We start from the raw sequence: 1,153,433 nt of genomic DNA, 5'->3' as shown, positions 1-1,153,433 counted from the left end.
CTATGGAACAAGGAGTTCTTTGTCCTATAACGTATTCCCCACTATGCTCTACCTCCAGAAACTAGATCAAACACTGGGCAAAAACTTAATAAATGAGTTCTCTTATTATAAAATGATCTTAGCGGTTGACCAACGGAACAAAGAAAATCAGATCAAAAGTTTTATGCCAGCGCTTCCTATTGCTGGAACATAAGAATATACCTATTTTAAATTGTTGGACTGGAATGTTATATTGATTGGTTTCAGTACAACAACATAGTTTTTCCCGAGTTTATTGCACGTGGGTTATGTGGCAGGCCCCTGGGAGGGACACAAAGTTCACTGAGACCTGACCCTGCTTCTCAAGAAGCTCCTGGGTCAGCAGCATTTTGGCTTATTTACAAACCATATTCATTTACACTTGGTCACTAAGGAGGAAATAGATTTCAATTCTGTGCAGAAAACAATTTTCCAAGAATAAAATATCTTCATAAGATATAAACCAAATCATATGGGGTGGTTTTGGATTTTCCTGTGCAAACGAACTTTGCTGTTTAAAGCACAGACTATGTTATCCTTCTTCCATTGGGTCAAATAGATTTCCACTGCATTTTGTATTACTTATTACAAGGAGATGCACCCAAAAGTATCGATAAAAATTATATTGTGATCAAAGGAAATTGATACGAAGGTATTATTAAGAGTGCTGCTGATTTTTTTTTAATTAAAGAAGCAGACAAAAGAAAACTGAAACATCGCTTTTCTGACTGGGAGCTAAAAGCTTATTTTTTTATAATTACTGAGCAGATTTAGCTGTTTGCTTCTTGTTGTTTAGTTAGTTGCCTGAATTAAACTCAACTCACAGCAAATGCATGCACAGCAGAATAAACTGCTGGCCAGGTCTGCTCCACCCCATGCTCATTTCGACATCAAACTGGTGGCGCTCCAGAGTGTTTTCAATGGCTGTTATTGAGAGGGAGGTCACCAGGCCTTTCTGGTTCATCTTAGTTCAGAAGCTCCACTGAAATCTCTCAACATGAATGCAACATACAACCCTCTGCTGAGAGATGGGGTGACTACTCATTAGGCACCTTGTTCTCCTTCACAGATAATGAGCATGCCAACCCTGACCTGCTGAGGCCTCATTTCTGGCTGTATTTTCCTCCAGAGTAAAAGGGGAGTGAGGTAAAAAAGATGTTTCAGAATTGACCTTTGACATTAAAATCGCAAAACAAATGAGGAAAGGGGATGCAAAATCCCGAACTTTACTTTCCGTTGACAAATGTGTATCAAACTTTTCATTATAAAGCTATTTCAGAACAGATTCACCACTTTACATTGGAAAAGTGCATACCTATGTAATGTGAGCGAGACCTTCCAATTTACCTTAACACATTTTGTAGTTGATGATGTCTTCAGGTTGCCAAATTCTTACTCAGTTCATGGAGTTTGATGGGTAAAGCCATGATACTTGTCAAAACAAACACTCAAACTAACTCCAATTGATTCTAATGCACAGAAGTGGAAATTTCAATACACTATGACTTAGATCAATTGGAACCTTCCCCCACCAAAAAAAATCAACCATTATGCATAGCAGCTCAGATCAACTGGGGGAGGGGGCAGAGAGACAATAAAATATGAGAGAAAAAGGAAGTTCAAATGGCAAAAATACAAGATATGCAGGTATTTATAGCACTACCTTAAAAGTAGACTTTAGAAAAATAGGTTATCATAGTTAATATTAAGAGCCAAGTGTAACTCTAAATACTTATGTTATTCAAATGCTTATATGGATATGCTTTTTATATCGTATGGTTTTTGTTTTTTATCCTAGGTTGGAAGGTAAGCCAACTTTGACACAGAAAGGTCAAGTATAACTGAGAGAGATGGGACTCAAGAAGAGGCTGTGTAACTTCATTCCTGGGCTCTGTGTCATTGTTCCCTCGTTGTCTCTTCACAATTTCAAATAAATATTAATGATAAATAATTTAAAACATACATTTACATAAGGTGGTTATCTGTGTGTGTCTGTGTATTTTAAAGAAAGTCACAGTGTTGATGCCGTTAGGAAGACATTATGAAGTACTTAAAACTGGGCCATGTGGGTGATTGATGCGTTATATTTGCAATCTAAAGCAATGGATTTTGAGATCTATTTTCTATTCATGCCTTAGAATATGGAAAATTTCAATTCGAAAAATGAGATTACAGTTAAAATGTTTGAAGGATTTATTGAATGTAATATTTTGAAGGCAGCAGCTGCAGAGTTCTGTGATTAGACCCCAGAGCTGTACTGAATCCTTGAAATTAGATGTGATATGTTACACTGGATGTGCTGATGATCTTTTTGTGGGGGGAGGGTTAATAGAATGTATCTGAATATCAAAGAGGTTAGGCTGGTGACAAAAAATAGTTTTCTAGAATGTTACTTAACTTTATCACAAGAATTTGCACACACGTACATATATAAGAGTTAATAGTTCTGCATATGTGTATATAAATATACACAAAAGCACACACATTCAAGTAAGTGCTGTTTCACACGTTTTCAGCAGGAGACAAAACTGTGTTGGATTTCTAGTAGCTCTTTAACCTTTCTTTCACCCCAAATACTTTTATCACAATAAGGACAGGCTTATCTCAAAAGGTTGTGTCAGAGCATATAATTTCTCAAGCAATGCTTTTATTTAGTTTTATTTAGAGACTTTATTTTCAATTAAACTGAAAAATGTGATCACCTGTTGACTTGTGTAAAACTCCACTGAGGCAAAGGCTAAAAGGCATCTCAGTGTACGTGTGGTTTTTACATATTGTATACATACATAATAAGCACAACCTTTGAAAACTTTGGTTCTAAATGTCAGGAACCAAAAAGAACTCTATCATGTGTGTTATTAATATGTTTCACTATCTAAAAGAATATTCCATCATGTAGTAGGAATGTCACATTACCATAATTTTCTTATAGCAAATGCATGCATTTAGCAAGTACATTATGATCGTGTCTGCTCTGAAAGAGGAAAATTCATTCTGTACTGAGCTTTATGATACTCTGCGGCTGAACTGTTCAATCTACTTTGAAAACAGATCAATACTTTAGGGGTAATTTTTATATCTTTGTCTACTGTTTCAGTGCCTTTAAACAAATTGGCTTTGTGTTCCCAGAGTACAAAGTAAAATGGAGTTTGGCAATTATCTTGTTAGTGTGATCATTGTAGACACAGTGGTAAGTAGACAACATGGTATTTCTTTGTTTTTATGGACTACTTATTAAATTGTGTATTTTGAAAAGTTGTTAAAGAGTTAAAAGTTCATCCTTTAATTTTTATTCTGTAGAATGCTCAATGTATGCTTTTCTGTCTGCTTGTAAAGCAAATACAATTTAGTAGGAGAATTTTGTTTTGAGATTAGATATAATTGGAGGGACTACTTATAAATCATAAGAAAACAAAACCAGATGATATTTTTACTTAAAAAAATTTAGGTCAAATTTTAACATATAAGTATATATAAAAGATATAAATCTAAACTATAGAGGATGATGTAAAATTACCCATATTCAGTCCAAGGTTAAGTAAAAAAAGTCTTGGTACTAGCTAGCATTGCAGTCCATAGACACAGGGGTTATTCCAACATGTTTAAGCATGTCTCTGGGGTCAGTGGGTGACTTCAGACTCACCGGAGTCTCCTTAAGAAGGTCAGGTGGTGCAGTCAGCTCAGCCTCGGACTGCGAATTACGAGGCTGCAGTTCAAAGCCATCAGTTGCTCCATAGGAAAAGGATGAGGCCACCTGCTGCTACCATGATGAACAGTCTTGGAAACCGTATCACCGCGCTGGATACATGCTCCTATTTCTAATCACTTCCAAAACATCTTATAGCCCCTCATTGTGGATCTCAAGGTGAGGTGGCTCAGGCTGCTGTTTAAGGTCCTGTGCCATTGTGTATTACCTTTTTTTTCTTGCCTTACTAACTATCATCTATTGTTTAAACAAATTATCTTCAGTAAAACTGCAATTCGTACTTCTTGTACGTATTTGGTTGATTGGGGAAAGTGCTACTGGGCCTGGATATCTTCTTACATCAGTGTACTCTGTTGGGAAAATCTGAGACACTGGGCCTATTTAAAGTGTTGCAAAGAGCAAAGGCATCCCTTGGAGAACTAAAATTCACTCAACACAAGCCATGGTAGTTTGAACCATCCCACATGCATGTGAAAGATTGACAATGGATAAGAAAGAATGGAGAAGAATTGAGCATTTGCTTTTGGTGTTGACAAAAATTACTGAGAGTAACATGGACTGCCAGAGTAAGAAACAAATCTCCTCACTGCTTTTGGATGATTCTCCTTATTTGCACTCATGACATTGAACATTCCTAGAATATTCCTTTTGTCTACGCACTAGATCTCCTTATCTAAGCTGCCCTAACGGTTATTCTCTAATCCATCGCTTCCTGCTGAGCCTTCTGAGAATCTTTCTATTTACTGTATTGAATTACTAATGACGAACTTATTGTTATTTTTCCTTCATGTTTTCTTTCCCCGAATAGATTTGGAACTACCTGAAGACAGATTATGACCTGAATTTCCATCTGCTTGTTGCATCTCACATTTCTGCCATACTCCTGGGTCACTCATATGCATTCTCAAAAGCAAAGGTGTCGCTTTGAGGACTAAGGTGCACCTGATGCTGCCATTTTCAACTGCTTTATAAGCAATCAAAGACCAGAAAATGTTAAAATATGTCTATTATGCTCTGGAAAATACTATTACTTGTCACAGGGACTCCCAGAAGAACAAACATCTCTGTCTTGAAAGGAACAGAGCTGGAATACTTAGAAATAAGGATGTTGAGATTGTGTCTCACTTCTTTGGGAATACCATCAAAGAGGACCAGTCCCTGGAGCAGGACATCTTACTTCATAAAATACAGGGTCAGCAAAAATAAGAACACTCTCAACTAGAGGAATGGATCCAGTGGCCACAGCAATGGGATTAAACATAGCAAGGTTGGTGAGTATGGTGCAGGACAAAGTTACCTTTCTTTCTGTCTTTCATAATGTGATACCTGAGTTGAAACTGAGTTTGTATTAAAAATTGTATTAAAATACACTTTTTCATTTTATAGAGTATAAAATATTAAACAAAATTGCCCATTTTTGGCTTCCAATAAAAATCCTACAGAAATACATTTAGAAGAAGTACAGAGAACTTTCTGAGTTTAGCAGAGAATGTCTCTGAATGAACATAGCGTGCAGAAGGTAATGGGGTCAAAAGAAGCAGGATGTAGAAAGCACAGCACAGGTTCTGCTTTCCAGGCCAATTGAAATAAATGATCAGTTGATAGAATAACTAACATTTTTATTATGAGTTTACCAATTTTAAATGGAGTTTAACAGAGAATCCAGATGAAAGTTAGAAAACGTGTACCTTTACAGTTAATTAACAACTCATTTGAAGAATGTTCTTGTGTAGTGATTTTCCACTCTCTTCGCATTGTGAAAACCCTGTGAGAGCTGAAACTTGATAGAGCTGCCTTGCTTGTCTGGGTCTGGAAAGTACTGTGCCATTGACAGAGTGTCGTCTTATCCCTGGTCTATCCAGTTTTTTCTTCGCTGGCAAGTTTCTGCCTGACTCACATACCTGCTTTCAAAGGTTTTGCTGCCTTGGCACCCAAACTGCATAGTTTTCATTGGTCAATCCTTTGGTCTCAAATCATCTGAAGAAAAAGGTTTCATATAAATAAACAAACAAATAAATATGAATAATATGTAATTACTGACTTGTGGTAACTTATGCTGGCCCTGGGTGAAAGTATTTCCAGGATCCAGAGGCAATGCTTTGTTCTTTATGATCCTCCCTGGAGGTAAGCATTATATTAGTCCTGGCTGGGCTGAGACTCAATCTATCTATTGATCTATTGATCTATCTATCATATATCTATCTATATAAATTAAATTTTTAGGTTCTGTAGTTGATTTCATTTATCATGTATTCACATTGTTGAAAATTAAAACTCATGGTGATATTTTTCATTGCAAATGCAGTTGTACTTTCATACATAAGCAAAAGGACAAGAGGCATACTAACAAAGACATACTAGCAAATTTCAAATGAAAGCCCAGCACATTTTTCAAGAAAGCAAAAATCCCAAGAAATAGCTTTAGAATCTTACTACATAGGCAACTTAACTCATTGATGAAAATTGATTATATGTAAATATCTTAGATGGCAACTTAAAAATATTTTAATAGTGAAGAAAAACAGCTTGGGTGCTTTCTGGAAAATATTTTTTCAATATAAAAATGATAATATTTTAATCTTGTAGAAATCACCTTTTTACTAACAAAAACCTTTAAAAGTTGGAGAAATGAGTAAGAATGGAAATAAAATTCAATAAACATTTGTAGGATTTTATTTAGGTCCACCCTCCCACAACTGCATTGTTTTGAAAATTTTTGTTTGATTTTGTTTTCTGGGATCATAATCTTCCAAATGATCGCTTAGATTTTTCCAATGATAAGAAGACATTTTTAATAAACAGAACTATGCCATCATTAAGAAATAACTTCTATGATAGAATCAAAAGCTACTTGCCTCTTAAGTTCTAAAACAAAATCAAAACCCATTGCCAGCAAGTTGATTCTGATTTATCATGATCCTATAAGATTTCTGAAACTGTAAATTTTTACTAGAGCAGAAAGTCTCATCTTTTTGCGGTAGAGTGATTGGTGGGTTTGAACCACTGACATTGCAGTTAGCAAACCATTACCTAAACAATGGCACCGCAAGGGCTCCTTACAAATTGCCAGACAAGTAGGAAAGAGTTGTCTAAATGTGAACAACACTATGTGAGCTTTCTGTTATCATTGTCTTTAAACTGGGGGTAAATTTGTTGAAAAATGTGGGCATCCATACCTTATAACTATAAATTAGTCCCAATCTGTTGGAAGTCTTTCCAAGGGCCAATGATGTCTTCATTTTGTGTCCTAGAAATCTAACATAGGGTCTGACTCAAAATAGAAACTTATTACACAACTAGTGAAAGATACTCTAAATGTAAACCAAAGGACAAAATGTGAGTGATATAAAGGATGTATATAATTCAGTACAACATTTAAAAATGGTGGTCTTGCCTCTGACACTGACTCAGTAGGCATTTTATTTCCCCTTTTCTAGGATGCTGAACCTGAATTTCATGAATGTTAAGGAAGGAGTCCTTAACTGCCCTCGTATCCAACAAAGCCACAGTAAACAGTGACGAATAAAGCTGTGCTTGGTCAGCCCCAGTGCCATCTCTAGGCCATATTCAGTCTTTTGCTTTTTCTTATTACCTTTCCTCTTCCTTTTTTCTTTTTCTTTTTAAAAAACTACTAACTCATGTACTCCAACCACAAGCTTACCATCAGAGAAAATGAAAACTCTTTTGTTCAAAAATATGTATTTTTTTCCATGCATCTCTATGAAATAAACTGGGGATCAGAGAAGGGACATGGGTTGCTCCTATCCACCTATGTATAAAACTACTCCACCACTTTGTCGTACTGTGGTGGTTCGTGGGTTCCCATGATACTGGAAACCATGCCACTGGAAACCATGCCACTGCAGGCTCCACCATGGTGGACATAGTTCCGTGGGGAGCTTCCAGACATAGACTGACTAGGAAGGCTTTGTGTTAGGCCAATTGTCTGGAGAAACAAACCCAGTGACATTCATATATTTTAAAGAAAGGGCTTTATATCAACAAGTAATCTTATATCAAAAAAAGGCACTCCCGATCCAACTCAACCGACCTTTACTGTTTTTTTTTTTTGCTAATGGGAGGCTGATGGGAAAGGGGACAAATAAGAGTAGATCTGGGTTTGATTTCTCTGGCTTCTTCCTGCCCTAGAATAAGCTTTGGTGTGCTAAATAGTAAGTCGGTGATTCAAATCCATCATCACACCCCAGGTGAACGATGAGACTTCCTATAAAGACTTAGTACCAGAAACCCTACATCAGGTCTGTATGAGCTGGAGTCAACCCTGCGGCAGGGGGTTGGGGTCTATAGTGCCTCTTGAGCACCCTTTCCACATCTGCAGCTATCACTGGACACCTGTAGCTCTCTCTTCTCTGCTTACCTGTTCAGTCCTCATTGGTTTGAACAGTCTCAAACTCTTTGTTCTTTAAAATCTTTAACACTTTTTAAAGTAGGACCTTCTCTAAAGGTTCTTCAAAGATGTTGACTTGGATTTCCTTTTTAGCACGAGACAGAATTGAACAATGGAAAAAATTGTTTTAGGGATTTTAAAATAGGTAATCTGTTTGATGCAGGTTTAATGTAAATGCAGTTTAACTAAGTTTATTATTTGTTCTTAAAGTCTGTGCCTTCTATTAGTTTTTTTTGCATTTTCCTACATTTAGATTAAAATAAAACTTAAACTTTCTTAATTTAAAAAGCAAATTTTCCTTAAGCTCATTGCTTAAAATGCAAACCAATCTTATTAAGATGAATTATGAAAAGGTAATAGTTTTATTTTTCCCTTGAATTAGAAAATTATATGTATTGGGTATTTTTTCTTCTCTGAAACAATATATCTTTAGTAAAATGTGGCTTTTACCCTTTCCCTTTAAATGGCAGGGAGATTGTTGACAGATTTCTACATGAAGGTGCAATGTTTAAATTAAACATAGGTTTGGGGTACTAAGCCTGCTGAGTTGAGTGTGCTGAAAACATGAACGGACCAATCACAACAAACTGGAATGATGTCCTTGAATTGGTTGGCACTTGTTTATTTTGCCAACAAACAATTTGACTTTTTCTCCATCTGAATTGAAATGAATGGCTTTACAGTTATCAAGATAAAATGACTTAGTCAGAGTTTATATTTTAAGCAAGTCAATTCTTGGACTCCATTAAAATTACAATAAAAATAAAACCAAAAATAATGTGATTGCTCTTCCTTTTTCTTTGGGATTTTGGAAGAAAGTGAACTCAGCTGTATTTCAGTCTATTTTTAGGGTTGTTATCATCTCCAAGTCCAATAGTAATGCTGTCAATCCCTACAACTGCATTCAATCTTGAAAGATGTCCATGAAAACTTTATATTTATAATCTTTATTCTTATAAAGTTCTAGAATACACAGAGTTTTGTTATATCTATGAGGTTATTAAGTTCCCAGTAGAATTCTGCAACGGATTTTGTCAATCTTCATTTAGTCTAATTCACTCCCTGCTTTTTCTCTCTTAGATCATTTATTTGTACAGTCATCTTTGTATCTAACATTTCATTAGTTGCAAAAATGGAAATAAGATAAAAACAATAAAGGAAGTGAAAGAATTCACCCTCTGTTAGTCAAATGCTGGACTTGTAACCTATATTGGGATTTTGGTCTGTTGGGATTTAGTTTGGCAAAAGGGACCCAGGATCTAACAAGCACCTCACTTGTAAAGCTATTGCACAACATTTAAATTTAATACACAGTCAACAAACAAACTCATTGCCATTGAGCCGTTGCCAAGGCAAAACGACTGTGTCTGTTACATAATCTCCTGTCAACTTGTGAAGGGGTGGATCTATCCTGTCAATCAAGTTGCAGTTTGATGACTTCATTTGGAGACACAATGGAAATAAATAGCTTACTGGAGGCCCGATACACACACTCTCTCTCTCTCTGCATCATCTTCCTGCTGACCAGACACATGGAGCTACATTGATGGAGCCATAGCCCTAGAGCTGGGGGAGCCAGGTGGAGACCAACGCCAGCACTGAGACACTTCCACCACCACTGGATCCACAAGACTCTCCACCCACTGTCCTGTGATCTTCCTGCATTCAACATCATTTCATGTGTTGCATGAGTCTGAAGAGGAATTTTCAGACTGGTAGCAGACATATGGGCTAATATTGGACTTATGGACCTTATCTAGACTGGGCTGGGATATTTTCTTAATGTATAATTGCTCTTTATATAAAGCTCTGTATTATACACATATGAGTGTCTATGAATTTGTTTCTCTAATCAACCTAGACTAACACAGTGACCCTACAGGACAAGGGAAACTGCTCCTGTGTGTCTGAGACTGTAACTGTTTATTGGGATAGAGAGCTCTGTCTTTCTCCTCCAAAGCAGCTGGTGGTTTCAAACTGTAAATCTTGCCCATGTTGGTCCAATGTGTAACCACTATGCCACCAGGGCTCCCTAATCAGCATATATGCTATAATTTAAGAAGGGTCAGTAGGACCATTTAGATAAGCATGAGGGCTGAAACCTTAGAGGGTATTGGTCTGACCACCCTTAGACTATTACAGATATCAATTGATCATCTTATAAACCCTTGGAGAAATGTAGATTGTTTCCTGCGAACCTTGTTTTCTTTGTTCCCTTGCTTGAAGGTCCGATGACCATTGTAAATGCATTAATGATCTTCTGTTGCTGAGCCACTCCTACCACCCTCAACCTGCCACAGTCTGGAGTATATAACTTGTTAGATTTTCACTGAATTTTGGAACAGTTTAGAGGTAGCAACCCTACCATGCCCTTCTGTTATTACTTGCTGGAGTAAACTTAGAATCTCTTGCGTCAACCTGGTCTCTGTCCTTAGCTAACAGGGTGATGGTCATCCCTGCATCTTTTCTGCTGGAAACATATGGGTGACCACAAAATAGGACAGTCAGAGGTTTCTGGTAAGGGGAGGAATGCCAAGTAGAATGCCAAGGGGAGACTGTTGATTGCCTGGACAAAGGGGGCCAGGAGTAGGAGTGCCTGAGTCCTCTAGAAATTGCCGGAGGAAATTGTCCTTTTCCTTTGATAATTCTCCACCCCCATTGTCTTCACTTCCAGTTTAAAAACGTCTAAATTTCTGGCCTGTAGGGTAAGTGAATGGTATACTTACCCAGTTTCAACTCATAGGACTGGCATTGTATGTATATGTAGCTGTGAGATCTCATTAATAATCTGTAATTTGGTGGCTGTGTAGGCCCTGTGCTGTCTATGGCTGTGTTTGAGAGTTCTCTCATCTGCAATCTGTAAGTCTGATTCCTCCAAACTGTCTGTCCATGAGGAAAGCCTCTTTGAATATATTTAGTCCTTTTGGTCTTCTATAATCTGTAAATTTGGATGCCTGTAATGGGACACTAACTGGTCTTCCTATGCTTATAAACCTATGACTAAGTGAAACAGGATATTTTATGGTCACAACGCTTGGCCATTGTGTAAATGGCATTCAGAGGTGAGAGGGCACCTCAGTGGTTGTGGCAGTTACATAATCTCCTGTCAAGTTGAGAGAAGGGGTGGAGTCTAAGCTGTCAATCAGGTCATAGCCAATGATGCCTCTCTCTGGGCATGGCCTTCTCCTGAGCATTCTGGGAACTCCTGTCTTTATTTCTGGAGGTGGGACACACACTCTCTTTGCTTCACATTTTGTTGACAAGCAACATGAAACTATACTGAGGGCAGCCAGAATCCTGGAGCAGGAGGAGCCACACCAGAGCTGAGATACTTCCACAAGACTTTTCACCCACTGGCTTGCAATCTTCCTACTTTCAGCATTATTACACGTGCTGTGTGAGTCTGTAGAAGAATGTATGGACTAGTTTCAGACTTAAGGGCTAATATACTTATGGGCTAATATAGAATTTAGGGACAATCTAGACTGGTTTGGGTTATTTCCTTAATATACAATTACTCTTGGATATAAAACTCTCTCTTACACACGAGTGTCCCTGAATTTATTTCTCTAGTCAACCCAGACTAACATAATGTTTCTTTAAATGATTATACTATTTTACAGTTGAGATTGTTTGGCAGAAAGCCAGTATATGAAATTCCTATGTAGAAGCTTTCCTAACATCACAAGCAGGATTCAGGTCATGTGGGAAATAAATTGCCCATTTTGCTCTCATCTATTTTTTGTATGAACTCAGTTTTAATTTTTATAGTACATGTGTGCTTGTGAATTAAATTATTTTAATGTTATAAAAATTAATTAGATGACTCATCCTGACAAATTTTTGTATGTGTATGTCAACCTGAAAACCTAGAAATTTGCAAGTGACTTAAATTAGATATTACAAATGATTTTTTTAATTTAGAAGAAACTACACAAAACAGCCAGAGCTACTTCAGATATGCACATGAATAAAATTAAATTTAGTTCATTCTATGTAGAAATAGCCAAGTGTCACAGTGAATTCAGAGCTGGGCTGAAAAATAGTTCTGGCAAATAAAACAAACAAAATAAATTAAAGCAACACAGTCCATCGGATCCATTCTACTCTTACTGTCTCATCAACTCTGTGAAACAATTTCTGTTCTATCATATGTGGTTGCTATGAATCAGAATCAATTCAGTAACCAGGTTTTTGGTTTTTATAATGTCAGAACATAGACATGCTAATGAATCTAAGAAAATGAAATTTAAATAAACTATATAAATATTTGTAAGACCTTTGAAGTGATTTGCTGATGTTAATATTGAGCTAAAAGAGGTCTGTTATAGTTTGAGGTCCACATTTTTGAGAAGATATCTGCTAAATAATGTGTTGATATTGCCAACATTTGAAGATTTATTATAAGAGAAAACAACTTTCCATGAAAAGTCATGTAAAACGAACTTACTTCTTATTTTGGTGTAGCTTAACTGCATTGCATATTTGCTTTTTTCTTCATCCCAGTATTTGTGCAATTATTCTTCAGAAAATTTTTATTGCTGTATGGCAAGTGGGGTGTCTGGATAATTTGGCTTGGAAGGATATCTAAGACTATTATTAAGACATCCAAAGGAATTGTTTAAACATCATAAATGACACCATTGTTTTATATTGTTGCTATAATAAGTATTTATATCTTATGATGATCAGTTTTACTTAAGGTAATTTTAATTTTTTGATTGCTAACTTGTTTCCTTTAAGTCTATCTGCTTAACTATAGGTTAATTAAGCTTTATCCTTTTAACATGATGCTTTTTCAAATTGATGGATGAATTCTTGACTTATAAGGTGAGTACCACATTTAGTTAGTAAAATATAGCATTTTAGTGTGGCAAACTCACATGAAATAATTTGGTGTATTCTAGACTACTAGACAACCACTATTCTGTCCAGGAACATCATGCTGACATGGATCTTGGGATAAAAGCAGACAAGGCCAGAAAAATATTTACTTGTGTTTCATTCAAAGGTCTTTAACTGTGTGGATCATAACAAACTAGGGACAGTAGTAAGAAGAATGGAGACTCCAGAGCACTTCACTATACTCATGAAGAACCTGTCCACGAATCAAGGGGTAAATGTGGGAAAAAAACAAAGGACTACTGTATGGTTTAAAATCAGGAAAAGTGTGTCAGGGTTGTACACTCTCATCATACTTATTAAATCTATAGGCTGAGCAAATAATCAGGGAAATTGGATTTTATCAAGAAGAATGTGGCGTCAGGATTGAAGGAAGGCTTACTGACAATATGTAGTATGCAGATGACACAGCACAACCTTACTTCCTGAAAGTGAGGAGGGCTTGAAGCGCTTGCTGTTGAAGATCACGATTTCAGCCTTCAGTACGGATTACAACTCAATGTAAAGAACACACAAATCCTCATAACTGGACCAATAGGTAACATTATGGTAAACGGAGAAAAGATTGAAAATTGTCAGAATTTTGTCTTGCTTGGATCCACAATTAATACTCATGGAAGCAGCAAAGATCAAATTATGCATTCCATTGGTTAAATCTTTTACACAAGGCCAGCAAGTTATTGAAAAGCAAGAATATTATTTTGAGGATTAAGGTGTAGCTTACCTAAGCCAAGGTCTTTTCCAGTGACCTATATGCATGTGAAGGTTCAACACTGAAGAAGTAGGAGAGAAGAAAAATCAATGTGTTTGAAATTTGAACTACAGTGTTGATGAATAATATTGAAAGTGCCATGAGTCAGACCAACTCACTAGAACTCAACAACAACAAGAACAACAATAGGCTACTCAATGAAAATGACTTCAGGAGCTGAGCAAAAATTTTAATGGGCTGAAACGTTAGAAAGAAGACATAAAAACTGATGGCAAATTTTGTATTTCTTAATTTTTTTTTAGTAAGGGGGGAAAGAAAGTAGTTTTGGCTCAAAGCAGAATGTCTAGTGCTAGAATGTGAAGGGCAGTCAAGGCTAGCTTGAGGGTGTGCTGTGAGCTGTTGAAGGCTTGAGTAGATATGAACTTCGCTTTGTTGTAGAAAACAAAGGAAAAATGTTTTTACATTATTCATTGCTATTTTAAGATATTTCCTTTTGGTATAGCATTCCTTCCAACTTTTACTTAAATTTGGTAATTGCATTGGTTTGTGAATATCTTCCCTAAAGTCTTTATATAAATATATTTAGTAAGATATATATATATATATATATCTTACTATTGATTAAGCATGGCCATATCAAGTTTTGTTACTACAGATACATTTTTACTTTGCTGACATACTGAAACATTTGAACAAAAATTTTCCAATAAAAAATAGACTATTTTGGATTTATTATAAAGGTATAATCCAGAGTTAGAGCCCAACGTTCTAGATCAAGATTGCTAGAACTCTGGAAGGTGAATGAGGTTCATGAATTACTGCTGATCCAAATTTGTCAAGAATAGCAATTAGTCACTGAATAGCTTAAATGTTTCTATAAATTCTATATGGAGGATTATTTGTGGCATTTCAAAAGTAGCATCTGTTTAAAGGTGACTGCTTTCCTTATTTCTCCCATATTGTTTAACTTGTGCGCTTAAAACATTATCCATCTCAAATAGAAAGTTCCATTAGCAAGTTCAACAAATTCATAAATAATGTGTAGAGAAGCTTGTAAGATTTGACCTATGAGTTTTAAAATACAATAACAGTAAGATTTCCTACTATGTCCTTTGTTCATAGATAACCTGAAGGTTTTATAACAGAATATAGCTACTACTGGTGTTACTTAGATACTGATAAACATCTCATGATACTTATTGTTCAGTCTTTTATGTAACATTCAACATTTGGCATAATATTGTTAATATTCCTGTTCTGCCTCTTACTTTCTCAGAAGTTGGCTTAAGTCACATGTGAACCATTTGCCCTTAAGTGCTATCCCTTTGAGAAAAACTTTCTATCTTAAAAAAGAAAATTGGTGCCCAAAAGCCATTTGCACTTTTAATGTAGTTCCAGAAAAACAAGTAGACCCTTTCGCTCCGAGTATTATATCCTATTGAAGAATTCAGTCTGGTTAAAGAAAGAGATTCCAGAAAAAGAGAATCGCACTAGTCATTTGAATTAATTTAATCCAATCTTCCAAGCACTTTTGTAATGTGTTTGTGCAATGATTATAGGCCATTCATCATCCTCTTACTTATAAGTCTTAACATGAATTCTTCAGAGATGGTCTCCTCTCAGCTGGAGTCACTTTCTCATTTGAAAGAGAGAGTGGGAAAAGGCCCAATCATTTCTGCCACAGAGTGTTGTCCACAGTCACTTTAAATTAATAGATACTCGTACAATGACGTTAACTGGATATCTATGGAAATTTATGTCCAAAGGAGAGGCACATTAAATCGGTCTCTGATAAGATAGTTCTTTTCTATTGGTGTTTAACCTAAAGAAGGGCAACTTGTGTAAAGAGAAAACTCTGATCTTACTAGTGTGGGCTTTACGTTTTGTCCTTTCGAGGTGTCTTCTTCACAGTCGTCTTCAGAGGTCTCATCAGAAGGCTACGCTTTGGAAACCTCACTGTGAACACTTGATGCAGATGAGAGGAATTGAAGTACTCCTTTGGACTTTAAGCTGAAACATCCTAGTACTAGTAGAAGAAGCAGCGGAAAAGACTGCTATGCCACAATCATAGAGTCTGAGTTCTTTCGACTCTAGTTGAAATCTCTACTGTGGTGAGGTCACCCAAAATTGACAACTTAGTCAACTATAGATTTTCTTTCTCATATTTTCTTTGCTTTCTGTTGGGTGCCTTTGTTGTGCAGACAAATTGTTTTTGCTTAATGCTTTATTCTAATCCTACTGTTTTCTCACACAATGTTCTCTCTCTTAAACTCTTTAATTTGTGTAAGCTAAAGTTCTACTTTTGTTAGTCTAAAAAGGTTTTCATATTTTTTCCTGTTCTCTAATGTTTTAAACTCTACACCATTAGCTAAATTTATATTATTCTTAGCAATACCAAATGCACCATAGAGGTTATTTACATTATTTCTCAACTAATGATGCTTCCGGTAATTTAGATAATAAACATATAAATTTTAGATAAATGAGTAGATTTTGAGCTCTTGCTTAATCTAAACTTTCCCAAACTCTTCCTATGAAGCTAGTATAAGTCTGATACCTAATGGATCCCACAAGAATTGAGAACTACAGACCAATATCCCTGCTGAACATTGATGCAAAAATCCTTAACAAAATACTGGTCAATAGAACACAAAAACAGATAAAACAATTAATTCACCCTGACCAAGTGGGATTCATACCAGGAATGCAAGGATGGTTCAACATACAAAAGACCATTAATTTTATTTGCCACATGACATGAAAAAAATATAAGAATCACATGATAATATTGATAGATGTGGAGAAAGCATTCAATATCACCCAACACACTTTCCCATTTAAGACACTCAAGAAGATATGAATGGAAGGACAATTCCTCAAGATAATACAAACTATATATGTAAAACCAATAGCCAACATGGTAACCAATGGAGAAAAGACGAAAATAATTCCACTGAAACGGGGGACGAGACAAGAATGACACTTTTCTCCCATCCTATTTAACTTCACACTGGAGGTCCTAGATAACAACATAAGGTAAAGAAAAACATCAGAGGTATTCATCTGGGGAAGGAAGAGGCAAAATTATCGTTATTTGCTGACAATATAATTTTATATACTGAAAATCCCCCAAATTCCACATGTGATATTGGAAGCGATACAGGAATATGGTAGAGTGGTAGGATACAAGATCAACAAACAGAAGTCTAAAAGACTGATATACACATCAAACAAGATCATAGAAGAGGCAATTTAAAAAGTAGTACCCTTTACAATAGCCAAGCACAAATTAAAATGTCTAAGGATATATCTGACTCGAAAAAAACAAAATATTTGTATTGGGAAAACTATAGATCACTACTACAAGAAAGCCAGAGTGACCTCAACAAATGGAAGAATATCCCATGCTTGTGGATTGGAAGACTCAATATATTAAAGATGTCAGTTTTGCCTAAGGCATTATATAAGTTTAATGCAATCCCGATATGAATACCATCATCCCTCTTCAAAGAATTGGAAAAACTGATTGCCATCTTCATATGGAAATGGAAGAAGCCCAGAATTATCAGAGAACTCAAGAAGAAGGGCAAAATGGGAGGGCTTGCTCTCCCTGACTTTAGCTCATATGATACAGCCACAGTGGTCAAAGTAGTGTGGTACTGGTATAATGATAGATATCCAGACCATTGGAAAATAGCTGAATACTAAGAAATAAAAACATCAGCATATTGACAACTGGTTTTTGATAAGGGCCCCCAAAATATCAAATAGGAAGCGGATGCCTTCTTTAATAAGTGGTGCTGAAAGAAACGGATATCTACATGCAGAAAATTGAAGCAAGTCTCTTACCTAATTTCATTCACAAGAATAAGCTCAGGATGTATCACAGACCTTTTGGTAAAACCACAAACTGTTAGGACCATTAATGAGGGAATTAGGACAAACCTGAGTACATTGGCGCAGGGAAGAAATAGGCTATCAGAAATAGGGAAAGATACAAACACAGAGGAGTCACAAATTGACAAGTGGGATATACTGAAGATAAAACACCTGTGTACTTTGAAAGAATTCACCAAGAGAGTAATTAGAGAGCCCACAGCCTGGGAAAACTACTTTAACAATGACACATCAGACAAAGACCTTATTACTAAAATCTACAATACTTTGCAAGCTTATAATAAGAAAAAAACGAACTGCACACTAAAGAGGTGGGCAAAGGACCTGAACAGAAGTTTCACAAGGGCAGAATTCTGAATGGTCAATAAACATATGAGAAAATGTTCCCGATCATTAGCCATAAGTGAAATCCAAATTAAAAAAAACTATGAGATATTATCTAACACCTTCAAAGATTGTTCAATTGAAAAAATCAGAAAGTAACAAGTGGAGGGACAGTAACAAGTGTTGTGGTGAGATAGGAACTGTTGTCCACTGTTGGTGTACCTGTAGGTATGTACAGCCATTATGGAAATTGATTTGATGATATCTAAAACAGATGAAATTGAGCTACCATAGGACCCAGCAATCCCCCTACTGTGCATATACCCAGAAGAGGGAAGAAACAAACAGCAGCTAGATATCTGTGCTCCAATATTCATTGTGACACAGTTCACAATTGCAAGGAGTTGGAAACAACCCAAATTTCCATCAACAGATGAATGGATCAGGAAACTGTGGTACATTCATACAATGGAGTACTGTGCATCCCTAAAATGCAGCAATGAATACATGAAGCACATTGCCACATGGAAAAAACTGGAGGAAATCATGCTAAGCAGAGTAAGCCAAGCACAAAAGTATAAGTACAACATGAGTCACCTGAGGCAAGCTTAAAGAAATTGGGCCATAGGGAAAAAGCTATCATATGCATACATTTCTGGGGTGAAGTCCAGGTATTATGGCAGGGGCCCAACCCAATCCAGGGACACATATTGCAGTCAACTAAAAAGGAGAGGGAAATAAAGAGAAAAAATAAAAAGACACGGGTAGTAGGGGAGCATGGCACTAATCCACCCAAGGGGAGGGTCTTGTTTATACCTTCCCAGGAGAGGGAGAGAGACCAGGCTTCAATCCGATGTGCCAAGACGTGAATACAACATACTAGCATGTACCAGGGAACCAATAGATAGGTCTGTGGGGCCAGCCCCAATCCCAACTCCTCCCCTCCCCCATCCATCCACAGAAGAATTCACCTCAGAGGACAGAGCTGAAGCTATGGCTTGGGGTGAGCGGCATGTTTGATTAGAGCACACAGGAGAAACAAAAAGGGATGGAGAGTGAGGGGACATTCTGGCCCAACAAGCCCTGAGGATGAAATTCATGCTCAGAACACACAATGAACAAAGGATCATAAGGCCAGCCCCACCACAAGACACGTCCCTCACTGAACCATACGCTATGGGTGACAACACTGGTGACACAGTGTAGGAATTGTTTCTAATCTGACCCCATCACACTGAGGCGAAAAAATAAGGGCATACAACAGAGCAGCAAGGGGAGCACAGTGATGAAACCCCAGGGAATACCAAAAATAGACTTTGGAAAGTGTGGCACGCAATCAGACTCAACTGGAAAACTCTCATAAACTCCAACAAACAGACCTTGAACTATTTACAGACTTTTCCATTTTTGTCAGCTTTCATTTTTTATTGTTATTTCATTTTTTGTTTTTATAGTTGTTGCTATTGTTTTGTTGGTTTTGACTTTGTTGTTTTGTTTGGCTTTGCCTGGTTTTTGCTGCTACACCACTAGAACTCCCTATATACAAAGATGTAACTAAATGAGAGTTTTGCACAACTGTAATCATTTTTACCACCATCTACTCTGTTTTTTCCCCCATGAAAGTTGACTCAATTCCATTCCATTCTATCCCATCCCACTCTCTTCTAGTAAGTAAATAATAGCAGTCACTTCCTGTGAATCCCGATTCATTGATGGATCACAACTTAGAGTATGACAAATGTGCCTTAGACTAAGATAAATGACTTGTCTATGTACTGTAATATGTTCTATGACTGAGTTTTTTCTCTTAAATAACACCCCAGGAATCTTCTAGAAATAGTAATCATAAAACAGATTTAAGTTCTCATTTGTTAGCAGGTCATCATGATATTAATTAAAATCTTGTTTCTATCTTCAGTATTTATTTTCATTCTGGAACATATATTGAGTACCTTACATTGGGTAGGTTTTGTTCTAGATAAATAAGAAATCATTAGACTCCTCATAGAGTTACAGTCTATTGTAGCAGACATAAAAAAGATAAATTAAAATAGAATATGATAGGTACTGTTGCAGTGAGGTCATTGGGGCCATGAGAGCAAGAAATAGAAGAATTTCATGCACTTGAAAGTAAGGGGCATGTTGAAATGTAAACACCTGGAACATTGCAGAAGCAAAGGTGAAGGAATAGTCAATAGGGAAATATATATATTTTTCAACTAACAAGTATCAAAAAGAACTCTCCTAAATGTTGACTGGAAAGAAACTCAAGTGAGTTAAGAAGCTGAAATTCCTCATACTTTCTCATACTCGGTGTTTAAGTCTTAATACACAAAATTCTGTGTACTGTATGATGAACATGACAAAACTGAAGTTTTCAGTAGCAACTTTGTTATTTATTGACACTTATTTAAAGGGAAAGAAAAAAGGAAAACAATTTTGCCTATGGAACTCAAAATCCTTTTGTCACTTACAATATCTTTGACATTTTGCAGTGATTGAAGGATCCCATTTTTTTCCCCTAACTAAAATCTTAGAAATATACTTACTTTTCTACTCTGTATTAACCTGAGTCTAGCCAGGGAGCATTTCCTTATCTCAAAAGTGGCAGGAATATGCCCTTGTAACAAACATCTTAGTGGTAAGACAGGGTTCTGACAGTATGTGACTATTTCTTATTTGGATCGAAAATGTGGACATTTGATGCTAATCTGAGATTCAGCACTAAAAATTATAGTAAGAGTTCTGATGAGGTTAAGCTAAAGAACTAAAAAGATATCAGGGTGCTGGGATGAGGGTAGCAGAGGGAGAAAGTGTAGAACTCTGAGTCTTGCTTGTTCAGTATTAATCACACCTCCTTTTAGTCTGTATCTCTTTGAAAATGGACCCACAACACATTTGGAATATCTTAGAGAGGATGGCAGAGAGCAGGCTATTTAAGCAGTGGCCAAGAACAGCCTGATGTTCTGAGCTACAAATTGAAAGTGAAGGTTACTTTCTTGTAGACTTTATCTTAAAGCAGTAAAACGGGTAACTGCAGCTACAACTGAAAGTATTGATTTTGTAATTTCAGCAAATTAAGAACAAGACAGAAAACCTATTAAACCTTTCCACTGATTGCCAGGGTACTTTTTGGTGAATCTGAGGTTGACATTAAAATTACATACACCTGTCTCTTTAAAATAAAACATATATATTCCATGGAAGATGCTGAACAGAATCTTAGTAAACATGTGCATTTTCACATTCGAAGTAAGTAAAACTTGTAAAGTCTGATATTGTAAAATGTCAAGCAGCTTAGTGATTTTCATAAATTAGGATTAAAGTTACATGTACATTTATTACATTTTAGCAAATTAAGATTTTCACAGAATCAGAATTTTTTTTAATAAAAGCAGAGAAACTCTGCTAATAGCATTATATGTCACAACATTCTGAGTGATGATTATATAAAAATATATTACACAGACTAATGATAAAGTGATAAAATTGTATTCCTTGTATCTGACTGTAAAAAAACTATTTTATAATTTAACAGAACACATAGAAGTTTTCAAAATGCAATTTTAAAATTCCTCAAATGAATATATTAAAATTTACATTAATCAAAATGTCAAAGAGGAAACTGAAAATTTTGTTAACACTTAAAGAAAATGATTTCTTTTCACATCTATTCATGTCAAATATCATATATCTTAATAGGCAGCCATGCTAGAGAAATTAAAATTAGACAAAGGTTTGGAGTTTGTTTTTTTTATCTGTCGTCAATTAGGAAAACTCACAGCAACAAAGGTTCGGATGCCACACGACAAATGAAAGAAATAGGAGCCCCTCTGGGTGCCTTAGTGATGAAATCACATTGGATTATGTTTGTTTGTTTGTTTTTTAATATGTAATTATTTGTTTTTTCATTTCTTAGGTAAATTCATGATGACTACAGTTGAGTTTCATTGAAAATAGCATTTTCAATAAGACATGATCCAGATCTCACTTTCACTGCATTATTCAACATATTTAATGCTTACATATTTGCATACTATTTACCATCTATCTAGGGCTGGAATAAACACTTTGGAAGACATAAAAATTAATCAAATGATTATTTCCTTCTCTGAAGTTATTAAAATCCATGTCTGAAAATGAAATAGACAATAGGTAATTTCAGGAAACAGAAAGAGAGAAAACTATAGAAAGAACAGATTTTACTTATTTAGAACCACAGATTGCTTTGTGAGAAAGAGATGCCTCTTCCACAATTATTTTACATTCATTATTACTCTGCTTTCTTGATCCTTTAAATTGTTATGTGTAATGAGAGGCAATAATCATAGAATTTGAAAATATGTAATAAAATAAGATACTTGGAAAATCTCCAAATATAGAAAGGTATGTTGCACATACAGAGATAAACAAAAGATTTCAGGTATTGTGCACATACAAAGATAAACAAAAGTCCACTACCTACAATAAAGAATAAAGTAGCAGAAATATTTTTCCAAGTATTTAAAAAAATTCTGGCTCAAGGAATAATTTGTAATTTGTAGTATTAAAATGATGTGATTAATATCAGAGAGACAATTTTTATTATTAAATAACTCTTCCACAATTTTCTTGTTACTGGTGGTCTGCTATCAAGATATTACAATGACAACGCAAAGATAAAATAATAAAATCATGGAAATCAAAACATTACTTAATTTATTTCTAATTATGACCTTATGTAAAATAGTAATGCTACAACTTCTCAAGTAGGTCTGCTTGATTATCATTCAATTCAGTTTGTGAAAACCTCTTAAACATCTAATGGGAGGATACGTTTTAAGTGCTCTTGATAAGATTGTGATCAAAGGGAATTTGTTAATTGTTGTAGAATCGTATACTGATAAGCTTTGTGTCAGCTAGGCCAGGCTAGGCCAGGCTAGTATTTTCACTTTATAGGAAGTCAAGCTGCAGTAATTCTCTGATGAAGACCTCTTTGGGGAGATGGCCTGCTTCCAACATAAGTGGGCACTGAGGACAAGCTTGATTGGCTTTTAAGGGATCTGAATCCTGTATCTGGTAAGTCAGTCTTTGGACTTGAGCCAGTGACCTACTGTATGAGCTGTTGTTTTTGGCAGACACCAGCAGTTTACCATCTTAACCACCAACCGTGGATTTACTTGCCTGTGTATCTAGGAGTCTGCCATTTGATCAACCAATCTGAGGTTCATCAGTCCCTGCATCTATGGAAGTCAGGAAAAGCCTCCATTTTCACAGCTGACCAAACAAGCTTCACTTGTTATGTTCTTCTAGAGAACCCGACCTAAGATAGCTCTGATATATAATTATTTAAGGTAAGTCTTAATTTTGAAAAAATTAGCATGATACCTCAAAATTCACTGTCATCGAGTGGGTACCAACTCTTTGTGACCCTCTAGGACAAAGCAGTACTGCTGCTGTAAGTTTCCAAGGCTTAAACTTTCTACCAGATTAGAAAACCCCATCATTGCAGCTTGTGGTTTTAAAACACTGACCTTGGGGCTGGCAGTCCAATATTTAAACACTACACCAACACACAGCATATTCTAAAGAACAAATATCAAATTATATCAACAGAAAAGATAATAAAATTAAAATGTCTCAAGAAAATATTTCTTTATCATTTATATCAAAAGTGTCTCTTAATTTGAATATACAAACACATCCCAGATGACAGTATGTTTAACACGTCATTTAATTTGAAGAAATGTGTTGGAGACATCCAGACAGTACTGAATTTGTTTTGGCATTGAAAAATGCTTGAGACATCTCCATTTTTCATGAGACAATATAAGGAACTACATCATTGGCTGGTAGATGTTTTGACAGAATAACCAACCAGCAAAGCATTACTAAAGAGTTTTTTCCAGGGACTTCAGAATGCAACTCCTGATCATTGATTCACAGAAGAAACAGAGCTCAGTTGAAGCCCGTACTTTCATCTATATTAGCGCATTGCTAGTCAGTGGTAATACCACCGGAAACTCAAACTGGATACATTTAGGAAATAAATGAATGGTTTTAAACATGATTAAACTCCAATTTTTCTGCCTCCATATTATATTATATAATATATATTTATTATAAGCATGACATGTATTTTTTAATTTTAATTTTCCTGTTTCTAGATGTACTAGCATCTCAAGTTTCTGTCACAAAAACTTGTGATTCTTCAGATTAAGCATTTATGCCAAATCTATGAATGTTATCCACTAGTAGTTGCTTCAAAGCTTATGGAAGTAAACACTAAGCATTCACAGTAGAATGTACACCGGAAGCCAAATATTACTTCAGAATCATTCCTCCCACAGTCCTCCAGAAGTTCATAATAAAAGAATATGAACAGTTTTTGTGCATACTAATCCGGGGACTGGAAAAACATCAATGGTTAAAAAAATAGCCTTAGGTTTAAAAAGAGTTTATTGCATATGCCCACAGAAGACTCAAGGATGTCTTTTTTCTAAGTCTCTGACGAGGTCAGACATACACTTTTTTTTTAATCTTATAAATTATTAACTGCCTGTCCTGCCTATAAATCAGAAAATAAAAGAGAGGGGGATAATCCCCCAAATCCTGTTAACCAAACTTTGCCTAAACTTGGATCCGTCCCTGAGTTCTTGAGCTTTGTTTTGTAATCCCCACAACCCAACAGGCCCAACAACCAACCAATCCCTCGTAAGAACCCTTCCATTTAATTGACTGGCCTCTGCATAAAGTTATGAAGTTCTCTGGCTTATCCAATCACATGACTCTTTCATGTCTATCAAAGAACCACCCCCACCCGCCTACCTTTTCCTTACTTTTGAGGCGCTTGCTGGTCAGAGTATACTTCCTACTTTAACACGCCCTTTCTTTTATTGCCATCAGGAACGCTGGTGGCCTAGTAGTTATGCATGAGGCTGCTGATCATGGGCCAGGAATTCAAAACCACCAGATGCTCTCCCAGAGGAAAAGAAGGCTTTCTACTCTAATAAAAATTTACCATCATCATAAATCATCAAAGGTTCATGAGGGAGGGGGAGCGAGGAGGGAAAGAAAAACTGAGGAGCTGATACCAAGGGCTCAAGGAGAAAGCAAATGTTTTGGGAATGATGAGGGCAGCAAATGTATAAATGTGCTTGACACACAATGGATGTATGTGTGGATTGTAATAAGAGTTATATGAGCCCTAATAGAATGATTAAAAAAATAAAACCATTAATTGAAGAAAATATATTTTTAAAAAAACAGTTACAGTCATGCAATCTCACAGGGCAGTTCTACCTTTTCCATAGAGTTGCGATGGCTCAGCATTGACTAGATAGCAGTGATTTCTTGCTTTTTCCCATATTTGCAATTGTTCCTTTCCCATCTTAAAAGAATCATTCTTTCTGAACAAAACCCCATCCAGATGTTGTTTTTCATTTAACACTGTCCATAATATTGTTTTATTGATGGTAATATGTATTGTAAATTTTTATTGTTAAGGAATCTTATGGTTTTAAGTTATTTCTAGTAGGTCTATCTATTGGAAAGTATTACAGCTTGCAAAAAACCAAAAATGATGCAGTGTGTCCATCTGGAAAACAAATTAATCTATTTACTTAATGTAAAACAACTATATTAAAATTACTGTGGACTAGGGGAAAATTTTTAAAGCAATATCCATTTTTAGCAACATCCATTATTATTATTTGAATGTAATATAATCTATCAGAAAACATTTATGATTAAACAGTGTGGAGCAGGTGGTTGTATCTGACACCCCTGTTGCTACAGAGAAGGCTAAGACATGCCTCTATCTTCCATCCTTCTTTATCTTATTCTGACACCAAGCACTCCTTCTATGGCACTCTGTTTCTATGCTGGTTTCCTGAATTCATTGCACTGGGCAAAGAGAAAAATTGTAAAAATACAATTAGGGGTCTGTTACTAGTGGAGTTCATAGACTACCCACAAGACACAAGTTTGAAACCATCAGCCACTCCAAAGAAATTGATCTGATGAGTTGGTTTTGACCTTCAAGGAAACAAAGAATATGACTTGTTTCACACTGTCTACATCTACTAATGTTATGACTTAATCCCACTTTAATCTTGTCCATCAGTAGAGCAGAGAGCTCCTTCGAAATGGGATTAGAAAGAAATATAGATAGAAGGACTATGTTAATTGACTACAACTATATTTAGAATAAAGTAATTAACAGCACAAATGGTGAATTTAACTCACCTGTAAATTAATCATCTGCTGTGTAATGAGAATGGGACAATCATTTCTTCTGAGTAGAGTAGATGTGGTATGAAATCATGGATTAGAATTTCATAATGCTATCTGGGACTGAAATACCTACCGTGAACTATTGATGGTAGAAGGGCTTGGGGAACTTTGGTTCAATTTCCTCGCACTATAATTCAATGGATTCACAAAACCACTTTGTGATTATTTCCCTAGTTTTTCAGTGTACTTGCACAATAGATGTAATTGGTTATTATGTACAATTTGTACAATCTCCACATTGATTCCCTGATTCACAGAGCAAATATTTTTTTAGTCTGCCTCTCACTGCCATGTAGTCAATTCTGACTCACAGGGACCCTAAGGTAGAACTGCCCCTTTAGGTTTTTAAGACTTTCAAGCATTATAGGAGTAGACAGCTTCATCTTCCTCCCATGGAGGGGTTTGTGAGTTAGTACAATTGTGAAGATAGAGCAGGACTGGGTGTTGTTTTGTTCTGTTGTGCATAGGGTTGTTATGAGTTGGAGCTGAGTTAAAAGCATCTAATAACAAAAAAATAACACAATCAAGGAATCACGATGCATGGTGACCTTCTTGGAGTTTCTTGACAAGATGTATCAGGCTTAAATACATGGTTCCAATCCTCTTTTGAGGAATCTATACGATTTGAAGTTTGAAGTGGGTCACAGAAAATGAGTTTTTCAACTCTAGCTTGTTGAAAACAAGCAAACTAACTTCCATCCATCCAATTCTGACTCAAAGCAACCTTATCAGACAGAATAGAACTGCTTCCTAGGGTTTCCGAGGCTTTCCATCTTCATGATAACATAAAGACTCGCGTCTCCTGAAGACTGCCTGGTGATTTCAAACTGCTAACCTTGCAGTACACAACCCACCTTATCACCACAGCTCACCAAACAACATGAAATTTGTGCCTATGACCAATACTATTTAAAGTGTTCTAGACCATTAGAGATGTTTTATGGAGACTATCATGATCCCGGATGACAAAAAAAAAGGATGTAAAGACTAATAATTTGTAGCGAAGTCTTGTCATTCTCTTACAGTAACTATGTTTCATTTAGAAAGTAGTTCTTGTTCCATTAATGGATCCTGTTAACGACAGAACATATGGCCATTGAACAGCAAGTATTATTAAACTGAGATATCTTTCATTAACTCTCTGTTTTATATTCCAATAAATAATTAACTTGGGTATGTACAATATCTTTGCAGCAAATTTTCCCAATGCAATGCATCAGTTACTTTCCCAACTGCTGCTTCCATGGACATTGAAAACGGATCTGAATAAAATGAAATTCCTGATAACTTCAAACTTTTCTCCATTCGATATGATGTGGCTTATTGATCTAGTTGTGAGGGCTTATAATTTATTTATGTTGAGGGGTAAACCATATTGCAGTCTACAAAATGAAATATTCTTTAAAATGTTAAAACACCAAGTGGTCATTTTGAAGACAAAGGTGCACTCCACAGGAACCATGACATTTTCATTTGCCTTAGACACTTGGGAAAGCTGGACAATGAATAAGAAAGACTGAAGAAGACCTGATGCTTTTGAATTATGGTGTTGATGAAAAACAAAAAAATGCATGTTGGAAGATACACAGTCAGGATGTTACTTAGAAGTAAGGATGGCAAGACTTCACCTTACATATCTTGAGCAAGTTTTCAGGAGAGACCATTCCCTTGATAAGTACCTCATGTTTGGTAAAAAACAGGGCCAGTGCAAAAGACCCTGGGCAATATGGGTTAATACAGTGGTCTCAACAGGAATGAATGTGGGCATAGTGGAGGGCGAGGTGACATCTTTTCCTGTTGGACACAGGGTCACTGTGAATTGGTGCTGACCCAGTGGCACCCACCACAGTTGTCTAGCGCTGCTATCGCAGGAATTTCACAAGTCAATGGTTTTAACAAGCTGATTGATTCTCTCACAGCTTAGGAGACAATACGTCCGATTTAGAGGGCTGGTTTTAAAGAAAGGTTTTCTCTCTCTGATGACTTTAAGGAATGGTCCTTGTCTTCTTTCAACATGTGTAGGCCCAGAATTTCTTAGAGAACTCTATTTGTCTTGGTATCAATATTCACTTAGATCTAGGAGCTTCACAGTGCAAGAACCTCAGTTCAAATAATGCACTCTACTGTAGACGCTTCTATCTTGGTGACAGTAGGCCCCTCTGATATTGCCTCACTTTTATCTCTTGCAAAATAAAAAGTATTATAAGTCACATCCCAGAAAACAGGGTTTTCTCAAAACTCACTGTCATCAAGTTGATTCCAACTCATTGTGACCCTACAGGACAAAGTATAACTGTCCTTTTGGATTTACAAACAGAAAGCCTCATCTTTCCCTGACAGTGACTGGAATCTCCAAACTGCTAACCTTAAGGTTAGCAGCCTCACATGTATGTGAGTGCCACTAGGGCTCCAAAGGTATTGCAGCCCACTCTTAATCTCTCATCGGTGTATCAAAAGAGATCATGAGCAATCATTACGTGACTGATTCATTACATCCCACAATAACTGTCACACCACTGAGAATCATGGTGCAGTTGAGTTGACACATATTTCAGGAGGCACAGCTCAAATCAAGACATTCCATGCTTTGTATTTTCACCCTAAAAAAGAAAAAACAAGTCCTCTTCACATGCAGAACAGTCACTTTACCACATATTTTCCAAGTTTCCCAAGCTCAAATTTCAACTTGGGCAAGATTCTTCTTCATCTCTCAACCCAGAATATACCTTATCTATTTCTAAAGTACAGTGATAGAACCAGCAAAAGATAGATATTTCCATAACAAGTAGGAACAATTGGAGAAAAAGAAGGAGTAATGGGCACCAAGAACATTAAGAACCTTGCAGAAAAATTTCCACAAATATTCAAAACTTGAAAATATCCCTCTTTTCTCTGAGACCTCTCTTCTAAGTGTGTTAGTCTGGGTGGACTAGAGAAACAAAAACATAGACACTCATATGTGTATAAGAAGGATCTTTACTTAAGAGTAATTGTATATGTAGAAAACATTCCAGGTCAGTCCAGGTCAAGTCCATAAGTCCAATATTAGACCATATGTTTGATAGCATTCTGTAATACCTCTTCAGACTCACACAACGCATGCAATGATGCCAAGTGCCGGAAGATCACAGGCTAGTGGATGAAAAGGCTTGTGAATCCAGTGGTGGTGTAAACATCTTAGTGCTGGCGTGACATTTTACGTGGCTCCTCCAGCTCCAAAGCTCAGTGTATCTCCTTCTGGCTTGTCACCAGGAATGTCTCACAGGGAAACAAGCAGAGAGAGTGTGTCCCCTGCCTCCAGGGAGGAAGACAGGAGTTCCCAGAATTCTCAGGGGAAGGGTATGCCGACACAGAGGCCTCATTGGCTATGGCCTGATTGACAGGCTAGACTCCACCCTTTGCAAGTTGACAGATTATGTAACTGCCTAATAAGCAATAACCCTGTTATCTAGATTCTGGGTATTGCCCATGCTCCCTCGATTCTAGTTCAAGGCTTCGAGACTCTAGGCTTCAGCTCTTCCTTCCAAGTCCATGGGAATGGCAACCCTGTTTCTCAGTTTTGTGCAGTGCCATTTTCCTAGACTGCCTGAGTGGTAACTCCACCCACACAGTCCATGCAGGCCTTGTTCCTCTTTCTGTTCAGTTTTGGGTGGCAGTTCATTTTGGGGGTGGTCCCACACACCAGAACCCAGTTGGTGAAGATCCTGCTCTTTGACACTTAGAAAAGTATGCCTCTATCCCTAAGAGCACCGGGGTGATGGTTCCGTCTTGTGAGGGTCTAGAGGGCCTGACCCTACATTTTCTGACCCAGGAAACTCTGACTCCAGTCATCCCAGTCTCTTTGTCTTCTGCTTCCTGTTTCCTTAGTTTCTGAAAGCAGCCAGGCTTCCTTCGCTTTACTCAAATAATGATTACAAAGGTCTTCAGCTGTACCAGTAAATGCCCAGAGAGATCCCACTCTATCAGCAAGATTTGGCTCAACTGGCTCGGTTTTCTTGCTCGGTGAGTTAGCTTCTGTACATTTTCCATTTCTTGCTTCCGCTGCAACCCATTTCTCTGCTGCTTCTTCTCACCACCTGTGTGGTCTCTGGTATTATAGCTCCTTGCACTTCCCCCGATCCCTTTCACAGTATAACTTTTGGCATTCATAATTTCACCAGCTGTTTCTTCTGGGCAAGATGGCCTTTTACTGTTAGGCACCTTTTACTCACGATCCAATTTCAAAGCACCCTCCAAGCTTTAGAGATCTGTGAAGATGACATGTCAATTAAGGTATCAAAATTCTGTCTTAGTTATCTAGTACTGCCATAAATAAGTGGCTTTAATGAATTAAAATGTATTCTTTCACAATTTAGGAGGCTGGAAATCCAAATTCAGAGCGCTGGCTGTGGGGGAAGGCTTTCTCCTCTCTCCCAGCTCTAGTAAAATGTCCTTGTCTCCTTTCAGCCTATAGAGAGCATCCACCACCACCACCACAGGCATAGGACAACTCAATCATTAAGTGATGTATGAGAGACTGGGTCCACATAGATTCAAAAGACAAGGTTACATTCTACTAGTTGTCTCAGACACCTGCAGTATGTCTTCCCTGGTTTTGTTACCTTTTCTTTGACCTTTCCTTTGGCCTTTGGCTAACACTAATGACAAGTTAGTAAAAGAGAAAAACTGAAGGCTCAGTTTATACATGGATCTGTATGATATATTGAAATTACATAGAACTGGATGGAGACTGTCTAACAAATTCACCCAGATAAACCCTGATAGGCAGCTATTAAGATAAATCTTTCCAGTGGGCAGAGTTTTAAAGAGTATATGTGGTTTTCCACTTAATTAGAAAAGCAAACTGTCTGGAGGAAGTGACTCCTTGGCAATAGTTGAGGATTGACGTGGCAAAGACTAATTTGAAATTGATGGCATCTTCTAAGGAAGAAAATATGTAGGGACCCAAGAAATTGGTGTGGGGACCTCCTTTGGCTACAGAAGCAAGATGAATACTCCAACTTCTCACCAATCCCAGGTCTACTGCTTTGAGGTAGAGGTCTGGCACGCCTCCATCCTCCATCTTTCTTTACCCTGTTCCCAAAATGGCAACTGCTCCTCCCACAGAATTCTACTTCCCTGAAAAGTTTGATATTCCGTTTTAACGGTCACAAAACTCACAGACAATGCTCACAATTATGGGGAATTATTAGATAACACAATCACAATGACATTATATTAGAAATTGAAGGTTTCCTGTAGACATTTCCGGCTCCTGATGCCGATAACTCAACAGAGAGAAAAATCACAAGTTGATCAATGTAATTTGACCTAATTACAGGCATTTATGGAAGGTATTGATGGTTCAGTTGCAGACCACCACCATAAGGTAACTATTACAATAAAGCAAGTCGCATAACCTTTTTGGTTTCCTAGTGCATATGAAAAGTGATGTTGACACTGGACTATAACTTATGATATGCATAAAAGAATTATGAAAAAGTTCAAATATTAAGAGAATTGGCAAAACATTGACACAGAGACAGGAAGTTAGCACAGCCTGTCAGGCAAATGGCACTGGAAGACCTGCTGGATACACAGTTGCTACAAACCTTGCTACCAACCTTCCATTTGAAAAAACACAAGTATCTGCAAGGTGTAGGAAAGGGAAGTGCAACAAAACATGGGATGCCTGTACATGCTTATTGACAGCAACATAAAAAACAACAACTCAATTCATAATGAACAGTGATAGCATAGGTCATTGGGAATACAAATTCAGATTCACCCATCATGGAAAACACACTGAAGAATGAAGGTGTTGGCAGAGTCTAAGTGACAGGTCCCTAAGGAAAGATGTTACAGTTATTACCCTCATTACTAGCAATAGAAGTAAAGATTGTCGCAGCTGTGCCTATTTTATGTCAACACATGTATTATTTTTAACTTTAAAGAGACCTTAGCGTTTAATGTAAATATATAAGGACTGAAGCTAAGAAACGTAGTGTGACTTACTGATGGTCACACCACCAGTTAATGCCAGACATACACTATCCCACATTATGCTGCCGCATTGTTATTGGCACAATTAAGGAATTAGAGAAGGTCTCTCCAAGCATGAGGCCCAGGACAAGAACCCTGATGGCCTCAGTTAGAGACAATGATGCGTGCAGTCTTTACCCACGGTGGGCTGGGAAGGTAAATTTGACCATTTCTACTACAATGCTCCTCTTAGGCCTAATCCTGAGAAACATGGAAATGAATCAATGAACAGAGAAAATAAGTATCTTATCTGAATATCTGTATGCAGGAAACTAATGATTTTATTAGTGTCTCCAAAAGGAATCATTTGTTAATGGTTTACTATTTTTTCTAGTGGTTTTCCTCAATCCCAAGAAGACCAATATAGAAGAAAATTGATGTTTTTACAAACATATTCCAAATAACATTTTAGCTTGAAAGGTAAAGTACCATTAATTCTTTTAGTTTTTATTAAATCAGAACTGCTTGATGAGCCTTAAATCATAATACGATGATCAAACATAAGAATATATTACCCTTATCTTTCTATGTTTTTATTTTTTTTAAATGGATTTATATAGAATTATCATAGGATAGCCAGTTTCCTAGTTGTTTAATTTAATTTTTATGCTTTACTTAAACAGAAATACAACATTAAGTATGTTTTCATTTACATCTTTATACATATTAATAAGGAGCACCATAATATAAAGGCTTCAATGCAAATTGCTTGATAAATGACCATATAGAATTTTTAAAGGCTTGTGTTTGAATATAGATTAATGTAGATATAGTACATCTATATCATATTAAATAAACCTATTTACCAGCATAACTTGTCTCTTTATTAATTCAATTCTTCCTTTATGTCTCTCAGGAACGTCCTGTAATTTTATAATTCTGTAGAAATTTATGTAAATTGTGTGTATTTCTTGGTCTTGTTAAGGTTATTCCTAACTATGTCATATGTTTGTTGCTATCATAATGGATTTTCTGTTCCATAATTTCTTCAAATTAGTTATTGCTGGCATAAAGAAAAGCTATTGATTTTCACAGACTTATTTGGAAACAGATAACTTATTGAATGGTCTAACTAAAATATTATGCTTTCATATAAGGAAAGATACTCAAGTCATATTTTGGACTTTGAGGAACTTGAGTATCTGGTTTTAAAAAAATAAAAAACAGAAAATAGCTTTTATACATAAAACATTTTCCCTCATATTTTCCATTGCTGCAGCAGCATCTACCATTCAGTATTGGTAAAGCAAACTATGATGTGTTGGGGAACCTCCACTTCTTTTGCTTATTTCTTTGTGTTGAAATATTTCATTGAGGTCTTTTACAGCTCTTGTAACAATCCCTACATAAATTCTATCAAACACATTTGTACATATGTTGCCATCATTATTTTCTAGACATATATTTTCTATTAAGCCATTGGTGTCAGCTCCTCCTTTCCTCCCTCCTTGCCCCCAACCATGTGGCCCTTGATAAAGTATTATTTTCATATCTTACACCAACTGCTATCTCCATTCCCCCATGATTTCTGTAGTTCATCCCTTTCTGTGTGGGGTGGTTATGTGTCAATCATCGTGATTGGTTCCCCTTTCCTCCGCTCATCTCCCCACCTTGCCCATGTCCTCCTGGTATGGCTACTCTCTTTCCTGTCCCTGGATTCTGTGTGTAGTGAGATCGTATTCTTTTCTTTCTTTTTTTTTTTTAGATCTTATTCTTATCTGTACCTGTGCACATGCTCCTGTCTAGCCTGCAGTGAAAGGCAGAACTAGGGTCATAATAGTGGGGGGTGGGTGGGTGGGGGGGTAAGGAAGCCTTAAGGAACCAGAGAAGTATTGTGTGTTTCATCGATGCTTTACTGCACCCTGATTGACACACCCCTTCCTGTGACCCCTCTGTGAGGGGATGTGCTATTGTCTACAGATGGGCTTTGGGTCTCTTCTCTAACCCCCCTCATTCTCAACAATATGGTTTGTTTGCTTACATGCTTGTTTGTTTGAAGTCTTCTGATGCCTGTTACCCGCTGGTGTGTTTTTTCCATATGGTCTTGTTGCTTCTCTGCTAGATGGGTGCTTGTTTACCTTCAAGCCTTCAAGACCCCAGATGCTATATCTTTTGATAGCTGAGTACCATCCGCTTTCTTCATCACATTTATGCACCCATTTGTCTACAGTGATCATGCCAGGAGGGTGAGCATCACAGAATGCCAGGCTGTTAGAACATAATATTCTTGCATTGAGTGAGAGTTTGAGCAGTATTCTGTTCACAACCTCAGTGCATTGCCATATAAATGTATGTGCATGGGACAACACCACTATATTTTATGAATTAATGTATTGACATATGCACACACCTATACTTATACCTCTATCCATAACATTGCTTCCTAGATTGTCCCTCTGTTCCCTTTCATCTTCTTCCTGTCCCACCTTCATGTTCATCCTACTTTCACTTCTTAGTAATCACTCAGCTAGATTGCTGTTGCTCCAACAATCCCAAGATCTCCACATCCTTGTTGTTGATTTTAATTCTCTAGTTGTTCCCTGTCTATGGCATTGTTTGCTCACTGTTCCTTTCCCCCACCAGCTTCTCCTCCCTAGTCCCAGAGGGACAGTTGATCCTGTTGCTTTCTCCTCAAGCTTGTTTCCCATGCCTATCTTATATAAGTAGGCAACCCAGCCATAACAGAGACCAAATAAAAAGAAAACAAAAGTTTGTTGGAAAAAAGCAACAGAACCCCCCCATAATTCCAGGTTTGTCCATTAAACTTTATGTCTGTCTGCCCACTGGTCCTGGGGGAATTCCAGGATCTGTCTCCTAGACTGAAGTCTATTTTTGGAACTCTTCTGGTGATTTGTGTCTTTTCTTTGCTCCCAGTTGATTCTGTTCTGTTCCTTTCTTGGTTTGCTCTGCTGGAGGGAGAGGGAATGGGAATCAAACTGGACTAACTCCCCACCATGTGTCCCCAGTATTGTCCTCCGTAATGGTATGCTCCAGTGAGGGGACAACATGTCTTTAACTGTTGCTGGCCCTATAGTCCTTTCTGTGCCTAAGCAGCTCCGTGCAGAGATGTTGTTCTCTAGGCTTGGTGTGCTGATATGAGGTCTAGACCTTCCCTTTCTCTTTTTCCTTCTTGGTTTGTTTTTCTATGGGCATTGCATGCTGACCACTCTCCCCAACCTGTAGGTTTAGTGTTGTGCTCTGTAGCACATATGTCTAAGGAGGGGGTTAGTTTGGCTCTGATTGGGTCCAGTCCTGTAGAAATCTTTTCATGCTTGTCTCCATGTTATGTTGCCCTCAAGGTTTGGTGTGCTGGCATGGGGTCTGCATACATATTCCCAATTCTGTGGAGATATAAACAATACTCTAACCCTGGGTGAGTTAGTGCCCTGCTCTCCCAATGCCATCCTCTCTTTCTCCTCACCCACCCCCTGACCTTTTTTCCCTCTCTCTTTCCCCTTTTTGTGTTGGAATAACATGTACCTCCTTGCGTTTGGTCCGACCTCCACCCGACTGCCTGTACCTTGGCCCATATAGTGTGAAATAAGTGGCTTTTCTTCTATACCTACTGTGTTGATTGGACTTACGTCAGGGGGTTCATGGTGTACTTTTATATGCCCAGTTCAATTTCCATTTGCTTTAAATATCGCCAGATTGCTTTCCACAGAGGCTGTACATATCTACAAGACCACCAGTGTTGGAGGAGAGTTCCTATCTCACCACATCCCCTCCAACATTTGTTGCTTTCTGATTTTCTGTTTTGGGTTAACCTCAGGGTATTAGATGATATCTCATGGTTGTTTTAATTTGCATCTCTGATGGCTAATGATCGGGAGCATTTTCTCATATGTTTATTGATGATTCTGGTCTCCTCCCTAGTGAAACTTCTGTTCAGGTCTTTTGCCCACTTCCTCAGTTGGTTAACTGTTTTCTTCTTTATCCAGGCTAGGAGGTTATTGTAGATTTTATTAATCATGGATTTGTCTGTTGTGTCATTGCTAAAAATCCTCTTGCAGTTTGTGGGTTTTCTTGCTACCCTCTTGGTGAAGTTTTTTGGCATACACGGGTGCTTCATTCGCACTACATCCCACTTGTCAATTTCAGGTTCACCTGTTTGTGTATACTTCCCTATTGCAGTCAGTCTATACATTCCCTGAGCCAAGGGACTTTGATTTCTCCCAATTCCATTGTTGATGGTCCTGATAGATTGGGGTTTTACTTCTAGTTCTGTGACCCACTTTGAGCTTGTTCTTGTGCATAGAGTGAGGTACATATCTTGTTTCATTTTTTATACAGGTGGATCTCGATTGCTCCCTGCACCACTTGTTAAAGAAGGCATCATCTTCCACTTGATGCTTTTGGGACCTTGTCAAAGATCGGTTTTCTATATGCTGATGGTTTTATTTCTGGGTTTTCTGTTCTTTTCCATCAGTCTGAGTATCTGTCATTATACTGCTTCCATGCTATTTTCACCACTGTGACTGTGTAGTGAGTGTTAAAATTAGGTAAAGCGAGCCCTCCAACTTTGTGCTTTTTTGGGGGGCATTCTCTGCTGATTCTGGGTTTCTTCCCTCTCTGTATGAAATGAGTGTCAGTCTTTCCAATTCTTTGAAGAAGGTTGTTGGTATTTGAATCGGGATAACGTTATACTTACTTAGTGCCTTGGGTAAGATTGACATCTTTACTATATTGAGTCTTCTGTTCTTCCATTTGTGAAGGCCACTTTTAGTTTCCTATAGTAGGGTCCTATAGTTTTCCTTGTTTAAGTTTTTTGCTGTTATTAAATACATCCCCAGATATTTCAATTTGTACTTGGCTATTGTGAAGGGAACTGACTTCTTGATCTCCTCTTCCATGGTCTTTTCCAATGTATATAGCAACCCAGTAGACTTCTGTTTGTTGATCTTATATCCTGCCATTCTTCCATAGTCCTTTATCACTGTTAGCCCTCTTGTTGAGGAGCTTTTGGATTTTTCAATGTATAGAGTCATGTCGTCTGCAAATAGCAATAGTTTCACCTCCTCCTCTCCCAGTGGGCTACCTTTAATCTCCTTCCACTATCTTTGGTTGTTACCTAGGACCTCCAGTGTGATGTTGAATAGAAATGGGGACAAGGAACATGCCTGTCTGGTCCGTTTTTTCAGTTGGATTGCTTTTGTCTTTATTCCATTAACTATGATGTTGGCTGTTGACTTTTCATAGAAAGTTTGTATCAACTTGAGGAATTTACCTCGCATTCCTATCTTCTTGAGTGTCTTAATTAGGATGGGTGTTGGATGTTGTCAAATGCTTTTTCTGTGTCTCTCAATAATATCATGTGAATCTTATACTTTTTCTTATCAATGTGGTATATAATATTGATAGATTTTCAGATGTTAAAACATTCCTGAATCCCTGGATGAATCCTACCTGATTGTGGTGGATGATATGTTTTATATACTTTTGTATTCTATTGGCCAATATTTTGTTAAGGAATTTTGCATCTATATTCATTAGCGATGTTAATCTGTAGTTCTCTATTCCTGTGGGATCCTTTCCCTGTTTGGATATAAAGGTATACTGGCTTCATAGAATGAGTTTGTAAGTTTGCCATCCTTTTGCGTGTTCTGGAATAGTTTGTGGTGGATCAGTGTCAGCTCTTCCCTGAATGCTTGGGAGAAATCTCCTGTGAAGACTTCTGGCCCTGAATTTTTCTTGATAGTCATATCTATTCATTCTTTTGTTATGGGTCTGTTTAGGTCGTTTTTGTTGTTGTTATTGTTGAGGTTCTTGACCTCTATCTCGGATAATCTAGGGAGGGGTTGTTTTTGCAAGTATTTTTCCATGTCATTATAATACAGATTTTCATAGAACTTGGAGAATATCCTTAAAATCTCATTTGAGTCTGTTTCGCTTTCCCCTCTTTCATCCCTCATCCTGGCTATTGATGTTTGCTCCTTCTTTTCATTGGTTAGGCTTGCCAGCGGTCTCTTGATTCTCCTGATCTTTTCAAAGAACAAACTTTTTGCTGCATCAATTATTTACAACGTTCTTTTGTCTTCCCACTGGTTTAACTCTTCCCTGATTTTTATTATTTCTTTCTTTTTATTTGCTATTGGAGGGTTTGTTCTGTTGTCTCTGTTCTAGTTCTTGGAGGCTTTATGATAACATATCAGTCATAAGTCCCTCTTCCTTTTTTATATATGCACTTATTGCTATCAAGCTACCTCTGATAACTGCTTTTGTCATATCCTATAGGTTTTGATACATAGTGTTCCCATTCTCATTAGTTTCTAGAAACCCCTAAAATCCTCTCTAGTCTGTGATGAATCCGTGTCACAGAAGATCATTATTCATCCTCCAGTTGTCTGTTCTTGTTTTTCTGATCGCCCTTTTGTTGATCTCCAGCTTTATGGCATGGTGGTATAAAAACAGTATCTGTACATTTGCAGATATGCCCCTGGACCAAGTTGGGACAGGCTTGTAGCTTGGCTGAGGTTTCTTCTATGGATTATCAGGCAACGATGTGCAGTCTTTCAAAGAGTAGAGCCTGTTGGCCTTTCCAATTTTGTTATGTTAAAACCCCCTATGCTGTGCTCTGGAGATTAGCTCTGGCCACCTTGTTATGCTAATGTATACTAAAGGACAGAGTTCTGCAGGCTTACACTCAAAGTTACACAAAAGACCATAGCCTAGAATTGAAAGTGTTTTACCACGGATTTTTTTTTTAACCATTTTTATATTGGGCATGTGTGGTGCCCTGGTATGGTGACTTTGACACACTAGACCCCCAAAGAGGAGGATTAGCTTAGCAGTGAGGGTTTTTGGGGGCCGACTGAAATTAGATTTGCCCCCAGCTATCCAGTTGTGCTCTGTGGAACTGTGTTCTGACACAGGTAAAATATCCAGGGGCTCTTCAATTGCTGCAAAATATTGTCCCACTATCTGTCATTACCCACACTGGCTGGTGTGGAGCTGGGGAGAGGAGAGGAGGGGATAGCTGATATATTCCCTCCGTTCCTGGCTGTGGAGTGGAGGTGCTAACCCCGAGACTGCAAGCATAGGCTGGCTAGCAGTTTGGGGAAATCCAGGGTGGGATCTTGTGGCTAGCTCTCAGAGATTCTCTGTGAAACGCAGATGACCACTTTTAGACAGCAGTCTAGGGAAATTGCTGCTTGCTGTGGGACTAAGGTAGAGGAAGGAGTCACAGACCCCATCCTTCTGGATGTGGCACAGGTTTAACAGAGCCCGCTGGCAGACACAATGAACTTTGAATGTTTCTGCGCATTTTCTAAGTGCTTCATGGATGAAAATCAAAGGGGACATTTAAGCTGGACCCTAGTACACTGAATCTATTTTTAGGACCCAGCCTCCCAGTCTTGGCCTCCTTACATTTTAATTTTCTGGTCTGGTAACAGGAGTGCCAGGTGGGTAATTTTACTTAGACACCATCTTGACTCCTCTCCATGCCTTTTTTTTTTGTGGCATGGTCCTTTCTATGCAGTCTAGAAAGTTTTTTGTAAGCAATCTTAGTTTATACCCTTTGTTACTATTAAGCATATTTAATCTATATACACAAGAGTTTTTAACCTCAGGCAAAGTTTTTTTGGAATGAGTATGTTTGATTATATGTTTGTTCCACTTGATCTTGTCCCTGTTTATAAACTTCAATGTGCATGAACATAATTTATCTCAAATGGGTTCCCATTTTCTATTTTCTTTATTATATGCAATCTGAGAGATTTCTTTGCTTCCTCCTTTTTTCTAAAACTCGTTCAATGTTTAGTGGTGACTTTTTGTTTTTGTGACCTCGCAAATAAAGATTTAGTTCTGCTACTTCACTGCTCATTTCCTTTAAACCATACCTTGTTCATCTTATCACACCTTGGCTTTCTGCTCCTCATTTCTGTATTTTGGTCTTAGAAGTTTCCCAGTGACTTCCTGTACTTTTCTCCTTGTTCCCACGCTCTTCCATGTGATAGTCTTCTCTAGAAGTCCTATATGACATCTTCTCTGTATTTTTCTGCAGTATTTCAGTGTGCTAGATCTAATGTGTAAAAGATACACAATAAAACATGTTATCAGTCTGTTTAATTTTCATCTGTTCTTAGAGTTTGGTAAAATTTGATTACACTAAATGCTGAAGAAGATGGTGTGAGTTGTCCTATTCTAAAATGTATTTGTATTTGGGTTGATTATTTTTCCTGTCTATTATTGAAAACTCAATTTTTTAATTGTTTATGCAATTGCCCAACTAAACTAGACTTACTTTAGCACCCCTTTGCCTGTAATTTCAAAAGAAAGAAAGAAAAATGAAAAAGCTAAATCTATTGACACCAGGTTGATTCTAACTCCTCTATTCCATACAGGGACAGAGTAGAACTGCTGTTTAGGGTTTCAGACTGCAAATCTTTGTAAAACAGACAACCTCATCTTTTCCCCCAGACAGGCAAGTGGATGAGAAGCAACTTTGCGGTTAGCATCTCAGTGCTTACATCACTGTACTACCAGAGAGTCTCCCAAGTACATGCCAAAATTCAATTCCCAACATGCACTGCTGCTTCTAGAGATTTTTCTGTTGAGTCTTCCTATAAGTTGTATGTCCCTGAATGTACTGACACAGCGAGTGCCACCACTTTCCACATACTCACTTCTTGAAAGGAAAATCTTTTACCTGGATGTTACAAATGGAGCCATGATGGTGCTATGGTGGTGCAGTTGTCAGCCTTTAAACATTCAAGTAGAACTGTACAGTTTTTGTTAATGGACTACTGGATTTCTGACCACTCTGAGTCGGTCATTCAAATAGAGGAATATTTTACTTAAATTTTTTTATCTGGAACATTTTACCTCTGTTAAATTATACTTATATGCAGCATAGTAATTGTTATGTTCTTGCTTTCTCTTTGTATATAGCCCCTAACTATATATAGGCATAAGAAATTTTAACCTGATGGCAGTATATGTAAGTTGAAAAGAAACATAGATTACAAAACCAAATTTCATAGCTCTATGTTGATTTAATTATAATGTATTTATCCTAATGTATCAGGCTCCAGTGTGATTGAAAAATTCAATAGGGATGAATTGATTGAACAGTTTCTTTAGAACTTGAGAATATTTTTCTCAGTATGTCAGAGAGGCACATCATACTTTTCTTTGAATGGAACAAAATTCTGTAAATTATTAATTGCAAATAAAACAAGGAACAGATATTTGTGGGGGGATTAATTTTTCACTAAATATTTTGTATTACATTTTCCCCATTTGTTTTCATTTTACATTTGAAAGGATTTATTTTCATTCTACTTTCTCCCACCCTCCTCCTTTTTACCTAGTTTTACTTTTTGCCATTCCTACATCACATTATATTTAAAAGACAATACTAGATGTTCTCTAGGGATTGGTGTTGCTCTATTGAGTGTTCTTTGATCAGATTGTAATGGAAAACCCCTGCAGGTGATATAAAATTTGTACATATATTTGAATACATAAAGTACCTATTTTTTCTATGTCATCCATCTTTGACACATCTAAATATGAACTTATTTAGTATGCTGGTCCATGTGTGATGGAATCATCTTGGGGGTATATTTCAAAAGAATGACAATTTTAAAAATTAATGATGAAAATAATTGAATTTATAAATTCTTTGATAACTATGGAGTAAATTGCAACAACAATGGAAAAGAAACACTGGAGTATATAGAAACCCTGATCAAATGATATATAATGTTCTTGTCTTTTTTAATGTAGTTTAAATATTATTAAGTATCTTGAAGTTCACAAGCTTGGGTGGCTAATTTTTTTAATACTAATAGTGTAATTTACTTAGGAGATTGAAATAATTTCATTTAGATAAGTAGTATCCTATTTACTTCCATTGTAAGTATAAGCCCACAGATTCTATATTTTTATGGATATATTATCTATATATATGTATATACACATAGAATTTTCCGAGAGAAATAAGAATGAGTCCTATTAGGGTGATTAATTTGCATTGATGGGCATGGTTTATGAATCTATCATCTGTCTATCCATCTATCTATATATGTATTTTTATATTTATAGATAGAGAGATATAATAGATAGATAGATAGATAGATAGATAGATAGATAGATAGATGATAGATAGATAGACCTAAGATCAAAATACAGAAACCGGGAGCAGACATCTATGGCAGGCTTTGACTGGTAAAGTGAACAACATATGATTCAAAGAAAATGAGAAGTGAAGTAGCAGAGCTACATCTGTATTTGAGAAATAATAAAAAACAAAATGTTGCCACTAAAAATTGAAATAGATATATATTGAACTACATATGTATATACATAATTTGTGTTATATTTACACCTCAATGTGTTATATCATTAGACAGATTGCTCAGAACCTTGTCAAGGTTCTGAGACAACTGAAAAGTATCCATATAGGAGTAAGCAGTCAAAGATGATCTACTTCTTCTACATAATTTTGCTTTATTTTGGGAAACAAAATTTAATAGGAAAGGCTAAAAATACACAATCTTACCATTTTGTCTTAAATTACATATATATATTTAGAATCACATATTGGAAATAAGTATTTATTGAGAATCATGTAAGAAATGTCGTGACTATTATGGAGTATGAGGAGTTGATTCTGTCTTTAAATATTTTATAATTAAGATACATACTCACATGCAAACCCATTAGAAAAGAGTGATGAACATCACATGTAACACATATGTTTAATTTTCTACTTCGGGAAACTATAAAATCCTGGATATATTACTAATTCTTCTTACTAACTGAGGTAGACTATCCAGTCTATATATGCAGGTAAGACATTTGAAGGTGTTGTTGTTTTCAGTACACCACAGAAGAATTAATGCATTTGAATTATGATGTTGGCAAACTATATTGAAAGTTCTGTATGGACTGCCATGGGAGCAAACAACTTGGCCTCAGATGAATCCAGAATCTGCCTTGGAAGCAATGGTGTCAAATCTTTGTTTCATGATTACTTTGAACGTATTAATGGGAAGAACCAGCCTTGAATCTCTGATAAAGAAGAACCAGGATGTGTGATAAAGTAGAGGGTCCATGAAATAGAAAAAGCCCTTTAATGAGATGAATTGACACAGTGGCTGCAACATGGACTTAAACGCAGTGGTTATGAAGATGGTGCAGGTCATGGCTTTGTTCTGTTCTATTCGATGTAAGATCTCTCTGAACTGGAACTGACTCATAGGCACCTATTAGTCACAACCACAGAATAGAAAGAGTCTCATTTTCAGAAAATTACTTTTTCTTTGTATTTTCCTAGAAGCTCCTTTCACCTACTTTGTGATTCACTACAAGCATATATTCTCTAGTTCTATTATCTAAATATAATCTATTACTCACTTTTCTCTTGAAAGAGATTTATCTTGAAAATGTCCAAACTAAATTTTCATATGTTCTTGTCACAGTGGATTTTTTCCAAACATTGATCAATTTCTACATATTTCCAAAAGGTAAAAGACATAATGTTTGCATTTGCAATAAGTAATTTGTATGTTATTCACATGTTTTGTAAAATCGTGTTTCAATTCATAAAGGCCTCATGTAACAGAATTGCCCCCTAGGATTTCCTTGATTATTATCTTTATGGAAGCAACTTGCCAATTTATTTTTCTCCTGTGGATTCACTGGGTGGCTTTGAACTGACACTTTGTCATTAACAGCCAATGATGTGCCATCATTTGTTTAACTATTTCGTTATGATAGACAATATGAGTTCTACTTCTCTGCTAAACATAAGTCTGCCATGATAATTCCACTACATGTATCAATGACTAACTGATTTTTCCATTGATTTAATCATGAAAAGTAAAATATCTATGTTAATGGTGAGAACATTATTGAAGTTCTTGATACATGTTGTCAAAATGCTTTCCACAAAGTTGCCGCTATTTAAAATTTCACCAAGAGTTTAAAATGTGTGCTTTTTAAAGTATCTTCAACAATAGGAATCTAAGTTTCTTATTACATATCAACTTATAAAATGTATTCCATTGCTTCAGTATAACGTTGAGTATTAAAAAGTGAAAGTGTTTTAATACACTTATCAATCATATTTTCTTCTATTATTTTATTCTATCCAGTAACAGACTGGAAAAAGAATTCTGAGGAAGCAGCTTAGCCCAGTCAAGTTCATATGCGGCAAAATCATCTCAGCCCATAGCACAATATTTTAGGAAATTTTCCTAATATAGCTGTAGATATGAGACAACAGGTTTCCCCTTATTTTCTCCCTTTTCTAAAATCTCATAGTTATCCAACTTGTTTATTTTTCCAGATGAATTTTACAGTCACCTATGTACTTACAACCAGATTTCATTACAGATTTGATTAAAATTTCGGTATCATATAAAGTGTTGGTGAAAGGCACATGCCATGCTACAACACCTATTTATGATCATACTATAGTGCGTTTTCTCATGCATAGCTACACTCAGATCCATTTGGAAATCAGAACTAAAAATTGCTGAAAGGTTGACCCTGCCCTACCTGTGAAGCCTCCACACAGGTTCAGGTGATATCCCTGGACAGACAGGATCAAAGACTGAAGAGACCCTGGCAACCATGTTGTCCCTGAGGTGTTAGCAGATCTTCCCTACTTTAGGGAAAAAGATAACAGCAAAAACAGAGGTCAATTTTCTTCACAAGCCCATATTTTAGAGTGCATGCATCTGTACTCTCAGCCATGGTGGCAGAGGCTAAGCACTGGGCTGCAGTTTGAACTCACAATCACTTTGTGAGAGAAAGACGTGGCAGTATGCTTCCAGCGACTTACAGCTTTGGGAACCTATGGGTAGTTGTGCTCTGTTTTATAGGCTCGATATAAGATTAGCAATTCTTTAGTAAGAGATTGTTTTTTGACCCTACACTCTTACTTTAGCTGATACTATTCCCTTTCAATGCTCAAATCAGTATATTGGCAACAGTGGTTAACATGAATATGTATGATCTAGGCTTGCTGTTGTTAGGTGCCATTCGGTCAGTTCAGACCCCTAACAAACCTACGTGCAACAGAACGAAATGCTCGCGGGTCCTGCACCATCTTCACAATTGCTCCTATGCTGGAGCCCATTGCTGCAGCCACTGTGAAAAGCATCTTCTTGAAGGCCTTGCACTTTTTCCCTGCCTTGCCACTTTGCCAAGCATGGTGTCCATCTCAAAAGACTGGTCTCTCCTGACAACATGTTAAAGTATGTAAGACAGAGTCTCATCATCCTGACCGCTAAGAAGCACTCTGGGTATACTTCTTTCAAGACAGATTTGTTAATCCTCTAGTAGTTCATGGTACTTAGAATATTGTTTTCCAGCACCACAGTTCAAACACATCAGTTCTGCTTTGATCTTTCTTATTCAATGTCCAATTTTCACATGCATGTGAGACAATGGAACACATCATGGCTTGGATCAGGCACACCTTAGTCCTCAAAGTAACCTACTTGCTTTTTAATACATTAAAGTGGTCTTATGTAGCAATCTGTCCTTTGAGCCCTTAACTGCTGTTGTCTTGAGCCTCGATTGTGGATAAACGCCAGACAAAATACTAACAACTTCTATCTTTTCTATACTTATCATGAGGTTACCAACTGATCTATTTGTGAAGATTTTGGTGTTTTTTACATCGCGTTGTAATACATACTGAAGGCAACAATACTTGATCTTCAAGGATTCTTTCATTCTTCCCTCACTTCCAAAAAGCAATATTGTGTCACTTTCATATCAAAGGTTGTTAATAAGCCTTCCTCCAATGCTGATGCCACATTCTTATACATATAATTCAGTTTCCCTGATTATATACTCAGTATAGAGATTCAGTCAGTATGGTGTGAAGAAACAGCCCTGTTGCACTGCACACCTTTCCTGATTTTAAACCATGCAGTAACCCCTTGTTCTATTTACACAACTGCCTCTCGATCCATGGACAAGTTCCACATGAGCACAATGATGAGTTCTGGAATTGCCATTCTTCTCAAGGCTGTCCATAGTTTGTTATGATCCACAGAGTTGAATGCATTGGCAGTGTCAATAAAGCACAATTAAACATACTTCTGATATTCCCATTTTTCAGCCAAGACTCTTGTGACATCCACATTAAGATCCATTGATCCACATCATTTTAGAATCTGGCCCGACCTTCTGGCACTTCACTGACGATGTGCTGCTGCAATCATTGTTGGATGATCTCCAGCAATATTTTACGTTCATGTAGCAGATCAGTAATGTTGTTCTATAATTTGAGCATTCTGTTGGGTTACCTTTCTTTGGAATGGGTGCAAATATGGATCTCTTTCAGTCAGTTGGCCAAGTAGCTGACCTGGCATTAACAGGTAAGTGAAAAATCCCTGGAATTAACAAATAGGTGCTTCCTCTGTTTGTTGAAACATTTTGATTACTACTTTATCAATTCTTGGAGCTTTGTTTTTGGCTAATGCTTTCACTACGGCTTGAACTTCTTCCTTCAGCACCACAGGCTCTTTCTCATAAGCTACTTGTGAAATGTTTGAATGTTGACCAGGTTTTGTTCTTGTTGTTATTTGATAAATTTGCTCTGTGTTCTTCTATCTTATTTTGTGCTTCCTGCATTCTTCAATATTTTACCCATATAATCTTTCAATATTGCACCTTGAAGCTTGATTTTGTGTGCATGTGCGTGCATGTGTGTGCGTGTGTGCATGTGTGTGTGCGTGTGTGTGCGCGTGTGAATTATTTGAGTTTAAGATATGCAGAGTATGCTCTTCTCTTTTGGTTTTCTATCTCTAAATATTTCAAAATGTCATGATAATATTTAACTTTGTTTTCTCTAGCTGGCTTTTGAAATATTCTAGTCAGTTTTTTGACATTATCATTTATTCCATTTGCCTTTGCTCTTCTAAAATTAAGAGCAGGTTTGAGTATCTTCCAGCTCCCACATTTTAATCTTTTCTTCCTTCTCAATAACCTTTTGCTTTCTTCTTAGTGAAGTTCTTAATATCCTCTCTCAGTGCACCAGGTCTTCTGTCATTAATAGTCAATGCAGCAAATCTGTTCTTGAGATATTCTTGAAATTCAATATCTTGTGGCTCTTGTAAATTGTTGTAATTTACTTCAGCTTCAACTTGAACTTACATATGAACAACTAATTGCTTCATCATCATCCCCTGGTCTCATTTTGCTACTGATATTAAGCTTCTCTACTGTCTCTTCTCACAGATGTAGCCACTTTGATTTCTGTGTATTCCATCTGGAGATGTCTGTGTATAGTCACTGTGTTGTTGAAAAAATATATTATCTATGAACAAGTCATTAGTCTTGCAAAATTCGATCATTTGATCTCCTGTTTATTTTCCAACTGATACTTGCTCTTTGGTTACAACCTTTGCATCCCAATTGCCAATAATTATCAGTGAATCTTGATTGCACTTTTGATCAATAGTAGGCTGAAAACTTTGGTACATTTATTCAATTTCTTCATCACTAGCTTTAGTGATTGGATCGTACATTGGAATAACTATTTGATTGACTGGATTTCCTTGAAGGCAGATAGTTGTAAGCCTATCACTGACAGCATTGTACTTCAAGATATGCTTTGCAATGTCCTTTCTGACAATGAATGCAGCACCATCCCTCTTGATTATGTCACTCCCAGCATGGTAAACCACATAATCTTCTGATTAAAATGACCAGTACCAGTCCATTTCAGCTCACTAATGCCTAATATATTGATCTTATGCACTACATTTCATCTTGGAAGACTCCTAATTTACCTGGATTCATACACTGTACACTCCAGGTTGCTATTAGTAGTAGATTCTTGCAGCTGCTCTTTGTGTCATGAGTTGTGCCCCATCAGCAAATGAAGATCCCAGAGACTCTATTCTCAAACCCTACTCCATTCAGGTCACCATGGTTAACTCGACTTTGAGAAAGCGATTCCTCCAGCCTTTCAGCTAAAGAAATAGAGGGTATGTGCTACTTCCTCACAACCCTTTCCCTTCCCATCCAGAACTCCCCCTCCAGGTGTCACTAATACAATCATGGTGAAGAATCAGCAACCAAATGAATTAAATACTATTAAAAATAATTTGAGATTATATTTCTAATCTTCTACATGCAGCCTTCCAAAAACAGCATAGTATTCTAAAATGGGCTAATGTATACTTTTCTTAAAATATAAAGGAATAACATAAAGACATACAATCTTTTATATTGCTTTATTTCAATCAATGTTAATATGCTATGTATGTAAGACATCTTAGTGTACAATCCATAAACAAAACTACCCATGTGCACTTCTAAGACTAAATCATTGCAGAAGAAAACCTCATCTTTAACACACAGAACTGGTAGTGGGTTTGAACTGCTGATCAATGCATACCTCACTAAAGCTACATATGGAATTAAAGACTAGATATGCTATTAAAGAATAAAATAATGGCTTTGCTAATGGTGAAGCAGCAAAATGCAATATAAAGGACTCAAACCTAACCCACTGCTTTCGATTCAATCCCCAGAGGCCCAGAGTAGCCCCACAGGACAGAGAAGAAATGGGCCTGTAGGTCTCTGAGACCTTCACTCTTTCCAAGAGTGGCAAGACTTCTTGTGGAAGGACTGGTGATTTCCCATTGCCCACCTTGAGTTAAGTAATGCAATGTGTAATGCACTACCACCCCACAGCTACAGGTCAGTAAATCTGTCTTTTATAACCTACTTGCATGACCATCAAGAGTTTAATTTGCATCACTTAGTTTCAGTTCATTATATTTAAATTAAAGTATTAATGTCTCTGAGCTATAGAAACATGATTTTCAGCTAGGTACTTGTGAGAAGATTTCCCATTAACCACTGCCAGCTCGTTGAGTTGGATTCATTTTGACCCTCAAGGGGTTCCGAGACAGCTCCATCATTCTACAGAGTGGTTGGTGAGTTGGAACTAACCCTCTTTTCATTTCCAATGGAGTGATTCACCACTGTACTATCAAGATTTTTACAAGTGAGAAGGCAGCAGAGTGACACATACCAGAGGGACACCACAGAATCCAGCCCAGGAGAGTTGCTTAGAGGGAACTTTAACAAAGCTGGAATGCAGGAGCATCATAGAGATAAGTAGGCACAGACCCATGGGGCTTTGAGGGGTTGGGGCCTTTTGTCTTATCTCAGTGGACGCCAGCTGGGGCTTGACCTTGGCCCAGCCACTGTTTCTGCCAGAGTGGGGACCATTTGGAGCCAGTAGGGGGCCTTGGTCTCAACACAGACAGTTTGCACCCGCCTGCCTCAGGGCAGGGACAGGACCCTTGCAACTCCACAGGCAGGGATCAGGGTTCAGCTACATTGTTGCTTTTGTTTGCATCTCTGCTCTCTGCCCACCTAAAGTCTAGACTGAATCCCAAGAAGTCACCAAGGCACATAATAGTTAAACTATCCAACTTTGAGGAAAAGGAGAAAATCATGAAAGCAGCTAGGGAAAAACAAGCAATCACATATAAAAGTTCCCAAATAAGAATATGCTCAGACCTATCAGCAGAAACTATGAAGAAGAGGAGAGAGTGGAGTAAAAGATTCCAAAAATTGGAAAACAAGGCAAACCCAAGAATACTCTACCCAGCCAAATTATTGATCAAGATAGATGGAGAATTAAGAGTCTTCCCAGACAAGGAAAAACTCAAAGAATACTTTAGAAGAAACCCAGCCTTACAAAAGAGGGATTGCTTTACCTGACTTTAGCACATACTATACAGCCACAGTTGTCAAAGACAGATACTCAGACCAATGGAAAGAACTGAAAACTCAGAAATGAAATCATCAGCATACAGACAACTGATCTTAGATAAGAGCCCCAAATTATTAAATGGGAAGCAGATACCCTCTTTAACGAGTGATGCTGGGGTAAAAATGGGTATCTACCTACAGAAAAATGGAGCAAGACCATGCACAAGAATAAACTCAAGGTGGATCACAGACCTTGAAGTTAAATCCAGAACTGTTAGGGTCATCAATGAGGGGATTGTGACCAACTTGAGAACTTTGGCACAGGGAATACACAGGCTATCAGAAATAGAGAAGGACACAAACACAGAGGAGACACAAATTGACAAGTGGGATATACTGAAGATAAAACACCTGGGTACATCGAAAGAAATCACCAAGAGAGTAATAAGAGAGTCCACAGACTGGGAAAACATCATTAGCAATGACACGTCAGACAAAGGCCTTATTACTAAAATCTACAATACTCTGCTAGCTTCCAAAAAGAAAAAAAGCACTACTTGCCCACTTGAGAGGTGGGCAAAGGACTTGAAGAGACATTTCACAGTGGCAGAAATCCAAATGACCAACATACATATGAGAAAATGTCCCCGATCTTTAGTCATATGAGAACTGCAAATTAAAACAACAATGATGTACCACCTAACACCCTCAAAGGTAGCCCAATTAAAACATCAGAAAGCAACAAGTGTTGGAGGGGTTGTAGGGAGACAGGAACTATCATCCACGGCTGGTGGACTTGTATTTATGTACGACCACTATGGATATAGGTCTGGTGATATAGAAAACAAGATCTGGTGATATCTAAAACAGATGGAAATCGAGTTTCCGTACAACCCATCAATCCCCCTGCTGGCCATATACCCAGAAGAGGCAAGAAACAAACCAAGGCCAGACATTTGCGCTCCAATATTCATTGCAGCACAGTTCACAATTGCCAGGATTGGAAGCAACCCAAATTTCTATCAACTGATGATTGGATTAAAAAACTGTGGTACATACATACAGTGGAATACTACGCATGGCTAAAAAGCAGTGATGAACATATGAAGCACATCGCTGCATGGGAAGAACTGGAGGAGATCATGCTAAGCGAAATAAGTGAGGCACAAAAGGACAAGTACAACATGAGTCTGCTGAGGTAAGCATTAAAAAATGCAAAAGGGGCATAAGGAAAAAGCTACTGCATACAAATATTCTTAGGGTGAGGACCGTGTAGTATGCCAGGGACCAGATCAAATCCAGGGATGCACATGGTAGACAACTGGGGAGGAAGTGGGGAAAGGAAAAAAATTGATGAAAATAAGGAAGAAATGGGTAGTGGAGGCACGGGACGCTAACGCACCCAAGTGGAGGGTATTGTTTATATCTCCACAGGGAAAGAGGGTTCAGGATTTACCCAATGCCCCAAGGTGTGAATGCAACATTCTGTTGTGGAGTAGGGAACCAGTGGAGAGGTCTGGGGGGCAGGCCCCAGTCCCAAATACTAAGTGGACACCTGCCCTTCCCCCCAGAAGAATTTATTTCAAAGGACGGCATTGAATCTGCAGCTCTAGGGGAGGGACATATCGGATCAGAACTCACATGAGCAGATGAAGCGGGAGTTAGAGACAGTGGAGCTCACCTTGGCCCACCAGGCCTTGAGGCTGATGACCCTAATTAGCGCAGTCAGTCCACAGAGAAGACGACATGGCCAGCCCCACTATGAGACATGAGACCGCTCATTTACACATGGCCCTGCGGGGCACAGCACCTGAGACACAGTGTGGGAATTGAGCCCAATCTGATCCCGCCACACTGAGGGAAAGTACTAGAGGAGTGCAGTGGAACATCAAGGGAATGGCGCGGCGAGGTCCCCAGGGAATCCTGGACGTGGACTTTGGGGCCAGGCGTGGTGCCCCAACAGACTGGACTGGAAAACACTCCTAAAGGCCAACAAACAGTCCTTGAAGCAAGTACAAGTTTTTCTTTGTTGTTGCTGTGTTAGCTTGTTTGTTGTGTCATTGGCTTGTTGTTGTTGTTGTAGTTTTGTATATTGTTGCTTGGATTTGCTCTGTCTTGTTTTTGTGCATGTTATTATCGCCACAAGTCTGTCTAAATAAGATAGGCTGGATGAACAATCTGGAGGAGAAAACAACGGGACCGACAGCACATGGGGGGACATGGGAGAAGGGGAGGTGGAGGGCAAGGAAGTAGTGTTAACAAACCCAGGGACAAGGGAACAACAAGTGATACAAATTGGTGGTGAGGTGGGTGTGGGAGGCCTGGTATGGCATGATCAAGGGTAATGTAACAAAGAGGAATTGCTGAAACCCAGGTGGGGACTGAACATGATAGGTGGGACAGCAGGAAAGTCAAGGGAAATAGAGGAAAGAGCTGGGAGACAAAGGGCATTTATAGAGGTCTAGATAAAGACATGTACATACGCAACTATGTTTATATATAAGAATGGGGAAATAGGTCTATGTGCCTATGTTTATAGGTTTAGTATTACAAAGCAGAAGGACAGTGGGCCTCCAATCAAGTACTCCCTCAATGCAAGAAAACTTTCTTATATTAAATTGGCATTATATGATGTTCACCTTCCCGACACAACTGCTGAAGACAAAGTGGGTGAATAAGCAAATGTGAAGAAAGCTGATGGTGCCCGGCTATCAAAAGATACAGAGTCTGGGGTCTTAAAAGCTTGAGGGTAAAAAAGCGGCCATCTAGCTCAGAGGCAACAAAGCCCACATGGAAGAAGCACACCAATCAGTGTGATCACGAGCTGTCCAAGGGATCAGGTATAAGGTATCAAAGAACAAAAAAATCATATAATTGTGTGCGCACCTCCATGATATGGCCACTGAAGACAAATGGATGCATAAGCAAATGTGGCGAAGAAAGCTGATGGTGCCTGGCTATCAAAAGGTATAGCGCCTGGGGTCTTAAAGGTTTGAAGGTAAACAAACAGCCATTGAGCTCAGAAGCAGCACAGCACACATGGAAGAAGCACACCAATCAGTGTGATCACGAGCTGTCCAAGGGATCAGGTATAAGGTATCATCAGAACAAAAAATCTTACTATAGTGAATGAGAGGGGGAGTGCAGAGTGAAGACCCAAAGCCCATTTGTCGGCCACTGGATATGCCCTTGCAGGGGTGTCTAGGGAAGGAGATGAGCCAGTCAAGGTGTGATGGTAGCAACAATGAAAATGCAACTTTCCTCTATTTCCTAAATGCTTCCTATCATCCCCCACCCCACTATTATGATCCTAATTCTACCTTATATATTCTGGCAAAACCAGACGATGTACACTGGTACAGATAGGAACTGGAAACAGGGAATTCATGGTGGATTATCCCTTCAGGACCAGTGGTGTGAGTGGTGATACTGGGAGGGTAGATGGAGAGTGGGTTGGAAAGAGGGAACAGATTAAAAGCATCTACCTGTGACCTCCTCCCTGGGGGACGGACAACAGAAAAGTGGGTGAAGAGAGACGTCGGACAGGGTAAGATATGACAAAATAATAATGTATAAGTTACCAAGGGCTCATGAGGGAGGGGGGCACAGGGTGGGAGGGGGAAAAATGAGGACCTGATGCCAGGGGCTTAAGTGGAGAGCAAATGTTTTGAGAATGACAAGGACAATGAATGTACAGATGTGCTTTACACAACTGATTCATGTATGGATTATGATGAGTTGAATGAGCCCCTAATAAAATGATTAATAAATTATAAATAAATAAAGGGGGAAAAAGCAAAGGTAAAAAAAGATTCTTTACAAGAAATAATATTTTGTGCTAAATATTAATCAAAGTAAGATAATCCAAAAGTGAAGGATTTGTATTTAATAATATTTGGTGTAGCATCATCTGAGACTTCTTAAATTACTGATATTCTAATGTGTTTGTCCATTCATAATCATTATTGAAAGAATACAAAAACAGGAGTTTGTTTTTGTTTCTGGTAAATAATATTTTTTCTTCACTTATAAAAAGAGAAAATTTTGATGTTTATTAAATATATCAAACATAGATGTCAAGATATTATGAAATGATATGAGATATTATCATGATTTTATCAGTGGAATTAACACCTGACATAATACTTAGAGTTATATGTGTCATGTATTAATGAAATGAGTCATAAATTGATAAATCTCATGGATGGATCTTTTAAATGAAGAACAATCCAATTGTGGACCCACAGAAGTGCCTCTGAGTGTCATATTGGAATTTCACAAACTGCAATTTTTCTTTCTTTCCTTGTTGGATATTTTTATTACAAATTTTAAAAGTGGATATATTTTTTAAAGAGTTTTGGTTTTGTACATGATCATAATAACAACAAATGCAAAAACAAAATTTTGGTAAATTCACTAGGGATTCCAAACTAACAACATATACCTGTTTAGATTTTTCTTCTAGGGGAGCAGCAAGATTTTTAGATGACATTTGTGAGTTATACCATGTTTACATTAAAATGATATATTGTGATTAAAAAGATATACAAAATCAGGAAGCAAAATTTTTATCTTTATTTTAAGAAATAATAATTAGCTATGATACCAAGAGGTTTCAAGAAGTTTGAGGAAAAAAATCCATGATCTGTTAATTCCCCTTTTCTCAAACGTCTGGAATTCCTTTTGTATTTATGCATTTAGATTAAAATATGAATTATCAAGATAATGATGCACTTGGCCTAAAGGCAAGTTCAGGGTCAAAGGCAGAAGATAATATCCTGTGGACTCTAATAATTTGTCATTTATTATATAGAATATGACAAACAATTTAACCCTTAGAGCTTGTAGAGAGCTTCTCCCTGTATCACCCGCATCCTGGGGAAAAAAAAAAGGAAGAAGAAAAAAATCCCTGGTTGTTATTTTTCAAACTCTTCCAATTGTGTACATATTTATCCAGTCAGCTTCCATCTGTGTACAGAATGTGTCGCTTCTATTGAATTTAAGGAATATGATTTCAAACTCTCCTTGCCCTGTGCACGTGCACCCATCCGGAGAAGTTGTAAATAGCTGTTATCACTTGTTAGCGTAACTTAATTAAACTTGCTTATTAAAACCCTTTAATTCGTTAGTGATAAAATCTTGATTAGTACATTTTCCTGCTAGGTGACCTTCTAATTTAATAGAAAATAAATTTTAAAGGGGGAAAACGCCCATGGCAGAGATTTGGTGATAGTGCACAGAGTGTGCAATACACAGAGGGATATATTCCAGCCTGATTAGTAAGGGTGCAAATGAATTTTCATTTCATACTCCAGATGTGTCATTGATGAGCCATGATGAGGAGTTTGAAATGCAGTCAGATTGGCAGTGTGAGACTGAAATCTGTGGGAAAATCACAAGCTAACTCATTGATTGCCCCTTGGAAATTACTGCTGTTAATTGTTAGGTAATTAACAGGGAGCTACAATTATATTGGCCTCAGGGGGTGATTAATGTTTCAACATGTCACATTAGCAGCGGCTGGATTTTCAAAGCTTTCTTCTCAAAAGGTTTAAGAGACAGATGGTTTGCTGTCTATGGATTTTTTTAAACTGAAGTTTATTCCGAGAGGAATGACAATTTTGTTCTTGAACCTGTTTTTATAGATATAAATTTTAACACGGAGTTGTTATAACTTTTATTAAATTGTATAATATTTTATAATAATAAATATTATATATATTATATGTTACATATGCTAAATAAATATATATAGTTAAAATGAAAAGCTATTTTTAAATTTATTCATTGGTGTAAAACCAAAACTATCCTAAAATTGAGAAGTTGTCATCTTTCTTTATGACAGGTCTTAAATTACTTAGTGATGATATTGAGAGAAAGATTGATATCATATCAGATTTATAAAAATTAACATAATTTAAGGCAAAGTCACGTAAAGCATGCTAAATAAATACATTTAGTAGCATTAACATAGGGTGTCTCCATCTCTCTATCTTCTGCACCATAATACCTCTTCCATCTTGTTTTTTTTTTTTGCTTCCCCTTAGGATCTCCCAGTACCCCAATTCCAATTTATCCCTGTTCATTGTAGCATGGGCTTTTCAGAAGTAGCCTCTGAAGTACCTAAAGCAGTGGTGATTCTTCACCATGTTTATCCAAGTGAAGGAACAGAATGCATCAGATTACTTTGCTGATCTAAGGCATGACCCAGGCACAAGCCAAAGGTCCATGTTAGAAGCCTGAAAGTAGCCTGAGATGCTACATTACTTTATGATGGCTTACCTGGGTCACTGCATCTTATCTCAGTATCACGCTTTATTCAACTGTCATCAGAATCTTCGATGAAATCATAATGCAAGAAATCATGTCCAGAGCAAGGTTTCTTCGACAATTCAGAACATACTTTTTGTTCCCTCAACATTCGTTCCGTTTACAGAATAACTAAGATTGTATTCGTCCCGTAGATTCAGGCATATATTTCTAGAGCAATATTTTAAAATACAGCCATCCTCTTTTTACTGGTAACCCATTTTGCTGAAATGATTAGAAAAAGTTTTCCAAATATTTTAATGTTTAATGCCAGCAAATGTGAAAGATATATTCACATGGTGAACAGGTATATTTTCATGGAAGAATATATAAAAGATAATATCTCTTGTGAAAAGACATTCAATCTAACCTAAGTGAGTGCCAAAAAATTCTTAAGGTCTCCAAAGGTGGTTTTTTTTTAATCCAATTAAGGAACATTATCTAAAAAGGTAGAATGGATTTCTAGCAGTTCAAAGAACAGCTTCTTTTATAATTTCTTTCCTGTGAAAATTTGAGATGTCATCTTTCCTGGTAGCCTCATACTGAGGCCTTTGTTGTGACTTCAGTCTCTAGCTTTTATATTGATTTGTACTACTTCAACAAATGACAGAAATCTTTATAATCTACAGCCAAGGCAGCTATTAACTTTTAATGTCCATTAAAACTGAAAAATTGTGAAGGGAAGCCAGTACTTCTAATTTAGCCTTTAAAATAGAGGATTACTGAAGTCTTGATTCTAGACAATACTGGATTCAGATATTCCTGCATTTCTTTTACATTCAAAATCAATTGCAATTGTTCAGATGCCTATTTCATTGCTAAGTTGACATTTAACCTCAGCGCTTCTTTTCTTTACTTATTATGATTTTACAAAAAAATGCCTGCATGCTGAGGAGAGGTGAATAAGTAGTGAGGCTACATTAGGTGCATACTTTTATTGGAAGAAAAGAACTCTCATCAAATATACCTTTTATATTGTATTAATAATGGGCTTAAGGTGAAGTTAGATATTCTAACTTTGATGATACATTATAAGGAATAAATTAATGTTTGCATTAGAAAGTTCCCAAGGGAAAGTGAATGATGCCTTCTTACCAATCTGAACAGGAGGGGTCGCTCTAAGTCTTTAAATATAAAATGAGAGGAAGATTATTAGCTGCAAATAGGATATGTTTTTAAAGACATTAGGCAAGTAGAGAAAACCTTTTCTAAAATAGGAAGACCAATTAAGTCACTAAAAGGTTTGTATGAATATTATACACATCCACAAAAGGCCCAAGTCTGTTGTTGAGTTGATTTCTACTTATAATGATCTCACAGAACCAACCACTCTATTTTTTTTCAAATAATTTTGTTGGGGGATCGTACAACCCTTATCACAATCCATACATCAATTAAATCAGACATGTTTGTACATGTTGCCCTCATTCTTTTCTAGACATTTACTTTCTATTGAGCCCTTGGTATCAGCTCTTTTCTCCCCCTTCCTCCCTCCCCACCCACCTTCATAACCCCCTGATAGATTGTACATTGTAATTATTTCATTTCTCACACTGACCACTATCTCCCTTCCCCCATGTTTTCTGTTGTTCTTCCCCCTGTAGAGCGGTGTATGGCTATGTATTGATCGTTGAGTTCGGTTCCCCTTTTCTCCTTTCCTTTCTCCCTCGTGCCCCTATCCTTCTGCTATCACCATTTCCATTCCTTTTCCTGGATTCTGTGTGTCGTGAGCTCCCATCCCTTTCTATACCTGTGTACTTGTTCCGGTCTAGTCTGAATTGAGAAGCAGCACTGGGGTCATAGTAGTGTGGGGTGAGGAAGACTCAAGGAAGCAGAGGAATATAGTGTATTTCATTGATGCTTTACTGCACCCTGGTGACTCATCCTTCCTTGTGGTCCCTCTGTGGGGAGATTGTTCCACTGTCTACAGGTGGGTGTTGGATCTCTGCTCCAGCTCCCCTCATTCTCAACAATATGCTTTTGTTTTTTTATGTGTCAACTGATATCTATTACCCGGTCCTGATGATTCCTCATGATAGCACTAGCGGTGTGCTTCTTCCATGTGGAATTATTTCACTGCTGAATGGTGTCTTGTGTAACCTCAAGCCTTTAAGACCTCAGATGCTATATCTTTTAATAGTCAGGCACCATCCACCATCTTCACTACATTTGTCTATGCACCTGTTTTGTCTTCAGCGATTGTGTCGGGAGGGTGAACATCTCAGACTGCCAATTGGTTAGAACAAAGCGTTCTTGTATTGAGGGAGGGTATGAGCAGAGGCCCAAAGTCCATTCCTACATCAGTTTATTGCCATATAAGTATATACACATGGACCAATACCTCTATTTTGTGGATTAATGTATTTAGATATGTACACTGCTATGTTTATATATCTATCCATTGATTTGCTTCCTTGGTCCTTCCTCTGTTTCCTTTTACCTTCCTCCTACCCCACTGTCACCTTCCCTTTATTTCCACCTCTTGGTGCCTCCTTTTAGCTAGTTTGCTCTTGCTCTGACACCCCCTACCCCTGCCTCAGATCCCTATTTCCTCCTTGTTATTGACTCCAACACCCCAGTTGTTCCCCTGCCCATGGTGCAGCCTGCTCACCGCTCCCTTCCTCCAACACCCTCACCTTCCAGGTCTCCATGGGACCATTGGTCCTGCTGCTCTCTCCTTGGGCATGCCTCCCCTGCTTTTCCTATATAGGTAGGTACACTGACTCTGACATGGCCCAAACTAATTTAAAAAAATGAAAATAGTAAATAAATAAGAAAAGGTGATCAGACTCAGGATTTTTGTATATATCTTCTCGCTTTAAAAAGCATTAAAAAAATTTTTCTTATTTATTTCCGAACCACTCCTTATTTTTTTTGTTCAAAATTTATAGAAGTACATGGCATGATGAGACTTTTCTACTGCAATGCTTCTAGGAGAGTTTGGAGCACCAAATTTAAGTAAGTAATACAATATTAATCATTTGTGCCAATCAAGGTCCTAAACACACACACACACACACACACACACACCTATGTTATAATAAACATAATTCAGAAGACTATGACTGTCCTACACTAGGTTTTATTTACATTTCAGGGCTACTGTAGTTTTAATAATCATTTTGAGGTTTTCTATATATAAAGGGTGTGTCATTCGGGTAGACTAGAGAAACAAAGTCAAAGAAACTCATATGTGTATGAGAGTTTTATATAAGGGTAATTGTACATTAAGAAAGCATCCCAATCCAGTCCAATTCAAGCCCAATTTTAGCCAACATGTCTGATACCAAGCTATAATGTCTGATATTAGCCCATATGTCTGATATCAATCTATAAAGTCATCTTCAGACTCATGAAACACATGCAATGATGCTGAATGTAGGATGATCACAGGTCAATGGGTAGCAAGTCTTTGGATCCAGTGGCATTGTGAGCATCTCAGCACTGGCAGGGGTCTCTACGTGGCTTCTCTGGCTCCAGATGTCTGATTGCATCAGGGTAAGTCCATGTGGCTTCTCTAGCTCCCAGAGTGTAGCACCACACATCTTGTCAGTACAGTGTCAGCTCAAGGAGTGAGCAGAGAGAGAGAGAAATGTCTTCTGCCTCCAAGGAGGAAAATACAGGAGTTCCCAGAGTTCTCAGGAGAAGGCCAAGTCCACACAGAGGCCTCATTGGTTATATCTTGATTGACAGGCCAGACTACAGCCCTTCACTCATAATCCTCTCAAATTGACACCAGATTATGTAACTACCACAAGGGCTTCAATGATAACTTCCACTATTTATCTATGTCATGAATATGATTTGCCTATTAATATTGGCTATTTTAAACACTAATAGTAGCAATCCTGTGTCCATTTTTTTTTAAAAAAAAAGCATGGATAAAAACCACTAGTAAGAAAGGAAGTTTAAATTAATAGTAAATATTTAAATAATTTGATAAAAATACCAATATCAGTTTTTCAGGGTTTTTTGTGATCTTTTGTCTAAAATGTAAAAGAAATGAACCAATCAGTTCTCTAATTTGCCATTGTCAGGTCAATTATTTTATGCTATTATCCAAAAATCCTGTGTAAGACAGAAATTTAAAAAAACAATGATTACAGTGTTATGTAAAAGGCTGTGTTTCAAATGATAGCACAGTTCTTGGATGCTGAGTGGACCAGCTGAGCCTGCTTCAGGAAGAGGAGTGGGTGGGGACCAAAGACTAAAAGAGCACGGCAATATTTCATGAACTGAGTAGACACATGGAGGATGACAACTCAAAGTTCATGGTTACAGGGTTATGTTTGCTAGAATGGGTTATGAAAATGGATAGAAATAAAGCTCTTCAAGGAACCTGTTCATAATATTTGTAAATTTTACTTAATTCCATCGATATAAAGGAGCTGACATGGCAGGATGCAATGTTTTATTTTCTTCTCCCAAGTGTCAAAAATTGTCAGTTTATCTCTTTGTCACCTAAATAGGGTATAAAAAAATTAATGAAGGAAAATTGCTCCTTATTCGCAAAAATGACATGTATTTTATTAAGTGTCTAATTACGTGCAATGCATAATTTTAGTGATCACAGAGATCAATAATATTGCTGAGAAGATGATTCTCAAACAATATATACTTTAAAAGAAGGAGCTAGGCGATATGGAAGTAATAAATCAGGTAGTCATTTATCTAATTAACTAACTTATTTATCATAGTGAAATTGGGGTACTCTTTTATCTTTTGCAAGTGGTGGCTTGGAAGTTGCTGGCACACCCACTGGTATATCACTAGTATTACTAGTACCAGGGGGGTTGCCTAAGGAAGACATTGTTCATAGGAGTTTGCAGACTAAGAGAGACTAAAAAGAATAACCTGACCATTTCTCAATAATGAGCCAATGACAACTTTATAAATAGCAGCAAAATAATATCTTACAGAATGCCACCAGACATGCTTCTCAGGTTGCAAGTCAATAAAAAATATGACTGGGGAAGGGCTGTCTCTTCGAAGGTAGAATTTACCTTAATGATGTGGCTTCCTCTACCAATGAAGCACAATTCAAAAGAAGAAGAAATCACTGTACATATTCATCAATTAGCTGAACACGAGATGGGTGTGGTCCATCTATGGAAGTATCAATCTAGAAAACTTTGGAAGTTGCTTACAGAAACAAAACTCTTCGAGATTGAGAATCTAGTGATTAATGACCTTAATTGGACAGGCTTTGGTCATTTTAAATTGAACGGGCACATGGTGTGCTATACTGGTCTTGGCAAATTGAAGAGAAAAGCATCAGTCATTTTTGAAAATAATGTTTTGAGTTCTACCCTGAGGTATAACTCTGACAATGATAGGAAATATCATTGTTCAAATGTATGACCCAACCACTAATGCCAAACGTAAAGAAATTGAATATTTTAACCTTCTGCATTTTGAAATCAATTAAACATGGAATTGAGATACACTGATAATTATTGGTGATAGAAATGTGAATGTTAAAAACAAAGAAGAAGGTAACAATAGTTGGAAATATAGACTCGGTGGTAGAAATAGAACTGGAGATCATCTAATAGAATTTTGCAAAAAACAACAATCTATTAATTATAGATACTCTTACTGTTTGCTGCTCCTGGCTTATTAACCTCCCTAATTAACTAACTCTTCAACTTTCTGTCAGTTTGTCATACTGTGGTAGCTTGTGAGTTGCTGTGATGCTGGAAGGTATGTTACCAGTATGTCATATGCCAGCAAGGTCACTCAAAGTGAACAAGTTTCAACAGAGTTTGGAGACTAAGAACAGATGATCAAGAAGGAATAGATTGTCCACTTCTGAGGTATTTGCCACTGAAAGACATTGGGCAGAATTGAAATATTGTCATATTGAAAACCCCATATAAAGAGGCAGAACACTGTTGTAGATACTGCCAGAAAATGAGCTCCTCATGTCCAAGACACTCAAAATATGACTGAGGAAGAGCTACCTTATCAAATATTAGCCAACCACAGAATAAAGCCTGAATGAGTAGAGCCTTCAGGACCTTCGTTATTGTAGAAGCTGTACGACATGAAGAACAAGGCATCTGCATTGGAGGCAGGCTTATTCACAAGCTGTGATATGCAGATGACTCAGCCTTACTTCCTGAAAGTGAAGAGGACTTGAAACATTTGGTGTTGAAGATCAAGGATTATAGCCTTTAGTGTGCATTGCAACTCAATGTAAGGAAGACCAAAGCCTCACAACTGGACCAGTAGGTAACATCATGATAAGTGGAGAGAAGATTGAAGTTGTTAAGGATGTCATCTTGCTTGTATCCACAATCAATGCTCATAGAAGCAGCCATCAAAGATTAAAGTACATTGAGTAAAGCAGCTTCACACAACCTCTTTAAAGTGTTGAAAGGCAAGGATTTTACTTTGAGGAGTAAGGTGTTTTGATTGCCACATATGCATGTGAAAGTTAGACAATGAGTAAAGAATGGATCCTTTTGAATTATGGTGTCAGAGAAGAATATTGAAAGTATGGGTGCATAAGCAAATGTGGTGAAGAAAGCTGATGGTGCCAGGCTATCAAAAGGTATAGTGTCTGGGGTCTTAAAAGCTTGAAGGTAAACAAGCAGTCATCTAGCTGAGAAGCAACAAAACCAACATGGAAGAAGCACACCAGCCTGTGTGATCATGAGGTGTTGAAGGGATCAGATATCAGGCATCAAAGAACAAAAAATATCATTGTAAATGAGAGGGAGTGTAGAGTGGAGACCCAAAGCCCATCTGTAGGCAACTTGACATTGCCTTACAGATGGCTCGCAGGGAGGAGATGAGTCAGTCAGGGTGGAGTGTAGCAACGATGAAACATACATCTTTCCTCTAGTTCCTAAATGCTTCCTCCCCCCACTATCATGATCCCAATTCCACCTTACAAATCTGGCTAGACCAGAGGATGTACACTGGTACAGATAGGAATTGGAAACACAGGGAATCCAGGATGGATGATCCCTTCAAGACATCCCTTCAGTAGTGAGAGTGGCAATACTGGGAGGGTGAAGGAATGGTGGAGTGGAAAGGAGAAACCGATTACAGGGATCTACATATAACCTCCTCCCTGGGGGATGGACAACAGAAAAGTTGGTGAAGGGAGACGTCGGACAGTGTAAGATATGACAAAATAATAATTTATAAATGATCAAGGGTTCATGAGCGAGGGGGGAGTGGGGAAATATGAGGAGCTGATGCCAGGGGCTTAAAAAATGGAGAGCAAATATTTTGAGAATAATGCAACGAATGTACAAATGTGCTTTACACAATTGTATGGATTGTGATAAGAGTTGTATGAGAACCCAATAAAATGATTAAAATAAAAATTAATATTAAAAATAATAAAGTTTAAAAATTCTAAAAATACAAAAAGAAAGTATCTTAGACAGTTTGAAAAAACAAATCTATCTTGGAGTAACTGCAGCCAGACGCTCCTTCAGAAGCAAAGACAGTGAGAGTTCATCTCAGGTACTCTGGACATGCTGTCAGCAGAGAACAGTGCCTGGGGAAGGACATCATGGCTGACAAAGTAGCAGCCAGGGAAAAAGAAGACCTTAGACAAGATGGATTGACACAGCAGCTGGAACAATGGACTCAAACATAAGAACAATTGTGAGGATGGCACGGGACTAGGCTATGGTTCCTTCTGCTGTGCATAAGGGCTCTGTGAGTCAGAGCCAACTTGATCTGACTAAATTCTAGTGAGGAGCTGAGCCAGAATTTGAACTCAGAGTAGTTGGACATCAAATTCTATATACAGATGTTCCATGTGGTATCTGCCTCCAGGTGTGGAAGATAAACCAATATTCCAGTTCTCAAAATGGTTATGCTAAAAATGATTCAGGGACCTTGAGCTTCTGTTCTTCCTTCAAGAAATGCCGGTGCAGTTTTCTGTGGGCTGGTCTCTATTCATCCTTCCCATACATTTTATTTAAAGTTTCTGAAGGAGCTTTGCTAGCTAAGGTATACAAAATGGGTCCCACATCTCATCACTTTCCTGTGGTTTCTTCTGCTCTTCAATGTCATTAGTTGATATCATCTATCTCCGAGGATTTCTGTCCAGTCAAGAGATGCTGTTGTCGTGGGTGACTTGCCATTGGTTCAGTGAAGAGATGATCACAAAGATTTGATAACATTGTTAGCAGAATGTTCAAAGTAGGCAACTTACTTATAAAGCCTGTCTTCTGCTAGGGATCCCTGACGGCACAGTGGGTTAAGTGCTGGACAGCTAACCACACGGTCAGTGATTCAAACCTATCAGCTGCTCCGAAGGAGAAATATGAAAGTGTCTGCTCCTGCAACGATGTAGAGCCTCGGAAGCACTGAGGAGCAATTTCACTGTGTCCTATAGAACATCTCTGAATCTGATTCTACTTGATAGCAGTGACTTTGGCTTTTGTTTTACCCTCTTTTGATTCATCTTATCCTCCAGAGCACAGAGCTGGGCAACTTACCCAGCCAGTACATCCTTGCTTGTTACACTTCAATAACTGTGTTTATCTCTTAAATTCACTCCGATTTTGGTTTTCATTTCTAATTCAAAACTAGATAGTGAAGCTTTGTATACAATAAAGGGAATATGTTGATTATTGTTAGCTAATTAGAAAAAGTCTTACATATTTCAGGTCTGGGTAAACAATGATGACATTTGGAAAAATAACAAATTATAGATTTATCCCCCATACCTTTTTTTAAAATTAAAGAACAGTCAAAATAGGCTATTTTTATAGGCCTGACTACTTTGACTGAGTTTTTTAAAATCCCTTAGCTAGCTCCTGTTGCTCTATCTCTGATTTATTTGCAGGCATTTCTTCTAAATAAGATTTTTCTTGTCCCATAACTAAAACACGTCCTTTGGCATTTCTAACAATCTGTTCTTAACTTTTCTCTCCTACTTCTTTTGTTGACAATATATCTCTTACTATTGAGCCTCATTGCCGATTCCCTAAACCTATTCTTCAAAATAAATCTTCTGACCTTCTTTTTCTAAAGTCTAATGACCAAAACAGACTCTTCACTAGCCCTCCAAGTAATCTTATCTTTTCCGTCACTGACTGTATAAATTTACTCCTGCCACAGGCGAGCGGACTTCAGTCATGTTTTGTGAATACTGGCCCCAAACCTCCTTCTATAATGACATCCAATTTACGTTTCTTCTCCACTGCCCTCATCACTTTCTTTCTTCTCTTTCCTTAAGAGCCTACATGGTATATTTCTGGCTGTTCCAAGGGCTATGTATGTAAACATCCTTATTTTATGGCCTAAGTCCTTATTTCATATATCCTTCTGTAGGGAATTACAAGATACATTTTTTATGGTGGAAAGAAATGTTACATATAATATAATTTTTATTTTAGAAAAGAAAAATGAAACTTGCAGAGTCTAGGTGATATATATTAATCAAGTATTCATAATTCTGCCTCTATTTTCTTTGCCGCTCACAAGAGGTTATGGAATTATTTATTATAGTTGTTTCCAGGTCAGATTTCACTTAAAAATCTGGATTTCCAGGTTATCTTAGAAATCAGATCTTTGGCACTCATGACTACTTAGGTGCACCTGGCTAAGTAGTAGTATCTGTAGTAGAGAGATCATGCTTTCTAATTTCCATCGTCTGATTCTTTTCTTTGCAGGATTTCATCTTACCTGCCTGCCCCTTATCATTCTCTAACCTTGCCATTGTTTCATTACATTTTAATAGCTGCATTTTCTTTGGGCTGATTACAACTTTAAAAGTTTGATGAAGGTCCCCCATTTGGGGGAATCTAGGCCTGCACATGAGACCCAGCCATGCTCTCGGGAGACTGTTGGGCCTGGTAGACAAGGGTGACCAGTGATGTTGGTATTCTTCCGCACATGCTTTATGAAAGCTGCCTCTCTATTCTGCATTGTTGTAGGCACCAAGGTCGAATAGCAAATAGAATCAGTCTTAGAATATTTAATTGGTTATAAAACTAGACTGTGATACACTTCAGAGGGAGTACTATATCTTATTTTCAACAAAAACAATACCCTAAACATCACAAAACATGTTTACCAATTTGCTGAATATATTGTGACTTTATTCAGGCTGTTTTGATGAAAGATATAATATTAAAAATTATCAGCTAACAATTACACAAACAACAAAGTTATATTGAGTTGTTTGACTTGGTTCAGCTCAAGTTTGAGATGACTACTTCTATTGCTCATCAGAATTTAAAACATGTTCTCACCGAAAGTCATGTGAACATTTCATGCTAGAAATACACCATTTCTTTACCTTCTTAGGACTTTATGTGGTTTATATATTACAGAGCGGAGACATTAGGCCTGTTCTGGTTAATACAATGATTGTTGAAAACTAACAACCTAGCTCTTTTTCAACAACCAAACATTCGCCACTCCTTCATCATTAATAGTGCATGCATATTGACTATTTCTGTAGGAGGAATGGTGTATATTTGCAGATCTAGTCCCATACTATATTGCTCATTTACTATTTTGACTAATAGGGTCCTTGTTAGAAATCTGCCTTTGTTATGCCTACAGTTGATGGCTTAGGACAAGCAAAGTCAGTTTTCAGCACAGAATGTTCACAACCAGTAGGATCTAATCAACTGATGCCACCAGGCCAGCATAATTAAGCTTATCAAAATTATTTCTATCACCAAATTTCCCCAGAATGATTTCTATAAATGAAAAGGCATAAATTGGTAAGAGCTTAATATTCATGCTTCTTGGTTTCTAGAACATGTGATATGAATTTGGAAAATACAATAGAATAATTGTTATAAGCAAAAATCAGAAGTGACACAAAGCGGTGTTTGAAGTTAAATATAAAAAAATGAAACTATGTAGATTAAAGATGTGTTAAAAATTAAGGAATCAAGAGGTTATATAGTAATATATACATGGATGCTTTATTTGCCAATGAAAAGATGGCTTGCCCAACTGAATTTATATCTACTAGGGGTTTAGCTATTAAACTTATTCAACTATGTTCATTTCACAAATAGTAATGGTGATTTAAAAAAAAACTTTAATAAAATTTATATTCTTAGCATACTGCTTATCTCAATATTTTCTGAAATTATATTGGCAAAAAATAATTGTTCTTGTTGTTGCTGTCAGGTGCCATCGAGTCAACTCCCATCCCTAGTGACCCTATGCACAACAGAAGGAAACACTGCACAGTCCTGTGCCATCTTCACAATTGTTCCTGTGCCTGAGCCCATTGCTGCAGCCACTGCGTCCATCCATCTTCTTGAGGACCTTCCTCTTTTTTGCTTCTCTTCCGTTTTATCAAACATGATGTCCTTCTCCAGGGACTGTTCTCTGGACATTATGTCCAAAGTATGTAAGATGAAGTCTTGCTATTCTTGCATCTAAGGAGCACTCTGGCCTTATTTCTTCCAAGACAGATTGCACTGGCCTTTTAGCAGTCCGTGGGACTTTCACTATTCCGCTCCAGCACCACAATCAGATGCATCTATTCCTCAGTGTCCACTTTTTACATGCGTATGATGCGCTGGAGAATACCATGGTTTGGGTCAGGTGCACCTTAATTCTCAAGGGAACATCCTTGCTTTTCAATACGCTAATGAGGTCTTGTGCAGCAAATTTACCTAATTCAACCTGTCTTTTGATCCCTTAAGTGCTGCTTCCATGAGCATTGGTTGTAGAGCCAAGCAAGACAAAATCTTGACAATTTCAGCCTTTCTCCATTTTTCATGATATTATCTATTGGTCCAGTTGTGAAAATTTTCGTCATCTTTACATTGACTTGTAATCTACACTTGATTATCAGCTATCCTTGCTGTTCACCAGCAAGTAATTCAATTTCTCCTCACTTTTGACAAGTATGTTTGTGTTATCTGGATAGATATCACACATTGTTGATAAACCTTCTTGCAATCTTGATGCCACATACCTATTCATATAAAGGTATGATTTTATCACCAGCTTCTCTGATGATTTTGTTCAGCATACAATTTGAATAATATGGTCATATTACACAACCCTGATGCACATTTTCATTATTTTAAATCATGCAGTATTCCTTTTTAATAATAATTATCTTTAAGCAATACTTAGGTAGCCTAAATTAAAATTTATTATTATTTGTGAGACTGTTATATTTAGTAAGAAATTGAACAGATTTAAAATCTAAATTAAAAGATGGAAGAAGCATACCAATTTGTGTGATCATGGGGTGTTGACAGGATAAGATATTATGCATCAGATGACCCCAAACAAACAAATATATTGATGCAAATGATAGGGGTTGGAGTGCAGACCCAAAGTCCGTCTGTAGATAATTGGCCATTCCTTCACAGAAGGGTCACAGGGAAAGAATGAGACAGCCAGGGTGCAGAACAGCACCGACGGAGCACACGACATTCCTGTAGTTCTCTATTGCTACTCCCCACCCCACAACGATCATGACCCCAGTTCTACCTTACAAATGTGTACACTGTTACAGAGAAGGGCTCTTGGCACATGGACTTCAGGACAGATAAACCCCTCAGGAACAGCAGTGGGAGTAGTGATACCATGAGGGTAAGGGGGAAAATGTGGAGAGGAGGAGAAACAGGAAACCGACTATAATGATACACAGTCCCCACTCTCCCTCCCCAGGGGGACAAACAAAATCAATGCAGATGAACGGAGACAGTGGGTGGTAGAAGATAAGAAAATAATAATATTTTATCATTTATCAGGGGTCCATGGGGGTGGGGCAAAAAGGAGGAGCTGAACCCAAGTGCTCAAACAGAAGGAAATATTTTGATAATGATGAAGGCCACATATGTACAAAAGTGCTTGATACAATTGATGTATGGATTGTTATAAGAGCTGTAAAAACACCCCTGAAATGATTTATTTATAATTAAAATAAAAGACGAGGTGAAGAAAAGAACAAGGGAGGTGCTGTCAGCCATCTAAACAGATGAGCTTGAAAAATGTTTCTAAGAATGAAAAACACAGATTTGACAAATGTATGAAGTGTAATGGTGAGTACTTTGAAGGTGATGAGGTTGTTTTGTTAAAAAAAATTAAATACATAGCTTTGGAAGGGGAAAAGAAAAAAATCTTCCTAAAGAATGATATTATTTAACTTACTAATTTTGGTCATTATTGTTCTTTTTGTTAGGTGCTATCAGATTGATTTCTTCTCCTATAGACTCTCTGTGCCGGTACAAGATACGAATCATTGCCAGGTCCCTGCCATACTCCTAAGTGTCGTTATGTTTGAGGGAATTGATGCGACCACTGTGGCAAGCTTTTCCTTGAGTGTGTGCCTCTTTCTCACCAATCCTCTCCTTTAGCAAGCACCAAGCCCATGTCCCAGGACTGCTTTCTCCTGATAACCTTTCAAAATATGTGAGGCAAAACCTCATCATTCTCACTTCCAAGGCCACTTGTGGTCCTATTTCTTCCAAGAGATTTGTGTTTTCCTTTTGTAGTCCATGGTGCCTTCACTATGCGTCATTGTGTGGTAATTCGAGCTCATTCTCTCTTTCTTGGTGTCCCACAGTCATTGTGCAGCGTCTGTGTGCATCAGAGGACGATGTGAACACCCTGGCTTGAGAAAGGCATGCCTTAGTTCTCTAGTGAACCTCTTTGCTTTTGAACACTCTCAAGAATCTTTTACAGAAGATTTGTCTGATGAAATATGTTATTTGAATTCACAACTGCTGTTTTCATGGACATAGTGGTTACCCAGTGGGCAGTTGAATGCAAGGTCAGCAGTTCTAAATCACCAGTTTCTCCAACAGGGAAAGATGAGACTTCCTACACCTGTAAAGTGTTGCAGTCTCAGAAACCCACAGGGGCAATTCTCCTCCGCTTATAGTTCATTATGATTCAGAATTGGCTCGATGGCAGTGATTTTTTTTGTTATTTAAAAAAATTGTAAGCCCATTAGTATTTTCTTCATTTTTCATAATGAGCTTTGCTTTCAACAAAGGACCCTAATTCTTTCTTCTATCCTCATCATTAAGATCACCTCTACTGTGAGGAGGCAACCTTCTCCACCTGTCGTTTGAGTGCTTTCTCACCTAAGCGACTCACCTTCTCACACTGTATCCCACAGTGCTCTGCTGCTAGTCACTGGCCTTCGTTTTTGTTTTGTTTTTTAAGAAGCATACATCAAGTGTTTGATTTCTTTCTGTGGTCTCTTTTAGTCCAGAAGTTCCACTGAAACCTGTCCACCATGGATGGCCTGCTGGCATGTTTCAGCATTACAGCAACAGGCAAGCCACCACAGTAAGGTGAACTGATGGGAAAGGGGCAGGCTTTGTCTTTGGAGTGGTGACTATATAATACATAGAATTCATATTATTTATAAATTTATATATATTCACACACAATATACATATTTTTTCTATTTAATCTGCTTTCTTTTGCCGTATTCTATATAGCTTTTGAGAGAATCATTTCTCAATTTCAGTTCTCAGATTATGACAGATCAAAATATGTAGCTAGGAATAAAGTAAATGTGTAAAGGATTCACTGAGGCAAGACTAATCATCATTTAGATTTCAGGAGGAGATGATTAATAAACAAAGGATTACATAGCAAGTGCTGTGATTCTTGTGTCTGAGTAGCCAAATGTTTTAGCTTTACAAATGAAAAACAGTCCTTAAGCAGCTTATGGAAGAAAGTAGTCATTCAAATTATAAACTTCAAAATTTCAAATTACATACTTCATCAAGTAGAGTCTATTTTAACTTATTGAAATGAAATAGTTACTTAGTGTTCCAAGTAAGTGGAAAACAGCCTTTCCATGCTTTTAATTCGCTTTCCATATTAACTATAGTAGATAACCTTCAGGAAAATTGCTGAGAATCTACTCTTAAATATTCTTGTTAAAATACTCAAAAATTATGTTCAAGAAAAATCATTTATACAGACTTTTAAAATTTGTCTTGTCAAGATAAAATGTTTGAATCAATTCTACATTAGGGAAATCTGATTTTGAACAATAAATCTGAAATTGATTAGGAAAATATTAGGAAAGATTTTTGTTTTGTTTTGTTTTCCTAGTAGGTTCTTTCAATCACAGATGAGAGTTTTAATAGGAGTTTTCAACACATTGTGTATGTTAGAACTTAATGTCTATAATTATACGATATAGGTCAAAATTTTATTTAATTCTTTAAATATTTATCTAAAAAACTAAATATCTTAATTAAATCCTACAGTAATTAAGTATCCTTAATCAAATAATTAAGAACATGAGCTCTTGTGTTGGATACATTTAAAATTCTTACTTACCACTTAAGCTATAATTCTAAATGAATTATTAAGTTCTCTGAAGCGCAATCATCTGTAAGCTAGCATTAGTAATAACACCCACTTCGTTATCAGTCCGAAGATTAATGAAGAGGTGGACATAAAACATCTAGGACACTGCTAAGGGTATTTAATTAAATTTAGTCTATGAGTCAGAATAGCCTTGATTGCAGGGATTTTTAAATTTTTTATCATTATTAGGTGTTGGAGTAACACAAATGGTTTGCCCTGGAATAACCTATGGAATAAATGTTTGATCCCATGATCAAAGAAAGGCCAAGAAAGCTTCTTTCATGCTGATTATGGTCAAGAAAACTATGGTCACCAACCCTACTGCCATGAAGTTGACTCTGATGCACAGTGGTCCAATAGGGAAAAAGTGGGACTGTTCCACAGACTTTCTTCACCTGTAAAGTTTGAGATGAGCAGATAGCCTCAGTTGAACCCATAACCTTATGGTTAACAGCCATTGTGTTACCAGGTTTCCTTTATAACACATGAAGCTGTATGCATGAGATCAAATTAACTCAAGCAATGAGTTTGATTTGGTTTATAATTATCATTTCTTTTTTTAAGAGTTGTTGATCACAGAAAAGTCATTGTAATTTTAATCTTACATTCAAGTACTTTAGACCCTCAACATGTTACAGAAGGTGTCTTGTTACAGGTGGCTTTGCTTTACTCTTTGTCCCATTAAAAAAAGAAAAGGTAAAAGAGTCAAACTATTTATTAAATAAATGTACACTAGGTGTTCCTTCTCAGTTCCCACATATACTCCAAAAAACCACAGGCTTCTAGGCTTCTTTATAGGGGTATTTGAAACAGTTTGCTATTTAGGTCATTTTAAGATGTCACTTTTAGGCTTACTCTACCCATAGTTTTGCATAGTTGTGGGGAGAAAACGGATTTATTTCTGCTGTCCTATTAGGCTATGAAATATTGATGAGATTTTCATTGTTATTGAAATAGATTTTAAAAATAATTATCTTATGAACCTAGCCTTGACTGACACACAGCCAATTATTCTTATCTTTCAAAGTTTTATTATGGCTTGAACCTTACTTACAATAATAATAATATTACCAAAGCAATGCCTTCTTCCACAGGATAAATTATGAGCTAAAGTCCCTGCGTCTATTCTGTAAGTGGAAAACTGATGTCCAGTCATGGCCTTAAATTTCACTAACATTATTGCTAGTATTCCTTATAAAAAATCTAGGTCTTTGGGGATGGTGGGCAAGCTGGTTTCACCATTAAAACAGGTTCACAAATTGCAGGGGAACTGACTAATGAAGAAGAGCTATTACTGTTCTTAATGTTGGATCTATGAAAATAAATCCATTGAAATTAAGAATGGCTGATGATGAGCCCGGCCTGTAACTCTGTATTGGGCAAAATGAATTGCAGCAGGCCATTCTCCAGTGGAGGGGCAGCTGGGGTTTAAACGGGGAACCTTGCCGTTAGCAGCCAAACACTTGACAGTTCAGTTCTCCCACCAGAGTTCCTTCTATAGTGGAGAAGGAAGGTCAATTTTTACTTGTTTTCTTTTGATGGTGTTCTTTCTGGCTGACAATTTCATCAAGAAATGATAGCAGATTAGGTGAGATAAGCTAAGGAAGAAACGGCAATTTTATACTGATGGGCTTTCCGACAATTTATGGCACTAACCTTTTTAATATATATGACTTTGAATATATCTTCTGCAATATGTAGTAGGTAAATACAGTCACTTTGCAACATGTTGGAAGTCAGTAAATTGTGTATATATTTTAAAAGTACTTCCATACAAACAGCAAAAGAAATAAAGACTGAAAGAAGGATAAAAGATCATGCAAAAATGCCTGGGTTGGCATGTTCAACTTCTAGAGTTGTATTCATTTTTAAAAGTTCATGTCTTTCAAAGGAAATCTGAATTTCATATTGTTATTTATGTCTTCCTTGGTCTTCTAAATAGACACCATTGCTCTTCTAATACCTGAGAATCGACATAGTACTGGCACATAGAAGGCATTTCATAATCATGAGGAAAAGTTTAAAAAACGTTGCTATAAAATCATAGAAATATTTATTAAAAAATAGAAAAATGTGAAACTATTGCTTCTCAATAAATCCTTCATTTAGGCCTATCCATGCCTTCCATGCCTGAAGGCAATGTTTCCATCTCTCTAACTTGCCCCGCAAGGAGTTCTACATTTCTAAATTTACACCACACACATAAATAAATGACTATTTTTGGCACTCTTGAGGGCTCAAATTGTGTATCTTTTAATTGGTCGTAAGAGAAAATAGAAGTCTAAGAGACAACACCAGGGCTGTGGGATAGAGAGGGTACAACTTTCCATTAAAATTCTTGTAGGCCACTGAGATGCCATAAATTAATATGGAATTTCTAGCCACAATCCCTTATATGATGTAGTATAAATTCTAACGTCTATGTCTGTGGTTATAATCTCATTTTGGAGAATGTTTTCTGGTATGTTATTAGATAAAATTAAATTAGGATGTATTCGGAGTCTGTACTTTGCTAGAGGATGTGAACTAAGTCACCACCTTTTATTTTCCTTATGCTATGGTCTGCCAAGACATGAAAGCTACACTTCCATCCAAGGCAATATTCTGTGTTTAAGAGCCAGCTTGGGAACACAGAAAAAAATACCAGGGTCATCAAGGAATAAGAGCCATCAGCTGAGCAAGATCTCTGTCTGATGTAGTAAAGGCTAAACCCAGAATGGCTTGAACCTGTGGTGTGGAGACCATGGGCAGGAACATAGATGCCAGGCTGAAACTAGAAGTCAACGCAAGGAGACCAAAGAATGGAGTAGCAGTGCTGAGACTGAGACTATGAGCCTGATCAGTGGGCTGACTTCCTGGCCCAAGGAGGTAGAGGGCAAGGGAACACTGCTGAGAGGTGAAGCCTGGAGAGAAACTTGGCTGCTAGGTGAGGAGAGGCACTGCTGTGGACCCATGCCTGCATTACCCCTGTTTACTGCTTTTGACTTGTGGTAACCTGTTAGCCTCCCTAATGACCCCACATAATTTGTTTCTGAGTTTGGGTGGCTATGACAACTTATTATCCAACCAAGCAGAGAGGTGTCCTGGAAGCAGCAATTGATCTAAGAATAGGATAAATAAAGGTAAAGAGTGGAGACGAGTCTGATATTGCTTTGTGGCAATCAGCCTTGACCTAATGTGAAGTTGGAGTCTCCTTTTCCTTGGGAAGCTGGAAGAGGTCAGATATGGTCTTAGTGACCCTTTGTAGACACCCTTCACAAGCCTCAAAGGATGAGCAGGTGAATTGTTGTGATGGAAAAGAAATTATCTGGTATGATTTTTCATGGCCCTTTCCTTATCAAGGCAATTTTCAGTTTTCTAAAACATCTTCACAATAACCCCCTCTGACTAGCCTATGTTCTTTCAGTACAAATGATAAGGATTACTTCTTTTAATCCCCCAAAATGTTTGCTTCTGAGGTAACCTCTGTGCCTTAAATTTAACTGGTTCAACAGATCCCCTCAAAAGTCACTGTTGATTGGACTTGGTTCTTGGAATCCTATTGGAAAACTGAAACACATTCCCCAGGAACAATTCACTCTATAAAATATCTCTATTAATAAAATCATCTTTATTGGTTACAAGACTGTTGGAAAAGTCCATTGTTCTTTGTTCAAGTCTTTTGGCACCCATCGATGTTTGCTTAAATGGAAAATGCTGAAGCATGGGAGGTCCCATGTATAATTCAATAATCTTCTTTCCCCAGTGTTTTAACTTCACCCACTAGCTTGGGTTATCTTTGAGACCGACACAACTTTCTGTAAAAAATTTTAAAAGTCCAATAAAAACTTGTCTTTTCAATATTCAACATCCATTCCTAAATATGGCACTCAAGAAGATAGGATTGGAAGGAAATTACCTTTCAAATTAATACTAGCTATATATGGAAAACAAATGGCCAATGTTACAATCAATGGAGAAAAGACAAAAAATATTCCCACTGAAAAAGGGGACCAGACAAGGATGCTCCTTGTCTGCACTTTTATTCAACATCATCCTTGAGGTCCTAGCTAATAACATAAGGCAACAGAAGGACATCAAAGGTATTTTTCTGGTGAAAAGAGGGAAACTATCATTATTTGCAGATGTTATGGTTTTATATATTGAAAACTCCAGAGACTCCACAATAGAAGTGCTGGAAGCAATCAAGGAATATGGTAGAGTGGCAGGATATAAGATCAACAAGCAGAAGCCAATTGAATTGATATATACAATTTATGGGTGTACAGAAAAGGAAATCAAGAAGGCAGTACCTTTCACAATGGCCAAGCATAAATTGAGCTTTCTAGAAATATACCTAACCAAAAAATCAAAAGATCTGTGTGAGGAAAACTGCAGGACATTATTACAAGAAACCAAAAGGGACCTTCACAAATGGAAAGATACCCCATGCTTGTGGATCTGATGACTCACTATTGTAAAAATGTGAATTCTTCCTATGGCACTAATTAAATTCACTGCAACTCCAATTCAAATACAGTATCATTTTTCAAACAAATGGAAAAACTGAAAACCAATTTCATATGGAATGGGAAGCAGCCCAGAATTGTCAAAGAAGTCCTCAAGAAGAATAAAGAACTTGCATTACCTGACTTTAAAGTTTATTATACAGCCACAGTTGTCAAAACAGCATAGTACGAGTATAATGATAGATAAATGGACTAATGGATAGGAACTGAAAATCCTTAAATAAACACAGCAGCACACAGACAACTGATCTTTGATAAGGGCCCCCAAAATATCAAAGGAGAAGCAGATGTCCTCTTTAACAAATGGTGCTGGAAAAACTGGCTATCACCTGCAAAAAATTAAAATTAAGCAAGACTCTTATCTCACTCCATGAACAAGAACAAGTTCACGGTAGAACACAGACCTTGAGGTAAAATCCCAAAGTATAAGGATCTTTAACCTAAGCACAGGAAATACATGGTCTATCAGAAATAAAGAAGGATACATACTCAGAGGAAGACAATAGATGAGTGGGACATATTAAAGATAAAATATTTGTGTATGTTGAAAAACTCCATCAAGAGAATAATAAGAGAGACGGGGAAAAGGTATTTAGCAATGACATATCAGACAAAGATATTATTAGTAAAATCTATACAATCCTGCAATCCTTTAATAAGATAAAAATGAATTTCCCACTGAAGAAGTGAGCAAAAGACTTGAACAGAAGATTCATAAGAAAGGAAAGCCTGAATGGCCAATAAACATATGAGAAAATGCTCCTGATCATTAGTCATTTGGAAAATGCAAATTAAAACAACTATGAGAGAGGCCTAAATACAGCCATGTACGTATGTAAATATACTTATATATGATGCTGGGGAAACAGATCTATGTGCACATATTTATAGGTTTAGTGTTAAGGTAGCAGATGGACATTGGGCCTCTACTCAAGTACTCCTAAAATATAAAAACACTTTGCTTGAATAACTAGCCATTCCATGATATCCACCTTCTCAACAGGATTGCTGAAGAGAAATGTGTGCATAAGCAAATGTGGTGAAGAAAGCTGATGGTGCCTGGCTATCAAAAGATATAGCGCTTGGGGTCTTAAGTCTTGAAGGTAAATAAGCGACCATCTAGATGAGAAGCAACAAAGCCCACATGGAAGAAACACACCAGTCTGTGTGGTCACAAGGTATTGAAAAGAACAGGTAGCAGACACCAAAGAACAAAAATCATCACGTGTGCTTACCTTCTCCATACAAATGCTGAAGACAAATGTGTGCATAGGCAAGTGTGGTAAAGAAGACTTATGGTGCCCGGCTATCGAGAGATATGGCCTCTGGGGTCTTAAAGGCTTGATGGTAAACAAACGGCCATCTAGCCCAGAAGCAACCAAGCCAACATGGAAGAAACACACCAGTCTGTGTGATCATGAGGGGTCAAAGGGATCATATATAAAGCACCAAAGAACAAAAAAATCATATCATCATGAATGAGGGGCAATGCGGGGTGGGGAACCAAGGCCCATTTGTAGGCAACTGGACATCCCTTCGCAGAGGGTTATGGGGGAGGAGACGTGTCACTCAGGGTGCAGTGGAGTATCGATGAAACACACAACTTTCCTCTAGTTCTTAAATGCTTCTCTACCACCACCCCCATAATCATGATCCCAATTCTACCTTATAAACCTGGTTAAACCAAAGGATGTACACTGGTGCAGATTGGAATTGGAAACACAGGGAATTCAGGACAGACGAACCCTTCAGGATCAATGGTGAGAGTGGTGATACCGGGAGGATGGAGGGAGGGTGGGGTAGAAAGAGGGAACCCTTTACAAGGATCAACATATAACCTCCTCTCTGGGGGGTGGGGGGTGGAGAGCAGTAAAGTGGGTGAAGGGAGAGATCAGGTAATGTAAGGTATGATAAAATAATAATAATTTATAAATTACCAATGGTTCATGAGGGAGGGGGCAGCAGAGAGGGAGGGAAAAATGAGGAGCTGATTCCAAGGGCCCAAGTGGAAAGCAAATTTTTGAGAATGACAGGGGCAACAAATGTACAAATGTTCTTGACGCAATGGATGTATATATGGATTGCAATAAGAGTTTTAGAAGCCTCCACTAAAATGATTTAAACAAACAAACAAAAAAACCCCAAACAACTATGAGATACCACCTAACACCCACAGAGATAGTCCAGTTCAAAAACATGAGAAAGCCACAAATGTTTCAGGGGGTGTGGTGAGACAAGAACTCCCATTCACTGCTGGTGGTCTTGTAGATATGTACAGCCACTGTGTAAAGCAATATGGTGATACCAAGAATAGATGGAAATCAAGTTACCGTGTGACCCAGCAATTCCACTACTTGGTAAATACCCAGAAGAAATAAGAAACAGATCACAACCAGACATCTGCACTCCAATATCCATCACTGCACAGTTCACAATCACAAATAATTGCCAACAGCCTAAATTTCCATCAATAGATGATTGGATTAAAAATATCTGGTGTATACACACAATGGAGTATAATTCAAACCTACAAAACAGTGATAAAAGATGAAGCAGCTCGTCTTGTGGAAAGAGTTGTAGGATATTACGTTGAGTGAAGTCAACCAAGCACAAAAGGACAAGCACATGCGTCCACTGAAGGAAGTTCAACCAGCAGAATGGGCATAAGGGAAAATGAACAAAATGCACAGTTCCAAGGCTGCAGATCAGATACTCTGGCATGAGCCAGATCAAACCAAATGATGTATATGTCATAAAAATATGAAAAAATATAAAAGAAGCATGTAGTATCTGTGCTGAAGGACATTTTCCCCCTCCCCCCGCTCATATGCCTTTAAGGCCATAGAGGGATGCAAGAAGAAAAAAGACAGCAATGGAGGGGGCAAGGCTACTCAACCACCCAAGGAGAGAGCATTGTTTATGTCTCCACAGGAAAGGGAGAGGAGAATAGACACCATCCAGTTGCTCCCACCCTTGGCAACATTCTCACTCCAAGCAGCACATTCCAAGAGAGGAGTGCAGGACCAACCTCAGCTGGAGACATAAAATTCCCTCCCTAGTTGACAGCCCTACAGAGGACAGCACTGAAGATACAGTCTGGGGAGAGAGCCAGTCTGACCCGCCCACATGGGGGCAAACCAAGAGGTAAGTGCAACAGACCAATGCGAGGAGCAAAGCCATGAAGTCCCTGGGGAATCTGGATTGTTGACTTCTGACTCTGGCAGCTCCTAGCACTTCATCTGAACTGGTTGGGAGTACTCACAGGGGGCCACACTGAAAGTCTAAAGGTGAAATGGGGTGGGGGTGAGAACTGGACTGCTCTAACACTGGCTGCAGGAAGAGCAACAGGCACTTGAAAGAGATATGCCTCTCAGTCACTAATACTAAGGACGAGCAGGGTATAGGTGTTATTAGGCAAGTGGGTCCTGGGATATGAAACCCTGAAAGAAAAGGGGATTGGGCTGATGGATTATAACAGATCCTTTTTGCTATTTAACAGAGATACCATCTACTCTACGTGAGGATTACAGTTAGACCTGGAACTATTAATATGGTCTTTCTTTCTCTTTTGGTGTATATCTATATAAAATAGGCAGGACAAGCAATCCCAAGGAGACAGGGAAGAGACCAATGGTTCTGAGGGGGTTGGGGAATGGGAGGGAAGGATGTAGGGGGAGGGGAGTAGTGAGCCAATAATGACAGGGGCACGGGAATAGCAAGAGTTCTAAAACTGATGGGAGGAGAGTGTAGCATTCCTGGTCATGTGTGATCAATTGAAAGGATCTGAGAGGAAAAACTGAGAGGTGAATGATTTGTAAACATATAGTGCTTAAAAAAAACATATAGTGTTGCAGGAAGAAAGGTAGAAAAAAAAGAGGAAAGAAGAAGAAAGTAAAAATTATATATAGGTATAAATATAGATAATATGTATGCATGTATATACAAATAAAAGATAGGTATGTATGAATATATATATAAAGATGGTGTATTTGTCTATATATGTATATATATGTAAATACAGCAAAGAAGCAGGTGAACTTTGGGCCTCTACTTAAATCTTACCTGAGTACAAGAACAGTTTGTTCTAATAAGGTGTCACTGTATGATACTCACCTTCCCAACACTATTGCTGAAGACAAAATAGGTGCATAAGCAAATGTGTTGGTGTGCAAAAGCTGATGGTGCCTGGCTATTAAAATATATAGTATTTGGTGTTTTAAATGCTTGAAGTAAAACAAGCGACCATCCAACAGTGAAGCAACATGCCCACATGGAAGAAACAAACCAGCATGTGTGATCAAGAGCTATCAATGGAGATAGGTATCAGAATTTCAAAAACAAGCAATGAAATTAACATGGAGAGTGGGTAAAGTGGAGACCCAAAACCCACCTTAAAGGCTTGAAGATTAACAAGCAGCCATCTAGCTCAGAAGCAACAAAGCCCACATGGAAGAACACACCAGCATGTGTGATCACGTGGTCCCAAAGGGATCAGTTATCAGGCATCAAAGAACAAAAAATCATGTCATTGGCTGCACACTTTCATGATACGATCGCCGAAGACAAACGGGTGCATAAGCAAATGTGGCGAAGAAAGCTGATGGTGCCTGGCAATCAAAAGAGATAGTGTCTGGGGTCTTAAAGGCTTGAAGGTGAACAAGCAGCCATCTAGCTCAGAAGCAACAAAGCCCACATGGAAGAAGCACACCTGCCTGTGTGATCACGAGGTGCCAAAGGGACCAGGTATAAGGCATCAAGCAATATATATATATATATCCCATAGTGAATGAAGGGGGAAGTGCAGAGTGGAGACCCAAAGCCCGTTTGTCGGCCACTGGAGATCTCCTCACAGAGGGGTTTAGGAGAGGAGATGGGTCAGTCGGGGTGTGATGTAGTACCGATGAAGAACACAGCTTTCCCCTAGATCCTGGATGTTTCCTCCCCACCAACTACCATGATACGAATTCTACCTTGCAGGGCTGGATAGGGCAGAGGTTGTACACTGGTGCATATGGGAGCTGGAGACACAGGGAATCTAGGGTAGATGATACCTTCAGGACCAGGGGTGTAAGGGGCGATACTGGGAAAGTAGAGGGTAAGTGGGTTGGAAAGGGGGAACTGATACAAGGATCCACATGTGACCTCCTCCCTGGGAGATGGACGGCAGAGAAGGGGGGGAAGGGAGACTCTGGATAGGGCAAGATATGACAAAATAACAATCTAAATTATCAAGGGCTCATGAGGGAGGGGGGAGCGGGAAGGAGGGGAAAAAAAGAAGACCTGATGCAAAGGGCTTAAGTGGAGAGGAAATGCTTTGAAAATGATTAGGGCAAAGAATGTATGGGTGTGCTTTATACAATTGATGTATGTATATGTATGGATTGTGATAAGAGTTCTATGAGTCCCTAATAAAATGTTTAAATAAAGATAATTGAACAGAAGGGCCACATAGAAGGGATGATAAACCCAGGGTGTGGTATAGCACTGATGAAACACACTATCCTCTAGTTCTTCAATATTTCTTCCCCTTACTTTTATGGCTTTGGTTTTACCTCATTATTCTTGATATATTTGTGTATGTTTGTTTGTATAATTAAGAGCATTTAAAAGCCAAGGTTGATAACCCTTCAGAAACAGTAATGGGAGTAATGATTCCCTGAAGTTACTAGAAGGGGTGAGGTAGGAAGAAGGGGAAGTTGATAGCAATATTGACTGTATAACTACACTTGCGGGGAACAAATAACAGAATTGCAGGTGAATGGATACCTTGAATGGTGCAAGATATGGCAAATAATAACATATAAATACAGTAATAAGGGTTCCTGAGTGGTAGGGTAGGCGAGGAATGTTATAAGGAGAGTTGATATTAGAGTTCAAGAAGAAAGAAAAATTTTAATTAAAAAAAATAATAATTTGCATTCTATAAAGCACCAGTTCTCTAAACTTGTTGCAGTTTCAATGATTTGGAAAGATTTTCACTTGAGTTTTGTTAAAATTTTCACAGTAAACATGACCCAATTTTACCCCCATGGCACAAAAAATATTCTTTTAAAAATTTTACTTTAACGAGTCTAAGGTACATGTGTTACTGAAAGAGCTGGTCTACTGATATCTAGTGTTTGCAGAGACATTCTTAAACATGTTTTATTTGTATTACACCCTGCATATATGAAATGGAACCCTAATAGTAATACTTTTTATTTACCCTCATATGTATAGCTAATATAAGCACTGATGAGTTACTGGCTAAAATGATCATTTATTCATTTGAAATATTTGTTAAATTATAATTATATTCTATACACTATAATATAAAGATGAATGATAATCAGCAGATGTTATTGACAACTTTAGTTAATTGATATTAGTTATTATAAATATACATATTAAATACATTGTATGTGTTAACTACATTATATAACTGAAAATTCTCTACCCTCATTATCATCTTGCCAGAGGTCATCCATTGAGTAAATAGTACAGTCAGAATTTGAAGTCAGGATAATCTATCATCAGGTTTGTATTAATTTCCAAGGACTTCTATGAAAATATCACAAACTGGATGGCTTACCAAAAAATGGAGTCTTTGCTTCACAGTTTTGGAATTTAGGAATTTGAGATCAGGAGATTGGCTGTGGTGCTTCCTTCTGCATCTTTGAGGAGGATTTTTACCATGTCTTCCCATTTCTTTAAGCTCCAGTTATTCCTTAGAGTACAGATGTAGATGCGCATAGCATCCTCCCTCTGTCTCCTTATCAATGTTATCTTCTCTTTTATAAGGGCATCAGAACCATGAGAAGCCATCCACTCCAGTATGATTTCAAGTTAACCTAACTCATGACATTGTCAAGGCCCCATTTCCATACAGAATCGCATTCCATGTACACATATTAGCTTTTCAATATATCCATTTGTTTTGCTTTGGTTTTTGGTGGGGTAATATGGTCTGAGACATAGCAAGATCCATGATCTTAACAATTGTATAGAGCGTGCTTTCTACTAAGCACTCATACTTTTAAAAACTAAATTCTCCCTCCGGTTTTTCAGTGGGGAAAGAGCTGTTGCTATGGTAGAGATAACGATATTAAAGATGAGAAATGGCTCAAGTTGTCCAAGTTCGGATTTTGAACCATAGTTTAGGGGTCTCCTGACCTTCCTAATATACCACTTCTTTCACACATTTTCTTAGTTGTGGGAAACAAAACATAGCAAAACAGATTCACTGCGCTTCCACGAGTTTATGTAACTAGTGGAAGGACTACAATGTGTGATCCATCTAGGTGTTCATTGCGTCCAGGGTGGATTCAGCCCTCAGGGCCCACAGTATTAACTGACTGAAGATCGTGGCTTTTGGCTTTATCCCCTTTCTTAAATGATTTTCACATTCACACTCAGTGCTTTCTGGACCACCTCCTAAATAAACTATCTTCCCTCAAACATTTGTCTCAGGATGTTGTTTTGGGACAACTCAAATTAAGCCAAAATTCTTTGATAAAACAAAGATCTTTCAAAGAGCAGTACACACACACACACACACACACACACACACACAGGGTTCCAAGAGTCTGTGGAGAAAAATCCATTGTCATTTAATTCCATTCTCTCCCCCTCTCTCTCTCTGTGAAAGACCTTGGAGTAATTAAGCGCCAATTCTCCTCTGATTCCAAAAAGCTTGTGAAATATACAGAGTTCATTTTATAAGCAATCATATTTTATCATATGTCACTAAGCTTCAAACTCACTTCTAAACAGTCAATTCTGAGTTTTAGTGACCCCATAGGACAGGGAAGAACTGCTTCTGTGGGTTTCTGAGATTATAACTCTGTATGAGAATAGTAAGACTCCCCTTTCTCTCTCAAAATGGCTGGGTGGTTTTGAACTGCTGACCTTGTGGTTAGCAGCCCAACACATAACCCACTACACCACCAGGGCTCCTTCATATGTCAGAGATTAACTGTTTTCCCACCCTTATGTGTCCTATCCTACTGTCAAGTAATTTACCACAATATTAATTATGACATCCTAGGTAATAGAGAACTTTAGACAAGTCTAACTCTTCTACTGATCTTTTTTTTTTCCCAGTTTTCTATCAGATTCCTAAGAGACTTGGTAGTTAGTCATTAAGGGCACTAAGATGCTAACCAAATGGTTGGCTGGTTGAACCTACCAACCACTCCCCAGGAGAAAGATGTGACCGTCTACTCTCACAAAGTTTACAGCCTTGACAGTTCTACCTTGTTCAATTAGGTTGCTGTGAATCAAGTCAATGGCAACGTACCACTATTATATAGCAGTAACTTTTAGTCTCAACACAGGCATGCTAAAAACAAACAAGCAGGCAAAACCATAAATACCTTAGCAGAGCGGGCCAGCTGGTAAGGGTCTAGAATGGCGATCACTGAACTCTGATACGGGAGAACTTCTGAAATAAGTGGCACAAAAACTAACGTATGATGGGGGAGTGGATGTGACGATCTCAATCTTAGTTTTATACAGGCAGTTCTCTTGATTCTTTTCAGTCAGTTTTTCTTCCTTGACTTAGATTCCTAGAGCTGACATAATTCAATCACTTAATTCTGGCTTTAATTAACAGAAGTTTATTTTCTCACAGTGTTGAATGCTAAAAGTTTGAACTCAAAGTGTGGGCAGTGCTATGCTCTCTATGAGTTTCAGGAGCACTTCTTTTCGCTTCCTAACATCCTTGGGTACTTCTCAGTGTTTCTTGGCTCACACCATTCTCGCTTCTAAAGAACATTTTGACTGTAAGTCTTCCAAGAGAGATTTGTTTCTTCTGGCTGTTCTGTATTCTTCACCCAAACCACAATCCAAATGCAGGCGTTCCTTGGGAATCTTCCAACATTCACATAAGGTGACTGAAAAATACCATGGCTTGAGTCAGGCACACCTTTGTCCACAAAGTGACATCCTTGCTCTTCAACACTGTTTAACAGGGGGTCTTGTGGAGTAGATTTGTCCAATGCAATACATCTTAACTGCTGCTTCCCTAAGTTTGGTTTGTAGATCCAAGCAAAATGTGATCTTTGACATTATATTTTTTTCTCATTTTATCATGATGTTCTCTATTGGCCCATTTATATATATTATATAATAAATATATATTTGCTTTCTTTAGATTAAGTTTTAATACATTAAACACAGCAGTCTTTTATTTTCATTAGCAAGTGCTTCAGGTTCTGCCTACTTTCAGCAAGCAAGGTTTTGTCATTTAAATATCTTAAAGTGTTAACAAGCTTCACTCCAATCATGATGCCGCGTTCTTAATGTAGTCCATCTTCATGGATTATTTGCACAGTGACAGATTGAATGAGTGTGATAAAATTATACTCCCTGACACATACCTTTCCTGGTTTGAAACAGTATATTATCTCTTTGCTCTCTTCAATGACTGCCTCTTTGTCGGTGTCCAGTTTCTGCATGAGGTGTCCAGTTTCTGCATGAGGTGTCCAGTTTCTGCATGAGGTGTCCAGTTTCTGCATGAGGTGTCCAGTTTCTGCATGAGGTGTCCAGTTTCTGCATGAGGTGTCCAGTTTCTGCATGAGGTGTCCAGTTTCTGCATGAGGTGTCCAGTTTCTGCATGAGGTGTCCAGTTTCTGCATGAGGTGTCCAGTTTCTGCATGAGGTGTCCAGTTGTTTCTGCATGAGAACAATGACACACTGGGATTCTCAGTCTTTTCATTGTTACCTACAGTTGTTAAGAATCACAAAAATACCTTTTCATAGCCAATAAAACACAAGTTAACATCCTTATGATATTCTTAAGATTCATCTGACTTCAGCAATGATATGCCTTAAATCCAGTCCTTTTCTGAATCCACTTGAATTAATTACAGCTCTCTGTCCAAAGGTACTGCTGCAACCAGTGAATGATGTTCAGCGAAAATTTACTTACATGAAGTACCATTGACATTTTTCTATAATGCCTGCATTATGTTAGTTCACCTTTATTTGGAAGAGGCACAAATATGTATCTCTTCCAAATTTCTTGGTATAGACAACTGAGTACATCTAGTGTTTCATCAGATCATTGAAGCACTTCAACTGGTATTGCCAATCCTGGAGCCTTGTTTGGTAATGCCTTCAATGTCATTTTAATTTCTTCCTTCAGTACCATTGATTCTTGTTTATACTGTACCTATAGAATTGGTTGAATGGGCACCATTTGACAATGATATAATATATTGTTTTTCCTTGGGATATATTCTGTTTCTGGTTTTCTTAGTTTCCTGAATAGTATTTATGTCCTGCTTGCTTTTATATTCTTAGGGGGGATTTCTTTCAAGATTTGTTTTACTATATTCTCTATGGATAATTTTTTATTCTTCCTCTTCTCAATTGAAGTATCAGCTGTTCTTCTTGCACATGTCCCTCAAAATTCTTAGACATCCTTTAATTTCCTTTGCTCTTGATGTTGGTTGTTCTTATTGTAGACTTTAGTCAAGAGATTTGTCTAAGTTCACTAATTTGACTTTCTATTTCTTCAGTTCTACACTGCCTTTTAACGTACTGTCTAATTCTGTGATCTTATTACTCATCTTCCGGATTTCTAATTGGTATAAGGTTCCTAGTTTTTCCTATTTTTCTCTGATGTTCTCTTAAGTTCTTTTTCCATCCGTTAAAGGTACCCAAGTATCATTATTTATTTATTTTTCTTGTAGTATCATGTCCTTCCCTTATTAGAAGTTTCCCTTAGATTTTCATATTGTTCTCTTGGTTTTGTCTGTTTTTCTTGTTTTGTCCTGTGCGCCAATATTTTCTGCTGTCTCCATGACATCCTCATGTAGCTTGTAGAGGCCTGAGCAATGCTGGACCATGCAGGGCTGACTTTATCAGGTGGATAAGAGAGTATTAGGAACAACAGGACAATGGGAGGAAGACAGATGAAGAAGATGAAAGATTAGCAAGGGCAGAAGGGAGCATAAAACTGGTAGTAAAAATTTTATAAAAATAATAAGTGTAATTTTAAGTGAGTAGTAAGTACTTGTAAGTTTGTAGTAATGATGGACATATATAAAGAGCAAAAGAGAGAAAAATAAAAAAGAGTTAATGGCTTGGAGAAAAAGGAAGTAAAGAAATTAAAAAGAAAAAGATGATGTTTGCTTGGAGTTTTCTCTGTGCCCAGAAGTTGCTGCTGTTGTAGGCTGCAGAAGGGTGCACATACAAGTGAGCATGGGGTGCAAGGTGGAGGTTGAGAAGTGCTCAGGTCAGACAGTGGAGCAGATGTGTGCACGGTAGGAGGTTTGCATTTGGTCTGCTGCTGGAGCTTGTGTGAGACTATAGTAGCAGCTGTGCTTTACAGACATCTGTAACTTACAGAGAGTATCTGTACCAGGACCAACTGTGAGGACAGAGGAAGCCTGGGACGAGATTGGAGAAAGCCTCATTGGCTGTAATGTGTAGTGTTGTGAGGATACAAGTGGGGGGCAGAGGGAGCATCAGTGGCTGGTGGTAGGCAAGGATGCAGTGAAGGACTCCCCCCCCCCCCCCTCACTGTACTTTTCTGCTTTTTTTAAAAGAGGAGATCCACTTATGATTGTTGGTAGGTGACTATCTTGCCTGGCAAGTGTCCACATGTGGATGATTAATGGAGGTTTGCAGCTATTTCTTGGCATGTTGAGTTGTACCTCCTAGTCAAATTGATGTCCTGAAACTTTGGGAGGAGGCAGCAGCTCTTCCTCTCTTGAATGTTGAAGACCTTCCAATATGAGGGCTGGTCTTCCAGCATTGTATCACTGCTTTTCATGAGGTTTTAAATGGCTCATCCCTCAGAAACTGACAGCCTCTTCCTTCTTCATAGTCAACTCTTAGTCTGGAAGCTTGGTTGAAACTGTTCACCTTGGACAACCCTGCTGGTAGTTGAGATAGGTTCCAGCATTTTGGCAACAAGAAAGCCACCAATGTACAACTAACTGACAGAAAGGCAGTGGACTTATTTTTAGTTTTTGGTGGGCAAGTAATTATGAAGAAAATGTTTGTGTACTGTAAATAATATATTGAAGACAGAATTATCAAGTTGAGAGACAGATTAAAAGAAAAAGACAGATAAAAAAGTCATGCTTCAGCTTTCTCATTTTGTATCAGACAGGTGTAACTTATATAATAGAAGTTTATTAATTAGTTGGTAGATCAGAATCTTAAGTGCCTTAAAAACTCTCAGAAGTGTTACTAATTAATCAGATATTTACTTTACCAAAGTTGAGGGAGATTTCCTTTATCTCCTCCCTTTTTTAATGTCTGTTTCCTCATAGTCTATGGGCACATTTATGTTTTTCTATAAATTGCTTTTAAACCATTCATCAGTTTAGCCTTATAGAAGAGCACAATTGAATGTGGCAGGGATTTTATTGGATCTGAACAGTAGATCAGAGGCATTTGATTTGGGAAAGTCTCAAATAGTGATGTTGGTTTTCAAAGGTGTTCCATGGGTACAAGAGACATGCTGATCACACCTGTGTGTTACTTGGAATAATTCCATTGTTAAAAGCTTTTGAATTTCAAAGTGTTCATCTGTTTTACATTTTTCAGACACATTCCAAAAGAGAAGACAGAATGTGAAAAAGATGAACTAAAGGCATAATTCATAATAGGCTCTTTTAGTGATAATTTAAAATCTGTGTTGGGCAGTAAGAGGCAACAGTAAACAATAATACAAATAAAACAATAGGAGTTGTCAGATTTGATGTCAATAATATCATGTCAAACCAAATAAATGGAAAAGTCTACATCATGGAATGGCTATTTTTAAAGGTGATGCTCATTACTGTGAATGGAGTACAGCCGAGTCAGCATGGCCATAGATGAGGAGGGGGTCATACTGAATTTTGAATCCTGCTAAAGGCAATGTTTTAGACTTGATTTCTGTAGACATCAGTTGGTCCACTTTTCAGTCCTCTCAGCTTCCTAAATTGACAAATCGAAGCATTTCTACAGGCAGAATTGCTTTAAGGAACCATTTATTCTCGGTGCTGGAGTCTTTCAATGATTTTTGGATGTTTGGCTCAGAAAACAAATAGAGATTTGAGAGGCTGGGTCAGAGTTGAAAAGGAAGTGATTATTTTTCTTCCAAAAATCTTATACCAAAGCAGTTACACTTAGAATATAATATATGTATAAAAATAGTGGGTTTAAGATGACATCCTAATAATCTTAAATGTGTGTTGTTTGATGAATATTAGATAATTCTAATAATTGATTATTTTCACTTCAATTTTAAAATATTCTGAAAATTAAAAAAAGAATTATTCAGGATGTATAAAGCAAAACATTTACCATTTCAATAATTTTTATCTTTACAATTCATTAGCAAACTGTACTCATCATATTTTGCAGACATTATTGCTATCTATTTCCAATTTTTACCCCCTCACTATTCATTAAAGTTTAATGCTTTATAAACTAATGATTCTCTCTTTCACTTTCTCTTCTATTCAAAAACCACCCAAACTCATTGCCATCAAATGGAATCTGACTCACAGCGACCTATATAAGGTTTTGAGATCTTTCATAAGATATAAATCTTTAATAGAGTAGATAGCCTAATCTTTCCCATGGAATAGCTGGTGGGTTTTTTGTTGTCCTTGTTTTGATCATTTTATTGAGGGCTCTTACAATTCTTATTATAATCCATATTGCATCAATTGTATTAGATTTGTACATATGTTGCCATCATTCTTTTCTAGACAATTACTTTCTATTGAGGTCTTGGTGCCAACTCCTCTTTTTCCCCTCCCCCTCCCCCACCACCCTTGTGACCCGTTGATAGATTATAAATTATTTTTATTTTCATATCTCACACTGACCCCTGTCTCCTTTCTTCCATGGTTTCCATTCTTCTTCCCCATGGAAGGGAGTGTGTGGTGTGTGTCGATCATTATAATCAGTTCTCCCTTCTTCCCCACCTCCCCTGATCTTCTCCCTACCCATCTGGTATTCCCATTCTTGCTCCTGGGTTGTGTCATGAGCTCTTATCTACACCAGTGTACGTACTCCTAGTCTGAAGTGGGAGGCATCACTGGGGTCATGGTGGTGGGAAATGCGGAAGCTTCAAGAAGCCAGAGGAATATTGCGTGTTTCATTGGTGCTTTACTGCACCCTGGTGGACTCATTCCTTCCCTGTGACCCCTCTGTGGGGGATGGTTCCATTGTTTACAGATGGGCTTTGAGTCTCTGCTCTGACCCACCCTGTTCTCAACCATATTGTTTTGTTTGTTTGGTTGGTTGTTAAGAGTCTTCTGATGCCTGTTACCTGGTCCCAATGACACCTCATGATCATACAGACTGGTGTGGGCACTTTTTCCCAGTTAATAACATCTGTCTTTTTCAGCACATTTGCTTATGCACCCATTTTGTCTTCAGTGATTGGGCCAGGGTGAGAATCTCAGATTGCCAATTTGTTAGAATAAAGTGTTCTTGTATTGAGGGAGGGTATGAACAGAGGCCCGAAGTTCATTCACCACCTCAGTGTATTGCCGTGTAACCATAGGCTAATACCTCTATTTTTATGGATTAATGTATGTACATATGGACACACCTATGCTTATACCTCTATTCAAAGCTCTGCTTTCTAGATCATTCCTCTATTTCCTTTTACTTTCCTCCTGCTGGAGCTTGCTTCCCATGCCTGTCTTATGTAAGTAGGCATACCAATAATGGCATAGACCAAACAGAAAACAAATGATTGAAAAAAAAGGAAAGAAAAAAGCATGCATAATTCCAGGTCTGTCCACTGACCTTTACCACTATCCCCCCACTGGTCCTGGGGGAATTCTGGGAATTGCCCCTCCTAGTCTGATGTCTATCTTAGAGGTTTCTTTAGGGGATTTATGGCTTGACTTTGTTCCCTTCACTGATCTGCTATGTTCCCTTCTTGGTATGCCCCGCTGTGGGGCATTCAGACCACGTTTCCTCCTTACTGTGTGTTCCCAGTACTGTCCTCTGTCATAGTATGCTCCAGTAAGGAGACAACATGCCACCAGCTGTTGTTGGTCCTGCAGTCCTCTCTGTGCCTTAGCAGGTCCATGCACAAACGTCGTCCTCTGGACTTGGTGTGCCAATAGAGGGTGTAGACCAACCATCCCTTTCTCTTTTTCCTTCTTAGTTTGCTTCTGTGTGGGTGCTGGCCCCTCACCCCAACCTGTAGGTTTAATGTTATTCTCTGTTGCACATACTTCTAGGGAGGGGGTCAGTTTGGCTCTAGTTGTGGCCAGCCCTGTAGCCCAATCTTTTCATGTATTCCTCCTCATAATTAGGTTGCCCTCGTGGTTTGCTGCACCCTGGTGGGGTCTTTATGCACACTCCCAATTCTGTGGAGACATAACCAATACTCTCCCCGCCCATGCCATCTTCTCACTCTCAACCCTTACCCCTTTCCCTTCTCCATTCCCCCCTTTCTCCTTATTTGTGTTGGATTCGTGTGTACCTCCTTGGGTTAGGCCTGACCTCCACCTGACTGCCTGTACCTCAATCTGTACAGTGTGAGATACGTGGTTTTCTTCTATACCTACTGTGCTGGTTATACTTACCTCAGGGGACTCATGTTGTACTTGGCCTTTTGTGATTGGCTGACTTTACTTAGTATAATTTCCTCCAACTCTTCCCATGAAATGACATGTTTCATGTGATTATTAGTGTTTTTAGTGATGCATAGTACTCCATTGTGTTATGTGCCAGAGTTTACTGATCCAGTCATCTATTGATGGAAATTTATGTTGTTTCCAGCTCTCTGTGATTGGAAATTATGCCACAATAAACACTGGAGTGCGGACAACTGGTTGTAGTCCATTTCTTACCTCTTCTGGGTATATGCCCAGTAGAGGGATAGCTCAGTCATAGGGTAGATCGATTTCTATTTGTTTTAGATATTGGCAGATCACTTTCCACAGAGGCTGTACTTATCTACAAGACCACCAGCAGTGAAGGAGAGTTCTTGTCTTGCCGTATCCTCGCCAACATTTGTTGCTCTCTGATGTTCTGATTTGGGCTCAAATGAAGGGTGTTAGATAGTATCTCATGATTGTTATAATTTACATCTTTCTAATAGTAAATGATCGGGAGCATTTTATCATATGTTTGTTTACCATATGGGTCTCCTCCATAGTGAAGCTTCTTTTCAGTTCTTTGGCCCATTTCCTCAGGGGTTAACTGTTTTCCTTTTTTGCAGAGCATGGGGGTATTGTTGGTTTTAGTAATAAGTCCTTTGTCTATTGTGTCATTGCTAAAAATCCTCTCACAGTCTATGGGTTGCAATGTTATCCTCTAGGTGAAATCTTTCAATGCACACAGGTGTTTTATCCTTAGCAGATCCCGCTTGTTAAATTCAGGTTCACCTGTGTGTGTCCCATTCCCTATTGCAGTTAGTCTATGTATTCCCTGGGCTGAGGTCCTTAGGTTTGTCTTGATTCCCTCATTGAAGGCCCTGATAGTTTGGAGTTTTACTTCTAGGTCTGTGATCCACCTTGAGTTTGTTATTGTGCATGAGGTGAGGTAAACATCTTGTTTATTTTTTCTAAATATGGATATCCATAGTTTCCAGCACCACTTGTTAAACAGGGCCTCTGCCTCCCACTTGATGCTTTGAGGACCTTGGTCAAAGATCAGTTGTATATATGCTGATGGTTTTATTTTTGGGTTTTCTTTTCTTTCCCATTGGTCTGAGTATCGTCATTATGCCAGTACTATGCTGTTTTGACCACTGTGGCTGTATAGTAGGCATTAAAGTCAGGTAAAGCCAGCCCTCTGACTTTGTCCTTCTTGAGGAGTACTCTGCTAATTATGGGCTTCTTCCCTTTCCATATGAAACTGGTTGTCAATTTTTCCAATTCTTTGAATAAGGTTGTTGGTATTTGAGTCAGGATAGCATTAAACTTATATACTGCCTTGGGTAAGATTGACATCTTTACTATGCTGAGTCTTCCAATCCACGAGCATGGGGTATTCTTCCATTTCCTGTAGTAGGATCTTGTAGTTTTCCTTGTATAAGTCTTTTGGATTTTTTTTGTTAAATATATTCCTAGATATTTCCATTTGTTTTTGACTTTTGTGAAGGGTACTGACTTCTTTATCTCCTCTTCCATGGTCTTGTCCAAAAGACTTCTGTTTGTTGAGTTTGTATCCTCAACTCTTATGAATTCATCTATTGCTGCCAGTACTCCTGTTGTGGAGCTTTGGGGATTTTCAATGTACAGAATTTTGTCGTCTACAAATAACGATAGTTTCACATCCCTTTCACTCAGTTTGATACCTTTAATTTACTTTCACTGTCTTACATTGTTAGCTAGGACCTTCAGTACAATATTGAATAGAAGTGGGGACAAGGTGCAACCTTGTCTGGTCCCTATTTTCAGTGGGATTTTTTTCTGGCCTTTCTCAAGTGATTGATGTTGGCTATTGGCTTTTCATAAATGGCTTGTGTTAACTTGAGGAATTTTCCTTCCATTGCTATCTTGAGAGTCTTAATTAGGAATGGATGTTGGATGTTGTGAAATGTTTTTTCTGTGTCTATAGATATTACCATGTGATTCTGATATTTGTCTTATCAATGTGGTGTATAATATTGAGGGATTTTGGTTGCTAAACTATCCCTGCATCACTGGAATGAATCCTACCTGATCATGGTGGATGATATGTTTTATATACTGTTGTATTCTATTGACCAATATCTTGTTAAGGATTTTTGCATCTAAGTTCATTAGAGATATCAGTTGCTATATCCTGTGGGATCGTTACCCTATTTAGGTATCAAAGTTATAATGGCTTCATAGAATGAGTTGATGATTTTGCCATCCTTTTCTACATTCTGGAATAATTTGTGAAGTATTGGTGTAAGCTATTCCCTGAATGCTTGGTAAAATTTCCCCGTGAAGCGTCTGATCCGGAAAACTTTTATTTTGTAGCTTCTTAATAACCATATCTATAGACTCTTTTGCTATCAAACTGTTGAGGTTCTTGCCCTCTGTCTGGGATAATTTAGAAAGGGATCCCCCCCCCCCCAAGTATTTGTCCATGTCTTTCACGTTTTGGAATTCATTAGAATACAGATTTTCATAACACTTTGTGATTTTCCTTTTAATCCCATTGTGGTCTGTTGTGATTTCCTCTGTTTCATCCCTCATCCTAGCTATTGATTCTATTTATGCTTTCATAGAAACAGCTTTTTGCTGTATTAATCTTTTGCATCGTTCTTTTGTCTTGCCACTGGTTTAACTCTGCCCTGATTTTCATTATTTCTTTTCGTTTGTTGCTGGAGGGGTTTTTCAGTTGAATCTTTTCTAGAGGAATCTGCTGGAGGTTTTGTGATAGCGTATCAGTAATGTCTCTTCCTTTTACATATAAGGGTCTATTGCTGTAAAGCTACCGCTGATAATGGTTATTGGCATGTCCCATAATTTTTTATATATTGTGTTTTCATTCTCATTAGTTTCTAGAAACTTCCTAAACTCCTCTATTCGGGGCTAGTACTCATTCATGTTGCAGAAGATCATTATTCATCCTCGAATTGTTTGCTCTGATTTTTCTGGCCGTCCTTTTCATCTTATGTTTTATTGGGGCTGGGCATCCTTTTCTTAATCTCCAGTTTTGTGATGTGGTGATCCAAGAAGGACGTCTGAGTAATCTCAATGTGTTTGAATCTCCTTAGGCTCGACTTGTGTCCCAACATGTGGTCTATTTTTGAAAATGAGTCATGAGTGCTTGAAAAGAATGTGATTTTTCTTACGTTTGGATGGAAATCTCTATATATGTCTCTCAGGTTCAGTTGCCTTATTGTGGTGTTTAGGTCACTAGCCTCCTTGCTTAGCTTCTTTCACAGTGATCTCTCTTTCTCCAATGGCAGTGTATTAAAGTCTCCTGCTATGATTGTTGACTCTGTGCTTTATTTTTTCATCTTTTGAATAGTTTGTTTAATGAATTTTGCAGGTTTCTCATTAGGGGCGTATATATTTATTATACTCTCCAGTTCCTGGCTTACTTATCCTTCCAGCATTATATAGTGCCCCTCCTTGTCTCCTTTTATGGTTTGACCCTTAAGATCAATTTTGTCAGAGATTAGGATTGTGGCCCCTGCTTTTTTTAGATTGCCATTAGCTTGGTATATTTTCCGCCAGCCAGAATAAATCTTAGTCTATTTATGTCTGAAAGTTTAAGATGTGTCTCTTAGAGGCAACAGATTGATGGGTTATGTTTTCTGAGACTATCTGCTGGATTCTTTCATTTAATAGATCAATTGAGATGATTGACATACTGAGTTTTTAACAGTGTCTGTGGATTAATTGCTGTCTTCTCTTGCCTTTTGTGTTGGGTGTTTTTCTATCACCCTTCATACCAGTGTGCTGAATTTATGTGTGGGGCTTCATTCTTGCCTTCCTTTACCTCCAAGGCCCTGTTATCTTGCTAATTGTTATCAGCACTTTGACTTCTGGGTGGAGTTGGCCTGTATGGTATACTCCTGTTTGTGTTTGGTCGATGTTGTTCATCTGACTATAGCAAGTTGACAAGGATCTTCCACAAGGTTAGGTGTCATATGGTGTATTCTTTGAGTTTTTCATTGTCCTGGAAGAACTTTATCTCTTTTTCTATCTTAATAGATACTTTTTCAGGGTGTAGGATTCTTAGGCAGGTGTTTTTTTTTCTTTCAGCTTTTGGAAGATGTTACTCCACTCTCTCCTCCTTTTCATGGCTTCTGTTGATAGATCTGAACATACTCTTACGTGAGAACTATTGTATGTGACTGTATTCCTTTCTCTTGTTGCTCTTAAGATCTTCTCTTTTTCCTCAAAATTGGATAATTTAGCTATTGTATGCCTTAGTGAGTTCTTCCTTGTGTTTAGTCTATTTTGTGTCCTCTCGGCTTCCCTCATGAGTGTCTGATTCTCACTCATTAAGGTGGGAAAGCTTGCTTCCAGCAATTCCCTCACTAATGTAGCTTCTTTGTTTTATCTAGTTCCTGAAAACCTATTATTAGAATATTGTTCAGAATATTGTTCCTATTAATAGCATCTCTCATTCAGCTCAGGTTTTCTTTAACCCCTTTTATCATCTTGATTGACTGTTTATCTCATTTGCTGAATTCTGCATGATTATCTTCAAGATCATTGATTTGGTTCTCTGCTTCCTCTAGTCTGTTCATAAAATCCATGATCTTGTGTGTAGCTTCTGTTACGTCATCTGTTAGCTCTTGTATTTCCCTTTGGTGCATGGAATTCATCCCCTCTACAGTGAAGTTCATCCTCTCTATTGTGGACTTCCTCTCCTGTATCATTGTGTCCTCATTTTGCTTTGCTTCCTTTATCTCCTCTTTTACTTCCAGCAGCCTTCTGAAAATTTCTTTTTGTGGCAGATCCACATCTGATTCCCCTATGAGCATCATTAGCTCTGCTGTTGTGTTTTGTCTTTCTAGGTTTTTTTTTAATTGTTGTTGAGAGTGTAGCTGTATGCTGCTGTTTATGTGACCATTTTCTAGATATGAGCACCATGTTTCTGGGAGACCAAGGTGTCCCAGAGATGTTTCCCTGTGTTATTGGTAGGTGTGTTTTTGATGTCTGCCTATAAGCTACTATGGTGGTGGGTCAGACTGCTGTGTAGGTAGAGTTCCACAGTGACTCAATGGTCAACAGTGATGAGGGACCTACCTCAGAGACTAGAATAAGGCTGATGACTGCATGTATACCCCTGGGCCAAATTGGTTTGGACTTCCAGACCATGATTTGCAACTTTATTCTTTTTCAAGGTTCCTAATAGAAGACAATAGTGGGGGGGGGGGGCTGCCTACCACAGGAGAGGCTGCTGAGTGAGGTGCCTCACTGCCACTGATGCAAATGCCATGGGAAAGCCTCCTCAGGGAGGAAATGCCTGATATTATAAGGGGTAGCTAAAACTCTTGGCATGGGTGTGAAGCAGGCCACTGCTATTGTGGGTTGCTGGTGGACAGGAGATCTGGTGTAGCGGTAGGCTGAGGGGAACCCGTTGGTGGGTGGGTACCACATTGCGGACTGAAGTAGTGTAGGCTGTGTGGGCCAGGGAACCCAGGGCCCAGGTCACTGATCCCCTATATTCGGGAGCTAGCCTAGAAGTGGGGAGAGTGACTTCTGGGCCAAAAAATATACCCTCTGCTGCTCCTTGCAGGATGGGAGGGACTGGTAAAGTGCTGATAAGCTGCACACCACACTGCCAAACTGCAGGTCAGGCTGCACACCACTTTGTTGGTCTTCACTGGGCTCCACTGTCCCGCAAGCCACCTCGCTGGGTACTGAAGACACAGCTGCTGTACAGGTAGAGGGGGCCCAGTCAATGGTGAGGTGCTGGGTGCAGCTGAAGCTGATCCACTTACTTCAGGTGAACTGTGATCAGACCCTGGGGCCCTGAGTGGAGAATGGGAGGAATCTGAGCTTGGCAGCCAGACTGCTGCCATGTGGAGTGGGATGTTCTGTGGGAAAAGGGAGCAGTTCCCCTAGGTGAGTGCCACAGGTGGAAAACTGCTCTTTGGAAGTCCGGCCATGTTGGTGGGGGTCTTCGCATGGCAGCTGCCCATGTCCTGGTGTGGCAACCAGGCTGGGGTGCGGTGGTGAAGTGGCTATTGGTGGGTGGTGGCCATGGCGATTTGCAGAAGCAGCACTGCCGGCCCAATTTTGGAACACTCATAAAAAAGATTGCAGTTCTCCAGGGCCCTGGAGCAAGGCTGATGTGTGGGGGTCACTGCCCACGTCGAGGAAACTGGGTTGTTGCGGTGGCTCCTTTACTCACCCCAACGCTCTCACTCATCCTCCTGGCCACCTTTTTCACCACTCACTTTGTATCTCCCAGCGTGGGCTGTTTACCTGGATGCCATCTTGAATCCTCCAGCTGGCTCTTTTTAAACCTAGCAGACTAGAAGCACTCAGCTGGTGGTTTTGGTATGTGTGATCTTTCTAGTCAGCAGCTCACAGTACCAGGGAACTTCTTATTCATATAAACTGTATAATATATTTGTCCTTTTTGGACTAACTTATTTTACTTAGCAAAATGTTGGCAAGATTCATCATGTTGTAGCATTTATCAGGACTTCATTTCTCTTTAATAATCTATCGCATCTGTATACCACAATACCATATTTTCTTTTCCATTGTTTGTCGACAAGTATTTGATAGTTTCCATCTTTTGGTTGCTTCCACTATTAAAATATTATAAAAATCACAGCAGTGAATGTTGCTGTATATCTGTCTGCTGGTTTTCGTGCTTTTCCATCACCTGCATATATACCATATAAACTCGAGTAGGGTTGAGTTTTTCAGCACATTTTTTTATGCAGTCTTTGTGGAAAAATTAAGTGCCTCTGCTGATATTCAGGTTGGCATATACTTGAGTATGTACACTACTTAGAACTGGAATTAGTAAATTATGTGATAATTCTGTTTAACTTTTTGAAAAACTACCAATTTCCCCCCACAATATTCTTATCATTTTACAATCCCACCAACAGTGCATGAGCATTCCAATTTCTCCACATTTCAACAATACTTGTGTAGTTTTCAGTTTTTAAAATCATGCCAACTTTAGTGGGGGTGAGGTTTTTATCCCACAGTGGTTTCAATTTCATTTCCTTGATCACTGATGTCATTAATCATCTTTTCACACGCTTCTTGGTCATTTACATTTATTCTTTTGTGAAATGTTTTTTTAATCTAGTCTATTAATGTCTTTTATATTTTAGTTGGGTTGTCTGTTATTGGTTATGATATAGGAATTCTTGAATTTTCTCTTTTCCCTTTCTCACACCTCAGTTACTTCATGTAGGTAGAATACTATGTAATGGTCAACAGTCTAAAATTATGTTTCATTTTATAATTTAGAAAATTGTTAGTTTTGCTGTTCCTGAGTAGTAAAAGTTGCTGGACAATTATAGTCTAAAAATCTCACAACACAGCACAATGTACATTTATCAAATCCTCACTTCAAATTTAACATTTTCTAAATCAGATTTATTATAAACCTTACTGTCCCTCCTCCAAACATTTTATTGATATAAATGGCCTCACTTATTTTCAGTATCTTCAATTCCTCTATCTCATTTCTACTTGCCCGTTAGTAGGTGAATCATATTCCACATGCACTGGCTTCTTCCAAATCAATCCACATCTCTTCTCTTCCACTCCTATTAAGTCTAGGTCTCAAACAATTTCATTTACCTTGTTTGCTCATTACTTCATGTTAACTTTGCTGGAACTTGATATCTCTTTGCTCAAAATATAATTTCTAACTAGTTCTGACTGAATATATTCTAAATTCTTTTACCTGATGTGCAATTATTGCTATAAACTGTTTTCTACTTATAGTTCCAACCTATCATTTTCTTTGCTTTTCCTTAGTATTATTTTTGTTCCTTAGTATTTTTATTTGAGCACCTAGAACTTTCCCAAATGCTATGATTAATTCATGCCACTTCATCCTATTTCTCTTTCCTCATTAACAACTAAATTCAGTTTATCCTTAAGCATGATCTGAAATGTTGACAATTTTCTGATTGCTGCAGTCAGATGTGAACACTTAAAAAAAACAAATTTGGTATAATTTGCTTTCTTTTTAGGGGCACTTGACATTAGAAACACTTAAGAGATATAGAAGTTAGACCCCTTAAGTATTAGACTTGTGTGCATATCCTTAACACCATGTCATGCTAATGAACTATTTTAATGAGTTGACCTTTTCTGTATAGATAACACAGGGTTTGTTGCCTTGTGCAATTGAGAAAAACCTGAATTCCCATTTTATGAGAAACAAGACTCCCTCAGCAGGCACATTCCAATGGGGCTGCCCATCAGAAATGGCTGAAACAAGCATTCAATGCTGGCAATCTTCCATTCCCCTGTGAAGTCAAACTTATCAACACTGAGATCAGTTCCTTCTTCTGCATTTTATGAGGTCTATAAAGGTAGATATTTTCCGAAGACATATCTGAGATCAAACCATGCAAAACTTTAATAAATAGCGTGCAAACTGTTCTTTCAGTTGAAGCAAATGATGTTTAGATTTCCTGCTCATTAATGAATCACTTAGCTGTACACTTAGGATGGGGAAGTGCGATTTTTATCTGTGTTTCCTGTGAAACTATGGATAAACATGAAGCTCTGGCTGGGATAATTTGATGTGAGGCTTTTTGGCTTTTTCAAGCTGCTAGGCAGCATGAGGCAGTGATGGCTACAACATACCCTGTGCTCCATCGCCTGTCTCAGTGTGTGTTTCAATCATTCACACAGCAGTGGATGTAGGAATGACTGCCTCAAGGAGTTCCGGGAGTTCTTAGACTCTTTTGAGGAGAAAAAGCTTCTCAAAACAGAAAAATTCTACTTTCCCATGGCAAAGTAATGTCGGATCAGGATTAAATATATGCAATACTTTTGTTTTTCATTTAAAAATTCTCAGTACAAGTGAATAAAACTTTCTGTGACAAAACTGATATACACACCTGCCCAAGTATTGTTTTGAAGAATTATTTTGAAACTATAGGTATTAAAATGAAATTAATCTAATCTACAAGTCTCGATGCCTATTTCTCTGCTCCTTGACTTTTACCAAATTTTAAAGTGTGCTCAATAAAGATTTTCTTATTTCTTGATTGCACTTCATGAAATCCAGGTTGCCTTTCAATTTATTTTCTTGTAATTTGCTTGAAATTAAATATTCAATAACTTAATCATTGCTCTAACTTGATATTTATTTCATCCTCTTTCCTTGAGATATGCAAATATATGTCTCTTTGCTAATAGCTTTTCTCCCTTCTGCAGTCTGAAAGCTGATGCAAGAAGTCATTAAAATTGATAGCCGTGCCCACTGCTCTGGTGAATAAATTACACTTTGTATTTCATGGAGGTCCCATTATCTTCAGCCCTGACCTCTTCTCATTTCTGGACTTGAAAGGATCCTGATTTATCTCCAACCCTTGTGTAATCTTTCTTTCATTTTCTATCCTTAATTTTCTTATCATTTTCTTTACACTTTTAACTTCAGTCAGTAATCTCAGTGCTACTCTCTATCACATGTTGGACACTGTACTTTTTCTTCTTTCTTGGCTTTGATTATGTTTTGGACTCTTCTGCTTCTTCACATTGACTTTTCCTTCAGAAACCATATTTATTTGTAGATTATATGCATAGTCATGGAACATGCATTAATATTACATTTACTGTTTCTCAAAGTTCTGTAAATCTCCCCCCTTTTTTCATTTGGTTAACATTTATCTACTGAAGATTTATTTGCCTTTCTCTCTACAAAAATTCATATGTTTGCCAATTTTGTATTCCTTTGGTTATTCTGGTATGCCCGACTCAAAACCCACTGTACTACTCTCATGTCACTACCGTATATTTTATCTGTAATAATATCCTCCATTACTTAAACTGTTTTGAAGTTATAAAGAAAGCACATTTTCTTGGCCTTTGAAAAATAGTGTAAGAAAGTATTATAAGCATAAAGTGTGGTCAGTACAGGAAGCACTGTGTTGGTGGAATCTTTGTTGAAACTTTCAGCTTTGAACTTCATACACAGAAAACCATTAAATGCTGGGATAATAGAACTCATTTCATTGTATCCGCTTTGTTTGGCTGTCTCAGTGGTTTACCAGTCTCCATAGAATGTCGGACTGGAGGGGGTCTTGAGAGGTCATTTAATCTATTGCTCTTTGGCCTGAGGGTTCTAAGGCATCATGTGCTATACAAGATATCTTTTCACTTTAGTTCTTACCCGTTTAAATGGTATTTGAAATGCTGAGTAAATATTTGGGAAGACCCCAAATGTCATAAGGAGAAAGAACTTGTACAGACAGAAATTATAAAAATGTCACTTACTGAACAATCTCGACAAGAGGTTGCAAGAACAATCAAAACACTTAGAAATTGGGACATATATGTCTCTGATTTGCAGCAAAATTTTTGGGGTAGTGCAAATCGATTTTTGTATTTTCTTCTGATGTTTCATCAGAATGGATATCCCCCAAACCAACAAAAATGTACTTTTGTGTCATGTTAGTCAAACGCATTGAGAATAATAATCTATACTTTCTATAAAGCACTGCCATCTATTTCAGAAGTGATGATTTATTCTATTAATCATATTACTATTCTGAGGGGGAAAATGAAGGATATTGGGAATTATTATAAGAATATACACACCAAGCATTGAAGATTTAGCTAAATGAAGATCATTTTTAAATGAGACATTTTGATTCTAACAATATTTCTGATGCAGTGTCTGACTTATATTATTAAAATGCCTTAAGTTTCCAAGACTAAGTTTTCAATTGATATTTAGAAGGAATATGATAAGGGTGGAAGTAATAATATCCCATTTTTCTAGTGGATGAAAAAAACCCAAAAAACCAAAATAAGCCCCCTGTTACATACAGACGTCTTTATGTAGGAGTTTCTATCTTAGGGACACTTACCCTTTACTACTTAGGAAAGTTAAGGCTAGCACAAAAAGTTTACCAATGACATGGTGAATAGAATATGGCGGCACAAGGACCATGTTTCAAGTTCACAAATAAATCAATTTTGGATCATACAAAATAACCTCACTTATTTGATCTCACTAACATTAGTTTAGATCAGCTTTTACTTCCAGCTCACTGCCTAACTGTGGAAATCTGACTTAAGTTTTCTGATTTTCAGTTTGTCTATACAGGAAGATACTGATGTTTACCTTGAATAATGGTCATAGGAATCAACAGGGATAATGCTTAAATAGAAATTATGCAAAATGACTGTAGCTGGTACACTTTAGATTAACCAAAAAATCATAGAGCTTCAACACATTATCATTCATTCCCACAAATTATTGAAATTGCTTTCTTGTTAGGTAACATTCACCAGTTTGTTCTAAATCACTCTATATACAATTTTAAAATGACTATTTCTCAAACACCATGCCAATTGTACCATGTCCCCAGATTCTCTTTGGATTAGATTAATTTTATTATATTAATATGGTACTCAAAATTATCCATTTCTCTGTTTTAACCTATCTTTCAGCCTAGTTTCCTACACAGTTTCCATAGCAATCATGTACTTCCTATTGTAGAATACTCTCATCTTTAACTCTTTGTTTATACAGTCTATTTTAGTATGCCATCTAGCACAGTGTAAAGTAAGGGACTTTGGAATTCTATGCTAATACTGGCCTGTTTGCTCTCACATCAATTTTATGCCCTCTGCTTGTGATTGTGTCACAAAGAACGACAGTTTCCAGATTCCCTTAGCAATTAATTTCTAAGTAAAGTTAACCAGTGGAGGCACTGAAACACTGGAAAGTAGAATGAGGGGTAAAGTAAGGGTCTAGTTCCATATATTTCTTTACTTCCTCTCAACTAAAGTCTACATCCATGACCTGTCATCAAGCCTATTTTGATTCAAAAGGACAGAGCAGCATTGCCCCTGGGGGCTTCTGAGACTGTAGTTCCTTTTGGGAGTAGAAAGCCTCATTTTCTTCCTTGGAGAGCAGCTGACAGTTTTGCAACTGCTGACTTTGAGGTTAGAAGCCCAACTCATGGCCCACTGTACCAATATGGGTCCTAAGTTTATAGTAATACTTGAATGTCTTTCATTACCTGGTCTTGCCACTTAACACCTCTTGGTTGTTTTAGATTCTACTGCTAGCTCTTTATACTGGGCTCCTCTAAAGCTATACATTTCTATTAACCTACAGCCTTAGGCTGTTATAGCTTTAGTATATGTGGGTAGATCAAACTACTGCTACTAGAGATCCGGCTCACACATGTCAGATTATTCCACGTCAAATGTGTTTAATTGTGTCTCTGTGATGAGCGAATGGCTTTGGACAAGTTCTCTCAGTCATATACTTGTCTTAGTCTCATTAGTGACCTGTAACAAAAACATATAAATAAAAGACAGAGTTTTTTTTGCCATGAAAATAATGACTTGAGGTCAGCTAATATCAACTTTTTAGCAAGTCTGAATAAGACATTTTGAAAACTATTGCAGATTTCCAACCCATTCAGGGCAACAGTCCTACAAAAACAGCAGTTTTTAGAATGATCAAGTCTTTCAAGGAAAGTTGGGAAGAGCTCAAAGGCGAGTTCAAGGCACAGAGGCCTTCTCAAAAGGTTATGTGATGATGGCTTTTATGGGATTTCAAAATTATGATATTAATAGCTTTTCCCTAATGACCAGAGTGATCCTTGACAAAGTCCTAAGAAAATTGAAAACTGTATTGTGATAAAAAAGTCAGGAAAATTGAATCAATATCTTTACATTTCCATCATGACATTGCACCTGCTCATTCTTCTCAGGTAGCATGTTAGCACAGAGTGCTATACAAAAATTTCTTTAGTAAATCTTACTCTGGCAACCAAAGATTCTGATCACACATCTTCGGAATTCTTTTTGTTCCTCAAACTCAATGACTATTGAAAGAAATCTAGTTTGAGTCCCTTGAGATGATCCAAACTGTGGTTTTGATGAGGTATAAATTTAATTGTGAGCATTCCTTAGGGAAGGGTTATAAATAAAGAAAACATCACTTCCAGAAGTGTATAGATGAAAATGCAAGATATGCTTAGAAATGATAGCTTCACAATTTGATTTTTTTTATGAGAGACGCCAACTTTATATTCCTGCACTGGCATTCAGAAGTCTTTTTTATTTTTACATTTTATTAGGGGCTCATACAACTCTTATCACAATCCATACAAATACTAACATCAGTTATATAAGGCACATCCATACATTCTTTGCCCTAATCATTTTCAAAGCATTTGCTCTCCACTTAAGCCCTTTGCATCAGGTCCTCTTTTTTTTCCCCTCCCTCTCTGCTCCCCCCTCCTTCATGAGCCCTTGATAATTTATAGATTGATATTTTTGTTTAATAAAGGCTTCTAGGATTCTGTCCAGCAATTGCCATCAATTTGTTGTACTGGGGTGGCTTGAGCATGGCCGTGATGCTGGAAGCTATGTCACTGATATTTCAAATGCCAGTGAAGTCACCCAAAGTGAACAAATTTCAGTGGAGCCTCCAGACAAGAACAGACTACACAGAATCAGCTGTCCACTTTCAAGAAATTAGCTGCTGAAAACGTTTCGCATAACATTTAAACATTGTCAGATACTAAAGGTCTAGTGCACACGACTGAAGAAGGGACATCTTCTCAAACAAAATTCAACCATAATGACGTAACTGGAATAAAGCTAGGCAGCGTAGAACCTTTGGAACTACATTTGCTGAGGGGCCTTCACTCAATTCAATGTAAAAAGACCCGAATCCTCGCAACTTGACCAATAAGGACCATCATGATCAATGAAGCATAGATTGACGTTGTCAAGGATTTTGCCTTGCTTGCATCCACAATCAATGTTAATGGAAGCAGCAGTCACAAGATCAAATGACATATTGCTTGGTCACACCTGCTGCACTAGACCATTTCAAGTATTGAAAAGCAAGGACATTACTTTGAGGACTAAAGTATACCTCATCCAAGCCAGAGTATTTCCCAATGCCTCATATGCATGTGAAAGTTGGATATTGCATAAAGAAAATCAAAGAAGACTCAATACATTGAATAATGGTACTGGGAAAGAATTTGGAAAGTACTATGGACCGTCCAAAGAACAGACAGACTTGTCTTGGAATACGTGCAACCAGACTGCTCCTTAGAGAAGAATGACAAGATGTCATTCTCAGGTACTTCAGACCTGATGTCAGGAGAGACTGGTCTTAGGAGAAGGCATCATGCTTGCTAAAGCAGAGGGCCAGTGAAACAGGGGCCAAGATGGACAAAATGGATTGACACTGTAACTGTAACAATGGGCTGAGATGTAAGAACAATTGTGGGAGCGGCACAGGGCCAAGCATTGTTTCCCTCTGTTACACAGAGTCCCTCTGATTCAAAAAGGACTTGATGGAACCTGACAGGAACAATTTGAATCTGTAGCAATACTTTTTGACTTATCCTCGTACCAATGTCTGACTTACCCATTTGGCCTATGAGCACTTGCCTCACCCATGTAACCATCTCATGCTTTGAGTTCCCTCAGATTGAATTGGAGCTCTGCCAATCCGAGTTATCAGGAACCTTGTAGTATTTCACGGGGATGAAATGAAGAACAGACACAAAAACACTGAGTATCTTCAGTATTTGTCTTTTCTTTCTATCATGAAACTTTAACTACATTTGTGTTGAAATTGTTTGCTTACATTTAAGATAACATCAAAATTTTAGATAAGATTTGCCTTCCAAATCAATTCCACTAAACATATAACTTATTTTCTGAAATTTTGTTTTATTATTAACTAGGCACAAACATATTCAAGAATGTATAAAGAAGTATAAAACAGCTTTTTATGCTGAATTTTCTTCTTCAGATAAATGTGGAAAGTCTTTCTCTGAAAAATATTTAACAGTTTGGGGAGAAACGTGTGTTAGATGAATATGAATGAACTGAGGGCAAAACAATCCCCAACGTCCTGAGGAGGACAAGTAACAGGAAGAGTAAGGGATTTGTTGCACAAACATTAAGGTCAGGGGATTAGAATATGGAATCAGAAGGAAACTTTCCAATTACTGAGGATTTCCTCTTTCTATCCTCAGTCAGGACAAGGGACTCAAATAGTATGGGAAGATTTTAAACTATGATGGTGGCCAAAACAGTTTAGGTGCAAGGGTTCTTTATATTTTGTCTCATACTTAATTATCCAGGGGGCAATTTTAGTAATGTCTTTTATTTTTCTATTATTCTCTCAAACAACAACTACCTGGCTTAGTGATACCTGGATGCAGACATTCACAGTTTGTTCGGGGAACAAATCAAATAAAACTCACTGCCATCACACCAACATGACTCATAGCATTATAGAGGACAGCGTAGAACTGCCCCTGTGAGTTTCTGAGACTAACTTTGCATGCAAGTAGAAAGCCATGTCTTTCTTAGATGGAGTGTCTGCTGGTTTTGAATTGCTGATCTTGTGGTTAGCAGCCCAATGTGTAACTACTTGACAAATATCTTCTGTAATTTCAGGAAATAAGTCTATAGAACTCTGACTGTATGAAGATTCCAGCTCCAGGTATGATGACTATAGAAGAGAACAAAGGTTGACCAATCTGAAATCTGCAATATAAATAAATAGATGTCTGCTTGAAGAACCTGGATATTCAGAGAACTTCGAACCCACCGTATGCTAGGTTAGAAACTGTAAGTATAAATTCCTGGTAAACTTATGTTGCATAGATCATTGATTAGACCTGAGATATATCGGGTTAAACATAGAACTAAATTTGTAGAAAATAATTCAATTTGTATAAAGATATTTTTTTCTCCAAAGGTATTTTTCATGTGGGCATTTGATAAAGTGGCCAGACTAGAGTGAGACGTGGTTTCAGCAAAAATTGTTTTAAATTTGATGTTATTTATTTTTGTTTTTCAAGAGAAGAAAATTTAGTGCCAAAATTTATCAGTCCCACAATCTCTAATTTTTAAAAATCATTTTATTGGGACTCATACAACTTTTATCACAATCCATACATACATCAGTTGTGTATAGCACACATATATTCGTTGCCCTCATCATTCTCAAAATTCGCCTTCCGCTTGGGTTCCTGGAATCAGCTCATTTTCCTTTTTCCCCCGCTCCCCACTCCCTCACGAACCCGTAATAATTTATAAATTATTATTTTATCTTATGTTACACTGCCTAGCATCTCCCTTCACCCACCTTCCCATTGCCTATCCCTCAGAGAGGATGTTTGACTAGTTAATCCAGGGAACATTCTGTGACATGGAACACATGTATGAAATGTTTGAAAGAAACAACATATGGTATTAGGTGAAACTACTTTCAATGATCTCTACCAAGAATAATTTTTCTGTACTACACATAGAAGTATAGACACTCAAGTACTCAGAGACTGTTTATGGGTTGAAAGTAAGCAATAAACTAAATGTCCTACCATAAGCACTATAAAAACAAACCTGAAAAAGTATGGGGACAAACTGGGAAATAGCCAGTCATACTGACATAACCTGAATTATTTTGTGCCTAATAGACACTGGTAGGTTTGCAAGACCTAAAGACAACAGAGGCAAATACTGGTATATACACAATCCTGCAAGAACTGCACGTGGATGCTTGGATAGACATGAAGGTTAAAGAGGTCTGGGGATATATCAAGGATTATATATAGTTTTGACAGAGGATATTTCTTTACATGTACTTATTTTTGCTTCAAATATATCCATGAATATGGTGGACTACTCAAAGGTCAAATTTATAAAAAAACTTCTTTGATATAATCAAACACCTTGAATGAATGAGTTGCTGGACCTGAGGAAGCAGAGCTATGGTCTTGTAGGACACCAAGGTCAATTGGAATAATGTAATTCATAAATATAATGCTGTACACCTTTAGTGAGTAGTGACTGGGGTCTTAAAAGCCGATGAGTAGTCATTTCAGGTGCAATTATTGGATTTTTGCCATGTGGAGGAAAGAGGAGGGAGGAATTGGAAGACACATGGAAACAAATTCATGGAGTGGATTTATGGACCGTGCAAATGTCAAACTCTACATCTCTGAGATAAGATGAGCCAGGTGGTCCCTGTCTACTCCTATCAACAGCTATGAAAAGGTTCTAAAACAGAAGATTCTGGACCAATAAAGAACAAAACTCAAAGCCAGGCTTGTGGTTCTTTTTTTTTTTTTTTTTAGGCTTGTGGTTCTTATAGAGAATGGTAGAACCCTCGAAACTACAGCTTAGTCACTCTTCAGGTCTTCTGAATTTATTCTGTGTTCGAATAATTAGATATTTAAGATCAAAAGGACAGTTTGCCCAAGGACAAATTTCAGTGGGACTGGAAAGAAGGGAGAATGCAAACACTGGGAAAATGGGACAAATGTGGCCCATTGAAGGGATTGCCGTGACTGGGTGGAAGCAACATGTGTATAAATTATTGAATGTGAAATTGATGATTAACTTTCACCTAATTCAAAACAAATTACTAAGAAAGCAAGCAAAATAAGAGTTTGTTTTCATTTTATTGAGTGTTAGAAACTGTTTTGCTATTTAATTTTTCAGTATGAAGCTGCTATATTGTACTAAGATGATTTTATTTATTATGGAGCTAGTGAAGACTATTGAAAGGACCTTGACCTGTCAAAAAAAACAAACAAACAAGTCTGTCTTGGAAGAAGTACAGCCAGAATGGCCCTTAGAGACAAAGGTGGCAAGGTTTTTTGTCTCATGTAATTTGGACATGAGTAACAAGTTCCTTCAAAGGACATCGAGTGGTAAAGTAGAGAGGTTGCCAAAAAAGTGGAAGGTCTTTGGCAACACGTGTTGGCACAGTGGCTGCAACAATGGATTGAAACATAAGAACAATTGTGAAGATTGTGCCGTGTTTCGTTCTGTTGTTCACAGGTCACTTACAGTTAGATACGGAGGATGTACTGCACCCCTGGCTCTTGTAGATGATGAGATCCCTCCTGCTTCTCAGAGAGGGCTCGTTTTATACACAACAGGATGCCTTTTCAAAGAGTCCTGTTCACACTTACTCAAAGGTGAATTCGGTCAGTATCGTTCCCATATTCTAATCAGACACATGCAGGAAAAGGTCTTTGGAGGGAGTTGGAGACTGATTAGACGACCCACAATGAATAATTCACTGCCTCTGTAATAAGATATTTTAAAGAAAATAGAACAATGCCCCAAAGTGCAAATATACAGCTACTTAAAAGGAAATTATTTTGTACATTAACAAATTAAGAGCTCATAGCTTGCTCAAAGGGCCCCCCATGACACTGTTAGGTCAGTGTTGGACAGAAGCAGCAAGCTTGATTGTTCAAGCCACCAGCAAAGAGGAGCTCTCTGCATAGGGTCATTATGCATCAGAATCAACTCAAACACAATGGGTGAATCTTGTTCCTATATGTTTGTGCTTGTTTGCTTAGCTTCTTAGCTTATCTACTTTATCATTTTCTTATATACTAACAGGACCTTATTCTTTGGGGAATCAAGAGTTTATTTTTCTGACTTTCAAGTGCAAATAAATTTGGACATTTAAATTTATTTAAAATATGTATAAGATAATATTACAAAAACATTCTATTACTCAGCTCTTAAAATGCTCTTTCTCAGTAGTTCAAGCACACAAATATTTATTAAGTAACTGGAATTTTCAGAATAGCATTATGTACTCTACAAAATATTTGATGATAGCTAATGTAGTTTCTGACTTTAAATGGATTGTAAAATAAATACCCATTATATATTATTCATGTGGCAAAAACTCTTGTGCCTAGCTCCGTTACAGTCTGTTTTATCATGCATAGATTCAGCATTGGTTTCTAACTTTGAACAATAAAAAAAGAAGAATCAGAAGTCTAACTGAAGCTAAAGGTAAGAAAACTGATTTGAGAAGCTGTAGCTCAATAATTAGAAAGCTCACTGTTCCTTGCACAAAGTGTTGAAGTGTGTTTTTATTTTATTAACTAAGTATATTTGCTTGCTACTGTAACCACAAATTATTGATATAGAATTGGACTAGATAAACAAAAATCATGAAGTAATGTTACATATTGAATTGCACACTGTATCTATCTATCTCTGTCTCTATGTAAAGTGCTGACCTTTTACTTCTGAAAGTGATATTCTTTTGGAATTAGGGCTTCTAATTTTTATATTAGTGCCATCCTACCAGTATAGAATGGGTCCCAGACCTAATCATTTCCGCATCATAAGAAGATCAAAATAGATACACAGCAGGGGACTCTGTCATATGAATAGACAGAAAGAAGCTGAAATAGATAAAATATACCCTCCCCTATAGCCATTTAGTTTGGATTCAGACTTCTTGCCTACTGAACTGTGACAAAATAAGTTTATGATCTTTACGTTTTTGTTACAACAGTGGGTAACTAAGGCAGGTCATTTTTTGATTGAATAGTTATTCTCGTATTGGCTGTATTCTAAGGGCAAAGAAAGATAAGGATTGACAAGTTTATTGAATTAAGCATAATATGATGTAGAATTAAACATCATACTGAAAGAGAATTACCATGGAAATGGGATAGAGGGAACATTTAATTTTGGTTAAAGCATCAAGAAATATTTATTTAAAATCACCCTGAAACCAGGGATAAAAAATGTATTGTTGTAAGTTGGAATCAACTCAACAACATTGGGCTTGTTTCTTTGCTTTGCAAGTAATGTTTGGCTAAATTGAAAACCACAGGGAAGGTGTACCATGCTGAACAAATATACAAGAATGCATGGAAGATGGAGACTGGGAATTATGAGTAGACTTGGAAAATAACAAGCAATTGGTGTGGACCAGAATTGATGATAACCGGTGAAATAAATTGAAAGATAAATGTGGGACCAAAATTATGGATTTGACATTTGAAACTACAGAACATTATTGTGTTTATTAAACCATATTTCAGAATTTTAAATAAGTAAACATTTTATGATATCCTATATTTTGGGAAGAAAATTACCCAGTGACAATGAACAAGAACAACGGATTTTGGAAAGCATGTTTGAGAGGAAAGAGAGGTGGCTACGGGACAGGACAAACAAGAGACTTTAAGGAAGTGGATTTGTTGTTGTTGTTAGGGGTGTCCAGTCCTTTCGGACACGGAGATTATCTGTTGAAGAGAACTGCCCGTTGTCCTGCTCTAAACTGTCCTCCCAGTTGTGATGCTTGAGGTTCTTTTGGCAGCCATTGTGTCAATCCGTTTCATTGGGAGTCTTCTTTTTCTTCATCGACTCTACCAAGAATGATGTTCTTTTCCATGGACTGTCCCTCATGCTAACATGTCCAAAATTCAAGCAAACATGTCTGAACATTCTCAGCACTATGGAGTGTTCTGTCTATACTTCTTCCAACACAAACTTGTCTGTTAGTTCTTATGGTAGTCCATGGCATTTTCAATAGTCTTTGCCAACACAACAATTCAAATTACTCAATTTTTATGCATCCCTCCTTATTTATTGTCCAACTTTAATATGCCTATGGAGCAACTGAAAATAACATAGCTTGGTTAGGAGTACCTTGATCTTCAGAGTGATATCTTTCGTCTGGAATACTTTAACAATGCTGTTTTCAGATTTAATGGAAGCAATTTATCATTTGATTCATTGGTTGCTAGTTCCATGAGCATTGATTGTGGATACATGTAACACGACAATGCTGATGCTACTCGTTTCTCTGTGACACATGACATTGACTATCGGTCCAGTTGTGAGGATTGAACGTGGTCCAGTTGTATTCCATAAGGAAAATCAAAACCTTTGATCTTCATCAGCAGTGTCTCAAGTGCCCCTTGCTTTCATCTTCATACCAAAAGTGGTTGATGAACTTTCTTCTAATTCCAATGCAAAAGTATTCTTTATAGGGTACAATGATGTGTGACCAGGTGCTTGCATTTTTCCTTCAGTTCTTTCAGCTTGAGATATACTGAGCATGCTGCTTCCTTTTGGTTTTCTAAGTGTGGGTCTTTGCACATTTCATTATAACACTTTGCTTTGCCTTCTCAAGTTACCATTTGAAATTTTCTGTGTGGCTCTCCATGGTTTCTCACATCACGTTAGCTAGTCTGTATTCAAGAGTAAGATTCAGACTCTCTTCTGACATTATCTTTTATTTCCTGTGTGTTTAGTGACCATTGGATTTTTATTCATCATATTCTATTTTAATATATAATTTTTGGGGGGTCTTACAGCTCTTATAACAACCCATACATCAATTGTCTCAAGAACACTTGTACATATGTTGCCATCATTTTCAAAATATTTTTATTTCAGTTCTTCTTTTTTCCTTCCCTCTCCAGCCTCCTACCTTTGTGAGCCTTTGATAAATTATACATTATTATTATTTTCATATCTTACACCGTCCACTGTCTCCCTTCACGCCCCCACATCTATTGTTCATCCTCGAGTGGGGGTGGGGGGTTATACGTCAATCATTGCGATCGGTTCTCCCTATTCTCCCCATATTCCCCCAACCTTCCCCTATCTTCTTGATATCACTACTCACAAATACATTTGTAAACAATTGTACATCCCTCACACACACACAGAAGGGTCACAAGGAAGGGATGAGTGAATCAGGGTGCAGTATAGCACCGACAAAACACACAACATTCCTCTAGTCCTTTAATACTTCCTCTGCCCTCCCCCCACTATCATGACCCCAGTTCTGCCTTACAAATCCAGCTAGATCAGAGCATGTACACTGGTATAGATAAGAGCTCTGGACACACAGGATCCAGGACAGATTAAACCCTTCTAACAGTAATGGGAGTTCACATGATGTTCTTGATGTCGTCCTGCAACATGTGTTGTCTTAGGTCATTAACTTTCAATGTATCAAATCTATTCTTCAAATGGTTTTGAAATTCAGGTGGGATAGATTCCATGTTGTATTTTGACTCTCCCAGACTTTTATAAAATTTTTCCAAATTTAATCTGGTCTTGTATATGAGCAATTGATGACCTATTTCACAGCAATTGATGACCTATTTCACATTCAGCCCTGACCTCATTTTGGGTAATGACATTGAACTTCTCTATTTTATCTTCCCACAGAGGTAGTTAATTTGACTCCCATGTATACCTTCTGAAAAGGTACATATACATAGATAGTCTATATTTGAAGTTGAAAAAAAGATACTTTAAGGAAGAAATCATTGGTCTTGCACAGTATATCATGTGGTCTCCGTTTCATTTCCATATATTCTAACCAAGGCCATCTATTCTATCAAATCATCCTCTTTGCTTCCACCTTTCACAGTTCAACCACCAGTAATTATTAATGCATCTTGATTCAATATTTTATCAATTTAAGAGTGAATAAGTTAATAGAATTTTTCAATTTCTTTTTTTAATTAATAAATCTTTTTATTGGGGTTCATACAACTCTTATCACAATCCATACATACATCAATTGAGCAAAGCACCCTATGCATTCGTTGCACTCGTCAGTCTCAAAATTCGCCTTCCACTTGGGTTCCTGGAATCAACTAGGTTTCCTCCCCCGCCCTCCCTGCTCCCCTCTTCCTCCTGGTCCCTTAATAGTTTATAAATATTTTATCTTATCTTACACTGCCCAGCGTCTCCAATTGCCCATCTCCCAGAGAGGAGGTTACACATAGATCTCCAAGATCGGTTCTCCCTTTCTACACCCCCTTCCCTCCTGGTGTCGCCACTCCCACTGCTGGTGTTGAAGGGTTCGTCCGTCCTAGATTCCCTGTGTTTCCAGATCCCTACTGCACCGCTGTACATTCTCTGGTATAATCAGGTCCACAAGGTAGAATTGGGTCATGATAATTGGGAGGAAGTAAGCATTCAGGAACTAGAGGAAGGTTTTGAGTTTCATTGTTGCTACACTGAACCCTGAGTGACTCATCTCCTCCCCACTACCCCTTTGCAAGGGATGTCCAGCTGTCTACAGATGGGCATTGGGTCCCCATCACGCACTCACCCTCGTTCACGGTGATGTGATTCCCACCACCCACCCTGCCTTTGTTGTTTGAGACCTGGTCTCCTCTGCCCTTCACGATCACCCAAGTTGGTGTGCTGCTTCCGTGTGGGCTTTGTTGGTTTTGGGCTAGATGGCCGCTTGTTTGCTTTCAAGCCTTTAAGTCCCCAGGTGCTATATCTCTCAGTAGCCGGGCACCATCAGCCTTCTTCACCACACTTGCTGATGCATACCTTCATCTTCAGTGTTTATGTGAGGAAGATGATCACCCAATGATTGTTTTTGTTCCTTGGTGTCTGCTACCTGGTCCATTCAACACCTTGTATTCGCTTAGGCTGTGTGCTTCTTCTCTGTGGGCTTTGATGCTTCTGAGCTTGATGGCTGCTTGTTTGCCTTCAAGCCTTTAAGACCCCAGATGCTATATCTTTTTGATAGCTGGGCACCATCAGCTTTCTTCACCACGTTTGCTTACACACACATCTGTCTTCACTGATCATGTCGGGAAGGTGGGTAACATGCAATGACTGCTTAGCAGGGCGAGGTGCTATTGTATTGGGGGAGTATGTGTGAGGAGCCCCAATGTCCATCTGCTACCCTACTACTGAACCTATAAATATCCAATTTCTTTATCATTGGCTATTTTGATGGGTATTTTTTACTAAGTTTGCTTGTTAGTTTATTAACTGAACTTATAGGTCTATAGAGATTATCCAATCACAGACAGCATTGTACTTGAAGATAGATCTTGAAATATTTCTTTTACAATGATTGTGACATCCTTTCTTGGCATAGTAACCATATGAATGGCCAGTACCTGTCCATTTCAGCTCACTAATGCCTAGCTTAGAGATCTTTATGGGCTCTATTTCCTTTTTGATAACTTCCAATATTCCTAGGCGATTCAAAGATTCCACCTTTTAATTATTAATGGAAGATTGTATACTTTCTCCATATATTAAATTCCCTGAAAGGAGCAGCCTTTATAATTATTTTTTCAAGACTGAACTTCCATATACTTTCTGGCAACAGTGCTTCTTATGTAATTTGAATAGATAATCAGATTTTTCTTTAAAGATCTTTGGTGAGATGGTAACTGAAACTGTGGTAGTTGGTTGGTGGTAGGTGTCGTCGAGTTGGCTACAACTATGCCCAACAGAAGAAAATGCTACAAGGTCCTGTCCTGCCCTCACAATTGTTCCTGTGCCACAATTGATGCAGTCTCTCTGTCACTCCATCTCCCGGAGGGCTCTCCTTTTTTCACTGTCTCTCCTCTTTACCAAGCATAATATCCTTCTCCAGGGACTAGTATGTCCTGGTAGTATAGAATGTATCCTATAGTATAGTATAGTATAGAATAGAATGTTCGGATACTGGTGGTAGTATGAATGTCCAGATTTAAAGAAAAAAAGAGGAGAAAGAATAAAATCATGAAAGGGGGCAATAGAAGAAGATAAAACTTTGTGGGAAACTATTACTCTCCTTCTTGAAATGTTATCTTCATCCTCTTCCTTGGCAATCTAAAATTGTCTTCTCTTTCTTTACCTGCCACACTTCTGTTAGATGTCTGTTTTTTCTCCCACCCGACAGAATCTCTTTGGGAAATAACCTCCACTCCAGGGTATATGCTCTCATTTTAACCAGCAGGGCTCACAAATCTTATTTATAGCCTTTTTCTATTACTTAGCTCTTAACTGTATAATCCAACTTCTGCTGACCAAATTAGCGAGAACACACAATGTTTATATTTCCAGAATTATGACAGCTTTCCTTTCAAAATATGAAGGGACTTTAAAAGTTTGTGAAAATGTTTCATTTTTATTCCATTTTTCTTGAACTTTTTGAACTCCTTTTGTATGCTTTTCTTATTGATAATGTAGCATATGGGCCTCCTTTAACTTATAATTATTACTTTTTGTTTTACAATCTTAATAGGGATCTCAACCTTGATTATTTGTTTTCTTATACTCCAGTCCTTGTCAATCTGCAAGTGTCACAAATTCACTCTTCTAAATATGTCATATGTTTTCTCTACCATCTTCATTTCCACTGTATTCACTCAATCATTCAGCAGGCCAAAATATGAATTGTTGCAGTGCACTCAGGTACCAGGAAGCTTCAGTATCTTCTAATCAAAGTACCCATTCATAAATTGGACAGGAAAAATATTCTTAAGTATAATGTTGTGCGCTTTCATTTTTTTAAGGAACAAATAAATTAATTAAAACTCAACTTCCTAATGACCAGAAAAGAAAGTACAAACTGACACACACACACACACACACACACACAGCTGATATCAAGTTGATGCCAAATCATTGAAACTAGTGTGAAGCAGCATAATTTATTGACTGTCCTCTGCCATTCTCATGATCAACAGAATTTTTATATTTATAATTACAATAGCATGTGGTTACTTTACTTGTGCTTGTCCTGTATTCTACCAAAATAATGTCCTCCTTCGGGGAGTGATCCTACCTGATTTCTCCGAAGCAAGCAAAAGTACAACAATATTGGACAGCATTCTGTGGTGACCCCAAAGGTTTCCTGAACTATTTTGTACAGTAGATCACCAGACCTTTCTTGCTTGCCTTGGAAAAGTATGCAGACCTTACTCATATTTGAAATACACATGTCATAGCTTCCAGCATCACAGCAACACACAAGCCACCACAGTCCTTCAGGCTAATATAACTGTGGATTTTCTCACAATGTTATCTGTTACTCTTCCCCTCTCATACATTAATCAATACCTCACATTTTTTACTCATCAGACACTGTTGTATATCCATACAAATATATATTTTTTATCTTTAAGTTATTTTCTCTTAATGTGAGAAATTCCCTTATGTATTTACCCCTATGTATTTTTCCTTAAGGAAATTGTCTATAAAGGTCACCAATTTTGTGCATACCAAGCCCAACTTTCAAAAAAAGAATGTCTCTGGTCTATATTAGAAGCTGGTCCTCTTTCATAGCTAGATATATACCAACCATTTAAAGTGGGATTTTAATACTAATGATCTGGTCAAAAGAAATTTATCTCCAGTTCTGTTTCTCTTCCTTCTGAACTAGCTCACCAATATGGTGTGTCCCTTTATATTTATTAGTGTTTCAATGAGTGTTTTTGTTTCACTGAAAAGAAAAACTGATATTAAATGAAAATCTATCACTTCAAATTATATATATTTATATTGCAAAGTCTTGCTTACAGTTAATTTGTATCAGAAGCTCAACCATTGCATTAGGGGAATTTCTTTATTGGAGATAAAATTATTAAACTATTATACAGTTTGTAAAACTGTCTTTGTCTCATTAAGAAAACAGAAGGCATAAGTTTTGCCGTATCTTACTGTTTTCCATGTGAGAGCTACAATGCACCATTAACAACAAGGAAATAATCAAGAAGCATGCATGTGGACTGTAGTGCAGTCTATAGATAACAATTCCCTGACAAAACACCATCTGAAATACTATACTCCAAATTGGCACAAAAGCAAGCTGTGTGACACAGGGAGGAGCAGGGGGTGCACTAAATGAAACCCCCGCATGCTAAGCATAACAATTGTAAAGTCAGGGTGAATAAGAAGAAATGAAAAACTATTCATTGAAGCTGCCTCCACATGGGACATATGATTCTTATACTTGAAGTAGATGTAACTGTCCCCAAACAGCAATTTCACTCTCACACAGGAAATGAAAATAAAAGCAAGCAAGCAGCCAGTCAGCAACAGTCACCACCTTCTGAGGACAGCCACTTGAGAACTGGGAGACTGCAGAGCACGGTAGGATCTGTGCAATTATAAAAACATCTGAATGGGAATACTTGAAAATGATCTTTCACTCCAGGGGGATGTTGAAATGACTTTTTTGAACTTTTCTCATTTTTCCTAGGTTTCTTTATGCTGACTCTCTAAGGTAAATTATGGCTTAAATGATTCATACTTGGCATTCTGTGTTGGATTTGGGGGCTTATGGTAATTTTATTTTGTATACACTAAGAAGATTTAATAAATTGTGTCAACCAAAATATAATGGGAATCACTGTTTAATATAAGGAGAATCATTGTTTCAGAGGTGAAGTGACAGCCTGCAGGCCTGAGCTGCTATTATTTGAAATTCCATTGGATTCTAAATTTTAACACGCTTTCATTTGGTACTCCATTTTGTTTTAGATTTAGTTGTTTATGCTTCATATCTATATGCTAATTACAGAAATTACTTTTGAAACTATTGTACTTCAAAGGCATGTTGTAAATGGGAAAGACATTGGATTTTGAATTCAAGGGCTGGGCCTGCTTATTCATTATGTTTGAGTACTTTGATTAGACTGGTTCTGTCACTTACTGGGTGCACTGTCTTGGATAAAACCAGGAATTCCCTTCTTATAAGACTTGAAAATATTTGTAAATTAGCAAAACCCCTTGGTCTATGCATATCACAATTGATTGTGAAGACTAATAAAAGATCATATGGTAAGGCTGTTTGTAAGCTCTACAATACATATTTGAAATGATTTGCTCTTCCGAAGGCAACATTGCCAAAGAATTTAAGCTATGTATCAGATGGCAAAAATTCTAGTTTCCTTTTGACCACTGATTTACTTTATGGTAATGTGTCAACAATTATACAAATTATTCTCGCTGAGAAGTGGTAAAAAATTCATTTTATTTGTGTGATATATGGTTCCTTCAAATAAACATGTTTATTTTGTTTGTGCCTTTCACAGTTCTTAGCTAGTGCTGATAAAAAACATAAAAATGTTTTTTCACGTACTAAAGATTAATTCCTAGATTATTAAAAAGTCATTTCCAATGAATAAAGGTCAAATACAAATATTTAATATTTTAATATCACATTAGCTCTCATTACCTTGAGTCATCATTTGTGCAGCCTGAAGCCCTTTCACAATAGAGAGAGAGACATGCTGATTCAACCATGGTCGCCCTAATATGCCACCAAAAGAAAATTTGGAGTTGGACTTGGGATCGGAGTACAGCGTGACTGTAAGTAACTACAACTTACTATATGCTAAGTAGTCTTCTAAATGAATACGTGAATAAAAGTTTCAGTTTTCCCAATATCTGTAACAGGTAAACGCCTTTATAATATGACATTTTACAGATGATGAAACTGAAGAACTAAGAGTTTTAGTTCACACAGGTATACAATATTAAAGCTTAAATTCAGAAAATGCTAGTTTTCATGGCAGTGACAGCCCCAAATACATTTGCAGAGTCCCCACATAGATTAAGGCTCCATTTGAATGCTTTCTAATTATTAACCAAAGATTTAGATACTCCTGCCCTCAGACAGAAGGACTTGGAGAGTAACTTGCCATCATAGAGATGAACTGGACGGATGATCCCTTCAGGACCAATGGTGAGAGTGGCGATACAGGGAGGGTGGAGGGAGGGTTTGGTAGAGAAAGGGAACCAATTATAAGGATCTACATATAACCTTTTCCCTGGGGGGTGGACAACAGAAAAGTGGGTGAAGGGAGACGTCGGACAGTGTAAGATATGACAAAATAATAATTTATAAATTATCAAGAGTTCATGAAGAAGGGGGGAGTAGGGAGGGAGGGAGGGGGACAAATGAGGAGCAAATGCCAGGGGCTTACGTGGAGAGCAAATGTTTAGAGAATGATGAGGGTAAAGAATGTACAAATGGCCATTATACAATTGATGTATGTATGGATTGTGATAAAAACTGTGAGGCCCCAATAAAATGTTTTAAAAATAAATAAATAATTTTTTTAAAAAAGAAAGAAATGAAATGAACTCTGGTCAGTCCAGAAGCTTGCCTAGGTATGTCCGTGATGGAGGCAATCATGTGGGAGATGGTTCAGGGAGTCATGTAGTCATCATCGTGCCCTATCAATCTCACCCTGACCTGCTAGTTTGAAGGTCCTGGACAAATTGTGTAAGCCCTTCTATCTCACGACATACATGCCCAAGCATGGTTTGGCTCCTACTTCTGTATTCTCACGTATCATCATAACGTGTTCATCTGCCAGCATGCATGTGTTTGTAATAGTGTTCCTTTCCTACCCACTGCCCCATGGCCTACTTATCCAAACGGAATCCTCAGATGCCGTTTCAATCTTGTGTTAGTGCCCTATCTCATCTGGATAATGTGTCTCTGTCTTTGTCTCTTTTAAGACTTAATAAATGGTCTCTTTAAATTATATTTGAGATGGACTCTCTTTTGTTCCCTAAAACAGTAGAAAAGGCAGAACATAGACATAAACCAAAAAGAGGGTCACTTCAGAAATTTACTCTGCCTGACTAACTGAGAACCATGACCTTAAGACGTAAGTCAATATGAAAATCACTATTAGTCACATTTCAGCTGATGTCTTGATTTGATTGATGGGTATTACATGTGTTTAAGAGTATAACTCTGCTCCATTGATCTTTTGATGACTGATTTTCCACAAGTGTATTGCCAGGCCTTCCTTCCAAGGGTTGTCTGGGTAGAACCTCCAATCTGTTGGTTTGTAGCTGAGCGTATAGAATTAATCTTGTTATTATTATTATTTGCTCTCTTCTTTTTTTTAAATTTTATGTTTCGTATTGTTCGGACTAGAATATTGCTGGTTGCCTACTTATATGTGACAGACATGGGAGGGAAGCGCGGAGAGAAAGGAAAAGGGGTAGAAGGAGGTGAGGAGAAGGGAGTGGTGAGTGGGTGGCAACATGGGCAGAGGAACAATTAGGGAATCAAAACCAAAATCCAGAAGGATGTAGAGATCCTGTGAGTATTAGAGCAATACCAATCTCGCTGAGAGGAAGTACTAAGACGTGGAAGAAGGGGGAAAGTGAATGTGGGGCAGGAGGAGGCAAAAGGAAACAGAAGGAAGCTCTAGGAAGCAAAGCTATAGATAGAGGTATTAACAGAGGTGTGTAATTATGTAAATACATCAATCCATAAAAATAGAGGAATTGGCCTATGCACCTATAAGACAATACACTGAAGCTGCAGACGGGCCTTGGGTCTCCGCTCATAGTTTCCCTCAATACAGTAACACTTTGTTCTAATAAATTGGCATTTTGTGATGATCACCACCATGCCGTCCCCCTGCCATCCTCCCCCCCCCCACACACACATGATTGATAAGGACAAAATGGGTGCATAAGCAGATGTGGTGAGGACAGAGGATGGGGCCTGGCTATTAAAAGATACAGCATCTGGGGTCTTAAAGGCTTGAAGTTAAAAATGTGGCTGTCCAACAGTGAAGCAACAAGCCCACATGGAATAAGCATACCAACTACTGATCATGAGGTGTCATTGGGACCAGACAACAGGCATCAGGAGATTCACAACAAACACCAAACCAACAAATAAAAATGCATTGGTGAGTATGAGGGAGCTCGGAGCGGATATCCAAAGCCCATCCTTGGAGAGTGGAACATGCTCCCACAGAGGTAGAACAGGGAGGGGATTAGTCAATCAGGATGCAATAGAACCCTGATGGATCACACAATATAGCTCTGATCCCTTGACGTCTCCTCAACCCCCACTGTCATAACCCCAGTGCTGCCCACCACTCTAGATTAGATGGGAGCATGTACATGGGTATAGGCAATAGATCAAACTCACAACACATGGAACCCAGGAAAAGGAATGGGAATATCAATACCAAAAGGGTAGGGGGAAGGGAGGGAGAGGTGGGGAAGGATGGAGTACTGATCACTATGAATGGCACATAACCACACACCCCCATCCAGTGGGGGAAACAACAGAAACCAGAGGGGAAGGGAGACCGGTCAGTGTGAAATATGAAAATAATAACAATTTATCATCTATCAAGGGACCATGAGGGTTATAAGGTGAGGGAGGGAAAAAGAGGAGCTGATCTCAAGGGCTTAATGGAAAGTAAATATTGATAAAAGAATTATAACAATATATATGCACTAATAAGTTGGATACAATTGATGTATAATTGCAACAAAAGTTGTCAGAGCCCCCAATCAAATGATCTAAATTTTAAAAAATCTTAGTAGTCCCTGTCTAAAATAATAAGAGAAATAGTAACAATTTAGCCTAATACTTTCATATTTTGATTGTTTTATTAGGAGCTCATAAAACTCTTATCACAATTCATACATACATTAATTGTATAAAGCACATCTGTACATTCATTGCCCTCAACATTCTCAAAACATTTTCCCACCTAAGCCCCTGGCATCGGCTCCTCAATTTTTCCCCCATTCCACGCTCCCCCTCACTCTTGAACCCTTATAATTTATAAATTATTATTTTGTCATAACATGCACTGTCCAATGTCTCCATTAACTGCCTTTCTGTTGTCCATCCCCCAGGGAGGAGGTCACATGTAGTTCCTTGTAATTGGTTCCCCATTTCCAACCCACCTTCCCTCTGCCCTCCCAATATCGCCACCAACACCACCAGTCCCGAAGGGATCATCCATCCTGAATTCCCTGTGCTTCCAGCTCCTGTATGTACCAGTGTCCATCCTCTGGTCTAGCCAGATTTATAAGGTAGAATTGGGATCATGATAGTGGGGAGGAGGAAGCATTCAAGAACTAGAGGAAAGTTCTATGTTTCATCATTGCTACATCACACCCTGACTGGTTCATCTCCTCCCCGAGACCCTTCTATAAGGGAATGTCCAGTGGCCTACAAATTGGCTTTGAGTCTCCACTCCACACTATCCCCCTCATTCACTATGGTAAGATTTTTGGTTCTGATGATGCCTGATACCCGATCCCTTCAAAACCTCTTGTGCTTCTTCCATGTAGACTTTGTCGCTTCTGAGCTGCATGACCGCTTATTTACCTTCAAGCCCATAAGACCCAGACACTATATCTTTTGATATCCAGGCACCATCCGCTTTCTTCACCACATTTTCTTATGCACCCATTTGTCTTCAGTGATCCATATCATGGACGTGAGCACACAATATGATTTTTTTGTTCTTTGATGCCTGATAACTGATCCCTACGGCACCTCCTGATCACACAACACAGGCCGTTGTGCTTCTTCCATGTGAGTTTTGTTGCTTCTGAGCAAGATGGGCGCTTGTTTACATTCAAGCCTTTAAGACACCATCAGCTTTCTTCACATTTGCATATTCACCCACTTTGTCTTCAGTGGTTTTGTCCGGAAGCTGAGCATCATAGAATGACAATTTAATAGAAGGAAGTATTCTTGCATTGAGGGAGTTCTACAGTGGAGGACCAATGTCACTCTGCTACCTTAATACTACATCACCTATAAATATATGTATATAGATCTAGTTCCCCATCCTCACATATAAATATTTCCACATATGTACCTGCCTTTATCCATACCTCTATAAATTCCCTTTGCCTCCCAGCTCTTTCCTCTATTTCCTTTAAATTTCCTCTTGTCCCACTATCATGCTCAGTCTTCATTTGGGTTTCAGCAATTTCTCTTGGTTAGATTACCTTTGATCATGCCCTACCAGGCCTCCACACCCTCTTCTCCACTGATTTGGATCACTTGTTGTTCCCTTGTCCCTGGGTTTGTTAACACCACTAGCTTTCCCCCCACTTCCCCCTCTCCCATGTTCCCCAGGAACTGTCGGTCCCATTGTTTTCTCCTTCAGATTGTTCATCCAACCTATCTTATTTAGACAGACCTGCGTTGATAATAACATGCACAAAAACAAGACAGAGGAAGACCAAGCAACAATATACAACAAAACAACAACAAACCTATGACAAAAAAAACCCAAAACAAAACAAATGAAGGAAAAGCTTGTAGTTAGTTCAAGAACTGTTTGTTGGCCTTTAGGAGTGTTTTCCAGTCCAGTCTGTTGGGGCACCATGCCCTGGCTCCAAAGTTCACCTTCAGCATTTCCTGGGGACCTCGCCACTCCGTTCCCTTGCTGTTTTGTTGCACCCCCTTAGTGTTATGCCTCTGTGTGGTGGGATCAATTGGCACAATTGGGCATAATTCCCATGCTATGTCCCCAGTGTTGTCCCCTGTAGAGCTATGGGTCAGTGAGGGACATGTCTTATAATGGGGCTGGCCACGTGGTCCTATGGACTGGCTGCTCTAATCAGGAACATTGTCCTCACAACCTGGTGGGCCAGGATGTGTTACACTCACTCCTCCTCCCCTTTCATCTGCTCCTGAGTGCTCAGAACAGACATGTCCCTCTCCCAGGGCTGCAGATTCAATGCTGTCCCTTTAAATAAATTTTTTCTGGGGGGAGGGGAAGATGTCCACATAGTAGTCGGGATTGGGGCCGGCCCCCCAGACCTCTCCACTGGTTCTCTACTCCATGCCAGCATGTTGTATTCACATCTTGGAGCACTGGGTTGAAGTCTGGTCCCTCTTTCCCTGTGGATATAAACAATACCCTCCCCTTGGTGGGGGGGTGGGGGGGGGCTTAGTGCCCTGTGCCCTCACTACCCATTTCTTTTTTATTATCATTACTTTTTCCTTTTCCCACTTCATTTTAGTTGCCTACCATATGTATCCCTGTATTTTCTCTGGTCCCTGCCATATTACCTGATCCTCACCCCATGAATGTATACAGTAGCTTTTCCCCTATACCCCTTTTGCATTTTTTTTTAAAGCTTACATCAGTGGACTCGTGTTTTACTTGTCTTTTTGGGCTTGACTTACATGACTTAGCATGATTTCCTCCAGTGATTCCCATGAAGCAATGTGATTCATAAGGTCATCACTGCATTTTTTAGTGATGCGTAGTACTCCATTGTATGTTTATACCACAGATTTTTAAACCAGTTGTCAGTTGATGGAAATTTGGGTTGTTTCCAACTCCTTACAATTGTGAACTGTGCCACAATGAACACTGGAGCACAGATGTCTGGCCTTGGTTTGTTTTTTGCCTCTTCTGGGTGTATGCCCAGTAGGGGGATTGCTGGGTTGTATGGTAACTCGATTTCCAGCTGTTTTAGATATCGCCAGATAGATTTCCATAGTGGGTGTACATACTTACCAGCAGCGGATGAGAGGTCCTGTTTCCCAACAGCCCCTCCAACACTTGTTGCTTTCTAATTTTTTGAATTGGGCTACCTTGGAGGGTGTTAGGTGGTACCTCATTGTTGTTTTAATTTGCATTTCTCTTATGGCTAAAGTTCGGGAACATTTTCTCATATGTCTGCTTGCCATTCAGATTTCTGCCTCTGTGAAACTTCTGTCCAGGTCCTATGCCCACCTCCTCAGTGGGCAGTTAGTTTTTATCTTTTTGGAAGCCAGCAGAGTATTGCATGTTTTAGTAATAAAGCCTTTGTCTGATGTGTCATTGCTGAAGATGTTTTCCCAGCCCATGGACTCTCTTAGTACTCTCTTGGTGAATTCTTTCAATGTACACAGGTGTTTTATCTTCCATATATCCAATTTGTCATTTTGTGCTTCCTCTGTGTTTGTGCCCTTCCCTATTTCTGATAGCCTATGTATTCCCTGTGTCAAAGTTCTCAAGTTGGTTCTAATTCCCTCATTGATGGCTCTAGTAGTTTGGGGTTTACCTTCAATGTCTGTGATCCACCTAGAGTTTATTCTTTTTCGTGGAATGGGATAAGGGTCTAGCTTCATTTTTCTGTAGGAAAATATCCATTTTTTCCAGCACCAATTGTTAAAGAGGGCATCTCCTTCCCATGGGGTATTTTTTGGGCCCTTATCAAACATCAGTCATCTGTATGCTGATGATTTTATTTCTGGGTTTTCAGTTCTTTTCCATTGGTCTGAGTATATGTCATTGTACAAATAACATGCGGTTTTGACACCTGTGGCTGTATAGTATGTGCTAAAGTCAGGTAAAGCAAGCCCTCCTACTGTCCTTCTTCTTGAGAAGTTCTCTGCTAATTCTGGGCTTCTTCCCTCCCCATATGAAGTTGGTAATCAGGTTTTCCATTTATTTAAAGAAAGATGAGGGTAATTGTTTCAGGACTGCATTAAATTTATATGGTGTCTTTGGCAGAACTGTCATCTTGACTATTTTGGGTCTTCCATCTCATGAGCATGGGATATTCTTCCATTTGTTGAGGTTGCTCTTGGTTTCTTGTAATAGTGCTCTGTAGATTTCCTTGTATAGATCTTTTGTTCTTTTAGTCAGGTATATCCCTAGATATTTCAATTTGTGTTTGGCTATTGTGGAAGATACCACCTTTTTGATCTCTTCTTCTGTGGTTTTATCCAATGTGTATAAAAGTCCTGTGGACTTCTCTTTGTTGATCTTGTGTCCTACCACTCTGCCAAACTCCTCTATTGCTTCTAGTCCTCCCTTGTGGAACATCTGGGATTTTCCATATATAAAATCATATCATCTGCAAGTAATGATAGTTTCACCTCTTCCTTCCCCAGATGAATATCTTTGTTGTCTTTTCTTTCCTTATGCTGTTAGCTAAAACCTCCAGCACGATATTAAATAACAGTGGGACAAGGAGCATCCTTGTATGTTCCCCTTTTTCAGTGGGATTGTGTTAGTCTTTTCTCCACTGACTACTATGTTGGCTGTTGGTTTTTCACATATAATTTGTATTGTCTTGAGGAATTTTCCTTCCATTTCTATTTTTTTTTAATCACTTTATTAGGGCCATTGCTATCTTCTCATGTGTTTTAAACAGGAATTGGTGTTGGATATTGTTGTATGCTTTTTCCACATCTGTCGATATTATCATGTGTTTCTTACAGTTTTTTTCATGTCAATGTGATGAATAATACTAATGGTCTTTCATATGTTGAACCATCCCTGCATCCCTGGTATGAATTCCACTTGGTCATGGAGAATTATTTGTTTTATATACTTTTGTATTCTGTTGCATAGTGTTTTGTTAAGGATTTTTGCATCGAGGTTCATTAGGGATATTGGTCTGTAATTCTTGATTATTGTGGAATCATTGCCTGGTTTGGCATCAGAGTTATACTAGCTTCATAGAAGGAGTTTTGGAGTTTGCCGTCTTTTTCTATGTTCTGGAAGAGTTTGTTTAGGATTGGTATTAGTCCTTCCCTAAATGCTTGGTAGAATTCTTCAGTGAAGCCATCTGGTCCAGGGGATTTTTCAGTTGGTAATCCCTTGATAAAATTGTCTATTTGTTCTATTGCTATGGGTCTGTTGATATTCTTGACGTCCATCGAGGATAGTCTAGGGAGGGATTGCTTTTTCAAGAATTTGTCCATGTCTTCCAAATTGTTGAATTGATTGGAGTACAATCCTTCATAGAACTGTGTAATTATCCTTTTGATTTCATTATGTTTGGTTGTAATATCCCCTCTTTCATCCCTTATTCTTGCTACTGAAATTTGTTCCCTCCTTTCTTTGCTTAGGTTTGCTAGTGTCCGTCGATTTTGTTTATCCTTTCAAAGAACCAACTTTTAGCAGGATTATTTTTTTCCATAGTTTTCCTCTCCTTGACTTCATCCCTGATTTTTAAAATTTCTTTTCTTTTGCTATTAGTTGGAGTAGAGTCCTGCTGACTCTGCTTTAGTTGTATATTTTGTGCCAGCATATCAATCCATGAATCTCTTTTCCTTTCCCAGGTGTGCATGTATTGCTCTGAACCCTCTAAAAACTGCCTTAACTGTGACCCATATTTTGGTACATCATGTGCTCATTCTCATTGGTTTCTAGACATGTCCTATTTTCATCTCTGACCTGTGCTAGTACACACTCTTTTTGCAGTAGAATTATTTATCCTCTTATTGTTTGCTCTTGTCTTCTTCATTTTCCTTTTGTTGATTTCCAGCCTTATGGCACAGTGGTCAGAGAGGGAGTTCTATATGATATCAAAGTGCTTAAATTTATGTCGATTCTCCTTATGCTGCAGCATGTGGTCTATCTTTGAAAATGTGCCATGCTGATTTGAGAAGAATGTGAATGATTGGTTATGGGATGAAAAGCTTTTAAATATCTTTCAGGTCAAATTGTCTAATTGTTGTGTTTAGACCTCTATTCTCCTTGCTGAGTTTCTTTTCCTGTGATCTATCTCTATCAGAGAGCAGTGTATTGAAGTCACCCACTATAATTGTTGAGGTTTTGATTTTTTATCATCTTTTGGAGTCTTTGGTTGATGAATTCAGCTGGTCTCTCATTTGGGGAATATATGTTTACAATGCTTAGTAGTTCTTTATCTACCATTCCCTTGAGCATTATATAGATTCACTCCTTATTTCTTTTGGTGGTTTTCACTTTGAGGTCAATTTTATCTGAGTTTAGGATAGCAACCCCTTCTTATTTTGAGTTGCTGTTTGCTTGGTATACCTTTCTCCAGCCTTTGATTCTCAACGTATTTTTGTCTGTAGCCTTGAGATGTGTCTCCTGTAGGCAGCACATTGATGGGTTGTGTTTTCTAAGCCAGACTGCTAGTCTCAGTCTTCTAATGCCTGAGTTCAGACCATTGATACTCAGGGTTATTATCTCCATCTACAGACTGTGATGTCATCATATACCGTTGTGTTGGGTGTTTTCCTACTTTCATTTTCCATTAGTGTGTTGTGCATGTGTTTGTGTGTATTATTCTTGATTTATTTCAATCCTTAAGCCAATGCTATCTTGGGGTGTTTTCTCTTTGTTGTCCTTTGGGTGAGGTTTGTGCTATGTGGCACTCTCTTATTTATGCTTGGTGAGTGTTGTTCTTCTGCCCATATTAGGTCATCAAGGATCTTTTGTAGGGCTGGGTTTCTTCTAACGTATTCTTTGAGTTTTTCCTTGTCTGAGAAGACTCTTACTTCTCCATCTATATTGATCGATAATTTGGATGGGTTTGCGTTGTTTTCCTTCAATTTTTGGAATATGTTACTCCACTCTCTCCTCTTCTTCATAATTTCTGCTGATAGGTCTGTGTGTATTCTTTTGGGGGACCTTCATATGTCATTGTTTTTCCCTAGCTGCTCTTATGATTTCCTCCAAGTTGGATAATTTAACTATTATGTGACTTGGTGACTTCTTCGGATTCAGTCTAGCTGGCATTCTTTCCACCTCCTGAATTGTTGCCTGGTTTTCATTCATTAAGCTGGGCACGTTTTCCTCCAAGAATTCTCTCAGTATTGTTGTAGGCGATAATTCTAATGTTGTTCTGCTTCATAGCATCAGACATAGTGCTTAGGTTTTCTTCACCTTCTCTGATGATTTTATTAGAATTTTGTTCATATTTGTTAAAGTCTCCTTGGCTGTGCTCCAAGTCACTGATGTGGTTCTCTGCTTCCTCCAGTCGATTCTCAAGGTCCATGTTTCTGCTACTGGTTTTTGTTATCTCCTCCCTAAACTCCTGTATTTCCTTTTGATTTATGGCCTTTATCTCGTCTATCATTTCATCCTTTTCCTGTATTTTCCCTCATATCCTGTATGAATCCAAGCAGCATTCTGAAAATTTTTCTCTGGCAGCTCAATGTCTGTTTCTTCTATGCACATCGTTATGTTCGGGACCTCTTCTGCCATTGCCTTTTGTGTCTCCTGTTTTTTCATTGAGGTCATTGGGGCTGATGGCAGTTTGTGTTGCATTGATTTAGAGGAGCCAGGTGCCATTTTACAGTGAGTTGAAGAGCACTGTCTCTCTCAGGGAGACTTGTAAGAGTGCTTCTTCCAGTTGCCTGCAGTTAATTTCACTATGGAATTAACCTACCACTTTATCCTCCTGTGGCTTCCCTCTCACAAGAGTGCCCCAGAAGGCTGGTGGGTTGCCTGCTTTGTTGTTGCAGAGGGTGGGTAGAGGTTCCTGCAGCAGCTTGGAACATTTATGAGTTTGGACGAGCTGCCTTAGACCCCAAAGCACAAAGGCAGGAATACCCCAGTAATAAGTTGGGCGGCATATCCCCTGGTGGAGGTTGGCAGGGCTTTCCTCAGCCTCATGCTAGCTTCACAGGATGGAGCTCACCTAGCTGGATGTGGCGCAGGTGTAAATGCCCTAGGCTAAGAGGATTGGTCTGGACGTCAGCAGTGTGGTGTGTGAGAACAGGAAAGAGACAAAGAGGAGAAAAAAATTTTAAATAAGCCTGTGGTGGCCATGGCAAGTTGTGGCTGTGTTGATAAAAAACCTTTGCTCAGCCCTCTACGACTGTGTGGGGATAGAGAGAAGAGAGGGAAACCAATGTAACAATGTAGCAGAATCCCTGATTCCTGTCTGTGGGGTTGCAAGGGTTTAGGCTCTGCTCTGAGGCAGGCGGTGTCGCTGTGTTGAGTTAAACATTGCGGGCTCCAAATTGTCCTGGCTCCAGCAAAGACAATGGTGAGGCTAAGGTCAAGCCCTAGCTGGCCTCCTCTGTGGTAAGCCAAAAGCCCCAGCCCCTCAAACCCTTATGGGTATGTGCCTACTTATCTTCATGATGCTTCTCCTGTGTTCAAGCAGTGTTGAATTTCCCTCTAAGCAACTCTCCTGGGCTGTATTCTGCAGTGTCCCTCTGGTATGTTAAACCATCACAATCTTCCCAGATGTCCCCAGCCTACCACTTGTAAAGATAGATCTTCAAACTCTACAGGGGTTCTTCATTGCAAATTTATAATATATATAATTATATTTCTGATCAGTTGGTTGAAATATAAGCTTTTAAATCATATCCGAGGAATGCTTATTATCTGTATATCCAAGGAATACATGCATGAATTAGAATTATTACAAAAAAATACAGCCAACAACCTAAATAGGGTGATTGAAAAAACACTGGAAATGCAAAACCCTAGGGTATGAACATGATAAATATAATTGATATCACTGAATCTTATATAAAAAATGTTAAATATATTGAAATGATAAATTCTCTATATTTACTATCATAAAATATTGTGAAGAGGTTGATTGTAAAGCTCTTCTAGGTACCTTTGTTTATAAAATAGAAGCTATCTTTTGATGAGGATTTCTGTCATTTATATTCTTCTTCAAAAGTTACCCTTTATGTAAATTGCATAGGCATATTTTAGCCATCTAGACAAAGTTTGGGACTGAAATTCTCTATTTTGACCTGTCTTGTATGAAAGACAGAGCTTTCTAGTTCTGCTAAGAGTTACAGTCTCAGAAATTGACTAAGGCAGTTCCACCCAGTCATATAGGGTAGTAATGAGTTGGGCTAGGGTTGAATGCAGTGTGTTAGGTTTGAGTTTTGTGGGGTTCTAATCTTTGAACCTGTAGTTCAGTGGCAATATAGGCACACTATTAATTTAATGGACATGCATGGGAACTAGAAATAGTATGATCCTACTTATACTTTTATAACCACTCAGAAGCTCTTAAAACATTTAATTAATCACTTGTTGACCTCCTGCCAAGTTTTCCTAGTTGTTTTTATAAACTTTCTTCACTTTCCACAAGTACGTGACCCTCAACAGATTTATTTAGCTCCGCTATTGAGAAAATTGAAGTTATTTGACACCTAATGCCACTAATTTCTCTTAAGTCAAAATCTACAACTCGCATACCCTCCTTATGTTTACTCTCTTGGTTTGCCAAGACCACCCATTCTACTTGCATTAAAGATCTATTTAGCAGTCATTACCGGAGCAAGGCAACGTTTTGGCCCATTACAAAAAGCCAATGAAGGGAGTGATTATTTCCAGATTACTTCCAGATTTCATATATGAAGAAGCTGAGACTGCAAGTATTTAGGACACTTCCTCAAGTCACACTGTGACTCAAGGTAGCACTTTACAATTCAAAGCTCAATCTCATTGGGATGACCACCCTTCCTTATGATGTCTCCTTCTTCCCTTTGCTTCAGTTCACCAAATACATGTCTTGTTCATATTGTTCTTTTCTTCTCTGTGCCAACAGCACGGTCAGATCTCCCCACTAAACAGAAATGGTGTTTCTTGCAACCTATTTAAGCTTTCAAGCTATAATTCATTTATTTCCATTTTATCTGCATATGTTAGGTTCCAGCATTGGGGTACCTCGGTTCTGGCTTCGCAGTGCTAAAATAATTCATACGGCAGAATGATGTTTGTTATCCAAGTGATTTTTATGAGGAAAAGGGAAGTTGGAGGTCTCAAAAAGCACACACTATTTCTGGTAAGCGGATAAGGCCATGAGGAATCTAAGAGAGAGTTCATGCCTGGAGTCTAGCCAGTCAATCAGGCTGTAGCTTGATGACCTCATTTAGAGGCACAAAGGAGATAAATAGTTCACTGGAGAGCAGAGATTTTCTATGCTTTATCTTCCTGTTGACAAGTCACATGGAGCTACACTGATAGAACCAGAGCCCTGGAACTGGAGGAGCCATGTGGAGACTCATGCCAGTACTGGGGTGCTTCCACTTCTACTGGATCTGCAAGATTTTCCACCCACTACCTGTGATCTTCCTGCACTCAGCATCATTGCAATGGCTCTGTGATCCTAAAGAGGAATTTATGGCCTAGTATTGGCATATGGGGTAATATTGGACTTCTGGACTTGATATGGCTTGGGCTGGCATGTTTTCTTAATGTACAATTGTTCTTTGATATACAGCTCTCTCTTATATATGCATGAGTCCCTGGATTTGTTTCTCTGGTCCACCCAAACTAACACACAAAGCCAGGGACTCCCAGGGGCCAAGAGAGAGGGCAGAGAGGGAGCTTGGGTCCCAGGAAATATGTATGCATGTGAGTCTGCCCATGAGAGAGATCCCTACCCTCTGCCTGTCAAGCACTCCTGAAAGACAGAAGGTGCCTACCTGTGGACTTTTTCCCCCCAGGTGGTTGAGGAGGCATGGTTGAGGGTACTGGCTGATTTTATTGGTTGAATTTAGGCCCACCTGTGTGATATCATATTGCTTGTGCCTAAGGTGGGTTTGCCCAGGTTGGCTCTCCCATGGATTCCGGGACTTGTTTTCTGAGTATGCTCAGTTCTTGATTTTCCCAAAGGTATCTAATGGGTGGTTTATTTCTTTCCAACCCCATTATTGTGTCATGGGCAGCTCATTTTCATTTAGCACAGGCATTAGGGAAGCCTTTTGTTCCTAATCTAGCAACCTGTCTCAAGTAGTATAATAATAATAAAGCTTCAAGGCACACATTGTATAAAACAAATATCTCAAATTTTGTGAATGTTTTCATCACTGATTAATGTAATATTCCTAAAAAGTTTTCTTCTTCTTGACCTCCTGATCTCATTTCAATGGGATCATCTTATGTCTCCCTCTTTGACATAATCTCCTTTAGATTCCAAAGCCTTGCAGAACACAAACTATCATCTTCCTTTTTACTCTCTACATGGTTCGATATCTATCTCCTTTTTGCCTCCACCCATGCCCAATATATAGACTCTTCCTATGGTTCTACTGTTTGTCTACTACTCTCTCTACAGTTCACCTCTATCTACTACAGCACCTATTCAATGTGAAAAACCACATGGAAAGATTACAGGAACCATGCTTGTGGAATATGGCCATTGTATAATCTCCTGTCAACTTGCGAAGGTTTTCAGGTCTAGCATAATACCCCCAAATCTTTTTTTTTCATGTCTATCATAATACCCAAAATGAATTAGTTATTTTTTTTGTTAAAAAAATAAACAAACTTGTCCCCCAAGTTTTTTTAGGGGCCTCTATGAGTTGGGATCACATGACAACAAAAGGTAAATTTTACAAAGGCAGATGGCATATTTGCCTTAGAGGAGCAGCTTGTGGGATCAAATTCACTGACCTTTGAACCAGCGGTGGAGTGCTTAACTATTATACCTCTAAGGCACCTTAGAAAAAGGTAATTTACAAGTAATTGGGTAGAATGAGTTCATTAAATAAGGCATTGTGTGACTTTTAAAGGCACAACTCTTAAAAAGCTTTATTATTGATTACTGAACATTTCTTTTTTGTTGTTTGTGTTAGACAGGGCTCTCTAGAGAAATAAAACCAGAATGCTAATAATTATATATATATTTAAAGATAGATAACATAAGAAATAAACAGTTAATTAAATTATAAAGCAATACAAATGGCTCAGTGCAACTCACTCCTGTGACACAGTTGTGAGACACTGGAAGTCCTTCAAATCTTGAGGGCCACCAGGTAGTCCTCTTAGAGAGATTCAGGCTATCCAAACACAGGCAGCAAACAGCAAGGCAGGCATCAACACTCAGCCAGATGTCAGGGTCCAACAGTCCCTATCTCAAGAGATGTAAATTCTAAAGGTGAGGCGAAGCAGGTCTTGAAGGAACCTGAAATTACAGAGACACAGTCCATGGATTAGGTGTTCCACTGGTAGTGTAGCTTGCAAATTGAGGCAAAGAACAAGCAAGGCAGCCACACACTGGTCCAATGATCAAAGAGCAAGAGACAGAAAAGCAAGGCTTACTAGGCCATTTATTTCTCAGCCCTTCAACTAATATCACACGTGTTTATCAGCCAGGTTGGCACAATAAACTAACTACCTCATTGTTGTTCTTAATAATTTTATTGGGGGCCCATACAGCTCTTATTACAATCCATATATCCATCTATTGTATCAAGCACATTTTTTGCCATCATCATTTTCAAAACATTTTCTTTCTAGTTGAGTCCTTGCTATCACCTCCTCTTTTTGCCCCCCTTCCCCCACCCTCCTTCTCCCACAAACTCTTGATAATTTATAAATTGTCATTATTTTTTCATGTCTTACACTTACCCATATCTCTCTTCACCCACTTTTCTGTTGTCTGTCCCCCAGGGAGGGCATTATGTACAGATCACTGTGATTGTTTCCCCTTCCCCCACCGCCCCCAACCTTCCCCTGCCCTTCCTGGTATCACTACTCTCATCATTGGTCCTTAGAGGTTTATCTGTCCTGGCTTCCCTGTGTTTCCAGCTCTTCCCTGTACCCATGCATATGCTCTGGTCTAGCCAGATTTGTAAGGTAGAATTGGGATCATGATAGTGGGAGGGAGGAAGTATTAAGTAACAAGAGGAAAGTTGTATGTTTCAACATTGCTATACTGCACACTGACTAGCTCATCTCTTCCTTGTGTCCCTTCTGTAAGGGGATGTCCAATTAGCAACAGATGGGCTTTGGGTCTCCACTCTGCACTCTCCCTCATTCACATTGATATGATTTTTTGTTCCGGGTCTTTGATGCCTGATAACTAAACGCGTTGATACACAGGCTCATGATCACAGGCTGGTGCACTTCTTCCAGTTTATCTTCAAGGCTTTAAGACCCCAAACATTATATATTTTGATATCCGGATACCATCAGCTTTCTTCACCACATTTGCTGTGCACCCATTTTGTCTTCAATGATCCTCTCAGGGAGAGGTCTGAAGTTTGAAACCACCAGCAGCTCTCAGCCTCACTTGGTGGTCCACGTGGAGATGGGGGTGAGGAAGAAGGACAAGGGGAAAGGGACAGGGGAGGGAGCATGGGGGAGAGGAAGTCGACCAGAGGCCAAGTGATTACTGAACATTTCTAAAAGATGGAATCACCTACATCTATCATAACCTTTTTCACTACATCCTAAGAAACTTATTTTAATATTTCATCACATTGAAAATATGCTTATATTTTAATTGTACATCAAACTTAAGGAGAGATATAAACATATTGAGGCAAAACCTCAGATGGATTAACACAAAAACCTAAGTACTAACCACAAGAATAACAATAATTATGAAGATGATACAGGGCTAGGCAATGTTTCATAAGGACATAATGACCTGAGCTGGATTAGAGGCACCTGACTAAAGGAACCCTGCTTGTATGGTTCAGTAAGGGTTGGACTGAGTTCAAACTCAAGAGTAACTCCACAAGAGAAAGATCAGTCTATCCACTCCCATAAAGATGTACAGTCTCATTTAATCCTATCTTGGGTTGCTATGAGTCAGAATTGGTTGGATGGCAATAGGTCGCTCTCTCTCTCACTCTCTCTCTCTCTCTCTCTCTCTCTCTCTTTTTTGGTAACAGCAAAACACAAGTATAAGTTTTAGAAATGTAGGTGTCTCTGATAAGATAAATGTGACCTATTTTAGATTATATTGGTAAATATAATTATTTAATTCCTACCTCTTAGGAAAATAAGTGGGAAAATGACAGAAAAATATAAGTAAATCATAATACATTTTAACTGATGTATCACTGAACATTTATAAAGCAATAAATCCCAGAAAATAAGAAGACACCTTTGTGAGGAATGGTAAAGTAACTAGAATTAGGAAATATCAAAATTGCTGGCATCATCTACTCCCCCTCCCCACCCTTTATCCCTCTTGATCATTGTCTACTTTTAATACACTCGTTATCTGTTTTTATTGCTTAAAGCTGTACAACATGTTCACTGTAATTTCACAGTGAACGGGATTTTTGCATACCCTTGACAGCAGAGAGATGCGTCTTGCCTGTCAGAAAAGAAACCATAGAGGCTGCTGCTGAGTCGGCAGCAAGCTGTCTGAGTTTACAAGGAAAGGTCAGAATTTTCTTGGAGAGTCACTTTCCAAGTATAGCATGCTTACCATAATTAGCATCGTGACCACTCAGGAGATGGTTGTAGACACAGCTGCTGTTTGAGGGAGCAGGCACATCAATGGCAAGGCACTAGGTATTGATTTGTGCACTGACATTCTTCTAACTATGTCATCTGAGTGAAAGAAGTCCCAAATTAACCAATAATAAAGTGTTAGAAGTTGTAGTAGGTGCCCTCTTGGGACTTGTTCTAGGAGAGTATGGTTGCCCACCCCCATCTAGGCCATCAATCCTGCTAAAGGATTCACAGTGACATTAAGTTGACCAATAGGGCAGTGTAAAGTTGACAATAATATTGTACACTATATTAGTGTGCAGTTGTGCCACATTATATTGGTTTTCTGTATGTACAGAAATAATGCTGTATGCACATCTGTATATAAAACATAAACATGGGTTATGATGATTTGAAGGATTATTAGTTAAAGAGAATGGCATATAAAATTAAAACTGTTATGCATTATATAACATTTTTGATAAAAAACAACTGTCACTAATTTGATAAAACAAACTTAGAGGCCAAAATTAAGCATCACTATATTTCCATAAACAGTAGATTTGGATAAAATTGACAAGATTTCCTTTTATATTTCTACTTTTTGCTTTGATTATATTTTATTTTTAGTAGAAGTCTTAACTACATAGTTTATGAGTAGATTGCAGATGACTCTGATTATACTAATTCCAGTAAAACTGGAGACAGCACAAATTTTCTAAAAGGAATGACAAAAATATACTGTGTAATTTACTTCTTGGTCATGAGTGTATTAAAATATTAATTATTGAACTTTTGTATTTTGCTCTATATTTTGATATGAAATTGAAGAACATGGTTTCTTATCTTCCTCTTGGAATTTGTGAAGGCTCTTATAGAATAGCAGAGACTGTTAGTTTTTGCCTGACTGCCCCCAAATTAGAATTTCAGTCCTCTCATAAGACCTGTTCCTTTACCTGAGAGGCATGAAATTTCTATGTAATGGGTTTGGTAAAGTAAGTTTAATAGCAGATGTCAACTTTCAAACAGTAGATATGAATGTATATAGGGATAATACAGCACACAAAACATAGAACTTCTACTATTTGCAGTGAACTTGTAACTAAAATCAGAATCTCAATGCTAATTTTCAATTGGCTGATATACTGACCACACCAAATCAACTTCATAGTCCTTGACCAGGATATGGTTTATGGGTTTCTTTGTTAGGCATAGCATGAAGAAGGTTGAGAACCACTGGCCTAAAGGGAAATCAAATGATAAGCTATTTTAATCTAAGAAATGTTGCAGCCAAGCAATTTACAACTGTATTTACCACATATTAATCTATAATTAATATGGATATTATGCATTAATAAAAACAATATTGTGTAATTACATACCTACATCATCCATAATCTACTTTTCAATGTGCTCTGTTTGATGACACAGTACTCACATGCCTCAACTAAGATCAGAGGGAATTCACCAGGGGCGAAATCCATGGGTGGACCCTGCTAATGGGTGTTGTGCTTTCACTGTCATCCATGGCCTTCTGAAAACCAGCTGTTCATGATTTAGGCTCTGATGCCATTTCCTCCTCTAGGTTTGTATTATATTATTTACAATCCTTGGATCACACAGGCTGGCGTGCTTCTTTCATGTGGACTTATTGGAAGCTTCATTTAGAAAACAAGCCTTTAAGATTCCTAGATGCTATTCTTACTGATAGCCTAGCACTATCTAATTTCTTCACCACACTCTACTATATAGAATCCATATCATCAGTCATTTTATCATAAGATTGAGTATCTAGCAGGGCCACATCATAAGAACTAATTGTTAGATTGAGGCTAGAATTAAATGCAAGTCTAATATCCATTCATGAATCTACAGGCATGCATAGCTCTGGTTCACCTCAGAGACATCATTGTCAGGTTATGTTAGAGAACATTATCAAACAGGCCCTTGGGGCATCACTTCTACTGCCATCAAGTCAATGCTGACAATAGCCACTTACTGAACAGGGTAGAACCGCCCCTTTCTGAACTGGGTGGTGGTTTGATACTGCTAACCTTGCAATTAGCCATCCAATGCATAACTACTATGCCTAGATAGTTTCATTAGTTTAGCAAATGCTATAGAATTTAAACCACTGCCGAGAAAAGAAAATTATAACTGTATTGGTCAGTTATGATCCACAATACATGAATTGCTGACTTGTGCAGATTAAACTCCTGACTAAACATTATTTACACAAACAATGGGGGTTCTTGATAGAGCAAATCTTCCGATAATATTCATTCACAGTAGTGGAGCCATACCCACCAGATTAATACATGTCATAATGAAGCACAGAGGATATTGAAATAGTAAGTATAGGCTAATTCTAGGTCACCAGTCATTGGGCACCTTCCAGGCAAGAGATTTAACCAGATATTGCCAGTTCTATTCCCTTGACTTCACAGTCATCTGCTTCTTCTTACACTAGGGAGTTTCCGCCATAGTCCACTTGGTACAGGGGAGTTTGAGATAAAGCCCAGTTCATTTAGTGGGGTTTCTACTTAGGTCCTTCTGCTGTGCCTTATGACGAATGCTGTGTGCCCTGAAAGAACAGATTCTGAAGTCCCAGTAGTTTCTAAGCATGAACTGGGTCATTTAAGCCTACAAGAAGACTAGGTTAAAAATATCCAGTTAGGAATTCAGTGCCAGATATAGTCTGCCTTTGGATTCTATATAAGTATTGCTAAGCATTTTCCCCCATTGAGTTTTCCTACCAACAGAGATGTAACTCTCTCCCATTTTGTCTTGAATTCCCAATATGGCTTCCTTAACACTCTGGTGGGAGTGTCTGTTGGATTGGGGTGACTTTAGCAACTTTATTGTATGGCAGCAACCGAATGATCTTCTATTCCACAAATGTATGTTTAGAAGGGGTGATATAGATTTCATGGACACTAGGCAGGCTTTCTACCTCATTGCTTCATTTCTTGATGGTACACAACTCAAAATGAGAACAGCTGTGAATATCTATTAATGATTGGTATTTGGAATATAGGAAATATGAATGATATGATGATATATATCCAGATACAAGGGAATCCATTCGATACAACTATTTTTAAAATTTGTATACCAACCACTAAAGTTAGTAATAGAAGAATTTTACCAGAATACTCATTCTGAAATGGATGAAACATGCACTCAAGCTACATTGATAATTATTGACAATTAGAATGAAAAGTTGGACACTTTCATTTTAAAAGAGGAATGGACAGTCATTGGAAAACTTGGCCTAGGTGATAGAAATGAAGTTGGAGATCATATGATAGAACAGTGGTTCTCAACCTGTGGGTCGCAACCCCTTTGGGGTTGAACAACCCTTTCACAGGGATCTCCTGATTCATCACAGTAGCAAAATTACAGTGGTGAAGTAGCAATGAATATAATTTTATGGTTGGGGACACACAACACAAGGAACTGTATTAAAAGGTCGCGGCAATAGGAAGGTTGAGAATCACTTTGATAGAATTTTTCAAGACTAATGGCTTGGTCATAGAAAATACCTTATTTCACCAACATAAAAGTTGATTATATATGTGAACTTCTCCATAAGGAATGCAATGAAATCCAATTGACTGTATCTGTGGGAAGAGACCGTGGAGCAGCTCGACATTAACACCTGTAAGGAGTCGGCGGTTGACTGTGGGAAAACATCAATTATTAATATGCAAATTAAGTCTGATGCTGAGGAAAATTAAAACATATCTCTAAGAGTCAAAATTCAACCTTGAGTAGGAGCTTAGAGAATGTCTCAGAAGAGATTTGCTACAATGAGTACTAATGAAGGAAGACTTGATAAGCTGTGGGAGGACATCAAGAACATCACAGATGAAGAAAACCAAACGTTAATAAAAAGACAGAAAAGGAAAAGAGATCAAAGTGGATGTCATAAGAGAATCTGAAACTTGCCTTTCATTGCTCCACAGTGAAAGCAAGTGGAAGAAATGATGACATCAACGTGTTGAACAGGAAAAAAATCAAAGGAGAGCTGGAGAAGACAAAGTAAAATATTACAATGAAATGTGAAAATACTTAAAGTTAGGAAAATGAAATGGAAGAAATTATAGCTTAAGAGGAAAGAACTTAAAAAAATCAAGACTTCATTTGAAATACTGAAAGATTCTATGGGCAAAATATTGAATGGCGCAGGAAGTATACGAAGAAGATGGAAGAATATGCAGAGACACTATCCAAAAAAGAACTGATTGAAATTCCATTTGAAAGGTAGCATATGATCATGAACCAACGGTCGTGAGGGAGGAAGTCAAGCTGCATTGAAGGCAGTAGGCAAAAAGAAGGCTCCAGGAATTGAGGGAATACAAATGGAAATGTTTCAACAAGTTGAGGAAGCACTTGGAACACTCACTGGTTTATGCCAAGAAATTTAGAAGACAGTTATTTGTCCAACTGACTTGAAGGGATTTGTACGTGTGCCTGCTCCAAAGAGAGGTGATCCAACAAAATGTGAAAATTATAGAGCAAGATTACTAATGTTACACACAAGTAACATTTTGCTAAAGTTCATCCAACATTGAGTGTAGCAGTACACTGACATGGGAAGATATCATGGCCTATCTAAGATGGATCTTGGCTGAAATCAGAGAACATTAGGAAGATGTTTTACTTGTGTTCTATTGACTATGCAAAGGTATTCAACTCTGTGGAACATAACAAACTATGGGTGTACATGAGAAGATTGGGAACTCCAGAACACTTCTTTCATTGTGCTTACGTGGAACCTATACACGGATCAAGATGCAGCTGTGCAAAAAGAACAAGAGACTACTGCACGGTTTAAAATCAAGAAAGGTGTGTTTCAGGGTTGAATTTGATTCTCAAGAGCTTTGAGCTCTGAGCAAATAATCAGAGAAGCTGGTTTATGTGAAAAATAATTTGTTTCTACACTTTGATTCTCAAAGCTTGGTTCCACACTCAATGCTCATGAAAGCAGGAGTGTTGCTTGGGAAAATCTGGCACACTGGACTTGGACTATTTTCAGTGTTCAAGACAAGGATGTCATTTTGAAAACTAAGGTGTGCTTGGCCGAAACTATAGTATTTTCAATCATCTCATAGGAATATGAGAGTTGGTTAATGGTTAAGGAATTCTGAGGAAGAATTGGCACCTTCAAATTATGATGCTGATGAAACATATTTGAGTTCCATGAATTACTAGAAATACAGACAGTATACTCCTTAATAGTGAGACTGGTGAGACCTCATCTCACTTTGCTTTGGAGATGTTTTCAGAAGAGACCAGTCCCTGGAAAAGAGCATCATGCTTGGTAAAGAAGAGGGTCATCGAAAAGAAGATGCTAAAAGATATGGATTGACCCCGTGGCTGCAAGAATGGACTCTAACAAGAGTAACTGTGGGAATAGGGCATGGCGAGTGTCTCTCATTCTATTGTGCAGCGTTGTGTGTGGGATTCAACTCACTGACACCTAAAAATATTTATAACACACACTATTGGGATAGTGTTTTTGCACTTAAAGCTTATTTTCTTGTTTCTTTTTAGTTGTAGTACACTAAATATATGTTGTAAATGCTTAACAACAAACAATGAAATACTGGACTACAGTCAGTTTTTATTTCTCCTTTTCTTTTTATTAAGGGTTTCCTCATGAAATTCACCCAACTTCCTGTATTCCTTATTTGTTTATTTTCGTAGAACTAAATACTGTATTTTATTTTTTAACTTCAGATATAATTATAAAATTCACAAAAGATGATATAGGTTTTTTATTTAATTTTCTTGGATAATTAAAATGGATATTTTGTATTTGAAATCAAGTAATTTTAAGAGCTTGTTTTTAATAATAATAGTAATGAGTGCATTTAATTTTAGTTTATTAAGAATAGTATAATAAAATACAACTTTCTAATTATGATTTTAATGATCAAAGCTCAAATGAAAATATAAATAACTTGATAGTAATGATTTTCTTTGAAAAATCTTCTTAGAAAAAATGTAAAAACAAAATTTATTTGAAAACAATTCTTATATTACTCTTTGAGGAAATGTCAAATATATTATCAAATATTATAAGTGATGTATAATCAAAATAGACATAGTTGAATATATATATATATATATATATATATATATATATATATATATATATATATATATATATATATATATATATATATATAGAGAGAGAGAGAGAGAGAGAGAGAGAGAGAGAGAGACTCCATTATTCACTTATTTACTTACTCAGCAACCTTGTTGTAGAGTATCATTGTAATAACATATATCCTCAGGTACCATCTTAGACACTTTTCTGAAACTGTAAAATATATTTACACAAAACTTCCTGGCAATTGACATGTCTTTGGAATGAGAGGTGGTATTAGATGGACCATAACCAAAAACATAACCTATCTGTCTGGAATCCGGGACAGTTCTTCAACAACAATCATTTCCAGAGCAGCCTGGAGAAGGAATAAAACACACAGTCCATTAGGTGTATTTTCAGAGCAGAATTACAGTGAATTACAGACAGACTCTTTGGATGCTATTCTATGAGATCTAGTCCCACAATGTGGGCTACCAGGACCAGCAGAGTAAGTAAGAGCAGTTATGCTTATAAAGTTACTAATAGCCATACATATTTATTCTTCATATTTCCTCAGAACCATACAATTAGGGGAAAACTATGCCTTAGAGTAGTCCCATCCATCAAATTAAAATTTCTTTAATAGCTTTGGGATACAACTTTTCCAGAAGACTGTCTTTACAACATTGACCCCACATGTCTAGACTCCAGGGGGATAAAGCCCGGAGATGTACTTAAGTAGCACTTTGAGCCCAGAGAGACTTGGCACATTAAACTAATAAAAAATGACTGTAAAACCCTCTTTAAACATAAAGTGCTATATAAATGCTTATTAATAAGCATATTCTTCAACTTGTATTTATTTTTATTCTAAGAGGCTTCTTTAAAAATACATTATGTTTTATTGTGTGTAATGTCTTTCATACAAATTGTATTCAAGACATTGTAGAAAGTTAAATACATGTCAGTGTGTGGCATAAATTATAGAAGGGCACTTTGAATGGTAAATGAATTAGTGCATTCAGTCATAAGGCCAGAGATAAATGGGTTGTGTAAGCGTCTGGTTGGTAATATCTAGACTCTCTGGAACCAACACTTCAAATCCCAGCAGACCAGCTCTGTCCTTCATCCTTTTGAGATTAGAGTCCATTCAGTTTATAGTCTGCTGGTTTTTGAATGATCCCTTGGTAGAATGGGCATGTCTGCTCTTTGTGAACATTTTCCAGTAAGGGCAAGGGTAGGGGAGGCAGGGGGGAGGGAAGAGAATTTCAAGAGAACTTAGGTGTTGTTTTATGTTGGCAATTGCTTAGAAGTGAAAAGAGGTAGACTTAGAACAGGAGTATGGGTTCATGAAATAGATATAAGATTTTAATAGAGACAGAAAAGTTAATATCTCATTGCATATCAGTACTGATCACTAGAGCAGATTTTAATTAAAGAGAAACAGAATTCTATATAATGGTAGACATTACAACAGCATGAAGTTGACCAACTCTGAAGAATTGCTGTTTTGGATTGGCAGGTTTACAATAAAACTAAAACAAAACAAATAAAAAAGTATAAAACAAAAACCAAACAATAGACATTCAAATTACATTTTCAATAAAAGAAACAGATAATGAATTTTAATGTTGCTGGAAAGATTTGTACTGCACACTATAATACTGAACCAAATAATTATGCAAAGATAAATTCATTTAAAACTCCGAATGTCATATCTTAGTTTGTGTTCAATGGTTTTAATACATATTGATAAATGGAAGGAAATTGCTTCTATTTAAAACAATAAATTTAAGTTGGAAAAATGCCATTACAGCATATTTTAAAATATTAAAATGGATAAAATTGTGTTAAGGTAAGAACTAACAAAGATCCAAATGTTGAATGATGTTTAAGAAATAGGCACAATTGTCTCTTTGGAAGAGAATGGACTTCTAAGATTCAGTAAATGGTTCATGCATTTACTATGTTAACGTTGGGCAGTTAGACATGTGCATACACTAACATGCATGAGAAAATATATTTAAAGGGAATAGCATGAATGAAAGTTTAATTCCTTATCTTAAAGACAAATCATATAATTAATGTTTTCAAAATCTAATTTGTGATTTTAATGTATATAAAATTCTTTGCTAGGTCTTTGGAGTGTAACAATATATGTTAGTAACTCAGGGATTGGAAATATGTCTGGAAATGCAAAAATAATAATGCAAAGCACATCAATGTATTTTACTAAAATACAGAATGAGAAGTAAAATAATAGGGATCTCCATTTCTGTTAAATAAGGCAACCATGGGGTTAGAATTAAATAAACAGAACTTCTAACCCTGAATGGGCCACTTTTCAAAAAAATGTTCTTGGATTTGTAATATAACTTTCTATATACCTCTGTCACCTCGCACACAGTTTATGCTATTATTATCATTTTTCATTGTGTAGTACATGTTGTTAAATTTGTGGTTGTTATTGTTAGGTGACATTGTGTCAGTTCCGACCCATAGTGACCCTATGCTAACAGAACAGACCACTACCCAAAGCTGCACCACTCTCACAATTGTTTTTAATACTGAGCTCACTGGTGGAGCCACCTCAACAATTCAGAAAGGACCTTCCTCTTTTCCACTGCCCCTTCACTTTACCTGGCATGATGTCCTTTTCCAGAGCTTGGGATTTCCTGACATGTTCAAAGTATGTAAGGGCATCCTTTCCTTTAAGGAGCACTGTGGATGTACGTCTTCCAAGAAAGATCTGTCTGTCCTTTTTGTAGTTCATTGTATTTTCAATATTATTTTCCAACACCACAATTCAAATGCATGATTTTCCCCTTATTTAATTCCCAATTTTCACATACATAGGAGACAATTAGGTCAGGCATGCCTTAGACCTCAAAGTAACATCTTTGATTTTCAAAACTCTAAACAGGTCTTGTGTGGCAGATTTATCTAATGCAACGTGTCTTTGGCTCTTTGACTGCTATTTCCATGAGCACTGATTGTGTGTCCATGCCAGACAAAAGCCATGACAATTGCAACCTTTTCTCCATTTATCTTGATTTTATGTATTGACCAGCTGTGAGGATTCTGGTCTTCTTTACATTGAGTCCTAAAATTTGATGAACCAGTGTCTTTGCTGTTGTATGCCAGGGAATCAGATCTGCCTCATAAATATCTCTTGTGTAATAAAGTAAAATATTAATATATTATTATTATTAACTAAACCTATGGAGCTCAAAATTCTGTGTGCCATGCTATGCTTTGATAGACACAAAAGTGATGTGATGCCATTATAATATCATAGAGCATAGTTTCCTTGCCCTAAAAATGCCTTTGTTTGTTCCAGCTATCCCAATACCTCAGTACTTTCTACTGATGAATAAATACCCATTGCATGAAGTCCATACATTTTTATCCTTTCCCCTATTGAAGGATGTATTGGTTGCTGCCATTTTATGGAAATTATGATTAAACTTTTTATAAGCTTTCATGTGCAGGTTTGTATGTAGACACACATTTTTGTATTATCTGTGTAAGTATCAAAATGGAATCGTTTTGGTCCCTCCCCATTGTTATTCCTAAGTACTATGTTGTCGTCTCTTCTGGGCCTTTCGTTTCTCCCCATATACTCTATGACCAATTTGCTGAGAGTCACACAACAACTTGCTGGGGTTTGATAGAGATCGCGAACTGAAAAATCACATTGGAGAGGATTGGCGCCTCGAGGCCATCAAGTCCTCCCGCTCCCAGCAAGAAGTTCTCTCTCCATCCAGTTCCATTTCTGTTTTCAGCATTTCAAAGTATGCCTCATGTAAAACTTGTATGATTTGATTTTTTATCTTTAATGAAGTATTTATTTATTGCTCATGTAAATGATATTGTATATTTTATTTTATGTTCCAGTTCTTCATTGCTGGATTATAGGAAAGCCATTGATAAACTTTTATCCTGAAACTTTTCTTCAATCACTGATTACTTCCATGAAGTTCCCTTGCAGATATTATTTAGCATATTTGAAATCAGATTTCATATTTATTAAACGTCTGGATGAAGTTTTTGTTATTTAAGATGACTTAGGTGTGTACTAATTTCCACGTATCCCTTTTCTCTTTCCTCCTCTAACCTTGAAAAGAGGACACCTGATCCACGTAACCTCTCAAATGCATGCTCCCTTTCCATTATTTTTGAAACCTCAAACTCCCATTAAGCTGTTGCAAAAATATGATTCTCACTTATGTTTAGAGTCAATAGTGTTAAAAAGTATTTTTTTTCAATAAATATATAACATATTATGGAAATCCTCTGAGATATAATAGAAAACTGATAGAAAGGGTAAGGCCTTAATAATTGAAATTAGTTTAAGAAGGAAAAAGGAACTTGAGAAATAATGTTCTTTTAAGAATACTCATGAAGTATGAAGGTAGGTTCCTTTCATCTCAAATATTTAATTTTTTCGCAATTAAGTGTAGTTTTTTAAGATTAAAAATACACACAGAGATTATTAGCTGTCAGACTGGCACTTCATCAGATGATAATTCACAGCTGAGGCAACTATGGTTGAAGTGGCGAAAGAAAGAAAGAACTTATCAAAGGCCTTTAACAGCTTTCATCAAGCTGTAATGTCAAATTGTCGAGGGACCTTCCTCTTGGTTTGTGTTTCATCCCATCTTAACAAAGGTTTAACATCTCGTCCAGAACTTCAGGGAGTGTCTTCAGTTCTTTTATGCCTTATTTCCAGTTGGGAACAAGATGTAAGTTCTACAAAGATCAAGTGCAGTCATTAGAGTTTATGTTGCAAGCTATTCACCTTTTTTTTCCTTCTTTTTCTCCTGGGCACACAATTCAGTTATCTTCCCCAGTCTTTTTACAGTTATTTGGGTCTTTGTGAGTAAATGTTAACCCACAAACTCTAAGTGCTACTTCCATACTTCCTCCAGAACCACCTACAAACTACACCTCCCAGGCCCCTCTGATCCTAGTCAATTGGCATGAACATCACCGATGACTTTGGAGGACACTTGTTGCAGTAGATACGAGATACCGAAGTCTCTTGAGATCACCGTACCCCACCTGGAAGGACAGCATTGTGTTTTTTCTTATCTTAATGGCACAAACCTTTTAGTCTATTGAGCAACTGAGCTTTAGAAGTTTAGTCATGCAGCCCAGAACCTCACCTCACCCACCATAAGGTTTAGAGCACTGGTCCTCCCACCAGGAGGAGGAGCATAACTGGCCGGCGTGAGCATGGCCACTGTCTGTTGTTTAATGGACGAGAGAAAGGGAGAGTGGGAGAAACCCAAAAGTGAACAAAAGAAGATAATATTGAGGGAGAGAACACAAAACAATGCTAGTGGGGTAGAGTAGACAAACAAGGACAAGAAACGGATTTCAGAACTAAAAAGAAAAAGGCAAAGCAAACTAAAATCAAGGGGAAAATAAAAGCAAATGTAATAAGCACAAGCAGTGAGGGGGAGAGGGAAAGAGGAGAGTGAAGAAAGACAAGAGTAAGAAAAGCGAAGAAAACAGTCTATTGCGGGTGGCTACACCAAGACAAACGCGAAGACGAAAGGAGGCTAAATAGAAAAACAGGAACAGAAGGGAAAATACTTAAAGGGGAAAATGAGTCAAGGAAGGACCCAGAAAGGAGACACCTGTGGCAGGCAGCACACCTGGGATTGGAGAGAGCTCATTTCCAGCCAATGAGCTCATGGGATGGGGGTGAGGGTGGGCTTTGGGGTCAGGGTCAGGGCACTAGATACAGAAGTACCTCCTGTTGGCTCACAGGTGACTGAGGTCAGGGTGTTTTATTTGTGTTTGTTTTTCTGAAAGGAACTCTTTAGGGCCTTGGGGCAGCTGGTGATGGAAGGAGGTCTTTCTGCTTCGGGATGGCCAGAGACCACTCCTTGCAGTACCCGGAGTATCGCTTGTTGGACTGGTCTGATGAAGCCGAGGTCACGTACTTGTGAGGTAAGCAGATGTGAGGGTGGTGACCTGGTGCCAGATGTAGGAGATTGGAGGGCCAACTTCAGGAAGCTCGAGGGCTATTGAGAGGTGGGGGGAGTGTCATTAACCGCCACATGGGTGATCCTGGGGGCTGGTTACACTTCAGGTCACAGAAGGGTGTGAGGAGCAAGGGAAAGAGGCATCAAGGGACCGATCCCAGCCTTCTGGTCATCAGCAATCTGAGTAGATGCCTAGGTGGTCAGGTCGCTGTCACAGTGGAACACTGCCCGTAAAAGATCAGAAGGGCCTTGTGGTCAGTTCAGCTCGTTCCTCTGTCATTTCTGTTGTTCGTCTTCTATTCACTCTCATTGGTATGTAATCCACTCCTACAGCTCCTCTAAAGCTCATGGTTTTAACATTATCTTCTGTTTTCTTTCCTTTCTTCTGTCTTTGTGATAGAGGTCTGGGTAGTCCATCTGCCCAAATTAACAAATGATTGTCGAGTTCTCAATCTAATGGCATCCAGTACAGATACTGGTCTCTAACAAAATCATTTTATAAAGGCTAATGAGTACTAGTCACGGATCTCTTCCCTCACTGGAAACCTCAGAGAGAGGCTGTGTTTTCACATAGATATCAATTTGAGGAAATGGTGTGGGTGCCGCCGCTTACCTCTCCCTGCTTCAGTGGCAAGGAGACTACAACTCACACCAACTCAAAGCTGATTGCCGTAAGGGAAACGTCAGATATACTTTCACCCTCCACCCCTCTTTAGTCCTCCTCTGCTACTAATAGCTCCTCCCACAGCACCCTACTTTTTTTTGCTAGGTTTGGCAATCCATTGCAATAGCTACATAGACTGCACCAATGATAGTCCCAGTTATGGGGATTTACTAGGGAAGCTAACGAATTACCACAAATCGTAATCTGAAAAACTTAAAGCCTTTTGTGCACCGTAGTGCCTATTCTCAGCACCTCTCTTATGTGGTCTCTTGGCCTCTGCTGCCTCGCAATCTTGGCACCGCTTCTGGATTCTTCCTCTTGGTCTCAGTGCCATGGGCTCTGGGTCTCTACTATCTCCACACATACAGGCAGGGAGCTCACACATACATTCCATTGGTGACTCTTTTTTCTTGATTGTCATGGGATTCATGCTCCTTCTGCTTCTAAGATGTCTTTCTTATACTCAGAGGAATGGCAAAACAGAACAATCCCACCTATTAGTTTCACATAGCCTATTTAAAAATCCCCATCCAATCATTTGGTGGGAATTGCAAGGTTATGGGTTGAAGAGCCACTCTAAGTTGACTAGAGTGTTTGCTAGCTTTTCCAAATCAATGTCAGGATCATCTGCTTGTTGCTTTTTCTTGAAACTAGTCCATGCGCCACAAAGGCACTGAAGTCCATTTCCATTTTATGTCTACTCCTGTAACCACACAGGCCGCAGGGCAGCGTTCAGACGTGACGGGGAAGGGGAGCGGAGGCCTTTCATGGCTGTGGCCTTTCCCTCTCTTGCCCCATTGAGGTGTGGAGGACAATATCTACCAAGAAACGATACAAACACCGTGCACATCCCGTCTCGTCAGATCAGCAGCAGTATCTCAGGCACCCCCAGAGGCCCCATATAGGTGGTCCTTCCTTGTTTTTTGCTCTTCTTCTTCCTTTTATTTCCCACCCCTGCCCCTCACCCCCGGCCTTGACATAGCCTACAAAGCTTGCCTCTTCTGGGAAAACCATCTCCCCAGATTTTTTATCTTTATAGTTATGGTGTCATTAAGTATTTATCCTTATGAGATGAACTCGCGTTACTAAGCATAAAGTCTTCCAAATCTGTCCATGTGATGAAATGTCTGGCAGTGTCATCAGGGTTCGTCCAGAGATGCATACTGGGTGAAGCTGGAGTCTCAAAAGAAGCAAATCTAATGACACTTGTATGTGCTTTTATATAGAAAGCGATGTATGCCAAGATATGACAAATAGTTGTAGAAGTAGGTAAATTTAGTCTAGTTCCAGTCAGACTTTCCTGACCTGTTTAGTTGATGAAAAGGAAGCAGGGTGGAGGAGTGGGGGTGGGAATGGTGAACTCGGGGGTGGAGGGACACGGGCTGTTGGGGGTACAGCTAAACAATCCCAAGGTCAGCCAGAAGAACCCACCATCAGTAGCTTGTGTATGGCTTCTGGGGTCAGCAGGCAGCACAACAGGAAATCAATGTAGCAGATGCAGGATCCAGCTCCTGCAGAAGGTGAAGAGTCTGAGAAATGAGCTCTGCTGAGTCTCTGTCACACAGAAGGGCCACCCTTTCAAAGAGGTGTCACGGGCTATACCCTGATTGATAGGATGGGGCTCCACTGCTACCCTTAGCCAAGAGTGTTTCGTCTACATAATCCCAAACCATCACGCGTACTATTGTATTGTGTGCATGTATCAGAGATTATTTATCTTTATCTATTCCTCCACAGACAAGGTTTTTGGTTGTTTTCATCTTTTTACTAATCTGTGATAATCTTAGATATGCATATATCTGTTAGTATTTTGTATTTTTTATTTCTTTGGGGGATATACTACGTAGAGAGATTGCAAGGATTTATGGTGTTTCTACTCGAATTTGTTTAAGGATGTGCTACACAAATCTGGCCAGCAATGTGTCAGTGTTCCGATCTCTACACATCCACTTCAGTTTTTGATATCTGATGTTTTGTTTAGTTTGAATTTTGTAATCCGTATTAGTAGTGTGAGGTGGTATCTCATTTTTTAAAATGTATATATCTCTTTTAGCTAATATCCATAACCATTTCTTCATATGATTGTTGATCTCAAGACACATATAATCTAATTTATCACCATATGCATATTTGTATAATAGATTACATATATTTTATGTATATATTCCTATACATATACACACATTATATCTATGACCTCTGTTAGTATATTTGTGTATATAGAGAAAAGGTAAAAGAACCTTGGATGCTAAATGGTAAAATAAATCAAATAGATAAAAATAAAATTATTTACAGAGTTCAACAATGGAAGTAGAATATTAAAAAATATTTTATTGTGGATTAGGTGGTTTACAGAATAATATAATCATGTTTTCCTTAGGGAATTCATATACATCTTTCAATCCATCCAATGTAATCACCTCAGTGTGCCATCACTTCCCCCACAGGTGTTTCTATTCCTCTCCTTTTGTGCCCAGCTGAACTTTGTCCTTGGGTAAAGCTGCACTTTTGATCTTAATTGGTTGATTATTCTAGCACTGGTTGTCAGTTTATTCCCAGATTTGAACGGTGACAAAAGGCATAGGGATCCCACCAATATCTATGAACCCAAAAAGCCTTGCATCTATTGTGACTTTTAATTCTTTTCCATATTTTCTTCCACTCTACCCGTGACTCCCTAATGTGATCCTTTTCTGAGCAGTTGGCAGTGGTAGCTTGGCATCATGTAGTTTTCTGGGTCAAGGTCATGACGACTTATGTTTGTATGGTCCATTTGTATTTTGAGCTAATTGGTTTCAAGTGAGTTTCCATTTTCACTACTCTTCTTTCCACAAGATTACAGACGGATGTTCACAATATTTTTCCACTTTATTTATTTAATTTATTTATTTTAAATCATTTTATTGAGAGCTCATACAACTCATCACAATCCATATATACGTCCATTGTGTAAAGCACACTGTACATTCATTGCCCCCATCATTCTCAAAGCATTTGCTTTCCACTTGGGCTCTTGGCATCAGCTTCTCATTTTTTCATATTTTTCCTCCCTCTCTATCTCCCCTCCCTCATGAACCCTTGATAATTTATAAATTATTATTATTTGATCATATCTTACACTGCCTGATGTCTCGCTTCACCCACTTTTCTGTTGTCCATCCCTCAGGGAAGACGTTATATTTGATCCTTGTAATCAGTTCCCCCTTTCTACCACCCCCTTCCCTCCACTCTCCAGGTATCACCACTCTTATCACTGGTCCCGAGGGTTCATCAATCCTGGATTCCCTGTGCTTCCAACTCCCACCTGCACCACTGCACATCCTCTGGTCTAATCAGGCCTGAAAGGTAGAATTGGGATCATGATAATGGGGTGTGTGTGTGGAGGAAGCATTTAAGAACTAGAGGAATGTTGTGTGCTTCATCAATACTACACTGCACCCTAAGTGACTTATCTCCTCCCCGCTGTTCATAATTTTTAAGAGTCCAGTCACTAACTCATCCAAGTAGGTTGTAGAACACTTCTTCTGTGTATAAATTATATTAGGCCAATAGATCTTAGTATCCCCTGAAACTATAGATGTGATTCTCTCAGGGTGTTTGGTTATGTAAAGACGTTTTCATAACTTTGCCACCTGTATGCTCTGCTACATTCATGGCTGTATGTTCAGCCAAGATAAATACATAGATTAAAAATACCCCCTGTCAAATCGATATATATTTTTCAGATATACTCTCATTCTCCCTCTTATACCTGTTCTGTCTATATATCTATCCAAACATCTACTGAAAGACCACCACTACTTAGAGCTTGTGGATATAATCGTATTTACCTCTGTTGTCTTTAGCCTGAATTTTCCTCCCAATGTCTTTGCTTGCCTCTATTACGTTTTCCTAATCGTCTTCCCCTTCGCACAAGTTATCACTTGTCTGCTCTCTGCTTGTGGCTTTCCTCCTCATCCCTTCCTGTGTCCCCCACTCTTGGGTGACTAGCAAAGATGATGGGTTTTAGAGGGAAGATAGTTTCTTAACTTTTTATAATAGTTGTCTCATACTTCCCCTTTAGTGCTTGACTAATTTCATTCAGCATATTTCTTCCAAGTGTATCCATGTTATGAGGTATTTCTTAGATTCATCTTTTTCTTTAACATTGCAAAATATTCCATTTTGTGTATGACTCCAAATTTATTTATTCATTCTTAAACTGAGGTGTATTCATGTTTCTTCTCCTCCTTCTTTCTCTTCCTCCTGCCCCTCCCCCTCCTCTCTCCTCACCACCCTCCTTGCCCCTTCCCTCTCCTCCTCCTCCTCCTTCTTCTTAGCTACTGGGAATAGTGCTATGGTGAACCTGAGTGTGCGTATCCTGCCAGAGCTCTTATTTCTGTCTGATACACAAATTAGAAGGATGGTTGGATCTTATGGCAGTCCTATTCCCAAAGTTTGGAAGAAGTGGCCACAGTGGTTTCCCCATTTTACAGTACTATTAGCAGTGTATGAACTTTCTAGTCTCTCCACACCCATGCCAACATTTAATGCTTTATGAAATTCGCTGTTATTATTGGGGTGAGGTAAGATCTCATTGCAGTTTTGATTTGCATGTCTCAAATAGCTAATGACCATGATCATTTCTTCCGGTGCTTGTTGGAGTGGCCAAATATCACCACTAAGTGCCCCATAGACTATTAGCACCTACATATTTTCTGAACCTCCTAATTATATTTTTCAAATCTTGAGAAATAAGGACTCAGGCCAAATATAAACCTGAAATATGGAAGTAGTTGGATAAGTAATCTCAAATGAAATATTCACTTTTATATGTAGATGCATGGTCACTTTTAACAGACCACTTAAGGCAAAATTCAAAAAACTAGAATTGTATGTGAATCATTAGATCTTATTATGGTTAAAATTTACCTAACACCCGTTTAAAAATATTTCCTTGGGTCTAAAGGCAAATGTTACAAAATAATTGCTGGTGCTATTATCAATATTGTAAAATATACCATCTCAAGAATACTGGTTACATAAATTTATGTGATATTTTAGCCAGAGAACAATACCAGAGAGACCCCAAACTCACTGCCATTAGGTCAATGCTGACTTATAGTGAGTTTCCAACATTGCAATGGTTTACAGAAGTAGAAAGTTCAGTCTTTCTCCTCTGAAGCTGCTGCTGGTTTTGAACTCCCCACCATGCACATCTCAGGCCAATGCATAACAACTACATGATAGAAGATCACAAACAGAAAGCCATTGCTACAGAGGCAGAATGAGAAAGACTTTTTAAAAATCAAAGTCAAACTTTTTTCAAAAGAAATTTTGGAAAACTGTAAAAGGCTCCAAGAACAGCCAGAACAGTAAGAGTTTGCAGATGTCAGATGTGTTACATAAAGACAGAAGATGGGAATTGAAATTATGTTAAATATAAATAGAAGAATAAAAATTGTCTTACCTTCTAAATGAGGAGATGATACATTATACCCCTATACTACATATCTTATCCAAAGTGAAATTTGAACAAGTAAGAGAAGTTTTTGATTAAGTAAGAAAGGCCATCCCTGACAGTACTATTCCTGGAGAAAAGAACTATAAATAGTTATCCATATTAATGTTGGGCGCATCTATCTATCACCAGTTTGCGTTGCATCCACTTGAGAATCAAGAAGCAAGTTAACTTATCTCTGGAATCCCTTCTAGTTCTATAATCTTCAGGGAAAATATAACTAGTATCTCTTTATGGAATCTATTTTTACCAAATCAACACTGTTCATTGCAACTAAATACATCACTGTTAATAGCTGCTATTTATTATTAATATCTATAAATATTTTGTGGGAGCTGACATATTTAGCATTATTTTAAATTCGTTTTTCTGTTGGTCTTGTTAAGATTATCAAATGAAATGAGATCATGCGAGATGTATGTTCAAATCATAACAGTCACTAAAATAGAATGCATTGAAATGGAATGAAAAATGTCAGCTGGTCATCTAATTTTTATGAAAATAATTTGAAATAGTTATCCAGATTAAAAAATATTTTAAGAAATTGGAATATCTTAAATATAAGAAAATGTAAACTGTATTATGGCCTGTAAAGATAAAGTTCTTGAGTCTGAAGTTGTTTCTTTTTAGTCACACATGTTAATATTTTTTTCATATTTCTAATTCAAAATGACCTTGTTCTGACTTGATTGACTTCAAACTGTCAACAGACAGTCAACAGAAGCAGACTACACAGTTGTGGGAACTAATTGATTTGAGGAATTTTCATTTCAATAATGACCTTGAAGCCTTTGCAGCCCAGAATGCCCTCGGATCATGTCATGGGGGCTGTAGGAAAGATCTATCGTCAAATCAATTACTAAAAGCAATGGAACATCTGATCCTTCCCTTGAAATTAACTAGTGAAAGTAGGTCAGCACACCTTCAAATGACACAGTGAATTATTATGTTCTCAATGACCCAGGAAGGAAAGCACTAGTGATTGATGGGAGGTGATATTTAAATGAGAATTGAACCTTTCTAGGATTAAACATGTCGCAATGATCATGAACACTACCATGAACCTAAATCTCTTCAAATATTTTTTCCATTATATATAAGGAAGAGTTTCTCATTGTTCTCTGGGAAGATAGCTCTATGTTCAGACAATTGCTTTAGTATTTGAAAGTAAAAATTTCTTTTATGGCAGGTTTCTCAATTTCATTTACATTGTTATATACTGAAAATAGACAAAATTGTCCATCATATCTTAAGTGGTAGCATTGTTCTCCACTGTAGCAACTTAAGCAAATAGATTTAGAAAGCTCTGGTCAATTTGTCACTTATCAAAGTGAAACTATTATTTGGGTATTCGCTTCATTTTCTGATTGTAACACATAAAACAAACAAGAAATTCCCAATATCTTTACTTGACTGATGTTTTAGATAGTGGCTTTGTTGGTACATGAGCTCATTTTTTTCTTTTCTTTTAATTTAATTAGATAATCTAGCACCTAGACAAATCTATCATAGTGGTAAATATATATATATGCACACATATATATAATATACTGTACAGCTTTCAAATTACAGTATACATTTATTATAAGAGATTATACTTCTTTAACATTTGGTTCAAATACCAACTAAGACTTTATTTTGTTGGAATTCACACAAAACATGGGACATTCTTTGTCTACATAAATGCACATTTTTTTAAGACCACAGTTTGGTGGTTAAACACAGGAGCTCAGTAGTTCAAACCTCGGCCCCACCAATTTTCTTATTGTGTGGCCAAGGTTAATTATTTTCTCCCTGTCTCAATTTTATTGTATGTAAATTTGGACTGATGTTATCTGCTGTTTCACAGATTTGTATGAAGATGGCTTTAGAAAAAATGTATGAGGTACTGAAGGCCGGGATTTATTAAACAATGTTGACTATGATAATGGTTAAAGAATAACAAATATCATTATAATTCTGATAAATACTTAAATTTTAGTATTTAATGAATTTTAAAGATTTCAAAGTGGTGGTGTAGGACATTTTATTTAATAGTTCGTGGAATTTAAATTTCTTTTCAAATGTCAAGGAAATAACTAATAGACCTTTATTCCTTTATGAATGTTTTTATATGACTTAATGTGTTTTTATGATTGTGTTTACAGTACAGAGTGGCAATGAAGTAATATGGTACCGTGGTCTGTGTTGATAATATAAATGTCTGTGTTATCTTTTAAAGAAACAATTTATGCTTAAAATGCTTTTCTAAAATAACAATTTTCAATTCTCTATGCCCAATGAGATTAATCATTTTCTAATTTATTAATACAGACTAGACAACAAACTGCATAGATTAGGAATAAATATAACCTCCAGTAGTTTATCACACTCACACCACATAACAGTTTTCATGTTTGATTTCTGAGTCATCTTGGAGTTTAGTTCTAATGTCAGAGCATTCTGGGGTAGAAGCAGAGGTTAAGATGAGAAGGGACAGTCTCTCCAGCGTCTTTCTCTTCCTACTTTAAAAGAAGACCCAGGCCACTGAGGAAGTCTCAGTTGGCTCTCACTTTGTTCTTGAGCTAGTCTCTGCCTGTGAGAGCACTGAGATTCTGAAGGGTCCACAAAGGGCCCCAGGGAGTGTTTTTCTCTCCAGAGTTCTTAAAGAAAAACATAGCTCTTAACATTGCAGTCCTACTCAGTCTGAGGTCAAAGACCAGAAAGCAACTCTTTAAACTATCGTGAGCAGCAACAGAATAAAGTGTAAGTTGTAGAATAGATTCTTTCACATAAATGTGAATTAATCATGGCCACTGTGGTGAAGCATTAAACTTGAATTCTATGTCTGGAATAGTGGTAATTATGATGAAATATGTAAATAAGGAAGAAGATGAACATGCTTTCACCTTTTCCAAAATGAATTTTTAATTAACTGTTCAATATTTGGCAATCTGTTTTGGAAATGTGTGCATCACCACATACAACCTACAAATAATAACTTATTTAAATAATATTCAAAGGTAATAGAGAATTATGGGCAATAAATAACTAATTAGTAGAAGAATTTAAAGGTCCCTGAGAAGTGCAAAGACTTCACTTCTCTAGTTACACCACATGGTTTAATTGAAATAAAACAGGATTAGTGTAAAATGTCAATGACAAAGCCCTAATCGGAGTTCCAGGAATGATGTGAACTCTTTAAAGTATTGTTGTTGAAACCCAGAGAAGTCTTTTAGGCAATAGTAGACAAAAACACCTCTCACATAGATAGAAAAAGTAACAGACAAAGTAGAATGTGTAAAACTATGATCCACGACAATGTACTGAAAATATATCCCTCTCCGTGAATGGAGAACAAAGTTCTTGAACTCCAGGGGCAGGTGGGACTTCACATAAGGAGTTAAAATATACGTAGACCACAGAGATGTCAAAGGACACACAACTCCATGCAAATTTAGAGCTGGTGTTGAGAACAAGATCACATACATTTTCTCTGTTTAAACATTCTAGGATATATGTAAGACACAGAAGTAGATTAACAACATTTTATAGATTGAAAAAGTACCAGAGACAAAATGGCGTGTTTAGAATTTAGCTTAGCTTTATTGACCTATACACTCAGCACAGTCCAGTCTATTCGATGTACTCAGTTATTCGCAAGAATTTGATCTTTTTTATAAGTCATAAATTAAGAAAAACTGCTGGGTGGGTTCATTTAGTACTCAGACTTGTCTGAACAATGTAAACAACACATTTCAAAGCCTTGGTGATGTTGCTTGCAGAGTAAAGGTGGTTGTACAAACATATATAATTGTCAGTGGCAAAATATAGGGTAGAAGTAACCACACAATACACATGTAATGATAGCTGAGCTAATATCCAGGCAAATCCAAGACATGGATAAACTATATTCCTATTCCTAAATGACAAATTTAACAGCTTAAAACACACATTTACTTTAATTTTTTAGATCATGAGTCTAGGGATAGTCTAGCTAGCTTCCTGTTTCATGTCTAACTAGGCTGAAATCAAGGGGTCAACCAAACTCCACCCCCCTATCACCCCTTCCACTGAACTTTTCAATTTTTATTTGATGTTTAGGGCCTCCTTCCAAGTTTACTGGTTTTGATCTAAAGACTGTTGGGGAATACCTTGACCATCTTTTAAAGAGTCAGGATAATTAAGGATAATATTCTCTTTGATGAATTCAAGGGCAACTTAAAATAGAGATCTTAATTAAATCTGTGAAATCCTTTTGTCTTTGCTAGACGACATAATTGGAACATGGAATTTAAAATCCTAACATAGTCACCCCTGTCCATACTCAAGGCAAGGGATTATAGTGTGTATATATACTATGGGGTAGAATATTGAGATCTGTCTTAGTATTATGTCTACTCCTCTACAATTTTATATACTATTGCTATACAGTGGGTTTTAAATCAGTTCTGATAAACTCTTGCAGTTCTACAAATGATAATAATCGTTCCGATTCGTGTGATTGCAAGGACTGAATTTGTAAGAATTACAAAGGGCCACTAGGAGTCGGGACTGATTCAAGGCCACCTAACAATCACAACGACATTTAGAAACAGTATCACACAGTAAGCACTTGAGGATGTTAGCCACTATTAGTTTTCAAATCATTGATTACTATTGAAATGTAATATTTGTCAAAAAAGTTGATTGGTATTCAGCTTATGTCCTTATGTAAGTAAGAGTGATACAAGAGATAATGGTATATGTTTATTTGGCTTCATAGTCTACTGTGATTTATACAAATAATGTATTTGAGATCAGTACCATACATATTTTAAATGAGATACTCTCTCAATAACCACATGATAATTAGAAATGGTGTATATAGAGAACTGATTAATTTCAGGTAATGATTTTCCAGTACACTAGAGACATGGGGCAGTTTTGAGTATAATTAGACTTTGAATGCCAAGGTCATGATCAATAAGAGTTAAAAGACTATTTGCAAAAGCTTTATTTATGGAATTTATTCAATCAGATTTTTCTTTTAAAAAATTAAACCTCATTGTTAAAAACATATTATTATTAGCTAATATCTTCATTCATTCAATTCCAATTAGTATTTTACAATAAGACTAGTCTCTTCCAAGCAAAAGAAAAATAATTAGCTTTACTTTGACCAGTGTCAATTTAATGAATAATAATAATTTTTTTAAATGGCATTCTAAATTTGCCTCAGATGACAATTCAATGGCATCTATTGATTTCATATTATTCGACTGAATATTGTCATCATTATTTCCGGGTGGCATGCTTCAGGCAGGATTTGAGTTATGCAGTATCACACAAAGAGAAAGTTGCTTTTTTTTTCTTTGTGAAACGTGTTTATGGATACCCTCAAATGGTGTAAAATTCCCTACTGTGATAGCAAGAGTCCTTCTCTCTTGACATCATCTATATCATACTATGTACACACATGTAACCTTTCTCCAGAATAATCTATAGCCATTCATTTTTCTTTCTGCATTCATCCCTTTCTGATCATCTCCTCTTGAGCACTCTTCAGAGGTTCTGGTGGCTCTAATATGAGCAGGCCATAGGGAGCTGAGAAGGTCCAGAAATGTGGCATTCAGCAGGGTTTTCAATAGCATGCTAGAGATGTGGACATGGTCTCTTGGGAAATGAGAAGACTTGACATCTTTACATGAGCACCAGACACCTTGGTGCTCTTTCTCTTTTCCTCTCAGGCTATCTGCACTAGCCAATGGAAGTGATCATACCTTGACGATGTATCTACAATCAGACTCTAATTTAGCATGGTCATTACAGCAACCCAAATGGAAACCACCATCATCTTCTACCTGTATTGAACGGTCTCTGAGCTGTTTACCTGCTTCCTCCTCTGCTCACCGCATGTCTATTCTCTACACAGAAGCTAGAAGTATCCATTGAACATGTAGTCAAATCACAACATCTAGATTCTAACATCTTCAAGACTCTGTAACTCATGCAAGAGTAAAATATAAAGTCCTTAAAATTGTTTACAAGATTTTTGCATACTTTTTTTTTACAAGCTTTTTCTTTCTGACTAAAACTGGTCCACTCCTTCTGAAGCAGTCTTAAAGGATTCCTTTTAACTTTGAACATGTGAGGCACACACTCACATCTGAGGGTCATTTTATCTGGTCTTCTCTCTGTCTAGGATGCTTTCTTTGCCCAGGCCTGTTAACTGTCACTTTATTAGAGAGGATTTCCCTGAACAGATTCTATGAAACAGGATCGTTTGTTCAAAATCTCTCTCTTTTCCTTCTTTATTGTCATTAGATTTTTTTATCACGATTTGATATAATTATTTTTATCTATTTACTGTTTTACTTTTCCCCCAAACTGGACTGTTACCTCCATGTAAAAGACATTTTGTTTTCTTCCCTAATATAGTTCCGCATAGAGACCACAGCCCTCATACACAGAAAATTATCAATTCTAATTTACTTTTATTGGGATTTAAAAAAATAATCAGTGGCATGAATTTTATTTCATTCACTATTATTTTTCTGTTCATTGGAATAGGATCCTTGGTAACTAATATTTTCTCAGATTCTACAGCATTATTTTTATTGTTGGAATTATATGTATGGTATGATGATTATCCTACAATTAACTAATAACAAAGAAAATTTCTGAGTTAAGATAAAATTCCAATCTGAAAGAATGAATTGAAAGCAAAATTGGGTTATTTTGCTTCTGACTTTTCACATTTTTTTCTCTTGTAGCAGTTCTTTTAATCTGTTTTAGGTCTTCCCCTTTTCATTAACTACTCGATGAAAATCCATACATTAGGACTGAGAAAGAACATCTTTTAAAATCTTTTCTTGCTAGTCTCAAAAAGGCAGAGGAGAGGAAATTTTAAATCTAAAAACACCTAATCTGCAATTAAAAGGGCTAAATGTCAGAACCAGAAGTTGCAAACTTGGAAGTACATCTGAGGATTTCTGGGAATTTCACTAGTATCTATTTGAACCGGTAGGTCCTGATTCTGCTTCTGAACTTTCTCAGTTCCAATGATGAAATTTTTCTCCTAAGAACAATGAATCACACCTTGACTCTAGCAGGAAGCTAAGCATTCTGAATGTTGCTAAAAAGAGGGAGCGGAACAGTCTGACATTTATTTAGAATTCATGTTTCAGTTTCTCAATGTTCTTTTGATGTCTATGCTTGGTAGACTGATGTGGCAGTTACATAATCTCCTGCCAACTTGCGAAGGGGCAGAGTCTAGCCTGTCAGTCAGGTCATAGCCAATGAGGCCTATGTGTGGGCATGGTTTCTCCTGAGAATTCTGGAACTCCTGTCTTCCTCCCTGGAGGCAGAACACACACTCTTCCTGTGAGCCATTCCAGCTGACAAGCCACATGGAGCTACACTGATGGAGCCAGAACCCTGGAGCTGGAGGAGCCACATGGAGTCCCATGCCAGTTCTGAGATACTTTTACTGCCACTGGATCCACAAGACATTCCACCCACTGGCCTGTGATATCCCTGTATTCAACATCATTACATGTGTTGTGTGAATCTGAAGAGGAATTTATTGGCTAACATTAGACATATGAGCTAATAAGGGACTTATGAACTTGATCTGGATTGGAATGGGCTGTTTTCTGAATATATAATTACTCTTGGACATAAATTTATTTCTTATACACAGATAAGTGCCTATGAATTTGTTTCTCTAGTCAACCTAGAATAACACAACTGGGAACTTAACTTTTTCCAATGCCAGCTCACCAGAGTATACCTCTTCAGTCTTCTCTAGAAGCACAGAGGTTCATGTGATCACCATCATAACCTGTGCCTCTTAATGTATTCTTTTTAGGTTTTACTATGATTCAAAGTAAAATAAAATACAAATCCCAAATACTGCAGTAATTCAATTCTGACCTCAGGGACCCTGTGGAACGGCCTCTGAGGTTTGCAGGGACTATTAATCTCTATAACCTTAGAGTTAATTACTTATCATTTTGACAGTATAGGAAGAAGTAAAACATCCCTGAAAGTTTCTGAAACTATATATATTTACAGAAGTAGAAAGCTTCATCTCTCTCTCATAGCGCAGCTGATGGTTTCAAACAGCTGACTTTGACATTAGTAGCCCAACCTATAACCCACTGCACCATGAGGATTCCATATTTCTATAAGGAATAACATGAATAACTGATTATAATTGTGTCAGTCTGAGTAGAATAGAGAAACAAATCCAGGAAGTCACTCATATGTATATAAGAAAGATATTTATATACAACAGCAGTTGAATATTGAGGAAACATCCCAGCTCAGTCCAGATCAAGTCCACAAGTCCAATGCTAGCCTCTATGTCTGATATCAGTCTATCAAGTCCTCTTCAGATTCAAAAAAACACATGCAATGATGCCGAATGCAGGAAGATCACAGGCTAGTGGGTGCAAAGTCAGTGGTGGTAGATGCATCTCAGCGCTGGCAGGGCCATGTGCCTCCTCCAGTTCCCAGGGCTGCATCAGCTTAGGTCCATGTCGCTTCTCCTCAGAGATGTCTTGCAGGACATGAGCAGAGAGAGAAAGAATCTCCCACTTCCAAGGAGGAAAATCAGGAGTTCCCAGAATTATCAGGAGAAGGCCATGCCCAGACACAGGCCTCATCGGCTATGACCCGATTAACAGACGACTCCATCCCTTTATTCTTAATCCTCTCAAGTCTCAAATAGACATCAGATTATGTAACTACCACAATAATTCTCATCTTTATTTATATTGTCTTAACAAGTACAATTCTGCTCCTCAAACATCATTCCTTAGAAGGTAATTTTTTTTAAATTGCAGAACTATGGCAGTTCACGAAAAACCAAATCACTGCCATCTGATTGATACCAATTCATAGTGATCCTATAGGACAGAGGAGAACTGTCCTGTGAATTTCTGAGACTCTTGAGCTATAAAGGGGACCACTCAAAACGGATTTTTTTCAAAGCTATGTATTTCATTGTTTTACAAAACAACCTTACCATCTTCAAAGTCCTCTCCATTGCACTTTTGTCAGATCTGCTACATTCATCAACACTGCTATTCCACTCTTGGTAAGACTTTCCAAATGCATCTGTTTGGAGGGCTGACAATATCTCCCTCATTTTTTTCCCTTCCCCTCTTCTACATCTTCAAATCCCTTTACTCCCCTTTTTATTTTCAGAAACAAAAATCAGTCCTACAGAGTAAGGTCAGGAGAGTAAGGAATGTGAGGCAAGAGAGTCGTGCTGCTTTTGACCAGAAACTGGAGCACTGAGACGGCTGCGGGAGCAGGTGCATTGTCATGCTGGCGGCACCAGTCCCCTGTCTGGACAGATCAAGCCTTTCTGTTGCACACTGTTGTATAGTCTCTTCGGAAACTCTAACTAGAAAGTTTGATTAACAGTCTGACTGGGTGGAATGAACTCCAAAAGGACTATCCCCTCACTTCAAACACACAAAAGAACAACGTCTTGATCTTTGATTTCACTTGAGGAACTTTTTGTGGGTGTGGTGACAATGGCATCTTCCACAGGCTTGATTGATGCTTTCTCTCAGGTTGTAAGAATAGCACCATGTCTAGTCACTAGTAATGAACTTGGGTGGCGGACAATTCTGGCAGCTGTTCTTTGAAGGAAAGGGATGTTTCCACTTGATGCTCTTTTTCCTGGTCAGTCAGACCTGAGGCACAACTTACACAGGGATCCTTCTCATTTCCAAATCTTATGTTAAAATTCACTGAACGGAGCTCCAAGACAGTCCAGATCACTTCCCCAGCTCTTCAATGGTCTGTTGGCGGTCTTCAAGAACAAGTCTACGAATTTTGTCAACATTTCCGTCCATTTGGGAAGCTGACAGATGTCCAGAATGAGGTTTGTTATCAATTGACATTTCACCTTTTTTGGAAACAAGAAAATCACTCACACACTTGAGGTTTTCCCATAGCGCTGTCTCTGTAAGCTGTGTTCAACATCACAACAGTTTTTGTGGCAATTTTCCTGAGCTGAAAACAAAATTACACAGTTGCACGCTGCTCTCTTAAATTGGCCATCAAAAATGAAGTTTGAGCAAAACTGTTTTTACCAAAATAATTTACTGTGACCAGAGAGAACCCTCCCAGGTGACACCCTGCATGCCCTACTTGATGCTCACCAGTGGGACATACATGTACTATGAAAACTTTGCCCAGCAGTCCTTTTCTGCATTTTTTGGGATACCCCATTATTACAGAAATAGAAAGCCCCATCTTTCACCCGTGAATCAGCTGGTGGTTTTGAACTGCTAACCTTGCTGATCACAATATAACTTGTAACTGCTACACCAACAGATCACATACTGCAGATCACAGCACAGTAAAATTACACACTAATTTGATCAGTGTCTAATAATCCATTTTAAACAATATTTTCATTCTTCTCATCACCAACTCCCATCTATTATGACAATGAAATATATTATTAAAAATTCTTCTTTTCAAGATGACATTAATTTAGACATTTTATTGTATCTATGTATTTCTCAAAATGGAAATTTATCATGTTTCTACCTTTTATCTTCACATAATAAGCTCTACTTTAAGCGGTCAAATAGTGTGCAGCATATGGTACAGAGACTCCTCTAAATGCATTATCTGTGCCTGACAGCTAATTGCATGTGAATGTCTATTTTGCAGATAATACAAAATACACCTACACTGTCAGTCATCAAAATAAAACCTTCGGCCAATCTCTCCTATTTTCAGACTTCACGTCACTCCACCTCTCTAAGGCTCCAGGGTTCACCTTCTCCATTTTAAAAGTGGGAGGCTTTGGACTCATGTTAGCTGATTGCCAAGATTTCTTACTCTTCTAAAATTCCATGGATTTCCCTCAACACCCTATCTTCAGGAAGAAACTGTGGTAGATATATACTCCTTTGTCAATTTGAGGACTAAGAGTGTAGGGGTGGAGTCTAGCCTGTTAATCAGATCATAGTCAACGAGGCCTCTGTGTGGGCATTGCCTTCTCCTGAGAATTCTGGGAAATCCTGCATTTCTTAGTTGGAAGCAAGAGACATTTCTTTCTTTCTGCTCACTCCATGGAGACGCTCTACTGACAAGACACATGGCATTACACTGATAGACCCCATGCATTGGGAGTTTGAGAGGTCACATGGACCTACCCTGAGGCAACCAGACCTCTGGATCCAGAGAAACCACGTAGAAACCCCTGCCAGCGCTGACATGCTTTCAATGCCACTGGCTCCAAAGACTTTCTGCCTACTGGCCTGTGATTGTCCTGCATTCATTCCATGTATTTTGTGAGTCTCTAGAGGACTTTGTATATTGATATCAGACATATGGCTAATATCAGATTTATGGACTTGATCTGGACTGGACTAGGATGTTTTCTCAGTATTCAAATTCTGTTGTATAGAAACTTTCTCTTAAACACATATGAGTTTCAGTGGATTTGTTTCTCTCGTCTACCCAGACCAATACAGGAACATTTCATTGATTTTGCAGTAAATATTTCTAGTTTTTAAAATGAGTAGGAAAAATGTGTAAGGGAGACATGATAGTGAGAAACATTTTTTTTGTCATAATAAGGTCTTCACTTACCCCTTTTAAGCTTCTATTTCTCTAATTGTTAAGCAAAGCCCAGTAGACTACAACTAAAGCTATCTCCTTGGCCCTTATTCATCAGTCCAAACACAACATCCTCCCCAAGTGTTCATGAGAACTCTATTTATTTCTTCTTTTTCTTAATGCCTGTTACATTCTCCTCACCATGATGTCACTGGTCCACTGATATTCCACTTGCTATATAGTTGTATATTCTCCCAAAGTCAATTTTCAATAATTTAGAAGTTAAATGAAGCACTTTTTAAAAAAGAGGGTGTTTTGAAATACATACTAAAAATGATTAAACCTCACTCACTTCCATCTACTAACTTGACACATAGCGTCCTAGTCAATACTTTACAAATTTATAAATGTTTACTGCAAAATCAATGAAATGAGCATTGATTATGAATCTACATGAAAGAAAATTCTTGGCAACTTCAATCTTTTCTTAGTTTATCGCATGTTGCATATTGGTCCATTTGTGAAGATTTTATTTTCTGTACTTCGAGGTTTCATTTATAATGAAAACTGTCATCTCTAATCTTCATCAGTAAATCATCTTCAAATTCTCTTCAATTCCAGCAAGTAAAGTTATGTGGTCTACATACCACAGGTTGTTGGATACTATAAGCTTATATCTATGCATATAAAAGCATATCTATAAGTTGGAACATAGAAGTATGTATAGTTATGTTTTCCAAATGTCCACAAGGAGTATTTATTTAAATTTCTCTAATTTTTCTGAAGCATCTTTATTTCATTGACTTATGAGTTATGTGTAAACTGCTGTTCTCTACTTGAAAATATTAATGATAAATTTTACTTTTGTTTAATGTTTTTATTAATGTTTTTAAAAGAAAGTATTAATATACATTTTGCATACAATTTGTACTCAAGGTCTAAAGCTAGTAAAGTGCCTCTATTTTCATCATTTACATTTTAATTAACTTTAGGTATTTTATTCCGTATAGCTTGAATTAGATTCTTGTGTGTTCTAACCAATCCAAATCAGAGTAATTTATAAAACAACTGAAATCATAATACATCATTATTTAGGAAATATTGGACTACTTCAGATTTTATTAGCTCTTAAATTTGAGGTGATGAGGGTTGCAGCTTGTGCTGTAAGATCATTTAAATTATTGAAGCACTTCACATCTTTTTAAAACCACTTCAGTAGGGAAATGATGGTATTCTGAAAATGGCTGTACGGGTGTGAAATTATCCAGGAGCATAAGTGCTTCGCCGGTGGAGGTTCTTTGCTTGCACATCACAAAGCAATGGAAAATTGCTGAAGTGTTTCAAGTGGTTCATGTTTCTGGAAGAGTTTGTAGTCTTTTTTTCTCAGAGTGCTTTACAATTTTGAATGTCTGAATAATTCCATAGTGTTGCATATATACCTGTAGCCCTGATTTTTAGTTTAGAAGTCAATGCAGATAGAAGTTGAACTTCAGAGCGAAGTGGTGGCAAAAACGAAAAGATTAAATTGTTGATTTAAAGCACATGAAATAAATTCATGAAGCCATTCAGAAATCACAGTGCAGAATTTAGGCTGATAATTAGATGCACTATGTTGGAATGGAAAGATTATGGGGTAGGATAAGGGTTAGTAATGTCTTGTCTTGTTTTGCCTTTGATGAATAGGATTATGTGCCTTAGCTATCTAATGTTGCTCTGATAGACCTACCACAAGTAGTTGGCTTTAACAAGCAGAAATTTCTTCTCTCACACATTAGAAGGCTAAAGTTCAAATTCAGGGTGATAATGCTAGAGGAGGGTTTTCTCAGTCTATTCTGGGGGGAAGTCCTCCCCTCTTTCAATATTGTCCGCTGACATTCCTTGGAAATCTTCATGTGCCTTGACTTAGTCTTCCCCTGAGTTCTAGGAGGTTCCTGCACAGGACTCTGGAGCATACTCTACTCCAGTGGTGGGATTCAAATAACTTTACTGGTTCGCTGCCCTACAGACTGTTTTTCGTATATGGAAACACAATATGCCAAAAGGTAGTTTATCATTTCATATAGTTCAAACTTGAATAACACCAATGAAAGAGGTACACAAATTTAAATTGTGCTGAGTTTTAAAAGATTAAAAGAAAGATATTAAATAATACCTGACAAAGCCCAAGAAAACTATTATTTAAGACATTTCCATAATGTTTCTTCATCGGCATCCTCACTTACACTATTCTTCGCTTTTATCTGAGCATCGTCGTCTGTGGGATTTATCTCTGACCATCTCTTCCTGGTAGGAGTAGAATACCACTCCTTTAGATGTGGGCCAATTCAACAATAGTCATTGTGTTTGACATATTGAAAAAATTATGCAACTTCTCTTCTTTGAGCTATGGCCACCTTATTGAAAAATTCCACTCTGCATTCGCTGAACTTACAGCAATGGTTCTGACAATATTTTAAGTTCTTTGAACAGTTTCAGGAGTTGCATAATTGGCTCATAATATTGTGGGATTTGGGGGCTTAACACAAAGCTGAAACAAACGACAGCATGTTGTTGGGTTCTCTTATTCTTTATATGTTTGTTTACTGAAATAACAAATGCAAGGAATAAAAATATATTTTATCAAAAGTATAACAAGTTTTATGAAATGAATATATAAACATACCAAGCATAGTTGCGTTTAGATTTTTACACCTGTAGACCGAATGAACACATCACTATAGGTGCTTAAAAGACTGTGTTGCAAGATGAGTGTTAAAAATGGATAAGAAGTGTAAGTTTGTCATTTTCACACTGGACAGCTGCTCAGCTCCCCACCTTATATAAAACCTTGGTTATAAGTGCTATTTTAACAACTGGCTCAAAACTCAACAAAATATTATATATCGATTCTGCCGAACAAACCCAAACCAGCTGAATCCCATCACTGCTCTGCCCCCAGTTCTTCTTTCTGAGTGGGACTGTCTTCATCTGTGCTCATTAATTTAATCCTTTTGATACAACAAAAAGAGATATACTTGAGACACAACGTAATCCTGCAGATTGCCTTCAGTTTCATTAGTAACTGTCTCTACCTCTGCCTCATTAAAATCACAAAAGTGTAGATTTACAACACATAAAATAATTTCATCAAATCATAAAAGGGAGGATCACAACTTAATTTAGATAAATATGGTGCTGCCAAGTTGACACACGTCTTTAGGGGAAACAATTAAATCCATTTAAATACTTTGGTAATTCCATAAATTCGCTCACCGCAGTCATGTCACTTCTAACTCAGTGACTCTGTTTAGGGTTTCTGAGGACATTGTTGAAGGAACAGAGAGCCTCGTCTTTTCTCCTGAGGAGCGACAGGTTAGCGGTCTACCGCAAAGCCCATTATGACATCAGGAATCCTGCTGCTAAAAATTCATTTAGAAATCAATGCAATGATGCCCCTCACTGACCCATGGCACTACAGGGGACAGCCCCGGAGACACAGTGTGGGAATTGCACCTGTCCTGATCCCACCACACTGAGGCAAAGCACTGGGGGAGTGCAGCAGAACAGCAAGGGAATGGAGTGGCAATGTCCCCAGGGAAAGCTGAAAGTGGACTTTGGGGCCAGGGCGTGGTGCCCCAACAGACTGGACTGGAAAACACTCCTAAAGACCAACAAATGATCCTTGAACTAACTAGAAGCTTTTCTTTCTTGATGTGTTTTGTTTTGTTCTTTGTAAGTGGTTTGTTGTTGTTTTGTTGTATACAGTTGCTTTATTTTCCTCTGTCTTGTTTTTGTGCTTGTTATTGTCTCCACAGGTCTGTCTAAATAAGATAGGCTGGATGAATTATCTGGAGGAAAAACAACGGACGGACAGTTCTGGGGGGGCATGGGATAGGGGAAGGTGGGGGATAAGGAAGTGGTATAAACAAACCCAGGGACCAGGGAACAACGTGGGATCCAAATTGGTGGTGAGCGGGGAGTGGCAGGCCTGGTAGGGAATGATCAAGGGTAAAGTAACGTAATGAAGAGGTATAGCTGTAACCCAGGTAGGGACAGAGCATGATAGTGGGATAGGAGGAAAGTCAAGGGAAGTAGAGGAAAGAGCTAGGAGGCAAACGGCATTTATAGAGGTCTAGACAAAGGCATGTACATGCAAATATATATATATATATATATATATATATATATATATATATATATATATATGGAAATAGATCTATGTGCCTATATTTATAGGTTTAATTTTAAGGTGGCAGAAGAACTTTGGGCCTCTACTCAAGTACTCCCTCAATGCATGAATACTTTTTTCTATTAAATTGGCATTCTATGATGCTCACCCTCCAGACACAACTGCTGCAGCCAAAGCAGGTGAACAAGCAAATGTGGTGAAGAAAGCTTATGGTGCCTGGCTATCAAAAGAGATAGCGTCTGAGGTCTTAAAGACTTGAAGATAAACAAGTGGCCATCTAGCTCAGAAGCAACAAAGCCCACATGGAAGAACACACCAGCCTGTGTGATCACGTCATTCCGAAGGGATCAGTTATCAGACATCAAAGAACAAAAAATCATATCATTGGGTGTACACCTCCATGATATGATCGCTGAGGACAAACAGGTGCATAAGCAAATGTGGCGAAGAAAGCTGATGGTACCCGGCTATCAAAAGAGAAAGTGTCTGAAGTCTTAAAGGCTTGAAGGTGAACAAGTGGCCATCTAGCTCAGACGCAACAAAGCCCACATGGAAGAAGCATACCAGCCTGTGCGATCATGAGGTGTCGAAGGGATCAGGTATAAGGCATCATCAAAAAAAAAAAACTTACCATAGTGAATGAAGGGGGAAGCACAGAGTGGAGACCCAGGGCCCATTTGTCGGCCACTGGAGATCCCCTGGCAGAGGGGTCTAGAGGAGGAGATGAGTCAGTCAGGGTGTGACGTAGCACCGATGAAGAATACAGCTTTCCTCCAGTTCCTAAATGCTTCCTCCCCCCGCCCTCCGCCCCCGCCACTACCATGATCCGAATTCTACCTTGCAAGTATGGATAGAGCAGAGGAGATAGGAGCTGGAGGCACAAGGAATCCAGGGTGGATGATGCCTTCAGGACCAGTGCTGTGAGGGGTGATACTTGGAGGGTAGAGGGTGAGTGGGTTGGAAAGGGGGAACTGATTACAAGGATCTACTTGTGACCTCCTCCCTGGGGGATGGACAACAGAAAAGGGGGTGAAGGGAAATGCCAGATAGAGCAAGACATGACAAAATAATAATTTATAAATTATCAAGGGCTCATGAGGGAGGGAGGAGTGGGGAGAGAGGGGAAAAAAGAGGAATTGATGCAAAGAGCTTAAGTGGAGAGCAAATGCTTTGAAAATGATTAGGGCAAAGAATGTATGGATGTGCTTTATACAATTGATGTATGTATATGTATGGATTGTGATAAGAGTTGTGTGAGTCCCTAATAAAATGTTAAAAAAAAGAAATCAATGCAAACTTAATATCTAAGTTAAATGAAAGAAAATATTAAAATAATAGAGATTGTTATGTTAAACTTCCAAAATAATTTCCTGAATCCTGGTCTACATTTAAAAATCACTGGGCAGAATTTATGCTAATATTCAGAAAAATAAAGCTGGGAGGGAAAGATTATTGGAGTTGGTGGAAGGCAGATAATGCTCTCTGTTCTGTTTTTCCTTTGATTAACATGCATTTCGGTTATTTTCGTTTAGTTATAATACAATTTATCTATAGACAACTAGAAAATATATATAATGGGATATTGAAATGCAGAAAGTTGGTTGCATAATTTGGAAATCTAAAGCCATTATGATCCTCATCTGAAATAATCACCAATATAATCCTAGATGTCTAAATGTAAAATCTTAGAAAAAATTCATTTTGTTCTTTCATTTTACCTTTATAGCACTTGTTTTTTACTATATTAGCCAAAATTCAAAATATCTCATTTCCAGACTATCTCATCCTATAACTATTATCTGTTATGCTACTTATTCAATATTTGGTTATTAAAAGTAATGTGCTTGACTCTCTGTCAGTGACTTTCAATCTTCCTAATGATGCGACCCTTTAATATAGTTCCTCATGTTGTGGTGACACCCCAACCATAAAACTATTGTCTTTGCTACTTCATCACTGTCATATTGCTACTCTTATGAATTGGGTGACCCCTGTGAAAGGGTCGTTTGACCCCCCCAAAAGGGTTCCCGACCCACAGGTTGAGAATCACTGCTATATGTGGCTGACTGCACATAACATATTATGAAATACAGGCATAACATTAATCCTCGTGAGCCTTAAAGATAGGAGAAAAATCTAGGAATTTCATAACTGAAGTCTTTTATATATAAAAGCAAATAAGAAATAAAGAATATAATGTTACCTAACTCCCTCAGTCAGAGCTCCAGTGTGAGGGACAAAAAGAAAACTAGCATTCAGCTGTAGTGCTTCCTCCACTGAGTAACATCTTACCCGTCTTCTCCCCTAATTCTAATTGAATATGGTTTTTTTATTCTTCTCTAAAAATAATATTAACGGGCCTTAATACATATATCAAGTCATTCCGTAGCTCAATCCGGCAGAATTGTACATTTCCTACCTCAATCAGTCTCCAAACACTCTTTTTCTTTATGGACCCCTTGACATCATCACCTCTTCACACCGCCAGCACTTCTGTGTCCCCCTCCCCTCAAAACCCTATTCCACTGCCTATTTTAGGTTAATCAGTCCTAGTTCTCATACCACCCCCAAAACAAACAAACAAACAAACACAACAATGGAAAAACATAATATACTGCAACTTCGAAAGGGTGACTCCAAAGACATATAACACTTCGGAGATAGCCCCTAATATGTACAATCAAAAACCGGATAAAACCATGAAATCCCCCAATGCATAAAATTTTGGAAACTAGGTCTAGCATGGATCCTAGAAGGAATCTGCTGACAAGTTTTAACCGTTCAAGTCAGGTTTCTGCCTTTGACCTTCTGTACTCCACTCATTAATGCGTCATTTTAGTGATCACTTTCCTCCTGTCCCTCCGCTGTGGAGGGAGGGAATGCACCGGAGGTTTATTTCCAGTACAGATCCGCCAGTGACCTTGGGCTCCCACTGTCAGCCTAACTTTCTGCAGGCCAGATTCTCATACTTCAGGCTCTGAGGTGAGTCCCTCCCTTCAACTCCGGGCTGTTTGCTTTACAATCCTTTGGTGGCTGCTGATGGTGTGCTTCTTCCATGTGGACTTTGTTGACATCTCACTAAGAGAGCTGCTTGTTCTGAGACAAGTCTTTTAAAACCCTAGATGATATTTCATCTGATAGCCAGGTGCCATCTAATTCCTTCTGATTAGCCAGGCACCATCCAATTTCTTCACCACATTTTCCTATAGCATCCATCTCCTTCATGTTTCCTTCCTATAAGCACATAGCAAGCAGGTCCATGATGGAAGAACTAATTATTCCCACACTAATTTGGTTTTCTTGATGTAAGTAACTTTTAAAAATTTATGAGAAGATGTCAAATGGTTAGAAATCAACAGAAACTGGAAGTTTATCTGTCAAAAAATTATTAGTAATATATATAAAGTTCACAATATGTCATTTAGAGTTATTGCTAATCTGCAGAGTTATCCTCATATTTGCATATCTGAGAATTATCTTCAGATATTTTGAATTGAAACTCTAGTGACATATTGAGAATCTAAAGCAGTAAAAAATAATAATGCTTATTTATTATTACAGGAGTAAAAGTTTGACAAATATAAAATTTATACCCAAAGTAAAGCTGAGAAAAGTGAACTTGAGCAATTTTAAATAAATAGGTAGAATATATTACTAGATAAATTTATAGACAGTAATATATTATTATTGACCATCAAATAAGTATTTACTATTCAATAAATATTTATAATATTTTACGTGGCATCTAATAAGTATTTATTATACTTATTTCTTATATTTCTTATACTTACTAGATGCCACAAAAATGATAACTATCTATTAAATGGTATAACAAAAACTTTATAATAGGCTAACAAGTACTTATTAGATGCCACATAAAAATATAAGAAAATATATGTCAGATTTGATTATGAATTCATTCATTTTGCTTTCAAAGCTACAAAAAATAAACTTAATCTTTTAATTTTGATTAAGATAAAGACATTCTCAGAAATGGCCCAAGGCATGTAAGAACAACAGATTTAGGCTATAAAATTTTCTTGTTAAATTTTTTTGAAGAATCCTTTCCATATTATTAAAATTAACTAAAGGTCAAGCACACAGGTTTTTGAGCTCTAAACCAACAAACACAACTTTGAAAAGGGAAAATAAAAACCATATCATTTACAATACCTACCAGAAAGATAAGAGGCTTAGGAATAAATCTAACCAGAGACACAAAGAATTTTTACAAAGAAAATCACAAAACACTACTGCAAGAAAACAAGTGAACTACATAAATGAAAGGATATAGTATGCTCATGAATGGGAAACTTGGTGAAAATATCAATATTATCCAGTATTACCAATACTAGAACTCCTAATTTTGACTGCTTTGATAGGAACCATAAAAGGTCCTAGACAGTATGGAGAAAAATGTAGAGCAAAATCCATATTTTTGTACTGGTCAGACAGAGATTGGTAGAACTCCAGGATTGTGGCATTTAGATGCCCTTCAAACTTTGAATCAGCCTCAGGGAATGTTGTAGTCAAACAATAGAGAGGCATAACAAGTTATCAGTGACACAGATAGAAACAATCTCAAAAATAATCTGCCATATATGATTAAAAGGGCAGTATTTTCCCAAATACAAACTTCAGAAGAAGGCAGAAGGTGTGAGAAAGGAAGAAGAATTGAAGCAAGGAGCCCAAGGAGGAACTGGAAAAATAGTTATACTGAGAAGACTGCAGTTAATGTTGTAAAGCAAAATGAGTATAAATTTTTGAATGGAGAGCAAATTTGCTCTATAAACTCTTATTAAACTACACGTTTTTAAAAAATGAGGTAACACACGTTAAAATACAGTTCAATATTCAACAAAGAGTCCCCTATTCTTATATATTAATGGCTTAATAGAGAAGAAATAAGGAAGTTTCAGAGAAAAAAACAGAGGCTTACCCAAGATAATCATTATCTTTTTCCCATACGTCCACCTTGTTGGGTCCAAGCAGAAGAATCACATACTTTTTATTTAAGCTTTAGGTCAAGCAATCAAATTTACTTGACAATTTAATCTACTTAAGAAAACAAAGAAAAAATATAAATGTAAAGCCATGCTTTCTAAATATTCAAAATCAGAAAAATAATAAAGAAAATGGAATTTAATTATTGATATGCATAATATAATACTTGTTTATGAAGTAACTTTTCATCAGAAATACACTTAAAAATTTATAGCTTATTTGGAAGACCAATTATTTTTCTATCTTAATGGTTCTCAGTTCTGAGATCACTAAACACATTGCTATAGATGTGAAACGTAAACAGGAAGGTGAATAATATGGCATAATTATTCATCCGAGAAAAAAAATTACTAATTTGGATAAAAGATAAAATATAAAATTGCATCTAAAGAAGGTAGGTTAAGAAATAAACAGAAGAAAACATCATTAGAACCATGGTGTATATACACAGCCGTATAATGAGGATTATGTTAATTCTTGAGAACATACTCAGAGAAAAAGACTAGGAGAAAAATTATATTTAGCATTAATGGCATTGTAAGGTGCTTTAAACATTTATTTATAATCTTATACATAAAAATGGTATAACTGAATGCTCTCTTTAAAATATATTAAACATTAGAAAGAGCCCTATAGCAACCTAAGGAAATATTGATTTATGTTGACATAAAGCCATTAATTAAAGTTTCCTTTTTGTATGGATGATAAACTAGCTTCAATACCACCTAATAGTATTACGATCTAGCTTAGTACCTAATCTCAAATAGAATCTCAGGGGATTTTTGTCAACCATCTTGCTGCAGCTGAAATATTCTGTAGATGGATCAGCAGGAATGATACGGTAGATTGGCAGATGGATAGATAGATTGACAAAATTGAATAAAAAACTGGTGATTAATTTAAAGCAATTTTTCTCTATTTCATTTATTAGGTAAGATTAATGCTTCATGCATTGGTTCATTTAACACACATAATATAAACTTTATATAAATATATATGTAAGCCACATGTATATATGTATGTGTGCTTTTTTTTAGAACAGTTTACTTTTGAGTGTTATACCCAGAGATAAATATAGGAAAATATTACTTTTTATTTCTAGAAGTACATTGTATTGGGAATAGAGATGATGGTGCACTTGTACTATGTGAAGGTATATATTTATAAATGGTTGATAAAACTCAACATTCATTGTCATTGAATGGATTCCAACTCAAAGCCACCTTACAGAACAAAGTAGACCTGGATTTCTGAGACTGTAAATCTTTACCAAAATACAGACGCTCATCTTTCTCTAGCTGAACTGCTAGTGATTTTCAACTGCAAAATTTTCATTAACAACCAATGCATAAAGACACATACCCCCACCATCACAAGTCCATTATGACTCAGAGTGGTCATACAGACATAATTAAATTGCCCAATAGAGTTTCAAAGATGAAATCTTCCTGGAAGCAAACAAACTGCTACACCTTCCTCTCACAGAGGCACTGGTAGGATCCAGCCACCTACCACTGGGTAACAGCCAAGCTTTTAACCACTGCTCCACCGGGTAGAATGTATATACATCGTCTGGATATTTAATAGAGCTTGGCTAAACATATAGAATATAGAGACACATTTTATCCACCACTAGTTTGGCACACTGTGGTAGCTTGTGCGTAATGTGATGCTAGGAGCTACACCTCTAAGTATTCAAGTACCAGGAGCATCACAGAGGAGTTTACAGACTAAGGACAGAACGAGGAAGAAGGAATAGGGTGTCCAGTTCTGAGGGATTAGACAATGAAAATGTTATCAACAGTGACATAGTGTCAGAAGATGAGCCTCTAAGGTTGGAAGTCACTAAAAACTTCCTCAAAGTAGAGTTCACACTAGTGATATGAATGGAATAAAGCGTCCAGGACTTTCATTTGCTGAGGAGGTAGGACTGAAAATGAGAACAATCAGCTACAAACATCCATTAAAATTGGAATGTACAAAATACAAACAATGAATCTATTAAAGATGTGGTTGTCAAAAATGAAATGGAATGTATGCAGATCAATAGTGTAGGCATCAGTGAGCTAGAATGGACAGGGATTGACTATATTGAAATGGATAGCCATCTGGTTTCGTATACCAGGAAAGACACTCAAGAGGAATAGCTTCACAACCATCATCAAGAAGAACATAGACTGTCTACCTGGAAGGGATAGGTGGGATAAACAAGCCAGAGGAGAGAACAACAGGATGACAGTTCCAGGGGGAGGTGAGGCGGGGGAAAGGAAGTGGGTGTTAACAAACCTAGGGACAAGGGAACAACAACTGATCCAAAATCAGTGGCAAGGAAGGTGTAAGAGGTCTGGCAGGGCTGGATCAAGGGCAATGTAACCAAGAGGAATTCCTAAAACCCAAATGAAGGCTGAACATGATAATGGGACAAAAAGAAAATTCAAAGAAATAGAGGAAAGAACAAGGAGGCAAGGGGTAGTTATAGAGATCTAAACACAGGCATATACAGATATAAATATATTGATATACAATGAGGGGGAAATAGATCTATATAAACATACTTATAGGTTTAGCATTAAGGAAACAGATTGGCATTGGGTCCCTTCTCAAGCACTCCCTCAGCACAAGAACACTTTGTTCTAACAATTCGGCAGTCTGAAATGCTCACTTTCCTGGCAAGATTGCTGAAGACGGTGGGTACACAAGCAAATGTGGTGAAGAAAGCTGATGATGCACGGCTACCAAAATATATAGCATCTGAAGTCTTAAAGACCTGAAGATAAATAAGTGGCCATCTAGCTGAGAAATAACAAAACCCACATGGAAGAAGCACACCAGCCTACCTCCACACAATCGCTGAAGACAAAGCAGTACATAAGCAAATATAGTGAAGGAAGCTGCTGGTGCCCAGCTTTCAAAAGATATGGAGTCTGGGGGTTCTATAGTCTGGAAAATAAACAAGGGGCCATCTAACTGAGAAACAACAAAGCCCACATGGAAGAAGCACACCAGCCTGTGAAATAACAAGGCGTCGAAGGGGTCAGGTATCAGACATCAAATACCAAAACAAGAAAAAGAAAAGAAAATCATAGCATTGTGAATGAGGGGGAGTGTGGGGTGGGGACACAGGGCTCATCTGTGGGAAATTGAACATCCCCCTTGCAGAAGGGCTGTGGGTAGGAGATGAGCCAGTCAGGGTACAGTGTAGCAATGATGAAACATACAATTTTCCTCTAGTTCTTGAATGTTTAACCGCCCCCCCCAACTATCATGATCCCAATTCTACCTTACAAATATTAATCTGGCTAGACCAGAGGATGTACACTAATCAGATAGGAACTAGAAGCACGAGGAATCCAGGACAGATGATCCCTTCAGAACCAGTCGTGAGAGTGGCAATACCAGAAGGATGGAGGGAAGGTGAGGGAGAAAGGGGGAACAGATTACAAGGAATTACATATAACAGTGGAGAAGTGGGTGAAGGGAGATGTTGGATGGTGTAAGATATGACAAAATAATAATAATTGATAAATTATCAAGGGTTTATAGGGAGGGGTGATCGAGAAGGGAGGGGGGAAATGAGGATCTGATGCCGGGGCTCAAATTGAAAGCAAATATTTTTAGAGTAATGGTGGCAACATATGTACAAATGTGTTTAACACAATGTATGGATGTATAGATTGTGATAAGAGTTGTATGAGCCCCCAATAAAATGATTTTTAAAAAAGAACATTCATTTATCTTGAAGTACAATATTGTCAGTACAATATTGTCAGTGATATGATAATGTTCTTTTGCCTAAAAGGAATTCCAGCTAATACAACTATTACTCACATTTGCACATGAACTACTAAAAACAGTGATGAAATAATTATTTAATTTTTTTCAGTCTGAAATTGATTAAATATGTATTCAAGATGCTACTGATAATTTACCAGTGAAAAGAATGTGAAAGTCAGAAACAAAGAGGAAGGACCAGTAATTGGAACATGTGATCTGTGATAGATGAATCTGTAATTTTGTTAAGATGGACAAATTCTTCATTTCAAACACATTTTTCAGCAACATAAAAAGTGACTATAAACATGGACTTTCCTAGATAGAATAGACAGGAATCAAATCGACTACATCGGTGATAAGGGACAAGACCATCAGCCAAAGGATCACAATAGGTAGATTGTGGAACAAGGAACATGCTTGTATGAAAATTGAATTCTTGAATACTCATAGCCAAGTTGAAGCAGAAAATAATTAAAACAAGTCCACAAAAATCAAAACATGACCTTGAGCTTATGTATCACATGAATTTAGAGGTCATCTCGAGAATAGATTTGATGCATGGAACAATAATAAGCAAAGAACAGAGGATCTGTGGAATAACACCAAGCACATCATGCATGAAAAAAATCAAAAGCTCTTTAAAAAAGATAAGAAATAAATAAAAGACCAAAGTGTATGCTAGCAGAAACTCTGAAAGCTGATTGGCAATGTAACGGAGATAAAGCAAAAAGAAGAAATGGTGAAATAAAAGAGCTAAACCAAATGTTGACAGCAACACAAAAAACATATTAACAAAAGGCATAAAGACCTGGGGACATCAAAAAGGAAGACCTTCCTCAGCATATCTCGAGATGAAAGAACTGAAGAAAAACGTCAAGCATTGATTTGAATATTAAAGATTTATATGGGCAAAATATTGAATTGTACAGAGATCATCAAAAGGATATGGAATAAAATATACAGGCACTCTACCAAAAAGAATCGGTCAACATTTAACCATTTTAATAGGTTGTTGTTATTGTTGTTAGGTGTTAGCTAGTCTGTTCTGACTCATGGTGACCCTAAGCGCAAGACAACAAAACGTTGCCCAATCCCACACCAAACTCACAATTGTTCCTATGTTTGAGCCCATTGTTACATCCACTGGGTCCATCCATCTCTTTCAAGACCTTCCTCTCTTGTTTTTGCTTCTCCTCTACCAAGCATGATGTCCTTCTCCAGGGCCTGGTAGCATATGATCAAGAACTTGATGGAGGAAGAATTTCAAAATGTATGGAAAGCATGAGTGAAAAATAAGCTTCAGAAATTCACAGCATACAAATGAAAATGTCCCAACAAGCTGACTCAGTGCTTTATGGATTCATAGACTATTCCAATCAAGATTGAAGCCAGGTCCCTGGCTCACTGAATGACAGAGGTCCATACTGGTGGTCGTTCCACAGAAAAGCTACCCAACAAAATGCACTAATATCACGTGCAATTTAATTTTTTTTGACGAGAGCTAAAAAATGAATGTAGAAGTGTATCGATAGGGATCTGCTAGAAATCAAAGCTGGATTCAGAAGAGGGCATGGATTGAGGAATATTATTGTTGACACCAGCTGGACCTTGGCTGAAAACAGAAAGAAGTTTACTTGTGTTTTATTGACTGAACGAGCCTTTAACACACAATGGATAATATTGTGAAGAAATATGTGAAACATGTAGACAATCAAGAGGTCATTGTGTGAACAGAATAACAAAGCATGGCTCAAAATCAGGAATCGTGTTTGTGTTTGGGCTGTATACTATCAGCATATTTATCTCATCTGTATGCTAAGAAAATCATTTGATAAAGCAGCAGCAGGATTAAAGCATGATTCATCAATAATATCTAATATACAATTGGCATAACCTTGTTTACTGAAAGAGCACTTGAAACACTGACTGATGAAAACCAAAGACTACTGCCTTCTATGTAGCGTAAAATTCAATGTGAAAAAGATTCTTTACAACTGGACCAATAAACAATATCATGATAAATGTAGAAACGATACAGCTTGTCGTGGATTTCATTTCACTTGGATTCACAAAAACAGTCATTGAAGCAGTAGTCAAGAAACCAAAGGTCATGATAGCTTGGTCAAACTTTGTACCCAATAAATTGTAAACTGTTGAAGGCAAAGATATCACTTTCAGGACTAAAGTGTGCCTGGGTCATTCATGATATTTTCAATAAATTTTTATGAAAGCTCTACAATAACTAAAGAAGAGATGGATGATGGTGCCTGAGGTAGTTAGTTTATTGTGCTAACCTGGATGATAAACACATGTGGGATTAATTGAAGGGCAGAGAGATAAATGGCTCAGCCAACCTCGCCTTTCTTGTCTCTCACTCTTTGATCATCGGACCAGTATGCGGCTGCCTTGCTTGTTCTGTGCCTCAATTTGCAGGCTACACTACCTGTGGGATACCTAACCTGTGAATTGTGTCACTGTAATTTGAGGTCCCTTTAAGACCTGCCTCGCCACACAATTGGAATTTACATCTCTTGAGCTGGGGACTGACTGTTGGTGTCCTGGCTGACTGTTGGTGATCTGCATTGCTGTTTGCTGTCTGTGCCTGGATAGCCTAAACCTCTCTACAGAGGACTACCTGGCGGCCCTCAAAACTTGAAGGACTGCCAGTGTCTCACAACTCTCTCATGGGAGTGAGTTGCGCTGAGCCATTCGTATTGCTTTATAGTTTAACTGCTCATTTCTTGTATAATCTCTCTCTCTATCTATCTACCTATCTATCTATAATTAAACTGTTCATTTTTGTGATATATATATATATATAATTATTAGCAATCTGGTTTTGTCTCTCTAGAGAACCCTGTCTAACACAGTGCCCTTGAAGAACATTGAACATATGACTGCCTGGCAAAGGAGCAAACTACTCTCTTCTGGAGGAAGTGCTCTTGAGAGGCAAAGATGGTAAGATCTCTTTCCACATATTTTGAACATGTTGTCTGGAGGATTCAGTCCTTAGAAAGGGGCATCGTCCTTGGTAAGAGAGGTGGTTGACAGAAAAGAGGACAGTCAACGGGATGGATTGACAGTGGTGGCAGCCATTGACGCAAGTTACACGATTGTGAGGATTGTACAGGATCTGGTATTGTCTGTTTTACTGTATCAAAGGCTTCTGTGAGTCAGCATGGCTCAGTGGCACCCGGCAAACACAATCCTCACACAGCAGATGGCTATATCTGTCCTCCTCTCCTTGCCTGGTGAGTTTGAACTGCTGAAGTTTCCGTAAGCAGTTAAGCATTCCCCAGTTACACTGCCAGGGTTCCTTTGGGACTTTCCATAGGATTCATTAAAATCAATTTTTATTTTCAACATAAGCTATGCATACTTGTAATGTTTTACTGATTGCCTAGCATAGATTATCTTTGGAATTAAATAAGGAAATAGGACAAAAAGTTCTACATACAGATTCTAAAGTGAGTAAACATGGAAACTTTGCTTATTTTTTATGTAATTCCCTAGAATTAAAATAGCAATCCAATATTAATACCTTGAAATTTATTTTGTGTTTTACACAGCCAGTCTTCTCTTATTTGCAAATGAAAAGAATTATAGTTATTCTAGCTTGCAGTAACATGGCTGTTAGAAATACTTACAAGACAATCAATAACATTAATTGAGCATCTATTTTCCACACAATACTGTATGTTACTAGAGTTGATGTCATGAATAGAGCCAAAGAGCACATTAAAAATGGATTAGTCCATGTTGTTTTAGCGTTTTAGTTTTGCAGCATTTTAAGTGTAATACATTCAAACCTCTTATAGCTACAAAGTTATCTGTATCCTAAATTGGGCAGAAGAAGTTCAACAATCTAATAGTCATACCTTTTATTATGAAATATATCATCCAATTGTAGCCAGAATAAACTTCCTACAACACGGATGTGAGCAAGTCATTACCCTGCTTCAACTTTTCAAGAATTCCCTATTGCACTAAAAGAATCCAAAAACATCTGTCTCTGTAGCCACTGGGATCCATGTCCTTAAAAAAAAAAGCAATTCTTATAAAAGTATAGAGACAGAATTTGCAATGATGGTACCTAGAACCTGTGCTTTTAAATAATAACCATAGTTAATGGTATTACACATTAAAATTTCTTTGCTTTTGGATACAGACAGATTTACTCACTTGCATGATTTACAAAGACCTTAGGATGATGTCAGTATCTGGCTGAGCTAGTTATTAATTAGTTGGCCCTGAGCTCTAAATTCACCTTCCTCTGTCTACTTTGTGATTCTGTAGCTGCACTCAGCATTTCTCATTAACCAGTGGATACTCTTTAAGATGCTATCAATAAAGAGTATGGGAGGACAAGGCAAGACTGAAAGACAGATCTCTTTCTGGTTCTAGAGTGTTCTTTTCCAATATTGCTTCTGGGCTTCCATGGTGTGGCTGCCAAAAGTGCGACTTGGTGGAAGGGCGTTCAGTCTTCGGTATGTTTTGCGGACACTCTAGCAGGTGTTTCTCCTCTTGCCTTTTCTAGCTGTTGCCCCCCAGCAACTTTCTCTCTCCTTCAGTGGACTGAAGTCACACCTTCTCATATGTGGTCTGAATATCATCCTGGGAGGAGCCCGATTCCAAGTTTGAGCCTTTTGGGGGTTCCTTTCCTTGGCATAAGAAGGCAGTAAGTAGTCACTCCCTACATTTGATATCACTGTATTTCTTCAGAGTTCTCTTTCACCTTTTCAGTAACTTTCACCTGTCGTATTTAATTGTTCTTTATATAATTTTTTATGGTCTAATTATGAGTGCTCTCAGTCTTGATTGGACTCTAATGACTATATCCAACCACATGTATTGTCAATGCCACCTCTGGAAAATTATTTGCAAGCTTCCAAGAGACTTCTCAAGTTGCACAAATTTCCCCAAGAGTCAGATCAAAAGCCACCTTGTTATGATTGTCTTTCATAAAATTGTCACTGAAAAGAACTTTCTCTATGTACTCTCACAGCTTCTCAGTCACATCATTTTGACAGCATATGTGTCTTATAATCAAAATTGTTTATTTAATTATCTGCTGTTATCTATCGTCTTTGAAATACCAACAGCATTGCTTGACCATGTTGAAGTCCAAATTACTCAGCACATATTAGGTGCCTTAGACAACACTCGCTACATGCATGTACTTCTCATGCTTCTTCCTTTTTCACATCTGTATTTTAAAAGGGAATTTTTGAGGGTATGTGATGCCAGAGATGTTTTCTTTATCTCTTTTCTGAATTGAGTTTCTTAGGGATGACTGCTCTCCCTACTTGTCTAAATCCATGCAGCAATATGTTTTGCAGATAGGCCACATTGTACTGATCTCCGTAAACTGGAGAACTGTGTTGTTGGTTATTGGGCCAATGCCAGGATGCGTTTCTCATCAACAATGAAACACTCGTCAGCTGGTAATGACGACTCCTAGACACTTGTGACACAAACCTTACAAGAGGGCTGTGATCTAGATCACAAAGGTCTTTGAACTCATTAATCATCTTTGGAGTCACTCACTGCCTTAAAATGTTGAATGAATTGAGCCCTCAATAAACAAAAGCTGTAAAACACAGGTTGGTTTTTGAGAAATGTACACATTCAATGTCAAACTGCAAATATGTTTTTTTCCTGATTTTTCCATGAATGATTCTGGCATACATTAAATTTTTCCTGTTTATTAAATTTCTAATTTTAAAAAGTACCAAGACTCCTCCACAACGTACACATAAAAAGTTGGTATCAAGAAGGAACATAATTTTACCTGACACAGTACTTGCCCCTCAACAGTTGATTTTGAAATGTTAACATTAAATTGCTAAATGGCTAACTCTCACTAATTTTCACAAAGTTAACATGATGGCAAATAATGCTTGGGGTTCTTTTTAACAAGGAATCTATGCTTTAGTGAAGAATTTCTGAATCCTTCTTAAAAATCATTTTATTGGAGGCTCATACAGCTCTTATCACAATCCTTATATACATCCATTGTGTCAAGCACATTTGTACATTCGTTGCCCTCATCATTCTTAAAACATTTGCTTTCTACTTGAGCCCTTTATATCAACTCCTGTGTTTCTCCCCTTGCTTCCCACTCTCCCCCTCCCTCACAAACCCTTGGTAATTTATAAATTATTATTTTGTCATGTCTTACACTGTTCAACATCTCCCTTCACCCACTTTTCTGTTGTCCGTCCCCCCGGGAGGAGTTTATATGTAGATCCTTATAATCTGCTCTCACCTTCCCTCCACCCTCTGGTATATCCACTTTGAATCTTTCATATTTCCCTCTTCTTCTATTAAGGGATTTTTTTTTAGTTCTCAACTCTAAGAAATACTCTGATGATCAGTGAAATGCTACTTATTCTGCAAAGACTGGGGGTCTTTTGCAAGAACATGGTGCCATAGAGTTGATGGTATGATGGCTCGATTACCATCTGCAGCATGTCTCTGAATAATGGTTGTTTAATATTGCTCGCCAAAACATTGATTTAAGTAAACATGGGGTGCATGTTTCTGAAATTCCTCCCTTGTCATTGTATCTATGTTTTTAAAAAATTATTAATGTACATACTTTCCTGCCCTGTCATTATTGCATTGTACACAATGCTTTTGTTTGGTGTTTCAGGAAGTTCAAAATTATAGGATAAAAAAGAACAAGTGTGCTTTTATTGTAGAAGTTCATTGAATCCTTGGGGATTGAGTAGTTTCATTCTGCCAAATTAGGTGCTCTTAACTTTCACTTCCTTTCATTTCTTTGTCACTAGTATCTTTCTTTTATGCATTGTAACCAAGTTTTTTATTGACAAACAAAGGGGGGAATAGTATATTTGAACTATATTTAATTCATGTTAAGAGCAAAGAGATATAGAGCAAACAGTAGTCAATGCTAAAATAAAACTTGAAATATGTGTTGCATCCCCTGATAAATGGAGAACATATTGAAGTTGACAAGCTGCTTGAATCCACAACCAATACCGTGGAGGCAACCGCCAAGAGATTCAAATGAAGCACTGAATTGCATAAACTGCTGCACAAGACCAGTGGGGAAAAATGTGGAAAAGCAAGGGTGTGACTTTTAAGACTAAGGTGGGCGGGACATTTTCAATGGGCTCAAATGCATGTGAAAGTTGGACCTTAAATAAGGAAGATCAAAGAGGAATTTAGTCATTTCAGTTATGGTGTGGCAAAAGAATATTGAAAGGACTGTGGGCTGCCATAAAAACAAAGTCTCTCTGGAAAGAAGTACAGTTAGAATGCTCCTTAGAAGCAGGGATGGCGAGACCGTATCACACGTTGGACATGTTGTCAGGAGAGAGCAGTCCCTGGAGAAGGGCACCAGGCTTGGTAAAGTAGAGCGGCGTTTTAGAATCAAAAGTGGGCAATTAGAAGACACCTGGATCCAGTCACACCGTGGCTGCAACAATAGGTTCAAACCTGAGAACAATAGCTGCAGAGAGAACAGCCTTGGTCACATAGATTGCACATAGGTTCGCTCTAGTTAGAAAGAGCTCCACTGCATTTAATAAGAACAACAAATTCAACACAGGGACACCAAATAACCAACATGTCTCTAAACCGTAAGAATGCCGAACAGTTCTGAAATCCGCACTACCTGTAAATAGTAGACTGCACCTATTATCAAGCGTCAGAGACTCTGTTTTCACATACCACTTCATTTACTCTTTGAAAACTGACGCTAAAGAAACAGCTCTTATTTTACTTGAGAGAAAGTCAGTTTCAAAGAGACGATGAACCCGTCATTCACATAGTCATGTTGTAAACTTTACTCTCAGAGAGCAAAGTGTCGAAGCATGCAAAATTAAACATTGAAGTTCTCCTTTGCCAGGAAAAAAATGAAAAGGTCTGAAATTGTTTTACTAAAATAAGTTCTAATGTTCTCATTTAAAATCAGTTGTCACGGATTGAATTCCCCCTCCGGAAGACCTCCTGCGTCGATGCAGAACTGGATTCCATTGTGTTTTTAATGGTCGAGTTTTGAAAGTACGTCCACAGTGTGAAAATCATGAATGTGGTACTGAAATGGTGCTTGCTCTAAGTGCTATACGTTTGCCTCATTCCCCGGCATTTTTTGGAACATCAGGAGTGGAATTGAAATATTGCAATTACATTTGTACCTGCACCTTTCTACAGCACAGCAGAATAGTTAAAATGTTGGAATTAGACCCTGGGTGAAATCCTTACATCTGGATCTAAGGATCTGAGCCCTTTAGGCATGAAATATATTCATTCTGTCTCTTGAGTTTATTTTTTATTATGTGAAAGTACAAATATCACCTAATTTTGAGTTTTGCTCTGTGGATTAGTATATAACTCTGTAAACTTTCATGGCCAGCTCTTAATATTTAATTTCTTATTACCAAAGCATTAAGATTAATAGTTTACTCTTTATCAAATTTTAAATTATTACATGTATGTGTACAGCTAATTATAACAAGTACCCCTATATGATTTCTCACTATATTCCATATTAATTTTACAAAAGTGCACTAGTTTTTTTCTAGTGTGTTGCACAGAAGTAGAGCTACTGTGTCTACTTAATTATAATGCATTAAATAAGTTTAATTGATTATCAAATGACTGTGATGTTAATGAATTTGGATTGTTTGCCAGCTTTGTCTAATGGCATGAAACAAATCAATTAATAACAGAAATTGCAAACTTAATTGCAAAACATGTGCTCTGATTTTACAGGCATGCTCTAAACATAGTCTCTCCTAAAAATTTATAAAGTGGCATGGTCATATCCCTTATAACCTCGGTATGATAATTTTCAAGTCACTTCAATTACCACAACATTGAAGTTGCTTTTCCTATCCTAGAAGAGTTGTAAAGGGTGAAGGTTGTAAACATACACAAATCCGGAATACATTCTGATTTGACACATTTGCCTGACGGTTGTGAGAGATGTCAAGTTACAGTTTCTAACAGCTCTTATCTTGAGACACGTCATGGTCAGTCATCATTAACGTTCTCTGATCTTGCCCACAACAGTGTAGGAATTGGCACGTAGAGGTCTTACTGCCAATCATTACATATGGTCCATTGTTCCCTTTCAGAGCAGTCGCCATAGCAATGGCTTTGAATTCATTAAAGGTATCATGACTCCCTAATACACTTGAAAAAATATATAAACTAAAAAGAAGGGAAACTTACATTTTCTATTCAATTTTATTTGTAAGAATTTGGTACATTCAAAACTACAATAACAATAACTTCTTTGTTTCTGCCTACCTTTCTTTCAACCTTTTATTCATAAATGATCATAACACAGTTCTGAAATATTTATATTAAATGTAATCTCTCCCCTGCTATCTGAAATTCTACTTCAAATAAAGTTTCCAAAAAGTCCACGGAAAAGATTCTACTCTGACACACATGGAGTCTCCATGAATTGGAATTAATTTAACAGTAACTGGTTAATTTTTTTCAGTATTAATGAGTCATGAGGATCTCTTCTCTCATATCTCTAATATCAACTAAAATTCACAATAAAATGTACAATTGATAAATTATTATTTAATAACCATAATTATAACAGTGATTATAATGTTCAAAATATTGCTTTAATTTAGAAAAAGTGACTTGTATATATCTTGTTATTGATTTGTGGCATTGTTTTTATCGCTAGGCATCATTGAGTAGGATGTAATTCATAGAGGCCCTATGGCCAAGAGAATGATTGTTGCCCCATCCTACCCAATCCTCACAATTGTTATGTGTGATCCCATCGTTTCAGTCAGTCTGTCAACCCACCCCTTGAGGGGTTTCTCCTTGTCCACCGATTCTCTACTTTACTGAGCTCTATTCCCTTTTCCAGGTTCTAATTTCTACTGACATCATGCCCTAAGTATATGAGACGAAATCTTAAGGAGCATTATGGTTGTACTTCTTCCAAAGTTGACTTATGTGTTGTTATGGCAGTGAAAGGTGCTCATATGCATGTGAAAATGGGACGATGGATTTTAAAGACCAGAGGATAATTTTTTAATTTGAAATGTGGTTTTGGTGAGGAAGAGTGAAAGTACCACAGACTGCCGAACAGAGCTCCGGTGGCATCGTGGTTATGAGTCTGGCTGCCATCTGAGTGGTTAGCAGTTTAAAACCACCGACCACTCAGTGGGGGAAAGACAGGGCTTTTTCTACTCCAGTAAGAATGTTCCAGTCTCCGAAACTCCCATGGGCGGCTCTCCTCTGTCCTGTAAGGCAGTTAGGACTTGACAAGGGATCGGTGGCAGTGAGTTGTTAATAAATTTCCAGAAAGACAAAGGAATATACCTCAGATGAAGGAAAGTCAGAATATTCCTTAGAAGGAAGGATGGTAAGACTTGTGTCACCTATTTTGGATAGATTATCAGGAGACCCGAGTTCCCAGAAAAGAGCATCGTACTTGGTGAAGTAGAAGAACAGGAGAAAAGAGAAAGGTCATCGATAACCTAGATTGACAAAGTGAGGTCAGCGTATGGCGGAGTGTCTTTAGTTTGTAGGACGTAGGATTGCTATACAAAGGGCCAACTTAACAGCACAACAGTATTTCTGGAAGCAGAACATCCTCATCTTTCATTCATGGAGAAGGTGGTGGATTTGAACTGCCAACCTTGGGGTTTGCAGCTCAACATTTCAACAATTGCACAGCTGGGGCTTCTTGTACCTGAACCAGCTATTCTGTGTTTCAGAAACAAGTTTATTTTACATATCAGTGCTGCTGGGGGGGAAATGCCATCCATGGATGCCTCCATTAAGCAGACATGTAAACTCTCATGTTCAGGAGTCTTGATAGGTGCCCTCAAATTGGTTCTGACTCACAGTAACATGAAATACAACAAAACAAAACATTTCCTGCTCCTGTACCATCCTCACAATTGTTGCTGACTTTGACCCCATTGTTATGGCCAACGGTGAGTCCATCTCCTTGAAGATCTTTGTTTTCCATACCATCTACTTTACCAAGCACGATGGTTTTCTAAAAAACCAGGATTCTCCAAATGACATGTCCAGCGTACCTGAGACAAAGTCTTACCAATCTTGCTTCTAAAAAACATCCTAGCCATACCTGTCCCATGAAACATGGTTTCTTTTGGCAGTCCACAATACAGTGAATATTCTTTTCCAATTCAGTGTCCACTTTCACACGCATATGGGGTAATTAAAAATACCATGGCTTGGGTTACATGCATCATAGCCTTCCAATTGACATCTTTGTTGATTAGCACGTTAATGGGATCCTTGCAAATCTGCACAGTGCAACATGCCATTTATTTCCTGATTGCTGCTTCGATGGTTGATCCACATGAAATGTAATCCTTGACAGCTTCAACCTTTTCTTTGTCTGCCATGATGGTATTGTTTGACGGGTGGTAAAGCTTTGCTTTTCTTTCTGCTTATGTGTAATATACATTGAAGGCTTTCATCTTCCTTAGTTAGTTCTTCAAATCCCCTTGGCTTTGAGCCAGGATAGTTATTTTATCAGCATAATGTAGAGTGTTAATGCATCTTCCTCCGAGTCTGATGCTGTTTTCCTCTCTTATAGTCCAGCTTCTCAGATTTCTTGCTCAGCATAACAAATTCAATAAGGATGGTGAAAGCACATAACCTTGGTGCACACATTTTCTGGTTTTGTACCAGCCTTTGTTAGATTTAAATGCCTGCCTTTTTGTCCACAATTTCTTCATAAGCACAATTATGTGTCCTCCAATTCCCACTCTTCTCATGTTCAATATAATTTGTTATTATCCACACAGTATAATATCTTTGCATGGCTAATAACACACATATAGACATCTTTCTGGTTTTGTCTGCTTTCAGCCAAGATCCATCAGCTATTACCACGGAAACCCGCATTCTCTTCTGAATCTGACATGAATTTCTAGCAGCCTCCTTTAAATGTACTGCTGCGATCTTTTTTGAATGCATTTTAGAAGGATGACAATTATATGTCACTCCCAGGCATTTGCAGAGGTGGCTGTTTTTCCAAATTTCTCAGTATAGATGAGTAAGCATTTCCAATGCTCCTCCTGTTTGCTGAAACGTTTCCATTGGTTTCCTCTCAATTCATAAAGCCTTGTTTTTATCAGCCTAGGTTGCATGTCTTCCTTCAGTGCCATTAGTCCTTGATTATATGCTACCTCCTGAAATGATTGAAAATTGACCGGTTCTTTTTGTCACAGTATCTCTCTGGCCCTTCTATCATTGTCGATGTGTCCTGTGTCTTTCAAATATTCTGTCAGTCCACACTGCCATCGAGTCAGTTCCAACTCAAAACAGCCCTAAAGAATCCTGCAGTATTGAGACTTGGGCTCGCATTTTTCTTCCGTTATTGCAGCTTGTGTAACGTCAACTATATTCTTCCCTTTTCACGTTCTACTGGGCGGTATTTGCATATTCCATTATGATTCTTCACTTGTCTTTTGTAGAGCCATCTTTTGAAATCTTCTGTTCAGCTCTAATCCCTTGTGATACTACATCAAAGCAAACTCACTGCCATTGTGCCTGAAAATTATATTACCTATTGTTGTTCCCATGACAATTCTTTCTTTAGCCCTGCCAGCTATGGTTCCACGTTGCCCTTCTCTCTTGGGCTTATTATCCTATCTCTTCCTTCTCTGCTCTTTATATCTCTTAATTTCCATTTCCTGGTCTTCCTTCTTTAACTCCCTATTTTTCCCCTCTTCTTTCCTCAATTACCACATTTTCCTGGCTGTGACCCAATCTCTCCTTTTCCCAATCAAAAGTAGCTGTTGTTAACAAGTTACAGAGCATAAAGATGTAAGATGATAGTGTATTTTAAAAGAACAGATGCTTACATAAACATTGCAAAAGAAAAAACATCGGTTTACAGTGATTCATGTGAATAGTTGCAATTTACTGCTGTGAATATATGTGAAACATTCCATTTCCAATGCTAACGAGCAAAGGTTTGATGCGTGGCCAGTAATGAAAGAATGTCTGAGGAGATCGTGGAGAAATCATTGCCTTGCTAGAGATAGTGCAAAATCATTCTACATGTTTAGTACTTTCAATTTCCTGCATGCGATTCCATTGTTGTGTCACTCCTGTCACTTGACGACTATGCAAGGTGGCTTACTGCTTCCATCTTCCTGTGTCTCTTTGTTAGTTGCACAGATTGTAGTTAGCTGTTTATGCTGCTGTCTAATTTTTGGTGTTCCTGTTACCTTTCAAGTCTTTATATTTCAAGATACATTTGTAATAGTTTTTCAGCTTTGATTTACAACTTGCAAGATTGAAACACATGATGTTGATATCTCTTTTTCCTAGTGTCAAATATTTAATAAACCCTCTCCTTAGATATTTGAAAGCCACATTTTATGTCTGATTATGGAGACCAGAAATAAATACAAGATCGTTTTTCAATAAAATTCTTCGAAATTCTTATAAAACACTATACCTCATTTCTTTTTTCTCTTTATATATATATATATATACATTCTATTAAATAATCTCAATGCTTTATAATTATATAAATATACAACAAGTTTCCTATTCGAAATCTTCTTTGAGATTCAAATCAACACTATGATAGAGGAAACAGGACATTGTTTCTCTCATTTATACATGACATTAAGGTTGTTTTGTGGCATCCCAAAAAGCATATGGCAAGATATGGAAGGTAACCTAGATTAATATTTAAGTTCACTGTGCTCATTCTTTTAAAAAAATTTTTTTAATTTATTTATTTTAAACATTTTATTAGGGGCTCATACAACTCTTATCACAATCCATACATATACATACATCAATTGTATAAAGCACATCCGCACATTCCCGGCCATAATCATTCTCAAAGCATTTGCTCTGCACTTAAACCCTTTGCATCAGGTCCTCTTTTTTTTCCCCTCCCTCCCAGCTCCCCCCTCCCTCATGTGCCCTTGGTAATTTATACATTGTTATTTTGTCATATCTTGCCCTATGAGATCCCCTCATAGAAGGGTTTAGGAGAGGAGATGGGTCAGTCAGGGTGCGATGTAGTACCGATGAAGAACACAGCTTTCCCCCAGATCCTGGATGCTTCCTCCCCCCAACTACCATGATCAGAATTCTACCTTGCAGGGCTGGATAGACAGAGGCTGTACACTGGTGCATATGGGAGCTGGAGGCACAGGGAATCCAGGGTGGACGATACCTTCAGGACCAGGGGTGTGAGGGGCGATGCTGGGAGAGTGGAGGGTGAGTGGGTTGGAAAGGGGGAACTGATTACAGGGATACACATGTGACCTCCTCCCTGGGAGATGGACGGCAGAGAAGGGGGGAAGGGAGACTCCCGATAGGGCAAGATATGACACTGTGCTCATTCTTTATAACTGTTTTATCCACCATAAGGTAACGCCTTAAAGTATATGGCACTATATACACACACGTGTAAGTGAAAAATAAAAAAGTATTTTTGCTAGGGATCAAGTTCATGTATGCATGGGTTTTTCCAAATAAAAACATGCTTAAATGTGTCTCTATGAGATCAGTGGTTAGCTACATATAAGTTCTCTAAGCAATACACTTGTCTTGGTATCATCCTTCATGTGTCTTCCAGAAAACATTCTGGTCATGACAGTGGATTCTGAGGGCATCTGCTAGGCCAGTTGAACTCAAGGCAAAGTGATCAGCTTAGAAGATTATAATGACTGATTGCGGGGGGGAGGGGGCAAGAAGGTGGACTCTCAGGGTTTGATAGATTTTCTTAAGTACACAAGATGGTCATGACAGCTTATTGTGATGTTTTCAGGAAACTGAAATGTGTATTGTTGATACAAAGGCCCGTACCTTCTCATTCATTGAGTGTAACAAAATCTACCCTGTAAGAATTTCGTTGGAAATCCCCTTTCCATTCACCCTAAAATCCTGCTCTTTTCCCTTAACACTTCTTTTTCTTCCTTGACTGAAAGAATATTTTACTAAAAAACACGATTTAAGTCTCACAAATATGGAAAAAGTTCCATTTCGGCATGGTGCAAATTGAAGAGCAAAGGATTTGGGAGAGAAGAGTGAAAGAGATGGAAATACTACCTTCAGAATTGTAATGACCTAGAGGGAAGATATGTCGAGGAACAATTTCCTCATGTTTATTCCTTAATCCCTTGAGATAAAGAATCACTCATATTGTTATCACTACTTCCTAATTGCTATCGTTTGCTAGCCACCTTACTTATTGTGGTAGATATACAATTGTTTGTCCATTTGAGGATCAAGAGTGTAGGGGTGGAGTCTAGCTTGTCAATCAGATCATGGCCAATGAGGCCTCAGTGTGGGCATGGCCTTCTCCTGAGAATTCTGGGAAATCTGGTATTTCATCCTTGGAGGTGGGAGACACTTTTCTCTGGGAGACATTGCAGCTGATAAGAAAGACACATGGACCCACTCTGATCCAGAGACCCCTGCCAGTGCTTAGATGTTTCTGATGCCACTGGATCCAAAGGCTTTCTACCCACTGGCTTGTGATCTTCTACATTCGGCATCACTGCATGTGTTTTGTGAGTCTGAAGAGGACTTTATAGATTGATATCAGACATATGGGATAATATCGGATTTATGGACTTGATCTGGAGTGGGCTAGGATATTTTCTCAATGTTCAATTGCTCTTGTATATAAATATCTTTCTTATACACATGTGTGTCCATGAATTTGTTTCTCTAGTTTACCCAGACTGACACACTTATATTATTTCTTATAACTACAACATAAATATGTTGTTGTTAGTTGTCTAAAATTAATTCCATCACATTGAGACCCCATTTGTGTAGAATAGAGCTATTCTTTCAGATTTTCAATTCTATGGCCTTTTGAATTCATTGCAGCAGGTAACCAAGTAACTTCCATGTGTCTTCAAACTACCAAACTTTTGGATAGCAGTCAAGCACTCAACCATTTGTACAACTCTGAAACTCCTAAAATAGACATATAAGTCATATCTAAAAATTCCCAGTTTACAGATAAGAAAAATATCATTAACATTTATAATATGCCTAAGGCAAAGCAAGTGACTTTAAATAGAGCTAGTTCTGCAGTATAGCATTTTCTAATTCTGAATGCATTTTATATTTCAATTGCCCTAGTCCATCATTTACAAATAAATTGTTTGGTATGATTTTCTTTCAGAGTTTGAAAACAATGTTCATTAAATGACTTATACACACAAACTTGTTTTCCTTTTTTTATAACCTCCTTCCCTCCCCCCAGGAACCATTATTATTACTACTATTATTATTGCTATATCTTACACCATCCATTATATCCATTCACATACAATTCTGTTATTCACTTTCCTCAAGTAGGGTTATACAGTCATCCATGCTATCAACTCCACCTTTAAACCCTTTGCCACCCTCTTCCTGTACCCTCAGGGGACCATTACTCCTATTACTGTTTCTTAAGGGTTAGCTCTCTTGACTTTCACGTATCAAATGATCTTAAGTATACAAATGAACATATGCAAGTCTAACAATAGTAATGAGGTAAAAACAAAATTGTAATAGAAAGGGGAGGAAATACTAAAGAACTAGAGGATAGTTATGTATTTCATAGTGCCATACCATACACTGGGTTTATCACCCCTTTTATATGGTCCTCCTGAAAGCGACTGTCCAATTATCTCATAGGTGGGTTTGGGGTCTCCACTACATCTACGCTCCTTCACAGCAATTTGGTTGCTTGTATTCAAACTTCTGATACCTCTTCCCATTGACACCTCATGATCACACAGGCTGGTGTGCTTCTTTTTTGTGGGATTTGTTGCTTCCCTGCTAGGTGAAGACTTGTGTAACAAGAGTTTATAAGATCCTCGATGCTCTATCTTTTAACAGCCAGGCACAATGAGCTTTCTTCACCACATTTGCTTATGCAACCATTTTGTCTTCCTTGATCTTGGCAGCAAGGTATCATACAATGCCACACTACTAGAACAAACTGCTCTCATATTTAAGTAAGATTTAAGTAGAGTCCACAGCCCATCTGCTTTCTTATTGTATTTACATATATGTATATATAAACAAATACAATTACATTTATATATTACACACACACACACACATATATCTTCTCTTTTTTTCTCCTTTCCTCCTGTCCCACTATAATGTTTACCTATCTTTCACCTCTCAGTAATTCCTCTCAGATTCAACAGAATTCACCAAATACAACCAGAAAAGCTGCACCATCACCATCAGTTTTAGAACCCTCACTATGCCCCTGTCATCATCATTATTGGCTCACGGCCCACCTCCTTCCCTCTCATACCACCCCCAGAACTATCCGTTCCATTGCTATCTCAGTGCGATTGCCTATCCTGCCTGTCTTGTATAGCTAAACACCTTAAAAAATAGAGAGAGAGAGAGAGATAAATACCATACAAATGGTCCCAAGTCTAAAAGGTAGCCTGTCACAGAGTAGATTAATATCTATGTTAAATAGTAAGACAGACATGTTATAATCCATTAATTCAGTCCCCCTTCAGGGTTCCATATCCTGGGACCTGCTTACCTAACAACACATGCACCCTTTTAGTCTTTAGCATTTGTGTCTGAATAGCGCACATCCTAAGTCCCCATTGTTGTTCCTGCAGTCAGGGATGGAGCAGTCTAGGGCCCCTCAACCAGTCCAGATGGAATGCGAAGTGCTAGCCCAGTGTCAGAAGTCTACAGTCAGTTCCTCAGAGAATTCATGGCTTTGATCCTATCATTGGTCCATTGCACTTCCCTCTTGGTTTGTCCCCATGTGGGCAGGTCAGAACAGTCACTCTCTGTGTACAGTACATTCAGGACTGACCCCTGTAGCGTTGTCACCTAGGGATGGGGATGTTGTGTCTCGAGCTGAGGCTGGCCCTGCAGTCATCTCTGGAATCAAGGTCCTCTAAGCAGGAACATTGCCCTCAAGGATTGGCACACCAGAATGAGTAGACTTCTTTTATTTTTATTATTTTTATTTTTAAAGAAACTGCTACAAATTGCAATATAGCTCCAGCAGCGCTTTGGGATAATATCCTCTCTAACCCCTTATCTACTAGTTATTTTTACACCAGGAAACTTATGATAGTGTCAGTAACCTTGTTGTGCATACAAGTGATCGACCTCTAAGTGGGAACCGAGCCAGTTGTGAGTCTTCAGCCCTCCGCAGACTCAAAATCTAACAGTCATGTTTCAATTTTATTAACTGCAATCGATTCTGTTTCTGCATAACAAATTACCACACCCTTAGTGACATTAAACAACACACATTTCCAAGCCAAGACTGGCCATAGGACATGAACTTATATTTCACCAAAAGGGCCAAAGGCTCAATAAAAGAGAAGAAAAGTCAATAGCTCAATATCATTAGCCATCAGGGAAAGGCAAATAGAAATCAAAACAGACCATGATGATGGCAAAGATAAAAACAAAGACAAATCAAAGCCTTGAACTTGGAAAATAAAATATGTTGGAGTGACTGTGAAGTTAAAACCTTCCTCCATTGTTGAGCATGAACAATGGAGCAATCATTGTGGAAACAGTATGGAAGTTCCTAAGAAAATTAGAGCTAGAACTACCATATGGGCCAGCAATTCCTGTTCTATGTATATTAGCTAGAGATCTAATATAAAATTCACACAAATAGACACGCGAACCTCTATGTTTGTTGCAGCACTATTCACAGTACCAAAAAGTGGATAAAAACTTGAGAGTCCATCAGCAGTTGAATGTATAAGCAACATGTGGTACATACATAAAAAGGATTACTAATCAGCTACAAAGGAAAATTAGTTACCAAAACATCTTAAAATAAGGGTGATCTAGGGGGACACAGTGCTGAGTTAAGTAAGTCTCTTACAAAATATAACTTATTATTTGATTTGTATTAAACCAACAACCATAGTTGTACATACAGAAACCAAAATGCATTGGTAATTATTACATATGAGATAGGGGGAATCACTGACAGTCATACCAAAGCCAAACTCATTGTTTTGAGACAGTACAGATGTATAATGACCCTTAGGACAGGGCCATGGTCTTGATGGCATAGTTGGAAACGTGTCGGGCTACTAACTGCAAGGTCAGCCATTCAAAACTACTAGCTGTTCCTCGGGAGAAAGATGAGGCTTTCTAAACCTGGACAGAGTTAGAGTCTTGTAAACCCACTGGGGGAGGTCTACCCTATCTCATCACAGTTCTATGCTGTCCCTAAGGCCACTGCAAATCATAATTGACTTGGAGGCAGTGAGTTTATTTTGGGGGTTTTTTAAGACAAAGAAGAACTGCTTTTTCGACTTTCTAGGCTGCAATATTTTAGAAGCAGACCGCCACATCTTTTTCTCTTGGAGTCACTGGTGGTTTTGAACCACTGGCTTCTTTGTTAGTAGTTAAATTCATAACTAGTGGACATCTGGGGCTCACTTTTGTATCATAGGTTTTTAAATTTATTTTGCTTGCCACCTCCTTTTCAAAAAACAAAACAAAAGTCCCCTTGTCAAATAAAAAACTTTTGAACCATAGCCCATCAATAAAATATACCTAGGCATTTCTCTGGTATTCTTTGCTTAAAGTCAAGATCCCTCAGCAGCAGAGATATTTCTTGTTCCATGTTCTCTCCTGAATATGACCTGGATTTCTGGGAACCTATTGCTAAATTGCTGGTTGCGATCATTGTTAGATAATCTTTGGCAAAATTTCATTTACATGTGATATTAATAATCTTGTCTATAATTTGCATATTCTATTGGGTCAACTTTCTTTGGAATGGATACAGATCTCTTTCAGTCAGTTGGCCTGGTAACTGTCTTCCAAATTTCTTGGCACAGATGAGTGAGTGCTCCCATGATGCTTGAGCATGTTGATGTATTTCAGTTGAAATACTGCCCATTCCTGGAGCCTTAGTTTTAGTTTATACCTTCAGTGCAGTTTGGACTTCTTCCTTCAGTGTTATTGGTTCTTGTTCTTATGCTGCCTCTTAAAATGCTCGAATGTGGACTTGTTCTTTTGGTTCTGTAACCATGTGTATTAGTTCCATCTTCTTTTAATGCTTCATTCTGTATATTGCCCAAAGAATATTTCAATATGGAAGCTCAAAGCTTGAATTTCTTTTTTAGCTTTTGTTTGTTTGTTTGTTTAAGAAACTTGAGTGTGTTTATGCTTTTAGACTTCCTGGCTCTATGTCTTTGCCAATTTTGTTACTTTACATTCTATTTCAAGCTGCCTTTGAAATTGCTTGCTCAGCTCTTTTACTTATCTTTCCTTGCATTTGCCTCAGTCATTTAAGAGCAAGTCTCAGTTCTCTTCGGACTTCATTTTGATCTTTTCTTTACTTCTTGTCTTTTTAACGACCTTTTACTCGCTTCAAGCTTGATGATCTTGATGCCATCCCATAGTTCTTTATGATAATCCTGCAGGCATTCTAGGACACTCACGTATGCTCATGGAGAACCTGTTTAGAGACCATGAGGCAGCTGTTGAAACAGACCAGAGGCTAGTGTTTGTTTTAACATCAGGAGAGGCCTGCATCAGGGAGCTGTCCTTTCACTGTATGTATCCACTCAGCGTGGTGAGCAAATAATCAAAGAAGCTTCAGGAAATGAAGAAAAATGGGGCATCAGAATTGGAGGAAGGCTCACTAACCATCCATGATGTACATATAATATAACTTTGATTGCTAAAAGCCAAGAGGACTCAACAGATATGCTGATGCAAATCAATGATCGCAGCAGTCAATATGAGTTAATTCTCAATGTAATGAAAATACAGATTCTCACAACAGACAGCATCATTACAAATGGGGGGAAATGAAGTTGTCAAGGATTTCATCTTACTTGAATCCTCAATCAACACTCATGGAGACAGCAGTCAAGAAATCAAAGGACATACTTGCTAAAATGCAAATATGTCAGTTGGACGGATAAGATGTGCCCTCCCTGCCTCCCTCCATGGCATTTTCCAGTCACTTCTTAGGCAGGTTAAAGCTAGACAGCAAATAAGGAAGGCAGAGGAAGAGCTGATGCCTTCCAATCATGGTAATGGTTAAGAATATTGAATATATTATGTAGTTCCAGGAGAACAGACAAATCTGCATTGGAAAAAATTACAACCAACATACTCTTTAGGAGTGAGGCAGGTTGGACTTTGTCTCAGGCACTTTGGGCATCGTATCAGGAAGGAATAGTCTCGGAGGAAGGACGTAATATTTGGTTAAGTCCAGGATCAATAAAAAAGAGAGGAAAATACCAATTAGATGGATTGAGACAATGGCTGCAACAATGGGTTCAAACATTTATCAGGCTGGCCAGAATCAGGGATATTTTGTCCGTATTGTTGTTACGAGTTAGAATGAACCTACCGGCAGCTGCAACAACAATGAAGAGGAGACGTCATATTCCTATCACGTTTTCTATATTGTATTAGTCAGCACTAAGTCACAGATTCTACCCCTACTCAGCGCCAATATAGAATTGTTTTTCATACCAATGTATCAGGCATATTTTCCTAAAATGGGCAAGAAGTCTTACATTCTCTATCCACATGCACTCCTGGGGAAATAACTTTTTGACCACAAAGAATATGACACTAGGTACAGTTTCATACATTTCATAGTTATAAATTTTGCAATTGTCCATCTATGATAATAGATGTGTTTTCATCCACTACTGCCTGTTGAAATTAAACCATAGAAGTTGTCTTTTGCTATAATTGTTCTCTTTATTAGTGCATTTCTAGTGATGTTAATATATCAATAAAATAAATGTTTAGTGTCAATTAAGTTGAATATATTGTTAATATAAATGTATATCAACTAAAGGAATAAATAAAATCATATCCAGCAACTTCATTTTTTATCTGAATGTATAAAGAAGTAAACATGCAGGTTAGAAATAACTGAGTAGAACTAGGCAAATAGGGTGTATATGAATAACACAAACAGATTGGTCAGTTTTGCCATTAAGCTAGATATAAAGTAAGCCATCCCAGAAACAGGAAGAAAGAGTCCTGTGACCATCAAGAAAGAGCCACCAGCAGAAAATGTGTGAGATGCTTGTGGTTAGCCATGTTGGCAGCAGAGGCACCAGTGGGTCACAGCACCCACACCATGAAGTGTGGCTCTCAGCTTCCCAGGCCAAGCAGAGTGCTGCTGAGCAGGAAGAGCTTTCCTGGTGCAGTGCTCTTAGGGGTCTATTAGTGCTGCAGGAGCAGAGTCCTGGGTACAGTGGTTATGTGTTAGGCTGCAATCTGAAAGGTCAGCACTTGAAACTCAAGAAAAAGATAAGGTGTTCTATTGCATTAAAGAAGTTGCAGTCTCCAAAACTCCACAGAGGTCATTCTACCTTTTCCTAGAGCCAAACTATAAGTCAGAATTGACTCAATGGCAGTGGGTTTAAGATTTTGCTTTTGTTTACTGAGAGGAGCAGCAGAGAACCCAAGGAGCCATGTGACTGAGTGACTGAGAACTGGAGGGACACTAGCAAGTCTGCAGGGCTGAGAAGTGGTTCTGCGTTGTACACAAGGACTGAAACCTTATGCTTCCTGACCTTGATTTGTTGTGACTTATTAAGATCTCCAATAATCCCCCCACAATCTAGAAAATTTTTAAAAGAGGATTATAGGTGGGTTTTACAATTTTTTCCATTTTATTGGCATAAAATGTATATAACACAGATTTCTATAGTTCAGTCACATAAAAAAGAGTTGCACAATCACCACTTCAGTTTGAAGTATTTTCTTCAGTTTTGTACTCATCGTTATTAGCTCCCCATTTCCCCCAACAGCTTCAGCTATACTCCCAAGGAACAATGAATCTAGCTACTCTCTTTCTCTATATACCTGTCTTGGATTTCATATTCAGAAAAACCTTTAAAAAAACTAACAATAACCAAGGAAAACATAAAAACCTCAATAGAAAGGAAGTAAAAATATTAAAAGCTTAAAAATATTTTACATTTTAAACTATTTTGCATTTTACAAAATCCTGTGAGCATTATAAAATTTTATAATAGGATATTTTCTCCATATAATAGCATTTTTCAAATAATCCAGTCACCCCTTTGGTCAATACAGTAAATTGTAAGACTTTTTACTCCCTGAAAACTCATAAGTCAGAGTGGTAGATTTACAAACAGAGAATCAATATGTCATGAAGGAAGTCTTATTTGTAGCTCGGTACCTTCAATTGGCTGAGATATGAATGAATACGATACTGATGATAATTTATTGCATAACAGTAGCATTTACAGATGCAGCATTTAAATTAATCATGTAACAGGGAGGGACTTTTCTGTTCTTATTCATTCAAAGGCATTTGTTCAAGTTGTATCTTTACTTTCTCATGTCAGAGAAAACATTAGACATGATTAGCTGCAGGTATCTGTGCCTCTTGATATCCAAGCAGAGTCCTTTTTATATTTCATCTTATAATTGTATTTTCAACTTAATGTTTGAAGTGTCAGTCTTTTAAAATTAGCTCATCTTGTTATGATTTAGAGCTTTGATGTGAGTGAAAGGCTTCAATTGCAATGCAGAGGCACATCTGAGAGTACACTGCATAGACAAAGAGACTCACAAGACTAGTAAATCAAATACTCGGAACTGTCTGTGTGGATTATGAGATACTATTTGCATAACTTTGAAGTATTTATACTGATGAAATTACAATAATTAAAATCATTGCTGTGTCAATTGCTAGATGCCACAAGGCATGGCAATTACTAGCATGCAAATCAGACTTTGTGTAAGCATTTTAAAGAATAATTACCTTATTTGATTCAGATGTGCCTGAGAGGCATTAAGAATCATTTGAGCTAGTTTGCCTTCAACAATTTTAAGGCCCATAGATAATGTTGTTGTTATTATCAATTATTTACTTTTGTGTATCACTTTTCCTTGTTTTGTTTGAATGCCACAGAGAAAATAAAAACACACAACTTTGCTGTAACTAGTAACAATCTGCACTCAGCAAACATTTTTCTTTGTAATGAGCTTGATTCTGCTGTGTAATCAGTTTCACATAAAATAGCTAATGTGTTCCCAACATCTACATTCATGCAATTTAAGATGAGACTTGTGAATTAAAGGAAAACATCAGAGTAAGAAATCATATACTCTCAAATATGTTTATTCCAGAAGAAATTTGCAATAGTTATTAGTAGCCCTTAAACCCCCTGGGACTCGAGAAAACCCCGTGTGTGGAGTGGAATGGCTCCGCGGGTTTATCTTTCAGAAATCAATCAGCGGTACCTTTGAGTGAACTTGAACCACTAACTTTTAGCTAGTCGTCAAGAGCTTAACCATTTGCAACTTCCAGCGATTCCTTAGGTGTAGGTGGTCACTTATGCTAGCTCAGCATTTCAGTTTAAAAGTTGGCAATGTTGTAAATGTAACATCATGCAATATAACACATGATATCAGAGTTGACCCCGTGGTATAGTATGCAATCATTTAGGTACCATAGAGAACTTCCATTAAGTTAAAATAATGAGTATATAGCTTAGGTTTGCTCCATATGATTATTTTTACACAGAAGGCCAGCTCTTGATCCTGTTTTTATCTATGGAAAAAGTAAACATAAAATACTTTTGTTTTAACATGTATCATGCATCATAATTGAGCTGTAAGTCACTGGATGAAGGTAGTGATTCTTATGAGAACTATTTACTTTCTTTGTTGGGGCGGGGGGGGGGGTGAATGACTGTCCTGTGTCTCTTAATAAAAACAAATAAACAAAGCAACTCACTGCTGTGGAGTTGATTCTGACTCACAGCACCCTCTACAGCAGAGTAGGTTTCCAAAACAGTGACAAGGAAGGAGGAAGACTCGCCTTTCTCCTGCAGAGCCGTTGGTGTGTATGGAATGCTGACTTTCCAAGAGGAAGCCCACCTCATAGCCTGTTATACACCCAGGGCTTACGCCTCCTGCATAGTTTCTCTAAGTAGATACAGTTTATACGTTTTTCAACTTTCAAAACTTAAGGTTGTGTTCATAAACAAACCTTTTTTCTACTTTTAAATCATTTATTTTGGCTGGTTGTTTGAAAGTCCTTGAAAATATACCAGGTTATTGTTTTATTTAGTTTAAAACTTAACCTAAAATTCAATTTTCAATGATTATTTGTACAGATCAATTTTCCTTTCTTTAGTATGGCATGGTTTTTGTTTTTTCGCTTTGTAGAAGGCATGTGTAAAATAGATGACAGTCAATGAGAAAATATTTTGAAAAGTAATTCTCAATTATATAAACTAACTTAAGAACTTAAACTAGAATATCTTCTGTAAGGAAAACAACTAGAGATACAAAGGAACTAATACATCAGTAATCACCATGTTAGCATCATGTCTTAATTTTTCTAGATCCACTTCTATCTGTACATTTTATAGTCCCTCACTCTTGTGAGAGATAGAAAGTATAATAGAAAATATGCTAGGAAAAAGTCCTAGAATAATGTAAAGCATATTTTAGGCAATCATTAACTATTTGTTGACTGATTGACTAAAGGTACCTAGGTAAGAAGGAAGCACATTTACTAGATCATATCCTTGGAAGCATTATTGGAAATAAGTGTCTTTGTACAGAGAGAAGTTCCAGTTACCATACTTTGCAAGGAAGAAAGAGAACCTGGATGTTATCATGTCAAATTTTTTATGTCTTAATAGTGGAATAGCCGACTTTGGATACTGTTATAATCTCTTATAGAAAAGGTGTCAAAATCAGGGGAGAGGGAGGAGATCAAAGATCTTATAAAAAACAAAGCGTGTGACAATTGTTAGTGTCTGAGGCCACTGGACATGAAAGAGATGGGTTGGGTTTTGTGTTTCAGTATGTATTTACTAATCCAGTCCCTATGTTCTGGCACCCCTTTTCTCTGAGTGACTGCGAGTAATAGCTTCTCTCATGCTTTTTATATAGTTTAAATGTTTTTTTAATTCTAAATAAGATTTTCAAAAGATAGGTTCCTTCCAATACTCTTCTGTCTTACAAAGACTAGAATAAAATAGGGTTTCGCTGATGACTCTTAATTAAATTGGTTTACATCAATGCTTTATGAGATTTCTTAGTTATAGAGCCTGTTACAGCCCATAGTAAAAGGGGAACATTTCCCTTTGTTCCCCAGGGCCAAATGAATTGATCATTATTATGTGTACTCCAGGCAGAAATTTGGGCAACATGAATACTTTTAGCATTACAATGCATTTGCATAATAGTGTCATCACAGTCTTCTCTTTAATAAAGTCTATATGTCTGCAACCAGAGTGAATCACAGTTCTTGAAAACACATCAAGCCAAAAACAGCCTAATTTCTAAAACTTAATCTCCTGAATTATTCTGTAGGACTCTTGCTCAAAAGATAACACTGTCCAATTATTATATCTAATTTGTCTTCACATTTCTGTGTACAGATTATTTTATTTAAATGTTTTAACTTTTATATTCAAAACATGTTTACTGGATATGCTATACAATGACATGCTTATATGAGGGGTTTTCATAAAGTTCATGAAAAAATGGAATTAAAATATAGTAGAATATCAAAATCACTGTACCAAAAAGAACTACTAGGTATTCCACCGTGTCAGGAGGTAGCACGGGAACAAGGACCAGTTATACTGAATGAAGCTGCCCGGGGAGCACGAACCACCATCAAAGATCCAGGAATGGATGGAATACCCATTGAAATGTTTCAACGTGCGGATGAAGCCCTGTAAGTTCTCACTAGTCTCTGTCTGGAATTTTGGAACACAACTTCTTCGTCAACTGACTCCAAGAGATCCAAATTTGTACCCATTCCCAAAAAAGGTGACCCAGCAGAATGTTCAACCTATGGAACAATAGCATTGATATCACATTCAAGTAAAATTTTCCTGAAGTTCATCCAATAACAATTGCAGGGCGATGCCAGAGGTTCAGGCTGGATTCAGAAGAAAATGTGGAACAAGGGATATTATTGGTCATATCAGATGGATCTTGGCTCAAAGCAAGAATACCAGGAAGATTTTCACTTGGTTATATTGACAATGCCAAGATATTCAACAGTGTGTATCTTAACACACTATGCATAATACAGGGAAGAACAGGAATTCCAGAACTTCACTGGGCTCAGGAGGAACTTGTACTTGGATCAAGAGGCTGTGTGCAAACAAAACAAAAAAACTACTGAATAGTTGAAAATCAAGAAAGATATCAGCAAATATTCCCAGTCCTCTGCCGCTCAGACTACCGTTTTGTAGTCCCTCACCGTACTTACATTCAACCTGTATCTTGAAAACGAATGTGGCATCAGAATCAATCAGAGGAAGGATTTTTACCCCCTTTTGATATGCAGATGACCCAACCTTGCTTGATGAAAGTGAGGAGGACTTGAAGCACTTGCTGATAAACATCAAGGATCTCACAGCCTTCAGTATGAATTGCAAAGCAATGTCCAGAATACCAAACTCCCACAACTGGATCTGTAGTTAACATCCTGATAAATGGAGAAAGGGTTGAAGTTGTCAGGGATTTTGTCTTGCTTGGATCGACAATTAATGTTCATCGAAGCAGCAGTTAAGAGATCAAAAGACACATTGCATTAGATAAATCTGCTGCACAAGATCTCTTTAGAGTATGGAATGGCAATGTTATTTCTTTGAAGACTCACAGTCATGTTTTTCTTTTTGTTAAGTTTTTATTTCATTGGGGGCTCTTATAGCTCTTATCACAATCCATAACTATATCCATTCTGTCAAGCACATCGGTACATATGTTGCCATTGTCTTTTCCAAAACATTTTCTTTCTACTTGAGCCCTTGGTTATCAGCTCCTCATTTTCCCCTTCTTTCCTCCCTCCCCCATGAAAACTTGATAATTTATAAAATATTTTTTCATGTCTTACATGGACAACTGTCTTCCTTCACCCACTTTTCTGCTGCCCATCGCTCTGGGAGGGGGCCATATGTTAACCATTGTGATGGGTTCCCCCTTTCCCTACTTTCCTTCCCCTCCTAGATTCGCTACTCCCCTTACTGGTCCCGAGGAGTTTGTCTTTCCTGGATTCCCTGTGTTGTGAGCTCTTATCTATACCAGTGTACATGTTCTGTTCTAGCCAGATTTGTAAGGTAGAATTGGGGTCATGATAGTGGGCGGGAGGAAGCATTAAAGAACTAAAAAGTTGTGTTTTTGTCAGTGCTATACACCACCTTTACTGGCTCATCTCTTCCTTGTGGCTCTTCTGACAAAGGATGTCCAATTGATCACTGATGGGCTATGCGTCTCCACTCTGCCCTCCCCCTCATTCACATCAATATGATTTTGTTTTGTTTTATTTTGGGTCTTTGATGCCTGATACCTGATCCCATGGATACCTCATGATCACACAGGCTGGTGTGCTTCTTCCATGTGGGCTTTATTGTTTCTCAGCTAGATGGTCACTTATTTATCTTTAAGCCTTTAAGACCCCAAACACGGTATCTTTTTATAGCTGGGCACCATCAGCTTTCTTCACCACATTTACTTATGCACTCCTTTTGTTTTTTCAGCGATCATGTCAGGGAAGGTGAGCACCAAAGAGTGTTGGGTTATTAGAACAAAGTGCAAGTCTTGTTTTTTGAGTCACTTCACATTCACGGGAAAGTTGCACATTGGATAAAGAAGACTGAGGAAGAATTGATACATTTAAATTGTGGTCCTGGAGAAGATTATTGAAAATAACATGCACTGGTAAAAAGATAAAGGGATCTGCCTTAGACGAAGTGTGGCCAGACTGCTCCTTAGAGACAAGGATAATGACACTTTCGACTTAACACTATGGACATGTTGTCAGGAAGGACCAATCCCTGGAAAAGAACATTGCTTTGGAGAGTAAGGGGCAGTGAAAAAAAGGAAGACCCTTAAGGAGATGAATTAACACCTTGGCTGTAAAAACGACCTCAAGCTTAGGAAAAATCAAGGCTGCTATAGGACTGGTTCACTCTATTCTATACACGGTCTTGAAGGTTCCGAACAAACTTGATGCAACTTAACAACAACAACAACAACTTTAATATGGTCACATCTGCTAAGGGTACATCCCACCTTAGTCCTCTCATAGAGAACTCTCTCAAAGTGGGATCATAGCAGACAGAGTCTAAAACAGACTATGGCTAAAAACCTAAACTCACTGCTATGGAGTAACTGCTATGCTGTCCTGATAGCAACCCTATAGGACAGGTTGGAGCTACCCCTGTGAATTTCCAAGGCCATAACTATATATGGGAGTGTAAAGCCTCACCTTTCTCCCATGAGCTGTTGGTGGCTTCCAACTGCTGACCTTGAGGTTAAAATAAAAATGAAGAAGGCAATGTGGAACACTATTGGGCTCCTGCATGATGACTAGAAGGGCCATATTACTTGACTATCTCATATATGTGGTGTACAGCAATGTCTTAAAATAAGCTCAGTTTCCTAGATATATTTTGTTTGCCTTTAATAATAATTTTGGTCAAAGTTTACAAAGGAAAAATAAGGTTTTTTTATTCTTCCTCATTCAACAACTCATATATACTTTGCTTCATGACATTTCTTTGCAATCCCAACAATGTAGCATCACTCATCCCACTATTACCCTGTGTTTTCCATGTCCATTTCTTCTTTTTCACTAATCCTTCCTGATTCTTAACCTAGCATTTGGGAAAATTGTACCTTTTATCTTAAATGGTTGGTTGCTCACTGTATAAACTTGTGTGTTGCTTGGTTGATATTGAACTATGGGGGTAAGTTTAGTTCTGGGTCTGAAAGGTGACAGAGGATCATATTATTAGAGGTTCTAGCAGTCTCTATCATAACAGTAAGCCTAACCTTTCTTCTGATGTTAAGTTTCATTTCACATTTCCCCCACTGTATTCAAGATATTCTAATGTGATCCTTCTCAGAGTAATTGATCGTAGTAACCTGACATAATCTAGTTCCAGTCTCAGGGTTGTGGTAACTGGTGTTTTGTGGTTGCTTTGAATAAATTCTTTCTGCATGTCTTTAAAGTTCTTCACTCTCCTTTGCTCTGGATAGGTAGAAATAAATAGTTGCACCCTAGATACCCACTCACAAGTTTGTAAGACCCAGTTTCTACTCCCCAAAGTAAAATGTAGAATGTTTTCTTTGTGGACTATTTTGTGTTATTGGACCTTGATGTCCTCTGAAACTGTGGTTTTGAGTCCTGGCCCCATGACTCACTATCTGAAGGGGTTTAGCTATGGCTCAAGAGTATGCTGTACTATATTCATGGATTTATTTGCATCATATATAAATATATGTAGAAATATATTCTACAGAACATATAGATATATATTCCTGAGTATTATCCCCTTCTCGTTCCCATAACTTTTAGCTTTTATGTCTGTGCTTAATATTAATACTACTGTTATTTTAGCATTGTGTATATAATCTTGTTTACTTCTGTGTATATTACTCTTGTATTCCTACCAGTGTCTTTCTTTACCGTGATAATTTTTCTGCTGATTTTTCCATGATTGTCAATATGATTTCTCCATACTGCCTTCTGCTTCACTGAAGTTAATCTATCTCTAACTTAAAGTCAACGATTTATTCTCCCTTCCCTTCCCACCTGAGATCATCTCAAAAGGTTTCTTTGAGTGAAAATCTTTTCTTGACTTTCTATAATCATATCCTAAGTCATTATTTGCCCTTTTGTGACTGATGTCCTTGGGCTCGTGAATGTTAAGAGGTGTTTCTCAGGTGCATCATCATTATTTAGCATTGTGTGGCATACTGCCATGTGTATATGCCTTAGTTTGTTTATCCACGTATCATTGGATGGGCATTTAGGTGGCTTCTTTCTTTTTATTATTGTGAACACTGCAACTATGAACATGAGTATGCATATATTTACTCATGTCATGGCTCTTATTTCTCTAAGATATGTATCGGACAGTGGAATTGCTATATCATGTGGTATTTTTCCCCAAATTGTTATGAAAGTAACATGGTTTCCTATGGTGTTCCATTCTGTAGTCCTGCCAGCAATGGATGAGGGTTGGAGTCTCTTCAAATCATTGCCATTTGTTTTCCTTTTGAAATTTTGCTACCATTGCCGAGAATAGCTGATATCTTCTTATTGGTCTGATTTGCAGCTTTTTAATGTCTCATGGTCACAAGGGTTTGTTCATGTGTTTGTTGACACCCTGAAACTCTTCTTTAGTGTTCTGTCTGTTCACATCTTCTGAGCAATTTCAAATTGGAATATCTTTTTTTAGTGCTTATTGCAAAGGTGTGAAGTTTCCTCTTTGAGAGGTAGGAATTGTTTTCCATTTGTCATGGCCAAACAATGTTTCCTGCTGTGTGAGTTCTGATTAATCTCATGATGGAATCTTTAGATGCACAGGGTTTGGAGAGATCCTACTCCTCTAGTTACTCTTCCATTGTTTGTGCATTTTTTAGTCCTGTTTGATAGTTTCTTTATGCCATATATCAGTGCCCCCAAGTTAATCTCTATTGTTCGTTTGGTGGTGTTTGTAGTTTTAGGGATTACACCTTGGTCTTCGATCCACCTTCAATTCATTTCTTTTTGGATATGATGTGTGATATGAATGGAATTCCACTTTCCTACAAATAAATCCCGATTAAGGAGACTTATTTGGGAAGTTTAATAGGTTCTGGTATGTATGTATAAGTCAGAGTCAGTGGACAGTAAGCATACAGTGTGGGTCCACTGTTACATGTCTCCTCAGTTGGCAGCCAAAGTTTGTCTAGTCCTTAGTCTCTCGGCCACATGACCCCTTGGCTTCTGCCTTTGTGGTTCATCAAGCCACCCTGCCTCTCTCTCCACCACACAGTTCCATAGCCTTGGACCAGGTGAGGAAAATGTACCCTGCAGTCTTGCTCTCTGAGTCTCAGTGCCACCATCTCTGGTGCACAGTCTCACCCTCCCCCACTTCCGGAAGAGGTCTTGGATATGCCATTCCAAGTAGTCCTGCAGTTTCTGTATCCCAGATGATTCTGATATACTATGGAAGCCTTGAGGAAGGTGGAGTTTGTTTAGCCAACCATACTCCCAAGGAAAATGCAAAGCCCAATGCAATGCAAACTTTGTGGAAACAGCACTTAATGACTCATCATAATATTTAACAGATTGCTTTGACCACTTAATTGTCCGTGCCCCCACTCAGCCCAGCCAAATACCTCGATTACCATTTGATTGAATCTATGGATGTGGAAGCACTAGATACAGTGGACTGACTGTACCTATTATTTTCAAATTAGGATGTTCAAAAATATTAGATTCATTCTTAGTTCCTTTCACATAATGGATCTGATCCCACTCATCTTCTTTTGGTTCCCAGGGTCCGGCGTACTTCGAATTTATCTTCTCAGGTTTAGCTTGCACTTCCTGGTCTGTCAGACATGGAGTGTTCTAGAGGTCTATCTTTTGATATCCAATACACATGTCATCTTTTTCCAGCTCAAAATGTCCATATTCAATGTCTATTTTGTATTTTCCAACTGAAAGCTTTAGATATCATTTACACAACGTGATTCCCAGCTGATCTTCAAAGCAAATACCTCCAATGTAATATACCCAGCTATTTATTTAATAACCATGATTAAATAATTTCTTTTCATACTTAACATTCTATTAACCTAGTTTCTGGTTTTCCACCCTGCAGTAACTTGCTCAGCCTGAGTCTTCTTCTACTAAGATTCTGACCAATTTATGCCGCCTCAATTTCCACCAATCTGTTGGTAGTCACCCTCATCACTCATCTACAGCACAGAAAAGGTTTCCCAGTTTAGTTACCTACCTTCCCTCTTGCCAGGAGCTCTGGTGGCACGGTGTGTTCCATGTGGGGCTGCTCGCCACAATGTCAGAGGCTCTGCTCCTGTCACGTTCACGGTCTTGGACATCCACACGGCATTCTGCTGTGCCTGTAGCGCCGCTGTGAGTCAGAATTGGCTCTATGGCAGATTTTACATTATTTCCCCCTCTACTTTTTGACCTCTGTAGTGGGTTCTAAATACAACAAGCTGAATGATTCTCTTTAGAAAGTTAGATCCTGGTTTCATTTCTCATGGACTGCCATGGCTTCTCATGTTAGAAAATTATTAAAACCAAAGCCTTTCATACAGTTTCAAAGAAAGACATGATCTGATAGTCTATCTACTCTTCCCCAAACTTCCTACCATCACTTTGAACTAATCCTATACCCATTTCCCCCACTCAATCCAACTAGATGCATCACCCAGATACTGTTTTGCTTGGTGCTAGACTGTTCTTCCTACAATTATCGCATGATTCACTCCATCTCTTTCTGGTAGCCTGACCTCGCTGTTTAGTAATACATTGCCCACAGTTCTATCCTCCCCCCATGTATTTTATTTTAATGTATAGCATTTATATCCAATTGGTATACAATAAAATTTACTTGTTTCTTTATTGTAAATTATAAATAGTCTTAAAACATATTCAATCCTCTATTCACTGATGCAGTTCTGTCCTGAAGGATGTCTAGAACATAACAGCTATTTCAGAGATGCTTATGTAAGTGACCACGACGATGCCTTCAGTCAGGTTTGGAATGCCGATCATTGTAAAAAGTGTTACTATGTTAATTAAATATGATTTAAGTTAAATTTATATACATATGAACTGGAGATCTAATTATAGAGAGCATATTTATTCATCTATCTAGAAGCATGAAACAAGTAATAAGAATGAAAAATTTTGTTTTCCTTCATATTTCTCATAATAAAATTGCATTTCTTTAATAATATTATAAAATTTAGCTATTTAATTAAATCATAATCCTATTTTGTGCAAACTGACAATTATGTCAAAATATTCATTAAAATATATTCTAAAGTAACTAAATTTTATTACTGCCTAAAAATCAAGTGGAAACATAAGAGAGCTTCCAATGATAAACTTTTTCTCCAGCGTTTTCTTTGTAAAAATGGATTTATTCCTTGGAAACATAATCAACTCACAAGTAATCTATCCCCAAATTTTAAACTTGATATTTTTATTCAGTAACTTAATGTTCCTAGCAAAATCAGTATACTAAATAATAATATCTGATTACCAGCAACTTCACAGCCTTATGAAATGTCTTTGAAATGTTGAGTTTTCATGCAGAGTAGCTGTCTATTGTATTTTACTGCCAAAATAACATGTTTCCAATAGAAAAACGACAGGGGAATACTGACTGAGCTATTAATAAAACACACCAGCTTTTAGCTGGAAAAGCAGTCTTCTTTCCATCAAACATGTCTCAGCCTTTAATAAAGAAACTCAAGTGGTGTAGGTGAAAAATTACTTTGCTCATCCGGTCATCTGTCTGTCATGTATTATTCAGGTCACCAATGTTTGTCCTGAACTGTATCATTCTGTAGTTGTGTCAGGTATGAGATATGTTCAGTGTAATTCCATCAGACTTCGTGAAGTTGATTAGAACAGATCACCTTTCGGCATGGGCACAAGTTATCTCAGCAGATTGAGTGAAAATGACTTATTTATCTTTGCCTTATAATAAAGAAAGAGATGAGCAAATTTATCCATTAACTTGAAAAGAGTCCCATATTTGGTGTGAAAACAAACTATCGTCAGTAAAGCCACTGAAAATATTATAGTACAGGGGTGTTTCTTCAAAGGAAAGAAAGCTTATACTGGGTCTCCATTTGATAGCATAACACATCTAGCCGAAGTGCACGCACTTCATTATAGCTCTTAAAATAGTAAATGTTTGTCCCTCAACAAAAACAAAATGGAATACAATGCATGCGGTTTGAATGGTTTCCATGAAAGTATGTTCCTATTTTATAATCTTCTAAGCTTGTGTAATGATTATATGCTTATAACAAGTCAAATCTTCTGTAATGAGGTGTGGGCTAATTAAATGATATGCTGTTTTGACCTATCAAATCATAGTTTATTAGCGGTTCCCAGGTAGCACAGAGGGAAGGGAAACAGACCCAATGCTTTGAGGACCTTCAGTAAAGGAATATGGAAATGTTCAGTAATGGTAATGGTTGAATAACGTGATGAATATATTTAATACTCCTGAACTGGTGGTATATATGAACATTGTTGAAATGGCAAATGTATTATTACCTATATATTTATTGTAAGTTGGTTTGAGCCAATGCTGACTCCTGACTATATATTTATTGCAATTGAAAAACAAATGAACACAAACCTTGAAAAAATATTTGAGTTACGTGCACCAAAATAAAATTTTGTCTAACATGACCTGGGTCTTCAGATTCCTCAACTGGCGCATGTAGTGTATCTACACGGTAGGGAAGTAGCAAGGTGATACACAATGTTCTCTAAGTCGCGCATGAAGGGCACTCAAATTCTGACACAGTGCCATCCTGAGTTTAGATGCTTCTGAATGTAAGAATAAAATGAGGGCCAGCCAATCTAATTAGTATGTAGTACTATATGTTTACATATGCATCCATAAACAGTATACACACATACATAATGTTTAAACATTGGCTCATCCTCCCGTGATTAGACAACACAAATTACTCACTAACCACTTCATTTTCTCACATTTTGCACTTATCACAGTAGTATAAAAATAAATTACATGATTATTTTCCCAATCAATGTATATCTAGCAATACTAAACTATAAGATGTGGGATGAGAGTAACACCCACTGGCTAGGTCACAATTCTCAGTGGTTTGGCAAATATGTAAATGATATAACTCGACAGTTATGTAATGATGTAATTTGACAGGTAAGTGCAGATGTTATCATTCTCCATTGATATGGTTATTGTTCATTGTCACTTAAGGCCCATTTTTTATATAATAAGCTAGTCATTTAGACCAATTCACATTGATAATTGAAAAATAGATATAGAAATTAATTCATGTTTACTTCCATTTCCCTGTTTCTAATCCTAAACATTAATGAAATAATTTTTGAAAAATAAAAAATATTCTCACAATAGAAGAGTATTCAGTATTTTTACAAAAGCAAAACTGGAATTGTTATAAAAACATAAATATAAATTGTGAAACATATCAGAGTTATTTGATGCTCTTAACTTTTTATTATATTTTAAAATTATTTTTATGTAAATAACTTATATAATATAGTAGACTCATAAATAAACCCCATTTCTCTTGTTTACCACCCTCTGCAATGCTGGTATGTGATTTGAAATAGCAACCTTTAAAAGCTAACTTAATTCTTTTATATCACATTGTTTATTTGCTATAACATATAATTTGTGGAGAAATAAGAAGAGAGTCTCTCTATCTACTCTTTCTTCTATTAAAACAAAAAAAGCCTAGTCTGTTTCCTCTTGCTGGGTGCAATAAATTGAAACAACAAATATTTATTGAATTTCAGGGATGTGGTGGATGGTGTGCTGGGCTGTGGAGAATGCTTGACAGGGATAACGTTTGTTCTTATAGACCAAAGAGTGTTTTAGAGCAGGTGAAAAGGCAAGCCTTACATGTGTAAAGTCATTGAGATCATACAGACAAGTGTTAGCACTTCAAAAGAACAAATTCAGGTTACCCGAGACATTTTTAGAAGGAGATATATAGACAAGGGTGAGCTATTGATAAAATATTTACAATAAAGGAAAAATAAATATATGTATATTTACATTTACTTTATTTTTTGTTATATTTTATTCATTTGAGATACATATAAGCTATTCCTTCTAAGTTCTTTAACTAATTATTAATCAGATACGGTTGCCTATTTAAACTGACATTAAAGCCATGGCTCCTTCACTGTGCCAGTTTATCCAGTTAACTCCACCTATAGAAGTGGGCTCCTTTGGACCTACCTGGCATCAATCCAGGCTATCTTATTGATTGGTTTCCAGTGAAAAGGTTGAGGAGTGATATTTCATAAATCTTGAAAACTAGCATGTCAAGATGGTTCTTGGAGTACAATGCTTTATGTGATAGGATAATATCTATCTAACCATCTACACTTAAAGAAAGAACACTTAATACAACTGTTATTCAAATGTATGCACCAGCCACTAGAAGCAATGATGAAAAAAAATGAAGATATTTTTTTAAATGCCACACTAGGAGGAACTGCAGAAAATTCAACCTTGATGAGGAGAGGATATAATTGCTGACGTCGGCTGGGTTTTGATTAAGGCAGAGAATATCGCAAGGGTGTTTACTTTATTGACTATGCATAGGCATTCAACTGTGTAGATAAAAACAAAATATGGGTAATGTTACAAGGAATATGCTATTGTGCTCATGTGGAACCTGTACAAATAGAACAAGCGATTCCTGTGTAGGTTAAATTAGGAAAGATATGCATCTGGGCTAAATCTTTCATCACTTATTCAATCTGCATGCTGAGCAAAGCATCTACATGGAAAAAAAGAAAGCACCAGGATTGGAGGAAGGCTCCTCCTCCACCCACAGTATGAACCGCACCGCCATGCTTCCTGAAAGCGAAGGGCATGAGAGGAACTTGAGGAAACTCAAGGACTGCATCTCTGGAATGAACTAAAACTCACTGCAAACGAAACAAAATCCCTCACCACTGAAACAATAGAAAACGCCACGGAAGCAGGAAAAACAATGAAGTTATCAAGGATTGAATTTTGTTTGCGTTAATGATGAACACTTATGGAAGCATCAAGAAAGAAGTGGATGGATGCATGGGGCAGATATGCAGTGGAATACTTTTAAAAATGTAGAGAACAAAGGTATCTCCTTGAGAAAGAAGCTGTGTCTGAGCCACACCCTGATATTTTCCATAATCTCTTAAGTGTGTGAAAGTCAGACATTCAATAAGGGAGACAGATTAAAAAAAAAACCCTGATACCTTTGAATTATGGTACAGGTGAAGAATATTAAATAGACCATGACTTGCCAGAAAGCAAACTAATCTGTTTTGAATTAAGTTTTGTCCAAATTCTCCTAAGAAGTGAAGACAGAAAGATTTCATCTCAAGATCATGTTATCATTATCATGAAGGGCCATTCCTTGGAAAATGACTTCATGCTTGGTAAAATAGAGGATCAGCAAAAAAAGAAAAGGAAAGAAAGATCTATTGACACAATTTATATAACAATGGAATTCAAACTTAATGGCAATGTTGAGGATGATGCAGTGTGGGGCAACACGGAACCAACTCAGTGACACCTACAGACACAACATCAGATGTGGTGTATTGTCCGACGCTGCGGTGTTGAGTTCCTTCCGACTCAGAGAGACTATGTTCAATAGAATAAGACAATACCCGTCTGCACTGTCCTCACAATGGTTGTTACAGCTAAGCTTCTTGTGGCCATCCCAGGATCAATCCATACATGCGTGTTTCCTCACACACACACACACACACACACACACATACACACACACACATTTGCTTTGTTGTTCTTGGCTTAGTGGCTGCACTTAGGACTGACATACAGATTTTATTTTGAACTATCTAGCTCGATTAGAAATCACTTTCAACATTTAAATAGTATACAAAACCTTTGTTCCAATAGAGCTCAGCTTTCTACTCAGTCTTTTGAGATATTATTGTCATAAATTATATCTTTATGCATCTCAAGTGCAGAAGCAGTTTTAAAATTATCACTTTATGCAGTTGCTTTTCATATCAGATAGCAGAAAATAAACTACTCTATATAATATGCAAATATAATATTTATTTAGTTAAATTATTGGTTTTTGTACATTTTTTTGTATATCTTTAAGTTACCATCTGGTGGCATTGCAATTCAGTCTGAAGGACCTTCTTTAGTATTTCTTTTTTTAAAGGAAGTTATGCTAGTGATAAATTATTTCAAATTGGTTTATCTAGGAATGCTTTATTTGTCCTGCAGTTCTTAAGAAAATCTTGTTTAATATTGAGTCCTTGACTAGCTGTCTTTTTCTTTCAGCTGCTTTTGGCCCTTCAGGTGTTCTAATGAGAAACCATCTTTTATTTTTTAACATTTTATTAGGGACTCATACAACTCTTATCACAATCCATACATATACATACATCAATTATATAAAGTACATCTGTACATTTTTGTCCTAATCATTTTCAAAGCATTTGCTCTCCACTTAAGCCCTTTGCATCAAGTCCTCTTTTTCCTCCTCCCTCCCTCCCCACTCTACCCTGCCTCATGAGCCCTTGATAAGTTATAAATTATTATTTTGTCATATCTTGCCCTATCCGGTGTCTCCCTTCACCCCCTTCTCTGTTGGCCATCCCCCAGGGAGGAGGTCACATGTAGATCCTTGTAATCGGTTCTCCTTTTCCAACCCACTTACCTCTACCCTCCCAGTATCGCCCCTCACCCACTGGTTCTGAAGGTATCATCCACCCTGGATTCCCTGTGCCTCCAGCTCCTATCTGCACCAGTGTACAACCTCTGCTCTATCCAGTCTTGCAAGGTATAATTCAGATCATGGTAGTGGGGTGGGGTGGGGGAAGCACTTAGGAACTGGAGGAAACCAGTATTCTTCATCGGTGCTGCGCGGCACCCTGACTGACCATCTTTTACTCTTATTAAGGGCCCTTTATGCAGGAGGAGCTGCTTTACTTCTTGCTGCAACAGTCCAGATTAACTTTTTATCTTTGGACATTTTTACTATAATTTATCCAAATATGGATTTCGTAGAGTTTATCTTACTTAGAATTTGTTGTCCTTCTGAGATATGTAAATTAATAAGTTTCGTTATGTATGGGAGTTTTCAGCAATTATTTATTTAAATATGCTTTATACCGCTTTCTCTACAGACAGTAATGCATATACTGACATACTTAGAGGCCTCTCGCTCTTTATGCTTTTTCATTCATCTTTCGTTCTCTTTTTGTTTATCTCAATGAACTTTTCATCAAGTTTGCTGATTTTCCCCATATATACAGCCCGTAAAATTAAAGGCTTTCTTGAGGAAGATCAGCTTGAAACATTAGAACATACTAAGAAGCAGAAGAAAACAAACATAACGCTGGGTGAAGATTTCAGCTGCTACTTCTTAATGGGCAAGGTTGTTCAAACAATGAAAGGCTTCTGTCTTACCTCTTCACAGAAAACTGAGGAGGACGGAATCTCTGGAGTGTGCTTCTGAATTCGGAATCCTGTGAGGTTGAGTTCCCATTTCCAGGACAACTGTCAATCTTGAACATCTTAGACTTTAGGCACCTCAGGTCAAGGCTTACTTGTTAAGCTGTTCTTTCAGTCTACATGGCTGGGAAATGCAGTTTGAGATCTTTCAGATATTTATGGCATTCTGCTCTCAATTTTTAAAACGTTTCCCTACATTGTATCTTAATATCACTGTCTTATAATAGCATGCATCGGTGTAACTATGCTTCAAAATAAGTTCCCTTTCCCAAGGGCAGCCAAGTGACCTCCATATAGGAAAGAAAGATCTCGACAATCATTCCTCTCACTCGACTTGTTGCCCTGAATTCTTTTTTCCAAACTGAAAATCCTGATAAAAGGTGGAAACTAGATAGAAGGTGCGTTAATGAAATATAGCTCAGAGTCAACCACAGCTACATTCATGGAGGTAAACAGAGATCTAAGGCTTCTTATCTAAATAGCAATGGAGTCAGAACTTTGAGAAGAAATGGGCTTAAAGTACTTTTGCAGATTTTAGGTGAAGATTGGTTAGAAAAACAGCATTGTTCTAAAGTGCACAATTAATAAGTCTCTATTGAGATTAATCATTCAGAGCAATACTTTCAGTTTAGCATTTATACATGCTGGCATGCCTGAAGAATACATTCAGTTTGCTTTCCCCCTGAGGTAACTGTTTAATAAATAATATCTGTGATTATAGGTATGTAACCAGAAACAGTTTTCTGTTGAAAACATATTCCTTGATACTATCTTTGTGTTTCTAATGCACTCACCTGAAAGATTTTTTATTCCTTCCATGGACACATGAGTGAATTGAAGAATAGCACTCCAGAACCATGACAAGACCCTCACCCAGCCCTTGCTGACATGAGTGATGGGAACCATTGTAAGGCAGCTCTAAGGAGAGGGTGAGAATCCTTAAGTGTTTGATATTTAGTAAAATACTTAGACATTTTGGTACCAGACCTTCTTTATTCAAACTTTATTTTTCATTATTATTTTTGTCATAGAACTAGAAATACAATTTCTAATTAAAGACTATGTATCATACATTCTCGACTGTTATCTTTTTACTTGTATTGTGAATCTAAATGCAGGGTTAATTTTCATGACAAATGATAGAATATTGAAGTAAAATTTAAGTTTTATGGACTAGCCAAAGCAAAAATCAAGAATAGAGCTCCAATGTTTGAAAGTATATTATTATACAATAGGTAGTTATAAGGAAAAAAACATAGATGAAATAAACTTGCTATTTGTGTATATATCATATTAATCGCATAGACAAGTGTTAGCACATATGTACTCGATTCCATGGGCTATGTAAGTTATATTGACAAATAAAATCTGATCTCATAAGCATCTGACTAATAAAAAACATGAGCTAGAGTAGAACAAACTCGTACAATCTTATTCTCCAAACTGGAAAACTGAATTTATTGTCAACATAAGCAATGACTTTTACTTGTTTAAATATCATGCATCGGACTTCGTCAGAATCATTTTAATATTTCCACTATTTCTTTGATGTGTCAGCTGCCTCTCTACCATTTTCCCCTGAGAGTCAGGTATTATTCTAAGAATTTTATATTCAGAAATCATTTACATATAATCCCCCTGATTAAAGTCTATTCCAACGTATTGGGACCCTGTCAGACAGGGTAGAACTGGTCTTCACTCTCCAAGACTGTAAACCTTCAATGGAACAAACATAGATGGAGTCATCCTTTTCCTCTGGAGTAGCTGGTAGCTTTGAACCAGGGACCTATGGTTAACAATCCAATACTTAACCCACTACATTTCCAAGATTCAAATTTATATATGTATACACACACACACACACACACACACACACACACACACTCATTTTGGCACTGCAAACAAGAACGTCAGATGTCAAGAGTATCTATTTATTTAACCTTGACCCTAGGACCTAATGACGGTATTAGTAAGGATTTTCACTGCCTGCTCTCAAGTCAATTAACTCATAGGATACATCCATGAGTAGATGACAGACCATACATAAGCAACACTATGAGAGCTTCATAGACAAAACCAGACACCTTGAGGGAATACATCACTAAGATACATCACTAGGCAGGGACATTAGAACCATGGACTTGGGGTACATAATAGTACCTTTATTGGAAAATCTCTTTTGGGTTACCAAGACTTAAATTTTTAGAGGGTTAGATAACACTATCTCCCATGAAGGGGCTACCAAAGTTTTCTCCCCCTCAATTCAGGACATATTTATGTAACTCATTTTAGAGACAATTGGGCGCCACCTAGCGCTACTGGTTTCAGTGTTGTGGAGACTAACATATAGTCCATTAGTTCATTGGATAATTATTGCCATGTGCCTTTTTATTATTAATTCATCATTTTATTGGGGGTTCTTACAGATCTTATAGCAATCCACACATCCATTTTATCAAACACATTTATACATATCATGTCATCATCATTTTCAAAACATTATCTTTCTGCTTGAGCCCTTGGTATTAGCTTCTCATTTTCCCTTTCCTCCCCCACCCTCCCACCCTCTTACCCTCATGGACCCCTGATAAATTATAAATTATTAATATTTTTATATATACACTGTCTGCTGTCTCCCTTTTTCCACATTTCTGTTGTTCATTCCCCTAGGGGTAGGGTTTATACATATATAATTATAATTGGTTCCCATTTCTACCCCACCTTCTCTCCACCCTCATGATATCGCTACTCCTATTACTATTCCTGAGGGGTTTATCTGTCCTGGATTCCCTATGTGGAGAGTCTTATCTGTACCTTTGCACATGCTCTGGTCTAGCTGGATTTGTAAAGTAGAACTGGGGTCATGAAAGTCGGAGGCAGGGAGGGGCATTGAAGAACTAGAGGAATGTTGTGTGCTTCATCGTCACTATGCTATACCCTGGCTGATTCCTTCCTTCTTTGTGACCTTTCCCTCCCTCCAGATAGAGAGAGACCACTTTCCCCCTTAGATGGCCACTGATAACCTTTTAAGACCACAATTTCTAATCACCAAAATAGGAAATAGAGCATTGTCTTTGCGGATTTTGTTTTGCCAATTGACTTTAATGCAGCCCATGTCTATGTCCTAATCCCTTTGCCCAGAGACTCATGCCCTCAAGGTGTCTGGTTATGTCTAAGAAAGTCTCATAGCATCGCTCTTGTATGCTCCTGGCATATATTTACAGCATAGGTGAATACACATATGCAAATATCTTTATCAATGTTATATATACTTGTTAGCGTGCATCCACTCTCCCTCCTACACCGATTCAGTCTGCCAATCTAAGGATCTACTGATAGATCACCCAATGGCATGATTATGTAATAATAATATTTGCCTCTCTTGCCTTTAACTCTCACAAATTTATCAGACTCTTCTCCTGAGTCTGTTATTTTTGTCAACTTTCTTCTCATTATATATTGCTTTCCCCTTTGCCCAAGTTAACATGTGTCTACCCTACGTGACACAATCTAATGAATTGCAAAATCCAAAAGGATGTAAAATCTCAGAGAAGAGATATCAAATTTGGTTTGGAATATGGATTTGAACAACTGAGAAATCATCAAAATAGATATGTTAAGATTATGAATGGACAATTGCAACTAAAGATGAGTCTAAGGTAATGGTTGGCGTCACAGATTTAGAAATCTAAAATTAGCAAGTTTTAATGTAGTTTATTCATTGGGCTAGTCATCAAAATAATCCATATAGGTTCCAGTTGGCACCATGGAAATATGCACAAATTCCAAATTAGATGAAACAATGATAAGAAAATCAGTTTAGGGGCAGTGCACTGATTAAAAAAAAAGATGCACTCGAACTTATGAGGAAAGAATACCGAGTAGACAAAAACAGGGAAGATGAAGGGGAAATGCGCATAGACACTCTACTCAATGGCTTCTCTTTGAGGACCGGGCAGAGCTAATTTCCACAGCAGCCTGGAGCCTGGTCCTTTAAAGTCATTTCCAAAACATGGATGGAGAGATGAATTAGTGAAGCAATAAATCAACATTTTCATTATTTAACATTGCTAAAAATCAAATTCCTTACAGATTTCAAATCCGTTATGACTTAAAAGTGGTCATTGGAACAGAGGACACTGAGACAAGGGTTGCTCTGGGGGCAGTGGGAAAGGAAGACAGATTGCAGAGTGCCCTCAGTTACTCAATTTTCTAGACATTATGTTTGAATTGAAAAGTTAAGCTGCTTACATATTCTAACAAGGATACACATGATGGACTACAGCTTTAGAATACACAATAGATTGTTATTGATTAGAACAATTAAAGTAATTATTCTAGTTTGCCTTCATGTGTGGGACGGTCACGCATAGGTAGGGAGTAGAAACACACCAGAAGTCTCGAAGTATTACTTCCCTCAGTTCTTTTCCCATGACAGGTTTAGAGTTGATCTAGGACTTCCACTGAGGCTTCTGTTCAGGATAAGTATCCCCTGAGAGTGGAGATCAAGCCACTCCCTCCTCAATGTAATGATCTGCATTGATCTTATGTAAATCAGTTTTAGAAAAATATTAAGGCATGGAGGGAAGAGGACATGATTTAGAGCCAAGGCATTTGGTTCTTAACTGTGGTAGCCCTTTGGACAGAGAAATCCAACCATTTAATTTAAATTTTTTAAAAATCTAAATTAAAAGATTATTGAACTCAACTATTTTAAATTTCCTGTAATCTCTTAAATTGTGGGATTCTGTGCAGTAAAAGCAAACTACTTTTCACTTCTGGTTAGGCTATGACTATGCTATTCTAGATGATAAATGCCAGAGACCTGCTGTGCATAGAAATGCTCAGACGTTAAAGTCTACAAGAAGTTTGGCAAAAGTATTTCGAGACGCTAAACCAATTCCAAGGTCTCAATTAATTGGCTTAATGTTTTGAGAACAAGGTATGCAAATGTTTGTTTCAATTTGTTCTCACATATACTCCTGAATTTACTATCAATTATGTAGGCTTATGTTTCTCTTGCTATCAAATTTGGGAGCTGGGAGAGGAAATTTATGAAGAGGCACAGGCGGGTAGATGATTCAATAATCTCTTTTTTATTGTATGTTTTCCAATATAATATCAACTGTTTTCTCTATAAATATTTTTTTCTGGGTTCACTTTAAAAGTTTTCTGAGTTCTTTTAGACCGTGTAGGTATCTCTAGCGGATCTCAGAACCTGGAACTATTCATGCCTCTCCACCGACTTTCTTTAGAAACAGGAAGGACAAACAGTCTTTAAGTGGAAAACATTGCCTTCATGCTCAATTGTATTGGTCTTTTAAAGATTACTCTGAAATGATCAGAGAAATGTTTTACGTGAAAACAATGAGATATTACCATACCAGTAATTACTTTCTACATTGTGATTAAGTAATTGGCTTATTGTTATCTACTGAAATTCTCAAACTAGACAAGGCAATGTATACCTCAGGAGAAAAAGTGAGTTCAAAGTGTTATTGATAAGAAGTAGGAAAGCATGTTGGAGGAAAATAATATTGTGTTGTAGGAGGGAAATTCATATGTGTATAAGAGAGAGTTTTACCCAAAAGGTAAGTGTTCATTAAGAAACCATCCCCATTCAGTCCACTTCGAGTCCATAATTCCGACATTGGCCCATATGTCCAACACTGATCTACAAAGTCTTCACCAAACACACAAAACACACGCAATAACACCAACTGCAGCAGGGAAGCCAAATCAGTGAGTGTGTAAGCATCTCAGTGCTGAGAGAGCTCTCCACGCAGCTGTCCCAGCATCTAGGGCTGCATCAGGGTAGGTCCATGTGGCTTTTCCACAGGGATGTCTCCCAGGAAGTGAGCCTTGCCAGCTGGGGCAGAGAATTAACTAAGGCAGCTGAACCCTGATCCGACCATCAGAGGGCAAGAGGGCTCATCGGGCCATTTATGTCTCTGCCCTTCAATTAATCTGCCCTTTCATTAAACCCACATATGTTCATTGGCCGGGTTGGCACAATAAATCTATCATATTCGCTAAACACAGATTTTAGTCCAATTAACTTAAGATGCATTGTGTAACAATGACCCTAAACATCTAATCAAAGAAACCAAATCCCATGAAGTTATGTAAGAAATATCACTAGTTGTTGCTTTGTTTTGTCATTGTTGTAAGTGTAACTGTTACACAACTTTCACCAACTCAATTTTTCATAGCTGTCCAACTTATTAACAAGTTATAATAATATCCAACTTATAACAAGTTGTATATTAATAATATAATATAATAGTAGCTGTCCAAGTTATTAACAAGTTATAGTAATCATATCCATAATCAATGCAATATTTTCATCATTGTAAAGTACCATCCCATCCTCCATTTTTTCCTACCTTTCCCAGCTTGCATCCAACTAGAGTAGATTTGTTTTGTCAACCTGGTGCATCTGGAATAAGATATGATGACATTTCCTGGGGAGAGGGTGGTGCTATTTATAAAATACCAAGTGGAGAATTGGTCTTTTCTTCTTAACTCTCTCTTCTCTGCTTGATGGGGTACTATGCCTAGTGTCTGGAGCCAGTGGCCCATGTGGCCTGCCAACCTTGGGAACTGCTAGTTCCCTGACACATTACTGCTGACTTTGAACCCACATGACTCTTCACTTATCAGCCTATAATCTCCCAGCTTCTGTTTCACTTTCCTGTCTCACATATAGGGAGCTTCATGAATCTGGAGGGGCCTCCAGCTAGCATATGACCTATGGACTTGAGTTGGTCTGGGCCAGGCAGTTTCCGTAACATATTTTATCTCTTGATATAGTTATTTCTTATATATACATGAGTATCATTAGTTTTGTTTCTCTGGGAACCCAAACTTAACACATACCATTTGATATCTATATGAGGATGTTTCAAAGTGCATGGAATAATGAAATTAAAATAGGATTTGTCTACAAATTTAGACGCCCCTTGTAGATTGCCTTTATGTATGCCATGCTCTTTAGTAGTGGGGTAATATTGTATTTTTCCTTTTGAGGTTTATTTATTTCACTTAGCATAGTGTTTTGCAGCTCCATTCATAATGTAGTACATATCAAGTCTGTGTTGTTCTGGATAGACTAGAGTAAAAAATTCATAAACACACATATGTATATAAGAGAGAGCTTTATATAAAGAGTAATTGTACATCAAGAAAACATGCCAACCCAGTCTAGTTCAAGGTTGATATTAGCCGATATGTCCGACACCAAACTATAAAATCCTCTCCAGATTCATGAAGCACATGCAATGAAGCCAAATGCAGGATGATCACAAGTCAGTAGGTAGAAAGTCTTTGAGTACAGTGGAGTTGCAAGTATCTCAGCGCTGGCAGGGCTCTCTCTGTGGCTTCTCCGGCTTCAGAGGTCTGGTTGCATCCATGTAGCTTGTCTTCTGCAAATGTCTCCCAGGGAGTGGCAGAGAGAGAGAAATGTCTTCTGCCTCCAAGGAGGATGTACCAGATTTCCCGGAATTCTGAGGAGAAGGCCATGCCCACACAGAAGTCTCATTGGCTATCTCCAGATTGACAGCCTAGACTCCACCCCTATACTCTTAATCCTTAAATTGACACCAGATTAGGTGACTACCACAAACTCTTCATTTCTATTACAGGTTGAGTGGCATTCTATTGTGCATATGATTTTCTGTCACAGTTTTTGTTTATCCATTCAATTTTTGACATGTAATTAGCTTGTTTCTACCCGTTGACTATTGGGAATAGTGCATCAGTCAACATTGGTATACGAGTGCCTGTTTGCATCTCTACTTTCAAATCTTTTGGATGTGTACCAAGAAGTTGAATTTTAGGGGCATGTCTTCATTCTGTTTATAATTTTTTTGAGAAACTACATCACTATTTTTCACAATAATGGTACCATTTTGCATTTCCATTTGCATCTGTTCTGATTTTCAATTTCCTTACATCCTGACAAACATTCATTATTTTACAATTATTCTTTAGCCATTTTAATCCATTGTAAATAACCTGGAAAGTAAAACATATTTATATGCATATTTGTGAGATTCTAATTTTTTTTACAAAGAGCAATTTATGATCACAAATTGATGAGAACATCAGCAAGTATTTTGTTATTGGATCAGAAAGCTTCACTCATTTGATCAATATAGTCTTCAGGAATATATTTAAAACAAATTTACAACAATATGAATCTACTTCTTTATCTGATGCTATACAAAATGATGGTTTTTGTCTTTTAATTTCTTTTCCCCCCAAAACTATATGAGTAGGAGAGAATCCAGATGTCATGCCATTCCATACTACAATCGAATCAAGCAGTGTTGTACAATTGCTAGCAAGGTTATTATTTTTTAGCTTACCTGTTAGTTACTCATCTTAATCAAATGAAACACACATGAGAAACAAAATCTTTGTGATGAGGCAGGAAAACAAGAGAAGGATCTTTCCACTCTTTTCATGCTTGCAAATCCTGAAATCATCTTATAGTTTTGCCTACTTGTTTATCATTTTTTAATCACCTGGGGTTTCTTTAGTCATTTAATTAAGTGTAACCTATTAATTCCATGGTCTGTGCTTCCATTGAGCCAGAAATAATGAGAAAGCAATTTAATTCCTTGGAGAAATAGTGTCTGTCTTTACAATATATTCCTGTAGCCTAAAAGAAGGCAAAATAATATTCCATCCTGGAAGCAATTTGAGTGAAACTTAGAAAGTTGTCCATCTTAACAATCTATTATTTCTTTTCAAGCGACTATCTTTAAGGACACATATCCTGATGACCTAATGAGTATTATCCTGCCCCTTTTCCCCACCCCCTTTCCTCCTTTCTGCTTACTACAAAGAACCAATGACTCCAACGCAAAGGTTGAGCACTGATTGAGAAGTTACTGCCCCCACTCATATTTGGATGAAAGTTTGGAAAAAAAGATGAAATTATATGTTTTCTTACTGTATTTTCCACTTGTGTTGACTTTGAGCTTTTCCACATTTGTTCTCAGCATGAGATCGGCATCTTTAGCAGAGCCTCTCAGAGTTGTCTGGTACCACACAGAAATCACTAGCTCTTTGGAACAAAGAATTTAAGTCTCTAAGGGTAGAAATTGAGCTCACATTTCTTGACGATAACCTTTAACTCTCTTAAGTGCTGGTAGAAGCACTGGAAAATGGCTTAGAACAGAGCAAAGTAACTGGGCACATTAGAAATATATTTTCCCTTCCTGTTGATAACTTTTTTTTGTTTAAACCTTTCTTTCTAGTGTACATTTGTAGCCAATAAAATCTCCTTACAAAGATTTGTGTCTACATTTCCATAAAACAATATCTTTGTCTAAATCTTTCTTACAGTAAATTTTGCATATTTGGAGGTCAATTATATTGTTTCTTCTAGGTTTCCAAATCCAGAGTTACTTTGTTGGGACGGCTCCATGCTTGATGGCCTGTGGATTGAACTCTTTTCTCCAACCGAAATTGTGCTTACAGTTCACTTAAGCTCATTCTTTATATTGAGTCTAGTTGAATTTTCAGTTTCTCCTCCTTATTCTCTTTGGTTCTGTGAAAAATTTTAACTTAACAGAATGTGATCATTTGGGCATAATCATAGTCGATAAATAACGATATAAAAGTGTTGAAATTGCAGACCCTGCAGGGGTCCTTTCCTCTCTAGCAGACTTAGCATAAATAAAACAAATTTACGTATATTATGCGAATACTGCGCTCTATAATGCTCACCACTGAAATACTCAGATGAATTTAAAATTTGCTCTTTAACAGGATTACGAAGAAAAAACATGAAAATAATTTTACATAAGGAAACAATTCAGGGTAATTTTCACAAAAATGTATTATAAAATAGATTTTCTTTTATTTTATAAGAGGCTAATCCCAGAGCTTTAAAAGTAAGACACCTTCTCACTCATTCCTGCACCCATATATGCACAAACATGTTGGGATAAGTCCCAAAATAAATTCCCTGGAATGCAAGTAGTGCCCTGGTTATCCCTTTAGTATATTGATGCTGCTACACACAATAATCTTACAGAAAAACTCGGCGGAAGCACCTATGAATAGAGTATACCTCCTGATTGCCTTCTAATTCAACAATACTGGTGGGGCTCTGAATCGCACCAGGAAACCACACTTTGAGTTAAAAGTAGGTATCCAAAAGGCTCAATTCTTGTCTTAGCAAAGGTATTGTTGACTTCCCTTACAACCTCATTTCATTTCATTTACTTAGGATTAACTGAATTACTTTGGTTTGCCTGTGGAAATAAAAGCACTTGAATACTTTATGGGGGTGCCCTGTAATTAGTGCATTGAATGTGTAGATTAAATAATACCAGAATGCTGTGAATAACTGAAGTATTTGTATAATGCTTAATTTGTCTTAGATGGATGCACAAATAAAATCTCAGGGGATTCATCAGCGCTCATCATTAGCTGTTTAAAAGGGAGTAAGGGGGAACTGATCACAATGATCAAGATAAGGCCCCCATGCCTGGTGGATAAACAGTGTAAAAGTGGGTGATATGAGACAACAGTCGGTGTAAGACATGAATATATATAGAAGGAGGAGGAAAAATGAGGAATTGATGCCAAGGGCCCAAGTAGAAAATATATGTTTTAAAAAAGGCAATGACAACATATGCACAGATATGTTTGGCAAATGGATATATGTGTGGATTGTGATAAAAGCTGTAAGGTCCCCCAATAAAATGATTAAAAATGCTTCATTTTTCTCCACCCCAAAATAACTTATTAAAGACCTAAATGCACTGGCTGATACCCATCGCAAAAGGGCCTCTGGTGATGATGCCTCACTGGACTCGTAGCAACTGTGAAAATTTGAAGATGTGTCTACTTGGCTGTCTTGCAATGAACATTTTCCCCAATGGTTATTGAGTTGATGCTGACTCCTGGGGACTTCATGTGTGTTATAGTTCTGGAAGGTTTTCAGTGGGTAATGTTTCGATGCCTATCTTCCAAGACCAATCAGGGTGTCCCTTCAGTGTTTTGGTTAGCAGGTGATTGCACCAACCAGGACCACTCATCACTGAATTTGGTGGATTAAATCAAACACAAGTAATGACTTTTGCTCTTTAAAAATATCCACTAAAAGGGAAAACAGCTTCTTTTGTAGTGCAATTCTACTTAGGTGAATTCTTATGCTAAGACAGCATCCCAGAGAGGATGTGCAGCTGTTGAGGTTCCCAACAGCCTTCTATTCCCACATCTACAACAGAGGCCTGTGGAGGTCAAGATCCTGCCAGTGGTGGATAAGCAAAGAAACCTTCACCTTGAGAAATAAACCTCAGGAAATCTTCTGAAGTACAGCTTTTTCTTTGGAAGAGATATAGAAAGAGACAGAGAGATAAACACATTTTTTTTTTGCTAAGTGTTAACAGATTCTATTTAAAGGTAATTAAAAAGGAAAGCATGAAACAATTATCACCGTGCTATTTGATACACCTGAATATTGCATGTGCTAATAGAAAACGCTTTGGCATTATAGAAGGAGATTGGCTTGGAGTAAGATGCTTAAATTGAATTTTTGCCAAAGTTTTCTCCTATGCTCAATAAATAAGAAATGAAACTTGACTACATGATTATTTCCTTATCCATAATATGAGAATGATAATATATCAAACATACAGTTATTAACTGCAAATTTGTAGAATAAATGGGGTATAATTTTGAAGAAAATGATTTATTAGACTGTAAATACTTGCATTAAAGTTTTTTTTATTATCCCCTCCACCCCACTTACTATCAAAGAAGTTATTTGATGACTCTTAATTAGACAAAGATTTATGCCTAGGTTATCCCTAATAAAGTAAGGCTATTATTTAGGACTTGGATCTGTGCCAATAAAATTACTAATCTTTGAGAGCACGGCGTAAATCCATTTGAGTTCTTTTATTTTCCCCTAAATTGTTGTTCTGATAAGCCATTCACTTTTCCTGGATTAGACCATACTTCAAAAGGGTTTTGGAATTCTTTGTTACTTTTGTGGTAAAGATGTCTATTTTTATTATTAGAATTATTTTTGTTTAGTGATACTAGACTTATGCCCTCTGTGAGTGGTATGGATTATTAAATAAACAGCAACTCATTGTGTCAGATTTTAATATTTTGAAAAATTATACTATTAGTCAACTCTTTCTCTGAGCTCCTATGACTGAAGTAATGACTTTAATTAAAAAAGTCCCATACCTCATCCTTCTCTAATACTATTATCAATCAGAAGGTATAGAGCTCAAATTCTGTGGGTCAACAAGTCCAACTTCCTGAATTAAGTGCCCAGGGGCACCTCATCAGTAAGCTTCAGCCTAAAGGTACTCAGCTCCACTTCTGAGTGTAGCAAGTCAAACTTTCCCAATTAAGTGCCTAGAGGCGCCCTACTCTGCAAGCCAACCTCCTGCACCCCTGCACAAAAGCATTCTACTTGCTGCAGATGTTTAAGTCCATCACCCTGTTCCATGCTCTGGCTCCTGGATTTGTTGCTGCTCTGCTGATGTTATAGCTGTCTTCTAGATCCAGGAGGCTCCCTGCCCAAAGGCACACACACTCAACTGCTGGTTCTAGCTGGTAATGAGTATCCGTCCCCTGCCTCTCAGAGGGCTCCTTTATTACATGGCATGATGCCATTAGAGAATACTGTTCATAGTTACGCACAGGCAAATCCTCTCAGTACCTTCCTCCATCTTCTTACCAGAGCCACGTAAGAAAATGTTGTTTTGTGGAGTTAGAAATTTTGGCTGAAAGAGCCACATTAAATCATGTTAAGTAATTCAGTGTCCCTACTATGTGAAAATCTATGAATATCCTAGTATAACTCCTAGTGTTCATAACATTGTCAAGTTAACACTAGATATTACCTATTTAGGTTTTATAGGTCATTGGCAGAATCTTTTACAACTATTGATTGTTTTCATTGTATGAGAAGTCACTCACAGACTTACAGTCATGAGACTGCTTGTGCTCTAATAAAACTTTATTTATAAAATATGGGGTGCAACTGATTTGATACGCTTACAAGAGTTATCAACCCCTGGATGAAAGATACGAAATGACATACTTAGCTCAAGAGACAGAAAAAAAGGTATTTTAGTAAATTCTGAAGATATTTAAGCTAAGTATCATTAGTCACCTAGAAATTAATGGAAACTTTCTTAATTTGATATGATTAAGGAAAATATTAGGATGGAGAAATTATAAGGCTTCTCTGCCTTTTCAGAACACAAGCAAAACAAAGAAGCATCCACCAGGATCACCTACATTAGGCAATAAAGCTGAGCAAACCTTGGCTCTTGATGGTTGAAACTATACAGGTTTACTTTTCACCATCAATCTAGGTCCATGGTGGTTAGTAAAGACTTCCTGCTCATAACTCATCCTAGATAATTAGTTGGCCAAGTGTCCACAATCTGAATGCCTCCAGCCCGCCAACCCTGTGAAAGGCCATCAGGATTCTGGCTAACTGCATACAGACTCGTTAAAATTTACTTCCAAAGGTCACACAGGTTATTTCTGCTGAGATTTCTTCAGCCACAACAGGGAATAAGTCATATCTGTTTTCAAGGAAATAACTAAACACAACTCTGCCATGTTTCTGAAAAAGAAACTGGAGAGAGAAGAAGAGATGGCGTGTAAGCAGTTCACGAACGCTACCGGTGGCATCGCCTTAATTTTTTTCTAAATTTGATTATGGTTGTAAGAATACAGCCAAGAACCTAGCATCAAACTAATCATGTTCACATGTACAGTTCTGTGGTGTTGATTACATTTTTCAAATTGTGTTTCCTTCTCAGGGAGAAGGCTTTCTACTCCCCAAAGGAGTTAATTTTGGGAACAGGGTCAATCTTCCTCTGCGCTAGAGCGTCGCTATGGAATCACTCGATGGCAATGAGTGGATGTGAGTGAGGCTCTTTGCCATCACCTTTCCTGAGGTGTTCCACTTCCCATCAGTGCACCCAAGCTTCCTATCTAATCCTTCCAGTTGCTGGAAAGATTACTTATTTCATATAAATACTTCTTCAAAGAGCACATGCTCAAGGCAGATATCTTTTTACTAGTACAGCTTAACTGTTTGATTTTAAGAAGACTTTGGGGATATTTTTGTTGGAAGTTTAATGATTCTCTCAGGCCAAATGTTCTAGGGCTTCATCCAGACTCCATGGCTTCAGGAAGTATGAAATCTATGAGAATCTGAAATTATGATCTTCATTTTCCTCCTTTGGATGAGTATTCATCTATCAAATTTTCAATAATGGTATCTGAGCACTATCTAGTGCTGGTCTCCTGATAAAGGAGACGGTTATTCATGGAGACAATTAGCTATATATTCCATATCATAATTCTGAATACTCTTTCTTCCTACATTGCTCTAGGGGAGTAGAGAGCAGTCACTGTGCCTTGGCTGACTGATGGCACACTTACTGCACAGAGAACTAGGAGGAAGAATTAAAACACCAAACATGCTATTAGGACAATTAACTTGGGTGGCTCTGGGAATCATGGCCTTATAATTTCAAAGCAAGAAATTAAATCCCATAATTTAAAAAAATGAAACCTAACCAGTCTCAGTAGCTACTCTTTTGGGTCATTGTTGCAAATATAAATGTCACGCACCTATTTCCACCTCTACTTTAGATCTACAATCATCACTGGTGGAACCATTCCCTTAAGTGAATGGACCATCATCACTCACCCCTTCATCCATCTGCCTGCCCGTCCCTAGTAACTATTAATAAATTGTGGCATGTATACATTTGCCTTTTTTGCCTTTTATATAAGTGAGGTTATACAATACTTAAAATATCTTTTTTGATAGACATACCACTCAGCATGAGGTCTTCCAGCTCCAACCACTCCTGTGTCACACATTAAGATGTCATCTCTCCTGCAGGCTGCGGAGCCCCCCATCATTTGTATGTGCCACATTGTCTTCATTCATTCTGCTATTGGTGGAAATATAGGTTGCTTTCACCTTATGGTTATTGTGAATAATGCTGCAATAAACAAGCACATAAGTCTCTGAGGCTGCTTACTAGTTTGGGACATATGCCTAGGAATGGAATTAAAGGGTTGCTAACTTGATCTTTAGTTTATTGAGGAACTATCACACTGTTTTTAACAAAGTCTGAACCATTTTGCAGTCCCATGAGCAATGCGTAAGGTTTCCAGTTTCTATACATCTTTGCCAGCTTTTGTTATTTTCTTTCTTTCTAACTTTAGTGGAAGTGAACTAGTATCTGAGTATGGTTTTAATGTGTGTCTCTTTGATGGTTAATGACATTGATAATCTTCCCATGTGGTGATGGGCATTTGAATGTTCTGCTGGAGATGAAAAATAACGTGATGAGAACTCATAAAAGTTATGCATTTTGAAGGATATCAGACAGAAATTGCATTCAACAGCTTGTAACAGAAAGGCTAGTGGAATGATTTAAATGCACAAATTTTCATATGCACCTAGGAATAAGCAAGCCGAGATTAGTGTGTTGATTCTATAAATTCATCGTTTCCTACACTCTTCCATTCTTAGGTTATAATACTTTTTCTGATGGCTGCAGGAATTTCCATCCTCCATCAGTATGAAGTAAAAGCAGGAGAAAAGACAAAAGGACCTATCAGCTGCCTAGATTTGCTGATACCCCATAAGTAGTCTTCCTAAAATCAATTTTCTATAATTTACTGTTATAGCTATAATGTATTACAAAGCAAACTGGTAAATTTAGTATTTTAACTCAGTGTAATTACTAAACCTTTAAAAGCTTGGCTCTGCTTCTAAAGATGTGTGAAACAATTGAACAATAAACAGCAGTAACTTTTATAGAGTGTTTTGGTTATTTTATTGACAGAAGGAACTATTTGAAATAAATTATTATGGAACTAAATATTTACATATAGGTAGTTTCTGACTCACAGTGGGTTTTTTGTCCTGACAAATCCTTTGTCACTCAGTTTGTTTTTATTTTGTCACTCAATTCTGATGTAAGACAAATACTTCATTTTATTTTCGTTTTCTACATTATTGCATTTTAGTATCAGTATTTTTAAAATCGTGATCTGTATTTACCTTTGCAAGCGGTAAATTTTCTTTGTTAATGTGGAGATATAATTCAGTGAATACATGCATAATATATACAAACCTTCTTTGTTTGTTTGCCTTGACATTGAGGAGCATGTGAGGACACTGCATGTTATGCATCGGCGTGTTGTGAATTGTAGTAATAACTCCACCTGTGGAAGGTGTCAAGTCATCTGGATTATCCTTGACAATGGGGATGGTACTTCTAGTCAGAAAATTAGTAAGAGTTATCTGCATATTCATTTTCTTTTGTTTCTCATATATTTCACTGCACCACCGTGTTGCTTCCTGCATTAGCCAATCAACTTCAAAAAAACAATCAGCATTGGGGCCCATGTTTTTAAGCAACGGAGGCTGTTGATTTAGTTTATAAAATTAAATATATGTGGTATTGTTTTCAATGGTAAATCATAAGATTGAACATCTAGGAACAAGTGAGAATTAAATCAGGAAATTTTATGCTAAACCATTTTTTGTAGCACATACTACAAACAATAAGGTGTACAAAAGAAAAAAATGGTTATAAGTGAAATTTATCATAACTCTAACATGGAGTTAAGTCAACGGCAACTTATACATACGAGGGTGAACCCTCAGAAAACTGGAATTGTGCTGGATGGACATGAGCTTTCATAGTACACGTATTTCCACCAGGCAAACACTGAGCAACTTGCTCTGAGTTAGTGCACCAAGTGGTGTCGCTTGAGAAGATTTGTTCCGGTCACAGTGATTTTTGTTTTTTTGGGGGGTTTTTTTTTTGGTTTTTTGCTCGAACCTTGTTTTTTATTATGGCTGATTTAGGAGAACAGCATGTGGCTGTGGGATTTTGTTTCCTAATCAGGAAAAATGCCACAGAAATTTCTGTGGTGTGAACACAGTTTACAAGGACAGCGCTATGGGAAAAACTCAAGTGTACGAATGGTTTTCTTGTTTCAAAAGAGGTGAAATATAGATTAATGACAAACCTCACTCTCAACACCTGTCAACTTTCCTAATGGACAAAAATGTCGACTCAGTGCATTTGGTGGAACCACTCAGTTTGTTCCACCAGGTCAGACTGTTAATCAAATTTTCTATTTAGAGCAGTGGTACTCAATCTTCCTAATGCTGTGACCCTTTAATAGAGTTTCTCATGTTGTGGTGACCCCCCCCCCCAATCATAAAATTATTTTTGTTATTTCATAACTGTAATTTTGCTACTATTGTGAATCTGATGACCCCTGTGAAAAAGTTGTTCGACTCCCAAAGGGGTTGCCACCCAGGGGTTGAGAACCGCTGATTTCGAGGTTCAGAAAAGATTGTGTAGCAGAGTGTGACAAAAAGTCATGATTTGTGGCAGACAGGGGAGTGGTTTGGCCACTACGACAGTGCACCTGCTCAAGGATCCATCACAGTGAGCCAGTTTTTGGCAAGAAACAGCATTCCTCTCTTGACCCACACACCTTACTCATCTGCTCACTTAGCCTCATCGCTCTATTTTACTTCTTTTCATTTGCGCAAATGCAGAGGGGCAGGACAGCAATTTGAGGATGTAGAATAGGTGAAGGAAAAAACAAGGGAGATGCTGGCAGCCATCCAAACAGATGAGTTTGAAAAATATTTCCATGAATGGAATCACAGTTTTGACAAATGTATTATATGTAATGGAGAATACTTTGAAGGCCATAAGGTTATCTTGTATATTAAATAAATAAATACATGAATTTGAAAAAAAATATTTGGAGGGGGTCCTCTTCATTATGTGTGTGTGTGTGCGGGTGTGTGTTTCCTAGAGAATGCAGCCCTGAGAACACCCTGAGTACAACAAATTAGCCTCCAGACCGTACTGTTGTTTGTATAACTCATCCTTGTACGAATATTTTCTTACAACAGCCTTAGAACAGTAAAGCAGAAAACAGATATTTTTACAAAATTTTATTTATCTTTTTATAGCTACAAAGAGAGTTTTTGTGAAACCAAACAGTTCCAAAGACATGGTCAGGCAAGGTCTCCAAATGGTTCTCAACCTGTGGGACACGACCCCTTCGGGGGGTCAATTCACAGGAGTCACCCGATTCATAAAAATAGCACAATTACAGTTATGAAATAGCAACAAAAATAATTTTGTGGTTGGGAGCCACCACAACATGAGGAGCTGTATTGAAGGGTTGCGGCATTCGGAAGGTTGAGAACCACTGTTAAAGGAATCATTCACAGAGAGTTCCTCAGACCATCCCACAGCAGACTGCCTTTGGCTGGAATTGAAAGAGTTCAGGAGAATGTATCACCGCTGGTTTCCCCCATTCACAATACAAGTCTTCATCAAGAATCAGCCCTATGTTCAAAAATCTGTTCATCCTGTAAAATGAATGCCCGGACATCAGCAGTCATATTATCCATATATCCAAGCATTTAACCCAGTGGTTCTCAACCTTCCTCATGCTGTGACCCTTTCTCACAGCTCCTTATGCTGTAGTGACCCCAACCATAAAATTATATTTGTTGTTACTTCATAACTGTTATTTTGTTAGTTATGAATTGTCATGTAAATATCTGATATGGAGGATATTTTTTTCATTGTTACAAATTGAACATAATTAAAGCATAGTGTTTAATTACAAAACCAGTATGTAATTATATATTGTGAAACACTTATTGCTAATTATAGATAAATGAAATAATGTCTTGAAGCATGGGTAACAAGGTGTAGCATGGGTAACAGTCTTCACACCAGGTACTCATATGTGGGCGTATCTGCATGTGGACAGACCCGCCTGGAGACGGATAGAGGGTGTCTTGGTTCCTAAAACCATTGGAAGTATGTGCTTTCCAATGGTCTTAGGCGACCCCTGTGAAAGGGTCGTTCAACCCCCAAAGGTGTCGTGACCCACAAGTTGAGAACCGCTGATTCAAACTATATCATCAGGACTTGCTTTAGCATACCCTATATTAATGTTCATAGTACCATGAGACACCCATAATCCCTAGGGCACCATGATCCCCAAAAACTCCACAGTCACCTTTCTGAGCCCGTCTTGTAGTCTTCTCAGCTGCTAAAACCCTTTCTCAATGTCATCTGAAGTGTACGTGGCACTATAATCTTCATCTCCTCCTCTGATTGATAGATCTTTTCAACTTCTTGCACTCATTGATAATTCATTAGAAAATAATTGCTTTCTTGGCGTCTCTCTCTCCCTGCTGTGGACATTCCTCTTTTTTTCTTCTTCACACTTTTGTGAGTCTAAACAGGTTGTCAGTATCCTATTACTCCTCTACAATCTCCATGCGTTGCACCCACCTTCCCGGCTACCACTTCACCTGGTTCCATTCCACGAGCTGCAGCCGCACAGCTCTAGGCCATTCACAACACCCTCCTGTTCTCACAGCCACCTCAATCATTCAGCAAACTGGGCTTCACAGGCCACCACCGGCTCACAGTGATCTGAGCCCTCTCCTTTCACCTGGGCAGCCTACCTGTAACCTTCCACCTCATACTGCTTTTTCTGTCCTGCTGGCTTGCAGTCCATTCACAGCATATCATCCTGAAGAGACTGTTAAGCCACATCATAATCTATCATTCCTGCCCCAAATTACCAAACTGTCTGAAGTATTCTGAAAGTGAAACCCGGAGGCTTGGGAAGAACCATAAGCAGCTACCCTCCGTTATTTCTCCAGCTCTCACCTCCCACTGTGCTTCTCTTGCCCCTTCTCAGGTCCTTGTGTCTCCTCCGTGTTCTTCTACCTTCTTGGATACACTTCCTCTACAGGGCCTTTGCATTTGCTTTTTGTTTTCCTGAAATTTTCTTACCCCAAACACCCTCAGGGTTTACTCCTTCACTTAACTTAATGTCACTTTTAACCAATCATGCGACGTTCCACAAACGTGTCTGCCACGAACCAGCCCACTTCTTACATTTTTCTTTCCTTTTACTTTAACATTTATCACTCTCTAGTTAGCATAAGATAACATAACATGGGAGTCCCTGGATGGCACACATAATTAAGTTCACAGCAAGCAAAAACTTCACAGAAAATGTAAGAATAGCTGTAGATATGCGTTCTCTAAATGTTCACACGACTTAAGCCCTCAAAACTGTATATTACTTGAGATTTTCAAAGCAATGAAAGTTTGTATTAAAAACATATCTGATAAGGGCCTATTTAACCTGTTTGAATTTTGATCCTAATTACTCTAATATATTTGCCAATTTAAAATTGTTGTTTTCTTGTGAATTATGACAATATCCTTTAGTAAAATCTGCCACTAGAAGAGTAAAGCATAGTTGTTAAAATAAGAAGTAGTTAAAACTTGCTTTAAATGATCATTAACCCAGTGATCATACTTAAGATTACCTCTTCAGGTTCTCCGGGCATTCTTATATATTCTAAAGTAGGGAAAGATTCTTCTGAAAACTAAAATATCTTCTGTCTAAATTCTAGACTAATTCCTTTAAAAATATTTTTATTTAGATATACCGTAATTCATATACCATAATGTATTAAAAACTGAATAAACACTACTATAATCAATTTTAGAACATATTCTTCCTTCTTGTATTCATTTTTTTCCCCACATTTTCCTCCCATCTTCCCCTACCCCCTGCATCCGCAATAAGCGGTTACACCCATTACTATCTGTTATTATCATTTTGTGACAAAAACATTATCCATCATCCCTCTGGGGAATAAGATAATTCTATTGATAATGCCATTACTTTATGCAGTGATATAAAATTTAACATACTGCTGAGGAAAGAACGATATACATGGGTATACTTGCTTCAAACTGCAATCAATGAGTTGTTCAGATTAAATTCATAAATGATTGAGCACTGTTTATGTTGACAATGCAAGTTGGTTAAATGGGACATCATAAACTTCAAAATACCCACCCCAAAAACAAAATCCCAAAACAACAACAGCAAGTATCAAATATACATACATATATATGTGTGAAGGTATACATATATGTACACATAGATATAACATATATGTATTTATGAAGATATAAAAAGCTGGCAATATTAAAAACTTCAATTAAAAATCAGAGAATATTTAAAACTAGAACAATAACAAACTGCATCATATGACTTCATAGATACAGGGAATCTATGAATAAATACATAAAGGTTGTTTCAAAAAGTTCATGTAAAATGGAAAATATATAACCAAAGTTTTCCATCAACTTTGAAGCCCCTGTGTACATGATACTTTCAAAGTCAAATGAAGAATCATGAAAGAATCCTATATGATTTATAATGAAGAGTGGGTTTACATAAATTCAAAAAGAGGACAAACTTATAAAAAGATTATTTTATTCTCATATATTAGACATCTTTTGAAGATATACTTCAATTTATCTTAAAATTGGAGAAAAGACAACTTAATTAAAATGTTTGCAACTAAGAGGGAAAGAGAGAGAAAGTACAGCATCCTGGGCCACCAAGCTTTGAGAACGACATTCATGCTCAGAGCAGCCAATTCACAGAGAGGACTGTAGGGTTGGCCCCATCACAAGACATGACTTCCCTTTACTGACCCACAGTGCTGGGTGGGAGGAGTATCACCAGAGACACAAGGTGGGAATTTTGCCCAGTCTGACAGCCCCCCACCCCCCATACAAACCAGGGTGCCACCTGAAGGGAGCACAACAGATCAGCAAGGAGAGAAAAGCAACAAAATCCTTGGGGAACTCTGAAACCAGACTTCAGACTTGGAGGCCAGGGGACCAGGGCTTGGTGCATCAGTCCCAATCGATAAACATTCAAAAGGGTCAACAGACAGACCTAGAACTATTCGTAAGTCATTTTCTTTTTCCTTCTTTTTTCTCTTTCTTTCTTTCTCGCTTTCTTTTCTTTTTTAATGTCAATGTATAAAAGATGGGAAGGATGATCCATCCCAAGAAGAAAACATTGGGACTGATGGTTCTGGGTCGACAGGGGAAAAAAGAGGGGGAGTGGGGAGGGAGGGGGCAGTAAAAAATCCAGGGAGAAGGGAACAACAAGATAATCTAAAATCAATGGCGAGGAGAGCATAGAATGCCTGACGTGGTTCAATCAAATGCAATGTAGCCAAGAGGATGTACAGAGAGCCAAAGGAAGGTTGAAAATGATAGTGGCACAGGAGGAAGGTAAAAGGAAATAGAACTAGGAGGCAAAAGACATTTATAGAGGTATAAACATAGGCATGTAGATATTTAAATATATTATTACATAACAATAGGGATATAGGCTTTTGGACATATATTTATAGGTTAAGCATTAAGGTAGCTTAATGAACATTGGGCCTCTACTCAAGATGGACATTGGGCCTCTACTCAAGATGGACATTGGGCCTCTACTAAAGTCCTCCCTCAGTGGAAGAACACTTTGTTCTAATAACGTGGCATTCTGTGATGCTCATCTTCCTGACATGATCGCTGAAGATGAAATGGGTGCATAAGCTAATGTGGGGAAAAAAGCTGACAATGCCAAGCTATTGGAAGATATAGCATCTGGGGTCATAAAGGCTTGAAGTTAAACAAGTGGTCATCTAGCAGGGAAGCAAAAAAGCCCACATGGAAGAAGCACACCAACAACGTGTGATCACCCGGTATTCACAGGATCAAGTATCAAAAGACACAAATCAAACAACTATTCCAATGTGAAAGATGGGGATCAGAGACCCAAAACCCATCTGTTGACAATTGGACGGTCATGAGGAAAGGACGAGCCAGCCTGAGGGAGCATAGCACAGAGGGAGCACACCACATTCCTCTAGTTCTTTAACGCTTCCGCCCATCACTGTCGTGAACCCCAGTTCTACCTAAGAAATTCAACTAGACCAGAGCATGTACACTGGTACAGATAAGAGCTCTCAGCACACAGAAGCCAGGAGATAAACCCCACAAGACCAATAATGAGAGTAATGATACCATGAGGGAAGTTGGGGGATAAGGGGGGAAAGGGGGGAACAGATCGCAGTGATCTAAGTACAACCCCCCTCTTGCCCAGAGGGATGAACAAGAGAAATGTGGGTAACGAGAGACAGCAGATGATGTAAACTATGAAAATAAATAATTTATAAGTTCTCAAGGGTTCATGAGGGTGTGAGGGAGGGGCAAAAAAGAGGAGCTTATACCACGGGTTCAAGTAGAAAGAAAAAGTTTTCAAAATGATGATGGCAACATATGTACAAATGTGCTTGATTCAATTGATGTGTAGATTGCTCCAAGAGTTGTAAGATCACCAATAAAATAATTTATTAAAATAATAATAATAAAATAAAATGCTTGCATTTATTTTCATTACTAAAACATGAATTAAAATAATTTACCCAGTTTTATACAATGTTATACCAAATATGCTTTTCTATTTACCATTCATTGACAACTTAGAATTAAAAGAATATTTGAAAAGAATTTTAATAGCCTTATGAATTAGTATGTCAATGTATTCATATTCAGAAATATAATTTGAATGAATGATACCGATTTAACAAAGCCAATAACATTATATAAGAAATGACAGGGAAAGAAATCTAAATATCCTACTCGATCATTAAAAAATGTGCAAGAGAAAATAGGGAACATCTGTTTTGTTGTGTTTCTTTCTTCGTGTGGCAATCAATCAATTAAAACATTCTGCTAGCACTTACTGTGAGCCAGCTTTTTTGCTCATTTGAGGGAATATAGAATGAAGAAAGTTATGGTTCATATTAGCATGTGTCAATCCCCTTACTCTACCTATGCATTCCTATCTACTACACTGATTAAATTAGCTCCCACATAGTGCAAAGATATTTTAGGCATGAAAAGTAGAAAATGGTCCTTTATAATAGAGAAAAGAGATTAACTTTTTGTGGAAAAGAGTACACTTCATTTCAATAATTTAATCAAATACATCTATGAGCTGGACATTTACCTGGGCGATGGGGAGAAAGACATGAGGTAAACAGGGGCTGTTCATCAGAAGCTAATGGGAAACACAGACGGAATACATTCAGTGCTGAAAGAAAATAAAAGTATTTTCTCTTGGGGAAACGGAGGGCTATGAGTTTCTTATGTTTATATCATTAGGTCTTAGCAAAGTACCACATAAAATATTTTTAATTGTAAAATTAAACAAAGTAGCAGTAATTTCTATATAAGAGAATTCAAGGAAGGTTTTTAAGGAAAAGTTAGCATCAAAATGATTAAACATTGGAATGTTATCCCATTTCTACTTAGGAGTACTGGAGAAAAATTCAACACACAGGAAATTTATTTTATTTAACATCCAACGTAAGAACATCTCACATTTCTAAATTATTTCAGAATCTAATAAACAAAATGTAAAGTCGGACTTTATTATTATCTCCCAGAAAAATTAAAGAAATATCTATAAACCTTAGAAAATTAACTTGACTTCTAAACCTGTACCATTATCCAATAGATGCAAAATTTTGCAATATTATCTTAACCAAACATCATTATCAGGATTTTCAGATATTTTTATATTTTTCTGTTATCCAGGGGACTGTCTCTAGTTTTATTCAATTCAAGAAGAAAAATATTTCTCCAAAAGATGCATTTAATATTTACTTTTACTTGTGATTTCAAAGACTCAATGTCTTTTTTAATCATTACATTTCCATAATTTCAATAGCAAACCTTTGTTATTTATTTCTCCATAAAAGAAAATTGCCCAGATATATGTTATGTTCAATTCTACAAAAGAATTGACCAGATTTTTTTTTTTTGGTTGATGTTGCACTTTTAAAAGTCAACGTTTAAAGAAGTGATTATTTTCTCCAAATTGTTTTCTTCATTGGTTTAAATCAAAATTGCTAAGTGAAACCCTATGGAATATAAACAGAACATTATCAGGGAGAGTCCCAGAAGATGGGCCCTCCACGTGCGAGGAAGCTGCATGTATAGCTACCTTCCTGCAAACAGGGCCAACCATGATGACATGAATGGAGGGAAGGCTGGAGCAGTGAACCCTTTGGGATCATCATTTGCTGGTGGAGTATGACTCAAAATGAAAAGAAACAGCTTTAAAAAATCTACTAATCATCAGAACATGAAATGTACATAGTATGAACCTAAGAAAACTGGAAGTCATCAAAAATAAAATGAACACATAAGAATTGATACACACGAAGTGAGTGAGCTGAAATGGGCTTTATTGGACTGTTTGAATCAGGACATTATATAGTTTACTAAGCTGAGAATGGCAACATTAAGAGGAATGACATGGCATTCATCTTCCCAAAGGACATTTCAAGATCTGTTTGGAAGTACAGTACTATCAGGGGTAGGGTTATCTCTCTCCACATCCAAGGAAATCCAATCAATATGACTATTATTCAAATTTATGTGCCAAGAGCTACAGCTAGTGATGAAGAAAATGAAGAACTCTTCGGTCTGAAATTGATCAGACACACAACCAAAATGGGTGTAATTATTGTCAATTGGACGGCAAAAGTTGGAAATAAAAAGGAAGGAATGGAAGTTGGAAAATATGTTCGTGGAAAGAAAAATGAAGTTGGGGATCACATCGTAGAACGTGTTCATGGAAAAATCTCTGTTTTCAACAACAATGAGTGTAACTATGTACATGTCGACTTCTCCGGGCAGATTACACAGGAACAAAATTTACTGTCTCTGTGGGAACAGACAATGGAGAAGCTCAATATCAGCAGCTAAAACCAGGGCATGGACTGACTGAGCAACAGATCATTAATTGTTCATTTATAAATTCAGGTTGAAGCTACAGAGTATACTCAATGGCACTGAATTATATATATAAACTATTGAATTGGAGAATGTTTATTATGTGTATTTTTTTTCCAAAGTTGAAAAAATTACAAGAATGACAAGGAGTACAAGGAAGACAGAAATGTTCTAAAATTGATTGTGGTAAAGATTGTATAGCTTATCTAGATATGATCGAACAATTAAATTCTATGATAAGTGGATGATGTGCCAATAAAAGTGTTTTAAAAAAAGTTCAGTTTGGAGCTGAGGAAACTTAAAACAAATTCAGAAGAGAAAATTAGAACTTGACTCTATCATACCTGAATTTTGAAACAGCCTAAGAATAGATTTTTTGCATTGAACACAAAGACCTGATAAGAATAAGCTGTGGGAGAACATTAAGAATATCATTCAGAAAGAAAGCAAAATGTCATTAAAAGACAGAAAAGAAAGTTCAAAATGGATATCAGAAGAGACTCTGAAACTTACTTTAATCATAGAGTTGCTAAGACAAATGGGAAAAAAATGATGAAGTTAAAGAGTTGAGCCAAAAATTTCAAAAGGCAGCTTGGGAAGACAAAGTGAAATATGACAATGAAATGTGCAAAAATCTACAGTTAGAAAACCAAAAAGGCAGAACATACCTTACATGGAAAGAATTAAAGAGAAAAATCCAAGCCACAAATTTGCAATATCTAAAGATTCTCTGTGCGAGATATTTAATGATGCAGCAAGCATCCCAGGAAGATTGAAATAAAACCAAGCCAATATATAACAAAGAACTAGTTAGCATTCCAACATTTTACTAGCTAGCACATGAACAAGAGCGAATGGTACAATGGAAGAAGTTCAAGTTGCATTGAAAGCATTAGCCCACAAACAAGCCTCCAGGAATTGATGGAATACAAACTGAAATGTTCCAACAGCTGATGAAGCATTCGAAGCACCTATTCATCTTTGCTAGGAACTTTGGAAGACCACTACTGATTAGGAGAGATCCACATTTCTACCCTTCCAAAGAAAGCTGACCCAACAGAATGCTCAAACTGTAGAAAAATCTCATTGATATTCATGCAAGCCAAGTGTAATAAAGATCATCCAACAATGTTTTCTGCAGTACATTGATATAGAGATGCCTGAGGTTTGGCCAGATTCAGAAGAAAACTCAGAGCAAGGGATATCCTTGCTGATGTCAGATGGATCTTGGTTGAAAGCAGAGAATACCAGAAAGATATTTACTTGTGTTTTATTGACTATGCCAAGGACTTTGACTGTGTGGATCATAACAAACTATGAAGTGATGAGAAGAATGGCAATTCCAGAAAATTTCATTTTGCTTATGTGGTACTCAAAAGATAGGTGTGCAAAAACAAACAAACAAACAAAAACCAAGGGTGTACAACATGGTTTAAAATTTATAAAAGGTGTGAGTCCCAGTTGTATTCTCTCACCACATTTCCTCAATATGTATGTTAAACATATCATCAGAGAACCTGAATTATATTAAGAAGAATGCAGCATCAGGATTAACAACTTGCGATATTATGCTAACACAATCTTGTGTGCTGGAAGTGAGTAGGACTTAAGGTACTTGTTGATGAAGATCAAGTATTGCAGCCTTCAGTACGGATTAGAACTCAATGTAAAGAATACCAGAATCCTCACAACTAGTAACTTTCTGATAAATGGAGAAAAGATTGACATTGTTAAGCATTTCATATCGCATGGGTCCAAAAATCAATGCTCATGGAAACATCAGTCCAGAAATCAAATAATGCATTGCATTGGGTAACTCTGCTGCACAAGACCTTAAAAAGTGTTGAAAAGCTAAGAGGTTACTTTGAGGACTAAAGTGCACCTGATCTGAGCTATGGCCTCGTCAGTTGTTTCTTATGCATATGGAAATTAGACATTGAAGAAGAAAGACAGAAGAAACTTGATGAAATTGAATTATGTTGCTAATGAAGAGTGCTGAAAGTACCGTGGATTGACAAACAAGTGGACAAGTCTGTCTGGGACAAATATAGCCAGAATGTTCCTTAGGGGTAAGGATAGTGAGATTTCATCTCATGTACTTCGGACGGTTGTCAGGAGAGACCAGTCATTGGAACCGGACATCATGCCAGGTAAAGTAGAGGGGCAGTGAGAAAGGAAGGCTCCAGACAAGGTGATTGACTTAGTTCCTGCAACACAATGCCCTCCAACCTAGGAACATTTGTGAGGACTGCACAGGACCTACTATGCTGAGTTCTCTTGTGCATAATGGGGTCACGGTAGGTCAAAACTGACTTGATAGCACCTAACAACAACTATTGGAATGAGATGACTAAAGAATTCACTCTTAACATGATATAGAGTAATTTTAGATGGAGGAGCTAAAAAAATCATTGGCCAGAAATATGATTGCTTTTTTCAAAACATGGTGGGCAATCTAATCTGATATTGGGTCCGGCTTTGGTGTATGTAGAATAAAGATATTATCAAAGCAGAAGTTTACTTTCTCTTCAGATCAAGGCAGTAATGGCATTGACCCTGAAAAACTTGATTAATAACCTAAAGAGTCATAAAATGACTTTAGTCAAAGGTTTAACTCTTCCTTATTCTACTTTGCATTAACAACTCAATGTTTGAGAGCAAGTTAAAGTCACTTCTAAAATCTACTTTGATTTTTATTTCTTTCTTGTCTTTGTAAAGACCTTTTGCTTCCTTCCTGTATAACATCCTTGATGTCCTTCCACAAGCCTTCAAGTCTTCTGTCTGTAGAGTTCAATACATCAAATCTATTCTTGAGATGTTCTTGAAATTCAGGTTGGACCTTCAATATTTAAGGTCATATTTTGGTACTAATGGACTTGTTTTAATTTTCTTTCATTTCAACCTAAACTAACATGAACAGTTAATGATTTGTTCCAGTCAGCCCTTGGCCTAATTATGGTTGCTAAATTTGACCTTGTCTATCATCTATTCCCATAGATATACCCCACTTGATTCCTGAGTATTTCATCTACTGAGACCCTTGTGAACAGTCATAATTTATAGTGTTAAAAATAGATATTTGCATTTAAGTCTTTTGTCCTGAAAATTTTATCATGCGATCCCCAGCTTAATTTCTATCACCGGGGCCATATTTTCCAACTATTGTTCCTTCTTCTTTGTTTCAAACTTCTATAATTAAATCACTAATACTTAGTAATGAATAATTACGAAGATTGAATTTCATATTGAAAAATTGATAGGAGTCATAAATTTCTTGACCGTTACCTTTAGGGATTGGTGGTTAGATTTTTATAATAGTTGTGTTAACTGGACTTACTTTAAATATATAGATATTGCCCTATTGCGGACAGCCTTGTACTGTAGGTTACATCCTGGAATTGTTCTTTTTTAACAATGTGCCCTCATTTTTCTTGAATTTGCTACCCCTTGTACAGTAAACTAGATAATTGCCTGATTCAAAACAGTCGATGCCAGTGCATTTCAGCTCACTAATGCCTCGGATACTAATCTTTATGCATTCCAGTTCATTTTTAGGGACTTATGATTTTTCTGAATTCATATGTTATACATTTCAGGATCTGATTGTTAATAGATGTTATGGCTCTTTCCATTTGGAGTGATGTCCATCAGAAAAAGATGGCTCTAGAAGCTTGACTCCATCTGCCTTATTAAGGTTGACCTTCCTCTGAGGAAGCAGTTCTCCCTAGTCACATTTTGAGTCCCTTTCAACATGAGGAGCTCATCCTCACCTCCTATATCTGTCAATGCTCTGTGACTACTCAGAAGATTTTCAATGTTAATTCTCTAAGAACGGAACTGCATATTTATGCTTTTTCTCTAGAATAGTCTGTTCTTTGTCTGGAAGCTCCACTGAAAGTTATTACCTTAGGGAAACCTGTTGGTATCTGGACTACCTGTATTAAAGTTTCTGGCATCGGAGCATCATTGACATTATATTACTTTGTCTTCTTGAGCTGTCCTTTGAAATTTTCTGCTCATATTTTAAATGGCCTTATTGCTTCTCCTGCTTGTCACTGACAGACCCATGGGAGAGCCATAAAGGTCATTAAACAAACTGAGCAGAAAATTTCACAGGACAGCTCAAGAAGCCAAAATATCGGCTTGGAATTAGAATGACAAAAATGGAAAAAACACACTTGATACAAAAAGCATGTAAAGATAATGGTGCTTCTAACCACAAGGTCAGAAGTACAAGCCCACTAGTGAGCCATTGGAAGAAAGAGGAGGCTGTCTGCTTCTGTAATTTTAGTAGCCCTCATTGTGCAGTGGATTACATACTGGACGATGATATTGTAAATAGTGCTGTTTTGAGGGTATGAATATTAGATGGCTTATGTATGCTTGATAGCATCATTCCTCATCTTGTAAAAATTCCTGTGGTGGTGTTACAAACACACCGATTTCTTCTGGGGTCTGAAAAGCATGCTTTTGTGCTGAGGAAAGTCAATTAGGTTATATATTTTGTTCATACTTTTTTGGTACACCATTAGTGGGACCAATTATTAGAGCAGTGCTGATCAATAAAATATATTGTAAGGTACAAAATAATTTTGAATATTTTAATAATCATATTAACCAGCAGAGGTGAAATTATTTTTAAATATCTTTTCTACTTTATCTAACCCAATATATTGAAGATATTCTCAGAATCTTCACAAGTTCTTATAACTTTTTGTTAATAAAACTTTATGATGGATTCTAAATTTGATTTTCATATAGATTTTATGTTTCAAAAATGTATTCCTTTGATATTAACAAGCTCTTTAAAATATTAAAAACACACTGAGATCAGGAACCTCATAAAGGTAGATGGGGGCTTGTTAGACAGAGGATTGATAGCTATGTATGTGAGTAGGTGCACAAAACTCTCATTTATGTAATATCACATTTATATTGATATTTTTCTTTAACTCAAAATTTATAAAAAGTGAATATTATTTTATTATCTGGATGATTACACATTCCCATATTGAGCTAGACATATTTTTTGTGTATTTCTTATACCTAACACGATTGGCAATACTAAAGACTATGAAATAAAAAAACAGAGGTTATATTTGAATTAACGAACAAGGTTATATTTGAATTAATATATTTGAAGGCAAAAAGTGTACTTGCAACTTTCCTAAATGACTCACAGGGAATAAACCTGAATGTAGCACATTTCTTCAAGGGAATAAAACTTAGACCACAGACCAACTGTGCAAACGATACCAAATATGCGCCTGACTTGGTTGATCCTCTAACACAAATGGAATAGAAGATAATTACAAGAGTATACAACTTGTGACTTTCCAAAGTAACACCGAATTATTATAATGTGTGTCCATTCTTGCATAGCTCCAGTGGTGCCTCGGGAATTTCCCACTCTGTCTGCGGCTTGAATTTTCATACTAAGTAGGTTTTCATTGATAAGTATTACATGAAATCAAAACAGATTTTTAAAACTATTATAAAATATGAACCAATCCACTTACAAAACTCTCTATCAATCCTCAGCCTAAACAAGGGAAAGAAATGGAACCTAAAATTATGCTTTAGTTTTAATTATAACTTTTAAAATCAGATTTCTTTTGAAGGACTAAATTTTTTAAAGTCATTAAAACATCATTTCTCTTTTCTACCAACCTATTTCTATGTTTTAAAAGAGACTAATAATATCTAAAAGATTAATTAGTCATGACCTGAAATCATAGTTTAAATTTTAGAACATTATGTTAATGTATTATAACATCAAAAACACATTTAACTGAAATCTAAATGAAGTGCATTATATTCTATTAATATAACTTTGAAATAATATCATTAATATCTATGCTGAATGTGCAATTTTAAATATCATGAAAGTAATTTTACATTTTTTGAGAAATTAAAGTTATGCTTCATTTCTGCCTACCTTCCTGCCATGTGACAATTCACCTTTGCTCCAGACCTACATTGTGAAGACATTTTGAATTATTTTTTCTGTTTGATTTAATTATTCTTATACTTTCTATTTTGTAAATCTATACCAAATCTATTTTTATTAATCTTCTTCTTAAGAATATTTATTTAAAAATACCATGACATGCAAGGTAGTTGGGAGCATAATTTTGTCAAACTTTGTCAGTGAAAGGTTATTTTTAAAATCATCTCATTGGGTTCAAAACATGTTTTCAACCTGATACATAGCATATTTCTCAAATTTTCTTATCTTTATTTTTACAAATGCAGACATTATCCACCCTCGTAATTTCTGGACAATTGAATGGGAATTTTGGGAACAAGACTGTGGAACTGATCTAAACTTTAAATTTATAATTTGAAACATAGCCCTTTATCTTTGAGAAAAATATATGAAAAAAGGAAATCTTTGAACACATATTTTATTCAGACCCTGAAAATTTTCTTTTTAGGCTATGTATTATTTATAGCCCACTTCTCTTAAAGAAATCCTTGCTGTTCCGGTGTCTGGCACTCTGGGAGCAGCAGGTGTCATCAGTGCAGACGCAGCCAAGCCCAAGAATCAGACCACATATAGTCAAGCTTGCAAATGGCGCAGAAACTGCAGAAAGAAAACCTGATCACAACTATATGAATTTCGTAAGGGGTGAACGACAGGTGCCTAAGGAATATGCCCTTTGCTGAGGAGCACAAGAAGAGCCTGAAGAACATGCAGGTCAACAACGCCAGGGTTATAGATGCTCATGCTGAGACTATCAAGGCTCTTGTGATCAAGGCTTCATAAGTTGACAGGAGAATATATATCTGCCACACATGTGATACATTAGACCGGTTTGTATTAGAGCGGTTTGTCTAGAAAAACAGACCTAGTGACATTATTTTTATGTATAATAAGGAGCTATATATCAAAAACTATTTTTTATCAAGAAAGCATCCCAACTCAGTCCAAATAAAGTCTCTAAGTTTGAGCCTAGTCCCTAAGTCCCTCTTCTCTCGTTAGATTTACTCAGCCACAGGCCATGATGCAGAATGCAAGGAGCTCAAGAGCCAGAGGCTTAAGGACCATGTGGATCCTAGGTCAGTGGAAACATGGCAGGGCTCCAGCAGTTCTCAGCATGGTCAGCAAGCAGGAAGGTGTTTGGGAATAGTGAGAGGGTGGGCTCCGGCGTCTCTGCTTATAAGACCACATCCCCAGGATCAGGCTGTGACCTGTTTGAACAATTTGACAACATGGCTGACCAGGAATGTCAAGTTGACATAAAAGCATCTGACTATCACAATGGATTACATCAGGGAAGTGGTTACACTTGCTAGACCTGGTTATAGTCACGATAGTGCATTCTCAGATCAGGATTCTGAGCTCTTTTATAACTTTATGGAACCGTGGACGTATAAGCAGTTGGACATTGCCTAAATGGATATTAAATAGCACATGACTATATTTCAAAATAAAATATTTAGTTCGGATCTCTCTTTTAATGGTTATTTTATCTCCTGTTGTTTAATGAATTAGTTAAGTTCTACAGGCATCATCCTTTCTTATAAAAACATTGTTTTAAATCCCATCTTCTAGAGATTAAACGAAAAATGGTAAGCATCACAAGAGGAAACTAGTCTTTGTTATGGCATTCTTGTGCTATTTAACAAAAGTTGGGTAAAATAAATAATTTATTTGATGCAAGTGGACATGAAAATAGCAGTTATTATTTCTTTCAGACATTATTACGGTTTCTTCTTGGTCTATAAAAGGATTATTATTATTACTTAGATCTACCCAATACAATGCCATAGATCTGTGTGTTAAGCAGAACCAAATGTTAAGTCATTTGGGATATTAAAATAGTACATTTATCATTATTATTGTAGTAAGCCCCCTCCTTTTTAGGAGGATGTTGTTGATAGTTTGTTTCCTAATGTGGGGATCAATGAACATATTGTTCTAGTTCTGAATAACCATGCTGTAACATTATGGACTAAGCAGTGGAGGGGCTCGTAAACTGATAAATTATTAGTTGGACATTCAGTTAAATAATAATTTCCTCACTTCTCTTGTACATAAATGTGGACATAAGATTAAGTTGTTTCATATGACCAATGAAGTATGCATAGTAGTTACATGTCGGAATGTCAGAGTTCTGCCTTAAACAGGAAGATGTGTGTCTCTGTAGCCTGCTTTATACTTCCTTGCAAGTTAGCTTATGGATACAAGGGAGAACGGAGAGGTCATTTTGCCCCAGAAAATGGATCTTCAGGAAGACTGAGAACTAAACCTAAAGAAATCTACTGGAAAAAAGGCAGGCAGATATGTACACCAATGCTGACTGTTATAATAAAAAGTGAAAATATTACCTATATTAATAACATTTTCTGATCTTCAGTTTTGTCTTTTTGAAAAAAAGAGAAAGGATGATTGTGTGAGGATAAAATAGAATATTGTGTGTAACTTCCAGAAGATACTGTGACCAAAGTATAATGTGACTTTTCTGCCACACTATCCCCTATTTAACAGAACCAAAGTGTATTTGCTTAACATCTAGTTTTCTATTAAATGAATAACATGGTTATTAGTCTAAGGGAAAAGAAGACACATAAAGCAATAATTAATATACAAGGTAAATATTAAAAATGTAATAGATGACCATACAACAATTTGAGAATATGGAAAAGGCATTAAAAGACTAACTTTTTTTTACAGGAATGCTTTATGTATAATTCTTTTTATTTTCATGCAAAATAAAGACACAATAAACCCTTCTGATTTTGGCTTACAGGATTTAAGTTCAACCTCTTTCATAACAATGACTTAATTATCTAATGTTACATTCATGTTCAGAATGCACAAAGTACAGCAACAAATGTAGCACACCTTAAAACAAGGTGCTACTAAAGTTGTTTCTACATCAAAAGACAAGTGCCTGAAAGAATAGCTTAACATATTTTACAGACATACAGCAAACCTAAAGAAAGACAGACATTTAAGAAAGCAGCTACATCTGCAGAGGAAGGAAACACCATGTTACAGACAAGTTAATTATACATAGAACACTTGACAAACACCACAGAAAACAAACTTTGGCATCATTTACCAGGGAACTAAAACCTTGCACAAATCTTTTTGGCAAGTGGAGTGAATAAGCAAAGTTCTGGGACCTGAGCAGACTGTTAATTCTAAAATTAAGTATTTGAAATTTCCAAGTGAAAAAGTAAGCATAGTCTAAAACAATTACATAAACTAAAAAAAGTAAACCTGGAACTTTTATTAAACAATTGTATACATTTTACACTAAAGGATATAATGTATATATAACTAGATTTATATAGTAAATGTCTGAATATTTGAATGTTTCAGCTTTCCATTTATCTATCATACATGATAAACCATTCCAAAATGTAGTCACCTAAGATTACAGCAATCATTCATTCTGCTCCTAGTCTATGAGTGAAATCGTTAGATAGCACTCGACTAGCAGAATATTCAAATCTTTGTGACATCCTTCCATTGGGATCACACGGTGGAATTTCTCAGGTGCCTGGATTTATCTAGGGAGTTCAAAATGATCTCTTTTATGCATCTCTGTCTTGGTAGGAACAAGTGGGAGACATAACTCACCAATGTCCCTTTCCCTAAACATATACTTGTAGAGTCTCTCATTGCAGTTCTTCGTAGAATATCTTAAAAAGGATGAATATTTAAAAAGCAAAATGGCCACTCTTAAAAGGCAAAGGAGATACAGTAAAGAACTAATATTTCGCGTTTTATTTCCTTAGCTGATCACATGATATAGGAAAGCCCCCAAATAAAACACTTCTAGAATCACCTGTGCATTCATCAGCATCTCAGGAATAACACAAAAGTGCTAAAAGCAAAATACCCCAAACCATTTATGGCTACAGAGAGATTAAATATAAGTAATATATAAGACTATGATTTTCTGAAATAAAAAATAGCCTCTGCTAAATATTCAATTCTGCGAACAAAGTCACACAATATGTGAAATTCTGATGCATAATCCATCCACTAAAATAAAACAAATTAGAAACAATAAACCCCACAGTATTTTAAAAGATAAATGTGATCTTTTCTAACGTTCTTAAATTGGTAGAGGTAGAACAGAACTAAAATCATTGCCTTATAAATAATACATATGATTAAACATTCCTGACAAATCAATAAAATATTCAATTCAGAGCTTGTAAATCATATGCAGACACATCATTTAGGGAGCTTTGAATTTACGAAAAAGTATAGTTTAGGAAGAGAAGCCTGAATTTTGGCTAACCAAATGAATCTTGAAATCAATGTAAAAGACTTCATGTAATCATATTTACTACTTGTTTTGATTCTTGGGATTTTAGATACGTTCTTTCCAAACTGATTTTGTAGTATGTAGTATTTTAGATTGGGAGCCCCGGTGTTGCAGTGGTCATGCATTGGGCTGCAGTCCACATGGTCAGTAGTTTGAAACCACCAGCGGCCCCATGGGGGAAAGACCGGGCTTTCTACTCCTGTAGACAGTTACAGTTCAGAAACCCTGAGTGGCTCACTATGAGGCATCCAAGGCAGTGAGTGGGGTTTTTCTGGTATTATTTTAGAACAACCCTTAATTGGTTTTCTCTAAAATTAATGGCAGAATGTTGTTTTTATATGATAGTTTATTCTTCATGCCCACAAAGAAATAACTCATTTTGCTGTGCATTAATAAACTGAGTAAATTGTGTTTGAGATCTCAGTTCAGACTGGAGAGTGGAAACACACAATTATACACACATACTCCTCCCATAAGATTGTGAATGGAAGACTATAGAAAACAAAGGTAACAAATAAAGTTCTGTGGAGTTCTGTACTGGGGCCAATCGAATTTAGCTTCTGTATAATGACTTTGAAATCGGAGTACACTCAGCCACACCTTGGTTTAAAAGCTGTACACAGAACAGAGTATGGAATAAAGCTACAGGGAAATCTTAACAGCAGAGAGTTGTGACTGGGAATGTTCCAGATGAAATTTAATGCAGTGCAGTCTCATTTTAACATCACATGGGAAAATACAAGAAGGATCATGGAGAAGGGAGGTTAGAATACATTTAAAACCAGAAATGCAAGTGCTTTCATAGACCAAGTAATCTCTGTGCTTCTGTGAATGTGTACACTTTGGCACTTTGCATACATTATGTAACTACCACAAACCTTGATGTACCTTGTAATATTTTTAAATGAAATATTTTCTTGTTTTGAAACATAGTATCAAACCCATTTGTCCATGATTCATCCGGCTATGGGACTTGTGCTTTGAAAGTCCTACATAAATTGATAATAAAAATATTATAAATAGTAGAAATGGAGAATTAGACATATCATGAATTATCCATCAGGTCATTATAATAAACTCTGTACAAAAAGTTGAGGCTCCCTGGTGGCTTAGCAGTTATGAACTGGAATAAGATCCACAAGGTTCAGTATTTCGAAACCACCAGTGGCTAAGAGGGAGAAGGACCAGGTTTCTACGCCAGTGAAGATTTACTGTCTCAGAAATATACAGGGCAAGACCTACCTTGCCATATAGGGCCCCTATGGGTTGGCATCAAGCTGATGACAGAGCATTTGGAAATATTTAAACTATCACTCAATAGGTGGTCTATAACCATCTAATTACTTAACTCAAAACTCGCTGCTGTGTAGTGAATTCCCAGTCACAGTGACCGTATAGGAGAGGACAGAACTGCCCCTTTGAGTTTCCAAGACTGTGCCAGGTCATGGGAGTAGACAGCCTGTCTCTGTCCCTGGGAGAGGCTGGTGGTTTAGACGTGGTAGCTAATAGCCCAATGCATAACCACTGAGCCACCAGGGCTCCTTTAACTGCTTAAAGTCAGCATAGATATTTGAACCCGGAGTCTACCCAAGACTGAGGCATTGCCCGGTGCAAAGTTAAAAGTCTCACGGCAAGCAATTTAAATGTTCACTTAGCCAGTTTGTGCTATGGGTGTCTTTATTAGTTACCTGACATTGTTCTTGAATTACAAAATCATCACCCAAGCAAATAGAAGTACATGTTTACTTCATTGATGAAAGGTTAGTTCAATTCTGACTCTAAACTGTAACTCATAAACCTTCCTACTATGAGTGAATCCGCACAGCTTTTTTAAAATGCTCCCCTTTGCAGAAATGTCATTTTACTCTATGGATTCAATTTGCCCCCACTCTGTGTTCTTATTTTAGTCTAGGGTCTCAGGACTTCGGAGGAACCAAAGGCATATTATCTATAATTTTCAGTTAGTTCTCAAAATTCAAAGGTATAAAGATTTTATATAAATACACGAGTGTATCGCTTCCTCCAAACATCTGTTTCCCTTTCCCAGGTGGCTGCTCATTCTGTAGCTATCAGTTGAACCTGAGTAGCAGCAAGGCTTTCAGGTAAGATATGTTATCCATTCCCAATAGTCCCAGCTAGTCACTCAACACTGAGGCCAAGTGTTATTTGCCATGCAGGTCTGTGTTGGAATATAGTGCTCCAGCTAATAAAGAGGAAAATATGTGAATGTCCTTCTCTTATTAGTAAAGGGGCACATTTGTCAGACACATGTCCATGGGTTTAATATTCAAAGTATATCTCCTCCTAAGGAATCTTGTTGAGATTCTTTTTTGGAGAAAAACTGATCCACTTCACCTGTTTATATTGCCTCCCACACCCCTATATCACTTGAACTGTAACATTTCCCTGGAGGCTTAATCAAAGTCAGTAGTTAGGAAACATTGAATATCCTTCCCTTGTGCATAATTTTGAAGTTCTGTTGTAATCATAACTATTACCTACTCATTTAGGGTTTACTTTTGTGAGGTAGAAAAGAAAAGATGTTGAATTATGTTTAGATTAGTGTATGGTTGAAGATGCTCAAAAGTGAGGTCATTTGAAAAAATGAACTTTATGTGGGTTTTTTCTAAAGATTTTAAAATATACAAATAAAGACAAATTCAAAGATGAGTTTTAATTAAGATTGTTCTACTAAGAAACCACAAATATAAATACTAACAAATATCTGAAACTTTGTACAAGGTATTCAATCACACTGAAAAATCATTTACTCATATACAGAGTAAAATATTATAAGATGTTTTTACAAGAATGTTAGAAGATAGAATGAGAAATTGTTTAAAATAATTTAAAATTGTTTAGTTACCATAAGTTATAAAGTATAATTGCACTATTCCACAGGAAAATAAAAGACTTGTGTACATTTAAAATAAATAAATTAAATAGGAAGAGAGCAAAATGACACCAACATTTCCAGCTCTAAAGAGTATTGCATTTTTTCCAAATCATTTTTTTTAATTGGGCTAGGTCCTACTGATAAAGCAAGAGGCAAAAGGATAATTTTTATGGAAGGCTATCTTTGAGGATCTTGCTATGATGTGTGCCATCCTCCAGGTTGGTTGTTTGGGATTTGATATAAATTTCTCTATAAATATATATACATAAGCATCACTGGCTTGGCTCTGCTTTTAAAAAAAATCATTTTTATTGGGGGCCTGTACAACTCATATCACAATCCATACATACATCTGTTGTGTCAAGCACATTTGTTGCCATCATCATTCTCAAAAGCTTTGCTTTTACCCTTGAGCCCTTGGAATCAGTTCCTCATGTTTCCCCTCCCTCTCTCCCTCCTTCCCTCATGAAACCTTGATAATTTATAAATTATGATTATTTTGTCATAGCTTACACTGAACTCAGTCTAATGATATGTGAAAATTAGAGAAATCTGAGACTATTCAAGTCCTTGCCTCTTAACAGCCTTAAAACTCACACCACTTATTACTTTCCTTGATCATTCTAGGAGCCAGTAAGTGACCCTTCTCACTTCTGAGCGGCCCAAAAGGGTAACCCACCTGTTTACTAAGCAAAAGGATGGGGGTGGGGTCCACATGGAGGTGCCATGGAAGAAGTCCTTGGGGTCTATTCCCAAAATCAGTTTGAAGAAGCCCTGAGGACCAGTTATACTCTGACACACATGGGTTCTCTATGAGCTAGAAAGCCATGACACCTCACTTCATTAATAAGATTATGTGTCTTTACGTATGTATTGGTTACCAAAGAATTCTGAAAAAAATACAGGAGATAATGCCAAAATATATTTTAATAATAAAATCACAGCTAAAAATTAGCAAAACATCAAGGAAGGATAACTTGAGGTTAATTTAATGACATTTTCTCATTACCATGTCTTCTGAAGCATAAATTTTAATGTAAATAATGCTTTATGGAAAACTGGATTCATAAAAATATATTGTTGTCTCAACCAGAAGAAAATATTCTCAGACAAAATAAAATGCTCTTTAAGAATTTAGAGATTTCAAATTCATAAAATGTAATGTCTATTATAAAAACCACTCAGCCCCATGGTGTTTCTTGATTTAAAAAGGAAAAAGGAGAAATTATGCACATACTTTAAGACTGAAAAATGTCTTCTCTGTACATACAATGGATAGTTTTCTCATGCTTATCACAATTCAATTCCTACTCATTTGGATGCAATTTACCACCGTCATAGTGTTCTGAGAAGGAGCCTATAGAGATTGTGTTGTGATGTCAAATTGCTATATAAAAACAATTTTGATAAGCCCATGGACACCACATTATAATGACAAATTATAATGACAAAATGGTTTCAATGTTTCCATGGAGACCAAATTACAATGTCAAATTGATGGCAAAATGAGGTCAATACAAATCTACACAGACCAGATTGTGATGTTAAAACAATGCAAAGTAATACGGCCCCAAGTCTGGGGAGGCCGTGCTATGATGTCAAGATGATGGGAAAGCAATCTATGGGATGATGTCAAAACAGTAACAGAAAAGATGTCAGTGGAATTCTCAGCAGCATCCTTCATGATGACAGTACAATAGAACATTATTATTAATGCAGATTCACCAATGGTCAAATAAATCTAGTGGAAAGAAGAAATTGATAAGCCTATACATTAAAGGATTCCAATTCGACTGGCTTCATTTTTTAAATTTGGAAAGTGAAAGTTCAGTCACAAAAGTTAGGATGAAAAACTATGCTCCGTTACTCAGTGTTGGAAGTTATTTATGGAAGAATCTGTTTAGATGTAAATTACTTTCCTCATTTATAATACAACTGTGAAAAGGACCCATAGGGAGAGAGTCTGATTAATTCCGTCCTCTCTAGCAGGTTTCACTAGCTGACTTTCCTGTAGAAATGTCTTTGGGGTATGTCTTCCACCCATTGAGGTGATTGCCGCTCCTTCTAATTCTTCATTTTCTAAAGATGTTAAAATATTTACAGTAACATTTTTGTGTTTTATAAATTATAAACTAAGTAGTTTAACATTTCCTTAAAACTGCCATTTTGAATAGTATGAAGCACAATGTTATCTTCACCGATGCAGATTTTCCCATTTGTTCTTAAATAATAAATTATATTGATGCAATTTATCTTAGATAAGTGCAATAAATATTTTAGCTTAATGCTAATGCCAATCAGTTAGGATGTTAAATGCAAATATAATAGGACACATTTATCATGGTTTTTCAACTTAAATCGTTTTTGTCTTCACTCCTTTGCTAACTCTGGATTCTAGCAGAAAATAGAAAGACAATATGGTTGATAAAGAGCACTGATGGATAAAAACATTTTGGTTCGTTAAAAATAATACTTTCATCAAATTAAGGAAAAAATAATAGCTCATTAGATTGCTTGAGTGTGTGTTACTGGTCAATGTGAGGTATTCTAATTTTGTGTTTTTACTATTCTATCTAGTAATTAAAGAGCCCAAGTGCTGTGGGCAAAGTGTTGGGACTAAGCTCATGATGGGGCCTAAAAGCCATCAGCCACTTGGTAGGAGGAAGATGGACTCTTTTCTCCTGTACAGACTTACACTCTCAGAATCCTAAGGTGCAGTTCTTCTCGGTCCTCCTGGATTGCTATAAGTTGGTATAGACTAGACAGCACACCACAGCAACAACACCGAGATATGTAGACTTATTTGATTACATTGACTAAATTAACCAGAGTCCACTTAATGTCAGTGAAGATATTTCACAAAGAATGCTATGCGCCAGATAATATTTTAGGGCAATAAAATCACATGATTTTAGAGCTCTGTTTTATAACATACACCAATTGATTTAAATCATTACTAATTTAAATAAACTTGCTTAATTTGCTTGTGAGAACAGGCAACTCAATTCTTTAGATTGTTTTTGCTTTCCCCCCACCCGTTCTTGCTTCTTTTAAGGAAAATACAGATTCGTGGTATGAATGTAGAATCCCTTGAAACCCTTTGCCCCAAAAGCTAATGTGTTATAAAATCACTTCAGGCCACAACAGAGGTTTCACTTAGTAAAAAACAGAATATAGCTTGGAGGCATTCTTCAGAACTTTAGAACCAAGGAAAACATATACCTAGACTAGCATTAATGTGTTTGCGTGCCTGTGTGTCGATGTGTGTGTGTGTGTGTGTGTGTGTGTGTGTGTGTTTGTGTGTGTGTGTGAGTGAAGATTTAGAAAAAAGGAGTTAAGTTATGTAAAAGTAAGATGAGGGGATATTCCAGATACAAGAATCCATCTGGACATTCTCTCACTGGACATTCCAGCTCAGAACAAGAAGTGAAAAAGAAAATAAGCATAAAGGTTAAGCAATCATCTGAGTGGGATATATTGGTTTCAATGGATGTAGTGGTGGTGGGAGGAAATGAGAAGTGACTTAATTCTGGATGTGTTTGGTAAATAGAACAGAGTATCAAAATAAAATTTTGATAGTTTAGATATTGATTAATTAAACCCCTGTTTTTAGCTGGACTCATTTCAAGATTGGATTAGTCATGAAGTAAAAGGAGAAAATATTCTTTTAGGAGATCACAATGTCAGCTATGGATAAAATAAATTATATTATAACATTTGAATACTATTTGATACTCAAGTGCATAAAGGAGACTTGGAAAGACCAGCATAACACAGTAGAAAAACCACGAGACTGCAAATTTCTGAAAAGATGAATAAAGGTGTGAAGAGAGACAAAGGCATCAGCTATATTAAATGAACGTTGAAAGCTGACCTTTGAGTACAGCAACATAAAAGTCACCTCTACACTTTTGAGGTTTGTGATACGTCATTACAAAAGCCTATTGTGGTTGTATTTAAGGTTTGTGGGGGTAGGGGCCAGAGAAAATTAAAACAGTAAGTATAGAAAACATTTTAATTTAATTTTACTATAAAAAGGAGCAGGGGGGAAATCTGGTGTAGCTGGAAAGAAAATTAGACTTAAGCTGAGGTTATTTTCTTGTTTTTAATGAGAAATAACAGCATGGTTATGGGCTGGAGGGAATCAATCAGGATCCAGTAAAGAAGAAGACTTTTATTATTGAAAAGGGGGCCAAAAATAACTAGAGCAATATCTGTGAGTATAAAAGTGGCAATGGGATCCGATAAATAAATGAAGAGGCTGGTCTTCAATGCAAGTGTCTATATTTAAGCTATAAGAATTAGGAAGGAAGAGACTGTATTGAAGAGTATTTTCTATTTGTGACTGATTGCCATGCATGATGAGCCTCTTCTGAAAGAAAGTCACTCAGTGGAGAATGCAAATGACTGGCAGGCTTGAGGGGAGGAAGCAGAATACAGTAAACTGGAAGAAACAATAGACTGCAGGAATATATTATGATAGCTGCTTATAATCTTAAAATGATAACATTAGACACAATTCTTTGATTTTCTCTATACATGATCTTTTGTACAAGGGCAGGTACAGTCATCTGATTGTGGATTAAACAGAATTTTCCCAGGAATGAAGCATGAAACACAAGGAGGTAAGAAAAGTTACTTGTGAGAGTATCTGTAATAATTATAGTGATGGACCGTAGTATTTAACTTTGGCAAAGAGGAATGCAGGGACATGAGGAGGATGTGAAAAAGTGAATAAAAGATACTATGAATTAATTGTAGCTCTTTGAAGAATCAAAATGTTTCAGAGTCCTTATACTAGATGATTGTGCTGACAATTTAGGGTATGCTGACTGGGGAGTGAGGTATTGCAAGGACTCATATGGTACCGTATATACTACAGTAGAAGCCAACCCGAATATCAGCTGAGTCACCTATTTTACCACAAAAACCGCATTCAACATGTGCTGAAAAACTCTGCTTATACACGAATGAAAATGGTATGTGTTCTGTGATCTTTGAGGTAGAAGAGTTCACAGAATTATAATCCAGAATGTTGAAAGATTGTATACATTGCTATTAAAATCACTGGATCTCTACAGTATTAGAGTCAGAGTGAATTATGAACAAAGCTATTTAAGGAATGAGGTGACAGTTAGCAAAGATTCCAGGAGAAATAGAACAAGAAGTTCCAGTAACTGGTATACTCTGATTTAAAGATAAAGACCAGGGATGACGGCAGGTTAATAGAGCAAAAATCTCCCAATTCCACTTACAGGCCCAGGGTTTGATTGTTATAAGAGACAAAATTCTGTCATTGATGAGTGATTTAAGGGCTGATCTGCCCTCAAATCTGACCCAGAATTAAGTGAGAGGAAATATGAAATGGAACACTAAGAAAAGTAGATGATATTGGGGGTTTTGATGATAATGTACAGTGCATTCTAAAGGGTGCAGTGGACTTATCTTGTAAATTGAAGAGGTTTGGGAATGGGAAACATTACGGATATATGGAGCTTTAAGAGAACTGGAGAAAGAAAACTTGAGGTCGCATGATGGCCGAATCTTGATCCCGATTTAGGAAAATATTTCTCCATATCCTCAATACCCAATGGCGATCAGAGCTGCAGGCAAACCATTTTCTCTCGGTTTCTCCATGCCTGCTAGTTTCCTTAGGGTGCCATCAGTTTGGTGGCAACAAACAACTTTTTTTCCTCCCTGAGTTCTGGAGGCAAGAAATCTGAAACCAAGGCAGCAGCTGCAGCCCCATACCCATCTAGAGGCATTAAAGAAGGATTTTCTCATTGGCTTTTCCAGGATGCCTTGATTTGTGGACCCATCATTCCAATGTCTGCTTTTTAGTCTATCGTCTCTTATAAAGGCATTTGTTATTAGGTTTGTGGCCCACCCTGCTACTCCAGCATGCTCACCTCCCCAGTTTTCTAAGAGGGAAATTAAGTTTCAGGCAAAGAATAAACTTGTAATTTTTCACATTTGGTAAAGCTGGATTGGGTCTGGTGTACCTTTTCCAGCCATGACGAATGTCTCAGCTACATTATCTTATTTAATGAACCCTCCAAAAGAATTCGGATGTTCCTGTGAAAGGTACTATTTCTTGAAAAGCTCACAAGTCTAGTTTCGATGACAATTTTCCCTTCCAATAGGCTACCACTGTCCTAGGCACCTCCACCTCTATCAGACGCGGCCTCTGAGTCCTACTAAAGCTCAGACATTTAGAAAAACCAAGTTCCAGAGGAGTAAGGAGGCGTTCTATGGGGAATGCTACACATTTGTCTTAAGCCTTAAAATTGTTGACTTTGGGTGAATCTTATTTCCGTCCAATTTATATTCCTCTCAATGGCTTCATTGATGCAAATAGTTTTATCCATAAATGTATCACCTCCAAAAATTAATAATAATCTCTTAGAATCATCAAATAGTTAGTAGTGTTAAAATATTTCCTGATTTGCTTTAAAGTATTTTTACTTGATTTAATGAATCAGGATCCAAAGTCCTTTGTATATAATCAATAATCTCTTAAATTTCTTTTCATCGATTCTAACTCTAGATCTTCTTTGTTCTGTTTATTGTCTTTGCCATTGATACTTTAAAAGGTGATATTATTTACTTTCATCAAGAGATACAAAAATATCTGACACTTCATTGGAATGATGTTAGGATTGGTCGGTAAATTAATTTATTTTCATCTTAATGGTTCCATGGTAAACCCGCCTGTGTTAGGCTGGTCTTTCTAAAGAAGCAAAATCAGTGACACTTACGTGACACTTAGGTGAATATGTTTATAGGATGACAGTTATGTCAAAAATAGCTCCTACAATTGTAGAAGTGGGCAATTTGAGTCCCGTTCCAGTCTGTGGGTCAGGGGGTAAGCTAGAGGCTTACAAACCGGGCAGCAGGAAGATGACACAGGAAGATGAAGCAGGAAGACCACAGGTTAGTGAGTTAGTGCAGTGAGTAAATCCAAAGCAGCTATCAACTGATGGCTTCTTTAATTAGCAAACAATATGAAGGGAGGCTTATGAGCCATATCTGCCACCAGGGAAAAATCCCTGCAATGCACTTCATGTAAGCAGGTTTTACCCCTGGGGAGCCTTTCTTCCAACTGCATCAAGGCTTTGACCTTAGGGAGGGAGCTGTGTCCCAGCACAGCTGCTATCTGCTCACAGAGTGGATGATGGCACCTTAGATGCCACCATGGTGAGCTATTGCCAAACTGCAGAGAACCCTGGCCCAGGCAAGTTAACACAAAACCTAACTATAACAGCTCCCTTCAAATTTTTATGTATTTTTAGCAGTCCATGACAATCATTACCCAGATTCAATATTTAATAAGGACTTACATATGATAAAAGTCTTATTAAAATTTCTTTATTTCTTATTACTTTTACATATCAGTAGGACTACATTTTTATTATACATTGAAACTTCTAGTCCAAAAGAGGCCGGATACATTTTAAATTCTTTCCTTAGTAGTTTTTAGACTAGTTGATGACTTAAAACTGTCTAAAGTTTAGCTAGTATCTGTTTTTTATTTTTAGTATCATTATGAACTCGAGATTAAAATATATTTTATATATTTCAATCCAATGTAGATATTATGTATGTTGCAATATGCTTTGTATATCATGCATTTTTTAAATGACAGTTATTGAGTCAATTCTGAGTCAGAGTTACCTTCAATAGGATTTCGAAGAGTGTAAACCTTTATGGGAGCAGAGAGCTTTATGTTGTTCTTTCATGTGTTTAAACCATCACTATTGGGTTTAGCAGCCCAATGACTAATTCACTGTGACTAGCAGAACTTCTTTATCAAAGAATAATAGTATATAAATATATTTTTCCTTTCCTTTTGTGTCTACATAGAGCTATTCTCCATTGTAGATGTGCCATAATTTATTTCACCAAACCTAAAATGATGGATTTTTAGGTTTTTATAGACTTTCAACTGTTATAGATTCATTAGTCATTGATATTTTTATTAATTAGATAATTCACTTTATTGTTTATTCTCTCCCAAGAATATGTTTCATTCTTAATTTGAATTTATTTTGATTAACCTGAGTCATGTAACGTTATAGGTTGATTTTTTTTTCATTTCTGGTTTTTATTATATAGTCTAATGATATAAAAGAAATAAAAGAATTTGGGAATTAGTTGAAGAATGTTTTATGCCTTAAAATATTTGGAATATATTCAAAAGTTTCATTTGACAACAAAATATTTTGAATTATTAATATTTCGAGAAAGCCAACTGAAATAAACTGGTTTCCCTTAAAATGTAGTTTCAAGTGTGTCGCATATTGTCCTTTGTTGCAGTGTGCTCCAGTGAGGAGACATGATGACTCAAGCTGTCGTCGGCCCTACAGTCCTCTCTGTGCCTTAGAACTCTGTGCAGGGACATTGTCCTCAGGGTTTGGTGCGCCAGTGTGGGGTCTAGTCCCTCACTCTCTCATTTTGCTTCTTGGTTTCCTTCAGTGTGGGCTCAGCAGGCCAGCCCCTCTCCCAACCTGTAGATTTAGTGCTGCCCTCTGTAGCACAGACTTGTAGGGAAGGGGTCAGATTGGCTCTGACTGGGCCCTGTCCCATAGACTTTTCTGTTCAGGAGTTACTCCAGGTGGTTACGTTGAAGAATTGTCTTAATTGCAAAATTATATGAGACTAAGTTTTTAATCACGGTTTTTCTTTCTTATTTAAAATTATATTAAGGGTAAGCTAAGTGTGACCCTGTGTTTCCTAGCTACCTTGTCAGGGGTGGGGATGTTGCCAAGTAACCCTAATGTGAAACACTCCAATTCCCATGACAGGCAAAGGAGTCCTGTGTCTTTCCTTTCTCTGATGCTAATGCAAACAGGTCTAAGAGCTATCTGGAGCTAGCTATGGCATGAGTTCAAGTTGCATTTCTCTCTCAGGAGTCTAGGTCTCTCCCTAGAAAGCTGCAATTTTACTTGGTGAGTTTAAAGGAGGTTGTATGTTTCTACTGTGAAAAGAACAGGTTTCAGATGTTATCATGGCTAGGGTAAGGGAGGAGTACAGTGGATACACCAGGGTCCCTTGTCAACTCTACGTATTATGTAGGGTCAGTGCTGGGTGATATGATGTTTTACTGCCTGATGCCTATTCCAATTGATAGCTACACATCATCTACTTATCTACACATCATATCTACACATCATCTACTTATCTATTTAATAATTGAACTATTCAAAGGTCTCACATGTAAATTATGTGCCGGTAAAACTGTTGAGAAATAAATAAATAAACATAAAATAAAAACAATAAAAATATTTAATCTTCATTTCAATATTTTTCTAGTCTTTGGGGTGCACTAATTTCTGCTATTTGTCCTAAACACCACAAGATGGACAAAACTAGGGAACATTATGCTTAGCCAATTCAACCAATCTTACAAAGATAAATATTTAAGATCACCATTGTTATAAGAATAAAAAAAGAAACAACGTTGTTTATACATACACCAAGAGAGAAGACTGGTGATTTGGGGATGCCAGGAATATGGTGAGCAGAAACAGAGAGGATAAGGCTGGGGTGTGTTGGGGGCTGGGGGCGGGGATGGGGGAAGAAACAGAGGGTTTAACAGGATATTGTTGTTGACTTAATTTCTTTAAATAGACTGTCTAATATGTTTCTTGTTTCTTTGAAAAACACAATATTTGCTTTAATTCTTCCAGATTCTTTTTCTCTCATACCTAAATAATGACTTGAGTGGCTTAAAGAGAGAGAGCATATAAAATAAAATGGACTTGGATTTTTATTGAAAAACAAATTTATTTCAAACAAACAATAAATAAAATAATTTATTCTACCTCCCCTAAGATGGATTGTTGCATTTTCTTTACTTCTTTTGAATGGATCTTGTGGTAGTTCCATAAACTACTGTCAACTTGTGGAGGAGTGGAGTACAGCTTATTAATCAGGTCGCAGGTTGATGACCTCATTTAGAGATGCTAAGGAGATAAATAGCTTGCTGGAGGTGGGATATACACACACACTCCCTAGAAAACATTCCTCTTTACAAGCCATATGGAGACAGGCTGATGGCACCCAGAGCCTTGCACTTGGAGGACCCAAGTGGAGACCCATGCCAGCACTGAGATTCTTCTACCACCATTGGATCCACAAGACTTTCCACCCACTGGGCTGTGATCTTCCTGCATTCAGTGTCATTACATGGCTGCTTGAGTTTAAGGAGAAATTTACAGACTAGTATCAACATATGGGGTAATATCAGACTTATGGACTTGATCTGGACTGGGCTGAGATGTTTTCTCAATATACAATTGTTCTTTTATATAAAACTTTGATACAGATATGAGTGTCTATGAATTTGTTTCTCTAGTCTACCAAGACTAACACAGAATTCATCTTCCCATCCTGATAGACCCCCTCCATTGGACAGAAGAAAATGGTGGCAATCATTTTAATTCTTGACTATAACTATTCTAGTTGCACATTCAGGAACTTAAGAAGTTAATTCACAATGCCTTCAGAGACTTATTTATCACACCGTGGGAGACATCTGACCAAATTTTCCTCTGTTCACTATTCCTATAAGTCTGATCTTAAACTACTGTGACATGACTACTCATACCTCAGGGATTAATGTGAACTCAAAATAAGTTTCTAATTATGTATCAATATTCAAAGGTATTCTGATTTCCCCAATTCTATGTTATTCTTGTAACTCATTATAGATGTCTTTGGAAAGATCTAACAAGGAATAATAACAGTATGTAATTATGATGTCCATGATTTGTCTATCAGTTGGTGGTACTGAGGTGGTTTATAACCTTATACATTGAATATTTCAAGATCTATCCTGAAGTACAAAATTATCAGTGATAGGACAATACTCATACTCCTCCAAGGAAGACCATTTAATATTATTCAAATTTATGCATCAACCACTCTGCCAAAGATAAAGAAATTGAAGATTTTAAACTATGTTTGCAGTTTTTTGAGCACGCAAGCAAACTGCATTGCTAATTTCTGGTAACTTGAGTGCAAATGTTGGGTGGGGGTAGAGATTGTACTTAGAAAATATGAACTTAATAATAGGAAAAACATCAGACAGTCAAGCTGCCCTGAAGACAATAGCCAAAACCAAGTCTCTAGAAATTGACAGAATACCAGTTGAAATGTTTCAACTAACTGAGGAAGTACTTGAATCATTCACTAGTTAATGCCAAGGAATTTAGAAGACAGTTACCTGGCTAACTAGTTATCTGGCTAACTTTGCCCATTCCAAAGAAGGGAAGCCACATTCTGTGGCAATTATCAAATTTTGCTGAAATTGGCCACTCTGACTCAAAATTCACTTCCAGACTCTTTGCAATCCTATAGGACTGAAGAGAACTAGCCTTTGTGAGACTGTACCTCTTTGTGGGAGTAGACAATCCGGTCTTCCTCTCACAGAGAAACTGATGCTTTGAAATTCTGGCCTTGCACTTAGCAACCCAGTGAGTAACCTGGGCTCCTAAATCCAGCCACCATTGTACATAACCAGGGGAAATCCCGGCATTTAAGCTAGATTCAGAAGATGTGCAATAGTAACGTTACTGATGTCACATGAACTTTGGCTGAAATAGAGAATACCACAAGAACAATGCTCGCCCGTGGACAGCCTGTAGAAAGACATCTGACTGGGTGGAGGATGACAACTTACGGGTAGCATGGCAAAGATGGGGACATTTATGCTTAATTGGGGTACGGAGCAACCAGCACATGGACCAAAAGGTACTTCTAAGAACAAAAGAAAGGAATACTGCCTGGTTTAAAAGCAGAAAGCATGTGCTGTGGGATTATATCCTTTCTCCGCTTTTATTTATTCTGTTTACTGAGCAAATAATCTACCACACTAGACTATATCAAGATGAATTTATTATCAGGATTAAAGGATGAGTCACTAACAGCTTTTAATGTGCTGAAAGCAAAGGAGACTGGAAGCACTTGCGTATGAAAAGGCAAGCTGCAATCTCAGTGTGGATTATAGCACAACATAAAGAAAATACAAGGTTTTAGAACCGGACAAATAAGAAGCCAAATGATAAACAGAAAACAATGAAGTTACTAAGGATTTCATTTTTCTTGGACCTACAATCAATACCCATGGAAGCAGCAAAGTAGAAATCTAGAATTCACCGGCATTCTATACATATGCCATAAAATACTTATTTGAAATGTTAAAGAGCAAAATATTGGAGAGTTAGGGTGCTACTAATCCAAATTATCATATTTTCCTTCACATCACATGTTTCCAAAAGCTGGGCAATAAATAAGGAAGTCAGGAGAAGAATTGATGCTTTGAACTATGTTGGGGTTGGTGCTGATTAGTACATATACATTGAACTGTCAGAGGGGAAAAAGGAGACAGAGAGAAATCTATTCATGAGGATAAGGGGAAGATGGGGGGAGTAAGGAGGAATTGACCACAAGGATCAACGTATAACCCCCTCCCAGGGAGGTGAACAACAGAAAAATGGGTAAAGGATAACAGAGGACGATGTAAGATATGAAAATAATAATCTATAACTTATCAAGGGTTCATGAGGAAGTGGGGAGGGGAGGGAGGGGAAAACACGGAGCTGATATCAAGGGCTCAAGTAGAAATAAACTGCTTTGAAAATGATGGCGGCAACATATGTACAAATGAGCTTGACACATGGATGAATGTATGGATTGTGATTAGAGATGTAAGAGCCTCCAATAAAGTATTCAATAAAAAAGTTAAATACAGCCCAAATCCTTTTTAAAAGTGAGGATAATGAAGCATTCTCGAACATACTTTGGACATGTTATAAGGAAGCACTTGCTGGCGAAGGACATATTATTTGGTAAAACAGAGGGTCTGGAAAAAAACAAAATAACTCTCAAAGTGATGGGTAGGCAGTGGCTGCAGCAATGCTCACAAACATAGAGATGATGAGGAGGGCCGGGCCAGGCAATACTTCATTCTATTTTACGTGGACAAGCTCTGAGAGAAATCTCATTTGGAAGCATCTAACAACAACAACGACAACAACCAGTTTGTATGTATGGTCTTCACAATGATTGTTCCCTTTATTTCATAGACTATGTCTCTGAACTAACTCAATTGGAAATGTAGCAAGTCTAGATGAATCATAAATCATTTTCAAAGTTTCTAGTGCCAGTGTCTTTTAATTCCATGCTCTGTATTATAATAGGGGACCCCCAGTGGTGCAACTTCATTTGATGGGTGCTACTACTGTCTCCAGGCCTCAACCTGCTTTACAGCTAAAGTTAGAAGCACTTCCTGCTGCTCAGGTTAGTAAAAGAAATTCTCATATGAAAGCATACATATTGAAAAAATTCAGCATTGCTTAACATTTGTTTCTCTTCACCTGACCTGCTATTCTCATAATTCACATCCTTGGGTTCATATGCATAATTCACATTGCTTAGGTTTTGCCAAGATAAGTAATCAAAATATTGTTTGTGTGTTCATTTCTTAATATAAGCTTGAATTTCATGGTCTTTATATTTCCCGGCTGGGACATGATTTTATTTAAAATCTAGTGGCAATAAGTGGGACAAGAGAATTGCATGTATATAAAAATAATTATGTCAAGTTACTTTTCTTCATGTAAAATTATTGCATTTTTGTCAATCAAGGCAGAAACACCCCATGAGATAGAAGATGATATATTGTTTCTCCAGAGAACTCTAATTAAAGCATTGGGAATACCCATTGCCTTACAAAGGACAATATTCCAGTTCTTGGACAGCATGTAAAAAATTCACAACTAATTTGTAAGTCAAGACTCTATAGGATCAGACACCATACCAGGTTTTCAATTATGTTCACTGTAGCTGATCAAAAAAGAGAAGTTATTTATAGAAGTTATATATCAGTATAAACAAAGCAGTATCTGCTAGTTTACTTAGAACTTCAAAACATGCCATATTATATTCGATTTAACTAAGATATATTTACCTATTTTTCATGGTCTGACAAGTTTAGCATGGTTTAACAATTCAGATAAATTTTCTAATTTAAATTGAATTTCCAATTTGTAGGGTGAATCATTTTGAAAAAGATGATCTTAGATCACTAAAGTTGGACAAAATATTTTTTTTTCTCCCAATCTACCACCAAACCAGTGAAGATTGATGGCTTACCTAAAATTACGTTGGTGCTAGACATTTAGGTAGAGGAGTCTTGATAAAAGACTCTCAGTCAAAATGCTGATGACATAAATAACATTGAAATAAATAGCTGATGAGGCATACTCTCTTGAACTAAACACTCATTTCACCACAATGTGCTTCATCAGCTATTTATTTCGATAGTAGAGATGTATGTGGTGCCTGTAATCGTATTTATATTATGCTATAATGAATTATATAAAAATGTAACTTATGTATTTGTGCATGATAAAACTTATAAATAAGTACATAAATACATGTATTAATGGATCAGAGAATTAGTGATACAAAAACACTTTTAAACTCTGAAATAAACCACATTCCTGTAGGGTGATGAAATTATTTATAATTGAAGTAATCCGGGCACAATTTCTAGTCTAATTATTTTGTTCATTATAAATGCGGGCCATACACACACTTTGTCTTTGCAGTGGGGGCGCTAGAAGAGCATCATATTTCCCTGGGAACTAAGATGCAGACAAAATAACCATTGTAGCAGCACATGACACTTAGCTTCATTTTCACAACTTAACCTCCTTTGCCAATGACTTCTTTAAAGTTTTGGGGTTCTTTTTGCTTGTTTTTTTTCATTGTGGCCTCAATGTATTGTTACTCTTTCCAGTGTTTTAGACATTAATGTAGAAATGAAATAAACTCTGAATCCAGAGAGAAGTATTCAAGCCCTGGTTGTCCAATGTGCTGACATAACACAGAAAATCCCTTAGCTTTCCCGGTCCCCAATTTCTTCGCATGCAAACTAAAGGTGTTGGATACACATCTCAGCTTTGGTGTGACTTATTTCTGATGTTGCTGTTGTCTGCTGTCACATTGGTACTGATGCGGAGCCGCTCTGTAACACAGCGAGCCCCTCGGGGGATTGTCTAGTTGTAAGCTTTAAAGGAACCAGTCTTTTCTCTCCTGCAGCCTCTGGTGAGCTTAAACCACTGTTCTTCACTTAGAATATACTAGATTGGCTTTGAACATACATCATTTCACCAGTTCACCCTGCCATGCTAGAGTAAATAAAGCCAAAGAAAGAACAAGCAATGTTTTTCTGTCCACTGGCAAATGAAAGAACGTATCTGTAAGGTTAGATAGTGAAGGAAAATGTGTGAGTCGTTAACTAGAGAAACAAATCCAGAGACATGCATATGTGCATAAGAAAGAGCTTTATATAAAAGAGCGACTGTATATTGAGAAAACATCCCAACCCAGTCTCAGTCAAGTCCATACCTCCAATATTAGCCCATATGTCCTATACTAGTCCATTAATTCTTCTTTAGACTCATGCAGCTCGTGCAATGATGTTCAATGTAGGAAGATCACAGGCCAGTGGGTGGAAAGTTTTGTGGATCCAGTGGCAGTGGAAGCACCTCAAGGCTGGCCTGGCTTTCCATGTATCTCCTCCAGTCCACTGAGTGTCTCACATAAGAAAAGAGAAGGTAGAGAGAGGTACTGACTTCCATTGAGCTATTTATCTCTGTGGTGACTCCAAATTAGGTGCACCCTGATTGACAGGCTTGCCTGCACTACTCCTTCACTCAAGTTGACATGAGATTATGGAACTGTCACAGGAATCTTATTAAAATGAACATTATTTACATTTAAACATTTTTATAAATCTGAACCACAGATAAACAAAATATTTCAAATTTCAAGTATGAACTTTTTAAAATAATACTGAAAAGAGAAAGTATTTCTAAGAGGTACATAAGTCCTGTGTTATGCAATATATATAAATGAATTTAAACAAGACTTACAGAATTGAACAACTAGAAAATGAACTGTTCATAATTTGTATGAATATGATTACACATGTACTCAGTTACATAAAAATGGATGCTCTTTCCCACATGGTCAAGGCAAAGCTAAACAACATTTTCAAAAGTAAAACTAAGGGCAGGAAACCGTAAAGAAGTAAAGGATAGCTCTGTTTGGGGTCTCCAATACATCCACACTCCTTCACATTGACTAGGTTTCTTGTTTTGGACCTTCTTGTACCCATTCCCATTGACACCTCTTGATCGCACAGGCTGGCGTCCTTCTTCCATGTGGGCTTTGTTGCTTCCCTTCCAGATAGCGGCTTGTTCAATTAAAAGCCCTTACGACTCCAGACACTATATCTTTTCATAGTCCGACACCATCACCTTTCTTCACCACATTTTCTTATGGACTCATTTCACCTTCAGCAATAATAAGATTTATAGGGGGTGGGAGAGGAGAAATGGGGCCTGATATTAAGGAGTGCAGGAAAATATAAAATTTTTGAAATTGATTGTGGTAGTAATTTTACACTATTACTTGATGTGGATGGACTATGGAATGTTATGGTAGCTCCAAGCACTCCCAGTAAACCGATTAATAATGAGAAAAGTAAAAATGCAGATAAAGAGAAAAAAATAATTGGAGGGAAACTAAAAATCTATAGTGGAGCATAGCTACATAAACTCTGCTGCTTATCCAAAGGCACGAACAGTGCATCATCACAAAGTTGAACTAGGTGCCAAATTGGGAAGATGTCCTAGATGTACCCATCTTAATAATGTAGTGTATATGTTTAATACGGTTATATGTTGCAAATCTTCATGATCTCAATATCCAATCACCCAGAGAACATTTTGGCAGTTTTATTGCCCCCTAGACAAGCAGGAAGAGTGATTCCAAGAAACTTAGGTCACATTCTAAAAGAGGAGGCTGTAAAAGTTGTGTTGGTCAACCAAGGATTTACTCAAGAACTTGCATACAGAAGAACATGACACGATTCGCCAGATGGATTGAAATATCCATGTAGGATAGCTCAGGCAGAGAACCACACACACCAGGGAGCAGTGGGTGCTTATATACCGGTGCTTGTCTACATGCAAGGAACACACTGTGGAATCTGGCGGTGTCCTGGGCTGCATGCTGAGCTGCTAACTAAAAGGTCAGATGTTTGAACCTACCAGCTGCTCTGGAGGAAAAGAGGAACCTATCTACTCCCAGAAAGAATCAAGGTCTTGGGAAACCAAAAAAGAAGTTCTGCCACATAGTGTCGCTATGACTCAGAGTTGACTCTGTGGCAATGAACTTGGTTTTGACTTTCAATCTATAATGGGTACAGTTGGTTTTGTCCTGGTTAAAAGGTTCTATTGCCATGAAATCAAGTCCTTGGTGATTTTTTTTCCTGGCAAGGCCAATGCGCAGTAATCTGTGTCTCTCCCAGAGGATGCTGTTGCAGGCTCCAGCACACACTACCTCACCTGCTCAGTCACCAATTTCAGAATAGCACTCTCACTTGTGGAATGGCTGCAGTAGCCTAGATGAAAGTCCCCTAAGTCAACCATTTGATTGTTAAGAGTTAAAGGGTGGAATTCCCCAGTGGTGAATTCAGCTGACTTAGGGATATTTAAAAAGTGAAACATTATTTTTTACTGTTTTATATATGGCTTTTAAAATGTGTTGAATAACCTAAGTTTCCACTCCCCGACCCCCGCTTAGGTGTCGGCAAGCTGACTTTACGTTAACTAACACAAGCTAACATTACCAGCAATGAGGACTCCATGACAGTTTTTTAAATCACATTTTAAAATTTATTCAAGATATTTTTTGCATTGTAGAAAACTGAAAAGCAAAAGCAAAGAACACAAAAAGCATTTACAATTATCTCGATGATATTGATGCTTACAATTCTGCCTCCTATGCATTTATATAAACTACTGAGCAAACTGAGACCCCAGGTAGCTGAGGTCACACAGTGTGGGTTCCCACAGCTGTTCATGCAGCAGGAAGTTGCCAGTTCAAAGTCCCATAGCCATGGGGAGTTTGTCAAGGAAGAGGACACATGCTGACTCAATCACAAAAACAAACAAACAAAATCCCTCAGGGCAGTGGTGGTGGGGGCATGGGTTAGAATTCATGAAAGACAAAAATGGAAAGAGGCCACCAGATAAGGATATTGGAAGAGAGCAACCTACGTTCTGGCTAGAACAACTGAAATGATGAGAGAAAAAAACGAGTTTTATGAGACCAAGAGGGAAATGCATTAAGAGGAAATTATTTTTGAATGTGAAATGTTAGAGTGCTGTAACCAACTTACTTTGTCAGTCTTTCTTTTAAAATAGGCATGAAATGGCTACACCATAAATAATTTATGTCAAATTAAAACTAAACAAATGCATTTTTAAAATAGAAATTCAGAATGATGAAAATTATTATGTAATATTTTAATTGTTATCATTTTAGTTGTATAAAATAATAGAGCATCTTTCAATAAATGCAAATTTAAATTTGATGACCTTGTTAAGTGAAACCAGAGGGATACAGAACAGAGAAATCGCATATTCTTATTTCTGTAGGGAAAGACTTTAAAGGAAAGACTATCTACGTATTCATAAGTAAGGAATGTAGTTGTAAGCATACAGAAGGCACTGCTAATAATAGATAGCGCTCCAAGGAGCCAAAGAGCTGGAACTCTGAGTAGAAAGTATGTTTTGTTTGTTTCTTTGTTAAATTTCCTTTTGTACTATTTAACCTTTTTCATTGGTCATGAACAATTCTCATAACAGTAAAATTCAAGCTCTCCACCCCCCTACAGACATTGTTTTTAACATTGCCTCAATGATTACAGTGACTATGAAGATTTACATTCGTATCTGGAAGAATAGAAAATTAAGCCTGAATACTAGGCAATATTCCATACATTGTAAAATTCCTCTTTTATTCTTTTCACATGTGTTTCTCTTTCTCATTGATGTTCCCGGATTTTCATTGGTGCAAAGTTCTTAAATCCAATGGTAAGTGTGTCGCGTCATTCAATCATGATTTCCTCAAATGAAAAACACTGACTTTTCTTAGAACCATTTGCCAGCGCTCACAATGAACTCTTTAATTTTGTAAAAGGATCATTTCTGCCAAAGGAAATACATATAAAGCAATTTTTCAGCTAGATAAAATTACTCAAAGGAATATGTTAATTAATGGATAATTGGGAAAACAATGTTAATAGGCCATAGTTGTAAACAGCATCACTTACACCAAAGAGGTTTTGTATATTTTCCACTGTTTTGAAATCTGAATGTAACTATATAAATCATTTTCTCACCTCAAACAAAAACAAATCAAAACCAAACTCACTGCCAAGGAGTCAACTCACACTCACCAAGGCGCTGTAGGGCAGGGTAGAGCTGGCCCTGTGGGTTTCCTAGACTATGACCCTTTACAGAAGTAGCAAGCCTTTCTTTCTCCAGAGTAGCAGCTAGTGGTTTTGAACTGCTGACCTTCCAGTAAGTAACCAAATGCATAACCACTATGCTAGCAATCATTTGTTAATGAAACTGTACTTCTCATATAAAATGATTGTAAAGATCTTCAGTGTCCCATGTATTATTCTCTGCATAATAGCATGAGTAGTACATATTTATGATGATTTAGTCTCAAAATTTCATCCAGACCACAGCACTACTAATACCAAATTAATAGCTTTAAAATATTAAAAATTAAAGCTAGATCTTAGTAATTGCAAACCTATGTGCTGAGACATTGTCATCTGGTTTTGCCTGTGATTATGTCAGCATATCTGTCCTTCTATGTTAATACAAGAGCCTTGGTGGCAATATGTGTAGGCGTTGAACTGCCAAGGGAAATTCCAGTGGATCAAACCCACCAGCCACTCCCTGCAAGAAAAGAGGAGGCAATCTGCTTCTGTGAAGATTCACAGCATCTGAAATGCTATGAGCTGGAATCCACTCCACGGAAGGAGGGGTTTTTGTATTATTATAAGTTAATGCATAAAGATGCTTACATGATAACATTCAATTCCTTGTGTTTAAAACTATAAAAATATTTTTGGTGATTTGTTTTAAGTATTTATGATGGACAATTTGAAGAATTACACATTATTTGAAATAGCTGTGTCTGATGTTTAAGAAATTAATAAAACTTTCCAAGAGAAATAAGATTAAGTCATTTCAATGTTTTATGTACTGTTTAGCCAACTTTAAGTAGAATTATATTTTTAAATACTTTTATGTTTACTTTTAGGTGACATCACATTTAATCACAATTAAGTCAATACAATGGACTTTGAGATATTCTCATTTAGAAATTCAAATCAACAAGTACCTGATATAAGAATCTCTTTCTGTTGTACATAGTGTGCCTACAAATCACAACCAGCTCAATGGCACCAACCAGCAATATATGGGAAAGACTGCACTTCTCATATTATTGTTTAGTGCTGTTGAATCAATTCCACCTCCTAGTGACCTTATATGCGGGAGAACAGTACGCTCCTTGTCCTGTGCCATCCGCACAATCCCCACCATGTTTGAGGCCATTGATAGCAGCAGGCCTCACATATGTCAGAACTGACATACTGGCTGTGCTTCTCCAAAACACATTTTTGTGTATTGTTCTATTAATCCAAGTATGTTTAATATTCTCTACCTTCACTATACCCGATAATGTGGAAATAAGGAAAGTATTTTTAAAATTAATAAGAAATTTATAAATCTGTTCTTAAGCATCATCTATTATTTGTTTTGCTTGAATAGTAAAATAAAATTTTATTAAAAATCTGTTTCTTACCCTATTGTGGATTTCCTATTAACTAACAGAACATTATTTAAATGTGAAACTGTTTTTTCTGCATGTGATAAAATTAATTGGTCATATGGTGATATAAATCCCAGCCTTGTTTTTACATAATGCTCAACTCTTGTTAACACCACTCATACTAATGTATAGACAACTAATTTATATTATATGATAACTAAGTTTATTGATTTAGAGATATCTTAAGAAAAAATAAATGCTAAATAGAAAAATGTAAGTCACATCCTTGGATCTATAAATTATTATCTAATTGTTAAAAATTTCTCAGTAGAGATAATATCCTTTATGTTGCAACAAGTAGAGCCACAGCTGTGAATTTTAACATCTGGTAATTAGTGTTTCAAAGGAAATGTTCATGTGCCTGAAAACTGTAACACAATTAGACACATTATCATTCTACCTTTTACTTAGAGGTGTTTTTATGAGAAACTATGGTGATAAAATCTGTATAATGCTAGTAATTTTGAAGTGATTGATTAGCATAAATTCACTTTGCATCATAGTTCTTGTGTGAAGGGTTTTATTAATTAGCTCCAATAGATAGAATTCATATAAATATAACTTCATATGTACTTAAAAGTTCTAAAACTCTTACTAGTTTTACTCTTTACTAGTGTCATAAGTCAGACTATTGATTAAAATTAACTTCAGATATCTTAGAAAATGATTCTATGATTAATATCATCATATTTTAGTTTCTAAAATATTTTGGGACAATATATTATAGTTTCTGAAATATGTTGAAAATCGCAGTAAGAATAAACATTTAAAAATATATTTTAAAATGTATCTGTGATTGCTTTATAGTTGAATTAAATACAGATTTAAATGTTTCTATTATGTCCCAAAAATTGATAGGTAGAAATTTATAACTTCTAAAGACACTTCATCATTAAAATATAATATTTGAGTATTCACAACATTTTATTGTATTGGGAAAATGTATATATTAAATAGAGGTCATTATTAAATTATTATAAAGTACCCAAGTGTTTCTATTTATAAATATGATAACATCAAAATAGTGTTCAGGCCAATATCATACAAATCTATGTGTATTCAAACCTTGAATACACAGTAATACATCTTCTCAGAGCTTTAATACTAGCGACTCCTTAAAAATTATTAGTGTGATAGCCCTACTTAATAGTTAACTTCAATTTTAATATTTATTTAAAAGGAAGACTTTAATTAATGTTGAGAAATCTTGGCCTTATCTATATGGTTGTTAATGCAGTGTATGTTAAGTTTGTTTCTGGAAAATAGGCATTTCAGTACATGTTTGGTAAACTATTCTTAATTGAATATTACTGTGAAACATTTAGCATATGAAATGGTAAATATTAAAGAAAAAGTAACCTACTCTCAAGAAAAGTTTGCTGTCTCTAGATAGAAGTCTTCTAAGTTCTTCATAGCACCCTAAGATAAATTTAATTGTGCAAAACAACTATGTGAGAATTAACATTTTTTACCAGTCCATTTTTCTAAGGTGCTAGTATGGTCTCTAATTGAAGCACTAAACTTCCTGCATTTTTCCTTTTTCACCATTATGCAAAGGATCTATAATTTCTGCTGATTTAAGTATCTCATGTCATGGCAGTAAGTATGCAATTAGCTTTCATTTAAGTGATAGCAGCACACTATAAATAAGATTCTTAATTGTGTTTGCAAGATTAAAATTCAGCCTCATTGTTTGTTCCCTTTATTTCTTGGGTGGCATTGTGGTATATTCACATTGCTACCTCTAAATGAATGTCAACTTGCTTTACCTCGACTGCAGCCAATCGATACTTCATTAGGCGGAATTGTCTTGTGCCCATGCAACCTTGAAGCTGTGGCTTAATTACCACCCAGATTATGCAGAGGCTCAGAGAGCTGTACTCAGCTGGGTCAGTTTTGCAAAAAAAAAAAATTAAAAGCCATGCTTTTACCTATACCTAAGAAAGATGGTCACTTACATTAAAAAGTGTAATATTTGATAACTTAAGTGTTAGTGATTTTTTTAATGTCACTGAAATACACAAATATAGTAAGTTCACATTTTGGAACTCAGTATTTCTCAATGCTATTCTACAAGAAATATATTGTCATAATCAAGTCATTGTGCAGTTAAGATAATTTAAAAGTAATAACAAAATTGCATTCATATGACAGACATGAGGGTAAAGTGTAGTCAAATGGCAATCATGACAAATGACATCCCTTGTCCAAGAGTCATTTTTCCTCACTAGACTGATTTGTCATGCTCACTTTTGACATTTTTCATCCTGCTATGAAATCACACTGACAGAATAAGATATTTCTAGACTTAACAGCAGGCCACAGAAGATGGTTTCATGCCCCCATTTATTTTTTGGTCGGCTGTTTCAATTTTGATTTCAAACTGCAAAAAACTGGACGTATCCAACTTAGTTTTAACCCAATATTATCAGTTGAACAATTCCACAATATAAGACTATTTTAAAATAAAATGTGAAATGATATGTAATTTTGCGTACTTGACAATGAGTCTCTCCACTGATAATAATGTAAATGTACTAAAATACCAAAAGTTTTGGTTGGCATCGTGTTTAATGGATCATTTGACGGTTTCAGCAGTTTGTGCCAACATTCTAGACTAAGAACCACCTCGTGAGAGTCTGGGGGAAATCACCAGGAGATTGTTCACCACCTCATAGAGTTACTAAAGTTTGATGGAAAATTGGCCTTAGAATGTTATGCAAATTTCTATCCATTTTGAAAGTGAAGCTAAAATATGATATCAATAGGTCTTGAGGGAATACTTTAGACGTCAATGAACCTCTGAGTCATGTCTTACTCTACACTCAAAGCCTATGGGTAACTTTAAGACTCAAAGCAGCCTCCTGAGCTTGAGAATTCGATGTGGGTCCTTCCTTCTTCCCTCTATGCATATCTCTCACTATTCCTCCGGTTCCTCCTCTCTGTCTTTCTCCCTCCGGCCTCTGGTCTTCCCCTTTGCTGTCTTCCTTCATCTCAGAAGTAGGTTTTGAAATGCTGCCAAATGTGTGGAAATGAAACTTCTCCTACGAATACTTGCATCATGAAGACCTTTCAAGGATATCAAAGATCAGTTTGTAGGTGGGGGTTGAGGAGTAAATAGTAGCCAATAAACCAAAACAAACTCCTGGCCATCCAGTCAATGCCAACTCATAAGAACTTTCTAGAAGAAGCTAGTTGTGAGTTTCCCAGCCCTGGGAATTTCCAAGACTATAATTGTTTACAGAAGTAGAGAGTCCCATCTTTCTCCCTCAGAGTTGACTGGTGGTTTGGAACTGCTGACCTCATGGATGATGGCCCAGTTTGTAGCCATTAGCACCACGAGTGGTCCAAGACAGTAGCCAGATAGTCCAAAAACATTCCCTAAAACATGATTCCCCCAAACTAATGGATACATAAATCACCTGAGACTCTTGCTAAAATGCAAGTTGAGGTTGAGGGACAATTAGTATTTCTAAAAATTGTCCAGGTGACACTAATGTTTTTGGAAAATGGTCTGCTCTTTGAGAAGCAATGCTAATAAGTAGTACAATGTGCTTAGGTCTAGTTTTGGCAGGTGTGGGGGGGAGTTTGGTTGGTTTCACTTCTATCTTCCTAGACTGATTGCCACAAGGCAGCTGTCAGACACTCAAACTATTCTGACACCCAATTTCCGGAGGGCCATGTTCTTGCCCCCATCCCCCATTCTACTTTTTTTTTTCCTGCTGGATTCAACAATAACTGCAATGGCAGACAGAACTCAAAGATGATAGTCATGATTAGGGAATTTAAGAGCTTACAATTCATGTGACCTAAACGTCTAGGATATAGTGTTTTAGTCAAGACGATTTCTTCTCTGCCGTGCTGGTGGGTTGGTCTCTCTCTGGCCCTCTTGGTTTGGCCTCTATCCTCCATGGGCAATATTAAAAAGCTCTATAAGGCTGTCAATAAATGCCCTCTGTAAGCCTGGACCCAAAGAGACTCAGCTCCATTCTCTGAGTCAGGGAACCCAGCCTCTCTAGTGAAGTGCCCAGAGCACCATCTATACTCCACTCTTGTCAGCCAGCACTCAGCTGTACTGACGCTGTGAACAGAGGGGAAACCCACCACTCTGGCTCGTTCTATGGCTTTCCCGGTTCTGTTGGCGCTGTTCCTCTGGCACTCTTTTGGTGTCAAAGCTATCTCCTTGATCAAGGGCACCAATGTGCAAGGATTGCAGGGTCAAAGCACTTGCTCCACTACCTACTAGTAGTAAAATCTCTCCTCCACCCTTCCCCCCGCTTCTACCACCCCCCCGTACCCCCTCATTCTTGAATTTGAGATGACTCATTTTATACCCTGCAGGATGGCAACCATCATTAACCTTATTGAAAGCACAGACAGCTGACTCATCTAATCCAATCAAGGCATAGTCCCCTCCCTTCTCCCCAGACCCATCAGTAAAATGAAGGTGGCTTAGTGGGAGCAGCAAAGGCTATGGCTAGAAGCGTGTCAAAGGGAACAATTCACTGCCTTGTACATGGATAGAATGGATCAATTCTGGCTTAAAAAAATAGAACAAAGCAAAACATTAAAAAGTATGCTTTCTAAAAAGTGAAGCCTTCCCCGTCAGATGTTCAGCAGCCCTATTCTTCCCCCATGTGACCAAACACTAAAACCAAACACCAAAACATCTCACTGTCCAGCGATTCTGACTTATGGCAACCCTATAGGACAGGGTAGAACAGCGCCTTGGGGTGTCTGGAGACCAAAAGGCGTTTGTGGCAATAGGCAGGAAATAATAGGCCATTCTTCCTTGGAAAACTGAGGTAACAGAAAAGGGGAGGACTTATAAACACCCATATAGTCTCTTCTTTGTCCCGAGTAATACCTGGTAGTTTCCAATTGCTGCCCTTGCAGTTAGCAGCCGAACTTATAAACCTTATGCCACCAAGGCTCCGGGTAAATTACTGCATAGATAAGACTATTAAAAATAAATCATACACGCAAACAGAACTTACTAACAAGTGTTTCGTTTTTCTATTTGAGAAGCAAATAATTAAGGATGTCGTTGAAAGAAAATGTAAGAATAATGTATTATTTAAGTTTAATGACTAGAGGAAGCTAGAGGAAACTAGGACACAAGAGTGATGGCTTTAGGAATAAACAAAACAGAAACCTGTCTAAACATTTTAATAAGAAATGCATCCTTTTGGTGAAAACTGTGGATGAGTCATCCGTAGTGTCTTGGAATGTTAAGCAAATAAGAAGATGAAGCAATCAACCTTAAGGAAGACAGAAATCATTTTTAAATGGCATGTAATCATCATATGTGACATGACTCATCTCTAAATAATAGGTACATGATCATAATAATGTTAACATGTTGATTGATTTAAACGGACACTGTGAGGACAGAAGCTAGAATGGCTTGGTAAAGGTCAGAGAGCCAACTCCTTATTTTGCATTTTCAGAAGATAAATGATAGCTTCTAGTGAAGAACTTTCAAGAAATAATAGTTCTTTCATGCTATTTACAAGCATAATACTAAATATAAAAGCAAGCAGATGAGATGTGAAAGTGATTGGCACTGAGAAATTGGAAAGGGATAAACAGGTCAAAGGACAGTGCTCTTTGCCACAAGTGATATGAAATGTATTTACTACACTGAAATGTATAGAGACATATATGTGTATATGTCTATTATTTTTTACTATAGTTAGAATAAAAACAGAAGGATATGATACAGTATACCTAGGTGTGTAGGAGAAATGTTTTCACCACCTCTTGATAAGAATGTTCTGTGAGAAATTGTTATTTGAATTGAGATTTGAGGAGGAGAAGGAACCAAGTTTGCCAAAAATCCAAAAAGGGCACTAAAGTAAGTGGCATCATCAAATGTAGAGAGCTTGTCATTTGAAAAAGATCATGATGTTGGTGAAAGCCAAGAACAAACAAATAGCTGAAGTATAATGAAGGGAGAGTGAGAAAGATGCTAGAAGAGCTCATACACATAGCTGGGACAAGACCATTGAGAAGATGGTTGCTTATATTGAGAAATTGTATCTTAAGATCAAGATGAGACCATAACAGATTTTAATCTATAATATCAGGGTGAAAAATCACCACCTAATTTTAAAAGGGAATTCGGGAAACTAGGATGATTCAGGAAGCCATTCCCGTGTTTTAGGGCAGAAATCATGGCACACAAACCGAATTGATGTCAGTGAAGTTATGAGGGATTAGAAACAAGATTCCAAAGGTGGGAAAAGACAAAATGCAAATGAAAAGATGATGAGGGATGAAACTGAGGCAGTAGTAGGATCTGCAATAGTGTCCTGATTTAACAGTTGGGAAAGGAAGTTCCCAGGACCTGGTGATCCATCTGCTATTGAGAATGGAGAGGAAATTAGAGGATGACTCAGATGTTTCTAGCATTGGATGTCAGTTGTAGTGAGAATTCTGTTTCTGCTTGAAATGTTAAAAACAGGTCCGGGAACTCTTGGAAGGAGGATCTTTAATAAAAATCAGTTCATTCATTGGTTACATTTTGATTCTAGTAATGCTAAAGCCAATTGCTAGTTTTTAAAGTAATTTCACCATTTTTAAAAACGAAATTATTTTGCTTACATGTGATAGCCTTGAATCAAGTTAAGAAGCCTTGGTGGCACTGTTGGTTAAGCATTGACCTGCTAACCTCAAGGTCTGTGGTTCCCACTCCCTAGTTGCTCTCTGAGAGAAAGAGAAGCCCACTTGCTTTCAAGAAGATTTACAGCTACAGAAACCTTAAATATGGATGTTATATTAATTGGAGTTGACTAGATGACAGTAGTGGCTTGATATGGTCAAGTTATTCAAACTGTTGTTCAAAGACATCAGAATTGTTATGCCCTTGTCTCAGAAGGAACATGAAATTGATTGAAAATGTGCCAACTTTTCTTCCTATCTGACATAATCCAGTGTTGATCACTGTTTAATAATTCATTTTGAAATCTCTGTGTTTTATGCTACTCACCTCTATGTTTGCCTTTCATCCCATTTGTTCCATGACATGGTGATAACTTGCTCTCTGGGATTTTTCTTCTTCTTTTTTTCTTCTGATCATTCTAGAATCTATTTGGAAACATTTACTTGATTTATTTAACCAACCATCTTTTGGTCATAGTACTTAAAGAGATCTTCCCTCTGCAACCACAAAAGGAGTTCCTGGAAATTTTCCTGGGAATTTTTCTTCATTTATTAGAAGTGGTTTATAGGGAGCATGCAGCTTTAGTATTGGCTAGATATCCTTGTTCTTATGCAAGTGAAATGAAAAGACTTTCAGTTCTAACATGAGTCTCTAGTTGAACAATTTTCTTTTCAGAAATGCTTTCACTTCTTTTCACCAAATTTTATTATTCTCAGATTGAAATTTAACTTTAAAAGTAAAAATCTAATTCTTCGGGAAATAACACTCTCTTGAGTTGTAACAAAATATATAACAAAATCCTTTGCTGTTTTGGCATTTTTGTATGTGCCAGTGAGCGACATTATTTCAATCCTCAGATTGCACAACCGCCACCATTTTTTCACCCCTGCTTTATCCTTAATCTCCGTTTTTTCTTTGAACATGTAGGGTTTGTGTTGTAAAATTATTTCCTTGATTTGTTTTAAATTATGTTATCAAGTTTATCTTTTTTTGTTTCTGTGAGGTTATGGCATCAAGTAATTATATCACTTCATCATCATGTCAACTGATTTCATAAGTATAAACAATAATTTACCCTGTAACTGTTAGATTATAAATCCCCAAGGAAAAGTTCATGTCATTTAAGTCTGCAATTTCTAGAACAGTCTGGGCTTCTGAATTTATTATGTGTGTAATGAAATTGATTTCATATCACTTCATCCTCTGTAGTTGCTTTTTTTAACGTTCACCTGTAAAATATACCATATGAGAAATATTTCTTTTATGAACATGCACACACACATATATCTTTCTTTTGATATCACTGTAGCTAATATTACAGGATTATTTGAAAATATACACTTTAGTGCTTTTAGAATAACTTAAAATAAAAGAGAAACAGCTGGAGCGATATAATGTTTTGGGGGTATCATTATAGAAGAATAAGATAAAATTAATTAAATAAAAATTTTATAAGTGTGTTTGATAATTTAAAAAATGTTATTCCAACCTGATTTGCTTTTTAAAATTAGTCCAAGAAACTTTAATCTCATGACAGCAACTTATTAAAATTTGCTTGTATTTCTTTCACTTTGTTGTTATTTATTGCAACGACTAAGTTCTAACTTACAGAAATTCCATGTACAAGGAACAAAACACTGCATGATACAGTGCCAGCCTCACAATAGATGGTATGGTTGAGCCCTGTGTTAGACAGTGTTCTCTAGAGAGATAAAGCCAGATTGCTGATAATTTTACATATATATTTATAAGGATAGAGATATATAACACAAGAAATGAACTTTTAAATTATGAAAGATAGATGTATAACACAAGAAATGAACTGTTGACTTATAAACAGATAGATAGAAATATAATACAAGAAATGAACAGTTCAATTATAAAGCAGTACCAATGGCTCGGTGCAACTCACTCCCATGAGAGAGTTGTGAGACACTGGCAGTCCTTCAAGTCTTGAGGGCCACCAGGTAGTCCTCTGTAGAGAGAGCTAGGCTATCCCAGCACAGGCAGCAAACAGCAAGGCAGGTCACCAACTGTCAGCCAGGTCACAAACCAACTGTTAGTCCCCAGCTCAAGAGATGTAAATTCCAATCATGTGGTCTTAAAGGAACCTCAACTTACAGCGACACAGTCCACAGGCTAGGCATCCCACAGGTAGTGCAACCTGTAAATTGAGGCACAGAACAAGCAAGGCAGCTGCACACTGGTCCGATGATCAAAGAGCGAGCAACAAGAAAGGTGTGGCTCACGGAGCCATTTGTCTCTCCGCCCTTCAATTAATCCCACGTGTGTTTATCGACCAGGCTGGCACAATAAACTATCTCAAGCCCATTGTTACAGCCTCTTGGACATCTTGTTGAGGGCCATCCTTGTTTTCACTGACACTGTCTTAGGATAGTACTGTTCTCTGGGAATTAGCACCTCCTGAGAACCTGTCCAAATACATGAGAAGTCTTGACCTTTTGCTTCAAAAGACAATTCTGGCTTTACTTTTTCCCATGCAGATTTATTCATTGTTCTGACAGTCCATGGTATATTCCTTATTCCCCACCAACACCATAATTCAGATGCATTATTTTGTTTTCATTCATCCTTGGTCATTCTCCAGCTTTATTATCTATTGATTTAAAAATATCACGGAGCAGGTAAAAGGAAGCTTTAACATTTTCAACAGTTTCACTGTATACCATGATGTGTTTATTAGTTCAGTAGTGAGGATTTTGGTTTTCTTAATGTTAAGGTATACTCCACACTAAAACCTGCAGTTTTGATCTTAATCACGAAGTGCCTCAAGTCTCAGTTGCTTTCAGCAAGGAAGGCGATGTCATCTTCATAAAACAGGTTGTTAATGAACATTCCCCCAGTCCTGATATTATGCTAATCTTCATATAGTCTAGCTCCCAAGATTGTTTATTAAGTAAATCTATTTCATAAATATGGGGAAAGAATACAACTTTGACACATTTTTTCTGCTTTGTTTTTTGTTTGATCAAGTAGATGCTTAATACATAAAGTAGGTGATTAGGTGGAGTGGTAAAGTAAAGTTGCGACTAGGTGGGAGCACACAAATAAAATATTGCCATTGTTCCTGTTGTCAGGTGCCATCGAGTTGGTTCGGACTCATAATGACCCAATGGACAACAGAACAGAACACTGCCCAGGCCTGTGCCGTCTTCAAATTATTCTTAGGTTTGAACCAGGTGTGGCCATTATGTCAATCCATCTCATTGAGGGTCTTCCTCTTCTTTGCTGCCCCTCTGCTTTATAAGACATGATGTCCGTCTCCAGGGAATTGTCTCTCCTGATAACATGCCCAAAATACGTGAAGCATAGTCTGGCCATCTTTGCCTGTAAGGAACATTCTGGCTGTACTTCATCCAAGACATATATTTTTTGTTCCTTCGGGGTCCATGAAACTTTCACATTATTTTGGCTCACTTGTTTTTGGAATGGATACAAATGTGGATCTCTTCCAGTCAGTTGGCCAATTAGCTGTCTTTCAAATTTCCTGCATAGATGAGTGTTTCCAGTACTTCAACTGGGGGAAGCATTTCCATTGGTATTCTGTCAATTACTGGAGCCTTGTTTGGGGCTAATGCTTTCAGTGTGGTTTAAATACCTTCCTTCAGCACCATTGGCTTGTGATCAGATGCTAACTCTTTAAATGGTGGACTGTTTACTAATGCTTTTTTGGTACAATGATTTTGTGAATTCTTTCCATCTTCTTGCATCATTCAATATTTTACCCATTAGTCTTTTAACATTGTAACTGAATGCTTGATTTTTTTCTTTAGTTCTTTCAGTGTAAGACATTCATGGTGTGTTTTTACTTTTTGGTTTTCTAACTCTAGATCTTTGCACATTTCATTATAATATTTACTTTGTCTTCTTGAGTTGCCCTTTGAGATTTTCTGTTCAGTTCTTTGATGTCATCATTTCTTCCATTTGCTCCAGGATCTTTACTATTAAGAGCAAATTTCCGTGTCTATTCTGATACCCACTTTAATATTTATTTCTTTCCTGATTTTAATTGCTGTATATACTCGAGTAAAAGCTGACCTGAATATCATCTGAAGAACCTAATTTTACCAGAAAAACTGCATTAAAAATGTGCTGAAAAACTCAGCTAATACACAAGTATACATGGTACCTTTTGCTTTCTTCGTGCATGATTTTCTTGATGTATACCCCTAGCTCCTCAGGTCTTCGATCATCAATGTTTAATGAATCAAATATGTTCTTGAGATGTTCTCCAAATTGTGTGGGTTATACTCGAGGCTGTATTTTGATTCTCTGGGAATTTTCTTAGGAGCCTTAATGCTTCAGCATTAGGCTCAAATCTGCAAGGTAAGCAGGCCATAACCACCAGCCACTATAACGGGGAAAGATGGGACTCTCTACTCCTATAAACAATTACACTTGGAAACTCACCAGGACAGTTGTACTTTGTCCAACAGAGTCTCTATGAGTCAGTATTGATGTGATGACAGTGAATTCCATTTTGGTTTTTGGACTTGGTTTACTTTCTTTAGCTTCAACCTGAACATATAGATGAGCAATTGATGGTCTGTCTGTTTCACATCATCCACCAACCTGGTTTCATCTACTGATATTTGGCTTCTCCATCATCTCTTTGCAAAGATGTCGTCAGTTTGATTTCTGTGTGTGCTGTTGGTAGAAGTCCATGCGACAGTCGTATTTTGTGTTGTTGAAAGAGATATTTGTGATGGAAAGTAGTTGGTTGTGCAAAATCCTATCATGTGCTCTCCAGTTTCATTTCTATCACCAAGGCCATATTTTGAACTAATGTTCTTTCCTCTTTGTTTCCAAGTTTTGCATTCTAATTGAAAATACTTATCCATACATCATGATTGTATTTTTCATCGATTTCAGACTGACGTCATTGGTTGTTGTCAGGTGTCATTGAGTCAGTTCCAACTCATCATGTTCCTATAGAAGGAAAGACTATAGGGTTCTGCAACAGCCCCATATTGTTCCCACTCCCTGAGTCCACTTTTTTTATTCTGAGTCCACTTTTGCAGCAACGGTGTCAGTCCATCTCATTGAGGGCCTTCCTCTTTCACTGCCCATCCACTTTACCAAGCATGATGTCCTTCTCCAGAGACTGGTCTCTCCTGACAATATATTTATAGAAAGAAGAGGACTTCCAACCTTGCCTCTGAAGAGCATTCTGGCATTACTTCTTCCAAGGCAGATTTGTTTGTGGTTGGTAAAATTCTTGAGTTAGTCTGGGTAGACTAGAGAAACAAATCCAGGGACACACATATGTGTATAAAAAAAGAGATTTATATACAAGAGAAATTGAACATTTAGAAAGCATCCCAACCCAGTCCAATCCGAGTGCACAAGTCCGATATTAGCCCATATGTCCAACACCAATCTATAAAGTCCTCTTCAGACTCATGAATCACATGCAATGATGCTGAATGCAGGATAATCACAGGCCGAGGGTAGAAAGTCTTTGGATGCAGTAGCATTGTAAGCATCTCAGCACTGGCAGGGGTCTCTATGAGGCTTCTCTGGCTTCAGCGGTTTGGTTGCAACAGGGTAGGTCCATGTTACTTCTCCAACTTAGGGCACTAGTGTAATTACACGTGTCTTGTCGGCTACAATGTCTCCCAGGGAGTGGCAGAGAGAGAGAAGTGTCTCCCGCCTCCAAGGAGGAAAAATCAGGATTTCCCAGAATTCTCAGGAGAAGGCCATACCCACACAGAGGTCTCAGTTGTTATGATCTGATGACAGCCTAAACTTCACCCCTACATGCTTAATCCTTAAATTGATAATTATATAACTTCCACAATTCTTCAATTTCTTCACCCCTAGCTTTGGTGGATAATCCATAAATTTGAACAATAGTTGTATTAATTGGAGTTCCATATATGTGAATAGACATGATCCTATCACAGATAGCATTATACTTTAATATTGATCTTTATGTGTTTTTGATGATTGTATTGGAAAAGGTTCTCTAGAGAGACAAACCAGATTGCTAGTAATTATTTATAAATATATTTATAAAGATAGATATATAATTCAAGAAATGAACCATTAAATTATATACAGATAGATAATACAAGAAATTAACAGTTAAATTATATAGCAGTGAGACACTAGCAGTCCTTTAAGGTTTTGAGACCTTCCAGTTGCCAGTCTCCTTCTGTAGAGAGAGCTGGGCTATATATATCCAGGCAGCAAACAGCAAGGCCGGTCCCCAACTGTCATCAACTGTCGGTCCCCAGCTCCAGAGATGAACATTCCAATCGTGTGGGCTTAAAGGGACCTCAACTTACAACGACACAGTCCACAGGCTAGGCATCCCACAGGTAGTGTACCCCTTTAAACTGAGGCACAGAACAACCAAGGTGAGGCTCACCGAGCCATTTATCCCTCTGCCCTTCAGTTAATCCTACTTATGTTTATCGGCCAGGCTGGCACAATAAACTATAGCAATGATGAATGCCATGCTATTCTTCTTGATTGTGCCATTCCTACCCTAAATCTATATGATTTTCTGATTTAAAATTGTAATAGTATATTTCACCTCACTAATGCCTAGAATATCAATCTTTATGTATTCCATTGTATTTTTACAGCACTCCAAGTAATGATTGCTAATCAATTTTTGCAGATTTTTTTTCTCTTTTTGCGTCATACCCCATCAGAAAATTAAAGTCCAGAGGTTTACTTCTGTAGGCTTTACTCCACCCATGTCATTATTGTCAACTCTACTTCGAGAAGAAAGCTCCTCCCCAATCATATTTTGAGTGCTTTCTGATCTGAGGGCTCAGTCCCTTTGTCTTTGATATGTTCTGTTTCTATTGATCTAGTTTTCAGTATGAGACTATGTTTACCTGAAATCTACAGGATTTTCGGTGGGAAATTCCTCAGAATTGAATAACATTTTCCTGCTTAATGGTCTGTTTTTACTCTGGGAGGTCTGCTGAACAATGTTCACTTCGGGTGACCCTGTTGGCATTTGAAAGACCAGGGACATAGTTTTCATCATCACAGCAGAGCACAAACCACCATAGTGTGACAGACTGACAGACCATTGGTAGCATATAAGTTGTAGAGGACAATAAAATTATTTTCAATTGTTATAAAACAAATTTCCTAAAATTCATTGTAGTTTTTAATTAACTTCTGACATATATATGTACGTGCGTATGTATGTATGTATACATATGACGGTGTATATAGCAATTATAAATATAAGGTATTTCTCTACTTGCTCAAGTATTCCTCAATGTTTTTTTGCCAGTCTTATTAATATATAATTAATGTATTTAAATACATTAAATATTTTTTAAAAGAGTTGTACAATTATAACAACAATATTAGAATGTGTTTTTCATTCTCATACCTATTATTATTAGCACTCCTTTACTCCCCAGGCTTCCTTACCGTAACTCTAAAGAACTATTAATCTAGTTACTAAATCAATTTCCTATCATGGATTTTATATAAACAAATTAATATTAAAAACCTCAGTCTTACACACACACACACACACACACACACACACACACACACACAGAGTAAATCTTCAGTCCAAGAGAAAGTAGAAGCTAGTAGAAACTACAACAATTTTAAAATGGGGGAAAAATCCAACAGGTGTTAAATTTTAGCCAAACTAGACCTGACAGAAGACCTGATAAACTCAGGGATGAACTCAAAAAATATAAAACATGAAGTCAAAGGCCATTAAAAAGACTGGAAAGAAAGGAAAAGTCAAAGTTCGTCAAAAGAGACTCTGAAATTGGCTCTTAATCATAAGTAGCATGGAAAATGGAAGACATGATGAAGTCAAAGAGGTGAACAGTAAATTTTAAAAAGCGCCTCAAGAAGACAAAATAAAGTATTATAATGAGATGTGTAATGAACCAGCATTAGAAAACCACAAAGAAAGAAGAAACTCAGCATATTTCAAACAGAGAGAACGATTTGACTTTATCTTCCTGTTTTTCGGTTCATTTTATTTCTGCTCTAATTCTTATGATTTTTCTCCTGTTGGTTGATGGAATTTTTTGTTGTTGCTCTTATTCAAGTTGTTCAATATGCTGCTTAAAGCATTGGTATTGGTTTTATCTTTCTTTCACACGTGCATTGATGGCTGTAAACTGCCTTGTGATAAGCACTCTTCTTGCCTTTATGGTTTCAACTGAGACATGTGAGCTTAATTTAACGGGTTTTCCTTTGTAGGTGAGTATGCCTTTGCCCAGAGCTACTCTTAAGATTCTTTCCGTTTCCTTAATACTGGAGAGTATGTCTATGCTGTGCTGTGCTTCTTTTTGTCTCTATGCTGTTTGGGGTGCTTTTAAACATAATAGTAAAGGAAGTATTAAAGAACTGCAGGTTATTTATGCGTTTCATCAGTACTATATTTCACCCTACATATATCATCCCTTCAGTGTGGCCCTTTTGCGAGGACCCATCCAACTATTTTACAGGTAGGTTTTGGGTCTCCACTTTGCCTACTCCCCTTCACGTCAATTGATTGCTTACTTTTGAATTTCTGATACTTATTCCTGTGGACACCTCATTATCACACAGGCTGGTGTGCTTCTTCCATGAGGCCTTTGTGCTTCCCTGCTGGGTGACCTCTTGTTTAACTTCAAACTTTTAAGACCCCAGCTGCTATTTCCTTTGATAGCCAGGCACTATCCGATCACTTCACCACATTTGCTTATGCACCCATTTTGTCTTTGGTGATCTTGTCAGGGATACAGTGCCACATACAATGCCACATTATTCAAGGAAACCATTCTCGTCCCGAGGTAAGCTTTAAGTAGAGGCCCCAATACACACGCACATAAACACACACACACACACACACTTATCTTTATATACTTTCATATTCTTTCCTCTTTTTGTTCTTTCCGTCCCCCTGCCCCACCATCATGCTTACTATCATTCACCTCTCAATAATTTCTTTCAGATACATATCAATTGATCACCCATGACCAGGAACTCTGTACCTGCCTCACCATCAACATCAGATCCCTTGCCATTTCCCTGTCCCTGTCACCAAGTGCTCATTGCTCCCTTTCCGCTCCTCCTCCTCTCCCCTAATCCCCCGGAATCATCAGTCCTGTTGCTGTATCCTTAGGATTACTCATTATGCCAATACTACATAGATAGATACCAAGTGAGTAAAAAGTAAAAAAAGAGCAAGTGAAAGAAACACTCAAATAGTTCCAAGTCTAGCCAATGTCCTGGCCCAGAGTAGATGAGTAGGCCCTTTTATAATTTATCAGTTCCATGCCCTCTTCCTTTAGGAATTCATAACCTAGAATCGCTTACCTAATAGGACTTATATCCTTTTAGTCCTCAGCGTTTGCGTTCAAGGAACACAACTTTTACAAAACCCCATTGCTTTTTCTGCAGTTAAGGATGGAGTGGTCTCTTGCCCCCACCACCCACCCCATTGCATGTTTAGACGTTCAGTGTGGCCTCCTTGTGAATATCCCCCAACCAGTGCAGATGAGGTATCAAGCGCTGCCCCCACTCTGAAGTCAGAAGTCTACAACTGAAATTTCTCAGGGACTTCAAGGCTTTGCTCCCATTGCTGCTTGGTTGCACTCCCCTCTGGGTTTGCCCCATGTGGGCAGGGAAGACTAGCCGCTATACCTGATTTGTATTTTCAGTGCTGTCCTCCATATTGTTGTCATCTAGGAAGGGGACAGAAAGGAATGTCAGTCTCAAGCTGAAGTTTGCCGGGCAGTCTTCTCTGAATGAATTGCTCCAAGCAGGAACATCGCCCTCAAAGTTTGGTGGATGGGAGTGAGGTCTACATTTTCTTTTCCTTTCCTGTGGAAATATAAACAATACCCTCCCCTTGGGTGGATTAGTGCCTTGTTCCACCATTGCTTCCCCCAGCCCTCTGTGGGCCTTAAAGGATTTGGGAGAGAGGAGGAGGTGGTGGGGAGGTGCATGCAAGATATGTTTCTGCACAAGTTCTATTGGCAATGTTTTTATTTCTTCTCTCCTCCTCCTCTTTCTCCTCTTCCCCTCCCCCTCCCACTTCTCTTTCCCCTTCCGTGGCCCCTCTTCCCCCTCCCCCTCCTCCTCCTCCTGATATATGCATCATGATGTTTGGCCTGGCTCTTGCCAGAGTATCTGGTCCTCAGCCTGGGAACAAAATGTGATATATTATTTTCCCCTATGCCCATTCTTTTTTAACTTAAACTCCGTGGTTTCATGTTGTTCTTGTCTCTCTGGGCCTGGTTAACTTTGTTCAGCATATATTCTCCAACTCTTTCCATGAGATGAGCTGTTATATCATTTCATCACTATTTTTTAGGAATGAGTAGTATTCCATTGTGTGAATATACCAAAGATTTTAAATCCATTTGTCTATTGCTGGAAATTTAAGCTGTTTGGAATTCTTTGTGATTGTGAACTATACTGCAGTGAAAAGTGGGGTGCAGATGTCTGGTTGTGACCTGCTTCTTTTTTTTCTGGGTATATGCCCAGTAGGGACATAGCTCAGGTGTAAGACAACTCAATTTCCATTTGGTTTAGATATCGCCAGTTCACTTTCCACAGTGGCTGTACATATCAACAAGACCATCAGCAGTGAATGAGAGTTCCTATTTCACCACCATCCCCTCAAACATTTGTTGCTTTCTTTTTTTAAAATTTTTTTATTGGGCTATCCCTCTGTGTGTGTGTGGAGGGGGGCAAGGGGTTGTATCTCATGTTTATTTAGATTTCAATTTCCCAGATGGCTAATTAGCAGGAACATTTTCTCATATGTTTATTGGCCATTTGGGTTTCCTCCCTTATGAATCTTCTGTTCAAGTCTTTTACCAATTAACTTCTCCTTCTTGGTCTTGCATCATGCCACTCTACCACATTCCTCTATCACTTTCAGCAGTCTTGTGGGGCCTTTGGGGTTCTCAAGATATAAAATCATATCATCTGCTAATGACAATAATTCCACTTCTTTCCACAGACATATACATTTTATAACCTTGCTTTGCCTTATATTATTAGCTAGTACCTCCAGTATGATGCTGAATAAATATAGGGACAAGGGACATCATTTTCAGTGTGAATGTTTTCAATTTTTCCTCTATTGATTGTGATGCTGGATTTTCATATATAGTTTTAATTATATTGAGGCAATGTCCTTCCAGTCCTATCTTCTTCATTATCATAATTAGGAATGGGAGTTGAATGTTATTAAATGCTTTTAATGCATCTATTGATATTATCATGTGGTTCTTGTCCTTTTTCTTCTCAAGGAGGTAGATAATGTGGATGGATTTTCAAATGGGACCATCCCTGTAACCCTGGTATGAAATCAACTTGGTTGTGATGAATTATTCTTTTAATATACTTTTATATTCTATTAGCCAAGATTTTGTTAAGGATTTTTGCATCTATGTTCTGCAGAGATATCGGCCTCTAGTTTTCCATCCTTGTTGGATTCTTGCCCAGTTTGGGTACCAGTATAATAGTTGCTTCAGAATGTGTTTGAGAGTTTACTGTCTTTTTCTGTGTTCGGAAGAGCTTGTGTAGAATTGGTGTCAGCTCTTCCCTGAATGCTTGGTAGAATTCTCCTGTGAAGCCATCTGGGCCAGGGCTCCTTTTAGTTGGTAATTCCTTGATAACCTTATCTACTTCTTCATTTGCTATAGGTCTGTTCAAGTTCTTGATATCTATATGAGATAATCTGAGGAGGGGTTCTTTTTCCGATTATTTTTCCATGTCTTCCAGGTTGTTATATTTCTTGGAGAATTGTCCTTCGTATTACTATATAATTAGTCTTCTAATTTTGGTGGTGTCTGTTCTAATTTCTCCTGTTTCATCTCTTAACCTGAACATTATTTCTGCTGTTTCCTATCTTTTTTTAGGTTTGCCAACACTTTGTTGATTCTGTTAATCCTTTTCAAAAACCAACTTTTTTAATGAGTTGATTTTCTCCACAGTTGTTGTTCTGCTCATGTGTCTCCACCCTGATTTCTATAATTTCTTTTCTTTAGCTATTAGAAGGATTATTCTGCTGGCTGTTCCAACTGCTGAAGGTTTTGTGTGAGAGTATCCCCATCAGGCTCTCGTCCTTCTTCATATGCACATTTATCATTAACAAGCATCCTCTGATTACTCTTTGATATGTACCATGGATTTTAGTTTCTTGTATTCTCATTCTCATTGGTTTCTAGAAGCTTACTAATCTTGTCTCTAACTTGGGCCAGTACACATTCTTCTTAAAGAAGTAAGTTATTAATCCTCCAAATATATGCCCTTGTTATTTTTAATCTTTCTTTTGTTGATTTCCAGCTTTATGGCAGAGTGGTCAGAGAAGGAAGTCTGAAAGACCTCTATATATTTGAATTTGCTCACATTTGACTTAGTCGCAGCATGTGGTCTATTTTCAATTATGTGCCATGTGAACTTGAAAAGAATGTAGGGATAATTCCTGTGGAATTGAGCTACATCTTTTTCTCACTGGGATTGACTTATCCCTAGACAGCCAGAACTATCTATTTGGAGAGCAACATGTGTATCTCTCTCAGACAGGGTGGATGGGGTGGTCTTAAGTAGCAAGGGTAGTGGGCAAGCCAATTTCCCACAGTTCCAGCCAGCACTCATAGGGTTTAGTGGGGGCGTAGTGGGGGGAGCTACGGAAGGGTTATCTGCACTGACCACCAGTCGCAGACTCTGATCACTAGCAGCAGCACCAGGTATGTTACAGCAGTGAGGGTGGCACTAGGATGGCAGATCATGAATAGGCAGAACAGTGTTCACGGTTCTGAGCACAGAGGGTTAGGGGAATATGCATTTTGTTGATAAGTTGGTGGGGAATAGGTATTGTTGAGGTATAGGAAGTAGGTTCTAGATGTTGTGATGTTCACACAACATTGAGGTGTGCGATGGGTATGTTACATCTACCAGGGTGCCTTATCAACACTGTAAATTGTGAAGTGGGGAGTGCAGACCCTTAATTGTTGGTGTATAGGACAGAAGACACCTTTATTGTAGGTTTCTGTGCACACTTTTGAGTTCTTCTCTCTTAACATACAATTCCAACGTAGTTATATACTATTATTGTGAATACCTCTATGAGGTGGGGCTTCTGTTCAGAAGGTGGTCAGGGTAGGCTAAGTGTGACCCTGTGTTTCCTAGCTACCTTGTCAGGGGTGGGGATGTTGCCAAGTAACCCTAATGTGAAACATTCCAATTCCCGTGACAGGGAAAGAAGCCCTGTGTTTTTCCTTTCTCTGATGCTAATGCGAACAGGTCTAAGAGCTATCTGGAGCTAGCTATGTCATGAGTTCAAGTTGCATTTCTCTCTCGGGAGTCTAGGTCTCTCCCTAGAAAGCTACAATTTTACTTGGTGAGTTTAAAGGAGGCTGTATGTTTCTACTGTGAAAAGGACAGGTTTCAGATGTTATCGCGGCTTGGGTCAGGGAGGAATACAGTGGATCCACCATGGTCCCTTGTCAACTCTACATATTATGTAGGGTCAGTGCTGGGTGGTATGATGTTTTACTGCCTGATGGTCTTCTAGTATCTTAGAAAATGGGTGATTTTAAGGCCAGAGGGATATTTTAGTGTCTGGTGTGGCTGTGAGAGCTGTATTCTTGTGATTGAGTGAGTTATGTTGAGAGAGTGGACATCTGGTGAATCAGGTCAGAAGGGATTGAGATGGTGGAAGTAGCCAAGTGGGGGTGAGGAGTGTAGTCTATTCCTATGGCCCAGGGAGGTGGAGTATTGCAATGTCTTACTCAGTGGAAGGCTTGTTTTATTACCTTACTATTTTGTGTCTTTTAACCGTTTTTGAAAGACTCCTTGTTGAGATCCAAACTGTTAAAACCAGTTTTGGACTGAGGCCTGGGTACCTCAGCTCCTGGTAGCTTTTCTTGTTTTGTTATGTTAAGTCTCTGTTAATGTACTGAGTTTGGGTTGATGTATTTTCAATGTTATACAAAGGAACACAGCTTCAGAATGAAAACTTTCTTGTTGTTGTTTTTTTTACAATGGGGGAGTGAGAAAGGGTGAGGGTTAGGGTACCCTTGTATGGGGGCTGCACTGCACTGTCTCCCAGAAAATGGGTATTTGATTGGCTGAATGGGTTTGGGACCACAGTGTCTGAATTCTCTTGGCTGCCTTCCTGGGTCACTCCTGCTTACTTCTGCATGGTTCTGCATTCTACCCCAGGGTAGATATCATCTGGGCTGTCCAAATGCAGCTGATTAGTGTCTAATTCACTATCCTTACCTATGCTGGCAGAATTAGGGCACACACAGCTTGGGAGCGGGGGAAAGTGGGAGCCTAGGGAGTCCCTCTGTTCTTGAGCAGGGAGGGGAGATGCAAAGCCACTGAATGCATAAGAGGAGAGGGTAGCAGAGAGAGGAGCACCAGTGTGAGTTCTTGTGGCTCCTTTTCAGAGACTCTCTTTGGGTCTGTATATCTCACTACCTTTAGACTGCAGTCTTGGGGGAAATTACTGTACTCTGTGGGTCTCAGATCTTGGGTGCAGGATGGAGTGACAGATGCAGTTCCAGTAGATCTGAAGAGGCATTATGGGAGCCTACAGGTGGGCATGGTGAACTGAAGCCAAGTCAGTGAGACTTCAAATCACTCCACGAGTGAAAATCACAGCGGGAGGTCTAACCACAGACTTTAGAATACAGGGATTTATTCCGGCCCTGGGCTTCCCAATATTGACCTCCTTCCCTCTTAATTTTATTATCTAACAACAGGAGCACTGGATGGGGCATTCTACCTCCATGCCACCTTGGTTCCTTCCCCTGTAAATCTTGGTTTCCCTTAACTGTTTGAAATGTTGTTTTCTCCTCCTTTATGGCGTTGGAAAAGTTCTCTTTTCTGATTCCATGTACTATTTTCCCTGTAGGTTTTTTTTGTTGTTGGTGTTGTTTCTACTTGCTCCGGATCCCAATAAAATGGAGTTTGTTTCTTTTGTTGGTGTCCCACATCATTAGTAGGCTCCCTTCAGATTCCTTTGTTTTTGTTGATTGATTATGTTGTCAGTATTCTAAAAAAGCATTCTCTTTGTTTTCACTGATTTAGTTTTCATTTTCATTTCTTCCACCAACAGTTTTATTGGCACTTAATTTAGATATCAAACCTGTGCTAGTTACACAATTTCATATCAACTTGATAAAAGCATGAAGGGCTGGAATCTAACCTGTCCATCAAGTCCCAACCTTGCTGATCTCTCCTTGTGGATGTGGCCTTCTCATGAGAATTCTGGGAACTCTCTCTCTTGACTCTGACATCAGAAGAGGCAGAACCTTCCTGTTGACAAGCCACATGGAGCCATACTGATGGTAGCCAAAGACTGAGAGCTGTGTCCACTGCCATTGGACCCACAGGACTTTCTATCCATCAGCCTATGATAGCCCTGTATTTGGCATCATTGCACTTGCTATGTGAATCTGAAGAGGAATTCATAGACTAATATTGGACATATGGGCTAGTATCAAACTCATGGACTTGATCTGGACTGGGCTGGGATGTTTTCATGATACGTAATTACTTCTTGATATAAAAACCTCTCTTTTACACATATAACAGTGTGTTAGACAGGGTTCTCTAGAGAGAAAACCAGATTGCTAGTAATTGTGTATCAGATAGAGATAGAGATAGATAGATATAGATATAACATAAGAACTGAACTGTATGTATAACACAAGAAATGAATAGTTAAATTATAAAGCAGTACAAATGGCTCAGTGCAACTCACTCCTCTGAGAGAGTTGTGAGACACTGGCAGTCCTTTTAGTCTTGAGGACCGCCAGTTAGTCCTCTGTAGAGAGAGCTAGGCTATCCCAACACAGGCAGCAAACAGCAAGGCAGGTCAGCAACCGCCAGCCAGGTCACCAACTGTTAGTCTCCAACTCCAGAGATGTACATTCCAATCATGTGGTCTTAAAGGGACCTCAACTTTCAGCAACACAGTTCACAGGCTAGGCGTCCTACAAGTAGTGTAGCCTGTAAATTGAGGCACAGAACAAGTAATGCAGCCTCACACTGATCCGATGATCAAAGAGTGAGAGACAAGAAAGGTGAGGTTCACCAAGCCATTTATCTCTCCTCCCTTCAATTAATCCCACTTATGTTTATTGGCCAGGCTAGCACAATAACCTAACTATCTCAAAGTGTGTCAGTAAATTTGTTTCTCTAGACAACCCAGTCTAGCACAATACCATTGAACAGATAAATCATTTAATCATATCAAAGAGGTGCTGTACAATCACTATCACATTTATCTTTGAGCATCCCCACTACCACTTGCCCCACCCCATGGTTAAATTGTCTTTAAAATGAGTTATGCAATCACACTGTTCTAGTGCTTTCTTTCCCTCTTCCCCTCCATTATTCACTCCCAAGATCCCCTCACCCTCCCTATTGGCTGCACAACCCTTCCCTCCTCCCCTCTGCATTCCCTACAATCCTCGTATCATTATGCATCCACTCCTCCTGTGCTTCACAGCTGGGAGACCCAACAGAAAACAATAAAAAGAAAATTGCACTAAGGTTGTCAGAATGAGATCCTATTAGTATAAAGACAAAAATACAATTAATGTATAAGAAGGAGACAACCCCATAAACATTCAAAATGCCAGGGGAACAATTTCTGTCATGCAACAACTAAGAGATTCTTGCACCCAGAACAAACTCAGGCTATGTCTACAGAGAGTTAAACTGATCAAGTATCGAGTTTGATCCCACATAATCAAGAGTACAATGTCCTCTGCCTAATGCTAAGGTTGTTTTGGACGATTGCCTTTGGCTAGAGTGGATCTGCCAGTGGCTCAATCTACCTAGATACTCTACAGATGAGTTGGGGGCTCCCACTGTCCTCCATGGCCTTCTAAAAATTGGGTGTTTGTAATTTTAGCATTTTTCTCTTCACCATATTCAAATTTTGCAAATTTCGTCTTTTTATAATAAAATCTGGTGTGCTTCATCTGTGTTGATTTAGTGGGTCCTCATTTAGGTGGCTGTTTGTTTGAATACAAACCTGTAAGACTTCAAACATTATTCCAATTAATACCCGGGAACCATCTACTTTCTTCACCACATGTCTTCAGTGATCATTTCCTGAAGGTGGGTATTGAGTAGGACTGCGATGTAAGAACTAATTGCTCTTAAGTTGGAACTAGGATTTAGTACAAGCCTAGCACTCATTCCTGCATGACTCTATTTATTTGCAGTGTTTTCCATTTCTATTTGTTACATTATTATTATTAATCTTTGGAGTTTTATTTAGTATTGGGTTTCTAGATTTCCAATGCTTTCTTCCAATTTTGGGGTTGTTCAGTTGTATGTGGCTATTTTTCTTAATATGAGTGTGTATGTGTGTGTGTGTGTGTGTGTGTGTGTGTGTAATGACAGCTCTTATTCTTGAATAGGGTGGGCTGCTGGTTCTTATGGGAGCACTTGATGCTTGCCAGGTCACTGATTGCTGGGTCTTATGGGAGCACTTGATGGGGGTGGGGGGCATGCATGGTCAAGACCTTTCTTTCTGGGTTTCTGGAATGGCCAGGGCCTTCCTCCAGGTTGTGAGGATGCCTGTACTTTCCTTTCCAGGTTGCTGAGATGGCCATGACCATCTTTGCTGGGGTATGGGGATAGCAGTGGATTACCTTGTGGGGTGACAGGGGTGTCCTCGGCCTAATCTGCCAAATCCCTGGAACATCTGAGGTCTTCCTTAATAGGGGATAGGCAGGGCTTTCTTTGTCAGGATCAAGGGCATTTCTGAAACTCTGCTTTCTGAGGCCCAAGAATGGCCAGGCCTTACTTCATTGGAGGTGGAAACATTTGGAGCCTACCTTTCTTGGGGCAAGGATGCCCTGTGGCTTTCTTGCTGGATTTCTGGGGCGAGTGAGGCCTTCCTTGCTGGGGTAAGAAGGGACCAGCCTAGACCTTCTTTTCCAGGTCTGTGGACAGCTGGAATATTCCTTTGTGGAAGGAGATGCCCAATCATTCCATACCTAGTCTTAGAGACTGCGAGGGCCATCCTTTCAGATATCCAGAGAAAATTTGGTCTACCTTTCCTTGTTGTTGGGATGCCAGGGCCTTCCTTGATGGGTCCTTCCTTGCTGGCATGGAAGGACATGCAGGAGCTTCCTTTCTTGCCAGGTGATTTCCTGAAACCTTCTTTGCTGAGTGCAGAGATAGCAGGGGAATACCTTGGTGGGAGTAGATGGCGCTCAGGGCCATCATTGCTGGGCTGCTGGGCTGATTAGTCCTTGGTGTCAGTTGTCAAGGATGGCCAGGGTTTTCCATTCCAAGACTCAATAATGGGGCTGGTCATTCCTTGCCAGGTTGTTGGGACTGCCAGGGCCTTCCTTCCTGGGGCAGTTTTTCTCTCCGTCCTAATTTATCAATAAAATATCTAAATCGAACATAGTCCAAACCACTTATAGTTACATGTGGCCATGTTATTATATTTTATTCCGTGGGTGTCTGCAGTTATAATTTGTAAAGTTTCAAGGTCTTGTCATAATAGATCATAAAATGACATCCCATTTATTCTCCCCGTTATTTTTTTTCTGACAAGGAATTGATAGCATGGACTATAATGTGGAAGCACTTAGGGGGAGAACAGCATAATCAGAATAACAAGTTAGAAACACCATAGTACTTCCAAAATGTTACCATGGAGACACCAGAGTACTTCCAGAATGTTACTATGAATTCCAGTTACTTGAGCATCTTATGAAAATTCAGAATTTGATTCAGAAAATCTTTGTGGGATTTCAGATACTGCATTTCCAATACTTGTTCTGAGCCTTACAATAACGCTCAAAAATGTGTGAGAGATGAATGTGATTATATGGTCAGGGCTGTGAATTATTTAATGTGACTCTTCAGGTCAAAGTCCCAAGAAACAACTTATATGTGCATGAATCTTGTAAGAAGGTAGGGGGAGATACTGATAGGATTCCTCTGTAAGTAATCATGAACAGGATTCTCTGTAATACCATCCTGCAGCATATAAAATGAGCCATATGAAAAGTAGAGGGAAAAATTTCATGGCCAGCAAAAGCCGGGAGTGGCGTGCATCCTCAGTGAACTCCCTGGATCTGGAAGACATTTGATATCAAAGCACAACAGCAGCAGAATTAGAAGTCAAAACATGAAAAAGAATGATGGACTTCCCAGCCCACAGAGCAATTAAAGCCTAGTGTTTCAGTGGTGGGACTGGGGTGGGGTGCATGGCTTGGAGAGTAGGTGCCTTTGGGTACTTAATTGGGGGGTCTCAGTTTGCTGACCCACCGAGCTGAAGTTGAATGCCTTCAGGTTGAGGATTATCCTGGAGTGCTATGTGCCTTTGGGCACTTATTAGCAGAGTAGGAAGAAATTTGTAACATGTTCTGATGAGAACTGTATCTTGACCTTTTCTCATTTGCATTACAACCCATTAGACTTTTTATAAACCCTCCAATCATGAATATTGTCTGTGAGTTTTGCATAGGCATTGCAGATATAGAAGTAGAAAATACCAGTTACATAATGCAGTGTGTGTATGTGTGTGTGTGTGTGTGAGAGAGAGAGAGAGAGAGAGAGAGAGAGAGAGAGAGAGAGAGAGAGATATTCCTATCTTTGCCAAACCATCACTATTTTGGTCTCAGTTATAGTGGGTAATTTAGATACCAAAACCAAGCCCATTGCCCTCCAGTTGATTGAGGCTTTATAGCAACCATATAGGGTAGAGGAGCAGATTGTTACATCTTTCTCTTGCTAGAAACTAGTGAGTTCAAACCACCAAGCTTTCAGTTAGCAACCAAGCTCTTCACCATAGTGTCACCAGAATTTAGAATAATAGCTAGCAAAACATGTCACTGTATTAGTACAATGTTTGTTGAAAAACTTCTGAAATGATTTATGCTATCTGTTTTAGCTCTGTTGAATTATTAGTAATTATAAAAAAGAATACTTCAAATATAAATGTGTAAGCATATTGCTCTAACTGTAGCGGCCTTAGGTGACCTGCCAAAATGGTTCGCTACTCACTTGACTCAGAAAACCCTACAAAATCCTGCAAAACAAGAGGGTTGAACCTCCGGGCCCACTTCAAGAACACCAGTGAAACTGCCCAAGCCATCAAAGGCATGCATATCCAGAAAGCCACCAAAAACTTGAAAGATGTCACTCTGCAGAAGCAGTGGGTGCCATTCCCGATGTTCCATGGTGGCTTTGGTAGGTGTGCCCAAGCCAAACAGTGGAGTTGGACCCAGGGTCAATGGCCCAAAAAGAATGCTGAATTTTTGCTTCACATGCTTAAAAATGCAGAAAGTAATGCTGAACTTAAGGGTTTAGATGTGGATTCTCTGGTCATTGAGCACATTCAGGTGAACAAACCCCCCAAGATGTGCCGCCGGACTCACAGAGCTCATGGTCGGATCAACCCTGTCATGCTCTCCTCCTGCCCCACATTGAAGATCCCGACTGAAAAGGAACAAATTGTTCCCAAACCAAAAGAGGAGGTTGCACAGAAGAAAAAGATTTCTCAGAAGAAACTCAAGAAGTGAAAACTCATGGCTCTGGAATAAATTAAGCTTAAAATAATAAATGTTAAAAAATGTGTAATCACATTAAGAGATATACATATAGTTATGAATGTAAGTTTAGTAAAATTATTAATACACATATTATAGAAATATTTATTAAACAAAAATATCAATAAATAAAAATCCTTCATGTTTTATCTAAAACCTTTCAGAGATGATTTCATCTATTTAGTCCTTCCTTGTAGAATTCTGGAAAAAACATCAAAATGGCAGTTTGGGTGTCCTCCCAGATCTCAAATCATGTTCCTTTGATATGTTCTTTGACTTTGGGGACCACAAAGAACCCTGAGAGGACAGTAACAGGACTCTAATGTGGACAGGGCTGAGTTTCCCAACAAAATTCTCATAGCCCAGCCCTTACTAGCCCCAGAGAATGAGCAGGTGCTTTGTTTTAATGGGGAAAAGGAAAAAAAATCATAGCACAACTTCCTCACCTTTTCCGCCACCCATATAGCTTTCCATTTTCTTAAAACGGCCTTATAAATATATGTACATAGGTCAATATCTCTATTTTATGAACTAATATATTTACATAAATGCACACCTCTGTTAATCTCCCTATCAATACCTTTGCTCCCAGAGCTTGCCTCTGTTTCCTTCCACCTCCTCCTGCCCCGTTATCACTTTCCCTCTTCTTCCACCTCTTAGTGCTTCCTTTCTGCTAGCCTGGTGTTGCTCTAAGGATGCTGCTGCTCACAGGATCTCTACCCTCTCCTAGATGCTGGTGTCGATTCCCCGGCTGTTCCCCTGTCCATGGAGTTGTCTGCTCACCACAACCTTCTCCCTGACTCCTTCTTCCCCCTAGACCTTCCAGGCCCCATTACCTTCTTCCCAAGCTTCCTCCCATGTCCACCCCATATAAGTAGGCAAACCAGCAATGTCCTGTTTTGAACAATAAGAAAGCATACAGTTAAAAAAAGAAAGGGAGAGGGAAGAAGAAGCAGAAGCAGAAGCAGAAGCAGAAGCAGAAGCAGAAGAAGAAGAAGAAGAAGAAGAAGAAGAAGAAGAAGAAGAAGAAGAAGAAGAAGAAGAAGAAAGAAGAAGAAGAAAACTACATAGATTCAGGTCTGTTTACTGGCCCCCATGAGTCCCTGCCCCCTGTTCCTAGGGGTGATCAGGGGCTACCCCTCTTAGCCCAAAGTCCATTCTTGGGGATCCTTAGGAGCTCTGTGGATCAGCTTTACTCCAACTGCTGATCCATTATGCTCCATTCCCACACTGTCTCCCCACCATGTGTCCCCATTACTGTCCCCTGTCACCGTATGCTCCAGTTAGGGGACTTCATGTCTCAAGTTGTTAAAGCAACAAGCACACATGGAAGAAGCATATCAGCTGGCGCGATCATGAGGTGTCATCGAGACTGGGCAATGGGCATCAGAAGATTCATAACAAACAGTAAACAAACAAACAAAAATGCATTGGTGAGAATGAATGGGGTGGTGTTGGAGCAGAGACCCAAGCCCACCTGTGGACAATGGAACATCCCCCCCACAGAGAGGTTGTCAGGAGGGGATGAGTCAATCAGGATACAGTAGAGCACTAATGGGTCACGCAATATACATCTGATCCCTTGAGGCCTCCTCACTCCCCACTATCATGACCCAAGTGCTGTTTCTCACTTTGGACTAGATGGAAGCATGTACATAGGTATAGATAAAAGATAAAGCTCCTGACACATGGAACCCAGAAACGGGAATGTGAATAGAGATATCAAAATGTTAGGGGGAAGGGGGGAAGAAGTAGGGAGGAAATGGGGTACCGATTGCAGTGAATGACACATAACCACACACCCCATACATGGGGGAAAACAACAGAAACTAGAGGTGAAGGGAGGCAGCGGTTGGTGTGAAATTTGAAAATAATTAACAATCTATAATCTATCAAGGGGCCATGAGGTTTGTGGGGCATGAGAGGAGGGAGAGGGGTGCATGGGAAAAGGAAAGAGCTTAATGGAAATTAAATGTCTAGAATAGAATGATGGAATACATGTACCAATATGTCAGATAATATTGTGTATGAATAGTAACAAGAATTGTAAGAGCTCCCAATAAAATGGTCTAAAAAATAAAACAAAACAAAAACAAAAGAATTCCTAATCAGTTCTCCTGATCATCTAGTGTCCTTTGAGAAAAACTGTCAGAAGAGTTCTTGTGGATTCCAAGAGTCATGATACGCATCTGAATTGTGCTTACCACCGTGAATTTAACTGACCTTACACCTCTCATCAGAAGCCACTTTTTGAGAGGAAACTTCGTTAATTTTTTAAGGTGTCCTAATGAGACAAGTGTTTTACTTTTCTTCCTGAGGCCATCTATTGATCTCAGAGACATTTTTAAATGTGTTTGTTTGTTTTTTTTTCTCAGGAAAACGGATACATGCATGGATAGGATGTCCAGTAACAACATTTTTTGACTTGCCCTTATATTGGTGTGTACATTATTTGCGTGTTGTTACAGGAAACAATATTCTCAAAAGATAGTATCATCTAATATTTATTTGGCATTCTATAATCATATTTATTCATACCATACGTGACGTGGAAGCCATAATCAGTAGCTGAGAAATTCCTCAGAGATTAGATCTGAAGTATAGCCAGTATGAATCATCCATGCATTGAAATTTAACCTCTCATCCCCATGGACAATTCAAGGAATTAGTATTCAGTATTATTGGATCAGAATTTAAATACATGATTTAACCTTGGCTCCAATGCAATTCAGATGATGAATTATAAGACATAATGTACCCAATTATAGTACATAAATAATAGATAGGAAGAAAAAAGAGAAAATTATTATATCATTTTTAAAAGATCTAATTTGATATAACCAAGAAGTTAAAAAAGTTCTTTTTATACTGCTAGGTAGAATGATACATAGTTTTAAAAAAATCTTCTAAGTAAAATGATTCTCTGAAGAATCATAAAGGCTTCACTATTATTCAGGGAAATATATGTTTTCTAACTTGATAATGAAGATAAAATTGTTTTCAATTCACTATTATTGGTCATCTGGAATTAAGAAATAATTTACATGTATAAGATAAAATGTGAGAAAATACCTATTTTCAGTGATTTGAATTGTTCGATCTACTTTGTCAGTGGACACAGGTATACAAAGCTGAGAAATAGATGTGTGTAATTGTTCAGTTTGCCTTTCTCATAACTGCTTCTTGTGGGGATCCTCCTTTCCCCAAATCATCATCTCCTTCAAAACCAATACTGAAGGGTTCTGAAGAGCCCTTCACTCGGTGGTGACTTGGTTTTTCTGTGGTGAAAGTGTGTTGTGTTACACTAGAAAGTGTGTTGTGTTACACAGTGGCTATGCCACTGCCATCTCAAACACCATCTAAGGCACCTGTGAAGAAGTAAGAGCAGAATCACTTCTGAGGAATGAGCCACGGAAAAGCTTTACAGAGCAGATGAGCATTGTCTAATATAATACTGGAAGACCAGTCCAATGGGTTAGGGGACACAATACTCACCTGGGGATAAGGTGACTCCTTGAAGTTGAGTCAACCTTAATGATGTGGATTAAGTAAAACTGTGGAAACCTGAGATAAAGAATAACTCAAAATGAGAAGAAACTGAAGCATATATTCATGAATAATAAAAATAGAAAATAAAGGAAATATAAATCTAGGAAAATTGGAAGTCATCAAAAACAACATAGAACATATAAAGATCGATGTCTCAGGCACTATTTCACTGGAATGGGCTAGTAGTGGTCATTTTGAATCAAGCAATCCCATGGTTTACTATGTCAGGAGTGACAAAGTGAAGAAAAATTATATCTCCTTCATCATCAAAAAGAACATTTCAAGATCTATCTTGAAATATAATTCAGTTTGTGGTAGGATAATATCTGTGTGTGTGTTTAAAAAGGACAGTTAAAACAACTATTACTCAAATTTATGTAGCAACCACTATAACCATTGATGAAGAAATGAGGAATTCTATCAAATTATTTAGCCAAAAATGGATAAAACATGGAATTAAAATGTATTCGTAAAGACTGCTTAGTGGAATACAAAAGTTGAAAGCAAAGAGGAAGGACCAGGAGTTGGGAAATATAATCTTGGTCATCTAAATGATGCTGGAGATTACAAGAGGGCATTTCCATGATCAACAATTCTCCACTGAAAATGCCTATTTAGAAAAAATCCACAACATAAACAGTGAGTATATATGTACTCTAAAAGCCTCAAGTTGCAACATTGAAAGATTCCATACGCAAAGTATTGAATGATGCAGGAAACATCAAAAGGAGATGGATGAAATACAAAAGGTAACGGTACCAAAAAGAACTAGTAGACATTCTACCATTTCTGGAGATAGCATATGGGCAAGGACCAATGGTGCTGAAGGAAGAAGTTCAAGTCGCACTGAAAGCATCAGCCCAAAACAAGGCAACAGTTATCTATTGAATGCCAACTGACGTGTTTCAACAAGCTGATGAAGCACTGGAAGAACTCATTCACTTGTGCCAGCAAAACTGGAATACAGCTGCTTTGCCAACTGATTGGAAGAGAAACATAATTGTACTCATTCAAAAAAAAGGTCACACAACAGAATGCTCAAACTATAGAACAATAGCATTGATATCACATGCAAGTAAAATTTTGCTGAAGATCATCCAAAAATGGTTGAAGTAGTACATTGACATGGAATTGCCTGAGACTCAGAGGAGATCATGGAACAATGAATATCATTGCTGATGTCAGAGACCATCAGAAAGATGTTTACTTGAGTTTTTGACTATGCCAAGGTATTTGACTGCCTAAGCCATTCAAGACACTACCAGGAATGTTTATTTATGTTTTATTGAATAGACAAGTCATGCATTTATACGTGGATCATAATAAACTATGGATAACCTTGAGAGAAAAAAGGGAATTCCAGGATACTTTGTTGTGTTCATGGTCCATGCAGAACTTGCACATGGATCAAGAGGTAGTTGTGGGAATGGAAAATTGAATCCTGCATGATTTCAAATCAGGAAAGGGGTTCATCAGGATTGTATCCTCTCAGCATATTATTGAGCCTGTATGCTGAACAAATAATCCAAGAAGCTGGCAACTCTGAAGAAGCATGTGGCATTAGGCTGGGGGAAGACTTATTAACCACCTGAGGTATGTGGATACCACAGTCTGGCTTGCTGAAAGTGAGGGGAATTTGAAGCACTGGCGGACAATGATCAGCCTCCAGTATATTCTCCCAGACCAAAGTCATCACAACCAGACCAATAGATAACATCATGATAAATGGAGACAAGTTTGAAATTGTCAAGGATTTTGTCTTGCTCGAATCCACAACCAGTGCTCACAGAAGCAGCAGTTAAAACCAGAGGTGCGGCACTCGCTCGCTGCAGATCACACCGGCTGCCGCTCCTTCAGCCTCCAGGAAGGAACTTGCCACCATGCTCTACCCATACCCAGCGCTCACGCCAGAGAAGCAGGAGGAGCTGTCGAACATTGCCCATCACATTGTGGCCCCGGGCAAGGGCATCCTGGCTGCGGGTGTGTCCACCGGAAGCATTGCCAAGCGGCTGTAGCCCATTGGGACCGAGAACACCGAAGAGAATCGCCGCTTCTACCACCAGCTGCTGCTGGCCGCTGACGCCCGGGTGAACCCCTGCATTGGGGGCGTCCTCCTCTTCCATGAGACTCTACCAGAAGGCGGACGACGGGCACCACTTCCCCCAAGTTATCAAATCCAAGGGCGGGGTCATGGGCATCAAGGTCGACAAGGGTGTGGTGCCCTGGCAGGAACAAACGGCGAGACCACCACCCAAGGGCTGGACGGGCTGTTTGAGCGCTGTGCCCAGTACAGGAAAGATGGCGCTGATTTTGCCAAGTGGCGCTGTGTGCTGAAGATCCACAACATACCCCTTCAGCCCTCGCCATCACGGAAAATGCCAACGTGCGGGTCCGTTCTGCCAGCATCTGCCAGCAGAATGGCATCGTGCCCATTGTGGAGCCCGATAAACTCCCCGACGGTGACCATGTCACTGAGAAGGTGCTGACTATCATCTACAAGGCCCTGAGTGACCACCACGTCCACCTGGAAGGCCCATTGCTGAAGCCCAATGTGGTCACCCCTGGCCATGCCTGCACACGGTTTTAGCACGAGGAGATTGCCATGGCAACCGTTGGCGCACTATGCTGCACCGTGCTCCCTACTGTCACCTGGGTCACCTTCCTGTCTGGAGGCCAGAGAGAGGAGGCGTCCATCAACCTCAACGCCATCAACAAGTGCCCTTGCTGAGCCATGGGCCCTGACCTTCTACGGGCAAGCCCTGGAGGCCTGGGATGGCAAGAAGGAGAACCTGAAGACGGCCCGGGAGCGGTCCATTGAGTGAGCCCTGGTTGACAGCCTCGCCTGCCAAGGAAAGTATACTGCAAGCAGTCAGGCTGCGGCTGCCGCCAGCGAGTGCCTCTCCATCTCTAACCATGTCTACTAAAGTGGTGTGAGGCTGTCTCCAACATTCCAGGTCCCATGCACACCTCTTGATGGGAGGACATCACCTGGACTCCAGGCCACTTTTTCCTCTCACTCTTGCCACCCTTGTGACAGTGGTGTGTGGTGTTGTCTGTGTACTCGAACTCTGCCCTTTCCAGCTCACTGTCAATAAACAAGAATTTAAGGGTCTGGGGAAGACAATAGATGCATTGCATTAGGTTGATTTGCAGCACAAGACCTCGTTAGAGTATGGAAAAACACGGATGTTGCTTTGAGGATTAAGATGTCTTTGGCCCAAGCCATGGTATTTTCAATAGCTTCATATACTTATGAAGGCTGGACATTGAATCAAGAAGCCTGAAGAAGAATTGATATATTTGAATTGTGATGCTGGAGAAGAAAAGTGAGAGGACCATGGACTTCAAAAAGGACAAACCGATCTGTCTTGGAAGAAGTGGCCAGAAAGCTCCTTTGAGACAAGGATGGTGAGACTTCCTCTTACTCACTTTGCAAATATTGTCAAGAGAGATCAGTCACTAGAGGACAGCATGCAGAATAAATAGAGGCGCAGCAAAAAAGAGGAGGGTTCTCGGGAAGATGATAGCCAGAGACTGCAGCAAGGGGCCCAGGTAGAAGAACAATCAGGAGGACAGAACCGGACCGGTCAGTGTTTCACTTTGTTGTTCACATGGTCTCTAGGCGTTGGAACTGACTTGAGGGCAATTCACAGCAGCATCCACGTATGTCGCACTACATGTAATCCACAGGGACCAAAGTGCATCTTTGGCAAGAGAGAATGGAGAAGGTCAATATCATCCGTGAAAGCAAGGCCAGGAGCCAACAGTGCAACAGACTACCAATGATTAAAGTTTCAGGTTAGAGACGAAGACAATTTCTTAAAAGTCCATGAGAGCCAAAATATACCCTTGATGATATCTTCTCTGATTTGAGAAACTGGCTAATGACCTGATTTCACACATCTGAAACTAATGACGGAAGACTAGATGTGTTGTGGGATGGTATCAAGAGCATCTTATCTGAAGAGGAAAAGGGTCATTAAAAATACTCAGAGTATAGAAAACACCAAAATGGATGCCGGAATCAACTCTGAAACTTGCTCCTGAGTGTAGCGCAGTAAAGTCATAGAAGCGGTGAAGTAAAGGGGCTGAGCCATGTTCCCTTCTATGGTGCACTTAGGGTCAAGCTGAGTCCGAAACCCACCTGGCAGCACCCAATCACCAATGGTCAGGCCAGTGCAGTAGAGGGTGTGCTTGTCATTGGCATTGCTTCGTGAAAGCAATGGCCTGAAAAATAATTAAAAAGAATTAAATAGAATTATTTACATTAGAGTAGTCATATAAATAGTATCATATAATATGAATTAGTGATGAGTGGCCTTCAATGGTGCGATCGGCAATATTACAAATTTAATAAAAATCACAGTAATTCTCATCTGAATTTTAATTTTTTTTCTTCTCTGATCCTGTCTTTTAACATGCCAACATGGTATGTTCTGAAGTTTGCCCACACGTACAAAGAAACCAAACCCAATGCTGTGGAGGTGATTTCTATTCACAAAAACACTGTATCACAGAGTTGGAATGCCTCGTAGGATTTCTCAGGCTGTAAATCTTTAAAGCAGTACACTGCCCCTTCTCTCCTCTGTGGGAGGTTCAGAAGTCGCACCCTTGGGTTAGCATCCCAATGTTTAATACACCGTGCCACCTTGTCTTTTGTCACACTGCAATAGTAAATTTTTCATCTAGAAGACTCAGCAAATAATGATTTAGTGGCCAAACCGAATAAAGCATGTTTGGGTTAATTTTACTTTCTACAGCATATCTCTCTAAAAAAATTGTCTTTGTTCCTAAGTTACTGCAATGCCACTTTTCTGTTTCTTTAACTGCTTCGTGCAGTTATTTTTTCACCCAGTCATCTTCCTTTGATTACTGAAACCATATTAGTCCGCTTTCTTATCTCCCTGTCTTTTCATTTGACCTCTATGGTCTTCATATCTGTTTTGGGTTACTGACTACTTTAAGAGTGTGATAAATTGTTGCCCCTCTCTCCAAAGAAACATGAACCATATACTAAATCTGAGGAATAATTTCAAGAGATTCATGGATTCTTCCAAAAGCTGTAAGAAGTCTATGACAAGGGAATTCTAAATAATTTTAACTATATTTTCAAGACGTTTGTCACTATGTTCATGTGACAGAAAGGTAAAGCTTTCTAGTTCCATAAAGATGTATAGTCTTAGAAACCTGCAGTGAAAATTCTACTCTGTCTTATAGAATTAGAATGAATTGTAAGCAACTCATTGGCAGTGATCTTTGGAAATTCTAGTTCACTTCATAAACCCCAGCAATAGTTCCAAAGATCAATTAGAGAACGCCTTAGGATGTCAAGCTGATACCTCAAATTCAGGAAATGCCCATAAATTAGCTTGATAGATTCCCTCAATAAAATTTCTCTTCTCTTGGTTGATGGCCCCAAATCCAAAAAGAATGATTTTCATAATTGACATATTTCTCTTTATAATCATGGATACATTGTATTGCTTTATTTCTCTACTATATATATGAATTACTATAAATATATATACATATATACATATATATATAGTATCCAGCAGTAATTATTATTAGAACCTCTGTTAGGCTCACTTCATGTCCTAAGTGATGAAAACAATATCTAGTCTCTTCTCATGGTAAAGTCTCTCCTCAAACCCACTGGATTTGACCATTTTTAACAAGCTTCAATACTTCCCATTTTCTACAAATGATAGATGGAAGGAAGAATGAAATCCAGGAAGGAAATTTAGGACAAGGGAAGTAAGAAGAGAAGAGAAAAATAATGCATTCCAGCACCTAATTAATGCCCTAGGCATGGAACCACAGACTTTACACACATGACTTCAATGTAACTAAGTGGTAAAGAGGTTAACTTACCGAAGTACCTGTATAAAATATTGTTTTTCTACTGAATGTCCTAGTCTTAGTAAATTCTATCTCCATAATAACTGAGAAGAACCTTCAGTACAAGTGTACTAGCCCACCTAATCATCTCCCTAGCATTGATCTCTCCTCTTAATTATGTCCCTTTTCCCCAATAAATGTGGCAGATATTTCCTTTCCATCATGGAAAACTGATAGAGGCAATCATGTAATTCAGATTGAGACAAAGACATCATCAATTGTCTCTGGGCATAAATTTCTTCTGACATCAAGAGATAGAGAGTTATGTGACAATATTCTTTGATTTCCTCCTCTTTCTGATTTGATCAACACTGGAGGCACACTGACGTGTTATGAGTCATATTTTGCCACAAAAGGGAAAGTATAGAACAGAAGTAAACAAGTTTTCATGGCTGAAGGGAATGATGGAAGTGCTTGACTTATTGATGATGTCTAAACTCCCTATGAACTAACTACTGCTTCAGCAAGTGAGCATTTCTATGGTTTAAACCTGTGGTCTCGCTGCCGGTAGCATAAGCAAATGACATACTATGCACCCGGTCTACATTATTCTAACTTTCTCCAGAATGGTGAAAATGGTATTTACTAATTTTCAAACCTAAACACTAACTATGCAAGAGGACATCAGAAGAAAGTCCTGGCAAGCTACCTCCATAAATATTGCAGTGAAGCAAACCCTGCTCTGTAATGCACAGATTGCCATGGGCTGGGGTTGATTGAATGGCTTTTTCCCAACAGGTTAGTGTATCTGCAATTATTGAAGGTATCCCGGACTTCCAAAAGCACAAACACACATGTCTTTGGGAAGCAGCGCTCCTCAGAGCGAAGATGAAGAGATTTCTCTCATATACCCAGGAGATGTTACTAGGAACAAGACAGCATCTCTGGGAAAGGAAAGGTCAATGAAACAGAGGAAGACTCTCAATCGCTAGTTTGATACAGTGGCTACAAGGATGGGCTCAAGCATATTAACAAGTGTGAGGATGGTACAGTGTTTGGCAGCCTTTCATGCTGGGTCACAAATGATTACTTGACACCATCTATCAACTACAGTAACTTATCTGCAAATGAAGTAAAACACCATTTCCCAAACAAGGTAAACATTCACATTCCTGGCAGGAAAGCTCCCAGTCAAAGTCTCTCTCTCTCTCTCTCTCTCTCTCTCTCTCTCTCTCTCTCTCTCTCTCTCTCTCTATATATATATATATATATATATATATATATATATATATATATATATATATATATATATATATATATATATATATATATATATATATATATATGATAGATGGAAGATGAATTTCTGGCCCCCATTTCCTGTTTAGTAACCAGTAAGAGACCACCTCTTTCCAAATGAGCTGTACATTGCCAGAGCGTTCTGGCCGATCACAGTCCATCCAACACTATTTGAGTGGGAAGTTGAGGACCCTTAGAAAACCTGCATCTTTATATACAAAACATCAAAAGTTGTGCTTGCACAGCACTTAGACTCTCTCTCTTTGGAACTGAGCATCTTGTTTCCTTTTCTTTAGAGCTTGGCGGTCGCCCCGTCTGAATGAGAAGAAGCACGCTCGTCAAGAAGAGCTAGCCAACTATTCAGAAGCTTGAGTAGTTCTTTACGTTTCATCACAACTTCCCTTATTTGTTTGTTTGTTTGTTTGTTTCAAGATCAAAGCTTGTTTCAAAAACATTCTCTAGGATAATTTCTAGGTGAATTTATTTACAATGGATTCTAATATGAATTTTCAATATTAAAAATTAATAGGTATATTTAAGATAAACCCCTCTTGTTTGAATAAAATGTCTTTGACTCTATAGAGACAGCATCAGCTTCTATGTCCTAATGTTACAGGACAGAATTAAATAGGTAAGATCCCCCTGCGTTCTCTTAGCATACTGTGTTTCACTTCACATAAGATTTATCATTTAAATTATAATCCTACATTGTAATAGCTTTGTAATGAATATCTATTAATTATAAGCTACAGTAAATAGCTAAATAATATCAACTATAAACTACTTTAAATAAAAATAGCTAAAACTTATAAACTACATTATAAAAGCTATGTAATTTGCCTCTGGTGGCACAATGGGATAAGCGTTGGACTGCTAACCACAAGGTCAGTGATTCAAAACCACATGCCATTTGGTGAGAGAAAACTGAGGCTGTCTGATCCCTTCAATATCTTCAGTCTCAGAAACCCTGTGAAACCATGTCCCTGCATTCTTTAGGGTTGCTATGAGTTTGTTTGAACTTGCAGGGCAACGGCTTGGTCTTATTCACTCTGGGATCAGGTCCACTGAGCACATTGTGGCTAACATTTGCTATGTTAAGAATTACTTTCTTTGAATTGTATTCTTGAATTATAACATTAAACTACATCAGCTTTATGAGACAAAACCCGTTGCCAATTCATAGCAACCTTACCAGAAAAGTGCCCCACACATTTTCCATGGCTGAAATCTCTGTGGAGCAAGACTCCTTGTGGCTTCCAACCAATGACCTTTCTGCTAATCATGGAGAGTTTGATCACTGTGAGACCAGGACTTTTTTCTATTAGTTAGGGGATATATTTTTTAATTTTCCCATATAAAATTATACTGCTGCACTTTTAAATAAATTTTCAGGAAAAACCTAATTTTACAACATTCTACAATTTTGTAAGTAGTTCTGGACTGATGCCTTTTAAGTTAACTAGAGACCCATGGTTGTGACTTTGTGATTCACCCAGGAAAGGGTGACTAAGACAAGCTAGGACTTCACCTACCCTGGAGACTGCACCCCATCTCTGCAAGACAATAAGCCCCCGCCAATTTCTATTTTCTCTTCTCAAAGATTGCAAACCTCATCTCTCCAGGGTTTACAATCCCTGTCGCTCTATAAACCAGCAGGTATAAATTCTGTTTCTAATTTGCAATTACTGGGTCCACATCCCAACAAGATAGATAGAGCATTATTGAGATTGCCTTAATTTAATAGTGGACATGTCTCTTTCTAAATATAAAAAATACAGTGCAAAAATATGATGCCATGAAGTCTCAAAGTTGCTTTTGAGGTCACTTTTTGTCTTGGTTATTGTTCTATGATTCCTTGGCTCGGCCACGATATGCCGCAGCTTACTACTAGGAATAATAATAGTGCTTGATTCCATGCATATATTTCAAAAAAATGTTTTTTTTATTAAAATTTTTTTTAAACAAACAAGGACAGCAGCTTGTAAAACAAAGACAAGATGTCAGGTCTTGAATTCTTATCCCTTCTCTGTGAACAGTACCTATTATTAATGTATATTATTACTTCAAGTATGTCAGAAAAGGAGACAAACAGTCAGGGGCAGGAATTCCTCCCTAATTCACTCTGCCTAGCCAGCAAATTGTAACGCAAAATTATTCAGGGGAAAAATACAATTTTCTGTCATCTCTGTCATACACTGATAACAAAGCTACAGGCTAATATGTTTTGATATTTTTGTCACTCATTTATCATGTGACCTTTCGTGCTGTCATTAATACAGCGGAGGGACAGAGCAGACACCCTGAACGCCGGGTGTGGGGAAGTCAGATTGCGTCTCTAACAACCAACGGCCAGTCACAGCAGTTTATGCTTTTCTCCAGCAGAGCCCTGACTGAAGAAGAAGAATTGTTATTAAAATTTGATATTACTGTCTAGGCGCTGCCATCTAGAATTTGCAACTTTTAGCAATGATGGGAATACTGGAGGGTTAATAAATTTCCCTTTGAATTATGATATTAATACAATCCAACATGCCTGTTCAGATATTCAGGGCATATAGATGAAAAAAAATGTATCCTAGACATTTGAACATTGACTATTAGTCATACTCTGATTTGGTAAATCCAGGGAGCACATTAAAATATTATTGTTGAAATTGATCTGCATGTGTTCAGTAAAAACTGTTGATATTTTTAAAACACAGATAAACCAAAATAATTTGTGGTTCTGGGGATAGTGTTATGAACACCAGAAAGTTTAATACATCTTATGTTTTCTTTGATGATAAATTTTATCTGGTTTAAATTTGCATGCAGCCTAGTATTATTTTTGACAACAGTCTAGCTTTTATGTTGCCTGTAAGGGCTGAACTGTTAAAATTCCAATATAAAACTAATTTATCCTTGACATTAATGAGTTAAGAAATATTTTACACAGTACACTAGGACAGGGAAAGAACTTTACAGGGTTATACTAGATTCAAATGATGTCTGAATGCTACCATTATGTACAAAAATAAAAAATCCTTGCCCAAACTAAGCTAGTCACTCACATAAAACTCTATAGTTTTAATATTTATGTTAAAGCAAGCTTCTTTTTACATTATATTGAGACAAGATAATATGAAGGCAATGCATTAATGTTTTAAATATGCACATTTATAAAGGCTATGAAAAATAGTTTCATTATGCTATTAATAATTCGACCCTAAACTGTGCTTTTATTAAACAAAATAGAATAAAATTAGTATGGTTATGTGTCTAAAGGATATTTTGAAAATACAAATAAATCAGAAAATGACCTTTCCGTAAGAAAGAAAAACAAGTAAGGGTGACAGGTTTATATAGGAGAATTGTTAAGTAGGTCCCAGAGAGACTGTGAGCATATATAGTGAATTCTTAAATCTTATTAAAATATGTACTGGGTAACTTACCAAGCAGATATTTAGTCTCAAAATCAGTACTTATTTCCAAATTAAATAAAACCACTAAATTTTCTCTAGTATGGTGACATAATTTTTTAAAATTTTGGACTGCATACCTATTTCTTATTTATCATAATCTTGTGGGAAAATAACATTTTATATTTCAAAGTAGCTTTATAAGTCAAAGTATTTGTATGTGCATTCTTTGAAACATATTCTATTTGTAACTTGATTTAATTTACCCAGAAATATTGTCTTGCATATTTAACTTAATGTCATTTAACCTTATATACGTCTGTGTAAATATGTTCATAATCATAAACAAATATCAAATGGTTTATAAAGTTGAAGTAAAATAATGTAGGACTGTATCAAAATTGATGAACAGAAAGTTTAGGGTAATGTTAATTTGATAACTCATGGAATTTATTTCATTGCGTTATTTCTAACAAGCTTCACTAACAAATACAAGTAATTGGGTATAAGTAATTACATGAAAAATTAGACTATTTGATTTATAGAAAACGACACATAAATATATTTTAATATAATATTCTATCCTCCTTTTGTATCCTTTCATTATACTGTACTCAGCAAGGATTTGCTAAGAGGAACTTTCATATTACTTCTCTGTCACGAAAAATAACTTCAACACGGGAGAGACGCTCCAATCAGAGTGTCCAAGTGGATTCAGTGCATGCCCGGTTCATCTCCTGAATCCCAGGAGCAGATTATTCACCAAAGTGAATTCTACAAAATTCTATTTTTCATATATATCACAGGAGGGTGAGAAGCTTCTTATGAGAAGAAAGTGAAATAGGTTGAAGGAAAGAAAATGAATACAGGGGCCTCTGTTCTCAGAAAGCAAATATCCTGCATATGAAGCACAGGTACCCAAAGAAGTTTATGATTGGTCATTCCAAAACGAATTCTAAAAAGCCTACCGTCTCAATGCTGCCAACTTAATGCATAAACTAATTACCACTTAAGGTAGTTTATGGAATTAGATCCTATCATTGGCATAATTGTAAAGAGTTTATTATTCTCCTTTGCATAGGAATCTCATAATCAAAGTGATATATGGATTTTGTTATATTACAATTAGAGATGTGTGTATATCTGTTCATGTGTATACATGTAATGTATATATATTTTTTCTCTCTGCAGTTCACGACAGAAGATTGGTGGTTGGATGGAAGGATAAATAGAGCAAGATCCTAAATTAAGGCAAGACATCTACACACAGCTTCGATGGAAACTGTGGTCTGATTTCATTGTAATTGTGACATTGCTGCTAAGCTATGAAATTAAGGCATAATTTTTTTAATTCTATGATAGTATGCTTAGCAGAGAACAGTGATTTTAGGTCTCGTCTCCCTGTTTGCATGTAAATAAAGCAAGAGTCACAAACAAAGCCAGCAACCTCACATACTTGCCTTCAGTGGTAAAGGATGGAAAGCCTGCCAGCTACCAATCAGCAAGTGGTTGCTATGGTTACAAGGTCAGGAAATATGCCTTTTCCCCAGTTGTCCAAGGCTTGCACATGTCACTTTTGAAACTATGAATTTTATATACAGGTCAAGAGATGCATACCAAAGAAATAAACAGTGAACTGGACCATAATGACAGCTAGCGTTCAAACGTCCTTGGGTTTTTACATATCTCGCCAGACACATTCTGTTCTTCTGAATGGATGGGGTTCTGTTTGTTTGTTTATTAAATATATTTTTGAACTGTGATTTTTGGTCTGTAATGATATTGTATATGGCATTTTCAAATTACATCTCATTATTATCAGTATGCATCAATAACTTGTTTCAGAAGAGTGTTTTCTTTTTCTCTAGCTAAAATGATTTTAAATGACAGCATGAGCATGTTATAAGAATATCATACCATGGAATTCATGAGCATGGAATAAAACTCTTCTCTGGAATAATTAATATTTTTGTGTTTATAGCTAAGCAACATGATGCTTAAGGTATTTTTGAAATGCCGAGGTCCTTTTAAAAATGACAATTATTTCTTGCCCACAATGGCAAATTTGTGAGCTCTTAAAACATGGACTATTTAAAGACAAATCATAATTAGGAAATTATGAAAAAAAATAATCTTGCCTCAGAATCAAGGAAAAATGTGTTGGGTAAATTAGTCACAGATCCCTCAAGGGAATTAATATTTTGCCACCTATAAAGCAAGTCAAGGTAATTTAGTAGTAATTATATGTGTTGGCATTATTTTTGTTTTGTTTTTTCCTACCTTATCAAAAATTAAGATGATTTGTTGCTAATTTTTTATTTGTAGTAAATTGATATTTAAATAATTATTAGGTGTAGGTTTTTCTTTTTATTCATAGAAATGATCATTTTTATCACCTTACTTTAAAATATGCACCATTTCATAAATGCTAGGCAAAAAGAAGGGAAAATGTATTTCATGTGAAATTATGCAATAATATTTACAAAGTGTTTGATAGTTATTCTAATACATATAAGCTTTGTAGGAATGTTTTACCGGTGTTAACACAATAAAACGTTATTTCTGTGGGACATGAAGAGAAGCCAATTCATCTGACATGTGTGTCATTTGATGTGTATTTGGAGTATATTGAACGCATTCTAATCAGGTATACATGATTAAATAGTATCAAAAGAATCACATCCAACTTTACAACAGATGTTTTCTTTTAATAATAAAATTACTGATTTTTTACATCTTTTCAATTTGAAGTACATTTTAGATTGTATAAACTGATACTAAAATCCAATAATGGCCCTGAAAATTCACTGGAAAACAACATTGGCCCCTTTTCTTTCTGGATTGCTGCTTCTGTTCAAATAAACGTTTCTTCTGTATTTTACCCCCTTTTTCTCTGTCTCTCTCCTCTTCTCTCTGGGTCAGGAAAGATTAGTCCTTACCTTGATAACAATCCTTCCTATTTTTTTTTAACAGAAAGCAGAATTCAAATGAGAAACTAAGTACATTTCTTTTCAACAGGCAATTTACCCCATGATGAGATATGCTTTCACTTATTTTTCTTTGACATTCTAGCATCTAGTAGCACAGCAGGTATCTGGAGGTTAGGCTTCAAATAAAGGATAACTACATTCTTATATTAATAGATGCCATTGTATGACTATGTCATATTATTGTAGCATTTAGTTCCTTTAATTGTGCTTTTAAAATTATACATGATAAGCTGATCCAGACAAAGCAAGAGAAATATAAAAAAATCAATTCTGTTACCATTATTGTTCTATTTGTACACATCTGCCTACTTATTACACACATGGCCGTTTTCCAGGTACATGACTCTTTGAAATTAAGAATACATTTAAGAATATTCTATTTATGTGTCATAAGGCTCAGGGTATTTACATTTCATTGAATTGACAGGTTGTTGATTATATTTTTCTCACGGGACAGAAACATACCCCTGCAAATATAAGACATTACATTGCATTTATCGATAAGAGAGATTTTGCTATATGAAATAAAATATATAGAGAGATTTGTGCACCAAGAATACCATTTGCAGTGGATGCAATTTACATAGTGGTATTAATACTTGCTTTATTTTTTTTCTTATTCCGTCTCTCTACATAGTTTCTCCAAGAGACTGCTTCATGTTATCTTATGAGCCTTTCCCCTCTTTTTGGTGACCTTTCTGTATGGCCAAATGAGTCCACGGTCTATACGTGGTGGCCTGTGTGCAACCTTGCCCATTAACCAGTCCCCAAACCTTTGATGTGAACCATCAGCCCTACAATTTCTGTGGCTCATTCATTTTTGTGTTTCTCTAACGATCTCTGCCCCTGCTCTGAATCCTGTCTTTATTGTCGACAGAACTGACAACAGGCAGCCTCCTTGTCTTTCATTTCTTTGATGTACTTTGTACTGTGGTATGGCTTTTGTTAGTATTGATGCAAACATTACCATAAACCACCACCTAGGGACTAGAAACAATTGACTAACTGTTTTCAAATCCAATACACTTAAGTTGATCAGACACAAAGTTTAAGTACAGTTAGCTATAACAGCACCAATTCTGTGTGGTCTCGGTCTCTCTAGACTACAAAATAAAGGTCAGTGGAATGTGGATGCTTATGTCAAGACAGCCTGCAATGAAATTTATTCCAGAGATGAATATTGGGCAAGAGCTCATTCCTTCACTTCTTCAACATGAGAAATACCCATTCTGTTTCCTGTTCTCTCTTAAATGATTTTCTCTTGATCTTGTTTAAAGCTCATTCTTAAGAAGAAAAAAATGGCCTGGCACATAGAGGAAGCAACTTTTTAAAGAACAAATTCAAATTTTGAAGAAGTGTGCATTTCAATTTGACAAGTATTAGAAATGGTTCACTGAGACTCTAAATGTTGAGCTCCACATCATCAAAGTTGTTATCATGACTCATGCTCCAGGATATAGAATGATAAATTTAGCCTTATTGTAAATGCAAAACTGCGCCTGACCCTTTTTGTGCAAAAAGCAGAGGCAGGGTCATGCACTTTTTGAGCCTTGTGAGATCCTAGATTTAAGGCTTTGTAAAAAGAACTATTCAGATTCAATTCCCCATATGATGCTTCAAAGATAACAGCTCAGTCTTTGAAGTATCTTCCTAAAATAATCAGCTAAGAAATTGAGAAATTAAAGATAAATTGATCCGTGCCATGATGTACACTTGAAGCCCCTAGTGTTCCATTCCCTCGATCATAGTGTATTCCATCTGTAGTGATTTTTAAATGCCTAATTACTTTGTTAAACAGTCTAATGTAATCATTTAAAATTCAATATAGAAAATATTAGTATATAATTTAGAGATATATGTTGAAATATTATTTCCATAAAATAAGGTTTTGAATTAAGTGGAGGATTATTATAAGGATATTAATTAAGAAATTGATCATTTGAAACAACCATTTCATTGAAGTCACACAGCAATATGGCATATGAGTTTTTGTGGATTTTTTTGTTCTACAAGGAGTTGTCTGCTATCTTCTACCTTGTTTAACAACTTGAATGGTTTTCAGTAATTGAAAGACAGGTATTGTGCAACTGCTATTAAAAGTAGCTTCCAAGGTTACAATAAAAAAATGAAGGTCAATTAGATTATGATAGTATGCATGACATTTTTATCTATGTCAAAAGATTTAAAAATGATGCACATGCATTTACAATTTATAATAGAATATATATTTAAGCAAACTTTAGTAGTATTTTCATTTGATTTTTAATTCATCCAGTATTTGTGACATCTTTCAGATTTTTTTCGTTTTGCATTAGCAAATAAATCACATGGAATTACTATTCTATGAAATTCCATTTATTGCATTTACATTATAAGCGATTTGGTTAAAGCTTACCCAATCTTTCTTCAGCAAACAGCCTCACCAAGTTCAATTCATATCACATGGACGCAAGTGAGCCAAAGTGATTTAAGTCATGAGTTCACTATGTCACACCCTTCTTGACATCATTTTATTTTTTAACCATCTTCCAATGGACCGTATAAGATGTATAGGGGTTGATAGTTTAGGTGACTGAATTTATGTACAGAATCTCTTGCTGAATTGCCAAATAATTGTATTCTGAAAATAGATGTAGTAGGTTAAGTGCAATTGTCAACCGGCTGAAAATGTTTACTTAAAAAGTCTCATAACATGCACAAATGCTCAAAATTGCGATTTTGAACAAAGTAGCTTGTGATTCATAATCTGATGCGGCTGAACTATGATTAAAGGCCTTGAGAAAATAGCTATGTTAATACATTATTGTTAAATCTTACAATATCATGCATGATGAAATGTATTGTATTCTTTGGTGATTATGGTGGCAGTGGTAAGAATTTTAACTAATTTTACAAATGGATCAACATAAAAATATTTTACTTCAACTGTGCATTCAAATCTATCTGTTTAATATATAATTTGCAAGTGATTACTTGATTAGCATGATTCACTTACTAAACACTTAGAAAATTAAGAGTGCCGCACTTAGAGAGAGAATGATCTTTATAGTATGTTGTGTGTGTGTGTAAGCTTAAATACTTGGGGTCCTTGAAACAAGCACTAGTCTGTCTATATGTACTTTTTTTTTTTACAGAAAAGGTTTTAATAAGTTAACTGTTTTATTTAGATACCTTGAAATAACTGAAAATAGGGTTATCTGTATGTTTACTTTTGTTACAGCAAGACAACAACTCAGGCAGATGTTAAAGAACATTTTTTAAATCATTTCATATTTTATCAAAGAGACTCTTTTGTGACCAAAGTTAGCCCTATCTTTACATTTTGTAATAAATTATGAACTTACTTTATGATGTGATAATATTTAAACTAGAGGAAGGATAAAATTAATAATTTTTATTACTCATGTAGGCCCCATTTCAAATACTTCTTGTATTTTGTAATAGTATATCTCTTCAAAATTTAATGAATTCCCTTATCTGATATTTATTTATTTTTTTGTAAGGCATGCTGATTTTTATTTCAGCAAGTGGACCACAGATTGCTTCATCAGAATTCTGAGCCAGAACTACTGGAGGAAAGTAGGGCATAGTTAAAGGAGATAAATTAAAGGGGAAAGATGCTTTTAGGTGTGAAGTGGACACACATACTTTCATTCAAACCACCTTGCATCAAGTAATGACCATGGGTCAAGTTTAGAAGCTCTTCAGAGAACTGAGTGAGCGGGGAGATAAATAAACCAAAAACAACAAAAAAAAAGGTTTTGTAGTTCCCATTTTACTAAAGAGCTGGAAGACAGAATTTTTAGCTCTCTCTCTTTCCTTTCCTCTCTCCCCACCACCACCCCCCAGTGTATGGAGGGATGAGAAGATTGCTTATTCTCCAGAAGAAAACAGATGGCCTCCTTTAAGATGTGTGAAAATCTTAACACCCCTTGAGTTTGACTTTATGTGGTTAACTTTGAGATTTTTAGCTATTTTGACTTCAGAATTTTATATTGAACTTTAAAATAAATTTTAAAATAAAAATTGACTAGCCAATAAGAGAGAGTGTCAGAATTCATCATTTTATGTTTCAAATTCAGAAAGCATGGTCACATATTTCCTTTTATTTTTGACCCTTCCATCACTCTGCCTATTATGTGCTCATAATGAAACTGACTTTTGTTCCCTCTTCTTTCTCAGATAAACATATGTATGTGTCAGCAATTTACATGTCAATTCTTAGTGTTGGAAACATTTTTCAAACTTATAATTAAAATAAGTGAAAATTGAATTTTAGAAGAGCAATTTAGATATAAAGAACAACGTCGATATATTCAATATAGAGAGATATAACTTTCATATAGATTATACTTTGTGAATAAGGAAACTCATAGTGTGGTGCTGAGTTAGTTGTGGCCCCAGATACTCAGAATTTGTCCAGAGCACATGCCATTGTGCCAATCAACAAAAGAGACAGGGTAAATAAAGTAAACTCTTAAGATACATCTTGTAAAACGTTTCATAAAGTATTTATAAAGAGACTTTAATATCTTAGAATACTGAACACAGTAATTAGTATAAAGTTTAAAGCAATTTTAAAGGCAATCAATAAATCATTTTATTTAGTGTAAATTATAAAGTGCTTATTGAGATCAAAATCAGAACAAAATTCTAGTTATATTTTCAGATAATAATTGTTTTTAATCATATTGCCTTAATAATAGTCTCCATCGTTTTACTTGTAATGCTTAAAGAGATGAGATTTTAAAGCATTTTAGATTAGACTCAGTTATACCATTTCTCAAGGTAGCCTTGGAAAGACATCTGCATTATAGTGTTCCAGAAAAATATTTATATTGAATATATGACAGTATTAAAGTTCATCACAGCACTTTGGCAGCTGCTGCAGATGCACCCAATCTAAGGTTTTAAGATTTCAAATAAGAGTTTATGGGCACTTGTCAAAGTAATTTCTTTTCCAACAATTTATTTGGGCAATTTCATTACTCTAGTCACTGCCGCTAAGGTTTCTTTCTTAGCCCGAGCATCATTTCTTTCCAATTTCGTCTGTGTGTGACACAAACCAAGCAGTGCTTTACTGACACCTGGAAATCTATTTGATATCAAATACTTAGTTTGAAACCTGCTCAAGCCATGATTAAAAGTAAGAGATGGCTAAATATGCTCTCCCTTTACCCACACGGTAACTTTTTGTGTGTGTGCGGGGGGATGTGGGGGTGTGGGGGCTGCAAAATATCTTTCTTTTGTTTCTTCATTTCTTCTTCTCTCACGCACTCCCTCTCTCATCCTCCCCTTTCCCCATTCTTCAATTAGCTGAAATGTAGCATTTATTTTCAGCTTTATTTTTCCTAAGGTATTTTTCTACTGTTTTTTCAAAATGGCTATTGTAAAGTTTCTGTAGGCAAGCACTGCTAAATAATATCTATTTGCACGTATAATTACTTTGGATATATATGGTAGGGTTATTTCAAGTTCTGCATGCTGTATATAACTTTCTTAGCATTTCTTGATATTTTCCCAGTAACATATTCTACTGCAATTAGATATAAATTCCCTGTTTTAAGAAGGCGAAAAGGCTGTGGATGTCCGTTGATCTTTAAAGTCGCACGTGGACACACTGAGCGTCACCATCATCACTGTTATCAGTTTAGAAAATGAAGGATGGCAATAGTGCATCTCCAATTTAAAAGAAATACAGTAAAACCGAGACACTACAGTTTGACAAAACCATCTCAATTACCCGGCGGCTGTGTCTAAAGAGCCCAACTGGAGAGTCGTGCAACTGCGCCAGTAATTAAGTCCCCAAAAGCCCAAAGCACATTTTGCCCTGATAATCCAGGTAATTCCAATTGGAGTGCCTGAGTGCTTCGCTTAAAGATCATCTGGTGTGCTGGCAATCCAAACGCATGGAAGAGCTAAGTCAGAGAATGATTCTCCTGTTACGAAAGGCTTTATCCAAGCGATCCTCTTATGGTCAAGCGGGCCAGAATCTCTCCAAGAATGAGGGAAATTCTTTGTTTATAAATTGCCTGATTTACTCAGACTGTTGACTCATCTGCTTGAAGCAAACATAAAACCCAAACCAAACCAAACCAAATTGTCATCGAGTTGGTGCCGACTTAGAGTGACCGTAGAGGACAGCGTAGAGTTGCCCCTGTCGGTTTCCGATGGGCGTTCTACTTCTATAAACAGTTACAGTTTGGAAAACCACCGGGGGTCGCTATGAGTCAGCATCGATTCCGTGGTAGCCAGTTTGTTTCTTGGGCAACTGTTTCATGTGAATAGGAAGCCCCTGGGTGGAGCAGCTAATGCTATCAAATGGCTGATCTTGCGAACTGCATCCTAATACATTACCACTATCCACCGGGCCTAGAAGCAATGCTGACTCATAGTGACCAATAGGGCAGGGCTACAGAACTACCCCTATGAATTTCCAAAGTGGTAACTATTTATGGGAGTAGAAACCTGTCATTATTGAAGAGTGGCTGCTGGGGTCAAACTGCTGACCGGGGGACTAGCAGCCCAAGTGGTAACCACTCCTCCACCAGTGCCTTTAGTCAGATATTTTAAAAGTGCAACTATTATATATATATAGCTGATAATTGAGAGACTAAAGTGATATCATCCACTGTCCTTCAGCGGATTACAACTCAGAAACTCAATAGGGCGAGTATGCGTGCTTCCTAGTGTTTCCAAGGCTGTAAATCTTTACAGTAGAGTCCCACTCTCTCCTGTGGACAGCTGGTGTGTTCTAACAATGCACTGTGCCCGCTCCACTGGCTGTTGACTCCTCCCTGCTGTGCTCTCTCCAGTTGAGGACAGCCTATGTAACAAATTACTCTCCCAAATGCGACTGACAATGAGTAGACGGTGCCAATGGTAATTGTTGAGATCTTGTTTTAATCATGATTAGTTACTTCTAAAACTATAATAAATAGATATGAAACATGCCTTTCCACCGGTCATGGGAATAATGTTTATTAAGTGTCTACTCTGTGTTAGCCATTAGAATAGACACTGACCGTACAGTGGTGTAAAAGACCTTACTTTCAAGAAGGTGCAGCCTGGCAGGAAAGAGTGATTGATATCTTGTTTCTGAAGGTTCCTTAAGACATCATTAAAATTATTGTCAGGATAAAGAGAGTTTATCTTGCAATAACTCTTGGTATTCTGGATGTGTGTCCATAAAAAAGCTTCCTAATTCCTAATTCCTACCTGGACATATAAGGGGAAAAAGAGATACTCACAGAAGCCATGGATTACATGGCATACATCCCTCTAGACCTCACATTCAAAAAGAGCAAATGCTGCTTGGAGTAGCGCTCAGCTGATCCAGTGGAGGTAAAGGAAAATACTTACTGAGATTCCACAACTGATCAGAGGACTGGGAATGCTAGAGCTTCAGGAGAAAATGGCTCTCATTTCAATTGTCCTCCCCACCCCCACCCTGGTGCTATTAGTCACTTTTGTTCATTAAACATGGGCGGGGGGGCGGGAGGGGGTCAGGCAGAGCTAAATCATAAGAAAGGAATCACACCAGATTTCTTATCAAAGATGCCACTGACAAACACAATAAAAGAGAGTCATTTTGGCTTTTCAATTTTGCTGCTGTGGTAAACACAATGGCCTAGTTCATTCATGTTTCATACAAACAGGCAAGAAACTATCTGAAGCTGACTGTATTTCAGTGAATCTGTAAGAGACACAGAGACTTGATTAAGTCCATACTTTCAGATTAAAAATTACATACCTCTAAAGACTAGTTGGATTAAGAATAACAAGCTGCATATGTGGATGCACATGTAAATGTGCATATCTTAGAATTTTGTAAAAAAAATGACGTTTATATATTAATATGGGGTAATGTCACAATTCACTCATTCCTTTTTTTTCCTCAAACCCATTAGCAGAGGAACATAGCAAGTTTAAGGAGTAGTGTACTAATTAGTTCAAGGAAAAAATTTCAATGAAATAATTGATAATCAAATATAATAACTAGTCCAGTGCTTTATCATTATATTGAAATAAACACAAATTTTTGCAAAGTTTTTCCAAAAGTATCTGTCAATACCAGGAAGCTTACACAGTTTGCGGAAAAATGGAATGGAAAGATAATGAGTTTTTTGTGTGTGAACTTTTTGAAGGCCTTTCCTATCCTGGGTTCAGCTGATGCAGCTAACTAACCATCTATACATGAATGAACATTGTAGTGTGGTATAGGAAAATAACTGACATTTATGAAGTACTTACTATATGCCAGGCAAGCCTCCAACTAGTTTACATGTGTTAACTCATTTAATCCTGTCAAAAACCCCATGGAGGAACATATCAATGAGAATTAAAAAGGTCGAAACTAAAAATCACAGTAGTTCAGCATAATAACGTTTATTTCTCCTACATATCAATATTTATTACAGTTGGATGGTTTTTAATATCTTTAGCAGCGGTGGAATCCTAGTTCTTTCATTTGAGAATGTTGTCTTCTTGAATAGGTAGTCATCAAGTAGGAAGGGAAGAGAATGTGGATAATTATAAATGGGAAAATCTTACAGGCTAGCAATAAGAATTATATATACAATTTCTACTCATCTTCTTGGGCAGAACTGAACCTTAGTGCAATTTCAGTGTCTTGGTATTAATATTCAAATGGCAATAGTGAACGCATAAATGTAATAAGGATAGATCTGATCTCTGTTACAACCTGCCCTCCTGATCACCAATTGTCAAATTTCTGTTTTCCCCAGAAAAAGACAAAGTTCCACTCAGTGCTCGCTTCCTGCTGGAAGTCTATTCTCTTCAAAGTCCATTTTTTCCCAAGCGAAACTCAAGCTCCATCTGGCCGGGCCTTCTAGAGCAGGTATTCTAGAAAGAGGGGAGTGTTGTCCCTGTCCTCCTTCACCATTAACACAAGATTTTGCTGCTAATTGTCATGAAGTTGGTTCTGACATATTGTGAACCCACCAAGTGATCCTCTTGAAGCATCAGGGAAATTAACACATCCAGGCGAAATCAGAAAGCATGAGCGATTCTGTCCTTTTGTCCACAGTAATGTCTCTTCCTGCCCATGCGGTCTCTCTCTGAACCTCAACCTCTCAGCCAGACCTCTCAACCACATGGTCCCAGAGATTCTTCTCTGTTCAGGCAAGTGTCCAAACGGTACTTGAAAAAGCAAACTCCCTGCCATCGGATTGATGCCAACTCATGGAGAGCGCACCGAACGGGGTAGAACTGCCCCTGGAGTTTCTGCGAGTGCCCCGACTTACTTAAGGGAGTAGAAAGCATAGTCTGGCTCCTGCTAAGGGGCTGGTGGTTTCTGTGTGCTGACGCTGCGGGACGGCAGTCACGAACTAACCACTAGGCTTCCAAGCTCCTTTAGCACTGATAAATGTCCAAAGTGCATTCCAATGTGCGAGTCACGCCAAGCTCCTGCTTCAAGGCACTCCGATTTCCTGAAATTGTGAACCAGGAGGCCTACCACTCCCTCTCACTGCAGACTTTGTTGTCATGAGACTTCTTCGAGAGCTCTGCTGTTGTTTCTCCATACAGAGATCCTTCTCTGCAGGTTCTAAGATTCTCGACCTTCCGGCTTCTATGAAGGCTACCTGATCCCCAGAGGAATATTGAAATTGACCAGTCGCTGCCCATACATGCTGTCCTCTACATCTTATTTCCATAGTCACTCCCAGTCATACGATTATTGGTAGAGCCATCACAAATAATTTCATTTCACTTCAGAGTCAGACACGATAAAAGAAATTGGAATTATTAGGTTTTCCTAAGGCTAAAAATCTCCTGCAACGATCCCTTCAGTGACAAATAAATCACAACAATTCTGGAATTAGGGAGTTCACGGGTAAATTTGACTGAGAGAAATGTCTCCTGAGAAGTCAATAAACAAATCCTGTGCCACTTATAAATATCAGAAACCACATTGAGCTCACCAGCATCGTGCAGGAAGTCCAAGATATTAAAAAAATGATACAGGTTTTATTTGGTGATGATAACCACACACAGGTATCTAAGCCACAAACAACATGAAATTCACCATATAAAATTATTTCCACAACCCATAATATGAATTACACACTCAGGGAGAAATGAGATGAGAAAAAGAAGTAATAAGAATTAATTTTAAGGAATTGCACAACATATGAGATAACTCAGCATGAGAGAATGTGCAATCTAATCAAAAAGCTCTGGTACTTAGTAGAATAGTAAGATATATCACAAAATAATTGTAAATAAAATTATTATACAATAAAAAAAGAAATAATATTAAAATTACTTTTACTTACTCTTAGAAATAGAACTAATCTTAGAACTTTTATGGAAAGTGTAAATATATTCAAACGCAAAACTAACTGGTTGCACTTAATATCAAAATAGACACAATTAAAAAGAGATTTGGGTAATAAGAAGCTGTATCTGAAGAAATAATTTAGAATAAAAACAGAAACATTTAGAGACAGAAGAGAAGCTAAAGAAAGGATAAAAGAATGTTAAAAGTCTCCAATTTTTCTAAGAATGGACACCATCTGCATAATACAAAGAGTCAATCAATTAATAATGGGGGAGTTCAAGAATGAAATAAAATACTCACATAGTGCAAAATAGATGAAATGCATTCATATACACATGTAAAATAGTGAAACGAGAGATCTCAGTGACAAGGAAAAATATAAAATACTAAAATTCTAATGCAGAATATTATAAGTATAAAAATAACATTTCTAGAGTTCTTTCCCATTAACAATAACAGAAAAGCATGTAGTACAGGCATTGAAAACTGTAAATCATTGTTGAGCAAAATTCTAAAATCTAAAAGTATGTCTGATCACCTTTTAAAATACTAATAATGACTACTTAATGAGCAATCACTATGTTCCAATGCTGCTCACATGGCTCTGTGAAGTAAGCCCCATTATTTTCTTCATATCATATACAAAGGAAGAAAAATTAGGGACTTCCTGGAAGTAATGCATTTATGGCTGAGCCAGGTTTGAAGCTAACCTTTCTGAATGTAGAGGCCGCCTGTGTTCATGCTCTACTTTTCATACACTGAGGACCACTAAATTGGGTGTCAGAGGAGTCCTTCCTTTAAGAAAATGTCCAGCAAGAGTTATCTTTCTTAAAGTCCGAGCGTCAGATTGTCCTCCCAGAAATGGACTCGTGTTCTAACTCCCTCTATCACCAAGGTTTCTGATAATTCCAATATAGTTCTACACAGAGAGCAATGGATGTCATACATTGGTATCATTTGAGAGCATAGCAACTTTACATGGTATTGTATTTTAAAATGCAAACATCCACACACACATGCACACTCTATAGATATATTTAGAGAATTCCTCTCTGTTCTTATAACATGAAGCAAAAATTCGTGTCTATTCCCATGTTAACTATAATTGTGTTTAATGTTTAATCTCATGCCTATTTTTCCTTAAAAGATATAGCTTTATGTGAAATAAAATCTGCATATTGTTGGCAGATGCAGATTCTAAGAAATGAGATCCACATTTCTGAAATAGAAAATGTTAAACAATTGTGTTTTAAAACAGTGACTATGAACCCCTCTAGACTACCTCCCTGATATATTTTAAATGTCAAATTTGAAACACAGAATTTCTGAGTTCCTTATTATCTTATACTCCCCGTGATTCTGTAACAAAGAATAAAAAATAAGAACATAAAATGTAAAGCAGTAAATTATCCTGTCTGTGGTATGGTCTTTTAACATAAGGGGAGAAATAATTCCAATTCTCTAATAGAGCATTTAACTTATTAATTCTATGACTTGTCTTATTATCTTCAACCTGTTTTTGTCCAGCCAATACCACTTTTCTTGGTAATGTCAGCAACAAGATATTCCTGGTCTATTAGTCAGAAACATTGTCCAGAACATAAAAATCACAGCACGGTTGAATGCATACGCAGTGGATCGTAGTTGGGACAAGACAGCTTCCCTTGGACAAAGAGTCCATCTTGCCAAGCTGTGCCTATCAGGCCAAACTGGCCTTAGCACATCTTCAGGCACAGTGGCTTTTGGTGTGTAAAAGATCACCGTGACTAACCACAGTCATCTTGGGGAGAATCATCTTGGAAGATCATTTTCTATCTACTGTTCATTTCTATTCAATGGTTGCTTTAAATACTCTTAGTACAATGTTAGTCGTCATTCATAATATTCTAAGTTGAAAATAAACCAAGAAAACTTAAGGAAATGAAAATAATAATGTACGATCTATTAGGGGGTTATTGGGGTGGTGGTGATGGGGGTGTATTGGAGCTGATACCAAGGGCTCAATAGAGGATAAATGTCTAGAAAAGAAGGATGACAACATACGTACAAACATTATTGGTCCAATTGGTGTATGGACTGTGATAAGAGTTGTATGAGCCCCCAGTAAAATGATTTTTTCAAAAAAATTAAAGACATTAAAAATTTCAAATATTTACTCTTTACTACCTTGTAAAACAAGTTTTGTTGACATATTTTAACAGTAAGTAATATTCCCTTTCCCAGTGTGAGTTAGATTAACAGAGCAGAACTTTGGCTTCCTGGTAGTCACTTAGAAAAGTTGAAGAAATGTTAAGGAGGGGCGCTATGGAGGAACATACAAGAGGGTGTTTACTCCCTAACTCCTCAAGTCTGAATTTCACTTTCCCTCTACCAGGAACTCTAATGAATTCCTCATAAAGGAAACGCAAGCAGTGGGAAGAACATTACTATCTGCCTATATTGTTTCCAACTTTCCTGATTGGAAGGCCTTCAAAGTAGAACAGAATTACTATTGCATATCTCTGAGAAATTTTAGTTGAGATTTTGAATAGAGCAGGAAGGGAACTCACAAGCATAAAAGAAAAGAACACTAAACTAACTAAAATCTGCTTAGATCTCTTCTTCATGAAAAGAAATAGATAGTAACAGAGGCTGCAGTGTTCATGGTAACAGGAACACCTGTCTGGTCTCATTCCATTGGCAGTGAGATTTATGACTGTCTTTCCGACATGCTTGTGCTTTGCAGTGCCTGGTCTATAATGGTACCCGAATGTACTCCCATGTGCTAGCACTTAGGGGGATGAAGTAGGACCAGGCCGTGTTTTGTTGTGCTGTGTAGAGTCTGCATGAGTGGGACTTGATAGTAGTTTCCTCAAAAACATGACTCATCCAATGAATATCCTCATTATCTGTTTTTTTATCAATATTCTAATACATAATGGACAGGTCCTTTTAAAGAGATAACTCTATAGTCTTTGGACATAACTTTCTTGAGATTCAAATAGATCTTGGGGAACTTCCCTTTACTGGTGAGTCCCTTGCAGGCAATATCTCCTATGATATAAAATCAAAAGGACTTACTTCAGTTCTCATATCTTTTTATATCAACTAGCATTTAACCATCAATGCTCATGAAAGCTGAAGTCAAGACATCAACTAGAAAAAAAAATTGTCATCCCAGGAGGACAGAAACACCCCATGTACCCACATCTATTCTTATCAACAGTTTACTAGCCACTGCTTCTGCTGACTTCAAGAAGAGCCATGGCATTTCAGGGGGTGGGGGAAGACATGATACAGCTAATTAGAAAGAAACCCTTTAATCATTTATTGATCAGACACAATACTCAGGCCTGACCGGAATTAAATACTAAAAAAAAAAAAAAGAAAAAAAGAAATGTTTCATTGGACAAATTAGTTGAATTCTAAAAAGCAAAGATGCCCGTTTGATAATGAAGAGGAGTCTGACCCAAGCCCTGGTGTCTATACGCACATCTATGAGCATGTAAAAGTTCATCACAATAAAAGGAAACAAGAGACAAATTGATGCCTTTGAATAATGGGGCTGAATTAAAGCAAAATATTGAAAGCATCATGATTTATGAGAAGAAGAATCAAACCTGTTTTGGAAATATTGTGAAATTTGGCACCCAGGTTGTCACCCACGGTGGGGGGGGGGTAGTGGTGGGTATGGGGGGAGGGGACTAGCAATTTCTAGGCCCAGATGGTTTGTTAGGGCCCAGAGATAGCCAAGTTTGCACACACACTACCACCACAACCACTGGCTTCAAGGTTTAGGTGTTTACCAAGTCAGTTGTCATAAACTTCTTTGTTCATAACTTGTTTCACAAGGTTCTGCATCCATGTTCTTAGAAGGCAAGGCAGAAGTTCCTGTTCTGTCCCTACAGCCACTACAGCCACAATGCTGCTTAGAAGCACGGGTGAAGAAACTTCTTTAATATAATTTAAACATATTATTAGGAAGGACCAGTCCCTGAAGAAGAACATCATGCTTGATCAAGTAGAGACTCATTGTGAGAAAAGGAAGACTTTCAATGAGACGGAGTGACACAGTTGCTGCAGGAGCAGGTTCAAACATAGCCTTGTGGAGATGGCGGAGTTGAGAGAGTAGAACTGAGGCTGTAAATCTTGACCAATGCAGAAAGCCTCATCCTTTTGCCATGAAGTGGCTGGTAGGTTTGAACTGCTTACCTCACTCTAAGCAGCCTCACTACACCACCAGGGATCTTAGAAACATAAGATATTGTTGATGAAGAGGCTATTCATTTAAATTGCTGGGGACTATATAAAAATTATAGCCTGATTATTGTCCAATTCTTTTTAGCCATTTGGAACAAAAGATAGAGAGTCAAAAAATCTATTTGGAGTTCCTTTTTTTTCTTTTGAGGGTGGGGGGTAAGTAACAGTATTTAATGGGATGAGCCCTTAAAAAGATACATTGTTTCTCTCAATGCCAATGGATAGGTCTGCTTTGAATCATCGCTTATTATCAAAAATGCATTTAGACATTAGTGTTCAGAATGCTCTTCTAACTTCAGCCTCTCCCCGGACTGGGTGGCTGTACCAACTCTGAGAACAAATTAAAAGGTTTTAGCTTGTTTGTGTTCTTCTCTGGAGAACATGCTTTTCCAAAAGATACATTTTCTATTCTTTGTAAACCACAGGCTAATGCATCTGGAGTAACTATCCTGGTACTTTTCAGAATTAGTCAGGCAAGCCTTGTTGCTGCCTTAAGAGATTTTTAATTATATAGTTTATTTCAGTAATTGCTTTATTTTATAGTGCACTTACTTCCTGTAAGTGCACTTTGTGTATGTGGCAACTGTTGTTCCTTTAATTATAAGGTTAAGTATCATATAATTACAGAGTAAATACACAGTTATTTCAGTTCTGTGTGCCAGGGTTGAGGTAACTTGGTATTTGCACAAAAGAGCCAAATGATGTTTAGGAGTCTTTTATTTGTTTCTCATAAATAATATTAACTGTAGCAAAAAAAAAGATGATGTATTGGAAATGTTCCTTTGAAATAATTTTCAAGTGCCAGACCACAATATATCTCTATAAAACAACCTGTTACAATGAAAACTAACATCAGAGATTTTGCATATCTATACACAGTGTCACAAAAACATACTCTCCTAAGTATTAAGGAAAACATTTATTAGGATGCCTTGAATCTAATGTTTCCTAACTTTAACTTTTATCTTCTGTTGTTGCTATCTGATTTTTAACTTAAAGGTACAGTATTTAGTAGAAAACTAAGCAAACTATTATACTGAAAGGTGCAGGGACCTAGAATTGGAAAACCACAAGGGGAGAATGTGCTTAGCATATCTGGAACTGAAAGAACTCGAAAAAAAATTAAGCCTTGGATTGCAATTTGAAAGATTCTAAAGGCAAAATATTGAATGATGCAGGAAATATCAAGAGAAGATAGAAAGAATAGTTCTGTACCATAAAGAACTAGGCACCAGTCCACCATTTCAAGAGGTAACATATAAGCAAGAACTAATGGTGCTGAAGGAAGATGTTCAAGTTGCGCTGAATGCATTAACCAAAAGCAAGGCTCCAGGAATTGACAAGATGCCCACTGAAAGGTTCCTACAAGCAGAAGAAGTGCTGGAGGCCAGGAAATTTGGAAGACAGCTACCTGGCCAACTGACTGGAGCAGATCCATATTTGTGCCCATTTCAAGGAAAGGTGACTCAACAAAATGCTCAAACCAAGGAATAATATCTTTGATGTCTCACATAAGTAAGATACTTAAGGTCATCCAATAAGGGTTCTAGCGGGACAAGACAGGGAACTTCCAGAAGTTCAGGTCAGAAGAGGTTGTGGAACAAGGAATATCATTGCTGATGTCAGATCTGAGAACACCAGAAACATGCTTACTTGTGTCTATTGACTATGCTTTGTCCTTCAACTGTGTGTACCAGAACACACTGGAGATAACCGTAAGAAGAATGGGGACTAAACGCTTTCTGTGCTCATTCAGAAATTGTGCATGGATGCAGAGGCTGCTGTGGCAAGAGAACAAGGGAATGCTCTGTGGCTTACAGTCAGAAAGCATTTGCATCGGGGTTGCATTCTCTCCCCGCACTTGCTCAAACAGATAATCAGGGAATCATCAGAGGAACTGGATTACTTGGAGAAAAGTGCAGCACCAGGCCCTGAGGAAGGTTTATTGACAACTTGAGGTGTGCAGATGGCAAAACCTTGCTTGCTGAAAGTGAAGAGGCCTGGAGCATTGCTGACGAAGATTGGGGATTGTATCCTTCAGAATGGATTACAACTTAATGTAAGGAAGACCAAATCCTCACAACTGGACCAATCGGTAACATCATGATAAATGGAGAAAAAGGTTGAAGTTGTCGAGGATTTTGCCTTATTAAGATCCACAATCAATGTTCATGGAAGCAGCAGTCAAGAGATCGTGGGCCAGGTTATATTAGGTAAATATAAGACCTCTTTAGAGTATGGAAGAGCAAGGATGCTACTTTGAGGACTCAGGTGTGCCTGACTCAAGTCATGGTATTCTCCATTGCCACGTATGCATTTGAAGGTTGGACACTAAATAAAGAAGACAGGTGAAGAATCACTACATTTGATTGCTATGCCGGAGAAGAATATATAAAGTACCATGGGCTGATAAAAGGACCAACTGATCGATATTGGAATAAGAACGGCCAAAGTGATCTTAGAGGGAAAGATGCGCAAGACTTTGTACTATGCATTTGGACATATTTATAGCAGGGGAGCATCCCTGGGGAAAGGCATCATGTTTAGTAAAGTGGAGGAGCAGCAAAAAGAGGCAGGCCCTCGGTGAGAAGGATTGACACAATGGCTGCATCAATGGGGTTAGACATGGGAAAACTATGAGGGTGTTGTGGGACCATGCAGAGTTTCATTCTGTTGTGCACAGGTTTGCTATGGGTCAGAGCTGATTGGATGTCACCTAAGAACAAGAGCAGCAATGACAACTATGTTTATTTGGAGAGCAGAAGACAGACAATGCCATCATAATTCAAAGTGCATTCAAATACTAATACGTGAACAAATGTAAATACTTACTTTAACTGATGACATGATTGATATTTTTTATTTTCTTAACTAGAAAACAATTCAGCTTTGAATAATTTCTACAAAATATGTGTAACTCCCATCAAATGACTGAGTGGAAACTTGCAAAGAGGGCATATAAAAATTTAATGAAGGCAACAGTCAATGTTGCCAGGCTGCTAGATTAAAAGAACCCATCTTGGAAGGAGAAAGAGGGCATCTCGCTGTTCTCAGGAAGAAGAGGTCAGAGCGGAGGGCATCCTCCTGATTCAGGGATGTGTGTTTGCTGAACCTCCGCAATCCAGAAGACAGAGCTGTGACACCAGGGGAGCAGAGGTAGAAGAACCAAGACGCAGAGCTGGCGACAGAGTGGAGGACTCTGCCGTTCTTCCCCTTCATTGAGTAACGCTGAGTTCCTTGGGGTAGGTCGCTAACTTATGGAATGCGTGCCATGCCTCTAGGCGCTAAATCAGTTTGCTAAGCCATGGAACTAAAAGAGAGCACCTTTGAGCTGAGGCTTATGGCTGAGTATTGTGCCATTTGGGCCTGTATGGGCAATGCTAACAAAGCTTTATAACATTGTCCAAGCATGGCAGAGGCCAAGTGGCATGGTGGCTGAGAGGTCAAGGGTCAGGGAGAGGGGTGCTTGTGGGCACAGCTGAGAAGAAGCACGTGTGACCAGGAAAAACAAAACGCACAAAACACTGCATGTGGAGTACTTTTAATCTTGAATATTTCATAATGGTGGCCACTGACAGGGCGTTCTGCAACAGATTTTTGAATCATGATCATTTTCTAAGTTCTATGTGAATATATATATTCAAGAAAAGAAACAGAGTGCCTACGGAGGGATGGCTGATGTTAGACTTTGTCAAGAAGGTTGGAGATTGGAAACATGTCTGACCTCTGCCTCCTAGGAATCAATCATGGGCTGATGTTGAGTTTGATTCTCTTTCTCCCTTGTGAAATTAGAAGGGGCCAGATGCCACCTCAATACCTTTACTACCCAGAGAAGACCCTTGCGGTCATCAGTTATGCAGAGGCTAAGCAAGGGTGGCATTTACGAGGGTTTCACAGAGTAACTGGATCTTGAAAGATGAAAACGTGCCCTCCATCTTGGAGATAGGAATTTTCAGGTATATATTTGTCTATATGACCACTACTTATTTTAGGTAATGGTGGCTGAATGATAGAATTTTTACTTTCCAGGCTGGAGATTTGAGTTTGATCCCTGTGTGAGTCCTGGTTGATTATAGAAACAAATTCATAAACACTCATATGCCTATAAGAAAGCTTTATTTTAAAAGAACAGTTGCATATTGAGAAAACACCCCAACCCTGTCCAGATCAAGTCCATAAATCCGATATTAGCCCATATGTCTGATACCAGTCTATAAATTCCTCTTCAGACTCACACAACACATGCAATGATGCCGAAGGCAGGAGAATCACAGTCCAATGGGTGGAAAGTCTGGTGGATCCTGTGGCAGTACAAGTATCTCTGCGCTGGCAGGGCTCTACACATGGCTCCTCCTGCTCCAGGGCTCTATCTCCATCGTGTAGCTCCACGTGGCTTGGCAGCAGAGAGACGATGCAGAGTGTGTATGTCCCACCTCCAGGGAGGAAGATGGGAGTTCCCAGAATCCTCAAGAGAAGGCCATACCCACAGAGAGGCAGAATTGCCTATGACCTGATTGACAGGCTAGACTCCACCCCTTCCTCAAGTTGACAGTAGATTATGTAACTGGCACAATTCTTGACCCACATGTTCTAGTGGTGTTTCCAGACTAACAGAAATTAGAAAGAAAGACTTGACGATTTACTGTAAATCAGCCCATGAAAGCTCATTGGATCACAACAGTCTCATCTGCAATGTATAGGCACAGGGCAGCATGTTGGTCCATTGTGCACAGGGTGACTATGATTTGGGACCACCTCCCAGATCGATGATAGCTAAGAAGAGTAATGGCAACATCTATAAAGAAGCTAGAGAAAAATATTCCACTTCTTAGTAACTCACCTATTCATGTGATATCATTAAGTCTATGCTCCTCATCATTCAAGGTCTGCTAGTAACATTACTTAATGGCAAGGAGGAGATTTTCTACCAACCAAGGACCAAAACCTGAATTAAAATGGACTTAATTTTTCAGGGTTGGTAATCAAAGGAGGTGGATATGTGGAAGTGCTTATGGTCAAATGAAATTTTTGGCGGGAGGCCAGAGTTGACTGAGCCTAGCCCAACGGACATGTATAAATTCACTCCTAAACAAGGGCTGGGGCCGGGTGAAGGCATCTCTCTGATCCATGTGCTACACAGTAAAGAATCAGGTTCACTGATGACTTGTTGAATAAAGAGTTAGCACTTTGTTGGGAAAGGGTTATAATACATGCCCTTTTGTGATATTCATGACTCACGGAGGCTCTGGGGTCCAGAAACAGTTAAGTACTCAGACACTTACCAAAAGGTTGGTGATTTGGATCTTCTCAGGGGTACCACAAAAGAAAGACTTTTCTGATCTCAGCTGAAAATTTAGTCTTTGAAATTCCATCATTTCCACACTCATATTGATGGAGTTGCTGTGGTTCTGATTGTGTTATTTTAAAATATCTTATGTGAGTTAGGGACGGCACCTTGGTGGCACAGTGGGCAAGCACTTGGTTATTAACAAAAAACCTTCGTGGTTGAAACTTACCCATGGCTCTGTGGGAGAAAGTACGTAGCAATTTGCTTTTGTGAAGATTTTAGCCTAGAAAACAGTTATACTTCAATTTATTTATTCTAGGGTCACCGCAATTCAGTAGTGGGCACATTGCAGGCAACAACAATTTGGGGATTGGAAAAGCAAAGCAAAACCAAAACAACGATTAATGTTCAAGTTTCCAAGATGATCTTAAATGAGCCAGTTTAAAGCAAATCACACAAACAACCAGTTTGCTCACAATGCACCTCTTTTGCCTCTAAAAAGGATGAATACTTTCAGAACACAGAGCGAATCTGAGTCATAAATTGGACCTGATTATTCTAGGATCCAGCTTATTGGACTATTCCTTTGTAGTTATTGTCATTCCTATCTAGAGTGAGATCTTCTGTTGTGGCTAAGAATTGGAGCACATCGATTGAAAAGAGGCGGTCTGAAGAAATACTGTCAGGACTTTCTGAAACAGGATTCTACATGGAGCGTGACTGGGACACAAATGCCAGGGGATGCTCGTCTACATTTTCTAGACATGGTCGCATGTGAAAGACACCTACGTAAAAGATTATGTTAATAACACACGAGAGGGACTTTGTTCAACACAGAGAAAACACATTTGAAGCTTTTTCAGATAAAACTAGTTAAGATAAAAGGAAAACTCTCTCTTAACATTTTACATATATATAAATTATGGAGATCTATTATTGCACTTTAACATTGTAAAATTTAATAACTTTCAAAAATGTGATGTCTTCATTTAAATCCACTTGAAAAATGTTTTTCCTATTTCTGATATAACCACAAAACCAGTAATGATAGTTTTGATTTTTTTAATAAAGGAAAAACCAGCTTGTTAATGAGAAAGGTAGTGTTTATTTAACATTTCAAAACTAAGAAACATGCTACCTCACTTAATGCATATATGAGTTTATGATCCATTTTATGCTCATTTGCATAGCAACAGAAAATATTAAAAAGGAAAGAAGAAGATAGAGAGGAAAAGAGACACATGCCACAGTAATTTCTGCAGTGACTATGTTAATTAACCTACTGTCTTCTTGAATTCCTGTGTAACAGAATTGTAGGCTGATAATTAAGATATACTCCTTTAAAGATCTGTTTTCATTTTTCAAATTGAAATTGAATATATTTTATTTTGATTTATTTTTTTATTTACTTTAAAATTAAACAGAATGGGTTGTATTGCTAGACAGAAAAATGAATAAGAAAACAAAATAGATGATTTATAACATTCCCAAATAATTTAATATGTTTGAAATTATGACTTGGGTGGGTCTTGCAATTTTAGTAAAACTACACCTTAGTCTCTTAAAATTCCTTTGTATTGCTCTTTATTTATAATACTTTAGGTAGCCTATTAAGAAAGGATTATAGAAATCCATTCCATAACTAAAGATAAATAAAGAACTAACACGTATTTGTATCTGTTAAGTTTTGGTATCACTTATTTATATTATTTTCAAATCAAGACTGCCTACACCTAGCAGCATATCTATGAAAGACAGAACAATAGCAAGTAGTGAACTCATGCCCCTGTCCATATTTTAGATCATTTAACTGTAATAGCATCTCATAAATACAAGTCAAGCTCATTAATCATTTTCTGAGCACATTATATGAAAATCACAGCTGCACCTTCCTTGATTTTGCTGATGAGAATTCGCCTATGATATGCTCAAAGGCGTTTATTTTTCATTGTCTTCTCTTTCCACACTCAGCAAAGTGAAATCACAGTTTGCTTTGACCAATAATGGATCTCAGATATGAAAGCATTAGTTTTAATTTGCTAAATGATGTTTCATCAGCTGGTGATGGAAATAGTAATAGTTAATGGAAACTGCTTCATGGCAACCCACTGCTTAGAGGCTCCAATGGCACTGGCCATTCTTCCCCTACCTTAGCTAGCCTCTGCCTGTATCTCTTCACTGACCAAGAATCATGTCTGGATATAACTTGGCCATTAGAAACAGACTTAAAATGATGTCTGTTAAGCTTTTATATCAGTTAATTAGATGCTCTTTCATTGTAACTGGTTTCTATCCTGTCCTATTTACTATAATATTTAAAAACAATTGGTAACCGCATCTTTTGTATGAGAGAAGGAATAGAGACATTTGAATAAATGTCCCTCAGTATACTTTGCACATATGAGTTTTGTGTCCTTAACCATGATGCTTGTTTATGACGTAGAGAGAGCTGAAGATCAGATATTTCTTTGGGCTATTGTCAACACTCTAGATTTCTTCCATATGTTTGCTACATTACCAATAATAGCTCTTCATAATAGCATAGATGGAGAGAAGAGTCTTGAAAGATATACTCTAATTATATTTTCCTATTTTTCCACATAAAATCTCTTATTATCTCATTCTCTTGGTGCATGCAACAAGAATATTCTTTTGGGGGGAGACGTAATTTGTATATGTTCCTGGACTAAGGCAATCATAAGTATGTATTAGGCCCTAATTAATACAAAATAACCTGGGACAATCAAAAGTTCTCCTTTTATTTGCCCAAATAGTTTAACTCTTCTACTTCTATCAAGAGATTAGGTCTATTAGGGGTCTGGTGGATCTTTAGCACCTTTCTTTAATTTCCCAAACTATCGTATAAGAAAGAGTCTCTCTTTCTAATCCAGGGCCATTTATATGCCTAGAGAGACCAAGACAATTCAGAAAATGGGACCTAAGGCTCATCAATCAAGTCTGCACTTGTCATATTGATAATAAATATGAAAAACTGGAGTCCTGAGTCCACAAATTCAGAAGGTATCTAGTATTCCTTTCAGACAGTGCATGAACTCTCTCTTTTATCTAAATTTCTGAAAGACTAGGCAAATATAATATTAGATTTAATAATTTTCTATAGTGTATGAAGCAGGTGAGAATTCTCTTTTGCTACTTAGCATCCTATGGGTAAGTGCACATTCCTCAGAGAATATACAGATATTTCTGTGATGACAACTTGAGAGAATGCATGTATTATTCTATATAGATGACCAAAGGGGTAAAAATTATGTTATAAAATATGTAGGTATAAAATTATAAAGACTGCTTTCCTTCAATTCCTTGAGCAATTATGTCCTTGTATCGGAGGCTCCCATGAACAAAAAAATTGGAATTTTCTTGTGACATCAGGATTTGGGATATTGCCAGTCAGATAATTTCTCCTTTCCTGGGGACACTACATAGCTTTGGAATGTATGGTGTTATTCTTGATACTAAGGAATTTTCTTTGTTAAATCTGCGCTATTTCATTGGTAGAACCAGTGGATATGGAAGCTGCTAATCATAAAGGAATACAAATTAGTTCCTGCCATCAAATAACATAAAGTTCATGGATGAAATTACCACTCTTTCACCAATTTGTCAAACTGTGGTTGCTTGTATATTGCTCTGATATCGTGAGGTTATTTTTTTCCACAACATATGTAAGTGCTATACACATAGACCTTTCCAGATGAAAACCAGCGAAATCAAAGCTAACTGTGGCTAGCGATAATGGGGAAAATCAATATCATCAGACAGAGCAAGTCCACAATTAGACTATTGAACAAACCATCAGTCACAGTTCAAGTTGAGTATAACCCATTGAATTTATAGACTACCCCAAGAAACATTAAAAAATTAACAGAATGCACAATCATCGTACCAAAAATCTTGGTAGTTGTTCACCTACTTCGGAAAGTAGTACATGATCAAGAACCAATGGTACTGATGGAAGAAGTTCACACCACACTGAAGGCATTGTTAAACAACATAGCTCCAGAAACCGACAAACCACACATTGAAATGCAGTGCTGCAGGTGCCCATGCCTCTGGGTCAAAAAAACTAAAGACATCCACTTGGCCAACTGACTGTGAGAAATCCATATTTATAGCAATCTCAAGGAAAGATGATCCAATAGTATGCTGACATTACCAAACAGTATCATTAGTATCACACACAGGTAAATTCCTGAATAGAATTCAAAACCATCGCAGCAGTATATAGATAAGGAATTGCCTGATTCAAGCTGGATTCAAAAGAGGGTATGAAACCAAGAATATAAATGCTGACATCACATGTATTTAGCTAAAATCAGAGAATGTCAGAACGATGTTCACTTGTGTTTTATTGAGTCTGCAAAATAAACGACGATTAACACTTTAAGAATGGGAATTTGTTGTGCTGTGCATAGCCCAAGAGGCAGCTGTTTAAACATAATGAGGGGAGGAGTTGGAGTTAGTGTTTTAACTCAGGAACCCTGTGTACCAAAGTCACCCTACTTATTAAATCTGTATCCCAAGCCAGTATCCCAGAAGTGGGACTACAGGGAAAAGAAAATGCCAGGATTGAAGGAAGGATCCTATGTGATATGCAGATGATACAAGCTTGCTTGCTAAATGTAAGTGAACTTGAAGTATTTACTGTTGAAGATCGCAGGCTGTTGCCTTCAATACGGATTACACCACCATGGAAAGAAAATAAAATTACTTTCAATTGGAAAAAAACAGATCATATCATGAAAATTAGAGAAAAGGCTGAAGTTATCAAAGATTTCATTTACTCACAATCAACATTCACAGTAGCAGTCAAGAAATCAAATGGCATATTGCATTTTGCAAATATGCTGTGAAAAACCTACTTAAAGTGCTAAAGAATAAAGAAGTCAATTTGAAGACAAGGGTGCACCTGGGTCCAACTCTTGTATTTACAATGGTCTTATATGCATGAAAACACTAAACAATGAATTTGTTAGACTGAAGAGGATTAGATATGTTTGAATTACAATGTTGGTGAAGAATATTGATCATTCTGTGGACTTCCACAAGAAGCCAGAAGAGCAAATAAATCTATTTTGGAGTTAGTAGTCAGACTGCTGTTTAGAACTGATGATGGTAGATTTTACCTCAACTACTTTGGGTACATTTCAGGAGAGAGCATTCCCTAGACAAGGATATGTGCTTGGTAAAATAGAGGATCAGCCAAAGAAAGAAAGGGAAGACTGCCAATAACGTGGATTGATGTAGTGGCTGCAACAATTAGATACAATTAGGAAATACGTTGAAGCTGTTGCAATACTTGGCCTTACTATTGCTGTATACGGTGGCGAATCGGTCATTATTAATCAGAACTGACAGGAAGCCATCTACCAACAGCATTTCCATGAAGAAAAACCAGTGTATCTCCACCCCTTAGAACAAGGTCTGCTTCCTTATTGCTTCTCATTATATACTGACTATATAACGGTAAAATTAAAATGAATAAAATATTTAAAATGTGAGGAAAAAGGTACAGAAATGTTAAAAAGCAACCTCATTTCACTGATGAAATAATTTAGATTGTCTTTAAAATCGTGTCCAAGACAAGCTTTTTTTAAGTGTCAGAACTCACTCACTTCCATGAAGTTGATTCTGACTCAGAGCAACCGCTAGGTCTGGGAAGAGCGGCTTACAAAACAGGTTAAAAGTGTGAGCTTCCTCACTGGTAACTCTTTATAGGTGTAGAAAGTCCCATCTGTGCGCCATAGTATCAAAACTAACGTATGCATATTCTGTCTCTAGAGCTTACTGTTTTTGCAACTGTCACAAGATTATGGTCTAGGGGGTTATGGGAGTCTGTGCACAGATTTCATTGAATTGATTCCTCTAACTCCATACCCTAGGACCTGTTCTTTCCCATCACTTCACTCCCCACCTTTTCTTTCCCTCCCTTACCCTTTGTAATAATGTCATTTTTCTTAAATCTATAAGATAATCCCTAATAAAATGCCAATGATATTTTCTTTAGAACTTGGCACCAAACTCTTCCCCACTAAAACAAACAAACAAACAAAACATATTTTTTATTTTCAAATGGATTCCATCTCATAAAGACCCTAGATAGTAGCGGTTCTCAACCTGTACGCCGCCACCTAAGACCATCAGAAAACTCATATTTCGGATGGTCTTAGGAACCAAGACACCACTCCTCTATCGATCTCCAGGCGGGTCCACCCACATGCAGATACGCCCACATAGGAGTCCCCAGCATGAAACCTGTTGTTCCCCATGCTACACCATGCTTCAAGACATTTCATTTATTTGTAATTAGACATACATATTCCACAATATATAATTACATATTGTTTTTGTGATTCATCAATATGCTTGAAATATGTTAAATTTGTAACAATGAAAACACATCCTGTCTATCAGATATTTACATTATGATTCGTAACAGTAGCAGAATTACAGTGATGAAGTAGCAACAAAAGTAATTTTATGATTGGGGGTCACCACAAACTGAGGAACTGGATTAAAGGGTCCTGGCAGTAGGAAGGTTGAGGGTCACGAAGGGTGCAAATCTTTGCAGACACACTTAGCCTCAACTTTCTCCTGACAAGTGGCTGTGGGTTTGTGTGGCCACATTTTTGGTGACCCGCACAATGCCGCTCTACAATGTCAACAGGGCTCCTGGGAAGAATCGGGTTTAAAATTTCATTGCCAGTAAGGAGGCTAATTTAAATATATCTTATTTCATACTAAAATATGTTACTTCATTGTAACTATATGGTAATGATGCAAAAATACATAGAGATATAAATAAAACTTCAGAAATTGATGTAGGCAAATACAAAAGTCAAATAAACATTACAATTCAAATCATTAGAAAATGATAGGCTATTTCATCCTTGGATAAGGTTGACTACAGTATTATTTTAACTTTAAGGATCTTAAAACTGCCATGTTTTCAAAATGGCTGGAAAATAATTAAGCTGATTAAGGGTTGTGCACGTGCGTGTGCATTTGTGAAAAGATGTTGAAAAGTTACAGTGAAGGTAGGAATCTGATATTTAAATGTCAATTTTATTACACATGCCATTTAATATGAAAAGAAAAAGAACTCTGTTCAAAATACATTAAGGTTCCATTGAAAAAAATTAAACCCTTCATTTCAAAAAAGACTTAATAATCCTAGCATGCAAAAGGTTAATGTCCTTGGATTGTAAGAGGTACTTAGAATCAGGCTGAAAAATTAAGATTCTATTTGGCTTAAAAAATTAACATACATAAGAATGGTACAGGAGAAGATATAAAAATAAATAAATATATAAAATGCATAAGGACAGGCATACATTTGAGGGAGAAGATACTGAGATAGTTAAGGGTTATTGTGTCAACCTGGCCGATAAACACATGTGGGATTCACTGAAGGGCGGAGAGATAAATGGCTCCATGAGCCTCGCCTTTCTAGTTCTCAGGTCTCTTGCTCTCTGATGGTTGGATCTGGGTGCAGCTGCCTTAATTTGTTCTCTGTCTCAGCTGGCAAGGCTCACTTCCTGAGAGACATTCCTGAGGAGAAGCCACATAGACCTACCCCAATGCAACCCTGGGTCCTGGAGCAGCGGCACGGCGGCCCCTGCCAGCGTTGAGATGCTTCCATTGCCACTGGCTTCGAAGACCTTTTACCCACTGGCCTGTGAACCTCCTGTATTCGGCATCATTTTGTGTGTTTTGTGAGTTTGAGGAGGACTTTGTAGATTGGTATTGGACATATGGGCTCAGCCAGACTTACGGGCTTGGATGGGACAGGGTTGGGATGCTTCCTGAATGTACGCTTACCTTTTTATATAAAACTTTCTCTTATAAATATGTTTCTGTGCATTTGTTTCCATAGTTTACCATGACTGACACAGATACCAATTTCACCTAGCAATTTGAAGATTTTATAACAACACCAGCAACAAATTACAACAAATGCCGTCTTTTGTATTTTATGCAAAAGTTCATGCAAGAGCTTAGATCCCCACTTAACAATTTATGAAGAACGCGTTCCACTACATTGGTTACTAGCGCCACTTGTGCCAGCCAGCTCATCATTTTCACCCCACCTGCATCATTTCCAACCAATCGGTTTCCTAGCTGTATTCTGCGTTTGCATCTGAGTTTTGGTTGAATGATGATATTTGGTTTTGTATAAATGGTTGTTTAAAGAAATATATTCCTGCGGAGAGTTATGTTTATTTTATAGGATTATCTATTTTTCGATTGAAAGATGACCACTGGGTGTGGCTTCAGTTTCGTTAAAAGGGTATTTCAGGGTTATAGTCTCTGCGTCCCTGTAGTCTACCAGTGTTGACTTCAGATATGATGATTATGAACAGTCAATTTATAGGATGAATCCGTTGAGCAATTTTACAATCTATGCATACTAAAATTCAACATTTAATGATCTATCCTCTCAAATAGTTAAATGTTAGTATAAATATTTAACCCGCCAAAATTAAATGATGTTTTGTTTCAAAGTTAAAATTAGAAGTAATCCAAAAATCCTTCAATATTGATTGATAAAATTGTTTTATTTACATGTTGAAAAAGCAGAAATTCATAAAAACAAAGTTGAAGAACTTTGTTGATTTGGAAATTATTGACAGTGAAATAGACAAGTAGTAAATATATTAAGAAAAATAAAATAACTATATTAAAATATACTTAAGGAAATGTGTACATCAACATATTATGGTGTTACTTCTGAATGCTTATACTTAATAATAACCTTTGTTATCTTGTAGTTGCCTATTGATTTTTTTCTTTGTAAAAAAGTAGTTATATTTTAATATTAAATTTAAACTAAAAGAAAAAAGTCCTAGTCATAATTAGATAAAGTAAATAGGCAAATAGATATGACACTATTTTCTTTCTACTAAAAAGTACCACCAGCAACTACTTAGGAAAGCAATGGCATGAAAGGGTTGTAAAAAATTTACAGGAAATGAGAATGTGTTCCATCATTAATATCATTAGAGTTAAGTTAAAAAGCCAGATAAGGCTCTAAGGTCACATGGAGTCTTTAATGGAGCATATGTTTGATTCAATAGAAATGTTATGGCCAAAACATTTGCATCAATGAACTACACATGAATTAAAGATAAGTGAATAAAAAACCTTAATGTACTGATTTGAAGCCACAAAATCTGTATAATTGTTAAATGTTTCATTAATTTACCAAATGGCTCCTAGTTCATGTCTTTTCCTATTTTCAAATTAGACACAGTACAAAATGCATCCAGCTTATGAACCATGCAGAATGTTAAACTAATACTTAGAATAAGCTAGACGTCTATGGAAGAAAGAAAATGGTTATCAATAGATCATATTTTTTAATGAGAGAAGGGTTTATGACTACAGATAATTGTTGAAATCGTACTGGACTTGTTCTAATAATAGTAAAAATAATACCATGTATAGTTAAACCTGTTTTGATGTAGAATATTTTATTTGACTTTCACAGCAAATCTTTGAAATTGATAAGTAAATGTTGTATACCCTTGTGGAATATTGGAGTCTAAAAAATGTTAATACGTGTTTCTAGATTGGACAGCCAAGAATTGTCATGTTATTGGAATTTCTCTTGAAAAATAACTTTTGGAGAAATTTCACTAGCAGTCTGTAAGTTTGTAAAAGAGACATTATTTCATAGAGCATCAGTTGGAAAAACTAAAGGAATTTTGGTTACAGAAAAAAATGCTGCATATAAATGAGCATTAGGCTCAAATGTTGACATGCTGGCTGGGGCCTCAGGCAGTTTTATACTTATGTTTGTTTTGTTTTGCTTAAAACAAAAAGAAACCTTGACTTATAGCTTGATTCTAATTCTTAGTGACCGTAGGATATAAGAAGTACCGGTTTCTTCATCTTTAAAATGAGGGTGTTGGAACTTACCTCCATATGAAATTTAGGTATGGTAGGTCAGAATTCCCTGGTCCAGACCTTCCAACCCTGCACTACGCCCTTTCCCTATGCCCTGCCTTCCCTGGAAACAGAGGCTGAAGTCGGAGGACTAGGACAGGCAGCCTCCTACCTCAACATCCCTTCCTCACCATCACGCTTGCACACCTTCTCCACTCCCAAGATTGGTTGGGGAGACACTTGGGGGTAAGGGTTCTGTAAAGAATATTAGATTTGTAATTTATTTCTCCATCTTCCCTTTCTTTTGATCTTTACCCACCACATGTTATGCTACTATCTCACTCGAGGGGAACATTACTGGATAACCCAAACATATATCCCACTCAGGGTGTCATTGAGACTCTCAAGATCCTGTTCATACCGAGGGCTGGTTCTATAGCTCGGGTTAAGGGAAGGGATTTGAAAATTAAGACTGAAAGCACTTAGACTAATACCCCTCCCCATCCGGCTTTTTTATTCTTTTCTTGTATGGCTCCCTACTTGGTCTGTGCCTCACCCTCTCAATCTTCCATATTGCAAATCTTTGGCATCAGCAGTCCATCCTGAAATCTTTAAGCTCCTTCCAGCTTAGACCAGGTTCAAGAGCATGGGCAGCCCATGTGTCCCTGCCCTCCAACTTGCCCTGGATTTACGAATCCCTGGAAGGAACCTATGATCTCACCCACCAGGCTCCCTAAATCTATTTCTCAAGCCAGAGCTCCTTCAAGAGAATATCCAGGTTAACACGACTTACCTACTGGGTCTCCATTTGTGGACAGAGGTGGGTTAAAGGGTGGGGGTGAGAATAAGTCAGAATCTCAGAAGTCTAAGGAGATCCCCCAACTTACAAGATCCTGAGCGAGTCCTTTTCTCCTTCTCTTTTCAATTGGCCAGTGAAATAACACGAGGACCTATGCACCGAGTGACTAAACGGCTTTGTTGAAGCCAGCAGTTCATTTTCCAACCTTTATGTTTTCCTCAATCTACCCCTCGCATTGGGACGTCCAGAAGTTTCTCACATAGAAAATCTTTTAGGTAGGGGACAACAAACCCCAATTCAAATATATTTTATATAGACCATTTTATTAAGGTTTAAACAAGTTTTAGACGAGGCAAACAGGAAGGAAACCATTAGCATGAGGTCACCAGTGGCCCCAAGGATTCATAGTTATGTGCTACTCAAACAGGATATGGAAAACAAAGGAAATAGTCACAAAAATAATGATTAATAGCATATCAATTCACCGTTCTGAGACAAAGCAAGAGAGTAAAATCAGAAATTTGAGCAGATCACTTGCAGAATCCATAAGAACATCTTGGGACTACATTTCCCATAACTTCTTGCTTCCCCCAGGTTGAAGCTCCCCTGCTGGTGGAAGTTACCATAAAAGTCAGGTACACACCAAAAAACAAAGTCATTCCCCTCGAGGCGATAAGATTCATAGTGATCCCATAGGACAGGGTGGAACTGCCCTTGCTAGAAATATAAACGGGAGGCACAAGAGAGCAGCACCGGCCATGCTGCATGGCTGGTAAAGATTTCTTCTTCCTCAAATCGAAAACCAAGCTCAATTCTATTAAGTTAATTCTGACTCATGGTGACCCTATAGGGCAAAGTAGAACTGACCCTGTGAGCGTTCAAGACTAATTTGTTATGGGAATAGAAAGCCCTGTCTCCCTTCTTCTTCTTTAAATAAATTATCTTGCTATGATGTCCTCTGCCTTCCAAAAGGAAATATTTCGCTTGGTGAAACAAAAACCTGAATTCCAGTAGCAATTCCAGTCACAAGCAGTACCATGGAAGTGACCTTGACTGGGATACATAGGGATGATAGGAATTAGAGTTTAGAAACATTTACAGGATTGAATCTGAGGCCCTCTTACCATCCCGATCTCGATACGGGCATGTCCTGGGAGTGAGATTGCCTCTCCCTAGACTGACCAGGGATGTCACAGAAATCCACTTTAAACACACTACTGAGGCCAAAGCTTTATGCGCTGCTAGGCTCACTCCCTGGGAGTCATTGCAGCTGAAGAAGCACATGGAGCTACACTAGTGCCCTGAGCTAGAAGAGTCAGTAGAGATTCACACCAGAGCTGAGATGCTTCCACTCCACTGGATCCACAAGACTTTTCACCCACTGGCTTGTGTTACAAGCCATCCAGTGCCATTGCATGTGTTACATGTGTCTGAAGAGTAATTTATAGCCTGGTATCGGACACATGGGCTAATATCAGACTTATGGACTTGATCTGGACTGGTTGAGATGTTTTCTTATTGCTCTTATATATAAACTTCTTTCTTATAGACATATGGGTCTCCCTGGATTTGTTTCTCTAGTCTATCCACACTAACAACAGTTAATTAGCCAATTGACTGGAAAAGATGTTTACTTGTGTTTTATTGACTATGCAAAATTATTTCACTGTGTGGATGATAATAAACTATGGATAGTGAGGTAGTTAGTTTATTGTGCCAACCTGGCAGATAAATATATGTGGGGTTAAGTGAAGGGCAGAGGGATAAATGGCTCAGTGAGCCTCGCCTTTCTAGTTCTCAGGTCTCTTGCTTTCTGATGGTCTGACTAGGGTGCAGCTGCCTTAGCCATATCCCTGCTTCAGCTTGCAAGGCTCACTTCCTGCAAGACATCCCCAAGGAGAAGACAAATGGACCTACCCCAATGCAGCCCTGGGTGCTGGAGCACCCATGTGGAGACCCCTGCCAGTGCTGAGATGCTTATATGTTCACTGGTTTGGCTTTCCTCCTGCAGTTGGTGCCATAGTGTGTGTGTTGTTGATTGATGTCAGACATATGGGTTAATGTTGGACTTGTGGGCTTGGGCAGCACTGGGTTGGAATGTTTTCCTGATGTGCACCTAACCTTTATATAAAACTCTGTCTTATACATGAGTTTCTGTGGATTTGTTTCTCCAATGTACCTAGACTAATACAGATAACCTTGAGAAGAATGGGAATTCCAGAAACTGAGCTGTGCTCATGTGGGAAATGTATGGGGACCAAGAGGTAGTTGTATGAACAGAACAAAGGACACTACATGGTTTAAAATCAGGAAAAGTATGTGTCAGAGTTGTATCCTCTCACTGTTTTTATTTAATCTGTATTCTGAGCACATCATCAGAGACACCGGATTGTATGACAAAGAATATAGCATCAGGATTTGAGGAAGTCTTATTAACAATCTGCAATAGGCAAATAACATAATGTTGCTTTCTAAAAGTGAGGAGGCCTTGAAGCACTCGCTGATGAAGATCAAGGATTACTCCTTCAGTATGGATTATTATTTATGGAGCAAAAGCCAGTCTCCACACAACTGGACCAATAGATAACACCATGATACATGAGAAACAATTGAAGTTGTCAAGGATTTTGACAAATGAAGTTGTCTTGCTTGAATGCACAATCAATGCTCATGGAAGCAGCAGTCAAGAGATCAGAAGATGATTTGCATTAGGTAAATCTGCTGCACAAAGACCTCTTTAAAGTGTTGACAAGCGAGGAGCTGACTTTGAGGACTAAAACCATGATATTTTCAATTGGCTCATATGCATGTGGAAGTTGGACACTGAATAAGGATGTTCAAAGAAAAGTCAATCCACTTGAATTATGATGTTGGCTCATATACATGTCAAAGTTGGACACTGAATAAGGATGTTTAAAGAAAAATCAATCCATGTGAACTCTGATGTTTGCAAAGAATCTTGGAAGTACCTTTTGTTGCTGCGAGATGCCATCAAGTCTGTTCCGCTCAGAACAACCTATGCGCAACAGAACAAGATAGTTGCCTATCCTCCATCCTCACAATTGTCATATGCGTGAGGCCATTTTAGGAATTACAGTGTCACCATTGCTACAACCATTGCTGGATGATCTTCAGATATATTTTATCACATAAGATAGCAATGATATTGTTCTAGATTTTGAACATTCTGTGAGGTCACCTTTCATTGGAATGGGTATAAATATGGATCTATTCCTCAGTATTGACCCAGTAGCTGTCTTCTAAATTTCTTGGCTTAAGCAAGAAAGTGCTTCCAGTGCTTTGTCAACTGGTCAGAGCATATCAATTGGTATGTCATCAATTCCTCAAGCCTTGTTTGTGGATAATGCTTTCAGGGAAGCTTGACTTTCTTCTTTCAGTACCATTGGCTCTTGTTCATATGCCATCTCCTGAAATGGTGGATGTTGACTAGTTCTTTTGGGTACAGTGACTCTGTGTATTCTTTCAACCTTCTTTTGATGCTTACTGCATCACTCAATGTTTTGGCCATATGCTCTTGCAACTTGATGTTTGAATCTTTTCTTCAGGTCATTCAGTTTCAGATATGTTGAACATATTCTCCCATTTTTGTTTTGTAACACTAAGTCTTTGCACATTTATTATAATGTTTGACTTTGTCTTCTCAAGATCCCCTTTGAAATTTTCTATTCAGCTCTTTACTTCATCATTCCTTCCATTTGTTTTCTCTACAATTAAGAGCAAGTCTCTTCTGGCAAAACCCTTGGATTTTCCTTTTCTTCTGATGTGCACTTGAATCTTTTCGTTCTTTTCTCTCTTTTCAATGAGCTCCAATTTCTTCATAAATGATATTTTTAGCTCATTCAGGTCTGTTATTGTTGTTTAAAGCAGCAAATTTATTCTTGATATGTCCTCAAAAATCCATGTGATATTCGCTCAAGGTCATACTATGACTCTAATAAAGTTTCCCTAATTTTCTTCAACTTCAGCCATAATTTAAACGTGAGCAGCTGATGATCTATTTAAAGGACTAGCACAAAGATATTTTATTGAGTTCTAAAATAATATTTTATTATACTGAATATATGATTATACATAATATGATAAAATAATATATTATGTTATATATATTATATTGCATAGTTGTGAAGTGATATTCCTAAGAATTTATGCCCAGGTAAATATGATAGAAAGATATATCTTGTAAAAACTCATTTTATTACATATTAATTAATATTTTTAATTATAATAAATGAATACTATGCCACAAAAATAAGTTATTATGAGAAGCTAACTTCTGAATAAGACCATAACATCCATAGATATTTAACATCTAACACAGATAAATTTCAGTAAGGTGGTAAAATATGGACAGTTAAATTAATAAAATTGAGAGACCTGGATGAAAATGTATGGGAAAAAAATCTCATGCTAATAAAAATAGAAATTCCATCTAAGTAAAGTTCTTAGTTACTGGGGAAAAAAGGTATCAGAAATATAAGGAAAACATTTTCAAAATATTAAGGAAAGGAAGTAATTTTTTTTGTTTTTTTTGGGGGGGGGAAGTATTTTCTAAGCCTAATACCAAACTAAAAAAAAATCACTAAAAGAGATTTTACTGTGTAATATTTTAAATAGATAAAATAGTCAAATGATGAGGTAGAAAGAATATATACATTGTCTGCCTACAATTTATTGCCCTTCTAATGATCAAATGTGTATGTGTGTGTGTGTGGGGGGGGGGGTGTCCCATCACGTTCACACCGGCACATAATGGACTGACATGCACCCGAGTACACCTGTGTGCCACAGAATTGTCAATGAATGACTTTTCTAGAACTAGAATAACAGGCCTTTTTTTTTTTCTGAGAAGCTTCTGGTTAAAGGTTAAACTTGAACCTCCAACCTTTTAGTTAATAGCACCACCCAAGAGATTTATTTTCTTCTAGAATAATTAAGCTATCAATATGTAAACCCAGCAATCATATGTAACTACCTGGGGAATATATTAACCAGAGGCAAGAGATGGGAAACTAGTGCCTTGATCACAGCATTTGGTGCTTGGACATAGTCAGTCTGTGAATCGTCCTATGTTTGTCAATTGTATCGGCCAAATTGTATAGGTTATTGTTTGCTAAAGCCATTTTGAGTTACATTTAAGTTAATTTTAACCAAATAGCCTTTATTAAATTCACTAATACACTCAAATATGAATGACAAAAGGTTGATTATGCACAATAAAAATTAATTAGAAAATGTTTTTTAAAGATATAAAGATATATGGGGAGGTTAGACAAATCAAATGCAAATAACTGGTTTTATATAAAAATGGTCGGTCTAGTAAAAATAATCCAAGAGTAAATGAAAATTCTACATTGTATGACTTTTTTTATTGTGTTGCTTCCTCATGAACAAGAACAGAAAGGAATGTCAAATGGCAGATTTGGAGAGGATTTAGGAAAGTGCTACCTTCGTATACCTTTGGAGGATAGTCAAATTAGTGCATTCTTTCTAGAGTGATGTTTTCATCATCCATCCAAGCTTAAAATGATCACATAATTTATCCAAAGATAAGTTCAATCATATAAAAATATGTTGATCTAAGTTTGTAGGTGTTAGGTCTTTGCTAAAACTATTAATTTACTAGTCTTTAAGTTCCTTGTTTTAAAGATTGACATAATAAGCTAAGTTTTCCTCCTCAATATAATGAGATTTATGTAGTTTAATCACAGTAAAAGTCTGATGATAGATGATATGTAGTATATTTTATGACATGTAAGTGCATTCACTATTATATCTTCAGAAGATATATGACTCACATATTGTTTCTTCGTGATTTTTAGGTGAGTAACAAGAGGTAAAATGATTATGTGACTCTCCTGGGGACACAGAACACATAAGTAGTCCACGTCAGAACTTGAGTGAGCCCAATATTATGTTTTTGTCTACAATATGGTGGGTGAGTGAGGTAAGTAGACCGTAACCATGAGATAACAGTGGGAACATTATTACTTGAGAGGAAAACTTCCCTTCAACATGGCACAGAAGGGAGTTTCATTTCAGGGTTTGAGGGTCATCTCAGAGCTAGAGTCTCAGAGTCTCCTAGTCCAAGCTGTTCTAGTAAAAAATTTTAAGAACTTGTGTTCTAGTCCACAGGTTTTTTTCCTCCACTCTGTCGAAATCCATTTATTATGGTTCTGACCGTAATAGGGTTGCAGTAGCCAGGCACCATTTAGATGTCTTTAAAATAAACCAAACCCACTGTCATAGAATGAACTCCGACCCAGTGGTACCACTGGATAGGGTAGAACTGCCTTTGTAGATTTGTGAGGCCCTGTGGGTTTTTGAGACTATAACTGTTTTCAGGAGTAGAAAGCCCAGTTTTTCTCCTGTGGAGCTTCGGGTGGTTTCAAATAGCCAGCCATGCGTTTTGCAGCCCAACACATAACCATTACACCATCTAGGATCCTGCTGTCCCGCTTGTACAGAGAAAAAAGCCATCCCCTTCTGCAGAGTGGCTGGTGGCTGCTGGCTTTGCATGTAGGAGTCTAGTGAGTAGCCGTGCATGCTTTCACAGCTTGTCTAGACATAATTTTTTTGAATTGAGGGTAGATGAGACTGTGGTTCATGTAAACTATTAGTCTTATAGGCTAGTTCTTTTTTCTTTTATGATGCAGATGACAAAAGACAAATAGTTCACTGTTTTAAAATTTATAATTTTTAATCTTTATTCCTTGTGCAGAGTATATCCACTCTCTTGATTTTATTTTATTCCAATGCTCTATATATCATATATATTACTTTCTATATTTCTAATATATTACAATTACAATCTCTGATCTTGTATTTGTTAGTTATTTTTCTTAATATTAATTTCCTTCATGTAAAGAGAGATTTGGGTATGATTGCTAATTTTGTCTTCCTTTCTGGATTTATTCCTTCACATAAGTGGTTTGTATTTGCTTTCAAACAAAAGTCCCTAGTACAGACATCAGAATTGGAGAAAGTTCATTTAGTCTAGTCTCAGATTAACATTAACATTGGATAAAATTCTGATAGTCTAATCTCTGATGTCTGACAGAGGCTTTGTTCACTAGGATTTTGTCTTTTTTCTCACAAATCCCAAAAGTGCTTGGCAAGAGCCCTGGAGGTGTAGCGGTTATGCATTGGGTAGCTCACCACAGGTCAGCAGTTCGAAACCACCAGGTACTCTGAAGAAGGAAGATGAGGTTTTTTTACACCTGTAGAGATACAGCCTTGGAAGCTCACAGGGACAATTCTGTACTATGCTAAAGGGTTTTCATAAGTCAGAATTGAATCAATAACAGTGAGTTTGGTTTTGGAGGATTCTCATCAGTGAGGAAGCATCTCTTTGGATCTCAGCTTCAGATTTCAAACTTGACTCCAGCTTCAGTTTCAAACTGAGCATCTTCACTCTCCATTGTCAATTATCTGATTTCCTCATCCTATTCTGATCAAGAGTCAAACAGGCACAGGTTTTAAGCACCATTATCTGCCTTGCATTTTAACTTAATTATCTAGAGATGATTATATTATTTTAATATTATTACTTTATATATTTAAAATATTTTTCTCTAACATTTATAAATTTGAACCAATGTAGAACACATTTCCTAGAAAAACTTATAGTTCTGCTTTGACCAAAATCTAAGCCCAGGTTGGGAGAGAGAAGCCTATTCTATTTTTTGAATATTTGAAAATTCCTAAGATTGTGTAGGTGAGATTCTAATTTTTGGTGTGAAATGATGAGATCCACATCATATTTAGATTAGGATTTCTAGATCAAATACATTTAATTTGAACATTAGTTAAACAATTAACATGTTTTCAGTAACACATGTCTCAAACATTACATTGACTTACTTAGAAAAATATTTTATGTCTAAAATTTAAGTTTAATTGAGTGTCCTGCATAATTTGTTTGCTAAAATAGCTATCTTAAGTCAGGCACAATGTAACACTTCTTACTTGGAGACTGTAGAACCATCAAGGTAATTTATTATTTCATAAATCTTTACATCTCACTCATAAAACTATAAACATTGTTAGTTTCTACATCCTACAGTTGTTTTGAGGATTAAATAAAATTAATGTCAAATATTGAACATACTTACTGCCTTTCCCAGAACATGGTTTAAGAAATGGAAACTGATCATTAGTATAATAAATTAAACTTATTGATATAGATAATACGTCAAATAAAGGTATATTAATATAAATCAATATCTAAAGGAAATATGTGAAATGTTTGGATTTCAGAGAAGTAAATTTGGAAACAAGAGAAACAAAGAAAGCCTTCCTAACTGATAAGGACCATCATCAGATTTGGAAAACCTCAGGAGGAGACAGGCTTTCTGACACACTGCCCTACAAGATTGCAAGGGGAGGAGACAGGCAGACAATAAAGCACACTGAGAGACAGGAAGAGGAAGTTGCAATTAATGTGGTAGACAAATAAGAAGCTCTTTTCAATTTTGACCAAGGAGGTAAACCAATGAAAGTGTCCCCTTACAAAATTAGTCTGTCACAAATATGACAGATGAATTAGAGAGAAGAGAAACTCATCAGCTATATCAGCTATGAGATTATTGTAATAATTCAGGTATGAAGCAATAAGAACCTGGATTAACAGTGGCAAAGAGGTCAGGAGAACGGGCAAACCTGAGAGCTTTTGGCAAGGGAGAAAGTAGAGAAACTGAGGAGGTGAAAATCAAACAGGAAAATAGTAGTGATGAAAGAAAGAGGGAAACTGGAAAATAGGACTTACTTTAGACAAACTTCACTCCAGAAATAGAGCAACTTTTTCCTTATAATTAAATTGTTTTTAGGCCATTATGAGCTATGCTAGATGTTTATTTTTTAAGATTTGGATCACAGTGATTTCCAATTGAGATACTCAAGCAAAGGAAAACATTACATAGCGGAGCCAGAAACTCATGTACTAAATAAGGAAAATATTATTAGACATCTGTAATTCATGTGTATTTTCCAGTTGTTCCATTTCTATCAAAAGTAGTTCATTTTGACAGAACTATTCCATAGTAGAATATATTCAAATGTAAAAGTCTGCATTTTTAAAGCATTTAAAAAAATTCTTGCTTAACCTATAATCTTCTTTGGTATATAGTAACTGTAAGTATTTGATATCCACAAAGCATTCTCGGAAGAGCATTCTAAATATTCAGCTTTCATATTTTTCTTTTGTTTTATATTTCAACTTTATTTAGTTTTTAAAACACATATTTTAGTACATTGAAAGCCTTTTATGTTCAAGACATCTAAGGAATCCTTGTGAAAATAAGTTTTAATCACACTGCTCAGATACAGCAGTATCTGTAATTTCCAAGTCAGTCTCACCAGCAACTTTCAAGCTAGCCAACATTTATATCATATTTGTCTCAAAGGAAAATGTATGTCTGGCTGCACATCCATTGTGTGTATGTGGGGCCTGCGAGGGCTCTGTCCTTTGTCCCTGGGCGGTATAAACAGCAAGTACGCAACTACTTTCTAAAGGATTGGCAGGTTCAAACCGGACGCTCGTAGGAAGATGTCCTGAGCATCTGCTTCCACAGTGTCACGGCCTGGTCAGCCCCACGGAGCAGTTCTGCTCTGAATAGAAGGGGAGCTTGGATGGCCATTAGCAGCAAGACAATCCTCTACATAAATCAGAGCACAAGTTTAAGGGGAAGTAAGAAATAGGGTCCTGGTTGGAGAAGAGGAAAAAGAAAAAGCTACTAGTTTAAATGTAGTATTCTGCTTTTGAACTGATTACTCTTTTGTATTTATGAAACATTTCCCTTCAGCAGTTTCTTTGATACAAATTACATGATGTTTTTAGTATTTTTACAAACATCAATATAATATTCAAGAACCAGTTTCCTTGGGTAGGAAACCTGACATTACTTCTACTTTTACGTCCGAAATAACAAGCTTTAGTAAGCAGACCACAATCTTAGGGCTAGTAGGTAGCCGAAATAAATGGAATGGTCTAACTCTCCCCATTTAGTAATTCTTCATAAAAAACGACAGCGACTAACAAGTGTTTGTCTACTCGTAAGAAATAAGAAGCAGAGTGTTACTAATATTCCCACCCCGCCATTAAATAAGTGTCTACAGGTACCATACTCAAACCGCAAAAGTCCTTAGAAAGGAGAAGCCATCTCTGGGTAAGGAATATGAGCAAGGCTTTCAGGCAAGTCCACTCTCATCACACACCAGAGGACACGCTCAGAAAGAGCCATAGGTTTGTAAGAAGTGTGCACTCGATTTTCCCCACCGAGCACATCTCAGGGTGGAGTCCCCTGTGTGCAGGGAATGCAGGCAAAGCTTAAGCGATAGGCAAAGACTCAATAAACATCGGGAGACTCGCTGCAGAGAAGCCCTGAGTTTGCAGCAAGTATATCGAGGTTTTAATTGTAATCCACTCTTTATACACCAGAGGCCCCAGAATAACAAACTTTGTGTGGAGGAAGACAGGCTATAATTTGGGACAAAGGCACACTTCAGTATACCTCAGAGACCATACCCATTTTTTGTTCCAGAGAAGATGAAGTGCTTTCGCAGTAAGTTATATCGCGTCTGGCGGCGGAAGACTCAGCGAGGAGAGAGACGAAGGCAGGGACTGTGAGGGATCTTGATTGCAGCACCCTTTCTTAGCAAGACTTTGTGGATAAAATATTGCCACTAAAAATCATGAATTTATACACCTCGGACTGAGTTTCAGGGAAGTCTAATCACCTACACTCTGAATGAGGGTGAGTGTGTCAGTAGTACCTAACTACCCAAGTGTTTCCACATTTTGTAACTAAATGGAATACGAAACTACAAGATTTCCTTTAACTCTGTAAAGTTGATTGTCTTAACTTATTATTTTACACCAGTTCTTCCCGATGTTTGCTTGTCCTTTCTTGGTAGTCCCTTTTTCCTTCAATAAACCATTTTTAAAAACATTTAGATCCTTGGACTAAATTAACTGTTACTTAGTAATTACATCATACCCTTGGTGAAAAATTCCACTTGCCCTCAACGAAGAAACCTCAGCCAGGATGCATTTTAACATTTCAAGATTTTCTTTTTTCCTCATAAAAATTAAAGATGAAATTGGAAATAAAAAGACGTTTGCATACTTAGTTAAATAAGCAGATTCTAAATATCCCATGCCCCCAAAAACAAACCAAATTCACTGTCATGGACCCAATAGGACCTAGCAGCACTCCCTGGGCGGGTTTTCTTGAGGGAGTAGAAAACCTGCTCCTTCTCCTGAGGAGCAGCTGGTGGTTTCAAACTGCAGAACTTGTAGTTAACAGCTCACCCGCTAGCCCACTACACTACTATACAAATTTAAGATGTAAATTATTGATCTTAACAATCCAGTCACCTTGTACCCTGGGGGGATGATTGATAATGTTGTCCTATTTTGTTTCTTTTGAGTTTTTTGTTTTGTTTTGTTTGCTTTTGTTGTGTTCTCATTTGTTCTTGTTGTTTCTGTGTTTGGTTTTTGTCACAAAATGTTCACCAAGTAAACCACAGTCGATTATAACCTGGGGACAAGCAGCTGGATTCTGGGCTCCCACATAATTCTTGCCCAATCCAAGAACAGTTCTTATAAGCTGGCCCTGTTCCATACTCGCCTTCATGAAGAGATCACTGCAGATACGGGTACAACAGAAAAGTGTGGTTCAGAAAGCAGATTGTGCCCAGCTATCAATTGGAATAGTGTCTGGGGTCTTAAAGGCTTGTATTCAAATTAGCAGCCATTTAAGCATGGCATCAACTAAGTCCACACAGAGAAGCACACCAGTCTGTGTGATCCAAAGATGATGATAACAAAATCCAAATATGATTAAAGGAAAGGTATCAGAGTTAAATTGTGAACACCGATTTATAGAAGGCTAAGAACGACAGTAGAAACCCCTAAATCCATCTGTAGAGTACCTAGTAAGATGAAGTCTCTGGCAGATCCCCACTAACTACAGACAAGAAACTCAAACAGCTTTCCTGTCAGACAGACATGATTGTAAACTTGATTATCGTGGATCAAACCTTGGTATAAAATGATACGTAGTCAGTTGACCTCTTTCTTGACCCAACCTGAATTGGCTCTAATCTCAAGTAGTTCTTGTTTGTTAGACAACAGAAATTTCTTCTCTGTATTTTAAAATATTGTTGTTGGTCTTTTCTTTCTTACTCTTTCTTTTTATTGTTATCGTTTTATTATTATTACTATTACTATTATTGATTTCTTCTTTCTGCTTCAATTTGTTTGTTTGCTTGTTTCTGTTAGGTTTCCCAGTTTATGAAGCTCAGGGGGAGTGGATACACAGAGACAATATTGATGCAATGGTATATCTGAAATAGATGGAGGGAGAGAATTGGAGAGCAATCAATGAATGAGGGAGGGAGCATTAGAACTGCTTTTTAACTCCTTTAAAGAGCTATTTAGTTATGAAAGTGTATAATATGTGAATAATTTTCAAGAGAACTACTTAAAAAAAACAACCATTTTGACCTATGGTTGCCATGTGGGGAGGAGGCAGAGTTGTTGCTTAGGAGGGGCATGGGGTTTATGGAAATAGTGGTGGAACGACCTGGAGAGGGATATCACCAATGGCTATTCAATGCAAAGAGTAAAATAAATGGTACTGAATTACACATGTAGAAATTATCAAAATGAAAAATGTTTTCTGAGTATATTTTTTCCAAAATTAAAAAAAATACTGTATATTCTCATGTTTAAGCCACGTTTTTCAGCACAAATGAAAAACTGGGATTCGGCTTATACATGGGTCAGTGGCACCCCAGTGAGGTGTAATATCTCACTGGGGCCCCCCGAGGTAACAGGATAAGCGTCCGTTATCTCACAGGTGATTGCCATTTCTCCGCTGTTCATTCAAAGCACCACTGACACTGCAGGGCTTTGGATGTTTGTTTACTCACATCTAACCAATCAGAGCCGTCGTATGACATGGACCGCTCCAATTTGCAGAAGCACCCATAGTGATTCACTTATGCCAGCAGCTGAACTGGTAAGGATGTGTCTGTGGCTGTGCTCCGTCTTTCCCCTCTGGTCTCTGTGTTAATTTACATCCTGCATCCCCCACCCACACGGACTCCACCCCCTCCTCCCTGCTGACATATCATGAGGGGGGGGGGTGAGGGGAGGCATTACCATAAAAATTCTTTTTCAAAGTCTTGTTCTTTTATCCTATTAGAAATGGATACTCTTGAACCAAAACAAAAACGCCAGTCATGAAGCTGGTTTCAAAATGAAAGTTGTGTCAAGAGCAGAAGAGAGCAATAACAGTGTTGCAAGTAGGGAATGCTGTGTTGACGAAAAGCAAGTGAGGGAGTGGCAGAAAATGAAGGCTGACTTGGAACAGATTCCAAAAGCTAAAGAAGCTCGTTGTGGTTTAACGTCTTTTTATGGGGCTCTAGAGCATGAATTGCATAAATGGGTTATGGAGTGTTGTCAAAATTGTTACTGTGTAACATGCATGGGAATCCGCATACGTGCTCTACAAATGGCTAAGGAAGACAAATATAAAGCACCGGGTGTTGAAAATTTTGCTGTGTCAGCAGGATGTGTACCCGCTTCATGAATAGATTTGGTCTACTATGTTTGAGACAAAGAACAAAGATTTCCCAGAAATTGCCACAAGACTTTGAAGAAAAAACTATGTCATTCCAGTCATTTATTATAAAACAAAGAAGGATTTACAATTTTGACCTGGCAGATATTGGGAATATGGATGAAACTGTCATGACTTTTGTTCTTCCAAGCAACAGAATTGTGGCAAGTTTAGGCGAAAAATACATTTTTTCTCAAAACCACAGGAAATTAAAAAACAAAACACTTTACAGTTGTTCTAAGCTGTGTCTGGTCATTATTTTTTTAAAAGAAAGACCTTGTCTAAAAAGATCAATTTCCCTCCAAGAATTACTGTGCGTGCACATGCTAAAGGCTGAATGGATGAAGACAGAACACAAAAAAAAAATGGCTGGAAGAAATTTGGAACTGCTGATCAGGAACAGCCTTAAAAAAAGCCATTGTTACTTGTTTGGGATATGTTCAGAGCTCACCTATGGGATGACATAAAAAAAATTGACAAAATCTAGTAAAATTACTTTAGCTGCTATTCCAGGTGGGTTTACATGTATACTGCAGCCTTTGGATGTATCTTTGAATAAGCCTCTTAAAGACTATGTGTGAAAGATGTGGCATGAATGTATGTCATCTGGTCAAGCCCAACTAACAAAAGGAGGAAATATCATGAAGCCTGACATAGAGTTAATAGCAAAGTGGGTTTGAGATGCATGGGAAGACATTCCAGAAGACATGGTGTGGCATGCCTTCCAGAAATGTAGTATTAGTAATGCTATGGATGGCAGTGAAGACTGTGCTTTGTATGAAAATGACAGCAGTGATGGTGATGATGGCGATCTCAGTGAGGACAGCGTCTATGATGACCTCACACCAGCTGAGGCTCTAAATTGGGATACGAATGATGATGAGGTATCCCGTTTTGAAGGATTTTAATTCTACATTTTAGGTTGGTTGATGATTGAGCTCAGGTAATAGTACTCTTAAGGTATCATTGTTGATACCTTATTGTTTTTGTTGAACCTATTTTCCACTTATTGTGCTAGTTTACTAATGTTAAATTACTTGTTGTCCTTTTATTTATGTTTTCTATTTAAAAGCATTACCCCACTGATGTCTCAATTTTTAGTAATTTTTTTCATTTGTTTTGATTATTGAAACTCACCTATAGCTTCTGCATTTTTTCACCCTTGGCTTACATTCTAATCAATCCGTTTTTCTGGTATTCCAGGTAATAATTAGGTGCCTCAGCTTATGCTCGCGTCGGCTTATATTCAGGTATATATGGCATATATTACACAAATAACAAAAATGAGTCCAAGAAAGAAAAGAATGCTCTAAAATTGATAGTGGTAAGTCTTGTACAGCTCTTCTTGATGTGATTTAATTATTGAATTCTGTAATATGCAGGGGATGTCCCAATCAAGTTGTTAAAAAACCCAAAATGAATATAACTGATTTGTAAATATTGTTTTTGCCCATCTTTGCTTTTCCTTCTTTGGTTTTAATTTAATGTTAAATATGTCAAATTATTTGTTCTTCATTAGCTTGTAGACTCTTGATGAGAACTTGATCTTTTATGGTAGAACTGTAGCTATCTTATAAATGCCCTCTGTCCTCTTTCCACCCTTCCTCTTCTTTTACCTTCCTGTGTTCTGTCAATATTTGTGATTATGATATTGTATGTGGAATAATAGTTGTGAGCAATATTGACTAGTTACCAATTATTGTCTTGTTTTAAATTATATTTAGATATCTTTTTTCTGTGATTAGGCTTGTGAGTTAAAATCTTCAACTTTCAGGTATATAAACATCCTCTTGTAATTTTCTAATGTGTATCAAAGGAAAACATTGAATTTTATTCATGATCCATATTTTATTTGATGTCATCTTACTAAAGTTTGAAGTCTGGGCATTGAGTTATGGAGTATTCTGTTTTTGAATTAATGATGCTCTCTGATGCTTGTGAAGCATATTTTCCTCTAGCAGTTCCTTTGATTCTCCCTTTGACAGGCTGCTACATGACATGTTTAATGAAGATGACACAGTGTGTAGTAAGTATTCCTGACAGTTCTGAATAAATATTTGCAATACTGAAAAAGACAATGACTTACTCTCTTCCCTTTATCATTACAGAACCGATGCCCTTCACTCATTATGATCTAATTAGGGTGGTTTATTTTAAAAGATGTATGGCTTTTATTTTTATTTTACTTTCTTTAAAATAAATTTAAAGGATACCTGGTAGATCAGTGGTTAAACATGTCGCTGTAATCAAGAGATGACCTGACCAATCTCTCTAAGGGAGAACAATGTTGCAGTCTGCATCCTTAATAATTGGAAACCCTGGATACCATGTGGTGGTGATTCTATTCTGTCCTATAGGGTGCTATTGATGGCAGTAGGTTAAAATGAAAATTTGGGGGTATCCTTAGGTTTTATATGAAGAAATGAATTACAGAAAGTCAAATTAGAGAAATTAAGAGCAAAAATCAACCGAGTGTTTTACACAACTGAGTGGTTTCATGCACCAGTTGATCAAATAATTTGGTAATTTGATATATTTTTAAACTATAAATTATGATACTCAAAATGTTCAATGATTCCCTTTAAGTAATTCACATTATTTCCCACTTATGAATTTAAATACAAAAATTAAATAATTTTGCATATTGGGATGCAGTAATAAAAATGATAAATGATTAGTTACTTATATTGATAAATGACACAAATTTGATTGAATTGAAGCAAAAGATACAAGAACATAGTAACACGGTTGAAATTGGAGATACTATATGTATTAGGCCGGGTTGGCTACATAAAGAAATCCAGAGACACTAATATGTGTATAAGAGAGAGATTTAAATCAAAGAGTAATTGTACATTAAGAAAACATCCCAGCTCAACCCAGATCAAGTCCCTAATAAGTGTGATGTTAGCACTATGTCTGATATCAGTCATAAATTCTTCTCTGACTCACGCAGCACATGCAATGATGCTGAATGCAGGAAGATCACAGGCCGGTGTTTGAAAAGTCCAATGGCGGTAGAGGCATCTCCAGGGCTCTGGCTGCCATCAGTATGTCTACATGTGGCTCTTCAACAGGCAGGTCTAGCAGTGATAGTGTGTCCCACCTCCAGGGAGGATGTTAGACTGTGAAATGATTTACAGGCTAGACTCCACCCCTTCATTCTTTCACCAAGTTGACATGAAATTGCGTAACTATCACACTATACATTCTTCCATTTACAATTACTCTTTTCATGTGGATTCAGGTTGAACTCATTCATCACCCCTTTTTCAGTTAGAGGAGCCTTGGTGGTGATATGGTTAGGTGTTCGGTTACAAAGTAAAAGATCATTAATTCACATATACCAGCCTCTTTGGAGAATGATGAGACTGTCGTCGATTGTAGAAATGTATAACTGGGGAATCTATGGAGAGGGGGCTATGGGTCAGAATTGGCTTGGTGACAGTGAATTTTCAGTTAAAATTAGGAGAAAGGTGAGTTTTCCCTAGTCTCTGAAATCCTCAGAAGCAGTTCTAGTGTGTGTCCTGTTTGGTTTCTAAGAGTTAGAATTGACTCCCTGAGTTTCAGTTAAGATAATATCAAGGCAAAGAGAAATTGGAGTGCCATTATAAGACATCGATCTATGCTTCTTAAAGATATATGTTGCTAAGTGCTGGCAAGTTCGCTTGACTCAGTGACGATATGTATAGCAGATTGAAATACTGCCTGGTCCTGTACCAACCTCATGACCATGGAAATCATTGTGTAACTGTGTCTTATTGAATGTCTCTCGCATGCTCAATCGCTCACTGACCCTGTACTTTACCAGACACAATGTCCATCGGCATGAGGTCTCCAGTGTATGTGAGTCGAAGCCATCTGAACATCTAAGGAGCATTCTGCAGGTACTTTTTCCCAGGAGAGATTTGTTCGTTTTCTTAACCCGACTGCCATTCAGTCACTTTTTTTTTTTTTACCATGGATGTCCATAGGGTTTCCAAGAGCTCCTATATAGCGTTTCCAAGGCTGTAAATCGTTAATGCAGCACATAACTGACTCGTCTTGCACCTGAGGAGTGACCGGTGGTTTAGGTTACAGACCTGGAGGTTAACCATCCAGCACTTCCTCAAGGGTGCCATCAGGGCTCTTGGTCTTTCAGATCGCCGGTGATAGATTTGATATTCCTTGTCAGCACCGTAATTCAAAACCATTCGTTCTTTCTTCATCATCTGTGTTAACTGTTCTTCTGCATGCACATATGGCAACAGAAATATCCTGGCTAGTGCAAGGCACACCATAACCCTAAAGTGACATATTTACTTGTAACATTTTAAAATTATCCTATGCAACAGATTAGCCAAATGTAATGCATTGCTTGATTTCCTGATTGCTGCTGCCATGAACATCGATTATGGATCCAATTAAATTTAAAGTACTGACAACCTTAATATTTTCTCCATTTCATGATGTTGCTGGTTGGTTCGGTTGTGAGGAATTTTGTCTTCTTTATGCTGATATGCAATCCATAATAAAGGCTTTGATTTTAATGAGCAAGTATTTCAAGTCCTCTTTCCTTTCAGCAAGCAGTGTTGCATCTTGTGCATGTTTCGGGTTGTGCTGCCATATTCTTCTTCCAGGATGTTTTCATAGAGATGGACTCAGGTACTTAGCTCAAATGAAAATGAAATAGAATTTCATTGAAATCATTTTAAAACGTGGATCATACACTTTGGCTTGGAAGATACAAAATTTCTTCACTTTTACCCCTGCCTTTATAATTGAAAGGCAGCCTAGAATGAAATGAAGCTAAACTTTACATTTATCTAATAGTGAATGTTCTGAAAAGAAAAACGTGCCATTAAAATAAATATTATTGACTTTTCTAGGGCCAGCTTTAGAGCTAGCTATCTGTTAGAGAATATTTAACTCCCGTTAATTGGAAGAGTCAGATAAAGTTCCAACTCAGGGTTATCTGAACTCTTCAGAAGCAAGGGAAAATTAATATGGAATTATAATTTTAATGTACTCTTTATTAAATGTTCTTTTTGCCAAGCAATGTTTTGTGTCTCCCCACTTTGCCCTATATTTTAACTCAATGGATTCTCACAATAACTTTATAAAGAAGATAGCGTAAATTTGCATATTTCATACGAGAAAGGTGGACCTATAGAATTTATTTAGGCCTTTCCATGCCAACAGTTGATATCAGAATAAGTTTTGATTTCAAACAAATTGCTCTCCGGACTTACAATTTTAACAGCGATGCTACTCCATGCAAATAACCTTGGTTCATGATGGAGGATAATTATGAATTTTACACAAAAAATGTTGGACATCAACACAGACCCTAAATATTGGACAAAATTCAGCCAATTAGTTTTGAAGTAAAATTATTTTAATTTTGAAGTACTAAACATTATATCAACTCAGGAATTTATGGAACTAATAAGAATAGAGACAATATATATTTTTAATTTCCCTTATAGACTTGGTTTCTTCATCTTAAATTAAAAATACATTAATTCATTCTACAAATCCTCTCAAATGCACCAAAGATATGCTGGAAATTTTGGAGAAAAGATATGCTGGAAATTTTGGAGAAATCTTACTGGAGACATCATTCAACACATATAGAGTCTCCTTCGGAAGACGTAGACTTAAACAAGCATATGCTCAAACAAGTTATTGAGAAATGTGGGGTGTGGGGCTATTTCAGGAAATATGGTTTTCAGGTTGCATAATTCTAGTAACAATGTTTGTCTCGGCGTCTCATATGTAACTTCAATTGCCTATGGTCTTTCTGAATGACCTGAAGAGGACTTTTGGGGTTTTTTTAAGTTTAGAAGAAGAAAAATTAAAGTAATGAAAATGTTTTGTAATTGGTAAGATATTACTCAAGCACACACAAGCAAGTCCCAGACTGAAAAAACAAAGCTTGCTCCTTCAACAAGACTTCCAATAGTTGCCCCCCTGTAGCGGGCACGCACGAATGACATCTGCGAGACTGTAACTAGTGCTACTGTGGTGTGCCAGATCTTCCCAGGAGGCTGCCCCCCATAGACCAGCTGTTGGTGAGCCAGGGGCAGAAGTCAGCACCCCACAAATGTAGATATGTGACAGAAGAAGCAGACCTTCCGGTGGGGCCACTGATCTTCTTGGTAAAGGCTGGTGACCCCAGTGTGGAGGGCTGGACCTCTGTTGCTCACAGCTCCATGACCCTGACTTTAGGCCTGGTTGTGGTGGTGAACTTGACCCTGGCTGCTAATTGTCCTAGGTCATGTCAGGTAGCTGCGTGCAGTTTCCTACCCTGCGTTGTACTCAGTGTCTGGTTCCACTAAACAAAAAGCAACCTCTAAAAACTTGTTTTAAGCTACAGTGTATAGTAGTTCTTTTTCAAATGCAGTATATTTTGTTAGTGTAGTTATTGCAGTAGCAAGTGCCATCGAGTTGGCTGTGTCCCTATGCATAGCACAACAAAACCCTGCACACACTGCACCATCCTTACACCTGCTACTATGTCTAAGCCACTGTGTCAATGTATCTTGTCCAAAGCCTTCCTCTTCTTCGCTACCCCTCCACTTTACCACATATCACACCCTTTCCAGGGACTGGCCTCTCCTGACAATATGTTCCAAGTACGTAAGATGCAGTCTCGCCATCCTAGTCTTTAAGGAACACCCTGGCCTTACTTCTTCCAATACAGATTTATTTGTTCTTTTAGCTGTCCATGGTACTTTATATATTCTTCTCTGACACCACAATCCAAATGCTTCTATTTTTTATGGTCTTCCATAGGCAATGTCCAACTTTCACATGCATAAGACGCAATGAAGAATACAAGGATGAGGCACACATTAATCCTCAAAGAAATATCCTTGCATTTAAATATTCTAAAGAGGTCATGTGAAGTAGATTTACCTAATGTAAGTCTGATATCTTTTTTGTTTGTTCGTTTATTTATTTTTGACTTAAATTTATTTTTAATTTATTTTTTAAGTCTGATATCTTGACTCCTGCCTTCATAAATACTGATTGTGGATCCAAGTAAGACAAAACACTTTACAACTTTCAACCTTCTCTCTGCTTATCATGATGTTGCCTATTGGTCCAACTGTGAGGATTTAGTCTTCCCTACGATGAGCGTTAATCCATACAGAAGACTTCAATCCTTGACCCACATCAGCGAGTGTTTCGATTCCTCCTGACTTTTAGTAAGCAAGGTTGTGCCCTTTGCATATCACAGGTTGTTAATAAGTCTTCCTTCAATCTCAGTGCCACACTCTTCTTCATATAATTCCGCTTCTCTAATAATTTCCTCAACATATATTTTGAATAATTGTGATAAGAGGATTCAAATCGAACACACACCTTTCCTGATTTTAAACCATGCACCATGCACTTGTTCTGTTCACACAGCTGCCTCTTGATCCATGTACAAGTTCCAAATGAGCACAATAAAGTGTTCTGGAATTCCCAATCATCGCAGGGTTATCCACAGTTTATTACGGTCCACACAATCAAGTGTTTTTTGCATCGTCAATGAAACACAAGAAAACATCTTGGAGTTCTCTGCTCTGAGCCAAGATCCATTTAACATCAGCAATGATCTCCCTTATCCCACATCTCTTAAATGTGGCCTGGACAACTGGCAGGTAGTTCCCTGTCAATGCACTGCTGTAAAAGCTGTTGGGTGATCTTATGTACAATTTTACTTGTGTGCATTATCAGTGATAACTTCTATGGTTTGGACATTCTGTTGGATGACCTTTCTTTGGAATGAACACAAATATAGATAACAACAGTAAGTTCATCAGATAATGGGTCAGAAATCACTTCTTCTTCAGTCACATTTAGAGTTTTCTTCTAAAATATTTCAGAACTATTATTATCCATAAGAGCCCTGGTGGGGCTGTCAGTTCATTGTTGGGATGCTCATGACAAGGACTATCTGCTCCTATAAAGATGTACAGCCACAGCGTCATATACTGAGTGGCTATGGGTTGGAATCTACTAGGTGACAGTAGATATTTTTTGTATTTTTTATGCACGAGTAGTAAAATTAGCAAGCATTGTATTGTGGGTCTCTGCAGGGGCAGTGGATGATATAATGTAGCTCTTGTAGTCATTATCTCTGTAACTCCCACCAAAGTACCATTACCTTTTCTGCATGGTTCTAAGTAACAAGGTGGGAGAAGACAGGATACACCAGTGAGTAATTGTTATCTGGGTTGTGATTTCCATCCTGCTGGGTACACAGTTAGCCCTCTGAAGAGCAGGACTGGAGATGTTGCTGCCAGGTAGAGCTGTTGTGATATTGAACACAGCTTACAAGGACAGTGCTATGGGAAAAACTTAAGTGTACACGTTTTCAAAAATGGTGAAATATTGATTGATGACAAACCTCATTTTGGATGCCCATTAACTTCCAAAATGGATGAAAAGGTTGGCAAAATTCAGGCACTTGTGCTCAATGGACCATTGAAGGCATGGAGAACTTATCTGGACTATGTTCGAGCTAGGTTCAGTGAATTTTAAAGGAAGATTTGGGAATGAGAAGGGTCCCTGCGAAATTTGTGTCTCAAGTTATTACTAGGAAAAGGAGCATCGAGTTGAAATAAGCTATGCATTGAAAGAACACTCTGAAGTGACCCAGACTTTTTCCCAAGGTCATTACTGGAGGTGAGACATGGTGCTACTCTCCAACCCCTAAATCAGATATCAATCAAGGCAGTGGAAGACACCATCATTACCACCCCACCCCAACCCAAAAGCTCAAGTGAAATCAAAGATCAAGACAATGCTCATTTGTTTGTTTTTGTTTGTTTGTTTTTGATGTGAGGGGAATAGTTCATTTGGAGTTCATTCTACCAGGTCAGACTGTTAATCAAGCTTTCTATTTAGAGGTTCTGAAAAGATTGCATGGCAGTGTGTGAGAAAAAAAAGACCTGATTTGTGGCCATGTACTTGTTTTTGGCAGAAAACAGCATGCCCCTCTTGCCCCATGCACTTTACTGACCTGACCTCACTCTGTGTGACTTTTTCTTCTTTCCTCGAATGCAGAGGGACATGAAAGGAGAGCGATTTGAAGATATAGAAGAGGTAAAGAAAAAAAGAGGAAAGTGTTGTGAGCCATCCAAATAAATGAGTTTGAGAAAATGTATCCAAGAATGGAATTGCAGATTTGATAAATGTATTAAGTGTAGTGGAGAGTACTTTGAAGGTGGTAGGGTTGTTTGGTAAAAACATAAATACATAGTTTAGAAAATTTTTCTGTGTTTTTTTTGGGTAGCCCATATATATATGGGTACCACATAACTATAACTGTATAACTATAACTAACTATAACTATATATATATATATACATATAAATATAACGAAACATGTAAATGTAGATATATATAGGTAATGATGAGATTGTTCCCCTGAGATTAAGATCTCAAATGTTTCTGAAATACTTCAGTAATACTCTAAGTTGTGCTCAATCTCCAGTCATGTTTCACTGCCTATGGCTAAAACAGACAGCTCGGAGTTTTATAATCTATTAGGATTTTCCTTTAGAATCAATTAGGAAGGAAAGCATTTCTGCTTGCTCAGGATTTGTTTTCTGTTTTTTTGCTTTCTTCTTTTATATTTTTGCACATTTTAAGTATTGTTATTTCTGCATTTAGCAACTTTATGCAAACATCAATTTCATGAATTCTTTGATAGTGTGAAAAATTAAAATAGCTCTACATGTAATCTTTCTCTTTACAGTGATTAGAAGCTTCTTTACACATCTCCTGGTTTCTCCTTCTCTGTTCACAACCAGATAAGAATCTGTCTGTGCATTGGGCCTCTACTCAAGTACTCCCTCAACACAAAACACTTTATTGTAACAATCCAGCATTCTGTGATGCTCACTCTCCTGACACTATCACTAAAGACAAATGGGTGCATAAACAAATGTGGTGACAAAAGTTGATGGTGGCCGGCTATCAAAAGATATAGTGTCTGGGGTCTTAAAAGCTTGAAGACAAACAAGCAGCCATCTAGCTCAGAAGCAACAAAGCTCACATAGAAGAAGCACACCAGCCTGTGTAATCATGAGCTATCAATGGGATCAGGTATCAGGCATCTAAAACCCAGAACAAAATCATACCCAATGTGAATTGGGAAGGGGTGGGGCATGGAGTGACACCCAAAGCCTATCTGTAGACAATAGGACATCCCTTCACAGAGGGGTCACAGGGAAGAGATGAGCCAATGAGGGTATAGCATAGTACAGATGAAACACACAACTTTCCTCTAGCTCTTTGGTGCTTCCTTCCCCCCACTATCATGACCTCAATTCTACCTTACAAATCAAATTAGACCAGAACATGCACACTGCTATAGATGAGCGCCCGCAACACAGGGAATCCAGGATAGATTGACCCCTCAGGGCCAGCAATGATAGTAGACATATCAGGAGGATTAGGAGAGGGTAGGGGGGAAAAGAGGGAATTGATCACAAGGATCAATCTAGAACCCCCTCCCAGGGGAACAAATAACAGAAAAGTGGGTGAGGGATGATAAAAAACTAAGATATGAAAATAATAATCTATAACTTATCAAGAGTTCGTGAGGGAGGGCAAGCAGGGAAGGGAAGGGGAAGAAATGGGGAGCTGATATCAGAGGCTCAAGTGGGAAGAGGATGCTTTGAAAATGATGATGGCAACATATGTGCAAATGGGCTTGACACAACAGATGAATGTGTGGATCGTGATAAGAGATGTAAGAGCCCACAATAAAAGTAGTAAAAAATAAAAAAGCATCTGTCTGTATTATGTTCCTCAAACTTTGCTTGCCTAATCTGATCATCTGAAGCTTCTTCATTAAGGAAATAGAATGAGCCTGCTTCAAGAGTTTCTGTTTTCTGCCCCCATCTTCTTTGTGTGAAAATAAATGAATCCTAAAAGGTGATATTAAATATGTTACTTGAGTGTTTGCAAAGCTGTGATAAATGTCGTGGTGAGATGCTCCTTAAATATTTTTTTTATTTGTCTTTAGATTTGTAAGTTATTTGATCAAGGCTCACATTGTGATTTTATGAAGAATCCAAACAGTGTTTTATTACCATTTCCATTGGTTGGAGAGATAATATGTCACCACGGTATACACAATATTTTGGACTATGAATTAATTTAAATAAATGTATTTGTAAATTTACTTAAAATGAAAAGTAAAATGTGTCAGAATATTAAGCAGAAGTGAAGGACAATGCAAATAACCATTCTTTTAAACCCTAATGCCAAAGGCTAGTCTGTCTACCTTGTATAAAACAATTCGAAGAGTCAGTGACTTAGGAAGATCAAGGATATATGAAAGGCATATGTGCCAACAAGAAAGGAATGAAAATTCTTAAATAATTCATTATAATACATGCTTCCAAGATAAGGCAATTAAAAAATTAAATTGTAAAGTATCATATATTTGAAGAGATATAGTATGATATATAATAATTATATCTTGACTACTGAAGGTGTGTTTGCCTACCTTGTGTTATTTTAAAATAGATTATAAATAATATTTATTCACTTAAGTCTAATTACTTCTGTTATTATACAAAATTTTCAAAATTAAGAGGTAGAATTCTACATTCATAATCATAATATAGGGTAATCTACAGAAATGATTTTAAAAGCAAAATTACTTAATCCCATCTTCTAAAATATCTCTTTGAAATGTTGACATACATCTTTATCATATAAAATATTCATAAGCAGCAATAGTATTTCCTTTATACCTAAAAGCTCAGATATTTTATAGGCCTGAGAAGCAATTTCTAGGTGAGTAGCAATCATTGGCCTAATAAAGGTAGATTGCTGTAAGCCTCTTTCCTCTCCCACTTCCCTTCTTTGTGACCTTTTTGCACGTATACTTCGCATGAGCTTCCTACCCCCCACCACAAAATTGTCCAGCCATTTCTCACACATACTTGTATGATTTTCCTTAATGGCCAAATGTGTCATGCTATGTCACATAGTCCCTTCATTTAGCTGAATCTACTTGAAGTTTCATTTTCTATTTCTTTTGTCATTTTTTGTTGTCTTTTCCTATCTTTAGCATCCTGAATCCTCACAGTATTGTTTTGGTATAAAAAATAGCTTAAATAAGCATCTTGCATTTTTTTATAACAAGATAACACTTTATTACTTTTATCTAGGTCATAGTGAGTCTTAAAAGGAAGTTTCTTTACAAGAGAACAAAACATCAAACTGAAATCAAAAGTCTGTAAAGAAAATTGATTAGAACACACCTGCAAACACAAAGCCTGTTTGACAAAATTTTTTGTAACACAAGCTTTTGTAGAAAAGATGTGCATGCAAGGACTAAAGATGTCGTGTTTCCTAATTTCCAAGGCTCTTATTGCAAACCAAATGCTTTCGGCTGAAACAGGTTAAGTACCGCAGCAGGTTGGGATTGAATACACACATTTCTTGTATTTTTAAAAACATGGAACACAGTTAAAATGTTCATATGTGAGTAAAGATATATGTTTGTCATTTAACTCTATGATGCGTAGTAAACATTTTGATTATTAGCAATAGAAACACTCGATGTTCTGCTACTGCGTCCTCAGCATTGATTACACTCTGCCGCTCATGAAGGCTGGTAGAGATTCAAAGGAGGAAATGTAAACCTTGAAGGGACAGCAGAATAGTGACATTTCACTCTATAAACCTGCCAATATTTTAATCTTGCATGTAAATCATTTTTATCAGCTCAATTCTGTATCTTAATTTGTACAGCAAAGAACATACTCATTGCATTAGCTTTAATAAATAACAATGTGATATTAATTGAAATCTAATTCAAGGTCTTTACAAGCAAGTAATATTTTTTATATTGGGACCCAATTTCTTCACTTTTCTATGATGAGATCCTTAAGGTGTATTTTTCATTTTCCTGCAGAGAACAACCTGCCTTCCAATATTTTGTTATTTAGATCTGTACTTTCTCTGCCTAAGTGATGTCTTTGTCAATGATAACATTGTATTCATTTAGAGTGATGATTGATATGGTAATAGATACAGTGTGATTGAAAGCAACCTTTGTCAATAAGAAGGCCAAACACTCAAACTGTGTATTGGTCTGAATTTGCTCATTATTGGAGACCTTTCATAGTCATATTGACTTGCTGTCCAAATGTTGTTACTTACCTGAAGCTTCCATTGTTTAAATGATATAGACATCAGTATTGAACATAGCTTCTCCCAATATTTGTCCTAAAATACACACATCTCAATTATGCAACGTTAAATTGTGTTATAAAGGGGTATATAACCAAGGTTTTGAATAAAAATGAAATATTTAGGTTTGTTAAAATAAAAATTGTATATTTCAGAGAAAAACTACAAGTGTTAAGATTTTGTCCTCTTAATTCATTATCCATGTAACTTTAAAACACAGCTCTATTTTATTACTGCTCATGTATTCTATTTTGTTATTCTGTTTCTGGCAGAGCTGCAATAAATAGTTTGCTACCAACTTCAAGAGTATTTTAATGCATACAGATTGTTAAATATATTTTCATGAATAACAAAACTCATCTTTAAAGGATTCACCACCAGAATCATTATTGTCAACGACTCTTTGATCTATTCAAACAGCCTGGTTTCCCCTCTCCTCTGAGTGCCTCATCAGGCTACCAAAGTGCTTTTCTTAGAAGGCTAAGGGCTGACTGCGGACATCTTTTCTTGTTCCTGTGTTATACTCCCAGTGCTTTCTAACACACAGGGTACTTAGTAGGTGATCTACGCATGTCTGCGGATTTGTTGAATATAAGGGTTCAAGGCTTCACAAAGAAAGATGACTAGATTACTTGTGTTTTCACAAAGCACTGAATGTAGAAAATGAGGTTATTAAATTTGCAGAGAATTTGTACAAGCCAGAGAATTACCCCCCCCATACATGGACCTATGATAATTTAGCTACAGAGAATAACAAAAATTTATACATATGATATTAACTGTATCTGCCAACAGCTGCATCCACCCTTGTGCTTCTGATGTCCACATTTTTAAAAAGTCGGCATCCTTTAGTTGATGGCCAAAGAGCTTCCATGTTGTGCATTACACACTTCCTATGAGTCTCTGTATGGAGACATGACTGAGTATTTTAGAATTAGGCATTGAGTTTTTTGGGGTTTCAGGGTTTTGTTTTGTTTTGTTTTAATATTGCTTTTTCTGCTTTTTTGTCTGAGTTGCCTGAGAGTCTTAAACTTTTAAATAATCTTCCCCTGCCTCCTTACACATACTAATACTTTATTTATATTGCATTTTGACTCATTCTTTTCTATTAATGATATTTTCATTCCAGTCCATTCAGATAAATGGTGTACCTGTCTACTAGCTAGACATTAAACTCTAGTTCTCTTTCTCCATTTTATACTTCCATTTTACCCTGCAGGCAACTTGTGACTGGATTTCTCAAATGTTCCCATTTGCTTACTTGTTGAAATTCAAACTCCCTGTATGAGCATGATACATACTCATTGTGTGTGCATTCATGGGACTCCTTGTTCTGGTCCCAACCTACAATCTGAACCTCATCTTTCCTCTCTGTTCTCCAGGAGCTCAATTTACACTATGTACAGCACATATTCTTCTTTTTTACACTTAGCTATATTTCCTTATTTAAAGTAATCTCATTCCTCAATTCCATTATGTTAAGCCAACCCATATTTCAGGATTCTGTGAATATATGAATTTTTATATAACTTTTCTGACCCTCCACGGTAAAAGCAATTATTCGGGTTAGCTTCTGGTGAGGTGTCCTGCCATACATCTTTCTGTGCCCTTATTCATTACATAAGGTAAGGCTACTTCAGACCATGTACATCCTTCATCAGCTGCCAAAGAGCCTATTGTGACTCAAGGCAATGCTGTGTGTGTCAGGGTTGAGCTCTGTCCATATGATTACAGTGGCTGATTTTCCCGAAGTAGCTCCCCAAGCATTTGTCCTGAAGTACTTTTTGAGTAGACTTAACCGTTCATCCTTTCAGTTAATAATGGAGCTCATTAATTATTTGTGCCACCAGGGGATCGTAGTCATGCTTATTTTTTAAAAAGACAAAACCAAACTCATTGCCATAAACAACAACAACATCCAGTTGATAGTGACCCTATAACACAGGGTAGAACTGTCCTGGTGGGCTTTCCAAGTCTGAAACTCTTTATCAGAATAGAATGCCTCAACTTTCTCCTGCTGAGTGGTTGGTAGTTTCAAATTGCTGACCTTACAGTTAGTAGCCCAAAGAGTAACACATTAAGCTGCCAGAGCTCCTGGTCTGCCATTGGTTGGCACGCCGTATCATCCACCTGCTGGCCAGCTGTCTAGGTCTCCAATCTGTGTAGTCACACTTCACTCACTCTTAAGAGGGATCACGTGCTAGTTCAGTGCTCTGCTCTCTGTAATCTGAAAGGCAACACTCTGAATAAATTTTCCTGTTGCACTGGGTCTCACAAATCATGTAGCTGGTTTTGTCTAGCGGAGTATTTTGAACAAAGTAATTGCTCAATAAATATCTGTTAAATGAGTGTTTGCCAATTTCTTAACTTATTGCTCTCCTCTATTGAAACAAAACCAAGTAAAAGACTGAAAAATAACTCAATGATTTACTGTTTATCATCCTGCAATGAAACTTAGAGAGTTTTTAAACAATACTCAGACAATGCTGGGGGAGAAATAAATATGTTAACTTATTCCAGTTTGATATTATAGACTGAAGAGAGAAAAAAATAACTGGAATCATTTCAGAGCACTTACAATTAGTTTTTCTTATATATGCTCATATGCAAAATATAATTTTCCACTTACTATTTATAAAAAAGTATGGTTTAAGATCTTCAATTTTAACTCTGAAATTCACAGGCATATTTAATATATTTTGCATCAGTTTTTATAATAAGCTATATTTGCTATGATTGAACTAGTTTAAAAATGAGAAACATGGTCGTTTAAAAATTACAAATAGTATATTTAGTAGATAATATGATTCCACTATATAATCTATTCAGTTGTATTAATTAATTTGTTACATATTTTGGGGTATTATGTCCTGTTCAGAAGTATATTTTGATGGGTATCACTGGGAAAGCAGTAAGAGAATGAGATTCTGAAGGATTTTTACAGTTAGAGGAAAACTACCAGTCCTCTCCTAAGTAGCGCATCACCTACAGTGTTTTACTTCTCTGGCTAGCATTTTCCTGCCTGGATTATTTTGAGGGAAGGATGTTGGTCTTGGAATTTTTTCCCCAATTATTCAGTTAAAAATAATTTTATAGATATTGTCTGGAGTATTTACTCAAGGATAACTTCTTCCAATCCAAGATTCACAAAGGAAAAGATCCTTCAAGAGCATGGAATGCTTTCTCTGTGTTCTGAATACATCAACTCTGACTATTATTAGGGACCCAAATGTGGTTGTGATATTTAAATTCTATTGCACATGTTTTTCTCTTTTGGGAATTATATATTGATACTTCATAATCCAATTTCCTTTAACCTATGCCTTATAATCTAAGAGGCTATAATAACGTAAGTAAAGGTGACTTTTTCTAACTGCCATGGTAGTTAATTTTCAAGGCTGAGAATACTTGATTTAGAGAATGGTAAAAACATTTTTATAAGCCATATTCTTTAATATTCAAAATAACTAAATCTGAAAGCTCCAAATTCATTTTTATATTTAAATTATTTTCTATGCACAATATTGGAATGCTGAAGTATATAATGACACAATTCATTTACCTAAATAGCAATATTTGAAAGCAGGAGTTGCCAGTTGTCATTGAGTCAATTTTGATGTGCTATCTTCATGATTCAAAGTACGCTTCAGACCATTGTCGCACCTGTGGGAAATAGAACCGGGAAACTCAACATTCATACGTTAAGGAGTCTGGGAGGCCAGGGCTCTGTGGAGAAAACCTTCATGTTTGTGGGTTGGAGATGCGTCCCACTCACATTCTCCTAAGGAAAAATTACTCCCCATGATGTCCCCCACCTCATTAGTAATGCCAAATTTAAGGTGTTGTCTGCAAGCACCCACTCACTATACTCTTGAGGATCAACTGCTTGAAGGCTATCTGCCTGAAAGTTGTCAGCCATCTAAGGCAATCAAACACTATTGGCTGTCCCACCCTAAGCATGACCCACTCCCATCTGAGAAGGATTATGAGTTGTCCGCTGGAGGGGGAGCTCAAAGACATCTAAGGTCAGGTCAGCTCAGAGATGATCAAGGTTAGGCTGTTATTGCCCTTCCTATCACATATGTGCCCCTAGTATAACCCCTTCCTATTGCATGCATGCCCCTAGCTCTTGCCCCTCCTGTCACCTGTATGCCTATTGTACAACCACTTCCTGTTACTTCCTGTGCTTACTGTGGTCTGCAAACCTTAGATTACACAAACTTGTGGGATTACAGAGCCTGCTTTCTCTCTGCTTGTACCTGGCTCCTGAAGTCATTATTGAGGATGCATGCTTTATTTTATCTGATGTATCTTTAATTGACCCTTTGGTCCCATTTGGTTGTGGGAAGGCTGGTCGCCCATATGCAGCTTCTGTGTAATTTGAATGCTTTCCAATCTTGAGGACTTTTCTTTCGGCACTATATCACACAATAAGTCACTGTGAACCATAAGATTGTCATTGACTGATTTCCTCCACATCTTCCTTCCTTGCCTATCTTTGAATCATTGCTGGGACCTGTCCATTCTGGGTAACAGTGCTGTTGTTTTAAATCACGACTGACTTAACTTCCAGCATCATAGCAATATGAAAGTCACCACTGCACAACAAACCGACACTTAGTGGTGGTCGCAAACAATACTAATACAAAACTGTTTCATTTTCATATTTAAAAAATGTACTCGTGTGGATCAATTCAGGGATTCCTCGGACTATTAATCAACGATTTATGGTCCTTCCACATAATGGAAATTAAAAAATTGTTTAAAAGTGGATCTACTCTTTAGATGAACAATAACAAATGTTTTCAGGTTCTAGGCAAAAATGTTAACCATAATTCCGATTACATTCTTCAGAATTTCAACATTTTCTTATTATTAAGGTAGAATTATTCTACCTGGCATAAAAATGTCCCATGCACAAGTGAGAAGAGTGAGATGTATAAAGGCAATTGGTCAAACAGTGTGGTGAAGTCTAAGGAAAATATTAACCTAAACGTGCTCTCCCAGAAGAAGGCTCTCCTATAATTTTGAATACTTTTAATATCTAAGACATATAAATATGTTCCGCAAAACTGGGAAGTGATTGACATTATGCTTTGATCATTTCACTTGAAATGTTGGTGAATTGAATATTACTTGTTTTTTATATAGAACATATATTTAAAGAGTTAACTTGAACCTAGATTTTTTAAAACACATATGAATAGTCTGGATTTTGAGTGGAAAGATGAGAGACATAAATGAGAATATGAGAAGTTGGTTAGGTGTCAACAAAATGTTCCTTCCTTTTGGATTTATACATTAAGTTTAAAATTTTACCGGATATGATTTGGTTTATATTTCATATTCTTTGGCTTCTCTTAATATCTTTCTCATACTTGTCAATGAGAAGAGAACTTTGGCCGGTCTAGTTGCAGAGCTTCAGATGTAGGAGGAATGGTAGGGGAAGAATATGACTTTTAAACAAACTGTTGCAACCATGTTCACTGGTTAAAATATTTACCAAGAAATTAGAACAAAGTAACAGCAACAAACCACAAACAGCACATTTTCTCTGAGAGTTAATCTGTCTTGTAGCATTTCCAGCAGGTCTTTTAAAATAAACATCTCGCTGGAAACGACAAGCTAGTCAACTCCAACTATTTGTTAATAATGTTTGCTAATATCTCTGTTCTTGATGGCACATATATACCTTGAGTAATTCTCAGAGAGCGCCTCATCTATTTAGTGCCGCCCAGTGTATAATGGCATGGAGATACAAATACTAATGGAGAGCGTGCACTGCCTTAGGGAACATCCGCCATGACAAGTAACTAATTGCTTTATGTACATTAGTACCAAGTGAAGCATTTCACATCTTGTGAAAGTCACCAGAACCCTCTATTTTCTAATTTACTAAAATGTCATTTCCCTTCTTGAAAAGCAGGATTGGAACACTTTTTAAAATGTGACACTAACTCCCTGGAAGCTGAATTGAGAATTATTTTAAGTCAGAGAATATCTAAAATTATCGTATATACTCCAGTATAACCCACGTGTTTTCAGCATATTTTTTATGCTGAAAAAGCCCTGCAGATTTTGTAGTAAAATTAGGTGCCTCGGCTTACACTCAAGCATATATGGTGCATATAAAATTACTTATGGTTGAGCAATTTAATTTCACAAAATGTCTAACATTTTTATTATACAGAGTGTTACAAAATGTTCATGCAACTATTTTATTATCTTTAATTCCATTTTTCCCGAGAACTTTTTGAAGCAACATCATTTGTGTGCATTCCCAGGTATTCCACTCAATTTCTGAAAGAATTAAAAAGATAGGAACACAATCACATAGAGCAAACTTGTAAAACAGCATCCTCTCAATCTATAGGAGATGGGTGTTCATGTTTCATGCACTGTGAAAATGAAACGCACACACACATGCCTTCTCTTGAAAATAAAACTGAAAAGTGCTCTTTGGAATAAAATAACAGTCTCAAACAGTAATGACACCTCTGACATGGCTTGGAGTATTATACTGTGATGTATATATCTTTAATGTGCATGCTTGCAAATGATACACTGTTATTAGGGAGTCATCATGCATGGTGTGAAATGTAGATTTGCTGAGTTTGATTAATCGAAGTTTCCTGTGATGAATCCTAAAACTAGCAATGAGATAGGTTATTCCTGCTATCACCAGGGGGTTATAATGATAATTACATAGTATTAAAACAATGACATACAAAGGAAAATCACGTTAGGGGGAATTTTTTATTCAATTTTTTCAACCATTTTTTCCTATACTCTCATCATAACTTTTGTTACTCATAATAAATTTAGCCCTACCTATAAAAGCTAGCTATATTATGGTTACAGAATAATCTGTCTATTCAGATCTCTTAAAATTACACTATCTACTCCTTTGATATGCCTATATACCTAATGAAGAAGTAAAAATGGAACATATCTGTTTTCACACAAAATAGCTTTACCCCAAACAGAAAGAAGATTGTTAAGTATTATGCATTAGACACTATAAGGAAAGGATGTAGAGAAGATTAGTAATAAGAAGGGCTTCATTATGGAAAACTTATTTTTATATTGTAAGGTAAATATATTTGGTTAAGTGTTGTGTAGTGCCCATTAAGCTCTGGGTGTATGTGGAAATCAGTGGGAATTTATGAAACCTGGGAGATGATAACATTCAAGTAGAGTGTGATAGGTCATAATAGGACAATACTGCAGAAACTGGACACATTAGGCTTGGAGTGGGTTATACCTTGATAACATCTGAGTTCTCCATAATGACCAAGAGCACATGTAAGCTTCCTATATGTCAGATATATTTGTAAAGTTACCAGGTCTATGTTCTTTATCTAGCTAAGGCTTCTAGGAAATGATGTACACACAGTGCTAGTATAGTAAAAAGTTGCTCATTTATTTCTTGCTATCATTGAATATAATAATAATAGACTTTATTGGCACAGGATCATTTCAGGGTGCTTATTTGATTCATGTAACTGGTAACAGGTTGGTATATCCCCACTTAATCTATATTGAGAAGGAGCCCTTATTTGTACCTGACAGTATTTTTTTTAATTTCAATGTATAAGAACAACAAAAATTATTTTGAAATAAATCGAATCTTCTCCATAAAAATCAATTAAATTTCATATATTTAAAAATAGCATAAGTATTCATATAGATATAGTTATAACTTCTTTGGAAATATGCACTGTTCTTTCTTTGTATTCATATGTGTAAAGCATAATTCAGCACGATTTCGTTCACAGTAAAATTGAAACAAACCTACCACATACTATACTTTTAATTATTTAATAATTTTATGTAAACTACACATTTGTTACATTTACTCACATATGGATATGATGCTTAATTTTGGTGCCAATTTGGCTAGGCCAGGATTTTTGTATTGATTTGACCTGACATAGTATGGTCAACTCCATGATGGGTTCTTCTATGAAGCTGCATGACAGTTGTGAGAAGAACTAAGTAATTAAGGACTTAAGTGTACCACCTCCTTAACCTGGTAGTGCACCCTTGGAACAGTTTAGAGAGGTTTCATACAGAGTGCAGCCTCCTTAGGAGAGCCTCCTTAGTAGAGAGCACACGACTCTGGCTGGATGGATCCTGTATCTGGCGCCGACCTCGTGACAATCCCAGGAGTGCACAGCGCACTACTGGTTTTGGATTTGTTACTCTGACTTTGACTCATTCATCTCTGCATCCCCCAGCTAGTGGTCCTCCCGCTTCATCTTCCTGCTTCCCATTTGTCAGTCCTTGTAGCTACACAAGACAGGAAAAACCTCTATCTTACATCGGACTGTGGACTTGAATCAGACTGGCGTTTTCTCCTGTGATAACTGTGTAAGACTTTTCTTGATATAAATCTCTTTATATACACCTACACATGCAAGCATCACTAATTTTGCATAACCCAGTGCAACCCAATGGACTTTATTAAAATTGCTTGCAAAAGTAGATCAAAGAATGTTTCTTTTATTTTACTTTTTGTAGTCTTGAAAATTAGAACCTAAACTTGTTTATGACAAAAAAATACCGTAGTGGTGAAAATGATTAGTATGCTAGCCTGCCAGTGTGAAAATTGGTGGTTTAAATATCCTTTGTAAGGTAGAATTGGGATCATGATAGTGGGGCGAGGAAGCATTTAGGACCTAGAGGAAAGTTGTATGTTTCATCAATGCTACACTACACCCTGACTGCCTCCTCTCCTCCCTGCAACCTTTCTGTAAGGGGATGTCCAATTGCCTACAGATGGGCTTTGGGTCCCCACTCTGCACTCCCCCTCATTCACAATGATATGATTTTTTTGTTCTTTGACACCTGATACCTGATCTGTCAACACCTAGTGATCACATAGGCTGCTGTGCTTTTTCCATGTGGGCTTTGTTGCTTCTCAGCTAGATGGCCACTTGTTTTCCTTCAAACCTTTAAGACCCCAGACACTTTATCTTTTGATACCTTGGCACCATCAGCTTTCTTCACCACATTTGCTTATGCACCCGCTTTGTCTTCAGCAATCGTATTAGGAAGGTGAGCATATGGAATGCCAGTTTAATAAACAAAGTGATCTTGCATTGAGGGAGAACTTGAGTGGAGGCCCAATATCCATCTACTACCTTAATACTAAACTTATAAATATATGCACATAGATCTATTTCCCCATCATCATATATAAATACATTTACATAAGTGCATGCCTGTATTTAGACTAGAAAGGTCTTTTAAAGAGATAATTCACTCTATGCAATACTTAATTTGATTTCTGGATTGCTAATCCCATTTTTTGTTGGTTTCAGACCCAAGTAAAATTAAATCTTTGACAATATCAAAATTCCTATGTTGGATTTTGAAATATCAGCAAAATATCTTCCACAACATATAGTACAACACACTAACAGATTAGGGGTGCATACTAGGCATTGGTGATCTAAATAAACTGATATTGACCATTTGAATTGTATATCTAGTATACCCTTCTGGGAATGACAAATTGAGGAGTAATGGTGTCACATCAATTGTCAAAAAGAACATTTCAAGATTTATCCTGAAGTAAAATACAATTTTGTATCTCTCTATCTATCTGTATCAGTGGTTTTGCTTCTCTAGAAAAACCAAAGTAAGTCAATGACTATTAATTATAAGTATATGGTAAACAGTAATGTCAGAGGCAAATAAATTGAAGATTTTTTACCAACTTCTGCAGTCTGAAATTGATAAAAATGCAACCGATATGTATTCATAATTGCTGATGGAATTATTGATTGGATGAAAATGTTGGGAAAGGGGAGAAAGATAAGTAGTTGGAAAATATGGCTTTTGTGATAGAAATAATGCCAGAAGTCTCATGGTAGAAACTACTCATTGAAAATATATATTTTAAAATAACATAAACAGCTATTGTACACAGCAATTAATATGCAGAATTCAATTAAATCACATTTATACAAAGAGATGAGGGGAAAGTTCCATACCACCCTTCAGAACAAGGCCAGTGTCTGATTGTTTATATAAAATTCTGATTGAAGCAAAGAAAATGAAAATAAGTCATGAGAACCAAAGCAGAAGCTTGAATTTATCTCATCTGAATTTAGAGTTCAATTCAAGAATGTGTTAGATATTCGGAACACTAATGATCAAAGACCAGATAAGGAGTAGGATGATATAAAATGTACCACATGTGAAAAAGCTAGTCAGTCCCTGCCATATGAAACTGGTTTGTGGTCACTCCAAGTCAACAGACACTCCTATAAGGGTGCTCAGTGGATCGTCAAGGAAACTCACGTCCAGAAATGTATGGCTTGATGGGAGAATGTCTCTATCTTTGAGAAAGTGATTTCCCTTCTTTTGGTGGGTAAACATGCTGGGACAACCTGTCACTGGGAAAAATACGTACTATTACTTAACATATCCCCAGTGGAAGAATATGCCCAGTAATATGTTCTCAGTCAGGCACCTTTGACCACGTGGCTATCTAGCCTGGGTGGCACAGGTAGCCACATGCTATGGCTAATGAGCCCCTTCGAGTCTGTTGTTTTGAAGAGTGCGTAGGTCACACCATAAGGCTCCAAATGGAAACGTCATTAATGGACCTGGACTTTACCTTAAACATACCTGTAGCAATTTAAAGGAACCGATACTCCCTTGGACTTAAGATGGAACTATCCTAGTGTGAGAAGAAACACATGAGTACTCTCCCAGGTATGAAGACATTGGATGGTGTCTGGCTACCGGACGAGCAGTGCCTGAGGTCTTAAAGGCTTGTCTCCAAACAGCCAGCCTCCTAAGTGAGGCACAAGCTAAATCCATAAGGAAGGAGCATGCCAGTCCATGGGATGCAAGAATTCTAAATAATAAAATCCCGAGGGAACTGTATTAGAGGCTTAATTCTTAGCACCTGCTTTCCAGAAGGCTGTGGAAGATTGGGAAAGCCCCAAATTCATTTGCAGGGTCCTCACGTGGATGACACCCCCTCACCCTGGGCCAGGCATCTGAATAACTCTGCCATCAAAGACAGTGCAAGTGAAAGTGGATTCATTCAGAAGTATTTAGGTTCACATTTAGGTTAACGTCATTTGTTCTTGATTTGGGCCCATTTTGTGTTTGTTGTAGTGTTTGTTATTTTCTGCTTTCTTTTCAATTTAGGCTTTTCTGTTTTATTATTTTATTGTACTTGTTTTTGGTTTTGCTTGCTTTTCCCCTCCCGTGGGGGTATATTTTTCTGTATATTAACTCTAGTAACTGTATTAATATTTTCTTAGGGTTGGGGCATAGGAGATGGGAGGAAATAAGGAGCTATAATAATGGAGGAAATGTTCTAAACTTGACGGTGCTGATGATGTCACACTTCTTTTAATATATTTGACCATTTGATTGTATGATATTTGAATTATATGTAAGTAAAACTGCTAAAAATTAAAACATAGAAAATAAGAGATCAAAACGGATGTCAGAAGAAACAGAAACATACTGAAATGCTATTGAAGAAATTTTAAACAAAAGAGATAAGCAAATGACTTTAAAGGGTGGCTTGAACGGACACAAAAAAAGTATTAGAAAGAATTGGAGTTAATAAACCAAACCAGAAAACAACCAAAGAAAACGTAACTCTCAGCAGTTAGCTAGCAGAAAAAATGAAGTAAAATATTAGACCCTGAATCACAATATTGAAGGGAGTGAGTGTAAGGGCAAAAATATGGATGAACTTAATAGGAATAAAAATAAGTAGAAAAAATACCCTCCCCCCCAAAATCAATAATTCAGCCATTTCAGGAGGTAGCATATGGTTAAAAACCATTCATACTGATGAAAGATGTTCAGGCTACACTGAAGACATTGTTCAAAAAAAAGTTGCTCAAATAAGCTTAAAGAGACCTCAACAGTCACAGAGCAAACTAGAGTTTCTGCTAAAAGCAAAGCAAAGAGGTTATAGAAAGAACAAAATGATGCAGAAATGGGCAACATTTCTGGAGGATTCACTAAAGTACTGTATCAAAAGGAACTTTCCATAAAATCTAAATGTTGAAGATGGAGCAATTTAAAAGAAAAACTTTCTGATTAGTTAATATTTGCCAAATCATGCTTTAGAAGACCCAAAATAGTGGAGAAATCTCCTACATAATATTTTGATCATTATAAAGGTGATGTCATTATTAATCCATAGATTTATTTTATGACTGCTCTTCCTGAGAGAAGGGGACCATGCTCACAGGCATGCTGACTTGCTGACTTTTGAAGTCGGCTCAGAATATGCAGGAACCAGCAAAACTGAGGCCCAGCCTGCCTTTCTGGCAGGATTCTTTCCTGGTGCTGAGCCCTCAGTTCCTGTGAACTATTCCCTCAGCAAACAGAGGCTCCTTTGGAGGGGCTCATTCATCTGTGTTATGGAATTTGGAAGACCTGGCTGGCCAACCAACTGGATGAGATCCGTATTTGTACCCATGCCAAAGAAAGGTGGCCCAACAAAATGTGGTAATTACTAAGCAACATCATTCAGATTACACACGAGTATAATATTGGTGAATGTATTCTAAAAATAGTTGTAGTAGTACATTAACAGGGAACTACCAGAAATTCCAGACAGATTCACAAAAGGATATAGAAAGAGGGATATATTATTTAGAAAGTAACCTGTGAAACCGCCAACACATTATTATTCCTCTGAGCAACAATGTCGCTTGAAATTCGATTATTTGTTGAATATGTCTATACCAGTGGTTCTAAAACCTTCCTAATGCCACGACCCTTTCATACAGGTCCTCATGTTGTGGTGATCCTCAACCATAAAATTATTTTCATTGCTGCTTCATAGCTGTAATTTTGCTACTGGTATGAATCGGGCAGCCCCTGTGAAAGGGTCGTGTGACCCCAAAGGGGTCTCAGCCCAGGTGGAGAACTGCTGGTCTACATTCATTATTTTAAAAATTAAGAGCGGAAACTTATTTTTAAAGTCATTCTATAATTTATCCTCACTGAAGTGAAAACAGAAGTTTTCATAATTATATATGTTGTTGGGTGCCATTGATTCAGTTTCAACTGAGAGAAACTCTAAGGGACAGGGCAAGTATCCCATGGGGTCTCCTAGACTGTAATGTATGGTAGCAGGTAGCCAGGCCTTGTCTCCTGTAAATCAGTAGTTGGGGTGTCTAAACTATTGATCTTTCAGTTAACATCTGAGTGTTTAACCATTACACTACCAGGGCTTTATTAATTAAGTTTAAGCTATCTAAATTGTGAAAATACAGAAATTAAAATTTTAAGTTTATTTCCAACTTGTGCTTAGCAAGGGTATTGATAGACACTTTTAAATTTATTCCCTTCATCCTTTTCTTCCAATTACCACAGTAGTGTACTTTTTAAAATGATTTTTGCATTGATCAGTGAGTAACTTACTCAGAGAACATATCTATTGTTACAGATTTGTTTCCCTCTAGAGGAAGCAATTACTCTGTCCTAGAAAAATCCAAAGATACGTTGAAGAGTCAACCAGTTTTATTTAACATATGCATGCATCTGATGATAATAAGCTTAGGTCATTTTATGCATTAGTCTTCATTTCTGAAATTAGATTATTGTTTATTTCTTTCATGAAGAACTTTTGACAAGGGCTATGCACATAGGTTCTATCAAAATACGTAAAGAAAAGGATAAGAAGATGATGCCCTGATGATGTTTTAAATACAAAAGCTACCTTGGTCTCCTACACTACTTCTCACTGCCATAAAGTTGATTCTGATTCACAGAGACCCGATTGGGCAGGGCAGAACTGCTTTTGTGGCCTTTTGAGGTTATAACACTTTATGAGAACAGAAAACGTAATCTTTTTCCCTAAGAGCAACTCGTGCAGTGGGCCTCAACCTTCCTAATGCTGCGACCCTTTCATACAGGTCCTCAGGTTGTGGTGACCCCTCCAACCATAACATTGTTTTTGTTGTTACTTCATAACTGTAATTTTGCTACTGTTATGGGTCATAATGTAAACATCTGATATGTAGGATGTATTTTCATTGTTACAAATTGAACATAATTAAAGCATAGTCATTAATCACAAAAACAATATGTTGTGAAATATTTATGTCTAATTACAAATAAATAAAATGTTGTCTTGATGCATGATATAGCATGGGTAACAGTCTTAATTTAACACCAGTAAACTACATTGCTCCGTTTTGTGACAGTATGCATAAAAAGCCAACATCAGTGCGAAGGCTGAGATAGCTTCTTTCTCACCAGATCAACATGTGGGCAGACCCGCAGAGTGGTGTCTCAGTTCCTAAGACCATCTGGAATATGTGTTTTCCAATGGTCTTAGGCAACCCCTTTGAGTTGTTCCACCCCCACCCCCCCACAAAGGGGTCGTGACCCACAGGTTGAGAACCACGGAACTAGTGGGTTTGAACAACTAAGCTTGTGATTAGAAGGCCAATGTGCAACTTACTACTACACCAGGCCTCTAAACAATCTTAAAGATAGTCCCAGGCTAAAGTACTCACTTGACATTTGGTTAGTATCAGGAGAAGGACTCATATATTTTAAACTAGACTTTCTATCATTGATAATCAAAGTAATTGTTTGTGTTTGGATTTTCATGATTCTATTAAGGACTACTTTGTGAGTATAATGTAGGCTTAGAATTTTATCATGAACTTCACATTGAGCAAAATTTTTGAGCCAGACTAGTAGGCTCCTGAGATTCCTGGGATCACTTTCTTCCATTTAAATCTGCTACTAATATTACAGGATGTTTTCTTTCTTGGGTCAAATAGCATTTTGAATTTCCAGATAGTAAATATAGCTTCTCATTGATAGATTCAACAAATATTAATGAAGCTGTAATGTTTTGAATCTGATTATATCAACGGATGAGATTCCAAGGTCAGCCATACAACAAGAGTAGAGACAATAAGATGGAGAAGCTTCTGAAAATTAGGTTCTTTCAGGATTTTCATGATGGAGGCAGCCTAAATAAGGCGAGCGCTGCTAGAAGCGTCTGAGTTACAAACCTTTGCAAAGAGGTAGGAGATTTTGGAAGCAAGAAATCGAATGTTGCTGTTTTCTGTAGGAATAACATAGCATCATGTCTTTAAGTAATGGTATCTTAAATATCATCAATTAATAATGTCTTAGCATTATACTTTGAAATATTGGTATCTTACGTGTTCGTGTCACCAATTCATCACTAGTTCGTATGCATAAGGTGCATATGTTTGTATTTTAGTTTCAACATTTTAGGATTGGGTTGACTGATATGCAGCTGTTGACACACAAAGTTAACTGACACCTCAGTTAAAAAAAAACAACTCTCCAACCCATGGCCATCAAGTCAATGCCGACTGCTAGAGACTCTTGGACAGAATAGAACTGCCTCAGTGGGTTTCCAAGGGTGGGTGGTTTTGAATTGCTGACTTTGCAAATCATAGGCCAATGCATAACCACCGCACCTCAGTTCCAATAAGAAATGATGCGTTACTATGGGGCAGAAACAAGTCTGCACGACACAAGCCAATATAATGTAAACTAAACTATGGGAGTGACTCTTACATTTTTATGCATAACAGAAGATTTCTTAGGCTTATTCCGGATTCTAGAAAATCCAACCATGGCGGAATTTTGTTTGAGGCATGGGGAACGTTTCCAGACTACACAGTAAGCACGAATGACATCTTTGTATGGAAGGAAGCCAGAGGAGGAACAAGGGCCTTTCAAGCGGCTCGCTCAGCAGACATCATCAACCTGGTAAGCAAGAATTTTTGTACATGAAAGAACACAAGACATTGTACAAGGGATTTTGTACACGAAACTGTGTTCCACAACATCTCCCACAAATAACCTCAAGATTTTTGTGTGGAGCTAAAACAAACAAACGAACAAACAATGGAAATCATGGAAAAATTGGGAAGAGAACAAGTGAAAACAAGATGCACTCATTAATGATAATGAACATATGCAGACTAAAGCATCCTTCGACCAGATAAAAATACAAAAGTACGATTCCAAGCTAACTAGCAAAATACAAATTATGTCTAATGTAATCAAACAATTCTAATCCTCTTATATTTAGCATTGGGTATATTTTAAGATTATGTACAAATGAAGTGAATCCAGTTATAAAAAGATTATGCTTTTATTATTATGTGAAACGAAACTTGTTAGTGATTAAATGTGATTTTCTATGAATGTGATATCTGGTTTTGCTCCAAGAAACATAATGTTCTATCTTTATTTTTCAAGATTATAGAGAAAATTATGTACAAGTATATCCTGAGAAAATGCATCATGTGCATGTATTACATAGATATATTCCCTGGGAAAATCTAGTGTCCTGCGTATTTATAACTAGTTGCTGTTAACACTCGTTTTGTTGGGTTTTTTTGTCATTTTTTCACATCATACACATATGTAAAATATGTTTAGTCTTACTCTTCCTGTGTTGTATAACTTTAGTTATCCATGCATTATCTCATCTTGGAAACCCTAACCAGGAATTAACTTATCAAATGGTGAGTTAATCACACTCTGCCACCAGCAGTCACTGTTTCCCAATCTCACCACTAATATAAAAAGCCTCATCTTCTTCCCAAGCCCCTTGGGGAAAAAATCTTATAATCAATTTCACATTCCTTTTCTATTTTCCTCACTAGATCTAATCCATCAAGAAGCCTTGACATTTTGTTTTCTGTCTATTATGTTTCTTGAGCCTTCTTTTCCAACTTAATAGCCAACACTTTATTCCAGGCATTCCGGGTCTCTCATCTACATGATTGTGCTCCAAACCCATCACTTCCTTCCCTCCAGGGTTTTTTCCACTGTGCTTAAGTCCTTCATACCTACTGAAATAATTGTCCTCAAATCCTTTTCTTATCAAGTAATTTGCTTACTCTTCATTATTCTAAATCTAGCCATTTTATCCTCGCCTTCAGAGTTCCACTGTCAATTGCATTTCTTAGCTTTCCATTCTTACTCTTTAGGGTCTCTGCTCTTGTCAAATTCTTTGAGTTATCTAGCGTTGCTGTAGGTAGCTTTAGAAAAGAGGATTTTATTTTCTCACAGTGCAAGAGACTGGAAGGCTGCATGCAGGGCGCCCCCTGTGGGAAAAGGCTCTGTCTCCGTTGACTCTGGGAGCAGGTCCTTGTTATCCTCAGTCTTTGTGTTCCTTCATAGTCTTCATGTGGCCTCGATCTGCTTTCTTTCACGTTTGCTTACATCTATGTATTTCTCCATAGGAGAAAACGATACTTTCTACTCCTGTAAAGATTTACAGAGTAAAAACCCACACGGGTTCATGAAATCGACTTGATGTCAGAGAGATTTTGGGTGACTTTTTGAACTGACAGCCAGGCCGATCTTCCAAAGAACCTTGTGTGTCCAAACTGACAGTTTTCTGGCTAAGTGTCAATAAGTGATTTAGTTGTGCTACACATAGTCCCTGTGTCTATGATGCCTTTTATACGTCAATCATGATCAGGTGTAATGCACACTGGATACTGATTTGGCCATAGTAACAAAGCAAATCAGTTTTCAGGAGGATTATATCCACATGTACTGGGCTAGGGTTCCAGTTTATATTTTAGTCTCACAGGTGCACACTTTAATCCCAAACTCAAGTTTTATGTTCCTTTCCTCTCCTATTTTCATTTTCCAAACTTAAAGTAGCCCTCCCATGTTTCAAAACCTGAATTCAAACACATCTTACCCTAAATGCTCAACAATTCTGGAGTGTTAAATGAAATATGGTATGAGTATTAAATTAAGACAATTAAGTGGCTGAACATACTTTACACATAATTTAAACTATTTTATACAGACATATTTCTTAATATATATTTATATATATCATGCTATATAATTAAATGTATTAATAATAAAATTAATACAACATGTAGATGTAATTATGAATACAACACAAATATATATACACAACTAACTAAATATGTATAAATAAAAGATATCTACAAAATATATTCATATATATTTATATTTTAAAATATGTTAAGTATAAAGAATAAATTTCTAATAATTTGAAAGTGTTTTAGGTGACATTTCTTAGGAAACAGATTCAGAGACAGAGGTTGGCTTGCAAAGCAGTTTTAAGGCATGCTCATGGAAGTAACAATTTTAGAGCAATACAGAAAGCAGCATACACTGAGAGCAGTAAAACTGTAACAATCTTCCATTGAGAACGATTCTCAAAGAACCACTCAACTGTGGGCCAGCGTTTACAGCAGTGGGTAATGAGTGACCCAGGATACAGAAGACACCTGGACAACATACGCAGCATCTCTTCAGGGTATGAGACATTAACTCTGTCGATTACATAGCTAAAGATGCAAATAGCTAGAAACACTGAAATGAATTATGTTCGGTTACTAGGATTATAGTACACTTAACAGAGTTTTATTTATCTTTTCCATTTTGACTTATAGCCACCCTATAAGACAGGGTAGAAGTGCCCTTGTGGGTTTCTGAGATTCTAACTCTTTATGGGAGTAGAAAATCTTGACTTTCTCAAGTAAATCATGTTACTTAAAATATCTCACTTTTGACTGTTCCCTTTAATTTTCCTCAATTATACAAACTGATTACTCTGCCCTTTGAAGATTTAAAATAAAAACTTAATTAGGAGTTGAGCTGCTAAGTGTCAATAGTTTGAACTTATCAATCATCCCACAGGAGAAAAATGAAGTTTTCTACTCCAGAAAAAATTTACACCTTCAGAAACCCCCACCACCCCACCCACCCCACCCAGGGCAGTTCCACTGTGTTCTATAGAGTGGCTTGACTTGATGGCAGTGAATTTGTTTTGGGTTGGAAAGACTTCCAACTTTCTATTTAATTTGCTGGCAGAATGTAGCAAACGTACCCAATTTAGTTAAGCATCACCCTCAGACAAAGGACAGGGAATCAAGAGACTTCTAAAACTCCCTCAGAGGTGGGTGACATAGTGATTTATGGTGGTAATATTATGTCCTCCGAAGTTAGTTGGGGGAGTGGCAAAAGCTCTGCCAAAATCATTACTCAAGTAGCTCTTCTCCCTGATTGTGTCTTCTGAGGCAAGAGGAAGTATAACTTCTTGCTAAAGCACATCGTCTTCTCCCAGCTCACTTCATACTTCCTTCAGCCCTGAAAAAAATAAACAAAAACTATTCTCTGATAAATAGTGAAGTGTGTCTTTCCCCTATCAGTGCCCATTCGCCCTGCATGCATAGAGCCTCTAATGTGTGTCCTCTCATACATGAAGCACAGTTTGCAGTTAAATCATTGGTCACACTGGGGGCCAAAATAAGACTTTTCCTACAAGTGTATGTCCTGAGAGAATTGTGACAACATTTCTTCTTGGGGGAAACCATAATTCTTTATATCGATCTATATAAAGAATAGGGAAGTTTTATGGATAAAATTGTGGCATCTCAAAATGCATGTTGGATTTTAGGTTTATGCATATGATAACATTTGGGAATAGGACTTTTGTATCCTGAACTTAATCACTTCTGAGTTACAAAATGGCCGGAATAAGCAGAGGGATAAACACCGGGAAGAGTAAGGAACTTCAGGATACTACAAGGAATTACAAAAAAATTACTGGGATTCTTTTGGCAAAAGTATCTTGCACCAGAACCATGCCCTAAACATGAATGTGTAGTCTCCCAAGCTGTGAGTAAATAAATTTCTGATCCATTAAGACACCCATTTGTGATAACTAAGACAGGGAAAGGGGGGAATGAAATATACAAGACAGTACCAGTTCAAGGAATATTTGTTGACTTTGCTGTGTGATTAGTGTTTTACTCTATTACCTTTGAGAATTATGGAAGTGTCCGCAGAGCCAAACTACTTGATTAGATAAATCTCTGAGGTAAACATTCTATGCATAGATATGCCTTATGCAAATATAAATTAAATTGTGATACAGGGAATCACTCATTCATCCACTCACTGTTTCCATCAACTTAACGTTCAGCAATGCATTTATTCACTCAGTGTTGTTTTTTAATCATATTAATGGGGGCTTCTATAACTCTTATCGCAATCCATACATACAAATATTGTGTCAAGCACATCTGTACATTTGTTGCCATCATCATTCTCAAAACATTTGCTTTCTACTTGAGCCCTTGATATCAGCTCCTCATTTCCCGCCTCCCTCCACACTACCCCTCCCTCATGAGCCTTTGATAATTTATAAATTATTATTATTATTTTGTCATATCTTACACAGTCCAACTTCTCCCTTCACCCACATTTCTGTTGTCCGTCCCCCAGAGAGTAGGTTACGTGTAGATTCTTGTGATCAGTTCCCCCTTTCCATTCCACCTTCCCACCAACATCCTGGTTTCGCAACGCTCAGCACAGGCCTTGAAGGGACCATCTGTCCTGGATTCCCTGTGTTTTCAGTTCCTATCTGTACCAGTGCACGTCCTCTGGCCCAGCTGGATTTATAAAGTAGAATTGGGATCATGATAGTGGAAGGGAGGAAGCATTTAGGAACTTCAGATAAGTTATAGGTTCACTCCATGTTTTTAAGCAACATTATAATTGTGGATGAAGCCATGAACATGATAGACATATCAGGCAACTGATAAAGACAGCAATTCTATACTTTTGTTGACTTAATGAGGAAAAAGTTACTTTCCCCTTATAGCACAATCCAACTGAGTATTGGGGATGTAGGTCATTAGATGGTGGTCAAGTGACCATGGTTCTACCAACTGAGGCCCTCTTAGCATCAATCACTGAAGGAGAGGGAGATCCTGGAGGATGCTGAGATGTCAAAAAGGTCAGGCCTGAAAGTAGTATGCATATATCTGCAGACAATACATTACCTATAACTTGTTAAATGGCCAAGCCTAGCTCCACAGAGGCAAGAGATGCATTCTGTGCCCAAGTTGAAAAGAAAATGCGGCTAATTGAGTTATAACATTACATGCCCCAAACAGACGAGGCCACTGCCTTCGTGGAGCTTATACTCCTGTAGAAGGACATGGTGAAAACAATTAAAAATGTTTGCAGGAGATAGATGCTTTCAGATAGTGCCAAAGTTATAAACAGAATTAAAAATAGATGATGTGATGGAAAAGGAGTCTCTAAGTGACATAAACTGATAGACTTTCAAGTACTAGCCTCAAAGTTGGCTGTTCAAACTCATCCAGAAATATCTTTTTTTAATCATTTTTGGGGGCTCATACAACTCTTATAACAATCCATACATACATCAATTGTGTAAAGCACATTTGTAAATTCATTGCCCTCATCATTCTCAAAACATTTGCTCTCCACTTAAGCCCCTGGCATCAGGTTCACATTTTTCCCTCCCTCCGTACTCCCTCATGAACACTTGATCATTTATAAATTATTATTTTGTCATATCTTGCACTGTCTGAAGTCTCCCTTCACCCACTTTTCTGTTGTCCATTCCCAGGGAAGAGGTCACATGTAGATCCTTGTAATCAGTTCCCCCTTTCCAACCCACCCACCCTCCCAGTATCACCTCTCAGACCACTGATCCTGAAGGGATCATCCGCCCTGGATTCCCTGCATTTCCAGTTCCTATCTGTACTAGTGTACATCCTCGGGTCTAGCCAGATTTGTAAGGTAGAATTGGCATCATGATAGTGAGGGGAGTGGGGGAGGAAACATTTAGGAACTAGAGGAAAGTTGTATGTTTCATTTTTGCTACATCAGAGCTTCACTGGCTCATCTCCCAAGGCCCTCTGTACAGGGATATCCAGTGGCCTACAAATGGGCTTTGGGTCTCCACTCCACATTCCCCCCACCATTCATTGTGATAATTTTTTTATATTCTGATGATGCCTGATACCTAATCCCTTCGACACCTCATGATTGCACAGGTTGGTGTGCTTCAACCAAGTGGGCTTTGTTGCTTCTGAGCTAGATGGCCTCTTGTTTACTTTCAAGCCTTTAAGACCCCAGCCACTATAACTTTTGATAGCCAGTACCATCAGCTTTCTTTGCCACATTTGCTTATGCACTCACTTTGTCTTCAGCGAAATCATATCATGGAGGTAAGCACACAATGATATGATTTTTTGTTCTTTGATACCTGATAACTGATCCCATCAGCACCTCATGATCACACAGGCTGGTGTGCTTCTTTCATGTGGGCTTTGTTGCTTCTCAGCAAGATGTCCACTTGTTTACCTTCAAGCCGTTAAGAACCCAGATGCTATCGCTTTTGACAGCCGGACGCCATCAGCTTTCTTCATCACGTTTGCTAATTCATTTGCTTTGTCTTCAGCTGTTGTGGCAGGAAGGTGAGCATCATAGAATGCCAATTTAATAGAAGAAAGTATTCTTGCATTGAGAGAGTACTTGAGTGGAGGCCCAATGTCCTTCTCCTACCTTAATACTAAATCTATAAATATATGCACATAGATCTATTTCCTCATCCTCATATATAAATATATTTGCATATATACATGCCTTTATTTAGAACTCTATAATTGCCCTTTGCCTCCTAGCTCGTTCCTCTAATTCCTTTGACTTTCCTCTTGTCCCACTATCTTGCTCAGTCTTCATTTTGGTTTCAGTAATTCCTCTTGGTTACATTACCCTTGATCATGCCCTACCAGAACTACCACACCCTCCTCACCACTGATTTTGATCACTTGTTCCCTTGTCCCTGGGTTTCTTAACACCACTACCTTTCCCCCCACCTCTCCTTCTCCCATGTCACCCCAGAACTGTCCCATAGTTTTCTCCTCCAGATTGTTCATCCAGCCTATCTTATTTAAACAGACCCGTGGAGATAATAACATGCACAAAAACAAGACAGAGCAAGACCAAGCAATGATATACAACAAAAAACAATAACAAAACAATGACAAAAAGACAAAACAAATTTGTTGGCTTTTAGGAGTGTTTTTCAGTCCAGTCTTTTGGGGCACCACACCCTGGTGCCAAAATCCAACTTCAGCATTCCCTGGGGACCTCACCACTACATTCCCTTGCTGTTATGTTGCACCCCCTTAGTGTTTTGCCTCCTTAGTGTTTTGCCTCGGTGTGGTGGGATCAGATTGGGCGCAATTCCCACACTGTGTCGCAGGTGTTGTCCCCTGTAGAGCTATAAGTCAGTGAGGGACATCATGTCCCATAGTGGGGCCAGCCATATGATCCTCTCTGTGGACTGGCTGCTCTAATTGGGGTAATCCTCCTCAGGGCCTGGTGGGTCAGGATGTGTTCCACTCTCTCCTCCTCACCCTTCATCTGCTCCCATGTGCTCTGATCAGATATGTTCCTCTCCCATGCTACAGATTCATTGATGTCATTCATATTACTGGTAATTATCCTTTGATTTCATTGAGGTCTGCTGCAATGTCCCCTCTTTCATCCCTTATTCTTGCTTTGAAATGTGTTCCTTCCTTTCTTTGGTTAGGTTTGCCAGTGATTTGTCAATTCTGTTTATCATTTCAAAGAACCAACTTTTAGCAGCAATGATTTTTCTATAGTTTTCTTATTTTCCCTCTACTGAATCTCAACCCTGATTTTTATTTCTTTTCTTTTTCTATTAGTAAGATTGTCCTTCTGACCCTGCTCTGGTTGTTGTAAATTTTGAACCAGCATTTCAATCGTGAGTCATCTTCCTTTCTCAGGTGTGCATGTATTCCTATGAAACTTACTCTGATGACTGCCTTTGCTGTGTCCCATAAGTTTGCTATGCTGTGTGCTCATTCTCATTGGTTTCTAGAAATTTCCTAATTTCATCTCTGATCTGTGCCAGTACACACTCCTTTTGCAGTAGAGAGTTATTCATCCTCCAATTGTTTGCTTTTGTTTTCTTCGTCTTCCTTTTGTTGATTTCTAGCCTTATGGCACAGTGGTCAGAGAGAGAGGTCTGTATGATATCAATGTGCTTAAATTTATGTAGATTTGCCTTATTCCCCAGCATGTGATCTGTCTGTGAATATGTGCCATGTAGGCTTGAGAAGAATGTGATTTTATTTTGTATTTCGATGAAAAGCTCTGTGAATATCTATAAGGTCAAATTTACTAATTGTAGTGTTTAGATCTTGAGCCTCCTTGTTGAGTTTCTTTTCCTGTGATCTATCTTTCTCAGAGAGCAGTGTATTAAAGTCACCGGCTGTAATTGTTGAAATTATGATTTCTATTTTCATCTTTTGGAGTGTTTGGTTGACGTATCCAACTGGTCTCTCAAAGGGGAATATACGTTTACAATGCTTAGTGGTTCTTTGCCTACCATTCCCTTGAGCACGATATAATGTCCATCCTTATATCTTTTTATGGTTTGCACTTTGAGGTCAATTTTATCTTAGATTAGGATTTCAACCCTTGTTTTTTTGAGTTGCTGTTTGCTTGGTATGCCTTTCTCCAGCCTTTGATTATCAGTGTATTTTTGTCTGTAGCCTTGAGATGTGTCTCCTGTAGGCAGCAGATTAATGGGTTGTCTTTTCTAAGCCAGTATCAGTCTTTTAATGCCTGAGTTCAGGCCACTGATATTCAGGGTCATTTACTCCATCTGTGGACTCCCTATTGCCAAGTGACAGAAGGCAAACATAACGTACTGTGTGAGGCTGGGTTATCTGGAGAAAGGAACACAGTGACACTCATATAGATATAAGAAAAACCTTTATAGCAAGAGAAATCATCGCAACCCAGCACAACTCAAGTCCAATGCTAGTCTACAAATCCCTCTTCTGACGCATACAGCTGCAGGCTGTGATGGAGAAAAAACAAAGCAAGAAGCAGGAAGATCGCAGGTTGGTGGGTACAGAGACCTAGAAGGCAGGAAAGCAAAGAGGTGGAGAGATAGAGAGTGAGAGAGAGAGAGAGAAAGAGAGAAAAAGAGAAGAGAGAAGTTCACGCATTTGCTCACTCTTATACAAAAGGCCACACCCCCATGGATGTATCATTAAGCTACCCCTTGATGGCCTCTGGTCCACAGCAACACCCCTCCTTGTCCAGCAGAGATCCCTTACTCTCTAGTTTTCAGCCTCTCTGCTTGGTGATCCCTCAGCTCCTGCCTCCATGGGCAATGTGGTAGTTATATAATCTAATCTGATGTCAATCTAAGAGGATTGTGAATGAAGGGGTGGAGTCTAGTTTGTCACTCAGATCATAGTTAATGAGGCCTCTGTGTGGGCATGGCCTTCTCCTGAGAATTCTGGGAATTCCTGATTTTCCTCCTTGGAGAAGGGAGACATCCTCTCCCTCACTCTCTCTCAGATCAGTTCCTGTGAGATATCCTTGAGGAGAAGCCACATGGACCTACCCTGTTGCAGACCTCTGGAGCCAGAGAAGTCACAGAGAGACCCCTGCTAGTGCTGAGATGCTTACAATGCCACTGGATCCAAAGAGTTTCTACCCACTGGCCTGTGATTTTCTTGCATTCAGCGTCACTGCTTGTGCTTCATGAGTCTGAAGGGGACTTTACAGATTGGTATCAGACTTCATGAGTCTGAAGGGGACTTTACAGATTGGTATCAGACTTATGGGCTTGGACTGGACTAGGTTGAGATGCTTTCTTATTGGACTGTTTCTCTTGTATATAATACTTTCTTATTCATATATGAGTGTATGAATTAGTTTCTCTAGTCTACCTGTACTAGCCAGTCTCACAGTCTCAGCTATAGGTCCTCTGTTCAGTTTCCTGGTTTTCTTGTCTTGGCTTCGGGTCTTGATCTGACATCTTTGCTCTCACCCATGGTCTGGATGCTGCAGCCCATTGTCTCTCAACTATTTCAGATCAAGGTCTTGAATTTCTTTTACTGGTGTTTCTCTCTGCATTCTTGCTTCAGAAATGGCCTATTCTTTTAGGAAGTGTGGTTTTTGTCTTTAAGTATCTCATATCCCCAAGAAGACAAAAGGGGAACAAGTCACACATTCAGTTAAAATGGGGACTCAATATATCTCCCTTTAATTGTCTCCATTAACATAGCTGAAAACTTTCTCCAAATTTGATGATAGCAGCAGGCAAAGAGGCAAGAATTGATAAAATATCACAAAATGATTATGGCTAAAAGGGCCATCTTAATTGACTACATCTCAGTGTTAAAAATAAAAGATAATTTTAAGGAATAGAGTACAAGCATATTTATAAGCCCAGTTCCCTGCCATTTAGTCAATTCTGACTCAGAGTAGCCCTAAAGTGCCTTTCTAAGACTGTGCATCCTTACGGGAGAAAATGGTCTAGTCTTTCTCACCAGGGACACCAGGGATCCTGAAATACATTGCTGTTAGGTGCATTCATGTCCGCCTGACTCATAGTGATCTTATGGACAACATAACTCATTGTTTCCCTGCTCCTGTGCCATCCTCATAATTTGGCTTATGTTTGAGCCCATTGTTTTGGCCACTTCATTGACCCATCTCCTGGAAGGTCGTCTTCTTTTTCACGACCTCAACTTTAGCAAACATGATATCCTCCCAACAACATATCCAAAGTACCTGAGGTGAAGCCTCGCCATCCTCCCCTCTAACAAGCATTCTGCCTAGTCTTTTCTGAGACAGATTTGCTTGTCCTTTTGTCAGCAGATAGTACTTTCAACATTCTCTTCCAGCACCATCATGCCAATGCTTGGATTCTTATTCAGTCTTCCTTATTCAATGGCCAACTTCCAAATGCATATGAAGCAATGGAAAATACCATGACTTGGGTCAGGCACACCATGGTCCTCAAGAAAAAAATTATTTGCTTCTGAATACTCTAAAAGGTTTTATGCAGCATATTTACCCAATGCAACTCGTCTTTTAATTTTTTGACTGCTGCTTCCATAAACAATGATGGTAAATTCAAGAAAGATTAAATCCTTGACAGCTTCCAATGTTTTCTTTGTTAGCCATGATGTTACCTATTAGTTCAGTTGTGAGGATTTTGGTCTTCTTTACATTGAGTTACAATTCATGCAGAAGGCTGCAATCCTTGATCTTCATCAGCAAGTGCTTCAAGTCCTCCTCACTTTCAGCAAGCAAGGTGGTGTCATCCGCATATCATCCCAAACCTAATGCTATATACTTCTTCATATAATCCAGCTTCTCAGATTATTTGCCCAGCAAATTTTGCTTCCCCAGAGGAATAGACTGCTAAAAGATAAAACACAAACTTCCTCTAAGAAGAAGCCATCTCAGAAGCAGAAGAACAGAAATAAATTTCAGAACCATCAGAACAACCACCAGGAGAGCTCTGGCGGATCTGAGATCTAGTCCCTGGGCTGCTGGTCGCAAGGTTGGCAGTACAAATCCAACAAGCTTCATGACAAAAAAGATGTGACTGTTTGCTCCATAAAGATTGACAATTTCAGAACCCTGGGGAGCAGTGCTATTTTGTTCTATAGGATTGCGATGAGCTGGAATTGACTTGATGGGAGTGTTGGAGAGTGTTGATGATTGTATGTTCTTTTGAGATGTCTGGTCATGCTTAGAGGCTATCTTACCACTTAGCAGGTTTATTATTTTTTCTTTTTAAAATCATTTTATTGGGGGCCCTACAACTCTGATCGCAATCCATAGTTCCATCCATTGTGTCAAATGCACAGTTGTGCATTTGTTGCCATCATTATTCTCACCACCCTCCTTCACTCATGAGCCCTTGAGAATTTATAAATTATTATTTTGTCATGTCCTACACTGTCCGATGTCTCCCTTCTCCTTATATGTAGATCCTTGTGATTGGTTCCCCCTTTCTATCCCACCTTCCCTTTTGCCCTCATGGTGTCACTACTCTCATTAATGGTGCTATGGAGTTTATCTGTCCTGGATTCCCTGTTTCCAGTTTCTATCTGTACCCGTGTACATCCTCAGGTCTAGCTGGATTTGTAAGGTAGAATTGATATCATGATAATGGGGGGCGGGGGCTTCAGGAAGCATTAAAGAACTAGAGGAAAGGTTTATGTTTCATCATTGCTATACTGCACCTACAACAAGTAATCTAAAATTGGTGGTGAGGAGGGTGGAGGAGGCCTGGTAGGTCTTGATCAAGGGCAATGTAATAGAGGAATTATTGAAATGCAAATGAAGACTGAACATGACAGTGGGGCAAGAGGAAAGTAAAAGGAAATAGAGGAAAGAACTAGGATGCAAAGGGCATTTATTGAGGTCTAAATACAGACATGTACAAATGTAAATATATTCATATATGATGATGGGGAAATAGATCCATGTACATATATGGATAGGTTTAGTATTAAAGTAGCAGATGGACATTGGGTCTCTGTTCAAGTATTCTCTCAATGCAAGAACATTTTGTTCTATTAAACTGGCATTCCATGATGCTCACCTTCCTGACTCCATTGCTGAAGACAAAGCGGGTGCATGAGCAAATGTGGTAAAGAAAGCTGATGGTACCAAGCTATCAAAAGATATAGCGCCTGGGGTCTTAAGGGCTTGAAGGTTAATAAGCAGCTATCTAGCTGAACAGCAACAAAGTCCACATGGCAGCACACCAGCCTGTGTAATCATGAGGTGTCAATGGGATCAGGTATCAGGCATCAAAGAACAAAAAAATCATATCATTGTGAAAGAGGGGAAGTGAGGACCCAAAGCCCACCTCTAGGCAACTGGAACAGCTTTATTATAGTCAAAGAATACACAAAAACTTGGTTTAACTAGTGTTGGAGGTTTGTCAGAAAATTTCAATGGAAGATGTATGGAAGAACATTCTTACCCATTGCCAGAGAGAAAAATCAAAAGATAATTTGTTGCTTTTTGGTTTTCACTTTTCTTTAGTATTATTCAAGCTAATGAGTAAATCTATAATCATAAGAACACAAAAGTAAAAGTACATGATAGCTGATAAAATGTACTTAAAAAATTGAGAGCAAGCAAGAATATTTAAGAACCACGTCATTTTCTCAATTATTTTTAAATGCCTTAGATTTCATAGTTCTGTGACTTAGATGTACAATGAGCAAAGAGCTCACTTGAAGACCTTAGGTAACCTCGCTTTTTTATTTAAATCCATTGCATATTGACATTATTCATATTACTAGTCTTATCAGTAAGGCTTTCCATAATGGAACAGCAAATGAAAATTAGTTAAAGATCAGGCATTATTTTGAACTGAGATATATTCTAATTAGTGGGTTTCAGTTTTGAAAAATGAGCTATGCATATGATCACATATAAAAGTTCTGTGGGCGAAAGAATGTGATTTCTGTGTAACCAAATTCTTTGAAATGTCATATAATCATCAAAATAATTATATGATGCAAATATTACCATCCCCTTTTTTGACAATGGGAAACTATGAGAAAGAAAAGTTGTATTACTTGCTTAAAGACACACATTTCATAAGTGAGCAAATCTGGATTTGAGCCCAGATCTGTCAGTCCACTAAATCCATGTGCTTTTCAAACAAGAAACTTGCCTCCAGGTTTCTAACTGAATGTCTGTACCAATTTAATGTGTGGAACCATTTAATATTTAAACTAATAGACCTAACTAATATGGAGGATAAACAAGTAATCCCATCTTTCGACACTTACACTACCTACAATTCAAATTTCTTTCTAATCAGGGTAAGCTTTCACATTTCGTGATATGTGGGTTTAGAATTTAATAATACTTGAAATTATTTTTGATGACATAAACATATCTTAATTATGTATACTTTACTATATCAAACTAAAGACCTAATATAGCTGACTGTGAACATCCTAGCAATACCATCTCTATGTTCTCAAATGACTCATTTCATATTTATATCTAACGGAACTCCAGATATACCTGATGTCCAGTTTGTTGAATGTACCAAGTTTATGGATCAAAATGCCATAGCATCTAATATAAATTTATTGATCATGTAATAAATTTATATTTTGCATAGGTTTAACACAGGGATATGGAAAGAGATCCAAAAAATCCTTGAGCTCATAGATCTACAGAAAGATAGAAAACAAAAGGTATATGTGTGTGTGTGTGTGTGTGTGTGTGTGTGTGTGGTGTGTGTATAACCTCTCTCTATATAAACATATACAGAAACACAAATACATACAAGAAGAGGAACAATTGTTATCAAGCGAATTCTGAGACACAGTGTCCTCATATATATCACCGTAGAATTGGCTCCATAGGAATTTTGAATGGCTGAATGTTCTAACGTAGTTTGCCAGGCCTTTATTCTGTGTAGACTCAAATCTCCAAGCTTTTGGTTAACTGCTGAGTGCATTAACTATTTGCCAGAGATGTGCTATGTAACTATATAATGCATTTGTGTGTTTAAATATTTACATATAAGTATATTTGTATAACTCTATATGCATATGTAAAATTTCTCTAAGGATGTAAGATATTAAATTATAAGCATAGTAACATCATTGATAGTAATATAGTTCAGAAGAGGCAAAGATGAGAATGGCCTAAGTATTAGCAATGTAATTAGCGATTAACATTTATTGAGTACTTATTAATAAGGAATCCTGGCAGACCTGTGGATTAGGCATTGGACTGCTAGCCCTGAGGTCAGTGGTTCAAACCTATCAGCCACATGGCTAAAAGATGAGGCTACCAGCTCCTCTAAAAATTTACAGTCTCAGAATCTCTCTATAGGGTTGCTATGAGTGCTAATCTTGTAGATGGCAATGGATGCTAAGCCCTTTAAATATATATTTTTTAATCTTCCTTTTAGTTATCTAAGGAGCCCTGGTAGCATGGTGGTTTCATGTTGGGCAAATAACCACAAGGTCAAAACTACCAGCCTCTCCCCAGGAGAAAGGCGAGTCTTTCTATGCTTGTCTGTAAAGAACTACGGTCTTGGAAACCCACAGGAGAGTTCTTCCCTGTCCTATTGGGTTGCTATGGAGTCAGAATTTAGTTGATGGCAGTGAGTTTTATTTATTTCTTTTAGCTCTTTTTATTCTTTATCTATTTCTATATAATAAACTGCCTCGAAATTTATCAGCTTAAAACAACAAACACATACTTTCTTGCAGCTCCTGTGGGTGGAGAATCTGAATGCAAATGCGTAGGGTGCTTCTGGTTCTGGGTCTCTTGTGAGGTTGAAGTCAAGCCACCAGTGAGTGCTTCAGTAAGTTTAAGGTCCAAATGAAGCTGAAAAGCGCATTTCTCAACTCAATTGTTTGGTAGAAGCCTCAGAAGCCTTGCTTCCAATTTCACTGATGTGGAGCTCTACACAGGGCTGCCTCACCGTCTGGCAGTTGCCTTCCTTAAGTGTGAACATCCAGAAACAAAACCAGAAAGCATACCAGAGACAAAAGCCATAGTAATTTTTTTCTTTTCCACTAAAAAAAAGCTTTTGTTTTTGAATCATTTTACAGAAGATTTGCAAGAATAATCACAAAGATCCCTATGTACCCAGCTTCACTCCATCTAATGTTGACATCTTCCATAGCATTGTACATTTATCAAAATTAAGACATTAATTCTGATATAATACCATTAGGTAAACCACAGACTTTATTTTGAGTTCAATATTTTTTTCATTACTATTGTTTTTCTGTTTTAAGATCCTAACCAGAAAATCATGTTGCATTTAATCATCATGCACTCCTTGTCTCCTTCAATCTATGATTATTTTCCCTATTACTTTCCTTGCATAGCAGGGCCTTGATACTTTTGATAAGTAGTGATCATTTATTTTGTAAAATTCTCCTTAATTCATATCTAATCAGGCAATCTTTCCCCTGGTTAGATAAAAAATGGGCTTTGGGGCTATATTACAAAATCATACAAGACTTTATCAAGCAAACACGTGAAAATGTGAAGCCATTGATTTTTGACAAGTCCTCCATTCAGTTTGATGCATTTAAAAATTAACTTCCTTTTTCTAACTTTCTATTGTGAACTGTATAAAGATTTACATATCTCCTTTTTCTCTAACCCTCTGCATTATTAATCATAATATCCTTATCTAGGGACTGGTTTTAGCTAAAGAAATCCATTTTAAGAGTTATGTACAGTTCCATGTGCCCTTGGAAAATGGCAGAGTTAGTAGATATGAAAGAATAGACATCATCTAAACATTAAGTTTTCCAAGAATCATTGAGAAGTTAAATAAAGCACTTAAACTATGTTGAAAATTAGGCCTAGGTTTTGAGAGAGGAATATGGTTAAGCAAGCTGTGTACTGTTAACTCCAAAGAACAGTGGTTTTCTATGATTTCTTCACTTTTGCTTTCCAGTCCTTTGGCTCCCAGGTCCTTGTTTTTTTTTTTTTACATTTTATTAGGGGCTCATACAACTCTTATCACAATCCATACATATACATACATCAATTGTATAAAGCACATCCGTACATTCTTTGCCCTAATCATTTTCAAAGCATTTGCTCTACACTTAAGCCCTTTATATCAGGTCCTCTTTTTTTTCCCCCTCCCTCCCCACTACCCCTTCCCTCATGAGCCCTTGATAATTTATAGATTGTTATTTTGTCATATCTTTCCCTATCTGGAGTCTCCCCACCCCCCCTTCTCTGCAGTCCATCTCCCAGGGAGGAGGTCACATGTGGATCCTTGCAACCGGTTCCCCGAGTCTTTGTTTTAAAAATAAGTACAAAAGCAGCCATTTATTGTAAAATGCATGACTTATTCAGATTAGCACAGATGAAAATTAACTGATTTTATGCCAAAACACAACCAGAATTTTTGGAAACTGGAAAGCATTGAGGTCTTGTGTATACGTATTTGTTCTGTCTATTCTTCTCTCCTCTTTTCTATGTTATCTCTCTCTCTTTTAATCCATGTTCTCATCCCTTTCTACCATGAGATAGAAAAGAACATATAAGTCTCATTTTGTCATCAATATTAGACCTATTTTATAAGAAAATATGCACTCTTCAATACTGTGTTTTGTCAGGCTTTACAGTTGCTACTCCATAAGTTAGGTTTGCAGCTAGCTTTGTCTTATTCTGATGAAGACAATGGCTTCTAAAAGGTCCACACTCAACTGCCGATAAACTCTTTGCATCTAGGTTCAACTGAAAAAGGAGAGTGGTGACCTGTGAAGGTCATCACCGCAGTGAAATGTCAGTGATTAGCACTGACAGTGGGTGAGATAGAGAATTATGAGACCTATGGCTTTTAAAGAAGGCTGGTAGCCCAACCAGATTGTCTAGGAAGATGGCATGGATAAAGTCATGTGCTAACCAAGGTGCTGTATTTAAATAGCCAATGAAACCAAGATACAAAAGTATTGAAGTAATTTGCTTTATCTTGTTCACAGGGATTTTAGACAAGAATCCAAATTCTGACCTCAACACTACTATTTTCATATTCCAGCTTCTCATTCAAATATCCAAATAGAATCCACTGCTGGTGAGTTGATTCTAACTCATAGGAATCCTGTAAGACTGTGTAGAACCATCTAATAAGGTTTGCAAGGCTATCAATTTCTAAAGAAGATATTAACAGATGTTTCTCCTGCAAGCAACTGGTGAGTTTAAACCACCGACCTCTGTTAAGTAACTGAATGTTAACTGACTGCACCACATTAGATACCACTATCAAAAATAAACCAAAACCAAACTCACTGCCATTAAGTTGATGCCAACTCACAGCAGCCTTATCGGACGGGGTAAAATGCCTGTAACTTTTTATGTGAGTAGAGAGCTTGTCTTTCTCAAGCAGAGTGGCTGGGGCTTTGTGGATCTCAGCCCAATGCATCACCGGTATGTCACCAGGATCCAGTATCAAAAACAAGGGAGTGAGAATCACAATTGGTATTTGTTTGAGTCCTGCAGACCTCAGTATAATGGCTCAGTGATAGTAATTGTAGGCCACTAATGTCCCTGTCTCTTATCACAGCTCTGACCCTGTATCAGTTGTCACCTCACCTCTGACATATAGTGAGGCTCACCTGCGGTGAGATCTCTCTCAACACTTTTTTACGGTTAAACCTTATGGACATTTAATGGTTTATTTTTAGCCTTTGCCAACAGAGATGTTTTTCAAAATGCCATATATCTCACTGTGAACTCCACAGATAAATCTTCTGGTTACAAAATTTTGATAGAAAAGAAGACACAATAGAAATTAGAGCGTACATAGTAGATTTATGTAACATTAGCATGGGAAATAGGGTAACATGGTTAGTTAATTAGCTAGTTGGTTTGTTCTACGGAGGCAAAACCTATCCGTGTTTACTGGAAAAGAGGGGAAAGAAAGCATTTATAATCATCAGAGATTAAACTAATGCAGTGAATCCACTGAAAAGTAAGGAGAAGTAGAAATAAAATCATTGAAGAGAAGGTAGGTAGTGACATGTATCTCTCCCTAGGTGACGAGAGTAAAAAAAAATGTCATAGAGTAAAAAAAAAAAAATCCTAGCAGAGAGTAGAATCTAAGCAACGAAGCCAATGATGTCTTTCCCCAGAATGAAGGAATAAGAAAAAGAAATTTCGCTTAAAGAAAGTAGAAATGTTTGGAATCAGATTTATCCACGACATTTCCTTGGATAGATTAAATGAGATTACATTGACAGAGATATTCCAACAATATTAATTTGTACATTTATAATACTACATTGGAGTACACTGAAGAAAGGGGGAAATTTGATTATTATTGTGTGAAGCACAGATTCTACCACAGTGTTACTTAAGCATTAGATGCTTAATAAAGTTTGTTGTGTGAATAAATATCTTACTATAAACAAAAAACAAACCCAGCATTCTATATTTCAGTCAATAGTTCCTACAGTCACATTTGAAAAAGAGTCATATTCTATATGCACTGATTTGAGGAGTTAACTGTTTTATATAACCTGCTTATATACTTATATATCACTCATCATATAGAAATTTTAACAACAATTTTATATAATCAGAATAGTGTTGGCTTTGTTTGTGACATACATGCAGCTAGATAGAAAAATCTTTCAAGGAAATATTATTGTTGGGAGAAATTCTCAAATTTGTTTTCATAAAAAGGGTTTACAAAATTATTGATAAACACATCTAAGTTTGCAGATTGGTTATTTTTCTGAGGTTATTTGGGGTCATAATTGTAAATCTCATTACCATGCTTGAAGGAGGTCTCTTTCATTATTATGGCGCTGAGGTCCATATCCCTGAAGCTAATTGCAAGGTAGAGCTGCAGAGTTCTAATTGTTTGCCATCAAAATAGCTGTGTAAGCTTGATTAACAGTGTTCAGCAACATTCATAATAGTCCAAGCCTGGCCCTGCATAAAATAGAAACTGGGAAAAAATCAATAAGATTTAATAAGATCAGGAACAATCACTTACAATAGTACATCAATCACACAAAGTAATAGGTGCTGGATTTGATAGGGTCCTGAGCTGCCTGAGAGATTCATAACCAGTACTCGTTAATGGTTTGTTCATTTGCATTTTATCAATCCAGCTACAGCTGACAAGCAGAAGGAGCAGGAAAGAAATATGTTGACTTAAACTCATCAGCTTTGCAATTAAAAAAATAACATATAATAGCAAGTGTCTTGTCACACAGAAATCTGATGTTATTACAAAGATGAGTGCAGGTGTTGACTCTTCAGAGGGAGCTGACGTTAAGCCAGCAAGAGAGGTAGGCCAAGAGTGGGCCTGTGGTCACTGGGAAGACTCCAAAGGTTGAAGAGAGGCGGATGTGAATGGAAATGGCCTCCCATCTCTTAGAGACCTCAGCTGTGTAGTAACATTTGATGCAAAATTCACACACAAAAATAAATGAAGTTTCCGGCCTTATCTTAGGCAAAACTTCTATCAAAAGCAAAAACAATCATAATGCGATGGCTTTCTCGTGATTATTGCTTATCATGGCATTCTCTTTCAGTTGTTAGGACTTTATAAAGTAATCAGGCTGTATTTACTATCTATATTAAAACACATTTTTTTGAAAGAAAGGTAAATAGATAAAATAAAGTTGTGTAAACAAATTTTTGATCCTAAATAAATCATTATCAGTAAGAAGGAAAAAATAGTTTTATTTTAAAAGATTAGAATCATAATGAAAAGCCTGTGCTATTTCCAAGAAATTCATGCGGAATCATGCTTAGAAAATGTCACACAGATTTTCCATGAAGAGAATTATGTGAGTGGTGGGGTGCAGAGCACATTGTCAGAAACCAGCAGTGGTACCATCCAAAATGAGGGCTAATTAGTCTCTGTCCCAAACTATGGGAAATAATGTGCTTTTTCTCAGAGAAAGAAAATAATTCAAATTATTGTGGATGATGTTTAAGTAGTTGATTTCTACATAGGATGCTGTAATTTAATCATAGTACAGGTAAAATCTCATTACAATAGACTCCAAGGGGGTTCTAAATTGTTTTGTTGTGGCAGAATTTGGTTGAAAGGAATAAATACATTTATCACATTCTCAGTATGCAGTACATACTAGGAAAATAGACTTAAGGCACCATCTCTTTTCTATTCAGTTCACACATGAAAAGAAATGTTTTGCATAGAAAAAGGAAACCAGGAACAAAATGTATGCCTCACACATTTTTCAGGGTTTCCTTAAGTGATGGAAAAATTTCACAACAATTTTGGTATTAAGACAAGGTTGTTTTCATTATGAGGATTTTAATGTTTAAAGGATAATTCTCACACACGTACACTAGAGTAAGCCAAAATGCATTGCTACAATATCATAGATATCTTTATTTCACAAAAATATCAAAATGTGAAGCTATTCATTCGATACACTTCTGAAGGTACTGTTTCCACCTCGTTAGCCCTTCCCTGAAGAATTCTCCAGTCTACAATGTACACCCTATGAAAACATCAGCTTTAGTACCCTTGAGGTACAGAAATCGTGTTCCTTTAAATGTTCCTTGAGTTTGGGAGACGAAAAAGTCTCAAAGGGCAAGAACAGGTCTGTGGGGTGGTGGGGTTGAGGTTTCCCAATGTAATTCTCATAGGACATCCCCAGGGAGCCTTGAAGAATGTGTTGATATATTGGGTGATGGAAAAACATCCCTGGCACAACATTCTTGGACTTTGTCTAACCAATGTGATTCACAATCTTCAAAAAGCTCTTTTAATAAGCTTCCACAGTTGCTTATCAAGGTTGTTTCCTTGGAATCCCAAAATACATTTGCCATAATTTTCTGAGTTGACCTGTCTACTTTGAATTTACCTGGCCCAGCAGATCCCTTGAGGTCACTGTTTTCATTGGACCTTTAGTTGACCACATCTTAACAATACTGAAACAAGTGTGTTCTTCAGAGAATTTGTGTACAGTCGGTCGCCCGTGGCAGAGGTATGTCTAAGCGTTTTCTGTTTGGAATAAGCCGATGAATATGCGAACTGGAACTCTTTTAGCAATACTTTTTTACTTTCCCTAGTATGATAATCCTGTACCATTCCTTGGGAATCCAATTCTCTTATTTTATAATGTAAGTTTCTTTAGTAATTAAACCTTCATGACTTTAAGAATATTGATCACCTTGCTTTTAGTCATCTGTCCCTAGTTTTTGTGCTGAAATTAACATACTGTTCAAACTTCCCTTACCCGTGCCAGCACATGAAGAGATGTATTTTATAGTATGTCATCTATCTATCCACCACTTATCTGTGAATATGTTGTGCTCTCTGGCTAACATTTTGTTTTAATGCTGAAGTTATGCCATCGTTATTTTGAATATGAGCAAGGCTACCCAGGTTTGGCAGTTTTCAGCAGCACTTTCAGACTAGAAAGACGAAGGAGGACCTGGGAATTGACTTCTGAAAACACTTATCAGTAGAAAACCTTGTGAAAAGCAGAAGAATATTGTCTGATACAATACTAGAGACTGAGTCTTTTAGATTAAAAGCACTCAAAATACAACCAGAGGGGAGTTGTCCCCCTAAAGTGAGCCGTTTTTTTATTTGGATGGAACAACACATTCCAAATCATCATGTGCTTGTGTGAAATCATTCAGAATGAGAAGAAGCAGTTAAATATCTATTAATAATTGAAATGCATAATGTACAAAAGAAAGAAAAATCTTGGAAAATTGGGAGTCATGAAAAATGAAGAGTACATAAAGACTGATATCCTAGGTGTCAATGAACTTAATTGAGCTGATATTTTCCATTATGAAATGCATAATCATATGGTTTTCTATTCCTGGAATGACAAGTTGAGAAAGAAAGTTCTCATGTTCACAGCCAAAGTGAACAGTCCCAGATCTGTCCTGAACGACAATGTCTTCAATAATATTATGATATCTGTATATTTACTTGAATGTCAATCATTTATTCATTGAAAATATCCTTTTTTAGCACATGAATGTTGACTACATATGTATACCTTATCAGAAGCAACACAGGAATTAAATTCACTACATCTCTGGGAAGAGATGATAGAGAAACTAAATACAGGCCATCAGAACAAGAGCAAAACACAATACAGAATAGAAAACAAATTGCTCATATGAAAGTATGAGTTGAAATAGAAGTATTAAAATTAACTCCACAAAAGCCAAAGTGTGACTTTCAATACATCCAATATTTGGAGACTGTCAAATATGGATTGATGCATCTGATACCAATGATCCAGGAGTAGACAACTCGTGAATGACTTCAAGGGAATCATACCTAAATCAACATAGGTAGTTGTGTAAATAAATTGTGTAAATAAAAACACTGGAAAGAAAGGAAGGGTCAAAATGAGTATCAGAATATACTGTGATACTTGATCTTGAATATGGCATAACTAAAACAAACAGAAGAAATGATGAAATGAAAGTTGAACAGGCGATTCCAACTAATAGCTGTAGAAGACAGTATGAAGTCAGAGACTGAAATACAAACAGACTAGCTAAAAGAATTGAAAGAAAAATGTAGGCCTTCAGTTGCCATATTAAATTATCCTTTTGGCCATGATTTTGAACAAGGTAGAAAACATCCAAAGTAGATGGAAGGAATATGCAGTGTCTGCACCAAAATGAACTGATGGATGGTCAATCATTTCAGGATGTAATCAATAACTAAGCTCTGCTGGTATGGAAGAAAGAAGCTTAAAACGCACCAATTCACTCATAAAGTAGGAGGCTCCATGTCTTGTTGAGATTTTCAACAAATGAGCACACCCCGGGACTGCTCAGTCGTCTATGTTAAGAAATATGGAAGGATCCATATTTATACCTATCCCAAATAAAGGTAGTAAAAGAGAATGCAGAAATTTCAAATAGCATTAATGTAATGTACAAGTAAACTGTATATACAACTGTATGCTTACAGAGAAATGCCAGCTTCAAGGGAGAAACAAAAGAGGATTGAGGATATCATTGCTGATGTCAGATGATCTCAGTTAAAGCAGTTATTAGTAGAAAGAAACTAGCCTGTTTTATAGATGATTCAAAGGTACTTGACTTTGTGGGTCATAAAAAAAACTATAGATAACTCTGAGAAGAGTGAATGTTCCAGAATACTTCATTGTACTCATGCAGAATCTGAAAATAGACCAAGGGGCAGTCAAAGGAACACTACCTGACTTCAAGTCAGGAAGGGCGTAACTCAGGGTTGTATTATTTTGGCAATTGTATTCATTATGTAAAATGAGCAATTAATTTAAGAAGCTGAGCTATAAGAAGAACGATGCCTCCATATCAAAGGAAAGAAGCATTAACAATATGCAAGGTGCAGGTGACATAACTTTTCTTGCTGAGAGTGAAGAGGACTTGAAGTACTTAATTATCAAAGAACACAGACTTCAAGATGGATTACATCTCAACATAAAACAAAAGTCCCACAGCTAGACCAATAAACAGCATCATCGTAAACCATGCGAAAATTGAAGTTGTCAAGAGTTTCATTTTACTTGGCCATACTAACGGTGACTAAGGAAGCAACAGTCCAGAAATGTAATGACATACTGCATGTGGCAAATCTGCGTGAGAACTCGTGGAAGTGTCAAAGAAAAAATATGTCGTTTTGAGGACAATGAGGTGCCTGATTCAAGTCACAGTATTTTTAATTTCTCATGCATATGAATGCCAGACAACGGTAAGAGAGACTGAAGATGAATTGATGCCTTCGAATTATGGTGTTGACAAAAATATTTACTAAACAATGGACTGCCAGAGAAATGGGCACATACATCTTGGAAGATATAAAGCCAGAATGCATCTGAGAAGTATGGCTGGTGAGACTTTCTGTCATGTACTTTGGGCATGTTATCAAGTGGGAACAATCCCTAGAGAAGGACATCATGCTCCGTAGTAAAGCGGAAGGCTAGTGAAAAATAAAAAGACTCTTAACTTTCTGCTAAAATGATCTCAAGCACAGCAGCGATCGGGAGAATGGCAGAGGACTGGGCAGGGCTTTGTTCTGTTGTACATCGGATTGTACAACTGATTCAACAATGGCAACAAATTGTTTATGCAAACTGCCCTACTCTATCATTCTTTTTCTATCTTGATGCTTTTAAAAATGAAACCCTTCTTTGATCTTTTCTGCCATTCCATGTCAGTGCGAGTAAGTCATGGCATGCTAAAGCATTAGGCAGACAGATCTAATCTGTAGCAAATGTAACACATTTATCTGTTTTGGCTTGATCATTCCTTAACACAAACTGTATATGAGAATCCAGATTCCTTGGCGATCCTAATATTAGGCTGCACTTTTGTGCCTCCCATCACTATTATCCCTAATGCCATTTTTCAAAGCGCTGTTCATGTTACATTCTGCCACTCATCTACTTTGGCTGGCAATCCTTCAGTAGCCTGTTTTTATCTCTTTCGCATTTGGAGATACTTCAGAGTCAGCTATGGCGGTGGGCACCTATTTGTTTTTATTATCAAGAGTAAATGTCATATGGACCTAGTAGAGTTCTATAATAGGAAAAGATAAGAAGTTCCAGCTTTTCCTGTCTGAAGGAAAAATCAGAGTCAGAGGATGATCCGCTTATACTGATTCCCTTGCTGAAAGTGGCTTCAGGGGACATTCCTGACTATTTCTTGTCCTGCAACTGAAGTAGGAACAGAAGCAATGGGCACCCCTCTTACCAAGTATGATGTCTTTCTCCAATGAGTGTCTCTCCTGACAACATGTCCAAAGTATGTAAGACAAAGTCTTGTCATCCTTGCCTCTGTGGAACACTCTGGCCTAATTTCTTCCAAAATCAGAGGTTTGTCCTTTTAGCAGTCCATGGTACTTTCAATATTCTTCTCCAGCACCATAGTCCAAATACCTCCATTCTTCTTCTTCCTTATTCGATATCCAACTTTCACATGCATACAAGGCGATTGAAAAAGCCAATACCACTTTAGGCCTCAAAGCAACATCCTTGGTTTTTAATACTCTAAGGAGGACTTGGGCAGAAAATTTACCCAGTGCAACTCATCCTTTGATCTCTTCACTGCCGCTTCCATGAGCATTGGTTGTGCTTGGAAACAATGCTGTAAGGTCCCAGGCCCTATTCTTTTGGATAGCTGATCACCATCTGATTTCATCACCACACCTTTCTATCGCGCCCCTAGCTTCAGTGTTCTCTTCATGAGGGACAATATCAAGTAAGGCCATGCCATAAGAACTAATTGTTCTAAGATTAGAGCTACAATTAAGTGCTAGCCCCAAATTCATTCACTTATCTATGGTTTATGTATGGTTCACTTTATTGAAAACCTGCTCTATGCAGATGCTACTTATTGTTCAGTTTGTCATACTGTGGCACCTTGGGTGTTGCTGTGATGCTGGAAGCTGTATCATTGATATTTCAAATGCCAAAGTTAACCAGATTAACAGACTACAAAGAAAGAATCATCTGCCATTTCAGAGGAAGAAGCTGCTGAAAACCTTATAGATAGCACGAAACACTGTTAGGCTCTGAAGGCCTAAGGAATGGATTAGAACATTGCCAGATATAGTGTTAGAGGGTAAGCACCTCGGTTTGGAAAACACTTGAAATGTGACTAAGGAGGAGAGGTGTTTTTCAAAGTCGAGTTGACCTGGTGACTTCAATGGAGTAATAAAGCGTGTGGGAATGGAGGCTTCAGGATCTACGTTTGCTGATGAGACACAGTTCAAGGTAAGGAGAAACAGCTGCAAAAATCTACTAATAATTAGAACTTGGAAGGTATGAAGTATAAATCTAGAAAATTTAGAAGTCAAACAAAAGAAATAGAATCCTTAAAGATTGATGTCTCAGGCTTTAGTGAATTGAAATGGATGAGTATTGGCCCTTTTGAATAAAAAACAAACAAACGTGGTTTACTATGCTGGGAATGATATAGTCAAGAGGAATAGTACATTGCTTTTTGTGATAGGATTATATCTATTTACCATTAAGGAAATCTAATCACTACGATTATTATTCAAATTTATGAACCTACCACTAAAGCTACTGAAGAAATCAAAGAATTCTACCAATGACTTTGGTTAGATATTGATCAAATATGCATTGTTAATTACTAGAGATTAGAATGCAAGCATTGTAAATTTGGAATTGGAAAAGCACTTGGACAATCGGAAAAGTACTTGGTGATAGAAATGAATCTGGAGATTATGTGATTGAATTTTGAAAGATCAACAACTTGTTCATAGGAAGCATCTTTTTTCCACTACGCAAAAGCAGCTATACATGGGGGCTTTCCCACATGAATTACACAAAAGTAAAATCGACTGCATCTGTGGGAAAAGACGTTTGAAAAGCTCAACGTTCGCAGCTAAAACTGGGCCAGGCCTGACTGTGGAACACACCATCACTTCTCCTGTAAGTTCAGATCGAAGCTAAAGGAAATTCAAACCATCCCTGGAGAGACAAAACACAGCCTTAATTCTATCTCACCTGAATTTTGAGAAGATCTAAAGAGTAGATTTGGTACATGGAAAACTGATGCATTAGAAACCAAATGATATGCGGAGTACATCAAGAACATCATTCATAAAGATAGCAGAGGTCATTAAAAAAACAAAGAAAATATCAGCATAGATGTCAGAAGAGAATGAAGCTTGCTTTTCACTGTAGAGTAGCTAAGAACTGATGAAGTCAAGGAGTTGAACAAGGCAGGTCAAAAAGATGAAGTCAAATCTACTGAAATGTGCAATGACCTCGAGTTAGAAAATGGGGGAAGGGAATCCAGGACGGATGATCCCTTCAGGACTAGTGGTGAGAGTGGTGACACCAGGAGGGTGAAGGGAGGGTGGGGTGGTAAAAGGCAACAGATTACAGGGATCCACATATAACCTCCTCCCTGGGGGACAGACAACCAAAAAGTGGGTGAAGGGAGATGTCGGAAAGAGTAAGATAGGACAAAATAATAATTTATAAATTATCAAGGGTTCATGAGGAAGGGGGGAGCGGGGAGGGAGGGGGAAAAATGATGCCAAGGCCTTAGGTGGAGAGTAAATATTTTGAGAATGATGATGGCAACCAATGTACAAATATATTTGACACAATGGATGTATGCATGGATTGTGATATGAGTTGTATGAGCCCCCAATAAAATGATTTAAAAAATAAAACAAACAAGTATATAGAACTGCTGAATTATAAATATTATGCTCAGTTTCTAAGCTACTGGCTGAAAACAGAATATCGATGTAATGCTTAATGGTTACTGGATTGTATTATCTACTGATGACAGGAAGGGCAAGTTCTTATTAAAGATAGAAACCAACAACAACAAAAGAAAATAGGGGAAAGGGAAGTAATAAGGAAGCATATGTGCAGAATATCATTTTTTAAAAAACATTTTATTAGGGGCTCATACAACTCTTATCACAATCCATACATACATCAATTGTGTAAAGCACATCTGTACATTCATTGCCTTCATCATTTTCAAAATATTCACTCTCCACTTTAACCCTTTACATCAGGTCCACTTTTTCCCCCTCCCTCCCCAATTCCCCCCAACCTCATGAGCCCTTGATAATTTATAAATTATTATTTTGCCCTGTCGATGTCCTGCCCTGTCTGACATCTCCCTCATCCCCTTTTCTGTTTTCCATCCCCCATGAAGGAGGTCACATGTATATCCATGTAATCAGTTCCCTCTTTCCAAACCACTCTCTCTCTACCCTCCCAGTATCGCCACTCACACCCCTGGTCCTGAAGGGATCATCTGCCCTGGATTCCCTGTGCCTTCAGCTCCTATCTGTACCAGTGCACATCCTCTAGTCTAGCCAGATTTGCAAGGTAGAATTCTGATCATGATAGTATTGGGACGGGGGGGAGGGGGTTTAAAGCATTTATGAACTAGAGGAAAGCTGTATTCTTCATCGGTGATACATCACACCCTGTCTGACTCACCTCCTCCCCTAGACCCCTATGCAAAGGGATCTCCAGTGGCTGACAAATGGGCTTTGGGTCTCCACTCTGCACTTCCCCCTTCATTTGCTATGGTAAGATATTTTTTGTTCTGATGATGCCTTATACCTGATCCCTTTATGGCTGGTGTGCTTCTTCCATGTAGGCTTTGTTGCTTCTAAGCTAGATGGCCACTTGTTTATCTTCAAGCTTTTAAGACCCCAGCAGCTATCTCTTTTAGTAGCTGGGCACCATCAGCTTTCTTTGCCACATTTGCTTATGTATCTGTTTGTCCTCGGCGATTGTATCATGGAGGTGTGCACCCAATTATATGTTTTTTTGTTCTTTGATACCTGACGACTGATCCCTTCAGGACCACATGATCACACAGACTGGTGAGTTCGTCCATGTGGGCTTTGTTGCTTCTGAGCTAGATGGCTGCTTGTTTATCTTCAAGCCTTTAAGACCCCAGACTATATATATTTTGATAGCCGGGCACCATCAGCTTTCTTCACCACATTTGCTTATTCATTCGCTTGGTCTTCAGCGGTTGTGTAGGGAAGATAAGCATCATAGAACGCCAATTTAATAGAATAAATTATTCTTGTATTAAGGGAGTACTTGCGTAGAGGCCCAATGTCCTTTGCGGCCTTAATACTGAACCTATATATATATAGGCATGTAGATCCAGTTCCCCATACTCATATATATATTTGTATATGTATGTGTCTTTGTCTAGACCTCTACATATGCCCTTTGCCTCCCAGCTCTTTCCTCTATTTCCCGCGACTTTCCTCCTGTCCTACTATCATGCTCCATCCCCACCTGGGTTTCAACAATACTTCTTGGTACCAGGCCTGTCACACCCACCTCACCACCAATTTGGATCACTTGTTGTTCCCTTGTCCCTGGGTTTGTTAACACCACTTCCTTACCCCCCACTTCCCCTTATCCAATTTCCCCCAGAACTGTCAGTCCTGTTGTTTTTCCTCCAGCTTGTTCATCCAGCCTATCTTATTTAGACAGACCTACAAAGATAATAACATGCACAAAAACAAGACAGAGCAAATTCAAGCAACAATATACAACAAAACAACAACAACAAACCACTGACAAAGAACAAAACAAAACATAACAAGAAAGAAAAGTTTGTAGTTAGTTCAAGGATCATTTGTTGACCCTTAGTAGTATTTTCCAGTTCTGTCTGTTGGGGCACCATGCCCTGGCCCCAAAGTTCACCTTCAGCATTCCCTGGGGAGCTTTCCGCTCAATTCCCTTGAGCACAGCATATCTCAAACTGAAAAACAAACAAACTCAGGAACAAAATTAAAGCCTCATATTGCAATATCGAAAGATTGTATAGGCAAATATTAAATTATTCAGGAAGCATACAAAGAAGATGGAAAGAGTACACACAGTCACTGTACCAAAAAAGACCAGTCAATATTCTATCATTTCAGAAACTAGCATATGAGAAAGAACCGATGGTACTAAAGGAAGATTTTCAAGTTGCACTGGAAGTACTAATGGGATACCAATTTAAATATTTCAACAGGCTGATAAAGCACTGGAATCACTCACTCATCTTTGCTAGCATATTTCGAACATAGCTTCTTGGATAACTGACTGGGCAGATCCAAATTTGTACCCATTCCAGAGAAAAGTGTCTTAACAGAGTGCCCAGATTATAGACCAATATCACATGCAAGTACAATTATGCTGAAAATGATTCAACAATGATTATAGTAGTACATTTACAGGGAGTACATTGCTTCAATTCAGAATGGATTCATAAGAGAATTTGGAACAAGGGATATCATTGCTGATGTCAGATGGATCTTGGCTGAAAGTGGAGAATACCAGAAATCTATTTACCTGTGTTTTTTTTTTGATGATGCAAAGACATCGAACAGTGGGTATAATAACAAACTATTGATAACCTTGAGAAGATTGACAATTCTTCATTGTGCCCACGTGGCACTTGTATAAGGATCAAGAGGCAGTTTTGCAATGATAACAAGGGAACATTGCATAGCTTAAAATGAGCCAAGGTGTGCATCAGGGTTGTCTCTTCTCACCATAATTATTACATCTGTATGCTGAGCAAATTATCGGAACAACTGGATTATGAGGAGGAAAATGTAGCCTTAGACCCAGAAGAAATCTTATTAACAACTGTCAATATGCAGATGACACAACCTGGCTTGATGAAATTGAGGAGCCCTTGTTGAAGAAGAGCAAAGATTGCAGCCTTAGGATTAGTTAGAACTCAAGGTAAAGAAGGCCAAAATTCTCAGACCTGTACCAATAAGTGACATCGTGGTAAAAGGAGACAAGTTTGAAGTACTCAAGGATTTTGTTGTTCTTAGATCCACAACCAATGCTCATGGAAGCTGCAATCCAGAGATCAAAAGACAAGTTACAGTAGGTAAATCCGCTGTATAAGATCTCATTAGAGCATCGAAGAGGAAGGATGTTACTTTGAGGACTGAGGTGTGCCAGACCCAAGCCAGGTTGTCTTCCATCACCTCATATGCAGATGAAAGTTGGCCACGGAATAAGGAAGACTGAAGATGAATCAATGCATTTGAATTGTGACAAACAATAATGAAAATGTCATGGACTGCTGGAAGGAAAAACAATTCTGTCTTGGGCAGAAGGATGGCCAGAGTACTTCTTGGAGGCAAGGATGGAAAGATTTCGTCTTAAATATTTTAGACACCTTGTCAGGTGAGACCAGTCCCTGGCAAAATACATGATGATTGTTCAAGTAGAGGGGCAGTGGAAAAGAGGAAGGACCTCAAGGGATTGTACTAACAGTGGCTGCCACAATGAGTTCAAGGATAGGAACAACTACGTCACTGAACTACAATCCTTATCACTTCATCCTAGAGAATATCCTCTCCATGAGGCATGAGGTAATGTTACTGGTTAGTCAATGATATAGAATTTAAAATATGGTTGAGATAAGGATTTCATACACACTTAACCAGCTTTTCAGACTGCAGTATATGAATTTGACTTGTTAATAATAAATGCTCAACTGACTAGATACTATTTATATGAATGATGAAGGCTGTAGAGGGGGCAACATTTTCAATAACGCTTATTCACAAAGTCAGAACTATGCCTCCCAGATTAAGCATGTGATAAAAAAGCAAAGATAAAATCAAAATAATAAATAAAGGGCAGTTTAGGGACTACCACTTACTGGGCACCCTCAAAGGAAGAGATCCAAACCAAAGTCCCAATGGCCACTCATTCCACAACCTTGGGGTAGTAGACATCTCATTTTTCTCACGCTAAGTCATTTCAGCTTTAATTCCAAGGGACTATTGTAGTTCCTTAAATCTGCTACAGGTGAGTTTAAGGTAAACCCCAATCCACTTACCGGGGTTTCCAACTTGGATCCTCTGATGTGGTCTCTGAAGGATGTTGTGCACCTCAAAAGGACAGAGTTAAAGTCCCAGTTGTCTATTGTCCCAAGAGCTTATAGAAACTAGATCTAAAGTGTTCATTTGGGAACATAGTACTGGGCAAGTTCTTCTCTTGGGTCCTATATAGCATTGTTAAGCATTTTTCCCCGCTTGTTACCTCACCCCATTTATCCACCAACAGAAGTATAATCAACCTTCTGTGAGACAGACATGTCATCCCTCGCGTTTTGACTAGAGATTCCAGTAAGCTTCTTTAATCACTCTTGTCGGATTTTCTGTTGATTTGGGGTGACCTTAGTACAATTTTGTATGGTAGCAACTGATTAGTCTTTTCCCTCTTCCCCTTTTTGAGAAATGGACTTCAGCTGAGGTGAGGTCTCCTTTATCAAAACGATTTTGAAGATCTGTAAATGAAGGAGGATCTATACAATCCATGAGCATTAGGCAAGCTCACTACTTCACTGTTTGTGAGACTGGATTACATGATTACACCACATGAGAGCCAAAGTCTGCCTTTGCTTTGGTGTTTATCCTTATTATAGTATATTTGTACACTCTTTGTCCTTTTTTCGATTGACTAATTTCACTCAGAATAATAGTTTCCAGGTTTCTCCATGTCATAAGGTATCTTTGTAAGGATAAATAGAATTCCGCTGTGTGTAGGTGGCAGTTTCTTTATTTATTCTTGAACTGATGGGCATCTGGGCGGTTTCTAGTGTCTTGCTATTATGAAGTGTGATGCAAGGAACATGGGAAAATATATGTTTGTTCATGTTCTACCTCTTCCTACCTATTTAATTGAGTTTTTTTAATCAGAAATTGGTGTTAAATATTGCCACATGCTTTTATGCATATACAAATAGGTAGTAGTTTTTATATGGACTCTCTTTTCAGTTGCAGTTTAAATCTACTTCATCGCCAGGGCAATGAAAACATTCCAAGAAACTAAGATTAACTTGATAAGCCAATGCCATTTATGGAGGTTAATTTTACTATTTCTGAGTATCTTTTAATTGCCCTGGAAGTGAATTAACTGGACTTCAGTTAGTAACTGAAAAGTTTGTAGTTCTAATTGACCTGCCATGCTGCTGAGAAAGATATTGTGGTCTGCTTCTGTAAAGATTGACACCATATGTGGCACCAGTGAAGCAAAAACTAGAAGATGAAATAAAACTGTGGGCTTCCCAGCCCATGGAACAAGTAAAACAGAATGCCTGCAGATAGAATACTTTCTTGTGGAATGGGGTACCAACACAAAATGAGATAAATTAAATTTAGTCTGTGAAGCTGGAGCTGAGTGCCTTTGAGCTAAGGCACTCAGCGAAGGGCACTTTGAGCATTATGTAGCAAGAAAAAAGAGCTCTGTAACATTGCCTGCGCAGGGTAAAGGCCAACCCAAGGGGCCAAGCACCAGAGAGAGGGTTGCCTATAGGCACAGAAGAGAAATGGCTGCTCTGATGAAAGAACTGTATCCTGAACATTTCTGATCTTGAACTGTAACTTGGTAATGCCGCTAACAAACCTCATAAGTGTGAGCCTGGTCTGTGCATACTGTGTGGCCAGTATAGTGAATTATGGAGTCGCATGGGAGAAATTATGGCATTAATGAAGGTTGGACCATAGAGGACCGCTGCCTTTTAGGAATCTAACTTGGGACATTGTGGAGTTTCACACGGCTTTGCCTTTTGAAATCAGAGGAGAGTGTACACTACCCCAACTCCATTTTTACAATACAAAAAAATCTAATAGGGTGTGTCAAATTCAGAAACATTTTTAAAAATCAATAAATCTAGTAAATTATATATCAAAAACTACCGTAGTTCAGAAAAATCAAATCATAATATTGAGTCCAATTATAGGAAAAAGCTATAAAGGAAAATCTCAATGTCATGGATTTTTTTATATTAAAAATATATGTCAAAGCAAGGTACTGGTCAATGGTTAATTCCTCTCACCATTTCATTCAAGCTGCATAAAATACAAATGGAAACCTCATCTATCAATTAAAATATTCTCTTTAAATCTTCTTCAATATTTTCCCTTTACACTAAGGCATATGGGTGAATTCACATTGTGTTAATGATATCCATCCTTTCCTTCACACATCTTTATTCAATTAGTGCCTTCTGACTGTATGAACCTATTACTGTGTTTATTTGTCCATGAGTTCAAGCTCTTCATTAGCATACATCAAATCGAGGATAATCTGCCCATGCCCTCCACCCACATGCATTCTTTTTCTTTTTTTTCCTTAGCAGGAAGTACCATTATTTTGCCATGTGCTGTCTCCCAAAAGCATTTTGTTTGAAATAAGTAGGGAAAAAAATCAGTTCAGCCATGTCCTTTTCTTAGACATTTGTAACATTATTTTCATGCATAACATATAAAAAGTGTAAACAATAAGCCTTTATCATTTTTATCTCCATATTAACTGTTATAATTAATTAAAATGATATAGGTATCCTGTAAATTATACTTTTCATCTCTACCACCTATTATAAGAATAATCTCTCTTTTCCAACAGCCAGAAACCAGTGTGTTAAATATTTCTTCAAGAGAATGAAAAATAATAAATATTATTTATGTATTACTTATAAAATTATAAAAATGTAATAGTTGTTGAACTTTTATTTAAAAGAGATAGTCAGCCAGATAAATAATAGCAAAAATAACAGTTTTTTTCTGCTAAATTCAATATGAGATACTGGCCCTCAATAATGGAGATCTACCTCTTCTGATGTATTATGCAATTACATTGATGGATGTCTAACTGAGACCCTCTGGCAGACCATACGTTTACTCGTGACCTGAATGTCATCGGTCAGGTTATGGCTACACATCTCTGACTTATGAACATATGCTGGTTTGGAAAATACTTACTTTAAATTTAAACCTCTGATTTTAATGTAATTAAATAAACCATTAACCCCATCATCAGAAATTTGAACATAATTACTTGTGTCAGTCACCAAAAGAATATCAACTGCATTTGTTTCCTAGTTTGGAATCGTAAAGGATTTTAATGGCACTTTTATGTGCATGATAAATAAATTGCCCCAATTTTATAAGGTTTGCTGATATTAATGGAAACATTATTCTAATTCCCATCATTATGCCTACGCATAAATATATATTTTATAAATATAATTATTTAGATAATAAAATATTTCATTGGTTAATCAAGGAAATAAATTAAAGTATAATATCTATCTATGATTGACCATGATCAAAATTGCATAGATATCTTAATTTCCCACTCTCCTTACACAACATGACCTATGGACCCAAACATGTAAGGATATCGCCTTTATGCAATATTCTCTGACACCTGTTAAATTGTGCAAGAGGGTTTTCTCCTTTACCTTAACATCACACTGTAGGAAGCCACATATTGATGATGTCAGTCCAGGCAGGTGAAAGAATGGGCTCTTCTGACTTCAGGAGAGGCGGTAGTGGAGAGGAACAACTGAAAGCACTGGCCTGATTTGGTTCCTCTGTCTACCCTCGGCACCTCTAGGCTTTAAGTAAAGCTACAAAATTTAAAATTGCTTTTCTTTTCCACACAATATAAATAATAACATTTATATCATAAAGTGCTATGAACATCAATTAGTCATTTATTACACTGATACAGTTCATGACCAATGTTTAATTAGTCATTTTATGATTCTGTTGGAATCTCACTTGGGATTGGGTGCTAATAGCAGCAATGGCTACAGAATACTGCTGATAATAGCTGCTGTTTTTGAGCATTTGACTTGATTCAAATAGTTTACTATATGCAGCGTTTCCAAAAATTTTACAACCACCGGATATATTCTTATTATCTCTACTTTATCGGTCAGTAAACTGAAGCTCACAAGAATTCAGTATATTTTTCAAGATTAAAAAGCTTGCGACAGTATGAAATTAAATCTATGCTATGGTACACAGATGCCCATCACTTTTCCTAACTAGGTACAGAAAAAAGATAACGTTTTATGTGCAGCTGTCTTCTTTGCTTGTTTGTATTTAAAATAGGAAAATCGACCCACTGCCATGGAGTGAACACCAGCTCATGGAAACTGGATAGGTCAGGGTCGAATCGGCCTGAAGGGTAGGTAAGACTAAATTTTTAGGAGAGTAGAAAACAATGTCTTTCGTCTGGGAAACCCTATAGACAGCATTGTTTTGAGTCAGAAATTACTTTTAGCCATGAGTTATATTGAAAAGTAAGAAATCAATTACATTTTTTCCTTTACACAATGATAGAGAAATGCTAACAGTTTTAAATGCCGATGATCTGTTTTTTATCTTGGAAATAAATTATAGATTGTTTAAAATTCATTTTACAAAAATCTTTATTATGTGGAACTTTTCTGGAATATATGTGCAAAAAATTATCTCTGCCACACGAACTAACCAAATATATTTTGCCTATGTCATAGGCAGAGTTCTAGGATGGTTCCCAAGATTCCTGCTTCTTGATATATATATACCCTGCTTAATCCCAAAAATTCTGAATTTGGTATATTTTTCTTCCAGATTATGTTATATCATCAGATATTTTAAGAAGGAGAGATCATCTGGGATGCGTCTGATTTAATCTAATAATCCCTCAAAAGGTCACTAGAATTTTACTGAAACCAGAGATTTGGAGCATGAGAGCAAGTTCATAAAAGAACGAATCTCCATTGGCATTCTACAAATATAGAAGTCCATTTGATAAGTACTTTAGAGTCCCTGTGGTGTTGGGCTGCTAGCCACCAAGTGAGTGGTCCAAAGTCACCAGCTGCTCCAGGGGAGAAAGATACAGCTGTCTGCACCAATCAACACACCCCATAGAGGGTCACTGTGATTGTTGGCTTGACTCAATGGCAGTGAATTTGGGGGAAGAAAATCTTTATGAGATCAGAGTAACTCCCATCTAATAGCTGATACATAATCAGTAACTCAGTACTATAGCCCCAGGAATTGAATTATTCTAATAACCCGAAGGAACTTGAACATAATTCTCCTCCAGAAACTCTCGGTGAGAAGTGTGTGTCTGACACATTGATTACTGTCTTAGAAGACCCGGAGAAGAAAGCCACGTCATTCTTTGCCTGAACTTCAAACCTAATTGTCTGCGCTATGTCACTGACTGTGTGGCAATTTGTCACACAGCAATAGACAACTAATGTACCTCAATTAAAATACAGCTTATTTATCAGCAAAAGAGTAACCCTAACAGCGAGTGAAGAAAAAAAGACTATGAATACTTAAGATATAGGCTAACCACAGTCGTTTATAGGAGCACACAGAACTGTGCATCTTGAGACTGTAACCATGGCTTGAATGTATGCGATGTTTTAGTAAACTTCCCTGTGGCTGTTATTGTAACATTTGTGGTGGTTATTTTTTAAAATAGTCATTTGAATTTTGAGAGTCACAATAAATATTTCTGCATATTTATTAAAACATGCATAAGATGCAATCTATAGCTTTATGAGGTGTTTTGCATATTCTCCCTCACCAACAACTTTTAAGTTTTTTAAATTCTCCAAATATTTTCATGTAAATACTATTACTTTTTTATATCATTGAGGTAGAGCATGTATCTAAGTAATACTTCTCTATATAAGGCATGTCTGTGATGATTCATACACTTCGACAAGTATCTGTCTGCTTTTAAGCTCTTTAGTTTGCATCAACACTGAGATGAAATGAGATTTGAACAACATGTACCATTGAAGAAAAATAACATGCAATCATTGTATTGTTCAAAAAATAAAGCTTTGTAATAGACAGAAAAGTACCTAATGGAAAAGAGTCTTTGATTCAATCATTGCTTTTCTCACAGTGTCCAGAAACAACTTAAATATTTTTATCCAATGACTTTAACCTATAATAAAAAAAAGAGAGCTCATCCTTTGCTGCATAATTTTTAAGCCCACATTGAGAAACATTATGATAATGCATATATAATAAAATTGCCAACAATGGCTGAGTCCTATAATTGTGAACTAAATTCAAGGAGGCTGCCTTGAAGATAAGAACTATCAGTGTCTTCATTTTGATTAGCTTACCTTTTCAAGTGTTCTGCTTGGAACCTCTATCACACAAATAGAGGCAAGAACTTTATTGTCATCACTATAGCAACTGCAGGGAAATGTATTTCAAAACAGTTGGTTACCTGAAAATTTTCTCAGGATGGAAAGAAGAGCAGATGATATGTCACAACTGAATTTACTTTTTTCCCTCTTCAATTGTTCCATTATCTATGTGATCTATTGTACAATGATAAGATATATCAATTGTATTTTATATTTTTATTTAAGAAATAAGAAATCAGACACACATACGAAACTCTGTACACATTAACATATTTTTCAAGAAATTTATGTCCAACATTTCTCTTGCATTTTTAAAGCATTACACAAAAGTTACTCAGAAGGGATAGTTTTAGATTGATTCTTCAAATTTTGAGTATATCACTAAACAATTTTTTTTCTGAGAACTATAGCACACAAAGGAAAACATGGCAAAAATATTAATACAAGAAACAATTGGAAAATAAATTAACATATTGTTTTTGCTTTGTACATGAATGATTACAATTTGAAAGCTGGATAATTTCATTAATATTTCTTTCTTATTTTTATAATTTAAGTGCTTGGTATTATTCCTAGCCTATCTTTTTATTTCTCTAAATTTTATCATGAACATGCATGGCTCAAAATTGCTGACAATTTGCATTTAAAATAAGTTGATCATAGAGTAGAACAGCCTAGGCAATTTTTAACCTTTACATCTCTGCTGGAGCCAGAGTTCTGAGAACTTCGTTTATAATGGCCTTTTAAAAATGCCTTTCTGGAATGATAGGACTTACTTTTTAAGTACTCTTCTATTACTTTAACTGAAAAAGACAAGTCGAGATTGCAAGATTTCCTGAAATGCATTCTTATGCATACATTATGCACATTCATAGGATGGCTTTGCCTGTAGGTCTCTCCCCAATAAAGCCTCCTATAGAGGATGAAGGAAACCAGTCCTCTGCAAAATATAGGTGGGTAGTGAAGTTTATGAAACAAAACAGAATACTTATATAAACCCATTTCCAAAGCTTTTATAATCTTTGTGTGAGCATTAGTCTTGATATGACTATGGAATTAAATCTAATAAGTATGTGAAAATATACATGATAGAGCAATAAAAAAATAAGAACATGCTTATAGTTCAGAAGCATGCCTAGATCATTTTCGACAAGCTTATTGGTGACTTAAAAACTAAAGTTAATTTTCTAGGTTCTTTTTTTGTATTGTATATCAGTGAAATGAAACATCTGTAATATGTTTTGCTTCATTGATTCTATAGTGATATCACAGTTATAATTTCAATAGTAAGTTTAACTATTTAAAACAACAGTCTTTGTTAACAATTAATGCTTCTTAAAGGTTTTCAAGCAAGGTTTTATTCATCCAATTAACTAGTACTTAAGTATGAAAGAATTTCAGTATGATTTTCCTGCAACTTTTTATCACCAATGCCATTTCTAATAACATTCTCATACCTGTCCTATGTGCAGGCAGTTTCCATCAATATCTTTCAGATCTAAATATTAAGAAGTAAGGTAACAATATCTTGAAACAATAAATAATATTATTTAATATTGACTTCAATGTAAAGGGCTCTTACCCCTTAAGTAATTTAAAACAGTGGGCGTACCTATTTGACAATTATATATATGCCGGTGTGACTGTGTAAAAGTGGCTGTCTGTGCTGTTAATAAAATAATGTGTATGCACAAAAGATGCATCAGCCTTCAAGCATGTGAACAGTTGACATAAACATGTTTGTTTCTGCATTCAAAAATTGATTCACTTAAAAATATTTCTTGTTTTAAAATGATTTTATATGTTGTTTTGTTTAAATATTTACAAAATCTTTGAGGCTGCCAGTAGATGGCATTATGGTTTCTATAAGAGAAATATGTATTTAGAGATGAGCTCTTCTCATTGGAGAAGATGTGGCATTCTTTGTCTGTAAAGAATTACAGCCTTGGGAACTCTATGGAGCAGTTCTCCTCTGACCCATAAGGTCACTGAGAGTTGGAATCAACTCAAGTGCAATTGGTTTTCTTCTCTTTGCTAAAAGGAAAAGGAATCTGTGACAATAGGATTCTGATTGAAAAGGTTACTAGACTTTCTTTGAAACTCCTCCATTAAAAATAAAAAAAGATGATTTTATTTATTAAGTTAGTTTTCTGAGCTCAGTTCATTTAACTCTCAAAATTTTGATCTGGAATGTTTTATATAATTATGTTTAATAAAATTTTAGTACTTTAAATAGTTAAAAAGATATATTGTAAAAATAAAAATGAGCAATTCATTAGACATAAAATATTATAACCACTATTTAACTTATATTATCAATAACTAATTTACCTCCTATTCATCCAAACTCATAGAAAATCAGCATTCTTCAATTGTGGATAACCACATCTTCTAATATTACTTGCTTTAAAAAATTAATTCAGCTTCCTATAATAATAAGCATAATCAATTATAGCTTTCCATATATACTGGATCGTGATTATGTGTTTGATGAAGTAATGTAAAAAGCACACCTGTAATTCATTAAGACAATATATCTAAATTTATTTTCAAAATCGTTGGCCCTCATATCCAGCTTGACACTGGTTGCTAGACAAGAGTTGAGATCCTAAAGAACTATGTATAAATACTTGAAATATCCAATGTTGAGTGTAATGTCTCTACAATTTCCCCAGAAGCCTCTCCTAAACACTCATATTACTTAGGAGGCCAATACATCTATGCTAATTTGGAAGTTCTTTTCTATAATATAATTTTTAGTATTTTGAAGATAATTTTATTTATTGTGAGAGGAAAATGTAAACCTATGACTACTAAGGAAGCAAGAACAATTATTTCTAGCCCTTTAACATACCATGAAGAAAAGTCAAGAAATAATTTGGTAAATGAATGAAAGTACAAGCAAGATAATTGTGAATGATCACCTAAGATAGTAACTAATTCCGGAAAAGCCTATCCTTTGTTGTGGTAGATTTAAATGTAAATAGTCAACATAATAATTGCAAAAGTCATCTTTTAATTAAAGTAGACCTCCTTGGGAATTTATAACAATGCATTTTTTTAGTTCAGGTATCAAATTCAATTAAGAGATTTTAGAAATAAATTATTTAGCCTGTTTGTTATATTCTGTGTCATAAAAAGGAATTAATTAATTTCAGTTAATAATTTATATAGAACTCATTGTGCTGGCTATCATATTCTTAAAGTTTTATTTTTTTTGCTTGTTCTTTTGTTCTTAGTGAGTCACTACTAGGATCTTTCCCTATGGAATGTTGACAAACATGAACATTTTCTAGTTTTCTACACAGTTCAAAGTGGAGGCACCTTAATGTGATAAGCAAGAACCTATTTAGAACATGAATTTTTAAAAACCACATTCTAAGCAATTATATCTATTGTTGGTGGGATTGTTTAAAAGCAATGGCCTTAAAAAATTCCTTCCAACATCAGTATCTATGTGTTTTCAAAATCCTGTGTGATAAATTTCAAGAAGGAGTGCTCTTTATTGTATCCCTCACAGCGACTTCTTCAGTGCCTTTAATGTACTGGGTACTCAACAATTATTGTTAAGCTTACAAATAAGGCTACTGCATATGAACAAAGAATTTTTTTAAGCTAGAGCATGTGATCAATAAGTGGGAAGCGATAAATCAATGAATGCATAAATGAGTGATTATGATAGCTTACAAGAAAACAGCCAAATTAAAATTATTACTTGGAAAATAGCAAATTATAAATTACCAACTCACATTAATGCCTTATTTTCATAAGCTAATGTATTTTTACTGGTAGACTCGAATTTATTGCGAAAATTTTCTTTGAACACTGATTTTGCTGTGGCCTGGAGGTTTTAATATATTGTGTCTTAACTCTTACTTGATTGTATTTTTTTTATTTCATTTTAATTTATTTAATGATACAATAATTTGTAACTAAGGTGTTTTTTAATATCTAAGTTTTTCCTTGCTTTTCAGTTATTAATTTCTGTTTATCAAAAGATGTTTTGTATATTTTGATATTTTATAATTTTATTGAGGATTGCTTTGTGACCTAGAAAAATTTTATTACAGCTTTCTCTGTGCCTTAGAAAATAACTTTTTTTCCTAAACATTAGACCATGTGCATTAGAAAATACAGTACAGAGAGACTCTGGAAAGATGGCTACAGAGTGACACATACCAGAGGGACTCTGTAGAATCCAGCCCAGGAGAGTTGCTTAGAGCGAAATTCAACACTGCTGGAGCACAGGAGGAGCATCATAAAGATAAATAGGCCCATGGGGCTTTGAGTGGCTAGGGGCTTTTGGCTTACCTCAGTGGAAGCCGGCTGGGGCTTGACCTTGGCCCCGCCACTATATCTGCCTGAGCCCGGACCATTTGGAGCCTGTAGGATGGCTTGGTCTCAACACAGCCACAGTTTACCCACACCTGCCTCATGGCAGGGACAGGACCCTTGCAGCTCCACAGGCAGGGATCAAGGTTCAGCTACATTGTTGCTTCTGTTTATATCTCTGCTGTCTGCCCCCCCCCCCACCCCACACACACACCATAGTATTTGAGGGCTGCTCGGTGGCTTGCTCTTGGCTCAGATGTGGTTGCCACTGCTGCCTCGGGGCAGGGACTAAACCCTTGCAGCTCCATAGGCAGGGAGTGGAACTCAGCTACATAGCTGCTTTTGTTTCCCTTTCTTCCCTATATTCCCACACAGTCTAAACAATCTTACTTTAAAATTTTTTTCCTTCTCTTTGTCTCTTTCCTGTTCTCTCACACTCCACTGCTGACCTCCAGAACACTCCCTTTGCCCTAGGGCATTTACCAGTGTACCACACCCAGCTAGGAGAGCTCCACCCTGTGTAGCTAGTCCAAGGCTAGCTTAAACCTCACTTTCCCTCCAGGACATACTGCCCAACTTCTCACCAGGGAATTCCTGCCTGGGTACCTGGGGGAATAAAGGAGTTCAGCCAACACTCATCAACATCCCAAGCTGTTGCAGGAACCTCTGCCTAACCTCTGCAACACCAAATCAGGCAATCTGCCAGCCCTCTGGGACACTCTCCTGATAGGAAAGCCACCGGAGGATAAAGTGGTAGGTTAATCCCATAAAAAAAAAATTAGCTGTAGGCAGTTTGAAACATTCCTTTAAATCCCCCATAGAGAGCCAGTGCTCTTCAACTCACTGGAAAATGACACCTGGCTCCTTTAAAACAACACAATGCAAAAAGCCATCAGGCCCAATGGTCTAAAAAAAAAAGTAGCATAAACAAAAGGCAATGACAGAAGATGTCCTGAATATAACAATATACATAGGAGAAGCAGCCATTAAGCTGCTACAGAAAGAAATTTTCAGAATGCTGCTTGGAGTCATACAGGATATGAGGGAAACAATACAGAAAAAGGATGAAATGATAGAGGAGACAAAGGCTATGCAACAAAGGGAAATACAGGAGCTTAGGGGAGGAGATAACAAAATACAGCAGCAGAAACACAGACCTTGAGAATCAACGGGAGGAATCAGAGAACCACATCAGTGACTTGGAGGACAGCCAATCAGACTTTAGCAAACATGAACCAAAATCTAATAAGATCATCAGAGAAGCAGAAGAAAACCTAAGAGCTACACCTGATGCTATGAAGTGGAACATTAGAATTATTGACTTACCGGAGGAAGACACAACAAATAAGTCATCGGCAACAATAGTGAGCTAATTCTTGGAGGAATACTTCACCAGCTTAATCAATGAAAACCAGGCAACCATTCAGGCGGCTGAAAGAACACCAGTAAGACGGGATTCCAAGAAGAAGTCACCAAGGCACATCATAGTTAAACTATTCAACTTTGAGGAAAAGGAGAAAATCATAAGAGCAGCTAGAGAAAAAGTAAGCAATCACATATAAATGTTCCCACATAAGAATATGCTCAGACCTATCAGCAGAAACCGTGAAGAAGAGGAGAGTATGGAGTAATAAATTCCCAAAATTGAAGGAAAACAAGGCAAACCCAAGAATACTCTACCCTCCCAAATTATCGATCAAATACATGGATAAGTAAGAGTCTTTACAGACAAGGAAAATTCAAAGAATACGTTAGAAGAAACCCAACCCTACAAAAGATCCTTGCCGACTCAGTATGGGCAGAAGAACAACACTCACCAAGCATAAATAAGATTCCACCACATAGAAAAGTCTCACCCAGAGGGCAACAAAGAGAAAACATACCCCAAGATAGCATTGACTTAAGGATGGAAAGAAGTCAAGAATGATACACACATACACATGTACAAACACTAATGAGAAAGGAAAGTAGGAAAACTCCCAACACAAAATGTATAAGATGACATCACAGAATCCGCAGATGGAGATAATAACCCTGAATAGTAATGGCCTGAACTCAGGCACTAAAAGACTGAGACTAGCAGATGGCTTAGAAAACACAACCCATTAATCTGCTGCCTACAAGAGACACATCTCAAGGCTAGAGACTAAAATAGGCTGAGAATGAAAGGCTGGAGAAAGTCATACCAAGCAAAAGTAATACAAATAAAACAAGAGTTGGAAATTCTAATCTCACATAAAATTGACCTCAGAGTGCAAACCATAAAAAGAGATATGGATGGACACTATGTAATGATCAAGGGAATGGTAGGTGAAGAACCACTAAGCATTGTAAACATATATTCCCTGAATGAGAGACCGGCTGAATACATCAAAGAAACACTCCAAAAGATTAAAAAAGAAGTCACAAACTCAACAATTATACTGGGTGACTTCAACACACCACTCTCTGAGAAAGATAGATCACAGGGAAAGAAACTCAACAAGGAGGCTTGAGAGCTAAACACCATAAAATAGATAATTTGACCTGATAGATATTACAGAGCTTTGCATCTAAATACAAACAATTTCACATTCTTTTCAAGTCCTCATGGCACATATTCGAAGATAGACCACATGATGGGGCATAAGGCAAATCTACATAAATTTAAGCACATTGAAATAATACAGATCTCTCTCTGTGACCACTGTGCCATAAGGCTGGAATTAAACAAAAGGAAGACAAAGAAAACAAAAGCAAACAATTCGAGGATGAAAAACTCTCTACTGCAAAAGGAGTGTGTACTTGCACAGATCAGAGATGAAATTAGGAAATTTCTAGAAACCAACAAAAATGAGGTCATGATATACCAAAACTTATGGGACACAGCAAAGGCAGTTATCAGAAGAAGTTTCATAGGAATACATGCACATCTGAGAAAGGAAGAGAGACTCATGATTGATATGCTGGCACAAAATTTACAACAAGCAGAGCAGAGTCAGCAGGACAATCTTACTAACAGCAAAAGAAAAGAAATAATAAAAATCAGGGCTGAGTTTCAGTAGAGGGAAAATAAGAAAACTATAGAAAAATTTATTTCTGCTAAAAGTTGGTTCTTTGAAAGGATAAACATAATCAACAAATCACTGGCAAACCTAACCAAAGAAAGGAGGGAACAAATTTCAATAGCAAGAATAAGCGATGAAAGAGGGGACTTTGCAACAGACCTTAATGAAATCAAACGATAATTACACAGTACTATGAAGGACATCAATGAACCTGTAACTGCGGGAGAGGGACATATCTGATCAGAGCACATGGGAGCAGATGAAGAGGGAGGAGGAAAGAGTGGAACACATCTTGACCCACCAGGCCCTGAGGACGATGACCCCAATTAGAGTTGCCAGTCCACAGAGAGGATCACATGGCCAGACCCACTATCAGACATGATGTCCCTCACTGACTCATATCTCTAAAGGGGCCAACAGCAGCGACACAGTGTGGGAATTGCGCCCAATCTGATCCCACCACACCGAGGCAAAACACTAAGGGGGTACAACAGAACAGCAAGGGAATGGAGCGGTGAGGTCCCCAGGGAATGCTGAAGGTGGACTACAGACAAGGAGGTGAAGGGAGATGTCGGACAGGGCAAGATATGACAAAATAATAATTTATAAATTATCAAGGGCTCATGAGGAAGTAGGGAGCAGGGAGGGAGGGGGGGAGAAAGAGGACCTCATGCAAAGCACTTAAGTGGAGAGCAAATGATTTGAAAATGATGAGGGCAATGAATGTACAGATGTGCTTTACACAATTGATGTATGTATGGATTGTGATAAGAGTTGTATGAACCCCTGTAAAACGTTTTTATAAAATGAAAATATAGTGCACAATGCTATTGTTGGGGAATGTCCTATGTTAATGTCTATGAGGTAAAGTTGGTTGATTGCATTATTTAGCTTTGTGTCTCTTGATTTCTTTTTAGTTGCTTTTTCCATCTATAAGCGTGGTGTGTTAAATTTCCCTACTATTACTGCAGAATAATTCATATCACTTTTGAATCTAGTTAAAGTTTGTTGTTTTAGATAGTGTGGAGTTCTATTATTGAGTGCATGTATATTTATTGTTGTGATGTCTTTTTGATCAAAGAACAGACTAGGAAGAAGGAAAAAATTGTCAACTTCGGAGCAATTAGCTCCTGAGAACCTTATGGACAGCACAGAAATATTGTCAGATATTGAAATGTAGGTATAGCCAAATAAGCAGAACACTGTAAGAGATAATGCCAGGGCATGAACTCCTCAGGTCAGAACACATTCAAAATAGGACTGTGGAGAGTGACTTTTCAAGAGTCAATGCTGGTGACTTGCCTTGAGGACCTTCATTAGCTGATGAAGCACAATTAAAGGTAAGAAGAAACAGCGGCAAAATCTACTAATAATTGGAACATTGAATGTATGTGGTATGAATCTAGGAAAAATAGAAGTCATCAAAAAATAATTGATCTTCAAAGATCAAGATGACTAGACATTAGTCATCTTAGTCATCTGAAATGGACTTGTATTGGGAATAATGAATTAGGCAACCATGCGATTCACCATATGACTCTGGAAATGACACCATTGAAGGAATGCTTTTGCATTCATCCTCAAAAAGGATATTTCACGGTTGATCTTGAAGTACAATACTGTCAATTATTGGATCATAACTAGCCTCATACAAGGAAATGTAATCAGTACAACTAGTATTCAAGTTTGTGCACCAACTAATAAAGCTAGTGAGGTAAAAAAATGAAGAATTCTGCCAAATTATTCAGTTAGAAATTAATCAAACATACTATCAAGATGCATGAATAATTACTGGTGAACGGAATGAAAAAGTTGGAAACAAAGAAGAATGATTAGCAGTTATACCACATGGTTTTAGTTATAGAAACAAAGTTAGAGAACATATGATAGAATTTTGCCAGACCAACAACTATTTCACACCAAGACCTTTTTTCAACAACACAGAAGTTGTATAACCACATGCATTTCTCCAGATGGAATACACAGAAATAAAATGGACAACCCTGTGGGAAGAAATGATGGAGAAATTGGATATCAGCAGCTAAAATCAAGCCTGGGGCTGACCGTGGAACAGATCATCAGTCAATCATTCAGGTTGAAGCTGAAGAAAATCAAAACAAGTGCATGAGAGGTAAAATATGACCTTTATCCAATTTGAATATAGAGAACATCTGAAGAACAGATATGATAAATTGAACACCAGTGAGCACCCTGATGAGCTGAGAAAGGACATCATTCATAAAGGAAACAAGAGCTTATTAAACTGACAGGGAAAATGAAAAGCTCAACATGGATGTCGGAGAAGACACTGAAACTTGCTCCTAATTAGGGATTAGCTAAGTCAAATTGAAAGTATGATAAAGAAAACGTGATAAACAGAACTTTCTAAAGGGCAACTCATGAAGACAAATTAAAATTCTGTAATGAAATGTGCAAAGACCTAAAATTTGAAAACCAGAAAGGAAAAACAAACAAAAACATTCAGCATATCTTAAACTGAAAGAACAAGAGAAAAATTTTCAAGTCTCAACTTGTAATATTGAAACATCCTATGGGTAAATATTACATGATGCAGGAAGCATCCAAAGAAAATAGAAAGAAATTTCAAAGTCATGGTATCAAAAACAGTTAGTTGACTTTCCACCATTTCTTAAGGGAGCATATGAGCTAGAGCCAATGGTGCTGAAGGAAGAAGCTCAAGCTGCACTAAAAGTATTCACCAAAATCCAGGCTCCAGGAATTGATGGAATATCCACTGAAATGTTTGACAAAGCTGATGAAGTATTGGAAGCACTCAATGATCTATTCCAGGACATTTGGAAGACAGTTATTTGGCCAATTGAATGGAAGAAGTCCACATTTGTTCACCCATTTCAAGGACAGATGATCTATCAGAATGCATACATAATAGATCAATAAAATTAATAGCACACACAAATATAATTTTCGTGAAATCATCCAACAACAATTTTAACAGTACATTGTCAGGGAGCTTCCAGAGATTCAGACTTGATTCAAAAGAGAATGTGGAACAAGAGGCATCACTGGTAATCTCAGATGGATCTTGGTTCAAAGTAGAGAATACCAAATGATATTTACTTGTGACTTACTTATTGACTAGGAAAAAGCATTTGACTATGTGGATCATAAAAAACTATGGATAGCCTTGAGCCAAATGGGAATTCCCGTTCTTCACTCTGGTCATTTGGAACTTGTGCAGGGATCAAGAAGCGGTTGTGCAAAGAGAACAAGGGAATACTGCATGGTTTAAAAACAGAAAAGTTGTGCATCAGGGTTGTATTCTCTCACCATACTTATTCAACCTGTATCCTGAGTAAATGATCAGAGAAGCTGGTGTGGTAATTGTATAATCATTTGTTGATATAATAAATGGAGAGGATTAAGAGCAAAAGAGGGGAGTCTAGCCTGTCAAGCAGTTCATAGCCGAGGCTTCTGTGTGGGCATGGCCTTCTCCTGAGGATTCTGGGGACTCCTGTATTCCTCTATGGAGGCAGAAGACACACTCTCTCTCTGTTTAGTCCCTGTGAGGCATGCTCATTGACAAGCCACATGGAGACAGGCTGATGGCAGCCAGAGCCTTAGAGCTGGAGAAGCCACATGGAGATTCCTGCCAGTGCTAAGATGTTTACACCACTGGATCCACAAGATTTCCCTACTACTGGCCTGTGATTTTCCAGCATTTGGCATCATTGCATGTGGTTTGTGAGTCTGAAAAAGACTTTATAGATTTGTATGGGGCATATGGGCTAATATCGGACATAAGGACTTGATCTGGACTAGGTTGGGATGTTTTCTCAATATTTAATTGCTCTTGTATATAAAGCTCTTTGTTATACACATATGAGTGTCCATGAATTTGTTTCTCTAGTCTATCCTTACTAACACAGCTGGATTCTATGAAGAAAAATGAGTAACAGGTATTGGAGGAAGGCTTATGAACAACCTGAGATAGGTCAATGATACAATCTTGCTTGCTGAAAGTCAGGAGGACTTGGAGCACTTGCAGATGATCAAGGGTATTAGCTTTCAGTATGAGTTACAATTCATTGTAAAGAAAATTGGAATCTTCACAACTGGACTAATAGGTAACATCATGTTTTACTGAAATTTAAACTATACAGGATTTCATCTTGATAGGATCAATAATCTTTGCTCATGGAACCAGTGAGTAAGAGATCAAATGATGCATTTCATTAGGTAAATCTGCTTCAAAAGACCTCCTTAAAATGTTGAAAAGGAAGGATGCTCCTTTCAGGACAATGGTAGGCCTAATCCAAACTATAGTATTATAGATGTGACAGCTGGATATTGAATAAGGAAGGTCAAAGAGTAGATGTATTTGAACTATGATGTTCTCTAAGAATATCGAAAGTACCATAGACTTTCAAAAGAACAAACAAATCTGTCTTGGCAGAAGTACAACCCCAATCCTTCTTCGAGGCAAGGATGGCCAGCTGTGCCTCTGCTACATTGGACGTGCTATCGGGAAAGATCCGTCATGTTTGTAAAAGTGGAGGGGCAATGATAAAGAGAAAGACTCTCAACATAATGGATTGACACAGTGGCTGCAGCAAGGGACGCAAACATAGAAAACCTTGTGAACATGGAGCATGACCCAGTGGTGTTTCTTTCCTTGTGTGTAAGTTCACTATGAGTCAGAAAGGACAAGTGGGAACTGACTGGATGATCCCTAACAACAAGAAAAACAACCACTCTCGGACTCTACTGGTGCAATTAATCAACCTACATCTAACTAATTAAAAGTGTTGTTGTTGTTCTAAGTGCCAAGGACTGGGTTCCTTCCCATAGTGACCCATGAACAACAGAATGAAACACTGCGCTCTTATTGCATCTTCAGTATTGTTCCTATGACTGAGTCAACTGATATAGCCACAGTGCCAATCCAGCTCATCAAGGACCTTCTTTTTTGCCATGATTCCATCTTACCAAACACGATATCCTTCTCCAGAGACTGGTCTCTCCTGGCAATATGTCAAAAGTATGTCAGACAAAGTCTTGCCATGCTTGTCTCTAAAGACCACTCTGGCCTTACTTCTTCCAACAAAGGTCAGTTTGTCCTTTTCCCAGTCCTTTCAATATTCTTCTACAGCCCCACAATTCAAATGCATCTACTCTTCTGTAGTCTTCCTTATTCGATGTTCAGATTTCACATGCATATGATACCATGGCTTGGGTCGGGAACAACTTAGTCCTCAAAGTAACATCCTGGCTTTTCAGTATTCTAAAGAGTTCTGTGCAGCAGATTTACCTAATGCAATATGTCTTTTGATCTTTTGACTGCTGCTTCCATGAGCATTGGCTGTGATGCAAGATAAAACCCTTGACAACTTCAACCTTTCTCCATTTGTCATGATTGTCCAGTTGTGAGGATTTTGGTCTTCCTTTCATTGAGTTGTAATCCATAAGGTTAAGGCATACAATTGGCTCACATCCTAAGAACCAGAGATCAGATGATGGTAAATCGGATGCACCATCACAAGACAGTGAATTTTTCCAGCACATCTATACACATCATATGTTATAGGCAGGCTACATCTGAAGGAAACTCCACCTTACACTGATTTGATGCATGTATCAGATCACAATATGAAAAATGATTAATATTTCTCAAACCACTATTCTTCATGTCTTAGGCAAGTTGAGACACAAGTATATAAAAGTGTATCATAAATCATATTATCACAAGTATATATAGTGATAGACTATGTGGCTAACATTTGTAATATAACTATGCAATAATATCTATGGGTACACATGAGCTTTAATATAACAATGTTTGTAAGCATGACACAATACTGAACCATATTTTATTTTTATGAATATATACTATGTTAAGCCATAGAATCATATGTTGCTATCCTCACCACTCTCCTAGCAACATAAATCAATCACATTTTAGCAACTCACATTTTAATAGCAACCATATCTATTGACTAAAATCCATATGCTACTAATGATCAAAAATATGATTGCTCAAAGTTGAACAAATACAGAGATTTACTATCCCCTTGCCAATATGAGCTAGCTAAATCATGAATTGGAAATTACAATGAAACATTTTTAAAATTCTACCAAAAATAAGTATATATTTTTATTCATTCAATCTTTGTCTTTGTATTGTTTTGCTAAGAAAAAAGATATATTTGAAAGCAACTATATAAATAATGATGACATGAAATAGAGTGCTCTATTGACATTAGTGGTAAAGATTAGGTTGGACTCTAGTTGTTGATTCTTCAACTAGAATGGAATTCTTCTCATTATCTCCCTGGAGATGTGATATTGTATTGACCAGATGGTGACTGAATGTGAACAAGCTCAAATTCGTTATTTCATGAAATAACCTATGCTGAAAGTTTCTATAACCAAGGGTAGTTTCTTGTCACTAGCTCTTTAGAGTAATAAGCCAATTAGTTGAGACCATAGAGGTATGGCATGCTTTTTAAAATATAGATTGATGATATAAAGCTACTGGTGTCATTTAAGAGTCACTATTTTAGCTGATCATTATAGAAATGAATGCATTTCCTCACCACAAAAATGTGTTATTTAAAAAATATTGCTACATTTGAAATTGTGCACATGTTCTCAATATTTAAGGTTTCATTTGGAATGTAATTTTTATAAGAAACTTGCAGAGAAAACAAGCTGCTTGCAACTCTCTGGCATTACCTCTTTCTCAAATTCCATTAACTGCCATTGGTTTGTTTTACTAATTCAAGATAATATAATTTTTAATGCTTTAATTTCTTCCTCAAAGAAGATATCCTGGACTTTTATATCTAGAAATAAATGTGTGTTGTTAAATCTTTAGACACCTGCCATCTGATGTTCCAGAAGTAAATATTGGACGAAGACATTCCATCCTGGGATTTGATTTTAACAGCTTTGCCTGAGCCGCTCTGGCAATGGGAGATGTTATTAAAGGCCTCCTCTAACAAATGCTGGTGACAAACCTATGTAAAATTACACTACAGCCATGGAAAGCAGAGAAGCATATACATTTTTTCAGGAATACTTTCTTAAGATATAATATTGCTTAAAGAAAATGAAGTTTGTACAATATGGCTTTGCTTTCCCTTTCCAAATATTTTGAAATTGTCAAGTTTATAAAAATTATGTTGTAGAGTAGGTAGATTGACATTATTTGAGGTTTTGATGTATTTCCTGGCTTTATTTAAAGTAGGAAAAATACTCTGAATCTCAGTAGATGAAATTGTCAGATTTTAGACCCTGAACTTTTTGTTCACACTCGAGGATATTTTGGTGTTAGTTTGTATAGTTGTTTTTGAAAAGTGCCACCAAACTCACCTTCCTAACACAACCACTGAAGGCAAAGCGGTTGCATAAGCAAATGTGGTGAAGAAAGCTGATGGTGCCCAGCTATCAAAAGATATAGTGTCTGCGGTATTAAAGGCTTGAAGGTAAACAAGGGACCATCTAGATCAAAAGCAAGAAAGCCCACATGGAAGAAGCACATCAGCCTGTGTGATCACAAGATGCCAAAAGGATAAGTTATCAGGCATCAAAGAACAAAAAAATCATGTCATTCTGTGCTGACCTCCATGATATGATCTCTGAAGACAAATGGGTGCATAAGCAAATGTGATGAAGAAAGCTGATGGTGCCCAGCTATCAAAATATCGCGTCTTGGGTCTTAAAGGCTTGAAAGTAAACAAGCAGCCATCTAGCTCAGTAGCAACAAAGCTCACGTGGAAGATGCATACCAGCCTGTGTGATCACGAGGTGTCGAAGGGATCAGGTATCAAGAATCATCGGAACAAAAAATCTTACCATAGTGAATGAGAGGGGGGGTTTGGAATGGATAACCAAAGCTCATTTGTAGGCCACTGGATATCCCCTTACAGAAGGCTCTTGGGGAGGAGATGAGCCAGTCAGGATGTGATGTAGCAACGATGAAAAATACAACTTTCCCCTAGTTCCTAAATGCTTACTCCCCTCTCCCCCCTCCCTCCACTATCATGATTCAAATTCTACCTTGCAAGTCTGGCTAGCCCACAGGATGTACACTGGTACAGATATGAACTGGAAACACAGGGAATACAGGGTGGATGATCCCTTCAGGACCAGTGGTGTGAGTGGCGATATTGGGAGGGACGGTGCGTTGGAAAGGGAGAACCGATTACAAGGACCTATATGTGACTTCCTCCCTTGGGGACGGATAAAACAGAAAAGTGGGTGAAGGGAGACGTCGGTCAAGGCAAGATATGACAAAATAATAATTTATAAATTATCAATGGTTCATGAGGGAGGGGGGAGTGGGCAATGAGTAGAAAAATGAGGACCTGATGCCATGGGCTTAAGTGTAGAGCAAATGTTTTGAGAATGATAAGGGCAATGAATGTCCAAATGTGCTTTACATTATTGAGGTATGTATGGATTGTGATGAGTTGTATGAGCTCCTAATAAAGCAATTAAAAACATATAAAACAAAAACAAACAAAAAAAGAAAAATGCCGTACGTTGGTTCTGACTCAGAGAGACTGAATGTACAACAGAAAGAAAATGGCTCACAATAAAAACCCAAATCCTCATAACTGAACCAGTAAGTCACATCATGAAAAAATTGAAGTTGTCAAGAATTTTTTTGGCCTTGGATCCACTCTCAATGCTCATGGGAACAGCAGTCAAGAGATTATAGGACTGGGCAAAACTACCCAAGTGGGTATATGAGATATTATTTTTTAAGGGAGTAGAAAGTCTCCTCTGTTTCCCGAGGAGCACCTGGTGATTTTGAACTGCTGACCGTATGGTTAGCAGCCTAACATGTGATTACTATATCACCAAGCCTCCTGAGTGGGGAGATGCCAAGAATTCAAATTCTCCGACTCTCCTTATTTATAATCTCTCCTCTTTACTTTGATCTTCTCTAAGTATGCTCTTCAGAGAAAAATATACATTTTATAGCTCATTCCATTATAAGTCACTGCTATTATCCTGGAGCCTGGTTGATGTAATGGCCAAGTTTAGCGGAGGGAAAGCCATCTATTCTGATTAAAATTTAGTATTTCAGAGGACTTGTGCTTCTGGGCTGTGACATCCACCAGTGTTTCTCCATTGTAATCGTCTTTTATTTCCCTTTGATTAGACAGAATGCTAGAGGCTACTGGACTGTTAAGAATGATTTTACCTGAAATGCGATAAGGCTCTGACAAAAGATTTTCTTCTGAGACGTAAGTCTTTGTTATAAACCACAAGCTGGGCACATTTCACGATGATTACTTACCCCTTGCCAGATCCAGGAGGATAGCTTTCTTTGATCTTCATGGTGAGAACATGGTATAATTCCCATGGTAAACTCCACAAAAGGCGCCAGTTATTCTAATCCACACTCAGTCTTCAGCAGCTCGTCAAAATTATCATTTACATGCTTCCTCCAGCTTATGTCCCTGCAGCTACTGTCCCATATAGACAAATCCATCCTAGAATCTGAATTTGTCCATCTCTAGGACTAACTCTTTTGTAGATTAGCTGACAGCTTTCCCTGCAGCCTCTGTTCTATGTTGGGTCTCTGTGAATTTTTTGACTTTCAGTTTTTTGAGTTGCTGTTGCTGTTGTTAAGAGCAGAGTTAAAACTAGAAGTCCCGAATTTCATTTTGTTAAGTTTAACTACCAATGAAATATTAGGCAACAATTTGAAAATTGTGATAGCGGGTGGTATTTTGATGAATAGGGGAGTGGGAAAATGAGGATTACTGGCCTTATCACCATCATCATTTTTCAAAACTGTTATGGTGTGATGATAAGTTAGGATAGCTCTGGTCAAGTCATCCCATCTTAAATATGAAGCCTTTCCCTTCCCTAAGGAAAAGGTACAGAAAGACCTGTCAATCAGAACCTATGTGAAAACTGTCCTCTAAGCTAAAGGAATTTAGTAAACTAAAAAGTGCGTGTATTTATTATGAATAATACAATACAATACACTTTCTACAAAGTCTAATTCTGTTGAGCATGGAAAGGAGACAAATGATGCACTTGTTTTATTCCTTCAGCTAGAATGTGTTTTCCTAGTGCTCCTTGATGTATTCTTCTCAAAAATAACTCTCATGTTTGAGTTGTTCACCAATTGTTCTTTCCTTTATATCATCTGATTCATTAACTCTAAGGACTTTGACCGTCATGATCTTTGATCAACCATTGCCTTGTATCTCATTGTTCTCCAAGTATTTCTAATGTGTATAGTTTTTTTAATGATATTATTTCTCCTTGAAATTATAAAATAGTAGTAACTCAGTAAGAATTATTTTTGAGCTCAGCCATTCCTATTCTTCATTTAATAGCCAATGAAAAACCTGGGTTCCAAACCAATATTGTACAAAAATATATATAATACATGAAGAGGGAGTGGGGTGTAGTATCTGAAAAATCCTTCAGCATAATCCACAACATCAACAGGTTAAGAAAAATCACATGATATCAATTGGTGCAGAGAGAGAATTACAAAATTAAACCCACATGATTACAAACTCTCTGAACTTGGGATAAAGGGAAACTTATACAACTGGATAGATAATATCTATAAAAATTATATTAAAATATGATTCTTAAGATGAGAAGCTAGATGCTTGCCTTAAAATAAGAAACAAAATATAGATGTCCTCCTATCTTACCACAGCTGTTCAACATTGCACTAGCAGTCCTGGCTAGTGAAATGATAACACAAACTCTCCATATAGTTAGCATCTCAATATACACATGCACATATGTATACATACACATATATACACATACACAAATATTGAAAAGGAAGAAAAAATAGTGTCTTTCACAGGTGGCATAATTATCTATGTACACTATCCCAAAGAATTGACAAAAAACTATTGAAACTAATAAGTGAATACAGCATGTTATAGCAATCAAGACACTATGGTATTGGCAAAAGAATAAAAACCTAAATCAATGAAACAAAATAGAGTTCCCAGAAATAGATTCATATGAATATAGTGAACTAATTTTTGACAAAGGAGCAAAGAAATTCTCTAAGGAAGAGTTAAGGTGTGTGTTTTGTTTTGTTTTAAAGAAATGGTCCTTGAGCAATTCTGTATCCATAGCAAATACAAATGAACCAAATACAGATTTATATCTCTCACAAAATATAACTCAAATTTAATATTATATCTAAATATAAAAAAACTAAATATAAAATTTCCAGAAGTCAAAAGGCAAAATCTAGAAAAGCTTAAGTTTGGGGAAATGGAACAACAAACACATACACATACAACTGTCTGATGTATATATTATATACACACTCACACAAACACACACATATGTTTATATAGGTTAGTATGTGTATATATGTATATATATATATATACACACACAAAATTAAGATAACAATAAAGGGTCAGCACCAAGAAACAATCAATGACAGGAAAAAAGTTGGACTTCATTAATACTATTCCATATAAAACCCTGAAGTAGCAGTAATAACTTCTGTTCAAGCTGAACAGGAGTGGAAGTGCAAATGGGAACACAGATGCTCATGAATATACATAGGTTTGACAAGATAATTTGCCTATGTATTTGTATTGTCTAATAAGCTATTCATGGCTATAGTAGAGCACACAGTAGACAAAGTTACAAAAAGTTATTAGCCAGAACCAAGCATCTTAAGGGAATGAGTCTCTGGACCTGGGGCATAAGGTCTATTGAGATAACAAAAACCACAAAAACAAAATTCTACCTCCAGACCAGTGGGTAACAGCTGTTGTGTCAAACCGTGAATAGTCATCTAAGATGCAAAAATTGGTCTTTCCTTTTCTTGAGCAAAAATAAAATCAAAGACAAATGGGAACAATCCAAAGGCCTAGTACACGACAAGAACCCTAGCCTTCCTGACCTTGAGAACAGTGCTAGATGGTGTCCAGCTTCTGCTGCTGCCTGTCTTGAAGTGGAACACAATGGGAGGGACCTGTTAGAGTGGAATAAAATGTGCAACCATACTCAAATCACAAAAGCAATCACGTTATTTGTCTAATAGAGATTGGTGGACCCCCTGTTGTATAGGACCATTAGTTGACCTTCAGGCCTGGAACTGACTTATCCTCCTGACATAACTCTCAGTAAAACAAGAGACAGGCCTGTACAGAGGAAGCAACAGGAGGAAAATATGCACTTCTTAGAACAATCCCTCAATGAGATCACAAGGGCACCATTTACCTAGGGATCATCTCTGGAAGAAAGAAGCGTTAGGCAGTGGAAGCGAAGAGAGGAGACAAGAAGCACCAGAGAAAATGGGAAGGGTTCTACTACGTTGTGGGAATTTTAGTCAATGTCACCATACACAATATGTATGAATTGCTGAATGGAAAATGAAATGCCTCTGTAATTTTAATAAAATGTCATAAAATTAAGAAAGAAGTGGGATACAGAAATGGAGGGGTTTCAGCAAACCACACAGCTGACAAAAGATTAATATCTAGAATAAGTAGAATGTACCCCATGGCTGTGCTATGGGTTCCAACTTACAATCACCCTGTGGGACAGAACAGAACTGCCCAAGGGTTTTCTGAAGCTGTCAATCTTTGTGCAAGTAGATGGCCTCGAGGTTCTCCTGTTGGGCCGCAGGTGGATTGGAACTGCTGAATTTTTAGTCATGTCTAGTACTTTAACCACTGTACCTCCAGGGATCCCTATAATCCATAAAACTGAAAACTCAACAGTAACACCAAGCAGTTTAATTTTCAAAATGGGCAAAAAAGAGGGGATTTTATTAAAAATGATGCAAAAGGAAAATAAGCACACAAAAAGATCAATATCATCAGCCATAAACCATAAACACAAACACGCTTCTAACATTGAAAATAGTGACAACAGCAACTACTGGCAAGGATGCAAGTAAACTGGATATCTCACATATCACTAGCTACAAGAGAAATCTGGAAGCAAGAATGGTGAGATTTCTTCTCCCTTTCTTTGGAGATATTCCCAGGAGGGACTTGTTCCTGGAGAAGGGCATCATGCTTGCTAGAGAGTCAACTAAAAAGAGGACATCCCTCAGTGAAATGCATTGACACAATTGATCCAAACAAGAAGAATAATATTGTAAAGATGGTGCATGATCGAGCAGTATTTCATTCTGTTGTACATATATGTCAGAACTGATTCAGTGGCACCTATCAGCAACATCAAGCAGAATTTCACTCCTCGAAATAAAACCATGAGAATTGAAAAAGGTTTTTTGAAAGACTTCCATTATTTATAAGAAACAAAGTATGGAAATGGCCTAAATGTCACTTAACAGGTGATGTGTTAAACAAATAGTAGTTTGTTGGTATCATGTTGCTGCAATACTATGCAGCAATAAAAATAATAAACTATTGATGCATGCAAGGATTTGGAAATATCTTAAGAGCATTATATGGAGTGAATAGAAAAAAAACATAGTTGGACTATCTATTATGCAAGTCCAATTTTATTGCATTCTTAAAATGGCAAAATTGTATTAATGGAGACGGAGGAAATTAATTAAGTGAAAGCAAGAGGGGAAGAGTTATAAAAAAGGCAACAAAAATGATGTTTGTGATGAAACTGGGTACTTGACTGTATCAATGTCAGTGCTTTGGTTGTGATATCACACTATATTTTTCTAAGATATTACCTTTGGGAGAAAAAGTAAATGATACATGGTATACTTCTGAATTATATATTACATTTGCATGTAAATCAACAAATCAACAAAACCACAACTTTGACAATACTAAATGTTGAAGATATAAAGTAAAAGAAACTCATTCATTGTTGATGAGAATGAAAAATAGCAGTCATATTTAAACTGTTTCATTGACTGAGATAGTTAAGGTTTACTGTGCCAACATAGCCAATGAACACATGTAGTATTAATTGAAGAGCAGAGGTATAAATGGCTCATTGAGCCTCACCTTTTTTGTCTCTTGCTCTTTGATGATCAACCTGTGTGCAGCTGCCTTGCTTGTGCTGTGCTTCAATTTGCAAGCTACACTACCTGTGGGACACCTAACCCATGGACTGCATCACTGTAATTTGAGGTTCCTTCAAGATTTGCTTTGCAATGCTACTGGAATATACATCTCTTGAGCTGGTGACCCTGTCATCTGGCTGACAGTTGGTGACCTGCCTTGATGTTTGCTGCCTGTGGCCAGATAGCCTGAATTTCTCTACAGAGGACTACTAGGTGGGGCTCAAGACTTGAAGGACCGCCATGGTATTAGCTGTTTCACAGAACTGAGTTGCACTGAGCCATTTGTACTGCTTTATAGATTGATCAACTGTTTATTTCTTTTTTTAAAATCATTTTATTGGGGGCATGTAAAATTCTTATCACAATCCATACATACATTCATTGTGTCAAGCACATATGTACATTTGTTGCCATCATCATCCTCAAAACATTTGCCTTCTACTTGAGCCCTTAATATCGGCTGCTCTTTTTTCCTCTTCCCTCCCCATGCCCCCCTCCCTCATGAACCCTATGTGATATATATATATATCGAGAGAGATGAAATTATTAATGTCCTGATTTTGTTTCTCTAGGGAACCTTGTATAACATAATTGGTACCAGGAGTGGTTCCAGAGAAATAACATCATAAATATGGGCTTCTTAAATTGGCTCTCAAGCCTGAGTAGTCTTAACAGCACTGATAATGCTATTTCTACACCTAAAGGCATGGATTACTGCCACTCTTACTAATGCATTGTGTGAAATAACAAAGCTAATATCACCACCGATAGATGAGGCGCTGGATAAAGGAGAGGCTCTGAGTGGTCGTATGTTTAATATTACCTAGCAGTTTTGTCAGTATGGCAAGTTTAGGGAAGCTGGTTTGCTGGTCCTCCTTACAATGGAAAGTGTGATTAATGAGAGGGATGGTCTCAGGGCCTTAGAAGCAAGTCTCCGGCTCTGACTTACAGACTTAAAATCTCCTGTTTGTGCTGCAAAGGAGAGCCTTCTCTCTTCTAATAATAGAGCTGACATTGCTGAGAACCAGGACCAGAGTCTCATTATGCGAGTGGCTGAATTACATCATCAGCTGAATTGCAGATCTAGAGCAGTGTCTGATGCTAAAGTGAGGACACTGATAGGAAAAAAGTTGGGACCCTGAAACATGGGATGGGAACATAGGGGCTGATGATCCAGAAGAGGAGAATATTGAGCCCCTAGAAACATATGACCCACCCCAGTCAATAGATCCACCCCTCCCAGCTGAAAGTTTTAATTCGTTATTCACTATCAATAAAACAACTCACACCTGAGCAGATAAGACAAATTGATCAAGCTGAAATGTCAGGTGTGGATGCATCTGTAGCATTCCCTGGCAGAAATGCAGCTTAAAAGATATTGCTGAGATCACCTGGGAAACACCCTCGCCACCCATTATTTCCTCTAGATCTGTAACTAAAATTAAGGCTCAGGAAGTTCCTAAAGGTGAGGTTGAGATGATTACCCAAGAAGAAGCGCACTATACTTAAAAAGATCTACTCGAGACTTCAAATAAGTATAAGCAGAAACCTGGGGAATATCCCTGGGAATGGCTACTAAAAGTGTGGATACTAGTGAAAGAAATGTAATAAAAGACCACTCTGAGTTTCTGGATATGAGACCCCTAAGCACAAATTCTTCTTTCAACGTCTCAGCAAGAGAGGCTAAGAGAGGATCTAATTCCTTATTTGGTTGATTCACTGGAGCATGGACTTCCAGATGCCCTAGATTAGACCAACCTGAGATACCTGACCTACCTTGGTACACTGCAGAAGAAGACATTCAAAAGTTTAGGGAAATTGGAATGTTGGGATGGATCTATCAGGATATTCTCATAGACCCCAAAAGGAGTTGTCCTGAGGTTATACCCTTCATCACAACCATAAGGAACAAGTTTGTGAAGTGGGCCCCAGCATCACTGACTCCAGTAATTGCTATTTTATGTGCACCAGGATTAACAGTGGGAATTTCCCTAAGCAAGCTCTGACATTTGCACGTAATGGAGCTCATTGGTCCCCATGATGGTAGAAGGATGGTGTCAGCACTGAATCAACAGAGACAGGGTGGGCGTGGTTATGATAGACAACAAGGTTTCTGTAGTAATCAAAGCAACCTGTCTCATGTGGAATTATGGAATTGACTACTTAGCCACAGTGTCCCTAGAATTGAAATACATGGGAAACCTATTAAATACTTACATGATGTATACAGGTGGTAGAATGGTAGATCAGATGAACAGCAGAAAAGACAATAACGATCACTCAATCAATTCCCAGACCTGAGCCAGTTTACAGACCCACAAGTCCTTGAATGAGGGGAAGGCCAGGTCCCTTTGAAGGAGGATCCTGCTAAATCATTAAAGGTTTATACTGTAAGTCTTTCTTCTAGCCTTCTCCAAATGGATCTGTGGTCTTTTAAAGAGTGACTGTTCACTGGGGGAAAGGAAATAGTCAAACTTTTAAAAGATTTCTAGAAACAGGCTCAGAACTGACACTAACACCCAAAGTGTTTCCAACGTCTGCCAGTCAGAGTGGGGGCTTATAGAGGTCAAGTTATCAATGGAGTTTTAGCTCAGGTATGCCTCACTGTGGGTCCTGTGGGCCCTGAACTCATCCTATGGTTTTTCCCCAGGTTCAGAATTCATCATTGGAATAGACATACTCTGTAACTGAAAGAACTTACATATTGAATCCCTAAAATGTGGAATAAAGGCTATTAGAGTAGTAAAGGCCAAGTGGACACCATTAGAACTGCCATTGTCTAGGAAAATAGTAGACCAAAAGCAATACCACATTCCTGGAGGAACTGCAGAGATCAGTGCCATCAAAGACTTGAAAGATTCCTACTACATCCTCATTTAACTTACCTATTTGGCTTTAACGAAGACAGATGGATTTTGCAGAATGACAGTAGATTATCATAAACTTAACCAGGTGGTGACTTCAATTGCAGCTGCTGTCCCAGATGTGATTACATTGCTTGAGCAAATTAATACTTCTCCTGGTACCTGGTATGCAGCTATTGATCTGGCTAATGCCTTGTTCTCAATACGAGTCTTGAAGGACCACCGGAAGCAGTTTGCCTTCAACTGGCAGGGACAACAATATACTTTCACAATTCTCCCCCAGGGGTACAAAAGCTCTTCTGCCCTGTGCCATAATTTAGTCTGAAGGGACCTTAATCACCTGTCTATTTCACAAAATGTCACAGTAGTCCATTATATTGATGATATTTGCTGACTGGACCTTCTAAGGAGGATGTATCAAAGACTCTAGATTCATTGGTACAATATCTCTGTAAAAATTTGGGAAATTAATCCAATGAAGATTCGGGGATGCTCCACATCAGTAAATTTTCTAGGGGTCCAGTGGTGTGGAGCATGGCAAGATATTCCTACTAAAGTGAAGGATAAGCTATTGCATTTAACGCCCCCAATTACTAAAAAAGAGGCAAAACACCTAGTGGGCCTCTTTGAATTTTACAGGCAACATTTCCCTCACTTGGGTGTTCTACTTTGACCTATTTATCATGTGACATGAAAAACCTCTAATTTTGAGTGAGGCCCAAAACAAGAAGAGACTCTTCAACAGGTTCAGGCTGCCGTACAAACTGATTTGCCACTGGGACAATAAGATCCAGCTGACACAATGGTGCTAGAGGTGTCAGTTGTAGATAAAGATGCAGTGTGGAGTCTTTGGCAGACCCCTATTGGTGAATCACAGCATAGACCATTGGGATTTTGGAGTAAAGTCCTGTCATCCTCTGCAAACAACTATTCCCCCTTTGAAAAACAGCTGTTGGCCTGTTACTGGGCCTTAGGGGAGACTGAACGTTTCACCATGGGGAACCAAGTCACCATGAGGCCTGAACTATCTATCATGAACTTGGTATTGTCTGACCCACAAAATCATAAAGTTGAATGTGCACAGCAACACTCCATTGTTAAGTGGAAGTGTTATATGTGAGATCGGTCCAAAGCAGGACCTGAAGGGACAAGTAAGCTGCATGAAGAAGTGGCCCAAATGCCCACAGTCTCCACTCCTGTCACATTGCCTCCTTTCTCCCAGTCTGAACCTATGGCCTCCTGGGGAGTTCCTTACCATACTTTAACTGAAGACCAAAAATGTCATCCTTGGTTTACGGATGGCTCTGCACGATATACAGGTGCCACTTGTAAGTGGACAGCAGCAGCTCTACAGCCCCTTTCTGGGATCTCCCTAAAGGACAGTGTTGAAGGGAAATCTTCCCAATGGGCAGAACTTTGAGCAGTGCACCTGGCCAGTCAGTTTACATATAAGGAAAAATGGCCAGATTGGAGACTGTATACTGATCATGGGCTGTGGCTAATGGCTTGGCTGGATGGTCAGGGAATTGGAAGGACCATGATTGGAAAATTGGTGACAGGAGGTGTGGGCAAGAGGTATGTGGATAGACCTCTCTCAATGGGCCAAGAAAGTAAGATTACAAGCGCTGTGGAGACTGGTCCTCCTCTTTCCTCTGCCATTCTTGTTATCTCCCAATGGGCACATGAACAAAGTGGGCATGGTGGCAGGGATGGAGGTTAAGCATGGGCACAGCAACATGGACTTCCACTCACCGAGGCTGATCTGGCCACTGCCACTGCTGAGTGCCCCATTTGCCAGCAGCAGAAACCAACATTAAATCCAAGATATGGGATCATTCCTTGGGCAGATCAACCAGCCACTTGGTGGCAGGTTGATTACATAGGACCACTTCCATCATGGAGGGGACAGCATTTTGTTCTTACTGGAATAGACACCTACTCTGGATATGGATTTGCCTTGCCTGCATGCGATGCTTCTGCCTAAACTACTATTCGTGGACTTACAGAATGCCTCATCCACCGGCATGGCATCCCACATAGCATTGCTTCAGACCGAGGAACTCACTTCACAGAAAATACAGTGCGGCAATGGGACCATTCCCATGGAATCCACTGGTTTTATCTTGTGACGCTGCTGGCTTGATAGAACGATGGAATGGCTTCCTAAAGGTACAATTACACCATCAACTAGGTGGCAACAACTTGCATGGCTGGGACAATGTTCTCCAGGAAGCTGTTTATGCTCTAAACCAGTGGTGAAAATATGGTGCTGTGTCTCCAATAGCCAGAATTCATGGGTCTAGGAACCAAGGGGTGGAAGCTGGAGTGGTACCACTCACTATTACTCCTAGTGATCCACTCACAGCATTTTTGCTTCCTATGCCAGAAAACCTGTGTTCCTCAGGCCTGGAGGTCCTGGGCCCGAAGGAAGGAACTCTCCCACCCAGAAACACAGCAAGTATTCCACTGAACTCTCAGCTGAGAATGCCCCCTGACCACTTTGTGCTTCTCATGCATTTGGATCAACAGGTCAGGAAAGTTGCCACTGTACTGAGTGGTGTGATTGATCTTGATTACCAAGGAGAAGTTGGACTGGTGTTACATAATGGAGGTAAAGAAGAATATGTCTGGAATCCAGGAGATCCCGTAGGTCAACTCTTAGTGCTACCATGCCCTGTGGTTGAAATAAATGGTAAGTTAGAGAAACCCAATCCTAACAGGATGTCTAATGACCCAGATACCTCAGGAATGAAGGTCTGGGTCAGCCCACCAGACAAAAAAGCACAGCAGGCTGTGGCGCTTGCTGAGGGCAAAGGTAATACAGAATGGGTAGTAGAAGAAGGTAATTCTACCTATCAGTTACAACTATGTGATCAATTGCAGCGAGGTTTGTGACTGTTAGTATATTTTCTTTATATGTGCTTATTGAATATCTTTTCTTTGCTCATGTATGATATATCAGATACAATTTGACTCAGTGTGTCTTCATTTATATGTATATGTGTTATTTCATTAATGCCTGGAAATTATATATGGGTAAAGAATTGTGTGCATGTGCCAAGTTGCCAAGGGATAGGTTGTGATAGTTAAGGCTTATTGTGCCAACATGGCCAATGAACACATGTGGGACTAATTGAAAGGCAGCAGGATAAATGGCTCAATGAGGCTCAACATTTTTGTCTCTGGCTCTTTGATCATCAGACCAGTGTGTGGCTGTCTTGCTTTTTCTGTGGTTCGATTTCCAAGCAACACTACCTGTGGGACACCTAACCCATGGCCTTTGCTGCTATAATTTGAGATTCCTTTAAGACCTGCTTTGCCAAACAACTGGAATATACATCTCTTTAGCTGGGGACTGTCGGACCCTGTCATCTGGCTGACTGTTGGTGACTTGCATTGCTGTTTGCTGCCTGTGGCCGCATAACCTGAATTGCTCTACAGAGGACTAAAATGACTGCCAATGTATTAGCTGTCTCACAGAACTGAGTTGCACTGAGCCATTTCTTCAAAATAATTTAGTACAATTAAAAAACACACAATATTGACAATATTAAGTGCTGAAGTTATAGAGCAAAAGAATTGTGTAAAGCACATCTGTACATTCTTTGCCCTCATCATTTTCAAAGCATCTGCTCTCCACTGAAGCCCTTGGCATGAGGTCTTCTTTTTCCCCCTTCCTCCCCACTCCCTCCTCCATAATCAGCCCTTGATAATTTATAAATTATTATTTTGTCATATCTTGCCATTTGAAGTCTTCCTTCACCCCCTTTCATTTTGTCATTCTTGTTCTTAAATGATTCCCCCCCATACACACACTATCACAATCCCAATTTTACCTTACAAAGCTGGCTAGACCAGAGGATATACATAGGTACTGATAGCAACTGGATACACAGGGAATCCAGGACAGATGACTCCTCCAGGACCAGAAGTGCGAGTGCCAATACCTGGAGGGGGAGGAAATGTGGGGTAGAAAGGGAGAACTGATGACAAGAATCTACATATATCCTCTTCCATGGGGGAGGGACAGCAGAGAAGAAGGCAGAGGGTGAAGTTGAACAGTGTAACATATGACAAAATAATAATAATTTATGAATTATGAAGGGTTCATGAGTAAGCAGGGAGCAGGGAGGGAGGGGAAAGTGAGCAGCAGATATTAAGGGCTCAAGTAGAAGGCAAATGTTTTGAGAATGATGATGGCAACAAATGTACATATGTTCTTGACACAATGGATTTTTGTATGGATTGTGATAAGAATTGTATGAGCCCCCAATAAAATGATTTTTAAAAAATAAATAAATCTAAGGTTTGTATATATTCATGGTCCTCTTTAGAGGCAGTGTTATCAGCTTCTTGAGCCCTGGTGGATTACTCTTTGGGCTACTAACTGTATAGTCACCAGCTTGAAACTACGAGCCACTCCATGGGAGAAAGAGGCAGTATTTTATGGCCTTAAAGAGTTACAAGTTCTACCCTTTCATATAGGGTGACTTTGAGTAAGAAATGACTTTTAGGCATTGAATTTGGCTTTGGTTTTCAGAAATAATATAGGTAACCTGCAGGAGACACTTGTTATTTCTAATAATAGTGTGGTTAATATAGCAAAGGGCATAGAATTAAAATACTGCTGAAAAATGAAAATATACATGTATAGGAAAGCTTATTAAGCTAAAATGCATAGAATATTTACTAATACATATTAAAAACTTAAGTGACTGAGTACTGCTTTAAAAACAAGCAGGGTTAGACCCAAGGCCAAATGATTTTTAAACCTAAATCACTAAAGCTATGCCTACAGAGCTAAGACATGTCACAAAAAGCAACTAATACATGAAAATATCAAATATATGTTTGTCATGAGTTGTCAATTATTGGACCACCTTGAAAACAGGATGTGTGAACCAAATTCCAATGAGTTTTCAAGGCATGGCATCAGGAAAGAAGTCATTTGCTTCTTCTCGGCCTGGTGTTTCAGGTTTAAGTCTGAAAGAATATTTCATTAACTGCATTAGATATATTTAAGGTAAAGTTGAGTCCTTTTAGAAGGGTTTTTAAGTTGCATCCTTCTGATATGGTTGATGAAAATGCTGTACACCTAAAAAATCTAAAACCTAAGTTGAGAGAGTTGTTAAAGGCAAAAGTGAAATTTGGTTAAAAATACATGTTAGTAATGTACTACTGGAGTATTAGGGGTCTATACAAGTCATGTTAAGTCTTTTCCTCAGTGGAAGACTTCCCCTCCCTAGCTTACCCTTAGCAGAAGTAAAATCACCTTCTCTGAAATGATAAATGAATAGGCAACAGAGTAAAAATATGCATGGGATAGTTCTGAATTATATGTTACAACTGCATTTAAATCTTTTTATTCCCTCAAAATAAAATAGTTAATTTTAAAAGTTACAATATCATTAGTTGGAGCAAATGTAGAGCAAAGGAATACTCATTCATTACTGATGAAAATGAAAAATAGTACATTTTGTGAGACTGTTTGGTAGACAAAGCAAGATATAGTCTTAATACAATATCCAATAACATGCTGCTGTGTATGCACCCAACTGATTTAAAACTGTATTCCCAAGCATCACCCTGCACACACATGTTCATAATAGCCTTATTTGTAATGATCCAAACCTGGTCAAATGTCCTTCAATATGTAAAGAGATAAACATTTATATAATGCAAATTATTCAAAAATAAAAAGAAATTAGTATCAAACCATGAAAAACTAAGGTTAAAGTCTTAAATACTCATTTCTAAGAGAGAACATGGTTTAGAAAGGCTAAATATGCTGGAAAGGGTAAACTTTAGAGATGATAAGATGATGAGTGACTATCAGGGATACATTAGTAGAGGAGAAATGTTGAATAGGTTAGCAGAGAAGATGTTTTAGAGGGTGAAGTATTTCATGAGCTATGGTCATGGTGAACACAAAACTACAATGGACAAACTATAAAATTTATTATAGATCAATGTATAATGTATGCAAATTTTCATGTATGCAATTAAAAAATTATTTAAGACATCAGGAGATTGCAGAAAATGTAGAATGAAATAAAAGCACAAACATTTCTTATAAGTACCTGACATAAACTGAAATGGGTAGAAAAAATGGGCTGACTGAAGTAACTTTGGAAATTAATAAAGCCAGTAAAAACAGTGGCAAGTAAATTGTGCACAGCACTGTACTTTTAAAAATTGTATCATATGGGTGTAGATTAACAATTCTAATACTACTATATATGTATATACTAAAATGTAGATGATAGATAGAGAGAGAGAGACGATAGATTGATAGATCGATCTATAGAGCAGAAAGAAATATAATTTCTGATTAGTTCAACTCACTTCTGTGGAACAGTTAATATACTGGAAGTCCTTCAACTCATGAGGGCTGCTGGGTTCAAAGTCAAGGAAGCAGACAGCTGAGACTTGCCTCGGGCAATGCAGACAGTCTGGCCACAGGCAGCAAAGAGTAGTGTAATTCACCAATAGTCAGAGTTCAGGAGCTTATTGAAGCAGGCCTGGATGGGCTATCAAACCCAAGCAGTGCAAGACGACAGGATCTGCCAGCCTCAAGGTCAAGCCATGCATACACCAGCAGCATGGCAAAGCAGGTCTCAAAGGAACCTCAAGCTCTAGCAACATGATCCAGCGGTTGGCTGTCCCACAAGTAGTGTAGCTCACAACTTGAGGCAGAGAACTAGCTAAAGCAGCCACACACTGATCCAATCACCAGAGAGCAAGAGACAGAGGGGCGGGCTCTGCTGAGCCACTGATCTTTTTGCCTCCAATCAAACTGTGAACATATTAATCCCACATGCTCAGATTGGCAGGTTGACACAATAAACCTACCTATCACAGTTAATAAGCCTTCTTCTGAGCTGGATCTCATATTTTATTCATATAACACAGGTTTTCTGATTATTTTCTCAGTATACAGATTGAATAAGTATGATGAGAGGATGCAACTCACACCTTTTCCCATGCAGTATTCACTTCTTCATTCCATACAACTGCCTCTTGATCCAGGAACAGGTTCCACATGACTACAATACAGTGTTCTGGAATTCCCCTTCTTATCAAGTTTATGCATAGTTTATTATGGTCTACACAATCAAATGCCTTGACATAGTCAATAATACACAAATAAACATCTTTCTGTTTTCTCTGCTTTTATCCAAGATGGACCTGATATCAGCAATTATATCCCCATTCAACGACTTCTTCTAAATCTGACCTGGAATGGTGTGAGCTTCCTGTCAAGGTCCTGCTGCAACCCTTCTTAGATGGTCTTCAGCAAAATTTTGCTTGCGTGTGATATCAATGATGTTGTTCTATAAGGCGTGAAATCTGTTGGGCCACCTTTCTTTGGAATGGATACAACCAGTCTTTCAAATTTCTTAGCAGAGACAAGTGAATGCTTCCAGTATTTAATTAGCTTTTGAAACATTTCAATTGATAGCCCATAAATTCCAAAGTAGCCTTGCCTTTGGCTGACACTTTCTGTACAGTTTGAATTTCTTCCTTCAGTACCATTGGTTCTTGCCCACATGCTACCTTTTGAAATGGTCAATGTTAACTAGCTCCTTTTCGTACAGTGACTGTGTATTCTTTCTATCTTCTTTTGTTGCTTCCTGTATCATTCAATATTTTGCCCATCAGATCTTTCAATTTGCAATTGGAGGTTTGAATCTTTTCTTTAGTTATTTCAGTTTAAGATATGTTGAGTGTGTTCCTCCTTTTTTTTAGACTGTTTTCTAATCTAGGTCCTTGCACATTTCTTTATATCATTTTACTTTATCTTCTAGAGTTTCTCTTTAAAAATTTCTATTCAGCTCTTTGACTTTATCATTTCTTCCATGTGCTGCAGCTACTCTATGATTAAGAGCAAATTTTAGCATCTCTTCTGATATCCATCTTGACTTTTTCTTTCTTTAGGTCTTTTAATGACCTTGTATTTTCTTTATGAATTATGTTCTCAGTGTCTTCCCATAGTTCATCGGTTCTCTTGTCATTTAGGTTTAATGTGTCGAATCTCTTCTCAGATGTTCTTGAAATTCAGATGGGATACACACAAGTTGTATTTGACCTCTTGTGGATTTGTTTTAATTTTCTTCAAATTCAACCTGTATTTATATATAAGCAATTGATGGTCTGATTCACAATTGTCTTCAGACCTAGTTTTAGGTGCTGATATTCAACTTCTCCATCATCTCTTCTCACAGATGATTTTGACTTGATTTCTATATATTCTATATGGAGAATTTCATATGTAATTTTGTATTATAGGAAAAAAATTTGTTATGAACAGTCATTGGTCTTGCAAAATTCTATCATGCCATCTCTGGTTTCTTTTGTATCACCAAGGGCATATTTTCCAACTACTGCTCCTTCCTCCTGGTTTCCAACTTTTGCATTACAATTGCTAACTCATATCAATGTATGTTCGTTGCATGTTTAATCAATTCCAGACTGAAGAAATTGGTAGAATTCTTCAATTTCTTCCTTACTAGTTTTAGTGAATTGTGTATAAGCTTGAAAAATAGTTGTATTGATTGAATTTTCTTGTATGCGTATAGATTTTATCACAAAACATATCTTGGAACATCCTTTTTGAGGACAAATGCAAAGCCATTTATCTTGATTGTGTCATTCCTGGGATAGTAAATCATATCATTTACTGATCCCATATGGCCAATACCTGACCATATCTGCTCACTTACACCTAAAGTGTCAATATTTATATTTTCCATTTTATTCTTAATGACTTACAATCATCCTAGATTCATACTTTGTAAACTCCAAAGTCAAATTTCAATAGGAAGTTTGAAGCTGTTTCTTCTTATTTTGCACCATGGCCAACAGCAAATGAAAATCCTGAAGACTTTACTCTCATGGTCTTTACTTCATCCATGTCATTATAGGCTACTCTACTTTGAACAGGCAGCTCTTCCTATGTTGTCTTTTGAGTGCCTTTGGCTCTGAGGGCCTCACCTTCTACTAATTTTGACAATCTTCTGCTTCTATTCATTAGATTTTCAGTAATTGCCATTTTTTAATGCTTTAGGGTTTTTAGTGGCTAATTCCACAGAAGTGAATGGCTATTACTTTTTGATAGGTTGTTCTTAGTCAGAAAGCTCTGCTAAAGCCTGTTCACATTGGGTCAGTCCTCCAAGTAACAAACTTGTTTTCAAACACTTTAAAGAGGTTTTGTGTTGCAGATTTATTCGATGCAATGTGTAGTTCGATCCCTTGACTCTTGCTTCCTTGAACATTGATTGGGGCTTCCAGCAAGAAGAAATCCTTGACATCAATTCTTTCTCCTTTTATCATGATGTTCTCTGTTGGTTCAGTTTTGAGTATTCTTATTTACTTAAAATTCTCTTCAAATGTGCATTTACAATCATCACTGTTTTTGCTTCTCTAGAGAACTCAGCCAACAGCACACCCATCTTGTGTTTAACAGCCTTCGTTGTCCACATTTCTTCATCCAATATCGAGAGAGTAAACAGGAGGTGGAGGTTTAAAAACTTGTGAAAAATGCAGCTAACGGATGATGGAATTTCTCCACAACCTTTTTGCAGCTCTTGACATAGACACCAAGTCTACTAGATGAAAAGTTAAATATTGGGTGTATTTCAAATATTCATGTTTACCAATGTAGATAATTCACCTGTCACATTTATTTGAAACCATTCAATCTGACATTTAAGGTGTAGAGCATCTGATATTATTCAACACTGGGATGTATGATATGCAGCTAACCACAAAGTTGGAAATTCAAAGTCATCAAACACTTCTTTGAAAATAGATGAGGCTATTTGCTCCCATGAAGATTTACAGTCTCACAAATCCTATGAGGCAATTCAATTCTGTCTCATGGGGTCACTATGAGTGAGAATCAACTTAAAAACAATGGGTTTTGTTTGTTTGAATCTAGGTCATATGAAGTAAACAGAATAAGGAAGTAGTAGTCTCTACTATTTTCAAATAGTTTCAAATAAATCAGAATTTAATTGAATCATAGGGATTTATTTATTCCTTTGCTCTGCTTTAGTACTCAGTGGCAGAATTGTTTGAAGTTGTTGAATTGTTAAAGTTCCATTAGGCTAGGTGATGCTTTCTAATGCTTATGTTTTAGAGCTATTCTATTATTAATTCAATTTTCCTGGTTTACACACTAGTTTCTAAAGGAATCTGTCCAATTATAACCTGTTTTGTGTGTATGTAATGTATCTTCTTTTTCTGGGGTTTTTTAAGACTTTTTCCTTTTTTTTCAACAAGTGATAATCTTTGAGTTTATTCTATTTGAGGTTATTTAAACTATGGATTTTCATTTTTATCAAATTAAGAAAATAATCAGCTATTCGTTCTTCCATTTTTTTTGGTTTCCCTCCTATGTTTTTTTGGAGTTCCAATTTCATACACAGTAAACAAGTAGCATTAATTTTGAGTTCCCATTCTCAAAAGAAATCATGTTTCATCATGTCTCTGTGATCAGTGAATCACTATAGACACGTTCTTTCAGTCATGCAATGCACTTGCCAGTCAGACTAATTAGGATGGCTTCAAACAAAATGTACAGTCAAAGCATTGACTTCTGGGAAATTTTCTGGGCCAGTTAAATTCAAAGCACATAGGTCATCTCAGAAATTGACAGCAATTGTTTTTGTTTGTTTGCTTAATGGTAAGGGGTGCTGATTTCAAAGATGTAATCTTGATGCATTTTTTTCCTATGGGCACAAGACAATTGTGAGGGTATGTTATTAAGAAAATGGAAAAATTCACAGATAAAAGGAAAATCAGGAAGGCTGAGCTAAAGAATTACTTTCTATCAAACAATGCACCTACTTATTCTTCAAGATTAGCAATAGCTAATATGAGAATTTTCTTGGAAAACTTTACTTCACATATTTTTCCCCAAACTCAAAGAACATTTAAAAGGAACAAGATAGAAGGTGACAACCATAGAATGAACTTTCCTGGTAAGATGTTTAAACATAAGAAAGTATTTGCCCCCAATATTTGCTTTAAAGTTTTATATGTTTTGCTGCTATTTTATTTTGCCATATCTGTCTATCATCTATCTATCTATCTATCTATCTATCTATCTATCTATCTATCTATCTATCATCTATCAATCAACTTATTTTATGATATAAACTTCCTGGAGTGAAACAGCCATGTTAAAGCTACAGACTAATGAGCAGTAAGACCACATCTACATGCCACCAGTGATGGTACAGACATGTACATCCACCTGAATTCTTGAACTAGGTTGTTGAGTAGTACACAGGACAAGAGATGTCATCATTCAAGTTTCTTGTATAATGAGATAAGTGACTATTTCAGTTGCCATTAATTTATGTTCTTCTCCTTTTGGTAAAATTAATTTATATCTGATTCAAACACCTGAATTCCCTAATTTGATTGCTTAGAAAATGTAATAGAAAACCTTATTGAACACACCTAGAAACAAGAATTTACCCAAACCCTACTCCCTCTCTTGACTAATTCCCCTAAGCAGAAGTCTTACAGAATAAAAGAATAGGTGCTTTAACCCATTTTTCAATAAACTTCTGATCAGTCAAAGAATAATACTTTGTCCCTTCCAACTACAGTACATATTTTTCAACCACTAGTCAATACTATATAGTCAATAATTTTTACCTTCTAGGTTACTGCTTGTTTTACTGAAATTTTAAATACCTGAAATTGATTAGATAAATATTGTTGTCTTCCTTACAAATAGTTACTTATTTTTTTATTTAAGATAAGAAGTTCAAGAGAAGAGCTTATTCCTAAATGTATTTGCCACAAAGAATTGGGAAGGGAGGTGTAAAGCAATTATTTTCACTTGATCATTAAGAAACTATATTTGAGAGCCTGATTCTCTTGTCTTGGTTTCAATACAGACTCTGATATTTATTAGTTATGTGACTAAGTTTCACAAAGTTATGTGACTTAGATAAGTGACAAAATTCCACAAAGTATCAATATCTTAATAATTAAAATATGTATAAAAGTTTTACAGGACAGCGTTATGAAGATTTAATGAAGCAATATGTATTCATCCTTAGAACATTGTGGAACATATTTGATATTTGTCATAGCTATGATGAGTTTATCATTATCATATGTAAATCTAAGTTTGCTGAAGATCATCAACAACAGTTTCAACCATATATTGATGGGAAACTGCCAGAGGTTCAGGCTGGAGTCAGAAAAGGACATTGAACAAGAGATATCATCACTGACATTAAATAGATCTTGGCTGATAGAAGAGAACATGAGAAAGATGTTCACTTGTGTCTTGTTGACAATACAAAGGTATTTGACTGTATGGATCACAACAAACTATGGAAAGCCTTTGAACAGTTCCCAGATCACTTTGTTATACTCACAGAAAACCTGAACTTGGATCAGAGCAGAACAAGGGGGCACTGCATGGTTTTAAATGAGGATTTAAATGGTTTTAAATCTGCATACTGAGCAAATGAATTGAGAATTAGATTATATAAAGAAGAATGTGACATCAGGGTTGGAGGAAGAAATATTAACAGTGTTCAATATGCAGATCACAAAACCTTGGTCGTTGAAAGTGAGGAGGACTTGAAGTACTTGCTGATAAAGATGAACAGAAACTCAATGTAAAGAAGACCAGAATTGGCATAACTCAACCGATAGGAAACATTATGATACAATGAGGAAATAATGAGGTTGTCATTGATTTCCCCTTGCTTGGATCTATAATCAGTGCCCATGGAAGCAGTTATCAAGAGATCCTTGACAATTTCCATCTTCATTTGGCTTATTTGAGCTACAATCCACTAAAAGTTCCTTTAATACTGATGCCGAAGTCTTCATCATATAATCCACTTTCTCTGAATTTGCTCAGCATGAAGACTGAGTAAGGATGGTAAATATAACCCTGATGCGAAATCAAAGTAGTCACCAGCAAACCTATAGATTTTGTCTATGGACAGTCCTCATTAATATGGCATTGTTTACACATAGCTCCATTGCCTTGATAAGAATTCAGTTTTCATGAAATGAAAAATAGGAAATTGAACTGGTGTTTATGAATAGCTTGATAATGAATATTATAATATGCCATTATAAAAATCCTCAGATGTAGGTGATATAACATAAAGAGGCTTTAACTGTATATATTTCAAGTTTTCATGTAATATGGGTAGATAAGGTTATGAAATTGAGAACATAGAATAAAGACTTCCTTAACTTTATATATCCAAAATGCTGATCCAGAAACTAATTTTAAAGCCATGCACCTGTTTGAATAGCTTCATTATTGTAACAAATGTAGATTGGGGTGCTATAATAATTGATACTTTTCTTTTAAAGTATCAAATACATTTTACAAATTATCTGTATATTAGTATTTTAATTTAATCAGTTATATTTAATGCCTTGAAAATATCCTACTTCCGGTAAACACCATAAAATACATATGTTTAGATAGCTTAAAATAAAATGTTTGCAAAACTATGAACATTTGAATATATTGTCAACATATTTTTAGACGCTAATAATCTGACATTTATTCTTTGGAGATTAAAATTTAACTTTTCAATAGTTAAATCCCTAGTTAGAAATCACTACTATTGTATATTTTTCTTAGCTATGTTTTTTCTCATACTTTATACTTCTGCAAGTACGATTCAAGTTAATACCTATTTATCATAATTATTATCAGCAGAGTACTAGTAGAATTGTTTTTACCTTATGATCATATTCATAATAATTGATTGTGTTCCAGTTAGCATATACAGAACATATGAGAAAGCCATTGAAGAACAATATTTATTTTCCTTGTCCAGCGTGCCATAGTGCTTCAGAAAATGCAATGCTTGGGGAAAATAAAAAGAAAGAGAGAGAACTGCTTGATAAGGCACAGGGAACTATTCCCCAGAGGCTCACACAGAATAGCTTGTGATAACTTCCATGGAATCATTTGAATAGTAGCAAGATTTTCTTTAATGTCTGCACAGTTGTAATACAAATTAGGCAAAAACAAAATGAAAAACGTTATGTTCTAGAATCATTGTTTCTATTTTCTCTAGTATCTATTTTTTTCCCAGAAAATCACTGCCCTCTAGTAGATTTTCATCATCCATAATTATGTACATGTATTTATTGTATAGGAATATTTAGCTTTCCACATTTTTGTATTGGCTGATTATGTAACACAGCGTCCTATTTTGCTGTTGCAAATTTTTCATTGGGTAATGCTGTATTTCAATAGATAATTTAGGAGGCCTCAGAAAAGTGTTTAATGGAAAATGGAATGGGAATTGTAGGACCCCTTCTGAAATCTGCCTTTTGGTATTTACCTGAAAGCATGTCTCTGTGTATTTGCTTGATTTATATTTAGCCATAGCGCAAACAGTAATCATACACCAAAGTAAACGAGACTATATGCAATTGCTTCCTCTGTTTCTTCAATTGCACTTGCAATCCCATAGATTCCAATCTTGACAGGTTGCATAATTAGAAAATTCTCTTTGTCTTATTAAATGTGACTCTTCTCAATAGAATTCACTACATTGCCAGCAAAGAACAGAAAATATACTTCAAATCTAAAATGGGAAATCAAGGGGGACTGTTTTATTTTTATCTGTCTTTGTGCAAGTGACATTATTATCAAAGGATATTGTAATGCTGAAAATGTACTTTGGGGATTTAAATCACGCATTAGCCTGGAAAGCAAAAAGTGCTGTAGGGCCCATGCAATATATTTTCTCATTAATCTGATTGAAAGATTATCCTTCCTGTAGCTATGAAACGTCTAATACCCATATATCCATCTTCTCTGCTAGTAAAATTCAGCTTTGTGCAAAGTCATTGTCTCTTGCATTGAGGACCCAAACACTTTCCTTCCCTCAGAGTAAGCCCATCTATATTAAAATAAATTCAGAGCAGGCCGCCATTTCATGCACACATTTTGATTATTTCATAAGCTGCTGCGGAGAATGGAAGTATCAGCAAGTCATGCAGTTTCCTGGCAAGGTACTGCTGTCATTACCTCAGTGGTCATGTGAAAAAGTTTAGCTATACCACCTTTGAAAACGGTCGGTAAGTCAAAACAGTGCATTTAAATGAAATGCAGATATGAACGAACCATTATTGCAATCATAACTCCAGCTTGGAAATTACCTTTATGAACATACACACTTTCCTTGTAACCAGGCATTTGTAATACATAACTAGCTGTGAGATTGCTCTCACGACACCTGCCCCCACTCTTTTCTCCCATCAGCCCTCAGATTCCAAGGGGAGGAAGGTATTGTGATCAGAGGCGGCACCGTAATTGAAGACACTCCTGATGATTTCACGCAATCAGAGTAGCACGTTATTTGTGATGAAAATGAAGTAAAGAAACAAAGCAGGTTTAGAGGTTACCTGGCTATGGTCAATGCCTTTACCAAAGATAAGTAAATCGACCTGAACAAGCCCTCATCACAAGAACCCACCGAACCTCTTATATGCTTTTCTACCCAAGAGCTCACTGAACATTTTTGTATAACCTCAGTTGTAACTCTCAGCTCTTTCTGATTTTAAGTTTTAAAGAAACTACAGTAAATGTCTTAAACGGAATGATTTCTATTCAGAGCACTTGGAGTGCCGACACCATGAAGAGTATAGATGGCTCCAGCCATAACTGTCACGCAGATAATATTCTTTTCTGCCTCAAGACTGTAAGATAGTGCTGTAGATAACCAAAAGAAATAAGCTGCCACCGTCACTAATCTGCAGCTTTTGAAACACTATAGCTTTTGCATGGCTAAGAGATGGTAAAATCACCTACGAGTGTAATAGAGAAGATATGTTCAAAGTGAACAGAAGCTGAAGGAATTAAGGTTTTCATATTTATTTGTAATCCATATGCACCATGGATCAAATCGTCCATATCCTATTTTATGTGTTTATGTATGACAATTGGAAATGCAAAGTGAGCTGGGGCCTGTACATTCCCCTGGGATATTTTTACTAATGTCGTGAAATGAAAATCTAAGGAGCATTTGGCCTTAGTGTTCCCTTCAGAGGTTAACTTTTGCGATCTTAAGTGTGTTCTTATGGTTGGATTTGTAATATGTGTAGCAGATTAGAGTGTATTATGATATTCAGATGCACCACCTGAGCAGTTTTTAAAAATGCTGTCTGTATTTTTCTCACCCAGCAAATATTGCTCAAGGGCCTTTACAAAGATAAAATTGAATTTTACATTCCCTGTGCATAATGTGGCTTATCAAACCCTCTCTGTATGCGTGAGCCTGGGGTTCGGTGAACCCAAATCATAACCAAAATTTGATGAGCATCTTCTATATAGCTGGGATACTAGACCCATAAAAAAGAGCATAATTCGTTTCCTATCTAGGACTTTATTTGGGGATGAAATACATGGGTTCAGAACACAATAGGGTGCATGTTAATGACATACAGAGAGGTAACACCTGCAACTTGTTTCTGAGCACCAGTATATAAGAGGAACATGCTATAAATGCAGAAATGCCCAAGGAATTTGTATTTATTTATTTATTTAGTGTTTTTTTTCTCTTACTCAGTTTGGAATACTCTAATCAGGAGAAGCCTTTTGTTTGAGGATATAGCCTGACATTCAAAACTCAGGGAAATGGAGAACGAGGCCTGGTAAGTGAACTAGAATGAGAAATAGACCCTGGTGGAAGCAGTTGCTGTTTTTCCTGTGAATGTGATAGCTTTCCAAGAAAGAGGACATTTTGATTTGAAAATATGGAGAAAATGCACCAGCTCATTTTTAAAAATCAGACTCAAGAGCTATCAATATTAATCTGTTAATTTGTGGCCCCAAGTGCAGTCACATTGGTGGGACAAGAGCACATTGTGTACAGGAAACGATTAAAGGCACAGCGCTCTTTGACATCGAGCCGCTGTGACTTGTTGTAATGGCATGCTGACCTTATTGGTTCTTGTGTGTATTACATAATGATGTCTGAAGCTAGCTTTAAACACTATTCTATAAAATCAGTTAACAGATGTCAAAATGGGACTAGTGTCAGCTGTTTATGATTCTCACCTGAAAGTTACACTTTAAGAACCTTTTTAAATAAAAAATAGATGATGTATATTATTTATATGTAGACAATATGTATATATAGCATGTATATACATATGTGTGTATATATTATTTGAAAACACTTTATATAACTTTAGGCTCTTTTATGTTTATTCCCAATTTATAAAGGATGTTAAAATCCAATGAATGTGAAAGACTTAATGTGAAAATAAAATACATGATTGCAATTATTACAATGTAAGTAAAAAACATTATTATAATTCTCTTTTATCTCTATTGCATAGCATACACTTTGTATTCTGTGTAAAATTTCATATTTTCTACAGAGGATTTTTATCTCTTCAAATATACAAAGGACAATATCATTTGAAATAAGTTTACTCAGCATTTTAATAAGTTTCATGGTTATAGCTTATAACATCGTTGCATCATTTGTTGTATTATTTCATAAAAAAGAACACAACAGAAATGGCATTAGAGCATCCAGTAGCATTGTGGCAAAATAGTTTGGATAATTATTTTCTTACCCAGAGAAAACAATTAGATCCCAATTAGACAGATTTGAAAATGAAATTTCAATGAAAAATTTACATATTTCTTTCTCCCGTCAAGCTCCTGTGTAAAATAGTTCATAGAATATACCAAAATAAAAAATCAAAGAAAGGAAGAAAAAGAAGAAAGGTAAGGGAGAACCATTTTCAATGATTTTGCATATTTTTCAAATAAAGAAGATGGCATCTAGAAAATGGAATTGCTGCAGCAAAACTGCATTTTGTTCTGAGAAAGCCCTTGCCTTTGTAATTGTAAATGAAGCTGTTTCATCTGGTTTTATGTGGCTGTTCTCACTATTGCAGCTCAGGGCAATACAAATGATTAGTTGCCTGATTCCGGATTTATATAAGCTCAACGAAGAGAGCTAGACTCCAGCATTTAAATGACTGAACTGATGTGAGACCATAAACCATTCCAGACCATTTATACAAATGGAACCGACCGGGCATTTTATCAAATCTCCTATTACTGGGAACAGCCAGCCCTCTAACACCTACATGCATGCTTTTTCCTTTCACAAAATAGAGGAGTGCCTCATGTTAATTTTATTTTTTAAAATGTTTTAGCACAAAACCAAAGCAAAAAACGATATTTCCTGATAACCATCTCAAGCTGTCCAAGTTTCCTGTTTCACTCATTCGCACTTCAGCGAAGAGGTCTCTGTAAGAAATGCTTCCCTCAAAGGAACCTGTCATTTCCTGCAAATTAAGTTTCTGAGAAGTTTCCCAGGAATACAAAGTGTGGATTTCAAGTGAGCTCAAAAGATAGAATTTGCATATAAAAATCAATCATTCTATTTCAGATTGAACATTAAAATTACCTGCTTAAGGCTTCATATTTGTAATTTCATCTTTCTAAAGAGTCTTGAAATGTCAGTGAATACTTTCCAAACCCTCATTCCACAGGTCTGGAATGTCAGTATGTAAAATTACAGGAGTTGTATGAAATTTTGTACCCGAAATTACATAATTTAAAGTATACTAAAGTTAGCACATTTAGAATTGAGATTTTAATATAATAATTTAGTGACTTGAGTTTCCACATTCCTGTAGTTAATGAAAAAGTTACCAAGCAGTAACATATGGGAAGATATAAAAGAGAAATCACAGAGTTGTGTAACTCTCTCAAACAGTCCAGTTATTTCACTTATATTAAGAACGATGCAGAGCATGTTTAACAGCAAGCAACAGAACACAATAACAAAATTGAGAGGATCAAGTTTATAGTTTCATAAGAAAAAAGGATGCATGACTGATTTTACTAAGATGATATCTAGTTAGCTTTTTATGCCCAAACTGCACAGGTAGATATTCTACTACTCATTCCACAATCGTTGTCAAGATTGGATCTAACAATCTATGAAAATTTCAAGTTTGTTGTACCAAAAACTCAGGACTTGAGGAAACCAGACGAATATCCTTCCCATTCAAAAACCAGATCAGTAATCTTCTCTTCAATTGATATTTCCCACTCCTCATGTAGTCCATAGTTTTCATGCCACACTTAATTCTGCCTCTCATTCCCATTACTGCTTTCACGGCACAATCATTTTACAGTGGGATCAGTTTATTTTCATCTCGGACCAGCAACAGTTTACAAAGGATAAGGTTGATGGCACACAGTATTTGTGTAGTGGCTCAGGGTATGTATAGAAGCGCTGAAAACAAAAGCCAAACTCCTTGCCATCAAGTTGTTTGCCCTTTGGAGCGGCTGCATACCAGGTTATGGGACTGGGGGGGCCTAGATTTCTCCTAAGAAGGGACTGGCCGGTGGGTTTGAATAGTTGGCCTCCTTCTAAGGAGCACAAAACCTTCTCAAACCCTCAAAGTCCCTCTACAGCAGAGGTACTTGATAACAAACCTACCATATATACTCGTGTATAAGCCGAGTTTTTCAACAGAAAAGATGTGCTGAAAAACTGGGGTTCGGCTTATACACAGGTCAGTGGTACCCCAGCGAGGTGTAACAACTCACTGGTGATTGCCGTTCCTAGTTCCTCCACTGCTCATTCAAAGCCCCGCTTACACCACAGGGCTTTGAACCTTTGTTTACTCATATCAAACCAATCAGAGCCATCCTATGCCGTGGGCGGCTCTAATTGGCAGAAGCACCTGGAGTTATTCACTTACACTGGCAGCTGAACTGGTAAGGATGTGTCTGTGGCTGCGCTCCATCGCTCCCCTCAGGTCTCTGTGTTAATTCACATCCTGCATTTTCCACCCTAGGCTTATACTCATGTCAATCACTTTTTCTGGTTTCCCAGGTAATAATTAGGTACCTCAGCTTATACTCGGGTTGGCTTATATTCGAGTATATACAGTAGTTACTTCATAGATAAGGCAATATGATGCAAAAAAATTAAAGCCAAATTCACTATCATTGATTATAAATCAACCCATAGTGACCCTATAAAACAGGGTAGAACTAACTGCCCCTGTGAGTTTCCAAGACTGTAAATCTTTGGAGAATTTGAAAGTCCTTTATTTCCAGAGTGGATGGAATAATGGTTTCCAACTGTTGACCTTGCTCTTAGCAACCCTGTGGGTGATGACTACACCCCGGGATGATTTGGAAGGGAATGAATGACCCCGACTTTGGGAATTGTGGTCGTTTGGCATTAAAGAATTAAGGACAATTGCTAGGAAATTCACCTAAAGGAGAAAATATGTGAGAAGACTCTAAAATTGCTAAGTAAATAATGCAAATAAGAGAATCCCAAATTTGTGTATGTGTATTACCTATGTGTAAAATATATCTATGACTATGATAGAGTATATAGGGAGTTGAAATTATGAAAACTTAATTTTTTTTTTGCAGTGAACTTGTATGTCATCGAAGACACCAAGTTCACTTCAGTTTTACCTTTCTTCCTCTTTAGCCCCTCAGACCAGTATTTAGATCTGAGGGGTGAGGAATCTGGAAGGGATTTTTTTTAAGGAGCCATTTGAATTTTATTTATTTATTCCCACTAAACCCTCCACTTTTTAATCCCCCAAATGTCATCCTTTTCTTGTCCCTTTGCCCCATCCCATTCTTCGTCTCTCAGTAGCCATCAGTCTTGTCTTTTGATATATAAACCACAGTTCTTCTTTGTTTTTGCTTATAACACTGGTGATATTAAATATGTATCTTCATAAGATTGACTGAGTTTAATAAACATAATATTCTCTGTTTTTGTCCATGTATAGCAATGTTTAAGAGAGTTATCCTTGTTTTTGTTACTATGTAAGATTCCATAGCATAAATGTAGCAAAATTTGTTTATCATTTTTCTGTAGTGGAGTTTTTGGTTGTTTCCATGTTTTTGGTATTGTGGAAATTGCTGCAATAAAATGTACATATGTCTGTTCGTGTGGTATTCTTAATTTCCTTAGGGTATCTATCCTGTAGAGAGATTGCTGGATCATAAGGTAGTGGGATTTTCATTTATTTCCATGATGGTTGTACAATTCTGCAATCCTACCAGCAATGGAAAAGCATTTCTATCTCTCTCAACTTTCTTGGGAGCATGTTATTTTCTGCTTTATTGAATTTTGCCAAAAGTATTGGTGGGAAGTGATATCATTGTTGTAATTTGTATTTCCCTTATTGCTAATCATCAAGAACATTTCTTCTTCTGGTGTTTGGCTGCCTATATATCATCTTTGGTAAATGGTATATGCATGCATTGTGCCCAATTTTACTGGATTATTTGTGATTTTCTTGCTAAGATGTTGTAGTTGTCTCTAGATTTTAGATATTAGCACTTTATCTCATATATTATTACTGAATATTTTTCTCCAATCCGTGGGTCTTCTGTTCACTCTTTTGGTGAAGTCTTTTGTTGTGCATTCATGTCATATTTTTAGTAAGTCTTACTGTCTTCTGTAATGTGAATCTTTTCTATTTTGTTGGTTTTCATTATGTTAGGTTTTTGTGCCAACATGACGCCCATATGAACATGTGGGAGGAATTTAGCCTGCCAATCAAGTCGCCCCTTAATAACCTCTTTTGGAGGCATAACAAAGATAAATGGCTCTTCGGGGCCAGTCCCTTTCTCTTTCTTCCTGGTGATAGGACCAGCCCTCTGCTTTCTAAGTTAACTGCTCTGTGATACCAGTGGGTTGAGCCAACCAGTGGATATTGGTGGATCATGTCACTGTAGCGTACAATGCTAAGCCTTGAGGTTCTATAATGACATGCTTTCTAAGCTGCTGCGCAACTGGCCTCTGCTTTGATGCCTTGACATCTCGCCTTTCTGTTGAAGAGCCATGCTGGGAGCTGCCAGAGCCCTGTGATGCTACCACTGCCATTGAATCCACAAGACTTTGTACCCAGTCTTACACCGTTGGGTAGTGTGTTTATGCTTTGTACTAGGGTCCTTAAGTTTGATCCTATTTCATTGATGGTCTTAATAATTGTGTGATTTATATTTAGGTCCTCAATCGATCTGAAGTTTGATTTTTTTCACAGGGTCTGGGGTATGAGTCTTATTTCATTCTTTTGCAGGGGAAGAACCAATTTTTACAGCGCCATTTGTTGAAAAGGCTGTCTCATCCATTTAATGACTTTTAGTTCTTTATCAAAAAGTAGTTGTCCCTAGGTACTTGGTTGTTTTGGGGGGATTTAAATTCTAATCCATTCGTCTTCATATCTATCATTATCCCAGCACCAGAATGTTTTTATTACAGTGGCTGTGTAGGAGGTCAAAATTTTAAGGTCTCTACTTTGTTTTTAGTTTTAAATAGTGTTTTACTTTCCTAGGCTTCCTTCCTTTCTATATAAAGTTGATAATTAGTCTTCCTATTTCTTTGAAAAGTTGCATTGGGATCTGGATCAGAATTGCATTGAATTTTTAAAATAATTTTGGTAATATTGACATTTTCACAATACCTAGTTCGCTTATCCAGAAACACGGTGTTAATCTGGGTTGACTAGAGCAACAAATTCATACACACTCATATTTGTAAAAGAAAAAGCTTTATATAAAGAGTAATTTCACGTTGAGAGAAAGCACCCCAGCCCAGTCCAGATTGAATCCATAAGTTTAATATTAGGCCACATATCCAATAGTAGTCTGTAAATTACTCTTCAGACACACACAACACATGCAATGATGCAGAATGCAGAAAGATTGCAGGCCAGTGGGTGGAAAGTCTTGTGGATCCACTGGTGGTAGAATCATCTCAGTGCTGGCAGGGGTCTCCTCATGGCTTCTTCAGCTTCACGGCTCTGGCTCTATCAGTGTAGTTCCATGTGGTTTGTCAACAGGAATGTCTCACAGGGAGTGTATCTGCCCTCCAGTGAGCTATTAATATCCACAGCACCTCCAAATGAGGTCATCAAGCTGTGACCCAATTGACAGGCTAAACTCCACCCCTTCATTCTTAATAGTCTCAAGTTGACACCAGATTATGTAACTACCACACACTTTGTGATGTTGGGAAATTGTTGATGTTGTTTTTGCTTTATGACTAGACCTATTTCTTGCCATGTTAGACTTATTGACATTGTCTACATCATTCTGTGATAAATTAGGTAAATAATGTATTTCTAGACATGTATCTATTTCTTCTAGATTGTCAAATTTATTGGAATACTGTTTCTCATACTACTGTGCTTTATATTTTTATCTCATTGGATTCTGTTATAATTAATTTCACATTTTTGTAGAATTTTTCTCATTCTTTTCCTTTTTTAGGTTTGCCAGTGGTTCATCAATTGTATTACTCTTTTCAAAGAACTAGCTTCTTGTCTCTTTAATTTTTCTATAATTTAAAATTTTTCTAATTTTACCATATATACTCATGTACAAGTCGAATTTTGCAACACATTTTTAATGCAGTTTCTGTGGTAAAATTTGGTGGCTATGTTGATATTCAGGTCGACTTATACTGTAGTATATAGGTACTTATTTCTGCCTCAACTTTTGTTATTTCTTTTTTTCTAGTATCTGATGATTTGTTTGAAAGTTTATGTTTTGTTGGTGCTGAACTGCACCCTCACTGGTTTGTGTCTTCCTTGTGACCCTTCTGTAAGGGGATGTCCAATTGTTTACAGATGGACTTTGGGTCTCCACTCTGCATTCCCCCTCATTCACATTGACATGATATTTTGTTCTGTTTTTTTTTATACCTAATACTTAATCCCGTCAACATTTCATGACGACAGGCTGGTGTGCTTCTTCCATGTGAGTTTTTTTTGTTTCTCAGTTGATGGCCACTTGTTTATCTTCAAGTATTTAAGACCCCATCGAAAGCTGGACACCACCAACTTTCTTCACCACATTTGCTTATATACCCATTTTGTCTTCAGTGATCCTTTAGGAGTGTTTTCTGGTCAAGTCTGATGGGTGTTATGCCCTGGCCACAAAGTCTATTTTTGGTATTTCCCAGGACTTCATTCCTTCACTCCACTTGCTGCTCTGCTGCACACTAGTGTTTTGTCCAGTAGTGGTGGGGTCAGATTGGGTACAATTCCCACACTGTGTCTCCAGTAGTGTTATGGGTCAGTAAGGGATGTCATGTCTCATGGTGGGCCTGGCCCTTTGGTCCTCTCTGTGCACTGGCTTCTCTGAGCTGGGCTATCATTCTCAGGGTCTGTTGGGCCTGGATGTGTTCCACTCTCTCTGTGTCCCTCTTCATTTGCTCCTGTGTTTTCTGATCAGACACACCCCTCTCCCTGGGCTGTAGCTTTAGTGCTATCTTCTGAAGTGAGTTTATTGGTGGTGGTGGGGTGGGAGTTTCCATGTAGTTGGGATTGGGGCCAGCCCCGCACAAAGTGGATTTTAGGTACTGATTTTTTAAGACTTCCCTCATGCATTTAAGAAGTACTTTTTCACCTGGCCCTTTACTGCTTATTTCCATTCTACTTCTTTGTAGAATTTTGTTCCAATATGCTTGAATATATTTCGTTGTTCACATATTCATGTTTCACTCCAATGATACGTATTTAAATTAGCATCTAAACTTTCCTTCCAATTTCTTGCAGCCACACCACACTTCAGGAGTGTTTTCCAGTTCAGTCTGATGAGGTTCCACACCCTAGCTCTAAAGTCTATTTTTGGTATTCCCTCAGAATTTCCTTGTTCTGCAACCATTGCGGTTCTGTTGCATGCCCTTAGTGTTTTGCCTTGGTGGGTGGGGTGAGATCAGGTGCCATTCCCACACTGAGTTTCCAGTGTTGTCACCTGTAGGGACATGAGTCCGTGAGGGATGTCGTGTCTCAGAGTGGGGCTGGTTATATGGTCCTCTGTGGGGAAGCCAGGCCCCCACAACTAATCACTGGTTCAGTAGGTGCAATTGTAGTGTTAAGATATATAAAAATTATAGTAAAGTTATATACAGATGGGAGGCAGAGAGAGTAAAATAAAGAAGTCACACACATTTCATAGTAGCATGCTCACTTCAGCTCCTTGTGGTGGTACACATGGAGATGGGAGATGAGAGAGCAGGAGTGAGTGCGAGAGCTTATAATATGTTTGGGATATATATCTATATGTATATATCTAGATCTAGATATATAAAATGGTATTACTGTTTTAGTAGTCATGATGATTTTTCAAGTTGTGGTCCTGTTGCTATTTATTTGTCTTCCTATTACTCTTATGTTTTGCTCTTTTGTTTTTATTTTATTATTTATCTTGCTTATATGGTTTTCATCTTATTTATTTTGTTGAAGTTTTCATTGTTTTCCTTTGTACCTTGTCTTTTTTTCTAATTTGAAAACAATTTGTTGTATTTTGTGAATGATTTGTGTCCTCTCTTTAAGTATGTATTGCATGCTCTGATCCCCCTGCTCTTATTTATTTTTTATTTATTTATTTTTGGCTTGTGTACAATGCTATATTTAAACTTGTTTAGTTCTGTTTCACTTTAAGTATTACTTCAGTAGAATGATGTCCCCATAATAATTTATTTTCTAATATTCTAGGTTATTGTTATTGTTATAGATTTTTTATTCATGGTATTTTTAATACTTTGTAAAAATAGTCACATTTTTATAAATTCCTTTAGATTTTCCTTGCCTGTAAATGATTGTATTGCTCTCATACTTGAGAAATAATTATGCTGTATATAGGATTCTTAGTGGGCAAGTTTTTTTCTTGTTCAGTATTTCGAATATATCATGCCATAGCCTTATTGCCGAAATTATTTCAGTGGAAAAATCTGAACGTATCCTGATGAATTGGCCCTTGTTTGTATGTTCTTTTTGGCCATACAGCTTCAGAAATTGTTTCCTTATCGTTCAAATTAGAAAAATTGATTATCATGTGTCAAAGTGATTTCCTATTGGAATCAATTTTACATTCCATTCATAGACTTTCTACATAGCTATTTTGTGTTCTGACATGATCATGGGGAAATTCTCCCTTAACAGTTTAGAGAGGCTTCAAGATGCACCCAGGTAACCAGCCCATACGAGAGCTCCAGTGAGTCTGGTATCCAGAAGGTCAAGGGGCAGTGTTCTGGTGAGTGTAAAATTCCCCAAAGGACTCGAGGGACCCACCCTGCCTGGGAGGTGGTCCTGTTGCGCTTGTGCTTTGTTTGAAGGCCGAGACCTGGCTCCTTATACAAGGGACATCCTGCTGACTGTGCAACCTTTGTGCTCCTCCGTCAACACTCATCAGTGCCACCCCCACCCCCTGGCCGGGTCTCCCAGAAATTGGACTATTGTGTAGACCTACCGAAGGTCAGGCCTGACCACCATATGGCAACTTTCCAGGGGGGGAGCTGTACCCTTCTCCCACGTTTCCCCTCCTTCCACAAGACTAGGCAAGGATTCTGCCTGCAAGCTCAAGCCCCTCCTTCAGTCACCCAGGGCCCCAGGGCCTAACCCGCAACTAGATTGATTACCTGTGTGCTGGAGCAGCTGTGTGGAGACCCCTGCCAGCACTGAGATGCTTACTGATTCAGCTTTCCTCCTGCACTCGGTGTCATTGCATGTGTTTTGTGAGATTGAGGAGGACTTTGTATATTGGTGTCGGACATATAGGCTAATGTTGGACTTGTGGGCTTGGACAGCACTGGGTTGAGATGTTTCTTAATGTACTCTTACCCTTTACACAAAATTCTCTCTTATACATATGAGTTTCTGTGGATTTGTTTTCTTTGTTTACCTCGACTAACACACAGGAGATGAGGGAAGCTAAACAGATTAAGGATGCAATGATAGAGGAGATAAAGTGCACGATAGAGGGGATGAAGTCCATGCACCAAAGGGAAATACAGGAGCTAATGGACAAAGTAGCAGAAGTTGCACATAAGATCATGGATCTCATAAACAGCCAAGAGGAGGCTGAAATCATATCAGTGATGTCGAAGACAATCAGGCAGACCTCAGCAAATGAGAGACAATCAAACAGGATAAATAAAGAGGTGGAAGAAAACCTGAGATCAATAACAGATGCCATGAGAGGAACAACATCTAAATTATTGGCCTGCCGAACAAGACACAGTGAAGAGGTCAACAACTAAAATTACACGGGAATTTCTGGGAGAAAACTTCTCCACCTCAATGAATGAGAATTAGTCACTCATACAGGAAGCAGAGAGGACACCAATTAGCTTAAACCCCAGTAAGAACTCACCAATGCATATAATAGTTAAACTATCCAACTTTGAGGAAAAGGAGAAAAAGAGAAAGAAAGACAGTTATATACATGGTTTTCAGGTAAATATATGCTCAGACCTATCAACAGAAACCATGAAGAGGATGAGAGAATGGAGTAACATCTTCCAAAAGCTGAAAGAAAAAAATAGTTCCACAAGAATCCTTTATCCTGCCAAATTATCTCTTAATACAGAACGAGAAATAAGGGTCTCTAAGGACAAGGTAAATCTTAAAGAATACGCAGAAGATCCTTGCTGACTCACTATGACCATAAGACCAATATTCACCAAACACAAACAGGAGTACACCATATCGCCCAAATCCAACCAGAAGCTAATGAGCTGATAACATTATACCCAGAAGAGTTAAGAAATAAACCATGACTAGTCATATGCGCTCCAATGGTTATTGTGGCACAATTCACAATTGCAAAGAGTTGGAAACAACATAAATTTCCATCAGTCGATGAGTGGATCAGTAAACTCTGGCACATACACACAACGGAGTTCTATGCATCACTAAAAAGCACTGATAAGCACATGAAACACATCTTTTCATGCAAAGAGTTGGAGAAAATTATGCTAAGTGAAGTCAAACAATCACAAAAGGAGAAGTACATCATGAGCCCCCTGAGGTAATTGTAATCACCATGGTAGGGATAGAAGAGAAGCCACCTGTATTATAACATACGGGTTGAGGTACAGAGAGTCAGGAGGAGGCTAGACCAAACCCATGGAGGTACATGTTGGTCTAACACAAATCTGGGGAAAGGAGGGAGAGGGGAGGGAGAAAAGGGGGAAGTGAAAACTGAAATGATGATGAAGGGAGCAGGGCACTAACCCACCCAGGGGGTGAGTACTGGTCTTGTCTCCACAGAATCGGGAGGGGGCATGCAGACCCTATCATGATGCACCAAACCATGAGGACAATGTGACCACATGGAAGAATGCCTGCAAACAGGGAGCTACAGGACTGGCCCAAACTAGAGCCAAACTGACCCCCTACATAAAAATAGGCGTGACAGAGAACAACACTAAACCTACAAGTTAGGGAGAGGGGCTAGCATGCCACACCCACACAGAAGCAGATCAAGAAGAAAGAAGAAGAAAGAAAGAGCCTGACCCCATGCTGACAAACAACTCCAGGAGGATGACATCCCTGCGGGGAGCTAATGAACATAGAGGGGACTGGGTGGCTGACAAAAGCTTGTGTCAGGATGTCCCCTTACTGGAGCAGACTGCAATAGTGGACATTTCTGGGGTCACATGGTGGGAGGTAGTGTGGTTTGAACCCCCCACAGTGGGTCAAAAGAAGAAAGAATATAACAGACTAGCAGCTGGAGCAAAGCAAAACTATAAAGCCCTTTAAGAGCCCCCACAAATGGTCTTCAGGAAAGGAGGGGCAGCTCATGAACAGTCATGAAGGATAGTGAACAGACCTAGGATTTTTTTTAATATTTCTCCTCCCCCTCTCTACTTTTCCCCTTCCATTTCTTTTTTCTTTGTTTCTTCTCCTCTTTGCAATCTTTTAAAAAACTCAGTATGGGCTTTGTCAGAGTCTGTGTGCTTACCTATATAACATAGGTATGGGAAGCATGCCTGAGGAGAAAGCAGTGGGAACAAGAGTCCCGGGGAGATCTGGGAGTCAGGGTGGTGGGAGAAGGGGGTGGTGAGCAGGGAGCACCATACACAGGGGAACAATTAGGGTTTGGAATCAATAACAAGGAGGAGATAGGGATTGGAGGAGGGGTTGTCAGAGTAACAACAAACTAGCTAAGAGGAGGTATCAAGAGCCAGAAATAAGGGGACAGTAACAGTGTGGCAGGAGGAAGGTAAGAGGAAACAAAGGAAGGACCTAGGAAGCAAAGTAATGGATAAAGGTATAAACATAGTGATGAACTTATGTAAATAAATTAATCCATAAAAACAGGGGTATTGGACAATGTACCTATACTTATATGGAAATACACTGAGGTAGGGGATAGGATTCGGGACCTTCCTTAATACAAGAACACTTTCTTCTAACAATTGGCAGTGTGTGATGTTCACCCTCCCAACACAATCGCTGAAGACAAAACGGGTGCATAAGCAAATGTGGCGAAGAAGGTGGATGGTGCATGACTATTAAAAGATAAAGTGTCTGGGGTCTTAAAGGCATGAAGTAACACACGCTGCCATTCAGCAGAGAAGCAACAAGTTCACATGGAAGAAGCACACTGCCTGTGTGATCATGAGTCATAGGGACCACATAATAGGCATCAGCAGACACAGAACAAAGAAACAAAAAACACATATTGTTGAGAACAAAGGGGTTTGGAGCAGAGATCCAAAGCCCATCTGTAGACAATGGAACAAGCCCCCTATGGAGGGGCCACAGGGAAGGGATGAGTCAACCAGGGTGCAGAAAATCATCAATGATACTCACTATATTCTTCTGGTTCCTTGAGGCTTCCTCACACACACACACACCCCCACTAACATGACCTCAGTGCTGTTTCTCAATTCAAACTAGACCAGAACATGAACACAGGTACAGATAAGAGATGGAAGCTCATGACACACAGAATCCAGGAACAAGAGTGGGAATAGTGATACCAGAAAGGTAGGGGAAGCGGGAAAAAGGGAGAGAGAACCGATCATAATGATGGACACATAACCCCTCTTCAGGGGGAAGAAGAGCAGAAAAATGGGGGAAGGGAGACAGCAATTAGTGTGAGATATGAAAATAATAACAATGTATAATCTATCGAGGATGTTGACTTGCTTGAATCAACAATCAATTCTCATGGAAGCAGCAGTCTAGAGATCAAAGAATGTATTTCATTAGGTAAGTCTGTTAAACAAGTGGTTTTTAGAGTATAGAAAAATATTGCTTTGTGGACTAAGGTGTGTCTTATCCAAGCCAGAATATTTTCCATTGCCTCACGTACATGTGTAAGTTGGTTACTGAATCAAGAAGACTAATGAAAAATTGGTGCATTTGAATCGTAGTACTGGAGAAGAATATTGAAAGTGTCTAGGACTCCTAAAAGGACAAAGTGATCTGTCTTGGAAGGAATATGGGCAGAGTACTCCTTAGAGGCAAGGATGGAGAGACTTCATCTAACATATTTTGGACATGCTGCCAGGAAACACCAGTCCGGAGTAGGACATCAAGCTTGGTAAAACAGAAGGGCAGCGAAGGAGAGGAAGAGCCTCAAGGAGATGGATTAATATCATGACTGTACAATGGACTTAATGCTAGGAATGATTGTGAGGATGTCACAGATACAGGCAATGTTTAGTGGTGCTGTGCATAAGGTCACTAAGGGTTGTCCGGTCTGGATGACACCTTAGCAACAGCAACAAGAGTTCACCGAGTGTGCGAAGAAGAAAGAATAGAAACAGAAAGCACAGAGGAAGTGGGATAAGTGAGGGATTGGGGTAGATGATTTGATACAAAATGTGTATGAATTGCTAAAAGTAAAACTGATGATCTGCTCAGAAATTTTTTATGCAATTCACAATAATTTTTTAAAAAGAAAGAAAAATCCCACATAGAATAAAGAGCAGTGAAAATGCTAATAATATTAGGAATATATATATATGACAGAATAGTTAATTACGTGAGTGTGAGATGTAAGCAAACACCAGATTTTACTATGCTGTTATGTCATATGGAAAATCTTTGACTTTGTGTTCAGGCGATGTGGAATAGTAGAGTTGTCAAGAAAGGATCTTTAGCATGAGAAATAGATGTTGAATATGAGAACACTCATTCTAATTTCACATAAGGATAAACAAGAGGGGGTTGTGTTTAGTGAAGTACCTATGTGGGGTATATTGAGAAACCTGTGTCATAGCTCATCATTCTCCCAAGTCCCACTCATCCACTGGACTAAAAGCCCATTAAATGTAAATGTTTAGATCCTTTCCCTTCATATCACTGAACCCACAGTGTGGTACTTACACAATCTGTTGTCACTTTGAGATTTACGAGTGAAGGGGTGGAGTTTAGTCTGTCAATCGGGTCACAGTTTGATGACCTCATTTGGAAGCACTAAGGAGATAAAGAGTTCTCTGGAGGCAGGACACAGTCTCACTCCCTGTGAGATATTTCCTTTGACAAGACACATGGAGCTACTCTGGAGCTCTGGAGCCAGAGGAGCCCCATGGAGACCCCTGCCAGTCCTGAGATACTTACACCATCACTGGATCCACAAGACTCTCCACCCACTGGCCTGTGATCTTCCTGCATTTGGCGTCATTGTGTGTGTTGTGTGAGTCTGAAGAAGTAGGACGTTTCCTTTGCTTTCTCCTTTCCTCCTGTTCCACTATCATATTTACCCATGGTTTGCCTCTCAGCAATTCTCTCGGATACATTTCAATTGATCAAACAAGACCAGGAACTCTATCCCCTCCTCACCATCACTTTTAGCTCTCGTGCTATACCCCTGTCCTTGTTTTTGGCGTATCTCTCCCATCCCCTTACCTTCTCCTCTCCCATGCCCGCCACCCCCGGAAACTTTGGTCTCCTTGGGATTGCTTATCCATCCTATCTTATATAGACAGAGGCCAAGAGAGAGAGAAAAGAAAAACAATGGAGCCCGTGCTAGTAGTTCCATGTCTAACTATTGTCCTGGTGCTGAGTAGCGAGCAGGCCCTGACAAAATCCATTGGTCCATTCCCCTTTTCTTTCAGGGCTCCGTCTCCCCAAACCCGCTTATCCAGCAGCATCTGTACTCTTCTAGTCCTCAGCATTCATGTTCCAAAGGCACGCCTTCTACAGACCCCGCTGCTCTTCCTGCTGTCAAGGGTGGAGCGGTCCCAGTGCTCCGCCTGGTTTGATGCATGAAATGCAATATATATAAACCCTTTGGGAATTATAATTGGAATAATGATTCCCCGAGGGCACAGAAAAAGAAGGGGAGAAGAGGGTCAAAGGAGGAAGTTATAGCAATGACTACAGTATTAAGCCCACTCAAGCGGAACAGACAATAGAATGGCAGATGAATGCAAACACCGGCTTGTGTAAGATATGGGGAGGTGGGAGGAATAAAAATAATAATACTATTTCTTATAATAAAAAAGGTTCCTGGAGGGTAGGGGAGAGAAGGGCAGGGATAAAGGGGAGCTGATACCAAAGAGTGCAAGAAGAAAGAAAATGCTTTGAAAATGATGGTGGCAACAATTGTACAATCATGCTTGACCTAATTGAACTGTGGATTGTTATCATATGTGTAGAACTCCCCAAAATGGCAAAAAGATGTTACGACATCGAATTAATTCTTAATAAAAATGTATAAGAGCATAGATAGTGACTAAACTCAAGTTATGTGAATGGTGGATTTTTAAAATAAAGGTTTCTAAATTATCTTATTTATAAAAGATAGTACATTTATTTTCCATATAAACCCTTTCTATAAGTTGATCTTTCAAATAAGAAGGCATTTAAAGCTGATATTGTAGGTGATGGTGTTTGGGGTGGATATGTATGTTTTTTGTAAACAGCAATGGAAGCGGAACTCTCTTCTCTGGTTTCCCTATTCCCCTGAGGCAGGGACCCTACTCCGTTCTTCTAGTGTTCCTCCCATGACAGTTACTTCTATGCTAACTCCAATTCAATGAAATGGCCACAGAGAACTCAGAACAATGTTCACAAGTAAGGGGTCTCTTAGGGAAGCTAATAGGTTACCATGAGTCAGGATCAGCAAACAGCAAGGCTACAGCCAGTGGTCTCAACAGCCAGCGGCCAAATCTCTCCCCAGTTTTTCACCTTACAGACACATGATCTCTTGGCCTTTGCCTCCATGGGCCAGGAAGCCAGCCAGCCTATTGCTCTGTCCCACAGTTCCATAGTCTTGGGCAAGATGAGTAGAAAAAAACAAACAAACAAACCCTCACTGCCATAGAATCCATTTCAACTCATACTGACCCTATAGCAGGGAGACTGCCTCCGAGGGCTTTCAAGATGGTAACTCTTTCTGAAGTAGAAAGTCTCATCTTTCTCCCTTCAAGCAGCTGGTGGTTTTGAACTGCTGAACTTGTCATTAGCAGACCAAGGTATCCCCATGGTCTCTGTAGTGCTCCTCTGAGTCTCTGCGCCTTAGCAGCTGGTGTATCTGATGTCACTGGCCTCTGCCAGTTCAGAGATCTTGTTTGTGTTCTTCCATGGTCCGCAGGGTTTCTCTTTCTGCTGCTCTTCGGAAGATGGCTCATTCTTATAGCCAAGGGGGTGGGATCAGAAGCTGCTCAGTCCTCGCGATTAGTGCTCCGCATGCTCTCTTTATGTAGTCCCACCCAATCATGTGGTGGGAGTTACCGAATCTTGAGAAGAAGAGTCATGCTAAGAGGTTTCACTCCACCTCAAATTTATTAGAGAACCTTGAGAAGTTCGTGAATATTTAAATCATCTTTCTTTCCAATGGGGTTCTTAGGAGATTGGAACGAAGTTGAAAAATTAAACAGCAGATATAGAATGAAATAATTATTTTAGGAAGAGCCATAGAGGTTGCTGAAAATGTGAACAAAGCTGAAGTAAAAGCACAGTTGATGCATGTGACCTAATGCCAAGTCCTGTAAAAAAAAAAAGAAATGGCATTTAGTCAATTCTAATGGTGACCTCAGTCATATCAGAGTAGTGTTCCTAGGCTTTCAATTGTCTTTGATGTTGTTGTTGTTGCTATTAATTGTTTGGTTTTTAACAAATCACCAGACCTTGCTGCTGAACAGTCTAGGTATACTTGACCCATCAGCAGTTTTGTTGACAGCAAGTATGTCAACCGTTTGCACCATCCAGTGACTCCTAAACCAGCCAGTGGATGTTGGGTCAGTTCTGACTACTGATGGCCTCATGTATCAAACAGTCAAAGGCTAGCCTCCTATCTGCTAACGGTTTGAATTCAGGCAGCAATTCACATGCACACATACACATATAGATTAACAAATCAAAAGAACACTCACCTTTTCCAGGGAAGAAAGCCTTGGAAAACATTGAAGAATCTTCCACTGACACAACTACCAGCAAATAGACAAATTATTCTTCATTGTTTTTCATTTTCAAAATGGACTCTTTCCAAGGTAGGACCTTATCACACCAGGAGATGATATTTTAATTCTCAGAATCTAAACAAGCTCTACCACTGGACTTCTCTCCCTCCCTCCAGGTACCTTTAATACAACTAACCTTATCGCAAGTTGGTATTCATACTATGAATTTGACTCTACAATGCTTTTCCATGTATAAGAATAAGAGTACATACAACTATTATAGTCTGGGTGAGTATTATTTTCTTCAATATGTCCGATTGATATACTTAATTTCTAGTCTATTGTTGAGGGGACCCATAAGGAACAATCTTGCCAACATACAAATGATTAAAATAAAGAGGATTCCAAAGTCTTGATTAATTAGACATACATATATTGGTCAATGAAAGATTTACTTTGGGGTATGCATTATCCTGAAAGTTAACAATTCTAAAAGGGAGCAAGCACCATGCTAATTAATAATTCATTTGCATTCTTTCACCTTTCTTTAAAATAAGCCATTGCCTGCATTGTGGAAAAGCAGATAATATACTATGATATATTACTTTTCAGGACTAAACAAGGTACTATATTTTAAATTCTTCTTTTAATTATTGAACATGATATTTGGATAGCCAATATTATAACAGTGGGAAGTTCAGAAAATACTGTGGGAGAGATATTTGGACATATTTAGTCTACATTTCTGGATTTCATAGTGAGATTGTAATGAGGAATTCCCATTTGCTCTTGAGCTCAGCATTTAGATAATTGAATAATAAGCCACAATCAATGAGGACATTTAATGACTGTCACTCTATATTCAGATTGAATTTTTAAAAAAAGAAAAAAATTAGCTTGCAACCATTTTTGGCTCAACCCCATTTGGTATTCAGAATATAAATGAGATTTGTTATCAGGCAGGAAACCTGAAACTGATTTAACCTAGATACTAATCTTTGCATTAAGGAGATATTTACATTTCTTGCATAACACAGTAGGTTAGCACTAAGAAGGATCTGCGTTTAATTTTTTAGAGATGGCTAGGTCCAATTGATATACTGTGCATGTTTCTCTTTTTAACTCCTTTGTTTATTTCATAGATTCTTTTATTTTCCCATCTTCCTGTTAGGGCTTGCTGAATAGAAAATATGCTGCAAATAGGAGCCAAACCACAGTAAAATGACTCTGCCTAACCCTAAGAGTTCCAGCCATTTCCTTTTATATTTTATAATAAGATACGACAGTCAATTTGAAGGAAATACACAATAGTTGCTGACTACAGTGAAAAGTTTATATTAAAATAATGTTTTGCTGTGAGGAGGTGGATAATTGAGCATTCAGTAGGTAATTTCTGGCAGGACTCCTGAAAAAAGCAAAAGTAATATCTGTTAACAAAGGAAAAGTGCAGATAATGTTACTTTAGTTAGTAATTAGGATTTTACAGATGCCCATTTAAGTGCAGATTCAAGAGAAAATTAAGAAGGCTGCATTCAGTCCTGGAGGTTGAGTTGATCCAAAATCTTCCAATAAAACTGAACTTTGATTGGGCCCAATTTAGACTGATATGTGATTCCACCAATATTCTTCCATATTTTAATGAAGACTAGGCAAATGTGAAAACTCCAAACAAAATATTACTGAGACTGCCAATTTGGGAAAGAAATGGAAAGGGATTTGAAACCCTGTAGCTCTTACAAATGCCCCTCCTTTTAAACAGAACTTTCGTGAAGCCCACCACCACCCCCACCAATAAATCTTCCAGAAACTTGATCTTTAACTCTTAGACATTGTCAAGAAAAAAACTCCTCCGCAGTGTTTCATAGGAAATTTGATTTACCCTCACTGTTCCTCGAGAGTATTTATAAATCAGCATATGTACAGTACTTAAGAAAAACTGTGTTGTTAAATAAAGTAATTTAAATGTTCAGAGAAGAATTAGGAAGAGGAAAGCAGTGTCTTTCCTCTAAGACATCACAAGACTGCCATTTTTTGTAAACTGAATTCAGATTTACAAACAAAAATATACAGCCAAATTCATTCCCCAAATCATAGGCCAATTACTTCCCATTTTCCACTGTGTTCCTGGTGGTGATTATATTTCTAGTAATGATCAGCCTTCACCATTGTTCTCTTATTTAGTAATAGTTTGACAATCTAGACACAATTAATATGGATGACTATACTTTCTTTCAAATGAAAAGAATTGCAAGGATTTGGGGGTTATCATCACTTATTGTGCTTTGAATAATTTCTCCTACAATGCTTTTTCACTACTGGGCCCAGTGAGGAGGTTTTTACAAGCATAAGTAGAATGGATTAAAGGAGGAGAGAATAGAGTTAAGGAAGCAATTAGTAAGGTATTTCAAAATGTATTGGGGTGAAAGTCTCCATTATAATTTATCAGTGTTCCTTCAGTTGGAACCTGGAGACAAGCCTTTAATCAAGCATTATTGTAAACAATAGACACTTGAATCTTTATAATCATAATCTTCTCCATAGGCCTGGAAGCTTCTCATTCCATTTCCACCAAATCCCTTTTATCCACGGATCAAATGGCCTGTCAACCCTTGCTATGTTTCCTCAGGTCACCTGGGATAAGTATTGACTGCTTTCTTCTGGGACTGGTCTTTGCCTACCTCTGGTTACTAGCCTCAGAATTGTTCTATACAGTTAATCACTACAGTTCTGCTTCGACATGAACTGAGAGAGCTCCATGACCTTTACACTGAGGTAAGTCTTTCTATTATATGGTTCCATAGGGTCTTCTATTCCATTTATTCCTTCTTGTATTTATTTAATCATTCAACAGATATTTATGAAGTGATTTTTCAGAGCTGGGTACAATTAACAAAAGAGAAAAAATTCCAATCTACATGGAGATTACATTTGGGCACAATTAATGTTTAATGTTCTTGGTTCATCATAGAAATTAAAGTCCTTTGAATTTAGAATGTAACTCTTTTCTATATCACTCTACTTTCAGCACTATCTACAGTGCCTGGGATGTTGAAGCAGTTACTGAATATCTATTCTTACAGAATATAAAAATAAGAGTCACATACTTACTTTACAGAACATACAAGTTTTATCTGTTCATGAGTAGAGGGAGATCAGACTGTGAAAAAGTAGCTATAAAAAGAGGGCCTATAAAAAAAAGAGGGCCTAATAAAACCATTAACTTGAGACATATTAGTGCATGAAGACTAAGATTGTGACTACATGCCTAATTATATATTCATTGTTGGCTAGAACTATCTTTGAATTTGTTACATATATCATTTTCTCGACAGGCATCAATGCATTATTTAAGACTTTCCTAACATTCACCTTAAAGGAGGAGGGGCTTCAGAACACTTGAAACCACAAGATAACGGTAGTTTTCCATGATCTTTTTGAAACCCCTTCATATACGTAATATGATGAAAAATGTTACATATGATGGAAATGTTACATATGCTTAATTCACAGATGCCAAGGGCCTCGTGTTATAATTATAGCACTAAAATGTATGATTTAAGATTAAGAAACAGAATTTTTTCATTTTACAGTGTAAATATGTATGTCAAGATATTCTTTCCAAAATTCTTTAGGTGAAACAAAGAGCCTAAAAATGGAACGTTCTTCTTTTAATTGGATGATTAAATGTGGCTGAGTCCTTTGACTCTACTAACGCAAGAAGGGAGTTGTTAATCATAAAAAGTTACGTGTTTGCTGCATGAAGACAAGACTTGCCTTCAGTTTTCAGTCATTGTGTCTAGAGTTCTTTGTAACCAGCATGAGGTTTTACAGAAAAGAGTTACGATAGGTTTTATGCCAACAGGTGAGCCAGGATTCTCCCGTGATTTCATCTAATGTAGTGTAGTCAACATCATGATGGGGTCTTCTGTGCAGCAGCCAAGCAATAGTGGGGAAAATACCCAGCCTGCCAAAAAAAGGTCATGGCAATGAGTCGATGTAGATGCCTTCATCTGGTCAGTCTTGAGATAATTGAGGGAGGTTTCTTTCAGGGTGGGGGCTACTATTCCTTTAAATTGACAGCGTGTGAAAGCTAGTTGATTTCTACTGCTGGATTTGGATCCTGCATCTGTTTTGTTAACTTCCTGTTCATCTGCCTACCCCAGAAGCCATCAACAGACTGCCGAGCATGGATTTATTCAACTGATCTCAGATTCATTTAGGTTGGTATTCACCGGCCTGTGGTCTTCTTACTTGTTCTTACTTCTTCCTATTTGGACTTGAACAGGATTAGACTTACATATATCTCCAATAGAGTGGATAAATAGGAATGTATACTTCATCCATACACCAAGTCCATGGTTTTAACCCTTGTACTTGGTTCATCAAATCACAGAAAAAGAAAAGAAAAAAAATGGCTCAATGATCCCAAATTCTATTTCTAAATCTAAAGGGTTTTCATACATACGAACACACACCCTTACACTTTCAATGTATATATTCTTTAATACACACACACACACACACACACACACACTTTCAAAGTAGCCCTGGAAATAAAGAGACTATTTACTCAGTTAATAGAAAAAAAATCTAGTTATAGAGCTATTATCAGCTACCATTTACTTTGGGGGCAAGATATCACCAGAACACAAAACACATTTCAAAGTTTAAGATGCTAAGAGTTGGTTTCATTGGAGGCACTGGATGTGACAGGAGGAAGGTATCCCAACCACTGAGCTTCAAGTTTTATGCCAACAAAGTAGGTAGAATTTGAAGGAGACTTAATACGGTTTGGGGGATTTTGGGGGTGGGGGTGGGGGGTTATATATTTTTGTTGCAAATGGGAATCACTTTCAAGTTGACCCCAATCAAATCTTTAGGCTTACCAAAATAAAGAGAACACCTGCCAAGTGAACCCAAAGTATGAGAAATGTTCATCACAGGAACATTCACATACTCTGGTTTCTCAATCAATATGGCGGACTTAAGGGTATTTAGAAATCCTGGTAGTGCTGTGCTTTAACATTGGACTACTAACCAGCAGGTCTGGGGTTAGACCTTTCTATTGGAGAGAGATAAGAAAATCTCTTTGCAAAATCCTATAGACAAGTTCTGCTCCGTCCCATAGGTCTTACTATGAATTGAAATGGACTCTATGGCACTTTTTGTTTGGTTGGTTGGTTTGGTTTGGGTGGGGTTGGGGAGATGGCTATTTGAAGATGCCTACCGATGTTTTCAGTTCATGTAATGACTTGGTGAACTTTTGGAGTAAACATATATAAGGACTAGGTCCTTTTGACAATTGGACCTTAGAACAAGAAAATAATCTCTTTGGTAAATTGTGTGAATATATGCATTGTTCTACAATATATTGATTTTCTACAAGCAATCATAGGTAGGAAAATAGTCAAGTGGCCATGTCTGAGCACAAACCAGGAGGCAATTAAAAATGAATTGAATGACTGGGGAAGCATCTGGAGTTGCATTTAGAGTTGGTGTTGTATGGTTGGATACAGTACACAATACATGTGTATGCAACGTTCATCCCTGAGTATAGATTAATGATCAAGAGTATATATGGTATATGTGCTGGAGTGGCAGTGACCTGAGATGAATTTCTGTTTCTGGAGAAGGTAAATACAATTCCTCACTCGGTTAGCAGTTGGCACTGATACGCAATGGAACTGAACATTCATTTCTTTAAAGAAAATGTCCCTTTGAGGACCAAGCTAGACAGCATATGTAAGTGAAGGCCAACAGTTACGTGTTGATGCTTGCAGACACATCGACATGAACCAATAGAAACTAATCCTACCATGGTTAGAAAGTATTAATCGGTGACCCTTGATAGATAGGGTTTTTTGGTGCCAGCATGACACTCATAGGAACATGTGGGTGGAGTTCAGCCTGTCAATCAGGTCTCAGTTTGATTGGAAAGTGACTGAGATAAATGACTTTAAGACTCTGACCTCTTCCAGTTTTTTCCTGGTGATCTCACCAGCATGCTCTGCGCTACTTGTGGGCTGAGTCAACCCAAGGATCGTTGTGGATCATGTTGCCATGTTGTCCATTATTATGCCTTGAGGCTCCATTGAGACCTGCTTCCCTAAGCTGCTGCTATACTGACCTCTACTAGCTTTAACATCTTATCTTCCTGCACTTGCCACCCCACCTTGCCCTGTCTGCTACCTGCTGTCTACTCGGCTCTGCTTGTCTTGCCTATAGGCAGACTCCGGACAACCCCCGCTCCCCAGCCAACCATCACCACCTCCAGCCACTTCCATGTCTGTTTCCTTGACCTTTGACCGGCAGCCCACATGAGTTGGAAGGAACTTCTGTATATTAATTGTCCTACAAAAGTGAGTTGAACTGAGCTGTTCATACTGCTGTGTGGACTAATTAGCTGTTATATCCCTTCTCCCTATATAAATCTATCTATCTATCTATCTATCTAAAATCATAAGTTTCCTCATTTTGTTTCACTACAGAACCCTGCCTAACAGAAACTTAAACTCTTTCCTAAGAGATACAGTAAAAACTTCAGATAGTGTCCATGTGATCCTAATTGGAGGGGGAAGAGATAAGAAGAATTATAATGTAAGATGTCTCAATGAAACCTGAAATAGCCTGGAAATGGCCCGGTTATGTTTGGTGGCTTCTGGGGTTTCTTTCACAAAGAGAAAAAGTGCTTATTAAAAATTAACACATTTATTTAAAATGTTCTTTATGCTTGTACAAATCTCACCCTTAAAATGGCTTTACATTGAGAAACCAACTTAGAAAAATATTTTCTCCATTATAAACTCAGAAAAGTGAATTAAATAGTAGTTAATGTTCTTTCTAGTAAAAACCCAACCAAGAAACTACTTAGAAATTCACAGATGGGAGTAGAAATTAGCAGCTAAAGCAACAATATTATCAAATGCAAGGATTCATTAAAACAAATGTTTATAAGTGAAAATAAAAAGAAAAAAAAACAAAGTCACTATGGAGGAGTTTTGACAAGCCTATCATGAAGAAAGAGAGACTGTCTACTCAGGATGTAGGGCCTATTTATTTTCAGTGGTGACAGATACTGTAAGTTCTTTAACGCTGCCAAGCAAAATATTTTGGCTCATTAGCACTAATAGCAGGTCAGTATTATCAGGAGGCTTGGTAGAACTGCAGAATCTCAGCCCTGTCCCCAGGTATTTTAGACTCATAAGCACATTACCATTCAGAAAGAACATTTCAAATGATCTATAGAAGAATGAGTGAAGAAATGTGAACATATGAGGGGTTACACCACTACCCCACAATGTACTTTATTTTCAAAGCCATCTATCTATCTATCTATCTATCTATCTATCTATCTATCTATCTATCTATCTATCATCTATCTATCTTCTTACAAAACAGCTTTATCGCCTGCAAAGTACTCTCCATTATACTTCATATATTTGTCAGATCTTTAATTCTATTCTTGGAGACATTTTTCAAACTCCTCTGTTTGGATAACTGACAGCACCTCCCTCACTTTTTTCTTCACTTCTTCATTGTCCTTGTATGTCACACAGAGCAAGATCAAGTGAGTAAGGGGCAAGAGAGGCAGGCTCTTTTCTACCAAACCTGGTTCCCTGAGATGGCTGCATGAGCAGGTGCATTGTTGTGGTGGCAAAACCAGTCCTCCTTCTGCCACAAGTTAGGTCTTTTTTTGTCAAATACTGCTATGCAATCTCTTCAGAACCTCTAAACAGAAAGCTTGATTAACAGTCTGTCCTGGTGGTACAAACTCCAAATGCACTATCCACCTCACATCAAAAAAACAAATGATCTTTGCTTTTACTTAATTAGCTTTTTGAGGCAAGGTGACAATGGCATCTTCTACTGGCTGATTGATATTTGCTTTCAAGGTCATATGAATAGCACCACATTTAATCTCCAGTAATGACCCTGGGGAAAACTCTGGGTTGCTTCAGCGCTGTTGTTTTCAAAGCACAGCATCTTTCTTCTGGATGCTCACTTGCCTGGTCAGTCAGAACTGAAGCACAAATTTCGCAGTGGCCCTTCTCATTCCCAACTCTTTCATTAAAATTCACTGAACTGAGATCCAAAGAGTCCAGATGATTTACCCATTTCTTCAATGATCCGTAGGCAGTCTCAAGCATAAGTGCATGAACTTTGTCAACATTTTCTTCCATTTAGTTAACTGACAGACATCCAGAACAAGGCTTGTCAATAACCGACATTTCATCTTTTTTGAAATGAGAAAAATACTCATACACTTGAATTTTTCCCATAGCACTGTCCTTCTAAGCTGTGTTCAACATCACAACAGTTTCTGCAGCATTTTTCCCTAGCAGGAAATAAAATTACATAGCCCCATGCTGTTCTCTTAAATGGTCATCACACACACACACACACAAATGAGTGTTTTTGTTTATTTTTATTGAAAATGAGGTTTGAGCAAAATTGTTTTAATGAAAAAGTTTACTGTGACCACAGAGAACCTTCCCAGGAGGTGCCACTGGTTGCACTAACCCACAGTGAGTTGTTTGATGCTCACCTGTTGGGAAAATGCGTATTAGGAAAACTCTGCCCATCAGAGCCCTTTTCTGTTTGGGGGGATACACCTCATAAGTGAAATGTCGGCAAGACATTTTGCCTGCTGTATTTATTGTTTCTCTACAGCACCTATAACATGTCAGGTGCATGGTGGATGCATAAAATGCATTTGTTGAGAATATCATCTAACTTAAATCCAACTTCATTGAAGAAAAAGCAATTTAGTGTTAACATAAACCTTAGCAAAGCTTCAATCAGTACCCTTACTAATAATAAAGAGCAACGTTAATGTTAAAGCTTTGAAGGCTTCCTCAATTATATCATATTCATCAACAAAAGAGTCTTAGCCTCTACGTCATCATATAATAATGGAATGAGATTTAAAAATCCTCATTTTGATACAATATTAACTAAGATGAAAATACTACTTATAAATTTATTAAAAATTAATACAGTAGATACAGTACTCTGTTATGTGTGATCCATGGGGCTAGCGGTTCAATGCTTAACCCACAGAGCCATCAGGGCTACTAAAAGTGGAAATGTATTCACATCTATATTTTGGCACATTATTTGTATACTCCATGAATTGTACTCGGAATTTGTCGAGCATACGTTCTAAAACCACTGTCCTCCAATGAACAGACCTATTGGACACATCTGAATGTGTTTCCTCAGAACCTCTTAGTGTCTTTTCTTCATGTCTCTCAACTGCTAGTTCTGTGACAAGCAGCATCTCGGCTTTTTTCTCTGGAGAAGGACAACTAAAGCGAGGACTTACTACATATTCTTTTTGCATTTCTTTATACTATCTCTGATTCAGGATCGTTCCTAAATTTTCTACCCCAATTTTCACTATTTTTTCTTTTCTCCTTTTCCCAGTCTTTTCTATATTCCTGCAAAATATACTGACCACTCACTTGACACCAAACTCATATTTGTATGTAACTAATTCTTACACTGTATCTGACAATGCCACTTTTTAAATTACTTCTGTATATTTTCTTTAAATGTTTTATAATGCCACCTAGAACAGTTTACTTTCCCTGTGGTAAATGGAAATGTAGAGCCATATTTGAATGTCTCTGGCTTCCCATTGCCACAAGATAGGGGTCTGACATACTTCCACACTCAATCCTTCTTTCCCTATTCTTACACCTGCCGTTCCTCCCTACCACTCTAAATCAATGCTGGGTTCAGCAATTCACTGAAATGGCCACAAAGAACTCATAGATAAAGGGGCTCATTGGGGAATTTCAAAAGTACCACACAGCAGGATCAATAAACATTAAAGATATGGTTATGGGTCTCCTCAGTTAGTAGCCAAGTCACCCTCTGGTTCTTCTTAGTTTCTCAAACATGTGGTAGCCAAGTCTCTCTTCAGTTGTTAGTCTCTCAGTCACACAATCCCTTGGCTTGACTCTATGAGCCAGGAAGCCATACCACAGTCATTTCCATCCCACAGATCCATAGCCTTAGGCCATATAAGAAGAAGGCACCTCACAGTCTTGGCACTGGTCCTCTGAGTCTCCATGCCAATTCGGATGCCTCTGGTCTCAGAGGCCTCCACCACTTCGAGAGAGCTCTTGAACATGCTTTTCCAAGGCCCTTGGGTTTCTCCTTACTGCTGCTTCAAAGATGATTCATCTATATAGCCCAGCTGGTGGTAAAGAAAATTGACCAATCCCTTCTATTAGTATTACATATGCTCTGTTTTCATAGTCCCATCAATCGTGTGGTGGGAGTTAGATACTTTTAGAAGAGCTATATTAGGAAATGTCACTCCACCACAGGCTCCCTTCTGACTTCTTAAACCATGTTTCCTTCATACATGAAAAATTAACTTCCCTGCTCTTTAAGTTATATTTTCTACAATACAAGTTTATAGTCACCATTAACCCTGTTGAAAATCAACACCTGAAGTATAATATGGCCCATATCTTTCTTTATCCCTGCTTTCCCAGACCCCTCAGGAAAAGAGAAAACTTTTGAGTGGGAATCCTCCCTTGTTTTACTTTCTAAAAGACTAGACATACTTATAAAAGCTTGAACCAACTACTTTATCCCTTTATCTTCTCCAATTTTAGATATCCATTTCTAAATTGACCATTATACCAAACTAGTCCTCTGGAGGCATCAGAACAATCACTATTCCATCTTCATTCGGACTTGGAACATCAGCAACCATGAGGGAAAGTCCCTGAAAGTTCACCACTACGCAGCAATTTACACCAGGGTAAAACTATTCCTTTACATCTCATTGAATTCCAGTCATTTCACCCCTACCTAGCCTTTGCTAGGTCAAATGTGCCCCCAGTCAAACAATCTGGCCCTTTCATATATTTTTTGTAGCCCTACCCCTTTGTGGCTAGATCATGACCACAGGCTAAGTATCTGTGCAATTCTTTAAATTCAGACCAGCCAGCCCTTCTTCTATCCTTTCAGGTCCCTGTTTCTGGACCAGAATCAAGTATTCCCCAATTCAGCCCATCTATGTATTGCTGTCTTTCCTCAACTTCCACTCCACAAAGGGATCTAAGTGGTCATTCCATGAGCATACCAGTCTACTCAAGAAAGAAAGGGACAGAGAGAGAGAAAGATAAGCACGAAGGAATATACCAGCCAATTAGTACACACAGCAATACAGAGAGCTCAGTTCAACTCACTTCTGTGGAACAGTTAATATACTGGAAGGCCTTCAACTCACAAAGGCTGCTGGGTTCAAGGTCAAGGAAGCACAAAGCTGAGTTTTCCACAGAGTGATGGAAGCAGTCCAGCCATAGATAGCAAACATCAGAGTGGGTCACTAATGTCAGCCAGACAACGGGTTCTAACTGTTCCAAGCTCAAGCGGTGTATATACCAGAAGTGTGGGGAAGCAGGTCTCAAAGGAACCTCAAGCTCTAATGTCATGATGAATGGGTTGGCTGTCCCACAGGTAGTGTAGCTTACAAGATGAGGCAGAGAACTAGCTAAGGCAGCTGCATGCTGGTCCTGTCACCAGAGAGCAAGAGAGAGAGGCAGGGCATACAGAGCCATTTATATTGTTGCCCTCCAATCAAACTGTGACCTTATAAATCCCACATGTTCCTATTGGCTAGGTTGACACAATAAAGCTACCTATCACACAGACATTTCTAGGCTAGATGTGTCCACAGGCAAACTGCTTACATTTAAACATTTAAAAAGCCAAAGTCACCTTTTATATTTTCTTCTTCAATCCTCAGCAGTATAGTTGTCGTTTCAAATGCAAGTATATTGACCCTCAAAGACCTGGGTGGAGCTTGTCTTTCCCAAGCCTTCTTACTTTACTATAACTTAAAACAAAAGCCTGTCACTTCTGGTAATCACTACCTCCCCCTTTACCAAATCCAACTGTACAGAAGGTTGTATAGAGTTACTCAAGTCATAATTTTCATATTCATTTCTTTCACATTCTTTCTCTAACACCAGGTGGTTGTTGTTAGATGCCATGGGGTCCCTTACAACCTATAGTGACTGTCTGCATGAACGAATGAAACACTGCCTAGTCTGTCTTATGGCATACTTGCAATTGTTCTTATGCCAGAGCCCACTTCTGAGGTCATGTAAATCAATCTCCTTGACAGTCTTCCTCTCTTTCACTGCCCCTCCACTTGACCAAACATGAAGTCCTTCTCTAGGCACCGGTCTCCTGACAATGTGGGCAAAGTAGGTAAGATAGTCTTGCCATCCTTGCCTCTAAGGAGCAATCTGACATTACTTTTTCCAAGATAGATCAGTTTGTCCTTCTAGCAGTCCATGGTGCTTTCAATTTCTTCTCCAGCAACACAATTCAAATGCATCTATTCCTCTACGGTCATTCTTATTCAATGTCCTACTTTCACGTGCATATGGCACAATGGCGAATACCATGGCTTGGGTGAGGTGCACCTCAGTCCTCAAAGTAACACCATCAATTTTCAGTACTCTAAAGAGGTCTTGTGAATTAGAGTTACCAAGGGCAATATATCTTTTTTATCTCTTGACTGCTGCTATGACCATTGACTGTATATCTGAGTAAAACAAAATCTTAATGACCTCCAACTTTTCTCCATTTAAAATGATGTTCCCTGTTGATCCAGTGGTGAGGACTTTGGTCTTCTTACACATTGAGTTGTCATCTATACAGAAGACTGCAATCCTTGATCTTCATCAGTAAGTACTTAATAGTCTCCTCACTTCCAGTAAGCAGGTTGAGTCATCTGCATGCCTCAGGTTGTTAATAAGTCTTAATTCAATGCTGATACTGCTATGCTTCCTCATATATTCCAGCTTCTCTGATGATTTGCTCAGCATACAGTTTGAATAAGAATGGTGAGAAGATACAACCCCGACAAACATCATTCCTCATTTTAAACCATGCAGAATTCCTTTGTTCCATTTGCACAACTGCGTCTTGATCCAGGTACAAGTACTACATAACTTCTTTTCAAGGTTATCCATAACCGTATTATGGTTAACACAGTCAAATGCCTTTGTATTTTAAGAAAACACAAGTAAACATCTTTCTGGTATCCTCTGTTTTCAGGCAAGATCCATCTGACATCAGCAAAGATATCCCTTGTTCTACATCCTTTATCGAATACAACTTGTATCTGTAGAAGCTCCCTGGCAATGTATTGCTGAAACTGTTATTGAATGATCTTCAGAAAAAATTCACTGGCATGAAAGTCAATGAATGTTATTGTTCTATAGTTTGAGCATTCTGTTGGGTCACTTTTCTTTGGAGTGGGTAAGTAGCTGTCTTTCAGAAACCTTGGCATAGATAAATAGGTGCTTCCAATGCTTCATCAGCTTGTGGAAACATTTCAGCTGCTATGTCATCAGTTCCTTGAGTCTTGTCTTTGGCTAATGCTTTCTATGTTGCTAAAAATTCTTCTTTCGGCATCATTGTTTCTTACTCATACGCTATGTCCTGCAATGGTGGAATGTTGACTAATTCTTTTTTATATAGAGAGTATACATTTTCCCATTTCTCTTGATGCTTCCTGAATCATTCAATATTTTCGCATTGAGTCTTTTAAAATTGAAACTCAGGGCTTGAATTTTTTTTCTCAAGTCCTTTCACTTTAGGTTTATGCTGAGCATGCTATTCCTTTTTGCCTTTCTAATTCTGTCTTTGCACATTCCATTGTAATATTTGGCTTTCTCTTCTTGAACCATAATTTGACATTTTCCCTTCAGCTTTTATACTTCATCCTTTCTTCCGTTTGCTTTAACTGCTATACGAATGAGAGCAAGTTTCAGCCCTTTCTGACATACCTTTTATCTTTTATTCTTTCCTATCTTGTTAATGGTTGTTTGTTTTCTTCATAAATAATATTCTGGTTGTCCTCCCCCAGCTCATCATATCTTCTGTCATTTGTGTTCAGTGCATCAAATTTGATCTTGAGATGTTCTTGAAATTCAGGTGAGATAGTCTCAAGGTGGTATTTTTGTTTCTACAGACTTGTTTTATTTTCTTCTACTTCACCTTGAACTTACAGAGTAGCAATTGATGATCTGTTCCACAGTTAGCCCTAGTCTGGTTATAGCAATCGACACTGAGCTTCTCTACTGTGTCTTGTGTTTGGTACATAAATTTGAATATTAGTTGTATTGATTTGTTCTCCTTGAAGGCAGATAAATATAATCTCATCACAGACAGCATTATATTTCATGATATACTTTGCAATATTCCTTTTGCAAATGAAAGACTCATGATTCCTCTTGATTGTTTTATTCCCAGCATTGCAAATCATATGATTTTCTGATTCAAAATGGCCAATCCCAGTCCACTTCAGCTCAATAATACCTCAGGTACCTAGTCTTGGGCCAAGAAAGGAGAAGGTAGCTCACAGTCTTGCCACTGCTCTTCCAAGTGTCCCTGCCACAGTCTGTGATGCCTTTGGTCTCAGAGGCCTCTGCAACCTTATGCAGAGATATTGTAAGTGTTTTTTCCCCCCCAAGGATTATAGGTTTCTCTTTTCTCCCCTGCTGCTTCAAAGATATCTCATCTCTATAGCCTTGGCGATGGTAACAGAAAGTGACCAATCTCCTCTATAGTGTTACTCGTGCCCTGTGTGCACAACTTTGTGTAATCATTGGTAGAATGACAAAGTTTTCTACTCCTTTAAGAGTGACAGTCTTGGAAACTCATAGGGTCATTTCTATCCTGTCCTTTAGGGTCAATATTAACTCAAGTCAGAATTAACTTGATGGCAATGATTATCCAATCATTTTATGGGAGTTACAGAGACTTGGGTAGAAAAACCATATAAGGAAATTTCACTCCATCACAGCCCCCTCCAAACTTATGCTTCTTAAACTAAGCTAATCGGTACCAGTAGCCAGTTTTTCCTCTTGCTTTCTGTATCACAATAATGTTTCTCCTTACATCCCTATGTCAATTGAACAAAGTAGTTACTTAGCATTGTCTAGACTAATCAATGTTTTCATTCCTGTAGGAATGAAGTTACAAAGAAAATTACTTGGTCCCCAACCAAAGACACTTCCCTCAAATCCTGGACAATCTTTCTGACCATCTGACCAGCAGTCATCATATCCTGCCCTCTGTGGACAGGAAGGAGCAAGAGGAAAGGAGTGATAGGTAAAGCACAGGTGTTTGAAGAGCAGTGAGACTATTCCTTAGGATACTGTAAGGATGGATGTAATGCATTGCACATTTTACCAAAATCTATGGAAATATGCAAATACAAAGACTGAAATCTAATGGAAAGTATGGAAGGTTATTGATAATAAAGATATGTGTTCTCACGGTGTTTAAGTGTTCAGCGGCTAACACCAAGCTAGGGAACTCAAACCCACCAGAGGCTCAGTAGGAGAAAAATGTGGGGCTCTGCTTCATTAAAGAGAGCTGTCTTGGAAATCCTATAGAGGTGCTCTACTCTGTCCTAGAGGACTTCTCTGATTCAGAACTGGTTTATCAATAATAGTGCTTTGGGTTCCTAAGAATGTATTAATATTGTTTCCTCAACTGCATAAAACCTACCACATTCATGCAAATATTGCCTTCATCGCCCTCTGAAAGTAGCCAACATTACCCTTTTTTTTTTCAGTGTGTGCTGTGATTCTCCACCAGATTTGCCTTGATAGTGGTTGGAAAAGAAAGTAATCCCTTGTCATGGGAAAATTTGCACTAGTTAGGGAAAGAACTCAGTAACTTGAGGTTAGGGTAAAGGGCCTGCTGGCCAGCAACTCCCTTCCAGCTCATCCTGTAATCATAGGATGAATGACATGTTCGTTTATTTCTTTTGAAATACTTATTAGTCACAGCTGTAGGATTTTCCCAGGAGCAAAGAGATGACCAATTCTTGCTGTGGTTTAATAGAACTCTTTAGCCTCAGGGATCACTCTAACTGGGGATTCTACTTGAACAGGTACGTGACACAGCTAAGGAATAAAGCAAAGGTGAACTCTGTCTTTGCCTGCCCAGGTCTCTGTGGGTGACCTCTCAATAAAGGAGAAAAACTGTTTGAAGTAGCAGCAGGGCCTGACTGACATGGTGACCAACCAAAGTCCTCAGAGGAAAGAAGATATCGGGAGAGGTGTTTAAACTCTGCTTAGCTTGCTTAGTAACTCAGGCAGTTTCTCAGTTTAAGAAATAATGTGAATGTCTGATCCTTGCAGAAAACCTGAGCTTTGGTTTTTTCCCATTAATTGGAAATTGAAGTCTTTTGTATTTGGACAGATATTCTCTGTCACCTATGTTATGAATTAGTTATAGGAACTAATTTGCATTCATTTAAAAACAAACAGAATTTCACCACGTGCTGAGGTGGCTTCCCTAAAACACAGGTTTCACATTGCGCTTTTTTTAACTGTTCTGTGGTGTAGCCCCTACTTTCTCAGCTTCAAATGCTCTTTTATATCTGACTTATATGACAGTGATATTTTCAATTTCATGGATGTAAGGGTTTTACCTTAATCATCTATGCCTTTTAAATCTCTAACAATGTCTAGTTTGATAGTGATCAAATACATTAAATACTACTAAAATAATTAAACTGTATGCTAATTTTTAGCTATCACACAGTGAATGTATAAATTCCAAATTTTAATATCCTGCTGCAAATTCATAATCTATGCAACTAACCCCCTCCTCCAATTAAATTCTCTATGCTTAAAGTTGTGATCCATATGAAAAACTTTAGGATTTTTCCATCACTGGTATCTGATGATGTAAAGTCATATGAGAAGGTATCAAAAATTCATGGAAAATTGGATGAGAACAGAGTGTGAAGGTCCCAGCTGACCTCCTCTAGCTTCAGCACAGAGAAGCAGGTGCCAATTGCCACAAGAAAAAGATCAGCCATCCTGCACCATCCCTCTTTTATCACTCTGTTCTGATACTAACAATCCCTCCCACAGCACTCTATTTCTCTGCTACATTGGATACTCTGATGGTAGTTGGCAATCCATTTAAATAGCCACACAATTTACAGATAATATTCACAAGATTAATTAGGGATGTTAGCAGGTTTCCATAAACCAGGGTTAGAAAACATGAAGTAAACATTGGTCTTCAGCAACACCTCTCCTCAGCCAGTAGTCAGCTCTTTCTAGTTGTCAGCCTTTCAGACGCATGATCCCTCAGTGTGTGCTTGCCTGGGCTAAGAAGTCATTTCATTGTGTTGATCATAACAAATTTTGGATAACTCTGAGAAGAATGGGAGTTCCAGAATACTATATTATGCTCCTGGGGAGCTTACACATGGATCAAGAAGCAATTGTGCTAATAGAAGATGGGGATAGTGAATGGTTTAAAATCAGGAAAGGTGTGCATCTGGCTTGTATCCTCTCACCATATTTATTCAATCTGTATGCTGAGCAAATAATCAGAAAAGCTGGTCAGTATGAAGAAGAATGAGGAGTAAGGATTGGAAGAATGTTTAATAATAACCCACAATATGCAGGTGATAAAACTGCTTTTGACTGCCATTTGGCTGTTGCTTTGTAGAGTGAAGGAACTCAGATTAAAAAAAACCAAAAACTTTGCTTGTTGAAAGTGAGGAGAACTTGAAGCACTTCAATATTGATTACCACTTAACGTACAGAAAGCAAAAAGTCTCATAACTGGACCAGTAGTTAACATCATGATAAGTCGAGGAAGGATTGAAGTTGTCAAGGATATTGTCTTCCCTGTATTCTTAATCAAGGTTCTTAGAAGCAGCTGACAAGAGATCAAAGTATGCATTGCATTGAGTAAATCGACTGCACAGGATCTCTTTAACTTGTGAAAAGTGCGAATGTTATTTTGAACATTATGGTGTGCCTGGCCCAATCAATGGTATTTCCAAAAGCCTTATATGCATTTGAAAGTTGGACATTGAATAGGAAAACTGAAGAAAAATAATGCTTTTGAATTATGATTTTGGCAAAAACTATTGAAAGAACTGACAAATCTATCTTGCAAGATGTATAACCAGAACGCTCTCTAGAAATGGGACCCGTGAGACTTGCCACATGTGCGGGTGGCAAGTTACCAGGAGAGAAGAGTCCCTGGTAAAGGATAGGATTGGTAACGTGGAGAGACAATGGCAAAGGGGAAGATCCTCCATGAGACAGGTTGATATTGTGGTTGCCACGGTGGGTTTGAACATGAAAATGATGGTGAGATTGGTCCAGGACTTGATGCTTCTCCTGCTGTGCGTAGGGTCATTATGAGTAGGAACCCTCTCGATGACACAAGCAACACCTTTATATCTAGGCTTGATTTACTCCAATATAAAGACCTTTCTTATTTTAGGATTTTGGTAACTATATTTTGGACATCTAAAAAGGCAATTTTAAGGATAAAAAATACTGCATATTCTCTCAGTAAGTGTGATTTAAAATAATTCTCACAAATGTTCACTACTTCACAGATCATTTATGCATGTTTTTCCCCCTATTTATTTTCTGTTAATTTACACAAAAGAACTTTTCTCTGCAGTGTTATAAGGATGCAACATATTTCCACCTAAGGGCAAATTAATAGAAATAAATGAAAGAAAAACATTTACATTAACTGAAAAATAGAAATCTATTTTGAAGATTATTTTAACCCTAGCTTCAAGTATTAGGAGATTTAGTGGGTGGTGCAGTGGGTTACTAGTTGGGCTTCTAATGATAAGATCAGCATGTAAAATTCGTCAGATGTTCCTCAGGAGAAACATGAGACTTTGGGCTCGTGTTAAGATTGACAACCTGGGCACCTCACTGGGACAGTTCTACTCCATCCACAAGGTCACAAGGAATCAGAACAGATTTGATGACAAAGTTTATCCTAATATTTTTATGGATGTGACTTCAATTTATCTGCTGAGCCTCATTCAATATTTCTATTATTGACACTTCATTCTCATGTTGTACTGCAGTTTAAAAAATTAACTATTGTTTAACTTGTCATTTGTTTGCCTTTCAACCATCACACTATTTAATGATTCATAAAGTGTCTTACACATTTCTCTGTAATTTGTACTCTGCCTGCATTTAAAATATTAATGAATTATAATAACATAACATTTTAATATAGAATATGTATTTATGCCCCACATTTATGTTAAGTTAGTTATTCAGAAAGATAGCTGTAATAGCTTTGAATCTTTTTATTTTTTGAATCATTTTATTGGGGCTCATACAAGTCTTATCACAATCCATACATCCATCCATTGTGTCAAGTACATTTGTACATTTGTTGCCATCATCAGTTTCAAAACATTTGGTTTCTACTTGAGCCCTTAGTATCAGTTCCTCAGTTTTCTCTCCTCCCTCCTCACTCACCCACCCTCATGAATCTTTGATAATTTAGAAATTACTATTATTTTTGTCATATCTTTCACTGTATGACTCTTAAGGGCTATAGATATTTCCCTGTATGTTCACTCCTTTACAGTTAGCAAATATATTACTCTAAAGTCAATTCTATATTATATATATGTATATACATACATACATATATATGACACCTATATAGTATGTTATATAATAATATTGCCCATTAAAAAAAACACAAGCAAAATCCCCATAATTTTCTCAGTTACATGATCTTTTCCTAGAACTGATATCAGATAACCAGTCTTTATGTGAGGGACACTAATAAACAGTATATTAATAAAACGTGTTTAGAAGATAAATGGCATTCTTGATTTTTATGACTGTAGGCACCAATGGCATTTTATCAATGCTTAACTGAATTAAGACAATTGATAATGAACTAAAACACAGACATTACTGATGTGCACATTCATATATATGCAAATATTAGAATAGCTATAAAGAAAAATTATTAGTTTGTCCCTTAAATCAAGTTTCTCATTATAAAAATCATGGTTGATACAAAAATTTCTTCTCCAGGAAATATGTTCTTCAAATATGACAAAAGTATGTTAAGATGGATAAAAGCTAAGCTTTTGTTTTGTTTTGATTTTTTTCTGTGCTACAAAAAAAATGCCACTACAGGTTTGCCTTGACCCTGAAACTCTCCTGCTGGGCCACTTCCAGACCTCTAACTCTCCTGCATGCCCACCCTGGCTCTGCATTCCCCCAGGGGACCACCCTGGCCTCATGGCTCCCCTGCAGGGCTGCACCACAGGACCACGGCTCCTCTGGTATGATGCCTCTGGACCTGACACTCTTCTGCAAGTCCGCCTTGGGTTGGGACCACTCCAACTCTGTGGCTCCCATGCCAGGCCACTCATGGTCTTTTGGTACCCCTGCTGGGCCCCACCTGAACCCACAGCCCCACCGAGAGTCCACTCTGTCCCAACAGTTCCTCTGCTGGTCCCAAACTGGTTCCATGACCCAAACCACCAAGCTGTCCACAGACTAGTGGCAACCCTGCTGTGCACATCTTGATCCTACAGCCTCTCTGCAAACTTCCCATGGCTCCTACACAGAACCAGCTTGGCTTTGCAGCCCTCTCTCTGTGCCCCCTCTCCTCCCATCCCGCCGAGGAGGTCTGCTCTTCCAAACTTCCAGCCAGATCTGGGTCTACAGGTCCTAGGCCACACAGCCCAAACCCATGGACCTCAGGAAGCAAGGGCTGACCTCACAGCTACACATTCAGCCTGCCCCGGGACATCCCTGTGGCCTGCCTCCCAATATCAGCCTCAATCCACATTCTGAGGTCTCCTGCCATCACCAACCACAAAACCACCGCACCCCCTCACCTGATCGGCCCACACACCTCTACTTTTGCAGACTGAAACCATCTGGCCCATGTTCCCTGAGAGCCCATCCAACTTTCCCTCTAAAACAAGGGAATTCTGGGAAGGCAGGAGAGAGTGAAACACCAATGAGATAATTCAGTAACCCAAACTCACATAGCAATGTTGGCTACAGCTAGTCTGCAGACGCTTTTCTACCAGGCTCCTAAAGAGAAAGCACCCAGCTCTTTGACTCCCTGGAAAATGGCACTGAGCTCCTTGAAAAAGACATGCAGAAAACAACCTGCCTCAACAACTTCAATGAAAAAAAAACATGAGAAACAAAATGCAATGTTGGAAGAAGTCTAACCTAATGAAGTTCATTGAAGAAGTAGACGTTGATATACCACTAAAAGAAATTCCCAGACTTCTGCTTGGAGTCATCTAAGATATAAGGGAAGAAATACAGAAAAATTATGAAATGATAGAGAGGATAAAGGCCACATACCAAAGGGAAATACAAAAGTTAACGGATGAGGTCAACAAGTAGGAAAGATAGTCAAACAAAATAGTCAAAGAAGTTGAAGAAAACTAGAGATTAATGTCCAATGCAATGGAGAGAAACAAGGTTACAATAATTGCAATACTAGAACAAGACACAATGAAGAAGTCAACTGCAAAAATAACAAGGGAATTCCTGAAAGAGAATTTCTCCAACTAATGAATGATAACCAGGAAACCATCTACACTGAACCCCGTGAACACCACCTAGACTGAACCCCATGAAAATACGCCAAGACATTTAATAATTAAACTATCCAACTTTGAGAAAAAGGGGAAAATCATAAGAGCAGCTAGGGGGATAAAAAAGGCAGTTACCTATACAGGTACACAAATAAGAATATGCTCAGACTTATCAGCAGATATCATGAAGAAGAGGAAAGAGTGAGGTAACATTTCCAAAAGCTGAAAGAGAAGAATGCCAACCCCAGAATCCTTTACCCCACCAAACTATCTATCAAGAGACATAGAGAAATGAGTCTTCCTGTACAAGGAAAAGCTCAAAGAATACGTTAAAAGAAACCCAGTTCTACAAGAAAACTCTTGCCAACCACCTCTGGTCAGAAGAACAACATTCAATGAACACAAATAGGAGATTGCCACATGGAAAATCCCCACCCAGAAGTCAACACACCTAAAACAGCCCCCAAGATAATATTGGTTCAAAGATGAAGGAAAGGCAACAATGAACACACACATGCACGTGCAACACACTGATAAAGAGCGAGGTAGGACAAAAACCAACACAGATGATGTGAGATGCTCTCGATGATTCCACAGATGTAGGTAATAATTCTGAATTCAATGGTCTGAACTCACCCAACGAAAGATAATGACTAGCAGATTGGCTTAGAAAATATAACTCATCAGTCTGTTGTCTACAAGAGACACATCTCAAGCTCATAGACAAAAAGTGGGGAAATAGATCTATGTGCATATATTTATAGGTTTAGTATTAAGGTATTAAGGTAGCAGAAGGATATTGGGCCTCCATTCCAGTACTCCCTCAATGCAAGAATATTTTCTTCTATTAAATCGACATTCTATGATGCTCAGCTTCCTGACACAACCGGTGAAGACAAAGAGGGTGAACAACCAAATGTGGTGAAGAAAGCTTATGGTGCCCACCTTTGTGATCACGAGGTGCCAAAGGGATCAGTTATCAGGCATCAAAGAACAAAAAAATAATTACATTGAATGCTCATTTCCATGATATGATCGCTGAAGACAAATGGGTGCATAAGCAAATGTGGTGAAGAAAGCTGATGGTGTCCATATATCAAAAGATATAGCATTTGGGATCCTAAAAGCTTGAAGGTAAGCAAGTGGCCATCTAGCTCAGAAGCAACAAAGCCCACATGGAAGAAGCACTCCAGCCTGTGCAATCATGAGGTGTCGAAGGGATCAGGTATCCAGCATCATCAGAACAAAAGAACCTTACCATAGTGAATGAGGGGAGGAGTGTGGGGTGGAGACCCAAAGCCCATTTGTAGGCCACTGGAGATCCCCTTGCAGAGGGGTCTCGGGGAGGACACGAGCCAGTCAGGGTATGATGTAGCAATGATGAAAAATAAACTTTTCTCTAGTTCCTAAATGCTCCCTGCTCTCCCTCCCCCCCCCCCCCAATATCATGATCCGAATTCTACCTGGCAAGTCTGGCTAGACCAAGGGATATACACTGATACAAATAGGAACTGGAAACACAGGGAATCCAGGGCGGATGATCCCTTCAGGATCCTAGAGGGAGAGTGGGTTGGAAAGGGGTAACCGATTACAAGGATCTACATGTGTCATCCTCCCTGGGGGAAAGACAACAGAAAAGTGGATGAAGGGAGATGTCGGACAAGGCAAGATATGACAAAATAATAATTTATAAATTATCAAGGGTTCATGGGGGGGTAGCAGGGAGGGAGGGGAAAATGAGAACCTGATGCCAGGGGCTTAAGGGGAGCATAAATGTTTTGATAATGATGAAGGCAATGAATGTACAAATTTGCTTTACACAATTGATGTATGCATGGATTGTGACAAGAGTTGTATTAGTCCCTAATAAAATGATTTTTAAAATTATATTTCCTCTAAAAATAGGCAAAAAAGGGGGGGGGGATGCCCAAATAAGTTCTTCAAACTTTAGGTAAAATACTCAGATAAATAACAAGCTTCAGAAAGAGTAGATTAATGGACATTTAAAATATTCCTTTTTAAACTTTTCACCAACAGCTGAATGAACTTGAAAGCAATTTTTCCCCTATGTATAGAACTCAACCTTGATTTCAGCCCTGTGATATTCTGAGCCGAGCACCTGCCAGACATGTGAGCTACAGAAATTGTGAGATAATAAATTTGTATTGAGTTAAGTTGCCTAAAAATGTAGTTTTAATATGTACAATAATTATAACATTGTATTGTGGTGTTTAGAGTGTATGTGTTAAAATATAAAACCAGAACTCTAAACAAGCGTCTCATGTGTACAGCAATGTGAGTGGAAATTGATTCAGTAGCTCCTATTTTTGGTGTTGTTAAATTTTTAAAAGTATAATTATACTCTCTTAAATATTTCTCTTTTGTTAAAGGGTAAATATTTTAATTAAATTATTATATATTAAGGATATTATATCATAGTTCTAGGTGTGGTAGCAATTTATTTTGTAAGAATTAATATAAGATTAATTCTAAGGAGTTAGAAATTGAAGATGTTCCCAATGTACAACTCTTCCAGGATATGAATTTACCCCATTTATCCCAACTCCTTGCTTAAAAATATTCCTTCATGTCCCTGGGTTTGTGATTCCCTGCAATATTCCACAGAAACTCAAGAAATGCTGAGGAAATGTCATATATGGTTGTGGGATCTATTCAGTGCCAAATCTTAGGGCAGGTCCAACGTGGAGTCCAGATCCAGAAGCCAAAAATATGCAGAAGCTACAGCAAGTCCTCTTGATTCTAACACAGCTCAGTCAGGCAAATAGAAGCCTGGCGACCCTGCTGAAGCAAAGGGTACTGGAAGCAGAATGTCATGCCCCAGTTTTATGCTCTAGTAAAACTGATGTTTTCAATCACACCCTCTACCAAGGTAAAATCAAAGTGTTTGTTTCCTATGAAGGAAACAAAGAAGGTGGCCTTGTTTACCTCCTCTGTTAAAGTTGGGTCTTAAAGATACCCCTCAGGAAACAAAGGGGGCTACTCAGCTCACACACTCCAACAAGTTCAGATTTCAATCCCACCCTGATCCTGTCCACTGGCAGTGTAGAGAATGCCCATCAAAGCGGGACCATAGTCGTAGGCATTTAAATTCAGATTCATAATATAGCATATAGGGAACCAATGGCTAGAAGGGCTATATTAATTAACCATAGCTCACTAGCTCAGGCATATCTAAATTTATAAGCAGACAGGAGAATCAAGGTAAGACTAAAGCTGATTCTTATCATATAAATGTCAGACATAACTTTCACTATTCTGAGGTGAGTCATTCTCTCCATTACATTCTCTACTTCTCTGTTCTGCATAAAATTCCATTGCAGTGGTCACACAGAACTCCAGGATGATACTTAAGTCATGAAGGTTATCAGGGAAGAAACAGGGTGTGTTAGGCTGGGTTGACTAGAGAAAAAAAATCCAGTGATCCTCAGAAATGTGTTAGAAAAAAATTGTACCAAGAAGTAGTTATATATCAGGAAAATATACCAGCCCAGTACAACTCCATACCATTAGTCCGACACTAGTACATGAATCCCTCTTCAGACTCATGCAGCGACATACAATGATGCAGAATGCAGGAAGGTCACAGGCCAGGGGGTGCAAAGTCCTGTGGATCTTATAGCGATGGAAGCATCACAGGACTCTGGCAGGTATCAGAGTGGCCTGTCCAGCAGGAAGGTGAAGGCAGAGAGAGAGGAGAAGTTTCTGAGGCCCCTCCTTATGATCAGGCTACACCCACAAGGAGGCACCATCAGGTTGTGACCTGATTGACAGGTTGAATAGTACCCCTACCCTTCTGTAGATCTTCAAGTTGACTTGAAATTATGTAAGTAACTACCACACAGGGTCAGGACCAAATTTAAAGTGGGAGAAACAATTTAGGAAACAAGATGCAGTTCAAACTTTTTGACCCTGCTGGGGAAAGTACAATAGTTCCTTTGGCTCCATCATTAAGTGACTACAAATATTCCACTCCACAAGCCAGTTTTCTGGTTGCACTTCTCTCAGTGGCAATACTACTTCAGCAACCTTGCTTTGTGAGCTGGGGATCCCACCACACAATTCCAGTGCCAGTCTCTGTCACTGCTGATGTCAACCACAGCATTTCACACCACCAACACTATTCCAACTCTCCCTCTTTTGGGTCTAGGAGGTTCTCAGCAAGGCATAGTACGGTAGTTGCACAGGGTGCACTTTCATTTCCAAATGCTATTTTTGAGTGAAGAGAAGACAATTACAATCTATTCCAGATTAGCCTTTATAGGTCCAGCTGAAAGGCAAACTGGCCAATCTCTTTGGGAAGACAGTTACCTCGACTGCACAGTAATTGACCAGTCCTTGCAATGATTTTAGACAGTATTTTTGAATAGCATACTGCCAAACTTCTGCAAGGGTTTTATGTATTTTTCCCCATTGTAAACTTTCCAATTTCTTTTCAAGATCATTAACTAGCAAATCATCTTGGCAGAACATGAACCTAGGGTCAGAATGATCAAATATGAAGAAAAATACTACAAACCACTACTTGGCTCTTTTGGTAATGAGTTCTTATACATGTTTAATATTTGGAACATACTTCCCTCTTTCGATGTATTTTATCAGCCACAATCAGTAATTAAGATTAGTGCTTCAGTGGGGCATAAACTGCTCAGGGTAAAGTTGGACTTACTACAGGTGTCCCTCTCATCTAGTCAGGCTTTCCAAACATTGTCTATGTTTTACCCTTTTAGCCTCTGATAAAATTTCAGTAAGAATTAAGAAAATGTTCTGAGATGGATTGTGGTGATGATTGTACAACTCTTTTCAATATATTTAAGCCATTGAATTGTGTGATAGGTGAATTAGATATCAATAAAACTGAAAAAAATTAAAAATTGATTAGTTTAAGATTAGTCTACACTGATTGTAGTAGCTACACAAGTTAACTTGCTAAATAAGAATGAGGTCACAGCCTGGTGATCTTTCCTTGTGGCGTGACCTTCTGTGAGTATTTTGGGGCGTCATCCCTTCTTCCCTGGAGGTGAGACACACTCTCTCTCTCTCTGCTTGATATTCCTGTTGACAAGCCAAATGGAGCCATGCTGATGGGAGCCAGAGCCTTGGAGATGCGACCACTGCCATTGGACACACAGGGCTTTCTTCCCATTGGCCTGTGATATTCCTGAATCTGGCATCATTGCATGTGGTGCATGAGTCTGAAGAGGAATTCATGGGCTTATATTGGACTTATGGGATCATACTGAACTTATAGACTTTATCTAGACTAGGCTGAGATGTTTTATTGATGCATAATTACTTCTTGATATAAAGTCCTCTCACATACATATGAGTGCCTCTGAATTTATTTCTCTAGTCAACCTAGACTAACACACTGATATAACAAAGAAAGCTCTATTCCCTATTAGGATTGCATGCATAGATATTGGGATAATGGTTTACAGCATATTTGGTGAAGGGTGGGGAGAAACAATTCAATGCAAAAGAGGCACAAATAAAAGAAAAGTGATATTAAATATTAGACATTAGAATAAAACAAGCTACATTATCAGGAAAAGAGAGAGGCCAATTAAACTAGCTTCTTATATCTAATTGAAAATGTCAACATTATATGAGCAATTGAAAGTTGCATTAGGAAAATGTTAGTTTCTTTTTGTTTTATACTTCTGCACTAATAGGTTATTTTGGTAATAAATATGAGAGATCTTTTGTTTGGTTAAAAAAGTATTTTTTCTAGAAGCATAAAATATGCCTTAGTAAAAATTTTAAATTTGGATATGACCAAGTATTTTATTATCATAATGAAATTAGAAAATAATACTAAGTGACCTAATGAACACTCAAATATTTAGAAATTGTGCAAAATTTCTGTTTCATTAGAAGAATACTTTTTAGTAACATATGGTTCACAAAAGGAAAAAAGTTAAAACTTAGAAAATATTTCAACTATTGGTTATTATTTTAATGTTGAAAGTTTTAGGGATCCCAATAACTACAATAACCAGGCAAAGGGTTAAATTTATATATTATGAAGAAGAAATACCCTAAATCAATAATGTGATACTCACATGAAGAATTAGGTAACAGAAGAGCAAGAAAATCCAAACTAGATACAAAGACGGAAATTAAAATGGTAAGAAAAAGAAATTATTAAAAAGGAATCATAGAAAATGTTTATAAAACAAGATGAAAAAATAATTGAAAAAGTTAAATTATTCATTAACCTTAAAAAAACTGGTATATTAAACAAGAGTAAAATACTAATTACCACTCTAAGGAATATGAGTTTGTTTTTTCGGTCTTCCTTGCATTAAAAACATAAAGTAAATTTTATGACATTTGATAAGATACATAATATAAAATATTATTTGAAAAATTCCATTAAACTGGCTTAAAAGAACTAAAAAATAGAGTGTCTAAAATTTGATTTTACAATATATATTTTACAACAACAATAAAGAGCAGCTGCCGAGGTTGCTTATGTGCAACCAAACACCTCCGGAGGTTTCTTTTGGTTTGGAGATTTAGGGTCATAGTTTCATGGGAAAACTTGTTTAATGGGTCTAAAATCCTTTCTAGTGCTTCTGTTCCACCTACTAGCTCTTTGTATAGTATCTGGAGTTGTAAAAACTTGCAAGCGAATATCCAAGTTGCAGTTATTTGCCTCTATTCTCCTGGATTTCCATAGGAAGCAGTGACAGAAATAGGAGGAGGAATGGTATGTGTGGCTAATTGCCTCTCTCAGCAACTGCCTCCTTTGCCATGAGACCAGCGTGATGGGCAGCTACTATCACTGCAGAGTTTCTCAAATATGTTTTAGAAGAATCTTTATCAAAGAGGAAATAATGCAGTACAAATTTTAAATTCATATTGGATCTAAAATTCTAGAATTATGGAGACTAGATGACACTATTGCTCTGGAATAATCTTTAAACCTTAAATACAAAACATATCGATTTATATATGATTTAGTTTAGGTAGTGAAAAAAAGTCTGTCTTGAGCATTTTTTTAAAGAACTAAAACCATTTTAAAAGAGCTTTTACAGAATGATCTATGTGGGATCAAATTGGCCAAAGCAACTTGGAAGCTCCGATAGGAAGTATACGGAGTGGAGGTTTTATGTGAATTGGGAGGACCAGCTGGGAGGGAAGCTCCGGTAGGAAGTATACGGAGTGGTGGGTTTATGTGAATTGGGAGGGAGAGCTGGGAGAGAAACTCCGGTAGGAAGTGTATGGAGTGGAGGGTTTATGTGAATTGGGAGGACCAGCTGGGAGGAGAGTGAGAATTGCATTTGGTGTATGTTCTCCTTTGTATGTTTTTAAAAACAAAATCAACCAACATTAATAACAATACAAGCACGGACGGGAAATAAACATTTTCCCAAATTGAGCATCTAGACCCAGTTTATCTCACTAATATACTAGAGATAGCCCCTCCAAAACCAGACTTGCACTTGGTGCAGCAAAGCTCTCCTAGTATCCCACTAGGTGAACATCAAGCAACTCGCTCTGAGTTAGTGCACACAGTGACGTCACCTCCAAAGGTTCTCTCTGGTCACAGTAAATTTTTTCGTAAAAACAGTTTCACTTTTTGTGATGGATGATTTAAGAGAACAGTATGCAGCTTTGCAATTTTGTCTCCTACTCAGGAAAATTGCTGCAGAAACACTTGTGATATTGAACACAGCTTACAAAGCCAGACCTATGGGAAAAAGTCAAGTGTATGAGTGGTTTTCTCCTTTCAAAAAACATGAAATGTCAATTGACAAAACTAGTTCTACAATCTGTCAACGGATAAAAATGTCAACCTGTAGTGCATTTGAAGTTGTTCCATCAGGGCAGACTACTAATCAAGCGTTCTATTTAGAGGTTCTGAAAAGACTGTGCAACAAGCTGTGTGCGACCAAAAAAGCCTGATTTGTGGCAGACAGGGGTTTGGTTTGACACCATGACAATGCACCTGCTCACACAGCCATCTCATTGCAGCAGTTTCGACAAAAAACAGCATGCCTCTCTTGCCCCACACACCTTCCTCGCCTGACTTTGCTTCATGCGACTTCTTTTTGTTTCCATGAATGAAGAGGGGCATGAAAGGACAGCAATGTGATAAAGCAGAAAAAGTGAAGAAAAAAAAAAGACTGCTGTCAGCCACTTAATGTCTGAGTTTGAAAAATGTTTCCAAGAATGGAATTGCAGATTTGACAAATGTATAAGTGTAATGGAGAATACTTTGAAGGTGATACGGTTATTTTGTAAAAAAAAAAAAAAAAAGCAAATGAAATAGGGCGTAAAATCCTTTTTGGAGGGCAAGGGGTACTTCTCATAGTTCACTATCAAATATTTAGGGAAGAAATTTTACTTAAACTATTTCATAAAAAGAGAAGCAGAAAACACAATCTAATTTTTTTAAAAACCCTTTTTCCTTCTTTAAAATTTTTTTTAAATAAAGCTAGCATAGGCCCAATACACAATCCTGACAAACATTTTAGGAAGGAAATTATAGACTTTTGCCTCTGAAGAATGTAAATAAAATGTGTTTGTAGAAGATTAAGAAATCCAATGCAGCAGTATACAAAAATTATTGTGCATGATGATCAAGTGTGGTTTACTGTCTGATTGAAGCTTAGTTCAACACTTACATCGCAAAATATCAGAAAAAGCTTTGAAAAAAGTCTATAGCTATATGTAAACAAACTCTCAGAATAAAATATTCCGTCTCAACTGCTAAAAATCTTTCAATTCACATTTTACAATATGGAGTGATTTCCCGGTGATCCTTATCTGAGGACTACAGCCATAAAATTAGGGTGAAAAAGAAATAAAACTGGGTGAAAAATTAAATTGTCTTGATTCACGTATGGTTATGTAGTGCTTAAGTGTGGGTGTGATCTCAGGGTCAGCATTTCAAAACCACCAGCAGCTCCTCATGAGAAAGACTGGGCTTTCTGCTCCCATAACAGTTACAGTCTTTAAAACCAATAGGGTATCGCTATGAGTCAGCACTGACTCAATGGCATTGAGAGTAAAGTTGTTCATAGACAACACATCTTCATTTATAAATTTCTAAAAATAATCTATAGAAATAATATAATAATTAGGCCTTTGTGTTGCCCATTCACTTTCGGAAACTTGTGAATATGGTGTCAAAAGGCATGAATTAAATTCTTTTGCAGCCATCTTTGCCCCTGTATTAGGTTTCTTTGGAGTAGGGAAAAAAAGAAATAATACAATAATTTTATAATGTTTCAGGAAACAATGTCAATATGCAAAAATAAAAATACTTGCATATAATAGTAGCAAACCATTTAAAATCAAAAAAATATATATGCAATATCATTAAGAACCACTAAAATTTTTCAGATAAACTTAACAAAAGACATTGAAACACCATCTATAAGATGTAGCTTAGATAGATTTACAATGAATTAAGTGGAGAGAGCTCCTAGGTTCATGAACTAGAAGACTTACCCTTGTGAAAATGGCATATATCAACAAATTGATTTATAAAATTACCTCCATTATAATGTAGACCTTTAAAAGTAATCATTTCTTTATTAAATTTATGTGTAAATAATAATATGTCTTAAATAAAGAGTGTAAAGGCTATCATTATTTGAATTCAAAAAACATTATAGAGCTACAGGATTAATTGTTGATAATTTCATTGTTGTTTTTCTAAAATCACTAAAAATTTCAATGAGAAAAAATATCTTTTTAATAATTGGTGCATAAAACTATTTATCTGTATGGGGGAAATGAATCACTATATATATATCGTTTCACACAAAAATTAAATTGATATATCATTACGTAACTGAAAAGCAAAACATTTGGAATTCTGGAAAAAATAAGGTTATCTTCATAACCTCATGATTGAAAGTATTTCTTGGAGGGTATGGTAAAGTGCAATATTTTAATATGGTTATTCTTTACATGATTCAAGAAATAAGGATTTGGTTCCCCACTCCAGAGGAAGAAGCCTCTGAAAGCCTTAATGGATAGCTTCATCACATTTTCAAATGCTAATAGCTAAACAAAGGAAACAGAACATTATCTGAGATACTGCCTGGGCCACTCAGGTTGGTGGGCACTCAAAATGTGACTGAAGAAGAGAGGATTTCTTGGTAGGGAACCCACCTTTGTGACCTGAGGCTGGTAATGCCTGTGGAAGTGACGTCTTCAGGTTATTCATTTGCTGGGATACAACTGCAGGTAAAGAGAAACAGCTGAAAAAAATCTAATGATGGGAACTTGGAATGTGAGAAGTATGAATTTTGGAAAATTGGAAGTGGTCAAAAATGAAATGGAATGATGAAGATCAATAACCTACGCAATGTGCTGAAATGGACTGGTATTGGTTATTTTGAATCAGAAAATCCGATGACTTATGATGCCAGGAATAGCACCCTCAATAGCAATGACGTGGCATTCATTGTCAGAAAGAATCTTGCTAAATCCATCATGAAATAAATGCTACCTATGACCAGATTATATCTATCCCTTCAAGGAAATCCAAGCAATACAACAATTATTCAAACTTATGGCACCATCCACAAAAGCTGAGACCATACGGAGAACGTGAAGAATTCCACTAACGATTCAGTCAGAAGTTGAACAAACATGCCATAAAGATACATTTATTTTTATTGGTGATAGGAATGCGAAACAAAGAGAAAGGAACAGTAGTTGGAAGATGTGGACTTAGTGATTGAAATGAAACTGGATATCAAATAATAGGACTTTTGAAAACCAAGAACTTGTTCATAGCAATGGACTTCGCCAGATGGAATACACAGAAGTCAAACTGACTACATCTTTGGGAAGGCACAATAGAGAGCCACAATATCAGTAGCTAAAACCAAACCAGGGCTGACTGTAGAACAGTGCATCAATTGCTCATATATAAATGCAAGATAAAGCTGATGAAGATGAAAATAAAAACAAGTGCACAGGAGCCAAAATCTACAACCTGAGTCTATCCTACCTGAATTTCAAGAAGTTCTGAAGAACAGATGTGATGCATTGAATATTAATGACAGAAGATCTGAAGAGATATGGGAGGACTTCAAGACCATCAATCATGAAGAAAGCAAAAGGTCATTAAAAAGACAAGAAAGAAAAAAAGACCAGAGTGGGTGTCAGGAGAGACTGGAACTTGCTACTAATCATAGAGCAGCTAAAGCAAATGGAAGAAAGGATGACGTCAAGGAGATGGATAGAAAGTTTCAAAGGGCAGCTTTAAAGGTAAAGCCAAGTACAGTAAAATGTGCAAGGACCTAGAATCAGAAAACCAAAAGGGAAACACAGACTCGGTGTATCTTAGACAGAAAGACCTCAAGAAAAAGTCAAGACTCAAATTGCAACTTCGAACGATTCTACACACAAAACAGGAAGTATCACGAGAAGATGGGAGGACTATAAACCTCACCAATAAGAACCAGCCGACATTGCACCATTTCAGGAGGTAGCATATGAGCAAGAGCCAATGGTGCTGAAGGAAGAAGAAAGAGGTTCATGAATGCATTAGCTAAAAGCAAGGCTCCACGAACTGATGGACTATCCATTCAAATGTTTCGTAAAGCTGAAAATGCACTGGAAACACCCACTCATATAAGCCTGAAAATGTGGAAGACAACTACGTGCCAACTGACTTGAAGAGATCCATATTAGTGTCCTCTCCCAAAAAAAAGATGACCCAAAAGAATGCTCAAACTATACAATGATATCATTGATATCACACAAAGGTAAATTTTTACTTAAGGTCATCCAGCAGTGGAGACAGCAGTACATTGACCAGCAACTGCCAAAAGTTCAGGTTCTTTTTTCCTTGCCAGAATTCAGAAGAGGATTGAAATAAAGAATATAATTGCTGATGTCAGATGGATCTTGGCTCAAATCACAGAATACCAGAAAGATGTTTACTTGCGTTTCATTAACTATGAAGAGGCATTCAACTGTGTGGACAAAAGTAAACTAGATAACTTTGAGAGGAATGGGCATTTTCTAACACTTCATTGTACTCATGTAAAACTTGCACATGGATCAACAGGCAATTGTGCAAATAGAGGAAAGAAATGCTGTATGGTCTAAAATCAGGAAAGGTGTGCATCATAGTTGTATCCTCTCACCATACTTGTCCAAGCTATATGCTGTGCCATCATCAGCGAAGCTGGATTATATGAAGATGAATGCAGCATCAGGACTGAAGGAAGGCTTATCAATAACCTGTGGTATAACACACCTTGCTTCTGAAAGTGAGAATGACTTGAAACACTTACTGATGAAGATCAAGAATCATAGCCTTAAATATGGATTGCAACTCCATGTAAGGAAGACCCGGATTCTCATAACTGGACCAATAAGTAACATCATGATAAATAGAGAAACGGTTGAAATTGTCAAGGATTTAATCTTCCTTGTATAAATGCTCATGGAAGCAGCAGTCAGGAGATCAGAAGACATACTGCATTAGATATATCTGCTTCGCAAGACCTCTTTAGAGTATGGAAGAGCAACGATGTTACTTTGACGACTAAAGTGTGTCTGACCCAAGCTATGGTATTGTCCATCACCTCATGTGCATGTGAAAGTTGTACATTGAATAAGGAAGACTGCAGAAGCATGCAAGCGTCTGAATTGTGTGCTGTAGCAGAAGGTTGGAAGTATATGGGCTATAGAATGGACAAACGGATCTCTATTAGAATAGGTGAGGCCAGCATGCTTCTTAGAAGCAAGGATGGCAAGACTTGTCTTACAAACTTCAGACAAGCTGTCAGGAGAGATATGTCCCCCCAGAAGGACATCATGGTGGTGAAAAAGAGGAAGGCCCTGGGTTGACACAATGGCTGTATCAATGAACTCAGCATGTGACCAGGTGTGAAGATCATGTAGGACAGTGCGATGATTTGTTCTGTTGTGCATAGTGTAGCTATTGGCTGGAGCCAACTCAATGGCACTTTACAACAACAACAACACCCCTGTTTCTGTAACTCCCACCAAATGATTGGATGGTACCTGCAACTAGGGTGTGTGCAACACTAATAAAAGGACTTGTGGGTAAAAGAATGAGCTATCTCAGAGACAGGAAGAGAGAATCCTAGGGATTTCAAGAAAGAAAAATCATCAGCAGAGCATGTTCTACATCCCTGCCTAAATGGCAGAAGCTGTGACCTCAGGCACCAAAGGTTGTGTTTGGCATGGAGACTTGGGATAAAGCAATGGTTCTCAACCTTCCTAATGCATCATGTTGAGGTGACCCCCCCAACCATAAAATTATTTTCATTGCTACTTTATAACTGTAATTTTGTTACTTTTATGAATTGGGTGACCCCTGTGAAAGGGTCATTTAGCCCCCAAAGGGGTCACGACCCACAGGTTGAGAACCACTGGGATAAAGCAAAAACAGAAGTGCAGAGAGGCTGTGTCCCTGAGACCTAAGATCTAAGATCATGAGACAGGGAGGTGGAGCCAAGACTAGCTTCCTTGCCCTAGAGACAGAAGTTAAGGGACCACATGGCCGAGGCTGAGAACAAGAACGGACTGAGGAGAGGCATTTTTGAAGACTAATTACTATAGTTCTACTGCTTACTGATCCTGACTATAATCAATTAACTTCCCTAATCTACCCTCAAGATAGTGAGCATTATCTGTGAGTTAGGTGTGGCCACTGCAAGAGATGATCAATGCCAGCAGAGAAGACTGGTCTTTCAGGGGGAACAAACTGTTGCCATTATTGGGTAAAGAAGGTTGGAGAGTGGAGGCAGGTTTGACTTCTGCCTGTGGCAAGATCCCTCAGGCTGATTTGGAGTTAGATTCTCCTTCTCCCTTGTTTAGCAAGAGGAAGGATAGATTCCACTTCTTTTTTTGAGTTTTTCCCTTCTATTTATTGTGATGTTACCTACTAGTCCAGTTGTGAGGATTTGGGTTTTCCTGACATTGAGCTATAATCCATCCTAAAGGCTGCGATCCTTGATCTTCAACTGCTTCACTTCAATTCCTCCTTACTTTCAGCAAGTGAGGTTGTTTCATTTGCATATTTCAAGATGTTAATAAGCTTTCCTCCAATCTTGATACTCATTCTTCTTCATACATTACAGCTTCTCTGATTATTCTCTGCATACAAATTGAATAAGTATGGTAAGACGATGCAACTCTGATGCATACCTTTTCTGATTTTAAACCAGGTAGTATGTCCTTGTTCTGTTTACACAACTGCCTCTAAATCCATGTACAGGTTCCATATGAACCCACTGTCATGTTCTGGGATTCCATTCTTCTCAAGACTATCTTTAGTTTATTATGATCTATGAAGTTGAAAACCTTAGTGTGTCAATAAAATACAAGTACACATCTTTCTGCTGTCCTCTGATTTGAGCCAAGATCTATCTGCATCAGCAATGATATCTTTTCTTCCATATCCTCTTCTGAATACAGCCTTCTGGTAGCTCCCTGTCTATGTACTGCTGCAACCATTGCTAGATGATCATCAGCAAAATTTTACTTGCATGTGATATTAATAATACTGTTCTATATTTTAAGCATTCTTTTGGGTTACCATTCTTTGGAATAGGCAATGTGATAGTTAGCCTGAGTGGAACCATCTTGTAGCAGTCTCCATTTTGTGTCAAGCTATGGAAATTCCCCCCGAGGTTAAGGTCAAGCAAACATTTGCCACAAAATAGCAGCTGCAAGATAAGGCCACACATCTATCTCGAAGGAAAAAAAAATTGAAAATGTCAAGGCTAACTGCAAAGTCTGCTTCTGTTCTTGTTCTTGCTCTCACAGCTGAAAAGCCCCCATTGTTTATACCCCACCTTATAAAAACCCAAGTCTGTGAGCAATTGGGACCAGCCATTCTCCTTCTCTTGGGGGGCTGGTCCCAGCACAGGTTCTTTTTCTCTTTTCTGTCCCCCTTAAATAAACTGTTTTGCTTCTTACCAGAGACTGAGTAGTTCTTGTCCAGTTCATGTACATTTTGGAGGTTCTACCAAGATTTGGTGACCAGGTTGTACATTAGCGGGACAAGTGAGACCCCAGGAATGAATGTTCTTCTCAGCCAGTGCTGCAACTAGGGGAAGGCCTCAGAGAGACGTTCCTCCACCCCAGTTGTCAGATCCTGTCCAGAGCGCTACCAGGTTGGTGTGCACACTCCGGATTGGGAGGATAGACTCTGTTGGACGCAACTTTAGGGCACTCCCAGAGGGCCAGAGAGATGTCTCTGTGTCCTCCTGTAGCTTTAAGCTTATGCCTTATTGATGGCATATTTTTATTTTCTTTATATGTTTAAGTCCTATGTTTTTGTATATTGTTGTTTTAAACTGTGTGTTTATATGTTTGAGTCCTGTGTTTCTTGTATATTTTTGTTTTCGGCTGTGTGTTGCTTGCTCCTGCTCCTGCTTGTCTTCCGTGGTTGTTTTTTTTTTTTAAGCAGGCAAAGTGAAACCATGGGACAGACACAGTCCACTCCACTCCAGTGCCTTTTGAATAATTTCTCTGACTTTTCAAAAAGGTCTATGTTAAGTTATGAATTTAAAACAAAGTCGTCTCGTCTCAGGACTTTTGTGAGACAGATTGGGTTGAGGGAGTGTCTGATTGGCCCTCGGAGGGCACCTTTTCCCTACTTCTTTTATAGCAGGTGCGGAAATATGTCTACGGGAAACCTGGTCACCCAGATGTATGTATATAGATCAAATCCCCTACATAGATGTGTGGGTTTACATAGCCTGTAATCCTCCTCTGTATATTCGGAAGTTTCTTCCCCCCAAGCAGGTCTTCGTGGCAGTGGAAAAGGAGACTCAAGTAAAAAATAAGAAGCCCCAGCGACTTTACCCTGTCCTCCAGAATGCTGAAGGGGAGATTGAAACCCTTCCTCCATCACGAGGCCCTCTTGAGGCAGCCGGGCCCCCTGCTCTGCTTCTTCTTCCATACCCGCCTGCTGGGGCAGACTCGGCACCTGGTACTAAGGAAGCTGGCCCATTCAGTCCTCCCCACACTCAGGGGGAAAGGTATACCCCTGAGGCAGCAGGCAAACAGAGCAAGCCTGCTGAAGTCCCGGTCGGTATTTTTACCTTGAGACAAACTGTTCCTCCACCCGGGTTGGGCCAAGCAGTCCCTTTCATGGTTTATGTCCCTTTCTCCATCAGTGACCTTTACAACTGGAAGCAACAAAACCCGTCCTTCTCTGATAAGCCCCAAGGCTTAATCTCCTTATTGGGGACTATTTTTCATACCCACCAGCCCACATGGGATGATTGTCAGCAACTTTTACAGGTTCTCTTCACCGCAGAAGAATTGGAAAGAATCCAGAGGGAAACCCACAAGATTCTACTTGGGGCAGACAGACAGCCAGTGGCTGTCCAGCATTTACAAGAAGCTTTATTTCCAACCCGGTGTCCATCATGGGACCCCAATGATGCGCAAGGCAGGGAAGCCCTGATAAGGTATCACTAATTTCTGTTGCAGGGCCTCCGGGGGGGCTGCTAAAATGCCCATTAATCTGTCTAAGGTGAGTGAGATAGTGCAGAAGGCTACGGGTGAGTCGCTAGCCGCTTTTCTTGAACACCTCATGGAGGCTTACATGCTGTACACCTCAATTGACCTAGAGGCCCCTGAGAACTGCCAAGCCGTCAATATAGCTTTTGTAGCTCAGTCAGCCCCAGACATCCGAGAAAAAACTTCAGAAGCTTGATGGGTTTGAGAACAAAATCTTAGTGAATCAATAGAGGTAGCCCAAAAAGTTTATAACAACAGGGAGGATCCACCAGTAACTGCTACACGGCAGATATGTTGATTCTGCTGGCAGACAATTTTCTCTGTCCCACCTGGAGCTGATAACCCAAGTACATGGTTGTTGTGACACAAAGTTGTGCCTTCTTTGGTGATACCCCGTACCCCAGAAGGACCAGGTGCTGCAGTAGGTTCTTGGTTGCCTCCTGGCGACTCTTTTTTTTGGCAGCTGCTAGGAGGAGGTTACTACATACTGCAACAAAGTCACTTGGGGATTGCTTATTCTTAATTCCTGGAGGTCCTGATTCAGTGCTTCCCCAAAGAGGCCTGGAGAATTTTTGAACCCTTGGATCAACGGAGACCAGGTTAATTGCCCAGTGAAAGCTCCTAGCGGATCAGCCCATTCAGCACAGTCCTGCAAATGCCATTCTCAGAGACTAAACACAAGGTACGTGAATGGATATTGCCGTTTGTGGATACTTGGTTTTTGCAGAGATTGCCAAATCCCTGTATGAAAGCACCAGAGGAGAAGGGCAGGAAGTAATAAAAACCCCTGAGCAGGAGGCCACCTTTGAAAAGTTGAAAGGGACTCTCTTGTCAGCCCCAGCCTTGGCTCTTCCAGACCTGTAGAAGCTGTTTGAACTGTTTGTGGCAGAAGGTAAGGGGTAGCCAAGGGAGTCCTTACACAGCACTTAGGACAATGGGGAAGACCCGTGGTCTATATATCTAAAAAGTTGGACCCAGTTGCCACAGGCTGGCCAGGATGTATGTGAGCCATAGTGGCCACTGCAGTGCTGGTAAAAAAAAAAAAAAAAGCTTCAAAGCTCACACTGGGCCAGGACATTACAGTCACAGGAGGACACTCAGTTGAGAGTCTGCTAAAAAGCCCTCCTGACTGCTGGATGACAAATGCCCGCGTGCTCCAGTACCAGGTACTGTTACTCATACTACCCAGTGTCCAGTTCTCCAAAACAGCTACCCTCAACCCCACAACCCTGCTGCCAGACGAGGCTGGGGATGGAGCCAATCCACAACTGTGTGGAGACCTTGGAAACCATCTCCAACGTCCAGCCAGATTTAACTGTTGTAGCCCTGACGTCTGCAGACCTGGAGCTCTTCTCAGACAGCAGCAGTTTCATAAAGGATGGCGTCCAGTAGGCAGGAGCTACGGTCACCACGGAAACTGAGGTACTGTGGTCCACCTCCCTGGCCCCGGGTACTTCAGCCCAAAAGGCAGAACTTATCACCCTGACACAGACACTCAAGCTGGGAAAAGGAAAGTCCGTCAATATCTGGACAGACAGCCATTAATTTTTTCTTCTGCTCACTTCCATGGAGCCCTTTATCAAGAAAGGGGACTGCTAACCTCTGAAGGAAATGAAATTAAGCACAAGGCTGAAATACAAGACCGCCTTGGAGCCTTGTGGGAGCCTAAACATCTCATTATAATCCATTGAAAGGTCCATCAAAGAGGAGACTCAAAGGTGACCAGAGGCAACAATCTGGCTGACCAGGCAGTCAAGGAGGCAGCATTGGCCTCACCAAGGCCAGTTATGGGACTGGCACAAGCAGAAGGTAAGCGGCCTCTTACCTTGTTCCAGCCAAACCCGCCTATTCGCCCCTGCTACTCAAAACAGGAATGGAAACTGGCACAACAGCTAGCAAAAAGGCTGGTCAAATAGCTTGTGTTGAAGACCCTGATGAGTGGCTGATTCTCCCTGACTGCTGCAAGTTGGTCCCTGAGGTGATTGGCAGGAAATTGGTGGATCATTTGCATCAGACCACCCATTTGGGAGGAACCAAACTGTACTTTTACCTGTCTAAATGATACAAAATTCCAAATCTTCAAAAGTGGACACAGGCAACAGCCGAAAAATGCCTCACCTGTGCCTAAGTAAACAACCCCTACAGAACACGCCAGCCACCCCAGCCACAAGAGCAAGGACATTCCCCTGGTCAATATGGGAAGTAGACTTTACCGAGGTAAAACCGGACTGTATGTATGGTTATAAGTATTTGCTGGTCTTTGTAGCTACCTTCTCTGGTTGGACAGAGGCTTTCCCTACCAAGGCAGAAATGGCCACGGTGGTATGCAAATTGCTGTTAACTGAGATCCTCCCTAGATTTGACATTCCCTGGTGCATTGGCTCTGATAATGGCCCTGCCTTCATGGCACACATTTCTAAAATGAGAAGTAAAATTCTATGTATTAAGTGGCAGCTCCATTGTGCCAATCGGCCTCAAAGCTCAGGTCAGTGGAGAGAATAAACAGAATCCTTAAAGGAAATGTCGGCTAATTATGCACAGAAGCTGGTGAGAACCGGGTAAGACTTTGCCTTTTGCTTTAATGCGTTTCCTTTGCACCCCTTACCTTGAAAACCTTGCACCTTATGGAATTACGTATGGTAGATCCCCTCCTTTCTTACCTAGGTTTGGACTGGAGCAGTCGGCTCACTTCACTAATATTGAACTTTTAAAATCTGTACAGACTATGCAGGAAGTCCGCAACACTAACAACGCCTTGTTGCACCACCTCCACCATCCAGACACCGCAGGAGATCCCGGATCAGAGCAGTCATATGGATCGAGACCCTTCCATGACCTAACCCCAGGTGACTGGGCCTGGTTCAAGCGGCACAAGACCTGTGCACTCGAGCCAAAGTGGACTGGGCCATACCAGGTAATCCTTACCACTCCCACTGCCATAAAGGTTGCAGGCAAGTTGCTATGGATCCACTATACCCAAGTGAAGAAAACCATGGTGGGCATGTTCCCAAGCAATGGGCCATACAGAAAACAGACAACCGCTCAAGGTAAAGCTGAGAAAGCTGCCCTAAGTGGACTGATCCTGCTGTGTACTGTCGGGGTCAAGGCCAACCCCCATTGATAGCAACCGTACATTTGGACACTGACAGACTTTACTACTGGCACTGTCACAAACACCAGCGCTCCCACCGTGCTTGCCCCCACCTTTGAGTTTGATTTATGTACCCCGTTTAAGCAAAAGATAGCAATTGACCCCATTTCACATTTTGGCTATGGGGAGTGGTGGTCCTTTAAAAGAGTTTATGGGGGTGGGGATGCAGGGATAGAATGGTCGCTGAAACAACAGGTATATACGCATGCGCAGCCAATGGTGGCCCTTCATGCCAGCCTAACACCGAGTTTTATTGTGCCAAGTGGGGATAGGAAACTATGGTGGCTGGGAGCTGGGAGCCTAACCATAAAGATATTTATTCCCATTTTTTCGAGAAAAGGACATTATCACTGGTCTGTATGCCATGTAGTGACTTGCAACCCCATAAAGTGGCAAGTTAAAAACCACCAATCACCAGAATGGGTAACTAGAAAAACCTGGGGAGTTAGATTATATGTCAGTGGATCAGATCCTTGTGTTATAGTTACGATTCAAAAGCGGCTTGCTTCTACAAAACCTGCCCAGTCTATTGGACCCAACAAGGTTCTAAATCTTCCTCCTGTAAAACGCAGGCCCATACCCCTGCCTCATGTTATCAGAACTTATACCTCCTAAGCAACCTCCACGCATAGCCCAGAGCCTGAGGAAGCCAAAGTAAACTGCCTCCCCCCGCCCCCGTGTTAGCAGGAGTAGAAACCCTAGAAAGCTTTTATAAATGTGAATAACCCAAACTTCACCGGCAATTGCTGGGTATGTCTTAACCCAGCACCACCCTACTTTGTAGGAATTGGATCTAACGATACTTCCTCAGTAGCCAACATCACACTGTCCAATTATAATAATAACAGTAGTGTGTGCAGGTAGAAAGGAAGCCAGAGAAAGGTCTTCCCTAACCCTGGAAGACTTACAAGGGAAAGGAAACTGTTATCAAACCAACTGGAAAACCCAACGGTAGAGTCAGTATTATGATAGTGTTTCTGTGATACCCAGTTCCTAGGAACCCTTTCTGTTAGTCGCCTCACAAGGAATGCGGTTTGCTTGTTCTACTGGAATCACTCCCTGCTAGTTCTCTACAACCTTACTCGTCTCTAACCACACTAGACTTTGTATATTAGTTCATATTTTACCCCAATTATTTCTGTATTCCGGAGAAGCCGGGTGGCAGCATTTTAACACTTATTCCAGGGTCAAAAGAGCCCCCATATTTTTTCCTTTACTTATGGGACTAGGTGTACCGGGTCAGCATCAGTAGGAATGGCAGCCTTAATACAAGGAAGTGAAAATTATAAAATTCTAAGTCAGCAAATTGATAATGATTTACTGGATTTAGAGAAGTCTGTCAGTTATCTAGAAAATCCCTCAATTCCCTTGCTGAAGTAGTATTACAAAACAGACAAGAATTGGACCTTTTATTTCTTAAGCAAGGTGGCCTTTCTATGGTTCTGGATGAAACTTGCTGCTTTTATGCCAACCATTCAGGAATAATCAAAACTATCTTAGCTTTAGTCAGAAAAAGAAGAGAAAGCCAAGAAAGTTGGTTCCAAGAAAGTTGATTCCAGCAAAGGTTTAGCTGGTCTCCATGGCTCACCACCCTAATCTCCAGCCTAGCAGGCCCCCTGCTTTTGCTTTTAACAGGACTAACTTGTGACCCGCCAATCATCAATAAATTAGTGCAGTTTGTACAAGACCGAGTACAATCTGTCAAGTTGTTGGTACTAAGTAAATCGTATGAGCGGCTAGCCCAGAGTGAGCCCCCGCCACAGTCCTTTGAAGGCTTACACCTGGAAGATTCACAGGTGTAACAACCACAGGGAGGAATGTGATAGTTAGCCTGAATGCAACCATCTTGTAGCAGTTTCCATTTTGTGTCAAGCTATGGAAATTCCCCCGAGGTTAAGGTCAAGCAAACATTTGCCACAAAATAGCAGCTACAAGATAAGGCTACACCATCTATCTCGAAGAAAAAAAAAGTTTGAAAATGTCAAGGCTAACTGCAAAGTCTGCTTCTGTTCTTGCTTTCTTGCTCACATAGCTGAAAAGCCCCCATTGTTTACCCCACCCTATAAAAACCCAAGTCTTTGAGCGATCGGGACCAGCCATTCTCCCTCTCTTTGGGGGGCTGGTACCTGCACAGGTTCTTTTTGCTCTTTTCTGTCCCCCTTAATTAAACTGTTTTGCTTCTTACCAGAGACTGAGTTGTTCTTGTCCGGTTCGTGTACAACAGCACAACAATGGATCTCTTGAAGATAGCTGGCTAAGAAGCTGACTTTCAAATATCGTTACATAGATGAGCAAGTGTCTCTAGTGCTTTGTCAGCATGTTCAAACATGACAATGGGTATTCCAGAAATTCCTGGAGCCTCGTTTTTGACTACTTCTTCCTTCAGTAACGTTAGTGCTTTCTCATATACCACTTCCTAAGAAGGTTGAATGTGGACTACTTATTTTTGAAAAACTGTGTTTTTCCCTCTTCTTTGGATGCTTCCTGAATCATTCAATATTTTTACTATAAAATATTTCAATATTGCAACTCAAGACTTGAATTTTTTCTTCAGTTCTTTCAGTTAAGATATATATTTATAGGTTTAGTATTAAGGTAACAGAAGGATATTGGGCCTCCAATCCAGTACTCCCTCAATGCAAGAATACTTTCTTCTATTAAATTGGCATTCTATGATGCTCACCTTCCTGACACAACCTCTGAAGACAAAGCGGGTGAATAGGTAAATGTGGTGAAGAAAGCTGATGGTGCCCAACTATCAAAAGATATAGTGTACGGGGTCTTAAAGGCTTGACAGTAAACAAGCGGCCATCTGGTTCAGAAGCAACAAAACCCACATGGAAGAAGTACACCAGCCTGTGTGATCACGAGGTGTTGAAGGGATAAGGTATCAGGCATCATCAGAACAAAATATCATATCATAGTGAATGAGGGGAAAATGCTGAGTGGAAACCCAAAGCCCATTTGTAGGCCACTGGAAATCCCCTTAGAGAAAGGTCTCGGGGAGGAGATGACCCAGTCTGGGTGTAATGTAGAAGCGATGAAACATAACTTTCCTCTGGTTCCTAAATGCTTCCTCCTCCCCCACTATCACAATCCCAATTCTACCTTACAAATCTGGCTATACCAGAGGATGTACACTGGTATAGGTAGGAACTGGAAACACAGGGAATCCAGGGTGAATGATCCTTTCAGAGCCAGTGGTGTGAGTGTCGATACTGGGAAGGTAGAGGGAGGGTGGGTTGGAAAGGGGGAACTGATTCCAAGGATCTACATGTGACCTCCTCCCTGGGGGACGGGCAACAGAAGAGTGGGTGAGGGGAGACATTGAACAGGGCAAGATATGACAAAATAATAATTTATAAATTATCAAGGGTTAATGGGGAAGGGGGCAGGGGGAGGGAGGGGAAATATGAGGAGCTGATGCTAGGGACTTAGGTGGAGAACAAAGGTTTTGAGAATGATGAGGGCAATGAATGTACAAATGTGCTTTGCACAATTGATATATGTATAGATGTTGATAAGAGTCATATGAGCCCCGTTTTTTTAAAACGATTTAAAAAAAAGATATTCTTTTTCGGTTTTCTAACTGTAGTTCTTTGCACCCTTGATTATAATATTTTATTCATTTTATTGAATGGCCTCTTCATATTTTCTATTCCACTCTGATATCATCATTTCTTTTATGTGTCTTAGCTACGCTAAGATTTAGAACAAGTTTCGGAGTCTCTTCCGTCATCCATTTTGATCTTTCTTTCTTTCCTGTCTTTTTAATGACCCTTCTCTTTCTTCATGTATGATTTGTGGGATGTACTCCCACAGTTCATGAAATCTTTGGTCATTAGTGTTCAATGCATCAAATCTGTTACTGAGCTGTGCTCAACATTTGGGTGGGATAGACTCAATGTCATAATTTTGCTTTTGTGAACTTGTTTTGATTTTCTTCAACTTCAACCTGCACTTACAGAGGAACAATTAATCTGTCTACAGTCAGCCCTTGACCTGGCTTTGGCTGCTAGTATTGAGGTTCATTATTTCACTCCCCACAAATGTAGTCAATTTGATTTCTGTGTTTTTCTTCTGGAGAAATCCAAGTGTAAAATTGTCTTTTGTGCTCTTAAAAAAAGGTGTTTGTGCTGATAACGTTTTTGGTCTTTCAAAATTCTACCATGTCATCTCCAATTTTGTTTCTATGACCAAGGCCATATTTTCCAACTATTGTTCCTTCTTCTTTGTTTCCATTTTTTAAAAATTTCAATTGCTAATAATTATCAATGCATCCTGATTGCATATTTGATCAATTGCATATTGAATAGTTGGTAGAACTCTTCAATTTCTTTATCATTAGCTTCAGTGGTTGGTGCATAAATTTGAATAAGGTTGCACTGATTGGAGATCTTGATTTTGGAATGATATAACCCTATCACAGACAGAATTGTACTTCAAGGCAGATTTTGAAATATTCTTTGTGATGATTAATGCAGTACTATCCTCTTGTTTCATTCTCAGCATCGTAAACAATAAGATTTTCTTAAACAAAATGGCCAAGGCTTCCATTTCAGCTAATTAATCTTGGTTTTTATGCATTCCATTTAATTTTCACTCATATTTGTTACATTCCAAGATCTAACTATTACTTGATATTTGCAATTGTTTCTTCTAATTTTTAATCATGTCTAATCAGTAAGTCCAGAAGGCCTTACTCCCACGAGCTCAACTCCAATCCCGTAATTATGATAGACTACTTTGAGAAGGCAATCCTTTCTCGGTCATATTTTGAGTGCTTTCTGACCTGAGGGGCTCATCTCCTACAGTGTTCTGCTTCCGTTCATGTGGTTTTCTGTATCTGACAGTTGCAATTCCACCCATAAGGTTTTCTGTGGCTCATTCCTCTGAAGTGGACAGCCTAGGCCCTTTTCATTGTCTGTTCTTATTCTGGAAGCTTCACTGAAATCTACTCACTTTGGGGGTCCCTGCTGGCATATTAATTCCAGTGAAATAGTTTACAATGTCACAACAACGCACAAGCCAAAACAGTAAGAAAAACTCACAGGAAAAAATGGTGAAAAAGAAAACTGGTAACATTAAAATTGACGCATAGTATTTTCACCTAATTCCAAAGTCTTCATCTATAGTCAAGTCTCAGCTTCTCTTTAAAACCTCTACTCTTTAGCCAGGGTAGTTTACCTGAATTGCACACAGACAACATTTTCTTTCAAAGTTATGAATGCAATTATGGCTGAAGGCTCATAGAGTATTTTCCAACTGATATCTTTTCATTAGAGTTTGTTGACCAAAAGATAATGCCATTTTGGCACCTGTTCAACTCATTTTAAATAGTTCAACTTGTGACAGGCTCACCACTTTCCCAACTAACTGTATACTGAGTTGCGGAGAAATAATTATGGAATTTTGACCACTGGAATACTGCAGAATATCAGCCCAAATCAATTATTTTTTGGAATGCTGAACATTTCATTAGAGTGATAATTAAAGAGTAATTTCCTTCTCTTTTGGAATTTGCTCCAAAATTCCATAAAGAAAATAAAGGAAGATGTTTTATATTCATATTTTTATGACAAGTAATTTTAGCTAAATAAAAAATGTTGACCTAGAAGCAAAAAACTTCTAAGAGATTCTGACTTATTCTTATTGAAATGCAAATTTATACATTCAAATTACTTAAACTAATAAAATATTTTCATCATGTTTATTCATTTCCTTTCTATTGGCATGAATTTAGGGCAACATTTACATATTAAATAAGAAAATAATATCTTAAGATTTTATTGTTTAACAAAACAACAAAGAAAGTGTTCCTTGAAGTACACTAATCTTATTTTTCACTTTCCTGAAACATCATGAAATATAAACTAGGGGTCAAACAAGGCCAAGGACCTATGGTAGCCTGGTTTTCAGTAAGAGCACAATGCTTTTAACAGCATATTCTTTCCTTTTCTCACAGTAGCAATACCTACCTCTGGATATTTGAAAGTCCACATTACATGTTTACATCTCAGAACATTTCTCATTTTCCAAGCAGTCATCTTGGACTTGACTCTGCAGCCTCTCCTCCAGTAATGTGCCCGCAGAAGCCTTTAATGACTTCAGTAAGAGCTATAGAATTGGGCCCCACAAGGAGAATTTCCACTTGCATCCAGAGAAGAGGTTAGTTGTGAAGCACAATGTACATGGGGGTATAAAAGCATAAACCAAAAGCTGCATTTATTTTAAGATTATTCTTGCCATGAATCTAACTTTTTAAAATTAATAGTAGTAGATACTGACTACTTATTAAAGGACTAAGTTGTAACATATAAAAAGTTCAGTTCAGCTAAAAGCATTTAAACACTAGTGAATTTGAATTAGTTAAAAGAAAAGGAAAACTCTAATGTGCAGCTTTGAGAGCTCTACAGGTGGAACTCTAAAGGTAAGCCCTTGTCATTTAAATGTTATCATGTAAGAGATTAAAACTTGACACAAGTTTGTACACATTGTATCCTTGGCTGAAAGGTTTTACAAACTGATGTCATTCATTCTCTCATATCATGTACATGCACACACACGTGTGTGCATATGCTTATGCATGTATAATATTATTTTCGTCCGTGTGCTCAAGGAGCTGTGGGGATGCAGTGGGTTAAGTTGCTAACCACAGGTTGGTGGTTCAAATTCACTATCCCCTGAAGAAAGAGGGGGCTGTCTGCTACTTTCAAAGGGTTGCTTTGAGTCTTAACTGAATCCAGGTCAGTGGAGGGTTCATATCCTAGGAACTGTTCTGTATGCATAGTGCAGGATAAGAGTGTAGAAGTCCTTGTCCTCATGGAAATCATATTCTAGTAGGAGAGATGGACACTAGCCCCAGCCCAAGTAAATATGTAGTACAAAATCAAAGCATCCGGTGCTGTCTCCCACAGGGATATTCATGGAAATAAATTAGTGAACTGTGAGAGAAAAGGAGGGGTAGGGAGGAAAGCATTCAAGGAAGATAAACTTAGGAAGCTTGGTATAAACCAGAGTGACTGCAATGGAATGAACCAAGAAGCAAGTCATAGATGTGTTGAGAGGTGAAATTCATAAACAAGTCATGGATGGATGGATGGATGTGTCTCTGTAGTTGTTGGTACCCGCTCATTGGTTCTGGACCTATATACAACAGAATAAATCATTGCCTCACAATCATTCCTGTGTTTGAGCAAATTTGTTCCAGCCCCTATCAATATATCTTACAGAGAGTTTTCCTCTGTTTTTGCTGACCCTCTATCTTAACATGCATAATGTCCTTCTTCAAGGACTGGTATCCCCTGATGACATGTCCAAAGTACACGAGACAAGGTCTTGCCACTTGTGAATCTGAGGAGTGTTCTGGCTGCATTTCTTCCAATAGTGATTTGTTCATTCTTCTGGCATTTGATGGTATATTTACTATTCTTTACCAACACCATAATGCAAAGGCATCAATTCATCTTCAGTCTTTCTCATTGTCCAGTTTTGAGTACATACAAACCAATTGAAAATATCATGACTTGGGTCAGGCATACTTTAGTCTTCAAAATGACTTTTTAAAAAATTCTTTATTTATTTATTTATTTATTTATTTTTCTTCTTTTACATTTTATTAGGGACTCATACAACTCTTACCACAATCCATACATATACATACATCAATTGTATAAAGCACATCCATACATTCCCTGCCCCAATCATTCTCAAGGCATTTGCTCTCCACTTAAGCCCCTTGCATCAGGTCCTCTTTTTTTTCCCCCCTCCCTCCCCATTCCCCCCTCCCTCATATGCCCTTGGTAATTTATACATCGTTGTTTTGTCATATCTTGCCCTATCCGGAGTCTCCCTTCCCCCCTTCTCTGCTGTCCCTCTCCCGGGGAAGAGGTCACATGTGGATCCTTGTAATCAGTTCCCCCTTTCCAACCCACTCACCCTCCACTCTCCCAGCATCGTCCCTCACACCCTTGGTTCTGAAGGTATCATCCACCCTGGATTCCCTGTACCTCCAACCCTCATATGCACCAGTGTACAGCCTCTGTCCTATCCAGCCCTGCAAGGTAGAATTCGGATCATGGTAGTTGGGGGGAGGAAGCATCCAGGATCCAGGGGAAAGCTGTGATCTTCATCGATACTACCTCACACCCTAATTAACCCATCTCCTCTCCTACACCCCTCTATGAGGGGATCTCCATTGGTCGACACTTGGGCCTTGGGTCTCCACTCTGCACTTCCCCCTTCATTTAATATGATATATATATATATACATATATATACATACATATATACATATACACATATGTACACATACATACACACACTTATATCTTTTTTTTTTGCATGATGCCTTATACCTGGTCCCTTGGGCACCTCGTGATCGCACTGACCGGTGTGCTTCTTCCATGTGGGCTTATTTGCTTCTGAGCTAGATGGCCGCTTGTTCACCTTCAAGCCTTTAAGACCCCAGACACTATCTCTTTTGATAGCCGGGCACCATCAGCTTTCTTCACCACATTTGCTTATGCACCCATTTGTCTTCAGCGATCCTATCATGGAGGTGTGCAGTCAATGATATGATTTTTTGTTCTTTGATGCCTGGTAACTGATCCCTTTGGGACCACTCGATCACACAGGCTGGTGTGTTCTTCCATGTGCACTTTGTTGCTTCTGAGCTAGATGGCCGCTTGTTTATCTTCAAGCCTTTAAGACCCCAGTCACTATCTCTTTTGATAGCCGGGCACCATCAGCTTTCTTCACCACATTTACTTGTTCACCCACTTTGGCTCCAGCCGTTGTGTCGGGAGAGTGAGCATCATAGAGTTCCAATTTAATAAAAGAAGGTATTCATGCATTGAGGGAGTGTTTGAGTAGAGGCCCAAGGTCCTTCCGCCACCTTAATACTTGACCTATAAATATAGACACATAGATCTATTTCCCCATCCTCCTATATATATTTGCATGTACATGTCTTTGTCTAGACCTCCATGAATGCCCTTTGACTCCTAGCTCTTTCCTCCATCTCCCTTGACTTTCCTCCTGCCCTACTACCATGCTTCATTGCCACCTGGGCTAGAGTATACCTCTTCTCTAAGCAACCTTGCCCTTGATCATTTCCCACCAGGCCTGCCACTCCCCCTTCTCTACCATTTGGGGTCCCATGCTTTTCCCTTGTCCCTGGATTTGTTAACACCACTTCCTTACCCCCCCAACCCCCCCACCCCAAGTCCCCCCAGAACTGTCGGTCCCGTTGTTTTTCCTCCAGATAGTTCATCCAGCCTGTCCTATTCAGGCAGACCTGTGGAGTCACTAACATGCACGAAAACTAGACAGAGGAAAACAAAGCAACAGTATACAACCAGACAACAAAACAACAAAAACAAACCACTGACAAAGAACAGAACAAAACAGTTCACAAGAGAAAAGCTTGTAGTTAGTTCAGGGATCGTTTGCTGGCCCTTAGGAGCGTTTTCCAGTCCAGTCTGTTGGGGCACCACGCCCTGGCTCCAAAGTCCACTTTCAGCATTCCCAGGGGACCTTGCCACTCCATTCCCTTGCTGTTCCGCTGCACTCCCCCACTGCTTTGCCTCGGTGTGGTGGGATCAGGTCAGGTGCAATTCCCACACTTTGTCTCCGGTGCTGTCCCCTGTATCGCCCTTAGTCACTGAGGGGCATCATGTCTCATAGTGGGGCCAGCCATGTTGTTCTCTCTGTGGACTGGCTGCTCTACTCAGGAACCTTTTCCAGTAGATTTTTCTCAGTCATTGATTTCCTGACTATGGCTTCCGTGAGCATTGATTGTGGAGCCATGTAAAATGAAATCCTTGAAAACCTTTTAATTTATTTATCTATTACATTGTTGCTTATTGGTCTAGTTGTGGGAATTTTTTATCACTTTATGTTGAATGGTAATTCATATTAAAAGCTGTAATCTTTTATAATAATAAATATCTAAGTCCTCATAAGCAAAGTTGTGTCATCTGCATATCACAGATTGTCAATGAGTCTTCCTTTAATATACAGTAACAAATATAGAATTTTTTATGAAGGAGAGAAGTTATTGGAGAGTTTGAGAGGAGAGTGCGATGGCTTTAGCGTCACCCTTTGACACCTAGAGACACGTGGCTCTACCCTGAAAGTGAGACAGCCCTGCTTCACGTGTTCCTTCCAACACTTCTGCTCATATTGGGACTCTGGAAAAAAATCATTTTGCTCTTTACTTGGAGGAAATCAGACGTCATTTCTTTGTTCTACTTTCTGCCTGCAGAATTCCAAGAGGCAGGCAGCTTTCCTTCAGGTTTTGGGCTTGGGACTGTGATGGTTGAATAGGTCTATCAATCACAGGATGAATCTCTTGGGTAGATACTTAAAGATGGGTTTAAGTTTTGATTTTATATTGCAGAGTTCACTCTTGAGTCCACCTCTTTTCTCTTGTATTTTAATGGAAGCCTCAAGGAGAAGGCTTCTTCAAGATTTTGCTTCTAAATCTCTTCAGTCACATACCCAAGTTTACCACGTACAAGTTCTATTTGCAGGTTTTTTTTGGACAAATTATTTCAACTTCATAAAGAACATCGCTCCTCTACCATTGTAGCATCATGTGTTCATCATTTTATTTCAAAGGTACACCAGAAGCACATTTATTGTCTACATTTCTAGCAACATCCATGTCCCATAAGTGGCATCAAAGACAGTGGAGATGTTCTTTACACATCTCCTTACTTCCTTCTGGGCCATCAACAAAAATTGCCTTTGATGTCCATAATTGGTCTAAAAATCTCTACAAAATAATTTTACCTTTCATTTTTTGGCACCTAAGAATTTTTTACACCAGTCTTTTAATTTAATGTCAATATCATGCCCATATTTTAGATATTTATTATAGCCCCACCCCATTCTCAGTTGCCAAATTCTGTTATCCAGTGCTGCTATCAGAGAAGCATCATGACTTGGTAGCTTTAAGAAACATATATTTGTTCTTTTCTTTTGGTTGTCTGTTTTGCGTTTCCTATGGGACTATACGCATAAATCTAAAGTCAGGATGCCAGCTCAAGGAGGAGGCTCTATCTCTCTGCTAACTCTAGGAAAGGTGCACATCTCTTTTCAGCTTCTGTTCCTCCATTTCCTTGTGATCTTAATGTGTCTCAGCACTTATCTTCCTTCATTTGCACTTGTATGAATACTGAATCTACTCTTTTATAGCTCAAAGGAGATTGATTTAAAATCAGACTACACAGGGGGAACCGATCAGAACGATCTATTACCCCCTCCCGTGGGGATGGACAACAGAAAAGTGGATAAAGAGAGATGTTGGACAGTGAAAGACATGAAAAAAATAATTTATAAATTATCAAGGGTTCATGAGAGAGGAAGGGTAGGGAAGGGAGGGGGGAAAGCTGATACCAAGGGCTCAAGTAGAAAGAAAAAGTTTTGAAAATGATGATGGCAACAAATATACAAATGTGCTTGAAAAATGAATGGATGTATGGATTGTGAGAACAGTCATATGAGCCCCAATAAAATGATTTATTGAAGTAAAAATTTAAAAAGATAAATAATACACAAAATGTTTGGAAAACGAGGATGGCAGCAAATGTACAAATGTGTTTGACACAATGGTTTTATGTATGGATTGGGATAAGAGCTGTATGAGCCCCAAATAAAATGATCAACAACAAAAAAGAATCAGACTACATAAGAGTAAACAACTATTTAAAAATGAGATTGTGACTACAGGTACAGGGATTAGGGCTTAGATCCATAACAAGTAATCTACCTCTACCGTCCACAGATATTTTCTGCAAATCTTGCATCAACAATATGATGTCCTCTGAGGAAATGGATGGGAGCCATGTCTGTGTCCGTCCTCCTACAGCTACCAGAGGGAGAAGGAGAAACTAACTCCACATCTGCTCAAAGACGATTCCTATGAGGCAGAGGGCAGGCATGCCCCACCTCAAAATCGTCTTTATCTTATCCCGATGTCCATGGCACTCTACTTCTCTGCTAGGTTCAATAACCATCAAAATAGCCACATAAAACTCATCAATGATGCTCAAAATTACGGGTTTTCTTAGGGAAGCTAATAGGTTAAAAAATTAAGGATGCAGTTTGTCCTCAGTGCATCTTCTCAGCCATGCTGGAATAAAGGTCTCTCTGGGGGCCAAGCTTCTCTCCCACATAGTCCCTTGGGCCCTCCAGCAAATGCTCCACAGCCCCTTCAACACTAATACATGCCCCAAAGGCATCCCACTCTACATGCCACTTGCCAGCCAAAAGACACTCCGTTTCACCTCATCTGTAGACTGGAAGCCCACTTCCTTTGCTGCGGAGTCAGAGCTGGTCCTCTCTTCCTTCTCTGTTTTACCACTGCATCTCCTTTCTCACTGGTCCTCAGGTTCTTTTTTTATGCTTCCTGAATGGCTAACTTTATACTCAGTGGATTAGCAGATGGATCCCTTGGGTGCCGTGCTTACTAGTTGCATGACCGGCAGTTTAAAATTGCCAGCAGCTCTGTGGGAGAAAGACTGGGCTTTCTACTCCTATACGCAGTTGCCGACTCACAGGAGTTTACTATGAGTCAGCATTGATTCTCCCACAATGAGTTTGGTGTTTGGGTTTAGATTGACAAAAGTGACCAGTCCTCCCTATTCCAGTTTCACACCCTGTATTTGGACGGTGTCACCTGATGATTTGGTGGGGGTTACAGACTACAGATAGAAGAGCCACACAAATTAATGCCACTTCACCACACCCTGTATTCAGTGTTTATCCTCATGTAGCTAATTTCTAAGGAAAAGATTGCCCTGGGGGGGTCCTATCAAGAGATTATAAATCACATATCCATTCCTGAGCATCGAAGAAAGCTGCTATTGAGGTGATGATCTATATTCTGCCTTAGTAAAGGAAGGTTTCACTGTGTGAGAAACTATCAATTCTGGCAGAGGGAGTTCGAACACGTTCAATTATGTCTCCATGGTAGGGTCAGATTCTGGAATTGAGTGTGGGCATTAAGGAGATAGTCCAGTTCCCTATGCTTCCAAGTCTCACCATTCCTTAAAGTTATGAACTTATTCTTTGGTCAAAGCACATGCATGCGGCCTACACATTTGAGGAGCAGGGCTTGGATGAACTGTTATTCTGTATTAAATTGGACTCCATAAGTTTACGCCATCTTCCAATGTTATTGTTGGTTTATCCACACGAGATCACATTTCTCTCTTTTTATAATTAGATTTTTGTTTTTCTGTAGACATGTTTTGCTTCCATGCAACAGATAACTGGTGAGGTCTTTTAAACTCTAAGGCAATTTTAGAACTACTGGCAATGCAACAGTGAGCAAAACAACGTTGTAACATTGGGAGAAGAAGAATAAGTAATGTAAGTACGTGCTTCATGGTGCGACGAGCATATTAAAGACAATGGCGCACGTGAGGGCTGACCATTTGCTGGGATATATTTTTAATATATCTTTGTTAGAAGTGTTATGTTGTTTATTTGTTTGTTGTTTGTTTTTCTTATGAGGATATAAGCAGAATATTAAATAAACTAAATGGGTGATCAATGCATGCATTGTGGGAAGAATTATAACAGGCCTAAAAAATAGAAAAAGAGGCCTTGTAGGAAGGAAAAAATATAGAGAATCAAGGTAAGATGAAATGTCATAAGGTAAATTTTGGATATTATTTTTCTTGAGATCTGTTAAAATCAAAGTCAAGCTTTCAAAATCACATTCTATGTGCAACTGTAGAGGTGCAGAACAAAATTTAACTATATGAAACTGTGAAATTAACTAAGAAGATAGGAAAAAAAACCATTCAGAACCAAGCTCTGTGAAAGCTCAATGTGCCATGCTTGGAGACATGAGAAGCTAGCAAAGTAGACTCAGAAGAAGGAACCAGTCAGGTAGGAGGAAAAACAAAACATTGTATAACAGATATTTTATAGCCTTTAGGCCAGCAGTTTTCAATCTGTGGGTCACGACCCCTTTGGGAGTTGAACGACCTTTGCACAGGGTTCACCTAATTCATAACAGTAGCAAATTATAATTATGAAGTAGCAAGAAATCATTTTATGGTTGGGGGGGGGATCATCATAACACGAGGAACTATATGAAAGGGTCAGAGCACTAGAAAGGTTGAGAACCGCTGCTTTAGGTCTTCGTGAGTTTACCACAACTGTATGTGGCATCTCACATTTCACAAGCACATACTCCAGAAGTTTCGGAAATTTCCCATGGCTCAGTTGCTAATTATTGCAAATTCCAACAACTTTTTCTAATTTCATATTTTCTCATCTTTCAAGTTTGTCCTTGTTAAATACGAAATGAATTACCTATATCTAAATCCTGTTTCAGTGTTCAATTTTAGGCAACAAAAGCCAAGACAATTGACCATCTTTAATAGAGCTCTTTGTGTGATCCGTAGAGTCAAATGTCAAACTACCATGAATTCAGAGAGAGAGCACTAAGGCATCTAGTATTGACGACAGCTGCAAAGACTTCTGAACTAATGAGAACCTGGGAAAAGAGGTCAACAGAAGTGGCATAGAGTTGAAGGAAGATTTGTTTGTCTATTTAATGGACAGTGGAAAAAGTTATATTATGATGAGACTAATTTGGTAGTGACTATAGTAGATATATGAACATGGTAATATGTTGATGCTTTATTCTAAAAGAGTGGAGAAAAGATAGTGAAAGAAAAGAAATCGATATATTAGATTTTTGAAGTAGTTTTTACAAGAATTGAGAGAGTATATGACTACTGAACTACATAGAATTGCTGGCCACTTTAAACTAGTCATAGACTTGAGGTGAGAGAAGTTAGGATATTTATTTGATTTCTATTTGCTAAGGTTATATCAGTTAGTATAGATGTAGAGTGGGAAGATAATTACATTTTACTGATGTTGAGTTTTTTTTAATGATTACCATGGAGAGATAAGGAGTTATGTGTATGTAGCTCTGAGAATATGAAGTTTAATAACAGATCAGAATGAGAAAGGAGGATATGAAGGCCTATGAGAAAAATGATTTGTTGAAAGGTAAGATATATTGTATAACTATTGCAGTCAAAAAATTGTCTCCACCACTCAATGCCGAAAGAAAATTATCTATACAACCATTGTGGAAAGAGACCTGTCATTACCCAAAACAATTGAAAATGAAAATCTCATACTAAACAGCAATCCCTCTCCTGGGCATACACCTCCAAGAAGTAAGAGACACTATATGAACCGATACAGCCTCTCCCATGTTTACTACAGGATTAGTCGCAAGAGCAAGAAGCTGAAAACAGTCCTAATGCCCATCAATAGAAAAACAGATGAGAAAACCAGTCAATTCCTGACATATAACATTGTTCTAGTCACCCCCAATCAGCAGACACTCCTATAAGAGGGATTAATGAACCTAAGTGGAAATTCAAATCATAAGGTTGGAGAGGACACATCTGTCACCAAGAGGCAATTTCACTTCTGCTGGTGCATAAACCAGGTGGGGAAACTTGCCATTGGAAAAGCACATGTCATTACTTTTAAAGACCTCCTAGGAGCAGATATGCCCAGTATTATGTTCCTAATTGAACAGTTTGGGCTTCTTTCCTATCCAGCACTTGATGATCCAGGCAACTTGTTAAAAACAACTGGGGCTTTGTCCTTTTAAGGTGGACAACACCTTTCATGGGTATATACACACAATGCAACACTACACATCCCTGAAAACCAGCGATGATACCATGAAACACCTCATGATATGGGGTGATCTGGAAACCATCACGCTGAGTGAAGTTAGTCAGTCACAAAAGGGCAAATACTGTATGAGTCCACGGCTGCAGAAACAAGCAACAGAGTGAGCACAAGTCTAGGCTTTCAGGGTACTCAGTCTGCTGGCCAGGGGTTGGGGGTCAGATAGCCTGCTAGAGGGTCTGACTGGTTCCAATGAACCATACACCATCCTCTCTAGGTAAGTCTCTTGAAGAGCCTTTGGCTCCTCGCATCAGCTGGGATCAAATTGTTAAGGGGAGAGAAATGGATGTTTACTACTGAGAGGCTGCCATGCAAAGTTGTGTTGAGGTCTGCCAAATAATCAGACATCCCAATCAGAGAGATGAAGGATACTGATGGGAAAGTAGAAAGAGGAGAAAGGAGTAGACACATTTGGGGAAGCACAAGCACATGACTGGGGAGGAAAAGTGGGAGGACCAATATCCAAGTGGTAGAAAAAATGACTAAAAGTACTTTTGAAGACTTTAAGTGGGGATATCCCTGGTAATAGGCACTGAATAAGCCACATTGCCCCATGTCCCTAGCATATTCTGGGGACCCCGACCAAGGGTCAAAGAACACTGGGGCATTGAATCCTGGATCTTCAAGGTGCACAGCAGGCTCCTCCAAAGACTGAACTAAAGCAGTCCAATTCAGAAACTCCACTAGGTGGACTGGACTCTACCTCACATGCACTGGTAACCAAAGACTGAAAATACATGGTGTTTGAAGAAGCAGAAGATAGCTATACCAATATTATTGAAATCTCAGTAAGCAGATAATCATGGATTTATATGCTGTATTAAGATATATATTATTCCTGCAAACCTGTAACTGGCATTTACAGTGAATATTATTGTAAATTTTGCTTGACAACCAACTCTCATTGTTTGTTTAAATAGTGTCCAGTCATGAAAGGATTGATTCTGTAGAGGTGAATAATTCAGGAATTTCAATGTGGATTAGGCCTGCATTGGACAAATATCCCCCTCTTAACAGTGCTTTAAAAAAATTAGTACCAGGGGCTAATCAAAGAAAATATTAAAGGAAGACGTTTATGCCCCAAGGGGATGATCAATAAGACTCTACCATAAATTAATAAGGAAGTCTCTAAAGGAAGCCAAAAGCAGACTGAAACAAAAGCAAAAGCAAAACCATAGATCTAAGAATGAGTTTTGGTTTGCACTAAACCCTAGCTCTAATTTTAAAATATTTAGTTCTTTTTATTAAAAGATTATTTTATTGGGGGCTCTTACAACTCCTGAGTCCTTGATATCAGCTTCTCTTTTTCCCTCCCTCCCTGCCTCACCCTCATGACCCCTTGATAGATTATAAATTATTATTATTTTCACATCTCACACTGACCACTGTCTCCCTTTCCCCATGGTTTCTATTGTTTCTCCCCCTAGAGGGGTTAGTGGGTGTGGTTATGTGCTGATCATTGCAATCAATTCTCCCTTCCTCCTCTCCTCTCCCCCTCTTCCCCCTACCCTTCTGGTATTGCTATTCCCACTCCTGTTCCTGGATTCTGTGTGTTGTGAGATCCCATCTCTTATCAATACCTGTGTACATGCTCTGGTCTCGTCCAAATTGAGTATCAGCAATGGGGTCATGATAGTGGGAAAGGGGGTGGGGAGGGGGGTGTAAAGGGATGAAGAAGCCTAAATGAACCATATGAATATTGTGTGTTTCATCAATGCTTTACTGTGACCTGGTTGACTCATCCCAACTCTGTGACCCCTCTCTAGGGGGGATGCTCCATTGTCTGAAGCTGGGTTTTGGGTCTCTGCTCTGACTCACCTCATTCTCAACAATAAAATTTTTGTTTGTTTGTTATGGGTCTTCTGATGCCTGTTACCCGGTCCTGATTACACTTCATGATTTCACTGGTTGGTGTGCTTCTTTTATGTGGGCTTGTTGCTTCTCTGCTGGATAGCCACTTGTTTAACTTCAAAACTTTAAAACCCAGATGCTATATATTTTTATAGCCAGGCACCATCCACTTTCTTCACCACATTTGCTTATCCACCCATTTTGTCTTCAGCAATTGTGCCAGGAGGATGAGCATCTCAGATGGCCAATGTTTTAGAGCAAAGTATTCTTGTATCAAGGGAGGGTATGAGCAGGAGTCCCAAAGTCCATCCATTATCTCCCTGTATTGCCATATAAATATATGTACATAGGTCAATACATCTATTTTTATGGATTGATGTATTTTTAAATGTACACATCTATGCCTATATCTCTATCCTAGCTTTTTCCTAAATCCCTCCTCTGATTCCTTTTTACCTTCCTTCTGCTTCACCATCATGTTCCCCTTACTTCTGCCTCTCAGTACTTCCTCTTAACTAGATTGCTTTTGCTCTAACACCCTCAGGATCTCTACATCCCTTGCTGTTGATTTTAATTCCTTAGTTGTTCCCCTGTCTATGGTGTTGTTTGCTCACCACACCCTTCCTCTCCCACCTTCTCCCACCAAATCCCTCTGGAACCATTGGTCCTTTTGCTTTCTCCTTGATCTTGCTTCCCAGGCCTATCTTATATAAGTAGGCAAACAGACAGTGAAATATACCAAACAAACAGAAAACAAAAGATTGAACAAAGAAAAGGAGAAAAAAAGAAAGAGAAAGAACATACATAATTTCAGGTCTGTCTGCTGACCTTTATGACTTTCTCCCCACTGGTCCAGAGGGAATTCCAGGAGCTTCCCCTCCTAACCTGAAGTCTATTTGGGTGGCTCTTTAGGATCTTTGTAGCTTTGCTTTGCTCCAGTTGCTGATCTCGTATGTTCCTTTCTTGGTTTGCCCCACTTCAGGGGTTCAGACCTCATTATCTCCCTGTGGTGTGTCCCAAGTATTGTCCTCTGTCGTAGTATGCTCCAGTAATGGGACAGCATGTCATGAGCTGTTGTTGGGCCTACAGTTTACTCTGTGCCTTAGTAGCTCAGGTACAGGGACAAGTCCTTCAGGCTTGGTGTGCCAATATTGGGTCTAGACCAACTGTCCCTTTCTCTTCTTTCTTGGTATGCTTGTGTGTGGACTTGGCATGCCACCCCCTCTCCCCAACCTGCATGTGTAGTGTTGTTCTGTGTTGCACATCCTACTAGGGAGGTGGCCAATTTGGCTCTAGTTGAGGCCAGTCCTGTAGCCCATCTTTTCATGCTTTCCTCTATGTGATTACATGTCCTCATGGTTTGGTGCCCCATGGTGGGGCCTGCATGCACACTCTCAATTCTGTGGACACATAACCAATACTCTCCCCCTGGGTGGGTTAGTGCCCTTCCCCCCTTCCCCCCTCCCCCCATGCCATCATCTCACCTTTTCACCCCCTTTTTCTCGCTCCCCTTTCTTCCCTTTCCCCTTTTTAGTGTTTACACCCGACTGTCTGTATCTCAACTCGTATATTGTGAGATAAGTGGCATTTCTTCTATACCTACTGTGCTGATTATACATATCTCAATGACTCGTGTTGTACTTGGCCATTTGGAATTGGCTGACCTCGCTTAGCATAATTTACTCCAACTCAAGTGTTGTGTTTGACGTGATCATCAGTGCTTTTTAGTGATGCAAAATACTCCATTGCGTGTATGTGCCAGAGTTTACTCTATGGATAGATATTTAGGTTGTTTCCAGCTATTTTTTATTGTGAATTGCACCACAATAGACTTTGGAGTCCAGATGACTGGTCATAGTTTATTTCTTACCTCTTTTGGGTATATGCCCAGTAGAGGAATATCTGGGTCATAAGGTAGATCAATTTTCAATTTCTTAATATAATGCCAAATCACTTTCCATAGAGTCTGTACATATCTACACAATAAACATCAGTGAAGGAGAGTTCCATCTCCCCATCAACATTTGTTGCTCTCTGATCTTCTGATTTGGGCTCACCTCAACGGTATTAGATTGAGGTTGTTTTAATTTGCATTGCTCTGATGGCTCATGATTGGGAGCATTTTCTCATGTGTATATTGGTCATATTGGTCTCCTCCCTAGTGAAACATCGTTTCAGCGTCTTGCTTGTAGATTTTAGTAATAAGCCCTTTGTCTGTTTTGTCATTGATAAAAATTTTCTCCCAGTCTGTGAGTTGCCTTGTTACCCTCTTGGTGAAATTTTTTGATGCACACAGGTGTTTTATCCTTAGTAACTCCCACTTGCCAATTTCAGGTTTACCTATGTGTGTACTCTTGCCTATTGCAGTTAGTCTATGTTTTCTCTGGGCCAAGGTTCTTGGGTTTGTTCTAATTCCTTCATTGATGGTCCTGTTGGTTTGGGTTTACTTCTAGATCTATGATCCACCTTGAGTTTGTTCTTGTGAATTGGATGAGGCAAACATCTTGTTTCATTTTTCTACAGGTTGATATCCATTGCTTCCAGCATCACTTGTTAAAGAGGGCATCTCCCTCCCACTTGATGCTTTTGTGACCCTTATTGAAGATCAGTTGTCTATACACTGAAGATTTTATTTCCAGGTTTTAGATTCCTTTGCCATTAGTCAGAGTATCTGCCATTATGCCAGTGCCATGCTGTTTTGACTACTGGGCTGTGTACTAGGTGTTAAAGTCAGATAAAGCAATCCCTCTGACTTTTTCCTGCTACTTGAGGAGTTCTCTGCTAATTCTGTGCTTTGTCCCTCTCCATATGAAATCGGTGGTCAGTTTTTCCAACTCTTTGGAGAAGGTTGTTGGTATTTGAATCGGGATAGCATTAAACTTTTAAAGTGCCTTGGATAAGATTAACATCTTTACTATATTGAGTTTTCCAATGCACGAGCATGGGATATTATTCCACATGTGGAGGTAGCTTTTAGTTTCCTGTAGTAGGGTCTTGTAGTTTTCCTTGTATAAGCATTTTGTTTTTTGGGTTAAATATATATCTAGATATTTCAATTTGTTCTTGGCTATTGTGAAGGGCACTGCCTTCTTGATCTCCTCTTTCATGGTCTTATCCGAGATATATAACAAACCAATTGACTTCTGTTTGTTTATCTTGCATCCTGCCACTTACCCATAGTCTTCTATCTCTGTCAGTACTCCTGTTGTGGATTTTTTGGGATTTCCAATGTATAGAATCATGTCATCTGCAAAAAGCAATAGTTTCATCTCCTCCTCTCACAGTTGGATACTTTTAATATTTTTCTGCTGCCTTATGTTGTTAGCTAGGACTTTGGTGCAATATTCAATAGAAGTGGGGACAAAGGACATCCTTGTCTGGTCCCCCTTTACAATTGGATTGATTTCAATTGTTTTCTCCATTGACTATGATGTTGGCTGTTGCTTTCTGTAGATAGCTTGTATTAGCTTGAGGAATTTTCCTTCCATTCCTATTTTATTGAGTGTCTTAATTAGGAATGTGTGTTGGATGTTGTCAAATACTTTTTTATGCATCTACTGATATTATCATGTGATTCTTATACTTTTTCTTAACAATGTGATATATGATATTGATGAATGTTAAACCATCCCTGCATCACTGGGATGAATCCTACCTGATCATGGTGGATGATATGTTTTATATACTTGTGTACACTATTGGCCAATATTTTGTTATGGATTTTTTGCATCCAAGTTCATTAGAAATATCAGTCTTTAGTTCTTAATTCCTGTGGGATCTTTGCTCTGTTTGGGTATCAAATTTAAACTGTCTTCATAGAATGAGTTTGAGAGTTTGCCATTCTTTTCTACTCTTGATGTCAGCTCTTCCCTGAATTGTTGGTAGAATTCTATGAAGTCATCTGGTCCAGGAGCTTTTTTTTGGATAGCTTCTTGATAACCATATCTATTTCTTCTTTAGCTATGGGTCTTTTGAGGTAATTGACCTCTATCTTGGATAATCTAGGAGGGATTGTTTTTCAAGTATTTGTCCATATCTTCCATGTTGTTGAATTTATTAGAACACAGACTTTCATATTACATTGTGATGATCTTTTTAATCTCATTGGGGTCTGTTGTGATCCCCCCTGTTTTATCTGTCATCCTGGCTATTGATGTTTGCTCCTTCCTTTCCTTTGTGATAGCGTATTAGTCATAAGTCTCTCTTATTTTGAATATATATATATATATATATATATATATATATATATATATATATATATATATATATTTCAAACCCCTTATCTGTCTTATCTTAATAGATAATTTGGCAGGGCAGAGAATTCTTGAACAGGCAGTTTTTTAAATTTCAGCTTTTGAAAGTTGCTACCCCAATGTCTCCTTCTCTTCATGGTTTCTGCAGGCCTAAACATATTCTTACCTAAGGACCATTCTATGTGAACATCTTCCTTTCTCTTGATGCTCGTAAAATGTTTTCTTTTGTATTGAAGTTGGATAGTTTAACTATTATATGCATTGGTGGGTTCTTCTTGAAGCTTAGTCTAATTGGTGTCCTCTCTTCTATGTGTATGAGTGCCTGATTCTCATTTATTAAGGTTGAAAAGTTTGCTTTCGGAAATTTCCTTGATAATTTGGCTGTCAATTTCTTCACTGTGTCTTGTTCTCATAGATCACTTATTCAAATAGTGTGCCTCTTCATAGCATCTGTCATTGATCTCAGGATTTCTTCTGCCTCATTTATTATCTTGTTTGACTGTCTTTCATGTTTGCTGAGGTCTGTCTGATTATCTTCAAGATCACTGATATGATTCTCAGCCTCCTCTAGTCTGTTTGTGACATCAGTGATCTGGTGTGTAGTTTCTGTTACTTCACCTATTAGTTCCTGTATTTCCATTTGATGCATGAACTTCATCCCTTCTATTGTAGAATACATCTTCTCTATCACTTCATCCTTATTCTGCGTAGCTTCCCTCACCTCCTGTATTATTCTTATCAGCCTTCTGAAAATTTCTTTTTGTTTCAGATTCACGTCTGATTCTTCTTTGAACGCCGTTAGCTGTTCTGCTGTGATTGGCCTTTCTTGTTGGGACTGATGCAGCATACTCCGGTTTACGTGACAAGTGTGTATTAATTTGCACCATGTTTCTTGGAGACCAAGGGGCCCTCTGCTCTTTCTTTGTGTGACTGGTATGGGTGTTTTTGAGGGCTGCCTGTGGCCCATTATGGGTTGGACTGCTGTGTTGGTAGGGTTCCGTGGCAACTCAGTGGCCAATGGGCGTGAGGAGCCTAAGAGACTGAAGTGAGCCTGGTGATTGTGTGTATGCCACTGGGCCGAATTCATCTGGGATGTCAGGGCATGATTTGCTGTGTTCTTCTTTTTAAAAAAGGTATCTAGTAGAAAAGAATAGTGGGTGAGGTCTTGCTGCCACAGGAGGGGGTGCTTAAGGAAGGTGGTAATAACCCCACTGCTAATGGTGCAGGTGCTGAGCATTGTTAGGAGCAGCTATCGCTGTCTTGGGTGGGGTGGGCTTGGGGGGGAGGGGGTGGTAGAAATTAGTCCACTGGTATTTTAGGTAGTGTGATTGGAGGAGCCACCACTGCTGCAGAATTGGAGGGGGAAGTTGTCTGTCAATGTTGGGGACAGCTGCTACAGCAGCAAATGATTATAATTTCTACAGGTGGACTATAGACAGGGTTTGGCCACAGCTGCTAGAGCCATGGATGGGTGATGGGAGGGAACTGCTTGGAGAAGGGATCTGCTGCCATATATGAAGAAGGGAGTTTTTGGAGGAGGGAGCAGCTCACAGGCAGACTGTCACTGGGTGGGTTTTAGCTACAGTTGTGGGGAAATCAATATGACTGCTGGCTAGCTCCAGGTGCAGTAATATGGCTGCAGAGGGCCAATGGGCAGGTGGTGGTCATGTTGGGATGTGAGGCAGTGTGGCCGATATGGGCCGGAGAGCCCCAGAGACCAGGTTGCTGATTTCCTGGGTTCTGGAGCTATTTTAGATTTGGGGAAAGGATGCCCTCCAGACTAAGGATAGACTCTTCACTTCTCTGCATATGTGCATGACACAGGAGAGGGTAGGACAGTGCTAAGCCATGCTGCCAGGGAATTGGCAGGCGCTGCACCCCAATGGACACGGTACATTTTCCTGCCACAGGAGTGGAGTAGTTTCGGGTACTGGTGTGGAGAGGTGGCCAAACTTCCTGCAGGTGGACTGCAGGTCAAGTGTGGGGACCTGGGTGGGTGGTGGGAGGGACCAGAGCTTGGCAGTGGGATTGCTGCATCGTGGAGAGAGAACCATGGGAGAAGGGAGCAGCTCCCCTAGGAGGATGCTGTGGGTGGACAGCTGCTGTGCAGAAGTCCAGCCATGACTTTGAGGAACTCAGCAGGGCAGCTTTCTAGTTCCTGGTGTGGCAACCAGGTATGGACTAGGGTGGAGGGAACAATCAGCAGGTAGTAACCGCAGCAGCATGCAGAAGTAGCACAACCGGCACAGGCTGGGAAATCCCTGGGATCAGGTCACAGATCTCTGGGGTTTGGGAATAAGGCAGATGTAGGGGAGGGCCACTTCAGGTTGTCGTGGGGGTCTTTTCACTTACCAGAATCCACCCACTCATCATTCTGGACATTGTGCTCACGGATTTCCCAGTCTGAGCTGTTGTCCTGGGTATTATCTTGCTTCTCTTCCTAAGAATAATTAGTTCTTACATCTTGGCCTTGCTCAATACTTGCCCTCAGGAAGGCAATACAGAAGATATGGGTGCTATAGCAAAGTGTGGTGAAGAAGGTAGATGGTGCCCGCCTATCAGATAAAGTAGTGTCTGTTGTCTTAAAGGCTTATTTCCAAACAAGCAGCCATGTAAGTGAGATCTCAACTAAGTCCACATGGAAGACACACAACATCAGTGACCAAAGGATTGTAAATCACAGAATCTGATGCCAAAGGAAGAAATAGTATCAGTGTCTACATTGTGAGAATCCAGTTTCCAGAAGGCTTTGTATGTCAGTGGGAGCTCAAGATACGTTTATGGGGTCTAAATAAGGCTCCAGTGATTTCCCTCTATCCATAATAGAGCGATGAGAAGAAATTGGTTACCAAACAGAGTGCATTCAAGGCGTGACTATAGGAGATCAAAGTGATAAACCTGACTTAACAGTTAAAACCTTGTCAGGTGATCCCTCTTTTGATGTATATTAGACCTGACCTGGTATCAGCATTTTTTGTTCGGTTTGTTCATATTGGGGTTTATCTCAGATGTGTTTTGTCATCGGGGTACTTCTCATGATTTTTTGTTACATGTTTTCTGTTTTGCAATATATGAAACCTAGTATTGATGAACCTATAAGGACAGCACGTAGAAAAAGTGTTTCTGGGGGGCATACAGTGGTAGTGTGGGTAAGCAGGGGGCAAGAACTGATGTCCAGAAGTTGGAGAAGGAAACTGATTGTGGTATCAATTGCGCAATACTGTTTGAAGTGATTGAACTGTGATAATATGAAATCTGTATTGACTTTAAATAAAAAAGGGTTTAAAAATAGAAAGAAAGTCAACAATTAGAAATATATATGCATGTACTACTAGAAGTTCAAAAATGTGACAAAAGCACTGATAGAACTGAAGGGAGAAATAAAGATCAATATCTCTTAAGAATATAGATGCAAAAATCTTCATCAAACATTAGACAACTGAGCTGAACAGCATATTCAAATGAGGACACATCACTACTGATTGGGATTTACTAACCAGGCCTTTTCGGAGTCATTTACATAATGCATATTCAATAGGTACATATTTAAGGAATTTGTTGTAGTTCGCTGAGTTATTATCACTATTTTAATAACTGAGAATTTTAATTTATAATTGTGTTCTCTTTGAAAACAAGTATAATATGAGAGGGTAACCCCCAAAACTGAATTTTTCCCCAAAAAGATATTTATTTAAACTATTTTACAAAACAACCTTATCACCTTGAAAGTACTCTCCATTAAACTTAATACATTTGTCAAATATGCAATTCCATTCTTGGAAACATATTTCAAACTCATCTGTTAGGATGACTGATAGCATCCTCGTTTTTTTCTTCACCTCTTCTACATTGTCAAATCACTGTGCTTTCATGTCCCTCTGCATTTAAAGGGGGGAGGGGTGAAGAAAAAGTTGCATGGACTGAGTTCAACTGAGTAAGTTGCATGCAAGAGAAGCACGCTGTTTTTAGCCGAAACTAGTGCACTGAGATGGCTGTATGAGCAGGTGCATTGTTCTGGTAGCAAAACCAGTTTGCCATCTGCCAAAATCAGGCCTTTTTGGTGTGTACTGCTACGCAATCTTTCAGAACCATTAAATACAAAGTTTGATTAACAGTCTGACCTGGTAGAATGAACTTGAAATGCACTAAGATTTGACATTTTCATCCATACAGGAAGTGGATGGATATCTAGAATGAGTTTTGTCATCAATCAACATTACATCTTTTTTGAAATGAGAAAACCGCTCATACACCTGAGTCCTTCCCATAGCTTTCATTGTAAGCTCTGTTCATCATCACACCAGTTTCTGTGGTATTCTTTCCTTAGCAGGGAGCAAAATTTCATAGCTGCACACTGTTTTATTAAATTGGCCATCACAAAAAATGAGGTCGAAGTGAAACTGCTTTCATGAAAAAAATTCAGTGACCAGAGGGAGTCTTCCAAGTCGACACAAATACATGCACTAGCCAGAGTGAGTTGCTTGATGTTCACCTAGTGGGAAAAAATAAGTACTACAAAAACTCTGCTCTTTCCAGTGCAATTCTGTTTGTTGCTGGTTTTTTTTTTTTGGGGGGGGGAATGGGGGTTATCCCCTCATATTATAATGTACTTAATTATTTATGTTGGTGGCCTCATTTCATTAAAATAATTTAATTTATGCTTTGATATCTCCCTCCACTTTCAAAAAACATAATTCAATGGTAATTGTACAATCAGAGAAAATGTGTTTCATGTGATGGTTTTCTTCATTACTTACTACTAAAATTTTAATTCAGTAGTTTATGATTGGTTGATTTGACTTTTTGTATTATCTGAATTTTCTTGTAGAAACTTTCTTTTGAAATAATAATCTAATAATAGAATTGAGTGCCGCAATTAAGATATAAAATGGAGCTCTTACTATTGGAGCTGTCTTTCTCATCTTAATTTCTAGACTTCTCTGAGGCAAATCTGCACATGCTTCTGGCACAGAACATCTGAACATTTAAGGATTCACACAGAAAGTTAGATTGTTAAGTCCTAATAATCAGCACATCCCTGTGTAGTCACATCAAAGAAAAAGTTCCCGTAAGATTTCACAAGAATATGTCAATGGATAGTGGGACTGGATCTCAATTATGAAAATAGAGAAAATGAACTTCATAGGGTTAAACAGCAATATCTGGGCAAAATAATTAGTCCCTTTTAAGTGCTGTCAAGGGGAGTGCTTCTTAAAGTTCAATGTTTATACAAATTACCTGGGTTTCATAGAAAAATATTAAATTCTCTATGAAGTGCTGCCATCTGAGAGTCTTCATATTTACCAGATGTCACGTGATGCTACTAGTCAAGTCACCACACTTTGGGCAGTAAGGGTTTAGTTGTTAGAAATCGTGGTTCTTTTCTCTCTCTGCTTTTTCTGACTTTGTAACTATCCAGTCAATTTCTAATTTTATGCTTGGCTTTTCTTTTCTTCACCTTTTGTTTTTAGTTTGTCTCAATAACAATAATATCTATCTCAACCAAGATTATATTTATTATTGTAAATAGTTATATGCAATTATATTTTGTGTATGTATTTCCATAAACCTGCTGCTTCAATTATATAGGATTAATAAAAATGAAAATAATAATAACTAAGATTTATCATATACTTAGCACATGAAGAACATGGTAATGTATGTATAGGGAATAATCTCATTTAAATCTCACAGAAATCCTATGAAATATAAGTCTCACTTCACAGATGAAAAGATTTAGGCTAAAAGAGGCTAGATAACTTGCACAACAAATGAACAATAGAACAAAGATTTTACTAGGCTTTCTGGCTCTGTGGTGGTTACAATAAGAGTCCTCATTGATGCCCTTAGTCTTAATCCCAAGAACCTGTGAATATGCTACCCTACATGTCAAAAAGGACTTTGCAGGTATGATTAGATGAAAGATATTCAGATGAGATAATTATCTGGGATTACTTAGGTAGGTCTAATGTTATCACAAGGTCATTATAACAAAATGAGAAAAGCACAAGAACCAAACACAGAAGAAGAACATGTGGCAATGGAGGCAATGGCTGGATTGCGATGCTTTGAAAGTGGAGGAGTGACCCATAAAGCAAGCATTCAGGGGGGCTGTAAAGAGGGAAAAGGGAAGGGATTAGAATTGACCCTGCAGCCTTTGGAACAAAGGTAATCCGGCTGACATCTTGAGTTTTGACTTCTGAGCTCAAGAAATACACAATACATTCATGCTGCTTTAAGTCACTATACAGTTGGCAAGAATTTCACCTTGCTTAGGTCATATGGGTATAGTAGCTTTACCAGAGGCAGCTAACAGAATTATCAGCAGTTTGAAATCAGCAGCCACTCTTTGGAGAAAGACCAGGCTTTTTACTTCAGTTCACAGTTGCAGTTAACTTCCCACAGGGAAGTCCCATGCCATCCTGCAGGGCCGCCATGGTTGTGCATCAACTTGATAGCAATGAGTTTTTCAAGTTTTGGCAAGGTCTCTATGAGTCAGCATTGACTCACTGAGGTAAGATTAGACTATTTTGTTTGATTTTTAAAAATTTTCAATTCAAGCTCAAGGAAGCAGCAGTAAATAAATGAAGAGACATATTGCATTGGACAAATCTGTTGCAATTAATTTATTTAAAGTGTCAATGAGCAAAAAATATCACCCTGAAGACCAAGATGAACTTTACTTAAGGCACAGTGTTTTTTCAATGGCTTCATATGCATGTGAAAGCTACACAATAAATAAGGACAACTGCAGAAGAACTGATGTCTTTGAATTATTGTGTTCGCCAGAATGCTCTCACTTAAGTTGGACATGTTTTCAGGGGAAACCAGTTCTTGGAAAATAACATCATTCTCAGTAAAGTAGAAGGGGAGCAAAACGGGAGGAGACCCCTTGATGAGATGAATTCACCCAGTAGCTGTAATAATGGCTGAGTCAGGCAGTGTTTTTCTTTCTGTTTTTAAAGAGTGTGGTTAGCGGAACCTACTGTACAGCACCTAACAATAACAAGGACAACAACATCAACATATGAAGATAGGAAAATGTTTACTTCATTTACATTATCTATGTCTATTCTACTTTGATTTATTTGTACTTTGAGTGCCTTCTAGCTTGCTTGATTCGTTAGACACAATTGTGGTTTTTATAAGGCCTTCACTAACTGGGTTTTTAAGTACTAAATTACTTCATTCTTCTTCTTGGTTTGAGTTGGTGTGGCGTTTCTGCTGAACTGTCCATCATAGGTGAATCTGCTGGTATTTGAAATACTAGAGGTATCGCCTCTAGCATCACAACAACATGCATAACAGTTCAGGAAAACAAACTGGCGGGTGAGTGGCGGATAAATGTGTTTGCGTATATATACATACACTCATATAGTACACATTTTCTACCATCATTTATGTTTGGCAGTTCGAATCACATAATTCACTGCTATGTTGTTTATATTTCAGAAATTAATATCCAAAAATGAAGTCTATATTTATACAATAGTTGAAAATGAGATTTTTGAAGCACTAAATGAGTCTAGTTTGACTTTCTGACTAGTAAAATTGTCCTATAATAGCAGTCTTTTTTTAATATGAGATGTTTGGAGGCTGACTTCAACTCTGAAAAGGACAGATGACTAAAAATAACAGAGTTCTCCCTAAAATGTCTTCAATGTAAAGCAAACTGCTATTTTTGGTTTCCAAAATCACACCACTTCTATTTGTCACTTTTATAAAAAGCTGTGGCCTCTGGTTGTTGACTTGGACTCTGTGTTCTAAATCAGAATAAAACATTTTAAAGTAGTAATTGTTCACAATAGTAATTCAATTTCTGAGAACCTGGAGTACTCATAAAAATATTTCTACTAAAATATTTTTTAAGAAAAAACTATTAGCAATTAGCAATATGCGTACACAGATTTCAGGATAGTTGAAGAAAGAAGCAAAAACTATAAAAATTACAGAAGTTGCTGAGGCTTTTCTTTGTAACTTTCCTCATATCTACTTGGGAAATATGGGAATATGTAGTAAAATATAACATTTTAGACTATTTATTGACACAAATCTCTTTATAAAACATAGGAAATAGATTTTGCAAAAAAATGAAAAATTGGTATTTTCCTTTTGTAAGTAAATCAGCAACTGATGCATTTTTATGGATACATTTTTTATAAATCATTTTATTGGGACTTATACAACTCTTATCACAATCCACACATACATCAAATGAGTAAGCACCCTTATACATTCGTTGCTCTCATCATTCTCAAAATTCGCCTTCCTCTTGGGTTCCTGGATTCAGCTCATTTCCCTTGTTTTCCTTCTCCTCCCTCCCCTCTCCCCCATCACTCATGAACACTCAATAATTTATAAGTTATTATTTTATCTTATCTTACACTGCCCGGCATCTCCCTTCACCCACTTTCCTGTTGCCCATCCCCCAGAGAGGAGGTTATATGTAGATCCCTGATATCGGTTCCCCCTTTCTACAATCCCTTCCCTCCAGTTATCGCACTCTCACCATTGGCCCTAAGGGGTTCATCTGTCCTAGTGTCCCTGTGTTTCCAGATCCCAACTGTACCGCTGTGCATCCTCTGGTCTAACCAAGTTTACAATGTAGAATTGGGATCATGATAGTTGGAGGGGAGGAAGCGTTTAAAAACTAGAGGAAGGTTGGGAGTTTCATTATTGCTACACTGAACCCTGAGTGACACATCTCCTCCCCGCTACCCCCCTGCAAGGGTTGTCCAGTTGTCTACAGATGGGAATTGGGTCCCCATCATGCACTCCCCTCATTCACGATGATATGATTTTTCCCCTCGCCTTTGTTGCTTGAAACCTGGTCCCCTTGACCCTTCATAATCGCACATGTTGGTGTGCTGTTTCCATGTGAGCTTTGTTGTTTCTGGGATAGATGGCCCCTTGCTAACTTTCAAGCCTTTAAGTCCCCAGATGTTATATCTCTCGATAGCCGGGCACCATCAGCCTTCTTCACCACACTTACTTAGGCACACATTTATCTTCAGTGTTTATGTGGGGAAGGTGATCACACAATGATGGTTTTTGTTCTTTGGCGTGTGCTACCTGATCCCTTCAACACCTCATGTTCACTTAGGCTTGTGTGCTTCTTCTTTGTGGGCTTTGTTGCTTCTGAGCTAGATGGCCGCTTGCTTGTCTTCTAACCTTCAAGACCCCAGACACTATGTCTTTTTGATAGCCGGGCACCATCAGTTTTCTTCACCACATTTGCTTATGCACACATCTGTCTTCAGCGATCATGTTGGGAAGGTGGGTATCATGGAATGACCGTTTAGCTGCAAAAGGTGCTATTGTATTGAGGGAGTGGGCATGAGGAGGCCCAATGTCCACCTGCTACCCTACTACTGAACCTATAAATATGCACATGGGTCTATTTACCCCATATATCATATATATATATGATATATCTATATATATATATCTATGATATATCTACATATCTATATATATATCTGTATTTAGGCTTCCATGTATGCCCTTTGCCTCCTACTCCTTTCCTCTATTTCCTACGCTTTCTTCCTGTCCCACTACCATGGTCAGTCTTCATTCTGGTTTCAGTAGTTCCTCTCAGTTACCTTGCCCTTGGTCACTCCCTACTAGTCCTCCCATCCCCTCCCTGCACTGGTTTTGAACCACTCGATGTTCCCTTGTCCCTGGGTTGGCCAACACCTCCTCCCTTCTCCTACCTCCCACACTCTCATGTCCCTCTGGGATTGTTGGTTCCTTTATTTCCTTCTCACATTGTTTTTCCAGCCTATCTTATCTAGGTGAACCCGTAGATATAGTAATATGTGCATAAAATGCAGATGGCTTTGACAGCACCAAAGTGACACATAAGAACATGGCGTCTACAGCAGCAACACTGGAATGCTAACAAACAAAAAGCCACTGACATACAAAATTTAAAAAGAGAGAGAGAAAAAGAAAAAAACAAAACAAAAAGACAGCAACAAACAAACAAACAAACAAACAAACCTGTTAGTAGTTCGAGGTCTGTTTGTTGACCTTTAGGCGTGTTTTCTGGACGAATCTGGTGGGGTGCTATGTCCTGGCCCCAAAGTCCTTCTTTATACTCCCTCAGGACCACCATGCTCTGTTTCTCCCACTGCTCTATTGCATGTCCCCATGCAATGTTTTGTCTCGGTGTGGTGGGGTCAGCTCAGTCGCATATCTTCCACTGTGTCTCAGGTGCTGTCCTGTGTAGGGTAGGGCCATGGGTCAGTGCAGGTGTCACATCTTGCCATGGGGCCGGCTGTATGGTCCTCTCTTTACAATGGGCCCTTAGAGCCGGGCTATTGTTCTCTGAGCTTGGTGGGCCCAGGTGTGCTCCACTCCATTCTTCCTCCTTCCTTTGCTTCAGCTTCCTTCTGGGTGTGGTGTGGTAGGTCAGTTCCTTTCCCACACCAGATGATCTATTTTCATTTTCTGTGGTGCTCCCTTCGATTGTGGGGGTTGGGCTAATTCTGGTTGGGGCTGGCGTATGGTCCAGTCTCTGTGTATTCCTCTGTACTTTACGTTACCCTCCTGGTTTGGTGTGTCATGGTGGGGTCCTTATGCATGTTCCAGTTCTGTGGGGACACAACCAATAGTCTCTCGTGGGTGGGTTAGTACCCTGTTCCCCCATGCCATCCACTCGGTTTCTCCCCACCCTGCTTCTCCCTCCACCTGCCCCACTTCCCCTTCTTTATGCTGGGCTCTCATGTACCTCCCAAGGAGTGGCCTACACTTCCTCCAACTATCTATGCTTCCACCCATTTATTGTGAGATAGATGTTTATTCTTCTATTCCTGGCATGCTGATTTTACTTACCTCAGGGGACTCATGTTATACCTGTCCTTTTGAGTTTGGCTTACCTTGCTTAACATGCTTCCTTCCAGCTCTTCCCACGAAACAACATGTTTCATGTGATCGTCTGTGCTTTTCAGTGCTGCATAGTACTCCATTGTGTGTATGTGCCAAAGTTTACTAATCCACTCATCTATCGATGGTTACTTAGACTGTTTCCAAGTCTTTGCGATTGTGAATTGTGCCACAATAAACATTGGAGCGCATATGACTGGTCATGTTTTATTTGCTGCTTCCATCGGGTATATGCCCAGGATGGCTGGGTCATAAGGTAGATCAATTTCCATTTTCTTTAAGTATCACCAGATTGCTTTCCACAATGGCTATACAAATCTACAAAACCACCAGCAGTGGAGGAGGGTTCCTACCTCACCACAGCCCCTCCAACACTTGTTGCTCTCTGATTTGCTGATTTGAGCTAGCCTCAGGCATGTTAGGTGGTATCTCACGGTTGTTTTGATTTGAATTTCTCTTATGGCTAATGACCTGCAACACTTTCTCATATGCTTATTGACCATATGGGTCTCCTCCCTAGTGAAAGTTCTTTTCAGTTCTTTTGCCCACTTCCTTAGGTGGTCAACTGTTTTCCTCTTTTTTTCAGGTCATGTTGGTGTTGTAGATTTTGGTAATGAGCCCTTTGTCTGATGCATCATTACTAAAAATCCTCTCCCAGTCTGTGGGTTGTCTTGTCACCCTCTAGGTGAAGTCTTTTGAGCTGCACAGGTTCTTTACTCTTATTAAATCCCATTTGTTGATTTCCAGTTCACCTGTGTGTGTACCCTTCCCTATTGCAGTGAGCCTATGAGTTCCCTGAGCCAGTCCTCTGAGGTAAGTCCCAATTCCCTTCTTGATGGTGCTGATGGTTTGGGGTTTAACATCTAGGTCTGTGATCTACCTTGAGTTTATTCTTGTGCATGGAGATAAACGTCTTGTTTCATGTTTCTATATGTGGAGATCCATTGTTTCCAGCACCACTTGTTAAAAAGGGAATCTGCCTCCCACTTGATGGTTCTGGGACCCTTGTTGAAGATCAGTTTTCTATATGCTGATGATTTTGCTCTTGGGCTTTCTATCCTTTTCCACTAGTCTGAGTGTCTGTCCTTGTGCCAATACCACTCAGTTTTGATGACTGTAGCTGTGTAATAGACATTAAAATCTGGTAAGGTGAGTCCTCCAACTGTGTCCTTCTTGAGAAGTTCTCTGCTAATTCTGGGATTCTTCCCTCTCCATATGAAATTGGTGGTCAGTTTTTCTAATTCTTAGAAGCTTGATGGTATTTGAATTGGTATAGCATTGAACTTGTAAAGAGCTTTAGGTAGGACTCTCATATTTACTATGTTGAGCCTTCCAAAACATGAGCAGGGATTGTTCTTCCATTTGTGGAGGTTGCTTTTAGTTTCCTGTAGTAGGGTTTTATAGTTTTCCTTATATAGGTCTTTAGTATATTTTGTTAAATATATTCCTAGGTATTTCAGTTTGTTCTGAGCTTCTGTGAAGGGTACTTCCTTCTTAATCCCCTCTTCCATGGCCCTGTCCGATGTGTATAGAAAACCTACCAACTTCTGTTTATTGATTTTGTATCTTGCTACTCTTCCATATTCCTCTATTGCTTTAAGTACTCGGGCTTTGGAACATTTGTGGTTTTCAATGTACAGGATCATGTCGTCTGCATATAGTGATAGTTTTACCTCCTCCTCTCCATTTGGATTCCTTTGATATCCTTTCGCTGTCTTATGTTGTCAGCCACAGCCTCCAAAACGATATTGAATAGAAGGAAACATCCTTGCCTTATACCCTTTTTCAGTGTGATTGTTCTTGTCTTTACTCCACTGACTATGATGTTGGCTTTTGGATGTTGGCAGGGGGATATTTCACTCACCAGACTCCTACCACTCGGCTACCTGGACACCAAACCCACCTTGTTCGAAAGAGCTCTCAGAGAATGTGGGTCCCCTGGTCTGCCATCTTCCCAGAATCCTTATTGATACATTTTTTACTTACTTCAGGCATATGTTTAAGTAATACAACACTGATTTAACAAGAGTTATAAAAATAGTGTATATGCCTCTGTACCTAGAAGGAGACGAAACCTGCTCACTTAAGTTACCTTTAGCCTAAGGATGTATTACTTCAAAAATTTTAAATATGGGTATTTTGCTTTGGAATTTTTAATGGACTATAATTTTGTTCTATTCTTTGATACTATGAAATCTGAAAGTTCTTATTTCTATCAAATATTTACAATAGGCATACAGATAGAGACAAAAATATTATTATTTATCAAGGCTTGGACAGAGGGAATTACTACTATGGGGTAATGGATTTATTTTGAAAATATATAACAGTTATTATTATGCAACATGATGAATGTATTTGATGACATGGGACTGTACTTTTGAAAGCTAATGCTACTTTTTATACAAACTTTAACACAACGAAATATTAAAAATTTAATAGAAACATAGATCTTTAGATTTATTTTAATTGTGAAAAGCAATTATCTTAAGACAAAATGCATTCATTTTTGGTTGTTATTCTTTGGTACTCATATGTAGGATGGCTTGCACGAGGCTTATTCTCTGACTCCTTAGTATATCTAATGGCCTCGAGAAAAGATTAACGTTATTTGTTCAATATCAGACCATTATGGCAAATATCAGTATAAGCAGAGAATACCAAATATCTCTAAACTCAAAGCAGAGGGGAGCTTCAAGTTGCTTAGCATTTTTTATGAGAATAATGAAAAATAATATTAAGCAATAACTGGAAAGGATAAACAAAACTGTAAGTATCTAACGTGCTCTACAAGAGAATATGATAGCAGATAGAGAATGGATCTTGGTGTCAAAAGTTTGTTATGGGAAAACATTGCACAAAGGTCCCATAATTACTGAACTGATTATGTTGTTATATTCTTTCCTTGTTCTTTCTGTTAACTTGCTAATTATGCAATATCTTCTGTGACGGTGTCACAGGGCTGTACAGAGCTTCATTCTTTGTGCATAGGGTGACTGAGAGCTGCAGCTGACTCAATGGCACCTAAAAACAACAATAACATTTTGACAACTATCTGGAAGAAATCCAGATTGTATCCATTTCAAATAAAAGTGTTTCACCAGAATGTGGAAATTATTGAACACTATCATTCATACCAACCAAAACTAGACTCACTATCATGAATTGCTTCTAACTCATAGCTACCTGAAGCTAGCAGCCTAGCATGATACCCACTACACTAATCCCATTCATAGCATGGATTTGCAACAAGCTTGTAAAAACTTTTCCATGAATTTTTGAAGCCTCCTTATGTCACACAGAAGTAATAATTTGCTGAAAACAATCCAAAGTAGTTTCAGCAGTATATAGATAACCCATTTCCAAAATTTTAAGTAGGATTAAGAAAAAGAACACAAATGAGCCTTATTACTATTGATATCAGATGGATCTTGTGTTAAAAGGAAGAGTAGAAGGAATGTGTTTATCAGTATTTTATTGACTATATAAAGGAATTCAACTATATGGATCATAGGAAATCTTTGGATAATAGTGGTCACAATGGGAAGTCCAGGAAACTTCATTGTGCACATACTAAACCTATACATAGACCTAAAAGTAATTATTTGAAGATAACACATGTTTACTACATGATTTGAAATCAGGGAATGTGTGGTCAAACATTCTATCTTCTCATCATATTTACTCAACCTGTATGCTCAGCAAAAAAATCTATGAAATCAGGCTATGTAGAGAGGATTGCAACATCAGTATTAAAGGAAGACTCATTAGTCACCTGGATAATTCAGGTGCTACAGCAATGCTTTCTGAAAGCAAAAAGAACTTTCAGTATCTACTGATGAAGATCAAAGACTAAAGCCAGCAGTATGATTTACACCTCAAAGTGAACAAAAATAACTGTGCAAATAATCAATATAATGATGAACAGAAAAAAAATATACAGCCACAGTGATCAAAACAGCGTGGTAGTGGAATAATGGCAGATACTCAGACCAAAGGAAAAGAACAGTAAAATAGTGAAGGTTTATTGTGCCAAAAAGCCGGTAAACACATGTGGAATTAATTGAAGGGACAAATGTCTCTGTGGGCCTCATCTTTCTGGTTCTTGGGTCTCCTGCTCTCTGATGGTTGGACCAGGTGCAATTGCCTTAGCCAGTTCTCTGCTTCAGCTGGCAAAGCTTACTTCCTATGAGACATCCCTGAAGAGAATCCACCTGGACCTACTCTGATGCAGCCCTGGTGCTGGAGCAGCTGTGTGGAGACCCCTGCCAGTGCTGACATGCTTACATGTTCACTGATTCAGCTTTCATCCTGCAGCCAGCTTCATTGCATGTGTTTTGTGAAATTCAGAAGGACTTTGTAGATTGGTGTCAGACATGTGGGCTTAGTCGGACTTATGGGCTTGTATAGCACTGGGTTGGGATGCTTTCTTAATGTACACTTTCCCTTTATATAAAACTCTCTCTTTTATACATATGAGTTTCTGTGGATTTGTTTCTCTAGTTTACCCAGATTAACACAAACAGAAAATCCAGAAATAAAACCATCAACATATAGACAACTGATCTTCGACAAGAACCCCTAAAGCATCAAGTGGGAGGTGGATGCCCTCTTTAACAATTGGTGCTAGAAACAATGGACAGCCACATGTAGAGAAATGAAACAAGTCCCTTACCTCACCCCATCCACAAGAACAAACTGAAGGTGGACTACAGACTTAGCAGTAAAATTCCAAACTATCAGGACCATCAATGAAGGAATCAGGATAAACCTAAGAACATTGGCACAGGGAATACCGTATATAATCTATAAGCCAAGTTTGTCAGCACATTTTTAGGCAGTTTTTGTGGTAAAATTAGGTGCCTCAGCTGAAATATGGGTCAGCTTAATCAAATATATAGAGTCCATAGGCTAACAGAAATAGAGAAGGGTACACACAGAAATGAAGCTGAAACCTATAAGTGGGATATACTAAAGATAAAACACCTGTGTGCATTGAAAGACTTCACCAAGAGAACCCACAGACTGGGAGAGCATTTTTAGGATTGTCACAACAAAGTGCTTATAACTGAAATCTGCAATACCCTCCTAGCCTGCATAGGGAGGAAAACAGTTAACCCCCTGAGGAAGTGGGCAGGAGATCTGAACAGAAATTTCACTAGGGAGGAGACCTGAATGGCCTTTAAACATATGAGAACATTTTCCTGATCGTTATCCCTCAGAAAAATGCAAATTAAAACAAATATGTGATACCACCTGTGGCAGTTACATAATCTCTAGTCGAATTGCAAAGGGGTGGAGTTTAGCCTGTCAATCAGGTTTCAGCTTGATGACCTCACTTGGATGCACTTTTGAGATAAATAGCTCACTAGAGGTCAGATACACTCTCCCTGTGAGACGTTTCTGTTGACAAGCTACATGGAGCTAAGCTCATGGGCCAGAGTCCTGGAGCTGGAGAAGTCACATGGAGAACCATGCCAGCGCTGAGATACTTCCACTACCAATGAACCCACAAGACTTCCCACTCACTGGCCTGTGATTTTATTGCATTTGGAGTCATTGTATGTGTTGCATGAATCTGAAGAATTTATAGACTGATAGCAAACATATGGGCTAATTATGGACTTTATCTAGACTGGACTGGGATGATTTCTTAATATATAATTGATCTTTTATATAAAGCTCTTTCTTACTTTTTAAAAATCATTTTATTGGAGGCTTGTACAATTCTTATAATAATCCATATATCCATCCATTGTATCAAGCACATTTGCACATCTGCTTCCATCATCATTCTCAAAACATTTCCTTTCTGTTGGAGCCCTTGCTATCGGCTCCTCACTTTCCCTCTCCCTCTCCACTTCCGCCTCCCTCACCAACCCTTGGTAATTAAAAAATTATCATTATTTTGTCATATCTTACACCGTCCAATGACTCCCTTCACCTACTTTTCTGTTGTCCATCCCCCAGGGAGGAGGCTATATGTAGATTCTTCCAATCAGTTCCCCCTTTCCACCCCACCTTTCCTCCACCCTCCAGGTACCACCACTCTCACCACTGAAAGGGTCATCTGTCCTGCATTCCCTGTGTTTCCTGATCCTATCTGTAACAATGTACATTCTCTGGTCTAGCCAGATTTGTAAAGTAGAATTGTGATCATGATAGTGGGGGGAGGAAGCATTTAAAGACTAGAGGAAAGTTGTATGTTTCATTGTTGCTACCCTGCACCCTGACTGGCTCGTCTCCTCCTCGTGACCCTTCAGTAAGGGGGTGTCCAGTTGCCTACAGATAGGCTTTGGCTGGGTCTCAACTATGCACTTACCCTCATTTACAATGATATGATTTTTTTTCTTTGATGCCTGATACCCATGATTTTTTGTTCTTTGATACCTGATCCCTTCAACATCTCGTGAGCATACAGGCTGGTGTGCTTCTTCCATGTGGGCTTTGTTGTTTCTGAGCTAGATGGTGGTTTGTTTATCTTCAAGCCTTTAAGACCCCAGATGCTATATCTTTTGATAGCCAGGCACCATCAGCTTTCTTCACCACATTTGCTTGTGCACACATTTGCCTTCAGTGATCATATCGGGAAAGTGGGCACCCACTGATATGATTTTTTGGTCTTTTATCTTGGTCCCTTATAAACCTCATGGTCACACAGACTGGGTGCTTCTTCCACGTGGGCTTTGATGCTTCTCAGCTAGATGGATGCTTGTTTACCTGAAAGCCTTTAAGACTCCAGACATTATATCTTTTGATAGCAGGGTACCATCAACTTTCTTAATCATATTTGCTTATGCACACATTTGTCTTCAGCCATCGTGTCAGGAAGGTGTGCAGTATGGAATGCCAATTTAATAGAACAAAGTGTTCTTGCATTGACTGCATACTTCAATGACAACCCAATGTCCATCTGGTGCCTTAATACTAAACCTATAAATATATGCACAGAGATCTATTTCCCCACCATCTTGTATAAATATATTTACATATGTACATGCCTGTATTTAGAGCTCTATAAATGCCCTTTACCCCCTTGTTCTTTCCTCTATTTCCTTTTGCTTTCCTCTTGTCCCACTATCATGCTTAGACTTCATTTGAGTTTCCGTAATTTCTCTCGGTTACATTGCCCTTTCTGAATCCCTACCAGGCCTCTCACTCCCGGCTTGCCACTAATTCTGGATCACATATTGGTCTTTTGTCCCTGGGTTGGTCAACACCACCTCCTTACCCCCACCTCCCCCTCTCCCATGTCACCCCGGAACTATTTTCTTCTCCAAAGTGTTCATCCAGCCTATCTTATCTAGCTATATCTGCAGACATAATAATATGCACCCAAGAAACAAGGCATAGCAAGACAAAAGAGAACACAATGATGAGAACAAAAAGAAAAGCAATGACCCATAAAAGAAAAAGTTAATTTAAAAATGGAAAAGATAAAATTTTTAAAATGTTTAAAAGAAATAAAAACCTGTAATAGACCAAGGTGTGATTTTTTTACCTCTAGTATAAAGAATCTGGTTGACTGGTCCTTCTTACCATGGAAAGTGTGATTAAGGAGAGGGATGGTCTCAGGGCCTCAAAAGTGCACCTCAGGTGAAGACTAATAGATTTGAAAACTTCCATCTGTGCTACAAAGGAGAGCCTTCTCTCCTCTAGTAAAAGCAACGACATTGCTGAGAACCATGTACAGAGTCTCATTGTGTGAGTGGCTGAATTACAACAGCAGCTGAATTGAAGATCTAGAGCAGTGTCTGAAACCAAAGTAAGGGCATTGATTGGGAAAAGTTGGGACCCTGAAACGTGGGATGGGACTGTATGTGCTGATGATGCAGAAGAGGAGAATATTGAGCCCTTAGAAACAATTGACCTAACGCAGCCAATAGATCCATCCCTCCAAGCTGAAAGTATTAATTCACAATCAACATCTGAGCAGATTAGCCAAACTATTCAAGTTAATATGCCAAGTGCGGCTGCACCAGTAACATTGACTGAGGGACATACCTTACAAGATATTGCTGAGAGCACCCAGGAAACACCCTCACCACCTATTATTTCCACTAGACCTGTCACAAAAATTAAGTCTCAGAAAGCTCCTAAAGGTGAAGTTGAGATGATTACCCAAGAAAAAACATGCTATACTCATAAAGATCTGCTCGAGTTTTCAAATACGTACAAGCAGAAGCCTGGGGGATATCCCTGGGAATGATTACTAAGGGTGTGGGATACTGGTACACGAAATGTAATATTAGACCAGTCTGAGTTTCTGGATAAGGGACCCCTAAGCACAGACTCTTTTTTCAATGTCTCTGTGAGAGAAGCTAAGAGAGGATCTAATTCTTTATTTGGTTGGTTCACTGAAGCATGGACTATCAGATGGCCGAGATTAGACCAACTTGAAGTACCTGACCTACCTTGGTACACTGTAGAGGAAGGCATCCAAAAGCTTAGAGAAATTGGTATGTTGGAATGGATCTATCAGGATATTCCAATAGACCCAAAGAGGGGGTGTCTTGAGAACATACCCTTTACCACAACCATAAGGAACAAGTGTGAAGTGGGATGCAGCATCACTGAAGATTCCTGTAATTGCTATTTTTATGTGCACCAGGATTAACAGTGGACACTTCCCTAAGAGAACTCCAACATTTGCCCAAATGGGGTTGATTGGTCCCTGTGATGGTAGAAGGCAGCTGTCAGCACTGAATCAACAGAGACTTGATGTGTGTGGTTGTAATAGACTACACGTTTTCAGTAGTAATCAAAGCAACCTGTCTCATATGGAATTATGGCATTGGCTACTTAGCCATGGTGTCCCTAGGAATGAAATAGATGGGAAACCTACCAAATATTTACATGATCTATACAGGCGGAAGAATCATAGATCAGGAGAACAGCAGAGTAGAGAGTCACGATCGCCCAACCAATTCCCAGACCTAAGCCAGTTTACAGACCCATAACCCTTTGAATGAGGGGGAGGCCGGGTCCCTTTAAAAGAGCACCCTGCTACATTACTGAAGGTTGATACTGTTAGTCTTTCTTCTAGCCTTCCCCAAAGGAACATGCAGCCTTTCAAAGTGTGACTGTTCATTGGGAGAAAGGAAATATTCAAAGTTTTCAGGAATTACTGGACACTGGCTCAGAACTGACACTAATTCCAGGAGACCCAAAGTGTTTCGAAGGCCCACCAGTCATAGTGGGGACTTATGAAGGTCAAGTTATCAATGGAGTTTTAGCTCAGGTATGCCTCACTGTGGGTTCCGTGGCCCCCTGGACCCATCCTGTGGTTATTTCCCTAATTCCAGAATGCATCATTGAAATAGACATACTTACTAATTGACAGAACCCCCATATTGGATCCCTGTAATGTGGAATAAGAGCTATCATGCTAGGAAAGGCCAAGTGGACACCATTAGAATTGCCATTACCTAGGAAAATAGCAAACCAAAAGTAGTACCGCATTCCTGGAAGGATTGTAGAGATGCCACCATCAAAGCCTTGAAGGATGCAGGGGTGGTGATTCCTACTATATCCCCATTTAACTCATCTATTTGGCCTGTAAAGAAGAGAGATGGATCCTCTTTAGTGGATTATCGTAACTTAACCAGGTGGTGACTCCAATTGCAGCTGCCATTCCAGACATGATTTCATTGGTTGAGCAAACTAATCATTCTCCTGGTACTTGATATGTAGCTATTGATCTGGCTAATGCCTTGTTCTCAATACCAGTCTTGAAGGACCACCAGGAGCAAATTTCCTTCAGCTGGCAGGGGCAACAATATACTTTCACAACTCTCCCTCAGGGGTACATCAACTCTTCTGCCCTGTGCCATAATTTAGTCCGAAGGGACCTTGATCACCTGTCTATTCCAGAAAATGTCACATTGGTCCATTGTACTGATGATATTATGCTGAGTGGACCCACTAAGGAGGATGTATCAAAGATTCTAGATTCATTGGTACAATATCTGTCTATACAGTTTGGGAAGTTAACCCAGTGAAGATTCAGGGACCCACCATATCAGTAAAATTTCTAGGAGTCCAGTGGTGTGGGGCAAGTCGATATATTCCTACTAAAGTGAAGGATAAGCTAATGCATTTAATGCCCCCAACGACTAAAAAAGAAGCACAACACCTAGTAGCCTTCTTTGAATTTTGGAGGCAACTTATCCCTCACTTGGGTGTTCTGCTTCAACCTATTTATCATGTGACATGAAAAGCCTCCAATTTAAGTGGGGCCCAGAACAAGAAAAGACTCTTCAATAGGTTCAGGCTGCCGTACAAGCTGCTTTGCCACTGGGACCATATGATCCAGCTGACCCAATGGTGCTAGAGGTGTCAGTTGTAGATAAAGATGCAGTGTGGAGTCTTTGGCAGAACCCTATTGGTGAATAATTGTGTAGATTATTGGGATTTTGGAGTAAAGTCTTGCCATCCTCTGCAGACAACTACTCCCCCTTTGAAAAACATCTGTTGACCTGTAACTGGGCCTTGGTGGAGACTGAACTCTTCACCATGGGGAACCAAGTCACCATGAGGCCTGAACTACCTATCATGAATTTGGTATTGTCTGGCCCATGAAATCAGCAACACACCATTGTTAAAAACAGGACCTGAAGAGACAAGTAAGTGGCATGAAGAAGGGGCCCAAATGTCCACACTTTCCACTCCTGTCACAGTACCTTCTTTCTTCCAGTCTGCACTTATGGCCTCCTGGGTAGTTCCTTACCATACTTTACCCGAAGACCAAAAAAGTAATGCTTGGTTTACAGATGGTTCTGCATGATATGCAGGTGTCACTGGTAAGTGGACAGCAACAACACTGCAGTCCCTTTCTGGGAGTTTCCTAAAGGACAGTAGTGAAGGGAAATCTTCCCAATGGGCAGAACTTTGAGCAGCGCACCTGACCATTCCGTTTACATATGAGGAAAAATGGCCAGATGTGAGACTGTATACTGATTCATGGGCTGTGGCTAATAGCTTGGCTGGATGGTCAGGAATTGGAAGGACCATGATTAGAAAATTGGTGACAAGGAGGTGTGGGCAAGAGGTATGTGGATAGACCTCTCTGAATGGACCAAGAAAGTAAAGTTAATTGTATCTCACGTGAACGCTCATCAAAGTGGATAAGATATGACATATGCTGTGGAGACTGGTCCTCCTCTTTCTTTTGCCATTCTTGTTATTGCTCTATGGGCACATGAACAAAGTGGGCATGGTGCCTGGGATGGAGGTAATGCATGGGCACAGCAATATGGACTTCCACTCACCAAACCTGACCTGGCCACTGCCACTGTTGAGTGCCCCATTTACCAGCAGCAGAAACCAACATTAAGTCCAAGATATGAGACCATTCTTCGGACAGATCAACCAGCCACTTGGTGTTAGGTTGTTTATATAGGACCACTTCCATCATGGAGGGGACAGCATTTTGTTCTTACTGGAATAGACACCTACTCTGGATATGGAATTGCCTTCCCTGCACGTGATGCTTCTGCCAAAACTACTATTCATGGGCTTACAAAATGCCTCATCCACTGGCATGGCATCCCACGTAGCATTTCTTCAGACCAAGGAACTCACTTCACAGCAAATACAGTGCGGCAATGGGCCCATTCCCATGGAATCCACTGGTTGTATCATGTTCCTCATCATCCTGATGTTACTGGATTGATAGAACGATGGAATGGGCTCCTAAAGCCACAATTATGGTGCCAATTAGATGACAACAACTTTCAGGGCTGGGGCAATGTTCTCCAAGAAGCTGTATATGCTCTAAATCAGTGGCCAATATATGGTGCTGTGTCGCCAATAGCCAGAATTCATGAGTCCAGGAACCAAGGGGTGGAAGCTGGAGTGGTACCACTCAGTATTATTCCCAGTGTTCCACTTGGAGCATTTTTGCTTCCTGTCCCAGCAACCCTGTGTTCCTCAGGCCTGGAGGTCCTGGTCCTGAAGGAAGGAACTCTTCCACTTGGAAACCCAGCACGATTCCACTGAACTTGCAGCTGAGAATGCCCCCTTGCCACTTTGGGATTCTCATGTCTTTGGATCAACAGGCCAGGAAGGGTGTCACTGTACTAAGTGGTGTGATTAATCCTGGTTACCAAGGAGAGAGTGGACTGGTGTTACATAATGGAGGTAAAGAAGAATATGTCTGGAATCCAGGAGATCCCATAGGCCGACTCTTAGTGCTACCATGCCCTGTGATTAAAGTAAATGGTAAATTACAGCAACCCAATTTTGACAGGACTTATAATGACCCAGACTTCTCAGGAATGAAGGTCTGAGTCACCCCACCAGGCAAAAAGCAGCAGCCAGATGAGGTCCTTGATGAGGGCAAAGTAATACAGAATGGGTAATAGAAGAATGTAGTTCTACTTATCAATTATGACCACGTGATTTATTGCAAAAGCAAGGTCTATAATTGTCGGTATTTTCTTTGTAGGTGTTTATTGTATATATTTCCTTTGTTCAAGTAGGATATATCAGATACAGTTGGACCCAGTGTGTTGTCATTTATATGTATGACAGATGATTTTGGTGATAAGTATAAGTGTGATTTCATCAATGTCCAGAAATTATATAATATATATGGCTAAAGAATTGTGTACAGGTGCCAGGTTGGCAAGGGGTGGATGGGAGATAGTTAGTTTATTGTGGCAGCCTGGCCGATAAACACATTTGGGATTAATTGAAGGGCAGAGAGATAAATGGCTCAGTGAGCCTCACCTTTCTTGTCCCTCGCTCTTTGATCATCGGACCAGTGTGCTGCTGCCTTGCTTGTTCTGTGTCTCAATTCACAGGCTACACTACCTGTGGGACACCTGGCCCGTGGACTGTGTCACTTTAAGTTGAGGTCCCTTTAAGACCATATGATTAGAATTTACATCTCTGGAGCTAAGGACTGAGTGTTGGTGACCTGACTGACGGTTGTGACCTGCCTTGGTGTTTACTGCCTGTGCTGGGATAGTCTAGCTCTCTCTACAGAGAGCCCTCAAGACCGGAAGGAATGCCAGTGTCTCACATAGATATATATTTATCAGCAATCTGGTTTTATCTCTCTAGAGAACCCTCTCTAATACATTTTGCCTACCAATATAAAATAGGCATGGGAAGCAAGCCCAAGGAGAAAGCAATGGGACAGATAGTTATGGAAGGCCTTGAGGGGAGGAAGAGGCAGGGGACAGGAGTGATGAAAAAAACTTCCATAGACAGGGGAACAACCAGGGAATTAAAAGCAACAACAAGGAGAAAATAAAGATTCAGGTGGTGTTGAAGCAACGCATATCTAGCTGGGATGAATTACTAAATGTTAGAAGAAGGGGCAGAAGAAAGGTAAAGGAAACAGAGGAAAGATCTAGGAAGCAAAGCTATGGTTAGTGGCGCAAACTTAGGTGTACACTTATGTAAATATATTAATTCAAAAAATAGAGTTATATGTTGCAGCTGCTGTTTCAATTAATCTTATTGTAGGTCTAGGTCTTCCTCTTTATCACTTACCCTTTGCTTTCCTAATCAGTCTGTTCTTCCCCAAAGAGTGGCTACCTGTGATTCCATTTTCAAAGTACATGAGAGAAAATGTATCCATCCTTACATTTCAAGAGCGTTTACTTCTTCTAGGACACACTTGTTTGTTCTTCTGCCAGTCTGTGGTATATTCAATATTCTTCACCAGTGCTACTGTTCAAATGCATCAATCCCTCTGGCTCTTCCTTATTAGTTACCCAGTTTTGCATGAATATGAGGTGATTAAAATACCACATTAGTCTTTAAAGTGATATCTTTGCTGTTTAACTTTTAAAATAATCCTTAAAGCTGATTTGTCCAATTCAGAAAGTCATTTTATTTCTTAGCTAGTACTTCCAAAGGCGTTGAAGGGAGAAATTCAAGCTGCAATGAAAGCATTAGCCAAAAACGAGGATCCAATATGGATAGAATGCCCATGGAAATGTTGCAACAAGTTGATGAAACACTGGAAGCATTTGTTCATTGCCAAGAAATTTGAAGACAGCTACTTGGGTAACTGATTGAAAGAGATTGGTATTTGTATCTATTGCAAAGAATGGTGACCCAATAGAATACTTAAATTATAGAACAATATCATTGATATCAAATGCAAGTATACTTTTGCTGAAGAACACCTAACACTGGTTGCAGCAGTCCATTGACAATGTGCTGCCAAAACCTGTGGGCTGAATTCAGAACAGGATGTGGAATAAGACAATATCACTGTTGATGTCAGATGGATCTTGGCAGAAAGCAGAGAATACCAGAAAATGTTTACTTGTGTTTTAATGACTATGTCAAGGTATCCCGCTGTGTGGGTCATAGCAAACTATGGATAACCTTGAGAAGAATGGAATTCCAGAGCACTACTTTGTGCTCCTATAGGACTTATACAAGGATTAAGATGCAGCTAGGTGAACAGAACAAGGGAATACTGCATGGTGTAAAAACAAGACAGGTGTGCATCAGGGATCTATCCTCTCACCTTGCTTGTTCAATCTGTATTCCGAGCAAATAATCCAAAGAAATAAAATAACCATCTCAGAATTGTTAGGCTCCTATTGTGTGCTTGCTCGGGACATTTCAGCAATTCTCCTTTGCGTGTATTTTAAAGTGTACGTTCATGAAAATGATTTGGAATCTCTATGTCACATCTCCTACTTAACTGTTCTACATAATTTCAGACAGCTCCTCAATCTCTCTACACTCTATTTCCTAAGCACTTTTCTACCTGGTCAGGCACTAGATACGCCTGTATTCCCCAGCTTGGCCAATGCCGCTTGCTCTGCCCATCAATCCCCCCTGCTTCTTTTAGTCGTGCTCATCTTCTACATTTTAAATCAGTATTCTATCAAAGCTCCAGAGTATTTTCTTACCCCAAGTCTAGGGCACAAATTCTTGCTTTCTCCTCAATTGTTTGAACATATGATATGGTGATGATTTGAATACTTGCAAACGAGAGTGTAACTCTCACAGAGACATGAATATATAACCATCAGTTTACAAAGAAATTTGGTTATGTTTTTCAAATGCTCAAATATATGCCCTAAAACTTCCATAAAAGGAGGTCATACTACACTACTACCTGAGAAATAAGAATGAAAATAATTAAAATCTTCCTTAGCAATGAAATTTTTAAGATCGTGATGGCATACCCATGCTTTGGAACAGTAAACCATAATTGTACTGACATGGAACGATCTCTAAAATGTGCTGTTAGGTAAGAAAGCCAAATGAAGGTGAATTTGTTAATAACAACTAGTTCTGAGGACGGTAGAAGGGTTCAGATGTTTGAATGGAAAGATTTTTGCCCTGACTTTCTCTTTATATGCATTGGTAGGACTTTTTCAGATAAATGTAGATTATTTTCATATGAAAAATAGAAATTCAATTAATTTACAGTCTATGTTTTGATTAATTGAAACAATCGTAACAGGAAAAACACTTATTAATAGTGATAATGAATTTCATAAGGGATCACAATTTTCCTGGACATCTCCAGCTAGCCAAATGGTGTGTCTCAAATTTCAGCAGAAAAGCTTTATAATTCGAGGAAAGAAAATTGATACAATTTTCCAGACCATTCCGGCAAAGGGAAAGGTTACTCTGAATTATCTAAGCAATAACCCTATTTTCCCACTTTCTCAGGCAGTGGGAAGTAGGATAGGCTGAAATTTAAATGCCTCTAATACAGTCATAAAGGTTCTGCATCTTATATTCCATCCTTAATGGCAACCTCCTCTGCCTAAGTAATGACTTATCTGCAGGTGATAGAATCATCTGTCCTTTGCGATAATCCCATTTCTAGTGTTATCACATCGCTTAAGAAGCTTTCATTCTATAAAGTCAAAATAGACAAAAGGCAATCAATCCATTAATTACTGCGGGCTACCAAACAGAAGCTACAACATAAGACCCAAATCAGAAGCCACAATTCCAGGAATCATTTTGAATAGAGCAGACGGCTTCCTTCGTTATGAAAACAAGGGTGCAAGAGCTAATCTTATTTTATGAACACAAGTTACGTAATCTACCTGCTATGTCTGTTGCAATTACATTTAGACATTTACCAAAAATATGTCAGCCTTTCAAAGGTTGTGTTTTTATGCTCAGTTAGTTGATGTAATCATTTGTTAGTTAAAATATTCCAGTGTTACATTTATATTACTGTACACAGTTAGCATGCTCTGTCTTAGAAGGAGTGCCACCTTTGTTTTCTATATCCTTTTGTTAATAATTGACATGATTTATTATTTTAGGCATTAAACATATTTTTATCAAGCGGTACCTACAGTTGATGGAATTTGCTTGGTGCTGATAAGGAAACCTAAACCAAGGAATACGTAGAAAACCACAGTTCTGAAAGTACTGGAAAGGACACATTACACATTTAAAGATTGGTAACATAGAGGCTCAAAAAATCTTTCTGTATGTTACAGCTTCCTGTTAATTTTACTACTGACAAACTTATAATAACTGTTAAAAGGCTTACATAAGCATTTGTATTTCGAAGTCACAGGAATAGATTGATGGAAACTGCCAATGCATGAATACAATAATAAGGCCAAAAAGGGGAGAGGGAAGTAAGATTTGTCCTGAATATTACACTATATTTAACTATTGAAAAACTGATCACAATGATCTACATATAACCCCCTCCCTGGGGTTATAACAGAAAAGTGGGTGAAGGGAGACATTGGACAGTGTATGACATGAAAAAATAATAGCAATATATAAATTATCAAGGGTTCATGAGGGAGGGAGGGGGAAAACCAAGGAGCTGATCCCAAGGGCTCAAGTAGAAAGCAAATGTTTTGAGAATGATGATGACAACAAATGTACAAATGTGCTTGACACAATGGATGGATGGCTGGATGGATGGATGGATGGATTGTGAGAAGAGTTGTAGGAGGCCCCAATAAAGTGATTAAAAAAATAAGAAAAACTAGTTGTTATGAAATTAATTCCTAACCATGGTGACTGTGTATATATCAGAGTAGGACTGTTCTCCATGGGTTTTTCAATGGCTGTGAGCTTTCAAAAAGATCCCTAGTGGGTCCTTCTGCTATGGTCTATGAAAGATGTTATGTATCACAGAAGAACTGAATGTAATGTTCAAGTTGTCTATAACATGTTGTGTAGATCATCAGTGGTTGGTTAGTAAAAAGTGCCCAGTTAGGAACATAATACTGGGTTCATTTTGCCCTTGCAGTCTCTGCAAACCAAGTTAAGCATTGTCCTCCATGGCTGGGTACCCCCAGGGGTCACTCACCATCACAATTGCAATTGGTGTCTCCAATAGAGTCACGGCCCTCCCCCACGCCCACTCCTTTTGATCCCATCTCTTAGCAAAGTTCCTTGATTATTCTTGTAGGATTACCTGTTAATTTGGGCTGACCCTCCATCACTGCTTTATAGTGGGAATTGTTGGCTATCTTCTCTCTCCTGTGTGGGAAATAGACCCTCTCTATAGTGAGGCCTCTAGCCTGGAGGTGCTTTATAAGGTGTGCTAATGAACAGGTAATATTTAAATTATGAGAACCAGGAAGCCACTCTGCTTAATTGCTTGGTGGAACAGGTTAGAAGACCATATGGCTCCAGGCCTTTTTTTCAAGGGTTCTTGGATAGATTCAGAACCCAAGCTTTTGCTAGTTACTAGGTGCTTAACTATTTGCTCCTTTCTGGGACTTAGTCTATGCTTCAGACATTTTAAAAATAGGTTACAAGGATGAGTTCTCTTAACAATACACGGACAGGTATTATCATTTCTCTTTCCAAATGATAAGAGTGTAGCAAGGAGGGTACTATATGGCTCAACAGTGAGAGTCTAAGCAATCTAGTTCCATCATCCAGTAGCATCTTAACCTTTACACTCCCCTGAAAATGCTCTCCTGTGGAAAAGGGAAGAAAACAATACATTGTGATACTTGCCTTTTCCTTCTAGCATTTGGAGGAACTGCTTCATCAATCTCAAGCCTAAATTGTAAATTCTTAAAAGCAATAGTCCAGTGCTGGGTTTGTGGTTCTACAGAGATTCGTGATGCACATGTTCATCAAACTTATTACTTGGTTGATATCATTTAGTATTTCCCTTCTTATGCTTGAAATTGGAAATAAATTCTCATTTCTCACACCTATGTCTTACTGAAACTTACAGTCACAGAGAAATGTGGACACTTGAATGCTACTCATTGGAAATGCATTCTCACTAATATTTCAATTTGGCTCAACTAACTAAAAGGTCTTGGATTTATGAGGAGAATGCTGCAAATTGTTACCCCAAGTTCCATCCTATTGAGTGTTAGCTTGATTCAGACTCTCTTCTTTCAGGAGTAAAGAAAACCAAGGTAGAATGTTCCAATCTGCTCCCCGAATCTTGGAATTTACATATTTCAGAGCAGCCCCAAGAGGCTAGATAAAGGCTTGATGTTTCTCTCAAGGTTACACTCTATAGAAAGTTTCCATTCCCTTCTATTCCACACTTCAAATATCTCCCATTTGCCTATAAACCAAACTAAACTCACTGCCATCAGGTTGATGTCAACTCATAGTGACCCTAAAGGACAGGATAGGAGGGTATTTCTGAAGCTAATGCTTTACAGGACCCTTCTTTCTCTCATGCAGAGCAGCTGGTCATTTCAAACTGCTGACCTTGCAGTTAGCAGCCCAATCCCTACAAGCCCAGGACTCCTCCATTTACCTCCAGGAGTCTTATTTTTAACACACATTAATTCCTTCCTCATTTATAATTTGTGCACGCATGAGTGATAATTTTTGCAAAATGTGCTATAGATTTTGAATCCTTCTGAACTATTCCAAAAAAATCTAACTCAACCTCACTGCCATCGAGTTATTGATTCTGCCTCATAGAGACCCTATAGTGTATGATAGAACTGGCCCTGTGAGTTTCTGAGGGAGTAGAAAGCTCCAGCTTTCTTTGGGAGGGATGGTCGGTTTAGAACTGCTGAAGTTAAGGTTAGCAGCCCAATTGATCAACACTTCACTACTATGCTACAATCTTAAAATAATATAGTGAAGAGGATAAGCATTAGCCCTCTTATTGTATTGTTAAAAAAATAAGAAATAAACAACATATAAAATGAGTCAACTTTCTGAAAATGTTTTGTGCATATTACAAAATGATATTAAGATGTCGTTCTGAAATTATTGGAGGATTGTAGAATTGTTATCAGATGCTGACTCTATTCACAGTATTTGAAGGTTATCGATGGAGTCAGTTCATGCTTGCCCTGTATACATTCAGAGTATTATGATTAGCAATTTCTAGGGAGCTAGGAATTTTATTGGAAAAATACGTGAGAATTTTACTTTTTAAAGTTATGCCAGCAGGGCGCATCAAACTAAAACAAAAACATTAGTGTATTCAAGAACCATATTTTAATGGTCTCCTTTCTAGCTATCTTTAAATAAAAATGTCATGACAGCAGAGAGAGCTCTGGTGAATGCAAAGATGAAGACTATTATTTGCTCTCCTCTTACAGCGGCTCACCAAGGTATGTAGAAATCCTGGGGAGTCTGCTATCCAAACACTTTGTAGTCCCAGCTCTGCAGGCATCCACCCCCTCTGTGCCAGGTTGCCCTGCCTCTCAGGTGGCTGCACTGTTTTTCCGACTGTCATTTTTATTGAAAAATAAAAGCTAAATTGGAGTTTCAGAATAGCTCCCATTTAGCTCTTTTAATAAAATGGGAAAGATAAAAGCAACCTGGTCACTAGAGAAGTGTTTTTGAAAGCTGTGCATTGGATATCAGAGATGCAGAAATAAAAGACTGCTTTAAAAACAGAGCCCGCTGGTCTAGCCCGGGCCCTCTGTGGCTCTCCTGGATGAGAGCTGCTTTTAGCTTTAATTTTTTATTCAAGAAGTTAAATAGGAGACATGAAATAGTTTGGATCAAATATCACAACAAATGAAAAGTGGGCGGCAGATGATTCCTTTAAATGCTATTCTTATGCAGCTGGTGCAGACAACGTCATCGGGTAATTTTGCACTTTCCTGTTGAAAAAGGAGTTGTTCTGTATATTATCATTTTCAATGCAGAAAGCCCCTCGTCCTGCTAACTCCATGGGAATGTTAGCCTTCCCCCACATGTATTCCATGTAAAAGAAACATGAACATAATACAACTTTTGAGAATTTCTATAATAAGCCTAAGATAATTAAAAATGCCAAACAAACACTTCTTTAACTTTTATTTGTCTGATTTCCCGGCCCATGGAATCTTTTAAAAATATACATTAATTAATGCCTGAAAATGCACCTTTATTATCTTTTTTTTTTTTAATTTTTTTATTTTAACAATTTATTGGGGCTGATACAATTCTTTTCACAGTTCATACATATACATACATCAATTGTATAAAGCACATCTGTACAGTCTTTGCCCTAATCATTTTTTTCTCTTTTCTTCTTTTATATTTTATTAGGGACTCAAACAACTCTTACCACAATCCATACATATACATACATCAATTGTATAAAGCACATCCATACATTCCCTGCCCCAATCATTCTCAAGGCATTTGCTCTCCACTTAAGCCCCTTGCATAAGGTGCACCTTTATTATCTTGAACCTCCACTCTACTACTAAAACTGTTGAAAATGTTTTGATACAGAAGGCATTGCTTTAGCTGCATAATTGCAGATTAGTTTAATGAATTTATGTTGATCATTGAATGCACAACTCTGGTAGCATAGTGTTTTAACTGACAGACTGCTAGTCACAAGGCCAGTAATTCAAATCCATCAGTCACTCCTTGGAAAGATGAGGCTTTATGTTCTCATAGAGATTCAAAGCCTCAGAACCTCACACACGCACTTCTATTCTGTCCTATAGGATTGTTATTAACTCGAATAGACTTGATAGCAGTGGGGTTTTTTTTGTAGAAATAAGGAGTCCTGGTGACAGTGTCGGTGAAGCATTGAGCAAGGCCAGTTGTTCAAAACCACCAAACTCTTTTAGGGAGAAAGATGAGGTAACTTCTCTCATAGAGACTTAGAGCTTTTGAAATGCAGAGTAGGGTCGCTGTGGGTTAGAATTGACTTGCTGGCAGTGGGCTTTTGGGTGGATCTTAAATCTAAATGCAAGTCGACTGAGATATGCATAGTCAAAATAGTATAATTCAATGATTCCTAAGTTTAGCGTCAATCTATTGTTCGGCCAATATATTGCTATGTAATAGCACCTCTTAAAGTATTGAAAAGCTAAACTGTCACTTTGAGGACTAAGGTGTGCCTGACCTAGATATGGTCTAAGCAATCGCTTCATTTGTGCGTGAAAGATGTGCAATGCAAACAAAAGAGAATCAATGTCTCTGAAGTAGGAGGCTAATGAAGAACACTGAAATTTCCATGGAAAACCAGAAGAACAAAAACATCCATCTTGAACAAAGTACAACCAGAATGCTCCTTAGAAGCAAGGATGGCAAGTCTTCAACTCATGTCCTTTGGACATGACATCAGGAGGGCCTTGTCCCTGGAAAGGACATCATGCTTGCTAAAGTCGAAAGTCGGTAGAAGGAGGGAGACTTTTAAATGGATAAGCAGACACCGTGGCTGCAACAGTGTGGTCCAGTCTAGCCGTCATCTGAGGATGGTGCAGCACTGGTCAGTGTGTTGCTCTGCCGTACATGGAGTTCGTAGGAACCAGAACTGACTGCACGGACCAAACAACAGCAGGACTGTATGTCTTACGCAACAACCAACGAGGAGATATGAGAGGAAGTAGTCGGATTTGACAAAGGAAAACAGGTCCAGATTATCCTTTAATTTTTAAGGAAGATTTTATTTTTATTAAATAGTTTGTAACCCTGGCGGCGTAGTGGTTACCCTTAGGGCTGCAACATGCAATTCAAAATAACTAGCTGCTCCATTGGAGAAAGATGGGGTTTTCTATTACCATAAAGAATTACTGTTTCAGAAACTCACAGGGACAATTCTACCCTGTCCTATAGGGTCCTTATGAGTTGGCCTGGACTCATTGGGAGAGATTTTTATTTATTGTTTATTATTAATTAGTCTAGATATATACTGTTTAATGACATCAGTGTTCTGCTCTATTGTTCCTAAAATATTAAGCTAATAACTTAATGGAGATGACTTAAAAATAAATCTAGCTTTATTTTATTTTGTTAATATAATAAAAGGATAATTTGATATATTCTTTCAGGGTTCTTTTGTCTTCAAGTATATCTTTTTTTTTTTTCTTGTCAAGGTCTCAGTTTATTGCTACACCCAAGTATATCTTTAAAATTTAAAAAAAGGATTTAAAATCCCTTTCATACACTTGATATTATATCTATTAATCAAAAAATAAGAGAGAAATAAAAGTTATGATGATATTAAATAAGTCTCCCAGGATAAGTCATCAGTGATGGAGACCAATTTGCGAAAGGAAACTACTGTCCTCTCTCCACCACTGTCAGAATCTGAGAGGTCTGCTAAAAGCATTCTTCTGTGCTTCAGAGTTGTCTCAGTCTTGTGAGGATAGTATGATTTTAAATTAGCTTTCTATATTTAATTAAGTAACACCCAGTCCACAAAGGTCCTCTTATTTCCTATGCCACCATTTTCTAAGACTGCCTTCAATGTAAGTTTCACACAAGGGCCAAAGAATAAACAGAAAGCAATTACTTGGGCTTCAGAGAGAAAAAATAAAAAAGGGAACATAGGTGAATTGATGCTCTTTGGATGCTATGAAATAATCCCTTTGAGAGGAAAAATAAATATATATATATATATTTAATAAGTATATCATGTTCAGCATGCTCCAATGAAAAGTAAAGAATATTTCAGAAAACTAAAGCATAAATAATATTACTGTTGTCTTAGGGTTTTCAATAGGGCAAATGATCTGACCCTAGTTGTAAGGCCTGTCTGAGTATGCTGCCCATTCAGCCATGCTCTTTCTTGCTTATTTATACACTGGTCAGAAACAAAGGGACAATTTTTAGGCATTGAATCCCATATTGTCTTTCAAGTATTAATAGACAAATATTCATTATGTGAAACTCTATTGCCTTTAAAAATGAAAAGAAAGTATATAACCATACACATTCTAAATGTAGAGTGGACTATTTTCGATAGGAAATTGCAAAATATTTCTTAAGTGGGCTATTCTATCTTGATATCATAAATATACTTTCAAGATTTCTTAAGATAAAATCAATTCATCATGTAGTATGAGATTTTAAAGTCTAACATGTCATTCCTTGGTCAAAAATGTGAAATTTCAGAATTATGGACATTTTTATACTCCCTAAAGGACTCTAACTTAAATACAATGATTTTTCTGGCTACACTAAACAGATATTGCGTGTTCAAGGCTAGTTTTACTAACAGAATAAGCAAATAAATTATTTAAATAAAGTATGTGTACATAGTTGTTTTGAAAACATTTGTTCCCTGAAAAGGCAAGAGAAAAATGCTGTGTGCTAATTATAGGTTGATCATATAAATTGATTGTTCTATTGCTGAATATATTTCGTTAGACTCAGACTCTATCAGAGAGCACAAGCATACACGGCAATGAGGTAGGGGTTGTTTTTGTCCTATGTTCATACAAAATGACATAGACATTGCTAGTCATAAAAATCCTTGCCAATTATAAATATCTTATGAGCACACTACTCATGTAAGGATAAAAAATGCTTTTATGTGTTGTTAAGTATTATACCTAGTATTTTCTAAAATCTGATCAAGTCAATCTGCAGGTTTTAAAAAGTTGATAAAACCAATATGCATTTGCCAAAATTACCATGATTGCAATTTTATTATTTACATTCCTCCCTATTTTTCTGAGAGTATTTATCATGAATAAGTATTAATTTTTTTGCAAATGCTTTTGGTTTTTCAGTTGTTAGTATCTGAGTTTTACTATTGTAGTCCATTACTATGATGGATTGTGTTGTTTGTTTACAAATACTGAACCAGGCTGGCATCCAGCTTGGTCATGGTGTATATAATTCTTTTTATGGATTGCTGAATAAGTTTTGGTGATATTGTGTAAGAGTTTTGCATTGGTATTCGCAAGCTTCATCATGATGTAGTTTTCTTTTTTTGTACTGCCTTTGCCTGGTTTTGGTAACAAGGTAATGCAAGTTGCATTAAAAACTGAGAAGTGTTCTCCTCTCTTCTAGTTTCTGAAAGCCATTGTATAAAATTAATATTAATTCCCAAGGCATTTAGTACAATCCTCCAGTGAGAGTGTTTGGTACTGAACATTTCTTTTAGGGAGAGTAATAAAATGATACATTTCCATGTCCTTAATACTTATATACACACCGGTATTTTCTATTTCTTGTACAATCTATTTGTGTATTTTACATGCATTATTCCTTGTAATTACTATTTAATTTGCATAGATTATTTTATTTTATGTCAGTTGTCACATTTCTATGTGTAGAGTCACTAGTGTTCTCTTCTTATCTTTTGATACTTGAGACGCTGCTTTTCCTACTACACCTCTGATGCTGGTAATTTGTCCTTTCCTTCCCTTTTCCTAATCAGTATTGATCTAATCGAAAAGCCAGCTATTGGTTTCGTTGCTTTTCTCCAAAAGATGCTTTTTTTTATTTTAATGGATTTCTGTTCATTATAAATTCATTTCAATGGCCTGCTTTGGGTTTTTGTTGCTTTTGTTGTTAAGCATCTTGAGATAGGAGATAAAATGATTATTTCAGATATTTTTCTCTTTCATTTGTGTATGTGTGTGTGTATTCAATACTATAAATTTTTTTCTCAGTGCTTTAGTTGTGTCCTATAAAAGTTCACATGTTGCATTTTTATTTTTGTTCACTTAAATTTAATTTCTTTACCAAAATAACCTGATTGTTATTTTTCAATTATTTGCAAATTTTCATATTTCTGCTGTTGATATCTAGTTTGATTCAATAGTGGGTAGAAAATACAGCTTGTATAATTTAAATTATATTTAGTATGTTGGACATGAATCTTAGCTTTGTCTATTGTTCAGCTAAAGTGAAGCAATTATTATTTAAATTTTTTCTGTATTGTTAATCTACCCCTTTCAGTTTGATGTTTGTTAGCTTTATCATAGGAAAAAAATAGCCTTTTGTTGAAAAGAATGTGAATTCTGTTGTTGGGTGTAGTGATCTATAAATCTCAATCTTATACTATTGCTGAGTTCTTTTATATTATGGTTTGTTTCTGTCCTGTTATTCTATTGATTGTTATAAAAAATGTTCTAATGTATCTTTTGCTGAAGCTTCCTCTGTGTTGCTTTGAAACATACATTCAATGTGTTGTTTTGAAGCATTGTTATTATGACTGCCTTTACACATTTGTCAGGTAGTTCTAACCTCTGTTATGTGGTGATTGGAATCTACTAATTATTTTTTTCCATTTAGTTTAAAATGTTTCTGATTCTTAGTATGATGAATCATTTATTATTGATAATGGGCATATGAGGATTATCTTGTTTAAACTTGTTTAATAGGCTTTCGCTGACACTATTCTGATAGAGTCAGACTGCATAACTCTTAGGTGAGTATAAAAAAATCCTATTTTGACCCTCTTAGCACGCAAAGGGAGGAGCCCTGGTGGCATAGTGGTTATGAGTTGGGGTGTGAGCCTCAAGGTCAGCAGTTCAAAGATACCAGCCTCTCCGTGGGAGAAAGATGCGGCCTTTTACTCCCATAAAGAGTCACAGTGTTGGAAGCCCACAGAGGCTACAATTTGGCTTGGACTTGGTAGCAGTGAGTAGAACACTCACGGTTGTAGTCGGTCAGTACTGGACAGAGATAGGAGCCCCAACTCCCTTCTAGACATCCACTGAACCTCTGGATGGAAAGTTAGGGATAACTTGTTATTGCCTCCTATGCGGCCTGCCTTGATGCCACAGGAAAGCAGGACTGGCCTCCTGTTGAAATGGCAGAGGTGCTAGTCTTGACTAGTCCAGGCCTTCTCAATCCTCTGGTAGTGGTGGGAGTCACTGGGTTGCATATATTTCCAAATTGCACACCAATGGAGAGGAGACCCATTATGCCTTCTAAAGGAGAGTTTTGATTCCCTATCCAAATTTTCTGAAACTTCCAATGAAGGCAGTCTGTTTATTTTATTTCTGCCTGGAAAGTAAGCAAGCCAGGGCTCCCGGTTTAGTCTGTCATGGTATGGTTGGGCATCAATCTTAGCTTTGTCTAGTGTTCAGCTAAAGTGAAAGAATTGTTATCTATTTTTTCCTGTATTGTTAAGCTATTCCTTTCAGTTTGTTGTTTGTTTGTTTTATCATAGGAAACAAATAGCCTTTTGCTGGGCTTCTTTGTGGTCTGTGCACACTGGCCTTTGAGTTTCTTACCTTCTTCAGCTCTAATCTGCCGTATACAACACAGAATCAAACCCAGGGAAGTTACTCACATCCTTTCAGAGTCCTCGACTGGCTACCCAGTCTACTTTTACAAATCAACATCAATGTAGAGGTTTTAGATGACTTAGCAGGAGGAATGAGGAAAATATATGTCCCATCTCTCTGAAACTAACTACTAATTTTTTGGGGGGGTGTTATTCTGTGAATATAGGGTACATTTCACTTTCTGAGAAACTTTACTTTATAATTTTATGAGGCCTTGGTAAAGTTGACCACTGGATCATGTCCATAGGAATTAATGTTCAAGGCATCCGAACCACTGGAAAGACGTCTCTTTCCTATTGATGTTGATTCTAGTATGCTTCATGGCCATCCCACTTGTTACAAAGTAGAATTCTCATTAGACTTTGCTTGGTTCTAATCTTTGATGAAAGCACATTCCCAGCCCTTTCTCCCACCATATCACTGAATGAGTTCACATTATCCATCTATAAGTTAATAATTTGATGTACAACACCTGTGCCACACCTGGATATTCAAAAGGCCATTGCAATGTGTTTTTATTATGTACTGTAATGCTAAGGGCATTCCTCAAGGAACCAATAATTTTCTATAGGGAAAATAAATAATGGGGTGTCAAGTAAGTTTATTTTTTTTAGACATTCCTAATTTATTCAGGAGCGCTCCACTTTTGTTTCCTGTTGTATTTCTGCATAAAACTTTATTAGGGCAAAAAGTCATGTTGACTATAATAATTAATTTCCAGCTTTTCTCAACTAGAATTTTATAAGAGAATTAAGCCCTACAGAAGCTAATTTGGATAACTGTTTCTCAATCCTCCCTAGATTGATACATGGGTGATAACATTTTAGATGCATAATGTAAAAGTCTAACCAAAAAATAAAAGAAAGAAGTCTACCCATTATGTACAATAGCTACTGTATGCCACTGGAAATAATTCTCTTGTGGAACTTAGATAAGAAAAATTCCTCCAAAACATATTTTCAAGAATTTTGCCACAGTGTATCCTACAGAACTATTAGCTTAGAAAAGGAGCCAGTGTTATTTCACTAGAAAAAAGGGTAATTATACCAATTGACTTGACAAAATAAATATATCTTTTATTCTAATAAGGAAATAGAAGCAGCTTTTGAACTTCTAATCAGATTATGCTTTAACCAAGTACAAAATTAAACTGACTATATTATCCATGACAAATATCTACTTAAATCTTATGTTGAAATAAAGATAAAATAAATTTGTGAATGTCATACTAAGTTCAAGAAAACCCCTACTGACTAGTGCATTCAGAAGGTTTTAAAAGGATTAGCATCAATTATCGTATAAATCTTCAAAACCTGAATAATCTAACTCATTTTTATAATCTAACTCTATTTACTCATTGCTCTCAGATGAAATGGTACTACTTTCCGTCCTTTCATCTAGACCTTTGTTCACGCACCATGAGCCCTATGGCCATGCCACTCAAGTTCAACCCTACCAGGGGAACATGATATTTTCAGTATTCTGAGGTTCTTGTTGTCACCATCGATCTTGGTTCAGAAAACAAGAAATGCTTACCTGCTCTGTTTTCTCCCAAGGACGCACAGGAGGTAAATGGTGACAGGAAGAGTCTGAGGATGACAGTGAAATGAGCCACTTGTCAGCACTACGCTGTGTGACTTTCCTCCGCTGCCAGCAGCCAGAACTTATGGATGCATGTTGAAACAAAAAGAAGCTACTGTTTTAAATATGTTTATTTCACTTATATTGTCAGCATTGCCAAAATAATGAAGCACAGATATTTACCAAAATAAAGCTCACTCAAAAGTCAAACTCACCACCATTGAGTTAATACTGACTCAAAGTGACCCAATAAAACAAAGAACTGCCCCCCATGAGTTCATGAGAGTAGAAAGCCCAGTTGTTCTCCCAAAGAGTGGCTGATGGCTTTGAACTGTGGACTTATCAGATCGCAGCCCAATGTGGACCAACTACAGCACCAGGACTAGCGTCATTAAACAGTTCTGAGAACTACCCACTCTCCCAGCTGCAATATTGACAGCAACATTCTAACATATTTTTCACAAATCAGTTGTGGTCCAGTCAAATGCTAAACTAGTTAAGGGCAACAAATATAGCCCAGTTGGAAAAATATTCTGGTGTACAACCAAGAAATGGAAAATGTATCTACTCTTAAATGCTTAAATGAGTAACTTTCATAAGTAGACAAAGAGCCACATTATTTTTGTTTAGCAAATGATTTTCAAAAATTGAGAACCACCTAATGGGAAACCTATCACAAAAACCAATTAAACACTTTAATTTGGGTTGTAGCCCAATTGCTATAGAAGTATATAAGAATTACCTTCACTGAAATAAAGCCTAACAATGTTTACGTTTAGAATCTGGATTGGCAAAGAGCAGTTCTCAGTAGATTGTTTTTGTCTGTTTACTATACTTCCCGATGCAGTATCAAAGGCATACAGAAAGCAAATGTTTATTCAAATGTCTCAATTAGCACAGATTAGGACAGACCTCCTTTATATAGCTACTATAACCCCATTGAGGAATAGCAACAAAATAGATATGTTTCCCTTATATTAAGATACATATGTGTTAAGAAATGGGGAGGGGGTGGGGAGGGAACTATCTCAGTCTGCTGTTAGGAAATCTGTAGCCTCTCTTCTTCAGATGCCTTTAGCACTCCAGTCCAGTTGGGGAAGTCTGATAGTACTATTGAGCAATGTATGCTGCTGTACACCACAAGCATTTTCCATGGTGACAAAGTTGAGGATTGAAAGCAACCCTATTTGTCTCCATGCACTGAAATCCCAAACAGTATCTGATTCATTTTAATTTGGTACAATGTTATCAGTTTCTAGAAAAATTCTATTATATTATTCTGACACCTTTTTAAAGTGCTGAAAAGCAAGGATACTACTTGGAGGATTAAGGTGCTCATGACCCAAGCTGTAGTAGTTTCAGTTACCACATATGCACATGTGAAATTTGGACACTGAGAAAGGAAGACGGAAGAAGACTCAATGCATCTGAATTCAGGCACTGATGAAGAAGATTGAAAAAGACAAGCAAATCAAGAAGTGCAGCCATACTATTCCATAGAGCCAAAGATGGCAAGACTTTGTTTCGTGTGTGTCGAACAGACTATCAGGAAAGACTAGTCCCTGGAAAAGGATATCATGTTTGGTAACATACAAGGGCAGCAAAAAAGATGGATTGACACAGTGGTCACACCAATGGGCTCAAATACAGCAATTGTGAGGATGGCGCCGGACCAGGCCGCGTTTCCTTCTGTTGTACATACGGTCACCATGAACCAACTCAACGGCTCCTAACAATGGCAAAACAATCTTCAGATCCAATGAATTAGCAAAGGATTCTGATATTTTTAACATAGGCAGTTTACAGTACTTTATCGAGCTGTGTACCGGGGTACTCTATAAACATCTAAAAGGGCTCCAAACTTTTATAGGATTGTTTAACATCTTTCCATTTCATCTTTTCACAAAATTTTTGGAAGTCACCCTGGATATTTAAAGAAAACATTCTGTGGCCTTATGTATAACACTTTCACGGTCTAGTGAAATGACAGGGGAAAAAGTGTTACTGAGTTTTTGGCCTTCAATGTTCCTTTATACCTTCAAGCGGTGATGCAAAAGTTAAAATAGATTTAGTATTTCATTTCTATCGTTGATAAAATATTTCAATTCCATGAGAGATACATCTATTTGTTTTTCTAAAGACAAAATTTCATTTCTTTTTAATTAGAAATATATATATATATATATATATTACATTTTATTAGGGGCTCATACAACTCTCATCACAATCCACAGAAATACACACATCAATTGTATAAAGCACATTGATACATTTTTTGCCCTAATCATTCTCAAGGCATTTGCTCTCCACTCAAGCCCCCTGCATCAGGTCCTCTTTTTTTTACCCCTCCCTCCCCGCGCCACCCTCCCTCATGAGCCCTTGATAATTTATAGATTGTTATTTTGTCATATCTTGCCCTATCCGGAGTCTCCCTTCCCCACCTTCTCTGCCGTCCATCACCCAGGAAGGAGGTCACATGTGGATCCTTGTAATCAGTTCCCCCTTTCCAACCCATTCACCCTCCACTCTCCCAGCATCGCCCCTCACAACCCTGGTCCTGAAGGAATCATCCACCCTGGATTCCCTGTGCCTCCAGCTCCCATATGCACCAGTGTACAACCTCTGCCCTATCCAGTCCTGCAAGGTAGAATTCAATCATGATAGTTGGGGGAAGGAAGTATCCAGGATCTGGGGAAAGCTGTGTTCTTCTTCGGTACTACCTCGCACCCTGACTGACCCATCTCCTCTCCTAAACCCCTCTATGAGGAGATCTCCAGTGGCCAACACTTGGGCCCTGGGTCTCCACTCTGCACTTCCCCCTTCATTCACTATGGTGAGTGTATATGTATGTATATGTGTATATATACATACATACATACATACATATATATTTATATATATATTCTTTTTTTTTGCATGATGCCTTATACCTGGTCCCTTGGGCACCTCATGATCACACAGGCTGGTGTGCTTCTTCCATGTGGGCTTTATTGCTTCTGAGCTAGATGGCTGCTTGTCCACCTTCAAGCCTTTAAGACCCCAGACACTATCTCTTTCGATATCCGGGCACCATCAGCTTTCTTCGCCACATTTGCTTATGTACCCGTTTGTCTTCAGCGATCAAATCATGGAGGTGTGCAGCCAATGATATGATTTTTTGTTCTTTGATGCCTGATAACTGCCCCTTTGGGACCACGCGATCACACAGGCTGGTGTTTTCTTCCATGTGGGCTTTGTTGCTTCTGAGCTAGATGGCCGCTTGTTTATCTTCATGCCTTTAAGACCCCAGTCACTATCTCTTTTGATAGCCGGGCACCATCAGCTTTCTTCACCACATTTACTTGTTCACCCACTTTGGCTTCAGCAGTTGTGTCGGGAGGGTGAGCATTGTAGAGTGCCAATTTAATAAAAGAAAGTATTCATGCATTGAGGGAGTTCTTGAGTAGAGACCCAAGGTCCTTCTGCCACCTTAATACTAAACCTATAAATATAGACACATAGTCTATTTCCCCATCCTCATATATATATTTGCATGTACATGTCTTTGTCTAGACCTCCGTAAATGCCCCTTGACTCCTAGCTATTTCCTCTATCTCCCTTGACTTTCCTCCTGCCCTACTACCATGCTCTGTCCCCACCTGGGCTACAGCTATACCTCTTCTCTACGCAACCTTACCCTTGATCATTCCCCACCAGGCCTGCCAGAATTTTATTTATTGGTAATTCTACTTGGATTTCAAAATATAGTTCATGGGAAATACAAGAATATAAATATATATGGCATCAGCACAAAGACTCTACTTAATGAGACATTAATTTTAATATGTATACAAACTTAAACTAGACCTCTTCAAACATGATGGGAAATAAAACTGGAGAGAGCAGATTCTTAGGTTAAATTTTTTCCCTTACAATTAATGCTCTTCTGTTGTTTAGAGATGGACTGAAACATAAATCTAATAATGCAACTGTTACATGCAATGACACATCAGATTTATAGAGAGCATATATTGCTAATAATCTTGGTGAAAAATTAAATCCCTATTAAGAGTTAAGCTGGCATCAGACATATTGCATTAGGCAAGCAAATACCATCAGAAACATTGGAGTTCTATGTTCAGGGTGAAAGTTTTCTGCTTAGAGTTTACTAAAGGAAAATAGAGTTAGAAAATAAAATTAAGTAATTGTGCTGTGTTTAGGCTATGGGGAAGAAATAAATAAAAAGCTAATTGGACAGAAGAGTAGCAAGAAATCAGGGAAACCAGATTTCCTTGTTGCTTGGGGTATTTTGCTTCAATAAATTAGAAAGGTGTAAATTACACTCCAAATTGAAATTCAATCTTCTACCATGAATAGGGGGGGGGGAAAGCAAGTATGCATCTACTGTTTCACTTTTATCGATAGGATATTCAGATCTCTGACAAAAGGACCATCTGATGTCTTGTTAGCATCTGTAACAAAACCCCTTTAATGGAAGATACCTTTCAACAAAACCAGAATGTGACAGAGATGAGTCTTGATGATGATTTCTGTTTTAAAATAAGCTTTAAAAATGTTTAAAGAGAGGTAATACTTACTCAAATATTTGAGAAATAATTAAGTGTTAGTTAAAGTCTATTACAGTCTTGTTGCTAAAGAGTTAGTAAAGACATAAGTGTAAATTTTGGAAAGTAAAAGAGCATAATCTTATAGTATCATTATTGCCATTTTGTCTCCAAAATACCTCTTGAATTATTTTCATTTATTATAGTATTTGTGGTTATCCCATCACCTCCACTTAACATTGCTATGGGAATTTATTTATGTGATCTCCCTCCTTCCCTTCAACTCCACCCCAGTCCTTCTACAGCTCCCAAAATGATCTGCATGACATGTAACTCTTACCAAATGATTTGGTGCTTCAAATGTGAATTGACATCCCATTACTTGTATGAATAACATCTACATTTCTTAACATGCTGTACAGAATGGCCTAAGTTCCCATTTATGAAGACAAAACACTGGGACCTTTAGTTTTGTGTGTGCATGTGTATGCATGTATGTATAATTTTATATCTTAGAGTCCGTGGTGGATACAACTTATCCTCAAAATTAAAGTCTTCATAGGCTTTACATGAAGAAGCAAGTCAATTTTGGGATTTGTGTTAGTCCGGGTATACTAGAGAAACAAATTCATAGACACTCACATGTGTATAAGAAATAGGTTTATATACAAGAGCAGTTGAATATTGAGAAGCCATTCAGATAATATCCATAAATCCAATATTATCCCATATATCCGATACCAAGCTATAAAGTCCTCTTCAGACTCATGAACACCTGCAATGATTCCAAATGCAGGATGATCACAGGCCAGTAGGTTGGAAGGGTTGTGGATCCAGTGGCGTTGTAAGTATCTCAGCGCTGGTAGGAGTCTCTATATGGCTTCTTCAGCTCCAGTGGTTTGGTTGCATCAGGGTAGTTCCATTTGGCTTCTCCAGCTCCCAAGGCGTAGTGCCATGTGTCTTCTCAATAGAGAGTCTCCAAGGGTGTGAGCCGAGAGAGAAGTGTCTTCTCCCTCCAAGAAGAAAATACAGGAGTTTCCAGAATTCTCAGGAGAAGGTCATTCCCACAGAGGCCTCATTGGCTATGGCCCGATTGGCAGACTAGACTCCACCCCTTCACTCTTAATCCTTTCATGTCCCAAATTGACACCAGATTATGTAACGACCACAGGGGGCCTATACAAACTCCAAAAGAGCCCGCATTGCATAGTGGAGAACATGCAGCTGCTAACTGCAAGGTGAGCACTTTGAACCTCTTAGGCACTCCTTGAGACTGTCTCTTCTCATAAATATTTATAGTCCCAGCTACCCCACAGGGACAGTACTACCCTAAAGGGTCAGTATTGTCTGTATGGCAGTGTGTCTGTTTGTTTTTGTTTTTAATATACAAACTCTAGTATGTTGTCTTCTAGGCTTTTTGCTATCCAATAGACTGTAGGAATTGGCCCACTGAAGTGTGAGGCAAAGCTCCTCTTCAAGGGTTGCAGAAATATCTTTGCTTATTCTTGCAAAGAAAAAAAAGATTCACAGACTCTCTGCCATCTAGGCAATTCTATACGACAGCTTGGAAGTGCTCCCTTGTGCTTCCAAAGGCTATGAAGCTCCAAGGAGCAGAAAGCCTCATCTTTATCCCGAGGAGTGTCTGGTGGGCTCAGACTGGCTTGATCAACAACCCACTGGGCAATGCATGATGTCCTCAGTGTCCTTTCTCCTCCCTTCTCTAGCATTGTAATGCTTGTGAGGATGGCACAGAACCAGTAAGTGTTTCATTCTGCTCGGCATACGATCCCTATGGGCCAAAGCCAACAGCATGGCACGCAACCACAACATTCCCTCTCTAAACCCTTACTCCTCATCAGTTTATGTTTACCTCCTTGCTTTAGGCTGGAGAGTGCTATTAGACCACCATACATCTTCCCATGGACACCAGAACTATAAGTTTTATGATCTACGCGTGGTCCTGAAGGGATCAGTTATCAGGCATCAAAGAACAAAAAATCATATCATTGACTGCACACCTCCATGATACGATCACCGAAGAAAAACGGGTGCATAAGCAAATGTGGCGAAGAAAGCTGATGGTGCCCGGCTAACGAAAAATGTAGCATCTGGGGTCTTAAAGGCTTGAAGGTGTACAAGCGACCATCTAGCTCAGAAGCAATAAAGCCCGCATGGAAGAAGCAAACCAGCCTGTGCGATCACGAGGTGCCAAAGGGACCAGGTATAAGGCATCATGCAAAAAAAAAAGAATATATATATGTGTGTGTATATACATGTACCATAGCGAATGAAGGGGGAAGTGCAGAGTGGAGACCCAGGGCCCAAGTGTTGGCCACTGGAGATCCCCTCATAGAGGGGTTTAGGAGAAGAGATGGGTCAGTCAAGGTGCGATGTAGTACCGATGAAGAACACAGCTTTCCCCAGATTCTGGATGCTTCCTTCCCCCAACTACCATGATCTGAATTCTACCTTGCAGGACTGGATAGGGCAGAGGTTGTACACTGGTGCATATGGGAGCTGGAGGCACAGGGAATCCAGGGTGGATGATACCTTCAGGACCAGGGGTGTGAGGGGCGATGCTGGGAGAGTGGAGGGTGAATGGGTTGGAAAGGGGGAACTGATTACAAGGATCCACATGTGACCTCCTTCCTGGGTGATGGACGGCAGAGAAGGTGGGGAAGGGAGACTCCGGATAGGGCAAGATATGACAAAATAACAATCTATAAATTATCAAGGGCTCATGAGGGAGAGTGGAGCGGGGAGGGAGGGGTAAAAAAAGAGGACCTGATGCAGGGGGCTTGAGTGAAGAGCAAATGCTTTGAAAATGATTAGGGCAAAGAATGTACCGATGTGCTTTATACAATTGATGTGTGTATTTCTGTGGATTGTGATGAGAGTTGTATGAGCCCCTAATAAAATGTTGAAAAAAATAAAAGATAATGATTAGGGCAAAGAATGTACAGATCTGCTTTATAAAATTAATGTATGTATATGTATGGATTGTGATAAGAGTTGTATGAGCCTCTAATAAAATGTTTATAGAAAGTTTTATGATCTATATCCTCCTTTCCTCTGAGTCGTTAGGAATTCAATGAAGTATTCTCATTTGAAAGGCTTGGTTTCCAAATTATTGCTTTTGCTTCATATTAAAAAGTCAAACTTGTATTATTTGTTCCTGGTTGTTATTCTTATGCCTTCCTAAGGACTGGTTATTTGAAAAGCCATTGCTGGTACTTGAATACTCTGTAAATGAATTATTGTACTGGGACATAGAACATAATTTAATTAAAATACGGAATTTTGTGCTATAGACTTTGCCACTAGAACAATGTACAATTTGTTTCAAATATCTTGTTCAAATATCTTGTTGTTCAACTTTCCATACATTCTCCAAGTTCTTGAGTCAATAACAATTGCCAGTTTTCTATTCAGCGTGGTTGACTTAATAAATATTTTTGAAAATATTATGCAGGTGATGCCCTCTTTTGTGACTCACACTTCCTCAGAAAGAATTAATAGCTCCGTGCTGAATCTCAATAGTTCACATAATCACAGTTTTTCGGACACCATTCATGTTTATGTCTCTGTCTCCCACATGGAGCCCTAGCCTCTTAAGGGGAAGGGTAATGATGTCTGTACCCTGTGTCCTGTGCATTTAGCACAGTATCTGTCATCTAATGGCCAATTAGTAAATGTTTACTGAACGAAAGCATTTCAAAAATGTGTCACACCTATAAAAAAATCACTCCTGAAGACTGAGCATGATAGTGGGACAAAAGGAAAGTCAAAGGAAATAGAGGAAAGAGCTAGGAGGAAAAGGGCATTTATAGAGGTCTAAATAAAGGCATGTACATATGCAAATATATTTATACATGAGGATGGGGAAATAGATCTGTGTGCACTTATTTATAGGTTTAGTATTAAGGTAGCAGAAAGACATTGGGCCTCCACTCAAGTACTCTCTCAATGCAAGAATAATTTCTTCTATTAAATTGGCATTCTATGATGCTCATCTTCCCACCACAACCACTGAAGACAAAGTGGGTGAATAAGCAAATGTGGTGAAGAAATCTGATGGTGCCCAGCTATCAAAAGATATAGTGTCTGGGGTCTTAAAGGCTTGAAGGTAAACAAGTGGCCATCACCTCAGAAGCAACAAAGTCCACATGGAAGAAGCACACCCCTGTGTGTTCATAAGGTGCCGAAGGCATCAATTATCAGGCATCAAAGAACAAACATTCATATCATTGTGTGTTCACCTCCCTGATACAATTGCTTAAAACAAATGGGTGCAAAAGAAAATGTTGTGAAGAAAGCTGATAGTTCCTGGCTATCAAAAGATATAGCATCTGGGATCTTAAAGGGTTGCAGAGAAATAAGCGGCCATCTAGCTCAAAAGCAACAAAGCCCACACGGAAGAGGCACACCAGCTTGTGCAATTGTGAGGTGTTAAAAGTATCAAGTATCAGGCATCATGAGAACAAAAAATCATATCATAGTGAATGAGGAGGGTAGTGTGGAGTGGAGACCCAAAGCCCATTTGTAGGCCACTGGGCATCCCCTTACAGAGGGGTCTTGGGGAGGAAATGAGCTAGTCAGGGTGCGTTGTAGCAACGATGAAACATACGATTTTCCTCTAGTTCCTAAATGCTTCCTCCTCCCCAACTATCATGACCCCAATTCTACCTTACAAATATGGCTACACCAGAGAATATACACTCTACATTTAGGAACTGGAAACACAGGGAATCCAGGGAGGATGATCCCTTCAGGACCAGTGGTGTGAGTGGTGATACTGGGAGAGTGGAGGGAGGGTGGGCTGAAAAGGGGAAACTGATTACAAGGATCTACATGTGACTGCCTCCCTGGGGGACGGACAACAGAAAAGTGGGTGAAGGAAGACATCGGACAGGGAAAGATATGACAAAATAATAATTTATAAATTATCAAGGGTTCATGAGGGAGGGGGCAGTGGGGAGGGAGGCATAAAAGGAGGAGCTGATGCCAGGGGCTTAGGTGGAGAGCAAATGTTTTGAGAATGATGAGGGCAAAGAATGTACAAATTGTGCTTTACACAATTGATGTATGTATGGATTGTGATAAGAGGTGTATGAGCCACTAATAAAATGGTTATATAAAAATCACTTTAAAAACTATATATGTATATATATTTTTTGAGCACGGACAGCACTAGGAATTTTAGCCAGTTAGATTCCCAAGTTTGTCTTTTAAGCAAATTTGCACCTGTAAAAAAAGTTAATTATAATTCACACCTAACATCAGTTATCCAAATGTTTTTATTAGTGTGTATATTTATTATGTACATATTTATACACAAAATATTAAAGAAATACTCCTGAGTAAACTAAAATATGAAATATAATAATATAGTAATAAAAACATTTTATGTGAGGGTTGGTTCATAACTACAGGTTGTATTTAAGCAGAATGTTTATGATTCAGGTTTTGGCTGTATATTGGTTTTACTGGTACACGTTGAAGCATGTAACATTCGTACTATGAAGTGCTAATGATTTAAAATATATAAATGATCACTAAAGGACTCCCAAATATTTGAAATATGGTCCACAATTACACTTTTCTCAAGCGAGCAGCCAAGACTGGTCTATATCCTCTCAACCATATGCGCCTTCTGTTTTCATGGATCAGAAATCTTTTTTCACATTTGATTATGAATTCAACTTTGCCTTCTGGTGCCCAATGAGATTTTTCGTCCAGCTCTTTTACTTCACCATTTCTTCCATTTGACATAACTAAAATTGAGACCAAGTTTCAGAATCTCTTTTGATATTCACTTTCATATTTTCTTTCTTTCCTGTCTTAATTATATTTTGATTTCTTAATGGATGATGTTCTTGATGACTGTTCTCAGCTCCTCATGTCTTCTGCCATTAATGTCCAAAGTAATAAATTTGTTCCCTTCACTGAACGGTCACAAGTAAGGAACAAGTCAGCCAGGGTGCAGTATACCACCATGAAACACACAACATTCCTCTAGTTCTTTAATGCTTCCTCCCTGCCACCAACATGACTCCAGTTCTGCCTTACACATCAGGCTAGACTGGAGCATGTACACTTGTACAGATAAGAGCTCATGACACAGGGAATCCAGGAAAGATAAACCCCTCAGTAACAGTAATGGGAGTAGTGACACCATGGGGGTAGGGGAAAGGTGGGGGAAGAAGGAGGGAAAAGAGGGGCCCAATCCAAGTAATCAATGAATAACAGACATGTGCTCCCTCTCACCCGAGGGACAGACAACAGAAACATTGAAGGCAGACAGCAGATGTTGTAAGATATGAAAATAATAGTAATTTATAATTTATGAAGGGTTCACACGGGTGGGAGTGTGGGGGAGGGAGGGAAAAAAGAGGACCTGATACCAATGGCTCAAGTAGAAAAAATGTTTTGAAAATAATGATGGCAACATATGTGCAAATATGCTTGGTAAAATTGATGTATGGATTATTATAAGAGCTGTAATAGGGGTTGTTCAGAAAATAAGACAAAAATGTGTTAAAAAATCAAAAGATACCCATGTGGGAAAACATCTAATATATAAAGCCAAATTTCTTTCACCTAACCAATCATTGGAATATTAACCTTGAGAGGTCAGTTTCAATCCATCAACTAATCTATGGGACATAGATGAGATTATCCACTCCAGCCAAGATTTCCTGCTGCAGAAGCTCTATGCAGGGTCCTGGTGAGCTGAAATCCACTCAGTGGCCATACATTTATAAATTAATAGCAAAATGGACAAAATCGATGAACTGTCATGTTTGTACTTAGAGTCCAGCCTTATGCCTTGAATACTGTGAAAATATGGAGTGATAGTGCAGAGCTCAAATAAATCAAGATGATGACAAAAAGCAAACTAATAAACAAACAAAAATCTGTTCTTGAGATGATCTCAAAATGAAGGTGGGATAAGCTCAAGCTTGTATTATAGTTCTTTGGTCTTGTTTTAGTATTGTCTAGTTTCAACCAGAACTTACATATGAATAATCGGTAATAATAGACCCCTGACCGTTTTTTAGCTGCTGATATTACACCTCCTTATTATCTCTTCTCACAGATGTAGTCAATTTGATTTCTGTGTATTCCATCTGAGAAGTACAATTGTATATCTGAAAAGTCCACATGAATTGTAGCCTTTGTGTTATTGAAAACAGGTATTTTCTAAGAAGTTGCTGATCTTGTAAAATTCTTTTATGCAATATCCAGCATTATTTCTATCACCAAAGCCTTATATTCCAACTACACTTCCTTTCCAAGTTTTTCAGTTCTAATTGCCAATGATTATCAATGTATGTTGATCACATGTTTCATCTATTTCAGAGAGAAGGTGTTGGTAGAATTCCTCAACTTCTCATCACTAGCTTTAATGGTTGGTGCATAAATGTGAATATTAGTTGTATTGAATGTATTTACTTTTATGCCTATAGATACCATCCTATCGCTGACAGCATTGCATTTCAAGGTAGATTTTGAAATGTTCTTTTGGATGAAGAATGTGATGCCATTCCTATTGAACTTGTCATCCCAGCATAATAAATCATATGCTTTTCTGATTCAAAATAGTCAATACCAGTCCATTTCAAATGATTTGTATGCATTGTATTTCATTTTGACAATATACAACTTTTCTAGATTCATACTTTTTACTTTAAGATCCAATTATTAATAGTTACCTGCAGTTCTCATTTGGAGCTGTATCCCACCAGCAAATGAAGGTCTCAAGGGTTTACTCCATCCATATAATTTAGCTGATGTTACGTTGAGAAGGCAGCTCTTTTTTCAGTCATATTTTGGGTTCCTTCAGATGTGAGGAACTCACCTTCTGGCACAAGCTCTGTGGTAGTTACATCATCTGGTGTCAACTAGACTATTAAAAGTGAAAGGGTGGAATTTAACCTGTAAATCAGGCCACCGTTTGATGACCTTATCTGGAGGCACAGAGGACATAAATAGCTCATTAGAGGCAAGACACACACTCTGCTTCACATTCCTGATGACAAACCACGTGTGACTATGCTGATGGAGCCAGCGCTGTGGAGCTGGAGAAGCTACATGGAGACCACACCAGCTGAGCTGCTTCCCCTACCACTGGATCCACAAGAATTTCCACCCACTGCCTGTGATCTTCCTGCATTCAGCATCATTACTGTGTGAGTCTAAATAGGAAGTTTTGGACTAATATCGACATATGGGGTAATATGTGATATATGGACTTGATATGGATTGGGCTGGGATGTTTTCTTAATGTATGCTTGTTCTTTGATATAAAATTATCTGTTACACACATATGAGTGCCTATGAATTTGTTTCTCTATGCAACCAGGACTAGAAAACCCCTGACAAAGGTTTTCTGCTATTCATGAGGTTTTCAGGATCTAACACTATTATGCTGCTCCCCATAAGGTTTTCAGTGGCTAACGCCTCTAAAATGCATACGCTATTTCTTTCACATAGCCGGAAGCTCTGCTGAAACTTGTTCGCTTTGTGTGATCCAGCTGGTTTTTGAAATAACCAGCGACATCGCGTCCTGTATCACAGAAACATACAAGCCACCACAGTATGACAAAGTGATAGACAAGAATAGTGAAAGTACCACGGACTTCCAAATGAATAAATAAGCCTGCCGTGAAAGAATACAGCCAGATTGCTTTTCAGATTGAACATGTTATCAGGAAAGACTAGTTCCTGGAAAAGGATAGCATGTTTGGAAAAGTCGTGGGGCAGTAAAAAGAGGAAGACCTTTGACAAGATGAATGGATAGAGTTGGCTGCAACCACGAGCTGTGCAGGACCAAGAGCTGTTTCCTTCTGTTGTCCATAAGTTTACTGTGAGTCAAACCTAACAGGACTTCACTTTACAACCCAAACAACATGGCAACAAAAACAACCTCAAACACACTACACTTTATATGCAAAAATTAATTCAAAATATATTTAGATGTAAAGGTTAATAAAATATAAGTTTTACTGGACAAGATCTAAGGAAAATCCATGTGGTATTGGTGTAGCAAAGATTTCATAGCAAGGGTATGTAAATCATTAACTATAAAAGAAAAAGAATATAATTGGACTTAATAAAATGAAAGATTTCCTGTTAACTTAAGGCAATATTATAAAAGTAAAAAGATAAGCCAAATCCTGAGATAAAATATCTTGAATATATATATATATATATATATACATATATATATATATAACAAAAAACGATTTTTGTTTGGAATTTGCAAAAAAGCAAATTAAAAAATAAAATGAAAAAAGTTTAAAATTTCAAAATGATTTGAACAGACATCTCACAAAACAAAATATATAAAAGGGTTAATAAGCGTATGAAAGCATGTGGAACATTATTACAGATAACATGAAAATGAAAATCGCAGTGAGATACTATTAGGCCTACTTAAGACACAATATACTATGTGTTGGTGAGAAGATGGAATAATGGGTGGAGACTTGGATAATGCATTCCTTATAGAATATGGGATACTTGTATAATGCTGGTCAAATAGAAAACATTGAATCTACCGGGGATGGTTATTTAGCAGTGGAGAAATGGCCAGAGGGCCATGTTTTACCTCCTCTAGCTCCATCAGGGGAAGAGTACAGTTCCACATTTGTCCATGGACGATGCAACAACGCCTCCTGTGACATGATACTCCACTCCTTGTTGGGTGATGAATTGTTGCTGTAGCCACAGAGAACTCACAGGCAATATTGACAACTATGCAATTTACTAGGGAAGCAAACGAGCTATAAAATGTGAAGAATACAGTTCATTTGTCTGCAGTACTTGTTCTCAGCCACCTGGTAGACATTTCTTTCTGGTCGTTGGCTTCTCAGCCATGTGGTCCCTTGTGCTACAAACTGCCTGAAGGTCTCAGTACTGCCCCTCGGCTCTGTCTCATGATCTTGGTGCTGGGATCTCGAATGTGTCTGTTGCCTCCAACCCTTCTGGCAGAAATCTTGTATGGGCTTCTCCAATGGTCTTTCTTCTTTCTTGATGATTGTGGGATTCCTGCTTCTACTTCTGAGATGGCTAAGTCTTATGTTCGATGGAACTGTAAAACTGACCACTCCTGGTATTGAATCTTCTACACTATAATTACTCTTATTACTGAGTTATAATATGAGTTACAAAGATTACTGATAGAAGATCCATATTAAGCAGTTTCACTACACTACAAATGGCTTCTCAGAAAGTTATAGCTAGTCTTATTGTGCAACCCAGCAATTCCCCCTGTAACCTGTACCTGAGAAAGAAAAACATATGTTTTAAAAATCTTTATTCAAGAATCTTCAAGTAATTTTTTTATTAATCATAACAGTGTGCCACTGGAACCCATGCAAATATCAACAGATAGTTATGTCATGGTATATTCATAGAATGAACTATTAATCGATAATTAAACACCGAGGTACACTTTCCAGTATATCTTTATATGAAATTCTAGAATAGGCAAAATGAATCTGTAGTGGATAAAAAGGACCTCATCTTTATGAGTGGAGAGGTTTTCTGATTCTGTTCTCTGAGAGGTGCAACGGTGGCAGCAGTGGGGTGCCCTGGAGTCATTTGAGACTCATATAAGTCAAATGGATGATAGAACAAAACTATGCCAAGCCTGCAGAATCCTCACAATGTTTGCTCTGTTTGATTACATTGTTGTAGCCAATGGGTTCATCTGTCTTGTTGATGATTGTGATAGTTAAGGTTTATTGTGCCATCCTGGCCAATGAACACATGTGGGATTCATTGAAGGGTGGAGAGATAAATGGCTCCGTGAACCTCCCCTCTTTTGTCTCTTGTTCTATTATGGTCGAACCAGTGTCTAGCTGCCTTAGCTAATTCTCTGCCTCTGCTGCCAAGACTCACTTCCCGTGAGACATCCCTAAGGAGAAGCCACATGGGCTTACCATGATGCAGCCCTGGGTGCTGGAGAAGCTGCATGGAGACCCCTGCCAGCACTGAGATGCTTACAGTTTCATGGATTTGGGTTTCTTCTCACATTTGGCGTCATTGCATGTGTTTTGTGAGATTGAGGACTTTGTAGATTGGTGTGGTATATATGGGATAATGTCGGACTTATGGACTTGGACAGCACTGGGTTGGGATGCTTTCTTAATGTTCATGTATTCTTTATAAAAAATCTCTCATAAAATATGAGTGTCTATGAATTTTGTTTATCTAGTCTACCCAGACTAACACAATGATTTTCTACTTTTTCACTGGCCCTCTACTTTATCAAGAATGATATCTTTCTCCTGGGACAGGGATGTTTGGAAATCAGGTATAAAATCTGTGACATATGGTTAGAACTTGGTTCCTAGGTATATGCATGGTGATAATGTGGTTAGTTGTTGGTTACTTGGTATATGTGTTAAAATTCATTAAACCATTAACCTAAAATGAATGCAAACTATTTTATGCAAATTATACCCCAATCGAGTTCATTTTCAGAGTAAAAAAAATAAACAAACAAAAGCAAAAAAACTATTTGGTGTGCTTTGTAAACTCAGTAATTACAACAATATAAATATCATTAATAACCCTAAACCAGTTGAATAGTTGGGTGTATTGTGCCAGTCACATTGTTTAAAAATTCAAACAAATTGTGTTTGAAGTTTATTATTTTTAGTGTGTAATTAAAAGAGAGTTGGAACTAAGATTAACTGGTTATATGTCTTTTAGTGAATTTCTTTAATAATTTTTACATTAACCATTTCTCACAATATTAATGAAAAATGCCAGATCCAGAAATAGTAAGAGAATTGACCAAGATATCTATCATCTAAAGTAGCAGAACTAACCATAGAGCCAAGTCTTACACAATTCACAAAATCATTTTCTGTACTTTACTGGGGAGCATTTTTGGGGGGGGTCATGTTTCTAAATGCCAGAATTCCTGAATTATCCTAAATTTCAATATTAAACCTCACCAATTTGTAACAAAGAGATCCAGGTTAGCATAAATGAACACAAAGTCCAAATTATAAGACATTCTTGAAGAAATGTAACTTCATCACCTCTCAGTACAGAGTGTAAATTGAATGGTTGTAACCAAGGCCACCTAATAGAACTTCTGTGGGTGAACAGATTAGAATGATTTCCAATTAACACACCAAAGCTCTCTCCAAAATCCTGGTGATTGAAGGTTGTGTTGAAGATTGTTTTCATGTTAAAAAAAAAACACTAAAATTCTTCCTTTATTTTATATCCTAAACTTGATAAACAGTTTTTTCATGCCTAATTCTTTTAGAAAAATTTTTGGACAATGAAAAGAATAAAAGTTTAGAAGTTCTTTAGGAATAGTTAATAAATACCAAACTCGTAAAAGCGGAATTAAAGAAGCTCCATTGCAGTCAAAGAAAACAACAACAACAACAACAAAAGCAAGTGAGGCCTATGGTTTGTTTTACAATCATAGTTTGCTATTGAAATGTCTAAAAGGCAGGTCTAAGAGTGAGCTCCTTGGAGTTGAAAGAGAATTCATCTGTGTGACAAGTTCCAAGGATTCTTCCTGCAAGAGAAAATATTTGCAGTAGGGCACAGAGGAAAGTCTCTTTTGTATTAATTTCTTGAGCTGCTTGTCGCCAGAACCATCCCCTCCGCTGTTCCCTGTCACTTGTGGAGGTCTTTGAGCCAAGACCAGGCTGCCTGCCTGTCCCAACAGTGGTGTTTTCTCTTCAAAGAGCCATTGCTACTGCCTCTCAGTTCTATGCAGGAATTGAAAAGCCTTTGAAAGTGGTGCAGCCTCACTGCACAGCTAGTAATAAGCATTAGAGAAAAACACGCAGCTCATTTGTTTAAAAGTTCATTCCCTTCAGTGTGATTTAGACAGATGTGAGGTGGTTTTGCTCAGCCCCATGGCAAAGTAGAGCCAGGTCTCCTTTCAAAGACTTTCTCAGTCCTGCCCATTGCTGAGTTTCTGTAATAATGGGGCTTTGAAAGAAAAAAGAAAAGACAGAAAGGAAGAAAGAAAGAGAGAGAGAGAAAGAGAAAAAATAAAAAGAGAGAGATGCCACCAGTGAGAGAGACTGACTGCTCAGTCTAAACTCAAACAACCCTTTTAGTGTCCAGGACAGAGGTGCACATCTAAAGATGAGGATGAGGTCTGGGTTCAGAACAGCCCAAAGAATTAATTTAAAAGAATGTCCCCTCCCTTTCTCTGTGAAGGAAGCAGTGGCAACTCTACTTCCCAGATCACAGGGCATTTAGCCATGTAGATTTCCAAAGCATACTACTTCTGGGAATACTATTTCTACCATGTTTCCAAAGAATATTATTTCTGGGAACTAGATCTGAAAAACAGTGGATTCCGGGATTATTTCCCACCAGGCACAAATAAAAAATAGAAATCCATGTTTTCCATTGGATAGAGATTCTGAACAATCAATACATGTGACTAGGGACAGTTTATTTCCCTCAGAAGCAATTACTCTTGGAAAGGGATGAGCATTTATTGCTTATGATACATGCAAAGTAACAGTCATTTTGAGAGGTGGAACCTTCATTGTGATTAAGATATGTTTTCACTAAACTATACAGACATATTGGTAGTATTGAGGTATGTTGTTTATTCCCCCAAGCAAATTGATCTATTCTTATAATCTCTCTAAAAGCTTAGAAATTGCCTTTATATTTAAAATCTGCTTTGGAGAACTGTCAGGCTACAAACAGATAATACCGATCCAATTAAAACAGGTCAGAGATGTTTGCACTAAAACCAAAGATGTACAAATCAGAACATATAGCGTCTATAAGATGGATTTTTTGTATTTAAAAGCACATGTCTAGGTCACCTTTATAAACCACACCAAATCTGTGCACACAAGTAGAACAACCATACAAGTTGTTCATTTGTAAACTAAAATGAAACTTTAAAGAAATTATAAGGGAAATTAGAAATGAGACTATAGAAAGAAAACTTAATTAGAACTGATATCACCACATGCCTCTAATTGAGCAGCTGTGTGTTAATTTATGCTTAAAGCCATAAAAAAATTGGTAATTCACTGAAATCTTAATAAACTGATAGAATGAGTATCTTGAAGATTCCGGGAAACAACCAGTGAGTACCTCTGCCGGCTGGAATGTTGTGTGAATGTACTGTGGAAAGAGGACAACAGCCGTGGGCTATGTAAACTTGAGTTCAAATCCTGAAATGGCTGCCTACCAGGTATATAAATTTGGGTAATAAATAAGTGGCCAGAGAATGGCTATTCAGAAAGCAAACTCACAGAATCCAGTGCTCAGGATATTTATGAAGGCTCACCCTTGGGCTACAGCATGTGGAAAATGGAGGAAAGGTAGGCAGGGTACAGGGAGTAGCTTATGATGCTGGTCTAACCACAATTCTAGTTGGCCAAACAGGCAGCTCTGGAGTTCAGTTGTCTTTTCAAAGATAGGTAGATAGGTATCGTCCTGTACTGTTCAGTCTTTGGATGTGGACCTCTGAGGGTAGAGGTATAATCTGGGCAAGGAGTTTCCTGAAGCTAAGAAAGCTCTTGTTAGGCTTGCAGTTACCAACTGTCCAATTTCATCAACTTGGTGATATATCACACGCCAATAGAGCAGCTTTTATAAATGATAGTTTAAAAAAGCAAGCACATCCATAATGACCATGGAATTGAGTCTAGTGAATAGAGTTGAGTCTGACTCAGACTTTCAAGGTAAAACTGTGCTCCAAAGGATTTTTTTTAATGACTGGCATTATGGATTTAGATTATTAGGCTTTTCTTCCATGGTGCCTTTGGGCAGGTCAAAAGTCTAGACCTTGTTAGTTGCCAGGCAGGTTAACCATTTACACCACACACACCCACACACCAAACTAAACCAAACTCAACCGCCATTGAGTTGATTCCAACGCAGATCAACCATCTATAGGGTTTCTGAGCCTTTAACTCTTTAGAGAGACGTGTCCCACCTTTGTCCAGTGAAGCATCTTTTTATGTGAGTGTGAGTTGCCAACCTTTACATTACCTGTCCAACCTACGCATGCGGACCATCAGAGTTGTTTTTAAAACAATAGGGAAATGAACCTTAAAATTAGAAAGCAAACAGAATGGAAAAATGTTCCCAATGGGTTTAACTCAGACTCATAGCAATAGCAGAGGATGGATCAGAACTGTCCTGTAAGGTTCGCAAGGCAGCAATGGCAGTCAAGGTCCATCTGAAATTATCAGTGATAGAGCGCTTGCCATTTCTCCAATTCCTGTTCTTCTCAATGTCATTCATAGTTTGTTATGATACATACAGATGCCTTTATACAGTCTATACAACCTAATTGAACAACTCTCTGGTATTCAACCAAGTTCTTTCACCACCGTGAAACAGTGGTATATTTTTTGAAATTATTATAGATTTCAAAATGGAAATAGATATTAGTAAATTAGAAGAGCATTCTACACTTGATTATAAAACATTAGACTGAAAATGTGATTACCTAAAAATATATACTGAAAATACACTGTTTAAAATTGTATTAATTAATCTCTTCATTATTTACAAGCACTAAAAAGAACTAAGCATCTCAGGCCACTTAAAAAGATTAGTTTTGTTTTACTATTAATAGGCATAGGGGAGCTAATTTATACCTCTCAGGAGTTAAAATATGCAGGTTGGTACTTTATAGGTAGTAGCACTATTTAATATCTTTAAGGTACCTTTTAAAATGCTATTGAATATTGCAGCTTAAATGGTGGTTGTTATACTCATGCAGAACTGGCATTCCTTAATTTTTAAACATCAAATGTGTAATGCCATTGATCTTTCAGAAGCACCCCAGTGCTTTCTAATGCTACTCACAGACCAGTCCAAGTCTTAATGTAATTTTTCTTTTCTTTCCATAGGTTAGCAGTGCAAGAACATTTGCTCTTCAAGCAGTAAGAATCTGTTATTTTACCTGTTTTTAATGGTTCTGTAACTTCCAAATAGATTGCATACTTTTTAGTATCAGCTAGATTTTATACTGAAAACAAATGATATGTATTGTTTAGTTCCTTATGTATTTGTTTCTTACTGAGTTCTAGTTTGAAAGCTATTAGAACTCATGAAGACAAACACTCAGGGGAAATGCAATATTAATGTATAGATAATTATGTTTTCATGGTGTAATACCTTAAAGTCTGTGGGAGTTTAAAATATTTACATCTTGTGCTAAATTTTGAGTGATACCGTAACTGTTAGTTAATAATATAAACCCACAAAACTTCCCAAAAAGTTTTTGTGCTTTGTGGATTGAGGGTAAAATATTAAATATTTGTGAAGTAAGAATACTTTTCAGAATTCCAATAAGATTGAAAAAATGGTTGGGAAATAAAGAGAAATACCTTGCATGTTTGATTTTCGCCATTAGAAAATTTTAGCTTATTGTTTTCAGAAAAGAGCATAATTATTACTTGTCTTGGTACTAGAATATCTAGAAAAGCAAGACCAGTGACTCATATATGAATATATAAAGAAACTAATATTAATGAAATGGCTCACACTGTTGTCGAAAGTTAAGTCCATCTCTAGGCATGGTCCAAGTCTCTGGTTCAAATATTAAGTTGGAAGATGCTCCTTACTCATCTAACTGTAATGCTGCCCAGTGGCTGCAGAGGAGGATGCACTCAGGGTGTGCAGGCAAATCCTGTGGCAGCAGAGACTGTGAATCCATGATCACCTGGCAACATAGCAAGCCATTGGTTCACCTTGAAAAACGTGAAAGTGGGTGAGTCATAGACAAGATCCACACCCAATAACAACAACAAAAGCAAGTTTCCCTTAGCTTCTCATACTTCCATTTTTATTGGAGCTGCATGACACTCCTGAGGTAATTTATTACATCAAGGCTATCAGCTGAGTAAGGATGGTGTATTTATCTCTATGGAGACATACAACTGACTGAAATCAAGAAAAATGTGCCTTTAAGTTGTATCCACTCACTAATTCAATCTGTGTACTGAGCAACTAGTTCCATAACCTGTACTATATAAAAAAGAACCCAACAGCAGGTTTGGAGGAAGGTTTCTTGATATACAGATCACACCTTTGATATGCAGATCACACAACATTGCTTGCAAAAAGTGAGGAGAACATGAAGCATTTGTTGATGAAAAGCAAGTATTGCAGCCTTCAATATGAATTACAATGTAATGCTAAGCAAACACAAATCCTTATAACTGGACCAATAGTTAGTAAGATAAAAGGAGGAGAGAATGAATTTGTCAAGAATTTTATGTTTCTTGGATTCACAATCAACGTTCATGGAAGCAGCAGCCAAGATATCAAATAATGCCTTGCATTGGATCCATCTACTGCACAAGATCTCGTTAACGTGTTGAAGAGCAAGCATGTCACTTTGAGGACTAATGTGCATCGGACACAAGCCATGGTCTTTTCAGTCATCTCATATGCACGTGCACGTTGGGTCTTGAATAAGAGACTGTAGAAGAATAGGGCATTTGAATGAAGGAGCTGGTGAAGAATATTGAAAGTGTTGTGGATTGTCAAAAGAACAAACAAACCTGTCTTGTAGATGTGCAGCCAGAATGCCCCTTAGAAGCAAGAATGATGAGACTCCACCTTGTCTAACATACTTTTTATACATGAGCAGGTGAGACCCGTTTCTGAACAAAAAGACACCATGCTTGGTAAAGAAGGGCATCGATAAAGAGAACGGCCCTTGACAATGTGGATTGACCCAGGGGCTGCAAACATGGGCTTAAACAATGGAACAATAGCGAGGGTGGCCCAAGACAGGCAGTATTTAACTCCTTTGTACAAAGGGTCACTATGAAGGTGTCTGACAACCGCAGCAATGACAACACAGCTGACTGATTATGATTAAATTGTGTTCCATCATGTCATGCAGATTATTAGGTGGTAACTCCCAAATTACTAAGACTCTTATCACAAGCAAGTTGATACAAAATCTTAACTCTCACAGAACTAATATGCATGACATACATTGTTCAATGATGAAGGAGAAGAGCTGAACTGTAGCTTTCCAAGGGCAGCTTGAAAAGTCAAAGTAAAGTATGATAATAAAAATGTTAAAGTCCCTGGGATTAGAAAACTAGAAGGAAAGAAGGTGCTTAGCCTTTCTGAAGTTGAAAGAACTAAAAGAAAGAATCAAAACCTGAGTTGAAATATTGAAAGATTCTGTGGATAAAATATTGACATATGTAGGAAGCATTGCAAGATGGAAAGAACACACAAACTTACTATTCCAAAAAGCACAGGTCAGTGTTCCAACACTTCAAAAGGTCAAGAACAGATTAGATTGAAGGTCAAAGTCCATGCTGCCCTGAAGGCACTGACAAAACCCAAAGCTCCAGGCATCAAGAGAACAAAGACTGAAATGGTTCAAGAGACTGCTGGAGCACAAGGAGCAATCTCTGGTCTATACCAAGAACTTCGGGAGACAGCCACCCGACCCATCAACTGAAAGACTTCCATAATTCTGTCCCAAATTATGTTAATTATCAAACAATGTCACTAATACAAAGAGGGGGAAGATTTTCCAGAGGATAAGTCAAAACTGGTCGCAGCAGTACATTGACAGGAAGCTGCCAGAATTTCAAGGTGGATTCAAAAGAGGAGATGAAACCAAGAACATCATTCCTATCAAAGGGATCTCAGCTGAGAAGCTAAAATACCAGAAATAAAATACCAGAAAGTTGTTTTATTGTATATGCTAATGCATTATATTGTGTTTGTTGTAACAGATAATGGGTAATAGTTTAAAGAATGAGAAGTCCAAAACACTTCATTTTGCTCACGCGAAACATGTGCATAGACCAAGAGGCAGTCATACGAACCAAACAAGAGGATCCGGCATGGTTTGGTAAAGGTGTGCACTGGGCTTGCAGCCTCTCCCCATGCTTATTTAATCTGTACGCTGAGTAAGTAATCTGCAAATCTTGACCACGTGAAGATGAACTCAGCATCGGGAATGGAGGAAGGCCCTTTAACAAATTGCGATTGGTAGATGACACAACCTTGCTTGCTGAAAGCAAAGAGGACAGGAACTACAGGCTGAGGAAGATTATATACATATAACCTGGATGACAAATCAATATAGAGAAAACAAAAATCCTCACAAATGGACAAATAAAGAACATCATGATAAAAGAAGAAAGATCGAGATTGTTATGGATTTCATTTTACTTGGATCTACAAGCAGTGCCCAGAGAAACAGAACCAAGAAAACAAACAATAAAACCCACTAGGCAAATGTGATGCAAAAGACTTCTTTAAAGGATTGAAGAGCAAAAATGTCAATTTGATGACTAAACTGCCTGCTCTAAGCCATGGTGCATTTAGTCACCCCATGTGCATGTGAACACTGGACAATGGAAGACTATGGAAAATTTTATGTTTAGGAGGTATGATGTTAAAGAAGAATATGGAATATACCATGGACTTTTTGAAGAAAAATAAACTGTCTTGGAAGAAATACAACTGCGGTGATGCTTATAAAAGATAATAGAGAGACTTTGCTTCACTTACTTTGAACTGGGGAAAGGCCAGTCCTTGGAGAAGGACATAAGGCTTGCTCCAGTGGATGCTCAGGGAACAAAGGAAGACTTCAAGGGATGAATTGGCACTTTGGCTGGAGCAATGGGTTCAAACATGTCAAGAGTATGGTACAGAAGTAGGTAGCATCCATATTGTCGTACTATGAATATATGCTCATATGACGTTACTATGGCTTAAAATTAAATGTAGAATCTTCCAGCATTGTCTTTATATAGGACAGATTTGAATAGTCTTTCGTAGTGTATTCTTTGATTCACAGACTCAGACACTAATCCAGTGAACCATATTTTGTTGGACTTCAAAAATTTATGAACTATTTCTATAGGCTATTTAACAATAGAGAAAGTCCATAAGTTGGCCCAAATATATCACCCCACTTGAGATAGGATGAAGGGAACATTTAAAATTGGCACGAACAAGAGTTTGAAAAAAAAAAGTAGGATTGATCTTTATATGTAAATGCATATTGAATGAAGTACTGTAGCTCCAGGTAGTGAAGGGGTGCGCACACATGCTAGTCTCCTACTTTATCATCCACACAGGTACATGGAAACACAAAAAGCAAACCCACGGCTGTCAGGTTGATTCTAATTCATAGTGGCCCAATAGGAAAGAGAGAATGGTCGCATTGCGTTTCCAAGGCTGCGGAGAGGGCCGTCTCTTCTCTCTCCATGGAGCATCTGGTATGTTCTATCTGCTGACCTTGTTTGTGGCGAACAGTCCAACAACTCACCTGGACTCTTTCTGTGTCACTGGGGTCCCATAAAGAATGCATAGATGGGCTTTGATGAAAACATTATGACAGCTCTAATTCCCTGAGATTTTCATGTAATTTGTTCAACGTGTCCTGTTGTATTATATTTCTATATCCTTGACTTTGCTGCTAGTTTTTCTGTGAACCCTCTGCTGTTCTAGCGTGGATTGCAGTATCTGAATCAATATGTAGGGGTTAGGGTGTATTAAAAACCTCTCACCCATTTGGAAAAAGCTCACAACTTGAAAACATGACCAGTATGCTCATAGAATCAGCTCTTGATTCCTGGGGTATTTTGTTAAGCATTGTAAGGTGTCATACTAGTTTCCACGGAAACACTTCAAATGAGTTCTATGATACAGTCTATAAAATAGCCTCCATTATAGCAGTCGACATAGCTTGATCTCCATTAATCTGTGCAGGCATCGCATTAAAATTTATTCAAAATTTTAGTACTTTCATCAACTGCTCTAATTTTGGATGGAAGAAAAAGACTGAGCGATCTTAACACTTATTGGTTGGGTAATAAAGATAGCAGGGTTATTTGCAAAGTATTGTCCCTTACGTTTTGTAATAAACTCCCATAGGCTTTTTGTAATCAAAAACCTTATTGAAGGCTTTTATTTTAGAAACGCTAGGAAAAATTTGAAACATCATTAATTAAGAAATTAGCTTTCAAATTAAACTGTATTTTTAAATTGCTTTTTATGTCTTTGTTTCTCCATGTGATGATTCTAGTTAAGTCACAAATGGTATTTAAGAGCTATTTTACATACTTTAATATCTTAATAACAATTAAGGCAGATTACAACCTTAATAGAATCAGTTCAAGGTATTAAATTAGGGGCAACACTTGCTTCTGAATCAAGTAGATGAGGAAGTGCCTGGCTGCCTGACAAGACTCCATATGCTACTAAATATGCAAAGCTAGATTGGGAGATTTTACATTTTGGGGCTGTGGGCAATAGCAATTCTAGAATCTTTAGCACTAATGAAGAGCATCAGATAAGTTCAAGTTAATTAGAATTCATTTTCCCTCTTCATTGACTCCTTCTATCATGCTTCATTCAACATTAACTCTAAGCATGTACTATTAGGGATAAAAATGGGACCTGAATGGGAAAAACTAGCAGCTGAACATTAGCTTTCTACATTCATTTATCAACACCATCAAAGTAATCCCTGCAAAATGGCACCTTTTATTTTTGCTAGAAAATATACTCGTTTTTTAAATATGAAATTTACATGTGATATTTAATATATAGAAGCATATTAATATCTCAAAATGATGATCAATGAATACAGGCTTGATTTTTTATTTATTCTTTTCAACTAAGGTTTCAATGTCAAAGTGTTCAGTGCTTTGGTTTGACTTTCATAGTGTTTTTAAGATTGAAGTTCATGCACTTATTTGTTACTATGTTTTTGGCTGACTTTTATAGATTTAAAGTTGTGCAGTCTTAACATTCTCTACTTGACTTCTGTATGTTCTATTATTCATTTCAATTTTTACGCAGAACTCACAGACAAGATTCAGGATTGAAGGGTTTATTAAGGAAGTTAGCAGTTTGAGTTATCAGGACGTGTTACAGCGTTCTTTGTCGGCTGCTGATAAATGGCCAAAGGGGCATACCATTCCACTGGTAGCCTCACTCCAAAGGTATTCAGCTAAAGCTTTGCGGATCTGCAAGCCCAGCTCCCTGAATGAAGTGTGCAGCATCTCACACCAGCAAGCCTCAGCTAGGAGGCACTCAGCCCCCTTTCACGGGTCAGCAAGCTCACTTTCCCTGTTCAGAGACCAGAGGCACCTCTTTTCACATGCCAGACTCCTGGTTACTCAAACACCCTGAGCTGCACTGCTTCCACCGGTCGGCTCCTGGTCCGCTGCTCCTCCTCCAATGCTGTAGCTGTCAGATGACTTGAGGAGCTTCTCTGCACAGGAATATCAGGTCCAGAAGGACGCGCTCATTCCTGCCTCCTACTAGTAATGCCATCCCGCCTCCTGTTTCTCATAGGGCTCCTGTCTTATACACAGCAGGATGTCTCTCAGGGGATGCTACTTGCAATTACAGTAAATCCCATTAGTATCTTCCTCAATCTTGTTACCAGACCCATTCAGGAGAAGGTGGTTTGAGGAGAGAGACTCTGGCGAGAAGAGCCACAATAGCTAATCTTTTGTGTCATCATATAATTCAAAATCATTAGTTGCCCCTCAAGACAAAAATGAGACTTTCTTTTCCCTTAAAGATTTATAGCCTCAGAAACCCACAGGGGCAGTTTTACCCTGTCTTATAGGGTCGTTGTGAATTAGATAGCAGTAAGTTAGATTTGGGCTTCTTGAAAAAAAAAACACTCTAAAATAATTTTCATCTGAGTGATGGAACTTGAAGCCAAAAATATATGCTTACCTTCTATCTCCAAGCATCCCCTTATGATTCTTTAACACAACTTTTTTTACAGTAGGATATGTTATGCTTTAAATTATATGTAATGTACCATGTTATGCAATATAATCCCCAGCTCTCCCTATACTTTTGAATATAGAAGACACTCAAATGCCTGGAAACTTTCTTAAAATCAAGTTGCAATAAGTGGGTTACTCAATCCATTAATTATTTAATCACCTCATTTATACATTAAAAAATAGGAATGAGTACCTAATATTAGGAGTCACTGAACTATGCAAATGATTTAAGATATTAATGTGTTCAGCTGCTAATCAAAAGAGTGTAGGTTTAAGTCTACTCAGAGGAGCCTTGGAAGAAAGGCCTGGCAATCCACTTCTGAAAACAACCATCATTCATTGACATTGCTATAGAGAGCAGTTCTATTTTGACACACATGGGATTGTTGTGGATTGAGATCCACTCTATGGTACCTGGGTACTTAGTATTTACTGTATAAGGTAACAAATCACCTTGAAGTATGCAAGTCAAACCAAAGCTTTAATTTTCCAGAAATTTAAAATCTATCTTCCAGTTGAATTCTGGTGTGCTTTTTGTATGTTTGTTTGCATTAGGTGTGAGGGGATAGGAGATTCTTGTGATGCCCTGGTGGCATAATGGTTATAGACTCAGCTGCTAACCAACACGTTGGCAATTCAAACCCACCAGGTACTCCACAGGAGAAAGATGAGGTAGTCTGTCTGAAACGACTTACAGCCTTGCACACCCTGTGGGGGAAGCTCTCCTCTGAAATCACAGGATGGAGCGGAGGGGAGGTTCTGATTCCATTTCCTTTACTTACTGGATATATGCCACAAATTAACATATGTGACCATAGTTAACGCCCTGGTTTCCTTACAGAACAGCTGTGAGGATTGCTGTTATGATACTCATGACAAGTGCTTCAAAATGCAAATATATCCAAATATGAAGATATTTTTGCCGTTGTTACTGTTATCAAAACCCCAAATCACAAACTCAATGCCATGGGGTTTATTCCAACTAATAGTGACCCTGTGGGGTAGAATGGTTTCCAACACTGTAATTCTTATTTTTTCAAATAAATCATTTTATCATTTTATCATAATCCATACATACATACATACATACATACATCAATTGAGTAAGGCACCCTTATACATTCGTTGCCTTCATCATTCTCATAATTTGCCTTCCACTTGGGTTCCTGGAATCAGCTCATTTTCCTTTCCCCCCTCCACCTCCCCCTCCTTCCCCACTACCCCCTCCCCAATGAACCCTTAATAATTTATAAATTATTATTTTATCTTATCTTACACTACCCAACGTCTCCTCTCACCCACTTTCCTGTTGCCCATCCCTCAGAGAGGAGGTTGCATGTAGATCCCCGAGATTGGTTCTCCCTTTCTACACCCCCTTCCCTCCCAGTGTAGCCACTCTCACCGCTGGCCCTGAGGGGTTCCTCCATCCTAGATTCCCTGTGTTTCCAGATCTCTACTGCACTGCTGTGCATCCTCTGGTCTAACTAGGTCCACAAGGTAGAATTGGGTCATGATAATTGGGAGGGGGGGGGGAAGGAAGTGTTCAAGAACTAGAGGAAGGTTTTGAGTTTCATTGTTGCTACACTGAACCCTGAGTGATTCATCTCCTCCCCACTACCTCTCTGCAAGGGATGTCCAGCTGTCTACAGATGGGCATTGGGTCCCCATCACACACTCCCCTCATTCACGGCCTTTGTTGTTTGAAACCTGGTCCCCTCGGCCCTTCATGATCACACATGTTGGTGTGCTGCTTCCATGTGGGCTTTGTTTCTTCTGGGCTAGATGGTCGCTCCAACACTAATTCTTAAGGGAAGGAGAAAGCCTCACCGTTCTCCTGCAGGGCAGTTGGTGACTTTTAACTGCTGACCTTGTTAGCAGCCCAAATCTGGGCTACTGGAGCTCCTTTGCTAGTGTACTCGTTGGTACATGCAGCTCAGAGCGTTCACATTGCTATTGTTATTCTTTGATACTGCCACTATGATACTTACTCCAATGTTCTGTGGGTTAAGGAAATGAATTGAAATATATGTTGGAAGAGAAAGAAATAATGGCTAGAGAATATACAGAATTTTCACTGCAATAATAAAAGTTTAATCAAAATATGCTAGTAATGTGAGTCTTTGTTTTACATTTCTCAAGGAAATACAATCCAGTGTAATATGCACACTGTTTTAACACAAACATTTATAATTTATCTTACCTTGTGTTTATATTCTCTGTGGTTCATATTCAAAACCCTCTCAATGATTATGTATGCCCTTCTCTGAAAAAATGAATTATATTGGTACATTATATAGTGCTGTGAACAATATTGTACATTATTTGTTGGAGTTGGATTATCAATGCTTAATTCGGTTCTATCGGTCTCCAGTTTTAAGATCAACAAAGTGAAATTGTAGAAGTCTAGAAGACAGCAGTGGTGGTGGGTATAAAGGAGGTTTTGAGGTTTTGAAATAAATTTTTTAAAGTTTTCACTAGATATGTTCATACATATATATTTCTGCTATTTATTCTTTCCATTTTTAAAGAGTCTACTTATGCTCAACCAGGAGATGTCATTCAAATGCTTTTTTAATTGAGCTGGGTAGGTTGAAGTGAACTATTCTAACCCACTTTAGAAATGTGTTATTGTCCAGGCCAGAGAATTTTCCTCTCATTATCACCTCATAAAACAACCCTGAGAGGAGACTAGACTTCTTACCCTAATGCAGTTGTAATGAAGTGAAAGTTTTCTGGTTTGCTTTTGGATTCTTCTTTGTGGAATTTTGCAACCCAAGCCAGAATACACCTTGGCTTGTGTAATAGAGCATTCCCTCCATCCCACCCCACCCCAAAATATTAGAGTTCAGATATGAAAGTGATCAAGTGCAATCAAGGAATTCTTAAACAATTTGTGGGCACTCATATATTGCTAGAAATTAATAAAAACAAGGAAAAATATTTCCTGCTAAATCTCAAGAAAGCCTTCATAATACTAAGGACTTTTATGAGGTTCCATAAAAACGTTGTAAAGGGCACTAATGGAAGCTGTATTACCATCATCAGTGAATGGTGGGTTTTCAGAATCAGAAAAACTAATTTCATGTATAAGTTGGTGAAGTTTGAAAGAACTGGGAACTATTGAAAGCAAACACAGAATCTATATCTATTTTATTTTAAATTACACTAATTGAAAATCATTACTAGTTTAAACTCCACTGGAGAATTCTCATGGGCAATAATGAAATTTCCATTGGTCTTATCCATGAATCTCAAATCAACACCTCAGTTTAAAAAGTCATACGTGCTAATTGTAAACATTAAAGGTTCATGAAGAGGAGAAAACTGCTTCTAAGGAACCATGGTTCTCTTTTTCCTGCACTGTCAATTTATGTAGCATACATTTTATAAAAGTCTCCCTTCACTATTCAGGGAAAAATTCTGCTTTCTTAATAACTACCACATTCTAAGCTGCAGAAGTCTTTCTTTGGAAAACCACAGAACCACACACTAATGTAGCATATAAACTATGATTTTTAAAGTTATTTCACAGAAATAACTTGTACAATGTTGAATACACATATTTTTCCAATCTATAAAATTTAAAGTAATATTTGAGTGCACATAGTTATGAAAAAGTTTGTTTTTTATTTTTTTCACTTGTATGTCAATATATGTTGGAATGTACTTAGGCAATAAACAGTGGACAAAAGTAAAATAGAACAGAAGCCCCCAAATGTAGCATATTGAAATGTCCATTTTTCTGACGATTTAGAGGGAAAGTGACCTTGATCCAATTTCTTTTTGCCTTTCTGTGGAAATGTCACTTACTTAATCGTTGGTGGTTCCTTAAAAGTTCAAAAACGAATCTACATCTTTGTGTTATGATTTTAATTGTATCCCTGAAAGAGGATGTTGAAGTCCTAACCCCGCCCCCCCCTTCCCGCTCCTCCTGCCTGTGACTCTGATGTTGTTTAGCAATAAGAACTGTAAAGATGATGCTAAAAGAAGATGGTAACGAAGCGGGACGTGGGTTCTCATCCAATATAAGGACTAGCCTGATAGAAAAGCTGGAGAGATCAGCATGGGCAGAGGGAGACGTCGGCTATTACAAGGCATAGTCAGAAACTGACGAGCTCTTCAGGTAAAGGTGTGCAGAGGGTCACTGACCGTCACCAGAAACAGGGAGAGGACATGAAACAGTGTCTTTGAAAATCAGCTAACATTCTGATTGAGGCCTCCTGGTCTCCAGAGCGATAATCTGTTCTTCCAGCACCACGATTTGCGACGTGTGTGGCAGTGGTCCTCGCAAACAAACGCATTCCTTTTCTTCTTTGGTTGAACTGTCCTGTTGTGACTCAAGAGCTGTACCTGTACGGTCTCTTACGTTGTCTGCCCCCCGAATTTCACGTGAAGTGCTTATCCCATTTTTAATGTGTGCTACTCTCTGGTGAGAGCCTCATTGTCTGCACGAATCTGAAGAAAACGCCTCATTTCACCAACCGCATCACCAAAGGACCCCAGGAACCAGGTGTCCACTCACTGTATCGAAATCCAACAATATCCAAAACGTTTTCTCATTTTATTCAAGATGCCTTCCATTATTGAAAATATGCGGCTTCAATAAAAAAAATTTCCAAGCAGAAAGCAGTTCTGTCTTGGAATGGATGTTCTTGTCTATTATGGTCAACACATCCTTTTGGATATGGCATTTATTTATCAGTGGTGGAATTCAGCCAGTTCACAGTGGCTCGGTAGAACCGATAACCTAGTTTTTGTTTGAGTTTGAGGAACCAGTTGTTAAAATTGAATTTGTAATTAGGGTTTTTTCCTCAGCTAGAAATCACAAGTTTACATTCCTGATTCTTTTTTAATGTTCAACCTGCACAACAACATATCCTTAGCACTCTTAGTAATGTTCATTCCATTTATAAGTATAAAAAATTAGATGGAACTGTGCATGCATTATTTATTTAATCACTTCATAAAACTAGTTATACTTTTGATGACATATTACATCCCCCCCCTTGTGTTTGTTACTCAGAAAAGAGAAAACAGCCCCAAAACAGAGTGACATACCATCATTTGCTTCAGCTTTGTGCTACGTTCCACATCCCACGAGATGAGTTATTTATACGATTGCTGAAATTGTTCAAAGAGTGAAAAGTATTATCAGAGCTTTTGCTGTCAGTTCATTAGAAATGGAAAGGGGTTTTTCAAAGATGAGAACAATATGTTCAGAGAAAAGAAGTCACCTGATTCTAATCAATTAAACATGATGACTATGGTCTAATTGGCCTACCTCTAAAGGAATGGGCTCTTACTCCTACAGTGAAAAGATAATGAAGGGTAAACCCTTGGTTAGAAGTGAGAAGTATTGAAAGTGAGGAGGCCAATCAAGAAGCAATATAAACATATTTTAAATAACAGCTTTACTGTTTTTGTGGTCAGGTATTTAATATTTTTCATTAATATTTTAAAACTCATAGCAAAGTCTATGTTATGTATCTTTTATTTTTTATTTAACTATTAACTGTATTAAACAATACATCATCTTTCAATATATACATATGCATATATGTATATATATATATTATTAAGTTGGTGAACAGATTGTTACATTACTTGAATCCCATCATGATATTGTTTGAATTAATACAATTTTAGACTTTGTGAAGACCTCCAAATGTATTCAAGTCCACTGCCGTCAATTCATATTGACTCTATTAGCAGAAAAGAACTGTTCGATGGAGTTTCTGAAGTTGTAAATCTTTATGAAAACAAAGCCCCAGTTTTTCCCAGAGAAGAGGCTGGTGGCTTTGAACAACCGACCATAAAGTTAGCAGCCTACAATGTAACTCAATGCACTGTGAGGGTGCTTTAGCCCTCCAAAGATTACATATATTCAGAGATATTAGTATTTTATTTTAAGGAAAAAATAATTATTACATATATAATTCATTATGATTTTTACATAGCAGCTAGGCTCCTTATTGTATCTGAATATTATGTCAATTTGGAAAGAATACATTTTAAAAATCTTTTCACCTCTCACATTATAAAATTTGAGAAAGAAAATCTCACAATTATTGATATAATACATCATGAATTATACCACAGGTACATTTTTGTACAATGTTTGTACTAAATTCCATCTAAATTTTTTTTCTCAAGTTGGGGGAAATGGATTTGTCCAAGGCTGGCACCTGTTCATACATTCAAGTATATTTAATTTTGCTTAAAGAGCTAGAAGTGATAGACTTCTGAAAGTTCTAAATTACATAAATGTATTCTTGAATCTCTAATAATCACCTATTATAAAAATCATGGGACAGCTGAAATTTTAAATAATCCAACACAATAGCTAAGTTTTTGTTGTTGTTCAGTGTTCTTGAGATGGCTGCAACACAGGGCGATCCTGTGTACAACCGACAACATCCAACTGTCCTATGCTCTGCGTATGATGACTGTTATGTTCAGGCAACTGTCGATAGCCACTGTGTCAGTATATCTCATTAAGGGTCTTCTTTTTTTCTGACCCGTTACTTTATCAAGCATAATGTCCTTCTCTAGGGACTAGTCTTTCCCCAAAATATGTCCAAAGTATTTGAGATGTCATTGCATTTTTTGACTACTACTTCCAAGAGTACTGGCTGTGAATTCAGACAAAATAAAATCCTTGACTACTTCAGTCTGTTTTCTTTTTTTTATTTCTTGTGTACCATGACATTCTCTATTGGACCAGTTATGAAGATTTTTAATTTATTTACATGAATTTTCAATCCATACTGAGGGCTGCAGTCTTTGATTATCATTAGCAAGTCCTTCAGGTACTTTTAGCTTTCAACACACAAAATCACATCATCTGTACATCACAGATTGTTAATAAAGAAAGACTGATGTCTGTTTTTCGTACATTTGCTGCTTTTCAGATTATTTTTCAGCCTACAGATTTAAGATGCATGCTGACATTGTACAGCCCAGATGTGCAACTCTCTTGGTCCCAAACCTTGAAATATCCCCTTTTCTGTTCAAGCATACGCCTTTTGGTCTGTAGACAGGTTCCACATGAGCACAACGATGTGTTCTGGAATTCCCATTATTCTCATTGTTATCCATAGTTTGTTAATACAGTCAAAAGTCATCCATATAATAAAAAATCTGTAAATTCAATAAAACCCAAATGACTATCTTTCTGGTATTCTTTGATGTTATCTAAGTTTCATCTGAAATCAGCTATGATATCTGGCACTAAAAATCCCTCTTTGAATACAGCTTGAATTTCAGACGACTCTCTGTTGATGAGTGATTGCAACTGTCTTTAAAATTTTCTTTAGTAAAATTGTGTTTGCATGTGATACTAATGATATGGTTAGACAATTTCCAAAATATGTTGTGTCACCTTTCTTTGGAATAGGCACTACTATGAATCTATTCCAGTTGGTTGGCCAGGTGGCTGTCATCCAAATTTCTTAATCTCCTTGTGCTTTGTCATTTTGATAAAATATTTAGATTAGTATTCCATCAATTCCTGGAGCTTTCGTTCTCATGAATGCCTTCAATGTAATTTGGACTTCTTTCAGTAATATTGAATCTTAGGCTACCTAGTGAAATGTTTAACCATTGTTGACTTCTTTTCGGTGCAGTCACACTGTATATTCATCTCATTTTCTTTTCATTCTTTTTGCACTCTTCAATATTTTGTCCATGGGGTCATTCAATATTTCAAATGGAAGCCTTATTGTTCCCCTCAATTCTTTCAACTTGAGATATGCAAGCATGATTTATTTATTTATCTTGGCTTTCTAACTCTGAGTCTTTGTGTATTTCATTATAAATTCAACATTGTTTTCTCGACCTGCCCTTTGAAATTGTCTGTTCAGCTCTTTTTCTTCATCATTTCTCCTATTTACTTTTTCTGCTATTTATTCATGAGCAAGGTTCAAAGTCTCTTCTGATATCTACATTGGTCTTCTCTTTCCTGTTGTTCTGTTTTCTACATATATGATGCTCTTGATATAATCCCACAACTCTGCAGATCTCCTGTCATTAGTGCTTAATGTATCAAATCTGTTATTGAGCTATTTTTAAAATTCAAGTAGTATATGCCTAAATTTATATTTTGGCTCTGTGGACTTGTTTTAATTTTCTTCATCTTCAACTTGAGGTTGAATATGAGCAACTGATCATCTGTTCCACAGTCAGTCTCTGGCTTTATTATGGCCTTGTTTTAGGAGATGATATTGAACTTCCCCATTGTATCTTTATACATATATAGCACATTTTATTCATACATACTTTACATGATGATGTCCACAGAATAGCTGCTTCTTATGTTGCTGATAAAAGGTATTTACAATATATAAGCCATTAGTTTAGAGAAATTATATTATGCAATTTCTTGCTTTGTTTTGTCACCAAGGTTATAGTTTCTACCCCAATCATTAGTAATTGATCATATGCTTGATCAATCTTAACTGAAGGAGTTGGTAGAATTATTCAATTTTTCACCTTTCACTTCTATGGTTGATGTGTAAATTTGAATAATCTTTGTATTAAATCATCTTCCTCAGTGGCAAGTAGACATTAGCCTATTACAGAAAAAAATTATACTTCAATATAGGTCTTCAAATGATCTTTTTGAAAATGAATGTGACACCATTCCTTGAAGAGAGTGGACTTGAAAGGAATTTTTTACAGTGGGAAGAAGAAATGATTTCAAATGTGTTGGGATAATTCAGGTGAAAAGCATCATGGCGCAAGACCAAGTCCCATCAATAGCAACGAAAGCGATGACACGGAATACATCTAAATCATCACAAGAAAGGTTGTTGGAGCAGATGATGAAATACACAAATCCAAATAAGTAAAACCCTGCAATCCTACTGAAGAAAATGAAGCATTTATCTCTTCAAGAATTATAGAAAGATTGCAATTTGTTGTCCCGATAGTGACATTATTAAAGTTTTTTTATTTTAATTTTCAAATGTTCTTACCCTGGTCCTGTCATTAAGTTCAAGTTACTATTTTACTTAGCCCTTTACAACTAGTTTTGTCACATCCTTCATGGACTTGTCCTTGTATGTTGACAGTACAGGATAGCAAAAGGATAAATTACGGCATGTTTGGTGGCCCACTTAGAAGTGTTGTTGCAGACAGAATCTGCTCCGCAATATATTGCAGCCTGTATGAAAAACTGTAAGCAAACCTTCAGATGCCCTAAGAAAGAGGTACTGAGAAAAAAAAGATCTCTTGTTTCTCTCTCTCAATTACTCCTTGTGTCTGTTGTCCTTTCTCTCTCTTTCTTAATGGCTAGATAATAAAACCCCAAAAGATTCCCTGAGCAGTGCAATAAGTTAAATCCTGGAATATTAGTCATAGGAATGGGGGCTCAAGCCTATTCTGACCTCCCTCAGAAGCTCGGTTCACTGATCTGCTGCTGAAAGGCCATGGTATCTTAAAATCCCACAGACGAGTGGTTCTCCTTGGCACACATTAGGGTGCTATGAGTTGGGATTATCTGAAGGCAATTTTCTACCTTAATCCTTTTATTTAAACCAAAGTTTCCTATTTCTTTGGGCTTTGTATCATTTGGGAATGAGAGAGAGCAAATAATTAGACATTATGGCTAAAATAGAAGATGCTTTAAGTATGGATTAGTTTCCTACTCCAAAAACAAACCCTTATTTCAAATGATAGCCAGATACAGTGGAAGAAGACAGAGTTTAAAGTCAAAGAAACTACATCACATCTTTGCAATTTTTAAAAAGTATATCTCTTCTGTGGGGGGAAACAGCAGCCTTGATTGTTATAAGGATGAGATAAGGTGATAATTGTGTACAGGGTTGATACATGGGAGACTCTTGGTAAATACTGGCTGTATCTGACTTTATGACCTTAGATTAAGATAATCAGGGAGGTCCTGCAGATTTTCTTTTGTCAGAATCAATATTTGGTAGCACTGTCCACTTACTTAGATTATGATCTATATCTCCATTTCATTCTGTAAATTGGTTTCCAATTGGCTCTCTCTCTGTCTCTTTGTCTCTGTCTCTGTCTCTGTCTCTCTCTCTCTCTCTCTCTCTCTCTCTCACACACACACACACACACACACACACACTATACTGCTAAATATCCAATAAGGTAACGCATTTAATCTCCCCACTAGGATGAGCACTCAGGGACTCTGGTAAATATGCACGCTGTAGGCTTCTTTCACCAGGCATCATGCAAGCACACCACCAACGTTAACATCCTCATCCTCAATTTTTAACGAACCAGCCAATATTTACTCACAATTCCTCAGCCACAGTGCTCATTGAAAATGTCCTAGGTAGAGAACTTGCCTCTCCTACCCTTGGATAGAAGACAAGGAACCTAATTAGAAAATGAAAGGAAAAGAAATAATGTCTCAACTTAATAAATTTGTAGTGAATGTGGATACTAGTAACCAGTAGAGAAGCTGAAATTCTATTATGATTATGAATGTCATTACCATAATTCCTTTATTACTACCCAGATCCAGGGTTGAGTACTGTGTTATATTAAATCATCTGCCTTTTACTAATACATGACTTTAGTAATATATGCCTCTTTCTAATATATTCTTGCTTGACTGAATACAACCATGCAGGTAGGGTGTTAGCATCAGTAACAGAGGGATTGGTCAGTAATTACTCTTCTGAGCATAAGAAAGCAATCTCAGAAGTAAGGATAAAGACACTCCAGTGATAGTCAAGAGAGAAGAGCCACTAGGAGGCATGTGAGAGTCCCTACCTGCGTGGCAGAGGGAGCCTAGGCAGTAGTGGCTGCGACTCACTTACCTGTTTTTAGAGCAAGCAACACAGATCATTCTAAGTAAAATCAAAACTTTCCATTATTTTCCTCTCAAGAAAACTTCTTCCTAATCTTTTATTTTCGCTATGTAAGTTGACAAAGAAATATTTCTGTCCTAGGTTTTACTATCGTCCCTTTTCTTGTTCTTTGTTTCCTCCTATTCGGAGTTTAAAAGGAACTATACTGCTGGAATACTGCACTTACACTAAGGGGGGAAAGATGGAGATTTCAAGATATTTTCCTACAACAGTAGTAGAGAGAAGGAAACTTCTCTCCACTCCTTTGCATCCTGCGCGTTCACATCTGTGTCCTGTCCCCATTCTGTGGCTGGGTGCAACTCGAGATGTGGAACTGTCAGAGCAGTACACCTTGCTGTTGCTCGTCTGTGGAAGAGGGCTGGAATTCTGAGGCTGAGAGGCGGAAGTGAAGGTAGAACTAGACCAAGAGAGGGGCAGAGATTGGGAAACAATCAGCTCTCCCAGGAAAGGGGTTATGTGGGTGTCCCAGCATAACTGCAAAGGGAAGTGCCACTATAAGTGAGGAGCCACGAGGGGGATCCCGAGGACGGAGTTCCTGAGAGCTCCCATGTCAGATGAGTCGGCCAGAGTAAACTTCAGTGACGAGTAAGAAATGAAACTCCTCTTTTCTCTGATGCTGGTTTCCTTTCTATTGATTTCTCAATTTACGAAACAAACATTATACCACAATTTTCTACCTATGCAAATAGTCAGAGATTTCATTTCTAACTACTCCTTCTTCAGAGTTTGTTTAGCCAAACCTTTCCAGATATTCCTATTCCTGGGAAGCATGTAAGCAACAACTGTTCCAGAATGATTTTTAAATAGTCAACGACATTTTTGTAACAAGCCGCTATCATTTTGGTTTTCTTCCGTACATGGTGATAGTGCGATTTCTCGGGGCATGCCACAGAAGGCCACTATAGGTCATCTCTGTGTCTTACTTTATGGTATGTATAATCTCCGATGGGACAGGAAAAACCTTGGAAGCAAAGACAGGTCATTTCTTTATTCTTGTATGTGTCTAACATGATATGTAACATAATATGTATATTTTTTAAAACTTGAATTTGAATGTTTCATTTTGTACTAGAATGACTACATTCATAGCAAATTCTTTCTAAAATGTGTATATAGTGTTACGATGTATTGGATATGTACCTAACATGTGCGGTGATACATATGCAGTGGGTTAGCCTTTTAAATAATTTTTAATGGATACCTGGTGGTATAGATGTTATGCATTAGTCTGTGAGCCACAAGGTCTGCAGTATGAAATCACTAGGCACTGTGCAAGAAAGAGGGTTTTCTACTCCTTTAAGGGCTTAATCTCAGAAATCCATAGGGTAGTTCTACTGTATTCCAAAGGGTCACCCTAAGTTAGAATCGACTTGATGGCAGCGAATGACAGTTTTTTATATATAAATCATTTTATTGGGGGCTCGTACAACTCTTATCACGATCCATACATCCACCCATTGTGTCAAACACATTTATACATATGTTGCTGTCATCATTCTCAAAGCATTTGCTTTCTACTTGAGCCCTTGGTGTCAGCTCATTATTCTCCTCCCTCCCAACTCCCCCTCCCCCATGAACCCTTGATACTTGGCAAATTATTATTATTTCATCATATCTTGCAATATCTGACATCTCCCTTCACCCACTTGTCTGCTGTCTGCCCTCAGGGAGGAAGTTATATGTAGATCCTTTTAATCTCTTCCCCCTTTCTCCTTCACCTTCCCTCCACCCTCCCCGTATCACCACTCTTACCAATGGTCCTGAGGGGCTCATCTGTCCTGGATTCCCTGTTTCCAGTTCCTATCGGTACCAGTGTACATCATCCAGTCCAACTGGATTTGTAAGGTAGAATTGGGATCATGATAGTTGGGGGAGGAAACATTCAAGAACTAGAGGAAAATTACATATTTCATCATTGCTACACTGCACCCTGACTGCCTCATTTCCTCCTCACAGCTCTTCTGCAAGGGGATTCCAGTTTTCCTTCTTCACACTGCCCTCATTCACAATGCTATGATTTTTTTTCCCGTCTTTGATCCTTGATACCTGATCACTTTGACACCTTGAGATCTCATAGTGCTTCTTCCATGTGGGCTTTGTTGTTTCTCAGTTAGATGGTCCCGTGTTTATCTTCCTGCCTATAGAATCCCAGATTCTATATCTTTTGATAGCCAGGCACCATCAGCTTTCTTGACCGCATTTACTTATGCACCCATTTTGTCTTCGGCGATTGTGTTGGGGTAGGCTGGTGTGCGTCTTCCATGTGGGCCTTGTTTTTTTAGCTAGATGGCCACCTGTTTATCTTCAAGCCCTTAAGAACCCAGATGCTGCATCTTTTGATAGTCAGGCACCATCAGCTTTCTTCACTACTTTTGCTTATGCACCTGCTTTGTCCTTAGCAATCAAGTTGAGACAGGCTGGTGTGCTTCTTCCACGTGGGTTTTGTTATTTCTCAGCTAGATAGCCTCTTGTTCATCTTCAGGCCTTCAAGACTTCAGATGCCATATCTTTTGGTAGCCGGGCACCATCAGCTTTCTTCACCATATTTGTTTGTGCACCCATTTTTTTCCCAGAATGCCAGGAAGGTGAGCATCTCAGATTGCCAAATTGTTAGAACAAAGTGTTCTTGTGTTGAGGGAATACTTGAGCAGGGGCCCACGAATGACAGTCATTTTTACTTGGAAATTTTTTGTTTGTATTATCTGAGAACAAGTCATGATATTATGTTAGTTTGATATTTCCAATGAGTGTTGTTGCTTTGTAGTAATTAATTATGGAATTGATAAATTAAGTTGAACTCAGTTAAATATCAAAACCAAGCAAAATCAACCAAGAAAACCTACTCTCAATGAGTGGATTTCAACTCACAGTTACACTATGGGGCAGAGTAGAACTACTCGGGTTTCTGAGACTGTCAGTCATTAGGAGAGCAGACATCGTGTTCTCGCTCCTGAGGAGCAGCTGGTCGATTGGAACTGTCAATTGTTTCAACTGGCAGTTAATGGCTCACCATTTGACCCAAACACTCTAACTCTTCATTGTCTTGTTTGTAAAATCTTACCTACGAATTGGCACAGGAGACAAGAGGAAAGTTCACAAAGCTCCTGGAAAAACAAAATGCAAATGTGTGGAATTTTTCCAGGGCCATTTTGAAGCCCTTTTGTGTAATCTAATAAACATATACTGAAGAAATATAAGTGAACTGTATTTTCAGAGTATTGTATTCTTCTCATAAATATTCTTATTCTGTCTTCATTTGGGACAGAATAATTTAATAAATATTACTTGTATCCACAGATCACATACTATATATGGTACTCAGTATACAAATTTTAAGAGACACGTAAACGTTACAGTCTAGATTGGAGACCAGACATGCAGTTAAATACATTGTGCCAGCTGCTATACTGGAGGATGGGCAGAGGAAGCATATGTCTCAGCCTTCCTGCCTAAGGCAGGGCATGTATCATAGTAGAGTTCACTATTGGAATGAAACTCGTATAATAAATAGAATTTTGTCAAGCTTATTCCAGGTAAGATAGCTTTACGACGGGTTGTGCAAGTGGAGTCCTGCATAAGGGCTGACAGCCAAGAGGGGAGAAGAAACAAAGCTGAAATATGGTTCTCCCCGACCATTTGTGAAGCCATCTTTCCTGGAGAAAATTGATTCAAGCAAAATAAAGAGACCCTACAGATACAATGCCTTGTTATAATCCACTTGTCTAGGCGGGGATCTTTAAAAGGAATATGCACAAAGGCAACTGGTGGGCTATCAGAGGTCTTGGCCAGCACTTTGCAAGAGCATGCAAGATCAACTTCAGAGCAGAAAATGTGGTACTCGATGAGATGGGGAAGAGGCGAGGAAGGAAAGAATAATAAATGACTTCAAATATAGCAGAGGGGTTAAGGCATGAGGCCTTTATAAATTAGTCCTTGAATTTGACAAAGGGTCATTATTGATGAACTTGAAATCAGCAGATGGGAGTGGCGAGTAGTCAACGTGGTTGCCGAAGACATGAGAGCGAGATATTCAGCAATGTGCTATTTGTTAGGTGTTTTTGACTCCATTCTAACTCCTCGTAACCCTATGGACAACAAAAGGAAACACCGCCCTGTCTAGGTAGTACTCGTATTTATGGATATTTTAGAGCCCATTGTTGCAGCTAATGTGTTAGTCTGTCTCATTGAGGGAATTTTTCATTTTCCTTGGACTTCTATTTATCAATTAGGATGTCCTCCAGGTCTAGCCCCTTTTAATAACATGCCCAAAGTCCATGAGATGGAGTCTCATCATCCTCTTATCTAAGGAACTTTCTGATTGTACTTCTTCCAAGATCAATGTGCTCCTTATTTTGGCAGTGCATGCCATATTCATTGTTACTCACCAAAACCATAATGCAAATGCTTCAATTCATCTACAGTCTTCTTTATTCATTGTCCCGTTTTCATATGCATATGACCCACTGTCTTTAAATCATTTCCAACTCATAGACTTTCCAACGTTTTAAATCTTTGTAATAGCAAATAACTTTATCTTTCTCCCACAGATTGTTTTGTGGGGCCTGTACACAGAACAAAAGGCAGTCCATCCAACAAAGAAGAGGATGCTCCCAGTTTTAGGTCAGGAAAGGTGTGCACCAAGGTTGCTTAATTTCAGTACACTTATTTTATTGATATGCTGAAAAAACATCTGAGCAGCTGAATAACATGAAGCGGAAGAGACAATAGGATTGTAGGAAAGTTTATTAACAATCTGTGATACACAGATGGCACATCCTAAATTTCTGAAAGCAAGGAGAGTCTGAAACACTTGTGATGAAAATCAAAGACTGTAGCCTTCAGTATGGATTGCAACTCGATGCAAAGAAAATCATAATTCTCACAAGTGGACCAAAAGGCAAGATCAAGATAAATGAAGGAAAAAAGATTGAAGTAGTCAACGATTTTATTTTGATTGACTTTATAATCAATGCTCATGGGGGCAGCAGTCAAGAGATCTAACGATATATTGCATTGTGAAAATCTGTAGTATAAACTTCTTTAAAGTGCTAAAGAGCAGGGGAGTCCCTTTGAGGATTAAGGTGTGCCTAAACTCATGAGAGGATATTTTCAATCATCTCAAGAATGTGAATGTTGGACATTGACTCAGGGAACCAAGCAATGAATCAGAGAATAAGGACTAGAGAAGAATACAGCATCAGGATTGAAGGAAGGCATATGAACATCATAACATATGTAGATGACACAACCTTGCTTACTGAAAGTGAAGAGGACTTGAAGCCCTTCGGGTGAAGAGGGAGGATTGCAACTCATTGTAAAGAAAGCAAAAATCCAAACAACTGAACCAGTAAGTAACATCATGATAAAAAGATAAAAGACTGGAGCTGTCAAGAATTTCTTCTTTTGGGTTCACAATCAATGCTCAGGGAAGCATCAGTCCAGGGATGAAAGTATACATTGCACTGGGTCAATCTGGAGCACAAGACCTCTTTAAGGTCTTGAAGAGCAAGTCTGTTACTTTGAGGATTAAGATTCACCTGACTCATGTCAAAGTATCTTCAGTTACTTCATAGGCATATGAAAGTTGGACACTGAATAAGAAATACTGTACTTATGTTGTGGTGGTGGCAAAGAATACTGGGAGTACTATGGATTGCCAGGAAAACAAACAAACCTGTCTTGGAAGAAGTCCAGCCAGACTGTTCCTTAGCGGCAAGGATGGTGAGTCCCATGTACTTTGGACATGTTGTTAGAAGAGATGAGTCACTGAAGAAGGACATCATGCTTGGTAAAGTAGAGGAGCAGTGAAAAAGAGGAAGACTCTTAGGGACATGGATTGACCTACTGGCTGCAGCAATGGGTTCAAACATAAGAACAGTTGTGAAGTGGAGTCAGGCCTGGGCAGTATTTCTTCTGTGGACATAGGGTGGTGATGTGTCGGGACACACTCAGTAGCACCGAACAAGAACAGCAGCTTTCTTTTAAGGGTCAGTTTCTTCATCTGTTTATTAAGTCCTAAGACTATGTATTTCATAGTTTTTTAAATATATGGAAATAATTACACATGCCCAGCATGTGTCAATGATCAAGAATGATGGCGATTATTATTCCCATTGAAATAATAATCAAATTATTATTAATCAAGCTATCATCAAATCTAGAAAAGTTACTAGAGAACAGAACTAATAAATATTTCTTGAAAAGAGAGTGAGAACGCACTCAAAGAGGCAATTATATTTGAAATAGTTCTTGAAGAACTATTGGCCAAAGATTTAGTTAAAGAGCAATCTGGGGCGGTGGGGGGGGGGGGAGAACAATCTAGGGATTAACCACTATTGGACAAATGAATAGGAAGACAGCAATTATAATAAAAGAAGTATTATGAATTTCAAACACTTTTTACGGACTTTCTCCTGGTCTTATGCTCCTCATGAGGTTTGGTATTAGCAATCCTATGATATCCATGTAATGCCTATGAGACACACAATTCAGTTCACATGACAGCCTGTGCCAGCCAAGTAAACTGAGACCAATTTGTAACTTGCAAAGCAGCTCAAGTATTCATAGTCACTGGAAACTAAAATGCAGTTCTAAGTTGTGTTCATTAACTAAGATGGCAAAGTACTTTAGTTGAAATGCTAGTACTCCACAATTTATGAAAAATAATATTCACCATATATTCTTTCTCATCTTTATATTTTTTTGCTTAAGCAATATTGTCTTTAGTCTTAAATCGTGAAAAAGTTAAGTTAAAATACAAGTCCTCTTTCAACTTTACTATTTAGAGGCACACTTATTGTTCATAACTCCTATAATTGAAGTTTTATTATATTATACTGCAGCACAGTGTGATTTCCTGTTGTTTGCATAATGTTTTTTTAAAGAACAGTAATTCAGTAAAAGTAGTGATATTCATCCTCACCTTCTACTAAATGTGCTATTTCATGGGTCCCGTTTATAAAACACAATTGTATCCAATGAATATTCCATGCAGGCCATTAGGGGTCTTTGAAAACAATGTAAAAGAAGGGGAAAAACAAAACAAAAACCCAAACCTGGGGATGTTATATTTTAAAAGAAAGAAACTTCAACTTATAGATTATTTCAGTTTTATTCCCTTTGAGAGCACTTTTACTTTATATTTGCTCCTAGGAAAAATAGATTTTATTCTTTCCCTAGAAAAGTTTGAACTGTGAATTTCAGTTCTACAGAAAAGGTGTTAAATTGTATTACCCATGGAGCACATGAATAACTCAACACTATATTTTCCAAACAAAATAATAAATAACATTGCTCTGCTTTCATACTATTAATATTCAGATGATAGTGTTTTAAAACAGAAGGTTGGAGTGTTTATACTTCTTCAGATGTTGAGACAAAATTAAAGAGTTTAAAGGGTTATTTAACTTAGTAGATGTGATTGGAAAAAGCACAATAATAGCTATTTTATGTACAAGGATAAGTTTCAAATTTCTTTAAAATTTATAAAAAACCTTTATTAAGCAACAATACTAAAAAATCAAAAGGTTACTGATTCTCAATATATATTCTAGGTCTATATATTTCTGAGAGAGGTATTTCTTTAAAAAAATCATTTTATTAGGGCACATACAATTCTTATCACAATTCATACATACATCAATTGTGTAAAGTACATTTGTACATTCATTGCCCTCATCATTCTCAAAACGTTTGCACTCTACATAAACCCCCGGCATAAGCGCCTCATTTCCCCTCCCTCCCGGCTGCCGCCTCCATCATGAACCCTTGATAATTTATAAATTATTACTTTGCCATATCTTACACTTTCCGATGTCTCCCTTCACCCACTTTTCTGTTGCCCGTCCCCCAGGGAGGAGGTTATATGTAGACCCCATCATCAGTTCCCCCCATTCAACCCCACCCTCCACCCTCCCAGTATCACCACTCTCACTACTGTTCTAGAAGGGATCGTCCACCCTGGATTCCCTGTGTTTCTAGTTCCTATCTGTACCAGTGTACATTCTCTGAGCTAGCCACATTTGTAAGTTAGAATTGGAATAATGATAGTCGGGGGAGGGAGGCAGGAAACATGTAGGAACTAGAGGAAAGTTGTATATTTCATCGTTGCTACACTGCAGCCTGACTGGCTCATCTCCTCCCCGGTACCCTTCCTTAAGTGAATGTCCAATTGCCTACAGATGGGCTTTGGGTCTCCACTCCATACTACCCCTCATTCACAATGATATGATTTTTGTTCTGATGATGCCTGATCCCTTCAACACCTCATGATCACATAGACTGGTGTACTTCTTCCATCTGGGCTTTGTTGTGTCTGAGCTAGATGGGTGCTTGTTTACCTTCAAGCCTTTAAGACCCTAGATGCTATATCTTTTGATAGCTGGGCACCATCAACTTTCTTCACCACATTTTCTTATGCACTTGCTTTGTCTTAAGCGATTGTGTCAGGAAGGTGAGCATCATGGAATGCCAGTTTAATGGAACAGAGTGTTCTTGCATTGCGGGAGTACTTGAGTGGAGGCCCAATGCCCATCTGCTACCTTAGTACTATATATATATATATATATACAGATAGATCTATTTCCTTATCCTCATATATAAATATATTTACCTATGTACATACCTTTATTTTGACCTCTATATATGTCCTTTTCCTCCTAGCTCTTTCCTCTATTTCCTTTTACTTTCGTCTTGTGCCATTATCCTGTTTAGCCTTCATTAGGGTTTCAATAATCCCTCTGAGTTACATTACCCTTGGTAATGCCCTACCAGGCCTCGTACACCCTCCTCACCACTGATTTGGATTACTTGTTGTTCCCTTTTCCCTGAGTTTGTTAATACCACTTCCTTTCCCCCCACCTCCCTCTATCCCATATCCCCCGGGAACCGTCAGTCCCATTGCTTTCTCCTCCAGATTGTTCATCCAGCCTATTTTATTTAGACAGACCTGCAGAGATAATAACATGCACAAAAACAAGACAGAGCAAAACCAAGCAAAAAATAAAACAAAACAATAACAACAAGCCACTGACAAAACAAAACAAAACACAACAAGAAAGAAAAGCTTGTAGTTAGTTCAAGGACTGTTTGTTGGCATCTAGAAATGTTTTCTGGTTGAGTCTGATGGGGCTCCAAACCATGGCCTCAAATCCTATTTTTGGTATTCCCTGGGGAATTCATTGATCTGTTCCCCTTGCTGTTCAGTTCCACACCCCTAGTGTATTTCTTTCTCTCTATTCTTTCTCAAAAGGTTTATGTGCTCTTTGACTTATACCATATCCAAATAGTAGTTTTGATATCCTGGAGGGACTCAAATTGTGCTCCATTTCTGTTTTCTTTGAATTCGGGGAACACAAAATGAAGTCTGAAAAGGCACGATTAGCGATGTAAGGTGTATACAGTAAGGTTTCCCACTTAAATGCTCATTGGATAGCTCTAAGTATCCCCAAAGAGTAAGCAGGTGCATTTTTGTGAGAGGGCAATTTCTTGTTGAAACTTCCCTTTATACAGTCTTCCATTTTCTAAATTATTCTTCCAAATAGGCACCCATGACTTTGCTGTGTCTTTGAGAAAATCTATCAAACTTACCCCCTTGGAATTCTGCAGTTCGGTTGATAAACTTCTAAATTGCCTTGATGTCAACTAACTCAAGAGATACCCTCAGAAGCTAAAATTTTGATTTGACCCTTTTGGAAGGCACTCAAATGAAATTAACACTAGTGTATTATTGAGATAACTTATCTGCAGCCAACCACTGATCACAGAGACAGATTTCTGTGTTTTTAAAAATCATTTTATTGCAGCTCATACAACTCTTATCAGAGTCCATACATACATCCACTGGGTCAAGCACATTTGTGCATTTCTTGCCATCATCATTCTCAAAACATTTGCTTTCTACTTGAGTCCTTGGTATCAGCTCCTCATTTTTCAACTGTGTCCCATTCCCCCATCCCTCATGAGTCCTTGATAATTTATCAATTATTATTATTTTGTTATGTCTTACACTGCCAAATGTTTCCCTTCAACCACTCTTCTGTTGTTCGTCCCCCAGGGAGGGGGTTATATGTAGATCCTTGTAATCGGTTCCCCCTTTCCACCCTACTTTCCCTGAATCCTCCTGGTATCGCCACTCAGAGATATGTTTATACATATTATGTTTGTCATAAACTCCTGCTTGTCTGAACTAGTCACAATATATTTTTACTTACTCTCTTCATTTTTTGTCTGTGAAATATGCATAATAAATATTATTGCATAATAAATAACAAATATCCACAATACATATATAATAAACATTATATTTTTATAATAGATATAATTTCTTTCATTATAGGAATGTCTACATTTGAAACTTTAATGATAACTTAGATAAGCAGATCTCTGAGTTCTAAAATGATATAGTTTAGAAATTGATATAATATCGCAAATAATACAATTAAGGTAGCATTTATTCCATATATCAATCATATCTTGACTAAACATACAGATAAGATACTTTTTAACTGATTGTATTGGACACAATTCTTCCACATTTTCAGCCTTTAACTTAATCTACATTATTTAATTATAACAAGTGATCTTTTTAAAACACTAAATCAAAATGCCTTTATTTAGAAATCAGCATATAAAATAGAACATCCAGAAAAAAAAGTGTTGTGCCAATTGCAACCCACTGTCACAGGAATGTGTGTTTTCCTAGGAATTAAAACAAATAAGATTTCTCGTAGATCGTAGTTTGGGCATAGTTTAGTTTTTCCTTCAAGCATGGTTCTTGATCTGTGATAGTCCTTGAATAATATCTTAGCGAGAAAACATACCTGGATTCTCCAAACACGTTGAAAATGCCCTTGCATAAAATGTATTTATTTTAAAAAGGAAATATAGTTTTATTCCAGTGGTCTATCATAGAATTGGAGAAAAATAGCTTTTATCTCTCCTAATTTCTGCCTCAAAGGATGAAAATGTAGACATTTTTTCATTTTAGCATTTTATTTCAATGTTTTAAATTGTACTGTTTTACTATTCTTCTGACTGAATCTTAATATATTTAAGCAAAGGATTCATGACACATAACTGAATAAAGTTAAATGTTTAATTCCCATTTTGGGTTTATTGTCTTTCATTTGGACTATTTTATCTCATGAATATCAAATGAGATAACTATATTTACAAGTCTACAAAAATATGTGCTTTTGTTTTGCATGTGCTGGTTGACAATAGTAATTTGTTCTACATATTTTAAAATTATACATGCAAACTAAAGTTGTATTCTTCTATCGCATGAACATAGGTAACTAGATAGTAAGGGACTTCTCACACGGACCATGGCAATATACGAGCACACGCAAAATGACACAGGATGTGTTGCCAACCGTTCTCTGACTTCTTAATGAACACTTGTTCCGTGATCACCTTTGGAATGGGGGCATTAGCTGGAGTTGTGGTCTCTGCGGCCTTCACTTGCTTGTAGTGACCAACAAGAGAGCTCAAATCAATCTCTGTCAAGTTTGTAATTGAGCACTTCCCTAATTTATGAGACAGTTTTCCCATTAACAACAAAATCTTGAGAATGAAATAAAAACAGACCTTCCCAAGTGCTGCTGCATAGGTGAGGGTGGGATAAACGTTGATAAATGCACACGCCAGTTACAAGCCTGACTTTGAAAAATTCTGTGTCAGACTTTTAGGTCACATTCTGACAACAATTAGGAACACTGAAATAAATAGTTTGGCAATTCTTCTCTGCTATGACAGGGGACGCAAAGCCATCTTTACTGAGAAAAAAGCCTCTTTCATGAATATGAAGTGCATTACCGCAGTGCCCAGTCATCTTGCTGTGAGGAAAGATAGGTTGGCATTTCTATCACAGACCAGAGCAGAATTCTTTTGAAGATTCGAAAAGTTTGGTTAAGCAGTTTCACCTCATTAGTTGTAAACTTTCTGTGCCACTAAAATTTCATGCTTTATCCAGGAACCACATCATGTTTATTTTAAAGACATTAAAGGTCCAGTTCAGGGTTATCTTTTAGTATGAAAAAATGTTCTGTATGTTGTGCAATGTTCTGACAAAATGTAAAAGACTCAAGAATGCTGGCTGGAAAACTCAGTCTTTAAGTTGATTCTAATTTGATCTATCTTTAGAGTGCAAAGATTTGCCTCTTGGTGGGATTGCATTGAGTGAATTTTTCACAGCTTAAACTTTTATTAGTATGTATAGCTATTTGATGCAAAGCCCAAAAACTAAGACAGAAAACAGAGACGTTTTATCACCTGGCTAAATGGACATTAATACCAAACTGCTGTCCATTTGAGCAGACATATTAACAAGTGCTGTCTTGGCTTACTAGTCGATTATTAAAACTGAGAACTGAGTTTGCAAATCACCAAAGAAACCCACTCAGTGTCCCTGAAGGCCCTGTAGTCAGTGCAGCTCTCCATTCACTTGATTGAGATGCCTGGAGGAGAATAAATGAGAGCAGAGCAAACCAAACCAAAGTCACGTTTTACTCCAAAACAGAAGAGTGGAATTAATGAAATGTAAGGAAATTTAATTGTGATCTGTCTAATCTCCAAGGTGAACACCGTTCGCATGTGCAGTGCCACGTGATGACTCCGTGTGGCGCAGAACACAGAGCACCCTCATTTGAGTAGACTGCATGAGAGTGAACAAATGCTGCGGTGTGTTGCTCGATTCTGATTCATTGAAACCCCATCTGAGAGAGTAGAGTTGGCCCCATAGAATTCTCTAGGCTCTCCTCTTATAGGGGTCAGAGAGTCACACGTTTTCTCTTGAGTGTGTTTGCATTACAAACCTCTCACTTAGCAGCTGCCTGCCGTGTGCTACCAGCGTTTCTTATAGTAATTAAATGAACAGGAGCATCCAGCATCTGTTTCCCTGTGGTTCCATATATAAAAATCATATAAACATATCCACTCTTTAAATGTCATGCCCTGGAAATAACATATACACTTTCCTTTCCCTTCTTTTCCCTCGATGTCATTCACATGGCCATAAATGACCACAAGTCTAGTTGTATTGTTTAGTTCAGAAGAAGAGCGCATAGATAGATGGGTTCTGCTATACTTGTATCATGCAGACACATACTGATTTATACTTAACCTGCTCTCAACGGAACTGTTGCACCAAACGATACAATTCAAATACAGGAATGATTCAGCCAAGAGGTGCTCAGAGTGTAAAAATAGATACACATTACATATAAAGCTCTTGTTGTGTTGCTAAACTGTTGAGCCAATTTTGAGTGAAATCAGCCCTGTGCTCTGGTAAGTGTTGGACTGCTAACCACAGGCAGGCGGTGCAAACCATTATATCACGTCACTCTTAGTTGCAATTAACTTGATGGTAGTGGGTTTATGGGATGCAGTTCTCCTGCCCCATAAGCAAATCTAAAATGAAATCTTTACGGAAACATATAAACAGATAGGACAAATGAAATGATCACTTAGATCAGTGATTCTCAATTTTCTTAACGTCATGACCCTCTCATACAATTCCTCATGTTGTGGTGAACCCCCAACCATAAAATTATTTTCGTCGCTACTTCATAACTGCAATTTTTCTACTGTTATGAATCAGGCGACCCTGTAAAATGGGTGTTTGATCCTCAAAGGGTCACGACCCACAATTTGAAAATCACTGACCTAGGTCCTAAGAAAGTGTTGCTCCTTGTATAATCTTAGAAACATATGCTACTTGATTTTTGGATGTAGCATAAACTAAATGAAAGAAATGTGAATATGCATAAACTAATCTTGGTTCTAGGAAAATGTACTAAAAGGACACACCTATGCAAGTGAGGATCTGAAATGTATAAATTAATTAGTAGTCTCATTCTTGTGATCCAAGGATTGGAAATTATAAAATCCAAGACTAGAGGAGAGAACTGTACTCAAGCCTGATCTGCAGAAGGCTATGGATGACATAAAAGCTCAAAACCCATTTGCAGAGTCCCACTGCCACCCCTACCGTCCATGAATGAAGCCTCTGGGGAATCTCCTCAGACCACTGACCAGACCATTTGACCATTGATCAGAGATGTGGATAGCCTTACTGTGAGACAGAGTGCCCAGGAAACTGGATCAATACAGATGTGAAGTTAAAATGAGCCCTTTTCACTTGCTCTCCCTTTCAACCCATTATAAATTTGTTATGGTTTTTATTATCTTTTGCTTTCTTCTGGATGAGTTATTATGTGTTTTCTTATTGTTGGGGGTTTTGTTGTTGTTGTTGTTTTTCTTTATATGATATCCAGGAAAGGCAAAACTATAGAGAGAGTAATTGGATTAACAGTTTCTTAGAATTATGGCAGGGGGCTTCAGGGAAAATTGAGAGCTAGCAATAATAAGCACAACACTGAGTACGTTGTTCTAAAACTGATCAGGGAGAGGACTGCTCAACTTTTTATAATATATTTAAACCATTGAACCATATGTGAATCATATGTGAATAAAACTAATATTTAAAAATAAGTAATCAATCAGTTATGGTAGTTTGATGTTGTTTTATCTATACTCAAATTATCAATTTATTCTTCAAAGGATAATTCAAGTCTTATGTCAAGTATCAGGACAGTCCAACTCCTAAAGCCTTCCTTGATTCTCTTGATCACTCTTACCTCTCAAGTCTGCACACCTCAATATTGTCTACTAACCTGTACTATGCAATTTATGATGTCTTCAGCATTTCTAGACCCCTAAGGCTTTTTATTTCAAAAATACAAATTATTTATTAATCTCTCCCTTTTCTGGGTTTAGTATAATGAATATACACTAGCACCCACGACACCATATATACTCGTGTATAAGCTGAGTTTTTTAGCACATTTTTTTCTTTTATTTTTTAAACATTTTATTAGGGGCTCATACAACTCTTATCACAATCCACACATATACATATATCAATTGTATAAAGCACATCTGTACATTCTTTGCCCTAATCATTTTCAAAGCATTTGCTCTCCACTTAAGCTCTTTGCATCAGGTCCTCATTTTCCCCCCTCCCTCCCCGCTCCCCCCTCCCTCATGAGCCCTTGATAATCTACAGATTGTTATTTTGTCATATCTTTCCCTATCCCGAGCTTCCCTTCCCCCCCCTTCTCTGCCGTCTGTCTCCCATGGAGGAGGTCACATGTGGATCCTTATAATCGGTTCCCCCTTTCCAACCCACTCACCCTCGACTCTCCCAATATCGCCCCTCACACCCCTGGTCCTGAAGGTATCATCCACCCTGGATTCCCTGTGCCTCCAGTTCCTATATGCACCAGTGTACAACCTCTGCTCTACCCAGACTTGCAAGGTAGAATTCGGATTATGGTAGTTGTGGGAGAGGAAGCATCCAGGATCTGGAGGAAAGTGGTATTCTTCATCGGTGCTGCATGGCACCCTGACTGACTCATTTTTAATGCCGTTTTTGTGGTAAAAATAGGAGCCTCAGCTGATATTCGGGTTGGCTTGTACTTGAGTATATAGGGTATATGAAATAAATTAATTGAAACACGTTGAGTCAGAAATGACCCAATGGTAAGACATTTGATTTGGTTTGGGGGCCACGTGGACATGTATATTAAATCATAACAGAAACAAAAACTGATTCAAAATGATCATACCCCATATATTATTTTTTGTTCAAGTATTCATAAAATATATAGTGCTTATTAGATATGTTATTTTTAGGTTATTAACATTTTTCCTGAGAGAAATAAAGTGTGAGTTACGAGAAAAGCTGTGTTCTATATTGGTATCGTATGGAATCCCGGTGGTGTAAGGGTGACATGGTGGGCTTCTCTCTGCATGGTCAGCAGTTTGAAACCAGCAGATGCTCTTTTTTTTTTTGAAAGATCAGGCTTCTTGCTCACATGTACAGTTCGATTCTGTGCCATATGCCACGTGGATCAGAAGGGGCTCGATGGCACTGAGTTTGGTTATATAGCGATATTAGGAGACTACAGGTTAGGTTGCTAACCAGGAGATTGCTAACCAGGAGCTTGGCAGTTTGAAACTCCCAGCCACTTTGCCCCAGATGAGTTTTTCTACTCCTGTAAAGAGTTACAGTCTCTGAAACTCACAGGAGCCGTTCTCCCCTGTCCTATAAAGTAGCCTGGGGTCAGAACTGAATCAATGGTAGTGAGTATATATAATGTTACACCCACTGGTATCAAGTTGATTCTACCACACAGCAGCCTTCTTTAAGGTTTCTGGTGTTGTAATTCTTTGTGGGAACAAATAGCTTCCTATTTCTCCCAAAGAAGGGCTGTTTGGTTGAACTTTTGGCTGTGTGATTAGCAGTCTAGTTCTTACCTGACAGTCACAGCAGGGCTTCTTGCAGATAATGTAATTCCTGGTGTCCATTGATTATACTATAGCTAAATATAAAAATAGAAAATATTGCTGTACCAATGTGTTTGTTATATGAATTCCAGTTTGCCAAAAAAATAACAGGATTATGAAAGAGTATGAAGCATTTAAAATTTTCCATTTTGTATCTTTAGCACTATCTTCCATCGCTTTGAAGAATGGTGACAGACAATAGAGGTGATGCAGGGGGAAGTTTTGAGAGAGTCTGGAAATCTCAAATTCTATGATCCCGGTACACCTGGATGGGAACTGTCTGTTCATAGACCAGTACGACCATGCAGAGTAAGTCATCTATGTCCAAGTCAAATAACTCCTAATTAACTAGGCTACTTATGAGACAAGGCAGTTTTATTTTTTAAACATATAAAATACAAATCATGTATTATTCATGTGTTTGACATATTCTGTAGGTCTCAACTTTCCCCAATTGAACAAAATGTTCCCACATAACTTATATTTCTTTCCTTATATGTGCTGCCATCATATCCAGAAAATTCTTTATTATGAATATTTCAGTAAAAGATCAGTAATTTTCAACCTAGCAAGTAAATCATCCTGATCATAACTTTTCTATACCAAGAAATGTTGTTTCCATTAAATCGTTATCTGTTTTATGGATAAAAAATATCTACTAGTCTTTTGGTGCCTGAAAATTTCCACACTTTTTGTAGACACAAACTTACTGATACAGGCTCTCCATAACTTGCTTAGTGTATAAAGTTTATCTCTATTGATACCTCTACTTAACCACATGCCATAAGAATAGAAGTGATTAGTTATTTTCCTAAATATGTTAAAATTATGAAAGAATAGCGACTGTAGCTTTATTAACTTTTAAAGAGCAAAAATTATGTGAATCTTGGATGACACTGTGCCAAGTTTTTGTTTATTGTTTTAAGTAAATTAAAACTGCTAAGGTATAAGCTCCCTGAAAAATGAGGTTTATAATGGAAATAGAAACTGACCCGTAACTCCAGTGGCACTACCGGATGCCGTTATAATAAGCTCCCCTAGATGCCATGGTGTAAATGTATTAGCTGTACTAAGAGACCCTCTCCCACTATAATTATGTTAGGAACCAATAAGACAGCTCAGAAATCAATATGCTAAGACAGATAGAGTAAAGGACCATGGCCAGCCTACTGGGAATAGATTAGTCTGGCAGGTCCCTAGCTGAGCCATGAAGGGGATATCTTTGCTGTTGTAGAAAGCCATTAATTGTAAATTTTCCTGAACAGGGAACACGAAGGGAAAGCTTGGACTGCGTTGTTCATACAACTCAATGAAAACTGTAACTCTTATTGATCAAAAGTTAAGCTTTTTATTCTTATTTCAAAATCCTACAGTGCAAAAATCTAAATGTTCAGAGGGATTTTTGAAACCTTTCCCACAGTCGAACTGATGCTCCTTCTTGATTGCTAATTTGTTTTAATATTTCAAAACGTCCAGATTTTTTAAAAAAATCATATATAGGCAATGGCCTTCCACACTGACAAGTTTACTGGTCTAGCAACAATTATGTAATTTATTAATATTTATTTTCCATAAAATGTGATGAGAACCAAGAAGGCCTCTGCAGTCTGTGCTCAAGTCGGCCATCAGATTCACCAGTTATTTAAATGACTCACTTCGATGGCTACATTTATGATCAGAGAAAGGACTGCTGCAAGTGAATTGTAACAATTTCTAAGAAGATTCTTTTAAACACATGTAAGCCTCAGTTGTGAAATTTGCTTACTAGCTTCAGTATAATTGAGCAGTTTTGCTCATAAAGGGGAAAAAAGAAAGAAATGAAGTAAACAATGGAAGAAAGGAACAGAAAGAATGGGGAGGGGAGGAGGGAGAAAAAAGAAATGAGAAGAAAACAAAAGACAGACCTTTTGTGGTTACAGTTTGGCACATCTGCTCACGTCCAATCAAGCTTTCAAACACAGAGTAGTAAACAAAAGCAGCCATCAAGCAAGGACAAAGTCAGAGACATAAGTGGTTTGAATGAGTGTGCAATTTCTGCCCATATGACCAACCTGACACAATTGCTCTAATTTTCTTTCCAGAAATGACTGATAAAAGATTTAGGTAATTGCTATGGAGACAGACTTCCTTCCATCACTAGGTATCTTGAATAATACAGCCTCAGGGTCATAAGATGGAGTGTCAGTTTCTGCAGAGTCCTAAATTAATACTTGTCCCTGCTTTAGCTATACTTCCTGTACATCTAATGAAGTGAATGTAATTTATTTTGACAATGTATTGAAAATCACTTGATCAAATGACTATTCTGCGATGAACACAAAAGACAATAAAGGCTTCCAGACTATAAACTCCAGAATAACATAAATACACATCCATTTCTCAAAGCACATTTTTTACCAAAAACTGTGGCTGTATTCAGCTTATATGAGAAATAAAATAATTTCTGAAAGCACAATACATCATGCAAATGTGAAAAAAATAAAAATTGGTCTGTTGCCTGAGACCGACCTATCTCCCGCAGCACATGACCTTGTCCCCTCTAATCAAACTTAATTTACTCTGGCTGATCTTTGCATTTCTAACTATTAAGTAGCCTCAGGGCACGGGTGGGGGGCAGGGAAGCAGAGGCAGGAAACGAGCTAATATTAAGAAGAAAGTTCTTAAATTATGGCAAATCTGTCTGGTCAAAAATCGTAGCTTCGCATGTAAAGAGTCAATTTATGGGAAACCTGAAAAACACCTCCCCTAAAACTCATAATGCCAGACAGATATACTGTGGCTGTCTTTTAAATGTTATGAATTTCTCGCTAGTTAATGAACTCAGCTGCGTGCTAATGAGAACTCGTGGTACTGGCATCCTAGATGATTCTAAGATTACAACATCCGTCCAAAGATACTTACTCAAGACTGACTTTGAAGCGGTTCCTTATCAACTTCTCTCACCGCGTCAGTGTACAGCATTGCCTTGCTGTGTCCCTCTTGCCAAGATGGCATGTGCCTCCAAGGTGCTAGAATATTTTGAAAAAAACAATACCTCGTGGTTGAAAATATTCCCCACTTGAAATATGAACACATGCAATTGTACTTTGAATGTTTGTATAATTTTCTCTTTTCAGAAACTCAGCAAAACACCAAGAGGTATAATTGTAATATTTTATTTGTACTGAAAGAAAAGATAGTTGGTATCATCTTGGCATGGGGACCCAAGCAAGGCAAAAGTGTTGTTACAGTGGCACTGTGAAACTACAATGCAGTGTTTAAATACAGCCAGGCAGAAGCCAGTGGATAATGCTCAGTAATGGGTTAATCAATACTTATTATGGTTTTATTGGTTCACTAAAGAGAGAACAGAACCTAGTGAGCACAGAGTCGAAAAAATCACTGCATCTGATCTAGATAACATCTACTCTCCCTAAGGGATTTCCCTATTCAAGAATCCAATTTACCATGCCTGATTGACAAGGATTGGATCCTAGGGAATCACATAACTCTTTTTAGGACCCAATAAAATCCTAATGGATTTGTCTGACTGGTCAGGAGACTTCTAGTTTTACTAAACTGGGGTGGTTTGTTGCAATTAGCCTTTATTCCACTTGCAGTTGAAAAACTAGGCTATTAGGAGTCATCTCCCTTCTCTAAATGCTGGAGTCCTGCTGGGATGTGCCCGCCAGTAGGAGGTACTTTGCTGTATAAAAGAAGGCCCTCAGAATAAATTGTAAACATTTGAAAGCTTTTGGAAAAATGGTAATCAAAACGTGACTCAAATAAAAAAAGATGGAAAGTCAAACTGAATTGTAGTTTCAAAATCCATTTATTGCTCAGTCAGCCTTTGCAATTTCTTTCTTTCTTCCTTTTCTCGCTCAGGTAGCCATAACAGAAAGGGGTTTTTCTCTTTGAAAGGTGTAACATTTGCTATCCAAGCTTCCCCTTCAGTATCTGAAGTTTGGGGTGGAGGTGGGGGAAACCACTTAACAACCACAAAAATTTTGTAACACTAAGATATTTTTTCCCTGGACCCCTACCTTTATTTTATTCCTGTGCATGAGGTAAGCTTTAGGTGACTTATTCAAATCCTATATATTTTTTAACATAGAGTGCTGTCTTAGAAATGGTGTGTATATTATGATAATTTGAAGACAGGGCTGAAATATAGCTGAAGATGAACTTTTCAGTAATATAAATCTTTTTGGAAGCAAACATCCCTTGAATATAAAAATCAACTGGAACAATTCATTTCCCTCTAGCATTGTGTCTGTTTTTCAATGGGGAAAAATGAACTTTAAATGCGTTTCAATTGAAAAGATTTCATAATCAGAAATACATTCACATAAAATGTCATCAAAAAGACATCATGATTTAGATTTTTCCTCTTAGTCTCAAAGGGACTTTAGTGATATTTAGAGATTAACATGACCTCAAACTACCAACAATCTAGACTAGGGTTTCTAAGTCCAAAAATCTACAGTCAGACTCTTCAAATTGAAAACAAATATTATTCTTCCATTAAAAGGTAGATATCTATGATAAGAAAAGCTCTTTGAAATAGGAAAATACATATTATAAAACATGGTACAGAATATCATCACATCCAAGGGTACATCCATTTTTAATCATGACATTCAAATACAGAAATTTTAAAGATGACAGAAAATGTTACATCTGATGATTATACAGAAAAATGAAGAAAGAAAGGAAAAGCAAAAGTAAAAGGAAGAACAAGAAAATTATTGAACAAAAAATACTGAAGACCTTTTTAAGTATTATTATCTAATACAATTATCAGTAAATTTATGTCTCTATCTTGTGTTTATTTTTAAGTGTAGATCCTTTTTATGAAGTGCATTAAATTTTTAATGATATTTGGTTAGATACAATGAAGTACCAATTGTTGTTTAAACATTGTAATTATAAAGAGGCTCTAGTTGTCCTCAGAAGTGCTGCATGATCACTGAAGTGAATCACTGTGTCTTCTCTTGACTAGATTCTTGTAGGATTTAAGGTCATTTAAAAATCATTCTGTTAAAATTTGTAGGTTTATTTTAAAATAATCCTGTACATATAAAAATGAAATATGAGATGAAGTTTTATTAATTCACCTTAGCACATATTAAAACCTTTCCAGGTATCAGGCAATAAATTTTAAAATGCCAATAAAACCTACTGAATTAATGCTAGTCAAAAAATGGAGGGAATTCCTGTGAAACTCCAGATATGCTGGTTCATGGAATGATTAGAATGTTTGACATTAGAATTTTCCCGTGGGTTTATTGGTACTTGTTCCTGCTCTAAAACCTTTTTTTTAATCGCAATTGGTTGAGAATTTAGTGAGACTTCTTTATTTTGAATAAGGATCTCTTTTTCATTAGTAACTTAATTGAAAAGTATTTGTTTCTATTTTCTACTAAATTTACTTTTATTAGCTGTTCACATTATCCATGGTATGACTAGCAGTATTTCATTCATATATGTAATTTTCACCTTCTGTAATATAAACTTTTAATTTTAAAAGGCAACCTGAGTCAAGAGCTTGTTTTGTTGCTACTTTATCAAAATCATTAGTATAGCTGGTTAGAAAAATGAAAATGATGCCAGTTCAAAATAATGGTATAAATCATCCACTCATCAACCTTGTTTCATGAACTTCAATGGAATGTCTGCAAAGGGATAGTTAAATATATGAACCCATAGAAGTGAAAAGAAAATGACAAAATAAGAAATTGAACAAACATCTGAAACACATAAAACTGTTGAAATACATATGTCAATGGATGAAATAGAATTGGGGAAATTTATATTTTCCAAAATGAACTACAACAATATTTTCAATTTCATGTCATTTCAGAATCTTGCAAAGGTGGAATCTGTTCTTCCTGCTTTTAAGTTGGGGGACCCAATTTCCCTCTGTGAATTAATAGAATATGGCAGAAGTGATGCTATGTGACGTCTGAAGCCAGGATGAAAAATGTTACATAGCTTTTGCCTAGGTCTCTTCTGGATCTTCTGAACCGAGTCCCAAAGTTATGACAAAGTCCAGAGCATATGAAGAGGCCATTTGTAGGTGCTTCAGTTCATCCTAATGTCTCAGTTAACAGACGGCATCTGGAGGCAGAAAATATGTGGAGGTGCAATCCCAGTGATTCCAGTTCCTAGTCTTTGAGATGCTCTGACTGATATTCTATGGAGCTGAAATTAACTACCCTCAAGATTGGGGTAATCATGAACAAAATTAAATTAATCCTTTTGTATTAAATCATCAAAGTTGGGTATAGTTTTAGACATCAATAACTGAGACCAATGTTGTTTATTAGAAATAGGGTACTGTAAAAACATTGTTTTAGTCTAGGTAGCATTAGAAGATAGAAGAATCTGGATGGAGTAAGGTGTTGAAAAAAGGCCTTAAAGAAATTATCAGAACAACTGTGGACTCAAGGCAGTTGTTGATGGGGTTTTACATGATAATGAGGGAAATCAGAGTGGAAGCTACAGGAAGGGTGACCCATGTACTTTCATGTCATAAAGTGTAGCCCCACTGTTCCCAGTGGTGATGTGGAAGATAGGCAATATACTTAATGAAATGGCAGGTCTAGTTAAAGATATTTCTACAAGACTACTTAAATTGACACCAATCTACTTCTCGTTAGTTGTAATACAATGAGACTATAGATGAGCTGAAAAGTTATTGGTTAGTTTTTAAGTGAAGGTAATAAATATAGGATGGTATTTGCTGAGCTCAAAACCCAAGTGTTTCATATCATTAGCTGTTTTAAGGTTCACTAAATATAAAGGGTTTCTGAGCAAATGACAATCAAGGGTCTAAATATGAAATCTTTTTAAAGTCTTCAGAAAGATTTTAAATAGTGGCTCAGTTGTTCATTCAGCCAGATATATTCTGATATTGATTTAAGGACAAAGAACACAGATTTTCTCCATTAAGCAAGAAGGTTAAGCATTTTCTTTCAGAAGGTTTATAAGATGTCAAAGATTATGGATTCACTTAAAAACTTTTTGGGACAGGAGATTAGAATTTTTGGCTAAGTAGAACTTAGATTAATGTTTGATAACCTGAGTTCTTAAGGGAATTATGTGAATTGAAAAACTTCTAATTTGGACAAGAAGAGGGACTGGCTAAAAGGAAAGTGGCTTTAGAACTTCAAATCATTATTAGCATCAAGTAGGTTCATAAACCTACTCAAGCTGAAGACAACTACTGCTCTTTGTTGGAAGGAAGGAGTGAACTTGAAGGGTAAAACAGAAAGTCTAAAAGTGAGAGTCAAAACTATGGAGAATCATGCTCTGACAGTAATAACCTCTACGTGGAATATGTACTTGGCTAGATTTGAGAAAGTGTTAGTCCAGGTTGACTAGAGAAACAAATCCAGGGAGACACTCACGTGTACAAGAAAGAGCTTTATACACAAGAGCAATTGAATATTGAGAAAACATTCAGCCCGGTCCAGTTCAAGTCCATAAGTCTGTTAATAGCCCATATGGCTGATACCAAACCAAAGTCCTCTTCAGATTCAGGAAACACGTGCAATGACTGATGCAGGAAGATCACAGTCCAGTGGGGTGAGGAGTCTTGTGGATCCAGGGGCAGTGGTCTCCCATGACTTCTCCAGCTCCAGGGGTCTCTTTCAGCCTCTCCCTATGTGTCTTCACCACAGGGATGTCTCTCAGAGACTGAGCCAAGAGAAAGAGTCTCCCCTCTGAGGAGGAAATACCAGAGTCCCCAGATAGCTTCCTCATATGGCTGGTAGTTCATGTTATTACATACAAATCACAACTAAACCAATAAAAGAACATGACAATAAGTGAAGAAAAGATTACAGTTACTAAGGATTTAATTTTATTTGGATCCAAAAATCATTGACCCTGAATGCAGCAGGTCCTCCCACGGGGCGAGCCTGGGGGAGATAGCCACTAGGACTGGCTCAGAAACCATGTTCTTATTTCAAAGCTCTTGGAAGCCCCTCCTCTTCATTTGAGAGACACCGATTCCCAGGATTCCTAAGGGCAGGCATTGGTCTTTCAGGGCCCAGCTCCTAGGAATTCCACAGGAGCCAAAAGCATGGTCTTCCAAAACAGCAGAGAGAAGGCCTCTTTGAAGGGGTGGCTGGCTGTTCCCCTTCTGCCAGAGGGATTGGAGGCCATGCAGCTGAGAGCAGTCAACAGAGTCACCAACATCTTCCTTGACCTTGGGGCAGACTCGGAAGGGTGAGGTCTGGTTGGGGCAGGCAGAAGCTGAATCCAGGCTTCCGTGGGCTTCAAGTCATATATTGCCTTAGGCAAATCTGCTGCAGAAGGTCTCTTTGAAGTTTCAAAAAGCTCTCTTTGAAATAAGAACATGGTTCCTCAGCCAGCCCTGGCAGCTATCTCCCCCAGGCTCTTCACGTGGGAGGATCTGCTGCATTCAGGGTTCTTGATTGTGGATCCAAATAAAATTAAATCCTTAATGACTTTAATCTTGTCTTCATTTATTGCCATGTTTTATTGCTTTAGTTGTGTGATCTTTATGTCAATAACATGCATGACCAGCCACACAAGGACGCTGTCTGGGAAGAGTATCTTTCACCCCGTTGAATGACCTCACTTAATAAAAGTGTACAGCGAAAAGAATCCTCCTTGCCAAACTGCCCAAATGATGTCTCTCTGTGAGAAAATACATGGCAGCAGTATTTTAAACCACTGAGTGTTGACATGGATTCCTATCCATCAATTAATAAATAGAACAGAATATTTGGTACTCCAATATGTCATGCAGTAATCAAGAATGGTAATAATATATACTTGGGTTATTTCAAAATGTATTTAAAAAGTGTTCAATTAAAAAATAATAACAAGGAGAAAAAAATTACATTGATGTTATACTTCTCTGTAGCACACATAATTATAGAATGCTCTCAGAGTTCTGAACAAATTAATTAATTAATTAATTAATTTCACACTCACTGCCCAGTCAATGATGACTCATAGTGAGCCTGGGTGGGTTTCTGAATTTTATTTTTTTTTGGAAAGAATTATTTTAAATGGAGGAAGTATGTATCTTTTAAAACAATTATAAACCTGTATATATATATTTCTTTTTTTATTGCTTCTTTTAAAAAATCATTTTATTGGGGACTAATACAACTCTTATCATAATCCATACTTACATCAATTGTGCAAAGCACATTTGTACATTTGTTGTCCTCATCATTCTCAAAACATTTGCTCTCCACTATAGCCCCTAGCATCAGCTCCTCATTTTCCCCCTCCCTCGCCCTTCCTCCTCTCTCATGAACCCGCGACAATTTATAAATTATTATTTTGTTATATCTTACACTGTATAGCATCCACCTTCACCTACTTTTATGTTGTCCATCCCTCAGGGAGAAGGTTATATATAGATCCCTATAATCGGTTCCCCCTTTCCACCACACCCTCTCTCCAAGGTCCCGGTATCGCCAATATAGATATATAGATAATATACATGTATAATATGTATATGTTATAGATAATGTGTATATAGGTAATATACATATACAATCATGTATATAATCTATAACTTCTTAGTCCATTTTAATTTTTATAATTATCTTTGAAATGTTTTAAAAATAAAATCTCTACTTATCTAATACAGTGTACTTCTTCATATGTTCCATGGACATAATCTACTCCCTGTAGGGAAGCTGAGTGGTTTCAATGATAATTGTCTACAGATCATGTAGGAAAAGTAGAAAACTATGTCCACTTTGTTGACATACGTTTGTGAGAACATGCTATCTTAGCTAAACCTTATAACACATAGTAAGTAGTCAATTAACTAGTTTATCAAATTAAAGAATTATTTTGTATCCTTTGGTTTCTTGGTTGTTAATACAAATCAGGCAACACCGGTCAGAAGTGTTTTCTCCAGGCACCACTGATTCATTTGTATTTTCCTTACAGATCTCACAGAGCCCTGCTGTGGAAATGAATGAATGTGAAGAAGTGAGAGGCAAAGGAACAGGAAGAGAAGATGAGGGAAAGTAAGGGCGGAACCATGATTTGGAAGGAAGGCAAAGGAACAGAGATGAGACTAGAATGAAATGTGATAGTAGGCAGAATTAGAAAGAAGGATGAATTCCCAAACCCTAAAATGAGTCTCTTGACAATTTGCCATGGTTTAGAAAATGGCTCTAAGCACAATATGCTTATCATTGTTGTAGAAAGATAGTTCATTTCTAAGCTTACCATTGGTTAAGCCATGGCACACCACTAATTACAGCAGTAATTAAAGTTATTACCTTACCTGTGTTGCCAAGAGCACAATGACTTCTGATAAGAACAAACCTTGAAAGGCTTGCTTTCAATTAACTCTGATGGTTAAAAAATAATTATGGAAGAGAATGGGGGTTGGGTTACAGCTCTGTACGATAACAAAAATAGTAATTCAGCACCTCCTTCTTTGCCCTGATCTTAGTCAAGAGTTTGGGAGAAGAAAGACAAAAAGATTACCTGGGTAATATGATCTTAAGACGACCAGTGGATACTGATATTTTCAGTCACCCTTGTGCTAGTGCTTCCCTTGGACCATACATGAGACTGCTACACAGGCTTGTCTTCAATCTGGGGACAACACAACTGGTTACTTCCTTGTCATAGACTCTGTTAGTAGAATCCAGAACAAAGGAGAAAGCAAAGATATGGGATTTTATTGTGGCAAAGCCTTATGTTCAAGAATCTCTAAGCAAAATCACCTTTGCACTGAGCCTGTTGTTACAGGCATGGAGTTGACAGGGTGTGGTTGTTTGTTTGTTTTTTGCCAAGTTTTATTTTCATTTTTCCATTGATTTCAAGCTAATTGTTAGAGTAATAAGTTATTTCGGGTAGCATCTCTGGTGACATAAAAGTTTAATTTCTCATCAGTTCAAACCCACTAGGAAGAGTGATAAACATGGTCATGTTCTGCTACGATTTTCAGTGTTGAAAAGCCTGTACAGTCAGTTGCTAACGGTGCCTGACCAGGCCAGCCTGAGTTTTCAGTAGATCCTTTAGAATGTTTCCCCTCTGTTTGCCTTTTTGCAGGTTTTCTGTGTTGTGCTTTGTTTTATATTTATTCTATATTGAGGACTTTAATTTGTCACTTGATATATGATATGTGTCCAAAAAGTTAAAACACGTTACCTTTTCAAACATTGCTTCTGTACTATTTGCCTTCTTTCTGTTTGCAACTTTATTTCTGGGTATGTTAGGCCTTCTCAGTGTAGCCTCTCCCTTTTTTGATCTTTTTAATATATGTGCTTTCCATTTGTCCTTATGGTCTTTCTAAATATTTTTGTCCATCCTGTACCTAACTTCTCTGTTTTGGTGTCTATTCTAATGTCAGGTACACTCTGAACATAAAAGTTTATGTGCTAATTTTTTCCATTTCTAAATTTTCACTTCACTTATTTTAATATACTTAGTGCTCTCTTACATTTCTTAATATTTCCTTGGAAATTCTCAACTAAGCTTTCAATATTTTTATTTTACAACTTCATTTTCTGGATGACTGCTTGTTGCGTTTATCAGTCGTGTAGTCTTACTATAGGTCTTCTCATTTTGACTGAGCACCTGAATTTGTAACATTGGAGTCATCATGTTGGTGCTGGAGAAGAATACGTAAAACATTGTGTGCTGCCAGACGAACAAACAAATCTGTCCCCAGAGAAATACAACCAGAATGCGAGGATGAGGAGACTTCATCATACGAACTTTGGACATGTCCTTGGAGGAAGGCATCGCGCGTAGGTGAGTGCAGGCGCAGAGAAAGAGATGCAAACCCTCTGTGGGATGAATGGATCTGACGGGACAGCAATGAACACAAACACAGCAACAATGTTAAAGGTGGTCCTGGATCAGGCTGCATTTCGTTCTGCTGTACATTATGTGCTGGAACTGAGTGGCCAGCATCTAACCAGAACCACGATAGTTCAAGGCCTAATGGAATCGTTGCTGTCTTCAGAGAAATTTTAATATGTTTCAACACTCAAATGAGAAAATAATGAGTTTCAAATGTAATGGTAAATCCAATAAAGCCTTTTTCTTTTGGACTTTCAAAAATAGATGCTGAGATCTCTGGTATCTGCTTAAAAAGGGGCAGCACTGAAAGGAACATTTCTCCCACTCCTACAACAAGATAGTGGTGAAAATGCACACACGTAGCTTGTCTTAAAGCCACAAGAAAGCTGTGGACACCAGGGAAATAGCCAACCAAAAATCTAACAAAATACAGGGACATCCGAAGTCAGACATCAGGTGAGCTCTTGCTCATTGAGGCAGATGCCGTTGAACACCATTCAGGATGGCAATCATTTACCAGTTTTTAATCTAATGAGTTGCTAAAGGTGACAGCACCATAACATATGAAGTGCAATGACAAGGACACCAGGAAAATTCACATTCATTCAGATTTTTCTCTACAGACCTCATTTCTCTATCGAAATCATTGTCAAAGGACAGCTATCCTGAGGAAGTATCTCTCATGATGTAGTTTTGATGAAGTGAAACAACAGCTACTGCAATCAATCAATCAATCAATCAATCAAGACAGAAAGGCATCCCCAGATCTACTTTTCCTCTTTCTTTGAGGAAATAAAAGTGTTCAACTGCTAAAGAAAAGCAGACAGCTCTGCTGTCCTTAGTGAAGACCAACAGGAAGGCAACAGAAGAGAAGTCTAAGGTTTTTACCCCGAGAGAGAGGCAGGAATGAAAATCCATACATTCACAATATAGCGCATTAGTGTTCTACTCCTACGCCATCTCAGTCTACTCCTATAAACTATTTCCCGACCCTGACTTGTGGCAACCTTTTCATTTCCCTAAATGTAGTTGTTGTCAGTTGCCATGGAGTCCACTCAAAGCAACCCTATTGTGTAGCACAGAAGGTAACCCTTCCTGGCCCTGCGCCCTCCTCATCAGTGTTATGTTCTGCCCGCGGGGCTCATACTGTGTCCGCCCATCTTTTTCGGGGGAGCCATGAGTATTGTCTTCGAGTTCTGTGCAGTCACTGCCGCAAATGATTGAACCCGGCTGGATGGAGAGCGCCGTGGGAGGACTGGTTGTGTGAGAATAGACAGAAAAGAGGGGGCTGGGGAGGCGTATGCGGTCCCTGCTTTGAGACAATAGGAAGCTGGAGGTGGCCAGCTAGATATATGTTCACGCTGTTAACGCATATCCTCACCAAGAGAGTTCCAGGGCTTTGTTCTTTTTCTCTTTGGCAAGAAAAAGAGAGTCCAAATTTTTATTACAATGTTCAAAGGAGGAGAGAATAGGCATTGTAAGATTGCAAAAATGAAGAGAATTTAACAACCATTGAGTGTGATGGATTCCTACCTGGTATTTCGTGGCCTCTGAATGATCTCCACTCATCTTAATATATGAAATACCTTAATACATGAAATGCCCAAAGGTAAGGGGAACATTAAGCCACATTAAAGCAACTAAAATATTGATTCTTCCTATTTAATTATAATTGTATCAACTAAGAGTTACAATTCAGTTCAAAAAAGAATGGGTTCTGTGTCCGATAATATGGTACTAAGTTTAAAAATAAAAATAAATCAATTGTCTCTTAATAAATGTGTTATATCTTAATAAATGGTGGGTAATGAATCTTTCAAAATACTGAGTTCATGTGTAGGACATCCTAAAATGCACTTCTAGGAAAGCAATTGAAAACAAATTATTTAATGTAATCCCCCCCATTTTTTTTTTCGCAAATGCAGGACCAAAAGCCCACTGTGCAAATAACTGGCCCAAGGTTATTGCGTTTCTTATGGCCAATTATATAAATGCTAGTGCTGTGATATGACTCTAGTTCATATTCATGTCCATTAAAGCAATGCATCAGTTAAATTGCTATGCTTGATATGAGAAAGAAGCAGATCAAATCATACTTCTTTCTAGCCACAAAGAGTCATCTACCTTTAGATGGAAAAATCAAATGGCTACTTAGAGGTTTGCATTATATGGAAGATGATTATATTGCTCAAAAAATCAGGACCCATCAACCAACAGAAATAGATGGAATCAGTGATACGGATGAGAACAAAATTTCACATGTAGATGGAGCTCCCGCAGCATGAGTCATTTGTGCTGGGTTCCTCATCCGAAGGCTGGGTGCTCGAACTGACCCAGAGGTGTCCAAGAAGAAAAGTTGAGTGACCCATTTCCATAAGAAGGAAATCTTGAGGAATAGATTTATTCCATAATACCTGGTGTCAATACGAGTCGGAATCAGCTTCTCAGCAATGGGTTTAAATGTCTATTTTTTTCATCCTCTGTAGGCAGACTCTTAGAGGGGCCTTCTAGGGCAGAGTGAAAATGTTTCTTAGCATTCCTGAGAGTTTAACTCTTTAGGAAAGCAGCGACACTCCGCATTCTCCTTCACCTTGAGGGGTTTGAACCACCAGTCTTGCTGTTAGCAACCCGACGCTTAACCCACTACCTATGTCATAGCCCTCAGTGTAAGTCAGAATCCACTTGATGAGAGTGCGTTTTTGTTGGATTTTTTTGTTGTTGTTTTTAGACTTCAAAAAATCATATTGTTAGGTCATGAGTGTTAATTGTTACTTTTATCCTAGTGCAATGATGTTGTTTTTATAAGTACCCTTAATTCAATTCCAACCCATAGGGTCTCTATGCACAGCAGAACAAAACAACGCCTAGTTCTGCACAGCACAATTGTTTCCATGCCTGGGCCCATTGTTGGCCTCCTCTTTTTCACTCCCTCTCTACTTTTCCAAGTATAATGCCCCTTTTCTCCTTGGTCTCTCCTGAGGAGAGGTACTCCTTTCACGTCACTATGTTCGACTCCACGCCAAGAAAGCAGGGTCTCCTCAGTCACATTTCCAGAGCCCTCCACCCTGAGGGGTCCATCCTCCTGCATTCAGGCTCCATTCACTTGGCCTTCAGTCTCTGACAAAGTTTCAGAGCAAGAATAGTGCTTTCAGTGACAACTTCCTCTGAGGCGGGCAGCCCGGTCCTTCTTCATGAGCTGTTCTCTATCTGCGCACTTTGGGTGACACTGCTGGCTCTCGAAATGCAAGCGACACAGCTTCCTGCGTTATAGCAACACACAAGCCACGGCAATAGGACAAACTGACAGGCAAGGGGTAGATCTTAATGTAATAGTTGTCTTCCAATATGAGAATCAGTTCAAAATATGTTTGAACTGTCAGTTTCTGAGTTATCCTAAATTGTTTCTCTTTATCAAAATAATTGATGACCAAAGCAAACCTTGCCAAAAAATAACTGACAAATCAGAAAGCGCTTGTGCCTGTTAGTAACTTGTCCAAAATTTCACCTAAGTTATCCGACTAATTACAAATATGTTCTTATGCAAATTATTTGACCTCAGTTTTCTCATTTCTAAAATGGGATAATGGCACCTCATGAATGTGGTTAGTGAGAAGATTTATTATGATTAACTGTTCATTTTATTTTGGTTTTGCTGATGAGTAGGTTTGTAAATAATAACATATGCTGTTCAGAAATTAAGAACATAATCTTTTGATGCCTCAAGCCCACAACCTCAAAGCCCATACATGATAAGCACACTGAACTACTCAGCATAACTTTGGGTAACAGCACAGCAATTCTGGGATGATAATCCACACACCAAGTCCCCACCTGTGTGAAGCAAGGAGGCCTACAATGGCGGCTTCATTTGCCAACACTTTAAAGGCGTGAGAACTGGTATGTCAATGAGGACACCTGCCCTTCAGTGGACAGAGAAGCTCTGACTGGAGAAAAACGAGAACTAAAGTCTACATCCAGGCCAAGCTCAGCTACCCAACTATTGGGGGCCAAGAGACCCTCCATCCTTTGGCTAACTGAGGGAAAAATGCAAACAAATAAACAACAACTGCTCCAGTATTGCCACCATTCCTGGTGCTTTGAATTTCTAAGTAGCACCATGCAGAGTGGAGCCAACAGTCCTTCAGGGAACGCCTCTGGAAAACTAGGTGTGGGTACAGAAATAGGTAAGACCAACCCCCATCGTGTTCCAGGGCAAATGGTCCAGGGAGGGCAAGGGGATTCTATAAAGGAAGCATCTTCCAGTACCTGGCCACCCAGACTGGATTTCCAATATGCAGTCATCTACAAAGATGTGCACACACATTCCCTAGTATTTAAAAATGGAAATTCCATGCCATGCTTATAATTAAGTCATCTTAATATATATATATATATATATATATATATTAGATTTCTAAATAACTGATATCAGTTATTTAGAAATCTAATAATAAAAACAACTCCGCATTTCCTTTCTCCGTCTTATTTATTGTCGGGGTATATGCTGTTAGAAGGTTTTCATGATAAAAGCTCTGACTTTTAGTGCTTGTCCATTTCTGTAATATAAATACACCCACATCAGTCCCCAGTGCCTCCACCTTTCCAAATTACAGATAGTTCCAAAGAGTTTGTGCTTATCACAATGTATCAGGACTAAATTAGTCTCAAAAGATATTGTCTGATTTTTAATGCTAAATTTTTATTTGCTATAAAAATTTAAGAAATATGGATACTTGCTGTTTTTTGGGTAATATTTAGATATAAAATCAGGTAGTCATATAAACTTGTACACACATGCACATACACACCCACAAATCTGATTGATGAAAATGGGAAAAAGACCTATTACTCCAGCGGTTGAAGTTAATATTGCATATTACTAATCTATAATATTGTGATAATTTTCAAGGGGGTGATACTTACTGTGCACTTGGTAGGTGCTAGGCACTGAAGTTCAAGTTGTACATAATCCAACGTGCTCTCATACGTTGTCATTTAAAATTTTTATTGATGTTCCAAGCTGTGTTTCTACAATTTTACACTTTGATTTTGAGTCTTTTTGTGGCTCTACTTTAGATAAGTTCTAGCTGGTCTCTGTAAGTATTAACTGTGCAGTTCTGAAATTAATAAAAGTATTCAGATAAGCTTTCACTAGAATAGCTTAGTGCAGAACAGGTTAATATCTCCCTTGTACGTGATAAAAGATTTTCAGAATTCGAACTCTGCAAAACCCGAAACTTCTAATATTTCCTAGGTAAAGTCTTTAAAGTCATTATGAGTCTCTGTCTGATGTCCTAGTGTTCACACATATTTCCATTTGATACATAAGAGTGTTAAAAATGCCTTGTTAATCCAGATGCACCATTTCTGTGTCAGTTTTCTGGAATGCCGACCTAGTCATTATGTCAAAATAGGAAATGATGACAGTCCACCATACCTTATTCTTGGGGAAGACATGCTGATTGTTGCGAATCATGACCTTTCTCAGTACTCAAAACCATCCATCCATTTAGTTTCCCTTCAAGTATTTTACTGAGCATAAATGTCAAGATCTCTGGTCTATAGTTTTAAGACTATGCCTAACCTTTCAGAAACTTGGGACAATTGACTTTCTTTAGTTTCCTGGCAGCTCCCCTATTATCAATAACTCCTCAAAGATTACTGACATTGATCTTATCTTCAAGATTACTCAGTGCCCTAAATTAGATACTTCCTGAGCCAGAAAAATGAAGTCATTTGGAGAAATCATTCTACTTTTTCTCTTCCTATCCCTTCTACTATTTGGGATTTTAATTTCTTTTTATCATTTTAGCTTTATCTTTTCAACAGAAGATTATTCTCTTTGACAGATAAGATGAAACAAAATTATAGAAGCGACATGCCTCTCTCTCGTTTACAGTTTTTGACAGGAATACAAAATTGTTCAGAATCTTCCTCATAATATAACTAAAAAATGCTTTTTTTCCCCCCAAAATTTAAAAATTTTAATGTAGTTTGGAAATTAGCCTTCCTGAAATACAACTGCTTAGATTATCTTAGAGTCCTTGATTAATTTTTCTTCTGTGTTTTGTATATGTTCAGTTTTAATCAGACTGCATGAAAGAAACCCCAACAAGTAGCATTTAGACACCTTCTCATTCTTTATCACCCAAATCATCCTTAACTGTCTTGTCAGAACACCATTTTGAGAGATCATGTAGAATAATTATAATTAATTCTATGATTTTACTGAATTATATTTGCCAAAGCCTTGTGTTAAAAATATGAAGATCCTCAATGTCTTGCTTTTAAATTTTTTTCACTTATAGTAGATATTGGTCATACCACAGATAATAATATATGATATAACCAGTTAACTCCAAAGGCACATAATTGTTACTTCATAGAATAGATTTCCTATGTTTGTTCATTTAGATTTATACTACTAGCTCTCCTTATTTCTTCTTAATATTCTGAAATAGGCAGTTTTTGTCAGGGTGAAAACTGTGAGGAAATGATAGCAACAATCAATTAATTTAGAAGACGAAAAGGGACTGAAGTAAAATGAATATTTGAAATATTCAGTAAAGGAACATGGCATCTGACTTGTAAATATAAATTAATTGACAAAAGAATTTTTAAACTTACTAACCAAATGAAACTCACTACCATTGAGTTGACGCTGACTTATAGTAACCATACAGGACAGGGTTGCACTGCCCTTGTGAGTTTCCCAGACTGTAACACATTACAGGAGTAGAAAATCCAGTCTTTCCTGCATGGGGCTGCTGCTGGTTTTGAAATGATGACCTCGCAGTTAGCAGGCCAATCCCTAACCACTACACCACCAGAGCCCCTCTTAAAACTTATGAGTGTAGCTCTTTCTGTCCTTCCTCTGAGTCTCCTGTAATCCTTTAAGTGCACTTGCTGTCCTATGAATTATGTTTTATAATGGCTCTGTAGGATAGAGTAGAACTGTAGCCCAGAGTCCCCGAGGCCATGTGCTTGACAGGCCCAAACTGCTATAACTTTCTCCCATGGAGCAGATGGTGGGTTTAATCCATGGACTTTGGGGTTAGCAGAAAAGGGTTTAACCATTGCAGCCAACAGGGCTCCTTTAAGATAATCCTTATGTACAAAAAAGTCTGTTTGAAGCCATTCAGAGGTAACTTGTTCACTCAATAATCTGATTTTCTAAAAGATATTTCTTACTCATAGACTCCTTTTATTTCTAAAGGGTAAAGTTCCCATCCCCCAAGGGTGATTTTATTCTTAGACTTCTTAATTTCTTCATATTTTCCCCCAAGATCTAACTAGCTGTAATATTTTTTCCTCAATAGAAAAAAGTAAACTTACGCAATAATTCGTGAATTTAAAGTGTTGGGAAAGTGGGTGTTTGTCATAGCATATATACCTAATAACTCAGGAGAACCCTATGAATTAAGCTCTGCACATTAAAATATTTATACTGAATTCATCTTCTTTCAATAATTGTTATGCATGCACTACATTCCATTGGTCAGGAGCTTTGGTGGCAAGTGAGCTTCACTGCTAACAGAAAACACCTGCTTCTCCACACTGGCTGCTCTGCATGAAGCAAAGATGTAATCATCTCCTTCCTAAAGGTCGGTGGCCTGAAATCTGGTGGGGCAAAGATGGCTCTGCACTAAGGAAATAATAACCGTAAGTCACTATATAAATAAAACACAGAAAATGAACCCTGTGATTATTGGAATTGGTGTAGAAAAAGAATTTGAAAAAATCCAATAGCCATTCCTGATGAAAACGCTCTGTAAAATTGGAACAGGAGGGAAATACTTCAATTTAACTGTATGTAAAACAATAGCTAATGTGATGCTCAATGTTGAGACACTAAAAACAATCCCCTGGTAATGGGAACCAAATGAGGATGCCCAATATCATCCAGTCTTCTTCAATATTATACTGGAAGTACTGGCCAGGGCAATAAGACAAAAAAATGAAAATAAAAGGCATCCAATTTGACAAAAAAGAAAGAAGGAGGAGGAGAAGGAGAAAGCGAAGAAGGAAAACTGCTCCTATGTGTAATGTTATAATCCTATACACAGCAAATCCAGAGTTTGCAAGAAAACCACTGGAATTAATTGAAAGTTTCAGCAAAGTGGCAGGGGACAAGATTATTAAAAAATCATTCAGATTCCTTTACACCAACAAAGAGAACGATGAAAGGATTACAATAGTTACCCATAAGATAACTACTTAGGAATAAACCTAACCACAGATATCAAAGACTCAGAGAAAAAGGGATTACCGGGCACTACTGCAAGACATTAAAAGAGAATTATATAAATGGAGAAAATTCCCATGCTCATAGATAGGAAGACTAACCTTCTGCACATATCAATATTATTCAAAGTGATGTACAGAGATAATGGCATCCCAATCTAGGTACCATAAACATTTTAAGGCGATGCATAAAACAATTACTAAACATATATGGAAAGTAAGAAAACATCTGATAAGCAATGCAGTACTGAGAAAAAAAGTCAGATCTCAAAACCTACTTTAGAAGTATTGTAGTCAAAACAGCCTCGTACTGATACAATGGCAGATACATGGATCAATAGAACAGAATTGAGATCCCAGAAGTAAGTCTATACACCTAAAGATAGATTATCTTGACAATGGCTGAAATCCATTCTGAGGGGCAAAGCCAAACTCTAACAAATAATGCTAACAAAGCTGGGTATCTATATTCAGAGAAAAAGGAACCATAGATCACGCCCTATGTAAAAACGAACTCAAGATGGATCAGAGACCTACATGTTAAACTGAAATTGCAGTGCCATCAAAGAAACACTAGGGACAATCTTCAGGGCTCTACAAACATCATGAAAATGCACAAACAATAGAAACTATGTGCATTATAAGATTCTATAAAAGTGTAAACAAATATTGTGTTCTGTTTCAACACTCTCTACTTTTTCATCTGCTGAGTTCAATAATTCATTGCATTGGCCACGTAGTGCTCACCAAAAAATATTCATGATTAAAGGGTTTGCCATAGAAGTTAGTAGATTGCAATACAGACAGAACATGTTAGGGTTGATAATAAATGTCCATAGGGCAGGTCACTCAGTCATAAGTCTAAATCCCAATGTAACTCAGTTCCAGGTCCATAGTTCAGCAAATTCAGCTCCCCAATTAAGTGACCTGAGACACTACATTCCACAAGTCAGCTTCCCACCCGAGAACACTTAGCTTTTCTTGCTCTGTGGACTCTCTCATGTTCTGGCTCCTGCTTGCTGCTGTTGCTTCTCTGCTGTTCTTAGGACATCTCAGCTGTCTTCTCGATCAAGGACGATCACTGCTCAGAGATCTGGAAGTCCAGAGGATCATATCACTCTTGGCTCCTGCTGGTAGTGAAATCTCCCATCCAGCTTCGGAGAGGGCTCATTTGACATGCAGCAGGATGGCAAGCAACATAAATCCTATTAAGAAGCTTTCAAAACTGAATCTTGTCAGGATTTTCCCACTTTCTCCCATCCAGACCCATCAAGAAATGAACATTTGATGGAATTACAGCTAGAAAACCCTCATTAAAGTATTTGCTGCCCTTGTAGGCCATCCTTTGGCTCTTCTAGGCAAATACCGTTATTACATGAAGTATTACCTTTCCCCTTTTGATCATTTTACTCTGAACACACCCAGAAAAGGGTGTAAGCCATCCACTTCATGCCTTTATCTCCCCTCATTTCCGACACCCAATTTCTAAATGGTCTATCCTTGATCAACTCTGTGTTTAGGGCAAAACTTTCAATACCACTCTGGATTAAGACATGTCATGATAAAGAAAATAGAGTATGATAATAGCAAATATAAGGTTGCCTTAGGCTGCCAACTATTGGTCCTACTCAAACCAAGAGATTTGACTCATCGACCAATGGCTTCCCTTGGATAGTAGTGGTCTGCTTCCTTTCACACCAGATGTTTTAGGGAGGATTTCGCGTTCTTCAATTTGCTACAGCTATGTTTAAGGCAAAGTTCAGTGGCCTGAGTGAGTTTCAAAATCAGATCCCTCTTGTGTGACCTATGAAGGATGTTTTTTACCCCAACAAGACAAAGCCTAAAATCTCAGTGGACCATAGCACAAGGTTGGGTCACATAGGGCTAAATAGAAACCTGGTCAAAAGTGCCTGATGAGGAACATAATAAAGGGTAAATTTTCCCCTTGGGAGCTTAGAAAAGTAATGTTAAGAGATTTTCCCAATGACAGATTGGTTTACTTACCACCAGAAATGAAATCAGCTCCTCTGAGACAGAGCTCCCCTCCTCCCTGATTTCAATTTCCATGAAGGTTCATTAAGCACCCTTGCAGGGGTGTCTGCTGATCTGGCTGACTGTGGAACAATGTTATATGACAAGACTGATTGGTCTTCCTCCCTCTCCCCACAACATGCAAAACTGAGGAGAGGCCTCCTCTGACTGAGTGGTCTTTAAGATGTACCAAATAAGGGGTGCTACATGGATACTGAGCATGATGCAAGAACACCACCTGTTGCCTGCGGTACCAGATTCGAAGATATTACCTGAGAGCAGATGCCTACCTTTGTCTTGGTGTTCATCGTTATAGTCGTGTCTCCTACAATATTTGCCCTCTTTGTGATCGACTAACTTAACTCAGCATCAACGGTTTCCAGGCCCACCATGTCATGAGGTCTTTCCATTTCATCACTGTTTTTTCAGGTTGCACAGTATTTCACTGTGCGTATGAACCAGAATTTCTTCCAGGTTCTTGCTATTGTGAACTATGCTGCGATGGGCATAGGCGAGCATATATCCGTTAACGCTTTGTCTTTTACTTCTTTGGGGCATATACCTAGCAGAGGTATCGCTAGGTCGTGTTGATTCATGTATATTTCTTTTTTTTTAATCCAAATTTGGTTTATTAGAATGGCTTCCCACTCATCTCGACTCAGGGCCTTTTAGTGCTGCTTCCGTCTGAAGGAACATCCTTCTGTGAGCCTTGCTTTTCCTCCTGTAGGCTGACAGAGGACAGTAGAGCAGCCAACACATAAAACTACTGTTTGTGCATGACTGAAGACCGTGGTGATTTTATAGCAGCCTGGGCATTTGACATCCATGAAGTAGGAATTGGGGCTCTGCACCAGGCGCTTCTTCTTGTGTTTTCTCTTCTCCTCTTCGGGAGAGGGGTGAAGGAGATCCTTTGCGAGAGGCATGATCGCTGAGCGGTCGTCAGCACCGGAAGGGCCGATTCATGTACATTTCTAAGATCAACTCTATTTTGGGAGACCTCTTCCCCATCATGTTGTGTATCTTACACAACCCAAGGGGCTCATCTTCTGGTACTACGACAAACAATGTTCTAAGGTCATGCATAAAATTTTCAGTGAATTATCCCTTAGAATTAGACTTCCTACCCCTTATTAGTCTATCCTTAGTCTGCAAGTTTCATGGAAGTCAATTTATCATGAGTGACCTTGCTGGCATGGGAAATATCAGTGCCATAGCGTCCAGTGCCGCAGCCACATAAAAGCCACCACACTACAACAAACTGAGAGATGAGTGAAGAAGACTGAGAATAGTTTACAAAAATCATCCAAGTATTTTTCTTAACCATAATATTTTCTATTTTCCTTGGAAGTTGCCAACATGCTCTGCAAATATGCAATTGTTTGTATGGAGCTAGTAAATATACTTGAGAAAATCCATTTTGAAAATAATAGGCAAGCACAATATAGCCAAACATATGCTGAAAACATTTTAAACCTTTGAGTTATACTCCAGGAGGTTTACTTCTTTGCTTATCTGTAAGATCATTTTTTATCTGAATTTTAAAAAGAAATGTTTATATGAACCCAAAGTGATTTATACCACAGCATAAAATATATAGAATCCTATAAGAATCTAAATGCAAAGTAAATATATTAATAAAAAAGCATCATACTTGTTTTTAATGCAACTGACAATATTATCAGTGAATTTTTAAAGGTGCAATGAGAGCGTTTACTATGGAATTGCATCTAAGATGTAAAGATGGTCTTCCTGGTTTGGGCCTGAAAAACACTGCTCAACTGGAGTGAAATTCACTCTAATGTTTTGGTCAAATAGTGTGTGATGGGCATATTTGAAGTTCTGCTTCACATTACTAGCCTATCAGAACATCATCTCAAACTCAAAACTTACTCCCCTTAAGTCGATGTCAACTTGCACTCATCTTGGAAGTAAACACACTTATCATGTTGGAAGTCAGAGAATCTTGCCACCTTTATTACCTTATTCAAATTAGATTTCTCACTAAGCTTCAATGTCCTTATTTGGATATTTCTGCCTTGATTTTTTCTTTTTGAGACTCGATCAATTAACGGAATTCAAGAGGTGATTTATAAAGATATTTATAAAGATATTGGTGTTTCTGTGGTAGAGTTCTAATCTTCCCTGTGGAAGGCCTGGATTTGATTCCCAAACAATGTTCTTGTGTGCACTCATCAACCATCACTTAGTGGGGTCTTGTATGCTCCTATAAAGCTGAACAGGTTTTAGTGATATTTGCAGTCTATGATGAACGAAGAATGGTCTGGTGATCAACATAAAAATCAACCAATGTGAAACCTATGGATCAAAAAGGTCATACATGGAACTGATCATGAGTTGGCACAGGATCATCAGCGATTGTTCTCATTGGAGCTCGCATCACCTTGAGTCTGTGAAACACCACAGCAACTAACACAACAGCAACGATGCTGTGTGTGTTGACTGTTAATATAGCAAAGTCCCAGGTGAGGAGGAATGTATTATTGCCAATATCTCTAGTATTTTCTGATCACTTTTAAAGTAATATTGACCAGTCATCAGGAAATTGAGACACAGAAAACTTAGGTAATATTCAAAATAATACCTAGCAGGTAATATAGCATTTAGTACATATTAGAATCTTACCCTGTGACTAAGGGCGATACAGGGGACAGCACCAGAGACACAGTGTGGGAATTGCACCTGACCTGATCCCACCACACCGAGGCAAAGCACTGGGGGAGTGCAGCGGAACAGCAAGGGAATGGAGTGGCAAGGTCCCCAGGAAATGCTGAAAGTGGACTTTGGGGCCTGGGCATGGTGCCCCAACAGACTGGACTGGAAAATGCTCCTCAGGGCCAGCAAACGATCCCTGAACTAACTACAAGCTTTTCTTTAGTGAAGTGTTTTGTTTTGTTCTTTGTCAGTGGTTTGTTTTTGTTGTTTTGTTGTCTGGTTTTATACTGTTGCTTTGTTTTCCTCTGTCTTGTTTTCCTGCATGTTAGTGTCTCCACAGGTCTGTCTGAATAGGACAGGCTGGATGAACTATCTGGAGGAAAAACAATGGGACCGACAGTTCTGGGGGGACTTGGGGTGGGGGGGTAAGGAAGTGGGGTTAACAAACACAGGGACATGGGAACAACATGGGACACAAAATGGTAGAGAGGGGGGAGTGGCAGGCCTGGTGGGGAATGATCAGGGTAAGGTTGCGTAGAGAAGAGGTATACGCTAGCCCAGGTGGTGAAGAAGCATGGTAGTGGAGCAGGAGGAAAGTCAAGGGAGATGGAGGAAAGAGCTAGGAGTCAAAGGGCATTTATGGAGGTCTAGACAAAGACATGTACATGCAAATATATAAATGAGGATGGGGAAATAGATCTATGTGTCTATATTTATAGGTTTAGTATTAAGGTGGCGGAAGGACCTTGGGCCTCTACTCAAACACTCCCTCAATGCATGAATACTTTCTTTTATTAAATTGGAACTCTATGATGCTCACTCTCCCGACACAACTGCTGAAGCCAAAGCAGGTGAACAAGTAAATGTGGTGAAGAAATCTGATGGTGCCCGACTATCAAAAGAGATAGTGACTGGGGTCTTAAAGGCTTGAAGATAAACAAGTGGCCATCTAGCGCAGAAGCAACAAAGTCCACATGGAAGAACACACCAGCCTGTGTGATCGAGTGGTCACGAAGCGATCAGTTATCAGGCATCAAAGAACAAAAAATCATATCATTGGCTGCACACCTCCATGATAGGATCGCTGAAGACAAATGGGTGCATAAGCAAATGTGGTGAAGAAAGCTGATGGTGCCCGGCTATCAAAAGAGATAGTGTCTGGGGTCTTAAAGGCTTGAAGGTGAACAAGCGGCCATCTAGCTCAGAAGCAAAAAAGCACACCAGCCCGTGCGATCACGAGGTGCCAAAGGGACCAGGTATAAGGCATCATGCAAAAAAAAGGTATATGTGTGTATATATATATATATATATATATATATATATATATATATATATATATATATATATACCATATTGAATGAAGGGGGAAGTGCAGAGTGGAGACCCAAGGCCCAAGTGCCGGCCACTGGAGATCCCCTCATAGAGTGGTTTAGGAGAGGCGATGGGTCAGTCAGGGTGCGAGGTAGTACCAATGAAGAACACAGCTTTCCCCCAGATCGTGGATGCTTCCTCCCCCAACCACCATGATCTGAATTCTACCTTGCAGGGCTGGATAGGGCAGAGGTTGTACCCTGGTACATATGAGGGCTGGAGGCACAGGGAATCCAGGGTGGATGATACCTTCAGGACCAAGGGTGTGAGGGGCGATGCTGGGAGAGTGGAGGGTGAGTGGGTTGAAAAGGGGGAACTGATTACAAGGATCCACATGTGACCTCCTCCCTGGGAGAGGGACGGCAGAGAAGGTGGGGAAGGGAGACTCCAGATAGGGCAAGATATGACAAAATAACAATGTATAAATTACCAAGGGCACATGAGGGAGGAGGGAGTGGGGAAGGAGGGGAAAAAAAAAAGAGGACCTGATCCAAAGGGCTTAAATGGAGAGCAAATGCTTTGAGAATGATTGGGGCAGGGAATGTATGGATGTGCTTTATACAATTGATGTATGTATTTGTATAGACTGTGATAAGAGTTGTATGAGCCCCTAATAAAATGTTTTTTTAAAAAAAGAATCTTACCCTGGGAGTGTGAATATTCTTACTTTATGTAATAAGAATATTCTATGTTTCATCCATTGTATTGCTCTAGTTCCAAAGACTATAAGACTTGAAGCAATTTAATAATAAACAACATTAAGTGTCAATTTATACTGATAATATCATCATTTAAAAAAAAAAAAGCACAAGTCACAACTGAACATATTACCTGTACTTTTCCAGATGCAAGAATTGAGAAATAGGCAAACACTAGTCAGAAACAGATAAGAATTAGCTATACTATTAGGAAGAATTATAGACATAAATAAAGATAAGCTGTAGCTTTATTACTAAACATAAAATAAATTAATCATCAATTTTCTCAGTATGGCTAGCTCATCGGCATTGTTATATTTTTTATATTCGTGCTTAGAAGAAATATACATAAACATAAAAAACCTTGAATTTATTTTTCTGTACTTATGCATTGACAGTTTTAACTTACTTGATTTCTATTCCAAAAAACTATTTATATAAAATAAGCCCAACTCTTGTCTTTGGTCTTCCTGTTTACATGGATTCTGTGTCTGCCCACAGGGGCAGCCCTATGGGGGCCACGGAGCCTGAGAGTGGCATCATGCCCTATTCTGACTCACGAAACTCGGCAATCATTGACCTGTGGTTCAACTGCTTCTCAATTCACTTTTCTATTTCATCATCCAGAAGCTTAGTGAATCTGAAAAAAGGCTTTGGCTAGCTTCAGAACCATGAACATGAGTTGGATTGGAATGAGACACATTCTTGATATAAAATTACTTATTGGGTTTGGTCCAACCTCCTCCCAATTCCCTGTATCTCAACCCATATGGTATTATATAGGTGGCTTCTCTTCTATACCTACCATGTTGATTACACTTACCTCAGGGGACTCATGCTGTACTTCTCCTTCTGTGATTGGTTGACTTCTCTCAGCATAATATCCTCCAACTCTTCCCATGAAAAGATGTGTTTCATGAGCTCATCAGTGATTTTCAGTCCTGCATACTACTCCATTGAGTATTTGTGCCAGAGTTTACTGACCCACTCATCTACCAGTGGGTATTCAGATTGTTCCAACACTTCGTGACTGTGAATTGAGCCGCAGTGGACATTGGAGTGCATGCAACTGGTCGTGGACCAAACTGAAGGAGGTACACGTTGGTCTAACACAATAATGGGAAAAGGAGGGAGGGGGGATTTGAAGAAAATGGCGGGGTGGTATTTGAAATGAGGACAGAGGGAGCGGGGCACTAATCTACCCAGAGGGAGAGTACAGGTCTTGTCTCCACAGAATCAGAAGTTGACATGCAGATTCAACCATGATGCACCAAATCATGAGGGGACCTTGGCCACATGGAAGAATGCATGAAAAGAGGGAGCTACAGGGATGGCCCCAACCACAGCCAGACTGACCCCCTCCTGTGAAGCGGGTGTGTGGAGGGCAGAATTGAACCTACAGGTTGGGTAAAGGGGCCAGCGTGCCACACCCACATGGAGGAAGGCCAGGAGGGAGGAAGAGAAAGAGAGCTAGACTGGACCACACGCTAGTACACCAGGTTCAGAGGATGATGTCCCTGCGGGGAGCTAAAGTGACACAGAGGGGACTGGGCAATGACAACAGCACGTGTCACACTATCACCTTACTGAAGCAGACTACAACATTTCTGGAGTCACATGTGGGGTGGAAGCAGCACAGTCTGAATCCCCAAAATGGAGCAAATCAAGAAGGGAGCATACCTGGATAAGCAATCCAGAGGAGAAAACAGTAGGACAGATGTTTCCGGAGGACATTGGAGGAGGGGAAGTGGGGGACAGGACGTGGTGTTAACAAATCTAGGGATAAGGGAAAAAGAAGTGATCCAAAATCAGTGGTGAGAGAGGGTATAAGGGGGGGGGGGTGTGTGGCAGGCCTGGTAGGGAATGATCAAGGGTAAGGTTACGTAAAGAAGAGCTATAGCTGTACCCAGGTGGGGACGGAGCATGATAGTGGGGCAGGAGGAAAGTCAAGGGAAATAGAGGAAAGAGCTAGGAGGCAAAGGGCATTTATAGAGGTCTAGACAAAGACATGTACATGAAAATATATATATGAGGATGGGAAAATATATATATGAGGATGGGAAATATATATAGGATGGGAAACCTATATATTTATAGGTTTAGTATTAAGGTGGCAGAAGGACCTTGGGCCTCTAGTCAAGCACTCCCTCAATGCATGAATACTTTCTTCTATTAAATTGGCATTCTATGATGCTCACCCTCCCAACACAACTGCTGAACAAGTAAATGTAGCAAAGAAAGCTGATGGTGCCCGGCTATTAAAAGAGATTGTGTCTGGGGTCTTAAAGGCTTGAAAGTACACAAGCGACAATCTAGCTCAGAAGCAACAAAGCCCACATTGAAGAACACACCAGCCTGTGTGATCACGTGGTCCCAAAGGGATCAGGTGTAAGGCATCATCAAGAATCTCATCACAGTGAATGAAGGGGGAAGTACAAGGTTGAGACCTAAAGCCCAATTGTTGGCCAGTGGAGATCCCCTCAGAGGGGTCTAGCGGAGGAGATGAGTCAGTCAGGGTGAGATGTAGCACCAATGAAGAATACAGCTTTCCCCCAGATCCTAAATGCTTCCTCCTACCCCCAACTACCATGATCCAAATTCTACCTTGCAAGTCTGGATAGAACAGAGGTTGTACATTGGTGCATATAGGAGCTGGAGGCACAGGGAATCCAGGGTGGATGATACCTTCAGTACCAGGGGTGTAAGGGGCAATACTGGGAGAGTAGAGGGTGAGTGGGTTGGAAAGGGGTAACCGATTACAGGATCTACCTGTAACTTCCTCCCTGGGGGATGGACAACAGAAAAGGGGTTTAAGGGAGACTCCTGATAGGGCAAGATACAACAAGATAATAATTTATAAATTATCAAGGGCCTATGAGGGAGGGGGGGCAAGGGAGGAGGGAAAAAAAAGAGGACCTGATGCAAAGGGCTTAAGTGGAGAGCAAAGGCTTTGAAAATTATTAGGGCAAAGAATGTACAGATGTGCTTTATACAATTTATATATGTATATGTATGGATTGCAATAAGAGTTGTATGAGCCCCTAATAAAATGTTTTTAAAAAGAGGCCTGGTAGGGTGTGATCAAGGGTAATGTAACCGAGAGGATTTACTGAAACCCAAATGAAGGCTGAGCATGAGAGTGGAAGAAGAGGAAAGTAAAAGGAAATAGAGGAAAGAACTAGGGAGTAAAGGACATTTATAGAAGTCTAAATACAGGCATGTACATATGTAAAAATACTTATTTAGGATGATGAGGAAATAGATCTATGTGCATATATTTATAAGTTTAGTATTAAGGTAACAGATGGACATTGGACCTAAACTCAAGTATTCCCTCAATGCAATAACACTTTGTTTTATTAAACCGGCATTCCATGATGCTCACCTTCCCGACACGATTGATGAAGACAAAAGGGTGCGTAAGCAAATATGGTGAAGAAAGCTGATGGTGTCTGGCTATCAAAAGATATAGCATCTGGGGTCTTAAAGGCTTGAAAGCAAACAAGCAGCGAGCTAGCTCAGACGCAACAAAACCCACATGGAAGAAGTACACCAATCTGTGTGATCAAGAGGTGTTGAAGGGATCAGGTTTCAGACATCAAGTGGGAAAATAATCATATCATTGTGAATGAGGGGGAGTGCAGATTGGGGACCCAAAGCCCATCTCTGGACAGCTGGACATCCCCTTACAGAAGGGTCACAGGGAGGAGATGAGCCAGTCAGGGTGCAGCGACGAAACATTCAAATTTCCAATAGTTCTTAAATACTTCCTCACCCATCCACCCCACTATCATGATCCCAGTTCTACCTTACAAATCAGGCTAGACCAGCGGATGTACACTGGTACAGATGAACTGGAAACAGAGAATTCAGGACAGATAAACCCCTCAGGACCAGTGGCCAGAGTGGCGAAACTGGGAGGGTGAAGAGAAGGTGGGTTAGAAATGGGGAACAGATTGCAAGGATCTACATATAACCTCCTCTCTGGGGACACACAACAGAAAAGTGGGTGAAGGGAGACGTCGGACAGTGTAAGATATGACAAAATAATTATTTATAAATTATCAAGGATTCGTGAGGGAGGGGAAGCAGGGAGTGAGGGGAACAATGAGGAGCTGATATCAAGGGCTCAAGTAGAAAGCAAATGTTTTGAAAATGCAACAAATGTGTCAATGTGGTGGATGCAATAGATGTACATATGGATTGTGATAAGCATTGTACGAGCCCCCAATAAAATGATTTTTAAAAAGTACTCCTTTAACAATGTCCTTTCTTATATATAAAAAAATTAATTAAATTAAAATATTTCACTGATTTGTTTGACTAAGCAAACAGATAAGGTTATTTAATGGTTTAACTAAGTAGCAAGTTACTATTGTGCATGGTTAAATAATTGGGACTTGTTAGTTAGTGTTTACATTGCTACACTCTGTGTAAGAAAAGATATATAATTATGATGACTGTTTAGCAAATTCTTGGAGCACTAATACTGCTTTTTAAAATAAACTTAATGAGAATGCACACATATACAAGGGACTTCAAAAGGTCATGGAAAATGGAATGAAAAGATAATGAACTTCTCCACCTGCTCTTTGAAATCCTCTTGTATATGAGGTCAAAAATACAAGCAGCAATACAAAGTAAGAGACTTACAAAAGCTATTCAGTTAAAAACAATGTTCTTTATCTATTTTTGTAACATATTTGGGTCTATAAAATCATAATGAATGAGAAAATGTACCAGTCATAAACATTGATTTTCATGCATTCTGTTTTGTATTTGTCAATTTTTTCCCATAAAAGTCTTGTAAATTAGGAAGAGATCAATACTCATCTGGAAATAGTGAAAAAGCAAGTTTCTGAATTAAGCAACCTACCCCATCAGTTGATGTTAGCTGTTATCCTTGACAAAATTTGATTCAAAATTATGAGATTAGATTGTATTAATAATTAAATTGATCTAAGTGCAAACTTCGCCAAAATGATATTTTGGGTCTGAGCAATTTTGTAATAGAATAAAACAATTCCTTAAATAATTCTGGAGTCTTGGTGGCATAGTTGTTATGCAATCAGTTGCCATCCTGAATGTCAGCAGTTTCAAACCACTAACCGCTCCGTGGAAGTTACATAATCAACTGTCAATTTGATAAGGGGTGGAGTCTAGTCTGGCAATCAGCCGGCAGCTTGATGATCTAATTTGGAGCAAAGTAAGGAGATAAATAACTCACTAGGCGCCAGACACACTCTCTCTACTTCTTTCCCCTGCAAGACATTTATGTTGACAAGTCACACGGAGCAATGCTGATGGCAGCCCAGGCCTTGGAGCTGGAGTAGCTTCGTGGAGACCCGCATCGATACTAAGATGCTTCCACTGCCACTGGATCCAAAAGACTTCTCATCTACTGGCCTGTGATCTTCCTGTACTCGATATGATTGCACATGTTACATGAGCCTGACGAGGAATTTGCAGACTGGTATCAGACAGATGAGCTAACATCTGATTTATGGACTTCATCTGGACAGGGCCGGGACTTTTCTCAATATACAATTGCTCTTTTATATAAAGCTCTTTCTTACACACATATAAGTGTCTCTGGATTTGTTTCTTTAGTCCACCTGGACTAACACACACTTTTCATGGGAGAAAGATGGGGCTTCCTACTCCAGTAAAGAGTTACAGCTTTGAAAAGCCACAGTGGCAGTGTTACCTCATTTTTTAGGATCCTTTTGCGTCAACATGCTAAATCTAGGTGGCTTAGTGCTTATGCCTTGGTCTGCAATCTCCACATCAGCAGTTCCAAACCACCAGCTGCTTCTTGGGAGAAAGACGGGGCTTTCTATCCTGTAAAATGTTATACTCTCAGAACCTCATAGAGGTAGTTCTATCCCGTCCTTTGACTTAATGGCAGTGAGTTTGTTTTTGGTAAATAGCTTTGTGCCTTTCCTAAAATATAATCTCAATATTTATGCTAAACCTTATCATAATTATTTGAAGACTATGGAAATTTAAAATATAGGCATAAAGTTGAAATGAAGCTATAGTTTTCTACAAACTTGACCAGAAAATATGATATAGAGGAAAACATCTCTGATTTGTCAAGAAAACACTACCTCTTGTGAATGTTTGGTAGACTGAATTTTGTAGCATGCTGCATTCAGTTGTGGATTTACCTAAAATTCCAATACTTCATAGTTTTCCCCCAATTCTAAGTGAATTTAAGATTAATGAGTCACTCTTTGTTACTAGTGGATATGATAAGTAGATGATAAATACATTGCTCTTTTGAATTTGAGATATTGGTTACTAATGATCTAGAGATGAAAGGTTTTGCAATTAATGAATAGTTTCTTTTCCTATCAAAATATTTTATACATAACTTTTTAAATAATAAACCATATTTTCATGTATATAAAGGAATCATGAAAGGAATATAAAATAAGCAAGATACTTTTCCCAAATTGTGTATATATTTTATGAGTTTATTCATTGGCTTTGGGGGGAGTTGTTTTACAGTCTTTGGGTATTTTAAACTCAAAGTCCAAAGAGGAAATGACTTAAACATTAATAATGAAATACCAGAAAAGCAGGCTTTTAAAGAATCTGAGCTTTGTAGTCAAGATTTTATATTTTCTTCCTTTTACACAGTGAGACTAGAATCTTCAATATTCTAAGTAATCAATCTAATTCAAGAGAAGGAAGTGCAAGAATGACATGTGAAGCAGCTCAAAGTCAGCCTGGTCAGAGAAGTTCCTAATGCTATTGACGCTCTTCCCACTCTTTAAAAGTTGATCTTTATGGCCAATATAATTGTTTAAAGCACATGCAATTTAGGGTTCTTCAAAGTTTTCAAAATAAAAAACATGCTCAATATTATTATTAAGGTCCCCTCACTTCTCTCTGCTTATAGATATTATTGTACTGGTTAAAATTAAGGTGGATTCAATATATGAAAGCCCCATCTTAATCCTTTTTTGTATAAGTTACTTTAAATGTGGCTATTTATGGATCCTCAAATCTGAAAGTGTGAACATAATTATCTTCACAATGTACTAACTAAACGGATATTTCAAATAGTAATATGAATAATATGTTCTTGAAAAATCATGTTCTGATAAAAGATAAATAGGGTAATGATTAGGCTTGGTGACACAAAAATCTTAATATTTTAGCAAAAATCATTAAAATATCAGCATGTTCATCATTCTTTTTTCAATCTAATGATTCTTTAGTATTATTGTTATTCTTCAGTCTTGAGTTTAGATGGACATTCCTTGTGTCCAGATATATATATATATATATATATATATATATATATATATATATATATATATATATATATATTCCATTTGGGGGTTTCCAAATAGGCTATATATGGATATATTAAAATGTTTTTGAATTTTTTAATGACTTGGCATTTAGAGGGAACCTCGGATTGGCACTTAACACTGGATTACAAAAGAAAGTCTATTTCTAAAGGAATTTTGACTCTAGAGAGTAGCAGTGTCTGTGAATTAAATGAATGGCTTCATTCTCTCTTTCAGGTCTGAGGAGATGAAAACAAAATGTGCCCCTCTCTCCGAATGAATTTCCTAGAACAGAGAGAAGCAAAAATTGTCTCAATAAAAATACACAACTGCAAAAATGCATTCTTCTTGTACCAGGGCAGAAAGGAACACATTCACTTTTATTCTGTACTCGGAGAATCATGTAAGATGGAAAATTTCCAAAAACATAAAAAAGTAGGAGTAAGATAATACCTCATCACAATCCTATCACTCAGTGGTGAAAATGAACACCTGTTAACAATATTTTATCAAAATCCTCATACTCCCCCATATTGGATTATTTTAAATACAACCCTAGACCACATATTACTGTAAGATCCACACCTATATTAATAGGTACCTCATAAATCCACCATTTGTCTGACAATTTAACATACCATGATGACTCATGTTGTTGTGATGGTGGAAACTATTTCGAATATAACAGTCACCAAAGCTAAACAGGTGTCAATGGAATAAATAAGAGAGACTAGGAAAAGTAACTGTTGGTCCACACTTTTAAATTTGGCCCATGTAAACCTTACAAATAACAGCAGGATATTATCTCATATAGTGCCCATAGGTGAGCCTTTCAGTTTGAAAGGAGTTCAAAATATAACTGAGGAATAGCCACCTCTCAAACTGCCGTTGCCTTTAATAATGTGGATGGAGTAATATTTTCAGGAACTTCCGTGGCTGCTATGTCACTACTCCAAATGAGAGGAAACGTCTGCAATCACCCCTTCATAAATGGAAAGTGTTATCCTGATGTCTGTATCTAGAACATTTGGAGTTGTAGACAATGAAATGGAATGCCTAAAGATCAATATCCCAGGCATCAGTAAGCTGAAATGGATGCCTATTTGCCATTTTGAATTGGATACACAAAGGTCTGCTATATTGAATGTGCTAGTTAGGTTTTCTTTCAATCTACGGGGTCAGGAATATCCTGAAATATGATCTAATGTAGTGTGGTCAACTTCATGATGGGATATTTTTTGAAGCAGCTAAGTGGTTTGGGGGGAAATCTAAACTCACTGTCATCAAGTCCAGTCTGACCTATAGTGAGCCTATAGGACAGACAAGAACTTCTGGGAGTTTCTGAACGGGTACACATGATTGGAGTTAAAAGCCTCATCTTCTCCACAGTGGTTTTGAACTACTGATCTTGGAGCCTGGATAAAATTGAGGAAGGTTTCCTTTAGACTGTGGCCTACACTTAGTACAAATTGACAGTGTGTGGAAATCTGCTCCCTTCTGCTGCGGGACTTGGATTTTACATATGTCGGTGGCCTTTTGTTATACCACTTGTTGCCACCCAGAGCCATCAGTAGACCGTCAATCTCAGAATCCTACAGCTGGGCCCCCAAGAAGCTGTGGTCTTTCTGCTTCGTGTTCCTGCTTCCTGATTGTCAGCTTCTGCAACTGCGGGAATCAAGAAAAGCTTTACATCTGGCCCACAGACTTCAAGCAGATTGGACTTAGTCACTTCTACAACTGTGTGAGTCATTTCTAGATATGAATCTCTTTCTGTAGTACATACAGTGACAAGAGTCACCAGTTTTTCTTCATAGAGAACCCAATCTAACCCACGGCCTGAATGTAGAGACCCTCTTAAGAACTGATTTGATACATTCAAAACTAATATCTTACTATTTGTTTTCCTTTTGGATCCATTTTTAACTTGTTTTATTCTGTTGTTGATGATGGTTATTTGTGCATATAATTATTTGTCAATGAAATCCTGGGTAGATAAATTCATAGAGACAGTAGATGGATTAATAGACCCTTATATTATTATAGGGGAGGTTGGAGGGAAATGGGGAGTTGATAAACTGGATATTAGAATGAAGAACATTATCTATCAAAAATTGATGTTGTGATGATTATACAACTTGTTTTTAATATATTTAAATCATTGGATTATACCATCCACTTGCTAAATGTGAATAAAATGGTTAAAATATAAAAAAAATGTAAAAACTTTCACCTTCAAGGGATGAAAAATTGGGCTGAAAATAAGGACATAAAAATTAGACAAACCCGAATTAAAGTTTGGACAGTGTCCAAAACAACTAGTCTATACTTATCAAAAATGTGAAGACCAAGAAAGAAAACACCTCAGAAATGTTTCCAGGTTAAGGAGACTCCAGACATGACCACTAAATAAGGATGAATGGCCCTGTAGCGGAGCCTGCAGTAGGGAACGTGGTGATCGCTACAATTGCCATTACTGGAAGAGTTGATGTGAATTTAATGTTGGCGCTGTTCTTCAGTGCCATCAAGTCAATTGTCCTCCATAGCCACCCTGGGCACAGCAGAGTGAAGTTCTCTTTGGCCCCGCACAGTCCTTGCTCATATGGTTCTTATGATTGTTCTTATGCTTGAGCCCGTGTTGCGGTCACTCTGTCCATCCCTCTCCTCGAAGGCCTCCCATTTTGTCACCACCCTCTACTTTCCCAGGCACAATTCCCTTTGGCAGGGACTGCAATCTCTCGACAGCAGGTCTACAGCATGGTTGATAAAGTCTTGCCATCCTTGCTTCTAAGGAGTACTCTGGCTATACTTCTTCCAAGACAGACTTCTTTGTCCTTTTTACAGTCTGTGATATTTCAATATTCTTCTCAAGCACCACAATTCAAATGCATAGATTCCTCTCTGGTCTTCTTCATTCAATATCAAACTTTCACATGTATATGAGGCAGTTGAAAATATCATGGCTTGGGTCAGGTGAACTTTAATCCTCAAAGTAATATCCTTGCTTTTTAAGATTCTCTTTAGCAGAAGATTTACCCAATGCAACATGCCTTTTGATGGCATGAGCATTGATGGTATACCCAAGCAAGATGAAATCCTTGACAACTTCAGTATTATCTCTATTTATCATACTGGTACCCATTGGTCCAGTTGTGAGGATTTTGACTTTCTTGACATTAAGTTGTACATACTGAAAGATGAAATTCTTGCTTTCCATCTAAAGTGCCTCAAGTCCTTCTCACTTTCAGCAACCAAGGTTGTATCATTTGCATATTGCTAATAAGCCTTTCTCCTACCTTGATGCTACATTTTCTTTCATTAGCCACTGTCGCTGATCATATTCAGCATACATATTTAATAAGTGTGCAACCCTGATGTGCACACTTTCTGATTTTAAACTGTGCATCTATTCCCACGTTTTGTTCATCCACTGCCTTTTAATCCATGTACAAGTTCCCTGTGAGCACAATGATGAGTTCTGGAATTTCTACCCTTCTCACGGTTATGATCCACACAGTGCAATGGCTTCACATAATCAATCAAACAGAAATAATCTTTGTTTTTATTTTTGTGCTTTGAGCCGAGATCCATCTGACCTCAACATCAGTATTCCTTGCCCGTGCCCTATTCTGCATCCGCCCCGAACTGCTGACAGCTTGCTGTCAATGAATTGCTACAATTGCTGTTATATAATCTTCAGTAAAATTTTATTAATGATATTTTTTCTATAATGTGCACGTTGCACTGAGTCACCTTTCTTTGGAATGGGAACAAATATAAACCTCTTCCAGTCAGTTGGCCAGGTACCTCTCTTCCAAATTTCTGGTCATAGACCAGTGAGTGCTTCCAGTGTTTCATCTGCTTGTTGAAACATTTCCATTAATATTCCATCTATTCCTGGAAACTTGTTTTGGGGTAATGCATTCAATGAAGCTTGAAATTATTTGTTCAGTACCATTGGTTCTTGCTCATGTGCTCCCTCCTGAAATGGGGGAATGTCTTTTTGTTACACTGGCCTTGTATGTTCTTTCCATTTTCTTAGGATGCTTCCTACATAATGCAGTATTTTCCCCATAGAATCTTTCTAAATAAAACCAAGGCTTGAGTTTTTCTTGAGCTCTTTCATTTTAAAATATGTTGTTTGCTTTTTTTTCTATTTTGATTTTTTCACTCTAGGTTCTTTGCACATTTTATCATAATATTTTACTTATCTCTTCCATCTGCCCTGTGAAATTTAATATGGATTATGAATAGCATAACAGAGTCGAATTGCTGTAAAATCCTGTGGGTTAATAATTCTCATTTAAATTCTCATATTTAATAATTGTGGGCTAGTTATATGAGATAATTCTATTATTTTTCTTAAAGGCAGAGTGAAGATGACTTGATACCTTGAATTATTGTGTTTTCTAAGAATATTAAACACAGTATGCATGGCTAGAAGAACGGCGACATCTGTCTTGGAAAAAGTACAAGGATGTCGTTTAGAAGGGAGGATGGGGTGACTTCAATTCCTGTACTTTGAACATGTTATCAGGAAGGATCAGTCCTTGCAGGAAAACACCATGCTTTGTCAACAAGATGGTCAGCTTAAAAAGAGGAAGGCATTCATTGAGATGTATGGACAAAGGGCTCACACATGGGGAGGGCGGTGAAAGGGTCTCCAGACTTACTGCTCAGTGTGCCCCTGGTTCTCCAGCAGTTCCCAGGAGTTAGAATCAGCTGGACTGCATCGAAAAATTTCTCTGAAATACAAGAGCATTAAAAGGATATTTCAAAACATCTTCTCACCTATAATGTCTAATTTTTTAATGTTATTGGGTTTATGTGAAACCATACATAAATTAACTTTGTATGTTGCAATGGATTGATGTTTCTTTGTGAATTGTATGTTTAAGAAACCAGGATTTTATTTGTAGGTTACCCTAATCTGGAATGTGCTGTTTCCTCAAATTTAGCAAGTTTCTCTTCTGTATTAACTGTAAACTATTGGTTTAAAATGGAGGAAAACTTATGAGCCTTACTTATAATTCTACTAGCTGCTTCATTTTTGAGATATTAACAGTTATTGATGATTTAATCTATGTTCACTTAATTTCCTGAAGTACTTCATGAAACAGATTATTCTCTCAACTACTATTTGGTTGTCCTGAAATACAGTTCTATAAAAATATCAGAATAATATTTCCCTTTATTTCCCAATTATTATGTTGGCTCTGTCATTTTCCTAACAGGATATTGAGCATATAATTTGGTGTCCAAACCTAAATATTTTCAAACAAAAAGAATAATTATAAATAATTCTGTTGCAACACAGAATAAGCTATCATTGTCTGCCCATGGTAAATTAGGGTGGAAAGGCATTCCATTCCAATGTGACCAACCAGCTTTTACCTTTTGCTTTTCAGTTTCTATTTTGCTTTTTAAGTTAAGATAAAGTTTTTACATGTGCTTAGAGATGCATTTTAATCCAGGCTCCTTTGACATGAACCTAAAGGCTTTATAATCTTCTTTGTTGTATGGAAATATTTTCCATTAAAATCTTGTATATTTTATACCCCAAATCTACAATCAGCCATTTCTTCAAAAAAAATCTTGATTATTTCTCCTGTTATTGTTACTTAAACACCACAATTTGGGCATTATGCCTTTTTATCCTTACTGAATTCATTAAAGTTTCTAGGCCTTTTTTGCTGGACAGAGGTAAAAATATTTTAAAATTATGTATTAGATTAGAGAATCATATCCTTATATTTTATTCAAATTTCTGTTGGATTTTTACTTAATCTTGCTGGTCTTTAAAAAAAAATCTCTTCACTGGATGAGTCAACCAAGGTGTGGTATAGTACCAATGAAACATACAATATTCCTCTGGTTCCTTGAGTCTTCCTCAGCCCCCACTATCATGACCCCAGTCCTGCCTTTCACTGCAGGCTAGAGTGGAACATGTGCACAGGTACAAACTAGTGATAAGAGCTCATGACACACAGAATCCAGGAACAGGAATGAAATAGCAATACCAGAAGGGTAGCGGGGAGGTAGGGAGAGAAGAGAAAGAAGGGGAAACTGATCATATTGACCCATAACCACACCAACAGGGGGATGAACAAAAGAAACCATGGGGGAAGGGAGACAGCAGTAGGTGTAAGATATGAAAATAAAAATAATTTATAATTTATCAAGGATAATGGGGGTAGAGGGAGGGAAAAAAGAAGAGCTAATACCAAGGGCTCAGTAGAAACTAAATGTCTAGAAAAGAGTGATGGCAACATATGCATAAATATGCTTGAAACAATTGTGTATGGATTGCTATAAGAGCTGTAAGACGTCCCAATAAAATGATTTTTAATACCTAAAAAAATCTCTTTACTAAGTGAAAATTCCGTTTCTAAATGGCAATAACATTTTTCAGATAGTTTCTTTACTTCTTATACTGACATACCGGCCTCATCCTGACAACTATAAATCTACCAGGACAACATAATTACTGAAAAGTAGTGAAATCTTTTCTTCCCCTTCCTCCCCCCTCCCAGTATCCCCAAACATCTCCTAATATGGTGATGGCATATTTTGTGCTAGGCAGTTTATCATGTTTGATGATTTGTCTCTACTTCAGGTTCAGGGTGCACTTCTTTGTCCTGCTGATACATGAGTGTTACATATTACCTATGCACACCCACTCCTTTATCTGTTCCAGCAGAGAAGAAACAAGGTTATTCATCTGTGGCAAAAAAAAAAAAATGGGCGCATGCTGTTCTCCCTTGGAGTTGCCTGCGGAGTAGCTCACTGACCGCGGGAAACATAGGCCCCATATTGTAGCAGACAGACAGCATGCTTTCTTTCCCGCGAGTCAGCACTCCCAGCGACGCAAGCCCTGGTTTTGTTGGCGACTTCACCATCTTCTTTCTTTTTCTCTTACTCTGTTCCCACAACTGGGTTATCTCAGGACCGCTGATGCCCATTCCCTTCAATTTAGTGGTGGATCTCTTGAGGGAAGACATGATTGTGCTCCTGGTAACTAATTTCAGTGCAATCGTGATTATTGGGAATGTCACCAATTTGGTATATCACTAGATAAACTTGCTTCATTATACTTTATATATTTAGGGGCAAAAAGTAAATTATCTCAATCTTTCATTTTCTCTATGGATCCCTTTGGAGTTTCTAGACGCATTTACTATCATGTGAAAATAAATAAAGCTTTTACTCTACTCTTACAATTTTTATTTTTGTATTTGTTTTTCTTGTCCAATTGTTTTTTTAAAATATTTTTCACACGATGCCGAGTTGTTGGAATTTTTTTATTTATTCCTCCAGACTTTAGGAGAAAATATTTTGTGTTTCCACATTCCATAAGATGCTAGGTTTTGGTCACGTTAAGGAAGTAGCTACACAATCGATTTTACTGAAAACATTTTAACTTCCAAGGATATTGACTTTTGCAAAAATGACTTTTTTGCATTTGTAGAGATGCTCATTTTTTATTTCTTCCCAACTCTGTTAACATGATGAATAATGCTAATGAATATTCTCATATTAAGTCACTTATGTTATGATTCACTGTAATAAACACCATTTCAACATGCTGCATGGATTTCGTGTGGAATCCAAATCACATAAGGTCCGCTGTCCCAAAGCATACCATGGGCATTAAGCAAGGCATACCTGCATAAGGAAAATATTATTGGGAGGCATTTTTCTCTCTTTTGTACACATGAAATTTATTAATAACAAAAAACTAATATTAGCCTCTTTGCAAACCTCTGATTTAGAAGTAAGTTGTCCAATAACATGGGAACACAATCGGCAAGAAAAGATGAGCTCAATGTGAGTCAAAGGAATTGTGACTATTGTATTAATATAAAGTTCTTCTAGATTTTTCTAAGGACTTCTGAGCTTGGGTTTAGAGTAGAGTTACACAGGATTTCCAGCTTAACAATGTGACAGCTCATTGTCCTGGTGAGGTGGGATTGTGTGGGTTTCTATCAGCCAGAGGCAAGGGTCCTTCTGATCAGGAGCCTCATGAATGCCCTGGGAATGGCTGTAATAGGAGAAACTAAAAGAAAAGTGGGCCCTGTGAGCCACAAATATCCACTTGTGGGAGAAATCCTTCTGCTTGGAGAATCCTCATGGTATTTTCCTTGACTCAAGTTAAAAAAAAAAAATTTAAATCCTACATTGATGTCCAGAAATGTGAGGCAGTGTGGGCAAAGGAAAGAAGTCCTGTTGGCACTGTGGGCTGCCCATTCGGTCACTAACCACACATCAGGAGTGCTAGTCTAAGAGTGCTCTGTGGGAGAAAGATGGGGTAAGTTGCTTCTGGTAAGATCCACAGTCTTAGAAAGCCTGAGAAGGTGCTCTCTGTGGTGCTGAGTCAGAATCAACTCCATGGCATGGGGTTTATCATGAAAGGAAACAAAGAAAGAAGGGAAAATAAGAATATCTAAAATAAGGTATCAAAAGTACTTACAAAGTAATTTGTGAAATATATATTTACAGGTATTGGAGGATTATCTATCAGAGAGGTGTAGGGTATACCCACCCCCTGGCCAAAACTGGGCACTTAATTGTCTTCTACTCATTTTGCAAAGGCTTGGTCTTATTATGTGCATGTTATTCCTAGTAAATTGAAAAGAAGTTGCATAGATACCTTGCCATTATTAATCGCTACCTCCATTGTCAAAAGCTATTTGCTGATATTTTATCTCATTCAATCTAAAAATTATTCTGATGTACTTATGGTTTGCTTTTCTTTTGTAGTACAATTTTCTACATGAAAATGGTGCTCTACAAATCAGGGAAGAGTGAAAGTAATAATTTGTCCATACAAATTAGGCTCTGATGTACTACTATTCTCTAATGTCTCTCATATTAGGCTTTGCATCTCCATCCAGTGTGTACTTTTTTTTATATGCACAGAAAATTGCAGCTATTAATATAACCCAGAGAGGGAGAATGATAGGCAGTATCCTAACTACCTTTGCCCTTACATTTCAGTAGCCTGTTACCAAGGAAACCACATGGGACTTTAGGGAAATCTGTGGATATTTAAAATGAATTTTGTCTCTACATAGATAGTCACTTGCAACATCCACATTGCAGAATAAAAATTTATAGACTTGCAATAAATTTACACCTGGAATTTCAAGGGCTGGAGATGGGAAATCAAATGCAAAGTCTTATTCTCTTAGGGCCAAAGAATATCCTATGTATAATATTTCAGAATATACTTAAGTCAGGCCATTGAAAAACAGAAAAGCAAAACCTAGATGAATTAGTTACCAGAACACCATAAACCTTATACATGTATCTTTTTTCATTTCTATTTATCATTTACAATGGCAAAATTGTATCACTATTTCCCTAACTAAGTATAAGGAGATATTTAAATTTGCTAATTCTAAAAAAGCAGACATGTTCCACGGTGGGACCTTGCTTGCAACTGACTGAAATCCACCTACATACACTCATGAATCTTAACTCTCAATACTATGGATAAATGCAGACATCAGAAGAAAATAGAAGAGATGCTGAAAGATTACCAGCTTGCTGCTATTTACTCGGTCTCTGGTGTTTGTATCTGTAATCTATTTTTCTCTCTTTTTAAAAAATTTATGCTGAAGTTGTGATAATTCCAGTGAGACAACTGACTTCAGGATAAAAATCAGCTGTAAAAATAAACCACCTCCCAAATACTGTTTCCACATAGAGTCCATGTTAATGTAGGGGTCTTAAATCAGAGTCTGGCTCTCCTTAGAAATCCAGGTTGACTTTCCCATAGTATCCATACACTGATGTCACATGAGATATTAACTTCACTATGTATGTTTAAATAACACTACAGTCTTCACTGCCTCATCTGCATTAACTCTGAAAATAAAGTCTGCAAGGTAACTAATCTATTTCATACAACATATATGCTGTGCTTCACAAGTACTTAACTGCTGGACTATCATAGGGTTTTCTCCCTTCCATGGTTCTAGAACATAAATAACGATCATCTGAAAAGTCAGAAGTAAAAAACAGGACACAGCAAGTAAAATTATGCATTTCCTCTATCTACTAATAAGCAGACAGTATAATGTTACAATTGTCATCACATGTATTCACAAACATAGGTTTTTACCACAAAGTAAATGCATACACATTGCTTTTATGTATTAGGTGAGGATTACATTTACCCAGATAGCTAAATATTCCTATTCCAATTTGCTTTGGGGATTACTAAAAAATAAACAAAATTAAGAGTACCCAGGTACCAGAACCACAAATAAATAAATGATATTCTTTATCAAGTGTAAAAATAACACAGAGGACTGCTATCTAGGTATTTTCTAGATGATATTCAATTAAAGAAAAAAAACATGTAAAACAAGAGCGACAAAGGAGAACGACAAGGGGAAAAAAAACAAACTTAGACCCAGAGCTTCATTTATGGGGCAAGAACTAGAGGAGGGATGATCATACGGGAAATACTGAGAGCATCTCTACTACTAAAGATAGAGAACATTACAAAGCAATTCGTTAGAGAAGCCTAAAGGCATTCAAGTATAAATGTTAGTGAGAAGCAGCATGGGTTTTTTTTTTTCTTTCTTTTTAACTGCTTGACTGAATTTTCGTTTCCTGACTTATAAGTCTGCTATCAAATTCAAGGGACTTTGACACCAACCAGACAGTGAGAAAGCACAATTATCACCCATTTAGTTATGGAGAACATTGATTATTAATGAATATCTCATCATTCAAGAGTGAGTAGTGAAAAAAATTGAAAATGTGTATAAAAATATTTTATACACAGTAGAAGGAGGCAAACACAACATCTCAAAAACTCAGAGGGAGAACTTTGAAAAGGGGGGAAAGTAAGACTGAATACAGAAGTAAATTTTAGAAAGTGACCGCTTTGTCTTGCAGTAAAAAGAAAAAGAAATGAACACCGTGAAACAAGAGATGAAAGATGAGAGGATAAGACAACAGACTGAGATATAGAAAGGAGCTAGCTGGGAGCCAGACAGAGGGCAAAAGGAGCTGAATGAGATAAGGAAAATATGAAAGGAAACTAAGGATACAATAACTAATTTTAAAACTGCTTTGAAAGCAGTAAAGAGAAGAATCCATACTGTAAAACTGAATCACAGATGTGAAAGCTGAACTTTTGCGCTTCGAAAGTTTTTATTATTCAGCAACAATGAATTGCTCATGGGAGACCAAATTATTTTAAATATATAAATTTTGCCAGGGGGAAAAAGAGAATAAAGAGTAAAGCAGACATTGTGTGTGTATGTATGTGTGTGTATATATATATATATATATAACATAAAGTACAACATTGTTAAAATGTTTTAAGCAGTGGAATCAGTAAAAAACAAAGAAATAAAGTACATAAAATACATGAGCACAAAAAGCTAACGAGACAAGGGGAATGAGAGGTTATTTAGGAGCTTAGCAAAGTCTTGCCAATAGCCCTGTGCTTAGAATAACTGCGTTAATACTTTAGAGAAATATATTGAACTAGATTGCTTTAGGAAGCTATACATTGTTTTCTAAAATGGTCTTCCTAAAATTTAGCTATTGAAATAACAGTAATAATAAAATATTTTCTAATATTTTATAAATTCTAAAATATACCAAGGAGACAGTTTCTGATTCATTTATAGTTATAATTTCTTCAATTTTACACAGAAAAAAATTATCTCTTGGAAGTGGTTCCAATTAACCAAACAAGAATAAAATCGTGGTAATGTTTTCTACCATTTTCATAGCCCTTTGGCCAAAGCTAACAGAGAATGTAAAAATAGAAATCACTTAATAATACTAGTAAATAAAATACAAGAAAAAATAAAATCAAGAATGTCATTAAGTAATCACATATAACCAAGGAAGTTCCCAGTAAGTATATGATGAATCAATATTGGAAAACTATTGTTATGCAGTCATATCTGACAAAGAAAGAACAAAAAAGATATAATCATTGTATGTGCTCAAAAGACATTCATTAGAATCATAAAGATTATTCAAACTAATAAAATTCTGTTCAGCATTATTTGTGCTAGCTCATATAATTAGCAAATTCACCTGGTTAAGTCACAAGCTCAGCCACTGTCCCGGCCTGACTTTTTCTGAAAAAGTGTGCGGCACAACCGCAGCCAGGGTGCTGTGGATCGAGAGCCAAGTGAACATTTCAGTATGTCGACCCAAGTCATTCTTTAATTTTCCAATAGGAAGAAATAATCAACATCACCATCTCTATTTGACTTTGAAATATAGCATTTTAACAGTCTTTGTTGTATTTCTGGAGGCTCATATTTCAATATTTCATTGTGGGGGATACATGTGAAGTGGAATAAAATTTCAGAAAAAGAAGAGATATTTTTAACTTGTAATGAACAACTAAACTCAAAGTAAATATTTGCTGAGTTTTACAAATTACAAGGTAGTGGGCAATAGGTAATTGTGTTAGTCTGGTTACTTTATAGAAACAAATCCACAGAAACTCATATGTATAAGAGAGTTTTATACAAAGGTTAAGTGCACATGAAGAAAACATCCCTACCCAGTGCTGCCCAAGCCCACAAATCCAACATTAACCCATATGTCTGCCACCAATCCACAAAGTCCTCCTCCATCTCACAAAGCACACACTATGAATGCCAACTGCAGGAGGAAAGCCGAGTCAGTGAGTATGTAAGCATCTCAGTGCTGGCAGGGGTCTCCACATGGCTGCTCCAGCACCCAGGGCTGCATCGGGGTAGGTCGATGTGGCTTCTCCTCAGGGATGTCTTGCACAAAGTGAGCCTTGCCAGCTGAAACAGGGAACTGGCTAAGGCAGCTGCACCCTGGTCCAACCATCAGAAATCAAGAGACCCAAGACCTGGAAAGGTGAGGCTCACCAATCCATTTATTCCTCCATCCTTCAATTAATCCCACATGTGTTTATCAGCCAGCTTGGCACAATAAACTAACTACCTCAGTACTGAATCTTCAGATGAATAACTGAAAGTTGACTTAGATGTTCTACAAATGAGAAAATTATTTCGATGTGAATTATTTTCAAAGTATTGGTTTACTGCCAGTATAAAACACATACTAAAATAAATTTAAGGCATTTCTGTAATTTTTAATTGTGGGTTTCTAGGTTTCTTCTATTTTACAGATCACTGGAGTACATTCGATATTTTCATTGTGATAAATTTCTATTTAACAAAACATTTGCCAATCAATGATTGTCACATGTAAAATTCACTGACATTGATTGCATTCATTTTTCCATACAACGTGTATCTCTTAGTAGGAGAAAGATAATGCTTTTCACTCCCATACGCAGTTAGAGCTTTGGAAACCTAAGGAGCAGTCTGTCCTATAAGGTTGTCCTCTGTCATATAGGGTTCTACATGTCAGAATCAGCTTGATGAAAGTAAGTTGAATTTTGGTATCATCACCATCATTTTCAAATTATTCTATAAGCCTTAGTAAAAATTCAGTTTCCCTGTAAACAATGACTATCAGTTTTTGTCATGGAACAAGGGCTACTTTCCCCCAGTATAAAGTAAAGTTGTGTCCATAGGGGTCAACTGACTGGGAATCAAGTTTGATCCGGCATAACCAAGATTACAATGTCTGCAGATGGTCTTTGGGTCTCCACTCCAAACCCCTTCGTTCACATCAATAGAGTTGTTTGCTTTGGATCTTGTAATACCTGATACCTGACCACTTGATACCTCATGGTCACACATGCTAGTGTGCTTCTTCCACGTGGGCTTATTTGCTTCCCTGTTGGATGGCTGCTTGTATAAGTTGAAGCCTTTAAGACCCCAGGTGCTATATTTTTTGATAGTCAGGCGCCATCCATTCTCTTCACCACATTTGAGTACCAAAGAATGCCAGGTGATTAGAACACAGTGTTCCTGTCTTATGTTAGAGGCCTTGAGTAGAGGTCCAAAGTTCATTTGCTATCATAAAACTTAACATATATATATGTACATTGGTCTCTGTCCCTTTCATTATAAATTAGTATATATATATATATACACATACATATAGTTATTTCTCTGTAAAGAGCTTGTGCCTCTTATTTATTGCCTCTATTTCCTTTCACCTTTCTCCTTTCCACTGTCATGCTCACCCTCCATTTGGCTCTCAGTAAATCCGCTAGGATACATTACACTTGATTAAAGCCCACCAGGCATTATACACCCTCCTCACCATCAATTTTAGATCTCTTGTTGTTCCCTGAGGTTTTGACTCCCCACTAACCCCTCCCTGACCCCCTCCTCTCCCATGTCACCCTGGAACTGCCAGTCCCATTGTTTTCTCCATGAGATTGTTTGTCCTGCCTATTGCATATTGATAGACATAGGCTTAAAGAAAAGCAAAACAAAAAGCATAGCAAAACAAGAGACAAAAACAGAAACAAAATCAACAATAAATAGTTCCAGGTCTGCTGCTGACTCTTATGTATGTTTTCTGATCAAGATTGATGAGATGTCAAGCCCTGTCCCCAGTTCAGAAGTCTATTTTCAATATTCCTTGGGGACTTGGTTACTTTGCTCTCCTTGTTGCCCTGTTGGACTCCCATTGTGTTTGATCCAACTGTGCATAGGGCAGACTGGGCATACATTTAGCAAGTGTCTCCAGTGCTGTCCGCAGTAGAGCTATGGGTCAGTGAGGGAACGTCCTGTTTCATGGTGGAGCTGGCCCTACAGTCCTCTCTATGCATCAGCTGCTCCAAGCTTCTCTCTCTCTCTCTCTCTCTCTCTCTCTCTCTCTCTCTCTCTCTCTCTCTCCACCCCCCCTGCTCTTAGTTTGCTCCCATGTGGTCTGGACAGACCTGCCTCTCACCCCAGGCTACATCTTCAGTGCTTTCCTCTGTATTGCCTTCTTCTGGGAAGAGGGTCAACATAGCTTGGCTTGGGGTTAACATAGTTGTCCTCTCTGTTAGTTCACTGCTCCATGCCATTGTATTGCCCTCAAGGCTTGGAACTGTGGGATGTAGTCTGGTCCCTCTCCTCCTTTCCTGTGGAGACAAAAACAATGCCCTCCCCATGGAAGTATTATTTCCCTGCTCCCCGACAGAAGGGTTATAAGGAAGGGATGATTCAAACAAGATACAATATAGAATTAATGAAACACACATCATTCCTCTAGTTCCTTAATGCTTCCTCCCAACCACCACCATTACCCAGTTCTACCTTAAAAATCTTACAAATCTGGCTAGACTGGATAATGCACATTGGTACAGATAAGAGCTCTCAACACATGGAATTCAGGACAGATAAACTCCACAGGAACAGTATTTGGAGTAACAATATCATGAGGGTAGGGGGCTAGTAGAGTAGGGGGAAAGGGGAGAAAGGGGAACCCATCACAAGTTTGGATATATATAGCCCCCCACCCCCATGAAGGGGATGAATAGAAATATGGGTTAAGGGAGAAAATGGACAGTATAAGATATGAACTAATAATAGCAATAAATAATTGATTAAGGATCCAAGAGGGCGGGAGGATGGGAGAGGGTGGGGAAAAATAGCAGCTTATACCAAGGGCTCAAGTAGAAAATGCTTTGGAAATGATGATGGCATCATATTTACAAATATGCTTGATACAACTGATTTATGAAATGTTAGAGGAACTGTAAGAGACCCAATACAATTATTAAAAATAAATGAATAAATGGATCACTAGGAATAATGGGGGGTGGTGGAGAAGAGTACAATGGTCTCTGCCTGATGGTAAGGCTGTTTGAGACCCTTGTCTTTGGCTAGAACAGATCTGCCAGTGACTCAGTCTGATTAGATACATTGCAGATGGGTTTGGGGCTCCCACTGCCCGCCATAGCCTTTTATAATTGGGTGTTCATCACTTAACTCTGATATCTTTCTTTTCAACATATTCAAATTTGGTATATTTGTCAGTGTTGGATCACACAAGCTGGTGTGCTTCTTCTGTGTGGACTTAGTTTACTCCTCACTTAAATATCTACTTGATTGAATACAAACCTTTGAACCCCAGGCACTATGCTGATTGATGGCTGGGCACCATCTGCTTTTTCCACCACACTTTTCTCTAGCACCCTATCTTCTGTGATTATTTCATGAAGAGTATCAAGCAGGGCCATGATCTAAGTATTAATTGTTCTTAAGTTCAGGTAGGATTTAGTGCAAGCCCCAAACATTTTTTTTAATTTTCTGTATATTTGGAATTAATACACGGCTTATCATTCCAGTGTTAAATTATAGCAAACATCATTGTATAATTGCTTCCATAATCGGTCTCCAAGCATACTATTCCTTCCTGGTCTTCTTGACATCATCTTCTTATCTTCCCCTTCCTCCATATTGTCTCTGCCCCCAACCCCTTGTTATATTTTCTTTGTAGGCTCAACATCCCTGGGTTTCATTTACCGAAAAGCAGAGAAACCAGTAATACAACTGCAAGTGGGTGACCCCCAATGGTGGTGTATATCTAAGATACACCCTAACCAAAACATTCGTAAACACAATGTAACAGAACGGCTGTCAGAGGATTTCCAGGATAATATGTATCAATGCAGCATTTAAGTTGTTGATGTAGCCAGTCCTTGCTCCTCCAGCAACCCACAGTGCACCGCTCTTGGTACAGCTATCTTCTGCTTCCCCGGACACTCTGAAAAGGCCTTGTGAAGCAGATTTACTGTAGGCATTTTGCCTTTTGATCTCTCAGCTGCTATTCCCATGAGCACTGACTGCAGATCCAAGTAAGAAAATGTCCCTGACAACTTCAGCCTTTTCTTTGTTTGTCATGAGGCTGCCTATGGGTCCAGTTGTATTTTGTTTGTTTTACATTCACTTGAATTCCATACTGAAGGTTAAAATTCTTGATCTTCATCAGCAGATGCATGGAATCTTCCTCAGTTTCAGCAAGCAAGTTTGTATCACCTGCATCTCACAAGTTGTTAATAAGCCTCCCTCCAAACCTGATGCCACCGTCTTCGTATCAGTCAATTTCTCTGAGGATTTGTTCAGCATGCAGATTGAATGAGTATAGTGAGAGGATACAACACGAATGCTCACCTTGGCTGACTTTACACCAGGAAAATCATGCAGTATTCCCCTTGTCTGTTCACACAACTGCTTCTTGGTCCCTCTACAGCAGTGGGTCCCAACCTTACTCATGCCGCAACTCTTTCATACAGTTCCTCATGTTGTGGTGACCCCAACCATAAAATTATTTCATTGCTACTTCGTAACTGTCATCTTGCTACTGTTATGGGTCATAATGTAAATATTTGATATGCAGGATGTATTTTCATTGTTACACATGGAGCATCAATAAAGCATTGTGATGAATCACAAAAACAACATGCAATTACATATTGTGAAATATTTATTTCTCGTGACAAATAAATGAAATTTGGTCTTGAAGCATGGTGTAGCATGGGTAGCAGACTCCACAAGGCATACTCCGATGTGTGCGCATCTGCATATGGGTGGGCCCGCCTGGAGACGGATAGAGGAGCTGTGTCTTGGTTAGTAAGACCATCAGAAAGATGTGTTTTCTGATGGTCTTAGGTGACCCCTGGGAAAGCGTCATTCGACCTCCAAAGGGTTGCGACCCACAGGTTGAGAACCACTGCTCTGCAGGTTCCTCGTGAGCACAATGAAGTGTTCTGGAATTCTCATTTTCTGAAGGTTATCCACAATTTATGATCCAGACAGTCAAGGGCCTTAGCATAGTCGATAAACACAAGTAACCATTTTTCTGGTATTCTCCAGTGCTTTTTAGAGGGCTTAAGCTTCTTCATTTTGTTATTTTCCTTTTTATTTCAGTTGGCTGTATTGTGACGATGCCATTTCATTTCGTATTGTGCTATTTACATCTGCTATTCTTTTGTTAGATGTGAGAATGGTTTGTCGAGATTGTGTTAACCCCTACAAATAACCAATTTCTAGTCTTGTTGATACCTTCTGCTGTTTTCCGGTTTCATTTATTTCTGCTGGTCAATTTACACATATTTTAATGCTCCTTTTCTAAATATTAGAGATATTGAATTATGGTTTTGATTTTATTTCTTTTTTCTGTTTTTGAGATGAGAGTTTATGACTAGGAACTGTTTTGTCCTAAAGGTTGAATATGTTTTGTTTCCATTCTTGTTTGAGTCTTCTTCTCCCACCCCACCACCCCCAATTTCTCCTAAACAGCCAGTTGTTCTTAAGCAGGATATGATTTTCAATAGTCAATTTCTAATTTTATAGTAATATAAGAATACTCTTTGTAGTAGTCTGTTGTTTTTAGATTTACGGAGATTTATTTTGTGACATAACATATGGACTGTTCTGGAGAATGCTTGGTTTGTCCTGGAAAACACTGTTTATTGTGCTGTTGATGGTGGAGTGTTCTGTGTAAGGTCATGAGATAAATGGAGCTGCCAATGATAAGGTTAATGGTTTAAGTCTACCAGTCACTCTGGAGCCTTTAAAAATTTTAAACATTTGAAACTCTAAAAGGGGTAGTCTTCTCTGTCCTGTGAGATCATTATGACTTAGAATAAATGCATGGCACTGGGTGTTTTTTTGTTGTTGTTGACATGGGAGGCTGTGTAATATATACAGAGAGTGAGTTTTTTAGTTCTGTGTCTTTATTAATTTTTTCTAGTTGTTTGGTCTATCATTAAGTGTTCTATTAAAATATCCTACCATTATTACAGATTTGTTTGCTTTTCTCTTAATTGTTATTAAGAGTTTGATTTGTGTAGCTTTATGATTTTTCATTGAGGCATCAAGATTTGTTATGGTTATAGTCTCTTTTTTAATTGACTTCAAAATTCCTATGGAGTCTTAATTTTTTTCACACTCTCAGTTGCCCTCACACCTTCCACACATGTGCCTTTTCGGTTTTCTTTCTTACTTTTCCACTCTTCTGAACATGTGTCTGCTTTTTCAGTATCCAATTTGTGGTCTCTGTATATATTGCATAGTTTCAATATCAAAAAGAAAAACCTGCTGCCATCTGAACAAATCTAACACATAGTGGCCCCATAAGACAGAGAACAAGAACCCTTTGGTTTTGAAACCTTTAAATCTCTTTCTTTTTCTTTTTTTAGTATTTTATTAGGAACTCTTAGATATATAAATACAATCCATAGGTCCATCAGATCAAGTATTGTTGTATAATTGCTGCCATCATCATTTGCAATACATTTCTTTCTTCTTTAACTCCTTGATATCAGACTCCTTTTATCCCCTCCCTCCCCTAAACTTTAAATCTTTTAAAGGCTGCAGATGGACTGGCAGATTCCAACCACTAACTATGATTGACAGCTCAGTGAATAATCAACTAGCCACCATCGGTCCACATACACCTTCCCTCGGAAGACCCTTAATACCTATTTCTTAACGCATTTTTCTTAACCTGTAATTTGTGGGTGCACATTATTCTCCTATTCAACAGTAGGATGCTAAATTAACAATGTAGCAGTATAACTTAATAGGTGAAAATATAGTGGTACATCAGATTTAAGAAAGTAGAACTGATGTGGTCTGTCTGAACCCCAGGGATAGGCCTAAGTGCCTAAGTGTTTTGTGTAGGCTCAGTATAGAGAGCTTGTTCCAAAATTTAGGAGACTTAGTGTGCTGGGTTTTGCATTGGGCTACTAACACAAGATTGGCAATTCAAAGCCACCAGCCACTCCATCAGAGTAAGATTTTTGCACCCATAAAGATGCACAGCCTGAGAAAATCACAGGGACAGTTCTACTTTGCCCTATAGAGCTTCTTTGAGGCCAAAGAGCCTCATGAGTGAAACAGAGGCTTCTTAAAGGGGAAGAAAGTGTATGTGTGTATAGTATTTTCTGCTCTGATCAAGTGCACCAGCCTGTTCTTTCTGGAGGTCTGCCTTAGAGACCTCAAACTGCCATGAGCCTTTCCCACATTGCACACATGCAATTCCTGCAAGAAATATCTTAATATGTATCTTCTCGTTATTCTCTTACTCTGCTTGAAAATTGACTTATACAAAGAGAATAAGTGAAAAATATCTAAAAATTTTACCTTATGTCCTATGTTTTAATATGAGAGGTTGAATAATTGAAAATGAAGATGGAAGTCGACGTACTTTTTTATCACATTAAGAAAACAACAAGGGGTTAAGGATAAATATGTAAAGCAAGGGGTACTTTTTCCACAATTTGAAAAAAAGGATGTTTAAAAAAAGCCAAAATAATATTTCAAGAAAACAAAAATAAAGACAATAATAACACAAAATGTAATAAATCAATTACTAACAGACTTTTGCTAAGGAAAATCAAAAGAATATACTAAAGTGCCAAAGAATAATTCTGGAAGGAAATTTGTAAAAGGTTAAGAGGGAATGATGAGATAAATATTTGCAAAGTTCCCAGTAAACCCAAACTGTATGAGTGATTAACTAATTGCAATAATGTCAAACTTGTAAGCTTCAAAATTTAGACAGAACAATGAATCTTGACAACCATAGGAAACAGGTTAGAAATAAGTTGAAAAGAGAAAAATCAATTATCAAGAGGAGAATAATTTTGTTTTGAGTATGTTTATTGTAAGCCAATCATCAAACGAGAACAAGAAAGAAGAAAGAAAAGACTGTGAGAAAGAAAGCAGAGAAAAAGATAATGTATAGGAAAAACAAACAGCAAAAATTATGATGATGAAAATCAATCTAGATCTATTGGCAATAATATTCAATAAAATGACAAAACTTGATAATAAAAATATCAGCCAGGTAACGACTTCTAAATGAAAAGAGTTGTACTACATGCTTTGCATGTATATGAAATGTAATCCTCCTGTGATTTTATCCAAGGAGTATCGTGCCCATTTTATAAGTCAGCCATATGGAGACCCCCTGCCAGTGGCTTACACATGGAGAACCCCTGTCAGTGGCTTACATTGCCACTGTATCCACAAGACTTTCCATCCACTGGCCTGTGTTCTTCCTGCATTTGGCATAATTGCATGGCTCCATGAGTCTAACAGGGAATTCATGGACTAGTAATGGATGTATGGCTAATATTGGACTTATGGACTTGATCTGGACTGGGATAGGATGTTTTCTTAATGCACAATTACTCTTTGATATAAAACTCCCTCTTATACACATATGAGTCTTCCCGGTGTTGTTTCTCTAGTCTACCCAGAATAACACAATCCTGAAGACAGTGCATAATCACAGAGACTACCAAGAGATGCAAGTGGTCCAATCAAAGCAAATTCAGACCAACGAATAGTACAAGGCATGATAGCAATTTTGGAGGCTCCTCATGGCATTTTGTTTGATATATTCAGAGACCCAAAGAATGACAACTTCTGCTTATTGTAAGAGCTAACTTGAGAAAGTTGTCTTAGCAGTAAAATGACCATGAAGCCTTCCCTGTAGAGCCCATTGTTCTGACAGTACTCCTAATCATTTCTCTCACTAAACAGGAGGAACATTGTGGACATTGCACTGTGAATTTTTTAAGCATCTACCTCAAAGTCCTCAGAACTTCTCATTTCATCTCTTAAAAAAATTAAAGTTAATAATATAAAAAGGAATGCACTGGCAGGGTTAATTCACAGGACCATCAGTTCTAAAAGAAAACAAAAACAGAAAATAAATTAAAAATAACTCCACTGTACCGGAGTTGACTTAGACCCCTGGCAATCCTGAAGGACAGAGCACAACAGCTCCATGGATTTCTTAGATTGTAAGTGATAAAGGATTAGACTTTCTTGACTGTCTTTTGCAGAATGACTGGTGGATTTGAAGGGCAGGGGTTGAGGGTAGAGGGGTGGTGGAGGAGGGGGTTTGCAGGGATGGTATAAAAATGGATGGGTTGAAGATACGGAAGGACCTTTTTCAAAGTGTCTTAAATTTGATGCCACTTCTGTTGAGAAATAAAGTTTATATTTTTATTAACCTTCTGTTTTTCCATAAATTTTTTGGAACTCCTTTTGTATCCTAAGAAAATTTGATTCACAGAAAGGTACCAAGCTCTCGTCTAATGCCTCCCCCTCCTCGGATGACCATGGTTCGGTCGCCCGCCTTCTTTCTGAACCTGTTTCCTTGTCTATCACTGAGAGGTGGTGGATTTGATGATCTGAGTTCCTTTCCCGCTCCAGAGCTCTGTTTTTAGTACTTCCTGCATTTAGACCAGTGAGTTAGAGTCCTTGCAGCCATAAAAGGTCACTTAGATCAGAGTGCTCTAGTCCATCCACCAGTGGTTCGCAACTTTCCAAGGGCCGCGACCCTTTAATACAGTTCCTCACATTGTGGTGCCCCCACTCCAACCATACAAGTACTTTCATTGCTGCTTCATAACTGTAATTTTGCTACTGTTATGAATCGGGCTACTTCTGTGAAAGGGTCGTTCGACCCCCCAAAGGGGCCGCGACCCATAGGTTGAGAATCACTGGTAGATTCTTTTTTGTGTATGGTAGATTGAAGCAGATGGTAAAAAGAGACACTGGTAACTGTCAGTGAAACAACCTTTGTGTGAGTCTTTGCCTTTGCCCAGCGTGCGGCGAGGGAGACAGTGCATCTTTTATTTGATCAGTCCAGAGAACATTCTTCATGCCCCTCGCGTTCCTCTACTTAAAATTCTCTTATGTTTTTGTCAGAAAGTGACCTGTTCTATTTCATATATGAAAGCTTCACATTAAAAGAATATTAGGTAGCAAATATCTTTACTGAAGCGCTGTTGGCAGCTGAAACCGCTGACAACTTCCTGGCTGTGATTCATAATCTATACTGGTGCCTTTGAGACAGCAGGCTATTGATTTTTCCCTGTCTATAATCCAAGACCATATACACGGCTTGTTAGACATCTGTGGGGATATAAACTGAGTTTTGATACAAGTTAGGAAGGCTCTCATGTGGGGCACATAGTTTCTGTCTTAGAAAAAAATCTTGACACATCTTTGTGAACTTTTTTAAACAAATGTTTTAATATGAACTAGGTCACAAGTTTGGGCACAGGGAATACTAGAGATTTTATGTGTTCAGAGTCTAAATAAAATTTTTTCTTCAATAGTAAATAGACAATCTATTGATGATTTAGATTTTTTGATATGTCTTACAGTACTTTTTATCTAGTAAACCTAACTAAGATACATTTCAGCTGCGTTTAGGAAATAAAAGTAGTTCAAAGACATGGATAAAACTATTAAAACAGCCAAATAATATCAATATTAGAGCTCTTTCTGCAAAATGAATAGAATTTATACAGAACAAGATCTCAGCTCTGAAAAATGCTGCAATTATTTCTAAATCATTTCAGATATGAAATGTATGACCAAGAGACACAAATGCTTTTTGTTATATTATGACATTTCATTTTATTCTAATAGACACCTCAAGAAGAAAGAGCAAAAGTGTACTTTTCCCTTTGGGACATATTTTTCAAGTAATAGAATAAATCACAGTTTAAGCCTAACAGAAAGAGAAGCAATGTTATAAAGTCACTTTTATATACTTTTCAGTATAGAAATTAAAGGTAAAATATTTGATTAAAAGTCACACACTCACAAATTAATACTGCTCAAAATCTCACAATTTATGGAGAAATTTTACATAGCTAGAGTGTGCTTTTTAAAAACACACACTCTATATTTTTGACATATTTTCATTAAAAATGTAATATGACAGATGACGTGTTACATGCTCAGAATGCTTCAAAAGTGCCTTAATGTGTATTACTCATTTGATACAGTATCTCTGAAATGATATTATTACTATCATTATCCTCATTTCAGATGTGGACCTTAAGAGCAGATGCACTAGATTGATTAGACACAGCAGTCCAACCAGGCTAAGACACAAAACTTTACAGGTGAGTGTAACAAATGATTAATGAAACACAAACTCGAACAAAAATGCAAGATTCTAATAGAAACATTAGCTAACAACGTTAAAGATCGAAAATGAAATTATGATGTAGTAGAATTTATCTCCCAAATAGAAGGATTTTAAACATCAGGCAATCAATCCTTGGAATTCATCACACTCATGCTTTACAAGGTTCTATAGAACACTAAATACTTTACATAGACTTTAAAAGTGATCATTTAAAACCATCATATGCCTTGAAAATCCAGACTTCAGTGTCACCGCATTCCATGGTACCTACTATACACCGCCGGCTCTAGGGAGGAATTCTGAAGATCACTTTGCCCGAGGAAGCATCTCATCAGCTGGACTCGAGTGGGGAACGAGGGATAACGATGGAAAAAACAAGTCAGGAGAGGACAAAGGGAGCAAACACATCTGAATGAACACAAATGCATGTCTGTTTGTAGTAAAAGAGAGAGGACCAACGTCACTTGGGAGAATGACTGAAAATGCATCTGGGGACACAAGGGAGGGGGCAGTGCCCCTGGTGGTATGCACCAAATAGGCCACATTGACCTGGGCTCCTGGGTGCATGGGGGAGCCAGGCCGAGTGCCGTGGAAGACTGGCGTATTGCATCCTGGATCTTCAAGGTGTCATGCACACTCCAGGGTTGCATCACAGATATCCCACGCGGAACCTCCACTGGTGAACGGGACTCTGCCTCAGACACACTTGTAACATGATGACTTAAGAAGGAAAATACATGGTGTCTGAGGAGGCTGGAGACAGCAAACTGTTAGAAGGCGGCAAAACATGAACTTGCTACATCAATGCCCTACATGCTTTATTAAGATATGTATAATTCCGGCAAAACTTTGAATGGCATTTTCAGTGAGTGTTATTGCAAATGTCACTGATAATTAAACCTATTGTTTGTGTAACTAGCATCGAGCCATGAAAGGACTACTTCTGCACAAATTAATTCAGGTCCTGTGATTATGGAGATATCCTACATTGGCCCAATATTGCTCTCTCAACAGAGCTATAAAATATTAGTACGAGGGGCTAATCAAAGACTAATGTTAACATTAATGAAAGATCATTATGCCTAGTTATGGCTAATATTAATGGAAAATCATTATATTCCCAAGGGGATGATCAATAAGACTCTCTATTATAAATTAATAAGAAAGTTTTGAAAGGGAACTAAAGGCAGATAAAAAACAAACAAATATAAAAACCAAAAAAATCCAGGAAGGGGTTTTGGACTTGCAGTAAATTCTAGTTCCAACATAAAAGCAATTGGTTCTTACATTATGGCCCTGCTTGATACTTGTCCTCAGGAAGGGAACACAGAAGATATGGATGCTATAGCAAAGTGTGGTGAAGCAATTAGATGATGCCTGGCTATCAGATAAAGTAATGTCTGGGGTCTTAAAGGTTTATCTCCAACAAAACCACTATGTACACAAGATGTCAACTAAGTCCACATGGAAGAAACACAACATCATCAGTCATTGAAGTACTGTGAATCATATTATCCAAAGTTAAAGGAGGGAGTAATATCAGAGCATAAATTGTGAGAATCCTGCTCAGAAGGTTATGAATGATAGTGGGAGCACAAGATAAAATTGTGGGAACTACACAGGAAATAAGCCTTTGGTGACCACCCTTTAGGCATAATTGAGAGATGGGAGGAAAGGGGTTACTAAATGGAATGCATTGGTGTGGTGAGTAGAGATGATCAAAGGGGAAAACCTAACTTGAGCAGTTAAAACTTTGTGAGTTGATCCCTCTTCTGATGCACACTGGATCTGATCTGGTTTTCAACATTTTATGTATTTTTGCTTATGTGTTGGCTTATGTTAGGGTTTATGTCAGGGGAGTCTTTGAAGTTGTGTTGTATGTTTTTTCTGTTTTTCAGCATATGAAATTCAGGACTGGTGATCCTATAAGGACAACAAGTAGAATAAGAGGTTCTGGGTGCAGGAGTACAGAGTGGGGGATAAAAGAGAAATGATGTTAAGGAGTCCAGAAAGGAAAATAATGTTTTGAAACTGATTGTGGATAACGTTTGCATAATACTGCTTGATGTGACTGAACTATGGAATGAGATGATATATCCATTAAATCCCAATTAATAATATTTTAAAAATAATAACATAAAATATTGATGAACATTAAATACTCAAATTCTGTAAATGAGAAAAGGGAGTGATGTTCATGGATGGCATAACATAATACAGATGTCAATTCTACCACATTAATCTATTAATGTAATTAACTTACAATGCAAACCTCAGCAGGATTCTTGGCAAACTAATTCTAAAATTTATATTAAAGAATAAAGTTATACAAACAGCTAAGGCAATTAAAAAATAAAAGACAAATTTTCCTTACTGGATATTAAGATATATTCAAATTTTAAAATAATAAGAAAGCAGTCACTGTCCGTTGTGTTGGCAGAGGCAAATGCTTCAAAGGAGCATACTGACTATACCCTGACACCTAAGAAGCATTAGCTTCTTCGTGCTACCATAATACAATTCAACAAAGTGGATGGCTTGAAACAACAGAAATGTATTGTCTCACAGTGCTGGCACTAATAATCCAAAATCAGAGGCCATGTTGATTTCTCATGAGACATTATTGAAGAATCTTTCTTACCTTCAGGTAGCTTTAAGCATTCTTTGGTGTGCAGCTGCAGTAACTAACACATGATGTACTTCATCTGTTTTCTAGGTCTGTTTTCTTCTTTTACAAGGACTCAATCTGAATCGCTCCAAATAAAATTAGATAAATACAAGAGATGCATTGAAAAGATGCATCTCAAAGGATAGTGAATCCTCATTATTCATCAATTGTGTAATTGTATATATACCTAATTGATAAAATGTATTTGCAACCCCAAATTAATGTTCATCGAATTTTTCAGTTATACAAGGTTATGCATGTAGTGATGAAATATTTGAATCATCTGAAATAATTTTCCCAGCTGAGATCAAATAAGAGAGTTCTCAGCCTTCTTTTTCTAAGTTATTATACAAGAAATGCGTTTCCTTATGTGGTTAATTTGGTGCAATTTTTTTCTCATTTAAGTGGCTTGATTTTACTTTTCCTCTTTTTAAAGTTAAGTGTGCTCTACAAAATGGCTACAAGTTTCTTACTTTGAGGGTGCCCAATTAGTTGTGGCTCATGGCTACCATACATTTCCTATTTTTATGCCATCTTACTTTCTTGTAACATGCATTGGTTTGGTAAGCATAACTGAGGGATGGTTATGCCATTGTGAATAAGTATTATTGAAAGATTTGCCCTATCACCAACTCCCATTGTTTGTGTAACTAGTTTCCAGTCACTTAAGAGTTGAATCTGTACAAGTCAACACTTCAAGTCTCTCAGACCCTAGCCAGCCTATAATTGTATAATTTACCTTTCTCAACAGTATTCTAAAGTCTATATCATTTGGTAAATTAATAGCATTATGTACAGGTAAACATAGGCTAAAAATTAAAGGATAGAATAAAACGATCAAGCCAACAGCAGTCAAAAGAAGGCTGAAGGGACTCCAGGGAGATGGCTACAAGATAGAAAGCTCATGCCCGGAACTCCGAGGAGATCGGTGAGTGGGGAGAGTTGGGAGCAGAGTAGGGGTATCAAATCTGTCCGTTCAATTGCCAAGACTACTCAGAGCATCTCTCGGACCCAGAGGTGGACCCCCACCTGATTGCTAGGGCTCCGTGTGGACACCTGTGGTCTTTGGAGCAGCACACGGGGCGCCCGCTCTGCCAGGACCAGAGCCACAGGGCAGCCAGGTGCATGGCTGAGGCTGCGCCTGCCTCCGCACTCCAAGCAAAACTGACAGTCAGTGACGCCACCCCACCTCAGGGTGTCCGGGGTCCATGTGTGTGTTCCAGCAAGCAGAACCCCCACACCCTCTGCAGATCTGGGCCCCACCCGGACATCCCTCATGGTCCAGTGGGCCAGACTCTCCCCCTTTCTCCTTGGAGGCATGCGCCTGGCGCCATAGCCAGGCAAAAGGCAGAGGCTGCAGTCCTGCCTTAGTGCTCCCCAGAAACTGCCAATGAGACCTGCCGCACATTCAGAGGTCTCAGGCAAGAGGTGCCCGCCCCTTCACTGAAAGCCTTAAAAAATATGCTAAAAGGAACCCAGCACTACAAAAAATCCTCACTGACCCAATATGGGCAGAACAACACCCACCAAGCACATACAAGAGACCACCACCCAAAACAACTACACCCAGAGGCCATCAAAGGGAAAACAGCCCTCAAGATAGAACTGGCTCAATGATGGAAAGAAGATAAGAATGAACTTCAAACACACATATGCACAACCCACAGAAAACAAAGGGAGGTAGGAAAACACCCAACCCAAAAGAGATAAAATAGCATCACAGGGTCCACAGATAGATGTAATAACCCTTAATATTAATGGTTTGAACTCCAGCCTTAAGAGAAAGAGGCTAATAGACTGGCTTGGAAAACACAAGCCCTTGATCTACTGCCTACAGGAGACATATCTCAGTATTACAGACTAAAACAAGCTGAGAATCAAAGGCTGGAGATAATACCAGGCAAACTCTAATTCAAAAAAAGCAGGAGTTGAAATCCTAACCTCGGAAAAAATTGTCCTCAAAGTGCAAACAATAAAAACAGATAAGGATCTACACTATATAATGCTCAAGGGAGCATTAAATAAGGAACCAATAAGCATTCTAAACATTTACTCGCCAAAAAAGTGTCTAGCAGAATATGTCAAGCAAACACTGTAAAGGATGAAAAAAGAAATCCCAGCCTCAAAAATTATAGTAGGTGACTTCAATACACCGCTCTCTGAGAAAGATAGATCACTTGGAAAGAACCTCAACAAGGAAACTAAAGATCTCACACTGCAATTAGACAGCCTGACCTGATAGATATCTACAGAATTCTCCACCCAAACAAAAAAAGAATTCACGTTCTATTCAAGTCCACATGGCACATTTACGAAAATAGACCACATGCTAGGGTATAAGTTGAATCTACATAAATTCAAGCATATTGATATCATACAGACCTCTCTCTCTGACCACTGTGCCATAAAATTGGAAACAAACAAAAGGAATATAAAGAAATCAAGGGCAAACCATTGGAGAATGAATAACTCACCATTGTAAAAGGAGTGCATACTGGCTCAGATCAGAGGTGAAATTAGGCAATTTCTAGAAACCAACAAGAATGAAAACATGACATACCAAAACTTATGGGACACAGTAAAGGCAGTCATCAGAGGAAGTCTCATAGCATTACATGCTCACATAAAAAGGGAGGAGAGGCGTATGATCGATACACTGGCACAAAATTACAGCAACTAGAGCGGAGTCAGCAAGAAAATCCAACTAACAGAAAAGAAATAATAAAAGAAATAATAAAAATTAGAAAAGAAATAATTAAAAAAGAAAAGAAATAATAAAAATTATATCTGAGATTCAGGAGAGAGAACATAAGAAAATTATGGGGAAAAATGAATGCTGCTAAAAGTTGGTTCCTCTAATGGATAAACCGAATAGACAAACCTCTTGTGAATTTGATCAAAGAAAGGAAGGGCCACATTTCAATAGCAAGGATGAAGGATGAAAGAGGGACTATTACAACGGAACAAAGTGAAATCAAAAGGATAATTACACAGTACTATGAAGGACTGTACTGCAATGAATTAAAAAACTTGGAAGACATGGATGAATTATTGGGGGAAAAATTCCTCCCTAGATTATCCCCAATGGCCATCGAGAAACTCAACAGACCTATATCAATAGAAGAAATAGACAAGGCTATCAAAGAATTACCAACCAAGAAGACACTGGGAGCAGATGGATTCACTGGTGAATTCTATGAAGCATTCAGGGAAGAACTGACACCAATCCTACACAAACTCTTCCAGACAATAGAAAACGATGGCAAACTCCCAAATTCCTTCTGTGAAGCTAGTATAACTCTGATACCTAAACCAGGCAAGGATCCCACAAGAATTGAGAACTATGGAGCAATTTCCCTAATGAACATCGACGCAAAAATCCTTAACAAAATACTAGCCAAGAGAATACAAAAAAATATAAAGCAAATAATTCAACATGACCAAGTGGAATTCATACCAGGGATGAAGGGATGGTTTAACTTACAAAAGACCATTAGTATTATTCGTCACATTGAAACGAAGAAATATAAGAACCATATGATAATATCAATAGATGCAGAAAAAGCATTCGACAACATTCAACACCAATTCATGTTTAAGACACTCAAGAAGATAGGAAGGGAAGGAAAATTCCTCAATATAATACAAGCTATATATGAAAAAAATCAACAGCCAATGTGGTTGTCAATGGAGAAAAGATGAGATCAATTCTTCTGAAAAAGGGGACTAGACAAGGATGTCCCTTGTCCCCACTCCTATTTAATATCATGCTGGAGGTTCTAACTAACAATATAAGGCAAAGAAGGGACATCAAAGGTATTCATTTGGGAAGGAAGAAGTGAAACTATCATTATTCAAAGATGATATGATTTTATATATGGAAAATCCTAAAAGTTCCACAAGAGGATGACTGGAAGCAATAGAGGAATATGGCACAGTAGCAGGTTACAAGATAAACAGACAGAAGTTTATTGCACTACTATACACATCGGACAAGTACACAGAAGAGGTGATCAAAAAGGAGGTACCCTTCACAATAGCCAAACACAAATTGAAATATCTAGGGATATACCTGACCCCCCCAAAACAAAAGATCTTTATGAGGAAAACTGAAAAACACTATTAAAAGAAACCAAGGATGATCTCAACAAATGAAGAGATCCCATGCTCATGGATTGGCAGACTCACTATTATAAAGATGTCAATTCTACCCAAGGCACTATATAAGTTAAATGCTATCCTGATCCAAATTCCAGCAACTTTCTTAAAAGTTGGAAAAACAGATTACCAACTTCATATGGAGAGGGAAGAAACTGAGAATTAGCAGAAAACTCCTCAAGAAGAAGAACCAAATCGGAGGGCTTGCTTTACCCGACTTTAACTCCTACTACACAGCCACAGTGGTCAAACAGCAGGGTATAACAATAGCTATTCAGACCAATGGAAAAGGTTGGAAAACCCAGAAATAAAATAATAAGCATACAGACAACTGATCTTTGATCAGGGGCCCAAAAATATCGAATGGGAAGATGATGCCCTCTACAATTCATGATGCTGGAAAAAATGGATACGTAGCTGCAGAAAAATGAAGCAAGACCTTTACCTCATTCCATGCACAAGAATAAACTCAAGGTGGATCACAGACCTTGAGGTAAAACCCCAAACTATTAGGGCCATCAATGAGGCAATTGGGACAAACCTGAGAAACTTGGCATGGGGATTACATAGGCTATCGGAAATCAGGAAAGACAACAACACAGAGGAGGCAAAAATAGACCGATGGGACATACTAAAAATAAAACACTTATGTACATCAAAATAATTCACCAAGAGAGTGAAAAGAGAGACTACAGAATTGGAAAACATCTTTAGCAATGACACATCAGACAAAGGCTTTATTACGAAAATCTACAATACACTGTTAAACTCCAAGAAAAAAAAAACAATTGTCCACTCAGGAGGTGGACAAAGGACCTGAGCAGGAGTTTCTCAAGGGCAGAAATCCAAATGGCCAATAAATATAAGAGAAAATGTTCCAGATCTCTAGCCATAAGAGAAATGCAAATTAAAACAACAATGAGATACCACCTAACACCCTCAAAGATGGCCCAATTCAAGAAATCATAAAGTACCAAGTGTTGGAGGGGATGCGGAAAGATAGGAACTCTTGTCCACTGCTGGTGGGCCTGTAGGTATGTACAGCCACAATGGATTTGTCGATATCGAAAACACTTGGGAATTGAGCTACCTTATGATCCAGCAATGCCCCTACTTGGCATATACCCAGAAGAGAAAAAAAAAAAACACAGTCAGACAGTTCACAATTGCAAGGAGTTGGAAACAGCCCAAATTCCCATCAGCAGACGAATGGATTAAAAAACTCTGGTACATACATGCAATGGAGTATTATGCATCCCTAAAAAGCAGTGATGAGCACATCACCGCACGGGAAGAACTGGAGGAAATTATGCTAAGTGAAGTAAACCAAGCACAAAAGGAAAGTACTACATGAGTCTGCTGAGGTAAACTAAAAAAAAAATAGTAAATTCAAAAGGGGCATAGGGAAGAAGATGCGGTATTCATACGTGCGTGTGGTGCGGCCTAGGTAATATGGCAGGGGCCAGACTAAACTCAGAGATACATTTGGGATGCATATGGTAGCCCATTAAAAGGGAGGGTGGAAAAGCATATGGGTAGCCGGGGGAACAGGACACTAACCCACACAGGGGGAGGGTGTTGATTATGTCTCCACAGGGAACAAGGGACCAGACTTCAACCCGGAACTCCAAGACAAGAACACAACACACTGACATGAATCAAGGAACTGATAGAGAGGCCCGAGGGGCCGGTCCCACTACCAACTAAGTGTACAGCACCACCCTCCCCCCAAGAAGAATTCATTTCAGAGGACAGCACTGATATTACAGCTCAGGAAGAGGGAAGAGGGACTAGTCTGATGAGAACACACAGGAGCCAATGAGGGGGTGTCAAGAAAAAAAATAAAAATGAGTGACGCACATGCTGGCTCACCAAACCCTGAGGACAATGTTCCTGCTCAGAAAAGCAATGCACAGATATGACCACAGGGCCAGTCCTACCATGGGACACAGTGTTCTTCAATGACCCATAGCACCATTGGGGACAACATTAGACACACAGCGGGAATTGTGCCCTCCATGAGTGCACCACCTGAAAGCCAGCCTCTAGTGACATGCAGCAGATCAACGGGGGAAGCAGAGCAATGAAGTCCCCAGGGATAGAGGCGGTGCCAGGGCATGGCACCCCATCAGACTTGATAGGAAAGGACCCATGAAGGAAAACAAACAGACCCTGGACTATTCATATGTTTATGTGTGTATGCGTGTGTGTTGATGTTGTTGTAGCTATTGTTTTACTTTCTGTTGTTGCTTTGTGGTGCTCAGTCTTATGATGGTACATAGCATATCTACTTGGAAGTGATAGGCGGAATAAGCAAGCAAGAAGAGGAAAAATGGGATGACAGTTCCGGGAGGACAGGGGTTAGGGGAGGCAGGGGAAAGGAAGAGGGCGTTAACAAGCTCAGGGACAAGGGAATAACAAGGACTCCAAAATCAGTGTCAAGGAGGGTGTGGGAGGTCTGGCAGGGCTGGATCAAGGGCAATGTAACCGAGAGGAACTTCTAAAACCCAAATGAAGGCAGAATATGATAGTGGGACAAGAGGAAAGTACAAAGAAACAGAGGAAAGCACTAGGAGGCAAAGGGTACTCTTAGAGATTTAAATACAGGCATATAAATATATAAACTGACTGGAGTGTAAGCCGAGGTACCTAATTATTAATTGGGAATCCAGAAAAACTGATTGACTTGAGTATAAGCTTAGGGTGGAAAATGCAGAAGCTATTGGTGAGTTTCAATAATCAAAACAAATGAAAATAAAATTACTAAATATTGAGACATCAGTGGAATAATGTATTTAAATATTTATTTTAAATAAAAAACATAAATAAAAGGACAAGTCATTTAACATTAGTAAACCAGCACAGTCAGTGGAAAAGAGGTTAAACACAAACAATAAGGTTTCAACAATGCAACCTTAAGAGCACTATTCCCTGAGCTCAATCAGCAACCAAGCTAAAATGTAAAGACTTACAATCCTTCAAAACTGGATTCCTCATCATCATCCGTACCCCAATACAGAGCTTCAGCTGGTATGAGGTCATCAGAAATGCTGTCCTCGCTGAGATCACGGTCATCATCATCACTGCTGTCATTTTCATACAAAGCGCAGTCTTCACTGCCATCCATAGCATTACTAATACTACATTTCTGGAAGACACGTCACACCATGTCTTCTGAATGTCTTCCCATGCATCTCTAACCCACTTTGCTATTAACTCTATGTCAGGCTTCATGAGATTTCTGCCTTATGTTAGTTGCACTTGACCAGATGACACCCATTCATGCCACATCCTTCACACATGGTTTTTAAAAGGCTTATTCAAAGATACATTCAGAGGCTGCAGTACACATGTAAGCCCACCTGGAATAATGGCTAAAGTAACTTTACTAGATTTTGTCATTTTTTTTATGTTATCCGATAGGTGGGCTCTGAACATTTCCCAAACAAGTAATGATGGCTTTTTCTTTAAGGCTGCTCCTGGTTGTCGGTTCCAAATTCCTTCCAGCCATTTTTTTGTTCCTTCTTCATCCATCCAGCCTTTAACATATGCATGCACAGTAATTCTTGATGGGAAATTGATCTTTTTAGACAAGGTCTTTCTTTTAAAAATAATGACAGGACGCAGCTTAGTTCCATTAGCCAAATATGATAGAACAACTGTAAAGTGGTTTGTTTGTTTGTTTCATTTCCTATGGTTTTGAGAAAAATGTTTTTTTCTCCTAAACCTGCCACAGTTCTGTTGCTTGGAAGATCAAAAGTCATGGCAGTTTAATCCATATTCCCAATATCTGCCAGATCATAATTATAAATCCTTCTTTGTATTATAATAAATGACTGAAATGAAATAATTTTTTCTTCAAGGTCTTGTAGCAATTTCTGGGAAATCTTTGTTCTTCGTCTCAAACATAGTAGGCTAAACCTATTCATGAAGCGGGTACACAATCCTGCTGATGCAGCAAATTTTTCAGTGCCTGGTGCTTTATTTGTCATCCTTAGCCATTTGTAGAGCATGTATGTGGATTCCCATGCATGTTACGCAGTAACAATTTTGATGACACTCCATAACCCATTTATGCAATTCACTCTCCAGAGCCCCATAAAAAGATGTTAAACCATGACGAGCTTTTTTAGCTTTTGGAATCTGTTCCAAGTCAGCCTTCATTTTCTGCCACTCCCTCACTTACTTTTCGTCAACACAGAATTCCCTACTTGCAATACTGTTATTACTCTCTTCTGCTCTTGACACAACCTTCATTTTGAAACCAGCCTATGACCAACGTTTTTGTTTTGCTTCAAGAGTATCCATTTCTAATAGGATAAAAAACAAGACTTTGAAAAAGAACTTTCATGGTAACGCTCCCCTAACCCATCTAGATGTTAGCCAGGAGGATGCGGGGAGGGGCGGGGGAAGCAGGATGTGAATTAACACAGAGATCAGAGGGGAGAGATGGAGCACAGCCACAGATACAACGTTACCAGTTCAGCTGTTGGCGTAAGTGAAGCACTATGGTGCTTCTGTGAATTGGAGCTGTCCACATTATAGGAGAACTCTGATTGGTTTGTTGTGAGAAAACAGTCAAAGCCCTGCAGTGTCAGCGGGGCTTTGAATGAACAGCGGAGAAATGGCAATCATCTACGAGACAACGGGAGCTCATCCTGTTATATGGGGCATGGGGGTGGGGGAGGCGGGGCGGGGGCAGCGAGATGTTACACCTCGCTGAGGTACCACTGACCCATGTATAAGCAGAACCCCAGTTTTTCAGCACATTTTTTTTTGTGCTGAAAAACTCGGCTTATACATGAGTATATATGGTAGATCTATGTACATATATTTATAGGTTTAGTATTAAGGAAACAGATGTACAGTGGGGCCCTGCTCAAGTACTCCCTCAACAGAAGAACACTTTGTTCTAACAATTTGGCTGTCTGAGATGCTTACCTGCCTGGCACAATTGCTGATGACACTGGGTGCGCAAGCAAATGTGGTGAAGAAAGCTGATGGTGCCCAGTTACCAAAAGATATAGAACCTGAAATCTTAAAGACCTTAAGATAAACAAGCAGCCATCTAGCTGAGAGACAACAAATCCCACATGGAAGAAGCACATCGGCCTGTCCTGATTCGATCACTGAGGACAAAGTGGGTGCATAAGCAAAAGTTGTGAAGAAAGCTGATGGTGCCTGGCTATCAAATAATATAGCATCTGGGGTCTTAAAGTCGTGAAGACAATCAGGCGACCATCTAGCTAAGAATCAACAAAGCACACACGGAAGAAGCACACCTACCTGCACTGACATGAACACTGAAGACAAAGCGGGTGCATAGGCAAATGTAGTAAAGAAAGTTGATGGTACCCAGTTGTCAAAATATATAGAATATGGAGTTCCATAGGCTGGAAGATAAACAAGGGGCCATCTAACTGAGAAACAACAAAGCCCACAAAGAAAATGCACACCAGCCTGTGAGATTACAAGGCGTTGAAGGGATCAGGTATCAGACATCAAAGACCAAAAAAATAAATAAAAAATCATAGCACTGTGAATGCGGCAGAGTGCAGAGTGGGGACCCAGGGCCCATCTGGGGGAAATTGGATATCCCCTTGCAGAATGTCTATAGGGAGGTGATGAGCCAGTCAGAGTGCAGTGTAGCAATAATGAAACATACAATTTTGCTCTAGTTCTTAAATGCTTCCTCCCCCCGACTATCATGATCCCAATTCTATCTTACATAACCGGCTGGGCCAGAAGATGTACACTGGAACAGATAGGAACTGGAAATATAGGGAATCCAAGACAAGTGAACCCCTTATGATCAGTGGTGAGAGTGGAGATATCAGGAGGGTGGAGGGAGGATGAGGGAGAAAGGGGGAACAGATGACAAGATCTATATATAACCTTCTCCCTGGAGGACAGACAGCAGAGAACTGGATGAGGGAGACATCGATCGTGTAAGATATGATAAAATAACAATTATTTATAAATTATCAAGGGGGAGGGGAAAGGGGGGAGCAGGAGCGAGGGGTAAAATCAGAAGCTGATACCAAGGACTCAAGTAGAAAGCAGGTGTTTTGAGAATGAGGATGGCAACATACGTACGAATGTGCTGGACACAAATGATGTATGTACAGATTGTGAAAAGAGTTGTATTAGCTCCTAATAAAATGATTTTTTTAAAGAAAACTGAAAAGAAAAAAGAGACATCAAAGTTGATGGTATAAGAAGAGACAAAGGAGGTAACTCTATAATTATAAATCTTTAATTGATAAAGAAACTATAATCATAATAAATATATATGCACCAAATGAAAGGCCATCAAAATATGTTATTAAAAATTCTTATAGAAATGAGGAGACAAATGGATCATAATATGAGGAAGCTTCAATACATCACTTTCAATTAAAGTTTGATCAACAAGAGAAAAAATAAACAACTCTACAAAAATATTAATTAACATAATTAATCATCTTGAGCATGTGGATATACACAGAATACTTCATTCAACCAATATTCACTTCACTTTCCTCTCTATCACCAAAGGAAGGTATTCTAAAAGAGATAGTATCTTAAGTCATGAATCAAGCATTCAAAACCTTTGAGATAATACAAACCATTTTTACAGCTCAAAATGCTGTGAAATTAGAAATCAGCCATAGAATGAACAACTCCAAAAATTCAAATTCATACATGGAAGTCAAACAATTTACTAAGGATCTAGTGGGTGTTGGAAGAAATAAGGAACAAAAATACAACATATCCCAACCTTCGGGACACAGAAAAAGCATTACTCAAATACATCAATAAGACAGAAAGAATGCAAAGAACCATTTAATGTATCAACTGTAACAATGGGGAAAATTCTGGGAGACAAAACAGCAGATTCTAGAAGAAAAGAAATAATAAAGATTAGAGCAGAATAAATGAATCACAAAATAAAAAATTTTAAAAAATCAGTAAGACAACAAATTGGTTCTGTGAAAAAAGCAAAATTGATATACCACTGACTAGCTTAACAAAGAAAAATTTGAGAAAATACAATAACTATGACTGAAAAAGTAAATGCATGATATTAGAATAAAAAATAAGAATATAATCACCCAGTTTTAGGAAAAATTATCTTCCAACAAATTAGAAAATCTAGAAGCAATGAATATATATCTAGAAATGCATTATTTACCTAAGCTAGCACAGAATGATGTCAAAAATCTAGTCATAAAAATACTCCAAACATCATAAAGTCTGGGTCCAGATAGTTTCACTGGGAATTCAATCAAATATTTAGAGAATACTTAATACAAGTTTTATATAAATGATTCAACAATATACAAAAAGAAAATATACTACCAATCTCCTTTTATGAAATAAACATAACTCTGATACCTAAACCAGGCAAAGATTACTCACTAAAGTTAAAAATTACAGACCAATATCTCATGAATATAGATGTCAAGATCTTAAAAAAAATACTAAAGAACAGAATTCAACTTAGGATAAAAAATAATACATTCCAATCAAGTGGGATTTATACCAAATATGCAAGGATGGTTTAACATTAGAAAAATAGACAATGTAATTCATTACATAAACAAAATGAAAGAGATAATCCATATGATTATATCAATCAACGAAAATAGAATTTGAAAATTTTTACAACCATTTCTGATAAAAACACTCAACAATATAGCAAAATAGTTATAAAAGTTAAATTTCTCAATACAATAAAAGCCACAAATTAGATGCCAAAAACCTGCATCTCAGTTAATAAAGAGAAATTTAAATAATTTCATCTTTAATTGGGAACTAGATTAGGTAGCCTTTTATCACCACATTTATTTAATAGTTCAGGAAGTTTTAGCTAGAGCCATAAGACAGCAAAAAAGAAATTTAAGTTATCCACATAGACACAAAAGAAATAAAAAATCTCTTTATTTGCATATTTACATCATCCTATATATAGAAAAGGCCCACTATTTTATTAAACAGTTGATCAAAGGAAGTGAGAACTTTGCCCAACATACAAAAGTCAGTTGAATCCTTGTGTCTTAAGGATGACTATACCAAAACATACATCTAAAGAGCAACACCATTTACAATAACTACACCAAAGAGAGGCTGTTGAGAAATAAATCTTGCAAGACAAGCAAAATACTTGCACTAAGAAACATATGAAATACTCCTTCAGTAACCAAAATAAACATACACCAACTGGAACAAGTTACCATCTTCCTGGATAACAGGCTAAATATTTTGAAAAATGTCAATATTACCAAAATTATGTTACTAATTCCATGGAATTCCAACCTAAACCCCACCACAATTTTTCAAAGAAGTAGGAAAGCTTGCTGCCAGCTCATATGGAAATGAAAGAAACAGGATAAATAAAACCAAATAAAAATTAAAATAAAGCAGGAGGCCTTTCATTCTCAGACCTTAAGACCTACTACTTAGCCACTATAATCCTAACAGCTTGTTACTTGTACAAAAATAGATATGAAGACCAATGGATTATAATTTAAATACTACCAAGTACCTGTAGACATCTAATTTTTGATGGATTGAAACACATTAACTAGAAAACTGATAGCCTTTTAAACAAATGGTGCTGGAGAAACTGGATCCTCACTTGCCAAAGAATGAAACAAGACTCATACCTCACATAATATATAAAAACAAACTCAACATGGATCAAAGATTGTTTTATAAATCACAAAATGAATTTCTAATACCATCAATGAAAAATTGGGACAAAATTAAAGACAGTAATACAAGGTATAATCACTCCACTGAACATAATGAAAAATATCTACATTATAGAAAAAAAATAAGAATTGAGACATGCTAAAAATATATCTATGGCCATCAGAAGACTTCATCACAAAACTTAAGCAAATACCAATGGAGTAGGGAAAAATGTAGTAATAAGTCATTGGTTAAAGTGCTACCAAGAAAAACACAAATATGCAAATCAAGAAATGTGCATAAGACTTGAATAGACAATCTACCGAAGATGACATTCAGGCAGTCAACAACCATAAGAAGAAATGTTTGAGTTTATTAGCAATCAGATAATTACAAATTAAAACAACAATGATATGCTACCACACACCTACACTTTTATCAAAATGCAGTAAAAGAGAGAAGAATCAATGCTGGCGAGGGTGCAGAGAGACTAGAATGCTTTCACATTGCTGGCAGGACTGTAGAATTGAACAACTGCTATGAAAACCAGTAGGGAACTTCCTTAAACAAATGCAAATGCAAATAACATTATCCAGCATTGTCTACCTGGTACACACGCTAAACAAATAAAGAATACAACGTGAGCAGACATGCATACCTATGATTGTTTACAGAATTTCCACCACAGTGAAATATGAAAACAAGCCAAAACTCTAATTATAGAGACATGGGCAAACCAACTTTGGTACACACGCACAATAGAATATTGAAAAGAAATGCTATTTGAGTCTCAAACTTCCATTTTTTTAAAAACATTTTATTAGGGGCTCATACAACTCTTATCACAATCCATACGTATACATACATCAATTGTATAAAGCACATCTGTACATTTGCCCTAATCACACATTTGCTTTCCACTTAAGCCGTCTGCATCAGGTCCTCTTTTTTTTTCCCCACCCTCCCCGCTCCCCGCTACCTCATGAGTCCTTGATAATTTATAGATTGTTATTTTGTCATATCTTTCCCTATCCGGAGTCTCCTTCCCCGCGCTTCTCTGCCGTCCATCTCCCAGGGAGGAGGTCACATGTGGATCCTTGTAATCAGTTCCCCCTTTCCAACCCACTCACCCTCCACTCTACCAACATCGCCCCTCACACCCCTGGTCCTGAAGGTATCATCCACCCTGGATTCCCTGTGCCTCCAGCTCCCATATGCACCAGTGTACAACCTCTGCCCTATCCAGTCCTGCAAGGTAGAATTCAGATCATGGTAGTTGGGGTGAGGAAGCATCCAGGATCTGGGGAAAAGCTGTGTTCTTCATCGGTACTACATCGAACCCTGACTGACCCATCTCCTCTCCTAAACCCCTCTGTGAGGGGATCTCCAGTGGTCTACATTTGGGCCTCATCTCCACTCTGCACTTCCCCCTTCATTCACTATGGTATACACACACACACGCACACACACACACACACACACACACATACATTTTTTTTTCCGCACGATGCCTTATACCTGGTCCCTTTGGCACCTCGTGATCGCACAGGCCGGTGTGCTTCTTCCATGTGGACTTTATTGCTTCTGAGCTAGATGGCTGCTTATTCACCTTCAAGCCTTTAAGACCCCAGACAATATCTCTTTCAATAGCCAGGCACCATCAGCTTTCTTCGCCACATTTGCTTATGCACCTGTTTGTCTTCGGCGGTCCTATCATGGAGGTGTGCAGCCAATGATATAATGATTTTTTGTTCTTTGATGCCTGATAACTGATCCCTTTGGGATCACTCGCTCACTCAGGCTGGTGTGTTCTTCCATGTGGGCTTTGTTGCTTCTGAGCTAGATGGCCGCTTGTTTATCTTCAAGCCTTTAAGACCCCAGTCACTATCTCTTTTGATAGCCGGGCACCATCAGCTTTCTTCACCACATTTACTTGTTCACCCACTTTGGCTTCAGCATTTGTGTCGGGAGATTGAGCTTCATAGAGTGCAAATTTAATAGAAGAAAGTATTCATGCATTGAGGGAGTGCTTGAGTAGAGGCCCAAGGTCCTTCCGCCACCTTAATACTAAACCTATAAATATAGACACATAGATCTATTTCCCCATCCTCATTTATATATTTGCATGTACATGTCTTTGTCTAGACCTCCATAAATGCCCCTTGACTCCCAGCTCCTTCCTCCATCTCCCTTAAACTTCCATTTTTTAAAGAGCATTGATCTAAGAGCATAGAATTCCTCAGGGAAAGATTGGATAAGTGGAAACATCATTTGAAATAGGATATACAACTAAATGGATATTACCCCCCCAAAAAAAGTGTCTTTCAAGGCTATTTATTGATTTTATAAAGCAACCTTATCACATTCAAAGTACTCTCCATTACACTTAATATATTTGTCAAATCTGAGTTTCCACTCTTGGAAACATTTTTCAGATTCATCTGTTTGAATGGCTGGCAGCACCTCTCTCATTTTTGATTCTCCTCTTCTATGTCACCATATCATATCCTTTCATATACCTCTTCACTCACGGACACAAAGAGAAGTCACACAGAGCGAGTCCAGGAGAGGAAAGTGCATGGGACAAGAGATCCATGCTGGTCTTTTCCCCACTGACACAGTGGAATGAACTTCAGACGCACTTTCCCTCTCGCATCAAGACATCTTTGATTTCACTTTATGAACTTTTTAGGGGTAAGTTGACAATGACATCTTCCCCTAGTTGGATTTATGTTTGTGTATTTGGCAAGCCTGTAGAATTTATAACACAGACTGGAGCCTTAACGCATGCACAGGAAATTTTTTAATCACTGAGGAGTTTGGGTGCCCCCCCCCCTGAAAAAATATGTGAAAAGCTAACCTAACCGTATTATAATATTGGAAACCATCTATTTAAACAGACAGAGTGGGATATGGAAGACTAACATCAAAAGGAACATTTTATAAACATTGTAATATTGTTGATAGAGTTGCTTCTTGTAGGGATACAGATGAATAATTTTTTTATATTGGTGTGAGTGGTTAAAGATAAGCAAAGGGAAGAGGCTAACATAATCTAACTACTAATGGATTCTCATCAAGACATTTGTAAGTATTCATGTTTAGCTTAATATAGATCAAAATGATCACACATAGAAATATTGATAGAGATGTAGATATGTGCACTTGTTAGTCCACATTCACATATTTCTCTGTCGCCTAAAAAAATGACATGTAAGTAGCAAACAGCAAATCTAGGACTCAGATATTTTCCATAATAAAATTGCACATTCAAACAAACCAGGGATCCTTGAGGAAATTCATGACTCAAGAACTGAGGCAGGAACTGTAAAAGATGAACCTGGATCATCTTGTCACCCAGAAACTCAGAAAGAAGGACATTCCCAAAAGAAAAAAAAAGAGCCTTCCAAAATTATGAGACATGTCAAAGGGGTACAAGAACCAACAGAAAGAGGTCCCAACAAAAAGAGGAACCAACAGAAAGGGGTGCAAGAACGAACAGAAAGAGCTGAAAAGTTTCCAAAATACAAATAAATGAAGTCATGTTAAATTATTATCCAATTTTTTTAAATCCACAGGTCTGTGATGATATAAATAAACGATTGAACAAGTTAATAAACAGGGAGAAAAAAAACAAATAAATTGGGCAGAAAACACTCTGAAAAAATTATGTATATACCTCTCCTGAAAGGAGGGTAACTTCTGAGTCCCTAAGCACGTGGACATAAGGCCTTCCTTCCAAAGAGTACAATGTAGTAAAAAGATCAAAAGCCATTACAGTGGAACAACCTGACACTCTATCAGCCAGATAGTCAAGTCATCATCAACTCTCATAAACATATATGTACCCATAATATGTGCGATGAAATGATAGTTCAGTTGTTATCTTCCTCCTATAAATATAGCCTAAGTCTAATTATGGGGGAGATCAAATTTCAATAGAAAGTCATCTTACAATATACAAGTACTTACTAGCACTTCTAGAAACTGTCTTGGTTATCCAAACAAGGAAAGTTTCACAAAATGTTACAATGAAGAGATGTCTTAGGAGAACTGATTACTAAATTTAGCATCATAGCCTAGATGAGGCCTGGGACAGACAAAAGGACATTAGGTGAAAAGCAGAGAAACATGAATAAAGCATAGAGGTAGTTTATAGTAGAGGAGTATTGGGCTGTTAATTACAAAGTCAGTGGTTCAAACCCACCAGCTGCTTCTTCTGTGAAGGATGAGGCTGTGTGCCCATGTAAATACTTACAGTCTGTGAAAACGTGTATAGGGATGCTATGCCTCAGAACTGACATTGGCAATGGGTTGGTTTTTGGTGAGTTAATAGGAATTTATCAATATTGGTTTAGTAATTATAGCAAATGTACTGTACTGAGATAATATGTGAATAAAAAAGTATACTTCTGATGGTAGCATTTATATGGGAACTCTGTATTACCTGATCAATTTGTTTTATAAATCTAAACTGTTCTAAATATTGAATATTAATAAATTGTAAATGATAAATGATTTAGCACATATTTATAAATATTTTAAAAAATAACAGTTTGGTAAATAAAAAGTACTCACTGAATTTAATGTCTAATAATCTTTATTTTTCCTAGTAATCTTAATACAAATAAAAAACAAAATTTCTTGTTATAGTAATCGCAGAGATGCTTACTGTCATTGTTATTATGTTATCCTCACATTGCACTCTCATCAAAGAAAATTTTCCTTCTAAAATTGTTTAAAGTGTTTTCTACAGGACATTTACTTGTCCTATTCTAATAAACTTCACATTCTAATTGTGTTAGTCTGGGTAAACTAAGGAAGCAAATCCACAGAAACTCACATATAGATAGATAGATAGATAGATAGATAGATAGATAGATATAGATATAGATATATAGATACAAGAGTTATATAAAGGGTAAGTTTAAGAAAGCATCCCCAACCGGTGCTGTTCAAACCCATAGGTCCAACATTAGCTCATAGGTCTGACACCTACTGCACAAGGAAAGCTGAATCAGCGAGAGTGTAAGCATCTCAGCACTGTCAGGGGTCTCCAAGCGGCTGCTCCAGCAATCAGGGCGGGATTACGGTAAGTCCATGTGGCTTTTCCTCAGGGATGTTTAGCAGGAAGTAAGCCTTGCTATCTGAAGCAGGAAACTGGCTAAGGCAGCTGCACCCTGGTTTGACCATTGGAGAGCAAGAGACCAAGAACCAGAAAGGCGAGGCTCACCAAGCCATTTATCTCTCCACCCTTCAATTAATCCCACATTAGCCAAGTTGGCACAATAAACCTTAACTACTTCAATCCACCCCTTGCCAACTTGGCACCTGTACACAATATTTTAGGCTAATAATATCAGTTAAGTAACACCTGCACCTTAATCCTATAATCTTATGATTATATTCACCCTTCTATGAAAGTTTGTAAGTCAATCACTTTATGCCTTTATCCCCCCCTATTTGGGGAATCCAATTTCTGTACTGCTCACTTACATCCACCTTGTGCTCTGAGGAGATGATCATATTTTTCAACATGAAGAATCTTTATTCTAGTTGGAACTTTGTGAAGTCCACATCCATAAGCAAAGTCAAATCCGGACAGGCCATCCATGAAGTCAGCAACAATATGCACCAGTTCACAGGTTCAAAAATCTCATCTGGTCAGGTTCTGGTCAACTCAATGTGGTCTGCCTCACTTAGCTTGTCCAGGGTTCCCATTGGTTGCCTTGCCTTTAGACCATGGACTCTCACAAATACTCAAAATGCCTAGCCCCCTGTGCTAGGTAATGAAATTTAGACCAGTCAACCTGCTCTTGTCTTCTCCTCTTTTACCTGTTAACCAAATCCATAGGTATCAGTGGCCAAACTCAACCTGTTTCTTTATTGCTGCTTTTCTTCCACTTCCACTCGACAAGTAGACCCAGGTGGTCACCTAGCAAGTATTTTATCCTGCCCACAGGCTCTCTTTAATGTTCAGTCCTAGAGAGGAGTTTTCTTCATGATTCCAGATTTTTTTTTCCAGCTTCTGACAAAAACCACTGAGTACTCCAAAGCACTGGCTGCGTGGGGCACATCTTTTCAAAGTTTCTTTGCAGGTATGGTCTAAACCCATCTAAAGATCAAATTTTAATGATTAAAAGCAAGTGAGCTTACAAGATTTCTATTTTTATACTTCCCAAAATCAATTCTATAAATCATTATATCAATAATAAGCAGAAGAAAACAGTACAAACAAAAATAAAATCAGATACTAAATTGAATTCTTAAAACAGTCAAATTTAATCCTTATTTAGTTTATCTAATCCTTATCAAAACTATTCTATTTAAAGAAAAATATGGGATTAGGTCTCTGAGAGTACTATACCAGATTCAGGCTTTCTTCCAGGCATGTTGACCATCTCTCAGCCATTTTACTTAAGCTGAATGGTTTCTGAGAAATTCAAATGGCATTCTACCCCTGAGAGTAAAATATGCATTAATCACATTCATTTTTGCCATTTTAAATAGGAATAACTAAAGACTATAAGAAAACAAAATAATCAAAACATTAACTTCCCATGTCCTTTCGACAAAACAACCCAGTAAACTTCATGGATATATCTGACTTCTGGCTAGCCAAAGAAGAAGCACCACCATGAGGCAGAAGTCAAATAACCATCCAACTCTGCATCTTTATTATTTGTTTCTCCAGTACCCCACTCCTGGTACCATAATGTGTTAGTCTGGGTAAACTAGGGAAATAAATCCACAGAAACTCATATATGTATAAGAGAGTTTTCTAAAAAGAGTAAGTATACATTAAGAAAGCATCCCAACCCAGTGCTGTCCAAGCCCATAAGTCCAACATTAGCCCATAGGTCAAACACCAAGCTACAAAGTCCTCCTAACTAATAAACTGAACAGTTTTTAGTGATAACATCACCTTTACACAATATGTAGATAAGCATGCGTAGTGCATGGGATTGGAGAAGAAAGGAGCAGGTTTCATGAAAAAAACTATAAAGGAATAATTATATTTAACTGAACAAAAATTGCAAAAATCAAATTTTCTATATGTTCAAACTCAAAACTCCTTTGCCAACAAGTCAATTTTACCTCATAGTGATCCCACAGACAGGGTGAAACTGTTTCTGTGGATCTCCCAGGCTCTTACCGCTTCCAGAGTAGAAAGCGTCTTCCTTCTCATTGACTTAGCAACCCCAGGGGAACTCTCTATGGTTCATGATCAGGAACTTATGTTCATTATTAAAACTGGTCTAATAAAAGAACTTGATGAAAATCATAATAATTAAAACTCTTTCTTGGAGAAAATATTGTCAAATCACATGAGAAGTTTATATAAATTGTACAGATTGTTTTATCCAGCAGGGGATTTATTCTCAAATATTCACAGTTTTTTTTCCTGCAGTTACTATGTGATATTTAGTATCTGTGGATAATATCCTTTATTACACAAAATTTTTTAGAAAATTACTTATTGTGAAAACAAATATAGTTTTTGAACAATATGTTAAAGTTGTGTACAACTAAAGAATTTCAATTATGAGATAATCCCATATGATAAGTGTGGCTGAAGATAGCAGAGGAGAGGGAACAGAGAATACAATTTTAAATATCACTGGCACAAGCTAATCCCCTCTTTAAATTATTTAAAAATCTGAAAAATATTTAAAATATCAGTTTTTAGAAAATGTATTGCCTTACCTAGAGGTATAAAAGTAAAGTGGAATGAATTATAATCCTATATGTTAAATAATTAATATAAATTGTCTTTTTAACTTAGAATGATACTCACTAATGGGTGAATAGCTGAATTTCTCACACAGTTAACAGAAAATCTGTATCTGGTGGACTCTGAATATCTTTTATCTTCAAGTAAAAGTCACTGGGATCTCTAGCCACTTTAGAGTTTTGAAAAGCAAGATCCAATTCTACAGTATGATCCCAAGGTCATGTAAAGAAATGATCTTTTCTTGAATCGTCATTATGCAATAGTGCCATTCAGATCCAAGTTCTAAATGGTAGTGGTTTCTGAATTTGCCCGTTTCAATGGGCACAAATGTGAAGAGTGAAGCGAAGCAGTAAGACTTCTTCTATTCCTCAGAGATTAAGGCCTGCTCTACTTTTTCTCTCTCTAGTAAAACAATTATTGCCTTCTCTTTATTTTTAGTGCATTTAAGAAATGGCTTGGCCTTTGTCCCAGAACTCTGAAATTCAGAAGTGGTTCTCTGTTACCTTCTAATTATGATTGGGTAAATAGGTATGTAGATAGATAAATAGATGTTTCAGTCTGGGTAGTCTAGAGAAACAAATCCATAGAAACTCATATGTGTATAAGAGAGTTTTATATAAAGAGTAATTATACATTAAGAAAGCATCCTAACCTAGTCCAGATCAAGTCCATAAGTCTTATACTAGCCCAGATGTCTGATACTAGCCCAGATGTCTGATACCAATCTATGAAGTCCTCTTCAGACTTAAGAGATGCATGTGATCGCACTGAATACAGAAAGATCACAGGCCAGTGGGTGCAAAGTCAGTGGTGGTAGAAGCATCTCAGCGCTGGCAGGGGTCTTCATGTGGCTCTTCCAGTTCCCAGGGCTGTATCAGTGTAGGTCCATGTGGCTTCTCCTCAGGGATGTCTGGCAGGAAGGGAGCAGAGTGAGAGAAGTGACTTCTGCCTCCAAGAAGGGAAAACGAGAGTTCCCAGAATTCTCATGAGAAGGCCGTGCCCACACAGAGGCCTCATTAGTTGTATCTTGATTGACAGGTCAGTCTCCACCCCATTCACTCAAAATCTTTTCAATTTGACACCAGATTATGTAACTACCAGAACAGATAAACAGTCAGATAAGCAGACAGAGGAAGACAGACAGATCAAAAAAGAAAGACAGATAAGAGAGGGAGGAAGAGAAACAAATTATTTTTTTCTTTTGTGTTTTGAATATCTGTGGTTTTGTATATCTATCAATATATTGTCATTGCTTATTGACAAGTTCAAGTGACTTCCTGTAAGCTTCCAACATATTTACACTGAAATAAGAACCTAATTTAAAAATTATTGATCAACTTCAACTTTCGAAAGGATCCCTGGTAACTTAATGGGTTCAGTCTTGGATGACTAATCAAAAGGTAGACAGTTCAAATTCACCAGCTACTCCTGGGGAGAAAGAGGAAGCTGTCTGTTCACATAAAGATGTGAAGACTCTGAAATCCATAGAGGCAGCTTTGCTCTGTGCTATAAGGCTGCTATAAATCAAAGTCGAATCCATGGCAGTAAGCTTTTACTTTACTTTGACTAAGAACATGCTAAGAAGTCTCAGAGGTGTAGTGGTTACAAGTTTTAAGGTCAGTAGTTCAAAGATGGGACTTTCTACTCCCATAAAGAATTATAGTCTCAGAAAACCACAGGGACAGTTCTACCCTGTCCTATAGAGTCGCTATGTTCGCGTAGAGTCCATGGCAGCGAATTTGGTTTGGTTGGGAAGAATATGATGATCCTTGTTGGAGAAGTCATAGGATGATTCTGAGTGATATCTAAGGCTATCACGAACAATATCTAGAAGCTCCTGAGTGGGAATAGACTTGATAGTAATGAGTTAAGTTCAGATGCCAGCTGCAATAGAATCAGTCCACATGGCAAACTCCTGCCTAACAACACAATCTGCGTCTGTTGCGGATTCCATTGTTGTGATCCAGAATCCTTATTGGCCAGTTTTTTGGAAGCAGATCACTAGGAATTTCTGGAACCTCTGATAGAATCTGTTTGGCATTAAAGCAACATACAGTTTCCTCTTCAAATCAATGGTTGCTCTGCATGAGGTGTGGTTACCAGGAATCAAGCTCAGGTTTCCACCATTGAGCCACCACTGCCTCTACAACTGCCTAACTCTCCTATCACAGTATTATAAGGACCAATTTTATATCTTACAGTCTCATTTCTACTGATTCTTCTTCTATATTATCTCTAAGGTGCTTCATATCATCTCACTGACCCTTCCTTTATTTCTATTTTCCTGTAGATGTGATTCAGTTCCACTAGTGATTTCAAAGGACATTGTACTACAGAGCACTGAATTCTTTTGTAAAATATTACACAGATGCTCATGCACACATAGTAAATGTGTGTGACTCTGTGATTCATATTTAACAGGGAAGACGCCATGCCTCTAACCCAATAGTTTCAGCAATCTAATGGCATCTCATTGACTTTCATGAAGTCACATGCTACCTTAAATCAATTTCTGAGACCAGAAGAAGGAAGACACTAATAAGTCAGCAGGAGGCAAGATTCAATTCCATCCCAAAACCAGGGAAGGTAGAGGCAGCTCGACTTGAGCAACATGAGCTGAGTAGGGAGGATAGACTTCACACAAAATGAAGGAATGTTATGGCCATTCCTGAATGCTCAGTGGTTAAAAATGAGTACCTTTACATGGATTTTTAGTTTGAATAAGATCACCTTCAACATACCTTTCTCTGTCCTTTTTCATGGCCACCCTAGCCCAATCACTCCTTTTATTCTACTACAAACACATTGATCTTTTATTTTCTTTAAAATCTTTGTATTCTTACCCACTGAAGGACCTCTGACCATGTTCTTTCCCTTCTAAAAATGCACTTCCCCCATTGATGCCCTGATGTCTTTCTCTTTTTTCTTCCTTCCATTAATGAAACTTCTGGTTTATGATTAAAAATTGAATTCCAAAGAATTTATTTCTTTCCAGACCAAATAATATTCTCCTCTGCATGATATAATTTCATAAAATCAACATTTTTCCTTAATGTACTCATCACTATAAAAGTGAAGTGGAATAAAAACATTTTTAGATTTTTTTCATAATTTTGAAACCTTTCCATACAAGGCTAAACCAGAATGCATCTATGGCAAATCACAGAAATATTTAATAAACAAATTAATCAAATGTGAAGCTATTGTTTCTGTACATATTCTTCATATAGGTCCATACTCTTGTGAAGGTGGTGTTGCCATGTTTATAAACCTCCTGAAAAACTCTGCCCTCTGATTTATAGAATGTCAAAACAGCAGCTTGAGTATTCTCAACAGACCTGAGTCATTTTATTATTTAAATGTTTTTTGAGTTCAGAAAACACATAGATATCTGAATTTGCAAGATCAGGTCTGTAGAGTAGTTGGGTAAGATTTTCGAATGAAATTTTCATAGGACAGAATTTATTACCTTTCAAGAATGAACAGAAGCATTGCTTTGATTTTTTTTCTTGGAACAAATTTCCTAATATTTTTCTCAATAATGAAATTTTTAATTTGGGGGAAATTTTTTTCATAATACACCCCTATGATAACCATGTGCTCTATCCATATGATCCTTTGGAATCTTGAGAAAGAGACAACAAAAATTTCTGAATAAACCTCTATTCCTTGACTTTAACTGGTCCAGTAAATATCCTCAGGAGGCACTATATTGACGGGAAGTTTTGGGCTGGTTTATTTTGAGAGCATTTTAATGAAACTGTGACAAGAGAAAAAATTTATTGCAGAAACATGTTTAAGCATTTTGTTTAAAAAAATAAAATTAAAACATATATGTATGAACTGGAACACTAGTGTCAATATTTTTACTTCCCCTCATCTTACTACACTTATATAATTTCTGATTACTTCTGGGTTACTTCTAACAGATATTTCTCCTACTACAACATTGTTCACTTCATGGAAGTAAGGACTTTGTCATTTACATTTATACTTCATCTTGAACGCTTATAATAATTCTGCTTCACAGAAAGTGTTCCATCCATGATGACTATATGTAGTCATGAGTGAATGAATGTAGTATGAATATTAATGGAAAATTGTTATGCATTTTCACTTACATGTAATAACTTATAAATATGAAATGGCTGTTATTATATTCACGATTAAAAGCTGGGTAGGAATAAGACCCTCTCAATTGACAGGCAGGGGATATTCAATGTTGATTGAAGACTACATAGAAAGATAAACCAGCATTATTGTGATTTGTGTGACACAAATCCATTGCCATGGGGGAAAAATCATGATTACTTATGAGAACTTCAAACTAGGGGGATTTTTTTTAAACCTCAATTAAACAGTTGTAGGTAAAGATAGACTGCAGAAGAATCCCAGCAAATAGCTAATAGACTAATAAAGATAGAAAGATAATCCCCAACTAAGATAGCCTATCAGTGACAGAGAATACTGTCATAAACATGCCAGACTTCTGAGAAGCGGCACGAATCCAATCTTCAACCAACACTGTTATGTCAACGTGCCCCAAACTTCTCCTCAACTGCTTCCTTGATCTTTGATCTGGTGTTTCATCCCCTTAATCTTTGAATATAAAGATAACTGGTGTCAAATGGTTAATCACTTAGCTGCCAAAAGAAAAATCCTTTCTCTGAACGCAAAAGCCTCCATTGCTAGAGAAAAATGTGGCAATCTGATTCTATAAAGATAGCCGTCCTAGAAATTGGATTGGGCTTTTCAACTCTGTCCTGTGGGGTTGTTGTGAGTCTAAAGCAAGTTAATAGCAATGAATTTGTCAGACTGTTTGCTTTTAAAAATTATAGATTACTGCACGTACAGTTAGGGCTCTATTACCTCCTCTAGTTGAATGTAGTCAAACACCCACTAATTAGCATCCTCTCTGCCCCTACCTCTTACTAGATCTTGTAAAATTTTTCTAATTACAATCCTGTGACAGTTAGGTTTTATATCAACTTGGGTGGACCAGGATTCTCCCATGGTGTGATCTAGCAGAGTGTGCTCAATGTTTCAGGTGATCTTCTGAGAAGTCAAGCACTGTGGGGAGAACAGGCCTCCTGAATCTGGTCACAGCTTTGTACGATTGAGGGTGGTTTTATTCGGGGTGTGGCCTCCTCTTAGGATAAATTGACAGTGTGGGAAAGCAAGTTGCTGGCGTTGGATCTTGCAACTGCTTTTTCAGCCTCCTGCTTCAGAGCCTGCTAACTCCAGAAGCCATCATGGGTTTGTTATCCCACTATCCATGCTGGATTTATTAGTTCGCTCTTGGACTCATCCAACTCTGCATTCACCATGCTGTGCTCTTCTGGCTTCAGCTTCCTGCTTCCTGTTCGTGAGCCCCTGCACCACCAGAGTCCAGAGAAGCACTCAACGTAAGTCTGATACGCAGACAACCCAGACTAGACTTGCCCACTTCTCGAACTGTGTGAACCATTTCTTGATATAAATCTCTTTATTCATAAAACCATCACTGGTTATGCTTTGCTAGAGAACTCAGCCTGAAACAAGCCTACTTCCTACGTTCCTGATTTCAGTCTTTATTTTTAATATAACATTTACACACACCTATATTTGGTTACAGTTGTAGTTTCAGTGCATTTTGTTGTTAAGTGCCATAGAGTTAGTTCTGAGTCGGAGAGACTTGATGTAAGGCAGAAGGAAACACTGCCCAACTCCATTCCCTTCCTCACAATTATTATTTGAACCTATTGTTGTGACTACGGTGTCAGTCCATCTGCTTGAGGGCCTTCATCTTTTTGCTGTTCTTTCCCTTCACCAAGCATGATGTTCTTTTCCAGGGATTAGTCTCTCCTGGTAACATGAAAAGCATGTGAGATGAAATATCACTATCCTGTATTTCCAGTATTCTAAACCAGCAGAATAATTCAAATGCATTGACTCTTATTTGGTCTTCCTTATCCAATGTCCAACTTTCACATATATTTGAGGCAATTGAAAATAATGGCTCTTATCAGGTCTTTGCAGCGCCATCCTTGCTCTTCCACACTTTATAGATTGACCCAATGCAACGTATTGTTTGATGTTTTTGCTGCTGCATCCATGAGAATTAACTGTGGATCCAAGCAAGATGAAACCCTTAAAAGTTCACTAGGTCCCCCTTTATCAGGATGGTGTCTACTGATCCAGCTGTGAACATTTGGGGTTTTTTTACATTGAGTTGTAATCCACATTAAAGGCTGAAATCATTGATTCCCATCAGCAAGTTCTTCAAGCCCTCCTCACTTCAGCAAGGCAGATTGTGTTAACTAAATGTTTAGGGTTGTTAAAAAGCTTCTGCCGCCAATTCTGACACCACATTGTTCTTCATGGAACCCAGCCTCTCTGATTATTTCCTCAGTATACTGATTGAAAGAGTATGTTGAGAGCATACAACTCAGATGCACATCTTTCTCATTTTAAACCATGTAGCTTTTCCTTGTTCTATTCAGACAACTACCTCTAATCGATGTATGCGTTCTGAATGAGAACAATGGAGTATTCTGTAATCCTCCTTCTTCTCAATGCTCTCCATTGTTTGTTATGAGCCACGCAATCAAATAACTGGCATTATCATTGTGCAAAATATTACAGAATTTTTTCTGCAGTGTAATGGATTCATTGATGCCATGATGTCTATGAGGGTCACATGGCTTGGAAATATTGCCTTTGAAGATGTTGTTAATTGGTTAACAAAATGTCATACTGGAGTAAGGATGAATCTTAACTCCATCAGAATGGTATCTTTATAAAAAAGAGGAAGAGATACTGCCACAGAAGGAAAACAGCAATGGTGTAATGCAGTGAGCCAGCAAAGCCATGGCTACCAGAAGTAAGGAGAAACAAAACAGACTTTTCTCCCAGAAACATTGAGGCAACGTGGCCCTGCCAACACATTGCCTTTGGACTTATAGCCTTTAAATTCCTTTTTATTATTTAAAGACACCCATTTCTCAGTAGTTTCTTACAACGCACCTTGGAAAATAAAATATAAAATAAAACCATTGTCCTCTTGGGATGTTGCCATATTGATTACTTTGTATTTTTAATTCAAAATATTTATTGTAAGTATTGTATAGTTTTAACTCTGAACTATTTGTAAGCCATATTCTACAATTTAGCTAAGTGTCAGTATAAAAATGCCATGTTTGCATTTCTGCTTCAACACACAATTGGAATGCCAAAAAAAGTATCACAGCATAAAGGACATCAGTGGGCTCACCAAGTCAGATCTGAATTGTGTGCTCACCAGCTGAAGGGATCTTTTGGATCTGTGGCTCCTCTCATGGAAACCAGGGGTGTGGACTCAGTAATCACAGTGGCTCACTGTCCAGTCACTCTGTGTGTGCTGTGCTTCTATACTCAGTACGGGACTTAATAGACAAACTGTAGAGCAAACAGCCCACATGCTCAAGCTAGGTAGGTGAGCTTTCTCTGTTGTTTTTAATCTGTTCATGTGTTCTTGTGTGTATATATACAAAGGCAGTCCCTAGGTTACAAAAGGGATCCGTCCCTGTGTCTTTAACTCTTTAAATTGAATCTGTATGTGAGGCCGAACAAAGTATGTTGGTTCTTATTTAGTCTTCTCACAGTGCAAGGAAAGGATGCCTGGTTGCACAGTGGGTTGATCACCGGCTGCTAACTACAGGGTCAGTAGTTTGAATCCACCATCCTCTGCAATGGGGAAAGAGGAAGCAGGGTCCTCCCATAGAGATGTATAGCCTCAGAAGCCTTAAGGGACTGTTCCACTCTATCTGAGAAGGTCGGTAGGTCAGAATCAATTCATTGTATTAATATTGGAAATACAAGGAAAAACCTCAAGATTTGCAACTATTTAAAGGGTGCACAAGTAGCAAAAGAAGACAATTGTGGTGACGAATTTGCTGTAAGGATTGGCTGAATGATTTCAAACTTAACCCACATTTATATAACACAAAAGAGCAAGTTAGAATTGTGGAACAATGTTAGTCACACAGGGACTGCCTGTAATAATATAATTTCATATGTGGAAATACTCCTGATTGCATACGAACTAACATTTAGAATGCAGCTAAGTTTATTTAACCCTATAATGCCTGGATTTTTAATTTCAGGAAATACTTTTTTTTGTTGTTTTTATTCATAACTTTCATAGTTATCAATATATATTAATATATACATTTAATTCAGTGTTATGAAAACATCATACTTAGCGTTATAAGGTTAAAGATAAAAATGAGTAAGTCCAAAAATATTATTAAACAAATAATTTTATTTATTTAATTAAAGCACCAGCCAGGATCCTTTTATTTCATTTAGACAGTACATATATATGGGGGAATTTTATGGAGAGCCTATTCAGAAAGGCAAAAGATTCAGAAACACTAGCTAGACTGATTTTAAAAGACATGAGCAGGATCCTAAATGTTGACTTGTCCTATGTTCCTCTATTTTCTAAAGTTTAGAGAGTACATGTGCTCTTTCATATAATCCAATTCTTCACCAAAAACATGGAAGGGTTTGCTTATGATGTTTGTATTGCTATTGTATGTTTGCTTTTATCATTATTACAAACCCTGTTAGTTTTACTTCATCAGAGAAAATAACGTATAGTCTCTTCAAAATTAATGGGTTTTCTACACTACTGGATTTTACTGTGACTGGCCCTATCTCTAAAAATTGATCTGACAGCATAGGCAACACAACCACAAGGGAACTGACAGCCAGTGACAGTCACTGGGAGGAAGAACAGGCCTTGGAATGTAGCATTAAATAGAAATCTTTTTCAGAAATGCATCTGCAAGGGTACAAAAGGCTTCATTGTTTTAGGAAGCATTGCTTCATTAATAGAATGGGGGTTTGAAGCTGGTTTCAACAATAATTTGAAAAATGCAAGTTCTCTTCATTAAATTATTTATATCTGAGTTTTAAGGGATTTCTAAAGGGCCATTTCACCACAACCTTTGTAGATAGAAGAACTGAAATTCATTATCTTCTCAGGCCTATTCCTAGACAAACTTTAATCAAAGGGAGTTTTATACTGAAGACATACAATTTCTATTTAATTAGATAGTCTGAGGTGCATAGATGAGCTAATATTTCGAGAGGCATCTCTAAGCCTTTTTACAAGGGACATTGTGTTTTACAGTGACACAGAAAAAAAAGCAAGTTAAATCATGATTTTTACTAGGGCTGTAAGGGAAGCGTAAAGCAATTGCTTTGCATTGTAAACAGGATTATTCAAAGTCACTCTGCCTTAAGCAAAAAGCATAAGGGCAAATTTTAATCAAGTTATTACATAAAGGTCCAACATTCTCTCAGTTCTTAGAATATTGAAATCTAATTCATCGGGCAAGTAAGTTTAAGAATAATATCTGAATGCCCAGGGAGTATTATGAAACAAAAGAACCAATCCAATTTCAGGTATCAGATCACATTTCAACGATGTACTCTAGGGTCTTGGGCATTATCTATTTACTGTTCTCTGTTTAAGGTAATCTTAATAATGAAAGATATAAATGATACTAAATCAATATGAATGGAGTATGATAAATGAGGCTCCCTGCTTTCCCTCTGGTTTTTACAGTATCCCTCGACCACTTCCTGGAGTTTCGTAAAACGTTCAACGCTTACTGTAATATGAGGGTTGCATGCAACCAGTAACACGCATTAGGGTTTTATGTGGAGAATTCTCTCTCTACAACCTATCTTGAACCTATATTTCAATCTAGCTGTAATACTGAACATAAATTATTTTGTAACCCCTTCTGCCTTTAAAATTATCAGAATCAACCCAAAGTTTACGTTTATTATGGGAAAACAATTGAACCTCCGCTTTAAGGTTTTCATTAAAATTGGCCCTCAAGGGTCTTATTTCACATCATATTGTCTCTTCTCCCTTTTTTTTAATCTCTGACCTACAGATATAACTTTGTTTCTGTTTAGTGGGAAAGTAAATGGCCTCTATTTGATAGCTGTCATTTTATCTTGTTATGCCGATCTTCATCATAATTTCACACCTACAGGATTTTTTTCATTAGCCTAATATTTAGTTTTCACTCTAACTTTAGGAAATGATGGGATGTTTCCCCCTCTTTATCTTGCTACGAACATCAAACATGGACATGCAGTCAATTACAACTTATTGAACACTCAATATGAGTCAATAACCATGTACAAGAAGCACATCTAATACTTCAACTCTTGAGCTACTATTTGACTTGGAAAACTCTAATTAACTAATTCAAATGGGAGAAATCCAGACTTTTAGAATTATTCTATAACTATATATTGCCAAGAGTTAGAATCCTGAGAAAAGGATGCTATAAAATCAGAAATGAAGAATAAGATCTGGACAGGTGAAGAGCAAATGATGATTGTCAAGGGATTGTCAATGGAAACTGGGGAAGGATAATCACCATGACCATCAAAGTAGCTTGAGGAGAAGGGAGGTGCTATAGGGAACATCTCAAATAGGGAAGTGACATTTGATTCACTGAAAATAAGTGCAATTTCCTTAGCTACATCTCTTAAGAATTGTAGAGCTAATAGAATTTGTTTGCATCTGCTTGATGTGTTATTTTGTAATTCAAGTTCTGCTTTCCAAATTTAATTATGCACATTTTATAAATAAACATTCGGAAGTTGATTTTGTTATTTGACAAAGAAAATAAATACTAATATGAATGGCAAAGCCCTAAGAAGAATTAAAATGGCAGAAATCATGTATGTAACAAATGAGTTATCAATGAAAGCAAAACAGAGAATGTGTAAAATCTATACTCACTCAATAAAACTTCCTATTGGTGTGATTGTTCCTAAACCAAACTTATAATGTACGTTTATATTTTGTTTTAAAAATATCACTCCTATCATATTTCCTTCAAACCTATAAACTTCAGTATTACATTTCTTTAGGAAAACAACCTTAAAATCCCCTGAGGCTATCAGCAGCTTTGACTACAGCTTAATCCAGTTTATTACCTTAACATATATCTTTTATTCATATGTATCTTATACTTAAACATGCACATGTTCTAAAATGTGGTAAAGTAACGATTAGAAAAACAAAAAAGAATTGCCCACTACCAATTGACTTATTTTTCAATTTTTCATTGCATTCTACCCATCCCTGAAAATTTATAGGTGAACCAAGTCCTTAGTTGACCTCAAGCTGTCCACCATCTACCAGAGAACACAAGCAGGCCAGCAGATACTGCAGACAGAAAGCTATGAATACTGCAGATGGTACTGCAGATAGAATGCTATGATACTGCAGATACTGTAGACAGACAAAATGCTATGATACTGCAGATGATATTGCAAACAGAATACTATGAATACTGCAGGTACCCCAAACAGAATTCTATGAATACTGCAGATCTTGCAGACAGACAGAATGCTATGATACTGCAGATACTGCAGAGAGAATGCTATGAATACTGCAGATACTGCAGACAGACAGAATGCTATGAATACTGCAGATACTGCAGACAGACAGAGTGCTATGATACTGCAGATACTGCAGACAGACAGAATGCTATGATACTACAGAGAGAATGCTATGATACTGCAGATACTGAAGACAGACAGAATGCTATGATACTGCAGATCTTGCAGACAGACAGAATGCTATGATACTGCAAGAGCACAAAGCACCATCTCAGTTGTTGTACAGTAAGATTTTCCACACTTAAAAATATATATATAAACAGAGCCTTAGATTTCTTTCTTTCTTTTTTTCTCTTTTGTGGTTTGATAGAAAGGTGAATATCAATAATTAATTTTGACTGAAAATAAATGCATGATCATAGGAAATGTTTAATATAGGAGCTTGTAGTCCAGGGTTTAGGGTATGAAAAGAAACAGAATATGGTGTCTCAATTAGCTTCCAATAAATTGTTTGGGGAAAAAACACAAATAAATACACGAGAACTCCCAATTAATAATAATTTTGTTTTGAAAAAAAGAAGAAAAGATCACCAGCAATATTTAAATTTAAAAAAAGTTGTGCTGTTGGAAACCATGTCCGTTAGCATTGTATAATGTATATATTGGAACAGTTCAATGTAGAAGCGATATGAGAATTTAAGCATTAAAGATATTTGCAAAAATAAAATAAAGAAACAGTAGTGAAGGAGTTAGCTTGGAACAGGTAGAGGGAGAGAGATTCTTCATTCTCCAACATTGTGTATCATTCTTTTTAATGGGCTAGAAGGCAAATGTATAAATGATTACCATTGAGTAATGATTCCTTAAGAAAAGAACTTCCGGCCAGATGGCAGAGCAGGCAGACACGCTTGCCAGGCTCTCTATAGCAAAACCACAGAAAACCAAATGAAGCAGATAGGAATGATCATTATGGAACCCTGAATTTCAGATAAAATGATAAAGAAGTAGAACAACTTGAAAAAATGGAGCAAATTAGCAAATAATTAGGCTCAGGGAGGTGTGCTTGTGAGCTGTCTTAACGCAGTGAAGCCATCTATGATTTGGGCAGGCAGCATTCCAATTGGGACAAGAACTCAACTTTGCCTCAAGCAAGGCTACAGAATTGTCTAGAATTATGGCTGGCAAGTAGAGAGGTATACTTTCACACATAGTCCCAAATCTTCCTGGAGACTGAAGTCTGGCCTTTCCCTTTAGTCATCTATCCAGAGGTCAACAGTACTTTCTACACACCACTTTGTTCAGTTAACCCCTGGGGGGTTAGGCACAATTTTCATACCACATACACATTTGGAGGCATGCTTTGCCACCTCCTTAGCCTGTCAGAACATGAGCTAACAGCAGCACAACCTAGGTTACTCACCTCCAAATACACCTATGGTTTATGGACCTGCTTTCTTTCCTAGTCTTCCCCTCCCTAGTTTTTCCTTTGCTTGTATCCTCTCTATACTTTTTTTCCTGTTTCCTTTTCCGCTTGCTCTGTATTCATATTTCCCCTTGTCGGATAGCTATTTTATTTTCTTCATTCTTAGATCTAGTATTTGTTTTGGGTTTGTTTTATTTTTAAGATATTTTCTCTTTTATTCCCCTTTCATTAAAAATGTTTTTTTAATTTTCATTCATTTTTATTATTCTTCAAAAAAATGGTCTACAACTGCAGTAGACAGCACCTGTGCCTTTATTGCCCAGCCACCACTTGCATCTCCTACAGTCCAGTCCATAGGTGACTCCATCACTGCCTCCTCTACTGCCTTATCCCTGCAGTCTGCAGATGTTACCAACTGAATCTACCTTCGGTGGTTCCACAGAAAGCAGTGAATAGAGACCTGAGTCCGAATTGTCATCCTAACATCTCCTAGAAGACAGGTGTGACTGTTTACATTCCTGCTAAGCTAGTGATCAGGGTGATACACCCCCATTACTCACTCCGGTAAATCTAAAAGGAAGGAAGGAAGGAAGGAATCTTCAAACTTGGGCAAGATTTTCCAGCAAGATTGCAAACCAGGCCGAAAACCACTCAGATACTCTACAACAAAGGCACATGAGACAAAATGAAACAGATATGAAAGATAATCCAAGACCCAGACTTCAGAGTAAAGGAGAGAAAAATTGATTGAACGCTGTCGATAATAAGAAGCTAAAGAAAAACAGCAAAAAGGAAAAAACAGATGGGTAAAATTTAGCTGCCCTGAAACAGTGTGACCATATGGAACTTTTTCAAGTCCTCAGATAGCAGACTAACAAAGGCAGATAATAACATGGGATTATCACACAGGACAACCCAGATAGAGAACTACCCATAAAAAATAAACCTCTAAGACTGACAGTGGAAATGAGAGCTATCAACTTTTAAGTGACGATGACAATAAATTAAAAAGAAGGAATAAATAATTTCGTTGTAAAACTTCCCAAATAAAATAAAGAGGAAGTCAATACAATGTCAAAATAGAACACACTGCTTGACACTTGACCTAAACAAACAAATAAATAAGTAGAGAAGTTCCAGGAAAACCACAAGGAAAGTTAATAAACATTCTTTCTGTTTAAAATATGCTGACAACTTTTTTCCTTTTTTGGTTTACTAATTTCAGGTCTTTGCACATTTCATTATAATATTTTACGTTGTCCTCTCTAGTTGTCCTTTGCCATTTTCTGTCCAGCTCTTTGGGTTCATCACTACTTCTACTTGCCTTAGCTACTGTATGATCATGAACAAGTTTCAGGGTCTTGTCTGATATCTACTTTGATGTTTTCTTTCTTTCCTATCTTTTGAGTGAACTTTTTTCTTGATGTACAATGTTCCTGGTATCATCACACAGCACATCGAGGTTCCTGTCCTTAGTATTTAGTGTTAGTACACCAAATACGTCCTTGATATGTTCTCAAAATTTAGGCGGGAGATCCTCCAGGTCATCTTGTGTGCTTGGTTTTTTTCCTCATCCTTAACTTACATAAGGACAATTGATGATATGTTCCATCTTTGACCTCTTGCTTTGGTTTAGCTGCTCATATTCATCTTTTTCATAGTCCCTTCCCACAAATGTTGTTAATTTGATTTCTCTGTATTCCTCAGAGAAGTCTATGTGAAGCATCACATGATATTTGCATCAAGAAATTGGTCTTTCAAAATTCTATTATATGTTCTCCAGCTCCATTTCTTTTTTTTTCTCCAGCTCCATTTCCATCACCAAAGCCATACTTTCCAACTTGTGTTCTTCCTCTTTGATTCCAATGTTTGCATTCCAATTGCTAATAATTATTAATGCATCTTGATTGCATGTCAGTTTAACCACTGAAGATGCTCCTTAAACACCTCAACATCTAGCTTTAGTGGTTGATGCGTGTGCTAGGCAGGGTTCTCTAGAGAAACAAAACCAGAATGCTAATAATTTTATATATATATATATATATATATATATATATATATATATATATATACAGAAAGATAGGTGTATAGCATAAGAAATAAATAGTTAATTAAATTATAAAGCAGTAAAAATGGCTCAGTGCAACTCATTCCCATGAAACACTTGTGAGACACTGGAAATCCTTCAAATCTTTGAGGGCCACTGGGTAGTCCTATGTAGAGCAATTCAGGCTATCCAGGCACAGGCAGCGAACAGCAAGGCAGGTCACCAACAGTCAGTTAGATGACAGGGTCTGACAGTATCCAGCTCAAGAGATGTAAATTCCCATGGTATGGCGAAGCAGGTCTTGAAGGAACCTCAAACTACAGCGACACAGTCCATGGGTTAGGTGTCCCACAGGTTGTAGCTTGCAAATTGAGGCACAGACCAAGCAAGGCAGCTGCACACTGGTCCAATGATCAAAGAGCAAGAGACAAAAAAAGGTGAGGCTTGCCAGCCATTTATCTCTTTGCTCTTCAATTAATCGCACAAGTGTTTATCAGCCAGGTTGGCACAATAAACTAACCACCTCAATGTGTACATTTGCATAACAGTGGATTAAATGAATTTTCTTTCATGCAGATAGGCATTGTGCTCTCACACAGAGGATTGTACTTCAAGATTGATTTTGAAATATTCCTTTTGGAAATGAATGCAGTTCATTCTTCTGGATTGTATCATTTCTGGCAGAGTGAACGGAATTGGTTTCTGATTCATATGATCAATGTCAGTCCATTTTAGCTCACAACAACTAGAACATAGATTTCATTTTTAAAACCTTCCAGTTTTTCTAGATTCATATTTGTGAACATTCTGATCTTGAAATGGTGCTTTCTTTCTTTTTTTATTTTTGAGGTATGTCTCGTGTTTTATTTTTCTGCCAATGAATATCAAGTCTGGCCAGCACCATTTTTTAAAGAGACTGTCTTTTTTTCCCCTACATTTTATTAGGGGCTCATACAACTCTTATCACAATCCACACATATACATACATCAATTGTATAAAGCACATCTGTACATTCTTTGCCCTAATCAAACAAGCGGCCATCTAGCTCAGAAGCAAAAAAGCCCACATGGAAGAAGCACACCAGCCAGTGCGATCACAAGGTGCCAAAGGGACCAGGTATAAGGCATCATGCAAAAAAAAAAGATATATATATGTATGTATATATATATGTGTGTATATATATATATACCATACTGAATGAAGGGGGAAGAGCAGAGTGGAGACCCAAGGCTCAAGTGTCGGCCACTGGAGATCACCTCATAGAGGGGTTTAGGAGAGGAGATTGGTCAGTCAGGGTGCGATGAAGTACCGATGAAGAACACAGCTTTTCCCCAGATCCTGGATGCTTCCTCACCCCAACTACCATGATCTGAATTCTACCTTGCAGGACTTGATAGGGCAGAGGTTGTACACTGGTGCATATGGCAGCTGGAGGCACAGGGAATCCAGGGTGGATGATAACTTCAGGACCAGGGGTGTGAGGGGCGATGCTGGGAGAGTGGAGGGTGAGTGGGTTGGAAAGGGGGAACTGATTACAAGGATCCACATGTGACCTCCTCCCAGGGAGATGGACGGCAGAGAAGGGGGGGAAGGGAGACTCTGGATAGGGCAAGATATGACAAAATAACAATCTGTGGATTATCAAGGGTTCATGAGGGAGGGGGGAGCAGATAGGGAGGGGGAAAAAAAAGAAGACCTGATGAGGAGGGCTTAAGTGGAAATGGTGCTTTCAGTTGTTACTTCTCATTTTGAGTCATGCTGTATCAGCATATGAAGGTCTCAGATTCACTCCTTCAGGCTTTTCTCCATTTGCATCTTTATGGTCAACTCTACTTTTCTCAGGTAGGTCTTCCTGCGGTCTATTTAGAGGGTCTCCTGACTTGAGGGGCTCATCTTCTGGCACGATCTCTGACAATGTTCTGTTTCTACTTCTTAGGTTTTCTGTAACTGACAATTTTGTAATGCTACCTGTTGATTTTCATTGGCTAAAGCCTTTGAAGTGAAAAACCTATTCCTTCTTTGTAGTCTGCTTTTAATCCTGAAGCTCTACTGGAACCTGTTCACTTTAATGATCCTTGGAGTGCTTTGAATTCCAGCAACATAGCTTTCAGCAGCACACAGCCACTACAGTGCGACACACTGATATAAAAAATGGCAGAAAATGTAGTAAACACTAATCATAAAAATCAATGAATGAAATAAGACAAATTGAAATTGCCACAGAAAATTGCCAGCACAAAAATACCAGCAGCATCACAAAAAACTCCATACAACGAAACAACAGCCACTAACACATACCTATTGATAATTCTACTAAATATAAACGGATTATATATATATATATCAGTTAAGAGTCAGATAATAACAGAGGAATAAAAAATGACTCATCAATTTGCTGTTCATCAATATGCTGTCTAGTAGAGAAATACTTTAGATACCGAGACAAAAGTAGTTGAAAAAATTTTAAATGACTTATGTATATGTATATATTAAGCAAATAGATATCAAAAATTGTAAGAGCAGCAATATTAATATTTGATAAAATAGACTTTAAAGCAAAAGCTAACAAAAGAGGAAAGAAAAGACATTATATAACATTTGTTCATTGAGCAAATGACATAGTCATAGTATCTATGCATTCAATGAAAAAGCATCAAAATACAGAAATCAAACTTTAACATGATTAATAAGAGAAATAAACAATGCCACAATAATCGTAAGAGACTTTAGTATGTCACTTTCAATAAGTGAAATAATGAGAAGGAAGCTCAGCAAAGTCATAGAAGAACAAAATAGCACAACGAATCACCTCGACTAATAGACATAAACAACAGTCCAGCCAACAACATAATCTGCACTCTTCAAGTGCATAGAAAGTGTTCAGCAGCATAGATCTTGTGTTAGGTCATAAAGTAAACCTCAACAAATTTAATCCAAAGCATCTTCTCTGATTTGATTGCTAAAAAATTAGAAATCAGTAGAGGAAGATTGGTGGGCAACATCAAATACATGAAAATAGAATAATGCTAATTTTAAAACTACTTCGTGATAGAAAAGCTAAAACATGAAACTTAAAAATATCTTCAATCAAACAATAATAGAAGCATAATCTAATAAAACCAATTAGGCATAGCAAAAGTCATCTAATTTAAAGTAATAAATTCACACATCACAAAAAAGAATCATGTTGAATACCTTAACCCAACAATTAGAACAATAGCAAATTAAGCCTACAAATACCAGGAAAAACTAAATCATAAATATTAGAGTATAAATAAGTGAAGGTGAAAACCAAAAGAAGGGATCAATGAGACTAGAATTAGCAATGAAATAATTAACAAAATAAGCAAACAACTGGCAAGTCTAACAAAAGCATAAGAAGATTTGAAGTAGTTAGTTTATTGTGCCAACCTGGCCAATAAACACATGTGCAGTTAATTGAAGGGCGGAGGGATAAATGGCTCCATGAGCCTCGCCTTTCAAGTTCTCGGGTCTCTTGCTTTCTGATGGTTGGACTAGGGTGCAGCTGCCTTAGCCACTTCCCTGCTTTAGCTGGCAAGGCTCACTTCCTATGAGACATCCCCAAGGAGAAGCCACATAGACCTACCCTGATGCAGCCCTGGGTGCTGAAGTAGCTGTGTGGAGACCCCTGCCAATGCTGAAATGGTTACACGTTCACCAACTCGGCTTTCTCCTGAAGTCGGTGTCACTGTGTGTGTTCTGTGAGATGGAGACTTTGTTGATTGGTGTCAGACATGTGGGTTAATGTTGGACTTGTGAGCATGGACAGCACTGTGTTGGGATGTTTTCTTGATGCGCACTTCCCCTTTATGTAAAAATCTCTCTTATACATAAGTTTCTGTGGATTTGTTTCTCTAAAGTGCCCAAGCTAACCCCTTTTTGATATAAATTACATGGATATGAAATTGGCAATGCCACAATTGAACTAGTGGAATAAAATGAATAATAGCAGAATACTACAAAAATTTATTCCAACAAAGTTGAAAACCTAGACTAAATGAACAAATTTCTTGAAATAAAGTACTTTCCTAATTAATAGACTGAACAGACTCCTAACCAAAAAATTTAATTGAACAAGTGCTTTAAAACTACTGCTACTTACCACCAAAAAAAAAAAAATTCTTGGGCTGAACATGTTAGTGGTGAATTCTAGCAAACATTCAGAGAAGAGGTGGCAGAAATGCATAGCATCAAATTTATTTTATAAAGGAACGTTCCAAAACCAGACTCACTAAGGTGTCACTTAAAAGGAAAAATTAGCCTAATATCCATAATAAACCTAGACCAAAACATGCTCACCAAAATCCTAGTCAATAGTTAAACAACATTTCAATAATAATAATGTGTCATGACTCTCTACTTTTGAATTCAGTGCTGGCCCTAAGATCACTCTCTCACTGTTGGTTCTGGGAAACGATGCGTATCTCCTCTCAGCATCTGTCAGCCCAATATTTTGAAGGTCTTCATGTGTCTTGGCATCATTCTCTCCCTGGATATGAGTTTCACAAGGCAGGGCCCCAAGTGAAAAGGAAAGACTCTTCTCTGGAATTGAGTTGTTCTTGTTGTTTTGGGTGATAGCACATTCTGCTCTCCGTTCCCTTCTTTTCCTTTTATTTTGTAAAATAAAAGGAATTATATACTGCACCATGGGATCATGCTGTGATGAGACCAAGGGTATTATACCCTGTCTTTAATCACTTATTGGTTAATCACATCACATCACTGATGGGGCAGTCAAATACCCGATATAGTATGAATATTTCATCACATAACTGCCAAATCACCCAGAATCATGGTCCAGCTAACCTGACCCATAGTTTTAGGGAACACAATGCATGTCATGACAAGTATTAAGTGGGATTCATATTAGGTTTGCAAGGATGATTCCATGTAAAAAAATTCTTTTAAATCAATATATTTAACCACCTAATATATTCTGCCAAATAGATCAAACTAAAGAGATAAATCACATGATTAACCCTGTGAATCAGAATTGACTCGATGACCATGGATTAAGGACTTTTGGTAAGTCTATATTTACTGGGAGTCTTAGTTGGAATAATAAAGCATGAAAGGTAAATAAAACATATCTAAATTCGTATAGAATAAATAAACTTTTTTCTTTTTGAAATTGAGTTGATATACATAGAAAATCCCAAAGATTCAGCAAGAAAATATCCAGAACTAACGGAAATATTTGGCAAACAAACAAATAAACTGAAAGGTCCATATACAAAATTCAGTTGGATTATTTTATACTCAGAAGGAAAACCCTAAAAATGAAACCAGAAGAGATCCAATTTACAATAGCCACAAGATGAAATGCTTAGGAATAAATCTGCTAAGAGAGAACTATACAAAAAATCATAAGCCATTACTAAGAGAAACCAAGAGACCCACCAAAACTGAAGAATGCACCATGCTCATAGGCATATTCATTATAGGAAATATGATGGATATATTCAATATATCCAAATATTTCATTATAGACACAAACTAACAACCATAAAAAAAGCTCAATACCATCGAGTCAATTCTGACTAATAAAGATCCCATATAGGACAGAGTCTAATGCCTTTTGTGGGTTTCCAAGACTCTGACTCAGTAGGAGAAGAGAAATCCCCGTCTTTCTCCTTTGGAGAAGCCGGTGGGTTGGAACTGCAATCCAGTGTAGAACCCACTACACCACTGAGTTCCTTAATATTGACACAAGACCATCCAAACTCAGATCATGTCACCGTGGACTACAAAAATGAGAAACTGATCATCAGCTTTACACGGAAAAGAAAAAACCTCACATAAGCAAAATCCTGCTAAAGAAGAAAAGCAAACTAGGTGGCCTTAAAGTTCCTGATTTCTCAACCCTGAGACCAGCCATAGTACTCAAACCAGCCTGACGCAGGTACAGTGGGAGCCATCTAGATAAAGGAATGCATTGACCAAATGAGAGCCCGCAATGAAATCCATCCACCTGTGGACAGCTGATCTTTGACAAAGGACTGACGCTTATTAAAAGGACAAGAGATTATCTCACACAAAAGATGCTGACAAAACTGAACATTCATTTACAGGAAAAATAAGGCAGGATCCATATCTCACACCATACGCAAAACATAGTTTAAAATGGATAAAAGGCCATAATTTAATAACTAAAATTTTAAAGATAATCAAAGAACTAAACAGACAAAAAAAGAAGTCTTTAATACATGGTATAAATACACTATCAAATGTAATTAAAAAGGCACCAACAGCAAAGACACATGAGAAGACTGGGATTTCTTACATATGAGATGACTGGGCCTCTAACTAATCAGGCACACACACACAAAACCATTTTCAAAAAAATCCATGGCCATCAAGTAGATTTCCCTCACAGCGACCCTATAGGAGAGAGTGGAACTGTCCCTTGCCTATTTCCTGTACCACCGACCATGTGGTTGTTAGCCAAGGATGTGCCTGCCATGCATCAGGGCTTCTTAAACAACCAGCTACATCCCAAGAGTTCACCAAAAGAGTAAGAAACCCTAGTGATTTTGGAAATAATTTTGTCAATGGCATATCAAACTAGCGATTAATCTCTAAAATTTATGGAAAATGTCAATGCCTCAATAACAATGAAAAAGACAATCTGATTAAAATCTTGACCAAGGACATGAACAGACACTTCTTCCAACACAGTCAACGAACACGTGAAGACAAGCTTGTAATCATGAATGTTTAGACATGGACAATTTACAACAAAGAGATATCATCTCACACCAGCATAAATAGCAAAGTTTATACAGCAACAATAAAAGAAAAACACGATAAAATAAACATGAATCAAAAAATGCCAGTAAAGTTGAAGAGACTGAAACCCTCATGCACTCCTGATGGCATTGTAAAATGATGTGATCGTGACGGAAAACAGTATGATATTTTCTTAAAATTTGGAAGCAAAAATACCATATGATCTAGCAATCCTACTACTAAATGGACATCTTTCATTTATACAAGTTGTGCCTCAAACAGATATAGGAACCCTCATTTATACAGATATTCGTAATCATAAAGAGATGGGAACAACCCAAATAGACATCAATGGATGAGTGGATAAACAAACTCTGTCACATATACACAATGAATATGATGTACCATTAAGAATAATGATGAATCTGCAAAATACTTCATAATACAGGTAGCCTGAAGGACATTATGTTGAGTGAAATCAGTCCATTACAAATTTACAAATATGACTACTATTATAAAAGTCAAGAAAACATTTTCACAGGCAAAGAAACATTTTATGGTTGCCAGAGTGGGAGAGGAAGAGAGCTAAGGCACTAACTAGAGGGTAGAAATCTAGTAATTTGGGTGAAGAGAAGGCAATATAGAACAAAGGGGAAGTGAGCCCAAAGCTCTCAAGGCAATGCAAGACATTGGAAACAACATAAGAGTTAAAGGGAATAGAGGTAAGTACTATTAGACACAGTCCTACAATAACAATAATCACAATATTTTGCCTGTGGATGCATACAGATATATAAACTGAACAGATGTGTTGTGTGAATGAGACTATACTCACAAATATATCTACATTGACCAAGGACATTTCAATCTATGTATTTACATATATTGCATATATATATCAATGTAACTGAGAATCAAAGGAAAAGCTTACAGAATGTTCTTAGACATAACCAAAGGAGAGTTGGTGGTATATCAGGCCTCAGAAACTCAAACAGGGCCATTCAGCTATGTCCTAAAAGATGGCTCTCAGTCAGAATGGATGCTGTGCAGTGAGTGAGAGATATAGCCAATGAACGTAAGAGTTCAGGACCATTATTTCAGGGAAAATCAGGGTCAGTTAATATAGTCCACAAAGAAATGTATACCATTCCAAAGAAAGGTGACCTAACAGAATCCTCAAACTAGACAGCAATATCATTAATATCACATGCAAGGAAAATATTGCTGATGATCAGCCAACAAAAAAGTTGCAGCAATAAGTACATTGACTGGGAGCTCCCAGAGGTTGAGGACAGACGCAGAAGAAGATGTAGAACAAGGGATATCATTGCTGATGTCAGATGGATCTTAACTGAAGCAAAGAATACAAGGAAGATGTTTACCAGTATTTTATTTACCCTGCTGAGGCATTGCCATATGAAGATAACAAACCATGAAAGTCTTGAAAAGAATGGGAATTCCAGAAAATTTTATTGTGCTCCAAAAGAATTCAGACATGAATCAAGAGACAGTTGTGCAGACAGAAAAAGGGAATACAACATGGTTGAAACAGCAGAGGTGTATCAGAGCTGTTTCCTCTCACCATACTTATTCGACCTAAATGCTCAGCAAATCCTCAGGGAATCTGAATTATATGAAGAAGAATGAGGCATCGGGATTGGAGAAAAGCCGTTGTTCTTTGTTCTGAGATATGCAGATGACACAACCTCACTTACTGAAAGTGAGGAAGACTTGAAGCACTTGCTGATGAAGATCAAGAATTGCAGCCTTCAGTGTGATTACAACTCACTGCAAAGAAGACCAAAATTTTCACAACTTGACTAATAGGTAACATCATAAACAATGGAGAAATTCTGAAGTTGTCAAGATATTAATTTTGTTTGGATCCATCATCAATGCATATGGAAGCAACAGTCAAGAGATCAAAAGATGAGTTGCATTAGGTAAATCTACTACACCAAAATTCTTTACAGTATTGAAAAGCAAGGATGTTACTTTGAAGCATACCTGACCGTAGCCATGGTATTTTCAATTGCCTCCTCTGCATGTGAATATTGGACATTGAATAAGGAAGATCAAAGAATTTGGATTGTGGTCTGGAGAAAAAGATTGAAAGTACCCTGGACTGCTAAAAGGACAAATCTATCTGTCATGGAAGAAGTATGGCCAGAGTGATCTTTAGAGGCAAGGATAGCAAGACTTCTTCTCACATATTTGGGCATATTGTCAAGGAGACAACTCTCTGAAGAAGGGCATCATGCTTGATAAAGTAGAGGGGCAGCAAAAGAGGGGGAAGGCCCTCAAGGAGATGGATCGACATAGTGGATGAAACAATAGGTTTAATAGGAACAATTGAGAAGATGGCACAGGGCAAGATGGTGTGCATTATATTGTCTGTAAGGTCACTATGGATCAGAGCCGACCTGATGGCACCTAGCTACCACCTAGTTACCACAACACAAAGAAGTTACTCTACACTTCACTTTGAAATTATAATGATCTGGATCTTAAAAGTTTTGAGCAATCATTTCAGGTACAAAAATTGATTTTTCAATATCTGGAACAGAGAAGAGTGAAGAAAATCAAAGATTCGTGGAAATAGTCCAAAGAACTAATAGCCTACTAAGTGAGCCTCACATCAGCAATCGTAAAGTCAGAAAAACTAGAAGATTCTATCTAATACTCTTAAAAGGATCACCTTAAAAGATCCTGGATAGAGTTGTCAAAAAGAAAAACCAAACCAAGAAAACCTGGAACAAAACTCAAAAGCCCTAAAAATAGACTAGGCTCACTGGTCTGATCCAGACCTAACTCATTTCCATGGAGTGGACTCTAACTCACAGTCACCAGATAGGGCAGAGTAGAGCTGCGCCTATAAGGGCAAGGTAACACATTTTTACAGGAGTAGAAAACCGCATTTCTCTTCTGCAGATGAGCTGATAGTTTAGACCTGCTGACCTTGAGGTGAGCAGCCTAACTCTCATTCCACTATGCCACCATGGATCCTTCTGGTTTGTTAAAGTCTGGTAAAAAACCCTGAGACTACAGCCTTTAGACTCATCAAGGCTGGAGTGGGACTCACATCCATGTTTCAATTTTCTGCCAAATAAGAATCAGGTCTGTGGTAGTTATATACTCTGCTGTCAATTTGGGGCTTGAGAAGATTAAGAGTGAAGGGGTGGAGTCTAGTCTGTCAATCAGATCATAGCCAATGAGGCCTCTGTGTGGACATGGCCTTCTCCTGAGAATTCTGGGAACTCTGGATTTCCTTCTTGAAGGCAGGAGAGATTGTCACTCTACTCACTCCCTTGGAGACTCTCTACTGACATGGCTGACTCCCTGTGAGGCATCCCTGAGGAGAAGCCACATGGACCTGCCCTGATGTAGGAGCCACATGGAGACCCCTGCCAGCACTGAGATGCTTCTACCGCCACTGACTTTGTACCACCCACTGGCCTGTGATGTTCCTGCATTCAGCGTCAGTGTATTTGTTTCGTGAGTATGGAGAAGACTTTATAGATTGGTTTCAGACATATGGGCTAATATTGTACTTATGGACCTGATCTGGACTGGGCTGGGATGTTTTCTCAATATCCAACTGCTTATGGATATAAACCTGTTGCTTCTTCACATGTGAGTCTCTATGAATTTGATTCTGTAGTTCTCCCAGTCTAACGCAAGTTCTGTGAGACAAACAGAAACACTAGGGAGATGCACAGGCCTATGAACGGTCAACCATTTGAGATCATAGCAGTATTTTCACAGGCATACAGATCAGCAAAAGGGGAAGAGATAGCAAAGAAGAATAAAGGATAATTGGAAACTGGAAACACAGGCAGGAGGCTGAAAGAGTAGTGTTCTCTTGTGGGGATTGTAACCAATAGCGGGAAACAAAATGTGTACTCATTGTTGAATGGAAAATTGATTGGTTTACCTAACCTTCACCTAAAAACAAAAGAAAGAGTTTAAAACAGCAAAAGAGGAATAAGGTGAGTTCGTTGATGAAGAATTTCTACACATGGGTGATTAGCCTCAATGTGGGGAGCCTACTAACATTTTTGAAAGGTAAATTTGCAGCAACTCTAATCCTCATTGTTCATTATTGGTTTGGGTTTGGGTGTTTTATCACTGTTGTTGTTCGTTTGCTTTGTTCAGAATATCAGGCTAAAAGTCAAAATAAGTCAATTGCTGTCAAGTGAACTTCAATTCCTGGCTGCCCTTATGTATTATATTTGAGCTGTGCTCCTTACAATTAGAGCACCATGCCTTTCTTCTGATGCACATTTCAGTGGACAAGAAGCTTCTAGTGTTCTGGTAAGCAGCCAAATGCTCGAACCACTGTTGGCAGCACCCAGGGAGTTAATCATAATATAAAAAAGACATATAATTAGTTTTTAATATTTGGTCACATTACTGGTAAGATTCTAGTATTTTTTGCTTGCTTGTTTGTTTTTAATATGAAATGATGGACGCAAAAGAGTAGTGGAGACATTAATGTTAATTTTCTTCAAAAATGAGAAGGAGTCACAAAATTAGTGATAAAAAATATTAGTCATAGAGCTAATGGAATTCTCCCACACATTTTTGAAGCGCTCTAACACAAACTGAAATGGAAACGTTGAGCACTTATCTTTTCCTCTTTTTTTTTTTAGCTACTCTCAGGTTACGTTTTAATATTTACTCTTTTAGGAAATTTTCTCCTTAACATTTTAAGGAAGATGCTCCCATCACATTGCCTCTCCAGGATATTTGTAACATGTATGACTCACTTCGTCTTTGAACTCTCCTGTTAGACAAAAACAATGGTCTTTCATATCAAAATTGGGCATTGTAATATACATTTAGCTTCAAGTTACAATACAATATAGGAGTTACTCGTGAACAGACATAATTTCCTCCAGTAGCTTTAAACTTAGACTGGGTTGAGTACTAGTTTCATCAAGTTCATAATACCCAGAATAAGCCCGAATGCAGGAAGACCTCCTAAATCAATCAGTACATTTTCAAAAGCACCTTTCTATCTAAATTGTGCTGTCAATTATTTTTGTTTCTAAATATTTTAGGAATAGAAATTTGAGTTATAAGGAAGTTGATCATGTAGAACAGTAATATGAGAAAGGGTGCCAATATGTACACACTTACACAGTGGAAATTATATGCATCCTTTCAGTGAGCAGTTTGATATATTCTGTCATTTTTCAAGTTTGGAGGCAGTCTCAGTATCATCTAGTGTGAAGGAATTACACACACAAGACCATTACACTTAAAAATGCAGGAATGTCAGTGCCCACAGAGAGGTAAAACCTTTAAAGTTTCCCTTAGCATTGAATCTGTTTATACAATAAATTGAAATGGGTTTTCTTATTCTTGCTCACATCTCTGTGAATAATCTATAATGCGATATAAGATCTGGTTCATCAGCTTGGGTTCATGAATTAATAATTGGTTGACTCTTTTTGGTAGCTCCAATTTAATTGAAGTTTTACCTTATTAAGATCGAATTATTAGTACAATAAATGCACTTCAATATCCTAAATTAGAAAATACTACATGCAAATGACAAATAACTGTTGAATAAAATAATTTAAATGTGAATTTTAACCATATATTATCACTTAAAAATAAAACCAAACAATCCCACTGAATTTAAGCACACAGTTTCATAGAAAAAAAATCAGAATCATTTTTTTCATTATTAAATAATAGAAACATTAAATCAGGATTGTCACTTTACCTCATAAAATCTTTTTTATTTTTGTGTTTCTGTCTGGTTTGCACAACAAATACTTCACACATGAAAGTCACATATGTTATTTTGAAAAATGTAAACAGTTGAAAACAACAGGAACATTTCAGATAATCACCATGGTATATTGGGAGATTTGTCTGGGCAAATTGGCACAGCATTCACCACTTCTGTTTATATTATTTATCTGCTGATTTTGTCAGTGTATTTCTTCTTGCTTAATACTCAGCAACAAGCTCAGGCACCTGCAGAAATACTCAAAACCAAGCAGTCCTCCAAGGACAGAAGAGCAATTCGAATTCATTTTCCTAATTCAAATAAGAAAGTATTTACTCTGATTTTTCAATGTGTGCAGCACAACATACCTAATGTCTTTAAATTCGTGTCCAAACACTGGAGGTAGCATCGCTGGCCTTTCACGCAAGATTGCTCTGAGAGAGGGAGAGAAAAAAGAGGAAGTATTCTTTTTAATGGTATGGGTCCTGAACACACAATGGCCTTGACCAACCCAGGTAGGCACTGCTTCACTCTCAAGACAGCAGCATAACCTAGTGGAAAGACCCCAGAAAAAGGCCCCAAATTTAAAGTTCTCAAAGGCAATCTTAACCACTCATTCAGGCTGCCTATAGCAAATGTTGAGACAACCAGTGTAATAAGTGATGATAGGAAAATGAAATTAATTGCTTGACAATGTATTATTTTCCTGTTGCTTCATTTTTTTGTTTTGTTTTTTAATTTATTTTTTAAATCTTTTTATTGGGGCTCATAAGGCTCTTATCACAGTCTGTACATACATCAATTGAGCAAAGCACCCTTATACATTCGTTGCACTCGTCATTCTCATAATTCACCTTCCACTTGGGTTCCTGGAATCAGCTCAGTTTCCCGTTTTTTCCCCCGTCCCCCTCCCTCCCAGATCCCACTCCTGGTCCCTTGATAGTTTATAAATAATTATTATATCTTGAGGATTGTACATGGAGTCATATTTCAAACATCTCTATTCTCAAAAACATCAGAAAAATATCTACACATGAAATTTAAACTGGATAACAAAGTACACATAGACTTAAGTACATTCAAATCTTCATAATGGAAACTCTAGTAATGTGACTCATTGATATTTTATTTTTCAAAACAAAGAGACACACATGCATATAAACATGCATAGACATATAGATATTAAAAACCACATAGCAGGTTCTTAGTCAAATCTACTATTTTTACTTTATAAAGTATTACTTCAGAATTATATTTAAATTTGTCCTTTGAGAGATTATAATTTTTTAAAATCACTATTTTATATAATCTAGAGATTTCTTCTTATGAACTCTTGCAAAGTATACATACATCTGCACTAGGTAAATACAGAAATAATGTAAGACAAATCAGGAAAAATGTAATTTTATAATATTTAACCTATCAGAAAATACATTTAAATAATTTGTCTTCACTTATATGCTATTAAAATTAGTTGCAAGTTCATGATTAAAATGTAAAGAAATTAAGATCAATAATGAAATTGTGTTGCAGTACAAATCTCAAATCATATTTATATTGAGAAAGATACATATTAAACTGGTAATCATAAATATCTATATTTAATCTGCATACTCAATTGAGATATATTGAATATCTCACCTGCATAAGAAGAATTTTGGAGCAACATATGCTACTGTACTCGCTCAGCCTATAAATACAAAATGAATAGAAAAAGGTACCTTTAAAATTATAGCAATCACCCCTTGCAATTTCTTTCCCTTTCTGGTTAGATCTTTAGTCAGTGGTTCATAATTTCACTTGGGATTAATTTGCCAGGATTCTGAAGACACTTTTCTTATTTTCCAGAGTTCAGAAAGGGAGCAGCCTCTACACGATAGATATATTTCACTGATCTTTAGAGCAGCAGCCCATGAGGAGAGGATATTCATGGAGAAGGAATATATGTATCATTGTCCATAATGCCTGGATTACAGGAATATGACCTAATGGTTTTCTTTTTGTATAAACAGAATGGAACATATTTATAAATAAAATGAACTCTATGCAGTTGAAGGGTTATCATTCTCCCTAGTCATATTTATTCATAATTGATATCCTTATTCTGATCATACATTATTTGCTTTATCAGAAGAATATTTGTTTGTTGTGGAAGGGAAAAAGGAGGAGGGATCCTCATGGGTCATTAAATGATAGAGGTGCATTTGATTTTTTTTCCCTTGGAAAGCACACTATAATTGTAAATTGCATCTGGACATTTATCTAGACATCAACATGTGCACTATTTGAGATTTATAAAGCTTATACATAGTATTTAATAGTGGGTAACTAGAGGCACAAGATAATTTTTTAAATATGTCCATCATTTTCCATAAATGAAGTTGGTATCATCAGTTTTCTTCATTTTACAGATGAAAAGAACAGAGAAAGTCAGAGACAAGCAGACTCCATAAAACATGAATCAAAGTGCTAAACTTGGGGAATCTTGATAGATGCAACTTCTCCAGTAGTGACAATATAGGTGACACGTTTTACTTTTAAACTTTTTTCCATTAGTTTTTTGACAGGAGTACACTAGTTCAGCTTTAATGAGATTCTAGTGTAAAAACTTCAGGGCTAAATAAAAGAAACAAATCAAAGGGCCCGAATGATTGCCACTTAATGTGAAAGAATGAAAGTGCAACCAATCATCGTATGACACCTAGCTGTGCTAGTCACTGCCGAATGACAGGTAGAACAATTCAAAGTTACTGATCTAAAGGCAGAATAACAGCTTATGTGTTTGAAGCGCTTGGAAGATAAAGAAATAAAACAGACTCTGAGATATGACATGGTTAAGCCTTTTAAATTTCATGCCCTATTGTCAGGATTATTTGGATGGTTTGTACATACTTTTTTTCTAAAATCATTTGACTGAAGGAATTAATTTTAGAATTCATTTTATGGTTTTATATATGGGGCTTCAAATAGCTTTTTAAAACTAAATTAAAACATCATATATGATATGCTTGCATAATGAAAAAAAGTGTTTTTTCTGCTTTGCACCCTGTGCATTATAAAAACTCACATTTAAGGCCATATAGGTAGATACATTTAAACCTTTAGGGCAGATTTTTAATTCTATATTGTCCTTGCCTTCTTTATTTTTAAAATAAAGAAAATCACCAATTCCTTCTTTCAAGCTGTTTCATCATTGAAATAACCCATTCTAGTTACTGCTGGAAACAATAATCTGTAATTGCTGCTTTCAGTCCTAATTTAGCCTGTCCTTACTTTTTCATCTTAATCTAATCTAAACCTATTTGAGCAAATAAAATGATATTTACCTCATCCTCTGTTACAAGCTTTCAAGATTACAGGCTTCAGGAAAAAAATCAATACAAAATACCAGCTTAGCAGCAGGTTTGTGCTCAGTAAGAATGCTAACTTTTTCTTCCAGTATGTCTGACTCTCAACCATCCTGGAGTTAAAGCAAAACACTGAAAGAAGAAACAGGGAGGGGGAGTGCGTGGAGGGGAGATACCTCAGTGATGTGCGTGGTGCTGGGTTAGTGGCCACTTTCAGTTTACAAGCAAAAGTGCAGTGTGTGGTCAAGCTCCCAACCTTTAACTCTTGTTTCTGCATGACACTGCTTACAGAGTTCGCCAAAAGGAGGTTCTTGACCTCACAGATGATGTTTTTCGACTCAAATACCACCTTCATTTATTATTTATTTGCTTCAAGCATTTGGGACTTAAGGTATCATCATACCTGACTGGCTGATTTAAGGAAGTGGCCACCTCTCTATGGGGGAATCTCAGGAGAATAAAATCCTATTACTTTCTAAAAAGATTACTTCATTTACTTCCTAGAATAAGCTTTGGATGAAAACATTAGAATGTTGAGTTTGTAAACAACCAAGAATTCTCAGAAGTATTGCCCTTTTTTCCCATGTTTCACAAGGAAGCATATTTTCTTTTTTTTTATTGTTGTTGTGTCCCTTTTGTGAGCCCAAATAGGTTAGTTCATAGAAGCATAGGCCTTGCTGTGATAAATACTGAATTGCAATATACCTATGCTCTGGAAATAGCCTAAAAGACACCTTTCTAGAAATTTCCCCCGCACTTCTGGTAGAATTTCACTCTTCCATTGTTATCTTGTATGAAGTCCTCTCCATCTCTTAGTACTATTGCCCTAAAGGCACTATAGAGTTAGCTGAGTTTGTCTCTGTGGGATGAGGAGCTGCATGATCAGATTCTCTTCTTTGGTTGCTTTATTACAGGTTGAGTTGTAGACAGATATTTTTGAACAATTACATGGTTCTTTCACTCTTTGATCCCATCTCTTACTCCAAAAGGAAAAGTGGTTAAAAATGTCTGGTTAAAAAAAAAATTTCTCCTAAACACTGTAAAAGAAAGATGAACAATGAGAAATCCTTAACATTTTAAAATAAAGAAACAATGTCATTTATCGCACTATTGTCTTTTATTAGTTTGGGATCTATCCTGCCATAGGCAAATAAATACCCTACTACTTAGAAGAGATCGTAGCAATAACATTCATTCTTATAATAGACAAAAACTCCACTGGAACCAATGCCACTGTGACCCTGCCCTCAGTCAGGAAGTGTGACTGGAGCTCTAGCTCATACCGTGACAGGAGAATGCCAAACAAACACGTTTAACCAGGCCTCTGCTGCAATGGATGGATGGTGCAGACCAGTTCTCCCAATGCACACCTGTCTTATAGTCTCCTTGGGCTACGACAGAAACCCGCTTCTGGGGGTCCCTGCTGGGCCTGTTCCATTTAAGGCAGAGAGATGTCATCTCAGAAGTTTATCCAAACTGTTTCTTTTTACAAGAGGCAATCTTGATAGATTTTCTATTATGACACAGGGGGATCCCAGAGATTTATTTTGAAGAAATTTTAAGGGAATTGAAAACTACCTTAGCAAGAAAAAGATCAGGAAAGCTGAGCTGGGGGTGGGAGGTGGGGTAGGGGTGTGTGAATCCCATCGCAACAATACACCCGCCCATTCTTCAAGGGTAGCAGGGCTGCTTTGTGAGAATTTCATGGGAAAACTTTCCCTCATCAGTCCTATGACCTCCACATTTTAGCCTGTGTTTCTTGAGGGTCCAAAAGCTGCCATTTTGAGACGGTGTAAATCAAAGAGGGCTGAATCCTCTGGGGAAGGATTAGGAACATGGAAACACCTTTAGCAGAAATGTATAGATCTAGGTGGTGGATATGTTGAGAAAGAATAGCTTTACATTTTGATGATTTTATCCAACAAAAAGTTCTATAATTTTGTAGCATTACTTTTGGATTTACCCTCATGTGATAGTTGAAAACACACTTCAAGATATTACCTATTAAATGTACTTATATTATAAAAATGATTTTAAACATTCAAAAAGGTATAATTTTGAAGTGCCACTAGATGATGTTTTCCTGATTCTCATTCAATCGGTATTCATAAGATTTATTAGAGTTGATTTTAATGCGCTGTTTTTATTTATAATTTTAATATGTTAGATTACATTTATTATGTAATTTGAAATATATTATTTTACATTTGCAAACTGAATGTTTGTAGTGATAAACCCTGACAAGAGACATAATTTGTAAGATGGTTTCAGAAATATTCAATGTGACAAAATGATAAAACAATACAAAACTAAATAATTGTGATATTCTTTGGTTCTTGCCATAATGCAATTTTACGTTTGCATTTGTGACTTACTTGCTGAGTAAATAGAGTAAAGGATTTACAGCACTTTCTGATATTTACTATATTGTTTACTAAAATTAATTTTAAAAGGTCATAATCTAGAACTTCATACAAAATGGAGTTTATCCATTTTGTAAATACCAAAAACTTAAAAAAAATCTTTTAAAAATAACTCAAATTATATGAAAGAGCAAATGCAGTATCTTTAACTTATCATCTACAATTATAGCCCTACAATTATATAGTTTGGAAACATGCATCCTCATTATAAAGACTTCAGTATTAAGCAGAATCACACACATATACACATACATGATACGTTATGTAAATTAGATATTTCCTGTCTTTTTTTCTTAAATTTTATTTTAAATCTCATCTATGCATAATGATAAATAACAAACTATTTTTTTATTTTGGGGGGCATTTATACTGTTGACATAACTGTGAAATATTTTAAATTGTATATTACAATTTAATGTATAACTTATTAAGGCAAGCATTGTTTTGAAAGCCATAAGTCCTAAAGTTAATTGCTCATCAACTATTTAGACTTATATATTTTAAAAATCTATATTAAATATTATTTGCTATTCTGCATTTATTCTGAGACCTTTTTTTCCCTCCTAAATTGGTGATTCTGGAAACAAAAATCTGTTTCCTAGATTAGACACTTTAAAGTAGTATCGGCTTATAGATAAATTATGAGCCCCAACTAAGGCTAGAGCTATCATGACTTTTGATTTTGTGCTACAAATTAATTTTAGAATTCTAGAGTCATGCTTATTGAGATTTTGATATTTAATAAGATGAGGCAATCTAGAAATCAGTAAGAAAAAAAATTCTCATGAATTTATTTGTTAGACCAGACCATCATCCAAGTACTCCAAACTGACGGCGACTGAGTGGATGCCCACTGATAGGGCATGGTGGAGACACCCCGATGCATTTTGGAGAATGTAACTGGCTATGAGAATAGGAATGCTCATCTTTGTCCTGAGGAGTGTGTAGTAGATTCAGACCTTTGCAGATGCAAAAAAATATTCTAATGATGTAACCTTAGAGAGTGCAAAGTATGAATTAACAAAAATTGGAACTGCTCAACAATGAAATAGAATGCATGAAGATCAAAATCTTCACCACTATCGAGCTGAAATGGACCAGTATGGCCATTGTGAATCAGACCTCATATGATTTACTATGCTGGAAATAAAACAATCAAGAAGAATGGCAAGCATTCCTTGTCTGAAGTGATCTTGATATATCAATCATGAAGTACAATGCTTTTGTGATTGTATTATAGCTATCTGTCTTCAAGGAAATCCAATAACTATAACTCTTCAAATATATGTACCAACCACAAAAGCTTGTGTTGAGAGAATTGAAAAATTCTACCAATGACTTCTGTCAGAAACTGATCAAATAACTCTATGATGCTCACTCTCCTGACACAACGGCTGGAGCCAAAGTGGGTGAACAAGTAAATGTGAAGAAAGCTGATGGTGCCCGGCTATCAAAAGAGATAGTGACTGGGGTCTTAAAGGCTTGAAGATAAACAAGCGGCCATCTAGCTCAGAAGCAACAAAGTCCACATGGAAGAACACACCAGCCTGTGTGATCGAGTGGTCCCGAAGGGATCAGTTACCAGGCATCAAAGAACAAAAAATCATATCATTGACTGCACACCTCCATGATAGGATCACTGAAGACAAATGGGTGCATAAGCAAATGTGGTGAAGAAAGCTGATGGTGCCGGCTATCAAAAGAGATAGTGTCTGGGGTCTTAAAGGCTTGAAGGTGAACAAGTGGCCATCTAGCTCAGAAGCAAAAAAGCCCACATGGAAGAAGCACACTGGCCAGTGCGATCACGAGGTGCCAAGGTACCAGGTATAAGGCATCATAAAAAAATAAAAGATATAAGTGTGTGTATGTATGTGTATATGTGTGTATATGTATATATGTATATGCATATATGTATATATATACCATATTAAATGAAGGGGGAAGTGCAGAGTGGAGACCCAAGGCCCAAGTGTCGACCAATGGAGATCCCCTCATAGAAGGGTTTAGGAGAGGAGATGGGTTAATTAGGGTGCGAGGTAGTACCGATGAAGAACACAGCTTTCCCCCAGATCCTGGATGCTTCCTCCCCCCAACTACCATGATCCGAATTCTACCTTGCAGGGCTGGATAGGACAGAGGCTGTACACTGGTACATATGAGGGCTGGAGGTACAGGGAATCCAGGGTGGATGATACCTTCAGGACCAAGGGTGTGAGGGACGATGCTGGGAGAGTAGAGGGTGAGTGGGTTGGAAAGGGGGAACTGATTACAAGGATCCACATGTGACCTCTTCCCTGGGAGAGGGACGGCAGAGAAGGGGGAAAGGGAGACTCCGGATAGGGCAAGATATGACAAAATAACGATGTATAAATTACCAAGGGCACATGAGGGAGGGGGAAAAGGGGAGGGAGGAAAAAAAAAAGAGGACTTGATGCAAGGGGCTTAAGTGGAGAGCAAATGCCTTGAGAATGATTGGGGCAGGGAATGTATGGATGTGCTTTATACAATTGATGTATGTATATGTATGGATTGTGATAAGAGTTGTATGAGTCCCTAATAAAATGTAAAAAAAGAGGAGAAAAAATGATTAGAGCAAAGACTGTACAGATGTGCTTTATACAATTGATGTATGTATATGTATGAACTGTGATAAGAATTGTATGAGCCCCAATAAATTGTTAAAAAAAACTGATCAAATATACAATCCAGATGCATTAAAAGTTATTGGTGATTGGATTGCAAAAGTTGGAAACAAGAAGGAAGAGCAGTTATTAGAAAACAGTAATTTCTTGAAAGAAAAAAACAAAGCTGTAGATTGCATGATAGAATTTTGCGAAACCAATGATTTATTCACAGCAAATACTTTTTTCAATAACATAAAAGGCAAGTATACACATGCACTTTCCCAGATGGATACACGAAAATAAAATTGATTACATCTGTGAGAAGACATAATGGAAAAGCTCAACATGAGCAGATAAAACCAGACATGGTACCAACCATGGAACAGACTCTTAAATGTCCACATGTAAGTCCAAGATCAAGGTGAAGAAAACTCTAAAACATCCACAAGAGTAAATAGATGTCCTTGAGTCTATCCTACCTCAATTCCGAGCATATCTCAAGAACAGATTTCATGCATTGAACACTAATGACCGAAGACTTGAGCTGTGGTAGGATGTCAAGACCATCACGCAATTTTTAAAATCATTTCATTGAGGGCTCTTTCAACTCTTATAACAATGCATACATCCATTGTGTCAGACATATTTGTACATATATTACCATCATCCTTTTCAAAACACTTTCTTTCAACTTGAGCCCTTGGTAACAATTCCTAATTTTTCCCCTCTTTCTTCCACTCTCCCTCATGAACTCTTGATAATTTATAAATTATTATTATTTCCATATCTGACACTGACTGCTGTTTCCTTTCACCCATGTTTCTGTTGTTTGTACTCAAGGGAGTGGTGGTGATGGTTAATAGGTTGATCATTGTAATTGGTTTCTCCTTTCTCCCCCCACATTTCCCCTACCCTCATGGTATCACTATTTCTATTATTGTTCCTGAAGGGTTTATCTGTACTGGATCCTGGATTCTGTGTGTTGAGTGCTCTCAGCTGTACCAGTGAACATGCTCTGGTCTAGCTGGATTTGTAAGGTAGAACTGGGGTCATGAGAGTTGGAGGAAGGGGGTGGGTAGAGGTAGCATTAAAGAAATAGAGGAATGTTTTATGTTTCCTAGGTGTTATACTGCATCTTGTTTGGCTCATCCCTTCTTTGTGACCCTTCTGTGAGGGGATGTCCAATTGTCTATAGCTGGGCTTTGGGTCTTTACTCTGCCCTTTCCCTTGTTCGCATTGATATGATTGTTCTGGGACTTCTGATGCCTGATACCTTATCCCATCAACACCTCATGATCACACAGGCTGGTGTGCTTCTTCCAAGTGGGCTTTATTGCTTCTGACCTACAGGGCTGCTTATTTATCTTCAAGCCTTTAAGACCCCAGATGCTATATCTTTTGATAGCAGGGCACCAGCAGCTTTCTTCACATTTTCTTATGTACCTATTTTGTCTTCATCAATCCTGTCAGGAAGATGAGCATCACGGAATGCCAGGTTATTAGAAAAATGTGTTCTTGTGTTGAGGGAGTACTTGAGTAGGGGCCCAATGTCCATGTGCTACCTTAATATTTAACATATAACATATGTACACAGATCTATGTCCCTATCGTTATATATAAATATATTTCAATCGGTATGTGCCTGTATTTATATCTCTATAAATTCCCTTTGCCTCCTAGTTCTTTCCTCTATTTCCTTTTACTTTCCTCTTGTCCATCATTCTGGAAAAAAGCAAAAGGCCATTAAAAGGACAGCAAAGAAAGAAAAAATTGAAGTGGATGTCAAAAGAGACTCTGAATCCTACTACTAATCATAGAGTAGCTAAAGCAAATGAAAGCAATGGTGAAGTCAAGGAGCTAAATAGAAAATTTTAAAGGGCAGCTCAAGAAGTTAAAGACAAATATTATGATGAAATTTACTAGGACCAAGAATGAAAAAAAAACAAAGGAAAGCACACACTCAGCATATCTGAAACTGAAAGAACTCAAGAAAAAATTCAAGCCTCAACTGAAAATTTGAAAGATTCTATGGGCAAAATATTGAATGATGCAGGAAACATCCAACGAAGATGGAAATAATGCAGTCACTGTGCTAGAAAGAACTAGTCAGCAGCCTGCCATTTCAGGAAGTAGCAAGTGAGCAAGAACCAACAGTCCTGAAGAAAGTAGTTGAAACTGCACTGAAGGCATGAATCAACAACCTGAGGTGTGCAGATGACACAGCCTTCTTTGCTGAAAGTGAGGAGGACTTTAAGCACTTGCCGATGAAGATCAAGGGTTACAGCCTTCAGTATGGATTATAACTCAGCGTATGGAAGACCAAAATATTCATATCTGGACCAACAGGTAACATAGTGGTGATAAATGAAGAAAATTTTGAATTTTGTCTAACTTGGATCCACAAACAATGCTCATGGTAGCAGCAGGAAAGAAATGAAAAAGAAAAGTCATATTAGGTAACTTGGCTACACAAGACCTGTTTAGAGTATTAAAGAGAAGAGCAAGTGTGTTACTTTATGCACTAAGTTGTGCCTGACCCAAGTCATGGTATTTCTCTCTATTGCATCATATTCATATGGAAATCGGACATTGAGTAAGGAAGACCCTCTTGAATTGTGGTGCTGAAGGAGAATGTTTAAAGTATCATAGACTGCTAAAAGGACAAACCAATCTTTATTGGAAGAATTAAGGCCAGGGTGTTCCTTAGAGGCAAGATGGCGAGACTTTGCCTTACTCACCTTCAACATGTTGTAGGCAGAGACCAGTCCCTGGAGAAGGACGTCATGTTTTTTAAAGTGGCAAAAAATAGAAAGCCCCTCCCAGAGATGATCACCCTGGGTATAGGAAACATTGTGAGGATGGATCAGCAGTGCGCAGTGTTTCGTTCTGTTGTGCACAGAGTCGCTATGGCTTGGAGCTGGCTCAATGGCATACAACAACAATAAAAACAACAGTACATCTAAAGAAAAGGGAATTGAATAAGATGCCCACAGTCAAAAACAGCATCTATTTATAAACAACCTGATTCTATGTCAGACTCATCAAGACACTCAGCAGAATGAATTGAGGCAGCTGGACAAATTATCTGAAGGAGACAAGAACATGCAGTGACTTTGTAAGGGAGAGAAGCTGAATGAAAAGTGGAATGTTATTAGGAGTTCCGTGTTTGGGGCGCATGTATATCAAACTGATAGTTAACTATATATATATGTTGTAAAATATAAACTATTTGTACAAGAGTAGGCTTTATTTAATGTTCTTGTACATTGGGTCATTATGAGTAAAAACTGACTCAATGACACCTAACAACAACAATTATACAATAAACAGTTAATGCCCTGCTTATGTGCTATAAGAAATAATAACACAAAAAAGAAACTAGTCTATAACACCAAACGTTTGCACAATACAGAGCTTCATCCGCCTTGAGACCAGAAGAACAATATAGTGCCCCGCTACCATTAACTTATCAGGGACACGTACAAGATGGACCTGAGAGAATGGGACAAAAAATGTGGAACCAAACTGCAAATTCCTTTTCTTTTAAAATAAGAGGTAAGTTGAAATTGAGAGGAATCCCTGAGATTTTGACCTGGGATACTCTTTTAGCATTGATCCTAAGCTAGCTGCTGAAGTCATTTTTTAGCTAAGTCGTAGTTAGGCTCACAAAAAGTAGAAAGAACTGTGTTTCCTTAGAAAATCACTTATATGAAACCAAATGGTCAATAATTACTTTCAACCCTAGGTAAGCATGTAAGAGGAAAGGGAAACCACATTAATCAAATGGAACAAGCAGAACAAAGCTACTTTAGGCTGTTCAAGTATCATAAAGAATATAACCAATGTCGGCAAACATTTCTGTTGAATATGCTCAAGGGGAATCTAAAATGTTATGTAAATCTTCACCAAAACACAATAGGATAATGTCTAAATTAGAATTAGTCAATTAACATATGTATGACTTTTCCATTAGATTATCATTCACGGTTTAAGTGGATTAGGTAATGTCATTCGATTTGGAATTACAAAAGCCTTGGATGGTTATTAATGTCCTTATTTAAAACAAACATTTTGATAAATAGAGGCTAGTAAAAAGTGTGGGGGATAAATATATTGAAAATATCAAGAAAATAAAAAGTAGGAAGCAAAACTAAGAACTCTAGGAGTATTCATAACATCATATATTTAATACTATTTAAAACATTTTCTTCTTTTCTTTGTTAAATAGCATACATATGCACATTAGTAATATACATTGCTAGATATACAACATAAGACTGTTCCTTCCATAAAGATGCATAGATAGATAGATAGATTGATGATAGCTCTCTCTATATATATATGTATATATATAGATGTGTGTATATATGTATATATATATATATACATTCCTATGCATATATGGGCACAAAATCGTTTATCCATCCTCAGATTTCAAGCTTGGTACAGTAGAGGGACCAGTGTGTTCTTTTTTTTTTTTTTTTTGCTTTTGCTTTTTCTTCTGAATGTTACTCCCAGCAGATTAGTACTGTTTTGTGGTTCCATTAATTCGATTCCTCTGTTGTCCTGGTAATCTATTATATAATTTTGACATCTAGTATTAATCTTCTATGTTTTTATTTGCTGCTTTTGTTTGTACCACCACCAAACCCTGGGCGATATTGTCAGGAAAGCATTGCATGATTACTGTAAGGTTGATGGATCAAGCCCACCAGTTCTGTGGGAGACAGTTAAGATCATTTGCTCCAGTACAGATGCATACCCTTGCAAGCCCTCTACATGGTTGCTCTGATTTAGGATGACTCTGTGGATGTAGAGATTTGGCTTGCTTTTCATTTAGTCAGTTTGTTCTTGTAGTTTTCTCTCCCTGAACTCTTCTAAAGTCATTTCTGTTCTCAAGTCATTTGTGTTTTCCTTGACTTTGTCTACAGTTTTTAGAAACTTTTCTCAACTTGTTGAAAGTTCTTAAATGTTATTCTTTCAAATTCCTTGCCTGGTAATCCCAATGCCACTCTTTCTTCAGAGGGTTCTCTGCATTTGTATTTTGGTGATTTGTTTTAGCCAATTTCTCTGTTTCTTTGTGTGTTCTGAAATAGTCCTTTGTTCGTGTGCTCTTATGCACTCAGCATCTGTCTCCTATATAATAGAGAATGTGTGTGCGCACAGTTCTCTGTGTGCTGTACATGTAGCAGTGGCTGCTATTGTCTTCAGCTTACTGATGATAAGGTACTGAAGCAAGTAGTGATCATTACCCTGTACGTGTGGCTGAAGGAGATATTACACACACACACACACACACACACACGTCTATGGGCCATATGGGCATAGTGGCACTCTTCTGTCAAATGGAATTTTTAAAAAAGAAACACAAAAACAAACATCAATAATCATAATAAATATGAAAACAGACAACAATTAAAAACGTAACTAGAAAGATGAAAAAAAGGAAAGATACATAAAAACAAGGGAAGAGAAAAAGAGGAAAAATAGGGGAAAACAACATAAGTAAAACTACAGAGGAAGGAAGGGGATTGCAAATAAAGAGAAAAGGAAGGAGACAGAAAGGAAAAACACAAAGAATGAGAGACAGAACTAAAGGGAAGAAAGAAAACAGAGAAAGGACAAAAACAAGGGAAGAGCAAGGTAAGAAATTAGCAAGAAATGAAAGGTAAAAACTGAGGTAGTATCATAATGCAGAGAGGAGGAAACTATAGAGGCCAGGTCACCCAGTATGGGTTGGCACCCTCTGCTAGCCAAGAAGCTCACCATTTGGGAAGGAGGGTTGAAAGTGTGGGATATCCAGTCCTCAATGGAGTTTCTTCTGGTCTACCTAGACAGTGTCTACGCTCCGGGAACCTGAGCCGTGGATAAGTCATGTTAGCTCAGCTGGTGGCTAAGGTCAGGGTACTAGTTCCAAGAATGACCCATACAAGTCCTGAGGAAGGCTGGGGGCAGAATGGCTGGCTCAGTGTAGTCATGGACCTGGCTTCTTATCTGCTGCTCTGAGTACATGAAGCTCATGTCCTTCTGGACTCAGGAGTGAGGCACGGGTGTCAGATCCATGAGGATGCACCTCTACCCTTAGGCAGAGTGGGAGCTTATCATATTATCACCAGCCCCGGGGGGACATTAAGGAGGGGGTGGCCATGAGGATGGCACCAAGAGGATGTGCCGAACAAGGGGAGATCCTGCCTTTATTGTCACAGCCCCTGGGGAGCATTTGTGCTGTCAGGCTGCTTTCTCCATCAAATGTCCCTTGTGAATGTTCAAGATAGTCACACCACAGCCGGTCAGGTGACAAGTGTCCCATCTGTCTCCCATCTCACTGCTATGTTCAGTTTCTTCTAGCGAGCATTTGATCCTCTTCTCTCTATTTTCCTCTGATGTTCAGAGTTCCAGGATTACCACCTCTATTTCATTTGGTCTCCTATGTCTTTGTTGTAGAGGGTGTGTGTATTATGTTTGTTTAATCTGTAATCTTTCCACATGTGTATTTGATTTCTGTATATATTTTAAGTCCTGGTAGCACAATGATTAAGCAGTTGGCTGCTGACCAAAAAGTAAGTGGTTTGAAACCACCAGCTACTTTGCAGAAGAAAGTTGCCTCAGTCTACTCTCATCAAGATGGATAGCTTTGGAAACCCGGGGCCTTGTACTCTGGAGGATACAGTTGCTGTGGATCAAGAGTCTACCAGTGGTTCCCAGCCTTCCTCATGCCGTGGACCTGTAATACAGTTCCTCATGTTGTGGTGACTCCCCCAACCATAACATTATTTTCGTTGCTACTTCATAACTGTAATTTTACTACTGCTATGAATTGGGTGACCCCTATGAAAGGATCTTTCAACCCCCCAAAGGGGTCGCAACCCACAGGTTGAGAATCTCTGATGGGGCAATGGGTTTTTGTTTGGGAGTTTGGTCTTTTACACTTAGTGCCTCAGAGAATGGCACTAAGATGATGAGTTTAAATATGTTTCTCTCTATATATTTTTTCTGTTAGCACCATTTAAAGATTTTCATTTTCTAAGAGGAAATCTTTTTTGAATGTTGAATTCTACTTTGATTTTATTTTGGCTTTGACTTTTAAATAAATAACATTCTGAAAAAAATTCTCTATTTTTCTATATAGCTACAGTACCTTTAAATGAAAGGACGGAAAAAGAATCACAAAATCCTTGCTGGGGAATTCCATAAGAATGATAGACGTGGTGTGTCAACTGAGGCCATATAAAGCCCGGATGTTTGTCAAAGTCACATGGTAGTAATTGGACATGTGAGAGTTGCGTTTTTCTTTCCCAATAGTTATTTTGTTTCTAGTTATAAAAAAACAACAAAACAAAATGCACGCACAAAAAATCCCTTTTTTTACATAAGCAGTATTCCTTGGAATTGGCTAATTGGAATATTAAAAACAATTAACAACAACAAAACAATAACCTAATTTATACTCCCTCCTTGTTTTCTATAATTGTGTAGTGGATTTTAGGGAGGAAAAAAAAGGCAGAGGGAATAGGTATTTTAAAATTAGCATTTCTGAGAATAGGATAATTTGGAATAATAAAAATATTTTACTTTTGCTTCAAATTTTATTTCAGACATTTTGAGATGAACACAGATTGTTCTTTTGTGAAATCTGATCCTTTCTGTTTACCTAGACAGAAGAAAACAAGTTTTGAAATCCTTTAAAAATGCTGTGTTCCTATAATCTTAGTAGTAAAGTAATAAACACAGTATTTCATCCATTTAATATGTGTTTCAAATATCTTTAATCAGGCAAGGCTTCTGATTGTCTTATAATAGTGTAAAACTTAACATTTTGAGTATTTAAAATGTTTGTTAAATTTTCCGCAAGATTTTATTTATACAATTCTGACTCAAGTGTAGAGCTGGGAAAAAGTACATCCATTGTTTTATACTTCTCAATCTACGTTTTATTCAGAAAGTCATTAAAAACATAATTTTCATGGGATTGTTGAATTTATTTCATATGTGAACATTGATTTAAATAAATATTCTTTGTGTGTGCTTTTGTAAGAAGAAGTAAACCCACAATGTAATGTTGTGTGCAGTAAAAATACTCTATTTAAATAGAGTCAATTTAAGGTTCTGAAATAGAATTTTATTTTCATTATGGTTGGAAAATGAAGTTTTTCTTTTAAGAGACTATGTGTCCCAAGATGATTTCAAAGTATTTTCACTTAGAAAAGCTAGCTGCTATTACATATGAATTTTCAAAGCTTGCCAAAGCTTTTGGAAGGAATGATGAAAATTACTACTGCACGACCTCCAGGTTTTCTTTGTTTCATAAGGGGCTAAGATAGCATTTTTGTCATTTTTCTCTCAGCTCGGGTCTTTCATCATAAATATCAAAGCATGCAATTATGTCTTCTCATATCCTACATATTCTGTCTGTTGTCCTATACATGGTGATGGTGTTTTCTTCCCCACTCCACACAAGGTATTTTACTATGTTTATTAAAACTCAGGGTACAATTTAATAACTTATTAAATTAAATAAATTAGGTATATAGTAAATATTAGACTGATAAATATTTATTAAAACAATAATGATATGCTTATCCAATATAACAGCAGATGCTGAGAATTTCTACTAGGTTGTATGTCACATATACCGAATTCACACTGGAATGAATTTAACCTACAGGTGGAATTTTATTATTGATATTTATTATGAGACATAGGCTGATCTTCACCCCGTGATCCTGAATTTCTTTATTCTCACTTTACTATCCATATTAAATTTGAGTTCCAAATGAGTTTTTTTATTCTATACCACTATATGATCCAGACATTTTATCCTAGCTCTGTGTTCCTAATCTATTTATTATCCTCTTCTTAAATCAATGATATACTCAATGGGTCAATATAACAGATTAGACCTAATTTTCTAATTGAATTCAGGCAACATAATTTAAAATAACATAAAAATACATGTAGATCAAGAAAATATTTTTACATTTTGGCCTTGATATAATAGAAATCGTATATAAGAATTGAGACTCTAGTTCTTCATCTAAATGATAGAATAGTATAATTGGGCTTTGGAGATAAGTGAACCTGAATCGAAGTCTCTTATAAATAAATGTCTTTTGTTAAGTTATTAATTTCTGTAAGCTTCAGTTTCCTGTTTGGGAAATAGGACCCTTAATAGTGACGAACTCATACAGACCTTGGAGGATTAAATGAGAAAATGAAAATTTGGCTTAGCAATAATGTAACATTGTTATGATTAGAATGCTGATCTTGTCTATATTTAGTTTGTGCTTATAAAATGGTGTATAATTATGTAAAATGGGTTCATTTTATTAAGAAGGTATGATTATAGTTTAAAGAGGGTCTTTCCTTCCACACTAGGAATGCTGGCTTTAGAAAGTCAAACTGAGATCTGAGAGATAACTGGTGCTTTGATCTAGGGGAAGAAAACTCTCAAACTCAGAATGAAGAAGACTGAACTGCAGACAGATCAAGAAAGGTGTGCCAGAGAATCAGAATGTATAATGACCAAAAACACAAAAAAGTATATTGAATTTGTTAAAATCAGACAACATCCAAACAGGTAATGCAAAGAAACATCACTGTCATTTCCAAGTTGGAGACTAGCTAAGAGAAAAATATTAAGTTGAAGTTCTCTTATAGTTGCTACCAACAATTTGTTATTGCCGAGTTAGCACATTTAAATGACAGCTTAGATTCCAAACAGGGTTTCAAACACATAATGTTTTCTGAGATTGAAATCAGACTTGCAGTTTGGGACTTGGAATCAAGTTCCTACTTCTACTCAGTATGTTTCAACAAGTTACGCAACCCTTGGGGCCTGAACTCACTGCGTGTGAAAGTGACAATAGCTATTGTGTGGTGTCAAGAAAACGCACCATGAGCACAACAGGCAGAGAGATGTTCATTGAAGCATTTTTGTAAGCACTAAACACCTAAACACTTGAGACAAAAAGCACTTCCATCATTGGGGGAATCAAAATAGTCTGATGTGCATGCTGTTGAGTATTATACAGGAAGTGAGCACAACTAAAAAACAAACAAACAAACCCAACCCAAAGCCTCTGAGTTGATTCGGATCCATAGCAACACTTCAGAACAGAGTGAGAGTGCTCCCCAGGATGCCCAAAGCTTTAACTTCTTCAAGAGCAGCCTGCCTCATCTTCCTCCTGTGAAGCAGCTCATGGTTTCCAGCAGGTGACCTTGAAATTATACATGTTCCAGTATGCCTCCGGGCCCCTCACAAGTTTATCTAGTTAAGCCAGTATTTCCCAAAATGAAAGGATAGTAAAAGAAAGAAGAAATGGATAAGGATTATTTAAGAAGCTTCCACATTTTTAAAAGAAATGTTTTCTCAATTTTTTGTGTATGCATAGCAAAATGTTACATAAGAAAAGTAACAAAATATTACTCCAGTCTCATCCCTCATAAGGTCTGTTTGGCCAGTGTCTGGCTACAAATACATCTACGACGCCAGAAGGTTATAACAGCTCATAAGAGTACATAAATGCTCACCAGAGAATAGGATGTAACAAACAACAACTTGCTGATAGCAACACATGCATTTTCTTGTCTCTTGAATACAAATCAATTGGATTGTGCTGCTGTGTGCATAAATGATACAGTACATATATAACACATAACACACATGTTGGTAGTCATGATAAATGTCTATTTTATTGATGTAAGTATATATTGCACTGTAGTTTTTAATCTAACATGTTTATCCTGTAATAATGTATTCTTCAATTGAAAGGCAGCAACATCTAATCTCAAAAACCATGCAATTCTTGAATGTTTAGTATGATCTGTCTAATTTTTCTTTCAAAAATTTACCATGAAGTCCTAAATGCAGAAAAACCAGTGCTAGTAATTGCAGCAGTAAGAGGCAAAAAAGAAGTAACAATTTGGAAGTGAAACAAAAGATTATTAAACAGCACAAAGGTTGAAAAACAGTGAAAGCTATTGTTCATCATTAGGCATGTCACACTTGGCAATCACAATGATCCTCAAAGACAAAGAAAAGATTCTACAAGCTGTTAAAGGAAGGAAACTAATAAAAGCTCATAAAGTCGTGAAAACGTGAGAAGAACATGGAGAAATTGCTAATGAAGTGGGCTGAGGACCAAACACAAAAGCGAATCCCTCTCAACTCTTCAATGATCATTGTTGAGGCATAAAACTTGTGTGAGATGCTCCACGAAAAAGCAGAAGCAGACTGTGATATGGTATCTGCACAACATCCATTTCACAGACATATCATCACTTTATGTGAAACATGACTGTAGTTTCTAAGCCAAGGGACAGGAATGGAAGGGAAAGATGAGATTCAGGAGAAATGTTTTACTTTCTTTTCTGAATACATACATATATTTAAGGTTTATGACAATGAGCAAAGCAAAGCACTGGATAATTATTTGTAAGCTATTTCTATGCAATAGATAAATTACATAACATGGATATGGCTATATATATCTGGATAGGTCTACATATAACTATAGATATCAAACTCTAAAGGTGCTAGCATTCCAATTGTGTTAGCACTGATAAAGTTGTTATATTTGAATAACATGTATTTACTTAAACAAGAATTAAATGGCATATATTATGAATTGATTGGGAAAAAGATTAAGATTATTGGGGCTTCCCATTGCTGAAGAATATAAAAATGTTTAATGGTCAATGTGTCAAAATTTACCTAATTTAAAAAACAATCATACCATTTATTCAGCAATTTTACGTAGAGAACTCCATCTCTTGCAAATAACTCATAAACTTGCTGTACTGTGTTCATTGAAACACATTTCTAAAAGTACAAATTTTCTCCAATAAAAGATTATAAATAAATTATGTGTATTTCATGTAGCTAAAATTAGTAATAATTAAAAAATAGTATAGTTTTTCTCCTTGAACTAATATAGAAAGACTTCCTTGATAGTTTGAAGGTGAGTGTGTCTAGTTACAAAATGTAATTTTAAGCAAAATTATATCTATTATTAGATTGTGTTTTGAATGCATCCATTGGTATGTGAGATATAGTCCATCAATATGGCCCTTCTAGCCACAATTCTTTATGTGATGTATTATAATTCTAGACTGCGTGCCTGTGGCTGCAATCCCTACTTGGGGATAGAGGATTGAGGTAGAATCAAGTCCTGACCTTAGCAGAGGTTTGAACTAAGTCACACCCTTTGTTTCCTTGGGATATGGTCTATTTAAAGACAAAACCCTCACCTCCGTCAAAGTCATTCCTCTGCATATAAGATCCATTGCAGACACTGAGAGAAAAACCAGACCTTTCTCTGAAGTGCAGAGGCTGAGATGAGACTCACCAGAAACGGTAGCACAGAGACTATGGGACAGAGTAAAGGAGCCAGGCAGAGACGAGAGGATGAAGCAAGGACACGATGAGACAGAGCAGAGGAGTTGTACCCACTATGGGACTGTGAGGCAAAGCAAGCGGCAAACTTCCTGTTGCACAGAGAGAGGTCAACGGACAAGTGCAACAATCTGAGGACTACAGAGACGTGGCTGCTGACTGTGACGTGTTGCTATGGGCAAATGACTCTATGTTTATTTAGGCTGATCCTGTCTTTTGGTAACTTCTTAACCTACCATATATACTTGAATATAAGTGGAGCCGAGTATAAGCCGAGGTATCTAATTATTACCTGGGAAACCAGAAAAACTGATTGACTCAAGCATAAGCCTAGGGTGGAAAATGCAGAAGCTATTGGTGAGTTTCAATAATCAAAACAAATGAAAATAAAATTACTAAAAATTGAGACATCAGTGGGGGGATGTACTTAAATATTTACTTTAAATAAAAACCATAAATAAAAGGACAACAAGTCATTTAACACCAGTAAACCAGCACAGTAAGTGGAAAATAGGTTCAACAAAAACAAGAAGGCATCAACAATGATACCTTAAGAGTACTATTCCCTGAGCTCAATCAGCAACCAAGCTAAAATGTAAAGAGTTAAAATCCTTCAAAACTGGATTCTTCCTCATCCGTATCCCAATGCAGAGCTTCAGCTGGTGTGAGGTCGTCATAGACGATGTCCTCACTCAGATCACCGTCATCACCATCACTGCTGTCATTTTCATACATAGTGCAGTCTTCACTGCCATCCATAGCATTACTAATACTACATTTCTGAAAGACATGTCGCACCATGTCTTCTGGAATGTCTTCCCATGCATCTCGAACCCACTTTGCTATTAACTCTATGTCAGGTTTCATGAGATTTCCTCCTTTTGTTAATAGGGCTTGACATCCATTCATACCACTGACCCGTGTATAAGCCGAACCCCAGTTTTTCAGCACATTTTTTGGCTGAAAAGCTCAGCTTACGCACGAGAATATACAGTACTTAAACCACCTTGTCTATGAGTTCTGTGTGCCTAATGTATTGAATTATCGAACCCAGCATAGAAGTAAATGAAAAAAACAGTCAGTATCAGAATAGGTAAATTAAGACAGAGAGAGGAGACATGTCTGATCTCTGACTTGTGGAGGTCAAATATGGCGTCCATGCCATGACACAATATGAATGACCTGACTCTTAATTGTACCATCACTGGCATGTCCACATTACATGGATGGTTAATTTTCTTCTTTATACTATTTACTATTATTTGCAAGTACCTTTTCAGGTTACTTTTTAATGAAGGTATATTATTTTACAATTGTCAAAGAATAAATCTACTTTAGAACAATCATCATGAAGTAATATATTCCTTCTTGAAATCCTTTAGAAAAACAACAAAAAATAAAATCTTTAGCTCAGCTATATGTCTCCTGTCCAACCAGAAAGAAGGTGCCTTTGTGACAGGCAGCAGGAGAAAAAGTGGAAACCTGCAACTCATGGAAACTCAAGAGAAGCTTCTAAGCATTGGAGTGAATCATTTGAGGATTCAAAAATTAAGCACACAGAAATATCAGTATGAAGGTAATTCCCAAACCAGGAACTGAGTCAATAAGGAATACGGCAGGTAGATCATTAATATCAACACACAAATGTAAAAGTCAAGCTCCAGATACGTTTTTTTTAAGAGAAATGAGAGAATACATTCCATTAAAAAAGTAATTTGTCAATAAACAGAATATCTAGGAGTTCACAGTAAGACTGACAACCTCTAGTACAGCCATGGCAGGGAGATATTTATTATTCCAGGGCAGGAAATGTTGGATCTCAGGAAACAGGATAATCAGACAGAGAAGAACAAGAACATAAGTTACTCAGATGTAAATTAGGTTTCCAAGAGAAAATCAGGACAAACATTAGTCTATCCAGAAATAAATTTCTTTTTAAAGTTTATTATCTCATAATGTTAATTAAAGAAGTCTATGAGTGGACTTCCACTTCTGAGGAAAATATCAAATTGAAAATGTTTAAAATACTCACAACAAAGAATGCATAGTAATTTAGATGAAACCACAAAACAAAATTATGTAATGTAATTCTAAGGACACAGGAAACAAAAGGAGACACTGACCACCCCCACCCCCCCACCCCTACCACACACACAGACCCAAAGCAGTACATAACAGAGGCAAGGGCATTGTGAGTGAATGCTGAAGACTCTTCTGTTCTGTGGGGGTTCAATAAATCCAGAACATAAAGTCCTGGTTGTGTGGATCTGTATGAAGAATGCAGTAAGCATTTAGGATCACACAAAATAGTTATAATTATTACTTCTTTGACAAATCCAGTATTCTCTAAGACCACACTTACATTAGAGTGGTCTAGAGGGGAAATATCCATGTGGTTATCAAGGAAGACAAAGAGAAACTGGCCTTTCTTATCGAGCTCTGGATGGGAAAATAAAAAGAATTCTACTCCTTTCCACCTTCCCTCTCACAAAACTCAGGAAGAATTTTTAAATCCACATCTTACTACACAGAGATGGGCTATCAGTGTCACAGATTGCACAGACTAGAAAACCTCAGGCCTAAGCATTAGCTTAAAAATCACTTGTAGTTTCCCTTTCATGAAGCAATTGCTCGTGAAAAAACATCCTCAATCCAGACCTGATGGAATTTCCACAGATTGAGATGAGCTCAACATGCGTTCAGAAGTCAAAAGATCCAGGAAACAAAGCCACCGCGATCCAGTAGAAAAGGAACAGTGAAGAGCTACGCTAGACCTTTAAGCAGTAGACAATACTGGAATTCCCACTTAATGTTTTTGAAATAAGAATGTTTAACCATTTATAAACAAATAAAAATAAAATCATGGATAAATTACAGCAAACTACAAGAAATGAAGGAGAACTTTCAGAAAAATGACCATATAGAAATTCAAGTAACTAGACATAAAAAGTACAATAGATATGAAAAGTACTGGAGAGGTTAAACAGTTGATGAAATATCCATCAAAAAACTCTTGTGTCTGAAATCCTCCCCAAATTGCACAAGTTAAAAAAATGAAAAATATTAAGAACAGGTTATGAGACACAAAAGATAGAATAAAATGAGAATTATTCAGCTACTTCAAGTATCAGAAGGAAAGAATTGGTAGAGTGAGAGAGAGCGAGACTATTCATGTGACAGCGATATCGAGATTTAAACACAGACATATAGTCTCAGATGAGTGAAGCCCTAAAAATTCAATCAGAATCAAAAATTGTAAAATAATTGAAATTCACTGTTTTTAAAAGATAACAATAAATATGTTTACCTTAAAGCATTTAAAACCCCTGATACTATATCTCTCGATAGCTGGGAATCACCAGCCTTCAGCACACTTACGTCTGCACACATTTGTTTTCATCATTTATATGGGGAAGGTGAGCACACAATGATGGATTTTGTTCTTTGGTGTCTGCTACCTGATCCCTTCAACACCTCGTGATCACACAGGCTGGTGTGCTTCTTCCATATGGGCTTTGTTGCATCTCCGTTAAATGGCCGCTTGTTTATCTTCAAGCCTTTAAGACCCCAGATGCTATATCTTTAGATAGCCAAGCACCATCAGCTTTCTTCACCACATTTGCTTATGCACCCATTTGTCTTCAAGGACTTTGCCGGGAGGGTGGGTATCATGGAATGACCGTTTAGTTGAGCAGTGTTCTAGTATTGAGAGAGTGCATGAGTGGAGGCCCAATGTCCATCTGCTACCCTACTACTATACCTATAAATATATGCACACAGAACTATTTCCCCCATAATCATAAATATACTTACATATGTACATGCCTGTATTTAGGCCTATATGTATGCCCCTTGCCTCCTAGCTCTTTCCTCTATTTCCTTCTGCTTTCCTCCTGTCCCACTACCATGTTCAACCTTCATTTACGTTTCAGTAATTCCTCTGTTACATTGCCCTTGATCACTCCATACCAGTCCTCCCACTCCCTCCCTGCCACTGGTTTTGAACCACTCATTGCTCCCTTGTCCCTGGGTTAGAAACACCTCTTCCTTTCCCCCATCTCCCACTCTCCCATGCCTCGCTGTTGTTTTCTTCTCCACATTGTTTATCCAGCCTATCTTATCTAGACAGACCTGAAGAGATATTAATAGGTGCATAAAATTGCAGATGGCCTCGACAACCCCAAACAAAGTGGCACATCAAAACACAAGATGGAAGCAATACCAACAAACGAACAGACAAAAAAGCAACTGACATACAAAATCTAAAAGAAGGAAAAAAGAAAGAAAGAAACAAAAAAGAAAGGGAGGAAGGAAGAAAAGCCTGTTAATAGTTCAAGGTCTGTTGTTGACTTTTAGAAGGGTGTTCCAGACGAATCTGATGGGATGCCATCTAGCCCAGAGGCAACAAAGCCCACATGGAAGAAGCACACCAGCCTGTGTGATCACGAAGGGTTGAAGGGACCAGGTAACAAGCACCAAAGGAAAAAAAAATCATATCATTGTGAATGAGGGGAGTGCGCGATGGGGACCCAATGTCCATCTGTATACAACTGGACATTCCTTGCAGAGGGGTAGTGGGGAGGAGATGAGTCACTCAGAGTCAAGGTGCAGTGTAGCAACAATGAAACTCACAACTCTCCTCCAGTTCATAAACGCTTCCTCCCCCCCGCCCTCCAATCATGATCCCAATTCTACCTTACAAACCTGGTTGGACCAGAGAATACATAGCGGTGCAGACAGGAACTGGAAACACAGGGAATCCAGGACAGCTAAACCCCTCAGGACCAATGGTGAGAGTGGTGATACTGGGAGGGAGGAGGGAAGGGGGCTTAGAAAGGGGGAGCAGATTACAGGGATCTGCATATAACCTCCTCCCTGGGGGATGGACAGCGGAAGAGTGGGTGAAGGGAGACGTCAGGCAGTGTAAGATATGATAAAATAATAATTTATAAAGTATCAAGGATTCATGGGGGGAGGGTAGTAGCGAGGGAGGGGGGAGCTGATTCTAGGAGTCCAGGCAGAATACAAGTGTTTTGAGAATGATGAGGGCATTGTGTAAGTGTAAGTAAGAATGTGTAAGTGTGCTTTACACAATTGATATACGTGTGGATTGTGATAAGAGATGTATGAGCCCCAATAAAGTAATTATAAATAGATAGAGTATGAATGAAAAATACCCTTTAATCCTTCATTTCAAACATTAGAGATAGAGATAATAATTTTGTTTCAAATGTATCATTTGAAATATTCCTATGCATAGATAGTTTAGGAAAGTAAAAGATACAGAATAAACTTAATTACTAGATACAGATAAATAATTTTAAAAATTATTAGCAATATTATATTGCCATGATTGTTAGATTTACATTTCCCTTCTGTTATTTGATGTACCCACATTCAAGCTTTGCTGTAAAAGTTATTTAGATTTACATTTTATCAGTAGTAAATAAAGCATATTTTTATCTCCCCAAATATATTTTCTTGTTGTTGATAAGTGCCATTGACTAGGTTACGATTCATATTAACTCTGTCTACAACAGAATGAAATGTAACTCACTTTTTATCATCAGTTTCTTAGATTATTTTCTCAGTGTACAGATGGATAAATATAGTAAAAATATGACCCACACACCATTCCTGATTTTGACCATGCAAAATCCCTATGTTCTGTTTGAACAACGGCAGCCTCTTGAACTAGATACATGTAGTTCCTCACCACATTAAAAAGTACTCTGCAATTCTTCATAAATTTATCTATAATTTATTGTGACCCACAGAACCTAACTCTTGAATAGTAAATAAAATACATGTAAATACCTTTCTGGTACTCTCTGCTTTCAACCAAAATCTATCTAATGTTAGGAATGATATCATTCATTCAATGTCCTTTTATGAGTTCTGCAGAAATTACTGGAACTTCTGTGTATGTACTACTGCAACCATTTAAAAATATCTTCAACAAAACTTTACTTCTGGGTAACACAAATGGTATCATTGGATCATTTCCTTATTCTGCTGGAATGCTTTTCTTTGGAATAGACACAAATAGAAATCTCTTCCAATCAGTTGGTCAGGTAGCGGGTTTTCAAATACTGAGTGCTTCCAGACAATGTAGCTGAACCTCGATCCCTGCCAGTGGAGCTGGGAGGGTTTAGTCCCCGCCCAGAGGATGTGGTGGCAAGCTCCTGAGAAAAAGCCCCTGTACAGCCTTCCAGGGCTGTGGGGGAACAGTGCAGAGATGTAAACAGAAGCAACAATGTAACTGAACCCCAATCCCTGCCTGTGGAGCTGCAAGGGTCCTGTCCCTGCCCTGAGGCAGGCGGAGGCAAACTGTGGCTGTGTTGAGACCAAGCCCCCCTCCAGGCTCCAAATGCTCCTGGCTCCAGTAGAGACAGTGGCAGGGCCAAGGTCAAGCCTCAGGTGGCTCCCACTGAGGGAAGCCAAAAGCCCCCAGCCCCTCAAAACCTCATGGGTCTCTGCTTTCTTATCTTCCAGCAGTGTTGAATTTCCCTTTAAGCAACTCTCCTGGGCTGGATTCTGCAGAGTCCCTCTGTTATGTGTCACTCCATCACCATCTTCCGGGACATCCCACATTTTACTCCTATGACATGTTTTATCCTTCTCACACAACACATGTGCTTTAGTAATTACACAATTGTACAAATGGTTTTCAGTTTTCCTTCCATGAATGAAAATTTCATTAAATAGAAACATATCTTACAAAAGTGTTTGGATGTTCAACTTGAAGAAACACAAATAGTATAAATTTAATTTCTATATAAAACTCTCCCTACAATCTAAAATGAAAAGTTGAGTCTATTTTGCCATTGTTTTCTTATTGGAAAATTAAATAATTATGATGTTCCCTCAATTATTTTGAGGGATGTTATATATTTTGATATGTTTTAATTTTTTATATATTGGTGTACTTAAGAAACTTTTTTTTGAAAATGTTTTCAATTTCCAAAATAATTGCATCAAAAAAGTTGAAAACTAATCCTGGTTTGGAAGACCAAATAAAATCTTACAAATTATTATAGACTGTATGAGTTGATTCAGAAAGTTCCTTGAAATAATTCTTTATATTTTACCAACATTAATTTGAACAGTTTTTAAGCTCTCACATGGATTAGTTTTACATATGATCCAGTAAAGATGTCCCCCAGAATGTCATAGCAATTCCTGTAGTTGGTATATATCCTAGAGAAATAGAGCTATGACATAGAGGTATGCATACCCATAAGTAGAAATACTTATGTACATCCATGCTTATTGCAGCACGATTTACAATAGAAAAAATGGAAACAGTCCAAATGCCTATCAATGGAATAATGGATAAATAAATTTTCATAGCTACATATAAAGGAATATTACACAATGCTAAAGTATAACAATGAATATGAAAAGCATCTTGTGACATGTATGATCCTGACGGACATTATGCTGGGTGAAATTAGTTACTCCAAACAAAAACAGCAAATATACTGTATAACACCAGTTATAAAATGTCAAGTCATTGGTTTTACACTTAAGTACACATTCTTTGATGGATACCAGAGTTGGAAGAGGAAAGGAGTCACAGGCTAAAGGGTAGACAATTTCTCATGTTGATGAAGAGGAGGACCATATACAATAAGAAAGAAGTTAGAAAAAATAGTAGAAGCAGAAGAAGACATTGAGAGGTTTTCACAATTTAAATATAATGGAAACAAATACTATTTTATACATAATATTGTAAAAGTGGTAATCCATGAATAGAGACTGAATAGGTGTAAGAGAAAGTGGGAGAGTATGTCCATGATAATGTACATATACAGAGGTAATTTATATATATGTACTATACCAAAATTCACATAAAATGTGAGTGTTCTAAATATCTCAATTAAAAGGCAGAGATTATCATAGCAAATAAAATAATGAAAACAAAAATGCTATCTACAACAAATATAATTTAATAATAACAGTTAAATTTAGAATAATAATAGGAAATATTTCACCAAAACAGTATTTTCACCAGAAACTTGAGGTGATTATATTAATATCTGGGAAAAATCCTAATTTTAATTGCAAAAGATACTACCAGGAATAATAAAGATTCTTTTTTAATGATATTGTTTTTGGGTGCCAATGAGTCTGTTCTAAGAAAAGCAACCTCATGCACAGCAGAACAAAGCACCACCTCATCTGGGCCATCCTTGTAATCTTGGTTAAAAGTAAATCAATTGCTGGAGACATTCTATCAAACCATGATGTTTAAGGTCATCCTCGTTTTTCATGATTCTATATTTCCAAGAAGGAAATCCTCCTCCAGGGACTGCTTCCTTGGGATAATATGACCAAGGGACCTGACATGAAAATCTGGCCATTGTCATGTCTAAGGATATGCTGTACTGGGCAAATATACTGCAAAAGACCTCCTTAAAGTAATAAAGTACTAAGCGCCATTGTGGACTAAAGTAACTTCATTCTATTGCTACAATAAACCAATCTCCTTCACGTTGATTTTGACTCTTAGTGACATAAGTCATTGATGGACTACCTATGGGCTTGCTAAGACTAAATCTTTAAGGAAATGGGAAGCCACATCTTTCTAACACAGAGAGACCTGAAGGTTCAAACTACCAGTCCTTCATGAAAAGCCACACTCTTAACCACTGCAACGCCAGTGCATCTTAATTCTACTCAATTATACCAGAGTTACACACAAAGTGTTGCCATACATGTACAGCTATATTCCAAACAGAATGTGTTTAAATATGTCTCTGTCGTCAGTAGATGGCTGCACACAGTTCTCTCAGTAATAGATTTGCCTTAGTCCCATTAGGGTGCTTCCAAAAGAAAAAGAAAAGTAACGTTCCAATCAAAACTCTGATGCCTGGCATCTGAAGGCATTCACTGAGCCTATTAAATCCAAAGCAGAAAGATCAGCTCAGATTTTGGCAATTCTACAGGGGTCATCTCCATAAACAAATGTTCCCCAAAGACATACGATGATCTATTATGAACAAATCTTAAGAAAATTGCAAACTGAAATGATGAGGGAGAAAGACCAGGAAAGTTGAACTGCTCATTCTTCAAGGGTAGCAATGGCTCTTCTCTAATAAACTTTATCCAATTCCTCTATGTACAGGCTGGTTTTGCTCCTTCAGTCTTCTTTTGTGAGGCCCAAGTACACAGAACTTTGAAAATTAACATGATTTGTGTTCCTCAAGGATGCCACAAGCACTTTCTGACATGTTTTAATTGAAAAAGGACCAAATTACTGCGGGGAGACTCAGAGATAAAAATATTTAGATGGAGGATATGCTAGAAACAAAGGCTTCATGTTTGAACATTTTGATAGTTTTCTTTAATAAAGGTTTCTATGATTCCTTAACAACACTTTTTCACCTATCCTCATAAAAGTGACCTTTTTTTTTTTTTCTAATTAGAAAGTGCTATCTTTCTACTCTAATCTTAATCCTGGCAGAGCAAATTGTTACCCTGGTGGAACAGTGAATAATGGCAGTACAGCCGTGCATTGATGGCAAACAAAGCGCCCACTGGTATTACAAAGCCCTCTTCTGAATCTTACTTGACTTCCATATGATTATGTTTAACCTACATTTGATCATTCGAAATCACCATGTCTTCAGAAATAAAAAGAGCAATGATAGGGCTAAGTTTAAAAAATACCCAGCTGATTCTATATAAAAATCAGAACTTTAGCATCTGAAATTTTCAATCAGACTTTCCAATTTAAAAAGGATTTTAACTTTTATTTTTCAGACCATAACTCCATTATCTTTTTTTTTTAAGTATGGCAGTATCAGCAACATTTGAAATTATCTGATGATCCTTTCAAGACTGATTTAATATGTTTCTTGTGGTCAATTAAATAAGCCCTTCCATTGTTCTGGCTGGATAATAATTTGATTTTTCAAGCCTACTAATCCATTATTTTAATTATCTTTAAATTCATAAAAAACAGTGAAAACCTAAATAGGCTTTAAAGAGTCTTTAAAACCCTGAAATAAATACCACAAATGCAATTATCATAAGGAAAGACAATAATAACTCTCATTTGGGTAATAAAGTAGAACTGCTCGCACAGAAAATAATTAGAGCAATAAACTCACACTTTGGGTGTACGGTACTTATACGTGTTTGAACTTCCACTTAGGTTACTGCCATCTTTAGGAAGAAATTTAGAAATGTAGTAAATGACAGAAGCATTTATTGATTTATTCATTCTACTCTAGCGAGAATTAGAAAACACCAAAAGACTCTTATAGCCAAATAAAAAGTAACAGTGCACCTGTATTTTCAAAAGGGCATTTAGAGGAAAATTCTCCTAAACCAAGAATTTACACTGGTGCTAGCATCATATAATGTGGAATTCAGAGTTGGAGACAGTTTTATTTCTATATTTCTCTATAAGAGTAGGTCTGAAAGTACTGCTACAAACTCACATCAACATTTACTGAGCAAATAAGATCAAAATGTGAAGTGTTTGTTTCTCAAGGTGTTCTCCATACACGTTTGAAAATGAAGTTTCTATTTCTCGAAGAATCCCTCAAAGAATAGTGTACCACGGGGTTCACACCACACCCTAATGGCAGTCTTAGCAGCTGTGTGGGATTAAAATTGTGTTCCTCTTTAATATGCCTTGGTCTTGGGGAACATACAGAGTCTGACGGGCAAGATCAGGACTGGGAAGTGGTTAAAGTTAGGTTTCCCACTGACATTCTCGTAGCACAGATCTTGATATTCTTGAAGAATGAAAAATAAATCCCTCGGCTCAGTTTTCCTGGCCTTTTTTTCTCATTCACAACTTCCACTTTTCTGAAGACTTGTTCATCAAAAGGTTTCATAATTGTCTTGAATCTACTAAGACAATCTATTATGATGGACCTTTTAGAATCCCATTAAAAAGCAGTTGAAATAATAACCTTCTGAACTGACCTCTTTGTCTTAAATTTAACCGATGCCCTCAGAAACACGATGGTTTTTTTGGTCTTTTTTGGGGAGTGGGGGACCTTTCTTTCTTGTTTGAAAGCATGCTAAGGAGGAAACAATTGGTACATTACTGAGACAACTTGTCTGCAGCCATTCTGCAATCTCAGAGACCTGTTTGCATGAACTGGAATCTTAGTAGTGATACTTTTTGCTTACACTTCATATATATATATTTCTGTAGCTATTATCTGTGGGAAAACATCAGAAGAGATGAAACCTGGGAGAAAATATGGTACAGCAATAAAGCAATGATAGTAAGTAAATCATATGAGAACTAGTAACACTATCAAATGTGTCATATGTAGTCATGATTTCATATTCTCACCATCTATTGGCTTTTAGTTTACACACGAGCCAGTGTTGACTGGATGGCAGTGAGTGATAAGCCTATATTTTAAAATATGTTTATTTATATACTTGTTTTCAGTTTATTTCTATTTCTTCAATATGATAAATTATATAATGAACATTTTCAGATCAACCATTATGCATATGTAAATGCTTATTTTATTTAAAATAAACTCTTGGAGATATTGAACGAGCATAACTCTATAAATGCTGGGAAAATGTAGATAGATGATCTTATACGAAGATGGGAGTTCAGTTTCAACTTGAATACTTAAAAAGAAATCCTTCAGGAATCAAACTCTTGCCATGGGAAGGACCTGAACTGTTGGGACCACCTGAATTAGATTGATGAATAAAAACATGGAAAGGTCTTACATTAATTTGACCATTTCTCTTCTAAACAGATGCCTCCATAGAGATTCATGTGCATAAGACTTACTACTGAGCGCTCTCAGCATCAACCTTCATTACTATGAAGGAGGGAAAGAAAGAGAATTGGACAGGGGGGGAAATTTGAGTTTCATGCAGTTGCACAGACTTCAGTTTATCCTATAGCACATTCTGTAGTTGACACCACTATAAAACTTGTCTTAATTTTAAGTAAGGGAGACTACTCAACAACCTACAATATGCAGGTAGAACACCCTTGCTTGCTGAAAGCAAAGAGAATTAGAAACACTGACTGATGAAGGCTGAAGTCTACAGCCTTCAGTATGTGTGACACTTGAGCATAAAGGAAACAAAATGGTCTCCACAACTGGACCAATGAAGAACATCGTGATAAATGGAGAAAATATTTGTTTTACTTAGAAAGCCCATTGAAGCAACAGTGGAGAAATAAAACAATATTGCATTGGGAAATCTTTAGAGTAAAAATACCAAGAGGTCACTTTGAGTACTATTGTGTGTTTGAACAAAGCCCTGGAATTTTCAACTACCTCATACACATGAGATAGTTGAATGATGAATAAAAAGACTAATACAAATCGATGGATTTTAAATATAGGGCTGGTGAAAAATATTGACTACACCATGAATTAGCAGAAAAACAAACAAATGTATTTACAAAGAAGTACAGATGGGTATTCCTTAGAAGCAAGAATGGTGAAATTTTTGTCTTACACAATTTTCAGGAACTGTCCCTGAAGAAGACCCTCAATTTGCTGAATTGGCAAGTGGCTGCTACAATGGGTTTCAACATAGCAATGGCTGCATGGATGGTACCAAACTGGGCAATGTTCCATTTTGTGGATGATATTCTTTTTCTTGATGAGTGTCTGCGTATCCTTGACCATCTTCTTACTTTTGATCTTTGTATTGTTGCTTCTAATATTTGAAGGGTCTTTATTCTTAATTCAGAATTCATCCACGTCAAATAAATCAACAATCAAATACCAATATACAGATGATCCATTCCTAAGCATCTCCATTTGTTCCCCTATCATATCTCCCAGACACCCCTCAAAACTGTAAAAATAAGAGTTATTGTACATTTTGTTATTCCTTGTCATTTTAGTTTTTTAACTGTCACTAGATTTCATTTTAAGCCATTGAAATTGATTCTTATGCATATTCTTGGATTTCCAAAATGAAAATGATGAAAATGAAATAGCATTTGAAAGTTTAACCCTTTCAAACTTGCTTAGTGTTAGAAAAGGAAATAAAAACAACAGTGAATTCATTGCCCTATTAGAGATAATCCTAAGAAAATAAAAAGGAACATACACCTCTGTGGGACTTCAAAGGGGGAAATGAAATTGCATTATGGAGTAGTAAAAATAAATATCAATTCATAATAGTATTTTCTTATATTTAAATAATTATTCCACTAATCTCTTTAAACATTCGTTATGAGTTCATCACTATTATTTTAAATATCAGCATTCTTTTGAAAGTCATGTCAATTATGGCACTCTAATTTGTGTAAAGGAGGAAAACTATCATATTTTACATTCATGACTTTGAACCTTACACATAAATATTAATGAAGAGTTTCTTTGTTTTCTTCCCATTCAGAGAAAACCAATATTTATTTTAATGCTACTTACCTAGAAAACAGGACACCATCATGTCACTCTCATCAGCTGAAGCATTTATTAAGCACTCTCCAGAGCTGTTCTTTTGACGTCATCTGACACAGGACTCCAGTTCTTGCTCAGTGGCAGCGTATGATAAAGGAAAACGAGCAAAAATGCAGCTCACCATCATGTGACAGATATTATGTTCAGTCTATGAATCCTTTGCTTAATTAGACTATCAACATTTCAGAGCCTGGGCGTTGTCCTTCATCATCATCATTATTATACTAATAGCCAGTGATTATGATATTTACATACTCTAAATGAATCATTGAAAAGCATTAGTTTGATGAATGACTGCTCACCACAATGGAATAGCCTCATAAGGATTGGCCAGTTATCTGATAATGTCAATCTGATCTGATGTCTACTGATTCAAGCTCTGACTTTATGTCAATTTCTGATGTATTGACCACATCAGTGTCTCATGTTCTCTTAACCCCTTCCTGATATCACTATCTTTAATGTATTTCATTTCCTTTCAGAAATTCTCAACTTCCTGAATCTTTAACTATTTTTATTTTTTAATTGGAAAAACCTCCAACTGAGATGAGTCCTATCACTCAACTTCTTTCCAGTATTCTAAAAGTGAATGGATAAATTTCACACACAGGCTTGTTAGCTCTCAGTTTGGCACCAAACACCACCATTACTCACTCAATACTGTTTGCCTTGTTATTAAATCCCACAAAGCTTTGTTTTCCTCTTTTCTCAAAACAGTCACCATATCTCATCTTTTGCTTTAAATTTATGATGTATTCTAGCTTACTATTTCATTGAATCATCAACAGCCATCAAATGTAAACTCTCCCTATTTTCTCATCATCAAATGTAGAAAGTGACTTCTCCAAAATATTTTTGCTTCCTCCCTGTATTGGAGGAAGTATTCATCTTTTATGTAACAATTTACCTCTAGTCTCTTTAAGGGCTTCATTACTTGAAAGCGTGTCTTTTCCTAGATATCAAACTCTTAATCTACTTTTGCTAATTCCTATTATTCCCATAAGTATATAATTATACTGTAGACTAATTATCTAATAAAATAGGTAGAATGTCTTTCTTGTCCCTTTATATCCTTCTAAATACCTCTTCATTTTTGTCTTTCTTTCTAGGCAAGCCTTCTTAAATGCACCATTTTGATTCACTGATGCTATTCATAAACCTCCTATTGACTTTACAAAAGGAGCCTTGGTGGTGGTGGTATAGTGGCTATGCTTGAGTTGTGAACCTCAAGGTCAGCAGTTTGAAACCACTAGCAGTTCTGTGGGAGAAAGTTGAGACTTTCTAAGCCCATAAAGATTTACAATCTGGGAAACCCATGGAAGTAGTTCTACCCTGTTCTATAGTGACACTGTAAATAGGGATTGACTCAATGGCAGTGATTTTGGTATTGACTGTATTTTAATCCAAAAAGATTTTCCCTTATATCAAATAAAAAATTTATCCCCCCCAAATACTAATTGCCTTTACATATAATAAGAAAATATTTCTATCTTGAATTTATTCAATCTCCCTTCAAAGTTAATATGTTGATTACTCCCTTCATTAACTTTTCACTCTCAGTCTCTAGTACATCATTTCCCTGGTTTTGTTTTTTTTTCACTAATTTTCCCTTCTGCTTCCCCGCATTAAAATTTTTTTCCATCTGCCTGAAAATGATACTATTTCTAGGTACTTAGACCTGGATCCTCTTATTTTTTATTTCAATACCCCCTTCTTGATTTTCACATCAAATCCCATAGTTTTAAATGTCAATATATGATGGCATCTCATAACACTCTACTTCAAATGTCTTCTGAGATCCAGATGAATGTATCTACTGTAGTACTTGATATTGCCTCTTTTATATCTTACAAATATCTCAAATCAAACCTGCTCAAAATGTCACATTCCCCCCATATCAACACTCCCAGAAGCCTTTCTCATCTTAGAAAACAGATCCATATGATCCCAACAAAAATTTAGCAGTTATTTTGTTCTATAAGGTATATAATACATATATACACAGATATGCATAAACATACACCCATCAAAATGTCTTCAATCTGAACTATAATTATGCTTAATATTCATCCATTTCTTTCTAGCTTGTCTGCCTCTGTTCTAGTCTGGTTTCATGATGACTTGTCCCACGAGGACATTTCCTTCACAGCAGAGTAAACATTTTACCATATAACTTGGATGATATTCCTCCAGTGTGTAAAGCTCTACCACAGTTTCCCATTGCACTTATAATAAAACCCTGGGTTTTTTTTTTCATGTTTCCCCTGGAATATACACTCTCAATTGAGAGAATTTCCATCTCATCACACCACATAAATGGCTTTCTTGATTCAATTCCACTTCAATTCCACCTTCATTTCTGTCACCATACCTGAGCTCATTCTACTCCAGCCAAAATGATTTTCAATCATTTATCTCTTTCTCAGCTTATGGTCTTTTCAAATTGACCTTAAAATATTTCATATGTATATAAATGTATTGTTTCAAAAGAAATTTCTTCATTCAAAACCATATAAAAATTGTAGCATATTTTGTTTCCTTGATTTTTAAAATCCTTTTCCCTTTTATTCGTACAATAACCTAAAATGCTTAAAGGCAGCATCATTGTTATTTTGAACATTGTGTCCCAACCTCAATATCTTGCCTTGAATATATGAGACGTGTCATTCACTCTCTCACTCATTCATTCACTCACTGCCATTGAATTGATTCTAACTCAAAGCAATCCTGTAGGACAAGTTAGAACTACTCCTGGGGATTTCTAAGAGTGTAACTCTTTTTCCAATTCAACACATAGTACTAGTTAAATCAATGTTAACTAGCATTTTTATTCTAAGTTAAGTTTCCCACAAGATGGAACATTCCAATCTTGGAGTATGGTATAATTTTGTTGACACACAGATTTTTCTCATTTTCAAGGTTTATTTATAATATGATTATAAAAATAATAGAGAGCTTCTTAAGTATATTATTTCCAGATAACATTCATGAAATAAGACTTTCTCATTTTGAGAATTTAAGTATGGAATAGGAAATCTCCTAGATAAACAGTAACCAGGTACAAACTGTGAAAGTAGTGAAAAACATTTTTTTGAAGTATGGGAACACTAGTCTATAATAAAAGAAAACTTGATTAGATAGCTGAGCTAGAAGAGAAAGTAGAGAGTTAAAGATCTTTTCTTGTTAGGAGTCCTTGAGTTGGCTTCAGCTCATAACAACTAAAAGAATTAGACATTACTTGTCACAAATGTTTCTATATTTGAAAACAATGTTATAGGTACTGCAAAATTCCATCTCTCTAAAGGTGTGTGTGTGTGTGTGTGTGTGTGTGTGTGTGTGTGTGTGTGTGATTAAATGGAGCAAGCCTGCTTTGTTTGGATTCCTAGATTTTAATGTTTAAGGGATCAACTTATTAGGTCTTTTCGCCTGTGAAGCAACAGGTGGATTTGAATTGCCAATCAGCCAAACACTTAACCATTGCACCACCAGGACTCCTTTCTCAGTCACAACGACATATCCATTTTAGTAGGACACGAGTATGCTCTGCCCATCCCAGGAGGAATTGCATTTCTCACCTCATCCATGTGAGGTTGGCCACATGACTTGACTTGCTGAATGAAACTTAAGTGTACGTTCTGAGTTAAGAAGAAAGTTTTAGACTAGAAATCGGCACTATAACAGGTACACCAATTTTCATCCTTACGCCAATTCTGATTCCTGGCCATCCCACGTGTGCAGAGCCCATCTCTGTCCCACAGGGTGTCAAGGCTGTGACTTTTCAGATACACTTCTTCTAGGTGTTTCTGCTACGGTGCCTCCTAGTGAACTTAACCATCAACCTTTCAGTTATTCACTGAGCACTTAACCATCTGAGCCACTCAGAAACTCCTAGAACATCATCGTTGATATTAGGTACCGTCGAGTTGATTTAAACTGATAGCAAACTCATATAACAAAATAGCACTGTCCCATAAGGTTGTCTAGGCTGTATTTTTTTTTAATAAGAACAATTCACTAGGTCTTTCTCTTGTGATATCACTCAATAAATTTTAACTCTCCAGCTTTGGGATAGAAACCACATGCTTAATTATTGTTCCACCAGGATTCCTGTGTTTTTATTCTCAGTTCTAGGAAGTAAAAGTGTTCTAGATGGAGGATGCCTTATCTCACTCAGTCCCAGGTAAAGGGAACAGGAGAAGATACCATACCTACAATGAGTCTGAAATTTAACTCTACTTGCCAACTAATAAATTTGTCTGTCAAAGTTTCATGGATGCTGGCAGACAACACAAATCTATTCTATTTGAGATAGTTAAATTTGTTACTTACAGTAATAAAGGTAGCTAGAGTATCACTGTTTGCACTAGTTACCTGACTGAGCCTCAATTCTCAAACTGTGACATAGAGAAGACCAGGGGATACCTGAAAACACAATGGAGTACTACAGAACAAAAAACACTAACTTAGAGAACCCACATTTTTTAAGACGCTATAAGTCAGTCTGACATTTGCTCTGGAGAAAGACGTTATCTTTATTATACTGGACAGTAAACAACTCTGCCCTTTTCTGTGAAGAGACATAACTCTCTATCTTCCAAGGATGTTTGATAAAAAGGTTCAGGACAAAATAAACCAGTTCCTGTTTGAAAAATACAGGGAAGGCATGAAGATTCCTCACTCAACAGTCACACTGAAACGAATGCATAGCGTAAGTGAGATTTACACAATTATAATTGTTGTTAGCTGGTAATACCCTTTTCTACCAAAGCATGAATAATCTAAATGATCCTACATATTGTTGTTGCTGTTTTTGTTATTGCTAGGTGCCATTGAGTCCTTTCCAACCCATGACAACCCTGTGCACAACAGCTGTACAACCTTATGTACAACTGAACAAAACACTACATGTTCCTGCGTCGTCCTCACAAAGATTCCTCTGCTGAGCCATTGATGTGGCCTCTGTGTCAATCCATGTAATCGAGGACATTCTCTCTTTCACTGCTCCTCCAGTTTATCAAGCATGATGTCCTTCTCCAGGGACTGGTCTCTCCTGAAAACACGTCCAAACACAGTCTTGCCTCTATTGAGCAATCTGGATGTCCTTCTTCAGAGACAGATCATGTGTCCTTTTAACTCATCCGTGGTGCTTTCAATATTCTTCTCCAGCACCACAGTCCAAATGCACCGATTCCTCTTGGTCTTCCTTATTCAGTGTCTAACTTTCACATCCATATGAAGCAATTGAAAATACCATAGTTTGGGCCTGGTGCACTTTAGGTCTCAACGTAATATCCTTGCTTTTCAATAGTCTAAAGAGGTCTGATGCAGAAGAGCTACTCAGTGCAATGAGACTTTGGTCTCTTAACTGCTGCTTCCATGAGCATAGACTATGGATCCAAGCAAGACAAATTCCTTAACAACTTCAACTTTCTTTTATCGTGAGTTGTGAGGATTATCTTAAATAGTGTACCCAAATCTGTTCATTTTTTAGGGATCCATACATGAAATCGTTAACACATTCAGTGGCTGAACAAAACTTGAGTACACCTAGAGGCACCATGGAAGAAAACAACCCAAAGCCGGCAATAAACAAGGCTAAGTCAAAAAGTGTCACTACTTGGACTCCCATTCATACATGAACGAGTTTATTTAAAAATAAAAGTACCTAAACCTATTTCTGAAATTAGTGGATGGTTTCAACCAAGTTCTTTCAGTAATATATTTATCTTTGTCTCATTTGGGTGCCACCAAAAATACTGAACAGTGGCCTCCCAGAGACTCCAAGGTAAAGAGGCCAGCTCAGAAAATGATGGCAACTGTTTGTTTGTTTGTTTCTAAGGTTGATCTGGATAAATTTTACCTAAGGACTTAGATTATGCATAAGGGTTCATTAAAAATATATATATTTTAATGGTGAGGAAAATACCACAACGTTTAGACCAAGGAACCAAGGATATGTATAATGAATAAGCTCCTTCTTCAATGGTTGCAAGGCTATCTTTTGAGAATTTCTCTAATTAATTTTACCTTACCCACCCTAAAGCCCTAATTGTACACTTTCAGACTTATTTTAGTCCACCAAACTCCAAAAACAATGAAAAGGTTCACAGTTTGAATATCTGGCTGTGGGTCTGCTCAGAACACACTGGGGCAAAGGAAGAAGAAGAAGAAGGAGAGAGAGAGAGAGAGAGAGAGAGAGAGAGAGAGAGAGAGAGATTGAGATCAAGACCAAGACCTGCATCCCGGTCCACCAAGTCCTGAGGATGATATTCCTGCTCAGGGCAGACAATGCACAGAGAGGATCATAGTGCCTGCCCCACCATGAGACATGGCCTCCTGTCAGTGACCCATGCATTACCGGAGACAACACTGGAGACATAGTGAGGGAATTGTGCCTGGTCTGACTCATACACACCCGGATACATGAAAGGAGAGCAGCAGAGCAGCAAGGGGAGCAAAGCAATGAAGTCCCCCAAGGAATCCAACAAATAGACTTCAGGGACAGTGTTTATCACTTCATCAGACTTCATTAGAAAACATTCATAAAGGTCAACAGACCTGGAACTATTTGTAGGCTTCCCCTCCCACCCCTTTTTCATGCCTCTCTATATAAGATATGCAGAATAAAAATCCTGAGGAGAAAACAACAGAACCAATGGTTCTGGGGGGATATGAGAGAGGGGAAGGCAAAAGAAGGAGGGAGCCAACAAACCCAGGGACAAGGGAACATCAAATAATCTAAAATTGATGGGGAGGAGGGTGTTGAACTCATGGGAGGGAGGGGGTTGATCATGTGCAATGTAGCCAACAGGAATTACTGAAAGCTGATTGAAGATTGAACATTATTGTGGAACAAAAGGAAAAGAAATGGAAATAGAAGAAAGAACTAGGAGGCAAAGGACATTTATAGAGGTCTAAATACATGCACATATACATGTTAATATAGTTATATATAATGATAGGGACATAAATCTATATACCTATATTTATATATTAAGGTAGCAAACAGACACTGGGCCTCTAGTCAATTCCTCCCTGAACAGAAGAACATTTTGTTCTAATAGCCTGGAATTCTGTGATGCTCACCTTCCCGACATGATCACGGAAAACAAAACAGTTGTATAAGCAAATGTGGCAAAGAAAGCTGATGGTGCCCGGCTATCAAAAGAGATAGCGTTTGGAGTCTTAAAGGCTGGAAGATAAACAAGAGGCCTTCTAACTGGGAAGCAACAAAGCCCACATGGAAGAAGCACACCAGCCTGTGTGATCATGTATCAGATATCAGACATCAGAAGACCCAAAACAGTCATACTGGTGTGAATGAGGAGTGGGCGGAGTGGAGATCCAAAGCCCATTTGTAGACAATTGGATATTCTCTCACGGAAGGGTCACGGGGAAGGTACTAGACAGCCAAGGTGCAGTATAGCACTGATGAAACATACAACACTCCTCTAGTTCTTTAATGCTTTCTTTCCCTCCCCCACTATCATGACCCCAGTTCTACCTCAAAAACCCAGCTGGACCAGAGGGTGTACACCGATACAGATAAGTGCTCTTGAAACAGAAATGCAGGTCAGGTAAACCCCTCAGGAACAATAATGGGAATAGTGGTACCATGAAGGTGGGGAGAGAAAGGGGGAATCAATGATAATGATTGACATATAACCCCGCCCATCCCACCCCCAAGCGCATACACCTAGGGTGACAAACAGCAGAACCATGGGTAAAGGGAGACAGTGGATGGCTTAAGATATGAAAATAATAATAATTTATAATTTCTCAAGAGTTTATGAGGGTGTGAGGGTGAGGGAGGGAGGGGAAAAATAAGATGCTGATACCAAGGGCTCAAGTAGAAAGAAAAAACTTTTGTAAAGGATGATGACAGCATATGTACACATGTGCTTGACATAATGGATGTGTGGATTGTTATAACAAGTGTAAGAGCTCCCAATAAAATGATTCTTTAAAAAGAAAACACAAAAAGAAAACGGCCAACTGAGGTGATGTAAACCGATGAACACAGAATCTTTAGAGAAACGTAAGAGATAACAGAAACACTTCCAAAGTCTATAGACTTGATGGTGAACATGTTGACAAACAATATCTTTACATTTTAATTTAATAAGGGCTTTATAAATGTATAGCAATGCTTTTTTAATGTAACCTCATACTTCTGAAAAATCAACCACTGAATACCTTATGGAGCACAGTTCTATTCTGACACATGTGGGATTGGCATGAGTCGGGAGTGACACCACAATAATATTTTGTTTTGTTTCATTATTCATATGAAATTCTGTAGTCTCCAAAACGGAAGGAAAAAAATAGAGTATATCTGTATTTAAACATTCCCTTTTTCTTTAGATAGAGAATTCATGATTTTTATCAGATTTTGAAGTGTCTATTACCCACAAAATCTAAAATGGACTCCAAAGAGTTATTGACATCCTCTAAATATAGATCTCATGTCTATTCATGTATGCATTAAACCATAAGACAATAACAATATAATTACTCACTATCATCAAGTTCATTCTGATTCATAGTGACCCTATAGGACAGCACAGAGTCACCCTTGTGGGTTTCAGAGCCTGTAAATCTTCACAGGAGCTGAAAGCCTCATCTTTCTCCCTCAGAGTCATTGGTGGATATGCACAGTGTAGCCCACCACACCAATGGAGCTCCTTTCACACTGACAGTGTATCAAAAATAGTATAAATGAAATATGCATACACATGTAAGGAAGGTGGAAGATCCGATGGGAACACTGATAATCCTCCTATTAATTAAAGTGCTCTCTGTGCTCTCTGATGAATTCATGCCAATATAAGAATATTTTCTTACACTCAAGTTTATAAAAATGGTAATGCTATGCTTAGAATGTAAATGTTTCATCATTTTTTTATTTAATGTCCATTTGGGTGTATTTTTCCTTCCAAAACTATTTGAAATCAAACAAATTGTTAATAAAATGATTAAAATAGGGAAATATTAAAAACTCCTTTTATATACATAAGACAACCAATTCTCACTTATATTTCTTCAAATTTTAGTTAGATTTTTCACTGAAATATTGAGGAATATAGAACTTTCTCTTTAAATCTAGAAATACTTCAATCACATTAAGAAGCCAAATAATAACACTGGCAAGTTACATGTGGCATTAATTTCTTTTTCCTAGTTCAGAATTTTGGAGGTATTTGTGGAGTGGGGGGGGGGCAGAGAAAAAGAGAAGGAAAGTTTGAGAATGAGGTCAACTCATCCAGAAAATGGAAACAAATAATTTGTATATTAATGTATTAGTGCCCCAGAGTGCAATAGCAGCCAAGTAACCTGAACCAGATATTGAGTTTAGAGAGCCCAGAGTTAGGAGAGAGACAGAGAACAGAATGAATCTCAGAGTTGGATGGACAAGTCAAGTCATCGTTGATTAGAAAATGAGGAGATTGAAAGTCCATAGAGACCTGTGTTAAGTGAGTGCAAAGGGCTTGAGGGAAGAATGACACGGGGTAATGAGGCCAATGTTGCCTCTCAGAGAGACAGTTGGGGCTGGCACAGTCATTATCTCTGTGAAGAGAGACCAGAACAGCTTTCTAAGATAGTCCTGGAAACTCTTAGCTCTCAACGCTCTTTGCTTGGAGCTTTAGTCATGGCCTGAAAGAGAAGAAACAGGGAAGAGAATGGAAATCAGGGGGTTTTAACAAGGAGTCAGGAAATTTTTGGGGGGCGGATAACATCTTTATTTTGACAAATTTCTAACGATAATTTAGCATTTTCTTCAGTATAAATGTAGGCTAAATCCACAACACTAGTATTATGTCACAATATCTATGTCTTTTTTCTCTCTAGAAATCAGTTATTTTTTATTGCATTACTGTTGTTGCATCTACTTGAAATGCTTTTTATATTCATGAATATTTTGATGGTCACTATTAAAATAAATGATGGGCACTATTGAACTCAGTATTAGATATCATTTAATGTAAATAAATAAGTAAATATATTAGCATATTAAATTGAAGTTTTAGCAGGAATAATTTATTAAATCTGTATCGTATTGCCTATGCAAAGACAGCCAACTGTGTGTGTCAAAATGTACTATGGGTAACATTGAGTAGAATGAGATGCCCAAAATTTTAATTGTGCTCATATGAAACTCATACATAGACCAAAAAGTGATCCTTCAAAGATGTGATAGGTAGGTTTTTTATGCCAACGTGGCTAATGAACACATGTGGGATTGAGTGAAGGGCAGAGAGATAAATGGCTCAGCAAGTCTTGCCTCTCTTGTCTCTTACTCTTTGATGATTGGACAAGTGTGCGGCTGCCTTGCTTGTTCTGTGCCTCCATTTGCAAGCTACACTATCTGTGGGACACCTAACCTGTGAACTGTACCACTGTAATTTGAGGTTCCTTCAAGACCTGCTTCGCCATGCTGCTAGAATGTACATCTCTTAGGCTGGGGACTGTTGGAGTCTTGTCATCTGTCTGACTGTTGGTGACCTGCCTTGCTGTTTGCTGCCTGTGCCCAGATAGCCTGAATTGCTCTACAGAGGACTACCCCATGGCCCTCAAGACTTGGAAAGACTGCCAGTGTATTAGCTGTATCACAGAACTGAGTTGCACTGAGCCATTTGTGCTGTTTTATAGATCGTTTATTTCTTATGTTTTATATATATATATATATATATATATCTCCTGGTTTTGTTTCTCTAGAGAACCCTAACGCAAAAGATCACCAAGGGCACACTGGATGCCTTACACCAGGAAAAGTGTACATCAGCCTTTTATCATTTTGCTGTGTGTATTCAATCTGTATGCTGAATATATAATCTGAGAAAATTCCCAAATGAAGCTTGAATAGCTTCAGCATTTGAGGAAGACGCATTAACAACCTGCAGTATGCAAAGTCCCAACCATGCTTGCTTAAAGCAGAGAGGACTTGAAGCACTTACACCTTAACATAAAGAAAACAAAAATCCCAACTTCTGGACCAATAAGCAACTCTGATGAACAAAGAAAATATGGAAGTTGTAAAGGATTCCATTTTCATTGGACCAACAATCAATGCCCATGAAAGCAGTAATCAAGAAATTAAACAGCGGAAGATGGCAACGGAGTGACACACACCAGAGGGACTCCGCAGAATCCAGCCCAGGAGAGTTGCTCAGAGTGAAATTCAACGCCACTGGATCGCAGGAGGTGCATCATAAAGATAAGTAGGCACAGATCCACGGGGTTTTGAGGGGCTGGGGACTTTTGGCTTACCTCAGTGGAAGCCGGCTGGGGCTCGACCCTAGTCCAGTTGCCGGATCTGCCCAAGCCGGGACCATTTGGAGCCTGTAGCAGGGCTTGGTCCCAGCACAGCCACAGTTTTTCCCTATCTGCCTCAGGGCAGGAACAGGACTCTTGCGGCTCCACCGGCAGGGATCAGGGTTCATCTACATTGTTGCTTCTGTTTGCGTCTCTGCTTTATATTCCCACACAGCCTTGGAGGGCTGCGCAGGGGCTTTTTCAAGGCACAGCCGCAGCCACAGCCGCAGCCGCGCCGCGTGGTCTGAGCAGGGAATAAACCCAAACCCCCACAGCTCCATAGGCAGGAATCAAGCTTCAGCTACACGGCGGCGTCTGTTAACATCTCTGCTCTCTGTCCCCCCATTTCTCTGGGGGCGGCTCAGCAGTTTTCTTGCAACCCTTCTTGGGGCTCAGCTGCGAACTACCGCTGGGGCTTGGGGCAGGGAGTAAGCCCTTGTAGATCCACAGGCAGGGAGTGGGACTCAGCTACATAGTTTCTTTTGCTTCCCTCCCTTCCCTGTACCCCTGCACAGTCTAGTCTCACTTTTTGATTTTTCTCACCCCCCTTGTTCCTGCCCTACTCTCTCACACTCCATTGAGGACTTACGGGCACTCCCATTGCCCTAGGGCATTTGCGCCTGGGTCACACCCAGCTAGGTGAGCTCCACCCTGCATAGATATCCCAAGGCTAGGGTAAGGCCTGCTTGCTCTCCAGGGGATACTCCTCAGACTTCTCACCAGGGAGTTCCTGCCTGTGTACCTGGGGACATAAGGCAGCTCAGCCAACACTTATCAATATTCAAACCAATAGCGGGAACTTCAGCCCAGCCTCTGCAACACTGGTGCAGACAGTCAATCTGCCATCTGGGGCACTCCCCTAATAGGGAAGCCACAGGAAGATAAAGTGGTAGGTTAATCCCATAGCAAAATCAGCTGTAGGCAGATCAAAGAAGAATTCCTATAAGTATTCCAGAGAGAGACTAGAAAATGGCACCTGGTCCCTCAAAAACAACTCAACGCAAACAGCCATCACCCCCAACGACCTTAACGAAAAAACAGGAGAAACAAAAGGCAAAGGAAGAAGATGTCCTGAACATAACAACATACATAGAAGAAGCAGACATTGAGATGCCATACAAAGAAGCTCTCAGAATGGTGCTTGGAGAGATGCAGAATATGAGGGAAACACTACAGAAAAAGGATGAAATGATAGAGGAGATAAAAGACATATACCAAAGGAAAATACAGGAGCTTGAGGAGCAGGTAACGAAAAACAATAGCAGAATCATGTTCCTTGAGAATCGATTGGAGGAATCAGAGAACCGCATCAGTGGCGTGGAGGACAGCCAAGCAGACTTTAATAAACATGAATAAAAATCTAATAAGAGCATCAGAGAAGCCAAAGAAAACCTAAGAGCTATGTCTGATGCTATGAAGCGGAACAACATTAGAATTATTGGCCTACCGGAGGAAGACACAACAAAGAAGTCATCTGCAACAATAGCGAGAGAATTCTTGGAGGAAAACTTCCCCAGCCTAATGAATGAAAACCAAGCAACCATCCAGGAGGCTGAAAGAACACCAGCACGACGGGACCCCAAGAAGAAATCACCAAGGCACATAATAGTTAAACTTTCAAACTTTGAGGAAAAGGAGAAAATCATGAGAGCAGCTAGGGAAAAGCAAGCAATCACATATAAAGGTTCCCACATAAGGATATGCTCAGACCTATCAGCAGAAACTATGAAAAAAAGGAGAGAGTGGAGTAACATATTCCAAAAATTGAAAGAAAACAACGCAAATCCAAGAATACTCTACCCAGCCAAATTATCGATCAAGATAGATGGAGAAGTAAAAGTCTTCCCAGACAAGGAAAAACTCAAAAAATACATTACAACAAACCCAGCATTACAAAAGATCCTCGCCGACTCAGTATGGGCAGAAGAACAACACTCACCAAGCACAAATAAGACACCAGCACATAGAACAACCTCACCCAGAGCACAACAAAGAGAAAACAGACCCCAAGATAGCAATGGCTTAAGGATGGAAAGAAGTCAAGAATGATACACACACAAAACACACACTAATGAGAAAGGAAAGTAGGAAAACTCCCAACATAAAAAGTATAAAATGGCATCACAGAGTCCGCACATGGAGATAATAATCCTGAATATCATTGGCCTGAACTCAGGCATTAAAAGACTGAGACTAGCAGAATGGCTTAGAAAACACAACCCATCAATTTGCTGCCTACAGGAGACACACCTCAAGGCTACAGACAAAAATAGGCTGAGAATCAAAGGCTGGAGAAGGACCTACCAAGCAAACAGCAACACAAAAAGAGCAGGGGTTGCAATCCTTATCTCGGATAAAATTGACCTCAAAGTGCAAACCATAAAAAGAGATAAGGAGGGACACTATATAATGCTCAAGGGAATGATAGACAATGAACCACTAAGCATTGTAAACATATATTCCCCGAATGAGAGACCAGCTCAATACGTGAACCAAACACTCCAAAAGATTAAGAAAGAAATCACAGACTCGACAATTATAGTGGGTGACTTCAACACACCACTCACTGAGAAAGATAGATCACAGGGAAAGAAACTCAACAAGGAGACTAGAGAGCTAAACTCCACAATTAGACAATTTGACCTAATAGATATTTACAGAGCTTTTCATCCAAATACAAAAAATTTCACATTCTTTTCAAGTCCTCATGGCACATATTCGAAGATAGACCACATGCTGGGGCATAAGGCAAATCTACATAAATTTAAGCACATGGAAATAATACAGACCTCTCTCTCTGACCACTGTGCCATAAGACTGGAAATCAACAAAAGGAAGACAAAGAAAATAAGAGCAAATAACTGGAGGATGAATAACTCTCTACTGCAAAAGGAGTGCATACTGGTGCAGATCCGAGACGAAATCAGGAAATTTCTCGAAACCAACAAAAATGAGCACACGACGTACCAAAACTTATGGGACACAGCAAAGGCAGTCATCAGAGGAAGGTTCATAGCAATACAAGCACACCTGAGAAAGGAAGAGAGACTCATGACGGATACGCTGACACAAAATTTACAAAAACTAGAGCTGAGTCAGCAGGACAACCCTACTAATAGCAAAAGAAAAGAAATTATAAAAATCAGGGCTGAGATTCAGGAGAGGGAAAATAAAAAAACTATGGAAAAAATTAATATCGCTAAAAGTTGGTTCTTTGAAAAGATAAACAGGATCGATAGACCATTGGCAAACCTAACCAAAGAAAGGAGGGAACAAATCTCAATAGCAAGAATAAGGGATGAAAGAGGGGTCAGTACAACAGACCCTAATGAAATCAAAAGGATAGTTACACAATACTATGAAGGATTGTACTCCAGTGAATTCAACAATTTGGAAGACATGGACAAATTCCTGGAAAAGCATTCCCTCCCTAGACTATCCTTGGTGGACATCAAGAATCTCAACAGACCCATCGCAATAGAAGAAATAGAAAAGGTTATCAAGGGATTACCAACAAAAAAATCCCCTGGACCAGATGGATACACTGGAGAATTCTACCAAGCATTCAGGGAAGAACTAATACCAATCCTACACAAACTTTTCCAGAACATAGAAAAAGATGGCAAACTCCCAAACTCCTTCTATGAAGCTAGTATAACTCTGATACCCAAACTGGGCAAGGATCCCACAAGAATCGAGAACTACAGACCGATATCCCTAATGAACATTGATGCAAAAATCCTTAACAAAATACTAGCCAACAGAATACAAAAGTATATAAAACAAATAATTCACCATGACCAAGTGGGATTCATACCAGGGATGCAGGGATGGTTCAACATACGAAAGACCATTAGTATTATTCGTCACATTGACATGAAAAAGTATAAGAATCACATGATAATATCAATAGACGCAGAAAAAGCATTCGACAACATCCAACACCAATTCCTGTTTAAGACACTAGCGAAAATAGGAATGGAAGGAAAGTTCTTCAAGACAATACAAGCTATATATGAAAAACCAACAGCCAAAGTCATAGTCAATGGAGAAAAGACTAACACAATCCCACTGAAAAAGGGAACCAGACAAGGATGCCCCTTGTCTCCACTCCTATTTAATATCGTGCTGGAGGTTTTAGCTAACAGCATAAGGCAAAGAAGTGACATCAAAGGTATTCGTCTGGGGAAGGAAGAGGTGAAACTATCGTTATTTGCAGATGATATGATTTTATATATGGAAAATCCCAAAAGTTCCACAAGGGGAGTACTGGAAGAAATAGAAGAGTTTGGCAGAGTGGCAGGATACAAGATCAACAAACAGAAGTCCATTGGACTGTTATACACATCAGATAAGACCACAGAAGAAGAGATCAAAAAGGTGGTACCCTTCACAATAGCCAAACACAAACTGAAATATCTAGGGATACACTTGACTGAAAAAACAAAAGATCTATACAGGGAAAACTATAGAACACTATTACAAGAAACCAAGAGTGACCTCAACAAATGGAAGAATATTCCATGCTCTTGGATTGGGAGACTTAATATAGTTAAGATGTCAGTTCTGCCAAAGGCACTATATAAGTTTAATGCTATCCCGATACAATTACCATCATCTTTCTTCAAAGAAATGGAAAAACTGATTACCAACTTCATATGGAGAGGGAAAAAGCCCAGAATTAGCAGAGAACTCCTCAAGAAGAAGGACACCGTGGGAGGGCTTGCTTTACCTGACTTTGGCACATACTATACAGCCACAGTTCTCAAAACTGCATGGTATTGGTACAATGACAGATACTCAGACCAATGAAAAAGAGCTGAAAACCCAGAAATAAAAGCATCAGCATACACACAGCTGATCTTTGACAAGGGCCCCAAAAAGATCAAATGGGAAGCAGATGCCCTCTTTAACAAGTGGTGCTGGAAAAAATGGATATCAACATGCAGAAAAATGAAGCAAGACCCTTATCTCACTCCATGCACAAGAATAAACTCAAGGTGGATCACAGACCTTGAAGTTAAACCCCAAACTATTAGGGCCATCAATGAGGAAATTGGGACCAACTTGAGAACTTTGGCGCAGGTAATACACAGGCTATCAGAAATAGGGAAGGACACAAACACAGAGGAGACACAAATCAACAAATGGGATATACTGAAGATAAAACACTTGTGTACATCTAAAGAATTCACCAAGAGAGTAATAAGAGAGTCCACAGACTGGGAAAACATCTTTAGCAATGACACATCAGACAAAGGCCTTATTACTAAAATCTACAGTACTCTGCTAGCTTCCAAAAAGAAAAAAACCAATAGCCCACTTGAAAGGTGGGCAAAGGACTTGAACAGAAGTTTCACAGGGGCAGAAATCCGAATGGCCAAAAACATATGAGAAAATGTTCCCGATCTTTAGCCATAAGAGAAATGCAAATTAAAACAACAATGAGGTACCACCTGACACCCTCAAAGGTAGCCCAATTCAAAAAATCAGAAAGCAATAAGTGTTGGAGGGGCTGTGAGGAGACGGGAACTCTCATCCACTGCTGGTGGGACTGTAAGTACGTACAGCCACTATGGAAATCAATCTGGCGATACCTAAAACAGATGGAAATAGTTACCATATGACCCAGCAATCCCCCTACTGGGCATATACCCAGAAGAGGCAAGAAACAAACCAAGACCAGACATCTGTGCTCCAATGTTCATTGCGGCACAGTTCACAATTGCAAGGAGTTGGAAGCAACCCAAATTTCCATCAACTGACGATTGGATTAAAAAACTGTGGTATATACATACAATGGAATACTACGCATCACTAAAAAGCAGTGATGAACGTATGAGGCACATAGCGGCATGGGAAGAACTGGAGGAAATCATGCTAAGTGAAGTAAGTCAGGCACAAAAGGACAAGTACAACATGAGTCCGCTGAGGTAAGAATTAAAAAAAATTTTTTTTTAAAAGCAAAAGTGGCATAGGGAAAAAAGCTACCGTATACAAACATTTTAGGGGTGAAGACGGTGTAGTATGGAAGAGACCAGACCAAAACCAGGGATGTACATGGTAGACAATGGTGGAGGAGGTGGGGAAAGGAAAACAAAAGGATGAATACAAGGAAGAAAAGGGTAGTGGGGTCATGGGGCATTAATCCACCCAAGGGGAGGGTATTGTTTATATCTCCACAGGGAAAGTGGGACCAGACTTCAACCCAGTGTCGCAAGGTGTGAATGCAATATCCCGGCGTGGAGGAGGGAACCGGTGGAGAGGTCTGGGAGACTGGCCCCAGCACCATAAATTAAGTGGATTCCTGCCCCTCCCCCGAAAAGAATTTGTTCCAAAGGACGACATTGACTCTGCAGCTATGGGAGATGGACATATTTGATCAGAGCACACGGGAGCAGATGAAGGGGCAGGCGGAGAGAGTGGAGCACTGCCTGGCCCACCAGGCCGTGATGATGATGTTCCTGAGTAGAGCAGCCAGTCCACATGGAGAACAACATGGCTGGCCCTACTATGAGACATGATGCCCCTCAGTGACTAAGGGCGATACAGGGGACAGCACCGGAGACACAGTGTGGGAATTGCACCTGACCTGATCCCACCACACCGAGGCAAATCACTGGGGGAGTGCAGGGGAACAGCAAGGGAATGGAGTGGCAAGGTCCCCAGGGAATGCTGAAAGTGGACTTTGGGGCCAGGGCATGGTGCCCCAACAGACTGGACTGGAAAATGCCCTAAGGGCCAGCAAACGATCCCTGAAGTAACTACAAGCTTTTCTCTTGTGAACTGTTTTGTTCTGTTCTTTGTCAGTGGTTTGGTTTTGTTGTCTGGTTGTATACAGTTGCTTTGTTTTCCTCTGTCTAGTTTTCATGCATGTTAGTGACTCCACAGGTCTGTCTGAATAGGACAGGCTGGATGAACTATCTGGAGGAAAAACAACAAACAACGGGACCGACAGTTCCGGTGGGACTTGGGGTGGGGGGGTAGGGGGGGTAAGGAAGAGGTGTTAACAAACCCAGGGACAAGGGAAAAACATGGGACCCCAAATGGTAGAGAAGGGGGAGTGGCAGGCCTGGTGGGAAATGATCAAGGGTAAGGTTGCTTAGAGAAGAGGTATACTCTAGCCCAGGTGGCGATGAAGCATGGTAGTAGGGCAGGAGGAAGGTCAAGGGAGATGGAGGAAAGAGCTAGGAGTCAAAGGGCATTCATGGAGGTCTAGACAAAGACATGTACATGCAAATATATGTAGGAGGATGGGGAAATAGATCTATGTGTCTATATTTATAGGTCAAGTATTAAGGTGGCGGAAGGACCTTGGGCCTCTACTCAAACACTCCCTCAATGCATGAATACCTTCTTTTATTAAATTGGAACTCTATGATGCTCACTCTCCCGACACAACGGCTGGAGCCAAAGTGGGTGAACAAGTAAATGTGGTGAAGAAAGCTGATGGTGCCCGGCTATCAAAAGAGATAGTGACTGGGGTCTTAAAGGCTTGAAGATAAACAAGCGGCCATGTAGCTCAGAAGCAACAAAGTCCACATGGAAGAACACACCAGCCTGTGTGATCGAGTGGTCCCAAAGGGATCAGTTACCAGGCATCAAAGAACAAAAAATCATATCATTGACTGCACACCTCCATGATAGGATCGCTGAAGACAAATGGGTGCATAAGCAAATGTGGTGAAGAAAGCTGATGGTGCCCGGCTATCAAAAGAGATAGTGTCTGGGGTCTTAAAGGCTTGAAGGTGAACAAGCGGCCATCTAGCCCAGAAGCAAATAAGCCCACATGGAAGAAGCACACCGGCCAGTGCGATCACGAGGTGCCCAAGGGACCAGGTATAAGGCATCATGCAAAAAAAAAAAAGATATAAGTGTGTGTATGTATGTGTATATATGTGTATATGTATGTGTATATATGTATATATATATCATATTAAATGAAGGGGGAAGTGCAGAGTGGAGACCCAAGGCCCAAGTGTCGACCAATGGAGATCCCCTCATAGAGGGGTTTAGGAGAGGAGATGGGTTAATTAGGGTGTGAGGTAGTATCGATGAAGAACACAGCTTTCCCCCAGATCCTGGATGCTTCCTCCCCCCAACTACCATGATCCGAATTCTACCTTGCAGGGCTGGATAGGACAGAGGCTGTACACTGGTACATATGAGGGTTGGAGGTACAGGGAATCCAGGGTGGATGATACCTTCAGGACCAAGGGTGTGAGGGACGATGCTGGGAGAGTGGAGGGTGAGTGGGTTGGAAAGGGGGAACTGATTACAAGGATCCACATGTGACCTCTTCCCTGGGAGAGGGACAGCAGAGAAGGGGGGAAGGGAGACTCCGGATAGGGCAAGATATGACAAAATAACGATGTATAAATTACCAAGGGCATATGAGGGAGGGGGGAATGGGGAGGGAGGGGGGAAAAAGAGGACCTGATGCAAGGGGCTTAAGTGGAGAGAAAATGCCTTGAGAATGATTGGGGCAGGGAATGTATGGATGTGCTTTATACCATTGATGTATGTATATGTATGGATTGTGGTAAGAGTTGTTTGAGTCCCTAATAAAATGTAAAAGAAGAAAAAAAAAGAAACTAAAATAAAAATTTATTTAAAAACAAAAAAAATATATAGAAGGAAAAGAAAGAGATAAAGAAAAAAGCAAAAAAAAAAGAAATTAAACAGCATATTTCATTGAGTAAATCAGCTGGAAAAGATCTCTCTAAAGTGTAAAAAAGCAGAGAGAGTGCTCTTTGAGATGATATCAGCTGAGATGCACCCTCTGGCAAGCCCTGCTATTTTGATTACCTCATCTTGTGAGAAAGGTGGACATGGAGGAAGACAGTGGAAGGAAGATACATTTGACTTGTGGTGTTGACAAAGAATATCGAATCTACTGTGGACTTTCAGCTGAACAAATATATGTCTCAGAAGTACGGGCTCTAATGTCCCTTCAAGACAAGGAAGGGAAAACTTTCTCACATACCTTGAACATGCTGTCAGAAAGGACCAGTCAGTGGGAAAGGATGCCATGCATGGTAAAATAGACGGTCATCAAAGAAGAAGGCCCAGAATACAGAATTGCCGTGATGGCCGCAGCAATGAGTTCAAATAGATGGGGATCACACAGGCTTAGACAGGATTTTGTTCTGTCGTGTACACGGGTGTTAAAAGTTGGAACTGAATCAATGGCCCCTAATAAGGGCAACAAATATTATTTATATTTTTCCCCCCTTTAAGAAGCAGGAAGACTTGGTGATGAAAGGGTTTCTCAGTCTGCACGCTCCAGCTGCTCTTGGGGAGAAGATGCAGTGGCCTGCTTTTGTAAACAGGTGCAGCCTGGGAAATGCTACTCTACAGCACCACTTTGAGTTGAAATCAGCTCAATGATAATAGGTTTGCTTTTTGCTTGGTGGGTTCCTTTGTACTCTTTTAATGTTTTATTTTATGAATTTAATAATTTTATTCTGAGTAAATGGCAATGACTTCACTATACTACTAAAATCTTTAGTGACCCCTAAAAGTCAAAAGCATCAGCTAGAGATATCTAGATCTTCAAATTTCAAGTGTTTATAATTTCAGCGTTGTAGAAAATAAATGTAAATACTACATGTGCACAATCCCTTAGCAAATAATATCCTTTAATATCTATATCAGTAATAACAGCCATAATCAAACTTCTGAAGGGAATAGGTCCTCATGCTTGGGCTGTACAGACCACAGTCAACTGACATAACATCTTCTATTGCAAAGATAACCTTCCATATAGTAGTGTGGTGAGCAGCTAGCTAAGATGTAATTATTGCTGTCTTGCCATCCCAAGGAAGGAGGAATGAAGACAATTAACTCCAGTAAGCGTTTAATCCAAAGGGCCAGTGTACCATGCCAACTACATATTGAGATCAGGAGGAAATCCTGGGCAAAATGGATGAAAATTTAGAACAAAAGTAAAAATCATAAGCAAGACCAGACTTGCTGGGTTGAAGGAGATGTTTTTGCCCTTGAGACTGTGGCCGTTAGCCCCTCGTCAAACCTAGAATGAAAATCACCTCTGGGGATCATCGTGTAGCCACACAACAGCCAGGCCCATAAAATGAACAGTAGCTCCCATGAGGAATTTACTCCTCAGAAAAACTAACCACAGGAGACCAAAAGGGCAGCATCGCCCACCCTGCCAAATGCTCAGAAGACAAGGAAAGGGACAGATGCAAAAGGGAACCAAGGGGGAAACCAGAAAAAGTGCTGTTACAGCGAGGGAATTGCAACTCATGTTGTTGACTGGAAAACAAACTTTTCCCACAATAATATAAAGACATCAAAGGATTTATCATTTTAGAAAGGGGATTGTTTCTCTCATGAATTCCTAACATGTCTTAATTCCAAATTCTGAAAAATGTTGTGACTTAGCTTTTAAAAAGAGTTCATACTCTTCTTGTGATGCATAACTATTTCAGTAATGAATAATTTCAAAATTGTAATAAAAATAATGCTAATCATTTGACCAATGTGTTACATGAAGAGGATTCTAGATCAGGAATTCGGTATTCAACAGTCCTACCTTCCCTTCAGCATACTTAGTTCCTCACCTGAAGTCCTTCACCTACATTGAAGGGGAAGGGATGAGTAATCTCCAATTAGAATTCCAGGATCCAGACTTTTTAATATTTATTGTATAAATTATTTCCAATCTAATTATTAGAACAATGAATGAAAATAGAAAACGAAGTTTAAAATATGAAATAAAATGACATATTCATTTGATCCAAATAGGAGGGGAAACGCATTTGCCTTATTTGGATAACATAAATTTCAGGCTGCAAAGATCGATCTTTGAAAATTACACGCTAAACCCATAGCTGCATTAGTGTCGCACAGCTTACTTCGTGATGGCCAGCAACTTCACATGAATCTGGGTTCGCTCTTTCAGAGTCAGCGAATCACTTTTAGGTGGACCTCTTCCAAACTTAGCACTCCATGGAATAAGCACTGTTTACGGATGTCAAGTAGACATTTGGTAGAGATTCAAGGTCCATTATAATTAAATAGTAATATATAGGTCCTAGGACATATAGTGAAGTAAGCTCATTGCCTTTGAATCGGGTCTGACTCCGGGCAGTTCTATGGGACAGGGCAGAAAGCCCCACAGGGTTTGTCCAAAGCTGTGCCACTTCACAGAAGTGCATGGTCACATATTTCTACCACAGAGTGTTCGGGGGTTGAAATTTTTAGTTAACAGTACCTTAGCACTGCACCACCAGAATTCCCCCATTATAGTTAAATAACTTCTAACACCAAATGACAAGGCCCTTCCATTGTGTAAATGATTTCCACTGAACTACTCATCTAAAAATAGCCAGTTCTTACCCATCCAGCAGGGTCGAGAAAGAACGAGAAGGAAGAACTGCTTCCAAATAGAGTGCAGACAAGAAAGCCCTTAGAGCCGTTCTGCGCGGTAACAAACGGGTCCTCCACAGGTGACATCCACTGTAAGGCAAGCAAGCTTTTCTTCTGACACTAAACTAGGTGAGGAGCCCTGTTGATGCAGTGGTTACGCACCTGGCGGCTAACAGAGAGGTGGGGTTTGAACCTCTCATTGCTCCACAGGAGAAACCTGTGGCAATCTGCTTTGATAACGATTATAGCCTACGAAACCCCTGGCGGGGGACGGCAGGGGGCGGGGGGAGAGGTGTTATACTTTGTTCTGAATTAAAATAGGCTCAACAGCATTTAAGAAATCTAAACAATAAAGAAGGCAAATGAGAGCAAGCAATTGGGTTCTTGTCACAAGTTTTCGTTACATTTACTTTTGATCCAGACTAAAGGCTTCAATCCTTGATCTTCATCAGCAGGTGCTTCAAACCCTCCTCACCTGCAGCAGACAAGGTTGCATCATGTGCATATCTTAAGTTGTTAGTAAATCTTTCTCCAATCCAGATACCACATTCTCCTTCACATAATCCAGCTTCTCAGATTGTTTGCTAAACATACAGATTGACGAAGTATGGTAAGAGAATGCAAACCTGGTTCACACCTTTTCTGATCCCCCAATCAGTGCTCATGGAAGCAGCCGTCAAGAGGCCAAATGACCTATGACATTAGGTAAATATGCTGCCAAAGGCCACTGTAAGCTGTTACCTTTCAGGACTAATGTGAGCCTGACATAACCATAGCATTTTCTTTGATATATATATCAATATATATATAGATATATATTATATATAAATCATTTTATTGGGGGATTGTAAGGCTAGTATAACACTTCATACATCAATTGTATCAAGCACATTTGTATATATGTTGCCATCATTTTCAAAACATTTTCTTTCTACTTGAACTCTTGGTATCAGCTCCTCTTTTTTCCCTCCCTACCCCACACTCCCACCTTCATGAGCCCTTGATAAATTATACATTTTAAATTATTGATAAATTATTGTTATTTTCTTGTCTTACACTGTCCATTGTCTCCCTTCTTCATGTTTCTGTTGTTCATCCCACTTGTGTGTTTGCGGAGGGGGATGGTATTATACATTGATCAGTGATCATCTCTCCCCCTTCGCTCCCCACCTTCCTCCTACCCTTATGGTATCACTACTTCCTTTACTTTTCCTTAGGGGTTTATCTGTCCTGGATTCTGTGTGCTGAGAGCTCTTATCTGTACCAGTGTATCTGCTCCATTCTAGCCAGATTTGTACTGAAGTCATGATAGTGGGGGGGGGGGGACATTAAAGAACTAGAGGAATGTTGTGCGTTTCATTGGTGCTATACTGCACCCTGGCTCACTCATCCCTTCTTAGGGGGATGTCTAATTGTTTACTGATGGGCTTTGGATCTCCATTCTGACCCCCTTGTTCACATTGGAAGGTTTGTTTGTTTGGGTCTTCTGATGCCTGATATCTGTCTCATTGACAGCTCTTAATAACACAGGCTGGTGTGCTTCTTCTATGTGGTTGCTTTCCTGCTACATGGATGCTTATTTAACTTCAAGTCTTTAAGACCCCAGATGCTATATCTTGTATTAGCCTAGCACCATCAACTTTCTTCACTACATTTGCTTATGCAACCGTTTTGTCTTCAGCGATTATATTGGGAACGTGAGCATCACAGAATGACAGGTTCTTAGAACTAAGTGTTCTTGCGTTGAGGGAGGGCTTGAATAGAGGCTTAGTATTTAACATAAAAATATATGTACAAAGACCTATATTCCTATCATTATATATAAATATAACTATATTTATACCACTATAAATGTCTTTTGCCCCCTAGTTATTTCCTCTTACTTCCCTCCTATTCAACTATCATGTTTTACATTAATTCAGCTCTCAGTAATTCCTATATTGCACTTGATCAAACCTCACCAGGCATTCCATATCCTCCTTGCCATTGATTTTGAATCTCTTGTTGTTCCCTTGTTCCTGGGTTATCTCTCCCCCCCACCCCACCTCCTACCCCCCTCTTATGACCCCCAGGAACTGTTGGTTCCATTGTTTTCTCCTCAGGATTGTAAAAAACCCTGCTTATCTTATGTAGATATACACAAAAAACAAACCTACAACCCATAAATAGTTCTGGGTCTGTCTGCTGACCTTTATGAATGTTTTCTGATCAGGTCTGATGAGGTGCCAAGCCCTGCCCCCAAGTTTGTAGTATATTTTCTAGATTCCTCGGGGACTTCTTTGCTTTGCTCCCCTTGCTGCTCTGTTGCACTCCCTTCGTGTTTTGCCCCAGGGTAGGGCGGGGTCAGACAGGACACAATTCCCAGTCTGTGTCTCCAGTTCTGTTCCCCATAGTTTTGTGGGTCATAGTGCAAGGGGGCATCATCTCTCTCTCTCTCTCTCTCTCTCTCTCTCTCTCTCTCTCTCTCTCTCTTTCTCTCTCTCTCTCTCTCTCTCTCTCTCTCTCTCTCACACACACACACACACACACAAACACACACACACACACACACACTTTCCCTCTTAGTTTACGCCTGTGTGGTCTGAGCAAACCTGCCACTCTCCCAGGCTGTATCTTCAATGCTGTCCTCTGCAGTGTATTATTCTTCTGGTAAGGGGGTCAACATAGCTGAGGTTGGGGCAGACCCTGCAGTCGTCTCTGTTAGTTTGCTGCTGCATGTAGGTTACTTGAATAAGAAAGACCAAAGAAAAATTGATGTATTTAAACAATGGTGTTGGTGAAGAATATTGAAAGCACATGGAACACCAAAGAACAAACAGATGCATCTTGGAAGAAGTACAGTCAGAACGCTCCTTAGAGGCCAGCTTGAGGAGACCTGTCCCAAGTACTGTGGCTATGTTATGTGGAGAGACCATTCCCTTAGAAAGACACCATGCTTGGTAATGTAGAGGGGTGGCAAAAAAGAGCATGGCCCTGAATGAGCCAGCCAGTGGCTGCAACAATGGGCTCAAACATAAGAATGATTGTAAGGATAACAGAGGACCTTGCAGTATATTTTAAATAAGGTCCGTATTACATAGGGTCACTATAAATTGGAAATGAGTCACTGACACTTACTAACAAAAGAAAACATGATTTCACTATGTTGTTCAATTAATAATCGCTCTTTGGAAATGCCATGGTTTGGGACATTTTCAAAATGAACTCGATCAGCAGTCTTAAAATCATCAACAAAAGCATGGCAATAGATTTTAAGAAGGCATTTGAAGTAGTTTGCTTCTAAAATTGACAGGAATCAATGTTATCCAATTGAAAAGACTCACATTAGTTGGCAAAACAAGATGGAATAAAATGCAGTTAATTTATCTAAAATTGTTTTAAAAAGTGCCTTTCTTATTACATCTAAATGTAATTTTCAAGATAGAGGCACTGTAACATGACCCTGTGTGCTGTGCTGTGTGTACAATAAAGCAAGCAAAATTAATCCCTTCCCCTGTTGACCTCTAGAAATGAAAACCCATTATAGTAATAATATTTGTACTTAGATCTTGATGTTTTTGTGCTGAATTTGAATGCCATGAAATGATTATGTCTAGTGGGTGATGCGGACATATGTTCAGATAATTACATAAATAATCCTCTTTACATAGGTGCAAGGTGACTTTTTCTATTTGGTTGAAACTGGTTGCAACCTAATAAAATGCATATTTTACTGCTGAGGCACGAATCTTACATTCTCAAAGGTTGATTAGAGATATTTTACTTTCCCAGGATTTAATTAGGATCCTGGCAGTGCTACGGGGTAGGTATTGACTGCGAGTCGCAAGGTCTGTTGTTCAAGCCCAGGGCCAAGAAAGATAAAGTTTCAGAAACCCAAGATAGGTTTTCTATGAATCACAATTGATGGCAGTGTGTTTTGTTTGGGCTAATGACATAATTTGGCTATAAATCCTACAATGCTGAATGCCATTGATTCTGTATTTTATGCCAGAAACCACCCTCATGATACAATCATCCATTTGATTTCATGAATATCCTTCCTAAAGTCAAGCATCTTTAAATGTGACTTTGCTCTGAAAAGGGATATGATAACACAAGACATATTCCATAAGATTAATATTTAAAATCTGAGTAGGTATCTCACATATAGATATTATTTCCCTGTAAGCTAAATGACAGATCCACTCAAACTGTGCTTTTATTTTCATTCCATTAAAATCACTTTATTTAAAAACCTCTGAAATTTGCTTAGATTCTTTAAATAGATGAAAAAAATCACCCTGTTGCTTTCCTTTCTTAATTTGTGCATTCTTTTTCTACTTGTACATTAGCCTTTGGCATCATGAGTTACAAGTTGAAGCGCTAACCTGAAAGGTCCGCAGGTGGAACGCATCAGCTTCTTCTTAGGAGAGAGATGAGACTTTCTACTCCCGGGAAGACGTAGTGCCTCTGAGTCCTACATGTGTTTTCCTAATCTGTCATGTGGGATTGCTGTGAGTCAGAAGCAAGATCACGGCAGTGAGTTCGAGTTGACTTTGATTCACCCAGAATGTCCACTTCAAGAGTACCCAATTGCTTCCTAGTATAATTAATTCACTGTCTTTCCCTGGTCTTGATTTACTTAGCAATTTTTTGCTATCTTCCATGTGAACCTCCTACTTAGTAGCTGCTGTAAAGCTAATTTTAACTCGGGCTTGTCAAATTGTCTTTGAATTTACCTCCTCTGTTTTTAAGGGCTCTTTTCTTGTGTGAAGATGCTTGCTCATGGGTTTAACTTCTGTGTTAGATGGAGCTCTGGTGTCACAGTGGGTTAAGTAGTGGGCCCGTGGTTAAACCCACTAGGCAACTCCATGAGAGACAGATGAGGCTGTTGTAAATCTCAGAATCCCAAAAGAGCATTTCTACTCTGTCCTATAGGATACCTATGAGCTGAAATAGGGTTTAGGTTTGTAAATAATATTTAATTATCTTCCTGTTTTTACACCAAATGCCAGATTCTTGTGTCCCAAGGTGTCTTCCAAAAGCTCCGGATGACTTAATCTCCACTAGATTAAATGCAGCAGGTCCTCTGTCCTCACAGCCGGAAAGAACAGCTCTTACCTTTCCAAGCTGTCTTAATGATAGTATCACCTGCCTAATCAGTCAGCCTCAACAGCTGAAGTTTATATTGAACATCATACTTTCCTTCGGACAGAGTTCTGAAGATTCTGTCTCTCTATTTTCTCTTGCATTCATTATTAATGCCAATGCTCTTTGGACCTTCATCAAATCGCAAGCTTAGTTACTTCTGTGAGTCCCTGGTGCAAAGCAAATTGTATAGCACAATGTAACTTCTCCATAGAAAGTGTATGGAGTTAATAAGTTTTCCTACAGAGCTTCAGCCCTTTCCTATCCACCGTTAATTGATTTCTTTTACAAAATAACAGGTCTGGTCATGCTATTTTCTATCTAAAAACCAAAACATCACTATGGTTCTGAATTGATAATGAAAACCATTCTAAATTCTTTACTCTGGCAGTTTCCAACCTTCCCCCACATGGACCTTGTTCTCTCCTTCCATTTGTACTGTTCTCTATTCCTGTGTTGCTGTGATGAACTGGGCTAGCGGGGCACTCTCTACTGAAATCAGAGTTCTTCCCTTATGCTTTCCACACTTCTTTCTAAGGATGAGAACCTTCGTTCTGACTCTCAGCGAGTTACTGTTTGTGAAATTCTTAAGAAAAATGGATTGCTAACATGAAGCCTAATAATTAGTATTCCTGCTAATTCATCCTGCAAAGTTTTCTATTTGTATACACCATGACCAAAACTCTGCCATACAAACTAACCACAATCATCTTGCCCACCAAATTGAATGTTACTTTTGACAAATATAATGACTTCAAAATTACAAGAGAATAAACCCAGAACCAAGTGTCATTTATGCTTGCCCACTGCTTGCTTACTTCATTTTTAAACAAAATATCCTAGCACATATCTCATTGGATTATCTTAAATTATATTTCAAGCCTTCACATGTTAGTTCATATGAGCCTAAGTCCAAAAGTATTGCTACAAAATCATTTTAAAAATATTGTATTAGGTTTTGTTCTTTAGAGAAGCAAAACCAAATATGCTTACATGTGTATATACAGAGAAAAACTTGCATTGAAACTGATTCATACAGTTGTAGAATTTGGCAGGTTCCAAGTTCATGGGTTAGATGTTAGGCTTCTCCTCTGGGGCTGATAACCACAGGAAGACTGCAAGCTGGTAGCTGCAGAGACAAATGAATCCAATGTCAGCAAGTCAGATGAGCGCTTGATGATGATTCCAGGATCAGCACGACCTATGGAAGAACAAAGAATCAGAGGTCAATGAGACAGACACTGAATCCAAACCCAGCAAAAAGAAAATTCATTTTCCCACAATACCTACTACTATAGAAAACAGGTCACACTGCTAATGAATCCTCTTTTGTCAGAGTAAGGGTATTGCATTTCTTGCTAAGATTCTTAAAACTTAGTTATGATTGCCATGTGTCAGGCAAGGTAATGGGGGAATTACTAGGTTTGAACTGCCAAACCACCGAAAATCCTACACCAGCCAAGTTGACCCAAAACCTAGCTGTCACACTTATTGAACAAAAATATCAAAGTATGAAGCTACTGTTTCTCAACACAATCTTGACATCTATATTGATACACTGCTGAAATCGATGCTTCCATTTATTCACATTTCAATGAGACACTCTGCTCACCAATCAATTTGACCACATCAAAAAGGTAGTTTGCACGTCTTCAAGGCCTCACTCCTATTCCTTGTCAATGTTCTTTGGGTTTCAAACCCAAAAAGAAGTCTGAAAGGGCACTCTCAAAGCTGTGAGATGAACAGATATTTTTACACAACGAAATTCTTGTAGGACAGCACTTTCTAGCCTCAAGTAATGAGCGAGTGTGCTGTGGTGGTGGGAAAACCTCCGGCTCACATCTCCTGGCCTTTTTAACCAGTGCAGTTTTCTGTTTCCTTCAAATTTCTTCATAATAAACCTCTGTGATCATCCTATGCCACTGGAGAAAATCTGTGAAGAGTATATTGTTGGGATTTAAGACACAGTCACAACAACCATGTGAGCTGCCCTCTCTGCCTTGATTTTAAGTGTCCCAGCAGATCCCCGTGGACACCATTTTCATTAAACTTTTAGAAAGACCCATTAATGAGACATCATATATGATAAAGGCCTGTGTCCTCTCACCATAATTATTCAATCTATATGCTGAGCAAATAATCAGAGAAGCTGGCTTATATGAAGAAGAATGTGACAGCAGGGTTGAAGGAAGGCTATTAACCTGAAATACGCAGATAGCACAAGCTTGCTTGCTGGAAACATGGAAACCTTGAATAATTTGCTGATGAAGATCAAGGTTTGCAGCCCACAGTATGGATTACAACTCACTGTAAAACAGAATAAAGTCCTCACAACTGGACCAATGGGTGGCATCGTGATAAAGGGAGAAAATGTTAAGAATGTAAAGGATTTTTGTCTTGCTTGGATCCACAATCAATGTTCATGGAAGCAGCAGTCGAGATAAAAGACATATTAAATTAGGTAAATCTGCTGTACAAGACTTCTTCAGAGACTTGAAAAGCAGCAGTGTTACTTTGAGGACTAAGGTGTGCCAGACCCAAGCCATGGTATTTTCACTTGCTTCATGTGCCTGTGAAGGCTAAACGTAGAATGAAGAAGGCTGAAGAAGAATCCATGCATTTGATTGTGGTGCTGAAGAACATCGGAGTACCATGGACTGCTAAAGGATAAAGTGGTCAGTGGTGGCAGGAGTATAGCCGGAGTGTTCCGTAGAGGCAAGGCCTCCTAGTCTATACTCTTGATATGCCGTCAGGAGAGCAGAGTCCCTGGAGGAAGACACCATGTAGAGGGCCAGCAGAAAAGATGAAGGCCCTCATGGAGGTGGATTGACACCGGGGCTCCAATAATAGACTTGAGCATAGAACAATTGTGAGGCTGGAATCTGGCAATGTCACATTCTGCCGTGCGTAAGATCTCTGTGGGTTAGAAATGGCTTGATGGCACCTAATGACAAGGAGATTAAGACAGACAATTTACAGAGAGAGCTTGTCTGAAGTCATCCACTGAATCAGAGACACATTTAAATATTTTATTTGGAATAAACTAGTATAAACTAGAACCCTAGTAATAACTCTTTTAGGTATATATATATTTCTGATGAATCTATAGAACTTTAAGTGTATTAAAGGCAAAGAATGAATTAGTATTTATCGTGTCATCCAGTAACATGTGTGCATTACCTAATATTCAAGATATAGTGAAATATTTCTGAAATGAGTCATGTGATTCCAATCATCTGTCCTTGTCCCAGTCACACCATAGCTAAACTGGAACTATTGTTTTGATTCTTTACTTTTTAAATTATTAAACCCTTCATTTTTCTGCTCCCTGCCCTCATCCCTCCAATTTCCCTGTTCCCACCCTCTTCCATGTCCTCCTTGTCATCATCAAAATCGTGTCTCCTGGTGTATAAACCACATTTCTCCCTCTTTGTTTTATCCCAATACAATGGTGATGGCAAATATTTCTTTTTGTAAGATTGAGTTTGCTAAGCACAATGTTCTCTAGCTTTGTGCATGCGTTGTGGTGTTGGAGAGAGTCATCGTTGTTTCTCTTCTTTTCTTTTTTAACTAATGCACAAAATTCCCCGATATGACTATACCAGAGTTTGTTTATCTGTTCCTCTATAGTTGAGTACTTTGGTTGTTTCCATGGTTTTGCTGTTGTGGAAACCACAGCAATACACATGGGTGTACACATGTGTGTTCATACCATATTCCTAACTTCTTTTGGGGTATATACCCACTAGAGAGATTGCTGAATCATAGACAATTGGATTCCCAGGTGTTTGTGGAAGTGCCATACTGACTCCCATAACGTATATACAATCCTACAGTCCGGCAATGTAAAAGCATTCCTGTCTCTCCACAGCTTCATCAGCTTTTTTTTTTCTTTCTGATTATTGGATTTGGTCAAACATGTCATGGGGGTGATATCTCATTATTCTAGTTGCATTTCTCTTATTGTGAATGATCATGAACATGTCTTCATATGACTGTTCACTGCACATATTGGCTTTGGTAAATTTTTTATTCGTGTCTTGTGTCCTGTTTTTGATTTTGTTACTTATATTTTTCTTGCTAAGATATTGTATTTCTCTATAAATTTTGGATATGAACTCTTTATCTTATGTTATATCTCTGAGTACCCATCCACCAAGCCCCATCTATGGGTTGACTCTGATGAAGTCTTTGGTTGTGCACAAATGTTATATTTTTAGTAGATCCTGGTTCATTTTGTCTTCTATAGTGTGAATCTTTTTCATTATGTTCAGGAGTTTGTTTATGCCTTATGTTAGCATCCTAAATTTGTCCCTATTTTTTTCATTGATGGGCTCAATCATTCTGTGATTTCTGTTTAAGTCTTTGGTCCATATGGAGTTTGTTTTGTACATGGTGTGAGGGAAGGATTCTGTTTCCTTCTTTGGAAGTGGAGATCCAGTTTTTCTCAGCACCATTTGTTGAAAAGGCTGGTTTTTGTGTTTTATTTCTTTATCAAAAATTAAATACCTATAGTTATTTGGTTGTATTTGGGGGGTTTCAATTCCAGTTCATTGGTCTTCATTTCTATCATTGTATAAGTGGAAAACTGTTGGGATTACTCTGGCTATCTATTACTCTGGTTTTAAGGTCTGGAGTGAAATGTCTGCTTCTTTGTTTTTATTTTTAATAGTATTTTATTTATCCTAGGTTTCTTTGCTTTCCATATAAAAGTGATAATTAGTTTTCCTATTTCTTTAAAAATAGTGGTGGGATTTGTACTGGAATTGCATTGATTTTTGTAGAGTAATTTGGGCAATGTTGACATTTTCAGAATCTGCCTATCCAAAAAAAAATATGGTAACCTACTCCATTTGTGTAAGTTCCATTCGGTTTCTTGAAAGAGTATTTTGCAAGGTTTTTTGATATACCTCTTGTTTATCTCTAGTAAGATTTTTTTTCTAAACATTTTTTCTTTTGAGTTGTCAGTGTAATTGCTATTGTTTGTTTCATATCTTTTTTGGTATCATATGCAAGTTTTTAATATAGAAGAATCCAACTGAATTCTAAATATTGACTTTATAGCCTAGTGGCCGAATATTTCAATTAGTTAGAGGAAGTATTTAATTTAATCTTTGGGGTCTTCTCTATATAGGATTACGTCATTTGCAAATAGAGAGACTTTGATTTCTTCAGGGGTCATTTTGGTTCTTCACTTAGAGAAGAGTTTGATGCAGCTCTTTAGTCACGATTGTACTGAAATAATAGGTATTAGATGGAGAATCAGAGCTCTTCAAAGTTAGAGAAAACTTTGAGAATTCTTGATAAACTCATAATTTGTTGGATAAGAAAATACATTTATTGTTCATAGGGTATTGTGTTTGAAGCTGCTAAATACTGTATTTAAAGTGGATTTAATTTTATGTGTACAATATATTATTAGGTAATCAGCAATATTTATATTGTTTCTTAAAAATGAGAACACTCAGATTTTAAGGTAGAATGAATTTTTGTAACACACTATCCCAAGCCTTTCATTTTGTAAAAGTGAAATCTGCTGCCTAAGATGAAATAACTCAGAATTTAGAGAGCTGTTAGGAGAAACTAGTGAGATTCGTGGATTAGAAAAGATAAAGTACTCTGAGAAATTTTTGAAAAGCTACTGATTTTCCCTTATTTATTTATTTTTAAAATTTTATCTCTTTCACCAAGTTATTTAAAATAATGGTGGCCATTAACTAAATTGCTACTCTTTTCATTCAATCTTTCCAATTGGTTACAGACCTAGTTTCAACTGGAAATGTTAAAGCAACAACAAAAGAAGGAAACAGAAAGTTTTATGAGTTGATATTATAGAGCCTGCTTACACTTTTTGTCGTTTGAACCACAATAAAAGATTTTCTTGTCATTGCAGTTTGTGAACAGCCTGTTACAGTTCTTATGCCAGCTACTTAGAAACATAGAACTACCACATTGTAGGTGTAAATAAGATGTTCTGATCCAACCATTCATCTGTTAATTGACAGAAAAATATTAAGCAGAGTGCTTTCTTGAGCAATTACAACCTTCTAGTAAAGAAACACATCTTTTCAATGGATTATTTTAAAGTTATGTTGTCATTATGTCATGTGTTAAAGTGTGATGTGAAAAGTAGATTCATCAAGTGGAAGCATGGTCATATGTGTATGTATAACAGCATATTATATTCATATTATATATGCTGATATATATACTTTATATATACATATATATACGAGGGGAGTACCTTAAAAACCTGGCAGTTTTTATTCAAAGCTACGTATTTTACTTATTTTTTTTTTTACAAAACAGCCTTATCACCCTCAAAGTACTCTGCATTATACTTAATACAATTGTCACATCTGCAATTCCATTCTTGGAAACATTTTCAATTTCATCTGTTTGAATGGCTGGAAGCATCTCCCTCGTTTTTTTTTTTTTTTTCTTCACCTATTCTAAGTCATCAAATCACTGTCCTTTCATGTTCCTCTTCATTCGTGGAAACAAAAAGAAGTCACACAGATTGAGGTCAGGTGAGTAAGGTTCCTGGAGCAAGAGAGGCATGCTGTTTTCTGTCAACAACTGGTGCAGTGAGAAGGCTGCATGAGCAGGTGCTTTGTCATGGTGGCAAAACCTGTCCCCCATGTGCAACAAATCAAGCCTTTTGGGGGGGGGAGGGGGATCATATACTGTTTTGAAATGTTTTCAGAACCTCTAAATAGAAAGCTTGATTAACAATCTGACCTGGTGGAACAAACTCCAAATGCACTATGAGTCAACACTTTCATCCATTAAGGAAGTTGACAGATGCCCAAAACAAGATTTGTCATCAATCAGCATTTCACCTTTTTTAAAATGAGTAAAACACTTGTACACTTGAGTTTTTCCCATAGTGCTATCCTTGTAAGCTGTGTTCAATATCACAACAGTTTCTGTGGCATTTTTCCCAAGCAAGAAACAATCCTGTTTTGGAGGGGTACCTCCTCCTATGTGTGTGTGTGTGTGTGTGTGTGTGTGTGTGTACTTTTCATAGAAGATATTTTTACTTGTCCGTTTACCTATGTTGTCAACATATTTGAGAATGTGGTAGAGCCTACTGGAATCTAAATTATGAAAATGTCTTAGACTTAACCAAACATCTTGAGAGAACGGGACACTAGGCCTAATGGCATAAGACTTTAGTCAGGGACACCAAGGTCAATTGGCATAGCATAAAAGACAATGCCAACATTCTACTTTGGTGAATAGCCACTAGGGTCTTAAATGCTTGTGGTTGGCCTTGTAAGTACACCTCTGGGTCTCAAAATTGAGTATTCATGACAAAAATTAGTACAAGAGATGAGTGGATCATTACAAAATTAGTCTCTCATACCCCAAAAACAAAAGAACGGTACCACACATGACTTCCACTACCAATTACTGTAAAGTCATTTTAGAAGGTCCAGGATAGAGCGGGAGAAAATCAGGAACAAAACTCTAAATCACAAAGAGACCAGGTTTATTGTGGAACCCTGAAATTATTGCTATATTTATCGTTCACGTACAGTACTGAGCTCATGCCTGTGGCTCAATATTCATCCACATAATAGACAGGCTTATAAAGGGAACAGTAACACGACTAAGATGTGTATACCTTGGATTAATCCACCCTTCCAGAACAAACTGTTCACATTTACCAAAGGATAAAGTTCACAAGGAAGGAACAGGAAAGGAAAAGGAAAAGAAACAGGAACTATGGGGAGAAAATGAGGGAAGTGTTGTTATATTGTGGGGGTTGCAATCAGTGACAAGAAGCAAAATGTGTATGAATTGTTGCATGTACAATGGATGACTTGCCATGTAATCTTTCACCTAATTCACAAGAAAGAGTTAAAAATAAAAATATAAATCAACTAAAGCATAAGGTTAAAGTGCATGTCACCAAGAGAAATGTATACTTGAAGACAACCTCCTCTTTTGATGAAGTATACGGAAGTTTTCCTCCTAAAAATAACATTGCATCTTTTCTCACTCAATTAGATTCACAAATAGCTAAGTGATAATTACTACATAGTAGCAACTGTGTTTAATTAATGGGAGAAACAAGGTTTCTGTCTTCATATTTGGTGTAAAACAATCATTAAAAGTAACCAAAGTCAACATTATTTGGGGGAAGTATTGGCTTGGTAGAGGAGGCCTTGTGCAACAGTGGGTTATGCAATGAGCTGTTAGCTGCATGATCAGCAGTTGGAAATAACCACCATTCCATGCAAGAAAGAAGAGGTATTTTACTCCAGTAAAAATGAAGAGACTCAAAAACCCACAAGGGCTTTTCACCCGGTTTTATATAGTCACTATGAGTCATAATTGACTCAATAGCGGTGAGTTTGGCTTGGTATTTAAATATGAAACATGATGACCTAATCTAATGCAATACTGAGAATAGTAAACTTTCTGTTTTGTGTTTGTCTTTGTATGCAATCTGTTGCTGGCGGTACTGTCATCTTGTTTCATTTTAGCCAATTAATTGAACATTGGGATGGGATGTAAAGAAAAGGCAACATTTTCTTCATAAAGTTGGAAAAATAAAGCCAGAGAGAAAAAACAGTAACATGATTTCATGCTTTCATTTATTTGAATGGGCAGGTGGGAGAAGAATAACTGAAACCAAACCAGAAATAGAGACAATAACAAACAAGCAAAAAAGTGTTATTCTGTCTTTTCAGAGAATAGTGTCTATTTTCCAAGTTATACTTTCTAGGTTAAGTAAGGACAATTGTATCATACTGTAAGGGATGGATTGTCATAGTTTGGAGAGTTAGGCTTAATGGAAAAGTAAAATTTGGTATGTTTGTTCATGAATCTTATATCAGATGCATGTGTTATAATATATTAATTCTAGCTGATTTTATAGTTTAAATTTTAATACTTTCAAACAATTTATAATGATGGGTTTTTTATTCCTAGAAGTGAAAATTCAGTAATGACATTGACCTAAAATGAAACTAAAGTATATAAAGGCCAAATGCTATTTTGAATCCTACTTATTATTGCTAAAGCAGTAATGGCAAAAAATAACAATAAAAATAAAGGATGAGCAGAGATAGGAGAGTCCAGTTGCCCTTCATGATTATCCCTGTAAAAGTTATGAACATATTTGTATTGTAGATTGATCTGTAAAAAGGAAAGAGTAAAAGGGACATATGGTAAGGCAGAACCCAACATAAACTCAGATAGTATCCACAGAGAGAAAAAAATTATTTGTAATTAGTAAATACTACTCCACATTACAAGAATTTGGGTGTAAAGTCCCATCTGTCTGAAAAAAAATATATATAGCCAATAAAGATGTTTTCCCACCTGGGTTATCAAAAGATTAGGTAGTGATTTCAACCATACTTCAGAATCAAGCCATGTTTCCGCCTCTCACATCCAAGGCAGTCACATGTTATGGAGAAATATTTTCAGAAATGATAGAGAGAGTGCTTGCAAGCAACTTTTCATATTGTTATACTATTGTAGTTTGTAAGTATTTTCACTGGTCTTACGTGTGCTGCTCCACTTTCTAGCTCACCGGAGATGAAGAAGCTTCCCTGGGTAGGAAAAATGGCTAAGGTACTTTGGAAGACAGATCTGTTTCTGAAAGGTCACACTTTTGAAAACTCCATGATACAGCTTCACCGCGCACACATGGATAAAGTTGCCACAAGTCAGAATCAGCTGGATGGCAACTCACAACAGCAACCCCGTTGAACATTAAGTTGTGTTCCAGAATCTTTTGTAGTTCCTATGTTTTGATGAATGAAAGTGCTAATAAATTGATATACCCCTCTTCTTTCTATCTCAGCCTTTCCCCTCGCTTATTTAGCTTTAAAACATGTATGGAAACTTACGGAAACAACAACTATTTCTCCTTGGGAATTTTAAAGTGCAACAAAAATCCGTTTTGAATAAGAGCATTAGTTGTGCAAAGATTGTTAAATGAGCCTTTGCATTAAAAAAGTGATTATACAAACAAATCTGCCTATTAGGATACATGATTTGTTTTTAATTTGCCGGAAAAGGATGCTACCTTCAGTGGGTTATGTTCTCTAGCAATGAAAAAGCATGAACCTACCTACATAGAGGAGTCCAAAGGCCCAATTTAATGGAAATTAGTGATCCATCAGATTGATGGGTATAAGGCAATCCACACTGTTCGCACCTGCAAATTTCTCACATCAGTCACCAGATCATGATTTACTAATAGGGTTTCAGGGCTTGCAAAATAGCACAATTCTAACCACATATTAATATTTAATCTGGCATTTTAAGTGCACCTAACAAAAGACCCCAGAGCTGCTGACAGGATCCTAAATTGTGAATTTCTTAAAGGGGAATGGAGCAGGTCCACAGTGATTTCATGGGGAAAAGAAGAAAAAAGAAACAGAGCTGGGTTCTAATGTTTCTTATGTAAACCTCACACCACAAGGCTCTCATTTTTCTTAAAATACTTATCATGCATTTTCAGATGCTTTATTAGGGAATCAGGAGGCTCTGTCTCACAGCTGGCTGCAAAAATCCACAATTAGATGACAGCAGATGCATTTGGGTTAATAAATTTTATATTAGACAATTGGCTTCTAAAATAATTCATTGGTACATCCAAAATGTTGCTAAATGAGAAGAGATATAGCCTATAAATCACTTGAATCACCTTTATTACTTCCCTTTTAAGTAACTGAATCTGTTCTGAAGTAGTAAGTTGAAGAGGGTTCTCAGTAGGCATATGGGTTTGCTTTGCAACCTTATTTGTAGGGCTCAAGATGACAATCAATGCCAAGTTTCAGAGATACCCAGATCCATTTCAAATATAAGAGAGCCAAAGAAAGAATAGTGACTTTGCCTGCTCATGTCATCAAATATGTATAATTGTAATTCTTTAATATATTGATGAGTGTACAGAAAATAAGTGTTGTGTGACTTCCATTTGTGACCAACACATACCATAATGTATGGAAGATCCCCCTGTAATAACAGCATGTGTACTAGTGCACAAATGAGGGTTATAAATGACGTTGCCTATCTATGGAACAAAACACAAAAGACAACTTATTAGTAAAAGATAAATTACTTAGCAAGATTTCAGGGAGATGCTAGGTTTGTCATAGGGAAGAAAAAACAAAAAGCTTTTTATTTGCACAGACCAATGCCTTTATAATCCATTTAAAACAATATACTTGCCACTAGGTGGCTATTTCTGATCAGATCATTTTACCATTTTAATTACATTTTTAATATCCTGGCTGCATAAACAAAGATAAATTACAAACCCTGCACAATCCGGCTGTTAGCTCAGGCATAGTCTGTAATAATATCAGCTTTTGTTTGTGCCTCCTCTAATTAGATTCTGAAATCTAGGCTTTGTCAATCAATAATTTTAATTTTAGAATCGCCTTTTGATCTTGCATTTCATGTTTGTTTGGAAAAATGATCAGTTGGACAAAGCTGATAATTTATGCAGAAACAATCGCTCAGCAGAGCTCCATGCACATTTCTCCCCATCAACAGAAGCCTGCAGACTAAGCTTGACACAGGTCTAATTAGCATGCAGATATGTGTCGCCTCATTGGCAATTCAAATTGCTTTTTATAATGTACCTCAAATTGTGCTACTCAAACATTGTATTTGATTTCCACAGCCCCCTGGGCATCCCATAATGTCTCCCTTCATCCTGGGTAGGAAGCATTTATTGAACAATCTGCTGAGACTGGCTGTCTTTTCAAAAACACCCAAACATCACATCCGTAGGACCAGCGTTTCTTCTGTCAGAGAGTAACTTGTTCTGCGGAATTCCTTGTGCCACATTTGCAGGTTTAGAGATGATGTGTTACCTCGTGGGCTGCTTCTCCCACGTGGTGGATCTACAGAGGGCTTCACTCCTGCGCCACTCATGGCTAACGTGGGGGGGGGGGCTGCCTGATGAGCACGCATTAATATGCGGCACATAACCACGTCTCTGAAAGCCCGTCTCCATTCCTCATTAAACAAAAATGGCTGGATTGTTTTTCCTTTCTCCCACATGCATATCCACGCGCACTCGCATTCGCTTTCTCAGGCACACACACATGCACACGGCCACATCTGCACACACCTACACGCCCACCCAAGGCACCCGGAGCAGGTCGTTGTCAGGAGGGAGTGATGTGTGAAAGGTCACTGCTGCACCTAAGACAAATAAGGAGCAGATTCCGGCAGACGCAGGGGCTTTTTTTTTTTTTTTGGCCATGCAGCAACAAGTGGCAGAATCAATGGTGTACAGTTATTCAGCGATGTAATTCATTTCACTGGCTTTGGCTCTTAGCCAGATCCGCCATCTGTCTCTCCCTCTCCCTCTCCCCCTCTCTCTCCCTCTTTCGCTTGAATTTGCCCTACATTTCGTAATGTTACATGCTTGCCATCCCTGTCCTATGCCAGAGGTACGACACCAGTCTCACCCCCATTCCGGCGTGGAGTTCTCGGAGTTCAGTGGCACTTGGGATATTCCACTTCCGTGGCACGAGAAGAAAAGGGTAAGCAAAAAGCCAAAGGCTACATGCAAGGGAAAAGAGTGCAATATGCTGGTCTCCAATGGCTCCTGCTTCAGCCTTTTATCCAAAGCCTGGAGATGGAGCGGTCTCCTCCAGGAACTTTTCCTGCTTCGTGGGAGTATCTTCGTTTGCTCCGTCAGACGCCGGCGCGCCACGCCAGTGCCCGGCTCACGGAACGCCTGCTGCTGGACACTTGCAGAGCCCTGCCACCAAGCACCCGCCTGCCCTGGAAATCTGGGCACTGCTCCGGGATCGGATGCGTGCTTGCTGTTTGAAGCTGCAGAAAAGTGAATAATCAATTAAGTATTGATTTCTTGTAAGATTTGGTAAATTTCAAAGGCAAGACAAAGAGGATGGCTTAAGGAAACACTGCAGGGACCTGGTGTAAATTAGACAACCAAAGGAAGCGCAGAATAAAATAACACCTCGACAGAAGATTTCCCAGGAAGAATTAGCAATAGCTATTGGAAGACAATGGTGGATTTAATCAAAACAGCAGGTATGCAAGAATTTTACTCGTGAACCAGAAAAAAGGAGCTAATTATAACCACCTTTTTAATGGAGCTAATTTGACTGAATGGATGCAAATGTGCTTTATTTATGGATGAAGAAACCAGCCTTCCTGCATGATCTTGGGATCATCGGATCTGCTTAGCTTTGCAGCTCTTTTTGCCTTCAGTACATTTTTATTTCCGGAGAAGGTATTTATATGTAAACAACAGCTAATCATGCAAAAGATCCATCGGAACAATGTACTATGGTATATGAGATAGAATCATAATTTTGCAGCCTCTCAGGATTTTCCCTAACTTGGGCGTGGGGGGGGGGGTTAGGGGGAGGCAGTGGTGGTTTGCAACCTTTGCGTGCAATGGGTTATGGTAAACAATAAATGAATGATGTTAAACTGTTGTGATTTTTCAATGTGTAGTTTATTAATTTTAGCTTTCTTAACATGTTGATTCTGAATTATTTGGCAATAAATCCGTAATGAAAGGAAGGGAATTGTTGGGTGGCTTTTTTTTTTAATTCCTTTTCATTCTTCTTAGAGATCGGAATGTGTAGGTCCCACCAGCGCATGAGCTCTATAATTATAAGGGAATGGTAAAATTTGTTGACAATTTGAAGAATTGGTTTTATAATGGGAACAATGTGTTATCATCAGTAAAAGGAGAATTATTATGTTTTGTTTCTGGGTAGAATGTTCTTGAGTGGTTAACTCCTCTGGTGCTGATGAGAAGCAAACATCTAATAGCTGGCAATAAGAAGAGATTGTAATGACAACTCTTTGTTCCAATGTATTGTCAGGTTTCAGACTGAAGTGCATTGTAAACATTTATTTCTGTTTCTGTTATCTTCCCTCCTTTATTTTCTTCTTTTCACCGGGTCTTTTGGTTTGGTTTGGTTTGTTGCTTTCTTGCAATCTATGTTCCCGGAGCAACCATAGGAACCAGGTAACATTAAGCTTCCACACAAAGACCTTGTAAGAATAATGAATCCACATTTGCATCGACATTTGTATTCAGATTTGCCAGGCTATAAACTTGGCAGATCAAGCGGAATATTAAGTAGAGTCTTCCAGGGTAAATTGCGGCTCTTGAAATTGCTAAGTCTCTCACCCTCACCTTTTCTCCTGTCTCTCTGTGGCGGCAGGTGAAGTCTCATGACTACTTGCTTCTTAAGAAGCACATTGGCCCCTTCATCTTGCAGGGTATGATGTCAGTTTCAAGCAGAAGCTGGGAAACCAGTAGTAGGAATTCTCGCTGAAGGTGCAGTGTCACATGGGACTGCGGCATTTACTCTGAAGCCAGAAACCATGGGAACAGCCCCTTTCTGCAATTGAATGTTGCGGGAAAACCAGTTATCATGTGTGGATTTGATTTTTTTTCTTCCTGATATTTTTTTCAAATTATATTCACCTCGTAAAAGTTCACACACATTTCTTAAAGCTTCAATAGTTATTAAATGACCGAATGTAGCTCCTAACTCACAAAATAATTCAATTAAGTCATTCTGATTTATTGTCACCGATGTTCCTATGCCCACACTTGGGAACTTAAAATGCCTCATTTTAAGTCATATGGATTTAATTCCTTAAATCAGGTCCTTAATTCTGATATAGTAAAGGAGCGTAGTCATAGTTACATACAGATAAGTTGAGAAATATGACTTATGTGCTCATATCTACAGTACAACGAACAATAGAGTGAAAAATAATTTCCATGTTTGGTCCAGTCTGAGTGACGCCAAAAAAGTGAGTAATTGAAAACATTTGTGCATGGCTAAATTTTTCATGCATATCCCAGTGTTTCAGTATCTTGTAAACAGAGCCCAAATATATGACCTATTAAGAAAAACTCTCTTCTTCTGTCTTCTTGTTCTCTCAAGAATCCCTCCATGTGGAGCAGCAATAAAACATATTCATAGATCAGTCTTGCATTGAACTGGCAATAGATATTTTTATCAATGACTTTTTTTTAAATTCTGGAATTCTTTATTTATGCTTTAAGTTTGTTTTTTGCTTTTTTTTCCATTTAAACCGTGTAAAAGGGAAATGGTGACCGAGCCCACTACAGGGGAATTTCCTGTATATCATGAGGAAGTTACAACTGTTAGCAACTACTAAAGCAGCTGGTTAGTTATCTCAGTAACTCTGTTCCCAAAAAAATATGGTTCAATTATATGCAGAGAAAATGGAAGAACATTTAATGTAAGGTGCATACTTTCTTGGAAAATTTGCACCATTGGATATTTAGGCTGAAATATAACATTCTGTAAGCATCCACAAACTTGTAAAACTATTTTATAATAATATTTTCATAAAGATGTATATTGATAGGTATGTTAATTATACTCATAAGTAAAACGAAATATATTCTAAAGAGATTCTAGATATTCTTAATAGCAGCTTTGTTTTAGAATCTAAACAACATATGGATCATGACATACTAGAAAATCATATGTGTGCATTCCACAATATCACCATTGTTGAAGTGAAATAAACTGTTAAATAATTTGATACTGTTCACAGCTCTACTAGACTGTTAGTCCTATACAGGATTTTTATGACTAACTTCTCAAAATGTTTGCATTTGTGTGGACAATTTTTTGTGGAAAGAGATGATGGTGTTAAGTACAAGAAAGCTGTCTTGATCTAAGCTACCTAGGAAAGAGCTAAAGAGAATGTTAAGTGCATTTCTTTCCTTGAACAGGCATTTGTGACAGCACCGTGTTACCAAGTGCAATCGCGGACTTTCAGAATCAATGAATGCGAAAGTTAAAATCTAAGAAATTACTTTGAAACAATGTTGCTTATAAATGTCAAAGATAATACTGCACCCGCCCCCTTTTTAATGTGTATGCTTACTGTTTCATGTGACTCTCAAACTTCATTTAATGGGTTTCAAATGGGAGTTTTACCAAAATGCACATAGGAGGATAACGCTTTCATAGAAAAATAATAACTCAAAGGCTATATTATTGTTGAATACTCCAATAGGTTTCATAAAGGAGATCGATATTAATACCTTTCTTCAGTACTGCTCATCAATTTGAAAATGTCTCCTTTAATACATGCTAATGATTTTGGTTGATCACATTTGTGCAAGCACTTACCGTGAAGTTTGGGGAATCAACCACTGACGAATCTCTATCAAGAAGAGAAATTGCAGCATGAGCTCCTGTGCTTTCTAAATAGCAGAACTAAAAATTTATCAAAGATCTTATTTTAACATCTAGTTTTAAGCATGTATTGAATATTTTCAGTCTTTTTACTGTCTGTTAGGCAAAGTTTAGAGTTATTAATTCTGATTTTGCCCTCATATGGTAGGGATGCACTTGTGGGGATATTCTAAATCAGAAAGTCAAAACCAAGAAAAAATTAAAATATATATATATATATATATATATATATATATATATATATATATTTAAACTAAAGTTTTCTGTAGTTTGAGAAGTTGAGTAGAGTCATATTTTTTTCTGCTCCACCAGAATATCAAAATTATAAGCTCAGGATAATTTCACTACTCTCGGTTTCTCTTTATGTTAGAGAATATTTTACTAACTTCTCAAAATGTACTTTCCTTCTATCTCATATAACCACTGCCATAACAATTGGCAAAATCATTAGCCAGAGGCATCATGCCAAAAGGACAGTTCTGAGTTCTCCATAGCAGGCCAGTCTTCATCCTAACATGATAGCAGGATAGCCCTTAGTGTGTCAGAGTGAGGAACTGGAGTTTGCTTGGATTTATAATCAGCAGCTCCATTGGTCTGTTTTAGTAAAATGGCTGGGGCTTGGATGCATTCATGAGGTAAACAAAATTGTGAGACTTAGAGTATATATGTATTGGTTATGTAAATTTTAAAGCGAGTTTGAGATTTTTACTTCCATCTCAGACATAAGCAATCAGCATAATGTCTTCATTATATTTCTTTATTTTGGTTCTACCCAATTAATGACGGGAGATATATGTTTGCAGTTGTGGTGGTGGTTGTAATTTGGTGCTTTTGAGTTAGTTCTGACCCATAGCGACCCTATGTACAGCAGAACAAAACACTGCCCGGTCCTGTGCTCTCCTCCCAATTGTTTCCATGTTTGAGGTGATGGTGGACCACCACTGTTTCAATCCTGTCAGTCTTGTGAAGAGTCTTCCTCTCTCTCACTACCGCCTCCAACTAACCAAACATGATATATGTTCCCAGGGACTGATTGCTCCTGGAAATATATCCAAACTATTTAAGATGAAGGCTTGCCATCCTTGCCTAAGGAGCATTCTGGCTGTACATCTTCCAAGACAGATTTATTAGTTCCTTTGGCATCCCATGGTGCTTTCAGTATTCTTCTCCAGCACCACCTTTCAAACGCATCCATTCTTCTTCGATCTTCCTTATTCAGTGTCTCAGCTAGCTTGACTTGCAGTTGAGGCAATTGAAAACACCATGCTTCATGTCAAGCATGCCTGAGTCCTCCGAGTACCAGCTTTGCTTTTCAACCCTCTGAGGAGATCTTGTGCAGCAGATTCACTCAGTGCAATGTAGATCTCTGTGTGTGTATGTCTACAAATATAGACACATGTCTGTCGATATTTGGCTTTTAAGACATATACAATTTGTCTTCCAAGACACACAAACAAAAAAGATGCTATTTCATTGATTTGGACCCATAGCAACCCGACCTGGGGTTTCCTTATAGGAGTAGACACCATCTTCTTTCTCCTGGGAATCTGCTGGTGTGTTTGAAATGCTGACCTTGTTATTAACCACTCAGTGTTTATCCCCAAGCCCCACATTTTTATCTGACTTACAGAAAGATTAATCATTCATAAGTACAAATGATTTCAGTTAAGAAAATGTGTAGTCCATGTTTCAGTACAGATGTTTCAATAGCATTATGAATATATGTTATGAAAGAGAGAAAAAAAATTCCAAAGTGCATAGGAACAGCGACAAAACAAATTCACCAATGCTATAACTTAAGGGTCTCCATCCTTACTCAATTAGCAGCACTGGTAGTTGAGGGGTTAATTGCATGGCCAGTATCCCAAAAGCCCAAGGTGTGAACCTCACTGTCCCTTCAATGGAGCAAGCTATGGCAATCTGGGCTGTGACTTTTGTCGGCCTTGAAAAACCTTGTCGGTTTCTGCTGCCTTTCTGAGTCATGATGGACTCCACAGCCATGGTTTACACTGATTACAACCCAACTTGTACTGGATAATGCCCCGTGCTTTTCTTTTCAGGTGGTGCATCCTAGGAACCATGCCCCGAGGGCATACAAGCTTACTAGTATCATAGTGATTTTGAACATTTTTATTGATGAAATAATATTTGATTCGATCTTTTGTGGTAATGGCAGTTATATAGATTAATTGAATTACTATATGTTTAATTTAATGCATCAGGAGTTCCTGTTAACACGTTAGTGTTCAGCATAGATATTGAAATGGAATTTTATACAAATATCTGTTTTATGTTGCACAATGTTACACTTATAAATGTTAAGCAAACATTCAAATAGTATTTTTTTATAATAGCTCTGATTCTGACTATACTACAAAGCATTAAGCGTCCTAACATTTAGGTAGATGTAAATAAGCAGCTACACACTCCTGTTTTCTCTTCAGAACTATTTGCTCTTTCAGATCTGGACACAGGCATTCCTTCTCTCTCTCCCTCTTCGGGCATACGATGGAACAGCTTCTCCTTCTCTGGTCTGTAAAGACCTAAATCCAACTACAGTGTTCTTTCACTAGATATCACAGATTGGCTGTCACCTGCTGCCTTTCACTAGAGAAGCCTCCATTTCTGGGTCCAACTCGAAATGCATTGCCTTCCAACGAAACTGATTTGTTTGTTTTGATGTATCTTCCAAGATAATAGGTTATGACATTCAGCTCTGATTTGGGCGGACTTCTGCCCGAAATTTAAAAATAAAATGCCATCATCACCATAGTTTCCTGTGAGAGGGCTGCTGAATCTTTCCTTGTTTGCGCAGATTACATATCTCAGTTGAGCTCGTTTTCCATTTAAACCAGTTGCTGTGCTATTTAGTTTTATTCTTACCTTCCTCAGTGGATTCACTCTCTTCCTCCTTGGTTCAACTGTGTAATGTTTTTTCATTTCATATTGTGCCTTAGACTTCTCTCTGTTCTTCTTAGAGGAACGAGTGTACAAAAGCCCCTCCTTGAAGCTGTAATATTTAAGTAGAAATCAGGTGATAATATTTCCTCTAATTTCAAACAGCAAATGTTATAGAAATTATTAATTCTACATTCGTGAGGTATTTACTCATTTGGATCTTTGCCTTTTCAACCTGGTGACACAAAAGTTGTCATATGTCTCGAGAAAGGATCCCTTTGGTAATGTCTGTGCTCAGTAAGGCTGTTTTTCGACCACAGATTCATTAAGTCCCTATTTTGTGGCATGCCTTTGAAGAAATTTTAATCTGGGTGAAAGTAAGTCAGATAGGCTCCTCAACTCTTAAAGTAACAAATAGTAAGCAAACTGCCCAGTCAGATGCACTGAGTCCTGCATTTAGGCATTTAGTCTATTCTTACATGCATATAAAGGTTCATTGGGGATCTGAATGAACATTTTAAATTTTTCCTAAATAGATCATAAACCTCCTGTTTCAATTTAATGTCATAGCTCTGTGGTGCTTCAATCATTCTTAGCAATCAGTGACAGATCATAACTGGTGTTATCAAATTTTCACTTTATACTCTAGGAAACTTCTGAGGAGACAACAGCTTGTTATAGAGGTTATAGCTTTTGTTATTTTCCATATTCAACTTTAAAATAGATGATTTACAAATTTACAATAAATAATAATAGTTAACCCATTTCATGCTAATATAAATTACATTACATTAAAATACTTAGCTTAATGTAAATTACATTACATTAAAATACTTAGCTTTTTTCCAAAATAATGCATGAATATTGTCATATACCTACATTTTTTATAAATTTCTTACATGCACAGTTTAATAAAAGTTGCTAAATTCTCATACTTGTTTTTACTCTTAATCTTGCAATATCTGTTTTTCGCTCAATATACAGTAAGGAAATTTCCATTTTATATATATATATATATATATTTATTTATTTATTTATATATGTATATATATATATATACTTGGAAAGATGAGAATATAGCACATTCATTCTTAATAATCTCCTTTGACATTAGACCAAAAGTTGGCAGGTTGTAGTTTCTTAAAACATAGTTGCATTTTGGAATGTGAAACAAAATTCTATCAATGAACTGTTCAGTTGTCTTTAAGTGAAAATCCATTGTTTATCTTACACTCTTCGAAGGATATTTTGCCGGTACATGACTTAGTAAGAAAATAAGTCCCTTGGAAAATATTAATCCACGAAATAGTGACACATTTAACAATACAATATCAGCATACTACATTTGTTAATATCACCATTATAACCTCATTAGTAATGTCATTAAATATTGGCAATACGTTAAGCTTATGCTGAATACTCTGAAACTGAAACTCACTGCCATCAAGTCAAGTGTGACTCAAAACGATGCTCCTGGATAGCGTGGAACTGCCCTGTGAGTTTCTGAAATGTAAACTTTTAGAGGAGTATGAAGCTTCATCGTTATCTTACTTCATTGGAATGAAAACACGTTTTCAAAAATCAAATTCTCCTTAAAAGACAAAACTGTTGCCATTGACAACACAGGCTGTAAGTTTCCCTTGATGTGACAGGCATATTTAGATGATTTTCAAACAAATATCTATGTGTACCTAATCTTGAATATGCTTTGTCAGATACTCTTTCAAGTAATGATTGCATTCATCAAAAGGGACTCCTTGAATTAGACTCAAACAATTGCATAAGTGCGTTATCTTGAGTTACCCATGAGCTTCACATCTAAAAGAACTACTTCAAGAGGACTTCCCATTTGACCATATCAATAATTAGATTATAAATACTCGATAGAGGAAATTAAATTAAACTGCTTTATCAAAGATTTCTCTCTCTCCTTATTTATCACTGAGTGTGTATGACTGTGGATAATATCATGATTACTAATTCAGTTTGGTGCTAACTGCTTTGGTTTATGCAACATACCAGCACTTTCAAGACTCCAGAAGTGGCTGTAAATGTGAATATGTGAGAATATATTTTATCTCCAGACTCTAATGATTTCCCAGGTCTCCTCAAAGTTTCTGAACCATTGTTACTTTCAGAACCTCAATTAGACATAATTCGCCAATCATCACGACCGCATGCTAATGAGAAGCAATGGCTATACGTAAAGCCTTTTCCAGGACCACATACACCATTAAGGTCGAGTGCAAACGTATCTCTAGGTACTCTCTTCTTGCCACAGCTAGTCTATCTAACTCTTTGGAACACTGCTCTAATTCAGCACTGAACAAGAGGTAGGCCATAGGCTTGAGAGCGATTACTAAGAGGAGGTGTGCTTCTACTTGTTTATTTCTTATGGATCACAAGTCTTTGGTGTTTGGAAGCCTCATTTTAAAGCTACTTAATCCCATTCCAAAACGGTACTATAATTAGGTTCTATGTCTCAACATAACCAGCTAGCTGTTTCAATCGGGATATGTTTGTTTGCTTGCTTATTTTCTTTAACTGCCACAATTGGTTGCTGGTCATTATATTGGTTATACAATCACAAATCATTTCATGGTCCAGCTAGTCGAATGTACAAATGACCATTTCAAATCACTCTAGTGTCCTATCAGCCCCATACAGATAGATCTGCTAGTGCGCTGACCCCAAGGCCTGATTGCTAGGACATGTTCGCAGAAGAACATGTAGCAGAAGATTGAAATTAATTTCTGAAACTCATAAAAAGTTTTTCTACATGGCTTTTTTTTAATTTGGCCTGTCTCCTAGCTTTCTCTGGCTGTAGTGAGTAATCATCTCTCTCTATCATCTCTCTCTCTCTCTCTCTCTCTCTCTCGCTCTCGCTCTCGCTCTCACTCTCTCGCTCTCTGTGTGTCATTTTCTTTCATTCCTTTTGCCCTTCCTCTCATCTTCCTCCTCCCGCTCCCACTTTGTTTTGGTTGTTGTTTGTTTTTAACTTTATATTGACATTTTTGTGGAAGCCTGCAACAGAGCAAACTGGTATTCCATTTAATAATATATCCACATTTTGATTCCTGACATTGATGCTAATCTCCACAATGTAACAACATTCTTATCACTTTTTCCCCCAAGGTACTGCTTCCATATGTCTTTTCCTGCCTTCGGAAATTTATGACTGAGCAAATGCTGCCCTTTTGATTTTGTATGGTTGTTCTAAGGTGTTGGTTCACCATAGAGACCTGTTTGGCAGAGAGTTGAACAGGGCAGTAAAGGGTATGTAAGAGTCATTGTCTCATGGCTTTATTACTCTCTATCGGAATAGTAAATCTGATCTGTTTTATTATTTTAAGTTTTTCTCCACATTTTCTTCCCACTATATTCAGGATCTCCTGTACTGTGATCCCGTTTGGAGAAGTGAGCAGTGGCAGCCAGGTAATAAATATCTAATTATTCTGATCTCAAAGCCTTGACATTAGAAGGCTGGAATGCATTAGTATCCATTAGTCTTTTGCGCTAATGTTTTCAGCCATCTTTGATTTTCTTTATTCTTCTCAGTTCCTGATGGGGAGACTAAAAGTTGAAGCTTAGATGATCACTCGCATGTTGTTGAGTCCCCTGTTGCTGCTTACCGAAGCTACATGGCCACTCTTGTCTTTGTGAACTGATTCCCAGAGTCCTCTCTTAAGTCAGGACAACAGAATCCCTCATTCCCAACCTGATAAACAGAAATGTTTTAACTTCACTTGCCTCTTGTTCATTTAATAAGTTATTACAGGACGACTTCTTATTTTCCTTATAGCATGATTTCCCCAGAGGAAGAAAACTATTTCCCTTTTAGCACAAGTAATTTTCTTAATTTGTAAATGTCTAATTGTTCAAATTTATATATAAAGGTGAAGAGAAAAAATTTATCAGCTACTTGTATCCCATCACATAGGATGTTAATTTTTTCTCAGACTCTTCATTTATGTCTAACTCCATGTAACAAAAGTCAACTTGTTTCTATAACATGTTATAGAATAGTTATAATGATTTTATATGATTGATAGCATCACCTATTGTGGAGTGAAATTTGTGTCCCTTTTCCCCCAAAATTATGTATCGCATATTTTAGCCTCTTTACCTGTGATTATAAGCTCATTTAGAATGAGTTTTCTGTTATGTTAATGAGGCAGCAATGGTGTAAGATTGCCTTAAATAAATTTTTTTCTGACATATAAGAAGAGCAGATTAAACAAGCAATTAAGCTACAACCCAAATGAAGGAATTTGAAACCCTACTGCTGGAGATCCCAGGAGCCCTGGTGCTGTAGTGCTCTCCATTGGGCTGTCATCACCATGGTCAGCAGTTTGAAACCGCTAGCAGTTCTATGGAAGGAAGACTGGGCTTTCGACTCATATAAATAGTCTTGGAAACCTATAGGGGTGATGAGTCAGGATTGACTTGATGGCAGTGAGATCTCCCAGGAATCAACAAACAAGAGCTATAAAGAGACATGGGATTTTGCTCAGGGATTCGCCCAAAAGCCAAGTGAGAGACAAAGCCTTTCCTTACAGCACAACCCTGGATTTCGATGTTTAGCCTCTTAAATTCTCAGGAAATAAATTTCCGTCTGATAAGTCAACCACAAGTGATATTTCTGTTATAGTAACACTGTTCTACTAACTAAATTACTAAAATATTCCCAAAAGGTGAATTGTAATCCACGCTGCAATTTTAAAAGAATCCTATTGCCAAAATGAACACACACACAAAAAATCACTGCCACAGAGTAGATTCTGACTCATAGCAGCCCAATGTTACATTTTCAGAGGCTATAAATTTTATGAGAGAAGATAGCTTTGTTTTTGTTCTGTGGAGCAGCTGGTGATTTTTGAACCATTGACCTGTGGTTAGCAATCCAACCACTTAACTAGACATCCCCACCAGGGCACAAACTCATAAGAGTTGCATGTGTTGGGGGAAGTGAGGGAGTGGGTAGAAAAGGGGAACATAAGGGGAGGAGGTTGTTAAGTATGTTTGTGATTGTTCAAATTATTAAAGAATAAGATTTATTGTGGTAGAATATAATGACAATTTTTCTGGCCAGTAATACAGTTGTTTTTATTTTTGGCACCATGGAACAGAACATTTTAAGTATTGAGTGGTACTTGCTATGAAAATTCTCTTTTATGTAACCTTAATGATTTTAGCTTTATACATAAATCCCCTTCAAGCTCACATTGAAACAAAAGGTGTGGCACTATCACTGATTGTATTTAAACTTAATGAGGCATTGAACCCTGGAAAGTGGCCCTTGCAAATTGCATGAGCAAGGGCAGATGACTTGCCTTTCCAAATCATCACGGGAAATGGGAGCCCTGGGTGTTGTTAAGGGAACGGGACCAGTATCTGCTCTGATTACCTCACTGCTCTCTCTTCCAACTCTGGAGAAGGAGAATCAGCACAGGGAGCTGGCCCACAGTAACCATGAAACTGCAAACTGTTTAAAAATAGGAGTAGGATATTTATATGTAATTTTGGAAATATCCTAAGGAAAAACAATATAAAAAGATAGGGAACTGCAATTTTACAAGTATCATTTCACTGACATGTTGCTAATGGTGTTAGATGTCTTCCAGTTGGTTATAAGTCCATTGACATACGTATAACAAAACAAAGCACTGGCCTCATCCTGTGTCATCTTCACTGTCATTGCCGTATTTGAACCCACTGTTGCAGTTATTGTGTCAGTCCCTCTTATTAAGGACCTTCTTTTTCACTGGCCTTCTACTTTGCCACACATGTCATCCAGAGACTGGACCCTCCTGATAACCTGCCCCAACTAAGTGACATGAAACCCCACTCTACTTTCTACTAAGGATCGTTCTGAGTATACATCTTCCATGACAAGATTTTTTGATTCTTCTAATAGTCATTGGTACATTTAATATTCTTCACCAATACCATAATTCAAAGGTGTCAATTCTCTGATCCTCTTTAAGCATTATCCAGCGTTCATATGTCCATGACCAGCACTCCAAACTCATTGCCATTGAGTCGATGTCAACTCACAGAGACTCTGCAGGACAGAGTAGCATTGCTTCGGAGTTTCCATGATTATAATTATTAACGGAAGTAGAAAACCCATCTTTCTCTCATGGAGCAGCTGATGGTTTTGAACTGCTAACCTTGTGTATAGTAGTCAAGTTTCTCACCACTACACCACCATGGCTTCCTATTCAACTTTTACATGCACCTGAGGCTATTAAAAATACCATGGCTTGAAGTGGATATGCCTTAGTCTTCAAAGCGATGTCTTGGTTCTTTGACATGTTAAAGAGGTCTTTGGCAGCAGGTTGGTCCAAGGCAGTATATTGTCTGACTTCTACACTGCTGCTTCCATGGGCAATTATTCCCTATGCATAGAAAATTAAGTACGTGGCAACTTTCATCTTTTCTCCATATATTATAATGTAGCTTATTTGTCCAGTTGTGAAGATTTTTTTTTCTTTGGGTGGAGGTGAAATCCATATGGAGGGCTGTAGTCTTTGGTCTTCATGTTAATTGTCTCAAGCTCTCACTTTCTTAATGCAAGGGAAGTTTCTGTGTATCACAGGTTGTGACTCAGCCTTCCTCCCATATTTATGCCATATTCAACTTCATATAGTTTGTTTATGGGATTGTTTGCTCAGCATGCTGATTGAATAAGTATGATAAAATAAAACAATCCTGACACACACCTTTCTGGGTTATACACCAGTTATAAATCAGTATTCTGCTGTTCTGCCTCTTGGTCTATGTACAGGTTCCTTGTGAACACAATAAATTGTTCTGCAATTCCTGTTCTTAGCAATGGTATCTATTATTTGGTATGATACAGTTGAATGCCTTTGCATAGTCAATAAAACAAAAGTAAACATCTTTCTGATATTTTCTGCATTCAGACAAGAACTATCTGACATAAACAGTGATATATATTATTCTGTGTCCTTTCCTGAATTTGCCTTACATTTCTGAAAATTGTCTTATGTACTGCTTCAATCATTTTTAATTATCTTCAACAAAATTTTAACAATGATGTTATTAGATAAGTTTTGCATTATGTTAGGTCACCATTCCTCAGAATGGGCACTAATATATGGATCTCTAAGTCAGGTGGTCAGGTAGCTGTCTTCCAAATGTTTTCGTGTAGAAGAATGTGCACCTTCAATATTGCAACCATATTTGTTAAAACATTTTAATCCCATCAATTCCTACAGTCTTGTTTTCTGTTAATGATTTTAATGCAGCCTGGACATCTTCCTTTAATATCATCAATTATTGGTCCTATGCTAATACCTGATAATCTGTATTCTTTTAATATTCTTTTGATGTTTTCTGCATTTCCATATTTTGCCCATATAATCCTTCAATATTTCAACTTGAGGCTTGAATTTTTTTCTACTCTTTCAGCAGAAATTATTATCATGTCCATCATTTTTGGCTTTTTATTTCTAAGTCTTTACACATTTCGTTATAATACTTTGTCATCTTAAGTGGTTCTTTGAAATTTTCTGTTTCAAAAACATTTCTCTCATTTCCTCTGTTTGCTTTAGCTTCTCTCTGTTTTAGAGTAAATTTCAGAGTCTCTTCTGACTCCAGTATTTTTCCCTTTTATTCTTGCCTTTTAAATGAGCATTTACTTAATTTCTGAAATTCTTGATGTCATCCAACAATTGTCTGGTTTTCAGTCACTAGTTTTCAGTGCATCCAACCAAAACTTGAGATAGTGTCTAACTCCAGGTAGGATATATGTAAGGTCAAAGTTTGGCTCTTGTGCACTCACTTAAATTTTCTTCAGTATCAGCTTGATTTTGCATATGAGTAATTGATGGTCTGCTTTACAATATGCTGCTGACCCATTTCTGGCTAACAATATTGAGCTTCTTCATCATCTCTGAGATTGTTAAAGATTACCATGCCAACCTGGCTGATAAACACATGTGGGGTTAATGAAGGGCAGAGAGATAAATGGCTCGGTAATCCTCACCTTTGTAATTCTTGGGTCTCTTGTTTTCTGATGAATGGACCAGTGTGCAGCTGCCTTAAGCCAGTTCCCTGTTTCAGTTGACAAGGCTCACTTCCTTCAAGACATCCTTGAGGAGAAGCCACATGGACCTACAGTGATGCAGCCCTGGTTTCTGGAGCAGTCACGTGGAGACCCCTGCCAGTGCTGAAATGCTTGCCTGTTCACTGATTTGGCTTTCCTCCTGCAGTCGGTGTCATAGTGTGTGTTTTGTGGGATGGAGGAGGATTTATGGATTGGTGTCGGACATATGGGTTAATGTTGGACTTGTGGGTTTGGGCAGCACTGGATTGGGATGTTTTCTTGATATGCACTTAACCTCCATATAAAACTCTCTTTTATGCATATGAGTTTCTGTGGATTTGTTTCTCTAATGTACCCAGATAGCACAATCTCTTTGCACAAATGTACCCAATTTGATTCCTCTATGTTACATCTTTCCTGATTTTAGCCATGCAGTATCCCTTTGTTACATTCACACAACTGCCTCTTGATCCATGTACAGATTTTGCATGAGTACAATGAAGTGTTCTGGAATTCCAATTCTTCTCGAGGTTATCCATAGTTTGTTATGATCTGCACAATCAAATGCTTTTGCTTAGTCAATGAAACGCAATTAAACATCTTTCTGATAGTCTCTGTTTTTAGCCGAGGTCCGTCTGATGTCAGCAATGAGGTCTCTGTTCTAGGTCCTCTTCTGAATTCAACCTGAACATCTGGCAGCTCCCTGCCAATGTGCTCCTATGACCATTACCATCCTTGAATGACCTTCAGAAACATTTTAATTGTAGGTGAAATCAATGATATTGTTCTATAATTTGTGCATTCTGTTGGCTCACCTCTCTTTGGAATTGGTTCAAATATGGATTACTTCCAGTCAGTTGGCCAAGTAGCTGTCTTAATGTCTTAGCATAGAGTGAGTGCTTCCCGTGTGTCCTCAGTCTGTTGAAATATTTCAATTAGTATTCCATCAATGCCAAAGTCTTGTTGGGGAGGATGCTTTTATGATAGCTTGGGCTTCTTCCTTCAGTACATTGGTTCCTGATTACATGCTACCTTTTGTAACGGTTGAATGTCAAAGTAGTTCTTCTGGAGAAGGACATCATGCTTGGAAAAAATTGGAAGACATTTGATGAGATGGATTGACACCATAGTTGCAACAATGGGATACAATATTTAAAAATTGTGAAAATGGCACAGGACTAGGGCATGTTTATTTCTGTTGTACATAATGTCCCTATGAGTTGGAACTGATTCTATGGCACCTAACAACTACAACATATTCCACCTGCTGGGGGTCAGGTGTATATTAGCAGTGTGTGTTTGTGAAAAAAACCAAACAGGTATTTGCAGTGAACAGGCCATTGATCTTGAAAAATTCTTTCATTTAATCTCTGGCCATATTTCCCCAATACTGATCTTTCTTTATTTTCAACTTTTACCTAATTCTAATCATGGATAATTATCAATACATCTTGATTGCATGTTTGATCAATTTCAGACTACAGTAGTTGAGAAAAACCTTCAACATCTTCCGTCATTTTTGGATTTAATGGTTGGTACATAAATATGAGTTATAGTTGGACGAGCCGATCTTCCTTTTATTATCATATAACTGACAGCATTCTAGTTCACTACGGTTTTAACTGTTCCTTTGATGATGGACATGAAGCTGTTTTCTTCAGCATATCATTCACAGAATAATAAACTGTGTCACTATCCTATTCAAAATATCCAATAGCCATTTATATCATTTTTGATGACCATTACTTTTCTTAAATTCATGCTTCTTATATCCTATTTGTTATTCATATACAATAAGCCAAACCACTGGGGGGGAGGGTATTAAATGAATTATTACATTATCATTCACATTAAGGTGCATTAATAGGTGTAATAGTTTATAGGCATTAAAATATTGTAATAATATTTATATAGTAGTCATATGTTTTCCTATAGTCATTTCAAGATATGTTAAATAACAAAATTGAAATGGAGAAGAATATATTATGTAATATCTCCCATTTGTGTAAATATTTAATGGGATTTCAAAAATATTCTGGAAAATTTTTATCTTTTAATTTCATTTTTCCATAAACTCCTAGAAGCTCCCTCATGTGGACATAAACATGTTATTAAAATAGATAAATAATGGGAAATACATAAATGGATAAAAATTATTGACTCTATAAAGGAAGACTAACTTTCCACTCAATTTGAATATGCATAGATTGAATAATTTTTACTATGACTACATCAGTTTTAATATGCACATTGGTTAATTTTTAGTGTACAATGAAGCAATTTTATATTTATAAGAGAAATCTTTGATAAATTATCCACCCTAAAGCCAAAAAAATTGATAAAAGATCAAAACGAGTTCCTTAGTAAATGCAAGAAAGGCTATTTTTAAATATTCCTACTTATAACTTTATTCACTCAAAACTGTGCCATTAATGTTTAACAGACAGTCCCAACATACATATTTAATGGATTTGCTAGATAAAGTACATTATTTCATGTGAGATTATTAATAAGTGAAAACCTTCTCAGTTCTTAATACTGTGCAAATGTGATGCCAATATAAAGGTGTTTTCAGTGCTCATTTTTATTCCATAGATAAACATGTAATGATATTTCAATAAAATTGTGAATAATATTTCTACAGAGAGATTAAAAGGTTCTCCCAAATATAAGATATCAGAGCTCACACTACTTGTATTCTGGATCCAATCATTTATCTTTCTATTCCAATCCTTCCTTCCTTTATTAACATATTACAAGTAATTATTCTGTTCACTTTGAGTAAATATATCTTCCTTCTCAATCGTCATTGTAACTCTGACTCCTGCCCTCCTGATCATATTCATGATGCTTATGGATCTGAAATCTCCTTGTAAGGTCTAGTCTAGCTGCTTGAGTTAAAAGGTCCTTTTAGGTTTCTGAATGCCTCATGCATAGTGTTTGTTTTACCGTGTCTTTCTCACATTATTGTAACATATGTATGTGTCAATGCCTCTGATAGATGTAGAGATATGACATGAAAGTAGGAAGGAACCACTTCATCCACATCTTTCACTTTTGTATATGCCACCAGCCTAGTCTGGCATATCAAAAAGGGAATTTATGCCCTAGAGTCACATAGATGTGTGGGTGAGTAGCAGTAGCTAGTTCATTCCCTCTGAAGATTAATTCCATTAGTCTTGAAATTTAAAAATTCAGCATATAATAATTCCTAATAATCTTCAAAAACATTTCCTAAATTATCCCTAAGCCACATTCTTTTCAAGATTAAAACACAATAGAGTCCTCATCTTTTAAGAATTTCTTTTTGTTCTCTAATCCTTTAATTATTATTTCATTTTCATATGGATTTTCATGTCCTTCAATTGTTCTATAGATGGGAGAGTGCAGAGATGAGTATAATATCCTATTAAATTATTCCACTGCTGAATTATTTTCTTCATGTTAAATTCTTTTTATTTATCTCAGTATAATCATTTTTCTCAAATAATCTTTGAATTGTATTTATGCATAGTCATTTCCCTTATTGTACCTGTATTACTTTTTTCTCTCTTACATGGTTCTTATTACTCCCTCAAATTTATCTATTTTTCTAATGACATTGACCATTAATCTTAAATTTCAAGGGAAGATTTCTCTTATTTCTACATTATTATTATGTGCTGTGTATATCCAAATCATCCTGTTTTTCAGTCTATCATATTTAAAATTTTGCTTCACAGTGAAATGTAATAATAAAAAAATTGCAATACATTTTTCTTAAAAGAGACTTTATTTATTTTATATGTATTCAAGTAGTTATCTTATATAATTGGTAACATACCGTAGCAATTCTTTTTGTACATTATTTACACATTGAATAGCTTACACCAGGTTCTATTTTCTGTTTTATCCAAAGTTTTGGAAAATCACAAAGCAAATAATATTATTAATCTTCCTTCTACCAGTAATAATACTTTTATGGTTTACTATATGCTAAGGAATGATCTGCTAAATTTAAATTTTAAAATTCTAATAATTTTAAATGTATAGTGTACATTTATTGTAACAACTTAGTGTAACAACTATCTAAGGAACATACTATTCTTGTTCAAACCTTATAAATGAGGATATTGAAGTAGTAACTTGCTTTAAGCCCTATAACTAGTGAGTGAGCTGGCATTAATGCAGATACTGGCTCTAGGTATCACAAAGCAGGATTAACTGACTAGAGTGCTACTTGTGATATATTTGATCTATTTGAGCCATTTTATGCTTTAATATGTTATTCTGAATTTTCAGTAATTTACTAAATTATTTTATTCTATTATGTAGGCGCCTGCTAGAATGACGTGGAAGCCACATCTGAACTCATCAGACTTCACAAGGAAGAAGGAGAACCAAATGTATAAGCCCAAGGACAATTCTTATGAAGCAGAGTTTACACTAACCATTCCTCTCATGAACTTTCCACTTCCCTACCAGTTTCAGTAATTCATTAAAATGCCTACATAAGAACTCCTATGGCATTCATGAATATGAGATTTATTAAGGAAATTCTTGTTGTTAAGCATTGTCCAGTTGATTCCAATGTATAGATTCCCCACTCACAATAGAATGAAGCTGCCCTCTCCTATACCAATCTCTAAGTTCCTATTTTTGAGCCCATTGGTGCAGCCACTGTGTCAATCTATCTTTTTCTTTTTAACTGAAATTCTTCTTTATCAAATATGGTGTCCTTTTCCAGGAACTGGTCTCTCCTGATAATATGCCCAATGTTCTTTACATGAAGTCTCATCAACCTTGCTTATCAGGAGTATTCTGGCTGTATTTCTTCCAAAACAGATTTGTTTGTTCTTCTGGCATTCAGTGTTACTCTAAATATTCTTCTCTAAAACATTAATTCAAATGTACCAATTCTTCCTTGGTTTTCCTCATTTATTATCCAACTTTTACATATGAAGTGATTGAAAATACCATGACTTGGGTCTATGTACCTAGTTTCAAATGTGACGTTTTTCTCCTCAACACTTTAATGAGGTCTTGTGTAGTAGATTTTCCCAATGCAATATGTGTTTGGGTTTCTTGACTGCTGCTTCCATAAGCATGGTTTGGGGATTCAAGTAAAATAAAATTCTTGACAAGTTTAATGTTCACTCTATGGATCATAATGTTGACCTCAAGTCCACTGAAACTCAAAGAACCCTTAAGGGGTAGAGTGGAACGCCCCATCGAGTTTCTGTGGCTGTAATCTTTATATAAGCTGACTCACATCATTCTTCTGTGGAGGGGCTGGTGTATACAACTGAGCACTTTTCTGCATGCACTCCAGCTCCTACATAACTGTGCCACCACAGTCCTCCAAGTCAGAACAGAAACTGATTTGGAACATATATTTAAGAGATGGTTGAAGAAGACACATATTAAACTAAATTTGAAATATCCAATTAAATATGTAATACTCATATATAAGATGTTTTAGCAACCCCTAGATAACATAAATATATATAATTAATTGATGACTAACAATAAGAAGCAAAATATTTAATTCAATCAGAGTGAAAAACAAGATTAAACAAAGAAATAGCAATCTGTCAGACAGCTGGCAATAACAGAAATAACAACAAAGAAGTGCCAAGGGAAACCATCACATAATAATTTTATACGCAGGAAAACTACCACTCTAAGATAAAAATGTTTTCTTATAAAGGATTAAAAATATAATGACAGATAATCACTGAAAGATTACAAAAGGATATATTACACTCTAGAAAAACATCAACACAAAAGAAGGCAGAATGAATGAAGAAACTGTGAAATAAATAATATAAATATCAACCAATACTGACTTTAAAGTAGCAAAAATAATAACATTTTTACAATATAAGAATACTTGGAATTACAGTAATTTATAAACCTTCCACACCAAGCTCACTGCCATAGAATGAATTCCAACTCAAACTTATAGGACAGGGTCAGTTGTGCCATAAGTTTTTATGGAAACAGACAGTCACAACATTCCCTTATGGAGCAGCTGGTAAGTTTAAACTGCTTATGTTTTGAATACCATCTGTGCTAGATAGTTTTATATCAACAAAGGTATATAAAATGGCAGGGGTGGTATCCAAACTGCCAATCAAGTAACACCCTGATAGTTCCTCCACGGGAATATGGCCTCCTTATATGAAGGGCTCTAGAAATCTTCCTCTTTCTCTTTGCCTTCCTTCTCCTGCTGGCTGACCTTAAAAGCTGCCAGAGCCCTGCCAAGTTTTCACCAACCGTATATTCACACAACTCTGCACCTACCTACAGTCTGCTTCATGGCATGTGCTTATGTGTATCTGACAGTAGATTTTTGGAATAATATTGAATTTATGGACGAGGTAGACTAAACTGAAATATTGTCTTTATTTATAATTACTTCTTGATATAAAGCTCTTTCTTACTCACATATGAATTTCTTTGGATTTATTTCTCTAGTCAACCCAGCCTAACAAAGCAGCCAAGTGTTTCAACCACTGCACCATCAGAGCTCCTAATTTACCAATCTCTCCACAAACCCTCACCCATATCATCAAGTTGATTCTCAAGCTGTAGCATAGATTCCAAAGTTTATTTGGCCTATTGCCCTTTTGAAAATGCTTTGAAGCTACGCATGAAGTTTTCAGGAGCTTCTTCTTCCAAAATGTGGACCTTAGTCCTTCTGTGTTGTCTGTTCTTAGTCTGGAAGCTCCCTGAAACCGATTCATTTTGCATGATCCTGTTGGCATTTGAAATACTAGTCACATAGCTTCCAGAATCACAATAGCACAAAAACCACCACAGTGTGACAAACTGACCGGCAAAGGAAGAATCAGCTACGAAAATTTTTTGAAGATTGGAATTTTGAATGTACAAAGGATGAATTTAGGAAAATTGGAAATGGTCAAAAAGGAAGTAGAACACATGAAGATCAATATCCTATACATTAGTGAACTTAAATGCACTGGTATTGGGCATTTTGAAGCAGAAAATCCTATGATTTACAATGCTGGGAATAACATTTATCAAGAGGCATGGCAAGTGTTTATTATTAGAAAGGGTCTTGTTAAAGCAAAAAGGATAATAGTATCTGTGATCAGATTACATCCCTCCCTCGTCAATGAAACCCATTCAATACTATTCAGCTTTTTGCAACAACCACCAAAGCTAGTGTTGAAGAAATTGAAGAGTTTGATCAATGACTTCAGTAAGAAGTTGATCAAACTTAAGATCAAGATGCATTGATAGTTACTGGTGATGGGAATGCAAAAGGTGGAAACAAAGAAGAAGAAACACGGGTTGAGAAATAAGGAGCTGAAAATCACATGAAAGAATTTTGCAAAACCAATGGCTTTTTCATAGCAAATAACCTTTTTAAAAAACACAAAAAATAACTGTACTCATAGATTTGCCCAGATGGAAGACATGGAAACTAAATTGACTCCATCTGTGAGAAGACATGATGGAGAGCTCAACATCAGCATCTAAAACCAGACCAAGCGCCAACTGTGGAGCAGACTACCGATTGCTACTGTGTAAACTCCAGATTAAAGCTGAAGAAAATGAAACAATTCCACAGGATTCAAAATACAACCCTGAGTCTCTCCCACCTGAATTTTGAGAACATTTCAAGACCAGATTTGGTGAATTCAACACTAATGGCAGAAAACGTGATCAGCCACACAAGAACATCAAGACCATCATTCTTGAAGACAGCAAGACGTCATTCAAAAGAGAGAAAAATCAAAGTGGACGTCAGAGAAAATCCTGACACTTGCTGCTAACCACAGAGTAGTTCAAGCAAATAGAGGAATGAATGAAGTCAAGAAGCTGAGCAGAAAATTTCAATAGGCAGCCAGAGAAGACAAAGCCAAATATTATGATGAAATGTGAAAGAACCTAGAATTAGAAAATTGAAAGTGAAGAGCATCCTCAGCATATTTGAAACTTAAAGAAGTCAAGAAAAAGTTAAATTTGTAAAGGTTCTATAGCCAAAATATTCAATGATGCAGGAAGCATCAAGATAAGATGGAAAGAGTATACTTTAGAGTCACTGTGTTAATAAAAACACAAAAAACTAGTCAACAGTCCAACAATTTAGGAGGGAGCATATGCATAAGAACCAATGATACTGAAGAAAGGAATTAAACTATCCTGAAAGCATTGGGCATTAGCTAAAAACAAGGCTTCAGAAATTGCCCTAATAACCATTGAAATCTTGCAGCAAGATGAAGAAACACTGGGAGCACTCATTCATCTATGCCAGGAAATTTGGAAGACAGCTAACTGACCAACTGACTGAAAAAGGCCCACATTTGTGCCCAATCCAAAGAAACATGACAAAACAGAATGCTCAAATTTTAGAATGATATTGCACTCAATTAAAATTTTGCTTCTGATCATCCACCAAAGGTTGTAGTAATACATTGTCAGGAACTGCTGGAAGTTCAGGCTGGATTCAGAAGAGGTGTGGTACAAGGGTGAGTGTTGCTGATGTCAGATGGATCCTGGCTCGAAGCAGAAAATACCAGAAAGATGTTTGCTTGGGTTTAATGGACTATGCAAAGGTATTAGACGGTGTGGGCCGTAATGAACTGGATAACCTTGACAAGAATGGGAATTCCGGAGCTCTTCATTGTGCTCCTTTGGCACTTGTAAATGAATCAAGAGGCGGGCTGTGTGAACAGCACGAGGGGGTACTGGATGGATTAAAATCTGGAGAGCTGAGTGTCAGGGTTCTATCCTCTCACCACACTTATTCAATCTATATGCTGAGCAAATCATCAGAGTAGCTGGGCTATATGAAGAAGAATTGGGAAACACATTGGGAGGAAGGCTTGTTAACAACCTGTGATATATGCAGATGAAACAACCTTGCTTGCTGAAAGTGAGGAGAGATAGGGATTGAAGTACTTACTGATGAGTTTCAAAGATTTTACCTTTAGTATGAATTACACCTCAAGGTAAGGAAGACAGAATGCCTCACAACTGGACATAATGATAAATAGATAAAATATTGTAGTTGTCAAGGATTTTGTCTTGCTTGGATCCACAATTAATGCTTATAGAAGCAGCAGTCAAGAGATCAAAAGACATATCGCATAGGGTAAATCCACTGCACAAGATCTTATACCTTTTCAGAGTATTGAAGAAAAAGGGTGTTACTTTGGGGGACTAAGGTGCCCCTGACCCGAGCCATGGTATTTTCCATTGCATCTTGTGCATGAGAAAGTTGGACATTGAATAAAGAGGACCCCAGAAGAGTAGATGCATTTGAATTGTGGTGCTGGGGAAGACTGTTGACAGTAACATGGACTGCTAAGAGGACACACCAATCTTGCCTGGAAGAAGTGAGGTCAGAGTGCTCCTTAGAGGCACAGTTGGTAAGAATTTGCGTTACAATACATCTGACATCTTGTCAGGAGGGACCGGTCACTGGAGAAGATAATCATGCTTGATAAAGAGGAGAGGCGGTGTACAAGATGACGGCCCTCAATGAGACTGGTTGGCACAGTGGCTGCAACAATCTGCTCAGGCCTAGGAGCATGTGTTAGGATGGTATGGGTGTGTGCAGTGATTCATTCTATTGTGTCCAGAGTTGTCATGGGTCAGAATGACTAGATGACACCTAATAAAAACAACACTTCCTTTTTTTCCAGATAGGGGACAATACTTGTCATTTAAACACTTTTGTATTGCAACCCATAATCCAAGATCTGCTTTCCAGCCTCGCTAGCAATTGCTCCCATGCCCCCATGGAATGCTATTACCCAATTTGGAAAACACTGCTGTAAATCTTTATGAGAGTGGACAGCCTTGTCTTTCTCCCCAATGTGTGGACTAAACCACTGCCATCCAGTTAATTTGACTCAAAGTGACCTGATAGGTAGTTTCCTTGGATATAACTCTTTTGGGGAGCTCATAGTCTCAAATTTACCCCAGCTTCAAACTTTCTCTGGGGAAGCAGCTGGTGGATTTGAACCATCAGTCTTACATAAGCAGTACAACATTTATCCAACAGCACTATCAGGACGCCTTCAATTTGCAAATATAGAAATTAGAAAAAATAAAGCAAACAAACCTATCTCAAATGCAAATACATAACCAGATAAAATGCAAAATTTTGAAGCAGTAGTAATATAAATACATTTATTTAAATGGATAAAGCTCTATGGCTAAAATATAAGATTTCTCAGTTCAATTCCAAATCAAAACAAATTCAGGAACATACAATTTACTATGACTTACACTTCAAATATAATGACATACAGGAAGAAAATGGTAAAAGATTGAAAAAAGATATGAAGCAAATTCTAGCACACACACTAAACGTTGAGAAAAGATTAAAATATAAGTTCCTTTCGTGTTACTTGCCATAGAAGCCAAAATTTCCACCTAAGGCTTAGAAAGGAACCAGGATTATAAATTTTTAGATTAGTTAGTTCTCTCTCTCTCTCTCTCTCTCTCTCTCTCTCTCTCTCTCTCTCTCTCTCTCTCTCCTCAATTTATGAAAACAGACATGCAATTGTTGTTTTCTGCTGTATCTTCAGTCCCAGGAGCTGAATCATTATGCCATGAATCAATCACACATCCAAAGTCCTAAAACTGAAGGTGATCAGAGACTTGATCCAGCTGTGTTCCTCAGACTCGGAGAATATCGTGAAGTTTGCTAAAGTATTTTCTAGGATGTGAAAAGAGGAGACAACTTAGTACGATGCAGAGTTCTTGGTATTTGCAGTAAGGCAGGCTTGTTACTAAAATGTGGTGGCAGGCATGTTACTAATGTGAGGTAGACCACCCAGATAGCTCCCCCCAACAGCATGCTGCTGCCACATGGTCAGCTGACAACCTCAAGCTACTCCCACTGCCGGTAACTTGTGCATTAAATGTAGTGCTCCCAATCATGATGAATACAACACATGGAGGTGCTAGAGCGGTACAGCACTTTGAAATACTCAAGTGAACAATCTGCTCTGGGATTCCCCTACCCATCTGGCCAACATTTTCTGAACCTCGCTATTCATTGAGGCTATCTTTTCCCAATCATGTTTTTTTTCACCCTTTTCTCAAAGGTATCAAATATATATATTGACTCTGTCTGCCTTCCCAGATTCTTTTCCCTCCAATTTTCAAAAGAATGTCCTCTATTAATTCCTTTTTGTGTCTAATTCTGCCCTTGTATCTGTCCACAGCTTTGAGAAGAGCATTCCTGCTGTAACATTGAGAAGCCTGCGTGATAAACTGGATGACCTCTTCATCTTCAAGTGCACACATGGGTTTACTGGGCACACTCTGGAAGTATACTTTTGAGAGGAAAGCCTATGGACTACACCTTAAATATTATTTTGCTTCCTTTTAGCAGATCTGAGATGTTCTTTTAGGCAATAGAATACAATACTTGGGCTAGTGCTTAATCCATATGCTACATCCAAGGACTAAGAAGTTTTATCATTACCACTGTCACCATTCGGTTCTACAAGGGACCCAAGATAACGGGCTATGCAATCTACCCACTAATATACATAGTTAGTGCTCCATATCTGGGTATTTCTCCTCTTCACACTTAAACAGTTGCAGATCAAAATTATTAAACTCCATGATATGGAGTTCAGTAATTTTGAACTATATGAAATGTAGAAGAAAGGCAAATAAAACTGTTAAAACAAAAATACATTAAGTAGTTAAAGTGAATAATCAATGACTAAGAATGAGTTTCAAGTGCTATTTTTATGGAATTTATATTTTATTAAATATTATAAGTAGTTTAGAGAGGATTACTGACTACAAGGTATGCCTGGCCAACTGACTGTAAAAAATCCTTATGTATATCCATTCCAAAATGTAATTGATCCAACACAATGTGAAACTCATTAAACAATATCATTAATAATTATGTGCAAGCAATTTTTTGTAGATGAAATCTTTTGAAAAATCAGCTGCAGAAATATAGCCACAGGAAACTTCCAGAAATTCAAGCCAGATTCAGAAGAGGTAGTGGAATAAAGGATAGCATTGCTGATTTCAGATGGATCTTGGCTGAGAGTAGAGAATTCAAGACAGATGTTTACTTGTGTTTATTGATTATAAAAAAGGGATTCATAGGATTCATATTAGGGATGCAGGGATGGTTCAACATATGAAAGAACATTAGTATTATTCACTACATTGACATGAAAAATTATAAGAACCACATGATAATATCGATAAATGCGGAAAAAGCATTTGACAATATCGAACACCCATTCCTGTTTAAGACACTCAAGAAGATAAGAATGGAAGGAAAATTCCTCAAGATAATACAAGCTATATATGAAAATCCAACAACCAACATGATAATCAGTGGAAAAAATATGAACACAATTTCACTGAAAATGGGGCCCAGACACACGTGCCCATTGTCCCTACTGCTATTTAACATCATTTTGGAGGTCCTACATAACAACATAAGACCCAAAAAAGACATCAAAGGTATTCCTCTGGGAAAAGAAAGGCAAAACTACCATTATTTGCAGACAATATGATTTTATATATTGAAAATCCCTAAACTCCACAAGTGAAATCTTGGAAGAGATAGAGGAATATGGCAGGATACGAGGTCAACAAACAGGAGTCTATCAGAGTGCTACACAGCCACAGTGGTCAAAACAGTGTGGTGCTGGTATGACAACAAATATTCAGACCAAGGGAAAGGAGCTGAAGACCCAAAAATAAAAACATCAGCACACAGGCAACTGATCTTTGATAAGGGCCCAAAACTATCAAATGGGAAGCAGATGCACTCATCAATAAGTGCTGCTGTGAAAAAATGATATCTACCTGCAGAAACATTACACAAGATGCTTACTCCATGCACAAGAGTAAACTCAAGGTGGATCACAAACCTTGAGGTAAACCCCCAAACTATTAGGACCATTAATGAGGGAATTGGGAAAAACCTGAAAACCTTGGCACAGGGAATACATAGGCTATCAGAAACAGGGAAGTACACAAATACAGAGGAGTCACAAATTGGCAAGTGGGTTATACTAAAGATAAATCACCTGTGTGCATTGAAAGAATTCACTGAGAGTAATAAAAGAGTCCACCGACTGGGAAAACATCTTTAGCAATGACACATCAGATAAAGGCCTTATTACTAAAATCTGTAATACTGTGCAAGCTTACAGTAAGAGAAAAACTAACTGCCCACTAAGGAGGTGGGCAAAGGACCTGAACAGAAGTTTCACAGGGGCAGAAATCTGAATGGCCAATAAACATATGAGAAAATGTTCCTGATCATGAGTCATAAAAGAAATTCAAATCATAACAACTATGAGATACTACCTAACACCTTCAAAGATAGTCAATTCAAAAAATCAGAAAGCAAAAAGTGTTGGATAGGTTGTGGTGAGATAGGAACTCTCATCCACTGCTGGTGGACCTGTAGGTATGTACAGCCACTATGGAAATCGATTTGGCGATTTCTAAAACATATGGAAATCGAGCTACCATACAATTGAGCAATCCCCTTACTGGCACATACCCAGAAGAGGCAAGAAACAAACCACGGCCAGACATCTGTGCTCCAATGTTCATTGCAGCACAGTTCACAATCGCAAAAAGTTGGAAACAACCCAAATTTCCATCGACAGATGACTAAATCAAAAAACTGTGGTACATAATACAATTGAGTACTATGTGTCTCTAAAAAGCAGTGATCAATGCATGAAGTACATTGCCACTTGGGAAGAAGTGGGAGAAAATCATGCTAAGTGAAGTAAGTCAAGCACAAAAGGACAAGTACAACATGAGTCCACTGAGGTAAGTTAAAAAAAAACAAAAACGGATCATAGGGGAAAAGCTACTGTATACATACATCCGTGGGGGGAGGTCCAGCAACTATGGCAGGGTCCAAACCCAATCCAGGGATACATACAGCAGCCAACAAAATAAGAAGGAGAAATAAAAGGAAAATAAAAAGACGAGAACAAATGGCCATCTAGCTCAGAAGCAACAAAGCCCACATGGAAGAAGCACACCAGCCTGTGTGATCACGAGGTGTCAAAGGGATCAGGTATAAGGCATCATGCAAAACAAAAAACCTTACCATAGTGAATGAAGGGGGAAGTACAGAGTGGAGACCCAAAGCCCATTTGTCGGCCACTGGAGATCCCCTCACAGAGGGGTCTAGGGGAGGAGATGAGTCAGTCAGGGTGCTACGTAGCACAGATGAAGAATACAGCTTTCCTCCAGTTCCTAAATGCTTCCTCCTCACCCTCCACTACCATGATCCGAATTCTACTTTGCAAGTCTGGATAGAGCAGAGGTTGTACACTGGTGCATATAGGAGCTGGAGGCACAGGGAATCCAGGGCGGATGATACCTCTAGGACCAGGCATGTGAGGGGCGATACTGGGAGAGTAGAGGGTGAGTGGGTTGGAAAGGGGGAACCGATTACAAGGATCTACATGTGACCTCCTCCCTGGGGGACGGACAACAGAAAAGGGTGGGAAAGGAGATGCCGGAAAGAGAAAGATATGACAAAATAATAATTTATAAATTATCAAGGGCTGATGAAGGAGGGGGGAGCAGGAAGGGAGGGGAAAAAAAGAGGACCTGATGAAAAGGGTTTAAGTGGAGAGCAAATGCTTCGAAAATGATTAGGGCAAAGAATGTACAGTTGTGTTTTATACAATTGATGTATGTATATGTATGGGTTGTGATAAGAGTTGTATGAGCCCCTAATAATTTTTTTAAAGAGACATGAATGGGGGTGCAGGGCACTAACCCACCAAGAGTAGGGTATTATTTATGTCTCCACATGAGCGGGAAAGAGAGACCAGGCTTCAACCCCAAGACATGGATACAGCATATGGGCATGTACCAGGGAATCAATAGAGGGGTCTGAGGGGCCAGCCCCAATCCCAACTGTGTGGACACCTCCTCCCCCCCCAGAAGAATGCACTTCAGAGGGCAGCACTGGGGCTACAGCTTGGGGAGAGGGGTGCGTGGATTAGAGAGCATGGAGAAACAAAAAGGGATGGAGAGGAGGAGAGGACATCCTGGCCCACCAAGCCCCCAGGACAATGTTCCTGCTCAGAACAGACAATGCATGGGGAGGACCATGGGGCCAGTCCCACCACAGGACACGACATCCCTCACCAAACCATGGTACTGCGGGGGACAGCACTGGAGAAAGAGTGTAGGAATAGTGCACAGTCGGGCCCCATCACGCTCGGGCGAGAGACTGAGGGCATGCGGCAGAGCAGCAGGGGGAGCAGAGTGATGAAACCCCCAGAGAATACCAAAAATGGATTTTGGAGACAGACTGTGGCACCCCATTAGACTCGACTGGAAAACACTCATAAAGGCCAACGAACAGACCTTGAACCATTTATAGGCTTTTTCATTTTTGTCTGTGGCTTTCTTTCTGTTATTGTTAAATTATTTTTGTTTTGGGTTGTTGTTATTGTTTTTGCTGGTTTTGACTTCTTTTGTTTTGCCAGGTTTTTGCACTTATTCATGTATCTGCATGTTTCATCTAGATAAGATAGGCTGGATAAATATTTAGGAGATGAAAATAATGGGACCAATGGTTCTGGGGGGATACAGGAGAAGGGGGTGTGGCAGAAAGGAAAGGGTGTTAGGTGGGGGGTGGGGGTGGTAACCAACCCAGGGATAAGGTACAACAAGTGAGCTAAAATCAATGGAAGGGAGGTCGTAGGATGCCTAGTGGGGCTCACTCAAAGCAATGTAGCAGCGAGGAATTACTAAACCCGAATGAAAGCTGAACATGATGGTGGGACAGAGCTAAGTAAAAGGAAACAGAGAAAAAAACAGGAGGCAAATAACATTTATAGTGGCCTAAATATAGGCATGTACATATGTAAATATATATATAACGAGAGGGGAATAGAACTATGTACTTATATCTATATGTTAAGAATAAGGGTGCAAATGGACATTGGGCCTCTACTCAAGTACTCCTTAACACAAGAACACTTTGTTCTAACAATTTGTCATTATGTAATACTCACCTTCCAAACACGATCCCTGCAGACAAAATGTGTGCATAAGCAAATGTGGTGAAGAAAGCTGATGGTGCCTGTCTATCAAAAATATAGAGTCTGGGGACTTAAAGGCTTGAAGATGAAGAAGTGGACATCTAGCTGAGAAGCAACAAGGCTCACATGGAAAAAGCACATGAGCCTAGGTGTTCATGAGGTGTTGTTGATGGGATCAGGTATCAGGTATCTAAGACCCAGAACAAAACCATACCCAAGGTAAATGGGAGTAGGGGTGATAGGGAGGGGTATGAAGTGGAGACCCAATGCCCATCTATAGACAATTGGACATCCCCTTACAGAGGTGTTATACGGAATTGATGAGCCAGTCAGGGTGCAGTATAACATTGATGAAGCACACAACTTTCCTCTCATTCTTTCGTGCTTCCTTTACCCCACTATCATGACCTCAATTCTACCTTACAAATAGTATTAGACCAGAGTATGCACGCTGCTACATATAAGATGCCACAGCATAAGGAATCAGGATAGATAAACCCATCAGGGGCTCCAAGGGGAGTAGAGATACAAGTAGGATTAGGGGATGGTGAGGGAAGAAAAGGGGAATCGAGCACAAGGATCTAGCACCCCCCCCCCCACAAGGGGATGAATAATGGAAAAGTGGGTGAAGGATGACGGAGGACGATGTAAAATATATAAATAACCATCTAAAACTTATCAAGGGATCATGAGGGAGGGTAAGCGGGGGAGGGAGGGGGAAGAATGGGGAGCTGATATCAGGGGCTCAAGTGGGAAGAGAATGCTTTGAAAATGATGATGATGGCATATGTGCGAATGTGCTTGACACACCAGATGAATGTATGAGCCCAATAAAAGTATCCAAAACATAAAATAAAAGACTTCCAAGTGAGTGGATCATAAACAACTAAGGATAACATTTCAAAAAGTAGAAATTCCCAAACAATTGTGCTCATTGGAATCTGTACACAGACCAAGAGGCAGTCATTTAAACAGATGAAGGAAATATATAGTTTAAAATCAGAAAAGTGTGATAGGATTATATATTTATTGTATCTTATAAAGGTATTATTATTACTGTATAAATATTATATTCATGTATACTTATTCATATTGTTTACTGGATCAATACTTCAAGAAGCTGGAATATATGAAGGAGAACAGAACATCTGAATTAGAGAAAGACTCATTAATGCCCTGCAGTATGAGGTGGTACAACCTTGCAGTAGGTGAAAAGGTTTTGAAGTTCTTACTGGTAAAAGTCAGAGTTTGCTGGCTCCAATACAGATTAAACCTTAACCTACAAAAAGCACCATTGTGATAAGTACAGAAAATACTGATGTTGTCAAGGACTTAAATGGACTTGGGTTCACAACAAATTCCCATAGAAGTAAAGTTGAAAATTCAAACAACATAATACTTTGAACATATCTGTTGTAAAAACCTACTTAAAGTGTTCCAGAGCAAAGATCCCACGTAGAGATCTAAGAGGCAGCGTACCCAAGTTAGGCTATTTTTAATAACCTCATATTCAGGCAAAAGCTGGCTATTAAATAAGGAAAATCAAAGGAACAATGCATTTGAATTATGATGTTAAAACAAGTCAACTACCCTCAAGTGAATTCTGATTTACACCCACTCTGAAGGGCCAATTAGAACTGTCCATGTAGCGTTTATAAGGCCTGAAACCTTGACAGAGGCAAACAGCCTCCTCCTTTTCCCGAAGAGTAGATGGCAGGTTTGAACTAAAGACCTGCAACTTAGCAGCCTCGTACTTAACCCAGTGAATCGTGAATTATGTGTTGGTGAGAAATATTTAATGTATTGCTAAAGAAACAAATACATCTGTCTTTGAGGAAGTATAGCCAGAAGGTTCCTTATAAGCCAAGATGGCAAGATTTCATTCACTGTATTTTGGGCATGTCACGAGGAGGAATCATGCCCTCCAGTCCCTAGAGAAGGGTATCATAATTAAAGTAGAGGGTTATTGATTAATGAGATGAATTTACACAGTGTCTCAAACAATGGGCTCAAGTGCAGCAGCCACTGTGAGGATGGCTCAGGGCCATGCAGTGTTTCATTGCGCTGTACACCAAACAGCTATGACTCAGAATTGGCTAGACAGCATGTAACAACAACAATGTATTTTAAAATAGACAGTAGGATGTGCATACATGTAAATAGTAGTCCGTTTCATAGAAGACACTTGAGCATAGCATACACTGGTGTGCATGGGTTCCACAATTCAATACCACATAGATATTGATGGATGAGTGTACTTACATTCTTCTTATTAATTCTAATTGTGGAGAATGATCAAACATTAGGCTCACTCCAAGATTGCGTTAATCTCCTACTAAAATGTCCCTGTTTGTGAATCATACATATAATATAAAAATATTTCTGTCTAGTAGCTTCCAACATACCTAGACAGAGTCAAACTGCACCATAGGATTTCCAAGTATTTTCTTATTCTTTCTTCTGTGATGTGTCTGGGGATTCAAACTGTTGACCTTTAGGATAGTAGATAAGTAGATAGTAGATAAGCACTTGGAACACTGTGTCACCAGAGTTCCATGCAGAATATTCCATTATTGAAATTGTGTAGCCCATATCTCCACTCATACAGAAACCCAGTATTTTTATTAATCTGGACAGTGTACTTCTGTGTTCGCCCAGGTTTTGAACAGGAACAAATCCAGTGGCACTCATATATGTGTAAGAAAGAGCTTTATATAAACAAAAGAAGGCATCCCAGCTAAGTTCAATTAAAGTCCAGAAGTCTGATGGAAGCCAGGGCCCTGGCTTCTGATTCACATAGTTGCAGGCTGGTGATGCAGAAAAGTAAAAGAGAAATCAGGAAGACAGATCACAGGCCAGTGGGTGCAGAGGCACATGGATCCAAGGGTGGTGGAAACAGGACAGCTCTCAAGTCAGGCCGTCCACCTAGAGCGGGTGTTGGATTCACACAGGAAAGCGGAGGGCAGACAGGAGGGGGAGGGAAGGGAAGCTCCCTGCCTCTTCTCATAAAAAGGCCACAGCCCCAAGGAGGCATCGCAAGCTTCACTCTGATTCACAGATGGGACTCCTCCCCTACACGTTCATAAGAATTCGAGTCGACATAATATCATGTAACCACCACAATTAACTTTTAGATCAGTGGTTCTCATGAACCCCAACCATAAAATTATTTTCGTTGCTACTTCATAACTGTCATTTTGCTACTATTATGAATCGTAATGTAATCTATCTGATGTGCAGGACGTATTTTCATTGTTACAAATTGAACATAATTAAAGCATAGTGTCTAATCACAAAACAATATGCAATTACATATTGCGAAATATTTATTTCTAATTACAAATAACTGAAATTTTGTCTTGAGGCATGGTGGAGCATGGATAGCAGTCTTCACACAGGTCCTCATATGTGGGTGTATCTGCATGTGGGTGGGCCCACCTGGAGAGGGAGAGAGGATTGGTGGCTTGGTTCCTAAGACCATCAGAAATATGTGTTCTCTAATGGTCTTAGGCGACCCCTGCAAAAGGGTCCTTCAACCCCTAAAGGGGTTGTGACCCACAGGTTGAGAACTGCTGTTTTAGATTTCCAATCCAAGTGTTTCATTGTGATCCCCACTTGCTAACATTATTATTTAACAGCACTTTGTCTCTTAGTACCTTGCGCATGCATTCTTCTGTACTCTTATTCCGTAACTAGCCCTCACTATATTCATTTTTCACTATTTCCTGCCTGCACGCCATTATTAATCATTCTAATCATGCTCATGTCTTGGTATTTTGACATCCATGAAGTTTCCCATCTTTTGGTTGGCAATCCAGTGTTTGCATAATAGCAGAAAGACTGAAACCAGGAACAACTATGCCTTCAAGTTGCTATCAACTCAAGGTGTTCCTCGATTGCTCTGTATTGACAAAGTCGAAGGATTATGCCAATTAACAAAGGAATATATTCATAGGGTGGAACCAGTTTAAAAAAACACACAAAATGTTTATTTTAACAAAAAATTCACTGCCAGTGTCAGCTAAGTCTGCTCAGAAGAAGCGTACCAGCCACGGTGATGAAAGAGTTATTAATAATAAAATCCATAATCAAAGGGAAGACTTTCTTAGAGCTTAAAATCTGAGCACCAGTTTGTAGAAGCTATGGATTATGATTTAGAATTGACATGATGTCCTTGAATGAGTGATGGATAACAAGTTCCAAAATCGATTTACAGAGACCTCACATAGATGAAACATCTATTGAATTTCCTTAGTTCATTGACCAAAGATGTGAATAGTCATCTTCCTCTAAGAAACTGCACTGGAAAATAGAGTACTGTAAACACAGCTGAGTTAAAATTTAACATTTTAACGTTTGTTCCTCCTTTCGACCCAATTTTAAATTGTTCTACCTTTTTGTTTCTGTTTTCTTTTGATTTAAATTTTTTTCTTTGTTTATTTTGTTGTTATTGTTGAGAACTTATAGGTGTTTTTCTTTTTATGAAATTCTGAGTGTATAAAACTATAAAGACAGCAACTAGATTAGTATTTTCTTAAGTTTATAACAGAAGGTTGAAAGGAAATGGAAAGCTAATAATAATGGGTACAATAATGAAAACAATGTTCTAAAACTGTTGATGCAGAAATTTTTATATATTTAAATGATTGAATTGTACAGTATTCAAATCATATGTCAATAAAGTTGTTTTTTAAAAAAACTTTGCTATGATAAATTAACAGCAGTATAATGATCAGTGAATACATAGCTGATAACCGAGGATATGAGTATTCTTTTGTTTGCTTGTTAAATTTTATATTTGTTATTTGTTTCCTTTTTATCGCAATGAGACCCTTCAGCTGCATGTTCAGAGGATTAGAAGAATCGCTGAAGTCATTGGTGGTTGGGGATAGAATTCTTGTCTTCTAGAGAATTGTCCTAAATGCAACTCTTGCTCAGCCTCCACTGTCTTATTAGGATGCTGTAGATTTCTGTGGAACTTCCAGACTCAGACAGACAAGAAGAAAGAACATGGTTATCTACTTACAAAAACCAACCCATGTAAATCCTATGAAGCACAACAACCAGTCAAGCACAAGACTGAACATTTAATCCATGTGTAGTTCACTGGGTTATCCCAGAGAAAGGCATACTTCAAGTCAGCTAGCAAAAGCAGCCTAAGTCTCATTTCTATGAAAAATATTTTCTATGTTTTGCATTATTTAAAGGAATTTTATTTTGTGTGTGTGGTATTTATGTGGGTTTTATACTGAAAGGTTTTTACATGTTACAGTAGATAAGAATTTAGAGTATAGTGAAAAATTCCATGGATGAGAAATTCTGCAAGATGTTTGTAATTTGTTATTTGCTTACGTGCTTTTATTACTTTAATTCCTACTTTTCGCTCTACTGAGTCCATATGATACCAACTTTAGTTTTAAATTGTGAACTAAGTCTTCAGGAAGACTAAAATCTAGCTAAAATCACTCATCGAGAGCTGACCCTTTTATGAATCATCTTTCTTTCATGTTTCTTCCTGGTGCGTTTCTGAAGGCACGAATATTAAAGTATTATGAGTAAGAATCTTTCTTGAAGGATTTTTTATAGGAAAAAGATAAAAGTATCCAAAATGATTCCATCCAAATTATATATATAATGATCTCGGAAACTATTGAACATTTGTAGTTACTAAAGCTACTCATGCCCTCATCTCTTCTTTGAGATGATTTCATTAACATAGAAGCACATTTCTATTAGAGTGGATTATGAAATATCTACTTTCCTAAGGTCAAGATAATCTAACAATGAAATATGTTTAGAAACATAAATTGCCCAGAATTCATGAACTGTTAGAACCAATGCTTGCTGCTCCACTCTTTCAATTCTTAAGTCATAACAAGTTGAGTGTTCATTTCTCAGTCTCCTAATTTCTACTACCTGCTCTTATAGCTGTCTGGGAATTGAGAAAACATTTTTCATTATAGAAGAAATTTCAGAATATAAAATTTTGGTGGTTTTACTTTCTGCCTACAAATGATAAAGTTAATCCTGTAAACTCCAGAAGGAGAATGTAGCATCATAGATATAACATGACAGTTAGAATCGATAGGTGGTATTGAGAACTAGCCATATTCTTAGAAATAGAAGTAAAAATTCTCAGATGTTTTATGGTATTAAAAGTAATGGCAGTGAGATTTTCTGCACAATTACTAGTTTATTAAAACATTGTAAGCCTCTTAAATAAGTTAGTGGTCATAATCAAAGCTAAACGTCACAAGATAGAGAGTATACAGAGAATGCATAAGAGAAAATCTCGTTCCACATTGTTAAATGAAGACACAGCAGTGTATCTTTCGGTTTTCATGCTTAAAATCATCCATTATTTGAGGTGAAAAATGATACATTCTGTTACATTATTTCACTCCTGTGATAGATACTTAAATAATATACTAAAATCAGTGTTAGCTGAAAACTATTTTCCTATTTGGAACTCAATACATATAACCAGTAAAGATTTTAGAAAGAAGGAGAAATGCTGTTGTACTAAATAACCCCCCATACTACCTGCTTCCTGGCTTGGGGTCCACAGAACATGTAAATATCCCTAGCCCTCTTATGCTATATTTTCATGTCTTAAAGACACGGAGTAAATTCCTGCCCACAGGATTATCAATCTAGAGTTCACAAAGCATGGATGTTTTACCACATAAACCTACCACTGATTTTAGACATATTTCGGTAAACCACAAAATAAATAAATTGAATATGCTATTGCACTAGCCCAACAGAGTCACGTCAGAAGATACAAAAACTAGTCACTGGATCAAAGATAAGCAAATGGTAGATCATGTATAATGTATGTAATTCATCTAAATTATAAATTATTTACTCTTTATGGGAAATTATTTAAAATTTTAAAATGTAATTATAGGTACATTTCTAGACTATGAATTCTATTATATTTTTTAAATCTAAATTTATTTGATTTATAAATTAGCATTACTAGAGTTTTTAAAATCTATAGGGAGAAATTTAGGGTAAAATTTTTATATGTTTTATTTTGTAATAGAGCACAGTCTACTGCTTTAAGTCTCTTTTGCTTCACCATTTTTGAAAATTATAACAAATTTTTCATTTATCCTATCTAGCACATGATCATTTTATCAAAGTGCACAATGTGTTCATTTGTTCATCTATAAATTGCCAAATACATGTGTACATATACTTAGATAGTTTAGCATATGTTTATGAATTACCTTTTAGCTCTTTAAAATTTATTTTTTAATATTAAATATATATACTCTTTGCAAAGTAAGGGTCTGATTTCAGTGGCCAAGGTAATATTAAAAGGATATCACCAGGGGAAGTGAGTGAATTCATCCCAACCACAGCATCTGATTTCCTGTTTCTCAGTCCATCAGTACTCCCCCGGCTCTCATCAGTTCTTCCTGATCTGCTCGCTCATTGTTATCATTGTTCGTGTGAGATGCCGTACAGTCATCCCCTGAGTCATCGTAATCCGATGTGTTATAGAACAGAAATGTTTTGTAGCATTTTCTTGGCTATAATCTTTATGAAACGAATTCTCCCGACTTTCTTGTGTAGAGCTTCCAGGTGGGTTATGTTTATGGAACTTTAGGTTAGCAAACAACCACAAACCCCTTGCACTACCCAAACACTTCAATTTTCACTTTATCATTTACTTATTATCACCTCCCTTCGTCCCTTTAAGGGAAAATGAGTCTAGATAAGTAGGTTACTAAGATAATATGATTATTCATACAAACAGACCTTAGGTTGGGAGCCAGACTTTCAAAGAGCTGGTGAGTATCAAAGGAGGGTGTAAGAATTAGAAGAATAAGAATGATAACATTTAGGTGAATCATGACCTACAGTAACCCTATTAGACAGCCCCTTAGGGATTTCAAGGCTACAACCCTTCAGATTCAAATTGCCATATTTTTTCTCCCAAAAAACAAATGAAAGGTTTAAAACACTGGTCTTTTGTTTAGTTTCATTTAACTTCTATGCCGGCATTGTTCTTAAATAATTTAGGTTAAAGATTGCTAAATAATAGTAGTGGTGCTGTGCAAATATTTCTACATATCAAGATTCTTCCAAACATTGAATGTATCAACTAATCTAGTACCTTGATTATTAGGTAATCATTATTATTTCCATTTGTAGATCAGAAAATTGTGGGACTGAGAAGCCAAGTAACATGAACAAGGACACATATTTGATAAGCAGTGGAACTGAGATTTGAACCCAAGTAGGCCAACTCAAGAATTTATATTCTTAAATTACAAGAGGCTACCCTTCAAAATTACCCTCTAAAATTTCCATGGAGATCTTTATTTGAAGGCACTAAGAAGATCATCAAAAGAAGTTCTTGGTAAATTTTTGCTTAAAAAATTACAGTAAATTTTCCTCAACACCCCGCCCCACTATTTTTTCTTAACACTGTGAACACTTCTGGATCCAAACAGAGTCTGGTTCAGAAATAGACAGCACTCTCCACCTAAAAGCACCTTGGCCCTGAGCAAACTCATATGTTCCCTGTGGATTTGGAGTTTAATTAGATATTTACATTCTATTCAAATGTTTCTAGATAATATAATTTAATCTTAGAAAAAGGTAAAGACCTGGGGGAAAAGACTCAAATGAATAAATAGTTCACAATTTTAGTGAAAATATTTGGAATCTCCACAATTCATTTCTTTTCCTTTTAAGGTTCTAAAGAAATCAGTGTGGTTGTGTATAAGCACATTGGGGGAGTGGAAGCATGTGTTATTATTCTTTCCTCCAGGTCTTTTTATCTATATGGTTTTGAAGGACATTACTAGAAGGTAGAGGTGTGCTCACATAGTCACAACTTTGGGTGCAGCTGTTACTGTGAAACAGTTGATGATTTTAGGGAATAGTGACCAGGAGCAACTATTTGAATATTTGAAATTTTGAATATTTGAAAATCACCACGCAGATGCATTCTCAGCTCTAAAATTATGATTTGCAATGGACCAAATTGAACCTAATAGTTAGAAATGTTATGAATTGTTGTTAATAGGTCAATATCCAAGTCACTAATTATCATTATTTTCATTTTAGGTTTCACTTCTTAATAACTGGATTTCTTTACAACCTAGCTGATATATGGTAGCTGCTTGTTCATAGCAATTTTCTTCTTAAAATAAGTTTTGATTAATTTCAGAAGGTATGATTATTCTTGTAACACCAACAAGGCCATAGATTTCTAATCAAGATTTTTTTCATCATTTTCTTGTTATATATCTGAAGTTAGAGAATTCACTCAGCGCCAACAACTAAATGAGAGCAATGGATTCTGGACTCAGTAGGAAGCCAAAATATATAGAGAAAGAATATATATATGTGAATCCATTCAAACATTCACCAATTTAGATTTAGCATAAATTACAAAATAAAACTCATCCTTGTATCTATTGTTTATGTGTGGCCCTGGTTCACTGTAGAGACATCATTAACCTTTTATTGGGGAACATTATAAATCCATCTCATGGGGCATATGTTAACTCTACTAATAATAGTATCATTAATTTAGCCATATGGTATAGAATTTCAAAATCTGTTGAGAAAAGGAAAGCATATATGGATAAGTCAGTTATTTAGACAGAAGTGCATAGACTATTGATTTGTCCAGAGTAAAAACAAGTGACTGGACATGCAGTTTTCAATAACTCTTTCTTCACAGAGGCATACCCATGTTTCTAGATGAAGACATATCATAAAAAAGCAAAAAGAATGTGAAAATTGTGAATATATGGTAGTCGCAAATTACAATTCACAGTGCACCCTCAAAACAGGCGACCCAACCCAAAGTCCAACAATCTCCAAATCCATAAGCCTGGAGTGGTAGCCACTTGACTTCTTTCTCACCTAGGTGTTTCAATCTTTAATACAAGGAAATACTTCAGATACTTAAATCTACTGCAGGTGAGTTTAAGGTAAAGTACAGGTTGATAAGCAAGGTTTATGAATCAGATCCTTGTAGCGTAGCCTATGAAGGATGCTGTGCACCTTGAAAGGACCACAGAATTTAAAGAATTCAAAGTACCAGCTAAGACATGTGGCCTGGGGCACCATGAGCTGAAGAGAAACTCGGTGAAAAGTGCACGATGATACACCGGGAAAATTCTACCCTCGGGGGCTATATCTAAGAATAGGAGTAGAGGTCAAATTCTGAGCAAAAAGGAAATCCAAAATCCATTGGTAGGGTCCCCATGTGGATTAAGTCTGTGGAGAATTTCCTCTGACAATAGATCAGCAGTGAGAATAGCCTTGCTATTGGTGCATTGGTAAGTGGACCATGCCAGATGTACCTAGGTTAATATTTAACATCTTACCCTTTGATCTCCTTTTTAACTCATTTAAAATTTGTTCTAGTTTTAAATGTTTTCTGCTTTCTTTTATATTTGCGTTTTCTGGCATTTACTTTGCCATTGTTGTTCAGTTCTTCTTGATTTTCTATTGAATTTGCATGTGGTTTTCTTTTTATGTGACATCAGGTTAGGTAAATCTATAAACAGAGTAACTGGATCAATCATTTCTCAGAGGAATGAATAGCAGGAGAGATTGGAGAGAAATGGGGTGAGAATAACAGGAAGCAAATGTTCTCAACCTGATTGTGGTGATGGTTGTACAAGTCTTTTTAATATGCTTGAACTACTGAATTGTAGGATATGTGAATTATGTCTATAAAATTAAAAATAAGATGATGTTTTTAAAACAAAGACATGAGTACGTCAATAGATCAATCAAACAAGTCCATGTTCTATATAATGTATGCTAGGAACTGTCCTTTATGCAAATATAATTGGTTCTCTTATTACATTCCTTCTCCATTCACAATTTCTTTTCCTATTATCTATCTGATGCAAATTGGTGAAATGTTGCATTCTGTGTGCTGCCTGGCAAACAAGCCAAGTGTTGTAATCGCGCCTCTATATGGAGAGAAACAAAGACAAGGAAGCTAACAGAAGGATCCGTGGAGCTCCCTGATTTGGAGCAGAGCTGGTTTTAAACCTTGGGACTGACATCCTCTCATCCATGTGGTTTCCATAGCCTGTGGCCAAGAATCATAGAGCATTTTCTGCCAAGAAGTGAACTGAGAGAAAGTGAGATTCCGAGCAGCGCCCCATATGAGGAGGGGAAGGGAGACGGGGGTGGTCTACTGCAGGGCTTTGCTGGACTTTTCCATTTCATGGAGCAGTACAATTTCAAATAAATATATAAGTTCTATCAGAGAGCTGCCAACATTTTAATTTTGCCAAGAAAAGACATTTAAAAACAAACAAAGGGCAAACACGTATAAACCACTTTCACCACCATTTCACAAAAGAACAGGCACTGCCATTAAGAAGAGTAATAAAGGGAAAAGAAAAACAGTTGCCTTAGCGTGAACTCAGACTCATGGTGACCCCATATGTGCGAAACTATCTTCTTTGGGGTTTTCAACAGCTGATTTTAATAGAAATAAATTGCTAGGCCTTTCATCTGAGGCCCTTCTGAATGGATTCACATATCAGATCTTTTGGTCAGCGGCTGAATTCAGTAACTGTTTGGGGCCCCAAGACACTGAAACTAGTTTTCATTGAGTTTATTCTGACTCATGGCAACTCATGGGTGTCCTGAATAGTCAGATGGCAACAACCCAGAGAATGTGATCAAAGTCAATGAATAGGGCAGGTGGATTTGTTGTATTGCATGTTTTGCTGTGTAAATTCTTAAGAGACTAAGCATTTTTAAAGCCAAATTTTATTTAAAATGTGATAATATAACATTAAAGGAGCAATCCTTTATAAAGAATAACATTCTGTATTTTTTATCTGATTTACTAATATCCTTTTTTTGATAGGTAACACTTATGCCAATCCAAACTGATTGTTTTTTAGTCCATTCTGGCTCAGACACCCTAAGGACAGGGCTGAATTGCCTTTGTGGGTTTCCAAGGCTGTAACTCATTACGGGAGTAAAATGATCATCTTTCTCACACTACCCTTATATTTACTAAAGAATCTGTAACCCCAATTATAGGTAAGGCTTGTTTATATTTTCCTTTATTAACAATCACAATTCTCTGTATTTTCATGGCCATTATAGACAGTCTTCTTCACAAAGAGCACAATCACAATTTCAGTTGCTGATAATAGATCTCATTCCTTAGGGGCTCATGAAGGAAAAAGAAAAGCAAGGGAGAAGGAGAAACTAACTGTAATGACAAGAGAGTAGTAGTATTTTTCCCTTTTTGTTCAGAATCCTACAGAAGAATGAACTTTTCACATTCAATTAAACCTTGATGAAAACTTGAAGAGCTAAGTTAGAATCTATGGGGGGGGGAGGGGGCAATAGTTTTAAAGCTGAGAGAAACAAACAAACAAAAAACCACGGGAAACCTAGAAATAACAAGATAGATGCAGATTTGACAGAACTGACTAAGAATTTCATTCCCTCTTACTCTTTTAGTCACACCCCTAATAAAATTATAACCTTGCATTTGTATTTAATTATATGGTGTTGAGAAACACTCACAGCAAAACTGAACTGAAGACTGAGCTTCATTGTCAGTATATTTTGTATTGCTATAGTGGTTAATGAATTTCAGAACTGGCAAATTCAGACCTTGGCTAAGTAAGACAGAATTAACATATTTATAGCCATGCTAAAGATAGACATATTTGCACACAATGGGTCAAATAGCCAATCTTAACTTTTTTCTTAGGCAATTAGTAAGCACTCAGTGTATGGTAGGTGTCACATTTGAAAGAAGAATAAAGGATCCACAATTTTTATTTATTTTTTGCTTCCATGCCAATTAAATAAAAGCAACAGGAGGGTTACTGTAAGGTGTGGAAGGTCCCTTTCAAGGAAACCCCACAGTGTTGAGGGAAGCCATATACACCTCCTTTGGTGTTAGGCCACTTCCTTCATTTCCCTCCTAAACTTCAGAGGTGTTAAAAAGGAGCATAAGGTTCTTCCACGCGGTGGGTTTTGTGGTACCGACCGCAGGAATTTTGCATGACTTTGGTGCATAAGTAATTGGTCTCCCTCCAAATTCCTGATTTTTCAAAAATAAACGATGCATAAAAAGTACATAAAAGTTCTGTTAATAAGTCCCAATGCATTCAAGAATATATCGTAGCTCAGCCAATGGAGCTAGTTTTTTATTCAGTGGAGACCTCTTAAATACATTTCCTCAGTGCACAGTAAATCTATTCTTTTAGCAGGTTTATTCCTTTATCAGGTAGTCAATTAACTAGCCTTTCATGAAATGTAGCAGTGACATACATTTGTAGAGGAAGGTATATTCTTATAATGTGTCTGATTATCTTTGGGCTTTAGCATGTATTATTTATGAGTGTTATTTCTTGAGCAGGTTTATGCCTTCATCAAGTAATCATGAACACATTCTAAGTATAAATATGAGTCTATTGCAACTGAAAAACACCATGGTCTTAACAAGGCTCATTCTTGCACATATAGCTCATTCAATTTTGAAGGAATTGTATTTTGAGAATAAAATTTATTTTGTCATTTTCCCTCCTCACTTTCCAAATTGTAATACCTATACTACAAAGAAAAGCAATCATCACTGTTGTATGCATTCAACTAAATATTTCTAGCTATAGAAATGCCATCAGCTTATTTCATGCATCTGAATCTGAGATGAACTGAGAGAAAAGCTTTTAAAATGCAATCGTATCTACAAAAATTCCTCGGCCTACGTGAGACTTAATAGAGCAAAGGGCAGAAAATGCATCGATACACTTATGGGTGGCAGATATAATCAGATATTTAGTGTTATAGAGGTTAGAATTTTGATGTTTGTTTCTATTAAATTTTTAATCTATCTGATGAATGACTCTTTCTTTGATGCAAAAATAAAGAAAATTAAAAGTAAGCTATTATTCTGCTCTCTGAGATTAAATCTTTAACTAATTTTAACCCAATTTGATTTGTACATAAATACAATAATTGAAACATTGGTTGGAGCAAAAATTAAAATTTTCCTCTCTAATCTGGTCATTAAGTTGCTAACACATAACCATTCTGTGCTTAAGTGAATAATTTTTAGCCTTATCATTGAGAAAATAATTAAAGTAACCTTGTAATTGAATGAACTATGAACCAACATTGCTATCATCTTTAAATATAGGCAGGAGCTCAATCTACAGATGAATTAGCTGTTCTTAAATTAAGGAATATTATGAGTCAGTAATGGTATGACATTCTTTTTTATGACTATAGCTTGGGTTATAATGTGACAAGAAAAAAAATGTAATGTTTCCGAACTGACAGTTTTTTAGATTTGTGTTGCCTGAGGTAGTTCAGCTGAACAATAAACTATAATTTGATTGATGGAAAATTGAAGTGGTTCATCTAATCTGCCAGACTAGCCTACCACAGCATTGCTTTTGCATGTATGATGATCTATCACAGTTTTAGAGATAATGGTGTTTGTATTAGACAAAAGATTTTTAAAAAGGAGAACTCTATTACACAGGAATAAGCAAAATACGATGGATTAGCATAGAGTCAAATCTGTGGGATATAAACTTGTGAGTCCAAATGTAAAAAGCTAAGTGTTATAATAAAGCCTCAGCACACAGTTATTTGTTAGAGTGAATCATTCAAGCACTCGATGTAGAATTATTAAGTCTACAGTCCTAAGACACCTGCACATGAAAGAAGAAATAAAATGTAAACTTTCTCATCTTCAGTTTAACTTAATGCTGCTCTGATGAAGAGAAACCTTAAAATTATTAATTATATTGAGACTTCTAAACTCTAGCTGTAAAATTCATTTAAAAGTACAATAAAAGAAGATTAAACACAAATAAATACCTTAACTACAGGCAAATTCAAGTGCATAATTGGCAATCAAAAATATGAAGCTTTTCATAATTTACTGCTGAATATTGATGATTTTTCAGATGTAACTATGGCAAATTGAAGTTAAAATTTCAGAATATAATGTTGAACAAGATAGTGTAGTTTTCCAGTAATTATCAGATAATTATCTAACAAAATTTGTGAGTTATGGATATAGTTCAAATGATAAATTTTAAAAGGATTACTATTTGTGTCTTTAAATGGCTACAAGAGGGACTTCAGGGAAGATAGCGACTGAGTAACACATAGCAGAGGCACTCTACAGAAATTAGCCCGGGAGAGTTACTAAAAGGGAAGTTCCACACTGCTGGGTGTCAGGAGGAGCATCTTAAAGATAAGTTGGCACAGATCCACTAGGTTTTGAGTAGCTAGGGGCTTTTGGCTTACCACAGTGGAGGCTGGCTAAGGTTTGACCTTAGCCTTGCCACTGTCTCGACCAGAGCTGGTATCATTTGGACCTGGTGTAAGGGCTTCATCTGAACACAACCTCAGCTTGCCACTGCATCAGAGCAAGGTATAAACCACTCCCACCCCACGGTCAGGGATCAGGACTCAGCTATATTATTACTTTTGTTTCTCTCTCTTCTCTCACTCAGCGACCTTATTTCTTTATTTCTTTTTCTCTTCCCTTTTCTCTGGCACACCACTGCCGACCTCGAGACCACTTCCATTAGCCTAGGACATTTATGCCTCACCTCCACCCAGCTGAGAGAGCTCCACACTCTGCAGCTTAACCCAAGGCTAGGGAACGCCCGCCAACCCTCCACCAGGGGATATTCCACTCAATTTATTCCGGGAAAAATTCTGCCCACTTTCCTTTGGGGGAAATTCTGCCCACCTGCTCTCTGCAGTACTTAACATGTAGCTGGGGACATCCTGCCAAACTTCTTCAGAGGAAATCCTGCTTGCATGCCTGGGGAAGCTCCTACCCATCCTCTGTGGTCTTATGTGACATAAGAAACTTTCTCCCTCCTGCCATAGTGCCACACCTGGCCTAAGGAAGCTCCCCAACACCCACCAATGTTCCATGCTGCTATGGGAACCTCTCCCCAACCTCCGCAGAGATATCTACCTGACCAGGGAAATTCCACACACAATTTGTGGTGCTCTGCACCAAAGTGAGCAACCCACTAGCCTTCTGTGGCACTCCCATTGGAGCAGACACCCACGCACATTCTCTGCAGTGCCCCAAGCTGCCATCGGTCACACCATCATGGCTTCTTGTGAGATCACCCAGTATAACTTCATCCTGGTGGGTCCACAACCCCCCAAACAGCATCGCCTTAGAGGACTCTCCAACTTGCCCTCCAACTACCAGAATATTGGTTGACTAAGGAAAGAGTGAAGCCACAGGAGAATAAACTTGGGTTTCAGGCAGTTCGAGTAAGCATCCCTACAAGTATCCCAGAGAGAGCCAGTGCTCTTCAACTACCTTGAAAATGACACCTGGATCCTCTAAAACAATGCAACACAAATATCAATCAGCCCCAACAACCTCAAAACAAAACAGGAGAAACAAAAGGCAATGGAAGAAGATGTCCTGAACCTAACAACCTGCATAGAAGAAGCAGGCATTGATATGCCACAGACAGAAATTTTCAGAATACTACTAGGAGTCATACAGGATATGAGGGAAACAATACAGAAAAAGGATGAAAGGATAGAGATAAAGACATACACCAAAAGGAAATACACGAGCTTAGACATGAGATAACAAAAACCAGTAGCAGACTCACAGAATTCGCCAGTCTACAAGAGGAGGCAGAGAACTGCCCCACGACCTACAGGACAGCCAAGTAGACTTTAACAAACACAAACAAAAATCTAATAAGATCATCAGAGAAACTGAAGAAAACATAAGGGCTAAGTCTGATACTAGGAAGAGAAACAACATCAGAAGAATTGAATTACCAGAGGAAAACACAACAAAGAAGTCAGTCGTCTTCAACAATAGTGAGAAAATTTTTAGTGGAAAACTTTCCCAGCATAATGAGTGAAAACCAGGCAACCATTCAGGACGCTGACAGAACATCAGCTAGACTGAATCCAAAAAAGACATCAAGGCACATAATAAACTATTCAACTTTGAGGAGAAGGAAAAATTCATGAGAGTAGGAAAAAACAAGCAACCACATATAAAGGTTCCCAAATAAGAATATGCTTAGATCTATCAGTGGACACTTTGAACAAGAGGGGAGAGTGGAGAAACATATTCCAAAAATTGATGGAAAATAAGGCAAAACCAAGAAAAACTCAAAGAATGTGTTAGAAAAAAACACAACCTTACAAAGGATCTTTGCCGACCCAGTATGGGCAGAAGAACAGCACTCACCAGGCATAAATAAGAGACCACCACATAGAACAACCCCATCCAGAAGGCAACAAAGAGAAAATGGCCCCCCAAACAGCATTGGCTTAAAGGTGGGAAGAATTCAAGAATGAACCAACCACACGCACACATACACCCACCCACACACACACACACACACACACACACACACAACACACACAGATAAGAAAGGGAGGTAGAACAGCACCCACAACAAAAGGTATAAAATGACATCACAGAGTACGCAGATGTAGATAATAACCCTTAAAATTGATAGACTCAAATCAGGCATTAAAAGACTAAGGCTAGCAGATTGACTTAGAAAAACAACCCATCTTTCTGCTGCCTACAGGAGACACATCTGAAGGCTACAGACAAAAATAGGCAGAGAATCAAAGGCTGGAGAAAGGTATACCAAGCAAACAGCAGAGTTTGCAATACTAATCTCAGATAAAAATGTCCTCAAAGTGCAAACATAAAAAGAAATAAGGAGTAAAAATAGAAATAAGGAGGGATACTATATAATGCTCAAGGGAACGGTAGACAAAGAACCATGAAGCATTTAAAACATATATTCACCAAATGAGAGACCTGCTGAATACAACCAAACACTCCAAAAGATGAAAAAAGAAATCACAGCCTCAACAATTATAGTGCAGGACTTCAATACACCGCACTCTGAGAAAGATAGATCACAAGGAAGGAAACTCAATAAGAAGGCTAAAAATCTAAACACAGCAATTCAACAATTTGATCTGATAGATATTTACAGAGCTCTACATCCAAATAAAAAAAATTCACATTCTTTTCAAGCCCACATGGCACATATTTGAAGATAGACCATATACTTGGGCATATCTGCATCAATTTTAACACAATGATATCATTCAGACCTCTCTCTGAAAATCAACAAAAGGACGATGAAGGAAACAATCGCAAACAATTGGAGGATAAATAACTCTCTATTGAAAAAGGAATGTGTACAGACCCATATCAGAAATGAAATTAGGAAATTTCTATAAACCAACAAGAATGAGAAAGCAATGTACCAAAATGTATGGGACACGGCAAAGGTTGTTATCAGAGGAAGTTTCATAGGAATACATGCACATAAGTAAAAGGAAGAGGCACTCATGATTGATATGCTGGCACAAAATTTACAGCAACTATTTCAGAGTCAACGGGAAAGTCCTATCACTAGCAAAAGAAAAGAAGTAATAAAAATCAGGACGTAGATTCGGGAGAGGGAAAGTAAGAAAACTATGGAAAAATTAATGCTGCTAAAAGTTGGTTCTTTGAAAGGATAAACAGAATTGACAGATGGCTGGCAAACCTAACCAAAGAAAGGAGGGAACAAATTTCAATAGCAAGGATGAGGGATGAAAGAGGGGACATTACAACAGACCCTAATGAAATCAAAAGGATAATTACACAGTACTACATTGAACTGTACTCCAATGAATTCAACAAGTTGGAAGACATGGACAAATTTTTAGAAAAGCAATCTCTCCCTAGACTATGCCTAATGGATTTAAGAATATGAACAGACCCATAGCAACAGAAGAAATAGATGTTTATCAAAGGATTACTAACAAAACAATCCCGTGGACCAGATGGCTTCACAAGAGAATTCTACCAAGTATTCAGGGAAGAACTGACACCAATCCTACACAAACTCTTCTAGAACATAGAAAAAGACAGACAATTCCCAAACTTCTTCTATGAAGCTAGTATAACTCTGATACTGAAACTGGGTAGGGATCCAACAAGAATCGAGAACTACAGACCAATATCCCTAATGAACATCGATGCAAAATTCCTTAACAAAATACTGGCCACTAGAATACAAAAGTATATGAAACAAATAATACACCATGGCCAAGTGGGATTTATGCCAGTGACGCAAGGATGGTTCACCATACAAAATACCATTAGTATCATTCACCACATTGACATGAAAAACTATAAGAACCACATGATAATATCGATAGATGCAGAAAAAGCATTCTACAACATCCGACACCAATTTCTGTTTAAGACACTCAAGAAGATAGGAATGGAAGGAAACTTCCTCAAGATAATACAAGCAATTAGTGAAAAATCAACAGCCAACCTGGTAGTCAAGAGAAAGAAGACGATCACATTCCCACAATCAGACAAGAATGCCTTGTCCCCAGTCTTCTTTAACATCGTATAGAGGTTTTAGTTAACAGTGTAGGGCAAAAGAAAGACATCAAAGGTATTCACCTAGGGAAGGACGAGGTGAAACTATTGTTATTCGTAGATGATATGATTTTATATATAGAAAATTCCAAAAGCTCTACAAGGGGAGTATGGGAAGTAAAAGAGGAATATGGCAGAGTAGCAGGATACAAGATCAACAAACAGAAGTCTATCGGACTGCTATACTCATCAGATAAGACCACTGAAGAGGAAATAAAAAAGGTGGTACCCTTGACAATAGCCATTCACAAATTCAAATTAAACATATTAGAAAATGTTCCCAATCATTACCCATAAGATAAATGCAAATTAAAACAGGAATGAGATACCACCTAACACCCTCAAAGAGAGCCCAGTTCAAAAAATCAGAAAGCAACAAGTGTTGGAGTGTCTGGGGTGAGATAGGAACTTTCATCCACTGCTGGTGAACCTCTAGGTATGTACAGCCAATATGGAAATTGATTTTGCGATATCTGAAACAGATGGAAATTGAGCGAGCATATGACCCAGCGATCCCCCTACTGGGCATATACCCAGAAGAGGCAAGAAACAAACCATGGCCAGACACCTGTGTCCCAGTGTTCATTGTGGCACAGTTCACAATTGCAAGGAGTTGGAAACAACTCAAATTTCCATAAACTGATGAATGGATTAAAAAACTGTGGGAGTTCCAGTCCATGCAGTGTACAACCTCTCAACCACCAGGGTCCTCAGGAAAAACAAACAAAACAACACCAAAACAAAAACTCTTCTATTGTGGAATTCATTGCTTAGCATTTTTGGATGTTACTAGTACATTTTAATTATTTTGAAATTACATTCCTGTAGTCATTTTAAAAAAAAACACATTTTATGCTAGTTTAGAGATTGTACACTATGTGGACCAAAACTTCCTCAGTTTTCAGTGAGCAAGTGAGAGTCATGGGCCGGGTTTGGGGAAGTGTGTGCTAGGGTTTATGTATTCTGAAGAGAGTGCAGAGCCCATGTGGGAATGTGGGAAGGAGTAAGTAGAGTATAGAGGAGATTGAGGAGGTAAGTGAGAGAAGATAAATATTTTTAAAGAAAATGAGTGGATGGGAATAAGAAATTTGAAACACCATTTTCTTCACTATTTAAGTCATTAAATAACCTTTGGAAAGAAAACTCTCCCCCAAAAGCACCGATATCATCTTTCCCGTGTATGCTTTATCTCCCATAAAATACCTAAGGATGCATTTTTCACCTATCAATTCAATGAAACATTAAATATTTATAATCAGTATTAGTCAAGTGCTCATATAATATGGGTGCAAGTGCAAATAATTATAAATTTCTGCAACGCAATTTAAAAAGATGTGTCATTAGTAAGTGCTCCTGTAATATGGGTGCAAGTGCAAATAATTATAAACTTTCTGCAAAGCAATTAAAAAATTTGTATCATTTTCTGATTATTTGCAATACACCAGGCATTACCCATGCATGTATGTGTAGAAGTATTAACTTTATCCATGTCCTCCTTGACCCATATTAACATTCATTCTTTTTGACCCATTCACTCCAATTTTGACAATATAACATAGGGGAAAAATCTCAAAGATTACAAAAGAGGCATTCTCTGCAGCACCCAAAACTGACATACCCATTGTGCTCTAAGAAGCCCTGGGTGCTCTGTTGGTTTTAAGCATTGGAATGCTCATTGTAAGATTGGAGGTTTAAACCCACCAGAAGCTTAGTGGGAGAAAGACCAGATTGTCAGCTGCTATAAAGAGTTACAAACCCTATATTAGGGTCACAGTGAGTTAAAATCAATGGCAGTGGTAGTAGATTTAAATGTTTATAGTACTATTTCCCTTTTATCATAAATCAGCGGTATGAAATCATTGAAAATTAGTTTATTTGGATCATTTTGTGACATGGAATTTCTTTACATTAAAGAATCTTGGTGTGGCAACGTTCAAGAACTCATTGACTTAAACTTACCTGGTTTTCAGTCTTGTAAAGATTACAACCGATGAAACCCTGTGGGGTAGTTCTACCTAATCATATAGGGTAACATGTATCAGGAGGGACTGGATCATGCACAAGGACATGGTACCTTAGTAGAGCAATAGTCAAAATGTAAATTTTGCAATTTTGAAAGGAATCAACTGTAAAATCATCATAGCAAACGAATCTAAAGAAAAGCCAATCCTAAAATATATATGGAATTAAAAAAAAACTCACTGCACAGAGTAGATTACAACTCATACGAACCCCACAAGACAGGGCAGAAATTCCCTAGTGGGTTTCTTCACTTGTGGGTTTCTGAGACTAACTTTCTAGGAAAGCTTATCTTTCTCCTACAGAGTGGGCTGATGCTTTTGAGCTGCTTACTTTAGGGTCAATAGCCCAATGCATAACCACTATGCCACCGGGGCTCCTGAGGGAGCTCCTAGGGGCTCCAAAGAGCTTAAGCAATTACAAAATAACAATAGGAGGGGCACATTTCCAGATCTCCAAGCATACTATAAAGTTAAAAGTTTAGTCTGAAAAAAATCAAACCTATTACCATTGAGTTGATTCCAACTCTTAACAACACTTGAAAGGCTTGCTCTATGGAGTCCAGCTGGCCCCATAGGGGTCTGAAGACTATCACTTTCAAGGAAGCAGATTGACACATTTTCCTCCCATGGAGTGGCTGGTGTAAACCATCGACCTTTTGGCTAACCGCCAAATACTTAACCATTGTACAATCTGGGCTCTGAAAGTCGGGTGCTGGTATAATAACGCACATATTGATCAATTCAATAGAATTGAGCATCACAAATAAACCTGCACATCCATGGTAAATTGATTTTAAAGTCCATTTAAAAGGGAAAGATCAGTCTCTTCAATAACTGGTGCTGGGACAAATTTTCTGTACACACAGGAAATGTAAACCTGGACCAATTCCTCAATCATATTGTAAAAAGACTCCAAAATTATTCAAGGAATTAAATGGTAAGAACTACACCCACAAAACTTTTAGGCATAAAATAGGATAATACTTCATGATTTAGTAGTGTTGAAGGGAATCTTAAATACAATGCCAAAAGTACAATCAACTACAGACAAAAACAGGTGAGTGGGAATTCATCTCTATGCAGTTTTTTGTTTCTCCAAGAACTTTATCACCAAAATGAAGACGCTCTCCAAATGGAGCAGGGGGCAATGGGGGAAGCTATACAAAGTGAAAAAAAAAAGTGTTGCTACTAGGGCTGTAGTTCATGCATGCAAGGGTTTATTCCAGCAAATGTGTTGAAGCATATCTTTTTTATCAGATTGTGCTAAACACGTTCCCCCAGGACTACACCTGTATGTGTCTTATTAGAACGCCTTCAAAAGAAGAATACTCAATCAAACCAGTGGCTTCTGAGACAGAGAGGTCAACTCAGAAGGTTATGGCTTGTTTTTTAATTCAAAAAGGATCAGCTGCTTAGATTTACTTGAAGGACACAGAGGTTTATGCTTTTTTTTTTTAATTGTTAACTCTTTTGGTGAGAAAAAGCCAGGAAAGTGTGCCAAGGTTTTTCTTTTTGTCTCAACAATATGCCTGCCCATTCTTCAAGGATATTTAGGGCTAGCCTATGAGAATTTCACTGGGAAACCTTACCCTGTCCACCCTAGTGCCCTCATCTGACCCCTTAAGATTTCTTTTGTTTCCAAACAAAAAGAACAGTGAAAAAGGAACACTATTTGAGTCTCTCAAGTATGCTACAACTGCCATTTTGACATGTTACAAATCAAAGAGTGCAGAATTAGTTATGGAAGAGCTACAGAAATGGAAAAACTGCTTTCACACATGTATAGGCCTAGATAGAGGGTATATTAACAGTAGATTAATATTTTAATACTTTTATTATTCTGTAGCAATACATTTTAGGTACCCTATATATCTAATTGAGATTTAATATCCAAAATATATAAAGAATTCCTACAATTTAACAATGAAAATGCAAACAAGCCATGTAAAAAATTATAAAAGACCCAAATATCACATCACCTCTGCTAAGATGACTATGATTTTTAAAAACAACAAAAGTAGGTGTTCATGAGAGTGGAGACAATTTTAAAAACATTATTCTTTTCTGGTAGTATTATAAAACAATACAATGTGGAAAATATTTTGTAAAGTAGTCAAAAGTTTAAATATACGAAGGGGTAACCCCCAAAAGACATGGAAAAACTTCACTGGGTACAGCTTTCATAGTATGAATTTTTCCCAGTAGTCTAGAATCCAGCAACTCTCTCTGAGTTAGTGCACCCAGTGGCATCACCTGGGAAGCTTCTCTTCAGTCACAGTCAATTTTTTCATAAAAGCCATTTTGCTCAAGCCTCATTTTTTGTGATGGCCAATTTAAGAGAACTACATGCAGCTGTGAGATTTTGTTTCCTGCTCGGGGGAAAAATGCTGCAGAAAATGTTGTGATGTTGAACACAGCTTGCAAGAACAGCATTTTGGGGAAAACTCAAGTGTTTGAGTTGTTTTCTCATTTCACAAAAGGTAAATGTCAATTGATGAGGAAACGCATTTTGGACATCTGTCAGCTTCCCAAATGGACGAAATGTCAATGTCAGGACATTGAAGAGATGGGAAAGTTATCTGGACAATCTTGGATCTTGGTTCAGGGAATTTTCACAGAAGATTTTGGAATGAGAAGGGTCGGGGTGAAATTTGTGCCTTGGGTTCTGACTGACCGGGAAAAAGAGCATCAAGTGGAAACATGCCATGCTTTGAAAGAACAGCTCTGAAGTGACCCAGATTGTTTTTCCCAAGGTCATCACTCCTGAGGAGACATGATGCTATTCTTACAACCCCTGAAAGCAGATGCCAGTGGAAGATGCCATTGTCAACTCACTCAAAAAAGGCTTGTCAAGTAAAATCAAATATCAAGGCGATGCTCACTTGTTTTGTTGATGTGGGGGTGGGATAGTGCTTTTTAAGTTCATTCCACCAGGTCAGACTGTTAATCAAACTTTCTATTTAGAAGTTCTGAAAATATTGCATAACAGTGTGTGACTAAAAAGGTCTGATTTGAGGCAGATGGGAGACTGGTTTTGCCGTCTCAGTGTGCCAGTGTTTTCCAAGAAACAGCATGCCTCACTTACCCCATGCACCTTACTCCTGACCTTGCTTCTTGCACTTCCCTTTGTTTCCTCGAATGAAGAGGGACATGAAAGGCAGTGATTTGATGACCCAGAAAAAGTGAAGAAAGAAATGAGGGAGGTGCTGTCAGTCATTCAAGCAGATGAGTTTGAAAAACGTTTCCATAATTGGAATCACAGATTTAGCAAGTGTAAGATGTATAATAAGTACTTTGAAGGTGGTAACGTTGTTTTGAAAGAAAAAAAATTAATTAAATACATAGTTTTGAAGAAAATTCCGGTTTTTGGGGGGGTACCTTCTCATATATATTATGGTATTTTAAAGCATTTTCTTGGATAATCATTGTATCCTTGTATCTTTTACCATGGCAGCTGACCCGTGTAATAATAAAAATGACATGAATTAAAATATGGTTAAAAAAAACTAAGACCTCTGGTACAATATTGCAATCAAGATTGAAATATTTTATAAAATGTTCCTCATGGAGGGAAAGCAGTAGCCCAATATAGTTTTTCTACTCTTAAATGAATGTCAGACTGTAGCTGGACCCAATCATATCACAATTGGTATAGGTGCCACGGGTCAAAGAGAAGGAAGGAAAATATGGATCTTATAATGCTCAACTCTCACTCTGCTTCTTCTTCTCCTTTCCATAATCAATTGAAATCTCTTATGGAGTGTATTTGGTTTTTGCATTTGGCTTACATTTAAATAAATTGAATAATATTTTCCATTCTTTTTTTTTGCTGAAATTGAATTCTAGATAGATGGGCACTCTCATTTAAGGCATTTGTTTTTATTTATTCTAAGGCAGGCCATCTGTCAAAGAGGAAAACAAAAAGAAAAGAAAAAGAGAAATCCAATATATGGATGGATTGTTTCGGTTTATCTAGGTATTTTGAAATCAGGATATCCTGAAACATGTTGCCAATTTACATGGTGCTTTTAATGCTTGTATTTGGATCTCTGATTTAACTTGCAGATAATAAAAGTATAATTTTAACTCTACTATCTATATGTTAACATTAAAATATATGTAGCCTGACATAGCTGATATTTTTAAGATTTAAAACAATATTCATCAGCAATGTTGAATTATGATTGCAATAGTATAATAAAAGCACTTTTCATAGAGATCAGACCTTGGGCTATTATAAAATCTCACATTCCCTTTGAATCATGAGGGAAAGATTAAATTTCACCTTTTATAATTTTCACAACAAAAGTAATTTATTGTATGCAATTCCTTGAAATTTATTTTTTGATCAAACAACAAAATTTCCACATCCTTTATCAAGATGCTTATAAATTAGTTATCTAATGTGGATCAAATTTATTCAATGAATAATTTAAGAAAATGATCTTATAGTCTATTGTATTAAGATGCTTATGACGTCCTAGTGCCCTTCATAAAATCTAAGGAAGTTCATGAGATTTCTTATTTAATATTGTTTAGGTTGAGGTCTATATATCTCAGAATATTTGAAGTAGAACCTTACAATCCACGCAGTGAAGACAGCATGAATACAATAGCCTTCATGGACAGGATGTGTAAACAAAGATCTGAATGTAGCCAAAATCCAATTAGAAAAACTGGTATTTTATTTTCTCCCCCATTACTAGCTGTTGCCTTTCTGCATGCTTAACTGTTGTTTAACTCGTGCAGTGGACATGCAGGACCCCAACAGGTTTAATACGGATATACACTTTTTAGCATTTGCATTTTTCTAATTGAAAACTTAAAAAAACAATCATTTTGAATGTCTGTATAAACAAGTAGAGTTAAGTTCAGTTGAACAAATCTTTGTTGAGCATCGCCTGATTCCAAGAGAGGTTCTTGATGCTGGTATTACACATATGAATAAAGTATAATCATACATGTAAAGAACTAACGGCTCCAGGGGAGAGAGAGGCACATGGTTATGCGTGGCTCAATATATCATAATTGGCATTGGTTGTCGCTGCAAGTTGCCATCTGGTGTGTTTCATCTCATGACGATGCCATGTGTGCAGAGTAGAACTAAATGTTCTTTAGAACTTTCACAGCCATGTGACCTTTCTGAAGCAGAGCACTTCAGTTAAGGGTGTCTGAATTCGAATGTTCCCTTGGCTACTTAGACGTGTGACCTTGGACAAGTGCTTAAACAGTATGTGCTTCAGCTTTATCATAGACATTGGAGGTCATTAGAGTATCCCTATCGGGGTATTGTTGACAGGATTTAGTAAGTCACTATGGGCAAGACACCAGTAAGAGAATAGAATTTCCCCCTGAGACTGCAGTCTTTACAAAAGAAGATTGCCGCATCTTTCTCTCACGGAGTAGCTAGTGGGTTGGGCCTAATAGAATTCCAATGGCTAACCCACAGCACTATCAGGGCTCCTTTTGTTACAGTGTAATTACTCATAATGGTTAGCTATTATTGTTGTTGTTATTATTATTATTAGATAGTGTAGGAATAGAGACTATTAACTTCCCCCATAGTTAAATCATTCCTGAAAGAGATAACATAGTTCGAGCCATGCAGACTGAGCTGGAAAGCCATAGATATTGCACCGAGTCTACCCTGTGTTCACACCTTTATCACTTTCTAGTCTTCATTTTGTGAGTCCTCATTTTCTTATCTATAGAAATATGGGTAATACTGCCATCTTGTCTTAGTTTCTACTAGACTGAGAGTTGTTCTGAACCAAATATGTGTTCCTATATTTCCTAGATTAAAATGAGTTCACTCAATTATATCCTCAAAGAAATGATAAGCACTAATAAAAGCATGTGGCTATTGAATTAAATAATTATATTATACTTTAAAAATTACAATAGAATAAACACTAAATCTCATCTTAAGTTTGGTTTCTATCAAGCTTCTTTTGCAAAAAATCCTTATATAAATAGTCTTTTCCTTATTTGCATAGTACTATATAAAAATTCTACCAAACATAAGAGAGTATCTTATGTTTACATCATAGAATGGAAGCTGTCTACACAAATTTGTAATGTGATAGGGTTTATGCTAATTTTTTCCATAAGTTTCCTGGGTATATTGGAGGCTTGTTAATAATTAAAAAATTTTACTTCTTCAAGTTACAAATAAGTATTACAGTAAATACTTTCCAATCTTTATCTGACATGACATCTTACCAATACAGGCATCACAAAATAAATAATTTATGAAAAATATTTATTTAAAGAGCTGTAATTTACCTTGCATTTACCATATGCCATTCATCCAAGTAGCAATATAAAATATTCATTAGAGAAACTCATTAAAACAAACTTCTATACAATGAGGTGATGGGCCAACAAAAGCATCAATCATAGCAGGGCTTTAAGTTTTTATTAGTGCATATGGGCACACTAATATTTCAAAGTAGAGAATTATGAATATTTGCTCTGGCGCTGGAATGGCCATGCTGCTACAAAGACAAATTTGATAAGAGTATAACAAAGACAGGAACTGGCTTTTCTTCATTTGTTTTCATTTTAGTCAAGAAATCCGTGACAGTTCACTAAGATTTATTTTATTAATGATGAATCAAGCTGATGTTATAATTAATGGGAAATCTATAGCTAATCTTGGAGGAAAAATAACTAGGCATCTAATGATGTTTCAGCTTGGTATGGTCAAAATTTGTGCTGTTGTCCTTCTACTCTGTGTTTCGCAGGCAGAGCATTCACGACGTACACCAGGAGCACCCTCATGCCATTGGAGGCACTTGAGGGAATGCCAGCCTCGTTTCTGTTTAACCCCTGGCATCAACTCAATCTCTATTCACAGAAAACATACAGGACATAGTCCAACGACCCTATCAGATTTCTCGGTCTGCATATCTTTCTCCTTGCAGAGAGATAAGTGGGCTCCAATGGCCAACCTTTTAATTAGTTGCCAAGGATTTAACCACTGCACCAGCAGGGTTCCTCATTTCTGTTTAAGGAGCAGTATTTGTAAAGCACCATGACCAATTTACTGGAAGGAAGGAAGGAAGGAAGGAAGGAAGGAAGGAAGGAAGGAAGGAAGGAAGGAAGGAAGGAAGGAAGGAGGCTGTTCACACTAAGTAGTCGGGTAATTATTGCCTTTCCAGGGCTCAGAAAACAAAACAAAACAATTCTTATATATAAGCATTATCAGCAGTCAGGGGGTAAAAATAACAAGCTCAAAGCTCAAATCAATACGTTTATGGGATTCACATAAGCAAAACTGTAGCTCTCTAGATCTCCTTCCTTAACACAACAATTCATTAGGACATTCTGTTAAATTTCTGCTTCACTTTCGCCACCCTTCTATTACACTGCTGATCTGTGATTAAATGTTCTAATAAAATTAACTGGCTTTGCTACAAACAGGAACATCTGGAGCTGTGTTTAATTTTATGTCAAACATATACAGGAAACACCTGTCTAGGTGAAGTAATTTTTTTTGAAATGACATTAATCCATCTGTTTTGAAAAATGGTGTCATGGCTGTCACATTAAAGGGTAATATCAACAAACACAGAAACCTTAAATTGCTTAGGAGCATAAGTCTTCTAAAATTAACTGAAAAATTCTTATCCAAATGTTATTGTGTCAATCTTATTTTGTGCTGAATAATAAGAGGCCTTCTTCTTTAACTGAGCAACATTCGATTCCAGCCCTGTAAAACTTCCAGATGTTAAGTTAGTCTATACACCATTCAGACCACTGGTGTGATTCTTTATCTAAATATAGGTGACAACGTAAAACTAGATCATTCAATGATTTCTTCAGAATATGCATTTTACACAAATTTTGAAGATATGTCTCCGAAGAAAAATAGGGCTTTCTAGTCCCATAAAGCATTACATTCTCAGAAATTCACAGGGGCGGTTTGACCCTGTCCTACAGGATTGCTATGAGTCAGCTTCAACTTGATGGCAGTGAGTTTAGTTTGGTTTGAGTATATGCAAAACAAAGAGTGCATTAGTAATAATAAGGGCATAAATCTTTCATATGGTTCCAGTAAATAAGTGTAAATATCTTAGGAGTAAAATATGCACAAGTGTATACCATCAGCAGTGACATGTTATTGTAATAAATATATATGTGTATATAATAAAACTTTTGCTGATTCAACAAGTTTTACATGTAAAATTTAGTGACATTCATTATATTTATCATGTATAACCCTTACCACCATCTTTTTACAAATTATTCCACCATAATTAACAGAAATTCATTGCCTCCTAATTAACGACTCCTTCTTAATTCTTCCTCCTTACTATTGAAAACCACTAATAGACTTAGGTTTCAGACTTTTACCTATTCTGAACATTTCAGGTAAGGTGGATCATTCAATATTTGTCTTTTGTGACTGTCATACTTCATTTAGCATCATGTTGTCAAGGTAAAGTCATGTAATAGTATATAACAGGACTTCATTTCTCCATATGGCTGAATAATATTCTATCGTGTATATGTGTGTATGTATATATTTATTTATTTATTTATTTATCTAGTACTCCATTAATGGACATTTAGGTTGTTTCCATATTTTGGTTATTGTGAATAGTGTTGCAGTCAACATTGGTGAATTCATGTTTGTGATTTCCCTTGCAATACTCTTTTGGGTATATGTGTATAAATAAAATTATACTTGCTGAATCATATGGTAAGTTTACAAGGGGTATCCCCCAAACCAGAATTTACTTTTCCAAGCTAAAAAGAGGTACCCCACAACACAGAATTACCCTGGGTGCAATGGATTTTTCCCTCTAGGTAAGCATCCCGCAACTCACTCTAAATTAGTGCACCCAGTGGCGTCACTTAGGAAGGTTCACTCTGGTCACCATGAATTCTAAAAGCAGTTTCTCTCAAACCTTATTTTTTGTGATAGCTGATTTAAGAGAATAGTGCGCAGATGTGAATTTTTTTTCCTGCTCAGGAAAAGTGCCACAGAAACTGTTGTGATGTTGAACATAGCTTATAAGGATAGTGCTATGGGAAAAACTCACCTGTACTAGTAGTTTTCTTCTTTCAAAAAAAGGTGAAATGTTGATTGATGGCAAATTTCTTGTGGGCATCTGTCAACCTCCTGAATGGATGAAAATGTTGACTCAGTACATTGGAGTTTGTTCTGCCAGATCAGACTATTAATCAAGTTTTCTATTTAGAGGTTCTGAAAAGATTGCATAAAAGTGTGCAACAAAGAAAGGCCTGGTTGTGGCAGATGGGGAACAGGTTTTCCACCATGACCATGCACCTGCTCATGCAGCCATCTCGGTGCACCACTTTTTGGCAAAAAGCATCATGCCTCTCTTGCCCCACACACCTTACTCACCTGACCTCACTCTGTGTGACTTCTTTTTGTTTCGGGAATGGAGAAGGACATGAAAGGACAGCGACTTAACTACTTAGAAGAGGTGAAGAAAAGAACGAAGGAGGTGTTGCCAACCATCCAAACAGATGAGTTTGAAAGGTGTTTCCAAAAAGGAAATCACAGGTTTGTCAAATGTATTAAGTGTAATGGAGAATATTTTGAAGGTGATAAGGTTATTTTGTAGAAAAAAATTAAATATATAGATTTGAAAAAAATCATTTGGGGGGCATACCCCCTCAGATAGCTTTATAATATGGGCATTATTTGAAAGGTGGAACAATTTTCAACTATTTTAAGGATGTTTTGAAAGGATTATTTCTGATAAACAAATTAAAAGTACTTGTGCCTATGATACTTTAATCAGTGATTATTAACCCAAAGGCTGGAGGTTTGAATCCACTTAGAGAACTCTAAGATTAAAGGCCCGGCGATCTACTCTGAAACACACAGGCACTGTGAGTTGGAGTCAACTCAAAGGTAATTGGTTGTTTGTTTGTTTTATTATTTACATACATAAGAATGAATCCCCAGAGTAGCAGCTAGAAACCAAATACAGCACTGTGTGTTTGTGAGAACGAAGAGAAAGACGAGTGTCAGAGCAGAGATCAGACAAAATAATACTGAGGTCTTCATCTCCACACCTGCTCTTCCTTCCCAGCACCACTAGGAAGCATCCCTCTCGCCGCATTGAGGCCAGAGGCAAATGCGTGCAGAAGGCAGAGAACACTGTTAGATGACTGGGCTGTGGGGTGGTGAGCACTCGGCCAGCAGAGTTCAGCACAGCCCCTCTTCAAGGTGATCTCCACATTCCCAGGAGCTTGTAGAGTTGGCTTCAGGAATTTGCTTATCTGATATGAAGCTTCCAAATGTACAGATAAAAGCAATAGGGTTGCACACTCATGTTAATATTAAGTGACAAAAATCCATATTTTAGAAATGAAAAAGTGGTTTCAACAAATGAAATAAAAACTAAGAATTGCTAAGTAAGAGCTTCAGTAAAAGTCCTTCTGTCTGTTACATGTTATGTAACTGGTGCCTGCTCGGATTAACCCCGTGCACAATAAACAAAACACTTCCCACCTGCGCATCTCCACACTCTCTTCTATGCCTGTGCCCATTATTGCTGTCACTGTTTCAATCCAGTTCTTCCAGGATCTTCCTATTTTCACTCACCCTCTACTTTCTATATCATGATCTCCTCCTCCTCTTGATAACATGGCAAGGATGTGTAAGATCAAATCTCTTCATCCATTTTTCTAAGGAGCATCTGGCTGGATCTTCTAAGGCAGATTCGTTCATTTTTCTGGAAATCAAAAGTATATATTGACTGCATCAGTTTTTCCTCCATAATTCAATTGTATCAATCCTTCTCTTGTCTTCCTTATTCATTGACCCCTCGTGTACTTTTCATGTGCATACAATGCAATGGAAAATCACAGTGCTTGGGTCAGATACACCTTAATCTTTAATGTACCATCTTAGTTCTTTTACACTCTGAAGAAGTCTTTGGCCATAAAATTGCCCAATCCAACACATTGTCTGATTTTTGGCTCCTGCTTTGCTAGGCATTGATTACGTATCCATGAAATCCTTGGCAACTTCAGGCTTTTCTTGTTTTTTAAGGTGTTGTTTATTGGTGCAGTTGACTATTTTCTTTACATTAAGGTATAATCTATACTGGAAGATGTAAGTGCTTCAAGTCCTCTTTACTTTCAGGAAGCAAAGCATTATCTGCATATTGAAGGCATCTGATGCCTCTTCTTCCAATTCTAATCTCTTGTTCTTCATATAGTCCAGTGTCTCAGATATTTTCTCAGTATGCAAATTGAATAAGTATAGGGAAAGTATACCACCCGGTGCAGAACGTCTCTCCTTTTAAACCATTCAGTGTTCCTTTGTGTGTTAGTCTGGGTAGAATAGAGAAACAAATCCACAGAAACTCATATGAATACAAGAAAGAGTTTTGTAAAATGGGTAAGTGTACACTAAGAAAACATCCCAACCCAATGCTGTCCAAGCTCATAAGTCCAACATTAGCCCATATGTACGACACCAATCTAAAAAGTCCTCCTCAACTTCACAAAACACACGCAATGATGTCGATTGTAGGAGGAAAGCTGAATCAGTGAGCGTGTAAGCATCTCAGCACTGGCAGGGGTCTCCACATGGCTGCTCCAGCACCCAGGGCTGCATCAGAGTAGGCCCATGTGGCTTTTCCTCAGGGATGTCTTGCAGGAAGTAAGCCTTGCCAGTGGAGGCAGAGAACTAGTTAAGGCTAGAGAGCAAGAGACCCGAGTACTAGAAAGGCAAGGGATCACCTAGCCATTTATCTCTCGGCCCTTCATTTAATTCCACATGTGTTTATTGGCCAGGTTTTCCCAATAAACCTTAACTGTCTCACCTTGTTTTGTTTGAATGCCTGCTTCTTGGTCTACATACAAGTTCCACATGAGCAGAATTAAACCCCTTGCTATTCAGTAGATTACAATCCATAGAGGCTCCATATGAGTCTGTATGTTCTTTCTGGTATCAGAGACTATGAGTATTCAGAGGAGCAAGTAGTCTCCTCTTTCTCCCATGATGAAGCAACTGGTGGGTTTGAACCACTGCCCTTGTGGTTAGCAGCCCAATACTTAGTGCTCTGGAATTCCCATTATTCACAACGCTGTCTGCAGTTTTTATGATCCACACAGTCTAACACCTTTGTCTAGTGAATAAGACACAAGTAAACATCTTTTTGGTAGTCTGTGTTTTCGGCCAAGATCCATCACTGCATCCGTTATTTCTCATCCTCTTCTGAATCACGTTTAAATTTCTGACAGCTCCCTAATGACATACTCCTACAACTGTTTTAATTATCTTCATCAAAATTTCACTTGAATGTGATCTTCATTGCATTGTTTAATAGTGTCTGTATTCTATTGGGTCACTTTTCTTTGGACGCGACCAAGTATGGGTCTCTTCTAGGAGGCTGGGCAGGCAACTATCTTCCAGATTTCTTGGAATAGAGAAGTGCTGCATCCATTTGTTGGCGCATTTCAAGCATGCTTAATTCAAATTAAAATTGAATTTCTTAGAGTTTTCTATGTTTGGAAAGGAAAAGATTGTCCAAATTTCTGATGTCATGCTGTAGAATTAACTCACTACCAAACATTTGTGTTTATTTTCTCAGCAAATGTACATTCTATTTTACCAAATTGCCCTTCAAAAAAGACTATTTTAAAAAGAGAGCGACTAACTCAACCACAGTTGTTTTACCTCTTTCAAAAACAACCATGGACAAACAAGTGGTAAAGCTTCCAGTTGTGTGGGGTCAGGGTCAGGGGTAAAGTGAGGGAATATATATATATATTTGGCAATCACTATCTTCAGACTTCTAAATTATAGTGGTATTCAATTGCTGGGAAGAGGGGCAATATCAAAATCACCTAGGGGATCTTCTCAAATTATAGACTTGCCATCATTGTCCACACCCTCCTCTGGTCATTTCTATAGAAAACTATCATTAATCAAACATATGTCACATTGCCCAGGTGTTAGGTGTGTGTCACGGAACCCCTGCAAAACACACTGCAACTTCGAAAGACTGAGGTTTCCAGGAAAAGGCTATCTTAAAATTGACTCTGAAGTGAAGTTTCTGGATGATATGCCATTGCAACCAGAACATTTCTTTGCTACCCTGTGCCATGAGAGATCTCTGCAAACATACCAGGCTTCTCCCCTCTAAATCTAGTACCCCTGCAGTTCTTCCACACCCGACATTCTTATTTTGTTTATAAGTGTCATTGAGTTGGCTCTAATTCATAGACAGCCTATGAACAGCAGATCAAAATGCTGCTTAGTCCTCCACCATCATTGCAATTGTTGTGTTTGAGGCTCACTGAAGGCCTACCTCTTTTCCACCAACCCTCTACTTTCCCAGGGCTTGCTCTCTCAGAGGACACGTGGAAAGCACATGAGAAATAGTCTCACCGTCCTTCTTTCTGGAGTGCTCCGGCTGTGGTTCCTCTAAGACAGATTTGTTGGTTCTTCTGGAAGCGCGCATCATGTCTCCAATATTCTTCGCTCACCATCATTCAAATGCATCAATTCAGCTTCACTGGTCCTTGCCTAGCTGTCACATTCATAGGAGGCCACTGAAAATAGCATAGCTTGTGCCAGGCACACCTGGGTCCTCAAAGTGATGTTGTTGCAACCCACCCCAGAATCTCTCACTCCCACCTCAGTCAAGACAATAAAACATCTCCCAATATTGCAAGTGCCCCTTGTTGGGAGTTAGGGTGGGTGGGGGAAAACAAGCCCATGCTGTAAGTGAGCTATAGCCAGGACAGGCCTTTGGCTGGAATCAGTCTGGAGATATCTTAGTCAAATACCCATATTTATGATCACAACTGGTGAGTAAACTCAAAATTGATTTGTCACGTGCAGGAATAAAGGGCTCTCCCTACCAGAATTGAGAATTACACAGTTGCGATGTAATCTACTTTAACTTTAAGAGAATTGTTGCTATTTTTCAAAATACAATGGGCATCTATCTTGAAAAAGAAGTGTCAATTTTTCCCTCAAGAAATAAACAGAAATTTCAAAACTCCATTTCCTCAAGAGAACAGAAACTGTGAAGAAAGATATGAACCTTTGTGTAGGCGTAGAGCCACTGTATTGAAAACAGACTTGCCCTAGAAAGACACAGGGTCACATGAATGTTTTGAAGTCCCTAGTTTTCTGGGGATCGGTGCCTCTGAGTTGGTCTTCATGTCTTGTATGAGTTCCTTGTGTTTACCGTTACAAAATTCAGCCAAGACACTATTTAAAAAAATGCTTCTACATGATATAAATACTAAATAATGAACAACCTCACTAAGATTAATTAAATAAATCAGAAACAATAATTAGAACTGAATTTTATTAGCTGCTATATTTTTAAATGTCATATTTGGTTGAAGTTAGCAAAAATAAATAAATGAAACTGGTGCTATCTGATCTACTCAAAAGGTAGCATCAATTAGGCTACACAACTAAGTTGCATATAATAAAGGTCCATAGGTGACTAAGTTCTCCAGCAGTGAGAAAGGAAGCCTAGGTTAGTTATAGAGTTTTCAGAGCAATTAAGCTGTTCTATGTGAATTTCTTGGTGTACCCATTACATTTGCCAAACCCACAGAACTGTACAACACAAAGACTAAGTGCTAATGTAAATTATACAATTAAAAGATCAAACTCATCACCATGAAGGAGGTACTGACTCATTGTGATGGATTGGATCAATAACAATATTTGGGGTCCATATTATTTTGTCAGTTGTAACCAATGTGCCACTGCCATGCAAGAGGTAGAAATAGTGTTGGAGGTGAAATGGGGGTGAAGAAGCACAGGGGAACTCAATTTTCCACTTAATTTTTCTGAAAACCTAAAACTACTCCAAAATGTGAAGTCTGTTAATTGTTTTTAAAATGAGATAAGCAAACAAAGTTCAGTCCTAGCAGTGGTTCAGAGTCAGGTAGTCTGGGTTGGAATACTGAACCAACATTTCCCAGCAATATGCCTTGGGTCAAATCTTTCCTCCATGCCAGACTTCGAAACATTTGACATCTATTTATGTATTTAACTTTTACAAGAAGTTACAAAATGGGCTCTCCATACCAGAATAGAGAAAAGGCAAGTACACATAGTTGCTATGTAATCTGCTCTAACTTTAAGACAAACTTGTTTTGACCATTTTATGGAAGAGTTAATAGAGACATTACCAGAAAGTATGATATCTGGGCCCATGTTGAGGAGTTGAGAATGTGAAATGAAGGAAGCAAATCCTTTTCTGACCAAGAATGGTTCTCTGTCCATTCAACCACTTTCGCATCTTCCACAGAAGAAATTCTGAGTGTTGATAGATGGTAGAGGTTCAGTAATGTCAATAAGTGTTTGTCACGAGACCAGTTCCCCAAGGTTCCTTACAATAAATTGGAAGCAGATAATTTCTGAACAACTGGCATAGTTTAGGTTTTATGTTAAGGGTTAGGAATCATTGTTAGCCCTTACCTTTTTAATTGAGGATAGAAGATCTCACCTATGTATGTAGATGTCTGTTAAGATAACTTTAGATGGCCCCAAATCCAGCATCTATAGCATAGAAACATTGGAGTCTACTTATCTTCTAGAAGATATGTTTTAATTCAAGCTCTTTATTGTTTCAAGCATTTTAGTTATATCATTAGGAGGTAAATATTCCTTAAAATTATTCAGCCAACCTCTTGACACTGTCACTGAGTCGATTCTGAGTCACAGAGACGCCCTAGGAGAGCAGAGACCTGCCCCATGGGGTTTCAGAGGCTGCAACACGTTGCAGAGGCAGATTGCCTCTGTTTCTCCCGAAGAACAGCTGGTGCATTCCAACCACAGAGGTTCCTGTTGGCGGCCCAGTGTGAAGCCCACTGTATCGCCAGGACTCAGCAGCTACTGTCATCTTCCTATAATCCTCAAATACAACATGTGTTACCAAACAATACAGACATAATACATTGCATTATTCCCATGTAGCTCTTCATAAGGCTGAGGCTCAGGGAGAGTAATAATTTCTTCCTAACCACATAGCTAGTAACATTCAGTTCCACATGCCACCCTCAAAATCTAGTCAAAGGCACATTTATGGAAAATATACCTACATCAAGCCTGAAAATTCATCCCTGAGGGAGCAAGGAGAGGATAAGGAACCCCCGGGGACAAACCCTATATTATGTCCACTCCTCCAAGTTCAAGATGAATAAACATTGATAGCAGAGACTAGTCAGCAGAAATGCTAGCCCCTCTTGTTAGAGTGCCTCAATCAGTCGTTCATCTTTGGACTTGCTCTGGGGTCAAGGGCCCCCCTGTACCCTTGTCTTGAGAGATGCCTTTGTCTATAGCACTTGGGAAAGGATGTTGGGTCATCCCGTGCTAATAGGAACTACACAGTGTCGCCCTTCTCGCGTGATGCTCAGGGCACACGCAGTAACAACCACACCTCAGATCCGACTCGGAACCCAGTGCTGCCAAAGGGCCAATTTCTGAAGAGCCAAACATGGTTCACAAATTACAGCTAGATCAATTTCTGTCAAGATCATGTAGGTCCTGCATTAGAACAGATTCCAAGTCTCATCTCAGATTTAGAGACTCAAACTTGCTGGCAAAGAGGCCTGGAATCATTGTTTACAGCACGCTGCGCAGGCATAAACTTTAGAAAAGGCTGAAATGTCCAGAAGACTTTACCCTTTTCCCGTGACTTACATAAATGAATGATATGTGTAGGAAGCACTGGTAGCGCACTAGTTAAGCGTTTGGCTGCTAATCAAAAGGTGGATGATGCCATCCCCTCTCCAGCTTCACTGGAGACATATGGCAATATGCTTCCATGGAGATTACAGTCAGGAAAGCACCATGGGGAAGTTGTACTCTGTTCCGTAGAGTTGCTCTGGGTCAAAATCAACTACATGGCCTTGCAGTTTTGCTTTCTGACATGTGTGTATGAGTATGTTTTATGTATGCATGCATACATATCTGGATGAGTACACTTATGAGTGTATATGTATATTCTTATATGTATCTCCACAATTTAAAAACCACATATAAAATTATAATTGTAATATTGTCTTATCTAGAATAAGTGTGATTATAAATATTGAAAAAATGGTTTAATATCATTTTTAAACTAGATGTAGAACCTATGCATTCTATACTTGTTACTTGATAAATAAAAGAGTTGACAATACAATACAACATTGCAATTAAAATGTTTAAATGCAAGTATTTGTACTTGAGTTTACACTGCTTTTAGGTACATTGGCAGTGGTGTATGTAAACAAAGCACAGGGGTGGTTTAATGTGACCTTGAATTGCACATTTGAAAAAAAAAAAAGCAAAGCCAGGGCTATGCTGGTTAATTTTCTTTAGTTCTATAATTCAGTTAGACTAAAATAAATAGGTCATGCAAACAACACTTTAAAATATAACCTATAAAACATCAGCATGCGTATTATGCTCTAACAAATACCACGTAATATGCTTTGGAAAAAACTGTATTCTGCTCTCTGGAAAGGTTTACAACCATGAGGCAGTGGCCCCTGAGAATCACAGCTAAGCGATCTGTGTATCAAATGGAAAGTAACACTGAAAGTTAGATCGTTGTATTGGGTGACTGTAAATTGTACATTTGAAAAAAGCAAATCCGACTTTTTGAAAGTTATTTTTGTGTGTGTGTCCAACAGCCTGCTTTAATGCCTCCGGACAGTATTTCCAGAACTCATTTGTTTGAGGGGTTTTTAATCTGAGGACATTGAAAAGTTACCCGCTGTGCTGTCGTCAATCACACCAGGAGGAAAAATAGTGTCATGATTTGTTGTCTGTTATTCCCCTCGCTGTGGTGACTGTCTCCCAGTGCCAGCTCTGTCCTTCAGGCCATCACTTATAGGGACCGCTGTCTGTCAAAGCCACAGCCAACTTTAAGGGCTGCCTTTGTTGGAGCAGACAAATGAGTATGACCTTTAACAATAAAATAGGCACCTACTGAGAAAGATGAAATGGCAGCGGAAATTAAGAACACCATATAGCCATTTCAAACACTTGAGCCAAGGTAGATGTTGAACTATAACTTAATTATCGGAGTAAATGTGGGTAGACGTTGTCAATAATGAAACAGACATGGTCACAAGTATTGATTCGTTGCCTGGACTAAAACTTCATCCAGGGACCATCCTACCTTTCATTAATAATGAATGGTATTGATGGGGTTCATCTAAAAATGGGGGAATGTGATTAAATTATAGAAGCGAAAGGTTTACCCAGTAGTAGTGTCCCCTCCCCACCGTGAGGACAGACGTATTCCATTTGTTTATGAATACTCCAAAAGGGCAAAGGAGAAAAGTAAAAATATCCTAAGCCTTTGATTTACACTAATTTCTACTTCAAAAGATCTTCAGCAAACTGCCTTGGCCTGGGTAAGTACTGGCTGTGACCCGGCCATTGATAGTTTGTAGTATTTCCAAGCTGCCTTTGGGCGTCCCAGACCTTGCATTGTGAAGACCAGAGCACGGTTTGCGGTTTGAAAGGCTCTTCTAACCCACCCTGGCCAGCGGTCAGTGGAGACTACATTTCACAGAGCACGCGAATCAATCTTATCGAGCGCTTCTCAGGTAATAGAATATTCTGCTGGTGACAATAATGAAATTAGTCTATGGATTGTGTTTAAATATTGAAATGTCATTTGAATATTTAATGAAATATAGCACTTTATAAATAGGCACATTTTTGTGGTTTTCACACACACATTAATGACAATGACTTTTATAGAGATGTCATTGGGAATTATTTCAGAAAGTCCCTTATTTTAAAATGTGATATTATTTGTAAATTAAGCAATAGAGATTTAAGACGAGGAGTGAATTAGCGGATCTTCTCCATAGCAATTCTATGGACTAGATATTCATGAGACGCACCTCCGTTTCTCATTCTCTTCCCGCTGTGGTCAGGGAGTAGGGGGGATAATTAACCATTCCTACTACCTCTTGACCAGCAGCTTGTCTCTCTGTTATACTCGGGACCCTTAGAGTCAGAATCAGCTTGAGGTTGTCTAGCCACCACTCCTTAATATTCTGTGATCAGTGACACAAGAGTAGAAGTGATGTGTGATTTCTAGATCGATGCATTAATTACCTCTGTGAAACTCAGGCTACCTCTTCCCTTGGCAGGGGAATGAAAACGCAAAGCTCCTTTGGAAAGGGTGGGGAATCTGAATCACTGCCTATGCCTGCAGGGTTGGCTATGCTGCTGTAGGTCATAAAAAGCATTGCTTGTTCCAATACAACAAAGTGTTGGAGTTGTTTGTTGCCACAGCATAAACCTGTTTCCCCCTACAACATCCTAAATGGAGTTGTTCATTTCCAAATTAATAAAACAGTGAGTCCTCCTGCATGGTCTATTTAGGTATATATATGCATTTATTTGAGATATATGAATTTATGCTGCCAGGAGAGACCAGCTCCTGAAAAAGATATCGTGCTTGGTAAAATAGCGGGGCAGCAGAAAAGAGGAAAGTCTTAGACAAGATGGATTGACACAGTTGTTGCAACAATGGCTCAAGCATAACAATTGTGAGAATGTCTCAGAACAGGGCAGTGTCTCTTTCTGTTGTACAAAGAACCTCCCAAGCCGTGCTTCATTCTACTGCCAACTTGATGACACTGAACAGCCAGAATATGAATCTGGTACTCGACATCTCGGTAGCACAGACATTTAAGCATTTATTTACTAGCTGAAAGGCTGGACGTTCAGAGCTACTCACACAAACTCACTACGATTGAGTCAGTTCTAACCAGAACAGCCTTATAGGACAGAGTACAACTGATGGGTTTCTGACACTGTGACTCTTTATGGGAGTAGAAAGTCTCATCTTTCTTCCAAGGTTCACTTGGTGGTTTCTAACTGCTGACTTTGTGATTAGCAGACCAACTTGTAACCACGATGGCACCAGGGATCCTTAGGATCCACTTCTGAAAAGCCACAGCCGTGGAACACTGCTCTCCCCTGAAACCAGCGATGCTGTGGATCAGAATTGCTTTGGAGGCTACAGTTCTTATTGTTGTTGTTTTAGTTTTGTGTTTTATTAAAACAGCTTTAGGGTGAGATGCTTCAGAACTTACATATAACTTCTTTACATCCTCTCACAACTCTGTTTCAAACATCATTTATGAATGCACTTTAACTTGAGTTGGCTTGCCCCATAAATCTTCTCATCCCAAATAAAACCACAATTCTTCTCGCAAAAGAAAGGATCTAAGGTCTGGGCTCTAATCCTAGAATTGGCTGCACTTGTAATAAGTCCAGGGTCCGCAATGCAACCTCTCCTACAGAGGTTGCATCATCAAACGCACAGAGAACTTTTTTCATAATCAAAAGCCAGCGCCCATGTAAAGGGTCTGGTTTTTAATAGGTTTGGAGTTTCCATTGTAACCCCACTCTGAAGTGGTTATCTTTTCAGGGTAGGGTTCAAAAGCCTTGACAAAGCACTGCAGGGAACATTGGGTTGCCCTCACCGACATTGAACCTAGCTTACGATGGATAAATGGTCTCATTCTCTAATGTTCCCAACTGCCTCTAGGAAGACTACATTTTAAGAGAGAAAAACATGAATCCTGTATTTCAAGAGAGGTGGAACTAAGCCATTGTTAACTCCCCTTAAAAAGGATATTTGGTGACCAGTTCAGATGGCCCCTGGGACACTAAAGCTGCATTAAGTGCTTGTGAAAGTGAAAATCCACTGGGAACCCAATTCCAGTGTTTAAACCTCAGCATGAACAGGAGCGATCCTAGCAGGGAGCACTTTTACATGTCTTTAGAAGCAGGTTCAAAACTAACTGTATTCAGTCAGGCTACACTCATTCTATTAACCAAGAACTAACTCTAGTGTCAATAAAATGAGCAACCCAAATATCAAACATCATGCAACTGCTTTAAGATTGTAGGGAAAGAGATGATCATATGAAAACTGAAATCACAATATTCTGTTTAAATAATCTTTAATAGATAATAGAAGAAAAAGACATAGATTATATTTTTAGTATTATAATTCCACTACATATGGCTTAATATGAATTAATTGAATGCATTATTAAGGATATTGATATTTGGTGTTGATTTCAGTATGCACTTATTTCTACTAAACACTTCACTGAGATACTTTTCCATAGAGATCACCATTTGGTTGCATGTCATCATTTGGAATTTACTGGGAAGGTGTTGCATTACATTTCTGAACATATACTTTTATATTCAGAGTGTACATACATAGGAATTTATTTACCTTAAACATTTATATTTCCAATATTTCAGAAGAGGCCCAGCTAACTCTCTGCTAATGGAAAAATGGACAGCATGAGTCTAACAAAGCCTTTTAAAATGAAGTCCTAAGGATTTACTTACAGAAATGTGCCTCCCTAAAAACTCTGTAGTGTACAGTTGTACTCTGGCAAACATCAGTGCGACAGTGATGAGTTTGGGTGTTTGTTTTTTTAATAGAAATTATACCATTTATTTTACATGACTGTATAGAGAGAATCAAGAATATTTGCTAAATATTAAACTTGCTTTTGACCATTTAAGCTTGTAATTTCACAAACAACTATCTTACTAGTAAATGCTTAGAAATCTTCATTTAATTCTATATTGTCTAGAAAATGTTTTTATTCCATTTTGAAGTCAAATTAAACACAGCATCTTGATTTGTATTTGACAATAGAAGAACAAGCCAAAATACAACTTTGAACATGCCCGATAAGAATCTCCAGAACATCTCAAGAATGAATTTGATGCATTAAACACAAATGATAAATTTGATGAACTTTGGGATGACATCAAAATATCATACATGGAAAAAAAACAAAGGATTAGTAAAAGGCAAGGAAAACAGAGATAAAAGTGGATGTCCGAAGAGATTGACACTTGCTCTTATCATAGAGTAATAGGGCTAAGAAATGGAACAAATGATTAAGTCAAAGAACTGAACAAAAAATTTCAAAAGGCAATTCAAAAAGACTAACATGTTACAATTAAATGTGCAAGAACCAGAGTTAAGAGAAAGAAAGAACGAAAGGAAGGAAGGAAGAAAGAAAGAAAACATGCTCAGCATATTTTGAACTGAAAGAAGTCAGGGCATCAAGATCAAGCCTCAAGTTGCATTAGTGAAAGCTTCTATGGACAAAATACTGAAGGGCACCGAAAGCATCAAAAGAAGATGCAGAGAATACAGAGTCACTGTGCCAAAAAAGAGTTACTCCCCATTCCACCATTTCAGAAGATAGTGTGTGCGCAAGAACCAATGGTACTGAAGGAAGTTCAAGCTGCACTGAAAGCATTAGCCAAAAGAAAGACTCCAGGAATTCATGGAATGCCAATTGAAATGTTTTAACAAGCTAGTGAAGCATTAGAAACACTCAATGTCAGGAAATTTGGAAGACAACTCCTTGGCCAACTGACTGGAAGAGATCCATTTGTACCCACTCCAAGAAAGGTGACCTGACAAAAAGTGCAAACGAAGGAATGCAGCGCTATCATCGCTATCGCATGCAAGCGAACCTTTCTGACGATCATCCAGCAACAGTTGGCGGAGACTCAGGCTGGATTCAGAGGAGGACTTGGAACAAGGGCCACCATTGCTCATACCATGGATCTTGCCTCAAAGCAGTGAGGACCAGAAGGATGTTCCTTTTTCCCCTGACAATGTCAAAGGACTTCCCTCTGTGAGTTATGCAAACTATGGATAACCTTGATAAGAATGGAGGTTCCAGAGCCCTTCATTGTGCTTCTGTGCTTCTGTACATGACTCAAGAAGCAAATGTGTAAAAGGCACAAGGTAATTCTTCCTAGCTTAAAATCAGGAAAGCGTGTGTCGGGGTGGCATCCTCTTCATACTTAGTCCATCTGTGTACTGAGCAAATATTCAGAGAGCTGGATTATATGAAATAAAATGGGGTGTGGGGATTGAAGGAGGGCATATGAACAATTTTTGATATACAGAAGACACAGCCTTGCTTACTGAAAGAGAAGAGACTTGAAGCACTTGCTTCTAGTGATAAAGGATTACAACCTTCAGTATGACTTACAACTCAGTGGTAACAACACAAAAATACTCACAATTGGACCACAGCGTAATGTCAAGATGGAGAAAGTTTGAAATTGTTAAAAATGTCATCTTGCTTGGATCCACAGTCAATGCTTATGATAGCAGCAGGTAAGAGATCAATTCACTGCATTTGGTAAATCTGCTGCGTGAGACATCTTTATACTTTTCAAAGGAAGGACGTTATTTTGAGGACTAAGGCATGCCTGACCCAAACCATCCTATTTTGATTGCCCCATATGCACGTGAAAATTGGACATTGAATAAGGAAGACTGAAGAAGAACCATGCATTCGAGCTACGGTTTTGACAAATAAAATTGAGAGTACCTTGAGCTGCAGAAAAGACAAACAGATCTGTCTTGGAAAAAGTACAGCCAGAATGTTCCTTACAGGCGAAGATGGTGGGACTCCATCTCACATACTTCAGACACGTCACCAGGAGAGACCAGTCCCTGGAGAAAGGCATCATAGGTGGCAAAGTGGAGGAGCAGCACAAAAGGAGGTCCTTGACGAAATGGATTGAAACGGCGGCTGCAACAATGGGCTCAAGCATAACAATGACTGTGTGGACGATGCAAGGGGGGATGTTTCGTTCTGTTGTACATAGTCGCTAGGAGACAGAATTGACTTGTGGCACCTGACAACCAGATCAAACATGAGATATTTTTAAATCACTTTACTGGGGACTCATACAACTCTTACCACAATCCATACATACATCCATTGTGTCAAGCATATTTGTTGTCATCATCATTCTCAAATTATCTGCTTTCCACTGGAGGCCCTGGCATCAGCTCCTCATTTTTCCCTTCCTTCCCCATTTCCCCGCTCCCTCATGAACCTCTGATAATTTATAAGTCATTATTATTTTGTCATATCTTACACTGCCCAACATCTCCATTCACCCACTTTTCTGTTGTCCATCCCCCAAGGAGGAGATTATATGTAGATCCTTGTAATCGGTTCCCCTTTTTCTACCCCACCTTGCTTCCACCCTCCCGGTATCACCACTCTCACCACTGGTTCTGAAGGAATCATCTATTCTGGATTCCCTGTGTTTCCAGTTCCCATATTTACTAGTACACATCCTCTCGTCCAACTGGATTTGTAAAGTAGAATTGGGATCATGATAGTTGGGGGGAGAAAGCATTTAACAACTAGAAGAAAGTTATATTTTCCATTATTGATACCCTGCACCCTGACTGACCCATCTCCTCCCCATGACCCTTCAGTAAGGGGATGTCCAGTTGCCTACAGATGGGCTTTGGGTCCCCACTCTGCACCCCCCCTCATTCACAATGATGTGATTCTTGTTCCTTGATGTCTGATACCTGATCCCTTAGATTCCTCGTGATTGCACAGGCTGGTGTGCTTCTTCCATGTGGGCTTTTTTGCTTCTCAGCTAGATGACTGCTTGTTTACCTTCAAGCCTTTAAGACCCCATACACTATATCTTTTGATAGCAGGCACCATCAGCTTTCTTCACCACACTTTTTTATGCCAGCATTTGTCCTCAGTGATCATATCTGGAAGGCAAGCACACAATGATATGATGCTTTGCTTTTTTGCTGCCTGATACCGATCCCTTCAACACCTTGTGATCACACAGGCTGATCTTCTTCTTCCATGTGGGCTTTGATGCTTCTCATCTAGATGGCCGCTTGTTTATCAACAAGCCTTTAAGACCCCAGACGCTGTATCCTCTGATAGCCGGTTGCAGGTCAAGCAAAGGTGATAGAAAAACAACCACAACAGCAGTGGTTCTCAACATGTGGGTCACAACCCTTTAGGAATCGAATGACCTTTCCACAGGGGTTGCCTGATTCATAACAGTAGCAAAATGACAGTTATGAAGTAGCAACGGAAATAATTTTATGGTTGGGGGTCACCACAACATGAGGAACATGAAAGGGTTGTGGCATGAGGAAGGTTGAGAACCACTGCACTACAGGATCTTTTATTGACAGTGAGAGAAACACAAATAACTTTTTTGTCCTCACCACAAATGTATCCAGACTTGACTGAAAGCTAAAGGGTTCACCAAGTTATTGTGGCTCTTTAAAGATTCTCCTATGTTGAATGGTTTGGTGCCTTTATACCTTCTGGAAACAAAATTAGGTATATCTTAGACATTTGGAAAGATTGTTCATGGAAAACAACTAGCACAACTGGAAGGGTCCACTCCGTGATCTCTTACCTCAGAGTGCTTGTACTTGTAAGAGGGGTCCATTGCGCTACATGTTAATTTTCCAGTAGAAACATCACTTGTAAAAGCTGGCACAAAAAGAGAAGAAGAAGTGAGGGTGTGTGTGAGAGCGGTAATTTATATCTGTATTTATTTGATTGAGCCTTTGCTAAAAATAATATTTCTGTTTTGCATAATTGAAAAAAAGATAGCCAAATTAGATGAAAAATATTCTCTAGAATAAATTTTAAAGAATGTGAGAGCACTGAGTACACTAAAAACAAATCCTGCACTTTACTTTGAATTTTTATAACTATTTTAAAGTTACAAATGTATATTTTAAGGCACAAATTTCCTCTTTAAAGAAAAAATGTTTTAGTAATGTTTTATCTGAAGATATCTGAAATAAGAGGATTTCAAAAATCATCATTTAATTTGACTTTAAATTTATGAAAGCTTCACCTTTGTAGTCTTCACAATATCCTATTCTTTCCCTAACCATCACTGCTCTAATATCGCCCTCTCACAGTAAGGGGATGTCTATAGAAATAGGCAGGAGCAAGGACTAGATTATTCTACTTAAAGCCTAATTGAGAAAATAAAAATAAGCTATTACATGGAAATGTAAATGAAGAGAAATTTTTAATGAAATCTAAAGAGAGAAACCTATGTAAGATAGACTGGGATATGTTGTTAGGTCCCACCGAGTCAGTTCTGACTCAAAAAGACCCTGTGTGCAATAGAGTGAGACACGGTCCTATGCCTTTCTCCCAGTTGTGATGGCTGAGCCCATTGTTTGCAGCCACACTGTCAATCCAGCCTATAAAAGGCCTTATTCTTTTTCCTGCAGCTCTACTTTAGAAAGCACAATGTCCTTCTCCATTGACTGGTCTCTCCTGACAAGTGCAATGTATGTGAGACTGAAATATAGCTAGATAAAATTGGAGTAAAAATCCAACCTTCTTTTCGTACTTTTTTTTTACTTCTTAACTGCGTTGAAAACTAGGATCCAATTCTCATCTTTTTCATAGCCGCCTGCCAACAGAGTTGGGACTTCCTGACATAGTCCTTTTGTGTGCATCTTACATGTAAGTCACAGTGACAAATCCATGTCCTCTCCAGTCAGGAAGGAGTAACAGATTCGACACTGAGGCCTGAGGTCGAGACTGCTCTCCTATGAATACTATCATCGTGAATAAGAATTTCACTTCTGATGTGAATATAACTTCTACAATAGCAGATTTAAAAATAACTTTGATCCTAGTCAACAACCAATGCTTAAGGAATCATAGAGTCTCAAAATTCAGAGAAATCTTTCAGGTCAAGTCTTCACATGTCTGTAAATTACAGCGAAAAGGTACAATATACCTGATGAATCATCAGTATGAATATTGGAAAATGTTGAGCTCAGTCTTTGTATAAATCAGCATAAATTGGCCAGTCAAATATCGTGCAATTTTAGAAATTAGATACATTGCTTTGAGTGCTATGAAAAGACTGGTATAAAGACTGAATAAAATCACAACTCCCCTTTTTTTTTGTTTGTTTGTTTAATGGATAAAAGTTTTGAAACATGTCCTAACTCCTATCAGGAGAAAGGTGCTCTGGTGTAAAAGTAGGTTGAGAATTGGGCTGGTAACCACAAGGTCACTTGTGCTTGGAGAGTGATGTATGCGTAAGCAGTAGTCTGTTCTTTCTAGATCCAGCATGGAAGAGACTAGCAGCAAATAATACCAACCTCCTTCCCTTTGGACAGATTTGGCATGTTCTAAATCTTAAATTGAATTCAACATTTAGTTTTTTTAAAATATTATAAGGAATTGGCTTAAAATAGACAAATTGGAAAGGAGTCATAATCCACAGCTTAATAGTAAAACTACATCCTCAAATATTGTCTATTCTCTTATTTTAAAATTTTAAGAATTTTGATTTGGAATTTTGGAAAAAAAAGAAGAGATGATGTATTTCAGTTCCAGGCTTGATTTTATAATCCTATCAAAATTAAATATGTGCTATAAGCTTTCAACTTGAGTAAGCGACAGATTTGCATGAAATTAAAACATCCTTCACCTACAGAAGGAGTTCATGTTAGGGCTCATTACTCAAAAAAGAAGAAGAAATGCATCACTATCTAACAGTGATTCAAATCACTTAAAGAAAAGTGTGAGATATAGATTCTACTGTGAAACAGATAATATTCTCATTTAAACATTTATTGTCAAGAATATTAAGGAATTCTTTTTTTTTAATTTATCCCTGAACTTCACATTGGTGACAAAATTATTTTTAAAAATCCATCTGTGGTTTTAAGTGCTTTTTATAGAATTAAGATGATAAAACATGATATGTAAAATGATGCATAGTTAGATATATAAAACCCAGCTAAGAATATTTTGTATCACAGAGGTTTAATAGAAAATAACTTTTGACCAAATAGAAAACTTCATTTACAACAGCTGAAACAAAACAAACAAACATAACACTCTGTTATCTACTCATATTGACCCTATATGGTAAGGTAGAATAATCCCCATATGTTTGTGAGATCGTGACAATTTACTGGAGTATATTAAGATTCATTGTTATCCCTTGGACTGGCTCGGGGTTTCAAACTACTGACCTTGCACTATGGTACCAGGGCTAAGAATTAAACAAATAAATACAAATTATAGGGGGTGGGGGGACAAAAAAACCACAAATTATCAGCAATAGTATTGATTTTTAAACACATATCCATAAATAATAATAATACATTAATAAAAATACAATCGCTTGGCTGGGTTCTCACAGTATATCACATATCTTCCTGACAACAACCTTAAGAGGAAGATAATAAAAATATCTCCATAAAAATATTACACTAAGTTTGGTAGCAATCAGCAATGTTGCTGGTAGGGGAAAAACCAACAAACTGCCATCAAGTCAAATTTGACTCATAGCAACCATAGAGGACAATATGGAATTTCCCCAGTCAGTTTCAGAGTGTGATGTAGTGAAATTTCATAAAATGAATCTCCTACCCATTTCTCTGTAATTCCCACAAAATGATTGGGTGTTACTATGAAAATGGAGCTGGTGTAACACTAAAGATGGCATCGTTCAGTTTACATGGACACCACCACCACCACCCACACCCCTACCTCCAGCTGTAAGGATGAGCCATCTTTGAAGTAGCAGAAGAGAGAGGAAACTTGGGATTATATGAAAAGTAGATTCTAGATCTCTGTCTACAATGGTGGAGGACTAGACCAGGGCCACCAGAGACTGTCACATAGAAATAGGGGACAGAGCCAGAGGAGCAACACTGATACTATGGGACCATGAGGCAGAAGCCAAGGGACCACATGGTTGAGAGGCTGAGTACCAGAGAGAGAGTTGCTGGCTGAGAAGTGTTGATAGAGACCAAGGGTTATATCCTTACTGTTTACTGATCCTGACTTGCGTAACGTATTATCTTGTCTGATAAGCTCCTGTAAATGTGAATATCATCTGTGACTTCAGTGTGGGTGTTGAAATGAATTATCAAACCCAGCATAGCAGTAGTGTCATGGACGGAACACTTGGTGTCAGAGAAGGTCAAGGATAGAGTGTGGAGCCATGTGTGACCTCTGCATCTTCAATCGAAGGCCAGAGGAGATCAGATACGGCCTCCCATGCCATGTATTGCAACTGTAAATATGACTGTAAATCTTTATGAGTATAACTTTTCAGGATATCTGTCCACTTCTGGTCTCTCCGTTTGTCATAATGTAGTAGCTGTGTGCTACTGTAATCCTGGAAGCGATCAAATTCTAACATTCCAAATGCTAGCAGGTTCACCCAAGGTTTGGGTAGACCATTCAAACTCAGAATAAACTATGCAGAGGACTAGGCTATCCATTTCAGACTTATTAGCCACTGAAAACCTCTTAGATAGCAGCAGAATATTGTGTGATACTGACAACATCAAGAACAACAGGAGAATATTATCAGAGACAGGGCCAGGAGATGAGCCCCCAGATTGGAAGGCACTCAAAAGTAACTGAGGCAGAACTGCCTTCTCAAATCAGAGTGGATGCTAATGACATGAATGAGGTAAAACTTATGAGACCTTCGTTTGATATGAGACATAACTCAAAGAGAATAAATAACTACAAATATTGATTAGCAATTGGAATTTGAAGTGTTTGAAGGGAGAATCTAGGATAAATGGAAGTCCTCAAAAATTAAATGGAATGCGTAAAGATCAAAATCTTAGTTGCTAAGAAGTTGAAATGGGATGGTCTGCTCCTGGACATTTTGAATCAGAAATTCAGATGGTTTCCTTTGACTGGAATGACAGATTCAAAATGATGGAATTGCATTCGTTTCAAAAGAAAGACATGTAAAGATCTCACTTGAAATGCAATGTTGGCTGGAATAGGATAATATATATCCATATACATGAAATCTGGTCAATACAAATATTACTTAATTTTATGCACCAATGACTAAAGCTAATGATGCAGAAGTTGAAAAAGTCTACCAATCTCTTCAGTCTGAAGTTGATCAAACATGCAAACAAGATGCATTGATAATTACTGATGATTAGAATACAAAAATTGAAAACAAAGAAGAAGAAACAGTAGTTGGAAGATATACCCTTAGAAATATAGCAAAACTGTAAATTATATAAAAGAATTTTGCAAGACCAGAGACTTGATCACAAATATCTTCCTTTTAAAGACACAGAGGCAGTCCAATATACATGGGGAAATTTCCAGAAGGTTTACACAGAAATCAAATGACTGCATTTGTGGAAAGAGTCAATAGAGAAGATCAATATTATATCAGCATCTAAAGAGAGGCCAGGGACTGTCTTTGAACAAACCATTAACTGCATAGATATAAGCTCAGGTTGAAGCAGAAGAAAAGTCAAACAAGTCCCCAAGAGCCAGAACAAGAACTGGAGAAGTATAAACACCTATATTTTAAGAACATCTTACGAACAGATCTGATGCATTTAAGACTCATAACAGGAGACCTGATGAGCTGTGAGATGCTGTGGAAAACCTCATACATGAAGAAAGCAGAGGATCATTAAAAAGAAAGGAAAGAAACAAAAGACCAAAGTGGATCTCAGAAGAGATTCTGAAATGTGCTCTTAATCAGAAAGCTGCTAAGGCAAATGGAGGAAATGATGACGTCACAGAGCTGAATGGAACATTTCAAGGGACAGCCCAAGAAGGCAAAGTAAAGTATTATACTGAATTGTACAAGACAAAGTTAGAAAATCACAAAGGAAGAACAACTCAGCATTTTGTAAACTGAAAAAAACTAATGGAAAAAAAAAACCAACAAGCTCAAGTTGCAATATTGAAAGAGCCTATGAGCAAAATATTGAATGGTGCAGGAAGAATCAATATGATGGAAAGAAGACGCAGAGTCACTGTACCCCCAAAAAATTGATATTAAATTTTAACAGAGAACATATGAGCAAAAATCAATGGTACTGAAGAAAGAAGTCCAAGTTGCATTGAAGGCATTAGCCAAAAATAAGGCTCCAGGAATTGATAGAACACCAACTGAATCAATGACCACAGAAGCAACAGTCAAGAAATAAATCATGTCTCACTGGGTAAATCTGGTGCACAAGACTTCTGTAAAGTGTTTAAGAGCAAGAATGTCACTTGGAGAATCAGGTAACATATGACCCACACCATGGTATTTTCAATCACCCTATTTGTATGTGAAAGCTTGAAATTGAATAAGGAAGACCAAAGACGAATCGGTGCATTTGAAATATGGTGTTGGTATTGATTATTCAAAGTTACATGGACTGCCAAAAGATCAAATAAATCTCTCTTAGAAGAAGCAGAACTATAATACTCCTTAGAAACTAGAGTGGTGAGACTTAGTCTCATGTACTTTGGACATGTTATCCGGAGAGACCAATCCCTGCAAATGACATAATGCTTGGAAAAGAGGCAACAAAAAGGAGGAAGGCGATCCAGGAGATGAATTGCACCGTTTGAATGGACTGAAGGTGCAGGACCAGGCAATGTTTCATTCTGGTATACCTAGGGTCGCTATGAGTCCCAGCCAACTCAATGACACCAACCAACACACACAGTAGTACGCCATTGCAGTGTGTGGCATCATTCTTGCACTGACGGACACTTAGCTTGTTTCCATCTTCTTACTATTGTGAGCTGTGCTGGGTTGAACATGTGTGCACATATATCTGAACATACTTTGGCTCTTACTTCTTTAGGGTATATACCAAGTAAAGGAATTGTTGGGTCATATGGTATTTGTAGTATCAGTTGTTTGAGAAAGTGCCACACCTATTTCCATGTGGTGATACAATTTTACAGTCCCACCAGCAATGTAGGAAGGCCCCTCTCTTGCTGCACTCTCTCCAGCATTTGTTACTTTCTGTTTCTTGGAACTTGGTTTTTGATGCTGGTCTGAGGTGGTATCGCCGTCTTTGTTTTTATTTGCATCGCTCAGATGGCTAGTGATCATGAGCTTTTCTTCATGTTTGTTGATCTCATGTATGCCTGTTTGGTGAACTGTTTGCCCATTTTAAAATTGGATTATGCATCTTTATTTTCTTGTTGAGAGGTTGCGTATAGCTTTTAGAGACTAATTAATACCTCGTCTGAAGTATCCTTGTCAAAACTATTTTCCCCAGTGAGTGAGTTCTCTTTTTATTCTTTTGATGAAGTCTTCTGCTGCACTTAAGTATCTTATTGTATGTAGGTGTCAGTCATCTTTTCCCTCTTCAACTTTTGTGTGTGTTTTGTTGTGTTTGGTAGTCCATTTATGCCCGTGTATTAGGGAATTTAAATTGTTCCTATTTTTATTGATGATCTGTATTGCTTTAGCATTCATATTTAAATATTTAGTCAATCTTGAGCTAATGGTTGTGTATGGAGTCACATATGGGTCCTGTTTCACTCTTCTTAAAATGGAAATCCAGTTTTGCCAGCACCACTTGTTGAAAATCTTATCTCTTTCCTATTTAAAATATTTGGGCATTTTGTCAAAAGTCACTTGTCTGTAGGTGGATAGAATTATTTCTGAGTTCTCTATTCTACTCCATTGTTCAGTCTATGTATCTATCATTATACCAGTATCAGGCTGTTTTTGTTACTAAAGCTGTGTAGTAGGTTTTGAGGTTGATAAATGAAATCCTCCTATTTTATTCTTAAATAGTGCTTTGTTTTTCCTGGACCTCTTTTCTTTTTAATGAAGTTGGTGGTTAGTTTTTCTATTTATTTAAAGAATAATGGGATCTTGATCAGAATTGTATTATATTTTCAGATTTCATTGGAGCAGATTGAGATGTTTACAGTACAAAATCTTCCTATCCGTGAATATGAAATAGTCTTCTACTTAGGTAGCTCATTATTGGTTTACTTCCGTAGTGTTTTCCAGGGTTTTTTTTTTTTTTTGGTGGGTACAATTATTTTGTCTTTGTAGTTAGCTATTATACTCACACATTTCATCTTTTCTGTGGCTATTTCAAATGGCATTATTTTCTTGATTTCCTCTTCTAAACTCTTTTCCTTAGTATACAGGAATCTGATTGATTTTTGATGTTGACCTTGTACCTTGCTTCCCTTTCTGAACAGCTTTTCTGCCTGACTTGCCACTTTGCTAGACTGTCCGTAATGCTGGCCTATGGAAGAAAAGGTCACGACCAGTCTTCGTCAGTCACTGCCTCATTCTCTTGAGTGGAATGGGGATGAGAGCCAGGGAATTGCTGAGTAAATTAAAGTTGTTTGTTGGTTTGCTTTTTCTGGTTATCAGGCTGGAACTTGCCCAGTGATGTTGACAGAACAACTCGGATCCAGCAAGCAGAGAATTCATTGATGACCTTTTGTAGATTTTGCTTCCTTATGGGTTGTTTGGCTCACTCAGTTACCTTTTCTTCAGTGATCCTGGGATCCAAATATCTCCACCACCTGCATCGTCTGCCTTCCTTGTTGGTGAGGGAATGACTGGTGCACGCATCTGCATCATCTTTTCTTACTAGAAGTCGAAAGGTAAGAATTTTTACCTTTATGATTTTTAGTTATATTTGAGACTTAGGCCTTGTTTCCTATGCTGCTTAACTCCTGAATTTTGGAAATTCCATGGAAAGTTACAAAAGATATTTCCTGTTTCATAAGGGAAATGTTCAAAGATGTAAACAAAAAAAATTCAATGCCTAGAGCTTAAATTCTAAGCAGTAGATTTACAGAAGGAGTTCTGGTAGGATAGTGCTTATGCATTGGACTCACCCCAAGATCCGCAGTTCTAAAACACCAACACAGTGTTGAGACTGTCTGCCTTTGAAGCCCACAGTTATACCCTGTCCTAGAGGGTTACTATGAGTCACAATTGACCCCATAGCAGTGAGTGTGGATTGGGGTTTTGAAGTTTACTGAAGGCGACAGATAGCTCTGCCCAAATCTATGTGCAGAGCCTCCAGTTGGATTAAGCCTCCACTGAATTCTTTCTGGCAACTGACCAGGAATGTGAACAGTCTTACCCTTAGCTGGAGGCAATTAGAAAAGGAGATGAGCCAGTCAGGGTGCAGTATAGTAATGATGAAACATACAACTTTCCTCTAGTTCTTTAATGCTTCTTCTACCCCTACACCCACTATCATGACCCCAATTCTACCTTACAAATCCAGCTAGAACAGCGCATGTACCCTGGTACAGATAAGCGCTGGAAACACAGGGAATCCAGGACAGCTAAACCCCACAGGACCAGTAATGAGAGTAGCAATACCAGGAGAGAAAGGGGAAGATCATGGAGGAGGGGGGAGGGGGAACAGATCACAATGATCTGCATATAACCTCCTCCCAGGAGGTTGGAAAACAGAAAAGTGGGTGAAGGGTTCATGATGGAGGGAGGGTGGGGGAAGGGAGGGGGAAAAGAGGAACTGATACCAAGGGCTCAAGTAAAATGAAAGTATTTTGAAAATGATGATGGCAACATATGTACAAGTGTGCTTGACACCATGGTTGGATGGATGGATTGTGATAAGAGCTGTAGGGATCCCAGTAAAATGATTTTAAAAAGATAGTAGACTATTATTGGTGTTGCTATTGTTGTTATGCACTATCTAGTCCATTGTAACCCACAGCAACCCCGTGCACAACAGAAGGAAACACTGTCTGGTCTTGTAGCATTCTCACAATTGTTGCTACCTTCCTTAATCATCCCAGGGAAGGTCAATCTCCCTTCGGGCTCTGCTTGGTTCTGTCAGTGATAGAGATGGATATACTGAGGTCACACAGTCATGAATCATACCCTGACTGCCTTGGTCAGAGGGCTCTGCAAGTATCCTTGTAAGTCTTCTATGCAGCATAAATTACCTGTCCCAATCATTGTCCCATTCCCGTTTCTTAGTTCCTCTTACAAGTGTGATGTATTGATCTGTGCCAATCATGCTTCCATGACAGTTTCTTCCTTATTTTATTTAAGACATCAGTTCTCTGGAAAACCCTTGGATGCCAGGATGGCCTCATGCTAGTGCATTTCCTCATCCAGATAAGGGTCTTTGTCTGTAGTCTGTCTTTTCCTGTTTCAGAAAAAAATAAAGGTCCTTATTAAATTATTTTTGATATTTTGGGTCTTTTTTGTAACCTAAAAAAGGATATAGAGCCAAATCACAAGACATACTCTTTCTTTTTGGTGTTAAACATGTATATATACCTAGTTTTTCTTCTTATATTTTTACCTAATAGTAGACAACAACCACACGATAAATTCTAGTTTTTCAAATTGCTAAATTGTTTGCACCTTTATTTCTTTTTAATCTAGCAGCATAAAAGCTAGTAAATTTAACTGGTAGAATTACTCTTTTTACCTATAAGCTTTAAATAAAATGTTTAGAACCTTAGAAGTCTTGGTATGACTTTTATGGTATGAGGTGCTATGTCTTAAGACTATCATGGTATCTCTAGAGCACTTTGAAAATAAGATTAATCATTGCTTTAGGATATTTTTGTCACAAGTTTTTTCCTGATTTTAAAGTTGACTTTATTTAGCTTTGCATTAGTTCAGAATTTAAATCCTATAATATCCTTTATTTTTAAAATATTATTGTAAGTTAGTATGGCCACATTAACTTTTGGTATCTTTGTATAAACTATTCCTTTGCTGACTTGCTGACACACTTGACCAAAAGATTTCAACAGAAAGATGGATGATATAGGACTTATGAAAATGACCGTCATAATTTTTAACTTGTAGTCTATTAGGCAGAATCAAGATTTCCAAAACTCTAGCATAGAAGATGATGAGGTTCACAAATTATAACTGATTCCAAAATTGCAAGGAATATAAATTAATTGTCGAATGGACAAAACATTAGTATGAGTTTTATGTGGAAATTTTGCTGGTATTTTAAGGTTCTATTCTCTAGATGAGTGAAATATAAAGTTGAGAACAGAAAACAAATATGTAACAAAGATTTAGAACATTTCAGACACAAAAAAACAGCTCCTGTTACAGAATACTTTATAGTGAACATGTTGCTTTTAATTGCTGTAATAGCCAGTTCTTACATTAAAGGAAATAATAAGATTTCAAATGTGCTTAAATATTATAACCCTCAGATGAGGTTAGTTTTTCTGCTAAATTTAGCAAATTTATAAATTCAATAACTAGAGAAGTGTCTGATATACAAGCCATGATCTTTTAAAATAGAATGACATAAGATTTCCTGCTAAATATCCAAAGGGACAGGTCTGTGTTTTGGTGAATGAACATTGCTGTGTTTACATTAATATAAATTCTGGAGTATTACAGAGCATAGCTGTTGCTGGGACACTATATATGAAGCAACTATTTCAGAAAACTTATTTGCTTAGTACAAATACATTAAACTAAAAACAAACAGAAGCCTACTCATAGTCGAAGAAAATTTCAACTGTATCTAGGTATTCAAGGCTGTAAACTTTATGGGAACAGAACAACTCATCCTTTGCTACAGGGAAGCTAGTGGGCTTGAATCTCGAGATTTTAGGCTGACAGTCTCACTTCTGATCTGCACACCAGGGTTAGAGTTTGGTTTTTTGGGTTATTTCAGAAGATTTACCTAATATTGGTCTTAATATTTCTGCACTGCCCCCGAGTTCACTAGAGTAGATTCTGGTTGCCACAGAAGTGGTCTACAGAAACCAGGAAGCTAATTTTACTCTGAGCACTGTTCTTTTTGAAGCAATAAGTTCATTTAAAGAAACAGATTATGAAAGGGGCAGGGTGGATACTGGGTTTATTTTTCAAGCACAGGAGTATTTATTTTATTTGGGCTCCAAGTTGATTTTATTATGAAATGTCTAGTGGGGGTCATCCGAGTGCCATCCTACTGCTATGCATAGCATTACATATCTTGACACTAGATCTGCAGAGGACATTGACTTCACCTGGGTTCCATTTTTCAAGAAACCAAACGGTTCCTCCAGTGTTGCTTTGCCAGCAGTGTTGCTTATCCTAATTTTAAACCATAAAAGCAGACCATAAGAGTGTGCTCTAGAAATGAAATTCTACAGAAATTGTAGGAAAGGGATAATGTATGCAAGCCCCGACACAACCTAAGACCGTTTACCCTAGCTAAAAAGGCTGGCAGAAGATTGGATGGACTCTCTCTCTCTCTCTCTCTCTCTCTCTCTCTCTCTCTCTCTCTCTCTCTCTGTATCTCTCTGTATCTCTCTCTCTTCCAGACTCTATTTTTGTCTCAAGCATACTGCTGTTTCTCAGAAATTAACTCGTTACTTCCGGTGATTAAAACAAAAGAGGGTGGGTGAAAAAAGTTTGCCTTTGGGAATGACATTTAGCACAAAACACTTAAATACACCTCGTAAAGGAAGAGGCTACCCTGGATTATCTTGCTAATCACCTATCTTTGAATGGCTATTTTTCTGCTTTTAGTGACTGAGAAGGTTCCATACCTTACACTACTTGGATTTTAGATTGCCTTGTAAAATGTCATAGCATTTTTCATGAAGTAAGACTGCTTTTATCACCAAGCTTACCATACTTCTCCCAAAATATTAAATATTGGAGGAGATATCAATAAAATGACTCAATTAGAGCCCCACTCACTTAAGACACTGCCATTAGGTGGATTCCGACTCATGGCCATCTTATAGGACAGGGTAGAACTGTCCCTGTGGGTTTCTGAAACCATACATCTTTATGAGAATAGAAAATCTCATCTTTCCCCTGTTGAGCAGCTGGTGGTTTCAAACTGCTGGCCTTGGGGTTAGCAGACTGATGCATAATCCACTATGCTGCCAGAGCACCCAACCTAGCCTCTTGAAGTCAAACTGATGGTGTTAAACCTCAAATACTAGGAAAATTATTTCTTTTAGGATGATTAGTATAAGGTTGGTCACAATTAAGTGAAATTTAAAGATGTACCAAATATTCACTCCAATATCCCTGGCATCAATCACCCCTGTTCTCCTCAATTTCATTGTTCATGTCCCAGAGTTCCCCAGCTCACTACAATGTTGGGCCAAACTCATGAACCATCAGAGATATGGCTAAAACTGATGGTGGAGGTTGACAAGTTCTAAATCAGAAGTTCAGACGTCTGTCTTCAGCATTCTTGTTACTTAGGCCAACCCAGCCTTGTGACCCATAATGCTGTGGAAACTGGTGAATCAGATTAGGCAATAGGCTGACAATTCAGTTCCCATGTACTAAAGGTCAAGTCCCAAGAACTAAAGGACTAGAGGCAATCCCGATGCAGCATCCAGTGAAAGAAATTGAAGTTTTTCAAAGTTGCTTAGTGTAGGTCCAGATGACTACCTGGGTCCTGGACCAGCCATGGTCTTGGGGTGGTAAGTGGCATTTGACTGGTGCGCATTGGTTGACTCACCACTGTCTTCTGTGCATGCTCTCTTAGGAAATGAGAGTCACGAATATGGCACCTTGTCCATGGTAATAGGGTGTTGTTGTTTGTTTGTTTGTGTGTGTGTGTGTTTGTTTGACTTTTAATGTCAAAAGTTTAGGTAGCGAATATGTTGATCACTTCTGCCATAGGCAGGCCAGGTTTAGTCTCAGCAAGTTTTGTGAACACATCCTCTTACTTTTCTCAACTAATCAATGAATACTTTAAAACCATATCCAGACGATGGCTAATCGGCAGACCATGACCCTGAAGAAACAAAGGATGGAGGCTTCAGACCCACCTGCTAGGAAGGTAAGCATTCAAAATAGATCCCAACCGAATCCTGACTCAGTAGCAAAACAGATAACACAAAACTGAGATTATAATCACAGGTACGAAGATTAGCATTTACAATATATCACAAAATGGAGGACTATGGTCTAGAAGGGCCACATTTAGCCATTACACCGTAGATGCTTTTGTTATGAACTAAAAGAACTCCAACTCCCATTTGGGCTTGAAGCAGATGACCGTTTTCTCAAGTTTATAGACGTTGAGGTCATTAGACGTTGTTCAAATCTTTATTGCTCAAAAGATTGATTTACATTGAAAACTTGGATTTAAGGATTGGTAAACAATATGTCCGTTCATCCTACCAATATAATTGCTATGGTTTTCATATTTATTACTTTTGCTTTACTTACTTTTCACTTCTGAAGACAAATAGATTTGCTTTACTGAGTGAGTTATTGAAATTATTGTTTTGTGATTACCTGAAATTGTTTTTGAAGTAGTTCGGTTATATCATTTAAATTTAATAATTTGTAGAGTTAAATCTTTCCTTGGGTTATAAGTGAAACGATGAATTGATATTCCACTAACAATGATTTTTAAGAGGATGCCCTTTGTTTTTCATCATCTGTAATTAGTCCGGTGGTCATAAAATCATTGGACTCATCTTGTTCTCCTGCTGAGCTCAAGCAGAGAGCTTAAGCAATAAGCACACTCACTCAAGCTAATGTATTGTATACTTAGACCTTCCCACGGTCTGAGTGGTTAAAGCTGACAAGAAACTTGCCTGGGATTGATATAAAAATGCTATCATTGAAGCGGCCATCTAACAGGGAAGCAACAAAGCCCACATGGAAGAAGCAAACCAACCTGTGTGATCCTGAGGTGTCCACAGGATCAGGTATCAGGCATCAGAAAAACCAAAACAGTCATACCAATGCAAACAACTGGGGTTGGAGTGGATACTCAAAGTCTATCTATAAACACTTGGACATCCTCTCATAGAAGGTTCACGAGGAAGGGACAAGTCAGCCAGAGTGCAGTATAGCACCAATGAAACATAAAACATTCCTCTAGTGTTGAATGCTTCCTCCCTGCCACTATCATAACCCCAGTTCTACCTTACAAATCCTGCTAGAACAAAGCATGTACACTCTTACAGATAAGAGCTCTTGGCATACAGAATCCAGGACAGATAAATGCCCCCAGGGACAGCAATGAGAGTAGTGATACCATGAGGATAGGGGGAAGGTGGAGGGAGATGAGAGAGAAAGGGGAAACTGATCTACTTATAACCTCATACCCACCCCACATCTTCTAGGGTTATGAACAACAGAAATGTGGGTAAGGGAGACAGCAGATGGTGTTAGTATGAAAACAATAATGATTTATAATTTAGCAACTGTTCATGAGGGTGGGAGGGTAGACAGGAAAAAAAGAGGGACTGATACCAAGGGCTGAAGTAGAATAACAATGCTTTGAAAATGATGATGGGAACACATGTACAAATGTACTTGATACGATGGCTGTATGGATTGTTATAAGAGCTGTAAGTGCCCCCAATAAAACGATATTTTCAAGTCCATGGAATTTAGTTACATTGCTTTTTCACCTAATAAGAATGTATTCAAAGCAAAAGTATGGAAATATTAGTGAACTTTCCCATAAACACACAGGTATTAAGTGGTAGCATTCAAGGTATTCCGATCACCTGCATCCAGAAGTTATGTTCCCACACATTATCCTGTACTTCCATTCATCACAGATGAATAAAACCTAGCTCCTACTATCAGAAGCAGCAGTGAAAGAAAAAGAGAAAGAAATAAAAGAAACTTGTGGTCTAGTTAAGAGACTTAGAAAATATTCCCAAACATCTACTGATAATATATGGGAAGCACATATGTAGATATGTACAAAACCAATATAATTATCTGCACTTAAAATCATCCCCAAAGCAATGAGATGCCAGGGTGGCGTAGTGAATCTCACCCTGGGCTACTAACTGCAGGGTCATCAATTCAAAGCCATCAGCCATTCTGAGGGAGAAAGATGAGGCTGTCTAGTCCCATAAAAGCTTACAGTATCAGAAGCTCACAGGGAAAGTTTGGCTCTGTCCTATGGGGTCGCTGTGAGTCAGAATCAACTCAATGGCAATGACAGTGGCTTTTGAAATTTTACCCAAACAAGTAAAATGTCATCATCTTCAGGTACAAATACTAAAATACTTGGAATAATTTTCAAGTTTTGGCCTCCAATAGTTACATTAAGGGAGGCTGTATGCTAAGTGTTTGAGACATAGAGAGATCTGAGTTGAACCCACTCTCTGTGACTGGAAAGATATGGAAATGTGGACACATTATTTAGCCTCTCCTTTCCCAGTTATAAAATGCCACAGGAATGATCTGCATTTAAGATGAAAACTGATAAACCATGAGAAACTCTCAACCCGGAGCCAGGACTAAGGTAATGCTCAACAGCTACATAAATTACTATTAATTCATTTTCCAAACAATTCCAAAGCTATCCTTTCTCTTTCTTGACATTTCTTGTTAGTATTAGCTGCCTGATTCAGACCATAATAACCCCATACCTAGTTTAATTATTCATTATTTAATGATCTAGAAAAAAATGATACTTTCCACCCAGTTCCTTGAGATCTGTGGTATTTTTCTAAGTCCCTTTGGGTAAGAGCAATTCCCTATCCAACATCATGATCTGAGTTTGGTATGCATGTGAGTTTTCCAGGATATTCTTTGCTTCAGATACCAGCAAAACTTAGAAAAAAGTCATATTCATAATTTGCTTGCCTTCAACAGAGAGGAGCGATGTTGGAAATACCAGGTGCCAATAAACTGAAGATGGCCTCCAAGAATTTAATGGGGCTTATAACCAATAGCCTACAAGGGCCTCAAGCTGACCGCTTTCAAGAAAATGAGACAGTCCACAATTGCAAGGAAATCAATTCTAGCATTAGCCTAATGACTTTGGGAATCAATCCTTCCCCGAGCAAGCCTTCAGATGAAACCCCAGCCCTAGCCAATGCCTTGATTGTAGCCTTGCCCATGACCCTGCCAAGCTATGTTCAGTCTCAAGTCCTTTCTGGCTTTCAAAGTGTCTTAGTCATTGGTACATAGTGACTGATCCACTGGTCCGCTAATGGCCAGGTCAGCAGTTGGAAAGCACTGGTCACTCTGCATTAGACAATCTGCTCCCATAAAGATTTACAGCCTAGGAAGCCCAAAAGGAAGAACTCCAGCCTGTCTTTTGGGGTCCCTGTGAGACTGAGTCAAATCAGTGGCAATGGTTTGTAAGAAAGGGTGAAAGATGAAGCACAGATGTGACTCTCTCTAGGAAATGGCAATCTGCCCAAGCATCCTCCTTCTGCTCTTAGCTTCCAGAGAAAGCACTGCTTCTGATACTACATTAAGCACTCATTCCTCCCTTAAATTGTCCTTGGAATGTATGTTAGGTGCCTTTCTTTAATTAAACTGCTCTGTAATTTTATTGTCATTCTGTAACTCTGCTTTCATTAATTAATTTATTCAGATTGCCAACATCGATGAGTTTATTCACACATTTGTTGGTCACTTTCTAAGTGCTTAGGGTAAATGTAATGGTTTTAGGGCTCATTATATAAGTGGATCAACAGACATCTAAACAATTAACTGTAACACAATGAGCTAATGCAAGAAAATAGTTGGAACAAAAATGAGGTGGTAACAGTAGACTAGTTGTTAGTGGAGGGAGTGGATGGAAATCTTTCCTAGGGAGTGGGAAACATTTCAGCTAAGTATCATAGACACAATATTTTCAATGCTCCCTAATCCTTGAAAAACCCTTACATTCCCCATGCAGAATAAGACAAACTGGTCTGTAACATAATAAAAAAGTTATGCTTTTCTCATGGAGCAAATGAATGAAAGATCAAATCTAGGCTTAATTGAGGTAGAGAGGGATTTCTGGGTTGTTTGTTTTTTGTACCTTTGCTTGTGGGTTTTGAAAGTGAGTAAAGAGCACAATATTAGCACATATTTGGGATAGATATTGAAGCCATGGTGGCAGCGTGCTTTACACGTTGGGCTGGTAACCAGAAGTTCATCAGTTTGAAATCAGGAGAAAGATAAAGTTCTGTCCTCCATCAACAACCAACAAAGCAGTTGGACACCTATAGGACAGGAGTCAGAATCAGCTCCCTGCACCGAGTTTGGTTTTTGGAGTTGCACCAAAGCAGTTAGTTACGATGAATGAGAATCAACTAAAGAACAATGAATGTGGTTTTAATTTCATTTAGTTGTTGTTTTTTAATGTCAACAACTTAAATTATGCAAATGACACAACCGTGTTTGCTGAAAGTGAAGATTTGCAGCACTTACTGATAAATAGAAATGTGCAAGACTATGGCCTTCAGTATGAATAGGAATTTACTGATATCTATGGAAGACCATGACCTTCGGTATGGATAGCACCCTACACATAAAGAAAACTACAATTCTCATTGAAGTTATCAGCAACATCATGATAAATCTGGAAATATTGAAGCCATCAAGGATTTCGTCTTACTTGAATCTACAATCAACACCTATGGTAGCAGCAATGAATTGGGTAAATGTGCTGCAAAAGACCTTGTTAAAGTATGAAGAACAAAGACGCCACCTGGAGAACTCAGGTGCACGATATCCATGCCATAGCCTTTTAATGGCCTCATGTGCATGTGAAAACTCAACTGTGAAGAAGGAAGATTAAAGAAAAGATGCATTTAAATGAATCGTGCTGATGACCAAGAAGACTGAACACAGCATGGACTGCCAGAAGTACAGCCGGGATGCTCCTTAGAAGCCAGAGAGGTGGTTTTGTCTCACGTACTTTGGAAATGTTATCAGCAGGGACTAATCCCCAAAGAAAGTTAGAAGCTCCTTCTAAAGAGGAAGGAAGAGCTTCATTGAGGAAAAGTGACACCGTGGCCTTCCACAGTGGATTCAAATGTAGCAAAAGTTGTGACAATGGCACAGGACAGAGCAGTGTAGTCTTCTGCTGTGTGTGGTGTCACTAGGAGTCAGAACTTACTCAAGGCACCTAATGACAGTAGCATGTGGATAGAAGAACCCAGTCTTACCTTCACAGCCTCCCTTCCATTGACTATCATGGAAACCACTTAGCAATATTCTATTCATAACTATTACCCATTGGGCTTACTTAGTTTTTAGTATACCTACCTTGAGCAAAGTGTCCTGCATTATTAAAATATTATTATTCTCTACATTTCAGATATATTTAAGGGAATTAAAATTGGATTTCATGTTGACGTTACTTAAGTGTGATTGAGTTGTTTCTGATTCATAGAGACCCCATACCCAACAAAAGCAAACACTCCCTGTTACTGCTCCATCTTCACAGTTGTTGCTAAGTTTGAGGCCATGGTTGTAGCCCTTGTGTCAATCCCTCTTGATGAGGGTTTCCCTCTTCTGACGGATATTCTAATGTGCCAACCACCATGTCCTTCAAGAACTGTCCCCTCCTGATAACATGTCCACAGTGTATAAGATGAAATCTTGCCTTCTTGCACATCTGCCTGTACTTTTGCCAAGTTAAAACAAATAAACAAAACAAAACACTGCCATCGAATTGTGTGCTGTCATGACTGTGACTGTTTACAGAGCAGAGAGCCTCATCTTTTTCTCACTGAGCAGCTGGTAATTTCAAGCTGCTGACCTCGCAGTTCACAGTCGCACTATCCCAGGACTCCCTCTGCCAAGATAAATTTGTCCATTCTTCGGGAACTCCATAATATAGACCCAAGTCAGAGTGCTGGAAAAGTCTAGAGCAGGGATTGATAAACAAATCAGACTGAACTTTGTTCCTGTGCACACCAGAAAGTATCTCCACAGGCTCGTGTCTACCGCTACCAGAGAAGAAAGGCATGCACTTCTTATGCAAGTATTGTAGCAAAGACATCTGAAGGTATAGCAAATGTGTAATATATTTGTCAGAAGGTGTCAAATTACCCTTATCTAAATTGAAACCACAAAAGTTATGTTAGGCATCAATAAGATATTTAGAATTGTCCTTCAAAACTCCCCCAGCCCTATAATATTAAGGCTATTATAGATTGACTTTAAAAATATTTCTATAGAACAAAATTAAGGGCCCTAATACAAGACATAAGCACACTATTTTATATAATGAAGAAAAAAATCCCTCACCCAACAGAAGACAAAGAAATGTCCTAGGACCTACTAAAAATATGACATTCGTGGGCATCCAAATATTTTATCAATAAAGTAAAAAGAGAAGCCATAGACAGAAAAATTGGCTATTATATATCTGATAAAGAGCTAATCTCAAAATCCATAAAAAATGATAGTACTTCAGCAATAAAAAGATAAATAATTCAATTTTTAAAATGGGCCAAAGGCATGATAATAGGCAATTCACCAAAGATGACAGCCACAGAGTCAATAAGCACGTGAAGAAATCCCGATAACCACCAGCCATTTTAGAAATACATAGCAAAATAACTATGAGTGAGCACCACATATCAGCATTGCTAGCAATGTTTTTAAAAAAATGAAAATAGCAAATGCTGGAGAGCATGTAGAGAGAATGGAATTGTCCAACACTTCTGGCTGCTGACGGGACTGCAAAACTGCACAACACTAGTATGGGCCTTCGTCAAACCAATGGGAGTAGAAATACCACGAGACCCAATAGTCCCTCTACTCTGTGCATACCCTAAAGAAACAAGGAGGCAAACAGCTGCAGGTATATGCACATCCAGGTTCATGACAGCCGTATTCACAATAGCAAGAAGAGGCAAACAACCAAAATGCCAGTTAGTGCAAGAATAGAAAAATTTACTCTGGTAATACAATGGAATATTATGCACCCCAAATAATTACCAGTGAAACTTTCCAACACTTCATGACATGAACAAATCTGGAAGATATTATACTGGCAAAGTTAGTCAATGTCATCATGACAAATTCTGTATGACACCACTATTATTTATAAAATCAAGAAAAATTATTTTCACATCAAAAGAAACCGATTTCAATGATTACGGAGAAGCGGCGCTGGGGTGGTGGGGTGGAATGGGAAGAAGAAGGAATAAAATTAATAAATTTTACTTTAAGTGGCATAAATACTTTAGATGCTGGTCAGTCGGTCCAACTCATAGCAACCCTGTGTTTGAACACCGATGGGCTCAAACCTAGGAACCATTGTGAAGTGGGCACAGGACAGGCAATGTGTCATTCTGCTGTACATGAACAGTAACACCAAGAAATGCTATATTATATTTCTGTACATTAGAGCTTAAATTCTACAGCACTTGTTTTGTGGAAAGCTACAGTTTCAAGTGAGAGCCCTAGTTTTCTCTTTTGAGTCTTGATGTAAATTCAGCCTACCTTTGGGTTCATTCCAATCATTAACCAGCACCATGAGAAGCTTTGCCACCCAGACAGAGTATATTTCAATACAAGATCCCAGGTTGGTCCCAAGGATCCCTGCTGGTGCAGGGCTTGAATTGCTGGATCGCTAATTGCAAGGTTAGTCGTTCAGAGACTTAAGGAAGACATGGGAGGCTGTCTGCTCCAGTAAAGATTTACAGTATCAGAAACCCCAAAGGCCAATTCAACTTGGTCCTGGAAGATCACCGAGTGAGAGTAAACTCAGTGGCAGTGGGCAGATGTTGTGGCCACGCTGAAGAGGATCAGGAGTAGCCTTAAGGAACTACACATGATTAGGAGGTGGAACAGGTAGGGTGGTGAAACTCTTAATCAGCCTTCACGTGCTCTTAATGATTGATCAGTGCATGTTATCAAAATTGGGGGGGGTACATATGGATGTGCTTTATACAATTGATGTATGTATATGTATGGATTGTGATAAGAGTTGTATGAGCCCCTAATAAAATGTAAAAAAAAATAAAATAAATAAATAAACATTGGTGTGCAGATAAAAAAAATTGGGGGGTACAAAGCACTCAAAATTGAATGATCCTGAGTCATAGCCCAATCAATCCCATAAACCTTTTAAATCTGCAATTGTGTTCAAAATCCCAATCATAGTTCTTTCCCACTTCGTAGTCCTGCTTGTGATGGTGATGAATTGATTTGCCTTCTATAACGATTTTGTGACCATTTCCTTTGATTTCTATCGTTCAAACCCAGAAACTACACAGGAGAAAGCCTGGGCTTTCTACTTCTGTGAACAGAATCTCAGAAACCCACAGGGGGTTGCTATGAGCCATCATTGACTCCATGGCAGCGAGTGGGCGTAATTAGCCACAAGGAGTTCTGGTGGCGCTGCTGAGCAAGCATGATGCGAACCACACTATTGGCGGTTCAAACCTATCAAGCACTCCTTCGGAGAGAGATGATGCTTTCTGCTACCATAAAAATGTATAGCATTGGAACCTTGCTATAAGATCACTAAGAGTTGGAATCAACGATATGGCATAGGATTTGGGTTAGGTTTATAATTAGCCAACACGATCCTGAATCCCTTGAACACCATATGGCCTTATTCTGATGGAAAGATTCCCTCATTTGGTCGATTTTTCTTTATATTGTCTTTATTCTGCTTAAGAAAGGACCCTCTATGAAATACATTTGAATTTGTGTTCTTTCCACATTAGGTCCCAAATTTATTAGGCCTATTGCCTCATTTTCAGGGGGAAAAAGAAAAAAAAAATTCCTCAGCACCTCATTGGCAATTAAAAGCATTTTTACTACTGCCCATAATTCAGGAGAAAGTGTAGGTGTATCAACCTTCCAGTACTGCCCCAGGGGGTGGTATTGCCTGTGCTGAGAAACACTGCAATAAGGTGTAAATGTATAAACTAAAATCCTTCTGCCTCCATTCCTTAGGTATGATACCTTTCTGAACAAACCCCTACACGGGAATAGGGCTTGCTTTATAGATGCTACCTAATAACTCTTGGTCCATTGATGGATTTCCCTACTGATCTGATGAGAGTGCTTTTTCTAATTCTGAATGAAGAAGCTACACATGATTAGGAGGTGGAACAGGTAGGGTGGTGAAACTCTTAATCAGTGCCTGGCCAATCAATAAACACTGGTAGGTCAAATCAGTCAAATTGAATTAAATTGACCTTTTATCTGTGAGGAAAAACCTAAGGACAGAGACAAAAAGATCAAGTTAAGGTTGATTGATCTTGGAGAAACAAGGAAAACAAGGTAGCTAAAGAATTTTAGGTTAAGCTTACGGAAGTTCTGCTAGAGATGTATATATATCTTCAATGGGAGGAGTTTCAAATAAGACCTCTACACAATTTGATCGTTGGTGTATACATAGGTCTACCCTTTTTCTTGTCTCCCTGTCTCTCTATTGGTTCTTTCCTGAACTAAATAATATAATCATGTTTCTTGTACTCTCCAGCCCAATCCAATGCCATTGTTTCATTTCTCAAGCTGTCAGTAGTCTATGTGCTTCAGTAGCTCAATGCTCTACTGAAACAACACTACCAACTGCCAGAAAGCAGGCAGGAATGAAAGAGCAGATCAGTGTGAATATGAGAAGAGTCTCTGAAACTTGCTCTGAGTCATAGAGGGGCTCAGACAAATGGAAGACATGATGAAGTAAAAGACGTGAACAGGAAATTCCAAAGGGCAGCTCAAGAAGTCAAATTAAAATATTGTCATGGACTAACTGAATTCTCAGTCCTTTTGCCTTCTGAGGTGGCGCCCCACCAAAGTCTGTACTCAGGAGCCTTGCACATGCATTCCGTTTGACTGTGGAAATAACCGTCCCAGCACAAGAGCAGAGAGCTGTGGGAGGGAGAGTTGGTGACAACTTGGGTGAGAAGTTGGGATGGTGGAGGCAAATCGAACATAAACCTCATAAGAATCAGCTTTACATTGGTGCTGTTGAAAATGGTTCTCCTCTTCTTGAAGTTAGAGGAGATCAGACCTGGCCACATGTCATTTTTGCAACAGTCAAAATGCTTCTTTCCGTAAAAATTGATCCCAGAATACAGTTCACCTAATTGCATAAGCTTGTTCTTTCCATGCAGGCTTTAATTAGTATTATAACTGACATTCTCTAATGTAGAACATACTGTGAATTCTCAGGTTGCCCATAACAGAAGTTGCACTGCTACTAACGGATCTGACAAAGAGAGGAAACAGACTTTCGATGTCACCTTTGGTTTCCCTGGGGAGAGTGACTTTGTAGAATGTGAACAATCTACTGTGCACCTTGAAAATTGAGGAAAGGAAAAATTCTGTTGTTCTAGTCTGGCCTTGAAGCTTATTAAAATATATGTCAAATGTAACTTTTCATTATTCCTCTATTTTATTTCTTGTTGTTATTACCATTCTTTTGTAGCAAGGTCACTATATCCATCTTCAGGGTTATAGTAGAATCATTTGATGCTTATTATTATTAACAGAAAGTAGGTCACACATGAAATGAATGATTTGCTTCTCTAGATAAATTGCTGTTTTACAAATGCAGTAGACTGTCAAACTCTGTGCTTTTTTTTATTTGCAAGAGGACAGCCATTTCAGCAGGAGGAACAAATATCATAAAACACACAACGGGGTGTTCAATTCCCAGCTCTCTACTTAAGAAAGGGGTTTAGTTCCTTCCAAAGAAGCAAGTCTCTTGGTGTTGTTGTTAAGTCCTTATTTTTGTCCCTCCAAAACCTGACACTACTGTTGACACCTAAGCATTATTTAAGCTTTGAAAACCATCATCCAACTGTGAATCCTTTTATTCTATCCATACTTCATTTCAGCTAGGGAACCCCAGAGAAGCTGGAGGCTAAGAGGCTGTCACAGATCACTTCAATGGATCAGTATACAGATATCACCTTGCTATCTTGGCAAGATGCCTGTGAATCGGTTCTGACTCACAGCGGTCCGACGTGCAACATAATGAAACACTGCCGAGTGCTTCGACATCCTCACCAGGGGTGTTGTTTGATCCCGTTGTCGCAGCCACTGTGCCAGTCCATCTCATTGAGAGTCTTCCTCTTTTTCATTACCCTGCCATTTTACCAAGGATGATGTCCTTCTCCAGGAACTGATCTCTCTTGATAACATGTCCACAGTATGGGAGACAAATTCTCACCATCTCTCTTTCAAGGAGAATTCTGGTGCCATTTGTTCTAAAACAGATTTGTTTGCTCTTTTGGCAGCCCATGGACCTTTCATAATTCGTTGAAAGCATCATAATTGAAATGTGTCAACTCTCCTGTCTTCCTTTTTCGATGTCCAACTTTCATGTGCATATAAGATTTTTGAAAATGCCATGGTTTAGGTCAGGCACCCAGTAGTCCTCAAAGTGACATAATTGCTCTTCAACACTTTCAAGTGGTCTTGTGCAGCAGTTACCCAATGCCAAGGGTCATTTCATCTCTCGACTGCTAGGACCATGAGAGTTGATTATGGATCCAAGCAAAAGGAAAACCTTGATCACTTCAATTGTTTCTGTATTTACCATTATGTTACCTATTAGTCCAGTTGTGGAAATTTGATTTCTCTTTACACTGAGTTGCAATCCATGCTGAAGGCTGCAATCCTTGATCTGCATCAGCAAGTGCTTCAAGCCCCCCTCACTTTCAGCAAGCAAGGTTGTGTCATCTGCATATCACACGTTGTTAGTAAGCCTTATTCTAATCTTGATTCTACCTTCTTCTTCATATGCTCCAGATTCTTAGGTTGTTTTATCAGCATACAGATTAAATGGGTATGGTGAGAAGCTATAACCCTAATGTACACCTTTCTTCATTTTAAACCTTGTCCTGTCCTTGTGGTACGTGCACAGATCTCACATGAGCACAATGGAATGTTCTGGAGTTCCCATATTTCTTAATGCTTTCCATAGTGTGTTATGATCCACACGGTCCAGTGCCTTTAAGTAGTTAATGAAACACAAGTGAACATCTTTCTTATATTCTTTGTTTGATCTAAGATTTAGCTGACTTCAAAAATTATAACCCATGTTTCCTGTCCTTCTCTAAATCTGGTTTGAATTTCTGTTGATGCACAACTACGACTGTTGTTGAATTACCTTCGTCAAAATTTTACTTGTATGTGATCATGATGAGGTTGTTCTATAATTCTCGAATTCTTTTGGGTCATCTTTGTTTCCAATGAATACAAATATGGATCTCTTCCAGTCTGCTGGCCAATTGGCTGTCTTCCAATTTTCTTGGCATAGGTAAGTCAGTCTTTCTAGTGCTGCATCGGTTTGTATCCCATTGGTATCCCATCAATTCCAGGATTCTTTCTTTTTCACACTCATGCCTTCATTGCACCTAAGATTCTTCCTTCAATACCACTGCTTCTTGATCAGAGGTCATGTCCTGAAACTGGCTGAAGATCATAGATATTCTGGGGTTCAGGGACTCTTTATTTCTTCCATCTTATTTTGATGCCTCGTGCATCTGTTGCCCATAGAATCTTTCAATATTGCCACTTGAGCCTTGAATTTTCCTTCTGTTTTTCATCATAAGCTGTGCTATTCATAGACTTTTTTTTTTTTTTTTTCTAAGCCTAGGTCTTTACATATGTGCTTTAGGAAGCCCCAAATGCCAGCTCAAATAAAGACATTGGGTACATGGCTACAATTTGTACTGCTTTTTTCCCTGGATGCCACAGAATTGGTTCAAGTAGCATTTTTTAACCTTTAGCTTGCAAGTTTAGGTGATGCACTTGCTATAAATCCAAGGATCATATTTGGTAGCTGCTTAGCTCCAGGGTTAGGGAAGCATATGCTGTGAGAGCAGGGTGTCGAGTCGTCTAGTCTAGCAGCCCCATTCCGAATTTAGATTACCGATAACCTTGACATCGATTCTTTCACATCTCCCATTACTCTCTCTAGAGCATATCAAGGTTTGCACACTTTCTCCACCAGACTACAGCTTTAGCCCATCACCAGCCAGCAGAAGCAAGATGAAAATGGCACATTGTGAGAAAACAGCTCTTTCAGATTCTCTGAACTAATAACAGCCTTCAATCAAAGATCGCTTCCGCGTGAACTTACTTCCCAGTCATGGTAAGAGTGATCCTTCATACAACTAGAGACAAAAAGAGTATGATATATGCACATTATTACTGAGTTATAGATCTCTGCATTAACCTGCACTCCTCCCCATGCCCTCTAGCCAGAGATTCCAGCAACACACAGATGAGTCAAATCAGCACAACAAAGGGAATCAAATCCACAAGAGAGAGTTAAAACAAAATCCTTGCCAATGACTCCAAGAAGCAGTTGAGAGGAACTTACTAGAGGATTTAGGCTGGTGTTAGCTGATTTGGGGAGAGTGTTCAAGAAAGCGAGAGTCTTCAGTTAATTGTGTGCGGTCCGGAGGGAGCAGTAGTATGATTATATACCCTAATGTGCTTTATCAAGAAAAAGGGAAGAGACGAATAATTGGCCAATGCTGTAAAGAAGCAGCATGCACTCCTGTTAGCTGGTAAACAGGGTGTAAAAGTGCTCAGGTCTTGTTTGTTCTCAGATATGATTAAAGAGTAGTCTGATATTCGTCTTATTTCACTGGGTTCACAAAGTGACCTTGTCTGGAACTCGTGACCTGTGAGATAGCTTATGCTCAACAGGAGAAAGAGCCCCACACCCAAGATGTGAGTGTCCTACCAGGTCCTGGTAACAGCCACGCATGACTGTGGATACCAGACCACTTTGCAGTTGTCAAAGGTCACTTTGCTCTTTCTCAGAGCCCGATCTTCCTGTTAGCTTCAACTATGACGCTGCCATTTATGTGCAGCAAAAAACATGAATATTGAGGAATTCATATAGTTCAACCGACATTAAACTTAGATGAAAGGATGTGATACTCAGACTACATTAACTTAAAACACACAGAGTATGTATTTGCATTGCAGTATTCAAGCTATGGAGGACATTTTACTAAATAAAAAGTCCTTGTTCAAAAGAATCTTATCAAGAACATTTGTATTCTGCCACATAATAACGTAGAAGGAGCACAAGTGGTCTTTGTTCAAATTCTGACAAATCATTAATTATGTGACCTTGAATACATTATGTAATCACTATAAAATCACATTTAAAAGATGTCTAGCAAATAGTAAACATTTAATGAAAATTAATTCTATTTCCTTTCTCCTAAATCTGTAAATAAGGACAGTCTCCATGATGTCTACTCAATGACCATTATATAATTATCATAAACAGGTCTAAGAATTATATGAAAACTAAACCAAACTCACTGTCATGGAGTAAATTCTGACTCATAATGTTTCTGTAGGAAAGGCAGAACTGCCCCTATGGGTTTCTGAAACTATACTTTCAATAAAAAAATTTTTTAAGTATATATATCTATACTATGTCTGGTGTCACATAAAGCATTTATCATTTTATTTCAATTAGATCTTAATTCTCACGAATTTCACATTCTCAGCAGAAAACAATTATAATAACTGTTTCAGTCCATCCTTTATGCAATTATTTCCATTATCTTAAATTAATTTGACATCATCTTTAATATTTTTATTTCAAATGATCTCTTCTATGTGTGTTTCTTGTTTTCTAAAACCACATCAAATTATATTGGAAAATGAGAGGAGTGTGAATTAAATATAGTTATAAGAATTATCACTCAAACTGTTATTAAATTTTAAGAAAGTAAATGAAATTATTAATCATTCACCATATAATACTTATGATAGGGAGCAGATGACTCAAATGAGCATTGAATTATATTTTCTCATCTATAATAATCATTTTGTACACATTTGCATACATTCATAGGACTTAAAGCCACAATGGTAACTTCTAATTTTTCTCAATGCACAATGAGTGGAAGCTTAGTGGGATCAGTTCATTAGTGAGGTGAACTTCAGTTTTCTTTACTACAGTTGGCCTTGAGGCCAAGCTGAGGGCATCCTTGAGCATTTCCCAAACTCCTGGAGATTCTTCTCCATTCAGGTAGGACTTCTGTGGGTGCATGTGGCTAGAAGATGGATCAGTGTCAGCTGCCACTTCATCTTGATCACATGATTATTTAGTAGTTCTCCTACAGTGAACTCTCTCTCTAGTGTGCATTCATGATTAAAAAGAGAAGACAGAAGCAACACTTCAAACTTATTCTTTTTCATTAGTTTATTTCCATGCCTCTTCCCAGACTTCTATGCCACATGTTCCAAACTCTCTTTTCCTAGATATTGTGAGCATTAGTCCACATCTATGCATTCTATTTAAAATACACCATATTTATATGTATGCCATCCTTACGTCAGGATCCCTCTCGTTTCACACCAAGTAAACAAGCATATGCCCTGCCTGCGTTTAATGTATCTACATGTTTTCTCCCCATCATTTCTCTCCCGACCACCCAAATGGGGTGGTAACACCATCAAGGCTATCTTTGGTTTGCATCCAAATATTGAGTTCACACATCTGCGAAGTTAGCAGCTTCCCTCCTCATCCATCACGTAACCCAGGGCAATCCTTCATAAACACATGGGAAATTAAATAATTTTATGATGGTCTCTGGTGAAAACTACTTTTTTTAAAGCATCAGAATTTATATAATATTGATGTTGTTCTGAGTTTCTATTGGACAAAATAGGTGTATGCCTTGATTATTTCTCGTTTTCCCTTTAAAGAAATTTCAGTACTTACTTTCATGTATGGGATGGCCAATTATAATATTCTTTTCAAAACATTCACATTAGTTATATTCCTCAAATGCCATCATACATCTCCTTTGCTCCTGTTTATACCTGAACAAACCCACCTATATAAGCTTAAAGGTCTCTTGCATGCACACCAAACCAAACCAAATTTACTGCTATTGAGCCCATTCTGATTCATGGTGATAACACAGGACAGGGTAAAACTGCCCGTGGCTTTCCAAGACCGCAACTGATGACAGGACTAGCGGGCCTCATCCTTCCCCTGCAACGCAACTGTGGCTTCGAAGTGCGAAACCCAATGCGAAACCACTATACCACCAAGGCTACTTATATGGAAAGAGATTAGGACTCAGATTTTTAAACACATGTACTTTAGTCTGATATTGAGAGTTTATCAGATAGTTTATTGATAGTTATTATTCAACTGGATCACTTAATGATGACTGGTATATTTTGTTTGCTTCTCGTTTCATACTGTCTGCTCTCTCTTTTAACTACATTTTCATATACTTCATCACTCCTTCCTTGGCTTCGTTAATCAATCACTTTGAAAATATTTTTATTCCTCTTCAACTTTATAGCCATACATTATTTTACTAGTCACCACTTAGTTCCAACCTGTAGCGACCCTGGGCTTAGAGATCACAATCACTTGACCCTGGGCATAGAGAGCACAATAATTTGCACCACTGACTTATTTTAACTCCATCCATAAAGTCCCAAGAGTTCAAATATCTGTTTTCTATCAAACTAACTTGAACCTCTGTTCCAGTCACTTGTCAGTCCTTCTTGAACAGAAACTTAAAATCTGAAGTACACATCATGATGTCATATCTACTTTGGCCAACGTCAAAGCAACAACACAATATAGTTTTCATGGTCATCAGTGGGTATCCACAGTATCAAGTCGTCAATAGGCCTGTCTCTGTTCAACGTTTTTCTTGGTTCTTGCTTTGTGATTGTGTTAGTCTGGGCACTTTAGAGAAACAAATCCATAGAAACTCATGTATAAAAGAGAAGCTTACATAAAGGTTAAGTGCACATCAAGAAAACATTCCAACCCAGTGCTTCCCAAGACCACAAGTCTAACATTAACCCATTTGTCCGACACCAATCCACAAAGTCCTTCTCCATCTCACAAAACAGACACAATGATGCCGACTGCAGGAGGAAAGCCAAGTCAGTGAATGTGTAAGCATCTCAGCACTGGCAGGGGTCTCCGCAGGGCTGCTCCAGCACCCAGGGCTGCATCATGGTAAGTCCATGCAGCTTCTCCTCAGGGACGTCTCACAGGAGTGAGCCTTGCCAGCTGAAGTAGGAAACTGGCTGCACCCTGGTCGGACCATCACAAAGCAAGAAACCCAAGAACTAGAAAGGTGAGGTTCACCGAGCCATTTATCCTCCCGCCCTTCAATTAACTCCACATGTGTTTATCAGCCAGCTTGGCACAATAAACTTACTACCTCAGTGGTCAAAACTGAATTTCCAGTTCTTCTTGTATATTTATGAATCATCTTTCAATCAAACACTTCCTGTCTTAGTCACTCAGTTTGACTCTTTATAAATATTTGGTCGTGTTACATGGTATTGAATTGGTTCCAACCCTTTGCGACCCTGTGCGCAACAAAAGGAAACACTGCCTGATCCAGTTTCAGTTTCACACCTGTTCCTATGCTGGAGCCCGTTGTTGCAACCACTGGGCCAGGCCAGCTCATCGAGTGCCTTCCACGTTGCAGAACCCCTTTATTTATCAAACCTCAGGTCCTTGTCCAGGCACTGGTCGCTCCTGACCACGTCTTCAAATTATAGGAGAGGAAATCTCGCCAACCTCCCGCTAAGGAACATTCTGGCTACACTCTTCCAAGAGGGATGTGTTGGTTCTTCTGGAAATCCATCGTAATTTGAGTATTCTTTGCCAGCGGTGTCATTCAAATGCATCCATTCTTCTTTGTCTTCCTAAATCAATATCCAACTTTCATACATATATGAGATAGTTGAGAATATCATGGCTTGGGGCAGTCACACCTTGGTCCTCAATGTAACATAGATAACCACCAAACAACAAAACAAAAAATAATCCACTAAATATATAGTATTTAAATCACATGCAGTGCTTCTAAAAGGAGGGCGTGAAGCACTTGTTGATTTAGATCAAGGATTGCAGACGTCGGGATGGCTTACAACTCAATGTAAAGAAAACCCCAAATCCTCAAAATTGGACCAATAGATGCCATCATAAAAAATGGAGAAAAGATTGAAGCTGTCAAGGCTTTGTCTTGCTTGGATTCACAATGAGCACTCAGGGAAGCAGCAGTCAAGAGATACAAAGACCCATTGCAATAGACAAATCTACTGAACAGGCCTTTAACGAGTATCGAAGAGCAAGGACGTTACCTTGAGAACAAGGTGAGTCTGACTCAAGCCACGCTATTTGCAGTTACCTCAGATGCATGTGGAAGTTGGACATTGCAAAAGGAAGACTGAAGAAGAATGGATGCTCTTGAATTGCGCTGCTTGTGGAGAATATTGAAAATATCATGGACTACCAAAAAGGCCAACAAGTCTGTTTTTGAAGAAGTATAATCGGAATGCTTCAAGTTCAATCAGAATGCTTCTTAGAGGCAAGATGGTGAGATTTTTGCCTTACATACTTTGGATGTGTTGTCTGGAGAGGCCAGTCCCTGGAGAAGGAGATCATGCTTGGTAAGGTCTCGGGATGGTGAAAAATAGAAAGCCCTCAACAAGATGGATTAGCACAGTGGCTGTGACAATGGGATCAAGCACAGCAGTCATTGTGAGGACAGCACCTAACTAGACAGTTTTTCGTTCTGTTGTGCAAATTGTCAGTATGGGTCAGAACTGAGTAGATGACACTTGACAACAACACAAATTAAAATTTTAATAGATAAGGTTTATATTTCAGGGAAATATAAACAATGTTAGAAAGTAAAGATAAACTGGGAAAATATCCCAAATTATTGACAAATTGTAAATATCCATAATTTGTAAACATAAATGAACAAATATCCACAAAAATAATTTTGAAATTATGAGGTGTAAACAGAAAAATGTTTGAAAAAAGTATTGTCTTAATAATCAATTAAATGCAATCCAAATTATTATTTTAATGTTTTAAAGTTAGGGATAAAAATAGAAATAGTAACAATATTGAGAAAAACATATAGAAATAATATATATTTATTAACTAGTCCTACTAGAGGAAATGCAAATAGCCACAGGCTTTCTGAAGGGCACTCTGATATTAAAAACTTAAAAATAGTAGGATATATTATTAATAAAGCTCTAAAGGGCCCCCTGGTGGAGTAGTGTATTAAAGTGTTCAGGGACTAACGGCAAGATCAGCAGTTCGAAACCACCAGTCACTCCACTGGAGAAAACAGAAGCTGTCTACTCCAATAAAGAACTGTAGTCTCAGAAACCGACAGAGGCAGTTCTACCCTGCCCTATAGGGTTACTATGTATCGGAATCAGCTCCACGGCAGTGAGTTTTGGGATAGAGATGAATGGTTAAAAATGTAGACTTTGAAGCTATTGACTTGGGTTTGCCAATTCCACACTATAAGGCTCCAGAACTTTGAGCAATTTAGCATACTTTGTCATTTCTAATGCGCATAGTTAATTGTCTCAGTAATTAGAATGTCAGATAAAAATTGACATTTTTTTCTCTTTCAATTAAACATAATAATGGTGATTTATTTTTATCCTTGGTGAGCTTCTCAGCTCCATAAAACGTGGTCTTAGCATCTCTATATTAATTCTTTGTTTGTGATAGGACGATAGTGCTTTCCTCACCGGAACCCTAGTTGCGCAGTGGTCGGCTCGGGTACTGACTTACAGGTTGGTGGGTCCAACCTCCAAGCCATGGAGAAAGACACGCAGTCTGCTTCTGGGAAGCCTGAAACATCTGTGGGAAATTCTGTTCTGTCTTACAAGGTCGCTGTAGACTTCAGAAAGGAAACCTACCTCCTAAAGTGATTTGGAGGAGTACATAAATAACTACAAAACAAGTATGGAGTAAATATATACAACACATTTACTAAGGTCTTTTTATTATTATTATGCAATTATAATTCCAGAGCACTTGTATTAAAAAGTAATTAGAGAAGAATGCATGAATAAAGAGATTCATCACAGTGATTTTTATAATAGATTAAAAATGACACAATCTTAATCTATACCAAAGACTGGTTAAATAAAGATGATTATAAATATGGTAATCACCTATATTCTTAATGAATATGCTCATCTATTTACTAAAATGTATTCACAGTGTATGACGATATGGAAAGGTTGAAAACATCAATTTATGCTACAAAAATCTTTTTATAAACCGATAGCATAACTATATAATTATATCAATAGTATATTCGTGTACATATACTTTAAAAGAAGAAGCCCTACTGATATAGAGGTTCTACATGGAGCTGCTTAGTTAATGGAGAGCAGGCCACAACTACTGGCTGTTCTGCAGGAGTAAAATGAGTCTTGCTACTCCTGTAAAAATCTATAGACTCAGAAACCCAGAGGGATAGCTCTACTCTTCCCTATAGGATTGCTTTGAGTCTACATTGACTCAATCCCAGTGAGAGTACATACTTATAAAAAAATGAAGCATATATATCAAATATATCATTAGTCAGATATATATATAGTCAATACATTGTCATCTATTTATAAATAAATTAAAATTTTAAATAAAAATTTTTGAGCTGCAATTTTTTTAATTATTTGCAATGGTCAATAAGTGATAACAGGTTTACATATAAAACAAAGGCATTGATTTCATTTCATTGCCATCAAGTAAATTCAGACACATAGTGACACTATGGTAGAACTGCCATTGTGAGTTTCGGGAACTGTAACGGTTTATGGTAGAAAGCTCCAACTCGCACACAGAGTAGCTGGTGGTTTTGAGCTGCTGGTCGTGCTGTTGACCTTGCAGTTAGGAGCGCAATGTTAACCTCGACGCTCTGGTGACCCCTCTATTGATTTAATAGCAGTTCTGAAAACATGTTTTAACACCTGTGTGGTACTAACTGGTTAATCATATCTGATTCCATATTGTCTAGTACATTTTCATCATAAGGTCTGGGCTCTTCTTTTGACACTGCGAAGAAGAATGAGACTAGAAGAATAAATGTGAATACACCAAATTCTAGCATTATTCAATTATTGCTTCCTTACGGTTAACTTTACTGCATCCTTGATGCAAGCATTAATTTTGTTGATGAGTAAAACTATTATCAGGGTTTCATTTGAAAAGATTCTTGGTCAAAAATATGCTATTCACAAGAGTCAAGGCTGCCAGGTAGAAGTTACCTATTTAGTGTTAGAGAGAGGTAAAATACAGCAAGTGTAAATATGGAATAAGAAAGACCATTGAGAAAATAGCAACTCTAAGTAATTCATGATGCTATAAGAAATCACCAGGATGGTATTCAAGATTGAGTCATGTTTCCTCTCATGTGTGGTAAATCCCAACCTCTATGCCTGTGATAAAAATCACAGGTGGGAACGGGCTCTCCTTGTTATGTTAATGAGGCAGGATTCATGTAGCACATATTTTCAGTCAATCTCTTTTGCAATATGAGAGGGATTAAACAAGCAAGCACATTGGAAATGGGCTGAGGGACTCTGACATGGTGAGACATGCGGAGGTCCCCAAGGAACCAAGAAGAAGGTACTGAAAAGACAAGGCCTTTTGACCAGATGCCCTGGAGAGAGAAAGCTTTTCCCTAGAATCAATCGGTTCTCTGACTTCAGACTTCTAGGCTCCTAGACTGTGAGGAAGTAACTTTCTGTTCGCTGAAACCCTCTACTGATGGTATTGCTGTTACAGCACAACTCATGAACTGCAGCAAAAGGGAGAAGATCAGGAGAGAACAGGGGCCTGCAGGGACTTATCAGGACAGAGACAGAGGGTGCTCCAACTTCCCTCACAAGTGGTCTACACATGTCATACTTTTTGTAGCTACAGGCACAGAAGGGTTGGGAAATAGCTCCATGAAATGATAAAGGGCACAGATTAGTTAATCAAGGGGCTTCAAAGAGGCATTTGATAATCATTTGATTATTTATTTTCTCTTTACCAAATACTGATTGATGCTGTTTGTGAGTAGAGTGAGATGCTGGGTATATAAAAGAACAAGACAACTATTGTACCAGCCTTCGCAGAGACCATATTTCGGTAGCACGCACTGGAAATATAGAGTAATTAATGAATAGAGCAATCGCATATTGGGTAAGAACTCTGAAATATACACTCAGTGTCCTCTCATAGAAATGCCACAGGGACTGGGGTGAGCTGGAAGCGGCAAAAGGAATGTTAGGAAAGGCCTGACAGGAGAGTTAGCATTTAAGACAGAGCCTGAAAAACGAGGAGTCGGCATGCAAACTGCCAAGGACACGCTGCTCAAAGCAGCACCTGTTAAACCAGCGTTTTGAGGAAGCTGGAATGGTCAGCCAGCTCGTGTATGAAGAATACAAGCCAAAAGACGGTGATGTCCACACATGCAGGGGAGTTATCGGAGCTGTTTGAAGAAGTTGTGGTTGATTTTATAGATGATATCTGAACTTATAAAGAGCTTCATTGGATAAAACAGCAAAAGCAAACTCACTGCTGTTGAGTTGACGCCAACTGACAGCAATGCCCAAGGGCAGAGTAGAATGGCCAATGTAGATTTCTGAGAGGATGACTGTTTCGTTACCGGAGTAGAAAGCCTGGTCTTTCTCCAATGGAGCGGCTGGTGGTTTTGAACAGCAGCGACAACTTTGTCACCAGGGTTTCGTTCATTACAAAGGATTTCCCCAAATGTCCACATTTGCACCTTTTATTTTACCTTAATATGGAGGTAATTAAAAACCTAATCCAAACTCATCACCATTGAGTCAATACTGATTCCTAGCAACCTGCTCACGCTTCTCTGAGACTGTAACCATTTATGGGAGTAGAAAGCGCAGTCTTCCTCCTAGAGAACAGCTGGTGGTTTCAAACTTTTGACCATGTGCAGTCCACCTGGATACAGTAATCACTACACCACCAGATTTGAGTTCACCAGAGGTACCTTGGAGGAAAGACCTAGTAATCCATTTTCAAAAAACCCAAACTCATTGCTGCCACCAAATAAATTCTGACTCATATAGGACAAAGGAGAATTGCCTTGCTGGGTTTCTGCAACTTTTAATCTTAACGGGAGTAGACAGCCTCATCTTTCTCCCTTGACTTGGCTGGTGGGTTTGAAGTGCTGACCTTGTGGTTAGCAACTCAGTTGTAGCTCACTCTTCCAGACTCATTCACTGAATACTCTGTTTCGCACAGACTCTCTTGCAGTTGCCAGGAGGTAAGGTGAATTCTATGGTAACTGTTAATTTATTTTAAATTGTCCATCATATTTCTAGAAATGAATAAAATTTGGGGAAAAAGCAGATTCCAAACTGCATACCACCACACATCTTTTGAAGGCATAGCTTATGCCTAGAATGACAAGGGGAAAGTGGTTAGCAATGCTTCCCACCCCCTGCCAGGAAAACAACTAGATGGGTGGGAAATGAGCACAGAATGATGCTTATTTACTGTTTGCATTATCACTTCATACTCGATAAATCGTATGCTACATACTTGCAGTTTTTTGCCGAATATTAATTTTCTAAAGGCTTCATGGTGGAGATTCAGTCCATCCTTCCATATGTTATGATTCCCCATTAATTTATTTGAAATAAAGTGGCATATTCCTGAAACCAATGCAGTATAGTATAATCTCCCTTAAAGTGTGCCTTCTATTAAACAGTTATTGAGAATATTAAAGTAATTTTACAATTTTTTTTCTCCTCCAAAGCCTCTGATCACAAAACACCAGCTAATATAGTAAGTTCAGACAGTTCAATGTGGGCAACTGAGAATGAGGAGGAGAGTGTGTGCAGACAAACTCTCCACACTCATAATTAATAGCAAGAGCGAGGCAGGCACTGGTGGAGGGGGGCTGCGTGTTCATGAGTTCCAGCTGAATCCCCAGTCACATTCTCCTAACTAAATGCTGTTCCCCACAATGTCCCCCTGTGATAATGCCAATTTTAAGACACTTCTGGCAAGTACATGACTGCTACTATGCACTTGAAGATCATTTGAAGGTTGTCTGCCATGGAGAGTGATTAGACCACCCCACCCTAAGTACAGCCCACTCCCTTCTGATAAGGACCACAGATTGCTCCTCTGGAGAAGAGCTCAGGGACATTTAACTTCAACCAGATCAGAGATGACCAAAGGAAAGTCGCCATCTAAACTCTAGAACCCACTCATTTGGTACATACATACCTTCCTGTTATACGCATGTTCCTAACATATCCCCTTCCTGTTTCATGTATGCCCCTGGCACATCCCTTTCCTGTTATGTGTATGCCTCTAACACATCCCCTCCCTCTATGACATGGCCTGCATGCTCAAGGTCATATAAGCCTGTGAGAGAATACATGCTCCCCTTCTCTAGTTCCAATCTCCAGGGCAGCAGTGAGCCCTTGCATGCCTTGTCTGTCCTTTCTTTAATTTACCCTTCAATTACACCACCTTGAGGACTCATTTGTTGTGGAGGCTGGTCCCCTGCAGTTCAGGTCTCTTGTCATTCTAAATTTCAGTGATTTAACAATTCATCCATTCATTTAGAAGGTGTAGGTAATCCCCTACTTACAAACAAGATTCATTCTCAACTGTCTTTTAAATCCTTATTTAAGTGGAATAAATAAGTGATTCTGTAACAGGGGCATACTGTTCTTACTTAGCCTTACCTTAGTTCAAGAAAAGGCTAGATGTCTTTTCAAGGATTTAAATATTACATGTGCAGCAAGTGAAGTTGATGAAGAATTTGTTGCCAATAGTGATCGGCAAGTGAGGGAAACTTCATGTAACATAAAAGTGCGTGCAGAAGTTGTTCATAGATCAAGTTGTAATACAGAGACAGCTCGTAATTAATGATTCTAAATAAGTGTTGGGCTAGTAACCACAAGGTCAGTGGTTCAAATCCACCAGATACCCCACGAGAGAAAGTTGAGGCTGTCCCATATATGACAAAATAATAATTTATGAATTATGAAGGGTTCATGAGGTGGGGGCAGTGGGGAGGGAGGGAGAAAATGAGCAGCAGATATTAAGGGCTCAAGTAGAAAGCAAATGTTTTGAGAATGATGACAGCAACAGATGTACAAATGTTCTTGACGCAATGGATGGATGTATGGATTGTGATAAGAATTGTATGAGCCCCCAATAAAATGCTTAAATAAAAAAAGAAATAAAAATGTACAACCTTAGAAACCTTATAAGGTGACAATGAATTGGAATTGATGATCATGGGGACTATGAACCAACACCATGTTATACATTGGGAAATCAAAAATGTGCTCTGTGATACCAGTTGCCACAGGGTTTACAATGGCTGATTTTTTTTTTTTTACTGATTTTTTAAGAAGTAGATCACGAGGCATGTCTGATAAGGAGCCTTTAGGAAAATTCCACACATCAACCTTTGGGCTAAGAGCTGCGTTGTTAACTCAGAGGATCCTGTGCTCTGATGGAGAATGGTATATTCCTTCTTTATTTATTCTCCGCTTATTTTGTAGTCATAGTGCTTTGAGTTGGCATAGATTGACATGTAACCTAAGAATGTCATTCCCAGGCTCCAAGTCAGTGTTACTGGAAGGGCCATATGTAGCCAAATTCCAGTTCTCGTATCTAAGAAAAAGAGTATGTCCTCCTATTCACCTTTCTCACTGACAAAAATGTGTATCCAATGGCAAAAGCAAGCGCAACTGTCTTGGTTGACAAGATGGCAGCTTGTCTTGATGTTGACTCAAACTGGGTGAGTCCATGTGTCCGAGGAGAACTATGCTCCATAGGGCTTAGGATGGCTGGTTTTTTCAGAAGTAGAACGCCAGGCCTTTTTCTGAGGCAAGTCTTGGTGGACTGAAATCTCCAACCTCTCGGTTAGCAAATGCACACATGGAACATTTGTGCTGCCCAGGGATTCTTTAAGGATAGAAGAGGTTAAAAAAATTAAAAGAATGCATATCTTAGTGTTTTGGAGTTTCCATTGAACTGTGAACTACTTATGATCTGATAGATGGAAGTAGCCCTATCTTGTTTAAGCCATTTACAGTTTCAATATATTTGTTTGCCTGTTTTCTTAGAGAAACAACTGTATACTAACTGATCAGGGTCTGTGCATTCAATAACAATAAAATAAGAGAGATGCATGCTAACAAATGATGGTGATACAAATCAGTAATTGCTTTACTAATAATATTTTTACTTTATTAATAGTATTTTTAAAAATAACTGAAGTTTCAGGTAAGAAGAATCAACTCAGCTTCAGAAAATCAGGAAATTGTTCACAGGTGTGGAAAAAAATGAAGTGACAATGTGCTGGGTCTTCAAGGATAGACAGTTGTTTGTAGATATAAAAGATGAGCATATTCCTGGAAGAGGAAATAGAATGTGAAAATCCCCAATCATGACAAGACATGTCATGCAAAGGAAATAGAGAGAAGCTCATCGTGACTGACACACACGAAGGAATATAAGGAAGCATGGCAAGAGATGCTGAGCGAAGTGGGATGCTGAAGGCAAATGAGTTTGGCTCCAGTTCCTTTATGTGTTGGGGAGCCAGAAAGATTTAAAAGAAGAGAAATGGGACCGTGAGATTTGTTTCTTAGGAAGTTAACGCTGATGACATTTTGGAAGATGGATGGATTGGAGTAGGAAGAGGTGTGTGGGAGGGAGAATAATTTTGACTTTGTGGTTGGTATGTAACTTGAATAAGAAGACGCATGCATTTTTCATATTGGCTGATTAATCATAGACTAGTCTTAACCATCTTCCTGGCACTTTCTGTATCGACATATTAAAAATGTTAATAGATCCTGTGAAAATTAGTAAAATTATCATTAGCAGAAATAATCATTGTAAATGAAGATTTAAGTGATGTGTGTATATGTATAGGTAGATTGCTACAAATATAGGATAATAGATAAATACAATTTATTTTTTACATGCATGTTTATAAATAGATATCATCCATAAGTAAATTTCCTGGAAAATTTACCTGTGCCCTGGTCTGTGTGTGGGTAGAAGGCAGAACCAACCTAATAATTGATCTGTCCTGCCAGATAAGCATTCCAAGAGAAGACCAATTACACTAAGACCGAATTATACTTTTCAATTACACAGGTGAATCAATCCAACTCAACATGTCAAAGCATAAAAAAAATGTTTTAGAAAAGACAGGCAACATACTAAATTTCCCTACCCATTACCTAGAAGTAAGTACTACTTGGAAGAGTGAAATGTCATTCTGTCAATATCTTTGAGCTTATGAAGGTTTCCCAACCCCATCCATCAAGGGACCTTCCCCTCCACTCTCACACTTCTCTAAAACATATTACCGTGTGAAGTATCTTTGACATGCTCTTGAATTCAGGAAAATAAAGCAATAATACAATAACACCAGGCAGACCCATCAATGTGCCTAGGACATAGAATCCTATCCCTTCCCCCTGCACTTTGTGATTTAGTTTTTAATCTATGCATCTCTGAATTGGAGTTGCAGTGCATTGGGTGTACTTAATGCATTGGAGTGTGTACTAACCAAGCAAGTGGATTAAACAGGAAAAAAAGCAAGCCAACCTTGTCTACACATTCATGATTCTGGAACTCAGAAATTGAGGGGCATTATGGTATGACATGAAGCTGGCAAAGTGGGTTGGTGCAGAATATATAGAAGGTCTTTGGTTTTGTTTTTGAGCCATTTAAGATTTGGATCCTCCTCCCTAGCCCCGCCGCTGGTAGCCGTGAGATAATAGTGAATAATTTTAAGAAGAAGAATGACCCCTGTGGCTCGAGTTAAGAAAATAAAATGAAGGATAATAAAAAGTCTCTGGAAAATACAAAAGGTTAAGACTCTATTGTGAATCAAAAGGTTGGTGGTTCAAAACCACTCAGAGACACCTAGGAAAACAAGGCTAGCAATTTGCTTCCCAAAGGTCACAGCCTTGCTAACGCGAGGCAGCAGTTCTATTTACGTAGTGACAACTAGTAACCAGAGCAGCAAGGAGAAGGGAGGACACAGAATGCTACCGTAGTGACCTATAGAAGGGAAATCGTAGCTGCAACCAATTTGGGGTGAAAATGGAGACACCTTTAAGCAATATTTAGGAAGTAGAATTAGTAGGACTTCCTGATGAATTAGTTAAAGGAGAAGAGATAGTGGGAGAAATTGAAGATACTAACAACAATGTTGTACATTGCTATGGCAGTTTATCATTCACAAAACATTTCACCTAAATTGCATTCTATTTTGACCCCAAGGGAGAAATGACAATTACTATATTATAGCTCTCAGTGTAGATAGGAGTAGGATAAGCAAGAAGCTTGGCGAAATAACAAAGTCTAAAATAGCTGTTAATATTTGAAGCCTGTGCTTGAATTCCGATACTCTATCTTCAAGTTCAGTAGACTCCTGAAAACCTACCAATCTCCAGTTTTATGAGAAGCTAGTCCTTGAAAAGACTCTTGCATCAAAACTGAGCACTTTATCTACTTAACTCTCAATTTTAATCTCTATGCAACGCATCCAATTGATTTGGCAGGAACTTCAAAGGGAAGAAAAAGGCAAGGCCACAAGCCACACTATATTCAGAAATAGAAAGAGACCTAAAATAAAACAAAGAAAAAAAAACAAAAAACCTTTCTACCCCACAAATAATTCTAACTGGAAATTATTACATTAAATCTAAATGTTACATCCTGCCTAAGTTGGAGAATGATAACACTAACAGTACAACTTCCCTAAGACAAGTTCATATTCCAATTACTTAATCCAATGCGTTCGGGCATATGGGTTCAGGAATTTCTTATACAGCAGTTGATCCTTTTTACTAGTAGCACAGTTGTTCATAAGTGTTTCAAACAGTGGGACAATATAAGGGAAACATCTGGATATGTAGTCTCAAAACTTCCACATGGTCTTATCTGGTACAGTAAGAATAAGTGATTTTTAATTTATGAAAAGGAAAAGGAAGAAATTCCCTTAGACACATTTTGTAATCTGGAAAATTTTCTTATTATATATTCACAAAGCAGTAAGCATATCACTCAACATAAGCAATAAAAGGCTCATAATTCCATTAAAGTGTTAAATTGACAAATCTTGTGTTACATATATTTTTCAAAAAATGAAATATTTCCAATGTAATTTAAACTACCAGTAAGTTCCTCCAGAGTTAATCCGTGCTGTCCAACTAGCGATACTGCTGCCTTGAACTTGGCCTATTGAGCCTTCCATTTTGATTTATCTACAAAAGTTGAATTTCTAAGCATTGCTGTTTTATTTTATTTTTTTGTAAATTCTATACTTTAAATTACAAAATTAGATTAACCTGAAAACCACTGATGAAACTCAGCATTGGAATATCGAAGCCAAGAGTATTGTGATGATACTTAAGAAACTCCTCTCATCAATTCATGGAAACATAAATTCTGTTCTTTAATATGAGTCTCAATGCATCACTTAACTATAGGTCACAGCATGGATCACCTATTCCCAAGGCTCTCTATGTGGATGAGGAACTCAGTCTGTATCTAAAAGAAGAAAACGTATAGGGAGCAGAATAAAAAAAGACCTTAAACTTGGAAGGAAAGTTTAAGTAGACAATGGGAAACAACTGGAAATCTGTTGTTCTGAGGCTTTGCGGGAGCTATCCCTGGTGCTGTCCCACTGTTATGCTCTGTGACACTGACTTTGGCTTCTTGGGCCCCCAACATACTTGACTACGGAACTATGTGTCTACAGAGAGTCACGGGTCAAGCCGGCGGATACGACCCAAACTGAAAGTGATTTTGTTGCATCGTAGGTATCATAAATTCCGTGTCTCTGCCACGCCTCTTCTGTGTACTGCCACCATCTCCACCAAGACTACAAAACCCTGCTACACCATGTTCATGCTCTTGTTAGCCTGTTTTTGTAGCCAGTGTCTATCCATCGCATTAAGAGTCTTCTTTTTTTATATATATCCCTCAATTTTATCAAGTATTATGGCCTTCTCCAGTGGCTGATAGGCCTTCTGATAGGCCTTCTTATATTAGCCTAAGTCTCATTAGCCTCACTTTTAAGAAGCATTTGAACTATACTTCTTTCAAGACCGATTTGCCTGCTCTTCTGGATGTCTGTGGTATATTTAATATTCTTTACCAACATCATAGTTCAAAGGTATCAATTCTTGTGCCATCCTCATTCGTTATCCACCTTTCAAGTACATGAGGTGACTTGTAACTCTCATTCTGTATACCAATAACAATGTGCTCATAAACAATATAGGGAAGTACATGGGCTGGTACCTTCCTGAGATGGAACTTTAATATACATCATCCTTCACCGCCACCTCCATGGGCATTGATTGTGGGTTCACATGGAGCAAAAGCCTTAAACCTTTCATCTTTTCTCTATCGATTGGCAGTTTGTGAGATTTTATTCTCTTTCTGTTGAACTGTAAGTCATACTGAAGGCTAGACTCTGATCATCGTCATGAAGTGCCGCAAGTCCTCCATTTCCAAATAATATTTACATTAAAATTATTAAATAAAATTTCCTTAAGATTACAAATAAAAATGCCCACTACAATTATGATTCACAATGACCCTAGATAGGGTTTTCAAGACTGGACATATTTGTAAGAGCAGAGAGCTCCATCTTTCTGCCTCAAAGAGCTTGGTGGGCTGGACCCTATTGTTAGAAGCTTAATGTCTGGCTTTCAACATCAGCAAAAAGGGGTGGACACCTCCACCACTTGACTAATCAACATTGATCTGATTTCAATGCATATTCTCAAGTATAAAGCTACATATTTTCAACTATATTTTATGTATTATCTTTGAGAGCTCTTTATTTTACCATCTTCATGTTCTTTCTAATGAATTATGAAATACCAAGCTTTTCAATTGATTCAATGATAACATCACACCAGTAAGTTTCATTCAGAGTACAGTGAGCCTGCTAAGTTGTTTCCAATATCTCACTCACTTTTTAAAATCCTCAATCACTGCCATTTCTGGTCTCTGCTTTCACAACACTTTACAGGCAGCTGAATGAAAGGGCAGGAGATTCCACAGCAACTTCCGTTATTTCAGCTTTAAAATCCCCTGAAAAGGCTTCTCTCCCCAGAGACAGAAATGCATTCTCCCCATCTTGAATCTCCAGTGCCCTCAGGTTGTATTGAGGAAGGAGCTTAGCACTTGAGCCTAGATCATGCTTTTCCCCCCCTCTTTTTTAATCAAAATACACCATTCTTATTCCTTATAGCCTATGGCACAATTTACTTAAAACAATATGGTGAATCATCAAAAAAGGTAAACCATAATATAGGAATAGCAATGTGCTCATAAATAATATAGGGAAGCGCATGGCCCTAGCACCATCCTGAGATGGAGCTTCAATATACATATTTCTTACATGGTTTTATGCATGGCTTCATTTCTATGGTTTGCACTTCACTGCTCTGTTGTGTCACTCTACCAGTAAACCTATACATCATACACAGTGAAATATGTTCACAGTTCTTTTACTTGAGGAAAAAAGCAGCAGTGTGGTTCAGAAGAATGAGCACTGAATCAGAAGCCTGAAGATTAGTCCCAGTCCCGCCACTTCTGGCTTTTGGATGTTGGGTGAGTTGCTAAACCTCTCTGAAATTCCCTTTTCAGGCCAACGGGGCATCTCTGCCTCTCAGAGCTCAAGAAGTAACTGAATGAGCGAATGCATGAGGAAGTATTCTGAAAAATACTTTCAGGAGAAAAAAAAGTCAAAATGCAAAAGTAGTGAAAGGCTCAGTATTTATCAGATACAGTTGCTCCAATTTTTCATTGTTCTTGCATTTATTTCCCAGAGTTTAAATTCATTTGTTGTTGGTATTTTTTTTGTTTGTAGTTCACTGCTTGAAAAAGAAATAAGTTCATCTGAAAGCTACAAGGCTTTTTAGACTTTTCTGAGGCTTGGTATATCTTTGGATGAAGACTGAAAAGTATATGCTTAAGCCTAAATTATTTCTTCATTTTTCTTCAGTGAGCTATTATTCCACTTTTAAATAATGATATTCTTTTGTACCTGAAAAATTAGCAATGTGAAAATGCAAAAGCCTGTTAATGGCATTGATAGTTTTTATCATAGCACATCCGATCTATTTGACTGTGGATGTCAATCTAATTTAGAAAATCATTATCTAACCTCTTTCCTTTTACCAGTAATTCTCTCATTTAAATAATTTAGGCCTTGTGAATTTTTTCTTGTATGCTTTTGAACCCAGACTTTCATCTTGATAATTCCATTATTTAAGTCCCGGAATATCTTTAAAATTAGAGATTTGTTTTAATCAAAAACTTTGATTTTGGGTATTGTTGGGTTTTATCTTTTCTAATAGGTTTTCTCTGAACAAAACCTAGACAGAGTGTTAGGAGCCTAAATATTTTCTAAGCACACATGATCCACTTGCCACATTAGAGTTGTAAATTAAAGTCTAGTGTGTTGCAGAAATCAGCCTTCCATATCATAGTTTTCCTCCCAAATGAATCAAGAGTCAGTCAGTAAATATATGTGGTCAACCTCAGATTTGCCTCACTGGGAGTTCACATGTATTTTTAACTGCCTTCAATTGTTAATGTATTCCTCAAATGAGATGCATCACCTTGAAGAATGACTTTTTGCCCTCTGGGAATGGGCTAAACAAGTATTTCATTCGCTATGATAATCAGCTCTACCTTCAGCAACATATAAACCCAAATTTAATAGGCACTGGTGATTGGGTTTTAAGTCACCGAGTCATCACTGTCCACTGTAAAAATAATAAGAAAAAAAACACAAATTATAACGAATTTGCCTTCAGGATGCCTTGTTAGACCTAATGGGACCAAAACTATTTCAGGACACAGGGAATAAATGTTTTTCCTTCTCATTATGGACATTTCTGAGTCACCAATTTTCAGTGATAAGAAAGATTTCCTTTAACTTGTGCTAACGATATGCTAGGTCATTTGTTTGGTCCACTTAGTGTATAATAGTCTCTAAAGAAAAAAAAAGGACCACTTACCATAAAACACTTATTTAAATCTTTTTAAATGCTTAGAACCATACATATAGAGCCATTCAAAGCTACCGATAAATTTAATCTTATCCAGACCTTCCCTTGTCAAAATTATCTAAGGCTGTTCTCCAAGTGAAACTTTGCATTGAAATCAAAAAGAATTGTACAGGACATTATGGAAAATAACAAATCAACCCTTAAATCAGCAGCTTAGGTTGTGGACAGTAAATGATACAGTGGTTCCACTTTCTTGGAACTGAGTAGCAGAAGAAAATGAAGAAAGATACTACTGACAGGGCAAAGATGATGGGCGCAGGCTAGCATTATGAATGATATGTTAAGTGATTGGCTCAGATGGAATCATGGGATTGCTGCTGCCTTTGCAGGAGCTGATTTTCATTCTTATTGTTCACCTCATAAGACTCTAACATAGGGGAGGGGGCTGGGAAAGGAGAAGCTCTGTGTACATGCATCTTCTAGACATACACAGAGTTGGGAATATTCTGAATATTTCCACTGATATACCAAGTGATAGATATAAATACCTAAAGCCAAAAATATATATATTGTCAGGGGTTTTTTTAGTTTTAATATTCATATATACTCTCTGCATTCTTCCCTGTGAAATTGAAGTGCCATATTCCTTTTTATTTGATAAAACCAAAGACATATATATTCCTAACTCCAAAATAAGTGAAATAATAATTCAATACTCTATAATAATATTTTAAGATAATAACAAAGATGCGTTAGAGGCTGTCTCAATGTGCTTAGAAATGCATTCTAGATATTTCTTTCTTCAAACCAGTAGGCACTACTTGATTCATTTGGTCTGCCTGATGTGTGTGTGTGTGTGTGTGTGTGTCTGCAGGGTAAAGGTGAAAGGTGGGGGAATGGGTGAAAGATGAACCAGCAGTCAGAGAAAATGATGGTTATGTGATGCTGTATATCAGAAACACATGCATAAAATTATACATAATGTTGGTGTCAAAGGGTCCATTTACTAAGATATTCTTTAACTTAATTTTTATCCCTCTGAACATGTGATTAACTCAGAGCTTCTTTAAATAATATTTCTTTTGTTCACCTATGTTTACATTTATAGCATAATTGATGTTATAAATATTATTGTTATGTATTTTGTCTAGGTCCTCAAAACAATACCAACAAGTCACTTATTTATTCTTTACATATTTTAAATTCTCAATTAGCAACTTCTCTGTAGTATTATAATTGTGTAAGGAATATATGAAACAGGCATCTCTAACCACCACCACCCCACCAAAAAAGTTCAGATCAATAGAAATTATGGCCTTATAGGTTTAGCTGTTGCCTTTTATGGATTTGAATAATTTGATATGCATATAGAGAAAAAAATCTGAGCAGTATACAGTGTGTGATTTCCTGACCAGTTCATTTACCAAATTTGAAACAACAAAGCATCATCTTTTAAATAAACATTGGAGCAATTACCTGGGATAGGGTGGGGTGGCAGAAAATAATTTCTGTAATCAGAAAAGTCATGTAAAACTGACAAATAATTTTCATTTGAGATAAACAATATTCTAGCTAGGAATATGCCTTTAAAACCAGGGTGGAAGGCAAAGAGACTAAGATTTTAAAAAGATGATCGAAGGAGCAAATTAATCATCAGCATATTACTATAGTAACTATGCCTTCTAAATTGATGATAGAGTTATATACTTGTTAGGACTTGGGTACCCTACAGATTTCATTTTCTAAGATATGGCCCAGCGGGCATAGTCAGTGAAAAGGGGTGCCTGTGGACCCCCCCCCCATACCACTCAGCTCACCCCCTGAGGGGAAGCGCCAAGTGCATTCAAATCAAACGTTTTCCTATCAAGTTCTCAACTAATGGCTTTCCTGGGAGACCCAAGCCTGTCAGTCATCTACTACCTATTTAGACATGTTAAAACTGAATTTGTTGTTTATTTGTATTTCATTGAAGTGAGTCTGTTTTCTCATATTGAATTTGTTTCCAAACCCCAGGTTGTCAATACTGCTTAGCTAGGGCTTCGGTTTGTTGTGGTTTTTTTTTTCTCTGCATCTAATTCAGAAAAATGGTACCATTTCCTGATGATTTCGACCCTTGTATAAATTTCTACACAGTGCGATAACTAACTGAAGTCACTAGTGCTAATGTCAGAAGCCTCTTGTTTTGAAAGGTGTTTGGTCAAATTCACAATTCATTAATATGTTAGATTCACAGATCAGTCTTTTCCCATATGGTTAAAAATAATGGGGGGGGGGGAGAGAAAACATTGTCCACCCTTCAGAAATGAAAAGGGGGAATGCCTCATTTTTAATTTAATTATTTTCTATGTGATTTAAAGCATATCTGGTGTCCTTAGAGAAAAACTGAGTGGGGTAATGCCACATATTTGATCAGGTTGTAGGTTTTCTTCATAGAGGGAGCTATACACACACACACACACGCACTCACAATATCTATGTTAGTTTTCTGTGTTTAAGACTAAATGTAAGCATTAAACATTCTAGAAAAACAAGAACTGTTTTGTTTGATATGCACTTCAAAAACCTAAAAGGCCAAAGAAAGCCCTTCCTTAATTATTGAAGAAGTGTCTGTGAAGGAAACAGGAGCAAATAGCATTCGTGCTTTCATCCCCAGTAACCTTTTATTGTCCTTTTCTTCAGATGGCCAGTCCGTATATTTAATAAAGGCAGCAGCAACCATCAAAGAAGGCAGGCCTCTAATAAATGGTCCTGATTAAAGGCCCTGACAGGGTATGAACTTTGCATAAATTTTCTTATGGTGTCAGGCTAGGATACTGATTGAAATCTCATTAACATAATCACACATTTAGAGGAAATGCTGTAATGTATCAAAAACATTTCCCTTAGTGTAATAATTTTAAGGACATTAAAATGCAAATGATAATAAGGAGCTGTGTTTAGTGATGTTCTGAAAGCTTGATTATTCAAATATTGAGTATGAAGTATTGAACTGGGTTAAGTAAGACATGTACATGTGTTTAAAAAATTGAATCTATATCATATTCAAAAAGCTTCTTTGGCTTTTCCAACCATTTTCTCACCTCCTTATAAACGTGCAACGTTAAATAAAATAATTTTGGCTAGTCATCACTGAGAAATATTTTCTTTAACAAAAGCATTTGAAGTCATTAGCTTAAAAGAAGAAGAGAGGCAGAGCGAAAAAGAATGCAGGCTGTCAGTATTATTTTTCTTCAAAGCTTAAAAACCCACTGAAAAGCAGCTAGCGTTTTTGTTGTCGTATGTTTGTGCTTTGGAAATCTGCTGGAACATTTTCGGTGTCCTTTTCGCTGCTTTTATGAAAGTGTGTACAAAAGCAGGAGAGAATGTCACCAGTCACAGCAGTGCCATCCCCTAATGCTAATTCTTACAATAAAAGAAACGCCGCCCTCCCCCACACCAATAGCCATAATTACGTAAAGAATGACTGCTTCAGACTGATGACTTTCAATATGCTCAAGTCTAGCATACTGGTATAAGAGGCCAGAAAGGTCAACAGTAATTCATAACTGCTATAAAATTGTGTAGCATCCCAGGCTTCTGCAGGATGCTGACATTATCATGCGTCTTCTGCTGGTTTGTATATGTAAATTTGTGATAGGAAGTGCACTGCTTTTACCGTATCACATGCAGAGCATCAATCAGGCAGTGGAATACATCAGAGTATTTTCATTATGCCCAGTTATTTACTGCATCAGAAGAAATTACCCTGGCAAGCCAAGCGGCCTTCTCTGGGTAGCATGATACGACCAACCCGGTTTTAGCTCAGGAGTCTTGTAAACATTACAGGATTAATCTCACAATCACAACCATCAATCTTCCTAGTCCTGCCTGGATGCAACTGTGGAGATTGGTAACCAGGCCATGTGGATTTAAATTTAACCCTGAGCGTCAAAGCCTGCACGTCAGACCTAAGCTCAGCTGCATAGTGCAAAACACCTGTGGTTGGGTTTGGGTATTTATTTTCATTTTTATTTTGGTTGAAGACACTAGTTGCAAATACTAACTAAAACAATTCGCAGTCATATTTAAGCATCACTTGCTGTTTCAGGCATTTCCCTTGAAAATAGAACTCTCTTTTTTTCCCCCAGATACATTGTTGTTTTTTTTTAAACTTCAACGATAAATGCAAAATGAGAGACCTCTTTCTAACCATAGAAACAACATATGGCAAGGTAGATACCGCAGACAGCTCTACAGAGCTGCGAGAACGGGACTTGAGCTTGAGAACTGGGGACCTACTCAAACTCTTGGCACTGGGCCCGTGGAGGTTCAAGCGCTGGGGAGTAATAGAGGTAGCCCCTCACCAGGGGAGCGTGACCTGTGCCTTGCTGACTCATAGAATGGCACTGGCGTTGATTGCTAAAACAACCGCTGGCTTACCTGTCTGCCAAAGGGAAAAGCTGTCCTCCCTTTGCTTCACTCTCCACAGGAGGCAGAGGGAGAAGAGGTGGGTAAGACAGACGAGCTACATGAACATTCAATCATTTTTAGTTTAGTAACCGCACGGAGCATAGCCTATTCTATTTAGATAATGCAAAAGATAATGTGCCTTCATTTTTGAAAGGCAGGTGAAAACCATGATGATAATGATCATTTGTTCATAGTCAAGAAACAAGAAATATATAATGAGCGAGTCATGGATAGACTGCCTCGCAGTTTCATATGAACTGTGACCTTTTATTACTGTTATTGTTGTCCAAAGGGCTTTTTGTTGAACACATAGCACAGAGTTCATTCAGCCTTTCTTCATCTTTCCATGTTTTGCTGGCTCCAATCTCTGAATAAAACTGGCAGTGGCCATAAACGTGATCTTCTTTTCTTCCAATAAGATTTTTCCAACCGACCAGCTTACATCCATACTAAATACAGAGAGGAGACCACGTTTCCATATGCTTTAGTGCCTGCTTGGTTTTCACTTCGTGCTAAAGGCGCTTGTCTGCTAGAACTGTGTGACTAGAGGAAAAATCATCTTTGTGTTCATATTTTGAGGATTCCATAAGAGTTATTCATCCCTACCCAAGCGATCAATTTTACATGGCTTCCTTGATTAGATGAAGTCTAAATTTTAAAAAATATTGAAAAGGATTACAAATGAAACCATTTTTCCCAAATAAATCATATGAAAATAAAAGAAAAATCTGTCTCCGAGTGGGATGCTTGGAATTTTAAGCCTCCTTATTTTGCTTTGTTTTCCTTTCTTTTTATGTGGTTTTGTTTTAAATCTTTGGCTTTAAAAAGTATTGCCTGTGCTAGTGAGGCTTCTTGTTGTGGACGTTCTTTTGCTGTGTGCTGGTTGTTTGGCTTATGTCCTCCTCCAGATGACAGGGTTTAAAGGAGACAATATCTTGAGGCTGTGTGTATATCTATAACGGTTTTGAGTCCTTGTGTTCCTGCATCGAGTGTGCAGGATTCCGGGTGCAAGTGTATGATGAACATGAAAGTCTTGTATCCAAATAGGGACTCTTCTGCTCCATTGGTGAAGCCTGGTGTGTTCTAGGGAAATGATTATTCTGGGAAATCCTCTAGCTGTCGTCATTTGACCTCATTTAAGACAGAAGACAGAGGATGATGTGTGTGTGCGTGCACCCCTGTTGTCTAAGTTTCAGTAACTTTCTGGGTGCCTTGCTTACGCTTTTAAAGTACCCTGCCAGAGAGTGGGCTTTGCTGGTGATTTGAAGCAATGAATATGCACTAGCTTTCTATACTCAAGAAGCTGGGACAGCAAAAAGATTCATGCACTGCTCAGTGGATTGGTAGACAGGGAATAAATTCAATCCCCAGAGAGAAGAAAGCTGAGCAGTGGTTAGTTACATGCTTCAGCATGAGCAGCTGGCATGAGAAGTCATGCACTAGACTCACGAAAAGGGGACTTGATTCTCAGCTCCACTACCTCCCAGACACATAAACCTAACAGTATCATTTGACTTTCAGCTCTACCATTAAGAATGAAAAATCATTAATTCAACAAACAATAACTGAATTCCTATGTACTCTGATAGTTCCTATGTACTCTGAGTTCCAAATCAGGGGATCCCATATGTGCAGAGTGCAACTGCCTTTGAAAGCAAATTGTCTGGCCTTTCTTCTGAGGCACCTTCTGGCTGGGTCTCCTACAGAAGAAAACTTTTGAGCTTCACATTTTCACCACTTCATTTGCAGTGAATACTTAATCATTTGTGTCAGCCAAAGACTCCTCCTGTGGATTCCACTAGATACTAAATAGTGAACTCAGTAGACCAAATTTTAAAAATGCATGATCCTACCCGTCAAGTAAGGATAGTGACTTAGAGTGTGCCCGGCACTAAGTAAGTGCTTTATACACGTGACTATCACACTTGATCCTTAAAGACTCTCAACCCTGTGAGCTTTGATCCTGACTTTTAAAAAATGATCCTAAACCCCTTAGAAAGATTAAATAAACTAGTGAGCGATGCAGGAGTGGATTACTCAATAAGTAAGGTAAGCACAAGCTTAGTTGTGCCTATTTTCTCGCCTGTAGTGAATCCATGTGAAGTGGTTCCCTATAGGTGAGTAAACACACGTAAGTGCATGATTACACGGTTCACTATAGGTTAGTAAGTAAGCACGAACAGGCTGTGTTCACTTGCTTAGGGTTACCAGGTGCCAGTTAGGGAGCACACATTTGAAAAGGCTTTCCTTTAGCAGAATGTGCTGACTTTGTGAGAGAAGTGAAGGCCCACCACAACTATGGGTTTCACTTGTCATGCACAGCTATCTCACAAGGATTCCCTATCAGTATTTCTAAGTCAGTAAGACGTGGATCCTTAGTGAATGTTAAACAAATACAAACTCAAATAAGACATTTTCCGACATTTGAAAACCTCTGAAAAGCATGTCTATTGTTGACATCGAAACTGGGACATCTTTAATCGTCACTTTAGGGTTGTCCACCAACTATGACGATATTATTATGACCTCAGCAGACCTTTGAAATACTGTATGGCATGCTGCTGTTGGTGTCGTCTTCATTCCATCAGAATCTCTAATTTAATATTGATGCCATCAACACAGAGTTTTCCTTTGAAATGAAGGGTTTTACAAAGCTAATGGGAAATTTCTACTATCCCCCTTTTCACAAACTTTTTCAGAGTCTACCCACTTTTATGTTCCTTTTACCCCAGAACTGGACTTTATAACTAAATTATATAAAATGAAGGAATCAAAAACCAAACAGACCCTCCATGGCTTGCATTTGCCTACTGCATATCATTTCAGACACAGACCTTTAATAAAGCAATGTGAGTTAACAAATCAAGTAGGAGGAGGACTAAACGGTGATTACTTCTATTATTAATATGATCCCAGTTCACTATTAAATTTGGGGAAACCGTTGTCATATGTTTGGTGTTTTATTTTTGTTTAGCATGTGTAATTAGTAAAACCATTTACCCAAAACTTTCTAAAAGAGGACAAACACTAGATAATGGCATATCCTATTTGGCTGCTAATAAAAGGACCAGTTGAAAAGATATTGTGAAAAGAAAGCACATGCTATTCTCATTTGTCTTTAGTATTTAACGCCCGAGGAATATCTCCATCATTGGGGTCTTGGTTAAAGGACCTGATTATAAATTTGAACATGACTCGTAGGTGATCATTCAATTTGGGTATTGAAAATTTTATAATTTCTTCAAAAGTAAAGAAAAATAATGCTAATCTTATTGAATAAAAAAACTGTCGATGTAAAAATAATTGGAAAGGATCTGACATTCTCTGAATGCATAAAAGAATATCCCAGAATTTATACATAAATACATATATGTAAAATAATTCACTTTACTTCCAATAAAAGACTCTCATTTTCTAAAATTATTGTATTAGGAGACATTATTCCAACTAGCATAATTTAAATTCTAAAGTATTCCAAGTGTTCCAAATGACCAAAAGATGATCATAGGAACAGTTTATATATGGTTGCAATACACAACATTTTATTAAAAATAAAACATGTTTCAGTCGATATTTCAGTAAGCTTTAATCAAGTGGATATTAAATCAATGTTAAACTCTATTATTTAAAAAACAAAGAAGCAAATCCACTACTGTCAAATGGGTTCCTACTCCTAGCCTCCTGCCCAGGCCGAGAAGAGATGCCCGATTACGTTTCCAGTCATCGCTGTCCTGTGCTTGAACAAGTAGGTTCACATTTCCAGTGTTTCTGTCAGCAGCCAAGTGCTTCTCCACTGTGCCAACAGGCCAGCCGTGAGCTTACCCTTTATATGCATAACACTGTTATGCATATATTTTCTATATAAAGGCCAATCTCACAGAAGCTTGTGAGATTGTCCTTTGTATGTATAACAACTTTATAATCTCACATAAATTTGTGAGATTGCCCTTTATATGTCTAATGTTGTTCTCTGTAGCAAAAAATTAGAAGCTTCTTCTTTACTGAAGAGCGAGATATTTATAAATGCATTCCCTGACTCCAGTTAAATTTAACGTTCCTTTATTTCTTAGAAGCCGTTATTACAAAACTTGAACAGATTTTCCCCTCTATTTTGTTCATAATATCAAGTATTTGTAAATGTTTAAATAATTTGTACACAATTTAGCACATGCAGTTAAATTTTATATTTGATTATAGAGAAACTATACATAGACTACCAATAAAATATTATATTTTTGCATTTTTGGCAATAAAAGAACTTTTATTCTATGCTAATGTTCCCACCTTCAAACACAGCATCCTCTATGCAGACATATTTCCAGGGAAGCATTGACTACTTGCTTAAAGATTGCCTTGATCAAAATGCATTAGAAACACAGCAGACATACTTTTCCTAACAGACTTGCAAAGACATCACTTTTGGGTATATTAAGGACAAGACAGGTATTGTCTGAGAAGATACTAATTCATAAGCACACACACAAAAATTCAATAACATCTTAAATAAATGGTACTACTCATTCTCTAATAAAGTGATGAACAAATTAAAAGTGTTATAAGCCGGCATTTCTAACTTTATTTAACCACATAAAGCCATGCATGTGTAAATGCATTAGAGTAATTGCAGAAGTCAGACCCCTAAAAGGAACAGACAACTAAACAAAAGCAATGAAATAAATTTACATTACTTTTTCAGGCTGTGTAGGTTGTTAATGACGAGCAAAGATTGTTCATTATATTTAGTTTCAGTACGTTTCCAAGATGAAACTCCCTGATATCACTCTGGAGCGCGCATGTGCGCACACACACACACAAATTCCCTAATATGAAAAGTAGTTGCTAAATATGCATGATTCAGTTTAACATTGTGTCCTCTTAAAGAAAACTAAAATGTTAAGCATGGTAGAAGCCCATCAGGTAAAATTTATGAAATTTACAGATTACCTAAAATGCTAGGAGTTAATTATAGTCAGCGTTCCCTGGCATGTCAGCTTGATTAAATTTGGAGTTCTGAGATGAATTGGGCCAAATTCATTAGTGTTCCCTGGGTGCAGATGTTGGTCAAGGTCAAGCGAAGCACGTTGACTATAATGTTAGAAAGGAGCGGGGAGGGGATTCCAAAGTAGGTAGACTCTTGAAAGGTCCGAGGTTTGCAGCAAGAAACTTTGATACTTTTTAACTTAATAAATCTTGACAGCCTAATCATGGCTAAGCCTTTGCAGTGTTATTGGTACAGATGGCAAAGCCAGACATATTTAAAGAGATCTCTGCAGCTAGTAGTAAGAAAGCGCTGAATCCAAATGCCGGGTTGAGCTCTAGGAGAAAGTGAAAGAAAGAGGATAAAAAGCTACCCGGCATTTCCATCTCCTGACATCTCCAACAGCCTCAGATACAAAATATGATAAGGCTCCTGCTGAGCTAATAAGCCCAACAAATGTCTGTGTCCGTGAAGTAGATGAAGTGGGATCAAGCCGAAGGGGCGGCTGTATGAAAATCAGGGTGTAATGGCACTCGAGAAAGCCCCAAGGTCAGGCTGACGACAGACACACCAGTGAAGTAGAGACCCCATCGGGAAGCCAGGTTGCCTGCTGGATCCAAGACTCATGACTATTAAAATAAAATGAACTATTTAGAGGAAGGAGAAAATACTTTTTTAAAAAACAGAAACGAAGGGGGGAATGCCTTGGCAGGACTTTCTTTTTAATGCTGCCACCCGTTCATATGTCGCAGCTGCATCCTTTTGCTTGCTTACACGGAACCTACCCAGAGCATAAAATGGAACCCTGGGTCCGGGGCGAGGAGTAGAGAATAGACGTGAACTTCAAATGCTCTTAAATGTCTTAATTATGCTTTACGAAGTTAGTGGGTTCACACCTACAGTAAGAATTACTTGCTTAATCAAACCCTGCATCCAGACGTACACGGTGCTGTGTGTTGTATCATGATATATATTTTCCAAAGAGAGTGGGCGTCGAGATTTCTAGGTGAAACTCTAATTTCTTCTTTTCTTTGTTTCCCGCTCGCATATGTGCGTCCTCATTCTTATTAGAATGTAAACTCTTGCTTCATAAAATAAATGAGTGGCGTGGAAAGTGTGCCATATCCGGATCTGTTCGCAATAACAATCCTAGTTTGCGCACCATACAGGTTGGCTTGGAGAGCACCTGCCTGTGTCCCCAGGCCTGTCCCAGTTTTAACATTGAATGCTAAACTCCCTTAGTGGGCTCTGACTATCACAGCTGAGGCAAGGCCAGACCAATTATGTGACAAGTCTGGCTGGGTCTAGGGAGCAGGGTGACCAGTAAAAAGGAGTGATCAGCAGATGAGTCAAGGTATGGATTACTCTATTCACCTGGGACTAGAACATCTACACGGTTGTCACCTTATCAAGTTAGCCTTTTTTTTTTAAAACAATTTATTGGGGCTCATACAATTCTTATCACAGTTCATACATATACATACATCAATTGTATAAAGCACATCTGTACAGTCTTTGCCCTAATCATTTTTTTCTCCTCTTTTCTTTTTTTACATTTTATTAGGGACTCATACAACTCATCACCATCCATACATATACATACATCAATTGTATAAAGCACATCCATACATTCCCCGCCCCAATCATTCTCAAGGCATTTGCTCTCCACTTAAGCCCCTTGCATCAGGTCCTCTTTTTTTTCCCCTCCCTCCCCTTTCCCCCCTCCCTCATGTGCCCTTGGTAATTTATACATCATTATTTTGTCATATCTTGCCCTATCCGGAGTCTCCCTTCCCCCCTTCTCTGCTGTCCCTCTCCCAGGGAAGAGGTCACATGTGGATCCTTGTAATCAGTTCCCCCTTTCCAACCCACTCACCCTCCACTCTCCCAGCATCGTCCCTCACACCCTTGGTCCTGAAGGTATCATCCACCCTGAATTCCCTGTACCTCCAGCCCTCATATGTACCAGTGTACAGCCTCTGTCCTGTCCAGCCCTGCAAGGTAGAATTCGGATCATGGTAGTTGGGGGGAGGAAGCACCCAGGATCCGGGGGAGAGCTGTGTTCCCCATCGGTGCTACCTCACATTCAAGTTAGCCTTTTAATCTCCAGCTCTTGCTTCCTGGTGTCAAAATCTCTACCTTTTACCTGCACACATACGCACACATGAAGCAGTTGTTCTTGTTATTCAACTTCCTGGGGACACTTGTGCCGAGTGGAACTACTTACTCCCTAGGGCTCTCACGGCTGTGAGCTTTTTAGGAAAATATCACAAGTCTTCCAAGTTGCCTCGGGGTGCCTCAACTTTTCCACTGGTGCTTAGTCATGAGACCACACCAAGTAGAACCTAACGGGGTACTTCAAATCTGTGATTCTCCAGTGTTTATGCTGCTGGTTCGGATGATCCACACTGACATCAATGCCAGCCATGGAAAGTACTCCCTGAATCCTATTGTCCCATTGACAGGACACATATATATATATATATATATATATATATATATATATATATATATATATATATATATATAAAACATGACAATGCTCTGCTCCAGATTAATCCCATCAGACACCAACATGTTGAAATTTATGAAACTTCTTTTCTAGCTTTAGGAGTGGTTTTGCATAATCTTTCTCTCTCCCTCTCTCTCTCTTTAGTAATAATTAGACTATACTTTAAATTTCAAGAGTAAGTCAAATTTCTACATTAATTCTTAACAGATTGTGTCAACTTTGTAATATCTGTGAAGTCATGTTAAAATGTGAAAAACATTTAAACACCATATGCCTTGGTTTATTAAACATATAAGAAACATTTGAAATTCTGAAAATATCACCATGAAACATCAGAATGGGTACACCTCTAGTATTTTCTAAAATCAATTTATAGTTTTAATGTTATATAAATGCAATACAATACCAATGACACCTCTTAAATAATATTGTAATGTAAAGTTGATGTATGTATGATGCCATTGGTATTAGAAATACAAATTTATATTTAAAAATATGGGAAAGTGATAAACAATAATTTTTTAAAGGTTCACTGTCATCAAATCAATTCTGACTCCTTGTGACCCTGTGATTTTCAGAGACTGGAACTCTTTACAGGAGTAGAAAGCCTCGTCTTTCTCACACAGAGCTGGCTGGTGGTTTCAAACCGATAACCTTGAGGTTTGCAGCCAATGCATAACCACAACTCCAGGAGATGATCATTACATGATGAACTACTAGTTATTCCTATTAATAACTGTGGGAAACTTTTAAATACAATAATTAAATATCTTAAACAACTTCTCTCTGAAAATTTAAAGAGGAAATGGCATATGCATGCATTTTTTCAGGGTAGCTTACTTCTTTCAGAAAGCTATGCATTAATAAAAGTGATTTATAACCCCATAGGAGAAACACATTTTCAAATAAATAATGCCTTCCAAAAAGAATGTCATTTAAAGGAAAGGAATTTCCTATTTCAGTTTTAAATTTTACAAGATTTCTGAAGAAGGATTTATGTTAAAATAACATTCACTGGATAATGGTCAGTTTTTTTCTACCCATGATTCTATGATTATGAAGAAATCCCTAAGATTGTCTAATAAAGTGAACTATATCTGTAACAGAGATTGGCATTCTTATAACTTCTCCCTAATTCATAATGTGCAAAAATTATTTGTTTTAGCACAATGAAAGAAGTAGTAACTTTTACCTAGGATAGAAGTTAGCTCCATGCTGACATTGCCATCAGTCGAATTAGGAGAGATAAAGAAAGACTTTAATAATTCAAGGTTTAATAAGTAGAAAGCACCATACAGATAGTCCTATTAGCTTAGTTTGAAGAGACTTTGTGGGTAAAAGTGATAAGCAGAGGCAATAACATTAAGATTTTGTTTAGTACACAGATCAGAAACAGTATATAGTTTTTAGAGTATATTAAAAGGCTGCTTTCTGATATAATTTATAATTAGAAATCTGGATCTTATAATCAGTTTTTATTATAATTGCCTTATTTAAATAATTGTTAAACTGACTGTACCTATAAGCGTTATTAGTTTGGAGGTTTTAGATAATAAGGAGTAAAATTAAGGTTATTTTACTTTCAAACAATATTATGGACAAATTATCTATACTTTGCTATTACTTGTATCAAGTTTATTATACTACAATCTATAGTCTTAGAAACTGTTTTAGATTTAGTCTCTAGTATATTTTTATTACAAAAGTCCAGGTGATACATAATTAAGTCTAGATTTTAAGAAGTGTAAGGAATCAGGAAGAAGTGATTATTATGTAATGTCTAAAATTTGTGCACTGAAATTCAGAGGAATGGGATCACATCCTAGCTCAGGACTTTTTTGTTTGAGGACAATTTATGTGAGATTCCTCATATAGAAAATAGTGATAATAAGAATAATGTCTGTTTAGGAGGAAAGCCATTAATGGTTCAGTGGTAGAATTCTCACCTTCGGTGGGGAAGACCTGGGTCTAATGTGCGATCAATGTACCTCAACTACAACTACCCCCAGTCCGTCGGTGGAGCCTTGTCTGTCTCTTTGATGTTGAACAGGCTCCAATGCAGCTTCCAAGTTAAGATAGACAAGAAATGAAGACCTGGTGATCAACTTCCAAAAATAAGTCAATGAAACCCTAGGGATAACAACAGTGTGATCCACAACAGGTCTTTGCAATAGTACAGGGCCAGGCAGTCTTTTGCTCTTTTATGTTAGGTTCCATACTATAAGAGGCCACTTCACCAGGAACAAATTTTCAGAGTTGTGGAAATATGAAATATATGTTAGATGCTAGACCAAAGCTTCTATAAGACGGGAGTCTGTTGACTTGTAATTTTTTAATCGATGTGACCTTACAAATCTAAGAATACTTACACAATATGAGCTCCCTGAATGAACATGTAGTATCATTTCCTTAGAACTGAGTTTTGTAAAATCATGGAATCATTTGGTTCTCTGATATCTCAAACTTGTTAGCTCTCCAGGGTCACAATAATGTGTACAGGTAGATTCGATCTTCTTGGTTCATTCCATTCCATCCCTAACACCTATATTCTCTTCCCCACTCCTCTTCTTCTGCTGTACTTCTGGCACCAAAAATTTTGCAAAGCATATTTGTTGATACTCTTAACCAAAATCTAAGGATATCTTCAGGAATTATTGGATCTAAGAAGACAAACAATGACACCAAGCATGTTCTTTATACCTCTGTTGGTTCCACAGAGTTGAACCCTTAGTTTCTTTATCCTTAAGAGCTCCACAAGTATTGGTTACACAGCCTGGATTCAGATTTTAGATGTGACTGTAAAATGATACGTGTGTTCTTTGTATTTAAATGATTTTAGAAAAATTAAAAATTTATACGGAAGACAAGCTTTCAAGACTCAAGGCATACCCAAACTATGATAATTAAAAAAAAAGACATGTGGAATTTCTTTTGGATTGGCTTTGGAGATATTTAGGTTGATCTACATGATACATCATTTTACATTTTATCACCAAACTCTATACTTGACACATACCCTGTTTGACACATACCAGTTTGACACTCACTTCACAAGTCTTCCTTCTACTTACTTTTAAAATTCCTCAGAAGTTGCTGGTTATCCAAAATCTAGCACTACAGGTCGTTGATAAAATGGATTTTCAATGGAGAAAATATTTTAAAAAACTAACCTAAAATAATCATAAAGTTTTCCAAGATGGCGATTATCCAAAGGACATCATGTAATGAACACAAATATTTTGGAGTGTTAGATAAAATAAATTAGTCATTATTTTTCACATATTAATATTTTAGTATAAGTGCATGATGTATATGGCAGTGTGTGTGTGTGTAATAATAATTTATGAATGATGAAGGGTTAACGAGGTAGGGGGGAGTGGGAAGGTAAGGGGAAAATGAGCAGCAGACATTATGGGCTCAAGTAGAAGGCAACTGTTTAGAGAATGATGATGGTAACAAATGTACAAATGTGCTTGACACAATGGATGTATGGATTGTGATAAGGATTGTATGAGACCCCAATCAAATCATTAAAAAAAGAAATACTTCAATGAGAAAAAAAAAATAACTCAATTAAAAATTGGGCAAAGGGCACCAACACATCACCAAAAATTACATCCAAATGTTTAAGAAACACACACACACACACACGCAAAATGCTCACTAATGTTAGCCATCCAGGGGATGCAAACAAAAGAACCGTGAAATATCATTTTACATTGATGACAACTCAATTTGTAAAAAAAAAAAAAAAATCAAACAAAACCAAATCAGCAAGTGCTGGAGAGGGTGCTGAGGATTTGGAACTTTCATATACAACCGATGGGACTGTAAATATTTACAAGCATAGTAGAAAGCAATGCAGCACTATCTCAAAAAGCTGGGAAAAGAAATTCCATACACTCTTGCAGTAAGCTGGTTGAGTATATACCCAAAAGAAGTAAGATCCATAAAATCATAACAGAATCTAACATGGACACTCCCACGATCATATACAGCACCATCCACATCTGATGAAGTGGGAAACAGCACAAATGCACATAAAGAAGTGAGTGGATAAAGAAGCAGTTGTACATATGTACGACGGAATACTATGCATTGCTATAAAACAACGATAAAACCACAAAGCATCTCATGAGATGGATGGATGTGGAGCTCTTTATGCTGATTGATGTTAGCCAATCTCAAAAGGACAAATATTGTATGAGACCAGTTTTGTAAGTATAAAAACCAAGACTAAGATTTGCATATGACAGGAAACAGACTTTGGAGATTGCCCAAGTGGGGGAGGGCAAAGGAGGGAAAAGAAACAATAGACGAGAAGGTTGACAGCTGCTTACTTGGGTAAAAGGGTGGAGGACCACATGAGGGAGAAGGGAAATCAGAGGAGGGGGGTGGGATAGGATTATGGGATGGACGGAGGATGGATGGAGTTGTATGGCTTTAACTATTGACTGCAGAGTTTGCTGTTTGAAATGGAAAGGCCTTCCCTCAATTCACAAATAAAATTAAATGTCTATTATAGAAAATAGTATTTGTTTATTGCTGTCTTTGAACTAATGCTACCTCTAATTTTCTTTTAGCAATTATCTGCACATTCAAAATAATATAATACAAATTTGTATTTCTTGATCTATTAATTTTACTCATTATACTCTAAAACCCATTTCTCTCACTATCCCTCGTTTTAGTTAAATAAGTGTCCAGGGTATGCATTATTATAGTTATGTAAATATGACTCACTGCAGAGCCAGATAGTATTCGATGATTAAGGCTCCTTTCTAGTGTAACTTTTTGTTTCTTCTTGAACCTTTCATTTTCTGCAAACACCAGCACTTGTTACTTCACTTTGGTGCTACAGAATTATCTTAGTATTTTGAATTAGTAAATAGCACCCAGTGTTGACTGTGTGATTGCATGTTACTTTCTAAGATTACTTAGATTTCTGAGCAATTCTCTCCTGAAAAATAACACACAAATCAATAACCCCGTGAAAGAATATCTATGCAGTGTTATCAAGTTGATAACAGCTCTTAATGATCATATACAAGATTTCAAATAATGTAAGTATTTAAGGCAGCAGATAGGCTCATCTTTCTTTACAGAACAGCTGGTGAGTTTGAACCACTGACCTTGTGCTTAGTAGCCCAATATCTAAGAAATAAAGAAAAAATATTTGTAAGCAACACCTGCCTGTATCCTCCAGTACTAGATACAGCTCCATTTACTGAATGCAGCCCCTGGTGTTAAGTTGAACTCTCTAAAGACGAAAAACCAGTGACGCTTACATGTGTTTATATATAGGAAAAAATTTGCATCAAGAAATGGCTTACCCAATGGTAGAAGTAGGTAAGTCCAATCTAGTTCATGTTGGGCTTCTTGTACCTCCTGTAGCTGTAGAAGCTGAGGAACAGAAAGCATGATGAAGAAGTAGGGGGTGCGCAGGTTGATCAAGGCAGAGGTGAATTATCTGAGGTGAGCCAAATGAATCCACTGTTGGTAGTCTGCTGACAGCTCTTGAGATGAGCAGGCAATGCAACAGGATGTCAGAGATCAGACACAGAATTCAGCTCCAGCAGAAGATGAAGGACCATAGAAAACTCCACTCAAAGCGTCATCAGGACGTGACCTGGCTGACAGGTGGGGCTCCACTCCTACCTTCACCCAGGAATGTCTAATTCACATAGATTGCATCCATTACAACCTTTCTACTAAATGTAGCCCTGTTGTTTTGAAACTTGCAATGAAACCATCAGGTGGTTAAATTATTAACATAATTCAGAAAAGAACTAAAGTTCAAGGACACTTAAAGTTATCATCCAAAGATAACCAGCAAAAAAATGGACTCAACCCATGCTTTGTAATTCCAAGTTAGGAGCTCTTATTTCAATGGCATCCTAGGCTCTGTTCAATCACATAATCAATATAATACTGATACCAAATTCAAATCCTTTAAGCATTAAGCACTATTCTTCATTCTCTAAATTTATTTGGATTTCTAGTGAAGTGAGTCTAAATATTTTTTCTTTAGTTTCTCAAATTCTGTAGGAAGGTTCTAAAAGAGTCAATATATATGAATATGAAAGATTGATATGGGAAGTTACATATTACAATATGAAGTCTCTATGGTAGCATTAGCTGGCTGTTAGTTTTCTACCACCTTTTATATATTTAATTCTGCCCCAAGGACATGAACTTGAAGATATAACCACGGTGTTATTCTGGTTTTGGTATTCTCATCTCATATATTGTCATAAAAAATGACCATGGTGTGTTAGGTATTTTAAATTAAAAAATAGCTTTTACAAAAACAGAGAATATGAAAAAAAAACTCACTTCCAATTCATAACGACTCTATAGGACAGGGTACAACTTCCCCGGTGAGTCGGAGGAGCAAGCCCTGTCTTTGTCCAACAGAGCTGCTGGTGGTTTGGAGCTGCTGGTGGTTTGGAGCTGCTGACTGCAGACCACAGCCCAGCGTGGAACCACCATGCCCCAGGGTCTGTTAAGAAGCGTCAGTTATTTAACTTGGAGAATGGCGCTACCTAGAACAGAGACACAGAGACATATGGCCATAGTCATCTGTGTTGTGGTTGTTTTAAACTCACCCTTCGTACTGATTCTGTGGGGTGAGCATATTAAAATAGCCTATAGAGCTTTTTGGAGCAAGAATTCACTAAACTGCATAAACCTGATAACTTATTTTGGCCTGCTTCTGCCAAAAAAAAAGTTTCGTAGCTTTTTGTTTGTTGGTAGTGATGGCAGTTGCCTGTGAGTTGATTCGTACTTTGTTGACTCCATGTGATGCCAGGTAGACCTGCTCTGTTGGGCTTTTGTGGCAGAAATCTTAGTGGAAACAGATCACCAGATTACCATTTCTTGATGTGGTAAAGTTGAATGAATTCTAGCCACCAACCTTTATCCAAGTATATTTCATTCACTTCCAAATATTCTGAATTCATCTCTATCAATGTCATTTAGTAAAGCCTGTTATATTTGAGCAGTTTCTCATGCTTATTGAATCTCAAACTTTGAGTCCTATTTATTCGCAATATTCCCCTACTCGAACAAAAGTACCGTTTAGGTAAACAGAGGGCCTCCGTAGATTTACCTTAACTGAGAATACTCTGTGACAAATATTCTAGTCATCTTATAGAGCTTCAAATCACCTTATACTTTAGGAAATCTCCTTAAACACCATAGCTCATTGGCTCTCCACAGGAACGAGAGCTCATGAAGATCACCCTGAGGTCTGTTCTGTTGACCTCGCTACCCTTTTTGCTCGGCCCTGTTCCTGGCACAGAGTATGTAAGTGCTTAGTACAACTCATTTAATGAATGAACAACCCAGTGAAAGGAATCGAGTAGTCATTCTCAGATTATACAAACATGCAAATGAGGTTAGGTGAAGTTTAGGAACTAGTAAACTCATAGTGGGGTCTCAAAACTGATATATCTAGTTCTAGGTGTGATCATTTTTAGATTACACCCACACTCACTTTGTCACTGAAATTTAATAACTAGAAATAAAAGAACTGCAACATATCACAGACTCAAATACATAAATCAGAGAAAATCCATCACCACATTAACAACCATAAATGCTGGATTACTTCAGTCTCTGATGACTTTATAGACTACAGAAATATGAAAGAACTGTCACTTCTGATTCAGGGGGCCCTTTGTCATTATGTGTTACAGACTGACCTCCTACAATAGTGATATATCCTTATTTTCCAAAAAAGTGCATTTTGGATTTGGTTGTATGAATTTTTTACACACACACACGTGCACATATACCCACATGAGACTAAGTCAAAAAGTATTGCCACTAGAGTTCTAGTTAGTACATGCCTGGGCCTAATCCAAACAAAATATGTTTTATCATGTCTCTACAGAGAGTGGATGGCAGCAGACAAGTTCTCTCAGTTATACATTCATCTTCATCTTCTGCCTTAAAAACAAAAACAAAAAGGGGGCCTCTGAGGGGCTCTATTGAACCAATTAAATTCAAGGCAGGAAGTTAGCTCAAAATGTTATGGTTACTGGTTTCTGGAAATCTTTAGGAGTCATTTTGATAGATTTTTCTCAGAGGATGCAGGATGATCATAGAGGCTGATCATGAAAAAGGTGTGTGTGTGTGTGTGTGTGTGTGTGTGTGTTTGAAAATTGCATGGATGAGAAAAAGACCCAGAAAATTGCACCAAAGAATTTTGGGAGGCATCCTGACAACGCACGTGTTCACTCTTCAAGGGGAGCCAGGGCTGTTCCACAGGAATTTCATTTGCAAGCCTTCCTTCTCCACCCTCCAGGACTGGTCTTCCCCATTAGACTTCTTGTTGTTCACCCAACTCAAATAACATTGAAAAGAAACACAATGCGAATCTCTTAGACATGCCAAAGCTGTCATGTGAGAGTTTAGAAATATGGCAACACCACATTTAGAAGTCCATAGATGGATATATAGTGAAAAAAAACAGCTTCACATTTTGACATTTTTGCTTAATAAATATTCCTATGATTTTGCAGCAACATTTCTCGTGTGTGTGTGTGTGTGTGTGTGTGTATGAGTAGCTAATATCTGCATCGTATAAATTCCATCCTTTGACCAGGTCTTCATCAGAAATAACATAAAACGAGTCTAGTTTGATTCCTCCCAGCAGCATTTGCAGTATTTGAAAAGAACGCACATGCTTCCACCAAGCCTTTCTCTTCCCACCACCAAGGCCGTGTCTCTTCAGCTGGCCCAGCGGTGAAGCTTTACATCCCCTCCCAATACCTTTCTCTTACCTTCCGATGGTGTTATTGTCTGTCTGGAGGGTTCCTTGCGAGCAGAAGAAGGAGGATTTGTGTCGAAGAGAAACAAGCAGTGTCCGTGCTAGCCTCAAAGTCATTGGCATGTTTGAGCTCAATGTTGCAACCACAGTGTCAAATCGAGTCACAAGAATGTCCCTCATTTTCACTGATCTGCCTTACCAACCACGATATCTTTTTTCTGGTGATTGTTTGCTCTTAATGACATGTTCAAAGTGTACAAGACAAAGTGTCAACCAGCATTTTGAATCAATTCAAACTGGTTTAGTCATGACTGGTGCAGAAAAATCTTGACAGATCTGAATTTGTAAAACGTGGGTGTACTAGCATGGTAACCAGAATAGGAAAATAGCAGGTCAATTTCCTGCAAAGAGAATCTCAGAAGAGGCATAGTGAGGCCTTTCAGAATTCCGATGTGGGAGAATGAATTATTGCCAGGAGTCTGTAAAGTGACACACATGCAAAGGGGTAGGTCAGCTGTCATTTGTATGTTGCTCACAGCTGTTTCTGGTTTTGCCAGGCAAAAGATTCAGCTGCTATGCAATAGCCATGCTATCCTTCTTTCCTAGGCGGGACATGAAGTTTCTCGTAGGGCATCAATCAGTCATTTTTTTATCCCAATTATCATGATGGTACACACTTATTTCATAAACTCAGGGCCACTCTGGTTTCACTCCATCAACCATTACTTACCTAGGAAGAACCACTTTGAAACATGAATCTCTGAAACACTGGCCTCATCCTCACTCCTAAGGAACATTCTAGCTGTAGTCCTTCCAAGACATATTTGGATGTATGGATAGGCATACTAGAGTCAGCATTCTTCACTAACACCCCACTTCAACTGCACCCACCCTCTGAGCACCCTTTTTATTGTCCATCTTTCACATTCACATCAGGCGATTGAAAGTGCCATGGTTTGGATCAAACAGACGCTAAACTTCAAAATGACATCTTTGCATTTTTAACACTACAAAGATCTGGCAACGGATTTCCCAGTGAAGTACATCTTTTGATTCCATTGATGCTACTTTTGTGGGCATCAATTGTTGATCTTTGACAACTTTAATTTACTCACAATTTTTCATGACACTATTTATTTGTCCAGTTGTTAAGAGGTTTCTTTTCCTTTGTGTTCAAGTGTGATCCCTACATCCACTTTAAACTTTGGCCAACTCAATTAAATTAACTACCAAAATGGAGATCTACCAATGTTTTACAAAGCAGAATTATCATCTTTCTTTTTCCCCTATATATGTCTTTATTAACACAGCCTAAATTCACGCATGCATTTAAGAAGAACCTTCGCAAGACTAATTTGACCCAAAATCCTAATACTCATTTCATATCCTTAATTTTCTCACTTCCACTGACAGTTCCCTTCTTTCTAACTAGGTCACCCACTGCCACAGCCACATTGTTGACTTGCACATCACTGGAAATTGCAGTATTATTGCAACCTGAGTATCAAACATCTTATTCAGATTACCACATATAATCCTTCAAATTAACTTGCTCTAATTGCCCTCTTATTAGATCTTTTTGAACCTAAACTAAATTATCCATCACTTTTTCCCCTGTGCTTAAGTCCTACTCTTATTTTCCTCCTTAACAAATATATGTTTCAAGCTCTGTCATTTATTCATCTTCTCAAAAGATTGCCAACTCTCTTTCTCCCCTGTTGTTTCATAATATTCATACATAGTATTCACTATGTTGCAAATATCAACACTAGAAGAACCCTGCCAGTTTCATGAGAGCTGGCAATAAAATACCTAGAGAGTCCTGAAGTTACCCTCCCTTAGTGACTAGATTACATTAAATTCATTACCATAAACCTCAATGGAATTCTCAGTTCTTCAATACAATTACACTTCACTTCTCAGAGGCTACTTTTCATTTTCCCTAGAATGACTATTCCATAACCTTTCTTATTTTCTCAAAGCTCATGCAATTTTTCTCTCTCATTAGTCCTAAACATTGACATCATTTCACAGAAGTAGCAGAAACTGAAAGTTCCTTGTTCCCCCACACAACTAGACCTCCGTATCAACGTTTATCTGCACACCATGTGAATTTAATATGGCTACCATTAAAAAATAGTACATGTTTTATTAAAATACAACTCTCTTTCCTGTAAAAAAACTACAGTACAAAGTGGACTGTTTAAAAGAACAAAAGAGATTTTCACACAAGTTGAGAGACTGCAAATCTAATCCGGATGTCAGCCACGCTGATGATCTCTCTCTGTGGGTTCTATGGAAAGAGCTTTCTTTATCATGCCAGCTGTGGACCACAGGCTGTCTCTTGGCATTCTTTGCCTTGTAGATATGTTATGTGAGGGAATCCAGGTGACTCTGTTTCCACATCTGTCCTTTTATTGTGCAAGATGTCACTCAAAAGTGATTAAGATTAGGACCCACTCTATCCTGGCAGGGCTTTGTTAATTTCACTGACGCCATCTGCACCCGAGGCGCCGGCACGGTGGGTTGTCACCGAAGTTGCCCCAACTCAATGGCTCCTAACAACAACATCTGCCAAGAAAAACTCTATTTTCCCTGTCCTAACCCATCGGTGTATGGCTCAAGATTTTAGCACATCATTTTGGGAGACACCAACCAAGTCACAGCCTCCATGGCCTCTTTCTTCTCGTCCCACTCTCCTCACGTGCCCTCTGGAGTTACTAAAATGTGTTGTCTCTTTGGATCCACCTCTACTCTGTCTGTTGCTATTGGATGTATAGTAAGCATACTACCATGCATTATAAATTTTTAAAATTAAAACTTAACACCTTGCTTTACACTTCACATCGTTCCGGCTACCACTGACATTTAAAAATTGACTTGAAAAAGTGTGATGTCTCTATTTTGGAACTTCCCATTTTCTGTTCTAGCCATACCTATGCAATTCAAATGACTCTAGTTTCACTGAGATTACATTTTTTCAAGGTTTTCTATCACTTACACATTGCCAAATTTAGTAGCTCTTGTGTTCTCATCTAATTTTATCTGAGAAATTTGATTTTACCATCATTTCAAAAAAATCCCTTTTTCTGATCTTGTATAACATGGTCAATAAGATATTTTGAAAGTTTGTCCAGCCTAACTAAATTTCATTAAGAAGAAGAGTTCGGTATAACTCTATGAGATAGCGGCATCATTTTTTAAAGTATTTTATTCTGTATAAAGTGGGGTTTGCATTTCCTATCATCATTTTTATATTAAAAAAATTTAAAAACCTATCAAGTGCCCCAATAGTTTGTTCTGCCCCCAACTTTTTCTCTCTCTCTTGTAGAATATGATCTTCTCCTTTAGCTTAGTTGACACCTGTCACCCTCTAGCGCAGCGGTTCTCAACCTGTGGGTTGCGACCCTTTTGGGGGTTGAATGACCCTTTCACAGGGGTCGCCCAATTCATAACAGTAGCAAAATTACAGTTATGAAGTAGCAATGAAAGCAACTTTATGGTTGGGGGAGTCACCACAATATGAGGAACTGTATTAAAGGGTCGTGACATTAGGAAGATTGAGAACCACGGCTCTAGCCTATCACTTCCCCTTCCCTCCGTAAACCTCCTTCCACTGGTAACCATCAAAGTCTGTTCCTTTGGTATGAACAACTTTTATTTTGATTTATAAGAATGTTTTCATAAAGGAATTGTTCTTTTATGACTAACTTTACATAGCATAACATGCTCTAATCAATCTGTGTCATGAGAAGTTTCACAATTTCGTCATTATTCCTTAATGATGACATAGTATTCTATTCTCTGTACATACCAAAGTGTATTTATCCATTCATCCACTGATGGGTATTTCGTGTTTGTCCATCTTTTTACTATTGAGGATAGGTCTGTAATGAACATGTTTGTGCATATATTTGTTCATGCTGTGACACTTTGCCTTGAAGATAGGTTAAATGAGGGAATCTGGGTGACTCTGTTCCCACATCTGTCCTTTTATTGTGCAAGATGTCACTCAAAAGTGATTAAGATTAGGAGTCACTCTATCCTGGCAGGACACATTTCGTTAGGGTATGTACTCCGTAGAGGGACTGCTGAGTCACATGTTGTTTCTAGTTCCACTTGTTTACGAACGTGCCATACTGTGTTCCGCAGTGGCTGCACAGCTTTGTAGTCTGATCAGCAGAGCATGAGGGCTCCAATCTCTCCACATCATTCCACTTTTACTTAATTTCTGGGATTGGGTTTCTTATTTATTATTTTTAACTTTGCTATCAATACTGTTATGAGGTAGTATGTCATCATTGTTTTTCAATGCAACTCTCAGATGACTAACGATACCAAGATTTTCTTCATAGGTTTCTTGGCTTCATATTTTCTTTCATATGCCAGGATGTCTTATTTGATAAGCTATATCCTTTTCTCATTTTTTAATTTGGTTGTTCCATTTTTTTCTGTTTAAGATGTGATAGTTTGCTGTTGTTGTTGTTGTTTTAAGTATATTTTAGAGATAAGTCCTTTGTCTGATGTATCATTGCCACACCCAGTGGGTTCTCTACTCTTTTGATGGAATCTTTTGATGCACTTTAGTGTCTTTGATTTTAGGAACTATCAGTCCTCTCTTTTGTGTTCTGCTCTGTGTTTCTCATTAGGTTTGAGAGTGTATGTAAGCCATGTGTTAAAACCTTTAAATGTGTACCTATTTTTTTATTGAAGATCTTTAGAATTCTAGGTTTCCATTTAGCTAATCTTCTGTTCATTTTTGTATATAAAGTGAGGATGGTGTCCTATTTCTTTCTTCTTCAAATAAACATCACTTTTGGTCAGCATTGTTTGTTGAAGAAATTGTATTTTCCCATTTCAGATATTTTAGCTCTTTTTGAAAAATTAGTTGTCTCTAAGTGGATGGACTTATTTCTGGGTTCTCTGTTCTGCTCCATTGGTCTACGTATTGAATAGGAATTAGGCTGTTTTAGCTATCATGACTTTGCATTAAGTCTCGAAGTAAGGAGGAGAAAAACCTTCTAGGTTGTTCTTTAGTAGTGCTTTGATTATTCTGGCTCTCTTTGCTTTACATATACAATTCATGACTAGTTTCTTCATTTCTTTCCAAATGATGCTGGGATCTGAATCAGAATTGTATTACATTTATAGGATACTATAGAGTAATTATTGTTCGGAATCAACAATGCGTTTGGAGGGGCTTCTTTGGGGTGGGATAATATTAATATTTTTATAATGATAACTCTTACTATCCATGAATACTGAGAAATCTTCCATTTATGTAGGTATCTTGGTTTCTAATATAATTTTCTTTTGTTTATCTAGTTAGATTCATTCTTCAGTGTTTCATCTTTTGTTGGATATTATACATGGTATTGTTTTCTTGATGTCCTTTTCAGAGTTCTGTTCATTGTATGTAGGATTCTTACAGAAATTTGTAGGTTAATCTTGTACCATGCCATAATGCCTCATTTTTCCAACAATTTTGTTGTTGAATCTTTGACGTTTTCTACGTATGGAATCATGTCATCTGAAAATAGAGAAAGTTTATTTCTTCCTTGCCAATTTGGATACCTTTGATTTCTTTTAGATTTCTAATCGCTATAGCTAAGACTTCCAGCACATTATTGAATAAAAGTGATGATAAAGGACATTTTTGTCTGGTTCCAGTTCACAAGGTGTGGCAGTTATATAACACCTGTTAACTTGAGTGAAGGGGTGGAGTCTAGCCTGTCAATCAGATCATAGCCAATGATTCCTCTGTGTGGGCATGGTCTTCTGCTGAGGATTCTGGGAACTCCTGTCTTTCTCTGTGGAGTTGGACCACTCTCTCTCTCTGTCACACATTTCTGTTGACAAGCCATATGGAGTCATGCTGCTGGTTGCCAGAGCCCTGGAGCTGGAGGAGCCATGTGGAGACCCGCACTAGGGCTGAGTTGCTTCCAGTACCACTGGATCCACCAGTGGCCTCTGATCTTCCTGCATTCAGCATCATTTCATGAGCTGCATGAGTTTAAAGAGGAATGTATGGACTAGTATCAGATATATGGGCTAATATCAGATTTATGGGCTTGATCTGGACGGGCTAGGATGGTTTCTCAATATATACTTGCTCTTTGATATAAAGTTCTCTTATACACATGTAAGTGTCACTGGATTTGTTTCTCTAATTAACCCAGACTACCACATAAGGAGAATGTTTGCATACAGTTTTACCTCATTAAATTAGATGTTAGCCATTGGTTGTGCATATATAGTCTTTATTACATTGAAGAATTTCAATTCTATAGATTTTGCCTAGAGTTTTTATCAGGAATGTGTGTCAAATGTTCTTTCTTTATAAATGGTTTTAATTATATGGTGGGTTATGTTGATTGTTTTTCTAATTTTGAACTAGCTGTGGTTAGTTACATAATCTTGTCAATTTGAGACTTATGAGTGAAGGGGTGGAATTTAACCTGTCAATCAGGTTACAGCATGATGACCTCATTTGGAGGTTCAAAGGAGATAAATAGCTCATTGGAAGTGGGACAGATACTCCGTAGGAGACTTTCTTGTTGACAAGCCTCCTGGAGACAGGCTAATGACAGCAAGAGCTTCAGAGCTGGAGAAGCCACATGAAGACCACTGCCAGTGCTGAGATGCTTGCAACACCACTAACTCCACAAGACTTCCCACCCAATAGCCTGTGATCTTTCTGCATTCGACATCATTGCATGTGTTTCGTGAGTCTGAAGAGGACTTTCTAGATTGGTATCAGACATCTGGGTTAATATCGGACTTATGGACTTTATCCTAGACTGACCTGGGATGTTTTCTTAATGTACAATTATTCTTTACATAAAGCTTCCTTATACACATGAGTGTTTATTAATTTGTTTCTCTAGTCCACCCAGACTAACACACCATCCTTTCATATCTGATATAAAACCCACTGGATCACTATGATTTTGTTTTTTATGATATTTTGTTGGATTCTTTTGGGTAGAATTTTGCTGAGAACATTTGCATATATGTTCATAAAGGCTTATAGTCTATATTTTTCTCTTCTGGTAATGCCTTGTCTGTTTTGGGCATCGGGGTTATGTCCATTTCATGAAATTAGTTTTGGAGTCTATATTTTGGAATATTTGTGTATAATTAGTGTCAACTCTGAATGCTTGGTACTGATGAAGTCATCCTGGATATTTTTTAGGGGGGGCTGTTGATAGACTAGATTTTTAATAATCTTATATATTTCTTCCTTTTTGTTGGTCTATTGAACTTTTTCATATCAGTCAAAGTTAATTTTGATTGCTCATTTGTTCTAGAAATCTGCCCATTCCTATTTGTTGGAATACAGACCTTTATAGTACTGTGATATTATATTCTTTATGTCAATTGGTTCTGTTGTGATATTGCCCTTTTCATCTTACTTTTGTCACTTGATTCTTCTACTTCTTTTCCTTTGTTAAATTTTCCAGTGATTTGTCAATTTTGTTAATCCTTTCAAGCAACAAACTTTCTGTCTTATTGACTTTTTTCTATTATTTTCTGGTTTTGATTCATTAATTTCTTTTCTGCTCTTATTTATTTCCTTCTGGTGACTAAAGACTTATGTATTTCCCTTGTTCTAATTCTTGAAGAGGCCAGGTTAGTATGTTGAATTGTGTTCTTATTTTCTTTTTAGGTGTGTGAATTTATTGCTGTAATTTTTTTATGTATTGCTTTTGCTGTGTCCCGAAGGTTTTCCTCTATTGTGTTTCCATTCTTGTTTGCGTCAAAGAATTCTAAATTTGTAGTCCTTATTTCTTCAATTACCAACTAGTTTTTAATAAGTGTTGTTCAATTTCCATGTATTTGAGTTTTTGCCTTGAATTTTCTATTGTTGATTTCTAATTTTCTAGCATTGTATTATGAGAAAATGGATTGTGATTTTAAAAATCATTAGACTTTGGAAACCACTGTGGAAAGTGGGATGACCTCCATCTACACAGGTCCGAGCATGATCCTATGGGCCTGTTCCCTTTTGGGGTCTGAGCATATGGGAAACCTGATATGATTCTATATCTCTTGTGTTTACGTCCTACATTGTATGGCAGTCCCATCAAGCTATCCCTTAGCCCACTTCTCCCTCTTCTACCTTCAGAGTGCACATACATGCTGCCCTGTTAGTATGGAGGCAAGGGTGCACCAGTCTTTTCAGTGACCTGATTGAATCCCAGTTATTCTTCTGTTTACCCAGCATATATAAGAAGCATGGCGTTGGCACACCTCTCCTATGTGCTGGTGTTCCAGGATCCGTTATGAGCTGCAGGAGGAGCTGGCTGCTGGAGGGTTGTTGGTCTGCTCAGAGTTTGTTGCTCCTCTTGATCACTTTCTGTGTTGCTTTTCTCTGTCAGTATTTAAACCACTTTTACCCCACCAGACAAGGATACCCCTTGTCCCCACTCCTATTTAACATCATACTGGAGGTCCTAGCTAACAACATAAGACAAAGGAAAGATATTAATGGTATTTATCTGGGGAAGAAAGGGGTGAAATTATAATTATTTGCAGACGATATGATTCTATATATTGAAGATCCCTTAAACTCCACAAGCGGAGTGTTGGAAGCAATAAAGGGATATGGCAGAGTGGCAGGATACAAAATCAACAAACAAATCTATCAGACTGCTCTACACATCAGAAAAGACCACAGACAAGATGATTAAAAAGTTAGTACCCTTTACAAAAGCCAAGCACATATTGAAATACCTAGGGATACACCTGACTAAAAAAATTAAGATTTATATGAGGAAAATTATAAAACACTACTATAAAAAATCAAGAGTGACCTCAACAAATACAAGAATATCCTATGCTCATGGATTGCCAGACTCAATATACTAAAGATGACCGTTCTGCCGAAAGCACTATATAAGTTCAATGCTATCTCGAAACAAATACCACCATCTTTCTTCAAAGAATTGGAAAAAGAGATGATCAACTTCATATGTAGAGGAAATAAACCCAGAATTAGCAGAGAACTCCTCAAGGAGAAGGACAAAGTGGGAGGGCTTGCTCTACCTGATTTTAGCATGTACTATACGGCCACAGTAGTCAAAACAATGTGGTATTGGCATAATGGCAGATATTCAAACCAATGGAAAAGAGCTGAAGACACAGAAATAAAAATATCAGCATACAGGCAACTGATCTTTGATAAGGGCCCCCAAAATATTAAATGGGAGACAGATGCCATCTTCAGTAAATGGTGCTGGAAAAAAATGGATATCTACCTGCAGAAAAATGAAACACGACCCTTACCTCACTCCATGCACAAAAATAAACTCAAGGTGGATCACAGACCTTGAGATAGGGACAAACCTGAGAATCTTGGCATAGGGAATACATAGACTATCAGAAATAAGGAAGGATACAAATACAGAGGAGTCACAAATAGACAAGTGGGATATACAGAAGATAAGACACCTGTGTACATCGAAATAATTCAACAAGGCAGTAATAAGAGAGTCCACCGACTGGGAAAACATCATTAGCAATGACACATCAGACATAGGCCTTATTATTAAAATCTACAATACTTTGCAAGTTTACAATAAGAGAAAAACTAATTGCCTACCGAGGAGGTGGGCAAAGGACCTGAACAGAAGTTTCACAGAGTCTGAAATCGAAATGGTCAATAAACATATAAGAATATGTTCCTGATGATTAGCCATAAGAGAAATTCAAATCAAAACAATTATGAGATACCACCTAACACCCTCAAAGATAGCCCAATTAAAAAAATCAGAAAGCAAAAAGTGTTGGAGGGGCTGTGGTGAGATAGAAACTCTCATCCACTGATGGTGGGCCTGCAGGTATGTACAGCCACTATGAAAATTCATTTGGCAATTTCTAAAACAGATGGAAATTGAGCAACCATGGGACCCAGCAATCCCTCTATGGAGCATATACCCAGAAGAGGCAAGAAACAAACCATGGCCAGACATCTGTGCTCCAATGCTCATTGCGGCACAGTTCATAATTGCAAGGAGTTAGAAACAACCCAAATTTCCATCAACCATCAAATGGATTAAAAAACTGTGGTACATACATACAATGGAGTACTATGCATTGCTAAAAAGCAGTGATGAACGCATGAAGCATATCTCCGCATGGGAAGAACTGGAGAAAATTATGCTAAGTGAAGTAAACTAAGCACAGAAGGACAAGTACAACATGAGTCCGCTGAGGTAACTTTATATACAAATATATATATATATATATATATATATATATATATATATATATATATATATATATATATATATATAAAGAACAGAAAAGTAAATGCAAAAGGGACACAGGGAAACAGCTACTGTATATATACACTGCAGGGGTGAGGTCCTGGTAGTATGGCAGGGGCCAGAGCAAATCCAGGGGTACATATGGTAGCCAACTAAAAAGGGGACAGGGAGTGAGGAAAGGGGGGAAAAGATGTGTGGTTGGGGAATAGGGCATTGATACACCCAAGGGGAGGTATTGTTTGTATCTCCACAGGGAAAGAGGGACCAGACTTAAAGCCAGTGCCAGATGAATGCAGTGTGCCGGCAAGGAGTGGGGAGCCAGTGGAGGGGCCTGACGGCTCGGCCCCCATACCAGTTATGTGGACAACTTCCCCTCACCCCAGAAGAATTTACTTTAGAGGACTGCACTGAAGCTTCAGCTAGGGGAGAGGGGCATGTCTGATAAGAGAAAATGGGAGCAAATGAACGGGGAGGAAGAGAAAGTGGAGCACATCCTGGCCCACCAGGCCTGGAGAACTATATACTATATCCCTGCTCTGAACAGCCAATGCACAGAGTAGACCATATGGCTGATCCCACTAAGAGGCATGCCATCCCTTGCTGGCCCAGAGCCCTAATGAGGACAACACTGGAGACTCAGTGTCAGGACTGGACCAGACTGACCCTGTGACACCGAAGCAAACCACTACAGGCGGGCAGCAGAGCAACCATGGGAGCAGAGCAGGGAGCCCCTGAGGGAGTATAAAGGACAGACTCTGGGGCCAGAGCATGGTACCCCATCGGACCTGACTGAAGGACATGCCTAGATATCAAAACTCAGACCTTGATCTATTTACAGGTTTTTCTCTTTTTTTTCTTTTAATTGATTTATTCTTCTATGAGAAATTGGTTTTCTTTTTATGTTGTTATCACTGTGTTCTCATTCATCGCCTATCTTGCTATGGATTGATTTTTATGTGCATATTATTATCTCTACAGATTTATCTAGATAAGATAGACTGGAAGAATAGTTTAGAGGAAAAAACAATGGTACCAATGGTTCCAGGGAGGCATGGGAAAAGGGGAGGTGGGGGGTAAAGAGATGGTGCTCATCAACCCAGGGACAGGGGAGCAACAATGAATCCAAAACCAGTGGCAAGGTGGGTGTGAGAGACCTGTTATGGATTCAGCAATGGCAATTTAATCAAGAGAAGTTACTGAAACCCAAATGAAGGCTGAGCATGATAGTGGGACAAGATGAAAGTAAAAGGAAATAGAGGAAAGAACTAGGTGACAAAGGGTATTTATAGCGGTCTAAAGACTAGACTGTATGTATGTAAATATATTTATATAAGAGGGTGGGGAAACAGATCTATGTACATATATTTATAGGTTTAGTATGAAGGCAGCAGATGGACATTGGACCTCCACTCAAGTACTTACTCAATTCAAAAGCACATTGTTCTATTAAATTGGCATTCCAGGATGCACACCTTCCTGACACGATTGCTGAAGAAAAATGTGTGCATAAGCTAACGTGGTGAAGAAAGCTGATGGTGCCCGGCTATTGAAAGGTATAGCATCTGTGGTCTTAAAGGCTTGCAGATAAATAAGCGGCCATCTAGCTGGGAAGCATCAAAGCCCACATGGTAGAAGCACACCAGCCTGTCTGACCATGGGATGTAGAAGCAACCAGTTATCAGATATAAAAGAACTAAAAATCATATCAGTGGGTGCCCACCTTCCTGATATGATCACTGAAGGCAAAGGTGTGCATAAGCAAATGTGGTGAAGAAAACTGATGGCACTTGGCTGTCGAAAGATATAGTGAGTGGGGGTCTTAAAAGCTTGAAGATAAATAAGTGACCATTGAGCTCAGCAGCAACAAAGTTCACATGGAAGAAGCACACCAGTCTGTGTGACCACTAGCTGTCGAAGGGATCAAGTATCAAGCATCAAAGTACAAAAAAATCATATCATTTTAAGTGTAGTTGAGTGCAGAGTGGAGACTCAAAGCCCATTGGTAGGCAACTGGACATCCCCTTACTGAAGGGTTGTGGGGAAGAGATGAGCCAGTCAGGTGCAGGGTAGCAATGATGAAACATATAACTTTCCTCTAGTTCTTAAATGCTTCCTTCCCCCCCTCACCCCGCCCCCCACTATCATGATCCCAATTCTACCTTACAAATCTGGCTAGACCAGAGGATGTACATAAGTACAGATAGCAACTGGAAACACAGGGAATCCAGGACAGATGACTCCTTCAGGACCAGTGGTGAGAGTGGCAATGCCTGGAGGGTGGAGGGAATGTAGGTTAGAAAGGGGGAACCGATTACAAGAATCTATGTATAGCCTCCTCCCTGGGGGATGGACAGCAGAGAAGAGTGTGGGGGAGACGTCGAACAGTGTAACATATGCCAAAATAATAATAATTTATGAATTATGAAGGGTTTATGAAGGAAGGTTAAGTGGGGAGGGAGGGGGAAAATGAGCAGCCGATATTAAGGGCTTAAGTAGAAGGCAAATGTTTTGAGAATGATGATGGCAACAAATGTACATATGTGCTTGACACAATGGATGTTTGTATAGATTGTGATTGCATAAGCCCCCAATAAAATGATTAAAAAATAAATAAATCTCTCACCCTCCCCTCAGAAATTCAAGCCTTCATGTGTATCCTCATCTGTTTACTCTACATCTTTGTCTAAGGGTGCCGTCTGTTATGGACATCAACTTTCTTTTAAGATTTACTCAATTCACATATTTTGGAGAAGACTTTTTCTTGTTTCCTGTAAATCCATTCTTATATTTTACATATTGGAAGAACTTGCCTCTACTACCTCCAAAATACATTTGAAAATTTATTTAATCTCTCTCTCTCTCAAAAAAAAAGCTCACTACCATCGAGTCAATGCTGACTCACTGTGACCCTATACAACAGGACAAAACTGCCCCTGTGTGTTTCCAAGCCTGTTAACCGTTTACAGGAGTTGAAAGTCCCATCTTTCCATGGAGCACCTGCTGGTTTCTAACTAGAGACCTTGTAAATCAAAAGGGGTGATGATTCTGCCAACAGAATTCCTCACTCTCTATTGCCACCTTAATCCAGACCATAATAATATTCATGTAGCCTAGCATGTTTTCACCATTTGCTACCTTTACAATATCATCATATACTTTTCTTTTTCTGGATGTTCATAATCCCCCAATTCTGGTATGCTATTTCTTTTCTAAACAACACGAGGCAACTTTCTGCCTTATGGAACATCATTTTTACCTGCCCCTTTCTATGTGGGCTTTAAAATATTATATATTCAAATATGACTTCCTTGATCATCTTATCTAAATTACCCTACATTATGCTTTTTTATTAATTTCCCCATCTGTCCCCTATTTCTATAGTTTTCTTATCATGAATTAATGTACATAGTTGTTGACTAGTAAGAGTTTTATGTCACCAACAAGTATATAAGCTCCTTTAGGGGAGAAAGTTGATCTTTCTAATTTTTATCCCAATCACTTAGCTCAGTATCTAGCTAGCATATAGTAGATGCACAATCAATACTTGCTTAAATGAATTTCCTATACATTTGATAATTTAAGGCAGTTGAATTACTTTATTCCCCATGATATATACTTTTATAATTGCTTAATAATTAGTGAGTAATGTATATCATTATGTTCTGCTTTTAAAAATTATGTTATATTCTATTTATTTAGTCTGTCACAATCCTGATTGTCTTATACAAAGGACTTTGCTATATGAGTTTCCCAAAATGTGATGAGAGTGCGTACGTCTATTCTTCAAAAGCATTAATCCCCCCACACCACCCCCACTGGGAAGGCTCCAGAAAGGGGTTTGTAGGAGAATCATTGTGAACGTCTTCCCATTCTTCCAATTAAAAGCTCACATGAATTGTATCACCATCTGGTAGTGTTACTTAAGTTTAGATAATGGGATTGTATGGGATGAAACAGCTGCAGACATTCATTATTAATCAGAATGTACAATGTACACAGTCTGAATCTAGGAAAATTGGAAGTTATAAAAAATGTAATGCAACATATAAAGATCCCTCTCATAATCATTGTAAGCTGAACGGTGTTAAGACTGACGATTTTAAATCAGACAACCATATGGTGTATTATGCCAGGAATGACCAATTCAAGAGGAATAGGGTTGCATTTGTCAGCAAAAAGAAGATTTCAAGATCTATCTTGAAGTACAATATTATCTGTGATTAGAGAAGACCTAAATGCATTCAATGCAATCCAATCAATACACACCAATGATGGAAAGAAAGCTTGGCAAGCTGCAGGATGGCATCCAGAACAACACACGTGAAGAAAGCAAAAGGTCACAAAAAGATGACTGGTAAAGAAATGGGAGAACTCTACCAATGTCTTTGGCCTAAAATTGATCAAACATGCAACCAAGATGCATTGATAGTTATTGATTGGTGTTTGGAAAGCAAAAGTTGAAAACAAACAGAAAGTACCAGTAGTTGGGCACATGACCTTGATGGTAGAAACAAAGCTGGGTCTCACATGATGGAATTTTGCAGCACTAACATTTTCTTCCTTGCAAATACATACCCTTTTGTCAACAGACAAAACAGCAATTACACATATGGACTGCACCAGATGGAACAAAGTATTCGAATTGATTACATCTGTGTGAAGAGATGATGGAGAAGCTCACTCTCAGCAGCCAAAACAAGGCCAGGGGCTGACAGTGTCACAGACCACCAATTCCTCATCAGGTTGAAGTGAAAGAAAATTAAAACAAGTTTATGATTGCCAAAATATGCATATAAAACCTGGATTTTGAGAACATCTCAAAAATAGATTTGGCTCACTGAAAACTAATAATGGGAAGGCTTGACAAGCTATAGGATGACACAAAGAACATTATACATGAAGAATGTTAAAGGTCACGGAAAATACCCCAGGAAAGTAAAGATCAAAGTAGATGTCAGAAGGGAATCTAAAACTTACCCTTTATGGTAGAGGAATCAAGACAAGTAAGTACAGAAATGATGAAATAAAAGAATTGAGTATGAAATCTCAAAGGGCAGCTCAAAAAGACAAAATATCATAAGGAAACCAGGAAAGACCTCAAGTTATGAAACCAAAAAGGAAAAACATTCCCTGCTTATATCTAGCTAAAAGAACTGAAGAAAAAAACGCGAGCCTTGAGTTGGACTGAGTTGGGTTGTGTTAGACTGAGTATTCTAAAGAAACAAAACCACACACACACACACACACACATAATTTAAATATATAAAAGAAACAGCCCAGTACAATTCACACCCATGGGTCAAATGCTAGCTGAAGCCCCATTCAGAATCACACAGTTAATGGTCAATGAAACCTCTGTGGCTCACCACTTCAGATAGATATTTCATATGCACTTTTATGGTGGTTCTTCTTTCATCACTGACTATTTGAATTGTAGCCTTTAAGAACCCAAACACTATTATGGATATATAGTATAATATGAAATCTGGCCATTTGATCTCCCTCTTGATCCATTCTGGATTAGTTTTAGGTTTAAATATTTCTTGCTTGTTTCTTAACAGAGGTTTTCTCTCTGGTTTATTTTAATACTGTCAGTGATATTTTCTTCCATATATTATGTGTGTATACTGTTTTCATTCCTTTTTTTCCCTTTTGGTATATTTCCCAGTTTATAATGCACAAAAGGTGCAGATATATAGAGATAATAACTGATATAACAACTTATCAGGGCTATGGTTTGGGGAGGTGGTGGGGAAGTAGAGAGCAAATGATTAATATGGGAGCAGGAAGGATGCACTAGAACTGATTGTGGCTGTGTTTATACAACTCTGTTTAAATACCACTGAATTATGGAAGTATATGGTATGTAATTTATATCTGAATAAAACTCCTGGGGGGAAATGCAACTATTAGTCTCTCCCCATCTGGCCAAATCAGAGTGAAGAAACGCAAAGACTAAAGAAACAATAAACCCAATTGAACCAGAGGAACCACAGCCTCCACTAGCCTGAGATCAGAAAAACTAGATGGTGCTCATCTCCCACCAACACCAGCTCTGATCAAGATCACAACAGAAGGTTATAGAACGAATGAGAGAGAAATATAGAACAAAAGTTAAAATAATATAAAAATACTCACAAAGAAGGATACATGGAAATAGGGAACCCATGGAGGAAGGAGGGAAAGTGCTGACATTGAAGGGATTGCAGCTAATGTCACAATAAATATATATGTATAAATTATTTTCTGGAAATGTTTTTCTGTAAACTTTTGTCCAACCACAAGAAAATATTCAAAAATTAAAAAGCATGTGTAATTGTAAATACCTAAATATTAAAACTTTAGAAAACTTATGAGGCAAATTCTGAATTGCTAGTTATAAAATTCACAAATGTTCTAACTCTTTTGGGTCCAAAGATCACCATAGTGAAATAGGAACTCTTTCGCTATTCCATCCAAAGGACTCTATAAATTAAATGTACCGTCCTTGTAAGTTTTCTCCAACCCCTAACTCCGTATGCGGCTCCAACAGATCTGTGAAAACAAATGAACGTGGCACGCTCCCGCCCTCATTACAGCTAGAGTCTAATGCTTCTTTCAGAGTACCCAGACACCACTGTGATGTAAGCATGAAGGAAATATGTAGACATCTTTGTCAAGTTTTCTTAAAAACTTCAAGAAATTTCCAATAACTTTACAGTAAGTGGCAGAAAATATAAAAGCACTGTGGTTTTTAATGACAAGATTTTAAAAGATCACATTACATGTATGAAAAGTGGAGTTATGTCTATGAACACACTTGAGGATATATGAATTACTAGGTAAGACCTAACACAAAGGTTCACAGATATTGAGGTGTGTATCAGTAATGGATCACCTAATTTTTACATTTGTTTACATGGTGCATTGTGGATTATGCAGTAATAGTCTATGATAATATTAGACTTATATGATGCAGTAAAATACAGATGATATTAATAACAGTTTGATAAAATCAGCAGTTTAGCTATTCTCACTAAGGAACTATTTTCCCTATGGGTAATTGAAATAAGACACATTTCCAAGTTTAGCTCTTGTATTGTGTTTCTACTTGTCATACAGCTTTCACATCTATACAGAGTAGGAAGAAAAGCCTGAGGATCTACTTCAGAAACTCAGCAAAGGAAAGCTCTGTTTGGACCAACTGGATAGTCCTTTCTGCATAGTCATGTCTTCGACTGGGGTCTCTGGTGAAGAAAAGCCAGTGAGTCTCCCCTATGTATAGAAAAGGAGCTATTTATATCAAGAAAATGGCTCACAGTTATGAAGGCAAAGATGAGCCAAAGCCTGACTAGTGTAGCTGCAGAGGCAAATTAATCCAAGGCTAGGCCGCTGCTGACGACTGCTTGGGTCAGCGGAAATAAAAAGACCATTGGCGTCCATCTCAAGAATCAGAATTTGACAAGCCAGGTACAGATCCAGAAACAGCAAAAGGCAACAAGCTGACTACAGTGCCCACTTATATTGGACATGGTCTACCTCCCGAAGGAACCTCCTTTCATTGGATTGCCCCCTCACAGTAGACCCTGTTGTAGTAATTATATTGTGTTAGATTTCATCGGCGATGGCTGTTGTTGTTAGGGGCTGTCCAGGCATGTACAACCCACATAGACCCGATGGACAACAGAATCAAGCACTACCCGGTCCTTCACCATTAAAATGGTCCTTATGCTTAACCAATGTTGCAGCCACTGTGTCAACCTTATCAAAGGTCTTCTTGTTCACTGCCCCTGCACTTTACTAAGCATGCTGTTCTTTTCCAGGGACTGGTCTCTCCTGATAACATGTCCAAAGCACGTGAGATGAAGTCTCACCATCTTGTATGTAAGGAACACTCTGGCTATGTTTCTTCCAGGACAGATTTGCTGGCTCTTTTGGCAGTTCATAGAACTTAAGTTGTTTGTTGCCAGCACCACACATTCAAACACATTGACTCTACTTCAATCTTCCTTATTCAGTGTCCTATGTTAACATGCATCTGAGGTGGTGGAAAATACCATGGCTTGGGTCAGGTGCACCTTGGTCCTCAAAGTAATATTTTCACTTCTCAACACCTTAAAAAGGTTCCGTGAACTAGATTTACCCAAATCAGTGCATCATTTGATCTCTTGACTGTTGTTTCCATGATTGTGGACCCAATCAAAATGAAATCGTTCACAACTTCAATCTTTCCTCCATTTATCATGATGGTACCTATTGGTCCCCTTGTGAAGATTTTGGTTTTCTTTACATTGAATTAGAATCCACATTGAAGACCGAAATCCTTGATCTTCATCAGCAAGTTCTTCAAGCTCTCCTCACTTTCAGCAAGCAAGGTGTGTCATCGACACATCACAGGTGGTTAATAAGTCTTCCTCCAAACCTGATCCCATGTCCTTTTTCATATAGTTTAAATTTCTTGATTATTTGCTCAGCATAGAGATTGTGTAAGTATGGTGAGAGGATGCAACCATGCCACACTCCTTTCCTGATTTCAGATCATACAACATTCCCTTGTTCTATTCCTGCAACTGCGGCTGGTTATTCTGCGGGAGCATTATTCAGTGTTCTGTGATTTCTGTTCTTCTCAAGGCCACCCAGGGGTGTGTGTGTGTGTGTGTGTGTGTGTGTGTGTGTGTGTGTGTGTGTGTGTTTAATTGGTTCACAGAGTCCAATGCCTTTCCATAGTCAGTGAAACGCAAGTAAACATCATCTGGTATTCATTGTTTTCATCCAAGATCCATCTGACATCAGCCATGATACATCCCTTGTTCTACGTGCTCTTCTGAAACCAGCCTGCCCATCTGTGGTGCTGTAATCATTGTTGATGCTCTTCATCCAAATGTTACTTGCATGTGATATTAATGAGGTTGTTTTAGTTTTCACATTCTGTTGGGCACTTTTCTATCGAATATATACAAATACAGATGATTTCTTCCAAACAGTTGACCAAAAAGCTGTCATTTAAATATCTTTTCATAAACAAATAAGTGCTTCCAGTGCTTCTTCAGCTAGTCAAAACATTTTAATTAGTATTCCATCAATTCTTGAAGCCTTTTTCTTGGCTAGTGTCTTCAGTGCAGCTTGAACCTCCTGAAATGGTTGAATGTCAACCAGTTCTTTGTGGTGCAGTGATTCTATATTCTTTCCATCTTCTTTTGACACTTCCTTAATTGTCCAATATTTTTCCCATAGAATTTTTCAATATTTGCAGCTCAAGGCATGGATTTTTCATTAGTTCTTTCAGCTTAAGATGTGCTTACTGTGCTCCATTTTTTATTTTCTAAGTCTTTGCACACTCCATTGTAATATTTATTTTTTCTTCTCAAACTGTCTTTTGAATTGTTCTGTTCAGCTCCTTGATTTTATCACTTCTATTTGCCTTTGATACAATTAAAGAATATTTCATTCTCTTTTGACACCAACTTTCTTTTTTTTTAATTTTTGGAATCATTTTATTGGAGGCTCATACAATTCTTATCACAATCCATACATCCGTCCATTGTGTCAAGCACTTTTGTACATTTGTTGCCATCATCATTCTCAAAATATTTGCTTTCTACTTGAGCCTTTGGTATTAGCTCCTCATTTTTCCCCTCCCTCCCTGCTTGCCCCTCCCCCATGAACCTTGATAATTTATAAATTATTATTATTTTGTCATATCTTATACCATCTGATGTCTCCCTTCACCCACTTCTCTGCTGTCTGTCCCCCGGGGAAGAGATTATATGTAGATCCTTGTAATCAGTTCCCCCTTTCTACCCTACCTTCCCTCCACTCTTCCGGTATCACCACTGTCACCACTGGTCCTGAAGGGTTCATCTCTCCTGGATTCCCTGTATTTCCAGTTCCTATCTGTACCATTGTACATTCTCTAGTCCAGCCGAATTTGTAAGGTAGAAATGGGATCATGATAGTGGGATGGAGGAAGCATTCAAGAACTAGAGATTCCCAGCCTCAGAAACCCACAGTGGCAGTTCTTCTTGCCCTACAGGGTGGCACTGGATCAGAATCGACTCAATGGCAGTGATGTTTGTTTGTTTGTTTGTTTTTCAATATAATTTATCAATTAACAGAAGCCTGAATGCAGCAGCTGAACCTATATTAAATGTTCTAAAAAAACAAAAAACAAAACAAGCACACGCACACAAACAAACAACCCAAATTCATTGCCATTGAGTCATGGTTGACTTGTAGTGACTTCTCCTGGGTTTCCAAGACTGTAACTGTTTATGGGAAGAGAAAGTGCAGTCTTTCTCCCACAGAGCTGCTGGTGGTTTCAAACGGGCCACCATGTGGATTGCAGCCCAGCTCCAGCAGCAGGGATCCGCTACACTAATGCTACTCTCTTAGCACTAAATGTATCTGAAATAAAACTGCATAAACTACCCTATCGTCATGAAAATTTCACTTACGTTATTGAGGTTAAAGAGAGGTAAATGCAATACTATGCAATGTGTGTTGAACATTTTGATAAAAATATCACATACATTAACTAGACTTAATCTCTCTATCTAATCATCTAATAGTAGATTATTATGTTTCACAGAAGAAGAAAATGAACCTCAGCAAACTTTGGTAATTTGGATAAATTGACATAAACAATATGTTTCAGAGCTAGGACAAAGATCACTGCCTGTCAGATATTAAAACCTGTATGTGTAAATAAATATAAGTTAAGGGCTCTCACCACTTAATACTTGCAGACAAGACCCATGTGCTAATCATCTGTATCTATGGCTGGTCCACAAGAGGTGCTGTGAGTGGATGATAATATTCACTATGAGTGAGTCCACCAATTACATAAACAACTGAAAGTGGAGCATCGTTTTCCTTCTAAGTTCAGAAGAACATGGTTGTGTATTTATGTGAATTGAAGGTAAACTTCATTGTGCCTTAGCCGATATTTTTCTCATAGTTCAGGAATTGTGTGTTTCCATTCCATACCTATCAAGTTTGATTCTTGTGATTCCAGAGACCTGAGCCAAACCAATGTGGATGAGTTTGAGCCCCTTCTTTGGTTAGATAAAATAAATGATTTTAAATGTAGTTAGGTTAAAATGTAACACCTTATCATTTGATCTCCCTTTTTAAAACCTTTACTTAAATTGGCATATAATTCACATATCATACAAATCAATAGTTTGAACACATCAAGAAGAGTTGTGTGTAGTCATCAGCACAATCAGTGTTAGAACATTTTCTTCATTCTTGCTGTTATTGTTGTTAGTTCCCCATCCTCTCAAACCTCCCCTGCCTTGTCCCCAGATAATTATTAATCCAGTTACTGTCTCCATATATTCACCTATTCTGGATTTGGTATAACGAAAGTGAAAACATACAAAACAAAATCAAGAAGAAAAAAAGCAAACACCAAAGACAAAATAAAACAGAAAAACAACAACAAAGAAACTAAAACAGAAAAACTTGAATTGAAAAGAAAGCAGAAAATACTAAAAAATGGAGCAAATTTTTAATGGGTCAAAAGATCAAATGATAAGGTGTTACATTTTTACATGACCACGTCTGCCATAATGTACTGGAAAATGCTGTCTGACAGCAAGGCCATTCGCATCCCATCTACAGTCAGAGGGGAGTCACTCGAGGCTTACTGCCAATGGGAACCGTGCAAATGGATGTTTGAGATTCACCTGTTGTCCATAACCTTCTACACACTGAGTGTAAGCTCTGATGCCATCTCCTCCTCTGGAAATGCATTTTATTGTTTATAGTTCTTAGATCACACAGGCCGATGTGCTTCTTTCATGTGGACTTGTTGATGCCTTAGTTACATGGCTGCTTATGCTAAGGAAAGCCATTAAGACCATAAACATTAGTTGTCTCCTTGTTGACCCATTTGAAATTTGTTGCAATTGTAAAATATTTTCTGTTTTCTTGACAATTGAGGTTTTTCTCAGGTCGTTGTTGTTGGGTCCCTTTTTTGTTTTACTGTCTTTGTTTGGTGTGCTTTTTTGTCTTCATAAGAAATCCAGGATAGGTAAATCTAGAGAAAGTAACTGGATTAACAATTTCCTGGGGGCGAGGTAGAGGAGGCTAGGGGCGTGTGAAGAGTCAACAACAGGAATACAAGAAAGAAGAACACGTTCTGAAGTTGATTGTTGCGATGACAGCACAACTCTTCTTGATATGACTAACGACTGAATTGTATCATATATGAACTTTCTCTCTCCATTTATCTGTGTGACCATGTCCAGGGTTGAGATCTAGGTCAAGTGGAGAAAGTAATAAAGTGCTAATGTGCCCTGACAGCATCTACTGGAAGGACATAAGGATTTTTAACTCCTGTAGTCAAGGAGTTGCAAGAAGTCTTGGTAGTGCAAATTTTAAGACACTCACTGCTAACCAAGATAGAAACTTTGAAACGATGCGATCCAGTGGCCTGGTGGGAGAAAGATCTGCATAAATGCATACTAGGCACATTCCACTTTCCAGTCATTAAAATATTTTGCATCTGGAGTCATGACCCATTATCAAATGAAGGTTCAGAAGGCTCCACTTCCACAGGCTATACCCAATTCCCATCACCTTGGTCAACTCCCCTCCCACAAATCAGTTCCTCTTCCGTCACATTGTGAGTGTCCTCAGAACTGAGGGACCCTTTTGTGGCATAATCCCTGATAAAGTTTGGCTTCTTTTGCTTAGGCTTTCAGTACTTAAAAATGCTTCAAAACTATGCATCAATTATGTATTAAATTTACTAGTTAAATACTAATATGATTAAGAACTGGAATACCTATTAATCAACTGTAAATTTTCTCATTGAGCCTAGTAGTTTGGATCAATTGAGAGGTTTTATCAATAATTCTGGTTTGTTGGGGTTAGAAGACCAAAATTGTTTGATGATTTGTTGTTTGCTTGTTTTTCAATTTTTAACTTAGGATGGAAAGATGTAATTGTTTGCTATCAATCATCAAGAACCATGGCGTACACATACCAAACCTAAATATTTGGAGGTTTTCTTTTGATATCTATAAGATGTATTCACAATTGAGTTTATTTTCATTTATATGTTTGTATCTGAGGTTAAAAACATATGTTGTTTACATGTAGACTATATCAAGATTTTATAATTCCCATAATAAAAAACTTTCCAAGATTATGTTTTTATCAAAAGTTAATTCATGTTATGGTTTTAATTGGACTCTACAACCTCTAGTTACCACCTTTAGCTTTCCAGAATTCTAACTGTATTGAATTGATTTAAGTGTGCTCAGAGGAACCAGATATGGAATGCTCTCACCATGATCATTTAGTTTTATAATTAGATCATATAAAATATTTTAGAATTCTGAATAGATTATTAACCCTTCTAGATTTTGAGAGAATTTTCAGTTTATCTCAGAAGATACATATCTTTGAAGAGATTTGGCTAATTTTATACAAAATCCAATATAATAAATGTCACAATAAAAATAATAGATATTATCACATTAAATTCACAAAAACACACATAAATTATGATCTAAAAATTAATTACAAGCACACATATATGCAATAAGCCACATTATAAGCGTTGGTTGTAATATAATGCTTTCTAAGAACTTATTGATAACTTTTACATAATGAGAAACACAAATATTTTGAATTGGGGAAACTATCACTATTTAAATCATATACATATTCTACATGTTTTCAAAATTACAGACCTGTAAACAGTTCTGGTGTTTGGTTTCAGGGTTTTTTAATATCCTTTCCCAAGATATCCCTCAGTGAACAAAGAAAATGTGCATTTGTGAACATGTGACTGCCAAGAGAGCAAAACCTGCATACTACCAGAGAAGAAATTCTTTTCAGGTCTCAAACAATAGTCATTACATAGAAATAGAAATGGCATTGCTTTAAAATATTCTCAAAAAGCTACATGAAGGCCATTTTGGGTATCTCTGTATTATTATTTAACAACTGAATTTGTATACATAAGTATTTCAAAATAAAATGTTTTTAAAATTATGTATGCATTGACAATATCTTTCCAGTATCTGTCACTCATTTCTTGAATATATACTGAAATTTTATCTATATAATGAGAAACATAATATATATACTTGACAACAAAAGAGATGCTGTTCTAATTTTGTGATTGCATTGGCATTTTTAGAGTAATTGGTTCAAGCAACTCAGTATTAATTTTAATTCTTTGGGGGAGTCCTAGGTGCAGATATAGGGAGATTTTATTGTATTTTTAAAATTAATTCATGATGTCAGAGTTATTTTGTAAACCGTAGGACAATGGAGGCAGAAGTCCTTGTTTAAATACACCAACTACAAGAGCAGAGTCAAGGAGAATATAGTTCCTTTATTTGATGGGCTGAGAAAGCTAATAATGTATGACAGTAAAAAGGCAGAGGCTTTTAACGCTTTTTTTAACCTTACACAAAAGGTCAACTCTGATCTGGCAATGAGAACAGGCAGCACATGGAAAAGAAGGGCAAAAAGCCAAACAGAAAGCAAAAGGAGCTGGTGACAACACACTCTGGACGGCAAGTCCCAGTTGTTGGCACCAGCTCCCAGGATTCTACAAGTGTTGGCCAGGCATCTTAGATTTAATTTCACTTTTGCTCTTCATGAAAAGAGAGAAGGGCCCATTGGGAGACTGGTAAAATTATCAAGATCAGAGATGATACAATGCTTTATCTGGATTAAAACAGGGAAGTAAAATGTAGTCAATCACCATGCTAGGTCCATTTCTGATGAGGAAAATTCTAATAGAAAATTCTCCTTCCAATTCAGTGGTGAAGTTACTTAGCTCATTGCAAGCATGTGGCATTGTTTATCAAATGCCTACTTGGTGCCCCTCACCAAGGAAGGTTAGAACCCTGATTGTATAGGTGTGAAATATGAGAGGAGAAGAAATTCGCTTACAATACAGCAGCTAATAATGTTGAACTGGATTTGAATCCAGACTCGGTGCTTGCAAAGCTCTCCTTTCCATCCAAGAAACTGGCCTGATAACTCCGGCCCTGACCTGGCCTTTATCTACTCAAAGTAACGGCAACTTCATTTAGAATGAAAAATAAATGTTTTTTTCTTTCTTCAGCAGAAATAATAATGAGAACTGATTTTTATATGTCACAAAATCTGACTTGTACAATTCAGTGGCATTGACTACATGCTGCTTGTTGTGCAGCCTTTGTCACTAACCTGTTCCAAATGAGTCCACCATCGATACCATATCATCAGAGCCTCCGAAGCAAACACTTCCTCTTTTCCTTTCTCTCTCTTCCCCTGTAATCACCAATAGTCTTTGGTGATTATACAGCTTCCTATTTATCATAAATGAAAGCATACTCTTTGTCCTTCTAGTGGATGAGACCACTGTCATAAGAAGGGGGAGTGGTGGGAAGTCAAGGATTTTCATGCCATAGGGAACAGGCGACATTTGAGTTTTCTCAGGGAGGGGAGGACAGGAAAGGGCAGGCAAAGCAATAGATTCGACGATAGAAAAGTATTTCCTTGGGTGACGTGGAAGATAGGGGTCCATACGAGGAAGAAGAAGTGATTGATGATTTAAACTCTTGAATATAACATTTACAATATGATGTGTAACTCTCACTGCTGACTCATAGTGACCCCTTCTGGGTTTCTGAGACTGTAACCCTTTATAGGAGTAGAAAACCCAGTCTTTCTCCCACAGATCTGCTAGTGGTTTTGAACTGCCGACCATGCGATGACAGCCCAACACATAATCACTACACCACCAGGTCTTCGTATGAAATGTAAACCATCGCATCTAATTTACAACTTAAAATAGATTTTTAAATAAAGATACTATCAATATTCATACGTTAAAAATACCCTATGTCCTAGTGTGTTAGGCAAAATTAGTGACCCTTGTATGTGTAGGAAGAGATGTATTTCAAGAAATGGCTCATACCATTGTAGAAGTGAGTAAGTCCCAGTCAGGTTCAAGTTCTTGTGTTAGATATAAGCTGAACCTTCTCCTGGCTCCCTTAGCTTCAGAGACAGGCAGACAGGAAGCAGACGGATGAAACTGGAAAACCACAGACTGGTGGATGCACAGCTGTATGAGTCTGAGATCCACCAACATAAACCCAAAGTTGGCTCCTAAGATCCTTAAGAGATCAATGAAAAAGATGCAGGATCTAAATCCAGCAGTAGGAGTGAGTTACTATAGTTTCCACATATTGTCGATTTATACTCAGTGTAGGCCATATCAAGGCTCTGACCAAATTAAGGAAGTCCATTCTCCCCACAGTGCTTGGCTGCTTTGAAAAAGATTCTATCATGGAGTTGGTCAGACTATGATAATACCATGAGACAATCTCAGGCTCACCCAAATTGACTTAAAACCTATCACACCAAGCAATAACAATTCTAAATGTTTGTGTTAGTCTGGGTTAACTAGAGAAACAAATCCAGAGACAAATCATATGTGTATAAGAAAGAACTTTATATCAAAGAGTAATTGTATATTAACAAAATATCCCAGTCCAGGACAGATCAAGTGCATAGCTGTTATCAGCCCATATGTATGATACCAGTCTGTAATTTCCTTTTCAGACTCATGCAACACATTCAATGACCAATTGTAGGTAGATCACAGGCCAGTGGATAGTGTGGGTCTCCACATGGCTCCTCCAGCTCCAGGGCTCTGGCTGCCATCAACATAACTCCATGTGACTTTTCCACAGGAATGTCTCATAGGTAGATGAAGCAGGGAGTGTGTGTGTCCAACCTCCAGGAAGGAAGGAGCTCCCAGAATCCTCAGGAGAAGGCCATGCCCACACAGAGGCCTCACTGGCTTTGAACTGATTGAAAGGCTAGACCCCACCCCTTTTCAAGTTGACAAGAGTTTACGTAACTGCCATAGTATATATCCAAAGGAATTGGAAAGAGGAAGCAGAAATATTTATAACAATGTTCATAACAGTATTTTTATAATTGGAAAATGTTGAAATGTTCATCAACATATAAGCGAATAAGCAAAATGTGGCATATATACACAAGAGAATATTACTAATCCATAAAGAGAACTGAAATCTCATTGCATGCTACAGATGAACCTGGAAAACATCATGAGCAAAATAATCAATCACATATAAGTAAATTTTTATTGATATCTATTTCTATTCCACAGCTAATAACTTGATTTAAAACAAATAAAGAAAATAAACATTGTCATGAGTGGATATCAATTCATGGAAACCTCATGTGCTGTCGAAGAAAAGGGCTCCCTAGGATTTTCTTGGCTGTAACCTTTCCAGAAGCAAACTGCCAAGGCGTTTGTCCTCAAAGTGCTTGGGTTTGCTGGAACTGCCAAAGTTAGTCATAAACAATTTATAACCCTCCCCTCCCCACAGACCTCGATTTAAAATGTCCTCTTCCAGATGATAAGAGACCTCAGAACACATTTAAATAAACATATTATATTTTTAATTCATAAAGGCTATGTTATTGCGTAGTTCCTTATAGTAGGATTTTTGCCCTTCTTGTCTACTACCTGGTGGTCCTGAACAAATTACATAACCACTCAGATTGTCAGTGTCAATGTACAGACTTGCTATGCAGATTCAATGAGAGTCTATATAAAATATTTAGAGTTTCTGTCAAGTAATTAGTTCAATAAATGTTTGCTATTATGTAGATGAGGAGCCCTGGTGGCATAATGGGACGAGCATTTGGCTGTTAACTGCCAGGTTGTCCTGCAGTCTCTCTGCAGGAGAAAGATGAGGTTTTGTACTCCCATAAAGGGTTACAGTCTCAGAAACCCAGAGGGGCGGTTCTACCCTGTCCCATAGGATCGCTGTGATTCAGAATTGATTTGATGGCAGTAAGTTGGAATTTTTTTACTATTATTTTTATACAATTATTAACTTGGTAAAATAATGTTGGAAAAACAAATAAAAGCATTGTTAATCAGTTGAGTGATATTAACCCATTCTAACATGCAGTTCTGTAAATGGACTGCTAAAAGATTCAGTTGAGTTTTCTCAGGTGAATATTTAGTAATTGCCTAATCTTGTACTATATATTCTGATTTCAAATTGTCAAGAACAATGGAATTGTGTGTATAACTTTCCAGCTAACAATATTATTTGCTCCTGGAAATATACATCTTATTGCAAAGGATACTTCTGTTACATGTCTTATACCCTCTACCTCTGTATAACCCAGCCACTCCCTCCCTTCACCCAATTCACACTTGCTTCATTCCCCATGCCCCCATCTTTGAGAATGTCAACAGTAGCCAAAGTACTGTACAGTACAGACTAGTCTCGGTATCTTCCGTTTGGTCCCCATTAAGGCATAATACTTCCATAAGTACTGCCGGGGCTTTTGCTTAGGGCTTTGGGCCCTTGTCATTTTTTTTTTAATTGTCACTTTTTATGGATAGGTCTCTGTGTCACACTCACCCAGTGCGATCTGCCCAGGGTTTCATAGAGGCAAATTCTAAATGGAAAATTTAATTGGACCCTTCCTCTGCTTATGCTTCGTATGCTTCTCAATTACCTGAAGACAAAACCCAAATACCTTAGCATAATACAAACTATCTTTCATGATGGGACCTCATCTTTTGCCATGAAAGGATTGTCATTTCTTAAAATCTCTCTGCTGTGTCCCCCATCCTCCTTCAGACAGATTGACCAACATAATTATACAACAAGAGGTACTCTTTCAAAGCTCAAGTTCATACCTCACCTCCTTCAGCAAGGTTGGTGTTTTCTCTTCTTTCTTTTTTGTTTTCAGATTCCCATGTAGGAATAAGTATACATCCTAAACCCTTTGATATATTTTTCTCATTAAATCAGTTCTCTTGTCACTCTACAAGCAATGTGATATCACGTTGTAGTAAGCCACATTCTTACTTAAAACACTTTAGTAGTTTGCCAATCCAAATGGCTTTCAGAGTCTTAGACGGTTTCGCCTCTGCCCACTTATCCAACCTCCTGGACCACTGCACTTCAACCCACAATCCACACATACTCCTGGTACAGGTTTTCAGCTCAAAACAATTACAAGGCCATTACATTCTCACAGCCTTGAGCATTTCCATTGGAACATTGATATAGTTAATATCTTCTCACCATTCACATTCCTCATAAAAATCATCTTTTCCGAGAAGATTTTCTGATCAACTCTCTAATGTCGTTTGTCATTCTCAGCATCTCTACTATTCCTGGTATTTATCACTTTAAGGCAAATTGTCTATTTATAATCTCTCTCTTTCTTTGCATGAGACGATCATGGTTTACTTTATCGTCATGGCTAACAGGAGCACTCACAGTTTTCCTACTACTTGATTTATGTCCAATGTTGTGATATTCAGAAGAATTTGAAATCATCAACAGTAATGATCCTTAAACGCTGAATGACTAGAATCCATTTGAACAAGATTGAGGTTAAACCAACAGAACTGAATGAGAAGCTGGAGATGACGTCAGCTGTGCAAGATCTTCTGCCATGTGGGCGGGGCTCAAGGGTGGGGGTCCACATGGGCGGGGTTTAAGGAAGAAGAGGCCAGGGATGTGAACCACAACAAACAAGCTCATCTCTGCTTTCATTTGGTTTTACTAGGCTCCTGGAATGGATGAATCCACTCGGGGTTTTTCGTACGTTTTCTTTGTTACAAATGTTTTGCATGTTTTGTCCCTCATGTTTAGGAAGAAAATCTTTCCTGGGTGTCATTTTAATCGCTACTGGAGAAACTAGGTTTGAGTTATAATTCAACAAAATCTAGAAAATATCCTCTGGAATTGTCATTATTTCTGGAGGTGTGGGTATTCTGAGCAGATTCTCATGAGAAGAAATCTAAGGATGAGCATTAGGCTACCAATTGCCACACAAGAGAGTCTGTACTTGATTGAGCAATGCCTTAGGGAGGGGGTGGGAAATCTGCCTTTAACTAATCTCAGTTAGTTTTGCATGCAAGTGTTTCCTATTTTAAACCTAATCCTAGTCCTCATTGCCAAGTTGAATTCACTGCTATGACTTTTACTGAGATCTTTCAAAGCTGGGCTGGACTATTTACCTATCCACATAGAGTTGGAGAACCGAAAGGAAGAACACAGTCGACATGCCTTAAACTGAAAGAACTCAAGAAAGACTTCAAGTCTTGAGTTACAATATGGAGATGTTCTATGAGCAAAATGTTGAATGGGTGCATGATGGACCAAAAGAGATGGAAAGAATAGATAGAGTCGCTGTACCTAAAAGTACTAGTCAACAATTCACCATTTTAGGATGCAGCATATGAATAAGAGCCCATGATGCTGAAGGAAGATGGTCATTGAAAGCATTAACAAAAACAACAAAAGCTAGAATACTTTTTTGAAACGTTGAAATGTTTCACAAGCTGAAGAGACACTGGAAGCACTCCCTCATCTATGCCACGAAATTTCAGACAGCTGCTTGACAGGAATTGTCACACATTTGCACCCATTCCAAAGAAAGGTGACCCAACAGAATGCTTAAATTACAGAACAATCTCATTAATTTCACGTGCAAGTAAAATTTTGCTGAAGATCATCTAAAAATGCAGCAGTACATTGAAAGGGAGCTGTCAGAGGTTCTGGCTGATTCAAAAGAAGACTTGGAAAAAGAGATATCGTTGATGTCAGATGGATCTTGTCTGAAAACAGAAAATACTAGAAAGATGCTTACCTGTGTTTGTTTTTTATTACGTCAAGAAGGTGTTCACCCTTTCATCTTAATAATTCACTTTATTGAATAAAGATTCCAAGAAGAAATATCTAAAGAATCTTTCAAACCGACAAACAATACTCTTTGTAATGTAGGTTCATAGTAATAGCTATGTGATGGCTTCATCTGGTTAACTCTTCAAGGGGGAAAGCTAAATCAAGTTGTTCCACTCTGCTGTGAACAATCTAACTACATCCTTCTGGATAACCCAGCCAACACTAGACCCATGATTTCTAGTGCCTGAATGTGCACACTAGCTACTGATTGATTTGCTACCAATTGACTAGAACCCTAATGAATAGAACCAAATAGGCACCTTTTACCTATGTGGCAGCCACCTTCGGTCATGAATCCCATCAGGTCACTCCAATGTGAGTAGTAAGTGCCCCCTAGTGGAGTGTTGATCAAAAGGAGGCTATGTAAAATAGAAAATTTTCGAACAAGAGGTCCCCATGTCAGATACAAGAATGATAGCTCCAACATGCATTCCCAGGAAGCAAAAGGTCAAGATCTAAACTATCTGCTCATTGTAAGAATGTGTCAAGTTTTAAACAATTTATTCTTTGGGAAGACGTGTTCATGACGCAATCATGTTAACTGAACTGACTCATGCTCTGACGTGTTAACTGTACCCCTCATGCACTCAGAGCCAATTAGCCCATTCAAAAGACTTCAAGGCTTAGAATCTAAGCTGAATATGATCTCATCCATCATCAATAATTAACACCCCCTCCCCTGAAAGCTTTCCTTTGTTCTTTATGTATATAGAGGCCTCTTGGCACTTATAAAAGAGCAGCCCTGGTAGCATCCTGGTCACACAGTGGGCTGTGATCCTAAAGGTCAGCAAAGTAAAACCACCAGCCACTTCTTGGGAGGAAGTTGGGGCTTTCTAGCCTGTAGAGTCACGGTCTAGGAAACTCACCAGGGTAGTTCTACCCTGTCAAATAGTGTTGTTATGAGTCAGCATCACTTGACTGCAGTAAGTTTTAACATGTGAAAAAGTGCCTTGGTGACCCTGTGGCTTAGACATTGGACTGTTCATCCAGAACTTGGCAGTTAAAACCCATCAGCCATTCTGGGAGAGAAGGGCGAGACTAGGAGCTGTAATTGACTTCATGAAAGTTAGCTTGGAGTTTTGGTTTTCTGCACTGGAAAATAAGCCCTGATGTTACAGTAAGTTAAACTTTCAGTTTCTAACCCCAAAATTGTGATGATTGAAACCATCAGCCTCTCGATAGGAGAAAGATGAGGTTGGTTGCTCCTGGAAAATCTCATAGACTCTAAGAAGCAGTTCCACTCTGTCCCAGGGTTGCTGTGAGTTAGAATCTACTGTGTGGCAAGGAGCTTGGTTTGCTTTCTGCACTTCAATGTTGGTGTGCTTTGTATTTTGACTTAGTGCTGCCCAGTTGGAGTTGCATTATTCCTTAATAAAACTCTTTTTCTTTCAGGTGTAACAGAATATAAGATTTTCTTATTTGGTAAGAGCTTTAGCTCAAATCAATATTGAAAATATTATGCAGCTAGGTTTGTTATAAATTCATTTGCATGCAAGGCATGCATTTTCTCTGCCTAATAACTAACCATATCAAATATCTATAGCAAGTGATAAGGACATTTTTCTTATAAATTGATCTGCAAATTTTTTGTTTATGCCTTTATGTTTTAAATAGTCATGCCTTGGCTCATAAGATTTTTTTTCTCACAATTACAGGGTTTAGTAAGGAAATAACTGGTTACAATTCAAGATCAGGAATGCTCAGGATGCATTTATTCTATCAGGTCAACTTCCTCTCAGTTGTACTCATAGCAGGCATGAACTCTTGGTCTCATGGCCTATTTGGGCAACTGTTAGAGAACTCTTTTAATTCATGGTCTCAGAGTCCCTTGGCACCTTGGTACTTTCTTGCTGTGGACTAGGAAATGCACTGATCCGTGTCCTGCCCTTGATTGTGCTACTCGGCTGCCTTGCTGTTCCTCTGTTGTTCCTCTGTCATCTTTCCATGTCTTTGCTAGCATGGCGTTCTGTCTCTGGATAGAGGAAGTTCAGTGCATGTATTTTAGGGTGCAAAGAATGTAAACTTTGGTTCCTCTTTTAACCTTCTAAAGTTACATATTCAAATCTCCTCATTCTATCTTCACCTCACCAAGAAACGGTCCACTAAAAGTATATATATTCCCAAATAAAGCACATCACACTGTATAAGAAATTTTAAAAATCTATTGGGCATAAAAATAACAATGCATCATTTGTCCTAATAAAATTCAAGGTGTCGTGCAAGAAGTATGTCATCAAACTTGTTTCCTTTTCTACTATTACAACTAGGTATAAGTTCAAGCACTGCACCTGGTTCTAAACATGTCTCCAGTGGTTGTTAGGAGCCAGCTGGTCAGTTCTGACTTATAGCAGCCCCATGTTCAACAAAAACACTTTTGCCATCTTCACACTTATGTTGGCATCCGTTATTTTGGTCATCATGACAATCCATGTCTTTCAGGAGCATCCCTTTTTTTTTTTTTTTGGCCTGATCCCTCTACTAGACCAGGTCTTCTCTAGGGATTGGTCCCTCATGATCAATGCCCAAAATAACTAAAGTAACTCCTCCCATTTTTCTTCTTAAAGGCTAATAACTTTCTTTTTTCCAAAACAGATATGTTTGTTTTTCTGGCAGTCCATATTATATTTACTATTTTCCACCAACATCATAATTCAAAGGCATCAACTCTTCTTTGATTTTCCTTATTCATTGCCCAGCTGTTGCATATATATGAGGTGATTGATTAAGACCAGACTTGAGTCAGAGACATGTTTGTCCTCAAAGTGACATCGTTGCTTTTTAACACTTTAAAGAGATATTTTGCTGGAGATGTTTGCATCAATGTCTATGCCATTTGATATTTTGACTGATGCTTGCATAAGAGTTGATTGCAGATCCAAGTCAAACAAAATCCAAGTAAATGAAAAATTATCTGCAATAATAGAATAACTTGATATCCCATGTTAGTTATTATAATTGCCTTTATGTAATAGCTATATACCTGAACATCAATGTTGCTCTGGGAAATTACAGTATATTCATGTTAAAAATATTGATTATTAACCACTGCAGCTTTAAAATTGATGCTATTTCACATTATAATTACTACCTGAATCTCTTTGTAAAATTTAGAATGATTTACATTTAAAATTTAATCTTCATTGTTGTATTCTCTAATCATGATAGCTATGATTGTATTCAAAGAGGTCAATAAATATGCTAATGCTAATACAATTATAGCAATAACAAAAATTATTCAAAGATCATTTGTTTTTTGTTTGCCTGAATGGATCAAAATGGTCTGAGCTTGCATTCACATTTGTATTGAGATCTGTAATATGTATATATTCAATTGAAGGGATAAGTTACCTGCTGCATATTGTCATAAATATAAGTAGTGTATATAAATAGTGATTCTGAGATTTTATTTACACCAAATTAATACAGTATTTTCTTTCCTTTCTATATTTTATTGACCTTTTGCTTTCTTCATGAATAATGATCTTGATGTCCCCCACAGCTCATCCGGTCTTCTGTCATTGATGTTCAATGCAGAAAATCTGTTCTTGAGATATTCTCAAAATCCAGATGGGATAGACTCAAGGTGATATTATAGCTCTCATGGACTTGTTTTAATTTTCTTCAGCTTCAACTTGAATTTACATATGAACAATTGATGGTCGGTTCCACAGTCAGTCCCTGGCCTGGTTTTAGCTGCTAATAGTGAACATCTCCATCATCTCTTCCCACAGATGTAGACAGCTTGATATCTGGGGTTCCACCTGGAGAAGTCCACGTGTATTGCTGCTGTTTGTGTTGTTGAAAATAGATATTTGCTATGAACAAGTTGTTGGTCTTACAAAATTCTATCATGCCATCTTTAACTTCGTTTCTCTCATTACAATCATATTTTCCAACTGCTATCATTTCTTGTTTGTTTCCAACTTTTCCATTCCAATCGTCAATAATTATCATTGTATCTTGATTACATCTTTGATCGGTTTCCAATTGGTAGGATCTTTCGATGTTTTCATCACGCATATATTTGAATAGTAGTTGTGTTGATTAGATTTCTTTGAATGCAAACAGATATAATTCTATCAAAGACAGAATTGCGCTTCAAGCTAGATCTTGAAATGTCCTTTCTAGACTGTATTATTTTATCAGAATGTAGAGCAAATGATCAGCGAAGCTGTATTATGTGATGTAGAATTTGGCATAGGGCTAGTGGAAGACTTTACTAACAACCTGAAATGTGTAAAAGACACAACCTTGCTTGTTGAAAGTGCGGAGGACCTGAAGCACTTGCAGATGAAGATTAATGGTTGTAGCCTTCAGTATGGATCACAACTCAATATAAGGAAGACCAAAATCCTTACTAGCCCAAGAGGTAACATCTATAATAATAGGAGAAAAGAGTGAAGTCATCAAGAATTTCATCTTGTTTGCATCCACAATCAATGTTCATGGTAACAGCAGTCAAGAAGTCAAAAGATGTGTTGTATTGGGTAAATCTGATGCTGTATTGGGTAAATGTGTTGTATTGAGTAAATCTGTGAGTATTGAAAAACAAGGGTACTACGGTGAGAACTAAGGTGTGACTGACTCAAACGATGGTAGTTTCCATTGGTTCATATGCATGCTGAAGTTGAACACTCAATAAGGAAGCCCAAAGAAGAATTGATGTGTTTGAACTGTGCTATTGGAGAAGAATATTGAAAGTGCCCTGGACTGCCAAAGGGAGAAACACATAGGTCTCGGCCAGAGTGCTTCTTAGAGACAAGGATGGTGAGACTGCCAGTTACATGCTGTAGACGTGTTGTCATGAGAGACCAGTCCCTCACAAGGACGTCATATTTGATAGTGTCAAAGAGAAAGGCCCTTAAAGATATGCAATGATACAGTGGCTGCAACAATGGGTTCAAGCATGGGAAAGCTTATGGGGATGGCTTAGGACTGGATGGAGTTTCACTGTGCTGTGCATACAGTCGCTGTGCATCAGAACCAGCTCAATGGCACCTAACAACAAAAGCAGCAGGATAGTCTATTTGGCAGAAGATTTTTAGACAAAGCCTCATATCTGACTTTCAGAAAAACACACCTACTCCTATTCTCACATGAGTTAATATCCTCTGGAGTAGAATAACTATGTGGAGAGGATATAATGTCTCCTGAGCAATAAAGAATGGTTAAAAACACTTATCCCAAGTTGCTATGGATACATTTATGAGTATAATGATATTATAAAGATAAATAGGCAATAAGATGATTTAACTTGGAGAAAATTGACTCTTGGTGAGACTACCACTGAGGCTTCCTTGTTTAAGGTGTTTTACTTTGAGAATTTTTATGCTTATTTGATTGATGTTCAGTTTTGTTTTATTTAGTATTATAAATACTGTTAAAAGCAGATTTGAAACTGTTTCGGTGACATTCTTCTGATATATTATTAGAAAGTCGCTAGGAATATAAATGGATATGTGTGAATGAAAAGGGAAAAGGCAACAAAGTGTCCCTTTCTTTTATTCAGAAGCCAGAACCTTCCCTGGCAGAGAAAGTCATGGTCGTGATAGTTGATGAGGCCCCAAGGCATTGAAATGGGACAGAGAGACCCATCCTGGCTTGCAGTGAAGACATTTACTGGGCAATGGAGTAAGGTATGGCATGACCCTGAGTAAGATTATTCTAGAGTCTAATGTAAAAAAAATATAAATAATAATTTTTAATTTTTTAAAACTCCTTGGGTTAATTAATTCATAAACACCCATTAAGTATGACAAATACCATTTAGCCTAATGGGTAAGGCAGGGTAGAGCACAAAATTTAGTCAATTTCAGGAACCATACCTCAAGACATAGTTCAGATGCCTATACATTTAATTTTTTTTTAATTCACAAAGTGTCTTGGCATTTTTTAAAATGTTTTTAACTTTGTTTCTAACTAAAGTTCTGTCTATAATGTCACTTCCATTTCTGTCATTTAGGCAAGCTGACAAGGGATAAGTCTGACCGTTTGCTTCTACAGTTACTAAAATGCCCCCAGTGTATGAAAACAGGATGCGGAAAAATTGCAGTGTATCATGGGTTACAGTATGTGGACCTATCTGCTGTTCTCCATAGCAGAGTCTTATAGCAGGTTTTATTGGTGTCTAACAACCTGAGTCTATGCTGGCCTCTGTGGAAGTTTCTCTAACCTGTCTTTGTAGACATTCTGCAGGGTTTCTGCCTAAAGGCTTTCTACCAGGTACAACTGGCTGCAAAACTCGGGGACTTCCATTGGTCTCTAGTGCACACTAAAAAATGTCCCAGAGTCGCCAAGATTGGAACTACCCTAATAATTATTGTTTGAATCCATAACATTGCAGTTATCATCCCAATAACTAACCCACAGTACCCCGTGAGCTCCTTCAGAGATACACAAATCAAAGTACAATAAGAAACCACTTTATGCCTACTAAGATGATTCAGATATTTCAAAGAAGCAAGAAAAATGAACATAAAAGATACTGGTGTGTTTGTGGGGAAATTGAAACACTTATCCATTGGTAGTTGAGATACAAAATGGTACAGTCTTTATAGAAAATAGTATGACAGTTAATCAAAAAACTAAAAGTAGAACTACTATGTGTCCTGCCTCCTTGGCATATATTTAAAAGACTTGAAAGCAGAGACTCAGACACCTATACTTCAGTTTCCATGGTAGCACTATTCGTCATAACCAAAACCTGAAAACCATGAGCATATCTATCAATACATCAGTAAAGGAACACCATGTGGTACCTACATGCAGTGGACTACTACTTGGTCAGTAGGAAAAAAAGAAGTGATGCCATTTCTTTTCAACCGGCACATTGAGACTTTGTAGCACATCCCTGTTACACTAACCAGAGCCCCTGGGTGGCACAGAAGATTAACTAAACTGCAAGGTTAGAGAATCAAGTCCACTCAGAGGTAACTCAAAAGAAAAGCTTGACCATCTACTTTTTAAAATTGCCTGATTTTATCAAGACTAGAGAGAGAAAGATAGATATGTGTTCATTGTTGTTGTTTTAATGATTTGATACTTGATTTTGAGAGGTATATAGAATTCAAGTGGAAGAGGGAAAAATAGAGGTTGGGAGAAGATAAAGTCATTTAGACAAAGAAAGCAGGAATATACAAAACAAAACAAAACCCAGCATACTAAAGGAAATGTAACTATCTTTTGGGGAACAAGGATGCATAAGAAAAGTGCTAGCAGATGAAGCTAGAAAAAGAGAACCAGGCCATAGAGTTGATAAAAATTTTATATCATGGAGTATTCCTTTTCTAGGACTGAAATAACAAATAACCACTAATTAGATAGATTTAAACAACAGACAATTATTCTCTTAGTATCCGCTAGCTAGATGTCAGTAGTCAAGGTATCAGGAGTGTTGGTTACTACTACCGGTTCTGAGACACGATCTATGCCAACTTCCTTCCTAGCTTCTGGTGCTTTTCATCCATATTTGGTTTTCTTTGGTATTTAGAAGCCTGTGACAGTTACACAATCTTGTGTCTACTTGAGGCTATTAAGAATGAAGGAGTGGAGCCTAGTTTGTCATCCCTCTATTTGTGTTCAAATTTCCCTCTTTTTCAAAGGACATTAATGATTTAGAGCCAACCCTACACTAAGATGACTTCATGTAAATGTTATAGCTGTAGAAACCCTGTATCAAAATAAGATCACATTCACAATTCCAGAATCTTCATAAATTTTGGAATGAGATTATTGCCATTACAAATGTTTCAAATATTCTTCACACTGTAGGGATTAGGAAGTTATTAAATGTGATTGGAACTTCAAAAATAAATTGAATAGCATTGTATAAAATGGACTGGAGGGAGAGTAAATGGAAATAGACCAAATAAAACTGTTCCCATTACTCACTTATTCATTAAGGAATTTTCATTTAGTTTGTGGTAAAAGCTATATGCAAACCTAGTGACTGAAATACAAAAGTAAGGCTCTGACTCCAGTCTCAGAGATCTAGTGCATGGAGAGAGGAAGGAGGAAGGGGCAGTAAAGTAAAAAAGAATGAATTCTCATGCTTCATGTGCTTTACTGTAACACTGAATGTGTTTATTAAAATAAGATATGCAAGAGAGGGAATGGATTTGGGAGAATAATATGTATTCAGTTTAGAACTTACTGAAATGAAATTGCTGTGGAATGTCTACATAGAACTTGGTAGCATTTAGAACAGAAGTTTGTAACCTAGCTGAAGTGTCTAGCTTAGAGATAGAGATTTTTCTGTCATCAATGTATAAGAAATCATTGAATAATGGATGTGAACCAGATCGTCTTAAGTGATGTACATAAGTAAATAACTGGACTATTAGAAGCTTTTTCGTATATTAATTGTTCAAACGACTACCTTTTCCTGATTGGACCACCCTCCAAATGCCGCTGTAAGGTGTGTGCCTGAGGCGGAAGTCCACTGCCTGTTTCGTTGATGTTAAGTTTAGCTCTGTAATTTTCTTTGAATGATAAAAGGTAAGGGGAAAGCAACATCAACCCCTTCTGTGTAAAACCGTAAACCCCACAGCATGTTCTGCCTTTCCTGTCTTGGCTGTTCTTCAACATCTGCAGTGGCTACAGAGGGAAGAGCCAAAGGTGACCATAGTGGGCATGTAACTTGAGATTAAAATAAACGGAGATTCTTGAGATTGTTTGTTATAAAAGAATAATTTAGTCTGAGGTGAATAATACAGAATAGATGAGTTGGGGAGAGTATAAGAGAACTGATAATAATAATAATAATAATAGAATTATAAGATTTTGAGACACCCAAGTTGTAAAATGGATCGTCTAATTATTTGATGTGTGGAATCATAAATTAATTCAAGCCAGAACAGGGAATCCCACTATTGCATTTGCTCTGAACTGTCACTCAAATTCACTTGGGGGTTGGAGAAAGAACAAAGTTAAGCATTTAGATCTTAAAGTTTGGACACATTTTATTTTTAGTATATCTCTGGTGTGTCCAAATAGAATCACCTAGGGAGGTATTGAAATATATCGACTTAGATTTCAGAAATGGCCTGAGTATGGTGAGGTAGACCAGGACAATTGTGTCTTATGAGAAAAGGCCTGAGGGTGCAGAAAGTTAATTTTTATGAGGCAGATTAAAAGAAAGGGGAGTAAAATAAACTATATGTAATTTGAAAGGTAAGAGGAAAGCATCGGGAAAATGTTTCATAAACCAAAGGTAAAAGTAAAGGCAATAATATAATCTGCTAAAGAGAAGTAAATATGATGAGAACCATGAAGCGATTGCTAGTATTTACTAGAAAGAGATGCATAGGACTAAGAGAGAATTCTAAATTCTATACCTAAAATGATGTTATATCATACAAACTATTCCAGAAAATCTCTATAATTTTCTTTTAGCTTCAAGAATTTGACTTGGGAAATGCAAAAGCTACAAAATCCATTGTTTATTCTTACTAAGTTTGGACAGTAGCATATTTGCCTCTAAATTACAAAAGATGAAAACTTAGCTGGAAGGGAATTTGGAGCTGGACCATAATGGTGAAGAGACTCTCCCTCTCTTCTCTCACTTCACCTAGCTCTAATTAAACTCTAGTATGTTAAATTCATGTTAGAGGTGACTCCGTTGTACTTCAATGACTTTTGAAAGATAAGTTTCAAAAGTGTGGTGGGTGTGGCAATCTGGTGGTAAGGAGGAGTGAATTGAGGGTAATGTAGTGAAGAAGGCAAGTGCAGAGAAATGAAGCAAAATTGTCTAAAGGGGGAAGTTGAAGGATTCAAGGTTGAGGAGAGGTCATGTGCAGTATAGGAGGGTGATCATGCTTGTTGGTTGAAAACAGAAAAAGCTGAGAATGAAGACAAAAGGTAGAGAGAAGATCTTTGATAACCAAGACTTAGTATGTGGTGCAAGAATGAAATGAATACAATGCACTTATAAAAGAATAGAAAAATAAAATCACTTATAAAAGAATAGAAAAATAAAATCTCTTCCTCTGAAATCTAGGAGAATGAAGCAGGAAGATGTAAGCCATTCCAAAGGCAAATGCATTTCATATGATATATTTTTAACATTTTGTTAGTGGCTCATACAACTCTTATCACAATCCATACACATACACACATCAATTGTATAAAGCACATCTGTACATTCTTTGCCCTAATATTTTAAAGATACTATATGAGATTAAATTTTAAACTGAAGTACGCTTTAAAAGTTACTATTATTGTTAGTTTGCTTATAGTCTTTGGAAGGTATCAGGAATATAGACCAGTGTTAGGGGTAACTCCAAAATGCAATAGCTCTTTAAGAATGTTCTGCAAAGAAGTGATAGTTGAATGAAAGAGGGAGCACGGGGCAGTGGAGGGGGGGTGCGGATCTACCAGGTAAATGTGTAGGAGAAAGGCAGAGAACGGTAGATCATGCATCTCTTCTCTGTGGAAAATGGTGGGTGACAATGACTCGTGCAATAAGTCAGAGATTAGGAGATGGTGTGTTACAAAGTTAGAGTGCCATAAAGAGTCTTTATTCTTATTCACTCTAAGGAGAAGACAACGAAAATGATTCCCACCCATCCCGAGGCGCAATATTCAGTTGGGGCAAAAAAAAAAAAAGGCTTATGTGATAAACGTAACTGGATAAATAAGCACAGCCCATGGCTATACATGAATAAGTGAGTGAATAGAAAGGCAGTTTAGAACTCCAATGTTCACTCCAAACATTCTGGTGGTATCTCGAATTTAGCACATGATCAGGCAAGTTTCTAGGCGATACGCGTCAGAGCTGTGGGTATGAAAAAAGGGCAGATGAGAATCATCCCACAAAAGACAGCAAGGACTGAAGTTTTAGGACAAGAGCTTAAACATGAAAATCAGTGAAAAGACGGAGCCAGAAGGGTGGGAGAATGTGAAGATCTCCTACCTACAGGCAGAGGCTGAGGCAATAATTACAGAAAGTCTCGTTCTAAAATTCAAGGAGCCCTCGTGGCAGAGTGGGGGTTGTAGTTACATAATCTGTTCTCAGTTTGAGACTTAAGAGTGAAGGGGTGGAGTCTACCCTGTCAATCAAGTTGCCGTTTTAATGACCTTGTTGGGAGGCGCAACTGAGATAAATAGCTCGCTGGAAGGATAACACAAGCTAAGTCCCTGAGAGACATGCTTGCTGACAAGACACATGGAGCTACACTAGAACCCTGGAGCTGAAGGAGCCACATGGAGACCCCTGACAGCTCTGAGATGCTTCCACTGCCACTGGATCCACAAGACTTATCTCTGTGATCTTCCTGCATTCAGCATTATGGCATGTGTTGCGTGAGTCGGAAGAGGACTTTAGAGATTGGTATCGGACATATGGACTAATATCGGACTTAAGAACTTGATCTGGACTGAACTGGGATGTTTTCTCAATATTCAATTGCTCTTGTATATAAAGCTCTTTTCCCTACACATATGAGTCTCTCTGGTTTTGTTTCTCTAGTCAACTTGGACTAGCACAGTGAGTTACACATTTGATTTCTACCACCAGCTCAAAACTTCTAACTAGTCTGTGGGAGAAAACTCCAAAACTAAATACACTGTCATAGAGTCCAACTCACAGTAACCCTGGAAGACAGGACAGAGCAGGACTTCTGAGATGGTAACCCTTTATGGGAGTAGAAAGCCTCATCTCTCACCCATAGGGCAGCTGGTGGTTTTGGACTACTCATGCAAGCACTACATCAGCACCCTGCGCAGGAAAATGATGAGGCTTTCTACTTCCCTAGAGATTTATAGTCTCACAAACCCACTGAGGTGTTCTACTGCATCCTATAGTTTTCAGTATGAGTCTGAATCCATTCAAAGGCAGTGATTCTCCTTTGTTTTCTGGTGTTCTAAAACTGTGCTCCTATAAAGTGCACTTCACAGACAATTGGTAGATGATGTTGGTCTCTGGTTAGCTTCCTTTTTGTTCTCACAGGCCTATAAAATGGGCTGCTTTCATGCTTCCTGGGTTTCTACCAAGTCAATTTCAGCCTTCAATGTGGATTGCAATTCAATTAAAAATTTTTTCACAACTGGGTCAATTGGTAACATCATAACAAAAAGAGAAAAGATAGAATTTTCACAGGGTTTTATTTGCTGAGATCAACAATCTATGCTCAAGGAAGCAGTGGTCAAAAGATCAAATGATAGATTGCGTGGAATAAGTCTACCGCAGAAGATCTCTTTAGAGTGTTGAAGAGCAAGGATATCACTTTGGGGCCTAAAGTGCCCAAGTTACCCAAGCCGTGGTATGTTCAATTGCCTCGTGCAAGCGAAAGTTGCACACTGAAGAAGGAAGGCTGGAGAATAAGCTATGCATTTGAGCTACAAAGTTGTTGAAGAATATTGAAAGTGCCACAGACTACCAAAGAAACAAACGGTCTCTTGGAAGCATAGCCAGGATGCGTCTTAGAAGCAAGGATACCAAAACTTAGTCTAGCGTACTTTGGACATGTTTTCAGAGAATCCTGAAAAAGAACTTTGTGTTAGTCCAGGTTGAGCAGAGAAACAAATCTAGAGGCATTCATATATGTGTAAGAGAGAACTTCATATCAAAGAGCCATTGTATATTGAGAAAACATCCCAGCCCAGTCTAGATAAAGTCCATAAGTCCGATATTAGCCCATATGTCTGATACCAGCCTATAACTTCTTCTTCAGACTCATGCAACGCATGCAATGGCACTGAATGCAGGAAGATCACAAGTCGGTGGGTGGAATGTCTTGTGGACCCATGGGCGGTGGAAGCATCTCAGCACTGGCAGGGGTCTCCACATGAGTCCTACAGCAATAGGGCTCTGGCTGCATCAACCTAGCTCCATCAGGCTTGCCAACAGGAATGTCTGGCAGGGAGAGGGTGTTCCACCTCCAGGGAGGAAGACAGGAGTTCTCAGAATCTCAGAAGGACATGCCCACATGGAGGCTTCATTGGCTACGGCCTGATTGACAGGCTATACCCCACCCCTTTGCAAGTTGACAACAGATTATGTAACTACCACAAACATCATGCTTGGTAAAGTGGAAGGGTACCGAAAAAGAAGACACCTGATGAGATTGATTAACATAATGGGCTCAAATTTAACAATTGTGAGAATGGTGCAGGACCGGCAGGGTTTCGTACTGTGGCTGTGCATCTGAACTGACTCAAAAGCACTAACACAGCATTGACAGCTGTCATTTACAGCCTTTTCACCCTGCTGTTCTCTTCCTCTCTGTTGTAATCTTTCCATTTCTATTACTCCTCAGTCCTAAGATGAGGCAAGAACTCCTCCAATATCTCCTATCCTTTACTAATATTTTTCCAAAATCCTTAGGCTCTTCTTCATTTTCCTTCCCCTTTGTAAAATAATCAATGCACCCTTTAGGACAGGGCAGAACTGCCCCCTGGAGGTTTCTAAGACTGTAACTCTTTATCAGAGTAGGAAACCTCCTCTTTCTACTTTGGAACAGCTGGTGGTTTCGAACTGCTAACCTTGCAATTAACAGCCCAATTTAGAGACGCTACACCCACCACAGCTCCCATGAGGTTGCCATGAGTCTGAATTGACATGATGGCAGTGAGTATGAGAGGTTTCTTTGTACAGTAATATTTGCTGAGTGTCTACTACGCGCTTCTCACTGAGCCAACCATTTTACATGAAATTTCTGCTTTTGTCGTTCATCAAGATTATGAGGTAAGAAATAGCAAGTACCTCTTTGTAGTTCACACATTTGAAGTCACTTTCCCCAAGTTGCAGAGCTTGTAAGTGGTGAAGCAGGAGGTGAATGCAGCAGTCAGAATCCGAAGGTCAGGCTTGTGTTTGCTATGCTGTATGCCTTTTACGAATACTCCTGCCTCGCTTGACCTGGATCTTATGGTCAATCTTAGCACTATTACTTAAACCAACACCCTTAATTTATTTTCCTTTTGTACATCTGCACATACCAAGCCAATCCCTAATTCTGAAGCAACTCGGTCGCCTATATTTATCATTCCTATTTCCAAGCTGCTAAGTGTTGTTGGGGAAAATTAAATAGTTGTGCTGATTTCTCTCATTACATTGCCATGATGTCCCATCTCAGCTGGGGCCTTCACAAACACTGGCAATCCCTTCGCTCCTCCCTCCACAGCTATTTCCCATTTCCCACAGCATCTGTTCCAAATCTGGGTAGTTTTCCTCAAGTCTATTTTAATTAAAAACATTCTTAACATGGCTTACCAGGCTCTCTAGAATTTGGCTCCTGCCCACCTCTTTGGTCCCCCCGAGGGCCGCTCTCCCACTTGTTTCTCTAGAATCCTGCCACACTGATACCTTTAAGTTCTTCATCTTGCCCCCTTTGAATAATGGTATTTAATGGTATTTGGTGGGTATTTCACTTTAAAGGTATGTGGTGAGTATTTTGCTTGCTTCTCTGTTTAACTAACTACTCATCATTCAATGTTACATCCTCTGAAGAGCTTTCCCTGAATTCCTAGACTAGCTTACAGCCTACCATCTAAATATTTATTTTTTACATTTGTGATGATTTGTCACAAGTCAGCCTCTCCAGGTATCGGTGTGCAAACAATAATAATATTGTCTCATTGTACTTGTCTCAATATCTGGCCCCTGAGACATGCTCAATATCTATTGGTATATTTGACTAGAACTGTAATTTTGGCACTAATAAGAAACTTCATTTGTCCCCATAAACTGGAGACCCTGAGATACCTGGGATATTTAAACAGTCTATGACAGTGTGAGGAAAAGATACATAAAATCTTAAATATTTGGTGTTGAAAATGAATTGAGGCAGAAGAATTTCCCTGACTAGATATAGAGAGAGAGATAATTATGTCACCACTAACCTCATATCCTTTGGTCATACATATTAACATGAGGTTCAATCCCTGAAGGTGGACATCGTGCTTGATAAAGGAGGCACTGTGAGCAACAATGACAACTCTTCGGCATGGTGGATTGACACCGCGACAGCAATCATGGGGTGGGCACAGACCTAGGCAGCGTTTCATTTGGTTCTACACGGACTCACTAGGAATGGAGTCAACTAGCAGCACCTAATGGCAACAACAACAGAGTTATAAAAGGTGCAAAGCAGATGAATTCTATAGAAAGAGGATTTTTTGTCTTAATGATTTGTCTAATGTGTTCTTAGAAAGAGTCCTTTAGGGTAACATTGTTAATAATTCAAACGCTGTGAGTTCTAGACCCAGCATACTTATGTCGGCTATGGAGGACTCAGAAAGCTGGACTGTAAAAGAATGATCAATTTATGCTTATTGCATTCTCTGAGCTTTTCCCCATTTATTATCATTTCTATTGTCCGCCTTTATTTTCTATCTGGAGTCTGGAGTTGACCCTTGGGTTGCAATCCTAGTAGCTCTTTACTGAGATCTGCAAGTGACGGCACTTGCAAAGGAGCAAGGTGAGTAAAAGAGCTAACTGAGCAGGGGGAAACACCGAGGGCACTGTCAGATGCACAGCTGGTCAATTGTAGGTTCTGGGCAAAACTGAAAGAAATCGGGTTCGTGCAAAATGTAGAGAACAGAGAAGAGGGCCAGTGAGTGGAGATGACAGGAGTAGTGAACGGCCCATAAGAAGAATTTATTTTCTGAAAACAATCCAGAGGAAAAATAGACAGCCTGAAAGCGAGATTGGTGGGTGGTAGGGTTTCTCACCTGTCTTTTAAAGGCCAGCATCCTGATAATGGGCTTGTGAAACCAGTCCTCTAGCCCTAGGTCTTGCTGCTAAGCTGAAGCCTTTCTAGGATTGTGTTTCAGTGTTTTCCCTCAAAACTTGCAGAACTCAAAATTCCAAAAAATGCAACACCTCGTCTCACGTTGTCCTTGTTCACAAGTAGCACTCCACCAAGTCAGTGACCGCTGACATCCAATTTCTTCCTGCATGCGAATGAAACATGAGACACACAACTGGGTGCTAGCTGACAACATTTAGCAAAAAAGTACACTATTTTAGCCAGTCTTGGGTGTAGTAAAGACACATTATTCAAGACTACCTTTTTTAAAAAACAACACTTTATTGGTAGCTAATACAGATACATTTCATTCCATAGTTGAATCACCTCAGAAGTATTGCACATTTGCCACCACAATCAGTTTCAGAACATGCTCTTCTTCTTGACCTCCATGACCTCAGCTCCCCATTACCACCACTACTGTACCACCCAGAAACGCTTCGTCTTCTTGCTACCCCAATGGGTTTATCAGTCGTGGGTGGCATATATACTGAAAAACAGAATGTGCAGGACTACTTTGATTGCAATACACAGAAACCTAACTCAAACTGAGTAGTTGATCTGTTAAAAATTGGTGACCCTCTATTGTTTTACAAAATCAAAAAATCCAAAGGCAGATTACTGAAGGCAGAGACATCGACCATTGATATGGCAGGATGCACGAACTCAAATGATGGCAACAAAAGCTAGGCCGTTTCAAATGATGCTCAGCATTCCACAGAGAGAGCCCAGGCCCCTCCAGCATTGCTTTTTCCTTATTGTCAGCAGTCCCAATGGAAAAGAAATTATTTCTGTTATCAAGTTTCACAGAAGCATTGGACTTGACTTCCAATGATCCTGATTGGCTTTTATGCTGAACATAGCCAGGCATGAAATGTGCTGAGTGGCTTAGTCCTAGGTCACATTCCCTGCCTTGCAGTTACATTCAGCCACGTGGAGCTCTGTTGAGAGCCCTACATCTGATTCCTCAGAGAAAAACCTATATTTTTCATAAAAGCAAAGGGGAAAGATTACAAGTAAGTAAAAATAATACATACCCAGTATAAAATTGTTCCAGAGACCACAATCTGCTATAAAGTTCTCGTCAGAGAAGAGGCCAAGGTATTCTTTGTATTAGAATGATTTTGGTTGTTTCCATTGTTATTATAAGACCCCAAACCCATCCACTTACTCAAAGGGGACACTTACAGACCTATATAACCCAATGCACAGATTGAAAAAGCACAGCGGCTTTGGACATGGGTGTACCCAGGTAACTCGACTGGGCAATGATTTGTTCTTTGGTACATAGAGCCACATAGTCGGGAGTCAACTTGGTGAAAGCTACTAACACTATGATGTTGTGACTGTTGTTGCTGAGTTGCTGTTGAGTTGGCTCGCACCCACAGCGACGCCGTGTACAACAGAACGAAAGAGCAATTTAAGGAGTAATTGCGTGGTGGAGTCAGTTTTGCTGGAGCTATTTCACATCTATCTCTTCTGAAAAAGAGAGCCAATTGAAAAGTCACGGTTTCCAGAAAAGATCTCAAACCTTTCCTGCGGTGACAGTTGAAAAGTCCTATCACTTCCACGAGGACGAACAATGAGGGCTTCTTCTCCATTCCGAGGACAGCACCGAGCGGAGGCACATTGCCGCCAGGCCTTGGCTTAGACACGCCTTCTGCGGAGATTCAGAAGTCTCTACTCCATTTACTTCATGGTGCTTCTGTTGTTCTCATTTTCTTTCCTTAGACCTTGTTTTGCTTTTTATTTTCCTTTCCTCGAATTTTAAAATTCTGTTTGAGACTCCAGTCTTTTTCAACTATGCTAAGAAGAACCACGGGGAAAATGCTGGTCTATGATTGGGACAGAATTTCTGAAAGCAGTGAGGGATTTTCCATTTCAAGCTGGCACTGATGGCCACAGTAATTTACGGGACATAAATGGTGCAGGAAATGGATTAAGGCCTCTTGATCCAACTGCTCCTTGCTCCTTGGAGATCCCTTCGCAGCACTAAACCTGGGAGCTTTTGAATGAGTTCAGTGGGAGCACATTTAGGAAAGCATTAGTCAGGTGGCTGTGAGTTTGGGTGGGGGCAGAGCCAAAAAATCATATCCACCAAGTCTCCTGAGTAACGATTACGGATCAGACATAATGGCATTTTACATATATCATCTCATTTAATACTTCCCCAAGCATTGTGCAATAGCACTCATTGTTTTCATTTCACAGGTTAAAAAACAAGAAGACCTGAAGCTCAGAGAAAGTGAGGAATCTATTCCAGGTCACACACCTGGTAAGCAGCAGAATGAAGGTGGGTTAACTGATTACAAATCAAGGGTTCTGTTTTCTACCACAGGTTCTTGGCGGTATCCGTACTTGCCTGACAAGATCTTTCTTGCATAGGACCGCTTCCTTGGCACCAGGTAATTTTCCCATAGGGGGAAAAATGTGATGTGAAAATTTGAAACTAGGCCTTTTATGTGACCTCAAAGAACATCTCTTAGTCTTTTAAAGGAAGAAAGTCAAAATGACCGCAAACACAAGAATGTCCTTACTGAGCGATGTTTATATGAAGAGGTTTCAAAAAGTTCATCAAAAATTTCTCTTCATTTCATTTTTCCATGAATTTTATATATATATATATATATATATATATATATATATATATATATATATATATATATATAGTGATTTTCCTAATCATTGGGTTACATTGAGTTCAGAAAAAAAAAAATCATGTAGTCTATTTCCACTACCTTTCTGGGAATCATAATAGGAAACATTCGTGAAGGTATCAATTTTCCAAAACAAATATTTGTAAAGGAGACAAATTTCAGCTTTCTGTATGTTGTGCTTCAGACTGAGAAAACTACTACATAGAAATGAACATAGCAATACGTCGTGATTAACTGTGACATATTGGCACCAGTCCCAAATTAACACAGATATTTAGACCTTCAAAGCAGGTCACTACTTTGTGGACTATGGCAGCAATTAATTAATCAGTCTTATCACACAAGATGATTGATAGTGCTTTTCTCAAAATGTATAGCAAATGGCTATGCTAATCATGGGAAATAAAGCTATTCATAGATATTCTTTTAATTCAAATTTTCTTTAATTATATACAGATTATTTTTCTTCCTCTGGCCATATCAAAGTGCACTTCATATTCTACGGAAAGCAAAACGTTTAAGATTGACAAAATATTCGCCGTCTGTAACCTCTATTGGCTAAGGCTTTGATTACAGTAAAATTACACAAAAAATGTGTCATTAAAAGGTATTGGACAGACATAAAATCTAACCTTTTGAGCTGAAGAATGCTTAATATTCTCTTCATGATCGTGCAAGGGGAAATTCTTTGCTATGGAATAGCTATTTTCCTGTTAAGCAGGCCATTTCATCAATGATTTATTCCTGAGATGTAATAGGTCGTTTAAAATGGTGGTTTAAAAGTTAGGCCTTTTTGTTTAATTTTCTCACAGGCGGTTGGTAATTATCATGGTCCTGCAGTTTCTCTGGAATGCCATGGAGGGTCAAATGCCAATGGAACCCTGCTTTATAGGGTAATTAAGACAGTCGACATGGTTATTAAATACATCATGCTAAACTAAACTGGAATGCTGTGAAATAAAATCCAAAATCATAAATAAAACTTGGGTATTCTCGCAGAGGATTGTGTGTGAAAAGGAGAAGCTCTATGCTCTCGGAATTGCAATAAATAGCTCTGGCCCACTCAGACTTACTGAAATCTGTCTAGTGAAAGACTCTGGATTTGCCGTTTTAGAGAGTGAAACTAAACTAAATGCTTTGCCTCAATGTATAATTAAGTTTCCAATTCTCATCATTTCATATCCAGTAGAACAATGTGGAAATACTTTGTTTGGGATGATTCACTTCTTCTGCATCCTTCATTACTAAGATCAAAAGCTGGAAATGTATACTGCATTAAGATAGCAAAGGTTAAGTACGGTGCAGCTAGCAAATAAATATTAGATCTTTTTTTCCCTAATTTTTATCAAAAACGTCACCCTTTGTCAGTTCTTCCCAATGACTACTCTTTGTTGTAGATCCATGATACCGTTCCACATACATCTATAACCTGTGTTAAGGTGACAGTACAATGGCTACTTCAAAGAAAGCAATAAGAGGCAATATGAAAGTTTGTTGATGTTGATAATTCTAAACAGTGGTGATAGGTAAATACTGTCATCAGCAGAGATATATGCCTCCAAAATATGCATCTGTCTTATGGTCATAAGCTTTCAAACGCAAGAGCAGAAAGCTCCAGTGATTTAACTTCTTTCCAGAAAATGTGATGAGCATACACAAAAATGCTGGCAAAGGGCTGGACAAAATGAGAACTGAATCAAATACAATCTTTTCAACTTATATACGCTGCGCACAAGAGACTTTACATTGTTTTCCTCTTGCGCATTGCTTGGAAGTCTTTTTTCTCCTTTCTTTTTTTTTTTTTTTTTAGCATCTGCATGTTTACAGGCAAATTCATTGGTTTACTAGGCAAAGGGACAGAACTGTTCTTCAATCGGGAAAATAAATATTTCCAATACTAGCTGTAAAACTAGAAGCCAAAATGTGTAGTTGACAGGCACCGAGCCAGCTGACTGCAGATCACTAGCCTTCCCTTAAAACTCAGTCTTCCGATTTCCACATGGAACACATTTTAAGTTAACAATGTGTAGTTTGGCAAAGGAATTGTTTTTCTTTGGCATGAAACGGTTGTCTCGTTTTTTCAAAATGTATTTTCTGCCTGCTTCCATAGACAATGTACGCCGACATTCTTTGAAACTTTACAAACTGCTGTTACATCACACAAGCTTTCGACAATTGCATTTTTGATTGCTGTCTAAATAGGAAAATACATATTTAACGTATTCATATGCTTGTACTTATGCATCATGCAATTACACCCACTGACTGAAATATACCTTGAAATGTATATTGAATGGTGACTTAACTGCGTCATCTACTTAGGGAAAACAGGCCTCTTAAAAAAAGTCATTTCTTTCATGAGTATTTGTACAGGGGCTTACTGACAGTGAACAGTCTGAAAATGAACCCAGCTATTTTCTCTCCTCTCTGCAACCTTAACATTGAGTCACCCTATCCATGATGTATCCATTGCACTAAACATGGCAGCGTGGGGTGCTACTCATTCCAGCCTCCGTAGCCGATTCCCCCCTTCTGGCCACAGCCCCAGCGCACTCAGAAAAGCAGAAATGTAAATATTCAGACAGTGGTTCCACATGAAATGGGACAGACTGCTGCACCAGCTACTGTTGTGAGACCAGATAGGGCCACTGCTGCCTCCACATAAAGAAGGCCATTAAGGAGAAGTTGTTTATTTCTGCTTCTGCAGAAATCATAAACACCAACCCAAGTCTGACAGCCCGAGCTGGGCTGCAGTAAATCCTAGTACTTTGCTGGCCATTCTAAGCTGCCCACTAAAAGTTACTGTAGCTAAATCCCATATACATTTCACGAAATAATCCTACTCAGAAGATGGTATCATATTCATGCACAGCAGGGTGTGCAAATTCCTATAAATCACATGCAAAATCTGAAATATCTATAAAAAAATCTGTGCAAACTTAACCATGACCCATTGCCAGACAATAGGCCTTCATGTGCTTTGCAGCTTAGCAGACACCCAGGAATTTGGTTTGGAAGTGATAGCTACTGTCGATGTAATATTTAGGACCTATTCATGAAGCATCTGGCAGAAAATAAAAGAGTTTTCTCCACTAACATATGCTAAAGAAGGATGTGGTCCTGTGCCGACTCCTCCTCTGCTGATTTTTTGCAAATAGCACAACATAAGAGACGGTTGTTGCTGGCTGCCCTGCTGCCTGTCATGGCTGTCAAGCGAAATCCCATGAATTATTGCTCTTCCAGATGTAAGAGATTTTCCCGCTGCCTTAGACTGCCTGTGGTTTGTGGTACTGGAGAGGAGAGAAACGAGATTAAACTTCATCTCATCAGTGCAATCTGAAAAGATCACACAGAGTACTAATAATCAGGGCTTTTTCATTCCAGAGCTAGACTTCAGGACTGTGTGTTTTTGTTCCAAGGTGATGTCACATTGAGCTTGTTGGAAGACAATGATTAAGGTCACAGAATATTTGAGGAAGATCAAAAATTTTTAAAAATTAAATCTTCCCCCGTCTTTCTATGTTTCCTGACCACATTTGCTTAAGGGGGAAGCACTGATCATTTTCACAAATGGCAAGAATGGAAAGTGGATTTTTGCCCTGTAATTCAAAGTTGTTAGCATTTCTTAACACGTTACTGTGAAGAACATTAGAAATGTTCCCATAAAGCTATAGCTCTGCTGGTCATCATAGTTTATGAGATGCATTCATCACTATAAAAAACATCAAGTGTCACTTTTGGTTATCTCTATAGGTCAGTTTTGAAGTCTTGATTTTTGTGTGTGGCTCTGTGAATGGACCATATAAAGGCCAGACATAGTCACTGCAAAAATCAACGAATGATATGCAAGCGTATTTTTCTTTTGCTAAAAATAAAAAGACATTTCAGTTCTGTTTTCCGCTTTTAAAAATGTGCTTCTATGTAAAGTCCCATGACTTTATATAAGTGGTAAATATCAGCAGATTCTATAACCCTGGTTACCAGCGTTTGACGAAAGGTTTTCATAACTGTTTCCAGAATGGTTCAGGAAATAAATCACACCCTCTTCCATTATGTACAGTTTGAGTCCTCAGGGAGAAAACGTAGAACTCATTACACTTACATTCCCTTTGATCAAATACCATACACAGCACCTGGATATTATAATTTTAAATAATAGTTGTGACACAAACTAGGATAATGCTTAAAAGCCTAAGCATGTTAATGTGGTTACGATTGGTTCTTATCATTTATGGTACAAAGAAATGGTGAGTGGTTTGTGGCATTTTGCGAGAGCTCCATTAGCAAAATATTAATTATAGATCAAGAAAACGTGTTTTTTAAAGAAACACCTGGAAACAATCGGCAAATATACATGTCTTAGATCAGAACGTAATTGCCCCAATTCAACCTGTATAACTTTTTCTTTCTTTTTTCTTTTTTGTTTAAGGTGTAGTCTGTTTAAGTAATGGGGTAGGCTACCAGATGTAAAACCTTCCAGGCCAGCTTTTTCTTACCCTTCCAGCTGAGGCACCTCACAGAGGTCCACTAATGTGAGGGATCCCAGGGAAACAGTGATGGAAACCACAGGTACAAGTGGCTTACATGAAAGCATTTATTGCTTTTCATGCATTGCATTATGGCAGAGTGGAAAAGAGTCCTTCGTTGAAAATGCATTAATTATTTGACACTGGTTTGCCTCAAAGTCATTTTTACTATGGGCTACAAGTGCAAGGTCACAGCTGAAGAAAAGATCATCATACTTGAGGTGGGCTCACAGAGTCTTTTCTTATGTTCTGTGTGAAGTTGTCTTGAACTGAACCCTCTGCTCCTCAAGGATTAAGGGATTGGAAAGCAAAGACTGGAGCTGCTGGAATTTAAACCTGGAGATTCCCCAGCACAAAGGTGCAACATGGACTGAGCCAATCGGACGCTTTCCTTATTCAGTAAAGAAATCATTTTCCTTTAGAAAGTTTTACACGATTAACATTTCAAAGGTGTTATCATCTTTAAAGCAAGTGGTCTTCTCTTAGCTTTCAACATGCACTGAGTGCCTGCAGGACACTAAAATAGTGGACACAGTTTTAAGCGGCAAGTTATTACAAATCTGAAATTTTCTATGTACATGAAACATATGACACTATGTCAAAGAGAAAGTCATCAGTATTCATCAGTGACTTGAGCTTTCGTAAACTGGTATTTTATTCCATGACATATGCTTGTAGAACTTGGAGTTATACACTTGCCTTGAGGTTTTGTTTCTGGAAAAAAAAACACACACACACGATGTGCAAGTCAATGATTTACCCAAATGAACAGAATTATAACGCATAGATTTTGTTCCAATAACAAAAAATGTTTTCTGAGGAAAAGGAAAACCACCTTCCTTACAGGTATTTCCTTGATTACATGGGAAGTATGAAAATGAGAGATCCTGCAGTGCTTTATTCATTAGGGATATTGCATTTAACAGTTATTTATTAAGCACCAACTATCTATCCTGCAGCTGTGCTCTTGGGATAAAATAGTGGAAACATAAGCCTCTCTCTGCTTTCATATCTAATCATATACATTTCATTAATAAGAAAATGAATATTTATATGAAAATTGTTGGAGTGTTGTAAAGAGGAAGCATAAAACACTCGCAGATTTCCATGAGATAACATACAATGAAATTCACATGAAGACTATTTTGTGTATTCTGGTTTTATAACACTGGCCTCTGAAAATGCACTGATTTATCCAAAACAACTAAAATGAAATAATTATTTCTATAGCTTCTTTAAAAAATCTTAATGATTAAAAATTAGGGAAGGCTGAAAAATGTGCATACTGATATCATAACCCTGTGCTTCATATTCAATTTCTTGTCCTCCATAGTGAAAATAGTATAAGAAGGTAGTATTTATAGAGCAAGCCATTTCTAAACAGTTTATTATTATTATTATATATTTTTATTGGGGATCTTACATCTCTTATCACAATCCATACATTCATCTAGTGTCAAGCACATTTGTACATACGTTGCCATCATCATTTTCAAAGCATTTTCTTTCTACTTGAGCCCTTGATATCAGCTACACATTTTCCCCCTCCCTCCTCCACCCTTCCTCCCTCATGAACCCTTGATAATTATAGATTATTATTTTCATATATTACATCATCCTCTGTCACCCTTCATCCACTTTTCTGTTGTTTATACCCCTGGAAGGGGGTTATATGTTGATCCTTGTGATGCCCCCTTTCTCCCCCCACCTACCCGTTATCCTCCTGGTATCTCAATTCTCATTGTTGGTCCGGAGGGGTTATCTATCCTGGACTCCACCTGTTGCAGGCTCTTATCTGTAGCAGTGTACATGTTCTGGTCTAGTTGAATTTTTGAGGTAAATTGAGGTCATGATAGTTGGGGGGGGCATGCGGCGGGGAAGCAGTGGAGAACTAGAGGAGGGTTATATGTTTCATCAGTGCTATACTGCACCCTAACTGCCTCGTCTCTTCCTTGTGACCCTTGTGTAAGGGGGTGTCTAATTGTCTACAGATAGGCTTTGGGTCTCCACTCCCCGCTCCAGCCCCACTCACATTGGTATGATTTTGTTCCATGTCTTAAATGATCCCATATAAGTGATGCCCAGACCCATCGACACCTCGTGAACAAACAGGCTGGTGTGCTTCTTCCATATTGACCTTGTAGCATCTTAGCTAGATGGCCATTTTTGTCTTCAAGTCTTTAAGACCCCAGACACTTTATCTTTTGATAGCCGGACACTATCAGCTTTCTTCACTACATTTGCTTATGCACCCAATTTTGTCGTCGACAGTCATGTGGGGAAGGTGAGCATCCCAGAATGCCGGATTATTAGAACAAAGTGTTCTTGTGTTGAGGGAGTACTTGAGTGGAGGCCCAATGTCCATCTGCTACCTTGGTACTTCACATATAAATACATGTACATAGATCTATTTCCCTATTATTATATATAAATATATTTACATATGGACATGCCTGTATTTAGACTTCTATAAATGTCCTTTGCCTCTAAGTTCTTCCCTCTATCTCCTTTTACTTTCCTCTTGTCCCCTTGTCATGTTCAGGCTTCATTCGGGTTTAGTAATTCCTCGATGTTACATTGCCCTTGATTAAGCCCCAGTAGGCATCCTACAGCCTTCTATCTTTTTAGTTCACTCTAAAAAGTTTTAATGGAATACATTCAACCCTCTCTGACAGTCCCCAAGGATAAAATGACAAAATAGTTATAAATGTGTCATCAAGAATCTTTGAAGATTACAATTGATAATTGGCATTTGGCACATGAAAGATGGAAACAAAAAAGGATCCATAGTTGGAAAACATGGTCTCTATGATAGGAATAAGATAAGAACTGAAATGATACAATTTTGCAAGATAATCACCTATTAATTGGAAAAACCTTTTTTTCAACAACACGAACATTAACTATACATGTAAACTTTGCGAAATGGAATATAAAGGAATCTAATCAACTATATCTGTGGAAAGAAATGATGTGGAAGCTCAATGTCATCAAGGCCAAAAGCCAATTGCAGGAAGGACCTCAATTACTCATTTGTAAGCATAAGTTGAAGCTGAAAAAAAAACAAAACAAAGTCGACAAGATTCAAAATATAACCTAGAGTATATCAGCCCTAAATTTCAAGACCATCTCAAAAATACATTTGGTTCATTGAATACTAATTACCAAAGAATTAGATGAGTTGTGGTATGACTTCAAGGAAATTATACCCAAAGTAAGCAAACATTTATTTCAAAGGCAGGGAATAAAGCAAAGATCAAAATGGATGTCAATGTAGATTCTGAAACTTCCTCTTAAAAATAGAATAGCCATGATCCTTTTCCGGTTCATAAACATGATGATCGGGTCCTCACGCGTCTGTGTGACATGTACCTCCCATATTACTTGTTACGACGTGGGCACATTACCCATCTGACACGAAAAAAAAGAAAAAAAATAGAATAGCCAAAGCAAAATGATGAAGTAAAAAAGTGGAATGGAAACCTTCAAAGGATGACTGAAGAAGACATAGTAAAGAATTATAGTGAATTGTGCAAAGTCATTGGGTAGGAAGCAAAAATATAATTTTATTGTTTCATAGTACTTTCAGTATTAAAGGATTCCATGGGCAAAATTAAACTATGCAAAGAACAGAGCCTCAAAATTTCAGGAAGACCCATTAAGAACATATATGGATGACTCAACGTTGTTTGCTGAAGGTGAAGAAGACTTGTAGAACTCACTGATGAAGATCAAAGACTACAGCCTTCATTATGGATTGCACCTCAACATAAAGAGTACAAAAATCCTGGACCAATAAGAAACAATGATAAATAGAGGGATACTGAAGTTGTCAAAGATTCATTTTTCTTGCATACATCATCCACACTCATGGCAATAGCAGTCAAAAAATCAAGTGACACATTGAATGGAGTAAATTTGTTATAAAATAGCTTCTTAATGTGTTAAAAAGCAGAAATAATACTCTGAGAATGAAGGTGAGCTACGCTCATGTCATGGTATTTGTAATTAGCTCATACTCATCTGAAAACAAGACAATGATTAAAGAAGACTGAAAAACTGATACTTTGAATTATGGTGCAGGTGAAGAATATATGCCGTTCCATGAACTGCCATAAACACAACTTTTTGAGAAGATAGTCCATTTAGCTCGCTTTGGACATTTTAGCAAGGGAAAGCAATTCCTAAAGAAGTAAAGTATTGGTCCAGCGAAAATGAAGACCAAATTTTGCTTTTCAGACTATTATGCTAATTTAGTTAATAGTTTTATAATTTGCCTTTTTTGTCTTTACAAAGGTATGCTTGAGTGATCATTTGATTAATGTGGCAAATTTGGGCCCATCAGACATTTTGATTATCCAATCATCTATGATAGGGCTTCAACAATTCATGGAAACTTTTCATTAGCCTTTAATTCTCTTTTTCCATTAATATATTTAAGCCAGTTCATATGTTCATAATTCATACTGGCCTTATTTCTCTTCCAAATCACTCAACAAAATTTCCCTTAAACATTTTTAATCTTCTCTTCTTGGACAGTTTTCACCCTCTGACCACTTTCCCCTTTGTTATTGAATTTTTCCTTGACCCAGACCACTTCACTAAGCTTTTAAATCAAATTAGTCAAGAAAAAAATTTTGCAAATAATTTACCTTTAATGTACAATGGATCTAAAGGTTTTCAGATTTGGGAAGTAAATATTTAATTGTCCCAAACATGAATCAGTGGATGGTCAGGAAGAAAGTTGTAATGTAGTAGCATTCAGAGAGCAGCATTTGTTTTAGCACGTTTTAAAACAATTAATAAATTTGTTTATTGTATTGCATTAAAAGAGAAAATATGAGCAATTAAAATAACCTATAATGCAACCAATTTCATATGTAAATATATAGCCTCCACATAAAATATTCTTCCTTTTTAAATTTAATTTTAAAATGAATTGATGTATAACTACTTATTACAAAGTTCTTAGATAGTATTTAAATAAAAACTCTAATTAAATTTTATTAAATTAAAATGCAATAATCATTATTTTTTCTCTAAGCAAGAAATATCAAGATTCCTAAGCATTTTATCACTTTCCATTAAAATAAAAACTTCTCCATGGGAGAAGCACACCAGCCTGTAAGATCATGAGGTATCAACTGGATTGGGTAACAGGCATCAGAAGACCCCCAAACAAACAAACAAACAAACAAAAACACATTGTTGAGAATGAAGCAGGTTGGAGCAGAGACCCAAAACCCATCTGCAGACAATGGGAAATCGCTTCACAGAAGGGTCAGAAGAATGGGAGGAGTCAACCTGGTTGCAGTTTCCCACCGATGAAAACACACACTATTCCTCTTGTTTCCTTGAGGCTTCCTCAACCCCCACTATCATGACCCCCATCCTGCCTTTCACTGAGGGTAATACCGGAGCATGTACACAGGTACACTTAAGAGCTCATGGCACACAGAATCCAGGTCAAATAAACACTTCATGAACAGAAATGGAAGTAGCGATACCAAGGGGGAACCAATCCTAATGATGGACAAATAACCACACCTCCCCAGGGGGACGAATAACCGAAACCATTGGTGAAGGGAGACAGTGGTCAGTGTAAGATATAGAAATAAAAGTAATTTATAATTTATCAAGAAATCATGAGGGGGGTATGGGAAGGGAAGGAAAAGAGAGGAGCCTATACCAAGGACTCAAATAGAACATAAATGTTAAGAAAATAATGATTGCAACATATGTACAAATATGCTTGGTACAATTTATGTATGGATTGTTATAAGATCTGTAAGACCCTCTTATAAAATGCTCTTTTAAAATAAATAAATAAAGACTTTTCCTCAAGTTGAACATAAAACCTTTCTTTGTTGGAATTTTATATTATTAGAATATCTTTACACAAATTAATCAGTCTCTCTACTATTTTTGTGTTGCTGAAACCTTTTATAACACTTTGCCACCTAGATAGCCTCCCTCAACTCTGAGTATCTTTTGACTACGTTACTACCTCATTCAATAATTGCTCATTTGTTCCTCATGAAATTGGTTTTGAGCATCTCCTTTCCATGGTTGGACATCAGTCTGGGTACCTGAAAATCAAAAATGGGAACAGTCACCCAAAATGACGAAAGGAGCTGACATGCTCATGTAATTAATTGCAATGTCTCATATTGAAAAGTAATTCATTTTCCTAAATAAAATTCAAATAATAAAATACATAATTTATATCACTTTTCTCATCTTGCATAATCCAAAGCAAAATGCAGCTATTTTAGAAAATCTGGTGCTTGGTTTTCTGTGACCATTAAGTGAGCTCTCCATCACTGTTACATTTTATGCTGCTATGACTACTACTACATAGAACTGCCTCTACCAGCTACAGTCAAGTGATTCTTTTTCCTTGTAAAGTAAAAGAATAGATTTATTTTGAGATTTGAGTTTTAAGGTATAAAAGTCATAGCATTCAGTCTAAAACCTGAAAAGTATCCCAGTAATTCAAATGGCCTTAAAATTGTTGGAGTATGGCAAGATTCCATGTAAGTGTGTGGATTTCTATCTGTAGATGTCACGTGAGCCAACACTTCCCATTTATAACCTTAAAATCCTCTCTTGAAGGTTCAGACACCCTCTTCAGGAGTAGAAGTAATTTCGTTTCTATACTCCATGTGCCTCTTGAGGCCAGAGCTGCCAGTAATGCTGAATTGGCTTGGAAGATAGTGGAGAGTACCAGTTTATCATACAAGCAACGGACACAAAACTTTTTCACTTATCTGAGGTTGGACTGCATCTGGGTTCAGAGATGAAAGGTCAGTTCTTTATCCACTAAGTCCCCTAGACATACCAAAATCCCTAGTACATTACAAATTTGAACAGTTTAAGCTCTCTTAAATAAATAATCTCTTCCCCGGGTAAAGTATACAGTGTATATAGATACAGTGGAGAAGAAACATGTGAAAGGTCACAGCCATGACCTTTTAACATCAATAGTTTTATTTATAGTCCGGCGCTTAGTCTATAGGGCTTAATATAAAAGCAAGAAGAAAGACAAAGGTATCTGGTTAGTTTTAGAGCATATATCTGGTTATATAAAATTTGCCTGTTAACTCTGATGTTGAGAATTTTTTAAAATTATAAATTAAGAAGTGAGAGCTGCTTTAAAGTGAGAAAAAGAAAACATTTCCCAATTATTTTAGGGGAACGCATTCCATCTATTTCTTGATATGGCTTAAAATAATCTATCGGATTTTAAAGTGATGGATTTATTTCTTAATACTCGTATTAATTTTTAAAAGACAAAATAATACTATTTTGTTTTATTTGTTCCTATCTCCTTGTCACCTTTTTGGTGCCTTGCCATATTTAAAGTAGACCGGGAGAGATGTAGCTTACAACAGTCAAGCCCTGCTCCATGGAGTGTTCGTAGCGTAGGTATGTTAGCAACCACACCTCAGTCTGCATTATTTTACTGTTTGTAAACTAGTTCTCTAGAACTTTTGAGTCAGGCATGAAGGCACATTACAAGGAATGCAAAGAGGTCCCACTGGCCAGTGAGGGAGAGCAAAGCATGAAGCCTGGCACATGGACCTTTGTTTGACAAGTTGAAGAGGCTGGCCCTTAACCTGAAGACACCTGGGAACCTAGCAAGGGTTTTCCACGGGGAACAGCTTGATTGGGGTTCCAGGCTCTAAGCAGTGCAAACTAGACACCATTTTCAACTGTGCTCTCATTGCCTTCAGAGAAGACCACCACACCCTCTCCTTCCAACCCAAGTAGTCAGGGAGACTAGCAGAGTCTCACCAATGGTCACCATCTCTTCTGGAAGACCTGGGAGCCAGCACCCAGATACTAATTCTGTCTGTGTCCTGCTCTGTCTCATAGTTAGGACTAGAACTGTTCCAGGAATCCGTTGACACCTCAGTGTCACCAAACCCAAAATATATTCACTTTGTAGAATAATTCTTCGTTCAAATTCTTCTCTGATTTTTCTCTCCCCGTTACTTTCCATTTCATTACTAAGTTCCACTTGTCTGTCAGTTTGTCGCACCTGGTGGCTTGTGTGCTGCTTTGATGCTAGAAGCTATGTCACTGGTATTTCAAACGACAGCAATGCCACCCAAAATGAACAGTCCTAGTGGTGTTTCTATACTTAAAAAAACGTGCAAGGCTATCCACTTCAGAGGAAGTAGCTGCTGAAATATTCATGCATACAGTCATGTCAAAACATTGCCAGATACTGAAGGCCCATTGACTGGAAGCAGAACATTATCAGAAACAGAGTCCGAGGATGGGGTCACTTGGGCCAGAATATTCTCAAAATATGACTGACAATCTCATATTTCCTTCTCAAAGTAGAGTTGACAAGGATGGCATGAATGTAGAAGAGCCTGTGGAATTAAACCCTTCAGGGTCTTCATTTGCTAAGGATACCAAATTCAAAATGAGAAGAAACAACTGCAAATATCAATTAATAATTCAAACTTGGAATGTGCAAAGTCTTAATCTAGGAAAAATAGCATCCATCAAAAATGTAATGGAATGCATATTTGAATGCTCTAGGCATTGGTGAGCTGAAATAGACTGGCATTAGCCATATTGGATCAGAAAATTACATGGTTTCTTATACCAGAAATAACATCATCAACAGGACTGGGATGCATTCAGTCCAAAAAGGACATTTCAAGGTCTTCTTGAAGTACAATGCTGTTCTGACAGGATTATATCTATAAAAATGCAAAGAAAGCCAATCAATATAACTATTATTCATATTCATGCACCAGCCACCAATGTTAATGATGAATAAATTAAAGAATTCAACCAATGTCTTCAGTAAGAAATTGATCAAGTGTACAATGGGAATGCATTGATAATTATTGGAGATTGGAAAGCAAAAGTTGGAAACAAACTGGAAGGGACAGTAGTTGGGAAATATGGTCTTGGTGAGAGAAATTATATTAGAGATCACATGATAGAATTTAGCAAGAGCAACAGCATTTATAGAAAATACCCATTTTCAACAGCACAAAGAGCAATTATACACATGGACTTCACCAGATGGAATCCACAGAAAACAAATTGTCTACATCTGTGGGAAGAGATGGTGGAGACATTTCTCATCTCTATATTAGCAATGTTATTATTGCTAATCTATTAGTAGCTCAAACCAGGCCAGGGGCTGGCTCTGGAACAGACCATCAATTGCTCAAATGTATGATCAGGTTGAAGCAGGAAGAAAACTACAAGTCAATGAGAACTAAAATACAAACTTGAACCTGAATTTCAAGAACATCTCAAGAACAGATTTGCTGCATTGAACACTAATGAGAGACGACCTGATGAGTTGTGGGAGGACACCAAGAGCATCATTCACAAAGAAAGCAAACTGTCTTTAAAAGACAAAAAAAGAAGAGCAAAGTGGACATTGTAAGAACTCTGAAGTTTTGTCTTAATCTTAGAGTAGCTAAAGCAAATGGAAGAAATGATGATGTCAATGAGCCAAACAGAAAATTTCAAAGAGCAAGATGACAAGTAAAATATTATAACGTAATGTGCACAGACCTAGAGTTAGAAAACCAAAAGGAAGAACATATTCAGCATACCTTAAGCAGAAAGAATGCAAGAAAAACTTCAAGCCTTGAGTTGTAATATAGAAAGATTCTACAGGACAATTTTAGAATAATGAAGGAAACACCAAAGGAAGATGGAAAGAATAAAGAGTAACCATACCAAAAAGAACCAGTTGACATTCCACCATTTCAGGAGCTAGCATATGAGCAAGAACTAATTATAATGAAGGAAGAAGTTCCAGCTGCACCGAAAGCATTAGCCAGAATCAATGTCCCAGGAATTGACAAAATACCAATTGAAATGATTCAACAAGCTGATGAAGCACTGGGAGCACTAATGGTTGTATGCCAGGAAGATTGGAAGACAGCTACTTGGTCAATTGACTGGAAGAGAGGCATACTTGTACCAATTCCAAAGAAAGGTGACACAATAGAATTATCAAATTATAGAACAATATCATTAATATTACATGCAAGTAAATTTTGCTGAAGATAATCCAACAATGATTTCAACACGACATTGACAGGAGCTGCCAGAGGTTCAGACTGGACTCAGAAGAGGATGTGGAACAAGGGATATCATTGTTGATGTCAGATGGATTGCCTCAAAGCAGAAAATACCAGAACTATGTTTACTTGTATTTTATTGACTAGGCCAAGGCATTCTACTCTGTGGACTATAAAAGACCATGGATAGTCTTGATAAGAATAGGAATTCCAAAACACTTCATTGGCTTATTACGAACTTGTACATGGATCAAAATGGGGTTGTGTGAATAGAACAGGGGGATATTATATGGTTCAACATCAGGAAATCTGTGTATTAGCACTATATCCTCCCACCATATTTATTAAATCTGTATGCTGAGCATATCATCAGAAGACTGGATTATAGAAATAAGAATGCAATATTAGAATTTGAGAATGGGGGATGGGCGGGGAAAAAAAGAATTTGAGGATGGTTTATTAACAACAAAGTGAGAAGAACTTGAAGCACTATCTGATGAAGATCTAGGATTACAGCCTTCGGTATGGATTACAACTTGATGTAAAGAAGACCAAAATCCTCACAACTAGATCAATAGGTAATATTCTGATAAATGGAGAAAAGCTTGAAGTTGTCAAGGATTTTGCCTTGCCTAGATCCGTTATCAATTCACATGGAAGCAGCAGTCAAGAGATCAAACGACGGGTTGCACTGAGTAAGTCCACTACACAAGACCTCTTTGGAGTGTTGAAGAGCAAGGAGGTTGCTTTGAGCAGTAAAATACATCTAACCCCAACCATAGTATTTTCTTAAATCATTTTAGTGGGGGCTCATACAATTCTTATCACTATCCATACATGCATCCATTGTGTCAAGCACATATGTACATTTGTTGCCATCATCGTTTTCAAAACATTTGCCTTCCATTTGAGCCCTTGGCATAAGCTCCTCATTTTCTCCCTCCCTCCCTGCTCCCCTCTACCTCAGGAACCCTTCATAATTCGTTATTATTTTGTCATATGTTACACTGTCCGAAGTCTCCCCCTGCCCTCTTCTCTGCTGTCCATCCCCCAGGGAGGAGGCTATATGTAGATTCTTGTAATCAGTTTGCCCTTTCTATCCCATGTTCCCTCCACCCTCCAGGCATCGCCACTCTCACCACTGGTCCTGGAGGAGTCATCTGTCCTGGATTCCCTGTGTTTCCAGTTGCTATCTATACCAATGTACATCCTCAGATCTAGCTAGATTTGTAAGGCAAAATTGGGATCATGATAGTACAGGGGAGGAAGTATTTAAGAACTAGAGGAAAGTTGTACATTTCTTCATTGCTACCCTGCACCCTGAGTAGCTCATCTCCTCCCCACAATCCTTCAGTAAGGGGGTGTCCAGTTGGCTGCCGATGGCCTTTGCCCTCATCCATTACCGATGGACTTTGAGCCTCCGCTCTGCACTCACACATTAACCATAGTATTTTCAATTGCCTCATACGCATGTGAAATTTGGGCATTGAATAAGGAAGACTGAAGAAGAATTGAAAAGTTTGAATTACGGTACTGGCAAATAATGCTAAAGGTATGTTGGACTGCCAAAAGAACCAACACATCTGTCTTGGTACTCACCCAGAATGCTCCTTGGGGCCTGGATGGCAAGACTTCCTCTGAAGTACTTTGGACGTGTTATCAGGAGAGACCAGTACCTGGAGAAGGACAGCATGCTCAGTAAAGTAGAAGGAGAAATAAAAGAGGAAGGCCTTCCACAGGTGGACCGACACAGTGGCTACAACAATGTGCTCAAGAATAGGAACAGCGCTTCACGCATTGGGAGGATGGCGCAGGACTGGGCAGTGTTTGTTCTGTTTTGCATAGGGTCACTGTGGGTCAGAACTGACTCCGCAGGAACTGATTTGATAGCATCTAACAACAGCTGAGTCCCAAGACCTCTCTATCATGTTTAAGATCAAGGTTATAACTTCGAGGAATAAAGGGCACCTGACCAACGCCACCTGACCAACGCCATGGTATTTTCAATTGCCTCATATGCATGTGAAAGTTTGACTTTGAATAAGGAAGACAGAAGAAGAATTAATGAAAAAGCATTCTTCAACATACCATGGACTCCCAAAAGAACAAACAATTCTGTGTTGAAAGAAGTACAGTCTGGATGTTCTTTAAAATCAAGGATGACGAAATCATCTCACTTACTTTGGATATGTTATCAAGAGAAACCAGTGCCTGGAAAAGGACGTCCTTCTTGTTGGAGTTGAGGGCATTCCAAAAGAGGAAGACCCTCAACAACAGGCTACAATATCAATTGTTGAGGACGGTCCAGGACGGAGTAATGCTTCCCTCTAGTACAAAAGGCTGCCCCGCGTCAGAGTCTGCTCGCCAGCATCTCTTGCCAATTATGTGGAGTCCCAGGCTCTGCGCTGGGCACTGTGCATGCAAGCAAGGACTGTGTACATCAAAATCCTTGCTGGGAGCAGGCATAGAGCCCAGATAAGGGAGAAAAGCAATTGAACCCATAATGCATTCTCTTTGGTGAACTGTCATCCTTTTAAATGGAGAATCAGAATAAATCTCGGGTTTAACATTTTTTATTTGATGCTGATATATAAAAGATGGAAGAGATCTGGGGGGAAATGCCTTGGTTACTGCTTATGTTTCTTGGTCTGTCTGAGTGCGGGTCTCACAGCTGTGTTAAGTTAATGGAACAGTTATTGTGCTGCTCATTTAGAATATGTACACACACATATATATACACATGGTTATATGTACACATGTGTATACTTTATGTATATATAATATATATTATTCTGGAGTCAAAATGTTTTAAGATTTTAAAATGCTTAATATGATAAATATTTAGTAATATGTTTATCACAATAATTTTGAGTGTTTTATATATATTTATACAAACAAGGAGGCTACTCAAATTTTTTGAAAGTTTTTCATGTGCATGTATGTTTTTCCACTGCTTAGAAGAGACGTTTTACATAGGCTAGGTATACATACTCCTATTCTCAACAAATATTTTTAAAAAATTAAATTAGTGGCTTAACTTTCTAAAAAAGTTACAAAACAAACCTTTTTACAGCCATGAAAATATTTTGTAACCAAATTCCTGTGCCATACCTTCAGTTATGCTACTGTGTAGAAGACTTTCCTTCAATCCAAACCCTCTAAGACTAGGCTCACATACTTAACCCTTTCATGCCTGAATTATTTTCTGCTTTGGATTTTCTGTTCATACCTTTTGCTTGTAGTATTGGAAGAAAAACAAAACAAAACAGAAAATCAAGTCAATTCCAACTCATAACAACCCTATATAGAGCTTTTGAGACTATAAATCTTTATGGTAACAGACAGCGCCATCGTTTCTGTACCTAGCGGCTGGTGTATTTCAACTGTAAACCTCGCTGTTAGCAGCCCCATTGCTCATCCCACAGTATCGCCGCAGCTCCTGTAGTGAAAAATCTAAGCACACTCACAGTTCTCAGGCGGATGCCAACTCAAAGCGATCCTGAAGGACAGGGTAGAACTGCCCTGTGAGTTTCCAAGACTGCAGCTCTTCACAGTGGCGTAGAAAGCCTGGTCTTTTCCCACTTGTTATTGCAGGCATCCTAATATCAGGGGAAGCAGCTTTGGGGAAATTGGCATTTTGATACAATTAAATGGACATGTATGTTGCAGTCGCTCTATGAGTCCCCCTCAGTGAGTGTCCTCTTTTGTTCTCCTCTGACCTCCTTTACCAAATCCCTTGTCCTTTCCCCCTGCTGGATCCTTCCTGACCTGTCCAAATTACATGAAATAAAATCTCCTCATCCTCACTGCTATGGTCTACTCAGCCTCTATGTCTTCCCAAGCAAATTGGTTGGATCTTCTTGCAGTTTATAATATATTCAGCATGCTGTGCCTTCACTATAATCAAATGGCATCACTTTGTCTTCTGAAACAACAAAGCCTGTTGCCATGCCTCAAGGTGACCCCAGGCATTACAGAGTTCAGCAGGCCCTCACTGCATAGGGTTTTCAAAAGGCTCTGACGGTTTTCAGAAGATCTCCAGACCTTCTGGAACATCTCTGGGTGAGTTTAAACCCATTGGCTGGGCTTTGCAGATTCAGAAATGAACAGGCCATCGTCCTTTCTCGAGTCCTGTCTCAAGTGGGAAGTCATGCAAGAGTGGCTCTCGTAAACATATATTCTGTAACAGACAGTTCAAATATGTGTGTATATCATACAAACGTTCTTCATAATCTTGTCCCGACAAAGCTCCCCTGCCTCATTTGCTACATGTCCTTACGATGCGTCCTTCTCCCCAAGCACTGAAAATTACATGGGGATCTCCAATGAGCCTTGCCCTATGCTCTTGTGTTCTTATTCCCGCTGTCAGGAATCTCCTCCCCAACCCTGTTCATCCAGCGGCTAATTCCGGGACCCATCTCTGCTCTCCTTACACTTGAGGCTTCTGTGTGCTGCATCATGAGCATCTGAGCGAAATGTGGAAGTCGGTCACACTCTTTGCTGATTATGAATTCTCACTCACATCCTTTCTGTTAGGTAGTCAGGGAGCACTCAAGAACTCAAGCAGCATACTACACTGGACAAATTCAAGAGACGAAGGCACCATATATATATATATATATATATATATATATATATATATATATATATATATATATATATATATATATATATGGCACCTCCTATATATATGTATTTGTATATATATATGTGTGTGTATACAGAGAGCGAGAGAGAGAGCGAGACATGTATATGTGTCACCCTGAGGATAAGGTGCACCTGACCCAAGCCATGATCTTTTCAATAATTTCATGTGCGTGGAAAAGCTGGATAAGTGAAAATGAAGGGAAGGAATGGGGCTTCCAAACTGGTATTGGCAAATTGTATTGACTATATTATGAATTGCCGGAAGAACGAACAAATCAATCATAGAAAAAAATACAACAAGAAACCTCCTTATAATTGAGACATTGTCTTATTGACTTTGAACATTTATTAAGAAAGATCAATTACCAGCAAAGGACATGCTGTTCAGTTAAGTAGAGGGTCAATGAATCAAGGGAAGCCCTCTTTGAGATGGGCTGACACAACAGCCACCACAAAGGACTGCACAATATTCATTCTCATTGAGCAAATGCCATGGAGACCATGTCTGATTTCCTCTGGTAACATAAAGGAGAATGAGAAGCCACATGGGCCCGTGGATGAGTCCTGTAAGCAGACCTGCCTCCAGCCCCCAAATTCCCTTACCCTGTTCTGACTCCAACTTTCCCTCTCATAACATTCTACTTCTCTGCTGGGTTCAATCATCCATTGTAATGGCCACACAGAACTCACAGCATACAATTGTGGGAGTTTATCAGGAACATTAACATGCAACTCCAAGATCAGAAAACATTATCAGGACACAGCCCTTTTGTCCACAGCCACGCCACTTCTCAGTCATGCTGGCAGGCATAACTCTCTGGTCCTAAACCTTTTGGTCACACAGACCCTTAGCCTCTGTCTTGCTCAGTCAATGTTACAAAACTTCTTTCACTCTAATTGATTCAAAGGCACCCAATTTTACAGGCCAGCCTTCTTCCCAGGTCACCCAGGGTTATTCTGCAGGTCAGGGGGCCACTAACATGCTTTGTGGTCCCTGTGCTGAGGCCTCTAGGACCCTGCAGCCTTCGCCACTTCAGGCAAAGGCTTCACTCACACTCTACAGAGGCCTCTTTTTCTGATGGCGTTGGATTCCTCTCTTCCTGTTTCTGCTATGGTTCACTCCTATCCCAAAAGGCATGGCAAAACTGACCAGTCTCCCACGGTCAACTTCCATGCTCCCACCCAGTCTTTCAGTGTGAGTTACCACTGCAGTCATGAAGACGATGTAAGGATGAGCAGCATTTTATTTGGATTTTCATAAGGTCATCATGGTTAGGAACCAGCTCAACTGAAAACTCATAAACATAACAAGTCAGATGCACGAGAACACCAATGGAATATTTCATGCCCTTCGGTTGGATAATCTTATACTTAGGTATAAGAAAATGATTATGAGCACAACCCAGAGAGTCGGAAACATGTGGATAATCATCTCAGCTCCATCATATTATATTGATTTAATACTCAGAAGCTATTTGTCCTCTCAAAGGATACGTTTCTTTATTTGTAAAAAAGAAAGAATAATCATTTCAAACCTTTGTTCAGAATAGGAAATGAAATCATACAAGGAGGGTATTTAGCATAGCCCGTGACCCCTCATGTGGTTGTTGGTGAATGCTGTTGAGTTGGTTTCACGTTGAGGGACCCCACATGTCAGGGTAGAGCAGGACTATCCCCACAATGTTTTCTAAGCTGTGATGTTTCCAAGCGCAAATTTCCCGGTCTCTCTCCTGCAGAACCCCTGGGTGAGTTTCAGTTGTTAACTTTTGGGTTAACAGCTGTATTCTACAACATTGCACCAGGGATTACTTTTGACCCAGAGTTGGTACCCGTAGTAGTCTTCAGCTACCATCCATCCTTCAAATTGAAAAGGTGCGGTTGGCATCAATGTCCCCTTCATTTTCTACAGCTGTGCTCAGATGATAAGAAACAGGTCAGGCCATCTAGCTCAGAAGCAACAAAGCCCACATGGAAGAAGCACACCAGCCTGTGCGATCACGAGGTGTCAACACATCATCAGAACAAAAATCTTACCATAGTGAACGAGGGGGAGTGCGGAGTGGAGACTCAAAGCCCATCTGTAGGCCACTGGACATCCCCTTACAGAAGGGTCTTGGGAAGGAGATGAGACAGTCAGGGTGCGACGTAGCAATGATCAAAAATACAACTTTCCTCTAGTTCCTAAATGCTTCCTAGCCCCCACTCCAACAGTCATGATCCGAATCCTATCTTGCAAGCCTAACTGGACCAGAGGATGTACACTGGTGCAATTGGGAACCGGAAACACAGGGAAGCCAGGGCGGATGAACCCTCGGGACCAGTGGTGTGAGTAGCGATACTGGGAGGGTAGAGGGAGGATGGGTTGGAAAGGGGGAACCTATTTCAGGAGTCTACATGTGACCTCCTCCCTCGGGGACATACAACAGAAAAGTGGGGGAAGGGAGAGACAGAAAAGTGCGGGACAGAGCAAGATATGACAAAGTAATAATTTATAAATTATCAGGGATTCATGGGGGAGGAGGGTGTGGGTGGGGAGGGAGGGGAAAAAATGAGGACCTGATGCCAGGGGCTTGGCTGGAGAGCAAATGTTTTGAGAATGATGAAGGCAATGAATGTGCAAATGTGCTTTATGCAATTGATATATGTATGGATTGTGTTGGGAGGTGTATGAGTCCCTAATAAAATGATTTTTTAAGTCTATGAAGAATGTCACTAAATTATATATGTAAAAAATAAATTATATATGTAAAAAATGTTGTATTGATAGGAACTGGAAATCCAGGACAGATGAATCCCTCAGGACCAGTGATAAGAGTGGTGATACCGGGAGGGTTAAGGGAAGGCAGGGTAGAAAGGGGAACCGATCACAATGATCTACATATAACCCTCTCCCTGGGGATGGACAACAGAAAAGTGGGTGAGTCAGTCAGACAGTGTAAGGCATGACAAAATAATAATAATTTATGAATTATCAAGGGTTCATGAGGGAGAGGGTTAGGGAAGGGGCGGGGAATGGGGAGCTGATACCAAGGGCTCAAGTAGAAAGCAAATGTTTTGAGAATGATGATAGCAACATATGTATAAATGTGCTTGGCACAATAGAGGTATGCATGGATTGTGATAAGAGTTGTATAAGTCCCCAATAAAATGATTTTAAAAAAAGATCAGAAGAGGAACAAGTGGAATATTGTAATTAATTATTCTGTAATTGTCACTGTGCTGAACACGAGATAAGTTACCTTACTTACTCTTCCAACAACTTTGGTGGGGTAACATTTATTATGGGAATTTTGCAAAGTATGAAACTGATCATCAAAGGAGCATAAGTGACTAATTCAATAGACACATGGTCCACATAAGGACCAGTGGTTTGTACCCTGCATGCCAGTACCAGAAACACAAGATGAAGCAACGTGAACAGAGGTCACTGCTTTGGACCCAATTTACCCAAAGGTTGGAGGTCTTTATCCATTATCCTTTTACTCTATATTCTATCACTGGGGTTTCTTGATCATTCAAAATTTAACATTTGATAAGATACATGGTAGACCCATATCATGTGCTATTCACACAAAAGGAGCATGTCTATAGGACAAATGTGGAGACACTCTGGACTCCAAGTTTGCAACTACTCAAATTCTCAACATTGTCCCTCAATTTAAGTGCTGGGTACTGGTTGGAAAAAGAGCAATGGTGTCATAATAGTTAGGAGCTGAGCTGCTAAGTATGAGGTCAGCAGTTCAAAACCACTGACTGCTCCATGGGAGAAAGGCAGGGCTCTCAACTCCTGTAAAGAGTTAGAGTCTCAGTAGCTCACAGGGACGGTCTAGCCTGCCCTACCGGGTCTCTGTGCATCAACATTGATTCAATGGCAGGGAGTTTGAGGGTTTCTTTTTTTAGGGGGGGTTGTTGGGGTTTTGTTTTGTTTTGTTTGATGGAGTAGGTGATAGTAGGAATGAGGAAACTGGGGAAATAAGCCAGATTATCACTGATAACAATGGTGTGGATAGAATGGTGAATTACCTCTGGAATCTGATGACTCCAAGAGAGGTTTGGAATGCAACAGTGGTTATAAATCTGCTTGTAAGGGAAGAAACAAGAGATTCCTATTCATGATGGATTCCTCCTCTTCCTCCCTAGCACGAACTCATTTCTCTGGAATAAAACTCCAGAAACCTCAGCAGGGACCCTGCACACTGCATTCTCATTAAAATATAGAATGGCTGAAATTGGATCAGTCTATGATATTGCAGGGAAAGGAGAAATGGCCAGATAGGCCTAGCTAAGTACTCCTAAGGGAAAGGTATAAGGGGGAAAAAAGAAGAGGATTTCTTAAGTCCTCATGAAGTCCCAGCTAAGTAGGAGTGAAGTGGGGATACTGGCAGCTTACCATGAACCCAAAATATCTGTTGAAAATACAATGGTAGGTGACTATGTTGCATGTAAAATGGTGGCTTTTCTAAAATAGGTACCTCACTCATATCTTATTTCATTTCTTTTCAAGAAGGAAAACTGGCCGGATCTTCACTCAACCACTCATATTTCAAGAACAAAGAGGCCTTAGGAAAGGAGGCACAGTTCTCCCCACTAATGGAATTAGTCCCTAGATATGACGACCTTCCAGAAAGGAATACTCTGTCAGTGAAACTGGACAGTGGCAGCTGCTGTGACACTGTGGATCTGTACCGAGATCTGCAAATGGAAAATGTAAAAGTACGTATTAACATATATGCTGCTGGAAAACTCAGAATTTTGTAACATCACAAGCAGAATATTAAGCAAAGAAATTAAGATATTGCCTGGTTTCATTTATCTTAAATTCAAAATAAGATCAAACTGATTTGTGGGATTAAAAGTCAGGATCGTAGAAATGATTTGAGGTAGCTGGATTTTGCCCTGCTGGTTACATTCTGTTTCTTGATCCTGCCTTCTGATTACTCGGGTGCGTTTGCCTAATGGCAAGTCAATACGCTGAACACGTATAATCTGTGCATCATTCCATATGTCTGATGGTATTAAAAATTGTGAACATAAGATGGGATGCAATTGCGTTTCTCTTCTCTCTCACTTGGCGCTGTCCCCTGTGCACAGACACTCCAGACAGTCGTCCACAGCTCTCTTCCTCATGAATTGCTTCGACTTGAAGTTCTCACCCTCAGCTTCCATCTCCAGGATCTTCTGTTGCTTGGCCATCGTCAGTACAATATTTTCCAGAACCGTCTTCGTTTCACCTTTAGCAGTTGAAGAAAGCGTCTTTAGACGAATGTGTTGCTTATTTGAGCAGGAGATGTGAGTTACCACTGTACACAAAGCATCTTACTAAAACTCACATGATTTCAAGATCAATATTCTAAAATATATTGACCCCTAAGAATGAATATCTTGATAATATACAAATAATTTGTTGTTCCTGATTACAGAACTAATTGCAATTTTCCCCACTACCCGAAAATGTTGGACTGAACTGTATTTTAATACTGCGGGACCTACCACACGTAACCTATCAAGGCATACCAATAACACAGAAGACTTGAAATTGTGGTACTTACATATTTGTATGTCAACTTGAAGATATATAAAAGTGTAGGGGTGGTAGCCAGCCTGCCCGTCAGGTTACAGCCTGATGGTGCCCCTTGTGGGCATGGCCTTCTCATAAGGAAGGCCAGGGAGCCTCCTTCTCTCTCGGCCTTTTCCTTTCCTGCTTGCTGGCCACCCTGAGAGCTGCCTGAGTCCTCCCATGCTGCCACAGACCTTGTATCCAGGTGACTCTGCATCTGCCAGCCTACCTTCTACCTGCATTTTGCATCATTGCATGTGGCTTTGTGAATCTGGAGAGACTTATGGAAGAGTATTGGACTTATGGACTTAAGTTGGACTGGGCTGGGACTCTTTCATGATGTATAAGTAGATCTTGATATAAAGCTCTTTCTTATACATATATGAATGTCATTGGATTTGTATGCCTAGGCAACCCAGCCTAACACAGGCACTAACTTATAGTGATCACAGATATAGTTCAAAGCTACAAAGGCCTGATGCAGAGAGGTGGGTGATGCAGAGGAGATCGGCAGTGCCACACAGATTGTTGAGGGTGCGTGCATGCTGCCTCTTTAACAATGCGGCACAAGACAAAGGAGGAAGGGTGCTTTCGCTTTTCACCCTTCTGATAACAGTTTGCATCCTTTTCATATTTCTTTTAGTTCGCGAAAACAGTTGCTAACGCAGTTCTTTTGTAAAAGAAAATAGCATAAAGGGAACTTTTGAAAAACTTTGGCTGCTTTTATTAATCCATTGACTATAACATAATCCATGAATAGAAAGCTTTAACTTTTATTTACACCTCAACTATTTCAAGACAGACTTATGATTAATACAAAGCAACTAGCTTCACAGAAGAATAATCTGGAAATAATATTGCTAGGCCATTTGGGGTGATTTTATTTCCAAATAATACCAAATATCTATTCCATTCAGCTAACTATTCATTTACCTTTTCCATGTAATATCATAAAGTTTAACTTTTTCACTGACTTTATTAATATTTTCACCGAATTTTCAGATGTTTTGTTTCCACATATTGGTATCACTATATATCTTTATTTTTTCCCTTACACTCTGATTCCCATGTATAGTTTATTGTTCAGAGATAGCTGCAGGGTAGGACAGATATTGAAACTATATAGAATTTCATAAGATGTGAAGCAGAGTATCTTTTTTAGATTAAGTAACCTTTTTATAGCTTTAGGAAAAAGACAAGAATAGCACGTGTGTGTGTGTGTGCGTGTGTGTGTGTGTGTTCCCTGAGAAAGAATTGTGTCATTTTGAGATTGAATAAAATGTATTTCTCTCATTCCAAGAAAATCTCACAAGCTTTTCAATATGTAGGTTTGGGAGGGTTCTTCATTTATATGCAGACCAAGTCAATTCACAGTTTACCTCAGAAAAATTAATAAATTATAAAGAAAATAGAGTGTTTTTGCTGTGATTTTGACAGTTTCCTAACTTCCTTCAGTTTTCTCCTCTGTAATGCTGGGATAAAAGTCATATTCCTTATGGAATAATAAAGGAGCAAAGGTTTAATACAAAAAGGGTCCCAGTGACATTGGCTGCCCGTACTTCTCGTTCGTCTTCGGTTCCATCAAGTCTGTTCCACCTTGCCGTGATCTGAAACAAAACCAAGTGTCGTCTGGTGCTGCGTCATCCTCACCGTCCTTGGTATGTTCGTGTTACATTTGATTCCATTGTCGATTCTATTCTACTGTATGTATCCGTCCATCCCTGTGAGGGCCGTCCTCGTTTCTGCTGACTTCCCATTTCACCAAGTATGAGCTCCTTCTCCACAGATCGGTCCCTCCTGAAAACCTGTTCAAGGTAGAGGAGATGAAGGTTTGCCATCTTCACTTCAAAAGAACAATCCAGCTCTACTTCTACTAACATAAATTCATTCATTCTTCTGTAAATCCATGGTCTAGTCAATATTCTCCACTAATGCTATAATTAAATGCATAGATTCTTCATGAGATTGTACCCCGCTGCCACAGGAATACGGGGCAGTTGAGAACACCATGGCGGGGGTCACGCACGCCTTAGTCCTCAAAGTGACGTCTTCGCTTTCTACCACTTTGATGAGGTCGGATAGAACTGACTTGCCCAATCCAATGTTATTTGAGTTCTTGACTGTTTCTTCCATGGGGGTTGATTGACGATCCCAGTAAAATAAAATGTTTGACAACTTCAACCTTTTCTCCATTTACCATGATGTAGTTTATTGATCCAATTGTAAGTATTTTTGTTATCTTTGCATCAAAGAGTAATCTGTACTGAAAACTGTAGTTCGAACTCCATCGTGCAGTGCTTCAAGCCTCCTGCACTTCCAGCAAGCACGACTGTGCCATCCACATCTCACAGGTTTGTAATGAGTCTTCCTCCCATCCCAATGCCAATTCTTCTTCACTTAGTTAAGCTTCACATTATTTGCTCAACATATATGTGTTTGTCTGGGATGACTAAAGAAACAAATCCAGAGAGACACTCATATGTGTGTAAGAAAGAGCTTTGTACACAAGAGCAATTGAATATCGGGAAAACATCCCAGCCCAGTGTAGATCAAGTCCTTAAGTCTGATATTAGCCCATATGTCCAAAACCAGTCTATAAATTCCTCTTCAGACTCACAAAACACAGGCAATGGTGCTGAGTGCAGGAAGATCACAGGTAGGAAGTCTTGTGGATCCAGTGGCAGTGGAAGCATCTCAGCACTCGCAGGAGTCTCCACGTGGCTCTTCCAGCTTCAGCTCTGACTGCACCAGCCTCTCTCCATGTGTCTTATCAACAGCATGTCTTGCAGGCAGTGAATGTGTGCACTGTTTCCAGGGAGCTATTTATCTCCCTAGTGCCTCCAAATTAGGTCATCAAGCTGTGACCTGATTGACTGGCTAGCCTCCACTCCTTCACTCTGAATCCTCTCAAATTGGCAACAGGCTATGTAAATACAACAATATATATTGACTAAATATAGTGAAATGACCCCTCTCAGATGCACACCTTTCCTGACTTTAAACCATTCAATGTCCCCTTATTCTGTACAAATGATTGCCTCTTGGTCTTTGTGCAAGTTCTGTAAGGACAATTGAAAATGCTAAGATGAGAGAGTTGTCTTATAATTATGATATAAATTTCTGAATCACTGATATAATGGAGCATGTGATCCATATTGAAATGTTGCTACTTCTTTAAAGAAGCAACATGTTATAGACGTCTTCACTAAGAGTAAGGAGTCCTGAAAGGGTGGGCAGAACAAGAAGGGACAGCAGTGGTTGTGTTAGGAAACATGATCAGAGGGGGAGGCAGAGACCAGAGCAGACAATTTTGTTCTGTTCTCAATTTAAGAAGTAAAATGAGGCTTGTGGAAAAGCATGAATTCAATAACATTTCATTAATACCATAACATTATCATGTCATTTAGTCCTTTTTGAAATGATAAAATGTTATAATTTAATTTGACTGGTGCAATAATTAGCTCCCTGTAGTTAGCGCTTGGTTATTCACATAAATCTTTAGGGGTTGGGGTTGGGATGTGTAGCACACTTGCACTTGCTCACCTAATATCAGTTGGGTTTTTGTTTGTTTCAAGTGTCCACAAGCTTGTTATTTCTATTTAATTTTGTTAAGTTTGCTTTTATCTTCTTATGTTCTGGTTGAATGTTATGACCTTACTTTAGTTTAAGAAACAAAATTTTTTTTTAATTTATCCTGGATTAAATATTCCTAAATAAGGAGTAATACAGCCCCTGTCCTCCTGTGAAGCAAATGCTTTTCTGTAAATCTTTCTGGTTATTTGTCTCTGCTCAATTCTGTTTCCTCAGACAAAGAATTTTGAGAACCACAAGGAACCATATATCCTTCCACCTGGATTTCAAGTTTTTATTCTACACAGAATAAATTACTCTAAAGTAAACAGAACCTAACTTGTCAGGATTCTGCTTGTGTTTCTAATTATCTCCAGACTAATGAGCTTTATGTCAGTGACTCAATACATTTCTCAATGTCCCCAAGCATATTACATTAATAATTTCATAATAGGGCTTTATTTTTAAAATTAAAGGTGTTTTAAATGAACTTCCAAGCTTTCATTTCCATATCTCTATCCACTGAGTGGACAAAGTATCTTAGTGAGTATCTGAAATTGCTTGTACTTGGCTATAATCCTAATTAAATCATAAATTATATTTTTATAGTTTTTTCTATGTTTTTCTAAGTCTTACATGAGAATAAGTAAAAAGTATTCCTTAAAAATCATGGAATCCCTTATTAAACCAAAATATTGAGATGTGTAGCTAATTATTTTCACCATAGCCTCCACCTAGGTCTATAGACTTCAATCTGTGTGTATGAAATGGGTGAACAATTCAACAATTCGTGGATTTTATCAGTCCATCTCATTGAAGGTTCTCCTGGTTTTGGTTGACCCTCTACTTTACAAAGCATACATTTACGAGGGATCGGCATGAGCACAATAAAATGTTTTACAGTTTTCGTTTTCCTCCATGTTATCCATGGTTTGTCTGGCTCCACACATGCCTTTGTATAGTCAACTCAACATAAGTAAACATCTCTATGCTTTTCTCGAATCTTAACCAAGATCTATCTGACATCAGTAATGATACCCCTTTTGCCACATCCTCTTCTTAAGTGAGTTTCTGGTAGCTGTCTGTAAAGGTACCATTGTAGCCTTTTTGAAATTTTCTTCAATAAAATTTTACTTGCATGTGATATTAATGATACTTCTCAACAATTCACACACCCTACCGGGTCACCTTTCTTTGAAATGGGCATAAATTTGGATCTCCTCCAACTGGTTGGCAAGGCAGCTGTCTTTCAAATGTCTTGGCATAGCCTACGTGCTTCCAATGCTGCATCATTTTGTTGACACATTTCCACTGGTATTCCGTTAAATCCTGCAACTTTGATTTGGATAATGTCTCCAAGCAGCTTGAATTTCTTTTTCAGTACCATCGGCTCTTGATCTTATATTACCTCTTGAAATGGTTGACAATAACTATTACAGCTTTGAAAACTCTGTGGGGGCAATTTCACTCTGCTATGAGTCAGAATCAATTCAATAGCAGTCGGTTTTATTAGTTTTGATTATTGGTAAAGGAAAAATATTCTTTTATAGTTTTATTTTCGAAATGATCGGTTTAGTGGAGTTTTAAAATGCTACAATCCTAGAAAATTCTTAGCTAAACTACAAATTTTCAAGATTTAATAGAAAGAGGTGACATAGCCTGAGATGCCCACTTTCCTGGCATGATGGCTAAAGACAATAGGTGCACAGAAAATGTGGTGAGGAAAGCTGATGGTGCCCTGTTATCAAAAGATATAGCATCTGAGTTCTTAAAGGCCTGACTGTAAACAAGCGGCCATCTAGCTGGGAAAAAAAACCCACATAGAAGCACACCAACCTGTTCTGGCTCTATCGCTCAAGACAAAGCAGGTGCATAAGCAAATGTGGTAAAGAAAGCTGATAGTGCCCGGCTATCAAAATATATAGTTTAAGGAGTCTTAAAAGGCTTGAAGATAAACAAGTGGCCATCTAGGGAATAAACAACAAAGCCCACATGGAAGAAGCACACCAGCCTATCCTGGCACAATCACTGAAGACAAAGAGCAGGTGCATAAGCAAATGTGAGGAAAGCTGATGGTGCCCAGCTATCAAAAGATATAGTGTTCTAGGATCCTATAGGCTGTAAGGCGAACAAGTGGTCATCTAATTGAGAAACAACACATCTAATTGAGAAACAACAAAGCCCACTTGGAAGAAGCACACTAGCCTGTGAGTTCACAAGGTGTCAAAGGGATCAGATATCAGGAATCCAAGACGAAAAAAAAATCATAGCATTGTGAATGAGGGGGAGTACAGAGTGGGGACACAGGACCCATCTGTGGGGAAATTGGACATCCCCTTGCAGAACGGCTGCAGGGAGGAGACGAGCCAGTCAGGGTGCAGTTTAGCAATGATGAAACATACAATGTTCCTCTAATTCTTGAATGCTTCCTCTCCCCCCACTATCATGATCCCAGTTCTAACTTACAAAACCAATTGGACCAGAGGATGTACACTGGAACAGATAGGAACTGGAAACACAGGCAATCTGGGACAGAGGAATCCCTTAAGACCAGTGATGAGAGTGGCAATACCGAGAGGGTGGAGGGAAGGTAAAGGAGAAAAGGGGAACAGATTTCAAGGTTCTACATATAACCTCCTCTCTGGGGGATGGACAGTGAAGTGGGTGAAGGGCCACATCAGACTATGTAAGATATGACAAAATAATAATAATTTATAAATTTTCAAGGGTTTATGGGGGAGGGAAGAATGGGGAAGTAAGGGGGAAAATGAGGAGCTGATACCAAGGGCTCAAGTAGAAAGCAAATGTTTTGAGAATGATGAGGGAAACAAATGTACAAAAGTGCTTGACACAATGGATATATGTATGGATTGTGATAAGAGTTGTACAAGCCCCGAATAAATTGATTTTTCTTTTAATGAAAGAAAGAGGTGACATAGCACAGTGCTCTGGAGGCTAATAGACCTGGTGTCAATTTTGGTTTCAATTTGACTTTCTTCACCACACCTCTGAAGTTGCTATTGAAATAGATAAAAAAATTTTTTATCTTGCCCCTCATTTCAGTGGTGCTCCTAGCTTCCAGTTTTCTGATATCTCACAGCATTTGACACAATTGTTATATCGTATAATCTTTCTGATATTTGGTTCCCAAAGTGGATTTGCCATGGAGTTAATAAAGTTTAGGATCAGCTAGTCTCACTTATATAAATGCATTCCATACATGCAATTAATTAGGCATTTTTCACTTAGGATTCCATCCTAGGAAAGAACTACCCAAGCTGCATTAGCTTCAGGTTCATAAAGCAAGCTTCCCATATGCTGTAATATGGCCTAGCACTCTCCTGATTTTCTTTGAAAGGCACTGATACAGGCACAGGTTGGGAATTAGATTATTAGAGTGAGTTAAATGCTATTTCCATATCTTTAAAATAGTCTAAATTGTGTCACATTTAAAAATAAGATTATAAATGCATGTATAATAATATTTCATATATTTTAAAAGAAAAATAGACTTGTTTTGAAGAATCTCAAATGACTTCTTTCTTGAAAAATATAAATAATCACAATGGACTGACTAAAGAAAAAGCATAAAGTCTTAAAGTAAACTCTGGTGATATGATTAAGATAGTCAAAGGCCTATATTTCTTTCAGCATCCCATTCTTAACAAAATAAACACACTTTTTCTCTCTCTTTTTTACTCACTAAATGCTGATATTCATATACTTGTTGGTGGGTCTGACCAAATTCTTATAGAATAGAACATTACCGTGTGATTTAAACTCATAACATGAATAGGAAAGATGGATATCATTAAAATTCATTCTTTGAAAACAGTATAATGTTGTCAAAACCAGATAAAGCATATTAAAAATGAACCTACACAAACCAAGCAAAATAAATCAAAGTTCTCAGACATCAATCAGATTTATCAAGGCATATAACATTTCTAGATTAAATATTTGTATATCAGATACGGTGATTATTAAAATATGATATTCTACAAACTAATATGACATATTCTAAGAATGTAACTATGACTCTGTACTAAGAAAGATATCAATGTAATGAACTCATTAACTCAAAAGTAAAAAGTGATACAATCACTTGAGACTATCTTGAAGAATACTTTCAATGATATTATTCCTTCATTTGTATAAGTTAAATGTGCAGTAAAGTTCCTGAACTTGTACAAGATGTATTTCAGAAACCAAAAATAATTATCAAAACACATTTTAAAATGAGTGACTATTATTGTTTGTTTTATTTAAGTATGCCTGCTCTCACTGCAATTATTCAATTTTTTTGTAGGTCTTAATCTACACAATCTGACAGTAAAAATTAAGAGACATAAAAACTTGGAAAAGAAGAATGTTGAAATGTGGGGAAAGAGATGCGATGTCACATGAAGAGCATCATGGAGCCGAAGGACAGAGAACCAAAGAGCCCAGGACATCCCTCATCCGGAAGGAGAACCTTCCCCTAGAACGTCCAGAATTTGGACATCTCACCTCTAAACCTGTGAGAATATAAAATTCTATTTGTAAAAGACACTTATGTCTGATATTTCTTTTAGAAGCGCCAGTTAACAAAAACATTCCAAACGAGGATCAATAGTATTAATAGAAAGGGTATGAACTTATAAGTTAAAGAGTTTACTATTTGTATCCAGTCTTCATCTTATTGTAAGAAAAATTGTTTAATCTCTCAGAGGTTCAGTTTCAATATTTCTGTTAGAGAATGATTTTTGTTGTGAGGATAAATGGAACAAAAGGTAAAATTACTAGCAAGATGTAAAACATACAGGTCTTATCCATTTTATGCACATTATCTTGACACATGCTCTAGCTCCTCAATATTTTTCTATGGAGACTTCATTATCTAGTGAATTCGTTATTTGATCCAAGATTTCAACTTCTATGAATTTTAAGATGCTTTCAAAATTCCTATCTTAAATTCTTGATAATCATAGTGAATAATTACATTGAAAGCAATAGTGAGCTTTTCTATTTAAAAAAAAGACATCCTTCCAAGTGGATATTAACCAATTTTTTTTCTTGACTAGAAAAATATAGACAAATGAAACTTCTGGGAGACATTGTCATGGACAAAGTAGTAATATAAAAGCTGAATAGTTGTGCCACTGGACAGAATCTAAGCTCTTCCCGGATATTTTTAATGTGATATTTGAATCAATCATTTGAAGCAATATGGAAAGCTATAAGTATCCTCATTTTATACATGAGATAACAGAAGGCCAAACAAATAATAAGTAAATCTTACTAAATTATCACAGATCTTTGCTTCAATTATTTATTCTATAATTGTTTCTATACTATTCAAAGTTAGTGTATATATTATAAAAATTATTATATATAAAATAAAATAGAGAAATGCAACAGGGGTGAAATGAATGATACTACTTTAGAAAAGATTGAAGCTGTCAAGGATTTCATCTTGATTAGAACTGCAACCAACGCCCAGGGAAGCAGTCAGGAGATCAAGGGACGCACTGCATTGGGTAAACCTGCTGCGCCACCTCTGTCCGGTGTTGAAGAGCAAAGATATTATTGGGAGGAGTCATGAAACTGCCTGAACCCTTGGCAGTTTCTTGTCAACATACAGCAGCAACTGCTGTTGGATTATCTGCAGCAAAAGTTTCCTTGCATGTGATATTATTGGTATTGTTCCGTACTTCAAGAATTCTCTTGGGTCACCTTGCATTAGAATGGGCACAATGTGGATCTCTTCCAGGAAGTTAGTCAAGTAGCTGTCTTACAAATATCCTAGCATATGCCACTGAGCGTTTACAGTGCTTCATCAGCTTGTAGGTTGAAACGCTTCAGTTGTTATTCCGTCAGCTCCTCGAGCCTTGTTTTTGGCTACTGCTTTCAGTGCAGCTTGAGCTTCTTCCTTCAGGACCATTGGCTCTTGCGGTTATGCTACCCCTGAAATGGCTGAATGCTGATGAGTTATTTTGGGTACAGTGACTGTATATTCTTTACATCTTGTGAGGCTTCCCGTGTCATTCAATACTCTGAACACAGAATATTTTTTGATATTGCAATCTGAAGCTTGGATTTTTTCTTGAGTTCTTTCAGTTTAATATATGCTGAGTATGTTCTTCCTTAATGGTTTTCTAACTCTAGGTCTTTGCACATGCCATTAAAGTGTTTACTTTGTCTTCTCAAGCTGCCCTCAAATTTTTCTGTTCAGCTCTTTGACTTCATCATTTCTATCACGTTCCTCAGCTACTCTGTGATGAAGAGGAGGTATCCACGATGATCTTTGCTTTCTTTCCCATCTCTTTAATGACTTTCTCTTTTCTTCACATATAATGTTCTTGATGTCATCCTACAGCTCATCAGAACTTCTCTCATTAGTGTTCAGTATTTCTTTGTGTTCTTGAGATGTTCAGGTGGAATATACCCAAGCTTATATTTAGTCTCTTATCGACTTTTCATTTTCTTCCACTTCAGTCTGAACTTCCATAGGAGCAAATGATGGTCAGCCCCTCTTAATTATATCATATCCAGCACAGTAAACCATATGATTTTCTGATTTCAAATGGCCAGTACTAGTCCATTTCAGCTCACTAATTCATAAAATGTTGATTTTCATATATTTTATTTTTACAAACTACAATTTTCCTAGATTCATACTTCATATATTCCAATGTCCAATTGATAACTGATGTTTGCAGCTGTTTCTTCTTATTTTGAACTGTACCCCATCAAGAATTGAAGGCCCTGAAAGATTGAATCCTACCATCTTTCCTCCATCTCTGTCATCACAGTGATCCCAATGTAAGAAGACAGTTCCTCCTCAGTCATCCTTTGAATGTCTTCTGGCCTGAGAGGTTTACCTTCTGGTAGGATTGCCAACAGCGTTCTACTTCATGACATGAGGTTTTCTTCATCTGACAATGTTTGGATTCTGTCCATATGGTTTTCTGCAGAAAAGGACCATCTATCTAGTTCTTTTTCATAGTCTGTTCTTAACATGGAAGCTCTGCTGATACCTATTCACTTTAGCTGACCCTGCTGGCATTTTAAACACCAGTGACGTAGCTTCCAGCGACTGCAGTGTGACAAACTGACAGACAAATAGAGAGCTTTGTAATTTTTGCTTATTTGTTTTAAACATAGCAATCTAGAACTTTAGAGAGAAATATGACATATACTGGAAGGAGAAAAGAAAATATCCAGAGAATAGATATTTTAGACTTAATATTTGTACAAGTAGATGTAGTTCGTAGGAAATGAAAATAACTAGAGAGGAAAACAAAACAAAACAAGAACACCCAACAGACTGAGGCCAGCAACCTGCCCTCAAGGTCAGCGGGATGAGGAGCATTCAGTGACTATGAATGAGTAGTGGCCAGTGAAGGAGAGGGCAAGAAACCAAAGGTGTTAAATGGTAAGCGTATTTGTATCATAGATCATTTCTCAATGTCGATAACAGCGCTTCATTTAGTTCATCAGTCCCCAGAACTCAATGCCAGAATATTCTAACTTATTCAGACAAGTTAGATTCTCTCTTATTATCAGTCACTCATCTTGAAGTAGTGCAAACAGCGACAGTCTCTTAAGAATTACACCTCAATTCAATTCTGTCTTTATTCAGTTTTGACTCTTCTTTCATCTCAAAATTTGCATTAGTTATGTCTAGATTCTTACTTCTCAGCACAGACTACTATGTAGAAAAACTAGTCCTGAGATTTCTGAGAAATTCAGAATGGAAATAAATATCTGGTTTAGAAGTATATAAACAATCAATTGTACAGATAAACACTGAATATATTTAGACGTGTGAGATCACATTACTTTATGTTTTCCAATCTCGTTGTGTATAACCTACACCAATAAAGCCAACAAGAGAAGACACACACAGGTATAAGGTCAGTTCAAGGGTGAACAATGATAGAATCAGAATCAGCAGGTAAAATGTTTCACAGCTTGCTAACATACTTTAATCTGTGAAAAGAATCAGAATTAACTTTTTGTTAAGAGGTTTATCAATCCCTATCCTGATCTTGTGATACAGGTCCACTGGAGGAATCTTAGCTTAGTAATTATAGGGCTGGAGTAATTGGGGGAAAGTTAGAAAAAGAGTTAAAAGAAGAAATACAATAGCTAAAGAATTTGAGAGTCACTTGGGGATAGTAGGTCATCTTGAAATTCCTTTAGGCAAGTTCAAACTATTTAGAAGAGTTTCTCTTTGTAAAGAAAAAAATAAACATTAATATTCTAATAATATTCTTCTGTTTGGTTTTGTAAGAGAGTCCTTGTGGACTACACATTGGTCTTCTAACCACAAGGCCAGTGGTTTGACTCCACCAGTTACTCTCTGGGAGAAAAATGAAACTTTCTGCTCCTGGAAAGATTTACAGCCTTGGAAACCCTAAAACACAGATCTAACCTACAGGATTACTATGAATTGGAACTGAGTCAGTGGCAGTGAGTTTGGGATTTCCATATCAGATTTTATACCTAATGTATCAAAGACTACAACTTTCAACATGGATTACAGTTCCACATAAAGAAAACAAAAATTTGTACAACAGAAACAATCATTAGCCTTATGGTGAAGAGAAAGCATTAAAATTCTCAATGGTTTCATTTTATTTGGGTTCACAATCTTTGCCCTTAAAAGAAGCAGTTAAAAATGAAAGGACTTTTAAAAAATGTCCCATAGCAAAGATGTTACCATGAGGATTAAGGAGCCTTGGTGTCATTCACAGTGATCCGGCACTGGGTTGCTAATGACAAGGTCAACAGTTTGAAGCCATCAGCCACCGCAAGAGAGAACAGCAAGGCTTTCAGCTCCAATGAAGAGTGACAGGTGTCAGATCCTACAAGGGAAGTTCTACCTTGTCCTATAGAATCATTGTAAGCTGGAATCAACTCCAGGGCAGGGAGTTTTTGAAACCCAAGTGATATTTTCAATATCTACATATGTATGCAAAATCTGCACAAGGCATAAAGAGACAAAGAATAAATGTTGTGTTGAACTATGGTAGAAGGGAATATTCCATGAATAGCCGAAGAAACAACTCTAGCTTAGAAGTGAGGGTGGCAAAATTTCTTCTCATTCTCGTTTACCTTGAACATGTCCCAAGAAGAAGCACTTCCTAAACAGCACATCATGCTTTGTCAAGTAGCGGGTCAGGAAAAGAGACACACATACTCAAAGAGATGGACTGAGGCAGTGGCGGCAACAATGGGCTCAAACACAGCAAAGGCTGGAGGCCGGCCTGGGACTGAACAGTGATGTCTCTGTTGCGCATATGGCCACTATGAGTCAGCATCCACTTCATCATAGAGGATAACAACAAATCACTTCTAAAATATTTGTATTTGGTAAATATTGGCATTAATAAAAGTTCATTTTATTTTGAAAATAGTTCTGTTTTTTTTGCATATTACAAATGCTACTACTTATGTAAGGGTTTTTAGTCTACTCTTTACTTCATAAAGGAAAAAGATGCCATTTCAGTACTCAGTAACTCAAGGTAGTATAACTAGAAACCATATTGCAGTTTTTCTCCTATTCTCTATGTAGGGTTCCTTGACCCTACTCTAACTCATTTAGATTTTATTTTATGTTAGCTTTTCATGGTGAATTGGATGAACAAGTTAAACCCATTTGCTTTCGTATTATTGATTGCAATCCCCCAATTGTGACGTTGCTGATCTCACTGCTCCCTGTGTTTGCTTTCCCCATTCCTCCTGCTTTCTGTACCATTGTGAAATGTGTCCTTGGGTAAACGCTGCCCTTTCTGTCTCAATTCTTGATTATTCTAAGGTATGTGTACCACAGTTATAGTTCCACTTTAAAACTTTTTGTTGTTAGAATGGAAATTGAATCAGTGAGTTGACCTGATTTCCAGCCCTGAGTAATGAATGAGGGCCTGGTCTCAGAGGTTCCATTAATCTCCACTAGGCCAGTAAGCCTGGTCTTTTCTTTCTTTATGATTTTGTATATTGCTCCACAAGTTTCTCTTACTTTATCCAGGACCATCTCTTGTGATATCTTTGGGAGAAACTGGAAGTGGCAGCCAGATAACATGTAGATCTCTTGGTCTCAGGGTCATGGAAACTGATGTTGGTGTGGTCCATTGGGCCATGTCAATATGGTTTTGATCTTCCACACTCTTCTTTCCTCTGGACAGGGAGAGACCAGTTGCGGAGTATAATCTTTGTTATGCCAATTAGATATGGTTTCCTCCAAGACCCCATGATTAATTTGCTGAACGTGTTTGGTTATGTCTAGAATTTTTCATAACTTTGGCACCTGTGTGCTCCATCACTTGGAGAAAGATGGGGTTTCCTACTTCTGTAAAGAGGTACAGTCTTGGAAACTCACAAGGGCAGTTCTACCCTATCCTACAGGGTCACTATGAGTCAGTATTCATTCAATGGAAGTGAGTTGCTCCGTCACAATCATAAGTACACTTGCAGTGAAGGCACATACCCATTTACATATGTCCTCTGCCAGCCCTATATTCATTTGTAAATACAGTCCCGTTCACTGTCACACTTGTTCAACTTGCATGCCTATGCATACATCTACTCATATAACATAGTCACAGAAAATATATATTTCTTCTTGCTGCCACAGAGTCAACTCTGACTCAAGGTGACTCCATAAAACAGGGTAGAGCTGCTCCTGTGAATTGCCAAGACTTTACACTGCTTACAAGAGTAGAAAACCCCATCTTTCTCCCAAGGAGCAGCTGGTGGTTTCCCACTACTGACCTCGTGGTTAGCAGGCCAAGGTGTAACCACTATACTGTCAGGGCTACTGATAGATATATTTGGAGGTCAGCAGTATGAGGGATATATATATATATATATATATATATATATATATATATATATATATATATATATATATATATATATATATATATATATATATATATCTTCCCAGTGAGTTCTTAATGACCACCATGACACCATGATAAGAATTGGCCTCCTTTTCTTGCTCACTATCATATCATCCTTTTTTTTATTATGGTGCTTCTCCTAATGTGTAATTATTATCCTGTGTAATTTAGTTCTTTTGTTTCAATTCAGATTCAAAGAAGGGGAGGAGTGTGAGCAATGGAAGGAGGTAGGGAGGAGAATCTGGGAAGATGGAGCAGAAAGCAAAAGGAATCTGACCCAGAAAGAGTGTGGTTGCTCATGAAGGAGAGGAAGTCACTGTAGCTGGAGCACAGTACTGTCGAAAGCTGGTAGGAGACTGGGGTTTTTACGGAGAGTAAGATGGCCATATCAGGTGAGGACAGGAAGATCGGCATGAGCTGTTGACTAATACATTTGGATTTTATTCTAAGGGCAAGGAGGAAGCCTTAGGAAAGGTTAAGGTGGGTAACACCTGAGTTGACTCATTGTTAAATATATCACGTTGGGGGGTTAGTGAAAACCAAGCTCTGAGTGTGGAAGAATGAAAGCAGAGAAAACGGAAAGCAGGAGGCTGTTGTAAAAGCCTAAGCAAGATGTAGTCGCGGCATGCCAGGTAATGTCAGTAGAGAGATAGAAAGATATGAATGGTTTTCAGTCACATTTGGGGGTTATAAACACCAGGATTTCTATTAGATTAAGTGTATGAGGTAGGTGGGGAAAGAGATAATTAAGGTTTCTATCTTTAAATAAAGCTCGAGGAAAGAAATCAACTCCATTTGAGAGGATGATAATTTTAGATGTGCTTTAGATACCAAATAGAAATATCAAATTAGCTGAGAAATTTATAAAAATCTAAATATCCTGTAAGATTTTCTTACCTTTATATTTATGAGATTATGATATAATACTTAACTGGAAACATCTGCATCATTTATCAAAAATGAAGTTAAAGAACATTTTAGTCATCTTCAGATTTTCTAACACTTTAAATAGCACAGTTCATTCTTAAAAATGATGAAATGTTGAGATTTCCTACAATGATTTAAGGAGGAAGCTATAAAAGAAATTAGTTATTTAAGATAGTCTAAAGAGCTTCAATTGAATAAATGAGAATTTAAGTTATACATCAGAGATAATTTTCTGAGAAAAACCAATTCAAATCAGGATGCTGTCTAAGGGTTAATGAAAGTCCCCACAAGACATTAGACAGGAGACCCACAAACCATATTTCTCAAGGAGAGGAAGCATGTGTAAGAAATGAGATGGAAAAGGCATTCTTAAAATGGTTTTAAAATATTTATTAGTATTTGTGAAATGAAATCCAGTAAGCTAAAAGTTCCAGATTTTTCCAGAAGGAAAACAATAGTCCTACATAATTTCTTATCATTGGCATTTAAATGGACAAGGTCATATTTTAAATCCTGGTTTGGGAAGTCTTTTTAAAAGACGGAGCAGAAAACATTAAAAAGTGTGCTCACATGGACTGTAGGGAAGAGTAAAATGAGTCTTGTTCATAAGAGAGCCAGGTTTTTCGTCACTTTCCCTCAAAGAATAAAATAATTTGCAACTTTTTACATAAAATATATTCTCTTGCTATTGTTGCAAAAATGAAAAGAACCATTCCAAGATAATTCTTATAAACACAATGTAGGATATCTTTTTTTAAGTGATATCATCAATTAAATTTCCATTTTTTGAGGTGAGATCTTGAAATTGTATATATTTATAGTTTTCTCATTAAAAGTCTAATTTTTTAGAAAAGTTGTTTTAAGCCATGTAGCATGCTTATCTTGTAGGGAATGCTTGCTTTTATTGTCCAACTGCATTTAAAATTATTTCAGTGAAATTACCACAATATGCTGTGTCTATGAAGGCAATAATTTTTATATAAAATAAATGTGGCATTATTTGTATATTGATACCCCAATTTGTTTCCAAAGGATGTTAGCCAATACATAGCATGATGAATCCAGGAAGCAGAGTATCTTTCCCATTATATGGCATTAGGGAACGATGTGAGAGCTGTTTCAAAGCCATGAAGAAAATCATGAAAAAAAAATCAATGTTGAAACAAGCAATTGAATGATGCTCACACGAGCTGAGTAGGTCATCATTAGGCATGACACGATTGAACATAATTCCCACCTAACATACATGGGATCTAGTAAGACTAAAAATTGCGTTTCCTACTGAGATTTACATAGTGCTTTAGAGAATCATAATATAGTCATCAGGCTACTATGAAGGGGAGGGAGATGGAATATTCAAAGAGTAGGATAATCCAGTGACAAGAGTGACCTTTACAGAGTTATAATTAGAAAATATTTTCATTCTTGAGGATCAGAGAAAATTGCTTTATTACTGAAAGTGACTAAAGCATAATCCTTATAAAATAGAACAAAAAATGTAAAAGAAACAAACACGATCAATAAGGACACTTGAGGGAACTTCATAGCGCATGCTGCGAATGAAAAGGTCTACCCAGAGAGTGATATGTCAGTATTGTTACATGCTGTTGAGTCCATTCCAATGGAGAGCAAACCTCTACCCAACAAAACGAAATGTTGCTCAGGTCCACATCACCCTCACTATTATTGCTGTATTAGAGCCCCTTGTTACAGCATTAATCCATTGTGTTGAGAGGTCTTCCTTTTTTTTTTTTTTTTTTTGCTGATTCTTTGCTTTACCAAGCCCAGTGTCCTTCCTCAGGGACTGGTCCCTCTTAATAAGTACACTGGGCCTTAATTAACACAGTACATTGCTAGTCTTGCCGCACTGCAGGTGAACACCTCCATTTATCATATAGTATTCATGTTGCCAAAACAGAGACTTCCAACGCAGACATTCCATTATGCCAACACCTCCCCTTTTAAGTAATATTCCTCCCACATGACAAAAAGCAGAGCCCTATCAGACAATTCCACCACAATTCACTTCTAATTTGGCCATATCATGTGACTCTATTTTCAAACCACATCTTAGAATGGACTCTGTCTTTATTTTTTAAAATAATTTTATTGAGGGCTCATACAACTCTTACCACAACCCATACATATATCCATTGTGTCGAGCACATTTGTAAATATGTTTCCATCATCATTTTCAAAACATTTTCTTTCTACTTAAGCCCTTAGTATCAGCTCATTTTCCACTTCCCTCACTCTCCCACCCTCCCTCCCTCATGATCCCTTGATAATGTATAAAGAATTTTTTCATGTCTTACACTAATGTCTCCCCTCACCCACTTTTCGGTTGCCCATCCCCCTGGGAGCAGGTTATATGTAGATGATTGTGATCAGTTCCCCCTTTCTCCCTCGACTTTCCCCTTACCCTCCTGGTACCACTGGTCCTGAGGGGTTTATCTGTCCTGGGTTCCCTGTGTTTCCAGCTCTTATCTGTGTACATGCTCTGGTCCAGTCAGATTTGTAAGGTAGAATAGGGTTTATGATAGCGAGGTGGGGAGGAAACATTAAAGAACTAGAAGAAAGTTAGTTGTATGTTTCATCGGAGCTACACTACACCCTGACTGGTATGTCTCCTCCTTGTGACCCTTCTGTAAGGGGATGTCCAGTGTCTACAGATGAGCTTTGGGTGTCCACTCCGTGCTCCCCCTCATTTACAGTGATGAACGCATGAACCACATCTCCGCATGGGAAGAATTGGAGGAAATTACACTCAGCTAAGTAAGCCAAGCACACAAGGACAAGAAGAACATGAGTCTGCTGAGGTAAGCTTTAAAATGCCAAAGGGGCATAGGGGAAAATCTACGGTATACATAGATTCCTGGGGTGAAGTCCAGATACTATGGCAGGGACCAGACCCAATGCAGGTATATTTATGACAGCCAACTAAAAAGAGGGGGGGATAGAAGAAGAAGAAAAGACATGGGGAGTGGGTGGAGCAGGGCACTAACCCACCCAAGGGGAGGGTATTGCTTAGATCTCCACAGGAGAGGGAGAGAGGAAACAGACTTCAACCCAGAGAGACCAGACACTCACCAAGAGGTGAATGCAACATACAGGCATGGAGCAGGGAAGCAACAGAGAGGTCTGTGAGTCAGCCCCCAATCCTATCTACATGGACACCCCCTGCTCCCCTTCCCATGAAGAATGCACTTCAGAGGACAGCACTGAAGCTGCAGCTCAGGGAGAGGGGCGCATCTGATCAGAGCACACAGGAGCAAACAAAAAAGGCAGGAGAGAGAGTGGAATGCATCCTGGCCCACCAAGCCCTGAGGATATTTTTGTGTTTTTTAAAAAGAAACTGAATTATCAAAGACATACTGAACATTTTTAGAATCCGTTCCCTTTTAAAGCAAACCATTTCATTGTAGTAGAATAATAATTTGTGACCGAGAAGGGGTGAAACCTGTCCTGTGTGTATCAAAATCTACCTGCCAACACCCATTGTTCTATACACCACAACAGAGAATATATCTCTGCTCCTCAAAGGCTGAAAGTTAAGATCATTCTTTATCTGTTCTGGCTTCTGGTAGACTCAGGCATTTCTTGAATTGTGGTAGCATAACTCCGATCTTGACCACCATCCTCAAAAGCCCCTCTTCCCTCTACATCTGCTTGAGTCTCCTCTATGTTTATAAAGACAGCAGTGATGTTGATATTGGAAAAACAAAAAGACAAACAAAAGCTCACCTCACTGCCTTCTGAGTCCTGGTCATATAGTTGGTTACCAGTTGGTGGCTAACCACAGGTTACCAGGTTGGTGGCATTTTACAACCACCAGCAGGTCTATCCTCTCTTAAAGGGTCACTATAAGCCATAACAAATTAGGACTCACTTCTTTCTGTGTAAGAGCATGTTAACTGAACTAATTTTAAATACAAAGATCTTATATCCAAATAAAGTCACAATCACAGGTAAGGGGGTTAAGACTAAAGTATATATTTTCCAGTGGGGAAGGTACAGCATTCAGTGAATACCAATGCAATTTCTGCAGAATATCATTTCTCTTTCTCTAGGAAGCCCACAGCACCCCAATGGCACAGTGACTGCGTGGTGGGCTGCGGAATGCAAGTTCAGCTTTTAGAAACCACTAACTGCTCTTTGGGAGAAAAACGAGGCTTTTTTGTCCTTGAGTTACTGCCACAGAAATTCCCAGAGGCAGTTCTGCCCTTTCCTATAGTGTCCCTAAGAGTCGCCAGTGATTTAATGAGAGTAAGTTTGGTTTACTGGGTGGAGGATTGGGGTTTGCTTGTTTGTTGAGTCACACTGTGGTCATTAGTATTTGCATTAACAAAACAAACAACTACAGCAAACAATTGGATTCCTCGTTTTATAATTGATGTACTGAGTTTTCTGTTAACCTGTTGCTGATAGGTGCTTCGGAGTCAACCCCAACTCACTGCAGCCCCTGAAGAACAGAAGAAAGTGCTGTCTAATCTTGCACCATTGCCCTAATCAGCTGTATAATGAACGCTGGAGATCTTTAAGGTTTTCATTGACCGAGCTTGGCAAATAGATCAGCAGATCATTTCCCCTAGTTTGTTTTAGACTAAGGGCGCCGCTGGAAGATGGTCAACATGAGAGCAAGGTGTAAGGCTCCAAGGATGGACGAACTCTAGACCTTTAAAAGACACCATTGTGCATGACGGTCATTCACCAAAGATGGAACCCACATCTGCTATACACAAGGTAAGAGTGCTACTACGGAATCATTAATGCGCTCTCTGCTAAATAAAAAGCCTGGCTTTCTCTTTCACCTGATACTCTGATATGTATATGACCTAGAAACTTATCAAACAACAGCTACTATTCAACTACACTTTCTGTACAAAGAACAATTCATTTCCCATGAATTCAAAAATACATGCACATAATTATCAAAGATCATATACTTCACTGTTTTAATTGTTTGAAATATTGAGTGAGGTATTCCTATAGTATCTGAACTGTCTAAACTCTGCTCTCTAGATCCAGGAAAATGGTAAATAGGCCTAAAATAATTTTTTGAGATTTGTATATTTCAATTAACATTGAAATTATTTCAATTAAAAGAGTTTAAGCATTACAATTGCATTTTTCATGCTGTCTAACTTCTCCTTGAAGATGAGCCACAACTTGGATGTGAAGAACTATAAACTAAAAATGTTACCTTCCAATAAAAAATACATTTCAGGAAAAGCAAATTTTAAAATATTTTTTAAATTTTGAAAGGAATTCTGCCTAGGTTTTTAAAAAATTAGCTATGTTTTTGGAACAGCTTTGATTTATGAATGTTATTCTAACTATTAATTATAGATGCCTCCTCGCCCAGAAGGCCTTAAAATGGAAATCTGGAAGTCACCAGCCTGTTTCCTGTTCAAATATTATTTTCTACTGGGTTTTAGCCAAAAAATAATTATAGTTTAAGTGTAGTTAATTTATTTCTACCTAACTCAAGGGATATTAGAGTAAGTAATAGGGTCATGAAGGAAGGTTAAATAAAGCAGAAAAGTATTATAAGAATCATAATTCATTTATTTTAATTAGTATACATTCAATCTGTTTTAAAATTGGATTTGTATTTCTAAATTATCCAAAGTTTATAGAATGTTAAATACCATTTTTATATTCTAAAATACAATTCCTGCTAAAAATAGTATGTAAATTCAATAGTAAGACAAGAAAAATAATAACATATAATCTCAAACAATGTATCATTTATTATATGAGCAGTTACAGTAAAGCCACTGAAGAGGAGTATGTACTTGCAACCATCCACTGTATTTTCAGGATGTTCAGCAACCACGAAATGAATTTCACATCAAGACTATAACAAGAAAAATATTCCAGAATATGTTTTTGAATTGGAAATGAATGAACAGAAAAGGCAGATCATTTCTAAAAACATCTCATCCAATGGACCAAATCCCTCCAATCTTTTTATTATCAGTCAACATTTCAAAATTCAAACCCTGCAATGCTTTTCACCTCTACAGGCCATTTCAGACAATTAAAAAAATGAAATAAACAAACAAGCTGTTTACTTACAGATTGAATAATAATAGTAGCCTTAACAAGTTGAGATGTAAAAATGTTTCTGGGACTGTCTTACCAGAAGAAAAGAGGAGATGCTTGTTATGAGTTACAGCAGAGTGTCATTATTGGTGTGCTTCTGAACTCCATAAGAAAATCTGCTAATACCCTCTCTTGTGACAAGTAGTCATCAATTAAGTGAGGCATTTGACTTTTCTTGTGTTCTTAATGTTTATACTTGTGATCCTTAGGAGTTGGATGTACTTGGCTTGGCCAGGGTTCTCAGTGATTTGGCAGCTGAGGTTTGGTAATCCACTACAATGTGACCTAACATGCTTCGTAATCAACTTCATCATGAGATCCGCTGTGAGCAGCCAAGTAGTTTTAAGAATAGTTTGGAGAGCAACCCTTTTATTCGGGTAACAGCCCTGATCCAATTGAAAGGAAATTTCCTCTGTGACCAATTTCCTATATAAATGGACACCGTGGGGAAATTGCTTGCTTTTTTGCGAGGTCTGCCTTTGGCTGCTTGTGGCTGGTTAACCTCTGGTTCTGTGAACTTTTGCCCAATAGCCTGCCATATTGTCTGCCAGTTCCCGGAGCCATCAACACTCTGCCATTTGCCTTGTTGGCCTTGGATCCATTTGCCTCGCCAGCCTGACTTACCGACCTTGCATGCATCTGCCCCCACAGCTACCAGTCTGTAATTTTCCGGCTCATCTTGGCTTCATTGGCCCCCAAGAGCTCCAAGAATTAGAAATGGCCTCTAGCTTAACATGTAACCCACAGGCTCAGAACTGGACTTGCCCATTTCTATAACTGTGTGGGCATTTTTCTTGAAATCAATCGATCCATATCTCTCTCTTTTTTTTACTCCCTCTCTCCATATATCTATATACATTCCTGGCTTTGCTTCTGAAGAGAATGCAGCATAAGATAGTACTGGACTTTACAACATGTCTTATGATTACTTGTAAATATGCCGTCTTCCTGACACGTTCGAATCAGGATGCTTCTATTTTGTAATTACTCTAGGGGCATTTCATCGAAGCCCTTTGAGTACTGCTTTTCTTATGCATGGCATGGGGATAATAATAACATCAATTTCACATTGTATTGCCGCTTAAATTCTGAGCCCTAGGTTTTCAGAAGGGTGTGCTTTACATTGGGAGCCCTAAATAAGTTTGAGTTTGAATTTCTACTTAAATTCAGCCTCCATTAAATTCTTTATGACCATTGACTCATAATGTAAAATCTTTGCCCTCAGGCAAAGTATGTTTAGAAATTGATTGTTGCAAATGTCCTGGCCAGACCCAGTAAGGGCAGTCTCACTCACAGGGACTGTCCCGGTCTTGCCTTCGATGGAAATCGGAGTGCTAGGGTGCCATTTGAATTGTGGTGATGGGGAAGAACATTGAACATACTATGGACTACCAAAAAAGTAAAGAAACCTGTCTTGGAAAAAGTTGAACCAGAGTGCTTCCTAGAGGCAAGGATGGTGAAACTTTGCCTTACATAGTTCAAACACGTTGTCATAAGAGGCTAGTCCCTGGAGAAGGACATCATGCTTGGTAAAGTAAAGGGGCAACAGAAAAGAGGAAGGCCCTTCAGGATCTGGATGGGCACAGTGGCTGCAACCATGGGCTCAGGCAAAGGAACGCTGGTGAGCTTGGCTCTGGCCAGGGCAGTGTTTCATCCTGTTGTGCATAGACAGGGTCACTGTGGGTCAGATTAGACTCAGTGACACTAACAACAGGATGGCATAGTAATGAACCATCCCCTTACCAAGATGTTCAGATGGCCTCAGAGCCTATACCGTAAACTCTTTAAATGTGTACCTATTCTAATTATGGTCCCTTTCCTGTTTTAGCAGTCTTACCTGAGGGTATGATTACTTTATTTCCACCAGTTATGATTTTGTAACAGTCTCCGGTGTTTTTCATGTTCGATTTATGTAGCCACGTGACTATGAGTCATTAAAGGTCATTACAGCCTTATGCAGATGTTATTCCTTACCCAGGTCATTAATTTTTGTCATTGTCTTACCTTTGCCCTGCTTGAGACTTAAAAAAGGGGCTCCTTTATAATATATTCAAGTTTTCTCCCAAAAACACTATGAAAGTAGTAAATATCAAACAAGACAATAAATGAAAAGTGCTTATGTATTGTAAGTACGATGGAACTGCCAAAAAGGCAAAGTTCCTGGCATACACTAAGTGCTCAGTAATGCTTGCTGTCATTGCATAGAAAAGACTCTACTGTGTCTGGCATGAGGTAAATAATCTGTGAATTGAAATCGAGTTTATAAAAATCATTCCTTCACTATGTATTTCTTCAGTATTTATAGAACCAGTACATTGTATATGGCACTTTTATTATTACTCTTTGTTGTTGTTATTGTTGTACGTCAGTGAGTTACCGCCTACTCATATGTCTTTCTCTTTTTTCTGACCGACTAATGTCCTATTCCAGGTACTGGTCTCTCCTGATAACACGCCCAAAGTACTTGAGACACAGGCTCTTCACCTCTGCTTCTAAGGAGCATTCTGGCTGTACTTCTTTCTTGACAGATTTGTTCATCCTTCTGACAATCCATGGTACTTTCACTTTTTATTCAGTTTTCCATATTAATTTTGCGGCTTTCACATGCAGATGAGATGATGGAAAATTCATGGCTTGAGTGTCTTAGTACTCAAAGTGACTGCTTGGCTGTTCAACACTTGGAAGATGTCTTGTGCAGATGATGCAACATGACCTATGATTTCTTGACAGTTGTTTCAGGAGGCTTGATTGCAGGTCCAAGTAAAATGAAATCCCTGACAATATTTATCTTTTCTCCATTCATCGCGAAGTTGTCTATTGCTCCTATTGTGATGACTTTTTTCCTTTATATTGATTTGTAATCCATTCAGAAAACTGCATTCTTGATGTTCTTCAATTAAGTGCTTCAAGTTATCTTCTATTTCCACAAGAAAGATTGTCTCATCTGCATATTGCAGGCTGCTCATAAGCCTTCCTTCAATCTTAACTCTACAATTTATTCTTATAATCTGGTTTCTCAGATTATTTGCTCAGCATACAGATTGAAGAAGTATGGCAAAAGATCCAATCCTGATGCGCAGGCTTCCTGATTTTAATTTATTCAGTGTCCCCAAGAGAATACTGCATTATATCTATTAAAGTTCCTCAAACACTTGTCTGTTCCACTCTTTAAAATACCAATTATGAAAGAATATTTGGTTTTTTTAATGCAGGACAAATTTCAATAGTGTCCTCCTTTCATTAATATGTTCATATTCACTGTAAGACTTCAATCGCAGCTCTGCTGCATTATATACAGATCAGGCAAACAATGCCCCTACCCACTACTTTTCTCTAACAAAGTTTTCTCCAAGTGCTTATAAGTATTATTTGCTAAATTAACTTTTAATACCTTGAAAAATTGGTTGCACAGATTCACTGAGGGAAATTGTTGATTCTGCAGTTACTTGTACACCTTCAAACAGCACTAGGTGCTGTTGAATCTGTATTCCCCTAGCTGAGTGATGGAGCCACCTACTTTCCATATGTTTGTTTGAGCCAGTCATTGGATTTCCCCCAAATCAAGGGCCTCTAATATTATTCACAAACTCGCAGAATATCTGTGTGGCTTCCTGCCTCTCGGTTGTTGTAAAAGCAGAAATCATCCATGAATAATATACTGCGTCTGCTTTGCCTTATCCTTTTCCATCCCTCTGCCCAGAAGTGTTAAGCTACCTGTCAACTTCTTAATTTGATGTCCAACTTTGGTTTAAGGCAATCTAACCTCATGAAAATCCAACATGATTTCCTCCAGAAATTCCTAAGTAAATGATCATCTAACTAGAAGGGCGATGTCTAAAAAAGCGAGCTCAATGTCAGCAGCTCTGGTGGCATAGTGGGTTATAGTGAGCTGGTAACTGGAAAATCAGATGCTAGGACCCAACAGCCACTTGTCTAGAGTAGGTAAGATCTGCACCACAGGGTCACTTTGAGTCCCATTCTACTCAATGGCAGTAAGTGAGAAGGTCAAAGTCAATGCTTGTTTTCATGGGGATTTCAGAAGCAAAAAAAAAATGAGAGTAAAGCCTAATTCACTTGCGGGTTCCACAAGAATATAGTTATGAAGGAACTCAGTGCAATAATCTAGTCTACAAAAGCCTCCTGAATCATAGTTTTAAATATTTTCCAAATGAAAATCTTGTGTATCAAAAAAATGGCAAATTGATTGGCAAAATTAATGTTTGAGAGTACATTTGGGTGAAAAATCATTTAATCTATATGTAAATAGTATATAAAGTGGCTCATACATTTTATTTGAATAAAAATATTGAAGTTAATTGCAATTTGTATTTGTATTCTTTATGTTATCATATACCTATATACTCGTGTATAAGCCGAGTTTTTCAGCACATTTTTAATGCAGTTTTTATGATAAAATTAGGTGCCTCAAATAATATTCAGGTCGACTTATACGGCATATAAGTCAAGTATATACAGTAGCTATTGTAAAAAGAATAAGGCACCAGGAATTGACAGAATACCAATTGAAATGTTTGAACAACAACAAGATGTTTCAACAAATTAATGCAACACCAGAAGCATTCACTAGTCTGTGCCAAGAAATTTAGAAGCGAGCTCCCTGGAGGAGATCTGTATCCATTCCCAAGAAAGGTGACCTATGAGAATGTAGACATTACCAAATTCTATCACGGGAAAGCTACATTCTACTAAAGGTAACTGTATGTGTTTGCAGCAGTACAGCAGCAGTGGATTGCCAGAAATGCAATCTAGATTCAGGAGAGGACGTGGAACAAAAGACACCACTGCTGACATCAGATGGCTCTTGGCTGAAGGCAGAAAATGTCCGGAAAAGATTGACTTGTGTTTAATTGACTATGCAAAGGGCTTTGCTTATGTAGACCATAACGAACAATGGATACCATTGCAAAGGATGGTGATTACAGGTCACTATGTTAAGTTCATGTAAAAACTATACATAGACCTAGGGGCAGTCATTCAACAGAGCAAGAGGAGAATGTGGAGTTTACAATTAGAAAATGTGTGCATCAGGATGACATTCTTTCGCCACACTACATGTAAATTATATGGCAAGCAAACAATCTGAGAAGCGGAACTATTTGACATAGTACACAATATGTGTACTATGCAATATGCACATGGCATATCCTTGTTTTCTGAAAGTGAAGAAATTTTGAAGCCCTTATTGATGAAGATTAAAGAAGACAGTTTTCAGCATGAATTAAAAATAAAATGCTTCACAAAAGGACCAATAGAAAACTTCTTAATAAATGCAGAAGAGGTGGACAATGTCAAGGCTTTCATTTCATTTGATCACAAACAGTGCTGATGGAAGCAGGAGTCTTGCATTGGGCAAATCTGTTGCACACGCTTCTGTAAACTGTTAAAGAGTGAAGGCTAAGAACTAAGTTTGAGAACTAAGATATACTTGGTCCAAGCTGTGATATTTTCAATCACCACACATGTATGTGGAAGCTGGCCACTGAATGAGGAAGCCGGGAGAAGAATTAATGTCTTTGAATTATGGAGCTGACAAAGAATACTGAAACTACCCTGGACTGTCCGAAGAACAAACAAATCTGTCTTGGAAGGAGCCAGAATGCTCCTTCTAAGGAAAGGGGCACTTTGGACATGTTATCAGGAGAAACCAGTGTCTGAAAAAAAAAAACATTATGCTTGGTAAGAGACATTACCCTTAACAAGATGGATCGACACAGTCCATGTGACAATAGACTCAAACATGACAACATTTCTGAGGATGGCATGGGGCAGGTCAGTGTTTTCTTCTGTTGCATATACAGGAGCTTTGAGTCACAATCAATCCATTGGTACCTAGCAACAATATATAAGAAATACTGAAGAAGCTTTCTAATAAATATAATTGAATCCAAACATTTTGCTAGAAAAAAAAAATTAAAGATCATGTAAGTAACAAGGGAAAGGGGAAATCAGGACATCTCCTATAATAATGTCCCTCTACTTTATTTGAAATATAAATTAGCATGGCATTCAAGCTAAAGAATCCATTTGGTCGTCAGGTTAAAGACAGACTGTTCCTGGTTAAGTTTGGTAGAGCTTATTGCCAGCTAGCTTTTCCTCTCATTGCTCCTAGTTGACTGTTTTAGGCGTGGGTCTATTTCAGCAGCACAGCCCTGCTGTAATAATCACATTGTAACGGAAGATGAAGTTTAAAGGGAAAGAATGTATTCCTAAAGTGTTTTGGTTTTCTTTTTATCTATTTTTTCCTGTTTTACTTCAAAATTGCTATTGCACACAAACCAGCCAGGGGTGATTTTTTGGACGGAATACCTCATGCTGATACGGTTTGCGCCATTTCATTAATACTCCATCAGAGAGAAATAGCCCCTTACACATTTGAGCTCTTTCAACTTCACAATACTCGTATATCTAAGAATGGCTCTTTCTTTGTTGACCCGTGAGACCAGCTTACTGTGATCCACCTTAACTCACACGTCTAATAAAAGTGGAAAGTTGTGCTGTTTTTATTCATCATTCTACATATTTTTAAAATGTACAACATGATTTGTACAGAATTTTCCTTCTAAAAAGAGTCTACAGGCAAATGGTGGAAATACCTTCCTTCAAAAAAAGCCTGTACAGGGCACATCTGCTTCAGGAAGGTGTCACTTCGGTTCAAGGACCTTGTGTTTTTCTGGCAAACTGAAGAGCATAATGTGTCACAAGCCATTTCAGGGAACATGTTATGTGCTGCTTAATTTACTTAGTACCTCATCAAAAGAAAAAAATCACTTAACTTCAGCACTTTAACTGTAAATTATAGTTTCTGAATAAATGGAATTAATTTGCTGGGGAACTGGGAGCTGAAACACATTCTCTCAACAGTGATCAGATCTGTTTGTGGTCCTTGAAAGACGAGGACAGGGCAGGCTGCTGCTGGTGAGGGAGAGGGTAAGGAAAGAAAAAATATTAACATCAATTGTTGAGGTTCTGTAGGAAGTCTTTCTTTATTTCATAGAGGACTACATAGTCACATAAAGCATTCATTAATAGCCAGGAAACAAATCAGACGTTCCCTCAGGCAGCCTTACCTAATGCACTTATCTTTATTAGAAAAGGTTTTAATTGAGTGATATTTTTTAAAATCAGAACAAGCTTAATTCCTCCCCTTTAAATATATGTCTCTTCTCATTTAATCCTAATTAGGTACACAAATCCATCATTATGCATTGGTTCATTTAGACCAATATACTATATCCATTAATACTTGTATTATTATACATGCAAATTCGTCCTTCTTATTCTTACTGAACAGATTTATCGTGCCCTGTAATGTACCAGTATCTGATTTAGAAAAAGTGGCTCTGTAAAAATATATCTACAATACAAACACACAAAATGTAATGGTATGTATTGTGTTCTGTTTGTACAAAGTTCTACATGCAAAGTAAGTTTGTTTTTTCTGTTAAAATTGCTATTCTAAACAACATTAGGATTTTGGTATTTGAATTGTCTTCACTTTTAAAACTTTGAACTAGTATAAAACTTTACAAAATTGTTCATGGGATCTCATTATCTTCGATATATTTGCTTATTTTGTCAATTCTACGTAAGTTACAAATCACCTGACCCTGTCCGTAACACTGGCTATGCCATCCAGACCCTTGGCCCCTGTCCTGCTGGGCAGACCGGCGACACTGACCCAAGCCTTGGTCCAGAATAATGGGAAGCAGACGAGACCCCATTACGTTTTAAAATATCATTTGAATCCAATTGAAGACTATCAGGCGCTTCCAGATATGTCCTAGTTGAGTCTTCTACGTCAATACAAGGCTATAGAGTCTCCATGTCAGACATTTCCCCTTTTCTTCTAAAGTTCTAAGAATCCACACCAGAATTTCACAAGGATTACTAGCTTTACTTTTCTTTTTTTTAATAAAGCACCATGAGGCTTGGGAAGCGCAATTTCAGGACAAATTCTATTTCCAGTCTTCTCTCATAATCAGCATCTGTAGCAAAGCCTGAAAGGGGAACACGAGAGAAATAAATATATATGAAAAACAATTTTTCGCTTCTGCACTTACAGGAAATGAACTATAGAATATTTGTCTTCATTATATTGGATCTTACTCATCAAACAAAAGACTAGTTGACTTAGTCAGAGAATGTGCCTTATTACGTGACTCATACCTAGAAGACACAGGGTGAGTCATTTAACCACTCACCAAAGTGCATTAGGAAAAAGACACCAATGTTCTCAATGGTATGAAAGAGAGTTGGAGAAGATAAATTGCATGTCATAGCCATTATCAGTATTGGTCACAATAACACCTTTTGTTGGTTTAGAGAAAGGTTTTGTAGAAAAATTTAAAACTCCAGTGACTTAAGAGCTAAATGCTTTGCCTGATGTCATGGACCGGCTGAGCCACAGAGGAAGGTGCATATACCGTGGATCCAGGTCTGGAGCACGAACCTATAGGGCACATTGCCCTAACGAACACACAAAGTCTCTAAGAAGTCCTCTATTCCTCTTTGCATGTAGGCAAACATTGGCTATGGGACTTCCTGGGTGAAAGGGGTATTTAGACTGTGGAAGGGCTCATCTGAATGAAATAAATGTCCTTAAAGGAGCCCCAGCGTAGTAGGGGGCTACGCACTGAGTTGCTAAACACAAGACCAGTGGCTCAAACCCAGCAACCTCGTTGCAAGAAAAAAGTGAGGCTGCCTATTCTTATAAAGATTTAAGTCTCAGAAACTCAAAGGGGAAGTTTTACCCTCTTATAGAGTCACTGTGGGTAAGAACTAACTCAATGGCTTTGAATTTTTGTTTGCCCAATTTGGTCTTTTATTCTGTTATTTGGGTGAAAGGTTCTTACCAGCCCGAGAAATCTGCTAAGAACATATGAAAAGAGATATCCCCCTTAACATGCGTATGTTATGGAATAGGGAGGGGTGATGCAGACTACTCGGGCACTCCAAAACTCTATTCCAAATGCAATAAGTGCCGTTTGTCCCCAAATAAAATCATATGACAAACACATGTGTATGTAAAACAGCACATTCCAAACCACGGACTGAAGCGAAAAGAGGTTTGAAGATGTATTTCATTTGATGAGCCATCTACAAATCTCAGTCTATGTTCACAACCTCATTAAATATATGGCAGTCCCTTCAGAATACACCAAACATGGTCCAAAACTTCCTGAGCCTATTTGAGGAAACAGAATTGTTGGGCAAGTTCAGCTTCAGGCCACAGATCCACCACAAGAGCCACAAGTATGGCTGGCTGGATCAATTTGGAAACCCAGAGTCAAAAGCCTGGGATGTTTCTTGAGAGGATAGAGGCAAAGCAGGGAACAGTCCTCTGAGAAATACCAAGCTTCCCCACACATGACACAGTGGAAGAGTTGAAACCAGGACACCGCCATGGCTTCTTATCCTACACTCCATCTCACCTGAGGCGACAGCCGATGGATACAAGATTCTGGTGGTGGAATGGAACATGCAGATCTCAGCTCTGCCAATATGAATCTATGAAAAACGCACATTTCTAAATAAGATGTGACTTCTTGACCTGTTCCCTTAATGCCTCCGCATCTTTTTTTTTAAGTTACAGACTCATTGTTATCAAACTAGAATCTGAGGGTCACTGTGGGTATATGGACATATTTGGGTAGATCCACATAGTTCATAATTTTTGCAATGTTACATTTTCATTACTCTGATAACCTCTAAAGGCTTTCATACTGCACATTCAGGATCATCTGGAAGATCCCAAACTGCCATTTGATTTGTGCTTACAAACAAATTGATGCCACATGGTATTTCTAAAGGGGAAAAAACAGCCATGGCTTTAATATATAAACCATGCATTCACCCCAAATGGAAGCCAAATGCTGTCATGATTTACTGTACAAAAGAAGTTTTCACAGCAGTTCCCAAAGGGCAAATTGGGGTGAACTGAATCATCACATAGCACATGGCAATACAGACCTAGCAGCCTCTGCCATGGGGAAGGCGGTAAAGGCAGCCCTTTGTGCCAGGGCCTCTGGCTTCCCCTCCCACAACACACTTGAAACATGCATCAAGAGTGGAAGCAATTCAGAACCGATCACTGGGAGCAGGCATCTTGTAGGACCTGTTTTGCAGAAACCTTTGGAAAAGCACGTTTCCATGCAATGGGGGCCTAGAGAGAACTTCACCTTCAAATAGGGAACAAAGTTATGAAATAGAAAATTTGCTTACTGGACAAAAACTGCTAAACTGAAAGAACTAACATTGACAGAAGCTTTGTGATGTGAACTACAACTCTATTTAAGGATTCAATATGTTGCAATTAGAGACTGAAAGGCTCGAGAACCTTCTGGAAATATGTAACCCAACTACTTGGTTGAAAACAAGAAAAGAGAATAGGGGCACTAGTTGTCAGGCAGACATAGTTAAACATGGCTCTGGTGAGAAAAAGTTGGCATTTAAACTCACCAGTCCCTCCTGTGGATGAAAGACTTGGTGAGTTCTTCCCATAAAGATTGCAGCCCAGGAAATTCTGAGGCTGTTCCCTCTCCACCAGGGTAGCTCTTGGTCAGAATGGACTGATGCACCCTGCACCAATGACAACACCCTTAAGATACTTGCATTTTAATTGTAAGGTACCGAAAGAGATCAATTCCGGATCATTTGGGATTATGGCGATAGTAGAGGAAACTTCCCTTTTATTTATTTATTTATTTAGAGAAGCAGTTCTCAACCTGTGGTCACGACCTCTTTGGGGGGTCCAACAACCCTTTCACAGGGGTCGCCCAATTCAAAACAGTCGCAAAATTACAGTTAGGATGTAGCAAAAATAATTTTATGGTTGGGGGAGGTCACCAAACCTGAGCAACTGTATTAAAGGTTCATGGCATTAGGAGGGTTGAGAACCACTGATTTAGATCATTTTCTTGGGGTCTCTTACAACTCTAGTTACAATCCATTCATCAATTGTATCCGACATATTGGTTCATATATTCCATCGTTCTTTTCTAGACATTTACTTTCCATTGAGCCCTTGGAATCAGCTCCTCTTTTTTTTCCTTAACCTCTTTCCTCCCGACCCCCAACCCTCGTGGCCCCTTAATAGATTATAGATTGTTAATTATTTTCAAATCTCACACCAGCAATAGAAGGATCACTAGGCATGCGCAGAGCAGTCCCACAAAGATGTGAGTCAGAACAAGACAGAGAAGCGGGTCACAAAACCCGAGTGGTAAACAGTGCCAGACACCATCCTCATGGGGTAGGATTTTTCGCATTCTGTGTTCTTTATTCATCTTACTTCTGTTTTTGAGATCTCATTTAATGATCCTATTTTGTTCTGTTGAACACCAGCACCCTGTTCAGGTACATCATTCTAAGTTGCCCCATGTCCTTTTACATATCGCACACAGTTCAGAAACGGAGCTACATTCTTCTCCACTCATCCTGTTCCCTTTTGAAAGTCACAAAGTGCAAGTTTCTCAATGTCATGGTTTAAATTAGTGACAAATAGTCCTGGCATCCCAGGGTTCTTCTTCCATCTATCTCAAAAGATTTATTTGCAAAATCTTAGACACGGTTTTCTTTTTCTTTCCAGGTTCAAAAATAGAGAGATGGATGGCAAATCATATTTAATCTAGAAAGTCTGCTTTCTGGTGTCATTAGAAGGAGAGAGACAGGGAGCCTTGTAAAGGTAGCTCAAGCATCACAACCATTCAGACTGGAGCTGTAATAAGCCTGTGAGCACTTTGTGGCTTGGTTAGCTATTGGCATAGCCTGGACTGCAAACTGTAGCTCCAAGAAACCCCATTTAAGGATTTTGTTTTTACTTTAGAGTAACACATAAGTATCAGGGGCTATGAAAGGACCCTGCCACTCCTGTTTTGAGGTCAATGCCGTAGATCAACGTAGAAAGCCCAAATTCAATCACTTATAATCTAGATACTCATAGTTTCCAGTGGTAAGCCTACATATCTAGCTCAAAAATGAAAAGTTTACGTCTATTAAAGAAAATGCTAAGTTGTTGGACCTGGGACTGAAAGTATTCTAGAAACCTGATGAAATTCAAGAGCCAAGTGTCTGCAATCTGGTTCAATACGTTGGACAGTGTGCATTTATTATTAATAGCTCCTCATAGGACTCTATTGTAATTCAGACACAAAAATTTTGTAATAGTAACCCGGAGAAGAAGATAAATGTACAACATGAAAAGATCAGTCCTAATCGCAGTTTATGTTGGTGTTGAGGAAGAATTCTGCCTTCTGGAAGGTTATCCAAACTAAATTCTGGACCCTCGGAGAGTGTTCTGCTTGATTTATTGTTCTGCAATGTTACTTGTATTTTCCAGTGTTTCAGTTTGCGTTTTGTGTGTGTGTGTGTGTGTGTGTGTGTGTGTGTACTTAGGAAATGTTTTTTTCTGTGTCCTTTTTTTGCAACAGAGCCACAGATTAAAATGAAAAATGGATAGTTGGATATTTATTCATGTTTATACTTTTCTTTCTGCATGCTTTAAAAATAAAATCTTATAACTTCATCCCCCAAGTAGTGATAAAAAGCAGGCGGAAATTATCTAAAGAAAAAAATGTGAGAGTAGTATTTCAGTTTGTATGTCAAAACTAGGACTTGGACTGTATAAAATGGTCGTGAATTCACAGACAATATTATCTGTAGAGTGTTTCAGCTTCATATATAATTTTTTAAAGATTTGGAATTCCATTTTTTATTTGAAATAAATGTATTACTTAACATGAGGTAAAATATTATGGGGGAAAAATTTAAACTACCCATTAGATTTTTCACTTTCTTTGTGTTTTATTCATCTCACCTCTTTCTGGAAACCTCATTCCAAAAAGCATGTTTTATTAATGATCTATTAATAAGCTTTCACTTAAAACATGACTGATTAAAAAGTAGACTTGATTTTAAGTAAGTGTTCTGCAAATGTTTCATTTATTGAATTCATTGAGGTTTAAATTCTCTCATGTATAGCTAGAGGGTAAATCACAGATACTCACGCTTGTTTTATCATTATCATGAAAGCAGTACTCAGATTTGCAACACTAATTAAAATTCTTCTCTGACCCATATAAATGCAGCCTCTCCCCAAATAGACTTTTTTCAAATCTTTATATAAAATTTACTATGTCTATGTGTGTGATAATAAAAGGATCTATCTTTAGTGTAACATAATCAAGGTTAAGAGAAAGTAAAAATTAGGTTCAGACTTTTTAATACTTCAGGGTACATTTTTAGGGCTCTGCAGGGAGACGTAGTCACACGACTCCCATTAACTTTAATGGTACGTGTATGGGCAAATTGTACACTGAAATTCCTAGGAAGTGAAAGTCAGTAGAGTTTACTAGTTCCATTCCCCGCGCCCACCCCCTTCTCTTTGGACCTTTAATTTTGACTAACTTACTTTCAAATGACTCAGAGGAATGAGGTGTCAATAAAAAGGATTAATATAAATGTTTTCCAAGTTTTATTAGCCCACATTTTTAGACATTTGCCCAGAAGTTCAAAATCTGCCATGTTATAGCACTTGAGATTCAATTATCAAGGAAATTCAACGCAATAAAGGAGCTAAATTTTAAATGAAAGAAGCTGTATTACGTGAAGAAGAAGGCAGCACCAAGATTGGAGGACGAAGCATGAGCTGCCTGAGCTATGCCGTGGATAACATCTTTCATGTTGAAAATGAAGGAAGACTTGAAGCACTAATGTCAGAGATCAAGGAACACAGCCTTCAATACACTTCAACATAAGGAAGAGTCTATAAACAATAAGCAGTATCATGATAAACGGAGAAAAGATTGGAAGTGTAATGCAGTTGATTTTACTTGGAAGCATGGCTAACATTCGGGAAAGCAGCAGGCAAGAAATTAAACAATGCATAGCATTGGGTCAGTTTGCTGAAAAAGAGCTCTTTAGGGTGTTACAAGAAATCAAGGATATCCCTTTGGGGACTGAGGTGTGTTTCCAATGGTCTCATATGCACACAGAAGCTTCACTTTGAGAAATAAGTTGGAAGGATGGATACATTTGAGTTACGGGGTTGGCAAAGACCATTGAGTACAGCCTGCCTTCCAGAAAATTGAAGCAATCTGTCTTGGAAGAAATACAGCCAGAAGAATGACCTCTTACACGGGAGAACGGTAAGACTTCACCTCACGTACTTCAGACATGTTATCAGAAAAGTTCAGTCCATGGAGAAGGATGAGCACTCTTGGTAGAGAATCAGTAAAAAGGCAGGAAATCCGTAAGCTGCAACAGTAAGCAAACATCACACCCATTTTGAGGATGATCAATAGGCAATATTGGTCTATGGGATTACTATGAACTGGAACTGATGAGATGGCACCTGAGAACAATGAACTGCACAATTTTAAGTATGAATATTATAATAGTGTCCATCAAATATGACCATTGTACTTTTATCCCCTAGTGCTTCTTCATATGTCGCATTTCTATTTATAACAACAGAAAAAAATAAAATCTTCAAAAACATTTTAAATGTAATCATTGTTGAAGCTCAGTATCTTTGTATAGTCTTAGCTAACTGTTAGAATTCTGATTGCTTATATTAAAACATTATATGTCATGCTTAAACAATTTTGAAAAAGGATTAAAACATCCTCACAAGATGCAAAGAGGATTCTAAATGTTCTTCACCGTTATCAGCAATACCTTCCCCAAATCATGAAGTCAAACACTTGACAGCAAACTCCTTATTAATCAAAAGTATTTAGTAAAATACAAAGATAAGGCAAAAGGCACTGCTATTTGCTGTCTTGAGGGCTCTTCAAAGAACGTGTGCTTAAATATGTCTCTGTAACTGGTGAACAAAGGCAGACAACTTCTTTCAATAATACTCTAGTCTCATACTTACTGTAAAATTCTTACTTCCATCAAGTCAATGCCGACTCATAGTGGTCCTTTAGGACAGGGTAGAACTGGCCCTGTATGTTTCTAAGACTGTAACTCTGTATGAGATTAGAACCCCTGTCTTTCTCATGCAGAGCAGCTGGTGTTTTTGAACTGTCGACCTTGTGACTAGTAGCTCAATGTGTAAGCATTATTCCATTAGGGCTTCAATCAGCATCACTCACTCTCACTCACTGCCATCAGGTCAATTCTGACTCGCAGCAACCCTACAGAGAGGGGTAGAACTTCCCCTGTGTGTTTCTGAGACCATAGATCTTTGCAGAGATAGAAAGCCAAGTCTTTCTCCTGAGGAGAGTCTGGTATTTTGAACTAGTGAGAGTAAGCAGTCCAATGCATAACCACTGTGCCACCAGGGTTTCTCCTGTCAGGCTTATCTTAGACTAATTAAACTTAAGACAAAAAAGCCAGCTCAGAAATGATGGCAACTGCTTTATATGGGATTCCAGAGAGGTAATCAAGATAGCTTTTCTTGAAAGACACAGGATAATCCAGGAGCCAGAAATACTGCCTTCTGAAATGTAAACTCCCACCTAATTCATAATAGAAAAAATTGTTAAAACAAAAAAAACTCATTACCATCAAGGTGATTCTGACTCATAACAACCCTACAGGACAGTAATAACGGGCCTTTAGAGTGTCTGAGATTTTAATCTGTAGGAGGAAGATAGCAGCATCTTTCTCCTGCAGAGTGAATGGTGAATGTGAGTAGTTGAATCAGCAAAACCCACTATGCAATCAGACCTCCTTTAAAAGAGGGGAAGAGAGAGAGAGAGAGAGAGAGAGAGAGAGAGAGAGAAACATACAGATGCATCACTCCTGTTACAATAAATGCCTGATTGCTTTCTTTTTGGAAAAAACAAAAACAGCCTGGGGGCAGGTTGTGTGAGATGGGATATGATGAAGAACAACAACTTCATACTTTTATAATTTAAAAATGTATTCCCAATAACAAAAGTGTTTTAAATTTGTATTCTCTTTTCAACTCATCCAAGATATTCCATGTTTACAATATTTGGAGACAAGTATTTATCTCTCATGCCTCTGTTTAATCTGTTGTCTTTAGAATTTTCTGGAAATTCACTATCTAAAATACCAACTTTAAGTTAAAAATAAAATAGAAGTGTCAGTACACCACATGCTTAGGAATCTTCTAGTTTGCCTGAATTGGCCATCTAAATTCACAAATCAAAAAAACAAAACAAAAAAACAACCCTTTGGTTTGATCAAGAGTAAGAAGCAGACATGGATTAGGGAGCCAATAATTGCCACCATATTTATTTCATTATGAACAATTTCTTTTTAATTTGTTGACTATACTCTACTACACAAATGAAGTTTTCCACAAAAAACATTGGTGCATGAATCACTGAAATGTGTGTATCATCAATGAATGGTAGTATTATATATAGCATCAGTTGTTTAGTTTGCTTTATCAATTCACAGAAATTGAGAAGTTGAATCTCCAAAGGGTTAAGGAATTATTTTAAGATCTTCCTGCTCCTTGATACTAGGAACCATGGGGTCCACTTTCAACTCAATGAGATCCCATATAACAGAGTAGAGCTACCCCACCGGGTTTTCTCGGTCTTAGTGTCATCTTTCTGCTGCAGACTTGCTGGGGAGACATAAATCACCAAATTTTGAGTTAATAGACAAGTCATTTAGTCAAGAAAAGTTAGAATCCAAGTGTGTTCAGTCTTTATTCACCAATTCATTCAGTCCATTATTGGTTGAGCATCTACAACAGTCTTACACAATTTTAGGAAATGGAGATAAAGTCAGGAACAACATATACAAGGTCCTTGAGATCTTAAAGTTAGAGTTCTCATGGAGGAAACACAACCAAGAAGGAAAGAACAATTTCAGATTCTGCAAAATACTGAAAAATGTTGGCACAATTTTAGCAATTCAAGATTCACTTGTTTGAAATTTTTTCCTCAATCCATTTAATAGTCCACTATTTTATCTTGAAGTTACAGGTATGGTAAAATTCCCCAAATAGGCATTCACATATTCATGAAACACATAAAGCTTAGCCATAATTCATTAAATGTCTGTTCTGCACTTACCAGGTGTTACAACATCCCACTTTCACTGAAGTGTCTCCACTATTTGACTTTTAAAATTATGAGGTATTTCAGCTAGATTCTATTTCACACACACACAAAAAAAAAACATTCAAAGACTGGAAACTTAAGGTCATGTGATTATTTTTAAAGTTTAAGGATGTGATTAAAGATACTAACACATAGCATAATGGTTGCTCCTCCCTCTTCTAAATTTCTCAGGATTTTTTTGTGTAGAGAACAGCATAATGCATGAAATATGCAAGCTATGAATAACTGACTGCTTGTAAGTCTATTAAATTACACTATCTTGTCTGCCCTCACTCATCACCTATGATGCTGGAAATCACGCCACTGGTGTTTAAGATATGATCAGAGTTGCCCGTGGTGAATAGGTTTCAAAAGAGATCCTACTGGGGCAAAGGAATTGACAGTCCAATTCTGAGGGATTAGCTACTGAAAACCCTATGAATAATAATGAAACATTGTCTGATACAGGGCAGAAAAAGGAGTCCCTCTTATTGAAAGGCATTCAAAATAAACCTCAAATTGTAAGGTACTAAAATTAGCAACCTCTAGTTCCAGAAAAAGTTTAAAAGCAAAATATTGAATGATACAGGAAGTATCAAAAGAAGATGGAAAGAATACACAGTCATTGTACCCGAATAATCAGTCAACATTTGACCTTCCCAAGAGGTAGCATTGATCAAGAAGTGGTAACATTGAAAAATAAAGTATAAACTACACTGAAAGCATTAGGGGAAAAAATGTTTCAGGAATTGATGGAATTGGAATACACCAATTGAAATGTTTCAACAAATTAATGAAGCAGTTCACTAGTCTATGCCAAAAATTTTCGAAGACAACTACCTGACCAACCAACTGGAAGATATTTATATTTGAGGCCATACCAAAGAAAGATGACTTAATAGAATGTGGAAATTATCAAACTCTCACAGGAAAATAAAAATCTGCTGGACATAATTTTAAAACGGTTGCAGCAATACATCAACAACGAACCACCAGAAATTCACCTAGTTTCAGAAGAGTACTCGAAACAAAGCTTAACATAGCTGACCGCAGGTGAATCTTGGCTGACCACAGAAAATACCAGAAAGTTGTTTGCTTGCATTTTATTGACTATGAAAATACATTTGATGGTGTTGATTATAAAAAATTATGGAGAACATTGCAGGGAACAGTAATTCCAGAACATGTACTTGTGTTCATGCAGGACCTATATAGCCTTAGAAGCAGTTGTTCAAACAGAACCATTACACGGTTTAAAATCAGCAGCTGTGTGCCTGACTGTTGCATCTGCTCACTCTCCTTATTCAGTCTGTGTGCTGAGCAGACAGTTTGGGAGCTGGCCTATATGAAGAAGAATGCAACATCAGAATGGGAGGAGGGATCGTTACCAGCCTGTGATACTGAGAAGATACAACCTTGCTTGCTGAAAGTGAAGAAGACTTGAAGCACTTACTGAGTAAGATCAAAGAATACAGGCTTCTCTATAGATTACGCATCAACATAAAGAAAATAAAAATCCTCACAATTGGACCAGTAGATAACATGATAAAAAGAGAAAAACTTCAAAATGTCAAGAATTTTATTTGACTTGAATATACAATGCTCATGGAAGCAGCAGTCAAGAAATCAAAAGGCATAATGCAATGATAAATTTTGTTGCTCAAGACCTCTTTATGTGTTAATCAGCAAAGATGTCACTTGGAGAGCTAACGTATACCTGGTATTTCCAATTTCCTCATAAGCATCTGAAAGTTGAACAATGAATGAGGAAGACTGAGTCATTGATACATCTGAACTATGACGCTGGCAAAAATGTTCTAAGTATTGTGGACTGCCTGAAGAATACACGAATCTGTTTTGGGAAGAAGTACAGCCAGAATTCACCTTAGAAGCAAGGATGATGAGACTTTATCTCACATATTTTGGACATTCATCCCTGGAAAAGGCCATTGTACTTGGTAAAATAGAATATCAGTAAAAAAGAAGATTCTAGATGAGTTCGATGTACAGTGGCTGCAACAATCGGTTCAAATATAACAATTGTGAGGATCATGCAGGACTGAATGATTTTTTGGCTTACTGCACATAGTGTCCTTATGAATCAGAATTGACTCAATTGCACCTAACAGAAAAACATCTTGCTGTCACTGTCAGATAATCAAACTATTTCCTCTAGCTAGTGTATGTTAATGCACAGTTTATATTCGACCCATTTATTAATAGTTATGAAATAGTGTACCTAGAAACCTACTCTGAAAAGAAAAGGCTATGCATAACATTTTCATAAGTCAGATATTGGTTTTACATTAAAAATACTTACCCCAGTAAATTCCTTTTGAGACTGTTGGATTTAATCCAACAGAAAGCATTCAATTATTAATAAAATCATATTTGTCAAACTAAACAAGAATTTCAACTATACTCTGGTTGTTGATAAATCTCAAGGGAAATAAAACAATTTTTGAAATCACATATTCTACCTAAAAAGGAGAAAACATTTCAATAAAACACAATTTATCTGAGTTCCTTGAAGGCAAAGCAACATTATTCCTGTATTCATTTTATATTTCTCTTGCATCACACAATGGTACATTATATTGTAATAAAAATTACTATCACTAATAATTATGAAAAATTAACATTTTTGGGGACACAGCTGAATATTTTCCATTTATTATGTCACTTAATCTTTTCAACAATCTGTTTTCCTAAGTATTATGACCATTTTATTTTAACCAATAGTGATGCATTGACTATATAACCCAAGGTCATTTGGTTGGTGAATAGAAAAGCTTAGTTGTAACTTGGGCAACTGACTCTGCAACCACCTTCTGAGCTATTAACTCTATTTCCTTCACTTTCTTTCTGAATGTAGACATTTTAAATATATATTATTTAATTGAATTGAAATCTTGCCAGATTAACCTTTTTTTATTTAAGACATTAAGATTTAGACTTCTGGATAAATGCCTGGGGTATAAAGTAAAAAACATATTGTCTACTGCATAATTCTCTCAATTCCAAATATTCCACATCTTGAAGAAGCCTAGCATACAAAAGGATTTTAGTGATCATTTTCATCTAATTCCTTCAGTTTTCCTATAGGGAAACTGAGCCTACAGAGGTGAAACAGGTTAGAAAGTAGCATATGTCTTCCTAATAGCAAATATAAACTTTATAACCTATAGAAATGAGTTTAATTATTGTCTTGCTATTTTTAATTGTGTCTACATATTTGTGAGGAAATTGTCTCTGTTTGATTGTTTTAGTTTTTGTAATGTTTGGGAATTTTTTTTGGCTTTATGTATATTTCTTATAATTTTTCTTTTTAATTGGTCCACTAGGGGCTCACACAACTCCCATCACAGTCCACACGCACCTCAACTATGCAAAGCACACCCATACACCCATTGCCCTCATCATTCTCAAAACACCCACCCTCCATCCAAGCCCCGGCATCAGTCCCCCACTCTTTCCCCTCCCTCCCTGCTCCCCCCTCCCCCAGGAGAATATTTCCTAAGTCTTGAAAGAGTAAGACAACTATAAGATATAGGCACATTATCCAGATGAAGAAGGGCACTAGCAAGAACTCAAAATGGCATCCCAGGATCCATCACCACACAACTGGTTAAATAAAGCATGAAACACAAAGGAGACTGTCAAGAACTCATGATTATTGGCAGCTCAATACAGCACCGTAACAGGTAGAGCAACAGGACCCATGTTCCATGATTAGAGCATATGGTAAATAGAATTTAAAAGCTCAGGACCTTCTGATCGAAGCAGTCAGAAGATACTTTTAGGGCATGATTTGTAACCATGCTTCCCCTGAACTGTCCTCAGTACAGGAACCTCCATCCAGGGCACACATGCACAAACCCCTAAGAGAGAGACTTCCCCTCCCTCAGCTGGCCAGAAGGGTGGACACAATCTATTCTCCAAAGTACTCTGCCTGAGGGAAAGACTATCTACCTCCTTAGTTAGTGGTCAGAAAAAACACAGTGGAGTCTTAATCTATTTGGGTGCTCTGCAAATGCATTTGGGGCTGGCCCTGCTCTCAAGAGCTTTGCGCAAACCAGAGGGCTCAGAATTTAAGCTTTAATACAACAGACTCTTAGGGAGGGTCATAATCCTCACCTTCTGAAGTGTACATGCTGTTTGAGCCCCTTTCCCTGAGTATACATTAACCTTTCATTTCATTATAACCATTCTAATACAGGAAAGGCCATGGGATGTAAATGGACATATGCTTATGATTATGGGATTATGTTAAATAAGATGGTTGCATCCATTTTGGGGGAAGCTCTCTGTTCTGTCTATAATCACTTATATCACTGATTCCTTTACGTCACTTTTGACCGTATTCTCAATTTTTAGAATTCTAATCCACACTTGAGTGAACATGTTATATATGTATACATGTGTGAGAGTAAGTCAAAAAAATATTGCTACTAAAGTTCTAGTTCATATGTGCATGGGTTGATTCCAAGCAAAACACATTTAAGCATGTTTCTGTGGTCCGTGAATAGCTGCAAACACATTATCTTAGTGATAGAGCTGTCTTAGTCTTATGATGCTATCTATTTTTTAAGTCAAATTAAAAACAATAGTTTCCAAGAGAACCTGCTGGGACAGTTAAATTCAAGGTACAGAGATCGGCTCAGAAGGTTACAGAGACAGATTTATTCTGTTTGTTTTCATGTAAAAGTGGGTAATCTTGATACAATTTCTGGAAGAACACAGGTCAATCATGAGGGATTATTAGAAAGAAATTTTTAAAAACAGGAAAAATGAATTAGAGAAGAAAAAGAACAAAAGTGCTGCTCCAAGGACTTATTTGTCCTTACGACCATTAGCCTTGACTTACTCTTCAAGGATAGGAACACATGCTCTGTTGGGAACCTTACTGTATCCACATTGCTGGCTGGCCTCTTCTTGACTCTTCAAAATTGTGTGTTTTCCAAAACTCAAAGAACATGATTTGAGTCCATGGAGGATGCCCAAACTACCATGGTGTGAATTGAAGAATATAGAATTTTTCAGGGAAGGATTAGCAAGATGTACACACTGCCTTCAGAAGTATATTGAAATGTATTTACATATAATGAGAAACAAAAGCTTCCCACTTTGACATTTTAGTTTAATGAAAGCATGATTCCATAAGAATACTTTGTTACTTACCCTCATATGCATACAGAGGAGTCCTGGTAGCACAGTGGTTATGTGTTGGGCAGTGACTCAAAGGTCAGCACTTGAAACTAACAGCTGCTCCATGGGGAAAAAGACTTGAAGTTTACTCCTCTAAAGAGTTACTGTCTGGGAAACTCACAGGGGAAGTTCTGTCATAACCCAGTATCAAGTCCCTGATGGTGAGATGTTTTTATTTGGGGTTGTTTTTGCTTCTTAGCTTTTCTCATCTATACAAAGAATCTGGTAGTATAATGAGTTACACATGCAGAAACAAGAGTAAATGAATCAATTAACCAGGATACATACAGACACAGACCTGGACGAGGTCATGGAGGAGAAAGTTTGAATCTTTCCACAAGGGAGTGTAGGACAAATACCCCCAAGTACTTTAAAGAATTGGAGGAAAAATTCGACCAAAAACAAAACAAAACAAAAAAACAGAAGAAACAATACTGATACCCAGGAGAGGACTACAAGACAAATCTGACAAAATGAATGAAAAACTAGAAATAATTTAACAACTCCAAATAGAAAATTCAAAAGGCAAACTCCAAAATACAAGAGCTAGATAAAACTTTAAAATAACAAAATAGAAGGATTGAAGCCATAGGATCAATAATCAATAATGAAGAAGACAAATCTAAGACCAAACTACAAAGATGAAAAAAGATGAAGAAAACATCAGAATTGTCTGACACACACTATCAACAGGAATGACTTATGTTTGCTAAATATCCCAGAACAGAAATAACTATTGACTGAAGAGAAAATCATTGAAGAATTATACAAGCAAAATTCCTTTAATCTTATGACAGAACACAAGAGAAGTTCAAAAAGACTTGATTCCAAAAGAACATCACCAAAACATATTTTTGCCAAAATATCTAACATTAAAGAAAAACAACTTCTCAGAGGAAAATAGGTAATGAGAACAATAACATGGAGAGGCCAACAAATTAAGATGCATTCAATTTTTCCTATTTAAACTATGAAAAAAGAAGACAATAGAACAATATACTCAATTTTTTTAAGAAAAAAAAACCCAACTGCCAACTAAGACCCCTATATACAGCAAAATTATGGCTCCAACACGAGGGTGATACAAAGTCATTTTCAGAAATGAAAAACTAAAGAAAAATATAAAAACAAAACCATTCTTACAAAAAAATACAAGTTATTTTGACAGAGAATTAACAACAGACAGCAAACTCAAATTGCCATACAAGACATTATGGTGGTGAAAGAATCCTACTTAAGTAAAACATAAAATAAAAGAGAGCCATGCAAATAAAATAATGAATCACAAATAAGATTTCCACATTGAAGGCAACAACAACAATATCACAGGCATAGAGTAGATAATTAATAGTAGAATGAAGAAGGTATTGTGTTGTTCCCAAGGACAATAAACTTTTTGGAAGTTGGAGACAAAACCACAACAAAAAATTATTCTGAAAGAAAAAAAATTCAAATAGCAACAATACAGAAAAGAAGAAAATGATACAGTCATGTTAAGCAGTAAGAGTACAAGAAAAAATGAAAGAAGTCTATAAACTAAAGGAATACAGCGCATAAAACTATTATGACCATTAAAACAGATATCACCATTAAAAAAAACTTATAAAAACTGACCACAGTAAAATCATACTTATCAATAACAGCATTGAATGTAGATGGATTTGATTCACTAGTTAAGAGAAAGACGAACAGAATGTATAAGAAACCCTGCTTACAAGATATCAATTAGAGGAGACTTATGGCAAGATGATGACTAGGTAGGCACACACCAAAGGGAACTACTAGAGTTAAAGGATGAGGTAACAAAAGCAAACATCAAGTTAATAGGCTTCACCAACAGACTAGAAGAAGCAGAGAACCATACCAGTGGCCTTGTGGATAATCAAGCAGTTTACCCTCTTTAGAAGATAACCACTTTAACAAATGGGAAATACTATCAAACAAGATAATCAGAGAGAGTGAAGAAAACCCGAGGAAAATGGCTGATGCTATGAAGAGGAAAAACATCTGAATAATTGGATTTCCAAGAACAAGACACAAGTGCAAAAATAGCGAGAGAATCTCTGGAAGTACATTTTCCCAGTTTAATAAATGAGAATTAGGCAATCATTCAAGAAGCAGAGAAGACACCATCTAGACTGAATCAAAGAAAGAATTCACTAAGACATATAATACTTAAACTATCCAACTTTGTGGTTAAAGAGAAAATCATAAGAACAGCCAGTGGGGGAAGGGCAGTCACCTTTTATGCTACCCAAATATGAATACACTCAGACTTATCAACAGACACCAGGAAGAAGAAGAAAGTGGAGTATTATGTCCATAAAGTTAAAAGAGAACAATACCAACCCAAGAATCCTCTATCCGGCTAAATTGCCTATCAGGATAGATGGAGAAGAAAGAATCTTCCTGGAGAAGGAAAACTTCAAAGAATAAATTAAAAGACATTCAGCTTGACCAAAAATTCTTGACAACCTATTGTGGTCAGATGAACAACATTCACTGAACACAAATAGGAGACCACCATATAGAGCAACTCCACCCAGAGGTCAACACATCAAAAACAGTCCCTAAGATAACATAGGTTCAATGGTAAAACGAAAGCAAGAATGAACCCATGCACAACTCAATGATAAAAAGGGAGGTAGGAAAACAACCAACACAAAGGTACGAGATAACATTACAGAGTCCACAGATGAATGTAATAACTCTGAATACCAAATGGACTGAACTCATCCATTAAAAGCCAGAGACTAGCAAACTAGCTTAGAAAACAAAACCCATCGATGTGCTGTCTATGAGACACATCTCAAGCTCCCAGACAAAAAGTAGGCCGAGAATCAAGGGCTGGTGAAAAATACACCAAGCAAATGGCCATTCAAAAAAAGTAGGGGTTGCAATCCTATTGTCTGAAACAACTGATCTCAAGGTGCAAACCACAACAAGAGATAGGGAGGGGCATTATAATGCTCAAGGGATCAGTAGACCAAAAACTAGTGAGCATAATAATTATATATGCACCCAATGAGAGACCCACAAAATTCGTCAATCAAGTGCTCCTAAAAATGAAAATAAATCACAGGATCAACAACCATAAGTGGTGAGTTTAATCCACTGCTTTCCAAGAAAGATTGACCACAGGGAAAGAAGCTTAATGAGGAAGCTACAGAACCAAGCTCTACAATCAAATGACTTGGCATGATAGGAATTTTCATCGCCCTCCACCCAAAGGCAAAAATAATTTGAGAAAGAATCCAAAACTATTAGGGTCATCAATGAGGGAATTGGGACAAACCTAAGAACTTTGGTAGGAGAAATAATAAGGCTATCAGAAATAGGGAAGGACACAAACACAGGGAAACACAAATCAATAAATGGGATATACTAAAGATAAAACACCTGTGTATATAGAAAGATTTCACCGAGAGTAGTAAGGGAGCCCACAGACTAGGAGAACATCTTTAGCTGTGACATATCAGACAAAGGCCTTATTACTGAAATCTATAATATTCTACAAGTCTACATTTAAAAAAAATAGCCCATTTATGATGTGGGCAAAAGACCTAAACAGAAGTTCCACAAGAGCAAAAATTAGAATGGCCAATAAATATATGACAAAATGTTCCTGATCATTAGCCATAAGGGAAATGCAAATTAAAACAACTGTGAGATAACACTTAACTCCCTCAAAAATAGCCCAATTAAAAAACCAGAAAGCAACAAATGTTGGATGGGCTATGGTGAGATAGGAACTCTTATCTACAGCTGGTGGTCCTGTAGGAAGGTGCAGCCATTATGGAAATGGATTTGGTGATACCTAATATAAACAGACCAATACCAAACATTTGTACTCCAATGTTCATTGCAGCGCAGTTCATAATTGCAAAGAGTTGGAAACAACCTACATTTCCATCAACGGATGAAGGCGTTAAATACTATGGTATATACATACAATGTAGTACTATGCATCCCTAAAAAGCAGTGATGAACACATGATGCACATCTTCTCAAGGTAAGAGTTGAAGGAAATTATTCTAATCAAAGTAAGTCTAGCACAAAAGAACAAGTACAACATAAGTCCGCTGAGGTAATCTCAAACAATACAATGGGCATAGAGGGAAAGCTACTAGTTGCACAAATTCCCGGAGCGAGGTCCAGGCACTGTGGCAGGGGTCAAACCCAACCCAGAGATGCATATGACAGGCAAATAAAAGGTTGGGAATAGGGGGAAAAAGATGAGGGTAGTGAGAAAACAGTGCCTTATCACACCCATAGGGAAGGTATTGTTTATGTCTTCACAGGAAAGGGAGAAGGCCACCAGACCACAACCCGGTGCCCCAAGCCTTGAGGGTAACATACCTCCAAGGAGCAGCAAACTAAAAGAGAGTCTGCAAGGCCAGCCCCAATCCCAGCTATGTTGAACCCCCTCCCCAGAAGAATGTATTACAGAGGACAGAACTGAAGATATAGCTCAGGGAGAGTGGTGATCCTGCGCAAACTCACATAGGAACAAACTAAGGGAGAAGGAGGAGAGAGAAGGGGAGGGGAGAGGAGGGGAGGGGAGGGGAGGGGAAGGGAGGGAAGGGGAGGGGAGGGGAGGGGAGGAGAGGAGAGGAGAGGAGAGGAGAGGAGAGGAGAGGAGAAAGAAGAAAACCGCAATCTGGCCCACCAAGTCTCTAGGACAACATTCCTGCTCAGAGCAATGAAGGCACAAAGAAGGCTGTAGGCCCCACCACGGAACACGGAGTCATATCACTGATCCACAGTACTACGGGGAACAGCACTGGAGAGATAGTCGGGAAATTATGACCGGAATGACCCCACACACACTGGTGTGAAATAAGAAGGAACTCAACAGAACAACAAATGGAGGAAAGCAACAATGTCCCGGAGGAATAGACTTCTGACTCAGGGGGCAGGGCGTGGCACCTCATCAGAGGGATCGGAAGACATTTATAAGGGTCAACAGACAGACCTGAAACTATTTATAGAAATGTTTTTCCCCTTTTATTTCTTTCTAGGTCTGTCTATATAAGACAGGCAAGATTAACAATGCCAAGGAGAAAACAGCTGGACCTATGGTTTGGTGGCCTCATGGGAGAGGAGGAGGCAGGGTAAAGGTAAAGGGAGAGAGAAACCAACAAACTCAGGGACAAGGAAACAGCAAGAGATCCACAATCGATGGTGAGGAAGGCGTAGAATGCCTGGTGGGGTTGGATCAAGAGCAGTATAGCTGAGAGGAATTGCTGAGAGCTGAGTGAAAGTCGTACATGATAGTGGGACAAGAGAAAAGTAAAAGGAAATAGAGGAAAGAACATTGAGGCAAAAGACATGTATACAATTATAAATATAAGCATGTATATATGTAAACATATTCCTATATAACTATACAGATACAGGTCTATGTACATATATTTACATGTTAAGTATTATGGTAGCAGAAGGTCCAAAACAAACAATCATATAGATGCAAAAGAGGAAGGTCGGATTAGAGACCCTAGCCCATCTGTAGACAATTGGACATCCACTCACAAGAAGGGTCACAAGGAAGGGAGGAGTCAGCCAGGGTGCAGCGTAGCACTAATGAAACACACTACATTCCTCTAGTTCTTTATTGCTTCCCCCGCTTTCATTCTCCACCCACACTATCATGACCCCAGTTCCATATTAAAAATCCGACTAGACCAGACCAGATGAGAGCTTTCAACACATTAAATCCAGGACATATAAAATCCTCAGGAACAGTAATGGGACTAGTGATACTAGGAGAGTAGGGGAGAGTTGGGGGGGATAAGAGGGAGAAAGGGGAACCGATTGCAATGATCAATGTAAAACACCTCCACCCCCTGCCATCCCGAGGCAGATGAACAACAGAACATGGGTGAGGGGAGAGAGCAACGGTGTAGGATTTGAAAATAATAATAATTTTAAATTTATCAACGGTTAACGAAGGTGGGTGATGTGAAAGGGAGGGAAAAAAGAGGATCTGATACCAAAAGTGCATATGCCCAAATGTGACTGATACAATTAATGTTATAAGAGCTGTAAGAGCCCCCAATATTTTTAAAAGGGGGACTGCCTACAAGAAACACACCTTTAATAAAAAGAAAAACATAGACTAAAAATCAAAGGATGGGGAAAATATATCAAATGAATATATCAGGTAATCGAAAGAAAAATGAGCAGCAATATTAATTTCTGAAACAATATACATTAAAATAAAATCTATAATAAGAGATAAAGGAGGTAACGATATAATCTTGAATGCTTCAATTGAACAAGAATCTATAACCATACTTAATATTTATGAACCAAATAAAAGATCTTCAAAATACATTAATCAAATTCCTATAGAAATGAAGATATACATAGTCCATAACATGATAAAACTTGGGGACTTAAAATACATCACTAGCAAGAAAAGATCATTCAACTAGAAAGATGAACACAGATACAAAATAAGTAAACCTCACCATTGATTAACTTGATCTCTTAGACATAAATGGAGCACTTCATTCAACAACAAAAATTAAGCATTTTTTTCTTCTTGCACATTAGACCTACTCAAGAATAGATACCATTTTAAGCTATAAAGTAATCATCAATAAACTTAAAAACATTGATTAACTATAAACCATTTTTCAAATCTCAATGCCATAAATCTAGAAATCAACCAGAGGACAATCAACCCCAGAAAGTCAAATACATAGAAACACTACACTTGAAAAGCATGCACTGATTTCAGAAATAAAGAAATGTAAAATTTTCTTGAAATAAATAAAAAACAAAATTACACCATACCAGAATCTTTGGGACATGGCAAAACCAGTACTCAGAGGACAGTTTACAGCAATAAATGCTCACATCTAAACGGAAGAAAGAATTATTATAAATATCTTAACCCATCAACTACAACATTTGGATCAAGACAAGCATTAGAAGAAAAGAAATAATAAACACTAGAGCAGAAATAAATGAATCAGAGAAAAATATCAACAAGTCCAGAAACTGGTTCTTCAAAAAGAGGAGCAAAATTGATAATCCACTCGCAAACCCAATAAAGGAAAAGAATGAGAAAAAGCAAATAGGGAGGAATTGGAAACATCCCCCCTTTCAGAATGGGAATCAGTCAGGATTGTCCTTTAACATTACTATAGTTGCCAGACTGCAGAGGGCCCCACTCCCTGCTGTTAAAGACAATGGACGCCTGCAGTCATCTATTTGGTTCCTGTAGGTGGGGTTTACACCTTACTGACCATGGTTCCTATGGAGATCTAGAGAAAAGTCAAAGTTAAACTGCCATTCTAAACCTAGCATCCGCCCATCTTGTCACATGTATATCCCCAATCCCTCCTCTTCCTATTATAACACAGCCCCTTCCTGTGACGTATGTCCTCACCTGAAATTAGGGGGCTTGCAGGTCCCCAGAGAATATAAAAAGCCTGGGCTAGCATAAAGATCTCTCTCGCTCCCTCCACGTGGACCATTGAATGGCGCTGAGGTGAGCATGCTACTATGAATCGTGTCTGATTCCATTGATTTCATTACTTCACTTCTATCTCTCATGCTCTCTATAACTTAAATACGATTTTTACTTATTATCGCTGAACAATTGCACCTAATGGACCCGTAATGATGTGTTAGGGGTCGGCTTCCCCTGACAGGAATGGAATATTGAGAAAATATCCCAGCCCAATCCAGATAAAGTCCATAAGTCTGATATTAGCCCAATGTCCAATACAAGTCTATAAAGTCCTCTTCAGACTCATAAAGCACATGCAATGACTCCGAGTGTAGGAAGATCACAGGCCAGTGAGTGGGAAGACTTGTGGATGCAGTGGTGTTATAAGCATCTCTGCATTAGCAGGCATCTCCATGTGGCTTCTCTGGTTCCAGAGGTCTGGCTCCATTGGCGACTCTCCCTGTGTTTTCTCCACAGGGATGTATCACAAGAAGTGATTGAGAGAGAGGGTTATCTCCCACCTCCATGGAGGAATACAGAAATTCCCAGAATCCTCAGGAGAAGGCCATGCCCACACAGAGGCCTCATTGGCTATGACTTGATTGACAGCCTAGAGTCCACCGCTTCACTCTGAATCCTCAAATTGACACCAGACTATGTAACTACCACAACTTTATAGATTTAATGTAATTCTGATCCAAATACCAGCACAATTCTTCAAAGAAATGGAAAAATCAATCATCACCTTTATATGAAAAGGGAAGAAACAGAGGATAAAGAAAATACTGATAAAAAAATAAGTAGAGAGCCTTTCACTACCAGATAAAAAATCTATTATACAGACACAATAATCAAAACATTTTGGTAGTTGTACAGTGATAGACATACGACCATGGATTAAAATCGAGAAATGCAACCAAGTACTTACAGACACCTGATTTTTGATGAAAGAATTAGAACACATTAAATGGGGAGGAGATCGCCCTTTTAATAAATGGTGCAGGAGAAATTGGATTTCCACCTGCAAAAGAATGAAACAACACCCAAACTTCACTCCATGTACAATAACAAATTCAAGATGGATTAAAGACCTAAATATAACTCCTGGATTTAAGGACAATCAATGAAAAAATAGGCATAAACTTAGGCACCCTAATACAATGTACAAATACATCGCCAAACATAATGAAAAAAACCTACACTATAGAAAATAAAGTCGAGAACTGGGACCTTCAAAATTGCAGCATTAATGCATATCAAAAGACTTCATCAAAAGGGTTAAAAGAGAATCAACAAATTGAGAAAAATATTTATAAATAATATATAAGCTACAGGGCTAATGTCAAAAATCTATAGAAAATGACAACACCTTAATATGAAAAAAAAATAACTGGGCACAAGCCATGAATAGACAATTACTAAAGATTACATCCAGGCAGCCATCAATCAAGCGAAAGATGTGTGAGTTCATTAGCAATATAAGAAATACAATTGAAACAACAATGAAATATCATCCCACACGAATACTTAATCAGTATTTTTTAAAAACAGAAAGTAATAATTGCTAGAATGTGGAGAGATTGGAACCCTCATACTTGGCTAGTGGGATTATAATTATATACAACTATGGAAAGCAGTAGGGCATTTTCTTAAACAAATATAGACACAAATTCCTTATGATCCTACACTTTCTCTACTGGATATATACCCCCAAAGGAATAGAGGAAAACTCTGAACTGTATGACCACCTATGTTTGTTTCAGCATTTTCTAAAATTGCAAAAAGATGCAATAAAACAACTCAACAATAGAGGAATGGTTAAAAAAAACTGGAACATTCATACAAACGGAATATTGTTTTAGTATGGGTAGACTAGATAAACAAATTCATAGATACTCATGTGCATAAGAAAGAGCTTCATATGGAGAGTAATTGCACATTAAGAAAATTTCCCAACCCAGTCCAGATCAAGTCCATAAGTCCAATATTAGCCCATATGTTCAACACCAATCTATAAAGTCCTCTTCAGACTCACAAAACACATGTAATGACACTGAATGCAGGAAGATCACAAGCCAGTGGGTGGGAAATCTTGTGGATCCAGTGGCATTTTAAGTATCTCAGTGCTGGCAGGAGTCTCCATGTGGTTTCTCCAGCTCAGGGCACTAGTATAGCTCCACCAGTCTTGTCAGCTGCAATGTCTCCCAGTGAGTGAGTCTATGTTTTGCCTCCCGCGAGCTATTTATCTCCTTAGCGCCTCCAAATGAGATCATCAAGCTGTGACCTGACTGATGGGCTAAACCCCACCCCTTCACTCTTAATCTTCTCAAATTGACAACAGATTATAAAACTACCACAAATATACATCTTTAATGAACAGCGATAAGTCTGTCAAACACCTTAAGACATGCACAAAATTAGAGAGCTTTATGCAAAGTTAGTCAATCACAAACAAACAAATATTTTATGACGCCATCATTATTAAGGGGAGCAAAAAGATAGGACTTAAGACTACGATGAGGCCAGGATTCGGAGAGAGTGAGTGGGAAGGGACATTAAAGTATCGAGAAAGGGAGGGGTAAATGTGTTTTGGGGTTGGGGAAGAGCAGGGAATAGGGTACTATCCTCCAGGTTCATAATCCATCAAATGTAAACCCTGGTTTGAGTGGCTGCAAAAGGAGGAAAAGTAAAACTAAAATAGGCATAGATTCTTTTTGGACGTACGCTCTGACTTCAAACTAAAAAACAAGCAAATATCCAAAGCAACCCAATGCTGTTGAACAGTAGTACCTATTCATGTTTAAACTGTTGAATCTGTATATTTTATCTTTTCGTTCTCCAAAGAATGCAAGATTTTATCTTTCAAGAAAAACAGTAAAAGTAGATTTTAAAAAGAGCATTTCCCTCTTTAATGTAAATTTAAATTTTTTTAAAAAGCCATTTGAAAATCTGAAATACTGTTTTGCCATTGCAAACACTATTCTAAAAGAAGACCTCCTGAAATAACTTGCTTCAAAGGTACACTGTGGGGCATCACTAAAAAGAAAATAAAGTTTTTTAATTGGATAACTTGATGGCTTTTCCTGACTTCTATTGGCTAGAGTGTGTGAACTTCAGAGCTTTTAATAGAACTGCATGGTTTTCATATTCAGTATGCCTGCATGCATATATGTGTGGATAGATAATTGCTATGCCTTGTACCCAGGATGTGAACTGTGTAAAATTACTGTAGCAAGTTGTAAATGATGTATGAAATGAGAAATCTTTGCCTACTGGCAGTACATAGATAGAACAGAGATAGTGACGTGCAATCTCTTGTCTGTCATTTGTCATAGCATTCATCTTATAAAAGGCAGAACATATCAATAAAGCTGAGCGTCAAACATGCATATAAAGCAACATGTTTTATGTCTCCTCCTCTACAAAAAATTCCATTTACAAAATCTTTGTGTCCAAAGTAAATGTAAAAAATACTGTGTTAAGAATGTTAATCATGTATAATTCTTTTTAATATGATTGAAATATGACGTTGTATGACATGTGAATGGTATGCTAATAGAACTATTAAAACTGTTAATTACTACTCTACAAACATGGTGGGCCTTTTTAAATGTCAAAATTTTATATGCTATTGTGTGTTTGCACTTTTACATTTGTATTCAGCATTGCTAAATGGCCAAATTTGCCATCCAACAAAGGAGGACATTTTTGTGAGAACATCCAGAGGTTTGTTCTATAATTGCTAACATACAAAAATTTAGAAACATATGAGGGTTGAATTTACATTTTCATTCTTTTCCAGACATCTGAAGACTTTAGATTTTACATTGTCATTGACTGGCATAAGCAAATGGAAAGAGTACATTTCTCCTAAATCAATTTCCTTCTAAAACGCTTGTGATTGACCATTTTTCAACCCTACGGACCAAGCCTCAACTCAAATATTTGGTCAAACAATGATGATCATCAAACTTAGGGATATTCAATGATGTTTTGTCTCAAAAGACTCTCGTGCCCAGAAAACAAATGTGTGAACAGACATAAAAAGAATATTCAAAAATGATCTTCTCAGATTGGCATCTCCTTTGTACTCTAGAATTAGAGTTAAAATTGAACAACATTCTTACTGTTGATGATCTTGTTAGCTGCTCTTGAATCGACCCAAGTTCATGACAATCCTATGCACAATGAAGGGCAAACTGTGCCTATATAAAAGCATAAGACCAATCTTTTTGTTCACAGAAAAAAATTTTAAACAAATACATAAAACTATAAGCTAGGGTATCATTTCAATCATCAAGAACCTGAAAGCTTGCTAATAACTAATATACAACTTAAAATGTAAGAGATTATTCTTTTTAAAGTCACCTTCACTTCATATTTTATAGACCCACCCACTTCCATTAAGTCACTGATGACTGCCAGCAGCCTCCAGGGTTTCTAAGGCTTTACGTCGTTGCTGGAGTGGGGAGCCTCCGCACTCTGCGGCTATGCAGCTGGTGCGTTTAATCCCTGATGGTGAGATGAGCAGTCCAACATTTACCAAACTGCACGTCCAGGGCTCCTCAGATTTTATAGATTGGAAAATGTAAATATTTTTGCTATTGCATCTGCCTCAAAAGTGAATGCATTATTTCATGTGTCCACTATAGGTTTGCTAAAAAAAAAAAATAAAGAACAAATTAATGCGATCTGATATTTGACTTTTTATAGTCTGTTATTTGTAATTCTTTCTGAAAATTTTAAAATAAATATGCATTTATTAGTACAGTTCATCTCTTCTTGGAATCACAACTGATTTGCCTTTTGCTGTGAGAGAATTGGAAGTGAAATATCTAATTCTATTTCCCATCACTAGAGCACATAGATGAGTGCATTCAGTTTTGCATAAGAGTCATACCAATTATGGCAGACTATGCTTGCTGTGGGTAAGGCAGAAAAAAAAAAGGTAGCACAAGCAAAGCAATATCTTTATTTGTTTGATTTTAGAGTAGAAGGTAAATATTATCTCATTACAAAAAAATAACACAAATTCATTTAAAATCTTCAGTCTCTCCAAAGATCTTTCAAACGTTGTCCTACTATGTAGATTATACTTTTCCTCACCATCTCTACTGTTAATATGCAGAAAGAAATTTTAGTTTTCTTTTTTAAGATTTACACTCTCTTTCTATTGTGTTTGTCTTATTTTGTTTCATTGTGTTTTCATTACCCACTTGGCTGTTTGCATTTTGCCCCAACTCTTGTTATTCTCTTAGTTTATAAAAATTTCCTTCTCAGTTTCTCTGGTGTTTAGGTATAGATATATGGATCTAGCATGTAACCATTGATGGTGCCTCAATTTCTCTCTCATGATATTTCCATTTTTCATTACTTTTTGAAGTAAAAGAACAAAGTTGGAAAAATTCTGAGAATCAACTGAGTAAGATAGTTTGTTTATGTTCACTGGGTAAACATTGGTTTGTGTCCACATGTTTGGTAATTATCCTTGTCATCTATATCAAAGATGCTGTCACAGAGGTTCAAGACACGAAATACATTATTTCCCATGGTCAAGTAAACATTCTCTACCCTATATATTCCCAACCACCACCACACTCTAGAAATAAATAGCATCAGAAAAATAGGGAAAAATCTGTGAGATAAAGAAGAAAGGGTCTTCTTCTGAGTTTAATTGGGGACTCTAGTCTGTAAAAACAACAGAAGGATTTTATTTGCTTTTTGATAAACCCAGCGGTGCTGACTTGATTCCAGTGCGTGGTGACACTAAGCATGCAGAGTAGACCTTTACTCCATAGGATTTTCTGGTGTGTGACTTCTCTGAAACAGCTCGCGTTCGTTTCCCAGGCGCCTCGGGATGCTTCTGAACTTCCAGTCTGTGGTTTCATAATCAAACGCCCAGTCATCTGTGCCACCCAGCGACACATTGTACTTAAATAGGAGTTATTAAAATTACTTCCGGTGTCATATCAAAATATACACTTTTATTTCTCTTTATATATATAAACACAACAAAATATACTTAAGACAACCTCGTTTGAATTCACAACATATTTACATAGATATCTGGATCCACAATCTTCCATTTAAATAAAATTCAGTTGATATTTTCCATGTGAAATATTGGAATCTACACAGTAAGATTGAAAATTATATAACAACCAAAATGCACTATAATTTTCCTTTAACTAAAAATCTATCAACTATAATTGTCTCAGTGAAAATTTTCATTGAAAATACTCCGTCAGTCTTTTGTCAGACAGAAATGTGGGTCAGATGCTGTGTTTGATTCAAAATGTTTCCTCGTTTTCCTTACTTCCTGTTTTGTTCTGATAGCTGTACTCTCTATTAATCATTTTCTTTGATATTTTTCTGCGAATATGTACGTGGTTGAGCAAAATTGACACAGCAATTAGCTTGTACAAGAAAGCTCTATCTGCTAAAGATAACAAAAAGGTAAGAGCATGACATGTATGTACAGGAAGGCATTGCTCGACACTTCTTTGAAACAATAATAAACTTTGATGTAGAGGAATTGTGCTTCTGTTAAACGTGGTGTAACAATTATGCTTTTGTTAAACATGGTTATAAGAGGGGATTTCAAAAAGTTTGTGGAAAACTTCCATTGTCTTTTAGCTCCATTTTCCCACAAACTTAAAAACTTCCTCATATGTGATTTATAAAACTTGGAATACAGGGTCTTAAATTTTGTAGGATGCAGAGATTAATTAGAATTCACATTGTTCTACACATACGTCTGGGTGGACAGAATATAATCAGTGATTCCTAAGCACACATAGTTTTGCTTATTTATTAGTTCTCTTATTTGAAATATATTTATGGGCCACTTAATTTAACCAAATTTATTATACGCATGAGGTCAATGATTCCTATCTATTGAGAATGTGCCAAAACTAGTTTTTAAATGGTAAAAATGGAAACACATTAATGAGAAGTTTAAGTAAAGTTCTGAGATTAGTAACCACTTTGATCTGAAGACAGTTACGACTTGTAAGAAAGGGCAAGATTTTTCATTCTGAGATGAATGTTACACGTACACACACACACATACACCAAAGCTACTCTCTCTTTGGCCCAGGAGGGCTGACTTATAGTCTCTTCTCAGCTGGCTGCCAATCCTCCGGTATTTGGTATAGATGTATTTGGATTCATCCAATGGTACTGTAATACGCTTTACAATGGCATAGTTTGTGGGGCATTTCCATGGTCTTTTGTTCCATCTTCCCTTGGGTTGCTAATAATGAGCTCAGCAGTTCAAATCCAACAGCTGACTTGGGAGAAAGATGAGGCTTTCTACTCTCATAAAGGTTTGCAGTCTTGGAAACCCGCAGGGACAGTTCTACCCTGGCCTGTCAGAATTGACTCAGTGGCAGTGAGAAAGATCACAACTCCCTATAAAACAGTCCCTTCTTATGGATACAACTATTTCTGTTTGTACCAGGATGATGAAGTGACATTATTCTATATGATCCATCTATCTCAGCAAATTACTTTCTATCCCACCAAATTACATAGTATGGCTCTGTTCTTATGCAAAATTATTGTATAAGGAAATAGGGGCTGTGAAATCCCAATCCAGGGGACTGGTCATTTTTGCCATTCCTCTGGGGAAAAAAGGAGCCATTTCAGAAGCAGGAAGACAGAATCCATGAGCAGCATGAAAGAACCAGGAGTATAAGAGGACCTGATGCAAGGGGCTTAAGTGGAGAGCAAATGCCTTGAGAATGATTGGGGCAGGGAATGTATGGATGTGCTTTATACAATTGATGTATGTATATGTATGGATTGTGGTAAGAGTGGTTTGAGTCCCTAATAAAATGTAAAAGAAGAAAAGAGAAAAAATGATTAGGGCAAAGACTGTACAGATGTGCTTTATACAATTGATGTATGTATATGTATGAACTGTGAAAAGAATTGTATCAGCCCCAATAAATTGTTAAAAAAAAAAAAGAACCAGGAGTAAAGCACGACCGAGATCCCTGCAGAAGACAAAGTAGTGGGTGGTACACACCACCACTCTCAACCACTGGGGCCAAGGAACAAGTAAAACTGAGAACCTCTGGGCGGGAGGCTGTGTTGTTGAGTGGAGTGCCTGGGTCACTTAGCAGTGCTAAAGGAGCTTTTTGACACTATCCCAACAGGCTAGAGGTGAAGGGATAATGGAACTGCAAGTGTGAAGACCAGAAAGGGCGTACCTGCCAGCATGGCTGAGAAGATGAACTTCAGAGAAAGGACGTGTAACCTCAACGTTTTGTGACACAGTGCCGTTAAGTCTATGCCTACTCAAAAAAAAAAAAAAGTCTGTGCCTACTCATCTCCTCATAGGTACTCTTGAGAGCAGAATAGACCTGCCCCTGTGAGTTTCTGAAACTAACTCTTTGCTGGAGTAGAAAATCTATCTTTCTTCCACAGAGGACCTGGTGGTTTTTGAACTGCTGACCTTGTAGCTAGTAGCCCAGTGTGTAACCACTACACCACCAGGGCTCCTCTGGCTTCCCTTCTTGTTGTTAGATATCACTGGGTAGGTAGCAACACTCAGGGACCCTATGCACAACAGAACAAAACACTGTCCTGCCCTGCGCCATCCTTAGAATTGTTCCTGTGCCTGAGCCCGTTGATGTAGCCACAGCGTCAGTCCATCTCCTTGAGGACCTTCGTCTTGTCTGTCACTTTGTCATACTGTGGTGGCTTGTGTGCTTCTGTGGTGTTGGAAGCGATGTCACTGGTATTTCAAATGCCAGCAGTGTCACCCAAAGTGACAGTTCCCATCAGAGCTCCCAGACTGAGAAGAGATAACAAAGGACTCAGCTGCCCACATCAGCGGAAGCAGCCTCGCAAAACCTCACGCATAGCTTCCCTTGTGAAGCCCAACATTTTGTGTATTGGCGTTGAGTTCAGTGTGCTCCTTGGTACAGATTTCAAGCCCAGCCGAGTAGAGTTCCATGAGAAGCACCGTCATTGTCAAAATAGGCGAAGAGAGTTGGGAGGTAGAGGCATGTCGTACTTCTGCCTCTTAGGAATCGCCCTTGGGACGATGACGAGTTAGAGTATCCTTCCTTCTGTAGCTAGAAGAGGGAGGATGTCACTGAGATATGCTATAGGCAAAAAGTCATTTTGATCTGCTATTTAAGGTCCAGCATTCTTTCGCCTATTGTTCAATTTTTCCTACTTGCCTCTTAACTGGCTTCTGCTTGATAATGTCTGTCGATGCTTACTTACTGAGAGCCTACCCAGATGGAGGATATGTTGAGATATGATAGTGTCACATTTTGATATTTTGTTAGTAAAGGGTTCTATAATCCGCATGAACAAGTAGGCACACAAGAATAAAAGATGTGCATCGGACTAATCATTTTGGCTGAGAATACCTAACCATGCAACATTGATCAGGAGTCATATTTTCCTCTGTTAGAGTAGTACTAAATTTAAGGAGTACATTCTAGATTCCCTTAAGAAAAGATTTTTCTATCAATCTACAAAAGTATTAGAATTTTTTGAGAAACATATTAAATAAATGTTATAGGAGTTTGGTGGGTGAGTAGATAGGCAGACGCATGGACAGATGACTAATAACGGTACAGGAAGAACAGGTCCTGGGGGACCTGACCTACATTGAGATGCTGACGATGAAGAGATGCCAGTGTATCCAAGCTTCCCCAAAACGAAGTCAGCAAAGCGACAGCACTTGCAGGTAGAATCTATCGAAGGGATATAGGGTCCAGAGCTCAAGGAAACTGTGGAATTCACCCAGAAGGTGAATAGACCAGTGAGCCATTTTTAGCACTGTATCTGCTTGTTGAAACATTTCAATTGATATTTACCAAATTTTGGAGGCTTCTTTTTTCCCAAAGCTTTAAGCGAAGTGTGGGCTTCTTCCTCTATTCCAGTGGTTCTTGACCATATGCTATTGTGGCAGTTATATAAACTCCTGTCAACTTGTGAAGGTGTGGAGTCTAACCTGCCAATCAGGTCACAGCTTGATGACCTCATTTGGAGGTATGAAGGAGATAAATAGCTCACTGGAGGCCAGGCACTCTCTCTGCTTTGTCTTCCTGCTGACAAGCCACATGGAGCTATGCAATGGAGTTAGGGTCCTGAAGCTGGACAAGCCACGTGGAGACCCACACCAGCCTGAGATGCTTCCACTGCCACTGGATTCAACAGACTTTCCACCCACTGGTCTGTGATCTTCCTGCATTCAGCATCATTGCATGTGTTGCGTGAGTATGAAGAGCAATTTATAGATTGGTGTCAGACATACGGGCTAATATCGGACTTATGGGCTTGATCTGTACTGGGCTGAGATGTTTTCTCAATATACAATTGCTCTTTAATGTAAAATTCTTTCTTATACACACAGAAGTATCTCTGGATTTGTTTTTGTAAACCCAGACTAACACAGCTATCTCCTGAAAAGGTTGAATGTCAATCAAATCTTTAGTGAGTCAGTACCTTCCTTCTAACTCTTTTTGATGGTTCCTGTATCATTCTATATTTTGTCCAGAAAGTTCTTCAATGCTATCATTCAAGTATTTTTCCTTTATTTCTTTCAGCTTGAGTAATGCTGAATGTGATCTTTCCTTGGGCTTTCCTAACTCTAGGTTTACACGTTCCATGATAATGCCAGACTTTGTCTTCTGAAGTTGTACCCTTTTGAAATCTTCTGCTTGATTCTTTAACTTCATCGTTTCTTCCTTTTGCTTTCGCTGATCCATATTTACAAGGAAGTTGCATTTTCATCTTTTTCTTTCTTTTTTTGCCTTTTTCTTGATCTTTTACTTTCTTCATGTATGATGTCACTCCACGCTTCCTCTTATTTATGGTGACTAGTATTTAATGCATCTGATTCACTCATGTTCTAGGTAATTATTTGACTCTCGTGGGCTTATTTTCATTTTCTTCAGCTTAACTTTCAACTTGTATATGCACAATTGATTGTTCTGCAGTCAACCCCTTGATCTTGCTCTAACAAATGATACTGAGCTTTTCCATGATCTCTTTCCACAAATGTAGGTGATTTGGTTTGTATGTGAAATGCAGGGACGTAGTCACTGTATGTTATTGACTGCCCCAAACTCTACCATGCTGATAGTGAAGAAGACTTGAATCACTTATTGATGAAAATTAAAAACTCAAACTTCATTATGGATTATACCTCAATAAAAAATTTTAAAAACTACAATGAGACCAAGAAGCAACATCACGATAGGGGAAAGAATGAAAGTTTCAAGGATTTCATTTTCAATTAACATCCACTCTAGTAGTAACAATCAAGAAATCAAACAGTGTATTTTACTGGACTGATCTGCTGCACAGGATATCACTTTGAACACTAAGAAGTGTCATCCCAAGCCAGAGTATTTTGAACTGGCTTATTTGCATACAAAAAGTGAATGGTGACTACAAAAGACAGAAAGAAAATGATGACACAGAATTAAATTGCTGGCAAACCTATGAGAGATTCAAACAAATTTGTGTTGTAAGAAGTACAATGTCTGCCCTGGAAGGCAAAATGGCAACACTTTATCCCGAGCACTTTGGAAATGTTATCAGGAGGAACCAGTATCTTCAGAAGGATTTAAGGTTTGGTAAAATAAAATATCAGTGAAAAAGAGAAAAACTCCTCCAGGAGATAGATTGTTGCAAGCACGGCTTACACATAACAATGACTGTGAAGAAGATGTGGGCCTCCAGAGTGTTTTGTTCTGTTGTTACTACGAGTTGGGCAGACTCAAGGGCACTAGATGAAATATCATGAAATAAGGTGGGTCTTAACCCATCTGACTTACAAAGGCGAGCTAAGACATCATGGAGACACAGAAGACGAACGGCCAGGGACAACGGAGAAATTAGAAGGAGCTGTGAACCAAGGACTACCGCGGATTGCTGAGTCATCATAATCTGGGAGAAGCTCTTGTTACAGCTTCTCTCTTAACTCTGGCAGGAGGCATCATCATGATGCTTGTCCTGATTTGGTCTTCTAGCTTCCAGAATGAGGAGACGACCAACTTCTCTTTCTTGAAGCCACTTCCTTGGGGGTACTTTGTTAGGCAGCCTTCATGAACTGAAGAGTAGGGCCACACACATTGCAACCGAGAAAGGATGCGTGCCAGCAAACTTTCCACAGGACTCTACATTACGGAAATTCTAGTTCCCTCCAACCATGCAAATTCCTGAGCTTTTGACACTTACTAGATCTGCTTTTCCTATAAACTGACCTGTAGCCTCTACAGGGTTTTTGAGTTTGTAAATATTTATAGGAGCAAACAGAGCTCCTATGTGTGTGTGTGTGTGTGTGCACATGTGTGCTTAAATATGTACATGATAGACATTCACATATTATTAAAAATGTATTTGAGCTATTTACTAGATGTAAATGTAGACCTGTGCAACAATTTCTGGGTATATCAATTTTAAGTAGTCAATTAAAAAGTTAAGTCAAAGTAGTCAAAACAATTATAAGATTACCAAAATTTATTAACATTTACCAAATTCTTTTGGATGAAAAGCTTTCAAAATTTGAAATTATCAACAAAGGAAAATAGAGACAAAGGTAGCTAGTTAAAACTACTGAAAATTGAACTATTAAGTTAAAAAAAACAGTCACAGGAGGATATCTTCCATAAATTACTAATGTTACATAAAGAATTCTTATTATTTATGGAAAAAGCATAAAAATATAGACAAAATATATCATATATTATTCAGAGAAAAGGAAATGCAGTTAGGAAACCAATAAGGAAAAGCTCTCCTTCTATCTACTAGTCAGAAGCATGCCAACAAAACCCACACAGAGGCATCCTTGTATATTTATTCAATTAGACTCAATGTCTTTATCACAGATATACTTGGTGCCCATTTAAATTGGTTCAAAAAAAGTCAAAAGAAATGTAGAAATAGCTGCTTAAATTATAAAAGTCTTCTTTGTTATTTTTCCAAAATTAAATTTTTTGGTATTTGAATATAAGATATTTACTGCAGAATCAATTCTTTAAGAAAACAACGAAAAAACATTTGATTCTAAAATAATAGGATCTTTAAAGAAAAATAACAATGGAGTGGGGAACAGAAAATTATAGCTCATTTAAAATCATACCACCCAGATAATATTTAGGGAATTGTGATGAAGTGAAATTTCTTCACGTAGCTCTTCTCTCCATACTCTGCTCTGTGAGGCATTATAGATTCTGCCTCTAGAAGCTGGGTTCCATCCTGGGCTACTGTTTGCAAGGTCAGCAGTTTGAAAGCACCAGCTGCTCTGTAGGAGAAAAATGAGGCTTCTCTTCCCATCCTCCCCCCTCCCTGGCCACTATCATGACCCCAAATCTACCTTACAAAGCTGCCTACAGCAGAACATGGACTGTGGACCAGAGAAGAGCTCACAGCACAGGGAAGCCAGGACCGATCAACCCCTCAGGACCAATATGGGAGTAGTGAAACTAGGAGAGTAAGTGAAAGGTGAGTGGGGAGTAAGGGGAAGTGCTCACAAGGATCAACATATAACCCCTCCCAGGGAGATGGACAGCCGAAAAGTGGGTGAAGGGAGACAGCGGTCAGTGTAAGACATGAACGAGAATAATCATCTATGAATTATCAAGGGTTCGTGGGGGAGGGGAGTGGAGGGGGGAGGAAAAAAGTGAAGAAGTGATACCAAAATGTTTTGAAAATGATGATGGCCACAAATGTACTGATGTGCTTGACACAATGGATATATGTATGGATTGTGATGAGAGCTATATGAGCCCCCAATAAAATGATTGGGGGGGGCAGAATCCATTGCCAATGTCAAGGTCATAAAGCTTTATCCTGATAGCTTCTAAAAAAAGTTACAGTCTGGGAACCCCACAGGGACCATTATTCTCTTCTGTAAGGTGGCTATGATTAAGGACCGCTTCAATGGCAGTGAGAGAGAAGCCTAGGGCTAGAATCCCATTTTGAAGGGTACCATGCTCATGCAGAAGAATAAGGTGAGATGGAGTCTGAGTCTCTACTTTCTTAGAGGATGTGGAGAAAAAGAGGAAAACCCTTGACGCCAGGGACAAGGGACGAGCACCGCACAGCGGGTGCAACAGCGGGTGCAGGCCTGCCAACAATCGTGAGGACACACTGTTGTTCCTGGATAGCACCTAGCACCAACGGGGCTGCCTGAAAGACTAAAGGCGCCCCCCCAGCTAGTCATTCTTCTGTGCTTGAGAGAGCCGTCTTGGATGCAGAGAGACCAGAGCCAACTCCCCGGACCATCAAGGAAGAAGAAGCCTTCATGGAGTGTGTTTGAAATCCTTTCTGGAAAGGGTAGACTGTCGAGACCAGAGGCATCAGAGGTACCAGAGGCCACAGCACGGACAGAGCCTGAGGATAGGCACAGGAGGCATGAGAGGAGAGGCAAGACGCCCACGTCTGAAGTGATGGGGAGACAGTGAGTTGGAGGAGCAGTTGGAGACAGGCCCCAAGAGACCATGACGTGGCCGAGATGCTGAGGAGCAGAGAGATTTGGCTGCTGGATGAACAGAGGTGTTGCTGTGGACCAATAACTAACCATATCCTTACTGTTCCTCGTTTGTAAGCTGTTAACTTCCCTAATACGCCCCATACCTGTGAGTGCTGCCTGTCGTCCGGGGTTGCTGTTGCAATGGATCATCAAACTCAGCAGAGAAGTGGTGTCATGGGAGGACAAGTTGGTGTCAGAACAGGGTCAAAAAGGATGGAGTGTGGAGGCAGGTCTGACCTCTGCCTCCTGGCAATTGGCCTCCAGCTAGTATAGAGATAGCTTCTCCTTGCAGCCTCCTTCCCCTTTTCACAGTAATCTTTAAACCCTTGATATCTGTCTACATATGCAAACAGTATTTGTGAGCTCAACACATAAATATGTCTATGTCTGACTAATGCAATTCTCTTTACTTTTTAAATTTTATTTATTTACTTTACTTTTTAATTCAATACTGTGTTTTTTATTTAGTACTGTCTTGAGCGGTTTTAAATCATTAATTTTTTTTGTTAAAAATGTAATGGTACATAACCATCTATTATGTATCAATGATACGATTTATTTCACTGTTGGTTGTTGAAGTTTTCTTCATTTTTTTCACTATTTAAATACTAATGCACTCCATAAAAAGTTTAGGAGCAATCTATTAGTTTAATGATACAATAAGGTAGAATACAGGCAGCCATAATAATTAATAAAACTTCAGGATAATGGACAGATGCTTATGACACAATGTATAGCCATGCAATTACAACGAAGGGTCTGGCTCTTCTAAGTGCGTCTACCTGATACTCTACATTACGGGCACATTCCTCTAATCCCCACTAACATGCATGACTTCCAGGCTTGTCTGTGCTCTCTGCCTCTTGTTCGGCAGGGTCCGAATTTTTAAGGCACCCTATAGGCACCCAGGATTGTGGTTAATATGACTAAATAAAATCTGCTAATGAAAAGACCAAATAAGATTAACAAACCATTGCTCATGTTTACCCCGTCTCTTTCTTCCAGTTGTTTCCTGTCTCTTAGCAATGTCAGACAGGCATACTTGGACTTTGTGAACAAGTGGTTTTCAGAGGATTTCAAAAACATATCACCTTAATTGTATAATGAGTTTAGATACATGAGCATGGCCAATGCTGTATATTTGTTCAGTTCTATTTGCCTCGGTATACAGTGCATTAGAGTTCTGCTCAAGACCCCACATGTCCCTGAGAGGACACCTGAGAAAACAGATGGCAGTCCAATAAACTTTCATCATTAACACCAAAGAACAATAGAAAATAATGCCCAGTGTCTCTTGGAGACAAACGAATTTTGTTCAAATGTAGCCGGCTGACTGTGGATATTTGGTTTAATTTCAGCAACAAGTCTGCATGAGAATGCTGTTGGCTCTGTCAGATGGAAACCCCTATGTTCAGATGTAAAAGGTAAAGTTAAGAGGTCTAAACACACTTTTCATCTAATTCATTTCATGCTACAGTGAAATTGGGTAGAAGATTTATGACTTCATCCTCTCCCCTTTTGTCTCATTCGCTCACATGCTTAGGATGGCCATCCTGCGCCCTGGAAGGCTACACTTCTGCTGCCCAAATCATTCTGACCACCTGGCCGATCTGCACTGTGCTCACGGTCCATCAAAGCAGCTATACCTTGCTTGTAACTGTCAAGAGAAAGGGCGCCTTTTGGTCACACACCAGGGCACAAGTCACCCAAGTCAAAGGACAAGGGAGAGATGGATATTTGTTATTTGTGTCAGTAATAAGGATGGGTGGGGGTTGCCTTTCTTTCTTTCTCTGAAATTGTGTATTGCATTGACTTTGAAAGAAAGCAGAAAAGTTAAAAATGAAAGGATGCAGAATACATATCAAAATATTTCTTTGTTGAATAGATTTTACTGTTTATAAAATATGTTGCTGTTTACATGACTGTTATACGAGTCTTGCATGTCCCTTTATGCTTCCACGTAATTGTTCCTTTGGGGAAATGGTATCTTCACTTCAAGGCGAGGAAGGAAAGCACTTTTTCTCTTCCCCCAAAGAGGGCATTGTCATCTGGAAAAAAAAATAGGACCCTTTTGTTTTCTCAGTTCAGGAACACACATGTATCCACACACATACATACACAATAGTGACATGCAGAAACTAAAAGGGTTTTAAAAAGGCAAAGCATTCTCAGTAGTTCCTCATATATATTCATTTCAATGGAATTAATTTTCCCTTTATTGTTCTTACATAAGATTTCAAGTCAATCATTGTTCTGCTACACTGTAAGTTTCTTAAGGATAGAAAGAGCATCTCATTCACCATTGTCACAGCAGAAATCGTTCAAAAATTTTAATCTAAGGGTAATTATAAAATGAAAAATTATATTTCATTTCAAATTTTATCCTTAGATAGTCTCTTCCACATATGAAGCTAAGGCTTCTCAAGATTTTATATTTATAAACTCAGCATATGTAATAAAATAGTCTAAACTACGGCTCTGCTTTTAAAGATTTTCTTCTCAGATGTGATTACACCTTGATTTTTAAGAAAATTCTTGATGCAAAATATTCTCTAGTTGAAAATATCTTTTTTAGGATCACCTGCTAAAAGACATCTTTTTTTCAAAGAGCAAACCAATATACATTAATAGCTATCAAAATCCTCCATAAAGGAATAATGATCCACACTATTTATTAAATGCTTACAAAGTGGCAGGCAGGCCCTAAGCTGCTTCACACAGTATTCAAGAAGCATCTCTTGCCATGAGTATGTCGCTGGAACTATCATCCCCACATTATCGAAAAGGAAACCGAGGTCTGAAGAGGTTAATAATTGGTACAGGTCACAACGGCACATTAACTGGAGCTGGAGTTCCAACCTCCATTTCACCAATTCCAGTGCTTCCATTCTGATGTACTTTGCTCTCTTGTTTGCTTAATAGTAATTGCCTGCCTCGCTGACCTATTTTCTCCATTACAGGTGCTAGCGACGTGTAATTTGCCTATATCCCCATCTTCATGGATGCCTGAGGAAAAGACAAAAAATGAAAAAGAAAGTTATTTTTAACTTAACAAACGTCACCGGCCAGTGTAGCAATCAAATATATATGACCCCTTACATCTGATTTTAATCAAGGCAGATATTTATTTATTTATTTATTTGATTAACTTGTATTGAGCACTAGTGTTTGTAAAGCATTCTCTGGGCATCAGCAAACTCTGTAATATTCTTAATGAAGCAAAACCCTTATACGGACCTCAACTGTGCACACAATAGGGCCTGGCTTGACAGTTGTGGTCAGCTTTCCCATCAGCTGTAACTTTTATTTGTAAATAAAATAAGCAATTCTCAAGGAAAGACTTTTTGAACAAATACAAATGTAACAGAGGTAATCGAGGCAATCACCGATGAGAGTCTAGGAAGGAATGCATTGGATCCTAGCTGTCGAGGAAAAGCGAAACAAAAAGCCCAGTAAGTGCCCACAGAGCATCACAGGCTTCTGCTTACTCTCCTGCAATGACATATAAATGCACGAAGCGCAGCTAAAAATGTATACTAGAGTCTTGTAAAGGCACGCACCATCAATAACACCCGTTAACTTTCCAGAAACGCAAACTCTAAAACAGATACCTTCACATAAACTAGTTGGCTTGGACTAGACATGTGCATCTGATCTAAACCCATGGGTCGATTCATGCCACTGAGAGTGCGGGGGGGGGGGGGGGTTTAGATACCAAATCACCAGAAAGAAACCTCAAAATAAAATCGAGCTACAGACAACATTCTGATGATGTGTACTGCGTGCCCCAGACGCATGTGCCCCTTTCCGAAACCACAGCCAGCAGATATGGGCCAACGTTCTCACTGCCGTCGGGTCCATAGTGATGCATGGCGACCATAGAGGGCACAGTCGAACGGTCTCTGTGTGGCCCGACAGGAATACAAAGCCCCCTCTGGTGACTTCCTGCTGCTGGCCACATGGTCAGCAGTCCAGAAGGTGCCAATTACGTCATCAGGGCTCCTCTGAGCTAGGCATATTTTCTACTCTTTCTTAGCTAGGAGATGAGAAGAGGGATTGTTTCTCCTACATTCATACCGAATATATTTTATATCCTCGTCAGTTATAAGATAATAACTTTTTTTTCCTCCTAAGTGATTGTTAGAGAAGCGTCACAGCAACACGCAGCCAAAAGGCTGTGTTTCACATCTAGTATTTATTTACCTGCTCTATGAGTTTAGCGTTGGGCACGTCACTTAGCCTGTACCTCTATTTTCTGAATCTGTAATTGAGAGTCATGGTAGTACCTCCACTGAGAGGTCAGCAGTGGGACGACAGTGTAGCCTGGAGTGAACACCATACGGCCACAGAGCATACACCTTCGCTCTAACCATAATTTGTCATCCCCAGAGTCAGTGAGGACTGACTTGGTGGCTAAAGCACACTGGTACCTCTCTCCTGTGAGAATTCATCAGTCTCGCTATTCGGACTTCTAAAACAAAAACTTCTAACACATTTCTGTTTCATTAAATGATGAACATTCTGGGTGGGTCCCTTTCCTATGATCCTCCTTGAAAAGGAAAGATGATCACTAGACAGGCTAGTGCCTTGGGCTTTGACGGAGTTAGGCCAAGAGTGGGCATTTGCGCTTCGAATACATTCCACTTGTTTTCACTACATCCCCACCACCCCACTCCAAAATAGGGACTCACAAGTTAGGGGAGAATTTTAAGTTACCTGACATTCCGAGTCAAAGAGTTGCAATCTGTCAGCGGCTGTCTGCTAGAAAATTTTCATGCCCAGAAGCAGTAGGGGCCATGATAATTCACAGATGCGACTTCCAGACACTCCCATTTGCCTAGCACAAAGTATCCTGTTTCGAGCTGTGAACTAGAAGGGCAACAGAAGCGCACAAGGAGGATGTGCAGGGGTCACCTCAATGGTCTTGCAGTTTTTGTTGCTGGGCTGTTGTTTGGTGCCCTCTAGATGGTTGCTGCTCCTGGCAACCCTGCAGACAAGAGAAGGAGGTTCTGCCCAATCCAGGTCAAGCCTCGCAGTCATTGCCCAGTCTGAGCCACTGTTTTGCCATGGTGACAATCTGTTAATCCATCGAGCTGGTTATCTAGCAGTTCTTCTGGTGGCATTCCTTTTGCACTGTCAGTTTTTTTGCATGCATATGAGGCAACGGGAAACACCATGACTTGGGCGTTTTCAAGATCTTTTGCAGCAAATTTGCCCAATGCTAGGTGAAGTAATTATGTAACACTTCCATTTCCCCAAACATGTCATTATCAAATTAAGTGGAAATTCGTATATAAATGAGTTTGTAGGTCTTGAGAAGACGATTTGTAGTTCTCTGAAATATGAGTGGTGCCACGGCAAACAATTATACAAATAAAATGGGGCCAGCAAGGAATAGCATCCAGAGGAGTTAGAAATGCACAGCAGCATGAATCTAAGTTTGTGCCACGCTCTCTGTTGTTGCTGATGAGGCACAGATAAGACTTCCCGTAGGGAGAGAAAAATCTATACATATATTTGCTTACAATTTCAATCCTGAAGTTAGTTGGGCGGGACCTTCACTATTCTCTCAAACTAAGAGAAAACACAGATGCACCCTTCACGTGAAGACCATGGTGAGGAGCCACTTGAGAAAAGGAAGGAGTCAGCAAAATAATAAATTTTAGCTTGCTAATTACGGCATAATGTTTTAATATTTATTCACTTATACTTGAACAAAACTATTTTTAAAACCTCAAAGACTCTCAACCTCTTATATAATTTCTTGTGAAATATTTCAAAATATGTTAATACTACTGGACCATTTGAATCATTTTGAAATATTTTGAAGCATGGTCCTTAGCTCTCATGATTTTTTAACTTACTTTTAAAGTATTTAGAACATATCAATATATAAGTAAAAATGATTTTAACCAAAATCTGTGAAGCAGAATACTTGCAAATATAATATCAACATTTTTGATATATTTTAAAACAGATATGCATATTTTAGTAGCTATCAACTACTTAATAGAAGATGACTCCTCCAGGCAATTTGCAAACTATGGTTTCATCAAGATATATGTAAGTGTAAATCAGAAATCTTCAGTTCGCCATCTTTTCTAAACAAGTATGCCATATCTTTGCTAGCTCTGTTTCTGTAAGGCCTTCATAAATCTGCTCCACGACATGGGCTTCTTAGAACACAGTCACAGAGCCAAATACTTCACGAGTATCGTGAACTCGAATGCTAGCACATTTATCTTTCTAGAGAGAGTTGATAATTTCCTCTATCTTTGGGGCATATTTCATTTTTCGCACAATCATTCTTAAAATCTATCCCTTTATTAATGTAGTTTATTGAAAGTCACTCTCCTGCCAGCTCAGATCTTCCAAACAGAAACAGACACACCTTTGAATGTAGAAACGTAAGTGGTTTCCATCCAATGACTGCTACATTTCAGAATGTGGACCCTGATGAATTGAACGGCTCAAATGGCATCTAAACATTTTTCTCAGTTTGCTACTCCTAATATTTCATTTGTTTTTATTTAAATCTACTAATACTATCTAAGTGGCAGACAAATCTAAGATTCACTATTTTTGACTTATTTCTAACACTGAAGGTGTCTTTGCTTTAAAAGCAAAGTGGATAGAAATATTTAATCTCCAGTCTTCCAACCTAAAGTGCTATATTAAAACCAGAAAGAAAAGGCGGGTGGGGGGAGCGCTCCCTTTTCTGGAATTATACTTTATAGTTTTGTATTTATTGAATGCATTCATAGGCTCCCTTAGGATGTGAAATGTATGGAAATATATGTGCATTACTAAAGAAAGAACTAAATTTATTCTTTCCCCACATCATGCTCTTCTTTGCAGTAGAGGATTTTAATTCAATACAGAGTTAGAATGAGATGGAGCCAATTTCCTGGTCTATATGTGTGACAAATGCTGAAAGTGGCACAAGATTAACAAATTAGTTGAAGTATAGATCTTAAAAGATTTTTTTCTGTGTCTCTAGATCAAAATTTATACTTTATTTGAAATGAAGCCTTCTTTAGAATTCAATAATGATTAAGGATCTCTTATTTTTCTATATTTAAGATGAAAAGATGAGGTGCATGACAACGTAGCAACAATTTTTGAAAGCAATTTTTATGTGTAGAAACACTTATAAAATCTACATATTTTAATACAAAAGAATTATAGTCATCACCTAGCATTTTGGATTAAAAAATTCCAATGCATGGCTTTTTAAAGATGATGAAAAAATACTTATTCCCCAAATGAAAACATACAATGAAAAAGAGTGCAATTTATTGATTTCTGTAGCTTTTAAAGGGTAAAAGATAATGCTTACAATGTAAGGGTCTAGAGAAATATACTGTCTTTCTTGGAGCCATTCTTAGCTTGGTTTTAAATAAAAAACAATCAGTCTTGGCTGCTTTACCTAACCTCAGAATCATGTGCCTTGATATGATCCAGATATCGAATCCCGAACGATCAGAACATCTGTGACAATAAAGGCATGTAACAGTTGTGGAATTGTTTAATTTGGGAGAAAATGGCTATGTATAATAATCACATATGCATGCATTGATTATTCCTCTTTATCTAGAAACTTCTCTATTTTGAAAATGGCAGGAATTATCTTTAAAGATTCTTAAGATGTGAAAGGGCTTCATAAAAGTATCAGGAAGTAGGTGTTTGGGATTTGGCTCACTATTCAACTTTCCAGCCCAGTGATAGTCCACCTGTTTTGTTTGGGTTTAAATTATATAAAAATAACAGCATCTTAATGCCAGCACAGTCTTCCCTGTTGTACCCAAACATGATAACATGCTTAAAATTCAAGAAAAGCTCTATCCAGGTTGTATGTCTCAGTCACCCTATCTACGTTCACATATCTGTTCATGTTGACAGACTATGTCATAATACATCAACAGAGAGATCAGCACAGAAGAACAAAATTTCATCGCCTGACAGCCAGAAGAAAACTGATTTTCAGTATTAAATTAGTAAAAAATGTACCATTACCTCACCCTCAATCTGAGATGTTTGCTATAATCACAAGTATATGCAAAAGCAATTAGACTGGTTCATATCTTTGGTATCACTTTTGCTGGCAGTTTTTTTTCAAGTCTTTTTGTGTTAACTTATTTTTTAACATCTTAGAAGCAAATTCAGGAAATTTTAGAAAACACGTTCTTAAAAAGACAGGTGACATCACACATTCAAAAATATATCTGCCAGAGAGTTCGAGGCTAGTGTCTCCTATATTCACCACCACTGAGCACCTATTCTCCAGGGACACAGAAATGGGTATTTAACCTTCTGCTAAAAGCTAGGTACCTTTTTCATATCATATCTTGAAGCCCTGCATTTGAATGTCCAGAGACTTTTAACAATACCTGTAATAATAAATGATGTCTTTTGCAGCCCAGTGCATCAGCTGCCACTTAGGCGTTAATTTTGCCCTTGTTTGAACACCCTACAACATATGCACTTCTCTTTTGTCTATTATCCTAGAGTTGTGCTATTCCCAAATATTGACATCATCTACTTTTATCAGCATTAACTGCTCTGAAGCTTCCCAGGCTCATGCTCAGCTCTATTTCTTCCTATTGATTATCTTCCTCACTCCAGCAGGTAGCTAGCCAGCGAAGCTGTCCTGAGAAATAGCTTCCAATGACTTTATACGCACAATTTACACGGAATTGTTTAAAGAAGATATTAGCCTCAATACAAATCAGTGAACCTCATTTAGTCAATACCGCACAATTCCACTGTTGGCACCCCGTCACATGTTAGTCTTTGCAGTCAGCTGCCGTGCCCAATCTGCACATTGGCCATAGTATTTAGTTTCATATTAAAACAAAGCTGGGATATATATATATATATATGCTTTTGCTTTTCACTTTGAAATCCTTTCAGTATATTTTTTACATCACCTCACTGAGCCATGTGATAGTAATATATTTTGAAATATAAAAACCTGAGATTAAATGTTTGATTTTTGACAGTGTTCTTAAATATAATAAATTCAAAAGGAAATACTGTTAAGTTAAAATGGAGTGTTTTTCATTACGTCCAATCAAATGGTAGACAACAAAGGATCTTTTATTTGAGAATATGAAGTGAAAATGAGAACCAGAAGAACTTGACCAGGACAAGGTCCAGCGAAATCGTGTTGGGAGGAGTCTCCAGATTGAGCTTGCGTGTTTCTTTTGCTAAAAGTGAATTAGCTAGCCGAAGATATGCTATGAGGAAATATTTTACAAAGACGCAAAACTTAATGCTTTTTGGAGATGAAAATAAGGTCTAAGAGCAGTTGACTTTGAAAATAATTTTAAAGAAAGATCACATATGAAAAAAATTGCCACAGCATCTGATCTTTTCTTGTAATCATAACAGGGCAATGTTTGGGGAGAAAGTAATGCTAGTCCCCTCTTTCTCTTCCATGAAAATGCTATAGGATTCTAGCAGTGTTTACATTGCAGAGTTTCCCCTCTTCAAACTACTGGTTTACGATAGTTAATGAGATGACATCCAAATGTTGAAAACGGGGAAATTCAAATAAAAATCTAAATGTGAAATATAATATAATGAAAGAAGTAAGCAACATAGTACTGCTCCGTATGTTTGTGCAAATATTGCAAAATGAGCTGCAACACATTAAAATTCTTCAGTGGTTGTGTAATGTGTAAGTAAAGGTTTATATATAAAAGCCTTAGCTATCCAAAAAAGGAGTTTTATATGATATTATCGTAATTGTTTTCACTTTAAAACATCACTCATAACTTAGAGTATATTCTGAAAAGTTGTCACTGAGTCAATTTACATATTTTGTTGTAAACTGAAATAGGTTAGAATAAAACATACTGGTCAAAACAGTTTATTTGCTATTAAATTTATCCTGTTGCTTCAGTGACTGCGTGGCAGAAAGACTTAGAAACTATGAGTAGGAGATACAATACTGGTCTCTGTTTCAGAAATTTTCAGTGGTCTTGTGTATCTCCCATTGTTAAGTAAAAAATACTAAATAAATCAAAAGAATGAAATGAAACAACCACTTTAAATAATGAAAGATAACAACAGGAGTGACATTTTAGAACGCATTCTTGGGAAGCAATTAAAAATCCAATCATGTAGGAAATTATTATAAATACCTCCTAGTTTACCTAGGAGATTATAAAATGTTAAAGGTGACCCCCCCCCCCCCCACCAGCCTGTGCTTCCTCTTCTGTCCTCTTTAAACATCACTCATTGGAAGCTGGGGCTCTGAAGTCCAGGTAGAAAAGCCTCACTCAAAGAGGGCCAGGCCAGCCTGATCACACATCTCCTCACACATTTATTGCAAACTGACAGTCCTACAAGCGCTTTCTTTATTATCACAAAGATTCAACAAAGAACAATTCAGGGACCAAGGGGAAAAACAGACCCAAGCAAAAAGAGAAATTCCATAGCAGCATATTCAGGCTGCATACGTGCAGGTATGGCAAGAATAATTGTGATATTTGAATGTGACAGCATTTTTCCATTTAAAACAGGTCAATAATCGAAATCCAGTAGTACTTATATCTAAGGATCTATCTCTACACATACTTGCACACATTATATGTAGTGCACAAAAATAAATTCTGGTCCACAATTGCAGTGCACAAGCATTATTAGGCTTTCTTAGTTTGATTAATATCATTTCTGTGTTGAATAGGTATATGAAATACGTATGATGTGCACTTACATATTAAATTACAAGGGTTTCATATGTTAGCCCACTTATGTGATATTATTATATTAAATAAGATTATATGCTTTATATCGTGATTGAAATATAAGAATATTATCAATGAAGCAAATCTAAGCATACGCAATCAAGCAAATTAAGAACATTTTTAGAAACTAACAGGAACAAGGTAAAACTTTTAGGTCAATAGATGTGCTAATATTTTTCTATAGAAAAAGTTTTCAAAATTAAGTATACTGCTTTAAATGTGAGTGAATGGTTCAAATGATGTCAAAACATGAAATTCTCAGTTCTCTTCAAAAATAATTATAAACTATAGTTTTAAAAGAAATACCTTGCTCTGGTTAAACTTATTGAATAGAAAGGAAAATCACTTTTTTCCTCTCATTTTACTATGACTTATCTATACAAGAAAGCATGATTCTATATAAGTCATATAAATCTCATGAATGATCACATTTATAATGTATATTAAAGATACATATTGATTACTGATATAGACTATCAAGATCATGCTAGGAGGACATATATAATTTCATTAAATTAATTATAGCAGCCAAATAAAAATGACAGAGCTCAGAAATTTCAAAAAATTTATTTTCATTAAGAATTATTATCAGTCAAAAGAAAAGTGCACCAAATATTCACTATAAAAGTAATAATACTAATTTCTATGAATTATTATCATCTTAATGTAAATTTAATGCCCAAACTAAAACACACACACACACACACACACACACACACAGGATTTTACTACCAGAAATTATGCTTTTATCAAATTGAAACAATATGGAAAAGGGGACTATTACATTGTCATCCATATAACTATCTTGCTTCTAAAAGATGTTTTTTAAAGATTTTTTTATTCCTAATTTTTCTTACATACCAATATACTAATAATACTGCCACTATTAATTTTGTACATAGGAAATATTTAAAAGTAGGAACTGAAACATACATCTATCCAAAATGATTCCATTTACTTTAAACAGTTAATCAAATTAAGTAGCTAATTGGGATTTACATTATATTTTCTTTATTGGATATATTTATCTAATACATGTATAGAAATATATACAAGCATATATAAATCAACATTAACATTCCTATAAAGAATATGCTTATGCATTATCAGCTTGGGAAGATTGTAGCACAAATACATATGTATATGAATGCATCTGTGACTATATTTTATGTGCAGAAAAACCTTCTCCTAATTTAAGGTAAAGGTGTGTGTGTGTGCATGTGTGTGTGCATTGTGTGTCTGTGTGTGTTGCAGTAGTAAAGGGGTGGCGGTCCTAAAAAGAAATGTAAAATCAAGGATGCTAACAGGCTTAAAAATGCATATGGAAGAATTATGCTATTAAATAAAGAAATGTAATTGATACTCTACCCCTGTAGCTCCATCTCTCCTTTTCTCTCTCTCTTTGCTACTCTCTCCCTACATGTGTTTTTAGGTGTGACCACTCACAATTAAGTGAACATTTAGAATAAAAGGAGAAGGTAGCTTTGGGAAGATTTAAAACAAGGCCTTTTGGTCAAACTTACTAAATCAACTGAAAAATAAAGCTGATTGGATTTCCTTTCCTGAAATATGAAATAAAGGGGATACAAAATAAGCATGAAATAATAAAATATTTTTGGTATCTTCAAATAAACATTTACTTTTATTATTAATGGACCTATAGTATCATAAAATATTTTCAAAGAATGTATTTTCATACATAAATCTGAATTACATAAATCTGAATGGATCCTCTTTGCAGCATAAAGATCAAAGGTCCACATAAAGACAGATCTCCTCATTTTATGATTAATATAATTCTTTCAAACCTCCCAGTTGAATGATTTAAAAAATAAATCTCCTTTTTTGGGTGTTCAAAGTTTGCCATTTTTAATATTGTAGGGGTGGAAAGGGAAATACTACAGGCCTCCATAGGAAGCATTTCCACGCTATTTTAGGAGTAATACATTGGCCACCTTTAAGCATATGTAGTCAAATAGAAACTCAGTGATAGTGCTACAGCATTCAAGTAATCCCAGTAAGTGCCTTCTACAGAAAAGAGCACTTTATGTTGAGTATCACTTAGTAATACCTGACTACCTAGATTTCTTAAGTCTTGAGGTTAAAAAAAAAGTTCTTTATTAAAAAAAATACAAATCTATTTAAACTGTAAAGTGATAATGCTGCTGTTTGGCATGAAATTGACACAACGTTGTGAACCAAAAGTTATCTGTGACCTCTCATGTAGATATATTTATTCCCTAATCTTGAGCTAATTAGCAAAGCGGCGCGGTGCTATGCCCAGCAAACTCACGATGGTATCAGAGCAAGAGTGTGGTTGGAGGGGGTGGGGGTTGGTGTGGTGGTGTGGAATGCCTTTTTCTTGGTTCTGCAAAGGGTTGAGGGCCTAATTATTTTTAAGTATAATCTAACCCACCTCTTCTCATGCTCAGCTGCTCTGAGTGACACTATTTGTGATGCCCAGCGTGCTGAAACTGAGCAGGTTGCTGTCAGTTTAAAAATGACTATAATAAAAGGGACCATGAAGATGGATCTTGTGATTTTGCGTTTCTAATCAGTCATCTGTGAAGAACACTTTTGCTTTGATTCAGCAGACTGGTGACAGCCATGATTGATAGTGCACAAGGATGAAAAAAGGTTATTAACTGTCTTCCTATTAAGCTCAATGTATTACGCCTCTAGGTGCATCTCATACTTTAAGTTAAAGTACTTCCTCAGGTAAGGTCAAGAATGATCTCTGTGGACACAGCATCCATCCTGTTGAAAATGAACAAACCATCTGTACATTAAAATTACATTTAATTCCACTGTCTGATGCATTTTTATTAGAGAGAAATTTCTTCCTAATAGCATTTGTATTGTAAACACTAACACTGTAGAAATTAACTTTAAATGTAAAGATGTGAAGTTATTCATATCTAGCACGCATGTGTCATTTACATAAGCCTACATTTTGAGTAAACAGAATTCACACATTGTACAACTTTTGAGAGTATTTTCAAGGTAAATGCTAAAATTAGTCTAGGACTAGAAAGCACATATCTGTATTGCTTATGAAAAAGTTAGTTTTAATATTCAATCATCCATAAATAGCAAGTGTATTTGAAAGAAAAGCTTCATACGCATATATTTAAAATATGAAATTTCTATTAAAAATAGCTGGACATGTTTATATATTTTTATAAAGGCTTGGTTTAAATAGTGTGTTAATGTAATGATTTTACCTCAGTTTAATTTCTAAAGATAAGAAACATTTTATATACATTTGAATGACAATATCTGTTCTGGTCCTGAGCTAGCATACATGCACATACATGTAAAAATATACTATAGGTCCTATACTATTTAAACTTTTCTAATAACTGAGTACATATTTGATTTGATCAAATCAAATAATAAAAATATAGATGTCATTATATTTCCTGTGTTCATTTATTTTTTAACAAAGCCAAAGTTTACTGGAAATTTTTCATGCCGTTCATTCAACTTCTTTTGAAAACATTTAAAATTTACAAGTTTGGCTAGAGGAGACAACACATTAAATATATGCATTTTAATTAAAAATTATAGTACTATATTTCTTCTTACATTTTGTACTGCAAACACTCAGCACAAGACAAATGTAATGTGAATTAGCCGGAAAATATTTGAGTCACGATAACGTGGCACGGTAGAAAAGGGGGGCCCACATTTCAGCTCTGTGTGCTCAGCGATACTTTGTTGAGCAACTATGCAGAGTGGTGCAGAATGAGAAAATATTACTTGAATGTTATTAGAGCTCAGTGCAGGAAAGACCATGTTCCATCCAAATGTTTTCTCTAGCATAAGCTGTTTCTTCAGAGTTAGTTATTATACCTGTTTTTAGCTTGTAATAAATTATATTTTGAAAATTCACAGTTCTAATATTGAAATCAATCAATAATGAAATATAGAGAAAATAGGACAACAAAATCAGAGATTTCATTGAGTTTCTCTTTAGGTCCACAAAAATTGGCTTCTTCTCCCTCCCTGCTTAATATTGCAATTGCTGTTTTTAAGAAGCCTTTCCAAGTTTTCTAGTATGTTATGCATGCCAAGTATAATTCAAATACTCACACACTGAGAGCCTCTTCATAAAAAATGTTAGATCAATACAAAAATTATTTATTTAATGAATTGTGTTTATGTGGAGTGGACTTAAGTGTAGATTTTAGAATTCGCACATGATTTCCTCAATATGACACGTTAACTTCGTTTTAAATGGATTCCCTCTTCTGTCCTACAGAATTTCAACAGGCACGCTTGTGTTCCAAAATTTAGATATCAGTGATGATATAAGTAATGGAGGATGAAATGTGGTCAATTATGACATTCCTGTACAAATATTTGTCCAATGTTGTCCAAATATTTGTACAATCATAGCATTCCTATACCAGTCTTTGTTACATGTTTCACAATCAAAGGAAAAGTTAATACAGAAAGGCATGTGTTTGCCCAATACATTGCTTCTTTTCAAATCAAAAAGAAGAATGCAGAACCAAATTTGTCTCATGTAAATTAACATGAAGCTCTGAAATGTGAGCACCAATTCCTGTCACCCTCCACCTGCCTCATTTGAAGTTCTTTAAGGAAATTGAGGAAGTACGAGGGCAAAGTAGGCCCAAGAGGAAGACACACATTTTCCTAGTGATACTTTTCCTGGTCTCCTCAGCTTCTTCCCTTTACAGAATCAAGATGTGGGGCACATACTGCCCACAAGCACACGGTATTTTATGAAAGATCGAAGCAAAGGTAGTTTGCAGGTAACGTCTAGGGCATCTCTGAGGAAGCCATTGATTTTAGCGAGGCTGAAATTCATGCTCAGCCGTATTGTGCAGAATCCAACACTGGCAGACCAAAAAAGTTAGAACGTCCACATTTCCCTTTACCCCTCCTGGAACTCCCAAACAGAATTTGTTTCACGAATGTTGTTCAACTAAGTGATAGAACTGGCAAGGAAAATAGCCACGCCTTTGTGCAAACCCCCGAAATTAAGTTCTGAGGTTACTGTGACTTGATTTCATTGATTGCTGCAGCACAAAGCATCTTAAGTTTAAAATGTCTTAAGTCGAAGGTTCCTTTGAGCTTGGAACGCTCCTCCACAGCTCTTCCAATCCCATTTGCTTCTCCTGTCCTTCTCTCCTTCCTTCCCCAGCGCCTATTAAGGGATGAGGGGGGCCTGGGGGGTATGAGCTGGGTGGTGCCTGTATGTGTAGCTGGTGCTGGGAGGCCGCCAGCTGGGGTCCACTCCTAGACCGTGTACCTGAGCGCAGTGGCCACTCTGCTCTTCCGCCCAGCCCACTCCTGTGTGTAGTGTTGCTGCTGTCACGCCAGCCGGTGATTTGATAGGCTTGTCGGGTTGCCATGGTGTTGACTTCTTGCCTCTGAGGAGCTGCCCAATGGCTGGAGGTCTGGGATTAAAGCGGGAAGGAGCAGCGACCACAGCGAATTTCAGTGGCAGCTGCAGCAGCTAGAAACCAGAGAGAAGAGGGCTGGGATTCAGGCTTTTACATTGCGCCTAGTCCCCGCAGCTTGGGAGGGACGGAGATGAGTGAGAGGGTGGAAAATGGGACCGGCGACCGCTCGAAGTCAGAAGGTCCTGGTGAGGGGCTCGAGATGCCCCCCAGAGAGACCCAGAAGCAATCTGTGCGCACTGGGAGGGGACATCTTCCAGAATTCGTTATTCACACAAGCCTTTCCTGGGATGATCACCCTGAGAGAAAAGGAGTGTTAAGAGGAACCCTGGTGGATGATGCACACACACCCCTTCCCCTACACACACACACACACACACACACACACACACACACACACACACCCCACACCACACCACACACCACCTTTCATCGGAGCAACGAAGCTGTTTGACAAATATTGAGGGACTCTACAGAAGAGGACTTTCAATCACGGACACGAACTTCTCCTGAGAGCCACACGTGCAATGGGACGGCCACCAAGGGGATGGGACAGTTCCCCGGGACTGTGGCTAGCAGGGTAGCGAGAGAGGGCTTGTGGCACGCACCACCCCAGACGGAAATTGTAAACTAGTAAATGAAAGGGAAAGAACCCGCTTCTGGTATAAATTAGTAGGTAGGTGAAGGTTACGCAAAGAAGAAAAGGGAAAGTAAAGCTGTTAAAAGAATAGAATAAACCCCTGGGAGTCCTACCCGGAATCCCCACCCCTCCACCCCCCACTCCCAAAGCCAAGGAAGGAGGAGGAGAAGGAGGAGGAGAAAAAGAGTACATTCTGGGGTGATGAGAACTCTCTGGAATGTCTGGAGGAGAGGCTAGAAGTGCGAGGGTAAGGAGACCCCGGGTGCTAAATAAATTGCAGGGGGAGAGATGGGGGAGGCGGGGGGGATTCCTGTTCTGCGGGCCTCCGAAGAGGCTTAGAGATTCAGGCGAGGGGGGCTCCTGGAGAAGTGAAGTACCCAAGTTCACCTCCGGAGCGTCAGCAGGGAGGAGGAGGAGGAGAAGAAGAGGAGAGCAAAAGGGAGGGAAAGGTGTGAGCAGCTCCCGAAGGGCGTGGAAACCTCGCCCCTGTCCACTGGCTGCAGCCGGGGTGGAAGCGCGCATGTTGAGACCGAGGGCAGGAGCTTGGAGGGACTGCACAGCGGGGCAGGGCCAGCCTGCTGCCAGCCAGGTGCCCGCAGCCTGCGCCCCGGCGGGAGCCGGGCGGAGCAGGGACCCTTCTGGCACTGAGCAGAACTGCTCCCCCCGCTTGCCCGAGTCCAGATTCGCCGTGAGTCCCAAACACACGCCTCACTACTTTACAGCCACTTTCATTGATTTTCTTTAACAAATAAATATAATGCCCGTTACAGCAATACGTTCTCTTGCCGCAGCTAGAGCGCTATAAGCTCTGATCACTGCGTTTCTCCAGACAGCAGTTTTCAATATTTCCAGTTCCATTCTCTTCCCTCACTTAAAAGATCACATATGTGATCCCATTCAGGTGTAGAATGGTGAGTCCGTCCACCTCTCCTACTTGGGAATCACCGTTTTAGAAGAAGCAGAAGGCAGCTTCAGACCCAAGTTTGTAAACCCGGTAGGGCTCACTCAGATTTACATATGAATTTTCCCCCTCATAAGAATAACTCAATTTGGAAGGAAAACTAAGGCGAAGAAATGGGTGCGTTTGCAACTGCAGGGAAATGAACATTAATCCGCCAGCCACACCTAAACTGCTCTCTTTGAGTTGTCAAAAAAAAAAAGGAAGCAATATCCTTCATTTAAAATTTTTATTTTAAAGTAGCCGCCCTTCAAAAGCTGGTTTCTGGAGGTTCTTCCACACATGTTGAATTATTCATTATTGTAATTACTATCATCATTGTCATTATCCCTTTCCATGTGGAAATAATTTTATTATCGTAATTTGATAGCTGAAGAATTTCCTGTTAGTCGTTTGATAATCATTTTTTTCTGCTGAAAAGAAAAGTTTTGTTTATAAATGAGATAGAGAAAATGTTGAAAATGCTTTGATGTTTGCTATAGATTTCCGTTTATCTAATCGATCGGAATGCCAATAAAATCGATTAAAGGTTTAGTGTTTTACAAACAACCATTTTGTGCTTTTTGATTTTACGTTCAGAATGATTTTAATAAGGCTAATGCTTTCCTTTAACATTCTTCCTTTTAAAAATCCCAACCTTCGTCGTTTTCCCTTTTCTTATAGGAAATTGCCACTTAAAGTTCTTGTAATAGGAAAATAAACAAAAAATATAAGCAATTGCTGAAATGGTTTAAATTTCACTCTGTTGTTGCTCAAGGTATTTAAATAAAGCCCTTAAAAATCTCTGTGAATTATATGCGATCATTCAGTGATTGCAGAATATTAAATTAAACTTAGATAAATCCGCATTGAAGGAGGCAGCACCCAATCCTGAATTTATTTCCCATTTTCTCTAACAGCATCACTGCGCGCTCCTCTCTTTGCAATGACAATGTGCCAAATCTGGGCATTTTGAAAACATTTTCCATATGCTTTACCAGGGGACTGATAGACAAAGAAGAAAAGGAGATGATCTTTGGGCTCTGAGGTATATTTTCTTTTACATTCCTTCCCTCCCCGCCCCCCCTTAAGCTTTTACTGATCATCATTTTAAAGCAAAAGTTTGAACATCATTTAATTCTTCTTGATTTTGTTTTGGTTTTTGCTTTCACCTTCCTCCTACCCCTCTATCTTGTAATTAATTCCGGAAATGGAGTTTCGGTTACAATTGAATGTAAAGGTACATTTAATGTGGGTACGTTCCTGTACCTTGGAAAACATTTTGTTTCACAATCTTTGATTCATTTGGTTTCTGCTAGCTGCCTTTTACAATTAAAGGTGGATTTAATTATACGTTTTATAACTTAGATCAGATGGGCTGTTTGTTTGCTGTAGGATTTAACGGTGCTTTTGTGTCTAATGTTTAGGGCCATTGCATACTGAGGGGGTGGCTTTTCTCCAACTGTAGAAATCTGTACTTTTGTCTTGGAAATGTTGATGTTTGGGTGAATGTAATGTCCTCTTGTAAAATAATTCTCTTTAGTGACCCGGGTTTCAGTAGATTATCTATATGGCACTTCATTGACTAGATAAAGATGCTTTAGGTTTAAATTCTTTCACAACTTTATCTGCTGTTCAATAAAATCACAGGTAGTCTTTCTTTTTTTCCCACTTGTCTGTCTTTTCCCACCTGAATCGTTATCTGTTAGAGCTAGCTCTCCCCTGGATGATATCTAAATTTTTTGCTTGGATACTGTTCCTGGAACTCTCGCCCTGTAGATTTGAGGAGGGTGTGCATGGGTTCCTGTGTTTGGATGGCGTGAGTGTGTAAAGTATGGGGAGAGGTGTAATAAGGGATCCCTGTTGATTTTCATAAGAGCTGTGGAAGTGCCTGTGAAGTTAGAGAACTGCTATTGTTTGGGAGTCCTGCCTGATTTTGTTTATAAACACTGGACTGGTTGCCTGGGGAGAAAGGAGGTCACTGCAGTGTCTGAGTTCTGACCTCTGAAAGGCCACAGGGTGTCTGACTTTTCTCTTTTCCTTTCCTTTCACGCTTCTCCAATTCTTCCTTCCTCAGACCCACTCTATCCCCTCTCCCCTCCTTCATGCCTCTCCTTACCTTAGAAGAACTTTGCCTAATGACACTCCCCCTTGCCACCCCTTCCCCAAATACCTTATCAGAACTACCCAGAAAAATAGAAATAAAATCTACTTAAAATGAATTCACTCTGGAGTAAAAAACCAAGACTATACATTAACCTAGGTAGAGGGCAAACAAGCAAACAAAAACCAGGCATATGGCTTTATAAAGACACAGACCTGGGGTGGTAAGGGGGAAATTTTATGATAAAATAAGATTACAAAGGAGAGAAGAGTGAGCCTGTGGTGGGGGGGGGGGAGAGCAGAGGGGGAGACCAATGAACAAATGATTTAATTACCCTCAGATACTGCACAAGTATAGACACACTCAGAAATGCCTTTCCCTTTTAAGTTTCACTCCATTTAGTCCACCCTCAGCATCAAGAGAGTTCATCCTGGATACAGGTCATATTTTAAAATGACCTTTTGCTTCTCTTTCTTAGTTCTGAAGAAACATTTTTTTCTAATTGTAATGAGATTTGACTACCCTACCTCACAATATCTTGAATGGTTTCACTGTAAATATTATGTGTTTGTGACACCTTCCCAAATAAGCTGTCAACTTCACGTCTCTCCCTCCCACACCTACCCCACCATCAACCCCCTACCCACACATGCATACACTCACACAGAATGACAGACGTTGGCAATGGGGTTTAAGTGTGTTTTGAAAAGGAGTGGCAGAGTTAAATAAAAATGTCCCTTAACTCACTGCCTTTGTTAAATAGCCCCCGGGTGGAGAGGACCCAAGGAAAAGAGAAAGGAGGAGGGGGGCCCAGCATCTGAAAAGTGTCCGTGCTAAGATCAAGGGTAGCTCACGTCTGAATCTTGTAATACCTCTTTTCAAACTGAGCGCATCTGTAGACCCCAGAAGGGTGGTCCCCAAAGGCTTGGAACCTTTCCCCTTGGGCTGGGCTTGGCCTGGGGCTGGGGGGCCCTGGGGCGGAGGGAGGTGGGGCATTTAAGAGTCTGGAGCAATCCGTGAAGCCAGGGCGGGGGAGGGGAGAGTCAGTCCTTCCTTGAAGGCTCTAGTTCAACCAAGTGTAAAGTCCCGGAGTGTCCGAAGCTGCGTAGATTTCAGGAGTAGAACGCGCCAAGAAACAAACAAATAAACAACCCAAAACAAAAGTCTTGAAGTAGACATTATCTTTTTTTCTCAGTGTTACTCGTTGGCTCCTAACCTTCTGGTCAGTTCCCTTTGGTCCTCCGGACAGGGTCAGGGTCCCAGGGCTCCGGACTGACTTGAGTCGCCTGGAGTAGCGCTGGAAAGTGCAGGAGGGGGGTTAGGGAAAGTTGCTGGTGCGACTTCGAAATGAAAAGTAGCCAAAGGATCCGTTAGGGTCAGGGCGTCTGCAGCCCCGGGTTCGTGAAGCTTTTAGGGACAGAGGATAGAGGGACGTTGCGCGGGGGGAGGGGGTGTCAACGGCTGGGGTCCCCAGAGACCCGAGCGCAGGAGCTGGGTGCCCTGACGCTCCGGGGCCGAACAGGCCAGAGAAGGAGGCTGCGGAGCCAACTGGCCGAGCCTCGCGAAGCGCACGGTGCGGGGGACCAGCCCGCCGGCTGTCCTCGGACTCGCCCGCCTCGCCGTGCCCCTGCCCGCGGCGCCGCGCTCCCAGCCGCCCAGTCCGCCCCGCCCCACGCCAACCTGCCGCCCCTGCCCTCCAAGGCCCGCTTCCGAGGCTGCGCTCCAAGGCCAGCCCTGGCAGAAACTCTTGACTGTGTGCTAGTCCCTCTCTGCCCCTTCTTCTTAGCCCATTCAGTCCCCATCTCTCACTCCCAGCTTTTCTTAGGCAGAAGAGAAAGAACAAGAAAGAGATAAAGAGATTTTTCAAAGGTACGTTAGGAAGGGAATACTCGCCAGCAGAAGGTATTGCCAAAGTGGGCGCCCTTCTCATCAATCCTGCTGCCTTCATTTTTTCCTTTCGTAGTTTGGATCCTGTGCATGTCCCCCCCCCCCCATACATGTGCCAAGAGAAGATGGGATGGCGGAGTACAGGCGAAATAGCCATCAACATTTTAAAATTATTTCCCTGGTTTGATGTTTGGTGTTTTGACATCAATGACATTAATATTATTGATGATGTTTCGTGGATGGGGGTAGAGGAGAAAGCTATAAAGGAGAACTTGAAAACGAAATGATCATCATTTCCCTATTCTTCCAAGCCAGAAAGAGAGCCCTTTCTTCACCTGAGCCTGAGACAGACGTATTGTTCTCAGGTGTTTCCTTCGTCATATGCGTTTCCTCCTCTGAAATCGCAGGAAATGGTTTTTCCATCAGTGAGCTTGTACGAGAAGCCCTCTCCCAGCAAAGGGCTTGATCTTTTCTGATTTGAACCTGAAAGTTTCCCTACCTTCATTTCCCCTCAGTCTCTTTAAAAGCTCTCCCCACCCCCCATATACATACACCTCAAACAGTTTTTTAAAGCCAGAATATTTGCTCTCTGGGGTGTTTTTCAGTAAACAGTAACGCTACATAAACACCCTTTTCACTTGCAAGTTACAGAGAATTTAAATTTTACCCCCTTGTGCATATGTGTTTCTTAAGGCACATGGATAAAACCCCACTGGGGTGCAACCAGACACTGCTAGCATGCTGGTGACACCGTTGCCAAGTAAAGGGGGGCTGCAAACAAAGTAACTTAAAAATCTTGGAAAGCAGTCCACTTTAAGCGGTTTCTTCCCAAAGAAGTTTGAAATGGAATGGAGTCCTTTGGCGAAGTAGATCATTTTCTTCCTGTTAACATTTATTACCCAGAGTTTCTAATACACCAGTACACGCAGCGACTCCAGATTCCAAAGGCGGTGGCTTGTTGCCTTTTTTTTTCTTTTAATAAAGACCATATCTGGACCTTATTCTCTACTACAAACCTCTGGACGTTCATTGTAACCTCAGCCAGCTGCTGTGGGCGACTAACCTTCCTGATCTGGGCCTGTCTGACCTTTTATCCTCCCAGGTGTTTGGTTTGGTTTTTAATCTCATTTGTATCAATCCTAAAATGCCCAAATGTTCCATGATAGCACTAGATTTCAGGCCCAGAAAGGTGGATGTTTGCAGTCTATGTTGTTTACAGGGCTATGTGATCAACCTTTCTGTTGGTATTTGGTAGCTTTTGGTGCCTAAGGCCTAAAATAAGGCTTTGAAGGAGATGCTGGTGATCTGATCTTCAAAGGCCTGTCAACTCCAGAGGAGTTGACACTTCACCTGTCCAGGAAGCTGGACATTGCCAAGTATTTCCTGTTTTAACTCTCTTGGTTTTTAACCCACTTCCACTCTAAATTTCTATTTCTGAAATGTTGCAACGATGGTGTCTGCTTGGGTCGTCTTGTGGTAGTGCAGCAGTCCATCAGGAATCAGGATGCTGAGTAGTAATGGATATATATATAACATATATTATACACATTCTGCATATTCAGTAGGGAGTGTTTAAAAGTATGTCTATTCCTAGTTTTAGTTAATTATCTTTTAATGAAAGTGTCACTCATATTCACATCTGTAATATTGGAAAGAGATAATTAGATTTTCAAATGAGAGTCAGACACCTTAAATTTTGCACCAGAAAATACCAAGTATATATCATTCTAATGAGATCGGTAGTGCGGTTTGAAAATTCATCCTAATGTGCTGCAAAAAGGATAATTCGACAGACCTGCAGATGAAAGGTTTTTGTCTAAGTCTTCTTTAAGACTTCTTTAATGCTATTGCATTGACCTTATGCAATTCTTATAAAATATATATTTTTAATTACAGGTTAGAATTGTACCCCCACCATCCCCCTGACAACAGTCCCCTTATTCTCTTTTGGAAGTTTACTTTGCCTTAACTAACTGCTCCCAGTCCAGATGCCCTGGGCTTTCCCTCCTGCGCTTGCAAGCAAAAGATACATGTTTAAAGAAAACGCATGTGGATCCCGAGTGCAATCTCTTCTTTGAAACATGCTGGGCAGAGGGAAGCTAGCATGTAGCCAGGAGCCCTTTATTTGCATACATCTGCATATGTACCCAAGACCCGCAGCATTTCTGCATTAAAGTGCGTTCCAGTACGCAGCAGAATAAACTAAGCATAGAAAGGTTCTTCATAGCTCTAACATAGTTCTGCTTAAAGCTTTCCTGTAAACAAATCTCTCGTCCGATAATAATTACTTTGCTTCATTAAAAAAAATCTCGAATAGTTAAAGGCGGTTTTTGTGTTTTATTCCTGCCCCTGGTTAAAACTGTGTGTGTGTGTGTGTGTGTGTGTGTGTGTGTCTAATGAAGTTTTGGAGTAGCGCGCGGGGGGCGCGTAGGGTGCGAGCCCCGGAGGTCCCCATCCCCTGCCCTTTCCTCAGTCGCGGCGTGCTGGGCTCCAGCCACAGCGCTTTGAGCCTTGGAAACTGCGAGGCTCCCGGGCTGCTACGAGTCCCGGCAGCGCGTCATTTGCAGTCTGGGGAATGTTGATCACCTCACTAATTACACCTCTCTCTCCCCCCTCTCCCTCTCCCTCTCCCTCGCTCTCCTCTCTCATTCCCAGAGTGCATATCGGGAATAGACACACAAAGACATGCGCACTCAACTTAATCAGCCATTTTTTTAAACAGGGCTAAAACGATAATAATTAGCAGAATAAAGACATATCGGATTTTCATTTCCTTTACTCCTTTCCCAACCCCTTCACAACCAAACAGCGAGACCGCGGTCGCCACATGCTTTAACTCCTCCCGGACCCCCGAGGACCGCTCCATGCCCCCCACTTTCTGCTCCAGCGTTTTGATTTTCACCCAATAAAGTTCGAGGATTATTTTTTATTTTTTTTATTATTTTTTTAATGAGCCCTCTCGTTTTACTTGGATGTGATCAGCTGTAAGTAAAATAAAAGCAAAACAAAAAAAGAGGCGAAGATCGAGTAGGAACTGCAGGGGAAATGGAAAGTAAGTTTTTTCTTTAACTTTTATTGAGTAGTTTGTGTTAAATTTAGGTCGAGTATCGATTATCTTTCCAGCCTGATCTTGCACAATCTTTGATATTTCGCTCTCTCTCTCCCTCTCCCTCTCTGCCCCTAGCTCTCTCGCTCTCGCTCTCTCGCTCTCGCACACTGCTCCTCATCCCGACTATCTCTTCCGCTCGGCCCCCCTTTTTACCCCTTTCCCCCCTTTTTTGGCTTCAGAATTTGCTTTGCCGAGGGAGGGAAGGGGTGCCAAGGGACCTGATTTTCCGCTTTCTTTTGGGGGTGGGGGTGGTGTCTGCGTTTTCTGGGATCTAACTTTTGGATTAAGTGGCGATGCTTCACGTTCGATCGGGCTGTTTTCGCTCCCTTTTCCTGTCTTTTCGGGTTCTGCCTCCACCGCGAGCCTGGGGCGTTCTCGTAGCGCGGAGAAGCTGTCAGCTCCGAACGGCGCGCCCACTGCCCGGGGTCCCTGCTCGCCCGGCACCCTGGGCGGGATGACTCTTCCTCCGCACCCATCCTCCGAAAGTTTAGACGTTAGTCGATGGAGCTTGGAGCCCCTCTCTCCCTTCCCTACCCTCCCCCTCCCGCCCCTTTCAGCCTCGTTTCTCTTCCTCCTCCTACCCGCTCCCCCCCTCCTGCTTCCCCTTCTCAAGTTCCCCGAAGGGCGCGGAGAGGCCCCGGGGTCTGTGCGCGGCGCGCCGGGCGGGCAGGGGGTTCCGGGAGGCCGTGCGCGCGCGGGCTGGGGCTGGGGCTGGGGCTGGGGCTGGGCTGGGCTGGGCTGGGCTGGGGTTCCAGGTAGACCGCCACTCCCGGGCCCGGCGGGCGGCGGCGGCTGCGGCGGGCTTGCGGAAGACGGCTCCATGCGGCGCGGGCGCCGGGAACGCGGGGCAGGTCCGTTAGGAGGCGGGCTCTCCTGGCCACCCGGCCGGAGGTCGGGGACGCGGCGGCCGCGGACTTGGGGCGCGTTCGCCGCTCGGTGTGTGTGTGCTTTAGAGCCGAAGGCTGACGCTCGAGGCGCGGGGTCAAGGCTGTGAACCGCTGCGCGGGATGCTTTTCCTTTCTTTTTGGCAAAGGGCACTGTGTGTGTGTGTGTGGGGGTGTGTGTGTGTGTGTGTGTGTGTGTGTGTAAGTAAATGAAAGGGAATTGGGGGGCTGTGGGCCACCATGAGAACTGCATCAACCCCAGTCATCCTCCCCCCCCCCCAAAAAAAAAAACAAAAACAACAACAACCCGGTTCTCTGGCTACAAATGAACTTCACCTCCTTCGCCTCTCCTGGAATCAAGTGCGCCTTCGGGCCGGGAGCGGCTCATGGAAAGGGGGCTGGAATGCGCCGGGTCTCGTCTTCCTTCCACCACCCCCCATCCCCGGCCTCCATTCTTTCTGCTCTTTTCCATTGGAATAAAATAAAATAAAATAGCTCATGGAATTTTATAAAGTTTCATTGCCTTAGGCCAAGTTACAAAAGCTGCCCCCTCCCGCCCCTCCTCTCCTCCGGAAGACAGTGAGGTGATTTGTATTTCTTTTGTTACCTGTGATCCGGGCGGGGGGCTCCCTTGAATTGCTCGGGCTGGGGTCCTGCCCGGAGAGAAGGCTCCAGCGGGTGTCTTTGGCCGAGACTCCTCACTTCCGCGCGGTTCTGGTGAGGCTTTAGCTACCGTTCGCTGAGACACCCTCCTTGTAGGTACCAAAGGTTCAGATCTCAAACACGGCCATCCCCCCCCTCACACACACACCGACCCCTAAACACACACACACACATACACACACACACTCAGTTTCCCCCACCTCCGGCCCCCACCTTGCCTTTTCCCCTCCCCCTCCCCCAAACAAGCACACACAGACACATAGGCACACAACAACAATAAAACAAGAACCCCCTGCCCCCCAATCCAAACAAAACCCAAAGACAAGTTCACTGGCGGAAGATGGTGGATTGACACTGACTCAGACAGAGGCAGGTTCACCAGGAAATCTGGCCGTCCGGTTTTCTGACAGTTGCATTTCCTCTCCTTGAGTCCTCCCCCCTCCCCCCACTTTTTTTTTTATTAACTCTGTTCCATGTTTAATCAAGGATCATGTAGATGGCAAAGGAGAGACAGAGGGAGAGAGAGAGAAAGCAAGGGAGAGAGAGGGAGAGAGAGGGAGAGAGGAAGGAGAGACAAGAGACAGAAGGAAGCCTTTTTTTTTATTGTGTTCTCCTGGATTTTCAGTGGCTTGATCCCTATAAACGTGGAGCGGTTAAAGCTCATATGTAGTATTATATTTTTAGTTGGGTGGATGGACGGAAGAGTGAGGGAGAGGCTGCGGCTGCCGCTGCCTTCTTGGGTGTTGCTTAGATTAAGGCAGAGACTTGGCTGCGATTGGGACGCGACAGTGACACGGGCATCGATCGCTTCCATTGAGAGCCATGCAAAAACACAGCCCGGGTATGTAACACTCTCGGTGCCATCAACACTTGTTTTACTTTGTATTTGCTGGCAAAACTGACAGAGCAAGCTCAGACTTTCTTTCTTTCTTTGTTTTTTTTTCCCGTTCCCTCTTTCCCTTTTTCTAACTGAAGAATAAAAGCAATTGTGTACAGAAGTTGCTAATGGGTGGTTTAAATAAAACAGAAAGGGGATATTAAGGATTGTTTTACTATCTCTCGGACGGATGATGTTTTAGAGTTTTTCTTCACCGAGGAGCTTATTAAGAAAATGAAGGTTTTCTTTTTTTCTTCCTCTTAGAAAAAAATCCTTTAGGGACTGTCTGATAGTTTTCAAGGTTTGCGGTTTCAATCAGCAGGAAGGCACACAAAAATAAAAGATGGCTAGCCAGCTGTTTTAACCTCTTGCACCTGGCTTCAGTATGGGGATCATAAGGTTTATACAGTTTTTTTTAATGGTTTTAATATTTATGGCATAAACTGGGCAAAAGCTTCCCTGTGTGTTCAGTCAGTATCTGGTTGCTTTTGAATTTGAAAAATAAGCACCTATTCAAGTATTTTCATTTTCATGGCAAGGAAGATAGGGTCAATGAAATATGGGGGAAATACCATAAATCTGGAAAAGTGAAATGTACCCAAGGAACAAAGAAAGGTCAGGTAACCCAGCTGTGTACGTCGCAGCAATAGTGGCTGTGGGTTCAGTTAGATCCCAGGGATAGTGGGCTCTGGGTTTGTGAGGTGAAGTTGTCATTTAAGTTAAAAATGAATCAAACATCTCAGCTCTGTGCTATCCTTTTGCAGTTGATAGCCGATGAGCTCAAATCTGCTCATTAATTTTGAGCTAGTTGGATTATTTTAAAAGATGCTGTACCAGCAAAGGGAAACATAGAGGAGGCTGAGAAAATCACTGTTTAATATTGCAGAATTTACTGCTTCCATTCTGACCATGAGCCTAAATTTACACAATGAAATTTGATTATCTCTAATAACAATATTAGATCCTGCCCTGGATGGATGAGAATTGAGGTGGTTTTGTTGATTGCAAGGGTTTAATGTTGCATTTCAGAATCTGATGTGGTTTAGCCTCCCTTCCATTAACTGGAAAACCCCTGAGGTTTTACAATTATTTCTTAAAGATAATACATTTAAGATTGCATTGGTAGGCTGAAGAAAAGTCATAAAGGCAAGAAGGGAAGCCCTTAATAACTCTTGAGAGTCAGACATGTTCAGCAGTTAGATTGGCTCTGACTTCACCAAGGGTCGACAATGTGTCATTTCCACGAAGCCAAATTGCCCTCTGCCTATATGATATTAATGTGCAAATCAATATTTCAGGGATTAAATTTCCCTTCTTCATTTTTTATGGTTTCTACCTCAATAAGTCTCAAGTCTATTAGAAGAGGCTGGATGATTTAAAATCTTTCACTGCAGAATGGCTGGTCGCAGTCTTGTTTCACAGACCCTTTTAGGGTTTTCGTTATAAGAGACTAAAGGCGTCCTGAAGAAGTTGTGAGGCAGTCAGTGTAGAGCCAGCCTCAATAGTGTAAAGCCCATGTTCGATTAAGAGCTAACAGGTATTGGAAAGATAATATATATGTTTGTGTAATATATACATACACTTTCTGCTGCTTTAAAAATATTATGTTAATCACCTATTGATTTATTTCAAAATCAATTGAAGCTCCTTTCTTATTAGTGATTTGTTCAGCATTCTTGAGGACTGTGCTAATTTTATTAAAGTATGCATGGATTGGCATGATGTACAAGTGTTGGGAGAGATTCCCACTTAGCAATATTTCCCTAGGAGAGATGTTTCTAGAAACTATTGTTTGTGAGAATGTAATAAGGCAAGTGTTGTCATCTGCATACGTTGTGGTCCTAGCTATCAACTGCATTTTGTGGCTGAGTGAGTTGGCTGTTAATATGTTAAAGGAGGCCTCTGCAATACTTTTCCATTTCTCTTCTCCTGCTTATTAGGACAATGTTTATGTTTACTCTCTGGGAGGGCCACAAAGATGTAAGCTGACTTCATACAAAGCAGAAATTTGGGGGGTTAGAATATTATAAGGTTGTGAGTTTATCACATAATCTTGGGAAGGCCTACTGTCTATCATTTGCTGGTGTTTTATAGTCTTAAACCATCTGGACCAAGTTCCGCACAGCTGCATGAATTTCATATGTGATAGAACATTTTTTCCATTCAGTGTGAAATGTTCCTTCCTTAAAAAAAAAAAGCACACCAGACTTGCTTAATTTAGTCTGTTAAAAGAAACGCATATGAAAAAGGACAAAAGGCTCTTTAATCTCTGCAAGCTGTTTGCTTTTCTTCAAGATTCCTGTCTGTTTGGTTTTTAAAAGTCATGTTTATTGAGGAGATGATTCTGAGGTGTGACATTAAAATAATATATGATTTTTGGACTGGTGGCCACACGCTCCTGCTTAATTTGCAGAACTACTTTTTATGTCTGTCAAAACAAGGAGTTAATCTATCCTTATTTACAATTAATCTCAATAAAATTAATCTTAACTACGCCTTATTCAGTGGCTTAAAATATCTAATTATATTCAATTAACTGCTGTCATAGTAATTAACATTGCTTAATTGCCTCTGCATATATTTATGTAAAGCTCATTAGGTGCTTCTGGCTCCTTTTCCCTTTTCTACTTGCTATTTTTGCTGTTGTCAAACCATTTTCATCCCCCAAGGTTCGACAATGTCAACGAGAGCAAATTCTTTCTTACTGCTTTCTTGAAATGCATGTCATTGCTTTCCTATGGGAAGGTAGCGATTCTGAGCCTTTAAAGATGCATCTATCCTCCTCCGCTTTTCCCTTATCCCTGGTCCCTAGCACACTCACAAAATATTTTCTGTCATTGTTGCTAGAAATATGAGAAGCCAGGTTAAGCTTTGTGTTTATAAATGAGGAGCCTTTCTGTGTCTGCCTTGGGGCTGTACCCACAGGCAGGATTCCCACCCCCCTCCCAACCACTCTAAGGGTTAAAGACTTGGCCAAGGTTCAAACGGAAAAGCACCCAGGGAAAGTGCATGTGAATATGTACAAGTTTCATGTAATTAGTGCTTAATTATATTAACATATGCAAATTGTCAACTTAGGAGCTTGTTGAGCTGGCAAAGATCAGCCAGGCACAATTGCTGTATTGTTCTGAAACAATAATGGATTTCCAGTTGGATTGTGGAAACACATAACTAGCTATCTAATTTAACTCATACCATGGTGAAATTTCATTAGTCTCCATGGAGACTGGTTTAATTGTGCTGACTAATGTTCTGGGCTGCAGAATGTCCTTAAAAGAAAGCGTTGTTTGCCTAATCCACCTTACAATGACACTTGTTTGTCCATGTTTCCCTTGTGTGAGCATTTGCATATGCAAATAAATAGTTTCTCTGCCCTATTTGTCATGGCTGCTCATTACCCATGAAGAGGACATTGTTACTAGCCTGTTACTGAGTCTCCAGCTACATTCTTTCATAATGTGTTTCTGATTAATAGACCAGAGTGAGTCTCATTCTCTCTGGGTGCCTGCAAAGGGAAGGTCAGTTCTGTCACAGAAAAGAGGTTGTGCAGGGACTGAAGGACTTTTTCTTCCTCATCTTCGTTTCCCCTTTCCACACATTAGTTGACCTGGCCATAGTTCAAATCAGGTATTCTTGTTCTAATACTATTTCTACTAAAAATCTCTAGTCTCCTAAAGCCAAAAAAAAAAAAAAAAAGGAAAAGAGATTGTGTTATTGGAATATTAATCCTGTTTTTGACAGAAAGGTAAACTGATATAATTGCCTTTCAGTTGAAGGAATGGGGGTTTATACAAGTGTGAAAGCATCGGAACAGGATTAGCATTTTTTTGCATAATGAAAAGCTCTGTTGAATAGGGTCCTCAATGGCTGCCTGAATGACTAAGATGAAAGGAAGATGAAAATGCAGGCTCCTCTTTCTTTTATGCCATGCTCTGCTCTCCCTAAAGTTATGTTTGTCCAAGACTTGAGAAAACAAGCAGGGGCTCAGATATCAGCAACTTTGTAAGATGCCCTGAGTTCTCATGATCACTGGCAAGTTACATGTATGATAATATTGCCTCCAGGGGGGTAACTAACAAAGATTTGCATGTAGAAGTTTCAGAAACATGTCGGACTAACCAAATATTGATGAGTTGCCATGTAGATTTCCCCGCACTTTATTGGGAAGGAAAACCCAAACTGCCGTCTTTGGAGAGGCCAGTGGAATGGTGTCCATATTGAATTCAGTTGCTGATGGAATAGGAGGTGGATTTCTAACACTTTACTAGGGGGACGTTGTGTGCTCTATGTGGACTGCCAGACTTGGTGGCCGGGGACACAATGGTAGAAGAGGTACAGAGTGGTTTCCTTAGGATGCAATTCATAAAAAGTTCTGAATGAAGTCTTCCCATTGTTTTGCAGGTGTCGTGCATGTTTCTTTCAGAGCGGAGTCTTTTAAACTGTCTAAGTACTGTATGCTAACTCTTGAAAACCTTGCCAGTAGGGTTTTCCCTTGTCACTGGTTAAGACTGTAACTGGTTATCAATTGACAATGTGATGAGGCTCTTAATGATGGTTCTTCAACGATAATTAGGGCAGCTAAAATACCCTAAGTGTGAAGACACTTTCAAAGGTGGGAATTGGTTCTTTTGTGCATATGTAAATCAAATGCAGTGTGGATAATCATTTATACGGATGCATCTTGAAAAAGCTTTTTCCGGTTTGAGGTCACCACAACCGATTCCTTGAAGACTGCCACAGAGCCTATGTGCCAGACTGCCAGGCAGTCACCTACCATGTTTGTGGCTGGATTGTAGCTCTCCCATCACTTCGTCTCTCTAAAGGTTCAGTTACCGAGGGACCATTGAAATAGTTAGAACTTGGGAAATCAGAAGTGTTTTCATCTAAATAAAAGTGTAAGGGTTGCCTCTTATGTACAGAATATTGTCAAGGAAAGGCGTTTGATCTTTGTTATATAAAGTCACCAAAATTCTTTACTAGAGCCCTTTTAAAAATTTGTCAAGAAATTCTGGATTGTTTCAGAAACTTTTATGGTTAACTTTATGATATACTTGAAGAAGAAAAAAGCCTTTAAAGACCGCCAACAAAAAGCCACATGGAGGCTATTGCTGTACACGCAGAAGGGCTTATTACGGTATTTCCATAAGAAAAATGTGTTAATTTAAAAAATAAATTCATTTATATTTTAAGACATTGTTAACCAAGCACCATGTGTTGCAACTGGCAATTTTCCAGCCACCGTGGAAGTGGATAACACATGGGTTAATAGTGGCTTATGTGATGTCTGCATTCTTAGGAAATGGGCAAGAGCCCAGGGTATTCTGATATCAAGATTTTAGAGAATCAGACAGAAAGCAGAATATATGTTTATATGTGAACAGATGGACACATGTGAGAACTAAAAGCGCACAATTTCTCTTGGCACTTGTTTTGGTTATCCCTGATGATATAACCAAGATCTTAGTACACTCACGAGCTTTGATGGCTAAAGACAAAATGGTCTTTTAATGAGGGCTCAATAGCATTATTTTCATGCATAAGGATTGTGCCCCTTGTGATCTTGCTGGATTTGATGTTCTGTTAATTCCCTAGTTCCAGAAGTTCACCAGTTGCCTTGAAAGTTCGATAGAGTTTCACGTCTGACACACAATCCTCAGTCCAGGAATGACTGACCTCTACTTTCAAAAGTTGGAGTGAAATAAAATATTTACCATTTGGAGGCACTTGTGAGTATATGCTCACAATTTTAAAATGGCTTTGACACCAAACTCATATTTGGCAAGCAGCTTATTGCTAATATAATTAGCCATTTCAACATCTGAGACATTAAAAAAATAAACAAACAAAATTAAATATTTGGGCAGGCTGACATGGTTAATATGTCATCATGCCCCAAAGGTTCCAGACAAGTCCTGCGTAGGTGATTTCTTCCAGTAGGTCAGAAGTTCACACACTGACATATATTTCGATGAGATAGTGTTTTTCATGTTTGCTTGCATATCCAGGAGCTACCACAGTGTGCACATGACAATTATTGAGTGGGGTGCATTTTAGCACCTACCTCTAAAGACTATGGGTGTAGCTCCTGTTTTCTCCTAGCTATTAAAGGAAGGAAAAGGAGGAAGGAGGAAGGCAGGAGGGTAGGATTCATTAAGTGTTCACTCAGAGTTAAATAATTTTAACCAGGAAACTTGGCTTTTGGGGTAAAATATGCAATTTATAACTGCCACCAAATTATTTTTCTTCACTGTGAAGACAAAAGGAAATCCATAGCTTTAACAATTTTAAACTACAAAAAACAGATGAGCTTTTGTGTATGCCACCTGATTGGACTGGTAAAAACACAACAAAGCAAACCAAAAGAAAATAAACCAAAACTTTGTAAGGAAAACTTTACACAGCATCTTAACAATTTTCTGCTTCAGATAATGCCCTGAAGAAGCCTTGTCATTATTAGATTTATATTTCCCGAGGTACTATTACTGTACAGGAAAGCCTAGATGCTCGAGAATACCATTTTAAAGCAATTTTTAACATGCACTTATAGATAAAACATTAATAGTCAAAGTTCCTGAAATCATTAATGAATTACGAACAACACCTCTTTTGGTGCAGTAGACACAGCGGTGCTTCATATTCTTAAATACTTCTGTTCATCAGGAGTGTGTTCTCTCTCTCTCTCTCTCTCTCTCTCTCTCTCTCTCTCTCTCTCTCTCTCTCGCATGTGCGCACTCTTTCTCTCTCTCTCTCTTTCAGTGACTTGTCAGTTTCTGCATTTTCTTTTTGGTATCCTGTGAACAGTTTGCTCTCTTGACTAAATTTGTCTCATTTTTAACAAACTGGCCAACAAAATCTCAACAGAAATGATTAGGTAGGGGGATAAGGCAGCTGGAATCTCAACATGTTGGCATCTGGGATCATTCTCTTCAACAGGGAAAGTATAGGGTTCAGGAGCTTGGTGTGTGGGATTCAAGAGAAGGTCTGGGTGAGTCATCTATTAAGGTAGGAACGTCAGGACAAGAGCCAAGATCTTATTCTAGGCTTAGAAGACCCAACTCTATTGGCTGCTTGGGAAATGGTTTGTTGAACTGAATGAATATGAAGGTGATGGAAATGGTGAAGAAAAAGGACAATGTGCCTTGTTCATTTAGCAATGATACTGTAGCTGCTAAGTGAGTTATCTACCACTGAAAGAAGACAAACAGAGTCAGATTTGCCCCTTGTCACTGCGACCATAAACTTATATACCGTATTTGTGTTGGATAGGAGGTTAGACTAGGTGCTCTCTGGATGGCCAAGAAAAGTCCTTGATTCATTAAAATGCTGATGATCTCACCAACTTAAAATGTATTCTTCATGATCATAGTGTGAACAAGAAGAAGCTTTCTGTTCTGTGTTAAGAACGTGAATGAAGACAATGCTGTGGTGTTTTCATGGCAGCTTGCTGTGCAGAAAGTGGGACACTTAGCTAAGCCCAGCCCTTCTTTCACTTCTGTTGACCTGGAATGGCTTTTTTTTTTTCATTTAAATACGTGTGTATTTTATAACTTAAGTCCCAGGTACTTGAAAATCAGTATCTTTTGACATCCCAGTGAATGATGAGAATTCCATTTAAATGACTAGACACCTGGTTTAAAGACATGCTTTGATTGACCTTATCTAATATATGTAAACTTCCCCTGCCTTGGTGTTCTCTTCGATGCCTCATGCTTGATGTAGTGATTCATAATACGATAGTATTGCTGTGATTATAACAAATAGGGTAGGGTCTGATACCCAACTCATGTTTGCTTTTCAAAAATGAGTTACCTTAAAAGCTGCCTTTAATATAGTGTTTATTTGATAAAACAACTTTATATAAACCCCACATAGACATGTTGAGTAGAGTTGCCCCGACACCTCCTCATTAGGGAACAATAATTAGGCAATGGGTAAGCCTAATGGTAGGGAAAAGGAGTAAAATTCTGCTTTTATTTTCACTGACAGATACCAAGATGGTAGCTAAGAAGATGGATGGATAGCCCCTCACCCCTGTGCCGCCCATTCTATCATCACAAGTTGATGATGTTTCTAGATGTTTAATACATTTCTGGGTCCTCATTTTTCTAAAAAGCAAATTAGAATCCATTTTTAAATAACTCAGACCTTCCAGTATTCACAGAATGAACTTAGGATTCTAGGCTGTCCACTAAATGCAATAAGAGAAGTGACCACACTCTTATTTCATCTTGACGTTGACCCAGTCTACTTGAAAGCCTTTGGCTTAGAGGGTGTCCAAAACTGGATTAGATGCCTTGTAAACACGACTATACAAACACGATTACGCTAGTGTGATGTGCATTGAGAACGGTATAGATACCATTACAATTACCCTGATGAGCAACATGTATACCGATCCAGAGAAGAGATTTGTTTTTAAATAAGCTAGTAATATTATAGAAGCCTTACCTTTCTTGGGAGATTTTATTACGAAGCGTTGCTTCTTGGAAGATATCATACTCCTTGATTATTTTATGATAATGCATTACTTAGTGGAGGACTACCCAGGTTCTAAGAGCAAAGATTTTTGTTTATCCTTATATTCCACTGTTTATCCTTATATTCCTGACCCCGAGTATCCCTGTGGGAGAGACTCGAGCTACCCTGCTAGCTTTCCAAAGCTGGAAATCTGTATAGGAGCAGAAAGCCTCGTCTTTCTCCTGAGGAGGGAGTAGCAGATTCAAACTGCCGACCTTGGAGTTAGCAGTCCGACCAGTAACTTATTATGCCACTGGGGCTCCTTTTATCCTTAGTTATGACCTATAATAAGGATAACTAAATGCATAAATATAATGTTTCTGGATAATCTAATAACTACAATCGATTAGTATATTAAAATTTTATTTCTATGGGAAATATAAATGTACTGGATTATAATTTCCCAGTTTTGAGTTTGATTTTTGTATAATATTTATCTATGGGAGATTAACAATCTTGATAATTTCAAAATATAAGCATGGTATATGTTCTGGTCATAGGTAGGTTCCTTGGACTTGATAATTCACTTGAAACATCCATTTACAATGAGCTACTTATCGAATATTATTCTGAGTAAGGTGCTATCTCATTGAAAGGAAGTCATCTAAGACTTCAGCATTTTTCATGGTGCTTGCCCAGAGTATTTTCTTGAATAAATTACAGCCCCTCTGAGGGCAGCACCCAAGCCCGTCCAATCATTGTATCCACAGTAACTACATATTGTTATCATGTCCTTAGTACTCACTATCTGTTGAGGAAATCGTGGCTAATTAAAGGGTAAACAGAAAACTTCAATTTACTAAACTATTGGAGCCTGTTTCTGCTCTTGAAATCTAGGCAGTGAAAAGAATATATAACTGTAAACGCAGGTAGATCTGTCTTGGAAAATTCCACAGAGAAAACTATCTTCCAGTGCAATCTAAATGGGGTTTTATATTAGAACCATAGAT

General features: G+C 38.0%; 2 protein-coding genes, 1 long non-coding RNA gene, 2 other non-coding genes and 2 pseudogenes across 12 annotated transcripts in view; 5 read left to right on the top strand and 2 right to left on the bottom strand.

The window, feature by feature from the left end:
- Window positions 1–306,094: 306,094 nt before the first annotated feature.
- Window positions 306,095–306,628, top strand: LOC142448752 (large ribosomal subunit protein uL22 pseudogene; annotated as a pseudogene).
- A 5,456-nt stretch (window positions 306,629–312,084) lies between these two features.
- Window positions 312,085–313,128, top strand: LOC142448751 (fructose-bisphosphate aldolase A pseudogene; annotated as a pseudogene).
- Window positions 313,129–523,738: 210,610 nt separating this feature from the next.
- LOC142449629 (small nucleolar RNA SNORA13) lies at window positions 523,739–523,868 on the top strand. The gene has a single exon (XR_012784759.1). It is a non-coding gene; the product is annotated as a small nucleolar RNA SNORA13 (small nucleolar RNA).
- Window positions 523,869–672,226: 148,358 nt separating this feature from the next.
- LOC142448750 (small ribosomal subunit protein eS27) lies at window positions 672,227–672,528 on the bottom strand. Its single transcript, XM_075550642.1, has one exon. It carries the CDS (start codon window positions 672,515–672,517, stop codon window positions 672,263–672,265), a length of 255 nt encoding a protein of 84 aa, XP_075406757.1. The 5' UTR covers window positions 672,518–672,528; the 3' UTR covers window positions 672,227–672,262.
- A 361,466-nt stretch (window positions 672,529–1,033,994) lies between these two features.
- Window positions 1,033,995–1,034,098, top strand: LOC142449733 (small nucleolar RNA U13). The gene has a single exon (XR_012784847.1). It is a non-coding gene; the product is annotated as a small nucleolar RNA U13 (small nucleolar RNA).
- Window positions 1,034,099–1,118,568: 84,470 nt separating this feature from the next.
- LOC142448068 (uncharacterized) lies at window positions 1,118,569–1,143,573 on the bottom strand. 3 transcript variants are annotated; one of them, XR_012784500.1, is made up of 5 exons: window positions 1,143,449–1,143,573; window positions 1,143,034–1,143,178; window positions 1,121,396–1,121,666; window positions 1,119,366–1,119,685; window positions 1,118,569–1,118,727 (listed from the first exon to the last, which is right to left on the bottom strand). It is a non-coding gene; the product is annotated as an uncharacterized LOC142448068 (long non-coding RNA). The 3 variants fall into 3 exon arrangements; XR_012784498.1 differs by lacking the exon at window positions 1,143,449–1,143,573 and having other exon boundaries at window positions 1,143,034–1,143,261; XR_012784499.1 differs by lacking the exons at window positions 1,121,396–1,121,666; window positions 1,143,449–1,143,573 and having other exon boundaries at window positions 1,143,034–1,143,261.
- The window catches only part of ZFHX4 (zinc finger homeobox 4), a 216,747-nt gene continuing 204,449 nt past the window's right edge, over window positions 1,141,136–1,153,433 (top strand). For 5 of the 6 annotated variants that reach the window (XM_075549551.1, XM_075549550.1, XM_075549549.1 and 2 more), the window contains exon 1: window positions 1,141,136–1,141,485. The gene's annotated coding sequence lies outside the window, so the exon portion shown is untranslated. Of the gene's footprint in view, window positions 1,141,486–1,143,584; window positions 1,143,931–1,153,433 lie in introns of those variants that run through there. The other variant, XM_075549548.1, reaches the window with a different exon arrangement.

This window comes from Tenrec ecaudatus, chromosome 5 (assembly GCF_050624435.1).
Source record: "Tenrec ecaudatus isolate mTenEca1 chromosome 5, mTenEca1.hap1, whole genome shotgun sequence".
NCBI classification, from domain to species: domain Eukaryota; kingdom Metazoa; phylum Chordata; class Mammalia; order Afrosoricida; family Tenrecidae; genus Tenrec; species Tenrec ecaudatus.
The sequence above is the reverse complement of the archived record's forward strand: the minus strand, read 5'-3'. Positions and strand labels throughout refer to the sequence as shown.

What these genes read in the sequence shown, in the direction of transcription:
- LOC142448750 (XM_075550642.1), bottom strand. Translation starts at nt 672,517, where the DNA reads ATGCCTCTCGCAAAGGATCTCCTTCACCCCTCTCCCGAAGAGGAGAAG.